Source organism: Aquarana catesbeiana, linkage group LG09 (assembly GCF_042186555.1).
Source record: "Aquarana catesbeiana isolate 2022-GZ linkage group LG09, ASM4218655v1, whole genome shotgun sequence".
Lineage (NCBI taxonomy): Eukaryota > Metazoa > Chordata > Amphibia > Anura > Ranidae > Aquarana > Aquarana catesbeiana.
Genome location: NC_133332.1, coordinates 195,944,031 through 197,088,104, shown reverse-complemented (window position 1 = coordinate 197,088,104; position 1,144,074 = coordinate 195,944,031). Strand labels below are relative to the sequence as shown.

The following is a 1,144,074-nucleotide window of genomic DNA, read 5'->3' as shown; positions in this document are numbered from 1 at the left end:
GGTCCCTCCGGACGCCCTGCTCGTGGCAGTTGATATCGAGGCCCTGTACTCGAGTATCCCCCACGAGCAGGGCGTACGGATGGCTGGTTCCTTCTTGGCGGAACAAGATACTACCACCTGGCCCTTGAATCAGTTTATACTGGCATTACTACATTTTATTTTGACCAAAAACTTTTTCACTTTCAATGACCAACTCTTTTTACAAATACAAGGTGTTGCAATGGGGACGTCATGTGCCCCAGCATATGCTAATTTATACCTAGGTGGCTGGGAGCGATACATCTATGCCCATGAACAGTATACAGAATTTCTGGATTGTATCCTCCTATGGTACCGGTTCATCGATGATCTGTTCATGGTATGGACGGGCCCTAGAGTTAAATTGCTACAATTCTTACATCTGTTAGACAAAAACGATCTAAACCTCAAATTTACCTTTAAAATTGAGACTGAGCGAATCCCTTTCCTAGACCTACTGATCATTAAACAATCTGATGGAACATTGGGCACCGACCTCTACAGGAAACCCACGGCTGGGAATACTTTACTGTTTGCCACTAGTGCTCACCCCAAGTCCCTGGTACGGAGCATACCCTATGCCCAATACCTGCGGTTACGCAGAAATTGTACTCATCATAGTGATTTTTTACGCCAAGCTCAGGCATTACGTGAACGCCTTTTACGACGGGGTTACTCTGCTACCAACCTACGTAAAGCCTTTAATAAGTCCCTATTACGCCCACGGACCTCTTTACTTTTCAAAAACAACAAACCTCCCCCCCTCTTAGAAACTGTTAAATTGATTACAACCTATTCTGTACATCACAGTATACTTCGGAATATCTTAACGAAACACTGGCACCCTTTGACCGACCATCATGTATTAACCAAATACATTAGACACACACCGGAGGTGGTTTTCCGTAGAGCACGGTCATTACGTGACCAACTAACTGCCAGTCATTACAACCCTACTAGACCCACTAGGGGTGGCTCCAAAGGCACCTTTCAATGTGGAGATTGTCCTAGGTGCCCTTGGATCTCCGAAAGTAGAACTGTGGTCTTGCCGAACGGCGAGATTCTGGTCCCACGGACCTTCGCCGATTGCAGTACTAAAGGGGTAGTTTACCTTATGAACTGTGTCTGTAAAGCCTTCTACGTGGGCAAAACAATTAGGGAATTGAGGCAGAGAATTGGGGATCACTTGTATGACTCAGAAAATGGCAAATTAACCACCATTGGCCGACATATCGGCCTTCACCATAGATTCGATAACTCCGTGGTTAGTTTCCTAGTATTGGAGGTGGTTAAACCCAATCCCAGGGGTGGCGATTGGGACCGCTCAATACTACAGAGAGAATCTCTGTGGATTGAGCGGCTCAACGCCACCATTCCCCCTGGCCTCAATGAATCGGTGTCCTATAGGGCCTTCCTATGAGTTCCTTGTGGCCCTAAAACCCCCCCCCTTCCCCCCACTTTCCCCTCTCCCTCTTCTTCCTTCCCATGGCTTCTTTCCCTTCCCCCCCCCCCTTCCCCCTCCTTCCCCCCCCCCTCCTCCTTCCCCCCCCCCCTTTCCCTCCCCCCCCTTCCCTTCCTTCCCCTTCCCCCCTTTTCTTCTTTTCCCCCCCCCTTTTCCCTCCCTTTCTTCCCCCCCTCCTCCCCCAACCCCCCGTCCTCTGCACCTGGGTCTCAATATACCTTATGATGCCTTTTCACCATTGGTGAACACCTACGGTCTGTTGTTACTGACTACTCATTGTCTAGATCTAATATCACTTTTTGTTTAATTACTCATATGTATGTTTATGCTTATTGTACTGTTTTGAGTTGTTTGCTGTACAAGGATGCGCTCCTCTTTCTCTAACCCGTCAGGTTCCTGTGGTTCCGCCCTGCCCCGAGCCTTCTTTCTGCGGCGGACACATGCCCGCCCTGGCAGCCTCACAGCTGCTTGCGTCTCCATGCCTGGGAACTCGATTCCCTTTGACAGGAGCGCGCGCTTGCGCAGTAGCAGCCAACACTGCACCTGCGCAGTGCGGGCGAGCAGACCCGGTGACGTCAGTGGACGCCCTCGGCGCCGTCCCTGACTTCCGGGTTGGGGTGCTCTTATAGCGGCCTTCCATGGCCGCTATCTGAGCCTACAGCCCCTGGACGTTATTCAACTGAGGACCACTGCTTTGGGTGAGTGTTGTGGCCCCCCCCATTCCCTGCCGTTTGTTCCCTTTCTTCCCCCCCCCCCCTTCTCTCCCCCTCCTTTTCTCTCCCTGCCTGCCGACAGACAGCCTCTCTCTCAGCCTTATGCTGTGCTGACTAGTTATCCTTTTATACCATGTCTGTAATATGCTCCCTTATATCTCCCATGTTGTTATCCCAGTATTAACTATATACCCTGTTACTCTGACTTGTTGTCCTGTGACATGAATCCTAGCCAACTGGTTTCACTGACCGGTGAGTCAATTTTTATATGACTCTATTATCATGTTTGTTACAGCTGGCAGCGCAACTCCTCTGAGTGCATACCAAGCACTCCAGCTTTAATTGGGGGGATTCTATTCACTGCCCAATAACAACCAGTGGCCTCATTCCATCCATTATACCATCATCTGCCGTTGGTCCTCTTTCAAGTCCATGCGCATGTTCATGCAATTTAGGGGTGAGTGCCGGTTTATACCTATGTGTGCAACGTTTCTTTAGTTTCTCCCCATATACTTTTCCCGTGGGGCTTCCTATCATCTTTCCCTCCCCCTCCTTTCCCCCCTTTCCCCCCCCCCCCTTCCCCCCCCCCTCTTGCTTCCTTTTCTCTCCTCTCCTTTTCTCCCCCTTGTTCCCCTTTTCCTTCCCCTCCCCCCCCCCCCCTTTTTTTCTTCCCCCCCCCCCCCCCCTTTTTCTTCCCTCCCAACTTCCCCTATTCACACACTTCCCGTGGTTCCTTGCTTACTTGCACACTGTTTTATTTTTTAAATAATATACCACTGGCACCCCCCACTCTATCCCTCCCCTCAATTCATTTCTCCTTATTCACTCTGTCTTATTATACAATTATCTACCCAGGGTCTGTTTAGTCATCCCCTGTGTTCGCCGCGGGGGGAACCACTTGGGGCTATGCGTACCCACAGGCAACCATAGAACGGGTGAGCCCATCCTTACTCTATTTATCTTGTATATTATATAACGTATTGTTCACTGTTCTTGCTGCTTTCCTATATCCCTGTATAATTTGTGTATGATTGTATTTACTACATTTATTGTATGTTGCACCACAGATATTGCTCTCCTGAGGAAGCGGTGAAACCGCGAAACCGGTCGAGAACTCAAGCTTTATTTGTGTCTACACCACTACAAGTTGTAATTTAATTGGTTGTATGCATTGCTCCCGTTTTTTAATTGCAACTGTATGTGTCATTGTTACAATCTTTTAACCATGGTTTCTATTAAAATGGAATTTTTATATTTTTTTACAGTTTTTGTCACTATCACTGTTTATTACTATTAGTAAACATACCTGGTACCGGAATAGTCCCCTCGTTTTCTCCCCCTCCCCTCTTTAGGGGTTTCTGCCTTAGTGCATGCGGTATTGAGATATTGATCGACAGTGGCAGCCACCTGCGACCTCTCTCTACCTCATGCCCTTTGCCCTTGTAAAAGATGCAACAAGTTTTTCACACCTGGATTTGGGGATCCTCTGCCATTCCTCCTTGCAGATCCTCTCCAGTTCTGTCAGGTTGGATGGTAAACGTTGGTGGACAGCCATTTTTAGGTCTCTCCAGAGATGCTCAATTGGGTTTAAGTCAGGGCTATTTTAGCTGTGTGTTTAGGGTCATTGTCTTGTTGGAAGGTAAACCTTCGGCCCAGTCTGAGGTCCTGAGCAGTGGCACTCTGGAGAAGGTTTTCGTCCGGGATATCCCTGTACTTGCCCACATTCATCTTTCCCTCGATTGCAACCAGTCATCCTGTCCCTGCAGCTGAGAAACACCCCCACAGCATGATGCTGCTACCACCATGCTTCACTGTTGGGACTGTATTGGACAGATAACGAGCAGTGCCTGGTTTTCTCCACACATACCGCTTAGAATTAAGACCAAAAAGTTCTATCTTGGTCTCATCAGACCAGAGAATCTTATTTCTCACCATATTGGAGTCCTTCAGGTGTTTTTTTAGCAAACTCCATGCGGGCTTTCATGTGTCGTGGACTGAGGAGAGGCTTCCATCGGGCCACTCTGCCATAAGGCCCCGACTGGTGGAGGGCTGCAGTGATGGTTGACTTTCTACAACTTTCTCCCATCTCCCGACTGCATCTCTGGAGCTCAGCCACAGTGATCTTTGGGTTCTTCTTTACCTCTCTCACCAAGGCTCTTCTCCCCTGATAGCTCAGTTTGGCCAGACGGCCAGCTCTAGGAAGGGTTCTGGTCGTCCCAAACGTCTTCCATTTAAAGATTATGGAGGCCACTGTGCTCTTAGGAACCTTAAGTGCATCAGAAATTTTTTTGTAACTTTGGCCAGATCTGTGCCTTGCCACAATTCTGTTTCTGAGCTCTTCAGGCAGTTCCTTTGACCTCATGATTCTCATTTGCTCTGACATGCACTGTGAGCTGTAAGGTCTTATATAGACATGTGTGTGGCTTTCCTAATCAAGGCCAATCAGTATAATCAAACACAGCTGGACTCAAATGAAGGTGTAGAACCATCTCAAGGATGATCAGAAGAAATGGACAGCACCTGAGTTAAATATATGAGTGTCACAGCAAAGAGTCTGAATACTTAGGACCATGTCATGTTTCAGTTTTTCTTTTTTAATAAATCTGCAAAAATGTCAACAATTCTGTGTTTTTCTGTAAATATGGGGTGCTGTGTGTACATTAATGAGGAAAAAAAATGAACTTAAATGATTTTAGCAAATAGCTGCAATATAACAAAGAGTGAAAAATTGAAGGGGGTCTGAATACGTTCCATCCCCACTGTATACACACACACTGAAGCAGGAAGCAATATACATTGGCCCGGAAGTGAATCTTTACACAGGAAGTAGGTGTGTGTTTTGAGGCCAAATCATTTAGACATACACACATGACCCACACAAACACCACCCCGTGTAAAAATAAATAAAACATTATCTTAATTTTCAAATAAGGATCATCTCTTCCTCAGAGAACAGTGAGCGGGGCATGGTGGTGGGAAGAAATTAGCAGCAGTACAAGCAACTTCCTGGAAGGGCGTGATGTCATTCCTGTGTGCTGGCCACCTCTTCCGGGAACCAGATATTCGCCACAGGTACATACCTCCGTGCACACAGCAGTTGCGCATCTTATATACACAGCGGTCGCTCATCTGGATGCATTTGGCGCATCTAGCTGCAGGAACCCAATTTTTATGGAAATTAATAGTAAAGCAGATGCAGATTTTCAGGACTGGACTAACAAAAGTTCATAGTGAAAGGCAACTGGTGTTTTCTATTAAACAAGGTCTAAATGGGCCATTGACATGCATCACAGTTGAACTTAGAAACGTGTCTTTGCAAAGTTAAGCTAAATGAAATCCTTTCATATTTTTGCTCGGGGATAGGGTTGCCACCTTTTCTTTAATCCATACCCTTTAAGCTGAACACTTTAGCGGCGCACAGCAATTTTTTTTGTAGTACACGCTATAGGATTGCAAGAGACTTTACCCTAGGAGAGTTACCCTAGGAGAGTACTAAGGAGGCTCGCACAGCGCGCTGCAGTGAACAGTGGCCAAATTGTGTTAACAGTGGAGAGGGTGGGGGGGACTTAAAGGGGCATGGTTAAATTAAAAAAAAAGTATGCCCATAAAATATGATTAGATTAATAAAAGAAATGTCACAGTTAAAATGTGAACCTAGCCTACCTTAAAAGTGGACACTGTCAGTCAGTAGGGTAGTGGACGGTGTCAGTAGAGCAGTGGACAGTGTCAGTAGAGCATTGAATGGTGTCAGTACAGCAGTGGATGGTGTCAGTAGGACTGTGGACGGTGTCAGTAGAGCAGTGTACGGTGTCAGTAGAGCAGTGTACGGTGTCAGTAGAGCAGTGAACGGTGTCAGTAGGGCAGTGGACTGTGTCAGTAGGGCAGTGGACGGTGTCAGTAGGGCAGTGGACCTCCATCAAAATACCTGAATCAGCTCTACTGAACCCAACCCCATCCAAACTGCTCACAAAGCAGCACTGTGCGTTCTACAATTCTTTTAATTGCCAAAAAAAAATATCAGTTAAAGGCTACTGAGTGAGCACAGGACACTGAAGTAATTATGCCAGGATGGGACTGTACGGGGTATTAGACTGAAGTCTTCAGCAGCCATGTCCCTGGAAAGACCAGCATAACAAGTTCCACACTGGAGAGCTTGTGAACTGTGAAGGAAAGTAAAGAGTTACGGGGCCCTCAGCTCTGCACTTACCCAGCGGTCGGTGTCCCCTTAGCTCGCATGGCAGGCTCTGTCTCTGTGCAACGGCTCTATGTCTGTGCCGCCCGCACTCCAGACAGGTCACATGCTCGGCTTGCAAAGGGGAAGAGCCCGGGGCTGTGTGTCTGCATGGAGTAGGCACTGGCGCGTCTCTCCCTCCTCACACCCGCCCTGCAATGTGTCACATGGCATGGCACAGCACCACACAACTTACACAGCGCCAGAGAGACTAGGCCAGAGCGCTGGACAGCAGAGGCAGGGAGGGAGACACCTGCATGGGGAACTCAATTACAGAGTAATAATAGGAGACTCCTAAGCCGGGTCTGAACACTTTGTCCGGGGCTCAGACGGACTGATACCCGGACACAGAATTCAAAACCCGTACTGTCTGGGTGAATCCCGGATGGGTGGCAACCCTACTTGGGGATAGAGTGCAGAGGGATTAGAAGTCTCGTCAGTTTTTGGGGATGTCTACACCCCTGATAGGGTGAAGACACCTCAAAATTTAGTGTGACCTCTGCACAGTGTTCAGCTAAAGCTACAAGTTAGGGTAGTGCGTCCTCCTCACAGTGTTCAGCTAAAACTACAAGTTAGTGTAGTGCGACCTCTGCACAGTGTTCAGCTAAAGCTACAAGTTAGTGCAGTGCGTCCTCTGAACAGTGTTCAGCTAAAACTACAAGTTCGTTTTTTGCGAGCTCTGCACGGTGTTCAGCTAAAGCTACCTGTAGAAGGTTGGTGTTTTCCTGATCCTATCACTACCGCAGGCAGCTAAATAAGCTACAAGTTAGTTTTTTGCGAGCTCTGCACAGTGTTCAGCTAAAACTACAAGTTAGTGTAGTGAGAGCTCTGCACAGTGTTCAGCTAAAGCTACCTGTAGAAGGTTGGTGGTGTTTTCCTGATCCTATCACTACCGCAGGCAGCTAAATAAGCTACAAGTTCGTATTTTGCGAGCTCTGCACAGTGTTCACCTAAAGCTACCTGTAGAAGGTTCGTGGTGTTTTCCTGATCCTATCACTACCGCAGGCAGCTAAATAAGCTACAAGTTCATTTTTTGCGAGCTCTGCACAGTGTTCAGCTAAAACTACAAGTTAGTGTAGTGTGAGCTCTGCACAGTGTTCAGCTAAAGCTACCTGTAGAAGGTTGGTGGCGTTTTCCTGATCCTATCACTACCGCAGGCAGCTAAATAAGCTACAAGTTAGTTTTTTGCGAGCTCTGCACAGTGTTCACCTAAAGCTACCTGTAGAAGGTTGGTGGTGTTTTCCTGATCCTATCACTACTGCAGGCAGCTAAATAAGCTACAAGTTAATTTTTTGCGAGCTCTGCACAGTGTTCAGCTAAAACTACCTGTAGAAGGTTGGTGGTGTTTTCCTGATCCTATCACTACCGCAGGCAGCTAAATAAGCTACAAGTTATTTTTTTGCGAGCTCTGCACAGTGTTCACCTAAAGCTACCTGTAGAAGGTTGGTGGTGTTTTCCTGATCCTATCACTACCGCAGGCAGCTAAATAGGCTACAAGTTAGTTTTTTGCGAGCTCTGCACAGTGTTCAGCTAAAACTACAAGTTAGTGTAGTGAGAGCTCTGCACAGTGTTCAGCTAAAGCTACCTGTAGAAGGTTGGTGGTGTTTTCCTGATCCTATCACTACCGCAGGCAGCTAAATAAGCTACAAGTTATTTTTTTGCGAGCTCTGCACAGTGTTCACTTAAAGCTACCTGTAGAAGGTTGGTGGTGTTTTCCTGATCCTATCACTACCGCAGGCAGCTATATAAGCTACAAGTTAGTTTTTTGCGAGCTCTGCACAGTGTTCACCTAAAGCTACCTGTAGAAGGTTGGTGGTGTTTTCCTGATCCTATCACTACTGCAGGCAGCTAAATAAGCTACAAGTTATTTTTTTGCGAGCTCTGCACAGTGTTCAGCTAAAACTATAAGTTAGTGTAGTGCGAGCTCTGCACAGTGTTCAGCTAAAGCTACCTGTAGAAGGTTGGTGGTGTTTTCCTGATCCTATCACTACCACAGGCAGCTAAATAAGCTACAAGTTAGTTTTTTGCCAGCTCCGCACAGTGTTCACCTAAAGCTACCTGTAGAAGGTTGGTGGTGTTTTCCTGATCCTATCACTACTGCAGGCAGCTAAATAAGCTACAAGTTATTTTTTTGTGAGCTCTGCACAGTGTTCACCTAAAGCTACCTGTAGAAGGTTGGTGGTGTTTTCCTGATCCTATCACTACCGCAGGCAGCTAAATAAGCTACAAGTTAGTTTTTTGCGAGCTCTGCACAGTGTTCACCTAATCCTACCTGTAGAAGGTTGGTGGTGTTTTCCTGATCCTATCACTACCGCAGGCAGCTAAATAGGCTACAAGTTAGTTTTTTGCGAGCTCTGCACAGTGTTCAGCTAAAACTACAAGTTAGTGTAGTGCGAGCTCTGCACAGTGTTCAGCTAAAGCTACCTGTAGAAGGATGGTGGTGTTTTCCTGATCCTATCACTACCGCAGGCAGCTAAATAAGCTACAAGTTAGTTTTTTTGCGAGCTCTGCACAGTGTTCACCTAAAGCTACCTGTAGAAGGTTGGTGGTGTTTTCCTTATCCTATCACTACCGCAGGCAGCTAAATAAGCTACAAGTTAGTTTTTTGCGAGCTCTGCACAGTGTTCAGCTAAAACTACAAGTTAGTGTAGTGCAAGCTCTGCACAGTGTTCAGCTAAAGCTACCTGTCGAAGGTTGGAGGTATTTTCCCGATCCTATCACTACCGCAGGCAGCTAAATAGGCTACAAGTTAGTTTTTTGCAAGCTCTGCACAGTGTTCAGCTAAAGCTACCTGTAGAAGGTTGGTGGTGTTCTCATACTACAGGCAGGCAGTTGATTTTGCTAGCTGCAGTATCAGTATGTATATATATATATATATATATATATAATCTCCCAGCTTAGTGCAGCTACATGCCATTAGTATGTCTGGAAGGCCAACAAGGAGAGGCAGACAGTCACAAGCCAATAAAAGAGGGCAAGCAGGCTCTGTGTCTAGAGGCAACAGTGCTGGTTGTGAAGACGGTGCATCCTCATCAGCACGTGGCCGTGGGACACGCTTGGCCTTTTTTTCGGCATCTGGCTGTGTTGAGCCGCAACATGCAGAAGACTTGGTCGAGTGGATGACCAAGCCGTCCTCATCCTCCTCATCCTCTCTTACCCATGCTCAGGGTACTTTGTCTGGCAAAGCAGCTGCCAACGCGTCCTCTTCTCTCTGCTCAATGGCATCAGTGACTCCTTCCCTAGCCCCACCATGTCCACCTGAGGAGTCCCTCGAACTGTTTGACCACAGTGTTGGGTACATGCTCCAGGAGGGTGCCCAGCGTTTAGAAGGCTTTGATGATGATACCAAGCTAGATGAAGGCAGTAACGTGAGCACGGACAGAGGGGGTGCCCAAGAAGGACAGCAATCTGGCAGTCATGCTCCCCCTGCTGCAGCATACTGCCAGGTTTGCTCCAGTGATGAGGAGGGAGGGGATGATGAGGTCACTGACTCAACGTGGGTGCCTGATAGGAGAGAGGAGGTGGAGGAGGAGGAGGCACATCACCAACGAGGCAGGATGCCCTCCAGGGGCCAGCCTAAGGGCAGCACACTGACTGCATCACACCCCAAAGCTCCGCATGTGCAGGGCGCTGCTGTCTCTGCGCATTATTCCAAAAGTTCTTTGGTGTGGGCCTTTTTTGAGACGAGCATCAGATCGCACCGCTGCTATTTGCAACATATGTCTTAAGCGTATCTCGTGTGGCCAAAACATCTCCCGCTTGGGCACCACATGCTTGACCAGACATATGTTGACCTGCCATGCAGTTCATTGGCAAGCGTATCTAAAAGACTCACACCAAAGAACAAAGAGGACCTCTCCTTGCTCCTCATCAGCTGAGATCTCCAACCCCACTATACCTTCAGTCCTCTCTCAGACCTGCACTGAGAGGAATGAAGGTGTAGAATTAGGTGTGTCACAGCCAAGTACTTGTGGGCAAACTGCTTTCGGTACACCGACATCAGATTGTACCAGGCAAATTTCCCTGCCCCAGCTGCTGCACCACCGAAAGAAGTTTGCTCCCGGCCATCCACATGCCCAGCGGTTGAATGCTAGCTTGGCAAAATTGCTAGCACTTCAATTGCTGCCTTTTCAGTTGGTAGACTCTGCCCCCTTCCGTGAGTTTGTGGAATGTGTGGTTCCTCAGTGGCAGGTACCCAAACCCCACTTTTTCTCGCGATTCCGGCTCTCTACCGGCATGTGGAAGGCAATGTCCATGCCGCGCTGGACAGGGCGGTCAGCGGTAAGGTACATATTACCGCTGACTCATGGTCCAGCAGGCATGGACAGGGACATTACTTAAGTTTCACCGCGCATTGGGTGACTCTGCTGGCAGCTGGGAAGGATGCAGGACAAGGTGCAATAGTGTTGGAGGTTGTTCCGCCACCATGCCTCCAAAATGCCACTACTAATGATTATGATACACCTCTCTCCTCCTCCCCCTCCTCTTCTTCTTCCTCCATGGCCTCTTCCGGTGCTTGGTCCTCGGAACCAGCAGTGCTCCGTAGCCGTTCAAGGGGCTATGCAAGTATGCAGGCCAAAAGATGCCATGCGGTGCTTGAGCTGGTGTGCTTGGGGGACAGGAGCCACACTGGGGCAGAGGTTCTGTCAGCTCTGCAGGGGCAGGTTCAGAGGTGGTTGACGCCACGCCAACTTAAGGCAAGAATGGTGGTTTGCGACAACGGCACCAACATCCTCTCTGCCCTCTGACAGGGACAAATGACCCATGTGCCCTGTTTGGCTCACGTCCTTAACTTGGTGGTGCAACGGTTCTTGGGCAGGTACCCGGGCTTACAGGATGTCCTGAGGCAGGCCAGGAAAGTCTGTGTGCATTTCCGCCGGTCATATAATGCCAGTGCTCAGCTGGCAGACCTCCAAAAGGAGTTTAACCTGCCCAAGAACTGCCTAATCTGTGACATGCCCACCAGGTGGAACTCTACGTTGGCCATGCTGCAGCGGCTGCACACGCAGCAGAGGGCCATCAATGAGTACCTGTGCGACTATGGCACCAGGACAGGGTCAGGGGAGCTTGTTTTTTTCCCCATGCCAGTGGGCCATGATCAGGGATGCATGCACTGTCCTGTCACCATTTGAGGAGGTCACGAGAATGGGGAGCAGTGACAGTGCATGCATCGGTGACACTGTCCCTCTTGTCCACCTGTTGGAGCACACGCTGCGTGGAATAACGGACAGGGCACTTGAGGCAGAACAGAGGCAGGAAGAGGATCACTTCCTTAGCTCTCAAGGCCCCCTTTATCCAGATAGTGTTCCTGCGTGCCCGCCGATCACACAGGAAGAGGACGATGAGGAGGAGGAGGATTGTGTCAGTATGGAGGTGGAGCCTGGCACTCAGCATCAGCAGCAGTCTTTAAGGGATCAGTCCCAAGAAACACATGGACTTGTACGTGGCTGGCAGGAGGTGGCTGCGGACCATGTCGTCCTTAGTGACCCAAAGGACTCCGGACCGAATGCCTCAGCAAACCTACGCTGCATGGCCTCCCTGATCCTGCAAAGCCTGCGTAAGGATCCTCGTATTCGTGGTATCAAGGAGAAGGACCAATACTGGCTGGCAACCCTCCTTGATCCACGTTACAAGGGTAAGGTTGCGGACCTTATCTTGCTGTCGCAGAGGGAGCAGAGGATGAAACATCTTCGGGAGGCCTTGCAGAAAGGTCTGTGCAACACGTTCCCAGAGACTGGGAGGTTACAAACTCCTGTTTCTGGACAACGTGTTGCTGAGGCTTCGGTCAGTCAAAGAAGGAGCGGTGGAGAAGTTGGCCGTCTGACCGATGTGTTCAGACAATTTTTTAGTCCGCAGCCCCAAGGTATGATCGGTTCCAGCAACCATCGCCAGCGTTCGTTTTACATGGTGCAGGAATACCTAGGGGCAAGATCTGACTTGGACACCTTTCCCACCGAAAATCCTCTGGGTTACTGGGTCTTGAGGTTGGATCACTGGCCAGAGCTTGCACAGTATGCAATTGAGCAACTGGCCTGTCCTGCATCCAGCGTTCTTTCGGAACGCACATTCAGTGCTGCTGGAGGCTTTGTAACCGATCACAGGGTGCGTCTGTCCACCGACTAGGTCGATCGACTGACCTTCATAAAAATGAATCAGTCTTGGATCACCACCAGCTACCAAGCACCTGATGCTGATGTAACTGAATAATTTTTTTGAAATCTCAGATCCCTTCAAAGACTGCCTATGCTGATACTGAGTGACTATCCTGAGTAATTATACTCTTCCTCCTCAATGATCATGCTGATAGCTTGTAAGAACATTTTTGGTTCTGGGCGCCGCCATCAGTGCCTAAGGCCCAATTTTTCAGCCCCTGTTTAACAGGGGCGTGAAATTACAATTTTTGATGCAATACTTTGCAGCAGGGCTCGTTCCTGCGTTCCAACTAGAGTATCTGTGAGAGGTTGCAGTGTTGTGGCACCAGTGCCTAAGGCCCAATTTTTCAGCCCCTGTTCAACAGGGGCATGTAATTACAATTGTTGATCTAATATTTCACAGCAGGGCCCGTTTCTGCGCCCACCAAGAGCGAGTGAGGACTTACAGTGTTGTGGCACCAGCACCACCACCACCACCAAAGGCCCAATTTTTCTGCCCCTGATCAACAGGGGCATGTAATTACAATTCTTGATCTAATATTTCACAGCAGAGCCCGTTTCTGCACCCACCAAGAGCGAGTGAGGACTTACAGTGTTGTGGCACCAGCACCACCACCACCCCACCACCACCAAAGGCCCAATTTTTCTGCCTCTGTTCAACAGGGGCATGTAATTACAATTCTTGATCTAATATTTCACAGCAGGGCCCTGTGAGGGCTTACAGTGTTATGGCCACAACAACACCTAAGGCCCAAATTTCTGCTGAGTATACAGGGCAGGCCCCTACTTTCAAACATCCAACTTACAAACGACTCCTACTTGCAAATGGAAGGAGACAACAGGAAGTGAGATGAAATCTACCCCTAGGAAGGGAAATTCTCTCCTGTAAGAGTTAATATGGGAAAAACATTTCTCCTTTCCACTGATGCTTTATCACCAATCCTTGTTTCACAAAAAAACCCAAATTTTTAAAAAACATTTGTCATTGGGACAAAAAGTGAGGTGAAATCTTCTGAAGAGGAGCACAGACAGCAAAACAAATGTCACAGGGGTGATAACCCTTCCCTATGTTTTCCAAAAAGCTTAAAATAGATTTTTTGGCTGGAGCTAAACACGTTAAAAATGTACCCGTTCAAAATTACAAACAGATTCTACTTAACAACAAACCTACAGTCCCTGTCTTGTTTGCACAGCCTGTATACTGCAGTTCAGAGTACAGAGCTTGTATACTGCTGTTTCCTTTTTTAATTTGGGTGCGGGGTCCACTTAATATCCACACAAGACCCAAAGGGCCTGGTAATGGACTGGAGGGTACCCATGCCATTTGTGTCACTGATTTTCTTCCATATTGCCAGGACCCGACATTACATTAAAGCCGCAAGCAGTTTGAAATTACTTTTTTTCCTTTAAAAATGACATTTTGTGCAGGGACTGTTCTAAGCACGGGAAACACGCGCCACTTTACAGGCATACTATAGACACCCCCCAGGTACGATATTTAAAGGAATATTTCCCTTTTTTTTTTTTTTTTTTACTTTAAGCATCATTAAAATCACTGCTCCCGAAAAAAACGTCCATTTTTAAAAGTTTTTTTTGTATTGATACATGTCCCCTGGGGCAGGACCCGGGTCCCCAAACCCTTTTTAGGACAATACCATGCAAATTAGCCTTTAAAATGAGCACTTTTGATTTCGAACGTTCGAGTCCCATAGACGTCAATGGGGTTCTAACGTTCGTGCGAATTTTCGGTCCGTTCGCAGGTTCTGGTGCGAACCAAACCGGGGGGTGTTGGGCTCATCCCTACTTACCACTCTGTAATTTCCCTTTCCTGGTGCCTATCCATGGCAGCATATGCACAATCCATGTATATGCTACCATGAAGGCACCAGGAAAGTAGCTTTTAGAAAAATCACACCATTTTTTGTTTTGCCATACCAATCAGCCTAGTTAAGCTGCAGCTGGGAAATTTGTGGCATGGAAAATTGTTTAGGGGGGGAGTGTAAAATGCATTACTTGGATTGAGCATGCATCTGCAAAACAAATTATTAACAAAACACATAAAACAAAAATTTGCTACAAATTTTATTGGTCAACAAAACAGGACTTGGAAAAGAGCAAGGAAAGCAAAAAACACATGTATGGTACTTACATAGTTACATAGTAGGTGAGGTTGAAAAAAGTCCATCAAGTCCAACCTATGTGTGTGATTATGTGTCAGTATTACATTGTATATCCCTGTATGTTGCAGTCATTCAGGTGATTTTCTAATAGTTTCTTGAAGCTATCAATGCTCCCTGCTGAGACCACCGCCTGTGGAAGGGAATTCCACATCCTTGCCGCTCTTACAGTAAAGAACCCTCTACGTAGTTTAAGGTTAAACCTCTTTTCTTCTAATTGTAATGAGTGGCCACGAGTCTTATTAAACTCTCTTCTGCAAAAAAGTTTTATCCCTATTGTGGGGTCACCAGTACAGTATTTGTAAATTGAAATCATATCCCCTCTCAAGCGTCTCTTCTCCAGAGAGAATAAGTTCAGTGCTTGCAACCTTTCCTCATAACTAAGATCCTCCAGACCCTTTATTAGCTTTGTTGCCCTTCTTTGTACTCGCTCCATTTCCAGTACATCCTTCCTGAGAACTGGTGCCCAGAACTGGACAGCATACTCCAGGTGCGGCCGGACCAGAGCCTTGTAGAGTGGGAGAATTATCGTTTTATTTATTGCGTTGATCCCCCTTTTAATGCATGCCAATATTCTGTTTGCTTTATTAGCAGCAGCTTGGCATTGCATGCCATTGCTGAGCCTATCATCTACTAGGACCCCCAGGTCCTTTTCCATCCTAGATTCCCCCAGAGGTTCTCCCCCCAGTGTATAGATTGCATTCATATTTTTGCCACCCAAATGCATTATTTTACATTTTTCTACATTGAACCTCATTTGCCATGTAGTCGCCCACTCCATTAATTTGTTCAGGTCTTTTTGCAAGGTTTCCACATCCTGCGGAGAAGTTATTGCCCTGCTTAGCTTAGTATCGTCTGCAAATACAGAGATTGTACTGTTTATCCCATCCTCCAGGTCATTTATGAACAAATTAAATAGGATTGGTCCCAGCACAGAACCCTGGGGAACCCCACTACCCACCCCTGACCATTCTGAGTACTCCCCATTTATCACCACCCTCTGAACTCGCCCTTGTAGCCAGTTTTCAATCCATGTACTCACTCTATGTTCCATGCCAACGGACCTTATTTTGTACAGTAAACGTTTATGGGGAACTGTGTCAAATGCTTTAGCAAAATCCAGATACACCATGTCTACGGGCCTTCCTTTATCTAGATGGCAACTCACCTCCTCATAGAAGGTTAATAGATTGGTTTGGCAAGAACGATTCTTCATGAATCTATTCTGATTACTGCTAATGATATCGTTCTTATTACTAAAATCTTGTATATAGTCCCTTATCATCCCCTCCAAGAGTTTACATACTATTGATGTTAGGCTAACTGGTCTGTAATTACCAGGGATGTATTTTGGGCCCTTTTTAAATATTGGTGCTACATTGGCTTTTCTCCAATCAGCTGGTACCATTCCAGTCAATAGACTGTCTGTGAAAATTAGGAACAATGGTCTAGCAATCACTTGACTGAGTTCCCTAAGTACCCTCGGATGCAAGCCATCTGGTCCCGGTGATTTATTAATGTTAAGTTTCTCAAGTCTAATTTTAATTCTGTCCTCTGTTAACCATGGAGGTGCTTCCTGTGTTGTGTCATGAGGATAAACACTGCAGTTTTGGTTACTGAAGCCCCCCGATTCACTCGTGAAGACTGAGGAGAAGAATAAATTCAATACCTTCGCCATCTCCCCATCCTTTGTAACCAGATGTCCTTCCTCATTCTTTATGAGGCCAATATGGTCTGTCCTCCCTTTTTTACTGTTTACATACTTAAAGAATTTCTTGGGATTTTTTTTGCTCTCCTCCGCTATGTGTCTTTCATGTTCTATCTTAGCCGTCCTAATTGCACCCTTACATTTCTTGTTGCATTCTTTATAAAGTCTGAATGCTGAGGATGATCCCTCAACCTTGTATTTTTTGAAGGCCTTCTCCTTTGCTTTTATATGCATTTTTACATTGGAGCCATCCAGGATTTTTGTTCACTCTTTTAAATTTATTACCCAATGGGATACATTGGCTAATGCCCTGATTTAATATGCTCTTAAAGCAAACCCATCTCTCCTCCGTATTCTTTGTTCCTAATATTTTATCCCAATTTATGCCTTTTAGCAAGGTTTGTAGTTTAGGAAAGTTGGCTCTTTTGAAATTCAGTGTCTTTGTGTTCCCTTTATGTTTCCTATTTGTGTGATTTATACTGAAACTAATTGACCTGTGATCGCTGTTACCTAAATTGCCCCGTATTTCCACATCTGTGATCAGGTCTGTATTGTTGGTAATCAGTAGATCCAGTAATGTTTTATTTTTAGTTGGTGCGTCTACCATCTGACCCATAAAATTGTCCTGCAAGACATTAAGGAACTGGCGAGCCTTAAATGAATGCGCGGTTCTCTCCGCCCAGTCTATGTCTGGATAATTAAAATCCCCCATTATGATAACACTTCCCATCCTTGCTGCTAATCCAATTTGTGATAGGAGATCCGTCTCCACTTCCTCCCTCAGGTTAGGGGGCCTATAGCATACTCCCAGTATTATTTTTCCCTTAGCTTTATCCCTTTGGAGCTCTACCCATAAGGATTCCACCTCCTCTCTAGCTCCCTCAGTGATGTCATCTCTCACATTCGCTTGTACATTATTCTTGATATATAGGCATACCACTCCCCCTTTTTTACCCTCTCTATCCTTGCGGTATAGGGTATACTCTGAATGTTTGCCAGCCAATCATGAGAGCTGTTGAACCAGGTCTCTGAAATTCCCACAAAATCCAAATCCTCCTCGTACAATAGTATTTCTAGTTCACCCATCTTGTCCGCCATGCTCCTGGCATTGGTGAACATGCCACATAGTTTAGACCGGACGCATATTGTCCTCGTATTGGGTGTTTCGAGATTGCAACTAGGACTTGCTACTATACTCACATTGTGTTTTTGTGCTTTGGTTAACCTACCACTAATGCCCCCAATACTACCCTCTGGAATATCTTCCACGTTGGCTATCTCTGTCTCTGGACCCTCCCCCCCATCGCCTAGTTTAAAAACCCCTCTAACTTTTTGGCCATCTTCATTCCCAGCAGATCTGCACCCTCCTCATTTAGGTGCAGTCCGTCCCTTCTATAGTACCGGTTACCGACTGAGAAGTCAGCCCAGTCCTCCAGGAACCCAAACCCCTCCTTACTACACCAGCTCTTCAGCCACTTGTTTACTTCCCTAATCTCCCTCTGCCTGTCTGGTGTGGCTCGATGTACCGGTAGTATTCCTGAGAATACTACCTTGGAGGTCCTTTTCCTCAATTTAGCTCCTAAGTCCCTAAAATCGTTCTTTAGGACACTCCATCTGCCTCTGACTTTGTCATTGGTGCTAACGTGCACCATGACAGCCGGGTCTTCCCCAGCCCCTCCCAGTAATCTGTCCACAAGATCCGTGATGTGCCGAACCCAAGCGCCCGGTAGACAACATACTGTTCGGTGCTTCAGGTCTTGGTTACAGATTGCCCTCTCTGTCCTTCTAAGAACTGAGTCCCCTACCACCAGAATCTGTCTTTCCTTTCTCTTTGCTGCCCCCCCATTCTCACTGGAGGAGTTCTTCCCCTGGCAGCTAGGAGAGTCCCTCAGCTCCAGCAGTGCTGGTCCCTGACTGGTTTCACTAATGTCACTCAAAGGAGCGTACTTATTGGGATGCTCCAGTCCTGGATCGGCCTCCCTGGCACTTCCCACTCTACCCCTCCTGACTGTCACCCATCTACTCTTTGCTAGTGCCTGCACCTCTTTGTCTCCACCCGCCTCTGTGCTGGCCCCTGCCGGCACCTGCCGTGTACATTCCTGGCTCTCCTTTAGTATGGAGGGACTTCTCAGTGCTGACAGTTGCTCCCCCAGATTCAGAACCTGGGCTTCCAGGGAAACAATGTGCTTACATTTTGCACAGCAGTATTCGCCCTCGATCGGATGATCAGGGAACGCATACATGCAGCAAGATGTACAAAGAGTCCCCTCTCCACACCCGCCGGGCATCGTACCTATTAAATTTAGTGAGGATTTGGGGATTTTACCCTGTCCAAATTACCTAACAGCTAGCTTCCTGGCACTAATACTCAAGACAATACACAGGTACACAACAAGACAATACCCAGGTACTCACAGACCTACGTGCAATCGCAGAACAGGCGCAGACCTCGCAATACTACCATGCAGTACACAATACACAAGTACTAACAATCCACACACACTACTCAGAAAACACTCAGGTACTCACACTACACAGGTACTATGACCCCTGTTATAACCTCCTGTTTTAAACTCTGGTTTTTAACTCACCACTTATACCAGTTCCACTTACACAGAGTTCCACAGCCTCAGACTGAGAAAAGCTATTTAAAATGTGACAGAAAAGGGTGATTGAAAAACTAAAAGGAAAAGCCCCAAAAATGCAACCTAGCAAACAAAAAGCAAGACTTGTTAACTCTAACTCTGGTTTTTAACTCACTACTTATACCAGTTCCACTTACACAGAGTTCCACAGCCTCAGACTGAGCAGGCTCAGAATGAGTCCTACACACAGTTATACAGGCACCTGTGAGCAATTAACCACCCCCCTTAATTGATAGCCTGAAGGAACCAGAAAAAAAAAAAAAAAAGCTATTTAAAAAATGACAGAAAAAGATGACTGAAAAACTAAAAGGAAAAGCCCCAAAAATGCAACCCAGCAAACAAAAAGCAAGACTTGTTCACTCTAACTCTGGTTTTTAACTCACCACTTATACCAGTTCCACTTACACAGAGTTCCACAGCCTCAGACTGAGACACTACCTACAAACAACAAACATTGACAACACGGAAATATTTCAGTGAAAAATATCCCCCCCACAAAAAAAGAAAAGAAACAAAAGTAAAAAATCCTTGCTCTAAGGGCCCTTTCACACTGGGGCGGTTTGCAGGCGCTATTGCGCTAATAATAGCGCCTGCAAACCGACCGGAAACAGCCGCTGCTGTCTCTCCAGTGTGAAAGCCCTGAGGGCTTTCACACTGGATCGGTGCGCTAGCAGGACGGGAAAAAAAGTCCTGCTAGCAGCATCTTTGGAGCGGTGAAGGAGCAGAGTATACACCGCTCCTTCACCGCTCCTGCCCATTGAAATCTATCTGCGATTATGTCCCTCTTCTTACAGTTGTTGGCCAGTCGGCCCTGGTTCTCCAGTAAGTCCTTGAGGGTAGAGAGCATTAGCCGTCCATACTGTGCTTCCATTGTCCTGTGTCCTCTTGTAGCTGTCCTTCTGGGCTGTGGGAATGATCCCGCTGCTAGCCACCAATGTAACGACACCCCGAGTATGAAAGGGGTTAAAGTCGTTTAGGACACTTCATACCCAAACACAAAGGCAGCTACCGAACACTCCAATCAGCCGAACAAGGAACCCATACAAATAATCCACCCCAAAAACAAGACACGGCTCTGTCTTCAGCGTCAAGCAGGAATCAACTCATTTATTATAACACATGGAAACAACAGATAAAATAACTCAGAGACTCTTCCCCCCACCCTTGGAAAAGAGGGCGGGTTAAACTGTCCAATGACAATGGACACACAGGTCAGGTGTGTTTAAGGTCTCATCAGAACACAGTGTTAGCAGGGAGAGCTGTTGGAAGAATCCCCCCTCCCTCCAATGCAATACACATCCTGTGATCAAAGACAGACAAACACAAACCCTCCAATGCAATACACATTCTGTGATCACAGACAAATACAAACCCTCCAATGCAATACACATCCTGTGATCCAAGGCAGACAAACATAATAGAACATTGAAAAAATATAAGAGAACAGATGTGGGACTTTGAATGAGGCACAAGGGGGCAAAAAATGTAAATTGGATAAAAATGCGATTTATTCTTGAATTGATACAAAATTTCATGTTATTACATACATATTTAGGCACGTGGCTCTATACATGCTGGCACATGGCTCTACAATGATAATTAAAATCATCCAAGAAATATAATTCAACATGGGTTACAAAGGCAAACATAACATGCAATAAGTAGGAACGTTCATACGCTTATGATGGATCATTGTGTATACAAAACGGTGGATCTGAGCTCTACGTCGTTTCGGGGCCTTATAGCCCCTCATCAGGAGCAGTAACCGTTGTACCATCTATAGATTTAGGGAGATAGCAGTATTAAATGATGATAAAAAACAATTGAGTAGTAATAGAACAAAACTAAGTACAATTTTCTCACCAGAGACATGGACTCACAACACGCATGCGCGGAGGTAGCACGGCCCCACATGCCCAGCCAGCCTGTATGCCAGGGTCCGAAGCTGAGGGGGTGTAACTCAGCGGCGCCAGCCACACAGGTGGCCCCCCAGACTGGGTGGATGTGGGGAAAGGGGATAGGATGGACGAGGTTTATGGCCTCGTGAGGAGGAAGGGAGGTGAACAATTTTCACTGCGCGTCGACGTCACGCACCTCGCGTCGGCTGTTTGGCGTCCCTTGACGCCATATAACGGCAGCTTGAGATTACATTCTCCAGCGCTCGGCAGGCTTGGAGGCACACCTACGACCGGCCAGTTTGGGGTCGTAGCTGGCGGGGTCGGGGTTCCTCCCGGCCATTTCTCGGGCAGCTGGTGCTGGACGTTGGGGGTTTTTTCCTCGGCGGTGCCCCCCGCAGTGTCCCCTTCCAGCTTGGGCTTCCACCAGACCACCCCACCCACCCCTCACTCCCACCATCATTGCCTTGGCTGATTTGCCCTCATCCTCACTAACAGGTATGTCTCTCCTCACCTTCTTCACTCACTCTCTCACCTTCCGGTTTTCTCCTTGACTCCTTCACCCTTTTTTTCACTGTTACACCTTCCTTTCCCTCATCCTCCACCTTCTCTCTTTTCTCTTTTTTCTTTTTTCCTTTCACTTATTTCTCATTTTCCTTTCCATCCTCCTCTCCCACACTCCTCCACCCTCTGTTTCTTATGTTTCTTTCTCTTTTTCTCTAATTCCTTCTCTCTTCACTATTCCTCTTTGCTCCCCTTTCTTGACCATTCTCCCTTCTCCCCTACTTTCTTCCTCCTTTCTCCTTCCTTTTTCCTTTCTCTCCCCCACCTCACCTCACACTTCACATTCTTTTCTGCATCACACATTATTGGATATTCACACACTATTTCCCACACTTGTTTTTTATAGGTTGAAAATTGTTCACCTCCCTTCCTCCTCACGAGGCCATAAACCTCGTCCATCCTATCCCCTTTCCCCACATCCACCCAGTCTGGGGGGCCACCTGTGTGGGCGGCGCCGCTGAGTTACACCCCCTCAGCTTCGGACCCTGGCATACAGGCTGGCTGGGCATGTGGGGCCGTGCTACCTCCGCGCATGCGTGTTGTGAGTCCATGTCTCTGGTGAGAAAATTGTACTTAGTTTTGTTCTATTACTACTCAATTGTTTTTTATCATCATTTAATACTGCTATCTCCCTAAATCTATAGATGGTACAACGGTTACTGCTCCTGATGAGGGGCTATAAGGCCCCGAAACGACGTAGAGCTCAGATCCACCGTTTTGTATACACAATGATCCATCATAAGCGTATGAACGTTCCTACTTATTGCATGTTATGTTTGCCTTTGTAACCCATGTTGAATTATATTTCTTGGATGATTTTAATTATCATTGTAGAGCCATGTGCCAGCATGTATAGAGCCACGTGCCTAAATATGTATGTAATAACATGAAATTTTGTATCAATTCAAGAATAAATCGCATTTTTATCCAATTTACATTTTTTGCCCCCTTGTGCCTCATTCAAAGTCCCACATCTGTTCTCTTATATTTTTTCATTGAATCGGGATGGAGGAGGGGTATTGGGCAGCCCCATTGTCCTCACGCAAAGTCCCAAGCATTTATCTACATACTATATAATAGAACATTGGTTTGCAGGAGGCTGGCATTCAGTCCCCTCCAAAAGCCTCTTTTCTGGCTAGGTCTGTCACAATTGGCACCTCCATCTTCTGTCATTATTGATTTGGAGATGCCGTGTGCCATGTCCATAGTGGCGCACAGATTGCATTCTCCTGTGCACCGAGATCGCTATAGTAAATGAGGGATTCACACTCTGTTACCGGCGCACTATTTTGTAAATATGGAAATGTATGTTGAGCCGCACCGTGCGCCTTTACTGATGGCACACGGCTTTCGTAAATCACCCCCCATTGTTTGTTAAGTTGCTTCCGGATGACACCTGGCACGCTAGCTCTTATAAGGGGCCCTTCTCTATATGTAAGTGGCACCCTGTACACATTGCATCTCTATATATGTATATGGGGATTATACTGACAAAATGTTATGCTGCGCTCTTCATCTGATTAAAAATGTGATGTTTCCCTCCTCTTTTCTTTTGTACAGCATCTTTGTCTATAGTCAAGGAAATAAGGTCCTGAGGAAGCATAAAAGTGAAACGTCGAACTCTTTGACCTAGTAGCAACAGAGATCTATTATGATATCAACTAAGTGGTCAAATTGATGAGAGCTCCGGAGGGGGGCAGAAAAGCAGGGTACAGGGGGTCAGCAAGGCAACGTAGAAGGGGTCAGGAGGGCACATTAACTGGTGGCAGCAGGGCACATTACGTGGGGGCAGGAGGGCACATTACATGGGGAGCAACAGGGCACATTACATTGGGGGCAGCAGGGTACATTACATGGGGCCAGGATCAGAGTAATGTACACGAGGGAGAGCAGTGAGGATGAGATCTACCTGCGGTTGACTGGTAGATTGTGGCGAAACCCTTGGGGACCTCTCAAGAAAGTTGAGAAACCTTGTGTTAGAAAAATGTTTTGACTCTTTGCAATAATTCTTGCACTGAATGTATCACCATTAAAGTTAAATCATGGTGTGGATTCTCAAAGCTGGGTCCTTTCCCTTTTTCCTGAGTATGGTCTCCGTCTTGTGGAGTGTTGCTGAACCAGAGCCAGTGTATCAAGTGACAATTTCAGTGACTCTTATGCCCTGTACACACGATCGGACATTGATCGGACATTCCGACAACAAAATCCATGGATTTTTTCCGACAAATGTTGGCTCAAACTTATTTTGCATACACACGGTCGCACAAAGTTGTCGGAATTTCCAATCGCCAAGAACGCAGTCACGTACACCACGTACGATGAGACTATAAAAGGCCAGTTCAGAACCAAGCGCGGCACCCTTTGGGCTCCTTTTGCTAATCTCGTGTTAGTAAAAGTTTGGTGAGAGATGATTCAAGCTTTTCAGACATGTGACTTTCAGATCGTTTTCTGCTGTTCAGTTTGTGCTTGTGGGTTTGTATCTGGTCTTCAGTGCGTGCAGCGAGTACAATTGACTTGTCATTGTGTTCGTGTTCGTTCGTTACTAATTTTCAGGACGCTCTTCACAGGCCTTGCTGTTCTTCAGTGCGTTCTGTTACTTCATTCTGAGCAGCCGACCGTTTTCTAGCCATGTTGTGTGTACGTACTCATCGTAGAGTTCGTGCTGTGCAGGGGCTTGGTGTTGGGGTCCTTACCTTGACACAAGCCCAGTCCATGAACAGGGTGGGGAGGAGTTCATGGACTAAGAATTGGTTGCTCCAGCGTGACCAGTTCTGTCACATGCCTTTGCTTCGTGAGATCCGCAAGAATAATCCTGATGATTTCAGAAACTTTCTTAGGATGACGGACCCCGTATTTCACGGTTTGTTGGCTTTGCTGACCCCCTATATCAGCAGGCAGGATACCTGCATGAGGCAAGCCATCACTCTGGAGCAGAGGCTAGTCGCCACCCTGCGGTACTTGGCGATGGGGAGAAGCCGGCAGGACCTCAAGTTCTCGACAGGCATCTCCCCCCAGGCTCTGGGGATCATTATCCCAGAGACCTGTTCTGCCATCATCCAGGTCCTGCAGAAGGAGTATATTAAGGTAAGATTTTTATCTTTTAACATCACATTTTATTGTATATAATGTTTGCTAACATATTGTATTTCTTTCCTCATTCCCTAATTACCATGATTGTAATATGATGTGAATGTCCCCTTTGTCCTCATGCATGCTGGATTTTTATGTAATTTTTCTTGTCCTACATACATATTTGCCTTCACTTACCTCCCCAGCATGCTCTCCTGGCCTATATTCACCTTGTGTAGTCACTTAACAATGTATTTTGTCAGCTCCATAGTAGTGCTTTACCCTAAACACCCCTAAAATGTGTAAAATTGTGATTTGTGCTTTAAATTCAGACAGAGTGCCAGAGGCTTTTTTTTTGGTCTCCCAAAATCTTTTGGAACCCTCCCTCCCCTCAACTGCTAACTCAGCTGATACCAATCCTCTATCTGCTGACTTTGCCAAACCCATATATACTATACCCACCTCTTTAGTGGTCAGATTTATGGATGAATTCCCCAAAGCATGTAGTGCAAGGGCCTGCCTGAATACTTTCAAATGGTACTGTTTAAAGTTTTTGTGTCTTATTATTATCTTGATAGGTAATAGCAGAATGTAAAAATGTGCTAAAATGTGTACAGTGTGTATTTATCTCTTTGTATGATGACACTTCTTACCTGTCCAGTGGGCTGCCAATAGTGTAAAGTAAGGAGGGGCTGACCAAAGTAATCCAAATTATTTAGGCAATCATCTCTCAATGAAGTGGAGAGGATTACCTGTCCAAAACATCTCCCCCCCCCCATAAAATTTCAAAAATGGCCCATGAGGGGGGGGGATCTGATAGGTGGACCTTATACCTTTGCCTTTAAATACTCCCTAAAATAAATGTTATACTGATGTTGGCCAAGAATGTTTGTGTCTAATCTGCTTTCCATGTTTATGTGCAAAATGATTAATTTATTTTTCTTGTTTGACTCCACAGTTTCCTTCCAACCCACAGGAATGGCAGACTGTGGCCTCCCACTTTGACTTTCCTAACTGCGGAGGAGCAATTGATGGGTAACACGTCCACATCATCCCACCACCCAACTTGGGGTCATAATATTACAACTATAAGGGATTCAATAGTATTGTGATGTTGGCGGTGATGTCAGCTACTTATGAGTTCCTGTATGTGGACGTGGGGAAGAATGGCCAGATGTCAGATGGTGGAGTCATCGCCCAGACGGAGTTCTACAGGATGGCAGCTTGGACTTGCCACCTTCAGAAGACAATGTGGAAGGACTCCCATTCATCTTCGTTGCGGATGAAGTGTTTGCGCTGGGGGAACCATCTTATGCGGCCATTCCCTATGAGGACCCTCACCCCGGACCAGAGAGTTTTTAATTACCGGCTGGCCAGAGCCAGAAGAGTGGTGGAGAACACGTTTGGAATCATGGCCAGCCGGTTCCGCCTATTTCTTACACCCATACACATGGTGGAGTATAAACTGAATCACATCATCGTGGCTTGCTGTGTTTTCCACAACTTTTTAAGGCGAAATTCTGCCAACTATGCTGCCTCAGTTGGGCCTGAGGCCGGAATTCATGTAAATGAACCAACCCTGACGGCGCTTCAAGCTGGCCGTCCTGGCTTGCCCCCCCCCCGAGTGCCTGCGAGGTCAGTCTAAGATACCTTGAATACTTTGCAGGTAGGGGGGCCATCAATATGCCAGACAATGTCTGAGACATTTTTTAAATAAAAAAATAATTTTAACTACTAAAATATTTGCTGACATTTACTGCTTGTGTTTCTTTTAGCTGACCCTGACATAAATTTGGGGAGTCCTGAAAATGGCGTGATTGTGTAACATTAGAAAGCACTGTTGGGTGTTATTTACTAAAGGCAAAGACACTTTGCACTACAAGTGCACTTGAGACTGCACTGAAACTGCACTTGTAGGGCAAAGTGGATTTGCCCTTAGGAAATAACCCCCATTCTCACAGAAAACACCAATTTTACCACAACAAAAGTTTTGGAGCATTGAAACAATAATCCGCACATTCTTGATTATCAATCTTTTTAATACCAGCACAATCACATGTGCATTTATAAAAGGTTTTTAAAACAAACCAACATGTTTGTTGTATAACAATTTTTTGGGTCACATTAATAAAAGTAGAAATGTCCATTTAAGGTAAAACAGGCATGTTTCAAACCAACAAGAAATACACAAATCTGGAACTTACAAAGTTCAACTTTGTTCAAAATTGAAGGCAATATGAGACATGAGTATTTATAAACTGTGTTTGATATTGCGTTCAGATGGGGTGAAGTCACCCCTGGAAAAGCCAAATTTTGAAGATGCACACAAATTACCGAATGTCAACATGTGCTAGCTGCCATCACGGGGGATCAAGGGACGTGTTTTCGGGGTGCAACCCCTTCCTCTCAGCTACTTTATTATTGAGGAAGGGGTTGCACCCCCAAAACACCTACATTGATCTCCCGTGATGGCAGATAGCCCATGTTGACACACTGTGTGCATCTTCAAAATTTGGCTTTTCGTCGCTATGTAAAAAAAGTGGTACAAATTTTTTAGTAAAAAAAGCCAACTACATTAGGGATTTCGAGGGGTTTTAAACTCTCCGTAAAACATCAATGATGTTCTTCATTTTGTTTTTAACATCATTGATGTTTTTCTGGATGTTTTCCAAGTCCCTATTACACCCCATGATCTCCCTGATCAGGAAAATGTCCTTCATCCACAACATCACGATCACCTAAAAATATAGAAAAAAAACCCACCATGTATTATAAATATGCCGGCATCCATCTCTTACCTGAGCCTGTGGTCGCAGACACTCACCTGTTGTGACAATTTCCACCACGTCTCCCTCCTCCTCCTCCTGTTGGCTTTGGTGGATATCCACTTCCTCATGAGGTGGGGGGTCTGTGTTCTCCTCAGATGAATGGAATCCTCTGAGTCTTTTCTCCCCTATGTAAATAAAAAATAGGTATGCTTAGCACACAAATATTTTATGACAGAAATAGGAATATGAAACATTGGTTGGAAGTGGGGTACAATTGTCTATTTTGGCAGAGTTCCAAGATGAAGAAATATTTTTTTACTTTGTCAAGCTTGAATACTTACCTGTTTTGTACAAGCTTCACAGATGGAGACAACCCTATAGTATACACTGGAGCACCTGTGTGGGCCCCCTAATAAAAAGGGTGTTCTGGTGTCCCACACTAGTGCTCCAGCGTCCAGATGTGTAAACAGCTGCTGAGTGTCCCCTCCTTACACAGAATCTAGTTTGCATTTCATTCTAGTTACCAACCCATCTAGACACCAAAATTATTTGAAGAGAAGTAGGCTAGCAAAAATGTATTCAAATGCATATGTCCAAAACATGGTGTTTTCTGTGCCGAATGAACAATGTTTCATACGAACGAATAATGTGCCCATGAACATGAAAGTTGCCATTTTAAACTGTACAACAGTAAATAAAAGCACATGGAGCAGCACGAAAGTTAGAAAAATAAAGAATAGGAACATAGGACAACTACTTACTAGCACTCTCCTGATCCTTCTGTACTGCTTGTGCTCCCTTAATTTGAGGTCCGACCACTGCTTCCTGAGTTGATCTTTCGATCGTCGTACCCCAAAATTCTTCTGCAGACTCTTGACAACTTTTGCCATGATCTTGGCATTTCTGACATTGGGGTTGGGGTAAGGTCCATACTTCCCCTCATAGTCGGCCCTCTTCAGGATGTCAACCATCTCCAACATCTCCCCAAAGGACATATTTGAGGCCTTAAATTGTCTCCTCTGGGATCGGGACATTTCTGGCTCCGGGCTTTCCTCCTCCTCCTCCTCGTTGCTGTAATTAGCAAGCACCTGTTGTGTCTCTGCCATGTGCTCTTCCCACACTGCGCCGAACGAGAAGGGGCAGGGAATAGACTAGAAAGAACATCAGGGGTGGGCGGAGTTTCACGCATGCGCAGTGTATATAAAGCGTAACACGCGTGCGTTTTACGTACGATCTGTGAGCGGAGGAAGGACTATCGGAGGCGCCAATCGTGATAATGAAGGTAAGATTTAAACTTGGGCCTATACTGCTTCTAGATTGAGGCCTATATTGGGACAAGATTAGGAAACTTTAGCCTGACATTAGGGTTTGTCTTGTGTCTTGCAGATAAAATGGATGGCTTCAATGATCACAACTTCCTCCCCCTGTTCATAGACAAATACAGGGAGCTGCCCCCCTGTCTGTGGCAGATCAAACACCCCCAATGCAATAATAAACAAAAGAGCCAGGCAACGCTGGAGAAACTGCTGGAGTTGGTGAAGCCGGTGGTCCCCATGGCAACCATCCCCTATTTAAAAGCCAAAATTGGTGGCCTGAGGAGCACATATCTTAGGGAGCGCAAGAAGGTCACAGATTCCCAGAAATCAGGAGCTGCAGCAGATGACATTTATGTCCCCAGGCTGTGGTACTATGAGAGACTGCGATTTCTGTCAGACCACACTGAAGTCAGGGAATTCTTCTCAACCCTTCCTTCCACTCTTCCTTCCACCCTATCTTCCTACCCAGCTGAGGCTTCCGATGTTCAACCTGGGACTTCCAGCCAGGAAGAAGTGGAGGAGCCCAGCTGGAGCCAGGTATAGCATTCTTCTACAGATTTCTGGTCAATAACTAACTGATGTTTACTGGATGTTATTATTGATCATTATTGCTGATTTAATAAAGTGTTTTATATATCAATAGACAGTAGTGGGCACCAAAAATTGGGACAAGAATGAAAAATGCTGGGCTCAGAATGATAGTCTGTTATATTTCTTAACATTCAATTTGCAGTCATGAGGTGAAAATTGTGTGTGATTGATGAATAAAAAACTAAAACTATGTCCCTTTTTATACACAGGAAGACCTCAGCCAGGAGGAGGCTGTGGAATGTGGCACACAGGAGGAGGCTGTGGAATGTGGCAGTCAGAAAGAGACGGGGGTTAGTGGCAGCCAGGAGGAGGCGGGGCTAAGTGGCAGCCAGGAGAAGGCCGGGCCCAGTAGGAGCCTGACCGAATCGCAGGTTCCTCCCCTCCGCCTTCCAAACAAAAGACCCAGGAAGGGGAGTAACGTACAGGATTCAGCACTGTTTCAGGAGGCTTCTGCGTCCCTCAGAGCCTTCCCTACTTGTGAAGAGGCCTTTGCCTCCATGGCTGCCACCAAACTGCAGGACATGCAGGAGGGCCAACGCCTCATGTGTGAGGACCTTCTTTATAAAGCCTTAACTAAGGTGGTGAGGGGCGAAATCACACACAAAACCCACCTGTGTGAGTTGGACCATCCTCCTCCTCCTGCCACACCTCCACCACCACAGACACAGCGTGGAAGGAAGCGTGGAAGGAAGACCAGAGAGTGATGGCCTGGGTTCAGTCTGGTCTGACAAAAGATGCCGGCTCTTGTATGACCACAGCCTGGGGACACAGATGTCATCTGCTGCTGTTCATGATCTCTTGGACTTCTGGACCAGACTGCACTCCCTTAGATATGGACTCCTCGGGCCACCAATTTTGGCTGTAAATAATTGATGTGTGCCCTGGGGGCCAAAGGCTTCGCCAATTTCTGCTGTTTCTCCAGCGTTGCCTCCCTCTTTGTTTGGTTCTGATCCCTTAATAAAGGATTTTTTTGTTTCAATTATACTAGCCTATGTGTGTTTTCCTTCAAAAAGGACAGTTTGTTTGTGAGGAGGCAGGTACATTTCAAAAATAGAATGTCAAATTAACAAGAGACATCAACACCAAGCAATCTCCTTGAGATTAAATAATACAAGATAATAATGGTGTTGTGGTAACTTGACACACAAAACACACACAAAAATATGCTGGAGTTAAAAAAATAAATAAATAAATAAAAAGATCAGGCTTGAAAAAAATACTAACCAAAAAAAAATAAAAAATTTTTTGAGTCAGATGTGACAAATACAAATATCATATTGATGAAATCAACAGAAATAATAAATAAGTTTGTGAGAAGTCTGTGTGAATATGAGCAGCAAAAATACTTAATTCTTCTAGCATTGTAAAGAAGAACAGAGTGCGCTGCATTAAACAATTTAAAACATTGCAGCCTGACGAAAGTACTATATCCATTCCGAACACTAATTTTACCAGACCGAGCAGTTCCATCTCGGAATTTATTCTGAGCATGCGTGGCACTTTGTGCGTCGGAATTGGCCACACACGGTCGGAATTGACGCAATCGGATTTTGTTGTCGGAAAATTTTATAGCCTGCTCTCAAACTTTGTGTGTCGGAAAATCCGATGGAAAAAGTCCGATGGAGCCCACACACGGTCGGAATTTCCGACAACACGCTCTGATCGCACATTTTCCATCAGAAAGTCCAACCATGTGTACGGGGCATTAGAAAATCCAAATCCAGTGCCCTATTTCTTTTCAGAGCTATAATGCAGCATTCTTAGTCACCCAGTCTGCTTTTTTTTCCTTCTCTGGTTCGTTTGCTTTAGTGTGCACTTTTAACTTTCATTATGCAAGAAGCAGGAACTTTGAAGACAGCCAATCAGCTAACTTTTCTTTTTCTTTTTTTTTTATTCCATAAACACTGTATTAGGTTGTACAAAATCAGATACAGGTCAAGTAATTTTATTACAGTGAGAATTCAAATAAAACCAACAAAAGACACTGTTACAGTATTACAACCATGGAGTAACAAAGAATTGCATGTAAAAACTGGACCAGACTTAAGTTGTCATGTTTAAGGGGCGTCAAATGGGAGTTATTCCTTATTCCAATATAATTTGACTTTCATTTTTCCATGTTTTTTCTTTCACTAGTTATGGTTCATACCTGACCATAAACTCATCCCACAAATTAAAATGCAAATACCCTTTAGGTCTAATGTTACATTGTGTGTCACTCTTTATCCATTCTGTTTAAATAGGTAATGGTCCTGTGACCTAACGTTCATTATTTTTTTTCCATAAATTCTATAGCTGTTTAATCTACATGGTCCTTATAGGGGGCGTGACCGGATGTAGGCCGTGGAGGAAGCATTTGCAAGGAGCTCCGATCATCCTACTCTAATCCTTTGCGATCCTTGCTGCTGAACAGCCTGTGAGCCTGTACATCTGCTCTACCTAATCCCTGGCATCCCCTGCTTCAGCCCCAGTCATTATTTCCACGCCCGGCCAGCCGGCCCTGCTGCAGTAATCTGGCCAAGGCTGGCTCCATATACTCGAGGCCCGCCGTCATCTTGAGGCCTACAGTGCTTCTCACATCCTACCTGATCTGCTTTGGCAGCACTCTCTCTACTCCTCCATCCCTGCTGGTGGCATCCCCTGGAGAGGGCTGGTTTACTCTGCAGCATCTGGGGGCTGTCGGCCGGCCCTTGTCATCTAGGCCTTATAGGGGGTGCTGGGCAGGCCATCCATTCATCTGTAGCTTCTCTCACTGCTCAAAAGTATTTCTTCCTCACTCAACAGTTAAAGCCCTTAAAGGGCCAGCTCCAATACCCTACAGCTCAGCCTGCAATATTCCTGGATTCCTATTCATGCCCTTAAGAATCAAATCGGGGGCCACACCAGCGGGGAAAAGGGCACCCACTCAGCCCACCCTGTGTCCAGGCGCCATTTTATACCAACTTATAGTGCTATTGTCAGATATGAAGGTGGTGGCGGCTCCTCAGCCTCTACAGGTGGCCCCACCAGCAAGTGATACTGCTGTCATCCTCGCGGCCATAGAACAGAGTAAAGCATCCTTACTGGTCCGCATTGACAATCTGGCCGAGGAATGTAACCTCATCAGGGCAGACTTGGATAAAATTAGGGGTAGACTCTGAGACCGAATCTCGGATCTCCACCACAGAGGATCTCACTGCCCAGCATGATGATGCCCTTCACACATTACAGCGCACCTTCCAGAGCCTGCTGGTTAAATCTGATGATGCAGAAAACTGCCTTTAAAGAAATAATGTCAAAGTCTCAGGCCTTCCAGAGGGGATAGAGGGGGATCGTCCAGCTGAGTTTGCAGAGGCCTTCTTTAAGACCCTTCTAAATCTGACTGAGGTCCCCCCGACTTATATAGTGGAAAGAGCCCACAGAGTTCCAACTGGTCGTTGGAATGGACATAAAGTTACTCTCCTGGAATATACGTGGCCTGAATGATGAGGTGGAGAGGTCCTTGCTTTTTAAATTCCTGCAGTCTCATAAACCACGTTTTATTCTTACAAGAGACTCATTTAACAGGTAGCAAACAGGGGTCCTGCGCCAGGGGACATGTATCAATGCAAAAAAAAGTTTAAAAAATGGGCGTTTTTTCAGGAGCAGTGATTTTATTAATGCTTAAAGTGAAACAATAAAAATGAAATATTCCTTTAAATATCATGCCTGGGGGGGTGTCCTTAGTATGCCTGTAAAGTAGCACATTTTTCCCATGGTTAGAACAATACCGCAGCAAAACATTATATTTCTAAAAGGAAAAAAAGTCATTTAAAACTGCTTGCGGATGTAATGAATTGTCGGATCCCGGCAATATAAATAAAAATCATTGAAACCCCCCCCCCCCAGTCTATTACCAGGCCCTTTGGGTTTGGTATGAATATTAAGGGGAACCCTGCAACAAAATTTAAAAAAAAAACAAAATCCTTACCAGGCCCTTCAGGTCTGGTATGGATATTAAGGGGAACCCTGCGCCATTTTTTTTTAAATGGCGTAGGGGTCCCCCCAAAATCCATACCAGGCCCTTCAGGTCTGGTATGGATTTTAAGGGGAACGCTGCGCCAAAACAGCTTTCATCCTGAAGTGGCTTCAGTCAGCAGGAGCCTCCCATGGAGGCGGAGTTGCTGCGTTTTTTTTTCTCGGGTCGTCAGATGCTGTGATCGAAGATGAATGAACATAGAGGGACAGTTTTTGGTTTTTTTTAATAAAGGACTTGTCTACTGTCATTTTTACCATTTTGACACTTTTACTCGAATTCAAACATCAGGCTCATCCCTATTCAGCTAATGTGACCCCAGTACTGATGGACAGAGGCAAACTACAGGTGCCCGACGTCCTCCTTATCAACTGATGATGTAATTGGTTGTTAGGATGCCAGCGGCTAGAAGCTTGTAATGGTGTACAATGAAAACCTGTGGCTTTGTGTAAATAAAAGGCAGGCTTCATCCACACACTGGCTTGTATACAATATTTGGGCAATTTCTAGGCATTTTGCCAAGGCACCCCTGAAGAAACTTGATGGCACCCTGGTTCAAAAAAGCTGCAGTAGGGAACAGACATAAAAAGATACAATCAGCATCTTTTACAAATATCTGTTCTGTTTAGTTGGCGCTTTTTATATATTTTTTTTTTATAACCACATACTTATATAGTTATCACATTAACCACTTGCCTACTGGGCACCTAAACCCCCTTCCTGCCCAGACCAATTTTCAGCTTTCAGCACTGTCACTCTTTGAATGACAATTGCGCGGTCATGCAACACTGTACCCAAATTACATTTTTATCATTTTTTTTCATACAAATAGAGCTTTCTTTTGGTGGTATTTAATCACTGCTGGGGTTTTTTCTTTGTTAAAAAAAAAAAAAAACGAAAAAAGATCGAAATTAAAAAAAAAAGTCTGTTTCATAGTTTGTTATAAAATTTTGAAAACAGGTAATTTTTCTCCTTCGTTAATGTGCGCTGATGAGGCTGCACTGATAGGCACTGATAGGCTGCACTGATAGGCACTGATAAGGCGGCACTAATGGGCACTGATAAGCATTGATGAGGAGGCACAGATAGGTGGCACTGATGGGCCCCTGATGGTTGGCACTGATGGGCTGCACTGAAGGGCACTGATAGGTGGCACTGATAAGCGGCACTGATAAGCGGCACTGATAGGTGGCACTGATAAGCAGCACTGATAGGCAGTACCTATAGGTGGCACTGATGATGAGGCACTGATGGGCATTGATTGGCAGCACTGATAGGCATTGATAGTTGGCGGGCAAAGGTAGGTGGCACTGTGGGCACTGGTAGGGGGCACTGGTGGGCACAGATGAGGCAAAAAAGGCGCGGCTCTCTGTGTGAGGGACCCATGTCCCTCTGACAAAAAACGGTTATCGGCTTTTTTTCCCTCAGGCTAGAAAAAAAATACAGATTACCGATCTTCTGTTCACATCACGTGATCAGCTCTCTTTGGCTGACAGCTGATCATGTGGTCTCATAGACTCAGTGATCACAGAGCACGCCGCGCGCATGCTCGGGAGGACGTCTATGGATGCCCTCCCAACAATTGAGGCCTGCGCTGTAGCCATCTTTTGTCTATAGCGCGGGAGGCAAGAAGTTAATATTAAAATTGTAGGCACTACATTGGCAAGCTATTTTATTGTTAGTCGAATATGTGAAAATTCACATATTTGCAGAATTTGCAGAATATGAGTGCAATGTGTGCAATGTGCAAAACACAAGCAGAGCATACAAAATGTAGTACGATTTTATACAGAATTTAACATTTCTTTCAAAGGTTTAAAGTAAAGGAGAGATGGAAATTCCTTTGCACTACTACAGTGATAAAATGATTTTCAAAGGATTCATAAAAATATGGTTTTTCCACACACTGATAAATTAGTTTACAACCTAAAAAAATGAATGTCCATCATGCCATCATGCTCTGTGTCTATATTTGCTTACAAATAGTTCTGGGGCAAGAGAATGTAGGTCAGGGTTGCCAATCTCCCGCAGCATTTTTTACTGACAAAACATGGGAAATTTACTGGCGGAGCACATTTTTTTACTGCCAACCTGAGAAATTACAGAACCCCTATTGAAAACTAACACAGTGAATATTTGAACAGTATAAACATGATATGGAAACACTGACAATACCTATAACAAAGTAATTTGCTTGATTTACACTTAAAAAGTCAACACAGCATGACCTTATCAGCCCCTGATATTTAATGGCAGTTGTAAACAAATCACAGATTTTTACAAACTGTCAGTAAATTTACTGGCAGTTGACAACCCTGATGTAGGTATTATTGAAATACCTCATAAGCTGGTGATGTAACTGCACGTCCATGGACTGCAGGACCGTTTGAAGGAATTTTGGGGCCCCAAGCAAAATGGACTTGGAGGCCCACCCAACCCCCCCCCCCCCCGCACTCACGCAAAGCCTACAGAAATCACAGCATAGCGATACAGTTTAAGTTCACCAACACTTTATATAAATAAAAAAGGTTTACAGTGCAAATACTGCTGTTGCATATAATATGCATCATAAAATCTGAACATTTTCAACAATTGAACAATTGCAAAAAAACACCACTGTACCATTGATTCAAAAAAGAAGCAATAAGATGGAAATGGGATGGTAAAGAAAGAAGAAAATGGAAAGAAAGCTATGGTAATTGTTTTTATTATGGTCAGCAAGTTACCATATTTTTATTACTAAATGGGTCTTGATGACTGCCTCCCCCCCTTACTACCCCCCCCCCGTGTTCTTTTTAACCCCCCTCCCTACCTCGTACCACGCGGCAGGAGATTCAGTTTTCTGTTCCTGGCCGGCCGGACTGAAAGGAAGTGAGCACTCAGTGTGTGCACTTCCTGTCAGTCCGGCCGGGAACAGGAAACTGAATCTCCTGTATCCCGCGGACTGCAGGAGGAAGGAAGAGGAGCTCGGCCACGCTACAGGCTGCAGCTTATAGGAAGTGGCGGCAGGGCGGCTGGAGCCCCAGGCCAGCTCGGGGGGCCCCAAGCAATTGCTTGTTTTGCCTGTTCTGTCGCGACGGGCCTGATGGACTGCATGTTATAGAAGGCATTGGTGTAGTACATTGATCTGGATAGGACTATAGACAGTGTTATGGGTTGTGAAGCTGCATTTTGCATACTGTAGATGGGTGGGTGTGGTGTGGATGGAGGGGTATCTCAAGGGTATGATACAGTAGACATCATTACTTTTAACACACAACACCCAATCTAGCATAACATTGAGTGGAATGCAAATCAGTCTGCCATTGCGTAGGGGCAAATACGAGAACTACCTTATCTACTATGTCTAAGGAGCGAACTTGAGGACCATTAGGCCACAGTTACAGAGAAGAAATAAATAAAAACTGTAGGCTAAGACAGTCTCCTTTCTACGTAAATTTGTCTTTCACTATTAGATGTACATGCTTTCCAGTGCACTCAGAATTCACATTTAAAGTGTAAACGTAAATCCTAACAATGAATTTCTATCATTTGCTCCCTTTTCATCTGTTAAATATAGCACTGAAAGAAATTTGTTATATCTGTCCGATAAATAGAAAAAAACTGTTGATTCTGCCAGAAATCTGAGCTGACAACTTCCTGTGCTCTCTAAAGTCCGTTCGAAAGTCCGTTGGTTTGAACGTGATGACGTACGAAGGGACTAGAATAAGGAAGTACATAGCCAGTAGCCAATAGCTGCCCTTGCGTCCTTTTTTGTCTGTTGGACTAGCATACAGGGGAACAGATTTTTCAACCAGGCTCGAGTCCATCAGAAAGATTTGAAACATGTTCCAAATCTAAAGACCGTTTGATTTTCGACAGAAAAAGTCCGCTGAACATCCGATGAAGCCCACACACTGTCGGATTGTCCGATGGATTCGTTCCTTTGGACCAGTCCAGTCGAAAAGTCCACCCGTGTGTACGTGGCTTTAGCCTTGCTCTCAGCTACATCTGTAGACTACAAAACAACTTCCCCATATTATGGAGATGAGGAAAGGGGGTACTGTAGTCCTGTCCTAGGGTGACTACTGTACCCTTCCATTGATATGGTATAGTGAGTAGGCATGATCACCCTAGAACAGGAAGAGCAGTACAGGCAGGATCAGGTGAAATTAAAGAAATGCAGCCAATTCATCTGTTACTCTGTAATATAATAAATGTTTGTCCTGAGTTTAGATACACTTTAAAGGATATGTTCACCCTTGTAAAAAATAAAAATACAAAAAAAAAGTACATCTTTTTTGCAGGTAAAAAAAATATGCATTTATTCTTTTTTTACTATGAGCCTGCAAAGCAGCAGATCATGGGTGCTATGCAGGGCTCTTGCAGACATTCTGTGTAAGCAATCTGCTCATACCCCATGCAAGCAGGCAGTAACACACTGCCAGGAAGATTCAATAAATTACCTAGAGAGCTCAATAGCACCCTGGTAGTTCATTGAGAACTACAAGCCAACAGCCGAACACAGCAGAACACTGTGAATAAATAATGTGGTGGGAGTAGCCCCACACGGTCGTGTTTTTTTTTTAATTGTGACAGCGAGGGGGAGGGGGGGGAGAAGATCCCCTGCTTGCTGTCACAATGGGGGATCGGGGGGAGACCGGTGCTCGAGTAACACGTTACATGATACACCCTAAATATGGGTGAAACTGTAACTTGGTACAAAAGGTGAACTTATTCTTTAATGTTATAATAAAACCTTGTATATTTAACCCCTTACTTTTCTAAAAGAACAATGTCCACCAGTGTTATGACTGCTTGGTCTACATTAGGACCCGAACACCCCCCCAGTTTGGTTCGCACCAGAATATGCGAACAGACAAAAAAGTTGCGCAAACATGCGACCACTGTTAAAGTCTACGGGACATGAAAGTGAAAAATCAGAAGTGTTCATTTAAAAGGTTTATATGAAAGCTTTTGCCATGAAAGGTGTTTGGGGACCCGGGTACTGCCCCAGGGGACTTGTATCAATGCAAAAAAAAGTTTTTAAACGACTGTTTTTTCAGGAGCAGTGATTTTAATCATGCTTAAAGTGAAGCAATAAAAATGAAATATTCCTTTAAATGTCGTGCCTGGGGTGTCCCTTTAGTCTGCTTGTAAAGTGGTGCATCTTTCTCATGTGTTTTACTGTGCCGCAGCAAAATTACATTTCTAAAGAAAAAAATTTCATTAAAAAATTGCTCACGGCTATAATGCATTGTCAGCTCACGGTAATAAAGATGAAAAACCATTGAAAAAATTACGTGCGGTCCCCCCCAGTCTATACCTTGGTCTGGTATGGATATTGGGGGAACTCCATGCAAAAATGTAAAAAAAAAAAAAAAAGGCATGGGGGTACCCCCCAAAATCCATACCAGACCCTTATCCGAGCAAGCATCCATGGCAGGCCAGGAAGGGGGGGGGGGCGAGCACCCCCCTCCTGAACCATACCAGGCCGCTTGCCCTCAACATTGGGAGGGTGCTTTGGGGTCACCCCAAAGCACCTTGTCCCCATCATGGGGACAAGGGCCTTATCCCCACAAGCCTTGCCCGGTGGTTGTGGGGGTCTGCAGGCAGGGGGCTTATCAGAATCTGGCCCCTAGATCCCACCCCCCCTGTGTGAATGGGTATGGGGTACATTGAACCCCTACCCATTCACCAAAAAAAGTGTCAAAAAAGTAAAAATGACAAGAGACAATTTTTAACAATTCCTTTATTAAAAAAAAAGAAGTGTCCTGCGATGTCCATCCTTCTTCAATCACGGCACCTGATGGACTCAAAGAATATAAAAAAAAAGCTGCGCTTCTATGGGAGGTGTCCCGCCGACTGCTGTCTCTTGGATGTGACAGCTGTTATACAGGCAAGGGCGGGGCCACATGGTGATGTAAACGGGTGACCCCGCCCCTTCTGACATCACCGGGTGGCCCTGCCCTTGCCTATATAACAGCTGTCACAGCCAAGAGACAGCAGTCGGCGGAGCTTTTTTCTATGCTATGTAAGCAGCCTTATATAGCGTGAGGCGTGGACTGGGGCATTCTGCAGCGCTCGAATTTGCCTCAAACATCCCATAATATTCGCTGTTCTGCAAATGGGCGAACACCTAATATTCGAGTTTATCCCTAGTCTACATTATGATCCTCAGTGGTCACCACTGATCCAGGTTTCAAAGTTTCTTATTAACACACAATTAACCAATCATTCTGTCATTAATCAGCTTAACTGTAATCAATGCAAAGGAAACTGACTTAGTATTGACATATTGCTGAAAAACCTGACCTGCTTAAGAATAAGTTGCCTTAGGTTACCAAGCTTTAATTAGCTTACAAAATGCTAACCATAAAATCCTCCCAAAAGAAGTGAACAGGCCAAATTATCAGCAATGTCTATCTGTATCCTTGCCTGGAGGTGATCTACATATGATACTATACACTGAAGTGAAAGCGTGAGTAGCAATAGTAGAACAGGTCTCCTGGGTCAATCTTGTTTGCAGTACTGCAAGCCCTGCTTCCTGTTAGCAGGATATGCATTCTAGATATAAAAATCATAGTATCCCTAGTATCCTGGGGATCCATTGCTATTAAACAGTATTTCAAAATGATGTTCTAATGCTTCTTACCATGATGCCATGATGAATATTTAAACGTGTTCCCTTCTTTTTGAGCTACTGTCATGCCTTCAGCATTATTATTATTGTCTATCTAAAATTTTCAGTAAGTCATCTATTGGGCAGTCAGTACACATGTACATCAAAAAAAAAGAAAAAGAAAAAGAAAAAGGTGTAGCAGATAGTAGAAGAAATAATTGCAATTTACTTCCTACGAATATTATACCAAAGCTAATGATGGTAAATGTCCTTAAAGCCCAACTCCGGGGAAAAGAAATCATCCCTTCCAGTAGGGCTGCTCCCACACTTCAAGAGTTAAATGCTCTTTTAGGTCTAGGGCTTGAGAAAAGTAGTTGTACATACTTGAACCCACAGCAGCTGGTTCTTCCCTACACTCCAGTAGTGGACTGTTCCTCAGTGTCCTCACGTCCGATACAGGACTGTGCTCTACCTTTAGTTGGAGCAATGGGACCCGGCAGGGATGCTCCCTTTCACCTCTGATCTTTGTATTAGTTCTAGAACCTTTACTTTGCCATATCAGGGTCAATGTGGACATAAGGGGCATACAGAGTGGGAGCGTCCATCATAAAGTTGCGGCTAATGCTGACGACCTATTGTTCTTTGTCACTAATCCTGAACTTACCATCCCTAACCTGCTGAAATTCCTTAAGCCATATGCAGCACTCTCTAATTACAAGATAAATGTCAAAAGTTGGAGGCGATGAATGTGAACCTACCCCTCGAAAAGGTTCAGAACATAGGACACAACTACCCATTTACATGGGCCAACAATAAGGCTCTGTTTCCACTAGTGCGACTTTTCATGCGACTTGGGACTGAAAAGTTGCATGACAAATTGTTTCCAATGATTTCCAATGAGTACCGTTCATATCTGTGCGACTTCAAGTCGCAGCGACTTCAAAGTAGTCCCTGCACTACTTTGGTCCCACTTTGATGCGACTTGAGGTCCATAGATACAGGCATTGCTTCAAATCGCGGTAAAAAGTTGCGGTAAAATCGCGGTAAAAAATCGCGGCAAAATCGCGCGACTTTGGGGACGCACTAGTGGAAACATAGCCTAAGAGAGTCTCTCTCTCTCTCTCTCTCTCTCTATTACAACTTCAAAAAACCCACCATGCCTCTAAATGCTTCAGAATGCCTACTTTCTAAAAAGGCGTAATTTGGAGGGTATTTGTAAAGTCCTGGCATTTTAGGTTTGTAAAATCCTGGCATTTTAGGGCCTCAAGAAATGAAATAGTCAGTACATCAGAATTGATCCATTTTTAAATATATATATATATATATATATATATATATATATATATATATATATATATATATATATATATATTATACCATAGAGCTACTAGCCAGGCCTTAAGAGTTACTCACCACCAGTTGCCCCACCCAACTCTTACCCCGCCCCACCCCTAATTCCGCCCCTAAACAATTATCGTATTTAATCCACATCATACAGGAATATGCACAGATCATACATGGTATGTCCAAATTATACAGGGGTATGCCTAGATCATACATGGTATGCCCAGATCATAGAGGGGTATGTCCAGATCATACAGGGGTATAATTACAGAGCCTTGTGAGATCTAGGTTCCATCATTGAGATGATGTGTGTAGCAGCCATACCATCTGGTTCCAGTGCATACTGACAGCTGTCATAGGCTTTTACCTGCCTATATGAAGCAGCCGATCTTGGGCTCCATGCCCTCCTCTTGTACCCAGCACAGGTCCCTGAAGCCCAGCTGGAAGATGTAATCATTCTGTATGGGCAGCAGCCATTTGTGCAAATTCACCTAGGGGTTCTCAGACAGGTTCCAGGGACAGGCTCTGTGGGTAAGGCTTGGCCCAGTAGCCGCAGCACTCTGAAGGAGCCCCCTCCAGGTCTGAGCAGGCAGCCACTTGTCCAGCGGTGGTGTTCAGGGTGCAGAACAGCGGCTTGCAGTTGGAGGATGTCTGTGGTCCTCTACCTAATACATTTTGGCCTAAATTTCTGAATAAATTAGATTTCTGTAACCATGGGGTTAGCACTACTGACAAACAATCTGCCAAATTACCCCACTGCCAGACTTTATACATTCTTTCCAGAGACAATGAACAGTCTTTTGCAAGTTTTGTTTTTGTTGTTTTATTGGGGGGTACAACTTGGATAGGGATTGGGATATGGGATTGCCCATAGATTTAATCATTGCCATCATATTTACAGATTTCAGTATACTTTGATCATAATTAGAGCCTGAAGACTGAATGTGCATACTTGACTAAGTAGAAATCTTCTGCAGCTCCCTGCAGACTGTTACTCCCTCTGCATCTCCATGCAGACTATTGCTTCCTCTGCATCTCCATGCAGACTACTGTTCCTAAGAGTTCTCACTCCGTCACCGTGTGAGGGATAGAAACATCAATGTTGACCGTGTAAAAGTAATGGTCTTAGATCTCTTCACCTCCTGCCCAAAACTTGCTTCCTCTTGCACAACTGGTTTCCTCTTGCACAACTTATAATTACATTTGAGATATATAGCACATCCTCTTCTAATGTGTACGAAGAAGCCCCTCTACTGGCCCTGATGACTCGCTGCTACTAGGCCTGAGGCCTGTAGAACCTCTCCCCAGAGGCCTAGTAGGTTAAAGTCTATCTTCTAGGAAATGGACTACTGCTCCCAGCCAGTCCAACTTGCAAACCATGTGCCAGCCGGCCACACTGATTTGACACAACTCCCCACAGCCTCTTCTCTGATCCAGGACTCTTCACCATCCACCGTGTGCATGATAAAGACTCTGCTAGTGACTGTGTAGAAGCAGAGTTCCCTTCCAGATTCCCTGGCACCTCCAGCCATCCACTGTGGTAACATTTACCGACCTTCCAGCCCTGAGTCCTTGATGAGGAACTTGTCCGGACCATGCCTTCCGACAGCTTCTCCTGCCCCTCTGCTCCAGGAGTTCCCTGCCACCGACTGTGTGGTGACAGAGACATTGGCAATGACCGTGTAGAGGCAATGTTCCCTCACAGTTCTCCCCGGGCCTCCTCCTGTGATCGCTACACCCCCACAGATGGGGGTGAGCTCCTGCGGCTGTCTAGCACTCCATTCCTCACGTCACCCAGTTGACTACTCCTCCCCAGCAGCATGTCACCTCAGCATATATAGGAGGCCCGCCCCCTGCCAACACCAGTTAGGGATTGGTCAGGGCTCCCACATGTGCTGCCTGCCACTCCAGCTCTAGGTCCAGCCTCCCCTTCCAGAACATTCTCCCTGGAAGTAGGGGAGGCGCCTCAGAACTGGAGCACAGGTTGTCGCACCCACTGCTACTCTAACCACTCCCAGCCCCCCAGATCAAAACAGACAGGCCTAGCTTGCAGCATAGGCCTGCCTAAATTTGCCTGTGCTGAACAACCTATTAAAAGAACCCTTACTAGCTAGCACCTGCCTTCTGGTAGAGGGTGCTACATTTCATTGGATATGTTTTATAACAGAAAGTAGAAAATATTGCTTTTTTTTTTCAAAATTGTTGGTCTTTTTCCATTTATATAGCAAAAAAAAACAAAACCCAGTGGTGATCAAATACCACCAAAAGAAAGTTCTATTTGTGTGAAACAAATGATATAAATTTAATTTGCATACAGTATTGCATCACCACGCAATTGTGAGTTAAAGTGGCACAGTGCTGAATAGTAAAAAATGCCCTGGTCATGAAGGGGGGAAAACCTGAGGAAGGTTAAAAAGAACACATAATTAAATAAAAATAATAGGCATTAAGCATGGAGGCTTTTTTAAAGTGTTTGTTAACGCAAAAAGAAATAAAAACAAATCCTGTTCCCTTAAAGCATTTTATACAGCACAGTGCTTGTCCTATGTCATTTGGACCCCTCTATTACCTGTAATACCTGGCTGATCCTGCCTGGCTATACCCTCCCCCCTGTAAACTGACCACGGTGTACCATGGCTGCTGAGCCCTGACACAGTGGTCAGTTTACGTGCCTCTGTCATCCACAGCCCTGCTCTGTCTCCTCTGTGCTCTCTCCCCCCTCCCTCCCTGCCTGTCAGCTCCATGTACATTCCGCTCTGCTCCCCAACCCCCTTCTCTCCTGCTGCTCAAATTATGGTTAAAATTACATAATCCTCTCTATGTATTAATGTAATGTGCCCTGTGTCTATGCCTTATAAAAATAATGCTGCAATATACCTGTTTCGGAGCGCTGATCGGCAGTCATGTGATCCGCAGTCTCTTTCCTGTCTCGCATGTCAGCTGCAGGGGGCGGGGCCGCCTCTCTTCCTCTCCTTCTCCCCTCTTGGCTGCGGGGGATCCTTGGCCCTGCCCACTGAAGCTGTCAGGCCGAGAGAGGAGAGAGGCAGCGGATCACGTGAATGCCGAGCTCTGAATCAGGTATATTGCAGCATTATTTTAACGTAGTAAGTTAACAAAACCTTTAATATGCATTTTGGCATGTTTTTAATGCGCATTTTGGCTCAGTTTTTTTATGCATTTTGGCAAAATGTGCATCTGCTAGCCGTGTTTGGGGTGCCATTAACAATAAATTGCACCACAAGTGTGCCAATACAACAAAACAAAACAAAAACTCTTGTGCATAAATGTATAAGCCCGACAGTTCAAAGTTCTCGATGGATGGTAGCTTTCAGCCTTGCTGCCCTCAAGGATAGGGAAATCCTAACATACAGATAAAAAACAGAAAAGAGAGGGCGCACCGGCCTAGTGCATTATCTTTAAAAAGGTTTATTAAAACAGAAAACGTAAAAGTACTACTCACAAGGGTAGATAAAAATCACGCATAATAGTCAAATGATGGTAGCAGTCTCCAGACCTATGGACAAGACGTGCAGACCGCTGCTGGCTGACGTGTTTCGAAGGTAGCACCTTCTTCTTCAGAGCCTAACAGTATCCATCTCTTACGGTACCTTAAATAATGTGCTCATCAAGGGAGCACAGACCAAACTGACCTAGGAGCCACTCCCATAAAGTGGGCAGTCAAGAGGCGGGCCCTGACACAGCACCATAGTAACCATTTGTATACACATATACATAAAAAAAAAAAAAAGGTTGCAGGTGCCCGGATCTATAGTGTGATGAATATCATAAAGGGGGGGGGTGGAGGGGTGTTTGTAATGTGCGCATAGTGTGGGATACAGTACACCAGACAACCAGGCAATCTCTAATCCTAAATCTTACAAATGCGGCCACCTGCGCAAACAAAGAAACCCAGCTATCAAATTAAATACAAGATCAAATACAATAATCTGCACATGAGACTATGATATATAAATAAATAAATAAATAAATGAATCACCAGGACCCATCCACACTTGTCCTCCAAGGAGATAAATGATTTAATCTCCATAGTGTGTAAAAATATATCACAGATCTTACCTCAAAGACGCTGTGTAGCTGCAGGCGGCGGTAGGAACGCATGCCATATTCATTACATGTAGTGCGGTCCAGTGGGCGGAAGTAGAAGCTCCGTGTCGCTTCCTGTGCGCCCGCTGTCGCTCTAGACTGTGTCAGCAGTAAAGATACCAGCAGCCATATAAGGGAAGACCAACTATAGAGCCTGAAGGCAGACACAAATTGGGTGGCTAAACGAAATACATTATCAGGGGATAGAAAAACATGGACTGTGTCAGCAGTAAAGATAACAGCAGCCATATAAGGGAAGACCAACTATAGAGGCTGAAGGCAGACACATATTGGGTGGCTAAATGAAATACCATGTCAAGGGGATAGAAAAACATGGGACAAAAACAAATGTCTAATTTCCAATACCATCCGTGCACTTGTATAACCCGCAACCCCACACAACTAATGCGTGTCTACATGTATACAAAGGGAGTGTGTTGGTCAGTATTGTAGTTAGATAGAAGAATATGGCCAAATAGTCAACAAGGCATGCACACTCACACGCAAGCACCCATAGACATACACGCGTACGCCCATGTGCGCGTGCGTATAAACGCATGCACACCGCGCGACACATGTGAGTAAGAGATGAAAGCCTGCACTCCAATTACAAAGGTATATAAATGTTACATATATATAATACATATAAATGAGCGCAGGTTGTCATTAAAAATGGTATACAATAGCATTCCAGTAAGTAAATGAAACAGATTAAAAACAAATAAATAAATAGATAAATAAAAAGGTTCCCAGATCGAATGAATATTTGCCAATGAATACATTTTGAACACTCTATTATTATCGTTATAGAGACCTTTTAACAGCAAAAGGGAGAAAACAGAGGGGGGTGGGGAATCACAATAAATGTCTATGGAAAATTAGCCAAACATATGTCCATATACACATACACCCATGCGCATACACTCCCATATATACATACGCACACACTCACGTACACGTGCGAGTGTACACATGCCCACATGCGCAGTGTACCAGACCAAAATAATTATTAGAACAGAAGAACAGAAGTATGAAACCATACATATACCCGCACAGCCTGTGCGTATTATCGTAACTAGAATATACATACACATAATCATATATATGCACACCTATAGGCCTCTTGAAGGCTAAATAAACATAAAGGCCATATGTGTAGAATGAATACTGAAGGTCACATGCATATATGTATATGCATGTGTAGAGAGAAAGAAATGGAATCAGGAGGGGGGAAAAAGGGGGAAAGGGTGAATATCTGGTTCTCTATGATAACCCATCAGATGACACCACTGGTCCCCGATGCCATATTACACCTGATACCCAACAGGTTAGATTCTCCACCCAGTATACGAACAAAGCCTTCGAGATCCAGAACATCCTGAAGAGAAATTGGAATATCCTCAAACATGACCCTGTACTAGGTGACACACTCCCAGACCATCCAAATATTGTGTTCCGGAAACCACGTGACCTTTGGAGCTTGGTTGCACCTAGTAGGGTAAATAACACTACCATTAGACCGACTAGCCTTTGGACCACAATATTCGATCAGAAAGGGAGCTACAAGTGCGGCGTAAAAAACTGTAGAACATGTATGTACATGTGGCACAGAAAGAAAACCGTTGTAGGGAGAGATGGAAGGGTCCACAAACTCAAACAGTTTATGAACTGCGGCACTCAGTATATAGTCTATGGCATTGTTTGTCCCTGTGGCTGTCTCTATGTCGGCCGCACTCAGCGCCCTATGAGGGTCAGAATAGGAGAGCACAAGTGTGGCATCATTAATTTAAGGGATAAATATCCAGTTCCCTGCCATTTTGTAGAAGCCCATCAAGGAAACCCTGCAGGTATGAGGGTATTTGGTATTGAGTCGATTGGGGGTGATTTAGACTCAGGGAGAAAACATCAGAGACTATGTAAGCGCGAGGCTTACTGGATTTTCACCCTCGGAAGTCTCGCTCTCGGTGGCCTCAATGAAGACCCTGAGATACATAAAATAGTGTGACGGTGGTTTTAGGTATCCCCCCAACCCTTCCCATTTTTCCATTTTTTCATTCATTGATTTATTTTCATATCCATCTTCTTCCTTTGCAATTTGTTATCCCTCTTCCCTTCACCCTTTCCCCCCTGCCCCCCCCCTCCTGATTCCATTTCTTTCTCTCTACACATGCGTATACATATATGCATGTGACCTTCAGTATTCATTCTACACATATGGCCTTTATGTTTATTTAGCCTTCAAGAGGCCTATAGGTGTGTATATATATGATTATGTGTATGTATATTCTAGTTACGATAATACGCACAGGCTGTGCGGGTATATGTATGGTTTCATACTTCTGTTCTAATCATTATTTTGGTCCGGTACACTGCGCATGTGGGCATGTGTGCACTCGCACGTGTACGTGAGTGTGTGCGTATGTATATATGGGAGTGTATGCGCATGGGTGTATGTGTATATGGACATATGTTTGGCTAATTTTCCATAGACATTTATTGTGATCCCCCCCCCCTCTGTTTTCTCCCTTTTGCTGTTAAAAGGTCTCTATAACGATAATAATAGAGTGTTCAAAATGTATTCATTGGCAAATATTCATTCGATCTGGGAACCTTTTTATTTATCTATTTATTTATTTGTTTTTAATCTGTTTCATTTACTTACTGGAATGCTATTGTATACCATTTTTAATGACAACCTGTGCTCATTTATATGTATTATATATATGTAACATTTATATACCTTTGTAATTGGAGTGTAGGCTTTCATCTCTTACTCACATGTGTCGCGCGGCGTGCATGCGTTTATACACACGAGCACATGGGCGTACGCGTGTATGTCTATGGGTGCTTGAGTGTGAGTGTGCATGCCCTGTTGACTATTTGGCCATATTCTTCTATCTAACTACAATACTGACCAACACGCTCCCTTTGTATACATGTAGACACGCATTAGTTGTGTGGGGTTGCGGGTTATACAAGTGCACGGATGGTATTGGAAATTAGACATTTGTTTTTGTCCCATGTTTTTCTATCCCCTTGACATGGTATTTCATTTAGCCACCCAATATGTGTCTGCCTTCAGCCTCTATAGTTGGTCTTCCCTTATATGGCTGCTGGTATCTTTACTGCTGACACAGCCCATGTTTTTCTATCCCCTTGATATGGTATTTCGTTTAGCCACCCAATTTGTGTCTGCCTTCAGCCTCTATAGTTGGTCTTCCCTTATATGGCTGCTGGTATCTTTACTGCTGACACAGTCTAGAGCGACAGCGGGCGCACAGGAAGCGACACGGAGCTTCTACTTCCGCCCACTGGACCGCACTACATGTAATGAATATGGCATGCGTTCCTACCGCCGCCTGCAGCTACACAGCGTCTTTGAGGTAAGATCTGTGATATATTTTTACACACTATGGAGATTAAATCATTTATCTCCTTGGAGGACAAGTGTGGATGGGTCCTGGTGATTCATTTATTTATTTATTTATATATATATCATAGTCTCATGTGCAGATTATTGTATTTGATCTTGTATTTATTTTGATAGCTGGGTTTCTTTGTTTGCGCAGGTGGCCGCATTTGTAAGATTTAGAATTGGAGATTGCCTGGTTGTCTGGTGTACTGTATCGCACACTATGCGCACATTACAAACACCCCCCCCCCTCTTTATGATACTCATCACACTATAGATCCGTGCACTTGCAACCTTTTTTTTTTTTTTTATGTATATGTGTATACAAATGGTTACTATGGTGCTGTGTCAGGGCCCGCCTCTTGACTGCCCACTTTATGGGAGTGGCTCCTAGGTCAGTTTGGTCTGTGCTCCCTTGATGAGCACATTATTTAAGGTACCGTAAGAGATGGATACTGTTAGGCTCTGAAGAAGAAGGCGCTACCTTCGAAACGCGTCAGCCAGCAGCGGTCTGCACGTCTTGTCCATAGATCTGGAGACTGCTACCATCATTTGACTATTATACGTGATTTTTATCTACCCTTGTGAGTAGTACTTTTACGTTTTCTGTTTTAATAAACCTATTTAAAGATAATGCACTAGGCCGGTGCGCCCTCTCTTTTCTGTTTTTTGTCGGCACCACAAGTGTGACATGTATTTTGCATGGGTTTCCTGAATACTGGAATGTGCAGGTGTAAATGGGGTGTTAAAAATGAGCCAAAATGCATGTTAAAAAAGCACCAAAATGCACATAAAATAGTGCTAAAATGCATGTTACAAAAAAACTAACTCACCAAATTTGTGTTGAAAAAGTGCCAAAATGCATATTAAAAAAACTGCACCAAAAACACATTATAAAAAGCAACAAAATGCCAAATTAAACCTTGTCAGGTATGGAGTGTTGTGCGTATTTTCAACACACATTATGGTGCTTTTCGTAGAGCATTTGTCACAACAAGACATGAAGCAAAATGCATGTCCGCTAACCACATTTGGGTTGACATTAACAATGAATGGCACCAGAAGCGCATTGCAAATTTTGACGCAATTTTTGCATGATGTGGGATCACAGGCAGAATCACGCATGCTCAGATGTTAACAGGGCCTAAAAGACAATACAGTATAGTAAACTATATATAACATTATATATTCCCTGCTCTTTTTAACAGCTGCATAGTACCTTGTAAATATTAGGATTGCTATATTTCAAGGATTATACGTATTTCTGCTTACAGATTTGTGGGATTGATATGGCGCTGAGCAGGTGCTTTTTTAGGCCTTGTTTATGCACTTCTTCTTTCCATATAACATTATATATACAGTATAAAATATAGATATATAAAACGTATACTTTCAACTATTTATATATCCACTTCCCGCCCAAGGACGTCATATGACGTCCTGGACTTTCAGTGGGAATATCTGAATGGTGCCTGCAGCTACAGGCATCATTCAGATATCCTTGTTTTCAGCCGGCGATTCTGTGCACCATAAGAACGAGCATAGCGGTAGTTCCGCCTCTTGATCATTCTTACAGGCGACGGGAGGGGACATCCCGCCGGCATCCGGTGCTTCTCCGGGCTCTCGCGTGCCATTGGGGCCCCATAGAAAGAATCGGCCGCCGCCGGATGATGAGCATAGAGATGACCGGAGGCCTGGACGCGACGTTATGACATCACGTCTGGGCCGTGGATTTAAACAAAGCCGCGATCGCGGCTGGTAAGCATGAGATTGTGGATTTTTTTCCTGATCTCATGCTTTTCAGCCTGGAGGAGAGATGCGGGGTCTTATTGACCCCGCATCTCTCCATAAAGAGGATCTGTCACGAATGATTCCTACTACAAGGGATGTTTACATTCCTTGTACAATAATAGGAATAAAAGTGTTTAAAAAGTTGTAAAAGAAAGTAAAAATAAAAAAAATAAAGTGAAATAAAAAAAAAAAATAACTAAAAAAAAATAACTTAAAAAAAAATTTCAAACGCCCCTGTCCCCAGTAGCTCGCACTCGAACGCGAACGCACACATTAGTTCCGCCCACATATGTAAACGCCGTTCAAACCACACATGTGAGGTATTGCCACGTACATTAGAGCATGAGCAACAATTCTAGCACTAGACCTCCTCTGTAACTCTAAACATGTAACCTGTAAAAAATGTTAAAATGTCGCCTATGGAGATTTTTAAGTACTGAAGTTTGGCGTCATTCCATGAGTGTTCGCAATTTCAAAGCATGACATGTTGGGTATCTATTTACTCGGCATAAAATCATCTTTCACATACAAAAAAATTTGGCTAACTTTACTCTTTAGTTTTTTTTAATTCATGAAAGTGTCTTTTTTCCTAAAAAATTGTGTTTGAAAGGCCGCTGCGCAAATACAGTGTGACATAAAATATTGCAACGATCGCCATTTTATTCTCTGCTAAAAATATATATATATATATATATATATATATATATATATATATATATATATATAATGTTTGGGGGTTCTAAGGCCCCTTTCACACTGGGGCAGTAGGGGGCGTCGGCGGTAAAACAGCGCTATATTTAGCGCTGTTTTACCGCGGTATTCGGCCGCTAGCGGTGCGGCTTTAACCCCCCGCTGGCGGCTGAAAAAGGGTTAAAACCCCTCGTATAGCGCGGCTATAGCCACGGTATTACCGCGGTATAGCCGCGCTGTCCCATTGATTTTAATGGGCAGGAGCGGTGAGTACACCGCTCCTTCACCGCTCCAAAGAAGCGGCTGACAGGAGATTTTTTCTTCTCCTGCCAGCGCACCGCTTCAGTGTGAAAGCCCTCGGGCTTTCACACTGAACAAACAGCGGAGGCTCTTTAGGGGCGGTTTGCAGGCGCCATCGGTATTCGGCCACTAGCGGGGCGGTTTTACCCCCACTAGCAGCCAAGAAAGGGTTAAAAGCCACCGCAAAGCGCCTCTGCAGAGGTGCTTTGCTGGCGGTATTGCCACGCTGTCCCATCGATTTCAATGGGCAGGAGCGGTGAAGGAGCGGTGTATACTCTGCTCCTTCACCGCTCCGAAGATGCTGCTAGCAGGACTTTTTTTCCCGTCCTGCTAGCGCACCGCTCCAGTGTGAAAGCCCTCAGGGCTTTCACACTGGAGAGACAGCAGCGGCTGTTTCTGGTCGGTTTGCAGGCGCTATTATTAGCACAATAATGCCTGCAAACCGCCCCAGTGTGAAAGGGGTCTAAGTAATTTTGTATCAAAAAATACAGATTTTAACTTGTAAGCAACAAATGTCAGAAATAGGCTTAGGCATGAAAGGGTTATATATACATAAAACATATACAAAGCTATAGATATACACACACATATATAACATGTTCTCTGCTCCTCATCTCAGCTACATAAACCTGTACACATGAGAGATCAGCTGTGATCCTCCCACGGATCGCGGCTTTTCTCTCTTTCATAAACAAATTCTGAATGACGCCAAAATCGTGGCAGAACACACAGCGCATGTTTGGGTGCTATTCATCCTTAATGGCACCCCAAATATTTTGCCGTGATTGTCGCACAACAAAGCACACGAGAATCTCGGCAAACCGTATAGGCAAAAAATGCGCCTGGCTCAGGACCAAAATTTGGTTCTTGAGCTTCTTTGCTATGACAAATGTGCATAGGGCATCCCATTCAAGAGACTAGGATGCCCTTTACATGACACGCAGACTCGCATAAAAATCACCTGCACAAAATTGTGAGCAGGAACGCAAGTTCTCACTACGCAAAGTGTGAATGGGCCTAAGAAGAAAAATAATTTATTTTTCTCATTTTACGAATGTAAAAAAAAAAAAGCAATCAGGCAAACTCAGTAAGTTAAAAGAAACAATTTATCTTTAGATTGTAAGCGGGACCCTCAGATTTCTTCCGTATTGAATTGTATTGTAACTATACTGTCTGCCCTCACATTTGGCACTAATAATCTTTTATAATAATAATAATCAGTATGAGAATGCAGTGTTGTTAGCTCAGGAATGTAAATCATTTGTAGCATTGAACCAGACAGAGATCATTCTGTGAATGAAGCACCACTAATGGTTTCATAGTTTCACATTTCTTAAGAGTGTCTTCATTAATCTCACCTTGGTTCAGTCTGTACAGCTTGTGAACAAAAATTTGATTAAAAACAACAACCCCCCCCCCCCCAAAAAAAAAAATAAAAATAGAAAAACTTAACTTATTTGTTAAATAAAGCATGTTTTTGGTAAATTAATATTCTGATATTCTGAGTTATTTTGAGGCAAAAGTGTAAAGTATCTAAGCAGAACTCCAGGCAAAATAGCGTAAATATAAGTTAAGCCTTACAGCAACTGAACCATACTGCCCACAGTGCATGCTGTTTTGGGACCGTATTGCAGCATTAAGGGGGTTAAAAGAGAAAATCTGACTGTGGATTGCTTTTCAGAGAAGTGGCAGTTCTTGCCACTAGTGTACATGAGCCTGAGTTATTTTCCTCATTTCTGTAATACCTACTCATTCATTCAGACTGGATAATATACTTATATCTATTCACAGGGCCGCGGATAAGGGGGTGCCACTGGTCCTCCTTTACGGGGCCCAGGCCCCATCATTTCAGCACAGTGGCCTGGGCAGCAGGAAGAATCGGATTGTGGAAAGGAGGGATTGACTGGTGCAGTGGGGGGCAATTACAGGAACCAATCCCCTGTATGGGTCTCCCTGCAACAGCTGGCAGCTGGCTTCTTCTCTTCTTCCTCCCACTGGCTTTCAGCTGTTGCAGGGAGAGGTATACAGGGCATTGGTTCCTGTAATTGCCCACCTCCGCACTGATCACCCCTTCCTGTCAATGATCAGACCCTCCCTTCACCCTGCTGCCCGGGCCCCCCTGTATGCCCCCCCCCTTTCCTCGCAGCACTGCCGGCTTCATCTCCTCTCCCTCGCTCCAGCTTTCAGTTGCTGCGGGGGGGGGGGGGAGATACAGGGGATCTGTTCTAGTATATGCCCCCTCTACACCAATTCTGTGGAAAACCTCCTTCCCCCTGCTGCCCTATGTGCCCCTCCAGCAGTGCTGATGGCTTTCATCTTCTTTCTCTCCTGCCAGCTGCTGCAGGGTATGAGGGACAGCTTCAGGATAGAGAGCGGGTTAGGTAGGCTGTATTTGTCCCCATGATTTCTAACATCAGCCCTGGCTAAATATAGGCATGTGCACTTGGTGTTTCAGGTGTGCCTAGGGGGTGCAGATTCCCCCTGCTGCTCAGGCCCTCCCCCCATATTTCCCTGACCCCCTTACCTCTGCCACTGCAGTGCTGCTGACTTCCCTTCTCTCCCGCCGGCTGCTACTGCAGTGGGCCCACAGGGGGATGTTTCAGGATGGAGAGAGAGGAAGTGGCCAGTAAATATGTAATTTACCGATCTCTTCCTTTTCTAAATGAACACAGTGAGTGATCGCTACCAATCACTCACTGTGTTTATTCATAACTGAAGCATGGTAAACTGTATTTATTATGCTTCAGTTTGTGAATTAACAGGGATTAACCACTTCAGCTCCAGAAGGTTTACCCCCCTTCATGACCAAGCCATTTTTTGCGACACGGCACTGCGCTACTTGAAACTGACAATTGCGCGGTTGTGCGACACTTTATCCAAAAAAATTGATGTCCCATTTTTCCCACTTTCTTTTGGTGGTATTTGATCACCTCTGTGGTTTTTATTTTTTGCGCTATTAACAAAAAATACCGACAATTTAGATTTTTTTTTTTTACTTTCTGCTATAAAACACACCCAATAACATTTGTTTCAAAAATCTAATTTCTTCATCAGTTTAGGTCAATTTGTATTCTGCTACATGTCTTTGGTAAAAAAAAATCCCAATAAGCATACACTGATTGGCTTACACAAAAGGTATAGCATCTACAAAATATGGGATATTTTTATGGAATTTTATTTATTTATTAATTTTTATTAGTAATGGCGGTGATCAGTGCCTTATAGCGGGACTGCAACATTGTGGCGGACAAATTAGACACTAAGGGGGCCATTTAGTATAGCGCCGTGAAGTACTGGCCGCTATTACATGTAATAGCGCCCATTTTAGGCAATTAAGATTTCAACAAGCGAACATGCAAATGAAAAAGAGCGCCATTCGCGGCAAACATACGTTAGTAAATTCTGAAATCAGCGCTAATTAGTTATTCCACGGATATGCAAATGCCAGTTTCTACTAAGTTATTATATAGCATTGCACTGCAACCATGCTCCATGTATGTGAAAGAAACATTTTTATGTGAGATGTGCTCTACCTCGTGTGCATCTATTGATGTATATTGCAATTAGTATTCCTAGTTTTTTCCTTCTTTTGCTAACAAATGCAGTTATGAATGATTATTGCAGAGTAATGTCTGCTATTCTGTAAAGTTACACGTATTAAACATTTAGGTTACCTATTTGTTGTATGTTGTTTTTTTCAATTTTTTTATTTAGGTGACTATAAAGAGGTAACTATTTATGTTCATTCTTTAATCATACTACACTATTATTCAGGTCTCAGTGTACTTAGCACAATGGCTTGGTGGTCTGCTCCGATGTCTTCGCAGCACTCAAGGTATGAGTTCAAATCCCAGCCAACCTACCATCCACTAGCTGTGTTTATTTTTTCAGTGCACAAGTGAATTAAATAAACAAACAAAGAAATGTAAATTGCCTGTTAACTAGTGTGTGACACCATGATATTATTGAATACCTACATACCATTGCATGCATTTAAATAGAATCAGCCAAACTAAAGTGCATTGGCTAATTAGCATTCACCTATTTTCATCATAAGCTGCTTTGGCTAATTGGCATTCGCCTTTTTTTTACCAATGCAATCTTTTAATATACCTCTGTGGGATTTGAACCCATGAGTCCTTCAAGGCCTGAGTTTTTCAAGGTAGGAGTGCTGACCACAGCAAAATACATTTACTAGTGTTTGATGTTTCTTCTCCCTAAGCCGTCTCTCCTGCCGCCGCCGACTTCTCCCGCTTCTGTGTTCTTCTGCGCAGCCGGTTACCCGCTAATAAAAAAAAAAGCTGCTCTTCTTCTGTGGCGGTCTTCCGTGGCCATCTGATGACGTCACCTGGAGAGCCTGCCCAATGGCTATGTAAGAGACGCCACACAGAGGGTGACAATACAGCGGGGGAAGACCGCTAAAGAAGAAGATCAGCTTTTTCTTATTACCTGGTAACCGTCGGCACAGAAAAACACAGCAGATGGATAAAGAGAGACAGCTCGGGGAGAAGATGGCGGTGGGAGAGACAATGGTAGGAGAAGATGGCTCAGGGAAGAAGACGGCTCGGAGCTATTTTACAATAAAGGACTTGTCAAAAAACGGCTATTGTTTTTTTTACATTTCACTGCTTTTTTTGGTAAACGGGTACGATGTACCCCATACCTATTAACATAGGGGGGCAGGATCTGGGGGCCCCCTTGTTAAAGGGGGCTTCCAGATTCTGATAAGCCCCCCACCCGCAGACCCTGATAACCACCGGCCAGGGTTGTCGGGAAGAGTCCCTTGTCTCCATCAACATGAGGACAAGGTGCTTTGGGGGGGACCCCAAAGCACCCTCCCCATGTTGAGGGCATGTGGCCTGGTACGGTTCAGGTGGGGAGGGGTGCTCGCTTGTCCCCCCCTATCCTGACCTACAGACTGCATGCTCGGATAAGGGTCTGGTATAGCTTTTGGGGGGGGCCCAAGTAAATTTTTTTTACATTTTGGTATGGGGTTTCCCTTAAAGTCCATACCAGACCCGAAGGGCCTGGTATGTACTGGGGGGGGGGGCTACAACGTATTTTTCTTTGATTTTTGGAATTCCACACCATAATATTATTGAATAATTACATACATGTGAAGAGTAAAAATTATGGAATAAACCAAACTGATGTGCATTGGCTAATTATGCTGCTGAGTACAATGCACATTTTCGGGAGGTGATACCATCGGTAAGATTCAAACACATGGCTTAAACCTTTGCAGGTAGCAGGGCAGGGCTATGCTACAGAGCTGAGCACCAACCTACATAGAAAATACATTTTCTAATGTTTGATTCTATACAATAATGTTTTTCATTTCATAATATTAAAGTAACAACCATGCTCACGCTGATGTGGCATTGGCTAATAGGCGTTCGCCTCATTTCAGCATATGCTGATGAGTACAATGCAAGCTTGTAGTAGGTGATACCATCTGTGTGCTTTTCAGCCATTTGAGCACAATTATATTGAGAACATACCCTTACTAGTGTTTGATGGTGGGACTACTTTATATTCTAGGTAGTACTCAGCACAGTGACTTAGGCCCCTTTCACACTTGTGCGACCTGAAAGTCGCGCAATTTTGCAGCGCTTTTTTGCCTCGATTTTGATGCGACTTTAAGCAATGCCTGTGTAATCTTGAGGTCTATGGACGAAGGAGTTGCAGGGAAAGTCGTGCAATTTTACTGAGATTTTCCTGCGATTTTGCGGCGGCAATTTTGCCACGATTTCAGGGAATGCCTGTGTAAACTTGAGGTCTAAGGTCCTCAACTCGCATCAAGGTCGGACCAAAGTAGTATAGGGACTACTTTGAAGTCGGTGTGACTTGAAGTCGCACAGATAGGAAGGGTACACATTAAAAATCTTGGGGTATGACTTGTCATGCGACTCTGATGTCCATAGTCACAGGAAAAGTCGCACAAGTGTGAAAGGGGCCTCAGCCCGACTTTGTGAGCGATTTCACTTTCCTGCGCAGAAGTCTAGGGCATAGTTCCCAACTGTCCCTGATTTGGAACAAAGTCCCTCTGTCCCTCTTTCCTCCTCATTTGTCCCTCATTTTGTTCTGATCTGTATAGTTGTATATAAAATGCACTTTTTATCTTTCAAAAAGGGTTTCCCAGTGCTAAACTTTTCATCTAATGTCTAAATTGCTTTGTTTGTAAATTTCCAAAGCCAATCATAAAGGAATATTATTGGTAAAAAAAAGCACTTGGGGGTTTAACTAATCATTTAGGTTTGTCCTATGCCTACATACTTTTGCTAATAGGTGTCCCTTATTCCCATCTCAAAAAGTTGTGAGGTAAGAAATCGCCCCCTGAAGACGCCCAAAGTAGTGCAGGAATCGGTGCAGTGTCGCACCAATTCGGACAGTTCCATTGCCGTCAATAGGAGCCGATTTGGCCTGCAATTTGACATGTCAATTCAGAGCTATGTGAACATGGGTGAAGTTGCATAGATAGGAATGGAAGTCACGGGGGGCAACTTTTCATTTGACTCTGAGGTCCAAAGCTGCATGAAAAGTCACCCAAGTATGAAAGTAACCTAATGAGATTAATTTATAACACCTTTGAATTAGGCCCTATTTGTACTTGTGCAACCTTAAAACTGCACAGCTTTGCCGTGACTTGAAGCAATGCCTGTGTAATCTTGTTGTGTTTGAACCTCAAATCGCATCAAAGTCAAACCAAGGTAGTGCAGGGACGAATTTGCCCCACTTTCAGGATGCACAAGTGACAACAGGGCCAAATTCAAAGGTGTTATCCATGAATCTCATTCACACTGCTGTGACCTGAAAGTCAAACTATTTTGCTGCCACTTCATGGGGTACATCTTAACATACCACGTCCAAATTTCCTGGAAAAGTCACCCAAGTGTGAAACAAGTCATATATATATATATATATATATATATATATAGATATATATATATATATAGATATATATATATATCTATATATATATATATATATCTATATATATATATATAGATATATATCTATATATCTATATATATATATATATATATAAGAATATAGATATAGATATAGATAGATATAGATATATAGATATATAGATATCTATATATCTATATATATATATAATTTTTTTTTTTTCATTTATAATTGCATAGTCCTTACTGATTTACATCAGCAGAACAAATGCAGGAAGTGATGTGTGCACATGGGCCAGAAGCAAATGTGTGGTGATGCCAAATAAAAGAATCAATGAACCCCACCCACACCAAAGCTAACTACTACATCCACCCCCACATTGAGTAAGCACAAGAACATATCCTACACTTACCCAGCAAATGAGCAGCACCTCCTCTTTGCTAAAGAGGGACCTCGCCATGTCCACCTAGATGGAGATCCTGACCAGCACAGGAACCTCCGGGTGATTACAATGTCTCATTTTAGGGTCAGAAGGTGAAACCATGCTCTTTTGTTCGCAGCTGCGAATATTTGATCGCAACCATGATTAGAATTTTTTATTTTTGTTTATTTGCAAATCTGCGAATCTGTATTACTACATATAACGATATTTAAAGGAAAACTTGAAGGTGTAAAGGCAGAAGTTTTTTTTTATCTTAATGCATTAAGATAAAAAAAACCTTCTGTGTTTAGCAAGCCTCCCAGCACCCCCCCAATTACCTACCTGAGCTCCTTCTCTCTCCAGTGATGTCCACGATTCTCCTCAGCCATCCAGTACACTCCTCCTGATTGACTCCTGCAGCTGTCAAAGTCAGTCAGCCAATCAGGGGAGAGAGGGGGCGGGGCCAGGTTGGGGGCTCTGTGTCTGAATAGATACACGGAGCTCTGACTCGGCTTGGGTGACCCCTGTAGCAAGCTGCTGGCTGAGGGGCGCTCAAAGGAGGGAGGGACTAGGAGCAGCAAAGAGGGACCCGAGAAGAGGAAGATCAAGGCTGCTCTGTGCAAAACCATCTGCACAGAGGAGGTAAGTATAACATGCCTTTACAATCACTTTAAGGGAGTTTGATAAGAAATGGTGTCCCTGGGATTGCAGCAGGTGAATTACAAAGACAAAGGCCCAGTTTGAGTCCTGGTTCACACTGACAGCGGGAGGAAAGAACTCACACGATATCATTCCCATGTCAGTCCCGACTGCGGGGGGAATTTCAGAGACATCTGTGCAGGTTTCTGCACAGATGTCAATGGAAATCACACCCCGAAGTCGCCAAAAGTAGTACAGAAACTTTTGGAAATTGCGGCGCCGCACCAATTAGGACGGTGCATGCCAAATCGCACCAATGTGAACCAGGACTGCCTAGCCACCTGCTGAATTCATTACCTGCAATTCTCCACAGCTGTTATATACAAAGACTCCACCTAAACACCTTTATCATTTACCTGCAGGTGTGCTGAAGAGATTAGTTTTTTGGTACACAATTATATTTTATAATTTCTATGGGTATAAGAAAGATATTGCACTTCCCCAAAACCATCACCCCCAAAACGAATTAAAAAGGAACTGAGAAAAAAAAACAACAAACAAGCTCAATAATGTACTTATATTTTGCCAGCAGAAACCAAATTATGTATAGTATCTCACAAAAGTGAGTACACCCCTCACATTTATGTAAATATTTTATTATATCTTTTCATGTGACAATACTGAAGAAATGACACTTTGCTACAATGTAGTGAGTGTACACAGTGGCGCCACTAGGGTTGGTGTCACCCGATGCCAAAAAAATTGGTGTCACCCCCCTCCACCAACTACCTCAGTACAGACCCCCCTCCACTAACTACAGACCCCACTCCATCAATATAGCCCCCCTCCCTCAGTACAGACCCCCTTCCATCAATATAGACCCCCCTACTAAGTACAGACTCCCCTCCCTCAGTACAGACCCCCTCCATCAGTACAGACCCCCGCTCAGTGCAGACCCCCTTTCCTCAGTATAGACCCCCCACTAAGTACTGACCCCCTCCCTCAGTACAGACCTCCCATCAGTACAGAAACCCTCCCTCAGTACAGAGTCTGCAGACCCCCCTCCATCAGTATCAACCTCCCACCTCAGTGCAGACCACCCCATCAGTACATACACCCCCCCAGTGCTGACCCCCATCAGTATAGAATCCCCCGTCAGTGCAGACTCCCCCATCAGTATAAAATCCCCCCCTCAGTGCAGAGCCCCCCATTAGTATAGAATCCCCCCTCAGTGCAGACCCCCCATTAGTATAGATTCCCCCCTCAGTGCAGAGCCCCCCATTTGTATAGAATCCCCCTCAGTGCAGAGCCCCCATTAGTATAGACATCCCCCTCAGTGCAGAGCCCCCCATTAGTATAGAATCCCCCTCAGTGCAGAGCCCCCCATTAGTATAGAATCCCCCTCAGTGCAGAGCCCCCCATTAGTATAGAATCCCCATCAGTGCAGCGCCCCCCATTAGTATAGAATCCCCCTCAGCGCAGAGCCCCCCATTAGTATAGAATCCCCCTCAGTGCAGAGCCCCCATTAGTATAGAATCCCCCTCAGTGCAGAGCCCCCCATTTGTATAGAATCCCCCTCAGTGCAGAGCCCCCCATTTGTATAGAATCCCCCTCAGTGCAGAGCCCCCCATTAGTATAGAATCCCCCAGTGCAGCGCCCCCCATTAGTATAGAATCCCCCTCAGTGCAGCGCCCCCCATTAGTATAGACTCCCCCTCAGTGCAGCGCCCCCCATTAGTATAGAATCCCCCCAGTGCAGAGCCCCCATTAGTTTAGAATCCCCCAGTGCAGCGCCCCCCATTAGTATAGAATCCCCCTCAGTGCAGAGCCCCCCATTAGTATAGAATCCCCCTCAGTGCAGAGCCCCCCATTAGTATAGAATCCCCCTCAGTGCAGAGCCCCACATTAGTATAGAATCCCCCTCAGTGCAGAGCCCCCATTAGTATAGAATCCCCCTCAGTGCAGCGCCCCCCATTTGTATAGAATCCCCCTCAGTGCAGCGCCCCCCATTAGTATAGAATCCCCCTCAGTGCAGAGCCCCCCATTAGTATAGAATCCCCCTCAGTGCAGCGCCCCCCATTAGTATAGAATCCCCCTCAGTGCAGAGCCCCCCATTAGTATAGAATCCCCCTCAGTGCAGAGCCCCCCATTAGTATAGAATCCCCCTCAGTGCAGAGCCCCCCCATTAGTATAGAATCCCCCTCAGTGCAGAGCCCCCATTAGTATAGAATCCCCCTCAGTGCAGAGCCCCCCATTTGTATAGAATCCCCCTCAGTGCAGAGCCCCCCATTAGTATAGAATCCCCCCAGTGCAGAGCCCCCATTAGTATAGAATCCCCCAGTGCAGCGCCCCCCATTAGTATAGAATCCCCCTGCACATGATGTCCACCCACATACTGTATGTAATGCATAAAGTTTACAGACCTCAGAACAGCGCGGACAGATGCACACAGCCGTGTGTGTCCCTCGGGCTCCTCCTCCTCCTGTGTGAAGTAAACAGAGAGGAGGGGGAGGCGGCTTCAGTCCGCTGTGCTGAGGGACACAGCACAAGCCGCAGCGGGCAGTGTAGCGGTGTGTGCCGCTACCTACGGGTGTCACCCCTCTGGCGGGTGTCACCCGGTGCGGCCCGCACCCCCCGCACCCACCTAACAACGCCACTGAGTGTACAGCTTGTATAACAGTGTAAATTTGCTGTCCCCTCAAAATAACTCACTACACAACCATTAATGTCTAAACAGCTGGCAACAAAAGTGAGTACACCCCTAAGTGAAAATGTCCAAATTGGGCCCAAAGTGTCAATATTTTGTGTGGCCACCATTATTTTCCAGCGCTGCCTTAACCCTCTTGGGCATGGAGTTCACCAGAGCTTCACAGGTTGCCATTGGAGTCCTCTTCCACTCCTTCATGACAACATCACAGAGCTGGTGGATGTTGGAGACCTTGCGCTCCTCCACCTTCCATTTGAGGTTGCCCCACAGATGCTCAATAAGGTATAGGTCTGGAGACATGCTTGGCCAGTCCATCACCTTTACCCTGAGCTTCTTTAGCAAGGCAGTGGTCGTCTTGGATGTGTGTTTGGGGTCCTTATCATGTTGGAATACTGCCCTGCGGCCCAGTCTCTGAAGGGAGGGGATCATGCTCTGCTTCAGTATGTCACAGTACATGTTGGCATTCATGGTTCCTCAATGAACTGTAGCTCCCCAGTGTCAGCAGCACTCATGCAGCCCCAGACCATGACACTCCCACCACCATGCTTGACTGTAGGCAAGACACACTTGTCTTTGTACTCCTCACCTGGTTGCCGCGACACACGCTTGACACCATCTGAACCAAATTAGTTTATCTTGGTCTCATTAGACCACAGGAAGTGGTTCCAGTAATCCACGTCCTTAGTCTGCTTGTCTTCAGCAAACTGTTTGTGGGCTTTCTTGTGCATCATCTTTAGAAGAGGCTTCCTTCTGAGACAACAGCCATGCAGACCAATTTGATGCAGTGTGTGGCGTATGGTATGAGCACTGATAGGCTGACCCCCCACCCCTTCAACCTCTGCAGCAATGCTGGCAGCACTCATACGTCTATTTCTCAAAGACAACCTCTGGATATGACGCTGAGCATGTGCACACAACTTCTTTGGTCGACCATGGCAAGGCCTGTTCTGAGTGGAGCCTGTTCTGTTAAACCGCTGTATGGTCTTGGCCACCATGCTGCAGCTCAGTTTCAGGGTCTTGGCAATCTTTTTATAGCCTAGTCCATCTTTATGTAGGGCAACAATTCTTTTTTTCAGATCCTCAGAGAGTTCTTTGCCATGAGGTGCCATGTTGGACTTCCAGTGACCAGTATGAGAGGGTGATAACACAAAATTTAACACACCTGCTCTCCATTCACACCTGAGACGTTGTAACACTAACATATCACATGACATCAGGGAGGGAAAATGGCTAATTGGGCCCAATTTGGACATTTTCACTTAGGGGTGTACTCACTTTTGTTGCCACCAGTTTAGACATTAATGGCTGTGTGTTGAGTTATTTTGAGGGGACAGTAAATATTCACTGTTATACAAGCTGTACACTCACTACTTTACATTGTAGCAAAGTGTAATTTCTTCAGTGTTGTCACATTAAAAGATATAATAAAATATTTACAAAAATGTGAGGGGTGTACTCACTTTTGTGAGATACTGTACATTCATTTACTAGCATTAAAAAATTATTACACAGTATATATGGTGCTACATTTAGCAAAACAGTTAGCAATTGGGTTTTAAGGGCCCTGCTCATAGGTTTAGACCAATCTAAAATTGGTCTAAACCTTAGCGTGGACACAGGTTTACTTTCAGTGTATAACGGATAACACATTTCCTAGTACAACTACTCACCCACCAACCCACATCACATTTTTAGCTGCAAGATTATAGAAACATACTTAACAGTCACTATCCCTACAAAGCATTCTAACGTAATATTAAAAAAGGCATATATTCAAACTAACACCCACCACCACCCCACAATCCACACACATACATTGGTGACCATGTTCTCCTGGAAGCTGCATTTCTGTGTATATGATTAAGCAATGAGATCAAAGTGTAGAAGGTCAGCAGATGCTCCCAAACCATGAATGCATGGTCAGACAGGAACAATACACACACAACATTGACAGCATGGCCACTTTTGATGGAAAGAATGCACAAGAATTTCTGCAAACAGCTCTAGTGGGGCGTTTGTCATTATGCACAATATCATTCCTGCTCCCCCACAAATCACAGCAAAAAACCTTGCCTTCTCCAGCCAAACAAACCCCCCCTACTGCAGTCCTTAATATAAAATAGGTTGTAATGTTAGCACACTGACACATGCCCAAAAAAAATACATGCCCACCAGTATCTTTCAGTCTGTCTCTTCATGTATGTCTAAAGTGATTGCACTTGATGAGCAGGAACACATACTATTTGCAACTGTGTTAGCCCTTGGCTATGTGCAGCAAATCTCCAACTACAGGCCAAAGATCGAAGTCCATTTGCATCCACATAAACAAAGCAACAGTTTTCTAAGCGTATGTACCTGTGCGGTGTAAACCCTACAATTTTAAATGTCCAAGTCCCTGGGAATGATTAGTGCTAACAAACATTAACATCAGTCCCTGGCTGCAATGAGCTTCCAATCTAAAGTCCAAAACTAACTTTCTTACATTATAACCTATTTCGACAGGAGACAAATAGGATGCCAGCATGTCTTTGGATTGTGGTGAGAAACCCACACAGGGAGAACATATAAACTTCAACACAAGGATTAGGATGTTTGGGAATTGAACCAGCAACCCAGGTGCTGCTAGACAGAACTGCTACCCAGTTAGCCACCAGCCAGCCTCACACATGTTGTCTGCCTCTCTGTGGCGTGAACCAGCCCTAAGTCCATAGTCATGCTCAGTGTCACAAGCAATATACAATATATTGTCCTAAGTATTGGGACGCCTGCCTTTATATGCACATGAACTGTAATGGCATCCCAGTCTTAGACCCCATACACACTATTAGATTTTCTGCAGATTTTTGTCTTCAGATTTACCAAAACCATATAATATGAGGTCAAACCTTAAGAGTTTTAATTTGTATGCAATCAGGCAGGCCCTTGCACTACTTGGTTTTGGTAAATCTGAAGACAAAAATCTGCAGAAAATCTAATAGTGTGTATGGGGCTTAAGTCCGTAGGGTTCAAAATATATTTGGCCCACCCTTTGCAGATATAACAGCTTCAACTTCTCTGGGAAGGCTGTCCACAAGGTTTAGGAATGTGTCTATGGGAATGTTTAACCATTCTTCCAGAAGTGCATTTGTGAGGTCAGGCACTGATGTTGGACGAGAAGGCCTGGCTTACAGTCCCCGCTCTAATTCATCCCCAAGGTGTTCTGTTGTGTTGAGGTCAGGGCTCTGTGCAGGCCAGTCAAGTTCCTCCACTCCAAACTCACTCATCCATGTCTTTATGGACCTTGCTTTGTGCACTGGTCCAAATCATTTGGTGGAGGGTGGATTGTGATGTGGGGTTGTTTTTCAGGGGTTGGGCTTGGCCTTTTAGTTCCAGTTCAGGGAACTCTTAAGGCGTCAGCATAGCAAGACATTTTGGACAAATTAATGCTCCTAATGTTGTGGAACAGCAGTTTGGGGATGGCCCCTTCCTGTTCCAACATGACTGCACACCAGTGCACAAAGCATGGTTCATAAAGACATGAATGAGGGAGTTTGGGGTGGAGGAACTTGACTGGCCTGCACAGAGTCCTGACCTAAACCCGATAGAACACTTTTGGCTGAATTAGAGCAGAGACTGCGAGCCAGGCCTTCTCATCCAACATCAGTGGCTGGCCTCACAGATGCACTTTTGTGAGTTCCTACGAGCTGGGAACCACGATCTCTCATCTCCTATAGTCAGTCCCATCCCCCACAGTTAGAACACACATAGGGAACACAGTTAACCCCTTGATCGCCCCCTAGTGTTAACCCCTTCCCTGCCAGTGACATTTATACAGTAATCAGTGCATTTTTATAGCACTGATCGCTGTATAATTGTCAATCAACCCAAAAATGTGTCAAAAGTGACTGATGTGTGCACCATAATGTTGCAGTCCTGATAAAAATCGCAGATCACTGCCATTACTAGTAAAAATAATAATAATAAAAATGCTATAAATCTATCCCCTATTTTGTATACGCTATAACTTTTGCGCAAACCAATCAATATACGCTTTTTGCAATTTTTATTACCAAAAATATGTATAAGAATACATATCGGCCTAAACTGAGGAAAAAATTTGCTTTTTTTAGAAAAAATTGGGCTATCTATTAGAGCAAAAGTACAAAATATTGTGTTTTTTACAAAAATGTCGCTCTTTTTTTGTTTATAGCACAAAAAATAAAAACCGCAGAGATAATCAAATACAACCAAAAGAACGCTCTATTTGTGGGGAAAAAAAGGGCGTCAATTTTGTTTGGGTACAGGGGCGCACGATTGTGCAATCGCACAATTGTCAGTTAAAGCGACGCAGTGCCGTGTCGCAAAAAATGGCCTGGTCATTCCGGGCTGAAGTGGTTAAACATCTGATATTTCACCAAATGCCCTACTGACACTATTCATGTTTAATACATGTTAAAATGTTTATTTACATGTATTTATAAGGATGTTTGTGTATATATTTACACACACACACACACTTAGGTCCATATATATTTGGACACAGGCACAATTTTAGTTTTTTCAGGTATTTACCAAAACATATTCAAGCTATAGTTATATAATGGATATGGGCTGAAAGTGCACTCTCTCAGTTTTAATTTGAGGGTATGTACATCCAAATCAGAGGAAGGGTTTAGAAATTACAGCTCTTACGAATAGCCACCCCCCCCCCTTTTTCAAGGGACCAAAAGTAATTGGACTATTGAATCAAAAGCTGTTTTATGGCCAGGTGTGGGCTACTCCTTCGTTATTTCTTCATTAGGGATGAGCCGAACACCCCCCCGGTTCGGTTCGCACCAGAACCTGCGAATGGACCGAATATTCGTACGAACGTTAGAACCCCATTGACGTCTATGGGACTCGAACGTTCGAAATCAAAAGTGCTCATTTTAAAGGCTAATTTTCATGGTATAGTCCTAAAAAGGGTTTTTAGGGACCAGGGTCCTGCCCCAGGGGACATGTATCAATGCAAAAAAAACTTTTAAAAACGGCCGTTTTTTCGGGAGCAGTGATTTTAATGATGCTTAAAGCAAAAAAAAAAAAAAGTTAAATATTCCTTTAAATATCGTACCTGGGGGGTGTCTATAGTATGCCTGTAAAGTGGCACGTGTTTCCCGTGCTTAGAACAGTCCCTGCACAAAATGTAGTTTTTAAAGGAAAAAAAGTCATTTAAAAATGCTTGCGGGTTTAATGTAATGTCGGGTCCTGGCAATATGGATGAAAATCAGTGAGACAAACGGCATGGGTATCCCCCAGTCCATTACCAGGCCCTTTGGGCCTTGTATGGATATTAAGGGGGACCCCGCACCCAAATTAAAAAAAGGAAAGGTGTGGGGCCACCAGGCCCTATATACTCTGAACAGCAGTATACAGGCGGTGCAAACAAGACAGGGACTTTAGGTTTGTTGTTAAGTAGAATCTGTTTGTAATTTTGAACGGGTACATTTTTAACGTGTTTAACTCCAGCCAAAAAATCTTTTTTAAGCTTTTTGGAAAACATAGGGAAGGGTTATCACCCCTGTGACATTTGTTTTGCTGTCTGTGCTCCTCTTCAGAAGATTTCACCTCACTTTTTGTCCCAATGACAAATGTTTTTTTTGAAAATTTGGTGTTTTTTGTGAAACAAGGATTGGTGATAAAGCATCAGTGGAAAGGAGAAATGTTTTTCCCATATTAACTCTTACAGGAGAGAATTTCCCTTCCTAGGGGTAGATTTCATCTCACTTCCTGTTGTCTCCTTCCGTTTGTAAGTAGGAGTTGTTTGTAAGTTGGATGTTTGAAAGTAGGGGCCTGCCCTATATACTCAGCAGAAATTTGGGCCTTAAGTGTTGTTGTAGCCACAACACTGTAAGCCCTTACAGGGCCCTGCTGTGAAATATTAGATCAAGAATTGTAATTACATGCCCCTGTTGAACAGGGGCAGAAAAATTGGGCCTTTGGTGGTGGTGGTGGTGCTGGTGCCACAACACTGTAAGTCCTCACTCGCTCTTAGTGGGCGCAGAAACGAGCCCTGCTGTGAAATATTAGATCAAGAATTGTAATTACATGCCCCTGTTGAACAAGGGCAGAAAAATTGGGCCTTTGGTGGTGGTGGTGGTGCTGGTGCCACAACACTGTAAGTCCTCACTCGCTCTTGGTGGGCGCAGAAACGAGCCCTGCTGCAAAGTATTGCATCAAAAATTGTAATTACACGCCCCTATTAAACAGGGGCTGAAAAATTAGGCCTTAGGCACTGGTGCTGGTGCCACAACACTGCAACCCCTTACAGATACTCTACTTGGAACGCAGGAACGAGCCCTGCTGCAAAGTATTGCATCAAAAATTGTAATTACACACCCCTATTAAACAGGGGCTGAAAAATTGGGCCTTAGGCACTGGTGGCGGCGCCCAGAACCAAAAATGTTCTTACAAGCTATCAACGTGATCATTGAGGAGGAAGAGGATAATTACTCAGGATAGTCATTCAGCATCAGCATAGGCAGTGTTTGAAGGGATCTGAGATTTTAAAAAAAATTATTCGGTTACATCAGCATCAGGTGCTTGGTAGCTGGTGGTGATCCAAGACTGATTCATTTTTATGAAGGTCAGTCGATCGACTGAGTCGGTGGACAGACGCACCCTGTGATCGGTTACAAAGCCTCCAGCAGCACTGAATGTGCGTTCCGAAAGAACGCTGGATGCAGGACAGGCCAGTAGCTCAATTGCATACTGTACAAGCTCTGGCCAGTGATCCATCCTCAAGACCCAGTAACCCAGAGGATTTTCGGTGGGAAAGGTGTCCAAGTCAGATCTTGCCCCTAGGTATTCCTGCACCATGTAAAACAGACGCTGGCGATGGTTGCTGGAACCGATCATACCTTGGGGCTGCAGACTAAAAAATTGTCTGAACGCATCGGTCAGATGGCCACCTTCTCCACTGCTCCTTTGACTGACCGAAGCCTCAGCAACACGTTGTCCAGAAAGAGGAGTTTGTAACCCCCCAGTCTCTGGGAACGCATTGCACAGACCTTTCTGCAAGGCCTCCCGAAGATGTTTCATCCTCTGCTCCCTCTGCGATGGCAAGATAAGGTCCGTAACCTTACCCTTGTAATGTGGATCAAGGAGGGTTGCCAGCCAGTATTGGTCATTCTCCTTGATACCACGAATACGAGGATCCTTACGCAGGCTTTGCAGGATCAGGGAGGTCATGCAGCGTAGGTTTGCTGAGGTATTCTGTCCGGAGTCCCCTGGGTCACTAAGGACGACATGGTCCGCAGCCACCTCCTCCCAGCCACATACAAGTCCATGTGTTTCTTGGGACTGATCCCTTAAAGACTGCTGCTGATGCTGAGTGCCAGGCTCCACCATCATACTGACATAATCCTCCTCCTCTTCCTCCTCGTCCTCTTCCTGTGTGATCAGCGGGCACGCAGGAACACTGTCTGGATAAAGGGGGCCTTGAGAGCTAAGGAAGTCCTCCTCTTCCTGCCTCTGTTCTGCTTCAAGTGCCCTGTCCATTATTCCACACAGCGTGTGCTCCAACTGGTGGACAAGAGGGACAGTGTCACTGATGCATGCACTGTCACTGCTCACTATCCTCGTGGCCTCCTCAAATGGTGACAGGAGGGTGCATGCATCCCTGATCATGGCCCACTGGCGTGGGGAAAAAAAAAAACAAGCTCCTCTGACCCTGTCCTGGTGCCATAGTCGCACAAGTACTCATTGATGGCCCTCTGCTGCGTGTGCAGCCGCTGCAGCATGGCCAGTGTTGAGTTCCACCTGGTGGGCATGACACATATTAGGCGGTTCTTGGGCAGGTTAAACTCCTTTTGGAGGTCCGCCAGCCGAGCACTGCCATTATATGACTGGCGGAAATGCACACAGACGTTCCTGGCCTGCCTCAGGACATCCTGTAAGCCCGGGTACCTGCCCAAGAACCGCTGCACCACCAAGTTAAGGACGTGAGCCAAACAGGGCACATGGGTCATTTGTCCCTGTCGGAGGGCAGAGAGGAGGTTGGTGCCATTGTCGCAAACCACCATTCCTGCCTTAAGTTGGTGTGGCGTCAACCACCTCTGAACCTGCCCCTGCAGAGCTGACAGAACCTCTGCCCCAGTGTGGCTCCTGTCCCCCAAGCACACCAGCTCAAGCACCGCATGGCATAGTTTTGGCCTGCATACATGCGTAGCCCCTTGAACGCCTACGGAGCACCGCTGGTTCCGAGGACAAAGCACAGGAAGAGGCCATGGAGGAAGAAGAAGAGGAGGGGGTGGAGGAGAGAGGTGTGTCACAATCATTAGTAGTGGCATTTTGGAGGCGTGGAACCGCACATTCCACAAACTCACGGAAGGGGGCAGAGTCTACCAACTGAAAAGGCAGCAGTTGAAGTGCTAGCAATTTTGCCAAGCTAGCATTCAACCGCTGGGCATGTGGATGGCTGGGAGCGAACTTCTTTCGGCGGTGCAGCAGCTAATGGCCTGTAGCTGCACTAAGCTGGGATATATATATATATATATATATATATATATATATATATGTATGTACTGATACTGCAGCTAGCAAAATCAACTGCCTGCCTGTAGTATGAGAGCACCCCAACCTTCTACAGGTAGCTTTAGCTGAACACTGTGCAGAGCTTGCCAAAAACTAACTTGTAGCTTATTTAGCTGCCTGCGGTAGTGATAGGATCAGGAAAACACCACCAACCTTCTACAGGTAGCTTTAGGTGAACACTGTGCAGAACTCGCACTACACTAACTTGTAGCTTATTTAGCTGCCTGCGGTAGTAATAGGATCAGGAAAACACCACCAACCTTCTACAGGTAGCTTTAGGTGAACACTGTGCAGAGCTCACCAAAAAATAACTTGTAGCTTATTTAGCTGCCTGCGGTAGTGATAGGATCAGGAAAACAACACCAACCTTCTACAGGTAGTTTTAGGTGAACACTGTGCAGAGCTCACACTACACTAACTTGTAGCTTATTTAGCTGCCTGCTGTAGTGATAGGATCAGGAAAACACCACCAACCTTCTACAGGTAGCTTTAGGTGAACACTGTGCAGATCTCGCCAAAAACTAACTTGTAGCTTATTTAGCTGCCTGCGGTAGTGATAGGATCAGGAAAACACCACCAACCTTCTACAGGTAGCTTTAGCTGAACACTGTGCAGAGCTCGCACTACACTAACTTGTAGCTTATTTAGCTGCCTGCGGTAGTAATAGGATCAGGAAAACACCACCAACCTTCTACAGGTAGCTTTAGGTGAACACTGTGCAGAGCTCACCAAAAAATAACTTGTAGCTTATTTAGCTGCCTGCGGTAGTGATAGGATCAGGAAAACACCACCAACCTTCTACAGGTAGCTTTAGGTGAACACTGTGCAGAGCTCACCAAAAAATAACTTGTAGCTTATTTAGCTGCCTGCGGTAGTGATAGGATCAGGAAAACACCACCAACCTTCTACAGGTAGCTTTAGCTGAACGCTGTGCAGAGCTCGCAAAAAATAACTTGTAGGTCTAGCTGAACACTGTTAGGAGGATGCACTGCACTAACTTGTAGCTTTAGCTGAACACTGTGCAGAGGTCGCACTACACTAACTTGTAGTTTTTGCTGAACACTGTGAGGAGGACACACTACACCAACTTGTAGCTTTAGCTGAACACTGTGAGGAGGACGCATTACCCTAACTTGTAGCTTTAGCTGAACACTGTGCAAAGGTCACACTAAACTAACTTGTAGCTTTAGCTGAACACTGTGAGGAGGATGCACATGGGTTTGACTCGAACACGAAGCTCATCCCTACTCTTCATCAATTAGGCAGGTAAAAGATCTGGAGTTGATTCTAAGTGTGATATTTGCATTTGGAGTCTATTGCTATGAACCTACATCATGCGTTCAAAGGAGCTGTCCATGCAAGTGAAACAGGCCATTGTAAGGCTTCAAAAACAAAACAAATGTATCAGAGAGATAGCAGCAGCATTAGGAGTGGCCAAATCAACAGTTTGGTACATTCTGAGGAAAGAAGAACGCACTGGTGAGTTAAGCAACATAAAAAGGCCTAGACGTCCACAGAAGACAACAGTGGTGGATGATCGCAGGATCCTCTCTATGGTAAAGAAAAACCCATTCACAACATCCAGACAAGTGAAGGACACTCTCCAGGAGGTGGGCGTATAATTGTCAAAGTCTACAATCAAGAGACGACTTTACAAGAGCAAATACAGAGGGTTCACCACTAGGGATGGGCGAACGGTTCGGCCCGAGCATAAGTTCAGGCCAAACTTTGGTTGTTCGGATGTTCTGCAGAACACGGAACAATATGCGGTGTTCGGGGCAAATTCGAAAGCCACCGGAACACCATTAAAGTCTATGGGACATTAACATGAAAAATCAAAAGTGTTTATTTTAAAGGCTTATATGCAAGTTATTGTCATAAAAAGTGTTTGGGGACCCAGGTCCTGCCCCAGGGGACACGTATCAATGAAAAAATATTTTTTTTAAATGTTTTTTTGGGAGCAGTGATTTTCATAATGCTTTAAGTGAAACAATAAAAGTGAAATATTCCTATTCCTATCCTTATTTAGCTGCCTGCGGTAGTGATAGGATCAGGAAAACACCACCAACCTTCTACAGGTAGCTTTAGCTGAACACTGTGCAGAGCTCACAAAAAAATAACTTGTACCCACGTTGAGTCAGTGACCTCATCATCCCCTCCCTCCTCATCACTGTAGCAAACCTGGCAGTATGCTGCAGCAGGGGGAGCATGACTGACAGATTGCTGTCTTTCTTGGGCACCCCCTCTGTCCGTGCTCATGTTACTGCCTTCATCTAGCTCAGTATCATCATCAGAGCCTTCCAAACGCTGGGCATCCTCCTGGAGCATGTACCCAACACTGGTCAAACAGTTCGAGGGACTCCTCAGGAGAACATGGTGGGGCTAGGGAGGGAGTCACTGATGACATTGAGCCAAGAGAAGAGGCCGCTGCTTTTCCAGACAAAGTACCCTGAGCATGGGTGAGAGAGGATGAGGAGGATGAGGACGGCTTGGTCATCCACTCAACCAAGTCTTCCGCATGTTGCGGCTCAATGCGGCCAGCTGCCGAAAAAAAGCCCAAGCGTGTCCCACGGCCACGTGCTGATGAGGATGCACCGTCTCCACGACCAGCACTGTTGCCTCTAGACACAGAGCCTGCTTGCCCTCTTTTATTGGCTTGTGACTGTCTGCCTCTCCTTGTTGGCCTTCCAGACATACTAATGCTGCAGCTAGCAAAATCAACTGCCTGCCTGTAGTATGAGAATACCCCAACCTTCTACAGGTAGCTTTAGCTGAACACTGTGCAGAGCTTGCCAAAAACTAACTTGTAGCTTATTTAGCTGCCTGCGGTAGTGATAGGATCAGGAAAACACCACCAACCTTCTACAGGTAGCTTTAGGTGAACACTGTGCAGAGCTCGCCAAAAACTAACTTGTAGCTTATTTAGCTGCCTGCGGTAGTGATAGGATCAGGAAAACACCACCAACCTTCTACAGGTACCTTTAGCTGAACACTGTGCAGAGCTCGCACTACACTAACTTGTAGCTTATTTAGCTGCCTGCGGTAGTAATAGGATCAGGAAAACACCACCAACCTTCTACAGGTAGCTTTAGGTGAACACTGTGCAGAGCTCACCAAAAAATAACTTGTAGCTTATTTAGCTGCCTGCGGTAGTGATAGGATCAGGAAAACAACACCAACCTTCTACAGGTAGTTTTAGGTGAACACTGTGCAGAGCTCACACTACACTAACTTGTAGCTTATTTAGCTGCCTGCTGTAGTGATAGGATCAGGAAAACACCACCAACCTTCTACAGGTAGCTTTAGCTGAACGCTGTGCAGAGCTTGCAAAAAATAACTTGTAAGTTTAGCTGAACACTGTGAGGAGGACGCACTACACTAACTTGTAGCTTTAGCTGAACACTGTGCAGAGGTCGCACTACACTAACTTGTAGTTTTTGCTGAACACTGTGAGGAGGACACACTACACCAACTTGTAGCTTTAGCTGAACACTGTGAGGAGGACGCATTACCCTAACTTGTAGCTTTAGCTGAACACTGTGCAAAGGTCACACTAAACTAACTTGTAGCTTTAGCTGAACACTGTGAGGAGGATGCACATGGGTTCGACTCGAACACGAAGCTCATCCCTACTCTTCATCAATTAGGCAGGTAAAAGATCTGGAGTTGATTCTAAGTGTGATATTTGCATTTGGAGTCTATTGCTATGAACCTACATCATGCGTTCAAAGGAGCTGTCCATGCAAGTGAAACAGGCCATTGTAAGGCTTCAAAAACAAAACAAATGCATCAGAGAGATAGCAGCAGCATTAGGAGTGGCCAAATCAAACAGTTTGGTACATTCTGAGGAAAGAAGAACGCACCGGTGAGTTAAGCAACATAAAAAGACCTAGACGTCCACAGAAGACAACAGTGGTGGATGATCGCAGGATCCTCTCTATGGTAAAGAAAAACCCATTCACAACATCCAGACAAGTGAAGGACACTCTCCAGGAGGTGGGCGTATAATTGTCAAAGTCTACAATCAAGAGACGACTTTACAAGAGCAAATACAGAGGGTTCACCACTAGGGATGGGCGAACGGTTCGGCCCGAGCATAAGTTCGGGCCAAACTTTGGTTGTTCGGATGTTCTGCAGAACACCGAACAATATGCGGTGTTCGGGGCAAATTCGAAAGCCACCGGAACACCGTTAGTCTATGGGACATTAACATGAAAAATCAAAAGTGTTTATTTTAAAGGCTTATATGCAAGTTATTGTCATAAAAAGTGTTTGGGGACCCAGGTCCTGCCCCAGGGGACACGTATCAATGAAAAAATATTTTTTTGAAATGTTTTTTTGGGAGCAGTGATTTTCATAATGCTTTAAGTGAAACAATAAAAGTGAAATATTCCTTTAAATTTCGTACCTGAGGGGTGTCCATAGTATGCCTGTAAATTGGCGCATTTTTCCTATGTTTAGAATAGTCCCTGCACAAAATGACATTTCTAAAGGAAATAAAGTCATTTAAAACTACTCGCGGCTATAATGAATTGTCTATGGGAGAAATCAAAAGTGCTAATTTTGCAAAAGCAACCCAGGAGCCTTTGAAGGAAAAGAAGTGGAATATTCTGCAAAGGCCGAGCCAATCACATGATCTCAACCCAATTGAGCATGCATTTCACTTGCTGAAGGCAAAACTAAAGGCAGAAAGACCCACAAACAAAGAGCAACTGAAGACAGCTGCAGTTAGAGCCTGGCAAAGCATCAGAAAGGAGGAAACCCAGTTTTTGGTAATGTCCATGGGTTCCAGAGTTCAGGCAGTCATTATCAGTTAAGGATTCTCAACAAAATATTAAAAATAAACATTTTATTTATGACTATATTCATTTGTCCAATTACATTTGTGCCCCTGAAAATGGGGAGACTGTGTATAAAAATGGTTGCAGTTCCTAAAATTTGATATTGATGTTTAACCCCTTGAGATAAAGCTGAAAGTCTGCACTTCAAATTAATTTGGATTGTTTCATTTAAATTTTTATCTGGTGGCATAGAGAGCCAAAAGTATAAAAATTGTGCCTGTGCCCAAAAATATATAGACCTAACTGTACATGTGTGTTTGAGCATTGGGGTACATGTATGTTGCTATTCTTTTAGTGCTGCAACAGGAGAGCTGTGACTCTCATTACTGAAGATGCATTATTGTTGCTCTCATCTCTCCTTGCCCATTTGCAGAATGTTTTGTGTATTAGTATCACTTTAAGGCTACATTATATTGAGAAATGGTACTTTGCTTTTGTCATCACTCTTAAGCTGGCCATATTTGGATTGATATTTGGCCAGTTCAGCAGGAACATGCCAAATTTTAATCAATATATGGCTGTTCCCGTTCAGGTTTGATGGTATAGCCTTGCTCAATAAGTGCATGCAGCCAATCGGCTGTAGCGATGATCATTGTATTCTGACGGCAGGGAAGTCCTGCTCTTAGGACACAATGACATGTGGGGAGGATTTCCCCAACCACCTTGAATGTGTGGATGGAGAAATTGGTTCTGTTTTCTCGTTCAGCCAGCAGGCTAAATGAAAAAAAATTGAGCCATACATGGTCAGCTTTATATATCTTCACAACACTACTATCTCATGGGCCATGTCCTGTTGTTTGAAATGAAGACACGGACTAGTACCGCGCTTTTTGGGTTTGCCCCAAGATCAAAGAATTTTAGAAAGCTGTGATGTGCTATCCTATGTATTCAACGACTTACCCTTCACACTGATTGGGCTCTCTTTGGAATGCTGGACTTCCCTGATACAGTGGGGACGGAAAGTATTCAGATCCCCTTCAATTTTTCACTCTTTGTTATATTGCAGCCATTTGCTAAAGTCATTTAAGTTCATTTTTTTTCCTCATTAATGTACACACAGCACCCCATATTGACAGAAAAACACAGAATTGTTGACATTTTTGCAGATTTATTAAAAAAGAAAAACTGAAATATCACACGGTTTAGTAGAAGCACCCTTTTGATCTAATACAGCCATGAGTCTTTTTGGGAAAGATGCAACAAGTTTTTCACACCTGGATTTGGGGATCCTCTGCCATTCCTCCTTGCAGATCGTCTCCAGATCCTGCTTTCTGTTCCGGTTACCGAACTTTGGCTTTGTTTTGACTACGTTTGTTATATTAACTATTAAACAAGTGTGATTTAACTGTACTTCTGTCTCGGTCTGATTCATGGTTTCTGACAGTAGGTGAAGGCCATTAATTCAGAAGATGCAGTCAATCCACTTGTTGGTAATATTTTTTCCAGATTGGATGAACAGGATCACCGCAGTTTGCCATGGCGTTACAAACGCTCCTGAGTCGCATGGCTCACCTGGAATCTCCCACTGTGGCTGCTTCGGTACAACCTGTGTTGCAGGCCATCATTGCTGCTGCTCCAGTCAATGTGCAGGCACCCGCCTCGAGTATTACCTCTATAAGAAGTATGTCTGGTTCCGCTCCATTTACCAAGTGATTTGGGGGCGATCCAGTCCAATGCAGAGGGTTTCTCAACCAGGTTGAGATATACTTTGAGATGCTGCCCCAGAAGCAAAGTAGGTTTTGTGATATCTTTGCTTTCTGAGAGAGCCTTGGCCTGGGCAAATCCTCTATGGGAGACGCAAAATCCTGTTGTCTTGAGTTACCCTGAGTTTGTGGCTTCTTTTAAAAGGGTATTTGATGTTCCTGCATGCTCCGCTTCTGCTGCCAAGTATGTCATGTCCATCAAACAGAGTACGAGAACTGTTGCCGATTATGCCATTGAATTCCGTACTCTGGCAACAGAGGTTGCTTGGAACAATGAGGACCTTGTGGCTGCTTTTTCTCATGGTCTCTCGGATACCATCAAGGATGAGATAGCAGCTCGAGATATACCCACTGTACTGGAAAAGTTGATCTCGTTTGCCATCCTCATTGACTCCAGACTCAGAGAAAGACTCTCTTTTAAGGAGCGCTTGCGGAAGCCTTCCGTACATTTGTCTCCGAGCTTTGCAGTCCCACCCTTGCCTCCCTCACATTCCATGCCTCCTGGTACCGAGTCGGTCAGTGAAGGTGAACCAATGTACTTGGGCTTCACGTGTCTCACTGCGGATGAGAGAGCCCTCAGGAAGAGGGAGAGATTGTGCCTTTATTGTGGCCAGGCAGGTCACTTTTTAAAGTCTTGTCCTACCCGTCCAGGGAACGGTCAAACCTTGAGGTCCTGTCACGGACAGACCTTAGGTGGCGTTGTTTCTTCCCCAGTTATCCAGAAGGATAAGCCCCTGGTTTCAGTTACCCTTTCTTGGGCTGAGTCATCCATCCAGATACAGGCTCTAATGGACTCTGGGGCTGCAGGCTGGTTCATTGGCTGCCTTTGTTTCTGCTCCTGTGTTGGCACATCCTGATCCTATGTTACCTTTTATCCTTGATGTTGATGCTTCTGAGACTGGAGTTGGCGCCCTTCTGTCTCAACGTCCTACTTCTGAGAGCGCTATGCATCCTTTGGCTATTTTTCCAAGAAATTGGAGTGCAATTACGAGATTGGGAACAGAGAGCTTTTAGTGATCATTTTAGCCCTGAAAGAATGGAGACATCTCCTCGAAGGTACCACTGTGCCGGTTCTCATTCTTACTGACCATAAGAATCTCACATTCTTGTCTGAGGCTAAATGCCTCTCTCCCAGAAGGGCACGATGGGCTCTTTCCTTGTCAAGTTTCAATTACATTGTCTCATTCTTACCCGGTACTAAGAATGTAGGGGCTGATGCTTTGTCACGACAATTTTCCTTCACTTCCAAGATGGAGTCATTTCCGGTTCCTGTGATTCCTCCTGATCGTTTTCTGGCTACGGTTTGCACAAGTCTCACTTCTCCTTTGGGTGACAAAATTCTTGCTGCTCAGGTCCATGCTCCTGAGAAACCTTGTGACCACTGCTTTGTCCCAGAGAGTCTCCGTACTGCTGTGCTCCAGACTTACCATTCTCCCAAGGCTGCTGGCCACCCTGGGAAGAATCAACTCTTTTGGGCCATCTCCCAACAATTCTGGTGGCCTAGTCTATGTGCTGATATAACCGCCTTTGTAGCTGCCCATTTCATATGTGCTCAGAGTAAGACTCCACAACACCTTCCAGTGGACCTCCTACAACCCATACCCAATGGAGAGAGGCCCTGGACCCACCTGTCTATGGTTTTCATTGTGGAATTACCCAACTCCCAGGGCAACACAGTTATCCTTATGGTGGTTGACCGGTTCTCGAAAATGTCTCATTGTATTCCACTGAAGAAGTTACCCACTTCTAACGAACTGGCTTCCATTTTTGCTCGGGAGATCTTTCGCTTACATTGGCTACCCAAGGTGATTGTCTCGGACAGGGGTAGTCAGTTTGTGTCCCGGTTGTGGCAAGCCTTTTGTGCACAGTTGGGAATTCAGCTTTCTTTCTCCTCTGCGTATCACCCGCAGTCTAATGGGTCTGCAGAATGAGCCAATCAGTCCTTGAAGCAATTCCTACGTTGCTATATTTCTGACCATCATAAAAACTGGTCAGACCTCTTACCGTGGGTGGAGTTCGCTCACAATAGTGCCTTGAATTCTGCTTCCCGATTGTCCCTGTTTATGACGAATTATGGTTCCAACCTTCCATGTTGCCTGACTCATTTGTCCAGGAGGCTTTGCGACATGCTAATGATAGGTACAGACTCTGCTGACCGCAGACGCCTGCCTGCGCCTTCCTACCAGGATGGGGACAGGGTCTGGCTGTCATCTCGCAGCCTCCGACTTCATGTTCCCTCTCTGAAGTTCGCACCTCAGTTTATTGGGCCTTTCCGTATTCTTCGCAGGATTAACCCAGTGGCTTACGCATTAGACCTTCCTTCTAATATGCATATCTCAAATGTATTTCATGTTTCTTTAGTAAAACCTTTGGTCTGTAACCGCTTTACCACCTCGGTGCCACGTCCTCACCCTGTACAGGTTGAGAACCATGAGGAGTATGAATTGCAGTCCATTGTTAACTCCCGTAGGTTCCGTGGGCGCATACAGTACCTGGTGCATTGGACAGGGTACGTTCCGGAGGAACCCTCCTGTCCTCCTCCATGATTTCCATAGATGGTCCTCCGAGGGGGAGGAGTCGTTGAGGAGGGGGTACTATCAGGGCTGGGCTCAGCCCTTCCTTCTTCTGAGCTGGCCGCTCAGCTGTTGCCAGTGCCTATCTCTCCACCGTGACTCACCTGTTGATGATATCCTGCTTGTCAGTCCTGCCTACTTAAGCCATCCAGCTCAGAGGATTTCTGCCTTCGCCTTGGTCAACATCCCAGAGACTATCTCCTGCATTCCTGTTAAAGACTTGCTTGGATGATATTCCTTCTGGCTCCAGATCCTGCTTGCTGTTCCACTACGCTGATCCCTGGCTTCCAGACTTTCTGGCTTTTCTGACTATCCGTTCCGGTTACCGAACTTTGGCTATGTTTTGGCTACGTTAGTTCTATTTACTTTTATTATTAAACAAGTGTGATTAAATTGTACACCAAGGTTTCTAACTGGAGACCAAGGTTTCTAACTGGAGAATGGTGGAGGACTTTGCCCTACCCAGCCAGAAAAAAACCTTGGAAAACCAGCAAGGCCAGACTGAAACAGCAGCAATGCCAATAAATGACCCAGAAGTCAGCATCCTTTCCTTCTCATTCCATCCAATTAAACCATCATTGCAAGTCACAGACTGATACACCCCATCAATGAGTTCTGCACCTCACACTGAACTGAGGATGGGTGACTTCCTTCATTGTCATTCTCCACACCACTAGTAGGCAATGTATTTGTATGTAGCATAACTCCATATAGATGGCAGACCCCATCCTCATACTATCCACTTCTACTAAAAGAAAACAAAACACTGCTCCAGGTCAGTCCATTCTTCCGCTACTACTCACACAGTAGCAGGTGCTGGCCCTGTCCGCAACAGTCTTTATGGAACAAAGGAAAATCCCGTTGGCCTCACATCTAATAAAATCAGCTTTGTTTAATGATTCTTCATGTAAAAACACTTCCACAAGACATAATAGGGAATACAGCAACTCTAATTCTACTCTTTATGGGAGGGCTCAGGGCCCATAAATACCCCTCTCAAATGAGTCTCCCTTGATTAGGCTTTTAAACTGCTTTAAGGTAACCAGCTGATTTTTACCACTTTTCTTGCATAAGCACCGGTTTGGAATAGCATCATCACCCTCCATCCAAAGTGACACCAAGCACCAAGGAACACATACCCCTTGGATCTGCCTCCCTCTACAAGAGGCCTTGATTGGACCTCCTGAACTAATTTACCTATCCTCACAAACAGAACCACCTTAGACGGAACCAACTTAAATTTTCAATATCTGTGGTACATGCCTTGGCTAGTTTCTTACTGTGCACCCCCATGCACCAATTAATAAAACACTTTGTGTCCTTGAAGGGGCATAGAGGCTGGGTTAGATGACCTGTGATAGCTTGATGTGTATTCCCAATAGGCCCTGCTCCACTTAATGGAATACATCCCATAAAAGAATCAACCCTTCATGTACTGGGTGCTCTGCTCTTCTGAAGGGAAAACCTCTACCAAGGGCTCTGGATACTTGCACAGGCAAATATCTACTCTCCTTTGCAGTCCTGAAACATTTTCACAAAGCAATCCAAAGTCTACACTTGGTGGATTGCTGGAAGTCAATGCATGCGCTGACTGGTGACTATAGTTATTACACAAAAGTTCAAAAGACCGTCTCCAGAATAGAACTTTTATATGTTGAACAATTTCATCTAGACCGCCTGGAAAGGGCTACAATAGAACTAATTATGATCTCTGATCACACACCCATGAAGATATCATATTTGTGATCTGTAAATATCAGTTGTGTCGACAAAACCTCAATCTTTTGGATGATATTACAGGTAACAACTGCCATTTAAAAATATTTTCAGAGTAATGTCCCTGGGGAGGTGTCTTAGAGCTCAATATGGGAGGGATCTAAAGCTGTCATACAAAATTGCTCATGGTACCCACCTCAAAATAGCAATAAAAACTGAATTGTCACAAATTATTCATAACATTCGCACATTAGAAAATGCACACAAACACCAAATATCGAAGAGTAATGAGAGCAAAGTGAATGTTCTTCATCTAAAGTTAACTTACCATCTGGACAAAAGTTCAAGTGCTTGTCACATAAATGGTATAACCAGAGAAACAAGTGTGGTAGAATCCTCACAAGCAATTAGTTCTAAAGAGAATCTTTCAGTGTGTGTCTGTAGTTGCTCCAGTAAAATTAATTGTTTGTTCAGAATAAACAGGCACAGGGATTACAAAAGTTCCTGTATCTGGAGTCCTGCTTTAACTGTTTGTTTACAGAAGTATACATGTAGTAGTACATTTTTATCCTTCCTTACATTATATTTTTTTTCCAATCACAGTGTTGTAGCCTCAGGGATTCTGCATGTCACCAGTGCTACTGCTGTCAATATATCTTAACAAGATCGGGAATTGATATTTCCTTGGTGGTGATTTAATTCTCTCTCCAGAATAATAGCTAATTGCAGCAAAGATTCCCCCCACCTGGTTCTCCTTGTTTATATCCCAAGATTCGACATTTTATAACATGGGTCCAGTGCTTTTATCAGCAGAGACACATCTGCTATGATCTCAGGGCACAAATGTCATAGTTTATAACTCATGTCAAGCTGCTGGTATCTGTCGCTACTGATGAAAGCTCTTAGCTGTACACATAAAGGCAGGATCACTGTTTGCCTATGACGCACTGCACCATTTTCCTCTCTGCAGCTGCAGACACCTGTTAATTACCTTTAAACCATACTGAGAACCAAATGTAATACTAAGAAATATAAGCATATTATAAGCAAAACCATACATTTGACAATGCCACATTTGTAGGCTTATTGAATTTAAATCATTGCAGTCTTGTTAAGGTCTTAACCAGTTACAAACACTTTGCCAAAGATGGTAAAGTTGCACAAGACAGGTTTTCCAGGGATTTTAACCTACATAATACATCTCTTTATGCCAGGCCTGTCAAACTGATGCATTTAAGAAACCGTGGCCAGCTAGTGTTAGAATTTAAAGTGAATTTGTGCTTTGTCCATGCAGCGTTTGCCAGTCAACTGTGGGGGAGTGACACGAAATATCCAGTACTTCACCAGGTATGGGGAAGGGCAAGAGTACATGGCTCTAAGAAAATTCCAAGTCTTGATTTGAAGCGTACACATGGCTAACATCCTTTACTCCTAATGGCCAAACAGAGCGGTGGGGAAGTGAAGGTAAAAAAAAAAAAAAGCTGCCTGTGGGGCCACTATTAATATAAACCCTGTTGCTTTTTTCAGCATGGACAAGGCACAGGTTCACTTTAAATTGAGTGACCCCCATTACGTCTATATTGCCTTTTATAATTTTGCTTTTGAAATTGATTAATTCAAAAAGGTTTTCTATGCCATTTTTAGAGTTAAAATATTTCAAGATATAAAAAACAAAAATATTTGCATGTAGCTAATGAGAAAAACTCTGGTATGTTTAAATGTCTAATGATTATGCTATCCCACACTTAAAGCTTCCACTTCAAAATATACACTTGCAATTAAAGCTAAACTCCAAGCATACAGATACATACACGAAAGATGTACACATATGAGATCTATTATAGATAATAACCACTTGCAGACCAAGCCTTTTCTGACACTTTTTGTTTACAAGTTTAAATCAGTATTTTTTGCTAGAAAATTACTTAGAACCACCAACCATTATGAAGGAGCCCTAGGGTAGTGGATTAGATCAAGGGGCTTGCAAGTCAAAGGGTACTCCAAGTTAAAGTCATTTAAGGAGCGGAATAGAAGTCGAATGAGTGCCATAGAGAGGATGAGTATGGTCAAGGAGCTGAGATAGTGTGCTAAAATATATGGTGCAGGTGCACAACGGGGATGAGAACATAAAATGATCAGTGAAGAAGTAACCCAAACATACAAATAATTGCGGGAGTTCGCTTTTTTCCACATGGGATCGCTGAATAAGCCAGCTCCCTAGATCTCACCAGATGAACAGGGTTATGTAACTGCTCGTTTGTAAAATGACCTGATTGGAATTGCCCAGGATGTAAAGACATGGGAGTGCTGGGAGGTGGCCAGTGAAGCCCATGATAGAACAGAAAAGCGGTGCCCAAATAGGGTAAATATTTTCTATACCAGTAACTAATAACAAATTGTAAAAACATCACATGAACAACAGATGAGAAAGCTAATGTGAAATCATTTACCCATATGTCCTAATACCATAGAGGCCATGAGGGCCACAGTGGGGGTAGATTCAGCGATAGCCGAAGCGGTTGTTGGAGCCTGAGGATTTAAGACGTTTTGGGGGGTCCTTCCTTGGACTCCGTTGATTCAGGGGGTGTGAGATAGGTTGGGTTTTAGTAGGGAGATTTGCATGAGCCTCCAGGTTCAGGGAGCGGAGAAAGTTTTCAGCATCTGATGGCTCATGGAAGGTGAGTTGGTCCCCATTCCATGACTTTAGCTGGAGTATGGCAGGGAATGGTAGAGTGACTTTGATTTGGTGCTTGAAGAGCTCTGAACATATTTGCTGGAAAGATATACTTTTTTTAGACATGTCCCCGGAGTAGTCAGCAAAGATCAGGATTTTTGCCCCGTCAATTTGCAGAGGACCTGACTGTCTGATTTTTTGCAAAATGGGGACTTTGTCAGCATAGTTGAGGTATTTAACAATAATTGGAAGGAGGGAGGTGCGGTCAGTAGTGGAGGCCCCCAAACAATGTGCTCCTTCCATTATGCAGGGGGTGTAAAAACCCAAGGCTTCCAGGATGTGCGAAGTGCAGAATTCCAAAATGGCAGGTGCCTGTAGAGATTCAGGGACTCCTATAAAGCGCTCTTCTAGCTTCTGAATAATAAAATGATTGGTTTTGTCTAGTGATTCTTCAGTGGCTTGAGCCTTATAGAGTTCATCCTCTATGGTAGAGATCCTGTGCTCAGCTTCAATTAGTCTGAGTTTATGCTCCCCCAGTTCTTTTTTTATCTGTAGCATGCCTGTCTGTACAGCCTTCTCCACTGATGCAGCGATGGTTGGGGCCAGGAGAGCAGCTACTGCTTGAGCAATATGCTCAGTGTGTGTGTCCTCGGGCATAAGAGGAGAAGGGGCGGAGGCTGCACTAACATCCATGACCGGCAGCTCTGCCATGTTGGAGAGCAGGGCTGTGTCCGCTGAGTCCGGCGGGCGCTGGGCAGTGTGAGATTGCATGCCGCTCTTGTCCAGGAAGCGATCCATTGGATGGTTTGTCGATGGTACCGGGTTCCGGCGAGGCTAGCGAGATTGTACCCTGGCACTACACCCCTTTGCTTCAGAGGATGTGGGCAAGAGGATACTATGTTCCATGTCTGGTGGTCCTGTTCCAAGGTCAAGCACTTTCGGTTCCCAATATTCACCCTGGTCTATTCAGTGACAGGACAAAATCGACCTAAAAATCCTAAACTGCGCTGTTCGCAGACCTGCTGGACAACATCCCAAGACATCTCCGAACTCTCATCTTCTTTATTTTTTCAGCAGCTAAAATTACAATAGTGCAAGCATGGAAAACCCCAGTGGTCAGTCTTGCACTAGTAAAGCATAAACCTTCTTGGATCATGGTCAATGAAAAATTGACCAGCATCCTTAGAGACAGACAAGCCAGATTTGATAGGGTGTGGTCCCCCTGGATTAAGTACCTCCAAGCTCCATAATTTCCAGAACTGGATAGTAGGGGGCCTAGGCTGAGGGCAATGACTCCTGCTTTGGGTTTCTGACCTTTATTTTTCTCCTTTTCTCTCCTTCCCTCCCCCCCCCCCCCCTTTTATTTTTTTTCTCTTCTTTTTCCCTCTTCTTTTCTCTTTTATGTACAATGATTTACTTTATGGATGCAAGTGGAGAGTCCTGGAGCCTCTCATTTCTTGATGCCAATGTGGGAGCTACGTAAAATGACTCCAAGTACCTGATCAACTTTGGTGATAAGGGCCCCGATCTTGGGGTATGCTAAAAGCACTACAGCTTGATCAACTGCTACTGAGATGTTATATTTATTCCGTTGCCCAAGCGGGCAATAGCCTAATTCAATTGTATTTACCTTTATAATTGTTTTTATATTACAGTCATATGGATCAAACACTTGGTCACCTTTTGAGAGTGCATGGATCTCTCTGTACCGATATACTATTTGTATCCTAAGAAATTTGTTAAACTTTTAAATAAGAATCTATTGCAAACATATTTGCACACGCTCGTGGAATGCCCAAAAACTACGATACTTAAAAATCTCCATAGGCAATGCTTTAAACATTTTGACAGGTTATCTGTATAGAGTTACAGAGGAGGTTACATAGTAGGCGAGGTTGAAAAAAGACACAAATCCATCAAGTCCAACCTACAGTATGTGTGTGATTTTATGTCAGTATTACATTTTATATCCCTGTATGTTGTGGTCGTTGCTTATCTAATAGTTTTTTTAATTATCGATGCTCCCCACTGAAACCACTGTCTGTGGAAGAGAATTCCACATTCTAACCGCTTGTACAGTAAAGAACCCTCTGCGCAGTTTAACCACTTAAGGACCAAGCCTCTTTTTGAGATGTGTTGTTTTACAAGCTAAAAACATTTTTTTTTGCTAGAAAATTACTTAGAATCTTCAAACATTATACATTTTTTTCTAACACCCTAGAGAATAAAATGGCAGTCGTTGCAATACTTTCTGTCACACAGTATTTGCTCAGCAGTCTTACAAGCGCACTTTTTTTGGAAAAAATACACTTTTTTAACTAAAAAAATAGGAGAACAGTAAAGTTAGCTCAATTTTTTTTTATATTGTGAAAGATAATGTTACGCCGAGGAAATTGATACCCAATATATCATGATTCAAAACTGCGCCCGCTCGTGGAATGGCGACAAAATTTTACCCTTAAAAATCTCCATAGGTGAAGTTTAAAAAATTCTACAGGTTGCATGTTTTGAGTTACAGAGAAGGGCGCTACTCACGTATGCGTTCGCTTCTGCACGCGAGCTCGGTGGGACGGGGCGCGTTTAAAAAATGTTATTTTTTTAAATTTATTTTATCTTTTATTTTTTATTTTTACACTGTTTTTTTTTTTTTTTTAATTGTGTCACTTTTATTCCTGTTACAAGGAATGTAAACATCCCTTGTAATAGAAAAAAAGCATGACAGGACCTCTTAAATATGAGATCTGGGGTCAAAAAGACCCCAGATCTCATATTTACACTAAAATGCAATAAAAAAAAAAATATTGTCATTTAAAAAAAGAAAATTAAAAAAATGGCCCTTTAAGAGCTATGGGCGGAAGTGACGTTTTGATGTCACTTCCGCCCTGCAATGTTATGGAGATGGGTGAGGGCCATCGTCCCCTCACTTGTCTCCATACCCAGCAAGGGGTAACATCCGTTCGCCTCCACCGATGCCGGCGGCTCCGGTAAGTGGCGGAGGGCACCGGAGCACAGTGGGAGGGGGACCCTCTCGCGCCGCTGATAAAAGTGATTTTGCGGCAAGATAAGAGACCACTCTTATCGGAAAGCAGACCGCTGGCCGAAGTAGAGGATACCGGGGTTATGGCAGCTAGCTGCTGCCATAACAATGATATTCCTCTTCAAAATTAGGACGTATATCAGAGTGCGGCGGTCCGTAAGTGGTTAAGGTTGAACCGCTTTTCTTCTAATTTTAGTGAATGCCCGTGTTTCTTATTAAATTTCCTTTCATGGAAAAGTTGTATCCCTATTGTAGGGTCACCAGTATGGTATTTGTACATTGAAATCATATCCCCTCTCAAGCGTCTCCTCTCCAGAGAGAACAAGTTCAGTGCTCGCAACCTTAGTTTTGTTGCCCTTCTCTGGACTCTCTCCAGTTCCAGCACATCCTTCCTGAGGACTGGTGCCCAGAACTGGACAGCATACTCCAGGTGCGACTGGACCAGAGTCATGTAGAGTGGGAGAATTATCATTTTACCTCTGGAGTTAATCCCCTTTTTAATGCATGCCAATATTCTGTTTGCTTTGCTTGCAGTAGCTTGGCATTGCATGCTATTGTTGAGCCTGTCATCTATTAGGACCCCCAGGTCCTTTTCCATTCGAGATTCCCCCCAGAGGTTCTCCCCCTAGTGAGTAGATTGTATTCATATTTTTGCCACCCAAATGCATTATTTTACATTTATCTACATTAACTACTTCAATACCAGGCACTTATGCACCTTCCCGCCCAGACCAATTTTCAGCTTTCAGCGCTCTCACACTTTGAATGACAATTACTCAGTCATGCTACACTGTATCCAAACAAAATGTTTATCATTTTCTTCTCACAAATAGAGCTTTCTTTTGGTGGTATTTAATCACCACTGGGTTTTTCATTTTTTGCGATATAAGCAAAAAAACAGCGAAAATTTTGAAAAAAACGTACTTTTTTTTAGTTTCTATTGTAAAATTTTGCAAACAAGTCATTTTTCTTCATAAATTTGTGCCAATATTTATACTGCTACATATCTTTGGTAAAAATAACCCAAATTAATGTAAATTATTTGGTCTTTGTGAAAGTTATAGAGTCTACAAACTATGGTGCCAATCACTGAAAATTGATCACACCTGATGTACTATCTCACCTGAAGGCCTATCTCATTTCTTGAGACACTAACAAGCCAGGAAAGTACAAATACCCCCCAAATGACCCCTTTTTGGAAAGTAGACAGTCCAATGTATTTACTAAGAGGCATGGTGAGTTTTTTGAAGCTGTAATTTTTTCCCACAATTCTTGAGAAAATTAAGATTTTTTTTTTTAACACAAACTGGTCATATTAACAGGTTATTTCTCTCACACAGCATAGCATAATTGCAACTACACCCCAAAATACATTCTGCTACTCCTCCTGAGTATAGCGATACCACATGTGTGAGACTTTTACACAGCCTGGCCACATACAAAGGGCCAACACTGAAGTAGCACTTTCATGCGTTCTACAAGCATAAATTGCACATATCCTTTCTCAATCACCTATTACACTTTTGAAGGCGCTGGAGCACCAGGACAATTGAATTGTCCAGAAAATGACCCCATTTTGGAAAGCACACACCCCAACGTATAATCTATGAAGCATAATGAGTCTTTTGAACGGTTACTTTTTTTCCAGAAGTTTTTGGAAAATGTGGAAAAAAAATGAAAATGCATTTTTTTTACACAAAGTTGTCCATTTATAAGATATTTATAATGCATAGCATGTACATAGCAAAAATGACACCTCAAAATACATTCTGCTACTCCTCCTGAGTATGGCGATACCACATGTTTGAGACTTTTACACAGCCTGGCCACATACAGAGGCCCAACATTGAAGTAGCACTTTCATGCGTTTTACAAGCATAAATTGCACATATCCTTTCTCAACCACCTATTACAGTTTTGAAGGCCCTGGAGCACCATAACAATGGAATTATCCACAAAATGAACCCATTTTGGAAAGCACACACCCCAACATATAATCTATGAGGCATAATGAGTCTTTTGAAGGGTTCATTTTTTTCCAGAAGGTTTTGAAAAAAGTGGGAAAAAATGAAAATGCATTTCTTTTTTACACAAAGTTGTCCATTTATAAGATATTTCTAACACATAGCATGTACGTAGTAAAAATGACAACCCAAAATGCATTCCTCTACTCCTCCTGAGTATGGTGATACCACATGTGTGAGGCTTTTACACAGCCTGGCCACATACAAAGGCCCAACATTGAAGTAGCACTTTCATGCGTTTTACAAGCATAAATTGCACATATCCTTTCTCAACCACCTATTACAGTTTTGAAGGCCCTGGAGCACCAGAACAATGGAATTATCCACAAAATGAACCCTTTTTGGAAAGCACACACCCCAACGTATAATCTGTGAGGCATAATGAGTCTTTTGAACAGTTCATTTTTTTCCAGAAGGTTTTGAAAAAAGTGGAAAAAAAATGAAAATGCATTTTTTTTACACAAAGTTGTCCATTTATAAGATATTTCTAACACATAGCATGTACATACCAAAAATGGCACCCCAAAATGCATTCCAATACTCCTCCTGATTATGGCGATACCACATGTGTGAGACTTTTACACTGCCTGGCCACATACAAAGGCCCAACATTGAAGTAGCACTTTCAGGCGTTCTACAAGCATAAATTGCACATCTCATTTCTCAACCACCTATTACATTTTTGAAGGCCCTGGAGCACCAGGACAATGGAATTGTCCACAAAATGACCCCATTTTGGAAAGAAAACACCCCAACCTATAATCTATGAGGCATAATGAGTCTTTTGAATGGTTCATTTTTTTCCAGAAGTTTTTGGAAAATATGGAAAAAAATGAAAATGCATTTTTTTTACACAAAGTTGTCCCTTTATAAGATATTTATAACGCATAGCATGTACATAGCAAAAATGACACCCCAAAATACATTCTGCTACTCCTCCTGAGTATGGCGATACTACATGTTTGAGACTTTTACACAGCCTGGCCACATATAGAGCCCAAAATCCAAGTAGCACCTCCAGGCATTCTAGCAGCATTAATTACACATATCATTTTCTGACTACCGATCACATTTTTGAAGGCCCTTCATATTTCTAACACATAGCAGGTACATACCAAATAACAAAAGATTACCTGTGGTTTTAGAAGTGCAGTGGTCCACAGAGGAGAGCATCGGTCCAGGCAGCAGGCAGGAATGAGGTCAGCGACAGCAAAAGCAATCATCCAGGCAGCAGGCAGGAATACTGTCCATAGTTCGTACAGGCAGAGATACTGTCAGCACAGCCAGAGCACAGCCAAAGCACAGCCAGAGCACAGCCAAAGCACAGGTCCAGGTAGCAGGCAGAGGTGTCCCGGCAGAAATACTGTCCAAAGTCAGTAGAGGCAGCAGGCAGATATATGGTCAACACAGCCAAAGTATTGGTCCAAACAGCAGGAAGAAACATGGTCCATAATATGATGGGTCTTTACAGGCAGCAATATGGTCAGCACAGCCAAAGTATTGGTCCAGGCAGCAGGAAGGACCATCAAGCTTAGGGCCAGGGGGACAGGGGTAGAGGCTTCTCCCACCCAAATCGCTTTGAAGCCTCCGGGCAACCAGACCCTGTTCTGGGAGCACAGAAAACGAAAAACTGTTTTTCTCTACTCAGAACGCTATTCTGAAGCCCCTCACATATGTGAGACCCCTGTGTACTAAAGTAGATGGCCTAAAGATCAGTCCAAGTGGCAGGCAAAAACATGGTCGATTAACAGGCCAAGGTCGGTGCACGTGGAAGTCAGAAACGTTGTTTAAATCGGCAGGCAGAGGCATCGTCGGTAAACAGGCTGAGGTTGGTGCACATGGAAGTCAGAAACGTGGTTTAAATCGGCAAGCAAAGACATCGTCAGTAAACAGGCCAGGGTCAGTTAATTAACATGGTAGCAGGCAAATGGGGAAATGGCAGTCTGGTAATAATACAGGGAACTAATATTGGATGGATGTATGATAATTTTTGAAGCAATCTCCGATGCACAGGCCAGGTTGGGAGGGACATTGGGGACAATAATAGCTGGAATCTCTTCTTACTCCTCCTCTGCTGCATACACGGCATTTCAATTGGCGTCTTCTTCCAGATTCTGTGGGGGGAATGCTAAAGGGAAAGTTTTGTGAAGTCGACTCACGCTATCAGAACGAATGCTTACTGGGGCGGGACCTTGTTGGTAAATGAGGGCAGTGACGATATCTTTAATATACTTGAGGTAGGTGACTTGTTGGTTTTGAGTTGCTTTTGGGTAGCAGACAAACGAATTAAAAAGGGCCACGTGAAACAGGTGAAAGGCAACTTTCTTGTACCAGATAACGTATTTATCTGTTTGATAAATAGGGCTGTAGCATCTGAGCGTTTAAATCCACCCCCCCATATACATATTGTAGTCGTGGACACATTCAGGCTTTACAATGGGGCCGCGTCTTCTCTGGATCTCCACCACGGTGTCATTGTGGATGGTAGAGAGGATGTGGACATCTTTCTTGTCCCTCCACTTCATGGCCAACACCTCCTCGTTCCTCATGAATGCCGATTCTCCATTTTGTAATTTTTTTGTCAACAGATTTTGTGGGAATCCCTTACGTTTTTTTTTTAAGGTACCACAGGCCGGGGTTTTTTTACTGTAAGGATGATGAAAAAGGGGCAGGCTGGTATAATAGTTGTCGACATATAAATGGTATCCTTTGTCGAACAGGGGGTATGCCAGCTCCCAGACAATTTTCCCACTGGTTCCAATATATGTGGGGCAGTCACGGGGCTGGAGCTGGGAGTCTTTTCCTTCGTAGATCCGGAATGTGAAGACATATCCAGTGGCTCGATTGCATAATTTATTTAACTTCAGCCCATACCCGGCTCTCTTGCTTGGTATATACTGCTTGAAGTGCAGTCGGCCAGTGAAATGTATGAGGGACTCGTCCACACAAATTTTTTGGTCTGGGATGAAAACTTCTCTAAATCGCTGGGAAAAGGAATTGATTAGGGGGCGTAACTTGTACAATTTGTCATGGTTGGGATGATCTTGGGGAGGGCACTGTGAATTGTCATTGAAGTGGAGAAAACGCATAATCATGTTGTATCTTGTCCTGGACATGACAGCGGAATATATGGGCATGTGTTGGATGGGGTTGGTGGACCAATATGCATGGACTTCGTTCTTTTTTGTAAGCCCCATATTGAAAGTTAGGCCCAAAAACAATTTAAATTCATCCAGTGTGACACATCGCCACTGGAACATGCGGGCGTAGGAAGAATTGGGGTTGGCAGCAATAAATTGGGATGCATACAAATTAGTTTGATCCACCATATTCTGCAGAAAATCTTGTGGGAAAAATAAAGAAAAATAATCGAATTGAGAAAAATTTGTAGTGTCGGGCTGCACACCTGGCTGTGCGGTGAAAGGGGGGATGATAGTGGATCCTGAGTTCGCAGGCAACCTTAAGGGGTTTGCCAGGGCATCAGGAAGGTAGGACTGGGGCTGGGTTCTTTGGGTTGGGCGGGTAATTCCAGTACTTGTACTGGGCTCCTCTTCCTGGGGTCTGGCGCTGCTGGTGGTGGGCAGATCTCGTGATCTTGGTCCTGATCTTGGTCCTGATCTCATTCTTTTGGGAGGGATGGTTTCCTCCGGGGACTCAGACTCTGATCCACTATGCCCCACTAGCTCGTATTCCGAAACAGATGATGTGAGCTCCCGGCTGCTCTCATCATCCGACATGGCAAGAATCTCATATGCCTCCTCAGGTGTGTAAACCCTTTGGGACATTATGGCAAAGGTTGAGGTATTAGTGGCGGGCCTGTGTGGTGGTACAGATGGCGGTATGGGTGGTGGTGGTTCCAATGGTGGTACGGGTGGTGGTGGTGGTACCGATGGCGGTACGTGTGGTGGTGGTGGTGGCGGCACCAGTGGCGGTATGGGTGGTGGTGGTACCGATGGCGGTACAGGTCGTCATTGCGGTACCGGTGGCGGTACAGGTGGTGGTGGTACCGATGGCGGTACAGGTGGCGGTGGCAGTACCGGTGGCGGTACGGGTGGTGGTGGTACTGATGGCGGTACAGGTGGTGGTGGCGGTACAGGTGGTGATTGCGGTACCGGTGGCGGTACAGGTGGTGGTGGTACCGATGGCGGTACAGGTGGTGGTGGCGGTACAGGTGGTGATGGCGGTACAGGTGGTGATTGCAGTACCGGTGGCGGTACAGGTGGTGGTGGTGACGTAGGCGGTACAGGTGGTGGTGGCAGTACAGGTGGTGATTGCGGTACCGGTGGCGGTACGGGTGGTGGTGGTACCGATGGCGATACAGATGGTGGTACCAATGGCGGTACGGGTGGTGGTGGCGGTACAGGTGGTGATGGAGGTACAGGTGGCGGTATGGGTGGTGGTGGTACCGATGGTGGTACTGACGGTGGTACGGGTGGTGGTGGTACCGATGGTGGTACTGGTAGCCTGTGTGGCGGTACCGATGGCGATGGGCCTGTGACAGATGGGCTGATTGACAGAGGGGCTGATTGACAGATGGGCTGGTTGACAGATGGGCTGATTGACAGATGGGCTGATTGACAGATGGGCTGTGGTGATGGCGGTACAGGTGGTGATTGCGGTACCGGTGGCGGTACAGGTGGTGGTGGTGACGTAGGCGGTACAGGTGGTGGTGGCGGTACAGGTGGTGATTGCGGTACCGGTGGTGGTACGGGGGGTGGTGGTACCGATGGCGATACAGATGGTGGTACCAATGGCGGTACGGGTGGTGGTGGCGGTACAGGTGGTGATGGAGGTACAGGTGGCGGTATGGGTGGTGGTGGTACCGATGGTGGTACTGATGGTGGCACGGGTGGTGGTGATACCGATGGTGGTACTGGTAGCCTGTGTGGCGGTACCGATGGCGGTGGGCCTGTGACAGATGGGCTGATTGACAGATGGTCTGATTGACAGATGGGCTGGTTGACAGATGGGCTGATTGACAGATGGGCTGATTGACAGATGGGCTGTGTGACAGATGGGCTGTGTGACAGGTCCTCTTTATTGGGGGGGGGCGTGTTGTGCACAGTACAATACAATAAGTCAGACAGACACTGATTTCACTCACTGATCCCTGCTCTCTCATCTCACGATCGGTGTGTGAGGAGAGAGCAGGGATCAGATGGTAACCGCTACTCAGTGTTTACATTTGTGACCGGCTGTGATTGGACACAGCCGGTCACATGGTAAACAGCCAATTTCATTGGCTGTTTACCCTGATCGGGGAAGTCTTGTGTCCAAGGGACACTCGCCTTCCTCGATCCCTGCTCTGCATGCCTTCGGCGACACGCAAGGAGCGCGCCGCCGAGTTTGTTGTGACAGGTTATCGGCTGTGACTTTGACACAGCCGATCACGGGGTAAACAGCCAATGAAATTGGCTGTTTACCGTGATCGGGGAAGCGCTGTGTCCGAGGGACACACGCCACCCCTTGATCGCCGCGCTGCGTGCCCCCACGGGCGCGCTCCGGCATGTTATCCTGCTGGACGTCATATGACACCCAGTCAGGATAACGCAACCACTTCCCGGACGTCAATATGCTATTGACCGGGCGGGAAGTAGTTAAACCTCATTTGCCATGTGGTTGCCCATCCCATTAATTTTTGCAGATCTTCTTGTAAGTTTTCCACATCCTGCGGAGAAGTTATTGCCCTGCTTAGCTTAGTATCATCTGAAAAAACAGAGATTGAGCTGTTTATCCCATCCTTCAGGTCGTTTATGAATAAATTAAACAGGATTGGTCCCAGGACAGAAACCTGGGGGACCCCACTTTCCACCCTGGACCATTCTGAGTACTCCCCATTTATCACTACCCTCTAAACTCACCCCTGTAGCCAGTTTTCAATCCATGTACTCACCCTATGGTCCATGCCAACAGACCTTACTTGGTACAGTAAACATATATGGGGAACTGTATCAAATGCTTTTGCAAAACCCAGATACGCCAAGTCTACAGGCCTTCCTTTATCTAGATGGCAGCTCACCTCCTCATAAAAGGTTAATAGATTGGTTTGGCAAGAACGATTCTTCATGAATCCATGCTTATTACTGCTAATGATACCGCTTTCACTACTAAAATCTTGTATATATTCCCTTATCATCCCCGCCAAGAGCATGCATACAATTGATGTTAGGCTAACTGGTCTGTAATTCCTAGGGATGCATCTTGGGCCTTTTTTAAATATTGGTGCTACATTGGCTTTTCTCCAATCAGCTGGTACCATTCCAGTCAGTAGACTGTTCGTAAAAAATTAGGAACAATGGTTTGGCAATTACTTGACTGAGTTCCTTAAGGACCCTCGGGTGCAAGCCATCTTGTCCCGGTGATTTATTACATTTACAATTTACATTTTTCAAGTCTAATTCTGTGCTCTGTTAGTCATGAGGGTGCTTCCTGTGACATGTCATGAGGATAAACATTGCAGTTTTGGTTACTAAAGCCCCTTGATTCTCTTGTGAAGACTGAGGAGAAGAATAAATTCAATCCCTTCGCCATCTCTCCATCCTTAGTAACCAGATTCCCTTCATCATTCTTTATGGGACCAATATGATCTGACCTCCCTTTCTTACTATCTATAAAAAATTTCTTGTGATTTTTTTTTTACTTTCCTCCGCTATGTGCCTTTCGTGTTCTATCTTAGCTGCCCTGATTGCACCCTTACATTTCTTGTTGCATTCTTTAAAGCTGGAATGCTGATAATGATCATTCAGCCTTGTATTTTTTGAAGGCATTGTCCTTTGCTTTTATATGCATTTTTACGTTGGAGTTAAGCCACCCAGGACTTTTTATTAGCTCTTTTAAATGTATTTCCCATTGGGATGCAGTGGCTAATGCCCTTATTTAATATGTTAAAACATACCCATTTTCCTCTGTGTTCTTTGTTTTTAAGATTTTATCCCAATTATTATCTTCTAGCAAGAATCATAGTTTAGGGAATTTGGCTCTTTTGAAATTCAGTGTCTTTGTATTCCCCTTATGTTTCCTATTGGTGTGATTTATACTAAAACTAATTGACCTGTGATCGCTGTTTCCTAAATTGTCCAGTATTTACACATCCGTGATCAGGTCTGTATTGTTGATAATCAGTAGGTCTAGTAACGCTTTGTTTCTAGTTGGTTCATTTACCATCTGACCCATGAAATTGTCCTGGCAGACATTTAGGAACTGGCAAACCTTAGATGAATGTGGGGTTCCATCCACCCAGTCTATGTCTGGATAATTAAGGTCCCCCATTATAATGACACTTCCCATTCTTGCCACTAATCCAAATTGTGACAGGGGCTCCACCTCCTCCCTCTGGTTAGGGAGCCTATAGCATACTCTAAGCATTACTTTCCCCTTAGTTTACTCCCTTTGTAGTTCTACCCATAAGGATTCCACCTCCTCCCTTGCTCCCTTAGTGATGTCATCTCTCACATTCATTTGTACATCATTCTAGGTCTAGCGCTAGAATTATTGATCTTGCGCTAACGTACGCAGCAATACCTCACATGTGTGGTGCGAGCATCATTTACATATTTGTGCACAACTTACATATGCATTTTCTTCTGCATGTGAGCATGGAGGAATGGGGGCACTTTGCATTTTTTTTAAATTTATTTTATTTTTATACTGTCCCTTTAGTTAATTTTTTTTGATCACTTTTATTATTAATTACAAGGAATGTAAACATCCCTTGTAATAGAACTAAGGGATGACAGGTCCTCTTTATGGAGAGATCTGGGGTCAATAAGACCCCAAATCTCTCCTCTACCTTTTAAAAGTATAAAATAATAATAATAATAAAAATGTTTACTTCCACCCTAGACCGGAAATTACGTTATGAGGTCACTCCAGTCCTCCAACATCATAGAGGCGATCAGAGACGATCTGGTAACCTCTATGGCCAGCTACATGACCCGTCAGATGGTTTCTCAGGGGCACCTGTAAAAATGGTAAGCCCGAGAAACACCATCGAGCGGCGGGAGGTGACCCCTGCCACTGCTTCAGAAAGCTATCCAGCGGCTAATTAGCCATTCAGACCGCTTTCACAAGAAAGCCAGTTACCCGCTGAGAATCACTTGCAAGCCGCAATGTGTATGTACGTATTGCGGTTGGCAAGTGGATAAAAGATTTATAGTTCTAACAGCCATTTTGTAATCCACGTATCCTTGTTAGACAGCTTAACCAGATCCTGCAGTCCTTGGGATTATTAAGAAGGTTAGTTGGACCTGCCTTACACTATAACTGGACAAAGCAAAAACATAAGAATATCCATAAGATCCTTTCTACACTCCTTTCTTTGTTTAGATAAAGTTTAGTGTTGGATAGACAACACTGCGCAATGCAGTAGAGCCTGATTGGCTTACAGTGTTGCCCTGCCTCTGAATGCAGTATTATTGTGTTCAAGAGAGTTTCAGATATATTTTCCAGCTGTATGTATAAATACATATAGACTACATTTAGATCAATGCTTTTTCTATGTGGTGCAGTTGCAGTGCGGTGCATTTAGACACATTATATTATATTTAGACACATTATATTATATTTTACATTTACCCATATAGAAGGTGCATTTTCCTGGAATTTACATCATAGATTCAGAAAGCAGGATTTAACACACTGCACTAAAATGCAAATATATAAATACAACCATAATGATTTTTTTCCCAATGATTCTAGAACTGGATTATAGGGTAGGTGTTTCTATCTGCCCGGAGTTCAGGCACCTTACTATCATGGCTGAATCTAATGCCATTCTGGCATGCAATACTTTGGTACTTCCTGATGAAGCTGAAGCTACCCTACCTCCCTGATCTCTAGCACATTTCTGCTGGCAATTGAGGCATATTGATGGGCAGCAGCGGCCCATCCATAAGGGGCACAGTGGTGCCACCCCCCCTAATCACTATGCGCCCGACACCCTAATCTCCATGCAGGGTGCCAGACGCATGTGATTAGAGCCAGAGTCTCTAATTGGCTTCAGAAAGGTTGGCTCAGAGCGCAGAGTACTGTGCCCTGAGTCCACCCACTTGTGACAATAGCAAATCAACATTCGCTATTGTCTTCCTGCTTCTCCTCCTGGCTAATCAGGATAGGAAGCGGGTCCTAAGACCAGATTGGGCGCGAGGAGAGGTGGCTGGATTGGCCGGGAGGCAAAGCCGGGGAAGCTGCCAAAGCCACACAGGACCTGGATGAAATAAGTGCGGGGCTGGCGGGCAAGTGGGGCTGGCGAGCAGGCTTGCAAGCTGGGATGCTGAGCCGCTGAGCGGGGATGCCGAGCGGGCAAGTGGTTTGTTTGCCGCCCGCCCCCCCCCAAAAAAAATGGAGCACCAGCTGCCACTGGTGATGGGCCAATAGGAATGTGTAAGAATAGGTTTTGACAGCATGCTCTGGCACTAGATGGAAGTGTTGGAGCTTTGCCTATCAGAAAAACTGAAGTTGGGCTGTGCTAAGATCTGCAATCTTTTCTGAAATAATTTCAAAAATATATATATACTTTAATCCGAAAATTTTTAGGTTGATTTATTAAAGAATTATAGCATGTTCACTTTTCAAAGTGAATTAATTCTAGTTAAGTGAATGAGGTGAAGTAGACATGTACATGACGAACAAATGTATTTAGTTTTGTTTTGTTTTGTTTAGATTCATTAATCTAGTTATTTAGTTTCCTTAAATTCGGTTGATTCATTCAATTCGTAATTTGTATTTGGAATTCGTATTCGGAATTTGTTTCATGTCTTTTTGGAATTTTCTTCGATTTGAAACGTTCGAGTCGATAAATTTTGAATTGGTCAAATCGAAAACTTGATTTTTTTTTCCATTCGAATGTGGCAAAGCGAAAGAAAAGAAAGAAAAATCTTAATCGAATGATTACAATGACTCTTCAAATCTTGAATCGGTCTAATCAAAAACTTTAATTTTTTTTCCATTCTAATGTGGCAAAGCGAACAAACGAAAGAAAAATCTTAATCGAATGATTACAATGACTCTTTAAATCACCTTTGGCTTAACAAAAACAGCATTTTTTTCGAAATGGTACTCTAATGACCAATAAAAGTAAATATGCATTGCATCCCCAGTCTAACATTCAAAAGACCTATTTGAATTAAAACTCTCAGATAAAAGTTTACTTGGATAATTGTTTCTTTATTTCTGTTTCTGTATTATGAATGTTGTAAGATTGCAATTTTATAAATATTTGTAAGGAAAGGCTATTATTTTCTTACTCTCAGTACTTAGAAACACTCCTTGGCACTGGTGAGAATTATAAGATCCTTGTTATTTTACCATTCCTCTGGCGCTAATCTTGATGAAGCCACATGAAAGCTGACATGACTGTCCATGTTGGCATATGTTGGTTCAAATTAGCCCATCTACTGGCTCCAAATCGTTTCTGAAAATATTCCAAGATCCTTCAGGCATGAGTCCATCTGCTTAAGTTTTGGTCTGAAACTGTTAGACAGAGGGAAAAAAGCATTTCTAAATAAGAATTTATATAAAGATGTAACTAACCAAGCACATTTAAAAAAAAAAAACAATTCAAACCGAGAACATCCCCCACAAATGGATAAAGGTCTGTTTACCGAGAAGCAGTAATTCTCCAAGTAATTCTCCTTAACAATCCACAAATAGGTTTGTATTTGCATAGAGACAGTGAAATTTTTAGCAGAAGAAAAATAACGTCTGTTCAAACACCAAAGATATTTCTACTATTACTCAATAGGAAAGAAAAATTATATAGAAATAGTAACTGGTATTAAACACAGATGTAGCTAAAGTTATTGTTCTACATTTTTGTTTGGCAGATATTTGTAGAAGTTGTTACTTGAAATATTCTGCAACTATAGGAGGCCCCAAATGACCATTCCACTAAGGGCTGGCAGGCCTGCCTTTCAAATCTAAATTTATCGACAGGTGTAATGGTTTATTCACACTGGGAAGGAGGCTCCATGTCTGCAATCCTTGCAATGCATCTGTGCATTAGGCAAGATTTCAGAAGTTTTAAAAAATAGGGCTTGCAAAGCACTATGCATCTTAAGCAATTGATTTTTTTTTTTTTTTTAATAAAATGTGTTTTCACCCTTTTTCCATCATTTCTTGCATCTCAGTGCAGTCTCTTTGCAGCCACTCCAGTCTACATGCACTCCAGTGATGGCTGCATCATACATTTACTGGCAGAATTAAGATGGTGACAAAAGTTTAGGAGGATCTCTATGGGAATGTTTGACCATTCTTCCAGAAGCGCATTTGTGAGGTCAGGCACTGATGTTGGACGAGAAGGCTTGGCTTGCAGTCTCCGCTCTAATTCATCCCAAAGGTGTTCTATTGGGTTGAGGTCTGGACTCTGTGCAGGCCAGTCAAGCCCCTCCACCCCAAACTTACTCATCCATGTCTTTATGGACCTTGCTTTGTGCACTGGTGCACAGTCATGTTGGAACAGGAAGGGGCCATCCCCAAACAAAGGCGTTCCTATGGGGGAACGTGATCAGACATATACGGTACAGTTTGTGTTAGCTCCTCACAGTCTAGAAAGCTAAAAACTGCCCAGGGGAGTATTAGGCAAAACAAAGGTAAACAAAAAAACAAAAACCATGTCCCACTGGCAGACATACTAGAAGAAAAATATATATTTTTTTTAACCACTTCACGCAACTCAATGTACCCATACGTCGGTACTTTGGTGCTAAATACCGGGGGTTATGGCATCTAGGTATTTTCTGGAACAGCGTGCATTTCTCTTTAACATAAAAGTGGTCTCCGCGGCGGATTCGTTGCGAGATCACTTTTATCGGCGTGCTCTGGTCGTCTCCGCTGGTAGTGGCGCAAATGATCGCTTCCTCTCCTGTGGATGCCTGGCTGCCGTCTGAGGGGAAGATGGCCCCTGCTCGGCTCCATGGCATGGGAGGGCGGAAGCGACGTCAAACGTCACTTCCCCCCATAGCTCTTAAAAGGGAAATTTTTATTTATCTTTTCAGTTATTTTTTAATTCTTTTAATTTTTTTATTGCATTTTAGTGTAAATATGAGATTTAAGGTCTTTTTGATCCCAGATCTCATATTTAAGAGGTCCTGTCATTCTTTTTTTCTATTGCAAGGGATGTTGTAATAGGGATAAAAGTGACCCAAATTTTTTTTTTAAACTGTGTCAAAATGAAAAATTAGTAAAATAAATAAGGAAAAAATTAATTATTTTTTAAAGTACCTCGTCCCAACGAGCTCAAGCGCAGAAGTGAACGCATACGTGAGTAGCACCCATATATGAAGATGGTGTTCAAACCACACATGTGAGGTATCGCCGTGATCGTTAGAGTGAGAGCAATAATTCTAGTCCTAGACCTCCTCTGTAACTCAAAATGGTAACCTGTAGAAAATTTTAAACATCGCCTACGGAGATTTTTAAGGGTAAAAGTTTATTACCATTCCACGAGCGGGCGCAATTTTGAAGTGTGACATGTTGGGCATCAATTTACTCGGCGTAACATTATCTTTCGCAATATAAAAAAAAAAATGGGCTAACTGTACTGTTGTCCTATTTAGAAAAGTGTGCTTGTAAGACTGCTGCGCAAATACGGTGTAACAGAAAGTTTTGCAATGACCGCCATTTTATTCTCTAGGGTGTTAGAAAAAAATATATAATGTTTGGGGGTTCTAAGTTATTTTCTAGCAAAAAAAAATATTTTAACTTGTAAACAACAAGTGTAAAAAAGAGGCTCGGTCCTTAAGTGGTTAAAGATAATGGCGTCTTACTAGGTTATGATGACAAAAAGAAAGACAAGCGACTCTAGCATCCAAGTAGGTAAGGGCCATCATCTGCAAGGAAAAGGATCAATGTGGGAAGGGCCATGAAGGGTACCTGGGTCGTTGGCCAAGAGTCCCTAAGTGTCTCAATCTTCAGCAGCACATGGACGGGGCAATGTGCCTAATGATGAGCGCTTATGAACCCTGGAGCACCAATTAGGTTGTGCAGAGAGCCAGGGTTGAGCTGCAGATGGATGAGGAATATCTGGGAAATCCACTGGCTTCAATCCCAGCTGGGCAAGGAAGTGGGGGAGGTCATCTTTAGTGCGCAGTGCTGCAGACTTTCCATTTCTCTCGGCTTGAAGACTAAAGGGGAATCCCCCAGCGATAAGTGATGCCTGTTGCCTTCAGAACTTCCAGTAGAGAGTGAAGTGCCCTGTGTTGCATTAGTGTTGGACCAGGTTCTGGTAAAAGAAAAGTTAGACCCCATCAAAATAGAACAAAGGACGTTTACGCATACGTTGTATAATTTACTCCTTAAAGTAATTGTAAAGGATCATTTTTTATTTAAAAAAAATATATATATCATACTTACCTCCACTGTGCAGCTTGTTTTGCACAGAGTGGCCCCGAACATCCTCTCCTGGGATTTGACTGGCCTGCACAGAGTCCTGACCTCAGCCCGATAGAACACCTTTGGGATGAGAGTACAGACTGAGAGCTAGACCTTCTCACCAACATCAGTGCCTGACCTCACAAATGCGCTTCTGGAAGAATGGTCAAATATTCCCATAGACACACTCCTAAACCTTGTGGACAGCCTTCCCAGAAGAGTTGAAGCTGTTATAGCTGCAAAGGGTGGGCCACCCTAATATTGAACCCTATGGACTAAGATGTCATTAAAATTAATGTGCGTTTAAAGGCAGGTGTCCCAATACTTTTGGTAATATAGTGTGTGTGTGTGTGTGTGTGTGTGTGTGTGTGTGTGTGTGTGTGTGTGTGTGTGTGTGTGTGTGTGTGTGTGTGTATATATATATATATAGACAAACTGGGTACAAGTCTGTTATTTATTGTTCAGGAAAACTTGATATGCCTGTGTAACAATTGCTTCTTGTTTGCACCATGACTTACCATAAAATATGTAGTTAGTTAGTAAATGGACACTGCTGCATTGTTGAGCCAACACCAATAGAAGTAAAGTCATGTTCATCGGATGCACAGTCTAAAAATGAGTCAATACATGTTTTTTACTGCTAGTCTTGCTCAGTATTTCCATCGTTCAACTGACAGAGAGCAATTTATATTGCAGTTACAAGTGATACAAATGAATGTAAATATGCAGAGAAATAAGGATTGATGTGCAGAATAACACATACCCATATGTTTCACTGAACATTAATAGAAAAAATATGTCAAAATAAATGCTACTAACACATAGGGTATATTTCCCTTTCTAAGTAGAATGCCTGTTAAAGAGAAGCAGGCAGAGGATAGCTGAGATAAATGACTGGAGATGTAGACATATCCTGTACACTTGCATAGTGTGATGATGATAGTTTGTACAGTGCAAGTAGTGCAAGAAAATAGTGTTTATCCTATGTTACTTTGCTTCGGCTTTCTAAGACTTGTTAAAATAGCTTGGGTAATCAAGAATTATACAAAATTTGCTAAATTACTTAATGCAGACCTGAAGTCCTCGTTCCCCTCCCTACTCCAAGCTAACGAACTGACTCCAGACTACACTGGCCACTGTTAACTTTTTCCTCTGAAAACCAGAAGTTCAGGGAAGGAGCACTAACAGATTGAGAGCCAGCAGCATTAAGTTGAAATCTGCAAGTGTTGGAGTAAGCATTTCAAAAATACTTTAGTGGGGAATGTTTATTGTATTGTGCTCAGTATGTTAAGCTAGAAAATGCTGAGGGTTTAATTCTACATCAAGAGGGACCAGTCCATTTGTTACTTTAGAGGGACATTGCTGTTTATATTACATCCTCAGTCGTTATGTCTTACTGAATTGTACTCGGAGTTAATCTGTGGATAGTGTAGGAAAGGAACAAAGAGCAACAGAGAACATAGACCTGAAGTGTGCCTGGGTCACGTGGTCAGTATGCCTAAAAGGGGGCATACCCAAGTATGAAATAAAAATGAAATGAAAAAGAAAAAAGGGAATGGGTGGGTGGGACACGAGAGCCTACGACCACAAGGAAGGAGGCAAAGGAGGGCAGGCTTTATGCAGCCTGACTCCTCCTACCTGCGGTCAGCCTTACATTAAAATTCAAAGGCAAGAATAACACCTATGTAAATAATTTACATACAAAATGTAGTCCCTGTATATATTCACTTATATTGGAAGGTGTGCCTTTGTCTTTTTACTAATAGATTGTGTTTCTAAATGGGTTTTTAGGATACCTAATTCATCCAATATACTTTTTTTTTTTATTATTATTCCTCAGAGAAGACAAGAGCAAACATATGTGGAACACTGATATAAAGTGACATTTTTCATCCAGGACATATATATTTTAGGGTATGGAATTAACATGGGTGTAATCAGAAAGAAAAAGCAAGTTCATATGACAAATTGGAAATAAAGCATCAGTTTGAACACCTGCATGTCTAATATGGTGAGAAAGATTGCATCCTGTCACAGACATCTATGTTGCATATATGTATATAATGAATGGGTTCAATGCACGGTTGTGTTTGTGTGGGTGCTCTGGGTTCTCCAAGGACTTACATTTCCTTCTATGTAAGGATGGTGAAAAGAGACACAACGATAAGATTAGGTGGAAGAGTACCAGGCAGGAGCTATTGAGAAGGAGGCACTCAATCCCATTGTAGACACAGAGTAGTCAAATATTATTATAGAATTCCTTTAGCCTTATGCATATGAAGTACTTGCACAATTATGAATTACAGTTTGAGTTGGTATGAAAAACAAAAAAAGAAATCTGAAACTTTAGGTCACACCGGATAATATAAATGGCTAAGCAATGCAAATCCAATGCAAGTTTAACTAAGTAGATTGGAAAAAGCTTTCACATATTGAGTGAAAGTGAACAAGACAACAATATATGCAGTTTCAGGATTTCCTTTCTCAATCACTAGGGCAAAATTCTGACCTTAATAGCACTACAAGCACTACAGAGTTAAAAGGAATTTATAGTCATTTCAATGTTTTCAACTGTGATGTAATGATGTCAATCTTTTCAATGAGTGATAATGTTTTAAAAACTTTTCTGCATGCATAGTCTGAAATTAAATGTTTGCATGAGAACAGATATATTTTTAAAACTAATGCAGGCTCTATTTCCAGCTTTAAAGTTTAACAAAGTGCTTAGGCTTTACGGTTTACTAAATTCTATGACCAGCTCATTAAATAAAAACATTATTATGTCTTATCTCAAGAGTTGTTATTGGAAGAGTGAGAGTGTGGCACTGATAATTTCAGTCCACTATATTTTATTTGTAACCTGCAGTGGCGGCCCGTCCATAGGGGGCGCACGGACACCCCCCCCCCCCAAAGCTAGTCCCAAAAAATAAAAAACAAACAAAAAATAAGGTCCTTAACCACTTACCGCCCATATTGACGCATATTGACGTCCAGGAAGTGGTTGCATTATCCTGACTGGGCGTCATATGACGTCCAGCAGGATAACATGCCGGCGCATGCCTGCGGGGGCGAGCAGCGCGGCGATCGGGGACGGCGTGTGTCCCTTGGACACAGCGCTTCCCTGATCACGGTAAACAGCCAATTTTATTAGTTGTTTATCCCGTGATCGGCTGTGTCAAAGTCACAGCCGATCACCTGTCACAACAAACTCGGCGTTGCGCCGCCGAAGGCATGCAGAGCAGGGATCGAGGAAGGCGAGTGTCCCTTGGACACAGCGCTTCCCCGATCAGGGTAAACAGCCAATGAAATTGGCTGTTTACCATGTGACCGGCTGTGTCCAATCACAGCCGGTCACAAATGTAAACATTGAGTAGCCTATACCATCTGATCCCTGCTCTCTCCTCACACACCGATCGTGTGAGGAGAGAGCAGGGATCAGTGAGTGAAATCAGTGTCTGTCTGACATTTTATTGTATTGTACTGTGCACAACACGGCCCCCCCCAATAAAGAGGACCTGTCACACAGCCCAGCCAATCAGCCCATCTGTCAATCAGCCCATCTGTCAACCAGCCCATCTGTCAACCAGCCCATCTGTGAATCAGCCCATCTGTCACAGCCCCACTGCCATCGGTACCGCCACACAGGCTACCAGTACTGCCATCGGTACCACCACCAGTAACACCACTGGTACCTCCATCAGGCCCACCATCTATACTGCCACACAGGCTGCTACCAGTATCGCCACTAGTGCCACCATCAGTACCACCACCACCCATACCGCCATTGGTACCACCACCTGTACCGCCATCGGTACCACCACCACCCGTACCACCACCGGTACAGCAATCACCACCTGTACCGCCACCACCACCTGTACCGCCATCGGTACCACCACCACCCGTACTGCCGCCGGTACCACCACCCGTACCACAATTGGTACCACCACCACCCATACCGCCATCTGTACCACCACACAGGCCCGCCACTAATACCTCAATTGGTACCACTACCACCAGCAGTACCATTACACAGGCCCGCCAATAAGCATTGCCATAATGTCCCAAAGGGTTTACACACCTGAGGAGGCATATGAGATTCTTGCCATGTCGGATGATTAGAGCAGCGGGGAGCTCACATCATCCAAATCTGGTTCGGAATACGAGCCAGTGGAGGATAGTGGATCAGAGTCCGAGTCCGCGGAGGAAACCGTCCCTCCCAAAAGAATGAGATAAGGACCAAGATCAGGACCAAGATCATGAGATCTGCTCACCACCAGCAGCGCCAGACCCCAGGAAGAGGAGCCCAGTACAAGTACTGGAATTACCTGCCCAACCCAAAAAACCCAGCCTCAGTCCTACCTTCCCGATGCCCTGGCAAACCCCTTATGGTTTCCTGCCAACTCAGGATCCGCTATCATTCCCCCTTTCACCGCACAGCCAGGTGTGCAGCCCAACACTACAAATTTTTCTCAATTCGATTATTTTTCTTTATTTTTCCCACAAGATTTTCTGCAGAATATGGTGGATCAAACTAATTTGTATGCATCCCAATTTATTGCTGCCAACCCCAATTCTTCCTACGACCGCATGTTCCAGTGGCGTTGTGTCACACTGGATGAATTTAAACTGTTTTTGGGCCTAACTTTCAATATGGGGCTTACAAAAAAGAACGAAGTCCATGCATATTGGTCCACCAACCCCATCCAACACATTCCCCCTATATTCCGCTGTCATGTCCAGGACAAGATACGACATGATTATGCGTTTTCTCCACTTCAATGACAATTCACAGTGCCCTCCCCGAGATCATCCCAACCATGACAAATTGTACAAGATACATCCCCTAATCAATTCCTTTTCCCAGCGATTTAGAGAAGTTTTCATCCCAGACCAAAAAATTTGTGTGGACGAGTCCCTCATACATTTCACTGGCCGACAGCACTTCAGCAGTATATACCAAGCAAGAGAGCCAGGTATGGGCTGAAGTTAAATAAATTATGCGATCTAGCCATTGGATATGTCTTCACATTCCGGATCTACGAAGGCAAAGACTCCCAGCTCCAGCCCCGTGACTGCCCCACATATATTGGAATCAGCGGGAGAATTGTCTGGGAGCTGGCATACCCCCTGTTTGAAAAAGGATACCATTTATATGTCGACAACTATTATACCAGCCTGCCCCTTTTTCGTCAGTAAAAAAACCCCGGCCTGTGGTACCTTAAAAAAAAACGTAAGGGATTCCCACAAAATCTGTTGACAAAAAAATTACAAAACGGAGAATCGGCATTCATGAGGAACGAGGAGGTGTTGGCCATGAAGTGGAGGGACAAGAAAGATGTCCACATCCTCTCTACCATCCACAATGACACTGTGGTGGAGATCCAAAGAAGACGCGGCCCCATTGTAAAGCCCGAATGTGTCTACGACTACAATATGTATATGGGGGGGGGGGTGGATTTAAACGCTCAGATGCTACAGCCCTATTTATCAACCAGAAAGTCCCGTTACTGGTACAAGAAAGTTGCCTTTCACCTGTTTCACATGGCCCTTTTTAATTCGTTTGTCTGCTACCCAAAAGCAACTCAAAACCAACAAGTCACCTACCTCAAGTATATTGAAGATATTGTCACTGCCCTCATTTACCAACAAGGTCCCGCCCCAGGAAGCATTCGCTCGGATAATGTGAGTCGACTTCACGAGCAACACTTTCCCTTTAGCATTCCCCCCACAGAATCTGGAAGAAGACGCCAATTGAAATGCCGTGTATGCAGCAGAGGAAGAGTAAGAAGAGATTCCAGCTATTATTGTCCCCAATGTCCCTCCCAACCTGGCCTGTGCATCGGAGATTGCTTCAAAAATTATCATACATCCATCCAATATTAGTTCCCTGTATTATTACCAGACTGCCATTTCCCCATTTGCCTGCTACCATGTTAATTAACTGACCCTGGCCTGTTTACCGACGATGTCTTTGCTTGCCGATTTAAACCACGTTTCTGACTTCCATGTGCACCAACCTCAGCCTGTTTACCGACGATGCCTCTGCCTGCCAATTTAAACAACGTTTCTGACTTCCACGTGCACCGACGTTGGCCTGTTAATCGACCATGTTTTTGCCTGCCACTTGGACTGATCTTTTGGCCATCTACTTTAGTACACAGGGGTCTCACATATGTGAGGGGCTTCAGAATAGCGTTCTGAGTAGAGAAAACCAGTTTTTCGTTTTCTGTTCTCCCAGAAGAGGGTCTGGTTGCCCGGAGGCTTCAAAGCGATTTGGGTGGGAAAAGTCTCTACCCCTGTCCCCCTGGCCCTAAGCTTGATGGTCCTTCCTGCTGCCTGGACCAATACTTTGGCTGTGCTGACCATATTGCTGCCTGTAATGACCCATGACATTATGGACCATGTTTCTTCCTAGTGTTTGGACCAATACTTTGGCTGTGTTGACCATATATCTGCCTGCTGCCTCTACTGACTTTGGACAGTATTTCTGCCGGGACACCTCTGCCTGCTACCTGGACCTGTGCTTTGGCTGTGCTCTGGCTGTGCTGACATTATCTCTGCCTGTACGAACTATGGACAGTATTCCTGCCGGCTGCCTGGATGATTGCTTTTGCTGTCGCTGACCTCATTCCTGCCTGCTGCCTGGACTGATGCTCTCCTCTGTGGACCACTGCACTTCTAAACCCACAGGTAATCTTTTGTTATTTGGTAGGTACCTGCTATGTGTTAGAAATATGAAGGGCCTTCAAAAATATGATTGGTAGTCAGAAAATGATATGTGTAATTAATGCTGCTAGAATGCTTGGAGGTGCTACTTAGATTTTGGGCCTCTGTATGTGGCCAGGCTGTATAAAAGTCTCAAACATGTGGTATCGCCATACTCAGGAGGAGTAGCAGAATGTATTTTGGGGTGTCATTTTTGCTATGTACATGCTGTGCGTTATAAATATCTTATAAAGGGACAACTTTGTGTAAAAAAAAAAGCATTTTCATTTTTTTCCACATTTTCCAAAAACTTCTGGAAAAAAATGAACCATTCAAAAGACTCATTATGCCTCATAGATTATACGTTGGGGTGTTTTCTTTCCAAAATGGGGTCATTTTGTGGACAATTCCATTGTCCTGGTGCTCCAGGGCCTTCAAAAATGTAATAAGTGGTTGAGAAATGAGATGTGCAATTTATGCTTGTAGAACGCCTGAAAGTGCTACTTCAATGTTGGGCCTTTGTATGTGGCCAGGCAGTGTAAAAGTCTCACACATGTGGTATCGCCATAATCAGGAGGAGTATTGGAATGCAATTTGGGGTGTCATTTTTGGTATGTACATGCTATGTGTTAGAAATATCTTATAAATGGACAACTTTCTGTAAAAAAAATGCATTTTCATTTTTTTTCCACATTTTCCAAAACCTTCTGGAAAAAAATGAACCGTTCAAAAGACTCATTATGCCTCATAGATTATACGTTGGGGTGTGTGCTTTCCAAAATGGGGTCATTTTGTGAATAATTCCATTGTCCTGGTGCTTCAGGGCCTTCAAATTGTAATTGGTGGTTGAGAAAGGATATGTGCAATTTATGCTTGTAGAACACCTAAAAGTGCTACTTCAGTGTTGGCCCGTTGTATGTGGCCAGGCTGTGTAAAAGTCTCACACATGTGGTATTGCTATACTCAGGAGGAGTAGCAGAATGTATTTTGGGGTGTAGTTGCAATTATGCATACGCTGTGGGAGAGAAATAACCTGTTAATATGACCAGTTTGTGTAAAAAAAAAAATAAAAATCTTAATTTTCCCAAAAATTGTGGGAAAAAATTACAGCTTCAAAAAACTCATCATGCCTCTTAGTAAATACATTGGACTGTCTACTTTCCAAAAAGGGGTCATTTGGGGGGTATTTGTACTTTCCTGGTTTGTTAGTGTCTCAAGAAATGAGATAGGCCTTCAGGTGAGATAGTACATCAGGTGTGATCAATTTTCAGTGATTGGCACCATAGTTTGTAGACTCTATAACTTTCACAAAGACCAAATAATATACACTAATTTGGGTTATTTTTACCAAAGATATGTAGCAGTATAAATGTTGGCACAAATTTATGAAGAAAAATGACTTGTTTGCAAAATTTTACAATAGAAACTAAAAAAAAGTAAGTTTTTTTCAAAATTTTCTCTGTTTTTTGCTTATATCGCAAAAAATGAAAAACCCAGTGGTGATTAAATACCACCAAAAGAAAGCTCTATTTGTGAGAAGAAAATGATAAACATTTTGTTTGGATACAGTGTAGCATGACTGAGTAATTGTCATTCAAAGTGTGAGAGCGCTGAAAGCTGAAAATTGGTCTGGGCGGGAAGGTGCATAAGTGCCTGGTATTGAAGTGGTTAAATAAAAAGAAAAAAAGAAAAAAAGGTCCTTTAAATGCACTGTGTACAGGTTCCGGACACAGTGCACTATGGGCAGCGTGACGTCTATGCAATCACATGATTGCAGGTGAGATGCTTCATTTGCCTGCTTTTGGGAGTCCTTGTGGTGGAAAGCAATGCGCCTGAACGCTCCCATCTTGCAGTCATTCTGCTTGCTGTGGGGCTTTCTATTGGCACCACTGTAGGACATGGGTGGTGCTTTCCTCAGAGCCGCAGCATCACTTCCAGCTTCTCTGTGCCAGTGGAAAACCGGAAGTGACTCTGCGGCTCTGTTGATGGAACACACGGCCCGAGCGGCGCCTTCCTTCACAATCTCTCTGCCGGATTGGTAGGTTCCGAGAAATGTAAAATAAATGAAAGAGAAAAAAATATTGTCTTTAATTATTTATATTGATATATTTGTTTCAAAGGCTTTACCAGGTTAAAGATGGAAAATACAGTATCTACCAGTGGAGTGGATGCAGACCAATCATATGAATACAGTGAGGCTGCATATGATGTGCACAGTGAGGCTGCAATTGATGGGCACAGTGAGGCTGCATTTGATGGGCACAGTGAGCCTGCATTTTATGGGCACAGTGAGGATGCAATTGATGGGCACAGTAAGGTTGCAATTGATGGGCACAGTGAGACTGCATATTACGGGCACAGTGAGGCTGAATGTGATGTGCACCATGAGGCTGCATTTAATGGGCACAGTGAGGCTGCATTTGATGGGCACAGTGAGGCTGCATTTGATTGGCACAGTGAGCCTGCATTTGATGGGCACAGTGAGGATGTATTTGATGTGCACAGTGAGGCTGCATTTGGTGGGCACAGTGAGGCTGCAATTGATGGGCACAGTGAGGCTGCATATGATGGGCACAGCGAGGCTGCAATTTATGGGCACAGTGAGCCAGCATTTAATGGGCACAGTGAGGCTGCAATTGATGGGCACAGTGAGCCTGCATTTGATGGTCACAGTGAGCCTGCATTTGATGGGCACAGTGAGGCTGCATTTGATGTTTACTGATTTTAAAAAATTCACTAATTCATGGTACATTTATAGTGTTCTTTAACAGTTGACTTTAACATTAACATTTTCAATATTTTATCTAGCTATAATGATACGTAAACCTCTCTTCTTTTAGGCTATGCTTGGCCTAATGAATTTTTTAAAATCCCTCAAGATGTGTTGATATGTGCTGAGTGTGTCATCTTCAGGTGTGCAAAGAATCAAAACAATTCTGTGGCTCCTCAGGTTAGCACTACATATTTATTAATTTTGAAGCAAAGATAAAAAGCCAATGTGTTTCAGCTGCTCACAATCCCCCTTCATTAGGGCAGGAACAGTTGTTGAGAAGGGAGACAGATTGATTGCAAACTGCAATTTGATTTGTAGCTTGATTTGCAAACTACAAATATTTAGGGTGCCCCTGTCACCAGTATAAAAAATTGCAAAAAAAAGGACAAAAAAAACAAGTGTTTAAAATGCTTACTTGCAGTGTTTTTCCTTTCCATAAATGAATATGCAATGTGCCTTTGAGCTTGCTAGAAAAATGTAAGTGTCTAATTACATTCTTTGTTGGATTAACTCCTTCACACCTTCCCTCACCTACCTACATAACGTTTTATGTAGCTGTTAGGAGAGTAGTGAGGGGAAATACCATACAGTGTTGCCCTACTAGGATGGCTGGCATCATATCTAAGATGCCCAGAAGCAGTCTCAGGGATTTTGCTGAAAAAATGGTCTGCTGACTGGCTCTCCTTTAACCGCTTGTCATTATACTGCAGCAGGTCGGCACGATCCCGCAAACTGTCATAGCTATACGTCGGCTTGTGGGATTGGGATAGCAGGCACGCGCGCTTGCCCGCTGCACAGCGGGGGTGCCGATGCTCGTGGCTGACGGTCACCGGCCACGAGCGATCGTGAGCAGGAGAGACAGAACACATCGCCGTTATTACTAGTAAAAAAATAAGAAGAATGAAAATGCTATAAATCTATCCCCTATTTTGTAGACGCTATAACTTTTGCGCAAACCAATCAATATGCGTTTGCGATTTTTTTACCTAAAATATGTAGAAGAATACATATTGGCCTAAACTGAGAAAGAATTAACTTTTTTTTTAAAAAAATGGGGATATTTATTATAGCAAAAAGTACAAAATATTGTGTTTTTTTCAAAATTGTCGCTCTTTTTTTGTTGATAGCGCAAAAAATAAAAACCACAGAGGCGATCAAATACCACCAAAAACAAGGTCTATTTGTGGGAAAAAAGGACGTCAATTTTGTTTGGGTGCAACGTCGCACGACCGCGCAATTGTCAGTTAAAGCGACGCAGTGCAAATCGCAAAAATGGCCCGGTCATTCAGTCACCAAATCTTCCGGGGCTGAAGTGGTTAAGCTTCGTATACACTGCTGCCGCGGGGATGGACATTAACATGGGGAACACCCCCCACCCCCACGGGAGATGGACATTAACATGGGAGCACTGGGTACACCCCCCTCCGCCTTGGGAGGCGGACATTAACACGAGGAACACCCACCCCGTTGCCACGGGAGACAGATGGCCTTCTTACCTCTGTCCTGCCCAGACTCTGATCTCCCCTCCTCAAGCCGGGGAGTACTGGATGGCTGAGCCGGATGCTGGATGGTGAGCCATCCCTGGAGTGGTGGATGGTGGGTCCATCGGTCTTCCCCTTGCTTTTCTCCTGGCTGCGCGTCTCCTCCCTCCTCATCCCCCTTGGCCAATATCACCACTTCCTGAGAGGAGAATCAGTGTCAGAATAGCGAATATTTTTTGGCTATTCTCACACAACTGGGTGGGCTCGGAACGCAGTGCTCTGTGCCCCAAGCCTACCCTTTTTTGAAGCCTATTGGAGCCTCTGGCTCCAATGACGAGCATCAAACCCCCCCTCATTGGAATCTATGGTCCAGCGCCCTGTAAGTAGATCAAGAGGCTGGACGCGTTGATGGGGTGGCGGAGCCCATGCGCCTCTAATGGACGGGCCGCCACTTATCATACGATTGCTTTGAAAGCTGTATTTTTCATACAATTTTCTGATCATGTGTACTAGGCATAAGCTATTGCATCTCTAAATACTGTATCCGGATACTTAATTGGCAGGAGAAGAGCAGCTGTAGTCTCACTTTACTGTTGCTGCTCTGTGTGTGCTTTTCACAAAAGACGTCTACACAGATACAGCCAGCAGAAGGCTCTCTTTCTGCAAGTCGACCAGCACTTGTCAGACCATAACCAACCTGACTGTAGTGGGAGCAGTGAGCGGGACATCATTATTTGAAAGCAGGGGAAGCAGAGTGGACGCTATCCTTGAGCCTTTGATTGTGACCTGGACCATGTGGAGCCTGCTGTATAGTAAAGAGTCACATGCTGAGGATACCACCAGAGAGAAAGAGATAAGCCCTTGGTGCCTGGCGCTGGGACAGAAAGCCTCTGCCTTTACAGGACTGGTGATTGGCCTCTGGCCCACTATACACTGCAGTCTAACAGAGGACAGACTTTCTGGGTAGAAACACTTTTGTTTTGTATGCACCAGCTCCTAAAAGGACACTACCCTGCGTGCTTCAATGCAAGGTTTTGAGCACCAACAAGCTGGCCAGCAGATTTAGCACATGTGGACTACTGACTGCTGACTGTTGATGCGGTAACAACCCATAGGTCCTCTCAAGCCACCTTAGCTAGGCCACCCTGTATAAGTTAAGGAAATAAGTGTATTATTAGATTTGCAGCTTGCTAATAATCTCAGTTAACAACTTCCGCCCCAGAAGGATTTACCCTCTTAATGACCAGGCCATTTTTTGCGATACGGCACTGCGTCGCTTTAACTGACAATTGCATGGTCGTACCATGTTGTACCTAAACATAATTGATGTCCTTTTTTGCCCCTACATGAGAGCTTTCTTTTGGTGGTATTTGATCACCTCTGCGGTTTTTATTTTTTGCGCTATGAATCAAAAAAGACGGACAATTTTTGCTAGAATAAATATCCCCCCCCCCCCCAAAAAAAAATAATCATTTCTTCATCAATTTAGGCAAATATGTGTTCTTCTACATATTATTGGTAACAAAAATCACAATAAACGTAGATTGATTGGTTTGCACAAATGTTATAGCGTCTACAAAATAAAGGATAGATTTATGGAATTTTTATTATAAATTTTTTTTTTTACTAGTAATGGCGGTGATCAGTGATTTTTAGCAAGATTGCGACATTGCAGTGGACAGATCGGATACTTTTGGTACTTTTTTGGGACCAGTGACATTATTACAGTGATCATAGCTAAAAATAGCCACTGATCACTGTATAAATGACATTAGCAGAGAAGGTGTTAACACTAGGAGGCGATCAAGGGGTTAAGTGTTCCCTTTTTCTAACTGTGGGGGGAGTGGACTGACTGGGAGTAGAGAGGGATCGCTGTTCTTGATCACTAGGAACAACAGATCCCTCTCTGCTCCCCTGTCAGAACGGGGACCTGTTTGTTTACATTGACAGATCCCCATTCTGGCTCTCTGTGGAGCGATCACGGGTTGCCAGCGGACATCGAGGCCGCCGGCCACACGTATCGGCTCCGGCAACTCCCACGGGCACGCGTGTGCACCTGCTATCATAATTAGAGGGACCGACGTACCCCTACGGCGGTTTGCGCAGCTGAGCCAACCTGCCGCAGTATAACTGCGGCGGCTGGTCAGCAAGAGGTTAATTACCATTTGCTAATGTTTGATCGTTACCTGCTGTCTTATAATCTTTGATAGTGAACCCAGATTAGTATAACTTTTCCTTCCTAATATACCCCGGTATAAGCTCTTCTTACATCAATTACAATACTTAACGTGGAACTATATTACATCTAAGCACCACAAACCAAAAATGCTATTTAATTCATTTTTAATATTCAGAGCAAACTCACTCATCGATTCACATCTCCGTGATTTATTTTGTTGAGAAATAATTTTGAAAAACACCCCCCTAGCATTTTTGGCCATAGCCATCTTGAGTAAGGGCAGATGATTCATGTAGTATTTACTTCCTAAAATGCATCTGCACTTAGCAGTAACCTCTCCTAAAGACTCATGGGATCTGACATAATTTGCCTAGGTCTAGAAACCAGGAAGTAAGGCTGGATTCACACCTATGCATTTTTAGTGCTTTTTGCATTTTGCAGATTTGCACTACAGAACGTGTTCCATAGGAAACCATGTTAAATGGATTGTAGTGCAAATCTGCAAAATGCAAAAAGCACTAAAAATGCATTGGTGTGAATCCAGCCAACTGAAGTAATGTAAAAAACAGTTTAAACCATGTAAATATAACATACCTTCCTAATGATTTACTAATACTAGCAGCATAAGGATTTAGAATAGTCAATATTGATTGAGAGAGTGAAGTTCTGCTTTCGGCTCGATTCACATCTATGCATGTTGCTTTTGAGCGTTTCTGCAGTGTTTTTTGCGGTGCTTGTCGCGTTTTTGAACATGCGTTTTTGCCACGTTTTTGCCGCGTTTTGCGTCTTTTTTTTTTACAGTGTTTTTTTTAATACTGTATACAGTGTTAAAAAAAAATGCAAAAAAAAACGCAAAACGAGGCAAAAATGCGGTAAGAACGTGGCAAAAACGTGGTACTTGCGTTTTTGGATGCGGGTCCATTGAATTCTATTACATGCAAAATGCTGCATTTTGCATGAAAAAAAGTCCCCGACCCTTTCCAAAAACACAGAGGCACAAAAATGCATTGATGTGAACATGTTCTATAGGAACCCATGTTAAAAAATTCCCATGCATTTCTGCAAAATGCAAAATGCATCAAAGAACGCATTAGTGTGAATGGAGCCTTAAACAGGTCTGTGTCATTTTCTGGTGTATATTTGTGTCTGTGTTTGGGGGTCTTTATACATAGTGCTAGTTCACACCAGACGCAGTTCCGTTCAGTTCCGTGTGCTTTTCTTCTGCACTAAAAATGCATGCACAGTGTTTTCCATGTATTCCAATGGCTCTAGTTCACACCATGCAGTCAGTTTTCTGTCAGTTTCTGGTGCAAAAACTGACCGGAAACTGACTGCATGGTGTGAACTAGAGCCATTGGAATACATGGAAAACACTGTGCATGCATTTTGTGCAGAAAAAAAGCGCACAAAACTGCACGGAACTGCATATGGTGTGAACTGGCCCATACAGGTTTCTGCACCTATATCCTCAGTCCAACCAGGTGTGTCAAGAGTACAGAGCTGTTAGCAGAGTCATGGGAACAAGAACAGAGGACCTGACACGTCAAGTGGTTCCTTGCACTGCAATAATAACTCAAAATATGTGTGTGTTCAAATTAAACTTCAAAATACAATGTCATTGAGACATATGTGAGGTGAGATCACAATGCTGTAGATCACACGGAGACATTGCACAAGTCATCTTTTAAATTTAAATCGCTCTGTCTAAATAATCAGCGACAACAAAAAAATCTTCAGCTTTGTCCCTATAAAAATGGAAAATTGTATCAAATACTTAGCATAATTTTCCTTTCCTGAAGCCAAGACATGACAGCATACATATGATGTAGGGGCGGAGCTATATCATATGTATGCTGCCATGTCTGGCGTCAGGAAAACCCAACTTCCTCCTTCCATTGTCTGCCTCCTGTTCACTCAGCACACACATGTACCTAATCCTCCTTGTCTTGTTGCATGTTTTTTTCACATGGGTTTCTGAACTCCCATGCAAGCATGTTCAAGTGTAGGTATTGGCGTGCCCACTTCTGATTTCTCATTGGTCAGCCGTTCTATATGTAAGATGGTTCTTGCCTGAGCCCAGCGCATATTGCAGTGCTTGCCTGGTTGCTCTGTGGATGCTATTCATCTCTTCCTGACTCCTGGGCAGTTCTACTTGACCTTAGTTTTACAATTCTGCATGGCTTGCTCTTACCCCTGACTCAGAAGGCATAGAGAACCCCCCCACACACACTCAGCTTAGAGCAATGGAGGGGGTAACCATGCATTTTTCAGAGTTAAAAGCTGGGCATATAGACTGGGAATAGAGCTTTCCATACCTATATGCACATTCTGCCTGTGTAGTGTATTCAGTGCAGGGGCAGAAAGAGACTTGTAAGCTGTCAGGCTGCTGGCAGTCAGTCCATATCCCAAAAATCAGGTCCAATCTAGTGGGGATGTCCACAGTTTTCTATATATTGAAACTGCTGTTATCCCTTTGTAATTAGGTGGGGAACCCATGTGAGTTTCTACATCACTCTCCAAAAGAAACTGGTGTGGGTGGTGCAGATAGACTTGAAATAGGTCTATCTGCTTTGTTGATGCAGCATATGCCACTTATGCCAGCTTCCTGCACTATGACAATGGGGCAGGAAACCCTATCAATTGCGTCCCTAGGGGGGGCCAGAGGGGGCCCTGACCCCCCCAACATTATGCTGTGCCCCACCATGTGCCCCCCCCCCCCTAAAAAATTTTTTTTTTTTGTACAAAAAATCAATGTTTAATGCCCCGATCGGAGCGTGTGTGGGCTCCATCGGACATTTTCCATCGGATTTTCCGACACACAAAGTTGGAGAGCAGGAGATAAGATTTTCCGACAACAAAGTCCGATCGCGTCAATTCCGACCGTGTGTGGCCTGTTCCGACGCACAAAGTGCCACGCATACTCAGAAGAAATTCCGACACGGAACAGCTCGGTCTGGTAAAATTAGCGTTCTCAATGGATACAGCACTTTCGTCACGCTGCAATGTTAAAAATGGTTTAATACAGCTCACTCTCTTCTTCTTTATAATGTGACAAGAATTAAGTAGTTTTGCTGCTCATATTCACACACACTTCTCACAAACGTATTTCTTTACTATTTATCGGGATTCCCTCAATATATTTTGATTTGTCACATCTGACAACATTATTTTGTGTTTTGTTTTTTTTTTGGTTTTTAAGTCCGATTATTTTTTTTTTGGTTTGTCTTTTTTCATGGCTTATTTTTGGTTTTTGGGATTTTTATTTGTACTCCTGAAAATTTTTGTGTGTGTTTTTTGTGTCAAGTTACCACAACACCATTGATATGTTGTTCTATTTAATCTGTCGAAGATTGTTTGGTGGTGTTGTCCCTTGTTAATTTCACATTTTATGTTAGAAATGTACCTGAATCGTCACCAACAAACTGTCCTTTTTGGATGAAAACACACATAGGAGAGTATAATTTTCCAAAAAATTACTTTTATTAAGGGCTCACAACTAAACCAAGAGGGAGGCAACGGTGGAGAAACTGCAGAAATGGGTGAAGCCTTGGACCCCCAGGGCACACATCAACTATTTTCAAGGAAAATTGGTGGCCTGAGGAGTCCTTATCTAAGGGAGGGCAGTCTGGTCCAGAAGTCCCTGAGATCCGGAAAGCAGCAGATGACATCTGTGTCCCCAGGCTGTGGTCATACAAGAGACTGCAGCTTTTGTCAGACCAGACTGAACCCAGGACCATCACTCTCTGGTCTTCCTTCCACGCTTCCTTTCACGCGGTGGCTCTGGTGGTGGAGTTGTGGCAGGAGGAGGAGGAGGAGGAAGAGGATGGTCCAACTCAATCACGTCGGTCATGGGTGTTAGTTCCCCACTCACCCCTTACTTAGGACTTTATAAAGAAGGTCCTCACACAGCTTGCGTTGACCCTCCTGCATGCCCTGCAGTTTGGTGGCAGCCATGCAGGCAAAGGCCTCTTCAGGAGTGGGTAAGGCTCAGAGGGATGCAGAAGCCTCCTGAATGAGCCTGAGCGCAGAATCCTGCATGGGAGTCGTGTTCCTCGCTCTTTTGTATGGAAGGCGGAGGGGAGGAACCTGCGATTCAGTCAGGCTGCGACTGGTCCCAGGCTTCTCTTGGCTGACACTTAGCCCCGCCTCCTCCTGGCTGACACTAATCCCAGCCTCCTCCTGACTGCCACATTCCACAACCTCCTCCTGGCTGAGGTCTTCCTGTGTATGAAAAAGGGACATAGTTTTAGTTTTTTAGTCATCAATCACACACAATTCTCACCTCCTGACTGTTGCAAATTGAATGTTAACAAATATAACAGACTATCCTTCTGAGCCCAGCAGTTTTCTTTCTTGTCCCAATTTTGGGTGCCCACTACTGTCTATTGATATGTAAAACACTTTTTTCAATCAGCAATTAGTGATCAATAATAACATCTAGTAAAGATCATTTCTTTATTGACCAGAAATCTGTAGAAGAATGCTTTACCTGACTCCAGCTGGGCTCCTCCACTTCTTCCTGGCTGGAAGGCCCAGGTTGGACATCGGAAGCCTCAGCTGGGGTGGAAGGAAGAGTGGAGAGGGATTCCCTGACTTCAGTGTGGTCTGACAGAAATCGCAGTCTCTCATAGTTCCACAGCCTGGCTACATAAACATCATCTGCTGCAGCTCCGGATCTCTTGGAATCTGTGACCTTCTTGCGCTCCCTTAGATAAGTGCTCCTCAGGCCACCAATTTTGGCTTTTAAATAGGGGATGGTTGCTGTGGGGACCACCGGCTTCACCAACTCCAGCAGTGTCTCCAGCGCTGCCTGCCTCTTTTGTTTATTGTTGTAATGGGGGTGTCTCACCTGCCACAGACAGGGCAGCTCCCTGTACTTGTCTATGAACAGGGGGAGGAAGTTGTGGTCACTGAAGCCATCCATTTTCTCTGCAAGACACAACACAAGACAAACCCTAAGGTCAGGCCAAACTCTCCTAATCTTGTTACAATATAGGCTTCTATTTCGAAGCAGTATAGGCCCAAATTTAGATCTTACCTTCGTTATCACGATCGGCGCTTTCGATGCTCCTTCCTCCGCTCACAGATCGTATGTAATACGCATGCGTGTTACGCTTTATACACACTGCGCATGCGTGTAACTCTGCCCGCCCCTGACGTTCTTTCTAGTCTATTCCCCACCCCTTTTCGTTCGGCGCAGTGGGGGAAGAGCACATGGCGGAGACACAGCAGGTGCGTGCTAATTATAGCAAGGAGGAGGAGGAGGAGGAAAGCCCGGAGCCTGAAACGTCCCGATCCAGAAGGAGATTTAAGGCCTCAAATATGTCCTTTGGGGAGATGTTGGACATGGTCGACATCCTGAAGAGGGCCGACTATGAGGGGAAGTATGGACCTTACCCCACCCGCAATGGTCGAAAGGCCAAGATCATGGCGAAAGTGGTCAGGAGTCTGCACCGGCATTTCGGGGTACGACGATCGAAAGATCAGCTCAGGAAACGATGGTCGGACCTGAAATTACGAGAACATGAGAAGTACAGAAGGATCCGGAGAGTGCTGCAAAAAAGTAAGTAGTTGTCCTGTGTTCCTATTCTTTATGTTTATTACGTTCGTGCTGCTCCATGTGCTTTTCTTACAAGTCTACATTTTTACATGGCAAATTTCATGTTCATGGGTACATTATTCGTTCGTATCAAACATTTTTCTTTCGGCCTATAAAACACCATTGTTTAGGCCATATGCATTTGGCCACAATTTTTACGCCCTACTTGTCATAAACTATTTTGGTTGTGTAGATGGCTTTGTTACTAGAATGAAATGCAAAATAGATTCTGTGTAAGGAGAGGACACTGAGCAGCTGTTTTCACATCTGGACACTGGAGCACTAGTGTGGGACACAAGAACACCATTTTTATTAGGGGGCCACACAGGTGCTCCAGTGTATACTATAGGGGGGGCTACATCTGTGAAGCTTGTACCAAACAGGTCAAGTATTGAAGCTTGTCAAAGGACACTGAAAATGCCACATTTTGGAACTCTGCCAAAATAGACAATTGTACCCCACTTCCAAGCAATGTTTCCTATTTATAGTTCTGCCATCAAATCACTGTGTGCTAAGTATAGCATTTTTTTTTGACATAGGGGAGAAAAGACTCGGAGGACTCCCCTCATCCGAGGAGAACACAGACCCCCCACCTCTGGAAGAAGGTGAAATCCCACCATCCCAAGAAGTGCAGGAGGAGGAAGAAGACGTGGTGGAAATTGTCACCACAACAGGTGAGTGTCTGCGACCACAGACTCAGGTAAGAGATGGAGGACGGCATATTTTTGATACCTTTTTTTTTTGGGCTTCTCTCTTTTTAGGTGATCGTGATGTTGTGGCTCCAGATCCTTTTACATCAGAAAGTGCCCAGATCCTGATCGGGGAGATCATGGGGTGTAATTTAGAATTGGAAAACCTCAATAAAAACATCAATGATGTTATTCAAAAAAATAAAAACATCATTGATGTTTTGGGGCGAATTTAAAACCCCTCACAATCCCTTTGTTTTTTTGTGTGCTCCAATGTTCACAATGTTTGAAAGATTTTTCGAAAAGCCTAATTTGGAGGATGCACACAGTGTGCCAACATGTGCTATCTGCCATCACGGGAGATCAATGGACGCGTTTTGGGGGTTCAACCCCTTCCTCAATAATAATGTAGCTGAGAGGAAGGGGTTGCTCCCCCAAAACACGTCCCTTGATCCCCCGTGATGGCAGCTAGCACATGTTGACATTGTGAAATTTGTGTGCATCTTCCAAATTTGGCTTTTCCTGGGGTGACTTCACCCCATCTGAACGCAATATCAAACACAGTTCCTAAATACTCATGTCTGATATTGCCTTCAAGTTCTAACAAATGTGAACTTTGTAAGTTCAAGATTTGTGGCTTTCTTGTTGGTTTTACACATGCCTGTTTTAACTTAAATGGACATTTATCTGTTTGATAATGCTACCCCAAAAATTGTTATACCACAAACATGTTGTTTTGTTAGAAAAAACTTTTCTAAATGCACATGTGATTGTGCATGTACAACCCCTGGCAAAAATTATGGAATCACCAGTCCCTGAGGATGTTCCTTCAGTTGTTTATTGTTGTAGAAAAAAAGCAGATCACAGACATGGCCAAAAACTAAAGGCATTTCAAATGGCAACTTTCTGGCTTTAAGAAACACTAAAAGAAATCAAGAAAAATAATTGTGGTGGCCAGTAACAGTTAGATTTATAGAACAAGCACAGGGAATAAATTATGGAATCACTCAATTCTGAGGAAAAAATTATGGAATCACCCTGTAAATTTTCATTACAAACACTAACACCTGCATCAGATTAAATCTGCTTGTTAGTATGTAGGTAAAGCGGGTAAATCATCACGTAGTGTTGCACAAGATGTTGGTTGTTCACAGTCGGCTATGTCTAAAACATGGACCAAATACAAACAGCATGGGAAGGTGGTTAAAGGCAAGCACACTGGTAGACCAAGGAAGACATCAAAGCGTCAAGACAGAAAACTTAAAGCAATATGCCTCGAAAACAGAAAATGTACAACAAAACAAATGAGGAACAAATGGGAGGAAACTGGAGTCAACATCTGTGACCGAACTGTAAGAAACCGCCTAAAGGAAATGGGATTTACATACAGAAAAGCTAAAAGAAAGCCATCTCTAACACCTAAACACAAAAAAACAAGGTTACAATGGGCTAAGGAAAGGCAATCGTGGACTGTGGATGATTGGATGAAAGTCATATTCAGTGATGAATCTCGAATCTGCATTGGGCAAGGTGATGATGCTGGAACTTTTGTTTGATGCGTTCCAATGAGATTTATGCAGACGACTGTCTGAAGAAAACATGCAAATTTCCACAGTCAATTATGATATGGGGCTGCATGTCAGGTAAAGGCACTGGGGAGATGGCTGTCATTAAATCTTCAATAAATGCACAGGTTTACATTGAAATTTTGGACACTTTTCTTATCCCATCTATTGAAAGGATGTTTGGGGATGATGAAATCATTTATCAAGATGATAATGCATCTTGCCATAGAGCAAAAACTGTGAAAAAATTCCTTGAAGAAAGACACATAAGGTCAATGTCAACAGTCCGGATCTCAATCCAATTGGAAATCTGTGGTGGAAGTTAAAGAAGATCGTCCATGACAAGGCTCCAACCTGCAAAGATGATTTGACAACAGCAATCAGAGAAGGCTGGAGCCAGATTGATGAAGAGTAGTGTTTATCACTCATTAAGTCAATGCCTCAGAGACTACAAGCAGTTATAAAAGCCAGAGGTGGTGCAACAAAGTACTAGTGATGTGTTGGAGTGTTATTTTGTTTGTTTTTCATGATTCCATAATTTTTTTCTTTACTTACATACTAACAAGCAGATTTAATCTGATGCAGGTGTTATGCCGCGTACACACGAGCGGACTTTACGGCGGACTTGGTCCGGCGGACTTTTCATCGGACTTTGTTGGCTCCTTGCGCCGGACTTAAAAACGGACGGACTTGGCCACACACGCTCACTGCAAAAGTCCGCTGGTTTGGAACGCGGTGACGTATAGCACGTACGACGGGACTAGAAAAAGGAAGTTCAAGCCCCACTACGGCACCCTTTGGGCTCCTTCTGCTAATCTCGTGTTTATCTCGTGTTAGTAGAAGTTTGGTTAGAGACGATTCGCGCTTTTCACACTTCAGCTTATTTTGTTCTTTTTCTGCGGTTCAGTTTGTGCTTGTGAGGTTTGTATCTGCTTTTCAATGCGTGTTGGTCAGTTCGTAACCTGCCTTGCAGGCCGTTCTGGTCCGCTCGTTCCTGATTTTCAGGTCGTTCTTCATAGGCCTTGCTGTTCTTCAGTGCGTTTGTTATGTTTGTTTGTTTGAGCAGCCGACCGTTTTGAAGCCATGTCGCGTGGACGTACTCGTACTCGAGTTCGTGCTGTGTGGGGACTTGGTGTTGGGGTTAATACTTTGACCCGAGTCCAGTCCATGAACAGGGCGAGGAGGAGTTCATGGACCAAGAATTGGTTGCGCCAGCGTGACCAGTTCTCTCATATGCCTTTGCTCCGTGAGCTCCGTGAGAATAATCCTGAGGATTTCAGGAATTTTCTCAGGATGACGGACCCCGTCTTTGAGCGTCTGCTGGCTATGCTGACCCCCTATATCAGCAGGCAGGATACCTGCATGAGGCAAGCCATCAGTGCGGAGCAGAGGCTAGTTGCCACGTTACGTTACTTGGCGACAGGGAGAAGTCTTCAGGACTTGAAGTTCTCAACAGGCATCTCCCCCCAGGCTCTGGGGATCATAATCCCAGAGACCTGTTCTGCTATTTTTCAGGTCCTGCAGAAGGAATATATGAAGGTAAGTTTTATCCTTTAACATTACATGATATGTATAAAATGTTTTTTGATGTATTGTAGAACTGTCCTCTTTACCTAATTGCCATGCTTTCAATATGCTGTGAATGTCCCCTTTATCTTCGTGCATGCCTATTTTAATCATTTATTGCCCTACATGCATAATTTCTTTCATTAACCTCCCCACCATGCAATCCTGGGTCCATTTATATCTCTAGCCTATAGTCCCTTGAACAATGTATATTGTCTGCTCCATTGTCTTGTTTGTCCCTCCCCCACCCCACAAATGTTTGAACCAGTCAGGTGTGTTTGTTAACCTAATTAGAACCCCTCCACCCACATTCAAATGTATCAATGGGCCATCAGAGGGGGTGAGTAATCTTATAAGTGTGCCTTATGTTTTTCAACATTTCAATTACAAACACACATATTAATAATATTTGACTGCTGTTGTTTACTAATGTTTTGGTGTAATCTGATATACAATTTATGTTTTAAAGTCCTTATCTTATTTTTTTTGCACTCCACAGTTTCCTTCAAGTACACAGGAATGGCAGACTGTGGCCTCCCAGTTCGCTGACCGTTGGGACTTTCCCAACTGTGTAGGGGCGATTGACGGGAAGCATGTCCGGATTGTGCCACCACCGCATTCGGGGTCTTATTTCTATAACTACAAGGGGTTCCATAGTGTAGTTTTGATGGCGGTGGTCTCGGCACATTTGGACTTTATGTTTGTGGATGTGGGGAAGAACGGCCGGATGTCTGATGGAGGAGTCTTTGCACAGACCGAGCTGTGCCATCGTCTCCAGACCGGTGGCCTGGAATTGCCACCTGATGACGAGAATGTGGATGGACTCCCCTCAGTTTTTATTGCGGATGAAGCATTTGCTCTCGGTGAGAACTTGATGAGGCCGTTCCCCCAAAGGACACTCACCCCTGAGAGGAGGGTATTTAAGTATCGGCTGGCCAGAGCAAGAAGAGTTGTGGAGAATGCCATTGGGATTCTGGCCAGCCGGTTCCGTTTATTCCTTTCTTCAATTAATTTGGCGGACTATAAACTAAACTACGTCATCCTTGCTTGCTGCATCTTGCATAACTTTTTAAGGAGACATTCAGCAACATATCTATCCTCTGTTGGGCCTGAGGCCAGCCTGGAACAGGATAGCACTTTGACAGGCCTAGAAATTGGCCGTATTGGCTTGGCCCCCCGAACCGCACGTCAAGTGCGTGACCGTTATGTCAATTATTTTAATGGTCGGGGGGCCATTGCTATTCAGCAACAGCTGTAAGTTTCTTACAAAAATAAAAAAGAAAATTGTTTTATCTAAATATCTTGTTTTTATTGTTGTTTACATTTAAGTTATGTCTGTCTCCTAGTGCACTTGTAGTAGTGTCAAGTGCATTTAGCTTTAGTTAATCAGGCCCACAAAAACAAACCACAAAATTTGACTTCAAGAATCAGCCACACACATTGTATTGCGTAAAAAATTTTACTTTGTGCACATTGAAAGGTGCATTTTTAACAAATTTTTTTTTCTTTTTTTTATTTTTATTTTTTGTTAAATTATTTTACGTTGTGTAAAAAATTTTTGTTTTACAAAATTATTCAAGGCATATTTTCACAAATATATAGACCTTTATATAAAAAGATTTACATAAACAACAGTGTTTTTAAAAACCAAACAAAAAAAAAAGAACTTACAAAGTTCAACATTTAGAGAACGGTGCATGTAATGTCACCCTTGCAGAAATTGTTAATTTAGAAGATGCTCAAAATTGACCTTTACAAAAGGGTCAAGTCAACATGTGCTATCTCCTATCATGGGTGAGCAATGTACGTGTTTTGTGTGTGCAATCCCATTTTTGGTTCCTCTCACCACCAAAGATTTTTCTGGATGAAGGGGTTGCAAACACAAAAGAAGTACATTGCTAACCCATGATGGAAGATAGCACATGATGACACACCGTGTGCATCACAATGTAAATTTGGGTATACCCCAAAAATTTAAAATACTATTTTTTTAACAAACAAACTTCACAAGGAAATGAAGAACATGATTGATGTTTTTAGGCCAATGGTGATTATATTCGGCCCAAAACATCAATCATGTTCTTCATTTCCTGTTGCATGGAGTCCAGGCGAAGTTGCATGCTGTGAATTTGGTCACGCATTTGATCGATCTGGCCATTCCACAGCATTATCTGGCCAATTAGTCTTTGCGCACTGTCTGTGGTGAAGTGCTCTGCCGCTTGGCCTTCCACAACCAGAAACTCACCTAAAATGAGTGAATAAAAACAAGGTTTACAATATGCACGCCAAAATACAGTAACTCAAGCTGGGGTGTCAGTCACTCACTTGGTGGGCTTGAAACCTCACACACTTCCTCCACCTCTCCTTCCTCAAGGTCGTCGGGTGGGCATGGTCTTGGGCTGGGGCTTGGGGTATCTTCTGCCTCAGGCTGGTGACTTGGGGGGGTCCTGAGATTCTTGGATTGTTGTCTGAGTCTTTTCTCCCCTATGAGAATTGAACAAAAGGTATAGTTAAAACACACTGATATTTTAGCTTTTAATAAATAAAGTAAAACGTTGGTTATGAGTTGTGGCCAATTTTTCATCATAATAAATGTTGAAGACAGGATGAACATTACCTCTGAACAACAATTATAAACAATGCTCATTTTCGGGCAAGTTTCACAGATGCTGACACCTCAATGATCTCCTATGTGTATTACCCCTCTAAAATTTATTTATGGTCACATAGTACACTAGTGCTCGTGAGTCCAGATGTGGAAACAGCTGATGTGTCCTGTCCCTACATTACACTGAATCATTTTTGATGAAGCATTATATTTTCAAACACACCTACACCACATCAACTAATTGTGGGAATTCGACAAATTATCAAGACATAAATGTATGTCCAACCCTGTCCCATCGTATTTGGCGAAAAAATAACGTCACTTTATAAAGTATCATATCTATTCTAAAGAACGGTCTTTACGAACGATGCTGAAAAAACTCCCAAAATAAGGATCAGCATGCAAGTTAAGTATCTCAATAGTAAAACACAAGTACTTACTTTTTTTAAGCAGCTTCTTTATTCGCCAATATTGTTCTGGCTCCCGACTTTTGATGTCAGACCACCGCTTCCTCAATTGTTCTTTCGAACGTTTTGTACCAAATTTCTCTTCAAGAGCGGTGACAACTGAGGACATTATTTTGTCCTTCCTCATATTCGGTCGTGTGTACGGTCCTTTTTTGCCATCGTAGTCCTCCCTTCTCAATATGGACACCATCTCCACCATCTCTTCAAAAGCCATGTTGGTGGCCTTATATCTCCTCCGGGATGTGGATGTTTGGGGCTCCGGGCTTTCCTCCGCGCTACTTCCACTTAATCTCTCCGCCATCTTTTGCTATCTACTCCCACTGCGCAACGAAGAGTGAAGGGGCGGGGCCAAATCGTACTTACGAACGTCAGGGGCGGGCGACGCAGGCGGAGCATGACACATGCGCAGTGTATATAAAGCTATTACGATGGCCTACGTATGTCCGTGCGGAAGTAGCGAGCGTCACAAACGAAGGTAAGATTAAAGTGTGTGTGTGTATGTGTCCCCTAGATTACAACCCAAACTAATCCTGTGATTTGGGACTGACATTTAAGTTTGGATCTTGTGTCTTGTCTTGCAGAAAAAATGAATCCCTTTAAAGAGGAAGAATTTTTGGGCCAATTTATTGAGCTCTATGAGGACAAGAAAAACCTGTGGGAGGTCAAACACCCCCTATATTATAATAGGGATGTTAGGAAGGCAACACTGGGCACACTTTTAGAGTTTGTGAAGACTCGACTCCCCCAGGCAGACCTCAAGTTTGTGGACAAGAAGATTGGTATCTTGCGAAACATGTATAAGCGGGAACACAAAAAAATCCAGGAGTCGCTCAGATCCGGGGCAGCAGCTGACCAAGTATATGTACCCAAGTTGTGGTACTACAACAAACTGCGATTCCTGGATGACCAGACTGAAGCCAGGCAATCACTTTCCACCCTTCCCCCCACCCTTCCCTCCAGCCTTCCCTCCACTCTTCCCTCCAGCCTTCCATCCACCTCCACCCCAGTTGAGGAGTCCCAGGATGACCTGGGCCTTTTCAGCATTGATGAAGTTGATGCGCCCAGCTTCAGCCAGGTATCCTTTTTTTTTAAATTTGGGATTGTGTAAATGTTATTAATGATGTTAAGGTGTTAATTTTGAAAGTGCTTCCTAAAAAATCACTTCTGCACAAAGAGTAATATGTAGACATATCACTAGACAGTAGTGGCCAAATATATACTTCACTTCAGATCTTGTTGATCATCTGAAATAATGGTGTTGTCAAATAGATAGCCTTTACTATTTTGTGTAATTATATTTGAAAGTCATGAGCTGAAAATTGTGTGTGATTGCATAACACAAAATTACAACTTATGTCCCTTTTTTTGACACAGGATGACCTCAGCCAGGAGGAGGCCTTGCCCAGTGGGAGAGAGGAGGAGGCCTTGCCCAGTGGGAGAGAGGAGGAGGCTGTGGCTGGGCCAAGTCGAAGCCGCACAGAGTGTCAGGTGCCTCCCCTCCGCATTCTCCACAAAAGGCCCAGGAGAATGACACCAACTGAGCAGGAATCCCTAGACCTCATACGGGAAGCAAGCCTCATCCTGAGCAAACCACCCAATGCAGAGGAGGCATATGGCACCTATATAGCCAGCAGATTGCTGGAGTTGGAAAAGGGCCAACGCCTCCTCTGTGAGGGTCTGATTTTTGAGGCTTACCAGAAGGGCTTGAGAGGGGAGCTTACTGCTACCACATATCTGGCAGATGAAGCCACTCCTCCTCCTCCTCCTGCCCCAAGTACACCACCAGAGGCACAACCTCCAAGGAAGGCTGCAGAGAAGCGTAGAGGGAAGGCTCCACGGAAGAGTCGAAAGTGATTGCCTGGTTTCTGTCTGGTCTGACTGTGCTCCCTGTGCTCCCTATAGTCGCAAGATACCAATTTTCTTGTCCTCAAACTTGATGTGTGTCCTGGGGGACGAAAGGCTTCCCAGATTCTAAAAGTGTCTCCAGTGTTGCCTTCCTAATATTTTTTAGAATAAACTAAATACATTTTTGGTTACCTTACATTCTTGCCTATGTCTTTTGATTAAAAAACGCCTTTTTCTTTGGGAGTAGGCAGGTACAGGTCCAAAAGACTATGGGGTTGATTTGAGAAAAGCAAATAGTCTGTGCACTTTGCAGAGGGCAGTTGCCCTCTGCAAGTGCAATTGCTCCAGAGCATCAGAAATTATTTAAAAGCTTGACTTTGCAAAGAGTACCCAATCCTGTGCAAGTAAAAAAAAAAAAAAAAAATTAGTCCAAAATCGATTTTAAAATTTATAATTTATGGAGATCTGGCTTTTACAAAATATTATATTAGTCATGGCAGGAGGATAAATCATGAAGAAAGTAGTTTGTGAGAACTCTGTGTGAATATAAAGCAGAAAAAAAACTTCATTCCTCTCGCATTATCAATCCTAAAAAAAGGCTGTATTAAAAGACGACAGAAGAGGAATGTGCTAGCTTCAAGACGAAGGCTAGTTTTACCAGACCGAGCGCTTCCGTCTTGTAATTGCTTCAGAGCATGCGTCAGTTTGAGTTCGTCGGACTAGCACACAGACGATCGGTTTGTCCGCTAGAAAGAAGAGTCCGTCGGATAAATTTTAAACAAGTTTCAAATCTAAGTCCGTCCAACTTTTGAGCAAACAAAGTCCACTGGAGCCCACACACGATCGAATTGTCCGACGAAACCCAGTCCGCCGGACCAAGTCCGCCGTAAAGTCCGCTCGTGTGTACGCGGCATTAGTGTTTGTAATGAAAATTTACAGGGTGATTCCTCAGAGTTGAGTGATTCCATAATTTATTCCCTGTGCTTGTTCTATAAATCTAACTGTTACTGGCCACCACAATTATTTTTCTTGATTTCTTTTAGTGTTTCTTAAAGCCAGAAAGTTGCCATTTGAAATGCCTTTAGTTTTTGGCCATGTCTGTGATCTGCTTTTTTTCTACAACAATAAACAACTGAAGGAACATCCTCAGGGACTGGTGATTCCATAATTTTTGCCAGGGGTTGTATTAAAGAGATTGTTAAGCCAGAATGTGTGGATTATTGTGTCAACGCTAAAACACTTTGTTTGTTGGTGATGTCATTGCTGTTTTCTGGAAAATGGGTGTTATTTCCTAAGGGAAAATCCTCTTTGCACTACAAGTGCAATTTCAGTGCAGTTTCAGTGCACTTGTAGTGCAAATTGTCTTTGTCTTTAGTAAATAACACCCAACAGTGCTTTGTATAAGGTTACACAATCACGCCATTTTCGGGACTCAACACATTTCTGTCAGGGTCAGCTAAAACAAACACAAGCAGTAAATGTCCACAAAGATTTTCTTTTTTTTGCTTTTTTATTTGATAAAGGCTTCACAAATTTGCTGGCATATTGATGGCCCCCCTACCCGCAAAGAACTCCAGGTATCATAACCGTACATCACGGGCACTCAGGGAGGGTAAGCCAGGATGGCCACTTTCAAGCGCCGTCAGTGTTGTTTCAGGTATCACTCCGGCCTCAGGCCCAACTGAGCCAGCATAGTTGGCGGAAGGTTTGCGTAAAAAGTTATGGAGAATACAGCACGCCATGATTATATGATTTAGTTTATACTCCGCCATATGGATGGGTGTCAGAAATAGGCGGAACCGGCTGGCTAGGATTCCAAATGTGTTCTCCACCACTCTTCGGGCTCTGGCCAGCTGGTAATTAAAAACCCTCTGTTCCGGGGTGAGGGTCCTCATAGGGAATGGCCGCATAAGATGGTCCCCCAGCGCAAACGCTTCATCAGCAACGAACACGAATGGGAGTCCTTCCACATTGTCCTCTGGAGGTGGCAAGTCCAAGCTGCCATTCTGGAGACGCCTGTAGAACCCCGTCTGGGCGATGACTCCACCATCGGACATCCGGCTATTCTTCCCCACTTCCACATACAAGAAGTCGTAATTAGCCGACACCACCGCCAACATCACAATACTATTGAACCCCTTATAGTTGAAATAGTATGACCCAGAGTTGGGTGGTGGGACGATGTGGACGTGTTTCCCATCAATTGCCCCTCTGCAGTTAGGAAAGTCCCACCGCTGGGCAAAGTGGGAGGCCACAGTCTGCCATTCCTGTGGCGTGGAAGGAAACTGTTGAGGAAAACAAAAATAAATTAATATTTTTGCACATAAACATGGAAAGCAGATTAGACACAAACATTCTTGGCCAACCTCCAGATAGCATTTATTAAGGGGAATTTAACAACACCAAAGTATAAGGTACACCTATCATATTTCCCCCCCCCCCTCTCATGGGCCATTTCTAACATTATGGGGGGGTGGGGAAATCTTGGACAGGTAACCCTCTCCACTTCATTGAGAGATGAATGCCTAAATACAGGGTATTACTTGGAACAGCCCCTCCTTAGTTACACTATTGGCAGCCCACTGAACAGGTAAGAAGTGTCATAATACAAAGGTATAAATACACACTGTACACATTTGAGCACATTTGGACATTCTGCTATTACCTATCAAGATAATAATAGGATCTAAAAAGTTTAAACAGTACCATTTGAAAGTATACAGGCAGGCCCTTGCACTACATGCTTTGGGGAATTCATCCATAAATCTGACCACAAAAGAGATGGGTATAATGTGTATGGGTTTGTCAAAGTCAGCAGATAGATGATTGAGGATAGATAGAGAATTGGGATCAGCTGACTTAGCAGTTGGGGGAGGGAGGGTTACTAAAAATGATTTGGGGACACCACAAAAAAAAGGCGTCTGGCACTCTGCCTGAATTTAAAGCTAAAATAACATTTCAAAACATTTTAGGGAGTATTTAGGGTAAAGCACTACTATGGAGCTGATAAAATACATTGTTAAGTGACTACATGAGGTGAATATAGGGCCCGTAGACCATGCTGGGGAGGTTAGTGAAGGACAATCTGTATGAAGGACCTAAAAAATTAATTATATAAAAATCCAGCATGCATGAGGACAAAGGGGACATTCACAGCATATTCCAATCATGGTAATTAGGGAATGAGGAAAGAAATACAAGATATTAGCAAACATTAAATACAATAAAATGTGATATTAAAGGATAAAAATCTTACCTTCATATACACCTTCTGCAGGACCTGGATGATGGCAGAACAGGTCTCTGGGATAATGATCCCCAGAGCCTGGGGGGAGAAACCTGTCGAGAACTTCAAGTCCTGCAGACTTGAAAAAAAAAAAAAAACCACGAGTCTGAAAAAGCGCGAATCGTCTCTCACCAAACTTTTACTAACACGAGATTAGCAAAAGGAGCCCAAAGGGTGCCGCGCTTGGTTCTGAACTGGCCTTTTCTAGTCTCGTCGTACGTGGTGTACGTGACCGCGTGGTTGGCGATCGGAAATTCTGACAACTTTGTGCAACCGTGTGTACGCAAAACAAGTTTAAGCCAACATCCATCGGAAAAAATCCTAGGATTTTGTTGTTGGAATGTCCGAACAAAGTTCGACCGTGTGTACGGGGCATAAGAGGGAGAGAGTCCCCAATCAGCTCCTGTGGGTAATTCCTCCCCCCTCCCTCTGCTTGCTGACACTGCATAATGCGAGCGCTCACACAACCACGGCCGCCCGATCTGCTCCTTCCCCTGCATCCTCATTGGCAGGGAGAAGAGCGAGTTGCAGGAAGGACTCCACCAGGACTCTCAGTTACTGAAAAAACAGACTGATTTCTCCCATCCTTAGGACAGGAGAACCAGCCTGTAAATTCCAAGAGATGCCAGACCAGAGCAATCAATAGAAGGGGCAGGACAGCAAGAGGAGGCTGGGGAACCCCACAGTGGCAGAACACCAGGGCCTGGAGGCAAGACAACCTTTGCAACCCTGATAGTTCTCCCACTGCTTTGGATCCTTATATTTTCTTGGTATGTTGGTGACATATATATCTTGTTTTCTGCCACCCTGGGGGACCTCTATACAGTAGGAAGGGAGCTCACTGCAGAACATGTAAAAGGGCCGTTGTGGGGTCGTAGTAAAGGGCCCCAGTATATATTTATATATATATATATATATATATATATATATATATATATATATATATATATCTATATATCTATAGATATATACCCTGTTTTCCCGAAAATAAGACCTAGCGTGATTGTCAGTGATGGCTGCAATATAAGCCCTACCCCCCAAATAAGCCCTACCCTGTTTCCCTGAAAATAAGCCCCACCCTGAAAATAAGACCTACAAGGACTTTAACTAGGGCTTATTTGGGGGGGGTAGGGCTTATATTGCAGCCATCACCGACAATCACGCTAGGTCTTATTTTCGGGGAAACAGGGTATATATATATATATATATGTATATATATATCTATATATATATATATATATATATAGATATATATAGATATCTATATATATATGCAATTTATAGTTGCCCCCCTACTTTTGTCCCTGTCCCCCCCATGTGCCCCCCCTAAATATGAAAGCTGGAGACGCCACTGAACCCTGTTAATTCCCATTATTATGTCCATTACATTTTCTATAAAGAAAAACATCAATGTAAAGTAAAAACATATACATACCTATTTAGGCATTGTGTTATTTAACAATATATTGATTATGTTTAATTAGAATGTATTTCATAAGTACACAGTTATTTGTGCTGTTGTAGTTCAGTTGAGGATCCTAAAGAATTTGAAAAAGGTTTTCAGCCCAATGGAACATCATGAGAATTAGAAAAAAAAACCCATAAAGGTCAGGACTTTAAAAATACAATGTGCTTTTCATAACCTGAAGGCTGAGTATATCTGTCTGCAGCAACAAGTGAAAGGTCACTTCAAGACTCTTGACAGCACACAGACCTTGGTGTCATCTCAACAATCCCCTAGGGAGGGATTTTTATGCAGAAAAATAGATTCAAATTGCATCATTCATTCTTTCACAGGCTTGTAACACCTTGAAAATAAATAGAATGTCTTCAAAATGTATTTCTGATATGCCATGTAAATGAATCTGCTGATCTGAGACAAGCAGGGGCTCTGTAACATTTGCCCCTCACTTGTTTAAATACAACAACTTATAGGAAACCTGTTCTGAAAATATGTGTAGACTGCTATTGCTGAATCTTGACTTTGGACTTTTTTTTCTGAATAACTGACCTAGAACGAGTGTGCAGATGAGGAAAACTAACTTTTAGCTGACTTCATTAGCTGCATTGCTTGTTCCATAAAAGTGTTGAACCCAAGAACAGCAAGTGATCTAGCATTCATAATGGCAACCCCTGTACATGTTTTCTTTATAGCTTGTTATTTCTATATTTTGTTCAATATAATTATTTTTAAAAACTCCAATGACCCCTTAAGTATAGGGTCCAATCACATCCATACCCCCATACTGCATGTACTGTGTCACGCTGTCACACATACCCCTAACGCAGGTGATCAGACACTATAGCTGGCTTCTGTATTCTTCACCTATAGCTGCCCCCTTTTCCATAAGGCAAGCAGACCTACCAGTATTTGGTTGCCCCCAGGACTTATACACAATGCTATAGTGCCTGGGTACCATGCCGGGGCAGGCACAAACTGAGCACAGCAAACAGGTACTTGTGGTTGACATACAGGCAGAGTGGTTCAATTGCAGTCACGATAAAAATTACTGATCGCCGCCATTACTAATAAAAAAAATATATATTTAAATTGTCGCTCTTTTTTTGTTTATAGCGCAAAAAATAAAAACCACAGAGGTAATCAAATACCATCAAAAGAAAGCTTTTTGTGGGGAAAAAAGGACGTCAATTTTGTTTGGGAGCTACGTCGCACAACCGCGCAATTGTCAGTTAAAGCGACGCAGTGCTGAATCGCAAAAACTGCTCTGGTCTTTGGCCAGCCAAATGGTCCGGGCTGAAGCGGTTAACCACTTATGGACCGCCTGCCGTCATTATATGTCGGTACTTTGAAGAGGAGTATCGTTGTTATGGCAGCAGCTAGCTGCCATAACTCCAGTATCCTCTTCTTCAGCAGGCGGTTCACTTTCAGATAAAAGTGGTCTCTGTGGCGGATTATCGGTGGTGGTCCCGCCACGCTCCTTGGCCCTTCGCAGCTTACCAGAGCCGTCAGTAGCGGCGGAGGCAATCAGGTTCTTTTTCCTGTTCAGTATGGAGACGAGTGAGGGGAAGATGGCCCCACCCATCTCCATACCATTGCAGGGACGGAAGCGGCATCATAAACGTCACTTCCGTCCATAGCTATTAAAGAGACTTTTTTTTTTTTTTTTTCAAATAACATTTTTTTCTTTTTTTTTTATTGCATTTTAGTGTAAATATGAGATCTGAGGTCTTTTTGACCCCGGATCTCATATTGAAGAGGTCCTGTCTTACTTTTTTTCTATTACAAGGGATATTTACATTCCTTGTAATAGGAATAAAAGTGACACAATTTTTTTTAAAGAACAGTGTAAAAATGAAAAATAAAAAGGTAAAATAAATAAGAAAAAAAGACATTTTAAACACGCCCCGTCCCGCCGAGCTCGCGTGCAGAAGCAAACGCATATGTGAGTAGTACCTGCATATGAAAACGGTGAGCGAGAGCAATAATTCTAGACCTCCTCTGTAACTCAAAACATGCAATGAGTGTTAATTTTAGTCTTAGGACTAAAATGGCATTTTAGTTTTAGACTCATTTTAGTCTTCTGCAATTGTTTTAGTTTTAGTCGTATTTAGTCGACTAAATCTCCAGTGCATTTTAGTCGACTAAAATGTCCTATGTTTCACTATGTACATTTCAGTAATTGCAATTTAGTTTTAGTCATAGTCTTTTGACTAAAATGGCATTTTAGTTTTAGTCTCATTTTAATCTTTTGACTAAAATGGCTTTTAGTTTTAGTCGTATTTTAGTCATCTCAATTGTTTTAGTTTTAGTCGTATTTTAGTCGACTAAAATAGTATTCATTTAGTCGACTAAAATGTTTTAGTTGACGAAATTAACACTGCATGCAACCTATTGAATTTTTTAAATGTCGCCTATGGAGATTTTTAAGGGTAAAAGTTTGTCGCCATTCCACAAGCGGGCACAATTTTGAAGCGTGACATGTTGGTTAGTAATTTACTGAGCGTAACATTATCTTTCACAATATAAAAAAAAAATTAGGCTAACTTTACTGTTGTCTTATTTTTTTTTTAAATCAAAAAAGTGTATTTTTTTCCAAAATAAGTGTGGTTGTAAGACCGCTGCGCAAATACGGTGTGACAAAGTATTGCAACAACCGCCATTTTATTCTCTAGGGTGTTAGAAAAAAAATATATATAATGTTTGGGGGTTCTAAGTAATTTTCTAGCAAAAAAAACTGTTTTTAACTTGTAAACACCAAATCTGAGAAAGAGGTTCGGTCCTTAAGTGGTTAAAGAAAAAATTAAATTAAAGACAGTTTCAGACAGAACTGATATATATTTTATGCTGGCCATGCAAAAACAATGTCTGCCTTCAAAAGAAAAATGGCATTTTAGGAACGTTTATTCAATTTTCTAATTGTTAGTGGGGTCAAATCGATGTTCTTTTCAACCACAGTGATGGGAACATTTGAAGGAGCAGAATAGAAAACTTCTTGGTCAAAGGAATTTTCAGACAGTGTACCGTATATACTTGAGTATAAGCCAAGTTTTTCAGCTCATTTTTTTTGTGCTGAAAAAGCCCCCTCAGCTTATACTCAAGTCACTGTGCCCATCTGCAGCCTCATGCGCCTGATCTCCCTGCGCTGTGACATGCAGTGTAGTCAGCGGCCGTGAAGTGTAACAAAGCCCCGCCTTCTCCTCGTCCTCGTTCATGATAGCCGGAACACTGACTCACTGCTGGGAAACTGAATCAGTGTTCCGTCACGGACGAGGACAAGAAGGAGGTGGGGCTTTGTTACACTGGACAGCTGCTGAGTAGACTGCATGTCACAGCGCCGGTGTTCAGGAGATCAGGTAAATGTGGCTGCCGATGGACACAGTGAGGCATGCAGATAGCACAGTGGGGCATGCAGATGGCACAGTGAGGCATGCAGATGGCACAGTGAGGCATGAAGATGGCACAGTAAGGCATGGAGATGGCACAGTGGGGCATGAAGATGGCACAGTAAGGCATGGAGATGGCACAGTGGGGCATGAAGATGGCACAGTAAGGCATGCAGATGGCACAGTGGGGCATGAAGATGGCACAGTAAGGCATGTAGATGGCACAGTGGGGCATGCAGATGGCACAGTGGGGCATGCAGATGGCACAGTGAGGCATGAAGATGGCACAGTAAGGCATGGAGATGGCACAGTGGGGCATGCAGATGGCACAGTGGGGCTGCAAATGGGCACAGTGAGGCTGCAGATGGGCATTGTTGACCCTTTTTTCCACTTACAGTAGCTGCTGCATTTCCCACCCTAGGCTTATACTCGAGTCAGTTTTTTGTGGTAAAATTAGGTGCCTCGGCTTATATTCGGGTCGGCTTATACTCGAGTATATACGGTATGTGGTTTTCATTCAGAAATTACATTGATTTTAAAACTGAATGTTAAAAGCAAGTGACATTTTTAAATGACATTCTTTCGTTCAGCGAATGTACAAAGATTTTCGTATGAATATTCTCGTTTGAAAATCGCTACGTGTATGGCCAGCATAAGGCTCAGTTCACACCCATTCAGTTTGCTTTTTATCCATTTCTACAGCGGTTTTTGCATTTTTGCACACGCGATTTGCGTTTTTTTTGCATTTTTTTGATGAATTTTTTTGGCCAATTTGTTGTTTGGCAGATTAAAAAACGCAAATCGCTGCAAAAACGCACTACATGCTTTTCTGCAGCTTCACCATTGAAGTCTGTTGAACCAAAAAAAAGCACTGTTTTGCATTGAAAAAAGTCCTTGACCCTTTCCAAATATGCAGCGGCTGAAAAAAGCATAGATGTGAACGTGTCCCATGGGAAACCATGTTAAATGAACTGTAGTGCATTTCTGCAAAAAGCACCAAAAAACGCATAGGTGTGAACCAGGCCTAAGAGGTTTAGTAGTAGCAACAGCAGCAGCATGCTTTTTTTTTGCATCACCTGTCATCATGGGGTTAAAAAAACTAAAATTAACCCTTTATAGTACAAAAAGAGCAGATAATCACTACTATAAGGGTTAATATATACAGTAATTATATAAGTAATAAGTAATATATTACTTATATCATAGATATACCCACCCAGAAGTAGGATATTTGGGCATTATAAGTGGGAGTCAGACATGAATCTATATGAAGGGTGGAAGGGAGTAATACATCTTCTATATTATATTAGTACTAAAAGCTGAGACTTTTTTTTCATGGATATGATCATTTTAAATATAATGCACAATACTGGTAAAAGTTTACTTTAAATGTAAATGTAATGCCTTCTATTACCTCCAGTCTATCAGCTTCCACCTTCTCTGGGTTCAGATCCTGATCTTCCCTGCACAGAGTATTTAAAGTGATTTTTTTTTTTAAACAACAAACATGTTATACTTACCTGCTCTGTGTAATAGTTTTGCACAGAGCAGCACTGATTCTCCTCTTCTCGGGTCCGCAATAGCAAGCTGCAAAGTGTAATATGGAGTGCCCCAATAGCAAGGTAAAAAAACTTCTGCCTTTAGAACCACTCACTTCCTGCCCAGGACTACATGTCCCATGAGGTACTGCTCCTCACACCATTTACAAGTTCCCAGGCACTTACTGACATGTATGGATGGTGTACTGAGCTGTATGTGTGCTGAACTGTATCTCCTGATATGTAAACAAATAATGCATTCTGTATGCAGGTCACCCAATCGGCTGGCTGATTAATCGATTAGGAAATTAGTTGACAACTATTTTCCTAATCGATTAGTTGTCGATTAATTGATTAGTTGTTTCGGCCCTAAACATTATGATAAGATCAAGTGGAGTTGGTGAGGGGGGGAGTGACATCATATAGGATATGTGATTTTTATGTAGCATAGTAAAATGGTAAAATGCTAATGCTCAAATCATTTGCGTTTTACTTTTGGAGATCCTTATTTCCCTTTCAACACTATATTGCAGTGCATGCAGGGAAACATTCAGTTTGTGTAAATTGGTAGCATAACATAAGATAAGATCAAGTTGGGTTGATGAGGGCACATATTAGCACAAAAGCAACTTTTTCACAAATTTCCAGTCCAAATGACATTGCTTGCCTTTACTTACAAGAGCATTTAATGCTCTTTAACCGGTTCCCGACTGGCTCACGCAGATTTACTGCAGCCGAATGGCTATCCTGAGCGAAATCCCATATGGGTACGTCCTTCCATTTATCGGCCACTAGAGGGCGAGCGCACCCGCTGCAGAGCTGGGGACTCGATGCGCGTGGCTAGCGGGCGCGATTGCGTGCACTAGAAACAGCACAGGGATTTGTGTGTGTAAACACACAAATCCCTGTGCTGTCAGGGGAGAGGAGACATATTGTTTGTTCCTACTAAAGTGTCCGATCTGTCTGTCGCAATGTTGCAGTACCGCTAATAATCGCAGATCACCGCCATTTCTAGTAAAAAAAAAAAATAATAATAAAAATGCCATAAATCTTTCCCATAGTTTGTAGACACTATAACTTTTGCGCAAACCATTCAATATAAGCTTATTGCGATTTTTTCTTACCAAAAATATGTACAAGACTATATATTGGCCTAAACTGATGAAGAAATTTGCTTTTTAAAAAAAATTTGGGGATATTTATTATAGCAAAAAATATTGTTTTTTTTTTTTCAAAATTGTTGCACTTTTTTGTTTATAGTGCAAAAAATAAAAACCACAGAGGTGATCAAATACCACCAAAAGAAAGCTCTATTTGTGGGGGAAAAGGGACGCAAATTTCGTTTGGGTACAGCATTGCATGACCGCGCAATTGTCATTTAAACAACGCAGTGCCATATTGTAAAAAGTGCTCTGATCGGGAAGGGGGTAAAATCTTCCGGGGCTGAAGTGGTTAAATAATTTTTTCTTTCTTTTCATTTTTTTTAAACTTTTTTCCCCCTATTAGGGCTTTAGATCTGGTCTGTGTTAGAAAATATACTCTGGGGAAGACAAGGGTAAGGTGACCAGATTTTTAAAATGAAATCCGGGGACATATTTTTAAATTTTTTATTGGCAAATGATAATGGTATTTTAGAAGCATATTTTCCTCAAATTACGGTATATATGCAGTGTATGTGGTATGTGTTTATGGAATGATTGTATGATATATGCATTATTTCTCACATTTCATCCATGAGATTAAAAAAAAAAAGATACTTAGAATTTTTTGAGATATGACTACCAAACGTTATGAAGATAAGATAGAGATAGAGTGCAGAGTTCAGGAGTGCACTACTTACAGAATGCAGAGTTCAGGAGTGCGGTACATAAAGAATGAAGGGCTAAGGAGCACGCTACATAAAGAATGCAGGGCTAAGGTGCTCGCTGCATAAAAAATGCAGGGCTAAGGAGCGTGCTACATAGAGAATGCAGGGCTAAGGAGCGCGTTACATAAAGAATGCAGGGCTCAGGAGTGCGCTACATAAAGAATGCAGGGCTCAGCAGTGCCCATCTATGCAGCCTGACCAGTGCCCATCAATGCAGCCTCACCAGTACCCAGCAATGCAGCCTCACCAGTGCCCATCTATGCAGCCTCACCAGTGCCTATCTAGCAGCCTCACCAGTACCCATCAATGCAGCCTCACCAGTGCTCAGCAATGCAGCCTCACTAGTACCCAGCAATGCAGCCTCATCAGTGCCCAGCAATGCAGCCTCATCAGTGCCCAGCAATGCAGCCTCACCAGTGCCCATCTATGCAGCCTCACCAGTTCCCTTCAATGCAGCCTCACCACTGCCCAGCTAGGCAGCCTCCCAAGTCCCCAGCTAGGCAGCCTCGCCAGTGCCCTTCTATGCAGCCTCACCAGTGCCCAGCTAGGCAACCTCACCAGCGCCCATCTATGCAGCCTCACCAGTGCCCATCTATGCAACCTCACCAGTGCCCATCTAGGCAGCCTCACCAGTGCCCATCTATGCAGCCTCACCAGTGCCCATCTATGCAACCTCACCAGTGCCCATCTAGGCAGCCTCACCAGTGCCCATCTAGGCACCCTGACCAGTGTCTATCTATGCAGCATCACCAGTGCCCATCTATGCAGCCTCACCAGTGCATATCTATGCAGCCTCACCAGTACCCATCAATGCAGCCTCACCAGTGCCCAGCAATGCAGCCTCACCAGTGCCCAGCAATGCAGCCTCACCAGTGCCCAGCAATGCAGCCTCACCAGTGCCCATCTAAGCAGCCTCACCAGTGCCCAATTAGGCAGCCTCACCAGTGCCCATTTAGGCAGCCTCACCAGTGCCCATCTATGCAGCCTCACCAGTGCCCATCTATGTGGCCTCACCAGTGCCCAGCAATGCAGCTTCACCAGTGCCCAGCAATGCAGCCTCACCAGTGCCTATCTATGCAGCCTCACCAGTGCCCATCTATGCATCCTCACCAGTGCCCATCTATAAAGCCTCACCAGTGCCATCTATGCAGCCTCACCAGTGCCCATCTATGCAGCCTCACCAGTGCCCATCCTTGCAGCTTCACCTGTGCCCTTCCAATGCAGCCTCACCAGTGCAGGGGATCAGAGAGAAGGGAGGAAGAGGAAATCATTACACAGACCGCCATTTCCTGCTGTGACAGCTTTAATTTAAATCGCCGGGAGCCTGCCGTCTCACAAGTCCCGCCTCCTGGATTGGCTTCTACCTATGATAGACAGCATATGTCCCGGCACTGGACAAGTGTGCTGTCTTTTAAAGGAGCCAAACCAGGAGGCAGGACTTTGTGTGACGGCGGGTGCCCGGTGATTCAAATTAAAGCTGTCACAGTGGGCGATGCTGGCCTGACACCCCCCAGTGTGTGGCACCTGGGGCAGAGCGCCCCCGTTGGTATGCCACTGGCTTCGGCACCCCCCCTCTGCCTTAATGCCCGCCCAGAATCGGCCCTGCACCTAGCGCCGCCCCTGCAATCCGGGGACAAAACTCCAGTCCCTGGACCGAGGACACTGTCCCCAGAGCCAGTCTGTCCCCGGAAACCGAGTACGTCTGGTCACCCTAGACAAGGGGGCAGTTGGGCTTATTTATCCTATAAATATAGTTATTATTTAAAGGGATTCTACCGGTAAACTAAAAGTGTCAATAAATATATCTTTGTGAAAAAATAAGTAATTATACACTGGACACATCCAGGGACCAGAAGATCGACACTCCCTGAAGCGTCCATTTTTTAAAAAGATTCAGCTGGCAGTTTATCTTTGGTAATGTGGCTTTCAGTAGCATGGCTAGCAGAAGAGGTAATTATTTACTTTTCAGGGACATCTTTTATTGGCACATTCAATTTAGCGATAGAGTTGCTTTAAGTGGGCAATTAGACATGCCTAGCAGCTGGACACTTTTCACTATAAAAAAAGATTAAAAAAAATTATTGTGAACAAACATCTTCCTGTTTAGCAGGAAGATGTTTGCTCATTGGTCTTGGTTGTTACGGTAGAGTCCCCCACCCAATTTAGGATTTTTATTTAAAATACATCTTGAAATATATTTTAAAAACTGTTTGTTTATGCATGTGTATGTGAGTAACAGCAACTAAACTGCATACCTGCAGGTATGCTAACATAAGACAAATTGCACACACCCACGTACATTCACATACTCAGAAATGCTGCCCCTTTACAGTGGTAAAGAAACCTAAATAATTAGGCATTTTAAATAAAAAGTTAGCAGGTCCTAGAGTATAGGGGGTTCCATTCCCAATGTCAAGCTGTCAAGTCGGGTGACCAAGTGCATCAATAAAGGGTTGCCAGATCTTAAAACTTTTGGGGGACAAGTCCTTTTGTTATATATTATTTTAAATTACAATTTGAAATATTTAACAGTGCACAAGGCATGGTTGAGCACTGCTGAGGAGGAGGGCAGAGCCCAAGCTTGAAAATATAAAAAGCCAGTGCTTTTAGCCCATATTGTCTACTTATTACTTGAATAATATATTTAAGTATTCTAAACCATTCGTACATTAATTATGACTTGCAATGCACCACACACACACAATGTTCTTTTAGGGTCTGTCAAAAGGGTAAAATGCAGTGAAATAATAAGACATTAAATTTCGTATGTGCTAGGCATAAGGGGAGGTAGGTGGTCTTAGGATCAAACTGTTCATTTAGAGTGTATTGTTAAATATTGTACTTTTCTAAACTCTACACCTTACAAAGGAGTCTGCTCAAAGTGTTGTTGATTTTCCTAATCTGCAGTTTGTATGAGCTTTGAATATCTTACTCATTCTTCTGCTGTGACTGGAAAATTGCATTCATGTTAATGTATACCCATAAAGAATTAAAGATAACCAATTTCAAGTATGAGAAAGTAATTTCTATTACCTCCAGGCAAACTGTAAAACACAGTCATATGGTATATGAACAGCTGTTTACCTATGTTTTTCTGCAAGCACTGTGTTGTGGAGAAGTTCTCGGTCATTTTAGGTTACTGCCATTACAAGTAACAAAGCCTGTATGCAGCAATGTGCTGTTTAGGTGCGCCGGGAATGCAGCAACTAGCAGTTACATAAAATGTACATCAAGGCCTTTCGGGGCTCATAATTTCCTTTTCCACAGCCAGAAAGTTTTACATTAAAATACATTTCTGCCCCAAAAAATGTATACTGTGACTATAAATCTGTCTTTTTAAAAACACTATTTGCATGGTTGCCATGCTCATTCAATGGCTCCAGTAATTCCTGTGTCACATACTTGAAAGAAGTGGGACAGGTTCACTTTTTTCTAAAATCAACAATACATGCCACACTTTCTCCAACCACCAAAAAGAGATGAAGTGGGTGCTCGGCCAATGGTGGTGCCATCAAATATCTATTACCAGAAAAAAAAACACAAAAAAAACATGTGCAAATCCAGTGCATATTACTTTAGTCCCATATAAAGCATACCCAATGTTTCAAAGACATGAAGGTCCCAATTATTAATCACATACAGTGTTGTGAAAAAGTATTTGCCCCCTTCCTGATTTTTTTTTTTATTTTTTTTGCATATTTGCCACACTTAAATGATATAGTTAATCAAACAGGTTTTAATATTACACAAAGATAACCTGAGTAAATACAAAATGCAGTTTTTAAATTATGTTTTCATTTATTAAAGGAAAAAAGCTGTCCAAACCTGCCTGGCCCTATGTGAAAAAGTAATCCCCCCCCCCCTTTCTTAATCATGCTTAATCATGAATGAACTGTGATTAACCACATTTTTTGGAAAGCCCAGTTAAATTTCACTTGCCACACAAGTGGCAAGAAATCAAGAAATCACCTTAATAGAAGCTGTCTGACAAAGTGAAGCACACTAAAAGATCTCAAAAAGCAACACATTATGCCGCAATCTAAAAAAATTTGAGAACAGATGAGAAACAAAATAATTGACATGTATCAGTCTGGAAAGGATTACAAAGCCATTTCTAAGGCTTTGGGACTCTGGCAAACCGCGGTGAGAGCCATTATCCACAAATGGAGAAAACTTGGAACAGTTGTGAATCTTTCCAGGAGTGGCTAGCCTACCAAAAATTTGACTGACAGCAGCGGGCCAAAGGCTTCCACTGCTATCAATCTATCCAATGAGGACGGAGACAGCAGCTGGAGCTGCTGGGCTTATTCTCATCGCTGGAACGGACGCACTTTTCACAGCACTGTACGTGTGAACACAAATACATTCATGCCTAACGAGTGATCAGCAACTCCACCCTGACCCTGCTGATTGTGTATCTATCATACCCACTCCAGGATAATGCAATGAATAACATAATAAATTATACATAGCAAAGTGCCCCTTAAATGCAGGTGATAGGATGAACCAAACGTAAACGAGCACACAATGTACTCAATCCGAGCGCTCCAGCATGCACTTCTGAAACCATATGTGCCTTCGCTTACCAGTGAGTGTGTGTTTCATTACCTGGAAGGGATGTTGCATGCATCTGCAAGATGTCATCTTTCTTGGTTCCATGTATTTTGTTAGGTTGGTGGTGGTCATAGCTATCATAGTAAACAGGCTGAGAAAGTAAAGAAAAAGAGCAGAAGAGGCACACACATACACACATGCAAATAAAGGAGGTGGATGTAGATCATAGAACCTAAGCTAAGTGAAAGGAATAAAAATAAATAAACCAAAATAAAGCAAACCTAAATTAAATGTTGTACTATAGTTAAATTCAAAGACAAAAACAAAAACAAAGGTAATGAGATGTAAGATTCAGGTAAGAAACAGGTCAACAATAAATTTGTTCTGAACCAAACTGGGTAAACTATCCATAATGTGTGAAAAGGGTTTTATAGCAATACTCTCTTCCTGTCACCACCACAATTTGATTATGAAACACGATTGATGATAATTCCACAAATTGCTAAATTTGATCATGTACTTCAAGGTGAACTGCTACAGGTTTATGCCTATTATGCAGTTTCTTAAAATAGTAACTCTTGAGGGCAAAAAGGTTCACCTGAATGGCAGCCCCAGCTGCAGCTTTTTTTTTTGCTTTTTCCCAATGCCAAAATACCCGATTCCACCAGAAATCCTGTGAGTTAAAAAATTATTGTGCACAGTTAGGGGTATGGAAATGAAGGAGAGGCATGAAGAAAGGGCTGTGTCCTTTGAAATCCATGAAACATTAAGTGGCAGGGCTGACACCACTTGTTCGGCAGGTTTTTTTTCTGTGTACTAGCAGCTTTTTTAAAAGGATAAATCATGGGGATGCACAATATTGCAGAGATGTATTAAATATATTCTTGACATATGCTTTAAAGGATAAGGAAGAATATAGTCTCCTGATACAGGACAGCTGTCACAGGCAGGGGTCAGGCTCAGAGACCAGTAGCCATAGCGTAGAGAGGCTCCCACTGACCAGCTGTACAGGTGTTCAAGCAGGTCACCCTGGCGGATGATGCAGACTCATCCAAGGTGCGAGTCTAAGCACTAACTGGTATTCATCAGTGTTGCTGCTGCGTGTTAGTACCAAGTTGCTGTCCTCAGGATCACCCCAACCAGAAGTGAGCAAGCCAAAGTCCAGTAGCAGATATAGCAGGTAGGGATCAAGCAGAAGTGTAGTTAGTAAACAAGCTAAAGGTCAGTAACACATGGTTGCAAGTTGGGATCAAGCAGAAGGGTAGTTGGGGAACAAGCCAAAGGTTGCTATTGAGTGGTAGTGGAGATAAAGACAGCAGCAGGTAAGCAAAGGAGCAAGAGATCTGCTGTACAGAGCACAATAATCTGAAATTACAAAAGCATGGCTTAAATAGGATGGTCATGGGTGGAGCATGGAGTTGAACGTTCACAAGAAACAAGGTACAAGGCAAGATTATCCAAAGGTTCAGATAGGATGCTGTCCAGCATCTCAGGTGGTTCATCAAGGAGAGCTATTGCCGGAAGCAGCAGAGGTCATGGAAGAAAAAAATGGAACATCGACAGTTTGAGTTGGAAAATGCATTCCATCAGCATCCCACTACAGATCACTGATAAATGTTTAAACTGCTCACAATATTTTTGAAAGCATAATGTTATTGAGTAGCAGGACTATTCAACAAAAGCTCCATTCATATTGTGTTCAATGAATGGGTGCCAATTGTCTTATGGGGCAGATTTTCACTTCAAATATTAGCCTGTTCTTAAATGAGCACACATTTGCCAGTATATAAATAAATTAATCTGTACATATTTAGTATGTTTTTTTTTTTTCATTTTAACACACCCAAATGTGTGTGCTGAAAAGAGAACAATGAGGTTTTGTTTTTTCACGAATCATACTCACCTGGGTGGATGCAGCATCGGCCCGATGCTGCATCTGTTCCCTGTCGGCTCTAACACTGAGAAATGAGTGATCAAACACCACCGATCGCTCAGTTCTCAGGGCTCCCTGAGCAGAGAGCTAGTGACTGTCAGTCACCGGCTCTCTGCTCTTCCACCCGTGCTCACTGGAGCAATGGGCTGTGGAGGGGGCAGGAGTGGCTGTCTTAACGGAGTGCCGGTCCAGACATGTGGGTGGATCCTGACTTCATTGTCGCGATCTTGCCTGAGCCTGGACCGGCTCTGTGATGTCAACCGACAGTGGGCTTCAGCTCACTGTCTGCTGAAAACGGTTCACAGGAGTGCAGAACGAACTGCACTCCTATGATCCACAGGAGAAGTACAGCCAAACAAGCTTTGGGTGTACTTCTCCTTTAAAAGAAAAAAGAACAGTGGTCTATCTTCCATATTTAGATGAACAAGGGACACCAGATGCTAAAAATTCTGCTTCTTATCAGGCATTTCTTTTGATTTTTGTTGTAAAGGTAAAAACAAAGAGGATGATGACACAACAGGGGAGAAGGGCGATGGGGGTTTCTGTACTTCTTTCATTGTCAACTTAGATTCAGTTGCTGATTGCAAAAGACAAAAAGTTTTTGCCAACAAAATCAACAGTAGCTGTCACTATTTCTCCCTCAAAAATTATATTTTTATATCTTATACGCTTCCTAAAGAGAAATGTATTTTCAAGATCTCAGCTGCTGCTGTGCTCACTATGAGCAACTTCTGGTGCTTCCAACCTCTGCATAAAAATGAAATTCTCTTTTGCTAATTCCAGTCTGAATGCTGTTGCTCCAAAGGAAAGCATTATAAAAGAAGAACAGTTAAAGCTACCAAGGAGGATAAAATTCTGTTACAGATAGAGATGACCGCTAGAAGGAAATACTTTTTTTTGCCACTATTTTTATCTGCAATCTTTACCCTTTCCAAGAGACCTTTTCATTTTCAGAAAGGATACATGATGTTCTGCATTACAAAATGGTCTTTAAAATCTACCCCAGAAAAAAAATGTAAAATCCCATTAAACCTAATTTCAGTCATCTGGGAATGTTCTGTAACAAAACTAATGTCACACGATATTTTAAAAAAAAGCAGGTAGAGACATTTTTGATATTTCACTAAAATCTAACTAACCGACATATCTGTATGGATGTCACACCACTTCCTCAAACTCAACTTGTCCAAAACCGAGCTTATAATATTTCCTCCCTCACGTGCCTCTTCCCCTGACTTGTCTGTCAAGAGCAATGGCAAAACCATCCACCCGTCCCCACATGTCAGGGTGCTAGGTGTTATCTTGGACTCTGAATTCTCCTTTCGGCCCCACATCCAATCACTTTCCAAAGCTTGCCACCTCAACCTCCGCAACATCTCTAAACTACGTCCCTTTCTAACCAACGAAACCACAAAGCTCCTGATTCACTCCCTGGTTATCTCTCTCCTCGACTACTGCAACTCCCTCCTCATTGGCTTACCTTTAAATAGACTATCCCCCCTTCAGTCCATCATGAATGCTGCTGCCAGACTCATCCACCTTACAAATCGCTCAGTGTCTGCTACCCCCCCTCTGCCAATCCCTCCATTGGCTGCCACTCGCCCAACGAATTAAATTCAAAATACTAACAATAAGTTACAAAGCCATCCACAACTCTGCACCCAGCTACATCACTAGCCTAGTCTCAAAATACCAACCTAATCGCCCTCTCCGTTCCTCCCAGGACCTCCTGCTCTCTAGCTCCCTCATCACCTCCTCCCATATCCGCCTCCAGGACTTCTCCTGAGCCTCGCCCATCCTCTGGAATTCCCTACCCCAATCTGTCAGACTGTCTCCAAATTTATCCACATTTAGGCAATCCCTGAAAACTTTCCTCTTCAGAGAAGCCTATCCTGCCTCCATTTAACAACTGCACTATTTTCTCCATTAGCTCATCCCCCACAGCTATTACCCTTTTGTATAACTTGACCCTCCCTCCTAGATTGTAAGCTCTAATGAGCAGGGCCCTCTGATTCCTCCTGTATTGAATTGTATTGTACTTGTACTGTCCTCCCTAATGTTGTAAAGCACTGCGTAAACTGTTGGCGCTATATAAATCCTGTATAATAATAAAAATAATAATAATCTCTATTTACAAGAAAAACTAAAAAGATCTCATATGGGCAACCCACAGGTTGTCAGAGGCAGAGTGACATAGGAGAACCATCAATTTACCTCTATGGAATCATTCCCTTAATGGATTTGAATGCTACCCAATCTCGATTGCTAGCAGCAGGGGCAACATCTTGCTGGCTCAGCTAGTGAGCAAGCACTTTTGTAGGGGCTGGCAGGCATTCTCTTAGCAATCCTGCCACTGGTGACTTTTCTCCAGCATCCAGATCACCCCATGACATTAGCCTAAGTAGAAATGGATACATTTTATATAATCGTGGCAGTATTCTGAGGCACATTTATGTGATTGACTTTAATATTTTCTGTTACCGAAGAAGCACCCAGAAGAGTATTCATTACTTCCGTGAATGTGACTTCATACCTTCAAGTGTATTACAGCCATCTGTTTATGTCTCAAAGGTATCTAAAGATAGAATAGCAGAAATAATCTGAATATGGCTTAAACAGAAGTGTTCTATATGACCTAAAGTTGGCAAAACAGCCGTAGTTAGATATGCTTGGAGAAAATGGCAGCTTTTTTTATATGACAGCTTATAGATCACTAGTGAGTTCATAGTAAAGGTCATGTATACTTTTCCATGCAATAGGATAACAGAAATATTCCCTGGCAGAGCTTTCTATATATATTAATCATAGGAAAAAACCCGACCAGCAAAGTGTCAGTGCATTTCTTCTTCCGATCAGCCACTTAGCAACATGTGCATCAGAATTCTGAGCGGACAAAGAAGGGGTAAATATCTTGCTCTCCTATTGCGTACCATCAGTAGTATAGACACACAAAGTGGTTTAAAGGGGCTAGGGCAGTGGTTCTCAACTCCTGTCCTCGGGACCCACTAACAGGCCAGATTTTATGTATTACCTTGGGGAGATGCAGAACAGAATACTGCAATCCCTAAGCAGCAAACGATATCACCTGTGATCTTTTTCAGTTATCTTGCAAACCTGGCCTGTTAGTGGGTCCTGAGAACAGGAGTTGAGAACCACTGGGCTAGGGCATGGCTTGTAAATATTAATTGCTTATGTTTGTGTATATTTATGGCCTTCCTACCTTAAAGTAGAACTAAAAGCAACATTTTTTTTCATTTGGATAGAGTAAGGGAGGCTTCTAATCCCTGACAGTTTTTTTGCCATCTGTGTCTCATTGGGGAAATTTCCCTTCGCTTCCTGTCCTATAGGCAAAACAGGAAAGAAGAGGAAAGAGGAAAAAGATCATCAGAACTTGTGTACCCATTGGAATATTTCCGCTCACTTCCTATTCTGGTGACAACCCAAAATTTAGGATTTTCTTTCACTTTCAATCTCGGTGGTAACAGTCACCACGACAAATAAAGAGGGGGAATCTCCCCCAGGCACACAGAGAGCAACTAAACCTGGCAAGGGTTCTAATCAATAGAAGAAATCTAAAAAGAACAACTCTTTTACATCAGTGATCACCTCTCTACTCATGAAACAATCATTGTTTATCATGATTCCAGTTTCAATGATTAATGACACTCTTCAAAATCTTATGCAGTCAGATAAAGCTATCCTATAGCCCCAAAAAAGGAACAACCACAGTCCTCTTCAAATTTCCCCCCATTTCGCACTGTCCCTTTTCCCTTTCTGGCGCTTTCTTTTGCTTTCCTACATCCCTTTTCTGAAGCAGGTGGCATCAACTTTTTTTCATTGATGATGTTGGATTTTCATGGGTTCTTCTATCCAATACATCTGAATCGATGTCTAGAAACGCAAGTTGTACCTTGTCTGTTTTTTGGCCTTTTCTCTCTTCATATAAATTACTTTTGAGGTCGCCGTTTTCAGGATCAGATGATTCTGATGCTAATTGTAAGCATACTCACCGGAACGCCAATAGCAATGGCTCCAACTCTCTATTAGATATTTTTCAGAATGATTATACATTTATAAGTATTATACTACTGCCATATTTCTACAGATTATTTTCTGTTTCTTTACCCATCTGGAGCCACTTTTCCTCCTTGTGCAAAATGGACTATTGAGTTGGATATTTCACCAACTATTTTCTTGTTATTCTACTACATTTATTATTATTATTATTATTATTATTATACAGGATTTATATAGCACCAACAGTTTGCACATAGCTTAACAAAATGAAGGCAGACATTACAGTTGCATTACAATTTAGTACAAGAGGAATCAGAGGGCCCTGCTCATTAGAGCTTTCAATCTAAAAATGTATTGTTATCATTTCTAACTCTATGTCTGAAATATTTCTGATAAAAAGATTATGAAACTAAGAAAGGAACAAGCACAATCAGGGCTGCATCATGAAATCAGTGGGCCTGTGTGCAAGATCAAAAGTGGGTCCTAGCCATGGAGAATAAAAATGTGGCGCGCTATGTGCACCGCGGTGAATAGTGGGCGTGGTTTAAATTGTGCTAAATATTGCCCGTGGCTTAAAGGGGGTGTGGTTGAATAAAGATGGCTTACATAGTGCAGAATGTGGTAATGTTAAATAGGGAATGTACAGTGCAGAGCGAGGGTGCAAAGAAGCCAACCCCACGATATATACAGTGCCTTGAAAAAGTATTCATACCCCTTGAAATTTTCCACATTTTGTCATGTTACAACCAAAAACGTAAATGTATTTTATTGGGATTTTTATGTGATAGACCAACACAATGTGGCACATAATTGTGAAGTGGAAGGAAAATGATAAATGGTTTTCAATTTTTTTTACGAATAAATATGTGAAAAGTGTGGGGTGCATTTGTATTCAGCCCCCCTGAGTCTATACTTTGTAGTACCACCTTTTGCTGCAATTACAGCTGCTAGTCTTTTTGGGAATGTCTCTACCAGCTTTGCACATCTAGAGAGTGACATTCTTGCACATTCCTCTTTGCAAAATAGCTCAAGCTCTGTCAGATTGGATGGAGAGTGTCTGTGAACAGCAATTTTCAAGTCTTGCCACAGATTCTCAATTAGATTTAGGTCTGAAGTTTGATTGGGCCATTCTAATGCATGAATATGCTTTGATCCAAACCATTCCATTGTAGCTCTGGCTGTATGTTTAGGGTACTTGTCCTGCTGGAAGGTGAACCTACTCCCCAGTCTCAAGTCTTTTGCAAACTCTAAAAGGTTTTCTTCTAAGATTGCCCTGTATTTGGCTTCATCCATCTTCCCTTAAACTCTGACCAGCTTCCTTGTCCCTGCTGAAGAAAAGCATACCCACAACATGCTGCCACCACCATGTTTCACGGTGGGAATGGTGTGTTGAGGGTAATGTGCAGTGTTAGTTTTCCGCCACACAGTGTTTTGCTTTTAGGCCAAAAAGTTAAATTTTGGTCTCATCTGACCAGAGCACCTTCTTCCACATGTTTGCTGTGTCCCCCACATAGCTTCCCGCAAACTGCAAACGGGACTTCTTATGGATTTTTTTCAACAGTGGCTTTCTTCTTGCCACTCTTGCCACTCTTCCACGGACTAATAGTTGTCCTGTGGACAGATTCTCCCACCTGAGCCGTGGATCTCTGCAGCTTCTCCAGAGTTACCATGGGCTTCTTGGCTGCTTCTCAGATTAGTGCTCTCCTTGTCCGGCCTGTTAGTTTAGGTGGACGGCCATGTCTTGGTAGGTTTGCAGTTGTGCCATACTCTTTCCATTTTCGGATGATGGATTGAACAGTGCTCAGTAAGATGTTCAAAGCTTGGGATATTTTTTTATAACCTAACTCTGCTTTAAACTTCTGTCTGGTTTGTTTCCTGGCCTTCATGATGCTGTTTGTTCACTAAAATTTTCTAACAAACATCTGAGGGCTTCACAGAACAGCTGTATTTATACTGAGATTAAATTACACACGGGTGGACTCTATTTACTAATTAGGTGACTTCTGAAGGCAATTGATTCCACTAGATTTTAGTTGAGGTATCAGAGTAAAAGGGGCTAAATACAAACGCACGTCACACTTTTCAGATATTTATTTGTAAAAAATTTTGAAAACCAATTATCATTTCACTTCCACTGCACAATTATGTGCCACATTGTGTTGGTCTATCACATAAAATCCCAATAAAATACATTTACGTTTGTGGTGGTAATATGACAAAATGTGGAAAATTTCAAGAGGTATAAATACATTTTCAAGGCACTGCATATATATATATATATATATATATATATATATATATATATATATATATATATATATATATATATATATATATATTGGGGACGGAAAGTATTCAGACACAGTTACATTTTCACTCTTTGTTATATTGCAGCCATTTGCTAAAATCATTTAAGTTCATTTTTTTTCCTCATTAATGTACACACAGCACCCCATATTGACAGAAAAACACAGAATTGTTGACATTTTTGCAGATTTATTAAAAAAGAAAAACTGAAATATCACATGGTCCTAAGTATTCAGACCCCTTGCTCAGTATTTAGTAGAAGCACCCTTTTGATCTAATACAGCCATGAGTCTTTTTGGGAAAGATGCAAGTTTTTCACATCTGGATTTGGGGATCGTCTGCCATTCCTCCTTGCAGATCCTCTCCAGTTCTGTCAGGTTGGATGATAAACGTTGGTGGACAGCCATTTTTAGATCTCTCCAGAGATGCTCAATTGGGTTTAAGTCAGGGCTCTGGCTGGGCCATTCAAGAACAGTCACGGAGTTGTTGTGAAGCCACTACTTCGTTATTTTAGCTGTGTGCTTAGGGTCATTGTCTTGTTGGAAGGTAAAACTTTGGCCCAGTCTGAGGTCCTGAGCACTCTGGAGAAGGTTTTCGTCCAGGATATCCCTGTACTTGGCCGCATTCATCTTTCCCTCGATTGCAACCAGTCGTCCTGTCCCTGCAGCTGAAAAACACCCCCACAAAATGATGCTGCCACCACCATGCTTCACTGTTGGGACTGTATTGGACAGGTGATGAGCAGTGCCTGGTTTTCTCCACACATACCGCTTAGAATAAAGGCCAAAAAGTTTGACCCCCAGTGCTATTCTCCCCAGCTCAGTCTCTCACCCGGTACAATCCTTTCTAGGGATGGGCAAACGGTCCAGGCCCGTGCATAAGTTCGGGCCGAACTTTTGTTTTTCGGTCGTTCCGCAAACATCCGAACAAACAGGTTGTTCGACCGTTTGTTCGACCCCCTGAACTGACCACAATGCATGAACAGAGCATTGCAAGCCCTGATTAGCTGAAGCAGTGAAAGCTTCAGCCAATCAGGGCACAGAGCACTGTCAGAGTCATGATTGGACACTGTCATCATGACTTTATCCAATCATGGCTCATTCCCGCCCCACAGTATAAAAGTATTCATTCAATGGCAGCCATTTTCAGTGTGATTTCGGCTTGGAGAGAGATAGAACAGGGCTCTGTTCAGTGCTATTAGTTAGTGTGCTATACTGTGCTATTTTGCTTCAATTGTCAATGTAGAATATTAGTTTAGTGTCAGTCTAGGGATAGTGTGAGTGTAGTGAGGAGGACCATCATTCAGCTTTGCATAGTGTGCAGCTAGAGTAGGGACAGCTCAGATAGTTTCACTGTAGTGTAGTGAGACCGTGTCATTCATACATTAGTGTAGAGTAGGGACAGCTCATATAGTTTCAGTGTAGTGAGACCGTGTCAGTAATCTTTACATTAGTGTATAGCTAGAGTAGGGACAGTTTAGATTTACACCATCTATTTGATTGCGTTACTGCCAGTTTAACGCCATATAGTTTTGTGTGCATTACTGTCAGTTTAATGCCATAAAGTTCTGTACGTCACTGTATGTTTGCCACATTATATTGCAGTATATTATAGTGTATCCATGGAGTGTGTCTGTGTAGTGTGAGTACTCAAATTAAAGTGCAACAAACACCACTTTACATTGATTAAAGTGCATCTACGTACAGATTTTACCTTCTTCTTTACATTTGCTTATAAGCACCACCCCCTCCCAATAATGTCTGGGAGGACAATAAGGAGAGGCAGACGTTACCTTGGCACTATAAGGGGGCCAGCAACAAATGTGTCCACAGGCAAAGGTGGACGTGGTGGTCAGTCCTCAGGCAGGGCATCATTTCCTCTGTTTAGTGAGTTTGTCCATGCTATCCAGCCACAGAATGCAGAGGAGGTGGTGGACTGGCTTACTAAACCTTCCTCATCCTCTGTCACTCAAGCAGAGACAAGTGTGCACTCCCCTGCAGTTGCCAGAGTGGATAAACCAGCCTCCTTGTCCACATCTATTCCTGCCATAGTCCTAACATCATCCATTGAGGAGTCAGCTGAGTTATTTGACCACAGCATCAACCACTTGCTCCTTGATGATGCCCAGTCATTACTGGATTCAGATGTTGGTTCTGAGATTGTGGATGACAGGAATATGAGCCCAGAGAGAGGGAGGAACACTGGTACACAAATTGGCATTCATGTTCCCTAAACTGCAGCATATTGCCAATTTGTCTCCAGTGGTAATGAGGAAGATGGAAAATAGAAGATGGAAGATGATGTCACTGATGCGACTTGGGTGCCAGATAGAGCAAAGGAGGAAACTGAAGGTGAGGCGGCACAACCTCAAGGAGGCCGACATCAAGAAAGAGTACAGAGCAGCCACCCTATTCCATCACATTCTGCAGCTGTTATCTCCTGGCCCACTCCCCAAAGCTCAGATGTCTGGGCCTTTTTCAGCACATCTGCAGCAGATTGCACTGTTGCTATCTGCAAACTGTGTCTCAGGCACATCAAACGTGGCAAAAACACCAACCATTTTTGTACCACATGCTTAACAAGGCATTTAACGTCCAACCAACAGCCCGTTGGAAGGAGCCCCTAAAAGCCACACAAAAGGGGCACAAATCTGTCCCTCCTCCTCCTTACCCACTTCAGTCTGCCCCTGCTATACCGAGTTATTACCTCTCAGCAGCCTCCACTGGAAGGGATGATGGTATAGCACAGGGTGTCCCAGGTCCTAGCAGCATGTCTGCCAGCAGCACATCACCAGCTGTAGACTGTAGCCAGCAAATTTCTCTGCCCCATCTGCTGCAGCTGGAAAAAAAATACAGTTCCTGCCACCCACATGCCCAGCATCTAAATGCAAGCTTGCCAAAGCTGTTGGCTTTCCAACATCTGCCTTTCATCCTGGTGGATTCTGCCCTCTTCCGTGAATTTGCATAATGTGCTGTACTACAATGGCAGGTTCCCAGTCGTTACTACTTTTCATGTAAGGCCGTTTCATCTCTCTACCATCACGTGGAAGGGAATGTTCTGGCATCGTTGGGCAAGGCAGCCAGCCGTAAAATCCACCTTACTGCTGACATGTGTTCCAGCAAGCATGGGCATGGACGATATATTGTTCACAGCACACTGGGTAACGCTGCTTGCAAATTGAAAGGATGCAGGACAGGGTTTGGTGCTGCAGCTTGTTGTGCCCCCACGTCTCCATACAGCTGGTGGTGATGATGACAGACCTGTGAGCTCTACCCCCTCCTCCTCCTCCGCCACCTCCATGCCCTCCTCTGCAGAATTGTCCTATGACCATCAGGTACCCCCTAAGCGTTCAAAGGACTATTCTCAGAGTCAGGCTAAAAGGTGCCATGCAGTGCTTCAGCTGGTTTATTTAGGGGACAGGAATCACACCAGAGCAGAGATTCTTGCAGCTCTGCAGGGACAGGCCCAGAGGTGGTTCACACCACGCCAGCTGGAGCCAGGAATGGTGGTGTGCGATAATGGCTCAAACCTCCTGTCCGCCCTTAGACAGGGAAAGTTGACACATGTGCCATGCTTGTCCTCAATTTGGTGGCGTATTTCCTAAATACGTACCCAGGGTTGCAAGATGTGCTAAAGCTGGGCAGAAGAGTCTGTAGCCATTTCAGGCGGTCATACACAGCCAGTGCTCGATTGGCTGAAATTCAGCGGGAAATCCACCTTAAACCGCCTGATTTGTGACATGCCCACCAGGTGGAACTCGACTGCGTCAATGCTGCAGTGGCTATACATGCAGCAGAGGGCCATGAACGAGTACCTGGCTCAGGCTGCCTCTGCTTTTTTCCTCACACTAATGGCTGATCATTAAGGATGCATGCACTGTATTGTCACCATTTGAGGAGGCCACAAGGATGGTGAGCCGTGACAGTGCATGCATCAGTGACACAATCTCTATTGTGTTCCTTCTGGAGCAGACTCTGCGTGGCATTATGGACATGGCACTGGAGGCAGAGCAGCAGGAGGAAGAGGAGGACTTCCTTTCCTCTCAAGGCCCACTTTATCCAGACACCATCATTCCTATGTCACACAACACACAGGAGGAGAGAGGGGAGGAGGATGAGGAGGGGGATTGTGGCACTTTCATAGGCTTCAAAAAAGAGGAAGACGTGTCAATCTATAAGCGATAAAAAAATAAAAATTAATTAATATAATTAAGAAAAGAGAGAAAAACCTCCTTCATCTGGGGACAGAGATGAAGTCACGAGATGTGACGTAATGTATAGGGAGAGGCCGTAAGCAGACGAATACCGAAGTAACGCGAGAAGGCGCTCTGAACACCATTCCTTCTTTTTATTTGCCTATTTTAACTGTTAATGTAAGAGTCCAATTTACAGCACTTTAATAAATGTATCCTTAGTTTACCCATACTATACCATTGGAGGTTTTTCTCTCTTTTCTTTATTATATTAACTGCATTATACTGGAGTATATTGTGACAGCTGCATGGAGGTTAATAGAAATTGAGGAGAAACCGCTAGAGCCATGGTTAATGGATAAGAATCTGTTTGGGCTCCATTTGAATGCTGTATAAAGACCAACTTACCTGGTATTATCTGTTGATGCTGATTTCTTAATATGTATGAGGTGAGAGTTCTGTGAGACTACTGTCACTAGGAGATCATCTGTGGAGTCGTCCATGAACTTTCTTCATTTTTTTCATCACTACACTTAGCCACCTTATATATACCTACCTTTTGAACTTTGCTCTCCTGTATGGACTATTTATCATCCCCATTTTCAGATTTTGTATTTTCACTCAATTCAGCTTTATCTTTAAATCCATAGAGTGACTTTTGCAGAGTGCATATCCTTCTTGGGATATTTCTTTTGGCACTTTATTTTGGTACACATTCTACTGTATACTTTTAGTGTACATTTCACACTGTGCACTTTATTCCATATGCACTTTATGCATGTTTACACTTTTCAGGAATTGTTTAATATTATGTTGTGTGTGATTGTATATGACCGCGCAAGATCACTTAAATTTTTATTGTTTATTTGTGTATTGTGAACACTTTTAGGTTTTGCTGCTGTTTTTACACATATTAACTATATTTACTCAAGGTAGCACGAAGGTCATCTTCACTCATTCTATAAGCGATGGCTTTCCAACCCCAGGACCCTTGGGAGTAGTACGTGGCTGGGAGGAGGAAGTTCCAGATGCTGTCATCTTGAGTGACCCAGAGGAGTCTGCTTCTCGAGCCTCTGCAAATTTGAAGCACATGGGTAAACCTCATGCTTCAAAACCTGCAAAAGGACCCAAAAATACGTGGCATAAAGGAGAAGGATGATTACTGGTTGGCAACCCTCCTTGACCACCGTTAAAAGTGGAAAGTCCCAGAATTCATCCCGTCCCCACAGAACTTGCAGAAGATAAAATCTCGAGGACACGTTAAAGAGGATTTTATTGGATGTTTTTCCTGACTCCAGTAGGTTACAGTGTCATGGAAAAAGTAGTTTTAAGTCTTCCATTGGTCAAGAGAGGAGCGTTGGAGAAGGCGTCCGCCTAAGTGAGGCATTTTGGAATTTTTTAAGTCATCTTCCACATCCCATTGGCAGCGTCTGCATCACATGGTGGACGATTACCTCAGTGGGCCAAAACAGAGATGGAGAGCTTTCCAGCTGACGATCCACTGACTTACTGGGTCATGAGAATAGACCACTGGCCAGAACTTGCCCAGTATGCTATTGAGTTGTTGGGCTGCCCTGCATCCAGCGTGCTTTCAGAATGGGCATTCAGTGCTGCATGAGGTTTCGTTACTGATCATAGAACGCATCTGTCCACAGACTCCATGGACCATTTGACTTTTATAAAAATGAATCAGTCCTGGATTACCAGCTATGAAGCCCCTGATGCCGGTGTCACTGATTAAGTCTTTTTGGGATGTGGAATCTTTGCAGGACTTCAAGGCTGCCTAGCTTTGAGGGTGTTCAATCATTTCATCTGGAAGAATGTTTTTGGTATAGGTTTCATGGGCACAATTAACACCCAAAGACCAATTTTTCAGCACTTGTTACTTCTATCCAAAGTCAAAGTGCCAACAGAATGTATCCAAAAAAATCTCTAATCTTGTTTCCAGTGCACTACATTGTGGCCTCATCATACACACTGGCTCCTCAGCTTTTGCTGAGCAAAGTAAAGGCAGCTTGCAGGGAAAATGTCTTTTTTTTTTTTTTGGCTTTACAAATGCAATTATTGCTGCAGCAAATTCTAGATATGGTACCAATCTGCCACTTTACAGGTAGACTAAGGGGACCCCCCAGGCACTATATTGGAAGGAATTTTTCATTCTTATGCTTTCACTGTAAAAATAAAAAAAACACTGCTCGTTTAAAAATGAAGTTTTTCACAAACTTTTTTTTAAATTGATACATGTCCCCCAGGGCAGCACCTGGCACCCTATAACCATTGTATGCCCAATTACTTGCATTTAAGTCTGCAAAATGGGCACTTTTGATTTTTGATGTTTTGGTCCAAACTTTCACGGTGTTCGAAAGTTCTGGTGCAAACTGAACAGGAGTCCATTTGGCCCATCCCTAATCCTCACCAGGTCACTATGTCCCCTAGTGCAATGCCCCTACGTCAGTCTGTCCCCAGTACCAGGATTGGGCCCATGGCTCAGCAATAAAAGATATACCCAGGACTTTTTTTCTTCTCAGAGAATAGGTGCAGGTACTCACCCCCCATATTGCACAGAGTACAGGGTTTAGGAGTGTGCAACACACAGGGCTTAGGAGTATGCATTGCACAGGCTGCAGGGCACTGAGCACAGAAGTGTGTATCGCACAGAGCACAGGAGTGCGTATCGCACAGAGCACAGGAGTGTGTGTTTCACAGAGCATAGGGATAAGGAGCGCATACTGCATAGAGCACAAAGCACAGGAGTGCGATACGCAGCGAGGGCACAGGAGTGCAATACGCAGAGAGGGCACAGGAGTGCGATACCCACAGAGGGCACAGGAGTGCGATACCCACAAAGGGCACAGGAGTATGATACCCACAGAGGGCACAGGAGTGCGATACCCACAGACTGCACAGGAGTGCGATGCCCACAGACAGAACAAGAGTGCGATGCGTACAGACGGCGCAGGAGTGCGATACGCACAGACGGCACAGGAGTGCGATACGCAAAGATGGCACAGGAGTGCGATATGCAAAGATGACACAGGAGTGCGATACTCACAGACGGCACAGGAGTGCGATACTCACAGACGGGACAGGAGTGTGATACTCACAGACGGCACAGGAGTGAGATACTTACAGATGGCACAGGAGTGAGATACTTACAGATAGCAGAAGGTTCAGGAATGCGTTTTGTACGGGTGTTGGGCTGAGGTTTGATTGTTTTGCTGGGCTGAGGAGTGCATGGAGTAGAGGGTTCAAGTGTGTGTTTCAGACAGTGCTCAGGAGTGTGCCATGCACATGGCACAGAGGTAACACACTGGCCAGTGTACAACAAATATTGCCCCCTCCCCATTCCCAGTACAGACTATCCCCTTAAATGACCCCAATAGAGACTTTTCTCCACTTCTGGCTCTCCCTCAAGTCTGCAGAGATGGTATAGCATGCTGTGTGTGACTTACTTCTTACACCCCACTGTCTGTAAGGGGGGTGTGTCAGGAGGACAAGCTGAGTGACTTGCTTATGTGTCAGCCTACTGCTCACCCCTTACAGCCTTCTACATTAATGGTAAGGGTGACCAAGTCAGGGGGAAGTCAGTGAGGAGCTCAGGTACGTTCACTCCCCCCTCCCTTCATGCTGTTCTGAGCAGCCTGCAGTGTACACAGACATTCTGTCCTGCTGCTGACTGCTGCTAACTGAAAAAGTAACAGGCTCACTCACCCGCCGCTCCTCCTGCCCATACCTGCAATCGTTGGGCACAGCAGAGGAAGCCTTTCTTTACACTTTACAGACTTCTTTTTAGATGATGGATGCAGATCACACAGAATCCAACCTCACTAAAACCTGTGTGAAGGAAGTCTTCCCCTTCTGTGTCCAGTTAGCACACACAGTGCAGGGGGCATTCGGGCAGCAGTGAGCAGTCACACTACAAACTAGCTATGAACATACGGCACGACTCCAGCAGCCAACATCTCTCTGAGCTGCTGGAACTATAATCTTACTATTGGAACATGGCTGCCTCCGCCTGTCAGCCAGAAATAAAAAAAGTCCATCAATGCTCCCACCTTTCGGGCCCCTCTGATCAAACTCATAGGGCCCAAAGAAATGTTATGGACTGACTTTTACTTATTCCATGTGTACAGTGTGTGTCAGGGCACAGTGGGCCCCCTACCCTGGGGGGGCCCGTGTTCACCCTGCACACATGGATGATATGCCACTGAGCACAATGCTCACTCCCTAGGAACAGGTGACACAATCTCCTTTGCATTACTAGATATACACACATAAAACCCAGGCATTTTTGTTTCTTTTCACTCAAAACCATACAGTGTATACCATCTATAACATATGTATCAGTTCTTCATGTCACAAGTGTACTACGGTCTGTAGTGAAAAAAAAAAAAGTTCTTTGAGACATAAAAACAGTTCTCACACTATTGCTACATCTGTTTCCACACAAATCCTTTCTATGTGTTATTTTTTTTTAAAAGAACAACTATGTGTTGTAGCACAGTTTTCCCAGTCTGAGTTCTTCGTGGCTCCCCATCTACATCCCTGCAATCTCCTACAGACCTGTGGACACCAGTTATTTTCTGGTTTCAAGGTTCAATTTTCATCAGTGATGAGCTCAGGCATATTCAGACATGAGTCCAAACCTGCTTGACCTATCCCGCAACTAATCTGTCAAAGCTGACAATCAACTGCCAATCAACAGAGGCATTCCCCACCCTAGACCCACACATACTGTATAGCTGCCAGTGGTGGCCCGACAATAGGGGGCGCATGGGCGTCACCCCCCGCTTTTCACAAACAAGAAAAAAGAGGTCACTTTAAGAGTGTCCAGGTGCCGGACACACAGCAGTCCATGATCAGCTTTCCCAGCTTGCAATTAGCTGATTGCAACTGGGAAGCTGATTTGCCCGTGTTTAGGAAGTGTTCGGGGTGCAAACGATGCACCCGCAAACACTCCCACTCTTCAATGATTTGTCTCTGGCTTCTGTCCTTTTTTTTATTGGCAGAGACTGGAGAACGACTGGGTGGTGCTTTTTGCGGGAAGTGCGGCATCACTTCCAGTTTCCCGGCTGGCTCACTGTGCTGTGGAGTGGACTCTGAGACTGACTTGTGACCGATGCGTGGTGGAGGCCGGCCTGAGCTGAGCATCGCGGTAATGGTAGGTAAAGCTAATGACACAGCTCTCAGTCACCCTCTCCTCCAAGTCCTACGAGTCGCCCCTCTGCTCTGCAAACACTTCCCTCAGTCAGTTACCTGCTCTTCTCCGCTCGATGAGGTCTCCCCAGTCAGTGAGTGCAGACTGCAGATGTCCTGGTAGTGGTCAATGGATGAGGATAGCGATGACACTGGGTGTATTATACAATGGGATGATGATGAGTGTATTTTACAATGATGAGGATAGTGATGACGGATGTATTATACAATGATGAGGATGATGATGATGATCATCATCTCATATATACCCTGATCTGTAATGCTGAGCTATATACCCTGATCTGTAATTCTGAGCTATATACCCTGATCTGTAATTCTGAGCTATATACCCTGATCTGTGAGGATGAGCTATATACCCTGATCTGTGATGTAGAGCTATATACTCTGATCTGTGATATTGAGCTATATACCCTGATCTGTGATGTTGAACTATATACTCTGACCTGTAATGCTGAGCTATATACCCTGATCTGTAGTGCTTAGCTATATACCCTGATCTGTGAGGATGAGCTATATACCCTGATCTGTGATGTTGAGCTAGATACCCTGATCTGTAATATTGAGCTATATACCCTGATCTGTGAGGATGAGCTATATACCCTGATCTGTGATGTTGAGCTAATTACCCTGATCTGTAAGGCTGAGCTATATACCCTGATCTGTGATGTTGAGCTATATACGCTGATCTGTGAGGCTGAGCTATATAACCTGATCTGTGAGGCTGAGCTATATACCCTGATCTGTGAGGCTGAGCTATATACACTGATCTGTGAGGCTGAGCTATATACCCTCATCTGTGAGGCTGAGCTATATACCCTGATCTGGGAGGCTGAGCTATATACTCTGTCCTGTGATGCTGAGCTTTATACTCTGTCCTGTGATGCTGGGGCTGTATACTCCTGACACTATGGGTGGAAGCAATTGGAATACAGAGGACGGAGTGGGTGGATTCTATAAGGGGTAGGGCTTGTGAGAAGTGGGAGGGGTCAAAAAGGAAGGGTGGGGTCTGGCACCCCCCATCCTAAAACTTCACCAGCTCCCACTGATACCTGCCCCTTGCATACATGCGGCCCTGAGGTAGGGTATTCCTCCACCAACTATGACTGACTGTTGGCTTTGATAGCTTCCTGATGGGTTAGCTCAGGCGGGTTTTGACACAAGTCCAAACCTACCTGAGCTGAGTGAGCTCATCCCTTGTTTTCACTCATTCTGTGTCCTGTGTAGTATTCTCCCACTGAAATTCATACTTCATTTAATTTGTTCCGGGACACAGCTGCTTACATACACAATTTGAAATCTGTCTTCTTCCTCCAGATTCTCTTTTTGCAGTCTGCCAATCTTCCTCAGAAATAATGGGTCTGTGGTCTAGGTGTTCTAATCCCTCTCCACTCTATCCAAAAAAACAAGAAAAAGTAAAAAAAAACTTTTTCCTTTAATTATACCTTAGAGCAAGTTGAGCTTCACTATGGGATTATACAATAAAGTACTGTACTACAATAAGAATGTTTACAGTGCAGTAAGCCATAGCAATGTGCACACACTCATTGCCTGTCAAATATGTAATGCTGCCCATTACTGATTGTTGATTTATTTTGTAGGGCAATTCTTTACATGCAAAGTACAATTATAACACCAGCCAATTGGCATTTATAATCTATTGCTTTAACTACAATAAACTTAAGACTAATTGACTGCCATGGTAACTACTCTTTGTTTTACTATTTAAGACCATTGCCATAATTACATACACACTCATTTTACTGCTTCTGGATCAGTAAGCGCATGCTGATGATCATTGCCATACACCTAACCATGGAATGACATTGTCATTCACAGGCACTTGAGCCAGGTCCATTTGTTGGTCTCTGCATTACTACCCAGTACAAACATTTATTTACTGTGAAAAGATGCCCCCCCCCCCCCCCCCCCATGTCTCCAATCTCAGTGGTATCAAAAGGAAGTAGGTGAAGCACTGTGTAAGGCTACACAGGGCGTTTGACAAACCCCCACTGAATGCCAGAAATGCTGTGAGGAAAACACAGCTGCAAAAATGCTGTTTAAACCGTGTTTTGCTCACACGTTTAAGTGCACTGACTTTTATAAGCATTTTTCCAAAATAACACCTTCTTCACTCCCAAATGCCCGCAGTGCATTGTTAAATAGTTAATTATTATATTTGGGGGCCATTTTGTGAGAGCAGAGAGAGCACTGTGTTTAGCAGGGAGCTATCTGTCTTTCCTTGCTCTGTTCACTATGGATTCAGTCATGAACATGATTGAGGAAATACACCTGCTTATGCTGTTGGAGAAGGTCAGAAGATGGAGAGAATTGCATGAGAGCACCATAGGTCGTAGCGACTTGACTCATCTCCTAACGTCTCAGTGCATATCTTCGGGATACTATGCTAACATGTATATTTAGCTGTGGAATTATACTGACAAGTTCTTCAACTTTACAAGGGTGTCGGTAGGCAATGACCTTCTGGAGAGGTTGTGACCCCCATCTAACTTGCATGGACACCTATATGAGGATAAGCATGTCACCTGAGGAATGTCTTCCAGTGACACTTAGGTATGTAATTATGTAAAGGTAACATGTATCTATTTTTTTACAAAAAGTGTTTGTGCCAATATTTTTTTCAATCATTTTGTATCCTTTTTTACACTTTTTTCTATTTTTTTTAAATAAATGCTCCTGTTTTTCCTATAAGAATTTTTTAAATGCTGTTTGTTTTTAGCTCCTTTATTCATATTTTCCCTTTTTTTCCATGGTCAATTTTTTTATGACAATTTTTTTTCTATTCTAGGTTTCTGACAACAGGCCAAATGTTTGCCTCCCTACACCCTTACTTTATGATTTATGTGAGCATGGTGGCAAAAGTGACCTGGGAAACTTGCTTGGCACTGAGGGAAGAGTTACATAATGTCATTATGCCTCAGCCAATTAAAGAGATGTGGGAAGAGGTTGCTGATGAATTTTGGGAGAAGACTCCGTTTCCCAATTGCATTTGAGCCCTGGACGAAAAACACGTTTGAGTGAAATTGTCACCCAAGTCCAGTTTACCCCATTTCAATTATAAGAAATAATTTTTCCATAGTACTCTTGGGATTAGCGCATGCTCATCTGTGCTTCATATGCATTGATGTGGGAGCCTCCGGGAGTTGGGGGGGATACTGGAATCCTCTGAGAGTCTGCGGTGAGGTGTTAAACCTTTTTTCTTATTACAGTAAATATGAAAAATTGCATTTTTTTAATATTATATTTTAAATATATTATTGAATAGAAGCTTTCGCCAGAACTTTTGACAAACATAAAAAAGGCCAAAACAATTGCCTAATAAGTTGAAAAAAGTGGCATTAACAAACAAAAACCAAAAATGAAATAAACTTTAAACGGTATTAAACCAAAAAAACAAAGAATGTAATATATTGCAGCTTACCAATCATGGCTGCATCAGTTTTCTTTTCTTTGTTTTTTTTCACTCTGTTTTTAACTGGTGATCTGGCAAGTAACACACATCCTGTATTAATGAGTTGGGATGGGCCGAACACCCCCCTGTTCGGTTCGCACCAGAACACCGCGAACAGGCAAAAAAGTTCTAGCGAATATGCAAACCCTATTAAAGTCTATGGGACACGAACATGAAAAGTGCTAATTTTAAAGGCTTATATGCAAGTTTTTGCCATAAAAAATGTATGGGGACCCCGGTACTGCCCTAGGGAACATGTATCATTGCAAAAAAAAGTTTTTAAAACAACAGTTTTTTTCAGGAGCAGTGATTTTAATACTGCTTAAAGTGAAACAATACAAATGAAAGATTCCTTTAACTACTTCAATACAGGACACTTATACACCCTTCCTGCCCAGACCAATTTTCAGCTTTCAGCGCTTTCGCACTTTCAATGCCAATTTCTCAGTCATGCAACACTGTCCCAAACAACATTTTTAGCATTTTTTTTTCAAACAAATAGAGCTTTCATTTGGTGGTATTTAATCACCACTGTTTTTTTTTTTATTTTTTGCGACATAAGTGAAAAAAGAGCGAAAATTTGGGGAAAAAAACGTTTTTTTTTTTATTTCTATGATAAAATTTTGCAAATAAGTCATTTTTGTTCATAAATTTGGGCCAAAATTTATACTGCTACATATCTTTGGTAAAAATAACCCAAATACGTGTATATATTTGGTCTGTGTGAAAGTTATAGTGTCTACAAGCTATGGTGCAAATAATTGAAAATTGATCACACCTGATGCACTGACAGCCCTCAAGAGCTCATCTCTTGAGGCCCTGAAATGTCAGGAAAGTACAAATACCCCCCAAATGACCCCTTTTTTGGAAAGTAGAAAGTCCAAGGTATTTAGTAAGAGACATAGTGAGTTTTTTTAAGTCATAATTTTTTCCCATAATTCTTAAGAAAAAGAAGAAATTATTATTATTATTATTATTATTATTTGTCATAATAACAAGTTATTTCTCACACACAGCATATGCATACTTCAAATTACACCCCAAAATACATTCTGCTACTCCTCCTGAGTATGGCGATACCCCATGTGTGAGACTTTTACACAGTGTGGCCACGTAGAGAGGTCCAACATGCAGAGAGCACTGTCAGGCGTTCTGGAACATAAATTACACATAACATTTGCTAGTGACCTATTACACTTTCGAAGGCCCTGGAGCACCAGGACAATGAAATTACCCATAAAATGACCCCATTTTGGAAAGCAAACACCCCAACGTATATTCTATGAGGCATAATGAGTCTTGAATAGTTCATTTTTTTCCACAAGTCTTCGGAAAACATGGAAAGTTGTCAATTTATATGATTTTTCTAACACACAGCATACATAGCAAAAATGACATCCCAAAATACATTCTGCTACTCCTCCTGAGTATGGCAATACCCTATGTGTGAGACTTTTACACAGCCTGGCCACATAGAGAGGTCCAACATTGAAGTAGTACCTTCAGGCGTTCTGTGAGCATAAATTACACATATAATTTCATTCCTTCCTATCACACTTTTGACGGTCCTGGAGCACCAGGACAGTGGAATTACCCACAAAATGACTCCATTTTGGAAAGCAAACACCCCAAGGTATATTCTATGAGGCATGGGCTGCAGATAGGTACTTGTGTAATCTGATGGGCTGGAGGTAGGTGCTCGGGAATCTGATGGGCTGCAGATAGGTACTTGGGTACTCTGATGGGCTGGTGACAGGTACTTGGTTACTCTGATGGGCTGGTGACAGGTATACGGGTATTCTGATGGGCTGGAGGCAGGTAATTGGGTAATCTGATGGGCTGCAGTTAGGTACTCGGGTACTCTGATGGGCTAGCAACAGGTACTCGGGTACTCTGATGGGCTGCAGATAGGTACACGGGTACTCTGATGGGCTGGTGACAGGTACTTTGATGGGCTGGTGACAGGTACTCGGGTACTCAGATGGGCTGGTGACAGGTACTCGGGTACTCTGATGGGCTGGTGGCAGGTACTTGGGTTTTCAGATGGGCTGGTAACAGGCACTCGAGTACTCTGATGGGCTGGTGACAGGTACTCGGGTACTCAGATGGGCTGGTGACAGGTACACGGGTACTCATATGGGCTGGTGACAGATACCCGGTTACTCAGATCGGCTGGTGACAGGTACTCGGGTACTCAGATGGGCTGGTGACAGGTACGCGGGTACTCAGATGGGCTGGGGACAGGTATTCGGGTACTCTCATGGGCTGGTGACAGGTACTCGGGTACTCAGATGGGCTGGTGACAGGTACTCGGTTACTCAGATGGGCTGGTGACAGGTACTTGGTTACTCAGATGGTGTCACGTACCTGGTAGGTTTTGAGCCTGAAGTGCAGAGAAAGACCTCCCTTACAGCTCCCACTCCCGTTCCTCTGGAATGGAGACAGAGGGCCCAGGAGTGAGGAGTGGTATGGGTGCCTGGCAGGATCAACAGTCACCGGAAGTTCAGGAGTGGTGGCAACCTCTGGAACCTGAAGCTGACGGGGAGACTGGAGACTGGAATGCAGAGAGGACCAGGAACCGCAGCAGGTAAGTAGGCAGGACTGAAGAGCTGGACTGGAACCAGGAACAAGCAGCAGGTAGTAGACTGGAACGCTGGACTGGAACCAGGAACAAGCAGCAGGTAGTAGACTGGAACACTGGACTGGAACCAGGAACAAGCAGCAGGTAGTAGACTGGAACGCTGGACTGAAACCAGGAACAAGCAGCAGGTAGTAGACTGGAACGCTGGACTGGAAACAGGAACAAAGCAGCAGGTAGTAGCCTGGAATGCTGAAATGGAACCAGGAACAAGCAGCAGGTAGTAGCCTGGAACGCTGGACTGGAACCAGGAACAAGCAGCAGGTAGTAGTCTGGAACGCTGGACTGGAGCCAGGAACAAGGCAGCAGGTAAACAGACTGGATACTGGTATCAGACAAAGGGATGGTCAAACAAGCCGGAGGTCGGTATCGGTCGAGCAGCAGAGGTACCAGGGATTACACAGAGGGATGGTCAGGCAAGCCAAGAGGGTCTGGTGCAGGCGGATAGCAGGATGGTCTAACAGGAAGCCGGGTCAGATAGCAGAGTATACAGGTCAGATCAGGTTAAGGCACACGGAACGCTGTAGAGCAGACAGCGGGGATTGAGTGTGACAGGCCGGTTTAAATAGCCCGCCTGGCACTAGCGGGAGTGCACACGCGCGTGCCTGTGCGTGACAGCACCCGTGAAGGCGCGCGCATGCGCAGTGGAACTCGTGTTCCCGTGCGTCTGAATCGACGATTACTGGCAGGATCTTCATGACATTGCCCCCCCCCCAAAGGGCAGCCTCCGGATGCCCCTTTGAAGATATTTCTCTGGATGGGATCTTTTAAAAGATTGCAACAGATCTTCAGCATGAATATTGTCCTCAGGTTCCCAAGAATTTTCTTCTGGGCCAAACCCCCTCCATTTTATCAAAAATTGATTTTGATTACCTCTTTTCCTATGGTCCATGATAGCCTCCACCTCGAATTCCTCCTCCCCATCTACCAAAATTGGATCAGGAGGATCCGTACTTCGGCCTGTAAATGGATTAGAAATAGAGGGTTTGAACAGGGACACATGAAATACTGGATGCACTTTTAGTGAATCCGGGAGTTCAAGTTCGTATGCCACCTCATTAATTCTCCGCTTGACAGGAAATGGTCCAAGAAACTTGGGACCCAATTTCTTTGAAGGGCAAGCCAACCTGAGATTTACTGTAGATAACCATACCTGGTCCCCGGGCGTAAGTAACAGCTCACCTCGCCTCTTCTTATCGAAGATTGCTTTATTGTATTCCTGGGTCCTGGTCATGGTCTCCTGTAAAACTTGGTTGTTGGAAGTAAAGAAGTCCAACCTCTCCTGAACTGTGGGTACTGTGCACTCTGGAAGAGAATTAGGCAAAAATGAAGGGTGGAAACCATAATTTGCAAAAAACGGAGTTTGTTTGATAGCGGAATGAATAGAATTGTTGTAGGCGAATTCAGCCAATGGGAGAACAGAAATCCAATCATCTTGGGCAAAAGAAGAAAAACAGCGTAAATATTGTTCAAGAGTCTGGTTTGTTCTCTCTGTTTGCCCATTAGTCTGGGGATGATAAGCAGATGAAAATGAGAGCTCAATGTTCAGTGTCTTACACGTCGACCTCCAGAATTGGGAGGTAAACTGTACCCCCCGATCAGAAACGATATTAACCGGTACCCCATGGAGCCTGATGACTTCTTTAATGAATGCTTGTGCCGTTTCTGTAGCTGAGGGAGTGCCCTTCATTGGGACAATGTGGGCCATTTTCGACAACCGGTCTACTATGACAAAAATTGAGGTGAAGCCCCCAGCCGGAGGTAATTCCACAATAAAGTCTATAGAAAACATTTTCCAAGGCCTATCTGGGACAGGCAATGGTTTTAGCAATCCCCATGCCTTGGTTCTGTGCCCCTGGTTCCTGATACAGGTGGTACAGGACTCAACAAATTTCCTACAGTCTTCGCGTAACTGAGGCCACCAGAAGGTACGCTGTACCAGATCTTAGCCACTCCAAAATGCCCAGCGAATGCATGATCATGACAGAGTTCTAGTACTGAAACTCGTAGTGTCTCAGGTATAAAGATCCTATCCTCGTGCCACAGTAACCCATCCTTAACTTGGAGTTCTAACCCAATGGAAGATCCCAATTCCACGGAAGCCTGCTTAATCTGGGAAAGCAGGTCTCCCTGAAGCAAAAGAAAATTCCCCGGGGATAGAATGGTGTCTGGAGAGGAAACCTCTTGGGACTTGTGAAACATCCTGGATAGGGCATCAGGTTTGGTATTTTTGGAGCCAGGGCAGTAAGTGACATGAAAGGAGAACCTGGAGAAAAAGAGAGCCCACCTGGCTTGACGTGGCTTCAATCCTTTTGCAGATCTCAAATACTGCAGGTTCTTATGATCTGTAAAAATTAAGACTGGATGAGTGGCACCCTCCAGCAGATAGCGCCACTCCTCCAACGCTGATTTGATTGCCAACAACTCTCTGTCACCTACATCATAATTTCTCTCTGCCGTGGACAATTTACAAGAGAAGAAGGCCACAGGATGTAACAGGGCCTTAGTTCCCTGTCTTTGGGACAACACTGCCCCTACTGCAATTTCAGATGCGTCCACCTCTAGTACGAACGGCAGAGAGGAATCTGGATACTTTAGTACGGAGGCAGAAGTAAAAAGGCCCTTGAGAGTCTCAAAAGCCTTTTGGGCTTCAGCAGACCAGTGGAAGCGTGTACCTTGTTTAGTTAGCTGTGTGATGGGTGTGATGATGGCTGAGAACCCCTTAATAAATTTACGGTAAAAATGAGCAAATCCAACGAATCGCTGGATTCTCTTCTTGTCTGTCGGGACTGGCCAATCTAAAACTGCAGTGACCTTTTGAGGGTCCATCTTAATGCCTCTACTGGAAATGATTAACCCCAAAAATGGAATACTTTCCTGTTCAAAGTCACACTTCTCAGCTTTTGCATATAGACCGTGTTGTCGAAGCCGGCCCAACACACTTCTGACGTGCCTGCGATGGGATTCAAGGGAACAAGAAAAAATGAATATGTCCTCTAAATAGACGATAACAAACAGATCTAGAAAGTCTTGTAAAACATCATTGATAAAGTACTGAAATGTAGCAGGGGCATTGCACAGACCGAAAGGCATCACTAAGTACCCAAAATGTCCATAACGGGTTATGAAAGGCGGTCTTCCATTCGTCTCCGTCCCTAATACGAACTAAATTGTAGGCTCCGCGGAGGTCAAGCTTAGTGAATATGGTAGCTGTCCCAAGTCTTCTGGCACCAGAGGAAGAGGGTAACGTTTTTTTACAGTGATTTTATTTAGCTCGCGGTAATCCACACATGGTCTGAGGGTCTTATCTTTCTTCTGTACAAAGAAGATGCCTGCACCTGCTGGAGACGTGGACGGACGAATGAAGCCTTTCTTTAGGTTCTCATCGATATATTCCTTTAAAGCCCCTTGTTCTACTTCAGTCAAAGGAAAGATTCTTCCAAAAGGAATCTCAGCACTGGGAAGTAATTCGATAGGACAGTCATAGGCCCGGTGAGGGGGTAAGACCTCTGCCCCCTGCTTGCTGAATACGTCTAAGAATTCATGATAGGCAGAAGGAATGGAGAGGTGTAGACTAGGATCTGTATCTAGGCAAAGCAAGGTAGGGTTCTCCTGAACGTTCTGAAATCTGCAAGATTGTTGGCAATATGAAGAAGAAAAGGTAACTTAACCTGTGATCCAATTAATGTCAGGATTGTGAGCCTGTAACCATGGCATGCCAAGGATTATGGGAAACAGAGGTGAGGCGATGATATCCAGGCGTAGAAGTTCTTGATGAGAATTGGAGATGGAAACGGGTATTGGAACAGTCTCTTGGGTAACAGGTCCAGATTTAATGGCGGTTCCATCAGCTAGATGGATGGAAAGTCCATGGGCCTTAGGCAACAAAGGTATCTGGTGTTGGGTAGCAAAGAGAGAGTCCATGAAACATCTGCAAGCTCCAGAGTCAATAATGGCGGTTATTTGTAGAGTCTCTCCTGGAAGCTGTAACAGGATAGAGAGAGCAAGGTGAGTAGTATTCTTAGCCAGAGGTGCAACATAGTCAGTGGACAGGGATAGGCACTTACGGAGTTTAAGGGGACAGTTCCTGACATATTGCCCAGGTTCCCCGCAATACAGGCACAGATTATTCACACGACAATGTTGTCGTTCCTCCTGGGTAAGAGAAGGCCGCAGGACCCCTAATTGCATTGGCTCAGGTGGGTTAAACGTGGAGGTAGGTGGTGTTGGTGACATATGATGAAGAACTTTAGGGGTAACCCAAGTTGGGCGAGAAGATCCCATAGCTCTCTCAGTCCTACGTTCTCTTAGGCGTCGATCCATCTGGATGGCTAGATCGATCAAGGCATTTAAAGTCTGTGGTGTACCCACCCTGGCCAATTCATCCTTCAAAGAGTCAGAGAGTCCCATCCGAAACTGATAGCGGAGAGCCGCATCATTCCAATTTGTGTCCGCACTCCACTTCCTGAATTCAGCCACATAGTCCTCTGCTGTCCTGCGACCCTGTTGAAGGGTGTGCAAAGCCGCCTCAGCAGTCACGGACAGCTGGGGGTCATCGTACAGCTGACCCAATGCGTCAAAGAAGGTGGAGAGATTGGTCAGGGATACGTCCTTTTGCTCCAAGAGGTGATGGGCCCAGGTTTGGGGGTCACCACAAAGCATAGAAATTACGTAGCCCACCTTGGTAGCCTCCAGGGAAAAGGTAAGTGGCTGAAGAGCAAAGAATAATTCACAGGAGTTGCGCAAGGCCCTGAATTTAAGGCGATCCCCGGAGAAACGTTCAGGCGTCGGGACTTTGGGTTCTGGAGGGAGCATTACCACCGTTGAGGAAGGCCCGACTGAAGGAGCAGAAGCGGAAGGAACTCCCTGGACCCCAATGGGATTAGACAAGGTTAGCACTCGTTCCTCCAGCCAGGTGTATCCTTGCTGCAGATTTTTGACTGCTTCAGTCAATCCTGCCAGGTGTGCACAAAGTTCCTCCATGGGAGACGTTCCCTGCTCAGGCTCAGACATGGCTGTCTGCTACTGTCACATACCTGGTAGGTTTTGAGCCTGAAGTGCAGAGAAAGACCTCCCTTACAACTCCCACTCCCGTTCCTCTGGAATGGAGACAGAGGGCCCAGGAGTGAGGAGTGGTATGGGTGCCTGGCAGGATCAACAGTCAGCGGAAGTTCAGTAGTGGTGGCACCCTCTGGAACCTGAAGCTGATGGGGAGACTGGAATGCAGAGAGGACCAGGAACCGCAGCAGGTAAGTAGGCAGGAATGAAGAGCTGGACTGGAACCAGGAACAAGCAGCAGGTAGTAGCCTGGAATGCTGGACTGGAACCAGGAACAAGCAGCAGGTAGTAGTCTGGAACGCTGGACTGGAGCCAGGAACAAGGCAGCAGGTAAACAGACTGGATACTGGTATCAGACAGAGGGATGGTCAAACAAGCCGGAGGTCGGTATCGGTCAAAAAGCAGAGGTACCAGGGATTACACAGAGGGATGGTCAGGCAAGCCAAGAGGGTCTGGTGCAGGCAGATAGCAGGATGGTCTAACAGGAACCCAGGTCAGATAGCAGAGTATACAGGTCAGATCAGGTTAAGGCACACGGAACGCTGTAGAGCAGACAGCGGGGATTGAGTGTGACAGGCCGTTTATATAGCCCGCCTGGCACTAGCGGGAGTGCGCGCGTGCCTGTGCATGACAGCACCCGTGAACGCGCGCGCATGTGCAGTGGAACCCGTGGCCGTGTACCCGTGCGTCTGAATCGCCGATTACTGGCAGGATCTTCATGACAGATGGGCTGGTGACAGGTACTCGGGTACTCAGATGGGCTGGTGACAGGTACTCGGGTACTCAGATGGGCTGGTGACAGGTACTCTGGTACTCTGATGGGCTGGTGACAGGTACTCGGGTACTCAGATGGGCTGGTGACAGGTACTCGGGTTCTCAGATGGGCTAGTGACAGGTACTCTGGTACTCTGATGGGCTGGTGACAGGTACTCAGATGGGCTGGTGACAGGTACTCGGTTACTGAGATGGGCTGGTGACAGGTACTCAGGTACTCAGATGGGCTGGTGACAGGTACTCGGGTACTCTGATGAGCTAGTGACAGGTACTCGGGTACTCTGATTTGCTGGTGACAGGTACTCTGTATTGGGGGGGCAATTGTGATTGGGTGTACACTGTAAGCAGTAATGAGCATTATGGGGCACTCCTCAGTGCTCGAATTTGCTGCGAATGTTCCATATGTTCATTTGTTCTGCGAACAAACAGTGGACGTTCAACTCGAACATCCAGATCATCCCTATAAATGTTTGCTTTTGGGTTTAAAACTGCTTTAAAGCTTGTGGTAGGTAGGTAAGATGGGGATTGGAGGGACCGGGATAGGTATAGTATGAAGGTGTCGACAAACTTGGAGGAGGTTTGGTTTGGTGGAAGGATTAAGGTGCCCTGGAGGCCAACACAAATGCATATATACTTTCTATCAGTGGCCGCCTGTCCATATGGGGCTCAGGGGCGCCAGCCCCTCTAATCCATGCGCCCATCCCCTAATCTACATGCGGGGTGCCAGACGCATGGATTCCAATGGGTTTTTTTTTCGTTTTTTTTAAAAGCACATGATTAGAGCCAGAGGCTCTAATTGGCTTCAAAAAAGGGTGGGCTCAGGGCGCAGAGCACTGCGGGTGATCCAACCGACCGTGGCGGGTGGATTGTTTGCCCCCTTCAAAAAAAAATATACCACCAGGCGCCACTACTTTCTATGCAATGCTTCTCTCGGTCCACACCAAGCTCCTCGAGAAGCATAAAAAGCTTGGGCAAAATGGATTGTTTGCCGCCCTCCCCAAAAATATACCACCACTGCTTTCTGCTGTTTTCTATGCAATGCAATGCTTCTGTCGGTCCACACCAAGCTCCTTGAGAAGCATAAAAAAGCTTTGCAAAATATCACTTAGGAATTGTTCAGGTCGGGAAAAACATAATTTTGCCTTCTCTCCTGCCTGATATCCCCGATTAGCTCCAGTTTTCTTGATTCAGTTTGTGTTGCCATTTCTTGGCCCCTCTCACGCAGACAGCGGTTACGTCCATGACCTCTAGGAGAAGAGGCTTGTACATGAGTAAGCTATTAAGAAAGAAAACAGACAATGTAATTATAGATAATAGAGATACAGTAGAATAGATAGATAGATAGATAGATAGATAGATAGATAGATAGATAGATAGATAGATAGATAGATAGATAGATAGATAGATAGATAGATAGAGTAGATCCAACTTAGTAGGTGCAAGAATGTTCAGACAATGTAAGGATTGACGGTTTACCAGAATTATTGGCTACAAAATTAAGTGCAGCAAACATGCATGAATTACGCCAATCCTGTGGAGTTGGTATATCCTCTCCTCTATCCATATTTGTAAAACTCCAGGTGTGTCAGAAAAGAAGAAAAAAACTTGTATGGTGTAATATTGTTACAATATTGATAATTACATCCAAGTGGATATCACTCCATACAAAATAATAGTGCAAACTCCGATCACCAACCTTCATTAGTTATCACCCCCATGCAATGCGCACTCACCAAAAAATAATCTTTTTAAGGCAACAAGGGTAAAATTAGGAATATCGGCAGGCTTCCATACAAGAAATTCTTCCCAATCTTTCTTACTTTAACAGGGTAGAGCTCCATTCATATGCCCCCAAATACCAAAGGCAATAAACAAAAACATAACTCATAGCGCAGTATTTATTGGAATGGACATACAATTAAAAACAAAACAGGTAAAAAAATACATGTAAAATCAATGTGACAAGCCACTAAACTTACATCTGATATCGCCACCCAGACCTTCGATGTGGCAGCGCGACATTCTGGCTCTTAATACCTACCCTTCATGATTCGCACAAAAGTGCATCCTCAGGGGCCTCATGGAGTTTCACAAATAAGGATAGAGGAGAGGACATACCAACTCCACAGGAGTGGCGTAATTCAGGCGTGTTTGCTGCACTTAATTGTGTAGCCAATAATTCCGGTAAGCCTTTAATCCTTATAATGGCTGAACATTCTTGCACCTACTAAGTTGGATCACTGGATGATTTGTGTTTTTTTTAAATAATACAAAAGGACTATTTTTATTGACATTATTATATTATTATTTTTTTTCACATATCACAGCACTGCACATTTTGTATGTTTATTGATTTGAAGGACTTGGTATATTGCCTTTTGCTAGCAGCTGTATAATTTTGGTTTAGCGCTCACTTCTCATTTTTTTCAGCTTATAGATAACATGAGATATTTATAAAGACATAGAGGGAGATAGAAACTGACGTGGTTGTGGCTGTGGGTGCCTCCTCCAACTCCTCCTCTGACTGATGTTGTGACCAGTTGGCTGCTCTAAAAAGAGTAAACATTAGAAATAAAAAAAAAAATCAATAATTAGATAAAAATAAAGATGTAAAAAAACATTAAAAAGTAGTTAAAAGCAGGACATTGCCACAAACACAGCCTGTTTGTGGATGACATTGTACTATTCATCACTAACCCCGTTGTCCTGCTTCCCAAACTGAAGCATGACAATGGAGTTGGTGATGATTTCAGCAGCATTTCTGGCCTGCACATTTATAACGCTAAGTCCCAGATTTTATATATTTCCTTACCGCCAGCTAAAGTGGCCTTGTTACAAACAACTTCCCTTACCACTAGGAGATCAAACGACTTTCCTATTTGGGGATCTACCTTATGCCCTCCTACCATTCTCTATATGCTGCTAACTATCTCCAATTTCCTAGCAGACTTAAAACCCTGCTGCAGGCTTAGAAGTATTACGTTCGCTCTTGGTTGGGCTGCATTGCGGAGATCAAGATCTCTTGTATTTGTTCCTGGGTCCTGCCTATTAGGGTCACAACCCCTGTTCTGCAAGAACTTCAACACAGACTGTTAAAATTTGTCTGTCACCGCCACAAGCCTAGAGCACCTAAACAAACTCTTTCCTAGAGCCAGCTTAGGGGTGAGTTAGGGGTTCCGCATTTTCAGAAGTACTATCAATCTGCACAATTGGCAGTCCTTACTAAATACCATGCCAAAGCTGAAGCCCCTAAATGGACGTCCCTCGAGGCAGCTGACTGCGGTTCTATAATGCCCACAAATCTGCTGTGGCTTTTCCCATGTGACAAGTCCTCTCTAGAACCCCATTACCCGTCACTCTTTAAAGATATGCAATGACCTTAAATACTAGGCCGGGCTCCAGTCTGCTCACCTACCCCCAATGTCTTTTCTGGGCAATCCTGCTTTTTCTGCCTTGACCCCCTCACCTTCCCCTACCCCTCCCCCCTTGACACTTGACCCCCTCACCTTCCCCTACCCCACCCCCCCTTCTTTTTTCTCTTTCAACTCACATCTTTTTCTCTCTCACCTCTTAATTGCATGCTGGTTGACACTGTGCAAGGACCCTGAGGTCATATATTGGTCATTCTTTCTTGTACTATACTGTCTACACCTGTTAATGCCTGACCATTGGCCTGCATGCCTTGTTCAGGCTCTATGTATCTTGCATTGACTTATTATGTGCTATCTTGTGAAACCAATAAAAATTATTGAACAGAACAAAGTAGTTCATTTTCCAAAAAAAAAACAACTTTTTGAGGAAAATTGTGAAATGAAAAATAAAAAATAAAAAAATAAATAAAAAAGTTCTTATTAAAATTGATAAAAATAGAAAAATGAAGAAAACAAATAAAATTCACTTGCGAGTCCCGTCCCCCCAAGAGAAATAAATGAAATATTAATATACTCTCTAGATGCCATGAAATCTCTCAGGAAAGAAAGCTGCTCCGACATAGGGTTTGGCTTTTGTAGGTGCTTGGGGCTCCACTCTAGATGCTCCATGTGCTTACACCTCCATATTATAGTCTCTCTGTACACATTCCTAGAGGTTATTCCAACAACTCTGGAGGATTGGAACTGAAAAAAAAACACACACAAAAAGAGGATCATAAGCATACATACTTTTGATAAACATAAAATCATGCGGACATATGCACGTACATCACTCCTTCTTCTGCCTCCGTATAAGAGCCTCCCAATCCTCTGTCAGCTTCCTACCAATTTCATCCCATATACTCTGCTTAGATACACAATCTGCATATTTGGGATGGGACTTGTCCCAAATTTCGAGATGCATTTAGAGGGCTTCAATCAGCTGAGACTGGCTCACATTCCTAGCCATGGTGTCTGTCTCTCTCTGCAGCCGTGTGGACTCCAAGGTGGATGGGTCAAGGTCGCAGGGAAATTCCTGCATACACAGGATTTTCTGAATTGTCATGGTGAACAGTCTTCCAGTAAACTTCAAAAGTGCGTCTGAATGCAAAATGTGGCACGTATTTAGACGCATTTTACTTTTTTATGCCCAAAAGTTCTCCTGAATGCGGTTTTGGTGTGTTCAGAATGTTGCCTCTATATGCTCCTGCCTGTCCTGCCTGTAAACTCCTCTGAAAGCTTATGGGGTTGATTTACTAAAACTGGAGAGTACAAACTCTTGTGCAACTCTACATAGAAACAGCTATCAGATTCCACGTTTTTTTGTCAAAGCTAAATTGAACAAGCTGAAGGTCTAATCTGATTGGCTACCTGCAGCGCTGCACCAGATTTTGACCTCTCCAGTTTTAGTAAATTAACCCCAATGTGTACATGAACACAAAGGATAACATAGAGGAGGGTTCAGGGGCATCAGGAAAAAAAATGTCAAATGCCTGAAAAACCACAGTTTACAAGTTGTAGTGTGCATGAACCCTAAAGGCAACTCTGCACTAATTCCTGGCTGGGATTTGACACTAGTACTGCAAGGCAGAAGTACTAACCACTGAGCCACTTACAGAAATGTTCAGTTAACAAATATAAAAATGTTAGAGGTGTAGGAAGGTTATATTTCACAATAGATGGGTACAGTAAAACCTTGGATTGCGAGCATAATTCGCTCCAGAAACATGCTTGTAATCCAAAGCACTTGTATATCAAAGTTAATTTCCCCATAAGAAATAATGGAAACTCAAATAATTTGTTCCACAACCATTTATTCATAGGTCCTTCAGTTTATAGTCTATATAACAAAGATTATAGTAATGTGACCAGGTTGTGTAACCATAAAATATCCATCCACAAATGGAAGCCTCCACAAGGGGATTAGAAGCAAAATCCAGCAGGAGCTACAGAGTATAAAAGAGAGGAGAGGCGCCTCTAAGTGTCGCAATCAGTGTTAATTTTGGCGGCAAATTTCGATTTAGTTTTAGTCTTAGTCTTAGGACTAAAATGGCATTTTAGTTTTAGTCCCATTTTAGTCTTCTGCAATTGTTTTAGTTTTAGTCGTATTTAGTCAACTAAATCTCCAGTACATTTTAGTCGACTGAAACTCATTTTAGTCATCTGAAATCGAATGGGTGTAATTAAATTGTAATGCATTAGTTAACATTTCTCTACAGTTTCCAAGCTCATTATATACTGCTGGAGTGAAAAATCTTATATGTTATTATTTAAGGTATTGAGGTATGAACATGCACTAAAGGCCAGTGTTAATTTTGAAGTCAAATTTCAATTTAGTTTTAGTCCTATGCCCTGTACACACGGTCGGACATTGATCAGACATTCCAACAACAAAATCCATGGATTTTTTCCGACAGATGTTGGCTCAAACTTGTCTTGCATACACACGGTCACACAAAGTTGTCGGAAAATCCGATCATTCTGAACGCGGTGACGTGAAACACGTACGTCGGGACTATAAACGGGGCAGTAGCCAATAGCTTTCATCACTTTATTTATTCTGAGCATGCGTGGCACTTTGTGCGTCGGATTTGTATACATGCGATCGGAATTTCCGACGACGGATTTTGTTGTCGGAAAATTTTATAGCAAGCTCTCAAACTTTGTGTGTCGGAAATTCCTATGGAAAATGTGTGCTGGAGCCTACACACGGTCCTATCACACGTTTTCCGTAGGATAATGCAACCGTGTGTACAGGGCATTAGTCTTTTGACTAAATTGCCATTTTAATTTTAGTCCCATTTTAGTCTTTTGACTAAAATGCCATTTTAGTTTTAGTCGTATTTTAGTCTTCTCAATTGTTTTAGTTTTAGTCGTATTTTAGTCAACTAAAATAGTATTCATTTAGTCAACTAAAATGTTTTAGTCATTTTAGTCGACAAAATTAACACTGGTAGCAATGTGTTGCTAAATGTTGTGCCTTCATTAAATGTAACCATATTGCTACACTTAGATGCGCCTCTCTTCTCTTTTATACTCAGTTGTGACTTGACACTACTTGTATATCAAGACATCGCTTGTATATCAAGTCAAAATGTATTTAAAAAATGTGCTTGTCTTGCAAAACGCTCTCAAAACCAAGTTACTCTCAAACCAAGGTATTACTGTATTTCATTGATAAAAGACACTAAGACTGAGTTCATGTGTGTTGCTATAGGCCAGGGATCTTCAAACTACGGCCCTCCAGCTGTTGCGAAACTACACATCCCATGAGGCATTGTAAAACGCTGTCATTAACAGACATGACTAGGCATGATGGGAATTGTAGTTCCTGAAAAACAACTGGCGGGCCTTAGTTTGAAGACCCCTGCTTTAGGCCATCCATTCACTTGAATAGGCTGCCTATTACATCGAAATCACATAAAAGAAGCTCACAAGCTCACTTTTCTTTCATTTGAACTCACTACAAGGCTTGATAATAAGTTAACAGTAATAACTATGAGTTGTGGTGAGAAGCAAAGCATGTGCGACAGCTTGGGGTGCTGAGGTGCCATTAAAAAAGAATTGCTGTGCACAATACAGCTTACATGATTTCGCACGATGCCGGAACACACACACAATCCTAGGTCGCAGATATCTAAAGAATTGAAACAAAAAAACCCCAAATACTTTATGGGGATACATTCTCCCCTGTACTGAGACTCAGCACATAAATCCACCACATGAATACAGTTCCAATCACACAATAAATAACATTCACTCAGTGGAATGATGGCTAAAGTGTCGTGCGGAGCAAAGTTCCCTCGTGAATCAGTCACCGGGAGGATACACCTGCAGTGAATTGTCTGAGGTAAATTCTGGAGAAGATATGGTGAGGTGTCCAGGAAACATGTGAGGAATTGTGTGTATTAGCACAGAGTAGAGTGTGAGGCGATGTTTGTACATAGAAATGCCACTGCTGGGGCTTATCTTGGAGTGTGGAGCTCCCTCAGCCAGTACAAGGGTTAACCATGTGCTGCTTTATTCCTCCATCCATCCCCATCTCCCGGCCCCGCCCCCCTCTCCTCCGCTCCCTCATTATGGTCCTCTGTGCTCGTGCACCTGCTGCAGCCCCTTCTACTCGGCGCGCTCCCTGCTCCCCGGGTGCGCGCCCTTTATGACAGGTCGCCGCGCGGCCCCGCTTCCTTCCCGGAGCCCTTATAGTAGAGAACAGGAGAGGGAACAATGGCAGCAGCGGCGAGCGCTGTGTGAGGATGGAGAGCGGAGGACACGTCTAGTGCAGGAATAGCGGAGCGCTCCCGGTCGGCCCGGTCCCCCCTCCTCCTCTTCCTCCTCCTCCTCCTCCTTGAGGGAGATGCAGAGAGCAGGGTGATGCACAAAGGGCTGTGCGCGCTGGGGAGGATGCAGCATCCTGCAGGAGGAGCAGAGACAGGGAGGAGCATCCACCTGCTGCAACCGGGGCTCCCGAGCCAGAGCTCTGCTCCTCACTAAGTGCTGCAGAGGGGTGGGGGGGACAGTCACTCATCCAGCAGGGGCCCCCAGAGAGGGAAGGAGGACACTAAGGGCTCCACCAGGACAGGACATCCATCCACCATACAAGAGAGCCAGGAGGGGGACACCCTGCACCCCAGCCATGTCACATTGCCTTCTAGGTAAGTGCCTGCTTTGGATCCCATTTTAGGGTGTGGGGGGGGGGGGGAGAGAGCCATCCACCATCCAAGCCTGCCCAGGCCTCCCCTCCTCCATGCCCCCCCTCAGTTTCAGGCATGGGGAACATGGCCAGGCCCATGTTGGTTCCCTCCGAGCCCTGCTGCACTTAATAATCATTTATAGATGAGATGTGTGGCGCTGGGAGGCTTCCATGGGTGAATGCATTGTACATGTCAATGGGTTGTCTTTGCCTTGCACTTGTTCGGCGTTTGTAGAATCAGGGCATAGTAAGATGTCAATGTATCAGGCACCATGCACCTCCTATCCAGAGAACCAATCACCGGGGCCACCTATTTCCCAAAAAGCTGCCACCGCTGACCGTGCATCATCTACGCCGAGGTGTTAACATATGCTCCAGCTTGACATTCACTTCATCCACATGACATTCCCCTTCCACTTTCCTAGGAGGTGGACGTGGCTATTCGCACCCAATGTCACCAAACAAAGCTACAGTGGTCTCTTCTATGGAGTAGATTCCTACTAAGAGAAGCTCCATGTAGCTGTGCCTGGGTACCGGGGCTGTCATCTCTCTCATTCAGGATCCTCTTAGGATGGGGATTGAAGAGTTAGTTGTGTATCATTTACCTCCGATGGTCCACAGCACAAACTCCTAACTGTCCGTCATCATCTATGTGTATATGGAACGTTTGCATCTATATGGGTCAGAAATAAACAATTATGTAATTATCTTACATTTCCCTTTCACCCCAATGAGCGCACAAAGCAAATGCCATTTTAATGAGCCAATGAACCCGGCGTAGATATAATGATGACACAGAAATTATCTTTATTTAAAAGTCCGTTTTCTGATATAATTACTATTTTGTCTAATTACTGTTGTGTCTGAAATACTTTGGAGTATGTGGATTCCTGGAGGCTTGGGAATAAATTCTCCATAATGTTGCTAATTATGTCAGCGTCTATTAAATTATTCTTACTAATGTAATATTAAGCGATTTTATCATTTATGTATAAAGAGGCAGACATTTGCAGTGGTGCTGTGGTTATTGGAAAGATTATATAATGATAGATTAACAATATATTTTGTGGAAAGTAATAAAATCTGGTAGTGCTTGGTTTCAGGGCCCGTTGGGAGGTTAGAGGGCAGCAGAAATGCCCTGAAGGTCTGCAGCTGGCCCATGAAACTCTACATTACAATGGTTAATGTATGTAAATACTTGTATGAAACAGTTGTGTATTTGGTGAGGTGTATTTATTGTAGGAAGGTACATAGTAGAGGCCTTGTGTGTGCATGGAATCCTGTGTGATGGAATAGTGTGGCTATACAGAAGAGATCCTCAGATTGCCATTGTGTGCATATAGTATGATGCTGTTAGCGCTTGTGACATCTTAGCAGTTATGTGTGGTACAAGTGGATTTTGTCTTTGCCACAGGCCATTGCTGTTCCCTTGACTTCCTTCCACGTTCTGCCTTGCAATGTATCCCCTTGTACACTCTGCGTATAGTTTGTAGCAAATCGTTTCTCTGGACTTGGCACAACCATGCAGTGATTTACCGTGCACACATATAATGCCAACATAGAAACACGGCTAGCTATCATTTACATATTAACAAGGTTGCTGGCAAATAGTCCGCTGTGTGAATGACTTTTGGAATGGATACTGGAGAGGAAATTTGGTTGCTAATACAATTAACCATCTGTGTCGGGAGAAACGGAAATCTCCAGTGGGAACATTCAGTTACAAGCTCGGATTCCTAATATCTATACGTAAATAGGTTGAGTCCCTTATTGCTGTATAATTTAGGCTTGGAAAGTTGTATTGTCCATCATGAAAGATCACCATGACATAGAAATTACATCAGTCTCCATAGTCTGATGAAAGCTAGAGCCCTACTTAAAGACGTAAAGGGTCATCCGTTCCAAAGCAGCGGTTCAGTTAGAGGTGATATTGGCCACCTTGTCTGGCTTCTTAAATCTCTTGGGTCCTCCAGTGGTGACATCTGCCTACCACATCTTCTGCCCATTTTGGAGTATTACTCTTGATGCAATGGTCTTTCCACGTTTCCCTTTGTTTTCATTATATAGAATTCAATAGGAAAGTGGGGGAGGGGGACACCTTGTCATTGCCATAGCAGGTGATCGGATGTTGCATCTCAGTGTCAGGATCTTAAGGCCTCATGCACACTGGACATTTTAGTAGCTGCTCCTAAGGGCGTTTGGCGTTTTTTTTTTTTACTGCTTCTAAACTCCATTGCATGTTAGCCTATGCGTCCATGCACACATAGCGTTTGGTGGCAGGGGCGTTTAGAGGCAGATAAAAAAAAACAAAACACTGCCAGTGCATCCAGAAGTGGCAACATTTTAGTATGAAAAATGCCTGGTGCTTGTAAGCGCGTTTTAACGTGTCTAAATTCATGGTAACGCATCGGATGCGTTTTGAGCCACATCCAATTCGCATAACATGTGAACCAGACCAAATTTCAATAGAGCCAGTTCAAATACACTATATTACAAAAAGTATTGGTACACCTACCTTTACATGCACATGAACTTTAATGGCATTCCAGTCTTAGTCCGTAGGGTTCAATATTGAGTTGGCCCACCCTTTGCAGTTTTAATAGCTTCAACTCTTCTGGGAAGGCTGTCCAAAAGGTTTAGGCGTGTGTCTATGGGAATGTTTGACCATTCTTCCAGAAGCGCATTTGTGAGGTCAGGCACTGATGTGGACGAAAAGGCCTCGCTCGCAGTCTCTGCTCCAATTCATCCAAAAGGTGTTCTATCGGGTTGAGGACAGGACTTTGTGCAGGCCAGCCAAGTTCCTCCACCCCAAACCCATCCATGACTTTATGGACCTTGCTTTGTGCACTGGTGCCCAGTCATGTTGAAGCAGGAAGGGGCCATCCCCAAACTGTTCCCACAAAGTTGGGAGCATGAAATTGTCCAAAATGTCTTGGTATGCTGACGCCTTAAGAGTTACCTTCACTGGAACTAAGAGGCCAAGCCCAACCCCTGAAAAACAACCCCACACCATAATCCCCCACCAAATGATTTGGACCAGTGTACAAAGCAAGGTCCATAAAGCATTACCACATGTTTAATTTATTTCATTGGCTTACTATTTTGGCCAATGAATCAAATTAACGCCCAAGCGCTTGACGGCTGTAAACACTCCTCAACACTACACACTTTTACAAGTAGCAGGCGTTTTTTATCTGCCAAAACGCTGCTGCCAAAAGGAAAGGCTTGCAGGAGAGTTTACAAAACATCCAGTGTGCATGAGGCCCAGAGTGATATAAAAACAAATTTATTCTTTTGTTTGTTTGTTTACTTTTAACTTTGCAACATCTACTTAAAACTGAAATAACAGAGGTATCTTTGGTGCTTTGTTAGGAGCTCTTGATTGAAGTAGACCAGGGGTAGGCAACCTTTTTGAGCACAATGTGCCGAAAAATGTTTTCAAAGAAGTTGAGCGTGCCGATTTTATAACAAAAAACTTTCAACTTCACACTCTCAATCACGAAAAGGATTTTTTATAAAGTAAATGCTGTAACCTACTTTAGTAGTGAGAAATTAACATCCTACACTCTCATGCCTCAGATCAGCCCCAATTCCTGCAATTCCACACCTCAGATCACTGTCCCCCCTGCTAATCTGTTTCACTACTGTAACCCCCCATCACATCTGCCCCACCACTGTAGCCCCCTGCTCATCTGCCCCACCACTGTAGCCCCCTGCTCATCTGCACCACCACTGTACATCTGCCCCACCACCGTACTACCCTGCACATCTGCCCCACCACTGTACTATCCTGAACATCTGCCCAACCACTGTACTATCCTGCTCATCTGTACCCCTCTGCTCATCGGCTCCACCACCGTACCCCTCTGCTTATCGGCTCCACCACTGTAACCCCCCTGCTCATCTGCCCCACCAATGTACCCCCTTTCTCATCTGCCCCACCACTGTACCCTCTGCACATATGCCCCACCACTGTAACCCCCTGCACATATGCCCCACTACTGTAACCCCCTGCCCATCTGCCCCACCTCTGTACCCCCTGCTCATCTGTACCACCACTGTAACCCCCCTGTACATCTGCCCCACCACTGTACCACCCCGCTCTTCTGTCCCACCACTGTAACCCCCTTTCTCATCTGCCCCACCACTGTAACCCCCTTTCTCATCTGCCCCACCACTGTAACCCCTTTTCTCATCTGCCCCACCACTGTAATCCCCTTTCTTATCTGTCCCACCACTGTAACCCCCTTTCTCATCTGCCCCACCACTGTAACCCCTTTTCTCATCTGCCCCACCACTGTACCTCCGTGCACATCTGCTCCACAACTGAACCATCTTCTCATCTGTCCTAACACTGAACTTTTCTGCTCATCTGCCCCACCGCTGTAATCCCCTTTCTCATCTGCCCCATGACTGTACCTCCAGCACATTTGTCCCACCTCTGTTCCCCCTGCTCTTCTGCCCCACCACTGTAACCCCCTGCTCATGTGTTCTACTGATGTACCTCCTTTCTCCTCTGCCCAACACTGAATCCCCCTGCTCATCTTTCCCACCACTGTAACCCTCTGCTCATCTGCCCCATCACTGTACCCCCCTGCTTTTCTGTCCCACCGCTGAACCCCCTTATCTCCCTCCCACCACTGTACCTCCTGCACATCTGCCCTACCACTGTACCCCTTTGCTCTTCTGTCCCACCACTGTAAGCCCCCTGCTCATCTAGCCTGTCAATGTACCCCTTTTCTCATCTGCCCCACCACTTTACTTCCCTGCACATCTGCTCCACCGCCGTATCCCTATGCTCTTCTGTCTCACTACTGAATCACCTTCTCATCTGTCCTAACACTGAACCCATCTGCTCATCTTCCACACCACTGTAAGCCGCATTCTCATCTGCCCCACCAGTGTACCGCTTGCACATCTGTCTCACCTCTGTACCCCCCTGCTCTCCTGCCCCACCTCTGTTCCCCCTGCTTTCTGCTCTCCTGCCCCACCACTGTTCTCCCTGGTCTCCTGCCCCACCACTGTTCCCCCTGCTTTCTGCTCTCCTGCCCCACCACTTTTCCCCCTGCTCTCCTGCCCCACCACTGTAACTCCCTGCTCATCTGGCCCAACACTGATCCCCCTCCTGCTCATCTGTCCCACCACTGTAACCCCCTGCTTTTCTGTCCCACCGCTGAACCTCCTTCTCATCCCTCCCACCACTGTACCTCCTGCATATCTGCCCCACCACTGTACCCCCTTGCTCTTCTGTCCCACCACTGTAAGCCCCCTGCTGATCTGCCCCGTCAATATACCCCTTTTCTTATCTGCACCACCACTGTACCTCCCTGCACATCTGCTCCACTTCTGTCTCACTACTGAATCACCTTCACATCTGTCCTAACACTGAACCCATTTGCTTATCTGCCGCACCACTGTAACCCGCATTCTCATCTGCCCCACCTCTGTTCCCCCTGCTCTCCTGCCCCACCACTGTTCCCCCTGCTCTCCTGCCCCACCACTGTTCCCCCTGCTCTCCTGCCCCACCACTGCAACCCCCTTCTCATCTGCCCCACCAGTACACTTCTTTTCACATCTGGCCCAACACTGAACCCCCCTGCTCATCTGGCCCAACACTGTACCCCCCTGCTCTTCTGTCCCACTTCTGAACCCCTTTCTCATCTCTTCCACCATTGTACCTCCCTGCACATCTGCCCCACCGCTGTACCCTCCTGCTCTTCTGTTCCACCTCTGAACCCCTCTTGCTCATTTTCCCCACCACTGTACCTCCCTGCTCATCTGCTCCACCGCTGTACCGTCTTCTCATTTATGATATGTATAATATGCAGAGTGGTGAAAGGAAGCAGAGATGAGACACATCTACCTGTCCTGGCACACTCATCCTGCTGATCCACCTCTTGCATTCAGCCCACGTGGTTGTATGTGATGTCACATACAAGTATATGGAATGGATGCGCAATGATGAGCTCAGGTCAGGGGCATTTTCTGAAAGCAGTGGGCCTGTGTGCAGGATCATAAGTTGGGCCCCCGCAGCTGACAAAAAGTGGTTGGGTGTGATTTTCATTGTGCTGAATACTGGCTGTGGCTTAAAGGGACACAGAGTGCAGGGTTCAGTAGCAAGTGATGCAAAGGTTCAGGAATAATTTCAACAAAGTTCCCAGAAGCTCAACAGTATTTCCACAAACTGTTACCTGATTGTGGTTTTCTCAATCACAGTGAAATCTCTTCTTTCTGAGATTGGTAGTGGCAACCAAGCGAGTAATCTTCCTCCAGATGGTGGACCAGGCTAGCAGGACTGTGATTGGCTTTAGCAGTGGCCAATGACAGTCCTCCTCCTCCTGGAAACAGGGACCGCCCCCCCCCCCCCCCAGCAGAACTGCACCCAATCTCTTCCCCATCACAAAAGCTGACGGTCGCAGCTACAGCAAAGTTAGAGAACCAATGTTTCCCATTATTTTATTTTACAATGTGTGGGGGCACAGTGCCTCCCCCTCAGTGCAGGTGCGGCGTGGGGAATTCTGAAATTGGAATGCATTAGTGTCTCACTGACACTTCCCTGCACTGCTTTGCTGATGGGAAGGGAGTTGAGCGCTGGCAAAAGAGGCTTCATGTGCTGCTTGCGGCACCAGTGCCAGGGGTTGCCTACCCCTGAAGTAGACAATAAAAAAAAGAAAATACACACACACATGCATGTGAGCGTAGGGCGTAGTTTTTAGCAGAGCTGTGTTATTGTCAAATGATCAATCACATTTATACAGTATATATTTATTGACCATGGAATGCATGTACTTATGTGCATTGCATGTAAAATACTCTCCATTAGGGTTTACAATCCATTGAAAAATGTTGTCTGTCATAATTTTGAGCCATGACCATGGGGTGCAAAGCAATGTCCTTTTTAATGTGCCATTAAAAGAAGTGTATCCGGTGTGCACAATGCCATAAGAATAACATTGTCACCTTAAGGCCTCTTGCACACATAAGTAAAAAACATAATGTTTTTTACTGATCTGAAAATAGATGCATTGTAGTTTATGGAACTATGCACACAGGTGAGTAATAGAGCAATGAGTATAGAGCCGTAAAACAAAAATAGAAAATTTGACGCTGGAGTGGAATAATGTACCCGCATACGTGTGTTTATGCCCCTATATATTGTTTATATGTTTATATGTTTATATATTGCAATCCTGGCAACGAAGGAGAATTGTTCACTTATGTACGCTTATGCGCCTTTACGTTCTTTTACGATAGGTCTTTATGAAACATTTTCATTTAGGAGCTTTTTGTTATTAATAATTTTAACTCAGGAGTGCTCAATATGTGGCCCTCTGAGCCCTCTGATTTGGACCGTGACCTCAAACCAGAGAAGCACATAAAAGTCACCAGATTAGGAGCGCTTAACCAAATGAATGATAAATAACAACCATAAGCCCAAATTGTCAACACAAAATAAGGAGTCACAGTTTATTCTAAGCAATAAGTAAAAGCAGCTCACATGAAAACCAAGTTCTCTAGGTCAGCAAGGTGTACAGGCAGATCATATGAGTATCATGGAGCAACTTCCAATATAGTCCTCTCACTTGGGAATTGTTCAGTGAGCCTTGTTTTTTGTATCGTTTACAGGGAAGTGCATGCTCTTGCTCTGGGATGGTGGCCCATTGATCATGATCATGATCAATGGTCTGCTGACTCACCATCCCAGAGCATCAAAGTACATGGAGCTGGTACTGGCAGCGGAGAGATCAGGTGGCCACGGAGGGAGCAGGAGCCGCATAAGCTTATACTTCCTCTGTAGCTTCAGCTCCTGTCCCAGGCGGAGTGATACCAAATGTACTTTGCCTGGGACCTTTCTTGTAGCCTGGAGAGCGATGCCAGCAGTAGCTGGAGGAGGAAAAGGTCAATGTATTGACTGCACTTCTGCAATGGGCATATTAGCACATAAAAAAAGGATATTAAGCTGCTTTTACACTGGTGCGTAGGTGCAGAGCAGTGCACCTGCAGGTTAGCTGCAATAACCCCTAGACTTCTATTATAGCCTGCGGGTTTGCTGTGCTTTCAGAAAGTTCACCACACTCGCAAGATGTAATAGATGTCTATAGCAAAGCGCAGCTAACCCGCAGGATCACTGCACTGCACCTGCAATGCTGGTAAACCACAGCACATCAGTGTGAAAGCAGCCTTGTAGGGGGATCAGGACAGTATGGGCTTGTTTACATTTGCTGGGGTGGTAAAAACCCATAGTTCCATTTGGCCTGCGACAGGTTACCAAATCACTTCAGTGGCCCTTGCTCTTCAAAAGCACCCATGTTCTGATAAAACACAATAACCATATTAATTTTGTCAAAACTGCAAAGAAATCATTTCATGTGAGTGTGATAATGACCACCATTTCACACGATCTTCATTACACAATTAGGTGAATCTAGGTGGCTGCTGTTGATACTAAAACAAACACTTCGACTGTACTAACAGAAGCCAGTATGATTTAAGCTATTTATGTTATTGCCTGTATACTTGTGTATGCCATACATATTGTATGCATGTTTTTTAATATGTTATAGGCAACAAGAATTCTGTTTAACTGTAGATGCCAACCCATAAGTAACACTATGCTTTTTTTATAGGTTACTCTCACCTTGCACAGTGTTTGCAGACATAGTGAGGTGTTAGAGATTTGCCACACCAGTAAACGTGTGTTGCCATTTGGTTTAGGGGCAGAGTTGATTGGTGTTCCACCTGGGAGAAACAACCTTAGACAAGTATTGCGGATAGGCAGACAGAGAGAGAGCCAAAGGTAATATTTTCCATGCTAGAAAAACAAGTGAAACATAGTATACAGTAAAACACTATAGTGTCATTTCACAAAGCTTTATGTGGAACTAAAGTGAAACAATAAAAATTGTGAACAGGCATGCTTTTTTTTTTTTTTTTTTTTTTGCAGAAGAGACATACTACAGCTCTTCTTCCGTAAAACAAACTTACCTGCTTGTTCTAAATCTTCTATAGAATTACACTGAGCTGCCCATGCACAAAGTACTTTGTCATCATGCCTTGTTACTGGAATAACTGAACTCCTATGTGTTATGTCATTCTCCGCTGGCCAATCAAGACAGATGAAAACCCTGGAGCTGAAAAGGTTGAAGAGAAGATGTCGGTGCCAGTGAGGGAGCTCTCAGACATCACATCACTGGAGTGGAGGTATTTTTGGAGGTCATTTGCAGTTTAGTTCAGCATTAACACCAGACTAAAGCTGGCCATAGATGGATTGAAATTCAGCTGGTTCAGCAGGGAGTGGCTAAATTTAGATCTTTATGTAGCTGTACCTGGTCATCATTAGATTGACTTCTGTCAAATGGGAGTGTTGGAAAACTTTTGTTGATCAGTGGCTGCAGCTGCTGATCAGTGTGTTCTGACAGTGGAGAGTCCCGCAGTCAGCATACAATCTCCTGGCAGGGGGGATACCTCCATCCACCTTGCTTGTGTGGATGGAGGAATCTATTCATTTTTTTTTCTTTAAGCACACTGGCTTAAGGAAAACATGAATCATCTATGGCTAGCCTCAAGCGGATCTACACCCTCAATTTTATGTTGCCTCCTTTCCACCCCTCCGCTGTACAAATAAAGCTTTTTTTTAATTTCATCTTTTTTTTTTTTTTTTTTTTATAAAAAAGCTCTGGCCCCCCTCTCATGCATATCATTTGCCTATGTGAATGACATGCACTTTGCCTGCTGTGCCTCCTGGGATAAATACACATATTCCAGGAAGTATAGTTCTATATTGAGAAAGGAGGAGGGGAGTGGGCCTAGTGGCTCATTATCGGGAGAGCCACCCGCTGAACCTGGAAGAGCTGGTAGCTTCCTGATGGTATCACGCAAGAAGATAGCAACGTGGCGAGAGGGGGGCAAGAGAGAAGAGGATGTCAGCAGGACAACTCTGGATCTACTGCACCATACTGAGAATGCTCCCTGAGCTGTGCATGCACCAAGACCCTCTTGGTCTTTCTTGAGTAGTAAGCAGTGGTAGATTGATGTCCCGCCTGATAGTACTCTGCTGAGCCACTGACATGGGATGAGTAGAACTTCTCTTGTTTCTCACTCAGGTCAGGAAGCTACTGGCACCAGTGATCATGTTAACAGTTTGTAAGGGGGACATTTAGCCTATTAACCATCAATCAAACGAGTATTCTTCTCACTGACCTCCAAAGTATGGGGGAACTACACTGATCACCAGTGAACCATGACATGATTATTACGGACCATCAATATGGTGTGACTATTGTACTGAGAGCTGTAGATTTAACCATTATTAACAGGGGTTCCCAAAGACCTGAAAATTATTTCAAGGGTTCCCACATGGTAAAACAATTAAAAAGGCTGATCTAAGAGCTAAACACATTGTTTAAGTATGCTGTTGAACTAGGAGGTTTTGGTAAATCTAAAGGAAATTGTCAAGTCAGGTTGTAACCTTTCTGTCCATTTTTCGATTATGTAAAGTTGAAATCTGGGCAGATATAAAGTCCTCTGCACAACAGAACTTGGAAAGGACAGAATACCACCGTGATCGCGCCAGACCATATTACCCTGGATAGTGCTTTCAGTCAGACAATTGAAGCCTGGTAAAAGGAGTCAATGCAATGAATAGCAAAGTTATTGCGGTGTCTGGATCACAGGACTGAGTGGACAGAATTATGGATCCTGGGGCAGAACAGACAATTTACATATTAGTGTTTTAACTGTGTGTTTAGCTGTCTGTCTGAAACTTGCTTTAATGCCCTAGTAGGCTGATGTTCACAATAATTCTTGTTGTATATAAAGGAGTAGAAAGCTGTTTCTGTGACTGTATTATTTTCCAAACAATTACCACTGTCTGATGTCTATAGGCACATCAGCTCATTGGGTATATATAGAAAAATAGCATGGAGAAAGTGGTGGTAACCCTTTCAGTGTCTGTTGTTTGGACCTTGAATGTTTTGGTCAACAACATTCTAACGTTAAAAGATTTTGAAGCAGATTTTGCTTTACTTTTGTTTAAGACCATTATAGAAGGCATGACAGCCTCCAAAGCACAGTTTGACATTGTTAATGAAGTCTGGCAGCTAAGTATTCCCCAAAGTCGTGTTTTAGTTAACTGTAGTCAGTGTCCTTGGAACAATAGTAAAGGCATGCAGAGTGGAGCTGAGATACACTGCTACTGTGTGTGCTCTTATTAGTAAGATGTGTATGCAGGGCTGCTGTTAGAAATCATGGGGCCCCATACAGCCTACCTGACAGGCCCCCCTTGAAAATATCAAATGATATTTTTGCTAAAATGCCATGGTCACGATGCTATGCTTTGCAGCCATGGCAGAAATTATATCCTCATTACCGCTGCCTCCTGACACTTGTTTTTTTTTTTTTTTTTTACTTTTTTGCTTACATTGCGAGACTGGGCTGCAACTGTGAGCCAAGTATTTGGCTTGTAGTTGCCGAGCGGCCCCATTGAACTCAATGGGGAGTTTGATAGGCGGTGCTGCCTGTCAAACTCTGCAGCCATGGTGCCGCTGTGAACTAAAGCATTACAGCCAAGGCATGCGTACAGCCCTACCTAACAGTATTTGCAGGATTTGACTCAGCCGCTTATGTGAAAGAGCGCTTATTTGGCGTTTCCTGAATATGTGACAAAGTACATAGGAAATGCATATTGTGCAGTGTATTTCAGAAATGCACTGCAAACGTGCATAATGCTTGTGGTGCCAATAATTGTTAATGGCACCCCAAATGCAGTGAGCAGACCTGCATTTTGTTGTGTGGCAAACTTGCAAAGGTGCACACCTGAAAGGGTTCTGGAGCTTCTATGGTGCAGTTACCGCACGTATACCAGCCTATTCAAGTTTTCAAGTTAATGGGCTGCCCTATGTGCGAGAAACAAGCAGAAAAAAAATGCAAGCAGGAATTTGCATTTCCGTTACGTGAAGTTTGAATGGGGCATTGGGGGTGGTATATAGAAATGGTTGGCAGAGATGTCTGTTAGCTGGAGGGATTGGTGTATTCAGTGGCCCCTGACTCCAGCACTGCATTGGCAGCTAGTGTCTACTTGGAGTTCTAGGCTGGCTCCTGGCACATTCACCCCCTCTCTGAATCCTGAACTTTCTGCAGCTTCACTCCCCCCCACACTCACCCCCTCCAGCAGAAGCACTATTTCATTCAAGCCCTGCAGTCAGCACTGGAGTTTACAGTACACAGAGCAAAGTGTGGAGGGAACAGAGCCTCAGAGGTAAAGCAGACAGAGAACTTCTTCATTCCTTGATCTTTCATCCTGGCAAGAGATAACACTGCTGAGCATGGGAGGATGGAGCGGGAGTTTCAAAACCCGACAGAATCAGGGGAAAAGGCAGAGACTGTGCAGCTGTCCCTGCTGCAAAATCGGGACAGTTTGCAAGTTTGTAGAACTGATCCCCCTGCTGAGCAGCCGTAGAGAGAAAATCAGCAGTGCTGCAGGGGATCCACAAGAGTTACAACGCAGTACAGCCATCCCTCCTGCTCGGCAGGTGCCTGGGCCCCCCTTTTGAACTGATAGGGCCTGGGCTTGGTACAGACGGGTTGGCTGTACTGCCTTATCAGCGGTACATGAGCCCTCACTCTGTCTAGCCCTGTGCCTGTCTATAGTGGCTCTCCCCGCTGTCAGAGGCTTTGTTGTGAGTCAAATCCTGTGACGAGGGAGCTGGGGGGCAGGGCTGAGCCATGCTGTCTGTGTCTATAGACACAGGCAGAGCGGCTCAGGATTGAGCAAGCAGGTGAATCACCATAGAAAGTGGCTTCCTATGGTGGTATACAGAGAAGAGGTGGAGCCTGGAGCACCTACGGGGAACCAGAGAATAGGTGGATCGGGGCCACTCTGTGCACAACCTTTGCACAGAGCAGGTAAGTATGATAAGTTTGTTAAAAAAAACAATCACTTTAAATTCCAGCTCTGGAAAACCTTTTTCTTTAGTTTTGAGTAAAACCCCCTTCAGGCATTTATTGCAGTGTCCCTACATGGGAAACATTCCTTCACTCCTTGTCCCTGAGACAGGGCCCAAGGTGCAGTCTCTCCATAAACAACAATATACATGTCTTTTTAGTAAACGTGCACTTACCATCTACAAAGGTGTACCTGTTGGATAGGGGAAAGGAGGTACTGGTTTGGCTGCAGGATTCAGGACATGGCTGTAGTTTCAGCTCATTATACTGTATGTCAGGGGTGTCAAACTCAATTTCATCGTGGGCCACATCAGCATTATGATTGTCCTCAAAAGGGCCAGTTGTATCTGTAAGATTAGATGTCCAGTGCATCCCCTCCCGTTACATTAGATGTCAAGAGCCACCCCACCATCAGAAGTTGAGTCCCCTACTCTCCCTAACATCACAGTGCACCCCCTTTCCTTATGCTGCTGCTGGGAAGAAGCTGGATGCATTGTTTGAAAGCAGAAAGTAGGGGTCTGGAAGAGGACCAGAGGAGGGCTGGAGCTCTCCTGCAGCTGCAGGACAGGTGCAAAGGCCACATGAAATGGCCTGGAGGGCCGGATTCGGCCCGTGGGCCTTGTGTTTGACACCTGTGCTGTATGTGGTAACTGTTTGGGTAATACAATAGCTGCCAATGCAGATTCCTCCATCCATGCTGTTTAGTGTGGATTGAGAACTCTATTGATTTTCCCACGGGCTGAACAAGAGAAATCTAAATCTAAATGTGCATGGATAGCTTTAGCTTCAAAGTAGTTGAGATCAGGCTTATGCCGCGTACACACGAGCGGATTTTCCATCGGAAAAAACTTGGACGGTTTTTCCGACTGAATTCCGCTCAAGCTTGCCTTGCATACACACGGTCACACAAAAGTTCTCTGAACTTTCGACCGTCAAAAACGCGGTGACGTACAACACTACGACGAGCAGAGAAAATGAAGTTCAATGCTTTCCGAGCATGCGTAGGAATTTTGCGCGTCGGAATTTGTACAGACGAACGCATTTTCGGATAGGAACTTTTCCCGACCGAAAAATAGAGAACATGCTCTCAATCTTTTGCTGGCTGGAATTCCGCCAGCAAAAGACTGATGGGCATACACACTAGGGTTGTCCCGATACCGATACTAGTATCGGTATCGGCACCGATACCGAGCATTTGCCCAAGTACTTGTACTCGGGCAAATGCTCCCGATGCTTCTCCCGATACCTGGACTGTCAGCTGTGATCGGCGCGTGGGGGAGTTACAAGATTCTCCCCCAGCGGCTTTCACCAGCTTTAGTGACAGACAGCGGTGATCGGTCACAACTGACTGTCACTGCATCCTCCTCCGTGCCCCCTCCTTTCCTCTGTCCTTCTCAGCTGTCCCCTCTCTGCTCTTATCTGTCCTTATCTGTCCCTCTCCGCTGTCCCCTCGTTCTGCTCTTATCTGTCCCCTCCGTTCTCCCCTTCAGTTCCTCCGTCCTCCCCCTCCTTCCTTTGTGTATGGATAGAGTCAGCTGACTCTGTCCATTCACATAACTGAAACATTGTAATCTTCTGTGATTACGATGTGTCAGTTTATGAATGGAGAGAAGCTGCAGTCTTCTCTCCATTCATTGTCAGTGCAGCTGACGCTGCAGAGAAAGGGACTGGGGAATCTCTATCCTCTGTTTCTTTCTCTGTCTCAAGGGGGAGATATCAGAGGTCTGTTAAGACCCCTGATATCTCACCAAAGCCCCCCAAAAGGGCTGATTAAAAAAAAAAAAAAAAACAATAAAGAATAAAAGAAATATTATTGTAAAAAATAAAAATTGTAAAAAAAAAAAAAATAACACACACATACAACGTTCACCCCCTCCCCCCCCCCAAAAAAAGCAAGCACTGTTAAAAAAAAAAAAAAAAATGAAAAAAAAAACACTGTCACGTGACATTAAAAAAAAAGTATCGGTAATCGGTATCGGCGAGTACTTGAAAAAAAGTATCGGTACTTGTACTCGGTCCTAAAAAAGTGGTATCGGGACAACCCTAATACACACGGTCGCATTTTCCGACAAAAAGCTCTCATCGGAGTTTTGCTGGCGGAATTTCCGATTGCGTGTATGGGGCATAAGTCAAACCAAAGTCAAGTGAAAACACAAAGGAGGGTTTCTAGTTAAAAAAAAAAGAGGTAATAGCAGACACCTCCTAGCCTTAGATGGTGTTTTTTTTTAAATATAAAATGTCTGGCAGCAAGAGCACTTGCTTGTATTAATTTTTCATATTTTTTTGCGAGTGCAAGCGTCTTATTTTTCAAGCACTCTTGAGCTTCTATTTCACAGGCTGTGGACATTCAAGGAGATTCCATTGTCATTGCTGGACCTTTGTTCCTTTGCTTCTGTAACCAATGCATCAGAGGCAAAAATATCATCCTGTGTCCCTAAGAAATATAAGAAGCAAGTGTGTGATTCCCACCAAGTACAGTTCTCTTTAATAAAACTTATGCCGCGTGCACACGAGAGGACTTTTCAGCATCTAAGGTCCGACGGTCTTTACGACGGACTTTCGAACGACCGGACTTGCCCACACACGAACGGACTAAAGTCAGTTTGAAAGTCCGTTCATTTGAACGTGATGACGTACGAAGGGACTAGAATGAAGAAGTTCATAGCCAATAGCTGCCCTTGCATCCTTTTTTGTCCGTCAGACTAGTATACAGATGAACGGTTTTTACAACCGGACTCGAGTCCATCAGAAAGATCTGAAACATGTTCCAAATCTAAAGTCCGTCTGATTTTCGACAGAAAAAGTCCGCTGAAGGTCCGATGAAGCCCACACACGGTCGTATTGTCCGACGGATTTGTTCCGTCGGACCAGTCTGGTCGAAGAGTCTGGTCGTGTGTACACGGCATTAGAAGGTGTTTAGATGCAGAAAAACATCTCTCACGTGGGATCCATCCCAACTGTCCCCTTTTCAGATTCATATCAATTTAGCACTCAAGATAAAATTTCAGTTTATAGATACGAAGTATCTATAGTCAAAACGTTTTATTTTTTTGTTTTTGAATATGAAGGGTTTGAGCTTTTTTTGTTTTGGCTAGGGAGATTTGCCCTCTCTATTTGTCCTGGTGACTGTTGTCACCAGGATTGAAAATAATAGAAAATCTACATTTTGAGCTGTCACCAGAACAGGAATAGAGGGTTTTGATTTTCCTCACCCGCAAAAGATTTCCTCCTACTTCATGTTGTGTCTATAGGATAGGATGATCTCAGGGGAGATCATCCTATCCTATATCCTAGTCCTGTCCTACGTGTTGTACGTCAACGCGTTCTGGACTGTCGGAATTTGGTGTGACCAGGAATTTGGTGTGACCATGTGTATGCAAGACAGCTTGAGTGGAATTCCGTCAGAACTCTGTCGGAAAAACCTTCAGAGTTTATTCCGACAGGAAAACCGGTCGTGTGTACAGGGCATCAGTGTATTTTTCTGAAAAACAAGAGTTGCTCAAATATTGTGTGACATAAAAAAATTGCAACTGACACATTTTTATTCTACAAGACCTCTTCAGAAAACATTTGGTTGTTTGCGAGGGTTTAAAAAAAACTAACTCTAGCAAAAAAGTGGTTAAAGTCTATGTATAGCCTAAACTTTTTGTTTTATAGCTTTGAATATAGTAGTGAAGGGTTAAAACCCCTGTCAGATTTTCTTCACATCCTATCTAAGGAAGAGCTCAGACGTGTTCGCAAGTCCACGTGGCCGCACCCGCACCCGCCAGGAAGCTGACACTCCGCAGCGCTGATCACGGGCAGTGAGACATTTCCTGATCTGTGCAGCCGCGAATTGGGAAATGTCTCACTGCCTGTGATTGGCGCTGCGGAATGTCAGCTTCCTGGCAGGCGCGGGCATGTGGACTTGCGAACACGTCTGAGCTCTTCCTTAGATAGGATGTGAAGAAAATCTGACAGGGGTTTTAACCCTTCACTACTATATTCAAAGCTATAAAACAAAAAGTTTAGGCTATACATAGACTTTAACCACTTTTTTGCTAGAGTTAGTTTTTTTTAAACCCTCGCAAACAACCAAATATTTTCTGAAGAGGTCTTGTAGAATAAAAATGTGTCATTTACAATTTTTTTATGTCACACAATATTTGAGCAACTCTTGTTTTTCAGAACAATACACTGATGCCCTGTACACACGACCGGTTTTCCTGTCGGAATAAACTCTGAAGGTTTTTCCGACGGAGTTCTGACGGAATTCCACTCAAGCTGTCTTGCATACACATGGTCACACCAAATTCCTGGTCACACCAAATTCCGACAGTCCAGAACGCGTTGACGTACAACACGTAGGACAGGACTAGAAAACGGAAGTTCAATAGCCAGTAGCCAATAGCTTCCGTCTCGTAGTTGCTTCAGAGCATGCGTCGTTTTTGGTACGTCGGAACAGCATACAGACGATCGGTTTTCCCGATAGGAATTGGTTCCGTTGGAAAAATTTAGAACATGTTCTCTTTCTAGGTCCGTCAAAATTTTCGACGTAAAAAGTCCGATGGGGCATACATACGATCGGAATATACGATGAAAAGCTCCCGTCGGCCTTTTTCTGTCGGACATTCCGCTCGTGTGCACACGGCATAGAACTAATTTTAGTGCACCCAAACAAAATTGTTATTTGCGTGCGACGCTGTAACCAAACAAAATTGACGTCCTTTTTTCCCCACAAATAGAGATTTCTTTTTGGTGGTATTTGATCACCTCTGCAGTTTTTATTTTTTGCGCTATTAACAAAAAATGAGCGGCAATTTTGAAAAAAACACAATATTTTTTATTTTTTGCTATAATAAATATCCCCAAATTTAAAAAACAAAAATACATTTCTTCCTCGGTTTAGGCCGATATATATTCTTTTACATATTTTTGGTAAAAAAAAATCGCTATAAGCATATATTGATTGGTTTGCGCAAAAGTTATAGCGTCTACAAAATAGGGGATAGATTTATGGCATTTTTATTATTTTTATTTTTTTTTTTACTAGTAATGGTAAATCAGCGATTTTTATTGGGACTGTGACATTGTGGCGGACAGATCGGACACTTTTGACACTTTTTTGGGACCATTGACATTTATATTGCGATCAGAGCTAAAAATAACCACTGATTACTGTATAAATGTCACTGGCAGGGAAGGGGTTAACACTAGGGGCCGATCAAGGGGTTATATGTGTTCTCTCAGCATGTTCTAACTGTAGGGGGAATGGAACTGCCAGGGGGAGGAGACCGATCAGTGTTCCCATATACTAGGAACACACGATCTGTCTTCTCTCCCCTGCCAGAACGTGGATTTGTGTGTTTACACACACAGATCCTCGTTCTGGCTCTGTCAGGAGCGATCGCGGGTGCCCGGCGGACATTGCGGTGATCTTTTTGCAAAGTTTCCACATCCTGCGGAGAAGTTATTGCCCTGCTTAGCTTAGTATCGTCCGCAAATACGGAGATTGAACTGTTTACCCCATCCTCCAGGTCGTTTATGAACAAATTTAATAGGATTGGTCCCAGCACAGAACCCTAGGGGACCCCACTACCCACCCCTGACCATTCCGAGTACTCCCCATTTATCATCACCCTCTGAACTCGCCCTTGTAGCCAGTTTTCAATTCATGTACTCACTCTATGGTCCATGCCAACGGACCTTGTTTTGTACAGTAAACGTTTATGGGGAACTGTGTCAAATGCTTTTGCAAAATCCAGATACACCACGTCTACAGGCCTTCCTTTATCTAGATGGCAACTCACCTCCTCATAGAAGGTTAATAGATTGGTTTGGCAAGAACGATTCTTCATGAATCCATGCTGATTACTGATAATGATACCGTTCTTATTACTAAAATCTTGTATATAGTCCCTTATCAACCCCTCCAAGAGTTTACATACTATTGATATTAGGCTAACTGGTCTGTAATTCCCAGGGATGTATTTTGGGCCCAATTTAAATGTTGGTGCTTCTCCAATCAGCTGGTACTATTCCAGTCAGTAGACTATCAATAAAAATTAGGAACAATGGTCTGGCAATTACTTGACTGCGTTCCCTAAGTACCCTCGGGTGCAAGCCATCTGGTCCCGGTGATTTATTAATGTTAAGTTTCCCAAGTCCAATTTTAATTCTGTCCTCTGTTAACCATGGAGGTGCTTCCTGTGATATGTCATGAGGATAAACACTACAGTTTTGGTTACTGAAGCCCCCCGATTCCCTTGTGAAGACTGAGGAGAAGAATAAATTCAATACCTTCACCATCTCCCCATCCTTTGTAACCAGATGTCCTTCCTCATTCTTTATGGGGCCAATATGGTCTGTCCTCCCTTTTTTACTGTTTACTTAAAAAATTTCTTGGGATTTTTTTTGCTCTCCTCCACTATGTGTCTTTCATGTTCTATCTTAGCCATCCTTATTACACCCTTACATTTCTTGTTGCATTCTTTATAAAGTGTGAATGCTGATGATGATCCCTCAACCTTGTATTTTTTGAAGGCCTTCTCCTTTGCTTTTATATGCATTTTTACATTGGAGTTAAGCCATCCAGGACTTTTGTTCGCTCTTTTAAATTTACTACCCAATGTGATACATTGGCTAATGCCCTTATTTAATAAGCTCTTAAAGCAAACCCATCTCTCCTCCGTGTTCTTTGTTCCTAAGATTCTATCCCAATTCATTCCTTCTAGCAAGGCTCGTAGTTTAGGGAAGTTGGCTCTTTTGAAATTCATTGTCTTTGTATTCCCCTTATGTTTCCTATTTGTGTGATTTATACTGAAGCCAATTGACCTGTGATTGCTGTTACCTAAATTGCCCCATATTTCCACATCCGTGATCAGGTTAGACATGTGCATTCGTTTTCGTCCGAATGTATTTTCGTCCGAATTTCAGGTTTTTCGTTTTAACAAACGATAACGAAAGTGCAGAGTCCGAAAAACGAAAGATCCGACATAAACAAATGCTTTATTTTCGTTTTCGTTGCTACAGTTCGATATAGATAGGAGATTCGACATGATGATGACAATAACAATCTGTGTCCATCAAACCTGTGGTCGAATGTGCCTAACCTTAGCTCTATTAGTCCAAGATTATTCTACATAGAGAGAAAAGATTCGACGTAGAGAGAAAAGATTCGACACAGAGAGAAAAGATTCGACGTAGGGGAGGAAAGATTCGACGTAGGAGAGAAAAGATTCGACGTAGGGGAGAAAAGATAAATAAAAATAATGATGATGAATGTTATTGGCTGATTGTAACCAAATAGGAGGAGCAGTAAAATAGCTAGAACTAAGTACACACGTAGTTTGGCTTATGGTGTCTGTTGAAAGTTCTAAGAAGATTCGACGGAGCAGGTAAACTATACGGTGTCGTACAGTTTAGCTGCTCCGTCGAATCTTCTTTGAACATTCGACAGACACCATAAGCCTTCAATGACAGATTCGACCCTAATTTGGATTTTCGGACGAATGCAATTTTTAATGAAAAACGAAATAAATAAAAACGAATTTCGGGAGTAACTAAATAAATTTATTGCAATATAGTGCTTTGGTCAACCTACCACTAATGCCCCCAATACTACCCTCTGGAATGTGTTCTGCGCTGACTATCTCTACCACTGGACCCTCCCCCATCGCCTAGTTTAAAAACCCCTCTAACTTTTTGGCCATCTTCATTCCCAGCTAATCTGCACCCTCCTCATTTAGGTGCAGTCCGTCCCTTCTATAGTACCGGTTATCGACTGAGAAGTCAGCCCAGTCCTCCAGGAACCCAAACCCCTCCTTACTACACCAGCTCTTCAGCCACTTGTTTACTTCGCTAATCTCCCTCTGCCTTTCTGGTGTGGCTCGATGTACCGGTAGTATTCCTGAGAATACTACCTTGTGTGTATGGTTTCCCCTTAAAGGCAGGACTTTAAAGGCTTGGACTCGTAAAACAAAAAATATTGTAAAAAAGGTATAAACTTTATTGGATACTACATATAAAAAATTAATACATATACATATATATAGAAAAATCTCTGTACAAGATAGCTCTCAAATGCACAGTGTTCCAAATGGAGTTATACAAAACTCTTAATGTAGGATATAAATATGTAATACATTACAACAATGCATAAATGTTTCCTACGCGTTACGGAGACACACCTCCTTCTTCAGGGATACTCAGATATACATTTAATTAAAGTGTGATGATCTAAAATAAAACAGACACATCTTCAATGACAGGTCACACCCTTGTGGTATTCCTCCATCCACCCACCCAATAGTGACAAGCAGATTAAACAAAACAAAACAGGTATATATCTGTTGTTCTGTACTCACATGCTCAAAGATGGCAGCCGAGACTGTGACTGCGGCTCCTTTTACGTAGGCAAAACCAAGTTGAAATTACGCTCCAGAATATCTAAACATATCTTGAGCATGCGGAAATGTATTCCAGATCTCCCCCTTGGGCTGCATGTTCTATCCTTACACAATGGTATTTTTTCCAAGGTCCGTTTCTTGGTTCTGGATAGAGTGCATCCCAATCCCAGAGGGGGGGGTGGGGGGGGGGGCTGGAATAAGATTTTATTGGAAAAAGAGCTTAAGTGAATTTTTGTGCTTCAAGCTACAATTTTTCCAGGCCTCAATGAGGCTATGAATTATAGGCCCTTCCTTGAGGATTTTGTCTCCAGAGGTGTGGAGAAATGATTTGACTCACATATGAGCTTTGTAATCTTAGTTCATTTCAGCTTTATTTTAACACTATTCTTTTTGATGTGATCATGTAGTTATTCTTGTCATATTGTTTTTGTTTTTCATTTTTAGTTTTATTTTTGTATATACAATGATCGAGATTATGTATGTATACACTTGGGCTATCTGTACTTAAATATACGTTGACTCCCAGTCCACAGGGTGTGCATCTGTTTCCATTGTGTTCCTATGTCTTTGTATATCACCGCAATTTCAACCGTTAACTGTGGATCATTTTCAATCATTCTTCTCCCTTTTGGACAATGTTTTATTATATTTGTGTCCACTCGGCCTGTTCTATGTGGCCTGCCGGGTTTCCTCATTGGGCCTTTATCTCTCCTCTCCCTACATCCTGAGGCGATGGCTGTGTCCCCCTCTGGCCATCTCTGCTCCATCCTATCTGGTCCGTCTGTTACCACTGCGGCAGCTGGCATTGCGCACGAGCTGCAGTGCTGTTAGGGGATGCATTACGAATCCATTGGATTCAGACCCCCGGTTTCTCGGGCGGCCGCGCATGCGTGCCGGTGGGAGCGTGACGCATAACGTCGCTCCTCCCGCACAGCCATCTTAGGTGTGGGCAGGGGGTGGCGCCATGCGCCGCGCTCTTGGGGGACCGCATTTGCAGTCAAGATGACAGGTGTGGGTGATTGATATCGCCCACACATGCTTTGGAGGCAGGATTTGTGGATACTCCGCTGCTATTTAATAGCAGTTTGGAGCTCCCAACCATTAGTGCTGTGGGTCTGGACGTAACTGCATCCTTGGGTTATCACACATCACAGGTAAATTGTAACTTTGACTACCGCTGCTCTATTTACGGACACTGATTATGATGCGAATTATCCAAATGACATCTCCTCTCCTTCTGTCTTTTGAATATGGTCATTCATTCTATCTTATTATTATCCATCTGTTATTTACAGATTGAGCTCTCCATATGATAAGCCTTCATGGGCTACTTGGGATATTTTCCATCAGTCACTGTATTGTACTTTCATCTTGGAGGCATCCATCCCCTGCTACCCCCCATAATCTGGGGTTTACTACTTGAATGCTTTTTATTAGGAGTTTATTGATGCAAATTGGCTTTCGTCCACACATCCACAGCACCCCGTTAAGGTATATACCCCCCTTTTTATACATATATACAGATGTACACATTTGGTCAGTATTTTATTTTTATTTTTTATCCATTTATTTCCCAGCCTGCTGCTGCCGCGCTCCCGGGCTGCATTCAGGGGATCGCTGCGTCTCGCCCCCCCCCCCCCCCCCAGCAATCAGGAAGCTCTCCTTTTCCCCTTTTTTAAAAAAAAACTTTGTGCCTTCCTAACTTTCCACTCTCTTTGGCCATCTGGCCACTCTCCAGTGATCCATTGCTCTCGGCTGCCATCTTTGAGCATGTGAGTACAGAACAACAGATGTATACCTGTTTTGTTTTGTTTAATCTGCATGTCGCTATTGGGTGGGTGGATGGAGGAATACCACAAGGGTGTGACCTGTCATTGAAGATGTGTCTGTTTTATTTTAGATCATCACACTTTAATTAAATGCATATCTGAGTATCCCTTAAGAAGGAGGTTTGTCTCCGTAACATGTAGGAAACATTTATGCATTGTTGTAATGTATTACATATTTATATCCTACATCAAGAGTTTTGTATAACTCCATTTGGAACACTGTGCATTTGAGAGCTATCTTGTACAGAGATTTTTCTATATATATATGTATATGTATTAATTTTTTATATGTAGTATCCAATAAAGTTTATACCTTTTTTACAATATTGTTTGTTTTACGAGTCCATGCCTTTAAAGTCCCGCCCTTAAGGGGAAATCATACACACATTCTAGTCCGGGATGTGGGCTGGCCTTTACAGCAGATATTTATGAGTTCCATTCCCTATGAGAATACTACCTTGGAGGTCCTTTTCTTCAATTTAGCTCCTAAGTCCCTAAAATCGATTTTTAGCACAATAAGTGTAGGTAAATGGCCTACACTTATGGCAAAGTTATTTTTCAACTTCAGTCAGAGCTACACAGTTTGTTTTTATCTACAAACATCCCTTGTTTGCATAGGCAGTTTTTTTTAACTTTATTGCTAGCATTGACAAATGACGGTTCTCTTTATTGAGACATCAGGGAATCCTAATGTTTCCCTGCCCTCTGTTACGGCCGCCTGGATGACTTTTACATAAAAGCCAAAACAGTAACAGCCATGAGCTTGTTTTAACACCCTGATTCCCAGGACATTTATAAACATACCTTAGTGGAAGAGTGGTTTACAAAGGAAATGTGGCCGTGATTTTCTGGGTATAACAGTTGATCAGATTATTAACTGCAATTTAAAGCGTTAGTTCATCTTTACAAAAAACTGCCTATGACTGGAATACTCTCAGGATATTGCTAAGTAAGACCTAGTCCTTACTGCTCACCTCCACCATCACAGGAGTGAGCCATTTCTATTATTTACGCTCTCTCACATGCTCCCTCTCTCTCCTATGATGCAGTAGCTCTGAGCTCAGCATTTGAGAGCTCAATCCTGTAATGGTGGAGGTGAACAGTAATGACTCGACCTCTTTTAGCAACATCTAAACAACATCCTGGGAGCATTTCAGTCAGGCTTCAGGAAGTATGTAAATGGTCTACACCTATAGCAAGGGTATTGTTCAACTTTAATCAGAGCTGCTTTTATCTACAGAAGCCCCTTATCTGCATAGGCAGTTTTTTGGTAAAGGTGAACGAACCCTTTCAAAGAGGAACAGATTTAAAATTATAGAAACATGGGCATTGGGTACCAAGGACATTTCATGTTGTTGTTACTTCCACTTATATAGAAATCCTAGTATCACTTGTTTATGGTTCATTTTGCATATATAAAAGGATCTTTCAGCAATAATCATCTGGAATCACAATACTGGTTTTCACAATCATTTTCTAATAAAATGGTACGTTCAGAGCCATGAGTACTTTTCACTTCTGTTTGCCAGTACAGCTATCATCCTTATGTCTGTCCTGTTGGATAACACATTATCATCACCTGCCTGCAAACCAAACATCAGGCGTAGTTGGGAGAATAATTCCTTGCAGACGTTATTAAGGATTATCTGTCCCCTTTGAAGAAGGATGGCAAAATTGTAGGTGGCTGGAAATGCCTTTTAATATTGCATGACCTCTCTTGTAGAAATTGATGCAGACTATCCGCTGTGCTGACCTCAAGTGCTTCTGATTTGTTATGGATTGTGGTCAGTTGATTTCATTAAGAGCAAGTGTAAACCATTCTTCTGCAAGTGAATCTACTTTGCATGAGGAATGTATAGTGAAAATTAAGTCACCTGGTTCAGTGGAAGGCTGTGCATTGTAATTTAAAGCGGAGGTCCGCTGAAAAAAAATATTAAAAGCCAGCAGCTACAAATACTGCAGCTGCTGACTATTAATATATGGACACTTACCTGTCCAGGGAGCCCGCGATGTCGGCAGCCGAAGCCGATCCGTCCTTCGGCTCTCAGCTGCTGCCGCCGCCATCCTCGGTGAGGGAATAAGAAAGTGAAGCCGTGCGGCTTCACTTCCTGGTTCCCTACTGCGAATGCGCGAGCCACGCTGCACGTCCTCTCAGGTCCCTGCTGTGTTCTGTGTCTCACAGAATACAGCGGGGGAGGACGGGGTAGGCGCTGGAAGTGGGATAGCTCTCCGCAAGTGCCGTGGTGATCTATGCCAGGAAGTGGGAGCAAATACCTGTATTAGACAGGTATCTGCTCCCTTCTCCCCCCTGAAAGGTGCCAAATGTGACACCGGAGGGGGGGAGGAATCCAAAAAGTGGAAGTTCCATTTTTGGGTGGAACTCCAATTTAATACTAATATTCAAAATACATTCAAAACATTCTCTTTGTTCCTCTCAAGACCTCATGCTCTCTAGTTCCCTTGTCACCTCTTCCCTTGCTCACCTCCAGGACTTTTCCCGGGCCTCTCCAATCCTGTGGAACTCTGTACCACAATCTGTTTGATTATCTCCTACTTCAGAGAAGCCCTAACAACTGTATTTATATTTACTCCATTAGCTTATCCCCCATAGTTATTAGTTTTTGTATTACTTCACCCTCCCTCTTAGATTGCAATCTCTAATGAGCAGGGCCCTCTGATTCCTCCTGTATAGAATTTTTTGTAACTGTACTGTCTGCCGTCATGTTTTAAAGTGCTGTGCAAACTGTTGGCGCTATATAAATCCTGTATAATAATAATAATAATAATAATATTTATTTGTTTTGTGTCTGACTCTTTACTCAAAACTTTATTTATAATCCCAGTGAGTGGTGGTGGTCATTTTCAGTCCCAGAGCTATTTGGCACTGATATCTGAATTCTGCTTACTTGTTATAGCGTACTTCACATCACTGCTTTTTGTATTGTTATTAAATGAACTCTGAAGTGTTAATGTGATTGCACAGTTGGAGCTGGTTCTTATGAATTTCTGCCAGACAACTGTGAAGGTTCTACCTGGCTGTAGCAGAATGGTATGGAATGCAGCATTCTGGTCCTTCTGAGGACAGTGTCCTTCAACCTGAACCTGAGAAGAAGATCCTTCTATATTCATCTTTAGAATGCAGTAGACAGAAGAAACAATGAATTTACACCCATACCTGCTATCTCCTGCATATGCTATGTGTGCTGGAGAAGCTCCAGCCTCCACTTAAAGCCTCTATGAGAAGTTTGGATTTTCTGCTATTTCACAAAGGGTGACAATACTCTTTTTCAAAGGCAGAAACACCCCTTTGTCCAGTGTGTGAGACCTCGCACAGATACTTTTTAGTATTTAACCACAGTTTTCAAAATGCATTCATAAATCTTCATCCACCATGTATTCTGGCCTTCCTAGCCATAAATTGTTTTTTTGCTTTTTATAAACATCAACAAGTTTTTCCTCTCATTTGTAAAAAGTTTGGTCTTCACAGTGAGAGTCTTCTCGTCTCACAACGTGCCAGGTTTTGTGCTGATTGCTTGTGTGGTTGCGAAGATACCGCATGCTGAAATTCATTTTTTTGGGCTGTTTTTTGAAAAACTGTAGCAGTTGGGTATTTTAGTGTGAGCTTTTTATCTTATGTTGCATACAATTAATTAGATGCATTTTTCTGGAAATGTTCTTATTTATTGAAACTTAGTTATTGCCTAGCTTGAAACTAAAAATTATTTTACTTTTTCAATTTGGGATTTATCCACACAGATTTAGTAGTGCAATAAAACAAAATGGAGAATGCTTTCATTAGAGAATTTCATTGGAGAATAATTTTTATTAAGGGATTTTTTGTAGGCATAAATATATAAATAGTGTCAGCTTATAGCAAATAATATTTTTACGATACATTTTGTTTTTGATTATAGTTTAGAATTATTTACATACAGATGATGATCATATTTGCTTATTACATGTACTTGTGATGCATTTTGCTTACCAGTTCAGCAAATTGTGTGTTATTGTCGCTCTTATCTAAATGTTCAGTAAGTGGAAAGAGATGTGCCAACAGACTTTCTCTTTAATCATGTAACTTTTGTAGCAAGCTTATATTTTGCAGTAGCTGTTTAGTAAAGATGCTGCTTGCACTGTCTGACATTCTGGTAGCTAGGAGAGGAAGAAGCAACATATTTGTAATTTAAAAATGACAGGAATGGGTTTGATACTATTGATGTTATCTAAAAATAAACTGATATTATTATTAATTGTCACAGTGGTAAAATTAGTAAATGATCGCTACAATGCATAATTGGATGTCGCCAAATATGTCATCGGAAGCTTTGTGTTGAAATTTTAATACTCTTAGATAGTGTATTTACAGTATCTCACAAAAGTGAGTACACCCCTCACATTTTTGTAAATATTACTATTAAATACATTTTTGTAAGTTTCCAGCTTGTATAACAGTGTAAATTTGCTGTCCCCTCAAAATAACTCAACACACAGCGATTAAAGTCTAAACCGCTGGCAACAAAAGTGAGTACATCCCTAAGTGAAAATGTCCAAATTCGTCCCAAAGTGTCAATATTTTGTGTGGCCACCATTATTTTCCAGCACTGCCTTAACCCTCTTGGGCATGGAGTTCACCAGAGCTTCACAGGTTGTCACTGGAGTCCTCTTCCACGCCTCCATGACGACATCACAGAGCTGGTGGATGTTATAGAGACCTTGCGCTCCTCCACCTTCTGTTTGAGGATGCCCCACAGATTCTCAATAGGGTTTAGGTCTGGAGACATGCTTGGCCAGTCCATCACCTTTACACTCAGCTTCTATAGCAAGGCAGTGGTCATCTTGGAGGTGTGTTTGGGGTCGTTATCATGTTGGAATACTGCCCTGCCTCTCAGAAGGGAGGGGATCATGCTCTGCTTCAGTATGTCACAGTACATGTTGGCATTCATGGTTCCCTCAATGAACTGTAGCTCCCCAGTGCCGGTAGCACTCATGCAGCCCCAGACCATGACACTCCCACCACCATGCTTGACTGTAGGCAAGACACACGTCTTTGTACTCCTCACCTGGTTGCCGCCACACACACTTGACACTATCTTAACCAAATACTTTTATCTTAGTCTCATCAGACCACAGGACATGGTTTCAGTAATACATGTCCTTAGTCTGCTTGTCTTCAGCAAACTGCAGGCTGTCTTGTGCATTATCTTTAGAAGAGGCTTCCTTCTGGAACGAAGGTCATGCAAACCAATTTGATGCAGTGTGCGGCGTATGGTCTAAGCACTGACCGGCTGACCCCCACTCCGTCAACCTCTGCAGCAGTGCTGGCAGCACTCACATGTCTATTTCCCAAAGACAACCTTTGGATATGACGCTGAGCATGTGCACTTAGCTTCTTTGGTTGACCATGGCGAGGCCTGTTCTGTAAAACCGCTGGAATGCAACCTGTCCTGTTTAACCGCTGTATGGTCTTGGCCTGCAGCTCAGTTTCAGGGTCTTGGCAATCTTCTTATAGCCTAGGCCATATTTATGTAGAGCAACAATTCTTTTTTTCAGATCCTCAGAGAGTTCTTTGCCATGAGGTGCCATGTTGAACTTCCAGTAACCAGTATGAGAGAGTGAGAGCGATAATACCAAATTGAACGCACCTGCTCCCCATTCACACCTGAGACCTTGTAACACTAACAAGTCACATGACACCGGGGAGGGAAAATGGCTAATTGGGCCCAATTTGGACATTTTCACTTAGGGGTGTACTCACTTTTGTTGCCAGCAGTTTAGACATTAATGACTGTGTGTTAAGTTATTTTGAGGGGACAGCAAATTTACACTGTTATACAAGCTGTACACTCACTACTTTACATTGTAGCAAAGTGTCATTTCTTTAGTGTTGTCACATGAAAAGATATAATAAAATATTTACAAAAATGTGAGGGGTGTACTCACTTTTGTGAGATACTGTATATATAGTCTTGCAATGAAAAAAGTGAAACGGTTATACACAGGTACACAATGTAGTTTACCTTTGGCCAAAATGTTTTTAAAGCTTTGGATATATGTATTTATGTATAATTTATATTATCTTTTGTTTATTTTTTTCTTTACGTTTGTGTCACCTCCTGGGGAGATTTTTTCACTTCTGATGACATGGCAGAAAGTGAGTGGAGTAAATGTCACTGGAACTAAAGTCCCCATTAGAAGATATCTTCTCTCTTCATGTTCTGGTGACATCTGCCACATTTTGGATTTCTCACTTTTTGCTCAGATGACAATAATCATTTGAATAGTAAGTGAGGATGGATCATCTCAATAACAACACAAACAGCAATAAAAAAAGCAAGAGGGTTTCTAACCTCTCCATACTCTATCCAAACGTTAAATACATTTTAATTGATGGTCTACTTTAGATGGATTGGTTACATATTTATGTTTGCAGTATTACTGAATATATGCTAAAAACTTAGTATATATGCTAAAAACAGTACCAGAGGGTGTGTTTATTACAGGAGGCCTCTATTTAGTGTTACTTATGCAATCACCTCAGATAAACTGTGAACTGATGCTAAAGACGTTCTGAGCACTGTGATAATTAATATTTGAGGCCTGCTCAGTCCTTGTCACATTTGTATGCAGAGTGCTGTGGATGGAAGATGATAAGAGACTTAGAACAGTACACATACACGCACAAATTCTGTGAATGTGTACAAATCCACATACACACTGGGAACACATCTGTACATGCTCTGTGAACCTGTACATACAATACATACATGCATGCCTGTACATACAGTACATGAGCAGAAGTGCAACATGAAAGAAGCTTTTCTTGGCCTGCCCGTCTTCTGTATTCCTGAAGTAGAATTGTCCTTCTACTCACCCTGTTCTAATTCGATTGCCCTCTCTCTTTGTGAACCCCGGGGCTAACGCTCACAAGGACACATCCGGGGATATTAATCAGAGCCTGTGCATGGATACAATGCTTACAGGTTTATCAATGCAATGTTTTATTTGGTGCAGTGCAGTATTATTATAATTCTCTGTAATTTAGTATTCCTAAGTATTCTTGAGTGCAGCCTAAATGCAGATTCATTGCTGAGAAAATGGCATGCACTTTTTACATTTACATGTATATCTGGAATGGCAACAATAATTTTAGTTATTTTTTATGGGATTTGTATTATAATTACACATAGGAAAGATGACTTGGTTTGGCAACAAATGTACTGATCAGCTAATACACTTAAAATAGCAATTTAGAAATGTAGCGACAGAGCAATCAGAGTAATCATGGAGTAAAAAGATTTTCCCGTATGAATATTTTTTTTACTTAAAGGACAAGAAAACCCATTAACAAAAATGTAATATTTTGCAGATTACCAGTCTTTAAGGTCGTTGTAAAGGCTAAAGTTTTTTTTTTTACCTTAATGCAGTCTATATATTAAAGTGAAACTTCAAACAAAAGGGGAAGTTTTGCTTGTCTGCCTCCTCCCCTTTGACACTTAATTTTTTTTTTTTTGGGGGGGGACCTAGTTTGGACAGGTACCCACTCCTTATTCCAGTTGGATTGCTGAGGCAATCTGAGCAGAAGTTTCTATGCATTAAGATAAAAAGCCTTATATGTGCACCCCACAGCCCCCCTAATGCTTACCCGAGCCCCATCTAGATCCAGCGATGTTGTAGGATTATCTCGGCTGCCCGGGACTCCCCTTCTCATCGGCTGTGACAGCAGCGTGGCGCCATTGGCTCCTGCTACTGTCAATCAAAGTCAGTCAGTAAATGAGGAGAGAAAGGGGGTGGGCCAGACTGCGGCTCTGTGTCTGAATGTGGCTCAGCTCGGGTGCCCCAATAGCAAGCTGCTTGCTGTGGGGGCAATCAACAGGAGGGAGGGGCCAGGAGCACTGAAGAGGGACCCGAGAAGAGGGGGATCTGGGCTGCTCTGTGCAAATCCACTGCATGGAGCAGATAAATATAACATGTTTTGTTATTTTTAATTTAAAAAAAAAACAAGACCTTACAATTACTTTAAGAGAAAGCACAAAACAGCTTCTGTAAACTGCGAACCTGCAATCCCATCAACCCAAATTTAATGGAGACAAACAAAGGCAAACACGTCCAACCATGGCTCCCCCCTCCCATAGATACAATAGAGGTGGGACAGAAAGTTTGTTATTTGCAGAATTACCAGGTGAAAATAAAGGGAAAAAAGCTAAGTTTCAATATATTACATTTTTGCTTTTGAGTTTAGATATGCTTTGGCCTTACTACCAGTGGCAGCTCGTCCAAAAGGGGCGCAGGGGTGCCAACCCTAATCCATGCACCCAGCCCCTAATCTACATGAAGGAATTTGGACTCATGGATTTCAATCAATGTTCTTTTTTTTTTTTTTTGAAGCACATGATTAGAGCCCTAAAAGGGTGGGCTCGGGGCGCAGAGCACTGCGCCCCCCCCAAGTTGTGTGACTATGGCGAATTAATATTCGCTATTGTCTTCCTGTTTCTCCTCCCAGCCAATCAGGAAGCGGGTCTTAAGACCCGATTGCCCGAGAGGAGAAGTGATCGCATTGGCCGCTGAGGAGGAAGCCGCTGAGGAGGAGGAGATTCAGGGTGAAGCTGCCGAGGAGGACACACAGGAAGGAGCTAAAGCTACCCATCACCTAGATGGGTTAAGTGCGGGGCTGGAGGGCGGACAAACAAGCGTCGGGGGGGGAGTTTGACCTATCGACCGAACGAACGGGGGGTGGATTGTTTGCCGCCCCATCTACAAAAAAATGGAACACCAGCTGCCACTACCTACTACAGCCCTGGTTCCCAACCTGTGGGGGCCCCTGCAGAGAATAGTTTGTGTTTCCATGCCTATGTGCTTACTCAGCTCAGTCAAGGAAAAGAATTATAGTTAAATGGCTTAGTTTTTTTCTAGTTTTTGGCATATCTCACCTATTTCTGTGTTCCCTTTTCTCTTTTTTTTATCTCTGATCTGATCTGGTTTTTGCTGTGGCACAAGTCATTTTTGGTTTCACTGTATTGAGCACAAATGTGGAAGAATTGATTGGTAAAGGGGCTGTACTAACAGTGATCTCTAAAGGCTAGTTCACACCAGCCACTGCATTTTAGCACAGCGGCTGGTGTGCAGTTGGATCCAACTGAGATCAGCTCAGCGATGATGTTTTCTTTTTTTTTTTCTTTAAATGAACTTTATTGAAATGGCATACAGGCATCTCATAAAGTTCAATTTCCGGCTGTACAATGCGAAGCATTGGATTGCCTCTCAGCACACAGCTCATAGAAAAGTACTGTATGCAGTACTTTTTTCAGTGCACTGTGACTGTATACCACCGCAATGCAGTGGTGTAAACTGGGCACATTTTGGGCATTTTGCCTTGTCCATGAAGTGGGACTGTGCTGTTGGAATAGCCATCAAACCCGGTCCTACCACATCTGGTGTGAATCTACCTTCACAGTATCATGTAACATTTCTTCAGTCTATAACATGTCAGTATTCTACAACAGCTCCCATACTTGGTTAGTCTCTATCTCCTATACGAGGGATCCTCAAACCACGGCCCTCCAGCTGTTGCAGAACTACACGTCCCATGACGCATTGTAAAACTCTGACATTCACAGACATGACTGGGCATGATGGGAATTGTAGTTCCTGAACAACTGGTGGGCCGTAGTTTGAAGACCCCTGTCCTATACTATGTCTGCAGTCTTTGGCCATATCCCGTTCCTATCTGCAGTCAAGCTCTGACAGTTTCATGTACTATTGCATTTACTGTACATTGTGTGTGGCTATTTGGAGATACAAAGGGCTGCACTTGAAGCCTCCTATGTCAAGAAAGTTGACTCCCACTGCCGTTCAGTGATTGGTCCTGATGCACATTCAAGATGTACAATAAGATAAGATGCCTACCTTTCCTTATGGTGGGACCATTTCACAACAGTGTGACTCAAGTTGTAAAGTGGAAACCTACAAAATATGACTTCATTCACTGGGTTTGCTCTTCACTCCCAAATGGCATGATCCAACTGCTGAGAGGTCCTAAAGAAAAGTATAGCTCATTTTAATATTGATCACGTGTTTTACATACTCTATAGTATTTTGGTATTGTATTACGGTGTTGTAGAGTGTTAGTTCACATTTTCATTTATTGTGAGAAGGTGAACATACACTTAAACTCTTTTATATGATATATAATATGATATTATATATGTATATGAAAGCTGTATACATACAGTATATTGTGAGAAGAAGCAGTAAAGTAAAACAATTGTGTAGCACTACAGAGCAGGAAGAAGGGGCTAATCCAGGTATGCACAGGGTTTTTTTTTTGTTCAACCCAGCGGGCCAAACTAAAAAACCTAAAAGATCGCTGTACTAACTAAGCAATGTTAGTGTGGCGATCTCCCCCACTGTGCTATTGTGTTCTGACAGGGAGACACCCCCCCCCCCCCCCCCCGCCTGAACACACTGATCACAGCCATTGGCTGCCAGTGCTGATTAGATGCTGGTTTTCCAGCATGCTCCTTCGATAAAGGCCGGCCGTTAGACCACCACAGGCTGCTGTACACGCGGGCCGAATGTCAGCCGGTTTCAGGTAAACTGGCCGATACTGACTGATATTCGGCCCGTGTGTATCAGCTTTTACTATGCAATGAGTACATATAACTGCACCAGTGTGCTTATCTAATTGCAGACTATGCATAGAAACAATGTTTTTAAACTTTAAACAAACACTATTAGGATTTAAATGAAGCTGACCTCGTTTTATGTATATCTAAATGTTGAAAAGACTATATATTTTTCCTTATTTTTTTATTATTTTTAGATTTAATTCCTGCAATCCCTTTGTAACCTGGGAATACAATCATATAGGTGTCTGCAGGCTACACCCAGTTTGTTTTCTTTCTATTGCTTTATTATTCCCCAGGGTTGAATTATAAGCTCAGAATAAGTTTGGGAATCTAAATTCCCTTCTTAGATCGGTACAATAACATGTGAGATTTCTGACATCAGAAAGTGATACTTCGCCATAAAATCAGGACTAGTTTTTTTTTTTACTTGGTGCTTTTAGCTGTCGTTAGTAGTCAGATAATAAAGCTTTTGCTTTGCCAGTAGCAATGTATCTATCCCAGCTGGGATGCTAGTGTTACATTTATAACTCCGGCAAAAACAAACACAAATCAGATGAATGGCCAGCTTCCTACTTCTGTCATTTTTCACTGGAGCCGCCGGAGTGTCTCTCTGTTCACCTGATATAAACTGGTGAAAAATTAGGAGATCAATAGGGTAAAAACCATGCCGGATTTTTCTGCAATTTATCTGTATTCTAGGCTATAAAACATGTTTTCAGTTCAGATTTACAGCTAAGATTTTAGCTCAGAAAATGCTGACAGCTCAGTGTATGTGTATAATGGGAATGGGCACATTTTACTTTTATTTCACAGTTAGTGTTTCTAAACAGTTTTTTTTTTCTTTTCATTCCCATTAAGTATATAAATTTGACACATAGCTCCTGCATTATTTTAGCCTAACTTTAAATTCCTTTACATTGCCATTTCAGGATTTACTTAGTTTACTTAACTAGACTCTCTTTCTTTCTACAAATTCCCTTTAATTCTGTTTCTGGCTTGGACTTTCATCCAAGCAGCTTTAGCATTGGCCAGAGGAGCTTATGTGCAACAGCCTACCTAAAAGCAGCTTATGTGCAACAGTGTACCTAAAGCCATAGCACACCATGTGGGGGTTCCAGCTCTGGGAGGTACAGAATGATTCATCAACACAGCAACAATAATTGACATACAATGCAGAAGCAAATGAATGTTAAACATGTATAGTTAAGGCATCTGTCCTATTACTATGAAAGAATTGGTGTGCTGCAGTGTTTATTGTCCAAAATAGACAGATTTTGTAACATTAACAAAATGTACTGAATTATCAACAACTGTGGAGTGTGAGGTTCTGTTTTTGTAATTTGCATGGATTGTTAAGAAGGCCTTCACACTTGTTAATTCTTGGTAGCCTTTGCTGATATGACAGATCAAAACTCAAACAAAAGCTGACCTTGTGGCCATATTTAGTAATTGCTTTGTAAAAGTGCAGATCTCCACAATGTCTTTAACATGGAGGTTGGACCCCAAAAATCACTCATCCTTAACATGATATTAAAGTTTCATCTTTTAAAACAAAATAACAAACATGTTATATTTCCCTGCTCTGTGCAATGGTTTTGGACTGACAGCCCGATTCTCCTCTTCTGGGGTCCCCTGCCGGTGCTCCTGGCTTCTCCTCTTGAGCTAGTGCCCCATAAAACAAAGCTTTCTATGGGGGCACTTGTTTGGGCTCGCTCCCGAGCCACCCTCTCTTTGTCTATTGACACAGAGAGGGCGGCTTTGCCCTGCACCCCACTCCCTCATTTCAAGATTTGACTGACAGCAGCGAGAGCCAATGGCTATCAATCTGCCTAGTGAGAGGGGAGAGAGCAGAGAGAGCCACTGCTCTCATGCATAGCACTGGATCGAGATCAGGCTCAGGTAAGTATAAGGGGGCGCTGGGGGTGATTCTGTGAAACAAAAAGTTTTTTTACCTTAAAGTAGAACTAGGCAAAACTTTTATTTTCATTTTGGATAGAGAAGTAAGGGATTGTTATAACTCCTGTCAGATTTTTTTTGCCATCTGTGTCCCATTGAGGAGATTTCCCTTCTCTTCCTTTCCCATAGCCAAACAGAACGTGCTAGGAAATGGCTGCAAATTCAGGGAATTCCTTGGGGCCCCCCAGGACACCAGAACTTGTGTCACCATTGGAAGGTTTCCCCTCTATTACTTTTCTGGGGACAACCCAAACTTTGGGATTTTCTTTTACTTTCACTTCCAATGATAATGGTAAGCAGGACACATAGAGAGGGTAAATCTCTTTAACTAAGGCACAGACACCAAAAAAATAAAAAAATAACATGCAGGAGCAATGTTGCACCTCCTACACCAAGAAAGGTATAACCTTTTCATGCCTAAGCCTATTTCTGACATTTGTTGCTTACAAGTTAAAATCCGTATTTTTTGCTAGGAAATTACTGAGAACCCCCAAACATTATATTTATTTGTTATATTAATATTATATTAATAGAGAATAAAATGGTGATTGTTGCAATATTTTATGCCATGCGGTATTTGAGCAGTGGTCTTATAAACGCAATTTTTTGGAAAAAAAAGTCACTTTCATTAATTAAAAAAAACAAAACAGTAAAGTTAGCCCAATTGTTTTGTATAATGTGAAAGATGATGTTACGCCAAATAAATAGATACCTAACATATCATGCTTTGAAATTGCGGAACTTGTGGAATGGCGACAAACTATGGTACCTAAAAATCTCCATAGGCGCGCTTTAAAAAAATTTAACGGTTACCAGGTTAGAGTTACAGAGGAGGTCTTTTACTAGAATTATTGTTCTCACTCTGACGATTGCGGCGATAGCTCACATGTGTGTTTTGAACACCGTTTACATTTGCGGGCGCAACTTACGTATGCGTTTTCTTTGCTGCTTTCTTATTAATTTTTTATTTTTTTACATTGTCCCTTTAAGAAAAAAAAAAATTCTAAACACTTTTATTGCTGTTACAAGGAATGTTAACATTTCTTGTGACAGTAATAGGTGGTGACAGGTACTCTTTATGGAGCGATCGGGGGTCTAAAAGAAGATGGAAAGGGCAAAATGCTAGAATTAAGCTAACTACACTACAACTCAATAAAGATAAGGGGTGTTTAGCTGTTCATATGCTAAAATGTACTTTTTAGCAGCACAACTCCATCAGGTTGTAGGATGGGGAGTGATCCACTGGACAGATCCTATCCAATCGATACTTCTGAGTAGATCTTCACAATTTCATTTGATAGCTCAATTAGAATCAGGGAATTTTGCTTATGAGTCACAGGGCTCTACCCTGGGACTCATACATAAAGTATGGAAGGAAATGAGACGTATTATGCAATATAGTAATATCTCAGTCTATTCTTCCCTATGGGGAAATAAAAACTATGAGGAAATGGGAAGACTATAAAAGGGTTTGGAGTATGGAGAGAAAAGAGGATAAAATATATTGCACAGCTTTATACGGATAATATATTAAAAACATTTCAAGATTTGCAGAAAAAATATTTAATGCCCTCCCACACCTTTTATCAATATCTACAACTGCGCCATGCGCTACAGAGTAAGTTTAAAGATAACAATGTTAAGATACAAAATATGCCACTTATGGATTTTCTTGTAAAGATACAGGCTAAGAGGGGTCTTATTTCCACTCTCTATGGCCATTTGACTGAACAATCACAGAAGGTAAACAGCTGTTTAGCCAGAAGGGGATGGAAAAAGACCTTGGAAAAATGACAGATGAAACATGTCAGTGTATACTAGAACACGTACAGTCCGTATCCATTTCTGCACAGCAATGCTTAACCCAATTATATATAATATATAAAGCTTATAGGACACCAGCTAAATTATACCAATGGGGGAGGCGGGATACATCGGAATGCCCGAGATGTTCAAGAGCATCTGCTGACCTAATGCATGTGCTTTAGAAATGCCCTAAGCAGTTCAGGTATTGGCAAAATGTGGTAGAGACTATTAATCAGGCATATCAAACACAGGTACAGGTAGATCCAAGAATATGCTTATTGGGCCAATTAGATAAAGAATTATACACTCCAGTAATTAGGATACTCATTAATAGGATGCTATTTATAGCACGAAAACTGATAGCAATAAAATGGATATCCTCCAAAACTCTGACATATGAGGAATGGCAGATACAGGTAAATGATGCATTGTTAACCACTTCCCTACCCGCCCATAGTCATATGACTTCCACAGATGGGATCTCCCATCCTGGGTGGACGTCATATGATGTCCTGGGATTCCCGGACGCCTAGGGGGCATGCGCGCGCCGCCGGGAGCGCGCGCGCGCCCGCCGCGTTCCTCGGGACCCGGTGCGTGTGCCCGGCGGCCGCGATGTCCGCCGGGCACCCGCGATTGCCCGTTAACCGGGCCGGCATGTGGATCTGTGTGTGTAAACACACAGATCCACAGCCTGTCAGCTCTGAGGAGAGCGATCTGTGTTCCCAGAACGGAGGAACACTGATCGGTCTCCTCCCCTAGTGCGTCCTCTCCCCCTTCAGTTAGAATCATTCCCTAGGAAACATATTAACCCCTCCCCGCCCCCTAGCGGTTAACCCCTTCACTGCCTGTCACATTTACACAGTAATCAATGCAATTTTATAGCATTGATCGCTGTATAAATGTGATTGGTCCCAAAAATGTGTCAAAAGTGTCCGATGTGTCCGCCATAATGTCGCAGTCACCAAAAAAAATCGCGATCGCCGCTAAAAAAAATAAAAAAATATTTTTTTTTAAAAAATGCCATAAATCTATCCCGTATTTTGTAGACGCTATAACTTTTGCGCAAACCAATCAATATACGCTTATTGCGATTTTTTTTACCAAAAATATGTAGAAGAATACGTATCGGCCAAAACTGAGGAAAAAATGTGTTTTTTAAAAAAAAAAAATTGGGATATTTATTATAGCAAAAAGTAAAAAATATTGTGTTTTTTTCAAAATTGTCGCTCTTCTTTTGTTTATAGCGCAAAAAATAAAAACCACAGAGGCGATCAAATACCACCAAAAAAAAGCTCCATTTGTGGTGAGAAAAAGGACGTCAATTTCTTTTGGGTACAACGTCGCACGACCGCGCAATTGACGTTTAAAGTGCGACAGTGCTGAAAACTAAAAATTGGCCTGGGAAGGAAGGGGGTGAAATTGCCCGGTATTGAATCGGTTAAAGAAATGGCAGGTGTATAAGAACAGGGGTTTAGCAAATAAATTTAATGAAATGGGGGAACCATGGAACCATGGCTGATGCTACCAGGGCTGACACCATTTATTTTGGGAACAGATGGAAATATAAAGGTTAATAGACAATTCACTAGTTATAGATTAGTTAAGGAATGATAGCTCAAGAAGGAAAAATTGGTATGGAGGAAGAGGAAAGTTTACTTGGCTGCCAATGGCGCTGATTTAAATACGCATACACCTGCAAATGTAAACGGTTTTCAAATCACACATGTGAAGTATCACCGCGATCGTCAGAGTGAGAACAATAATTCTAGCAAAAGACCTTATATACAGTGGGGCAAAAAAGTATTTAGTCAGCCACCAATTGTGCAAGTTCTCCCACTTAAATAGATGAGAGAGGCCTGTAATTGTCATCATAGGTATACCTCAACTATGAGAGACAAAATGTGGAAACAAATCCAGACAATCACATTGTCTGATTTTTGAAAGAATTTATTTGCAAATTATGGTGGAAAATAAGTATTTGGTCAATATCAAAAGTTCATCTCAATACTTTGTTATATATCCTTTGTTGGCAATGACAGAGGTCAAACGTTTTCTGTAAGTCTTCACAAGGTTGTCACACACTGTTGCTGGTATGTTGGCCCATTCCTCCATGCAGATCTCCTCTAGAGCAGTGATGTTTTGGGGCTGTCGCTGGGCAACACAGACTTTCAACTCCCTCCAAAGGTTTTCTATGGGGTTGAGATCTGGAGACTGGCTAGGCCACTCCAGGACCTTGAAATGCTTCTTACGAAGCCACTCCTTCGTTGCCCGGGCGGTATGTTTGGGATCATTGTCATGCTGAAAGACCCAGCCATGTTTCATCTTCAATGCCCTTGCTGATGGGAGGAGGTTTGCACGTGAAATCTCACGATAAATGGCCCCATTCATTCTTTCATGTACACAGGTCAGTCGTCCTGTTCCCTTTGCAAAGAAACAGCCCCAAAGCATGATGTTGCCACCCCCATGCTTCACAGTAGGTATGGTGTTCTTTGGTTGCAACTCAGCATTCTCTCTCCTCCAAACATGACGAGTTGTGTTTCTACCAAACAGTTCTACTTTGGTTTCATCTGACCATAGCAAGCACAGAAGAGATCTGATGATACTAGATGAATGAAGGTATTTTTTGCAGCTAGAACACTTCATGGGAGGCTTGGCGCAACCAATTAGAGATGGGGAGAATTTGAATCCAATAGAACAATTATGTAGTCAACTGATAAAAAAGAAACATGGGATTTCACAGACTTGCAAGGTTCTCACGGAGATGGTAGGACTGAGAACGCTTCCATTCATAGAAAAATGGGAAAGGGAACTAGGGTCACGTCTAAAAGAACAACAAATAAGTAAAATACTGGGGGTCGTATATGGCTTTTTCAGTAGACATAAACACAAAGAACTATAAATGTATGGCAAGATGGTACATGACACCGAATAAAGTACAGAAAGACTAACCAGGAAAATCCCAATTGTGCTTGAGAGGGTGTGGTCAGAAAGGCTAAGATAAGGGAATACTGGCATGAGATACAACAGAACATGTGGGAGATTACGGGGTCAGAGATCCCCGATGACCCATGGTTCTGTTTATTCCATAATGTAAACATCACAAAAAATCAATATAAGAATTCAGTTACACCATATCTAATAAATGCAGCAAAGGGAGCAATACCAAGAACATGGCTGGGTTAGGGATTGGTTTAACAGAATAGAATATATATAAAAAATGGAATATTTGAGTAGTAGGGAAGAAGGTCAGTAGAAAGATTTGCAAAGATATGGGGAAAGTGGACAGAATTTAGGAAAACTAAGAAATATACAGATTGTTGGGTAGGGTAGGGATAGAAGGAGAGAGAGATGGGAGATGAGAAACAGGCGTGAATGGCACATACGGGACAATGGGGGGAGGTAAAAGAAGAGGGGTGGGAAATGGCGCTCAGAGGAGAAATGTAGGTTTTTTTTGGGGCAATGTGTTTAAATATGTGAAATGTATATGTTACTTCTTTTTATATGGAAAAATAAATAAACTTTAAATAAAAAAATCAAAAATCAAAATAAACTTAACCTATAACTCTTAACATGTAACCTACCGTACCACCTAGCCCTTCATTTATTTCTAAATCTGAACTCCAGGCAGACAAAGGAAAAACACAGGAGGGAGGAAACTGGAGAGGAAGGCGGACAGAGAGGAGGGCGGGTGGCACATAAAAGATTTTTTACCTAGATGCAAAAATGCTAGAACCTGAAGCCTTTAAAATCACTTTAAGTACCCTAATTGGACTTTTATAATCATAAAAACAAATAATGTGTTGTGCTATCATAAGAAAGTGCATAAGATCATTGTAACAGTAAAGCAAGTAAAAAGAGAAAACATGTGCAAGTAATACAAAAATCCATGAACAGTCCATAAAGTCCAGGAAATAAAGTGCTTCAGTGCAAAAACAAAGTTCATATAAACATTAAAGTGTTAACAAAATCTAGTGCTCTAAAAGTGAATGAGGAAGAAATCTTCACATCCAGGCAGTGCACACCCCTTTCACTAGCCGCTTAGTAGCTATTAAGGCTCGATTCACATCTATGCATGTTGCTTTTGAGCGTTTCTGCAGTGCTTTTTGCGGTGCTTGCCGCGTTTTTGAACATGCGTTTTTGCCGCGTTTTGTGTTTTTTTTTTTTACAGTGTTTTTTTTTATTTTTTTATACTGTATACAGTGTTAAAAAAAAAGAAAGAAAAAAACGCAAAACGCGGCAAAAATGCGGTACTTACGTTTTTGGATGCGGGTCCATTGAATTCTGTTACATGCAAAACGCTGCATTTTGCATGAAAAAAAGTCCCCAACCCTTTCCAAAAACGCAGAGGCACAAAAATGCATTGATGTGAACATGTTCCATAGGAACCCATGTTAAAAAATTCCCATGCATTTCTGCAAAATGCATCCAAAGACGCATTAGTGTGAATAGAGCCTAAGACCCCAGAATGGAGGTCAGGCTGCGCCTTATCCCAATATCCCTATGGGATGGATGGATGCCAGGAGCCAGGATTCCAAAATGGACAAAACCAAGCAGTCAAAATGGTCCAGCAATGCACTTAATGAGAAGGGGAAACAGAGGAGGAACTTGTAGTGTAGTAATAAAGTTCATGTTTTTAATAGGGGTTAAGGCCCCTTTTACACTTATACGACTTCAAAGTTGCGCAATTTTACCGCAATTTCGCGGCCACTATTTTGCCGCTATTTAACCGCGATTTTGCCGTAATTTGGGAGCAGTACTACTTTGTACGACTTTGCCACAACTTTGCCATTAGCCATTCTCAGCTTGTGCTTACAAAGTAGTGCTGAAATCGTGTCTATATTATTCAGGTACGATTTGCATGCTACTTAAGGGTTTACCATTGAGGTCTATGGATATCAACTCGCATTGGAAGTAATGCAGGGACTACTTTGAAGTCAGCACGACTTAAAGTCATGCCAATATGAATGGTAGTCATTGAAGATCATGGAGAATGACTTGTCATACGATTTTGCAGTACAAAATCGTGGGACAAGTCGTATAAGTGTGAAAGGGGCCTTAAAATACTTACAACCAGCAGGAGTTAAACCCATGCAGCACTCTGGTTGGCATGATTTTGTGATGGGGCCAGGTCATACAGAACTGAATCATGCTTCTGCTGTACCTGGAGACTGAAGTGCAAAAAGTAAAAAAATGTGTTTGCGAAGGAATGTGCATGTGTTTGTATATGGGCTCCTGCATGATTGTGTATGTGTAGCAAAAGGACCATTTGGGAATTATTTACATTGATTCTCTTAGCCTTTAAAGAAAACACAAATGCACTTAGCTGATGTATTTCAAATATCCATCACCAGACATCAATGTGGACCTGAACTCAAAAAGCAAAGATTTGCTATTATAGGGAATATCTAGAAAAGCTAATTGTATCCAAGCAGTACTGCGAAAAAAGTCTAATTTTTTTTCTTGAATTTTTCCTGAAAAATTGTTGCGCACTTCCTGTGCCTAGGCAGTAGCTGTATATCTGAGATCAACGAGAGCACTGTACTTCTGACTGCTAGCCTCATGAGATTAGGAGTGTCTGTTCCTGCATTGCTAATCCACTGGTTTAAAGTAAATGGGGGTATTAGCAAGTTCCATGCAGCATGGTGCACAAGAGGTGTGCACCACATTAAAGTGGTTGTAAACCTCTCAAATGAAGAATAAACAGAGCACATATCTCTATAGTGTGTACTTGTCTTAATCTATAGCACCTAGTGCGATTTCTGTCTTCTCTCTTGTTCCTCCATTATCTGCATGAGTCTCTTCTGACAGTCAGGCAATCTCAGGGGATGCTCCCCCCCCCCCAGCACACAGCAGGTGATTGACAGTCTCAGCTGTAAATGTTTCCCTGTGAGATTGTGCAGAGGTGAATGTGTCCTTTCCTTCCACTCATATCTCAGGTTACACTCGGCTCCCTGCTCAATGCTGTGCAATGTGTTAAATCAGATCCCTGCCCCCTGCCTTCTGGAACTGAGAAATGCTGTGTAAATTCTGGACTATGAACCAATGTATTGGAGAGAGGGATGCAGATAAACAGGTACAACTTATGTATAAGTATTTAATTCATCTATGTGTATCACCGGAGGCTAGTCACTTTTGTGGGTATATGTAAGGGTTTACAATCACTTTAACTGAGCAAATAGACCGGGTTTCAGGTCTACCTGCACTACTCATGCTAGGTTTCTATTTCCAAGTAAAATAGAAATTGGTGCGGGTTCTGCACCTAACAAAGGGATTGTCAATATAGAAAACTGCTGCACATCCCAGCCAGCCAAGACCTGACATACAGCATGTGAACTGTCTACCAATACCTTGGTATGCCTCTCTCTACCCATTTAGTGAACACAATGCACAGGCAGATCCTACATGCAGTTGCAGGAGCTTGGAACTTCTGAGTATAGGGGAACATGGAACACTTTCCTTTGCCTTCCATAAATCAACAATTGATGCCTGAGCAGCCAATTGCTGTGCCACAGCACTTGCACATGAGGAAGGGTGAAGAGTATGTGTAAACTAAGACCTGACCTGGAACTTACAGAGCAATTTTGGAGGGACTGTAGCAGGTGAGCAGGGTGATGAAGGCAGTGTATGGATAGAAAGCACAAGCACTGGAAGATGCCTACCATCCAACAAATCTGTTACTTTGTCTGTATTGAATGTAGTACAATCATATTTAAAATATATACTCTGTATATATTTTAAAAACTGTCCGTTTCGGTTTTCGGCCAAGTGCATCTTGAATTTCCATTTCGGTGCACCACTAATTCTTCAGGTTCATCACCATCTGCTGAATGTTGTGCCCATTAAAAATCTTTGATAACTATACAAACAACTCCCAAAAGTAAGAGAACCTTTTAAGAATAAAAATTTGTGTACAGAACACAACTTATAACTGCAAATATCAGCCAATACGGCAGACCTAATTTCCTTTTTTCCTCTTTAAATATAACAAGCAAATTTGCTTAAATTGTTACTAAACCCAGGAGCCTGCATTCACTATATCTGGTCTCCCACAGTACACAGAACATGGAAATGCAATTATTTTAGTAAATATAAACTGCTAAATACCTTTTTCTCATCAGCAGTATATAGCAGTCTTGTGACTTCTATCAGTAACTGGCTAAAGCTTGTAGGAGGAGTTTTCATTCTGCCCTGATTGTCCTATAGAACCCCTGACCCTCTGCCTGGGTAGTGCTGATTGTCCCTGTGGTGATCACATGCAAAAAAAAAAAAACACTAGCAATACACATCAAACTGAGCACGTGCAGCTTGTCCCCTAGCTCCGTACTATCAGGAGATGGATTGGGTACATGGAAGAAGGAGAGGATCAGAGGAGACAGGATGAAACTGAGTTTTTATACAATGCAGAGGATTAACCCCTTAGGTCCCACAGTGAGTGTAACAAGCATGCTTTACTGCATATACAGACTGATTTTACTGTTGTGGGCATAGTAACATTTTAAGCAGTAAGACTACTGCAAGCATATGTTCCACTTGCTATGCTATTGCTGCTTCTATACCTTCCAGTATTAGGCTGGTGGCTTAAAAGGATCTTTTAAAATGGGTTCTTTCAAGAAATCATTCTAGCTTTGAAGGACACAAGTTGCTTCGGCATTTACTGTAGAACATGATCTGCCCCATGTGTCAGTCTGAAAATACACATAAACAGTCAGTGAACAATACTAGTGGGATGATTAGGTAGTGCCCTTTAAATACTGTTACGTTGTAAAGCACTGTAGCATGTTCCATGGAGTAGACATGAAGCTGTAGGTGGAGTGAGCCTGTAAAAGGCAGTCAGTAGGTAGAAATATACATTTATGAAGAATAGGGATGATTCGTTCTGCTGTGATATACATTTTACATGTGATTAAGCTTCTGTTATATCTGCTATAATGATACAGGGCTTACATAAAATCCGCATGCGGCATTCTCAATAAAAAGCTGCTAAAGGGGTTAATGCTTTTATACATCTGCTAAATTTTATTGTGCTTTGTGCTCCATGTGTACATGGTAACATTCATGGATAATTGAACCTTATAGCTGTAAATTGAGATGAACAGAAGAATGAGGTGTTTGCAGTTGTAATCTATTTTAAATAACATTGGGGAGATGGTAGAAGAGAGGACACATCTGTTATGTGCTATTTCTTTTTTTTGTGTTTGTAATGTGTGTCTCATCTGCTCACTCACTGCAGTATGTTGTTCAAAGCAGCATTGCAGGTTTCAGAGGAAAATGGACTCTGCCTATGGATAGATTTGGTGCAGTGCTAATGGCGAACATTTCATCACTAACTCATCACACAAATGTGTAAGAAACAGGCAAACATTTTCTTTTTATTTAAGTGATTATGTTGTTATCGGCTTTTTGAAATTCTAAACAGTTTGAGAATTTTTCATGCCATGGAAACAGCAGAAATGTTCTTCACACCTCAAATCCCAGTGACCTTCTGATCTTCTTTGGACTTGTTTATTTCACAAATGAATATGTCGTTCTTTATCTTAGATATTGCCATAAACAATATATACCTATTTTTATCTCAAAACAATTTTTTATTAGACAAGCATAATACATCTATTACTGGCTTCAGAGCAGTGCAGTTTGTTTTACATTCACAGACCTAATTCCACATAGGATACTGGAAGTTTTAAACGAACATGTGCAGTGTAAACATCTACACATTAGAAGCAATAAAGAGCATCATGTGACATATGCGCAGATATCTAATTTGGATCTGAACAAAGTTGTACAGGTATAGAGGCACAGCCCCCCCCCCCCTTCCCCCGTTGAGCGTGAGCTAGGGGCCCAGCAAATGGTAATGCCATGGCATAGTGTTTATAGCAAACGGTCTAATATAAGTTCTACTGGGGCCAACCCAGGTACATTCAGCCATAGTTCCCATAGCTTGGCAAACGTTGCTGTACTGCCCCTATGTTGGTAGATTTTTTTTCTAGTCTCAAAGTGTTACCCATTTGCTCTATCCACTCCCGCACTGTAGGGGGTTCTGTTGATTTCAAGTGCCGTAAAATAAGTTTCCGGGCCTGAAAAAAGGCCTTGGCTATCGCCTGCCTAGGGGCCTTCTCTACCAAGCCATCTTCTATAATACCTAACAGACATTGTTTGGGATCCTTTTTCATCTGAACCTGGAAAGCCCGGTTAATAACCCCTATAACCTCCATCCAGTAAACATGTAATTTGGGGCAATGCCACAAAAGCTGTATCAGGTCGCCGTGGTCCCGCATGCAGTGAGTACATGATGGATCATCGTGCACTCCCATTCTAACCAACTTGGCAGGAGTGTAATGGACCCGCAAGAGTATATACAACTGGGACAGGCACTGGGCAACATTTAAAGAACACTGTGAAACCGCCAATAGCGCCTCCTCCCATTGTTCCTCCTCAAAGGGCCCAACATCCTGCTCCCACTGGGATATCACTTTTTGGGTAGAATCCAGTAAGGACAGATTAAGTAGCATAGTGTAGCTGTAAGATATGAAGCCCTTATAAGACGATACCTCTGACATGTAATTAAAAGTAGAAGTAGTGTTTTGTACCCATGCATCCACATCATTTTGGGCCTTTATCGTATGCTGGAGTTGGAAGTAGTAGAACTGCATGGACATGGGGAGCTGAAATTCCGCCTGAAGAGCAGCAAAGGCATGCAGCTCTCCATTACGGAATATTTGATATAAATGGTTAACTCCGTATTGCTGCCATTTTTTACTATATTGCAATTTCCCTATCTCAGTGTACCGGTCATTGTGCCATATAGGACTAAACTTAGTAAACCCAGTGACCTGATGTAATGTTCTGGCTTTATTCCAAATTTTTTGCGTTAGGTTACACGTGGGATATAGTTTGTTTGATTTGCCGAACTGCAAGGTTTCCAATCCCTCAGCGACCCCTGTCCCAATCGTAAATTTAAGAAGTTTAGTGGTGGAGCACGCTAAGTTCATCTCTGGGGCAGGGGGAGTTAATCGCTCTGGCTATGTGTTGTAGCCGGGAGGCCAGGTAGTACATCCATGGATTTGGCAGTGCCAACCCACCTACTTCCTTAGGCCGCTGAAGCTGTTCCAGTCTCACTCTCCTCACTGCCATAGAGGAGTGCCATATTAGAGATCGAAACATAGAGTTAATAATTCGGAACTAGTGGTGAATTATGTAACATGTATAAAATTTGGGTCATAAGAATAATTTTTATAAGGTTGATCCTACCTACTGGTGACATTTTCAGTCTGGACCATACCTTAATCCTATCATGACTACGATTAAGTAAAGGGGTGATATTCAACCTAAGATAGTCTAAAGGGTCTGGAGTGACCTGTATACCTAAATATTTAATGTTCCTAGATACTGGAATATCAAGGATAATTGCTAGTTGCTGGTCTGGGCTCTTATCAAGAAATATGAGTGAGGATTTAGTTCAGTTAACTACCAACCCTGAATAATGACCAGAGGTTTGCACCACCCTCATTGCTTCATTTAACCACTTGCCTACAGGGCACTTTCACCCCCTTCCTGCCCAGACCAGTTTTCAGCTTTCAGCGATCTCACACTTTGAATGACAAGTACTCAGTCATGCAACACTGTACCCAAATGAAATTTGCATCCTTTTTTTTCACACAAATAGAGCTTTCTTTTGGTGGTATTTAATCACTAGTGGGTTTTTTATTTTTTGTGCTATAAATAAAAAAAGACTAAAAATTTGGTGAAAAAATGCCTTTTTCTTTGTTTCTGTCATAAAATTTAGCAAATTAGTAATATTTCTTCATAAATTTTGGTCAAAATTTATGCAACTACATATCTTTGGTAAAAATAACCCTAATTAGTGTATATTATTTGGTTTTTGTGAAAGTTATAGAGTCTACAAGCTATGGTGCAAATCATTGAAAATTGATCACACCTGATCACACCTGATGTACTGAAGACCTATCTCATTTCTTGAGACACTAACAAGCCAGGAAAGTACAAATACCCACAAAATGACCCCATTTTGGAAAGCAGACACCCCAACGTATAATCTATGAGGCATGATGAGTCTTTTGAACTGTTCATTTTTTTCCAGAAGTTTTTAGAAAATGTGGAAAAAAAATGAAAATGCATTTTTTTTCTACAAAGTTGTCCATTTTTAAGATATTTCCAACACATAGCATGTACATAGCAAAAATGACACCCCAAAATACATTCTGCTACTCCTCCTGAGTATGGCCATACCACATGTGTCAGACTTTTACACAGCCTGACCACATACAGAGGCCCACCATTGAAGTAGCACCTTCAAGCGTTCTACAAGCATAAATTACACATCTAATTTCCTGACAACCTATTATTTTTGAAGGCCCTTATATTTCTAACACATAGCATTTACATACCAAAAATTACACTCCAAAATAAATTCTATTGAGGAAAGGGTAAAAAAAAAGTATTACCTGTGGTTTTAGAAGTGTCCCCAGAGGAGAGAATTGGTGCAGGCAGCAGGCAGGGATGTGCTTAGCAACAATAGTAATAATCCAGGCAGCAGGCAGGAATATTGTCTTTAGTCAGCACAAGGATATCGTCAGCACAGCCAAAGCATTTGTCCATAGAAATTGTCCAGGCAGAGACAGCCAGCACAGCCATAATATTGGTGCTGGTACACTGTTACCTCCCTGCACTCATTATTGTACTGCTCTCCAGCCCTACGTAAACATACTGCCTCTTGCTACAACAAATTATTTCCATAGTCCAGGTAGCAGGCAGAGGTGTGGTCAGTTTATGCTGCAGGCAGGGGGATGGCGGCAGTAAGTCAGCAGCAGGCTGAGGGCCACAATCAGGTAAGACCTGTGCACAGGGGCACAGGGGTAGAGGCTTCGACCCACCCAAATCTCTATGAAGCCTCTGGTCTCCAGACCCTAATCCAGAAATTACGAAACCCGGAGACAACAAAAAAAAATTATTTTCTCTATCCGGAAAAACATTTCTGGAGCCCCTCACATGTGAGACCCCTGTGTCCTACAGTAGCAGTGCAACAGATCAGTCCAAGCGGTAGGCAAAAGCATATTCCATAAAACAGGCCAGGGTCAGATAAGGTGCAAGCAGTCCAAGTGGTGGGCAGAAGCGTAGTTGGTAAAACAGGCCATGGTCAGTTCACATGTAAGCAGTCCAAACAGTAGGCAGAAGCGTAGTTGGTAAAAGAGGCCAGGGTCAGTTCACATGTAAGCAGTCCAAATGGTTGGCAGAGGCATAGTCAAAAAACAGGCCAAGGTCAGTTCACATAGAAGGTAGTGGCATGGTTATTTGAGGAAGCAAGGGAAATGGTCAGCACAGATGATGAAAATGGGGAAATGGTTAAGAATATGGGCTAATATTTTAGGCATGTGTGATATAGTCTGAAGTAGAGGTCGACCGATATATCGGCCGATATTTGGCTTTTTTTACTTAATCGGCATCGGCCGATTGTGCTGATAAAAAAAGCCGATTCAGCGGGACTTGCAAATGACTTCTGTAATAGAAGTCAATTGCAAGTTTTCTGAAGTTTTCTTCTCTCCTCCTCTGGGCAGCCTGCCAAGTCTGATAAGAAGATACATTGTATCTCTTTCAGGTTCTTTTATCAATAGACTGAACTCCGTGGAGAAGTTTTCAGTTTAACCATTTAAAGACTAAATCTTTTCTGACACTTTTTGCTTACAAGTAAAAATCCTGTATTTTGTGCTATAAAATCACTTAGAACCCCCAAACATTATATATATTTTTTTTAGCAGAGACCCTAGGGAATAAAATAGCAGTTGTTGCAATATTTTATGTCACACGGTATTTGCGCAGCGGTCTTTCAAACGCAATTTTTTTTTTAAAAAATACACTAATGAAATTTAAAAAAAAAAGCAGTAAAGTTAGCCCATTTTTTTTCATCCAAAAGTTTTGATTACCTGTTTTTGTGTATTTAATATTTAAGATATAGTTATTTTTTTTTATCTAAATTATACATACAAGTGAACTGATTGGAGGTTTGTTTTGTTTAATAAATGTTTAAATATAAAAAATTTTCTGTATCACTTATTACTTAAGGCTGTTTTCACACTGGTGCGGGCATGCGTTGACGATAAAATGCTGTTAATTTTAGCGGCGCTTTACCGTCATTTTAGTGGCGCTATTCTGCTGCTAGCGGGGCACTTATAACCCAGCTAGCGGCCGAAGAAGGGGTTAAATGCGCCCCTGAAGCGCTGCTGCCGAAACGCTTTGCAGGCGCTTCGGCAGCGGTGCGCATTCATTTCAATGGGCGGGAGTGGTGGAGGAGCGGTATACACCGCTCCAAAGATGCTGCTTGCAGGACTTTTTTTTAACGTCCTGCCAGCGCATCGCCTCAGTGTGAAAGCACTCGGGCTTTCACGCTGAGACTGCAGGGGAGCCATTTTACAGGCGCTATTTTTAGCCCAAAAGCGCCTGAAAAACGCCCCAGTGTGAAAGATGTTAGATTTTATGAGATGAAGGGAAAAAAAAAAAAAAAAAAAATCGGCCTAATATATCGGCCCAAAAAAAATCGGCATCATATATCGGCCATCGGCCACCGCGATTTCTAAATATCGGCTTTGGCATCGGCCAGAGAAAAACCCATATCGGTCGACCTCTAGTCTGAAGCATTCACCAATGCAAAGGCCGAGTTCAAGGGGACACTGGGGACAATGGTAGCTGGTATCTCTTCGAAATCCTTTACTGCTGCATACTCAACATCTTTTTTGGCATCTTTGGCCTGCTTCAGAAGGTGGAATGTGGTCCGGGAAGTGACGTTCATGAAGTCGGCTAAAAGCATCAGAGCGAAGGTTTTCTGGGGGGTGGTCTTTGATGGTAGATGAGGGACGTGACAACTTCTTCAATTAATTTTAGGAAGTGGGCAGGGCTTTCGGTGGATTTGGTGTAAATTATGTAGGCATTATAAATGGCCAAATGAATTAAATAGAGTGCTACTTTCTTGTACCAGAAACGGGACCTCCTTATTGCTAAATAGGGCTGAAGCATTTGGTCATTGAAATCCACCCCCCATGTACAGATTGTAATCTTGTACACATTTTGGCTTTACAATGGTGACCTTGTCTTCTCTGAACTTCAACTGTAGTGTCGTTATGGATGGTGGACATCATGTACACATTCCTGGTATCCTTCCACCTCAAGGCCAGCACTTCGTTGCATCTCAAAGTTGTTCTTTCTCCCCTGCGCAATTTCTTATTTACTATGGCTTGTGGGAAGCCCTTCCTATTCTTTCCACAGGCCAGGGTTTGTGCAAGGTATAGGTGTTTGAAAAGGGGCAGGCTCGTATAGAAGTTATCCAGGTATATGTGGTGACCTTTCTTCAACAGTGGGTAGGCCAGGTCCCATACAATTTTACCAGTTGTGCCCATGTAGGCCAGGCACTCAGGGGGCTGGAGCTGGGAATCTCTTCCTTCCTATATGCGGAACGCATACAGATATCCCGTGACTCTCTCGCAAAGCTATAAAATTTCACTCCGTATTTGGCCCTTTTGCTAGGAATGTATTGTTTTATTCCTAGCCGGCCTGAAAAGGGTACCAGGGACTCATCTACACATATATGCTTATCGGGGACATAGAGTTCTGCAAATCGTTGGGAAAAGAAATTAATGAGTGGCCGAATTTTATATAATTTATAATAATTTGGATGATTGCGGGGAGGGCACTGGGTGTTGTCACTGAAATGAAGAAAGCGCATTATCATCTCGTATCGGGACCTGGACATTACAGAAGAATAAATGGGCATGTGGTGAATGGGGTGGGTGGACCAATAGGCATGTCCTTCATTTCTTTTTTGGAAGCCCCATGTTTATGGTGAGGCCCATAAACATTTTGAACTCCTCCAGAGTCAAATCCTTCCACTCAAATGGACGGGCGTATGAAGACTGGGGGTTGTTGGCAATATGCTGCTGGGCATATAAATTGGTCTGGTCCACGATGAGTTGCAGCAAAGTGTTGGGCAAAAATAAATTAAAACAATCAATTTCAGAAAAATTTTGGGTATTGGCCTGCACACCTGGCTGTGTGGTGAAAGGGGGAATTCTTGCTGATCCTGAGTCGGAAGGCAGCCATGTTGGATTGGCAAGACCATCTGGGAGATATGTAGCGGCCCTGGCTCTTGGGGGACGTGGCACTCCAGTGCTGGTAGTTGGAGTTCCTATGCTGGCATTTGGGCTTGATGCTGCGGAAGTGCTGGTACTGTGCATTTCTTGTGGCCTTTCCCTGGCGGCAGCTCTGGTACTGGGCCTTTGGTTTTGGGGTCTATCGCTGGCAGCAGTGCTGGTACTGGGCCTGGGAATTTGATCCTGGGGTATATTGCTGGTGGCTGCCTGGTTTCCAGAGCGCCGTGCTCTTTTAGGAGGGATCCATTCTTCCTCTGATTCGTTTGCCAATCCACTACTATCGATCGGTTCAAATGCTGAATTTGATTCACAATCGGATTTGGCATTTGAATCTGATGAGAACTCCCCGCTGCTCTCATCAGTCATGGAGAGCATCTGAAACGCCTCCTCACTTGTATAGAATCTTTTGGACATTTTTTCTGATGGGCTGTGCGACAGGTGACAAATTACGGTTACTGATGGGCGACAGGTGATGGGTGACAGGTGGCGGTCACTGATGGGCGACAGGTGATCGGTGACAGGTGACGGTCACTGATGGGTGACAGGTGACGTGTGACAGTCACTGGTGGGTAGCAGGTGACGTGCGACGGTCACTGGTGGGTGACAGGTGACAGGTAACGGGTGACAGTCACTGATGGCAGTCTCTGATGGTGACTGGTGCACTTTATGGGACTGATAGGTGACAGATGAGGGTCACAGATGGGTCACTGATGGTGGTCACTGATGACGGTCACTGGTGGGCGACAGGTGCACCGCTGACGGCAGTCTCTGACGGTGACAGGTGCACTTTGTGGGCACTGATGGGTGACAGGTGCACTTTGTGGGCACTGATAGGTGACAGGTGCACTTTGTGGGCACTGATAGGTGACAGGTGCACTTTATGTGCACTGATGGGTGACAGGTGCACTTTGTGGGCACTGATAAGTGACAGGTGCACTTTGTGGGCACTGATGGGTGACAGGTGCACTTTTATTGGCACTGATGTGGTGACTGTTGGGTGACAGCTGGCGATGGGGGGGCGATGTGACAGGTTCTGTTTTATTTGTGGTGTTGGTGCAGTACACTACAAACATAGATCGGTCACTCACTACTCCTGGCTCTTCTCTCCTCACACTGGTAATGGTGTGTGAGGAGAGAAGAGCCGGTAACAGCTAGTAACCGGTCTTTGTTTCCATTTAGTGATCGGCTGTGAATGGATCACAGCCGATCACATGGTCAACAGCCGCCAGCCATTGGCTGTTGACCCTTGTCGGTGACGAGCAGTGTTCCTGGGAACATGCCGCCACCGACGTGACCGCGCTGCATGCTCCCGATCGCGCGCATGCGCGGTCTAAAGCAAGGAATACCCCTTTGTGGTCGGCCGTGGCGTAATCGTGGCCGATCACATGATGAACAGCCATGCCCAATGGCTGTTCACCCCTGTCGGTGACGCGCTGTGCCCCGCGATCGCGCGTATGCCCTGTGTGAATCAGCCGCCGTCATATGATGGTGGCCCAGAACAAGAGCCGCACCGCTCCGCCGTCATATGACGGTGGGCATGCGGCAAGAGGTTAATGACATTGTGGTATCCCCCAAAAGCAGCATGGTATTGTCCGCATACAACAATAACTTTTTGTGTAGTTTCCCATACTGAAAGCCTTGGATATCAGGGTTGGAACGGATGAGAGCCGCTAAGGGCTCAATGGCCAGAGCGAACAGGAGTGGGGACAAAGGACATCCTTGCCTTGTGCCTCTGTACAAACTGAAATCTGAGAACAGTCTCCCTAATGGCAGCCTTCTGGGCATGGTAAAACACCTGGACCCAGGAAATAAATTCTTTTCCAAACCCAAATTTTTTTCAATATGGCCCACAAGTATGTCCACTCAATACTGTTGGAAAACCTTGTGGGCGTCTAAAGATAGCAGCGCTCTATCCCCCCTGTTGTTGGCCTTTGACTGTATATTGAGAAAGAGTCTAAGCAGATTTCTGGGGCATAAACCCTGCCTGATCAGAATGTATGACAGAGGATATCTCCCCGTTCAGTCGCACAGCCAGGACCACATACTGAGCTCACTGGGGGATTGTTATCTAGTGCAGGGTCCAAATAACAGTTAAAATCTTCCATATTGTATAGGGGATTATCCTGCTGGCACAACTGATATTCTAGTACTACCTTGAGCATGCAAGAATACATTTCAAGGCAAATATACAACATAGCAATATTACAAATCTCCCCTCTGCATCCAGCACACATTTTATCCCCTGGTAATCTAAAGAGTTATGTATCAGTACACTCACACCCCTCGAGTAAGAAGTGTGAGTGGAATGATAGGACCACCCCACCCATGACAGCTTTAAGCAAGAAATTGAATCAGGAGTCAGGTGGGTCTCTTGCAATGAGCAAATGGCAGGTAAGTATCTGCGTAGAGAGGTAAATATCATGGTGCTCTTCAGGGAGTCATGTATCCCTCTAACATTCCATGATATCCTCGGAACCGTGGCCATTTTAGATCCATGTGTAAACATAGCAAGGTAAGTAATAAGCACAATGTCCCACATCAAATTGTCATGTAGATGCACAGATGCAAATGTTAAAGGAGGTAAAGCTCTAAAGAAATGTAATGAAAAGAACAAAATAGAACAGTGGCATGCCACTACAAACTCAGGTAGTTCAGCCCATGGAATGTGCCCAAAGGGGAGACCAAGAATCAGAGGCTGCCATTCACTGGCCCCCAGCCTGGTCCGGAAGGCCCAGCGATCAGTATCTGTTACAGTTCCAGGCACGTCCTAAACTTTGGTAGGACAACCGGTCCTCTTCTTCATATGCTGAGTAGGATCCAACAGGGACCCAATTCGGACCATAATGAAGAGTAGAAAAAAAAAGGGAAAACATTTCACTAGGTAGAAAACTTTTGTAGAAAAACGATCTCTGTGAACAAAAGGTATGTATGTTCCCGTCTCATCGCACAGGCACACAAGTAGCACAGTGTGATGAGGACCAGCAAGCCTTCATGTGGAACTCCAAGGTGCATAAAATGGGCTCAGTCGTGTCAGTGATCACCAACTCTGTCCATTCATAACTGAGCATCGTAAACCGTGTTTACAATGCTCTAGTTTATGAATGGAGAGGAGCCTGTCTCCTCTCCATTCATGTTCAGTGCAGCTGAGGGTGCTGAGAAAGGGACTGGGGAATCTCTATCCTCAGTCCCTTTCCATGTCTCAAAGGGGAGATGCCAGGGGTCTGTATGACCCCTGACATCTCACCAAAGCACCCCTACCCCCCCCCCTCCCCCAACAGGGTTGAATAAAAAATAATTAAAAAAAGAAACTTTGTAATAAATATTCTAAAGTAAAATAGTAAAAATAATAAAAAATTAAATAAAAAAACACTGACACTGGCTCCCCCCCCAAAAAAAAAAGAAAGCACCGTAAAAGAAATAAAAAATATATAAAGTGTAATAAAAATTTTTAAAAAATTGTAAAAAATAAAATTGCAAAGAAAATAAAAACTACGGACACAGTCCACGCCTCATCAGTGCCCATCAGTGCTGCATATTAGTGCCACATGACATTAAAAAAAAGTATCAGTAATCGGTACTTGAAAAAAGTATCGGTACTTATACTCGGTCTTAATAAAGTGGTATCGGGACAACCCTAACTAAAAGCCAAGGACATCCTCTGAGGTGTAAAAGCTGCCTGTCTGGGAAGAAAGGGGATGGTCTGGTGCACTAAATGATAAGTCACAAAATTTCTTACATGAATATGACAGAGAAAATTGAGTACTGTCCGTGATACTTTTTTTATTTTTATCTAACTCTGCTGCTATCTTTATTACCATTGATTTGTATGTGTTTGGTTTTCTCCTTTTTTTTTTTTTTTTTCTTTTTTTCTTCTTTAACATGCTGCTTAAAAATGTGTGAATCAGTACTGCTTGGACCTTGAAGAAGGGGACATACCCCGAAAGCTTGTCCTGAAAAATTGTATGTTAGTGCAAATAAAAAAAGTATCACGGACAGTACTCAATTTTCTCTGTCACAAATGCACTAATACGGCTACAATCAAATCAATTACATGAATATGAAACAATGAACTGGTTAAAAGTCCAAAAATGTCCAAAACAACTTGGTGGCAGCTGCTATAAAAGAGCTAGAAGGAACTCTCCAATGCAAGAATAGAAAAAGCAGAAGCACTTTTAATGGAAATCAACAGATTGGCAACTTACAGGAGAAGAGTTAAAGGAACGCTCATCAGTGTGTAGCAAATCACTGCTGCTGCTGGCTGGTCAGTGCATGCTCTCCCTGGAGTATGGAGCCGGATAAGCCCTCGGCGGTGCTGAGATCTATCCGGCTAGGATTTACCTGGCTCCATACTCCAAGAGTCTGAGAAAGGGGTGCTGCGTTGCCCTGAAACATTGCTGTGTTACTCCATGATGTGATCGTTTAACAACACTTTTGGACACTTTTTCTGAGATCCTTTGTGTGCTGTGTTGTTTCAGTTCTCCAGCCAGTGGTCACTGCACCACCCAATTATTTTACAGCCATTTCCAGGAACTTCTGCTTTGGGAATGTTTCTTTGTTGGTCAAATGGGTTGTTGACTATAGATTGATTATTCTGATCAGAGGAGATTGATCAGAAAAGAAATCGGTCATTCATCAAACTGTGTATGGCCATCATAAGGTGTTATGAGGAGAGACTCTTAAGTTATAAAATAATATTTGGATAACACTTGCATAAAAGCCTCCTTTGTTTTTGGATCTATTGATCAATTTGACAAGTAATTTTCAGTGCGTTTGCAGCTTTTATTACATGCTTAGTTTGAACTGTTTAGGTTTGTGGCAGGTTTAGTGTACCATATAGTATATGTCATTATAGTATTCTAGGCATCTTATTTTGGATCTATTGGTTCCCATAACAAAATATATTATTATTTAATATTTAAATATATTATATTAAAAATGTAGTATTTGGATAGGTTTCTTAAAAAGGAAATGGAGCAGAACCCTATTCCATGGAGGCAAGGGGTACATTTTCATTCCAAGCCCCTGCTGTAAATATTTCAAACTGGCCATACTTGGATCAAAATTTGGCTGGGTCAGCAGGGAACAGCTGAATTTGAATGCATGTGTGGTCACTGATCTACCGATTGACTTCTGTTTATCTGCCATTTCAGTATGTTTTTGCTCAATCAGCCCTGCTGATCTGTGTATTTTGATGGCGGGAGCGTATCCCCCATCATGACAGAGAGAATACAATGACACAAAGAGGAGGATTTCCCCATCCATATTGAATGTGTAGATGGGGAAATTGGGTCAGCTTGACAGCTTGTATCTGGTTGTCACAGGCAAATTATTTGCTGAAGGTGTATAAATCAACCCTTTTGACACAGAAACATAAATACATTTTCCCAGTCCCATAGAGTATTTTTACCCCTTAGGAACATCGTTTACATGTATAAGGTGTAGCTTGTATCTTTATTTTGCAGTAAATATGTCACATGCTGCATATGATAGAAACAGATATATTTAATTGATTTGTAACTTTTATGTAGAGGGGTTGTAGATGGAGGAACAGTAGGCAATGGTTGAAGGTCTTGCAGTTGTTAGGATTCCAAGAACAAAGCAGGATCAGAAGTCACAGGAACATGCTTGATATTCCTTGAATGCTTGTCTTCATACCTGCAGATTTTGCAGGGATGCATTTGAAATAACACATAATTGTGATGAATCAAGCGGTAGCCTTTTCAGACAATATATAAACTACCTGGTCTTCCTGGATACATAAAATGAATAGCTTTTGATTGAAATACCAGCACTCCAAGACATCAGAATTGCATACCGGATGACATAATATTCATGTGATTTTATAGACGTATGGATGACTTATGATGTGTGATTTATGACCAATATTTCATCCCTGTTAATCATATTAGTATGAGCTTAACGGGTGATTGGACTAGGATTGTTTAACCCATACATACGAATGATTATGGGAAAACAAACAGCATTGTTGTTATGATTATGGGAAAACAAACAGCATTGTTATTTCTCTCTGAACAACCTGCTTTTTGACCATATCTAATTCATATGAATCTTAATTTGTGAGGAACATTACTTAATGTTGGATTAATGCACCTATATGCTTGTAGACCTGAAAAACGTAATGCTGCTTTAGGGATTTGAGTATAGTTTTTCATTTTTATTTTCCATGAGTCAAACAAAGGCACTAGCACAATTATTATGATGATTAACAGCACACCTGTCCCCAACTCAAGATGCTTTCAATTGCAGCCCAGCCCCCCCCCATGCCCTTATTGACCATGCTACATGACATTAGAATCGGAAGAGCCTGGGAACAGGAAAACCTATGTATTAAGAGGCTTTTTTTTTTTTTAATCTGTCCCAATATATAAATACACTATATAAATGATATATTGAGTAAGGACTATTGCTCAAAACAATGCTGTATTAAAATATGTCCATATGGAACATCATACAAAAATGCAGTTGTCTTAAGAATTTTTGATATATGTAGCTTTCCCAGCGATGTGACATTCATGTGCATTTAAATGTGAATGGGAAAAGAGTTTGTCATATAGCTGTATCCTAAAGACAAAATCCATTGTCCTTTTTTTTTCTTTTTTTTTTTTCTTTGGCTGTGGATGCATCACAAACAGATGCATACTGTACCTCGTAAATATGCTTAAATCACAGAAAAATGTATTTTACTATAATTAGAATATCAGTTGCCCTTTGTTGTAATTCTTATAATAAGGGCGAAGTTCCCATTTAAAACATTTGTCAAGGTAATTAAAAAATAAAATAACAAACATGTTATAGTTACCTGCTCTGTGCAGTTGTTTTGCACAGAGTAGGCCTAAACCTCTTCTTCTTGGGTCTGCCACCAATGTCCTTGGCTCCTCCTCTTCTTTGTGCACCGCCATAACAAGCGGCACACCCGCAGGCTCAATCCTGAGCCAGACTGTTGACAAACACAGCCTGGCTCAGCCCTGCCCCACGCTCTCTACTCACAGGATTTGACTGACAGCAGCAGAAGCCAATGGCTCCCGCTGCTGCCTCTGTTAGCAGAGCAAGAGGAGAGAGCCACTTCAGATGGGCACAATGCTGGATCAAGGTAGGACTCAGGTAAGTATATGGGGGGGGGGGTGAGGGGGCAATACAAACACTAGGACATTTTTTACCTTAAAGCAGGACTACACTGCACCTGAGCACCACAAACTAAAACACTATTTTATTCATTATTAAAAAAAGAAGTAAAGGACATTTTTTTTTTTCCTGATTAATACTTACCTAGGTGGATGCAGCATCGGTCCGATGAGAACCGAGTGATCGAACATCGCGATCACTCGGTTTTCACAGCTCCATGAGCAGAGAGCTGCAGACTGTCAGTTACAGCTCTCTGCTCTTCTGCCTTCTCGCTCATTGTTGCGCTGAGCTGTGGAGGGGACGGGGCGGCCGTCTCAGGCTCTCAGCTGGTCACTGAGAGGCTGAGCTGAGGTGACAGTCCAGACACCTGGTGGATCCAGACTCTGTGGTCGGGATGGCGCGGTGCCTGGACTGACAAGTCCGCTCCCTGCTGAAAATGGGTCACAGGCGTGCAAAAGGAATTGCACTCCTGTGATTCATAGGAGAAGTACAGCCAAACGAGCTTTAGCTATACTTTTCCTTTAATGTTCAAAGCAAACTCACCCATCCATCCATGTCCCCATAATTTATTTTGTTGAGAAATCCCTTCAAAAAAACACCCCCTAAAATTTCTGGCTGCGGCCATCTTGAGTAAGGGGCGAGAGATTTATGAAAAGAAAAAAATGCGCCTCTAAGTGCAGAAGTAAAACTTTATATTTCCCAAAAGGGTTAAAAACACTTACAAAAGGGTAGATGGGTAGGAGCACATCCTATTAATAATATGGCAGATGGTCCGGCGTTCTGGTAGTCCCAAGAAGTCTCAGGGATATCCAGAGGTGTAATTCTATGGCAGCATATTCTGAAGTGACCAGCAGATGGAAGCCTCAACTTTCCTGGATACTGGGAAGACAGCTAGGCTGTCTGAGACAGCATGGAAGCTGAATCCAGGAACTGACATCAGTGGGAAGGGACAGCAACCAACGTGGACAGCAAACCGGAAGTTTAAGTAGAAATGATATACTGTTATCTACTTACTGATGCTAGCAAGCATGAGGATGTTATGGTTAGGATTTAAATGAATAACTCTAGCGTTGCAAGGCTGAGATTACCCATTAAGCCACTGTTCTGTGGCTAATGTTTGTAAGGGATGCATGTTGGCATTTAATGTGCATAATACTTCTAATGAAGATACCTTCAAAATGGCTCCCCAGGAACATAGATTAGTGATGTGATACTCCTGTCAAATTGATGTGAGAAGATTGAAGTGTCAAATACACCTCTTCTATAAAATAAAGTTCATATATCCAATGTGTTTATTGTGTCTTCTGTCACTATTTCTGAGCACATTATTTAGCTATAAAGATACATGGGATCAGTCATACGAAAGTTAAAATCTCTAGCTCTAAAACAGGTTCTTGAAAACATGACAGCTGCTCCAGATGCTCCTATTCCAACAATCAGTCAATGTGACTAATAATTACCTACTACTTTATATGCAGTTGTGTCTCCCTTCCCTCTTTGCAGTGCTGTCAAGCTCTACACTTGTAGCATTGTCACATGCCAGTCACAGAGTGCAAACCGAGATTTGACTTTTCCAAGAGTAACGGACCTAGATTTAAAGGGACCACATTATGATCACCATGAGGTTGTTTAGTTATCCCTTTGTAGTTAAGCATAATCATTTATTGGAGTTTGTAAAAATTCTGAAATATTTATAAGAAACCGCCTGTCAAATTTGTTTCCCAAATTACATCACTAAATACATTACACTCTTTTCTATAAACCCAATCACTTTGTATGTATCCTTCAGTAAACAACCCAGCTGCCCCTTTAACAACAGGCACATTATCTTATATATTGTTAAAATTATGATTAGGATGGATTGCCCTTGAGCCTCAGAGAATATGGTAATAATTAATGTTAATTATATTTGTCAGCAAAGTCACTATTGGTAATTAGTAACAAGGTTCTGGCTAATGTGATTATATGTTAGTGCAGCAGAGTATTTTATTCGGTTTAATCAAATAAGCATGCAAACAAGCAATATATAGAAAAACACTTTAGATAAAGATACATTTTAAAAGTCTGTAGTACATTTACAGGAAAGATATCATTGTTCATGTTGAATTGTTTTGCTCTGAAAGTTTAACAGGATTATTAATGATGTACAAAGTACTGAATCCCATACTAACTAATCAGCAATAAGTTCTGTTTGGATTGTTCCAAACTGATGAAACAAGGAAAATAACTCAGTTACAGTACTTTCTTTATCTTTACACAAACCCCTTTTTCTGATTAAACAAGGAATCTAGGTTGCTGGGAGCTATTTCAGTGCAGAACTTCACATTACTAGTCAAACTTTACTTAATACAGTCATAGAGGTCTATATTATCAGAAAAATGGAGGTCAAACACTGCTCATATTTCCTGCTGAATTGGCCAAAGTTCGAGCCATAAATGGCCCAGTCAGCATCACGTGGCTCAAAAAACTTCAATTTAAACATTTAAGAGGCGGGTAAAAAATTCTCAGCTGAAAAGTGACTGCAGCCAATCTGAAGCATTCACTGTTCGGCAGTGCAGGAACAGCAACTGCGGGAACAGCAGCTGTCAGAATACAATTGCCAGTGGGGGAGATCCTCCATCCATGATGTTTAGCATGAATGAGGGAATCAATGCATCTTTCTTTCAGCCTGTGGGACAGAGCAAGAGAAATCCTAATGTGTATGGCTAAGTGTAGAATGTTGTACTGGTGTTATATATGGGCATGCCTGAAGACAAGACCCATACTGTGCAGTTTGCAAGTTGATTGTGCTCATCTACTTAGTAAAGCCGGCCATAGATGGCTCGAATCTCAGTCAGATCAGCAGGGACCGATTGAGATTTAATCCACTAATGGGCAGTCTGATTGTACCCAAGTTGATCCTAGCGGCTAGCAATAACTGCTGTGTTCTTCCAGCAGGAACAGCTCCCCACCGCGAGAACACAATAGGTCCGTGAGAGGAATTCCCCCATCAACACTGACAGTGTTGATGAGGGAATCAATTGATTTTCTTTCCTGCAACCAGTAACTGCAGGAAAGAAAGTCGCATAATCTTTGGCCTGCCTAATGACTCCTACATACTACTAGTTTTCGCTGGGTTGAATAAAGAAAAACTGAGAGCTCAGGTCCTTGCGGCTGTACTAACAATCCGATATTAGTACAGCAGCCTCCCCTGCTGCGCTCTTGTGTTCTGAAAGCTCTAGTCAGCGTCTTAGCTGAAAGTGCTGATTGGGACACGGTCAGCAGACCTTTTTCAGTCATGATCCTTCAAAGGAAGCGGCTGCTGTACACACAGGCCAATTGTCAGCAGGTTTCTTTTGAACTGGCTGATGCTGCCTGACATTTGGCCCATATGTACTATGCTTTAGTCTGCATTTTCCAAGGTCTGGGCTGGTAATTCAAGATAAGCAAGTTAGTGCAAATTCTTCTTTTCCCTTAAAGTGGTTTATTTTTACCAATATCTCCTGTACGGTTTAGGAGATATTCACTTTGCATGCAGCCGCTGACATCAGCGGCACATGCGCTGTGAAGGCCCAGCTGAAGGTCCAGCAGACGCTGCCAGACCTTGCTGGGAAGAGGACTCACTCCCATGCGCGGGAGTGATGGAATCGCAGCTCCGGCCACTCACAGCACCGGAGCTGCGAACCCGGTAAAAACGCAGAGGGAACATGTCAGCTCCCTCGGCGTGGACCAGGATCAGATGCCGAGGTCTCGTTCTAAGGTAAGTATTTCATAATGAGCTAGTATGTGCTGCATACTAGCTCATTATGCCTTTGCCTTACAGGTTTTTTTTTTTTTTTTTTAAATAAAAAATTTCTGTGCGGATATACAACCGCTTTAATGTACTTGGTAAACCATGATCACACGATCCAACAGCTTGTGAGCCACAGTGGCCGCTAAAGCATACAGTCTGCAAGGAAGCTACCTCTAGTCTAGCTAAAGTTGGATGTTTACTTCTGCATCTTCTTGCCCCGGCTTTACAGCCACCTCCTATGCTAACGTCTGGAAGGCTGCATCAGATACTAAACACAGCAGATTGGCCAATAAGTACATTTTTCTATGAACTGACAAATACAAGAGCTGATGTATACATGATCTTTTCCTTGGAATTAATCATTTCTAGTAGTAATTTAAAGTAATACCAAATGTTCCAATAATGATGACGTTGGGCTTTGATTAATGTACAGATTCTCAGCTGTGGCCCACCTCTGCTATAACTGTGGTCCTGCTATATATTTTTTGATATGAGAAAATTCTAAGCCTACTACTGAGTCCTATATATATCGATGTATAAGTATGTTGGCATGTTATTGGTATTCTGGATTGTTCGGTAAGATGCTTGTAATAGAAATTCATGGAGTTTTTTTCACTTATCTCATTGAAGATCCTTTGTTAATAGTCACATTACTAAAGAAGTCTGTAAGGATGGCCAAAGACATACAAGCAAGGTGGGTGGAGGAATTGGCTGCAGGCACAGATCATATTAAAGTTTTCTAAAAGTCCCTTTCGACAGAAGTCGATAGTTCATCAGCTTTTGTTAAGCAGGAACAGCCATAGATGGATCGAAATTTGGCTGATTCCTGCTGAACTGGCCAAATTTCATCTATGGCCAGCTTAAAGTGATTGTAATGTCTGTTTTTTTTAGTTAAAAATAACAAACATGTTATACTTACCTGCCCTGTGCAGTGGATGTTATTTTAACGTCCAGTGTGCATGGTGCCTTAAAGCTGAACTGAAGGCACAAAAACTTTAATTCAAATAAACTCCGCAATTACCGCAAAGGATATAAACCATTTTTTGAACACCAAATGTCTTTACAAACACGGTTATAACTTTGTAAAACTAGCAGTAACATTATCACTATTCTCTTCATCACCTGTGCAGAAAGCAGAGCTGTGGGAGGGACCCAGCAGTCTCAACCCACTACAGGCTGCCTGCAGAAAACTGCAGGAGGGGTGGATACAAGACCAGTCACTCTGCACGAGGTGAGAGAGCAGCAGTGACCAGTCTTTATTACAGGAAGCTCCTGCACAGAGGAAAAGTTTTAAATTGAATTACTGCACAAATCTAGAAAAAAAACAGAACCAAAACACACAGGTTTAAGTAAGAATACACATGCCTCTTGTATTTACATAATATTTTTACGCAAATATAATACGTAATATTTGCTTATCTCATTTTCTGAAGCTAAACTTTAAAGCAAAGAAGAAATAATTCAGAGTGTTGGTGGAGTCAGGACTGTACTTGCACCCTCTGGTGTTGTTCTCCATCAATTATATACTAATTATACATTTTTTTTAATCAATCAATTCATTCAGTCAGATAAAGTGCCAGCGAAAATATTTGATCATAACCCTTATAGCCTTATAATCTATTTCTAACAGGTACATTGTTTTAAAGAGGTGAATAATAATAATAAAAAGAATAATAATTGTTTTAAAATAAAAAACCCCAACAAAGCAATTAAAACTAGTTTTGCGTAGAGTGGAGGGTGCCTCTGCCAGGCTATTATCACTGCCTGCACACGGGTTAAAGAAGATTCCCTAACCTAAACCTGGTTTAATAATGTTAATAAAACAAGATGTATATGTCATAGGTGTTCAACAACAAAAATTATAGTTTCCAGAAGTCAGTGGAGAAAGTCTACAACTTCCACTAGCTATTTTCTTCTATCGGTTCCCCCATTGAAGATTTCTTGTAATTTCTTTGACCAGTGATAACTTTGTCATTGAGACAAGAAATAAGGTAAGCTCTGCCCAACAGAGCCATTGACAACCCTGGATTTTACTTCACTTTCTATTCTTGTAACAATAGGTATTAGCGAAATAGTGGGGGTGGACCCCATCAGCTTTTTTTTTTTTCCGTTATCTGTTGTAAAGACACAACAGGATTTGAAAGAAAATACCTCCAAAGTGAATTAGTTTCCATGAAAACAGTTGTCCCCACTGGAATATTTCACCCTTTTTCCTGCTCTGTTTACAATTTTCCATCACTTTCTGTCTTGCTGTCATTAGTTAGCAGGGTAGGCAGAGGAGAAAATCTTCCCAGTTAAGGCACAGACAACAACTGGTAGAGGTCCTAATCTTCCCCACTCCATCCCAAAGTACAAATTTTTTTTAAAAAAAAAGTTGGAGTTACACTTTTAAAGGCTGAATAAAATTAGAATTAGTTTTAGAATTAGTTTAGATGTAGTGATAGAAACCTTTGCAGATATACTTTATCAAACATAACCAGAAAAAACTATGTAACATATGGATACTCTAATTTGTATATATTATCTCTGTCTCTTGTTTGTTCAGATTATCTAGCATTTTATAACGTTTATGTCACATCCCAGTCATACTCACCAAATTTGACCACTTTGATTCAGTACAATATTTTGTTCTCAGGACCTTTTCATCCATCATCTTATAAGCATGGTCAATTACAGTATATACTGTAGATCATAGCCAAATAATGATGAACACACTAGGTACTATCATACAGTTGCTAGGATCGATATATCTGACCACACAATGCAGGACTTGCTTATAGTCCATCATGCTAGAAACAAGAAAATGGGTTAGAATGGCATTTAAGCATATGCTAATCATACAACATTATTTAATATTTATAGTAAACGGAGACTAATGGCTTATTACAGTGGCCTAATGGTAGATAATATGTAAAGCACATGGAGGCAGCCTAGGCTAAAGCTACAGAATAGCTGCAATGACAAGCATATAGTAGGCCTACATTGATTAAAAGTGGCTTTCTACATGAGAGGTATTTAAAATAGTCAATCATGGCATCATTTATTGGCACTTTCCTTCACATTAATTTGTTCTGATGTTTCTAGTGATTGTAGAGCCATACAAATTGCGATCTTTTAATGTATTTATTGAAATACCCATTGGAGTTTATCTATACAAAGGAATCTGGAAATTTGCACAGTGAATTCTGACACTTACCCAAGTGAGATTCAACACCATTATGCCATTATTCTGTAGTCACATTCACCCTATTTACAATTGGAATGAGTACCTGGTGAATGTAGCAGCTGTTGAACAGCCATTGAATTTCACTTGCGAAGTAGGATGTATACACAGGCATATAGCCTGCAGATGAGTCGCCCACAGTAGCTCTCCGTGGTGCTCTAACATTTTCAGCACCACGGAGAGCTAAATGTAATTTGCAAATAAATATGAAGAAAAACAGCAGGTCTTTCTTCTCCCAGAATTAACAAGCTCAGCATGCCAGTGGTTCCCCCCCCCAAAAATGAAACTGATATCAGTGATTTAATGGTGAACTCATGGCTGAAACTTTCCCAATCCTCAAAGAGAAATTCAACCAGGCAAATTATAGTTAAAAATAGATCATATGACTGTGTAGGGACATTTACCCTTTTTACATAGGATAAATGCTGCAGCAAAGACCTCTTCTTCTTGAAAAACAAATGGTGGAGAATGTCAAGGAATGTATAACGGATATAAGTATATCTAAATCCAAAAGTTTTTTTTCATCTTGGATGGAGTAGGGAAGGCTTAAAGCGGTTGTAAACTTTCTTTTTTTTCCTAAAATAAAATAGATGTTACACTTACTTGCTCTGTGCAATGGTTTTGCACAGGGTGGCCCCAAACCTCCTCTTCTGGGGTCCCCTGCCAGAACTCTACGCTTCTCCTCTTCTCTGAGTTGCTTGCTATGGGGGCATTCATGTAGGGACGCTCCCGAGCTGGACTGTGCACAAATAGCAGTATAGGAGCAAGCAGAAACATATTCAGAGAGCAAGCCAAAGCCAGTAGTTGAAAGTATCAGGTTTGAAGTGAAGGACAATAAAGAGTAGTCGATAATCTGCTGCCAAGGGTCATTTCACAAGAAGTGATTGATAAGGATCCAGTGTAGCAGTAGCAACAAAGAGCAAGATACTGGCAAAAGCACTATACTTTATTGTGGCAAACGGAAAGTGCAGAGACATGGTATAATTAGGAAGTTCAAGGGAGGAGCACAGAGTTCAGATTTCAGAAGAAAAATGGGTATCAATTAATATTAAAGTGGTAGTAAACTGCACTTTTTTTTAAACCCTGCAAGACAATGGCATAATGTGCTAGTATGCATCGCATGCTAGCACATTATGAAATACTTACCCTGGAACAAAGCCTTCCAGCGACACACTGCCACTGCTGACAGGGCTTCCATCTTCACCCGGTCTTTCTTCCAGGTTCGTGTGCTTCGGTGGTCTGATTGGCCAAGCTGCGATGACGTCACTCCCACGCATGCATGCTAGAGTCACAGACTGCGGCACGGAGCTCTGAAGGGACAGCACAGGTATGCCATTCCTTCAGAGTGTGTGAAAATATCTCCTAAACAGTTCAAGTTTAGGAGATGTTCACTATACCTATACTTATTATAGGCTTACCTGTAGGTACAAGTTAACAAAAAGTTTACCACCACTTTAACCAAGAGATTATGCAAGGAGCTGTCCATACTTCAGCTGCCACTGGTAAATCCTGACAGTCCTTATTGAAAGATTTCCCCTCTATTGCCGTTATGGTGGCAACTCAATATTTTGGATTTGCCATCACTTTAATTCCTGGTGACATTGGTGATCAGGAGAGTAAATTTCCCTAATGGGGACACAGACGGCAATAAAAACCTGACTGGGGTTCTAACCAACTGACTGTTTTATCCAAATCTTTAAAAAAATAAATTGCATTTGGATATACTTTAAGTGAATTTCTGCTGATTTGGTTTTATACACAGAGTGATTGTTCATCCAAGAATTTCAGGGGAATGTCAGGCAAAATGACCATCAAATCATTGCTAAACATACCCTATACATTAGACCGATTGAGGTAATAAAATGGCAGTATGTTTCAAGCACAAATAACTGCAACATGTTTTTAGCTGAACACTCCAACAAAAGAAATATTGGCGTGGGTAATCCTTTGTTTTCCAATTTCAGTGGTGAATAGAGAACATAGTTGAAGTTGGGGCCGAGGGTTGGCAAACAGGAACAGAGCTTATTAACTGTTAAGGTCAATATGAGTTGGCCAGTCTAGATCATGGACAGATGACCATGAGAACGATTGGAATCTTTGTATTGGGAAATATAGAGGCAGAGGATAGGCATTGCATCAGCAAGTGTTAGAAATTTCTCACTTAAGTGGAGGACTTAGATCTTTTTTTTTTTCAATACTGTATTTTAAGGCAACTCACAGAAAATACAGAGACCAACGAAACCCATGTCAAAATATATCATCAGTTAAAAAGTCACAACACTGAATTACAAATAAGAGCGTATACAATACATGGGTCAGGAAAATAACATTCTGGAAGGCCCGGCACTAAAGAGTCTCTGTACCCTGCAAGGTTTCTTCTTTTAGTTTTTGTTTGTAATCCAGGAAAAAGAAAGAAAGAAGGAGAAAAGAAAAAGCAAAGGGGAGGGAAAAAAGGGGGGAGGGGAAAAAAGGGGGGGAGGGGGGGATCCAGTCAGACCACCACCCCAGCAGATGCAAGATGATCATCGGTACAATCTCCATTTAGGTTTTTTTTATTCAGCAAGGCCTTGTATGCATCAGAGTAAACAAATTTGTGCCAGTAGAACCACTTCTTAAGAAATGTATCCCGTAGGCCCCTCTCAGTGGCCACCAAGTCCTCCATCTCGTTAATTTCAGCCACTCTCTTCAACCAAACAGCTATGGGTGAGCACTTAGATCTTTACGAGAACCCCCAATGGTGGGGATGGGTGTGAGCTGCATGACAATCTATGACTGTAGCCCCCAGGTTTGCTTCAATGACAAGATTCTCCAAATCTCCAGTAAGGACCAGTAACTAAATAAAATGAAGGTAATAATGAAAAATCATACTATAGCACAGGAAACACAAGCAAACAACATAAATGGCTAGAAAGGAAAAGCAGAGCAATAACAGGCAGGTGTACTCTAGAGGTAAGAGCAAAGAGGTAGTTAACTTACCAAACACACAAACACTTGGCTGAGGGACTGGAAAAAGGAAACAAAGCCATCAAGAAAGCCTATAGAGACAGAAGGCAAAGCTCAACGACAAACATTACTTCAGACAGTGAAGCTATGTCAGAATGTTAAATGAATGGGGTTGAAGGGAAATAGATAGGGACTTTAAATGAACACATGGTCTGGTAAGACACCATTGTTCCATCCCTCGGGACTTTATATGAAACTGTAGCCTGGTAAGGCTGCAAGTTTCCATCCCTGTCATGCATCAAAAGGGGAAAAACGAGAGGGAAGTGGGACTTTATATGAAACACTTGGTTGCAGAGAGGTAATTAGGTGAAAAAGTAAAACGTTTTATTGATTGCCATCTAAAATAAACATCCATAGCATTGGATTACAACAGTAATAATATACATTAATACATGGTATAAATTCATAAGAACAGTATCATGTGGAATGGCAATTAATCATCCTTCCAGAGTTCACCAATATGGTCATGTGTAAAAACAATAATGCACCGTAAAACTTGCAAAACCCATGGTCTTGTTGATCCTGATGAGGATATTGAATGTAAACTTGGTAATGTGGTAATATTAATTGGAAGTAAGATGTATGGCAGCTCTACGCGTTTCGTGGCTAGAGGGCCACTCGTCAGGAGCGAGCACAAGATATTGCCATACATCTTACTTCCAATTAATATTACCACATTACCAAGTTTACATTCAATATCCTCATCAGGTTCAACAAGACCATGGGTTTTGCAAGTTTTACGGTGCATTATTGTTTTTACACATGACCATATTGGTGAACTCTGGAAGGATGATTAATTGCCATTCCACATGATACTGTTCTTATGAATTTATACCATGTATTAATGTATATTATTACTGTTGTAATCCAGTGCTATGGATGTTTATTTTAGATGGCAATCAATAAAACGTTTTACTTTTTCACCTAATTACCTCTCTGCAACCAAGTGTTTCATATAAAGTCCCACTTCCCTCTCGTTTATGTCAGAATGTTGCCAGGGACTAGTACACAGAAGCAGAAATGGGTCAGAAGGTTGCCAGGGACACATACCCAGATGCAGTCAGACAGAAGAACTGGATCAGAGAATTGCAGAATCCATGATCTCAGGATTCAGGACTGGGATCCAGCTGCAGAGAGAAGTCCAAGATAAATTATCCAGCAGAGGCTAATCGAAAATGGCAGACTAAGTATCCAGGAGTGAAGAGCAAATACCACACAGCTGGGAGGCAGAAAAAAAATTCAGAGAAATAACACTCAAGTCATGTTATTGGGCCAGACAGTTCTAAAGTCATAAAATGTATCATATCCCTCACCCTAGCCTAAACCTTGTCCTTATTCCAAAGCATAACCCTTAATCTACCATTAAAATTAATATATACGATTAACCTGCGTCCCTAACCCTAACCTCAACAGTAGGATACAATTCTTTACATAAAAGGGCACATACCAGTTCAAATGTAATTGCTTAGTTATTTAATGAATGAATATTTAAGTAAACCAGCATTTTTATTGTACTTAAAGCTCCACTATAGGCTGCATTAAAACTAACCCATGTGGTGGCCCTTACACGGCATGAATTAGGTGCTTGTTTAGGGGGATAGGAATAAGGTGCAATACAAGGTGCATGACTTGTTCCTCAAAGCCATTTCTCTTTGCTTCTTGACCAAACGCAGCTGTTCAACATCCACATGTACAATGCAAGACCTACAGGCCTGCATTGTATGTGAGAAAGGTGAATGCCTGCCAGAGCAACAGGGAATACTGTACATATTTTACCTGCTCCTTTCCCCTAAGATAAATCAAGTATTTATGGGAGGAGGAGGAGACCCCCCTGCATGGGTAAATTTTATAGCTGCTTATAAGCCTCCTCAATGGCTCTGGTTCCTGACTATTGTGTGCCAGGACAGGATCGGAGTTCAACCACACTCCTTTGCAAAGTCCACAAGTGAAAACTGACAGGCTAGAGGGGAAAACAATCAATACAAAATTTCTTCCAGTGACAGCTAAGAGAACAGAGATTTGAATATGCTGGGGAGAATGCTCCCCAGTGAGGCACATGACAAAAAAGACCTGACATGGGTTTTTTTTCTTTTACAAAAAAAATGTTCTTTATTTGAAAAAATATGCATGGTTACAAGATATCAGCAATTATGATGCAAACGCTGTACATTTATATGGATATACAGATGAAATAGAGAAAAATAAAAGAAAAAAAATAAAGTATTCTTTGACAACAGTGCAGGCACATATAAATGTTAGCGGTAACATATCACCTCTTGATTCTACTAGTGTAGTGTGAGGAGAATATGCCTGTCTTGCCCTCCCCCTGATCAGGTGGAGTTTTCGTCCAGCTCATTACAGGTGGAGGCTTCTCCCAACCAGGCATCCCAAATCTTTCCATACTTGGAAGGACATCCTCTGTGAGCATAAAGCTCCTTTTTGTAGGGTAACACAATGTTAATTGCGGCGATCCATTCCTGAACGGTAGGTGGTAGCGTTCTAAGCCATTTCTGTGTTATGAGTAGTCTGGCTATAAACAGTGTTTCTTGTAGAAATATGTGATGGAACTTATCGAAGTCTGGATCTGGGAACACTCCCAGTAAACATTGTTTAGGGCACAGTGTAAGGGGGGAGCCCATCTTGTCATGAATAAATTTCACTTATATGGGACCAATAATCCTGTATCACTGGGCAAGACCATATAATGTGATAGAAAGTGCCGGGGGATCCTTCACATCTGGAACAAAGTGGGCTGTAGTTATCTCTAAACTTAGCTAATCGTGAGGCAGTCAGGTAAGTCCTGTGTAAAATGTATAACTGTGTGAGACAGTCCGAGATCTTAGGGGATACTTTTTTGCAGGCATCCAGCACCTCCTCCCAATTATCCTCCTCCATCTCCCCCATGTCCCCGGTTCAGAGGTCTTTTAGTTGGTATGCGAGAGCCGTGTCAGTTGGACGCATGAGACAGGTGTAAAATGTAGAGATTTGTTTTTGGGACTCCGGCCCGGATATTACACATTAAAATATCCAGTTGTTCCAGGCTTGGGGGGGTATTTCGAAATTGGGTCTGTAGGGCACGGAGGAGCTGGAGATAGCGAAAGTGCATGGAGTTTAGGAGGCCAAAATCTTCCTTAAGTTGTTGAAATTATTTTAGGACATCTCCACAATACATGTCTTCTAGGTAGACCACCCCTCTGGTGATCCATAAGCTGCAATCAGGTAGTTGTAGCAGTTTGGGTAAGCATGGGTTGTCCCATAGGGGTGTCTGTTTGTGCGTGGGGGGGGGTTTGAGTTTATGCCTCACCACCTCCCACACCTTGCAGTGGTTGTATAGCAAACCCTTTTGACTTCTGAGAGTCCAGGGGTCACCAGGATCCCTGAGAAGAAGCTGGAAGGGGTGTTTGTGTATTCGAGTAAAGGGAGCGCATACTAAAGCCAAATACCGTTCCCTATCGTCCTTGTCTAAGTAGAAGAAGTGAGACAGTTGGGCTGCCAAGTAGTACAAATTAAAGTCTGGCAGTGCCGTGCCCCCTAAATCAGTGGGGTTCTTCAGCACTTGCCAGGATAGTTTGTGCCGTGTCTTGCCCACCTGACAGGGGTTTTAGCCATTCGCTAATCTTACCAAAATGAAAATAAAAAGTTTTGTCTTTAGATATATACTTAAATATACTCCCCACTACACCCATCACAGCAGAATTTTCTTCAGCTCTAAACAAACTTGCAGAGCAATATAGTGATTCATTTACAGCCACAAATGAATTAATAAGGTCTAAGCTTCTCCACCATCTTGAAATGTCACTGTTTTACTTATAATTGTTATTTTGTGCATGATATATATATATATATATATATATATATATATATATATATATATTTACATTTGGTTTACCATGTAAAAAATAGAAACTTGGTAAACAAAGGTCTTGTCAGTAGCAACCAGTCCAGTTCCAGTTAACCTGTTTTACAGTAATTGTGTGTTTACTGATTTTCAGTGGTAAACTAAATGCTGTGTTGTCTCGCAGCAATGCTCTCATTACTTTATCTATGTTTCAAAAACGGACATAAAACATTGTTATAAAATAATATTTAGATTTTTTCTGCACATGAAGCTGCTGCATGCAAGTTTTGCATCATTGTAACTGCCTGTTAAACATAACTAGACAGCTTATTTTTTATATAAACTCATATATTGTCAGATACAGAAAAAAACAAAACATAAAATGTATTTATTACCGAAGGTTTGAAAGCTTGTGATAACATACTGTTAATTACACATATGACAAAGCCTAGTGTGTTAATTATGATGAAAATAAAGTTTCAGACCCTCAGGTATTTTAGTAGCCAAGGCTCTTGGTGAGTTAAAAATATCCACTTTACATTATGTCTATTTGATGGCATTAATTATTTCCACTTCTATTCCCTGAAGATACAGTTTCGTCATTATTTTTCTGTTAACACTCAGGGAGAAAAAAAAGAGCTGGCTTACCTATGTGTTGTCTATCTATCTATCTATCTATCTATCTATCTATCTATCTATCTATCTATCTATCTATCTATCTATCTATCTATTTGGCTATTTATCCTGAATCGATCTATCTTAATTACCGGTATCTGCTAATATCAGATAAGAACCACTTCAATTTTTACAGTCATTTGAACTAATTAGGATTAGAATGTCACTTTATTCTTAACAATCTTGCCTTTGTGCATCTGGATCTAAAACTTTTTTCTTTTTAGCTTTGTATAGAGCAAGGAAAAGTTAAACCCTATTTTTTCTGTTTATACCCTAGTGGGGAGATTTTCACTTAATTTCCTGTCCCAAAATAACAACTGGAAGTGAGAAATAATATGTCCAAAGTGAGGAGAATCCCCTCTTAGTTGCCACCAAAACAGGTATCTCCATTGAAAGATTTCATCTCTTTCTGTACCAGTGACAAATGTTGGATTCCCCTTCACATTCTATACCAGTAACAATGGCTTTAGTGCTAGACTTAGTATATTTACTTGACAAGACACCAACCTGTCTTGGACATTTGAGTATGGTTGGTGATACACGAAGCAAAGAGAGAGAGAGAAAATATATCATTCAGCAAACAGACCCACTCACACCACGTATGAGGAGCTCTCAGAATTCTGGCAACAGTGGATTACAGATAACTCAGATTAAGGTAAACTGAGTGGTCTCTTTGAGTTAGCATAACAGCAGTGTTTCCTGACTAGCATTGGTAGGTCAATATGTTCTGTATGAAGTATAGTATAGTATAATATAGTATAGTGTAATAAAATATAATCTCTCTTTCATCTCACTACTGCAACTGAAAGCTGATTGATTATACTGTAGTTTGGAACTGTATATCACCACTGTTTCTAATAATTTATGTTTTACAAGATCCAGGAGGTGCAGTTGCATTAGCGACCTACACTAGCTCAATTTAAAAATGCATTAAATATTTTTAACGAGTACATATTTGGTGTTTTTTTTTTTTTTTTATAACTGCTAAGAATTTAGCTTTAATAAGGACTGTAAGTTGGGAGGCAGTGTTACTACATGAAGAGAGTTATAAACAGGTAGGAGTATTTCATTTGAAAATAAAGTTACAGCTAATTATACAGAATTTGGTAGTTATGGAGAGAGCACAGTATACATTTCTTCTCCTGTTATTACTCTATATAATCATTATGTGCATTGTTTGTAGTAGTAGGGGAGACTTTGTTCACACAACAAGGCAAGATAGGTGCAGTGAGACAGATTTGAAGACAGGTTTCACATAAGATCCCAGTTAGATTCATAAATTCCCCTTTGCTGCTAAAAAAAACATATCCTTGACCGCTTCTTAAAGTGAATTTGTACTTTGCCATGCAGGCTCATTTTAAATGTTGGCTGTCCTAGTAAGACAGGACAAGAGAAGATACTGAAATGGTAATATGAAGATAGCTCCTTTACTTAGGACTTCACAAGACAACAGTGATTAAACAACATGCACATGCACACCAGATGGAGAACTCTGGCAGACTCTACTGACAACGTAGTAACATTTTCATAGCATATGAAGTACAGCTGTTAAAGTGGCAGCTCAGTATAGTACACAGCTGATTAATAGGCATACATCAAGCTGCATTCTCTATTGTTGAAATTTGTTAAAAATGAAAGAATTTATTAATTCGTTAACATTGGACATATTTAAAGATTTCTAGCAGAAATCATTTTCTGCAGATTAGTAGTTTAGGAACTTTAATTATCTGTTTTTAGGGAGTATTTTAGGCATCGTTAAGAGAGCACACTAACTAGCAAAAACGTATTTAAGGTTTGTCTTGTCAAGAAAATCTATTAAAATTTGTAGATAGTTGTGTTGAGAATAGTAGCTGTAGAATAATTTACACTTTAAAGTAACACTGCACTGTTACTTATGCTAAAGGCCAAGGCCCCTTTCACACCTGTGCAATTTAATGTGCGTTGCACAACACGTTCTGGTGCACAACCGGAAGATTGCCATTCTTTGCCATGGAGCTCATTCACACATGTGCACTGTACTGCCATGGGTTGGAAAAATAGCATATTTGCATTTTTGGTGTACTAATCACATTTTTGGCAGAATTGGCTTCAATAACAGCACATGAAAAACACATCTAACATGCATTTTTGTTTGCAGTTTTAGCACATTACAATAAGCCCCTAAATTACATAAAGACACATGAAAAAGCACTACACTACATCAACACAACATAAAAATAATTTGAGTGAGCCTTGTGAAATTATATATGGCAGTATGTTTCAAAATACATGGGAACATCGTCAGCTTTCCATGCATGTATCCAGTGGCTCTTGCAGCAGACTTAAAAACTGTTAAGGTGTCCCATTTTCATCTTTTACAATTTGCCATCTCTGAGCACCTATAGCCCCATAGTCATCTCTGAGCCCCATAGTCAAACCATTTTGTCTGCTTTTCCCAGAGACCAGAGAATGTTTCTGTCAAATTTTCTGCACACTCTTGAGCTCATTATTATTATTTCAACCTAGGGGGAAATGTAGGCACATCAGTACACCTATACTTGAATGATCAAGGAAGTTTCTGTACCTCCTAACATCTACAACATGAATACTTTGACATCTGCATGTGACATTTCTACTTTAATATGCACTTAGTGTTTGGGCACAATTCTCATTCTTACTGACTTGTGATATTGTGTAAAAAATGTATGGAAATTCTACTTTACGTTCATTGAGTTTCAGTATGATTAGGCCAAGATTTTTTTAAATAAATGCCAGAGATGTATAGTGATAAGGTATTCTTTTAACAGTACTGAACCTTTTGACTGCTACTAATCTAAGTATCTGGATTAGGAAAATGAAAAGAACACCTTGGAAGGTGAAAATCTCTAATTTTGAAATCTGTTTATGTGCTAAAGTCTCTCATTCTAATGTGATGCATACGGTGAGCACAGTCTTCATCCAGGTATAGCTGTATTGTACCAGTTCATCCTACCCACTCCCTTGTTTCTATTGTGGTGATCTAAAACCTGCTGCTTGTGACGCGGAAGAGGAAATCCCAAGCACACCCACTCAGAATTCTTGCGGCCTCTCATGTGAAAAATATTTGGGCCATTATATTAATTTATCAGATCCAGACCTGCCCTGGAAGTCTATATGTGATTAGTGATACAAGAAGCAGAGAGAGAGAGGCTTTATGAAATACACCCTCAGTAATTAGGTGCTTTAGAAACTGGCTCACTGGAAGGTCCTCTGTGGTATTGGGCCCACTGGAATCTGGTTCTCAGGAAGGTGCCCTCTAAAAACTGGCTCTACTGAATCTGGCTCTCAGGAAGATGCCCTTTCAAAACCGGCTCCACTGAATCTGCCTCTCAGAAAGGTGCCCTCTTGAAACCAGCTCTACTGAATCTGCCTCTCAGGAAGGTGCCCTCCCAAAACCGGCTCTACTGAATTTACCTCTCGGAAAGGTGCTTTCTGAAACCTGGCAGCAATAGATTACTGAGAACTCAGATTAAAGAAAAGTGAGTGAACTCGCTATCTTAGCACAGTTGAAGTGTTTGGAGGATAGTTTGATTTCGCTTGTTGGAATTGCTCTATAAACAGATGTTTGTGGTTTGCACTTCAACCTACAATAAACTGAATTATGACAAAGCAGCAGAGATGTACTGTGTTAACCATCAGTAGAGAGAAGGGCATTGTTAAGTGAAACTGTTTGTTATTCATGACTACGCCTACATGACAAAGATACATTATCTGAGCCGTCTCAAAAGCTTGTAGTTGTTACCTGCTCAGCCAATAAAAGGTATCACTTAACGCTGCATGATCAGCTTTGCCAAGTCAGTTCTGATTTGTGCCATCGGGAGTCTTCACATCAAAATATTATTGTCAGAAAGCCATTATCCTTGCATTAGTTGTATGGATAATAAAATGTTTAGCTACCCTAGACTGAGAAAATCAGTGTTGTGTTAATATAAAACATAAATTTATGTAATTATTTTAAAAAGAGCTAGAATCTTTACTTGTGCCAACAATTTTTTTTTTTAATATTTGGAAGAAAAAATAATGTTCAATGAAGTGTTCACCATTATGTACTTCATTGAAATGAAACCCAACCTGTATCTGTGGTTTGTGGACACCAGCTAGCCAGTACTGAAAAAATAGCTTCATTCAACTATAAACTTTCCACCATTCATAAAACTGGCCTTAATTACTGAAATTTGCATTAGAATTAGTAAAAAACAATAATAAAATATAGAGAATCTGATATTATCTATATTTACCAGTGGTGTTTTTCATTTAAATGGCTGAAAGATATATGGAATATATGTGACTAAATCAATTTGCAAAGATATTAGATGACTATCTACCCATGTTAGGCAGCAGCCTGAATTTGATTGAGCCAGACTGCAAATTTTCTTTCCTTTACCTTTTATACAGAAGCCTCTGAGCATCTTGTCTCTTCCAGATGTAAATAAGCTTAGCAGAATGTAGCCTGGGGGATGGGGAGGAAAGGCCAGAAAAGCAGCGTATTGATTTTGGGTTCACTGCCTGGTCCTTTAAGACTTTGGTATCTTCTTGTCTGTTATTCTCTGACAGGCTTGTGCATTTGACTTGACTTATTGACTAGGGTGGAAAATAAACAACATAAGCATCGGCCATCTGCCTTGTAATATAGATGTGATTATTTATAATTATGCAGAGATACTTTACATGTTTATGATGGGCAGGTGCTGTGGGGGGTATATTTACTGACATTGTATACACTTCATCCTATTTTCTTCAGACAGTGAATAGGCCCGTGTCATCATCTATATTGTATATCAGCACAGTGCCATTCAAAGTATAAGGGCCAGTTTCTCCAGAATGCAGTGCGGAAAACCCCAGTTCCATGCACAGTTTTCACAGTGCATTTGCTCGCACTGGATCGCATGGTATAGAAGAAGAGGTACAATGTGACACGCTTGCAGTGAGCTTCCAAAAGTAGTGCATGCACTGCTTTTGGTGCAGTGCGGTGTTAATTCAGCCCCCCTAATCTAAATAACCTGTGAATGGCTCATACTAGTGAAAGAGCACACCGGGAGAGAAGAGGGCAGTGTGCTCTCGCCATATTGTACAGGAGCACATAACACCTTACATTTTATCTCAGTCGTTTCCTCTTCTTAATATAAAGTAAATTAGATAGTGTTTAGAGTGATGTTAGTTAAATTCACAAATATCTTTTTATACTGTTTTAAAACAGAAAAATATATTTATACCATAATACACAAAAAATGACCTGATGTATACTTATATGGTCTTTACGTGGGAAATATTAATAGAGAAACAGCAGCAGGAGTGCGCTATACCCACGCACCAAACCCACTTTGACTTAAAACTTCACTTTTATTCAAACTATCTAAAACTCATATGTTATATGACCTTATAGGGCAATGCGGAATTAGTGCAAAAATACAAAATGATGGAACGGATATAAAACTGCCTTCATTATAGAGAGATAACAGCCAGATAGCAAGTATGTCTATAACTGCCGTTGCTCAATTTTTTTGTCTGAGTGGAGATATGTAGAGGGCAGGGTCAGTATCCTGGCCACATACCACAACCCAAGGGCATGGATTATTACTGAGGGTAACTGTGGTTACTAAAAGGCTCAGCTGCTCATCAAAATTAAATATTTCACAGTACCCTTCCAGTCTGGGAAAAGAATACACTTCTATCAATCCACTATCTCCACCAGTTCATACAAATCTCCTTTTTCCTCCTACAACTAAACCCACATTGCCCTTATAAATCGAACAGCCATAATGAGAAATAAAGAAAAAGGATTAAAAACCACATCAGGGGTGTACAGCGAAAAAAGTGTGTTTCTTAAACACACGTTTTGCACTGTACACTCCTGATGAAGCCTTGTTTTAAGGAAAAACATGTTGAGCTAAAGGATTTGTGTGTTTTTTAAATTATTTTCTTTTTTTTATTATTGGCACTTAGATTTATTGCATTCTCTCATTAAGGTACAAAAAACCTTCTGAGTGTAGCTCTCCCTTTATACTTACCTGGGCAGGATCTCGATCCAGCGATGTGTACAAAAGCAGCATCTTTCTCGACTCTCTCCCTCCTCATAGGCACAGAAATAGTAGTTGGCTCCCACTGCTGTCAAGTACAGCCAGTAAGAAGGAAGTGAGGAGCGTGGCCAAGCTCGGGGGGGGCAGGAGCGCCGGTGGGGGAACCTGAGAAGAGGAGGACCAGGGATGCTCTGTGCAAAACCATTGCATAGAGCAGGTAAGTATAACATGTTTTATAATGCAAACTCTGTGCTTAGGTGTAATGCCGCGTACACACGTGCGGACTTCTCGTCGGACTGAACTCCGAAGGACTTTTCGACAGAGTTTTGATGGAGTCCCAAGGAAACGGACTTGCCTACACACGAGCACACAAAATTTTGATCGCTTGGAACGTGATGACGTACTACCAGACTAGAATAAGGAAGTTCATAGCCAGTAGCCAATAGCTGCCCTTGCGTCATTTTTGGTCTGTCGGACTAGCATACAGACTAACTGATTTTTCGATAGGAATTGAGTCCGTCGGAAAGATTTGAACCTTGTTCTATTTCTAAGGTCCGTCAGATTTTTAGACAGAACAGGTCCGATGAAGCCCACACACGATCGAATTGTCCGACGGATTTGTTCCGTCAGACCTTTGATGCCGAAAAGTCCAGTCATGTGTAAGCGGCACCAGTGTAATATAAAACAGCAGCTAGTTATGCTACCTAAAAACAAATAGTAAAGAAATGTGCAGCGCTACAAATGACCAAATATAATTGGAAATCACTATATGAAAAATAAAATAATATGATGTGCAAACATCAAAAACAATATGGAATATTTATATTAATCCACTATAAACCCAAAATGCATATAATAGTGACATATAAAGCATATAATTAAAAAAGTCCATCAAACACAAAAGTCCCCAAAAAAGTGTATGAGTAGTCCACCACAGAAAGTGCATATATTAATATTGCTCCTGGGCTGAGAGTAATGAAACCCTCCAGATTGTCGTTCCCCAAACCAAAAAAGGCAGGAAACACTTCACCAAAAACACTTTGGTGTGTGCAGATCCACCTTACCAGATAATATGACCACAAATAAAAGGATTGTCAAACATGCTCTTATTGTCATCAGTGCCAGGATATCACTGGATCTCCAGAGAAAGCTCCCCTGCACATCTCGCTCCAAAGATGTCAACAAAGAATGAAGATGAGTAGGAAAAACTTTCATAATAATAAGTCAAATCCTTTGGCCCACAGGTGAGAGAACATGGAGTGCTGCTCCCACGTTTGGATTTTATGTACTACAGTATGAGAGTTTTTCCCACTCATGTTTATTCTTTGTGGACATCTTTGGAGTAAGAAGTGCTTTGGAGATCCAGTGATATCCAGGCTTTGATAACATTAAAGGGGTTGTAAACCCTCGTTTAAAAAAAGCAAAAACAAACAAACATGTCATACGTACCTCCACTGTGCAGTTCGTTTTGCACAGAGTGGCCCCGATCCTCCTGTTCTGGGGTCCCTCAGCGGCACTGGTGGCTCCTCCCTGCATTGAGTGTCCACGTTGGAGAAGTGTTCTCCTTGGTGGACACCCATGCAGGCGCGCTCCCGAGTCCCCCATCTGCATCCATTTACACAGAATGCAGGACTCAGCCCCGCCCCCTGGCATCGCATCATTGAATTTGATTGACAGCAACGGGAGCCAATGGCTGCGCTGCTATCAATCTATCCAATCTGGACACGGGACACCGGCTAGTGATGGTTAGCTTGTTCGTGACCGGATAAAGATCGGAGTCAGGGAAATAAAATGGAGGCTTGGGGGAGCTGCAGCACCACAGAAGGTTTTTCACCTTAATGCATAGAATGCATTAAGGTGAAAAACCATGAGGGTTTACAACCCCTTTAATAGCCTGTTTGACCATCCCTTTATTGTGATTATATTATCTTGTAACGTGTCTGAGCTGTCAGAAAACAGGGGATGATGAGCTGAAATTACACACTGCAGAGCTCAGTGAGGGGAGCTCTGAGATCTGATTGGAAGGAAGGGACCCCCCCCCCCCCCCCCTTCACACAGCTCAAGGAACAGAGCTCAGGCTGTCAGTCACAGGCTGTATGCTGGAGAGCCCTCCCTGTCACCTTTTTTCTTTTGGTGTCAGGAAAAGTTGTCAGAAGGGACGCTGCAGATAGCGGAGGAATGGGGCAGCAGATAGAAATGGCACTTGGTGCTCAGCAATGGCTGTGGAACTGGTATGCAACTGGATTTCCAGTTTAGGCAACTGGAAGCTTGGTTTATGTGACAATGAGTAGATGTGAATTTGGTGCATAGCTGCTTAAATAAATGATAGCTTTGGAGTGGGGGCAATGCTTTAGATATAAATATATTTTTCTGTATATTATTATTTATTCCGTTTGTGCACCTTGTTTTAAATGACTGTTTACTTTTTTTGTTTACTTTTTATTTACTTTTTAATGTTATTTTACTGTTGTGTTTGGACGGTGAATTATTTCTTTACTTCAAAGTATCTTTTTTACTTACAGTTAAAGACAGTTGTCATTATAATTTCTAATAAGTTATACTGAGAATAAATGAATGTTATTAAATGTATTATAGGGCAAACATGGCACCTGTTTTTTTTTTCATCATTTACAATGTGAACCTTATGCATTTTTATCTCAAACAGTATCCAATATCTTTATTGTTTTTCACTTCCTGTGTATAATACTGTATTGGAACAGTATAGATGGGGTTAATAGATTTGTGGCTGCAGGAATTTTTGTTATGTTGGCAATAATATTACTGTAGTTGGCCATACAGTTGTAAGAGCCCCATATGGCTAATAATTCTTTGGTTGGACCATGCAGCAAAACCAATAATGATTTATTAGACTGTCTCAGAGCCCTAAAATAATAGTAGAAGCTACACAAAATGTTCTTTAATGACAGCTACGGCAACAGTGCCAAATAAGGTTATTAAATTCTTTACCTTGCTTCTTCTTTGATTCAAGGTGTTCTGTTAGCATTGTAATACTGTACAGCAATTTTTCAAAATTACTTTTTTTATTAAAAGTAGTTTTAGTATCATCTTAAAATGGTGACATATGAAGGTTCACCTGTAGTTAATACTAAACCCTTAGGCTGGTCATAAACCTTTTTTACAGGTTTTCAACAGATTTCAACTTCTAAACATGAGGTATATTTTAACTAATGAAAAATAATGAGTGTTAATAATGAAGAAAATGTGCAATTTGAGTTAAATAATCTTATTACAATGGCTTACAAATAAAATTTTTGGCTTTTTTTTCAAATAATTGTTTGATTCAAATCCCTATTGACAGCGCCGTCAAAGAACAGACTTTAGACCTCTCTCCTCTGAAAATGGGTCACAGGAGTGCAATTCGGTTTGCACTCCTGTGACCCAGAGGAGAAGCCCAGCCTTAAAAGCTCAGGCTGGACTTCTCCTTTAATAGTATGTGTGTGAAAAAATAAATACACAGTGTGGTGCACCAGGATCGGCGCATCACACTGTGTCTCCCAGTGCACAGCAGTGTAAATGGGCTCTAACTGTAGGTGTCCAGTCCCCAATTCCTGCACCTTTAGACATCAGAGTAGTCTACATCCTGCACCATCAGAAAGGGGTTTTACATTTATACCTGCTGCAGCTGGCAGTTCTATTAGGAGGAGGAAGAGGATAGACAGGCAGGCATCTGTACATAACAATGACTACATCCACAGACGGGTAATGAGAGGAGGGCTGGCTCTTGGATGTCAGTGATGTTGGGAAGGCCTTTCTAAAATGACATGAAAGTTGGTGAGCCGCAGGAGCAGAGGTGCGAGCCAGGCTGAGCCCATGCCAGAGGTGCTGTATTTGTAGCAAGCAGGGGCCCACTGTAGGATCCTCTGGAGGCCCATGCTGAACCTACGCGCATGCCAAATCACAATCTTCCCAGTGAAAATGATATTCAGTGCCTGCCTTGGCACATGTGCCTTGGGTTGTCTTTCCCTGTTTAAAACAGTTACTTATTTTTGAAGCAACCCGCTACTACTTTCAGTTTTCTATGTGTAAAAAAGTGCTGTATATATAAGGCATTTTTAAAACTAATGAGGCCAAGGTGTGTAGCCATAGCTTGTTACATAGTAATTAAAGCAGCTTGTTTGATTACAAGGATTGTGGCTTATACATACAAGAGCTGTTGTATGTTGGCTTGGCTTAAATTCAGCCAGTTCAGCAGGGACCAGCCAAATTTCAATCCATGTGTGGCCACTGCCACTCTATCGATCATGAACTGTTGTATAAAAGTCGCTAAAAAATCAGCTACTGCGGCCAATACCTATAGCACTTATCTTTGTATTCTGTAGGCAGAGGAGTTACAATAGTGTAGCGGGGAGCATTCCTCCATCCATCTTGATTGTGTAGATGGGGGAATCAATTCAGTTTTCTATCAGCCCACTGGCTAAACAAAAAGGGCATTTCTAAACATATTATCACAAAGGTCCTATTTTAGAAATCTGAGCTTTTATGACAACGGTTAGAACCAAAAATTCGAAATGATAAGACATAGCATTGCTAGATCCAAAAGTATTTATACTTTTTTTTGTTAATTAGTTAAGGCTGGGTTCACATCTAAGCCGCATGTGGCTCACAGCAGGGGTCCGGTGCGTCCCCGTTCACCGTTTCAGGTTCGATTTCAGCACAAATTTTTGGCTGAATTCAGACCTGAAATGGACCAAAAGATGCACAGGACCCAGTGCAAATTCGCATCGGAGCCGCAGCAGAGATATGTGAACCCGCATTCAATTCGCACTAGTGTGAACCCAGCCTAAAAGAAGACCCTGGCTTCGGGGCACCAATAAATTGTAAGTAGTAGCAGTGGATGATCATTGTAAAAATTCTTATCATATGACAGTATAAATAAAAAGCATATTCTATGGCTGTTAAAATTTGGAGAATCCACTACTTTGCCAGAACCGACATAAAATTAGCCTAGCTTGTCCAGTAAAAAGCAACAAGCAGTGTACAGTAATGAATCCCATACATTTCAGATGCCACAGTTACCTAATCTAGCCTTTTTTAGTTTAGTTCAGAGCTAACCGGAAGGGGCGTGGCTTCCAGAATAGGCGCGCATTTGCAGTCAGACGGCGTGGCTGTGGCGTTTGTTTCCTACATATATGTTCGTGAACTGCCTTCCCATTTGATGTGGTCTACCATATACTGAGAGCCTGTCTTTTGAAAGTGGATGCTTTCCATCCAGCCTTGGGTGATTCCCATAGTGACAGGGCAGGATATTGTTGAGGTGATCCCTCATAACTGTTGATTGACACCAGTATATGAGTCCACCCCTTCTGGTAAGTGTGCCAATCTTACTGTATGGTGGCGGACCACACAACGAGGGAAAACGTTTTTGTTTCCTTTCACGGGTGACCTTCTCTTAACTCATGGGACTCATTTCCTATAGTGGACTATTATTATACACTGAATGTTGATTAATTTATGAATTTTGAGTGACATAATTTCATTTTTAGGCACAAATTTCTTTCACTTTATGTATTATGTGCATTTATTTTTGTTTATGATACCATTTCATTGGTTCATACATTCAATATTTTGATCATCACACGTTCCATTGGGACCTTTTGCTGCTTCGGGTGGCCATTATATTTGTGGGACCTAGGTCCTTTTTTTTCATCTTTTCACATTTATTTATTTGAGCGCTACACTATTTTTTGTATGTAAGTTGTTTGCACTATATGTCTAGTGAAGTGTCAGCTGCCACATGCAGTCTCTGAGTGCAGTTTTTATATTGATTAATTGATCAAGTATTGTAGGCTGTGTCCTAATCATTCATCCTCCATCACAGATAAGACTTCACAGCTTGTCTTGAGCTGTCTCCTGCTACTATGCCTCTTTTTTGCATAGTCATAAATTTGCTGAGAAGTATGTGGAAAGCAATGCAGCACTTTATAGACTTTACAAATTGAGAAAAGTCTTTATTATAAGTATGTATAGGTGTATTATAGACATATATTTTAATGCTCGACGTAGAAGTTTGAAGATTTCTCTTTAAAAACATCTATACATACAGTAGCTTTGCTTCTTTTGAAATCGGATTACTGGTCTAATTACTGTATTGTTGGTTTAGTAGCCTGTTCAGACTTTGTAACAATCATCACAATCCTCACATTTGTCAAACTACAGCCTGTAACATGAAAATGCTTACTATCCACCTACACGTGTACAACACTGAATTAATTGTACTGACAACCATAGCACAGTTTTTAATAAATACATGACCACAATGTCTGTTTTATTTTGTCTCCCAGCGTATTCCTCTTAGGCGCCTTTCACACGGATGGCTATTCTGCCGCAGTTAAAAGCATGTTTTTTTTTCGGTGAAATTCAAGACTCCAGGCACTGCGATCAGCTGCATTTGTACAGTGCGATTAGCTGCGGTTGCGTTTAGCTGCGTTTTGCCATTTCCATAGCAACCCGACAGGGTACCGACTCGTATTGAACGGGGATCCGACTTGGATCCCCGCCAATGCCCGGCACTGTTTGGTATGAATCTTGAGGGGGAACTCCATGCCAAATTTTAAATAAAAAACCGGCATGGGTTCCCCCTCCAAGAGCATACCAGGCCCTTCGGTCTGGTATGGATTTTAAGGGGAACCCCCTAGACCGAAAAAAGGGTGTGGGGGGTCCCCCCCAAAATCCATACCAGACCCTTATCCGAGCACGCAGCCCGGTCGGTCAGGAAAGGGGGTGGGGATGGGCGAGCACCCCCCCTCCTGAACCGTGCCAGGCCGCATGCCCTCAACATGGGGGGGTTGGTGCTTTGAGGCAAGGGGGGTGCCCTACGGGGCCCCCCACCCCAAAGCACCTCATCCCCATGTTGATGAGGACAAGATCCTCTTCCCGACAACCCTGGCCGTTGGTTGTCCGGGTCATGCCCCGGGACTGTGACGACATAAGGGGCGGGGTCACCGGGTGACATCACCCGGTGGCCACTCCCCATGCCTATATAATTGGTAGCGGACCTCGCTCACGGCTTTACAGCGAGAGGGAGCATTGTGTCAACATCTCAGGAAGAGAAGAGGAAAGAAGACCTCTCGGGAGATCGGGCTCCCAAAAGAGCGGCAAAAGAGCAGAAGATAGCGGAGGAGCCCGGCAGAAGGAAGAAGGCACCGGAGAAGAACCAGAGAGCGCAGAGACGACACCGGAGAGAGGGAGAAGACCACCGAAGTCGTAAGAAGACCCCCGAAGTCGTAAGAAGACCCCTGGAGCTACCTAATAAATCACTTTAAAAACCTGTACTGTGTTTTTTTAATTGACACTTTTTTCCTAGGTGAATGGGTAGGGGTACCATGTACCCCATACTCATTCACATAGGGTGGGGGGCCGGGATCTGGGGGCCCCCTTATTAAAGGGGGCTCCTGGATTCCAATAAGCCCCCCCGCCCGCAGACCCCGACAACCAACGGCCAGGGTTGTCGGGAAGAGGCCCTTGTCCTCATCAACATGGGGACAAGGTGCTTTGGGGTGGGGCGCCCCGCAGGGCGCCCTCCTTGCCTCAAAGTACCAACCCCCCCCCGTTGAGGGCATGCGGCCTGGTACGGTTCAGGAGGGGGGACGCTCGCCCTTCCCCACCCCCTTTCCTGACCGACCGGGCTGCGTGCTCGGATAAGGGTCTGGTATGGATTTTGGGGGGGGACCCCACGCTGTTTTTTTGGCGTAGGGGGTTCCCCTTAAAGTCCATACCAGACTGAAGGGCCTGGTATGCTCTTGGAGGGGGAACTCATGCCGGTTTTTTATTTAAAATTTGGTGTGGAGTTCCCCCTCAAGATTCATACCAAACAGTTCCGGGCACTGGCAGGGATCCAAGTCGGTTTCCCGTCCTTTCCCGATGAGCAGCTCGGCGCTGTTATCCGCAACCGACACAGCGCACTGCGATTACCTGCGGTTATGTGCGGATGGCTGCGCTAAATCGCTCCTGGATGCAGCCAATTCTATTTTTTCTATCCGCACGGAACTGCATGTAACTAAATCGCAGCTAAATGCAGTGTGTGAATGGGGCCATAGGAAAGTATTGTGTGCTTTTAGGTGCGGTAGAAAACGAGAAAATCCGCAGCTAAAAGCACCATTCTATCCGTTCGTGTGAAAGGGGCCTAATGCGTAATTTTCACTCTTTTCCCCAGCATACTGCTCTTGGAGAGCACGTTCACACTAGCTGTTTCCAGAGCAGTCCCAGCCCAAAGATGCAGCAATTTGCCTTATTTACAGTTAGGTCAGTTCACACCACTGCACTGCGGTGGTGTGTGCTAAAAAAATACAACATGCTGTGCTTTTTTTTTTTTTTTTTCATACAACATGTTGTGACATTGTACAACTCATCACATCACTACTGCAGCCAATAGAACTAAATGAAATTCCACTTTGTGATATATATCGGTAAAGCAAGCAGAAACCAACCTGCGTAGTCCCAAAATAATCTAATATGGGTTGTGAGCTGACGCCAAAAAAGTGTTTCCACACCACTTCCAAATAAATGTAAAATATTAATATAATAGTGCAGCACAGTGTGATATTATATTGCTATAGGTGTGATTCTGTTTAGTTGGTAGTAGGGTTGCACTGATACAGTTTTTTTATCGGTGAGTACGAGTAAAGATATTTTGCGGTATGACTTACATCAGTACAAAAAAATTGGCGCAAATCGCACTGCAAAGAATCACATGCGATTTGAACAGAAATGCAATGCAATTTTCCCTCCTGCTCGTGTGTGTGTATAGAAAGGGATTAAAGCTCCACCTAGTGGGCACTTTAAAGAATGTTTAAACTCACAGTACATATGTGGCCACATAGGTGTCCCGGTCCACTGATGGTAGAAAATCAGGGCCGCTGGAGGTGCTCACAGGGCTGGAGGAGAAGTTCCAGGACCATGTGGGCATAGGGCGGAAGTGATGTCAGCTTGGGGACGGACTGCCTCTACATCTCCTCCAGCACCTCCAGCGGCCTTGATTTGCTACCATCGGCGGATCGGGACACCTATGTAGATTATTTTGCATCCACTAGATGCCACTAGATGGAGCTTTAATCCCTGTCTATATACACACACACAGGTGCGGTGGGGGAAATCGCATTGCAATTTGTTCAGGAATCGCACCACGTTTCTGTTCAAATTGCACGAGATTCTTTGCAGTGCAATTTGCATCCATTCGTTTTTTATTGATACAGATCGCACCGCAAAGTATCAGTTTCCATATCAGGAGCATTTGGGCGAGTACCAATGCTCGCTCAAATGGTATCGTTGCATCCCTAGTTGGTATAGATTATATTATATCTATTTTTGGGGTAGCGCTGTACTATTGTTATATTTTTACAATTACATTTCAATAAAGCTTAAAGGAAAACAAAAAAGGACACTGTATGATGTACTGTTTGCAGCACATTGGCACCTCTGCTGACACACACAGCAGCTGCTGGTGTGAAGCCGCCCTAAATAAGGTAGTGCTCAGTTATCTTTATTTATCAAATGCTTTTCACACACCCAGTCTACTGAATCATTCATCATGCCCATATACAGTAGTAGTAAGTGGAAAGTGACACTAGGGGGGGGCATATATTGTCTCAGGTGTGTAATGTACAAAAATACTAAGACTTCCTTCCATGTGTACTGCATGCAAGAAGTCTGCTAGACTTTGAGAAGAGATTGGTTTAACCGGTATTTGAGCGTGCAAATACTAGTCTTATCTAGTGTTAGGCCTCATTCACATGGGCATACTTAAGCATACACCCATGCAAAGCATACCTCCCAACTTTTTGAGATGGGAACGAGGGACACCTATTAGCAAAAAACATGTAGGCATAGGACATCCCCCTGCCACGCCCCCTTAAAGAAGAATTATACAAAAATATTATTAGTTAAACTCCCAAGTGCTTTTTTTACTACTACTATTCCTTTATACTGGCTTTTGAGATTTACAAATGCTTCAATTTAGAAATTGGATGAAAGGTTTAGCACTGGGAAACACTTTTTGAAAGATAAAAAGTGCATTTTATATACAACTATACAGATCAGAACAAAATGAGGGACAAATGAGGAGGAAAGAGGAACAGTTGGGAGCTATGGCAAAGGCCGGTATTTGCCCATATGGGATGCAGTGGTTTTCTGTGCATCTGCATGCAGGAAGTCCCATTTATGTCTATTGGACACAGTGGCTGCACAGACACAGCTGCTGCTCCCAATTTAAACACAGTGCAGGTGCATGTTGGTGTGTATCCCCAAGCTCCCACATGCTTTGGATGTCAGTTTGAGAGCAGTGGCTGTGTCCATGTAACAATGTCCCAATAGACATGAATGGGACTGCCTGCATGCAGATGCATGGAACACCTGTGCAGGCAAACACGGCCCTTCACACGAATGTACGCTTAAGCATGCACATGTAAACAAGGCCTTAAAATTGATGTAACCCCTCTCCTATACCTAGTGAAGTGAATAGCCTCAGATGATACACAGAGATGAAACAAATCTCCCTATATACGCTTTACATGTATATTTGAAGTCTTTCCCTTTCTAAATTCTTTGGAGAGTGCACATTGTGTTACAAATCTTTTTTTCCTGTTTCAGCAGTGGGTGTGGAGTCTGGAAATACACGGTGTGAGAGCTGACTGAAGGAAAGGCACCCCCCTCCATATAGGCAGAGGAATGAAGTAACATGCAGAGCTGCAGTCTGAATAGACAAGCTCTCTGCTTATCTGTCTCTAAGTTCCCTCCACAACACAAATTCCCAGCTGCTGTTATCTCATGTGTTGGTGAACTTGTCAGAAGTTATCAGGCTGATACAAGAAAGGAGCAGCAGAAAGACACGGGACATAGAGATTTGGAGAGAGATAAGTAAACACTACAGATATATGTGCCCTGGTCAGATTTCATGAATGGGTTTTACAACCACTTTAGGTACAATGTTTACATGGATTAAAAGTCTGAACTTGATAGGTTATCACAGCAACTATTATAATGTGAACCCTTTTGTTTTACTGCAAAGTACAATATGTGGATCTCACTTTCATGAGTCCATTAGTAGGCTTGTACACAATAATAATTCTAGAATATTCTCTGTTCATCTGCAGAGAACAGATTCTTCAACCTCCCGCGCAAGACTAATTGTTGATATGAAGAATTTTTTTTTTCATCTGCCACTAAGGATGCTCGGGTTACATGATCTCCGTGGTTACATATCTAATAATACTTGTTTTCTTCACTCTTCCTCGCTATATACACTGTAACCTTGGGGATAACTAGAAAATCTATTAGCAACATTATTAATATATAATTGACTAGCACCTTCAAAAATAGAACCTTTTGTTCATTATTTTATGAAAGATATTTGTTGGCATTTTAGTTTATTACTTTAGAAATTGACACAAATAACAAATGTTATTTATCTAGATTACATTTAACTGCTTCCCTATTAAAGATAAATAGGCTCCTAAAGTATACAGTGAATTTATTTACTTCTAACAAACAAGCTAGATAAATGCATCATCATTTTTATAAAGGGATTTGACATTTCAGGCACCCAGTACTAGACTGACAGGAGTATCACCTGAACTCTATTATCCATCTTGTAATGACTTTTGTGTTTTTTGTTTACCTAAAGGGCATCCCATAGACATAAGATTGCATTCACTGGATTCTAATGTTTAAACAGATTGGTTATCAGCTTATGTCTGCAGAGAACCTCCAATGGCCACTGTCTGTGGGAACATTTATGAAAGGATAGAAAAGCTGCCTTGTTTTCTATTGATGCCCTCTGAGATATGTGGTGCTTGCATTGATGGCCAAGGTATCTCCCCTACTCTCTCCATTGCATTTCCAAGAGCAGAACCCCTCTGCAAAGCAGTACATTCCATAATTTGTTATTATCGGGTGAACCCTCTGCCTGCCTATGGGTACACTTTGCTGTATTGTCTGGGAAATAGTTTGATTGGTAGACCTCATTAGATATTTGAAATAGTGGAAGTAGCATTTATGTCTTTGGTGTTCATTAACTTCTTTGCAATAGCTGTGTGGTGTGTAGTGCAAAATGCTTACAATTTTTTTTCTTTTTTGTTTTCTTTATTTGCCCTGCATGCATTGTGCTAAAGATACCAACAGAGCAATCACAGCCACTCATATGTGGAATTTTCAGTTCTCTTTCTTTACTTAGTAGAACTGAAATCGGTAAACCAGAGAAGTCATAAGCTCAATCCAGGTCCCCTGGGATCCATTACGCTCAGCATACTGCTCTTTACCTAGGACCACATTGCTTAAAAACAACTAGTCAGCAATGCCAGACTTCAATTTCAGAAAGTACTAAAGGTCATATCCTATATATACTGTTTGTTTACCATCTTATTTATTTAACTTTCACTGTTTTACAGCAATTTAGAGAAAATGCTTACAGTGAAAACATGGTGATACTTCAGGCAACTTGTCTGAGGTTAAAGTACAATAATATAAGGGTTTAAATGAAATTTCCATTATCATCACCTCATTTATTTACATTGAGTCGTTTTTTTCGAGAAGGCTTACTACAGTGTGAAGTAAGTTAGTCAGCAGTTTATTACTAATTGTTTTGATGATTATTTTATTAATTATTGGATTATGCAGACTAATTATATCCTTTCTGGTAGGAGCTTAGCTGGCCATGATGTTAGTGTGTGAAAAAGGTAAATTTTTTTCAAAAGCTTTCCACATAAGTAGATGCATTCAGTGTGCCTAAATATGTGTTTTTTGGGGGGGAACACCTTGCCTCCAGCTGTTCTGAATGGAAGAATAGCGAATGGTTGAAATTGTTCAATACATCCACTCTCTACATCCCAATTGGTGGTACTTTGTGCCATCTACTGGTGCACATAGGCATGGGAGGGGGGTTATATTTTAAATCCTGCAGAAATAGCTTATATATGACAGAAGAGTCTAACCTTAGGGTCAAAACCTTCTATGCGTATCAATGGTAACACCTTGTTTTAACAGAGTAATTAGCAATATGCAAAGCACAATACCCCAGAACAACTAAACCAAAAAATTATTTTCCCACTGACAAGCATTCATTTTTAAACACAGTTTCAAAGATATGTTTTGTGAAAGTCTTCATTCAAAAACCTTTAACACAAGCTACAGTATGTTATGTGAATCCTGCATTACCATTTTTTCCTCGCTTAACTAATAGAAGTACAGAGTGTGAAACATTTCTACTTTGTAACTGAAGCATGTTTTTGACTCACTGAAAAATAACTGTTATATGTAAAAGGAACTTAACGATGCTGGAACTCTTAAAGTAGGATGCTACTAGGGAACTGCTCTTCTTGATGTAAGGTATAGGTGTCAAAGAGGTTCTAAAGCTAAACTAAATTTAGGGAGTAAAAATTGCTAGTAGATAGAAACAATATTTATGGTAGAAGAGAGTAAAATCTTATGAATTGCGACTGTTACACTGACAGCCACGCATGCATAGCTCAGTGTACAAATGTTAGGAATAAGTGCTGGGATGAACGGAACCCCTCTGCATATATCTGGGAGTTACATCAGCCCAACCAATCAAGACTTATGAAATATCCTAAACCCGGAAGAAGGGGAGACAGCTGAGGACTCCTAAACCCAGGGAGAAGATGGAAGCATCAGTGAAGAGGGAGATTGCAAACATTGTCACATTTGAGTAGGACACTTTATAAGGTAAGTACGCAATAATGTGAAAATATGCTGTGCATACTTGCATAATATTGCAAAAGCCCCTGCGAGACCCATACACAATGCAAGCAAAAGTAATTTTAAACATATTCTCACAGTAATTATCAAGTTTTGCACCTGGCCTCATCCTTCTCTCCAGATGATCTTTGAGCAATTTTTTTTTTATGCATGTGAGTTTATGTATCCTCTGATTATTTAGATGCTGGACTGAGATATCAAATGGTCAGATAAATAAGTAAATGTAAACTCTCACCGATTGACATTTAGTTTGCTAAAACACTGTATATCATAAACTATGGCCATGTCTTTTCATAAAATACTGTTTTAACTATTTTTTAAATATTCTTTGTGCATCTCAGTGCTGCTAATTCTTTCAGCTTCTTTCAGATATTTCACTGTCTATGTGCACTTGCCCCAGTGGTGGCTGCACATCTTTGCTCATGGCTGACTACCTGAGAGTGACAATGGTGGTCTATGGCCGTGAAATGTGTGATGACACAGCCACGTTTTGTCTCCATTAAGGATGCAGGTCAAAGCAGAAGTGCAATGGGGAGACAGTTGTCACCCCATAATAGGAAGTTCCTCAACAAGGAACTTTATGGCAGGACCAGGTATTCTCTTAACAAAAGCTGCATATGTTAAAACATTGACACAAGTTTTTAGGCAGTAGAAAAACTACTATCAATGCTATAGCGTGGACCCCAGGTTGTTAATGCTATAATGTGCTTGTCAAACAGAGCCCTGCAGTGGCCAGCTGTTATCATTGGTAACTATATTCAGGCGCGCTACTAATGTCACAAACAAACATACTGAGGGAACTCCCTCAGCCTGGATGTGTATGTGAATTATACCTTAGAGCAACAATAGTAAATAACAAAAAAATTGTAACAACACAAATGTTGGGTATTGCACCTTCCAGTGAGGTAATATGTGAATGATTACAATGTAGCAAAAAAGTCCACTGAAGGAATAGATAGTTGAAGGAAGTCAAAGAAAGTCCTGCAACATAAATATATGTGTATGCTTCCTGGGTAAATTAATCCTTTCTCTGTGAACCAGACTCTTGTGATAGAATGAGAAAAGGTGGCCGCTTACCAGATCCGTGGGACCCCTATCACGGGGGTCTTATGGGCTCATAGAGTATCCAGGAACAGCTGATAAGATCCTCTTACTCAGTCATCCATCCACCCGGGATCCTCCACTGGCATCCAGGTAGCGGTGTAAAGAAATCCCATACACTGGAGCAGCCTCCTTTCCCAGTCGATGCCTCTTACGGAGAAACGCAGCGTAGGGGGAGCCAAGAAACCTGACGTTACCACAGAGCAGCTGACTAGCCTGAATGCAGCAGTGTTGATAAAACTTTCCATATTTTTTGACTTTCTGCTAACATTTTGGATGCCGGCCATGTTTTTGTTTTATTAAAGAAGTTTTTACCTATTACGCTATGGAGTTTCTCCTGTTTTTTTAATTCACATACGGCGAGAGTCACTATTGAAGACAGTCCGGCTGCATAGAACTAAACAGCGCCTGTGAAGGAGTGAGTCTGTGTGATCCGATCAGCTGTTCCATCTGATCAGCTGCTCCAGTGTATGGGATTTCTTTACAACGCTACCTTGATGCCAGTGGAGGATCCCCGGTGGATGGATGACTGAGTAAGAGGATCTTATCAGCTGTTCCTGGATACTCTATGAGCCCATAAGACCCCCGTGATAGGGGTTCCACAGATCTGGTAAGCGGCCACCTTTTCTCATTCTATCACAAGAGTCTGGTTCACAGAGAAAGGATTAATTTACCCAGGAAGCATACACATATATTTATGTTGCAGGACTTTCTTTGCCTTCCTTCAACTATCTATTCCTTCAGTGGACTTTTTTGCTACATTGTAATCATTCACATATTACCTCACTGGAAGGTGCAATACCCAACATTTGTGTTGTTACAATTTTTTTGTTATTTACTATTGTTGCTCTAAGGTATAATTCACATACACATCCAGGCTGAGGGAGTTCCCTCAGTCCGTTTGTTTGTGACATTAGTAGCGCACCTGAATATAGTTACCATAATGCTAAAACTGAAAAAAGGTTGCAGCACTTTTTGTCATTTGTCTCATTTCACTCACTGGATAGTTTATTGTTTGTTTATTTATATAGTTTTTTTGTAATCTAAAGAAAATAATTTCACTTTATATGTGCAGAATTGTGTGGAAATATTCTGCTGTTCACTTTTGAACCCTTATCACGTTTTAAATAAGACAGCAATTTTGGGGTTAGCGCAGATTTTTTGGCTCCTATCGATGTGAATATCTCCTAAACAGCACACGTTTAGGAGATGTTCACTGTCGCTACAGGTAAGCCTTATTATAAGCTTACCTGTAGGTACACGTTAAAATAATGAGTTTACTACTACTTTAAATTATATCTTGAAGCATATATGATTAAAGCTTAAAGTGGTTGTAAACCCTCTCCTATACACAGTGAAGTGAACAGTCTCAGATGATACACAGAGATGAAACAAATCTCCCTACATTAGTTTTACATGTATATCTGCAGTCTTTCCCTTTCTACACTCTTTGGAAAGTGCAGATCATGTTACAAATCTTGTTTTCTCATTCAGCAGTGGGTGGGGAGTCTGGGCTTACACTGTGTGAGAGCTGATTGGAGGAAAGGCATCACCCCCACTCCACATAGGCAGAGGAAGAAAGGAACATGCAGAGCTGTACTGTTAATAGACAAGCTTTCTGCTTATCTACCTCTAAACTCCCTCCCCGACACAAATTTTCAGCTGCTGTTATCTCATGTGTCGGAGAACTTGTCAAAAGTTATGCTGATAACAGAGGAACGGAGCAGCAGTAAGACACGGCACTTAGAGTTTTGGAGAAACATTACAGATATATGTACCTAGGTCAAATTTTATAAATGGGGTTTACAACCACTTTAATTATTGGGATTAGATCTATTTTATGATTTGGTCTATTTTCTGTATAACTAAATTTAAAAGGATCAGGCTGACTGAGATTTAACCCAAGCTAGGTCAGGCAGCATAAACTTTAATGCATTCATTCCTTTTATGAACATCGGTTGTTTGCATTTCTGCTTCTTTAGTGATATCATAAGTAAATATCTGGTCTAGGATTTTTTGAGGATATACGTGAAGAATGTTGTGTTCCCATCATTTAATTCATTATAATGTGCAGTAAAGAGCATTTTGAGACACAGCGCTAGCTATTTAAAGTTGATGAAAGTGTAAAATAAAATTTGTGAACCTGCTGCAAGCTATCTGGTCAGCAGAGGTTAAAAGAAAATATCTTGAAGCAATCCTTATTTGCTCAGAATATCATTACCAATCTACAGTGCCACAGGGCATATTACATGTTTCATTAGCCTCAGCAAGGTAAGATTGTCTTAGAAAAACAGTTCCAGATGTGTCTAATTGTCTTTGTAGTGTGTTTAGCAAAATCAGCTTATGTTAAGTGTGGTGCTATCTAGGTTGGTATACAGGCATTGAATTTCTGATAATACCACTGAGACCAGTGAAACAATATAAATAAACTGTATGATATTCTGTATTTAGCATAGTATATCATTTAATACATACAGTATCTCACAAAGTGAGTACACCCCTCACATTTTTGTAAATATTTTATTAAATCTTTTCATGTGACAACACTGAAGAAATGACACTTTGCTACAATGTAAAGTAGTGAGTGTACAGATTTTATAACAGTGTAAATTTGCTGTCCTCTCAAAATAACTCAACACACAGCCATCAATGTCTAAACCGCTGGTAACAAACGTGAGTACACCCTTAAGTGAAAATGTCCAAATTGGGCCCAATCAGTCATTTTTCCTCCTCTGTGCCATGTGACTCATTAGTGTTACAAGGTCTCAGGTGTGAATGGGGAGCAGGTATGTTAAATTTGGTGTTATCGCTCTCACTCTCTCATACTGGTCACTGGAAGTTCAACATGTCACCTCATGGCACAGAGCTCTCTAAGGATCTGAAACAAAAAAATTGTTGCTCTACATAAAGTTGGCCTAGGCTATAAGAAGATTGCCAAGACTCTGAAACTGAGCTACAGCACGATGGCCAAGACCATACCATGGTTTGACAGGACAGGTTTCACAGGCCTTGCCATGGTTGACCAAAAAAGTTGAGTGCATGTGCTCAGTGTCATATCCAGAGGTTGTCTTTTGGAAGACCTCTTCAGTGTTTTCACATGAAAAGATATAATAAAATATTTACAAAAATGTGGGGGGGTGTACTCACTTTTTTGAGATACTGTACATGCATACATATTGCATAATAAACTGATGCCTCACATTTGCAAATTTGGTTATAACCGTTGAAAGTGTACTATATTATCCTTTCCCTATTGTACTATGTAAGGCTACTCACAATACTTTTATAAAGCAATGATGTAATCTAGTATGATTATATTCAACACAAAAAAAACCTGCAGATCGAAGAAAACTATTTTTGTATTTGCCTGTCTGATCATTCCAGAATCGCATTTGTATCATTTCGTCAGCTACAATGTAACAGTCCACATACAAGCTGGTATGTGAATCTTAAAGGATAAGTTCACCATTGGCAACATGTCACATGTTCCACCCGTTTTTAGGGTGGAACATGTAACATGTTCCCAAAGCTGCAGCAGTTGCCCAATGCCCCCCCCCCCCTCTCTGTGACAGCGGTATGAGGAGGAGCTCACCGTACTAGCAGTCACTTTTTTAAATCAGTGCGGCTATGCGGGGCTCCGCCCACACGCCCACATCATTCATTCTCACAGCGCTGTGTGTGAATGAACTACAAGCCCCCGACATCCTTTGCGGTTGTTGGCTTGTAGTTCTCAATGAACTGCTGATTGCTGGTGCAATGCTTTACAGACGACAAGAAAAAAATGAACATTTTTGTTACCTGCAAAAAATGTGCATTTATTTATTTTTTTTTTTAAGTAAACTTATCCTTTAAACCAATGTAGTTTTTCCACACGTGTTGTTTGTTCTGTTTTTCGCTATTCCCTGAGTGATCTGTTTAACGGTTTTATTCATGTTCTCTTTGTACAAAAGCTCCATCTATGTATAGAATACGATGGTTCTTTATATTGTGTTTTGTATTTTGTGACTTTCTCCAGTCAAATGATGTGAGAGCCAGATGAGAAATGGTTCTGTCAATCAAGGCTTACTCTAGCTATCATTGTGAACTTATGACCAGGCGCACCGAAGTGCAGATGATCACCTAAACTCAAAGTACAGTAGATCTCCAGGAATTGTTTCTGCGTGTCTGCAGTTTGCAAAGTAGAAATCATAGGCATTTTTATTATATGAGCATTTCTAACTGCAGGTTTTATTGTGATTTCTGGATTTAGGTATTCCTGGAATGTATGTAAACATGATAAAATGAGCTGTCCAGTGCTGAAACTTTATAGCACACACTAACTTTTGCAGTGGAATTTAACTATTGTAAAAAGTGAATGCACACTATGAGTTAGGTCCAGAGCAGTGAATGACACACTGCTGGGCTTATCTCTATTATTTACATCTGATAAGTTTATGACTCTTCCAGAGAATTCCAGCCTGTAAATTGAGAGAATCACACAGAGCAGCTACACCTGTCCCTTCTGCATTTTGTGAATGTGTTCATATAATACAATGGCTTCTGTGATTGAGCAGGAGGAGGAAAGAGGCAGGAATAGCAGCTGCAGCAACTGTACTGTTGAAGATGCCAAGACCCAGAAGCTCCAATATCTGGCTCCTGGAACTGCAGTGATAACTGTCTTCTGGGAAATCTATAAACCTGTCAGTTGTAAATAATAGTGATAAATCCAGGAGGTGTCATGCACCTCATTGGACTTAAATTATAGTGTGCCTTCACTTTTTACAAAGAAGCTAGATTCCTGGAGTTCAGCTTTAATGGCTAAACTACATAAGAAAATTACTTTTCATGCCATTGACCATTTTAACAGAACTGTAGTAGCTTTTTTTGTCAGTGCTGAGAACAGTACTGATAGAGCAGGGATACATTCTCGTGAGACCCACTTCCTGTTTGCAGGGTTTGCTTATTTCAGCAATCTAACAGCAGGACCAGTGAACCTCCCATTCAGACCTTATCAGCATCTGTCTGTCAGGAGGAGAGCCTTGAGAGTCCTTAGCTTTAGGCACCTGTTAACTGCTATACAAGGAAGAATTTTTTTCACATTTGTTGTCAAATTTCAAAAATCCTTATATATAATATACCCGTATTTATCGGCATATAACACGCACCTTCATTTTAGGAGGGAAGTTTCAGGGAAAAAAATCAATTTTAAATAAAGAACTTTGAAGCAAAATAAGGGTCAGTGCCCATCAATGCAGCCTCGTCATTGCCTATCTGCAGCCTGATCAATGCCACCTGCAGCCTCACAATTGTCCATCAATGCAGCTTGATCAATGCCCAACAATGCAACTTGATCAATGCCCATCTGCAGCTTGATCAATGCCCATTTGCAGCCTCACAAATGCCCATCAATGCAGCCTGATCAATGCCCATATGCAGCCTCACCATTGCCATGAATGCAGCCTGATCAGTGCCCATCTGCAGCCTCACCTCAGATTACTGCTGCCTCGGAGGGGACAGGGAGGGGGGCGGGACGAGCGCCGGCAGATTACATACGGCGAGGATCTCCTGTTTACTCGGCGGCCTCTTTAATACAAAGTCTCGCCTCCTGGACCGGCTTCTATGATCGACAGAACACTGGACCAATGCCAACCCAGGAGATGGGACCTTCTATTACAAAGGCCGCTGAGTAAACAGCAGATTCTCGCTGTATGTAAACTGATGGCGCTTGTCCCGCCCCCTCCACGTTCCCTCCTAGGCAGACAAAATTGCAGTATCGGTGTATTACACGCACACAATATTTGCACCTGATTTTCAGGGTGAAAAAGTGAGTGTTATACGCCAATAAATACAGTATATATATTTGCCTTGTTTTCTTTTTCTGTGAGAGGTCTGGCTTGATTCTCCTCCTTGGTTTACTGGCTTCATAATCCAAAGATCAGAGATCAGTCTACCTTAGGGATGAATATGAAGCCAATAAACCATGGAGGGGATTCCAGCCAGACCTCTCACAGAAAAAGAAATTCAGGCAAACATATTTGCATCCAATGCTCTCACCGTTCAGCAAGACACAGCCTTCACCGCTGCCACCCCATCCAAAAGCCGCCTGCCCTGCAATCCTGAGGATGTACAGTGCTCAGCGTAAATGAGTACACCCCAACAGATTTGTCAGAAAACCTTTACTTTCCTTGCAGAATGAACATTTTCTATGGGACACAATACTACACAATACTCCCACATATGCAGGCCATTGATTGCAACCACGATTTGTTATTTGCACACACAAACAAGTATTTTTCCTATTCATTCCAGACCATGTTGCAAAAATGAATACACCCTAATAAAAGTCTTAGAAGCAAAGCTAAATTTTAGACGACAAAATCATAATTAACAAGAATTCAACTATAGGTGAGTCTAATTATTCATTAAACAGGTGTCCAGCAGACAGTTACTTAACAAAGAAAACCCTTTCCCATTTCATGCTGTCAGCAATGGCATCACATGTAAGAGAAATGTCACAAGGCCTGAGAAAGAAAATAATTTCTTTACACAAGAAAGGTGAAGGCTAAAAAAAAGATCAGAAAAGCTTTACTTATCAGTCTGAATACTGTAGCAAAAGTGATACAAAATGTAACAAATATGGAACTGCAACCATCTCACAGAGACATCTAGGCCGTCCACAAAAGTTAACACCTCGACAGGAGCGTCTTCTTATGAGAACGGTTGAAGAAATTCGCTATGCAAATTCACTGCAGTTAGCTAAAGAAGTAGAAAGCCAAACTGGGGTGATTGTTTCCCATGACACAAAATGGCGTACATTGCAGAGGAATGTCAGGCATGGGTGTCATCCACGAAGGAAGCCTTTCCTAAAGCCCATGCACAAAAAAGCCCACCTAGAATTTGCCAATGCCCATGCTAAAAAAGAAGAAGACTACTGGGACTCTGTACTCTGGAGTGATGAGACCAAGATAAATGTTTTTGGAACTGATGGCTTCCAAACTTTATGGCATCACACAGGTGTGGAGTACAAATAAAAATGCATGGTGCCTACAGTGAAAAATGTTGGCAGCAGTGTCCTTCTGTAGGTCTGCATGAGTGCTGCTGGTGTCGGAGAGCTGTATTTCATTGATGGCATCATGAATTCACAGATTTACTGCTCTATATTGAAAGAGAAGATGCTACCATCACTTCGTGCCCTTGATCATCGTGCACTTCTCCAACATGACAATGATCCAAAACACACATCTAAGGCCACTGTTGCATTTCTGAAGAAGATCAGGGTGAAAGTGATTCAGTGGCCAAGTGTTTCTCTTGATCTGAACCCAATCGGGGGAACACGTATTGGGAAGAGACAAGTTGAGCATTGTTCTCCATCCCGGCTCTAAAAGAGGTCGTTCCTGAAGAATGGAAAAATATAGATTTTGCAATATGTCGCCAACTTGTTCATTCCACGCCTAGAAGACTTGGTGCTGTCCTTACAAATGGAGGTCATACAAAATACTAGATAGAGTTGTTTTTGTTGTGAAGTGTATTCATTAATTTGAGTAAAACTAACGATTTTAGAATCTAAGTTATATTATTAACCTTACTTTCATGTAATGAGCTAAATAAATGTTCTATATAACTCATTTTTGTCAACATTTTGGAAATTGTTCTCTGTTCATTGAGATATTCATTAAAATCTTACTTTTTTTTTAAAGGGGTGTACTCATTTATGCCGAGCACTTTATATATGGGCTGCTTGGATGCATGGGCTGATGACATCATGATGTCACAAAATAATGTCAAAAAACTTTCTAAAAACCCAAACCCATTTTAAAAAGATTGGTTTAATATACACAGAAAGTTGAAAACATTATACAAAACAAAACAAAAAAAAAACTACATGTAACAAAAACATGTCAGTATTGGTGTGTAGACGTAGAAATGAGCATACCATACTCTCCCATCATATTACATTATGACAAGAGACAAGATTATCAAAAAATAAAGGAATATCCAAAATACTTTATGTCCAAGGGTCTCACAGATGAGGACATGAAGTTGTAGAAAGAATTGTAAAGTTATAGAAAATCTCTCTCTCTCTCTCTCTCTCTCTCTCTCTCTCTCTCTCTCTCTCTCCTTTTCCCTTTCTCTTTTTCTCTCTCTCTTTCTAGTTCTCTCTATCTCTCTCTCTCTCTCTCTCTCTCTCTCTCTTCTCTCCTGTTCTTTGGTCTGCATGTCTGTCTAGTTTTCTCACAGAGAGAAAGAAACTCTCTCTGTCTTGCTCTCATTTTCTTTCTCTCTTTTTAATGATGTTGAACAGTTTGACAGTGGCTGAGGCTTTCTTTACTAGTGTTTCATGTCTGCATTATGTGAACTTGCTGAGACAGACGATTTAGTGGACCAGTCCCTGTTCTTCATCCTTTAGCTTTCATCATTGTCAGCTTCCCATTAATTACTCATGTAATGTTAATCTTTACTGTAATGAATGTCTCATTCCTACAGGGTGCTGCCCTTCGGCGGGGTGGCTGATTCTGAACACCTAGGTTCATAAGATCTGTTCTGTACGTGGCACTCAGTTGCTCCATTAGTAATTGCAGTTAAATACTTAAAATAATTTTGTATAAGTAATTAGGTTTTATGGCCGGTAGCCAAGCTGACTTTTCTGCTTCATGGAAGCTCCAGAGGAAAATCCATATTTAAAACTTGGCAAAAATTGTTTTCTTGCCCTTAGCTAATTAAGGAGGTTTCCCTGTGAGCAGAGGAACTGAGATAAATAAGGGGCTTGGGTTTCAGTGTTACCACTTATACTGTGACATGAAGGTCTTTTCAGTAATGCGTTGCAGGAAGCAAAAAAAAAAAATTAGCAGATTGTGGGAATACATAACAACAATCAGACTGCAGTTTTCTAGAATCAGATAAGGTAATTGCTGATTGGTTGCTGTGCATTACTGCTCATTGTTCCTTTCCTTATTAATGACATTTTATTTTTTCTCCAATTACATGTTCAGTGCCAGAGACAGAAAATGTTTAAAAGATCAGACCATCTAAATCTGATATTTTCTTCTTAGTAGACACCTGTTGGTTGTATCATCTATTGCAGGGGTAGGCAGTCATGGCATTCCAGCTGTGGTAAAACTACAAATCTCATCCTGCCTCTACCTCTTGGAGTCATGCCTATGAATGTCAAAGTACTGCAGTGTCTCATGGGATTTGTATTTTCTCCACAGCTGGAGTGCTGAGGTTGTGTACCCCTGATCCCATGGAGAGGGCTCCTCTGGGAGAAACAGTGATGGAAAAAGATTTGGAGGCTCTTGTAGATCGCAGACGTAGCAAAAGCATGCAGTGCCAAGCCACAGTTAACAAAGCTAGGAAAATACTGTCATGTATTAAAAAAGGCATATATTCAAGATATAAATCAGTAATTCTACCCCTTTACAAACACTGGTCTGGCCTCATCTTGAATATGCAGATAAGATTGCTATAAGCTTCCTGGAGAGGACACACTGCCACAATTTGAAGTTATAAGAAAGGAGGTTTTATCCCTAGATTATGGAAAGGGATCTTTACTGTTACAGCAGTTAAAGTCTTGCAGTGCTGCTTTAGTAACATGTTATACCCTGAATATGAGTGTAACATGTAAAATGTTACTAAAGGTGAACTTAGCTTTTAATCTTCTTTGCTGTTACAATTGTAACCAGAACATCAGGTGAGACAAATCTTTCACTGCGGACACCTGTTCTGTTGGCAGCTGTCCGAGTGGATTTTTCCTCTCACTTTGTGGAGATTTACTCTAACATCCTTTGTTGTGTAATGGACAGGAAGTAAAGGAAAATCTTCCCAGTAGCAACCCATCCATCAAAAAACAAATCCGATAAAAGCTTTAAACTCCCCCTGCTCTGTGCTAAGCTAAAAAAGATTTGGTTTTCTATATAATTTAAAGACCATTTTGTTCACAACTTACCAGAGCATGAGCTTTCTCTGTTATTCATGTGCTTCACCTCCAACTTTGATTGGTGAAACACAGGCATATAGGCACTTCGGTCCTTATACAACCTCTCCACCAATCGCAGTACAAAGGCAGGAATCCTCCAGCACATGTTGTGTTATCACATATTACAATTAAACCGGTAAGTCCCCTTTAAAGTGTGTACACAAAGAAGGATACTTTCACAGATAGAAAGTTTAGTTAGAAGTTCGAACATAGTTGGTTACAAAATAAGCCTATTTACAAATAGAGATGTAAGGGAGGGCAAGTACACAACAGATAGAAGAGAAATATTAAGTGGTGTACACATGTGCAAATATTTAGAACACGAATCATTTTGTAGACATTTTCTGATAATTGTTCTTTACATTACGAAGAATCCAACAGGAGATTTTGTAATTATGAGAATAATGAAGTATCATGAAAGAGATCCCACCACTGTAGTTACATTAAAAAGTGAATAGCTGTCTGTCAAGCTTTTTTATAAGAAGGTATTTGCTTTCTGAAACCACATAGATATCCTGTATCTTTAATACAAATGAACCTGGGATTATTCTCTATTATTTGTAAATCTAGGCTTGACGATACACCTCCTTATTCTGCTGCTCTTTGAGAAATACTTAACCTCCCTGGTGGTATGATGTCAGATTTTTTATACTGAAAGCGGTACATTGTTCTGCATGGAAATTTGGCGTTTTATATTGTAGGCCTGTAATTCTTAGGAATAACTCACCTAAATCTGTCCAAACAAGAGTCTAGTAGACATCCCGGGTATGATAAAGTTTGAAACACGAAATCATAAATTATAATATATTAAATAACTATAAATAATTATTAAAAATAATATTCTAATAATAATAAAATGTATTCGATAATGTAATCTACTCAAAAACACTGAAATGTGCTCAGTTGCAGAATTGTCGCTGTCGTCACTTTCTGTGTTTGATCGCGAATTTCCCCACAAATCACTATCACTCAATTCTGCAAGTGATTCTAATTTATTATCGCTGTTTTCTAGCTGGTCTGAAACCACTTTTGACGTAAAGGGACACTTTTTGGTTGCTATGGACATTCTCCAGTTTCCAGGCAGAAAGAACAGTATATATAATATAAAACTGCATGCAGGGCACTGGACAAAGCACTAGGGACAAAAGGAATGTGAAATAATTTGATACAGTAATGTAATCTGTAAGATTACAGTGTACTGTATGTGTTCTGCTTTTTGTACTTTTTGAATTTCCCACCAGGCTCCATCCCCATGCGTCGTGCCGCTAGCAGGGAACGAAGCCCGGCATACAGACCATGGGGCGGAAGACACAGCCGCCGCACACAACAGGGAGACATTGCAGGATCCTGGGGACAAGGTAAGTTACTTTCCCTGGATACTGCGATGCAGCCCCAGTATGGCTCTGGGTTACCGCTCTTGGTATGGAAAATTCACCCCAAGCCACACTCAGGAATTAACACTAAGAAGGTTAATTCACCTAGAAACCTGGCTTTGAAAAGGTTGTCCATAATGTTCCAGAAATTAAAAGAAGCACTTACTGGACTTTAAACACTGATTTTATAGAGAGACTATTTCAGATGGTGACCCTGCAGGAGCCACAATTATACCTTACTGATGTCTGTCCATGACTTTGCAGAGTGGTGAGCAGCTGTGATGGCAAGAAAATCCCTAGAATACTTTTGTACTGTTTACCATGTTGGTTTCCAGAATGTGAAACCCGTTGTGTGCCATCTGAACGTACATATTAGTGTAATTTTGTGTTCCCTCTCAGTATGGCTGCCGTTGTTGAAATAGAAAGAATAATTTTATTGAATACATTTCTTTAGTGCCAGAATATTTCTAAGTGCTTTAAAAAATACCTGTTTTGTCCACCCTTCGCATCAGTTCATGTACCAATAAAGCATACAGTCTAAGTGTGCTAACACACATACATACTGTTGCCAATTCAGGCAGAAGAGCACCTGCCTAAATTTTTCTGCACCCCAGTTTCTATGTTTTAATGCATAGTTGAGTAACTTAGCTTTGTTTCCACATCAGAGGTATGGCTTTTTGGCCACAATTCTTCCATGAAGACCACTTCTGGCCAGACTTCTCAAAACAGTAGATGGATGTCCCACTTGTTTCCACCAGTTCTGTGCTGATGGCTCTGCTAGACATCTTCAGATGTTGAAGGGAAATAAGCATGATGTGTCTTTCATCTGCTGCATTAGGTTTACTTGGTAGACCACTGCGCCAACTGTCATCAACATTGCCTGTTTCTTTGTGTTTCTTCAAAAGAGTTTAAGTAGCACATCTAACCCCAGTCTGCTTTGAAATCTTTGCCTGGGAGAGACCTTGCTTATGCAGTAAAGCGACCTTGTGTCTTGTTGCTGTGCTCAGTCTTGACCTGTGACATGAAACTATCTTCCACAACTTCACCTTCGTAGCAGAGTTTGGCACACTCTTAAACTTCCTACACAGCTGTTTCTGTTTCAGTTAATGACTGTGTTTCAACCTACTTATGAAATTGATAATCATTAGCACCTGCTTAGTACAATTAATTATTCATACACCTGACTCTGATCCTGCAAAATCCCTGACTTTGTGCAAGTGTACAATGTGTGCAGGTGTAAGAACTGATGATGGTTTAAGGCTGGGTTCACATTGGTCCGACAAACGCTCCGACATTGGGAGCTCATGTCGCATGACGTGTGAAATTTAATGTTTCCCTATGGGAGCCGTCCTAACTGGTCCGACACAAGTCGTTCCGACTTTAGAAATGCTCCCTGTACTACTTTAGTCCGACTTTGATCCTACTTCAGCCTATTGACTATCATTGAAGTCGGATCAAAGTCGGATTGCCGTCTCGCATGATCCGACTTCGGCACGCGACTTGTGCTCAGATCATCTTGAGGGGGAACGCCGCGCCAAATTTTAGATAAAAATCCGGCATGGGTTCCCCCTCCAGGAGCATACCAGGCCCTTGGGTCTGGTATGGAACTTGAGGGGGACCCCCACGCCGCTTTTTCGGCGTAGGGGGTTCCCCTCAAGTTCCATACCAGACCCAAGGGCCTGGTCCATACCAGACCCTTATCCGAGCACGCAGCCCGGCCGGACAGGAATGGGGGTGGGGACGAGCGAGCGCCCCCCCCCCTCCTGAACCGTACCAGGCCGCATGCCCTCAACATGGGGGGTTGTTGCCTTGGGGGAGGGGGGCGCGCTGCGGCCCCCCCACCCCAAAGCACCTTGTCCCCATGTCGATGAGGACAAGGGCCTCTTCCCGACAACCCTGGCCGTTGGTTGTCGGGGTCTGCGGGCGGGGGGCTTATCGGAATCCGGGAGCCCCCTTTAATAAGGGAGCCCCCAGATCCCGGCCCCCCACCCTATGTGAATGAGTATGGGGTACAGCGTACCCCTACCCATTCACCTAGGAAAAAAGTGTCAATTTAAAAAAAAACACTACACAGATTTTTAAAGCATTTTATTAGACAGCTCCGGGGGTCTTCTTCCGACTTCGGGGGTCTCTCCGGTTCTTCTCCACGCTCTCCGGATCTTCTGCCGGGCTCCTCCGCTCTCTTCTGCTCTTTTGCCGCTCTTTTGCTAAAGCGGAGGAGCCCGGTCTTCAATCTTCTGCCTTCTGCCTTCTGCCCTCTTCTCCTGATGTTGACACGACGCTCTCTGGGGCTAGAATGCTCTCTGTGCGCTCTGCTCTGACTTATATAGGCGGTGACCCCGCCCCCTTATGCCGTCACAGTCCCTGGGCATGCTGGGACTGTGACGTTTTAGGGGGCGTGGTCATCACCCGATGACCACGCCCCCTTATGCCGTCATAGTCCCAGCATGCCCAGGGACTGTGACGGCATAAGGGGGCGGGGTCACCGCCTATATAAGTCAGAGCAGAGCGCACAGAGAGCATTCTAGCCCCAGAGAGCGTCGTGTCAACATCAGGAGAAGAGGGCAGAAGGCAGAAGATTGAAGACCGGGCTCCTCCGCTTTAGCAAAAGAGCGGCAAAAGAGCAGAAGAGAGCGGAGGAGCCCGGCAGAAGATCCGGAGAGCGTGGAGAAGAACCGGAGAGACCCCCGAAGTCGGAAGAAGACCCCCGGAGCTGTCTAATAAAATGCTTTAAAAATCTGTGTAGTGTTTTTTTTTAAATTGACACTTTTTTCCTAGGTGAATGGGTAGGGGTACGCTGTACCCCATACTCATTCACATAGGGTGGGGGGCCGGGATCTGGGGGCTCCCTTATTAAAGGGGGCTCCCGGATTCCGATAAGCCCCCCGCCCGCAGACCCCGACAACCAACGGCCAGGGTTGTCGGGAAGAGGCCCTTGTCCTCATCGACATGGGGACAAGGTGCTTTGGGGTGGGGGGGCCGCAGCGCGCCCCCCTCCCCCAAGGCAACAACCCCCCATGTTGAGGGCATGCGGCCTGGTACGGTTCAGGAGGGGGGGGGCGCTCGTCCCCACCCCCATTCCTGTCCGGCCGGGCTGCGTGCTCGGATAAGGGTCTGGTATGGATTGGGGGCGACCCCCCACGCCGTCCTTTCGGCGTAGGGGGTTCCCCTCAAGGTCCATAACAGACCCAAGGGCCTGGTATGCCTCTGGAGGGGGAACCCATGCCGGTTTTTTATTTAAAATTTGGCGCGGAGTTCCCCCCTAAAGATTCATACCAAACACAGTGTCGGCATTGGCGGGGATCCAAGTCGGATCCCCGTTCATTGAAAGTCGGACACATGCCGGCTTCATGTCGCAGGGCAAAGTCGGATCCAAAGTAGGACGGCTGTCGTGTCGCACCAGTGTGAACCCAACTTAAAGCCAAGGGTTGCCACACTAAATATTGAATTAAATCATATTTTTCTTCTGTTCGCTAACTTTTCATTTTGTAAATTGATAAAAATGAACAATTAAAAAATATATTTTTTAAAAGTATTCTTACTTTACAGTATTTATTCACACCTGCCTAAAACTTTTGCACAGTAAAATATATATATAACATAGATAAGAAGGCCAGTATGGAGGCCTAAATTTATGGGAGGAGCCCGGGGGTATTTAGGCAGAACACCCGCCCATGCTCTTTGTCGGTTCCAGTGTGCGATTCATTACGTTACCAGGCCGACTCTTCCCAGCTCACTTCGTGTTCGTGAGTCTATTGTTCCCGAATTTAGTGTGTTGCGGTTGCTCTATTCATGTTTTTTTTTCAATCGAGTCTTGCTCACTGTCGCAGGTAGGATTCGTAACCATTATCGTATCATGATCAATCATTTCCATTCATTATGTGCCCCATTTCACTTGTTCGGTCCCCGCAGAGTAACTTTCAAATCATTCGTGAGTTTCCAAGACACAGTTATTATTTTTCCAAAACGTACCAATCCCAGAAGTCGTTGCCCAAATGCATACGGCGCCACACCACGCGCCCAGTTACAGGCCTGCTTTTTGTGTATTTGTCTGTTTCCTATCAGGTACTTTGCATACCTACTACAGTCCGATTCAAACCTAGTCGCGTCAGCGGCACAACAGTTCCTATTGGATTCATTTTTCTTACACTCTCAAGCTCAGCTACAACCGGTTAGGGTCACAGTTCATTCAAATTTTCTGCTATCCTTTTCTTTTTCGCCTATCAGTAGGTTACTTTCTTGCAGTAGTTGCAAGCACGCCTCTAACTGCACAGACTCTTGCAGTCGTTGCAAGCACGTCTCCAGCAGCACAAATATCTTGCAATCATTGCAAGCACATACAGAAATACAACTTCTCACAGTCACTACAAGCACATCTTCAGTGACACAACTCCCTTGCAATCGTTGAAAGCACACATCCAGCACAACTTCTTGCAGTTGTTGCAAGCACGCAAACAAGTATAACTTATTGCAATCGTTGCAGGCACACATCTCAGCATAACTTGCATCTCAGCAAAATTTCTTGCAATTGTTACAAGCACGCATCTCAACATAACGTCTTGCAATCGTTGCAAGCACATTCCCAGTGGCACACAAACAGCCACACATCATTTTTTAATCGTCCACTCGTCTCCAGTGGCATTAACATACGAGCCACTCACCGTTTTCTGTCTGTCATTTCTCCCTTAGGTCAGTCGAGTTCAGGTTCCATCCTGCACCAGGCTAAACGTTATTTTTCAGGTAAAAAAAACACCAAAAACATAGGGATTGCATCTTAACCAGAGCCAATCGCATAACAGGGGTGGGACAGCACATTCCAGGTAAAAAGAATATTTAAAATATATATATCTATATATATATATATCTATCTATATATATAGATAGATATATATATATATAGATAGATAGATAGATAGATAGATAGATAGATAGATAGATAGATAGATAGATAGATTTATGGTTGGAGCCCTATGTCCGATATGGACATGGATAACATTTATAATTAAGATAAGACTTACCATCGAAAATAGACCTGGAAGTGTGGACTTACCATATGAAATGGACCTGAAAGTGTGCCTTGGTCTAATGGCCGGTATGCCAAAATAAGGGGGCATACCCTGGTTTAAGAAATGATTATTCTGTAAAGAGAAATGAATAGTTGAGAAATGCTGTGAAATGGGGATTGGAGGGTGGGTATCGCGCACAGGAAACCGACAAGCACCACAGGTGAGCGGGCTGCTTAAATACCCCCCGGGCTCCTCCCATAAATTCAGGCCACCATACTGGCCTTCCTACTTATGGTTGGAGCCCTATGTCCGATATGGACATGGATAACATTTATAATTAAGATAAGACTTACCATCGAAAATAGACCTGGAAGTGTGGACTTACCATATGAAATGGACCTGAAAGTGTGCCTTGGTCTAATGGCCGGTATGCCAAAATAAGGGGGCAAAAACATTCAGGTAGGGGTATAATATTTTATTGGTTTTCAGTTATTCATTGAGCCAATTTTGAAAATGCCTGTGCCATCTCTACTTGAGGATTGGGGATATACCAGGCGAAGCAGGCTGATTTCCACCTGCCTAGTCTTTTGATGACGTGGTCTGGAACCCCATGGCGGGATGCTGCGGAGGCTGCTCCGATGCGAAAGGAGTGTCCGGAGTACTGACTGGGGTTAAGGTGAAGATTGCGGAGAAGTATCCTTATGTGTTTTACAAACTGACAGGCGCTTAAGGGTTTAACTGGGAATGGTAGAAGAGGACTGGTGTCTGGTTGTTCAGGCAGGAGTGACAGGAGACGGTTGAGTACGGTGACTGGACACCAGCTGTTATTGGTTTTGTACAGGTGAATGTCCACTCCAGAGCCTGTTTGCTAGGTTTTAGAGACCTCGAGGTGAAGGATGAAATGGTCTTGGTAGCGAAGCAAGTGCCGTCTGCATAGTACTTGGTCTGTGGGGTTGTTATAGGTGAATTCGCCAGGTCGCAAGAACCCGTAGTAAGCCAAATATATGGCTGCTTGTAGGACCGTGCTGGGGAGCAGACCGAATGGCGAAGTAGCCAGCATAGTCGACAAATACCTGAAGATGGGCCCCGTAATGGGTAAGCGCTTGGTGCTGGTCGCTGGTTGTTGTTTCTGAATGCCCCTTAGGATGGCTCGTATGGCGTGTGATGAGAATAGTGAAGGTTTTGTGGGGTCTTTAAGCGTCAAGAAATGTTGTATGCCGGCTAGGTATAGCCGAATGGTATTGTAAGATAAGGCCAGCTGAGTGTGGCAGTATGAAGTGAAGGCCAGTACCTGTTTGACATCTGTTGGTCCTTTACGGCAGGATGTGAGAAATTTATTGAACGCCTTCCAAGCTGTCTGGTAGGCTTTGAATGTGTTATGAGAGAGTGAGTGATTGATGAGCTGCGTTGCTCCTTGTAAATGTTGAACTAGTCCAGGGTCAGTTGTGACCAGACAGGGATAGGGGCCGACACTGGTTCGGCTCCGGGAACCTGTTTGAAAAAGGAGGTGTAGTTACAACGTGACAGTGCGTCAGCAGCTAAATTGTATCTGCCTGGAATAAATGCACAGTGTATGTTAAACTGATGTTGTAAAGACAGTTGTACCAATCTGCGCAGGAAGGACATGACTGTTAGGGATTTGCACCTGCCTTTGTTAATGATGTCTGCCGTGGCCTGATTATCGGTGATGAAGACTACGGTTTGCCCTGTCCAATGGTGACCCCAGAGTTGTGCAGCTGCCACTATGGGATAGAGTTCGAAGAGGGAAGATGTTCGAATAAAGCCGGGTATCAACAGTATCTGTTGAGGCCAGGGTCCTGAAAACCATTGGTGGCCAAAAATAGCCGCGAAACCTGTGGAGGCTGCAGCGTCTGTCACCACCTGGGGTGACTGGGCCGAAACCATGGGTATAAATAGGGATATGCCATTCCAGGCGGACAGGAATTCCTCCCACATAGATAGGTCCGCTATTGCTGCGGAGTCTAGATTTAGGATCTGGTCGGGGTCTTGTGTTTCTGACAGGAATCTCAGCAGGCATGACACGAAGGTGCGGCCTTGTGGAATAATTCGCATGGCGAAATTAAGCATTCCCAGGAGAGATTGCAACTGCTTTTTGGTGCACCCCTTGGTGTGGGTGAATTTGTGAAGGACCGCCCTGATGCGGGTTAGTTTGTCGAGGGGGAGACTGGCTTGCATAGCGCAGGTGTCTAAGTTGACCCCGAGAAAGGTGATGTTGTGTGCTGGGCCGTCGACTTTGTGCTCGGCGATGGGAACATTGAGATTTCCGAATATCACTCTGAGTTTGTCGAGGTCTTCTGGGGGCTTGCTGGGAGGTTCTATTAGTAGGAAGTCGTCCAGGTAATGGATGACTTCTTGGCACTGAGCCTTGTGTAACAGTATCCAAGCAAGGGCCTGAGCGAATGTGTCGAAGAGCCAAGGACTACTCTTCGAACCGAACGTCAGTTTTGTGGCAAAATAATATGCCTCCTTCCACTTGATGCCATGCCAGCACCAAAGGGATGGGTGGATAGGCAGGAGCTTGAAGGCATCCGACATGTCGGCTTTGGAGAGCCAGGCACCTGTACCTGCTTTGATGATTGCTTGTATCGCCATGTCCACGGAGGAATATTTTAGGGAGAATTCTTCGGAGGGGATCAGGGAATTGAGACTGGGGATGTGGGAAGAATGAGGCGCAGACAGGTCGTACACCAAACGTAATTTATTTGTGAATTTGCCCTTGACAATCCCAATAGGGCTGACTCTCCAAGTGCTGAAAGGGGGCTGAGTGAAAGGGCTTATAACGTACTCTCGGTCTACTTCTGCTTGTAAGAGCCAGTCTATGGCTTGTTCGTCAATGGCTGCTGAACGAAGATTCCCACATTCGTAAGTACTGTGGGGTAGTGAAATGAGGCCGGTGTGAAAGCCTACTGTGAAGCCCTGGATAAGGTAGGTGGCCAGGGAGGGGGTGGGATGTGAGGTGAGGTAGAGTCCTAGCCATAAGACGTTGATCCAGCTTAGTCATGCCCTCTTCTGTTGTTTGACTTCGCACAAGTTTCTTGGGTGCGCTCTTTGGCATAAGGTGCAGATGTGGAGTAGGCGGCACTGACTGAAGTTGCAGGACCCGTAATTGTAATTATTGCAGATGGCTGCCCCTCCCACGGTTCGGACTGGGCGTCCGAATTTGTCCACCTGAGGCGTTTGTTCAGGGGCCGACTGACCCTGAAGTGCACCGGAGGTAGAGGGAAATTCGAAGGGACGTCTGGTTGTCGCATTGGCGCACCAGGTGGCAGTGTGGGTGGAGGACTGGCAAATCGCACACAGGGGTGAGCGTAAGCCGGCAAAATGGCGGCAGAACAGCTCTGTGTCCATGAGACTCCAATTTGTTGTTGTTTGGAACTGTATGAGTCTGGCAGCAGCCTTTGCGGAAAAGGAACGGTGGTAGTCGTAAAAGGAAAATCCTCCATACTTGTAGCCCAAGTCTACTACCGTATGGAGGTATAAGTCCAGCTCTTCCCTTCTGCTGGGGGCAGCTGAGCATAGGACGTCTCTCAGCATGCCAAAGGCCAGGGTGAATTCTGGGACGGATAACTTGCGGTTCAGTCTGGGGTCTTTGGCTTTAAGGACCACCGATATGTCACCCCAGGAGTAGGCCTTATTTTCTGCCAGATCGTGCACAGAAATAAGGAGAGAGGCCAGGTTGATGTCCCTGCCGTCCAAAATGTCCTTCCTGATGCTGGTTGGAACCAAATGGGAGGGGTAGACAATGGGGCTCCAGCCTGAGGTACCTGCAGAAAGGGGTGTTAAGGTTTGGGTTGCGGTTGGGTCGGGGATAGCCGCGGCCGGTCGTGCCTCCAGGAGTGCCACCCTGGTTTGTACGTCTGTGACCGAGGTAGATAGGGACGACACCATCGTGTGAAGTTGTGAGATGGCTGAAGATATTGACTGGAGGGATGCCTGTTGGGTACTGGGTCCTGCTGCTGGTGGGGGAAAGAGGAGTTTGAACAGCTCGCCTTTCCTCGCTGTGGCGGGGAAGGGCACACCTCTGCGTCTTAGCTCTGCCGTCAGTTTGGGGATAGTCCATCCCCTGAGGGACTGCACGCTGCCGCTCTCTGAGACCGGGGAAGGTGACAGAGGGGCCGTGAAGTCTTCGCTGCCGGCCTGCGACATGGTTGATCTGGTGAGAATATCCTGTCTTTGAGCTCTTATTTTTGGTTGAATGTAACCTATTGGGGGTGACATAAATTTCAAGTTTTTTCTTCGATTCCCTGAGTCATACTTACCCGACTTATTTTCTCCCACTTTTTTTTTTTTTTTTTTTACCTGGGGGGATATCGTCCAACCTGGTGCAGGGTGGACCTACTGAACTTTGACTGACCTGGAGGAAAATGAAAGGTGATAGTTCGTGAAGGGTTTGCTGACTAACTTGAAGCAATGACTTGTATGGTGCTTACAATGAAATGATTTGAAATGTTTGCCTTGATTATGAAATGAGTGAACTCCATGACAGAGGTCCGGCTCGGTCGTGTCGTGACTGATCCGACCGTGAACCGAGCTCTGGAGCATGTACTGAAATGAGGCAACTGAAAAACATTGGTGCACACCGGGACGAATCGGTGCATGTTTGATGCATCTGGATTCGAATCGGAGCGCAGTAAGAAACGAAATGAAAGAAATGTTTACCTTGACCGAGGCTCGATTTGGTTGTGCCGCATTTTGCGCCTGGCAACGCACCGAGCTCTGGTATAGGTATGGATACGGCCGAAACAACTGAGGCATTCTGTGACGAATCGGTGCATCTCAGATGCGACTGGTTTCGAAACGGTGATGCGCTGTGGGAGTGAAATGGTAGCAATTCCATGACAGAGATGCGGATCGGTCGCCCGATATCTGCGACTAGCTATGATCCAGACTCTGGAGCATGTTTCAGAAATGAGGCCGAGCCCTGGGGCACGCCGTAACGAATCGGTGCATGGAGGATGCAACTGGATTCGAAGCGGAGCGCGGTAAGTGCAGGTGTAATATATTGTTTGCCATGACAGAGGCGCGAATCGGTCGTGCTGCTGTAGCAACTGACTACGAATCGGACTCTGGAGCATGTACTGAAATGTGGCTAATACCTGGGGCACGCCGAGACGAATCGGTGCATTTCCATGCGACTGAATTCGTATCGGAGCGTGATACGTGGAAATGAAATGATAACCATGACAGAGGTACGAATCGATGAGTCATAACGACTGATAATGACGTGACTCTGGAGCATGTACTGAAATGAGGCCGTAACTACTGGGGCACACCGGAGCGAATCGGTGCATCTTTTAGGTGCGACTGGATTCGGATCGGAGCGCGGTACGTGACTGAAATGAGAAATGATTTGAAATGTTAGAAATGTATTTAGAAATGTTTCAGAAATGAGAAATGATTGGTATCGAACTGATGTGGTTCGAAAAGATTTATGCATTTACGAATCGCTATGGCTGTCTACTGACACATGTTTAACAATTAAGACCTGTCTGAAATGAAGCGACGCTTGCGTCGCTGTGGTTTCCTCAGATAACGCGAAATGGTAACATGACGACAGTGCGAGTAATACACATGCGGTTACGTTCGTGAAATTTGCGAGTGATTCGTAATTCTGATATCACGGTTTAGTGACATGACATAACGTACATAAAAACAAAAATCCGAGAGGACCCTACCTGCGACAGCCCAGCAAGACGCGTGGTGCGAACGAATCGGTAAACGCGGACTTCAAAAACTCTCGGGCACGGAGATCACGAATGCGGGAACTTGTGAGCCAAGTATTTGCGAACGCTGAAATCGGAATAGTCGGCCTAGTGACGTGTATCGCGCACAGGAAACCAACAAGCACCACAGGTGAGCGGGCTGCTTAAATACCCCCCGGGCTCCTCCCATAAATTCAGGCCACCATACTGGCCTTCCTACATATATATATATAGATATATATATATCTACATATATATCTATATATATGTTTTACCTATGTCACCCTTACTGCAGGTTTTCCGGTCAACCGAGTTTTCCGCCCTAACCAGGACCTCGCTACTAGGGCGTCAGTCAAGTGTGTAGTTCACGGGTTCCTCTGTCACATTATACTGCAGCACCCTTTCACTAAACGTTTACTTCACATACATCATTTGGGATGTATTTTCGAGCATTAGTTATTGTCACATGTATCTCTGCATGACACTGTTTTAGAAGGGTGACCCTTCACCTACACAGACAAGGTCGCTAAATGTTGAGCATGCTGACAGTGCAAATATTAGCAGACCGAGCATGTGTCACAAACTACAGACGATAACATTCCTACATAGGCCGTACCAGACCTCAGCTGCTTGCACCGTATGCCCTGGGGCTCTGGTCAACAGGTTTGTGCTCAACACAAACAGGCACCCGAGCATCGGTAACTTGGCCACCTCGGTTGCCGCGCACCCTTTTGAGTTTTCTAAATTTCAAATGAACAGGGTTCTACACAATAGAACACAGTCGGATCTTATTTGGACATGTTGTTCCTTTTCCTGTACTTCTCCTTTTTCCTTCTTGTCTGTGTTTTCTGTATCCCACTTCACTCACTATCCTACTTCTACGACTCCTCTTAACACATGCACACCCTTGCAGCTGGCTCTTTTTCATAACACTATCAGGCTATATCTAGCCAGCATCCAGAATTTCCTGTCTTTACGGGACCCCGGAAAGCCATCTGTGTTCACGCCCCATACAGTAAGGTGCCTCCTACGTGGCATCCAGAAGCATCAGCCCGTAGCCAAGGGCAAATGCTTGCCCATCACAAGTGCTATCTTTAGGGACATGTCTGAAATACTCGCACATTCCCTGTTCAGGGTTTTGCCCAGTCTAGTCATCTAGGCGGCCATCTACGTGGCCTTCTACGATTTTCTGCGGCCTAGCGAATTAACCTTTAGTGGCACTGGCAGCCAGATACTATACAGACACCACCTGACTCGCTTTCAAAACCATTACGTCCTTCATCTTGTGGTCTCCAAAACTCAATAATCCACACCCGGGGTTGACATCAACCTGTTTCAGACTAATAACACCTGGTGCCCAGTAACAGTGCTCGACCGACTACTGTCTTACCTACCCAGCCAATCAGACTCTAGTCTGTTGCTGCCTTTTCCGACCAGCCCCCTGAGTGGCAGCCAATTTATCAGGCACGTTAGGATCCTACTGGTCAACTTGGGCCTTGACCCCGGTCCGTACTCCGGACAATCCTTCCGGATCGGTGCAGCCTCAGCTGCATCTCAGCATGGAGTGCCAGACCATGTGATCAAGAAATTAGGCAGATGGAAATCCGCCTGCTTCGCTAGATACATTCCAAATCCTCAGGTGGAAATGGCACAAGCCTTTACTAAGCTTACTCGATGACAGAATCAATAAAGAATTACTTCCCTATCTGGGTATTTTTGCCCCCTTTTCTTGGCATACCGACTAGATGACCAAGGTTTATGTTATGTTGTAAGTCTTGTCACGTGTTTATGTGATCTATATTTGTCTCGGTCATAGGGCCACGGCCATAAATTGCAGTTACAGTTCCGGGGCAAAAGGCAGAGCACTAATACTGGAATACTAGTATAGTTGCAATAATAAAATACTGTTGTCAGGCAACAAGATTACATTTTTTGAAACTAAACATGCTGGCTGCTGAAAACAAATGAGGATGGTATGTCTCCCACTTGCATCAGCCAGCCCTGCCCTTTAATAAGTAGTTTTTTTTTGTTTTTTAGTTTGACATTGAGTGGGGCTTGAACCTCTGTCAGGTTCTATTGTTGTCTGTACCCCTTTTGGGTAGATTTCTCCACAGTAGGAATCACCCTTGTGGGGACACAGACAGCAATAAATCACTGACAGAGGTTTGATTGCTATCTAGGAAGTCATAAATAATCTTGCAGGAGTCTTTAAATATAACCACAATAAAAACCTGACAAAGGTTTAACCAGTGGCGGCCGCTCCATAAGGGATGCAGGGGCGACGCCCCCGCCCATCCCGCGTCCGGTGTCCTTGCATGTAGATCAGGATAAATATGGATTCCAATGATGCAGGTGTATTTTTTTGAAGCACGTGATTAGAGCCAGAGGCTCTAATAGGCTTCAAAACAGGGTGAGTTCCGGGCGCAGAGCACTGTCCCACATAGTTGTGTGACACTAGCGAATGAATATTCTCTATTCTTTCTCATTCTCCACCCGGCCAATCAGATAACCCCTATTGGCCAGGGAGTCTTAGGACTTCCTGGCCAATTGTGTCTCAGGATACACTCCTGGTTTCCAGTCGGCCGGAAGGAGAATGTCTGTCTGTGTGCTCGCCGGAGCGGCCTCTGCTCTACCTACTCCCTGCCTCAATGCTTCCACAAGGTAAGGCAGCCTCTGGGGTGACCTCTGCTGTTTGTCTCCCGCGGCCTGTCTCCTGCGGTGGGTAGGGGGTAGGTGGGGGGTGATTGCCACCACCTGTGTCTCCTGGGGAGGGGGGGTAGGTGGGGGGTGAGCGCCGCCACCTGTGTCTCCTGCGGGGGCAATATGGTAGGTGGGGGTGATCGCCGCTGCCTGTCTCCTGCAGTGGGGGGGTGATCACCATCGCCTGTGTCTCTTGGGGGAGGTAGGTGGAGGGTGATTGTCACTGCCTGTGTCTCCCGCGGAGAGGGGGTATTGTTGGTTGTGCCGCCCCCCCCCCCAAAAATAGTGAGCCACTGGATTTAAATGTTTTTCTCTCTAAAAATACAGTTTTGGTTATAGCTGAACTGTATTAGACTGTATATAGTGATTGATTTCATGTGAATAAATGTCTAATGCCAGGCACAGGTTTAATAACATTTATTGCTAAACTGCTGCATCATTAATTTGATGCTTTTTATTTTGTAGGTATAATATGCAGTGAATTGTAATAGAAAAAGCAAAGTGAACCTGTCTGAGAACTATAAAAAGAAATCAAGTATTAGTGCTGTATGTGAATGGAATTGATGGATCCTGTTGTTAAGTATGTGTATTGGGCAAGGGGGAACTATTTGTCAATGCCTTTTTGCCTATAAGGATACCTCAAGAGGCTTGCGTATGATTTTCTATCCCAGTTAATTCTGTAAGATGGAACTATATAACATAATGGTTGGTTATAACAGCTGGAGTTTGAAGCTTTCCTTTAACATAACGCATTATTCTAGGAGAATGAGAGATTTATATGTATGACACTGTGCTGTTTAGTAGTTAAAAAGATCAATGAAAACAATTTCCAACTACCAAGCAAGTACACAATGATTGATACTAGTAGTTTTTAATTACAATTTGCCATTGCCCTCAAGTCCAACCCTTTAAATGTAATCAGTTACCTCTGGCTTTTAAAATGTGTGTATTACGGCACCCTTGTCTCACAGCTTTATTAAAATATGCAGCCATTAAACAACGGCAACAGTCTATGCCTTTACAGGTAAAGCAGGCTGAAACTACACAAAGGACCAGTGTAACAAAACCTAATCAGCTTTAGCTGGAGGGTTACTAAAACCCCCATCACTCAATGCATTTCTATGCACAACTTCTCCACCAAACGGCATTATTTATTCAAGGCAATTCACGTGCAATATTTGTTTCCATTAAGCCTTTTGGTTTTCTTTCAGCTCTTTAAACATGTGATCCCTGCCGTTACAAAGTGTCCTTCGGGCCAAACATATCATGAATCGGAATACAAGCAAATATTTTTTCCCTGTTCTGTGCTATGCAGCTCCAGAAAGCCTGGGTATTTGGGATTCAAAATAGAAAAAGAAGGAAAACATTCAGTCTTGGTGTATAAAGAGCAGACTTCCGCCATTAGAAAGAGTTATGCAGGAAGATATTTAAATAAGGACAACTGGCATTGCACAGTAAGAGAAAGAGAGAGTGACAGAGAGAAAGCACAGAGAGAGAGAGATGGAAAAAAATTATATGATTGCAAGTGAGTTGAAAATAGCCCAGCACACATAATGAAGAGTCTTCATCAGATGTTGGCCTCACTCCCACACAAATATGCGAGGGAATGATTTATTTACATTGCAGGCATTCTGTAGGATAGTACATTAAATATACAGAACAGAAGTAGAGATGTGTTGGCTGTGGATTGGATGGTGTGGAGATGTAGTTACCTGGGGATGAAGTATTTGGTGTGCAATGCTTTTTGTATTCAAACATGGCTGAAAGAGGTTCTTGATTCTTTTTGATGATTTTTCTTTATATGTAGGAATTTGAATTGCTTAAAGTAAATAACGTTATAATGCCTAAAAAATAAAGTAGGAAAATGACCAGGCCATGGCCATTAAGCAGTTATTTGAATGCTCAAAGTACTCTTCTGGTCTTGCAAAAGCATAAAACCTTTTGTTTTCACATGTTGATCTGCATTGTTGCAACATAATAAAAAAAAAAATGCATCTTGCAGATGAGTACCCGCCTATGTGACCAAGAGAGGCAGTCAGCAACTGCCAATGCAGCAGATCAAGGATGTATATATATCAGCTGCAGAGGTCAAAGAAACAACCAGATATGAAAGGAGAACAAAATCGTGAATAATGCCATACACCACATCTTTATATTAGAGAAATTTGAGATATGAAAGAAAAAAACTGAGCAGGGAATTAAAAATTCATAATTTACCTTATTTGTGAAATGATCTAACCATTAGAAGGTTAACACATGATTGGCTGTAACAGAAAACATCCATATTTTTCATTTAATGGAGTTTTTATGGACAATGCTTTGCAAATTGTGCCTTGTATTTCTAAATCCCTTGAAGTGTGTAATGGTTCATTGAATGTGTGTAATTATATACATAACCTATATGGCATTTTGCTAGAAACTGACAAAGTAACGGTTCTACAATCCGTGTATTATAAATGTCACAGGTTCTTCTTTGTGTATGTCAATTCATTTAAAACATATCACATCATAATCACCATTTATTATTTGTCTTTATTGTATATGTGTGTTTTATGGATGCATGTCAGTTTTACTCCTATCTTTATCTTATTTTACACATAGCCTACTAGGCAAACCTCCAGCCTCCATTTTCTCTTGAATACTTCTATATACCATATATACCAAATACATTTCTGTCTGTGTCATCATGGTATTGACTTTGTGTAGATACATTTTTGGTTGTATCAATACAGTTGTGCTGCTGTGGACATGTTTCCAGTTGGGTTGGTAGGGTACAAATTGTAATAGTAATATAGAGTATATTTTTTTTAATACAGGTAACAAATATGAAATCCATAGTGTGTATAATTCTTTCTTCCTGATTATGTGGAACCATGATATATTTTGTGTGTGCTTGTGTTGTGTTAGGGCACACTTGCCAACATTCATCCCATTCGCCGGAATTCTGTCACCCTTGCCTAGGCCTACACTTAACACCCCCACCTTCCAGGTGGTCCCACCTAAATTATGCCCACTTTTGGGATTGCCTCACCCAGATCAAGCCCACTTTCTGGGCAGTCTCACCCCTAATTATGGGGAAACTGCCCACTTGCAGCTGCAATCCCTTAGTAAATACTGCTCGTGTTCGGTGATTTAGATAAGGGGGATACTGTGATCTTGAGACAAAGCATCATCAGGACAGACACCTTTCTGCAGGGCTGGACTGTATAGAAAATCCGGGCAGTTGACCTCTCTGGTAAGGCAGCATGTAAATTGTAGAACCACCACTTTGTCATTAATGCAAGGGCAGCCTCTAAAGCAGTTATTGGAGGTCAGAAGGGAGGTGGCAAATGGTAGGTAAGGGAATGAATTATACATTTGAGCATAGGTGGCAGTATTAGTTCAGCAGAACTATCTTTTACCAGGGAATTTAAAACTATAACTGTTTGCAAAACTATCATAATTACCATAAAATCTGTTAATAATTGTTATTGGCTTGGCACGCGACACTGATATATACTGTTATACCGTAGGTGCTGTGAACAGTGGGATATGTTTGCGAGGTCTCCTTTTCAGCATGCCCCTATTGTAGTCACAACTAACAACAGTAAATGTAATTATTAAGGCATGAATGCATTTTTTTCTGTCTCCCAGCAAACTTAAGGTCAGTCATTATTATATGTAATCCTAGATGTGAATCTACACCCATTATTGACAGTATACAGGACTTTAGTATCCAAGCACAGAAGATTTGAAAGACCTTCATCACGTTTATGTATCTTCTTCTCTGCTAACTAAGCAAACAGTAATGAGGTCTAGAAGAAAAAATCATTCTCCAAAGGGGATAACTGTAAGAAAGGGGCAAGAGGGCATGTCTTTAAGCTTGGTGTGTCACTTTCTTCGTTCATAGACATGTTTGTACAGGCGATGCCTCATTACGCATATATTTCAGAGGAGAAATCTGTTCTGCTCAGCCAAGTTGCACAGTAGTAAGTTTAAAGTAATTGTGCAGCATAGAAAACCTTCCACATTCTCTGTACCATTAAGATGCTCCAGCCTCAGCTCCACAAGTAGTGATGAAAGCTGCATTGAAATCCTGTGTGAGTTTAATCCTCGGCTTCTGCTGTGGTTTCAGAGCGTGACAGTCAAAAGCTAATGTCTCCTTTCTATCACTGGTAACTTGAGCTCATCTTCCTTCTTAACACTTTATCTTCCACAGAACATGAAAACCTCATTTGCATTCATCTCATAAGCTTTAGGATTTAAAAAGCAATGAATCCCTTTGGTTAGGGAAAAAATAACTAGAAAATAAGTGAAGATGTTGCCATTTTCTACAAGTTTTGTTACATTCAATAATTAATCAATAAGGTACAGCTACATGTATATGTGTGGCTCCTGTGATTACATTTCTGTGACTAACCATTTGTTTAGTGATAGATGGTTAAGAAACTTTAATGATTTTTAGAAAATCAATCATCTGAAGATGTGATTATCTAAGACTCATGCCTAAACGAGAGGGCCTCTTCAGGGATTTATTTCCTTCTGGCTGGAGTCCTTGCCAAAAAGACTAAATTAACTTTACATTTTTAATACAGAACTTTAGGTAAAAATGTAACATTTGCAAGAAGGAAGATTTTTTAAAATTATTATTGCAGATAGGGATGAGCCGAACACCCCCCGGTTCGGTTTGCACCAGAACATGCAAAACATTTGTGCGAACATGCGAACACCGTTAAAGTCTGAGGGACACGAATGTGAAAAATCAAAAGTGTTCATGTTAAAGGCTTTAATGCATGTTATTGCCATGAAAAGTGTTTGGGGACCCGGGTACTGCCCCAGGGGACATGTATCAATGCAAAAAAAAGTTTTTAAAACAACCTTTTTTCATTTTAATAATGCTTAAAGTGAAACAATAAAAATTAAATATTCCTTTAAATATCATCCCTGGGGGTCCCCTTAGTCTGCCTGTAAAGTGGTGCATCTTTCTCATGTGTTTTACTGTGCCGCAGCAAAATTACATTTCTAAAGGAAAAAATGTCATTTAAAATTGCTTGCGGCTGTAATGTATTGCCGGATCCTGGCTTTATAAATAAAAAATCTATAATAAAATTGGCGGTGGGTCCCCCCCCCAGTCCATACCAGGCCCTTCAGGTCTGGTATGGATATTAAGGGGAACTCCATGCCAAAATTGTAAAAAAAAAAAAAACAGCGTGGGCCCCCCCCAAAATCCATACCAGGCCCTTCGGGTCTGGCCTGGATTTTAAGGGGAACTCCACGCCAGAATTTTTTTTTAAAAGCCGTGGGTTCCCCCCAAAAATCCATACCAGACCCTTATCCGAGTAAGCAGGCTGGCAGGCTAGGAAAGGGGGGGACGAGAAAATGCCCCCCCCCGAACCATGCCAGGTCACTTGCCCTAAACATGGGGGGAGTGCTTTGGGGGCACCTGAGCAGGCTTGCTCCTGAGTCGCTGTTTTGTGTGTTCCCGTTCTCTCTTCATTGGCTCACTGGCTGTGATTGACAGTAGTGGGAGCCAATGGCTCCCACTGCTGTCTCAGCCAATGAGGAGGAAGAGTATTGGGAGAGCGCTGCTCGTGTGCACATCGCTGGACCAAGATGGGGCTCAGGTAAGTATTAAGGGGGCTGGGGGGGGGGGGCTGCTGAACACAGAAGGTCTTTGCATGATGCATGAAGGTAAGAAACCTTAAGTCTTTACAACCGCTATCAACCACAACCACTAACATATCAGTCGTTTTCTAGCTTGGATTTGTGGATGCTGTTATTCTTTGGTTTCTCAACCCCTAATCTAAAATTGGGGATATAGACTATATTTCTTATCCAGTATGTGAATTGTTTCTTATCCAATGACTTTTAAATCAGTGACAGTTACATTTGTCTTGGCTTCCTAGGTGTTGCTCTCTATTGTGCCTCTGTACCCTGACATGTCTTGCTGTGGAATCTTTATCTTTTCCAGTGACACACTTACTTCTTTATCTGTTGGGTGTCCCATTATTCCTGCAGAAAATATGGCTCAGTTGCTTTATCAGCACCCCCAGTATGTTCCCTGACCTCAGCTGATGGCAGCCAGTGTACACAGGAATGTTGATCCCGCTAGTTAACTACTGCTTTTTTATAAGGACATGTTTCTGTAAACACATGTAGCTGGTTTCCAATCACTCACAGACCAGGCAAACCAGACCTTCTGGCTTGTGGTGAAGCACACAACATTATACGGCTAAGGGTCCATGCACAGCTCAATATTATCCTATGTGCCCATGCACATTAGGACGATTAGAGACATATTTTAGGCTCAACATTTAGAGGCAGGAAAAAAAACTCTTCTGGTTTGCGTTTCTGATTGGAGCTTTCTGGCAGAAAAAACGAAAACTCTCCCAAACTCTCCCAAACTGTGCACAAACATACACTCTATTTGAGCATTTTTTTCTGCCAAGGGAACTGGAGTTTTTTAATCCCAGTGTGCATGGAGCCTAAAGTTTACCAAAGCCAATAATCCTACTAATCGCAGCAGCAATACCCCTGTATTGTGTTGATTTTAAGAACACGTGTGTTATGTTTGCTACATAATAATTGATACACTATTTCTGAAGATCATTAAAAGAAGTATGTTTTTTTTTCCCCTATCATACTTACCTAGGTGAATGCAGCATCGGACCGATGCTGCATCTGTCCCCCGGCGTCTCTACACTGAGAACCGAGCAATCGAACACCGACGATTGCTTGGTTATCTCAGCTTCCCGAGCAGAGAGCTGATGACTGACAGTCAGCAGTTCTCCACTCCCCCCCCCCCCCACTCACTGGAGCGCTGAGCTGTGGAGGGGCAGGGAGTGGCCATTTCAGGCTTGCCGAGACAGACATCAGTCCAGGCACCTGGCGGATCCAGACTTTATTGTCATGATGATGCGGTGCCTGGACTGATTCCAGTGATGTCAGCAGAGAGAGGACTGAAAATGGGTGAAAACGGGTCACAGGAGTGCAAAACGAATTGCACTCCTGTGACCCATAGAAGCCCAGCCAAATGAGCTCAGGCTGGACTTCTCCTTTAAGCATTTACTTTGTTAGTAAACTATATGGGTATATTTCTAATAATCCCGAGGTAGCAATGTACACCCCATGGATATTACTTAGTGAAGTATGGATCCACCATGTCTAAATGCCTTTTATTTTTAGATAGCAGCTTGTGCAGTCTGCTTCTGCCAGATAATAAATACACAGAAAAATCATTCCCACTTTAATTGACTCCAAGGGATTAACTTTTTATTCCATTCCCTTTTCCATAGTTTATCATATGGGTGCTTAAAATGTGCAAATATATTATTTGTATGTAAAAAACTAGACTTCATACAGTTAGGTTAGACCGTGTGAGTCATTTGTTTGGTGCAGTGCAAAGGCTGCATTTCTTCTGGAGGTACATATTACCTTCCATATAACATGTATCAGTTCAGATGCAGTAGACCTGATTTACTAAAGACTTAAAGCTGAAGTTAAAATATACTTATATTTTGACTTCTGTTGATCCTCCCCTCTCCCCACGTGTTAATTACATTTTGAAGTTAAGAAAATAGACCTTTCTGTTTTCATTACATATTCTATTTTACGCAGTGAAGTTATAGAAGGAGATAGATAGATGTCCTTCAGTCAGGAAATGAGACAGGCTCTATCTGACTTCCTGCAGCTTTTAATGCACCCTGTTAGAAGCTCACAAGGTGCAGTGAAATCAGAGTAAGCAAATACAGTACAGGAGAGGAGCATGTACAACTGTGCAAGAATGAAGGTGAGGCTGGAGTTCAGCTTTAACCACTTGACGACCGCCTCACGCCGATGTACGTCGGCAAAGTGGCACGGACAGGCAAAATCACGTACAGGGTACGTGATTTGCCTTCCGCGGGTGGGGGGTCCGATCGGACCCCCCCCGGTGCCCGAGGCGGTCGTCTTTTGTCCAGCGGCGATCGGTGATGAGGGGGAGACCATCCGTTCGTGGCCCCCCCCTCGCGATCGCCGCCGGCCAATGAGAACACTCCTTTGCTGCTGTATGCTAAACAGCAGCAAAGGAAGTGATGTCATCTCCCCTCGGGTCGGTATTTTCCGTTCCGGCCCGAGGAGAGAAGACATCTATGTGAGTGCACCAACACACACACACACAGTAGAACATGCCAGGCACACATTACACCCCGATCCCCCCCCCGATCGCCCCCCGATCCCCCCCCAATCACCCCCCCCCCTGTCACAAACTGACACCAGCAGTTTTTTTTTTTTTTTCTGATTACTGCATAGTGTCAGTTTGTGACAGTTACAGTGTTGGGACAGTGAGTATTACCCCCCTTTAGGTCTAGGGTACCCCCCTAACCCCCCCTAATAAAGTTTTAACCCCTTGATCACCCCCTGTCACCAGTGTCACTAAGCGATCATTTTTCTGATCGCTGTATTAGTGTCGCTGGTGACGCTAGTTAGTGAGGTAAATATTTAGGTTCGCCGTCAGCGTTTTATAGCGTCAGGGACCCCCATATACTACCTAATAAATGTTTTAACCCCTTGATTGCCCCCTAGTTAACCCTTTCACCACTGATCACCGTATAACCGTTACGGATGACGCTGGTTAGTTTGTTTATTTTTTATAGTGTCAGGGCACCCGCCGTTTATTACCGAATAAAGGTTTAGCCCCCTGATCGCCCGGCGGTGATATGCGTCGCCCCAGGCAGCGTCAGATTAGCGCCAGTACCGCTAACACCCACGCATGCAGCATACGCCTCCCTTAGTGGTATAGTATCTGATCGGATCAATATCTGATCCGATCAGATCTATACTAGCGTCCCCAGCAGTTTAGGGTTCCCAAAAACGCAGTGTTAGCGGGATCAGCCCAGATACCTGCTAGCACCTGCGTTTTGTGCCTCCGCCCAGCCCACCCAAGTGCAGTATCGATCGATCACGGTCACTTACAAAACACTAAACGCATAACTGCAGCGTTCGCAGAGTCAGGCCTGATCCCTGCGATCGCTAACAGTTTTTTTGGTAGCATTTTGGTGAACTGGCAAGCACCAGCCCCAGGCGTCAGGTTAGCGCCAGTACCGCTAACACCCACGCACGCAGCATACGCCTCCCTTAGTGGTATAGTATCTGAACGGATCAATATCTGATCCGATCAGATCTATACTAGCGTCCCCAGCAGTTTAGGGTTCCCAAAAACGCAGTGTTAGCGGAATCAGCCCAGATACCTGCTAGCACCTGCGTTTTGCCCCTCCGCCCGGCCCAGCCCAGCCCACCCAAGTGCAGTATCGATCGATCACTGACACTTACAAAACACTAAACGCATAACTGCAGCGTTCGCAGAGTCAGGCCTGATCCCTGCGATCGCTAACAGTTTTTTTTTTAGCGTTTTGGTGAACTGGCAAGCACCAGCCCCAGGCAGCGTCAGATTAGCGCCAGTACCGCTAACACCCACGCACGCACCGTACACCTCCCTTAGTGGTATAGTATCTGATCGCATCAATATCTGATCCGATCAGATCTATACTAGCGTCACCAGCAGTTTAGGGTTCCCAAAAACGCAGTGTTAGCGGGATCAGCCCAGATACCTGCTAGCACCTGCGTTTTGCCCCTCCGCCCGGCCCGGCCCAGCCCACCCAAGTGCAGTATCGATCGATCACTGACACTTACAAAACACTAAACGCATAACTGCAGCGTTCGCAGAGTCAGGCCTGATCCCTGCGATCGCTAACGTTTTTTGGTAGCGTTTTGGTGAACTGGCAAGCGCCAGCGGCCTAGTACACCCCGGTCGTAGTCAAACCAGCACTGCAGTAACACTTGGTGACGTGGCGAGTCCCATAAGTGCAGTTGAAACTGGTGAGGTGGCAAGCACAAGTAGTGTCCCGCTGCCACCAAAAAGACAAACACAGGCCCATCGTGCCCATAGTGCCCTTCCTGCTGCATTCGCCAATCCTAATTGGGAACCCACCGCTTCTGCAGCGCCCGTACTTCCCCCATTCACATCCCCAACCAAATGCAGTCGGCTGCATGAGAGGCATTTTTATGTCCTCCCGAGTACCCCTACCCAACGAACCCCCAAAAAAGATGTTGTGTCTGCAGTAAGAGCGCGGATATAGGCGTGACACCCGCTATTATTGTCCCTCCTGTCCTGACAATCCTGGTCTTGCATTGGTGAATGTTTTGAACGCTACCATTCACTAGTTGAGTATTAGCGTAGGGTACAGCATTGCACAGACTAGGCACACTTTCACAGGGTCTCCCAAGATGCCATCGCATTTTGAGAGACCCGAACCTGGAACCGGTTACCGTTATAAAAGTTAGTTACAAAAAAAGTGTAAAAAAAAAAAAAATATGAAATAAAAAAAAAAAATAGTTGTTGTTTTATTGTTCTCTCTCTCTCTATTCTCTCTCTCTATTGTTCTGCTCTTTTTTACTGTATTCTATTCTGCAATGTTTTATTGTTATTGTTATTGTTATTATGTTTTATCATGTTTGTTTTTCAGGTGTGTAATTATTTACACTTTACTGTGCTTTATTGTTAACCATTGTTAACCATTTTTTTGTCTTCAGGTACGCCATTCACGACTTTGAGTGGTTATACCAGAATGATGCCTGCAGGTTTAGGTATCATCTTGGTATCATTCTTTTCAGCCAGCGGTCGGCTTTCATGTAAAAGCAATCCTAGCGGCTAATTAGCCTCTAGACTGCTTTTACAAGCCGTGGGAGGGAATGCCCCCCCCCCCACCGTCTTCCGTGTTTTTCTCTGGCTCTCCTGTCTCAACAGGGAACCTGAGAATGCAGCCGGTGATTCAGCCAGCTGACCATAGAGCTGATCAGAGACCAGAGTGGCTCCAAACATCTCTATGGCCTAAGAAACCGGAAGCTACGAGTATTTCATGACTTAGATTTCGCCGGATGTAAATAGCGCCATTGGGAAATTGGGGAAGCATTTTATCACACCGATCTTGGTGTGGTCAGATGCTTTGAGGGCAGAGGAGAGATCTAGGGTCTAATAGACCACAATTTTTTCAAAAAAGAGTACCTGTCACTACCTATTGCTATCATAGGGGATATTTACATTCCCCGAGATAACAATAAAAATGATTAAAAAAAAAAATATGAAAGGAACAGTTTAAAAGTAAGATTAAAAAAGCAAAAAAATAATAAAGAAAAAAAAAACACCCCTGTCGCCCCCTGCTCTCGCGCTAAGGCGAACGCAAGCGGCGGTCTGTCGTCAAACATAAACAGCAATTGCACCATGCATGTGAGGTATCACCGCGAAGGCCAGATCGAGTGCAGTAATTTTTCCAGTAGACCTCCTCTGTAAATCTAAAGTGGTAACCTGTAAAGGCTTTTGAAGGCTTTTAAACATGTATTTATTTTGTTGCCACTGCACGTTTGTGCGCAATTTTAAAGCATGTCATGTTTGGTATCCATGTACTCGGCCTAAGATCATCTTTTTTATTTCATCAAACATTTGGGCAATATAGCGTGTTTTAGTGCATTAAAATTAAAAAAAGTGTGTGTTTTTCCCCAAAAAATGCGTTTGAAAAATCGCTGCGCAATTACTGTGTGAAAAAAAAAAATGAAACACCCACCATTTTAATCTGTAGGCCATTTGCTTTAAAAAAATATATAATGTTTGGGGGTTCAAAGTAATTTTTTTGCAAAAAAAAAAAACTTTTTCATGTAAACAATAAGTGTCAGAAAGGGCTTTGTCTTCAAGTGGTTAGAAGAGTGGGTGATGTGTGACATAAGCTTCTAAATGTTGTGCATAAAATGCCAGGACAGTTCAAAACCCCCCCAAATGACCCCATTTTGGAAAGTAGACACCCCAAGCTATTTGCTGAGAGGCATGTCGAGTCCATGGAATATTTTATATTGCGACACAAGTTGCGGGAAAGAGACAAATTTTTTTTTTTTTTTTTTTTTTTTTGCACAAAGTTGTCACTAAATGATATATTGCTCAAACATGCCATGGAAATATGTGAAATTACACCCCAAAATACATTCTGCTGCTTCTCCTGAGTACGGGGATACCACATGTGTGAGACTTTTTGGGAGCCTAGCCGCGTACGGGACCCCGAAAACCAAGCACCGCCTTCAGGCTTTCTAAGGGCGTGAATTTTTGATTTCACTCTTCACTGCCTATCACAGTTTCGGAGGCCATGGAATGCCCAGGTGGCACAAAACCCCCCCAAATGACCCCATTTTGGAAAGTAGACACCCCAAGCTATTTGCTGAGAGGTATAGTGAGTATTTTGCAGACCTCACTTTTTGTCACAAAGTTTTGAAAATTGAAAAAAGAAAAAAAAAATGTTTTTTCTTGTCTTTCTTCATTTTCAAAAACAAATGAGAGCTGCAAAATACTCACCATGCCTTTCAGCAAATAGCTTGGGGTGTCTACTTTCCAAAATGGGGTCATTTGGGGGGGTTTTGTGCCACCTGGGCATTCCATGGCCTCCGAAACTGTGATAGGCAGTAAAGAGTGAAATCAAAAATTTTCACCCTTAGAAATCCTGAAGGCAGTGATTGGTTTTCGGGGTCCAGTACGCGGCTAGGCTCCCAAAAAGTCCCACACATGTGGTATCCCCATACTCAGGAGAAGCAGCTAAATGTATTTTGGGGTGCAATTCCACATATGCCCATGGCCTGTGTGAGCAATATATCATTTAGTGACAACTTTATGAAAAAAAAAAAAAAAAAAAAGTGTCACTTTCCCGCAACTTGTGTCAAAATATAAAATATTCCATGGACTCAATATGCCTCTCAGCAAATAGCTTGGGGTGTCTACTTTCCAAAATGGGGTCATTTTGGGGGGTTTTGTGCCACCTGGGCATTCCATGGCCTCCGAAACTGTGATAGGCAGTGAAGAGTGAAAGCAAAAATTTACACCCTTAGAAATCCTGAAGGCGGTGATTGGTTTTCGGGGCCCCGTACGCGGCTAGGCTCCCAAAAAGTCCCACACATGTGGTATCCCCATACTCAGGAGAAGCAGCTAAATGTATTTTGGGGTGCAATTCCACATAGGCCCATGGCCTGTGTGAGCAATATATCATTTAGTGACGACTTTTTGTAAATATTTTTTTTTTTTTTTTTTTTGTCATTTTTCAATCACTTGGGACAAAAAAAATAAATATTCAATGGGTTCAACATGCCTCTCAGCAATTTCCTTGGGGTGTCTACTTTCCAAAATGGGGTCATTTCGGGGGGTTTTGTTCTGCCCTGCCATTTTAGCACCTCAAGAAATGACATAGGCAGTCATAAACTAAAAGCTGTGTAAATTCCAGAAAATGTACCCTAGTTTGTAGACGCTATAACTTTTGCGCAAACCAATAAATATACGCTTATTGACATTTTTTTTACCAAAGACATGTGGCCGAATACATTTTGGCCTAAATGTATGACTAAAATTTAGTTTATTGGATTTTTTTTATAACAAAAAGTAGAAAATATCATTTTTTTTCAAAATTTTCGGTCTTTTTCCGTTTATAGCGCAAAAAATAAAAACCGCAGAGGTGATCAAATACCATCAAAAGAAAGCTCTATTTGTGGGAAGAAAAGGACGCAAATTTCGTTTGGGTACAGCATTGCATGACTGCGCAATTAGCAGTTAAAGCGACGCAGTGCCAAATTGGAAAAAGACCTCTGGTCCTTAGGCAGCATAATGGTCCGGGGCTCAAGTGGTTAAGCTAGATAAAGTGGACGGCACCTATGTTCACTTTCACAAATACAGGGTAAGAAAAAACACACACTACACAATGTAGTGGGGTATGGAAAAAAGTATAGTGTATTGGAATTCTTTATAAAGGCATAAGAAAGGGTCTAAAGCTGGCCATAGGTGGATCAATAATTGGCTGGTTTAGCAAGGACCATCTTAATTTTGATCCATCTTTGGCCGTTCTATTCATCAGCTTCTCTCCAATGGAAATTTTTTCTTTCACCATTGTATTCTGACAGTGGAGGAGTCCCCTCTGTCAGAATACAATGGCACAGTGGGGAGGATTCCTCTATCCATCTCAGGCAGCTTAATTTCTAGGGTTGTAATGTCAACATCTTCATACAAAAGCAACTTTGTCTTGTTTGATCACTGTCCGAATCAGCAGCAATGTCTGTTGTGTGTAGTCTGCTTATTCTGCTATACTTTCTTCAGTGCTTTAAATAAAACACCTGTTTTTTTTCAGTACTGATATACAACACTCCATTTGGATTACAACGCAGGACTGCAGCTTGGATTTTCCGAGATGCTTAGTTGATAAAGGGAGAGCTTTAAAATATATCCTTGGGAGCTTTCATTCGTGTTGGATTTCATTTACACCTATAAGTGAGAAAAGAAGGAAAGCACCTTTCTGTGCTTTTTATTGTCTCTTTTTTTAAATCAAGAAAAGTTTTATTAAGAAATAAAACATAAAACAATAAGCGGTACATACATGGAAATACCAAGACAGCCATACACAAAACCTTAAACATTGTCAAGGAACAGTGTATAAGCCATTGAGCAAAGCAATAATACAAAAACGAAAGATCAAAAGAAAATAGTGCAATAACCACGTCAATAAAGACATTCAGCAATGCGTTCCCCAACTTTGACACTAATTGTCAAGAATACAAGTATATTTAGTAGTTGGATAACTCCAACCTAGCCTATAAGAAGTCTATACAGCACTAGTTCCACTGGACTTAAGCCTGGGTTATCTAGCCACGAAGGTTTTTTATTGTCTCTACTTGGCTTAATGCTAAAGGAAGTTTTAGTTTGATAATATTGTAAAAGCAATACAAATAATAGTTATTTTTGGCGATCTGATTTACGCTTACTTGGAAAATCTCCTTTTATGTTGTAGTACCTGTCTGCTGGCCATCTCTTCACCTGAAGTCCCTGCATGCTTTGCAGCTTTGTCTCTGAGCTTTTACTAGTTTACTTTCCTCCTCTCAGCACCTCGGTAATTTAGAAGGCAGGCTCTGTGAAATGTGTGACACATATTTACTGCTTAGTGAATATGTGTCACAGAATTCAAGGAAGTACATATGTGGGGTTCTTCAAGAACGTTTTCATACTTCCAGAATATTTTTGATTATTATAAGTTGGCTAAAAATAATTAAAATGTCAAAATGAATATATAGCTTTACATTTGACCAGATACACTTTAACGTGAACTCACAATTCACCTCACATTGAAGTAAACAAGGCCCTGTGTACGAGACACAGTAATGTTGACTCATCCATGATGAGGTCACTAATTAAATAAGAGTGGAGAAAAGAAAGAGTCATTGCTAAGAGCATCCAAGTTCAACCACCTTTCATTTTAAAGTAAATTTAAAATTGGACACACTGGGCAATAACTACCAATTTTAGGCCTATTTTCTTTAGTTAGTTTTTTTACTAATGTACATACATACTTTTTTTTTTACATAAATTTACTGTAGAGGGCTTGGGCACAGTGCGGCATTCTCCTGCTTTTTATGTCATCAAAGTAATGACTCCAGAGAGGTAATTTTGACAAAACAGTGTTCTGTAAAGACCACATTTTTTTTAGCTTAGAACTGTGTGCAGGCTATGATCAGTGGCTAGAAATCAGTGTTAATGGCTTCCAAACAATGTGAGAGCCTGATCAAAGCAATGCAGGTGTGCTGCCACACTACTGGACATATACATAGCCCCTTTTGTAACAACTCAGCATGAAGTACATCTATGTTCAAGTATGGTAAAAAAAAAAACAAAAAAAAAAAAAACACTTGGCTCTTGTGTAATTAATTCTGCATTCAGTTATAAAGTTATAGTCATTCCTTGCTAAATGACAGCGCTGGTCTATTGAAGCATGCAGAGTGCTTGCATTTTAATGCCTCGTAGGAAATGGCAGTTGCTAATGTGTTTAATATTTTCAAGATCTTTTACATCAAGACAATACAAGTAGTCAGTTTTATACTAATAAACCAATGTATTTAAAATGACACACTCTACGTTCATGACCTTATCTTCTAGCCATGGGTGTAACTATTTAAACCTGCTATCAAGGGTTTTGAAGATTATTTAAAGTATTTTAAAATGTTTTTACAGTGTTTAACTTGTTTTATGTCACATTCACATTTTATAGTGCTGCTCTTATGTATTAAATAATAATTTACAGCCACCAGGGGGAGCTCTGTATTTCACTGCATTCACCCAGGCTACATGCTGAATGTAGCACTAATGGCTACACTTTTTTTTACCTTAATGCATTTACACCATTAAAGTGGCTGTAAAGGTAACATGTTTTTACATTGAAGTGATTGTAAAGGCCATTTTTTTTTATTATTATTAAATAACAAACATGCTATACCTACCTGTTCTGTACAGTAGTTTTGCACTGAGCAGTCCCCCTCTTCTCGGGTCCCCTGCTGATGCTCCTGCCCCCCCCCCCTACTGAGTGCCCAAGCCGCTTGCTTTGGGGGCACTTGTGCATGCTCGCTCCTGAGTCCCGCCCTGCCCTGAGGGCAGCAGGGAGCCAGGCTTCAAATTGCAAGGAGGCGGAAGCAGGGGTATGGCTTGTCTGCACTGTGTGTTTCTAGATACACACGCCTTAGCTCAGAGAGCACACACAGATGAGTGTCTCCTTAGCAGGTGGCTAGATAAGTTAAGAAGACATGGGCAAATGGGGAGGCAGGGACAGTGGCCTTAGATCCACAGGAACAGGAGGAAAGGGACATTTTAGAAGAGGACAACGTGTATGTGTGCGCATGTGTGTACGTTTATCACCATTTCTAAAATGTACAAAACAAAAGAGGGTTTTGTATCACTTTGATGTTTTTAAGATAATTGGGCTGATTTACTAAAGGAGGTGGGAATCTTCACTCAGAATGTGCAAATATTCACTTTATCCAATGCAGTGAAAAGCATCTGCACATGACTGGGTGTTAAAAGTTAACAGGAATTTGATTTTCACTTGATTGAACAACTGCATTGAATTTTCACAACTTTTTTTGATTCAACTTTCTCAACTTTCACTTTTTTGGTTTTGTAAATCAGCCTCATTGTATCAGCCACACGCAGAAGAATTTACTAAAGAATTATAGACTATTTCCCCTAACAAAGCAAATTTTAACGTGAAGTGCACTGCTGTTTTTAGATTAATTAAAGCAAAAAGTAATTATTTTTGGCATGTTTCGTTAGATGTTTCCTGTAAGATGGCAAACTCACTTTTTGAGCTCAAGTCTACCTTAATATGCTGCATGTGGTGTTTTAACCACTCCCCACCCATAGGATGTATTATGACGTCCTTAGGTTGAAGTAGTGATATTAGAATGATGCCAGCAGCTGCCGGATGGCATTTACAGGCGGCGAGAGGGCACGTCTGCCGCCCTCCGGTGAGTTTCCGGGCTCTCCTGTGCGAATGGGAAGCCAGATTACCAATCCAGTGGCGGAGCCAAATTACCATAGCGCTGGCCAGGGACTAGATGATCTCCGGCCATCTCTATGATTCTGGGGGGCCGGAAGTGACATCACTTCCGGCACTGGCAGATGTAAACACTGCCAGTTTTTTTCCTGAAAAGCAGAGATTTTTTTTCTATCTCATGCTTTCCAGGGTACAGGAGATACCTGGGGTCTCATAAAATTGCTGTGCAAATACCGTGTGACATAACAAATTACAACGATCGTCCATTTTATTCTCTAGGGTCTCTGCTAAAAAATATATATATAATGTTTGGGGGTTATATGTAATTTTCTAGCACAAAAATTATGATTTTTACATGTATGAGAGAAATTTTAGAATTGGCCTGGGCTGGAAGTGGTTAATTTGTGTGATTATCCACTGGCGCCATCCCCACTTTACAGTAGACTGCAAAAAGTAACCATCTGACATTGCACTAAATTCTAGACAATAGTGATCATTTAGCTTGGTTTAACAATATGGAAGCTAGCCTTCTGCTAAAATGACACTAGTTGCAATTGTCTCCATTTGTTCAGAACTGTTTTTTGAACATGTGTTATAATGTGAAGACACTAGACATAGAGTAATTTGTGACACATTTTCAATGTCACATGACATTCTAGCAACAATCTTTCATATAACCGCAAAGGCCAGTTTCCAAAGAGACCTTATCTACCTCAATCTCTGTGAAGAGCAAGAGGAGCTGCTATGTGAGCGGTTTTTAATTATAATGTATTGTTACTGTCATTATGGAACACTTTTCACTCTATAACTCAATAAAGAACATTTTCTCTTTGTCATTCATTTTTTCTTTAATATATAACTTTTGCTTGTCCAAGACCCATGCAAATCCACCTTTGACCGTTAAGATTTTTCTAAGATGTTTAACAAGCCCTGTACCTCTCCAAAGCTCTCATCATAGAAGCAGCTATAGGACTACTCTAAAGAAAGAGAAGGAAGAGACTGTGACAGTATGATACAGTTTTATTTAAGAAGAAACTAATAAAATGAGGCTTCATGGAGAAAGTTAACAAAAAGAATCTCACAGCCCAGCAATAAAACGCTAAATGCATTTGCCACATTTAGCTTCATGTGGGTCTGTTTCAGGAAGACAGTGCTGTAATTCACAATATTTAACTGGAGGGATTTTGGTACCTTTGGCTCATAACTGATTTTAATGCCCCTTTGTTTTCCAAGTGCTACTTCAATTAAGTGAAAATCACAGCATATCAAAGCATAAAATGTATATTACGCTCTAACCCTCTTGTATTGAATTGTATTGCAACTGTACTGTGTACCCTTTATTTTGTAAAAACAGTGTGCATAAACTTTGATGAAGGCTTCTTAGCCGAAACGCATCAACGTAGCCTGTACCTGTGTACCCATGTAACCCAATAAAGGACTTTTATTCAAGAGCATCCGAGTCGCCAGCCCTTTTCTGATTCAAGTACTGCATTTTGTTGCCTGAATGTCTTGGCTAGAGCACCGGATCACAGTTCATAGATCATCATATTGGCAGTGGAGCTGGGGTATCATTTTGCTTCTCTTAGTGTGCGTAAACGGTTAGCATTTTATAAAATCTGTATATTATTACAAATACATTAGAAAATATATATAATGATGCTTTCTAAATCATCTGTCTATACAACTTCTATACAAAGCTAGGTTTGAAAAAAGGAGGGGCTTGTCAGGCGTCGCTGCTGCCTATGGAGGGATCGGATGAAAACGGACAGCATGTCCGTTTTCATCGGATCTGAACGTAGGGCCATCCGTCTGCTTTTAGCAGGTCGGACGGGGTCGGATGTCAGCAGACATGTCTCCGCTGACATCTGTCACTCCATAGGCTAACATAGAGCACCCGTTCAGGTCCACCGTCAAAACTGACAGGCGGACCTGAATGGTCCGATCGTGTGAAAGGGGCCTTACTTTGTAAAGATCCCTGCACATTTCTTGCTACCTTGAATTCTTTGACCCATGTTCACTATGAAATAAATAAAAATACAATCTCCTGTGCTCAGATGTGGTGCTTTGGGTTTGGAGGAACTCTCACTATTCAGACCCACTTCTTCTTTCCCGTGTTTTCACTACTAGTTATTATTATACAGTATGTGTTCTGGTAGTTTATGCATTAAAAAATGTGACTGTGACCATTTAAAGCTGTATTGAACCCAAAAACCCAACAAATATTGCAGGATACTAATCCTTAAAGTGATAGTAAAGTCTTGGGGTTTGTGTTGTTTAAAAATAACAAACATATCATACTTACCTGCTCTGTGCAGTGGTTTTGCACAGAGCAGCCCCGATCCTCCTCTTCTCTGGCCCCTCCCTCCTCATGAGTGCACCCACAGCAAGCAGCTTGATATGGGGGCACCCGAACCGAGCCACTGTTCTGTGTGTCCATTCAGACACGGAGCTGTGGCCCGGCCCTGCCCCCTCTTTCTCCTCATTGGCTCACTGACTTTGATTGACAGTAGCGGGAGCCTATGGCGCTCGCTGTTGTCTCAGCCAATGAATATGGAGAGACCCAGACAGCCGAGGCTCTCGTGTAACATCGCTGGATCGAGATGAGGCTCAGGTAAGTATTACGGAGGCCGCTGCCCACAGAAAGTTTTTCATCTTAAGGCATAGAATGCCTTAAGGTATAACACCTTATGCCTTTAGAACCACTTTAAATTCGGTTTTAGGCTTTTTTCCCCTTTATTTGACCTGATCCAGCCACTAACACAGTTCCAGTCTGGATGCAAAAGCAATGGAGACACCTTTGGACAGAAACATTGTCAGTCTGGGGAGAGGGTAGCATTAGACACACTAGTAGATTTAAATGAACTTCACTAACAAATTAAACTTGAACTTTGGGTAACGCTTTTTAAAGTGGAGTTCCAGTCTGGGAAAAAAAAAAAGAAAAGTCAGCACCTATAAATACTGTAGCTGAATGAATGAATGAATGAATGCTGCTACCTTTTAATATAAGGACACTAGCCTGTCCAGGGATCCAGCGCTGTGGGCACCACAAGCCTATTCGTCCATCGGCTTCAGGTGCAGGTGACTGCATTGCAAGTAAGGGAAACCAGCTGTCAAGCCTGCAGGCTTGACAGCCAGTTTCCTACTGCACATACGCAAGTTGCGTTGCGCTTTCTGATTGGTTCTGCTGGAGAAGGAGCCGGACATGACTTAGATCGCCGTGTGGTGGTCTTACCAGGAAGTGGAAGTGGATACCTGTCAAAACCAGTTACCTGCTCCCCCCAAAAAGTGCCAAATGTGGCAGTGGGGGGGTGCGAACAAGAGGAGCTTCACACTTTTAGGTGGATCTCCGCTTTGAGCATATTTTTTATTCTTTTTTGAGATAACAGTTTTGCATAAATGAATAAAAGCTGAACATTGTGAGCACCCCTGTCAGAACCTTAAAGTGGTTCTAAATGAAGAAAGTTTTTTACCTCAATGCATTCTATGCATTAAGATAAGAAACCTTCTGTGTGCAGCAGCCCCCCTAATAATTACCTGAGCTCCATCTCGATCCAGTGATGTACACGAGAGCCTCGTCTCTCTGGGGACAGTGAGCAGCTACTCGGGTGCGAGCCTGCTCGGGTGCCCCCATGCTTGCTCTGGGGGACCTCAGCAGGAGGGAGGGACCAGGAGCGCCAGCGGGGTACGAGAAGAGGAGGATAGGGACTGCTCTGTGCAAAATCCTTGCACAGAACAGGTAAGTATAACATGATTTTTTTTTTTTTTAAGCCTTTAAAGTGGTTGTAAAAAAAAATAACCTGCAAGACAAATGCATAATGAGCTAGTATGCATAGCATACTAGCTCATTATGAAATACTCATCTTAGATCGAAGCCCCAGTAGCGGTCCCCGTACACCACTCCAGCCAGTGACATCACTCCCGGAGTTACTTCCGGGTACAGCGGGCTTCGGCACTGTGATTGTCCAGAGCCGTGATTACGTCACTCCCGCGCATGCGTGTAGGAGCTGCCGGTAACGGCACACTAACTGAAGCAATGGCATGGACATGACGTCGGCACATGCAGATACGGGGATATGCACAGTTTAGGAGATATCCGGGCGGGGTAGCTACAGGTAAGCCTTATATGCTTACCTGTAGTCAAAAGTGGATTGTAAGGGTTTACAACAACTTTAATATCACTTTAAACTGCCATTTTTGTAGGACAGCTTGTTTGTAAAGGGAAGTTCAAAGCTAAGACTTACTGTCTGTATCACCAGGCGAAAATAAAGCAAAATGAAAACTAATGCAGCCACCACATGAAAGATTTGGTAAGCTACAATATATTAAAATGTTGTTTCAGGGTTTAATACTGCTTTAAGTTAAGTCTGAAAAATAAAGATGACACCACTCCAGGTTGATCCACTTATCACTACCTCTTACACTGCTTCAAATGGATGCCAGCCCAGTTCGCCAACTGCACAAGATCTGGATGGCTGCACTCCTTTGCCACATTTATTAAACCAAGTAAAAACACAGTGCAGGCATAGTGAGGGAGGAAAGGAAGGGTTAACAAAATGGCATTAACCCTTCCTTTCCTTCTCCCATTGTGCTTATACTGTGTTTTACATGGATTATTAAATGTGGAAATGGAGTGCAGCCATCCAAATCTTCATACTCCTTTACATTGTTTGGCAATTTACATGTTTTGTTATTGTGCAGTAGAACTTTTCAAACATATATTTATGGCAGCATTTTCAAGACCCAGCCTCTATAAGTAGTATCTCATGCTGAATTTTATTCTTTTAAATGCCATGTCCTTAGCACATTACAAGACATGTGGAATGACAGGGCTTCTTCAGTTGTATTTGCTCTTCTGTTTTTATTTGAACCCTTTAAATAGCATATCATCAGTTGGCACGCTCTACGCAGCAACAGTGTCAGTTTGGAATATGCTTTTAACAATGTCAGTTTTTCATTGCTTGGTTTTGTGTAGTAACAAATGCTGGTTTAGCTACACATGTCGTTACTTATGCAAGTCACATTACATTGTTCACTTTGTCACAGGAATCTCGCTGCTTACATACAAAATTCATGATTACATGAGCTGTGACCTTTTAAAAAATGCAGCACTCTTTTCCCCCAATCAGTACATTTGAAATGGATACTATATTCTTACCTTTGCAAAACGTGAGATTTATAAGAGGTAGTATGCTACCAAAATTAACCGAGCAACTGCAAATAGGCATTTGGCTTACAAAATGAAGATGAAAAGAGTGTTGTTACACAGATCCTTTCTTTGTACAAAGGAGAGATAGTGTTTAAGATATAGAGTGAAAGTTTAAAAGTGACATACACAGTTTTTCATCATTTAGAGTTTATGCTTCACAGAACAGTAATGCCGCGTACACACGATCGGAATTTCGGCCCGCAAAAGACCGATGAGAGTTTTTGTCGGAAAATGCGAGGGTGTGTATGCTCCATCGGTCTTTTGCTGGCGGAATTCCAGCCAGCAAAAGTTTGAGAGCATGCTCTCAATTTTTCGGTTAGGAAAAGTTCCTATCCGAAAATGCGATCGTCTGTGGCAATTCCGACGCGCAAAATCCCTACGCATGCTCAGAAACAATTCGACGCATGCTCAGAAGCAACTTAATTTTCTCAGCTCGTTGTAGTCACCGCGTTCTCGACGGTCGTAATTTCAGCAAACTTTTGCATGACCGTGTGTATGCAAGGCAAACTTGAGCGGAATCCCGTCGGAAAAGCCGTCATATCTTTTTCCAACGAGAAATCCGCTCGTGAGTACGTGGCATAAGGCTGGGTACTGGGGGATGGTGTTGTTAGGCAGAGCTCAACAGTCTGCCAACTGCAAAAAATTTATTTTTCATTATCTGATAGTGTGCGTGGGAGATTGAGTGTCTGACTATGGCCATGAAGCTCAATGTGCAACCAGCACCACCAAAGAAATATTGATGGGCTGCTGCACCTGAAATCCAACGCTTGTGGACATGAATGCTCTACTTTTGAGTTAAAACCATGAAAATGACTGACATTTGTTCCTGAACTACAACAAAAAATACAAATATGCATTAGCATCAAGGGGCACATGTATTATTTTGGGGTGATCCTAAAAATCTCCAACAAAAAGGCAGAATAGGACATGCGCTTCCACTGGAAACACAGCGCAGTGATGCTATCTTCCATTAACTGTTGAGCTACTACTTGATCATTGCATGTGAAACCTAAATCTGACATATCAGATTGTAAAATGACCCTCCTAAACACAACCATGGACATATAAACATGTTTTCAGATCCTTTCCACTTACGTTGTTATATTTGCTGAACCCCAGGGATAATATTCAAAACCTGAAAAAGACTCCTGATTATTTGAGCAATCTTTGAATTTATATTGGCATTATAAAATGTAAGTAGTTATCATTATAAAGTGCACAACATTAAGTAAAAACCTAAAGAAGCATATACTGTATGTAGGCTGCTACTCTTCTGAAATGCCAGTTGCCTGGCTTGAATGCTATTTTGGCTTTAATACTTTTAACGAGTGAAGAGATATGGAATTTTGAGTTTTCAAATTTTTATTGGGTGCATGATTGTTCTTAGTCTTTAAATCAATTTGAAAATCGATACTACATAGAAACTAGAATCTTCATAAGGCAGCAATGGTAGGTTCTATATTTCTGTCAAGATGGGGTACTCTAAAAAAAATCTTTGCTTTGCCCATGCAGGTAAAAAGCATATGCTTACTGACCTCACATTGCTCTGCCTAGCCATCGAGAGTTAAAGGAAAGTTCTGTGTAAGCTAAAAGTCACAGGAGTTGTAGCTCACGCAGGACTATGTACTTTTCTGTGACTGCATTGGTTGGCTCAGCACTGTCACGTTGGTGAATCACATTTTTCTCCATACTGAAAAGTACCAGGTATTTTTGTCCATAACCGATGAACGATATCTGACTAGCAGACTATATGGGCACCTTTTGCAGGGGCGGCCCATCCATTAAGGGCGCTGCCCCCCCATCCATGCGTCTGGCCCCCATGCAGGATGCCGGATGAATGGATTCCTATGGGGGGGGGTTTGAAGCACGTGATTAGAGCTGGAGACTCTAATAAGCTTCAAAATAGGGTGTGCTCGGGCGCAGAGCACTGCGAACAAAGCCCACCCAGTTGTGTGACAATAGCGAATGAATATTCGCTATTTTCACACTGAATCTCCTCCCCGCCAATCAGGAAGTGGGTCTGAGACCCGTTTCCCAAGTGGCCGAAAGGGGAAGTGTTCCGATTGGCCACCGAGGAGAAGGAAGGAGATGGAAGCCGACCAAGCAAGGGAAGGGGAAGCCGCCCATGATGTCCACCGCCTATGATGCCCGCCAAGGAGAGCAGGGGAAGCAGCCCGTGATCCCTGACATAGATGGGGTAAGTGCTCTGGACCCGACCAACCCGGACTGGGTGGGGGGGGCCTCAAACAGTACACCCCCCCAAAAAATTACCACCAGCCACCATTGCTTTTGTGGTGTCACTATATGCAATTTTTCTGAAATATTTTGTTTTCCAGTATAGCTAAGGATGACTTTCCTTAACCACTTGGCGTCTGCGCTATAGCCAAATGACAGCCACAGCGCAAACCTGAATTTCCGGGAGGCCGTCATATGATGTCCTCCCCTATGCACGCGCCCTGCGCGCCCCCTACAGGGCGGGTGCTGTGATCACCGGGTCACTGAGACTCGAGTGATCACAGATCCGAGTAAGGGGCCAATCCTGGCCCCTTACCACGTGATCAGCTGTCAGCCAATGAAAAAAAAAGCCCATCACCGGCCTATGTGCAAGGGGCATCGGTCCTGAAGAGGAAGGAGGCACATCTGCCTCATCTGTGCCCACAATTACCGCCTGCCAGTGCTCACAGTGCCAACCAGTGCCACCTATCAATGCCCATGAGTGCCACCTATCAATGCCCACAAGTGCCACCTATCAATGTCCACCAGTAGTGCCAATCAGTGCCTCATCAGTGCCACCTAGCAGTTCTGCCTATCAGTGTAACCTATCAGTGCCCATCACTGCCACCCATCAGTGCCCATCACTGCCAGCTATCAGTGCCACCTATTAGTGCCACTTCTCAATGCCCACCAGTGCCACCTATCAATGCCTTTCAGTGCAACCCATCAGTGCCACCTCTCAGTGTCACCTCTCATTGCACACCAGTGCCACCTATCAGTGCACACCAGTGCCACCTTATCGGTGCCCATCAATGCAGCCCATCAGTGCAGCCCATCGGTGCCCATCAGTGAAGCCCATCGGTGCCCATCAGTGCAGCCTCATCAGCGTACATCAATGAAGGAGAAAAATTACCTGTTTGCAAAATTTTATAATATTATTTTTTTTTTTTAAATTCGGTCTTTTTACATTTTTAAACAAAAAATAAAAACCGCAGAGGTGATCAAATACCACCATAAGAAAGCTCTATTTGTGGGAAAAAAAATTATAAAAATTTCATTTGGGTACAGTGTTGTATGACCGGCAATTGTCTTTTAAAGTGCATCAGCGCTGAAAGCTGAAAATTGGTTTGGACAGGAGGGGGGTTTAAGTGCCCAGTAAGCAAGTGGTTAAACTCCCAATCGTTAACCAATCCAGATATTGCAATACTGCAAAACTTAGCATGCCCTCTGCAAGAACTAAAAGTACCAATGAGTGCCAGGGAACAAAAGTGGGATTGGGGTCCATGGAAACTATTCAAATTCTTCTTTAAAATGTAAGATTGTTTTAGTTGGTGTAGGCAACAGTTTGAAATTTTACTTGACTACTTAAGAAGAAGCACCCTATAGTGTCCATTCTTCCTCTGTCTGCAAAACCCCTCCTGTAACTACTGGAACTGTTATTCATACATATGATAGACCCAACTTTACTATGTGAAAGTGTCATCCCTGGTGTTCTTAGAAGATAATGCTGCATTTCTCCAACATGGAGGTTGTACATTTTTAACATATTGGGGTTGATTTACTAAATTTTGAGAGTCCAAGCATGGTAGCCAATCAGCTTCTAACTTCAGCTTAATTGCTGATTGGTTTCTGTGCTGAGGTTCACCAGATTTTGCACTCTCCAGTTTTAGTAAATTAACCCCATTATGTCTGCCTGCCTGTGGTTAGAAGTGAGCAAGCACAGGAAAGGATGAAAGGAGTATGTAGGGCAATATGTGATGCCCACCAAAGCCATGAACATTCTACGAGCCAACAAAAGTTCCAGTATATTTATACAGAGTAGGATTAACCCCTTCCCGCTGACTGTATGCAGATATGCCTACTCGGATTTCCGGGGTTATACCAGGATGATGCCCGCAACTGCAGGCATCATCCTGGTACCGTTGTTTACAGCGGGCGATCGGCTATCCGAGTATAACAACCGATGCGGCTAAAAGCCGCTCGGCTGTTATACCGGAGGAGCGGGAGGGGACATCCCCCCCTCCCGCCGTGCGATCGGGAGGCCCGGTGTCCAATCGGCTGCCTTCGGCGGCTGGAGGGCGGGCTGGAACGCAGCCTTCTCATTGTAAACGCGGAAGCGACGTCATGACGTCACTTCCCGTTTACTCGGCTGCCAATGGCGCCGGTTTTAAAAAAATATACAGTATTCAGAATCGGCGTTTTTTCGTCTTTTAGCCCCCGATCCCTCCATAAAGAGTACCTGTCACCACCTATTACTGTCACAAGGGATGTTTACATTCCTTGTGACAGCAATAAAAGTAAAAAAAAAATAATTTTTTTTAAACACAATTTATAAAGTATAAAAATAAATTAAAAAAAATAAAAATTTTTAAAGTGCCCCCGTCCCCGCGAGCTCGCCTAGCGAAGAAAACGCATACGGAAGTCGCGCCCGCATATGTAAACGGTGTTCAAATCACACATGTGAGGTATCGCTGCGATCGTCAGAGCGAGAGCAATAATTCTAGCCCTAGACCTCCTCTATAACTCAAACCTGGTAACCGTAAAAAAAATTTAAAGCGTCGCCTATGGAAATTCATAGGTACCATAGTTTGTCGCCATTCCACGAGTGCGTGCAATTATAAAGGGTGACATGTTTGGTATCTATTTACTCGGCGTAACATCACCTTTCACATTATACAAAAAAATTGGGGTAAATTTACTGTTTGGATTTTCTAAAATTCATGAAAGTGTCCCTTTTCCAAAAATGTGCGTTTAAAACACCGCCGCACAAATACCGTGTGATATAAACTATTGCAACAATCTCCATTTTATTCTCTAGAATCTCTGCTAAACAAATATATATAATGTTTGGGAACTCTAAGTAATTTTCTAGCAAAAAATACAGATTTTAACTTGTAAACACCAAATTTAAAAAATAGGCTTAGTCATGAAAGGGTTAAGTTAAATCATGCTTTGTGAAATGTTTTTACTTCATCTATAAATATAGTTTTATAAAAAAGTATTACTTAAAATGGTTGCAAACCCAATTTGAAAAAAAAAAATGAACACCTGCAAGACAAAGGCATAATGAGCTAGTATGCATAGCATACTAGCTCATTATGTAATACTCACCTGAGATCGAAGCCCTCGCTGTTGTGCCTGTACTCAGCACCGGCCTGTGACATCACACCCGGGGGTTACTTCCAGGTATCGCGGCTCCAGCGCTGTGATTGGCCGGAGCTGGGACAATGTCACTCCTGTGCATACACGCGGGGAGCTGCCGGTAACGGCACACATGTATATGCCATTGCTTCAGTTTGCTTCAGTGCGCAAGTGCCGATGACGTTGGCACATGCAAATACAGGGGATATCTCCTAAACTGTGCAGGTTTAGGAGATATCCTGGGTAGCTACAGGTAAGCCTTATTATAGGCTTACCTATAGCAAAAAGTGGTCTGTAAGGGTTTACAACCACTTTAATATTTATGTTGCAGTAAGTGTCCAAGAATTTTGTTTCAAGGTTTTCTCAAGAAGATCTGAAGGTTGTTTTCCTTTAAGAATTACTCATAATGAGATCCTGAAATAGATTGCTGTCAATAAATGGTCTTGTAAGATTTGATTGTAAGCTATTTAAAGTTCCTGTAATGATCAATGTGTCAAAAAAAATCACTTTATCTCCATCTAACAATTAACGCAACTTTACCTCAAGTGTGTTAGGATTTTAGGCCTAGAGATAATTTGCCTGGGATTTTGCAACTTAGTTGATTAAATGGGATTTTTAGCTCATTCCTATGGACATGTTGGTCTTTTCTAGTCTGATGTGTGTAAGGAAGCATGTGGTATTCTCACGAGGATCTCAAGAATCTTGGACTGTATAGAGCCAGAAGATTATGGTCACTTTTATCCTCTGTACTAATGCATTTCGCACTTGCACTCAGCACTGATTCACAACATTAAGAAAATTATATCTAATATCTTAATGTTTTAACTTTTGTAAATGTTCTTTTTGCCCAGCTATCAAAAGCTTCATTGCTTTGAGCCACTGACCTGGGATGAGCATACCAAATACAAAGTCTGCATAATGGTAGCAGGAAAGCGCTCCAATAAAGACATTGAATTAGTGTAAGGCCTCATGCACACTGGACATTAATAAAAACGCCACTAGTGTTAGCTGTCGAATCAGTTTTGCAGCGTTTTTGCAGTAGCCTTTTATAGCTATAGTTATGGCTCACAAAGCTTGTGGCTAAAACACGCTCATGAACTGCGAATAGCCATATTTTTCAGGGTTTTTTTTGCATGTTTAAGCTTTTATCAGAGTTAGAGCGTTTTTACAACTGAAAAACTCCTCTTCAAATCCACTAGTTTTGTTTTTTTTTTCCAGCCAAAAAACGCTGATAAAAGCCTATGTGTGCATTGATACATAGGATAACATGCTGGGGAGTTTCCTGGCTGCAGAAAAAATGCCTGAAGCCAAAAACAGCAGCTGTAAAAACATCCAGTGTGCATGAGGGCTAACAATAAGGCAACTAGCATTTTCAGAAAAGAGGTGAAAAAATGACAGCCTTTATAATCTTTCATAAATAGGTTAGACTTTAAGGAAGACATAAAAATGTGGTAGTCGACTTCTAGTGATGGCAAATCTAAAAGGAATTGGCAACAACAGACTTAGCCAAGCAAAATGCACAATTCCTTGCTAATTATCCATTGTGAATAGCCACTTACCTGAAACAAACTTTTTCTTTTGAATACCATCATTGGAAACAGAATAAGATTGTACTGGTAGCAGTTTTGGAAGCCTGTGTGGGACAGTGTGATGCTCCTGTTTATAAATCTCAGCTGTTTATTACATTCATTGCATTTCATTTCAACGCTTCAAAATGCCTTATTTTGATGCCTAAATGTACCTACTGGTAGTGTGTAATGGGGTAGAAATTAACATGCACATACAGGTACACATATAGGTACACAGAGACACCTCTATGTACTCTCAGTTCTAGAGTATTAGAATACAACTATTCTAGGAGCAAAAAAGGACTTGTCACCTGGGCTGTGCACATATTTGTAGAACAGCTAATGCCATGTCTTTCTGCTGCTGCTCTGCTTGACTAAAAAACATTCCCAACAACACATTTTTTACCCTCAGGACAGGTACCGTTGCAGCTCAGAATAAAAAAATTCATTTCTGAAAAACAGCCGAAGTCTGCTGTTATTATTTACAAAGTATGGAACACAGAGCAGCAAGAGACTTGACACACTTGTCAATGTACTATTGGCTGTTAAAGTTTTAGGGAGCCTGTAAAATATATGTACTGTATGTGTAAAGGTATGCTGATATGCTGTATATAGGGCTTAGTAGAGTTTTTCTTTAGGTAGTAGGGTCCATTGCAGACAGAAATGCTATTAAATTGTAAATTGAGAAGCAGCTGACTGCTTTCTAATCCATTTAAACAGCAACTTGACCCCATGAGGGATGTGAACAGTCCCTTATAAAATATGGGCAAGACATTAATAGGCTTCTGGGTTTTGCATCTGCAGTCTGGGTGGCCTAAATGGTCCTTATCTGCCGTCACATTCAGTGTTGCTGCGTGCAGTATTTGTTGCTATTTTTGTAAATGCCACGGGTTGAAGAACACTTTCGTCTCCTGAGAGCATGGCTGCCGCTGGCATTTTTCTCCAGGAATTTGCTCCCCAATCTCTGCTGGATTGTGTTCTTGTTTCCGATGTCTGACATCTGAATAGATGGTTCTCGGTTTTTAGTCATTACCATAAGACGCTAGCAGATAAATTATCTTCTGTGTATTTGTAATAGGTGACAGATTATATTTTAATGTGATTCTAAGGGGCGGAAACCTGTCTTAGGAAGAGATCTGCAGGGCCCAGTAATTCAATGACAGTTATTCACTGACCCATTTCTAATCATCATTTGGGGCTTATTATTAAAGACTTTATTTATCAAGCAAGCTACCATTATTAATAATTACATGCACATCCACTATTGTGAGGCATTCAGCCAAGCAGGGAGACTAATCTTTCATTTCTGCATTATTAGCAATCCTTTCTGTTAACAACATGCAATTCTGTGCATTACAATATAATGTGCGGGCTATATGTGTACATTTTCTGTCTGCATTGTAAGTATGCAAGTAAATACAGGTTAGTATATTTAGACTATTGTAAAAAGCTACTAAGCTGTAAATAAGTATTGCCTCACAAGTGGATATGTGGATATGTCATTACTGGACTACTCTCCGTATCGGGATTTGTAGAGAAGCTATACAGATTGGCACACAGAGCTGCAAAATGTAATGGGGCACAGATTGCTTCTTCTTCTTCATTGACCTTCTATGAAGCCATCTCCTAAGACCGAAGACACTCGACAGGGCCCCATAGAAGTATAAGGACGTTTAATTCATGTGACCTAGGAAATGTGTGTGTGCCGCTCAGGCTCCGGGGTAAATGAGGGGGGGATTTTTGGGACTTTAAATGAGGCACAGTTGAGTGCCTCCATCCCTGGTACAAGTAGACAAAAAAGGGAATTGTGGGACTTTAAATGAGGTTATTGAATTGTGGAGGTAAAAAGATTGTAAACATAATTTATTTGTGACATAGATATGAAACAAATAGGCAAGTAATTTAATGTATTATTATTATTTTTATTATAATACAGGATTTATATAGCTCCAACAGTTTACGCAGCGCTTTACAACATTAGAGCCGACAGTACAATTACAATACAATTCAGTACAGGGGGGAATCAGAGAGCCCTGCTCATTAGAGCTTACAATCTAGGAAGGAGGGTCAAGTTTTACAAAAGGGTAATAGCTGTGGGGGATGAGCTAATGGAAAAAGTAGTGCAGTTGTTAGATGGAGGCAGGATAGGCTTCTCTGAAGAGTTTTTCAGGGATCACCTAAAAGTGGATAAATTTGGAGACAGTCTGACAGATTGGGGTAGCGAATTCCAGAGGATGGGCGAAGCTCGGGAGAAGTACTGGAGGCGGATATGGGAGGAGGTGATGAGGGAGCTAGAGAGCAGGAGGTCTTGGAAGGAACGAAGAGGGCTATTAGGTTGGTATTTTGAGACTAGGCTAGTGATGTAGCTGGGGGCAGAGATGTGGATGGCTTTATAACTTATTGTTAGTATTTTGAATTTAATTTCCCAATGGAGGGATTGGCAGAGAGGGGTAGCAGACACTGTGCGGTTTGTAAGGTGGATGAGTCTGGCAGCAGCATTCATCATGGACTGAAGGGGGATAGTCTATTTTTTAAGGTAAGCCAATGAGGAGGAAGTTGCAGTAGTCGAGGCAAGAGATTACCAGGGAGTGAATCAGGAGCTTTGTGGTTTCATTGGTTAGAAAGGGACGTAGGTTAGAGATGTTGCAGAGGTTGAGGCGGCAAGCTATGGAAAGTGATTGGATGTGGGGCCGAAAGGAGAGTTCAGAGTCCAGGATAACACCTAGCACGGTGGGTAGATGGTTGTGCCATTGCTCTTGACAGATAAGTCAGGGGAAGAGGCACGTGGAGGAGGAAATATTATACGTTTTGGACAAGTTGAGTTTGAGGAAGTGGTGTGACATCCATACAGATATGTCTGTTAGTAAGTTAGTGATGCGTGAGGAGACTTATGGAGTGAGTTGAGGGGTGGAGAGATAGATTTGTGTGTCGTCAGTGTAGAATTGATATTGAAAGCCGTGAGAGGCTGACCCACTGAAGAGGTGTAGATTGAAAATAAAAGAGGTCCAAGAACAGAACCTTGGGGGACCCCAACGGAGAAGGGAAGAGGAGTGGAGGAAGTAGAATTGTAAGTGATGCTGAAGGTGCGTTGGGAAAGGTAGAATGATCACCATTGAAGAGCACAGTCACGGAGACTAAGGGAGTAAAATTTTTTGAGGAGGAGGGGGTGGTCAACCGTGTCAAAGGCAGCTGATAGCTCTACAAGTAGGAGTACAGAATAGTGCCCGTTGGTTGCCAGAGGTGAGGGAGAGATTGAAGATGTGAGTTAGAGAGTGTAGGATAGAGTCAGAGGGCAACCGTAGTGTTTGAGAGGGAATAGGGTCCAGGGGGTAGTTGGTTAGGTTGGCGTTAGAAAGGAGTTTAGCAACTTTGTCTGTAGTAGCAGATTTGAATAAGGGGAGTGTCAATTGTACCTGTTGATATGGGGTCTTAACTGGGGGAGATACCTGTAGAGTGGAGATTTCATCACGGATTGTATCAATCTTGTTTTTGAAGTGATTGGCAATCTCCTGGGCTGTGAGTGAGTCAGTGGGTGGAGGCGGTGGAGGAAGAAGTAGAGAGTTGAAGGTAGAGAAAAGTTTATGGGGACTAGATGAGAAGGTGTTAATAAGAGTAAAATAGGTCTGCTTGGCAGTGTGGAGGAAAGAATAGTATTTTTGGAGGGCAGATTTGTATTGGTTGAAGTCTTTGAGAGACTTGGTTTTGTGCCACAGACGCTCAAGAGCGCCACTACGTTTTTTTAGAATGTTAGTGTCATCTGTTTGCCAGGGTTGTAGGGGTCGAGGCCTGATTCTGCGTGTAGTGAGGGGAGCGAGCTTGTCCAGGGTGGAGGACAGGGATTTATTGTAGATGGAAGTGGCTTGGTTGGGGCAGGACAGGGGAGAGATTTTGTCATAGAGGTGGTCAGTAGCAGAATAGAGGAGAGAAGAGTTGAAGTTGCGAAAGTTTCTACGGGTGATGGTTAGGCAATTGGAGGGAAAGGTGGTGGAAGACAGGGAGAGAGAGAAACGAATAAGGTGATGGTCGGAGAGAGGAAAAGGATTGTTTGAGAAGTTGCATGGTGTGCAAAGGTAGGAGAATACAAGGTCAAGGGTGTTGCCATCAGAGTGAGTAGAAGCCTGTACCCATTGCTTCAGGTCAAATGAAGAGGTTAGACTAAGGAGTTTAGAAGTAGCGAGTGTTGGTATTAGCAGGGATGTTGAACTCCCTGAGAAGGATTGTGGGAATTTCCGAAGAGAGAAAGTAGGGTAGCCAGGCAGAAAACTCATCAAGGAAATTCGATAATGGTCCAGGGGGCCGGTAGATCACAGCAATTCTTAGGGAAGTAGGAGAGAATAGAAGTATAGAGTGAGCTTCAAATGATGAGAAGGAAAGAGAGGGAGGGGAGTGAATAACCTGGAAGGTGCTTTGGGGGGATAAGAGGAATCCCACTCCACCTCTATTGCTTCCATTAGGCCTAGGGGAGTGAGTCCAGTGAAGGCCACCCTGGGAGAGGGAAGCAGGAGAAGGGGTGTCAGATTCGTGGAGCCAGGTTTCGGTGAGAGCAAGTAGATTAAAGGTATTAGTAACAAAGAGGTCATGAACAGCGGTGAGTTTGTTGCAGACAGAGTGATCGTTCCAGAGGGCGCAGGAGAGGGGGAGGCTGGTGTTGGGAAGAAGAGGAATGGAGACTAAATTGCGTAGATTGCGACCACTGCCAGAGAGTGTAGAGTGATGATGATGGGTGTGTTGGGTACAGTTAAATAAGGGAGGCCCAGAGTTTGGGGAAATATCTCCAGCGGTTAGGAGATGTATATGCATATATACATATATACATGCACATGGCATGAACATGATGAATAAATAGATGCATACATAACAGCTTGACAGCACATGATCATAACGAATAAATACTGGTAAATTATATAAATACATATATGTACACATTTCATTAGAGCGGCATTCGGCAATATGATGAGAGGTATAAAAATCTTTAAACATGATTAATTGTAAAAAGAGTACAGAGCATCTTCTTATTGATAGACATGTAGATACATCCTGAATTCCCAAAACGTTTCATGCAAAAAACACTTCCTCGGTGGCGGATGCTACAAATTGTCTGAAAAGAACAAGGTATTATCAGTCTAGTGTGATACCAAGCATAACAGGAAAAGGCAAATTGCCAATCCTGAGTACTTACATGAGATGGAATAACATAATGTATAATGGATAAGGGGTCAGGGCCAAGGATAGTCTCTCCTGGGAGCTGAGGTAGTCTTGAGCCACGTGATAGCAGGGCACACACACACAACATCCACAGGACACAGATTGCCTATCTTCATAATGTATCAGGGTGATGAACATGAGTGAGGACCACCAAAGGGTCTATATAAATGAATGAATATGATATCAATGAGTTAGTATTATTCAGGTGATGGGTTAAGAATGTGTGCCCAGGTGAAGAGATAAGGAAAGGTGGAAGTTTGTGAACCAGTACAGATACAATTGGGATAGTATACCACAAGCCAAATGGACACAGATAAAGATATAAGAAAAAGAAAAAAATGTAAAAAAAACATGGTAGACAGTTGCAGACCAGCAAGGAATAGTGTGAAAAGGAGTGTCTGACTAAACAGGCAATGTGGTGGGAGAACATGATAATTATCTTAGTGTGTACATAACAGGGAAGCGCTCCTGTAAAATACAGCGTCTCCTAGTGTGAGGCAAAGAAAACTGTGTCCAGGGAGGTGCCATATATATGCCCACAAGCCTATAACTGCACTGGAGATGCTTACTGTCAACTTTTATTCATGTGGCTCTAAGTGGAACTTTAGGCTCCACAATAAAAATGGGCAGACAGGCAGGACTTTATTTGGTGCATTAGGGCTGCTAATGGGCTGCCCTGAAGCAATGCACATTCACAAATAGCAAAACAGGCATTACCGCACAGCAGCATTGTGAATCTAGATTTACAGGATAAGTTCACCTGTCTTAACATGTTACACCTATATTCAGGGTGTAACTTGTAACATGTTACGAACTATGAACAGACCAGCCTCTGCTGTGACAGCTAGCTGGGATCTGCTGCAAAATTCATTCTACAGCTCTGGCGGGGAGACCCCAGAAGAGGAGTTTCGGGCCTGCTCTGTGCAAAACCATTGCACAAAGCAGGTAAGCATAACATGTTTATTATTTTAAGAAAAAAAGTAACTTTACAATCACTTTAAATAAAAGAAAAAACAACGTCACATTGCAGGAATATTTGACACCCAGGGCAGATTATTTTTTAACAATCCCTCCTCCATACAACAAAATTTGTTTCAATAATATTCCTAAAATGAAATGAATATTTACAATGAAAAAAGAAAAACAGGCAGTGAGAACTGTGGTATTCCCCTAAATGTTGGTCATTGTAGAAGTGACTGGTTATATTGGTGATCACTTGGCAATGGTGAACCCCTAGCAACCTCAGGAGGAACCTTGGTTGAGAAAGGCTGCTGTGGCCTGTTACTTTGAACATATATGTTCTGTTCAGAGCATCTCAAAATTTGGAATAAAAGCCCATCTCTGGGGAAAGGAAAAATACTCCCTTGTAGTGGAGCTGCACTCAAACGGTAAAAGTTAAATTCTTGTGTAGGTCTAGGGGACTGCAAAAAGCAACTTTACTTACCCAGTCCTCTGCTCCCCTGGCAACTGGTTCTCTCCTCTTCTCCCCTATGCCCTGGCAGTGGACTGTCCCTCAACGTTCCCATGTTCAGTGCAGAGTTATGGGCTCTGCATTGAACTTGATGACATCAGAGGTTCTATGACCACTGGAGTGTAGGGGAGGCTGCAGGGTCTGGTGATACAGCATGGAGGGAGCCTACAGAAGTGAAGAATTGGGTAAGTAAAACTGCTTTTTGTAGTCTCCCAGACCAGGAATCTCCAACTTTTCTAAACAAAGGGCCAGTTTACTGTCCTTGAGACTTTAGGAGGGCTATGGTCAGTGGGAGTAGAAAATCCCTGGGACTTGGTGGTCAGTGGAAGTAAAAAAATGACATAGCGCCTGTGGTCAGTAGGAGGAGGAATAGTTCCCTATCATTTGTGTCAGTGGGAGGAATCATTCCCCATCGTTGGTGTCAGTGGGAGGAATTGCGCCCCAACCTTGGTGTTAGAGGGAAGAATTGTGGCCAATCGTTGGTGTCAGGGGGAGGAATAGTGCCCCATCATTGGTGTCAGGTGGAGGAATAGTGCCCCATCCTTGGTGTCAGTGGGAGGAATAGTGTCCTATCATAGGTGTGTCAGTGGGAGGAATCGTGCCCCATCGCTGGTGTCAGTGGGAGGAATTGTGCCCCATTCTTGGTGCCAGTGGGAGGAATCGTGCCCCATCCTTGGTGTCAGCGGGAGAAATCGTGGCCCATTGTTGGTGTCAGTGGGAGGAATCGTGCCCCATCCTTGATGTCAGTAGGAGGAATCTTGCCCCATCCTTGATGTCAGTGGGAGGATTTGTGCCCCATCCTTGGGGTCAGTGGGAGGAATTGTGCCCCATCGTTGGTGTCATAGGGAGGAATAGTGCCCCATCCTTGATGTGAGTGGGAAGAATAGTGTCCTATCATTGGTGTCAGTACACAATAGTAAACAATCGTACACAATAGTACACAATCATTGGTGTCAGTGGGAGGAATAGTGTCCCATCATTGGTGTCATTGGAAGGAATAGTCTCCCATCGTTGTCATTGGAAGGAATAATTCACTGTATGTGTCAATAGAAGGAACAGTGCCCAGTGTCAGTGGAAGCAAAAGTGCCCCATTGCCCCCCTGTGTCAGTAGGATGCCTTGTATCAATGAGAGGAATAGTGCCCTAAGAGCTGGATAAAGGTAAGCAAAGGGCCACAGTTTGGAGACCACTGCCTTAGACCTAGCATTTAACCCTTACAATGCAGGGGCAGCCACACTGCAAGGGGACATTTTCCCTTTCTGTGGAGTTCAACCCTAGATATATCCTCAAATATGGTGAAATTTTGTTCTAATGTCATGTATAGTTAAATTGACCAACGGTGCTTCATTGAGGAACCTTAGTCTTGATTATGCCTGTACTAGTTAAGGAAATTCATATACTAATAAATGCAGCTATTTGTTATGGAGAATTCATAGTGAATTCAATTCAAGGATTCACAGTCATAAATGTCTAATATGCTGTAGTGCCTTTTAATAAACATTCCCTGGCTCTGCTATCTTACTCATAAGCATATGCTAATACCCAAGGTCAGAACTGACAATATAAAACACATTGTTTCCTTAATATGCTTTCTTGTTAGTGCATTTCTCTGCACTAATGAGGTCCATAGCTGTACAGTTTGCGATTGCTTTACAAATGACTTACAAATAGAATAAAGCTTGGACAATAGGCTTTTCCCTATGTAAAGATCTGGATATTTCATTAACATGATTCTCTCCTTTCTGTACATGTCTCTGTATTGTTGCCGTAGGCTGTGTATTGTATTATTTACTTACAGAAGCTGCTTCACCTTGAATTGAAGTAGAGAGTTTGTTGCAGAAACGTCATATTTCAGAGCAAGTATATCCTTTCCCAGGTCACTGTAAACTTGTATCTGAATAAAAGCAATTTTCTCTGCTATTCATCTTTTTCTCTAGCTGTTATTGGTATGTATTCTGCGCAACACACCGAGGAGAACGAGGATCTGACAGATACTTTCAATTGCCACTGTCAAATAAATAAATCACAACTAGGAGACATTTTACTGAGCAGAAATACGCAGAACTGGGTGCTGAGGGTTGTAGATGTGTGTAGTCACTTTCATGTCCATGCAGGTACAGAACCCACAAAAGATTCTTCATCTCTCAATCATAACCTCCTTTAAAAGGGTTCTTATTTCCAGATCACTGCTCTGACAGTCATTGGCAAGGGAAAATTTTGCTTATTGTATCAGTAAAAAGAAATGCGAGGGTGTGGAAAGACCTGGATAAATAGCTTCCCCACTTCATCTTAGCATAATCACTTTCACAGTATACACACATATCTGTTCTGTAAAGTCACTTCAGAAAAATGTGCCTTCTTTAAACCTGTAGTGATGTCAAACAATATAAACCAAGGCTGCAGTTTGATGGCAGGTAAACAGAAAAAATATGCACCAGTGGAAGGAGCGGCAAACGATAAGAGTACAGAGGTAGTAAGACAGTCAACAGTAAATGGCTTCAAACATGCTTGGGATAAACATAGATCTATAGTCAGACAACAAGGTAAATAAAAAATAAAAAAACAAACAAAACAAAAAAATTTAATGGGCAGACTCGATGGACTATTCAGTCTTTTTCTGCCGTCACTTTTCTATGTTTCTATTAGTCCAAATAAATGTATTGGTTTACACTAAAAACTGCCCATGCATTTCAGGGGCCAGAAAACTTTCCCCCTTCATCAGGGCTTCAGTTAGAGTAAGTAACTTGAACGGAATTTAAAATTGGTCTTTCCTGTTTAAAACTGCATGGGGAAGTTAAATTGGAGGTCCGTCCACCGATGCAACAATGAAAAGCCAACAGCTGCACATAATGCAGGTGCTGACTTTTAATAATCAGACACTTACCTGTCCTAGAGTCCAGCGATGTCGGCACCGGAACTGATGTATCCATGAGCTGTCGGGTGCATGCCGCCTCCATTGTGAGTAAGGGAACCCGGCAGTGAAGCCTTATGCCTTTACGCCAGGAACCCTACTGCGAATGTGCAAGGCTCTGCTCCTCTCTCCTACTGGCACAGTGGCCGGGGAGGGAGGAGAAGGGAGCCTGGTCGGTGACGTCAATACCCATGCCTGAGGCTCCCGAAAGTGGAAACAGGATACCTGTGAAAGACAGATATCCTGTGTCCCCCCCCCCGAAAGGTGCCAAATGTGGCACTGGAGGGGGGAGGAGTACATTGAGCGGAAGTTCCACTTTTAAAGCAGTATTAAATCCAAAACCCAAAATGTATTATATTGCAACTTACCTATCCTGCGGTGGCTGCTTTCTTTTTTTTGGGGGCTTTTTTCCCCTCTATTTTCTCCTGGTGATCTGGCCAGAAAAACACCTCCTGAAAAAAAACTGTTAACATAGACCCAGGGCTTACTGCATTGGCACTCCTGGGCACTTCACAGGGGCTCCAGGTGCATGGGGGCCCCATGATAGTCTTGCATTACATTGTACTTGCCAACTGTCCCAGATTTGCCATGGCAGTCACACTTACTATGAAGCTGTCCCAGGATGGCCGTGTCCCAGGCAGACACATACCAGCATTACGTTCTTTTATGGTATACTGTATCTACTTAGAGTCCAAAGATTTACTTTATAAGTTTTACAAGAAAAAACATAAAGCAGTAGGTGTTCAGTCAATGTAGGAATTAGGTGTAACAGATCTTTACAGAAATAGGGTTTCGAGAGAAAAAAAAAGTTGACAGGTACTCTGCAAATTGTGGAGTATACAATACATGCCTGAAATTATTAATCCTAATCATGGTGACAGGAATCACATATGAATAAGGAATAATAAATCCTATTATTATTACTACCAGTACAGTGTTTTATTTAAATATACTATACCTCTTTGCATACAGTTGCATATGTCTAATGCTTCAGTGTTCTGGGTGTCCAGCCAGGGAGACCAAAACTTTTGAAATGTTTATGGTCATCTTCATGCTTCATACATTCATTTGTAAAGTGGGAGTTCCTGGTTAATGAGTCTTTTCCAGTTGTCTAAGGTCATTAGTTCAGGGGTTTCTAATTGGTTGCAACAATGCCTGGTACACACTTTTTTCCATTCAGCCAAAAAAACTGAGCTTGGTGTACTAACTATGTGATGTTAGTCCAGCGATCTCCCTGCTGAGCTATTGTGTTCCAGAACACACTGGTCAGCGCTCTTAGCCATTGGGTGCAATCGCTGATCGGATGCCATTTGAGAGAAGCCAAACGTTAGGCTGCTGTACACACTGGCTGAATATTTGGCTCCTGTGTACCAGCCTTAGGTTTCTTCACATAGAAGGAAAAAGGCAAAAAAAAAATGAATAGGTGTGATTAAGCATTTCCATCTTCAAAATATCCCAGCAAGAACCAGACTGGGTAACAGATGTTCGGTAAAGCAAGTAGATCAGTAATAAACTTGGTTATCTCAGACCAAAGGGGTCTTACCTTGGGACAGTCCCAGACCATATGGAGAAATGTACCAGGTTGTAGTTAAAATTTGAGGGGACATATGGGGACCCAGGATATCCTGCCAGGTTTCCTCTGACAGACTAGGAAAATCTGCTTGCCATTATGCTTTGGTTAGAGTGAGTCTCTTAGTTTTCATCTGTAGCAGAGCCAAGTAGTATGTCAATATCAGCTTTTGGTTCCCCGGCTTGAGTAACAAACATTTTAATTTGGAAGTGTTTATATCGCCCAAGCAAATCATGTCTGATTTGTAAAGTGTGCAGAATTGGGTACAGCATAATCATTTTTTAAAGTATGAAAAGTATGTAAAAGAACCCTCATGACATATGTGCTGATGATATTTAAAGGAGTAGTATGGCCAAAGCTATTTTGGCCCTACGTCTCCTATGGATCACTGGAGTGCAGTTCATTCTGTGACCTGTTTTCAGTCACTCAGCTGGTCCAGCCTGGGTAAAGATCATGACTTTATAGTTGGGATCCACTTAGATGACTGGACCGGCAGCTGGCTCAGCCTTTCAGCTGCACCGCTGGATGTCTGAGCCAGCTTCTCCCTCCACTCCCAAGCCCAGGACTCCAGTCTGCACTGACAGTCACAGCTCTCTGCTCAGAGTGGAGGGGAGAACTGAGCGATCAGCGATATTTGATGCCAGGAATGAACCATCCTGGAGTTTAAAAAACAGTCAGCTGCGGATTATGCCATAGGGGTGCATTGGGAGAGTGTGTGGTCCAACCTTGTTCATGTTAAGAGTTTTCATGGACCTACTGTATACAATATTCCAGTACTTATACATATAGAAGAATGTTTCCATCTTTTATTGCCACAGTGAGGAATGATGTTCAATGCCAAATTCATATATTCCTTTGTTAGGGCCCCCAGTGCTTTGGTGGTAGAACTGTATGTTCTTTGTCCTGTTCCCTAATTTTTGCTGCTCTACTCAATGCAAAAAATAAATAAATAAAGTTTTGGTTATAGGTACACTTCATATATAACAATACATCACACAAAACATCATAAACAAAGTTGGCTACAAAACAAGAATTTCCTCTAAAACAGCTACAGTACACCAACATACGATAAGTAGGTTGAATTTTTAGGCATGAAAAGCTAGGTCAGGTCCTGGTTGGTAGCCATTGAAAGCACAAAGCAGTGTAACTCATAATTTGAAATATGTACCCTATGAAGTTTGAGAATATTCTTTTATATAGCAACATGCAATGTAATAGGATGCCAAAAAAGCTTTTTAATGTTATATATCTGTTATATATATGTTATATAATGTTTCATATCAAGATAAAATCCATGTGCACAAATGCAGTGGTGAACTAACCCCCCAGCTGTCAATATGTCACTTATTATTCTCATCTGTCTTTTATGCTATTCTTTAAGAATATCAGTACTACTTAGCAGAATGAATGGTAATCTTTGGTTGTGGAATCTGATCTGGCATCTCAATCTGTAGGCTGAAACTCAAATTTTGTAACCCTGTGCCCTAATTCAGCCGCTTGGAAAGCAAAAAGAGGGAACTTTTAAAAAGGATTCCATCCCACTACTATAAATGGAGTACTCCAGTATATAATTAGAGCTAGGAAATGCAGCTTTGGGATGTAACAACATCTGCATTTTTTCATTTGTATTTTTTGATATGCAGTCTGACCCCTGGTGTGCTTCTATAGCAGCATGTAAACTGATGTCTAACAAAAGAAGGTTACAGATTCTACCCCAATACACCCTCTATAGTAGGGACAGGCGGTAGATGCAAGCTTTCTGCCTAGCCTTGAGACAACAAATGAAGTGATTGAAAATCTATGCCATTGCAAACAAAGTGAAAAGACATTGTAGTTTTACATCCTGACAACATTTTCACTATTCTCCTATAAATAGGTACCAGTGTTACTGCACTGCAGCACAGATTCATCTCCCTTTCTCTCTCCCTTGCAGTTCTAGGATGGAGTATACCTCTGTAATAATTGTACTTAGTGTCATGGAGGTACATTTCAGATTATATGAAGTGAAACCTATGAACAGATAATCTGCTGGCAGCTATAAAATGGAATGACTCAGAGCTCCATGCATGCTGAATTTAAACCATTATAAAGCAGCCAGAGCATGTCAGCCATTCATATTGCTGAACTGACTGACACACCCCCATCCTCGCAGCATTCTCTTGCCTGCAACATTCAGATGCTACCATTGGTGGTAGGCAAAAAAGGGAGATTAACTGTTTACCAGCTCAGCTCATGTTTATACACTGACTTGGTATAAATTGTCATGTTAAATGTTCCTGTTTTTTTAAACAAGGTGTAAGATATATTTTAATATATATCTGGCACAGTTTCGAAACGAGTTCCCTTTGTGCTTGCATGATAATGATATATGATAAGTTCCTTATAACTTAATCATGTTATTCAAGCCATAAAAATATGTATCTTCTCTCTACTGCAAGAACAACTCAGTGCTATTCTGACTATGCATTTATTCTGAATGGTATTATTTTCTTAATATATTTTAGGAATCCTGAAGCAGATTTATAATTATATAGGATGGTATATGACAGCTGGCATGGGAAGGGATGACTTGCTTGTGTATGTTTGAGATATATATATATATATATATATATATATATATATACAGTATATTTAAAATTATAGCAGTTCTGCAGCTTCAATAAATACAGGCCATTAATCTGACATTTTCCCTTGGAAGTAAAGAATGGCACGACAACAGCACAGAGGTTGCTGTGCCTCCATTCTGGGAGTGGGGCTGTAAGGGTTAATTCCTGCCATACAGCTAATTATTTCAGTGCAGTCCTGCTGGCCTGTGACCTACCCACTCTATTGAATTCTAGAGAACAAGCGTACACTGCTTTCACCTTGGCATCCGCTATTGTTTCCACTTCAATTTAGTCACCTTGAAAAGAGGCTTATAGAAAAAAGTGAGAGAGAAGCTGAATGATACAGTCGCTGCTCTATGTTGTTACAGTTTCTGCTCTAGTAACGTTCCCAGAGCTAGTAGTGTAGGATACTGAATATCAATAAATTGCCTTACATAGGTGTAGAAAAGACCAATCTTTTTTTTTTGCCATATGAAAAATATCTATTTGGACACTTATAAGCTTATGAATAGCTTGTAATGGCAACGCTAAATGCAACTACAAACCATTTTTTTTGCTTTAGGATTTAAAAGTGGTTGCAAAGGCTGTAGGTTTTTACCTTTATGCATTCTATACATGAAGGTAAAAAACCTTCAGTTTGCAGCTCCCCCCTCAGACCCCCCCCCCCCCCCCCCAATACTTACCCAAGCCTGATCCCATTCCATCCTCATTAGCTGGGACACAGAGAGGAGCCAGGAGCACCAGTGGGGGACACAAGAAGAGGAGGATCGGAGTTGCTTACAGAGCAGGTAAGTATGACATGTTTGTTATTTAAAAAAAGATAACAAAAAAAAACCTTTAGTATCACTTTAAAGCTGAGAAGAGTTCTCATTTCAAATGGTCATTCCTTTTGTGATGGAACATATAGAGCAACAGCTTTTATGGTGCAAGACATACAGTATAGCATATAGTCAATCTATAGTTGCAAAGTTAGTTTGCGAAATGACAGATGACAGGCAAAAAAAAGAGGAATTGCGTGTATGTAGAGTATGTACAAAGTAATCTAGTTCTTCCCTGAACTGAAGCAAGTTGATCCTAAATTGTTCCAAAAGTTACATTAATTGCTGGTGTGCCTATTACAGAGAAAGTGACTGTAAAATGAGTAAAAGAAGAGTTACACAGCTGTTTGTTTTTTTTATGTATTTATTTTCATTTGACCTTGTCTTTGTTATTGGACATGACCAGGTCCAATTTAGGAAAGGTCAGCATGTAATATCAACCAGCATAGAAAAGGGACACAGTAATCTGAGCAAGCTCTTTCACATTCCACATGCCCTGTATATCATCCACATAGATACACTGGCCCTAGCCCTAGTTAGGACTATAGTTTGTGATAATTGTAGTCTTTGCATATCAAGAGCAATAATAATAGTGTAATACCTTCTGTTGAGGCTGCATGGCCAAATGGTGTTCTTCTCCATAGGAACAGCCTTACAAGGGGCAGGGGAGATTTACAGAGTGTAATGCCATGTACACACGGGCGGACTTTTCGGCATCAAAGGTCCGACGGTCTTTCCGACAGACTTTCGACGGACTTCCGACGGACTTTCGAACAAACAGACTTGCCTACACACGATCACACCAAAGTCCGACGGATTTGTACGTGATGACGTACGACCGGACTAAAATAAGGAAGTTGATAGCCAATAGCTGCCCTAGCGTCGGTTTTCGTCCGTCAGACTAGCATACAGACGAGTGGATTTTTCGACCAGACTCGAGTCTGTCAGATAGATTTGAAACATGTTCAAAATCTAAAGTCCATCTGATTTTCGATCGAAAAAGTCCGCTGCAGGTCCAATGAAGCCCACACACGGTCTGATTGTCTGACGGATTTGTCCCGTCGGACCAGTCCGCCCGTGTGTACACAGCATTAGTGTATGCAGATAGAACTATAGTTTACATGTGGAAAATAAATATCAAATTAGTACATGGTTTAAAGTGAATGTGTCAGAAGACATAGTGCACATAGCTTGTCCTCAAAAACTAGACACCTCCAATTGTCAAACAGTGAAAATGTACAATCTGTTGTAGCTGTGCGCCCCTGTAGCCCCATAATTTGAAAGTATGCAAACTGTAGGTTATGCAAAAGATGGCACATAGACACAGTTCCCAGTTTGTCCCACAATGCACTTAAGGAACCTTAGCAACCTATTATCTCTTACACCAGGAAGTTTCCTACTGCAAGTATCCCTAAATGTGTCTAGTTTTCATGTCTAAATTACCCTTTTAGGGTTATGCTTGATGAAAGGCTTTACATACACTTTGAGATTAATCTAACAATAAAATTCTATTTGCTCCCTTTTGCTCTGTTAAATGTACCATGAAAAGTGTTTTGTTATGTTTGTCCAAAAGGTTCATTAATACATGTTGATCCTTACAGAAATCCAGTGATGTCCTGCTTTCTTTGCATTCTGTTGTGTTATCTCAAGCAGTATTATAAGCCCTGCCCAGGTTACCTTACACACTTCCTGTCCTATGGTGACAACATTGCTGTTCTTTAGCTACAGTACACTTATGCCGTGTACACAAGGTCGGATTTTCCGACGGGAAATGCTCGATGGGAGCTTGTTGTCGGAAATTCCGACCGTGTGTAGGCTCCATCAGACATTTTCTGTCGGAATTATACATTTTCCGACAACAAAATCTGTTGTCGTAAATTCCGATCGTGTGTACACAATTCCGAGCACAAACTTCCACACATGCTCGGAATCAAGCAGAAGAGTTGCACTGGCTATTGAACTTCATTCTTCTCGGCTCGTCGTACGTGTTGGACGTCACCGCGTTCTTGACGTTCGAAATGTCCGACAAGATTTGTGTGACCGTGTGTATGCAAGAGAAGTTTGAGCCAACATCCGTTGGAAAAAAAACATGGATTTTGTTGTCGGAATGTGCGATCGTGTGTACGCGGCATTAGGGATGCCATCCGTCTGGGATTCACCCGGACAGTCCAGTTTTGGAATCGTGTGTCCGGGTTTCGGACCTCCTGAAACCCAGACACATTATTGAGAAAGGACTGCGGTTCCCCTGGTAACTGAGTACCACAACCACCAAGCATATAGGTGTGCGCATGGGCCCCACCCACATACATGGACAGGAGAGGAGAGAGGGCTTAATTTCCTTTTGCTCCTCCTGCCCTTACCCCTCTGTTTGCCCACCCATACTCCAATCACTAGCATTCAATGCTCGGGAAAGGGATGCATGGGCTGGAAATGTGAAGCTCAGCAGCTGGCAAATACATTGTGGATGAAAGCTGTCAATGTTTGAGCCTCCATCCTCGGGTGAGTGAGCTCACCATTCAAAGTCTGAAGTCTCCCCCTTCCTCCCTCTTCTCTCCTGCCTTTGAACGAGTGTGTACACTAAGATAAGGGTGGCTCAGATATAAGGGGTGCCCTGTGGACTCTGATGTTGGGGGGGCTTTGGGAACCCTGATTTAAGGTTTTCAGATATAAGGGGTGCCCTGTGGACTCTGATGTAGGGGGGCTTTGGGAACCCTGATTTAAGGGGAAATGCTGGGAACTCTAAAGTAAGTGGGAGCTTTGGTGAGCTGAAACCTCCTTACATCAGAGTCCCCCTCTACCACAGCGTTACCCCATAAAATAAATTCCTGTGCGCCGCTAAAGTTTTCGAATTTGGATTGAAGAAAAGGTGGCAACCCTAAGTACACTGAGTGAGCATTTTCACCCTAGGGCAGGAATAGTGTTACTAACAGGATCACCAGGTAACAATAAATGAAAGAAAATGAACACAGCCACTACAACTAAGGAGTGGTAAACTGCAATATATGACATGCTGTCCCTGGGTTTAGATTTAGACTTTAAAGCTGAATTTCAGGGAAAACTAAAATATTCCATTGCAGTGGGACTCCCCCTGCATTGGTTCCTTTATGTCTATGGCACCAGTAAAAAGGACCTCTATTTACCCAAATCTTTCCCTCTGCAGACTCCCCCACAGTACAGGACCAGCCCCCACAACCTTTTCCCCCATGGTTCTCCAGCAGTTACACCCCAACGTCATCAAATACAAAGCAGAACCAATAGCATTGTATTATATGCAAGGATGCTAAGGGATCAACCACAACCTAAAACGCCAGGGATTAGAGTTGAGCACCAGCTGCTTGAGGGGCAAGGGATAGAATAAGAAACATTTTTTTTACTGATAATATAGGCATTAGCGAGCATTGAACACTTGTAGTGCAGAAGGAGTCCCACTTGAAGCAATTTTTTGTTTTCCATGATGGAGAGTAAAAGGTTTTTTTTTTTTAGCCCTTATGCACAATGTTATTTATGAATGCCCCTTTTTATGTGTCTTATCAGAACATAAAAAGGATGACGTGGCAATTATTGCATATTTATGATATACAGTAAAACCTTGGATTGCAAGCATAATTCATTCCAGAAACATACTTGTAATCAAAAGCACTCTTATATCAAAGCAAATTTCCCCATAAGAAAGAATGGAAACTCAAATGATTTGTTCCTCAACCATTTATTCATACGTCCTTCAGTTTATAGTCCATTTAAAAAGATTATAGCAATGTGACCAGGTTGTGTAACCATAAAATGTCCATCTACAAATGGAAGCCTCCACAAGGAGATTAGAAGCAAAATCCAGCAGGAGCTACAGAGTATAAAAGAGAAGAGAGGCGCCTCTAAGTGTAGCAATATGGTTACATTTAATGAAGGTACAACATTTAGCAACTCACATAGTTGATGATTAAAAGAGGCACAGTATACAGGCATCCGGAGTAAAGCTGTCCACATAGGCCATCCTCCGCACCGCCGGCTCTCACCACTGTCAATCTGCCATCGTGATCGGGAAGACTACCCTGCAGTAAAGCAATCTTAAAGAGTGGCTTGAAGCGCTCGTGGAGCGCAGCGTGGAAGGGATGACTTTGATGGCAATGAGGAGGGTCTATGTGGACAGCTTTACCCCGGATGCCTGCACTTAGATGTGCCTGTTTTAATCATCAAATGCTAAATGTTGTACCTTCATTAAATGTAACCATATTGCTACACTTAGAGGCGCCTCTCTTCTCTTTTATACTCAGTTGTCACATGACGCTACTTGTATATCAAGACATCGCTTGTATATCAAGTCAAAATGTATTTATAAATTTAGCTTGTCTTGCAAAACGCTCTCAAACCAATTAACTCTCAAACCAAGGTTTTACTGTACTATACAGTACATATTATATACACATTTTAAAGAGAAGATAGAAGTTCCAGTCTATAAATGCAATGCAAACAGACACAGAATTGTGATCTACTCTCTTTGTTTTATTACAAAGAGGCAGTAAATTAAAAAGCCATGCATGTTGGGTGCATTATTCCAATACTTGTAATGTACAGATTGTTCCTCCTACTCATCACATTTGGAAATTTAATTTGCTTATATTTTGCCTTTATTGGTTCCTCGCCCCCCCCCCCTATATTTTGCCTTTATTGGTTCCTAACCCCCCCTTCCCTGTATCAATATGCTAATAGAGGGTGCTGCATCCAGAAAACATCACAGCACCCTGCCTCAGTACTCCTCTCAAGAGCCCTCAATCCTGATTCAAATGGACTGTAAGCTATCTGTAAGAGGCCATCCTTCCCAATGACCACAAATAAGAGGAACATTTTTTTCATTTGACCATCACACCTACGTTTGTACTGTGAGTTGTAGCTACAGTAATTATTAGCAGGGGTTCCCTGAGTCCAGAAAGTTATTATAAAAATTTGCTCCATGTTAAAAAAGGTTGAGAAAGGCTGGGCTAGATTATTCTGATGATGATACATACTCCAGCTTGGAAGGTGGGCTAGATGATTCTGATGATGATACATACTCCAGCTTGAATGTGATACAGGTTCTTGCTGACTTGCAGCAACTTCTAATGCACAAATAGCTCACAGTGTGCAGTAAAATCAGATTAAGCATTTTCAGTACAGGAGAGGAGCCTGTACAACTGTGCAAGACTGAAGGTAAGGAAGGCCAAAGACGGTGTAAATTTCTTTCCTACAGGAAAGAAATTGACACAATGCCCCCATCAACACAGACAGCGCTGACAGTGGAATCCCTCCTGCCAAGCAATTGTCTCCCCGCTGGGAGAAGACAGTGATTATTGCTAGTGGCTATAGCACCCGCTAGCAATAATTACAAGTAAATCCGGCAGGCTGGTGGTACCCAAGCTGATTGTTCATTTAACTTGGTATATTCAGCCTGCCCACACAAATTTGAACCATCTATGGCCAGCCTTAGGCTGGAGTGCAGCTCTATCCAGAAAATTACATTGAGACTTTTTCTGTGTGCTGCCTTCCAAGACTTTGGATCTTCAGAAATTTGTATCCGCCACCCTCCTGGGATTTTGACTTTACTAGAAATATGAGCCTGCTGTCACAGGCAGCGTGTACTACTCCATGTTATTGCTTACTTTGCTTAAATAAAAATAATATGTTCCTGTTAACAAGCTAGGTAGAGGATTTGTTTCAGTATTCATATTCTGAAATCCTTCCCTGCTCCCTTTTTTTAGGAACAATTACCCTCACAACCCTGCGTCTGTTCGTTTCTCCAAAGCTGCCTAATCAAAATTCCCCCCGGACACAGAACAGATACATTCTTGATTTAATCTTGTTGGCACCAGGCCTCTAGGGGCTCAATCAAGCAACTATGTCATTGCTAATGTTTTCTATCTCTTCAGTAACTCCACCAATAGCCTCTGAATCTCACACCCCTAAGTGGTGTTATATTGTAAATGACTGCACGTCACAGCTCCCAGTGCACCAGCAGGAGGGGGGAAAACATACATTTTCCACAGCTTGTATATTTATCTGACTGCTTTTCCTAGCGTATTCAAACCACCAGCATTTTTATTGATTTTATTTTATGCACAACAACTGAGGAAACAGAAGAAGGAAAAGGGGAATAATTTGCAGAGATGCAAGCAATGTTATGTTTGCTGCAGCCACAATAGCAAGCTGTAGCTGATTTTCCTGTCTTTGGTAAACTGATTTTTTGTAAACTGATTTGGGATCGATCGATCATTTTTAAGCAGACGGACTAGTCTGAGCTGTTGTAGTGCACTCTTTATGTTTGTATAACTTATTTTTACACCTTCCTGTGAACCATATTTATTGTCACTAACTGCTAGCTAAATGTACATACCTGTAAATTTAAATTGCAGTGCCTTTTTATGATTTTTCGCTTTTCATGCTATGGTTTCCTGATCAGCAATATTTGCAGTTTACGATCTTCAACAATATTTTGTACCTTGTTTCCTTTAGAAGGCATATGGGAGGTACGGACAGGCAGCTATACTGAGAGCCTGCAGGAGCCTGACATTACATAGTTACATAGTTACATAGTAGGTGAGGTTGAAAAAAGACACAAGTCCATCAAATCCAACCTATGTGTGTGATTATGTGTCAGTATTACATTGTATATCCCTGTATGTTGCGGTCATTCAGGTGCTTATCTAATAGTTTCTTGAAGCTATCAATGCTCCCCGTTGAGACCACCGCCTGTGGAAGGGAATTCCACATCCTTGCCGCTCTTACAGTAAAGAACCCTCTACGTAGTTTAAGGTTAAACCTCTTTTCTTCTAATTTTAATGAGTGGCCACGAGTCTTGTTAAACTCTCTTCTGCAAAAAAGTCTGGAAGACTATTCTGGGTTCACCAGTACGGTATTTGTATATTGAAATCATATCCCCTCTTAAGCATCTCTTCTCCAGAGGGAATAAGTTCAGTGCTCGCAACCTTTCCTCATAACTAAGATCCTCCAGACCCTTTATTAGCTTTGTTGCCCTTCTCTGTACTCGCTCCATTTCCAGTACATCCTTCCTAAGGACTGGTGCCCAGAACTGGACAGCATACTCCAGGTGCGGCCAGGCCAGAGTCTTGTAGAGTGGGATAATTATCGTTTTATCTCTGGAGTTGATCCCCTTTTTAATGCATGCCAATATTCTGTTTGGTTTGTTAGCAGCAGCTTGGCATTGCATGCCATTGCTGAGCCTATCATCTACTAGGACCCCCAGGTCCTTTTCCATCCTAGATTCCCCCAGAGGTTCTCCCCCCAGTGTATAGATGCATTCATATTTTTGCCACCCAAATGCATTATTTTACATTTTTCTACATTGAACCTCATTTGCCATGTAGTCGCCCACCCCATTAATTTGTTCAGATCTTTTTGCAAGGTCACATTGCACCTGTGATCTACTGATCTCGGGTGCAATGCATTCGGGTGCAATGCAGTTCTTAGCAATAACACACTTAGATCTGTCCACCAAGAGTCTAGTAGATATCCCGGGTATGATGAAGTTTGAAACACAAAATCATAAATTATAATATAATAAATAAATATAAATAATTACAAAAAAAATATATATAATAATAACTAAATAAATTTCCCCATGATTCACTATCGCTCAATTCTGTGTTCTAATTTACTATCGCTGTTTTCTAGGTGGTCTAAAGCCACTTTTGATGTAAAAGGACACTTTTTGGTTGCTATGGACAATCTCAAGTTTCCAGGCAGAAAGAACAGTATATGTAATATGAAACTGCATGCAGGGCATTGGACAAAGCACTGGGGACAAAAGGGAAGTGAAATGATTTCATACAGTACAGTAATCTGTAAGATTACAGTACTGTATGTGTTATGATTTTTACATTTTTAAATTTGCCGCATGGCTCCGCCCCCGTGCGTTGCGATGCTCACAGGGAATGGAGCCTGGCACAGAGAGGCTTCGGGCAAAGGACGGAGCCCGCAGACAGTGTGGGGGGACATCGCAGGATCCTAGGGACAAGGTAAGTAACCTGCACGAGGATCCTGAGATGTAATCCTGAGTGTGGCTCGGGGTTACCGCTAACGGTGCTGAAATTTAACCCCGAGCCACACTCGGGAATACCGTCAGGGAGGTTAAGGGGTTAATTATATATAAAAAGGTAGGGTCTGGGTAGGGATATATAAAAAAGATTGTGCTTTTCAGTTTTGTTGTGAATGTGTGTAATGAATGTTGTGAGAAAAAGTAATATAGAATGAAGAGTAAAGAACTGGTGGATGTGAAACCTATAATAATAGAGGAGGGGAAAGGGTAGAGATACGGGGAGGAGAAATGGAAGGAAAGAGAAGAAGAGAGGAAAGTAATAGGTAGGGGAGGGAGGAGGAAAGAGGGAGGGTCAAAGAAATAAAAAAAATAGGGGAAGGCCATAGATTATGCAATTTTCTTTCCTTCCACCATGGGTAGAAGGAAAGAGAATAGCTCAGTTCGCCCATGAACACAGTCCCTCCTGCAGTGCTATTGTGTTCTATTGGCGGGGAGCCTTCCCAGCTAGCAGAACAAAATGATTTGTGCTGGCGGCTATAGCCAGAGGCACTGATTTTTGGGGAAAAACCCAACAGGCTGGCTGTACACACGTTGATCAATAGGTCGACTTGTGTACAACCAGCTAGCCCATACGTGGATCGAAATTTGGCTTTTCCCTGCTGAACATGTCTAATTTTGATTATGTATGGCCAGTTTAAGAGAGGGTCAGGGGGTACTCTCTTGGCCTCTGACCCCTTCTTGGCTGTGGAATAGGGGGGTCACCTCCCTCCTCTCCATTTCTCCCCTCCCTCTTTTCTTTTCCTCTTCCTCTCCTCCCCTTTTTTTCACATCTTACTCTATTTGTTCTCTTGTTGGGTTATAAGTGCTGTTTCCTAAAATGTTAAGTTTTTCTCCACAGGCGAACTGGTCTGTGATACTTACCCCAGAGCTTCTGGCTATGACTCAATATGTACTACTTGATAAAGAATGCTGCTGTTATATTGTGACTAATTAACTTAGTTGCAACTGTGTCTCGTTGTAGCCTGGGGGGGGGGGGGGTTCTGCAAAATTCTATTATTACTGTTTATCATGGCATTTACCAACCAAAAAAAAAAAGGGGGGGTTGGGTAACTGGGCTTCCCAAATGGAAACAGAGAGTAACTATGCTAGTTATAGAAAAATGCTTTTTATAGTAAAAAAAGACATAGGGACAGCCCATCTAGTATTAAGTTTGGTCTAAGGTGGATCAGGGTTAAGGTTTTCGAAGTCCACAGTGCCCCACATCATTATCCAATCCATTCAAGTATTCAAATATGATACCATTCTATTTTTGTGTTTGGCCACTAGGTGCATAATTTCTTTAAGGTATTCTACACATGAAAAGGGAGAAATCAAGGTTGATTACCATTGTCAAGGAATGATTTCTCTCATGGTGGCAAGGAAAAAAAACGTAGGACGAATTTCTTAGAGAACAAGTAAGGTACTGGTAGCATGGAGAGCAAGGCAATTCTCAGAAAGTTATGGATGGAGCCACGATTTATTGTAAATATTGAAAACGATGTCCCATAATTTAATTGATTCACGGGCTCAACACATATGTATATAGAGTCATTTAGCTTGCTGACAATGCCAAAACCTCAAAGACTGAGATGGGAATTTTAAGAATAGATTAGAGGGAATGTAGGTACCATCTACTTTATTATTTTATAATTTTTCCAGTGTGGTGCAAGAGATGGACATTTTATGTGTCATTAAGTACACATTTTCCCACCTTTTGTCCTGAGATAGGAAGACACCTACTTTCTTCTCTCATTGCTGAATGTTGTTGGGGAGGGTCTGTTTGGATGTAGTCTAAGAAGATATGGTAGAGCATATGAAGTTGTTATGTATGTTATATGTACGGGTAGGTAAGAAGTTATACAGAGTCCTTCAAAGGATGTGAACGGTCTATGCATGTTTGTGTGTGGATGCAGAGAGTTGTGGAAACTCTGTGGTGTAGTAGTCTATGAGATGGGCATGTAATTTCTTGCATGGATAAAAGAGGAGTTTGATGTGATACGTCACAATTTTGGCCAAACACTGTTGTTCCAACCCAGTGTACTGGGTGTGTGGAGGCTTTTTGGAAAGAGGGTTGTGAAGCAGAGGGGACAAGGGGCCATGATAAGAGAAAATGTTTTTATACCAAATAAGGATGTAAAGAACTAGCACATGCCAGACAGAGGATCTAAGATAAGATGAAGGAGGTAGCCACAACCCTGCCTTGGGGTGGAGTGGCAAATGCTGAAAGTGCAGGGCTAACCACAGTTCATTGGTTACCTGGTGAAAGCGGTCTAGACACACTCAAAATAACTGCTGCTTTGTAGTATATACCCAGATCTGATAAAATGCCAATGCCTCTTTCTTCAGTTCTGCTAAGGTTGTAATGGGACAGTCTGACGTGACTGTTATACCATATGATGTTGGAGGGCAACTTTTTCTGCAGCAGAAACTTTAGGCCGAACAGAGGAATTTTATTACCAGCTTCTTAAAGGGGGACTAACCTAATTTCCTCCTTGAGCTTCCCTGGAACCCACGACCACCCCAATTTTATTCTGAATGACAAATATCTCCCATTCACTACAGTGTCTGCCACCTTAGCCCCTTTTCTTTTGCAATGGCTTTAAAGGGACAAGGCCATGAGAGATTCATGGAGGCTGTGCCATGAATAAACTCTGCTTTGCGAATTTTAGTTCCCTGGCTGTCATTCTGATGCTTTGACTTCAGTGCTGTGATCTGAAACAATTATAGAGAACAAGAAGTTCTGATACTTTTCTGAGACTCTTTTACAGCAAGATTGTTTTCTGGGGCTGTGAATGAAACACTCTGAAGTCAGACAATGCCAGACACCTAGCAGTGTTAGAGGGAAGCCTACACTGGCAGCCTCCATAATTATCTCATATTAAAGGGGTTGTATGGGTTCGTTTTTTTTTTTTTTTTTAAATAACAAATATGTTATACTTACCTCCACTGTGCAGTTCGTTTTGCACAGAGTGGCCCCAATCCTCATGCTCTGGGGTCCCTCGGCAGCTGTCTCGGCTCCTCCCCGCAATAGCTAACCTCCCTCTAGGAAGCTCTATCCCAAGGGGGTTAGCTTGCAGGCGTGCTCCCTGTCATACACGCTGCGTCCATAGACACAGCGTGTATGACTCACCCCCCCCCGGCGGGCCGCGTCATTGGATGTGATTGACAGCAGCGCGAGCCAATGGCTGCGCTGCTATCAATCTCTCCTATCTGTCCAATCAAGGGCCAGCCTCCATGGAGAAGAGGACACCAGGGGACGCGCACAGCAGGTGAACGGGCTCAGGTAAGTAAACAGGGGGCTGGGGGGGGCGTCATTGTCAGGTGTTTTTTCACCTTAATGCATAGGATGCATTAAGGTGAAAAAACACAAACCTTTACAACCCCTTTAAAGTCACTTTACAATAAACATGTATGTATGTATGTATATATACAAGGCGACCATATCCCCCTTTTCTTAAAGGAGAATAAATTAGGTTCAGATAATAATTTCTGATATACGAGGTCCGACATGCCTCTTATTACTTTAGTTGCTTTTCCCTGCACTCCATGCAGTACTGTGATTTTTTTATTTTGTGAACTGGTGTCCAAACCTAAAGTTCATATTCCAGACAAAGTATTCATGCTTTATATAGGGAAAGATACTGTCTATTGAATCTGTACCTTGTTTATGTAGCCCTTAGTCCTGGTATGTATAGATAAAAGATAATCTCATTAAGCCAAGGTGTATGGAATGTTTCTGATCCCATGATTGGAGAGTTGGAATGTCCTCTGCAGACACCAGACGAAAGAAGATTTGGGGAGGATGTGCTCTGCCTTTTTAGAAAGGTGTATAATGTAACTGAGGGCAGAGATGAGTCCCTTTAAACTCTCTATATATACTATTTAGATATACTATATTCTTGAGTTGTTCAGCTAGTAGTTCATACATAAGTAATCAGAGTGGGACTGTTGCAGTTATACAACGTGTAAACCAGATGTAAAAGGCATAATTGTATTTAGTAAATATACTTATGCCTTTTTAGTATGGTGTACACTGTTTAAAAATGCATCAGTCTCACTTTGATCACTTAGGTTCACACCGTTGTGCTGCAGTTTTGGTGCAGCGCAATTGTATCCGAGTTTTACGTGCGATTATAGGTGCACTCCCATTGACTTCAATTAGACCACGCGTCTTCTGAAAGCCCATTAAAAACGCAGCATGCATTCTCATGAAAACACATGATCTAATAAAAGTCAAAGGAAACGCATATAAAACCGTGTGTAAAGCGCACATTAATTTTCGGTTGCACCCAAACCGCAGTGTACCAATGTGAACCAAGCCTTAGAAATGATCCTCACAGAAAGATGGGTTTGCCATTCAAAACAATAAGATGTATTTATACAAGCTTTAAAAGAGGAACGCATTGCTCATAGCAATCAAATTATAATCTACAATTTTCTTACTGCCAGTGTTTGATTGATTGCCATTGTAACAACATTCTCCATCATTGTGAAGTGTAGTGTTTTGTGGATGGTAGAAAAGTGTGAACTAATATATATTTGAGGTACTAACACTATGCAGAACCATTGTTCTCAACTGCAAATAAAATATGACATTAATAGAAACATATTTATAACATTATATTTTCCTTTCACTTTTATTAAAGCTTAGAAGGTCACTCCAATTGTATTTTCACTATATTAAACTGTGTGAAAAATTTTAATACATTGCGATTCCCTTGTTTTTGGCTTTTATTCATAATTTACTAAACACTGTTTGCCATTGGCCCTTGCAAACTAAGACAACTTTATTTTCCATAAAATCACTTAGCTGTTTGATATAAAAGTACATATGCAGAATAACAATAACCCAGGAACGTGACAAATATTCATAACACGGCTCCCCATTCACATTCAGTGCTCCATCTGTGCCCTTGGCTCAAATAATTATGCAGATTAATAGTTGGTTGCAAAAGAGATGCATTTGCTTCTACTCTTTTTATGTGTTTATATTTATATATTTATTTATTTTTTCACCCAGCAGAGTGCATAACAATTGATGACTGTTAAAGCTTTTATTGGACTGCTGCAAAATTATGCAAACAGATTTATTGTTCACAAGCTATAAAACCACACAGGTTCCTTTTTCTAAACAGAGACAAAATGGATCAACACATATAAATTAATAACTATTACATTATATTTGCATCCTTTTTAAAGCACATTTAGTTTAATGAACTAACTACTTAAAGTGGATGTAAACCCAATGTCATCCTTTCTAAACTACTGCCATAGGGGTTATCTATAAGGAAATACATTCCTCCTGCATGTATCTTTACCTGTCAAATGTCTCCCCTCTGTCTGTTATGAGAGCCGAAAAACTGCATATTCTGTGGGTGGGTCTGTTGTCTGGAGCTTGGTGGGTGGAGTTGTGATGTCAGTAGACTCCCCGCCCACCTCTACACTTCTTGTCAATATGCATTTTCTCCTGTGTATTTCTTACACTGAACTTCTGCTATGATCTCTAACATCCAGTGAAAAGACAGGAAAGTAACCACATGACTTCAGCATGCCAAATCATGCTGAGGTGTGGAACAGCCAATCCTTGCAGAGCTGCTGAAGAAAGGAGTGGGGGAGGGAATTAAAAAATAATGCATGTCTTAGGCTAGTGCACGAGATATGTAAATCATCTGTCACTCACAGCAAGGGGGAGGATTTGACAAAGTTTTTCTTTGTTTGTCAAGTTTTATCTCACTGAACAATAAAAGAGGATTGCTCAGAGCTGGATTAACTCTTCGTGGCAAGACTGGGCTCAAATGATAGGAAATCTTATACTCTACATTATGACATTAAAAAAAAAAAAAAAAAATCGGGTTTACATCCACTTTAAGACAAGCAAGGTTAATATGTGGGCTGCCATTACTTATTTCGTTTTCTAAAAATGCTACTTGCCCGGGTGACATGCTTTTGTCTAGTTCCCCTACTTTCTGGTTCACTGACTCAGAACAAGTGTAGTGATAAAGAATTTTGGGGGTTTATTTACTAAAGGAATAGATGCTATTCACTTAGTAAAGTGAAAGTTCCTTTGGCTCAGTAAATAAGGTGAAGCTGTGTTCACTCATTATCCAATTTTCCACATGCAAGCAAAAATCTTGTTTTTTTTTTAAGTACCTCACACAAGACTATTTAAAATGAACATTGAATTTTTTTCCCCCTGCTGTAGCAAATTGGAGAATGTTTTGCTGGGGTTTTTTCCTTCCTCTGGATCAACTGTGGGTGAAGGAATGTGTATATGGAATTGCATTACAGTATTATTATTATTTTTTAGTTGAACTAGATGGACCTGTGTCTTTTTACTAAGCTAAGTGAATGTTTAACTTGTAAATGAACAGTCTCCATTCCTTAAATAAAATAACCCTTTAAAGTCTCTAACCTGCATTTGCTGCATATTTGTTTTTGGTTAGTGGGGATCATGGGTGCAATGCTCTTCATGGTCTCATGAAAATAAATTAATTCATTAATTAATGAAAAAAAATTCCCTGCAAAAATATGTGCATTCATTTTTTCCTTTATAAAGGTTATGAACGTATACTTTAACTAGTTGTGGGACACTAGGACACTAGGTGTCCAATCACACCGGTCACATGGAGATTCCGGTAATTGGCGCTCACAGAGTGTGTGTGTGATAGAGTGTGAGGCGAGCCGATCAGCGGCATCTCCATGCAGGGGGACATCTACACGTGTAATCAGTGCACTGATCATCAGTGCCCTGATTACAATATAGTGCCAACAGTGTCACCAATAAGTGCCCACCATTGCCCACCAGTGGCAGCAATCAGTGCCCACCACTGCCCACAAGTGCCACCAATCAGTGCCCATTAGCGATGCCAGTCAGTGCTGGCTATCAGTGCCGCCTATCAGTGCTGCCCATCAATGCCCATCACTGCTGTCGATCAAAGCCCATCAGCGTCGCCCATCAGTGCCACCCATCAGTGCCCATCAGTACCGCCTATCCGTGCCGCCTATCAGTGCCCACCAGTGCTGCCTATTAGTGCCCATCAGTGCCACCTAACAGTGCCCATCGGTGCCACATATCAGTGCCACCTATCAGTGCCCATAAGTGCGGCATATTAGTGCCTCCTCATCAGTGCCACCTAATCAGTGCCCATAAGTGCCACCTCATCAATGCCCACCAGTTCAGCTTATCAGTGCCCATGAGTGCCACCTTATCAGCACATATCAGTGAGGGAGAAAAATTACTTAGTTACAAAATTTACTGACAGAATCTAAGTAAAAAAAAAATTTTCCCAAATTTTTGGTCTTTTTTTTTTTTTTTTTTAGTAAAAAATAAAAAAACCAGCAGTGATTAAATACCACCAAAATAAATCTATTTGTGTGAAGAAAATGATAAAACATTTGTTTGGGTACAGTGTAGCATGACCGCGCAATTGGTCATTCAAAGTGCGATAGCGCTGAAAGCTGAAAAATGGCCCGGCAGGAAGGGGGTATAAGTGCCTGGTAGGTAAGTGGTTAAAGTGATTCTTAAAGCAGACCTTCAGCCATTTTTTCAACTTTCCATTTATTAAATCTTCTGCCCTTGTTGTTTTAACGTTTAGATAGTAAAACATTTTTTTTCTGCCAGTAAATACCTTCTACAGCCCACTTCCTGTTTTTTGTCTGGTAAAAATCCTAGGCTTATGACATCATGCACAGCTCTCTCTCTCTCTCTCTCTCTCTCTCTCGAGAGAGAGAGAGAGAGAGAGAGAGAGAGAGTTTTCCAGGAAGGGAGGGTAGATGAGTCATACGAGGGCCAATGAGAGCTGCAGGGCTGTAGAGCTGGAGGTGTGCCTCTGTGTAATCCAGGAAGTGAACAGGCAGCAGCTTCAGCTGCCCACAGTTAAAATGGTTGCAGCCAGACTTAGTGGAGGGAGATTTCTGCAGCATATTTGGCAAGTACAGAATCACAGTATATATAAAATAATATGCAAAGTGGTTGGAGGGAAGCCTCAGAATGGCAAAGATGTTTTTATTACAAATTACGTGAGCAGACTGCAGTTCCTCTTTAACACACAGTTTAATTTACATTATCCCTTCTCTTTCTGTATGTGGATGATGGCACTGTAATTATTTTAACTGCTTGCCCACCATTGTACTGCGGCAAGGTGGCACGATCCCGCAAAGCGCACGCTCCCATTGGCCAGAGGGGGAGCCAGTCAGCGGGTCCAGTGGACTCAATGTCCGCCGGCCACCTGTGATCATCCCCCGCAGTGACAGAACAGGGATCTGCCTATGTAAACAAGGCAGATCTCCGTTCTGACAGGGGAGATCACACAGATCCTGTCTTTCTGCTAAGCAGGAAGATGGATCTGTGTGTTTCCCCAGTCACACAGTCCCCCATACAGTTAGAAAACACCTGCAGGGAACACATTTAATCCCTTGATCGTGTCATTAGTACAATTACAGTGCATATTTTTAGCACTGATTACTGTAATAATGTCACTGGTTCCCAAAAAAGTGTCAAAAATGTCAGTTAGGTGTCCGTTCTGTCCGCTGCAATGTCGCAGTCCCGCTAAAAATCACCAATTGCCGCCATTACTAGTAAAAATAAATGATAAAAAGGCCATAAATCTATCCCCTATTTTGTAGACGCGATAACTTTTGCGCAAACCAATCAATATACGCTTATTGGGATTTTTTTACCAAAAATATGTAGCAGAATACATATTGACCTAAACTGATGAATACATTTGTTTTTTTTTTATTTTGTTTTTTGGAAATGTTTTATAGCAGAAAGTAAAAAAAATTTTTTTTTTCAAAATTATCGCTTTTTTTTGTTTATAGCGCAAAAAATAAAAACAGTAGAGGTGATCAAATTCGACCTAAAGAAAGCTCTATTTGTGGGGGAAAAATTTTGTTTGGGTACAGCGCCGCATGACCGCGCAGTGCCATATCGTGAAAAATGGCCTGGTCAGGAAGGGGTTAAATCCTTTCAGGGCTGAAGTGGTTAAGTGGTTAAAAAAAAAACACTTCCAAGTACCCTTTTCCTGATTGATATACAGCTATCACATGGCCCAGATCTTTCCTAGCCTGTCTGCAGAGAAAAATAAGCAGGAGGAGTTTCTAGTCCTCAGCTGTTGGTCACATGTTCAAAATAATTCAATCAAATCTTTAATATTTTTTGGCATTCACATGGGGTGGGCAGATTTTTGCCAGTCACAGGCTCTAGCCTGTGTCTAACAGGGAGGTGAAGCCACCATCAATCAAAATCTAATATGCTACCCCCATTGTGTTTAGCTAGTTAGTGGGCATGGAAGAGGAGGGAGGGGGATTGGGCTGTCATTTACAACGTTGTATACATGGGCTGCTCATATGTGATAGGGAGGAAATGCTCAGGATAGAAAATACAAGAAATATGAGAACTGAGCATGTGCACTAGCTGCCAACACTGCTCTGCAACATCCCCAACTGCAGTGGGGACATGAACAGAAGGGGGAGCTAGAGAACAGCAGGATCAACAAGGTTTTGTTGCAGAATACAGAAAATGAATCCCATAGTGACTGAGTGACTATGAACAGCATGTAATATATAATTTATTTATATTTTTTAATGATGTGGGTTTAATGACACTTTAAGCAAGAGGCCGGTAAAGCATCTCACATATTTCTCTCATGACAGAGGTACTTTAAATATGTATATGGTACCTGTAAACAAGTGTGGTTTTGATTATTTGTCCTTTATTTTTGACTTGTTCAAGGTTTCTTTTTTTTATAGGTTGTACTACATCTTCAAAATATTTTAAAATCTTATTCTTTCAAATGTAACCCGACCATCTTCTGCAATTTTACAAACTCTAGTGAATGCTACATAAGGCACCAGAATATTACTACTAACCCAAAAGTATTGTACCAGAATGTTCCAGCGTGTTTCATAAAACAAACATTACTGTGGAAAAACATTACTTGTTGTTTACGGTGTCCTTAAAGCAGAGATCCACCCAAAAGGGGAAGCTCCGCTTGTTTGCTTCCTCCCTGTAAAAAACAGGTACCCGCTCCTACTTCTGTGTAAGATCGCTGCATTGTTGAGATACACAGGTCCCAGAAGACAGCAGGATCATTCAGAAAGTGCAGTGCAAATTGCACATGCGCAGTAGGAAACAGGCTGTACTTCCTGTTCCCCTTAGTGAATATGCCAGCGCCTGCACCCGGAGCTGATGGACGGATCAGCTTAGGGTGCCGACATTTTGGGCTCCCTGGACAAGTAAGTGTCCTTATATTAAAAGTCAGCCACTACAGTATTTGTAGCTGCTGACTTTTAATTCTTTCTCCCCAGGCTGGAACGCCTCTTTAAATCCACAATGAAGAATATATGGGAACATTTTGAAAAACTAGCAATTTTTTTTAAAGCTGAGAAGGTCACTCCAATTCTGAGCCTTTAGCACTGTCACTGGGAGATGTATAGGGGGACAAAAAAGTCCTTGGGTTTCTTGGGGGTTACCCTGGCAATCTATGCCACACTATCCAAAAAATAATAATTATAATAATAATATATATATATATATATATATATATATATATATATATATATATTGGATAGATCACTTTCTTCCACTTGCTTTTAACAGCAACACTAAGAGCCCACTTCAACCATGTGCTCCCTAAGTATGCTATCTCTGTCTACCCTTTATCATGCATTCCTAGTTAGAAGTCTAGTTACCATACTATATGTGCCGTCTCTAAACCTCCCTAACCTAGGCTCAATACCCTTTCTCAGTTTCCACTTGTACCTCCCTCCCCTCCTTGTATCCCTTCCTGCCTCCTCTAGCTTTTTCCTTCTCCCCATATCATTTTTTCTTACGTTTTGTTTTGTTGTAAAACGAGGTACAAATACAATGTACAGGCAGATGCCCAAAAGCTGAGTAACCAAGGTATCATCAACAAGCATTGCTCCACACACCTTGAATGTATAATTAGATCTTGTGATTCTTTCTATACATGAAAGGTGGCCAATTTGGACCTATAGTGCTTCACAGAACACTCCTTGTGCTTTTTGCTCTATTGAATAGAATTTGACCATGTGCCATGTATTGGGTTGTAATGGTGCTTTCAGATGGTAATGTTTATTCAATTTTTCTACCTACCAATATAGAATCTATTAAACAATAAATATAACTAAAAAAAATAATTTATATTAGGAATACATAGTGAAGTAGTGGAAGTAGGTACTTTCATACTGTGGGTAAAAAAGACTGATATATTATTGGTTGTATTTAATGTTTTCAACAAATGTGTGGAAAATTCAGATTTTCTTCCATTAAACCAATTTATTTAGTTTGTCTTAAAGTTTCCCAAACAGTGGCTTAGTGGAAAAGTGCTTGTAGAGTTGTGTTTTACCATGTGGATAGTGCAACCATCCTGAGCTTCCTGATCTCAGAATTACTGCACCTCGTGCTGCATGACATAGAGTAGGTCCCAAGAAAGGGAAATTCCACTTCATCGTTCATGAATTTCCTTTGTCTTTAATTGTGAATAACACTTTTGGAAAGGTTTTTTGCACAATGGGTACATTTTTTTATACATCTATACCACATCACTCTTTCATAAACACACAGTGACTTTTCAACTGTACTGGCCCTTAATTAAAGTGTTAATAAGACAATTTTTTTTTAAATTAAATAAAAAAAAAAAAAACATGCTATACTCACCTGCTCTGTGCAATGGTCCCAAACCTCCTATTCTGGGGTCCCCTGCCAGCATTCTTGGCTTCTCCTTACTGTGTTTGCCTTCATACGAAGCATTAACTATGGGGGCAGACATGTGGGCTTGTTCCCGAGCTGGTATGTCCTTAGACACACACAGAGCAGCTTGGTACCCCCCCCCCTTTCACAGGATTTGATTGACAGCAGGAGCCAACGGCTCTCACTACTGCCTCTGAGTCCTGTGAGGAGAGAGAAAGACCAGCGATGCTGCACACCGCTGAATCAAAAGAGGAACCGGATAAGTATTTAGTAGGGAGGGGCTAGGGAAGGTATTGCTGGAATACGTTAATGTAAAAAAAAAACTATAAGCCTTTAGAAGCACTTTAACCACTTCCAGACTGCCCCATGCATATGTACTGCGGCAGGGCGACCCTTCAGCGCGAAATCTTGTACCTGTACGCATGGACGCACGCACGCCCCCAGCGACCCTCTCCTGCTGTGATTGGACACAGCGGGAGCCAATTAGTAGATCCGGCAGACCCGATGTTTGCCGGGACCCGCCAATCGTTTCCGAGGCAGACAGAACGGCGGTTTGCCTATGTAAATAAGGCACGTGGCCTTTCCGTGACAGGAGAAAACAGAGATCTTGCTTTTCTGCTAAACAGGAATATGGATCTCTGTCTTCTTACAGTACAAGCACCCCCCCCCACAGTTAGAAAGCACTCCCTAGGGACACATTTAACCCTTTGATCGCCCCTGATGTTAACTCCTTTCCTGCCAGTGTCATTATTACAGTTACAGTGCATATTATTTAGCACTGATCACTGTATTGGTGTCACCGGTCCCCAAAAAAGTGTCAAAAGTGTCCAATTTGTCCGTCGCATTGTTGCAGTCCCACTATGAGTCACTGATAGCCGCCATTACTAGTTAAAATTTTTTACAAAAGTTCCATAAAAATATTCCATAGTTGTAGACACTATAACTTTTGCGCAAAGCAATCAATATACGCTTATTGGGATCTTTTTTAACAAAAATTTGTAGCAGAATACATATTGGCCTAAATTTTTTTTACATTTTTTTATTGGATATGTTTTATAGCAGAAAGTAAAAAATATTGTTTTTTTTTTAAAAATTGTTAATATTTTTTTGTTTGTAGCGCAAAAAATAAAAACAGAGGTGATCAAGTACCACCAAAACAAAGCCATATTTGTGGCATTGTTTGTTGTTCAGGAGTGGCTTGACAAGAGGAATACGACATTTGAAGCCCATGTCCAGGATCCGTCTGTGTGTGGTGGCTCTTGATGCACTGACTTCAGCCTCAGTCCACTCCTTGTGAAAGTCCCTGCTGCTTGTGCACCTTTTTCTTCCACACTTTTCCCTTCCACATAACTTTTTATTAATGTGCTTTGATAGAGCACTTTGGGAACATCCAACATCTTTTGCAATTACCTTTGGAGGCTTTTCCTCCTTAAGGATGGTGTCAGCGATGGTTTTCTGCACAACTGTCAGGTCAGCAGTCTTTCCCATGATTGTGATTCCTACTGAACCAGACCGAGAGACCATTTAAAGGCTCAGGAACCCTTTACAGGTGTTATGGCTTAATTAGCTATTAGAGTGGAACACTTTGAGCCTAGAATATTGCACCTTTTCACAATATTCTAATTTTCTGAGATTGTGGATTTGGGGTTTTCATGAGCTGTAAGCCATAATCATCACAATTATGACAAATCACGGCTTGAACTATCTTGCTTTGCATGTAATGAGTCTATCTCATATATTAGTTTCACCTTTTAAGTTGCATTAATGAAATAAATGAACTTTTGCACAATATTCTAATTTTTCGAGTATCACCTGTACAAGAGTCCAGGCTAATTTAATGAAAATTGATTCATAGCAGAAAATTTTCAAAGCACAACAAATTTGAAGCAATTTATAGGAGAAGAAGCTGTTGACTAGCTCTGTCAAATGTTTATTTTTATTTTTTTTCGGATTATAGTACAAAGAGGGCTAATATCCAAACATTAATTGTCTTTCTCTGGTCATAGACAGATAGATATGTTCCTAAGATTAACATTAGACAAATATCTACCGGTTTAATTACTATCAAACAAGCACCATGCTGACAGCAGCACATGCATGGTACTTCTCTCCTTCCTGTTCACATCTGTGTGCCAAAGGAACATGAGTGAAATTGCATGTTCATGCTGCTCAAAAAATGCATTTTTATTGTAAATGTAATGCTATTCATTCCTAATGGCACCCCACTTCGCCTTGCTAATGCATGTGTGTGTGTTAGTGCACTACACAACACACTGACTTTGGTGCAATGATTTTTAAAAGAAAAGGTACATGCACTTCTTAAGTGGGATTTCTGTGCATTGGGCAGCCCCTTTCAAATGAATGAGATACCCCATGCAATACAGGTAAAGTGTGCATAAATCACATATACATGCAGATGCTTTGCTGCACTGAATAGATATAAATCTAGAATAAATGAGAGGGGTCTGCTCTGACTGTCCTAATGCTGGTGTAAAGCTTCATTTTGTTTCTTAAAGTGATAAATATGTTATACTGACCTACTCTGCAGAACGTATCCCGACATGTTTCGGAAATTGGTATGTATTATTCCTTCATCAAGGAGTTTATAGTTGGGTGATCAATCTTTATCTGCAATATAGATTTAAGCATGGTGCTTAAATCTATATTGCAGATAAAGATTGATCACCCAACTATAAACCACTTGATAAAGGAATAATACATACCAATTTCCGAAACATGTCGGGATACGTGCTGTAAAATCATCCGTTTGACCTTTACAATATAGGCTATAGGGTGTAAGCACTGGGTTGATATATCTATCTTGTATGTGTATTGCAAACGCACATGTATATTGTTATACTGTACTTATTTGTATTTTTTGTAATTTTTATACCTTTTCTATGAATTTAATAAAAGTAGCACTTTTGTGCATTTTATAAATAATTACTCTTTAGTACTCCATTGTTGCCTGAAAGTCCTAAGGGGCGACCTGCATGTGCATTTCATGCACATTTTGTTCTCTGATATTCACCTGTCTATGAATTCTGACCAATCTCAGAAAAATCTCAAACTGATGATATCACCACAAGCTTAAAACCCATCCACAGAGGCCTTAAATAATTTCAAATAAACCCAAAAGACCAGCATTTACTACAGGCAGCAGTAACATGAACAGTAAGGGAAGGAGATCAGTGACATCAGCACAATCAAGGGATTTGTGAACACACTGTACCCCCACAGCCTTCCATGCCAAACATAAAAAAATCTATTTAATTAGACGTCTTCTTTGTTTTTGCATTTGGGACCGGCTTCATACATGCATGTACTTTTACCTGACAGGGAATGTATTTAGAAAGCCAGAACATACATGTTTCAGTGTGTAATTGTCAGTGGCAATGATGTCAGGCTATGAGCCCCATGTCTTACAGGTATGGAGAGCAGTGATGTGCTCCTGGTCCTCCTCAGGCACTAAACACTTACTGATCTTCAATGATACTTTGGTGCATGCTCCACAGCATGACATTTCAGATGTGCACCTTACAGGTTTCTTCCCAGTTGTAGTCTCAGCCTCTGAATTCTTCCACTCTTCTAATGTTGTTATTTTCTGCATGCTCTTGCTGTCTATCGGCTTGCATTATAAGGGTTAATAGCAGAATCCTCCCTGCCAACAATTTTTCTAACATGTGCAAGAAATCACAAGGGACTGACACAAGAAATATTTAGTCTTGTTCACTGTGCGGTCATCAAAAAAAAGAAAAAAATTTGAAGCTAAATCTCCGGGGGATGAGAGGCTAGATCATTATTCCAACGCACCTGGTATATTTCCACAATTCATCTTATTCCCAGAACAGCTTAACAAGGGGCGGGAAATGTTAAAACTCTGAGCGCACATATAATTAAACGAGAAATGCAGACCCGATATCACTGCTTCCGACACTGGAGCAAAGTTATTATACCAACGTGCTGTGATTATACTAGTGAGGAAAACACATCAGACCATTGTGGAGGAATATAAGAGCAGCACACTTTGCACCAGTGGACGTCACAGATTAACCACTGCAGATCAGATGTTCAGAGCCAGAGATATAATAAACACATAAATACAGTATATCAGCACAAACTCTTGCTTGTATATTAAAGTGTACTTGCTTTTAAATTACTTTTATTACTATTGTATGTACATGCCATAGACATGTGAGTGAATGATAATATGAATGGTAAGGCATTGAGTATAGTTGTTCTGTGATCTGTGATGTGAAATATATTTTTATTAAGACACTTTAGCAATAATCCAAAGCCTTGTTAAAGCAGGTCTGAATTTGTAAAGTATAAGTATGTGTTAGGGCAGCCATATTTTAGTTAGTTGCAGTGCATTTTTGTGTTCATTAGTTCAGTATAACATTAGTTAGTTAGTCCATTAGTTCAGTATAACAGAGCTTTTTCTATAGTCTTTCCTGACAATTGTATTGCATTTAGAGCGGTAAACTAGAAAGGATATTGAATGCACTTTCCTTGGTACATATAGGCTCTAGTCTAGACAGACAAGCTACAAATCATATGTGATTTATGATCATACTGTAAAAATAAGGCTGTGCAGATACAGTAGTTTAAAATCACATCAAATGTATATATGAAAAAAAAAGCTGAGAAATCACTGTAGTTTGCATCAAACTTGCTTACAGTCCTATTCCCCATTAGTGAGATTTGATTTCTGATCATCCATGTCACCTAAAATGAAGGTGTCGATATATCTAAAATGTTGAGTTGCCATCAGAGCAGGACTAGAGGCAAATCTTTCAATGAAGACAAGTGTCCCCATGATATATAAGAGGGGATGTCCCACATATTGGAAAGATATTCTTTCAATTTCTGTTGCATCTGTAGGACAGGAAGCGAATAGAAATCGTCCTAATGAGACATGGATATTAAAAAAAAAAAAACAAGATATTTTAACCCTTCAGAATTAAATATAATTAAAGTGATACTAAAGTCTTGGGTTTTTTGTATGAAAATAACAAATGTTATACTGGCCTGCTCTATACAGTGGTTTTGCGCAGAGCAGCTCAGATCCTCCTTTTTCGGGTCCCTCTTCAGCACCCCTGGCCCCTCCCTTCTAGTGAGTATCATCCCAGAAATAACAGGAAAGAAACATAAATGAAAATATGTGGGACATTGATTATGCCTACAGGAATAACACACAAGTTAGCAAACTTCACAGAAAATATCTTATTTTATTGTTGTAAAAATGGGCATTTCACTCATTAAAAAAGTGAAGGGAAACATTCACAATTCATTAGTTAAAAACATCAAATTAGCATGTTTGAAGCTATTACAACACAGGCATCTTACTGTGAAGTGGTCTATGCGTTTCACTGACGAGGCCACTTCTTCAGGACCTTGGATGCATTATATATAGTTTCACCATCGAAAAGGTTTGCTCTATAGAGATAAAGAAATCATCACATGTAGTCAAATGCCCATAATATATCCCCCCAAAAATTGCAAAATTAAATTTCAAAGAGGAAAGAAAGAAAACTACCACTACACCAAATTAAACACAGTAAAACACAGCAAGATCAACCCAATCATAATCAACATAAAAGTGACCAAAAATACATAGGGGGTGCTCACCTAAAACTTTTATATCCTAGATCATGGAACGTATCATGTAACCAGGAACAAGGATAACATCCCCTATGTCCTATGTACTGTACCCAAAACCAAACACATCACCAAACAAATATATGATATATTAAAATATGAATACGGCCCCATCTAACTAATCACTATTTATTATCACCAACTTTTGTAGAGTGCACCAAAGTGAAAAAACAAGAACATAGAGGTACATAAAATCTATATTTAACTGTGTAAGAGAACCACCACCACAACATATAACCTAATAACACCAAAATAGCTAAGGGCACCCAACTTGTGAAACCCAAACAAAAAAACAGTATCGGTATATCTCCAAAAACTCACCACAAATGAAAAATCACAAACCTCATGCACTAAGAAAATGTAACAATAGTACCAGTTTGAGACCCTTTATAATGGTGCCTAATGCCACTTAGGGGTGGGGGGGGGGGGGTCTGCCGTGAGCAAATTGGAAGCCATCCAAAACTTAAGCATCCAGAAGGGCTTCTCCCCACAAGCACAATGGATGCCAGTATTATCCAGTTGGATACGTAAGCTGGCTGGAATGCAGCCGGAAGTCACGCCAAACTGAAATTTACGTCACAATGCTGCAATAAACTTGACACATAGGGACTGATTTACTCAAACTGGAGAGTACAAAGCCACTCAGCTTCTAACTTCAGCTTGTTAAATTAGGCTTTAGCAAAAAAACCTGGAAGCTGATTGTTCTCTGTGCAGAGCTGGAGCAGATTTTACACTCTGCCAATTTTAGTAAATCAACCCCATAATGCACTCCAGACTGGAGTCCAGTAGAGACAGGGCACTAACTATTCCCACTGAACCAGTAATGGAATGCCCAAAATACCCACACCTGTCCATAAGGAGAAAAAAACAGAATGTACCCCAGGGAGATGACAGGAATGCAGTAACACAGGCTGGTGAGCACACCTGCATTCCCAACACCGGACATGCATCAACAGAGAGACAAAAAAAACCATTCCCTTCACATTTCTGATGATTGAAATAACTGTGTTTACCACAATTAAAAAAAGATATTTTTAGTAAAGTTTAACTTGTGTCTGTATATAATTGCCCGGTAGACATAATCAAAGTCCCATGTAATTTAACCCTTCCCTACTCTGGCCAAAATTAGGAAAAAAATATGTTTTGGCTTTACATATCTGTTAAATGATTAATAAAGTCCATATTTGCTTAGGAGATAGTGATGGGCATATTCTTTTTTTTTAATGAAAGTTGTTTATTATCTATAGAGAATTGCATTGTTCAACCATAAAATATTTAAAAATATGGCCAATAAGCCCACAGTGTAAATGAATGCAGTGTTCTTTCCTGACATTTGTGTAGTAGTAATAGTGATTGCCTATAGCCTGCCAGTCACTTATTTATTTTATTTATTTATTATGTATTTATTTTTTGCATTCTAAGGCTGTGGGAACTGGTATTAATGCATCTAGCATTACATTACTAGGGTGACCTGGAAAGTGTATGTGTGCCACTCAGGCTCAGTAAAGAGGGGATATGTAGACGGTACATCCGCAGCTGCTTTTAGAATGCTGACAGGGGATGGAGTCCATCCTGGCTCCTGCTAGAGTTCAAGGAAAAAAGGGGTAGCCCATCTAAGGTGTCCTAGAGCAATGGAGTGGCAACCTCGGCCTGGACTCTGACCAGGCCACACCCCCAACACGTTTCACCCCCCCCCCCCCCGGAGCTTAGTCATGGGATTACGTTACTAGGGCTCTGATTCAACCGCACCAAAACAGTGTGCCTCAACAGGGTGGCATGGTCCAAACATTCACTTTACTATGGCGTGACACAATGATTGTAGAATGTGGAAGTGTTTAGCTTTGTACATTCTTTCTACTCCTGTGATTGAGGAACATTTGGTGGAAGCTGAAAACACATCAGTTGACCCTTTTAAATATCTTTGTGTCTTTTTGAATTTAGCCAAAGTTGTTCAAGGGCCCTGAAATCTGTTTGCTATGGGCAGCACAACTTAATAATAAAATAAAAACACAAAAGAACGTTGCAAGCTACCCAATATGCATGGAAGCATGATGAACATTGTTTACTAAATGTAGTGCATTAATAAGTAAACAAAGTTCACCAAAAATGAGTGAAAATCACAGTGCACGCATTCATAGAGAAGCCCCAAACTCCATTGGGGCTGATTCATGAAAACTAGGGGAAAGGAAATTAACGCAATATTGGAGCTGTTGCATGCACTTTTCTGAACACGAAGAATTCTTCCACCCAGAATTCACATTCTTCTGTCCTACAAATATGCAAATCTATGTACAGACCCACTTTAAAGCGAATGCTTAATTTTGCAGTTGGGGAATAAAAACACATTATAAATATCCTATATTTTATTAAGTTATGGCAATTTTTATTATTGAAACTATGTTTTTATAAAATTTTCATGTGACCCAGTATAGCAAAACAGCACCCAGCTCTCGTTTAAGGGACTTCCCCTTCAGATTTCAAAAGAGTTGTCTTAAATATTGTGGATAAGTTTGCCAGTGAAATTCTGATTAAAGTAACTAGACTCACTAAGGCATCATTAAAATGTTGTAAGCAATATCCTACTAATGTTAATGAATAGGAAGTTCTACTTCCTGGAACTTTCCCTTGGCTAAGATGATGCTTTTATATGATGAAATTAGAAGCATCTACATTACATCAATGAATGTATCACTTTTTAATGTGGAAGGCAAGGAGCTGTGAACATAATTTATATTGGTGCTGACACTCCTCCTTCAATTACAGCTTTCTAGAAGCCTTAAATTAATGAATTGTGCAGCTCCAAGGGATCCAGACAAAAAGATTAAAGAGTATTTATTTTATTGATTTATTAGACATAGGAATGAAGATAAGCAGAATTTGCAAATTCTATAATTTTCATTTTCTCACCTATATTCTTTAATGCTTCAATGGCTTTGGTGCCATAGCTGGTCATTAATGTGGGCATCTTCTGGAATTAATCTTATTATTGTTATAAACATTTGTGATGGCATTGTTTGTGTCATGACAACCACTTGCCGCCTGCTTTTTGGGAATCAGTTCTAGTTACATATAGTTAATAAGGTTGTGAAAGACCGATGCCCATCAAATTTAACTCGCTAGATGCAGCTTTGGTCCAGAAGAAGGCAAAGCCAAATCCCAGAGCAACATAACAGGACACATTTGCAACACAGCAGGAAAAATAAACCTCCCCCGTATTCAAATATTACTATATTAGCCTCTAGTTATTATAACGTTTGATATTAATCAATGCAAAAAATAATCCAACACACTTTTTAAGTTTCGTTATTGATTTTTGAAATGAGTACTTCAGCCTGTAAAGTATTTTACATGTTAAATGCTTAACTTGTTAAAATACTGCTTGCCTTTTGTCTTTGGATTCAATATATTCTGAGCCATTGGCAAGCCATTTGAACAAGAAATCTCTAGACTTTACCTTTTTCCTGTTTTTTTTTTGCCTCAAAAATGATTAATGCTTTTGGATCAATGTGCGAACCAGACAACTAGGAGAGGTCACCAGCAGCTGTCTCCTGATTTTCTAAGTACTGGTTACATTCTTCACAACCACAAACTACTTTTTATGCCCCATACCCACGATCGGACATTCCGACAACAAAATCCATGTTTTTTTTCCGACGGATGTTGGCTCAAACTTGTCTTGCATACACACGGTCACACAAATCTTGTCGGAAATTCCGAACGTCAAGTACGCAGTGACATACAACACGTACGACGAGCCGAGAAAAATGAAGTTCAATAGCCAGTGCGGCTCTTCTGCTTGATTCCGAGCATGCGTGGAACTTTCTGCGTCGGAATTGTGTACACACAATCGAAATTTATGACAACGGATTTTGTTGTCAGAAAATTTGAGATCCAGATCTCAAATTTTGTGTGACGGAAATTCTGATGGAAAATGTCCGATAGAGCCTACACACAGTTGGAATTTCCGACAACAAGCTCCCATCGAACATTTTCTGTCGGAAAATCCGACCGTATGTATGGGGCATTACAGTGTGGTGCCCAATACTTGACAGATTTTAGCCAAATTCTTACCCAAATCCTAATGTTATCACAACCCATCTTTAGTCTATAAGGACTCTGTCTGCTTCCTAAAATGTAATTGGCCAACAATTCGGTTTAAGGAGGGCCCGCCCTTTGGTATTGCTTATTTCTAGTAAATCTTTCTTTCATTAAGCAAGCTCAGTGAAGAATAGGAACCTTTATTGTCAACTCCGCTGGTTCCTAATTTCCCAATTTTCTGATTCTTTACTGTCTGCCCTAAGCTGTAAGCCATAGCCTCCATTGCTGGTTTGTGGCTTTCTGACACTTTGGCTACATTAATTGTATACATTGTTGATAATTATTTTTTATGGTCATGACTAACCTGTTGAGCTGCCATAATCCGTTTGGTGAAATCTGAGAACTAACCAAACATATCAAACCTGCCTTAAGGTAGCCAGTATAAGCAAAGAGTGCTGTATGTCATTGTATCGTTTCCCAAGTGTTTACAGAATCAGAATGCAGTTAGCTGGAAGTGGAACAGTCTAAGCTAAGATTCAAACCTTGCTTTATTATGGCCCTGACAGTGGTATACCTTAGAATAGCCAGATACATTGAACTGTCCAGTGGTTCAGCGCGTCCAGTTTAAAGGGGAAGTACAGCCAAAGCTCCTTTGGCCGTACTTCTGTGGATCACAGGAAAACACTTTGTTCTGCACTCCTGTGAATGTTTTTCAGCAGACAGTGGGCTAACACCTGCTGTCAGCTGGCGTCACAGAGCCGGTCCAGGCTCGGGAAAGATCACGACCATATGGTTGTGAACCACCCACATGCCACATGGACCGACACCCAGCTCAGCCTCTCAGCAAGCCATTGAGAGCCTGAGCCAACCGCTCCCACCCCCTCCACAGCTGATCCCTCCAGTGAGCGTGGGGGGCAGAGCAGACAGAGGTGATTAACAATCATCAGCTCTCTGCTCTGGGAGCTCTGAGAACTGAGTGATCAACGGTGTTTGATCCCTCCATTCTCAGTCTTAGAGCCCGCAGGGGATGCAGCATTGGAACTTTGCAAGGTAATAAATGTGGTGAAGTTTCACTTTGCAAAGAATACCCAATTGTGTGCAGAGAAAAGCATAAAAAAAGCATTATTGCTTGCACATAATTGGATGATGGAAGTCAGCAGAACTGCACCTCATTTACTAAGCTCTGGAAAAAATTATCTTGCAAAGTGCAACTTCATTTGCAAAGTGAAAGGTCTATTTGCCCCCCTGTGTACATCAGAGGGAGTTTTCCCAAATGATGTAATAATATACATGGCACACTACATGGCAACAGAGTGCCCTTTAGCTCATAGCCTTGAGTAAATCTGCTGCTTTTCAGACGTCTTAAGATGTTAGCGCAGTTGATCACACATATATGCCTAATGCAAAGCAACACTGCACTCAGGCTGCAGATTAGGACCTAAGGCTTCACCTCGTCTGAAGGGTTTAGGAGCAGGGAGGTCATAGCTGGCATGTTTCTTCAAATGTCAATGCATTTGCCATAACAATATTGCAGTCAAGTGCGTTGAGATATAATGTTCCCTTTATATAAACACTAAACTACTTGTGTTCATATGCTATAAGGAAAATATTCTTCTGTTTTTACTGTGGTTGTAACCACAATCAATTTATTTTTAAATGCTATCATGTTTCAGTACACAATAAACATAGAACCTTGTTCTATTTTCTGTTTTCAGACACATTTAATTATGCCAAGCATGTGGTCACTGTGGCTGGTTTATTGCAATTCACAGTGTGGGGAACATGAGGAAAGTACAGCTGCACATTAGCCACACATTGAAAATCATATGAACAATCTGCAAGCGTAACGGTTTTCAACCCCCCTCAAATGTTCATTAAACTATAAATGGCAATACGCAACTTTGCTATTGTTCTAGGCTGTGTTGAATGTAATCACCTGTTATATCTGTATCATGTCACTCTGCCAAATCTACCAGTTCCATACTCACTAGACAGCAAGCACTCTCATGACTCTTTCTTCCCTAAGATCTACAGTTTCATGGGTAGTTGTATTTTTGTGCTGGGTCTATCATCACAGCTGGAAAGTGAATCCTCTCCCTCTCATTCCCACAAGGTACCATTACACTTGAAAGGGTCATTTTCTGAATAAAGAAATATTTCAAGAAAGCATTTCAATAGCATGAATAAAATGAACAAATCATTCCATCTCACTGAGACTCTCTGGTCTGGGACACCTGACCCCCAGACTATTTCTCTGTGTGCTTCCCTGCAGAACACTTTGAATGGAGACCTGCCAGGACAATGACAGGCTCTAAATTAGATTGATTGATAGCAGTTTGGATATTTTTTGCATATTAACTTATGATCACCTGCACACTGCAATACATTATATCTATTATTTTCTTCTGCCAGGAGGCCAGAAACATATTCCAGTATATAGGATAAAAAGGGATAATCGAAGACATGTAGTTATTAAAGTAATTGATTATGTTTTCCTGTTTATGTCACAGTTTAATGCTCATAATCAGGTATCCACCCACATAAAACCTTGGTTAAATTTAGCATTTTTTTGTCTTTACAGATCTATAGTCATAACTGCATGTACAGAATTTGAAGTTAAAGAGTGGATTATGGCTCAGTAGTGGCTTATTAATGAAAGAAACTCTACAGGTGAGTTAAACAGTCTATCTGTTTGTGGACCCATTTTTTGATTGTACTGTTTGCATTTGTTATTGATACTCCAAAGACATGCTGGTAGGTTAATTGGATCCTGTCTAAATTGTCCCTAGTATGTATGAATGTGAGTTAGGGACCTTAGATTGTAAGCTCCTTGAGGGTAGGGACTGATGTGAATGTACAATGTATATGTAAAGCGCTGCGTAAATTGACGGCGCTATATAAGTACCTGAAATAAATAAAAAAAAAATAAAAAAAATACTCCTAAAGGAAATGTATACCAGTAGCAATAAGTAGGTTGATATTATGGACTTGCTTCTGACAGTGGCGTCGCTGTGGGGGATGCGGACCACCCCGGGGTGACACCCGCCAGAGGGGTGACACCATCAAGTAGGGAGTGATATCTGACCATGATGGTGTAACCCCTATCCGTAATAGCACACAAATGCGCGTGCCGGCACCGACCGCATCATTTATAGGGGCTGGTTTGGGGTCATCTCTTTGAGCTCTCCAGTGACTGGCCAGGTTTCCCCCAAAGTTAGCCTGCACTCATACACTCTCTGCTCCACTCTCCCGGCCCAGCTAGTGACGTGAGGCCCCTCCCCTGTGTTGTGTGTCGGAGGAATGCAGTGGCCGGGGGATCATCATCTGCCAACTCCGCCATTGTAATCTGACACAGCACGCCGCCTTCCAGGACCTTGTCCTGACCTGTGAGGACCGATCCCCTCCCTCACCTGGTAACTACCACCCATATTACCCCAAGAGGACTGTACGAGACTCACAGACGGAGCATGATACCAGAATACTTATTCTGGAGTACTTAACAGATAGGACTATACTGGAGTACTTACTGATCAGTGATTAGCGCACCCTATACCCAGAAGTGCCGGATCACGTACTAGGTATGTGATCTGGCACAGCAGGACCACCTTGCCGCCATATATTAGGTTGTTCCCCAAGGAGTGCTCAGTCAACCTCATATTGAGAAGCCTGAAACAGTCTACAGACATGCAGAAGTTCCAGACTAGTTGCACATTTTCATATGGCTTTATTGGGTGTGCATGGGGAAAAAGGGGGTTCACTAGTTTAGTAAAACTATTGTCACTGTGACAGTAAGTGAGGTGAAATCAGAACCTACATAGCAGTAACCCCACTGGGGATATAATTTTTCCTACTTTACATTGTAAGTTAAAGGGCAGGAGTGGCATGGCACAAGCAGGTGCTGCCTGTCCTGCTTTTCTAAGTGAGGATAATAAAATGGAAAAGCAAAAAACAATTAGCCAAACATTACCATTTGTGTAGCACCCCAGTAGGCTACTAGTGTAAATTTAGTTTTAACCAAGGAGAGCAGTTATTGTTTAGTAGTGTATGTTCTAGGTTCTGCTTGTGCAGGTTTAGCTACTTTTCCCTGCATCCCACTGAGCTCTAGGATATAGTGGGCAAAAGAGATTAGGCCTTAGGCCTACATATTCATGCCTCTTCAGCCAATCCCTTGTCAGGAGAGTGAGTGACCAGCAGGGGGCTGTGATGAGCATAAATGGGCTGGGGCCTAGAACAGCTTCCGCTTGTTCCTGGGGGAGTAAGACCCAGCCTGAGGGCTGAGGCATCTCTGGAAGATCGGCTATAACATATAATGCCGCATACACACGACCGGACTTTCCGTCGGAATGAACTCGTTTTTTTCGACGGAGTTCTGACGGAGTTCCGCTGACTTGCCTGCACATGATCAAAGTTCGATCGTTTAGAACGCGATGATGTACAACGGGACTAGAAAAAGGAAGTTCAGTAGCCAGTAGCCAATAGCTGCCCTTGCATCGTTTTTGGTCCGTTGGAATAGCATACAGACGAGTGGTTTTCCCGATAGGAACTGATTCCGTCGGAAAGATTTGAAACCTGTTCTATTTCTAGGTTCACCAAAATTATCAAAAGATAAAGTCCGATGAGGCCCACACACGATCGGAATGTCCGATGGAATGATTCCGTCGAACCTTTTCTGCCGGAAAGTCCGGTTGTGTGTACGCGGCATAAGAATTCTTTTTGGGGGTCCTCTTGCCTAGCCTCCTGAACATTTGCAGAAAGCTCATCTGGGGATCCCGGACACACCCAATTAAGTACAGAAGCTAACTGATACTGCAATAGCAACATTGTATTCAGGGCATAGTGAGTACCAGCTTGGTAGAGCTTTTCACAGTACATCTAGGACTTTACCCGTGCTGAGGAGTCCCTGTTTGGAAACATTTTATTCTTCATTTTTAAAGAGGGTGGTTTTCACCCCAAAGGAGCAGATCAGCTTTGAAGTCCTCAACTACAAATTGTTAGGTTTTCTTGGAGTATATCAAGGCTCATCATCGCCCTATCCCAGTTCTTTTAGCAAAATACACTGTAAAAAGACATGTACAGCCTGTTCTGTGACTCAAGTTACTGTGAACAACCGTATGCCTGACTGTTGTGTGCAGAGGCGTAACTAGAACCTTCAGTTCCCTGCTGCAAGAAACCATGAAGGGCCCCCCTGACCCCTCCTTGCATCAGAGCCCTGGACTTCCAGTTCTGGGAGGGCATCCATGGACATCCTCCCAGAACCCTGCCTCCCACGTGCTGCTTGGGGCATGCATCCAGCATAATCTGTGATACAGCTGTTCACAGATCACGGTAAAGGGCCAGCCACAGCGCCCCTTTACCATGTGATCAGCTGATCACATGTAAACAGACTTGCCGGTTATCGGCAGTCCTTTCTTCCCATGCTGTGTATGTGTGAGGAAAGGAAAGCGGTTAATCAGCAAGACTATTAGTACATTGTTTACACTGGTAATCAGTGCTCTGATCATCAGTGTCCTGATTTAATGCAGCCACATCAGTGCTGATCAGTGCCACCTATCAGTGCTGCCTTTCAGTGCTCATCAGTGCCACCTATCAGTGCTCATCAATGTCACCTATCAGTGCCCATCAGTGCTGCCTATCAGTACCCATCAATGCTGTCTATCAGTGCCCATAGGTGCTGCCTATTAGTGCCACCTATCAGTGCCCACCAATGCTGCTCATCAGTGCCACATATCAGTGCTCATCAATTCCCCCTATCAGTGCCCATCAGTACCACTTATCCATGCTCATCCATGCTACCTATCAGTGCCATATATCAGTGCTCATCAATGCCCCTTATCAGTGCTCATCAATGCCACCTATCACTGCTCATCAATGCGCCTACCAGTGCCGCCTATCAGTGCCCATCAGTGCTGCCTATCAGTGTCACTTATCAGTGCCCATCAATGCTGCCTATCTGTGTCCATCAGTTCTGCATATCAGTGCCACTTATCAGTACTCATCAATGCCACCTATCGGTGCCCATCAGTGCTCCCTTTTAGTGCCCATCAATGCTGCCTATCAGTGCCCATCAGTGCTGCCTATCAGTACTCATCAGTGCCGTCTATTATTGCTCATCAGCAGGACTCTGAGCTGAGAGCCCATCAGTGCCACTTATCAGTGCTCATCAATGCCGCCTATCAGTGCCCATCAATGCCCACTATTAGTGCTCATCAGTGCTGCCTATCAGTGCCCATCAATGCCTCCTATCAGTACTGCCTATCAGTGCTCATCAATGCTGCCCATCTGTGCCCATCAGAGCTGCCTACCAGTGCTCATCAGTGCTGCCTATCAGTGCCCATCAGTGCTTCTTATCACTGCTCATCAATGCCGTCTATTAGTGCTCATCAGCAGGACTCTGAGCTGAGAATGTCTCTCATACAACTCATAGCCTGCACTGAGGATGCTTGAGGAGAGAGCTGCCGCTCTGCTCCTTCTCCTCCTCTGTGTGTATGCCGCGGGAACTGTGAAGCAAAACAGTTCCTGCGGTACACACACAGGAGGGGAAGCTGGATAGGAGGGGTGACAGGGTGGTGACATATAGAGGAATTGATCCCCACCTCCTGGAGGCGCTGAATGCCTGCCGGAGGGAAAGGAGAAGTGGGCATTCAGCCACTGCAGGAGGAGGGGATCGGTTCCGCTATATGCCGCCTACTTCTTTAACCACTTGCAAACTGCAATACGTATATACACGTTGCAGTCTGCAAGTGGTTTACCGGGATTATGGCTGAGGATATCAGCCTTAACCCCAATACCATTTTTTGCACCTGGGGGCTGGCTTTCTCATGAAACCGTTCTGAGCAGCTCATGAGCTACTGGATTGCTTTCCAAAGTGGCGAGAGGGGACTCCCCCCCTCCCGACGCTTGCCGGATTACCATTACCGCTGGTTCCCCGAGTGACGGTGCGGCTGGCTGCTACCATAGGCAATTAAAGGGTAGATACCCTTTGACCGACTCTATGGCCTTGGTGGACTGGAGCAACATCAGGTAAAGGTAAATAAGAGATCTGGGAGGACCTGTTACCCTTATTTATATTACAAGGGATGTTTACACTCCTTGTAATAGGAATAAAAGTGATCAAGAAAAAGAAAAAAGAAAGCACCCCCCATCCCTCTATGCTCGCTCGCAGAAGCGAACGCATACGTAAATCGCACGTGCATATGTAAACTGTGTTCGCACCACAAATGTGAGGTGTAGAGCAAAAGCAATAATTCTAGTGCTATACCTCCTCTGTAACTCTAAACAGGTAATCTGTAAAGGCGTTTATAGCATCACCTATGGAGATTTTTAAGTACCGTAGTTTGTCGCCCATTCCACAAGCTTGCGCAGTTTTTATTTATTTTTTTAATTCTGTTTATTGGTTTTGCAAAGAAAATACAAATAAGAGCCTCTGGGCCTACCGGCTCAGTGCAAGCGTGCACAGTTTTAAAGCGTGACATGTTAGGGGGTAAATATTGTATTTTGATTTTTTTTTTATTCATTCACCACTTTAAGACCAGCTGTGGCAGGTTGGCTCTCTTGAGCGAATCGCCGTCATTGTACATCAGCCGCTTTAAGAGCTCTAGGGGGCGCACACGTCCGCCGCCCGAGGCGCAACGCCGGTGCCACTGCACGTGGCCGGTAGCTGCGATATCCGCGATCGCTCCTGAGAGAGACAGAACGGGAATCTGTCAATGTAAACAGACAGATCTCCATTCTGTCAGGGGAGAAGAGACAGATCTGCTGTTCCTAGTGATTAGGAACAGCGATCTCTCTCCTCCACCAGTCACTACACTCCCCCCCACGATAAACATAATAAAAAAAACACACTGTCTTTTTGGAGAGCAGCCTATATTTCTCCTGCGGTTACCTGTGAGTTTTCCTTTGTATCCTGAGCAATTCTTTCGCCAGTTTGTCTACCTGACCTTGGCTTGGTATCAAAAGAGCCCCTAATTTTTCACTTCTTAATAAGTGATTAAAACGTACTGACTGCCATATTTAAGGCTTTGGATATCTTTTTTTTTATCCTTTTCCATCTTTATAAAGTTTCATTACCTTGTTACGCAGGTCTTTTGACTGTTCTTTTCTACCTCCTCATGGCTCAGTGTCTAGCCTACTTAGTGCATCCATGTGAGAGCACAAACTCATTCACTATTTATACACAGAGACTAATTGTAATTTCAAAAGCCACAAATGTGGGAAATTAATCTTTAATTGCCATTTTAACATGTGTGGTCCACCTTCTGTGTCTGTACCAAGGCCAAACATTCCAGGGTACTTTTGATCAGGGTCATTTGGGTAGTTTCTGTTGTCATTATAATTTAAAAAGAGTAAACACAGTTGATTGGTAACAAATGGTTTCAGCTAAACACTAACCATGAGTGAAAGAAATGTTTTTGTGTTGTCATTCATATTCTCTGAAAAATGGCCAAGAAATCATAAATTCTGCCAGGGTATGTAAACTTATGAGCACAACTGTATATCCCCTATTTTGTAGACGCTATAACTTTTGCGCAAACGATTCATTATATGCTTATTGTGATTTTCTTTTTTTTTTTTACCAAAAATATGTAGAAGAATATATATTTACCTAAACTGATGAAGAAATTTGTTTTTTTATTTTTTGGGGGATATTTATTATAGCAAAAAGTAAAGAATATAGTTTGTTTTTCAAAATTGTCGGCCTTTTTTTGTTTATGGCGCAAAAAAGAAAAAAACGCAGAGGTGATCAAATACCACCAAAAGAAAGCTCTATTTGTGGGAAAAAAAGGACATAAATTTTGTTTGGGTACAGCGTCGCATGACCGCGCCATTGTCAGTTAAAGCGACGCAGTGCCGTATCGTAACAAAAATTGCCTGGTCATTCTGTTCATTAAGGGGGCAAATCCTTCTGGTCCTTAACTGGTTCAATACAGGGCATTTTCACCCCCTTCCTTCCCAGGCCAATTTTTAGCTTTCAGCACTGTCGCACTTTAAAGGACAATTGCGCGGTCGTGCGACGCTGTACCCAAAAAAAATTGACGTCCTTTTTTCCCCACAAATAGAGCTTTCTTTTGGTGGTATTTGATCACCTCTGCGGTTTTTATTTTTTGCGCTATAAACAAAAGAAGAGCGCCAATTTTGAAAAAAAACACAATATTTTTTACTTTTTGCTATAATAAATATCCCAATTTAAAAAAAAAAAAACAAATTTTTTCCTCAGTTTCGGCCGATACTTATTCTTCTACATATTTTTGGTAAAAAAAATCGCAATAAGCGTATATTGATTGGTTTGCGCAAAAGTTATAGCGTCTACAAAATACGGGATAGATTTATGGCATTTTAAAAAAATATATTTTTTTTTTTTTTTAGCGGCGATATCGATTTTTTTTCGTGACTGCGACATTATGGCGGACACATCGGACACTTTTGACACATTTTTGGGACCATTCACATTTATACAGCGATCAATGCTATAAAATTGCATTGATTACTGTGTAAATGTGACAGGCAGTGAAGGGGTTAACCACTAGGGGGACACAAGGGGTTAAATATGTTTCCTAAGGGAGTGTTTCTAACTGTAGGGGGCGGGGACGTACAAGGGGAGGAGACCGATCAGTGTTCCGCTGTACTAGGAACACAGATCGCTCTCCTCACAACTGACAGGACGTGGATCTGTGTGTTTACACACACAGATCCACGATCCGGCCCGGTTAACGGGCAATCGCGGATGTCCGCCGGGCACACGCATCGGGTCCCGAGCAACGTGGCAGGCGCGCGCGGGCGCCCCCTAGACGGCCGGGAATCCCAGGCGTCATATGACGTCCACCCAGGATGGGAGATCCCATCTGTGGACGTCATATGTCTATGGCTGGGTAGGGAAGTGGTTAACTAGTTAAAGTGTATTTTTCCCCCAAAAAAATTGTGCTTGCAAAATCGCAGCACAAATACTGCGTGACATAAAAAATTGCATTTTTATTCCTTAGTGTCTCTGCTAAAAACAAAATGTATATATGGGGGTTCTAAGTAATTTTCTAACAGAAATGACTGATTTCAACAAAAAGTACCCAAAAAAGCCTGGTCGGTAAGTGGTTAAACAAAAAAATCAAGATGTCTGTCAGCCTATGTCTGTCAATGAATAACGTCTATTCACACCAGTCTGTATATGTTTATGTCTTTGAATCTGTAATCGAGCTTTGGTGTATTGTAAGCAATGATTCACTACTTGCAATAAAGTATTAAGAATACTAGGATGTATCCTAAAGTTTAGTGACCTGTACAAATGTATTCAAACTTCATTACATCTACAGTATATGGTTACAAAACCCTCTGGTACATTTTGATATTCTAATCATCATTAAAGTGGATGTAAACCCAATGTCATCCTTTCTAAACTACTGCCATAGTGGTTAACTATAAGGATATACATGCCTCCTGCATGTATCTTTACCTGTCAAATGTCTCCCCTCTGTCTGTTATGAGATCTGAAAAACTGCATATTCTGTGGGTGGGTCTGTTGTCTGGAGCTCGGTGGGTGGAGTCGTGATGTCAGTAGACTCCCCGCCCACCTCTACACTCCCCTTGTCAATATTCATTTTCTCCTGTGTATTTCTTACACTGAACTTCTGCTATGATCTCTAACATCCAGTGAAAAGACAGGAATGTAACCACATGACTTCAGCATGCCAAATAATGCTGAGGTGTGGAACAGCCAATCCTTGCAGAGCTGCTGAAGAAAGGAGTGGGGGTGGGAATTAAAAAATAATGCATGTCTTAGGCTAGTGCACAAGATATGTAAATCACCTGCCACTCACAGCAAGGGGGAGGATTTGACAAAGTTTTTCTCTGTTTGTCAAGTTTTATCTCATTGAACAATAAAAGAGGATTGCTCAGAGATGGATTAACTCTTTGTGGCAAGACTGGGCTCAAATGATAGGAAATCTTATACTCTACATTATGACATAAAAAAAAAAAAATTGGGTTTACATCCACTTTAATGCCCTGTACACACGACAGGATTTTCCGATGGAAAATGTGTGATAGGACCTTGTTGTTGGAAATTCCGACCGTGTGTGGGCTCCATCACACATTTTGCATAGGAATTTCCGACACACAAAGTTTGAGAGCAAGCTATAAAATTTTCCGAAAACAAAATCCGTTGTCGGAAATTTCGATCGTGTGTACACAAATCCGACGCACAAAGTGCCATGCATGCTCAGAATAAATTAAGAGACGAAAGCTATTGGCTACTGCCCCGTTTATAGTCCTGACGTACGTGTTTTACGTCACCGCGTTCAGAATGATCGGATTTTGCAACAACTTTGTGTGCCTGTGTGTATGCAAGACAAGTTTGAGCCATCTGTCAGAAAAAATCCATGGATTTTGTTGTTGGAATGTCCGATCAATGTCCGACCGTGTGTACAGGGCATAACAGTAGATAAAACATTTTCTCATAGATTATTGAAGAATCTCTTTAGGAGTACTTTTCCAGCTTCTAGTTGCAAATGCCTTAAGTTCCATCCTTTTCACAAAAAAAGCAATATTTGAAATCATTTGATAGAAACAGCAGGAGTAGCTCCATTTAATCTAATTGAATAGGGGGCTATCTCCTATGTGCCAGTTCTGTCCCTTAAAGTGCCTCTACAGGTGATGTGGATTGATAAACACCATGGACCGTTTATTGACTCAAGGTATATTGTCAAGCATACTGTGGTGCCATATGATATGAATAGATGTGTATTACCAGAAAATAAATCTTTTTGGGATGAGAGTGAAAGAGCAGGAGAACCATGATAGATTTTATTGATTAAGTGTCATAGAAGCCCAGATGACTCAGAGCTTGCTAGATATTAACCTTTTAGCTGCCACTGATGTTGGATCTAGACAAACAACATTTAATTACTTGTCGGAAGCACATAAAACTTGTACCTATTCAAGTAGAAGGTTCCTGCGTGGAGGATTCTTATCTTAAGAAGTCGGTAGCAGCATTGCTAATACTGGTACTAATACTTTTCCTTCTTTTTGTATTATTTAAAATTTCTATACATGCACACATGTGACAAACTGAAGAAGACATGAACAAATTTTGGTACACATACAGGGTAGCTTTCATTACTTTCTTTCACCTCTGCAGTTGTAAATTTAAAGGAAAGATCCACAGAATAGCATGTTTGTTGCTTTCTCCTTTTACAAACCTCTGAGTAAAGTTCCCTTTTATCTCAAGTTCCCCCACTAGTAACTAGCTATTCATTTAAAGTGGCACTCTGGGCTGATATAAAAGCAAATTAATGCAATTATGTATGCATTTAAATTAATTAAACATTTTTTAAATCCACTTAGTGTAAGTACCGTATTCATACGATGCATCTGCTAAGATGCTTTATTTTAAAGGTATGGGAATCTGGATTCCGACATATCCTCTAAACTTTCTAACATGTTCCACACAAATGTCCTTAAAAAGTTGATTTTTGCCAAAATTTGGCCAAAAATATAATTTGACCAGTATATAGTAAATTACCTACCTATCTCTGAGTGGGTTCCTCAAACACCTCATCCTGGTACATAACAAGAGTCTTCAATACTCACCTCTTCCTTGCTCTGGAAATCTTGTTTCTTGTCCCGAGTACTAGACTGTTACGGCCACTCATTATTTTCTTAGGAACTGGTCCCCTTGCCACCTGTAGTTCTGCTACGATAGGACCCCTGCCACTGGAATTTGTGCCCCACCACTAGGAAGTGTCCCCGTGTGACGTGGACACCTAGAAGAAGAACCTGCTGGATGTAAACAGAAGAGGGAAGAGAGAGCTCAAGACCCAAACGTTGCGTGACTATGGCTTCAGATAAGTAAAAAGGTAATTTAGAATTATTTTTTTTTAGTGATCAGATTGAGTGGGGTGGGAGGGTGTTCTTGCTTTGGCCAGAGTCGGGATTTAACCATATAGACATGGTTAAGCACATTTGCGCAAAACATGTTAGAGACTTTGGCAGCATCCAGTTCAACTCAGCTTTAAAACAATATATCTAAGCAGCAATATGCTGTTATTGTGGCGTTCATTTACTGTTTTGAATATTGCTGATGGTGCAAAGACTATGCCCATGCAAGAGGTACTTGTCTTCATATCAGCCTCCTGTAATTTCCCATGCAAAGAGAACTCAGACTAGAAGAACGATGGCAGCCCTGCTGCGTGCATATGTGTTGACAGTGAACATGCTAACATGTGGAAATGACCAGGGGGGAGGGGTGACCTCATTAGTGTACTGCTGTGCTTTCCTTGTCCATTCACCAGGCTTTGGAACATTTTTTGGCAAGGCTTCTTTACCAAGCTGTGCTCATGCTGCAGTGGAGATAGGGGTCCTGTTTGAAATCGCAAGGGGTCCTGAAGCACAAACCTGGCAGCATAGAATAATAAATTCTTTGGTGGGTAAACAGTTACCATATATAAATCCCAGGTGTATATTATGCTTCTTGCTCAAAGTTTAGCTGTCTAGAATATCTACACATGACAAAAAGTGGCAAAGAATCTGTGATAGTCCAAATCACAATCTAAAGCCATCTTTGCAATCTTTTATGTGTGTGGAGCTGCAGTGCAATAAAAAAACCCTGCTCACTTCCCCTACTATAAGGAATGTTGGACAGGCATGTTTGACATTTTTAAAACATACCTAAAATAAAAAAAAAATAAAAAGAACTTTAAACACCCAAAAAAGGAACCATACCGCAGAAATGTGTATGCAGACTCAGGGTATGTCAACAACAGGCATCAAATGTAAACTATACTGAAGTGCATGCTCTAGAACTTGCTTTGGAAAGTAGCTAGTATGCTAGTTAAAGAGTTGACCTTGGGGATAAGTGCTATAAAGGATGAGCTAGTTCAAGGATGTAATAAAATGAAGGTTGAAGACTTCACTGAGGTTCCTGCATAATGCAGGCTGCATTAGCAATGTTTTGGCGCAAACAAAGGACAAATCCATAAAGACTGTGTCCTGTGAAGGGGAAGAGGGTTGATTGTCTTCTGACAGCAAGAAAGTGTTCAATTAAATTAGGACAACGGTAGAAGAATGATAATGATTCATATTGGTCTCTGATAAGATCTCATAATATCATATTCAGCAGTGTGCTTCATAATTACCTTGTAGCTTGAATGCAGTAGTTGGCAATGCGCTGAATAATACTGACCATAGTGCAGCAGCAATAGCTTCTTTTTTCAGTGATGATGTGATTGTCCTTAATATTTCTATGGCTTCTGTGGCTACATCATTATGCTTCATAAGTTATGAAAAACTAGATTGTCACTAGCAAAAACATGTCCTATGTTTAACAACATATTGCATAATCTGCAGGAATCTACAGGACTCAATAGTTTACGGTAAACTGAACTAAAAAAAGGCAAGATTGACTTTGTTATAGAAAACATTTAGAAATGTTAATTGTGCCTAAGTATTACCCTGGAAAATATACCATTTGCCTGGAATATTTTTTTAAAAATCAGTGCACTTCCTGGTATATGAGGGTTCCTAGACACTCCTGTGCATGCAGCCCAAAATCTGTATATCTGTAGTGTGAGATCTAAGGCACTGCTGCTCCTTTTTGCTAGTCTCAGGAGGTTTGGAGTGGGGTTTAGTGATTTCACTACTGTGCTACTCGCTGTTATCCTTGCTTGGAGGATCTGACATATGGAATCAAAACCCTACTTCTGCCAAGATGGCCAACAAAGGATGGTAAGTTGGTAATAGGGAAAAGATCTGCTGCAGGGAGAACACAGGCTCTACTTGTGGCTAATTTTTCACTCTGTGCCTGCCTTTTTTAAGCACCGCTTTTAGTGTTCAGTCACTGTTTAAGGGTTCCATTTCAAAATGTACAAATAAACTCCTGTAATAAATACCGAAGCACAAGATACGTGCCTATTAGTTCAGTATTCCTTTCAAATATCACTGTACTGCATTAGTCATCCCCAGGCTCTTTTGTTAGTAAACTGGTGATTTAGAAGTGGGCTGCCCCAACCCAACAATGATAATGTGAGACAAAACGTGCTTGGGATCATAATGTAGTTAGGTCAGACAATGCAAAGCTGACTTGGGTTCCTACACTTTGCACATTGCTCCATGCCAGCTAATGTAATAACATAATCACTCTAATTTTGCCCCTGAATATCCGTGAGCTGTGCTGACATTCAGCATGTTGTATGAATCAAAAGGTTGGGCATATGCACATGGATAAGTGAAGAAGAGAAAATTGCTTTGCTTTAAGACATAATCCCCCTAATTGTGAATTTTCATCTGTGTAGAGCAATGAACTGGTGATAATCTAAATCAGTGGTCTCCAAACTGCAGCCGGATGTGGATCTTTTCTTGCCTTTATCAGGCCCTTGGGATACTATTTCTCCCCCTTAAAATGACAATGAGGCATTATTCCTCCCCGACACAGACAGTGGGAAACTATTCCTCCCCCTGATAAAGACAATGGAGTACTATTCCTCCCCCTGACACAGAGGATAGGGCACTATTCCTCCCACTGATATCAACAATGAAGCGCTATTCCTCCCAATGACACCAACGATGGGGCACTATTTCTCCCCCTAATTCCAACAGTGGGGCAATAATCCTCGTACCAATACCAATGATGGGGCATTCTTTACTCCTAATAATGCTGAGGGATTTTCTACTCCCAGTGGCCACAGTCTGGCCCCCTTAAAGTCTGAAAGACAGTAAACTAGCCCTTTGTTCAGAAAGTTTGGAGACCCTTGGTTTAAATCCATAATCACACAAATCCATAGTTGCAAGCTTGGAGGGGTTATTCATTCCTCTTCATTTATATGTGTGGAGGAACAGTGCAATAAAAAAACCCTGCTTGCTGCACCTACCCTAAAGAATGCTGCTAAAGCATACTTACCACTTCCCTCCTATGTCACTATGGTAAAACTGTCACTATGGTAAAACTGCACTGCTCTGGTGCCAAGAAAAATTGAAGAAAATAAAATTTAAAAAATTATAAAAATATATATATTTTTTGTACATACTGTCACCAGAGCAAGTGCAGTGTCACTATAGTGACGTTGTACCATTGTAGTGGTGATCATGTACAATGGCTGGCTGCTCTGATATCACTGTATGTCAATGCCACCAGCCATTATCTCTGACCACCGAGACAGCAATACAATGTCACCAGACCAGTGCTGCCAGTCAGTATCCCTAATCACTGCCACCAACTCACAGTGTCCCTAATTACTGTAGTCCACAGTGTCCCTGATCATCGCTACCCACTCACATTGTCAGTGTCCCTAATCACCTCTGAACCAGTCAGTGTCCTCAATCACCATGGTCCACTCACAGTGTCCTTAATCACTATACATTTCAATCAATATTGGTTAGCCATGGATTTTATGTGGACATATAGAGAAAACAGTAACACTGACATAAAATCAAGAAATTTGATTTGAACATGGGTAAAAGACAAGGACATTTGCTGCAAAGGCATAGAATATGTCTATTTTTAGATTCACATAGATGTAATGATCTAAGAGAAATGCACATGTAAACGTAATGCGTTTCGAATGATCTGCATGTGAATGGAATCGATACGATGGAACCCAAATTGCTTATTTTAAAGGAAATCACCAAAGGACAATATCAATTAGAATCCGCATCAAGTAAAATATCTCCATCCCATAGGGGGAGTATCGACATGAAGAGACAGAAAGCCAACTTTGTTAATTTAGTGCAATCCATAGTTGCAAGCTTGAGGGGGCACACACCCATTCCATTGCACAGAGCAGGTAAGTATACCTTGTTTATTAATTTAGGGGAAAAATTAAGCCTTAACAACCGCTTACATTTTGGGTAGACTAATCATTTGAAGACTCAGACTTATCACTAGTCATTTCTAAAATATCCATGATAATCTTATTATACATTATACATCCTCCTCTTCCTGGGTTACCCACCAGGGCTCTCGGCTCCTCCTCTTCTATGTGTGCCCCCATCCCATGCTGTATGCTATGGCGGCAAACTCCCAAGTCCTAGCTTAGAGATTCCTGGGACTCACGCTTGGCCACAATTAAAGTGAGACTATTGCACCTGAATATTGGACCACACAAATTCTTTAAAAAATATTTATGGTGCGGTGCGCTGTCTCAAAAAGCAATATGCAGATGTAAAAATCACATATCAATTAACATCCTACAATATCAAATAACCACTGCTATATAAAAATGCATGCTTTAAAATGCAATTAATGTGCAAAATTCATATAATAAACATTTTTATATAAATTGCCAAGTGCAAAGATCCACAAAATAAATAAATGTAATGAGTGATCAAATTATTCATACATAAAAAGTAAAAGTTTAAAAGTTCAAAGTAAGTCCATCCAGGTACAAGAAAAGTGCTCTTATGCTGAAAACAATTTTAAATCAAGTGCTTCTGTGTCATCACCATGCTCCTAAGGGGAAACAGGCTGCTTACCAGACCAAAAGATCTCACAAAGAAGATCATAAGCGCTTAAGAATATTCCCCTCTGGAGGGCCGCAACTTGCTCCTGAACAATCCCTAGATATTGTGGTATGTTCCACCATCTGACTCCCGCATATCCATGTGTTTAAAAATAAGGAAAAGAGCTATAGTATACTGCTTAAAAGATTTATTTGATTAAAAAAAGTATTGCACTAACAGAGTAATACTGGCAAAGACTATATCCGATGAGCATGGCCGAATTGGCTGTAGATCGGTCCGTGTGTGCTGACCTCACACCGCTAGCTCCACCGGACGTCATCTGGAATCTGGGATTGCATCCATCTGGGATCCCTCCTCACAGGATTTGATTGACAGAATTTGAATGATCCCATCTGAGATCCCTCCTTAGAGGATTTGATTGACAGCAGCAGAAGCCAATGGCTTCTGCTGCTGCCTCTGTGTCCTGTGAGGAGAATAAAAGAGACCAGCGCTGCTGCAGACAGGCACAGCGCTGGATCCAGATAGAACTCAGGTAAGTATATAGGGAGGTGGGAGGGGGGGGGCGACTCTCTAAGCTCAGTGCTTGTTTTTCTGCTATAGATGTAACATGAATTCTAGCTACAATACTACTTGCATGCTAATCATGTTCATTGAAGACAGTACTTGAATCCAGCACTTGCTTTAATGCATATTTGCAAGCATTAGGCTTGGAGACTCAGAGATAAGGCGCTTGCTGACTCCTGTATTTTATTCTTGTAATATACTCTAAATTTGATCGGCTACCAACTGAGACAGAACCATGGAAACCTCACAGCTTGATTTTATTTATCAGACCACTGTAATTGAAAAAAGAAAGATTCTGTTTTTTTCTTTTTTTCTTTCTTTGTGAATTGTGATAAGTCACTTCTAAATATGATGCACTTACCATGAGTCTTTAGAACCAGTAATATTTTTTTTGTGTATACGCTGTCGTTATCTCCTAAATTGAGCAGCTTTATCAATGCTCCATATTCCATTGGTCAGTTTTCAGTTTCACATAAATGTGCTGTATAATGCCTGCTAGGTTTTATATGTATATATAGATATATATCTATATATAGATATATATATCTATATATAGACCTAATCAGACCTTTACACACATTTATTATTTATGAAAAACAAAGCACATCATCTGTATAAAAAATAGTTTTCTGTTTCACCTCATCATTAACCCCACTGAAACTGAAGGGGCCTAGCAGACCGCCTGTACAATTTCAGGCAAGCTTTTCTTTGGGTCAGCAGTCTCTTCAGGTAGATAGCATCACCCTTCTGTTGCAGCACAGCTTCACACAATTTAAAATTAGCCTTTCATCCAATGATTTATGGAGACAGGTGTGCAGAGCGGAAAACAATAATCTGTATGTTACTGAAGCAAATTGCTATCAAGTGACTACACAACAAAAAATGAGTTTCCGACTGTAGTGATTTGCCACTGCATGCAGCTCACAGGAAAAAAGCTGGAGGAAAATGAAGAATGTCATATAAAACATTGTGGATGAGACTATGATCATTTGATCTAATTAGCACTGTCAGCAGAATCAGGAACTGTAACATTCTTGGCACTTTTTGGAAGGTGTAGTGTTGTCTTTTTATACTAATAAAATGGTTGGTTGAACTAGTTTTTGTACAATATCATCTGCCTATTTTTACTTCAATGAGTGAGATACATTTCAGTAGACTAGAGCGCCTCTTGTCATAACTAAACAAAAGAACTTTGTTTCTAGTCTAGGATTGTATTTCTTCCATCACGTCATTTACCAATGTGAAACTTTTTTTCATTTTGGAGTACGGAAAGTCCACAAAGTTGGTGTTCTCTGTATCCATTATGAAGGTGATATACAACTGAACTTGCAGCATATGCACGTGGAAAAAAAAAGGTTGTAAATGACAATTAGTAACATACTCTCTCGAAGGCCTTGCCCAGAGCACAGTCACAAATATTACTACACCATGGTTTACTTGGCATGTGGGTATTCTTTGTCCGCAAAGACATATTGTATGTGTCAGGAGCATCTTTGCTCTTACCTAACGATCAGTGCATAGGTTTGGGGCTGAGTCAGTGGCATTGTACAAATAGATGCTTTGCCCTCGTATGTTAGATAGGTGAACACTGACACCATTGACATCTTTTTTTTAACTGTGACATTGGCATACTTAACACTGACCACCAATGTTAAAGGGTAACTCCACTTTCCTGGGAAAAAAATAATATAGCATATACAATTGCCACACAAGGCATACTGTAATTGAATGTTATAAAAAAAAAATCACCTTTGCTTTTCATTCACTTCCTGTTTTGGAAATGCGTCAGAAAGTGAGGGGAAATCTCCCCAATGGGACAAGGAAGGCGAAAAAAATCTGACAGGGGTTAATAACCATCACTTTCTCTACTCAAAATGAAAAAAAAGTTTTGCCTATAGTTCTACTTTAACTTCCCATCTTGTTGCTGCTGGACGTTAATTGTCATTGATTGATTGTCATTGTCAGATACAATGTAATGCCCCGTACACAGGATCAATCTTTCCGACAACAAAACTGTGGATTTTTGTTCGAAGGATGTTGGCTCCAACTTGTCTTGCATACACACGGTCACACAAATGTTGGCCAACAATTACGAACGTAGTGACGTACAAGACGTACGTGATAGCTCCATTACGAACGCTAGTTATATCTCCGGCTCGTACTTGATTCTGAGCATGCGTGGACTTTTGTTCGACGGACTTGTGCACACATGATCGGAAAGTCCGACAACAAACATTTGTTGGCGGAAAATTTGAGAACCTGCTAGCCAACATTTGTTGGCGGAATGTCCGCCAAAAAATGTTCGATGGAGCATACACACGGTCGGACTTTCCCCCAACAAGCTCACATCCAACATTTGTTGTCGGAAAATCCGATCGTGTGTACGGGGCATAACACTCTTCCCACAGCCATTGACGGGATAGTCAAAGGGTCAATTTATATTATGCTATAAAAATCTCCTGTATGCAGATAATAAATGATATAGCTGTATATGTCATACAAGCTTTATCTTTGGAAACTATGAAAAATGGTAATAGGTTATTCTTAGCAATCTTAACAGCTCTATCCTTCTTGAAAACAGTAGTCAGATTTTTTTTAGAACAGGAGTTCTTCAATAAACAAATAAATTGTGACTTTTTATTTTTTTTTTAATGTATAGAAAATATCCCTACCTTTCAGGGAACAAATAAATGGACCAAGAACTGAAGTTATACATGCCCTGAGGCATGTTTTTCAATGTTTATTTATTTTTTTAATCAGTATGTTCTTATTTTACTGTCAATTCATTTTCATCTGTACTGGTAACTTGTTCTCATATCTAATGTCTCTTCAAGCTAATCAATTTGCCATCATTAGCCAAGAGATTAGTACAAGTCAGAGAGCTTTTTCTTAAGTGTTTTGGTTACCATGGAGGAATTGGATCTTTGGGTTTTTTTACGATAAGTTTAAACTTTGTGTCAGTCACCTATTTAAATTCCTGGGAAAATGTAATTTAAATCATATATTACATCATACTTCTATGGATTGCATGTTATTTCACTAGTTGACAAGGGAGGTAGCTAATAAATATGGGCCCTCCCTTACTTATTGTCCAGACATATGCAGTGCCCACATTGATATGGTGGATTTGTCGAAACACTGTAGGTTCCTCATCTTATGTACTTAGACTAGCGATGAGCAAATTGATTTTTAAATCAGGTGACTCAACTGGCTACAAATGTTTTGATGCTTCTAAATTTTGAATGCAAATTTGGGGAGTCAGCTGGCAGTCATACAATTTATGAATCATGATTGCCTGACTCTCAAGTTGCATGATTTTTAAACTAATCAGAATTGCAAGCGAGATCTTTAGGGCCAACATTTTGGGACTGATTAATTAAAACTGACATATAGAAAAATGCAGTAGTGGAGTTGTTGACCAAAACAGTCTATTCCAATTCTTGTTATTTTTTTTTTAATTAAAAATGTGATGAAACCTGCAAGATTTATTTACTATTATTTACACTTTTACTGAGTGTGACCAGAGCACAGCTATTGCTATACTCCTGGTGCTCTGACAAGAAATATGCTCTCTGCTATACAGCAGCGGCACTGCCTGTCCCTCCTCTCTGCTATATATTCACAAAATACAAAGTATTTGGAAGGCTTTGTATTATGTTACACCTCTTCACAAAATACCAAGTATTTTGTTAAGTGATTACCATAATACAAAGCCTTCCATGACTGGGCAAGAGAAGATAAGGGAAGGGAACAACTCTGTAGCTGCAGGATCAGAGACCTAAAGGTCCAGTGCCAAAGCCCAAGAAGTTTAGCAGTAGCTGTAATCCCGAAGTTCAGTAAAAGTGTAAATAATAGAGATAAGTCCATGAGGTGGCATATACCTCGTTGGACCTAACCCTTTAGGCACAAGTGGAAAAAAAAAAATGCAGCATTTAGCCAGGTAGCATTTTTTTAAAAGATCTGAACACAAGTGCGTTGTTGTCTGTCGGACAATGGACACAGCAGCATGAAGATCCATGATGCAGTGATGCAATAAGAGCTATAAAAGAACAACATTTTTTTGTTTGAGTGCATGTATGTGGGTATACACGGCGTATCCATGTAAATTGAAACACTGGCAGACACAAGAGGATGAAGAAGATTTTTACGCATGTAGAGGCGCTTGTACAGGTCTTTCTGGAACAAATCTTCAGTTTTTTACTCTGGATCTTTCTGTCAGACTCTGCATGCAAGATGTTGTGTATAAATATCAGTAAATAATTAAGAAGAAGGTACTGAAGACTTTGGATAATTATGACAGGCACACAACTAGCATTTTCTGAAGGATAAGTCAACAAGACAGCCTTCTCATGCTGCTATTACAGGTTTCCTTTAGCCTCCCTGAGCCTTTTCCTGACTAAATCACATCAAATCGCAGAGCATTTTCTGTTGTTTCTTTTGATGTAACAATGTAATAATGTATTGCTCTAGTTACCATAATGTATTAGTATTGAATTTGAAGGCATATATTTTTATGTCCTAGGTTTTAACTAAAAAAAAAATAGTGAAAACTGATAAAATATTGTATTTTTCTCTAATTTCTTCCAGACCAGCTTTTACATTATTTGCGTATCCCTAGAAATGTACCCCAAAATATAACAGACAAAGTCTTTTGATTAAAAGATTGTCACATGCATTTTTTTATGAAAATTTATGAAATGTTGCAAAGTAAACATTTCCACTTTAATTTAGTAGAGTGTTGTTCCCCTTTCAGGAGAGACCTGATTTAGACACCACATGCAGCTTTGCAGCAACATATTACTTCTAGTAATCTTTGGCTGTATTCAGTAAGCAACGGATCATTATTGCATTACTCTGTTGCTTCTGGAGAAGGCAGGGCATGCTTTGTCCAGCTGCTACACTGAGAGAAAAAGCCATGACACCAGATTTGACATCTTGTCATATCCTTTATAGATAGAATGTGGAATGTAAAAATTGTGTGGCATTGCTCTGCTATGGAGTGAGTGCTAATGTAGCAGGATTGCAAGCCCAGAAGCTGCATGATTCAGATCCTCAGCTTAGTTCTAAACCTTTGGCTGTCACTGATAGCTGGAAGTTCCAACAATGCTGTATCCCTCTGAGCTTTATTGGCACCAAAGAGCCCAGTGCCCGTTTAACCCCTTTCTTAAAACCAACTCCTGACAGTGAAGAGCTTTTGGGTTGGTATGAGCATGGGGCCCACGTGCTTTTGGCCATCCAGCCATGAGGATAACAGCCCAAGGGCCTATATGCCTTTCATTCCAAATGTGGTGGCTTGTAGGAGGATCCTCATACTATATTCAAACTGAATTAGTTTCATTAGAAAATAAAAGGAAGAAAGGGCTTGTGAATTGAGTTTGTGAGGGCTGCCAACAAAGGAGGAAAGATTTTTTTTTAAATGCCCAATCAGTTAGACCTCAGAGTTAGATCTTTTTTTGAGTTATGAAATTATGAACTTATGAGGTTATGCATTACTATGGTTGCCAAGACATATGTTCCATCAAAAGGGTCTCACTTAGTATTGGATGAAAAAAAAAGACTAGACCATGTTTAATCCCTCCATTGATAGTGGATACATCCTTCACATACCCCAAACTACAGACTGATTGACCCCCGGAATTAGTTTAGGCCATTACTTTGCAGCTCTAATATTCTGTTGTAGTTCTCAGTTTTAGCTAAGGATCAGACAGAACCTTGTCATCCACAGTTCTATGGGTTGATTAGTTGTTTTTTTTTTTGTTAAAGCAAAACACCCAGGCAGATATAAAGCACATATTATTAAACAGCTGGGTAATCATTAATGCATATTTGTTTATTTTTTTGCAATGCAAATGCAAGCTATAAAGTACCTGAATTTGACCTGGCATCAGCCGCTTGCTGTCCCTGTGCAGCAGACCTGGAGAATAAGAGGAGGCAATAGCGCAAGAAGCCAATCATTTCATTTTCTAAAGAGAGAGACTGTGCTCATCTCTTTCACTGCCATTCACAGGCTGTGGCTAGTACGGGACAACTTGGGCTCAGGAAAAATGGTTTGAATGCTGGTGGCCATCAGACTAGCAGCAGAAAAAAATCCTCGGACTAAAATTGAATATTACAGCAGAAGTGGGTTATTTTATGCTATTCATTTTTATTTTGACATTTTTGGCTGGAGTTCTGCTTTAATGACAAAGTTGCCTTAAATAGAACGGCATACTGTAACATCACTGTTGGTTTCTGTTAAGTCAACAGATCTTTATTTGTACAAGGCAAAAGGATTGTGCAGCTGTTTTTTAACATGATTTGGAAACACAATAGCAAGATGGTAAGTAGCAATTCCATGGTTTTATCTTTGCTAATGCACAAGGAGGGAGGAAAATAATTGCATTGCAGCTGCCGTTCTCCTTTTCAAGCCAGCTCAATGCGGGCCTCGCCCCAGGCTAACAAATTGATAATATTCCTCTGGCTGACAGGGCTGTACCAGTGGGACCTCCGGAGATAGGAGCACCAGAAAAAGAAAGACTAACATTGATTTTTATAAAACCATCCAAATGATAAAAACGCTGACTGAAATGTGACAAGTGAAAAAGCCAAATGGTCCAAAGAAAGCATTGTGATGTCAGAAACAAATGCAAAACCCATCCATCTTGTGTGACATCAAATGAAATCCTTTGCATTGACACAATAAGGGAATATTGCTTTATTACTTGTCAAGCACTAAGGATCGTTATTCTGCTTTGTTGCTTTAATTAATACTGCAGTGGTAACAGTGTATTTAAACACACAGATCCAGATTCGGTGGTGTTGTACATTAAAGAACTGTGCTAAACACTATATTCTTCTAAACTGACTCCTATTAGGGTTCTCAACTCCAGCACCAGTCTTCTAGTAGCATCTGTGGGTCACATAGAGAGGATTATGGACTGCTCTGTGTTTTTCTCATGAAATGATCTAGATAATTTGGTCATGGTGATCACATTGAAATAGTGAACGCTTGTTAACGTACAAACTTCCTGTTTTTTTTTATTTGAATTAAGCACTCTGTAAAAGCCCTCAGATCTGGTAAAGAGAATCATGGTAACCACTTTCAGCCCACGTTCACACTGAGGGCCAATTTGAAATCGTGCAAGTTCAGCTGAACTCGCACGATTAGAAACTGGCATTTCAGTCCGACTTCAGGGGCGATTTGACAGACATCTGTGCGGGTCCATGCATAGCTGTCTATTGAAATCTCCCTCAAAGTCGCCAAAAGTAATGCAGGAACTACTTTTGGGAATCGGTGCAGCACCACAAAGTCAGCATCGCACTGATTCGAACAATACATGCGATTTGACATGTCGAATTGGCTCAATGTGAACGTGGGATAAGAGTTTATTGCATTACAGTAATGATGTTTCCTTCTGTCTGTAACACTGTTGGGGAGATTTACTAAAACTTGTGCACACAGAATCTGGTGCAGCTGTGCATAGTATCCATAGTATCCATAGTATCAGCTTCTAGGTTTTAGGCAGGGTTCACACTGGTACGACACAACAGTTATACAACTGTGGACCCAACTTTGCCCTGCCACTTGAAGTCCGACATCCGTCTGACTTCAATGAACGGGATCTGACAATACCAGGCACTTTGTGTCTGGTATAAATCTTTAGGGGAAACTCCACACCAAATTTAAAAATAAAAACTGCATGGGTTTCTCCTCCAAGACCATACCAGAACCTTCGGTCTGGCATGGATTTTAATGGGCACCCCCACGTCGAAACCCCCCCCAATCCATACCAAACCCTTATCCGAGCACACAGCCTGGAAGGTCAGGAAAGGGGGTGGGGATGAGCGCTGAACCGTACCAGTACCCCCTCCTGAACCGTACCAGGCCACTTGCCCTCAACATGGGGGGCTGGGTGCTTTGGGGCAGGGGGGCCCTGCCCCCCACCCCAAAGCACCTTGTCCCCTTGTTGATGAGGACAAGGGTCTCTTCCCGATAACCCTGGCCGTTGGTTGTCGGGGTCTGCGGGTGGGGGGCTTATCGGAATCTGGAAGCCCCCTTTAACAAGGGGGCCCCCAGATACTGGCCCCACACCCTATGTGAATGAGTATGGGGTACATTGTACCCCTACCCATTCACCTAAACAAAGCGTTAAAAATAAAAAGCAGTACACAGGTTTTTAAAGTAATGTATTCAGGCAGCTCTGTCGTCGCTTCCGATTTCTTCTCCCCTCTCCGGCTCTTCTCTCTCCTCCGCTGATGTCTTCTGCCGGTTCTTCTCCCCGTTCTCCGCTGATGTCTTATAGCCCTCTCCAGTTCTTCTCCCTGTCTGCTGTCTTCTGCCTCTGCCGGGTCTCCTCTCTGCACTATCTTCTCCCTCTGTTCTTCTTCTGATGTTGCCTCGACGCGCTGTCCCGGTGTAATGCCAGATCCGCCGTGTGCTATGACTTATAAAGACATGGGACGGGCCATCTGGTGATGTCATATAGAGGCCACGCCCCCTTATGACATCACCGCCCCATCATACCCCTATGCATTTTAGGTGAATGGGTAGGGGTACAATGTACCCTATACTCATTCTCATAAGGTGGGGGGCCAGGATCTGGGGGCCCCTTGTTAAAGATTTCCAGATTTACGATAAGCCCCCCGCCTGCAGACCCCAACAACCCTTGGCCTCATCAACAGGGTCCCTCCTGCCCCAAAGCACCCACCCCCCATGTTAAGGGCATGCGGCCTGATACGGTTCAGAAGGGGGGGCCCTCGCTTGTCCCCACCCCCTTTCCTGACCTGCCGGGTTGTGTGCTCGGATAAGGGTCATGCCAGACCGATGGGCCTGGTATGGTCTTGGAGGGGAAACCCATGCCGTTTTGTTTTTTTAATTAGGCGTGGGGTTCCCCATTAAGATCATCAGAGCACAAGTCGCATGCCAAAGTCGGATCAGTTAAGACGATGATCCAACTTTGATCCGATTTCAGTGATATTCAAAGTAGGATCAAAGTCGGACCAAAGTAGTGCAGGGAGTCGGACCAACTTGTGTTAGACAGTTAAGACGGCTCTCATAGGGAAAGATTGATTTTCACACGTGACATGAGCTCCCAATGTCAGAGCGTTTGTCTTACCAGTGTGAACCCAGCCTTATTGTCAAAGCTTAATTGAACAAGCTGAAGTTAGAAGCTGATTGGTTACTGTGCACTGCTGCACCAGATTCTGTGTGCACCAATTTTAGTAAATCTCCATTCATGTCTCTCTCTCTCCCCTGAAGAAAGAGAGGGAGATTGGCTTTAAAAGTAGAAAAAATAGATAATAGTTGAAAGTAAGATTGTATTCCCATATCCCTGTTGGGGTGGCCATCCATGCCTTACTTATGAGGACAAGCGGAGAGGCATCCTCCTAGGAGCTTTTTAGAGTGTTGGGGTTGCTTTACGAAAGGCAAATCCACTCTACACTGCAAGTGCACTTGAAAGTGCAGTCGCTGTAAATTTGAGGGGAAGATCTGAAATGAGGGGAAGCTCTGCTGATTTTATCGTCCAATCATGTACAAGCAAAAATGCTGTTTTTATGTTCCCTGCATGTCCCCCTTAGGTCTACAACAACTGCACTTCCAAGTGCACTAGCAGTGCACTTGTAGTGCAAAGTGGATTTGCCTTTAGTAAATAAACCCCCCTGTGCAGCCGCGGGGCAGAGCAGGGGGTCCGGTGCATCCCCGTTTACTGTTTCAGGTCTGAATTAGGCACACATTTTTGCCTGAATTTGGACCTGAAATGGAGCCAAAGATGCACAGGACCCTTCTGCTGTGCGTTTCGCAGCCACCTCAGAGATGTGTGAATCGGTTCCATTGAGAGCCGGTCACAGTCTCCTGTTATGCAAATTAAATGCGGGGAAACCTGCATCCAATTCGCATAAGTGTGAACCCAGCCTTAATCTTCCTTCCAAAACAGCAAGCACATAAGTTTCTCAAATGGCTACAGTTCATTCCATCACAAAAATCTTTACGTGCAAAAGATATTACAGAGCAAATTGAAATGAAAAATAAAACATGCAAATCTTGCTAATAAAGGTAAAATCCTTACAATCTGTTTTAATTGAACCTCCTGTGTTCACTGTGCAGCAGGGCAGCCACTTTTCACAAAGCTAGCGGCAAACACTGTAGTAGCGGTACCTACTACAGTGACTTGTGACTTCCAGCTTCTACAGATATTGGCCAGATATGGTGCATGCATATTTAGTACCCTGGCTGCTACTCTGTTTCAGATTGGCGGCGCTTCATGTAAGTTCAAGCTTGCTATTTCCCACATGATGATTTGCATTTGAGGTCCTGCCTCCATTATCCCTGGTTGGATTGGCGTTTTTTTTATGTAAGTGCTATAGGCACAATTTTTTTAAATGTTAGTTTTTATGCTGGTTCACCTGTAAATACTGCACCATGAGATTTTTTCTTTTTGGTCATTGTTGAGTTATTACTACGGATGGGATATGCTGAGCTGTTTTTACTATGAGAAATAAAACTTCCTGGTCATGATCCATGCACTTGGATATATTCTGAAGAGGGTCCTGTGATTCGGATAGAGGGGATAAGTGCTAGTTAATGATGACTACATACCTCTGATGACCTGGATCGTATAATATGCGATTATTGCTGTTCTATTCATTAGACAGCAACTATATCTGGTGAGTGCGTTTTTCTGACATTGGTGGAGGTCGCACTGGGTGACTGAAGAACTAGAGGAGGGAGATCACCTGAATCCTATCACTTGATACTTAATCATAAGAACTATTCTATGTTTGATTATTTTGAATATTTTCAATGTTGGATTCACTATCGTAACACTTCAGGTGTTTTGGATTTTTTGATATTGTGCTGAGCGCTGCAATTTTTCTTTGTTATTATACACTTACTTGTTGATGCTATAAGAGGCCACATATAAATGTGTTTGTAGGATGTTCTTATACTGTAAGTACAATAAATTGATCTATGTAAACTATATACTAAAAAGATTAAAAGAAAAGAAGGATCGCATCATGCTCATAGGAGCTATATATCCAGATGAACTACACAAAAATGTCAGCAGACATAGAAAAAAGAAAAGAACCATTAAATGGGTGGCCTGGCAGCTCATGACAATATTTTAGCCATTCCTGAGTGGAGGTGAATCACTGCCCATATCATTATTCAATATTCTTCCCTTGATTTTCTTTATTAAAGGTCTGGCTTTGACACCCTATTGCTTTACTTATTCATGAATGCCATGTTTTAATGGTTGGAACTACCAGCAACATCCACCTTAATAAAATAACCTTCCTTGCTTGAAATAATAGTCCTAAACCTAAGGTATACCATAATAAATGTTCCATGCTGAATAAATATTTAATGGACAAACTTTTAGGTCTAACTCCACTAGAATACCCATTATATAATGAAACATCAACTATTATTCCCATGCCCATTTTTTTTTTTTTTTTAATTTTTGGGGCGGTGAGAATTATGTCCTAGCAAGAACAGGTGCCTTGTAACATCTAGCATTGTATCGCTATTTTTTTTTTTAAATCCAAACTCTTTTATTACTATTGAAGGTCAGGACATGGGAAGAAAAAACATCATATATCACATAATATACAGGATATACAGTCTTGCATAGACAAATATGATCAGAGAAGGTTAAGATCAACATATTAGTGACTTTTGAGTCTTTTGCAATAGTCCATAAAGAATCCTCAGAACTGAAAGGTAAGACCAAAAGAAATCATTTGCAAGGACTCAGAGATTACAAGACATATAGCAACAAAACATCCATTAACAAAAAGTTTCCATAAGGTGCGGTCATGCAAAGCAATGGATCACTATTACAAGTTCTTGCGAAGTTCACTTTACTGTAAAGTTCACTTTACATTCCGACACAGTGCCTGTGTGGTGAGATGACTGCACTCCTGCACGTGCATGGGAGCAATGTCATCTCGGGCCGGCCAATCAAGATGGTCAAACACCGGCACCTGGAGGAAGTCAGGGAGAAGATGCCATCACCAGTGAGGTACCTTGTAGGCATCGGACTTTGAACTAAGGTAGGTATTTTTGACTTTAGCTCCAGTTTATTTGTACGGTATTATACATACATCATTGGCTTTGATAGAGCAAACTAAAATGGGAAAAAAATGTTTTTGCATTGCTGTTACAATGTGAAAAAAAAATCTTAGTATTTGAAAGACTTTGTGCTCCCTGCCAGCACCCCAGGTCTCACCGACAGCTAACAATGCTGCCATTTTTTTTTTTTGTGGATAGAATTGGGGATGGTTTGTGTATCGTCAAAACCCCTGCCGGGTTTATATCTTGTCACCTGTGTCCTATTGGGGGTAATTCCTTTCAATTCTTGCCCCATAGACACTATGGGGGATTTACTATAACTGGTGCGCTCAGAATGTGGTGCAGCTGAGCATGGTAGCCAATCCAGTCAGCTTCTAACTTCAGCTTGTCAGTTAAGGTTTCAAAATAAAACCTGGAAGCTTATTGGTTTCTGTGCAGAGCTGCACCAGATTTTGCACTCTACCGTTTTTGTAAATCAACCCCTATGTAGAGGAAAGAATAGGACTAGTTCTCGGTCATACCCTATTTATTATGACATTACATTATGTTTTTATTACACAGTACAGTTATATACAAAGAAAAATTTTTTTGTTGTTTTTGTTGTTTGTTTGACAATGTCTACAAAGTCTTTGTGGATTCCGGGTTGCTAAGATGTTTTTCCACATAGCAAAAGCAATGCAAAAAACTTTTTTTCCCTTTAAGGTTTGCCTTATTAATGCCGATGATATCTGTACAGTATTATCTACATTTCGTTTACAAATAACGGAGAGGTGCAGCAGCAGGGCAGAACTGGTTAAAAGAAATAACAAAATTGAGTTATCTAGGTAAATAATCTTTATTAAATTCATTTTACAGGTTTGCTGTTGCTGGAGTTACCAGTAGATCGTAGAACAGGCTTGTGATCTGCAGTAACAAAGCTAAAAATTTTGAGTTGTTACGTAGGTTTAGCCAAAGACCATTTTAACATGCAGAGAAATAGGTGCTGTTGTGACAGGCCTCCGCACTCCTGGACTTCAGTTGCTTTTGTAGAGAGTGCAAACAAGAGTGCACATACTGGGGCCATTTGGAATCTCATATAAACAGCTTGAAGACTTAAGTGAAGTCAAAACAGGCAAGGAGGTGGTGACATAATGCCTCCTCATCACCTGCCCGTGCCCGCTCAATGGTGATCCAACACGGATCGCATTTCATTAACCAACACAAGTATAAACAAGCTCTAACAGTGATGGCAAGGTTTGAGGTGTAGGGTGCCTCAGCTGATCCCTGACATCTCCAAGGGGCTGTACATGATATAGAGCAGGGGTCGTCAACCCCCGGGCCGCGGCCCACTGCCGGGCCGTGGCCCTTCTGCAGCCAGGCCACGGCCGGCCGGCAAGAGACACCTGGGAGGCCGGCATGAGAGCGCTGGGTGGATGGAAGAAGCAAGCGGGCGGGCAAGCAGAGATGATATGATCTCTCTCCGCCCCCCACATCACAGCTCTTCCGCCCTCACAGCCAGTGTTCTGTCTCAGTGTCGGAGATGCGGCGGGGAGCAGAGAGATGACATCGTCTCTCTCACTGCCCGCCCCGCATCACCGCTCTCCTGCGGCTGTGAGAAAACCGGAATTCCTTGGTCAGCGACGCAGATCCCCCCCCACAGCTAATTAGAAATGGCCGAGGGCAGAACCAGACAGTGACAGCCGAATGAGTCCCGGACCCTCCCTCTGCCAGGTGAGACCGGCTGCAGCATGAGGAGGGAGACACCCTGCTACAGAGGGACGATCCCACAGAGATGTGATGTCAATAGTGACAGGTGAGCTGTGTGTGGGAGTACAGGTGGGGTGTGCTGGAACTTGTAGTTCACCCCCTCAGCTGTCTGCCTCACATACCACAAGGGGCGCTCCACTCACTCTGCATCTGGTGACAGGCAGCGTGGCAAGTGACAATCCACATCTTGTGGCAGGTAACGTGGCAAGTGACAATCCACATTTCGTGGCAGGCAGCGTGACAGGTGGCGTGGCAAGTGACTATACACATCTTGTGGTAGGCAGCATGGCAAGTGACATTCCGCATCTTGTGGCAGGCGACAGTGGCAAGTGACATGCTCAGGGCTCCCACTGATTCTGCATTATGGTGAGTTGAACTATTTCATTTATTTTATTACTACAATGTAATTATAGAAATAATGCGCTTCAATCACCCTGACACCATATCAAGCACGGTGCTGTGATGATTGAAGCGCCAACACCAGGCATTGCCCACGAAAAAATCATTTACCCCACGTGACTGACACCCCCCCCCCCCCCCGGTCTTAGGGATCACTGACATAGAGGACTGCCAGCATAGGTGTGCACAGCCTATTGCATTAGGGTGTACAAACAAAAGCTCAAACACACATGCATGTGTGTGTGTATATACAGTATTTATATAGATATAGGTGTGTATATATATATATATATATATATATATATATATATATATACATATATGTATATATATATATATATATATATATATATATATATATATATATATATACACAATCTTCCTTGTGTCACTTTGCCCTGCCGGAACATTATCTCTGCAGATTCAGAGTGAGAGATAAATGCTTCCATACTTCTTTTATAAGCAGAGCCGCTCAGTAGGAGTTCTTTCCAATATCCCCACTGACACACAGCGATAATTCTAATGCGAACAAGGGGATTACGGTGTGCCCAGGCACACCCAGTGCGCACGCATATGACTGCCAGAGATTGTGGACATTCTTCAAGAGACTATGGATGTGCTAGAGCAGTGGCTGGAGACTGGACACATGCTGCAGGAGACAATTAGAGACTGGGAACGTGTTACTTGAGACTGCTAGAGATCATTGCCATTACAGCTTCTTTACAAGCCAGTTGTGTTACTAACTGCTGAGGTCCGAGCACCGCACAAGCACCAAAAGGCTATATGTGGTGCTCATACCACAGTTTCACAACCAAGGAACTATAAGATCCACTCTGTAATGATTTGTTCAGTTCATAAACAAATCAAATTTTTTTTTTACCTCCAGGTGACATAATAGACTTTTCTGCTAGTTCCATCACTTTTAACCTTTTGTCACAGTATCTCATTTGTTATTTTTACCACATCTTGGGCGGCACAGTGGTGTAGTTGAGTAGCACTCTCGCCTAGCAGTAAGAAGGGTCACTGGTTCGAATCCCAACCACTACACTACCTGCTTGGCGTTTGCATGTTATCCCTGTGCCTGCGTGGGTTTTCTCCGAGTACTCCGGTTTCCTCCCACACTCCAAAGACATGCTGGTAGGTTAATTGAATCCTGTCTAAATTGTCCCTAGTATGTATGAATGTGAGTTAGGGACCTTAGATTGTAAGCTCCTTGAGGGTAGGGACTGATGTGAATGTACAATGTATATGTAAAGCGCTGCGTAAATTGACAGCGCATAAAAGTACCTGAAATAAAAAAATAAAATAAATAAATCTCTTCATTTTTGTACACAACACTTTGCATTTAGTATTTTTCTATTTAAATCTTAAAAGTATGTGGAAATTCACTTAAACAAAGTTATAAAAAGATAAACAATGCAAAATAAAATAAAAATGTACATGTCTTTTTTTACATGGGCAATCTTCTCATATGTTCCTAGAGTAACAGGAATGGGAGGTATCTTCAGGCTTGTGGGGCATTTTGATATACACCTTACTAGTGCTACTGCTTGGTAAATCTTTACATATAAAAATTAAGTTTGTAATGCTTGTATGTGTGCTTGTAAAGATGTTTTTGTAATGATAAGATAAATAATTTATTAAAAAGAAATATAGATAATGTACAAAAGTGTTTTCTGGCATTTCATGGTGACAGATAAAAACTGCAGTGATATTGACTATTACCATAGCTTTTTCTGCATTATTACTTCTCTTGCTTCCCGAAAGGGCACTTATAATGAAATTCCTTTCTATCCAGATGTTGATTTAAAAAGGTGCATGCCACCAATTTACTGTGACCTAGCGTCTAATAGCTTCAGTTCATTAACTCTTTCGGATCTATGGTCCAGAAATTTGCCCAGATTGTCTAAGGTGTATAAACACGGCAGCCTTTATTCACTTACTGTGTTCTACCCTGCTTTCCATTTACTACACAGGTAATACAGATGTAATAGCCTACATTTGCTTTGTTATTAAAGGAATTGAACCATGACGAATAAACAGATATACACAATGTTAAATATTGTTGTCAGCGTAATAAAAGGGAACAAGGAATATACATCTAAACAGAAGCCAAATGGGAGAATGGACAATAACAACATGTGCGGTTCTCATGTCTGATGTATGGATAAGTAATCTAAAAAGTTGGAGCAGGCCACCCTAACAACAATTTGTCTATAACATAGTTATATAGTTAGTCTAGTTGAAAAAAGACACAAGTCCATCCAGTTCAACCAATAGAAGGAAAAAAAATGATACAATCCTATATGTACAATCCTATACCCACCGATCCTTTATGATAACCATATACAGTTTCCCAATAAATGACAAAGAGGAGTGAGTAGACAGGCATTGGACATTTACCCATAACAGTTTGATAACAATTATTTTTTCACACACTGCAGCTGAGGAAATATCAGGGAGATAAGATAAAACACTGTCCTTGTGAGTTTAAAGCATATGTTACCCCAACATTTCATATTCCTGATATGTGCCTATTGTATCATGTACTTGTATGAAAAATTTGTCAGTCCTGTCAGTCCCTCTGCTTTCTTATTAAAAACTGACCACACTAAGCAGGAAAACACACTGTGCTCAGTTCTCTAGCTGTGCTGGGAACGCAGCCTGCTCTCCTTCAATGATCAGACTTGTCTTGACACGCCCACCCTGCACAGCCATTCATTGGAAGCTCAGTGGTGCTTCTCCTCTTCCCAGCTCTTATGCACCTGAGAACAGAGTAATGTGATCACTTTTAAAAAAGGGGAAAAAAGGTATATATATATATATATATATATATATATATATATATATATATATATATTTTTTTTTTTAATCTATACACAAATGTTTCATTTCTGTTTCAAACTGAATGGGTTGTTTTACAAGGTGATTGTTCACAACCACTTTAACTCTTTTGTGTCTCCTTGGCAGCAGAGTTTGTCCGTTCACCTTTCCTGTTGTTCTTTTCCCCCTCCCTAATCTGTGTTCCCTTCACACAGTCTGTGTCATTACAGTTTCCTCCCTCTTCTGCAGCAGTAAATCTTTAGGCTGTCAGCAGATTAGCCTCTAGTGACTCTCTGATTACTGCCACAGGACAAGAATACAGGACAACTGAAGCTGCACAAAAGTTATAGCGTCTACAAAATAGGGGATAGATTCATGGCATTTTTATTATTATTATTTTTTTCTACTAGTAATGGGGCTGGTCAGCGATTGTTAGCGGGACAGCGACATTGCAGTGGACAGATCGGACACTTTTGACACTTTTTTGGGACCAGTGACATTTATACAGCGATCAGTGCTATACAAATGCACTGATTACTTTATAAATGACACTGACAGGGAAGGGGTTAACACTAGGAAGCGATCAAGGGGTTAAGTGTGTCCTAGGGAGGGGTTTCTAACTGTGGGGGAGGAAACTGACAGGGAGTACAGAGAGATCATTGTTCCTGATCACTAGGAACAGACGATCACACTGTACTCCACTGACAAAACAGGGATTTGTTTGTTTACAAAGACAAATCCCGTTCTGCCTCTCTGTGGAGTGATCACGGGTGGCCGGAGGACATGTCTCTTAAATGAACCGCCGTACCAGTATGGCTACTCGCGCAATAGAGCCGGCCTGCTGCTGTATATAGGCTGCGGCTTGTTCGGCAAGTTGTTAAACAGTATAGGCATTTATAGGCATTTATATTTAAGGTTTTTTTGAAGTAATCTATCAGGACTTAATTTTCTGACTAAAGTTCCACTTTAGGACACAAGGTTTGGCAAATGACATACAATTATAGTTTATTGAGCATGTTACGATATCGATACCGGGGGACTCAAGTCAAACAGACCATACCTTGAGGAATTTGTTATATTTAATTGTATGTTTCTATTGTTCCTTTCTGTTGTGTATTTATACCCCTGAAGAAAAGCAGAGGTATACCATTCTCGAAACGCGTTTGGTTGTGACCCACATTTAGTGTGAATATTGTATATCGAACATAAACTATGACTAGCCTTTGTATATATGCTATTCAATGTTTTTGCCTTGAATGTTTTTTGTCAATAATAAAGCTTTTGTTACTTTTGTTATAATACATGCACCATTTTGAGTGCTATATTTTTGCACATAACCCTGTTGCCGTTAAAGTCCCACTCATGAGGGTTCCTTTTCATTGTTTGAAGAATTTGTTAGGGCATTGTTTTCCATTATAGGTTGCTTTATATATATATATATATATATATATATATATATATATATATAGATAGATATAGATATATCTATATATCTATATCTATAGATATATAGATATATCTATATCTATCTATATATATATATATATATATATATATATATATATATATATATATAGATAGATAGATAGATAGATAGATATCTATATATACATATAGATATCTATCTATCTGTATATAGATATATAGATATATATAGATAGATATATATCTATCTATATATATATATAATTACGCATCATTTAATAGAGAAAACCAGTAAGTAAGTGTGGGTGGTGTGGGGGATCTCCATCTTGAAATAATAATTTTACAAGCATACTACAGCCAAGGTCCCAAGAGTGCCCCAGTGAATTGCAATGGTGCCATAAGTTCCACTTATCCAAGGAGGTATGTTTTAATATCTAGTTGGAGTGTTAGCGTATCTACCAGTAACTAATTTTGTTACAGGTCCAAAAAGTAAGAATGAAATCAGCTGGGGACTAAGAACACCTACAACATTCTGTCACTGATAATGTGGAGATTTTCTTCAATCTCGCTGGCTTGTATGTATGTGCTATTTTGTTTTGAATATGGTGATCTCTGATGTAGATTGATTGTTAAAAATTATATTTGATCTCCACTGTACTCTACATCTTTAGAAAGCTGGTATAAAAGGTTGCTGAAAGATCTTGTAAATTTTTAAAATGCACCTAGATAAGGCCAGGCTCTATAGGGGACGCTGAGTTATTAAAGAGGCTGAGGTACCAGCCTGGAGAGCTCTATTTCTACCCCAAAATTGAATTGTTGGGTACAGTCATGTCTTAATCAAAAAGAACAAAATACGTATTAGTTTTGCAGAGAGTATTTGGTTTTCAACATCTCAGAAAATGTCAGTTTGTTATAATATTTTCTAATATATAACCCCCGTAAATGCTCAAATAGCTGGATCCAGGGTTTTTTTCTTAGAATAGGCCTGCTTTTTAGAGTGGAAATACATAGTATATCCCACAAGGTTCCATCAACACCATATTTCCTTAGAGGCCTCAATGGCATATAGCCATATGACCTTTCCTTGCTCCTGAAATGACAGGCAGCTTGCCTAACCTGTCAGTGTTCCCACATGTGCAGAATCATTCTACAGTCCATGGATCTGCTTCAGCCTGCTATATGTGAGAAAACGCTTGCTACTCATGCATTGTACTAACAATAAATACAAAGTATTCAGATAAAAAACACTGCAGAAACTCTTACGTCTTAGGCCTCATGCACACTGGACGTTTTTTCTGGATTTCTTGGAGTATCTTTGAGCAACAGAGTAGGAACACCTACAAGCACTTCATGTCTTTCCACAGGGACATTGAGGGACACCCGATATATAAGGCGACTTGGGATTGGTTTTATGAAGTATCAAATTCTTTTTTTTTTTTGTCATGGCAGAATTTTATTGACAGATAGTACGCACCACCCAAATAACACAATTTTATCAGATCACAGCATGTTAACAAAAAAATCAACATGCATCATCCAATATGTTAGTGACAGGTATTTATTAAACAACTTGCAAAATCCCTGTCATTAAATAAAAAAACTAAGATAAGTAAAATAAAATATACATTCTTTATACAAGGACAAATTTGGGTGGCCTCTAGGAACAATGTCAGTGGTTATATGATTTAAAGCAAAGGTTGTACCATCATCCAAGACTTCAAGACTTAATGAAATAGAGGCTCCCAAACCTCTATTTCATTCTCTATACAAGGAAATATCATAGATGATCAAATTCATTTGTAGTATTTAATAATGTCTATTTGATTATATTACAGTTCAAAATGAAGATCATACATATTTCCATTTACTGAAGAAGCATCAAACTTGCTACATATGCTTATACCCTCTACTCTGTCCCCACTGGATCATGTAGCTTGTAGAAAATATGTAGAAAATATCTTGGAATTTTAGGGACATTGGTGCACATATTAAGCACAATCTGGTATTTCTAACCTTTAATAATACATCTTTATTACTGAATAAAGAAAGACAGCTGACTGTGAATTTTATAGCTCAATAGGTTCAATTCAAATTGCCAGTGTTCCAAGATGAGTGCACTGTCATGCATACAAAGAGGTGTGATATAGGCAGCCAATCCAAGGACCAGCACCCGGAACAAGTGCCAGTGCCAACAAGGGATTTTGCAGGCCTCAGACCATTGTATCATTGTACCATTGTATCTTAGGTGGGTATTTGTCCCTTTGGTTTCGCTTTGACCCTTTCACACTGGAGTGTTTTGCAGGCGCTATAGCGTTAAAAATAGCGCCTGCAAACCACCCTAAAACAGCTGCTCCATTCAGTCCAGTGTGAAAGCCCGAGGGCTTTCACACTGGAGCGGTGCACTGGCAGGGCGTCAGAAAAAGTTCTGCCAGCAGCTTCTTTGGAGCAGAGAAGGTGAGTTCACCGCTCTTCCACTGCTGCTCCCCATTGAAAACAATGGGGCAGCGCTCCGATACCGCCGGCAAAACTGCCTATACCTATATTACTGAATTGCAGAAAAAATCAATGAACTACAAGAGCACTCGCCTTTGCCCTCACAGTTCACTGAGAACTACAAGCCATCAGCCACGGTGGATGACAGTACTTGTAGTTCATTCATTCACAGAACTCTATGAACGCATGACGTGATCCTGTGAGCAGAGCCTCGCATAGCCACGTTGGTTTGAAATTGTGACAGTGAGTGCGGGGAAAAGATTCCCTGCCCATTGTCACAGGAAAGGGGATATTGGGGGGGAAAGGAGGCAGGAACTAGAACATGTTACATGTTCCACCCTGAATACAGTTGGAACATGTAACATGTTCCAAAGGTGAACTTAGCCTTTAAAGACAAACTCCACTTTGGGTAAAAAATGTAAGGTGGTTCTAAAGGCATGAGTGTTTTTTTACCTTAGATCATTCTATGCATTAAGGTAAAAACCTGAGCTCCATCTCGATCCAGCAATGTGCATGAGAGCAGCTGCTCTCCTGGGTCTCCCTCTACTCATTGGCTCACACAGCAGCGGGAGCCATTGGCTCCCGCTGATGTCAAACACAGAAAATGAGCCAATGAGGAGAGACTGGGAGCAGGGCCAAACTGCACTCTGTGTACAAATGGACAATGTCCATTCACTGGTGCGTGGCTTCGGGAGTGAGCCTGCTCAAGTGTCCCCAAAGCAAGAAGCTTGCTATTGGGAGCATTCAGCAGTGAGGAGGAGCCAGGACCACCGACAGGGGACCCAAAAAGTAGAGGATTGGGGCTGCTCTGTGCAAAACAATTGCACAGGTACGTACAGTGAGGGAAAAAAGTATTTGATCCCCTACTGATTTTGCCCACTGACAAAGAAATGATAAGTCTATCATTTTAATAGTAGGTTTATTTTAACAGCGAGAGACTAACAACAAAAATATCCAGAAAAACGCATTTCAAAAAAGTTATACATTGATTTGCATTTTAATGAGTGAAATAAGTATTTGATCCCCTATCAATCAGCAAGATTTCTGGCTTCCAGTTGTCTTCTATACAGGTAACGAGCTGAGATTAGGAACACTCTCTTAAAGGGAGTGCTCCTAATCTCAGCTTGTTACCTGTATAAAAGACACCTGTCCACAGAAGCAATCAATCAAATTGATTCCAATCTCTCCACCATGGACAAGACCAAAGAGCTGTCCAAGGATGTCAGGGACAAGATTGTAGACCTACACAAGGCTGGAATGGGCTACAAGACCATCGCCAAGCAGTTTGGTGAGAGGGTGACAACAGTTGGTGTGAATATTCGCAAATGGAAGAAACATTGAAATAACTGTCAAAATAACTGTCAGTCTCCCTCAGTCTGGGGCTCCATGCAAGATCTCACCTCGTGGAGTTTCAATGATCGAGAGAACAGTGGGGAATCAGCACAGAACTACATGGTAGAATCTTGTCAATGATCTCAAGGTAGCTGGGACCATAGTCACCAAGAAAACAGTAACATACTACGCTGTATAGGACTGAAATCCTGCAGCGCCTGCAAGGTCCCCCTGCTCAAAAAAACAGGCCTGTCTAAAGTTTGCTAATGAACACCTGAATGATTCAGAGCAGAACAGGGTAAAAGTGTTGTGGTCAGATGAGATCAAAACCGAGCTTTTTGGCATCAACTCAATTCGCCGTGTTTGGAGGAGGAGGAATACTGCCTATGACCCTAAGAACACCATCATCACAGTCAAACATGGAGGTGAAAACATGCTTTGGGGATGTTTTTTCTGCTAAGGGGACAGGACAACCTCACTGCATCAAAGGGACAATGGACAGGGCCATTTACCGTCAAATCTTGGGTGAGAACCTCCATCCCTCAGGTAAGGGCATTGAAAATGGGTAATGGATGGGTATTCCAGCATGACAATGACCCAAAACACACAGCCAAGGCACCAAAAGGAGTGGATCAAGAAGAAGCACATTAACCCTTTCATGACTAAGCCTATTTTTGAAATTTGGTGTTTACAAGTTAAAATCCGTATTTGTTGCTAGAAAATTACTTAGAGTTCCCAAACATTATAAATATTTTTTTAGCAGAGAATCTAGAGAATAAAATGGCGATTGTTGCAATATTTTTTATCACACGGTATTTGTGCAGCGGTGTTTTAAACGCACATTTTTGGAAAAGGGACACTTTCAGGAATTTTAAAAAATCCAAACAGTAAAGTTACCCCAATTTTTTTGTATAATGTGAAAGATGATGTTACGCTGAGTAAATAGATACCAAACATGTCGCCCTTTATAATTGCACGCACTTGTGGAATGGCGACAAACTACGGTACCTATGAATTTCCATAGGCGACACTTTAAATTTTTTTATGGTTACCAGGTTTGAGTTACAGAGGAGGTCTAGGGCTAGAATTATTGCTCTCGCTCTGACGATCACGGCGATACCTCACATGTGTGATTTGAACACCGTTTACATATGCGGGCGCAACTTCCGTATGCGTTTTCTTCGCTGCGCGAGCTCGCGGGGACAGGGGCACTTTAAAAAAAAAATTTTTTTTTTATTTATTTTATTTATTTTTTTACTTTGTATATTGTGTTTTAAAAAAAAAAATTATTTTTTACTTTTATTGCTGTCACAAGGAATGCAAACATCCCTTGTGACAGTAATAGGTGGTGACAGGTACTCTTTATGGAGGGATCGGGGGTCTAAAAGACCCCCGATCCCTCCTCTGCACTTCAAAGTATTCAGATCGCCAAAAACGGCGATTCTGAATACTGTGTACTTTTTTAAATTCGGCGCCATTGGCAGCCGAGTAAACGGGAAGTGACGTCATGACGTCGCTTCCGCATTTACAATGAGAAGGCTGGAACGAAGCCGCCCACAGCTTCGTTCCAGCCCGCCCCCAGCCGCCAAAGGCAGACGATTAGACACCGGGCCTCCCGATCTCACGGGAGACCCGGTAACAGCGGCGGGAGGCGGCGGGAGGGGGGATGTCCCCTCCCGCTCCTCCAGTATAACAACCGAGCGGCTTTTAGCCGCATCGGTTGTTATACTCGGGTAGCCGATCGCCCGCTGTAAGCAACGGTACCGCGGTATAACCCCAGAAAGCCGAGTACGCATATCTGCGTACGGTTGGCCGGAAGGGGTTAAGGTCCTGGAGTGGCCTTCCCAGTCTCCAGACCCTAATCCCATAGAAAAGATGTGGAGGGAGCTGAAGGTTTGCGTTACCAACATCAGCCTCGAAACCTTAATTACCTGGAGAGGATCTGCAAAGAGGAGTAGAACAAAATCCCTCCTGAGATGTGATCAAACCTGGTGGCCAACTACAAGAAACGTCTGACCTTTGTGATTGCCAAGAAGGGTTTTGCCACCAAGTACTAAGTCATGTTTTGCGAAGGGGTCAAATACTTGTTTCACGCATTAAAATGCAAGTCAATTGTAACTTTTTTGAAATGCGTTTTTCTGGATATTTTTGTATTTATTCTGTCTCTCACTGTTAAAATAAACCTACCATTAAAATTATAGACTGATCTTTTATTTGTCAGTGAGCAAATGTACAAAATCAGCAGGGGATCAAAATTTTCTAAAACTTTTTAAAAAGTCAACGCAGTATGTTTTCGCAAATGGCGTATTGATTTTTTCAGAAGTCTGCATGAAGATACAAGTAAAATTTTAGGCATCCCCTGCAATAGGAATTTCATTTTTGGTAGATACTTCTTTTAGGCATGTCTAATAAAGTGATGTAGACACTGCAACACTGAGAGAACACTGAGCGTGCACCAGGTGATTATAATAAGTGCAAACCCTCCCATTCAGGAATCAGTCTCGAAAGGACATAGTGAAAAAACATATTTCCTTAATACCAAAAAATTGGTATCTGCAACAAAGTTTGTTAAAATCCTTTGTACATTGATTGTGTTCTCTCAGCAAAAGTGGAGTCACACTTTAAAGATATAAACTGTATGCTTAATCTTTGTGAGCTACTTATACAGGTTCATTGAACCCTAATAGTTAATACATTGCAAAACTAAAAACTCTTAGGGCTCTTTCACACGGACGATCCGTATGTCCTTTTTCATCCTTCCGTTTTCGGATGAAAAACGGACATGCATGTATCCCTATGGAGCGTCGGATGTCAGCGGTGACATGTCCACTGACATCCGACCCGCTCCGATCCGAAAAGTGTAACGGAGGAAAACCCTACTTTTCCATCCGTTTTCGGATCGGATCGGGTGACGACGGACTCTACGGTCCGTCATCATCCGATCCCCCATAGGGGAGAGTGGCGCTCTGACAGGTCCGTCGCTGCACATTGTGCAGTGACGGACCTGTCATCTTCCTGCTCAGCGGGGATCGGCGGAGCGATCCCCGCTGAGCAAGCGGGTGTTCCCGGGGCAGATCATCACTGATCCGCCCCGTGTGAAAGAGCCCTAAAAAATTCATGCCTGAACTGGGATCCAACATGGTTCCTATACAACCACTGGCAAACGGACATGTAAATTGTTACTTTATTACTTTATTTACCTGCTATTGGATAGAACAAAACAGAGCTTGTTTAATAATAACATTTATAATTTGTATCAAGTGCGGTGACTTTTACTGAGGAAGATTTTATGGTTTCCCAAATTTGATCTCAGTCATCCCCCTCAAGGGATTTATTAAGGTCAATTATCCACTTGTGTGTGTAGGAGGGAGGGCACAGAAATAGTTTAGCTATCATTATGGAGTATAGGGAGAATAATAAGCTTGGGGAGTGCAAACCCCTAAACACTTCTGTTTAAGGTATGCGAGGGAGCGAGAAGTGGTCGACCCTTTAAGTATTTGCAACAGGTAATGTTTGACCTGTAGATGAAGGTTTCAGAGGCAGGAAGTTCAAGTTCTATCTATTCAAGTTATATTCTATCATGTTATATTCCCTAATGTGAAAAGATTTAACTCCTCTTTACCAGTGCGTGTACTCTGGTGATCCCAAGTTGTTCCCAAAGCTGCAAATGAAACAGGAGACACATGTCCTGGATAAAACAAAGGTTTGCGAAGGAGGGCAGTGAGGTTTGTGGAGCAATAATAATAATACAGAAAAAAAACACACAATACATAAGACATAAGACATCATTGTTCACACAGGTAAAATATTCAACAAACTCTTGATATGATAAGTATGAAAACATAATAGGAAGATGCAAAACAAGCTTGAAGGTTTATGGCAGTTGTTGTCAACTTCCTTGATATAGGGGGCCCCAACTGCAGCCACTATCATCACCAAAGGGCTGCACATAATTCATGAATGGAATTCTACAGGGAGTGCAGGCATGCTGAAGGAGAAGGCTAGAGACTGTAAACATGCTATAGGAGTTGTGGGAAACCTAAGAACATACGTTAGGAGATAGATTGTAGACACATTACATGAGACTGCTAGATATCACTGTTCTAAATGCTGCTTTAAAAATCAGTGCTTCCATGTTTGCACTCCCTATAGCCAATTTTAAAATTATTTCTGGTGGTCATACCATTTATGATACAGCAGATTCCTCTACTTTTCATTTTATTGTATATTTATATGTTAAATACTATACAATATATAAAACAGTGTAGCGCTGGACTAATAAGGATACGCATATAATAATATATGCGAAAGAGCCGAGACCCATATGTTTGTGAGTAAATGTGAAAAAAACATATACCACCTAATCTGATACAATTAAGTATCTATATGCGTGTATTGTGACACTAAAAATTAAATCAAGTGCACCTATATATATCTAAAACGAAAATTAATATGCAAATATAATGAACTTCTGTTCTGTTCTGTTATTCTCCTATCTCGTAATGTGTTGATGCTGCAAACATTACATCTCCTTACGAGATAGGAGAATAACAGAATTCACCTCCAGTGGTACTGGTGCCACACACTCCATCAAATCGCTTATCACATGTACAACCAAATGCGTAGTATATCTACTGAGGTGTCCATGTGGGTTGGAGTATGTTGGCCGTACCATTAGGAAACTGAATGTGAGGTTGGCGGAACATATCACCAACATCAAACAGGGCTTCGATAAACACAGTGTCTCTAGGCACTATGATGCAGTACACGATAGGAACCCTAAGGGAACTGTGTTCATCGGCATTGAGAAGTATGTTCCCCATTGGCGGGGTAGTAATGGAAAAAGAGCAATCTCTAGATCCGAAACTAACTGGATCTACAGATTGAACTCCCATGCCCCGAATGGGTTGAACATAGAGTGGGATATCAACTGCTACATCAATAATAGTTGAAAGAAATTTCTTTGCTGATGATTCTCCCCTCTTTAGATTAACAGTAATTAAAACTTCATACAGATGATCCCCTCCTTCTTCTTCTTTTTTACTGACATGCATTTTTATTTGTATTTTTATCAATATACATTTACCCACCTTGCGATTTTAGACATATTTGGACTATTAAGTGTCCATTTTTTGATACACACATTATGATGTTTATAGTATATTGGAAATATGTCTATATATTTTTTATTGGACATATGGCTGATGGGGAGCTTAAGTCCACCCACATCTATTTTGGTTTCTTTGCACCCTAATTGTATGCACTTTACTATGTGCTCTTTATTGGTGAATTATCTCCATTCCGCCACCAGATGGCAGTGTGCAATACACACTTGCTGTGGAAGCTGGTTTATGTTTCCACACACTAAAAGTAATCTGGAGTGTGTCTTGCACTTTCCTTTTTTAGCCACTAGATGGCGGTGTACGGTGCATGGCTTTGTTCTATATACATATTTTCCCATGTTTATATCAAGGAAGGGTGTATGGGTGGTTTTCATTGGGTTGGAATGACTAACAATAAAGTATCACTATCCGCCCCCGTTCCCCCTCAGCCAATGAAAGAGTTATGGCGCCACGGCGCTTGTGTATTTAAAGCGCATGCGCGAGCGTGGCCACGTACCCCTGATGACGTCAGTTGTGACGAAACGGCCGTAGGGTCACAATGCGAGCACGCATCGCGCATGCGCGATTGGATTTTAAACGGCGGTGGAGTTTTTTTGTTTCATTTCTCCCTGTCAGAAGTTTTATTTGTTTCTATGCTTTTTTAAATAAATTAGTCAGATTGTCTTACACTATCGGAGTTCTCTCTTTTTCTTTTTGGGGCATTTTTGATTCAATCCCTATTGCATCCGGCGGGCAAATCCTTGCTACACCCTGTCTGGAAGCCCCCCTTGGCTTGCCATAGGAACACCTGGAGAACATCTGAAAAGCATGGGCGAGGACACCATCTGGATTTCTACATCCCTACAGAGCCTGTTTTGACCCCCCTGAATAAGGGTGGTCGCAGGCTGTCCAGTAAGCCTCCAATTCTTCCTTTGGTGGTGGGCAACAGCTGCGGTGGAATATTGAACCGGAATTTGTGTTGGAGTGTTATCACGAATTGGGACTTTTTGCTCATTATTTATTGGGACTTTTATTTTAATTATTCACCTTAATTTTTCACTTCCATTGTGATCACCAAGCACAAAGGACCAACTAATAATATATAAGTGAACAAAGTTCCTTACCACATGTTGATGTAATTCCAATTTTTATTGTCACGTTTGATTTACATGATTTATTTTAAGTTCATTATATTTGCATATTAATTTTCGTTTTAGATATATATAGGTGCACTTGATTTAATTTTTAGTGTCACAATACACGCATATAGATACTTAATTGTATCAGATTAGGTGGTATATGTTTTTTTCACATTTACTCACAAACATATGGGTCTCGGCTCTTTCGCATATATTATTATATGCGTATCCTTATTAGTCCAGCGCTACACTGTTTTATATATTGTTTAGTTCGTGTGCCCTTGTATTGGGGTTATTGTGTTTCAGCTGCAGGACTCACTTCACGTCTTTTACATTTTTTTCACCTTTTAAATAGAACACCGAGCGCAATTTCTTCCCCTTTCCTTTTCCATGTTAAATACTATGGTCAGATGGCACTCTGACACATCATTTTACAGATTTTAGAATCCATACTATTCATGCCTTATGGATAATGTTTTTATTATACCTAATTCCCTTGTTGGAACACTGTTGGTTACATTGATGGATATTTTTTGGAACACTGCTATATGACCTGTATTGTGACTATGGTACATGTACTACTTTACTCCAGTTTTGGATGTTTCATCCTATCGTATTTTGTCATTGTATATGTTTTCATTTTCTCTGGCCTTCTTCTCAGAAAAGATTAATAAAAAGTAATGTATAAAAACCATATTTAATATTTCTTTCAGCAAGATACTACGTAAAAGAGAAAAAACACATAAAAAGAATAAAGGGAATTGACCACACATAAAAAACTGCAAGAACCCATGAGTAAGCACGCCATGTCAAACTGCCATATGTAAGGGACTAGTGTTTAAGGACCTTATAATTGACAAGCAGTCCCTAGGCTAATAGTTGGGCACCAAGGGTTTAGAGTATAACTGCATTGCAACAAGCTAAACATTTAATGGAAGCTGTGATGATACCATTTTAGCCTGTTGATATTCTACTGCATATACCACATTTTATAAATAAATCCAACTTTTACATTCATTAGGGTCATCAAAACGACGAGAGTATTTGACCTGATGTCATAAATTTAATTTACACAATGCTTACATTTAGGATAAATTAGTTTTGTGTATCCTTTGTAATAGATAGCCAGCAAATAAAAAACTAAGATAACATGGGTCCTGTTTGATGTGTCACTGATTGATATGTTGTAATGAAACAAGTGATTGTATTTGCCAAGGCAGAGCTTCAAGGCATTCCCATAAGGTGTAGGATTTTCTTTGACATTTTAATCGTAATATTAATGTGAAGCCCTTACAATCCCTAAAAACATCTGTGTACTTGGAAAAACAGTGTACTTGTGGTTAAAATAGATCAGGACCTTGAGTAAAAAATGCACTTCTGAAGAAATGGCTGTGTGATAAATAATTCATAAGTTAAGCAGGAAACATGGCAGTCACAATAAAAAATATTTATGTTGGTGCTTTTACAATTTATGGTAACGAATGTCTAACTTACTACTAGTAGCTATGAGGTGTTCCGTGGTTTAAACAAAGAGTTTACCATCTGTGAATCTCTATAGTACATACAGTATATCATATGTTCTTAATTATTATAGTTAAACTTCATTATCTAGTGACCACAACTAAATGGGCATCACATTTTATTTTTTTGGCAGGGGGCACAAAGGATTATTGGGTAAAATTCCCATGACTTAATTGCCCTAATTAAGTAGTATTATGCTATCTTATAGTGGTAGGTCCTAATAAAGAGGGTGTAACCTACAACTCTCCTGAGCTTTTGAGGAACTTAATTAGTTTACTTCTCAGCAAACATTTTTTTATCAACATTGTGCAATGTACTAATGTTCTGGCATAGACTGGATTCAAATAAATAATATTATCAGGACATATGTTAGTAATTGTAGATTATTATTCACAAATTACTGTCTGATGATGTCCTCTGTTAGTAGAACTCACTTATTTGCCTCAGCTATTATACAACTACTACAGCCTATAGTAAAATATCTGTTGAGTAAATACCCAAAGATCTGCTCCACCAATTATTTGGCAGGGGGTCAAATAATATCTATGTAGATTTATTTGGTGCTCCACTTATCCACTGTGCTGCCGCATAGGTGGTTAGCACCTCTGCCTTGCAGAACTAGAGTCATCGGTTCAATCCCAACCATATCTGGAGCTTCCTCTGGGTATTGCACTTTTCCCCCACACTCCAAAGACATGCTAATATGTTAATTGTCTCCTTTTTATATTGGCCCCAGTATGTGAGTTAGGGACCTTAGATTGTAAGCTCCTTGAGGACAGGGACTGATGTGAACGTACAATATACACTATATTGTCAAAAGTATTGGGCCGCCTGCCTTTACACGCACGTGAACTTTGATGGCATCCCAGTCTTACTCTGTAGGGGACAAGAAGGCCTGGCTCGCAGTCTCAGCTCTAATTCATCCCAAAGGTGTTCTATCGGGTTGAGGTCATGGCTCTGTGCAGGTCAGTCAAGTTCCTCAACCCCAAACTCGCTCATCTATGTCTTTACGGATCTTGCTTTGTGCACTGGTGCACAGTCATGCTGGAACAGGAAGGGGCCATCCCCAAACTGTTCCCACTAAGTTGGGAGCATGAAATTGTCCAAAATGTCTTGGTATGCTGAGGCCTTAAGAATTCCCTTCACTGGCCAAGCCCAACCCCTGAAAAACAAAACCACACCATAATCCCCCATCCACCAAATAATTTGGACCAGTGCACAAAGCAAGGTCCATAAAGACATGGATGAGTGAGTTTGGGGTGGAGGAACTTTACTGGCCTGCACAGAGTCCTGACCTCAACCCAATAGAACACCTTTGGGATGAATTAGAGGGGAGACTGCGAGCCAGATCTTCTTGTCCAACATGAGTACCTGACCTCACTAATGCGCTTCTGGAAGAATGGTCAAACATTCCCATAGACACACTCTTAAACCTTGTGGACAGCCTTCCCAGAGGAGTTGAAGCTGTTATAGCTGCAAAGGGTGTGCCAACTTAATATTGTGCTCCATGGACTAAGACTGGGATGCCATTAACATTCATGTGCGTGTAAAGGCAAACGGCCCAATACTTTTGACAATATAGTGTATATGTAAAGTGCTGTGTAAATTGCCGGTGCTATATACAGTAATCACCCATAACAAATTAATAAATAAAATACTACTAACGTCTCAGACTCTTAGCACTAGAAAGGGAAGGATATGTCTCAAAATTTTTATCTGGGAGTTAGAGCAGATGTTTAGCCAGCAGGTAATGTGGCTCTCTGAAGCATATACCCACTCCAGAATTGTAAATATATTTGATGATTTAAGTACATTTCATCAGTGATTCTAATATTTAAAAATTGTGTAGAAAACTGCGCCTATTCCCACTCACACAAGCGCTTTATGAATTAAGTGAAAGCAATATCAGTTCCTAAATAGGAATATCCTGTAGCCAATTAGGGCAAAAGCTGCTACCATAAAACCAGAACAGGGTTAAAAGAATAAATATACACACACAAATACTGGCACACAATGTGTATATATATATATATATATATATATATATATATATATATATACACATACATTTTTTTAAGGTATATATTTTTTATGGTGGAATAACATATATATGTATTTTTTAGATCAATTGATTTTAACCTAGGATCGTTATTTAAACAAATGAAACACCACGCTTAAATTGTGGTTTTAAATTGACATTGAAATGACTTATCTTTAAGGATTATTAATTTGTTAGTATTTTGGTATTAATATGACTATTTATTGTGCAATAGAGTTTTTTTTACATAACAATGCAGAATGAATAACAAGTCAGTTACAGATGATTGTGTGTATGTGGTGCCGTGCTTGCCTCCACATACACATATGTCTGTCCGCGTGTGGGGGACGGTGCTGGTTGCCTGATTACAATCTGCCTGCGTCCACAATCCATCTGTCCGGATAAGTTTGGAATGCCGCATGACACCACGGTTAAACTGCCCTGGTCTAGCAGCTGTATAAAGGATGGGACGTCTTGCTGTAAAACCACGCCCTCAGATGATGTCAATGAGGACGAAACATGTCGGTGCTTTACCATCAGTGACGTCAGCACACCGCTCGGGGACACAGCGTTCACCACCTCTGGAAAGGCAGCCTAATGTGGTAGGAGACACCACGCTATCTTCGTTCTGGTTTGCTGATGCGACCTTGTTTGATGCTATGCTGTTTTATTATGTTGTTGATGTAAGTGCAAGTCCTACGAGGGTGTTGTTGTGGCTATTAATAAATAGTTTTTAATGGGATTACACTATGGAGTTTGTTTTCTTTTTTTTATGATTTGAAACGAGCTTATCACTGTGTGACCCAACCCTCTGGTGCAGCTTTCCTTGGGAGATTGGATATAAGGATATCAAAACAGTGTGGTTTTTCTGCCTATAATCCTGTTCGATTTGATAAGAGTTGAATCTAAAGGGGGATGGGAGTACCTCCCTGCTTCTTCACATGTGGAGGTGTTGGTGACAGTCTAGCATCTTGCAAGCAGGAATTGAACTCTGGTCTGGACAGTCTCATGGATTTTATTTAACTGCAACACACTATGGACTTTATCGATTTATATATCTGATTGCACTGCATGACAATTTCTCTAGTATTTTATTATACTATTATGCCTTGTACACACGGTCCGATTTTCCGACGGAAAATGTGTGATAGGACCTTGTTGTCAGAAATTCCGACCATGTGTAGGCTCCATCACACATTTTCCATTGGAATTTCCGACACACAAAGCTTGAGAGCTTGGTATAAAATTTTCCAACAACAAAATCCGTTGTCGGAAATTCTGATCGTGTGTACACAAATCCGACGCACAAAGTGCCACACATGCTCAGAATAAATTAAGAGACGAAAGCTATTGGCTACTGCCCTGTTTATAGTCCTGACATACGTGTTTTACGTCACCGCGTTTAGAACGATTGGATTTTCAACTTTGTGTGACCGTGTGTATGCAAGACAAGTTTGAGCCAACATCCGTCGGAAAAAAATCCATGGATTTTGTTGTCGGAATGTCCGATCAATGTCCGACCATGTGTACAGGGCATTAGAGTGTATTTGTGTGTGTAGTGATTGTAATATGTATTTTTATCTACAAGGTTGAGTTTTTCTTTTAGAACGCAGTACAACCCTCCGCTGTTGTGTTACACTTTCTTGAATTATCGTAGGATAAAAACAAAATCCAGAATACAAGAATAAAAAACAGTTTTGTTTGAAAGAGCCCTAATGAGAGCCATACAAGAGGGAATGTCATTGATTGTTTATTTATGCTGACCTGACCTTTTTCACTTGCAACAAAGGGCATAGCTTTATATTTATTGTCAATTTACAAGAAAAAGGATTCAAATCCAAATGTGGCAACTTTGTCAACTAACATCATTTGCAACAGCAACAAATAAGAACCAGCCATAAACATCTTTTCACAAGTAAGGGAAAACATCAGAGAATTGCCTGTTATCCTTATATTTAAGTTCATGAGTTCTGTTCCTTGTCAACTGAGCGGACAGTGCAACATTTTTCTAGCATGTTGAAGTGCATTTTCGCCTAGCATTTCTGTGGCGCTTGCCTTTTTTCTGTTATCAGAGAGATGATGATTGCCATTGCTGATCTACTTCTTAAAAATGCTACTTGACTAGCTGTCATGCCCTCTGACTTTAGCACTTTCTGAGTCACTATCATGAGATCCAGATTTTAGTCGCATTTCTGCATGCTTGTTTTTGGTCATACATATTTAGGCCAAAGATAACCAGGCACGTAGCATCTCAGGAGAAGTTCAGCAATGGCAAACCTTGTAATACTGTTTTTTTATTCTCTTTATTACATTTTATAAGGAAGCAATGTTACATCTGAGGTTAAAAAGAAAAAACTGCACTCAACATGGGGTGGCAGTTAATAACAAGCTTGGCTTTTGAAATGTATTGAAATATTTACTTATATGACACTGAATTATCACGAACGCCATTTGAACTTGTTGTTTTGTCACTATTTTTTAAGAAAAATATTAATATCAATGGCTAGTTATTTTTTTTTAGCCTAATTATGAAACCATATATTGTGAGATAAAACAATGTTGTACAATATGTGACAAGATTTATTGACCTGTTAAAAAAAAAGAGAAAACAAACATTGCTGCCTATAATTAACAGTCAACTAATTATTGATATGGGGTAATGACAGGAGATCTGATTCATTAATCACATTTCTACTGTTTTTTTTTATTAGCATTCAGGCCTTGCTCCATGTCAGACCATAGTTATTTGTGAATGAAACCTAAAAAAAAATGCTTATTCATTTTGTAATGCAAGATATAAATCAAATATCAGAATGCCAGTGGTTAAGATTGCAATCATTTACAGGGGTAGATTTAAAAAGATGGTGGACAAGACAGTGTATTCTGAGTAGATCTGCATGAATGAAGGTATTGCAAAATGATTGAAGTAAGCTGCTTCTTGTAAGAGATTGATGGTTAGGCTTGTAGCAGTCTATCATCAGTTCTACTTGCTTGACCTTTCTGAGTTCCGGGAGTAGAAGAAATTATATTGGTCTCTGTCAATCCATTGTTCTTAGCACACTTATGCAGCGATATCATAGCTGACAGTGGATCAATAACCTTGCAGGGCCAATGTTTCAATATTGTTTCTTGGGAAACTCATTAATTCAAAGGACAAAGAAATAGGAAAGTTGCAATGGTATTTATTACTAAAAGCCATATGTAAAAGTAAGTTGGTTGTTGGTTAGCAGTTGAGAGTTCATGTTGCAGATTAGGTTTGTTTCATCTTTTCTGACTTTTAATTACATTGGGACATTTTTCAAAAAAGTTAAAATATGGGAGTAATGTCATGGCATACTCCAAGCAGCATGTACAGAATTAATATGCGGTCATGTTTGTTCAGGCTCCTCTCTAGCAAAAAGAAGATAATGAGAAATCTTCCCAGCAGGAATGTATACACCAATAAAAGCTGACAGATGTACAAACCCCACTAAATAAAAGTGGGCTGGAAATCTCATATAGAGTCTATGATGTCTATAGGGTGTATTGAGTCCTGCAAAGTAGATTATTTCAGCAGGGAATGGTAACCCTAGCATCCAGTCAGACCTTAGTTTTCTGAAATCAAATGGAGAATAACATGAAGTATAACTGGTTGCCATGTGCACTTTGCAAACCCTTCGTGATGGTTTGGGGCAAATTCTTAAATTAAAAAAATAAATCACTAGCAAGATAGGTGTCTCCTTTATTTGTCAGAAAAATTAAGAGGTGTGGAAACTAAACAGGTACACCTCTTTATTCAGATTGGCTGTCAGAAAAGCCAACTCAAGTGCTGTGCATTATGTGGATACCATACATGTTTCTTACATGCTTTTAAATCAGGGCTAAGCTAGAAACTGAAATATGTATACAGTGTGTGTATGCTCTGAATGAGCAGAGTTTATTGTAGTGTGATTGTAGGTTTTTTTATCCTTCAAACCATCCTTCAAACCTACTTTCCAGTAGCAGACTTTGTTCTGTGTACATAAAGTATGTAAAGAGGTCACTATTTCCCCAAAAATCAGAACAGAGCTTTGCTGAAATACATGTCGGCACTATAAAGATTCTGATTAGACTGTTTACATTAGTTATATGCTGAAATATGAGTGGTGTATCCGCGCAAGTTATATGCTGCCAATCACTTCTAAATTTATGGAGCTGTTAATGAGTAAAAACAGAATAGTGTCTCGGACTAACCAAAAATCTTGATGTTAGGTTGCGATTTGAAGAACACTAAGCAAGAATTATTATCTAAGCGCATCCATATGTACAGTATATGTGTATGATATACAATAAGTTACAGTTTATTAGCATTTTATTCATTTCAAACACAGCCAAATGCAAATACAAGAGGACAAGGTCTGGGAAAGGCAGCATATGTAAGTTGGGAGCATAATTACAGTACTACTAAAACGACTTTTTAGATCATGACAACATTCTTGAATATTAAGGAATGTGTAAACAATACAGTCATTTTCCCGGCCATTTCTATTTTACCATCCACCTTGGCTTTGCAGTATGTTAAAGCCTGAAAGAAAAGGTGGAACTGTACAGCATGATTTCCTCCTAGAGAATTGCTGGAGCTGATTATACACACTATTATTGTATATATTCCATGTATGAGAGTCTATAGTAACAGAACAGGAAGGAATTTAATAATTGGCTTTTTTGCCTTCTCTTACTGCAGCGGAGATGAAAAGCTGAATATCTGATTTCTAAAGATACAACTTTGGAATTCAATATGAATCTTGACTTTAATTTCCACTAGAAGACCCTGGAATCTAGGTGATCTTAAATTTGTTAAAGCACAATCATTTTTTTTTTTAACAAATACCATAGGTAGCCTGTATAGGAAATATATCAACACAACTAACTCTCCAGATTCATTATCTCAAAAAACAGAATTCTGTGTACAGAACATCTCCAGGTAGCCATATTGCATTGCATTTTCAGAAAATTACAGTGGCTGGTAGTTTTTAAAGGTAATTTTTAATAACATTTAATTACAACATGACTTGTGTCACAATTGTATATACTATATTATTTTTTTTCATTTACTATTTTTTTTTTCCCCAAGAAAGTGGAGTTACCCTTTAAACGATGCTCAGTTGGTACTAAGGGCCCAAAGTATCCCCCACACCATTACACCACACCAGCCTGAACTGTTGACACAACGCAGGATGGATCCATGCTTTCATGTTGTTTACACTAAATTCTGACCCTACCATCTGAATGTTGCAGCTGAAACTGAGACTCACCTGACCAGGCAACGTTTTTCCAATCTTCTATTGTCCAATTATGTGAGCCTGTGTGAATTGTAACCTCAGTTTTTGGACTATTCTCTGTAAAACCTAGAGATGAGTGTGCGTGAAAATCCCAGTAGATCAACAGTTTTAAAAATACTCACAACAGCCCGTCTGGCACCAACAACCATGCCACATTCAAAGTCACTTAAATCCCCTTTCTTTCGCATTCTGATGCTCGGTTTGAACTTCAGCAAGTCTTCTTCATCACCATTAGATGCCTAAATGCATTGAGTTGCTGCCATGTAATTGGCTGATTAGCAATTTGTGTTACCAAGCAATTGAACAGGTGTACCTAAAAAAAAGTAGCCCGTGAGTGTATATATACATAAAAGCTAACAGGAGCCTCTGGAAAGATGTGACTAAAGCTGGATGCATGGATATTAACCACTTCAATACCAGGCACTCCCCCTCCCTTCCTGCCCAAGCCAATTTTCAGCTTTCAGTGCTGTCACTTTTTAAATGACAATTGCACGGCCATGCTACACTGTACCTAAACGACATTTTTTATAATTTTGTTCCCATAAATAGAGCTTTCTTTTGGTGGTATTTGATCACCTCTGTGTTTCTTTTTTTTTTTTTTTTTGCTAAACAAATAAAAAAAAGACCGAAGATTTTGAAAACAAAAAAGTTTTTCTTTGTTTCTGTTATAAAATTTTGTAAATAAGTACGTTTTCTCCTTCACTGACAGGCGCTGATGAGGCGGCACGGCACTGACAGGCACTGATAAGGCGGCTCTTATGGGCACTGATGAGGTGGCACCAATGAGGTGGCACTGATGAGCACTGATAGGCAGCACTGATGGGCACTGACAGGCGGCACTGATAGGCGTCACTAATGGGCACTGAAAGGCTGCACTGATGGGCACTTACGGGTGGCACTGTTAGGCAGCGCTGATGGGCACTTATAGGCGGCACTGATGTGTACTGATAGGTGGTACTGATGGACACTGATGGATGGCACTGATGGACACTGATAGATGGCACTGATGGACACTGATAGATGACACTGATGGACATCACTGATGTCACTGGCAGGCATTGCTGATGGGCACTGATTGCCATCTGTCTGGGCACTGATTGGCATCTGTATGGGCACTGAGCGTCATCCCTGGTGGTCCAGATGATTGGACATGGCTGATCACGTGGCTCTCTCCGTCAGAGACCCTTTACCAAGAACGGTGTTGAGCTTTGTCAGACTGACACGCCGCACTCCCTCGGGCGTGCGCTGGCTGCTATCCTGAAAGACATCATATGACGCCCAGTCAGGATAACAGAACCACCGCCCGGCCGTCATTCTGCTATAGGCCAGGCGGAAAGTGATTAAATATAATCTATTTTTAAAAACTAGATAAAGATGTATAAAACTGCTACTGGAGAAGAAAATTGTTTAATTGAAACAAAGTCAATTGTAATGTAGGTGTTGAGATTACACAACCTTCCATTTTTGTGTGTGCAATAATAATGCAATGTATAATTCTCTACATTCAATTACCATTGAATTGTACATGCTTAGTCATTTCAGTCTCAAGGCCAAATATCAGCCGCTATTGGCTGGTTCAACAGAAACTGTCCGATAATAGGCCTGTGTACAGCAGCCTGTCTGACAGAAGCCAGTCTAACGATCGGTTGTTAATGATCTTCTAGCTCAAAGGTTATTACATAAGTGCAATTGTTAATGTAGAGTGTTGATGCTCAATGCTTTCCTTTTTCGTCTTTTAAGATTACATCACAATACACACAGGTAAAAACACATCTATTGAGCTAAACTGTATATTAGGGAAAGATCAGTTTTTTTTTTTTTTTTTTTTGCACAGTAAATTCACAAAATCCTAAATGAAACTTAAAAAAGCATGCACGTGTTTGTTTGAGTATTTGATGCCTAAATAGTAACCACAAATTTCATCAAAAGCACCCAGCAAATTTGTTGGGACCAGGGGATTATTGACAGATATGCAGCGGGATTTATTTACTAAAACTGGAGAGTGCACAATCCAGTGCAGCTCTGCATAGAAATCGGCTTCCAGGTTTTATTGCCAAAGCATAATTGAACAAGCTGAAGCTGATTAGTTACCATGCACAGCTGCACCAGATTCTGAATGCACCAGTTTTAGTAAATCCACCCCAGTATGTAGTTTTTTTGTTCTGATTGATTTTTTTTTCTTTTACTTTTTTTCCTTCATTGAGACAGCACATAACTTATGTAATTGTTCTGCCCTGTTTAAAAATGGCGGCATTAGCTCACAGGAATTGCTGATGACATCAGAGATTTCTTCCTAAATTACAATGTAAAGTATTGCATTGCACTGTGCTACAGAAAGCTCATATTCTGTGCTGTGTAGTGTGATTGCAAGCCTAGTAGCTTATCGATTTAGAAGTTTGACTTAGTGGTGGACCACATTTGTCACGGCTGCTGACCCTGCTACAGCCACTAAGACTGGGTGGTATTTTGAAGCATCACTGAGACAAATTTAATTTCATTAGTATTTTAATATGTTACCCAAGATTCTAATGCCTATTTCTGCATTGCTGGCATTGCTTAAAACAGCTTACAATCAACACATAGGAAGATTAGATTGGAAGAAGTGATTGAAGAGAAATGTGAGCGACTAAGAGAGGAAAGCTGTGAGCAGCGTATGTGAAGCCTTCCATTCTGTAGTTAGCTCTGGACCACTTCATTTCTGCAGAATGCATTTCCAAATTGGTGGGATAGCCACTGGACCATAAGGGTAGATTTACTAAAACTGGTGCACACAAAATCTGCTGCAGCTCTGCATGGTAGCCAATCAGCTTCTAACTTCTGCTTGTTCAATTAAGCTTTACCAATAAAAACTGGAAACTGATTGGTTACTATGCAGAGCTGCACCAGATTTTTCACTCTCCAGTTTTAGTAAATCAACCCCACTATGTTTTGTCAGAATTCGTACACACACTTTATTGTAAGGGCTACAATAGGTACACACTATTGTTGTCCTTTAGAAGAAGTCTATAGTCTTTTAAAAGTGTTTTGTGTTTTTTTCTTCAGATATACAATATCCCTAAGATAAACCTAAGATCAATTGCACTCATGAATGCATGTTCATGTTTTAAAAGATTGTTTCAACGTAATTTACATATATACACAGGTCAGCTGAATCTGTTTATAAACTATACAGTGCAAGTGCAAGTGCCAGCATTTCCATTTTTACAGGCTAGGTTAAAAAGAAATGAAAGCCTTTTGTGCCTCATCCTATGGCTAATTATATCCCTTGGTCTTTTAGAGATTTTGGTGAAAATTACCAAATTTATTTTGAGCACTCTTTTAAGTCACCTTAAAGTGAATCTGTAGCTAGTCTATGGACATTTAAGTATTTACATACATACATACCTAAATAGGCTTTAACCACTTGCCTACTGGGCACTTTTACTCCCTTCCTGCCCAGGCCAATTTTCAGTTTTAGGTGCTGTCACAGTTTGAATGACAATTGCGCGGTCATGCAACACTGTACCCAAACAAAATTTTTAGAGATTTCTTTTGGTGGTATTTAATCACCACTGGATTTTTTATTTATTTATTTTTTTGCTAATAAACAAATAAAAACCAAAAATTAAAAAAAAAAAACTTTCATAGTTTGTGATAACATTTTGGAAACAGGTCATTTTTCTTCTTCACTGATGTGCACTGCAGAGGCTGCAGTGATGGGCACTGATAGGCTGCACTGACAGGCAGTGATGGGCACTGAGGGCCATTGATGGGCACTGATAGGTTGCACTGATGGACACCGACGAGGCGTCACTGGTGGACACTGATGAGGAGGCACTGATGGGCACTGACAGATGGCACTGATGGGCACTAGTAGGCAGCACTGATGGGCACTGGTAGGCAGCACTGGTGGACACTGATGAGGAGGCACTGATGGGCACTGATAGGTGGCACTTATGGGCACTAGTAGGTGGCACTGATGGGCACTGGTAGGCAGCACTGATAGTTGACACTGATGAGGAGGCAATGATGGGCACTGATTGCCAGTACTGGTGAGCACAGATTGGCAGCACTGGTGGGCACACAATGGCAGCACTGGTGGGCACTGTTTGGACTGCACTGATAATCAGTGCCCTGATTACCAGTGTACATGTCCTTTTTAGAGAAGCTAGTTATCGGTTCTGTTCTTCTCTCCTCATGCTCTCAGCATGAGGAAAGAAGTGCTGATAACCGGCTTCTATTTACATCCATGATCAACTGCAATTGGACATATCTGATCACGTGGTAAAGAGCCGCTGATTGGCTCTTTACCTCAATCTGTGATCAGCAGTGTCCTCCAGACACTGTGATCACAGAGCGCGCCGCCCACACCTTGCAGCGGGCGCGATCACGGGAGGGCATATGACATAATTTGGCTATAGCTTGGTCTGCAAGTGGTTAAACAAGCCTTTACTGACCTTTGCAGCTGAAAGCACTGTACAGCAATTAATTTTTAAATTTCACAACAAAGGGTCTGAAGCCCATTGTGGGCTTTTTCTCATGCAGACCATAAATGACTCAAGTGCAAATAGGAGAACAACATGTGGTTAAAAAGATAAGCGGTGCAGCTTTTCTCATACAACTTGTCTCACCCTGTTCCCTCTCACACCAGTGACTTAGCAACTTCTAGCCTTAAAGTAAAAGAGGCATGTATATTCTTTCTTGAATCTTTGTCTACTTTGTGTATTTCTTCCAGATCTGTTCAGTACACTCAGGTAAAACTTTGCCTGTGTGCAAGAGCTTCCTGTAATCAAAACCAGTCACTGCTTCTCTTCTTGCGCAGGGTGACTGGTCTTGTATCCGCCCCTCCTCTGATCTTCTGCAGGCATCCTGTACTGGATGTGCCTGTTGGGTCCCTCTCACACCTCCTCTCTGTGCACAGAGTCATAATGTTAATGCTAAATCTACAAGGTAATAACTGAGTTTGTAGAAGCATTTGGTGAAAACAAAGTGGATTATTATTTGGTGACTATTGAGGAATATATTTAAGTCAAGATTTTTGTTCCTGGAGTTCTGCTTTAACATGTAAACAAAGAGCAGGTGTTGATATTAGAAACTAAGCTGTTGAGAACCTGAGTAGCACCTGACTTCAAGTCCTTTACAGAAAACTTTGAGGTTTAAAGAATATCTAAAACCCAAATGTAATATAGTGCAGCTTACCAATCATTAGATGTGGTGGTGGCATTTGTTTTCTTTGTGCAGGCTAGGTAACGTTTTTGCAGTTAGAAAAAAATGCCTGTTGATCTTGATGCAGTATCCGTGTAACTTGTAACTGAACTGAAATATCAAAGAATGTTATCAGCTTTCCAAGCTATCTTCAGTGAACTACACAACTCCTCTTCCCTATGAAATGTCCATGTGGAAAGGGGGAGGTATTTGAAGACCAAATCAGGAGATCAGCCTAGAGTGTCAACATCGATCCTCCATAGATACAGTACAGTGAGCGTTGTCACCCTAGGAAAGGAAGTATAGTCTTGGCAGGACTGCCAGGTGAAAATATAGAAAATATGAAAACAGATACAGCTACAACATCTAAGGATTGGTAAGCTGCAATATATTACATTTTTATTTTTTTGGGTTTGAATATGCTTTAGTGCCTGCAGCCACAGGAACCAGTGTGGACTTATTTTAGAGCTCATTTTCTGCATGCTTCCTGTGTAGTTGACTTTTACCTTTTTCCAATTCTTGGAATAATGTGATGAAAATGAAGATAAATAAGCACTATTAATCCCCCATGTGACAGCTTGCATAGACTCATGTTGATGTGGAAAAATGCAAATGCGTATAGGCAGCAAGTTTTCTACACAGTAAACCGCTGGCATGTATTTTACCGGCCACCTGAGGGAAATAATCCTTGTTTCTAAATAGAGTATATTTTTCTTTAATATTTTGTGTCATGTTTACGGGCTTTTAACACTGCAGGTGATGAGTGTGCCAATGGCCTGGTTTAGACATATCTTCATTAATATTCTCTGCAGTGCAAAACAAATATTAACACCTGACTAATGTAGCTGCTCCTTTGCTATCCCCTTTAGTTACATTCATCTTTATTGGTTTGTTAATCGTATGACATTGTCCAACCAAAGTAGCAGTTAGAGGGTTGAAGCAAACCATTTAACACTGACAGGGGTACTTAACAATGGTGCAAAACCTAAAAACAAAAAAGAAAATACCATTGACCACCCAAAGGCTACCACCATCTCCTCAATATTCTATTCCCTCCCAAACCACAACCCCTATAACCCTCCCCCTTAATAGAGTAAAAAAACTATAGCCCCCCCGTCGGAAGCTGAGATTTTTTTGTTAGTGATGCTACCAATTATGCAGCAACGACATTCTCCATAGGATTATCTGTATGTTGGCTATGCACTGCATTCACCCATTGTGGCTTTAAGGTGTAGTGCTACCACATACAGGTTTTCTGGTCATGAGTGGGTCCCATGACACACCCAGATTTTAGGTCCCTTTAGCGTGTAGGTTCTCACATCAGGGGTTCCATCAGTGTAATGCCGCGTACACACGATCGGACATTCCGAAACAAAATCCAAAACAAAATCCGCGTACACACGATCGGACATTCCGAAACAAAATTTTTTTTTCTGACAGATGTTGGCTCAAATTTGTCTTGCATACACACGGTCACACAAATGTTGTCGGAAGTTCCGATCGTCAAGAATGCGGTGACGTACAACACGTACGACGAGCTGAGAAAAATGAAGTTCAAGAACCAGTGTGGCTCTTCTGCTTGATTCCAAGCATGCGTGGAATTTTGTGCTTCGGAATTGTGTACACACGATTGGAATTTCTGACAACGGATTTTGTTGTCAGAAAATTTGAGATCCAGATTTCAAATTTTGTTTGTCGGAAATTCCGACGGAAAATGTCCGATGGAGTCTACACTTAGTCGGAATTTTCGATAACAAGCTCCCATCGAACATTTGTTGTCGGAAATTCCGACCGTGTGTACGCGGCATAAGAGGGGTCCAGGTTATGTAGTCACCTCTATCTCAGCTTCCAATGAGGGGGGGGGGCTATAGTTTTTTGCTGTATTAAGGTGGAAGGTTATTGGGGTTGTGGTTTGGGAGGGTATATGATATTGGGGAGGTGATGGTATCTTTCTAGAAGGGAGGAATCAGATTGTTGGAGGAGCTTTTTGCTTTTTTTATATTGTTTTATCCATACAATAAATTATGAGGAAGTAGCCTTTGGGTGGTCAATCATATTTTGTTTTTTCTTTTTTGGTTTTGCAGTATACTTACTTACGGAGACACCCTCCCCTTAATTGTGGGTGGCACCCCTCACTATTCCAATTGAGATTGGGCTCCCAGGTCCATATTCTTTTTTTGTTTCAGTGCTTAACAATGGTGAGCTTTTTATTTATCTAAAACAAAAAAACTGTTACTGTAACTGCTTAAAAAGTGCTAGCTAAAGTTTGGCTTTAATTTATTAGTCAAGTCCATCTAATTCTGCTAGTGCATCTAACACCCTACCCTCTCTTTAGATTGACAATGCTGCTGTCCAATGGTGTCTCCATTGCTCCTCCATCCAGAATGGAGACACCCTAAGACAGGAAGTGTGTAACCAGCTGGATCAACAGGTGAAAATAAAGGGAGAAAGCATTGAAAAGAAAAATTAAAAAGAAAATGCAGCCACCACATTTAAGGATTGACAAGCTGCAATATATTACTTTTTTGGGGCTTAATATTACTTTAAGCAAAGCTTGTTAGAGTTTGTCTGCCTGATGATAATGGAGGATGTGTCCAGGGATTGTTTGTATTTATTAATTAAACCTCAGAAGCAAAAGCCTTTTTCACCCAGCTGGAAATAGCCAATAATACACTTCAGAATATTGCTAATGTCTATGATTAGATAAAAACAAAACTCCAATGTGTTGCCAGTGGGAATATTTGTAAAAATACCGAGATAGTAATACAACTGGTTCTGCTGTGCAATTATTTTTCCTTTTGAGTCAGTCTCTGGTGGGTTTGAGAATCACAGCTTTTGGCAGGATTTGGCTTTCAAGCATGAATGCAAAGGGCTGCTGAACAGGATGAACAATAGGAGCACAAGTATATCTTTACAGATGTATCCAGAATCCATGTAATGGTTTGTGGAAGAGTAGCTCTGATGTTCTATATAGGAATAATCCATGAGTATATTCATGTTACTCCAGCCATTACTTATTAGATCCTTCAGGAATTATAATAATTTAAAAGTGTACCTGAAATACAATAAAAATGTTTAGTTAGTAAGGTATGGTTAAAGCTCTTGTGACAATATTTTTACAGTTTGTGTCCCATTGGGGAGATTTCCCTTCACTTTTTATGCTGGAGATACAAGAGAAAGTCAGAATAAATCTCTTTGATGTGAGTGAATTCCCCTCTCAGACATCTTCATCAAAACATATATCCTCATTGAAAGATTCCCCCTCTTCCTGTTTTGATGTCTGCTTTTGGTTTCATACACAGAGAGCAATAGAAAAAGGTCTAGGCTAACTTTATACCAATTAGTTGTGCTATGCATTGTGGTACCTTGCTCTTTCAATGTCATGTTAATGCACCTTGCAGTGCACCTTAACACACTTGTGTTTCAATGTACCACAACACAAATGGGTTGTAGTGCACTGCTTTGAAAAGAAAAGATTGTCTTATTGAACCAAATAATATAATAAAATAGTGAAAGTGCATCGGCTCTGAGGAAGACGACTTGCCCCTTGAAATGTGTCAGCGACAGTTTACCAACTGTAAGTCATCAAGACCCCTTTCACACTGAGGCGCTTTACAGGCACTATAGCGCTAAAAATAGCGCCTGTAAAGCGCCTCTCCTGTCACTCCGATGTGAAAGCCCGAGGGCTTTCACACTGGAGTGGTGCACTGGCAGGACATCAAAAAAAGTCCTGCAAGCAGCAGCTTTAGAGCGCTTTAGGAGCAGTGTATGTACCACTTCTAAAGCACCCCGCCCATTGAAATCAATGGGCAGCGCCGGCAAAGCGGCGATGCAGCGGCACTTTTAACCCTTTTTCGGCCGCTAGCGGGGGTTAAAGGGGCCCCGCTAGCGGCCGAAAAGCGCAGCTAAAACAACGGTAAAGCGCCGCTAAAAATAGCGGCTCTTTACTGCCGATGCCCCCAACGCTCCAGTGTGAAAGGTCTCTAAGGGAGCGCTTCCATTGATATATTCAAAGATGCACATGTTGCAAAGTCCTGTCCATAAGATGAGAAGGATGGTTACATGCCTGTAATTTTAACACGTTTGTGAGGATTTTATTGGATTTTTCAAATAAAGTGGTGTCAAAAGTGATGCACAAGAAAGTCTTGAACAACTTTGTGATATCTCTTGGACTATATTAGTAAATGATAAGACCATTTCATTTTGCACCTACCAGTATCCTTCAACACTTGAGCGCTCGTAGTGAGATTATATTAGCACCAACTGAAGCATGGACTGATGGAACACGTGAGGGGTACTCCATATTTCTTTCTTGGGGGGGGCATAAATAAAGACATAGAAAATGACTTGACATAATTTTAATACTGAATGCTATCATTACATCTAATAACTGCATGCAGTTACCAGAATACAATATATTTTTGTGATAGTGGTTTTTTAAACTTATCATATTATTGCAATTTTTTTGTAGTTTTTAGAAGAGTTTAGGTATATTAGTTTATTAACCTCCCTGGCGGTATTCCTGAGTCTGGCTCGGGGTGGAATTTCAGAACCAAAAGCGGTAACCCCGAGCCAGACTCAGGATCGCATCACAGGATCCAAGAAGAGCTTACTTACCTTGTCCCCTGGATCCTGCAATGTCTCCCCGCAGTGTGAGCAGCTCGTCCTCCGCTCGATTCATCACGGAGCCGGGCTCCGTTCCCTGCGAGCGTTGCAACGCACGGGGACGGATAATGGTGCCAAATTCAAAAAGTGAAACACACACTATACATACAGTACATTGTAATCTTACAGATTACATTACTGTATGAAATTGTTTCACATCCCTTTTGTCCCTAGTGGTTTCTCCAGTGGCCTGCATGCAGTTTTATATTATAAAAAATGTTCTTTCTGCCTGGAAACTAGAGATTATCCATAGCAACCAAAACCGTCCATTTACATCAAAAGTGGTTTTAGACCAGCTAGAAAACAGCGATAATAAATTAGAACCACTCGCAGCATTGCGCGATAGTGATTTGTGGGGAGATCGGTCATCAAACACTGAAAAGTAACGACAGCGACAATTCTGCAATTAAGCAAGTTTCAGTGTTTTTGATTTTATTACATTATTGAATAATTTTTATTATTATATTATTATTTGGTATAATTATTTATAGTTATTATATTATAATTTATGATTTTGTGTTTTAAACTTTATCATACCCGAAATGTCTACTAGATTCTGGTTTGGACAGATTTAACGAGTTATTCCTAAGAATTACAGGCCTACAATATAAAAAGCCAAATTTCCATGCAAAATAATGGTACCGCTTTCAGCACCAAAAATCTGAAATAATCATACCGCCAGGAAGGTTAATTAAGAAGTAGGGCATAGTGTTACATTTTAAAAGTTTTCAAATGTTGCTTAAAACCAAACATACAAAACGATTAATATATATTATATATTTATATCCATTATAAATAAAAGCTGATGTTTTTGCGTGAAAGAAGTAATGATGCTTGTGACATTTTGTACACTGAGCCTATAGCTACTGTGTTGGTATCAGATTTGTGGCATCTTCACTCTTCAGTGAGAGGTGACCTTGTAATGAGGTAGCTGGCTTAGAGAGCTAGAAGTTGGACAAAAGTAAAACAAAAATAATGTTGTACAATGGTAGACTAACTTAGGTTTAATTTTTATTTCATGTTGAATGAGTATGGAAGGGCATGAGAAACTGCCCTTCCAAAACAGGATATTGCACTAAACCTGTAGGCTAATAAAAGAACCAGAATTTCAGCTAAGTGGAAGAGTGGTGCCTCCACCCAAGACAGGGTCTCTGTAAACAGAAAAAATTCCTTCCCTGGGAAATTCATTAATAATTGGGAGCAAAAGAACTACTGCAAAAAGCATATAACATTAACCATAAGTATATATATGCACACCAGTATAGAAATAATACATGCTTTATATCAGAAGAAGTTAATAATAGTACATACATTCAATGTACAAACAGGTATTATCAGCAAAGAACCCGATAGGTGTTCTGGTAGAATTGGGCAAATATACCAAGGTATAGATACCTCAAGACGAATGTTGCATTACAGTACATTTGCAGGGGCACCTGATGCTTATGCTGCGTCTGTCTTTGTGTCGGTTACCTGAAGACAAGGTCTTCAGTCATGAGGAGATCCTCCAACTGTTTTCCAACCAGCTTGGAATGCAGCTTCTCACTGGCAGGAACTGTGTTGTGGCACTAGAGCTGTTGCTTTGGAACTCAGAGTCAGCCTATCTAACACAGACCTAGCTATCTGGCACTCTGCATGTGAAACAATAACAAAGACAGGGCAGAGATTGTCACAAAGATTTATATATATACACTCAGCATCTGCAGCTAAGCTATTCGATCATAGGAATGCCTTCCAAGATTTCAAAGCTAACAACCCAAGGACAGGAAGTGAATACATATTATATTTACAGGCATTTACAAATTCAGACAGTAGAGGACAGCAGATCCCTACAAGTATAATTTCCTATTCCCAAGAATGGGAAGAAATTCCCAATTTGTAAAAATGTCTTCATTTTCCAAATAATTGTAAAATTACAACTTCAAAAAACTCACCATGCCTCTTACTAAATACCTTGGACTGTCTTCTTTCCAAAAAGGGGTCATTTGGGGGATACTTGTACTGTCCTGGCATTTTCGGCCCTCGAGAAATGAGTACATCAGGATTGATCAGTTTTCAGGTATGCATACCATAGTTTGTGGACTCCAAAAACTTTCCTACAGACTAAATAATAAACACTGATTTTGGTTATTTTCACCAAAGAAATGCAACAGAATACATTTTGGCCTAAATATATGAAAACCTATTTATTTTTATAACAGACAATGCATTACTCTCCCTGGTGGCTCGGGGTTAAATTTCAGGACCATTAGCGGTAACCCTGAGCCACACTCGGGATTGCATTGCAGGATCCTGGGGCAGGTTATTTACCTTGTCCCCAGGATCCTGCGATGTCTCCCCACTGTGTCCGCAGGCTCTGTCCTCCGCCCGAAGCTTCTGCATGCCGGGCTCCGTTCCCTGCGAGCGGCGCGGCGCACGGGGGCAGAGCCTGGCGGTAAATTCAAAAACTGTAAAAATCATAACACATACAGTACTGTAATCTTACAGATTGCAGTACTGTATGAATTTATTTCACATCCCTTTTGTCCTTAGTGCTTTGTCCAGTGCCCTGCATGCAACCCTTTCATGACTAAGCCTATTTTTGAAATTTGGTGTTTACAAGTTAAAATCCGTATTTTTTGCTAGAAAATTACTTAGAACCCCCAAACATTATATATATTTTTTTAGCAGAGAATCTAGAGAATAAAATGACGATTGTTGCAATATTTTTTATCACACGGTATTTGTGCAGCGGTGTTTTAAACGCAAATTTTTGGAAAAGTGACACTTTCATGAATTTTAAAAAATCCAAACAGTAAAGTTACCCCAATTTTTTTGTATAATGTGAAAGATGATGTTACGCCGAGTAAATAGATACCAAACATGTCACCCTTTATAATTGCACGCACTCGTGGAATGGCGACGAACTACGGTACCTTTGAATTTCCATAGGCGACGCTTTAAAAATTTTTTACGGTTACCAGGTTTGAGCTACAGAGGAGGTCTAGGGCTAGAATTATTGCTCTCGCTCTGACGATCGCGGCGATACCTCACATGTGTGGTTTGAACACCGTTTACATATGCTGGCGCGACTTCCGTATGCGTTTTCTTCGCTGCGCGAGCTCGCGGGGACAGGGGCACTTTAAAAAAATTTTTTTTTTTTTTTTAATTTATTTTATTTATTTTTGTACTTTATAAATTGTGTTTACATTTTTTTTTTTTTTTTTTTTTACTTTTATTGCTGTCACAAGCAATGTAAACATCCCTTGTGACAGTAATATGTGGTGACAGGTACTCTTTATGGAGGGATGGGGGGTCTAAAAGACCCCCCATCCCTCCTTTACACTTCAAAGTATTCAGATCGCCGAAAACGGCGATTCTGAATACTGTGTACTTTTTTAAATTCGGCGCCATTGGCAGCCGAGTAAACGGGAAGTGACGTCATGACGTCGCTTCCGCATTTACAAGAAGAAGGCTGGAACGAAGCTGCTCGCAGCTTCGTTCCAGTCCGCCCCCAGCCGCCGAAGGCAGCGGAACGAACACCAGGCCTCCCGATCGCACGGGAGGCCCGGTAACAGCGGCGGGAGGCGGCGGGAGGGGGGGGGATGTCCCCTCCCGCTCCTCCGGTATAACAACCGATGCGGCTTTTAGCCGCATCGGTTGTTATACTCGGGTAGCCGATCGCCCGCTGAAAACAATGGTACCGGGATGATGCCTGCAGCTGCGGGCATCATCCCGGTATAACCCCGGAAAGCCGAGTACGCATATATGCGTTCGGTCGGCAGGAAGGGGATAAATACTGTTCTTTCTGCCTGGAAACTGGAAATTGTCCATAGCAACCAAAAAGTGTCCCTTTACGTAAAAAGTGGTTTTAGATCAGCTAGAAAACAGCGATAGTAAATTAGAACACTTGCAGAATTGAGCGATAGTGAATCGTGGGGAGATTAATTTTATTATTATTGTATTTTTATTTTTTATAATTATTTATATTTATTTATTATATTATAATTTATGATTTTGTGTTTCAAACTTTATCATACCCGGGATATCTACTAGACTCTTGTTTGGACAGATTTAAGTGTGTTATTGCTAAGAATTACAGGCCTACAATATGAAACGCCAAATTTCTATGCAAAATAATTGTACCACATTGAGATGCAAAAATCTGACATAATCATACCGGAAGGTTAAGGTAGATGGCTTATACAGCGCAGAAATCTGTAAACAGAGTGCAGGAATCATAGGTGTGTAATGCAAAGAGTGAAAGGGCCAGAAGTACATAGCTCACAAAGTGTTGTGGTCAGGACTACATAAGGCACAGAGTGCTGGGTTTAGGAGTACATAATGCACAGAATGTAGCAGTCAAGAGTGCATAACTCACACAGTGCAGGGGTGAGGAGTGCTGTATATAACACACAGAGTACAGGTGTCAGGAATGTGAAATACACAGTGTGGGGTCAGGGGTGGGTCACACAGAGAGTGCAGGGATCAAGAGTATGTAATCCACAGAGTGCAGCAATCAGGAGTGTGTAGAGCACAATGTGCAGGGATTAGGTGTACAAAATGAAGAGAGTGCAGGGTTAGGTAACTCACAGAGTGCAGGGGCCAGGAGTACATAATGCAGAGAGTGCAGGGTTCAGGAGTATGCAACTCACATGGTGCATGGGTCAGGTGTACATAATGCAGAGAGTGCAGGGTTCAGGGGTATGTAACTCACAGAGTGCAGGGGTCAGGCGTACATAATGCAGAGAGTGCAGGGTTTAGGGGCAGGTAAATCACACAGTGCATGGGTCAGGTGTACATAATGCAGAGAGTACAGGGGTCAGGTGTATGTAATGCAGAGAGTGCAGGGTTCAGGGGGAGGGAACTAACAGAGTGCAGTGGTCAGGTGTACATAATGCAGAGAGTGCAGGGTTCAGGGGTATGTAACTCACACAGTGCATGGGTCAGGTGTACATCATGCAAAGAGTGCAGGGTTCAGGGGTATGTAACTCACAGAGTGCAGGGGTTTGGTGTACATAATGCAGAGAGTGCAGGGTTCAGGAGTATGTAACTCACAGAGTGCAGGGGTCAGGTGTACATAATGCAGGGTTCAGGGGTATGAAACTCACAGAGTGCAGTGGTCAGGGAGTTGTATCACATAAAGTGCAAGGGTTGAGAGCATGTAACACAGAATCAGGGGAGTGCAAAATTCCCCCCACAAGCAATATTCTCCCTTAATTTCCCCTCTCAGCAAAAATCCCCTAAAAAAATACAGCAATAATCTGCATACTCACTCCCCAAACACAAATCCCCCCTGCAAGCCAGAACTCTCCTCAAACAAAAATGGAAAAATCCCTTTCACCTTTTACAAATCTTCTTCCTCTACTGAAATCCCCCTCCCAGGACACATCTTTGCACCCACACAAATGTTAATTTTACCCCCAAATCCCACCACCCAGCACAAACTTTTGCCCCCTCCAAATCATTATTGCCCCCAAGCAAATTTCCACCTCCCTGAACTTACCAGAAGTAAAATACAGTGCACCAAGCAAGGGGATTCCTCCAGGTTCCCTCTCCATTTGTGGTATGTGATGTGTCAGGGAACTTCCCTTGGCTCTGAATTTTACTGCCATGACAAGCAGCACAGTGAGGAGAGAGGCTAGCTGCAGCAGTATCGGAGGGTCATGGTGTTGAGACTCATATGCCCAGTGTTATGTTGTAGGTAAAGACAGAAGTCCCTTAACCTCCCTGGTGGTTTTCCCAAGTGTGGCTTGGGGTTAAAATTCAGGACCATTAGCGGTAACCCCGAGCCACACTCGGGATTACATCGCAGGATCCTGGTGAGGCTTTACTTACCTTGTCCCCGGGATCCTGCGATGTCCCCCCGCGGTGTCTGTGGGCTCTGTCCTCCTCCGAAGCCTCTCCGTGCCAGGCTCCGTTCCCTGCGAGCGGCGCGATGCACGGGGGCGGAGCCTGGCGGCAAATTCAAAAAAGTGTAAAATCATAACACATACAGTACTGTAATCTTACAGATTACAGTACTGTATGAAATTATTTCACATCCCTTTTGTCCCCAGTGCTTTGTCCTATGCCCTGCATGCAGTTTTATGTTATATATACTGTTCTTTCTGCCTGGAAACTGGAGATTGTCCATAGCAACCAAAAAGTGTCCCTTTACGTCAAAAGTGGCTTTAGACCAGCTAGAAAACAGCGATAGTAAATTAGAACACTTGCAGAATTGAGCGATAGTGAATCGTGGGGAAATTTATTTTATTATTAATTTTTTTTTTTTTTAATTATTTATTTTTATTTATTATATTATAATTTATGTTAATCATTATCATACCCGGGATATCTACTAGACTCTTGTTTGGACAGATTTAAGTGTGTTATTGTTAAGAATTACAGACCTACAATATAAAACGCCAAATTTCCATGCAAAATAATTGTACCGCTTTCAGCACCTAAAATCCGAAATAATCATACCGCCAGGGAGGTTAAAGGAAGATTGTTTACATGTATACTGATCGTGTAACATAAATCCTATGCGATTTCTAGAATAAATTCATCCATTTCTTTGAAAAAAAAAATGCTGTCTGTTTATATGCTTTTCATGCCTCCTATAGATGTACAAATGCAGGAGACCTGAAAAAAAATTAGGCTCTTTGTGGCCACTCTTCTTCTTCAGCATGTTATAGCTGTCAGTGGTGGGGGAGGGCTCACACAGCATGGCTCCCACTGATTCCCAATGATCATGAAGCAGAACCGGCACAAGCAACACATTATTCTGGATGGTTGGTGCCGAATAGCAGCTAATATGCACATTACTAGCACTCTCGCTTTAGAAACAACAACATTGCTAATCTTTTTAGAGATTTCTTACAATTCTGCAATTGGAAAATGCAGAAAATTCTTTTCATTCAATTTAATTTGGAGACCTTTTTCAGCAGTCTTACCTAATTGCATAATATAAAAGCAATATAAATTGGATATCTTGTCTATTCTACTGGTAAATTAGGCCCCTTTCACGTGATAAGCCCACTCAGATCCGCCTGTCCGTTTTTCAGGCGGATCAGAGTGGGCCACCCATTGACTCCTATGGGCTGGCGGGTGTCAGCAGAGATGTGTCCGCTGACACCCGCCTGCCATCCAATCCGCTCAAGACAGATGTATGGCGATACGTTCACCATCCGTATTAGATGGGATCTGATGAAAACGCTTTTGTCCGATCTCCCCATAGAAATCAGCGGTGCTCTGACAGGTCCCTCCCTGCTCAGTGAGCACCTGTCATCCGCCGGCTCAGCGGTGGATCAACGGAGCAATCTCCCACTGAGCTAGCGGAGCCCGCTGAGCTGATCTGCCCCATGTGAAAGGGGCCTTAGGCCTCATGAACATGGGCAGAAAAAATGCCACTTATAGGGGCATTTTTAATTTTTTTATGCCTATGAATGGAGCTCTATTTGAGCCAATGTGCTCGTGTATATTGGGACATTAGATTTGAATTTTTGGGCAGCAGTCAGGGGCATAAAAAAAGGAAATTGCAGGACTGATTTGTAGGAACCAACATCTAGACTTTGCACCAAATGAGCATATTTTCTATTTACTTTATGTGAGTGTTTTTAATCCATTGCTATTAAACCTTTAAACTGTGATAATACACTTAGCTGGCGCTTCCTTCCACTTTGTTCTCTTTCCCAGGGGCATAAAAAAATGCTCTAAAACCTGCATTTGGAGAGGAGCATGCTGTTAATTTATGCGCATGCGCACATAAACACGTGCGTATGTGTGTAAATTCATTCAGTGGCTAGAATAAATGAATATTATAGCCAATAGAATGAGTTTACAAATGCTTCTAAATGCCATATGCCCATAAATGCACATAAATACAAGTAGTTACATGCCAAAACAAGCATTCATTTTGTTGGCTTTTTCTGCCAGCTCTTGGCAGAGAGATCCAGCATAGCTGGTAGTATTTTTAATACGCCTGTGTGCATGCTGCCTTATAATACTATGGCTTAAACAGCAGAATTCTACGAGAAAGGCTCACAGTGCAAATACAGATTTATCATGCTCATACCCATAAAATGTGTGTATGTTAGCTGTAATAGTGCTTCCTTCCTTTCTCTCATACCCCAGAGCTGAGTAGATAGTTTCCACCATGGACCTGTCAGCCAATGCACCTAATGCAGCCTCTGCCTCTGATTCTTTCACATTTGTCTACTTCAATCTCTCACTGCAGACAAGTGAAAACCAGAAGGGGAAGGGACACAAGCAGAGAGCTGCAATGCTCAGAAACAAGCTGTGGCAGGCACACCATCATGCCGTATAGGTATAGCTGGATCACTTTTAACCCCTATTATCCTGCTCTGACACTGCGTTACAGCTATGCATTGCCTATACAGTCTTGTATTTACACTACACTCTTATGCCGCGTACACACGATCGGATTTTCCAACAACAAATGTTTCATAGGAGCTTGTTGTCGGAAATTCCGACCGTGTGCATGCTCCATCGGACATTTTCCGTCAGAATTTCCGACAAACAAAATTTGAGATCTGGATCTCAAATTTTCCGACAACAAAATCTGTTGTTGTAAATTCCGATCTTGTGTACACAATTCTGATGCACAAAGTTCCACGCATGCTTGGAATCAAGCAGAAGAGCCGCACTGGCTATTGAACTTCATTTTTCTCGGCTCGTCGTATGTGTTGTATGTCACTGCGTTCTTGATGTTCGGGAGTTTCTGACAAAATTTGTGTGACCGTGTGTATGCAAGACAAGTTTGAGCCAACATCCGTCGGAAAAAAAACATGGATTTTTTTGTCAGAATGTCCGATCGTGTGTATGCGGCAATAGACTATTGTTATGTATACAAAAACATCTTTAAGAGAAAAAACTTGAAAGCCTTTTTACAAAAGTCTCTGAAGATAGGTAAAGAACAGGCAATGTGTTAAAATGTATGCTACCTCCGCTCCTGGCTCCTCCTCTTCTTGAGTGCCCCCGTGGAGAGCCGCATTCCATGGGGGCACTTGTGTGGGCATGCTTCCCAGTCCTGCTGCTGCATCTATTGACACAGACAGCAAGACTCTGCACTGCCCCCCAGCTCCCGTATCACTGGATTTGATTGACAGGCTCCCGCTGCTATCAATCTTTCCAATGAGGACCCGAGACAGCGGCTGGAGCTGCTGTGCTCGTCCCCATTGCTGGAATGATTGGGTTCAGGTAAGTAAAAGGGGGGCTCTGGGGGGCAGCTGCTCTGCAGAAGGTTTTTCACCTTAATACATAGAATGCATTAAGGTGAAGAACCTAGAGGGTTTACAACCCCTTTAATGGATATGGTGCTATTTTACTTTGCAAAGAACTTTGTGCAATCATGTGCAAGGAAAATGAAAAAAAAAAAAAAAAACAGCATTTTTCCTTGCCTATGATGATGATGGATATCAGCAGAGCTTCACCTCCTTCCCTAAGTTCTGGAGGAATTCCCTTGCAACGTGAAAAGTCTATTTGCCTTTAGTAAATTAACACCACTATTTCCTAGATTGACACCCCCCTGCTATGCTGAATTGGCCCTCGATAGATGGTTGTGTGGTTATGTGACTGCCAAACAAAACCTTATAAAAAAGCCACAAGATGTTTATTTTTGACTAAGAAAAATGTGAATAAGGTAGACAAGTATTAATCCTTGTTTAACAAGATACTTTAGCCATTGTGAACACTGTTTCTGTCTATCACGCAAGTTGCATGAAAAACAGTGGCAGGTTGCTTCTGCTTAGAAATGCAGGCTTTCATACGGTTTCAGTTTAGTTTAAACCAGAGGTCTCCAAATTTTCTAAACCAAGGGCCAGTTTACTGTCTATCAGACTTTAGGGGGGGGCAGGACTGTGCCCAATGAGAGTAAACAATGTCCCATATTTGGTATTAGAGGGAGTAATAGTGTCACATTGTTGGCGTCAGTGGAAGAAATAGTGTCACACCGTTGGTGTCAGTGGAAGAAATAATGTCACATCATTGGCATCAGTGGAAGAAATAGTGCCACACAGTTGGTGTCAGTGGAAGGAATAGTACCCCATTGTTGGTGTCAGTGGAAAGAATAGTGCCCCTTCGATGGTGTCAGTGGAAGGAATAGTGCCTTATTGTTGGCATCAGTGGAAAGAATAATGCCCCTTCGATGGTGTCAGTGGATAAAATAGTGCCCCTTCGATGGTGTCAGTGGAAGGAATAGTGCCTTATTGTTGGCGTCAGTGGAAAAAAATGATGCCCTATTGTTAGTGTCAATAGAAGGAAAAATACCTCAAGGGCCAGACAAAGGCAAGCAGAGTGCCGCATCCGGCCCCTCGGGCCGCAGTTTGGAGACTACCGGTTTAAACCATATTTTATTAGCAGTCTGTAAGTAAAAACTATAATCCACCTATTGAAAATGCTCAATATTTTTTTCAGACTAAAGGTTAAATCCTGTTTTTTTTTTTAGTTTGGCCTTTTCAATGGCATTTTGTGAACATATAGCACACAGTAAGCTACCACTTAGTACAGATAGTACCATGATCTTTTCTAAAAATGGTCTAATCCAATTACTAGTAAAGTGGTGAACATGCCACTATTCTCATTCCAGTCATCTGTCATGTGTTAAAAAAAGCTAAATATGGTTGTAAATGACTGGAGTTATAACATGGAATTTCAATCTCGCCTCCCTTATATTCACACAGTCTAAACAGTAGAGTGAGAAATTAATAAAACAAAGCAGAACAAGCTAACTATAATACATATTGCAATGCCCATTTCTGATTTAGCCTCCCTGCCGAGCCCATGCGGGGCATAAGTTTAGCTGAGGCAGATGGGTTGTTGAACAAGTTATAAGCTCTCAGCTTCAGTTAAAGCCTGGAAAAATACTGATTTAAAACATTTAAATGAATTGCTGTAGCTTTTCAGTGCAGCACCTAAATGCTTTGGTGTATAATGCTCCAGCAGTTACTTCTAAATGTAAAATGAGACATATCAGCTAATTCTACCAGTGCTGATTTACACCACCCCAAAGTTAACATTGTTAGAAATATGTAAAAGGCTGCTTTTTCAATGTCTTGTTGAGCCATGTAACCTTCAAAAACCCCTTTCTCCATGCTTATGTAAGTCTGCAATTATATTGGCATAAAACACATTCAAAAACACCCAGTAACATCCCATTTTGTGGCATTTATACAACTCAGCTAATTATTTTTATGGTTACAGTATACCTGTTGTAAGAGAAAAAAACTAAAAAAAAAATCCCCCATCCATTGCTTATACCCTAGTGGCCTACCTTTCTAATGCCACCCCCCAAAATATCACTGACAATACTAGTACTTGGCACACTCTATGGCACATCCTCTGGCGCCATGTGACAGCAGTGGGGTCTAGCAATTTGCAACTCTGGCTCCAAGCGCTACATTGTTGGGATACTGGAGATTTTTGCTGAGCGGTGACAGTAATCAGACCATTGGGGGAGCAAAGGCAATTATAGGTACTGGAAGATGCTTGGCATGACAGGAAATTGGGGGGCAGCTTTGGATTTCTTTTTACAGCAGTTTTGGATGGAAGTTGCATACACAAGTCAAACTTAAGTTTTTAAATGGATTCAGAGAACAGAAACATCTGCCCAGGACCTTTTTTTTTCATCCAGGCATAACAGTTATGCAGTTACGTTTTTTTTTTATCCTGTAGTACTCTACTATTACTAATAATAAACAAATGTGGCTGCCATGCTTGACACTGTAGAAACATACCGCATACTGGTGCTTTGTGGAGCATGTCTGCAGCACCCGGAATCTAGGTCTAAAATCTCTGACACTCCTTTCACTCCTTTCTCCATGCTTGTCCAGCCTTGCTAGCCTTTCCTGATACATGCTAGTCTGCCCTGAAAGATATCTTGAATGCTTTGAATGGACTGGGCTATAATATGGAGATCAAAACATGGGTACTTTAAGCCCAACTCCAGCCAAAACTTTTCATTTTGTTTTGAGCAGAGATAACTCCAAAGTTTTAACCAAGCTTTAGGGTCTGCTAAAAACTAGAAACCCTTTTCCACTTTAACTGACCACTGCAGCCACCTTTCAGTGTAGCCCCCACAGTAATATAATCCTTCTTCCGCACTCAGCTCCACAACTGGATTTCTGTAAAAGTATCTGGTAGCTAAGATGGTAGTGAAAAAAAAACCAAAGAAAATCACTTCTCATTGAGCTGCTCTCTTGAATATTTCACATTCGGCACAAACTTTTGGTCACTATATCATAACACAGCCTAATACCCTAATACGTATCCTTACATCCGTACATCAAAGCTAAAATTCTCCCATTTGAATATGTTCCATGTACAACTACCCTTTTTTCTTCTTTTTCCTTGTTTTACATACGTACAAAATTTCTCCCCTAGTCTTTCCAAAGTTGTAACTGTACTAAGCTATTATCAAATAAATTTGTTCAATCCAAATATATCATACTTAGATTGAACTTAACCGTTTCAGCCCCGGAAGATTTGACTGCTCAATGACCAGGCCAATTTTTTGCGATTCGGCACTGCGCCACTCTAACTGATAATTGCGCGGTCGTGCAAAACTGTACCCAAACAAAATTGACGTCTTTTTTTTCCCCACAAATAGAGCTTTCTTTTGGTGGTATATGATCCCCTCTGAGTTTTTTATTTTTTGCGCTATAAACAAAAGAAGAGCGACAATTTTGAAAAAACACAATGGGGGTTATTTCCGAAAGGCAAATCCACTTTGTACTACAAGTGTAAACTATTAAAATGCTGTTTTTTATTTTGCTTGCATGTCCCCCTCAGATCTACAGCAACTGCACTTCCAAGTGCACTTTCAGTGCAATTTCAAGTGCACTTTGCACTTGTAGTTTGCACTTGTAGTGCAAAGTGGATTTGCCTTCGTAAATAACCCCCAATATCTTTTAATTTTTGCTATAATAAATATCCCACATTTTTTATATAAAAAAAACGATTTTTTTCCTCAGTTTAGGCCGATATGTATTCTTCTACATATTTTTGGTAAAAAAAATTGCAATAAGCGTATATTGATTGGTTTGCGCAAAAGTTATAGCGTCTACAAAATAGGGTATAGATTTATAGCATTTTTATTATTATTATTTTTTTTTACTAGTAATAGCGGCGATCTGCGATTTTTATCAGGACTACGACATTATGGCGGACACTTCGGACACTTTTGACACATTTTTGAAACCGCTGACAATTACACAGCAATCAGTGCTATAAAAATGCATTGACTACTGTGTAAATGTCACTGGCAGAGAAGGGGTTAACACTAGGGGGTGATCAAGGGGTTAACTGTGTTCCCTATGTGCATTTCTAACTGTGGGGGATGGGACTATCTAGGAGGAGAGAGAGATCGGTGTTCATACATAGTATGAACACACGATCTGTCTCCTCTCCCCTGAAAGAACTGGGATCTGTGTGTTTAGACACACAGATCACAGTTCTCGCTCTGTCATGAGCGATCGCGGGAGCCTGTCGGTCATCGCGCCTGCTGGCCACTCGCATCGGCTCCAGGCACACGCTGTAGCGCGCAAGCGCCCCTAGTGGACAAAAGACGAAGCGACATAAGGTAATGTTGTTTCGCCCAACCGTACCATACTTCCGTAGTAAAACTGCGGCGGCTGGTCGGCAAGCGGTTAACATGGACCTTGCACTAAAATACAAGGCTCATATATATGGCTGCCTTCACCCTTTGTTGACAAAATACTGTATTATGAAAAGAAAAAAACACCTTGAGAGAAATTGCATTAAAAATAATCACGTTACTCCTGGGTTACGGCCACTTCCCAGTGCTGACATTACTGGACATCTCAAAGGGATTTTCCAAAAGCTTAGAGTCTCCGTTCTTGTGAAAAGATGATACAGCATTGTCTGGAAGCATGTTCTCCTGGGATTTGATTCTCAACTTTCCAAGAATCCTGCAAAAATATGCATTGACATCATGTCATTCAAGCGAGTCCTCTGGAAGCCTAAAGCCTCGTACACACGATCCAATTGTTGGCCAACAGAGCGTCAGAATTTTGTCTGAAGGGCATGTGCCAGGACCTTGTCTTGCATATAAACGGTACACAATTGTCGGACAACAAACAAGAACGTAGTGACGTACTATGAGGAATTTCAGCTCTTGAGCACCACCCTTTGGGCACCTTCTGCTAATGTCGTGTTTGGTGAGCAATGATTCAGAGCATGCGTGTCTGTACTTTCAACTTTTGTGTGACGGACTTGTGTACACACGATCGGAAAATTTTAGAACAGTCCGTTGTCCATCGAAAATTTACTAGTCTGCCATCCAACATTTGTTGGCGGAAAGTTGGACAACAATTGTCTGATGGAGCGTACTAACGGTTGGATTTTAGGCCAACAGCCTGTCATCACACAATTCCCTGCCGAAAATCCGATCGTGTGTACGCGGCTATAGCGTAAGGTAAGGATTTTTTTTACAATTTTCTCCCCAAGTGTTTTTCCTGGTTTTCATTTCCGTAATGCAGCATTGTGACAGCAGGTAGTGGGGTCGGCAGCCGCATAAGCAAACCTTGCATTTTAGTGTAAAGCCCACTTTATATTTGCATAAAAACTCATCACGTTAGATACAATTAATAACTCCTGCTGACTCTCTTTTATTCGTTTTTTCTTTCTCTTTATATGTATTTGTACACAACATATTAGAATACCTTCAAAGTAATGTCCTTTGGGTGGGAAACTAAATGTTATATTTTACAGAACAAAAGGGTTAAAAGCTTGCCATGCAGAAGAGGAAATTACTATGTTGCAAATGATCGAAATGATCGATGAATCTGAGAATTCTGTACTGTCCTCAGTAGTGGAGCACCGCTTATCTTTATATAACAAATAATTCAGTGGAAAATTGCTTGCCTCAATTTGTTCAGACAACTTTAGTGTCTCAAGGTTATCAATTAAGATAGCTTTTAACCTAAATTGATCCGCATCAGATATGATTGGCAACTTCTTGCTTCCTCCTAGGCGAATAGACTTGCCAAATCAATCAGTTTATGAATGAATGAATGAATCAATCAAATGATAATAAGGTGACTAGTTTATGACTAATTATGACTAATTTATACTGTAGATCAGCTTATATTGCATAGCAATACACTTAACCTCTTGATCAAAACAATACAAAGAAAGAACATATATATCTTTTCGTCCATATTAACTAATCTTTTTTTCCTTTTCCTTCTCCTGTATTGCTTTGGAAGGGTGGGAATATCAGACTACTATGGGCCCCTTTTAAATTTTATCAATGAGTGCCAGGCTACAGTAACTACAGAAATTTGCCATAAGACCCTGAGGCACTGTTATTTACATTAACAAATTTAGCATGTTTTTCCTATATATATTTTTGTATAAAACCTTTGTTTTACACCTTTATCTCTATCGTGGATCCATGATATATCCTCAGGAGAGCTGTCTGTCACATTTGACTTTTGCATATGTTCCTACCTGCTATCTATATGTTAAACCACTTCAATACTTAGGACGTCATATGACGTCCTTGACTTTGTGAGGGGATATCTGAATGATGCCTGCAGCTACAGGCATCATTCAGATATCATTCTTTCCAGCCGGCAATGCTGTGCACGATAAGAATGATCATAGCGGCAGTTCCGCCGCTTGATCATTCTTATAGGCGACGGGAGGGGACATCCCCCCTCCCGCCGCCATCTCGTGCTTCTCCGGGGTCTCCTGTGCCATCGGGTGCCCGGAGAAAGCATTGGCTGGCGCTGGATGACGACGATAGAGATTTCCACCAGTCATCTCTATGACCGTCGGAGGCCAGGGCAGGACGTTATGACTTCACGCCCAGGTTCCCGGAAAGTAAACAAAGCCGCAATCGCGGCTGTCAGCATGAGATCGGTGAATTTTTTTTCTCGATCTCATGCTTTCCAGTCTGGAGGAGAGATGTGGGGTCTTATTGACCCCACATCTCTCCATAAAGAGGACCTGTCACAATAGATTTCTATTACAAGGGATGTTTATATTCCTTGTAATAGGAATAAAAGTGATCAAAAAAATGTAAAAAAAAGTGTAAAAATAAAAAAAATTAAGTAAAATAAAAAAAAAAAAAATGTAAAACGCCCCTGTCCCTGGTAGTGAACGCACATGTAAGTCCCACTCACATATGTAAATGCTGTTCAAACCACACGTGAGGTATCGCCGCGTGTGTTAGAGCGTGTGCAACAATTCTAGCACTAGACCTCCTCTGTAACTCTAATCTGGTAACCTGTAAAAATTTTCAAATCGTCGTGGAGATTTTTCAAATGGAGATTTTTAAGTACCTAAGTTTGGCGCCATTCCATGAGTGTGTGCAATTTTAAAGCGTGACATGTTAGGTATCTATTTACTTGGCGTAACACCATCTTTCACGTTATACAAAAAAATTGGGCTAACCTTACTGTTCTGTTATTTTTTAATACACGAAACCATTTTTTTTGCAATAAAAAGGCGTTTGAAAAATTATTGCGCAAATATCATGCAAGATAAAAAAGTTGCAATGACCGCCATTTTATTCCCTAGGGTGTCTGCTAAAAAAAACATATATAATGTTTGGGGGTTCTGAGTCATTTTCTAGCAAAAAAAATTATGATTTTTACATGTAGGAGAGAAGCGCCAGAATAGGCCCGGTATTGAAGTGGTTAAAATGCCAGAAGTAATAATTGTCATGCAGAAGAAATTGACTGCAAAATCCGTGTTCTAGAGCCCACTTGAGGAGGGAGTCAAGTCAGTGACCTTCTCATCAAGCCCTACCTTTTTGTACACAGCTTCAGCTGACTTGCACAAAGCACCAATCTGTATTTCTAACACAATGACAGATGCAGTAGGGGAGGCTGTTTCTCACAGAAGGAGGGAAAGTGTGAGAATGCTTAGGGGAGGTCATCAAAACGTATGCAGCCAATTGTATATTTTTAACCCCTGCGCTGCTCACATTAACCCATGCTGAATGATACCTTTCCAGTTCCTCTAGGTAGAAACCAATGACAGTAGTGATTTTCTAACATAAATACTACAGTCTCTTTTCACAAAACGGCTCGTCAAACCTGAAGGTCAATGGCCTAATTTTTTCCCTTGCAAGAAGACAGAAGGCTGTCAAGTCAGCCTAGACTTTCTAAAATGCCTACTTAATTACGGCGGATAGCACGTATCAGCAGTTATTTATGAGACATAGTGCATAAAAATGGTCATTGATTGTGAATGAATAATAGGAATATACCAGCTACACCTATGTGGTATAATCAGGGTTTAGCTGGCTGCAGGTATAAATAGATGTTGAAATATGGTGTTAATATAATTTCTCATGTGATTATCAGAAAAAATCTGATTTGTTATAGTGAAAAGGATTTCTTAAAGAGGTTTCAAAGGTTAGCTGGTTTTACCTTAACACATTCCCTGCATTAAGGAAAAAAACACCCTGCTATGTTTTACCGACCTTCGCTAAACACTTACCAGAGTCCTCTCAGGATTCAGCACTGTCGGCTGCAGCAGTGCTCTCCTCTCATCCTGGTCTCACAGGAGATTCTGAGAGCAGAGGGAGCTGCTACCATGTCATATCCTGTGATGAGAGCCACGCTGTGTGTGTCTATGGATGCACACAGTCTGGCTTGGAAGTGTGTCTGCAGTGGTGCCCCCTGGGGTTGCTCTGTGCAATATCGTTTTATTTTAGCCAAAAAAAACTTTAATATCATTTTAGGTTATTATTGTACACCTGATGTTTATTCTGATTAGATTGGCATCTCTGCAGCTAGCAATCCTGTAGTTGAGGCAGTGAGATGTCGCTCCAATCGCTAGCAATTGAGGTTCAGCTGCATTCGGGCCAGCAACAGAGCAACAATTGGCTACAGGGGGAGGGATTCCTTAGGAACAGACTGGCATCCTCTTTAGAGATTCTGCCACTGGTGAATTGTCTTGTGGCTGAATCACTGTTGTATGTTTAAAAAATATATATATTTTCTGAAATACAATTTTTGATTTGTATCATGTTTAAAGCAAATAAAATGTTTGATTTCTGGTCAGTTGCTTTAGCTTAAGTTTTCTTTTCCCACGTTCCAATTATTAGGAATCCTAACCACAATCTTGTTCAGTGACCATGTAGTGGTATACCTTTTGTGGGTAACTGAATACTTTTGTGGTGCAAAGTTTTCAGAATACCCAGTTCTGCTGGTCAGGCACTGCTTCATGTTTTCATCATAATAAATCTTTGCCTGACGAGGATAACGTGTATTCTTGAAAGCTTGCACCACAAATTATATTCATTTAGTCAGTGAAAATTATCACCTACATTTTTACTTGCCTGTTACGATGTGCGGATTACATAGCACAACACGTGCAACAAGGGGTAATAGGCAATTTAAAATTAGCTCATGAATCTTTGATGCTCATTCCCTGTCCAAAATGTTAATATGAGCTTTGATAGTCATTGGAGACACATAATGCAAAATATTTCACAGAACAAAAAAAATAGATGTTCAAAATAAAAAAAATAAAAAGTGTACAACTTTATTCTAAAGTGGAACTAAACCCATCAAATTAACTGTTTCCCAAAACAATACCATTCAAGGTATGCTGTGATGATAACTGTCACAGTTTCTTGTGCTTCGGGTCCCAGGCTGGAGTTCCTGGCCCCTCCCTCCTGTTGAGTGCCCGCACAGCAGCCAGCTTGCTATGGGGGCACCCCGAGCCAAGCCACAGCTCCCTGTGTGCATTCAGACATGGAGCTATGGCCCAGATCCCCTCCCCCCTTTCCTGATTGGCTAACTGAGTGTCTCAGTCAATCAGGGGGGAAAGTCCCAAACTGACGAAGCACTCGTGGACATCACTGGATAGAGAGGGGGCTCAGGTAAGTATTAGGGGGTGCTGGGACGGCAGCTGCACACAGAAGGCTTTTTATCTTAATGCATAGAATGTATTATGACAAAAAAAACCCTTCTGATTACAACCACTTTAAGTGCTTTATCACCTAGACCTATATTTATTGGGAAATTGGATAGTTTTCCTGAAAATGTTTGATGAAAGCTATGTTGTCTTATATTGTCTTTCAACCTAAATATGATTATTAACAAAAAGAAAACTGCATTCAAGTACTAAAGGGTAAATCCACTTCAGTGAAAAAAATACAGCAAAAAAATATATAACATGTGGTATATAATTACTACATAAGACGCATTGTAATTTCATTAAAAATGACCTTTCCTTTGCAATATGGCAACCTGCATGCCTTCTGTACATGGTTGGTGTACAGAACTTCCTCAGAAATGTCATTTCCTGGTTGTGTGGTTGGCTTCCTGATTTGAGATGTCTACACTAAGATACAAGTCAGATTTTGGGCAACGCCTGCAATAAGAAATATATTTTTGGTGAGATGTTCCCTAAGCGTGGGTTCACACTGTAGCGATGCGGGAATCAGCGCAATTCCAGCGCCAGTTCCCGCATCGCATCTCCCCCTCAGGCAGTTCACACTGCCCTCTGCAAACTGCTGCGGGTGTCAATACAATGTTGATGACACCGTCAGATCGGTTCACACATCGCAGTGCAAACTGTGGCTTCGGACAGGAATCGGATCGCATGCATGAGAACACCCATGCGATCCGATTCCAGTGCAGAGAAAAAAAGTCCCTGCACCTTTTTTCTGAAATTAAATGCAAATCCAGCCATACAACTGTACAGCTGAACTCACATTGCACAGACATTGCTTGTGATCAGCACAGCAGTGGGGGTGCGAATCACATGCGATGTCTGTGTTCTCTATAGTGTGAACCCAGGCTAAGGGTTAATTTCTTCTAAAGAGATGCAAATACTGCAGTTTTCCTTATTGGAACACTCCAAGTACATCCACTGATTAGAATGTACACAGACACTCCCATTCAGGAATCTGCATTCCAAGGACATATTAAGGACCAGCCTCGTTTTGAATTTTAGGTGTTATTACTTAGAACCCCCAAACATTATATATTGTTTTTTTCTAACACCCTAGAGAATAAAATGGCGGTCATTGCAATACTTTTATTTGCACCGTATTTGCGCAGCGGTCTTATAAACGCACTTTTTTTGGAAAAAATTCACTTTTTTGAATAAAAAAATAAGACAACAGTAAGGTTAGCCCAATTTTTTTAATATTGTGAAATATAATGTTACGCCAAGTAAATTGATACCCAACATGTCACGCTTAAAAATTGCGCCCGTTCGTGGAATGGCGTCAAACTTTTACCCTTAAAAATCTCCATAGGCGACGTTTTTAAAAAATTCTACAGGTTGCATGTTTTGCGTTACAGAGGAGGTCTAGGGCTAGAATTATTGCTCCCGCTCTACCGATTGCGTGTGGTTTGACCACCGTTTTCATATGCGGACGCTACTCATGTGTGCGTTCGCTTCTGCGCGCAAGCTCCTTCGGAACAGGGCGCTTTAAAAAAATGTTTTTGTTTTTCTTATTTATTTTACTTTATTTTATTTCTTTTTTCACTGTTTTTTTTTTTTTTTTTTTAGATTTGGATCACTTTTATTCCTATTACAAGGAATATAAACATCCCTTGTAATAGAAAAAAGCATGACAAGTCCTCTTAAATATGAGATCTGGGGTCAAAAAGTCCTCAGATCTCATATTTAGACTTTAATGCAAAAAAAAAAAGTCGTTTGAAAAAATGACAAAAAAAAAAAATGTGCCTTTAAGACAAATGGACAGAGTTGATGTTATGACGTCGCTTCCGCCCTCCTATGGTATGGAGACGGGTGGGGGCCATCTTAGCCTCACTCGTCTCCATACCTAGGAAGTGAGAGGACCCGATTGCCTCCGCCACTACCGACGGCTCCGGTAACCGGCGGAGGGCGTGGGAGAGCAGCGGTGACGGTAACGGTGATCTCGCGGCGAACCTACCACAGAGACCACCTTTATCGTACACAGAACCGCCGGCCCTAAAAATGGATACCTCGGTTGTGGCAGCAGCTGCTGCCGTTACCGAGATATCCATCTTCAAAGTAATGACGTATATATATACAGTGGCCAGTCGGTAAGTGGGTGTAAACGTTTTTTTTGTTTGTTTGTTTTAAATAACAAACATTCCTATCTTTATCTGCTCTGTGCAATGGTTTTGCACAGAGCAGTCCAGATCTTCTTGCTCTGGGGTCCCCCACCAGCGCTCTCCAGGCCCTTCCTCTTCATCGGGCACCCCCACGGAAAGCTGCTTTTCATGGGGGCACCCGAGTCCCGCTGCTGCATCCATTGACACAGACAGTGGAACTCAGCCCCACCCCCTACTCCTGTGTCACAGCTTTTGATTGACAGCAACAGGAGCCAATGGCTCCTGCTGCTATCAATCTGTCCAGTGAGGAGAGCAACAGCAGCTGGAGCCACTGCGCTTGTGCACATCACTGGATTGGATCGGGCTCAGGTAAGAAAAAGGGGGGGTCTGGGGGAGCTGCAGCACAGAAGTTTTTTCACTTTAATACATAGAATGCATTAACATGAAAAACCTTACGGCTTTACAATTAATAATGCAAATGTTGCTCGCTACTAGCTACCCCCAATAACTAACTCTCAGCTGCTGCAGCCACTAATTGTGTTCCCACATAAAAATGCAAAATACAAAAACTATATGTGGTTGAGCTGCCCAGATTCTTGTGATGCTTGAATAATATAAAATGTAAACCGTCATCAATCCTTAATAAAAAGTGCCAAAAAAGTTTTATAAAACTTAAGGTTAATCTGTAAAGATAATAATAGCATCAATAATGAACCATGCCAAATGTAAGAGAAAAGTCCCAAAAGTCCAAGCAAAAGTGCTCTAATGTTGCTTCTTCAATGAATAGACTTTATAATGGCTGAATCCACTCAGTGCTCCACCAGACATTATGCAGTGCTCCGCCACCTAGTGAAGTGCACGCTCGCCTTATTAATAGACCATTAACAGGTCAATTTTGCATATACAAGGATATCCTCGATACAATCTCGCACACCAGGTAATGATCCTGGTGTGATTGTGATTCAACCATCACAAGCATCTGGGCAGTGCAACCACATATTGCTTAAGGCTTTACAACCACTTTAAGAACATAATCAGGACTCTGACTTTGTAGGACTCTACAAAGTTTGTTAAAATCCTTGCAATATATCTAGATCACCCAGAGAGGATTGTTTTTTTTCTCACCAAAGTGGAATTACTCTTTAATTTTATTACTCTTTGGGTACAACAACCAATTTGTTTTTCAGTTTTTAATAGGGTGAAGCAAGATTAAACTCTGTCGGGCTTTATTGTTGCGTGTATCAAATAATATTGTGACAAGGACAGAAAGCGAGGGTAAACCTTATTAATAAAAACAGGATTTACGTCATTATGTTTTTTTTTTTCTTATTGAAAAAACAACTTAAGTCAAAAGCTAGTAGGAAACACACATGGTACAAATATTCCAAAATATATAAAATACAGATAACAAGTATATCTATCATATGGTATAAAGACTTTTCCGTTTCTATAAACACACATTTGTGCAGGGAAAACAAATAAGTATTGCAGAACAGGATACTAGAACATTGGAACTAATACGGTTGAAATCCATTCGTCAGATTGATGTGGATAAACAGTAATCAAAAAGATTAAGTGACATAAGGGGTACCGATACATTGTTGTGCTATGGTGATAACTCAGCAATTAATGATACAAAGAGCGTAGGTAGTTGGTAATAATCAGTGCAGGTAGCAGTGTGAGAGAGCCATCTATATCTTTAAGTTTTGTGAGGACATCCTCTATGTTCACAAATTAGCTTTTTGTAGGGAAGCGCAATGTTGATCTCTCTCAACCAAGTTTGAAAGGTTGGAGGTGTTGGTTGCATCCAGGTCTTAGCAATTGTTTTTCTAGCCATATATAATGTTTCTCTCACAAATACTGCAATAGATTTATCTATATCTACATCAGGTAGTAGACCTAATAGGCAAAGTTTGGGGTCCAGAATAACTGGAGAGCCCATATCATCATATTCTGTGGGGGTGAGATAGGCTCGATGTATGATATATAACTGTGTTAATCAGTCAGGTATTCTAGGGGAAACTAGTTTGACGGTATCCAGAATCTCATCCCAATCCTCCCATTTTGTTTTAACACCACATGCTAAAGCTGTGACATTAGGGAGGTGTATTGTGGTATAGAGAGAGGAGATCAATTTTATAGGTTCCGCTCCTAGTATAATATCTAAGTGAAAAGTGGTTAGAAATACTACGCCCACCTCAAATATGAGCAGCCAACACAACAATCAGACTAATTGTATTGTGAAATATAAAATAAATGTGCAGCGCTAGTGATGTATATAATACACAAAGGCCCAACCAGAATGGAAATCTGGAGGCAGGTTGTGTTATAGATACAATAATATAAAACTCAATAGCTAGAGTGTATAAAAAATTGCAAAAAGAAAAAAGAAACAATTAGATTGCAAATTCAAAATGCGACTATATAAGCGATGTGAAATCACATATAGTCACCTAAACCTGAATATCACATTGAATCGCATGAAACTCAAATGTGAAAAAACGTGAAATATATATATTCCAACACTGATTCAAATGAATATATGTACCTTTAAATATAAAGAGGAAACTGCTATATGTCATAGAAACAGTCTAAATGTATACCCAGATGTGACATGGAAATGGTGTAAATATATTCCCAAATGTCACATACAATGTTATTGAGTGCATATAATCCAAGGTATGCTGTTACAAAAAAGATAAATTATGATTTTTTTTTTTATATACACTCTAGCTATTGAGTGTTATATTATTGTATCTTTAACACAACCTGCCTCCAGATTTCCATTCTGCTTGGGCCTTTGTGTATTATATACATCACTAGCGCTACACATTTATTATATATATAGTATAATATCTAGAATGGAAGCAGTGGTCAAGGAAAGATACCCCCCAGGAAACTGGGTTTGTAGTGCATGTCTAAGTTGAACGTATTTGAGCAATAGCTGATTGGGAAGTAAAACCTCTTCTTTCAACATTTGAAATGTTTTAGGTCTGGTTGAGGTTATACCTGATGTAAGTATATAATACTATTATTTGTCCATACACTAGGGTCAGGAACAGTCAATAGTTTAGGTAAGAACCAGAATTGACATCATTAGGTTTAAATCATCGTGTGTGGTCCACTGGAGAATTCTTCTCATTCCCCTTCAAAGTGCCATTCATTGAAATAAGATCACCTCAATGGGGGGCCAAAAACAAAAAACATTTTTTTTCCAAAACTAAAATAAAAGTTTGGTTAGCCTTATATTTTAATAAGGTTTTGCCTGGTATATTTGTGTATTAAATGCTAACTCCACTATCTTACTTTAATTGGAATATGAAGATAATGGAAAATATACTCAATTACATATCTGTGAACATCATGCAATACTGACTTAAGCTCTTATCTCTATTCTGCTTGCTCAGTATAACAAATTTTCCATTTTAGAGTGTAACAATATATAGCTGACAGTTGAGTATTTAGGGTTAAATCGTGTTATGCAGATTATGTTTACATGCAACCTTTCAATTTCATAGTAAGGAAAGGCAGGTCCAGTATGCAAATTAAGTTAACAGGAGATTATACTTGGAATTTTGGTAGCATTAAAAAGTAATTAGCAGAGGCTTTAAAATTTCTTGTAGTGGCCTTCCAAATCTCACTGATTGAACCAAAACCTCCTGTCCCTATCGAAATCACAAGAGGGTCCAGTTTTACCACTTTAATTATCATATTGGCTTTCATACAAAATATGTTCACATATATATGTTGTTACCATCATATTCAGTCCTAATTATAGTGAACAAAATTAGTATGAAAGCCATTAATATCATTAAAGTGGTTGAATTATATTCTTATAATGTACACTATGTTTCAGATACTGTTCACATGTTCTGCAGAAGACAAGTGTTCAAAATGCGTTGCGTTTTTTCATGTGGACCCTGTTAACTTCCAATAAGAATTATGTACAATTGATATATGAGCTTTTCCATTGGCAGATTGTGTGGATGCAAGATGTACGAAATGGTCACATATAATTTTTATCTAAATTTAATTAATCATAGAGTATGTAACTCTTTAATTATATTGGTCATTACCACAATTGTACATGTGCCCTTTAATGTCTACACATTTGTTTGTTCAGTTTATGGAATTTAGGATGTGGGCAAAGTAGCATAGAAATTCCTGTGAGTAGTCTATACAAGGAAGGAAGCATGGAAGTGCTGGAGTTCTTCATGATAGTGGTTCCCAGAGGCATTTTGGTGCCTGTATCATAAACTTACTGGCCTGTTTACATTACCTTATTTTTTTTTTGTCCTTCCTTTTCTCTAGCAGTTAGAAAGACAGATGGGTAAGACTTCCTAAACATGAAGCTCTCCTAAAATATGTTATCATAAATAACAGGAATTTTGTAATTCAGGGGGCGCAATGGGTCAAAATATTTAAATCAGCAGGAGCTGCAAGTAAGAAGGCTGAAATAGAAAAAAAATACTACTAATAATTTGACATTGTTTCAGACCAAGAAAGGGATGGGAAGTTAAAAGATAAATACAGTGCAACAGACTCTTCTGATCTGCAATTATCATGTCAGGTCTTCCTGAAGTGATAAGAAAGTACAACAGCTTTGCCATAGATTCCGTCCCCCCCTGCCTTCTGTGCTCTACTTCAATCTTTAGCACAGGTAAAGTCTAAAACATTGTTTATTTTATTTTTTTAGGTTCTCCAACCCATCGTAAGGAAAAAAGAAGTATTAACGAATGGCTCCCCTTGGCAACAGGTAACAATCATGAAAAAATGTAGATATCATTCAAATTGTGGCTGATTAATAGCAGGTAATGGAAAATATATATTTTGCTAATCCTCTTTGGAGGTCCTACCCTGGAGAATTTTTTTTACTAGCCATTATAAAAACAATAATATTTAATAAAATGCCACCAAACTGCCAAACTAACAACCAAACTCCTGTTTTATACAGAATTTAAAAACATTTCATTTCATTGCAATTTCAATTTTGATGTTTTATAAATGTTGTGTAATATAGAGGTTTAGCTGCCTCAATTGTTAAAGAAGAGAGGCAAACATTGTCAAAGTATCCTTTGCCTACTGCTTGCTCTTAAGGTGAAGTGACTATATTTTTTGTACATTTTATTGTAAATGACGTATTAGAAAGGATGCGTATAGAGTACACTTGTGGAAAATGGTAAAACAAAGTGCTGGTGTTGCCTTCAATATCTAGTTATGTTCTATATTTTTTTTAGAACAGTGTGGGAAAGTTTAGGCCTCTTTAAAATAAGAGAAGTTTCTCCAGGCCCACCAGACAGAAGGTCTTGTACAACTGTGATATTTCCTCCAAAAACGGTAAAATTCACAGTGCACAACCTTCCTAAATCTAAAGATGAAATCTTGTTTAAAAAAATGCTAGAGTGCTCTACAATGCTATTTGCCCTGCCTCTGTTTAAATCATAAGATACTATGCGATTAATGTACTTATTTTCCTCATCTTTGTACAAGTTGGATCAATTTTATTGCTTCCAGTGTTTTTTTAACAGTTAGCCTAGGTTCACACATAGGCGGTGCGGGAAAAGCAGCGATCCCTGCACGTTTCCCACACCGTATTGCAATAACACTGTGTTTGGGATCCACTGTGGGTGTCAATACAAAGTTAGTGACAGCCCAAAAGGATTGCAGTGCGGTTTACCCACACCCGATCGCATGGTACAAAACGATCATGTGATGCGGTTGCGGTACGGCTCCAAAAAAGGGTGCCTGCAATTCTTTGGTGCGATGCGGTGTGATTTGAAAATGATTGGGCGCTAACCACACCGCACTGAATTGCATGTGAATTACACATGATTGTGGTGTGGTTCCTGGGTGATTCACATGTGGGTTATAGTGTCAACTGGGGCTTGCATACTGTACATTTCAATTATTATAGGATGTATGTAGTTTGTACCAATATATATTGCAGTGTCGGCTGGTGTTTTTTTTTTGAGGGGGGGCGGCAAACAACCACCCCGAGCGGCCATCGGAACCTTCCCCTCCACTGGTTGCCGGTCAGTCCGGCACACATCATCTAGGCGGGTAGTGGGTGGCGGGCAGGGGGCAGTGTGCAGTGGGTCAATGTCTTTTCCTCCATCGGCGGCTTACAGTGTGCGGCTCCTCCCCTCCTCCTAAGTGTCTAATAGGATCGCCTGTCCTTTCAGCCAATTGGGTGACGGGTGTCAAAACCCGCTTCCTGATTGGTCGGGAGGAGGATCAGCGTTGCAATTGCGAATTCTCTGCACCCCCAGCCCACCCTATTTTGAAGCCTATTAGAGCCTCTGGTTGTAATCACCCACCCCGCATTGGATTCCATGCATCTGGCGTCCCGAAAGGGGCCGGATGCATGGATGGGGGAGGCGGCGATGGATAGGGGGGGCAGCACACGTGCACCCTTAACCTCCCTGGCGGTAATCCCGAGTGTGGCTCGGGGTGAATTTGCAGTACCAATAGCGGTAACCCCGAGCCACACTCGGGATCGCATGGCAGGATCCAGGCAAAGTTACTTAACTTGTTCCCAGGATCCTGCGATGTCTCCCCACTGTATGTGCAAGCCGTCCTCCGCTCGATCTATCACAGTGCCGGGCTCCGTTCCCTGCGAGCATCACGACGCACGGGGACAGAGCACGGTGCCAAATTCAAAAAGTGAAAAACACACAATACATACAGTACACTGTAATCTTACAGATTACATTACTATATCAAATTATTTCACATCCCTTTTGTCGCTAGTGCTTTGTCCAGTGCCCTGCATGCAGTTTTATATTATATATACTGTTCTTTCTGCCTGGAAACTTGAGATTGTCCAGAGCAACCAAAAAGTGTCCCTTTAAGTCAAAAGCAGTTTTAGACCAGCTAAAAAACAGCGATAATAAATTAGAATCACTTGCAGAATTGAGTGATAGTGATTTGTGGGGAGATCCGTCATCAAACACTGTAAGTAATGACAGCGACAATTCTACAACTGAGCAAATTTCAGTGTTTTTGATTTGATTAAATTATTGACTACATTTTATTATTATTATATTATTATTTGTTATAATTATTTATAGTTATTTATTATATTATAATTTATGATTCCGTGTTTCAAACTTTATCATACCCGGGATGTCTACTAGACTCCTGTTTGGACAGATTTAAATGTGTTATTCCTAATAATTACAGGCCTACAATATAAAACGACAAATTTCCATGCAAAACATTGTACAGCTTTGAGCATCAAAAATCTGACATAATCATACCGCCAGAGAATTAATGGACAGGCTGCCCCTGATATATTGCTTAAAATGCAACTTCAGCAAGCCCCAGCTGAGCTCCTTCATTTGCCCTGCAGATCAGCTGCTGCATCTTACTGCTAACATACATCTGCTTCTATTTTTCTGGATATCGAAGCTTCCTTATACACTTTTATAGAACTTGAGAGGGAGGAAAGCACAGGCCAAAGGGGTGCTTTGACCCCAGAAATACCATGTGGTCGACAGTGGCTTGAAGGTGAATTTATATATCACAATGACCACCCTACATTTTATTGGTGCATATTGGAGTTGCTTCTGTAGAAATGACACCGCACCATTTTATCACAATGCATATTTTAACCAGAAATCTAGCACTGAAAAGCCCTTTTAGTGTGGTATAAATTGTTTGTGTGCTTTATTCCTGTTATTTTGCTGAATGCTTTTCATTTTTAATGCCCTTCTGAATTAAAAATCGAAAAGTCAGTGTATTAAACATTTATGTCACTATGCAGCTAATGTGTCTTAGGTCCAGATCTCTGAGCCTACTGATTGGGGTGTCCTAAAGCCACAATGCCCCAAGTCTAAGCCGGTGTAACCAGGCCATAGATCTGTGCCTGATCATTCTTACTTCATAAAAAGCTGGCCATAAATGTTACAGTCTGACATACAAGTTTCTTTAGATCTGTAAACAAATATGGAATTCAATTACCTCCCTAACTAAATAAAAATTGAATGCATTGATCAGGTAGTCTCTCAAATTACATAGCTTTGGTAAATTGCACAATAACATTATAACATGTATGACAGCTACACCGCACAAAGGTTTTTTATGATATAATAACTTGGATAAAACAGTTTCATAGATATCGGAAGTAAATTATATCCTGCTTTATAGCCTATGCGGCAGTTGATAAATCATCTTCAATACTAATCAAAGAAAAAAAAAATGATTTTGGATAAAAGCCTGTTATTATAAAATAACCAGTATTTTAGATTAGCACATATTGCCTGTACTTGGCATCTGTAGTTACAAACACCTGCCATCACCTGATAAAGGGAAAGGTTTTCCCGGATGCTTTTAGTATCAAGACGTTGAATTTGGATTGTTTATGAATTCCCAGCATGCCATCCTTCTCCAAAAGAGACCCCAGCATCTGTCCATACATTTGAAAACATCTTGTGTAAAGTAATGGCTGGTGTGCCATCTGTACATAGTTTTTTTTTTTTTTTTTCTTGCCAAGCAGTTTGAGAATACATACAACTTTAGAAGCCGTTAACTGTACAAAAGCAAATTATTAACAGTGTATTTGTCCTATATGTAATTATAGTAACATACTGGGGGTATTTCTAATTTTAATTTTGTTTATTTTGTTAAAGTGAGTGTAAAAGATCACCTTATAAAACAACCCATATAGTTTAAAATTGAAATGAAAGGCAAAACATTTGTGTATAGATATAAAAAAACCATTATAAATACCATGTTTTCCCCTTTTTTATAAGTGATTACAGTCCCTCTGTTCCCAGCTGCATAAGAGCTGGGGGGAAAGAAGCAACAGTACACTGAGATTTCCAGTGAATGGCTGTGCAGGGGGGGTGGGTGACAGGACAAGTCATCATCATTGGAGGAGAGCAGCCTGAGTTCCCATCATAGCTAGAGAACTGACCACGGTATGTGCTCCTGCTTAGTGTGGTCAGTTTTTAATAGGAAAGCAGAGGGACTGGCAGGAACCCCAGGGAATTCACACAAAGGAAGCAATACAAAGAGAACAGCATACAGCAGGCACATACCAGGAATTTAGAATCCTGGGGTTAAACAAAAGAACTCATGTGGTTATGGGTGTAATTGCCATCATTCCTTTTAGATCATCACAAAACATATCCTCATTCTTGGGATTTTTAAAGCAATTCAAACATATTTTGTATAAAATAAATATTTTATTGAGTGGCTTAAGTACATAATTTTACAAAAATCGCAAAATTCATCATGACATATAACAAAGTGCTTTCAACAATAAAATATATTTGAAAAGCATGGAAGTGGTATTCCCCAACTACTTGCTTATACATTCCACCATTATGGTAAGCTGATGGATAATGTCCAGTAGATGGGGGTTCCAACACGTTTTGATATGTGGATATGGATATAAATAATTTCTTCATCAGGAATTTTTTTTACCACTTCTGCAATATAAGGTAATATCACTTTAAGAATTGATACATTGTAGACTTGTACATAATGTCCATTGTAATACATTCAGAAATACTCACATCATGTTCTATCTTTGGCTAGAGCACTCCCATAGCCCAAAAAATGAAATCCTGGGATAACAAACACTTTAACTTGAGAATTTTTTTATATCTTACCAAATTTTGGTACCCTCTTTAATCCAGCTTTTTACTCACTCTTACTTTTTACTTTTACTCTTTCTGTCTGTTCTCATGAATTATCAGTAGTACTGTACATAAAGGAAGTCTTTCATAAGGTAAAATATGCATCTTTGATATGGCTGTGATAGAAGCAGTCATTCCTGTACTCAAGTGCGTCATACTAGTTCCAGGATGACTCGAGGGAGTTGATTTACTGAAGGAGAAGAGAAACTAAATGTTCAAATTTTAGTGCATAAGGTAAAAATGTGTTCACTTCAATCATCCAATAATGTGCAAGCAATACTGATGATTTAAAAAAAAAATCACTTATATATCACTGGATATTACACGTAAACTCTTTATTCACTAAGTTGGGTAAACATTTACTGGGTTGAAAGAACCTTTTGTACTCCTTTAGGAAATGAACCCCAATGAGCAGATTTAGCTTCACTGTCGGACTAATAAGCAGCACAAGTCGGAGAACTTCTGCTTCCATCAAAGCCTAACTGCAGAGGTGTTTTGTTTTTGACAAATTCCTTTTTATCTAATTAATTTGGCATAAAATATGTATATAACCCCAGCCATTTTTTGATAGGATGGGATAGAGCTAAAGCCATTGTCGGGTTTTTATTGTTGTATCTGTTCCAACTGAGGAGAGGAAGTAATGAAAAATCTCTCCGACAGAGACAAAATCCAAAAACATAGTACAACGAGGCCTTTTGCTGTCATGATACAGTGGCCACTGAAGCCCTCATTCCTTATGTCATACAGACATCATAAGGACAGGAAGTGAGAAAACATCTCCCCAATAGGGTTACAGACAGAAATAAAGACTATCCACCACTGTATCCAAAATCAAAAAAATGTGGCTGGTGTTAGGCCTTCTAGAATATATGACATTTTAATATCAGCACGCTCTTTTACATTTTTTGTGTCATGTTATATAAAAAAATAAAAGCAAATGTAAATTCTTAGACCCATGGTAACTTAGCTTAGTACCCTTTGTCTATTGCCGTGGCTTTCTAAAAACGTGTTGTTTATTTCAAACCTTACATATAAGTTCCTTGTTCAAACTGTACCCTCTTAATGTGGTTTACCATACCTTTCCACTGCATGTTAACTGAGAATATTCTTCTTACCACGCTAAACTATGGGATAATCTAGCTACGTGTGGTATGCTGTAGCAGTGGGGGTTATTTACTAAAACTGGAAAGTGCAATCCAATCAGCTTCTAAGTTTTATTGCCAAAGCTTAATTGAACAAGCTGAAGTTAGAAGCTGATTGGCTACCATGCACAGCTGCACCTGATTCTGAGTGCTCCAGTTTTAGTAAATCTCCCCACTGTGCTTCCAACCTCAGCAAACAGCCGCTTGAGTGCACATTGCAGGGAGAACGGTCCCCCCCAAAATACTTTATAATTATAAAAAATTGCACACTAGTCTCTTCAGCACACATAGGTCTGAATGCAATGCAGGCCAAGTAATTTTTTTAAATAAAAGTATTATATATATATATATACAATATATATATATGTATATATATATATATATATATATATATATATATATATATATATATATATAGAGATAGAACAAATGGTAAATAAGGAGTTAAAGTAGATATTCTCATCACATGCTGCAGCAGATTTTCAGGGCATGACATCATGAGCTCCTGACTTTAAACTTTCCGAGGATGGTTGAATCTGCCACTGAGATCTTAATGTGCAGACGTTTTCCTCTAAATTTTCAGGACCCATCATCCGAGCGGCCAATTAGTGTCAGTTTTATTGGTAGTTTTGTAATGCGGATGCTTGCCCACCAGGGAGGATATAGAAAGCACATTATTTTACTTAGCTTGGCTGGTGCCTGTCACAAAGTAATGACTTTCAGTCTCCACCAAACAGAGGCAAATGCAAAGATAAATCCCAAGGCCAATTTCTGTGCAGCATCCTGACCCCAGTGCACCTGCCTCCTTAATCCCAGAGACCCAGAGAGTCTGGATCCCTGCCTGCAGGCCATGTCGGTATTACCTGCTTACTCACTCCTAGGGCCATCTTCAGTGTACTTCTCTGGAAAACCACTGTAGTTTAATTCATATGACTGTCAATCTTTTGTTAAGGGAAAATTGAGTCTTTAAAAAAATACTGAATGCAAGTTTTGCTGCTTAGGAAATATCTTTCATTATTGAACGATGTGCATGTTAACAGTTATGGATTACAAGTGATATGCTTATGCTTATAGTGATAAAAACATACAATATCACCATGTATAAGTCAGTGTTTTTTTAATTTAGTGTTCAACAGGCCATTATATTTTTTTAAACCATTTATTTTTAATTTTACATTATAAGGCACAATATCTGCACCATGTTTTAGTGGTCATTCATAAACAAATGGCAAAGAGTTTGCAAACATTTTCTTATCGTATTTAAAGTTTTATTAAAGATTTTCCAGTAAAGCATTACAGAGGTAACAAACAATATAGGGACATTGTTCATTGAATTCCATGTATCTAAGGTTTTTAAGGGTAAACAGCCAAGCCACTCAATCAGATGCCTTTTCAGTGTTGGTGGAACAGAGCATCTTGTGGGCTTGGAATGATGAACCCAGTGAGGGTGTGCATTGTATTATCTGTAGCTTCATGGACAAGATGAAGCCAATTTGGGCTTTATGGATCAGGGATGGCAGATATTGGCTCGGTCTACTAGCTAGAATCTATTAAAAGATTTTGGTTCGACATTGAGCAAGGATATGAGCCATATCAAATGCAACTGGTTGGGTCTTTTAGTGATTTGGGGCTATGGTCACAGCTAGAGAGTAAGGGGTCAAGGAGCATCACCCTTGGTTAAAGTAATTTGACGGCCTTTTTTAAATGGGAGCTAGGATGCGGTAGGAGCTTTTATAGTATCTTTTTTTAGCCTCTATATTGTACAAGAAAACTTTTACCGTATATCAAAAATGGATGCTGTAGTGCTTTTGTAGCTCCTGTTCCGGTGATAGCCTAGGCATCCCAGATGCTTGCAGATAACCTTGAATTTAAAAGTAAGAATGTAGATGGGAAGAAGGGTGTGATCTGTATAGATAATATAATTGTTAATAGTAGAATTTGAAACAATGTGTGACGGCCTTGTGCCAATGCTGCTTCATTTTTTGTGAATGTTATATGGGCAATGTAGTGAGAGGATTGCTATTCCCTGAGGGTTCAAGCTTAGAGGCTACTACACTTATACCCAAGTTCTCTTGAATTTAGAGGCTACATGTTTGAGTTTATAAAGCATCTAAAATTGTAGTTCCTTTCTTGCTGTGATGAAAGATTGTAATAGATATGGTGTTTTCAAGGTTTTATGCTGAATTCAAGATGATCTATACGATTTGAGTAGCTAGTTTGTGGTTGTCTCCCATTCTTTTTTCAGTCAAGTTCCTAACTTAATGAGAATGTACCTGTGGACTTCCCATATTGCAGTGGGGTCACAACTTTGTTGGTGCTGTTGAAAAGGTAGGTTAGAAGGGCAACATATTGTGTTACTGGTGGTTGGGTTTTTGAGAAGGGAATCTTTCAGTCGCCAACTAGGGTTTGTTAGTGGGCTGACCAGACTGGAGTTTTATAGTAATATTTTAATGAAGAGATATCTTCCCTACTTATTCCTTTGTTCATCTAGGAATTTAAATTTGAAAAGGCGAGATATTAGTATGGCTACGAGTGAGGGAGGTACTATAGTAACAAGTGGGGCAACATCATTTGTTCATCAATTTACAAATGTTGTTGTTAAGCTAAATTCTAATTCATTTATAAATGCTTAATAAGGTCAAAAGCTTTTCATTCTGATTAGAATAGCATATAGCTTCTTGACATGTTAAAGACTGAAAAAAGTTAGCAAGATATGAAAAAATTAGGATTAGTAGATTTTGCTGATGACAGCTTGGCAGTGTTTTTTGCTGCAAAGCTGTAAGCACAACTGTGAAGATGCGGCCTGCTGGGTAATGGTGTTCCGTCAGATTAGGTAACAGAAGTGACATTCCGTCAGCTGTGCATGCGTACACCGCTACCAGGTTTGCTAATATGACAGAGCACATGCAGTCAGAAGAAGGCGGCAGCGGACATCTTACTACACACAGCTACCACTTGAGTTTAAGAGTAATTTTAGCAATAAAGTGAGTGTATATAAGTAAATATAGTATGTTGACATGTGTGATGCTGTTTTGATGTTACATTTTGAAAGAAGTTGGACACCAGCAGTAGGAAGGTGGCGGAGGCCATGTTGGTGCAGCACGCACTGCTCAGCCCTAAACCTTTAGGCTTTATTTAGACTTTATTGCTAAAATTACTCTTAAATACAAAACGTAGCTGGGTGTAGTTAAATGTCTGCTGCCTTCTTCTGACTGCAGATGTTCTGTCAGATTAGCAAACCTGGTAGCGGTGGACACATGCTCAGCTGACGGAACGTCACTTCCGTTACCTAATCTGACGGGTTGCTGATTCTGACGGAACAACGGCACAGGATGAGGTGAGTATGCAGAAAGGGGTGGTTTACTGTAGGTAGTGTATATATATAGTTTTAGTTTTGGAGTTATAATTAGGGTTAAATAAGTGTTGGGAAAAGTTAAGTGTAAGGGGTTGTGTTATATATTAGTGTTAGAGTAATGGTTAAAGAGATACTGTCATCAAGAATCACCTTTCAGGCTGCTCACATAAATAGCATGTTTAGAATTGGCACTTGCTAATGCTACCCTTGCTATAGCAATTCATTACACCTTTTGTCTGCAACAGTAATGTTGTTTTTTTCAACCTTGGACACTTTCAGATGGCCCTAATTGCTCTGTCCTCCCTCCTGGTCACAAAGGTGTGAGTCTGCTTCCTGTAAAGCCTGCAGCACTTAGTGAGTGACAGCAGGGAACACCCTGAGTCTTCCCTGCCTGTGCAGAGCATCAAACCTCACATCTGTCGCTGATAATGCACAGACATTCTCCCATCGCTTCAGGTATTGGATGTTTCATAGGCAGTAGCCAGACATCTTTGTCAGTGCCAGTGCAGACCTACCGTAGAAAGCCTTTGACAAACCTAAAAGTATCTAAGACCCCTTTCACACTGGGGCGGTTTGCAGGTGGTATTGCGCTAAAAATACCGCCTGCAAACCGCCCCTAAACAGCCACCGCTGTTTGTTCAGTGTGAAAGCCCGAGGGCTTTCACACTGAAGCGGTGCGCAGGCAGGACGGTAAAAAAAGTCCTGCAAACCGCTTTTTTGGAGCGGTGTATTCACCGCTCCTTCACCGCTCCTGCCCATTGAAATCAATGGGACAGCGCGGCTATACCGTGGCAATACCGCGGCTATAGCCGCGCTGTACGAGGGATTTTAACCCTTTTTCGGCCGCCAGCGGGGGTTAAAACCGCACCGCTAGCGGCCGAATACAGCTGCAAGAACGACGGTATAGCAGCGCTAAAAATAGCGCTGTTGTACCGCCGACGCCCCCACCGCCCCAGTGTGAAAGGGGCCTAAGGATGAAGCAAACTATGGGGCAATTACTGACTGAAGGCACAATTAACTGCTGTAGCAAGGAAATAAAAAGTATTCTTTTTAAACAGTTTATGTATTTGAGCAACCTTAAATGTGTTACCTGATGACAGTGTCTCTTTTATTTTTAGGCTCATGTTAAGCTTTCGGGGTCAAAAGTGAAGTATTAGGAAATAGCTTAGGTGGTAAGTGTTACTGGGTGGACATTATGGGTTAAGGAATTTTGTACCAGTAATGAAGTTGATGTTTTTATTAGTAGAAACAGAAATTGTTCTTTCTAGGCAAACATGCCTTGTACCAGTTTCTGCATTTATTTTACACAATGATATCACAACTTGCCTCCACTAGCCTGACGTTTGTACATATACCCTTTTTAGATTGCCTCCTTAAATCAGCATCCATCAAATGCATCCATGTAACCTCCTCATTATACATCTATTTATTATACAAATGATGGGTTTATTCCCTCTATGTTGCAGATCACAGTGGGAATTGGAATTTGGGCTATTACTGTATATGAAGAATTATAAAAGGAATCCTAATAGGGATGACTTAAATGTCAGTCCTCTACAGACAAGCTAACACAATTTTTTGTAAGTCACTGGGGTTGATTTACTAAAGGTAAACAGACTGTGCATTTTGCAAGTGCATTTTATCCAGAGCTTAGTAAATGAGGGGAAGCTCTGCTGACTTCCAACCAATCATGTCCCAGCAAAAGTGCAGCTTTTTACTAAGCTCTGGAGCAACCAACCTTTGCAGAGTGCAACTACAATTGCAAAGTGCACAGTCTATTTGCCTTTAGTAAATTAATCGCACAGAGTCTGTTTTACACCTTAATCTTTGCATAGGGTAGGCATACGTGTGTCATGGTCCGGGGTCAGGCTCGGAGACCAGTAGCTATAGCAGTACAGAGGCTTCCAATGACCAGCAGGATAAGTAAACAAGCAGGTCACCCTGGTGGATCACACATGGTCACCCGAGGTGCGGGGTCTAAGCACTACCTGGTATTCACCAGAGCTTCTGATGGTGAAGATGAGTTTTGCTGCATGTTAGTACCAGGTCACAGTCTTTAGGATCGCCCCACCAGGAAGTGAGAAAGCCGGGGTCCAGTAGCAGAAATAGCAGGCAGGGATCAAGCAGAACTGTAGTCAGTAAACAAGCCAGAGGTCGGTAACAAGTGGTAGCAAAGATATGGACAGCAGCAGGAGAAACAAGAGTGAGATATTGGCTGGAGAAAGCACAATAATCTGGCAAACAGGAAGTGCAAAGGCATGACTTAAATAGTAAGTTCAAGGGAAGAGCAAAGGGTTCAAGTTTCAAGAGAAACAAGACACACAGCAAGGTTATCTAGCTGCCCAGCATCCCAGGTAACTCAGCAAGAAGAGATACTACCAGACACAAGAGGTTGCGGGTTCCAATCTCGGTCCTGACAACATGACTCTCCTGAATGTGCTAAATACAAATCTCCACAATATGACCTGATTCACCTCCTATGGAAATGCCCTAAACTTATAAGATATTGAGGTGAAGTCCTTCACAAAATGAATCGTGTCTTTGGGGTACAGTCCAGTAACACCCTCCTTACTTTCCAATTAAAATACTTTACTCTTCCACTTTGGATTTGTATACTTCCCTTGCAATTTCCAGATCCTTATTCACAGGACATAGGGTGATAATTTTCAGATTGGTCTACAAAATTAATGAGCAAATCTCTTATGAGAAAATAATCTTATAAAGATGTGGTGCTTTTACGAAGCATGCTCTTTTATGGTCCAGGTGGTTGGAAATATCTGAGGAAGAGGAGAATGCAGGTGATTCTACTTAAAAAAAGCACACTAAGGTCTAGGATAGTAATAGCACGATTGGTGTAATATATGGAGATATATTTCCCTGATATGTTTTTATGTGCTTCTTCTTTGAGTATGATATTGAATTTGATCCCTGTGAAAGCTAGATACATTACTTTTATTTATTTATTTATTTTATTTATTTCAGGTACTTATATAGCGCCATCAATTTACGCAGCGCTTTACATATATATATTATACATTCACATCAGTCCCTATACCCTCAAGGAGCTTACAATCTAAGGTCCCTAACTCACATTCATACATACTAGGGCCAATTTAGACAGGATCCAATTAACCTACCAGCATGTCTTTGGAGTGTGGGAGGAAACCGGAGTACCCGGAGGAAACCCACGCAGACACAGGGAGAACATGCAAACTCCAGGCAGGTAGTGTCGTGGTCGGGATACGAACCAGCGACCCTTCTTACTGCTAGGCGAAAGTGCTACCCACTGCGCCACTGTGCCCATTTTCTGTAAGCAAGCTGTTAGTTCTGAATTGTACATTATGGGTGTAAAAGATTTTTAATATAGATGATCTGATTTAAACAAAAAATTATTAGCAGAGTGCCAATGTAAAGTATAATTTGGTAAAGTAAATATCAAATACTTCTACATTTTAACTATATCTGTTATACCTGGAAAAGTTCAGTTAGCACTGGAAAACGAAACAACTTCAGTTCGCTTTAAGTGTTACTAAACCCAGGAGCCTGCATTCACTATATCTGGTCTCCCACAGTATACAGAACATGGAAATGCAATTATTTTAGTAAATATAAACTGCTAAATACCTTTTCTCATCAGCAGTATATAGCAGTCTTGTGACTTCTATCAGTGTCCAGCCAAGCACTGGTTAAAGCTTGTAGGAGGAGTTTTCTGATTGTCCTTTGAGACTTCAGGACCCCTGACCCTCTGTCTGGACAGTGTTGATTGGCCCTGTGCTGATCACATATACCAGTGGTGTCCAAACTATGGCCCTCCAGTTGTTAAGGAACTACAACTCCCATCATGCCTAGTCATGTCTGTGAATGTCAGAGTTTTACAATGCCTCATGGGAAGTGTAGTTCCGCAACAGCTGGAGGGCCGTAGTTTGGACATCCCTGACATATACTCTCCCAAGTAAAAAAAATCCTCTCTAGCAATACATACCAAACTGAGCATGTGCAGCCTGACTCTATAGACTCTGTATTATCAGGAAGATATTAGGGGACAGTGGAAGAAGGGGAGGATCAGAGAAGCCAGGATAAAACAGCTGTTTTACACAAACACAGTGGGTATAACAAGCATGCTTTACTGCATATACAGACCGATTTTAACGTAGTGAGTTTAGTTACACTTTAAAAAAATAAAATCAGAATATATACCAACAAATTATATCTTTTCTAAAAACAAAATGGCTCCTATCAACATGGGTAGGAAGACTAAATCCATAGCATTGAAGAGATTTAAAACAATCATGATCGGTAATTTCTCGTGCTGTAACACTGAAGGTAAGCATATCTGAGGCCATATTATCTACGTTTCAGTCTTCTTGCTTTCTAATTCATGGCAGACTGTTCTGCCTGAAAAGTCTCCCTTTGAAAATTAGCAATTGGAGCGTATCTGGGTACTGCCAATTTCTGCTAACAAGGAGAATAAAATGGAAAAAGTTTAAAGACATTATGATTCGTACTGAAGCAATCACATAGTGTGCTATTCATTATGTCATTTAGTGATCCATCTGTTTTTTGTCTGGGAAGCAGACGGGTTGAAAATGGACAAGTCCAAAGTGCAATGGCTTGCTGCTGATTTATTGCAGGGATTTGTTCAGGAGGCATCTTCAATGATATTATATTGATATTTCCCATATTTCCCAACTATTTATTGCAGGATCACAAAGCATCAAAATCTTTCTCCCTTTAGAAATTGATAGCTAGGTAAAGGCAAAATAAATAATGACATTTACTGATACCTCTCACCAGATAACTCACTTAAGGCCATTTTTTTTAAGCAGTGAGTGTGACATTCACTAAACCTTCATTGCAGAAGAATCAATCACTCTAATTTAAACCACATCTACCAGGAAGATTCTTCTGCAGTGAACGTTTGCTGAATACCACATTCACTGTTTTATATACCGTATATATCCCTAAGTATTGTAATAGGTAGGATTATGAAGAAAAAAATAGTCAGTACTTATTATCTACAGAGTTAATAGATTTTAAGTACAGTATATAAATATACCACATGGAAATTTTTGACTTTTTCAACATATTTGAACGGGGAAACATTTAGGCTGGTTTCACATATACTGCAGTCGCAGTTCACAGCATGAGATCCGGTGCGTCCCTGTTCATCTATTCAGGTGCGAATCAGGTCCGAATTTCTTGCCTGAATTTGCATCTGAATCAGAACCAATTTAACTACTTGCGGCAAGGTGGCTCGGCTGCACGAATCACCGTACATGTACGGCGGCTTGTGCACTAGCTTTTGTGGGTGGCATGCGCGCAATTCCATTAGCGAGCGGGGGAGCTTTGTAAACAAGGCAGAGCCCCGTTCTGATAGGGGAGATCACACAGATCCTGTCTTTCTGCTATGCAGTTAGAACACACAATGAGGGAACACAGTTAAGCCCTTGATCACCCCTGATGTTAACCCCGATCCAGAGGTTGTCTTTGGGAAATAGATGTATGAGTGCTGCCAGCATTGCTGCAGAGGTTGAAGGGGTGGGGGGTCAGCCTGTCAGTGCTCAGACCATACGCTGCACACTGCATCAAATTGGTCTGCATGGCTGTTGTCCCAGAAGGAAGCCTCCTCTAAAGATGATTCACAAGAAAGTCCGTTTGCTGAAGACAAGCAGACTAAAGACATAGATTACTGGCCCACAGTCAAGTATGGTGGTGGAAGTGCATGAGTGCTGCCGACACTGGGGAGCTACAGATCATTGAGGGAACCATGAATGCCAGCATGCCAGCATGTACTGTGACATACTGAAGCAGAGCATGATCCCCTCCCTTCGGAGACAGCAAATTTACACTGTTATACAAGTTGTACACTCACTACTTTACATTGTAGCAAAGTGTCATTTCTACAGTGTTGTCACATGAAAAGATATAATAAAATATATACAAAAATGTGAGGGGTGTACTCACTTTTGTGAGATACTCTATGTGTGTGTGTTTACGTATTTAACTAATGTAGGTATTCAGATGGTTAATAGAGAACATTTCACTTTTATGAACTTTCTACTGCAAGCTCACAAAGCTAACTATTTCTGGCTCAAGGGTACTTGGCGGATGAATAAGAAGAGCAGCTGGTGATGTATAGACCATTAACTTAGCACTTAATGCTGGCGAGTCATAGAACAACAGAAATCATCAGGGAGTAGTTATAGATGAGCTGTGTGTTTAAATCTGAAGTTTAAAGCTGGGTAGTTTACACTGCTGAGGATACTGTACATCTCCTAGCAGACTACACACGTATTTATTGTTGTAGCACAGTTTAAATCCCAGACAGACAACTGTGAACAGCGGTACAGGATGTCGGTGGGTAAAATAACTTATCTTAACAACTTGTTCGCTGGGTGAAACGTGGCTTAATAATAACAAAACCGGGATGTCTAGTGAACATCATCATATCAACAACTCTACAAATTCTAATTTTCTTTAAGGCAGCTTATCAGCTGGAAAAAGTGTGTTAGCAGTTTTGGAATAGGATTTTTTAAAGCATAAACATACATTGATGTGTTCCTTTGTTTTGCATTTTTTTTATAACAAACATTGAATATACATTTAAATCACTATTTAGTAGCTGTGTAAGAATAATTCAGTTGTATGGAATGCATGGCATGGGCTAACACCTCTAATGCATCTCACTTTTATATAGACCTTCTGCCTGAGCCTGGTCAGGCAGTGCCTGTAATAGGTAATATATTAGTAGTACTTCCTGCTGTGAGGCTATATGCAGCTTAAATTTACATGGATCATGGATGTCTGCTGTCTAAATTCTAACATGTCAGTAGGATCCAATGATAATTGTAAAAAATATGGTACATCAAAAATAAGAATGAGAAGACAAGGTGTGAATAATGATGAACTGATCAAGTTAAACATTTTTAACTAATATAGCTTAATTCTCTGTTAAATTAAAGAAAAGAAAAAAAAAGCATAGAACCACAGACCCTTGACAGTCTTCACACGTGTGAGAATACGAATCTGCATTTACAAGGGGATAGAAAAATTTAGTAATAGTATTTTAAAATAATTACCGTGACACTTTCATATATATAATGTATATATTTTAACATGAATTAGTTTTGCTAACCTTAGGATCTCTAAACTATGAACAGTTTTCAATAATTCTTTTAATGATTCACACATTATAAAAATGTTATATTTGTATACATAAAGAAAAATAAGAATTTGTATTGGCCAATAGCCTAGCAATAAAATATGGCAATGAAAGGTCTTACTAACTTCCACTTTCTTTATCACGAGACAATAGTATTTCTTTATGAATTTGTTGCAACAATAACAGCATAGAATAAAAGTGTGACAAATAGGAATTACTTGAAATTTTTGCACGCGACAGTACTAAGAATAAAAATGTTGCAGGGGTTTTCATTAATTTGGTGCAAGGTTTCTGACTACATATACGCTGCCAAAAATTTGTTGCAAATGCTGTATTCAATTTCCCCCCATAATCTCCCCTATGATCTCTGAAAAAAGATCTGACTCATTATAATGAACAAACCCCCTCCAGGAACGCAAGCTTGTGGTTTCTGTGTAATGGGATTGTTATGTTAATGTCAGGGGAATAAACCCGGATTTTCCAGGTTTTTGTTTTAATTTAGTAATATAGTTGGCTATGTTGTGGTAGGGGATCAATAGACATTTTGTTTTTATATTGCTGTTTTTGGAAGGCAATGAATTTTTTTTTTTTTTTAAAGTTATCTTTATTATAATTTTAAGTGAGAACAAAACAATACAGAGCCTATTGGGCATACCCAGGCTCGTTCACTACAACTACAAAACTAGATGTAAGATGAGAAAAAAAAAAAAAAAAAAACACACATAAACTACCTAAACCATTGTACGCTCGACCACCTGTGTAGAAAATTCAAAGCAATTCTTCAATTCCACATATATCCTACAAAGCTCACTTTAGGTTCTTGTGAAATAAAGTGTACATTATAGATACATAATTGCATTCCCCCCCCCTCCCCCTGACTATTGACCGAGCATCTCAGGGGTGTTATGAGATTGGAGATGCCTCTTGGGTCATTCACGGTACTTAGTAGAACGTTACTAATCGTCCATCGAGTCTGCATTAGTGGACAGGGAATCCGTCCAAATATCCCATATTTTGTGGAATTTTTTGGCACATCCACGTGACAGGTAGGTAGCCTTGTATAGTGGTAGAGCCGCATTCACTAACCCCTTCCAAAATTGTAATGAGGGTGCGGATGAGGCCCTCCATCTGAGTACTATCGACTTACGGGCATAATAAAGTAGTAATCCTAGCAGGGTTCTAATAGTCCGGCTTGGGGCCAGGGGTTCCACAAGTCCCAGCAGACATACCTCTACAGACAGTGGTACAGGAACAGTGGTGACAGTCAAAATAAAATTGGTTACCTCAACCCAAAAAATTTCGATCTGAGGACAGCTCCAAAATATATGTATGAAATCCGCTGAGGATGAGTTGCATCTCCAGCAGGAGGGAGGAATAGATGGATATATTTTGTGTAGACGCACGGGTGTGTAATATATCCTATGTACTATTTTAAACTGCACTAACTTGTCTCTAGCTGATACTAGCTGTGAGAAGGGGCACTCCCACAGTTCCTCCCAATCTTCTGTGTCTAGTGTAGGGAAATCAATCACCCACTTTGCCTTAAGGTTTTCTAATCCCGTGTGTACGTTAGGGAGTAACGCTTTATATATGGTGGATAAGGGCTTAGTTAGAGTTTCGTCCCTGAGCAGAGTTTCCAGATTTGAGGTGTAAAAAGCCACTTGGGCATGCTCAAACTGGGTGTTGAAGGCGTGTCTAAGCTGCAGGAATCTAAACAGGTGAGAGTTGGGTAAATCATATTGTTGTTTCAACCCGTCAAAAGTCTGCATTCGGCCATCCAAACAGATCTGATTTATATATTTGATGCCCTTGCATGCCCATATACTAGGGTCAGGTATGGACCCAAATTCTGACAATTGCGGGTTAAACCAAAGAGGGCTGTGCGGGGATATGTGTCCAGAAGGTATGGGGCGCATGGAATTGGCCACCGACCACGCTCGTATAACCGCTTTCATTGCCGTTGTAAGAGGGAAGGGAGCCCTAGGACCCCGGTAAAGTAAGTTCCGTAGCGCCTCGTATGACCCCAGATGTGCTGCTTCTAGAACCACTGCTGCATTGGACTCATCAGAGACTAGCCAGTTGTGGGCATGTGATAATAGAGCCGCCACAAAATAAGAATGGAGGTCAGGGCAAGCCAGGCCTCCCTCCCCCCAAGGTCTCTGTAGCACCGCCAGCCTAAATCTCGGCTGACCGGTTCCCCAGAGAAAAGATAATAGAATGGTATTTATCAGGCAAAAAACTTTTTTTGGAATCCAGATAGGGGCGTGTCTAAGAACATAGAGAAAAGCGGGCAGTAGTTTCATCTTGAATAAATTAATCCTCCCAACTAGAGAGAGGGGGAGATGTGCCTAAGCCTTCAGTCTTGTCCTCATCATTTGTATCAGTGGTTCAAAGTTAAGGGTATAATAATCAGAGGTAGATGTGGAAATGTGGATGCCTAGATATTTAATTTTGTCTGTCCATAATAAGGGAAGGTTGGGATCTGCTATGTCCTTTGCGGCTATATCTATCGGTAAGATTTGGGATTTTTCCCAGTTCACTTTGAGTCCCGAGCAACTATTAAAATTTGAAAGAATGGTCAGCGTCTCATGGAGGGATTGAGCAGGGTCATTCAAAAAAAGAATGAGATCATCTGCGTATAAAGCCACTTTCTCATGTATGGATCCCACCTGTATGCCCCTAACCCCCTCTGCCTGTCCTAAGGCCGAAGCAAGTGGTTCCATCACCAAGGCAAACAAAGCCGGTGACAGCGGACAACCTTGTCTCGTACCTCTTCCCACCGAAAAAGGTGCCGACAGAGCACCATTAAGTTTTATCTGCGCTGTTGGGTCCTTATACAAAATATCAATCCACCTACGGAATTCTTCTCCAAAACCCATAACCTCAAGAACCGAAGACATATAAGGCCATGCCACCGAATCAAATGCCTTTTCAATATCTAGCGCAACCAATACCCTCGTGGAGGACTCAGTGGGAGGCAGCTGAAGATGTGTAAACACTCTACGTAGATTTATATCTGTTGATTTCCCTGGCATGAAACCAGTCTGGTCTATATTAATTAGGGATGGTAGAATCGTCCGCAGTCTGGTCGCTAGTATTTTTGTCAAGATCTTGAGGTCATAGTTTAGCAAGGAGATCGGCCTATAGGAAGGACAGAGGGATATGTCTTTGCCGGGCTTAGGAATGAGGACTATGTGTGCCTGGTACATAGAAGGGGGCAAGGACATCTGCCTTTTACTTTCAGAGAAGACCTTCAACAGTTTTGGTGCAACTAAAGAGGCATACATTCTGTACCATTCACCCGGCAGGCCATCTGGTCCCGGTGTTTTTCCACTGGGGAACGAACAAATCGCTGCCTCTATCTCCTCAGTGGTAAAATCCTTATCTAAAAATTCAAGATCCTCCTGTGAAAGAGTGGGTAGGTGCAGGGAATGTAAAAACTCCCTACGCCGGTCCTCAGGCCAGCCAGGGACTGCTTCATATAATTTTTCATAAAAGGATCTGAATTCATCCAAAATTTGCTCAGGAGTAGAAAGCACCTGACCATCCGAACCACGTATTTCTGACACCACTGTCTGCATTTTAGAGTCCGCAACTAAATTTGCTAGAAGTTTGCTGTTCTTGTCTCCGGACTCAAAGATCTTCCCCGCCAGAGATTTTAAATCCAGATGCGTGGCCGATGCAAGATGTAGAGACAATGCTCTTCTTGCCTCAGCTAGCTGGCTGAAGTGATCCCGAGTCGGGGAACCAGAAAAAGCCTCCGCTGCCTTAGCCTCTCCCTCCTCAAGGGCCTGGACCTGACAGGACATCTCAGAACGAACCGTCTTGATAGCTGAAATATATTCACCCCTGGTGTTGGCCTTAAAGGCGTCCCAGACTACCTGTGCTGAGGTTGAGTTCTCATTGATCTCCCAATATTGTTGTAGTTTAGGAGAGACTTCCTCCTCCACCCTCGTGTCCTGTAACCATTTTGGTGCTAAACGCCAACAGTCTCGACTCCTGGTGTCAGACAACCCCAAGGTGACCTCTAAGGGCGCATGATCAGAGAGGCCCGCAGGTAAGTACGAGACCCCCCTCACCGCCGCCAGGGCACAGGTGTTGCCAAAGACCAGGTCGATCCTGGAGCCTGATTTATGAGTGGTGGAGTGAAAGGAGTAAACCCTAGTGGTTTGGTGCTTCCATCTCCAGATCTCAGTGTAATTAAGTGCTTGTGCCCATTGAAGTAGGTCCGGTGAAAACACCCTATTTGGGTTGGACGAGTCCAGAGATGGGTCCAGAATAGAATTAAAGTCTCCAGCTATGTAAAGTCTGGAGAACTGTAATGTAGCTAAATGTTCATATATTTTGTAGAGGACCTGTTGGTTGAAAGGAGGGGGAATGTATACATTTACTAAAGCATAGACCACTGCTCTGATCTCCAGTAAGAGGATTATGAATCGGCCTTCCTGATCAGTTTGAAGATGTAAGACCTTATATGCAAGGGATTTGTTTAATAAGATGGCCACTCCTCTGGCGTAACTGGAGTACGTTGCATGAAATGCTTGCCGTACCCAGGGTCTACGTAGTGCTAGGATCTTATTCCCCAGGAGATGGGTCTCCTGCAGGAACAAGATATGGGGTTTGTGATTATTCAGGTATTTGAACATTAATGCCCTTTTAACCTTATTATTAAGACCTCGTACATTCCATGTTATCAGTTTTAACTCCATAAAGGCAATAACAATTTATAATGCAGCATAATGATACCTACGTGTGAGGGATCAGCCCCCTTGGGCCCAAGGGAGAATGCAAAGAGGAGAACAAATTTTACACTGGGCATGGTGAGCATTGACAGAACACATGTATATGTATATACATCAGTCAGTGGATATAGAGCGTACAAAAAAAAAAAAATAAACAGAAACAGTAACCTGTAAACTCCCTACTGACCATGAAATACCCCTAACAGAGAAAAAAAAAAAGAAAAACAGAACTATGGCCAGTTTAATACCCTAAAACCTGAACTCAAAACTCCTAGAACTTCGGACTTCTGTGAAAAGTTCCAAAGTGTGGCGATTCAGTGCCGCTGATGCCTCTTCAATTGGCGTAAAGAAAAACTGGGGGGGGGGGTAGATACCGTAGTGAGGTGTGTCCAACAAGGTAGCTCCGGGGGTAGAAGAATGTAGAAGTACTGCATGTCTAGTCCTGAACTAGAGGAATCTCCGGTGATCAATGGCTCTTGCAAGAGAAAAATCATAATCAGGTGTAGATTAAACATGCCAGCTCCTGGGGTTAGGTTGGTCTCCCACTCAGCATAACGGGTAAGTCCTGCATGGGAGTTCAGGAGTCAATTAGCAACAACTTTAGGTGATAAGACCCAAGGGGGCTATACAACAGACTGATAACTGGACAAAATCCCCACGAGCCCGGATCCGGAAGGGAGATTATTATTATGAAACTATCGGGGAGCCACTTGTAGTAAGGGATAATATCTGGTGCTCACCCCAGGTTGTTTAGCCAGTCATCTGCATCAGCCGGAGAGTCGAAGAACCTGACCGAGCCATTATGGGTGACCCGGAGACGACTGGGGTACAACATACTGTATTTAATGTCCTTTTCGCGTAGGCGTCTACGGACGTCATTAAAGGACTTCCTCTTGCGCTGCAGGTCAGCTGAAAAATCCGGAAATAATAGGACTGCAGAATTGCCATACTGGAGTGAAGGATGTTTGCGAGCTGCGGAAAGGATCCTGTCTCGGTCCCTGAAGTTGAGGAAGCGAACCAAGAAGGGTCGGGGACTCGCACCAGGGATAATGCATCCCGTGGGTACACGATGGGCACGCTCGACGACATAGGTCGGGGAGATATCTGCGAGGCATAGCAGACTTTTGAAGAATTCTTCCGCGAACTCCGCCGGTCTGTCACCTTCCTCCCCCTCAGGGAGACCCAGGACTCGAACATTGTTGCGTCTCGCCCTGTTTTCTGCGTCATCGGCTTTGGCGACAAGCGATTGTACTGTGCGTTGCAATTCCGCTATGGTATTGGAGTGGGTAGCTGTAAGATCTTCAGTGGCAGAAATTCTGGTTTCCGATTCAGTCAGCCTGCCCCTAATCTTATCCAGGTCGTTTCTAATGAGATTACATTCTTCAGCTAATCGGTCTATTCTCACCAGCATGGAGGTTTTGCTTTGTTCAATGGCGGCCAGGATCAATGCGGTGCTGTCCTGGGAGGGTGGGGCAGGGAGAGCCGCACTCGGCGAAGCCTCGTGCTCCATGGCTAATTCGGTCAGCAGTTCCTGCAGCCTCCCTATGAGAGAAGAGTCAGGCTGTGTAGCCGGTACAGGGGCCGAGCGGCCTGGTGTGGATGAATTTTTGGGCCGTTGCTTAGGGCCCATGAAGCTGAAGGCAAGAGGTTGATAAAATGGAGCTGGGTAATAATCAGCCTTCAGTGTACAATCAGAATGAGGGGAGGGAGAGGGCACCCCCACAGCCACACAGCAGCCAGTCAGTCACTGTTATAGTGTTCACCACTGGGGTATTTTCAAGGCAGCAGTGCGGTACAGATTTTAGGATCCCAGTCCCAACAGAGGGTAGACTTCAGGGCCCAGTGCAGCGGTTAGAAGGGTACTACAGGTATGCCGCAGGTATTTAGTCCCAGAAGTCCGCAGCACAGAGAGGTGGGCAGTAGTCGCCAGCAGCCCCCCGTGTAACTTGCTAATAGTGACAATCCAGTGGGGAGAGCCGATCGTGGGCACTATGCAGGAGAGGCCCAGGTAGCCAAGATGAAGGCAGAGGGGTGAATCAGGATGCTGGGCCCCAGGACTCCTCACCCAGCCCACGTATGACAGCCACCACCAGCTAACTGAGCCGTTTTTCTGCAGGATGGTGAAGGGATGGTGGGATGTGCGAGCGCAGCAGTGTCCCCGCTCCCAATTACAAAGCAGGCCGGCCGCGGCGCTCCTCCGCCGGCCGGTGGTGTAGGAAAGTGCGGTGGCCTGGAGGCTTCACTAGGCCGCACTAGGCCGCGGCCGCGGCGGACGATTTAAACGGCCCCACGGACCATCCAGCTCTGACAAACACCTGGGGGGGTAGGTCGGATGGTAAGGAGTTCCCCTACCTCTCCACCAGGCCAGGAACAGCTTCCTCCAGCTTGCTGTGACCCTGAAAATGGCGGCGGCCGCAGCCGTGGTTCATCAAGGGATCCCCAGAAGATCACGGGCCCGAGAGTTGCAATATAGGCACAGGGAGCAGCAGATGATGTAGGAGAAGCCTACAGGCAGGTATTCTGGCTTTTTTTGCTAATTGATGGCACGGATGGCAGAGGATGGTGTTCAGGATACCCGGAGCTCCTCTCCAACACGTCCGCCGCTGCTCACATCCGGACACGCCCCCCCAAGGCAATGAATTTAAATGTGAAACTGGTGCAATTATTTTAAAGCTGGACTCCAGGAAAAACAAAAAATACCCACTGCAAGGGTAAATACTTTTAAATATTAAGGGTAGCAGGTAAAATAACTTACCCAATCCTTTGCCCCTGCAGCCTATTCTCCAGGTCATTTTTTCTTGTACCCCAGGCATAAATAATCATTTAACTGTTACAGAGCAGAGGGAGCCCGGCTGCAAAGGTATTTTTCATTTTCCCCAGTTCATGGATGGATGGATGGATGGATGGATCCAAGGCCCACCTGGAAAGCTGGCTGTTACCAGACTCAGATCATAAGGCACTCCTCAATACGTTAACAACATTACACCATTTGGCTGAAGAGATAGAAGACTTGTGTGTTAACGGCTTCAAAGTTGTACAAGCTTTTTGTGGCCATTAAATTGCTACCTTAGCCATCGGGGGGAGCCTTTGCTAACTTTTGTTTAGGAGTGCTTCATGCTGCAAGCCTGGCAGTAGCCAAATTCTGTTGGCCCTGGTATGTTCACATACATGCATTTTAGCAATTGGAAAAGCACTAATGGGGGAAAAAAGAAGGAGTTAGAAAGAGAGTAAATGCTGTTGTAACCCTGGATCTAGTTACTTCTATGTTATGGAATGCACCCTATGTCTGGGTTAGTTTTTAGAGTCTGTCGTTCTGAACTCTATTACTTATTTATGTTGGTATTACCCTATTTTCTACATGGCCTTTATGGCAGAATTGTACTAGTATACCTGCTTATTTGTCAGATGAGGTGTACAAATCATATGTTTTTGTTCTTCCTATCAATGTACACCATGTGATGTCACATTGCAACTTGGCTTATCTCGTGGCCGCTGCCAAATGTTCTGTATATCTTTTGACTGCCTAATAAAGGAATTACAAAAGAAATAAAGTGAAGCAGGCAATAAAAGCTAATGGGGAGAGGGAGGGCTATGTTAAAATTAGAGTTTTAGGATAGTGAAGCTGTTATGGAGTGAAAGCCAGAGATACAATGAAGTAAAAAAAGCATTGTCCAAAAGTATTTTAAACTAATCTAATGTTGGGATGGAAGGAATTATTAGGTTCCTGCAGATTGCACTCCATAACTTCAAATGCCTCTTCTGTGTCCTAGTAGCCCAGAAACAAGATCAAGCCATATAACTAAGTGAACAAACCACATGGTTACATAGTGAAGTGGTTGTAAAGTCAGAAGGTTTTTTATCTTAATGTATTCTATGCATTAAGATAAAAAACCTTTTGTGTGCAGCAGCCCCCCTCAGCCTCCCTAACACTTACCTGAGCACCCTCTCTATCCAGCGATGTCCACGAATGCCTCGGCCATCCGGGACTCTACCTCCTGCTTGGCTGAGACACAGCAGTGGCGCAATTGGCTGCCGCTGCTGTCAATGAAACTCAGTTAGCCAATCGGGAGAGAGAGGGGTGGGGCCAAACCACAGCTCCATGTCTGAATAGACAGAGACCTGCAGCTTGACTCGGGTGCCCCCATAGCAAGCTGCTTGCTGTGGGGGGCACTCAACGGGAGGGAGAGGCCAGGAGCTCCAGCCAGGGAACTGAGAAGAGGAGGATCCGGGCTTCTCTGTGCAAAACCATTACACAAGGCAATTAAGTATGACATGTTTGTTATTTTACAAAACAATAACATAAGAAAGTTCAGTTGGATCGCTGCATCTGTCCTATGTTATAACAGCGCTTATGTTAGTCCACCAGATTTCAGACCGACATAAATATGTTCTTAAACATTTGATGTGATGACAGTTAGCGAGTTCTACTCTGGAAATAGCAGGTGATCCTAAATGGTTGTCAAAGTGTGCACCAAACACCAAGATCCTCACCACGTGAGGCACACTCCCCCAAGGGGTTACACTCACCAGAGCTCAGACTATCCCAGGCCTTAAAGTAAATCCTTATAAAAAAAGTCATCAGCATTGCAGGTGGGTTTAGACAGTGTGAATCGCTCCAGTTAGATATAGTCATAAAAAACAAAAAGATTCCAACATAGCGTAATCATGTTTCACACATTTATCAAATAACTTTTATCAAAATTTATCAAAAAACAACTCAAAAAACTCGTCTCTCATACAAAATACATACAAGCTGTTAAAATCAATGAAGCATGTATAAAAGCGTAATCACCAGTCTGTTGCTCAGGATAGCAACTATGTAAATTCCACAGCCGCACTGTGTCCTTCCTGATAGTATCCAGTGGACTGTAAGATGCAAGCGTCACTTACTATCGCCGTGGAGGTCACGCTTTGACGCGTTTTGTCATATCTGACTTCAGCTGAGGGCGTGATCTCACGGCGTGACAACCAGGCTTATATTGGTCCGTCTCTCGGTCTGTTTACCCTTCAAGTACCGTTCGCTCTTTAACAACGCCTATTTATTAATGTTAGTAAATACGCTGGCTAGTGCCAGGCGTTACATTACCGCATGTTTTCACTGCTAAAATGCCGCAAGACTTTATAAAATAACCAATGCGGTATTTTAGTAGTGTTTGTTTGTGAATGGCAAAAAACTTTTTGAAAAACGCTGAGAGATATTTTGCCGCATTTTTTAAGGGGAACAACACCACTTTGTGAATGAAGTCTTGTATGCCCTATTTAGGTGCATTTGAACTGCGGGCAAAGCCAGTCAATTGCAGCTTTTTCTTGTCATTTGCATGCATTTGTGTTTGAATAGCAGCACAGTGTTTGAAAAGAATGCCTATCACCAAGAGCCCTAAAACTGGTTTAAGAAATAATGAGATATACTCTGCATATATATCAATCCCAAGATTTCTCAGAACAGGATCCTATTTCTACCTTTCTTTCCTTGAAGATTCTCTGTCATGAATGATAACTCAATGGAAATACTGTATCAATGAGCAGTGCATCAAATAAGCAATCATTTGTATTTCTTTGTATTATTAAAGGGCGTGGAGCTAAGTAGGCCACTAATTTATAATTCTGGAGCTTGCATCACACAGTAATATTATGTGCTTCCAGTTAACTGAAAGAATCAGATAATTGAGCACTGGGTAAGTGAGCGCTGACTGTATTAGCATAATGATCACTTCTATCTTCAGATCTTGGAGACGATATTAACCTAACATAAAAAAAAATTAGAAAAAAAACAGATGCATATTGGATGGCAGTGAATACACACCACATGCCATGAGTGTATTATTAGAATGTGTGTTTGTTGAGTGGGACAGCATTGAAAATACAGAAACAATCACATTTGTACTGGATTTGCTGTATTAAACACACACTGTATTATCTGTATTAAAGTGATTGTAAAGGTTTTTTTTTTTTTTATAACTGACATGTTATACTTACCTGCTCTGTGCAATAGTTTTGCACAGAGTGTCCCCGATCCTCCTCATCTGGGGTCCCCTGCTGGCGTTCTCAGCTTTTTCTCCCTTCTGAGTGCCCCCGTAGCAAGCCGATTATTTTGTGGGTACCCATGTAGGCTGGATCCAAGGTCGGGCTGTGTGTGTCTATTGACACACACAGTGCAGCTCCAGCAGCAAGAGCCAATGGCTCCCGCTGCTGCATCAGTCACCGTGAAGAGAGAGAGAGCAGCGCTGATGCTCTCGGGCACAGTGCTGGTTTGAGATTGGGCTCAGGTTAGTATTTAGAGCGGATTTGGGGGAGATGAATGTGAAAGGTTTTTACCTTAATACAGAGAAATGAGGTAAAAAAAAAAACTTTATTCTTTACAACCCCTTTAAGCAATGCTTTTGCATTTTAGCATATGTTATTTACCTCTTTATACGCACATACATGTTATGGTCTATATCACATGTGTCAAACACAAGGCCCTGGGGCCGAATCTTCAGGCCATTTCATGTGGCCATTGCATCTCTGCAATTGCGGCACCCCCTTTGTCTCCACCCCCACCTTGTCTCCGCAGTCAGCAGCAGAGAGGAGGACAGAACTCCTCCGTCAGATCCTGTGCTTCTCCCTGAAGCTACGGAGAGGCTAGTCTTGGCCCCCTGCCCTTCTCGGCAGTCAGCAGCAGTAAGAAGGCAGAACTCATCCTACAGATCTGGCACCGATCTGTGCAGCCAAAGTACCCCCTCGTTTCCACCTCCACTAATCTCTGCATTTAGCAGAATCTGACAGCTGACTCCGGCTCTGCCCTGCTCCTCCTCCAGACCCTGTACTTTCTGCTTTTAAAAGGTTGGGGGGGGTGCACTGTGATGTAAGGGAGGGTGGGGGACTCTTGACTTCTGATGGTGGGGAAGGGAGGTGCTCCGGAATTCCAGTCCTATACATACAACAGGCCCTTTGAGGGCAACCATATTGCTGATATGGCCCGTGTTGAAATTGAGTCTGACACCCCTGGTCTCTATTATGTGTTAATGATGTTCAGCTTCTTGTTTTTGGTATAGGAAGAAAGCATGGATAGTTTTGTTAAATACTTTGGAGGCAACATGCTAAAAGTTATGTTATATTTCATACAACATGACATCTTTAAACTGAGGTGTGTGATCCATTTACTAGCAAATTTAAATTACACAAAACATTTTATTGTCTTTGGGATGTAACTACTTTTGATTGTTACAGCTGTATCTGCCATGTTAACAGAGGTTGCCTTTCCTGAGTATTTATAACCGCTTGCCGACCAGTAAACGACGATGTACGTCAACGTTGTGTGTGTCACAATGACACAGCTGCGCAAATGGGCGTACCCGTAAGCCCCCTTTAAATCGGAGGCTAGTGGGCATGCGTGCACCACCGTCGGGGCGCGCGCGTGCCCGCCTCGCACCGCGTGAGCATGCCCGCGGGTCCCGTGGATTAGATGTCCGCCGGTGGCCTACGATCATGACACGGAGAGGCAGAATGGGGAGATGCCTATGTAAACAAGGCATTTCCCTGTTCTGCCTAGCAACATGACAGGGATCTACTGCTCCCAGTGATCGGGAGCAGTGATCTCTGTCATGTTCTAGTGAGCCCATCCCCCCTACAGTTAGAACACACTGAGGGAACACAGTTAACCCCTTGATCGCCTCCTAGTGTTTAACCCCTTCCCTGCCAGTGTCATTTACACAGTAATCAGTGCATTTTTATAGCACTGATCGCTGTATAAATGTCAATGGTCCCAAAATAGTGTCAAAAGTGTCCGATGTGTCCGCCGCAATGTCGCAGTCACAATAAAAATGACAGATTGCCACCATTACTAATAAAAAAATAATAATAATAAAAATGACATAAATCTATCTCCTATTTTGTAGATGTTATAACTTTTGCGCAAACCAATCAATATACTGTGATTTTTATTACCAAAAATATGTAGAAGAATACATATTGGCCTAAACTGAGGAAGAAATATTTTTTTAATATTTTTTTAGGATATTTATTATAGTAAAAAGTAAAAAATATTGCTTTTTTCAAAATTGTCGCTTTTTTTTTTTTTTATAGCACAAAAAATAAAAACCGCAGAGGTGATCAAATACCACCAAAAGAAAGCTCTATTTGTGGGAAAAAAAAGGACATCAATTTTGTTTGGGTGCAACGTTGCACGACCACGCAATTGTCAGTTAAAGCAACGCAGTGCCGAATCGCAAAAAGGGCTCTGGCAGTGGTCGGGAAGGGGGTAAATCCTTCCAGGGCTGAAGTGGATAACGTATCTTTTTTGGCAGTGACATATGGCTTTATACCTTTCTATGATTAGGAAACCCTGTGACCCTATTTCACAACGTGGTTTAAAGTGTATTTCCACTTTTGCAGCCAAAATGGGATAATTTATTCTTTATATTTGTTACATTCCCATATTTACATAGCATAACTTTAAAATGTAAAAATTGCAGCTTACCATTTTTAGATTTTCTTTTCTGGAACTTCCAGCAAGGAAAAATTCTATTTAGTTATCTTTGTTATGAGGGAGCTGGGGAGCTGTGCTTGCCAGAGCTGACCCTGTCTGTACAGTGCAGGCAGATATTATCTCATCAGTTGTATTACATTTAAACACTGTCTGTACTAACAAGGGGGTTAAAGGATTAGAAATCGGTCCTCTCCATTAAAGAGGAGCTGCAGTCTGCTCACATAATTTGTAATAAAAACATCTTTTCTATTCTGAAGCTTCCCTCCTGCATATTGTTTTATATATACTGTGATTCTGTACTTGTCAAATATGCTGCAGAAATCTCCCCCCCAACAATGAATGTCAACTCCAATTTATGTATCTGTTTCGCTCATGCTTCTGTTCTGAAGTAGAGTATCTGGTAGACATGTGCAATTCGTTTTGTTCCGAATTCGGAAATATCCCGTTTAACAAATTTTTCCAAATATTCGTAAATTTGAAAATGAAAAACTTTGTAAATTCGTACATTTGCACATTCAGAAATTCATACATTCGTAAATTAATACATTCGTAAATACATACATTTGTAAATTCGTAATTCATACATTCGTAAATTCATACATTCGTAAATTCGTAAAATCGTAAATTAAAAAATTAGGAAATCTGAAATAATAATCAACTAATAATAACCTAACTATTACTAAGTATTAAATTATAGGTAATTTCCTTTCAAATTTAGCATTTATTGAATGTAACGAATATAAATTTATCCAAAGTTAGGAATTATCCAAAACAACGAATGCCATATCTACACGAATGGAACATAATGAATTAATAATAATAAATAACAATGATAATAATAAAAACTTTTTTTATTATTATTATTTATTATTAATTTGTTCCGTTCCATTTGTTTAGATACGGCATTCGATATTTCAGATAATTTGTAACTTCGGATAAATTAGTTTTCGTTACGTTCACTAACAGCCAAGTTTGAAAAGAAATTCCAATACCTATAATTTATTAGTTAGTTATTTCAGATTTTTGAATTTTCGCATTTCGAATTTCCAAATTTCGAATGTACGAATGTACGAATGTGCGAATGTACGAATTTACAAATGTATGAATCTATGAATCTGTGAATGTACGAATGTGAATTTACGAATTGTATGAATTTAAGAATTGCGATCATAACAAATGACCCGAAAAACGTGAAAAAAACAAAAAACGAACAAATTTTTTGGCAGTGCACATGTCTAATATCTGGTCAATATGTGCTCTTGATTTTGCATCTAGTGAGACCATTACAGCTGTTGCTCTGTTTAACATGTATTCTTGTTCATTATAAACTCAATAAAAATATTGAAAAGAGATCTCCCTCCACCAAGTCTGGCTGCAACCATTTTAACTGTGGGTAGCTGAAGCTGCTGCCTGTTCACTTCCTGGATTTACACAGACACACGCCTTCAGCTCTGCAGCCCTGCAGCTCCCATTGGCCCTCTTATGACTCATCTCCCCTCCTGGCAAACTCTCATGAGAGGGAGAGCGAGAGAGCTGTGCATGATGTCATAAGCCTAGGCTAATGACCAGACGAGAAACAGGAAGTGGGCTGTATAAGGTATTTACTGGCAGAAAAAAAATGTTTTACTATCCAAAGTTAAAACAACAAGAGTAGAAGATTTAATAGATGGAAAGATTAAAAAATGACTGCAGGTCCGCTGTAATGATAACTGGATTAAGCCAGACCCCAACCTTTCTATGGGGACAGATCAAAATTACCTAGTTCGGAATTTCCTGTGGTCAGCCATGACACCTTCTCCTCAGGAACATCTAAAAGTTAAAAATGGAACTTCCGCTTTAAATGCTTGTGACCCCCTCACATTTGGCATGTCTTTTTTTGGGGGGGGGGGAGCGGGTACCTAGTTTTTACAGGCACCCAGCTCGCACTTCCTCCCCTGGGGCTGCCGCGTCGGAAGAAAGTTCACCTCTCCCCCCTCCCTCCCTGCAATCTTCTGGGACACGTCACAGGTCCCAGAAGATTGGCTCGCACATGCGCAGTGCACACCCAGCTGTGACGCTGGACAGTGGGATAGGAGTCTGATTATTAAAAGTCAGCAGCTACAGTTTTTGTAGCTGCTGACTTTTAAATTGGTGGAACTCCGCTTGAAGAGATATATGTGTATATATCTATATCTATAGATATATATAGATATAGATATAGATTTATATAGATCTAGATAAAATATCTATATATATATAAAGTTAAATAATGAACTTGTTATGTCTACCTGCTCTGTGCAATGATTTTGCACAGAGCAGCCCTTCCTTCAGTTCTGGAGTCCTGGCTTTTTTTTCCCCCCTGCTTCTTGCAATGAGAGCACTCATGCGGGCTCAATATTCAGGCTCAAACTCCCTTGCCAGGACATTGTATTCTGATAGCAGCACCCGCAGCTGTCAGAATACACTGATCAGCAGCTGCAGTATAGTACTATGGCAAAAGAAATTACACTAAACTTCTTCATAATCATATTATAAGTATTTTTTGCATGCTAATACATCGCTTGGAGTTATTAAAAGCACAGTTGGCATGTGTGCTATTTGTATCTGCTTGGAATAACACGTAACTCATATGTAAAAGCAGCCTTTTTCAACCAGGGTGTCCAGGCACCCTGGGGCGCCTTAAGGTTTCTTCAGGGGTGCTTTGGCAAAATGCCTAAAAATTGTTCAGAAATTGTATACAAGCCAGCAGGTGGAGGAAGCCTGCCTTTTAGTTACACAAAGCCAAGGGTTTTCATTATGCACCATTATGACTTTCTAGACACTGGCATCCTAACAACCAATGATGTCATCAGTTAATAAGGATGTCTGTTGCCTCCACAGCATCCTTGTTTGTCCCTCCTGTGCCCCTCTCCCTCAGCACTGGGGTGACATCAGCTGACTTGATGGATAGAAATTGAGGGAGAAGAGAAACATCAGAATACTAGTCAGTACCAGTGTGCAAAAGTGTATTTGCTTTGGAATAATAAATCACGTCTAACACTGAGTGTCCTACATGTGGATGTTGATGCATTATGTAAAACTAATAGAACAGTTTTTTAAAATTTTAGAATGGGGTGCCTCAAGACTGTTCATAATTTTAAAGGGTGCCTTGTTTGAAAAAAGGTTGAAAAACACTGTGTTAAAGAGAATAACAAATATTCTATACTCTTGCGGTTCTATGTAAGTTGTAGCACATAGCTATGTGTAATTTATAGGTATAAAATCTTGTTTACCAGGACATATGCTATCGGGATCAGAAAAGAAAATGCATTGAAGGCATTATCTGAGAAATAACATTCACTGTTGCTTTATTCATAATTATGTAAAAGCTTATTTCATATCCAAAAGGGCTCTTGTTTATTGCCACTATCCCTTTTTACTTTCTCAGCAGCACAGAACCAGGACAGAATATACAGGTGGGGTTGTTGTAATTGAATTTACCTTAATTAGAAAATCCTATAGCAGCCAAACAATAGCAACACCAGAGCATTCAAAGAACACAGAAAAGTGCTCGGCAGCTTAGGCAAACAATTTCAATGACTATGCTGAAATCCCAGCTTTCCATGCTGACTTTAACATTGAATTTTCTTCTTCAAATAGTGGTGGGAGTGCGTGCTGAATGATAAACTGCACAAACATTCTATAAAGAGACATTTGTTTATACTGTAACAGCACCAAAGGTTCCATGTGGCTGACTGGGATTTCAGTATCTAGACTAATTTGTCCCACAGCTAAAATAATTCTGCAGATTCAGAATGGAAGCAAATCACACAACCTGCAAACAGTTATGAATGGTGAAGAGTGCTTTATTCAGGAGTGATCCTAAACAATTTGCATTGCATATTTTGGCACTTAAAAGTAAAAAGTACATGCAAATTTTGGCACTTACAGTAAAAAGTACATGCAATCCCGTCTATTAGAAAAGGTTCTATGCTGCAGTGCTTGTGCATTGTAAAAAAAATGAGCCCATTACTACCTTATTTCACAGCGCCGTTCGGCGATCACGTGACTACTCATTGCTCCCCTCCTCCCCTGGCTGACGTCTTGGCTCTCTCCTCCTCTCCTCCCATCCTCCCAACTGACATCAGTGGGGCATTCTTCGCCCCTCCCACTGTAGCTGTCAGATCGGGAAAGGGAGCAGCGAAGAGTCAGGTAAGCGCTGAGCGGCGCTGTGAAATAAGGTTGTAATGGGCATATTTTTTACAAAGCACAGACACTGCAGCATAGAGGGTATTGCATGTACTTTATACAGTGGCTTAACAACCACTTTAATATATTATAAGGTACAGCACTCTGTCAATTAAGAAGTGAGAAGAAATATATGCTTGGTTCCTAATATAATCAGGATCTCATACAAATTACACTACAATTCTGTAAAACACTAAACAAAAATCAATACTGTGACAATATAAGTGCAAAAAAAATGTACTAATATACCAATGTTCAATATATGCAAAACAACAGAAAATTCAATGAGAGTAACCAGATAAGAGTTCATATGGAGGTATATAACCCCCAGAACAGGTTAAGAAAGAGAAAAAAGTCCCACAGGCAGTGTTGAAAAAATAGGATGGACTTCTCAAACAAATTTTAAAGTATACCTAAAGGCAATTTTGTAAAGGGATTATTCGTTTTTATTGTTGTCTGTGCCTCCGTTATTTGTCCTGTTTGCCATTATCATTGAAAGTGAAAGTAAAAGAAAATCCCATAGCTTGGGTTGTCTCCAGAAAAGTAAAAGAGGGGAAATCTTCCAATGGGGTCCCCAGGAGATTTCCTTAATTTGCAGGGATTTCCTCTCATTTCCTGTTTGGCTATGGGTCGCGAAGTGAAGGAAAATCTCTGCAATGGGACACAGATAGTGAAAAAAAAAATCTGAAAGGGGGTAAAACCCTCCCTTATGCTATCCAAAATGAAAGAATAACTTTTGCCTATAGTCCTACTTTAACTGTTTTTTAGAACAGTGCCTACAAATAAAAGTGATATATGTGAACAAATGACATATGCAATTGACATGGGACATTTCTCATAATATTGTCATGTGAAAAAAGTAAGTTCCTCCCTAGTTTTATCAGCACTATGAAAATCTATGAAATTAGAATCAGGTGTTCCAGATTGGGTTCCAGGGAGGGTTGTGTGCAGACAAATACAGTTGTGTACAAATTCTATTTTACTAATTCACAGGAGATACTGACAATATGAGCATAATGCTGACTTAAAACAACTGACAGAGATATATTTGCTGGTTCTCCAATGACTCAGAATTGCTCTAGGACCTGCCATATTACCTTCTGCTGACAGAGGTTCATAAAATCTGTCCATTTTCTCTATAGACGAGAACAGGACCAATTTGCGGGGACGATGGAGCATCTCTTTGGGCGATAACTTACACCCTTGACTTGTCACAATATTTTGCTCATGCACAGTCCAGTCTTCTTAGTTTGTAAAATTTGGAGCATTGGTTGCTTATATTGATCTGTCTGTGGCCAGCTTTACGTACAATGATCAGGTTGTGTAGGACTGAACAAACCAGTTAAATAGCTCTTAAAGCTTGTTAGAAAATCACTATGATCATTTAACATTGGATCAGTTTGAGATAGAAATGATTCCTTTATTGCACACTGGCTGAAGTAAGATACTGTGCAACTTGAGTTGGCTGCAAGGCCTATAATTGCACAGAATTACATTATTATTTTGCATTGTTTTAATAAAGGGCAGTTTTCCTTTAGCTTACCCCACCCTCCCCCAAAGATTCATACTTGCCTGTAAATGCTTCTACTAAATCCATGTTGTGTGGCCCAAAGGGAGATGCCCAGCCATTGCATGCAAACACTAGCCAGTTGCTCACTTCTGCTGCACATGTGTGAAAAAATGCCCTGTTTATGGAGAGTCCGTCTATTGTTGGGACACATAATAGATGGCCTTGTCTTCGGAACAGATGAAATGTGCAGGAAATGTGAGGGACTGGCCAGCAGAGTTTTCGGTGGGATCTAGCAGGAGTGTGGAAAGGTGAGTATATGACTCTAGAGGGATGTGGGCAGCGAAAGAGGTAAACTAAATGATTGACAACTACGTGAAAATCTGAAAAAAAAATCAGAACTGATGTGATATAGCAAAAGAGGTATTCCATCTTTATTCCATAATTTATTTTTGTTCATTCAAATTTTACCCCATTTTTTTATTTCCATTAAATCAAGCCAGGCAGTTCAAGAGAAAGCCTGATAGCTTTATTTTTAATGTTTGTCCAGCCTTCCCGAGCAGTGCCTGCTGTTGTACACAAAGATAATTAAAGCTGTGATTTTCAGTCCTTTAACGAGATTGCGTCTAATCATAACACTGACCTTTGTTTTACGCACAAACCAACATAATCCCATTTTATATTTGTGTTTGCTATATGCACAGCTCCATGCCAGCTGTGAATTCTAGTTTTGCACTTATCTGATAAATACTTCCCAGGCTCATCTGATGGTTGTGCTAAAGGAGAGGCAAAGCAAATTGAAGTGAATAGGCATTAGGAAATACTGACAGGATTCAAGGTAAGAACGGGATTACAGTGAATATAGCTCAATTGTTAATTAATAGACCAACATGATAACTATGTGTTCGGGCAGCAAGAACTGACATATTGGTATTGGCTCTACTGGCAATCAAAGTGTTTATGCCCGCAACGGTGGCATAATGGCTTTTGAAGTACCTAAGTGAGCTTGTAGTCTTGAAAGAATATAAATAGGTTTTGCCTATTTGCCTACCTGACATGACTTTAGTTCCGATAATATGGCATCACTGATAACATGGCCCCGCTCAGGCCCTGGTAATGTGACACAACTGGTAACTTAGCCTCCCACGCTGGTTTTTGTACCATGGTACCCCTGGTAACTTTGGAAAAAGAGCATAACTGATATTGTGACATTGCTGTTAAAGTGAAAGTAAAGACAGCATGCTCATTTTAATAAACCTTTATATAAATACCTCAAAGTTACACATGATAATAAATATAACAAGTGAGATTATGATTTTCCTACCATTTAGATGCAATCGTGGTCTCTAATCCCCCCAACCATTACTCATCTGCTTGATAATGCTAGTGATAGTGGAGGAGTTCAGCAGAGCTAGAATGTCATTTCCTTTCACTGTGTTAGATTCTGCATCCCTCACAGGGAACTACAGTTCCCATGACTTCTTATGCCTTGTATCATGCCCCCTCTATTTTACATAACACATGCCCACCTGTCAATCAACAGCTGGGTGTGTGTTATGTACAAGTCAGCACGATCTGAGATGACTGTCAGAAGCCAAACAGATGGGAACAGGCTTTATAGAGATAGGCGGGAGTGGGCAGAGCCTAGGCAGAACATAGGCAGTAGTAGTCAGAGAATAGGCAGGAATGGGCAGAGCATTGCGGGTCGATCGTAAGGGGGAGTGGGCGGAGCCTTGGCGTGACTTCTCTGAAGATTGAGATGCAACTTGGATGAAAGAACAACTCCCCCAATGATGTTATCACGGCACGTTGTAGTATGTACAGAGCAGCATAACGCAAAAGGGGACAACGGAGGCATTTAAAGAAAGAGGAAGCAGCGTTGTCTCCTGATTACAGGAAATGAACATGAGAGCTTTCAGCTGCAGGGGGAAAAGGGAAATATGTGAATATCCTTACTGTTATTTGAAAAACAACCAGTGAGATATTTAACAGATTACAGATTTACATCACATATTGATTTTTTAATTTTGACCATAGTTCTACTTTAATATAACTTCAATTAGGCTTGTGTCATGTCATTACTCTAGGTCTAGTAACATGGCATTTGTAACACAGTGACATTCAGACTTTATAATCAGGCAGGGCTGGTAATATGGCCTCCCTCTTTCTCTCCCTCCCTCTCCCCTGCTGTATTTAACAAAAGAACAATTTTATCTTCCTTGGTATGGTCCTGATTGTGTTTTTTGAAATATGAACCTTAGTTTACTTTTGAGAATTACTGCATTTAGTACAGCGCTGCACACTATATGATTGTGTGTGCTGTACAAAATGATGCCCTGAGCAAAATATGACACTATCCTGTTCAGAAATTCTAGATCAGTAGCAAAGCTCAATTCCAGCAGTGAATTATTATGTTACCGCAAGTAATGCCTTATATCCAGAGTGATGCCAAGATATCTAATACAATGCCACAAAAGCAAGAGTGATACCTTGTCTTCCTAGCAACATCTTGTCACAGTCCAGAGTGATGGCAAGTTGTGCGAGTGAAGCTCTGTACATTGAATGTGAATCTAGGGTTCCCATAGTGAAGCTCTGTACATTGAATGTGAATCTAGGGTTCCCATAGTGAAGCTCTGTACATTGAATGTGAATCTAGGGTTCCCATAGTGAAGCTCTGTACAGCCAATATAATGTCAAGTTGCTGGAGTAGAGCTGGAAGATTCTCCCAGCAAAAGTGATGCTGGGTTAAGATGTCAACACAGAGTGAAGATGTGTTATCCTCACAGTGATGCTATATTTGTAAGGAAAGCCATAGGGTAATGTCAGTTTGTTCAGAAAGATACACTGTTCAGAGTTTCAAATGTTACTTAGAGGTAAAGTGAATAATCAGAGGATATTTGTTTTATTCATCGTCAATGTATTTTTAGCATAAAGGACCACTCATACAACAGCACTAAAGTCATTATACAATTAGTGTGGGGGAGAATGGTAGAGTTGAGCAGTAAATTGAGGGACAGAGGCAAAAATAATACTAGAGAAATAATGCTTAGCATCTTCAAGCTATTCTCTTCCGGCAGACCTCATAGCTTCTACGTAGATCTTTAGCCATTATATTAAATGTGCATATCTTATCTTAACAATGGGTAAGCACAGAGTAAAAATTGAATTATAATATATATTTATTGTGATGTTTAATTTGTTTCTTTAAAAACGATGGCAGGCCATACATGGTGCAAGTTTCTTTTCTGCAACCATAGGTTGCAGGAAAGAAATTTGCACGATTCCCCCATCAACACAGACAGTGCGGACAGGGCAGGGGAATCTCTCCCATCAAGCAATTGTCTGCTCCCAGTGGGGGGGGGGGGAGCTGCCCCCGTCGGAAAAAGACAGTGTTTATCGCTAGAGGCTATAGCAGCTGCTAGCAATAATTGTAAGAGAATTCAGCAGGATGGTTGTACCTAAGTTGATCCATCGATCAACTAGGTAATTCAGCCTGCCCAGTAACGGTTTGAATCTCAGCCGGTTCCTGCTAAGGGTGGCTTCACACTGCCCCGCAGTGCTTATGCTACAGCGCAGTGGGTTAGCTGTGCTTTCCCATTCACTTCTTTGAGGTCCTGCAGTTTTTATGCATTTTCAGAAAGCGCACCAAAACACATGCATGCTGTATCTTTGGTACGCTTTCTGAAATCACACCAACATTGTGGGTCATCATAGAAAGCGCAGCTAATCCCCGTGAGTTAGCTGTACTTAGCCTAAGGTGCAGTGGGATCACACTGGAGTAGTGTAAAGCTGCCCTAAACCACTACCTCAGCTTTTAGATTGCTCAGTTAATTCAAGCTTGCTGATAGTGGTTGCTCCAGACTGTAGTCACAATATAAAACCAATTAAAGTGGTTCTAAAGGCAAAAGTTTTTTTCATCTTAATACACTCTATGCATTAAAGTGATTGTAAGGTTTTTTTTTAAATAACAAACATATCATACTTACCTCCATTGTGCAGCTCATTTTGCACAGAGTGGCCCCGAACCTGCTCTTCTGGGGTCCCCCTGGAGGCTCTCGCAGCTCCTCCCCGCATCAGATAACCCCCTCGGGGAAGCACTTAATCGAGGGGGTTACCTTGCAGGCGCGCACCCGAGTCCAGCATTCGGCGTCCATAGCTGCCGAATGTATGACTCGGCCCCGTCCCCCCGGGGCCCGCGTCATTAGATTTGATTGACAGCAGTGGGAGCCAATGGCTACGCTGCTATCAATCTTTCCAAACAAGAGCAGAGAACCCTGGGCAGAGAGACAGCGTGTCCCCGGCCCCCCTTTAAGATAAAAACCTTCTGTTTGCAACAGCCCCCCTAAAACTTACCTGAGCCCCATCTCGATTCAGCAATGTTGCACAAGAGACTCGGCTGTCTGGGACTCTGTCTCCTGATTGACTGAGAGACAGCCATTGACTCCTGCTGCTGTCAATCAAAGTCAGTGAGCCAATAAGGAGAGAGAGGGGGCAGGGCCAAGACACGGCTCCCTGTCAGAATTCTGAATTGACACAAAGAGCAGCAGCTCGGCATGGGTGCCCCCAGAGCAACCTGCTTACTGTGGGGGCACTCGGCAGGAGGGAGGGGCCAGGAGTGCCAGCGAGTGACCCGAGAAGAAAAGGATCTGGGCTGCTCTGTGTAAAACCACTGCACAGAGCAGGTAGGTATGATATGTTTGTTATTTTTAAACAAAAAAAAATGAGACTTTAATATAACTTCAAGAAGTCCATGAGTGTCTTTCCATGTTAGCATATTACCTCAAGCACTATGAATCAGCTATTTCTTCCTGCAAATGTGTTATGCTAGAACAATCTTAAAGGGGTTGTAAAGGTAATTTTTTTTTTTTATTTAAAATAACAAACATATCATACTTACCTTCACTGTGCAGCTCGTTCTGCACAGAGTGGCCCCGAACCTGGTCTTCTGGAGTCCCTCGGCGGCTGTTTCAGCTCCTCCCCGCAAGCATTTACCACCTTAATGCGAGCTCCCTCGCATGGTGGTGAGTGCTTGCGGGCGCGCTCCCGTGATACAGCCGGCGGCTATAGCCGCTCGCTGTATCACTCGGCCCCGCCCCCCGGCGCGCCGCGTCATCGGATGTGATTGACAGCAGCGCGAGCCAATGGCTGCGCTGCTTTCAATCCATCCACTGCAGCCAATCAGCGACCAGGCTGAGCTGTAATGAGGACGAGCAGCGAATATTCGTGGCGTCAGGTAAGTAAAACGGGGGGGCTGGGGGCGGCGGTACTGTCAAAAGTTTTTTCACCTTAATGCATAGAATGCATTAAGGTGAAAAAATTTTTATCTTTACAACCCCTTTAAGAGTAATTCCATACAACCCAAATCCCAACCTGAGTCTGACACCACAGCTTGGTAAGTGCTAATTTGTTCCTTTTAGAAATAGGAGGTGAATAAAATAAAGGATGCACAAACTATATCACAATCATAAATACAGCAGCAACATGAGTCATAACACATTGATTGTCAACTAGAATTATGTTTCAGCTATGGAAGAATTATTACACTGAAGTCAGACAGTTGGTGTCCAAATTAAAGTGTATCAGCAAAATGTAAAGTCATTTAAATGTGTCGAAAGTCTCAAAAATAATGACATCCTAATCATATACAAACACAGACATGTCACATGTTGCAGCTCACAAGCAGGGATTGGCATTTAATAGCATATTTGCTAAATGCCACAAAAGTTAATCTTTCAGAATTGCAACATAATTAAATCAGTAGTTCCTACTGCTTAGGAAGGCACATAGATGTGGGAAATGGCCTTTAGATATGTGGATTTCATTTGGTGTTTGTGCAACCTGAAGATTCAATAAATCATTTAATGGTTCATTGTGAGTGCAGGACTCTTATTACCTTTGTATGCACTGTGTAGCATATTCTATTCCGTCCTGTTTTATATATTAGAAGCTGAGAAAGGTATTTAAACTTTTCATAGGGGATTCTGCCATTGTTTCCTGTGACTACACAATGCAGGATATAGAGCCTCCATCTAAGTTATCAGGACTGACCTGTGCTTATAACACATGAGTCATAGCCCTGATTGGCTGCTCACAGGTCAGGTGCATTTTATTCCTTTCTCCTGTGTGTTTAAGAGAGATGCTATACACAGGGCCGAAACTAGGGGGGACAGGGAGGGCGCCTGCCCCGGATGACGCATCTAGGGGGGTGCCGCCCCCACCTGCACTGGGAATCACTACTCTATAGGCAGGGCCGGATTTCCCACAAGGCCACCGAGGCCAGGCCTCGGGGCGGCAGTGATGCAGGGGCGGCGCCGCTCCTGTGGCAACTTCTTGGCTTTCGTGGCCGCCCCCCCCTTTCAGGCTGCCTGTTAAAGTCCATTACGGCACCAGTGCCCGTAAAAAAGATGGCCGCGAGCCGACCACGCAACTGCAAATGCGCCGTTCCGAAGCCAGCCGGGCTCAGGAAAACTCGTACGCGCTCGGCCGGGCGGCGCATGCGCAGTAACGTGATTGCGCCGCCCAGCGCCATTTTTGAGAAGATCGAGAATCTAGACCACGGTGGACGGTGACTGTGCAGTGCACTTGTCATAGGCGAAGCCACGGAGGAGCCAAGCAGCCGGTGACGGCGAGGAGGACACTGAGGCGGAGGAGGAGAGTGAAGCTGGGGGGATATCCATAGTAAAAAAGGGGACAGAGAGAGAGAGAGGAGGATGTTACTGGGAGCCCCAGGAGGCAGAAGCCATGCCATGCAGGGGACAGAGACTGATGTGCTCTGTCCACCATCCATCATATTACTTCTTCAGTCCACATCATTCATCAGTGTGCTGTGTCCTCCTGTGTCCTCCTGTGTCCCTTTCACCACTCCACAGGTCAGGGCAGCACTGTGCTGCCCTGACCTGTGGAGAGGTGAAAGGGGCACAGGAGTAGGACACAGCACACTGATGATGTGGAGAAGTAATATGATGGTGGACAGAGAAGCTACTGTGAGGGGGTGAGGAGGACACTATCATGTCCGCAGCCTCTGTCCACCTCCTGTGGTATGTACGCAGCCTTTACTTGCCATTGAATCAGAACTTTTAAATACTTTGTCCTACGAAGATATTATCGATGAGTTTGCCAAAGGAAAAGTTAGAACTAAAAAATTGTAGGGAGTTTATTACTGCTATAATCTTTAAAAGGCATTTTCTGCAATACAGAGTATTTTCAGTCTGTACAATTAAAGCCAGTTATTTTCAGTGTTCTCGTGTGTGGAGATGTTTTTAATTGATCTATTGTAGCAGTCATTGATAAAGGAGGAGAATGGTGGTGTGTGTGTGTGTGTGTGTGTGGAGGGGGGGTGGCATTGAAGTACCCGGCCTTGGGGTGGCAAAGGGAGTAAATCCGGGCCTGTCTATAGGGCGTCACTGCTGCCTGATCAAGTGTAATGGACAGGCAGCGCCCACTGCATAGTTTGCCAAATACCAAAGAATCAAATAGGAGGGAGACTGCACAGGTGCACTAGCGCAAAATCACTCTGCTCTTCCCACCCACCAGCGCTATAGAAAGGCATTCCAGAGTGATGCTTCAGCTATTGTTGCTCTGGAATGATTTTCTAGACGGCAGAAGGAGCGGAGTGATTCAGCGCTAGTGCGTCAGTGTGGTCTCACTCCTATTTGATTCTCCAGTATTTGGCAAACTATGCAGCGGGTGCTGCCTGTCCATTACACTTGAACTGGCGGCAGTGATAGCCTATGTCTTTTCTGCGTGAGACATCTGAGAGAAGGGGAGGTTTCAAAGAAGGCCCTGGACTGGGGGGTACAGAGGAGGCCCTGGGCTTGGGGGGGTGCAGAGGAAGCCCTGGACTGGGGGGTGCAGAGGAGGTATTGGAGTGGGGGGGTGCAGAGGAGGCCTTGGACTGAGGGGTGCAGAGGAGGCCCTGGACTAGGAAGGGACTAGGAGGGGATACACCGGAGGCCCTGGACTGGGGGGTGTAGAGGAGGCCCTGGACTGGGGGATGCAGAGGAGGCCCTGGACCAGGAGGGAAGTACACTGGAGGCCCTGGACTGGGAGGTGTAGAGGAGGCCCTGGACTTGTGGGGTTGATAAAGGACCTGGATTCAGAGAGCAGGGTGCAGAGGAGGCTCTGAACTTGGGGTGGGCTGTAAAGGAGGTCTTGGACTGGGAGAGGAGTACAGAGATAGCCCTGGACTGGAGAAGGAGTGCAGAGGAGGCCCTGGACTGGGGGGCTGGGTGCAGAGGAGGCCATTGACTAGGAAATGGTGGTTGGTGTGGAAAAGGCCCCTGGATAGGGGGGGTACGAGGGAGAGACTGGACTAGGTGAGGGGGTGCATGGAGGTCCCAGATTAGGAGAGCATGTGTCTGGAGGCCCTGGACTATGAGAGGGTGCCTGAAGGACCTTCCAGTTTCAGGGAGAAAGAGCCTGGATTTAAAGCCTGGGCTGAGGAAGAACCTGCCTGGGCCCTAGAGGGTGAGTTCACAACATAAATGGGGACATTTATCAGTTGTCGCAAGTAATGCCAAACAGGAGCAGAGAGACGGGTCATGTGATAAATTTAATAAAGGAGAAGTACAGCCAAAGTCTGGTTGTACTTCTCCTGTTAATCACAGCAGTGCAGATTGTTTTACACTTCTGTGACTCATTTTCAGCTGAGAGCGGGCTTAAGCTTGCTCTCAGCTGATGTCACAGAATCGGTCCAGGCTGGGGAAAGATCGCAACCATATGGTTGGGATGAGCTCACATGCCTGGACTGGCACCCAGCTCAGCCTCTCAGCGAGCCACTGAGAGCCTGAGCCGGCCACTCCCGCCCCTTCCACAGCCCAGTATTTCAGTGAGCGGGGGGGGGGGGGGGGGGCAAAACAGAGCCAGAGACTGACAGTCACCAGCTCTATGCTCAGGGAGCACTGAGAACTAAGTGATTGGCTGTTTGATTGCTCGGTTCTCAGTCTTAGAGCTGGCAGGGGACAGATGCAGCATCTACCTAGGTAAGTATGATTCATAAATAAAATTCCCATACTTCTATTTTAATTACCCAACATTTGCTCTTTACTGCTATCTGGCCCACATGACAGTTAGGACTCATTCACATGGAGCATATGCATCCATGCCCAGTGTGATGGCCGTGTACTGCGTGGGGATGCATGGTGTTCTGTGCATGGACATATTCAAATGTCAAAATTAGACATGCAGACAGGAAGGGATGCATGTATCCAAACGCATAGTGTCTGCATTCGGATCTGTGCACCCACTTCTAAATGTGAAGCTCTCTGGTGGATGCAGATGCAACAAAAAGTGATACAGGACCTGTCTCAGCGCCTATCTGAATGATGCCGTAGGGGAATTTACCAAAACTAGAGCAGATAGAGACTGGAGCAGCTGTGCATTTCAACCAATCAAAGAGGGAGGGGCCAGGGATGCCGGCGAGGGACCCATGAAGAGGAGGATCCAGGCTGCTCTGTGCAAAACCATTACACAGAGCAGGTAAGTATAACATGTTTATTATTCAGAAAAAAATAAAAAAACACGACTTTAATATCACTTTAAGGTTAGCTGTGTGGAGTCAAGCACCAGTGATAAAAACAAAGTCCCAATGTGATAAAAAAAAGTTCTTTTATAACACCATCTTCCACCTTCAATTGAGTGATTCTGTGACAGTTACCTCCACCATAGATAAAGTGCTTGCTTACCAGATTGCATGGACCTCCTGTCAGGGAAGGTCAGTCACACTAGTGGCCAGGGCCTTTAACCGTCCCAGGAACCCCTTATGGCAAGTGGACCCACCATCCAGGAAACAACATCACAGATGGTCCCCAAAATACAAAAGGCTTGCTAGCCATACTGTAAAAATCTTTAAAAACTTTATTCAAGGTATAAAATATTGCACTTACAGCAAAAACGTAATCGCATTTGGATCAAAACAAGCCGGCTGGCTAATCACAGCTACCTGTCCTTCCGGGATTTGAAAAGTGCAGTGACGTCAGCACATCGCTCCATCACCTGACGTCACTCAAATCCCGGAAGGACAAGTAGCTGCGATTAGCCAGTTGGCTTGTGTTGATCCTAATGTGATTACATGTGATAGGAGGCCCATGAAATCTGGTAAGCAAGCACTTTATCTATGGTAGAGGTGACTGTCACAGGATCACTTAATTGAAGGTGGTGGATGGTGCGGATGTTACCAAAGAACCTTTTTTTATCACATTGGGTTTTTATCAATGGTGTTTGACCCAATTTGTAATATACAGCATGAAGGGGGGGGGGTTAATGTATTGCCATTGGTCACTGATGCATTAGTGACCAGTGGCAGTAAATTAACCCCTTTGTGCTGCATTACTGGCACCAGTGTCAGTGGTAATTAACACTTATGCTCTGTACACACGATCGGACATTGATTGGACATTCCGACAACAAAATCCATCTGATTTTTTCCGACGGATTTTGGGCCAAACTTGTCTTGCATACACACGGGCGCACAAAGTTGTCGAAAAATCCAATCGTTCTGAACGCTGTAAAACACGTACGTTGGGACTATAAACAGGGCAATAGCCAATAGCTTTCATCTCTTAATCTTATCCTGAGCATGCGTTGCACTTTGTGCATCGGATTTGTGTACACACGATCGGAATTTAAAGGATCGGATTTTGTTGTCGGAAAATTTTATATCCTGCTCTCAAACTTTGTGTGTCGGAAATTCCGATGGAAAAAGTCCGATGGAGCCCAAACACGATCGGAATTTCCGACAACACAATCCGATTGTGTGTACAGGGCATAACACTGGTGCCACTAATGCAGCACATAGGGGATAATTAACTGCCACTGGTCACTAATGCATCAGTGACCAATGGCAATACATTAACCCCCCTCTATGCTGTATATTACAGAAATTAAATGCAATTGGTAATTAACCTCCCCTCAGCCACCTCCAACCCCCCCCCCCCCAAGTCTACAGAGTTAATTAAGCTGCAATCATCTGCTTACTTGTGTGATACACACTGCAATCATGCAGTGCTTAGTTCCTCCTGGTCGGCTCCTCTTGGTCACAGCTCTTGCAGCAGGACTCTCCTCTGAGTCCTCTCATCCCGCCTCCCATCATCTCCAGCCTCTCAGTGAGTGACGTCATGCCAGGCCGGCACTACGAAGCGACTGTCAGAGGGGGGTCCGAGTATCTCCACTGACAGGGAAGGCAAGTAAAGGGCTGTCATGTTGGCTTGTGCCGGGTGCAGGAGCGCACTCGGCACATCGTTGCAACTGCAGCTATTAGCAGGTAGTGTGTACAGTCACACAGTTTTTAGAAGCCCACTTCACCTGCACCCCCCTCCCTGCAGTAAACTGTACCGCCCCGGGCATCCACCCTTTGGCCCCTGCCTTGTACTGCATTTGTGTTCTAGCATCTTTGGCATTCTGCCCATTCTACGCAATGCTATTCTTTCCACGGTATTTTATATAGAACTGTCTTGCTGTCCACTTTTGCCATAATAAAAAACAAATCCCCGGGCAGATATTTTAGGCCCCTGGTCCACATTTTAGGCCCCTTAGCTCTGTCCCAGCTGTCATTATTCAGCCCCATCTGCCTCCACTTTCTTCTTTGTTTGACTTCTGAGTTGCCTTGTATACACCCCCCCATCGTCATGGTCTGCTTGGACTCTTTCTCCCAATTATCAATTTAGTGTGAAAGGACATTTAAACAAATATTATGTGGCTTATTTACCAAAAGAGTTAAAAATGTTCACGCTAAAAAGATTCACTTTATCCAAATCATGTGAAAAGTAGTCACATTTATTTATTTCATCTGCATGTGATTGGATATTTAAAATTAATTTCCAGTCTTTTCTTTTTGTAGGAATGTTGTGATTGTGCAGTAATATATACCATTTAATTTATTTAATCACCCAAAACCATTCAGCCTAAATTGACCCGTTCATTGTATCACACATTTGTTAGTCTTTGTAACTTTAAGTCTGTGCACTGTAGATCAGCTTTAAGGCTGATAATGAGTTTGAAATTATTTTATACTTACCTCTAGGTGTGAGGAGGGCAGAGAGGGTACATAATTTTATCTTCTTTGATGTACTCTCCACAGTTGGAAATAATGTAGCAGAGCTAATGAACACAGAATGAACAGTGCGTTTGTAACCTGTTGACAGTCAGCACACACGCTATTGACCATCAGTGTGATGCCCTGTGATTGTGTTAAAATGTATCAGTGCTGACAGCATGGACAGCAGTTAGAGAAGCGCTAATCAAATCACAAACCGGGTGAATCTGGTGAACTCAGTGAATTTCATCTATGTCAGAAAACTGTAATTTACAAGAATCTCTATATACAGATTTGTTTTGCTCTCTGAAGTCCATAAATCTAGGAAATCAGGTTTCAAATGTTCGACAATTATAAAAAAACAGAAAAATCTGCAAGGCTTGTCAAATTAGCAAATTCACCTGAAGAGTTTGCTTCAAATTTGCTTATTTCTTAACAGGATGTGAGTGCAGTGATAGATAGCCGTGGACACCCGTGTAAACCTTCCAATAAGAGCTATAAGAGGTAAAACATTAATATCCAACAATAATCTTAATCTCCAGCCATATTTTTGAATTTATTATTGTAATTTTTCCTACACAACCTCTTTATCTACTTTTCAACTAAAACAGTTCTCCTACCAAGCGAATTGTTGACTTGGGGCAGCGGCCTGAAAAGAAAACAATTTGTTTCCAGTTTCCAGAAATATGCATCCAGAATCCTCTAATAGTTAAATAGACTGCACTAGAAAGGCAGTACAAGCCGTTTCTATATTGATTGACTGATCTGCAGGTTTTTTTAGCCAGTGATTTTAAAGAAAGAGACAGTAAGCAGTAGCTGTGCAGTCATTTCTCTGTTCATACCTCTCAAACCATTATTGTCAGTGTTAGCAAACTAAAGGCACCATATAAACCACAAATAACCATTCTTGTACATATAAGCATTTATAAAGTACCTTCATACTGTTCAGTAAAGAACAGCTAGGCAAGCACAGAGAGTTTTGGGGAAAACACAAAAAGCAACATTTAGAGGCAGGTTTGTATGACTACACATGTTTTATATTGCCATTGTATATACAGTATTAGTACAGGTTGTGTGCTTGTCTGTCATTTAAAACCTTTGATTAAGGTTAGAATGAGAACTGAAAAGGCCAAAACTAATTACATCACTGTCAAGGAGCTCTTCCTATCTTTCGCATGAGTAATTCGGGAGGCAGAATTCTCCCAAGTAATTGATAAACCATGATTGTGATGGAGAGAGTCTGTTAAAAGCCTTTAGATTAAATGCAACAAAAAGTAAAAGAAGCATATCAAACAACTAGTAATGTCCATCATGGAAATGTAGTGCTTTATAGTTAAAGCTGAACTTCAGGCAGATACAAAACCCAATTTACAGTGTCATTAAACCCACTTTTTTATGATACTAATCACCTTTTAAATAGTTTTTTTCTCTGCTGTTTACCATGGTCATGTGACATCTTTTGCTTGCTCCGCACCATGAGATGGGTGGCAGAGCAAGCTAGAAAATTCTTACACATTGTGCAGATGTCACACTCACCCGACAAGCCTATGCATGGTGTGTCACAACGGCTGGCTAGCAGGGGAGACGAAACCTCCATCAATCACTCTGCAATCTGACACAGTTTATTACATGGGGTGGAGAGAAGGGGAAAGGGAACGTATGTCATTTAAACAGCTGGAGTCGCCCTACATACCAATGAAAAGAGTCACATGGGGTGTCTTCCAGAGGCCAAATGAGTAAATGAATGGCTTTCTAACAGTGAATTCAAGGCATGCTCACTGAGAGTGGCAACACAAGAGCCAGAGAATCGGCTGTTACAACATTGCCACTCACAATAGGAAAGTACAAGGAAATGGCAGAATCAACTAGGTATTTACAATTCATAAAAAGTTGAAAGATGGCATACTTCAGCACACAGGAAAAGATTGTGAAGAAATATACTACTTCCTGTAAATGGACAGGTATCCAGGATGTGAGTTTAATCACATTAAAATGTAGAGCAGGGACAACACTAACTGTATATCAAACCAAAAAGCATTTGGTATCTCAGCACTAAAGTTGGTACAGTAGTTCACTAGCCCAAGAAAACAATGCAGTTGTGTAGGATTTTCTGAATTTTTGGAATCAAAAATAGTATTTTACTATGCTTTGTGCCAATACAGTCTTCTGACAAGTCATAGGCTATCAAAGTAATTTAAACGAATGCTTGGTCGTGGAAGACACAGCCATTCAATTAGCACCAATCCCCAATTGAGCGTAGAGACAAAAAAAGAAGAAGGATGGGGATTTTGGAGGTGCAAAAAATGTCATCACATGTATTCAATAAAAAATAATTTATTTTTGTTTTAAAAGGTAAAACAAAAAATGTACATACAACCAAAGGACACAGGCATGTACAGTGCAAATGACAAAGTGTTTAAGCAAGACAACCAAACTACACCCAACATGTTTCGCCCATAGTTCGGTCTTCTTCGGGGGGGGGGGGGCTGTCTTTACAGAGGTACAAGCCTTCTGAAAAGGACAACACACAGACAACACAAAAAAGAAAGAAAGAAATAAGTGTCAAACCATCAAATGGAAAAATGTATACACGTTGAGGGCTTTTTGTTAGACACAAAGGCAACCATATTCAAATAATTATAAAGACAATACAAAGTGTGTAAATAAATATATGCACCTGTGTCTCCAATCCCAGGGCAGTGCTCTTGTCCCAGTTTAAGCAAAGCAATGGGGGCAGCAATCCCATCACAGTCTCACCCACAGCTGACTATATAGGTCAAGACCGCAGGCGAAAGGGGGTCACAGAAGGGACAAAAGGACCAGCTAAAACCAATATGTAAAGGGTCAAATAAGCAAATATTGTATATCTAATAAATAAAAAAACTTCTTTAACTGTCTATTTATTAGATATACAATATTTGCTTATTTGACCCTTTACATATTGTTTTTAGCTGGTCCTTTTGTCCCCTCTGTGACCCCCTTTCGCCTGTGGTCTTGACCTATACAGTCGGCTGTGGGTGAGACTGTGACAGGATTGCTGCCCCCATTGCATTGGTTAAACTGGGACAATAGCACTGCCCTGGGATTGGAGACACAGGTGCACATATTTATTTACACACTTTGTATTGTCTTTGTAATTATTTGAATATGGTTGCCTTAGTTTCTATCTAACAAAAAGCCCTCAACGTGTACACATTTTTCCATTTGATGGTTTGACACTTATTTCTTTCTTTCTTTTTTGTGTTGTCTGTGTGTTGTCCTTTTCAGAAGGCTTGTACCTCTGTAAAGACAGCCCCCCCCGAAGAAGCCCGAACTATGGGTGAAACATGTCGGGTGTAGTTTGGTTGTCTTGCTTAAACACTTTGTCATTTGCACTGTACATGCCTGTGTCCTTTGGTTTTATGTACATTTTTTGTTTTACCTTTTAAAACAAAAACAAAATATTTTTTATTGAATACATGTGACAACATTTTTTGCACCTCCAAAATCCCCACCCTTCTTCTTTTTTGTCTCTACTATCAAAGTAATTTAATTCACATGAAATTTGCACTTTTGCTCATTGACTGTGAAGCCTTTCTATTTCAAGCACTCTGATACTCTGGCATACGTGTACATTTTAAAGAACCTTTAAAGAGGAGTAAAGTAAGAAGCCTTTTTTCAAATCATGACTAGGTTCCCCTTTAACAGTTTACTTATCAAGTGGGTTGTGGGAAAAAAAAAATAGAATCGGGTGTAGATTTAATATTCACTATCATGTGATTCAAGTTAACATTATCAAACGGTAGTGGTGTGGCTGTCAGAGATTTTACTGTGCCAAATAACTGCACAATGACCCAACTTTTTCATGCACATTTTGCTCTGTGCTAGAGTGCAGCTTAGAGTCATTTGTCCCCTCCTGTCACACTTGTAGTTTCCATAAATACGATACCGTTCAATCTTTGCCTTTGGCTTCCCTCTCATTGTATGCGGGTTTAAAGATTGCATTAACTGATGCAGACTATTTATTCTTTAATATGATTTTTTCTAGGTTTTATATAAAGAACATACAATCAATAAACCCATTACAAAAAAGAACCAAACTCTTCTTGCCTCACATTGTATTTGTACAGGTTTCAAATCCAAGGATTCGTACGATAAATAGATATTTGCCATAGAACAGTACACTTTGTGTATATATATATAAAGGAACTTAGCTACTCTAGGGAAGGTCTGGAATAGTGGAGATAGATGCAAGTCATGGGCCCCAAATATAGTCAATATATACAGAGGTAAAATGTAATCAATGCTTCTTCCAGGCCCCCAGGGTTGGAGAAGAGGGATTTTCCATGTTAACAGGATAGTCTTTTTGCTATGGAAAAAAGAATGACTAGGAGGTATTTAGTATGTTGATCTATCTGGAGATCCTCCAATACCTCTAGCTGGTAAACTGTGGGATTCCAAATTTTCAGAAAGCCCAGAGACATTTTCAGAAAATCAAAATCTCTGCCCAATATCTTCATATTTACTTGATACATTGAGGTTGATTTACTAAAGGCAAATATACCGTGCACTGCAAGTGCAGTTGCTCTAGAACTGAGGGGAAGCTCTGCAATTAGGGGAATTGAGGGGAAGCTCTGCTGATTTACATCATCTAATCACGTGCAATCAAAAATGCTGTTTTTTTTTTTTAATTTAACTTGCATATGATTGAGTTTTCTTTGCAAAGTGAAGCTTTACCTCATTTACTAAGCTCTGGAGCAAGCGCACTTGCAGTGCCCAGTATATTTGCCTTTAGTAGATCAACCCCTTAGTTCCAAAACAAGTGAAGGTCAGCTTGTTCACCACAACTCTTAAAATGCAGTTTAACTTCTGCAGCCAAATCAAAATAATACCTACTTTTATATTTGCAACATATTCCCATTCACATAGCATAATATTTAAAAATGCTGCTTACCACTTCAGATGATCTTTTCTGATAACCCCAACACTGGAACATCATACTTTGGTTTCTCTTTTTTTCTCTAGTTCTCTTTGTTTATCAGGGGAATGGGAAGCTATAATGAACCATGTATTACTTTGCTGGCAGATCTATTTATCAGTTTTAAACTAGATTTTAACTTGGACTAGAACTTTATCTGTCCAAACAAAGGGTTAAAGATTTAGAAGCCTCCCCCTGTTTGGGAAAAGGTGGAAGCTCAGCCAGTCCTTGGACAGACTCAATCTGAGATGTTCAGGAATGCTTGAAGTCAACTACAAGGCCTTCTGAGAAATATGTAAGAGGTAAAAAATATAAAAAAAAAAAACATTTTAGGTATGCTGTGTGAATGGGTGTACATGAAAAACATTTAACAGGGTTTTTTCAAATTTGACTGCAGAAGTTTAAAACAAAGTGGTGCGAGCCTAAAGCACAGACTCTTTATTCTTAAAGTGTTACTAAACCCAGGACCCTGCATTCACTATATCTGGTCTCCCACAGTACACAGAAAATGGAAATGCAATAATTTTATTAAATATAAACTGCGAAACACCTTTTTCTCAGCAGCAGTATATAGCAGACTTGTGACTTCTATCAGTGCCTGGTTAAAGCTTGTAGGAGGAGTTTTTTCACTGCACTGGCTGTCCTATTAGGATCCAGGACCCCTGACTCTCTGTCTGGACAGTTCTGATTTGACCTGTGCTGATCACATGCACTCTCCCAAGGAAAAAATAAACTCTCTAGCAATACACACCAAACTGAGCATGTGCAGCCTGGCTCCATTTACGCTGTCTTATCCGGACCTGTTTTGGAGTCAGTGGAAGGGAGGAGGATCTGTGCATACAGGATCAAACAGCCTTTTTACACAATGCAGAGTGTTAACCCCTTAGGTTCCACAGTGAGTTTAACAAGCATGCTTTACTGCATATACAGACTGATTTTACTGTTGTGGGTTTAGTAGCACTTTATTATGAAAAGCTCAGACAATTCAATACTCATTGCAAACTACAAAGTGTTAGTTTAGGTTCCCTAAGCAGTCTCTACACTAATTGCTGAGATCTATAACTTGATCTCTGATTATTTCCTCCGTTATTGTACCATACTCATAAGCATATTCTAGATATATTTTGACTGACTTTTATTCATTTTTTGATTAGAAAACAGAACAATAGAAGTGTCAAGCATAAAAGCTGTTAATTGTGGATGCTAGATATTTTAACCTGATCACATAACTGCCAGTTGTTTCCTTAACATGTTGTGCAGCTTGTATAAATATGCAACTAGATCTATAACTGTTTGAACAATAAAGCATTTTCATTTATCTTTTGCCAAAAAAATATTGAAATTTAAAGGCATTTACATTCTAATTGGGTGAAAGGTTTTGAAATTACAGCTTTTTTAAAATGTCCCCCTCAATTAGGTGGACTAAAAGTAATTGACCAATTGACTGACAAGCTGTTCCATGGCCAAATGTAGGGAGTTCCCTCATTATTTGATTAATAATTAGGCAGGTAAAAGGTCTACAGTTGATTCCTTGTTGGACTTTGCACTTTGAATCTGATGCTGTGAATTCTGAATATGCAATCCAAACAGCTGTCAATGGAAGTAAAGCAGTCCATTATTAGGCTGATAAAACAAAAGAAATCCAGCAGAAAGAGAGCAAAATCAATATGGCACATTGTATACTTGAAGAAATGCATTGGTAAACCTTCCAAAAGGCCTGAATAGCTACAGAGGACAGTTCTGCTGGAGGTTCACAGTTTCTTTACATGGTGAAGAACAACCCCTTCACAACATCTAGCCAAGTTAAAAACACTTTCCAGAAGCTAGGCGTATCACTGTCAAAGTCTACAACCAAGATATTCTTTATGTTACCACAAGCCTCAAGAATAGGAGGGCAAGATTCAATTTTGCCAAAAAATCTAAAAACACAACCTACATCCTTGGAGGCCTTCCTTCGACAAACTGGCATCAGAGACTCTCTCCTCCATAAGATCATGGCTGTTCACCACAATCCCTCAGCCATCATTCGAGCCAATGGCACTCTTTACGAATCATTTTATATTCGCAAAGGTACTCAACGGGGTTGTCATTGTACTCACCTGGGATGGAACACCTGGCTGTAGCCTTGAGAGTCAACTAATTAAAGATCCCCAACTTGGTAGAGAGCCTCATAAGTTAGCATTATTCACCAGTGAGTTGTTGATGATAGTTACCCAACCACTCATCAGTCTTCACAATGTCTTATGAGGATTTGATCTTTTTGGCAACATTAAAATTAATATAGTCAAGTCGAAACACTTGAATATCACACTTCCCAAATCCATACAACTTCACTTACAAAAAAAGTATACATTTAAATTAAAGGCTAACTTCATTACCTACTTGGACACTCACATATCTTCTGATCCCGACTCTCTCTACAGTTTTAATTATAGTAAAATACTGACTAAAAAAATCTCAAAAACTTTCTAAGTGGAAAGTCAAATAATTCTACTGATTTGGCTGTCTTTAAACTGAACATTCTAGCCCACCTCCTTTATATTTGTATATAATTGTCTTTTTATTAAGAATTTAGACAATACAAAAGCATAGAAAAGAACAACAAGAACAATGCAAGTCTCTTACATTATACAATAGATATCGCAATATATCAAGAGACACAAAGAATATTCCTCCACTATTCCCCCAAGGGGGACATGTCCATGGATATAAAGGACAATTCACAAAAGAATTAACAGGCGGATCAAATGAATCTCTTGGAAGGTGTAGGCAAACACTTCGTATCAGACAGTCAGACAATGTTACTACCAGAATAATTAACTACATTCCTAGAAACCCTTAGAGCGCACATACTGTAGTCCTGCACCTACACCTAGGATAAATATATTAGCAAAGCAATCAAGGTCCCAGTTCCATTAATAAGTGTTAAAAAATAATGGGGGGGGGGGGCGCCTTATCTCAATAATAGGCTTAAAAAAGAGTAATATAGAAAAAGACAAAACCTGAAACTGAAAACACAAACCTCTTTATATTTTGAATGCCATTCCGCAGAATCCTCCTAAGTCACTCTTTACCCATCTTCATTCTAAAGCAATAGAGCTCTTGCGGGGGAAACAAACCCAGAGTGAAATACTCGGGCATCACAAAATCAAAAGGTGGGGGTGAAAGAGACCCAGATTTTAAGTAATACTGTAAGGCCGCAACCATTAATTGGATCCCTGAAAGATTTTATTGATGTTCTGACAAGAGAGTGACCCAGCTAGAGCAAGACCTTAGTCCCAATGAGAGGAGCATAGAAAAGGAAGAAACAGATCATGATATGAAGCATATACCATCATTTGTGAAACATGGTGGAGGTAGTGTTTTGATGTGGACATGTATGGCTGCCCCAGTGGAACAGATCCATTAATGTTTTTTAAATTAATTTTGAATTTTTTTAGAGCTATACGATCTGCTTAGTTTCAGCCAAATCCTGCAAAACTAAGTGGATGACGCTTCATGGTACAGATGAATAATGAACCAAAGCATACTATGTAAGCAACCCAAGAGCTTTTGAAGTCCAATAAATAGAATATTCTTAAAAGTCAGTTAACCACCCTCAATTCAAAATGCATTTTTCTTGCTGAAGACAAAGATGAAGGTAAAAAAGACCAACATTAAGCAGCAACTGAAGACAGCTGCATGGAAAACCCGACAAAGCATCATTATATAAGAAGCTCAGCATTTGGTAATATCACTGGTTTCCAGGCTTCTGGAAAATAGATTACAATATTGAAAGTAATAATTATAATTATGATTATGTTAGTCTGTACAAGTACTTTGAGCCCCTGAAATGCATTATGTATAAAAATGGCTACAATTTCTATACTTAATCACATCTTAATTGCTTAATTTTGAATCCTTTGAGGAGGCATATACAGCCAAAGTTATAAAAATTGGTCCACGGTCCAAATATTTATGAACTCTGGGTTTAGTTCTGCTTTAAGGTCCTTCCATATTCAACAGATGAGCTCTCTTTTTTTGCAAACACTTCAGTTTCTGCAACATAGAAAGTAAAGCCTTTTGTCCTCATGTCCAGAAACATCAAGTGGACATACTGTAGGCAGATCTAGAAACTTTGCCAACCTTGGTGCCAAATTAAAGTGCACAACAAATGTACCTAAGCCATAGACATGAAATGGCTTGCTTTATTCCCCAGCCAGGCAATATTTTAACTTGTGCACCACCAGCAATTAGTCATTTAAATTTAACAATTTGTGCTGCTCACAGCCTAACCTATTGCTAGATATGAAATATGTTCTGGTATTTGGCTAAAGATGTTGTTAGCAAAAAAGCTTTAGAGATCTTTTTAATCAGAAAAACTGGTGTTCTACAGCAGAAGTAAAAAAATACATGTACATTTATTTGAGCATGAAAGCTACACGAGGAAAGCCTGCATCCTCTTATCCCATGGTGTGCACTGCAGATAGTCATCTGACATAAGATTGCAGTCATGTAAAACTTGTGTATCTTGTGACCATTACTCACCAGCAGCTGGCCACATTGACCCAGAAAGATGCTCTAATTATTGTGCTCTAGTAGCCCTGGCTCCTAGAGGACTGTTTAACCACGCACTGCTGGAAGGCAGGGGATGACTTGTGAAAGCAAAGGCAGAATAATAATAAAAAAAAATCAGGATGCACAAAGAATATTTTAACAACAGAGCACACTGGATAAGGTGGAAATTGCATACAGATCAACTTGAGTTTGACAGCAGAGTCAGAGAACCAATTGTCTGTTACTTTACATCTTTCTTCACAGGAAATTTTGAATGCTAATGTTGCACTGGCAGCACTAAGCCATTTTCCACCACAAGCTAACTGTACTTTTGCTGCTTCAATCTATGAATAGAAGTGTTTGATTCTGGGCTTCTCATCCATATTTTTAAAGCTGAAGATGACATCCCCTTTATCTTATGATTTGCAACAGTGTTGTTTCTATGAGGAAATGGCTAGAATGGCCCTATATGTAAGAGCCTGTCAGTGAGTGTGTGTTTATTTTTACAAGCCAAGCATTTTTCAGACATGCTGTGCAGAATTGGTGAAGGTAGTTCTTGTGTGGTGCAGGCCCTTTCATGCATTCATATATATGCATTAGTTTTGTTGCCTGCTCATTACATTGTTATGAGGGAAGACATAAGCACCAATATGCCTTAAAATTTTAATTGAATCCAGGCTAACTAAGCGAGGCTGACTGCAAGCAGTGTTTGCAGTACGTTTTTTTTTCTTACAAATGGCAGAGTAGTCAGATTGCTTATCTGGGTAATTTCTCAGGCTTCTAAGTTTACAGCACTTCCACTATATGTCATATTGCAAGACATGGATATGGAATTCAGTTTGCATATGTGGCCAGGTTTTCAAATGTACCGGCAGCCCCTTTAAAATACTGGTAGGATGTCACACCCTGGCCTCAGATTGTTGCTTGCTCTCTGTTGGTGACGGAAAGTGCAGGGAGGGCAGAAGGAGTGCTTTAGATGACTGCAGCCCTAGCTTGGGACTATGATCACTCCCAGCAATAGGTCTGGAGGTTCCTGAGTTGCCACCTCCACGACCAGGACTGTAGCCGTATCCAGTAGACCCAATGGACCGTAGCAGAGGAGTGAGCCCAAGGGGAAAGTGACAAAGCTGCTGGTGAGCCCAGTTAGCTGGGGGGTGGTGATCCCGGGACTATGCAGAGCCTGGGGGGAGTGCTCTTGTGCTGTGCTAGGCAGAGAGAATAGCTGTCAGCAAAGAGCTGAGTGTGAAATCAAATGCTGCTTTGTGCTTTGCCTGGGCATGGTGTGCCAGGAGCTCAGGCCAGTGGGCTGAGCTGCTTTAGAACCCACTGGACTATAAGTTGCACTGTAAGCTGGTCTATGTGTGCTAGGGGCCGTAAGCTGCAGAGGGGTGCTTCTGTGGTGAGAACCAAGCTGCAAGGGTGAGTTGTTTATAGTCCTCAGAGACAGTGGTGCCTGCTCTTTTTCTGCATCCATCCTGCTTATAGGAGCAGCCGTTGAGGAGCAGACTTTACCCAAGAGGACATTATCAGAGCATCACTGTGGTAAGAGGCCTATTGACCACTACTGGGAGTTTGTTGGCTGTTGTTTGCTGATTCTGTGCTGCTGAGAGCAGAGTTCTGCTCAAAGGGACTGCAACATTGACATTTTTCTCAGTGGATTACAAATATTCTCAGTTGAGAGTGAGCACTGCACTGAGAGTTAAAGGGCTTGAATGCTATTGTTGGTTCCCCACTGATCAGTGGCTTGGTCAGGGATCGGGACCAGTAGGTAGGATGTTCTCCTGCAAAGTCATATATCTATTGTGCAGGTACCTTGAAACTGCTTGTGTGAGCATAGGGTATTGATTTAACACTTTATTGCTTTGTCTAACTCCAACATCCTTGTCAGAGATATTATCCGTTGCAAGAAAGCCCATTTAACTGTTACTAATATTTTGGTAATTGTCAGGTCCAGACACTCAACATGTGCTGTACTTTCAAACACCTTTTGATTTAAAAAACAACAAAATGCCTCAAGCAAACCTTCCATCAAAAGTGTAAATCCTTAATGGTTCCAATAAAAACTGCTGGTAGCCTGTTGTAATCAATTTGATTGCTTTTCCATTCAAAAACTGGTAGAAATTAGAGAATTAGGTTTATGACCGGTATTACCTTCAGAAAAGCAGTGATTAGTAGGCAGAAGAGTGATTGACAGCATTTACTTTTAGCTTTTAAACCTGAAGATGCTTTTAGTCTGTGTGCTTTTGTACTCCATGAAAGACTTACATACACAAATAGGGTGCACTACTACCTAAGGAAACTCAGTAAAAAGGTTATGACATGGAGTTCTGCATGGCAAACACAATGACTATGCTCAGGCAAATGTTCCTGCTGAGGTTTTAGTAGCAAATCTGTATTCGTATATACCTGCACTAACTGCTGAAAACAGGTGGCTGAGCGAAAACTGGCAAAAAGCCATTGAATTGAATTGTTATCCACTGCTTGTCTTAAACTGCTACCTGAGGCTCTCACCATAGCTCATACTACAGCATGTATATACATTATGTTGCTGTTCAGAGTAATCACTTCAGATATTTCTTTTTCCCATTACATCTGCCAGGAGTGTGTTTCCGTACGTACGTGTTACATGTGCACAGTTGCTAAATTACCGCAGTCAGTATTCTGAATGCAGAATGAAGGAGCTGTACAGATGTGAAAGAACACCAGAATCTATTAGAAAAAAAGAGAGAAAAAAAATGATCTTGTTTTGGTAAAGCTGTTTAATAATGACAGTTTACAATGTTCTAGGAACCTGAAATAGGAAAGCGTTTTACTCTTATTGTAAGTGCACCAAATAATGAAAAGAGCATTAGTGGAATGATGTGCACTAATCTGACCCTCGCTGATGCATTCCTGTAACAGAATTATGACTGCCTTTTCCATTTCACTCTCATTACAGAGGAAACAAAATTTATACACAGACAGAACAGCTACAGTTCCCTGCTTTATAATTATGGGCACCCTGTTTGCAGTACTCGGCTTGTTATTCAGCTGTGTGCGTTGTTGCTAATTATTGGCTTTTTTAAGATACTAAGATTTAGTCCATGGTAAATTATGCAAGGAATATCTGTGTAGCTGTGTGAGCTGTATGCACCGGAAATGGATTTTTTTTTTTCATGATTTGATTATTTTACTACTAGCTTTTCTGGACATATCCAAATAAATCTCTTAAAGAGGTTGTAACCCTAAAAAAAGAAAAAAAAGAGATCCTGTTCCCTTATAGCAGGTTAAACAACATAGTGCTTATGCTGTAAAAAACCTTGTTGATCCTGCCTGTTCCTATGTCCCCCTATGTAAACTGACCACGGTAATACCGTGGGAAGTTTACGTGCCTCCGTCATCTTACTGCTCTCCTCTTTTCCCCCTCTCCCCCTCCCTCCCTGCCTGTCAGCTCCTGTGTGTGAACGATCTTATTCCCGCCCCTCCCCCTCCTGCCACTATTAGTAGCTGGCAGTAGAGTCAAAGAAGGATTACTGTCAGCCCCTCTGTTCTACCAAGCTTTACTACACAGTGTAAATGTTTGTACATTGACTAAAATAATTACTTGATCCCCTGCAGATTTTGTAAGTTTGCCCACTTACAAAGAAATTAAGGTTCTATCATTTTTATCATAGGTGTATTTTAAATGATAGAGACACAATATGAACCAAAAATCCCGACCAAAGAGCTGTCAAAGGACATCAGGGACAAGATTGTAGACTTGCACAATGCTGGAACGGGCCACAAGACCATCAGCAAGAAGCTTTGCGAAAAGAAGACAACTGTTGGAGTGATTATTTGCAAATGGAAGAAATACAAAATAACAATCAATCAACATCAGTCTGGAACTCCATGCAAGAAGCTTGTAAATGATCTCAAGGCAATTGGGACTACAATCACAAAACATTGGTAACACATTACGCCGCCATGGATTGAAATCCTGCAGCGCCTGCAAAGTTCCCCTCCTCAAGAAGGCACATGTACAGGCCCATCTGAAGTTTGCCAATAAACATCTAAATGATTCAGAGAAGGATTGGGAGAAAGTGCTGTGGTTAGATGAGACAAAAATTGAGCTCTTTGGCATTAGCTCAACTCGCCATATTTGGAGGAAGAAAAATGCTGACTATGACCCTAAGAACACCATCCTTACAGTCAAGCAAGGAGGTGGAAACATTATGCTTTGGTGCTGTTTCCCTGCTAAAGGTACAGGTAGACTTTGCCACATTGAGGGGTCAATGGATGGGGCCATGTATTGTAAAATTTTGAATGAGAACCTTCTTCCCTCAGCCAGAACACTGAAGATGGGTCGTGGGTGAGTCTTCCATCATGACTGTCAGGAATCAGCGGCTAAAGATACCAGACACATAGCTACACGAGGAAACTGACACCGAACAATGAACAAGTGAACAGAACCAATAAACATACACAGCAACCAGTGAACACATAAACCACTCTAGCAAACAAGAACAAAAATAACTAATGAACCACTATCTATATACATATATACAATATCTACAACATAAGGGACAAAGGTAACAGGGATGCAAGGAAGGCAAACACAACTGGGTACAAGAGCAGGGAACAAGGCAGAGGGGTGCAGGACGGATCAGGATACAGGATACAGGAAGGTTCAGGATAGGTATCAGGCACAATCTGGTAGCAAAGAGGCGATCAGACAGGATAGTGACGCCCTGGGGGTAGGAAGGAGCAGCCTTAAATATCCACCTGGCAGCTGGAGCCAGATGTGGCTGATCAGAACCTGCTGGCTTCTGGAGACACCTGCTGATGGAACTGCAATCATCAGCCCAGTGAACCCCAGTGCCACTAGCAGGTGAACTCAGTCCTGACAGATTCCCCCCCTTAAGGAGTGGCCTCTGGACGCTCCACAAGGCCCTACCACCAGGGTCTGCAAGCCGACTGAGTACCCCACTGCCAACGTCCGAAGGCTTGGTGAGAACCCCGCCGCCGGGGTCCCAAAACTGGCTGGGTTTTCTGGCGGTCAGATCCTCTGAGATTTACAGTATTCGGTAGTCCCTCAAGACAGAAGGTACCCCAATGCTGTGGTTCCACAGGTTATCTGCAGACTTAGCCCTGGGGTCATGTGACAGTACCGGAACCCAGACACCGAAGTGTCTCATCATAACTCTGTAGCTTGCCTGGTTTCCATGACTTGCTCTGCACATCAAAAACCACCTAGGTCTCTCTGAGGCACTGGTTACCCAAACCCTGTCCGCTAGTACATAGCTGTGGCTATTGCATCTGGATCATGACAAGGCACAGTCCGTTCTCTGCCATTCTCCGGGAGCTTACCACGACCAGGGCCATGAAGGCAGATGCAGTTGCCAGTTACCAAGGGTATGTCTGGACCACCAGACTTTGGCACCATAGGAGCAACACACTGCCAGAGGGACTCAATCGAGGCAACCGTCAAATGAATCTCAGGCCCAGCAGATGACGCATTAGCTGGTGGACACTCAGCCTTTGCATAACAATCCAACTGAGCAGCTGGCATAGAGTCAATAGAATCCGGTGGGGTGGTAGGGAGAAGATATCTAAGATCAATGGTAGACTTGTCATCAGACAGCAGACCCTCAGAGGCAGGCAGTTTGTTGGGCACAGGACATCCAGCGGCAGGCTGGAAAGCAGGCATTGGATCAGCAGGCTGGTCAACAGGCAGAGACAAATCAGCCTTGGCAGTGGCACAGGTATCGGCATAGTCCAGCTGGGCAGCAGCCCTGGAATCAGCATAGTCTGGTCAGGCATCAGCCCCGGGTTCAGGACAGTCCAGCCGGGCGGCAGCCCCGGAATCAGCAAAGTCCGGGCGGGCAGGAGCCCCGGAATCAGCACAGTCTGGCCGGGTGGCAGGCTTGGCAGCAGATGGTAGGTCACCCACGACAGGCAGCACCATGATTGAGGAATGGACCCCATCGGCAAGCGGCAGCATGGAGGAGGAATAGACCCCATCAGCAAGCAGCAGCATGGAGGAGGAATGGACCCCATCAGCAAGTGGCAGCATGGAGGAGGAATAGCCCCCATCGGCAAGTGGCAGCAGCAAGGGGGAGGAATGGACCCCACTGGCAAGCAGCAGCAGCATGGAAGAGGCTTGGACCCCATCGCCAAGCGGCATCAGCATGGAAGAGGCATGGACTCCTTTAGCAGGCAGCATCAGCATGGAGGAGGCATGAACCCCGTCAGCAGGCAGCATCAGCATGGAGGAGGCATGGACCCCATCAGCAGGTGGCATCAGCATGGAGAAGGCATGGACCCCATCAGCAGGCGGCATCAGCATAGAGGAGGCATGGACCCCCTCAGCAGGCGGCATCAGCATGGAGAAGGCATGGACCCCATCAGCAGGTGGCATCAGCATGAAGAAGGCATAGATACCATCAGCAGGTGGCAACATGGAGGAGGCATGGACACTATTAGCAGGCGGCAACATGGAGGAGGCATTGACACCATCAGCAGGCAGCAACATGGAGGAGGACTGGATCACATCGGCAGCAGTCATCAGCATGGAGGAGGACTGGATCGCACCGACAGCAGTCATCAGCATGGAGGAGAACTGGATGGCACCAGCAGCAGTCATCAGCATGGAGGAGGACTGGATCGCATCGGCAGCAGTTATCAGCATGGAGTTGGACTGGATTGCATCAGCAGCAGTCATCAGCATGGAGGAGGACTGGGCACCATCAGCAGCAGTCATCAGCATAGAGGAGGATTGGATCACATTGGCAGCAGTCATTAGCATGGAGAGGGACTGGATTGCATCGGCAGCAGTCATCAGCATGAAGGAGGACTGGGCACCATCAGCAGCAGTCATCAGCATGGAGGAGGACTGAGCACCATCAGCAGCAGTCATCAGCATGGAGGAGGACTGGGCACCATCAAAAGCAGTCATCAGCATGGAGGAGGGCTGGATCACATCGGCAGCAGTCATCAGCATGGAGGAGGATTGGGCACCATCTGCAGGTATCGTAAATAGGGGCAGAGTTGTAAGAGCAGAAAAGTTTTGTTTCTTTTTGGGCTTGGATACTGGAGTCCTGCATGTAGTTGCATTGTGCTGACCAGATTGTACTGCTGATGGAAAGGTAGTAACAGTACTGGGGGAAATAGGGGGAAGAGTAGCAGAAGTACATGAAGAGGCCTGAGACCTTGCTATGGGCAACGGTACTGTAGGGGGAGCTTCCAATGGATTACATACAGAGGAAGTGTGGTTACTGGTGGCAGGGTACTGTTCTACAAGAGGTAAGGAACGCTCAGTAGCAGCAGAGGTTGCTAAGGGTAACAGAGAAACAAATTCTTGATCTTTAGCAGCAGATCTGATTTTGTGACTCATCTTAAACTGGGGATATGATCTCTGACCAAGCTTGTAGCAGAGGGAGAACTAAAGTCAGTTTGTCTCTCTCTTGCTCACATTGCTCAATTAAACAGTGCACAGCAGCAATACAATCCAACAGCACCTGTTGTGAATAGGCTGAATACTGTTGGAAAAATGAACCTGCACAACCATCCCAAAAATCCAGCCTGGTACATAGTAAATGGAGGAGTGAAAACATCATGCCCCTGAGAGGTAAACTGAAATAGCATCTCAGAACAGACCTGAATTAAGGGTTGCACATTACTAAGATAGAATCTGCCCTCAACAGCTAAGGCATGTGCTGTCAGAATTCTTCCCAACAGCTCTTCCTCAGTGAAATCCTACCAAAGTGAACAACACAAATCGTTATCCTCTACCTCTAGCTGCACACGGCAAATAAGCTTCACTCTAAGCATTCTGACAAAGGCAAAAAAACTCCAGTAACTGGTTTCAGTTCCTAAGTGTAGCAGATCTGGTCGTTAGTGGGTGTCACTATTATGTCAGGAATCAGCAGCTAAAGAGACCAGACACGTAGCTACATCTAGGAACTGAGACCAAACAATGTATTTATCATTAAAGTGATATTTATTTACAGTGAACATACACCAATAAACATACACAGCAACCAGTGAAAACATAAACCACTCCAGTACACAAGAACAAAAATAACTAATGAACTACTATCTATATACAATATCCACAACATAAGGGACAAAGGTAACAGGGATGCAAGGAAGGGAAACACGACTGAGTACAAGAGTAGGGAGCAAGGCAGAGGGGTGCAGGATGGATCAGCACACGGGAAGGTTCAGGATAGGTATCAGGCACAATCTGGTAGCAAGGAGGTGATTAGACAGAATACTGACGTCCTGGGGGAAGGGAGGAGCAGCCTTAAATATCCACCTGGCAGCTGGAGCCAGGTGTGGCTGATCAGAACCTGCTGGCTTCTGGGAGACACCTGCTGGTGGACACTGGAACTGCAGCCATCGACCCAGTGAAACCCAGTGCCACTAGCAGGTGAACTCACCCGTGACAATGACACAAAACATACCGCCAAGGCAACAAAGGAGTGGCTCAAGAAGAAGCACATCAAGGTCATGGATTGGCCTAGCCAGTCTCCAGACCTTAAGGATTTAGAGAAGATCTTTAAAGAAAAGTGGGCCAAAATCCCTCCTGAGATGTGTGCAAACCGGTAACCAACTAGAAGAAACGTCTTACCTCTGTGCTTGCCAACAAGGGTTTCTCCACCTAGTATGAAGTCATGTTTTGCCTGGGGATCAAATACTTATTTTACACACTGAACTACAACTCAATTTATAACATTTGTATCATGTTGTTTTTTCTGGATTTTTGGTTGGTTTTCTGTCTCTATCATTTAAAATACACCTATGATAAAAATTATGGACCCTTAATTTCTCTGTAAGTGGGCAAACTTACAAAATCTGCAGGGGATCAAATAATTATTTCCCCTACTGTATAAAATTATGCCTCTAAATACCTTATTTTAGATGTTTAGATGTTTTTGTTCAGTCACGTGACCTCCGACTGCTCTCTTCCCCCGATCTAAGGGCTACAGCGTGAGGGGCTGAGTGGAAAGTACATCAGTCACACGACCTCCCGGCTGATGTCAGAGGGGATCTCAGCCCCTGCCCCTGTAACCCTTAGATCGGGGGAGGAGAGTGGCCAGTGGTCATGTGACCGAACAGAAACGATCTGAAAAAAGGTGTTTAAAGGCATAATTTTATACAAACATTTACACTGTGTAGCATAGCTTGGTAAAACAGAGGGGTTGGCAATAATCTTTCTTTGACTTTACAACTACTTTAAATTACTGCAGCCACCTATATTCTGTCTTAAATCGGAAATAAAGTCATAAATACTCACCTCCACTTCAGTGGTGTGATATCTGTTAGCTCCCTTGCAGGACTGACATCTTCTCCCTGCCTTTTTCTGAATGCGGGGTCATTAGGGGTCTTGATTGGCCGGCACATTGTGGCGGATTTCTCACGCGTGTGCAGGGAATTTTATTTATCCCAGCAGCTGCCGGAACTGTACATGGAGTTTTGCATGCGCAGCTCAGTATAAAGGGTAAAGAAGATTGGGAGGAGAAATGTTAAAAGCCTTTATTGCAGAAGAGACCAAGTATGAAGAAGCAGGATGGAAATTTTTTCCTCGAACAGATTTCTGTTTATGATTTCCAGCCGGCAAGTTCCATTCATTACACGATCAAATGTTAAAAGTAAAGTAAACTTTGAAGTACTTTCTAATGACATTTGTCAAGTCTCCATTGACATTATTGAATATACTGATAAGATTTTTGTATGAACATTTGTTTGAAAATCTACCAATGCATGGCTAGCTTTAGTATCATCAACTTGCAGTTCCATGCACAACAGAACTCGGACTGGAAAAGGTCAAAGCAACACATGAGCCAATCAGCTGTGACAATAAAGTAGTATAGTGTGGCTCCTTTTTTTTTTTTTTTTTTTTTAGTCTCTTAACATTTTTTCCAGGCTCCTTTTTTGCACTGTGCATGCTCCCTATCCTCCACTGGTGCACCTAACAGCTACTAGTGTAGAGCAAGCAGTGCTGTCATTTTTGGTCACATGATCCACTCTACTCGTACTACAATTTCTATAGAGCTGAATGTGTCTGCACAAAGATCTGAAGTCCATCCCAGTGGCGACCAGGAAAGGATGGCTACCTTCATATCCACAAAGAGGGCATGGTGAACAAGCGTAGCCACCCTAGAGCAGGAAGTCTGAGAACACCAGAAAAAAGCTTGCATTTCACAGATTAAGCAAAGAAAGAGAGAGATGGAGGGTACATTCTACTTACATTTAAACATATTGCATTCATTTTAATTTAAGAAAATGTGAGTTTTGTGTTACTTTAAGGAGAAAATAAGAGCTTTTGCTGTGTTAGGCCCTGGTGCTGCAATTACATATTGTGGGATTTGCATTGTAACATCACCGTTGTTGTTGCTGATTTTAGCACTTCAGGCATTTTTGTTTTCAACCCCATTTTATATATGATACCCAACATTGTCTGGTGTTGTAATGAAATGTTTGCGTGAAATTGGGCGACTTTAGGTAGATCTAACATAACTGTATGATGTTTTGTTTGCTAAAGCATTGTGTATAATAGTAAATAAATAAATGTAGCGCATGTGTAAAATTATAAATATAAAGTGCAAATCTCTAAAATAAATAAATCCTACATATAAATGAATAGTCCATAAAATGATAAAATGAAGAAATAAAACATGAAAAACTCTTCTTGTGATCAGTGTATCCACACAATTCCACCACAGTGATTGTTTGTCCTCAAAAGGAGTGCACACCACCACCAATAAAAATACGCGCTCACCTCCCAGATGAGTCAAAACTCATATGCGGATCTCCCCACGAGCTCTTTGCTCTCACTTCCTCTTCCCAATCAATGGTGGGTAATCCAGATGGCTCTTTTCTTAATGGTAACCCAGCTCATTAATATCCAAAGAAGCGGATCATCTCCCAGCTTGGCTCAAGATTCCATGAGTTCAGGACATGTAAATAATAAGTATAGAGACCATAGTGTTCTCCGTATAAAAATGTATTCAAAGCCCCCAAACAGACAAGTTGCACTTACAAGATAAAAACTTTTAAAATCATATAAAAACCTCCAGAGTAGCACCACCGTGTCCACATACACAGTGCCTGGCTGGACATGATTATCAGCTCCTCCCTTCTAGACGCGTATCGGCCAATCACAAGCCTTCCTCAGTAGAGCAAAGAGCTCGTGGGGAGATCCGCATATGAGTTTTGACTCATCTGGGAGGTGAGCGTGCATTTTTACTGGTGGTGGTGTGCACTCCTTTTGAGGACGAACAATCACTGTGGTGGAATTGTGTGGATACACCGATCACAAGAAGAGTTTTTCATGTTTTATTTCTTCATTTTTTCATTTTATGGACTATTCATTTATATGTAGGATTTATTTATTTTAGAGATTTGCACTTTATATTTATAATTTTACACATAGCGCTACATTTATTTATTTACCATCCATTTTGAAATTAGTGCGGTGTACCACTTGGAATGTTTAGCAGCTGTGCGCGTTTATTATTAGGTTATCTTATTTAAACATCACAACATTTCATCTTATAATTTGCATTGTGTATAATAAACAGCTGTTTTTTAAGTTTGATTTTTAATGTCAGCTCTGCTGATGTTCCCTTCCTTCTATCCATCCCCTTTCTGTCTCTGTGAATCCACTGCAATGGCAGCTATATGTCATTACTCAGGGTGGACTTCCTGCTGGTGTTAACAGCAGAACCTGGCTGTGCATTAAAGGAGAAGCATGGCAGTCACCGCTCTGTGCTCAGAGCGGATCCGAGAACTAAGCGATCAGCTGTCATGTGATTGCTCAGGTCTCGGGCTTAGAGCCAGCCGGTGACAGCTGCAGCTCAGATCCATGCTGCATCCACATAGGTGAGTTTGTGTGTTTTGTTATTTTTAAATCCTGCACTTCTCTTTGAAAAGACAGCACAGCTGTATGTAAACCCTAACAATGAGCTTGCTCCCTGGTCTGTTAAGAACACTGAAAGATTGATTTTTTTTAGATCTGTTCAATAAATGCAAAAAATACCTCTTGATCTTGCCTGAAATCTTGTCATCTGTGGTCTACAAAACACCTGCCCCCCATGTTATGAAGAAGAGGTGAAGGTGTGCTGTAGTCCTGCTCCAAAGTGGCAGTCATAGCTACAGAACTGTGATTGGGAATTATTACCCAAGAACAGGAAGCATGTTACTGGCAGGATCCCCAGATAAAAAGAAAAAAAAAAAAAGATAACTAAAGAAACCATCACGTCCAAGGACTGGTAAGTTGCAATAATATGACTTTTTTTTCCTGGGTTCATTGGGCGCAAAGTTTGTTATTGGCAGGATCGCCAGGTGAAAATAAAGAAAAAAATGCCTTGGCTGGAGTGTTCCTTCAAATAATCCATCTACTCTTATGCCCTGTACACGCGACCGGTTTTCCCGTCAGAATAAACTCTGAAGGTTTTTCCGACGGAGTTCCGATGGAATTCCACTGAAGCTTGTCTTGCATACACAGGGTCACACCAAATTCCGACCGTCCAGAACGCGGTGACGTACAACACGTACAACGGGTCTAGAAAACGGAAGTTCAGTAGTCAGTAGCCAATAGCTTCCGTCTCATACTTGCTTCAGAGCATGCGTCGGCATCACACTATTTAATTGTTCAAAGGATCCTGCACTGAATTTAGTTTTTTATTGGTTGGCAAGCAATATAAATTCTTATAACCTTTCTGTCCCCAGGAGGTTTACATTCTAATTCCCCACCATAAGCACACACGCTAGGCATGGCTTTCATCAGTTAATGAACTTGTTTATTTTTGGACTATGGGAGTATCAAGAGAAAACCCGCACAAACACAGGGAGAGCATCAATATTCTGCTGATGGTTCTCAGGTAAAAATCTTTCTCCAGTGCTGCAGGTCAGCAGTATTGTATAGGAGAGTAGAAACTAAAGAAGAAAAAGCTACAGAATAAAATCCCATTACATTATACCTCAGATCTTCTATTTACTTTAAAGGAATTTGTGTCACAGAAAGGGGAGCTGGGGTTTTCAGCAGTGGGAAGGTTGGTTGCTAATGACTGAATTGACCTGTGATGTCATTAGATGATATGGGGCTCAGGACTCTGACCTTACTGGCGATAAAACTTATGTAGCACCATCAGGTAACCAAATCAGCTAATGTAGCATACGTGTTAATTTCTGTGCGTTTCTGAATCATTATCTATTTCACTCAACTTAAAAAATGCCCAGAAGTGCCTATAGACAGAATAAAGGGGTTATCATAGTTTTGCACATATCACACATTGTCAGAAATTAAAAACAAGAGAGCAATTGGGACTTTAAATGAGGTTATAGGTTATATATAGGTTCAAATCTCCTCCTCCGTCCCGGTTCAATATATAAAGAAAAAAAGAAAAGAGCAAAGGGCGGGACTTTGAATGAGGCACACGGGAGCAAATACAAAAATTTAGTAAAAAGCAGGTTTTAATTTATTCAAAATGATCATATATTTACATAGTATTATTGCACATAGCTAATATTAATCTTCTATTTTTCATCAAGATATACATTCCAACAAGGACTTGTTTGCAAATACATGAAAAATAAATATCTAAAAAACACAAATAATATGGAAATATGTGACACATTGAAGTGTCAATTGGGAAGGGTTACAAAGTAAAAGCACAGATAAAGATGGAACGTCAATACATGATTATGAATTGGGTACACCTATCGGTAGTTGTAAGCTCTACGCGTTTCGGGACCTTTTAGCCACTCGTCAGGAGCAAAACCGCAATGGTAACCTATATGGAAAACAACCATATTGTAAAAAAAGGGGTTCAGGAAAAAAGGGGTGGGCAAATGTAGAATATGTCCCTCACATATGTACACTTAACCCACAAACTTACATATATATCTGCGCAATGGTGGCGCGGCCACATGAGTCAGGCCAGCCAGAGATACCACATCCCGTAGCTGAGGGGGCATATCCGGGCGACACACATCCAGCCCAAACAACGCCCCAGGTGGGTCACAGAGGGGAGTGACAATGGTGAATGATGAGAGAGGGGGCAGATGGGACGGTTTTCCCCAAGATAAGGGGGACCTGTGAAAAATAAGTGGTAAGTGAGTGAAACTGGTGTTGAAGTATGTAAAAGAAGTGGAAAAGAGTGAGGGAGAAAAATGTGAAAAAAAGAAAAAATAAGGAATAAAAGAAAAGAAAAAATAGAGAAAAAAAGAACAATCAAAAAAATGCCTCATTCAAAGTCCCGCCCTTTGCTCTTTTCTTTTTTTCTTTATACATGGTCAGAGATGCTATCTAGTCAGTCATTTTGTATAACATAAAATAAACATTTTATCCCCTACGTGGGGATGGTGGAAGTGAGAAGTGTGTGTGTGTGTGTGTGGGGGGGGGGGGGGGGCATCACAATCCCAGAGCTTTCCCTGCTCTTTTGTGTCCTATTTTCCTCATGTTTGACCCATCCCCCATCTCCCTCTCTTCTCTCCCTCTCTCAACCCCCTCCCCCAAACTTCCCCCCATTTTTTTTTGGGAGATTCAGCCAGGCTTTTTTAGCTGTGAATACCTTGAGGACAACGCATGGATACCTTGTTTATGGTTACTGTACACTATGTGACTTAGAACGCCCACAACAAGGCATCCGCCTTGACCCTGGGCGGCCACATTCAGATTGTGTATCCCTGATCTCCTTGTTGGTTTCTTTCTTAGGACAATGTGTCATATGCTGGACCCTTGTTCAGTTATTGTAACCATGTTTGGGCCTATACAGGTGCATCTCGAAAAATTTGAATATCATCAAAAAGTTAATTTATTTCAGTAATTAAATTCAAAAAGTGTATATATACATATATACATTATATATAGATCCATTACACATGGAATGATATATTTCAAGCATTTCTTTCTTTTCATTTTTATGATTATGGCTTACAGCTAGTGAAAACCTAAACTTTACTAGCTCCGAAAATTTGAATATTACATAAGACCAATAAAAAAAGGGATTTTTAATACAAAAATGTCGGCTTACTGAAAAGTATGTCCATGTACAGTATAGTATAAACTCAATACTTGGTCGTGGCTCTTTTTGCATGAATTACTGCATCAATGCAGCGTGGCATGGAGGCGATCAGCCTGTGGCACTGCTAAAGTGTTATGGAAGCCCAAGTTGCTTTGATAGCGGCTTTCAGCTCGTCTTCATTGTTGGGTCTGGTGTATCTTATCTTCCTCTTGACAATACCCCACAGATTCTCTATGGGGTTTAGGTTAGGCAAGTTTGCTGGCCATTTAAGCACCATGATACCATGATCATTAAGCCAGGTATTGGCACTTTTGGCAGCATGGGCAGGTATCTGTGCCTCTCTACTTTTCCTCCAGACTCTAGGACTTTGATTCCCAAATGAAATGCAAAATTTACTTTCATCCGAAAGAGAACTTTGGACCACTGAGCAACAGTCCAGTCCTTTTTTTTCTTAGCCCAGGTAAGACGCTTCTGGCTTTGTCTCTGGTTCAGGAGTGGCTTGACACAAGGAATGCGACAGTAATATGTAGTCCATGTCCTGGATATGTCTGTGTGTGATGGCTATTGAAGCACTGACACCAGCCGTAGTCCACTCCTTGCAAATCTCCCCCAAATTCTTGAATGGCCTTTGCTTCACAATTCTCTCAAGGCTGAGGTTATCCCTGTTGCTTGTGCACCTTTTTCTACTACACTTTTTCCTTCCACTCAACTTTGCATTAATATGCTTGGCTACAGCACTCTGTGAACAGCTGGCTTCTTTAGCAATGACCTTTTGTGACTTACCTCCTTGTGGAAGGTGTCAATGACTGTCTTCTGGACAACTTTCAAGCCAGTAGTCTTCCCCATGATTGTGTAACCTACTGAACCAGACTGCGAGTCCATTTAAAGGCTCAGGAAACCTTTACAGGTGTTTTGAGTTATTTGGCTGATTCGAGTGACGCTTATGAGTCAACAATATTGAACTTTTTCACAATATTTTAGTTTTCTGACATACTGAATTTTGGGTTTTCACTAGCTGTAAGCCATAATCATCAAAATTAAAAAGAAATACATGCTTGAAATATATCACTCTGTGTGCAGTGAATCTATATAATATACGAGTTTCACTTTTTGATTTGAATTACTGAAATAAATTAACTTTTTGATGATACTCAAATTTTTGGAGAAGCAACTGTATATATCTGTATTGGGCCTTGTCTACCCACTGAACTTTGTTATCGCTTTGCTGTATTTTCTTCTTTTTTATGTTTTATCGGTACACTGTGAAATAAAAAAAATAACTTATAAAAAAAGCAAAAACAAGCATTTTATTGTTACATATTTTAATGAGACAAAAACCCAAGAGGTTGATGTGTTTTTCTCTTTTCCAGAAAAGATTGTAACCCCACACGCCATGTGTTCTCTACCTTTTAGTCCCTGAAGGAGGTTGTAGATACATTTCCTTTACCAAAGTTATTTACACACTGTAACTGTAATGTTCAATTACTTTTGAACAGGTCGTATAACCTGTGCTATTTGCTCTTACTGTGTTTGTAGTTTTAGTCAGAAGTTCAAAGAAATGGCCTTGGAGGAAAGCTATTTTGCTGCAGATGGTCATACCTTTTATGAAACCCACATAATGGAATTTCATAGGTGAAGTACAGAGGCTTTGAAATTTGCCTGTTTTAAGCACACTTGAGAAAGAACCCTCTGGGGTTTTTTTTTATGGTTTTGTCATCTATGAGGAATCCTGAACATTATAGAGGGCCGATATTGCATGTACATGGACAATGACATCAATGCTGATTGCTGAGTAAAATCATGCATCATCTGTATGCTTCCTGCCTAACGGCTGAGTAATGTCATATTGCTCTTTTAATTTAAAAACATTTCTTACATAGTTCTGATATACTGTAGATTTCAGAGTAAAAAACAGTGATAGTTCAAGTTTTAAAATGCCCCTTATATGGACAATATTGAATTCAGTTGATGGTGTCATAGTGTACTTTGAATGTACATCACTTAATATTAACTTTACAGATTTGTAAAAGCCTCTGGAATCTGGCAGAGCTACATTTTGTCACATATTTTAGTAAAGATACTACTGTTAGTAGTGATAATATATTATGTTGGAAATACACAACGGATGCAGTGAAGCCTATTGTGAGACTAAAATAGTCAGTAGAGATGAACGTTAATGAGAAAAAATAAAAATAATTAAAAAAGGGAGTAATAATTCATAAAATAGCTTGACAATATAATATTCAAGCCTGAGGTCAGACAGAACAGAATACTGGCTTGTAGCCCCTAAAATAATCAACATGCAGTAATTTGAAGCAATACAAAAATGGCAGCTGCAATTTTTTTTTAAACACACAATATGTTAGCAAATGTTTATTAAATCAATTTTTCTTTGTAAAATCCAAGAAGAGACTGTATCAAGTAAATATATACCAAATATACAAGGATTCCAAACTGTGTAAAGTACAAAACATACACATACAGCAATGAACTATGATACCCAAAATTGTACATAGAACACCTAAAAAACCTTTCCAGCTTTCAAGCTTATTGGCTCACTTACACAGCCTATATACTGTAAGTGATAATCAGTTTTACAACCAAAAGAAGAAAGCTGCGCTACCTAGACATGTGCAGTTCATTTCGTTCCGGATCAAAATTCAGAAACATTTTTCGTTATTCAGAAATGTATAGGTCATTTTTGAATTACAACAGTAACAAATTTAAATTAATCTGAAATTCAAATTTCATAACAAATTTGAAATTGAATTCAGAAACAAGAATAGAATAAAATAGTATAGAAAGTAAAGGAATAGAATATAAAAGAATAGACTAAAAACAATAGAATAGAATTTACAAAAGAATAAATGTGAATTTGAATAGAATAAATTATAGAATAGAAATAAATAGAATAGAATAGAATAGAAAAGAAAAAAATAGAAAAAAACTATAGAATAAAGTAAAATAGAAAGAATATAACCATCTTCTGTAATTCGAATTCTGAATAGAATACATTTGAAGAGAATAGATTAGGATAGAAAAGAATAGAATAGAAAAGAATAGAATAGAAAAAAACAATAGAAAAGAATAAAATATAAAGAATATAACCATCTTCCGAAATGTTTAATTCCGAATAGAATAAATTCAAATTTGAATAGAAAAGATTTGAATAGCATAGTAAAGAATAGAATAAAAAATAAGAGAATAGAAGGGAAAAAAACAATGGAATAGAATAAAATAGAAAGAGTATAACTGTCTTTGAATTTCAAATAGAATACATTTGCATAGAATAGATTAGATTAGAATAGAAAAGAATAGAATAGAAAATAGGAGACTAGATAAAAAAAGAAAAAACGGAGATGAATATGGACTTTAAATTGGTAGCCACCAGTAGACCCAAATGGAAGAGAGAGCATTCAGTTGAATTTATTTTAAAAATATTAAAATTATACCATAGTGCAGTGCAAAGAACAACAAATAATTTGTGTTTGTAAAGATACAAATATCTCCAACCAAAATACTATTATCAACCAAACTGTGAATAAATTTGTGATACACCCACTCTAGTGTATTCAATAAACATAATAATGAAGTACTAGTGCAATGTAAACTTTCATAAGTTTAACATAAATGCTTATTCAAAATCAGAATAATTTTGTTTTCTGGTGCGAAGTGTTTGCACTACTTATTCAACACTGTGTCCACCGTGACCATGCCACACCATTGGTGCCCCCCACTGAGAAAAGAACTCTTCGGATACAATTGACCCCTTAGGCCTACACCCAGAGTAGTCAAACTGCACTAATAATAACTGGCCCTCTTTCCAGTCTCCACAGTTCACAGTACTCCAGGCCCATAGTAAAAATAAAGGGAGGACCCAAAGACCATAATATAGTTTAGTACCCTTTAATAAAATAATTTCATTCTACATAAAATAGTTACACTCACAAGTTCTGATGCTTCTGTGGCACCCGGATGGTTTGCCCACTATATTGACTAGGAACGCTGCTACTCCAATCTGACCCAGAGCTAGCTTGCGTTCCAACTGGCAGGAGTTGCGTCACCATAAGTCCCCTCCCCTATGCGTTTTGTCACTTCCCAGACATCATTAGGAGGCCTTCCAGTTACGCAACATCCGTTAGCTGGAATGCACGCTAGCTCTCGGTTGGATTGGATCAACACTCCAAGTTTATTATGCCTCTAACCATCAGCACACTTTTAAAGAAGTTAAAGGATAGTGATTACAACTAAAGTGACATTAAAGTCTCTCTTTTTTTACCTACAATGAAAAAAAAGGTTTATACTTACCTGCTTTGTACAAGGATATTGCACAGAGTGACCTCTTACCTCCTTTTCCGGGGTCCACTGGCACTGTCCGCTCCTCCTCTCCTGAGTGTACTCCCATAGCAAGCAGTGTGCTATGGGGGAACATGCGTGGGTGTACTCCTGAGTGGGACTGTGTGCATCTACAGACACACACAGCACGGCTGGACCACATCTCCTGTTCCCTCTTCACTGGATTTGATTGACAGCAGCAGTCAGTCTGTCCTGTGAGAGCAGGGAGAGAGAGACCAGTGCTGCTGCAGACAGGCACAGCGCTGGAACAAGGGAGAACCCATGTAAGTATTGGGGGGGGGGGGGGGAACAGACAAGTGGATGTTTTTTTTTATCTTGATGCAAATAATGCATTAAGGTAAAAATACCTTTTTAATTTTAGAGCCACTTTAAGAAAATGTATATATTTATTTGTAAATCTACATTAAGCTGCGCTATTATTTCTAAAATTATATAGAATTGCTGATTATATAGAATTGTGAGCCTCCACTAACAAAAATAAACCAATAAATCCTCTTTGAATCAGCTGCAAGCGCTAAACATGTCGTATAAACCATGTAAAAGTACTAATGTGATTTCGCTATTATTTCTAGCAAGGCTTGCTCTCATAGGACATTTTTTAAATGGACAGAAAACAATTCTAAAATAATTACTCCGGACCATGAAATACTCACCTTCACTCTTGTATTGACACACAAGGAGGGGCTTTGTTTCATATGGCAGAAATAGTTTCTAAGCAGCCAAACACCTGCTCTTTCTGAAATTAGTAAGTTGCAGAATATCAGAGTGAAGACAAATTCCCCTCTGCAATGCAGTCTGGTGCAGACCTTCTTGGTTACAAACAAGTTAACTTTTTAATGAAAATACATTTTTATGGCTCAAAGTCTTAAGAACTGTCAGAAAGCTGGCTTTTCAATGAGAGCTCTAACAAGGTAATAGGAATGTGACTGAGTCTTCAGTGTCTTGGTTAAATAGTAATTTATAACTTTGTTTTTCTTACCACCTCTGCTGGACCTACTGTGGGTGAAGCATGAAATCTAGTGCCTATGAAATTAAGAAGAAAGTTTGCCTTGTGTTATTTTCATTTAGCGATGGTTACTATGTCTAACTTTCATTTAAAACAAGAAAAATCAACCTAGTTTGCATATTATATGTATTTGTTGTTCTTACTATTTTTAACTTCTTTTATATTTTTACTTATGGCTTTTCATAGTTTTATAAATGTTATCAATTATGTTTTACATTTGTGATTTAGTATAGCTAATGTATCAGTCAAATTTTTGGAGGTTCCTCGATAATTGCTCACAATTTCTTGTAGGACTAGCCACTATTTCAGTCCATACTTTGGGGTCCAAGATGTCTCTCATTTCTTGATGGACCTCCAGAGCGGCAGTAAGATCGGCCTGTGAGACATCTCGTGCCATGCTGCAGTCAGACAAGGTGACCACACATCCACACACAGAAAAAAATTCATAGGACACTAGGAACTTCCTGTACAGACAGGATTTTTTAAAATTCTCATTAATATTCATATGGTATTGTTGCAGTGTCCAATAAAATCCATTAACGCGCTTAGACAGCGATAGTCGCATTTACGCGTGTTTAGGTGCCTTAAATCGTTTTTGCCACTGAACTGTCATCTCTTGAATGTGCTGGCCCTGGGTTTTTTTTTTACCTCTAAATACCTCCAAACTCCTGTATACACCTATGTGTGCATGGACACATACACTAACATGGAGGGGCTTTTAGGCAGAAAAAAAACCCTGCTAAATGCCCCTAGCAGCATTTAAAACACACAGTGTGTATGAGCCTTTATGTGGCTGTATTAGGGCCTGCTGTGTGTTGCTGATTAGAACTATAGCTCAAACATAGCTTCTTCCTTTTGTGATCATATCTCCTGCATATTTCCCCATAATGTACTTTAGCTCCATGAAACCACATGAAAATTATGGGAAGGGCTTTATTTTTCAGCAGCTGTGTTTGGTTGAATAACAGATTTGGAAAGAACAGACTTTAATTAATCTGTGTATTCTACCAGGATTTTAGCACCATCTGATTTACTTCTCATGGCTGAAAAGTGTAATTGTAGTTTTTTGTTTTTCTCCCCTTTCCCTTTGCTGCTAGTTTGGCCTCTTTAGAAATGTAGTCACTTCCTTTTTCTCTACAGGGAGAATTCTAATGCACAGTATGCAATTTTAGAAGATTATGTATAACAGTTAAATAATAGCTGTTACATTTCAGGAAATTAATTTTAAAAATATAATGCCTCCATTACAAACCTTTTTTATTTTTTTGTAAATTATATGCCTTCTTCAAATACCTGGACATAACAAAAACACGCTCATAGTTTTGTTTTCAGATATGCTCTAAATTCATAAAGACTGGCACAGACAGATTTTTTGAAAGTGTTTAACATGTATTCTCAGAGGAGGCTCTCTAATTAGGCAAATTAGGCCTTAGGCCTCAAACTCCCAGTTGCCTGACGTGTGTGTGGGAGTTGGAGGGAATGTCCCCCGGTCAGTGTCCCCACTGAGTGAGCCGGATAGATGAGCGATCCGGGCAGGTAGAGGGTCTCTAGTATACAGCCGTAGCGCCAACCTGAAGTCTCTTCCCTCTGCCGCCTCTATGTGTTCTAAAAGTGGTACAGCATGCGCCAAATTCATGTACTTGTCTAGAACTTGTACTTGAATTTGGTGCATGCTGTGCCACTTTTAGAACACATGCAAAACACTTTTGCAAAATCTGTCTTTGTATGCTGAAATATAGTTGGTCTTAATTAGCTTCTTTTTTTAAGTTACAAACTGTTGTTATTTTATTTTGAATTTGGCGCAGGTGTTACGCCACAAGTAGAAGTTGAACTGCCTGAATTGGTCACAGGAGTTACTGTCAGAACCAAAACTGTCGCAGATGTTTTTTGAATTAGAACCAAGACATTAACAAGAGCAATTAATACCTGAAAGGTTGCAGAAAAAGTGGAGCAGCACCTTTATTGAATGCCTCCCATTGTGTGTACTTCATTGTTCACTTATTTCTAACAAATACTAACAGCACTGGTTTCCCTGATCTTGCTTATACCATGTAAATTCCAAAAAGATGCCTTTTACAGGTCATTGTGTATTGCAGAATACACATTGGGGGTTACTTACTAAAGTTGGAGAGTGCAAAATCTGGTGTAACTCTGCACAGAAACCAATCAGCTTCCAGGTTTAATTGCTAAAGCTCCATTAAACAAGCTGAGGTTAGAAGCTGATTGGCTACCATGCACAACTGCACCAGATTTTGCGCTCTCCAGTTTTAGTAAGTCAACCCCATTGTGTACCTAGGTTTTCCTAAGAGCCAGAATAAAATGATTTTAAGAATATTTTAGAATATACATTTAGCAAATCTCTCTTCGGTCTGTTACCTATCCCCAATGCCTGCCAAAACATTTGTTATAGTTTTTACAGAGTGGTGTAGAGATAGAAACTTTGTAAGGTTTTTATTTGCATCTTTGTTATCAACGGGGAGATTTCCTCTCACTTTTTGTCAGGGCAGGAAGAGATGGGAAATCTCTCCTGTGAGAACACAGACTACAACAAAACGCTTTTATTGGCTAAAATAGGAAAGGGTTAGAACCTTTGTCAGTTTGTTATTACTATCTATCTTCCTGAGCCAGTGTCAGGAAGCGAGGTGAACTCACCCTAGAGGTCAGAGAAATCTGTACAAACATGACAAAAGTATATATTCTTTTTAAGTCTTTCCAAACTGAAAGTTTGGACTTTAAAAAAGACTACAGTAATGGTAAATAAACACAAAGCAGCATACTGTGGCCTTGACAAGGCTTAATGAACAGAGCTCATCATCCAATAAATACTGATGTCTTTGAATGCTAAAAGAGAGGTACTTTTGTTTAAAAATAAAGTGTCTGTTACTTTTCTATTAATATAACAAACCGCCTAGTTGCCATCTCTGTGACAATGGCACTCTCAGTCTCACACTGCATTGAGAATTTCCAGCTCATGGGACAACATCCTAAGTGCCAGAAAATTGAGAGTGATGGTCACTGAGATCAATTAACACACACAAATGATAGCTGCCACCATGTGTTTTAACAAAAGCATGCACCATTCACATCATCTGCTGTAACAGTTCTGACCTTTAGGAAAGGTCTTTGACACCTACCGCCATGCAGTTCGAAGGGTAAGCGAGTTTAATATATGGTAACATTGTTCGAAGAGGTGGGGATTCTTTAAAGTGGGGTTCCACCCAAAAAAACAAAAATATCTGAAAAATTGTAAAAAAATAAAAAAAAAAAAAAAAAATTTGAATATTTTTTTTTTTTTTTTACTTACCTCTAAATGCCTGTTGCTAGGTGGTCCCTCGTAGTCTGCCTCTTCCTTTGCCTGGGCTGGTGACATCACTTCCAACCAGGTACAGGAAGGGCTCGGCTCTGCTCCCTCCCTCCTGTCAATCATCTGGGACCCATTACAGGTCCCAGGTGATTGAGCGGCCAATCACGGCGCGCGGCGCCGCTTGCGCATGCGCAGTGGGTGCCAGGCTGTGAAGCCACAGCCCGGCGCCCACAGTTGAAATGCCGGCGCCGACGAGCGGAGGGGGGGACGAACGGGGCTTCGATCCCCCGCATCGCTGGACCCAGGGACAGGTAAGTGTCCAATTAAAAGTCAGCAGCTGCAGTATTTGTAGCTGCTGACTTTTAATTTTTTTTTTTTTTTTTTAATGGAGCCCCTGGGTGGAACTCCTCTTTAAGTTCTTATTTAGAACATTTAGAGAATCATCTTAAGGGTATTTAAATATTGTTTTAATGAAAGGAAACTAAAATATTTACAGAAAAAGATGTTTCGAAACAATAAGCAAAGCAAAATAAATGGAATTAAAAATGGAGAATACTGAGCAAGTTCCCCAGTGCAGAATCAAATTCACTCTGGGTAAGTCGAATTTTGACAGAGTCTCTGGCCTGCAGAGATGACTAGTAGCATTCTGGTTTGTTTCAAACACTGAGGACTGACAAACTGCAGGTGCAGCCATCTTTTTTGGTCCCCAAAGAGGGTTCTTACAGAAATGACATAACCAATCAAGGGGTTCTGAGGAGTGTGCTGGGGGGGCGGGGGGGGGGTCAAGGGTTGGGTTGGGGTCTTAAAGTGTTTAATGATAGTTTTAACTGTATCAAAATTTCCAGATCATTATATTTTACAGTCTGAAAATGTACATATTATTGAATGAAATCAATAATTCGATAGACATCAGATTTTTTACTGTCTATGGCTTACTCATAATGTGTATATGTCTCATCAGCATGGAGGCTTTGTGGTTAGCACTTATGCCTTACAGCACTAGGACCCTTGGTTTGAGTACCAACAAGGCCACTACCAGCATGGAGTAAGCATGTTCTCCCTGTGCTTATGGGGGTTTCCTCTGCATACTCCAGTTTCCTTTCACACTCCAAAGAAATTCTGGTATGTACATTTGGTCCTAATATGTGTATGTATGCATGTGACTATAGAGACCTTATATTGTAAGCTCCTTGGAGGCAGGGACTGATGTGAATGTACAGTATGTAAAGTGCTGTGTAAATTGTTGGTGCTATATAAATACCCTTAAAAACTTGGGGCCCGCGCTATAGCCAAAAGACGAGAGGCACGCTCTGTAATCACCGAGTCCTTGGGACTCGGCTGATCACAGATCGGAGTAAAGGGCTGATCCCAGCCCTTTACCACGTTATCAGCTGTCAGCCAATGACAGCTGATCACATGATGTAAACAGAAACCAGTGCCACCTCATCAGTGCCCCCTATCAGTGCCCATCAGTGCCACCTGCCAGTGCCTATTAGTGCAGCCCATCAGTGCAGCCTATCAGTGCCCATCAGTGCAGCCTCATCAGCACACATCAATGAAGGACAAAAATTACCTGTTTGCAAAATTTTATCAACAAACTATGAAAACAGTTTTTTTTTCTTCAAAATTTTCAGTCTTTTTTGTTTTTTCTTTAGCAAAAAATAAAAAATCCAGTGGTAATTAAATACCACCAAAAGAAAGCTCTATTTGTGTGAAAAAAATGCTAAAATTGTCATTCAAAGAGTGACAGCACTGGAAGCTGAAAATTGGCCTGGGCAGGAAGGGGGTATATGTGCCTAGTAAGCAATTGGTTAATAAATAAATATATCAGCTTTCTGCACCTTGGAATATAGGCGTGTTTGGCCTTGAACAGATTGTTATTCTCATATACATTTGTGTAAACACTTATTTGTGTATTATTGTTGTGCCATCATAACATTAATTATGGAAATGATGTGAAACCTTGGACAGCTAATGTGTAAGTCAGTCATTAACCCCTGCTTACAGACGTGTATTCCTTCAGAGTATTTATGATAGGCTGTATTTGGATATCCTTGCTTTCCAGACTCTACTAAATGCTGTTTATGATAACCATTTAGCCATTTACGATGATTAAAAGTCTATTAAGGCTTTGCAGATCCTAGCTTACAGATTTTCTTATAGCTTGTTTTGTGTCTTAAACTTTAGTGGGGGATGTACTGAGATGTATCTCACAACTCTGCCTTTCCCCCACACACAAGATCTAAATCTACTTGCTTTGTTGCAAAACACTGAGCGCTGTAGTGTTTTTACTTTTCAATTCTTTCCACTTCATTTTATCACTTTTATTTCTTTCACATATGGAACAATTATGTGATATATGGATGAACTGAAATGCAGGGCATTTTCACCCCCTTCCTTCCCAGACCAATTTTAAGTTTTCAGCGCTGTCGCACTTTAAACGACAATTGCGCGGGCGTGCGACGTTGTACCTAAACAAAATTGATGTCCTTTTTTCCCCCACAAATAGAGCTTTCTTTTGTTGGTATTTGATTACCTCTGCGGTTTTTATTTTTTGCGCTATAAACAAAAGAAGAGCAACAATTTTGAAAAAAACACAATATTTTTTACTTTTTGCTATAATAAATATCCCAATTTTTTAAAAAAAAAACAAATATTTTCCTCAGTTTCGGACAATACGTATTCTTCTACATATTTTTGGTAAAAAAAATCGCAATAAGCGTATATTGATTGGTTTGCGCAAAAGTTATAGCGTCTATAAAATACGGGATAGATTTATGGCATTTTTTAAAAAAAATTATTTATTTATTTATTTCTACTAGTAATAGCGGCGATCGCAATTTTTTTTCGTGACTGCGACATTATGGCGGACACATCGGACACTTTTGACACATTTTTGGGACCATTCACATTTATACAGCGATCAATGCTATAAAATTGCATTGATTACTGTGAAAGGCAGTGAAGGGGTTAACCACTAGGGGGCGGGGAGGGGTTAAATGTGTTTCCTAGGATCTCTGTTTACACACAGAGATCCACGGTCCGGCCCAGTTAACGGGCAATCGCGGGTGCCCGGCGGACATCGCGGCCGCTGGGCACACGCACCGCACGCGCCCCCTAGGCGGCCGGGAACCCGAGGCCATCATATGACGTCCACCCAGGATGGGAGATCCCATCTGTGGACTTCATTTGTCTATGGCCGGGTAGGGAAGCGGTTAAAGAGACACTTTTTATTGCTACACTTTCTTATTTGGTTGGTTTTTACAGTATCTCAAAAAAGTAAGTACACCCCTCACATTTTTGTAAATATTTTACACTGTTCATGTGACAACACTGAAGAAATTATACTTTACTACTATGTAAAGTAGTGAGTGTACAGCTTGTATAACAGTGCAAATTTGCTGTCCCCTGAAAAAAACTAAACGCACAGCCATTACTGTTTAAACCACTGGCAACAAAAGTGAGTACACCCCAATATGAAAATGTGCAAATTGAGCCCAATTAGCCATTTTCCCTCTCCGGTGTCATGTGACTCGTTAGTGTTACAAGGTCTCAGGTGTGAATGGGGAGCACTTGTGTTAAATTTGGTATTATCGCTCTCACTCTCTCATACTGGTCACTGGGAAATCAACATGGCACCTCATGGCAAAGAACTCTCTGAGGATCTGAAAAAAAGAATTGTTGCTCTACATAAAGATGGCCTAGGCTATGAGGAGATTGCCAAGACCTTAAAACTGAGCTGCAGCATGGTGGCCAAGATCATACAGCGGTTTAACCTCCCTGGCGATATTCCCGAGTCTGGCTCGGGGTGGAATTTCGGAACCAAAAGCAGTAACCCCGAGCCAGACTCAGGATCGCATCACAGGATCCAGGAAGAGCTTACTTACCTTGTCGCCTGGATCCTGCAATGTCTCCCCACAGTGTGAGCAGCTCGTCCTCCGCTCGATTCATCACAGAACCGAGCTTCGTTCCTGCGAGCGTTGCGACGCACAAGGGCGGAGAACGGCGCCAAATTCAAAAAGTGAAACACACACAATACATACAGTATACTGTAATCTTACAGATTACATTACTGTATGAAATTATTTCACATCCCTTTTGTCCCTAGTGGTTTCTCCAGTGGCCTGCATGCAGTTTTATATTATAAAAACTGTTCTTTTTGCCTGGAAACTGGAGATTGTCCATAGCAACCAAAATCATTCCTTTACATCAAAATTGGTTTTAGACCAGCTAGAAAACAGCGATAATAAATTAGAATCACTCGCCGAATTGAGCGATATTGATTTGTGGGGAGATCCGTCATCAAACACTGAAAAGTAATCACAGCGACAATTCTGCAACTAAGCAAATTTCAGTGTTTTTGATTTAATTACATTATTGAATAATTTTTATTATTATATTATTATTTGGTATAATTATTTATAGTTATTTATTATATTATAATTTATGATTTTGTGTTTCAAACTTTATCATACCCGAGATGTCTACTAGACTCTGGTTTAGACAGATTTAAGTGAGTTATTCCAAAGAATTATGGGCCTACAATATAAAATGCCAAATTTCCATGCAAAATAATCATATTTCAGCACTGCTACATTTTGAATAATAAGTGTTCAGTCATGAAACGCTGTACCTAAATTAAATTTTTATCCTTTTTTTTTGCGACAGGTAGAGCTTTCTTTTCGGTGGCTTTTAATCACCACTGTTTTTTTTTTAAATACGTTTTTCTTAATTACTGTTAAATAAATACAATTTCTTCACAAATTTGGAGGTAAATGTATGCTGAATTTCTTTGGTAAATATAACCCAAATCAGTGTATATTATTTAGTTTGTGTGAAAGCTATAGAACCTGCAAACTATGGTATATACAATATAATTTAAAAATGTAAAACTGATCAATCCTAATGTACTGATGTCTATCTCATTTCTTGACAACCTAAAATGCCAGGACAGTACAAATACCCCCCCCCCCCCCCCCCACATGACCTCTTTTTGGAAAGTAGGCAGCCCAAAGTATTTAGTAAGAAGCATGGAGTGTTTTGAAGTTTTTGTTTTTTGTTTTTTTAACAAAGTTTCCAATTTCACAACATATTTCTCAAACACAGCATATGCATACTTAGAATTACACCCCAAAAAACACATGTGTGAAACTGGGGATACCACATGTGTGAAACATTTTCACAGCCTAAATGCTTAGAGGGTCTTGAAATCCTAGGACCCCTTTAGGCTTTCAAGTAGCATAAATTACATAATCTACTGCACATAAATCTAATTTCCTGACTACCCATCACACTTTTGGAGGCACTGGTACAGCAGGACAGTGGAAACACCCACAGAAAATCCCTGATTTTAAAAAACAAACACTCAATAAGATATTTCTAACACACATCATAGGCATAATTAGAATATGGTGATACCACATGTGTGAGACTTTTTCACAGCCTAGCCACACAGAGGGGCCCAAAACCCAAGGAGTACCTATAGGCATTCTAGGGGCATAAATTACACATCTAATTTCCTGTCTACTTATCATATTTTTGAAGGCCCTGGAGCATCAGGACAGTGGAAACACCCACAAAATAGCAGTGATTACGAACACTGCGAATAGGCTGCAGTGATTATGGACAATGATGATCATTGTAATAAACAATCTGTAACACTGTTCAAAGGTTTAATTCATGAAACCTTGTGTACTACTGTGATGCTGTATTTGGTCACAACTATCACATGGTACAGGGCCACTGTGATTCATGAAGCATCGCTTACTACTGTGACTGTGATCGCTGTGATTGGTCACAGCAATCACATGATTCCAGGGCCATTCATAGTGGCCTGGTACCATGATCAGTTATCGGCTGTGTCTGGTGAATGATAGACATGATAAATACAGGGATTGATGAATGCAATAAATGTGGAACCTAAGAATTGGTTCCTATACTGATGTAATAGGTGACTTAAGCCAAATGTGAAACAAGCTTAATAGCTAGTGCTGTATCCAAAATATCAAAAAAATGTCTAATATATCATTAATACGGAAATAATTTATGGAACTGCCTGTTATAAGGTGTAACAACTACCTAGAAAATTGAAAATAATAATAACAGTAACTGCGCTTCCTTTTAGGATGTGACAATCAAATAAATAGTCACAATGCTTAAAAATTAAAAAATTAAAAATGTCACCGGGGTGATGTGATTGATGTTAGTGACATTAATGTGAAAAATAGCCCATGAAAATAAAATAAAGATAGAAAAGTCCAAATATGAATTAAATATTCATCCACCGAAAGTGAAGACAAAAGTGATGTCCTTTCCACCAACATATAGATACACAGCGCACTCACCCAACTGTATTGACCCCTTTTACAGGGAGTCAAGAACGGCAAGGAGGTAATACACAAGTTAGTCACCACACAACCGAATACAGATTGCTGCTGGCATCCAACCAGATATCCTATTTATGAGGCCCTTTAAAATTGCATAACATGGCGCTCCTGCGCCCTAATATAACTCAGCATAGGTTTGCAGATGAGAAGGGAGCGAGAAAAGAGCTCGCGTGGTATAGTATTATAAACTCCTTATTATAAAACCAACAATAGTGCACTTACAATTGCGTAGATAAAATCCAGCATTTAAAACATCAAGAACGCTGGTTTGCGTTCCACCTGTGCTCCAACAACCGGTAATGACATATACCAGAAGGCTCCATCCTACGCATGTCATCGGCCACGTCTGACATCATCGGGGGTTGCCTAATGTTATTAGCAGCTGTGGCAATAGGGAACATTGATAATGTAGTGCTATGGTGCCTTTTAACAATGAGGTGATTTGCAGAGCGAAGCTGTACTGCACTAAAATGTAATGATGTTCTGCAAAGTGTTTTTAGAACAAGTTCATGCTGCAGACAACACCCCCCCCCCCCCCCCAAAAAAAAAATGTAGTCATACACTGCAATTCACTGTAATAATGTAGCACAATACACCATTTTTATAGTTTTGTATATATCACAGGTTAGCACTGTATAACAGCAACTATCTTTCCTGCAAACACACATGTACAACCCGAACTGCAAAGTCTATCCCTGACTGCTAATTTAGCAAGCAGAAAGTGCACCCCTGACGATTTGTTCAATATTTTGTTAGCCTATGGGTGTTTATATAAAAAATATAGCAGTAACATCCTTCCAGACAAATGTCCACAGGTGCAGCAGCTTGAACACAAGAAACAAACCAGCTTATTGGGTATATTTGCTTGGTGGGGAAAGATATCTCAGGGTCTTTGTTCAGAGTGTGCACCAGGACCTGTCCTTACATCTCAAGGTTTTACACTCTGATTTTTCCTAATAACTATCTCAAGGCTGATGAGCTACAATGACATATTTTTGTATGGTGTATTGCAACTAGTATTCAAATAGCCTGGCAAAACTTTTATTTATTATCTTGTTTAAGTTTTCTTAATCATGTAGAAAACATGATTAAAAAATAAGAATTTCAGTTAGATATTGACTACATCCTGTAATGCTGCTGTATTTTTGGTAGCGCTTTCCTGATCATGTCAGTTCTCCACACTGTGACTACAAATTAAAGTGAAGTCCTACAATAACTGTGCAGAGAACAGCTTCTTGTTATCTGTAATTATTTTCTAAAACTTTCAATTGAAAACCAGGCATTGTGTCTGTCTCCAAATGCAGGGTGATATCAATCAATATAACCAAACTGTCACAATTAAAATGAAATATAGAAGCCAATTAAAAGTGTTTAACCCATTCAGCCTATTACGTGAGAAGAGCAATAGCCTCTTCTTTCTGTACCTAAATAAAATAATAATGCATCAGCTGTATGGATATACTGTAATACTGTATTTGAGTGTGTTTTGCCCAAAATGCACCTTTAGAAAACTGTACTACAATGCCTTGAAAAACTATTCATACCCCTTGAAATTTTCACATTTTGTCATGTTACAACCAAAAACATAAATGTATTTTATTGGGATTTTATGTGATAGACCAACACAAAGTGGCACATAATTGTGAAGTGGAAGGAAAATGATAAATGGTTTTCAAATTTTACAAATAAATATCTGAAAAGTGTGGCGTGCATTTGTATTCAGCCCCCTGAATACAAAGTCCCTCTGCTGGGACTTGTAGTGCCCTCTGTGGGGGACTGAGGATTCCTCAGTCCCAACCACAGTCTAGGGCACTACAAGTCCCAGCATACAAGGCTGCCATATCTCAGCCCCCCACAGAGGGTACTACAAGTCCCAGCATACGAGGCTGCCATATCTCAGCCCCCACAGAGGGCACTACAAGTCCCAGCATACGAGGCTGCCATATCTCAGCCCCCACAGAGGGCACTACAAGTCCCAGCATACGAGGCTGCCATATCTCAGCCCCCCACCGAGGCCACTACAAGTCCCAGCATACGAGGCTGCCATATCTCAGCCCCCACAGAGGGCACTACAAGTCCCAGCATACGAAGCTGTGCTATCTCAGCCCCCCACAGAGGGCACTACAAGTCCCAGCAGAGCAGCCTGCTCTTACAGAACAGGAGAAGCAGCTGGGGGGGTTGTACTGGGAGGGGAGAGAAAGAGGCACAGGTTTGAGATAGGGGATGATTTTTTTCTGAGAGCGAGGATTTATTCTAAGAGGGGGAGATGGGGGAGCATTTTTGCTGAGAGGGGGGATTTATGCTGGGAGGGGGATGATTTTTGCTAAGAGGGGTAATTTATGCTGGGAGGGGGAGATGAGGGAGGATTTGTGCTGAGAGGGGGATTTATGCTGGGAGGGGGGGGATTTGTGCTGAAAGAGGAGTTTTTTTCTGCTAGTGAGGAAATGGAGGGGGTGGGGGTCTGCAAGGGGTGTGGTTTACAGATGATAGGGTGGGTCTTAAATATGAAGGAGTGTGGCCCTGGCAGGAAGAATGGGTCGTATTTAAATTAGGGGGTGCATGAATTTAGTCAGACCTAGGGCAACACAAAACCTAAATACACCACTGGTGATGACCTCAAAAGCTATTAGGCAGTTTGGCAGACTAACTGTTGTCACTAATAGAACCTGGCTAATCTACAATTCTGTATATTTAATATATAAAACAAAGTAACAAGAACATTTGTAAAAATTTAAAAAGTCACTCCTGCAATTACTTCAAAGCCCAATTCCAGTTTGGGCAAAATAAAGAAAAGTATTCCCAAGCAGCTCCAAAAATTAAAATGCAACTCTGGCTGCTATACTTACCCTATCCCTGTCAGTGTCCCCCACAGAGTCACCCATTCTTCATCTGGGTCTAATGATGTCAACCCACATCCTGTGAGCGAAGGACAAAACCCCTCCCAGCACTCACAGGACAATTCTGCAGAAAGCAGCAAAACATCATTTAAGGCACCACATTCTTCAAAATTTAGGAAGAAGGGGATGAAAATATACCTATATACTGTAAGTAAAGTAAAATGATTTTTTGAGAGTGGGGAGTTTGCCGCAGTGGGGGAGGCGGGCCAATTGGTGGGGGGGCTGAAGTTGGACTGAATGTTATGTGTAGGCCGTACTTGAGGCCCACCCCTCATATCAGAAGAGTTGACTACCACTGCTTTGAACCATTTAAGAGGATACGTCAACTGAAAATGGCAACATTTGTATATATCCTAGTGCCCAATACTTATCTGCACTGCAAGTAAATTCACTGCTCTAGAACCATTATGGATTAGAACTCACTAAAGGCAGCATCACAAATACAGTCTGAAAGGATTTGAAGGTCCTTATCCTCTTGTTAGATGACAGCATAAATGAAGAGAAAAAAGCTGTGTATGCATGAGGCCACCCATAGCTTGCAGTCGCCAAATCTTCCCATATATTTGCACCTTATTTATGTATAGTTCTGCAGCTCATTCTCTGAGTGCTAAAATTAATTTGTAAAAGTAGAAGAACCAGGGGGCAATAACAGCCCTCCTTTACACATATTCCAATGCTTTTTTTGCCGCTTATGTTTTCACACATTCTGCAGCCAACAGGAGCTTAGAGGAATTGGCAGAGAAATTCAGGGCTGCACCAGGATTGATGATCCTTCTATTTCAAGCTAGTTAATGAAAGTTTGTCTTCATTTTCTCCAAGAGTGTCAGACCTCTTTCATAATTCTGTCTCCCTATATACATTGTATGAGTCCTCAGTAAATTTGCTGCTAGTGAGCACAGTTTGTTATAACATGATTATTTATGAGATTTACTGTACCCTGCTTATTTTCCCCTGTCACTCTAGAAGGTGGCATAACACCTATTTCTGGCACAAAATATTGGCCAAACTGTATGAGCAAAATCTGCACGAAAGAGCTGCTGTAAACGTATTTGTTTTACAGGCTCATGTTACATTTAAATGTAGGTCAAACTGTCTCCAAAATATGGCACAATATCGGAATATCTGTCACAGGCACATTATTTTGTAGCATCTCTTGACTATGTTTCATATTCTGTAAACATACTGGAACTTCCCGGTGGAAACATTTGTCAGTGAATAGAATATATACTGTATATGTATATATATATATATATATATATATATATATATATATATATATATATATATATAAATTCGCTCCCCACTGATAGCAGTACTTTGAATTAAAGCTTTGATGGGGCCTGTTATTATTATTTTGTCTTGGTGTACCAGAGGATAGACAAATAGACAATACACATTATGTCAGTGCATGTAAACCTTCCACAGAGGACTGTTTCCTTCTTGCCTGAACTAAATTAGCTACCAATTTCCTTATTTCCATCTCTGTGTGCTGTAAATATTCAATTCCCTATTCTGATCCAAATTCATGCTGGTGTGTTCCCTTACTAGTCTCCTGGACTTTTCTCCATCTGCAGACATATTCCCTAGGCTTACACTTTGGAGAACGCAAAATGCCTTAACACTCACCCAAGGGGGGAAAGGGATCATGTTAGCATAACACCAGTGGAGAAAGTTTCTTGTACCCAATGGAGTTTATATTCCTGAAGGTGCTAAAAGCCTCTGGTTTCCTTCAGCTGAGCATCAAGAGTAAGATTACTGACAAAACAGAAATCTTGGAAATGGCTCTATAATTTCATGACTATAAAAAAATGGATACTTTTAATCATGTTCTCTGCGTTTAAAAACATTTGTCCTATATATGACTTATGATGGTTAATTACGCTACACTAAATGTTCTGAATATTTGTCAAATATAAATAAATATGACAACTTTGCTTGCTTTGTGTTGTGTGCTTCAGTAGGAGCCTTGAAAAACATCATACACAGCCCCGGTGCTCAAACCTTTGGCCCAAAGGACAAATATGACCCTCTGGTACTGTTTGTGCAAACCTTTGAACCTCAGCAGTCTGCAATGGGAGCACTGATTTGTAATGGGTCAATAGGAGTTATATGGACGCAATAGCATCTTTATGCTATTGTGCCCATATAGATGCTATTACGTCCATATAGAAGCACAACAGCAACTATATGGGCACAATGGCATCTATATGGGCACAGCAGAAGCTATATGGGCACAATAACATTAAGGTGTTATTGTACCCATAAAGCTGCTTTTGGGTCCATATAGATGTACAATAGCAGCTTTATGGGCACAACAGCATCTATAAGGGCACAATAGCAGCTATATAATGCACAACAGCAGCTATATGGGCACAACAGCAGCTATATGGGCACAACAGCATAAAGATACTATTGTGCCCATATAGAATTTAAAATCTCCACTGGCTTAAGCCAATGCTGCACCATGCAGGTGCAGTTTATTTTTGTAATTGATCGATTGCCTAATTATATGTTTATTTATACCTTCACTCGCAGCATATTTTGTATGGTTTTGCATGTGGCTCAGATCGCCACAGCAAAACCAGGTACACTCTTCCCCCCCAAAAAAGTGCCAAATGTGGCAATGGAAGGGGGGAGGGTGCAAACAAGTGGAGCTTCCCCTTTTGGGTGGAGCTCTGCTTTAACATTGCTACAAGCCACCAATAGGTAGGGTAGTTTGATAGTAGAATTCCAGCTTGCGCTAACCTTAAAAACTGCCCCCCGTCCCTTACTCCTAATACCTATGCTGACTAACCTATTTTCAGACTGCTCCAATCTGGTCATGTTATCTCACCTGTGTGATCCAGCAGCGTATGCAGGGAAGAGGAGGGAACACCAATAACAACAGGTAAGATCACATGACCAGACCTTAAAATGACCCCCCCCCCGCCTGAAAAAAGTTCTGCAGAAGCCCATGTCTTTAACCCATAATAAGTACTATATGTAGATAAAAATGTCTGACTTTTCTTTCATGAGTTAAGTTAATGAGTCAGAAAGTAATAACCTTAATGGGTTCTCAGCCAGGCAATTGGCACTCTCATGGTAGTTTTAAAAAACCCCACTCTATTTTGTAGAGAGTAATGAACTCTTTATGTGAAAATACTTACTGTTTAATTCCACATGGTTTTATTCATCACTCAAATATAGTATTGCCAAAAAATCCAGCATTCTTGTGTGACTTTCATCCAATGAACCAACGCTCCTTCACATCTGAATAACATTATTGATCACATCATATGTAACTCCTCTCTCCCTGATATGTTTCACTCTAAACAGAACACAATTTTAAGTGGTTGTAAATCCTTACATAAACCCAGTGAAGTAACTGGCCTCAGGTGATACACACAGATGAAACAAATCCTCCTACATAAGTTGTACCTGTCTGTCCAGAGCTGTCTTTCCCCTATATCCGCTCAAATTGCAACATTTTAAAGCAAAGAGCTGAAGTTACATTTGCAGAGCTCAGTGAGGAGAGCTCTGAGAGCTGATTGGAGGGAAGAGACATGCCCCCTCTACACAGCTCACAGCAACAAAGCTGAGGTTGTCAATCAGCTGGTCTCCCTCCCCTGTCACCGTTTTTCTCTTGGTGTCAGGAAAACCTGTCAGAAGGGACTCATGCTGATAGCAGCGGCAGCAGCAAACAGAAGTACACACTATAGAGGGATATGCTTTGTTCATATTTTATGTTTGAGGTTTACAACAGGGAAGTGCGGTGAGGTCAGTGGTTGGTGAGACACTGGCTAGTATCAGAGCCAGATACACACAGGTTACATACGCCATGATCGTTAGAGCGAGAGCAATAATTCTAGCACTAGACTTCCTCTGTAACTCTAAACATGTAACCTGTAAAAAATTTTAAAGCTTTGCCAATAGAGATTTCTGAAGTTTGGCGCCATTTTTCGACATGCCCAATTTTAAAGTGTGACATGTTAGGTATCTATTTAAATGGCGTAATATCATCTTTCACATTATACAAAAAATCGGGTTATCTTTAGTGGGTTTTTTTTTTCATATTGATGAAACAGTTTTTTTCCAAAAAAAAGCATTTGAAAAATTGCTGCGCAAATACCGTGTAGCAAAAAGTTGCAATGACAACCATTTTATTCCCTATAATGTCTGCTGAAACAATATATATAATGTTTAGGGGTTCTGAGTAATTTTCTAGCGAAACAATGATGATTAATGATGATTATTACTTGTAGGAGAGAAGTGTCAGAAGTGTCAGAGCCCCAAATAATGGGGGGGCGTTGCCGTGATGCAGGGGGTGCAGAGTGAGGCAAAGTTAAGGATCAAATGGTCTTTGATAAAGTCACATGTGCAATGAGGAAACGCATCAATGGCAGAGCTTGTGACATTATTGGGTTGTCCTAGGAAGCATACGATCACCCAGGAGGGCAGCAGGGCCGAGGACTTGCATATGATTCTGTGATCCCAGGGACTGATTTGTATATGCTTAAGTTCATCACCTGTATGCACCAGGGCTAGTGCATTCATAAATGTGAGTGGAACAGTTTTATGTTTTTTTAATAAATTACGTTTACAGTACTACACTATGTTAGTTCCTTCTTTACCCTTATGTTGCTATCACCTATGAGAAACTACGCTTGCAGGAGCCCAAGGATGGGAGTTTAAAAAGTAATCTCAGATGGTGACCCCAAGAGGGGAAGGTGCTACTAGGCCTAATTGTGGTCATTCTGGGAGGTGAGCGCATAGTGGGACTGGTTGAGGGTTCACTTGGTGTTTGTCACTTACTTGTTACCATCTATTCACGGTTGGATACCTTGCGGATTGCACCTGTTCATAAGAAGATTGCACTTATCATATGGACTTTGTTTTGTTTATTAAAACTTATGTGTCATATTTATTACTTCCAGTAGGGGCCACTGTTGTGCACTTTGTTTTGTATATTTAAAGTTACAAGTGTCATATTTATTACTCCCACTAGGGGCCACTGTTGTGCACTTCAGGCATGTTTGGAGGCATGTGTGGTATTAAGGTAGCGCTTCATCTTTTTTATATTTTTTCACTTTTCCTGGTAATAACAGTTGGTGTCTAGCAGCAACCTTAAATATTTAATCACACAGTTATTCAATATTAGTAGCGCAGAAGTACCTTCCATTTAGGTGGTGCAGAGTGCTAGGGAATAAGCAATGCAGGACATGTAGAGTAAGGAGTATTGCAGGGTTACAGAGTATAGCATAGTGGGCAGAACCATTGATAAGGGGTACTAGGGGGGCCCTGTCAGGTGGGCTGTATGGGACCCCATGGTTTCTATTGGCAGCCCTGCCTGGCACACTTCCTGGAATCCTATAGTGCACCATGAGCACCTCTTCATTATGCAACTGTGCTCAGACAATTTTAAATTTGTTTGGTAAAAATCCAGTTCAGAAAGATTTAGCAACCTTCTCACAAGAGTTTTGGACATTGCCAGTTTTTAACACATAATTCTGTGCTGTCAGGGGTATATTTTCTACAGACTTTCAAGCTGCACAGGGGCCAACTGGTATTTAGAGGCAAAATTGATGAAGATGTTGGTCAGGCAGCTGCTTGGACTTCCTCCCACTGCCACTTTGACCTAGGCACTTCTCACTTCTTGGACATGTGAGGTATGCATTGCATGGTTAGGACATAATTGGCCATGATGTCCTTACCATATGCAGGGGGTAAAAGTTTGTAAAATCTAAGTGGTGTAAGCCAGCTAAAACTTCCATCACTTCCTGTCTGACTGGCACTGAGACATGCAGAATGCTTCTCCTATTTGCTCTTGATATCATTTGGACTATAAGCGAAGGAGGTGATTGCTGTGCTGTCTGACCCCAGTTGTATATTAATGACCTTGACAGACAAAAGCTACTCTTCATTTGCGTCTACAGTATCTGTCTATCTCTTCTGAATTGTTTGTACTCATGCAGTAAATGAAAGAAAGGACCCAAATATTGTTCATTTATAGGGAGCATTCCTATTTAGATAACAGATACTTTTGTCGATCCTGTGATTAAAGTGATTGTAAACCTTTGTGTTTTATTTTTTTAAAATAACAAACATATCATACTTACCTGCACTGTGCAGCTAATTTTGCACAGAGTGGCCCTGATCCTCCTCTTCTGGGGTCCCCCGGCGGCACTCGTGGCTCCTCCTTGCATCAGCACTCTCCCGGGGGGTTGCGTCCATAGACATGAATGCCGGACTTGGCCCCCCGCTGGTACCCACGTCATTGGATTTGTTTGACAGCAGCGGGAGCCAATGGCTGCGCTGCTATCAATCTATCCAATCAAGAGCCAGGACCCCGTGCAGAGAGGGAGATCGCGTCTCCGCCGAGGGAATTATGGAGCTCAGGTAAGTAAAACGGGGGCTGGGGGGGGGGGGGGCGGTCACTGCCAGAATTTTTTTCACCTTAATGCATAGGATGCATTATGGTGAAAAAACAGAAGGGTTTACAACTCCCTTAAGTCCAGAGTGTGTTTTCTGTAGATAAATACTTTGCATTCTCGTGCAAGAAATGGTTTTCTGAACCACACAAAAACAAAACTGTTGCCTTTTAAGGCAGATTAGTCATTCATCCTACTGGGTATTTGGGCATACATTAAGCCCTTTATTCATCACTGTCACTTCAAACTAGAGATGTCAAATTTCTGGAAATTTTAAAGCCCTGGGGAAAAAAAAATTCCAGAAAAAATGGAAATTTTGGAAAAATATAAAAAAAAAGATCCAGAAGCAGAAGAAAGAGTGTTTCTGGAATGAGAACTCTGGAGGGCAAAGCTACTTGCACTTTCATCATTTATTTCCATAAAGTATTTTTTAATGTTTTTAGGGTACCTCTGGCATGTCAGAATGTGTTTTGTCATCCATGTAGCATTTGGAAAAGAATATTTCTTCTCACAACATTTGCAAATTGCAGCTTTGTTCTCAGCAGAACTTGCACTGTGGAAATGTTTCCAAACTCTAGATGTTGATCTCACTATTTTACTGAGAGGAGTAAAAGATAAACCAATTTACTGACCAGACTATAGGTAAACATTATGCTGTGATGATGGAGAACATTAATATGAATCATTTAAAGGTTATAAAGATAAACTAATTTGTCAGACAAATTTACCCTCTTACCTGTCAATTAAAGCCTGAGAGGACAGAAACTATCATCTACTGTATCCCAACAATCACCCAGCTGTAGGAGGTACAAGATGGAGCAAACTAAACTGGATCCTTTCTTCTACAGTGTCCCCTAGTGGCAGAAATGCATATTTTTCTTGTTTAAGACCTGCATTGAGAAGTATTTGCTTGTCTTCAGCTGAGAGAGCTGGCAATAATTTAAGACTTTACAAAAAGTCTCAGAAATCTTTCAGTAAGGTGTTCATGTTATATAGTTTGAATACCATGTCACAGATATATTATTTATCATCAGAAAATAACATATTCCACACTTCTTTTTTTTCTTTAAAAAAAGCACTTTTTTTCTGAAAAACATATTTTTTTCCAATTTCTCCATTTTTTTTCTGGGTCTTCCCATCTTTACTTCGAACAAAATGTAACATTTCAAAAACACATACTGTACATTTAAATTCTGAATACCAGCCTACTTACTTAGAGTGTGATGCTGACTGACAGTCATTTAATATATTGCTTCTCCACCATTTAACTGCATGGTCTTACTTTTTTCAGGGATAATTCATAGGATAATATTTTCTTTTTTTACAGCTTGTTCTAGGTTTGATTATTAAGTTTTGATGACTGTCTTTCAACTTTCTATAAAAACAGTGTCCAGGTCTTTACTGTAGGTCACATGTGCTCTTGTGAATGAATGCTTCTCTTTGGTTCAATTACCACTTTCTAGGTGACAAAATGGATCAATGGAAGAGTGATAGATTTCAACCTTGGTGCCTGGGACAGTGGCAAAGGATTAGGTGGGGCATTTATTTGAAGACCACACTGGTCTTCAAATAACATCTGGAGTTGAGGTTGATGTTTTTAAAGACACAGGTTTTTGGCTGAGAAATACTGCACAACCTGCCAGTTGCTCAAAAACTACGTGCACTGTCAAAATCCAAATCAGTGAAATGAAAATCTGTTTGTTGCATGACTACCCAATGCAAACTCTAGGTTGCTGCATTCTCATGTTCCATCAACCATTTGTGCAAACAATATAGTTTAAAAGAACAGAAACAAGTGGGAAAGTAATGTCATGCCAGCTAGTGTGGCTGAGCTCTTGGCAGTATTGTAAAGAAAATAATTGTTGTTGTTATTCCAAAAGTAGGAAGGAGTTGTACGTGTTGCCCATATAAAGCAATACTACTAGGGTACATTTTTATAATACAAACCACTATTTTTCATTTCCTCTGATTTTGTAAGTGGGGGTCATTCAGTCTTGTGTATAGTTAGGTTGGTATCGATGCAGGGAGTGACAGCTTTTGGATTAAAGAATAATCAAGGCAGATATCTAATGGTAGAAATGGGTAGATATTTGATTCCACTTCGTTTTTATATGAGCAGTATCTTTATGTTGTATGCAGAAACAAATATAAAGGTACGTGACTCTTTAGCTTAAGTATAATAATTTGACTTTGGCTTTATTAGAGAAGAAAATTCTTTCAATAATAAATGGGATTATAAAGTGGACTCTTAATAGACTAGAAATATGTACACTCAGATAGTAAGGATTAGCTCAAGCACTGAAACCTCTCTAACCTGTCATTTTACTAGCAACTCCAGGCCTTGGGATATTTAATCATTTATGCTTATTTACAGATTGTATTACTTATATTGCTACGGCTTTAGTTAATAAGAATCTTTTGCATCAGGGAGGTAAGATTTATTTTATTTTGTGTCATAATTACATGAATGGTAGATACAAACAATTTCAATTTTATTTTTAATAGATACATTTACTGAATATTCAGAATGTCTGAAGTAATTGTATTTAGATATTCCATTAGTGACTGGCCATATAAGGTGCCTACTCCTGCAAGTTACTGCATAAGAATGGTCATTCACCCAAGGGCCATAAGAATGGTCATTCATCCAAGGGCCCGCACTTACCCCATCAAGGGGGCAGTGCTTCCCTCCAGGTGGCGGCTTCTTGTGCGTCTTTTCACGGGGGCTGTGTGTCTCCTCCCTCCTCCTCCTAAGCGCCCAATAGGACCCGGGTGACGGGTCTCAGGACCTGCTTCCTGATTGGCCAGGAGGAGACTCAGTGTGACAATAGCGAATATTCATTCTCTGTTGTCACACAACTGGGTGGGCTCAAATCGCAGTGCTCTGCACCCGAGCCCACTCTTTTTTGAAGCCTATTAGAGCCTCTGGCACCCGCATGTAGATTAGGGGGCCGGACGCATGAATAGGGGGGCGCCCATGTGCCCCTAATGGACGGGCCACCACTGAATAAGGCTCTTGGACATTTATCCTGCTTGTTTGGTATGAGTGACTGGTCATCTGCAATGCAGACTTTCAACAGTTGTGAAAGAGAAATGTTGGCTGGTCCAGTCTTACCACATATACACCGATCAGCACTAACTATGACTGATAGGTTAAGTGGATAACAATCATTATCTTGTTACAATGGCATTTGAAATTCAGCGGGATGTGGTAGGCAGAGAGTAAACATGTTGTCTATGAAGTTGATGTGTTGAAAGCAGAGAAAATAGGTATCCCAGATTATTGTGTATGAGGCTTTGTGGCTGCAGCCCGGCCAGGGTGTCCACAGCTAAAAGCACCTACAATAGGCCCATGAGCATCAGAACTGGACCATGGAGCAATGGAAGAAGGTGGTCTGCTCTGATAAATCATGCTTTCTTTTTACATCATAAGTATGCCCGAGTGCTTGTGTGTTACTTGGGAACTTGTTACCTTTTACTGGGGAAGAGATGGTACCAGGATGCACTATGGGAAGAAGGCAAGCCGGCAGAGGCAGTGTAATACTTTGGGCAATGTTCTGCTGGGAAACCTTGGGTCCTGTAATTCATGTGGATGTTACTTGACACGCACTACCTACCTAAACGTTGTTGGTGACCAAATACACCGCTTAATGAAATGATATACCCTGATGGCAGTGGCTTCTTTCAGCAGGATAATGCGCATGCCACACTGCAAAAAATGGTTCAAGAATGGTTGAGGGACACAACAACAAGTTTGAGATGTTGACCTCCAAATTCTCCAGATCACAATTCATCAACCATCTATGGCATATACTGGAAAAACAAGTCTGATCCATGGAGGCCCCTGCAATGTACAGAACTTACTTGTTGCCAGATACAACTGCAGTACATTCTAGTGGTGTCTCTGCTTCAACAGGTCAGGACTGCTTTGGCAGCAAAAGGGGCTGTTTTGGTGGCAAAAGAGGGGCCTACTCAATATGAGGTGGGTGGTCATAAAGTTATGGCTGATCGGTGTAGCTGTTTTTTTCTACACCTTAATTTTCACATGGTCAAATTTCAAGTGTTGTACAAAGTTTAAAGATGACATTTCAAACATGGAGATTGTATAAAGGCCACACAATTACCTTCATCTTTTTTTTTGCCCAATTGTTATTATTATTATATTATTATACAGGATTTATATAGTGTCAACAGTTTGCCCAGCACTTTACAAAATGATGTTAGACGGTACAGTTTCAATACAAGTGTCAGGACCCAGATCTGAACCTGCAACCTCTGCTATATCTGGCAGTATCGCTTCTTGCTGAGCTACCTGAGATGCTGGACAGTGTTCTGCCTGATTTCTTACATAACCTTGCCTTGTGTCTTGTTTCTCTTGAACCACGAACCCTTTGCTCCCCCCCATGAAATTAATATTTAAGCCATGCTTTTGCACTTCCCATTTGCCTGATTATTGTGCTCTCTCCAGCCAATATCTCGGTCTTGTCCCTCCTGCTGCTGTCTGTATTTTCGCTACCACTTTTTATCGACTTTTGGTTTGTTCTTCGGCTGCACTTCCACTTACTACCAACCTGCAACCACCTGTTACTGACCTTTAGCTTGTTCCTCAACTACGCTTCTGCTTGATTCCAACTTCCAACCACTTGTTACCAACCTTTGGCTTGTTTACTAACTATGATTCTGCTTGATCCATACCTGCTATGTTTTCTACTGGACCCCAGATTGCTCACCTCCTAGTGGGGAAATCCTGAGGACCGCGACCTGGTAATAACACTCAGCCATACCTATCTCCATCATCAGGAGGTCTGGTGAATATTGGTTAGTGCTTAGACCCCACACCTCTGGTGAGCCCACGTCATCCGTCAGGATGACCTGTTTGTATAACTACCCTGTTGGTCAGTGGGAGCCTCTCTACTCCCATAGCTACTGGTCTCCTAGCCTGACCTCTAACAACAAGAGGAATTGTTATAGCTTATAATGTATATACTGAAACATCTGAGTAAAAATACATCCAAAGGCAGCCTGAGTTGCTTCTGCATAGTACATAAATGAAGAAATATAAATGGCACAGATTTGGCAAGACTGGCAGCCAAATCTTGTTTCCCTGGCAAAGACAACATGTAAGATGTTAAGATGTCACAGGTTTGTGTGAAGCCTATAAGCCAAATTTAACATTTTGAACTGGCAAAGAATTGTGTGCAGCTAATCACACAGATGGTAGAGAAAATGCGCTCTGATACAGGGAGACAGAACGTCTTGCATGAATTTGTACTTTTATTTATAACAGCAGGAGGAATGGAAGCATCCATAGGGAAGTACATTGTTAACTGTTTGCAATGAAAGGCCAGGCATGCTGTGTCTTTTTAGCCCCCACCAGATGTTGAATTGACCCTAAAATTGTTGTGGGCAGACTGTCATTATTCTGTATGTACCGCTTTCTGTGAGCTGGTGAGGCCTCTGTTCCTGTACAACAGTGTAAATGCTGCTATACACTAGTCAACCCATATTTACGTTGCAGAGTCAATCGAAATGCAGTCTATGTCAGTGATTTCTAAACAATTTGTCTAGCTTCTAGTGAAATCAGAACAAAAAAGTACTATTAAATAATGATCCCAGTGCAGCAACTCAAAATAAACACTGTTTATGCTCTCTCCTTTTAGAATTTACACAGTGCAGTATAGTAATGTTGGAAAACAGACATAGAATGACCTAGTTTGGTATGTATAGTAAGGTTATATTCATATATGTGCTGGATGCAGGAGAGCCCATTGTTTAGGCTGCTACACCACAACACCAAGTACATCAACCACTGACATTTGTACAACGTGAAGTCCATTCTATTAAATCCCTCATACAGTATGGACTGTAGTTTGGCATTGGTCAGATCCACATGTCACGTATCCTGTTTCAACATGAGGATAAACAGGGCCTTTAAGAGAACATCTTTAGGAGGTTAGTTCTCCTAAATGCTAGACATGTAATATGAAATCTTTATTTGGAAGCACAAATGAATCTTACTTCCAATTAGCTCTGCAGTCTGTTGGTTTAATAGTAATTATGACATTAAATGTACTGGATTTTTTAAATTATTGAAGGGCGTGTATTCTGCTTCCTGAAAAATTAACCTTTTTGTGCCTAGCTGGCTCAGTAAGCCTGGCAGAGTCTGCTGCTTTGTTTTTTTAGTGGGTGGTCACATGGAGACTTGCTGCAGTGCAGATCTACAACATCAGGATGCTGATTATCACACTGCTGAGATCAAAACCTGTCTTGTGCTCCCGAGCACATAAATCCTTGGCTAAATTATTAACTTTGTGATGCCTACGGTTTTCTCTGTCCTTTGATAGTAATTTAGCCTGCTTTACTTGCTTGGATATTTTTACAAAATCTGATTGCTGCTGCTGATAATCAGTTAATGTGATATTTTTGGCTCAGGTGACTTAGGTCAGACATAGACATATGATGAGCACAATTATAATTTATTTTAAAAGCAAGAGCTTACATTTTTAAACCTTACATTGCATCTCAATTTTATCCTGATATTATTTTTCACAAGATGCAGCCAAAACGCAGTGACATTCTTATGAAGTATGCAACAAATAGCCTGGTTGAGCACATTTGGTTAGCAGATATAAACTTTCGCTTTCATTAAGAATCTTTTTAAAATGCAAATACAATTTAGGATCAAGCATGAGCCATATAAAAAGCAGAGTACTAACAAATACCAGGATGAGTGATACAAGGGGTACAGGGATTCAACAGCTGCATTATGCCTCCCAGCACTTTATTAGAATCGTTCTATTTAACCAGTTGTGCTCCGCTAGCCATTTACTTTGAGACACAAGAAAACCATTGCCACATCCAGTTAGTTACTGTCAGATTAAGAAGATTATATTATGTCTGTGTGCATTTCCTAGTCAATGCAAAAACAACCTGGTCATTTAGTCACTGAGAAGAAAAATCACCCACACCCAATTTTTCTCAGCAAATCAATGTTTACCTGGGAATAAGGCTGACATAATAGATGAATGTTGAGTGTGTAAACATGCTTACTTGGCCAAAACCTCAGATTTTTTAGACCTCGATTTCTCTTACCATCTGATAGTAACCTTAAGCTGTCTATAGACATTAGATGATAGTCTCTCCCATTCCATGGCTGGATCAAGCAACAATTTAAAGTTTCATAAGGCAAACTCACATGACTATATAAACAGTTCCACATTACTTTTTAAGAGGAGAAAGAGACTACATAAGTTAGTTACTATAGTTTACACCAAATAAGCTGTTTCTACCTATAAAGCTTTTCCTAACAATCTTTTTTTTATTTAATACATGTAATTGAACAATCTTTCACAGTATACAATGAATGTATCAAAGCAGAGTGTTATTCAAAATAGTGATCTCAAGAAAAATGATATTACGACAAGATAAGGCACATAGAACTCTGTTCTTTCGAACTGGCTACTACCGAAGAGGTTATAAAATTTTTCTCAGATGCCCACCTAGCCAATTGTTTACTTAATCTCAATCCCTTACAATTACTACAGTCATCTTCTTATTCTATCCTATACTACCTCACTCACATCTTCAATCTCTCCCCTCCCCTCTAAAGCATGCACAGATCACTCCCATACTTAAAAAGCCCTTACTGGACCCCACCAACCTGAGCAACTTAAGACCCATCTTACTGCTCCCATTCACCTCTAAACTTTTAGAAAGCCTAATCTACAACTGTCTTAGCTCCTACCTCACTGAAAACAACCTTCTTGACCCCTTACAGTTTGGCTTTCACTCGCAGCCCTCCACAGAAACCGCCCTATTGAAACCCACTAACGATTTACTAACTGCTAAAACCAAGGGCCACTACTCCATGCTCTTACTACTAGACTTCTCTGCAGCCTTTGATACTGTTGACCACCAGCTCCTTGTCAATAAACTCCACTCTCTTGGCTTTCAAGATTCTGCTCTATCTTGGTTCTCCTCCTACCTATCACAGCACTCCTTTAGTGTTACCTATAACTCTGTCTCCTCCTCTCCACCTCTTTTTGTAGGGGTCCCCCAAGGCTCTGTTCTTGGACTGCTTCTCTTCCCTATCTACACCTCCTCCCTTGGTCACTTGATAAACTCCCACAGCCTCCAATACTACCTCTACGCTGATGACACCCAAATCTATCGCTCTACTCCTCACCTTAGTCCTTCAGTTTCCTCTCGCATTACTAACTGCATATCAGCATGGATGTCACACCACTTCCTTAAACTAAATCTCTCTAACACCGAGCTGATAATATCCCCGCCTGTGCCCCCCGTCCATGACTTCTCCATCAAAATCAATAATGCAACCATCAATTCCTCCCCAATGCCAAGGTACTAGGTGTAATCCTAGACTCTGACCTGTTCTTTTAGCCCCAAATCCAATCACCGTAAAAAGCTTGTAGACTTCACCTCTGTAACATCTCTAAGATTCGCCACTTTTAAACTAACAAAACCACCAAGCTACTCACTCACTCCCTTGTTATCTCTAGCCTTGACTATTGCAACTCCCTTCTCATAGGCCTACCAATCCTTAGGCTATCCCCTCTTCAGTCTATCATGAATGCTGCTGCCAGACTCATCTACCTTACCAACCGCTCAGTGTTTGCTACCCCTCTCCACCAATCCCTACACTGGCTTCCGTTTGCCCAGTGAATTAAATTCAAAATACTAACTACAACATACAAAGCCATTCACAACTCTGCCCCCAGCTACATCACCAATCTTGTCTCTGAATATCACCCAAATCGTCCTCTCCGCTCCTCTCAAGACCTCCTGCTCTCAAGCTCCTTTGGCTCCTCCTCTCATGCTCGTCTCCAGGACTTCTCCAGAGCCTCTCCCATCCTCTTGAACTCTCTACCTCAATCTGTCTGACTACCTCCTACTATGGCTGCCTTTAGGTGATCCCTGAAAACTCACCTCTTTAAGGAAGCCTATCATGCCTTCAACAAATCTTTTATCACTTCCATGACCTCACCCCCCACAATTATAAGCTTTTGTACCACTTGCCCCACCCTCTTAGATTGTAAGCTCTTATGAGCTTCTTAACCCTCTTGTGTTTTATTTTATTGCATTGTAACTGTACTGTCTCCATTTTATATTGTAAAGCATTTTGTAAACTGTTGACGCTATATAAACCCTGTATAATAATAATATTAATAATAATAGAATTACTTGTGCAGATAATACAGTCCTGACATATTGAGAAGATTGTAACAGTCAATATATACCTGGTAAGGGCCTCAGCCAAGATAATTCTCTAAGACCTTAAACTTATAGAAAGCATGTGAGTTTCCAAAACAAGGTTAACAATCACAATGATGTCTCCGAAATCTGAAGTTAAAAGGCAAGTTTAGCAGAGCTCTTTAAAACTGTGGTGTTTTTTCTACTTAGAAGAAAAGAAAATAGTGCAGGGGAAAAGAAATGAGCAGTGCCATCATCTACATACATAAATAAAAGGTATAATATCATTTATACAGAGTGTGTTTAGAATCACTTTAAGAGCACTAAGTGTCATTTTTGTCTGCTGCTTTGTTCTTCTGTTATTAGCATAAATCTGGCTTATCTGCACTCTTCCTGTTTGACTGTCTACCTGTAGGATGATTGGTGTAGACACAGCCTCTGGGTGGAGACCAAACCTGTTTTAGGCCTGCCAAGCCCTTAGTGTCATATTTGTGATAGTGTTTGCAACACATGCTTCAAGCTCCCTGTTTGCCTGCCCTGTTCCCATACCTTGATCTTTACCTTCGCCTTATCCCCACCCTGCCAGCTAGTTTGTATTGCCTTGTTATCAACCTTGGATTGGACTTTGGATTACTCTCTGAACTCAGCCTGTCTTTTGACTGCGGATTTGACCCTGACTACTTTGCCTGCCCTGAACCCAGACTGACATTGGACCATTCTGCCTGTCTGCCAACCGCAAGTACCTGTCTGCTGTGCTTATCACACGCCTGATCTGGCGTTGTAGCCAGGCACTATAACATTTTGTACCTCGGAGCAACCCAGTACCAGTAGGCCTGCATGCCTTATAGGAAAGGGGGCTGCTATAGGTGATGAACACAGAACCAGCTATAGTGCCTGACGATCAACGCTAAGGGTAGGTGTGACATCAGTGTTCTTCTCACTGAGCTCTGCAGAGTGTAATTTCAGGACTCTTACCCCTGTTTTATGAAAGCTCAGACAAGTTTTATACATTTTGCAATTTGAATGACTGTGGAGAAGAGAAGACTGCAGATTCACAGGTACAACTTATGTAGGAGGATTTGTTTAATCTCTGTGTATCACCTGAGGCCAGTCACTTCACTGGGTATATGTACGAGTTTACAACCACTTTAATTGTTCATTCTTATGTACTCATGGCAAAACATTTGATTATAGAAGAACAAGTTTTAAAAAAGCCTTACAGCAAACCTGTCACAATCATTGGAAACTCAAACTGAGCACACAGGTTCAAAGCAAGAGAAGGTTACCACTCCATCTGTAAATTAAAGAAAGAAAAAAGTTTTGTCTGGAGATCACTTTTATGTTTAATTTTGAAATGATTTAAATATAGCTGGCTATTTTTAGCAAAGAGTGCCTAATTTCTCAGGTCTAATTCTTAAATGCAGAACCAACTGAAATTTAGACCAGCACAGGATGAATTGTGATTGGTTGCTCTTGGTTACTAAACTTCACAATTACAAACTCTGTATTGAACACAGTGAGTTCTTTATTAATGCAGAGTCCTTTATAACACTATCATATTGTCTGGCATTGCTTTAGTTCTGTTATTCCTTGACATCACACTGAAGGAAAGTGAAAGCAATGTGCAGGAAATCAATAATCTCCAGCCTGAGACAAATCAATTTTCTCTCAGATAAGCTTCACTGCAAAATTGATTTCCTTTTTATTGGTCTGAGAAAGAATGTCCCTTTGCAGTGGCAGGATAGTTTTTATATATTCCTGTAGAAAGGTGGAAAAGGAGTTAAAGTGGACCTGTCAAAAAAGAGCACGTGAATAAATAAGGCACAGGTTACATTATCACATTATTGAGCTAAAAGGTACCTTTTACTTGGCGTAAATAAAGAACTGTTACTCCCAAACTTGCTCACGGAAGCTAAAGCTTAAATAGCCTAGATCACATGATTTCTGGCTACCAGGAGCATTGTGGTTGTTTCATGTTATTAGACACCACAGAGAGCACAATGTTTATAGTCACAGAGACCCTGCCTGATGCAGTTAGATTAAAGCAGAAAGTTGTGCCTGGATATTTTACAAGCAATATAGCTGACCCAATGTACATTTATCAATACAAACTCTACACAGATAAAATGTGTTTTACTTCCTTAAAGCGTTTGTTACCCTAAAAAAAAAAAAAAAAAAAAGGATCCTGTTACTTTAAAGCATATTAAACAACACAGAGCTTGTGCTGTGTAATTTGGCCCCCTGTTTCCCCTGAAATACCTGGCTGATCCTGCCTGGTTCTGCCCTCCCCTCTGTAAACTGACCACAGTTTATCATGGCTGCTGAGCACTGACACCGTGGTCGGTTTACGTGCCTGTGTCATCCGCAGCTCTCCTCTCTACTCTCCCCCATCCTCTCCCCCCTCCCCTCCCTGCCTGTCAGCTAGTGAGAGTGCCTGCCCCCTCCTGCTGCTGAAATTACAGTGTAAATTACATGCAATCCCCTCTGTTAGAAAGCATCTTATGCTGCAGTATCTGTGCTTTGTAAAAAATATGCCCATTTCTACCTGAGTTCACAGCGCCAATCGGCCCTCCCACTCTAGCTGTCAGATCGGAAGAGGGAGCAGCGAGGAGTCGCGTGAGTGCAGAGCGGCACTGTGAATTCAAGTGGAAATGGGCATATTTTTTACAAAGTACAGACACTGCAGCATAGGACTCTTTCTAACAGAGAGGATTGCATGTAATTTACTAGGTGGCTTAACAACCACTTTAATTTAAAAGCGGCCTTTCTTACAGGTGAATTTATGTTATGTAACAAAAAACTTACGCTAGGAAAAATTCCAAAAAAAAATGCCAATCCGCCTGTTGCTGCTGTTCAAAGTTTAAAAAACCTTTAACAATTCATGCAATCATCCACAGCGCATAACAGTAATTTTTAAACTTCATAAATTAAACCCTAAATCTCATAATTTCCATGCTATAATATAATCATTAAAATACATTATAAAAAAAGTATATGGTGTGATTAATATAAGTCCATATAGTATATAAGTCCTAAAAGAGCTCATGCACACTGCAGCTCAAAGAAGCGTCTCCTACAGGCTTTTGAGCTCTTTTTAGCTCTTATTTTTTCTGCCTAGAAACTCCCCTCCATGTTAGCCAATGTGTCAACACACTTTTTCAGGCATTTTCCGGCATATGCTCCTACAGGCAGAAACCCCCCCCCCCACCAAACTTGTGTTTCTGAGAGGAGCTAGTGCCCCAAAGAGCTCAAAAGAGCTCCAAAAAATTGTTTAAACGCGCAAACATTTGTTCCAGCTTTTTGTTTTGTTTATACAGTGGTTAAGAAAATACTATCTAGGAGGGTTTGTGAAAAAAACGCTTATGCTCAACGCAAGCTCGAAAGAGCTCAATAAAAACGCAAGAAAGAGCACAAAAAAGAACAAGCTTCTTCAAGCTTTTATAGGCAGAAATAAAAGCTCAAAAGCAGCTTTTTTTTGAGCTGCAGTGTGCATGAGCCCTAAAGGTGCTCAGTACTTAAAACTAATTATAAAATGCAAAGGTGCTCCGGGTAATCAAGTGCTGTGAAGTGTTCCACACACCCCTCATGTGTCCTTACTAGAATATATGGACCCCCAGCTGATGTGCATCAGGGTCTTAAGCGCTTAATCTTGGTGAGGAGAGTGGAGTTAAACAAGAGATCTTCAAACTCTTCCTAGTTGGCTGGTGTATTATGATGTCTAATGGTCAGCAATACCATCGCTCATCTTCCTGAAGATACAAATTTTCATTACTATCCAAATGATCTTGTGCTTATCATTTACAGTGTCCAATTTCTTCTTTCTGATTAGGTTATTTAACCATTTGTCGACCGGCCGCCGTGATTATACTGCGGCAGGTCAGCACAAGCCCGAGAACCGTCGTAACTGTACGTCAGTTCCTTTAAGCGGGATAGCAGGCTCGCGCGCGCCGGCTGCATAAATCTATCCCCTATGTTGTAGACGCTATAACTTTTGCGCAAACCAATCAATATACACTTAATGCGATTTTTATTACCAAAAATATGTAGAAGAATACATATTGGCTTAAACTGAGAAAACATTTTTTTTTTTTTTTAATTGGGGATGTTTATTATAGCAAAAAGTACATAATATTGTGTTTTTTTCAAAATTGTTGCTCTTTTTTTGTTTATAGCGCAAAAAAATAAAAACCGCAGAGATGATCAAATACCACCAAAAGAAAGCTCTATTTGTGGGGAATAAAAGGACGTCAATTTTGTACAGCGTCGCACGACCACGCAATTGTCAGTTAAAGCGACGCAGTGCCATATCGCAAAAAATGGCCTGGTCATTGAGCAGCCAAATCTTCCGGGGCCGAAGTGGTTAAAGTGGTATTGAGGTGAATTTATGCTGCTCATGTATTCCTTGGCTTAAAAATAAAATGACTGCCTTCAATGTCAAGCTGATATGAACACTTGAATTAAAACTCCACCCAAAAACAATTTTTTAACCTCCCTGGCGGTATGATTATTTCGGATTTTAGGTGCTGAAAGCGGTACAATTATTTTGCATGGAAATTTGGCGTTTTATATTGTAGGTCTGTAATTCTTAACAATAACACACTTAAATCTGTCCAAACAAGAGTCTAGTAGATATCCCGGGTATGATAAAGTTTGAAACACAAAAACATAAATTATAATATAATAAATAAAAATAAATAATTAAAAAAAAAAAAAAAATTAATAATAAAATAAATTTCCCCACGATTCACTATTGCTCAATTCTGCAAGTGTTCTAATTTACTATCGCTGTTTTCTAGCTGGTCTAAAGCCACTTTTGATGTAAAGGGACACTTTTTGGTTGCTATGGACAATCTCCAGTTTCCAGGCAGAAAGAACAGTGTATATAACATAAAACTGCATGCAGGGCATGGGCCAAAGCACTGGGGATAAAAGGGATGTGAAATAATTTCATACAGTACTGTAATCTGTAAGATTACAGTACTGTATGTGTTATGGTTTTTACACTTTTTTGAATTTGCCGCCAGGCTCCGCCCAGTGCGTCGCGCCACTCGCAGGGAACGGAGCCTGGCACGGAGAGGCTTCGGAGGAGGACAGAGCCCGCAGACACAGCGGGGGACATCGCAGGATCCCGGGGACAAGGTAAGTAAAGCCTCACCAGGATCCTGCGATGTAATCCAGAGTGTTGCTCGGGGTTACCGCTAATGGTCCTGAATTTTAACCCCAAGCCACACTCGGGAAAACCGCCAGGGAGGCTACGAGTGGAGAAGCATTGCAACTTTTAAATTTTTATAACTATCTGAAAGATTTTCACTTATTTCCTGTCCCACAAACACAACAGCAATGTCAAAATGAGGAGAAATCCTACCTTTGACAGTTTTCACTGAAAACTTGGTTACGGTTGTAGCGCCTACCCCAATTTACATTCTCAGGTTGTGGGCATGGTGCGTGATGAACAAGAAAGTAGGTGCCAGTCACTTTTATGCTTTAAACAATAGAAAAGTTTATTTCTCAAACAGGAAAAAATGTGGGAGAGAGGGGAATGGGGCACAAGACACCGTTAATACGATCAGCAACAGGCAGATTGGCAGACTCCTTAGACAAAAAAAGGTGAAGCAGAGCAGACAGCAGTACAGGAATAAAAGCCTTTAAGCTGAACCAGCACATCTGTACTTTGTAGACAAGCTATCTCCTCTAGTAACTAAACTTAATCACTGCTCCATGCACTGATTCCCTTGGATGAGTTCTCTCTGAAGTTGTCCCATCCACTTCATAGCCTCCTGCTCCTGAAGGGTCCTCTCTCTGGTGCTTCCTTAGAACTCCATCCCTCTAGAATCGTTACCATATCTTTGGCAGGCTTTTCTCTGCATAAACTTGAACACCCGGATAGGCTTCGGTTAGGCCTAGCAGCCGGAAACCAGCAGCCGGCACCCACCCGGATAGGCCCCAGGATTCGGGCCTAGCAGCCAGGAACTCTACATACATCATCCACCCAGGTCGTAGTCCTGGGCAGGAAGAACTGCCTGATCACCTGACTTCATTCCGTTAAATAACCTTTCCCAGCATGCTTAGCCACAAATATGATTGGCTGAGAAAGGTATGTTTATCATAACCTGAATTTCACTGTAACTCATCACTCTAATGTCAAAGGCAAGAGCACCACCTACTGACAGAAGGGAGAAATCACACTTAGAATGGAATTAACAGAAGTCATATAATCACTGAATACTACAAATTGGCCAGGCTAATGACCACCTGGCACACTAAATTTGCCTGTAGCCCTGTTCTATTAGTAACCAAGAGCTGTTCTCTCTGTCCTGTGGGACAAGGGAGTTACACGGTCATAACCTAAATGTTGGATTTAGCAATGGCCAAAGGAACAAATAGTGAAGATGGATCTTCCTAATAGAGAGACAAAAAAATGGACAGAGGTACTAACACTTCCTTACGCTATCCAAAACTTGAAAAAAATATTGATGGCTCTTTCATGATTGATGCACACCACTGTGAACTTCTTTGGGCATATAAACTCACCTAACACACGGAAATAATGGATTTGTTAAAGAGGTAAAGGCTGTATGTTGAGTTTAGTGGTTTCTTGTATAAGAGGCTATTTTTGTGCAAAGAAAAAATAAATTTGACCCTCCCTCACACCTCCCTTTCATTTCCTCACTGTTTATTTTCCAGCCAGCTCAACGGTTAGGATGAATTCAAACGCATTAACATCTTGGAAATTAGCTGTGAGATATTCATTAAAAAAATAAAAAATCCAAGAAAAAGACATAGCTATAAACAATGCTCTTATATTACGGGTATTGCCAGGAGTATGGATAATGTTAACATTAATCAGATAATGGTAAGATTAGGCGCTTACGCTTGACTAATATAATAATAATGGATTCCTGCAGCAGTCAGAAAATGATTTTTGCCTCAGGAGAACTGCGACATGGACAAGTGTTTGTATTACAGCTTGAGGCTTATTTTCAATCACATTTTGTAACCATTTCTGTCATTTTCAATGTTTGTGTGTTTTTTTTTTCTCTCTACATCTTTAAAAACAACTCTCACTCATTAGAAAATGCTCTTACCTCTTCTCCACAGCTCCCAGCTGTTCAAGGACAACTCCTTGTTATTTATGGTGTAAAGCAGGCACTTCTATATTTGCAGTTGGCACAAGGACAGAAGAGAAATATTTGTATTGGTCCATACAGGAACTTTAAATCAGAAATATTTTTAGAATTGGTGACTTGATTGATGGCAGGTACAATAACATTACCAGATTTTGAAAAATGAAATCCTAGCGCATCCTACTGACAACAGCCACTTGGTCCTTGATGATGCCTTGTGGGAGGGCGAAACACATTGACGTAATTTCCAAAAGATGTCACTTCCGGTTTTGGTGGAACGCATGCTGGATGCTGCATTTCCTAGATTATACCCCTGCATTGTTATATGCTTATTTTACATCTCTGTCCTGTAAGTAGCAATCTGTATTTGCACAATAAATACCAGCCTTACTGTGCTTCACTATAAGTTCCTTCTTTTTATTTTTGGTACATTTACCAACTTGTGACTACCACACTGGGGGAGATCTCCATTAGGCCTTCTGTGATTTGCCATTCCTGGCCAGTTTTACAGCTTTTATGAAAAGCTAGGGTCCATTTTATCTGGAGAATGGAGACACAGGAGGGGTGTGTGCCAGCACTACAACACTTTATGAGGATTGGAGCACCTAATCACTTTTATTTGTGACGTTTTGCAATATTTGAAATGATTATTTGATTGAGTTTCATTTCTATTGTTATTTTATTGGAATGATTCATGCACTATTGAGAGCTCTGTCTTTATTTTATTTAACACATCCACCTTTAAGCACACACTGGGATCCATCCCCTTATTTTTAGCCACTTTGTATTAAAGAGGCCGCCGAGAGTTTTTCCTGTATGTAATCTTTTGGCGCTAGTCCCGCCCCCTCCCTGTCCCCTTCAAGGATGCAGATGGATGGGCATCAATCAGGCTGCACTGATGGCAATGGTGAGTCTGTATTAAATTCTCCTGTATGTACAGCACTCGTCCCGCCTCCTCCCTATCCCCTCCAAGGCAGCCAGCATGTATATCTTTTGTGGTTTTGGCGCTGGGAGATTGTTGGGGGCCACAAAAGATATACATGTCCAAATAACCAGGCCGTTCAAAACCGGAATGCGGGCAGTGATTGGCTCACAGGCCGGACTTTGGACATGCCTGACAGGGGGACCACACTCTGACCCAATAGTGCTTTAACTGCTGCTTGCCGTATAGATACCCATTTGTTGCAGCAGTGCCTTGTCTCTAGTAGCTTTTTTGTTTTAGTTTTTAGGTGTGCCTTAAGCCTGGTACACACAGGCCGAATATCAGCTCATATCTGCTGGTTCAACAGAAACTGTCCAACATTGAGCCCGTGTGTACATCAGCCTGTCAGATAGATGCCACCCGAATGTCCAGCTTCTGTAACACAGGCATGCTGGAAAACCAGCAGCCAATTGGCATCCGATCAGTTCTTGCAGCCAATGGCTGCGAGTGGTGACCAGTGTGTTCTGGTGGGTGGGGGCAGTCCCCCTGTCAGAACACAATAGCTTAGTTGGGATATCGCTGTTCTAACATCGCATAGTTAATACAGCAAACTCCTCCTGAGCTCCTCAGTTTTTTTTCGTTCAGCCTACTGGGTTGAACAAAAAAAACTTAAAATGGAGTCCCGATATATGGGTCTCTTTAGTCAGCACAATGCAGGGAGGTGAGAAAAAAAGGTGATAGAGAATTAGGTGGTACACTTACATTTTTTTAGGCCATGTGGCTAGCTTCCAGTAAATGATATTTAGTGCGGCTACCATTTTTATGAAAAATAAAAATGACAATGATACTATTTATGTGAAAGTAAAAAAGTTGTCAATATACAATAGTTTTATATGCATTTCTGTCAGTCTAAAGGGGGAAGCAACATGTTGTATGCCTTTTATTTAAATTCATTGTTTAAAAGATATATGGAAATGTAGAATGCAGGTTTAGAACAGAAATGTGAGCTTTTGAGCTAGTTGTCCTGTGAGACTAGGGTTTTTTATAGCACGTGAGTGTTACCTGCAGCTATTATTACTCTACTGTCTGAAAGGGAACTCCAGGTTTTGTGCTGACTGAAGAACATCTAAGGATCTTGGGCTTAAAGTGAATTTTTGCCTGACTCTGCTGTTTGATAAAGATCCCCTCCCCAGTCATGAAACTGAATTGAATCCCCAGTGTTCCATGTTCATTAAAGCACTGTGCATGCAGGTTAAAAGAAATGCTGAAATTCACAACACATTGGAGTAAATCTTATTTGGGCTCTGAGATTTTACAGGGTGATATAGTATTATTCCATGCTGCACATCTTGTGATATGCAGTAAATATGGTTTATATTCTGTGCATTATTACAGTTAGAATGCTCGTATTGATCGTTGTCATCACCTTTAGGTATTATGAATTTTTCCCTTAACTGCATCAGCACTGGCGTATATACTTAGACTGGCCAAACACTTTCAATTTGTATGCAATCAGTCAGGTCCTAGTTGAAGGTAAATCTGAAGGAAATTAAATAAGAAACTTCTATAATGTATGGCAAGCTTTAGTTACATGTACACCTTTTCAGGACTAGCCAACATCTGCAATTCTGTTGCTAAGTTAGCTATCAAAGTATGATTTTTGAAATAGGTACATAGTTACATAGTTGGTAAGGTTGAATAAAGACAACAGTCCATCCACTTCAGCCTGTGTTGGTGTGTGTGCGTGTAGAAAATAATTTCCCATTACCCTGTACATTGTTTTTGCTAAGATGCACATCCAAGAGTCTTTTAAAACTATCCATACTTCCTGCCAAAACCACCAATTGTGGAAGAGAGTTCCACATTCTTACCGCCCTGCCAGTGAAAAACCCCCTGCACATCCAAGAGTCTTTTAAAACTATCCATACTTCCTGCAGACACCACCGATTGTGGTAGAGAGCTCCACATCCTTACGGCCCTGACAGTGAAAAACCCCCTGCGCCATCCTCATTGTGTGGCCCTGTGTCTTCTTACACTCTCTGGGACTGAAAAGTTTCATACTTATGCTGGGATCTCCATTGAGATATTTGTTTATTGCTATCATATCTCCTCGAAAGCATCTCATCTCCAGGGAGAATACATTTAGTGCTTGTAGTCGTTCCTCGTAATTGAGGTCCTCCAGTCCCCATATTCATTTAGTTGTCCTTCTCTGGACTCTCTCCAGCTCCAGCTGGAGAAAAAAACAGAATGCATGCACTGTTTAATTAGATCCACTAGTTTTATGCCTTAAGCCGACCATAGACGGTGTGATTTTCTTTCCTGCAGCCACAGTCAATGTTGATGGGGGAAATCCTCCCACTGAGTTATTGTGTTCTCCCGGCGGAGGGGGCAAAGGGAGCCGTCCTGGCCAGGAGAACACACATTGGTAATTGCTAGCAGCTATAGCCAGTGGGAATAATCGCATGTAAAAATCCGAAAGTTGAAAGGCTCCCCGTGCCCCCCCACCACCACCACCACCACCAACACCAGCAGTACATAATATCACAGTGGAAGGAAAGAAAATCAAATCATCTATGGGCTGCCTTATGGATCACCTACTCTTCTTGGAGTCCTTACAACTCTCACAAAATGGATAGCAGAGTATGGTGATAGTTTACCTAATCTTATAATCAGTAATTTGACATGTGCTCACAAAGAGTGGGCAACTTGTTTCCTTCAGCCTCTCCTTTTCCAATGTTATTTTGCCTTTTGTGGCTATATTGTCTGATGTTTGATACTAAGATAAGCCAGTTGACCTAAGCTGGTCACAGCACAGTCAGTGTTGATGGGGGAATGCCGCCCACAGAGCTATTGTGTTCTCCTGGGAAGGGGGCACGGAGAGCCATACCTCCTGGGAGAACACAGTGATTATTGCCAGTGGCTATAGCCACTGGCATCCTAAAAATCTGACATGCTAGTTGTACCCAAGTCGATCGATCGATCGACTTAGGTACAATCATCCTGCCCATACATGGTTCAAATCTCAGCTGGTCCCTGCTGAACTGGTCAAGATTTGAACCATCAATAGCTGGTTTTGGGTGTAGGGGAGTGTAAATCCTGCCTAATGTCTTATGCCGCGTCCACACGAGCAGACTTTTCGACCGGACTGGTCTGACGGACCGAGTCCGGCGGACAATCCGATCGTGCGTGGGCTTCATCGGACCTTCAGCAGACTTTTCCAGTTGAAAATCTGAAGTACTTTAGATTTGAAACATGCTTCAAATCTTTCCGACGGACTCGAGTCCGGTCGAAAAATCCACTCGTCTGTATGCTAGACCGACGGACAAAAACCGACGCTAGGGCAGCTATTGGCTACTGGCTATCAACTTCCTTATTTTAGTCCGGTCGTACATCATCACGTACAAATCCGTCGGACTTTGGTGTGATCGTGTGTAGGCAAGTCCGTTCGTTCAAAAGTCCGTCGGAAGTCCATCAAAAGTCCGTCGAAAGTTCCGTCGGAAAGTCCGTCGGACCGGTCCGGTCGAAAAGTCCGCCCGTGTGTACGCGACATTACTTTTTATTGTTTCATGAGGAACCTGTTCCCCACTGCACATATTGTTTTTCTGAAAGGAAAAAACTGTTATATTAATATTTTGAATTTCTGTAATGACAGATTCATTATAAGTCAATTTTGCGATCTTGCTGGCCTTGACATTCCAGAATATATGCTTTTCTTTTAAGAAGTAAAGGTCAATTCAGGCTATTAAAGTCAGTTCACTTGTTATTTAAAACTATTTAATTACAAACTGCTGCAAATAAAAGAAAATATCTTTTTAACAAGGCAACATACCTGTGTTGTTAGGCGGTGATAGAAGCAGCTATTATCTGCATTTATGGGGTTAACTTGGTGAAAAGGTTTAGCTTCACTTACCTGAAGCAGAACATTACTCATTAATCACTATAGCTTCTGTAATATCAAAACCACACAGGTTTTTTTCTTTGTGACAGGTTTTCTTTAAAACCAGTGCACACCAACAGTCCTATTTTTAGCATGATAGGCCTAATTAATTGCTCGGAGCATAGCAGATCAGATTACTAGTTCTTACAAATCAACAGTGTCTAGGTTATGAAGCATGGATTAGATAAGTCATTTATCTTGGACAGCACAGCATTTTCTCAAGTGTGCCCACCTAATACTCTTTATCATTCAAAACTGCAGGTGGCACAGTATCTCACAAAGATCATTATTGTATAAGTAAGGGCATCAATGAAGTGGCAGTGAGCATATGGACAAAAAGAAGTCCTATGTAATAGACAGGGGAGATGCCGCATGTATTTCATAGAGACTAATCATCTCTATGCAAGTCATCTTTTCTTCATTCAGGAACGTCGATCATAGAGAGAGAAAGAGATAGAGTGCAAACAACGTTTTGCATATGCCCTTGATCGTTTGTTATATCAGATACAAGGTTTTCCTTGGCCTTATTTGCAACACAATTTGCTAGGTACAAGTCGAAATCTCCACTGTGGAGTGACCATATTGCATCTAAGTCATCCACTCCCTAATTAAGAGGTTGGATAGGACCTGAGCAGTCAGTTTTGCTGCACACCATTGAGTAGGGATCGTGGAAGCCTTTTCACATGGACAAACACATGTACACATGTGTAAATATAGGATTATCGGTTCTATGATATGGCATTCTCTTATTACCCTGGTCCAGCTGAACAAAGGCATGCTCTTGGTTGTACTGTTGTTATTTATTTTCATGGAAGATTTATGAGTCAAATCAATGGAACACATTTTCATCCACTTTTGTGTAAGATTTGTCATTGTGCTATAGATTTTGCCTGACTTGTTTGAAACGGTCAGCAGGCATGGATCATTTTATCCGAGATTTGCTTCCCAGCTGCTGTACATGGCAGATAGACTGACACAGTCCAAACTTAGGAGTAATTATTCCACCTTAAGCACCTCTATGATTACCTGCTTTCAGAAGTGATTCTGTACTGAACAGTTTGAAGCCAACAAGGGCCAGAGACCCCAGATTTACACTAATCATGATTAACTATTTTGAGCGGGCAAAGTGGCTTCATTACCATGGTAACCAGATATCAGCATAGTACCAGAGACAGAGTTCAGGGAATACCAACTTAACTCTTATAACACCTTTGCTGCAGTTGATAGCATTAAAATACAATTCAATGTTTCTATAAAGTAATTCCAATGTCACATTTTTTGTATTCCCATTTTTATTTATGAAGGTTTTACTTATTTATTATAGATAATAGTTAAAGTTATAGTTAGGAAGTTATAATATTTTCCATATATTTGTCTTTTATTTTTTATACAGTGTGGTGCTTCTCTATCATTGGGAGATTGGTGCTGCCTTACTGGTGTTTAATACAAATTTATATAATTTATCAACTTCCTCCCTTGGATTTACCTGAATCGACTGTGAGATGGGAGCACATATGGACTGACATATTAGCTGCCGCCTGCACCATCCTCAGCAACAAAGGATGCAGTACATCAGGGGTTGCCTGTGTTCTAGCAACAAAAGATGGTCTGTAACAGGGGCTGTCTGCTTCCCTGAAAACAAGGACACTGTATGGCAGGAGTTGCCTGCGTCCAAGTGACCAATAAAATACAATAGGTGTTGGAACTAGGGGAAGTGGGTGAAAGCCTTATAGCTGACACACCCCCTCCCCAGGCACACTCGCTAAACAGAGGCTGTGCCTGAGCTCAATATTTGTAAGGCCCACAAATCTGGATTCTATCAGATGAGGAGCAGAGAAACTGGAAAGCAAGGAAGAAAAAAAAGGGCTTTTCTATACATTTCAATATTGCCTCATTGGAGAAGATAATACAGATAAATAGACATAAATGTATGGACCTTTATTTATTTTTTTATTGCTCATGAAAGTTATTCTTTAATAATGTGGAACATAAACAGGGTATATGATGGAGAGGATATGTATCCAGATATAGAGATTCAAAGGGGGTAACCTGCATTGTGAGGCTAGGTTGAGTCTAAAACAGTATGTGTTGGATATCAGAGATCTGTTTAATTATACCCTGTGAGAGCAAATGTTTTAGTCTAAATGTGAAATTCTTAACAAAGGATTGAAAGGCACTGTCATAAATTTCAGGAGAAAAGTCTAGGTTTCCTACAGTCAGTAGCCCTTCTGACCTCAGAGGGTCAGAAAGGAGTTTGGAGCACAAGAAATGTAATACTGTAGGGTGTTACCCACTAACAGGGATGGACTGGCCATCGGGACTACCGGGAGTTTCCCAGTGGGCCAATGGCTCAGGCGGCCTCCTATTGCCTTGGAGGTCCGGGCGATCTACCCGTCAATCGCCGACAGCAGGCGCCTGACGAGTAGATCGAGATTTAGCCCAGTATGCAGAGTAGTGCAGGAAGCGTCTGTCTGTAAGTTCTCTCTCTCATGTCATGCAGCGCTGCTCGCTCCCCGGTGGCCCCTCCTTTCTTCTCGTCTATCCCAGATGTAATCACAAGCCAATCGGGATAGATGAGAAGAGAGATGGGGCCGCTGGGGAGCGAGCAGCGCTGCATGACATGAGAGAGAGAACTTACAGACAGATGCTTCCTCCATGCTGGTCAGGCTAGTAAACATGTGCCCTGATGATGTGCCCCCTGATGTGCCCCATAATGTGCCCTGATGTGCCCTGATGTGCTATGTGCCCTGATGTGCCCTGTGTTCTGATGTGCCCTGATGTGCTATGTGCCCTGATGTGCCCTGATGTGCCATGTGCCGGGATGTGCTATGTGCCTTAATGTGCTATGTGCCCTGATGTGCCATGTGCCCTGATGTGCTATGTGCCTTGATGTGCTATGTGCCTTGATGTGCCATGGGCCCTGATGTGCTATGTGCCCTGATGTGCTATGTGCCTTGATGTGCCATGTGCCCTGATGTGCTATGTGCCCTGATGTTCCATGTGCCCTGATGTGCTATGTGCCCTGATGTGCCATGTGCCCTGATGTGCCATGTGCCCTGATGTGCTATGTGCCCTAATGTGCCCCATGCCCTGATGCGCTATTTGCCCTAATGTGCTATGTGCCCTGACGTGCCCCGTGCCTTGATGTGCCCCGTGCCCTGATGTGCTATGTGCCCTGATTCCCCCCTGATGTGCTATGTGCCCCGATGTGCCCCGATGTGCCCTGATGTGCCCCAATGTGCCCTGATGTGATATGTGCCCTGATGTGCCCCGTGCCCTGATGTGCCCGTGCCCTGATGTGCTATGTGTCCTGATGTGCCATATGCCCTGATGTGCCCCGATGTGCCCTGAAGTTCCATGTGCCCTGATGTGCCATGTGCCCCGTGTCTTGATGTGCCCTGATGTTCCCCCGATGTGCCCTGAAGTTCCATGTGCCCTGATGTGCCATGTGCCCCGTGTCTTGATGTGCCCTGATGTGCCATGTGCCCTAATGTGCTATGTGCCCTGATGTGCCCTGATGTGCTATGTGCCCCGATGTGCTATGTGCCCTGATGTGCCCCGATGTGCCCTGATGTGCCATGTCCCCTGATGTGCTATGTGCCCTGATGTGCTATGTGCCCTGTGCCCTGATGTGCTATGTGCCCTGATGTGCCCCGATGTGCCCTGATGTGCCATGTGCCCTGATGTTCCATGTGCCCTGATGTGCCCCGTGCCCTGATATGCTATGTGCCCTGATGTGCTATGCACCCTGATGTGCTATGTGCCCTGATGTGCTATGTGCCCTGATGTGCCCCGTGCGCTGATCTGCTATGTGCCCTGATGTGCCCCGTGCCCTGATGTGCTATGTGCCCTGATGTGCCCCGTTCACTGATGTGCTATTTGCCCTGATGTGCTATATGCCCTGATGTGCCCCGTTCCCTGATGTGCTATGTGCCCTGATGTGCTATATGCCCTGATGTGCTATATGCCCTGATGTGCCCCGTTCACTGATGTGCTATGTGCCCTGATGTGCCCCGTGCCCTGATGTTCTATGTGCCCTGATGTGCAATGTGCTCTGATGTGCCATGTGCCCGTGTCCTGATGTGCCCAATGCCCTGATGTGCTATGTGCCCTGATGTGGCCCAATGTGCCCTAATTTGCTATGACCCCCGATGTGCCCTGATGTGCCCCGTGCCCAGATGTGCTATGTGCCCTGATGTGCCATGTGCCCTGATGTGCTATGCGCCCTAATGTGCTATGTGCCCTGTGCCCTGATGAGCTATGTGCCCTGATGTGCCCCGTGCGCTGATCTGCTATGTGCCCCGTGCCCTGATGTGCTATGTGCCCTGATGTGCCCCTTTCACTGATGTGCTATGTGCCCTGATGTGCTATATGCCCTGATGTACTATGTGCCCTGATGTGCCCCGTTCCCTGATGTGCTATGTGCCCTGATGTGCTATATGCCCTGATGTGCTATATGCCCTGATGTGCCCCGTTCACTGATGTGCTATGTGCCCTGATGTGCCATGTGCCCTGATGTGCCATGTGCCCGTGTCCTGATGTGCCCCGTGCCCTGATGTGCTATGTGCCCTGATGTGGCCCAGTGTGCCCTAATGTGCTATGTGCCCCGATGTGCCCTGATGTGCCCCGTGCCCAGATGTGCTATGTGCCCTGATGTGCTATGTGCCCTGATGTGCCCCGATGTGCTATGTGCCCTGATGTGCCCCGTGCCCTGATGTGCTATATACCCTGATGTGCTATGTGCCCCGATGTGCCATGTGCCCTGATGTGCTGTGCCCCAATGTGCTGTGCCCTGACGTCCTATGCCCTGATGTGTCCCGTGCCCTGATGTGCCTTGTGCCCTGATGTCCTGTGCCCTGATGTGCTGTGCCCCAATGTCCTGTGCCCCGGTGTGCTGTGCCTCAATGTCATGTTCCCTGATTTACTGTGACCTGATGTACTGTGACCTGATGTCCTGTGCCCCGGGGTGCTGTGCCTCAATGTCGTGTGCCCTGATGTACTGTGACCTGTGCCCTGATGTCCTGTACCCTGATGTGCTATGTCCTGATGTGCTATACCCTGATGTACTGTGCCCAGTACCCTGATGTGCTGTGCCCTGAACCCTGATGTGCTGTGCCCTGTACCCTGATGTGCTGTGCCCTGAACCCTGATGTGCTGTGCCCTGTACCCTGATGTGCTGTGTCCTGTACCCTGATGTGCTGTGCCCTGTACCCTGATGTGCTGTGCCCTGAACCCTGATGTGCTGTGTCCTGTACCCTGATGTGCTGTGCCCTGTACCCTGATGCGCTGTGCCCTGTGCCCTGATGTGCTGTGCCCTGTACCCTGATGTGCTGTGTCCTGTACCCTGATGTACTGTGCCCTGACATGCCCTGATGTGCTATACCCCGATGTGCTGTGCACTGTACCCTGATGTGTCGTGCCCTGATGTGCCCTGTACGCTGATGTTCTGGGCTCTGTACCCTGATGTGCTATACCCTGATGTGTTGTGCCCTGTACCCTGATGTGCTGTGCCCTGGTGTGCTGGGCTCTGTACCCTGATGTACTGTACCCTGATGTGCTGTGCCCTGATATGCTGTGCCCTGTATCCTGATGTGTTGTGCCCTGATGTGCTGTGCCCTGGTGTGCTGGGCTCTGTACCCTGATGTGCTGTGCCCTGATGTGCTGTGCCCTGATGTGCTGGGCTCTGTACCCTGATGTGCTGTACACTGATGTGCTGTACCCTGATGTGCTGGGCTCTGTACTGTGCCCTGATGTGCACTGTACCCTGATGTGTTGTGCCCTGGGCCGGTCTGGATGAAGTCCAGGGCCACATTTTTGTCCCAGTCCAGCCCTGCCCACTAATGGGTGAGAGTGTACTGTCAGTGGGATACTGGTGAATAGCTACAACAGGGCAGAAAGTGGTATTGTGGTTATCTCCTGTTCTAGAGATATCAAGCTTTAGTAGAGTCGATTTCGACACCAGTCCAGTGCTTTTGCCACGCGTGTGGCTCTGTAGCATAAGACAGGATCTAGAAAACATTCTACATGTGATGCAGGCAAACTAAATAGGTATATTAATACCATAATGTTTCCTGTCCCAGGAAATTGAAGAAATCTGATCAATGCATAGAGGAACTATTTTGAATATGTAGTGTGATAGTCTGGAAGAGGTATAGTAAACTAGGAAACCTAAAAAGTCTCACTTACAGTGGGTCTTCATTCGCACTGCCAGGGGTGACTGCTCAATTTGGTCTAGAGAAATTGGAAAAGAAGATTTATTTACCCAATGAACCTCTCCTGCAGGCTCTTGTGTGCTTCTAGGCCAGTTCTCGCAGCCTCTTCTCCCACATGCGCCACTGGTTTAAGATCCTCTGATGCCATGAAGAAAGATGCAGTCCACTGCTGGAGGGTGGGGCACTGTCTTCCAGGGGATGGAGGATCATAAAAAAAAGTGCTTTTACTATTCCCTAGACTAACCAAGCAGTTAAACTTTGCAGTGTGGGTACAGCCGCACTGCAAGGGAGAATTTTTCATCTTCCTGGAGTTTATTTTTAGCCTGGGAGTGGAGATATTTAGCGCATTGGACTTTTAAAGGTTTCTATTGAAATAGGGCAATTAACTGTACTCCTTGAACTTTCCAACTTTTCAAGTTAGAAAGTTAGTCATTTCAAGCTTGGTGATAAAAAATAGAAAGTTTGCTGTGCATAATAAATGTAATTAGCAGAGGGCACAAATATGAGTGTAGCATAGGTAGCCCATTATTTTTGTTAGGGGTATTGAGAGGGAATTCCCAAGATATTCGCATTGGCTCTGAGGTGTCTTAGTGGTTCAACCAATAGAATAAAGATTAGGGTGGCAGGTGGTACCCCTGTGATTGGATAGGGGGAGGTCTGAGAGTCTCATTGATCTTGTCTGCAGATTTAGGTTAAACTGCTTGGACGGCGGATTTCATATGTGGTCCCAAGCCTATATACTGAAAGAGAATCAAGATGAAATGCCAGCTTAATATTTTTATTGTGTCAGGTGATAGCAGTAGTAGAGGGGCATGTTTGCTGCGAGGAGAGTGGAAGATAATCAGTAATTTGGTAGTATCCTTAGCAACTGTTTGGCATAGAGCCCCCTGGTCAGGATGTATGATTTCGGATGTGCGGGGTGAGATGGTTATAAAGAGTTTAAAGGTTTAACTTGAGGTTTAAGTGTTCGTGTTGAGAAAAGAGATAGGAGGATAGCACAGGAAGGGGGATTCTGGGCATTAGGGTCAAGGTAAACTTGGGAACCAGTTGGGTTTAAAGTCTTGTAGTAATTTACAAGAAATTTTGGCTATAGAAGGTAGTCCTGATATATAAATATAGTCCTGAACATGCATTTTTGAAGAAACATCCAAAGTCTTTTCTTCCAAAAACCTTCTCCTTCCCCTGACAATTTTTAATTCTCTGTGAACACAGTACAGCACATAGACTGTGCAGTGTACACTCCTGGCTCATTCCTGCCATCTATATGAGGCTGAGAATGGAGCGCAAGTGCAGAAATGACATCACCAGCAGCTTCCCATTGGCCAGTTAGGAGCATGGAGAAGATAGTGAAGATGGGAGATAAAGCGGCTACTGAGAGCCCGGAATCAATTAGGCTTCTTATAGGTAAGTGTGCCATAAAGTGAAGTATGCTGTGCAGGCTTGCACATAATGGCAGGAGCCCACCCTCACCTAATGGGCTTAAAGTGTTACTAAACCCACAACAGTAAAATCAGTCTGTATATGCAGTAAAGCATGCTTGTTATACTCACTGTGAAACCTAAGGGGTTAATCCTGCGCATTGTGTAAAAAGGCTGTTTGATCTTGTCTTCAACTCTGCACATGCTCAGTTTGGTGTGTATTGCTAGAGAGTTTTTTTTTTCCCTGTCCAGAGAGTCAAGGGTCATAGGATAGTCAGAGAAGAATAAAAACTCCACCTACAAGCTTTAACCAGTGCTCGGCCGGACACTGATAGAAGTCACAAGACTGCTATACATTGGATACAAAAAGTCTACACACCCCTGTTAAAATTGAATATTTAATTAGATTGTAGTGCCCTTAGGTGGCAACAAGGCAACCATAATAATAATAATAATGTGCCACATCCCAAAGAGTCTGAAAAGAATAGGAATTAGAATGAGGCACGTATAAAAATAATATATTTTACTGATCTACATTAAAAAATTCATTACAATATACAAGAACAATAATGTGATATAAAATAGGTAGGACTCAATGTGATTCCCCTGGAGGATAAGATAAGTAATACTTCCTGTGTGACAATAATTGAAATGTGCCTACACTTGTCCTCCTTGATAAAACAGTTCTGCTCTACATGTTTCACGACCTGGAACGTCGCTTCTTCAGGAGCTTGAATATTTCTATTTAAAGAAACAGACCTTAGTTAGAGTACAAAATACAACCAAATTTGCATATACACATGTATATCTATGTAGACATATTCGTATACATAAAAAGTGCATTCAAAACAAGTGAGTGTTGGTTGTTTTAAAAGATAAAGCTGATTATTTATCTTTGTCTCATTTTTTTACATCACAGAAACTTGACATTTTAACAGGGGTGTGTAGACTTTTTATATCCACTGTATACTGTTGAAGAGAAAAGGTATTTAGTGGTTTATATTTACTAAAATAATTGCATTTCCATGTTCTGTGTACTGTGGAAGGCCAGATATAATGAACACAGGGTCCTGGGTTTAGTAACATTTTAATTCTACTTTCAGGTGATATCTTTCATCAAAAAGAAACATATAAAAAGAGAAAAAGAGCCAAGCAAAACCCGCCAGCCCTACCATCCCTTCCCCACAACCTTTCTGCCCCACCCAAAAAAATACAGTCATCTTCCCTAATTTCTCTTAGGCTCCTTTCACACATGCGGACCGTATGTCCGTATTTCATCCATCCGTTTTCGGATGAAATACGGACATACATGCATCCCTATGGGATAGCGGGTGTCAGCCGATGTACATCCGCTAACACCCGATGTCGTCCGCCTCCGCTCTCGTCCGATTCTGTGGACGGAAGAAAATCCTATTTTTCTATCCGTCTGCAGAGCGGATCGGAGGAACACGGACAGACGGTCCGTGTTCCTCCGATCCCCCATAAGGGAGAGCGGAGATCTGACAGGGCGGTCCCTGCACAGTGTGCGGGTCCCGCCCTGTCATCTGCCTGCTCAGCTGGGGAAAGCGGAGCGATCCCCGCTGAGCAGCGGATAAACACGGGGCGGATCAACACGGATCCGTCCCGTGTGAAAGGAGCCTTATTGCTGCTCCCCTTCCCTCAAATAAAGCCTCTCTTGTAACAAAGTATTTAAAAAAAGAAGCCATTTATCAAATAACTTGGTACATCAAACCCCTATGTTGAAGGACAAAATAGCTGATGGACACATTCTAATCTGATTGCATAGTCTACGGTAACGCAGGTCACATTAAGGAGTAAAGCATTGCATGCATGGAAGTTTTTTTGTACAGTAACGCTTAGTACATATGTGTATTTTTTTTTTGTTCAACCCAGCAGTTCAGGAGGAGCCGGTGTACTAACTATCCAACGTTAGTACAGCGATCTTCTCCTGCTGTTCTATTGTATTCCTACAGGTGGAGAGGGCCCCACCAGAACACTCAATGGCTGAGAGCGTTGATCTGGAACGGAGCAGCAGACCTTTTTCGGTCATGCCCCTTCAACAGAAGCTGCCCAGCTTCTGTCGGACCGACTGCAGTACACATGGGCCAATGTTTCTATTGAACCAGATGAAGCCGTCCCACATTCTGCCTGTGTGTACTAGGCTTATCCACGATGTACATATTTCTATTATTCCAAAATACTGTATCTGCCTTTTTTTTGTAATTCAATTTTTATTTAAATATATTATTTGGATCATTAGCTCCACCTATTACCATAAAGTTTTTAATCAGTGTAATCAATTCCAAACAAAACACATCCTAGTGTTTGGGAACAGTTTTTTTTTTTCTATTAATTGTACAATCCACACAAATTCACATTTCTTTTTTCAAATGCATTTAAACAGCATTTACAAAAAGAGAAAACAGGACATCTGTGAATGTAACATTGCTGTGCTGCGCGCTTGGAACATAGGGGGATACATGGATGATTGGCAGTTCAGTCTCTGCTGTGTATTCTGTGTGCAAGCTGTTGTGTTTTCTCTATAATTGTTCTGCATTTTCCACAACTAATAGGCAGAATTGCAGCTAATTGGTCCGTGAGCTGGGAAGGAGGTCAGCAGGAGTTACACTTCTCCCACTAGCTCTGCCAGAGACTGACCCCTGCTGACTTGTATTGCTTTTTCTCTGGGTCTTCTGGGAGTGATTTCTGTGTTTTTCTTTTTTGTAAGCATCACTTAACTAGAAAAAAAAATTACATGAAGAATCAAAGTTTTGTCTCGCCGCATGAAATCTTGGAATGAGAATAAAAGTACATTGATTATATTAAACCTGCGTAATCCAATGACTTTATGGTTATGAAAAACAGTTCTTTGGAGTGAAGGATAAACATCAGGTAGTACAAAAATGAATACTACAGAGTGATGTAAGTATAATATAGTTTAAATGTTTTTGGGTTAGTGAAAGTCATTATTTAAAAAAAAAAAAAATAGGTTTACAGTCTAAGTATTATACACGCAACATATAAAAATGAAAGTTTAGAATGTTTACATTCAGTCGACTTAGCTCCTTAACACTCACGATGCAAAAAAACTACTAAGTGGATGAGCACAGTGGCGTTAAAGTGTTACTAAATCCAGGACCTCGTATTCACTATATATGGCCTCCCACAGAACAAGGAAATGCGATTATTTTAGTAAATATAAACTGCTAAATACTTTTTCTCATCAGCAGTATATAGCAGTCTTGTGACTTCTATCAGTGTCTGGTTAAAGCTTGTAGGAGGAGTTTTCATTCTCCTCCGATTGTCCTATGAGGCTGCATGACCCCTGACTCTCTGTCTGGACAGTGCTGATTGGACTTGTGCTAATCACATGCATCCCCCCCCAAAAAAAAAAAAAACTCTCTAGCAATACACACCAAACTAAGCATGTGCAGATTGCCTCCTATTGCTACATGTGCATAGTGCTTTTAGTAGATGGATTGGTGGCACTAAAAGAAGGGTAGGATCAGAAAAGACAGGATCAAACAGCCTTTTTACACAATGCGGAGGATTAACCCCACAGTGAGTATAACAAGAATGTTTTACTGCATATACAGACTGATTTTACTGTTGTGGGTTTAGTAACACTTTAAGAACATGGTATGCAGCATTCATCCTACATATGATGATGCATGCTCATTATCTTATAATGGCCCCTGAGCTGGCCCTCTGATGGACAAGTGTTGGGAGGAACACAGCTTGAAAATCAATCATTGGATACACTTCTTTACCCAAACAAGTGTATATGTATAAGCTTTTGGATGCTGCCTAACGGGACATGGAAAACAGGCGTGTGTTCATGCATCAACTACCGATTTTATAACTGAAATGTAATAAATAATGCACCAACAGTTCTGATGGTAGCAAATCTAATGAATTCATTGGAAATAAAGAAAAGATTTTAATTAATGCATTCTGAAACCTAAAAATATGAATTTTACATAATAAAAGTATTTGGATATCACCAAGAAAGGGAACATGATTAGGTTTACACGCAAGGCCTGTGGTATTCAAGGGTCAGTCCTATTTGTGTGAAAGCAGTTTGGATGCAGAATAAAGCTGTCTAAGAAGATAGTCAGATGCTTGATCTGACAATTTACCCCAAAAATCCATAAATTCAGAGACATGCACCTACCTTGCGTGTGCATGTCTATATGTTCAGCAGACAATTCTAGTGCCAGCATTATCTATGGAGAACATTGGCCCGTTTTTTAAATAGAATGACACAGTCCGACCTTAGGAGTAATTATATCACCGTTAAGCTCCTCTTTGATTAACTTGCCTTTAGAAATGATTCTGTACTGAACACTGTAAAGCCAAAGAGGTCTGGGGACCCCAGATTTGCACTAATCATAACTAACTATCCTAAGTGGGAAAAGTGGCTTTGTCACCATGGTAACCAGATATCAGAAAAGTACCAGAGTCGTAGTTCAGGAATACTAACTTAACTCTTCTGACAAGTAGCTAGTAGACTTTAATGTCAGAGTAGTCAGCTAATGCCTGAAAATGCCCAGACATAATCATTGCCCATTCCTGCCACGGTTCGTCATCTAATACCTTGGGATACCCTTTGTAATCTTTTACCTATGGATACCTTTTATTTCATGGTAGAACATTTCTTAATTTAAAAAAAATCACCTTTGTTAAGCTCCCTTATAGAATTGGAAAGGCATTTTAGACATATAGGTACAATACAACCTTGCTCAGGCAAAATTCATGGCCAGTTTTTAGCATAAACATGAACACCCGGCTTGAAAGATGGATTCTTTTTATGCCTATAAGGAAAGAAGGAAGAAGACACAGCAATATGCTCCTGGAGCTGCATGTTTGGGGTGGAGGAAAATATTCTGTCACTGCTTTGCTGTGACATGTTGACATCTAAAATCTGTTTTGAGAGAAGTTTTCACTGCAATTTGTCAAATTTCCTGCCAGAGTCAGCTAAATGTCTTACATCCAAGACTGGGCTGGGCAGATGGGTAATTCACTAAAGGAAAAAGTCATGGCTGGTTTTCAATCACAGCACAGAAATTCAGTACTGTATTAGAACTAATTCCAAGGTAAGAACAGGGAATTGTAATATCTACAAAACAGTTTAAAATCCTCGAAAAATATGCAGAAGACTTATGTGTTTGAGGATGAAGGGTAAAAACAGAACTATTGTCTGACTTTAATGTTCATGGGGTAATACACATTATAATGAATAATGCATGATGTGTGTTTTTTCAGTTTAGTTTTCTCTTTTGTCTGATGATTTTAGGAGGCAATGGGGGTTATTTAGTAAAGGCAAATCCACTTTGCACTACAAGTGCAAACTACAATTGCAACGTTCACTTGAATTTGCACTGAAAGTGCACTTGGAAGTGCAGTCGCTGTAGATCCAGGGGGGACATGCAAGGAAAATAAAAAACAGCATTTTTAGCTTGCACATGATTGGATGATATAATCAGCAGAGCTTCCCCTCATTTCAGATCTACCCCTCAGATTTACAGCGACTGCATTTCCAAGTGCAATTTCAGTGCAATTTCAAGTGTACTTTGCACTTGTAGTGCAAAGTGGATTTGCCTTTAGTAAATAACCCCCAATATAAAGGATAATGAAGAAATCTTACATCTGTTAGAACTATTACATGCATATTTTACAATGAGCTACCCTGATGTGAATCACTTGTTGACATATGCTACACTTTTAGCAGGAAGTGAAAAAAAGCTGTTATATTTGTTATCAATTCTATAAAGCTCTAAGTTATTTACTTATGGGGCGTACACACGGTCGGACTTTTCGACCGGACTGGTCTGACGCACGCTGCCGGACCAAATCCGGCGGACAATCCGATCGTGTGTGGGCTTCACCGGACCTTCAGCAGACTTTTCCAGTCGCAAATCTGACGGACTTTAGATTTGGAACAGGCTTCATATCTTTAAGTCGTAACTCCGCCAGACCCAGAAATCCGCTCGTCTGTATGCTAGTCCGACGGACAAAAACCGATGCCAGGGCAGCTATTGGCTACTGGCTATCAACTTCCTTATTTTAGTCCGGTGTACGTCATCACGTACGAATCCGTCGGACTTTGGTGTGATCATGTGTAGGCAAGTCCGTTCGTTAGAAAGTCCTTCGGAAGTCTGTCAAAAGTCCGCCGAAAGTCCGCTGGAAAGTTTGTCGGACCAGTCCGGTCGAAAAGTCCGCCCGTGTGTACGCGGCATAAGTCCTTTGCTGCTAGCAAGGCTAGCAAAATATTGATTAATATTATTTGTTTCCATTTATAAAATCATAGAGAGTGCTGTTAATTGAAGGAATCCAATGCTGATAAATGTTAATTAGGATTTTTTTTTAGATATATTATTTTATGTAATATTAATGTACAATAGTTCATGGAAATGATTCTCCAATTTACGATCCTTGTACCATAAGTTGTTCCCTGTGTGCATCGGTGAATCATACATTTAAGCTGAATCCTACTATCCCACCATATCTAATTTTTGGTTATCTTACTAATAATTCTTAAAACACAGACTCATTTACATTCTAAGCAGAGCTGCACTAAGAGCTGTAGAAATTGCCATGTGTGACCATGTGTGGCTGTAAGGAGGATGGCAGCATGGCTTGGATTATTGGTAGGCATGGATAAGTGAATGCCAACACAGAAAGCTCAAAGCATTTTTTCTAAATGGTTGTACAGAATGGAGCAGAAAACCTTAGTCACTCATAACATGCCAATTTTTCAACCAGAATTTTCACTGCACAAGGAGATGGCCAACAAAGTAAGTGAAAGATCTGTCACACAACACTTTTATGATAACACCCAGTGGAACAGTTTGACTCTTCAGATGTTGCATGCACTGGGTGACATCTCATAAGTCCCCTAGAGACTTGTAGTTCTCCCTCACACTTTCCCCAAATCCTGAGCTCTTTTTCAGGTTATTTGTACAAAAAAACACATATTATGAATGAGAGGTAAGAGCAAGAACTGACCCTGTTACCCACAAGCGATTAGAAATGCTACAGCCTGTGTAATAATAAAGTTTGTTCTTCATCACTGCACATTTCATACTTATTATAGTTTTCATATGATAACATTGCAGATTAATAAATAGTTGGGTTGCCCATAATGTTGGGTAAAACTGTGACTATTAGAAGCATTAAACATTTCATTTTCCTGATATGGGTCGGTTGTACCATGTATGTGTGTTAAAAAGTATCTTGTTCTCTTTGTCTGAAATACCTGGTGATCCTGCCAGTCCCTTTGCTTTCCTATTTGAAGCTGACCACGCTAGGCATAGTAGCACACCCATTGTAGCATGATCAGTTTTCTGGCTGGGAGCACAGCCTGCCTGTTCTCCAATGGTCAGAACTTGTGCTGACCCCTTTACAAACAACTCTTCACTGGAAAGACCTGTATTGCTGTTTCTCTGCCTTCTGGTAACACAACCTCAGTCAGTGACTCCTCCCCCTCCTCGTTTTATTCAAAGTTTAAATAAGTGACATCCTGTCTGAAAGGAGGCTCCTGCTGTGCTTTTATCTATGAACACAGCATTGAATTTTCAACTATAGGTTCAAAATCCCCATAGTACTCATTCTTTATGTGTTAAATATTTCATAGCGACAGTAATTCTATTAGAAACGAGTTCCTGCAGAGATAAAGGGAGTGTATGGTCGTAAAGTGGACACAAGAATCATTGCGATATTACCTTTTGGGTAGAAAGTTTCAATTGATTACAGACCCTTCTTTGCACAGTGAATTGGTCTGAACAAATGAAACATTGCAGGGGTCACAAGGTGGTTTCTGGATCTGCAAGACTTTAAATACTGTGTATGACACAGACCAGGTACCCTACAAGAAAATGCTGAACTGTCACAAATCCACTGTATGTCGGAAAAACAAACACATCATGAGCTGGCTAATTATTCTCTAACCATAAACCCTTTAATAAGGGGATAATTGACAATGACAGATATGTGGTTATGTGTAATAGGGTTTTGAACAATTGAGATTTGTATCGCCCTGTCCCGAGCACCTTGATTATTACGTTTATCACCAAATTTTATAATATGGGGATGAGGCTTTTCAGAACAAAATAATATCAAAACCTCTTTGGGAATCCAAAAGAAAATGATTTCCAAAGATACCAACTTGCAAAGGTCCACAAGGATATTTATAATTCCTCGGGTAGACCGATTATATCTGCGAAGGGGGCATTAACGAAAAATCTTAGTTGCGTTATTGATGAACATTTGAGGCCCCATTTTTTTTTTTAGCCTTCCTACTTGCGTAAGAGATACCATTCACTTTTTACATATTCCTAATGGCCTACATGTCCCTTTAGAAACACTGTTGGTCACAGTGGACGTGGAGGCTTTCTATAGTTCAATCCCTGACAATAAAGACATATCTGTCAATAGATACATTTTGTCACAGAGGCCAGCAGAAGTGGCAATTGAATGAGTTTGTGGTTTTAGCTCTCGAGTTTACTGTATAATCAAACACAATAGGCTTACTTTTGATGGTTCCCACTTCCTCCAGGTACAGGGAGTAGCAATGGGAACATGTTGTGCCTTGTCCTATGCCAATCTGTACCTAGGAGAGTGGGATCACCTCTTTTTGGCTGATGAGGGATTATCAATATTATAGCTTGGTACAGATGCATTGATGATGTTTTTATAGTATGGGCTGTTCCAAAGAGTCTCTATTACAGAGTGTGGAAGAGATGAACTCCAATTAAATTTAAGTTTCACAATGGTGTGTGACTAGGCTACTGTTACCTTTTTGGATGTAGAAATTCACAAAGAAGTTAATGTTAGTCTTTCCAGCAAGTTATACCATAAACTGGCGGTTAGAGACTGTATTTTACACATTCAGGCTTATCTCCTTATTGAAAGAGGATGTTAAACTTTTGGGAAAGATCTTAAGTACACATATTAACCAATACCTACACACTTTGATCCACAGAGACCAGGCGGGCTTTGTTCCCGGCCGGTAAGCGGGGGACAATGTCTGTAAAGTGATACATTTGATACTTCTGCTTCAACATCGCAAGATCCAAGGGCCTTCTTCTCTCAGTTGATATTTATAAAGCATTTGCCTCTCTTTCCTGGGAGTATTTGCATTATGTTCTGGAACTTTGGGTCTTTGGGGAATCAATCCTCCAGTGGACCTCGGCCCTCTACTCCTCCCCCTCCACTAAGGTCACTTGTGCTGGTCAACTCTCTCCCTCCTTCTCAATCTACCGAGGGACCAGACAGGGTTGCCCCCTATCACGTCCCTATTTATTTTGGCCCTTGATCCCCTGGCCATTGTCCTTAGAGATTATCCCAATATCTCTGGTATTCCGTATGCCGGTATTCACTCTAAAGTCAGCCTCTTTGCTGATGATGCCCTCCTGACCCTGACCACCCTTCTTAATCTTCAATCCCTTCTCTCCCATTTCTCTGCTTTCTCTGGGCTTCAAGTCAACCCCCACAAGACCACTGCCTTGAAAATTTCCTTACCACCCTCTTTGGTGGCTCAGCTACAAGCCTTTTTCCCATATCGTTTGAACGTCTCCTCCCTAGATTACCTTGGCATCAAGCTAACTCCTCATTACTTTTTGCCGCCAATTACTATCCCCTACTACGATCACTGGCGCCCAGCATAAGCCTGCTTAGGCAAACGTCTTAGGGCGCCAGGGTGAGGGGATGGTAAAATCTGAATTCCCCAGCCACTCGCTCAGAATTCAGATTTTTAAAATCTGAATTTATTTTTTAAATACCCATCTATGGGAGGGAAGAGGGGGTTGTGAAATCCAAATCCCTAGCCGCTTGCTGGGAATTCAGATTTTTAAAATGCCTGTCTTCCAATGATCCCTTTTATTTTCCTCCTGCAGCAGCTGCAGGCCAGCTTCTCCTCCTCTTCTTCCCACCAGCATACAGCTGCTGAAGTGGGGGAAAATCCAGGGGATCAGTTCCAGTAAATGGCTCCCCCACTGTCCCTCCTGTCCTTGTTCTTCTTTTTTTCTGCTTATCAAAAAATTTAAAAATAAAAACTACTGATACCATCCATTATCCTACTGACACTGTCCACTGCCCTACTGACTGACAGCGTCTACTGCCTGACTGACACCGTCTACTGCCCTACTGACTGACACCATCCACTGCCCTACTGACTAACACCATCCACTTTTGAGGTAGGCTAAGTTTGTATTTTCACAGTGACATTTGTTATATTATATCTTTCTAATTATTTCTTACTATTTAGTTAGGCCTGGCTAGTTAATTTCTTAAAAAAATGGCGCTGAACTCCAGTGATCTTTGATTTGTTTAATGTTGTTCGGGTAGATTTCCACCTCTCAAAGGTTGCCTACCCTTGGAACGTTTTCTAAACCTGTAGATAATGAGGTAGAGCAGAGCCAGCACAAAATAGAAAAACCTTATGGATCCATTGTTAACTAAGAAACGGTTTAATTTGAATTGATAGGTAAATAATTCAAACTCCTTGCGAAACATTTCTGTATGCATAAGCAGCTTAAGTGGCCTAATTTATTGCAAAATAATTTTCCCCTTATAAGCTATGAGGCACTCGCCACTGGGATTATGTTCAGTTGTGACACTGTAACCTTTGTGACAGTATGAACAATGATGCAGTATGTCAAGATTGTGCTGAAAAATATGTATTTTCTTTTTGTTTTACTGTAATCCCCAAAATGTTTTGATCAGTGACAGGACCAGAGCTGTGATTTCTTATACCGATATGATGACAGAGACTGATGCTGTGGCATCCAAACATAAATCAGATGTTTCAGATTTGGTAGTGAGATCATATAACATTTAACCCTATTTGACGAAGTGTCTTAAATATGGTTTCAGGTCAATCTGTAATGTCAAAAACAAACAGCGCCCATAAGATTCATACTTTGCAAGATTGGATGGGGTAGCACTGCAGTGAGGCAATATAGAATGAAGTAATTCTTTCCATTAGACACTTTTAAGAGGAGAACACAAACTGGTGCATTGCTGAAAACATGTTGAGAGTGGAAGTCTTTCACAGTGCCCAGGTGACTCTTTTATGTGGGCCATAAACCAGTCATTTTTTTCATTCAGCCATGAAAGAAAATTACTCCATCCACACACTTGATGAACTATTGCATTCTGACAGCTGAGACATTTTCCCGCCATCAGAATACACTCAGGACCACTGACTATACCTGGCAGCACTGATTCAGAGAATTATTTCCAACAGGCAGGTTGTACACAAGTTAATCGACAGGGAGGAGAAGCAAGGAGCGCCGGTAGGTGACCAAGAAGCAGAGGATTGGGGCTGCTCTGTGCAAAACCATTGCACAGAGCAGGTAAGTATAGCATGTTTGTTATTTTAAAAAAAAACCTCTAGTATCACTTTAAAAAAGCTTTTTGTAATGTTTCTGGAGGAAGAGCACAGAGACTTTTCACATGATTTTCTCTCCATAACTGTAATGATGGGGCTTGTAACCAGGGAGTACACTGCCCTATGTTTAGATTTAGGGCCATATGAAAATAAGAACTTTGAGGGGTATAGGGAATTAGTGATCATGACAGCTACCCGGACAATATGTATGCCGGGATTAAGATATCTGAGAGACTCAGAAAGCAGTCTTTGTACCCTAAATACATTTTAATCCGGATTGCAAAAAAAACAAAACAATAAATGCAGATATTTATTTGTGAAAACAAATCAATACATGTACTTTAAAGGAAACTAGTAAAAGGACCTGAATTTGACCTGCCTTTATATCTGCTGACAAGGAACATGAGGAAAAAATGTCATCATTAGCCTGCTGATGTTCTTTCTCTCTCTACTTACAGGATGGAGGCAAGGACCTACCTAAAGCCTAGTACACACAGGCTGAATGTCTGGCGGCATTGGCCAGTTTATAGGAAACCAGCCGACATTCAGCCCGTGTGTACTGCAGCTGGTTCGACAGAAGCTGGTGGAAAGGGGCATGACCTATAATGGTCTGCTGACCGGCTCCCAATCAGCACTTTCAGCCAAAGGCTGAGAGTGCTCACTGGAGTGTTCTAGCGGGGGGCCTTCCCCCTGTCAGAACACAATAGCACAGCAGGGGTGATCGCTGTACTAACATTACGTTGAATAGTTAGTACAGCGGCTCCTCCTGAGCTTTATTTTTTTTTTTTTTGTTCAGTCCTGCTGGGTTGAACAAAACAAAAACTAGTAGTGTGTACCATACTTAATTGTGTTGCTTAACTGCAGCAGAGAAAAGTTAGTTAACTAACCTTTCTGTACGTCGCTCATGTCTGGCTGCACATAAATACAGACCCTTTAGCTGGTAAGCCAACTCCAAGGTGTGCATTTTGAGTGTATGTATTGCAATTTGCCTGCAATCCTATTTAAAGGGCTTGTAGTTTAAATGACCCCATTGTCAGTGATCTACTAAGCATCACCTGGAGCATTCATAAGACACATATAGTAGACACTCAATTTACTACATGACCTGAATGCACACTTTAGGTCTTGATTGGGCTGTAATTTTAAGGGAAAATTATTGTTATTGCAGAACATTTCTTTAATGGACAACTGCTAGGCTGTGTACCATAGATTTTGTCAGATACCTGCATCTACTATAAATTGGGTAACAAGCTAAACATGATAATGGCAAGGTTGTCTCAATAGCATTTGTTGTAAACATTTTGGTGTACACAATAATCATTGTACTATTGGTACTAGTATTGTTGTCATAGTATAATTGTTTAATTCAACTATTAGGGTTAGGGTATTAGGTTGAGTGTAACAGTGAGGTTTCAAACCACGCTTTTAAGGGTGTCGTTTTTGCCTAGATTTAAGGTTAAGAGTTAAGTCTAAAGTTTAGTTGCAAGTGTGAACTTTGGGAGAATGACAGATTGTTTTTTGGCAGTTTTTTAAAACGTGATAAAGTAGTATTTTTAGTGTAATCAAATAAATGGTGCTGAATCTGTCTCAATTAAAAGATTTAGGCTGGGTTCACACCTATGCGATATGGATGCGTGTTCACATATCTCCGTATCCGCTGCAGAGCGGCTTGCACAGGAGTGCTGTACATCTTTGGCTCCGTTTCATGGCTGAATTCAGGCAAAAATTCAGCCCTGATTCGTCCCTGAAATGGAGAACAGGGACTCACCGGACCCTATTGTTTTATTTTTTTTTGCACTTAATGGCTATTACATTACCTGTGATGAAGAAATAGTAATATGTACCTTTACATGCAGTTTGTTAAAGTTTTTCCATGGTAATGATGATTCTCAGTATCCAGGATACTTCCAGTGCAGACAGAGAAAAAAAAAACAGATAAACAGTCGCCCAGCAGAGCTTATTGCTGCTCAAACCACATGTTCAGTGCTTGGCTTATCTTCCTCCAGTGCTGGTCACAGTTATTGCCAGGGGACCCTTGTTATGCATACTGATAGAGCCTTCAGATCTCTTTTGAACTGCCTGTCTGCATACTGTGTACAAAATGAATTTTATACACAGTAACTGAATCAGTGCCATCTGTGAAATGGGTATTTACGCTCCAAGCGGAGGATATTTTTTGCATTTTATGGGAAAAATAGAATACAAAATAGAGCATTTCTTCAGATGAGCCAGTATGTCTGAAATATGATTAGGAGATAGACAGCCCAGGAATCAAGCTTCTTTGGATTTCAGTATCGATGGCTTTTCTATGATGAGGGTCAGTGTTGAGATTGACAGGACATGCCACTGTGCTGTACGTACTAAGCTCAGCAGTGCTCTATTCCAGTATATACCACCTATGTGGATGTTTTCTAGATGTCACTTGCCACAGTAGTGTAGAAATAATTACAATGCCTTTGGTTTAACGTGCATGTTTATATGTTTGCATATGTGCCTGCATACTCATGAGTGTTAGAATAATAAAACCAGGGAATATTTATGGCAGATCCAGACCAATAGGTCTATCTGGTGTTTTCCAGTGTAATCACTTAGGGGTTTATTTACTAAAACTGGAGCATGCAAAATCAGGCTAATTTCTGCATAGAGACCAATCAGCTTCTAACCTCAGCTTGTTCAATTAAAGCTGAGTTCCACCCAAAAGTGGAACTTCCGCTTTAAGACCTCCTTCCTGGCTCCTGTTTGTGAAACTGAGCTTTTGGGGAGATGGGGGGAGCAGGTATCTGATTTTGACAGGTACCTGCTCCCACTTCTGTTCCGGTTGCCTTAGGCGTTCAGAAGCGGAAATTCTCCTTCCCAAAGTCTTCTGGTGCACATGACAGGTCCTAGAAGACTTCGGGACCAGTCACAGCACCGTTCACCCATGCGCAGTGGGCACCCAGCTGTGAACCCACAAACTGTCACAGCCGGATGCCCATAGTAGAGATACTGGCGCCGCTGAGGGAAGACACGGGGAGAACACGGCTGCGGTGAGTGCACAACTGGATCTTGGGACAGGTGAGTGTGTGTTTAATAAAAATCAGCAGCTACAGTTTTTGTAGCTGCTGACTTTTAATAAACAAAAATTGACTGGAACTCTGCTTTAAGCTTTGGCAATAAAACCTGGAAGCTGATTGTATGCAGAAGTGAGCCTGATTTTTCACTCTCCAACTTTAGTAAATAAAACCCTAATGGTCTAAGCTACCAAAGGACACCAAATGGCATCAGTGAAAAATATTTTTATGACCATGCACACTTAGATCAACCAAAACAAGTATGTTTGTAGGTAAGGGAAAGAGAGAGGAAGAAAAGAAAGACAATATCACATTTTATCTTGCGGGGGGGAATATTAAATGTGGCTGAAAAAAACGATAACACACCCAATCACTATTTCCCTAACAATAGTCAAAAAAAAAGATTTTTGGTACCAATAGACGCAGTGATCCCAACATGATCTGGCCAATACTATCTAGAACAGGTTAAGCATTTCTCTATGGACCTAATGGGGTTCTTGGACATTAGATAATTAATGTCTGATAACTTATTTTGACAGGATTTTAAAGAATATAGTAACGCAACACTTCATATTCCTGATATGTGCCTGCTGTACTATGTACTCCTACTGTACTATGTACTTGCCTGAAAAAGTATCCTGTTCTTGTTGTATTGCTTCCTTTGTGTGATGTGTGTATTGTTTCCTTTGTGTGGTGTTGCTGCCAGTCCCCCTACTCTCCTATTTCAAACTGACCATGCTAGGCATGAGTGCACAACATGGTGAGTTTTCTTGCTATGCTGGGAACTAAAAAAGGAAAAAAATGTATCTGTACACAGAAAAGTGTTGCCTTTCATTTCTATTTTAAACTGAATGGGTTGTTTTACAAGGTAAAGGTTCACATATACTTTAATGTTTCTTTTTCTGTGGGGCACTGTGGAGTATACTGCTGCATCTCTGGACAAGTGATCAAAAACTGTGTTTTATAATTTTCTCCAACGGCCAAACATCCTCTTCTTAAAACTCATGATATTACTTATGGCTTATAGACATATAAGTAAGTGTATGGAGTGGCAACAATGGAAAGAATCTCTAATTGCATTGGGTTGTCTTAGACACTACAACCAGTCTTATGTTTGTGCAATTCATTTTATGATTACCTCAATTGGATGTTTCTTTCAAGTATGGCTCTTTTAGTAACATGCTTTCTTTTTACATTTAATATTTTCTTATCGAATCTCCTTATATTGCTACTTTTCCACTATAATAAATCTAATATATTTTTACTGACTATGACTACCCCCCTTTTTCCTTTTTATTTCTTAAAGCTGTACATTTTATGATCCTCATATACTAATCTGTAGAGGACACACTGGCAGAGTAATTGCTGCTAGCTTTGTAGTATCTATATGCTAAACAGCTGCACAGGCTAATTAGAGCAATGGGTTATGTTCCAAACGTCTGTTGCTGCAGACATTTGGTCAATAGAACATCAGAATAAGAACATTATGAGTTAACTAAAAGTGATTTATTTTAATTGATTCTCAATCATTTTTATTCTGGTGAAAATTGTGTGAAATAAAAAAAAAGACACCAGATTATTGTCTTGTTGCCTCATTTACATTTGTTCCGCCATGCAGTCAGGGATAATGGTCCGTGTTATGCTATACTACATTTAAATCAAGTACTTTATAACTGCAGTATCCTGTTATTCTTAAGATATATCTCTTTGATATGCTGCAATAGGATAAATACTGTATATAAAGCATTGGTACCGACAGAGTTCATGGTGTACCTGGCAAGAAAGCATGCTTGGGTGTGACACAATTGCAATGGGCTTTAGCCTGTGGTCACACCAGGTAGGATTTAAAGTGGTGCGATTTAAAGCCCAACTTCAAGAACGATTTAGCCCAGGTTCACATTAATATGATTTGGCATACGATTTGACATGTCAACTCGCATGCCAAATCGGCGGATATTGCCAGCAATAGCACCGTCTGAATTGGTGCGAAGCCGCACCAATTCCAAAAGTAGTTTCTGTACTACTTTTGGCAACTTTGGGTGCGATTTCAATTGACATCTGTGCAGGAACCCACACAGAAGTCTCTGAAATCACCCCCCGAAGTCGGACTGAGATGCGGCTGACATTCAGCTCAACTCGCATGATTTCAATCTCGCAGCAGTGTGAACCTAGGCTAAATACTGCTTCAGCGCTACTTCTATGAGATTTGTAATGATTTGATCTTCAGTGCTACTTCAGTGAGAGGGGCTGTCCATGTCAAAGGGAGGAACAGTGATGTTATGAACAAAAGTTTAACTAGCAATGGGTTAATATTTACCTGTATTCAGGCTCAAGTAGTGCTGATATAGACACAGGTATGATTTGCAGCACGATTTACATTATAGTCTATGGCAGTGAAATTGTGCTGAAGTCCTGAAAAAATTTTACATGAACTACTTTTTAAATTGCACTACTTAAAATTGTACCTATTAAGACACTGCCATAGAAACACATTAGGTACTACTTCAGGTACGATTTGTAAATCGCATGTTGTAATTGAAGATGTATCGGTGTGAGCAGAGGCTTAAAGGAGGCCCATGTTATTTTTCTTAAGATAGACCCACATCACTCTACGTGCAAAACCTTTGGTAAAGATGATTATAAACAAAACACGTGGATATAATATTTTTTTTACTTTGATTCTTGTACAGTATTGTTAGTTTTAATCGCAATTTCTAATTGGCCTTGAGAATTGATGTACAGAGCTTGACTTAATAAACGTTATGACCATCTCACCTTAATCTGCTGGCCATTACTTTGTGAATTACCAGCATATGTGTCCTTTGCTACCTTGATTTTGATATATGATGCAAGCTTTACAATTCTAACTTCCTCATTGCTATATGTGCTCCTTAATACGGGAAATTGATTTATAGAGACACAGTTAATTGAAAAAAAGCCTTGATTTATTTTAACTTATCTTGGTTTCCCAAAGGTGTTGAAGGATGCAGGATGCCAATACTCCGTGCTCATCAAGCAACCAGAAGATCACTCCTAAAGACCCAGAGATAAGGAGGGAATGCACTGTTCAAGGTGAAATATGTTATATATATAATTTGTCTAATATCATATGTTCAATAGTTTGCATACAATATCCCACTTTGCTGTGCTTTCATGAGGAACCTCAGTCAAGACAAACATCATTAGTAAACTTATACATTTATTCATAACATAGAATTACTTTTAAAATTACATAAATACTTAGAAAATTACACAATAAATAGATAATGAGGTTAATGACAGTTTGATTTTTATTTGAATGTAGTCAAGGTTATGCATTGGTTCTGAGCAGATAAGTTGATTTGCACTGAATGGCATGCAGGTGTAAATTGGTTTTCTAATGGATAAACCTATGTACATTGAGCAGGGTTTTCTATAAGTTGAAACAATTGTTTTTTCTAGTTTGGGATAAAGCAGTAAAAGATAATTTTTTTTTCCCCAACTGGCAGCATGATCTAGTCTCATCTTTTGCCTCTCAGCTTTAGTATATGCTGAAACTGTTACTCCAGCGCTCCCAAGATACACTGATGGCAAAAAAAGTATACACGATCATTTACTATGTGCTTCTGTTCACCATATGCAGCCAAGAGAGTAGGAGACAACATGGAAGACTTTCGATCCTCAGATAGTGTAATGTGTTGCATGGAAAGTTTAAAATTGCAGATAAATATTGGCTCAGGAGGCATCTGAGACACAAATGGCACTGCTTATCTTAGTATTTTCACCCATTGTTCATGAATAAATGACCTTTTGACAAATACCAGCTCAACTAGAGCACTAAGTTGTTTCAGTTTTCTGTAGCTGACATGCATAAATTGTTTTTAGCAGCAGTCTCCAACCATTGGCTTGGGAACCACAGGTAGATCTTAGGTTCCTTTGATGTCGCTCTTACTCTCTACGTGAAAGCTCAGTACCTATCTGTCTGCTTCATTATGGTTTCCCACAGGCTGTTTTTTTTAACATTTGTAGAAGTTATTTTAACTTATTTCTAAAAACTGTAGAAAATAATTAGGGCAACTGAAAATGGTTGAGCGCACACAGTTTCCAAAAGAATAAACCATTAAACCTGATTGGTCACTATATTGGTCACACTTTTGTTATTTTTTTTTTTCTCTTGCATTTTTTTTTTTTTTTTTTTATAAATAAGTCCCTTTAATGTTGCTCACCACCAATTATGGTACTCAAATGTGGCAGATAAAGCTTGTGGAATTTTGCTATTTTATTTTATGGTTGCAAAAATGCAATATTTGCTTTTGCATGATAAAATTTATGACACACAGGGTTACATTTTTCAATGTGCACTGGCATAAACCATAACCCTCTCCATTCCAGTTATCTAGGAATAAAACTCACCCACACAAAGCCTTCATAATATATCACCTTTGACATTATCCACATATGCCTGGGTAATCTAAAATTGTCTAGATAATGATGACACCATCCACATTTATGAAATTACCTTTAACTAATTTGTTTCAGATAAATAAATACATCTACTTAGAACAGAGAGTGGTCACTGTTTACAGCTGCAGTCAAGCATAGTAAATGATTTTAGCGTGTAAGGGCAGGGTGGTGGGCTGTAAGAAATACATCATTAGACTAGCTAATGCATAAATAGATGGCTTGTCACTGCACACAAATAAGGGGTATTTCTCCTTTAATATACTCCTGCAATTTAGCTGCACATTTAGTCAATTCCACACCATTTCACTGTCATTAGTTTACTAAACTATACATGTGACAGATAATTTAACATTACCCTTAAAACCATTTATTTGTTGGCCTTCATTTGGGGTTTAGTCTAGAACCAAAAATGGCATTTAGCCTGTCAAAGTGAATTAGGGCAAGATAAATAACTGGTTGTGTGACTTTTTGTAGAACCTTTGAGCAGTGGTATATACCTGTATATGTGTGAGTATATATATATTTATATTTCAGTTGTGATAGGGCACCTAAGCACATATACCTGTTTTTTTTTTTTTTGCTCACTAACAAGAGTTATAGGCTTGTAAAGCTATGGAGAAGTAGCGTGTACTAATGTACTACTGCTGCTTGCTACAACTATACACATACAATGTTCAGACTTCATTATTGATTTTTATCACTGGATAACTGGTGAGTGGCTCAGCTTGTCACATGCTAAAAGGTTTCAAGGACAAACCTGGTTTGTTTCCTGGCTGTTGAGATCTCGCTTCCTGACTGTTGAGAACATATTTTCTTTTCCAGGCAACTCCATAAAGGAATGAAGACTGCATGTGCATTATATATGTTGTGTTGTATGAGCAGCCATGCTGTCAATTTTTCCTATCATTGGTGACACAAAGGTTCCAAGGATAAAATCTTAAAGTGATAGTATTAACTGTAGCAGAATAAAAACATAGGATTATAGAAATGCTAGTAAACATCAACCTATTTACAGTTCATATTGTCGTAGACAGTTCATGCTCCAACTCTTCTGTCTATGGTTACATCACATGGTTAAAGCCCATTGGATTAAACAGTCCATTAGGAAAAGTGAAAGTGCTGATGATTATATGCGTTCTGGGATGAAGGGAGACTTGGTTATCCTCTCTGTCTCCTTTTTCACTTCTGCTACTAGATGAGCCCACATGTACATGGTGGTGGCCAAGCAAGGCATTGAATTATAGTAATTCAATTTACAGTTCTGCACCAACCCAGTAGTATAGTATACCTACTTTGCCCCCCCTCCAAATCCTCTAAACCTAGTGAAAGCTAATAAGGTTTTTTTTTTTTTACAAAGACTAAACAAGAGTTCATGTTTTTATCTACCTAATACACCTACAACTTTCAACTTGTTTTAATCCAGTTAAAAAGTATTTCAAGTCTTCTCAATTAAATTGATATTGGCTTGCAATATACCCAGTAGATTCTTTGTACAGACTATAAATTCCCAAGCAATGTAAAGTCAGTTTCAAAGAGTCTCAAACACATGAAAACAGTTGAGAAACAATAAGAAACGGGCATCCACTTTATTCAGGAAAGTAGAAAGTAAAAAAAGAAAAATCATTTGAGTAATAATTGTAATAAAATATTTGCATAGACATCAGAGAAGACTGCACCAATTGTCCGTAAACATTGTACAGAACTGTACCTTCTTTACATCTAGTGTATGCTAGTTTGACAAAATGGATTATAACTAGTGCTATAGTACTGAAAACAACTTTAGAACCTTAACTGGTAAAATAACTTAATTAATTATGACTAACAAACAATTTTGACATTGCAGTTTACATAAACATTATTTTGACCTTCGGTATGTTTGACGACCAGATCTTTGCCACATCTTGCTGTATATGTGTGGCCATGACAGAAAGATATAGCTATTTGTTGACAAAATCAAACATCCGTATAATGCAATTTGTGATAGAATGAATCCACCAATGATCATGTATTTGGGATAATTGAACACTGTATAATCATATCTACCATACTGGAGCTGGTCGTTCCAGGCAGACTGGGAAGGATCACCTAAAATGTTCTAATTATGATTATTATGAGAGATTTGATAATTCCAAGTTCCTAGTGTGCACATCTTCTAAGTATTCCATGCCTGGGAACTTCCCATTTATGTCTATAACACAGTAAAAGAAAGTTATGAGTTATAACTGTTTATCTCTTGTCAGCAGAAATTAATAGAATGATGGATGAAAAATTAAACCTAACTGATTACTGGTGTTCTATGGCCTGCTATAGTTTGTGCTTTATGCACAGCAAGGTTGTCATGCAGCTGAGGTAAAAAAATATTTCCCTTTCATTCATTGACAGACCCAGCTTCTTTTTCTTGACTATCTATAGCACCACTTACAGGAGTAAGACACTAGACAGAAAAGAAACTCAGCACCACCTATGGGCAGTCCCTAGCTGACATAAACCCCTCTCTGCTTATAGGCAAACTAATTATTTCTGCCTAGTGTTTAGGAGTAAGGACCTAGTTCCCTGCTGGGACCTGTGGTTCCATTTTTTTTTCCTGGGATTTTTTCCTGCATAGATCTTCAGTTAACAGATGGGCTGGGCGACACGCTGGGTAATCTAGAGCCATTGGTCACCCCAGTCTGGCCAGTGAGAACATGCAGACCTTTAGCTATGCGCTGGGTCGACTGCAACTGCCCCACTTGGGACCAGGTCAGCCAGTGAGTTAAACATCTTGTGGAGATGCATATGACTGGGCTCCTGATGTCTGTGTCACAGTGCTACCCTAGCTGACAGCCTCCCCATTTAAGTGGGAGTTGGAACTGTCTATGGAGTATCACCCGGTTACTTCATGGGAACGGTAAGTAGTGCCCCCCCTCCCTTCCGGGCATGTTGTGGGGCGCGGGTCCTCCTATGGATGGTCAGCGCCACAGCATTCTCCTCCTCCCATCCTTGCTCTCTGTTGCTGTTAGGTTATCTCCTGGGCTCCCCTCTCTCCTATTCCCCTCCCCCCCTTTTCATTCATCTGTGGCAGGGCACTGTGTGCTGTGCTGGGGCGTTTCTCTGGGAGGACTGCAGATGCTAATGTTTCCATCTCAATCTGTGGCACATGGCAGGAGCTTTGTCTGTTCCTGGGGGGTTGCAATGCCATTTGCATATTTTGCCCCTGTTGTGGTTACAGGTGGTACTCCATGTGCTTGGCGCAGCGGGTGCCATATTCCTCGGGTTGCAGCAGCATTTTTCTGGGGGCCTGGCAGCCTTTTGAACATTCCTTCCAATAGTGGCCATTTTCTTGTAGCCCACCGGCGGTCAGCTTGCAGTAGTCTGTCCCACTTGGATGCTTAAGCTTCAAGGGCAGGTGTGTGGCAGGCATTTTCGTGGCTCTTCTCCAGTGGCTTGAACGGCAGTGAGTCCTGAGAGGTATTGCTCCTCTCTGATGGCCTTGTGCCTGGTGGTAACTTCGCATCTGGTGAGCTTCCCTGGCAGTGCCTTCTTGGTGGGTTTCCTCCCTTCATGGAGTCTCAGGATCACACCTCCCTACCTGATCCCCTACTAGAGACGGCAGGTTCCTCAGGGTTTCTGTTCCCCAAAGCCTGCAACATTCAAAATTAGGGACGGACAGCACGGTAATTGCGTTTCCAGGAACATCTCAATGACACTAGGACCAATAAATCCACTAATGTGGCCAGACACTATAACAATTTACATGGAGGTGATACTGACTTGATGTCTGTCCAGGTTGTGGAAAGGGTCAAATTATCTACCAGAGGTGGGGTCTTGTTTCGTCTTTTATGCAAGAGGGAGGTTTTTTGACCTTCCACTTGCATACTAGAATTCCGAGTGGTTTAAAGTTTGAGTGGAATGTTTCCCACTTTTATGAATGACTTCACATCTCCTTTTATCACCCCTATTTATTCATTGTGTTTTTGCATTTAAGCCAATAATATTTGTCCCCCCCCCCCTTTTTTTTTCATTCTTTGTGGTGGATTGGAGTGAGTACCTATGTTGTCATTTAGGGTTTTTGACACATAATTTACATTATTTAACCTATTTACTATTGTATCATTAATAGGATAGTTAAGTGTAATTATGGAGTGCCCTTTTTTAACATATATACTTACCTAGGATAAAAATAGGGATTTTCTCTGTCACATATGAATTAAGATAAGTATTTATATTCGTTCTTGATCGGATTTTTCATTGTGCAGCTATGGGCATTTCCTATTTTTGGAGCATTTTTGATGTGTCTTTTACATGGTTATTAGTTCTTATCATTTACAACTACCATATATATGCTTGCTCTATGGATCCACTCATAGCTTTTTATGTCTTCGGTCCTAGCTTTTTATGTCCTGTGTGAGGACATTTGGGAGTGAGAGCGGGTATTGCCAGCCCTATCCCCGCATGTCTCCCCACATTTGCTCAGAGCACCTTGTACATATTTAAAAACTTAATTTTGATTTATAATACATGTCAGTTTGAATCTGGCTGACAGTAAGGTGGAATCAGTCACCAGCAAGATGTTTGCTGTTACCAGTTCGGCTCTATGGCTGCTTTTGGCTACAGACACTCACCAAATGGACTACAGCCTGGGTGAGAAGCAAGTACCTCTGGCTTACATGGAATTGACGGCTCAGTATGTCCAAGGTTTCAAATACGTGTGTGACGTATCCTTGGATGTGGCCCCTTTGCTTTCCAAGCTCTCCGTCGCATCGGCAATGCTTCAGCGTGTGCTGTAGCTCAAGTGTTGGTCTGCAGACCAGACATCAAAAAAGGCTCTTTTCCGTGGTGACCAACCTTTATCAGGGGGATTTCCAAGCCTCTAAAGACATTGAGGATGTGTACTTGTACATTGTTATTTGTGCTGGTCACCAACGTATCCTACGCTTTGTAGTAGGAGTTTGTGACGCTGCCCTTAGGTCTCACATCCACTCCTCGGGTCTATACCAAGGTGCTGACTCCAGTTCTGGCCTTAACAATTCATACTATACAAGAGTTCAAGTGGTTCCTGAACATCCAGAAGTCTGCTCTGACCTCGACTAGGAAGCTCAAATTACTGGGTCTAACTCTCGATTCGGTGCAGGCCAACGCATTCCTTCCAATGGACAAGCTCCAGAACCATCAGTCTGCGGTTCGACTACTGCTGTCCAACAGGTTGTCCTCCTTCTACTCTTGCATGCAGGTTCTCAGCCCAAGGGTTGTAGTATATTGTAAGTTTAATTTTATATATATATATCTACATATATATATATAGCCCCCCCTGATTTCCAGGGGCCTGGTGGTGACCCCCAGACACAGGTAGGGCTGACATTCTTCCTCAGGGTACAGGCTACTAGGCATAGTGGGTGATGTACAAGATAGAAAAATGGGCGCCAGTCACTTTTATGCATGAGCAAAGAGAAGTCTATTTCTCAGAAACAGGAACATGTGGGAGAGAGGGGATGGGGCACAGGACACCCTTAGTCAAAAATAGTAACGATTAGCAGACAGGCAGAATCCTTAGACAAAAAGGTGAGATGAGGCTGACAGCAGTACAGGAAAATAGCATTAAAGCTGAACCAGCACATCTGTACTTTGTAGAGTATGCTGTTTCCTATAGTAACTGAACTTTACTCACAGCATCATACAGAATTCTCTTGGATAAGTTCTCTCTTGAAGCTCTCCCATCCACCTCATGGGTCCCACGGTCCATGAAGAGTCACCTCTGGTACTTCTCTAGAACTCCATCCCTCTCAGCAATGTTTCCAGGTGTTGAGCAGACTCTCCTCTGTAAAATCTTGATCACCTGGATAGGCCTCAGGCTTCAGGCCTAGCAGCCAGGAGCTGTTCCGCACACACCCACCCAGACCTCAGTCTGGGTGCAGAAGACCTAGACCACCTGACTCTCTCCAAATAAATACATTCTCCCAGCATTCATAGCGGCCAGTCTGATTGGCTGAGAAAGTTATGTTAATTCATAACCTGACTTCACTGTAGCTCATCATACTAATGCCAGAGGTGACAGTGCCACCTACTGACAAAAAGGGAGAAGCCACAGCTGAAACAGGATTAGGAGGAAGCCCATTTGATCCATAAAAACTACAAATTAGCCAGGCTAGCTACCACCCAGCATAGCTAAACTTACCTTTAGCCATCAGGCTGTCCTCTTTCTACTCTTGCATGCAGGTTCTGAGCCTAAGGGTTGTAGTATATTGTACGTTTAATTTTTTTATATATAATAATAAAATATATATTTTACTACAAGGTGTCTTCATTTGAGGTGATCCCGTAAGCAGCATTCCACACGAGGGCCCTGCAGAAGGAAACATTGAGTATTGATGATTTGGTGGCTTTGGTCTCCTGGCCTTCAAGAGGGGAAGTCGAATCTTCCTTTACATTGGACAGTGCTCACGATGGATGCCAGCCTGTCCGGCTGGGGGGGAGTTCTGAGGTCGAGCTTGGCCCAGGGTCGCTGGATACCAGAGGAAACTTGACTGCTCTGTGTCACAGTCTAGACTGCAGATTTCTGTTTGTGAAATTCTTACCTCCTTGCTACAGTGGTTTTGCTAGATCTATGATTCGATTCACGTGTGCTGCTGGCTTCTCTGTTCACCTATGGATGTCGCCTGCTCTACTGTGGATTTATATCATTTTCCCCTCTATCACTTCCTGGGTCACCTCCCAGTCTACCTCCCTTATATAGACAGACTCAGTGCAGCTGTATATAGTCTTATACCCTTCCTGATTAAAGTCAAGTCACGTTTTTATGACACACAGTGTTTGGGTCTATTTGCATGGCTTCCATGAGGCCTTGTGAGCATCTGAGCGCGGTGGAACGGAAGAATGCGGCACATAAGGTAATGTAACTAGTCAATAATAAAGGTGATAGCTAGTAATAGAGGTGAAGGAAGACAGAGGGCCCTTCACAGGTTGTCTGAGCAACTTCTTGGAGCTCCTGTTTGCCTGTTGTTAGCGCTTCGTATATTCAGTGTCTGACTTCCGTGTACAAACCCCGGCTTAGTCTTTCATTTGCGCTTGTCTTCAGCTTGCTACAAGTCCATCCCCATCATCAGGGGCAATGTTGAAGAGGCAGCCTAGGGCTTAGACTTAGTACCCTGGAGAACCCTAGGTTGGCATTCTACAAGGACTCACTGCCACTGAAACCTGACACTCTGGAAGTTTGGGCGATCAGGCTATGCCTGGAACAGTGGGCAGAGCTTCTTATTCTTCAGGATCCAGTTGTACAATACAACAGCGGTGGCCTATGTCAACCACCAAGGCAGGAGTGTGGCAGTGGAGCTGGAGGCTTCACGCATCCTCCGGTGGGTAGAATGTCATGTGACAGCTTTGTATGCTGTGCACATTCCAGACAAGGAAAAATGTCAGACTACCTCAGCCATCTGATGTTGGATCAAGGAGAGTGGTCTCTGGACCCGAACATGTTTCGTCAGGTTTGTCTGTGGTGGGGCACTCAGAATCTGGACCTTCTAGCTTCAACAGGAAAGGTGCCAAAGGGTTGTGGTAAGGCAGGGGATCCCTTGGCAGATGCAATAAATGCCTATGTAGGATAGAGGTCAAAGGGATTCCAGTCATTCTAGTGGCTCCAGATTTTGCTCCATCAATTCTATACTGCTCTTACCTTCCCTTCACAGCTGTATTTTACAGTTGGAAATGTGAGAGTATCAGAAGGCAGTGTTACTGTAGTGAGTTAGAAAATCAGCTGACTTTTAGAGGGTGAATGAAAAAGAAAAGGTCGCATTTCAGAACTGCTTGTAGGGCCGAGCTCAGACAGATGTTTTTCCTGAAAACAATGAAGGCACGAGCCCTGCTGAGACATTTAGGCACAGACTGTCATCAATAATTTCATCATTATAAAATTAAATTAGTCAGCCGTGTGACAGTGTTTAAACTATTGCAGACATTGTTTATGCCTAAACATTCAGTCATGTAATATGGTCTTAGCAGCGTTATTTAGGACTTTTGGTTTACATCAGTATGCATTTAAGTTTTTAGGATTCTTGATGCACCCCAAATCAGTTATATCTTTATTATGTGTATTTATTGTGCTCTCTTTTTTTATAATGACCTTCTCTCTCTGCTAACTCTTCACACATTGCTGGTCATGTGCTACTTTCTGTTCACGGAAGGCATTAATGTGTCAACTGTTAAATATCTTAGTTCCTAGTGGGACTAGTGGGACTAGTGGGACTAGGAATAAAAATTAGAGTTCAGGGCAAAACACTACCCGAGACTGTTAAATTTTACTAGTATTTATATTTCAGTTTATATATATATATATATATATATATATATATATATATATATATATATATATATATATATATATATATATATATACAACATATGATTTGCGCAGCAGAGACTGTTTTTTAAGCATTGCAGCAATGTCTGCTGTTTTAATGCACCTTTTCTGGTGCATGTGTGTATTTTACAGAACTATTGCACATTCACTATTAATTCTACACAATTCCTTTGTACAGTGAGGGTTGCAGTAGTTTGGTAAGCAGCTGGCATGTGTATACCAGTTTGTTTGAGAACTGAATCTCTTGAGGTAGTCCTGTTAGACTATGAACTAAATATCCATGCCTCAAGCAGATTGGAAAAAGTTTTATCGCAAATGGTCCTTTAGGTCTGTGACCTGGAATCATATTCAATTTGTCCTAGGTGTGCAGTGATTACCTATTGAGAACAGAGTGCACTGAACAATGGAGGAGTGACAAGCTGACTGCTGGGATGGAACTGCTGTGGAATGTGTGTGTACTTTTCTCCCCTTGAATTATTTTAAAGCCACTCTCGGTAAACACAATCAAAATGCTGTTTGGGTGTGTGGATGTCATGTTTGTTCTGACACCGTCTTTATTGCATCCTGGTTGTATGATGGAAATGAAGAGAGTCCTTTTGAAATATAAAGCAATAGCCCTGCCAGTAAATATACAAGATGGCATTTTTTGATTGATTGATGCAGACCCTGCTGATATCAAATACCTATGTGGTTTGAAAGTAAGTACATATATTTGAGAAACCATTTGCTTTTTGCTTCTTTTCTGTGCTTAGAGAAAGGCAAATGCTGTCAGTGCCTTGATGTACTTTCCATAAATTCATTAGGTAGAAAAACAACTATGTAAATGGCATCAAAGCACCAGATACAAGTATTTAAGCTTTATGATTTTTAACAGGTTTTTAGTACTAGAACTAGTTATTCTGTCAATCCAAGACGTTCTAATCTGTTATATTCAGCCTGATGGGGACAGGGACTTCAAAGATCGAGAAATTAGAACCCCAAAGCAAAAAAGAACAATGCATGGATTACCTGGCTAGTCCACATCAAATCAGATAGGAACAGTACAATGGCAGCCTGCGTGCCATTGCCAGTGGCGGAGCTGGAAAGCTGGTAAAACAGCTGGTAAAACCTGCAAATGGGACCTACAGTCTTGATGAAGAGGAAAAGAACATCAAAACTCATTGCCTGCTTCCCTGGACTTCCACCTTTACACAGTCTGCACCTCTTCTTTATAGCGGTACAGTCAGGAGACTATTTGAGACTGCTTCCCTGGAATACTCTGAAGCTGGTCCAATCTGCAGAAGTGACAGCCATTTTGGCATCCTCCCAGCCCCACAGCTGGCCAACTGGCCATGGCGTGCGAACTGCCACTGAATTGTTCTTATCTGGCCTGCTAGTGTGGTGCTAACATTAGATGTTCTAAATAAAAGTTAACATAAATAAACATGCCAAAAACTGAAGTAATCGGCTAATTATGATGGTACCACATCCATCTTAACCATCATCTACCAAAAAAACCCCCTGTACATATACAAACTTACTGGTACCAGAGAGGAACAACCACACAGAACTATAAAAATATATAAATGTTTATTACAAAATCTTAAAATTGTTCATAAAACCATTAGAACAGTCTTATATGCGATGATAGCCATATCAAATAACTTTAACTATAACGTTTCACATATATCCTGAGGAGGCTGGTATATGTGAAATGCGTCGATGTCTGGGATCTGTTGTTGTAATGGTTTTATGAACAATTTTAGGATTTTGTAATAAACATTTATATATTTTAATGGTTATGTGTGGCCGTTCCTCTCTGGTACCAGTAAAGTCCTATATGAATAGTTTTTTTTTTTCATAGATGAACATGAATAAACAGACAAATACATAATATGGATAAAGTATTCTGAACATCATATACTCCACTTTCTTTAAAGGATATCAACTTACCCTTCTCTTTCCAGCATTAACAGAGCAAGTACCTTTAAGCGGTAGTGTATTTAGGTTTTGTGCTGCCCTAGGCCTGACTAAACTCGTGTACCCCCTAATTTAAATATGACCCACCCCTTCTTGTCAAGGCCACACTCCTTTCTGTTTAAGACCTGCCCTGAAAATTTCGAGTGGGGACACTAGTTCTGAGGGCCTGGGAGGGGGGGGGGGCAATGGATTCCCCTAATTTGCATAGATTTCCTCTCACTTCCTGTTTGGCTATGGGGCAGGAAGTGAAGGAAAATCTCTGCAATGGGACAAGGATGGTAAAAAATAAACTGACAGGGGCTATAACCCTCCCTTACTCTATCCAAAATGAATCAAAAAGTGTTGCCTATAGTTCTACTTTAAGCAGAAATTTATAATAATTTTATGGAGAGGACTAAGAAGATACAACCATTCCAATGGCTCAGCAGAAAACATAGCACAGTGAGGAAGGTTTGTGGTCCAGGATGATAGGACAGTCAAAATTAGAAGCGGCACCCCCCCCCCACAGTTGCGGAATGCCGGTACTTGGAGCTCTTTCCTTGCTGCCCCCCTGCAAAGTGCTGCCCTAGGCCTGGGCCTTGTCGGCCTAGGCCAGAATACAGCGTTGACTTTAAGCAGATTTGGGATGCAATTAATATATTAATAGTACAGAGTGTTACCTTTTAAATTAAGGAGGTTTATATGAAAAAATAAATGTCAGAGATCATATATTGCTGCCTTATTAATAAAAAGGAATTACCTTAAAGTATATATTATCCCAACATTTCATATTCCTGATATGTGCCTGCTGCACCATCTACATGTATGAAAAAGTATCCTGTTCTCTTTGTATTGCTTCCTTTGTGTGAAATCCCTGGTGTTCCTGACAGTCACTTTGCTTTCCTATTAAAAATGGACTACACTAGGTATGAGAGCACAGCGTGGTCAGTTTTCTGGCTGTACTGGGAACTTAGCCTGCTCTCCTCCATTGATCAGACTTGTGTTGACATGCCCCCTGCATAGCCATTCACTTGGAAGGCAAGTGTGCTCCTCCACTAGCTCTCTGAGGTCCTTATGCAGCTGTGAACAGGAAGTATGTGATCACTTGTAAAATAAAAGAGAAAAAAAGGTTTTTTATAATGCTAATGTACACACTATTTTTTGCCTTTCATTTCTACTTTAAACTGAATGGGTTGTTCTACAAGGTGATTGTTCATGTATACTTTAAGTACTAAATAGAAATCAGTCTTTTTTTTCGTGTATGTGAAACGTTTTAATTTCTTGGCACAGTTTTCTTGTCTTTTAATGCATGCCAGGGCATTGACATGGCATCACAATATGCCGCTCGATGGCTCTCTCAGGGGTAGCTTAATGTGAACTAAATCTTGAATGTCTCTCAGACAATGAGTGATGCTTTATTTGCATGTGATATTACCCATGACCACCTGCAGCAATTCACTTTTCGCAAGGTCTGTGAAGGTAATTGATAACACTGAGCAAAGGGAAAATAAAACAATTAGAGGCGCTGTGGTAATCTAAATATAATTGAAAACACATGCTGGGATGAGACTGTCAGATACCTTTCTGATTGCAAGATCCTGATCCCTTTCGTGTGAGTGACACAAAGAGGTTATAATATTCAGAGTTTCTGTATAATATATTGTAGTGTTTGTTTTTTCTAGCGATCTTTTCAGATAGTCATGTCATACACAGAATTCTACAAATGCAGTGACAATTTTAAAGAAAAAGAAAAAACACACAAACATACAATAATACATTGAGGTTGATTTACTAAAGGTAAATAGGCTGTTCACTTTGCAAAGGAATTTTCCAGCAGCTTAGTAATTGAGGTAAAGCTCTGTAGACTTCCATCATACAGTCCTATGCAAGCAAACCGTTTTTTTTTAGGTTTTTCTTTTTTTACATGTGATTTGGTATTCTTTGCAAAGTGAATTTTCACTGAATTTACTATGCTAAGGAAAAATTCCTTGCAAAATTCCTTGCAAATCAGTCCCTCTTTCTATACTAGACTCTTTCTCCTGGTTGCTATTTTCCTTTTCTTTCACTGCCTCACTTTATTCTATCAATCAATCTCTATCTCTGGTCCCTTTTTCTCCTTACCTCCTAGTTTTCCTCCTATTTTTCTAGCACATCTCTCTCTCTCTCTCTCTCCCCAACGTCACAATTATTTGCCTTCCTCCCATTAGGTTCACTTTGTCTTTTCTGCACCCTCTCCATCAACTTCCCTCAGTCCATCTTCTTTTCTTTTTCTCTCTATATCCCGCTTTCTTGGGTATTTGATTAGAGAGCACATTCAAAGACAAGAGTTCTTCAGAAGCTGGGAACACTAGTACTTTAATATAAAATTATTAACACTGGGCACAGGGGGATCTGCTATTTACTACAGCCATGACAACAACCCTCCACTGGTTTTAGAGGTCCTCTTTATCATCAGTTGTGGGCATGGGCAGCTCCAAATCACTTAGGCAAGAGTCTAAGGAGTGCATGGTCTTTACCAAAGACTACTACAAGGGGTTTTGAATTGTACTGATATTTGGAGGTTGTGGGCCTTGGGTTTACTAAACTGGTAACAACCAATGAATTAACAAAGATAAACACAGTACCAATTACTTTTCAAAAATGTGAATTTCTGCAGAAAGAAATTGAGCTTCTGAATCAAATTTGCAACACACCCTATCCTGATCTATAATAATTTCAAGAAAGTAGAAGACTGCAAAACAACCATTATGTACCCTCTTTTTACATGTTTCGACTTCCACATGACCTAGCATTTTAGGTTAACATAATTGTAATTCAGATGATTGTACTTAAAGTGTTACTAAACCCACCAGTAAAATCGGTTTGTATATGAAATAAAGCATGCTTGTTATACTCACTGTGTTACCTAAGGGCTTAATCCTTTGCATTGTTTAAAAAGGCTGTTTGATCCGGTCTTCTCTGATCCTCCACTCCTTCCACTGACTCCTAATAATTTCCTGATAACATAGATTCTATGGAGTCAGGCTGCACATGCTCAGTTTGGTGTGTATTGCTAGAGAGGTTTTTGTTTTCTTGGGAGGATGCATGTGATCAGCACAGGACAAAGCAGCACTGTCCAGACAGAGGGTCAGGGGTCTTGTAGTCTCATAGCACAGTCAGAAAACTCCTACTACTGTTTCAACAAATTTTCATAATCATTCAAGCAGGAACATGGTATGTTGGTATGCGTAAGACTGTCAAGCAGGTCTAATGCCTATTGTGTGTGTGCCTATTATACAGTAATTCAGAGTTGTAAGAACTATTTTAACTCCTGTTCTGCCTGTCCCTGGTAAAGGGCAAGAGCCTAGAGTTTACTCTGATCTTTTCTAATTATAGTTCAACCTTGGGGCATGAAATCTTCAGATGTTATTGTGCGCATTCCAGCATCTGGGGGCTACATTATAATTTTCCAGTAGTTGATTGTCTGACAAGGATGTCCAATTCGTGTTGATAAAAGATGCCCCTACTGCCTCTGAAGTTGCAGCAGATACCTCAGACAAATGAACAAACTGACTGAACAAATCCAACCATAAAAACCTGGACTAACACAGGACTACTAGGCAATTTTGACTTTACTAAAGGGGGTTAAGGCATACATTGTAAAAGTTTTTCAGCGGCCACTAAACAGGAAGAGTACCAAGCATACAAGTCAAGTTCAGTGAAAGTGCACTACAAGAAAAAAATGCCCCTGTCTGTTCAGTGGTCCTGCTCCATATTTACATTCAGTTTAGCATGGTTGAGAGGATCCTGTCCACTGTTGCAAGTGCCATGTTCCATTTAAAAGCACCCTTATTTTCCTCTTCTGTGTAGAGGCTACTTAAACCTTTTATCTTGCACCTGTCCAATAGAAAATAGTTGTCCATTGAATCCATTGTCAGTCCTGGTGTTTTAGTTCTGCAGTTTTCCTAAGCTTTCCCATCCTAATCCATGTTCAATGAAGGCTAGAGATAGAGCAAAAATTCTGTTTTGTGACTCCCTTTCAAGCTTCCCTCACTTACCCTGGTAGTTTTCCCTTCTACTTCCTTCCACTTTTCTATACTACTTTTCCTTTGTTTCTCTTTCCCATATCCTTTTCTGCCTAGTACATTAGGCTTTTTCCTTTTCTGTAACACGCTTCTGTCTTTTACACAATTCTCTCTTTTACACTCTCTCTTTCTTTCTTATTATTGCCTTTACCAATCTTACTTTCTTTGCTACCTAACTAACATACTGTGTATGGGTAATGACAATAATTACAATTGTAATCCTGTGTAATGTTATCACCTGAGACCCATCCAATGTTCATTTTATTACTGTCATTTGAGTAAAATGAATCTTAAATTTGTTTGTGACAATGTTCCAGATTGCCTGTGTTGACACACATATAGAGAAAGTGCCTGCTGGTTCTAAGAGTAAATTTACACAGCTACATGAGTACAGAACTGCAGGTAACTCCTCCAGTCTTTTATACTGTATAATCACTGCACACATTGTCTTCTAATGATAAACAGCCATCGTTAACACAAAGAGAATTGATTGTCAAGTTCTTCTTGCCTTATTAGTGCAGCACACTCTATTTTTAAACACATAACTGTATTTTACTTAAATTATGTTCTACGGTATAGTGTTTTGGTATACCTGTATTTACTGCAGAAAAATGTATGTTTGTGTATTGTAGGTATAACCGTGCCTATGCCCGCAAACCTGCTTACCTTGGTAAAACAAGAGCTACATGTATGGCTCAGGAGTGACCTGCAGGATCTCTCTGTTTTTTTGCCCAAGTTTGGCTCACAGGAAGGCAAAAGATGGGAATGCCTACTGCTCTACTTGCAGCAAAATTGGGCAAAGTGTCTTGCAATTACAGCAAGTATGACAATAAATTAAAACATGCAGTGATAAAATTACCAAACCTAATGCCAACACTGCTCTTTTTTTTCAAATTCTTTATTTATATAAAGGCACAGCGCATCCTTTAGAGCAGAACAATACAGAATAGAAACAATATTTCACATAAAATAAAGACAATCCAAAGTAACGTGGCAGCATACTGTGAGAAACAGAAAATGCAAGGTATTCTGACATCAAGAAAACACAAATACAATCTTTTTCCCAATAACAAGGGGATAACTGTATTAAATATGACAGGGCTCACTCGGACGGATACTCCAATTTTCAAAAAAGAAAATAAGGTAACAGAGAAGCTAAAGGATGCCTATAGGCTTCAAAAATAAAGGGCTCAGGGGGGGAGGTGGAGCCAGGGTGATGGGATGCGCCTGTACATTACCAATATGGGCAGGAAGACCTCAGTGTCCAGAGTAGTTTTCCAAGTGTGTCTTACCCTCCTCTGAATATACAAACATGTTCCAATATGACCATGTTTTAGTATATTGCTCTTTCCTGTTTTAGGCTGTAAGCACTAGGTCATATAGAGCGTTAATGCTTCTGACTTATTTAAGCCACATGGCAATAGAAGGAGGTTAGGGTCTCTCCAGCACAAGATAATACAAGCTTTGGCGACTGTAATTATGTGCTGAAGGACTGATTTCTTGTATGTCTTAAGAGGGATTTGTGAGCAGTGGAGGAGGAAGAAGGCAGAATCCTCCGGTATCGGGGAATCTGTAAATTGTTGAGTGATCTTTTGCACCTCCGACCAATAATGTTTAAGCTTTGGACAAGTCCAAAAAATGTGGAGCAAAGTCCCCTGTTCCTCATGGCATCTACAACAACGTTCCAAAGCCTTCAGAAAGTATTTACACAGAACCGACGGGGTGTGATACCAGCGTGTTAATAATTTATAATTGGTTTCCTGAATATGTGTGCAAATGGATGATTTCAGAGCAAGATGTATGACATTCGAACGTTGGGCAAATGTGGGGGTTCTATTAAGATCCCTCTACCATTTGCTAAGGCCAGGTATAATAAAATCCTCCGGGGGAGGGGGATTAGTAGCGCATACATCTTAGAGAGGGGACGGGAAAGGGGATCACTGTCCTTGCAGTATGATTCAAACATTGTCAGCCGACATTGGAAGTTAGCAAGGGGTCATAAGGTTTGGAGGTAATGGTGTAGCTGCAGTGCTTGCCAGAACACTGGTCTTCACATGTAGCTCAATAACACAAACAGTAGCAAAGCATAGATAAGCATGACATCTCCTAAGCATGCGCCTTCTGAGAAAAGTCAGCATCTCCCATATTTCTGTCTTGACTTTTTAAGGGAGCAGGGAGCGCACAGAAGCGGGGATGGGAATATATGTATTGTTTGTTAGCAGTGTCAATGTTCATATTTTTGTATTGACAAGTTCCCGTTAGGGTCCATTCACACTTGTCCATTTTCCTGTAGTAAAACACATGAATTTTACTGCATGAAAATGCATATCAATTAGAAATTGTGTTCATTTCTATGTGGTGGGTACACATTTGTGCATTGCAGTTTAGTTACCATTCCAACACATGTGCATAGTTGTTAATCGGCTCTTAAAGTCAAAAAAGCTAACAGAAGGCCTAAAAAAACCCGAGCATCCATACTAAAAATAAGCATAGTTCTAAAACATTTCTATGTTAGGCACACTGTACCTATACAAACGAATGGCCACTGCCTCCACCTATAACTGTCCTTTGCAGCAAGGAGCACATGGAGGAGCAACACATGCCAAACAAATTTCCTGCTCAACTTACCAACCAGCTTGCAACCAACCAAAATATCCTGTCTAACAGTTTGCACACTAAGCAGGGGTTTAGTTTGCACACATTTGCAAATACATGCATAAGCTACAGAACCACTTGACAGCACCCCAGTATTATCTGCCGTCCTAACTCTATAAACTGCACTGTATCAATATGCATCCTAACCATGCATCCTAACAACCCAAATCAGACATGGAGAATACCTAATATCCAAATTTAACATTGTTGTTTGACTATAATCAATTTTTGTGGTTGGTGCACATGCCCCTACCCAAAAGTGGTCTCCCTGCATCAGAAGTTTGTTTTAGCCCCTTTAAAGTTCCTGCCACTGATAGATGGTTGTGAAACCCTACTAAATCTCTGTCCTTGAACTCATGCCATAGTATAGGCATTACAACAAACCTATCCACAATACCTATCCCATTAAGCTGAAAGAATCCACCCTTATTTCCTGGAAGCTCAGATTGTTTTTTTAAAAAGATTGCTTCCACCAGTCCTAATCTCAAATATCTTTGTTAGGAATGAAACAAATGGTATTGAAAGTGGCTATCATCAAATATCCTGGATATACTTCTTATTTTCTCAAAGAAGATGCGGTCCCTCCTATATTGGGAGGAGAAAATGTACTCACAAGGTTTTATCAGTTCATCCCTAACATTAGGAAAACTGTTCTGGACACATGTCAAGACACAAGTACGCTGATCTGCATATGGTGGATGTACCCAGGCATCCAGTCCTTTTAGGAAAGGGCATTACTACTACACTTTCATCTCTCAATTAATATAAAAAAGCTCCTTCTGTTCACTGTTTATAATGCTGCAAAATCCCTGTTTTTTGCAATTGGAGAAGGATGTAGATTTCTGCATTGTCTGTGTGGCTTAACAAAGTTAATTATCTCTGAAATTGAGGAGATCATTTTAATCTCTCAGAAGGGGTTCAAGACTTACAGAAACTTTTGGTTCTTGTGGCTGGAATGTTAAAGATTTGATTATTATAAATCTGTTTGTAGTTGAAGGTTTTCTATCCTCAACACTTATTTTGGCTTTCCTCAATTTACTGAGATTGGAACATGTCCATATATCGCACATTAATTGATTTGGTAGGGGAAGAGGGAGAGCTTCCTTTTACCCCTACCTTACTTCCCTTTTTTTAATATTCATGCTTTGCTCTTCCCTCTCTTTCCTACTTCTTTCTCCTCTTCTTTACTTTGCTCTTCTCTGAGTATTGTCTGTCTGCCCTTTCTCCTTGTTCTTTGGTTCTAAAATGTATTTACTAGAAAGATAAACATCTAGTCCAGCACCTCAAAAGCATATTAGAAAAAAGCCTTCAAATTCTTAACATAGTGGCATAAACTGATGATCTGGGATTCCATTGTGGATAATCAAAAGAGCAAATGATACGGCAATGGTCATCTGATCTCTGGTGACAGGCAGGATCAGCCAATCAGGGAAACCACTAAAACATCAGAGATAAGGTAAAAGGTGCCTTGGGATTTGGTCACAACTGGCTTCCATAAAATTCTGAATCAGATTTTTTTGTGATTAAGGTATGTACTGTGTATCCTGCCATCTCTTTGCTTCCATGATGTTTAGTGGGTATAATGCCTAGGTCATTTTAGCCAACACTGCAGATTCATCCATTTCTATACCATGGACAGAGGAATCTGTAAAAAAAAACTGTTCAGCCTGCTGATTGAACAACAAAGATGTATTAGTGTATGGCCAAGCTAAGTCATGTTGAGTAGCCCTAGCTTTCTGTGCATATCTAGTCTCATGCTCGTAGGACAGTAAAACATTTATGCAGTAAACAAAATGGGTACCCCTGTTGCAATACACGCTAATACAGAATAGTTTTAATTGACATTGGGGTTGATTTATCAAAAGCTTTTATCTATGCAAGGGACTTTTCATTTTGCAAGGACATTTTTCCTTAGCTTAGTGAATGAGGTAAAACTCCACTGACTTCCATCTTTAAATCATGCGCAAGCAAAACAATGTTTGGGGTTCTGCATTCTTTGTGTAGCATTGACCCCCGAAGGAGCTGCTGATTTAAATTGGGTTGTTGCCGTCACCCCTTACCTGTAGTTTCACCACATCAGGAACTTAGAGTCTATATTGGGCCTTGTGCCCACCAATGTATGCACCAGTCACTTAGTTCTTTTTCCAATGCTTTATTACAAGACAACTTGAAAGAAGTAGCAGTAAAGAAGTTGAAGGGGAGTTGCAGATACCTTTTTGTAGCAGATCACTTACAGACTCTTCAGAATAGAGGACAAAACACAGCTTTCTCTCTGTAAATCTTGTATGGCTGGGTAGATCTCTGCCACAGACCTAGCAACCTGCAAGATGTCTGGACAAGCCTCTCTCACAGGCTTAGCAGCCAGCATACGCCTGGAGAAGTCTCTCTCACAAACTTAGCAGCCAGACAGTTAGTTACCTTGATTTAAATTGTAGAGCAGCTTATTCACAGTACCAGAACCTTTAAGCTGACCCGGCAGTACTGTAAGAGTAGGTTAGAGATAGGTGCGTCCTCCAAGTAAGTCACCAGGCCCTTCTGAGAGACTAGCCTTCATCCTGGCTCTCTCCAGCAAGGGTCCTCCCCTGGATCTCCTCAGCTTGGCTCGGCTTCTTCCTAGCAGGCAAGACAGCCTAAGGACCACCTCTGCGGTAGTAGGCCCCAGACAGGCTTCTGGGCCTACTTGCATAGCTGCAGTGATGTAGCCTCCAGCCCGGAGGGCCACGAGGTAAGAACTCTCCAAAGCACATGGCATCTGTCCCATAAATGCTCTCTCCCAGAAGCACAGCGGCAGGAACCTCCTACTGGGCTGTTTCTGAAAGAATAATATTCATTAAAGTTTCACTAGGTTGTTATTCGCACACTGTCCCATGGTATCAGTGACACCTACTGGCAACAGTGGGAACTGTACAACCAAATCAATTCCAGAACAGATCCATTAAACTATATTCATTCAATCTGAGCTGTTTACAGCTCAGCCATAAACTAAATTTACCTGCGAGCGCCTGGTCAACAGGAGCAGGGCGCTACATTTGCAAAGAGTTTTCACATCATTCACTAAACTAAGGTAAAATTTTTTTGAAAAGTGAACAGCCTATATGCCTTCAGTAAACCAACCGCTTAGACCCCTTTCACTCTGCGGGCGTTTTTCAGGCTTTTTTTCAATAGCGCCTGCATAGCGCCTGAAAAAAGCGGCTCCATTCACTCCAGTGTGAAAGCCCGAGGGCTTTCACACTGGAGTGGTGCTCTGGCAGGGCGTCAGAAAAAGTCCTGCCAGCAGCTTCTTTGGAGCGGTGAAGGAGCGGTGAATTCACCGCTCCTCCACTGCTGCTCCACATTGAAATCAATGGGGCAGTGCTGCGATACCGGAGCTGCATTTTGCGGCAGATTTAACCCCTTTTCGGCCGCTAGCGGGGAGTTAAAACCGCCCGCTAGTGGCCGAATAGCGCCGCTAAAATGACAGAAATGGTGCTAAAAATAGCGCCGCTTTACCTCTGACGCCCTAGGCAGCTCTGTGTGAAAGGGGTCTTAGGGTCCATTTATAATTTCGGAATTTCCTGAAAATATCACAGCACCATGCCTTGGTACTCCTCCCAAGAGCTCTCAGTCTTGATACAGGCAGAGGCTGTGCCGTGAAATCAAAATAAGCAGCTCCAGTATACTGTAGGAAAGGAGCCCGTACAACTGTGCAAGACTGAAGATGTGGCTGGAGTTCAGCTTTAACCACCTCCCGCGCACGCTATAGCTGAAAGATGGCTACAGTGCGGGTCTTAATTGCCGGGAGGGCGTCCATGTACGTCCTCCCAAGAATGCGCCGCCTCCACTGCTTCTGCGGGGAGCATGTGGTGCGCTCTGTGAACAGCGAGTCAATGAGACTCAACTGATCACAGATCGGAAAAAGGGGCTGATCACGTGATATAAACAGAAGATCATAATCGGCTATTTTTTTCCCTCACACTGACAGCGCGAGAAGGAAAAAAAAGCCAATTAGCTGCTTCTGTCAGAGGGACATCGGTCCCGATCATGGAGAACCACTGCTGCTAGGCAGTGCCCACCAGTGCCACCTACCTGTGCATATAAGTGCTGCCTATCCGTGCCCACCAGTGCCACCTATCAATGCCCACCAGTGCCACCTATCAGTGCCCATCAGCAGGGCCGTCTTACTGAGTGGCCACCCCTGGGCCCCAGATGCACATGGGGCCCCATCAGGGCCTTTTTTGTCACAATAAATAACCTTGCAGGTGCAGGATGCGGCAGAGCTGAGGTGAGGTCAGCTGGAAGGACTGCAGTGTGGTCTCTGCATGGACAAGTGACAGCCATCAGTGCCAGTCTCGGAAGTTGGGCGGACGCTTCAGTTCTACTTCTGTGGGGCTGGCTGTCACTTCTTCTCTCCTTCACTCTCCCTTTAATGAGTGATCGCTCAATGTCGGCGGCTCCGCCTCCACGGTAGCAGGTTGGGTGCACAGTGAACTGTGCTGCCTTTGTAGCTGCCTGTGCCAATCCTGCACTCATATTCTCACAGGAGGATTCAGAGTGAACAGCACAGAACCTCAGGGTGCTGAAGACCCCTGTTAACTGACCAATCCCTGATTCCCTGCTGTGCCTGGGCTAGCAACCCCACCCCCTGATGGAGCTAGATATATATGTGTGTGTAGCCGCAGCAGGTGAAAACTGCAATTGAAGGAGACAAGGGGCTGTAAAATCGGTAAGTCCACTGTCCAGACACCCCCCTCAAATTGACAAATGTCCTTCTCTGAGCCGGTTCACACTAGGCAGTGTGGCAAACTGCATGCAAGTTTAAACAGGAATTGCACTACATTCCTGTTCAAATCAAATGCGATTCTTCAGCAGTGAATTTGAGCCATTCATTCTGTATGGCTCCTAATCGCACCAAATTTGTTGCAGGACCCTTTTTTTGGCTGCATCAGAATCAGATCGCATGGGTGTTGACACCCATGCGATCCAATTCTGCAAATCACACTGCATTTTGCAAACCGATTTCAGGTATCGTTAACTTAACATACACACCTGTAGCTGTTCATATGAACGGGGTGTGATTTGGATGTGGTGCGGAATCTGCACAAAATTTGTTGGGAATTCACAGTGCAAAAGTGTGAACCGGCACTTAGGGCCGATTCACAGTGCAGCAATGACGGAAACCTGTGAATCCAGTGCGGGTTCCTGCATAGCATACATCTCGCAGGCAGTTCACACTGCACTATGCAAACTGCTGCGAGTGTCAATAGAAAGATAATGACACCCCCAAATCAGTTTGCACATTACAGTGTGAACTGTCAATTCGGACTTGAATCGGTTCGCATGGATGTGAACACCCATGCAATCTGATTCTGGTGAGTACCAAAAAAATTGGTGATTTGTGCAGTGCGAATCACATCCAATGACGGACAGCACAGCAGTGTGAACCAGCCCTAACTGTAAAAAACTGTCGCACGTGGATTGCTTTTCAGAGGTATTAGACAGGCGGTGAGGAGGTGATATGTCGCCTCCTCACCACCTGTTTTAACCACCTAAATGCTACATCGCCCCCACCACAACTATGTGTTTTTTATTTGATTTGGTGAGTGGTAGTGCCCACCAAATGCAACTGAGGATATAATTCTTGCTGCAGTCACAAGGCAAAGCATCGTGGCTCCAGCATGTGTACTCCTCCAGCTGCTGCCTTGTCAGCAATTCACTCCAGCTGCTGTGTTACAACATGCTGTGCTTTTTTTTTAACCGCTTGCCATATATATATATACTCTATATATACCGTGGTGGAGCAGCTCTCCTGCACAGGATCGCGTACCTAGTATGTGATCCTGCACTTCCACCCCAGACATGGAATTTGACACAGCGGGAACTGGATTGGACACAACAGGTGCGAATCAGCGGGTCCGGCAGACTCCATGTCCGCCTGCACACGCTGATCATTTGGAACACAAGCAGAATGGCAGTCTGCCTATGTAAATCACGTACATCACCGTTCTGTCAGTAGGGAAGGTATTGATTTTGTGTTCCTGCAAACCAGGAACATGGGTCTGTGTCTTCCCTTAGTAAAAACTCCTCCCCCACAGTAACCAAGTACAGGCTAGGCACACAGTTAACACTTTGATCAACCCTGATGTTAATTCCTTTCCTACCAGTGTCATTAGTACAGTGACAGTGCATGTTTTTAGCACTGATCACTGTATTCGTGTCACTGGTCCCCAAAAAGTGTTACTAAGTATCTGATTTATTGCAGTCTCACTATAAGTCGCTGATCATTACTAGTAAAAAAAAAAATGTAGCAGAATGAATATTGGCCTAAATTGATTTTTTACATTTCTTTATTGGATGTGTTTTATAGCAGAAAGTAAAAAATATTGTGTTTTTTTAATAGTCGCTCTTTTTTTGTTTATAGTGCTAAAAATAAAATCTCAATTCAAATCTATCAACTATTTATACTTTCATTCTTGAGAGTAGGTACGTAAATTGGGGAAGGCTTGTAGGGGCCCCAGTGCATTAATTTGCCCAGGGGCCCATAATTCTATTAAGATGGCCCTGCCCATCAGTGCTGCCTATCAGTGTCATCTACCAGTGCCCATCAGTGCCACCTACCAGTGCCCATCAGTGCCAACTATCAGTGTCAACTATCAGTTCCCACCAGTGCCACCTCATCAGTGCCACCTATCAGTCCCATCAGTGACGCCTTATCAGTGCAGCCTCATCAGTGCACATCAATGAAGGTGAAAAATTACCTGTTTTCAAAATTTTATAACAAACTATGAAACTTTTTATTTATTCTTTCAAAATTTTCGTTTTTTTTTTTTTTTTTTTCATTTTTTTTAGCAACAAATAAAAAACCCAGCATTAAATACCACCAAAAGAAAGCTCTATTTATGTGAAAAAAAATGATAAAAATTTAATTTGGGTACAGCGTTGCATGATCGAGCAATTGCCATTCAAATTGTGAGAGCACTGAAAGCTGGAAATTGGCCTGGGCAGGAAGGGGGTTTAAGTGCTTCATGGGCAAGTGGTTAATTAACAAAATCAAGGGGTGCTCATTGAAATATACTTTCCACTTTTACTGTCAGCGAAGCCAGCTATAAGGAAAAGCATCATTCCCCCTTTACTTCATTTATTTCCTTTCCCCAGAGGCAGATTTATATCCCTTCTCGAGCAGACCTATTTTCCCCATGAGCTAAAGGATTTAGGGATCACATATAATGCATCTAACACACATCTTTGTATTTATCTGTGGTGAAGTGAATTAGCTTCTCCAAGATTTATTGCTTGTGATGGCAGCAAACAGGACATGGCTGAACACTGTATCTCCTCTCTCTATGTAATGAGTGGTTCATGGTGATGAAGTGACCGCTGACATTTTCCCAGCGCTGCAGCTAAAAAAAATATCAGAGGACGCTCAGTTTTCATTAACCATTTCAGCAGAACCACTAGTTTAATTTGATTCATATTTGTGCATTCAGAACTCTAGCATTCCATATGACTGTAACATTAGATAAATTGCCTGACTGATTCCCCCCTTGCCTTTTGTGCCACAAAAGTGGCCTTATCTACCTCTAGGAGGAACTAACCTTGTTACCCCTGGCACACAACGGAATTATTCCTCTAATTTTTCCATGCTCGAAAAAGGAAGGCTATGGGTTGCTATAGGCAAAATGAACCATTCTTCTTTCAGACTTAAAAATAAACCAGGGTTCTCATTATATGTAGTTAATATGAAATGTGCTATGAAATGAACCTGCATGGGGTTTTCTGCAATTAGACCAAGCCTTTCTGTATATGCAAATCAATGGGAGGCAGCACATGATATTCCAACTAATCTATTTCTTTATGTTTCTTCATTAATAATGTATTTATTAAAATAATTTGAGCATATCAGATTCCATTAAAGCTACATTAGCATATTTCATATTTTCCAGAGAGTGAAGTGATATACATGACCATGCTTCATATACTGGAGCAGTATAGGGAACAAGTTTTCACAAGGAAAGGAGCATGAATTGGTCAGACTATCTTTGCATTCACAGTCTTATGGCCAATGTCAAACTATTATTCTATGATGTTTATAGTTTTTCCTTGTGTATCCAATGTTCCCCATTTTGCAAAGCACCCCCAATGCCTCCCTATGTGAAATATATTGGACACCAAAATTATTGGACATGACATTATTTTTATTTATTTCATCAACCAATGTACCAATGCTTGAGAATCCAGCTACTTTCATCTTAGCAATACCTGGGGCCGAACTTTTGGACATCGTCATGTAGTTCAGCCCCGGTATTTGCTGTCTACATTTCAGCTGCTGTTCATACTAGTGATATAGAATTATATTAGATACAGCTATATCAGTGTGATAAATTATTCCAATATAGTATATAATATTTATATAGCATGGTCTCCACCACTCTCCACATTTCCCAGATAATTTTTGTATTTCTTTAGACATAATTTTAAATCTGCTTCTCTCTTACCACAAGAACCTTTAACCTCCAGCGATATCTCTTGTTTCCTTCTCTTTGTATTATTGTGGGTTGATCGTAGCACACTCTCCAAACACTGCATATATTTCTGGGGTCAGTGGACAGATTGAGAGTTTGACACTGTCAACCCTTGACAGATGTCTTAGAAGGATGTATTCATGTACCTTAACTCCCTAGGGGGCCACAGGCTGTCTTTTAATACATGCACCGACACAAAGTCTACAGTGTACATCTAGAGTAGCAGCTTATGTCTGTACAGATTCAATTTATATGGATGGCAGACATTTTGAAATGTCTGATATTATCATATTGTATACTACTAACCATACAAGAACTAAAAAAAAAAAACCGTAGATACAAATCAATACTGATGACTTTTTAAATAAAAAAAGTGCATTATTATGTTTATAAATATAATCATATATTTTAAAAATCATGGACCTGAAGGCAAGTGGAAATAAACCCTCCTTTTCAGCTAAGGAGCCTGTTATCTCAGCCTCTGTTTGATCTGCAACTGCTATGGTGCTACACATGTGATCAGTTATAACAAGCAAAGTATGACAGTTAGCATTCCCAGAATGTTACTGATTTTTTTAAAACCATTAATGATGAGGAAATAAGTTCTGCTTTGAAGCTGTACTCAGGGAATGTGTATAACCCCTTAGCGCCGACTGTACGCACATATGCAGCCTCGGCTTTCAGGGGAGGCCCCCCTCCCACCGCTCTTCCGCCGCTCCCACCGGGAGACCCAAGCTACGATCCGGTGCTTCCGCCAGCTAGAGTGAGACTGGAAGGAAGCCGTAAACGGTTTTTGTTCCAGTCTCCTTTGTGTAAACACGGAAGTGATGTCGTGACGGGCGGAGGCGGCGCGGGGGGGGGGGGAGTGGGGGCGGTTTACTCGGCTGCTAATGGCGGTGTTTCGTCAGATTAGGCTTATAAGGTGAAATACAGGATTTAGAAATTTGACGGACTGTTTAGATGTTCAAAGCAGCCGCAAACCTACTGATGTCACAGGTTTGCAAATCTGACAGAACACCGCTGATTTTATAATTCAACATGTAAACAGTCAGACGGATTTCTAAATACTGTATTTCAACTTATAAGCTCTGTCTACTATTAAAAATAAGTGTGAAATGCAAAACTCCGGAGGGTGTAACAAGATGTCTGCTTGCCCCTTCTCAGTGTATCTTTACTGTGGAGGAGTGCAGGGTGTAGCAAGATGGTGGCGACAGAACGTCACTTCCATTACCAACCAAGGTTGCCTAATCTGACGAAACAGGGGCGATTAAAAAAAAAATGACAGTATTCAGAATCACTGTTTTTGGCAATCTGAATACTTTGGAGTGCAAAGGAGGGATTTGGGGTCTTTGAGACCTCCGATCCCTCCATAAAGAGTACCTGTCACCACCTATTACTGTCACAAGGGATGTGCCCGCATATCTAAATGGTATTTAAATCACACATGTGAGGTATCGCCACGATCGTCAGAGCAAGAGCAATAATTCTACCACTAGACCTCCTCTGTAACTCTAACCTGGTAACCGTAATTTTTTTTTTAAAGCGTCGCCAATGGAGATTTTTAGGTACCGTAGTTTGTCACCATTCCACGAGTGTGCGCAATTTCAAAACATGACATGTTAGGTATCTATTTACAAATTGGGCTAACTTTACTGTTTAGTTTTTTATTTTTAATTCATGAAAGTGTCTTTTTTCCCAAAAAATTGCGTTTGAAAGACCACTGCGCAAATACAGTGTGACATAAAATATTGCAACGATCACCATTTTATTCTCTAGATTCTCTGCTAAAAAATATATATAATGTTTGGGGGTTCTAAGGAATTTTCTAGCAAAAAAAACACCGATTTTAACATGTAAGCAACAAATGTCAGAAATAGGCTTATGCCGCGTACACACGAGCGGACTTTACAGCAGACTTTGCCCGGCGGACTTTTCGACGTACTTTACGACGGACTTTCTGAATGAACGGACTTGCCTACACACAATCCACCAAAGTCCGTCGAATTCATACGTGATGACGTACGACCGGACTGAAACAAGGAAGTTCATAGCCAGTAGCCAATAGCTGCCCTAGCGTGGCTTTTTGTCCGTCGAACTAGCACACGAGCGGACTTTTCGACCGGACTCGATTTAGACGGATTGATTTAAAACATGTTTCAAATCTAAGTCTGTCCAACTTTTGAGAAAACGAAGTCCGCTGGAGCCCACACACGATCGAATTGTCCAACCAAATCCCGTCCGCCGGGCAAAGTCTGCCGTAAAGTCCGCTCGTGTGTACGCGGCATTAGGCATGAAAGGGATAAAGGTTATTTTTTGCCTTGAACGAATGTGTTCTTGCTTGCATTCATATGTAAACTGTTACTGAGAAAGCTAAAGAATCTTTGCATATTTCAGGCCTCATTTCCCTACACATTCATTCTTTTGGACTTGTGGCCACTGTGCCACTTATCCCCCATCCACCAGTCTAGTAACTTTCCAGTTGTAGTCCTGTTTCAGCAAGCAGTGACGTAATGACATACCAATTACAGCTACAGTGGGTTACTCCTGGTCTGAACCGCCTACTGTACATTTGATTAATTGCATCATTTGATTGACAAGCCAGGAGACTCATGGTCGGTTATACCTCCTGTGACCCATAGTGTTTCTTTGTGTGCCGCTCAGTGTGAAAGGGCCCATAATGCACTGCAGATTAAACTTCACCGCTGGCCTTGAGAAATTGCCCCTCTATGTCTCCTGCCAGTCTACAATAAGCAGATTTTTATCATCATCTTGTAAGTGCTTTCACTTGTATTTATTAAAGTGACTTTTATACTACTGCTTTAGGACCAGTGCTTATTCCCTTTTGGGACCATCCCAGTCATAATGGAAACAGATTTCTTTACCAATACACTTGTTAATGCTGTTAGTGTAGCAAGTTTTAACTTTTTCTTTGTTGCATACTAAATTACAATATGTTTAAAAGGTATTCACCCCCTTGGAAATGTTCATGGTGAATTACAAAATATATAAGAAAATCCCCAACCCAAGCTTTTTAACAGTTGTCACTTCTAAGGATAATATAATCCCAAGTCCTAAACCAGAGTACAGAACAAACAAGTGATCCCCAGGGAGTTGCTGCCACTAATATCACCACACCATAAAGATTTACTAAGTCAAAAACAATGAAGTGCTCCTTAAAGGTTTGAAAAGGTCCAGTATGGACGCAATTCATCAGGTAGGCGGAGTTTAATGATAGTCATCATGTTTGGCGGAGCCTCAGCTCCATATTGAATTACTAGCTTGATATTTTTTCCATGCAATTGTGTGAGAGTTTTCTTAAAGAAATATCTTGTGGGTTTATAAAAAAAATGTTAGTTTAATAAAAATCTATAGTTTTAGGGTCAGTTCACACCATAGAAACGCAATCCTGATGTGCTCCAGATGCTTTTTTACATGAGCGTTTTTGATGCGTTCCAGTGCGTTTTTGGTGCTTTTTGATGCAGTTCAGTGCATTCCCCCCCCCCCTTTTTTTTTCCCCTTAACCCTTAGGGCCAGTTCACACCACAAGCAATCCAGAGCGTTTTTTTTCTGCATGGAAAGTAGGTTACATGGTTTTCAATGGCATAGTTCACACCAGTGCTTGCAGTTCCAGTGTGTTCCAGTTCCAGAAAAAAAGTAGAACATGCTGCATTTTTTCTGCACTGGACTGTACTGGAACACTGTAAAATGCATCAAAAATGCACTGAAACGCACCTAAATGCACAAAAAAGCACTGCAGCACACTTGTCCCTATTTAACGTTAAGAAAAAAAGGGGGGGGAAGCACTGGACTGCATCAAAAACGCACCTGGAACGCATCAAAAATGCACTAGAACGCATCAAAAACATGCATGCAGAAAAGCACCTGGAACGCATCCGGACTGCGTTTCTATGGTGTGAACTGGCCCTAAATAAAAACATGGGTGTTCCAGTGTGTTTTTGGTGCGTTCCGGTGTGTTCCTGTGAGTTTTTGATGCTTTTTACAGCGTACCAGTACAGTCCAATGCAGGAAAAATGCAGCATGTTCTACTTTTTTTTTCTGGAACTGAAACGCACTGGAACTGCAAGCAGAGATGTGAACTATGCCATTGAAAAACATATAACCTACTTTCTATGCGTTTTTGATGCAGAAAAAAACGCACTGGACTGCATGTGATGTGAACTCACCCTTACACTATGGAGCTCTCCTCTACTTTTGTAGAGTGCCTCATTTAGAGCCAGTTCACACCACCAGTGCGTTCTTTTTCTGCATCAAAAACGCATAGAAAGTAGGTTATATGGTTTTCAATGGCATAGTTCACACCAGTGCTTGCAGTTCCAGTGCAATCCAGTTCCAGAGAAAAAAAGTAGAACATGTTGTATTTTTCCTGCACTGGACTGTACTGGAACGCTGTAAAAAGCATCAAGAACTCACGGGAACACACCGAAGCGTGCCTAAACGCACCAAAAACGCACTGGAACACCCATTTTCTTATTTAAGGTTAAGGAAAAAAAAGGGGGGAAAAATGCACTGGACTGCATCAAAAACGCACCAAAAATGCATCAAAAACGCACTGGACCGCATCAAAAACGCGCATGCAAAAAAGCATCTGGAGCGCATCCGAACTGCGTTTCTATGGTGTGAACTGGCCCTAAGGAAGACCTGTGTACGAGGAAGTGGCTGGTTAAAGTCCCAGGAGTGCTGAAATCTGGACTGTTCACTTTGTCCTGATTTAAAGTCACAGTGAAGGTGTTATAACACATTGATAGATTTTTTTATATGTTGGGATTTTAGTTTCTTGTGATATCTGTCATGTCATTTATGCGTAAATTTAGGGACATTTGTTTTACGTATGTATGTACATGCTTTGTCGTTTATGACATGTGTTATGCACATGCACATTAATTTTGTGCTTTAGATATGATGGTATTTTTGCATGGTTGAGGAGAATCTCATTTGCTTTGAATATTGCATTTTGTGATCTATCTTATTTGGAGTTAGGAGCGCTGCACTATTTTTGCAGAGATCTGTCTTATTTTGACATTGAGGCTGGGTTCACATATGAGCACACAGCAGCTCACAGCAGGGGTCCGGTGCGTCCCCGTTCACTGTTTCAGGTCTGATTTCAGACCGAATTTTTGGCTGAATTCAGATCTGAAAAGCACCAAAAGATGCACATGGCTCCTATGGAAATCGCACCGGAGCCGCTGTAAAGAACCCCAAGCATTTTATAATCCCTTGTGATAGTCTCATTAACCCTTGGGGAGCAATATTGACCACTTAGGGAATACCCTAAGCCAAATTGTAGTATTGGCTTAGTACACAAAAATCCTATGTTTTTATCACACTGTAGATGTAAGGCTTCTGATTTCCACCATTTTGTTAGCCATGCGCTGGTATATCTTTTTTCCCATTCTATGAAGGTCCAATATCTTCTGCATCTACAAACAAGCACCATACAGAGACAAAGATACAATCTTGCCAACTAAAGTGATTTCAGGCTACTGTGTTATTGCTCACCATGTACATAAATAACTAATACTAAGGCTGCATTCACACCTGAGTGTCGCGTATTTGAGCATTTTTTCAGATGTTTTTTCAAGCATTGACGTTTTTTAATTAGCCAAATAGAGAAGCATATCTGCTTCAACATTTGTTGCTTTGTTTTTTCAGCTTTTAATCAATTTTTATTTATTATTTATATAGTATGTATTTATTTTTACTTTTTTTTTTTTTTGTAAAGTTTAAGGGTTTATTTATTTATTTATTTATTATTTATTTATTTTGTTAGGTTAGGAGTTAGAGTTAGGGGTTAATATTAGGGTTAGGTTTTAGGATTAGGGGTAGTGGTTAATATTAGGGTTAAGGGTTGGGGGTTAAGGTTTTTTTATTTATGTTTACTGTTTATTTTATTATTTATGTATATTATTATTATTATTTATTTTCATTTAATTATTACATTTGAGAAAAACAAATGCTCAAAAACATGCAACAAAATGCACTAAAATGCAAAAATTTCTATGAAACAAAAAAAACACTTAAAGGCAACAATCTGACCAATACGAGCTCCAAAAAAGCTCCAGAACTTTTTTAGGCTTCAGGCATTTGGTTTCAGGTGACTTGTAAAGGAGATGTGAACCAACTCCAAAGAGAATAATTGATGTTTTCACCTCCAGCGTTTTGGAGCTCAGAGCTTCCAGCTACAAAACGCTGAGGTGTGAATGGGGCCTAATACATACAGAGTTTACAAACAGGTAGACAGTTCTTTGGTTTATCCAAAAAAAACAGTGATTTTCTCCCCAGTAACAGATTTTTTTTTGCAAGAGGCACTGAAAAACACAACCGAAATTTGGATAATTTAATTTAATTTGGCTAGTATAAAATGGAACCTAGAATGCAATATAATATTCATAAATACATATCTGTATAAAGTTTCACATCAGTTTATCTTGCCATATTCTACTGATCATGGCTTGCTTTCTACAGTAATTGCTGAGGCTTTACTGTATTATTACAGAGTGACAGGGACCACACTGACATATTATGACAGCTATTGACTATAGTACGTGTCTCAACTATATTTTTTTTTCATTTTCTCTGTGCCTGTTCATTTCCCAATTTTAAGCTAACTTTAACCCTGTTGCCAGGGCTAAACTAAAAAGAACATGACAAAGTAGAACAGCTTAGCCCTTGAACCTTCAACTCTTATACTTGTGCAGTTTCCCTAATTGCATCTTGTCTCAGCACAAAAAAAAGTACCAGAAAGAAAAAAATAAAAACTTGAAGCTATTTGTACAGTTTTTAAACACATTTAAAACATTAAAACAGATTGTATTATTCTATAACTATGAGTATATACAGTACACCAACAGATTCAGACGTTATATCCAGCTGTTGGACAACTAGGTCTAGAAAAATCACTTAGAAAACTCTTATCAATTGGGTCATCATACAGCTGCATGTCCTATGATTATCTGCATTTAGCATTGCTAAATGAATACCTTCCACAAGCCATAGTTAAATGGTTGCTATATATCACAACAGGATAAATGCAAGTGATTCAACAGATTTGAGGGTTGCTCATGACAAAAAGGGCTAAGTTGTAGCCAGAAGCGATATTAAATGCAGAGATTTTGCTAGTCAAGAATTTCTTTACTACCCATATGCAGCCTTTGAGTGCCATCAAGGCAGGAAGAGAGGTCATGGTTGGCCCCAGGAGATTGTAGTTCAAGCAATAGTAGGCAGAACTCATTCTGCTGTGTTTGTCTGATCTGTCCATCTGTTGCCCCAGAATTCTGAGCTGAACTCAGATATGGAAGACAAAATAATTCAACTTTGTATTCACGAATACATCTTGAAATTTATTTTTTTGCATTCCTACCCACATCCTATGATCATCGTTTCTTGACCTACAAAGGTCACTTAGGGCATCCAATAATATATAGGGCCAACCCTTCCTCTCCCTTCCCACTTTTAATTCCCTATTTCCCTTAAACCTTAGTTTCTCTCCTACTTCTCCTAACTTCTCCTAGCTCTCTTCTCCCTTCCCCATTTAACGCTACACTTCTCCAAACTTAATTACAAGAGCCATATGAGCAGTCTCATAGGCTTTCCAATACTGAATCTAATATGTTCTAATGTATTTTATCAGCTTCCTGCTTACCCTCAGTACGTTTGACTCATGTGCAATATTGTACCTTTGTTGACAAATATTCTTAATGTCTCAAACATTTGCAACTCTACTGGCATTTGTACATTATTCTCCTTTTATGGTTTGTTATGAAAAGTCTGTATTATTTCCTTTGAGACTTAATATAAATATTGAACAAGAAATTAATTTTTTAAATGCAAGGAAGAAAAGTACCTGCATTTCACCTGTTAGCAGCCTTTTACAAACCCAGTACAGCAGAGCTCTGGGGGCTTCCAGATTCCGATAAGCCCCCTGCCCGCAGACCCCCACAACCACTGCCCAGGGTTGTTGGGAAGAGGCTCTTGTCCCCATCAACATGGGGATGCCACAAAGCACCCCCACAAAGCACCCCCACATGTTGAGGGCATGTGGCCTGGTATGGTTCAGGAGGGGGGTCGCTCACTCACCCCCCCTTTCCTGGCTTGCCAGGAAAGAGTCTCAGATAAGAGTCTGGTATGGATTTTGGGGGGCCCACGCCGTTAAAAAAAAAAATGTTGGTGTGTGGTTCTAGTTAAAAAAAATAGCAGACCTAAAGGGCCTGGTATGGATTGAGGGGGGCCCACGCTGTTTTTTTTTTTTTTTCAGAATTTTCTATTGCTCGTTTACTTTTGTTTACATTTCAGCTCTTAGCGTGGAAGCCCGCTGACAGCTGATAAATCATTGGTTGTTAAGGACACGGCAGCCATCTTCTCAGCCGCCTCCTTAAAGTGGATGTAAACCCAATGTCATCCTTTCTAAACTACTGCCATAGGGGTTATCTATAAGGATATACACGCCTCCTGCATGTATCTTTACCTGTCAAATGTCTCCCCTCTGTCTGTTATTAGACCCTAAAAACTGCAGATTCTGTGGGTGGGTCTGTTGTCTGGAGCTCGGTGGGTGGAGTCGTGATGTCAGTAGACTCCCCGTCCACCTCTACACTCCCCTTGTCAATATGCATTTTCTCCTGTGTATTTCTAACATTGCACTTCTGCTGAACTTCTGCTATGATCTCTAACATCCAGTGAAAAGACAGGAAAGTAACCACATGACTTCAGCATGCCAAATAATGCTGAGGTGTGGAACAGCCAATCCTTGCAGAGCTGCTGAAGAAAGGAGTGGGGGAGGGAATTAAAAAACAATGCCTGTGTCTTAGGCTGTCACTCACAGCAAGGGGGAGGATTTGACAAAGTTTTTCTCAGTTTGTCAAGACTTTTCTCACTGAACAATAAAAGAGGATTGCTCAGAGATGGATTAACTCTATGTGGCAAGACTGGGCTCAAATGATAGGAAATCTTATACTCTACAGTATGATAAAAAAAAAAAAAAAAAAAATCGGGTTTACATCCACTTTAACAACAAGCTATTCTTCACACAGAATTCGCATCGGTCGATAATTTTTGGACCAGTCCTAATTCGAATCGTTCTGAACATTTGGAATCCGTTAAAAAAATTAATAAACAAAACAAATTTAACAAAATGAAACCAAACAAATTCTGAAACGAATCAACAAAACAAAATTAGTAACATAACAAATCTATCCAAAACAAATTTTTCCATTCTGCACATGTCTAGAAAAGATCAGATTGAAAGAGAGATAAGGTCATCAGTCTGCTGCTCTTCCTTTAACTGTCCAGTCAATGGCTGGGGGTGAGGAAGAGACCTGTGGATGTTACTGAACTTCAGTAGAGAAAATCGGGTCCCCTTCCCTGTCAGACATAGCTCTGTGGTGTGGCTGTAATATTGTTGCCATGGGTACGGTCAATTGAAAAATGAATACCAATGGGTAACAAAATAGAGTAAATGCTGCTCGTCCCCATTAAATGCAAATGCAAAAGTAAATATAATGGGACTTTAAACACCCCTCCAGTGGACACACATATGTGACAAACTGAACTAAAAAGTATACAAATCTTTTTTTACATTCAATTAAAATCTAATATTAAGAACATGTAATGTTTACAAGAACTTCAATTCTACCACTTGTCTACCACTGGGGAAGTAACGGATGTATAATATGGTAGTCCTCTGAGATATAATGTGTGGGTCGACTACCATATTATACATCCATTACTTCCCCAGTTGAAAAGAAGTGGTAGAATTGAAGTCCTTGTAAAAATTACATGTTCTTAATATGAGATTTGAATTGAATATAATAAAGATTTGTATACTTTTTAATTCAGTTTGTCACATATGTGTGTCCACTGGAGGGGTATTTAAAGTCACATTACATTTACTTTTGCATTTGCATGATTTGGTTCAGGGATGAGACCCTATAATGGTACCATTATTGATACAGCACCTTCTGCCACACAAAAAATATTTTGATCCTCCCCTTAAACGATTAGTTAATTTCCTATGTTTCCCCTTGGGACTTTAATGCAGTCTAAGTATATACCACTTCATTGATTATATATAACAATGAACAATAACAACTTCATTTGTACAAAACATATTAAAACATAGCACATCATAATATATACATAAACCCTGGTATGGATTGGAATCATGACAATGTTAAACATACTAACAACCCCCCTTCTATATCACCAGCAGGGTAAAATGAATAGTACTGTATTTATTGGCGTATAACACTCACTTTTTCACTATGAATATTGGGTGCAAATAACGTGTGCGTGTTATACGCCAATACTTCAATTTTAGCTGCCTCGGAGGGGACAGGGAAGGAGGCGGGACGAGCTCCATCAGATTACATACAGTGAGAAACTCCTGTTTACTTGGTGCCCTCTGTAATAGGAAGTCCTGTCTCCTGGGCCGCCATTGGACCACTGTTCTGTCTATCTGTCAGGTCCCACACTTACCAGACAGGTGAGTCCACTTGGGCAGAGGGTAGGCTCCCTTACGTATCCGATTCGGGGCCCCTGGTAGAGTAGACAGGAGGCCACGAATGCGGAGTGGTATGAGGGCCTGAAGTAGGGTCCTGAAGCACAATGGTCTGGCAAGCAACCGGTAGATCTTCAGACTGGATAGAGCAGATGCTGGGCAGGAACTAGTCAGGCTGGTCACACACAGGCAGAGGTTGGCAACGGACTGGCAGCAGCGGTACAAGAGGGTGAGGCAGAAACAAGGTCAGACAAGCCGGGGTCGGGTTCAGGCAGCAATCAAGGAAGGTCCAAAGGGTAAGCCGGGTCACAACGGATAAGCACAACGAGGATACAGGAACACAGGATGATCACGGAACAAGGTACAGAGCTGTTTGATCAGGCAGCACTGGGTCAGCATGGAGGCAAGCCTTAAATAGTTCGATTGGCGCCAAAACGCCGCGCACGTGCACGCGCCGATTCGCCAAAGCGCGCCGCGCCCCCGCACGCGCCCGAGCGCGCCCCCGACACCGGCGTGCACGCCCACCGAACCGGGTCGCGTCAAAAGCAACGCCCACAGGCGGACGCGCGCTAACGCGAACGCGCGCTAGCGCGAACGCGCGTACGCACGAACGCCCGGACGCCACCCTGCACGCCACGGCCGGCCAGCCCAGACACACCAGCGCCCCCAGGGACACGCGCCCCAGCACGGACAGGAACGCGAGCGCCAACACGCCCCGGCGTCCAACCAGGTAACCTCTCTGACAGTGCCCCCTCCTCAAGGGCAGACTCCGGATGCCCAGCTGGGCCATCTTTGCGGGATGAGAGGTTTTGAAGGATTGTAGAAGTTCGTTAGCATGTAAATTGCTTTCTGGTTCCCACGAATTGTCTTCGGGACCATAGCCCCTCCATTTCACCAGATATTGTACCTGATTGCGCCTTCTTCTGCAATCAAGAATTGCTTCCACTTCAAACTCCTCTTCGCCATCAACCTTAATCGGTTTGGGTGGACCAATGCAACGACCAGGAAAGAAATTAGGAGTGACCGGTTTTAGGAGAGATACGTGGAATACTGGATGTATCCTCAGGGAATTGGGGAGGTCCAATTCAAATGCCACATTGTTGATCTTCCTTTTGATCAAGAAAGGACCCAGGTATTTGGGACCCAGTTTCCTGGATGGACAAGCTAACTTGAGGTTTGCGGTGGACAGCCAGACAGAATTGCCAGGTTCTAGCACAAGTTCTCCTCGTCTCTTTCTGTCAAAGATCCTCTTGTAGTCTTCCTGAGCCTTGGTCATGGTTTCCTGTAGCAATTTATTGTTGTTGGAGAAAAAATTCAAGGTCTCAGAAACTGCAGGAACAGGGCATTCAGGAAATGCTCCAGGTAAGAAGGATGGGTGGAAACCGTAATTGGCATAGAACGGAGACTGATTAGTCGCTGAGTGTAATGAGTTATTATAAGAAAACTCTGCGATGGGAAGCAGGGAGGCCCAGTCATCTTGGGAAAAAGCTGAAAAACAGCGGATGTATTGCTCCAAGGTTTGGTTCGTCCTCTCGGTTTGTCCATTGGACTGAGGGTGGTAGGCCGAGGAAAAGGACAACTCGATCTCGAGGGCACCACAAAGGGATCTCCAGAATCTGGAGGTGAACTGGACGCCTCTGTCCGAGACTATATTGGTCGGGACTCCATGTAGTCTGACGATTTCTTTGATGAAGATAGAGGCGGTCTCCATGGCTGAGGGGGTGCCCTTCATGGGGAGAAAATGGGCCATTTTAGACAACCTGTCTACTACGACAAAAATGGACGAAAAACCCTCTGATGGTGGGAGCTCCACGATGAAGTCCATAGAAATCATGGCCCAAGGTCTCTCTGGGACTGGTAATGGCTTCAGTAGGCCCCATGCTCTTGACCGGCTAGTCTTATTTCTGGCACACGTATCACAGGACTCCACATATGCCTTACAATCCTTGGTAAGATGAGGCCACCAGAAGGAGCGTTGGACAAGGTCAATTGTTTTCCGTGTGCCGAAGTGACCAGCAAGTTTGTGGTCATGGCACAAGCTTAGTACTCGTGCTTTCAGCTCCTCAGGGACCACAATCCTATTCTTGAACCAGAGTAGTCCATCCTTGGCACAGGCTTCAGCAGGTGGGGGCATTCTCGAGGAGGCTCGCCTGATTTGAGAAATTATGTCTTCCTGTAGAACTAGGAAATTTCCAGAAGGGAGAATGGTGTCTGGGGACAGGGTTCTTTCAGAGTCGAGAAACATTCGGGAAAGGGCGTCGGATTTGACATTCTTGGATCCAGGTCTGTACGTAATGTGAAAAATAAATCGAGAAAAAAAAAGTGCCCATCTGGCCTGCCGGGGTTTTAATCTCTTGGCCGTTCTTAGATATTCTAAGTTTTTATGGTCTGTGTAGACCAAGATGGGATGTGCTGCACCTTCCAGGAGATAACGCCATTCCTCCAGAGCTGCCTTGATGGCCAGAAGTTCCCGATCACCCACGTCATAATTTTTCTCAGAAGGAGAGAGCTTACGTGAGAAGAATCCCACTGGGTACAGGAGTGCTTTGGCACCCTGTCTCTGAGACAGTACAGCTCCGACTGCAACTTCGGAAGCATCCACTTCCAGGACGAAAGGCAAGGCAGGATTGGGATGCTTAAGAATCGTGGCTGAGGTGAACAACGCTTTGAGTCTTTCAAAGGCCTCTTGTGCTTTAGGGGTCCAGTGGAACCGGCACCCTTGTTTAATAAGTTCCGTAATGGGAGCTATGATTGAAGAAAATCCCTTGATGAACTTTCTGTAGAAGTTGGCGAAGCCAATAAAACGTTGTACCCCTTTTTTGTCAGTCGGAGCAGGCCACTCCAGAATAGCGGATACTTTCTGAGGATCCATTTTAATGCCATCAGGAGAGATGATTAAACCCAAGAATTGGATGGATTGGAGCTCGAATTCGCACTTCTCAAGTTTGGCGTAAAGCCCATGCTGTCTTAGCCGGGAGAGTACGGTTCGTACGTGTTTGCGGTGCTCCATCAGGGAGGCGGAGAAGACCAAGATATCATCCAGGTAAACGATGACATATAAATCCAGTAAATCATGAAAGACGTCATTAACAAAATGCTGAAATGTTGCCGGTGCGTTGCACAGACCAAAAGGCATGACAAGGTACTCATAATGACCAAATCGGGTACGGAAAGCTGTCTTCCACTCGTCTCCTTCTCTTATACGGATCAGGTTATAGGCTCCACGGAGGTCTAATTTAGTAAACACGGTAGCAGATCCTAACCTCTGAAATAGCTCAGGAACCAAAGGTAGCGGGTATCTGTTTTTTATGGTAATTTTGTTAAGCTCCCGGTAATCAATGCAGGGATGTAGGGAGTGATCTTTTTTTTCCACGAAGAAGATGCCTGCCCCAGCTGGAGACGTGGAAGGACGAATGAACCCTTTCTTCAGGTTTTCGTCAATGTAAGTCTTCAAGGTGCCCAGCTCCTGCTCAGTTAGGGGAAAGATCCTACCAAAGGGGACTTCGGTACCCGGTAGAAGTTCTATTGGGCAGTCATAGGATCTATGTGCTGGAAGGGTTTCTGCCCCCTTTTTACTGAACACGTCTAGGAAATCCCGGTAAGGTTCAGGAAGGTCTTGGTAGAGTTTGGTTTCAGAGTCCATGCACAGACATTGGGAGGAGGTTGGTGGGATTCCCCGTAAGCAGTTTTGTCTGCAATATTCAGAGGAAAACTGAACTTTGCCCGTAGCCCAGTTGATGCTAGGATTGTGGGCCTGTAGCCAAGGTATTCCTAGGATAATTGGGAAGAGAGGAGAGGAGATGACATCTAGGCATAATAGTTCCTGATGTTCCGGGCCAATGGTGGCCAAAAGAGGAACCGTTTCTTGGGTGACGGGTCCGGCACGGAGGGTGGAACCGTCTGCTAGAAAAACTGCCAGTCCTTGGGCTTTAGTTTGAGTGGGGATGTGGTGAGTTTCAACGAAGGTCCGGTCAATGAATCCACTGCATGCCCCCGAATCAATGATGACCGGTACTGGGATGTTCCTTCCAGGTAACTGTAAGACAATGGAGAGTGTTAAATGGCTACCGGCACTAGGTAGGACAGGTGCACACAATGAGGAGGACGGTAGACACTTACGTCTCTTATTGGGGCATGCTCTTGCAAAATGACCGGGTTCTCCACAGTACAAGCACAGGTTGAGTGTGCGTCTTCGTGTCTTCTCTTCTGGAGTCAGAGAGGGACGGAGCAGTCCCAACTGCATAGGTTCCGAGCCTTCCTGGGCAGAAGCAGATGAGACCAATGGAGCTTGGTGCGGGGCACTAGGGACCCTGGGCAACATCCAGGTAAGACGTGGATGACCAACTGATCTTTCAGAGCGTCTTTCCCTGAGGCGACGGTCAATTTGAATTGACAAATTGATGAGCTCCTCTAATGTCTGGGGAACCCCCACTCGTGCCAGTTCATCCTTTAGGGGATCAGATAATCCCAACCGATATTGGTGACGCAAAGCAGCGTCATTCCACTCCGTGTCGGAGCTCCAACGCCTAAACTCCACGGCGTAATCTTCAGCCGCTCTGCGACCTTGTTGGAGGGAATGCAAAGTGGCTTCGGCCGTTGCCGTTAGCTGAGGGTCCTCATACAGTTGAGACATGGCTAGGAAGAAATCACTCACGGAGTCAAGAGATTGAGCCTTTTGCTTCAGTAGATGGTGGGCCCAGGTTTGAGGTTCACCAGTCAGCAAGGATATGACGAACCCCACTTTAGTAGCTTCCAGGGAGAACGTACGGGGTTGCAGGGCAAAATATAGTTCGCATGCGTTGCGGAACGCCTGGAACTTACTGCGATCTCCGGAAAACTTCTCGGGTGTAGGTACCCTGGGCTCTGGTGGAAGCATCACTACAGAGGGTGCCGAAGCCGGATTGGACGCTGCTCCTGAAGGAGAGGCTGAGAGGGCCTGGACCTGTCCTTCCAATCTGGTGTAGCCTTCTTGCAGACTTTTAACGGCTTGAGTAAGGCCCGCTAGGTGCCTGCACAGTTCATCCATGGGGGAGGCCCCCTGCCCGGACTCAGTCATGGCTGCCTGATACTGTCAGGTCCCACACTTACCAGACAGGTGAGTCCACTTGGGCAGAGGGTAGGCTCCCTTACGTATCCGATTCGGGGCCCCTGGTAGAGTAGACAGGAGGCCACGAATGCGGAGTGGTATGAGGGCCTGAAGTAGGGTCCTGAAGCACAATGGTCTGGCAAGCAACCGGTAGATCTTCAGACTGGATAGAGCAGATGCTGGGCAGGAACTAGTCAGGCTGGTCACACACAGGCAGAGGTTGGCAACGGACTGGCAGCAGCGGTACAAGAGGGTGAGGCAGAAACAAGGTCAGACAAGCCGGGGTCGGGTTCAGGCAGCAATCAAGGAAGGTCCAAAGGGTAAGCCGGGTCACAACGGATAAGCACAACGAGGATACAGGAACACAGGATGATCACGGAACAAGGTACAGAGCTGTTTGATCAGGCAGCACTGGGTCAGCATGGAGGCAAGCCTTAAATAGGCCGATTGGCGCCAAAACGCCGCGCACGTGCACGCGCCGATTCGCCAAAGCGCGCCGCGCCCCCGCACGCGCCCGAGCGCGCCCCCGACACCGGCGTGCACGCCCACCGAACCGGGTCGCGTCAAAAGCAACGCCCACAGGCGGACGCGCGCTAACGCGAACGCGCGCTAGCGCGAACGCGCGTACGCACGAACGCCCGGACGCCACCCTGCACGCCACGGCCGGCCAGCCCAGACACACCAGCGCCCCCAGGGACACGCGCCCCAGCACGGACAGGAACGCGAGCGCCAACACGCCCCGGCGCGCCCCGGCGCCCAACCAGGTAACCTCTCTGACACTATCATAGGAGATTCTCACTGTAATCTGTCGGCGCTTGTCCCGCCCCCCTCCCTGTCCACTCTAGGCTGCAGATGGGCATCGATCAGGCTGCACTGATGGCAATGTTGAGGCTGCTGCATTGATGTGGACTGGTGAGGCTGCATTGATGTGGACTGATGAGGCTGCATTGATGTGGACTGATGAGGCTGCATTGATGGCACTTGTGAGGCTGCAGATGGGCATTGATCAGGCTGCATTGATGGCAATGGTGAGGCTGCAGATGGGCACTGACCCTTATTTTGCTTCAAAGTTCCTTATTTAAAATTTAAGTTTTTTTCCTGAAACTTCCCTCTTAAGATGAATGTGCGTGTTATACGCCTGTGCGTGTTATACGCCGATAAATACGGTAATTAGCATTTAGAATTTCTCCTTTGATTAATCTTTCCCTGATAGGCCTCTACTTGTTTTGATTGCTTCAACTCTTTGACTAGCATTTATTTTATTGTTTTCCATAGCTATACCTGCAAAAGGGGCCAGCGTGAAGTGATATATCAAGACTTACTATTCTCACTAAGTTTCCACTATAAGTCTATCTTCAAGTGAAAACTTTGACATTGAGACAGATGACATATGAATAATCATAGGCCTCTGCCCAACATTATGTTATTTGGACACTTCTTCAACAAACCACTTACTGCAGTGCAAATTGCTAATAACTCACCATAAAATAACAGAGAGTTTGTTACAGTCAGGAATATTCTGAGAATTACTAAAGAGTCTACCAGCCAGCTTGTCTGCTCAGGGTCCTAAAGCAACAGGTAACTACAGACTTGTTGCTCACCTACCATTCTTATTAAAACAAATTAAAAGGCAGTTGTAGTCTGGAGGACTTCTTTACCACTTTCTTCTCACTGGACTAACTTTGGTGAATGTAGCTCACTATCTTTTTATGCAAATTGCACACAATGTGAAGTGCTGCTATGACATCATGAACCTGATGAGTTTGAGGATAAAAAAAAGATACTTATGGTAGTGAAGCTGTTCATGTTTTTTTACCAACAAATTAGTTGCTGCCTTTATCCCTTAGCATTTCCAAGTTGGCATTATCTTCTATGCCAATGCCCTGAACACTGTTACTACCCTATGATTGGGGAATCTCATGAATGTTACCTGCTTTGGTAGCTCTAAAACTCCCGAAACATTTTTCAGGGCTGCAGGAAATTTTAATTATGACCATTTAGGTTTGCTCCCATTTTCTCAGATTCTCTGCCACTAAAACGTGTTACTCAGCTTGTTGTATGTCAATTAAGTGCTAGTTTAAACTTGCTTCAAAACGTGGCTTTGAACACTCTTTGTTAAAGCTCTCTGAACGCCACTCAAAGCTCCTGTCACTAAATAAAATGGTTAGCTTACAGTCCTGTTTACACCTTGCTCTTGCTTGGTGCTTCGGTGGGGCTTCGATGAGGCTTTGGTGGAGGTTCGATGGGGCTTCGATGAGCCTTTGGTGGGGCTTTGGTGGGGCTTCGGTGAGGCTTCGTGAAGCTTCGATCAGGCTTCGTGAAGCTTCGATGAGGCTTCGATGGGGCTTCAAGCTAGCTTTGCCATAGACTTCTATGGAGGCTTTTAAGAGGCTTTGAAGCACCACTAAAGCTACATGGGATATAATTTGTGAAGCAAAGCCGAAGCAAAGCAAAGCAAAGCAAAAGCTAGGTGTAAACAGGACTGTAAGCTAACCATTTTATTTAGTGACAGGGTCTTTGACTAGCATTTAGAGGGCTTTACCAAAGCCTGTCCGAAGCCTTGTTTTGAAGCAAGTGTAAACTAGCCGTTAATGTGTGTTGAAGCCGAAACAAGTGTAAATGAGCCCTAACTGGTATCTTATGGTGAGATAAGGAAGGATAATAAGCTCTGTTTCCAACCACCTGCTGTGTTGTTATCTAGGACCATATTATAAAAAAAAAACATGCAGGAGAAAGTGGAAGTGGGATAGGAGGTGCATCATCATGTTCATTACATGCCTGAGAAGGAGGAGAAAGGGGAATAGATTTGCTATTCCCTTTCATACTGTGAACCATAATTGACAGGCAAGGAGATACATTGAGGTTGCTTTACTAAAGGCAAATAGGCTGTGCACTTTGCAAAGTGCAGTTGCACTCTGTAAGTGCAGTTGCTCCAGAGCTTAGTAAATGAGGTAAAACTTCACTTTGCAAAGAGTACCCAATCACGTGCAAGGAAAATGTAAGAATACAGCACTTTTGCTTGCACATTATTAGAAGTCAGCAGAGCTTCTGCTCATTTACTAAGCTCTGGAGCAACTGTCTATTTGCCTTTAGTAAATCAACCCCATGAAGTCCATCTTGACCACAAAACACATTATTCACAAAAAATAATTCTACTAAAATTATTGACTTGAAGTCAGAATCTCACAAATTATTGGTTAAATACATTTCACAAGATTCACTCATGATTACTATTTACTTATGTATGTATTACATGACTGCTTTGATCCTGCCCTACAGGAAAAAAAGCATTTTCAGTAAGCATCCGCTACTGTGCTTTACAGCCTGATAATTATCTGTGGGTTGTCAGAAGACACTTAAAGTTGTTCTAATACTCAGACATGAAATATGAACAAAGCATATCATTGTGTACTTGTCTCAGTCCAGAGCACTAAGTGTCATTTTGTGTCCGCTGCCTACTTCCTCTGCTATAAGCATGAGTCACTTCTGACAAGTTTTTCTGACACCAAGAGAAAAATGGCGACGAAGAAGGAGCTCCAGTAGATTGACAGCCTCAGCTCTGTTCCTGTGTGCTGTGTAAAGGGGCTGTGTCCTTTCCCTCCAATCATCTCTCAGAGCTCTCCTCATCAATGTATCTTCAGCTCTCCGCCCCCTGCTTTTCAGAGCTGAAAGATCCTGTGTAAATTCCACACTTTGAATGGATGTAGGGGAAAGACGGCTGTAGATAAACAGGAACAACATATATAGGAGGATTTGTTTCATCCCTGTGTATCACCAGTCACTTCATAGGGTATATGTGAGGGTTTACAACAACTTTAATGTGGAGACATTGGCCTTATACTTGATTTCAGGAAGACTTTTGTACTTGATTCTGTATTGTGGCAGTGTCTCACCCAGCGATCATGGCAGCATATTCTTCTAAATGCATCTCAATCAAACAGTAGTACATGCCTTCGTTATTCATGGCATCCTACATAAAAACAAAGGCCAGGTTTAGCCAGAAATAGTGGATTGACCAAAAGGCTCAAAAATAGCCCTTAATATATGATTGATGGGCATTAGGAAACAATCTACCTTCTTCATATTCGGTCATATAGATGACTATTCATGATCCTACAAGCCTGAAATTATACTTGTAGGCATTGGTTAACATTTTCTAGAAGCCTATTGTCCATTATTTTATCATTCTCATTAGACAAAGCACATCTAAAGTGTATGGCTATCTTTGTTTGGACTCCGAGGCTAATCTGGAAATGATCTTGTGTAGCAAATTCATTGCTTAAAGCTGAACTCTATGCGGGTAAAAAAAAAAAAAAAACACAAATTATTGAAGCTCTGTAATAATTATTACATAATTATTTCATTTTTTAAAAGCAAGAATTGTAGGTACCTGTATTTGACCTATTATGAGACTCTTGCAGCCCCTGTATAGTAGAGCTAGAGCATGCAAAGCAAAGGAAAAAGCAGAATGACAGATCTCATGATTGTGTTGCTTCTCCTTTCTCAGTCCAGTCACAGGCTGGGGCAGGTCTCAGGCAACATGGGTTCAGAGGAAGTAGGTTGAATGATGCTGGCTACCAGACTGTTGACAGTCTGCGTGTCAGAAACGTATGGCCATTTAGTGGCTGTTCACTGACTCCAAAGACTCACCTTTACCATGTAATCTCATCACCTGCCACTTCTTATTCACTGATCTATATACTCAGGGCTGGCACCAGCATAAGGCAGCCCAGGAGGATGCCTTAGGACGGCAGGAGAATGAGGGCGGCAAATCCGGGGGTCCCTCAAGAAATGCTTATGCTGGCGCCGGCCCTGCTCACACATTTACCTTGCTCAGCACAGCTGACACAGCCTGCAGGGTGACAGGCAGCAAAGCCCGGGCGCTGTGGTTTTCAGCTGTTGCCTCCCACACACTTCTATCTGCTCTCCCGGGCCCCTCCTCCTTTCTCCTAGACAGATGCAGGGCAGAAGATGGCCCTTCGTTTCTGAACCCCTCCTCTTTTCTCCCTCCAGTCCACCCTATGACCAATCCCCTCCCACAGAGTCCCACCTCCAGTCCAGCACAGACAATCGCTGCTGAACTGATGGCGAGTGAGATGAGGGGTATAAAGTATATAAATGAGACAGTGCTGCATAAATAATAAAACAGAATAATATAAAATGAAAATCTAAAAATTGTGTACAATATAAGTGCTCTAAAAAAGTCCAAAAATAATTATTTATAAGTGATATTTCTTCCACTGGCATGCAGGAAGATGTGATGTTTTTTCTTGCTTCAAACAACCTCCATATCCAACCGCCACCACATGCAATGCTCACCTCCTTGAAAGACCTTGCAAAGGGTCAAAACAGGTCTTGCACACAGTGCAACTCTCCCTTCAGGAATAATCCTCACTGGCCCTTAGCAATCTCTGTTGGACACTCAAAGGACAGGTAGTAATCTATATCAGATGTAGATTCCTTCCACTATGCTGCTTCAAACTTGAATCCACATTGGTCATTACTGAGTCCACACATTAAACCTTCAAAAATTCCAGACATGTGAACTTCTATATACCCTATATATATTCTATAGTCCACATGTCGGGAATTTTTCAAGGTTTAATGTGTTGATTCAGTAATGACCAATGTGAATTCAAGTACATTGCAGTTTTTCCCCACCTCTGTTCTGTGCATGCACAGTTCCGGAGCTGGCAGATTATTAGACAGTTGAGCTTGGCCTAACTCGGGCACCGTGCAGTAACGGGAGGGTGCGCATGATGTCATTGTGCTTGGCACTTGTTTCTAGTAGCTTGAAGAAGATCAGAGGGGGAGAAAGGACCAACAGTCCGCCTGAGCCCAAGCCAGCCTGCAGTGCCCTACAGCCTGTCCACAGTGACCTAAACCGTGCCCACAGTGCCCTACTACTTACATGCATTGAATGGACAATGATCCAAAAGGGAACCCCAAGGTAAGGGAGGAGGACACTGATATAAGGGGGGAACTCTGCAAACTCTAGTGTAAAGAGAAACTCTGATGTAGGAGGGGCTCTGCCACCAGAGCCCCCTTGCATCAGAGTTGTCAGTGTTCCCCCTTAAAGAGGTTGTAAACCTCAAAAAAAACCCAAAAAACCTGCAAGACAAAGGCATAATGAGCTAATATGCATTGCATACTAGTGCATTTTAGTAATACTTACCTTAGAACTAAGCCCTGCAGCGGCGCCTGCACACAGCTGACATTGCTGACATCTTTCTCTGAGTTACTTCCGGGTTTACAGGCTCTGGCGCTGTGATTGGACTGGAGAAGCTATGATGTCACTCCCGCGCATGCACACGGGAACTGCTGGTCAGGGCACGGGCCCTGAAGAAACGGCACCTATGGCTGTTTCTTCAGGAGCGCATGTGCCGATGATGTAATTGGGGCAGTATACACTAAATATCTGCTAAGCGGTGCAAGTTTAAGAGGTGTTTACAGTACCTATAGGTACAAAACACCAGAGGAGTTTACTTCCTCTTTAAATCATGGTGCCTAGTGCCCCTTTCTCTTACAGTGTAAAGGGGAACTCTGCGGGTTCTGATGAAAGAGCTAATTTAGACAGGCGCTGAGTCCCATCGTTCACACAGAGCTGCTGTCTGCTGGAGGGGAGGGGGTGGTGGGAGGGGGGCACCAAAATGCACCTTCGCCTGTGTACACAAAAATCCTTGCACTGGCCCTGTATGGATCCATCATGTATACTGCTGAATAACTTCATGTTTCTCAGTGTTTGCTATCTACATAAGTTAGACACATTAATGAATGGCTAAAAATTACAACCAAGCTTTACAAGCATAAATTATTCAGCATTACATTTATGTAATACTGTGTGCTTTATAATTGCCTCTATAATGAAGCATTCAGTTAAATGCAAAATTTCTTGCCTTGTGCCCACATATTTTCAGAACTGTTAAGCACAGAAAAGCCATGGTAAGCTGCAAAGTAAACTGCAGTAATCCTGAACGTGTTTATCATTTCTTAGAAGTTCAAATTGAAAGTCTGAAGCTTCCAGTCAAGACTTGACCAGTTCAGTCACAAAACAGAGCATGTTGATTAAGACTGAATATGCTAGAATAGGGGTAGCTCCAGCCATTTTTTGCTTGTGCTGTGACAATGTTGTGATTATAATTAGGGAAGATAGGCCTTCAATACTAAATGTCTGCTTATAATAAAAGAAAATTAAAATAATATTGTTATGCAGCGTACACACGGTCGGACTTTTCGACCGGACTGGTCCGACGGACCGAGTCCGGCGGACAATCCGATCGTGTGTGGGCTTCATCGGACCTTCAGCGGACTTTTCCAGTCAAAAATCTGACGGACTGTAGATTTGTAACATGCTTCAAATCTTTACGTCGTAACTCTGCCGGACCCAGAAATCCACTCGTCTGTATGCTAGTCCGACGGACAAAAACCGATGCTAGGGCAGCTATTGGCTACTGACTATCAACTTCCTTATTTTAGTCTGGTGTACGTCATCACGCACGAATCTTTTGGACTTTGGTGTGATCATGTGTAGGCAAGTCCGTTTGTTAAAAAGTCAGTCGGAAGTCCGTCAAAAGTCCGTTGAAAGTCCGTCGGACCAGTCCGGTTGAAAAGTCCGCCCGTTTGTACGCGGCTTTACAGTATATACTGAGCAAGCACAATCTGTTCCAAGCATCAACTAATCTTTCAGTATAATGCTATTTTCTAAGGTTTCTCTTTTAATAGATTTCTATTCAAGAGATTTAACAAAATGCAATGATACAAACATTATCAAGCAAATATACAAAGATGGATGCATCCTCAAATATGGTCAAACCAAAAGATCCAAACATGACATAGCAATCAGAGCAACAGCTTACCAAGGGTGTAAAGTTCATTAAGTGTGATCACCCTATTACAAAAGATAAAGACATAACTGTGAAAGAGCACTACAGTAAACTATAAATCAAATATTAACTCAGTTACATTGAGAGGTGTGTGAGCAATAATGTCAGGTATTATTCCCAGTGCCTCAATGCACGGTGCTTTGCACTCGAATATATGTTAAGGTGGGAGAGGCTGTATGGTCCCCCCATTAGCATCCATATGAAAATCATCAAATCCCGGCTTGCCCAACCGCTGTGGATGAAACTGGAGTCATCTATCCTTTCCACTAAGCTGATTAGCCACTTAATGTGGCAGAACGCCAAAGATAGACCAACTATTCTTTGCCCAACAATTTAAATCTAAGCCTATGGGACAGGCTGGCAAATAAACATGCTTTCAAATTCCCTTACACTCCTTTGGCCCCATTATTGGGCAACCCAGCCTTCACCCCGGGTCTCAACCCCCCTACATTCACCTGGTGGACTAATAAGGGTTTTCTACGCATTGCAGACCTATGCGACCACAGGGGTATACTGTCAAAACTATTTATGATGGAACGGTACCAGATTCCAGGATCGGAAGTGTTTAGATACTCTCAAGTGCCACATTATTTGGCAGCCTTAAATCGCACGGGCGACTTGATCACTTCAACCTCAATGGAGTATTTTATGGAGGCCTTATGATAAACACACTGAGCACATATCTAAAATATATACTATATTGCACTCAGGTTCTTCCAAATTGCCATACATGGAGAAATGGGAACAGGACCTGGGAGAGATGATGGCAGCGGAGGAATGGGGCAAATTGGCTCAGTACAATTCCAGATCATACATAAATACCTCATTGATTGAGGCGAACTATAAGGTCTTCCTAAGGTGGTATATGGTACCAGTGCGATTGGCGTTGTGTGTCCTGGGAGCCTCCTCATTGTGCTTCAGAGGCTGTGGTCAGGAGAGAATAATATTATATACATGGTGGACTTGTTCGAAAGTCAAGCGGTTCTGGATCCATACATACAATTTCATATACCCTTACCCAGGTCAATCTAAGTAAAGCTCCACAACAGGCCGTACTGGGGAGACCGGTGGAGGGGAACTGGGAAACATGAGGCGGTTAATATAGATTATTTTCACAGCAGCCAAAATCTCAATTGCGAGATTCTCAAGATCTTCCACGGTCCAGTTTGATCAGTTTGATCTTTTGAAGGCCAAGCTGACATGGGTCATGGTAAATTAACATTTATCAGCAATTCTACATGACAGATTGGCCTTCTTCGAAAAAATCTGGGATCCCTAGATAAAATATCTTTCGGGCTCCTGTTGAGAGGGGCCAAAACCCATGTTCTGACAGTAGAGGGTGCACTTTTCTTTTTATCACTGAATGCTTAGCTTTTGTTGTTTTTCTCCATCGAATGCACTACCTTGTACATAAGCTGACAAGGGTCGCAGAGTGTGTCGTAGGAGACAATACGTTCTAGAAAGCTAGCATGACCCACACTAAAAGCGTCTATCCTGGCAGTGGAGGTGGATTTGCCCCTCCTTTCTCCTGGATGGGGGAGGTCAGGTATATGCCATGGTTAATATCTATTTATGTAGCCATATATATCTCCATAGTTAAACTTCTAAGAGAGGCTACTTGAGAGGTTTTTCTACAGTTATCTCTTGAAGCTAAACGTATTGCACAACAGATGACCTTAGAATTATTGGATATTGTCTTGACTTTGGTTACTGTACTATTATAAGTATGAATGTATATGAAGACTGTTATCTGACCATTCTAGCCATATGTTTTCTAGTTGGTTTTTGTACTTTGAAATACTTAATGAACAGCAATGGAAACGAAAATCATCAAATCATAAAGAAAATAAGAAAGAGAAAAGTAGAGGATAGAAAGAAAGAAGGGAGGAAGGAAGACGGAGACTGGTCCCCTCGATCCAGGCCTCCAACCACAGGGCATCCCATTGTCTAGGGAGCTTTAAGGTATTTACTGTAATTCAGGGATTCCACACTTTTTTAAACCTAGCTTGTTTGTTTCTAAGGATACTTGTCAATTTTTCATTGATCATGATCCAGGATATTTTGTGTTTAACTAACGTGACATTAAACATGGGTGATTTCCATGCTTGTGCTATGGGTATTTTGGTTGCTAAGAAAATAAAGAAGATGAGGGTTCAGAGATGTCTGGGAATCTCATCAGATAGGTCTGTGAACAATGCTGTTTTGGCGGTTTTGGGTATATTCCGTCCCGTCACCGAATAGATAAGATTGAATTATCTAATCCAGAATCGCCGGACCTTTGGACAGGACCACCCGGCATGGAACATACCGCCAATTTGCCTGCATCCTCCAAGGGGCGAGGTACCAGGGTAGAGTTTCACCAGCCTTGCCAGAACAAGATACCATGGAGATAGCACCTTATAGTCAGAGCCGGTGCTACCACTAGGCAAACTAGGCAGCCGCCTAAGGCACACTGCCATCTAGGGTACAGCCATTGCTGCTGGCTTCCCTACTCTCTGTGGTAGAGGGAGGAGGATTTATCCGGGTCCCCTCCAGAGGATTGGTTCCCCCCTGGCAGGTGGTGGCTGGTGCGGTGTGGAGTGTAGCAGGAGGAGCAGGAGGCGGGTCCCGTGGCTCCATCTGACTGGCTGCTGGTGCAGAGTCGGTGGACAGAGAAAGGATCAGGCAGAGCCCTTCCTCCCCCAGAGCTCACCATTATCCAGGGGCTGCTGCAGATCCTCACTGCACTGCTGCTTTCCAAATCCCACCCCCTTCTCGGTGCTGGGGGGTGGCGATGGTGGGGACCCCTGGATATCACCAAACTCCACCTGCTCTTCCATGGGGGGACCGATGGCACCGCCCGGAGCCCCCCCATTCAGTGCCACCAGGTGCTACCAATCACCGTCGCTTCCAGTGATTCTACCCATTGCCATAGAGATTACCCACTCCCACTGACCAATCCCAACACTGTCCCCCCAACCCCCACCCGTCACTAACATGGCTTTCCCCTGACAATCATAAACTGGCCAATCAATTTCTGAAAATCTTTAGTATTCTGATTGTGGTGCTGGAGGATGCAGGCTGTAGACATGTAGACATCACCCGTTACCATTGCTCCCTTCTACATTTTAAATCTGCCAGGATCGGTCGTTTTGGCATTGTCTGCATTCACAAAATTATCTGATTATTGAGAACGTTCATGGAATGTCATATCGGCAAATAATTGGCACCTCTGTGTCTGGAAGCTGAACTGTCTGTGTTGCGTGAAATGATTGTGTTTGCTGTAGAGGGGTCGATGATTAATATTTCTATGTTATATTATTAGTGATCTGCTATTAATAGCCATATACTCTTAATCCTTATTCATACAGTGGGAGATGAAACATGCCATGCTGCGAGCAACATCACTTCTTCCCAGCTCCCTAGTGAGTCTCCACACGGAGCTAACGTTGGCAAGGAGGTGAGAGAGCATCTCTGCACAAAGGCACACTTGCCAATATGGGTGGGGTGTGCAAGTAGCTGCTCTTCCCTAGGGTGCAAAATAGTCTAGCTCCGGCCTGCCTTATAGTTCAGTTTCACTAGGGAGGTATTCAGTATTCCTCTGTGCACCATGGTCGACCACTGTACCCACACCTTCTTCTCTATAGTCTCATCAGGTCCGATTCCCATGCCGTTTGGTAGGAAGGCTTGTTATGTTGGCTAGTAAACAGAACAGATAACTGTGAGATCCCTCCGTATGTCTCAGGACCACGCAGGCATTTATTTTCAAATAAAGTCCTAGTAGTTTTGTCTACCTGGTCCTTACATAGAGTCTGTAGAAAGTGGGTAATTTGACATAAGCACAAGGTTTCTGTAGGGGGAATCTGTAGCGTTTCTAAAATATCGTAAGGCTGTCTGATCCCTTTATGATCTATAAAGTGCTCTATCCTGTAGAGACCCTTATTGACCCACCATGTAAATTGCTAGAGATTCTGCCCTGTGGGGAAATGAGGTTTGTTAAAAAGGGGAAAAAGAAAAAGAAATTGCGCTAGGTGCTAAACAAAAATGATGATAATAATGAATAATGGACCATGAAGGAAATCCTGCAGCTAAAACACTATAACCCCAATACAAGGGCACATGGAAAATATATAAAAAAAAGCAGTGTAGCGCTGGACTAATAATAAAGTGAACATGTATGTTATAAACACGTGTAAAATATTATATTGTGACCTAGAATTATTAAATCATAAAGTTGAAATACAATAGTGAAAAACAATAAGTGATATTAGCTGGTGTAAAACCATACCCTACAGGGTGTATAAAAGGTAAAACACAAGTGTAAGTAATTAAAATAAAGTTCATAGATGTGGTGAGTGAAAAGACAAGTCCACAAAAAAGCCAATGCAGGGTTCGGAGATACGTGGTCCACTGCTAGTACAGCCCGCCACCAGATGATAAAGTTGGAGGCTTACCAGAAAGCCTGCAACCGCCCTTACTCAGGGGGGTCAAAACAGGCTTAGTAGTGGAGGATGGACTCCTGGGGATGTCTCACAATAGATTCCTTAGCTTATCCTGCCGGTCTCCTCCTTAAACAACTGATCCGCAGTAACAGGGGCACCAATGTAGAGGGAATGCTCCCAAGGGTTCCTTCCAATGCTTCTTCCCAAATAGACCAGGCACAAGTAGACCACAGATCCAAGAAAAGAAAGGGGGACTCCAATAGTGTAGATAGACTAATACTGTTTGATTTATTTAGATGCAGTAGTAAAAACTAATGGATAAAAGCACTTACAACAAAAGTGACAAAATAAAACCTTTGCTGTTTAAAAACTCCTTTGCTGTTTAAAACGAAAAGAAAAAGAATTCCTCCCGACCACGTCATTGTTCTCCCCCACCATGGAGACAACAGGATGGCTGGGAAGCCTATCAAGATCGCAGTGGTGATCAACACTATCATGATCCACGTGAACAGAGATGCGGCGGGACCATCGCAATGGCGATGGTGAACGCGGCTGCTATGGGGTCAATGTTAGGAATAGATTTTCCCCTCTACGTGATGGCATGAATGAAGATGCATCTGGTTTGAGTGGGAATCACAATTCCCTTGATCCCCCCATAATCAGCACACTGGAGATAACAGTCATAATTGGGATTTTCAGTTGGCCAGCAGGGGAAGGAACAAGCGAAACGGAGACGCAAGAGAGGGTGCAGAGGGGGGAGGAAACTTCACCGCAAAAAGGAGGAGGATATAAATGGTATAAATTTAAGCACGTAAGAAATTTCAAAGGAAGAACTCTCCACCCTTAGTAAAGGTTTGAAGTTTGTTCCACCCCGGAATCTTAACAAATTCCAAACATTTATAGATGTGCAGAAATACACGCGCAAACTAAATATAAAAAGGTACATTCTAAGCAATCCTGCTAGACAACTGAACAGAGAAGCACCTGTGGTGACACATTCGGGGCTGTCGAATGCTTCGCTCTTCAATCCTCCTAGCAATGCAGCACCGAATGTTACCATCTTTCGTGACCTAGTGTTGAATGATCTGGCTAATTTAAATATTAGATCAGTGCAACCTCAACATAATATCAAGGTTGGTTTGGAGTCTCTATGTAATAGGAAGGATATCGTCATACACCCCGCCGATAAAGGCGGAGTGATTGTTATCCTAGATCATGATTCCTATACTAATGAAATGCTGAGAATTCTTTCGGATACAAGCACTTATTCCCCTTTACCATCTGATCCGACCTCTTGTTTCAAACAGGAACTAAAGGTCCTGATTGATAAAGGCTATAACCTGGGGATCCCTAATAAAAAGGAGTACTTGGTCCCTCTAGCCCCCCGGCTACCGGTGATGTATATATTACCAAAAATCCATAAAACCTTGACTAACCCACCGGGTAGGCCCATCATCAGTGGCATTGACTCCATAACTTCACGTGTGGGGAAATACATAGATTTTTTTCTACAACCACTGGTGATGGGCACCCCTTCCTACCTCAAGGACACTAAACATGTCCTCAATGTATTGAGTGAAATAGAGTGGAAGGCTACATATATGCTGGTGACAGCTGATGTCGCATCACTCTATACATCAATATCCCATAATCTGGGACATGAAGCGGTGCGTCACTTTCTCTATCGGGACCCCAGTATCTCCACCACGCAATGTAATTGCGTGATGGAGCTACTGGACTTCTCGATGGAACACAATCATTTTTGGTATGGTGGCACACACTATTTACAAACAAAGGGAGTGGCCATGGGAGCTAAATTTGCTCCCAGTATGGCCAACCTCTTCATGGCCAAGTGGGAGGAGGATGTAGTCCTATGTGACAGTCCACCCCAGTTGGTCATGTGGAGGAGATTTATTGACGACGTCCTGTTCATCTGGGACGGCGACATCAACTCTGTAACCACTTTCCTGTCTGTTCTCAACAACAATGATAGGGGTATAGTACTCACCTATGAAGCCAGCTCTACCCAAATCCATTTTTTGGATTTGGTTATTACAAATGTTAATGATGTAATTACCACCTCGACCTATTTCAAATCAACTGACAGGAATAGTTTCATTCCACTCGACTCCTGTCACCATCGCTCCTGGTTGTCTGCTGTCCCCAAGGGCCAGTTTTTGCATCTAAGACGGAATTGCTCTGACCTCAATTAATTCCGTAAGGAGGCCTTAACTTTAAAATCCAGATTTCTGAACAAAGGGTATGATGCTGCCACACTAGATTCTCTCATCATAGAGGTAGAGAATAGGAAACGTAAGGACTTATTAAGCGACAAACCTCCCCAGGTAGTAGACAGGGAGGACTTTGGATTAGCCTTCCTCACGACCTACTCGAGCCAACATTGGGCCATCAAAAGGATTATCAAAAAACATTGGCCTGTTATCAAAAACAATCGGGTTTTGGGACCCTTACTGTCTGATAAACCACGTGTTTTATTTAGGGGAGCCACCAATTTCAGACATTTATTGGGACCCAACATTCCTGTTCCGTCTATACGCCCCACCTTTTTTGGTGACTTAAAAGGATTCTCCCCCTGTAGGAGATGCAATGTCTGTAGGGTTAATTCACTACGAGATAGAAGACTAACAGAGTTCACATCTAGTGGTACAGGTGTCACATACTCCATCAAATCACTCATCACATGCACCACGAAATGTGTCGTATATCTTCTTAGGTGCCCATATGGGTTGGAGTATGTTGGACGTACCACTAGGAAATTGAACGTTAGGCTGGGGGAACACATCACCAATATCAAGCAAGGTTTTGACAAGCATAGTGTCTCTAGACACTATGATCTTGTGCACAACAGGGACCCCAAGGGAACTGTTTTTATTGGTATTGAGAAATATGTCCCCCATTGGCGGGGCAGCAATGGTAAAAGAACCATCTCTAGATCCGAAACAAACTGGATCTATAGACTTGGTTCTCATGCCCCCAATGGTTTGAACATAGAGTGGGACATCAACTGTTTTATTAATAATAGTTGATGTACTCCTCAACAATAGGTTTCAATCTACTGACATACAATTCTCCTATCTTATTTTAACTGTGACAAAACATTTTTTTATAGATATATTTTTTTTTATATATTTTAATTTTTATTTTACAATGTTTTTGATTGTGATGTATCATGGCTGTTGGGGTAATCCAACAGTTTTTGTGCTATACTTACTTCACACATCATTTCTTATGCACCCTTAGGTATGGAGGTTTTTTTAGCCTCAAACTGTATGGTTTTGTGCTAATCTGCATCGTTGAGTATTTCTTATTTTTTGCCACTAGATGGCATTGTCTGTAACACATACTTTTTCCCTTGTATAAACATCTATGCCATTTCTCCTATACCAGATGAGTATTTTACATATTTAATTTATGGGCGTCTCATGCGGAATTTATGTGGGCGGTGTGGAGCAATTGTGTGAGTCAGATTGGCACTAGCCTTGTTCGTCAACCAGCCAATGAATGAGTTGTATGGCGCATCGCTTGTGTTTATAAAGGCGCATGCGCGTGCGTGGTTGCGTACCCCTGATGACGTCAGTTGTGACCAAATGGCCGTAGGGTCACAATGTTAACACGCATTGCGCATGCGCGATTTCGTTTTAAACAGCAAAGGAGTTTTATTTTGTCACTTTTGTTGTAAGTGCTTTTATCCATTAGTTTTTACTACTGCATCTAAATAAATCAAACAGTATTAGTCTATCTACACTATTGGAGTCCCCCTTTCTTTTCTTGGGATCTGTGGTCTACTTGTGCCTGGTTTATTTGGGAAGAAGCATTGGAAGGAACCCCTGGGAGCATTCCCTCTGCACTGGTGCCCCTGTTACTGCGGATCAGTTGTTTAACCTCCCTGGCGGTATGATTATTTCAGATTTTAGGTGCTGAAAGCGGTACAATTATTTTGCATGGAAATTTGGCGTTTTATATTGTAGGTCTGTAAATCTTAACAATAACACACTTAAATCTGTCCAAACCAGAGTCTAGTAGATATCCCGGGTATGATAATGTTTGAAACACAAAAACATAAATTATAATATAATAAATAAAAATAAATAATTAAAAAAAAAAAAAAAATAGTACTAAAATAAATTTCCCCACAATTCACTATCGCTCAATTCTGCAAGTGTTCTAATTTACTATCGCTGTTTTCTAGCTGGTCTAAAGCCACTTTTGACGTAAAGGGACACTTTTTGGTTGCTATGGACAATCTCCAGTTTCCAGGCAGAAAGAACAGTGTATATAATATAAAACTGCATGCAGGGCATGGGACAAAGCACTGGGGACAAAAGGGATGTGAAATCATTTCATACAGTACTGTAATCTGTAAGATTACAGTACTGTATGTATTATGATTTTTACTTTTTTTTTAATTTGCCGCCAGGCTCCGCCTCCGTGCGTCGCGCCGCTCGCAGGGAACGGAGCCTGGCACGGGGAGGCTTCGGAGGAGGACGGAGCCCTCGGACACTGCGGGTGACATCGCAGGATCCCGGGGACAAGGTAAGTAAAGCCGCCCCAGGATCCTGCAATGCGATCCCGAGTGTGGCTCGGGGTTACCGCTAATGGTACTGAATTTTAACCCCGAGCCACACTCGGGAATACCGCCAGGGAGGTTAAGGAGGAGACCGGCAGGATAAGCTAAGGAATCTGTTGTGAGACATCCCTAGGAGTCCATCCTCCACTACTAAGCCTGTTTTGACCCCCCTGAGTAAGGGCGGTCGCAGGCTCTCTGGTAAGCCTCCAACTTTATCATCTGGTGGCGGGCTGTACTAGCGGTGGACCATGTAACTCCGAACCCTGCATTGGCTTTTTTGTGGACTTGTCTTTTCACTCACCACATCTATGAACTTTATTTTAATTACCGTATTTATCGGCGTATAACACGCACCGGCGTATAACACGCACCCCAATTTAGGAGGGAATTTTAAGGAAAAAAAAACTTTTAGGAGGGAAGTTGAAGGGAAAAAAAACTTACATTTAAACGCCCATCATTGCAGCCTTCTCAGTGCAGCCATGTCAGTGCAGCCTTGTCAGTGCAGCCTTGTCAGTGCAGCCATGTCAGTGCAGCCTTCCCCAGTGCAGCCTTCCCCAGTGCAGCCTTGTCAGCGCAGACTTCCCCAGTGCAGCCTTGTCAGTGCAGACTTCCCCAGTGCAGACTTCCCCAGTGCAGACTTCCCCAGTGCAGCCTTGTCAGTGCAGACTTCCCCAGTGCAGACTTCCCCAGTGCAGCTTTCCCCAGTGCAGCTTTCCCCAGTGCAGCTTTCCCCAGTGCAGCCTTCCCCAGTGCAGCCTTCCCCAGTGATCCCAGCCATTCTGGGCTTCAAAATCGCCGATCGCGATTTGAAAATGGCGCCGCCGGCGCCGAAATACACAGAGCCGGTCCTCGGCTCTTTCCGGCGGCTGTCGTTCACTTTCGGCTCCACTCGTAGTCCCGAGCGGAGCTATCCGAACCTAGCCGAGTAGGTTCGGATAGCTCCGCTCGGGACTACGAGTGGAGCTGAAAATGAACGACAGCCGCCGGAAAGAGCCGAGGACCGGCTCTGTGTATTTCGGCGCCGGCGGCGCCATTTTCAAATCGCGGTCGGCGATTTTGAAAATGTGAAAGGTCGGGATCGCAGGGGATCGGCGTATAACACGCACCTGCGATTTTCCCCTGGTTTTAAGGGGAAAAAAGTGCGTGTTATACGCCGATAAATACGGTACTTGCACTTGTGTTTTACCTTTTATACACCCTGTAGGGTATGGTTTTACACCAGCTAATATCACTTATTGTTTTTCACTATTGTATTTCAACTTTATGATTTAATAATTCTAGGTCACAATATAATATTTTACACGTGTTTATAACATACATGTTCACTTTATTATTAGTCCAGCGCTACACTGCTTTTTTTGATATTGTTAAAAAGGGGGCCACTGGGGAATGAGGAGATTTCAAAGGATATAGTTTGCATACCATGTCCCAAAGGTGTAGAGAGTGTGATAAGGAGGGACTCAAGATGGCCCCACGTTCCTTTGAGGGGAGCCATAACAGGAGGTTCATGGAATGTGGGGTACTAGTTTGTGCTTCTAACCAAACCCAATCAGGTATTTTCTAAGGTTAGGTTTGCTTTAGTGCCAGTGGTGACAATCTCACAGAAACATATAAATCTCAAGACAAGGATACTTTTATAAAAAATGAAACTCTTCCATTACATATTCTTTTATGCAAATAGAATATAATCAAAGTGCTATTTTTTTTTTTCTATGACAAAGTTTCACTGACACCAATGTCAAAGCGTAACTTTACTGTGTCAATTAAAATTAACTTTTTGTAATCCTTAAAGGAGTTGTAAAGGCAGAAGGTTTTTTATCTTCATGCATTCTATGTTTGTAGCAGCCTCCCCAGCACCCCCCCCCCCCCCCCAATTACCTACCTGAGCTCCTTCTCTCTCTCCGGCAATGTCAACGATCCCCTTAGCTATCCAGTACAATCCTCCTAATTGGCTGAGACAGAACAGCAGTGCTATTTGCTCCCATGGCTGTCAGTCAAAATCAGTCAGCCAATCAGGGGAGAGAGGGGGCGGGGCCAGGGCTCAGTGTCTGAATGGATACACGGAGCTCTGACTCGGCTTGGGTAACCCCTGTAACAAGCTGCTGGCTGAGGGGCACTCGAAGGAAGGAGGGACTAGGTGCAGCAAAGAGGGACCCAAGAAGAGGAGGATCAAGGCTGCTCTGTGCAAAACCAAATGCACAGAGGAGGTAAGTATAACATGTTTGTTATTTAAAAACAAAAAACAAAAAAGCAAGCCTTTACAATCACTTTAAGTTGCTAGAATTAGTAAATAGATAGGAAGGTATATTATATTTACTTATTTTAAACTTTTTTTACATGTCTTCAGGTGCTTCCTGGTTTCTGGCCTAGGCCAAAATGATGTAATAGATCCCAAGAGTCTTCATGGGCATTTTTTTTTCTTTTATCTGGAGAAGGGGAGGAGGGACTTCCTCAGCTACGTAAACCCTCCTACTTGCATTCCGGAGCTAAAGGCAGAGGGATTCCAGGAATCCCAACCACCACACTACCTGCCTGGAGTTTGCATGTTCTCCCTGTGCCTGGGTGGGTTTCCTCTGTGTACTCCAGTTTCCTCCCTACACTCCAAAGACATGCTGGTAGGTTAATTGGTTCCTGTATAAATTGGCCTTAGTATATGTATGTGTGAATGTGAGTTAGGGACCTTAGATTGTAAGCCCTTTGAGGGCAGGGGCAGATGTGAATGTGCAATATACAATATATGTAAAGCGCTGCGTAATTTGACGGCGCAATATAAGTACCTGTAATTAAAAAAATAAATGCTACATGAATCATATGCCCTTTCTGAAAATGGCCAGGGAGAGAAATGCTAGGGGGCTGTTTTTCAAAAGTAAATAAATAATAAATACAGTCTGCATTGAATATTAAACATGAATTAACCCCCCTGGCGGTATTCCCGAGTGTGGCTCGGGGTGGATTTTCAATATCAAAAGCGGTATCCCCGAGCTCGCATCGCAGGATCGCATCGCAGGAACCATGTAGAGGTTACTTACCTTGTCCCCTGGATCCTGCGATGTCTCCCCGCTGTGATCCGCGAGCCGCTGTGTCTCACTCAATTCACAGTGCCGAGCTCCGTTCCCTGCGAGCGTTGTGACGCACGGGGATGGAGTTCAGCGCCAAATTCAAAAAGTGAAACACACAGTACAGATACAGTATACTGTAATCTTACAGATTACAGTACTGTAACCAGGGCTTTTTTTCTCAGAGAAAAGGTGCAGGAACTCAACTATGCCCGCCACACTCACATACCTGCCAAAAGGCATCAAATAGTAGCTCTTCCTTCTGCATACAACCCCCTCCCTCCACTGCCCTCATCTTCTCCCCCCTCATATATCTTACCTTTGTTGCAATATTAAGCTGAAGCACCTATCTGGCTGTAGTACCTCCCAGCATACTATACTATACTACAGTCACTTGCAAGGGAGATTATGCAGTAGGAGCATCAACAACTGGTCACCAGAGAAAAAATGGAGACCACAGAGGGTGCAGCCTACCACGTACCCTCTCCTGCCCATGACTGCACTGAACCCTGGGCACCTGTTCTGTATCTCCCTTGTCCCTGTCCGGCACTCAGTGGGATCTGCGCAGGGGATCTGACCTGTGGGAGCTACTGGGAGATAAGCTATCACTTGTAAACGCAGAAGGTGGACTTCACTGTTACCAAGTGATAGTGGTGAGCAGGGAGCAGAAGACCTGAGCCAGAGGTGGTGGAACTGAGTTCCCCCTAGTTCCTGCTGAAAAAAGCCCTGACTGTATCAAATAATTACACATCCCCTTTTGTCCCTAGTGGTCTGTCCAGTGTCCTGCATGCAGTTTTATATTATAAAAACTGTTCTTTCTGCCTGGAAACTGGAGATTGTCCATAGCAACCAAAACTGTTCCTTTACATCAAAAGTGGCTTTAGACCAGCTAGAAAACAGCAATAATAAATTAGAATCACTTGCAGAATTGAGCGATAGTGATTTGTGGGGAGATCCGTCATCAAACACTAAAAGCAATGAAAGCGACAATTCTGCAACTGAGCAAATTTCAGTGTTTTTAATTTGATTACATTATTGAATAATTTTTATTATTATTATTTGATATAATTATAGTTATTTATTATATTATAATCTTTGATTTCGTTTTTCAAACTTTATCATACCCGGGATGTCTACTAGACTCTTGTTTGGACACATTTAAGTGAATTATTTCTAACAATTACAGGCCTATAATATAAAACGCCAAATTTCTGTGCAAAATAATTGTACCGCTTTCAGCACCTAAAATCTGAAATAATCATACCGCCAGGGAGGTTAAGTAATGTTTTCAGTGTGGTGCTTAGATGCAATTTAGTTCCGCTATAGCAACGTACTATGCCCATGTACAGTGCCTTGAAAAAGTATTCATACCCCTTGAAATTTTCCACATTTTGTCATGTTACAACCAAAAACGTAAATGTGTTTTATTGGGATTTTATGTGATAGACCGACACAAAGTGGCCCATAATTGTGAAGTGGAAGGAAAATGATCAATGGTTTTCAAAATTTTTTACAAATAAATATGTGAAAAGTGTGATGTGCATTTGTATTCAGCCCCCCTGAGTCAATACTTTGTAGAACCACCTTTCGCTGCAATTACAGCTGCAAGTCTTTTTGGGGATGTCTCTACTAGCTTAGCATATCTAGAGAGTGAAATTTTTGCCCATTCTTCTTTGCAAAATAGCTTAAGCTCTGTCAGATTGGATGGTGAGCATCTGTGAACAGCAATATTCAAGTCTTGCCACAGATTCTCAATTGGATTTAGGTCTGGACTTTGACTGGGCCATTCTAACACATGAATATGCTTTTATCTAAACCATTTCATTGTAGCTCTGGCTGTATGTTTAGAGTCATTGTCCTGCTGGAAGGTGTACCTCCACCCCAGTCTCAAGTCTTTTGCAGACTCTAGCTCTGTCAGATTGGATGGAGAGCATCTGTGAACAGCAATTTTCAAGTCTTACCACAGATTCTCAATTGGATTTAGGGCTGAACTTTGACTGAGCCATTCTAAAATGTGCATATGCTTTGATCTAAACCATTCAATTTTAGCTCTGTCTGTATGTTTAGGGTCTTCGTTCTGCTGTAAGGTGAACCTCCGCCCCAGTCTCAAGTCTTATGCAGGTTTTTTCTAAGATTGCCCTGTATTTGGCTCCATCCATCTTTCTGTCAACTCTGACCAGCTTCCCTGTCCCTGCTGAAGAAAAGCATCCCTACAACATGAGGCTGCCACCACCATGTTTCATGGTGAGGGCGGTGTGTTCAGGGTGATGTGCAGTGTTAGTTTTCCGCCACACATAGCGTTTTGCTTTTAGACTAAAAGGTAACATTTTTGGCATCATCTGACCAGAGCACCTTCTTCCACATGTTTGCTGTGTCCCCCACATGACTTCTCAGAAACAGCAAACTGGACTTCTTATGGCTTTCTTTCAACAATGGTTTTCTTTTTGCCACTCCTCCATAAAAGCCAGATTTGTGGAGTACACAACTAATAGTTGACCTGTGGGCAGATTCTCCAGCCTGAGCTGTGAATCCCTGCAGCTCCTCCAGAGTTAAGGTGGGTCTCTTGGCTGCTTCTCTGATTAGTGGTCTCCTTGTCCGGCCTGTCAGTTTAGGTGGACGGCCATGTCTTGGTAGGTTTGCAGTTGTGCCATACTCTTTCCATTTTCGGATGATGGATTGAACAGTGCTCCATGAGATGTTCAAAGCTTGGGATATTTTTTTATAACCTAGCCCTGCTTTAAACTTTTCCTCAACTTTATCCCTGACCTGTCTAGTGTGTTTCTTGGCCTTCATGATGCTGTTTGTTCACTAAAGTTCTCTAGCAAACCTCTGAGGACTTCACAGTACAGCTGTATTTATACAGAGCTTAAATTACACACAGATGGACTCTATCTACTAATTAGGTAACTTCTGAAGGCAATTGGTTCCACTAGATTTTAGTTAGGGGTATCAGAGTAAAGGGGGCTGAATACAAATGCAAGCCACACTTTTCAGCTATTTATTTGTAAAAAAAAATGTAAAACAATTTATAATTTTCCTTCCACTTCACAAATATGTGTCACTTTGTGTTGGTCTACCACGTAAAATCCCAATAAAATATATTTACGTTTTTGGTTCTAAGATGACAAAATGTGGAAAATTTCAAGGGGTATAAATACTTTTTTAAGACACTCTAAGTAGCATGCATCTTACATTGGTGTGAGTGGGAATCATATGCCTTTGGAAAATAATGGTCCATTATTTGTTCATTGGCTACTTACCTCAAATGAGTGGATGCGGAAGGAATGTTTTACTAGTGCTCAAGCTTCAGCAAGAAACTCCCCCCCTAGCACTACCCCTGTGTTAGAAGCATCTCTGAAATTACAAATAGACAGCATTTTCCGTGAGCTTATTTTTCTTCTGATATATTATTATTACACCTTTTTATCAACAGGCTGAAATTAACTTTATTGCAGAAATCTAAATGGAACTTAACAATGTACATTGCTTGTTCCAGTCTTTCAAGCATGATTAATATTTACCAAACAACATTCATTCCAAATGCAGTACTCAAAGCCTAGCATATTTCTGTGTGTTCAAGGGAGTAAAATGTAAATGTAGAGAAAGAGACATACAGAGTGGATCTCGTGGAAGCTGGTAAATGTAGGACAGGTAAGCTGATTCTTTTGTTGAATAAAATAACACATAAAAGAATTAATAGGTAAGGGTGCAAGAAAAGGAAAGAACTTAATTAAAAACACTATCGTATGTAGTATAAAAAGGGTCAAAATGAAGGTATAATAGAAATGATATTGGGTGAGGTTCAGTTATGGCAATTTATGCTGTCTTCAAAAAAATCAAAGCAACATTTTTAGATGTATTCCATGGTTTCTGTGAATGTCTCTATATCACATAATAACTACATAATCTCTATATCACATAATAAAACATCTGTAAATATTCACTCTTAAATTGGTAAAATAGTGCAGACCTTCCCCTCAAGGATTTGTATGTGTGTTGTTATTCAGTTGTATTCTCTCCCTATCAGAGCAGAGGTGTCTACTTGATGTCACCATGTGAAGCTTCCTCAGAAGCTGTCCAATTTTCTCCTACAGGTGGGCACTTTGACTCTGTCAGAGGGGGGCATTTAATATCAACAATACCTATAGCTCTCTTTTATGTAATCTTGACCAAGCTGATGCTTCTGCTCTGACAGGAAGGTAATACAACTAACAGAACATACGTACATCTATCAGTATTTCAGTAGAAACTGACAATAGGAAAGGGATATTGAAGAAAGCATGGAAAGCCAAACAAAGCTATGGTTTAAAGAAGATCCTAGAGATTATAGTTGAAAGGAAATTTCTGGGACCTATAGTTTTGGATTATCATGAATACTTGGGAAGTTTAGTTGATTAGCTGCGAATTACAAAGAAAACACACAATTACAAGAGACTAAGGGATTGATTTACTAAAGGCAAATAGACTGTGCACTTGCAGTTGATCCAGAGCTTAGTAAATGTGGTAAAGCTTCACTTTGCAAAAGATACCCAACCACATGGAAGGAAAATAAAAAAACAGCATTTTTACTTGCACATAATTGGATGGTGGTAGTCTAGCATGGTCTATTTGCCTTTACTAAATCAACCCCTAAACATCATGACAATTCACACTCATTTTTTAAAAATAGATATGTTTACCTGCAAGAAACGCCACTATGGTGTAATCCTGTATACACTGAATTAAATGCGTTGGAGGGATTTCAGATCTGGGAGGCTGCAGATATCCATTATATATCTCAAGTATACAGCCAAAATATATTGAAATCTTTCTCTGATCTACAAGGGGAATGTGCTTTGTCTAGACAACAGTTTTATAGGTATTTTCAACTGTGATATGCCCTGCAGGGCCAAGCTCGCCACTCCAATTTGGTGCTAATTTTCCACCCTTTACTGCGTAATACTCTACATGAACACAATAAGAAAGGCATGATTTCACAAATTTACTCTACTTTAATATCGGCCACACAGGACGTGGCTAAATTGCCCTGTAGAAATGAAAGGGAACAGGATATGGGTGATTTTGGAGGAGAGACCTGGGGGATGTGTTTGCAGTCCATACCTTCTATCTCAGTCTTGCCTTCACACAAATTGTAACAATTTTTTACTGTTGCATAGACCTATCGCACCCCATTACAGCTCCATCACTGGGGGGAGATGGGAGTCACCTATCTGCCCTAAATGTTACAGAAATGAAGGAGATCTCATTCTGTTTGGCAGGCATGGCTTGACACTCCTGGGCTTGCTCCACCTCAATTGGTTATGCATAGGTTACTGTGAAGGGTCATGCGACCCTTGGAATATTCTATATAAGTGGTTACTAATTACACCTAGGGGTTCTTATAGGTAAATTTGAGCATAGTTGACTCTGACTCGTACTCCCTATTCTCTCACATGAAGGTTGTCCTGTGTTTTCATTCCATGGGATAGCAAAATTGCATACGGTGTACAGCCTCTTGGCCGTAGCCTTTACATTTTTTTTCATTTTTTTTTTGTATTTTGTTTTGTTGATATTTTTCCTTTGCTCTGTATTTACGTGCCATTATACCTTTTGTATGTATATTCAGAAAAATCTACTCAGTTCACTTTAGATGTGGTACTGTAACCAGGTTATATTGTCTGATTATCCTAAATTACAGAATCCTATGTCATGTTTCTTGGGTACTTTACTCTTTATGTATACCAAACTTTTTGTTGGTTATTGGCACAATAAACATATTCCTGATTATAAAAAATAGGTATGTTATATTTAAGAAGTTTAGAGCCCATTTAGACCTCGGCATCCAGGAGCATTGCATAACGTTTTTTGTGCATTGACAAGCATAGCACTAAGACAGCCGATTCCAATTAAAAGGCTGGTAGTACACCCAAACGTCCAAAAAAATGGATATGTGCCATTTTTGAGAATGCAGCACATTACAGTGTGCTGCCTTGCTATGTGTTGAGGTGCTTTGCAATTGGATCTGTATTGAATTAGGGCATTAGAATGCAATTTACAGCCACACGCATTTAAAAGGCACCATAGGGCTCTACGTCATCATTGAATTTCATGCAAGTAAGGCAGCCCATTTGTTAAGATAGCTCATTCAAAATAATAGCTTGACGATGCACCAAAACATCCAAAAAAACAGACAAGCACTCATTTTGGCAATGCAGAGCATTACAATGTGGTACGTTACCACGTGCATGTACATTGGCGCTGTGTTTCCTTAGTGCGGTAGGTACTGCACTGGAAAGGTGGCACTGAGCGCAATTCATGCAGGTATGTACAATGTTTTCAGAATAGCTCTTTCATAGTTTTTGTAAATTTGTTTACATTGAGTTGCTATATCAAATTCTGATTTCCGCTCATAAGCGTTAAAGGTTAAGTATACAAAAAGACCAATATCTCAGCTTTTAATAGATGTCAATACATTGGGGTTGATTATTAAAACTGGAGAGTGCAAAATCTGGTGGAGCTTTGCATAGTAGCTAATCAGGTTCTAAGTTCAGCTTGTTCAAATAAGCTTTGAAAAAAAACCTAGAAGATGATTGGTTTCTGCAGAGCATCGCTAGATTTTGCACTTTCTAATTTTGGTAAATTCTCCCCCTATTGAGTCATGCTTCGAAAAAATCTCTGCATTGGAGTTTGCAAGTCTGCCCTGAAACACACAGTGGACATCCACTCTTAACTGCTTAACTGTTGTATTATTCATTTGTTTTATGCTATGGTGAGTTCAGCAGGCTGGAATGAAGCTCCATTGCAAAGGATCAGAGCCGCCTACCGCAGTGGCAGGGAGGTCTGACTCTTGGATTCTTAAAGTGATTGTAAAGGATATTTTTTTATTTAAAATAAAAAAGATGTTATACTTACATGCTCTGTGCAATAGTATTGCACAGAGCTGTCATTAATCTCTGCTTCTGAAGACCCCACAACGCTCTCTGCTCCTTCTTCCAAGTTGTGTGCTGAGGGTGCCCCCCCCCCCACATAGGTGCATTCCCAAGTCAGGCTATGTATGCCCATAGATTCATGCACAGCTCGGCCACACTCCTCACAGCAGCTCCTGCGGCTGCCTGTGTCTCCTGTGAGACCAGAAAGAGAAGGAACAGTGATGCAGCCAGGGACAGCCCTGGATTGTTGAGAGGTGTCAGGTAAGTGTATAGGAATGGGGGGGAGGGGGGACAGGTAGTGGGACATTTTTAACCTTAATGGTTAGAATGCACTAAGGTAAAAAATGCTTAGACTTTAGAACCACTTTAAAGCGTGTATTTTAATTATTTCTAGCCTACTTTTATTATTCTGGATGATTTTGAAGTTTGTAAACGTATTATGTTAAAATATCTATACTTTTACTTTGGTGAGTTCTGTGACACTTATTCAATATGCTTTGTGAGTAGGAATTGCTATGCAACACATTTCACAGAGCCACTGAGTTGCTGAGAGGAGGAGTTTCAGGAGGAGGAGTCAGTACAGGAATCACTTCTTGCAGGGAGCAAAGTACCATGGGATATGTAGTCTGTAGAACTCAAGAGTCACAGCAGAGGAGTATGATATATTGAATTAATGTGTGATGAATAATGAATAAAATATCTCTGCACCCTACATCAACATCCAGTTAGAGCCGCTAGCTGAAAATCAGCTTCATATATATGGGTCTGTTTGTTAGTAGTTTGTAAACCACATGGTTTAAAGGCGTTGTATGCCCTGTTTTTTTTTTTTTCATAAACATAACAAATATACCTATACTTACCTGTTCTGTGCAATTGTTGTGCACAGAGCAGCCTTGATCCACTTCTTCTGGGGTGCTCCGCTGGCACTCCAGGCCCCTCCCCTTCATCGGGTGCCCCCACAGAAAGCCACTTTCGAGGGGGGGAGGCACCCATGTGGGCTGGCTGCTAGAGTCTATTGACACAGACAGTGGTTCTCGGCCCCACCCCCCGCTCCTGCGTGTCACTGGATTTGATTGACAGCAGCGGGAGCCAATGGCTCCTGCTGCTATCAATCTGTTCAATGAGGAGAGAGACAGCGGCTGGAGCCACTGCGCTTGTGCACATCGCTGGATTAGATCGGGCTCAGGTAGGAGAAGGGGGGGGGGGTCTGGGGGGGAGCTGCAGCACAGAAGGTTTTAGAATGCATTAAGGTGAAAAACCTTGAGGCTTTACAACCACTTTAACCACTTCAGCCCCGACAGATTCTACCCCCTTCCTGACCAGAGCACTTTTTGCGATTCGGCACTGTGTCGCTTTAACTGACAATTGCGCGGTCATGCGACGTTGTACCCAGACAAAATTGACGTCCTTTTTTCCCACAAATAGCGCTTTCTTTTGGTGGTATTTGATCACCTCTGCGGTTTTTATTTTTTGCGCTATAAACAAAAAAATAGCAACAATTTTTTTTGTTCTTTTTTTATTTTTTACTTTTTGCCATAATAAATATCCCCCAAAAATATATATAAAATTTTTTTTTTTTTCCTCAGTTTAGGCCGATATGTATTATTCTACATATTTTCAGTAGAAAAAAATCGCAAGCGTATATTGATTGGTTTGCGCAAAAGCTATAGTGTCTACAAAATAGGAGATAGATTTATAGCATTTTTATTATTATTTTTTTTGCTAGTAATGGCGGCGATCTGCGATTTTTATTGTGAAATAAATAAATCGGACAATTTTGACACATTTTTGGAACCATTGGCATTAATACAGCGATCAGTGCAATTAAAAATGCATTGATTACTGTAAGAATGTCACTGGCAGTGAAGGGGTTAACACTAGGGGCCGGTGAAGGGGTTAACTGTGTTCCCTGGGAGGTGATTCTAACTGCAGGGGGAGGGACTAACTACAAGAAGTGACGGATCGTGGTTCCTAGCTAATAGGAACACACGATCTGTCACTCCTGTCAGAACAGAACAGGGAAGGGTGTGTTTACACACACTCGTCCCTGTTCTGTGTCTCCAGGTCACGATCGCTCTTGGCCGGCGGTCATCGCGACCGTCGGCCACGAGCATCGGCACCCCCGCTGTGCAGCGGGTGCGCGCGCCTGCTATCCAGACCCCGTACCACGTTGTACCGTAGCCCACGTACAGTTATGTGGTTTCGCGCAGGGGAGCCAACCTGCCGCAGTAAATCTGGGGCGGCTGGTCCGGAAGCGGTTAAAGCGTTTAACCAATAATGGAAGTTGTTTTTTCCTGTGCTTTAATCTATTAGGCATATTGGATCAATCATCCTATCTTATTGGTGATGTATTAATCTCAGTAATTTGCAGCAAGTATTCTTCACAGGAGCGAATGTTTTTTACATCTCCAACACGTAAACAGTCTGTACTTCCTAGTATCAGTATCTGAATAGTATATGGAAGGAGCAGAGTACTGATATATATTTGGAAGAACGGATTGTTGGTAAAGAGCACCCTCTACAGGTTCAGAGTGAGCAGATGTTACCAGCTGTGACCAGAAATCTTTGACAAACGCAGTAGCCTTAGGAGGGGATAAAGAATACCTCTGATGGTCTTATATTGCTGTATTATATTACTGAATAAAAAAGCTATTGTAACCTTACAGATTTTTCAGCCCTCTACAGATATGCACAAAGCAAGTAAGCTGTTAATATTTGCTTGTCTTTTGTAAATCAAAAATGAATAATTTCATCAGTCTCTCTCATACTATAAATATCTATTTTTCCCTCTTTGCAAATCTCAATAAATCCTAATTTAACAGCTCGGCTTGCTGCTCTGTGTGACGAAGCTGCCTCGCAGCAGTGCTCTGGAATCCGTACATCTTGAATAGTTGAAGCAATAATCCAACGTGTTTCTGATGGCCTGATCGTATCATTTGTCATGACTGCTCAATCTGCCTGAGTTCATTACTCCTATAATGGCAGCACAGAGGCAGAATACTGCATTCCTATGTGCGTTAAGTTGAAGGTTTGAATGACCTCATTGGACCAGGTTAGTGGACCTTGCAACCCTAAGACTCCTCCCAGCATAGATGACTAATTCTTTTCTAACCTCAGTGAAGCAATAGAATTGTCATATTTCACAGTCCTTAACGAAAGCCTATCATTTTGTATTAATTAAAAAAAAAAAGGTCTTTACCTTAAATAATAAGGAAAAGTTGAATTATATTGTTGCATGTATACTTACATATACAGTATATGTTGTATGTATACTTACAGATACAGTATATTATTAAAATGTTAAAGATGAACTCCAGGTAGACTATTAAACATGGCGCTGAGATGTGAAATGTTTTGCCATGGAAAAAGATGCATAATTCTGATCAATCTCATGAAAGATCGATGTTAAATAACCTTGTGAAAGCCAAAAATGTGAGGGACATCAATTTCAATCTATGCTAAGGGGATAGAAACACTGGGGTTGATTTACTAAAGCCTGGAGAGTGCAAAATCTAGTGCAGCTCTACAGAGAAACCAATCCATTTCCATTTTTTTTTACAAAACTTTAAAGGAGGAGTACAACCAGACCTTGCTTAGCTGCAGTTCTCCCATGGATCAGTCTGTTCTGCACTCCTGTGACCTGAAGCTCGCAGTCGGCTGATGTCACAGAGTCAGTTCAAGCTCAGGAAAGATTGCGGCCCAATAGATGGGATCTGCCCACATGCCTGGATCTGAGATGGGGGGGGGGCGGGCAGAACAGACAGCGACAGTCTGCTCTGACAGTAACCATGAGAACCGAGCGATCAGCAGTGTTTGAGCACTCGGTTCTCTGTCTTAGAGCCGGAGAGGGGACTGATGCTGCATCCACCTGGGTAAGTATGTCCAAAAAATAATAATTCCCATACTTCTCTTTTAATACGTATCAAAGATACAGTAGTGATGTGGAGGTCAGAAAGAGAAACCACTGAGCAGTGCTGGGGATCCAGGTGGCTGACACCCCTGGAACTGTTGGTATTGGAAGAAAATTCAGCAAGGGATTACTCAGCAATGATGTGGTGTTCAGCGGCACAGGCAGCCAACTATTCATTCTCTACTTTGCAGAAATGGCATTTTAAAAGATACTCGGAGTAAGTAACTGAGTGACTTAAAAAAAACAGCATTCTATAAATGCACTGGTCTGTCCAAAATAAAGTGGAATACTTTTATTTTAAACCAGGCTATTCTGTGGCCCTCTGGACGTTTCAAAGAGAACACCCGAGGCCCCCTGTATTTAGTAAGTTGACCAACACTGCTAAAGAGACTTTAGGGATAAGTCCTTATGCAGTTCCTCTTTAGTAATTATTCACATTTTTATGATGAGCAAACCATATACAAAATCTAAATACATTAAATCAAACAGAGGGCTTGGTGGTTGGGGTGCTGGCCAGATCAACCAATAAAATGTAACTCTATGTACCAATAAAATTACCGCACACCTACATTCATAATATCTATTTACTACATTTTTCAGAATTTGGTAATGCTAATTTTCTGTAATTTTTGGGTGACCTGAAACAGAGCAATTTTAGCACTTGTTGCATAAAAAATATTGAAATTAAATAATAGAAAATACTGATCTGCTTCAGGTTGTTACCTATTTAAGTGCAGGGGTGTGAAAAATAGTGGAAACAGATAACATACAGGGTTGATTTTCTAAAGATATACAGTGCTTTGAAAAAGTATTCATACCCCTTTGAGATTTTCCACATTTTGTCATGTTACAACCAAAAACGTCAATTTATTTTATGTGATAGACCAACACAAAGTAGCACATAATTGTGAAGTGGAAGGAAAATGATAAATGGTTTTCAAAACTTTTTACAAATAAATATCTGAAAAGTGTGGCGTTCATTTGTATTCACCCCCCGAGTTACCATGGGCCTCTTGGCTGCTTCTCTGATTAATCCTCTCCTTGCCCGGCCTGTCGGTTTAGGTGGACGGCCATGTCTTGGTAGGTTTGCAGTTGTGCCATACTCTTTCCATTTTCAGATGATGGATTGAACAGTGCTCAGTCAGATGTTCAAAGCTTGGGATATCTTTTTATAACCTAACTCTGCTTTAAACATCTCCACAACTTTATCCCTGACCTGTCTTGTGTGTTCCTTGGTCTTCATGATGCTGTTTGTTCACTAAGGTTCTCTAACAAACCTGTGAGGGCTTCACAGAACAGCTGTATTTAAACTGAGATTAAATTACACACAGGTGGACTCTATTTACTAATTAGGTGACTTCTGAAGGCAATTGGTTCCACTAGATTTTAGTAAGAGGTATCAGAGTAAAGGGGGCTGAATACAAATGCATGCCACTTTTTCACTTTTGTAAAAAAAATGAAAACTATAATTTTCCTTCCGCTTCACAATTATGTGCCACTTTGTGTTGGTCTATCACATAAAATCCCAAAAAATACATTTGCGTTTTTGGTTGCAACATGACAAAATGTGGAAAATTTCAAGGGGTATGAATACTTTTTCAAGGCACTGTATAGACTGTGCATTTGCACTCATTTTCCTCAGCTTAGTTAATGTGGTGAAACTTCACTTTGTAAAGAATCCCCAATCAGGTGCAAGGAAAATAAAAAAAACAGCATTTTTGCTTGCACACAATTGGATGATGGAAATCAGCAGAGCTTTAGCACAATCACAACGTTTGATTGACATTATCATTTTTTTTTGTCTTGTAATCATGGTAACTATGATAAAAACATACATAAATATAGATATGATAGTGTGATCAGCACTGAATGAGTTACTTTAATGTATGCAGGGAAGGGGAATTCTAGCCAGCAGTGATACTGAGAGTCAGTGGCACCGTTTACAAGGAAATCTTAGAAGAAGGATTTCTGAAGCCAGCTGGCACTGCAGAGTTTGTCTCAGCCAGCTCTGACCTGCAGCCCCACCTGCTGACTGCAGCAGCGGGGCTCTTCATAGCCAGGCCAGCTAATCATGATAGATTGCACCTGGCTAAGGGAATGTCAGCTCAGTGCTACCCTGAAATCCACCTATCATATGCACCATACAGAATATAGGACAGAATACTAATGGCAAATTGACCTGCCAAAGAGCAACACTGCCCTACATTTAAGCCTGACATTTACAAATAAAATATTTGTAGTGGAAATGTTCTTGGCTCTGTTAGACCATCATCGAGTCATAGTACATAGTAGAATGGGATATATCTGTTTAATATCAACCAGCACTGTTTAGATCCAAACTGACCATCTAATATAACGAACCTAAAAAAATGTGAACCCACAGTGTGGTTACATATTCTCCTTATGCCCCGTACACAAGATCAGAAATTCCGCCAGGGAAAGTCGGATGTGAGCTTTTGGTCAGAAATTCTGACCGTGTGTATGCTCCATTGGACTTTTGCTGGCAGAATTCCAGCCAGGAAAAGATTGAGAGCAGGTTCTCTATTTTTCGGTCGGAAAAAGTTCCTATCCAAAAATGCGTGCGTCTGTATGTAATTCGGACACGCAAAAAAATCACGCACACTCGGAAACAATTTGACGCATGCTCAGAAGCATTGAACTTCATTTTCTCGGCTCGTCGTAGTGTTGTACGTCACCGTCTTCTTGAGCGGAATTCCATGGGAAAAACCATCCAACCAAGTTTTTTCTGACGGAATTTCTGATCGTGTGTATGGGGCATTTGAGTATCTTTCCAAAATTGGTCTGAACTAAGAAAGAAGAAAGCTTTGCATTTGTGTTGAGACTGGGTAATTCTTTAAGGATTACTATACTATCACGGGGCACATACTGCATTAATCCAAGTTTTCCAATGTCTTCAACAAATCCTAATGTGAGCTTGTGAGGACTGAAGTAAAGAGCTGCTACCTCTGGCTTTTTTGTTCAGTTTTGGTAAAGGGGAACCTGTGCTTAAATAAATATTGACAGGCAACTTTTCTGAAAATGCTTATTGCCTGGCTGCTGATCCAACGGCTACAAAATTTCCCAAATTCATGCCCTAAAACAAGTAAAGAAATATTGAGGTTGTTTTACTATAGGCAAATAGGCTATGTGCTTTGCAAGATAATGTTTACTTAGCTTAGTGAATGTGGTGAACATTTACTGATAAATTCTCTGGAAGTCAGCAGTGCTACACCACATTCTCTAAGCAGAGAATAAAATTCCCTCAGAAAAGTGAACAGCCTATTTGTCTTTAGTAAATTAGCCCCATTGAGTAAATGAATCAGAGAGCGTTGAAGTAAGAAAAACAGAAATGACTGCTGGGCAATTTGCATTTTCCTGAGAAGGCTAGTTAAGGGCAGCCTCCACATTTCTGTCAAGGCAGGTTTTCTTTCAAACAGGTGAAAAATAACAAAGACATTTTTTTTAAAAAACTATTTGCTACAATACTCACATTCAGTCTGAAGCTGCCCCAATACGTGCCTTTAAGAGGATGGACTCCAGGGTAAAATGTGTAACCTCCACCATAGGCACTCTTAGCCGCTCACCTCAACACCAGGACCCCTAAATTTAACAAAGGGTCACATAGACTTTCCCTTAACAGGTAAATATCCTCAAGCTCAATCTCAGAGGTCCTCTTGGTGTTAGTCACACAATACACCTGGAAATTCCAATCATTATCGCTTGCATCCAGATGATCCCGGGATGGGAAAATAAACAAAGGACATATAGTGCTCTCTGCTATCAAGCATTTAATAAAGATAATAAAAAGATACACTTACAAACAGGGCACTTCCACTAAGTGGAGGAGTCATGTGAGGTCACCCGCGGCCATCTCCTTGTGTTTTTATGTATGAGTGCTCGTATGCTGGCACTTAGTGGAAGTGCCCTGTTTGTAAGTGTATGTTTTTATTATCTTTATTAAATGCTTGATAGCAGAGAGCACTGCATGTCCTTTGTTTATTTTCCAAACCTGGGATATTGGTGATCATCTGGATGCAAGCGATTCTGATGGGATTTCCAGGTGTATCGTGTGACTAACACCAGGAGGACTTCTGAGATTGAGCTTGAGGATATTTACCCATATGGTAAAGCCTATGTGACCCTTTGTTAATTCAGGGGTCCTGGTGTTGAGTTGAATGACTAAGAGTATCTATGGTGGAGGTTACACATTTTACCATGGAGTCCATCCTTTTAAAGGCACATCTTCACTTTATTTGGGATCTTGCGTGTTCATGTTATATTAACTTTTTCTAATAGCGCTGCACTATTTTGTACTTTATTAATCTGGGGTGTTGTAAATTGGCCTGGAGACTTAGAGGTGTAACTAGAACCTTCAGGGCCCTGGTGCAGGAAACCATGAAGGGTCCCCGACCTCCAACCTGGGCCCTTCCCTCCGAGCCCAGAGACCTTCCTACTGTTCCCAGGACCCTTTCCGGTCCTGCAGCGGATCCCTTAAACATATTGTGCAGTGGACCCCCTTCCTGCAGTCATGGGCCCTGCAATGGTGGTGGAACCCAGGGTCTAGTCGCAAGTGGGACCTTTGCAACCCTGGTAGTTCCACCAGTGGTGTCAGTGGGGACTGTGAATAGTGTCAGGCCATAAAGCAGCAGTGGATGTGGTCAGTAGGGCAGCTGAGGAGGAGGGCAGTATGGGGAGGGGGCTGTGTGACGGAAGGGGGCAGTATGGGGGGACAGTGTGATGGGCGGCATTGGAGGACAGTATGAGGGGGCAGTGTGAGGGGATGGGGGTAGTGGAGGACAGTATGGGGGGCAGTGTGATGGGAGGGGGTAGTGGAGGACAGTATAGGGGGGGAAGTGTGAGGGGTGGGGGGTAGTGGAGGACAGTAAGGGGGAGCAGTGTGACGGGAGGGGGGTAGCAGAGGACAGTATGGGGGGCAGTGTGACGGGGTAGTGGAGGGCAGTATAGGGGGGCAAGGTGATGGGAGGGGGGTAGGGTGGACAGTATGGGGGGGCAGTGTGACGGGAGGAGGGGAGTAGAGAATAGTATGGGGACAGTGTGACAGGAGGGGGGTAGTGGAGGACAGTATGGAGGGGGAGCAACAGTCAGTAGGACACCTGGACACACTATAACTCGCTGGGCAGTGCACTGTGTGTTCTCACTCAGGAATCTGCTGTGGCAGAGTGTTTGTGCCTTACCAGAAGCAGCTTCGGGACAGGGAGCATTTCTCATACCATGTAGCAGAAACAGCCTTCAGGCAAGAAGGAGTCCGAGCCAGAGTCGGGGTGGGGCTGGGAGGCGGAACTGGCGGTCCAAGGTATGGATGACTGCTTGCCTCTAAGCGGGACCTGGAATCTGGGGGGAGGCAGGACCTGGAATTGGGGCTGGGGGATGGAGCTGGCAGTCCAAGGTATGGGTGACTGCTTGCCTCTAAGTGGGACCTGGAATCTGGGGGGAGGCAGGACCTGGAATTGGGGCTGGGGGGGTGGAGCTGGCAGTCCAAGGTATGGATGACTGCTTGCCTCTTGCAAAATTGTGGATACAACTTGTACCAGGCTGGCGGGGCAACAGTAGATAAACCAATCTCCTCCAATCTTTCCTGGCTCCGGCAGGGCTTCCAGCGGCTGCAAGATCGGTTCTTCCATATGCCACCCCACCAACCCTCCTATCCAGGTGTAGATACATGTGACAGGGGAGCCACACAGGCCCCCTGAAGCATGAAGCCATGTCGCAATTGCGACTTTTGGGCCCCCTATAGCTATGCCCTTGTCTGGAGTGTTCAGCTGCTGTTATCATTTTTTGTTTTATGCATTCTATATATTTTGCGCTGTTTTTTTATCAATTATTGTGATTACTTCCACCTCATTTTCCTAATTTTCCACTTCACACTCTTTTTTGAGTCGAGTGATGGCCAACATCATTAATTTTACCTCCTCTGAGCCCAGACTGTCATGTACCTGTGCCCAGCTTGTGAATGAACCGCAATAAATAATCATGTAAAAAATTTTGATCCTTCTCATGTTCCTATGCCAAATGTTTAGAATGTAATCATCTGATATCATCTTATGCTTGGAGGGGTATTCAGTGCAGAGATTTCTGCACAGGTTTTTTTGGTGCAACTATTCTCATTTATTATAAATGAAAATGACTATTATAATTACCGGTATGTCTCTTCTCAAAAGGTATCTCTTTCTCTTACAACACACTATTTCTGGACTGATAACATTGTATCACTGTGGCTTTAAGATATCTGCTGGTGGCCATCTATTCTTCACAGATTTTGGCATTGTGGTTGTAATTCTGTGGTTGTCTTCCTGAAGCTTCCAACATGTGTTGCGGGCGTTGTAAGTTATCTTAGGTACAGGAATAAGTGGGTAGTCAGGTAGGAAACTTCTCACTCCACACTCTTTTCAGCAGTGGTTGGTCAGTTGTAATGTTTTTCTATGTGTGTTCTGTAGGTGAGAAGTGCAAGCTGTGGATCAACACCTGATATGAAAACTTCTGTGAAAACCTGCACAAGTTTTTCTGGTGCAACATTTTTTATGTATTAAACTTTTGGTTTTACAGTATAAGCTCATATTGCTCCTGATGCAAAAACATTATTGGTGTTAGCACTATGCTATATACTTTTATATGGTTACATTTACAAATTAATTTATGGATTGGGGGTAATAGTGAGAATGGGCATTAGCATCTAGAGGTTCAGCTGAGGATGAAAAATTAAGCGTATAGGACAGGGATAAGAAATAGTATAGGTTTAGAAGTTGTTTTTTTTTTTTTTTTTGGTCATTGCAATATTTTTGTAGCAAAAATGTATAGTCACAAACAAATGAAGGTACCCACAAGACAATATTTTTTGATGGTAATATTAGTTTGTTCTTTTGTGAGCTTTCCAAAATAGTATGAAACGTGACAAAACAAGAATTGCACTAATGTCTTGGAAATGTCCATTATCCACGTGCCCTCTGGAAGATTTACCCCCCTTCATGACTAGGCCATTTTTTGCGATACGGCACTGCATTACTTTAACTGACAATTGTGCGGACATGCGACGCTGTACCCAAACCAAACATTATGTCATTTTTTCCCCACAAATAGAGCTTTCTTTTGGTGGTATTTGATCACCATTGCGGTTTTTAGTTTTCGCCCTTTAAACAAAAAAACGACAATTTTGAAAAAAAACTATATTTTTTACGTGCTGTAAAACATATCCAATAAAAAAAAAATAATTTAATCAGTTTAGGCCATTATGTATTCTGCTACATATTTTTGGTAGAAAAATCCCAATAAGCATATAATAATTGGTTTGCGCAAAAAATAGAGCATCTACAAACTATATGGGATATTCTTATTTATTTATTTTTTACTAGTAATGGCGGTGATATAACAGGACTGCGATATTGCGGCGGACGGTCTGGGCACTAACTGACACTTTCGACACTTTTTGGGAACCAGCGACATTAATACTGTGATCAGTGCTAAAAATATGCACTGTCTCTGTACTAATGACACTGGCTGGGAAGGGGTTAAACATCAGGGGCGATCAAAGTGTTAACTGAGTGCCAGTGTTTTCTAACAGTGTGGGAGGTGCTTTTATTAGGGGAAGGTATTGATCTTTGTTGCTGCTTTGCAGGAACACAGGATCAATGCCTTCCCTACTGACAGAACGGCACTCTGCCTTGTTTACATAGGCAGATCACCGTTCCGCCTCCGTACTGAACAATCGGCGGGTGCCGATGGACATCAAGTTCACGGTACCTGCCGATCAGCTCCCGCTGAGTATAATCACAGTGAGAGCAAGCCGCCAGCGCCGCACATTTGCACCCACTATAAGGAAAACCTGGATCGCGTATATACGTGATCCGAAGCCGGGGTGCTGTCCTGTAGCAGTAAAATTGCTATAGGTGGGACCTTAAGTGATTAAAGTCTGGTTTGACCTTTTCATCAGATTTTATCTTATACTCGGCGATGTACTTGGTGCAGACATTTCTGTGCAGGTTTTTCTGGTGCAACATTTTTTATGTATTTAACATCAGAATGACTATTTTGGTCAGTATGTTACAGTATAGGCTTATATAGCTACTGATGCAAAAGCAATATTTGTGTTAGCACTATGCCTTTTATATGATTATATTTACGGATTAAGTTATGGATCGAGGGTAATGGTGAGAATGGGCTTTAGCCTAGAGGTTCAGTTGAGGGTGAAAAATTAGAGTATAGGTCAGGGATAAGAAAAAGTATAGGTTTAGAAGTTGTTGTTTTTTTATTTTTATTTTGTCATTGCAATATTTTTAGCAAAGATTTTAGACACAAACAAATTAAGGTCCCCACAAAACAATATTTTGCGATGGCAATATTAGTTTGTTGTTTTGTGAGCTTTCCAAAATAGTATGAAAGGTGACAAAACAAAAATGACATTAATAGTGTCTTGGAATGACCTGCTGTGTTAAAAATAGACCAGCACACTGATAGTGTCCGATCAATGCCTCCAATCTTAGAGGATGCCTCCTGCTGGACTTGGCAAGCCTTTCTCCTTAGTGCCACATGACTCCATTTGAGCTAACAGTCTTCAGATGTTCAGGCCTTTATGTAAAATGAAATAAAAGTCCTTTGATTTTAATGCATGATGGGAAATTTAACGCTAGTAGAGAAAGATTTGGAAAGTGAAAGTCTTTCCTGACATAACATTTTTAGTAATGGAGCATTGTAAAATAACATTTATTGTTACCATGTAATTTTCAGAGTTCATCAATGTTGTCATAATATTACTGATAACTATTTGACAGTGACAGATAGGATCAAGTGATTTGGGCTGTGGATGTACTACTGTATATAAATCTTGCTAGTTATGTTTCTTCTCAAAAGGTATCTTCTTCCCCTGAAACACGCTCCTTCTGGACTGACAGCATTGTACTGTGGCTCTGATATAAACTTTATGTCTTCTGCTGGTTGGCATCCATTCTTTATTTGATTTCTTTTTTTTTTTAAGATTTTAGGTGACAATGCATTTAACAATGTTAGAGGCCGCTACATACAGAAGAATTTAAAATGACAATATACAATACTTAAAAAATGGTTTAAAAGTAAACTAGTAGAACAGGGTCTAGAAAGGAGTTACAGTGAGCACCAGGATGGATGGCAGTCGGTTAGAAATTGATAGGTGGAGATGGAGAGGGGGAAGGCCCTAACTACCAGGTTTTAACAGATATTTCTAATCATATTTGATTTCTTTGGACGGAAAACTGAGAGATTTTGGCACCATGGTTGTAATTCTGCATTTTTTTTTGCGGGCATTGTTAGTTATCTTAGGTACAAGATTATGTGGGTAGTCCGGTAGGAAACTTCTCACTCAATACTCTTCAGCAGTGTTGGTCAGTTGTAACATTTTTAGGTGAGAAATGCAAGCTGTGGATCAACACCTGACATAAATTCTGGAAAAGATGTTTAAGTGTCTGATTAATCATTTTCTATTGTCTGCTAGATAGAGGGGATCCTGGGCTAAAGGCCCATACACACGATCGGACTTTTTGACAACAAATATGTAAATTAGCTGTTTTAAGGCAACATCCGACTGTGTGTACGCTCCATCGGACAAATTTTTTCTGTTTTCATCAGACAAATGTTGACTGTGCGAACAGACAAACTTCTGTCTGCAACAAAAGTCCGACATCGGCAAGTCCGATCGTGTGTACACAAAACCATCGGACTTTAGTACAAAGTACAAACACGCATGCTCAGAACCAGTACAAAAGATCAGACAATACAGAAGTTGACCAAAGGGTGGCGCCGGAGAATTGAACTTCCTCTTCTGAAGTGTCGTCAGTACATTGAAATGTCACTACGTTCGTGTTTGTTGCCTAAAAAGTCCTGCCATGTGTATGCATACCAAGTTCACGGCCAATGCCCTTTGTACAGAAATCCACTGAAAAGTTTGTATAAAGTCCGATCATGTGTACGAGGCTTAAGAGTAACTAGGACACTCTTGTGGAGAAACGTTTCATAGGAAACAATTTATTTTCGATTACTGAGTGTTGCAAATGCAAAGCTTAGTAAGCCTTATCTGGCAAGCTTCTAGATATTTTGGGGGGAAAAAAATCACTGTGAGCAAGCATGTATGTCCTTTAAAATTGAAGCAATTCACTGTTAGCTTATGCCATAGTTTGTAATACATTCCAAATGTCAATACACGCTCCATTTTGCTGGGTGCTTTGTTTCCTTGACAGACAATTTGTTCATTGTTTGTGTGTGGCATTGCTTGAGGAAACACTAGGCCAATAGTTTATTCTTATTATTGCTTGTTTAATGCCTCGATGAGTTGCATATACTGTATTTCCTTATGTAACAATAACAATAATACAGATCTGCAGCACATAGTGAATACTTCTCTGTCACCTGACATGGACAGGTTATAAACAATTGAGAGCAATGGTGCAGTGGTAAAAATTCCCCCAAAAAAGTAGATGACTTTTTTTTCTAGTATGATGCCTCTTTTATGCATCACCTTAAAATCATTGGGCTTATTGGTTTTGTAGACTGCCTGGAGTAAACTCCTCTTTTGTTTCATGCACCTCTGTCCTTACTACATGAGTTCCCTGTGTGAGCTGAAGTTCTTCACTTACTTGTTTTCCCAGAATAGGTATAGGATTTGTATGTGCAATAAAGGATGGTAGTACCATGATACATTATGATGCATCATGGTACAGTCTCCTTTTGTTGTTTTACCATCATTTGCTGTCTAGCATGTTCTTCATGAGTTTATTTAAAGCCTAGTAGGAACAAGTTCAGGTTTCCGTTAAGGCCTTTTGAATGTCTCCCAATTTGGGAGATTTTCTTTTACAAGCTGTCCCTCTGACAAAAGAAAGAAAGCAGTAGTTGCCAGGAAAAAAAGGCACAGACAACAAAAATAAATAAATAAAAACTGTCAAAAGGTCCAGCACCTCCTCACTTCCTTTTGTTTGTGCCTGTTGGAAATATTTCCCCATCACTTCCTGTCCTAACTGGTAAGGGGAAATCTTCCCAACAGGGAGGGCAATAAAAATCTAACAGAGGTTCTAACTGTTTCTAGCTCAACCCAAAACAAAATAAAAGGTTTTGGCTAGGGTTGGGCATTAATACCACCTTACGACATTGACCCTTATATTAAAGGTGGCTATTTTCTGAATCTCTGGGTATTTCTAAGCACCAGCTGCAGTCAGATATTGTTCATGTTCCCATCTCTTCCGTTTTTTTTTTTTTGGCAGAAAAATGTCAAATGATTTGGAGGTTTAAAGTATTCCTTGTCTAATCCAGCAACCTTTTCTAGCTGTGTTAATACCTTACTAGTAAACAGTATAATCTGAGTTTATTCACAGTTCAACCGTCCTTGCTTGCAGATGTCTGGCTGCAGATTCAAGATCAATTCTGATAAGCTGTTAGTGTTCTGAACTATTCACCATTTTCTGAGTCCAAGTAGTTTATTTAATGCCACTATACGTTTAAAGTAAAGCAACCACATAATGCTCTGTGTCTGTGATAACAGCCTTTTGTTTTGTGTTACCGGTTTACAGACTGTCATTTTATTTTCAATCTGTTCCTATAACTGTTGTTTATTATACCCATAGTTGTCTCACTTAAAGCAGAACTACACTGCATCTGAGCACCACAAACCAAAAACACTATTTAATTCTTCTATTTAATTCTATTTATTTTTTCATATTCAAAGCAAACACCCCATCTATTCATATCTCTATGCTTTATTTTGCTTAGAAATCACCTTAAAAAACACTGCTTAGCGTTTCTGGCCATGGCCATCTTCAGTAAGGGCAGATGATTCATGTAGCATTTACTTTGTGGAATTTATCTGCCCTTGGCTCAGGCATACAGGCAGGAGGGTGTACTTAGCTGAGAAGCTTCTGAAGTCTCCTGAGATGTACGGCATCATTTGCCTAGGCCTGGACACCAGGAAATAACTGAAAAAATGTAAAAAAAAAAAAAAGTTCAAAACAACCAAATGCTGTTACTAATGCTAACAGCATAAAGATTAAAAATGGTGAAAGTTGATTGAGAGAGTAAAGTTCCACTTCTTGTTAAACCCAAACTTTTTAGTTTTGGGTAGAGTGGGAAGGGTATGTGTCCCTATTGGAGCAATTTCTTTTTTTTATAGGAAATGAGAAGAAGTGTCTTGCATATACAAACAATAAATACAATGATTTCTGATAGCAAGATAAAGAGTTATACCTTCTGTTGCTTTATGTGCAACCTCTGGGGGAAATAATCTAACCTTGTTTCTTGTCCAAGTGGCACCCTTTGTGCCATGGAGGTGTGATAGGGTAAATGGGGGATGACACACAGCAGTAATTAGAACACTTGGGCAGCACAGTAGTGTAGTGGTTAGCACTCTCACCTAGCAGCAAAAAGGGTTGCTGGCTCGAATCCTGACCACGACACCATCTGCCTGGAGTTTGCATGTTCTCCCTGTGCCTGTGTGGGTTTCCTCCAGGCACTCTGGTTTCCTCCCACACTCTAAAAAGACATGCTTATAGGTTAATTGGATCCTGTCAAATTTGTATATGTATGAATGTGAGTTAGGGACCTTAGGTTGTAAGCTCCTTGAGGGTAGGGACTGATGTGAATGTAGAATGTATATGTAAAGCGCTATATAAGTACCTGAAATAGACAAATAAATGTTCTAACCCTTCTTAATTGTCTCAAAATATTAACAAAGAAAATTGTGACTGGAGATGGGTTGAGGTTCAGGCAGCCTTGCCCTATGTATTGTTAAATTCTCACACCATCTTTTATTATTATCTTATAGCAAGTCAGCATATTGCATCCAGCTATGCACTGTACTACAGGTTACTCTAGGCTTACAATTTGCAGGTTTGCAGATATTAATTATGCTGTGTTGGGACATCCAGGAAATGATGAAAAGGATAAAGATGCATGCACATGAACACACCAAGCTAGCAGATTCAGAAACAAATGAACTTTTACAGGCCATGTCACTTAAGGTGGCCATAGGATCAAAATTTGGCAAGTTCAGCAGAGACCGGATGACTTTTAATCAGTGTGTGGCTGTTTCTGTTCGAAATAGTTAAGCATCAGATGTACTTTTGAATGGAACAAGTTGTAAATCGTCAGCCTGCATTCTTTTGTTCAACCTGCAAAGAATATATTAAGGTAAAAAAAAAAAATTTCAAAAACCTTCTGTAAGCAGTTCACCCCCATACCCCCCCTCCAATAATTACCTGAGCCAGATTACAATCCAGCGATGTGCACAACATCAGAGGCTCTCTTGGCTCTCTTTCTCCCCATTGGCTCCTGCTGCTGTCAATCACAGCAAGCAAGGAGGGAGTGGGTGGCAGGGCCAAGCCGAGCTCTCTGTGTCTAATGGATACACAGAGCTGGCTTGAGAGTGAGCACACACAAGTGCCCCTATAGCAATCGGAACATCTGCAGGAGAGGATTGGGGCTGCTCTGTGCAAAACCATTGTACACAGCAGATAAGTATAATTTGTTTGTTATTTTTTTTTAATTCAAACTTTACCTTTAGTGCTCCCTGCATGCTCTCAGCACAAAGACCAAGCTGACAAAAATGGCTCTCAGTCCTGAGTCAACATTGGTACGTTTCTGATCATGTGGCCACTGTGACAGCCAATCACAGTGGTCAGGTGATCACTTATCATTCACGGTCACCCTGGGCCTAGAAGCCATGGCAGGCAGGAAGGAGTTAAGCAATGCACATAATACATTATCCTTAGTACACAATATGCACAGATTAACCACTAGACTAACAGCTAGGGGTCTGCATTCAGAATATGAAGACATAGCTCCAGGAGAGGCGAGAAACAGTCATCTTTCATAAGTATTGAGAGAATGCAGTAGAGGTTGGGAATTTTGATTTAGACTTGCATATTATGCTGCTTTGTCAAGTACTGCCATAGCCTTGCTTTACTAGTCTTGCTGACCACTCCGTAGGAATTGACTGTTCATTTTAGAAAGGGAAACAAACAAAAAAGGGAATCTACAAATCACAAGGTGTCAAAGCGAGACCTCTGATAACCTACCCACTCAGTTAAATAAAGTGGGGCTCTATGGCCAAGAACAAAATGCATATACAAAGTAGGTAGACAGACAGAGCTGCCTAAGGCTCGATTCACACAGGGGCAACACGACTTCAGCGCGACTTTGCACGGCGACTTCAACGCGGCTTCAACACGACTTCAGCGCGACTTCAGCGCGACTTTAGCAAATTACAACGCGACTTCAAGTCACCTCCAGGACAGGCGACTTCGGCTGTGGCCAATCACAGGACAATCAGCTCTCTGGGAGGGAGGGGTTTGCCTGGGCAAACAAAATTTTTTGCCTGCAAAGTCGCTTGACTTTAGAGAGAGATCCGACTTGGAGGCGACTTCCATTGATTTCTATGGTACAGGTCGCCTACCAAGTCGGATCCAAGTAGTACAGGGAGTACGCTCTGAAGTCGGAGCGACTTCAGTAGTGTCTATTAAGACGCTCCCATTCACTGTCATGTGAATGTCTTTCTGGGGCGACTTGGGGTGACTTGAGGGGCGACAAGTCGGATCCCAAGTCGTCCCAGTGTGAACCGAGCCTCAAAGTGATTGTAAATCCTTGTTTTTTTTTGTTTTAAATAACAAACATGTCATACTTACCTCCACTGTGCAGTTGGTTTTGCACGGAGTGGCCCAGATCATTTTCTTCTGGGGTCCCCCGTGGCGCTATCAGCTCCTCCTCGTATCGTATAACCCCCTAGGAGAAGCGCTCTCCCGGGGGGATACCTTGAGGGCATGCTTCCGAGTCCAGCATTTGTGTCCATAGAGGCAGAATGCAGGACTCGGCCCTGCCCCCCAGCGCTGGCGTCATTGGGTTTGATTGACAGCAGCGGGAGCCAATGGCTTTGCTGCTATCAATCTATCCACTCAAGAGCCGAGAACCCCGAGCAGAGAAGGTGAGCACGTCTCCGCCGAGGGAAAGAACAGGCTCAGGTGAGTAAAACAGGGGGGGGGGAGCTGGGGGGCCAGGCACTGACAGAAGTTTTTTGACCTTAATGCATAGAATGCATTAAGTTGAAAATACACAAGGGTTTAGGACCCCTTTAAGGACCATAACCGTGAGCCACTGGGGTATGGTAACAAAAATAAATGGCAAATACAATCTATGAAAAAAAGTATCAAACTTTAATTCTGTACAAAAAATATCAAAATAGTAAATATGAAGATAGGAACCATCCACAATTTTAGAAAGGTCCTGCCTTGCTGTCCATGAATAAAAAGATCTGAGACTTCAAAGAAATGGCATTTGATTTTGGAAAACTGAGTCTGATGGGACTTGGGTTATTACAAAACTAATATGATTGTTTTTATATCCTCCATAATCTTACTTTCCAGTAGCATGAACTGGGCTTCTGAATCTAAGAAATCAATAGGAGGCAGTATTTTTAGATGGAGTTTGGGCAGAATAAAGGTCTAGCTTAATTTGACACTCTGATTACTTCTAAGTAAAAACTTATGCTTTCCCGTTTTTACAGATTGGACGCTAACTGTGAGGTATGGAGTGAGCCTCAGAACGATAAATTGATGGACAGCCAGGAAGATAGAGACTCTGCTCCACAAGCAGCCAACACCCTTCTTATTAATGGGATTACTGGTAAGTTTATTTACAGTATCCACATTTTCCATATTAATTTACTATACAGATAAATTATATGCAGTAATCCTGGGGAACCAAACAAATTCATTGAACACTATGGTTCCAGATAAGTACCTGCAGCTTTTCTCCCGCTCCCTATACCTTTTCTAAAATATGTTTGTTTCTTTCCTCCTCACTTACATGTAAAACTACTCCAAAGTGACAGTTATGTGACCCTTATAGCCCTTTATAGTGGTTGTAAAGGCACAATGTTTTTTACCTTTATACATTCTATGCTTGAAGGTAAAAAACCTTCTATATGCAGCAGCCCCCCCAACACCCACCTGAGCCCCATCTCGATCCAGCGATGTCCACGAAAGCCTTGTTCTCCGGGGACTTGCGCTCCTGTTTGGCTTTTGGTGGGAGCCATTAGCTCCCGCTGCTGTCAATCACAGCCAGTGAGCCAATTAGGAGATGGAGGGGCAGGGCTGAGCCACGGCTCCATGTGTGAATGGACACACACACAGAGCCGCGGCTCGGGAGCCAAGGAAGGAGCCAGGAGCGCCGGAGGGGGACCCCGAGAAGAGGAGGATCTGAGCTGCTCTGTGTAAAACCACTGCACAGAGCAGGTAAGTATAACATGTTTGTTATTACAAAAAAACCCAAGAATTTAAGCACTTGCCGACCACTGCATGCCGATATACGTCGGCACAATGGCAGCAGTGGGTAAATGGGCATACCTGTACGTCCCCTTTAGGAGCCAGGGATAGCAGGCATGGCTGTGGCTGTGCCCGCGATGCCTGCCGGTCTCCCGGCGATCGTGTCACGGAGTATCAGAACGGGGAAGTGCCTATGTAAACAAGGCATTTCCCCCGTTCTGGCTTGTGTCATGACAGAGATCACCGCTCCATGTCATCGGGAGCAGTGATCGCTGTCATGTGACTTGACCATCCCTCCCACAGTTAGAATCACTTCCTAGGACACACTTAACCCCTTCATGGCTGGCCCCCAGTGGTTAACCCCTTCACTGCCAGTGTCATTTACACAGTAATCAGTGCATTTTTAGAGCACTGATCGCTGTATAAATGACAATGGTCCCAAAATAGTGTCAAAAGTGTCCGATGTGTCCGCCATATTATCGCAAGCCTGATAAAAATCACAGATCGCCGCCATTACTAATAAAAAAAAAAAATTTAAAATAAAAATGCCATAAAACTATCCCCTATTTTGTAGACGCTATAACTTTTGTGCAAACCAATCAATATACGCTTATTGCGATTTTTTTTTTACCAAAAATATGTAGTAGAATGCATATTGGCCTAAACTGAGGAAAAAAATATTTTTTTTTATATATTTTTGGGGGATATTTATTATAGCAAAATGTAAAAAATAATGTGTTTTTTTCAAAATTGTTGCTCTTTTTGTTTATAGCACAAAAAATAAAAACCACAGTGGTGATCAAATACCACCAAAAGAAAGCTCTATTTGTGGGAAAAAAAGGACGTCAATTTTGTTTGGGTGCAATGTCGCATGACTGTGCAATTGTCAGTTAAAGCGATGCACTGCCGAATCGCAAAAAGTGCTCTGGTCAGGAAGGGGGTAAAATCTTTTGGGGCAGAAGCGGTTAATATCGCTTTAATTCTTTCCTCTAGGGCGGAAAAGAACAGTGCACACATGGCAAAACTGTGATGTGTGTGTGTCACTATCCAAGCACACAAGCCACTGTGACTGTATCTCTAGTGGTCAAGAGGATTAAAAAAGGTTTGACCATGGCCTTGTGCTAGGAGGAAGGGGGTTGGATTAAGCAAGGAAGTGTTCAACCCAGAAGCACAGCAGTGTGTAGTAGGGAGTCATGTAAGAGTTCATAGCAGGGAGTAGGGGGTGAATTTGAAAGCAAAAAATGACATTCAGTAAATGTCACCAGAGGGTCTTTTGTATGATCAGGGGATGACTTGTTTTAGACTAGAATACAAAATCCCTTTAAGAACTCTGTAGTGCTACCTTTTCACAAAAGAAAAGAAAAGAAATCTCTGTTTTCCTGCCAATACAGGGTAAATAAGGCTTAGATATGACTTAGAGAACACTCCCACACATAAATAATGTCATAATGGGTGTTTGTATACTAATGTCAGATAATTATTGATCAAGCCTATATTGAAATATAATTAGTTTACACACCTAGGGGTCCTTTCACTAAAATGTAGAGGCCATTAACAATCGTTAACAGTCATTCACTTGAATGGCTGTTAACGATCATTAATGGCTTTTGCATTTTAGTGACTGCATCCAACTGTGTATTGATGTTTATATACATTTATACAGTGAGCTGCATGGGGAACAAAAGCACTAAAACATTGCATCTTTCTCCCTGTTGCAGAGCCGCATGATCCTGTAGATGATGTGAAGTCCTATGATGCTGCAGATGCTTCTGTCACATTCCCAGCCTTAACACAGAAAGAACTCCATGCCTGTCACAGAGCATTGCCACCAATCATTTCCAAAGAGCCCTGCTTGCTGGGCCCTCCTTCCCCCCTGAGGCTATCAGATACAGCTGAGCATGTTAACAGTGATCCTTCAGCTCAGGCCATATCTCTGACAACCTGTGCTACCAAGGGCCTAAGTACTTGGTCTTTGCCCAGTGAAAGTGAAAAAACGCCTTTTACCATCATGGAGCCTGGAGCTATGTCAGCTTTGACTGGTGATTGTTTGATGCAACAAAGTCGGACCTGCTTAGGATGTTACATAGAAACAAAAGATGGTGTAGACTCAGAGCCTGGTGTCAGTTTGAAAATGGGAGATATAAGTAGAGACTATGACACTTGCCCTGTTACGGACATGGGAATTCAGTGCATGAGTACCGGAGACAGCATAAAATATGGTGATCAGCTGCTTTCTGATCAGCTTTTAAGCTTTCCTGTTCATAAATCTCAAGAGGCTGATAAAAGGGATCAAGACAAATCTGACAGTGAGACAGAGGACCCTACCCAAAAGAATTATTATGAGGGTCTGCTACTGGACAAATGTAATGGGGATGAGGCTCTGCTGTCCAATCCTAACCAGGAATGGGGCTATTTTGAGTCCTTCATTAGTGAGAGTAAAATTGAACTGTTGGACCTGTGTTCCAAGAATGAGCTGTCTGTTAATTTGTTTTCAGAAGAAGATGTAGACAATTACATGTTTGATGATGATGATTCCACGCTAGGTAGCGACGTGTGCTCTTTAAAGATCAGGTATGAATCATTTCAAGATAATGTAAGAGAAAAGACAAATGCTCTACAAGAAGATGCTCAATTTAATTTCTTCCCAAGTGTCTTCACAAATTGCACCAAGAAGGAAAGCAAAGTGTCCAAGAAAAGGGTAACAGACCCTTCTCAATTCAAACTTGAAGAAGGTGGAATATGGGAAGAAGATGAGGATGAAGATGAGGAAGGAGAGAGTGAGGGCATGAAATCTACCTTGAGCAAAAGTTGTAGCAATGTGGATGTGGTGCAGTATATTAGCACAAAAAGAAGTCACTTTTTGGATTCAGTAAATTCAGCAGAGGACTCTGGAGAGTACAGTGATGACAGCTCATGCAGTGAATCTTCATATGATGTACTGGGAGACATCAAGGACTGTACCAGATATCTATCACGTGAGCATTCTCACTCCCTAATCCAGCCAAATTATGGACTAAGGGCGAAAAGAAAAGTCAGGTATAGTGATGACTACTTGTATGATATGGATTCTCTGGAGAATGAGAAGGTTGTAGAAAAGAAAGAAGGTGCACCAGATGGACCCAAAGACGAAGATGATGATGACTGGTGCCCTAAAAAGCGCAGGAAAGTTTGCAGGAAGGAGCCACCAGTCATCATTAAATACATAATCATTAATAGGTTCAAAGGAGAGAAGCACATGCTTGTCAAGCTTGGTAAGCTTAATGCAGATGAGACCACAGTTACTCTAAGTGATGACCAACTATCAAAATTTCAAAAGCTTGCACCTCTCAAGGACTATTGGGAAGAGAGAAGACGAAACACATCAGCTTTGAATGCACAAAGAAATCTTAATGGCTTAGAAAACACCATTCCACCAAGGAAGAGAAAGGGACAGCTAGCAAACCGGCATAGATTACAAAGGATACAAACTATTGAACAACCACTGGGCAGGGAGATGCTTTCTTCTTATGATCATAGACAGGCATGCAGCAGTAAACATGAAGCCAGCCTTAATGACGTGCATACATTAGCCCTAGAAACTCCAAGCTGTGTAAATGGATTACAATTGGCTGACATTGCAGAGGTTGCCCCTGTGAGGTGCAGATCTTTAGAAAGGGAGCTTAAGTGTGCAGACAGGAAAGTTATAAGGAGAATCAAGTTTAAAAGTGAAGCTAGGTTAAAATGCAAACAGCTCAAACTTGAGCAAGCAAATGCCATTAATAATACAGAACCAGTGGAAAACTTCCCCACCATGGAGAACCAGGACTCCATAACTCTTCTGAAAGAAGAAACTGTTCACAGTACACCAGACTCTTCCCATCCTTCGCAGTGCCATGCTGATAATGAAGCTAAAAATTCTCCTTTTCTGCAAACCACCTGCTCTCCTGACAAGCCATTGCCATCTGCTCACATCAGCACCAATGTACCAGTTCTCCCTGGTGGATATCTACAGACACTCTTAGATGCATCAGACTCATCTTCTGGCACTGCTATAACATACTTTGCCCCTCATCCCTTGGGGCAGCACTCAGTTAACATCATGCAGACAGACAAACAATTCAGCTCACTACAACTTGCAAAAAGCTGTGTTCTTTCTCCCCCTTCAGAATCTGAACTGCAGCAGTCACCCCATCACTTAGAAATGGAGCAGAGCTTCCCAGACATGTGGCATGGCAAACCTCCTAGCAGCCAAGCTGAGTTTATATCAAACCTAAGGGAAGTGTCCATTATATCCGGAGATTTTTCTGGTTCAGCAGCTGTATCAGGTGCAGACATCACAGCTTTGGGATACAGTCAAGTTCATCCAAACAGCACTAAACAGCTGTACCACAAAACATACTTGCAAGAAGGTCAGATTCAGCAGGAGGACTCCTATTCGACATGTCATTATAATAGTGGAGATAGCCACTATGTGCTGCAGAGGGGCACGCTTAACACAGACAATGGAAGGCTTATTAGTTTTGATTCAGTAGGCTCATTGTCAGTTAGTTCTAGTAATTACAGCTCTTTAAGTTTGAAGTCTTGTGAAAAGGATGGGGAAGATGAAATAAGTGATGATTTCTTGGCCCACTGCAGCCCCAAACTTGTAATTCAGCAAAGCATTGACGAAATCACACCACTGAAGGAGTCAACTGATCTCCTTGATATCTCCAACTTCACCCCTGACAAATTTCGTCACTCATCACTTTCAGAGATGTCTCCACCTGATACGCCCAATCTTTCTCCTCAAATCACAGGTACAGAGGTGAAATCAGTAGGAAACCTTAAACCTTTTCAGAATGGTACCCAGGCAGTGCTTAATGGATTAGAAAAGACCAAATGGAACTGTACTGTTCTTCCTTCACAAGAGCAGATTAACAGTGGCTTTACACTAAACAATCATCAGTTTCAGTTTCATATGTTTAATGATGAAGATTCAGCGCCGGATAAAAACACATGTCTGCCAGGATTTGATGAGTCTTCAGTACCCATCCATGCTATAGGCAAAGCCTCAAAATCTAAAAAGAAACTTTCTGCCACCAAAAATGCAGGTGCCAACCAAAGCTCTACTCCAAAAAGTAGCAAGAAGAAATCCCCCAAGGCTAGCAAGGGGGTAGATAAAACACAGACAAAGGCCCCCCGGCAAAATGGTTCCAAGTCATCTAAGAAAGGTAAAAATGATAAAACCCTTACTGCTTGCAGTGGATCAGATCTACTGAAAACTGCTAGTCCTGATAAGCAGACCTCAACTGACTGTATGCAGATTTTTGGGCCTGGTTCATCCAAGGCAGGGAAGCCTCCAGCTGAGTGGACGCATGATAAAGGTAACAATTCATGGCCTGATGTTAAGGGAGGAAATGGCAAGAATATAATTGATGATGATCAAAGAGAGTTTGAGGAACCTTCTAACATTCTTTCTAACATAGCTTCTGGTATGGCTGATGTACAGAGGTTTATGATGGCTTCGATTGAGCCATTTTACAGTCCTATGGGTCACAGTGACATCCCAGATGTATTACTGTCTCCCGAGTCAAACAGTCTAAAATTGAAAACATTGAAAATTTTGGCTAGTACACCACAGGATTTTAAGAAGAAAGTAAATGGCAGCTCAACGGGGGGCTCCAAGAAGTCATCCAACAAGGGCTCAGGTAAGAACAATGCTAAGTTTGGAGTTTTTGACCCAAGCTGCTCACTAAGTTATGGAGGCAACCTTCATGCAGCCTTTTTTGATAAGAACTTTGGAAATCTTGGTATTTTAACCAATACTGTACCAACCCACAAAAAGCTGTACCGTCATAAATCAACATCTAAATCACTGCGTGATGAGAACTGTAAAGGTAAAAGAATAGACCAAGCACATAAGGACCCAATGGTCACAGCTGCATTTGAGAAACTGAGGTAATGTTGCACCAAATGTTGTCTAAAATGCATTTTTTTCTTTTCTTCACTTGCAAAGCCTGCTGGTCTTTTTTTTCTTTAGTTTGCCCTAAACAATTCTTAAAAAAGGCTAAAGCTGCATGTAAGCCACTGCCTTGCAATTAAAAAGAGGCTGCGCATGTCAAATGCTAACAAGCTACCTAAAATCACTGGTTCTTGACTAGGCCGGGTTTTGCAATGACTAACAACTAAAAAAAAAAAAAAACTTCTATTTTCTGCTATCTGGCTTCTTTATTTCAGAAATACTTTTTTGTGCTTCTTTGTTTCTAATGCAAAGATTTTCTTTATCAAACACCTTGTAAAAATTTTTAAAAAAAGTTCCAGAAGGAAATATATGCATTGAAATGCCACAATGTGGAGTCTAAAGGATTCTAAACACATATACTTCGATTCATATGGTCCCACAATGTGTTCTTCAGCTCCCCCTGCTGCACATTTGAAAAATCTGCATAGGAGAATCAAAATGCATATAACTGTTTAAAGCCCCACCTGTTGTATTGAGCTGATACAAAGCATTTTTTCTCTGCAGGAATTTAAGAATACATTCAAAGTGGAAAAAAAAAACATTTTGGATTTTTGAAAAAAAAAAGACATTTTTTTTTTTTTTAACTACATTGATGTTTATGTTTTGTTTCTTTTGAATATATGCCTTGTGGTTTGTTGATCTGTTAAGTGCTGAAATCCAGGGTTTACATTGTGATGATTTGTTGAAGGGCAGCTTAATCTGGTATTCTCTGTGAAAGACTGTTTTAAAGTCATACTGTTGTACAGTAGTTAATGCACTATTACAACCCACAAACTAAATGAAATTGTGCCAAACTCTGATCTGTGACTGTACATATTTTTATTATATATAATATATAGAATCAAATATATATTACTGCATTTCATTGGTGGGTATTCTCAGTCTGGATCTGAGCCTTTTACTCTACTGCAAACATTCCAAAATAAGCATACAATGTCACCAGAATTGTAAAGCACCTAACTCACTGGGTTCTAATGATTCATCAAACTGCATTCTCAACGTAGCAAAACTAGTGCCATATTTTCTTACCTCATCTTAGTCTAATTGCTAGAAACATAATGTTTTAAAATGTCTATTATGATATCATCTATATACCCGAGGAAGACCAAAGGTGACAGAAAATCGCTTTCCCTTCTTCTTATTTTATATTATAAAAACACTTCAGCACTAAAATGCAGAGCAATATGCTGCAAGACCCCAATATTTGATGTAATCAAAAGGGGGCATAGCTAATCACAACTACTGCACAAACATTTCATTCCTGATGCCAGTATTTTAAGTAAAAATGCTTCCTAAAGGCTTCCACACAGAAGGCCTTTTCAACCAACTAACGTCCTGTAGCCTCAATGGAGAGGCCACAGGGGTTTTCAGCATTTGAGCAGGCATGTCTATCCAGACTGGTGCAATAGACAGCATACACGTTTTCAAAGTTATTCAGCGCCCAAGAAAAGAATTGTAAAATATATATATATGACTATATACTTTAGAACAAACATGCTGCAGTAGATAAAATGATAAACATACAACATATAGATTTTAATCACATTTTGATGTTTACATTTTGTTGATCTTTTGACACTTTATGTCATTGTGTATTAAAGGGAAGTACCAGTTTTACGGAAAAAAAAATAATATCCCTCCAGGTCAACATTGTATTGATTTTAGAAAACTATATAGCAGATCATCACTTGCTTTTGTTCTGCAGATATTGACATAGCCCATACAAATGCAGCTGCTGAAAAAGAGTGCTAAGTGTGGGGGTCTGCTTATTATAATCACATGAACAGTCCCAGTGTTGTCATAGAAAAAAATGAACCAGGATTCCTTTAGACGTGCAGCACCTTTGCAAATATCTTACCAAAGATAAAATACTTAGTGCAGGACATTGCTCAGGCTCTGTGAAGACTTTTGGGAAAACCAGTGAGCCAATTACAAGAGCAAGGGGGTGTAAATGATGGTAAATTCCATTTACAAACTAAGCACTGTTTCCATGGTTGCAAAGAAGGGAAATTTGATATTTTAGCAAATCATTGCTGGTTGCAGATTGAAATGTTTAATAACATTAAATTACAAAATGATTTATGTAACAATTATATATGATCCTAGTCATTTTTTTTATATTAATTACTGAAAAAGAATCTATTAAAGGAATTTACCACTGTTATAGAACAATAAATTAATAAGTAAACCCATAGGAATAATTTTACAAATACAAGTATTCCTAGGTAACCCTATTGATGAGATACTCTATAGTAAATTACATGTTAGACAGCATATTAATCGGTTGTCTGCTTTATTAACACAAAAATAAATACAGACCTGCAAATATACAGACTTCTTCAGCTACATCAGCTGTTTTTTACCAGCTAGATTGAATGTGAAGAAAAAGCTTGAGCACCACGGAGAGCTCAAATCCACTGGTGTGGGTAAAGGAAGTGGTAATTGGCAAAGGGAAGATAACATTTTTTGGTTTATTAAATCTATCCCACATGTACAGTGCCTAGAAAGTATTTATATCTCCTAAAATTTTCCACATTTCGTCATGTAACAACCAAAAACGTAAATGTATTTAATTGGGATTTTATGTGATAGACCAACACAAAGTGGCACATAACTGTGAAGTAGAAGAAAAATAATAAATGGTTTTCCAAATTTTTTACAAATAAATATGTGAAAAGTGTGGCGTGCATTTGTCTTCAGCCTCCTTTACTCTAATACCCCTAATTAAAATCTAGTGGAACTAATTGCCTTCAGAAGTCAGCTAATTAGTAAATAGAGTCCACCTGTGTGTAATTTAATCTCAGTATAAATACAGCTGTTTTGTGAAGCCCTCAGAGGTTTTTGAGATAACCTTAGTGAACAAACAGCATCATGAAGGCCAAGGAACACACCAGACAGGTCAGGGATAAAGTTGTGGAGAGGTTTAAAGCTGAGTTTGGTTATAAAAAATTATCCCAAGCTTTAAACATCTCACATAGCACTGTTCAATCCATTATCCGAAAACTAAAAGAGTATGGCACAACTGCAAACCTACCAAAACTCGGCCGTCCACCTAAACTGACAGGCCGGGCAAGGAGAGCATTATTCAGAGAAGCAGTCAAGAGGCCCATGGTAACTCTGGAGGAGCTGCAGTGATCCACAGTTCAGGTGGGAGAATCTGTCCACAGGACAACTATTAGTCGTGCACTCCACAAAACTGGTCTTTATGGAAGAGTGGCAAGAATAAATCCATTGTTGAAAGAAAGCCATAAGAAGTCCCGTTTGCAGTTTGTGAGAAACCATATGGGGACATAGCAAACATGTGGAAGACGGTGCTCTGTTCAGATGAGACCAAAATGTAACCTTTTCAGCTAGAAGCAATACACTATATGTGGTGGAAAACTAACACTGCACATCACCCTGAACACACCATCCCCACTGTAAAACATGGTGGTGGCAGCATCATGTTGTGGGGATGCTTTTCTTCAGCAAGGACAGGAAAGCTGGTCAGCGTTTATGAGAAGATGGATGGACCCAAATACAGGGCAATCTTAGAAGAAAACCTGCATATGACTTGAGACTGGGGTGGAGGTTCACCTTCCAGCAGGACAATGACCCTAAACATACAACCAGAGCTAAAATGGAATGGTTTAGATCAAAGCATATTCACGTGTTACAATGGCTCAGTCAAAGTCCAGATCTAAATCCAATTAAGAATCTGTGGCAAGACTTGAAAATTGCTGTTCACAGACGCTCTCCATCCAATCTGACAGTGCTTGAGCTATCTTGCAAAGAAGAATGGGCAAAACTTTCACTCTGTAGATGTGGAAAGCCAAAAAGACTTGCAGCTGTAATTGCAGCAAAATTTTCCGATATTTATTTGTAAAAAAATTTGAAAACCATTTATCATTTTCCTTCCACTTCACAATTATGTGCCACTTTGTGTTGGTCTATCACATAAAATCCCAATGATATACCTTTACGTTTTTTGGTTGTAACATGACAAAATGTGGAAAATTTTAAGCAGTATGAATACTTTTCCAAGGCACTGTATGTATGTGCTCTTTGATATACAAATTATACACATTACAATCTGCCCATTCAATTTTTCTGCAATCAACTTTAGATTTACCAGAGCTATGTAATATGAGGACCTGGCTATTCTATCCAATCTATCGGTATCCAGTCAAGTAGGCCCTTGCAATACATGGTTGTTGGCAGATCTAAGGGAAATTGTACAATAAAATTGTAATGTGTGTGGTGAGCTTAAAAGTATGGATCTGCCCAACAGTGCTAAGTAAGGGATATATAATGTGAATCTGTATTAAAGGGGAAAACCTAGAAAGTAAGACTAAGGCTGTATAGTAGTGTGTCAATTTATCTTCATCACACTCTCCCACCACCTCATTCTACTGCCGCAGCCTTCCAAAAGCCCAAGCAAATGCTGACATTCTGAAATACCATACTGATATGAACTTGATAGCCCAACATGGCAGTAGCCTAGCCTGGCAATTGGTCATTAAGGCTATTGTGTATTAATATTGAGAGGCTGTAAGCTGTGTTTATGTCTTTCATTCCTGTTTCCTCAAGAAACAGGCATCAGATTAAGGTGAGGGAGAGCATGGCTAACGTTCAGTTGGTGTCGGTTATCTTATGGTACTTGCTGTACAGCCTTAATCTTGTTTTATATGTTTAAATAATTGTTTGCCTTAACATAAGATTATCCATATATTAAAAACTGGCCCATTTATTACTGCATGGAAATGACCTAGTTCCAAAGCCATAAAACCCTCCATATGTCAAATGTAACCAGTAACAAATGTCTTTATTTCATTATCACTTGCTGATTGCCAGGTTTTTGATTGATCTGCGATTTAATATGAAGGATGTATATTGCACATCATATTATGTATATGCAGACTTGATGTTAACACTGAAAAGGTCTATATGTTATACTGCTTTTGTATATACAATCTGACTGTGAACTTGCCTTTCTAATTTGATAAATGTTCCTATATGCAAACTTGAATTCTATTGTTAGAGGGCCATAAAATACAAAATAGTGATAAGAACTGCTAATAACATTTGCAGATTTCATCTGTTATCCTCTGCTAATTATATGTCATGTTACTGAAGCTACCTGCAGAAGCCGACTGTGTCACAGAAAATATGTTCCAAGGTATTGACAGTTTTGTTTCAGACTGTGGACATAATAATTACTATGCCCAGATCCTTCAGATCCTTTTGACTATACTTTTTCTTCTCAAGCCGCAGGAAAATCAGGATGCTTAGCAAGTTTATGTATTGCCTATAGAGAATACAAAAATCTACGCCAAATTCCCTATAGAATATAGGCATGAAAATCTAAACAGGCGATAGTTTTTCCAACTGTCCTTATTGCAAGAATACTCCTTACTGTTCTTACAAATTATTTTCCAGTTTCCATTACTCCTCAGCCTGCAGTCCCTTGATAAGAAGAATCACCTTAGGAGTCTCTTCCAGAATTTGTTACAGCCTTGCTGATATGTTATATAAGTTTCTTTTAACAATGGCTTATCTTCACGCAATCTTGTCCTTAATTTTATTATTTTACAGGTATTTATATAGTGCCAGAAATTTACACAGCGCTTTACATAGTACTTATTCACATCGGTTTCTTCCTTTAATTTCCATGCATACTTATGCCAGGGCCAATTTATACAGGAGTCAATTAAAGAGGAGGTCCAGCCCCCCCACACCAAAAGAATTAAAAGTCAGCAGCTACAAATACTGTAGCTGCTGACTTTTAATATTAGGGCACTTACCCGTCCTGGGAGCCCATGATGTCAGCACCCCAGCTGATTTTCCAATTGGCTCTCGAGTGCTGCCTCCGTCATTCTTGGTAATGGAAACTGGCAGTGAAGCCTTTCGGCTTCACAGCTGGTTCTCTACTGCGCATGGGCAAAGCGCACTGTGCTTTCCAACTGGCGGAGGAAGGAGGAGTGGAGCTGGACTTCCTGCGGCGAGGTCTACGGCGAGGTCTCCTGGAGGTGGGGAAAACAGGTACCCACTCCCCCATCTGCCTAGAAAGATGCCAAATGTGGCATTGGAGGGTCTAGAGGGAGCAAACAAGCGGGGCTTCCCCTTTTGGGTGGAACTGCGCTTTAACCTACCACCATTTTATTGGAGTGTGGGAGGAAACCAAAGTACCAGGAGCATACCCAAAAAAGAACACAAAGGACATGCAAACCCCATGTAAGTAGTGTCCTGGTCAGGTTTTAAAACAAGGACCCCAATGCTGTAAGGTAGATGTAATAATGACTGCAATACATATGACCATTGGGGACTCCAACTAGTGTATGTGAGGCACAACCAAGTACATCTCAAGAAAATGTGTGTGCCTAAATCCATGTGGTTGACAGGTCTTAAAACCTGTTCTATATGGAGACACTAGTTGGGCCCTGCTTAGTTTGATGGCAAATAATGACAGCCTTAGTGAATTTAACCATAAGTCGGTCCTGATTTTTTAATGCAATCTGGAATTTACTTACACACAGTTGTGATTGTAATTGATAGTTTTTTTTTATCTTCTAGGCTTATTTGTATGCTTTGTAACAAGGATGGTGATATATCTCTTAATAATAGGTTTACTTGATATTTTACTGTTGACTTAATCAAAGTTGGAGGAGTCATCCACTGGACTGCATGCCAGCTATATATAGTTCTTTGTATTCCCTTTTTTGATTTATCCGTTTGAGTTCATCAGAAAAGATTTCTATAATGTATATGATTTGCGAATACTGTATGCATTCTTAAAAAGCCTCACCAGAAGAATGCATTTTTAGATAATAGGATTTAAGGAATGGGCAGAACATAGGGCTAAATTGATTATTTCAAACACATTTCATCGAAATTTGTTATTAGCAGCTTAATAACGTAGGCAATATATGGCTTACACATAAAAAATTGATGAAGCTGCAAGTCTGACAATGAACAAGAACAGCAGACTGGTTAAATCTTTGTATAATTAAAGTGGTTCTAAAGTCAAAACATGTTTTACCTTAATGCATTGTATGCAATAAAGTAAAAAATGCTCCACTAACTGTCCTAGCCCCCCCTCCACCCCCTAAACACCAAAACACCCACCTGACTCCTCTCACCGCTCCAACACAGTCCTGGCTGCAGCACCGCTCCTTCACTTCCTGGTCTCGCAGGGAACGCAGGCAGAAGCGCTGTCAATCACACTCCTGTGATAAGGGAGCAGGGGCGTGCCTTAATGGCGCAGGTGCCCCCTTAGCACACAGCTTGCTGAAGGGAAATCTGGGGGGAGAAGGCGCAGGCAGTACTAGCAGGGAACTCCAGAAGAAGAGGTAAGGGACCGTTCAATGCAAGATCATTGCACAGGTAAGTATAACATCTTTTTTATTTGAAAGCAAACAATATATATCCTTTAGTATCACTTTAAGGCATTCTACCATTGAAGTATTATTGTAAAGGTTTGATGTCACATACTGTACACTCTATAAAACTGTCTCATTTAATACTCAAAATTGTATAAACAGCATCTTGGTTTGCCCATAATGTTTCTTTGTGGCTCTGACAATGACAACTGCTAGAGTTATAATATACAGCATTATTATTACTATAATTCCTAGGAGAACTAAATATGGTCCTCTTCTTATAAATTAGGGGACATCACCATACATCGCTTAAACCTGTGACACAGACTTTGTATTTTCAATGCAATATACATATCGGGGCATTTGTGCAATGCGTACGTGTTCTCCTATGTAGACCTTCTGTGTACATCTATTGTTTACATGTGTTATTTGTACTGTAAACTTGAAACATAAAGACATATACATGCATAAAATAAGCCTACAAAGTTAACTTCAAAATAGATTTGTGATCTTGTCTGCAGTGATACTCTCTCACTTAAATGCAATACACAAAGAATGTAGGTCAATAGGTTTGGGCAACAATAGGGTACTGTATAGGAGCAAAACAACCACAATAGCTAACCTCAGGATATCAACAGCTGTAGAGACGCTGAGTCCTCGCTATACTACTTTGTTTCGTTCAGAAATAAATAAAGTATTGCATGTTCACTGGACAATATCATACGTATAATTTTGAGACAAGGGGATCCTTCAAGAATAAGATATAATGTGACTACTGTTAAATTTGTATGGGTACCTCAAATCACTTACAAAATATCATACCTGGTCAGATTTTGCTGCAAGTTAATAAGAAGCTTCAATCAGTTCTGCAGAGCTAGCGCTGTCCTCACCCGAGCCAGTTTTTCACCAGTCTTTAGGTCCCTGGTGCCGGCATGTTAACTGTGGGAAGCCGGCTGTGACACCATGCAGCTTAACAGCCGACTTCCCACTGCACATGCACAAGTCGCACTGGAGTGTCTCAGAAGGTTTCAGGCAGGGAGGGGAGGAAAATTTCCGGTTGATCTGCTGCAGTGATCCAACCCAGAAGTGGGTACCTGGTTCCCCCCCCAAAAAATGTATTTCAAATGTGGCAGAGGAGGGGAGGAGGGAGATCGGAACCTCCCCCTTTTGGGTGACGTTACCCTTTCAGTATGAATTCTCATCATGCTAGAAAATAGAATGGGTCAATAAGCACCTTAGATAATTGCGATTCATATTCAACTTTAAATTTAGCCATGCACTAGTAGAATTTCATTAGAAAACGTCTGTTTTCGAAATGTTTATTTGATTTTCCAATGGTTAGTGTGATTCATGTCATCATTTTTATCTGTACTGACAAGGAAAATTGAAGAAGAGTGGACATTTTAGTTTATTTCTTATCTAATTGAACAAAATTCTAACCATGAATGTGATTCTGCTTCAAAATTACATTCCTTTCTGTCCATCCCAGAATTAAATAGGAAAATTTGCAACATTGTCATGGCAATCAAACAAAACTTTTCAGGACTTTCATATGAAATTTGTATAGTTACTGAATGCATTATTGAATACTCTAACAATGATCTTCGTGCAAATGTTTGCATGAAAATCTAACAGTATTTGGCCAATTTAATGCAGTAGTTGCTGGAATTTAAATTCTTTATTAATTTTGGTTTGCACAGTAACAGTGTCTCTGGTACTTTCTGAACTTAAACTGGTGTCCATCCTATTCAATAGCCCTTTCTCCCCATCCACTTGGAAATTCCCCTATATAGCACAGGAGGTGGTGAGAGCTTGCTTCTGTTCTTACTACAGAAGACAACAGATTACTGTTGACTCCTTTAAAAGACTGCAAAAAGGACAAAGGAGGGTGCAAACGCCTAGTGCAGTGATGGCGAACCTTGGCACCCCAGATGTTTTGGAACCACATTTCTCATGATGCGCATGCACTCTGCAATGTAGTTGAGCAACATGGCATATGTAAGTTCCAAAACATCTGGGGTGCCAAGGTTCGCCATCACTGGCCTAGTGCATTACCACCACCATTTTTTTTCTAATTTAAAAGCCAAAAACAGTCTACTTGTTAAAAAACAAAAACATACTCACAAACATGAGAAGGTACAAGCATATCTGAACACAACTCCAGCTTAGAGAAGTGCATGAGCTCTGAGAAAAGACCTTCCAACCACAGTATTTTGGCATTTCCCTAAGCTGGAGTGGTGCTTAAATATGCTTGTACCTTCTCATGTTTGTGAGTATGTTTTTTGCTTTTACATTTATTCAAATTGGTGGTGGCAATGCACTAGGCGTTTACGCCCTTCTTTGTCCTTTTTGCAGTTTCCTTTGGAGTTTCTCCACTTATGGAGGGCATTATCGCTTTTAAGTACCACATGTACACCATTTGATGTGGAATTGAGTGAGCACTGAAGTTTTATTACATTGGTCTTATGTAATGCTATCCACTAAATGATATTCTTGAGCAATGCAACCAATCTGCAAATAGCTAGCATTACAAGGTAATAAAGGGGATTAAGAAACAAATATAATGAGCAGCCATAAGCAGCACAAATCTGTTTTAATCATTTAGATACTTCAGTTTGATTTTAGGCACCACTTCCTTTTCATCAGATCCCGCTTCTTTGCATTTTTGGAAAACATTACATTGTGAGACATGAATTAGAAATTCGAAAAATGCTTCATGCACATGTGCGCATTCACCAGTATAGCATAAACACGCTGGCATATTTTGGTGCCTGGGATGTCCTGGTGTTGCATGTAGCTGCCTGTAGACATGAATGGGTGAAGGGGGCTGTACGCAGCTATGCACCACTACTTGCGTAAAGTGGCACATGCACGCAGACATCATTTCTCAAATGCAGGTAGTTTGCATTTGGGATATTATGCCTGTGCTCATACACCACTTTAAACAAGTAGCAGTGCACAGCGGAGTACAGTTGCCTTTACTGATTTTACAGGAAGCTGTACGCAGCGCGAGGACATCCTGGGCACCAAAATACACCAGCATATTTACACTGTATGGGCAAATTCGCCCATGTACATGAGCCCTTAAAGTCAATATCTCCCACTGATTTGTAAAGCACTGTGCAAACTATTGGTGATATATAAAACCTGCATAACATTATAATGTTAATTAGTCTGATTTTTTTTTTTTTTTTTGGTAAATTGCTTATGAGAGATTTATATTTATGTAAATGATCGTTTAATTAGTGTGCACAAAATTAGGCAATACATTTGTGTGCACATTGCAGACTCTGTCGTACCTCGATGGATTCATAGGCAATCTTACTGTTGATAAAATTTTACAAATTTGTGCAGCACTAAATAATACTAATGAAACATTCAATAACATTTCAAACATATTATATGTGTTAAAGCTTACATGTTAGATCTTACCGGCTGATGTTATTAAAACAGTTCATGCTGGTATTAGCTAAACAATACCCAACTGAAAGGTTGGACAGTAGTTGTCCAATCATGATAGATCTTTCCCTAGGGTCTGTTGCCACCTTTAGGCCCACCACAGATTGTATGATCCTGTAAGTTCTGCTCATCCTTACTGAAATTGCTAAAAAAAAACGCTGCCCATTGCAACCACTGACGGCACATGTTATTCACATGTTTTCTGCTTTAATGTGTGCTCATAGAAGGGGAGAGAAACACGGGACATGGGAGATTTCCAGCATGGTCTCGGCTGACCTCATGCTCCAGATAAGTCACTTTGTACACTATACACTGGGAGAGTGTTTTCACTGGTACTAATAGTGGTCATTTTAAATGTCATACCATACAGCTATCTTTGGGCCTGCGAACAATGATTTGCATGTTGGAGCAGAGAGTATTCAAAGCTCCTGTCTACCTTTGTACTGGCAACATGAAATCAGCAAAATTACTACTGAAAGATTGGATATGTAATTAGTGGCAAATGTGTACACTAAAGAGGTTTTTTTCATATTTTTAATTGATTGTGTTTCTTTTGGGAAGGTTTTCCTTCATATCCTGTTGTATTTAAGGGATGAGAAGAAAGGTTAAATCTTTCCACGAGACCATAGGCAACAATGAAAACATGTACTGTATGTAAAGCTGGACATACATTGGGCCAGACAGCTGAATGAAATAATTGAACTGATTCCCCCATCCACGCATTTGGTATGAAACTGTAATTGTATTCTGACACAGGGAAGTCTCCCCTGTCGCCCCCATGTCAGAATACACAGATCAGTGCTGCAGCCAATCGAACTGAACATTTTCCAGCAGTCAGTTAATGAGAAGTCGATCGATAGATCAACTTCTCATAAACAGGAACAGCCATCCATGTATGGCCAGCTTTAGAATGGAGAAGGAACTATCAGTATTTTGATATTGTGTCTGTAGTGACTGGGGCTATTCCTTTTTAGCTGTGTCAGTTGGAAAGAAAGTTGTAGGAAATTTTCCCAGTTGGGACACGGACAACAGTAAAAATGTAACAAGGGTTCTAGACATTCCCCGCTTCATCATAAAGTGGTTATAAACCCCATTCATGAAATCTGATCTGGGCACACATATCTGTAGTGTCTTTCTGCTGAACCTTTCTTATCAGCAAAGTCACTTCTGACAAGTTCTCCGACACAGGAGATAACAGCAGATGAAAATTTGTATTGGGAGGGTGCTTAGAGGGAGATTAGCAGAGAGCTTGTCTATTCACAGTACAGCTCTGCATGTTCCTTTGTTCCTTTGTCTATGTGGAGGGGGGGGGGGTGTTGTCCCTTTCCTCCAATCAGCTCTTTCATCTCTGTGTATTATCTGAGGCTGTTCACTGCACTGGGTATATGTGAGGGTTTACATCCACTTTAAAGTGAATTTAAACCCCTGACATGAAATATAAACAAAACATATCCCTCTATACTGTGTACTTGTCTCAATCCAGAGCACTAAGTATAATTTCTGCCAGCTGCATTATTCTTTTGTTATCTGCATGAGTCACTTCTGACAAGTTTACTTGACACCAAGAGGTAAAAAGTTGACAGGGGAGGGATCTCCAGCACACAAGCTATGATTTTCAGCCCCAGCCCTTTTGCTGTGTGCTGTGTGTAGGGAGGGCATGTTCCTTCCCTCCGATCAGCTCTCAGAGCTGTCCTTACTGAGCACTGTAGAGTGTAACTTAAGCTCCCTGCCCTCTGCTTTCCGAAGCACATAAATGCTGTATAAATCTTGCACTTTGAATGGATGTAGAGAAGAGAAGACTGCAGATAAACATGTACAACTTATATAGGATGATTGGTTTCATCTCTGTGTATCACCTGAGGTCAGTTAATTCACACTGGGTATGTGTAAGGGTTTACAATCACTTTAAGCTAAAAAAAAAGTTTGTCTGGCGTTTCAATTTTATACTTTTTTTTGTTTGTTTATGGGGTCATTTCACATATTAATTCTACCATCAACCAATTGTTTGGTTCCTCTGTAGAAACTCTGAATGTTTTGTTTGTTGAAGCCACCTCTGTAAAAGGCACATAATCAATTGTATTTGTGCCCTCTACAAGGAGCAAAGAATCTTTCTAGTTGAACAGAAAATGTATATTTAGTTTAGGTTGAGGAGATGACAAAAGATTCATTTCCCCCCACATACAATTAGTCCTTGTTTTTTTTGTGATAACATAAGCAAAAGGTCTAACAAAAATACCATTGCAGTCTGATGAATCCTTCAGCACACACACACATTCATAAAATACAATAGTTTCAAGGCTTCCATTCTTAGCTGTTGGCAGTTGTGATAGTGCCATCTGCTGGCTGAACTGTAATAATGCAAATAACAAAAAAAAAAAAAAAAAAAAAAACATAAAATGATTCTCTAAGAAAGTAGAGATACCATAGCAACCAATCAGGTTTTATCTTTTTTTCTCGGGGAAAATAAAATGAGGAATCTGAATGGTCACTAAGGGCAAGCTGTCTACTTTTGTGGCAAAATGTTTTCTATCTTTTATATTTATAGGCCAGGATGTTAAAATTCTCACCAGTAGCCAGCCAATACAGAATAAGATAAATATACATTTTTATTTTATCAAAAAATATTACAATTTAGTTAGAAACACATTTGTAAATGTTCTCTACTTAGGCAATAAAAAAAAAAAAAAAGGACAAGGAGTATTTTTGTATGTTGTTTTTCCTACTGATGAAAAATGTTTTAATTGCTTTGTGATTTAATCTGATGCAGTAATGTCTTATAATTTGTGGGTTGTGCTTTATGTTTAAAACTTTTTCTTTTACTCAACAATATCAACATAAAGCATAGCCTTGTCTCACCCCTTCTGCTGCATTAGAGGCATAACCTCACTGCAATGAACTACAAATTCCGGAAAGAGCCAGAGTAGTAATCAGAGATAAAACTCCTTCAACTGGGAAGAAATAAGAAAATACACAAAATATTGTTCCAGTCCTTGAAAAAACTGTTTTATCTCAAAGTTGCTCATTAAAGTGAACCCTCCTTGGATGGTTCTTAGTTAAATAATACCCTGTATTCTCAGTATTATGGTTCATCCTATTTTATGTGCCAAGCTCAGTTTGTCTGTCAACTATTTTTTTTTTTTTATCTCATGCGTAGGTCAATTGACAATAGCCTTATATGTATGAGTACAATAACAGACATCGTTATCATGAAGGTGTGGAAACTTTCATATCATTACCACACAGATCTATACATGACATATGAAATAGTGGAGGTACCAACTTTCTTTCTGCATCTGGAAACTCAAGAAGCAGATGCAAACCTTTTACAACCACAATGCTGCATCTTGACAAGCACCTTACAGAGCCTACTGCCAAGTGGCCAAATAACCAGCTCTGATTTTAGCTTAATAAGAAACCCTAAGTAACAAAAATATTAGTCATTTATATCTGCTTGTACCACAGTGTGTTATTTTTTAAAAATATACTCTATACTAATGCTAGGAGGCAGGCTGCATTAAACCATCCACAACATTGTCAGTGTTAACAATCATGGGATTTCCATTAAGGCTTGGTTCATACTGGATGCCGATGCGGCTCCCAGCAGGGGTCTGGTGCATCCTGGTTCACCGTTTCAGGTCCGATTTCAGCCCGAATTTTGGGCTGAATTCGGACCTGAAATGGACCAAAAGACACATAGGGCTCCCGTACAAATTCTCACTGGAGCCGCATCGGAGCTTTGTGAACCAGCTCCATAGAGAGTCAGTCATATTTCCTGCTATTGCGAATTGGATGCGGCTATCCCGCATTCAATTCACAATAGTGTGAACCCAGCCTTAAACTGATCTATCTGCAAGTATTTTTGTGGCTGTACATGGCAGTGCCGTTGCATCTAAGGGGTAATGATCACAGCTTACTGCGTTTAAAAAAAATGGACAGTAAAGAGAACCTGATCTGACCTAAAAAAAAAAGTGCTTTAGATAACATAGTAGGCACTCAAGGGCTTAATCTCAAAAGTTGAAGCCCCATGTCTAGCCTGGAACTTGAATGTAGGGCTTCTGTGGCACATGGGAATCATGGGGATCATTTCAAAGATGAACATAGGTATTTGAAAGTTACACAAGGTGCTTCACAACTTTCAAACTGTGCTTTGGGCACTTTTTAGATCTGTCAGGTTCACCACACCAAAATGATAGAAATGGCAACATTACTTTTAGCATTGCCAGATACATTAGTAAATGCAGGCAAATATGGTCACCAAAGATGTCATATAACTGTATTGCCACATACTGTACATATATGAGAACCTCACGTATTAAGCTTCAATCTTGAGATGGAAACTGAAATTGGATATTGGGCCAGAACGCCCCCCGTTAAGTTGTAGGCAGCGCATTATTGGCTCAAATCTTTATGTTTTGGTGAGATTAGCTGCCTGTAAAAATTAATTGGGTGTGGCTGATGCTTTTTTGGAAGATCACATTCAAGTATATGCTAAGATTTATAAATGTGCTAAGATTTAGGCAAACATTGCAATGGGGTTGAGATGGAAGCGATGTCATGAACAGCTAAAACTAACCAAGTATGCAATGATTGTACAAATTTTAACTGAATTTTTTTTATAGACAATCTTTTCAAGAATAAGAAGTCTTTTAATAGGTATCTAATGAGGCCCAAATACATTTTTTACTTGCTCTGGTGATCATATATAGCTAGGATAATCATATTTCCAAGAAATTTTTAGCTTGCATGTTTTTTAGATGACCATAAACCTAATCTGTATGTCATCGACACACGTAGCACATTTCACAGGAAAACTGTTTTTTGCTAGCCCTTCAGTCAGTAAGGAAAGACTTTGCTCAGTTTTATACCAGACTTGTAGATTTATGTTTGCATCATTATTTTCCCCTTACATATTACAGGTACTGGAATCACTGATAATTAATTTCTATCCACCCTAGGAACAGTTACATTAATGAATGCAGGGTTGGGTTTATGTTTCTGCTGGCCTAGGCACTGTGGTTTGTGTTGCCCAGCCCATATATCTTATTTGAGGGACAAGAAGTTAAAGAGTTCCTTCCAAACTGCTATACCATTAGTATGTTCTTTATGAGTATGCTATAGCACGCTTCTGAAGGAACATGACGCAGATCTGTTTTGCTGTACTCTTAGCCTGTATCATCTGAATGCATCCATCGTTCATTTTGACAAGTAGTGGTTGATCTGTCCATATATACTTGCAATGGCTTCCATTACGGTTGTCGGTGTTTCAAAATGTGACACATTTGTACCTAAGATTTTTTTATAATCTGGCTCTTTAAAACTTTTTAGAGTTTATCATGAGAAGTTGCTGAGGCTATTTTAAAATACCCCACAGTACTCTCAGGTTTGATGAATCTGCATATTTTTAAATTTTTAATGTAGAAAAGGGCAGTCCAGGGCAAGCGATGTAGTTTTGTTAGTGCCAAATAACTAGTACTGAAATTGCTATAAAAAATTACACACCTTTATATCTTAAGTCATAACCTATTTAAGATGTTTTATTAAACTCAGATTTCAGTATATTGTTCAAAAATGATACATTATACCACACAAGTGCTTTAAAGAGTAAATTAATTTTAAAAAGAAATAATGTAAAAAATCAACAGCAGGAATTACCACTGAAATTATTTTTGGATATGAATGATGATTTTTTAATACATGGTATATGTCATTGGATTTTAAAGTTTGTAAATTTACCAGCTTATGCGTGCTGCTGTGTGCTTACAGTGGCCCTTCTGTCTGACCTGAAATGTGTCACAATTCAAAGGAACTCACCTGACTCCATTCATATGGCTATTCAAGACAACACAGGGTAGAATAAATCAACCAAAAATAAGAAGGGAAAAATCAAGGGTTCATCTGATATTTAATGTTTGCTATCCTTGTTTCAACATTGATGGTCTTTATGGACATCATAAAGGTTAATAATACCTTCTGACAAATTGAGTTGAGTTGTGAGTTCTGTTGAATACTTTCAGAATTACTCTGCAGGTCAGTTGATGTTGCAGCACGAAGCAAACAGCATCATTCCTCTAGCTGAAATTTTACAAGCCAGCCAATTAATCTTGGGGCTCATAGGCCATGTTGAGCAAAAAGTCTGAGACAGTATTCCACCACCCGTTTTTGTTTTTTGCTATAAAAGCATTGATAGCCAAGGTCTGCAAAACCTTTGTGAGCAAAATTGGTCTGCAATTAGATGCAAAAATCTACATTCACAGTACTTGTCAAAATCTTGGTTTTACTAAATATTTCATACTTTTATTTTATTTTTTTTACATACAACATAGTTGCATTACAATAGTTTAAAAATATATCTTGTTCCACAAAAAACAGTTTTGAAATTACAGTTGTGCTTTTGACCATCTCTAGCTCCCTAAATTAATTATCCAAACAGAAAAATGTTCAATTTACAGTATAACGTAGTATCATATATACACTACTGGCTTTCTACTCTACTACTTTTTGCCTACAGAATTTTGAATGTATTACTTCTCGATTTCTATTTCTTTGTTAAGGCATGCATATTTCTGTTGTTGTTATTATTGCTTAACCTGAGCAGTCACATAAAGGTCTGCTTCATATTGTTTCATTCAACCTCCCAGCAAAAAAGGGTTTCAGGGTGCTCGGGATGATTTTGGTTTGCAGTACCCTCTTTCAGTATTACTTAAACTATAGCAGGCCCATTATATGAATGTAACAACAAATGTTTTTGTTTCAAAATGAACTACTGCAATGTTTTTGGTTTGCCTTTCTTTTAGAATAAGCTTTATAAATATCTGTAGAATCAATTGAAGAATAATTCTTTAAGGGATCACTCGAAAACGCCTACATAAAAAACTAAAAAAAACTTGTATATTTTTAAGTGTGCCAATTTGTAATATATTTTGTAAGTGTATATTTTTCTTAGAGAAGTGCTGTGAAGTGTCTGTATGTGTGGGTATTCCTTTTCTGGCACCCAGGGGTGTTACTAAAAGGATGTATATTTAAAGGTTCCTGGTTTTAAAAACCAAAATACAAAGAAAAAAAAGTAAATTTTGTTGGAAATTTTGTAATAAAACAAATATTGTGAAAGAGTGTAGTGCTTTCGTGTAAAGATTCATTGAGAATTTTGTGAGCTCTTTGCTGTTTTATAGATTCCCTTGTAAATTATTCTTGTAAGATTTGAAGTTTTGTTGTTCTTGTTGCAAAGTTTTTCAATATTTGTGATTGATCCTGTATGGTGAAAATGTCACATTGTTAACATACTGAGTTTTGGTATATTGTTTATGGAATAAATAAAAAAAGTTCTTAATTTGATATACTTTTGTTTTAATTATTTGTCATTTTCTGTTCTATGTTTCCTAAAAGATATGAGAACAACTTTATTGTGAATTTCCTTTTGTACCTGCAAACTTAGTATGAAGTGTTTTCTCTTTGTCTCCTTCATATGGTTTTGGCTTAAGAAAGGAAAGTGGGATAGAAAAATGTCCTTTTCTTTACACCTTTGAGGCCTGCAATCTGTATATTAACATTGCCAGGTGTGGTTACCCCTGCCAAGAGAAAGAGATCCACCTTTTTTTTTAAATCAGAAAAAGAAGTTTTATTTTTTGTTTGTTAATTATGTCAAATACATAATATACAGGATAGTACATAACCTAATAGAAAATGCAATTATTGACACATATTATTTAGTCAAGTTTTGCATCAGACATTCCAAATATATGGCAGAACTTGTAGGTAGTGTACAATAATTCAGAAGTAGAAGCACGATAAGTACAATGGAGCAACCCATTTGGATGACTAAAAAAAAAAAAATGGTTTAAGTATAAAGAGAAGTAAAACATTTCAATATTTTGGACGGGGTCCGCATGCCCCCAGGTCCCTGGGGACAAGCTGCTCCCCAATATGCTATCCGACCCACCAGATTTCATGAATGCCATCACAGTTCACATTTAGGTAAGTATTCTTTTCCCACTGTTTAAATCAGTTTTTCTTAGTCATTAACATTGTAAAAGCCTATCTTTAACTAATTGATGTGGTGCTAACCCAGGTACCTCCAGCCAGGCCAAATTTGCACGGTGCATTTCTGTGCTGATATGTCAATTTTTCCCTGATTAACATTCGATTAATCCGGCTCAACCCATTGGCGCCTAGTAGGAACCCTGGGAGTTATCCAGAGTTGCGCAATTAGTTTTCAAGAAACATATAGCAGGCGAATAATCGCTGTATGTGCTGAGGGAGATAACATCTCGTCATCCAGGGCCCCCAGTAGACATATTGTAGGGTTTCTTGATATAGTGTAATCGTATACCTGAGAGATTGTGTCAAGGACTTCTTTCCAATAGCGGAAAAGTTTGGGGCACTTCCAGAGCATGTGCAGAAAGTCTCCATTGTCCCTCTGGCATTTTGGACATAGGGTTAGTCACGTACTCCCCACTTGTGGAGGCATGACAGTGTTCTGTATACCCGATGTAACAAATAAAGGTGGGAACATTTTTGAGAGGCAGACACTGAAACCAGGGGGGCAGAGGCGAGACTGAGATTCCATGTCTCTCCATCTATGATACCCACATCTTCCTCTCATTTTGCGTCTGCAAAGCAGACTGGCTGGGTCCTGAATTGTGTTGAGAAGGATGTGGTAGCATCTAGAAATCATACCTTTCTTTTCACTTTCCATTAGTATCCCTTGTATCAGTGGGTGATCTGTCAAACTAAGCTCTGTTTGTCTTGACTGTATCTGCAGTACGTGGCGCAACTGTAAATACTTGTAGAAATTGGTACGTGGTATATTAAATTCTCTATAAATGATTTAAGGGTAGTCCCATTGTATAATTGTGTAATGTATTTTATGCCCACGCTTTCCCAGTTCCCAAAGAGAGATCCACCTTTAATTTAGAACTAGGAGTGCAAACCTGGGCACACTCGTAGTTCTGAGACAACAGTGTCACTGAAAGTCTCTCATCTACATTAACAATTGGGATCATATCAAAGTGGCTCCTAAACATTTAATAATTATGACAGCCAATCATAGTGATCGCAGTTTCAGTTGTCACTTTACCTTGTATGATGAGGGGCACATTAATAGCAGCAGATGTAACTGTAATGCCCTGTACACACGATAGGATTTTCCGATGGAAAATGTGTGATAGGACCTTGTTGTCGGAAATTCCGACCCTGTGTAGGCTCCATCACACATTTTCCATAGGAATTTCCGTCACACAAAATTTGAGATCCGGTTCTCAAATTTTCCGACAACAAAATCCGTTGTTGGAAATTCCGATCGTGTGTACACAATTCCGATGCACAAAGTGCCACGCATGCTCGGAATCAAGCAAAAGAGCAGCACTGGCTATTGAATTTCATTCTTCTCGGCTCATTGTACGTCACTGCGTTCTTGACGTTCGGAATTTCCAACCAACTTTGTGTGACCGTGTGTATGCAAGACAAGTTTGAGCCAACATCCGGAAAAAATCCCATGGATTTTGTTGTCGAAAAATCCTATCGTGTGTACAGGGCATTACAGTGCAATACAGTGTAGAAACACATGAGTGAATGGAAAAAAAAAAAAAAACTTACATCTCAAGTAACCAAAATGCATTTCATGATATTTATTAAAAAGCATGCCCTGAATAAAAGTTATTTAGGTAGAAAATTAGTCTTAGGGGTCTAGTTATAAATGTTTTCACACATGATTCACACAACTTTCAACCAGAATTCACAGTAACAAAAAGTGTGTGAATACTGGGCCAAAGTTTTGTGAATCTTGTGTAAAAACATGTATACATAGGGTATTCTAGATCTTTTGTCGGCAATGTCAAAGCCCTATTAATGTCTTGTAGGGACTTAACAATATTGCCGATGGCTCTGCTAGCAGAGAGGTATTTATGGATAATGTATAGTGTTCCACTGAGCGGAGTTCTGTTCTCAGAATACTAATTGTATAACTGGGCTTGCTGTCAGAGTTATGTGATATAACCCGACATACAGCCCTCCTACCAATCCTCACATGTGACCGTAATCCTGCTGAGACTCCTGTGCTGGTGATGATGGTTGCTGTGTAACTGACATACACTGGTGTGATGACTGCTGCACCATAGAGGGTCTTCACTGGTGTGATGACCACTGCGCTGCTGAAGGTATTCACTGGTGTGATGACTATGGCGCTGCTGAAGGTATTCACTGGTGTGATGACCATGGCGCTGCTGAAGGTATTCACTGGTGTGATGACCACTGCGCTGCTGAAGGTATTCACTGGTGTGATGACCATGGCGCTGCTGAAGGTATTCACTGGTGTGATGACCATGGCGCTGCTGAAGGTATTCACTGGTGTGATGACCATTGGGCTGCTGAAGGCATTCACTGGTGTGATGATTGCTGCAGCGCTGTGTCATGGGAAAACTGCAGCTGAGAAGAATCTCTGCATCTTATTTAGTGGTAATCCCCCCTCTAGTGATCAAGAAAGGGCACTAGAGTATTACAGCGCCGGCATTACAGAAAAGTGAAAATAAAAGCCATTAGGCACAGCAGTGTCTCCTCTCCTTCATGCCCAAATACACATATAATCTTAAAGGAGGATAGGTTGTTGAAAGAAATGATCTATGCATCACACATTAGCACATTATGAAATACTTACCTTAGAACGAAGCCCTCCCAGCGGCACCCGCTCACTGCTGAGACAGCTGACATTTTCCCCCAGTGTTTCTTCCGGGTTCACAGGCTCTGGGACTGTGAGTGGCCAGAGCCACGATGACATCACTCCCATGCATGCACATGAGAGCTGTTTCTGGCATGGGCTCTGAAGGTCCGGCACTGTAAGCCGGACCTTCAGTGCACATGCACCGATGATGTCATCGGCTGCATGCACTCTGAATATCTTCTAAACTGTGCAAGTGCTTACCTGTAGGTCCAAGTGGTGTAACAGAGTTTAAAACCATTTTAACTAATTACGCCGGCTGGTTGGCTCCCCTGTGCGAATCTCCCTAGCTGTACGCCAGCCGCTTTAAGGGCTATAGAGGGCGGGGGCGCGCGGGCGCGACCCTTGAGCCGATGCGTGTGGCAGGCTGGTGAATGCTCCTCAGAGCGCCAGAACGGGGATCTGTCAATGTAAACAAACAAACAATGCAGAGAAATCCCCGTTCTGACAGGGAAGTAGAGAGAGATCTGCTGTTCCTAGTGATCAGGAACAGTGATCTCTCTCGTCCTCTAGTTAGTACACTGCCCCGACAGTTAGAGACACCTCCCTAGGGAACACTTAACCCCTTCCCTGCCAGTGACATTTATACAGTAATCAGTGGCTATTTATAGCTCTTATATGCTGTATAACTGTCAATGGTCCCAAAAAAGTGTCAACAGTGTTCGATCTGTCCGCCGCAATGTCGCAGTTCCACTAAAAATCTCTGATCACCGCCATTACTAGTAAAAAAAATGAATGATAAAAATGCTATAAATATATCCCCTATTTTGTAGATAATATAACTTTTTCGCAAACCAATCAATATACACTTATTGCGATTTTCTTTACCAAAAATATGCTGAAGAATACATATTGGCCTAAACTGATGAAGAATTTTTTTTGGGATATTTATTATAGCAAAGAGTAAAAAATATTGGGTTTTTCAAAATTGTCACTTTTTTTCTTTATAGCGCAAAAAATAAAAATCACAGAGGTGATCAAATACCACCAAAAGAAAGCTCTATTTGTGGGAAAAAAGGACGTCAGTTTTGTTTGGGTACAGCATCGCACGACGCAATTGTCAGTTAAAGCGACGCAGTGCCATATCGCAAAAAATGGTCTGGTCATTAAGGGGGAAATCTTCCGGTCCTTAAGTGGTTAATTGAGGAACACATGATTCTGAGACATTTGGGTTATACTGCCACCTACAGGAGGATTTGGATCCTGGTAAACAAAAAACACTGATCAGTCCGGTTTACACCCTCACACTTCCAGCATGCCTCCATTTTGTAACAAAGCAATACCAAGAACAAGACCATATATACAGGGCCAAGGGGCCAGTGTCGATCAATAAACTCCAAGAAAAAGATTTTATGGTGAGTACAAAAATCCTGTTTCATTTCTCATACATTGAAGGACACAGGATTCAGAAACATTTGGGGCATCCAAAAGCAATCCATCTGAGGTGTAAAGGACCCTGGGCTGGAAGCTGGCATTAGATGAGGCTTGCACAACTGCCTGGTAAATCTAGGTGAACATGTGAATAGAAGATCAGCTGGCAGCATTTCAAATCTGGGAAACAATTCCCTGATGCTGAAAAATCCAAGAAGCACTCACAGATTTAGTACAGTGTACTTTAACAGAAAAGGGTAAAAATGTGATCCTTAAAATAGAATAGGCAAAACTTTTTTTCATTTAAGATAGAGCAAGGTAGGGTTAGATTTTGTTTTTTCTGTCATCTGTGTCCCATTTCGGAGATCTCCCTTCACTTTCTGTCCCATAGCCAAACAGGAAGTGAAAGAAAATCCCTGAAAATTAAGGGAATCCCCAGGTCACAAGAACTAGTATCCCCATTGCAAGATGTTTCCTCTCTATTACTTTTCATGAATTATACTTTAAAACCTAAAACCATAGGTTTAAAAAATAAGTGGAAAGTGGAGAAGTTCCTTCTGGCCCAATAAGACTTGTCTGCAGGATTGGCTGGTTTAGAGACCCAATGTTTGTAGTTGAACTGGGCTCCTGGTTTGAGTTTGGTCTTAGAGGCTGAAGTTTGGAAATAATAAAAGGGACTCTTCTTGGCACTGGGGGGGGGGCAGGCTTCCGAGCTTAAAGCTTAGGCTTCTTCTGCTGTGGTAGATGAATACTCTTACACACAGTGACCCCTTGATAAGGGTGTCCAATTCAGCCCTGCAGATAAGTTGACCCTTGAAGGACCTGTGCAGCAGCTGCTTTTTACATGCCTACTCTGACCAAACATTTCAGCAGACATTCTCTAATCCATCTCCAAAATTGTGTAGGAAAGCCGGCATGAGCTCTAAGTGTTCTACAAAGGGGATCAGTGTGGCTGGAGTCTGGATTCCTTTATATGATTTACATCCATCCCCCCAATGTTTGACAGGCTAACGTCACAGCCATGAAAGGCTTTAATGTAAGACCTGCCAGCAAAAACAAGGTTTTTGAATGAATCTCCAAACGTTTATGTATGGGATCCATAAACACACGCACATCCTCTACAGGAATAGTCAGTGCTTTATTGGGACGCAACACTGCTGGAGCAACAGTGTGGAGGTTGCAGTATGGATTGGCTACACTTGGTGTACTGCTCTCAGTGGCTCAGTCGCTGCCTCCTGGTGTCCTCACTACCAGTTTAAAGCCCGGATCTCTGCTGGTATGGTCTCCCACTGGCAGGTGAATATTCAGACAGAGGTGCTCTCTCTCTAACTCCCTTAGTGCCAAGAGGAAGAGCTTTCCTGGGCAGTTTAATAAAAATCATTTCTTACTGCACAGTGACTTTTGGGATCTGTAGTGTAAGGAGTTAATTGGCCCCATTATATGGCTGCCATCATAAATTACAACTCCCAGTATTCTCAGCACTATGCATAGAAGACTATGGCCTTGCACTACCCCTGCTAGCCGGAGGAGAATAGTGCAGCATGACATCAGTATCTCAGTTGAGTGAATGAAGAATAAAAGGCAATGTCTACTTCTCCATATTGCTGTAGCCCAGCACCTAAATACACTGGCATTTCCTCAGTTTCTTCTACACCTTTCTTCTGGTGTTAATCTGAAAAGACAGAAAGGAAGAGGTCAAAAAATTCCAACCAGATCAGTTTTACACCTGAAAAAACTACCTGGACAGTTTGATGACATGCCAGTAGTTTATTACATTTCATAAAATAATCTATTTATTAATATGGCTGGAAAAAGTGCATAAAATGTAAGAAAACTGTAGTCGGAATGAATAATATTACTGGTGAGTGTGAAATACAGTAAATACTAGGGATTCTGTATTAAAATTAAGGCAACATTACCTTAATGCTGATTTCCTTGTGTAATAAAGGGCTTTATTCACAAACACCATGGTGATTAATAGGGCACTTATGAGCATATGATCATTACTATGTATTCAATATATCTGAATGGGAGTTTCCATTTAAAGAAGAAGTAAAAAATGTTTGTCAAATTTTGCAGGAGACCCAGTGCTTATCACACTTGTCCTTGTTCCGGTTTGAGCAGGGGTTAGGAAATGAAATGACAATTTAATTACTGTCACTGCTGGCTGTAGCTCCTCCCTAAGCTAAAGCCCAAATTATAGGACTTCCAATGTGGGTGTTACAGTCAACACTGAAGCCCCACCCCTCTACATCAGTCATCCATGTAATATTGCAACCCTCTCTGTATCTCTTCTGATACCTTACTTGTACATAAAACACTAACTTTACTGAGCCCAGGACTGCTTGATAGCCATCTACTATTTCAGAGGAGATGAATTATCATGCTACCAAAAAATGTGAATTTGTATGAAGACAGTGGATACCCAAAATCCTCAACAAGTACAGCGCTAGTAATTGGTGAAAACAGTGTGCACTCATACTGTATATGAACAATGACAAACTAAGTGCAATAAAAAAAACATATTCTGGTGTAATACCAAACATTAAATCATCTAGAAATAAATAAAAAGTAATAAAAATGTGTCCATATAAATAACAGAATATTTAAACAGTCCCCATAAAAGTTCACTGGATATATTAAAAAATAATTTTCCCAGGAGAACTGGGCTGACTTTTCAGTCGATTACTGGCTCTTTAGTAAGCACGGGCTGCATCTTAATGGAGAGACACAGATCTGTTGGGAATAAAGATGGCCAAGAAGTTAAAGGGGCTTTTAAAACTAGATGTTGGGTGGGTGGGGGTTCAGAGAAAGTGATAGCTGGCAGTGAGCATAAGACAGAGGGGAATAGTGGAGGCACTAGTAATAATATATCCATGATACCTAATCCCGGGGTTAATGAGTTACCAAATCAAAAACGAAGCCCGAGATTTCATATGGAGAAAATAATATGCACCAGTACAAAACTCAGGGAATTGTTCACAAATGCCAGGAGCCTAGTCAATAAAATGGAGGAACTGGAACTGATATTACACGAGGAGGATGTGGACTTCATGAGAATAACAGGAACTTGGTTTGACAGTTCACATAACTGGCTGGCAAACATCCAGGGGTATTCCTTTTATCGGATGGACAGGGAGGGTAGAAGAGGGGGAGGGGTGTGAGCATAAGTTCGGGCCGAACTTTCACTGTTTGGACGTTCGACGAACAGCCGAACAAACAAGTCGTCAACCATTTGTTCGGCCCCCCGAACCAATCACAATGCATTGCGGTTCTGAACAGTGCATTGCAAGCCCTGATTGGCTGAAGCAGTGAAAGCTTCAGCCAGTCAGGGCACAGAACACTGTCAGAGTCATGATTGGACATGAAGACATCAAGACTTTATCCAATCATGGCTCATTCCCACCCCACAGTATAAAAGTATTCTTTCAATGGCAGGCATTTTCAGTGTGATTTCGGCATGGAGAGAGAGGGCTAGAACAGGGCTCTGTTCAGTGTTAGTGTGCTATACTGTGCTATTTTGCTTCAATTGTCAGTGTAGAATATTAGTTTAGTGTCAGTCTAGGGATAGTGTGAGTGTAGTGAGGAGGACCATCATTCAGATTTGCATAGTGTACAGCTAGAGTAGGGACAGCTCAGATAGTTTCACTCTAGTGTAGTGAGACCGTGTCATTCATACATACATTAGTGTAGAGTAGGGACAGCTCAGATAGTTTCAGTGTAGTGTAGTGAGACCGTGTCAGTAATCTTTACATTAGTGTATAGCTAGAGTAGGGACAGTTCAGATAGCATCAGTGTAGTGACGGTTGAACACCGTCTATTTGATTGTGTTACTGCCAGTTTAACACCATTTACTTCTGTGTGCGTTATTGCCAGTTTAACGCCATATAGTTTTGTGCAGTGGCGGCTGGTGAAGTTTTAGGATGGGGGGTGCCAGACCCCGCCCTTCCTTTTTGACCACTCCCACTTGGTGAAAATAGGTGTGGTTTCACCAAAATAGTGGGTGTGACTTAAAGGGGTGTGGCTATAAGGGGTGTGGTTAGCATCTGAGATAAACGAGGGATGGAGGGAGAGGGAGGGAGAGAGAAAGAAATGGAGGGACAGAAGGCCCAGATTCTACACAACAATAGAAATATTTATATTCCAGAAAGTTTAACAATCAGCAGATAAAGATATTCCAAACACCTGGTGTTATCGCTTCAATCATCCATGGCTGTTATGGTGTTAGGATGATTGAACAAAAAGTATAATTGATTCGACGCGTCGACCATGACGGTTGAATCCACACCTGTATCGAATATTATCAGTGAGTAACGAACAAAATGTATAGTTGTTTCGGCGTGTCGAATATTACCTTACAAAAAACACATCTACGTCCAAAAGGATACAGGACATATCAGCAATCAAGACTCTCCCACTATTAGAGAGGATCACGTCGGCCAAGATGTCCCCGGAAGTAAGAAAAACAACCGAAAGGACAAAAATTAATCTAAAAAATATATATAAAACAACATTGCAGGAGATAGACTACATGCGTAGTGCTGCATGTAATAAAATGTTTAATTGTATAGGTCCTATTTGAAATATTGGAACTAAACTCTACATTTTTTTTCGTATTATTACTATTACAATGGCAGACACGACATCTATCGCATTTAAAATACCCAACAAGTTTGTGAAAAAAGAAGGTCTGGCCGGGGCATCTAATATGTTCTGTACCACTCTATCTTTGATGGAAGGGACACCTCTATAGACAACTTGAGGCCTTGGTGGGAGTAATGGTGCAAAAACGTTATCGTTAGGAAGACTATGCCAATGTCGTTGGATAATGCATTTAACTGCATAATTTTGGAAAGAATAGAAGGTAATGAATGGCATTTCAAATTTACCATGATCTACAGCCCCCAAACCTTCTTCCAACAAAGAATTCCAGTCTTTTATTATTACTTCCTCTATAACTTTATGTAAACCTTCAGGGTCATACCCCTTCTCTACAAATCTTCCCAATTGAAGTGTAAACTGACAGTTAAAATCTTCAATTTTAGTACAATTTCTCTTTATTCTAAGGACATGGCTTTTTGGGATCCCATCGAACCATGCTTTGTGATGGCAGCTACCCTTAGGCATGTAGGCATTTCTATCTGTGGTCTCGAAAAAAGTGGAGGTGACCAATTTTCCCTCCCTAATGTCAGGGCCGTCTTTACTATTGATTGGGCCCTGGGCAAAAAAAATTCTTGGGCCCCCCATGCAAATTGTCTCTCCGCCCCAACATTCGAAAAAACAAAACAAACACATAAACGTATGTATTGCATTGTATTCTACTTGTACTGTCTGCCCTCATGTTGTAAAGCGCTGCACAAACTGTTGGCGCTATATAAATCCTGTATAATAATAATAATGATGGGGGGAAGAGATAGAGAAGTCCAGGATGATGGGTGGGGGGGAGATATGGGAGTCCAGGATGATTGGGGGGGGGAGAGATGGGGGAGTTCAAGATAATGGGGGAAGGGGGGAGATAGGAGTCCAGGATGACACACGGGGATTGGGGGGTGTACTTTGAGGTGTTTGTATCATACAGGGCACAGAAAAAAATCAGCACAAGGGGCAGTACTTGCATATCCTCCTCCCTCCCGCAAAGTAACTATCTATTGGTCACCTCTGCACATCACTTTGCTTACCTCTGCTTCCTCATCCACAGCTCACTTCTGTATTCCCTGTCTATCTCTGTCCCCCCCCCCCATACACAGCTCACCTCTGTACCCCTCTATCCACAGCTCACCTCTGTACCCCTCTATCCACAGCTCACCTCTGTACCCCTCTATCCACAGCTCACCTCTGTACCCCTCTATCCACAGCTCACCTCTGTACCCCTCTATCCACAGCTCACCTCTGTACCCCCTGTCTACCTCTCCCCCCCCCCCCATCCACAGCTCACTTCTGTATCCCCCATCCACCTCTGTACCCCCCCCCCCATGTCCACCTCTATATCTTTCCATCCACCTTTGTACCCCACATCCACCTCTGTGTTCAGCTCTGTACCCCCATCCACGTTCACTTCTTTATCTTTCCGTCCACCTCTGTACCCCCCCCATGTCCACCTTTGTACCCCCTATCCACCTCTGTAGTACCCCCCATCCATGTTCACCTCTGTACCCCCCCACCGCCTCTGTTCACCTCCATACCCCCATGTCCATCTCTGTACCCCCCATGTCCATCTCTGTACCCCCCATGTCCATCTCTGTACCCCCCCCCATGTCCACCTCTGTACCTACCATGTCTTCTCACTTCTGTACCCCCCATGTCCACCTCTGTACCCCCCATGTCCATCTCTGTACCCCCCATGTCCACCTCTGTACCCCCCATGTCCATCTCTGTACCCCCCATGTCCACCTCTGTACCCCCCATGTCCATCTCTGTACCCCTTCCACCTCTGTACCCCCCATGTCCACCTCTGTACCCCCCATGTCCACCTCTGTACCCCCCATGTCCATCCCTGTACCCCCCCATGTCCACCCCTGTACCCCCCATGTCCATCTCTGTACCCTCCATGTCCATCTCTGTACCCCCCATGTCCACCTCTGTACCCCCCATGTCCATCTCTGTACCCCCCCATGTCCACCTCTGTACCCCCCATGTCCACCTCTGTACCCCCCCATGTCCACCTCTGTACCCCCCATGTCCACCTCTCTACCCCCCATGTCCATGTCCACCTCTGCACCCCCCCATGTCCACCCCTGTACCCCCCCATGTCCATCTCTGTACCCCCCATGTCCATCTCTGTACCCCCATGTCCATCTCTGTACCCCCATGTCCATCTCTGTACCCCCCATGTCCATCTCTGTACCCCCATGTCCATCTCTGTACCCCCCCATGTCCACCTCTGTACCCTCCATGTCCACCTCTGTACCCCCCATGTCCATCTCTGTACCCCCCATGTCCACCTCTGTACCCCCCCCTATGTCCACCTCTGTACCTACCATGTCTTCTCACTTCTGTACCCCCCATGTCCACCTCTGTACCCCCCCCATGTCCACCTCTGTACCCCCCCCCATGTCCACCTCTGTACCCCCCCCATGTCCACCTCTGTACCTACCATGTCTTCTCACTTCTGTACCCCCCATGTCCACCTCTGTATCCCCCATGTCCATCTCTGTACCCCCCATGTCCACCTCTGTACCCCCCCATGTCCACCTCTGTACCCCCCCTCATGTCCACCTCTGTACCCCCCCTATGTCCACCTCTGTACCTACCATGTCTTCTCACTTCTGTACCCCCCATGTCCACCTCTGTACCCCCCATGTCCATCTCTGTACCCCCCCATGTCCACCTCTGTACCCCCCCTCATGTCCACCTCTGTACCCCCCCATGTCCACCTCTGTACCCCCCATGTCCACCTCTGTACCCCCCCATGTCCACCTCTGTACCCCCCCCCCATGTCCACCTCTGTACCCCCCATGTCCACCTCTGTACCCCCCCATGTCCACCTCTGTACCCCCCCTCATGTCCACCTCTGTACCCCCCCCTATGTCCACCTCTGTACCTACCATGTCTTCTCACTTCTGTACCCCCCATGTCCACCTCTGTACCAGCAATTCTCTGCAGTCTGAACAAATGAATCCTCTTCCCCTTCTCTTCACCTTGTTCTTTCTTACCTGATCACACGGCGGAACACAGTCCCAGCCTATCAGACCCAGCACACAGCCAGAAAACTTCACTCGGCTGTGTGCTACACAGGTCTGCCAGGCGGGGGTGGGGGCGGGAGGAACACAGAGCGCCGCTCTCGCTCTGTCATTGACTAGGGTCCGCAGCTCCTGACAGAGGGAGAAGCGGGACGAGCGGGCTCAAACACATGAAGCCCGCAGCTGTCCCGCTCTCCTGTATAATGAATGTAGCCGCTTGGGAGAGCAGGGGGGATCGGCTCCCCCCGCTACTCCGCAAAAACTGCGGGCAGCGCAGGGCTTAAGTGGCAGCTGCTTTGGGCCCCACAGCAATGACAGGGCCCAGGGCAGCTGCCCCTTTTGCCCTGCGTTAAAGACGGCCCTGCCTAATGTCAAGATCCAGGAAGTGTATATTAGTTTGGCTACTTTCATAATTCATAAATCTTTATGCATCTTCAGAAGATAGCACATAATAGTCTAGGGAATGATGGTACCAGAAATAGTTTCTGGTTGATGATATCCTGTTGAAAGCCCCTATTGACAATTTTAGTCAGTTCCTTCTGGAACTCAAGGCCAAGATCCCTTCCCAAAGGGATATATGTATCACGATCATTAAGAATTTTAGTAATTTCACCAACATATGCCTCTTTATCCAAAACTACAACCCCCCTCTTATCTGCCGGTATTATAACAAGATCCCTGTGGTCACAGAGTTGTTGTAGACCCTCTTCCAGTTTTGATTGCATCTTAGTATTTTTAACTTTTATTTTTTTAAGATCTTTAAGAACAATGTCACGAAAAACCCTCGCCGAAAAGGGCATCCCTGCCGGGGGATTAAATAGTGACGCATTCCGAAGATTCAAGGATTGTATATCTGTTTACACAATCCTCCCCTCTTTGATGAGATTTGATGCAATATACCTCTTTATATTGACTTTACAAATGTACTTCTGTACATGAGTTGTTTTGGGGGAGCGAATTTACGTCCCTCGTCCAACGGTGCTTTTTACTGTCAGCCAAGGGTTTGGAACAGAGATAAATAGAAAATTCCTTTCCCCTACATTCTTTTGCTTTATCTTTTTTTAGTCTCCTCCCCCCTCTGGTCCTTCTCTTTGGTTTTCTAATTCTCTTTGCTAATGGCCCTGATGGGGAAAATCCTCATAAGGGGGTCTATTTGAGGGGCCCTGTGCATAGGGACGGTTAGAGGTACCTGATTCATCGTGAGCTGGTCTCGATGCCAGACCACGTTTGTTCACAGCATTCCTTAACCACTTGACCACTGGGCACTTAAACCCCCTTCCTAACCAGATCAATTTGCAGCTTTCGGTGCTCTCACATTTTGAATGACAATTACTCAGTCATACAACACTGTACCCATATGAAATTTTTGTCCTTTTTTTCACACAAATAGAGCTTTCTTTTGATGGTATTTAATCACAGTTGGGTTTTTTATTTTTTGCGCTATAAAAGAAAAAAGACTGAAAATTTTGTAAAAAAAATGATTTTCTTCTTTGTTTCTGTTATAAAATTTAGCAAATGAGTACCGTATTTATCGGCGTATAACACGCGCCGGCGTATAACACGCACCCAAGTTAAGGAGGGAATTTTAAGGAAAAAAACTTTTAGGAGTAAAGTTTAAGGAAGAAAAACTTACATTAAAATGCCCATCAATGCAGCGTTATCGGTGTCCATCTGCAGCCTTGTCAGTGTCAGTGCAGCCTTGCCCCAGTGTCCATTGCAGCCTTGTCAGTGCAGCCTTGTCAGTGCAGCTTTGCCCCAGTGCAGAATTGTCAGTGCAGCCTTGCCCAGTGTCCATTGCAGCCTTGTCAGTGCAGCTTTGCCCCAGTGCAGCCTTGTCAGTGCAGATATGTCAGTGCAGCCATGTCAGTGCAGCTTTGCCCCAGTGCAGCCTTGTCAGTGCAGATATGTCAGTGCAGCCATGTCAGTGCAGCCATGTCAGTGCAGCCATGTCAGTGCAGCTTTTCTCCAGTGCAGCCTTGCCCCAGTGCAGCTTTGCCCCCATGCAGCCTTGCCCCAGTGCAGCCTTGCCCCCCCGTGCAGCCTTGCCCCCCCGTGCAGCCTTGCCCCCGTGCAGCTTTGTGGGATCGCCGCGATCCCTGCCGTCATACACAGCCCTGTGTAAATTTAAATATGGCGCCGAGACTGCAGGGACTCGGCGGAGCGCTGATACACATAGCCGAGAGTCCTCGGGTTTTCTCGGCGCCGCTTACAGTCCCGCCCAGTTCTGCCCTATGGGCGGGACTGTAAGCGGCGCAGAGAAAACCCGAGGACTCTCGGCTATGTGTAGCTCCGCTCCGCCGAGTCCCTGCAGTCTCGGCGCCGTATTTGAATTTCCACACGGCTGTGTATGTCGGCGCCGATCGCGGCAATTGCCGCGATCGCTCCGATCACACACAATTGGGGGGGGGGAATCGGCCTATAACACGCACCCACGATTTTCCCCTGATTTTCAGGGGAAAAAAGTGCGTGTTATATGCCGATAAATACGGTAATTTTTCTTTATAAATTTTGGCCAAAATTTATACTGCTACATATCTTTGGTAAAAATAAGTACAAATTGGTGTATATTATTTGGTCTTTGTGAAAGTTATAGAGTCCACAAGCTATGGTGTCAATATCTGAAAATTGATCACACCTGAAGTACTGATGGCCTATCTTATTTTTTTGAGACCCTAACATGCCAGAAAAGTACAAATACCCCACAAATGACCCCTTTTTGGAAAGAAGACATTCTAAAGTATTTAGAAAGATGCATGGTGAGTTTTTTGAAGTTGTCATTTTTTCCCACAATTCTTTGCAAAATCAAGATTTTTTTTTCTTTTTTTTCACAAAATTGTCATATTATAGCAGGTTATTTCTCACACACAGCATATGCATACCACAAATGACACCCAAAAACACATTCTGCTATTACTCCTGAGTATGGCGATACCACATGTGTGAGACTTTTACACAGCGTGGCCACATACAGAGGCCCAACATGCAGAGAGCACCTTCAGGCGTTCTGGAGCACCCAGGCCAATTCTGACATTTCTCTCCTATATGTAAAAATCATCATTTATGTGCTAGAAATGTATATAGAACCCCAAAACATTATATGTGTTTTTTTAGCAAAGACCCTAGAGAATACAATGGCAGTCGTTGCAACTTTTTATCTCGCACAGTATTTGCGCAGCATTTTTTCAAACGCGTTTTTTTGGGAAAAAAAACAGTTTTGTGCTTAAAAAAAAAACAGTAAAGTTAGCCCAATGTTTTAGCATAATGTGAAAGATGAAGTTATGCCAAGTAAATAGATACCTAACATGTCACCCTTCAAAATTGCACACGCTCGTGGAATGGCGCCAAACTTTGCTACTTAAAAATCCCCATAGCCGACGCTATAACATTTTTTTACTGGTTACATGTTTTGAGTTATAGAGGAAGTCTAGGGCCAAAATTATTGCTCTTGCTCTAACGTTCACAGTGATACCTCACATGTGTGGTTTGAACACCGTTTTCATATGTGGGCAGGACTTATGTATGCATTTTCTTCTGCATACCCCCCTGTCCATGGGGACAGGGGCGCTTTAAAAAAAAAAATTTTATTGTTCATTTTACTTTACTTATTTTATTTTGACACGTTTTTCCAAAAAATACATTTTTGATCACTTTTATTCCTATTACAAGGAATGTAAACATCCCTTGTAATAGGAATATGGCATGGCAGGTCCTCTTTACAGTGAGATAGGGGGTCAATAAGACCCCACATCTTGACTCTAGGCTGGGAAGCCTGAAATAAAAAAAAATAAAAAAGCGATCCTGGCTTTGATCGTAGCGGTGAGTCGGTAGAAGCACCGGAGGGCGGTGGGAGGGGGGGACGTCCTGTCTCGCCTCCTGTAAGAACGATCAAGCAATGGAACAGCCCCTATGATCATTCTTATGGTGTAGGGAATCGCTGGCTGAAAAAGATGATATCTGAATGATGCCTGTAGCTGCAGGAATCATTCAGATATTCCCACACAAATTCAAGGATGTCATATGACGGCGGGCGGGAAGTGGTTAAAACGCTTTTTTTTTTTTTAACACAAAGTTGTCAATTTATACAATATTTCTAACACATAGCATGTACATACCAAAAATGACACCCAAAAATAGATTCTCCTACTCCTCCTGAGTACAGCGATACCACATGTGTGAGACTTCCACAGCCTGGCCACATACAGAGGCCGAGTACAGCCGAGTATGGCTGAGCATGGCAGAGTATGGCCGAGTATGGCAGGGTATTGCAGGGTATCGCCAAGTATGACTGGGTATGGCTGGGTATGGCAGAGTATGGCTGGGTATCACCGAGTATTGCAGAGTATGGCTGGGTATGGCAGAGTATGGCTGGGTATGGCAAAGTATGGCTGGGTATGGCTGGGTATTGCAGAGTATGGCAGGGTATTGCAGAGTATGGCATGGTAATGCAGAGTATGGCAGGGTAATGCAGAGTATGGCAGGGTATGGCAGAGTATTGCAGGGTATTGCAGAGTATGGCAGGGTATTACAGAGTATTGCAGAGTATTGCAGGGTATTGCGGGGTATTGCGGGGTATTGCATGGTATGGCAGGGTATTGCAGGGTATTGCAGAGTATTGCAGGGTATTGCAGGGTATTGCGGGGTATTGCATGGTATTGCAGGGTATTGCAGGGTATGGCAGGGTATGGCAGAGTATTGCAGAGTATTGCAGAGTATGGCAGGGTATTGCAGGGTATTGCAGAGTATTGCAGGGTATGGCCAGGGCCGGATTTCCCACAATGCCACCAAGGCCAGGCCTCGGGGCAGCAGTGGTGCAGGGGCGGCACCGTTCTCGTGGTGACTTCTTGACTTTCGTGGCCGCCCCCCTTTTGGGCTGCCCGTTAAAGTCTGTTACGGGCACCGGTGCCCGTAAAAAAGGTGGCCGCAAGCTGACCACGCAACTGCGCATGCGTTGTTCCGAAGTCGGCCACGCTCGGGAAAGCTCATACGCGCTCGGCCGGGCGGTGCATGCGCAGTAACGTGATTGCGCCGCCCGGCGTCATTTTTGAAAAGATCGAGAGTCTAGACCACGGCGGCTGGTGACTGTGCACTGCACTCGTCATAGGCAAAACCGCGGAGGAGCCGAGCAGCCGGTGACAGTGAGGAGGACACTGAGGAGGAGGAGGAGAGTGAAGCTGGGGGGGGTATCCATAGTAAAAAAGGGGACAGAGAGAGAGAGAGGAGGATGTTACTGGGAGCCCCGGGAGGCAGAAGCCATGCCATGCAGGGGACAGAGACTGATGTGCTCTGTCCACCATCCATCATATTACTTCTCCAGTCCATATCATTCATCAGTGTGCTGTGTCCTCCTGTGCCCCTTTCACCACTCCACAGGTCAGGGCAGCACTGTGCTTGGGGTGATGGTGGACAGAGAATCTACTGTGAGGGGGTGAGGTGGACACTATCATGTCCGCAGCCTCTGTCCACCTCCTGTGGTATGTCTGCAGCCTCTGTCCACCTCCTGTGGTATGTCCGCAGCCTCTGTCCACCTCCTGTGGTATGTCCGCAGCCTCTGTTCACCTCCTGTGGTATGTCCGCAGCCTCTGTCCACCTCCTGTGGTATCTCCGCAGCCTCTGTCCACCTCCTGTGGTATGTCCGCAGCCTTTACTTGCCATTGAGTCAGAACTTTTAAATACTTTGTCCTATGAAGATATGAACGAAGAGTTTGCCAAAAGAAAAGTTAGAACTAAAAAATTGTAGGGAGTTTCTTACTGCTATAATCTTTAAAAGGCATTTTCTGCATTACAGAGTATTTTCAGTCTGTACAATTAAAGCCAGTTATTTTTAGTGTTCTCGTGTGTGGAGATATGTTTTTAATTGATCTTGCGTAGCAGTCATCGATAAAGGACGAGAATGGTGGTGTGTGTGTGTGTGTGTGTGGGGCGGCATTGAAGGACCCGGCCTTGGGGCAGCAAAGGGAGTAAATCCGGGCCTGGGTATGGCAGGGTATTGCAGAGTATTGCAGGGTACGGCAGGGTATTGCAGGGTATGGCATGGTATTGCAGGGTATGGCAGAGTATTGCAGGGTATTGCAGAGTATTGCAGGGTATTGCAGGGTACGGCAGGGTATTGCAGGGTATTGCAGAGTATGGCAGGGTATGGCAGAGTATGGCAGAGTATGGCAGGGTATTGCAGAGTATTGCAGGGTATTGCAGGGTATTGCAGAGTACTGCAGGATATTGCAGAGTATTGCAGAGTATTGCAGGGTATTGCAAAGTATTGCAGAGTATGGCAGGGTATTGCAGAGTATTGCAGAGTATTGCAGGGTATGCAGGGTACTTGCAAAAGCAGGATTATCCCTTGAACCTGTTATATAGATAACTAAGGATGAGCTCAGCATGTTCGCAAGTCCACGTGCCCGTGCCCGCCAGGAAGCTGACACTCCACAGCGCTAATCACAGGCAGTGAGACATTTCCTGATCTGTGCAGCCGCAGATCGGGAAATGTCTCATTGCTTGTGATTAGCGATGCGCAGTGTAACCTCCTGGCGGGCTCGGGCATGTAGAGCTGTGAACACGCCTGAGCCCATCCTTATATATTAGGGCTGTTGAAATTAATCGCCGAATCGATGCATCGGCATCCGACCGTCCACGATGCGGCATCGATGCTATAGCTTTAAGGCATCGATTGAGGATGACGTCATCCTCGTGCTGCGTTATGCCCCGCCTCCGCGACCGAAGGGAGCCGAAAGCCGCCGAAGAGCCGCGGAAGTAAGCCGCGCCGGCTTTCCTTCATGCTGCCTCTGACTTACGTCATCCCCCTGCTGCCCTGCGAGGAGCGACGCTGTATTCATGTTCGCGGGGACATGGAGCACCGGTGGCTGGAGCTGCTGCTGCTAAGAGTGGCGGCAGCCGGCTTGTGGAGCACGGAGCTCCGAGGAGGAGAGTGGAGCCGCAGCATGTCAAGCCAGGTAAGGGGGCCGCATGGAGGACACCTCTGCTCTTCCCCCACCTCTACACAGTGAACATGCAAATAGGGCAATAAATCAAAAAATTGTGTGCAGAGCTTTGTGGTGATAATAAATGCACAAAAAACTCTTACTTATTCAAAGTAATTCCAGTGCTGAGTGTTCTCTGCTGTGCTATTCCTGATTTCTGGTGAATGATTTGAACACAGCAGAGAACACTCAGCACTGGAATTACTTTGAATAAGTAAGACTTTTTTGTGCATTTATTATCACCACAAAGCTCTGCACACAATTTTTTGATTTATTGCCCTATTTGCATGTTCACTGTGTAGAGTTGGGGGAAGAAGGATGGGAATTGGTCTGTGGTGACACTGGGCAGGGGAGCGCTATGGTAATAGTATTATATGGGGACAGGTTAGTGGTGAGAGGGGCGGGGTATTATTCATCTTGGATAGGACAGTCTGGCACCTCCCTTACCATGTCCAGCAGGTCTGCAGTCTCTGACCATCTCCTGTACTATGTCTGCAGTCTCTGACCATCTCCTGTAGTATGTCTGCAGTCTCTGACCATCTCCTGTACTATGTCTGCAGTCTCTGACCATCTCCTGTAGTATATCTGCAGTCTCTAACCATCTCCTGTACTATGTCTGAAGTCTCTGATCATCTCCTGTTCCATGTCTGCAGTCTCTGACCATCTCCTGTACCATGTCTGCAGTCTCTGACCATCTCCTGTACCATGTCTGCAGTCTCTGACCATCTCCTGTACCATGTCTGCAGTCTCTGACCATCTCCTGTACCATGTCTGCAGTCTCTGACCATCTCCTGTACCATGTCTGCAGTCTCTGACCATCTCCTGTACCATGTCTGCAGTCTCTGACCATCTCCTGTAGTATGTCTGCAGTCTCTGACCATCTCCTGTATCATGTCTGCAGTCTCTGACCATCTTCTGTAGTCATTTGGGGGCAGTCTGGAGCTCCTCTTTAAGTTGTCTGCACTGTTTGCACTTTGCTACATGCAAGGAGTGTTAAGAACAGATACAATTTAAAAAATGGAGTTCTTCTGACTACTTAAATTTTTTGGATGAAAACCGCGCGCAGTAATCGTGATGCATCGTGAATCGTGGACCTGATAATCGTAATCGAATCGAATCGTGAGGCCAGTGAAGATGCGCACCCCTATTATATATATAACTCTGGAACATGTACCATATATTGTGATATAGTAGGTTAAAGATGAATATTATTATTAATAATAAAAAATAATAAAAACAGTAATATTATTATTATTATTATTATTCAGACAGACAATCATGAACACCTGGAAAGTAAAAGCTTTGAACATCAAAACTGAAATAAATTGACAAGTTTATTAATTAAGAAGGTAAACCTTTTATCCCTCTCTTGTAGACAGCTTAATGAGTCCCGATGCTCTGGAAAGCACACTAGTTTATCTTGATGTTGAAGTATTCATGAGCTGGGTGGCTTGTTAGGTCTTAAGCTGCCTTCATAATCTATGCTGAGATATAATGAAAAACTAAGCTCTTGTTCTCAATATGTGCTGATTAAATGTCACTCATATTAAAAAAATAAAAAGTGAATTGCACCGCCAAACCTAGAAGAGCAAAAATCAGTGTATTAGATAACTGAAGCTGAGAGACTCTGTGTGCATGTACATCTACGATAAAGAACAGTTACGTTTGGTGTGGATCTATGCAACTTCTGCTACTGGACCTTAAAGGTTAGACATACTGTATTTCTTAACAGCTGGTCTTCAGGCCATTCAGACTTCAGAGAAGCTGGTGGTAAAAGCCGTTAGAGCACTCATGTTCTGGTGGTAGTTCTGTCATGGTAAGAGGTGCCCTTTTGGGGGGGGCAGCACCATCATGTATTCAACATCTTTTCATCCCCCACAGCAATACAAGAAAAAAAAAAAGAGTCAAAATATTGTATATAACCTGATATCTGATGCTTTCTGTTTTTCAGCATCTAACTCTCCTACCACACCTTTTGCTGCAATAAACATTAAAGGGTTAGTTCACCTTTACCAAAAAAAATGCCTATGGGGGGGGGGGGCTGTAGATAAATACAAACCGTGCTGCTGACTCAAGTTCAAGAATGACTTTGCTATAGTACTGTATATAGTGAGGCCTAGTTACTGCCCATGTCCACCATTACAGGAGCAAGCCTTCTCTCTGATTCAGACCTCCTCACATCCCCCCTCCCCCCCGATGCAGTAGCTCTGAGCTTAATGCTTCAGAACTCACTCCTGTGATGGTGGAGGTGAGCAGTAACAACTAGGCCTCTCTTAGCAACATCCTAGCAACTTCCTAGGAGTATTTTATTCAGGCTTCAGGGGGTAGGTGTGATGGACTGTCTGGCACCCAGCCTGAGTGCCTCCGCAAGATACAGCTTCCTCCACTCTGGAACCAGGAACCAGGTATTATAGCTGAGCATTGCACCCAAGAACTAGACAACACTAGCTTAGGTGCAAACTGAATCTGACTATATTGTAAATTCACACAGAATATATATCACACAAAATCAGGTAAGAGCTTGATCACATTACCCTAAACCAGTGTTTCTCAACCTTTTTTCAGTCAGGGCACCCTATAAAAAGTATGGACAATCTCGAGGCACCCTTTAAAAATTATGGACAGTTTCGAGGCATGCTTTAAAATTAAGGACAGTCTCAAGGCACCCCATTCTAAAATGTAAAAAAATTTTATAATAGCTTTACATAACGCAGCAACATCCACACATGTAGGACATCCAACATTAGAGGTGAATTATTCTTCCAAAGCAAATACACTTTTGCAAACTAGTATTGACTAGTATTCCAATGTTTCTCCTTTCCCTCGGTTTTTCTCTATCACTCAGCTAATGTGACCTCAACGCTGATGGAGAGGGGCAGGGAAGGGTCAAACAAGGATGCTATGCAGGCGATTGACATCCTCCATATCAAAGGATGATGCCATTGGTCATGAGGACTCCAGCAGTTAGAAGGCTGTAATGGTGCATAATGAAAACCTGTGGCTTTGTGTAATTAAAAGGCAGGCTTCATCCACACGCTGGCTTGTATACAGTTTTTTGGCAATTTTTAGGAATTTAGCCAAGGCGATCCCTGAAGAAACCTCGAGGCACCCTGGTTGAAAAAGGCTGCCCTAAACAATGCAGTTATCTGAGCAGTACGTCTAACAGTACATCTAATGAACAACCAACATTAACAGTGATTTAATTAAACAAAAAGCTAATATACAATTAGTCACCTAGACAATCCTAGGTGACTCAGACAGTTTGGCACCAGTTCCCTAGAAAGAAGACCCAGGGCTGTCCAAATCGTATTATCCAGCTTTCATTTGTGTAATCTGTCCACTAGACAAGTCATCATAGAACAAAACTCATACAATGTTCCGGCAGTCTGAAAGAGTGGAATTAATTTATCTTTATAGATTTCTTGAGGGAGATTGTTGATAAAGATTTCTGTCCCAATTGGAGGAGCTTCTCCAAGCCTATCTGCAGGAGGGCCACCATATCTCCGCTTACCATTAACCTGTACAAGATTAATATTACACCTTTTCATCCACTCCAGAAGGGAAGATTTAATCCAGGCCACACTCTCAGAGAATTATCTGCTCTCTCCATGGGATCAGAGGCTGAACTGAGCTCTTTTCCATGCTCTGACCAGGAGAAGCAAACAAGATCCCTGGTCTCCTCCATGGGCCATAATCAGTGGGTAGAAGGCTAGCCCCTAGTCCCCTCCAAAAGCCCCCCGTCCCGGTTGGGTTTGTCAAATCTCTCTCCATCAAAATGAGACTAACCATGTTCCAGACCTCCACCGGGTCTGGACATATGTTAGTTGGGCACCCACATGATCTCCACTCTTGGTTGCAGTGAAGGGTTGTCGTGGAACCTTTGTCCGGCTACCAGCACTTCAGCTGGGTGGTCTTTGCCATTCCAGGGCTTGGTGGTGCTGCTGCTGGTAAGAAGGCCCTTCCCCCCCCGAGCCGTGGAGACACTGTAGGTGCTAGGCAGAAGCCAGCAGCCCTTTGCTCTGTTGCCAGAGCTTCAGCTGGGAGTAGGAGCTTCACTACATCAGCCTCTTGCTGGGGAGAGGGGCCACCTGCTTAGGCTCCCTGGAGCTCTGGAGCTGTGGTCATTGCTGGGCAAAGGTTTGTAGTACTCTGCCCTGATTCCAGCACTTCTACTGGGGACCCCACATCATCTACTAACTGATGGGAAGGGAGGACGGCTTCCTCCACTCCCAGACTGTGGATCTGCTGCTGAGGTGGGAGGATGACTACCTTCCTCCCGGACTGTGGATCTGCTGCTGGGGAGTGAGAATGGCTTCCTCCCCTCCCTGGTCCTTGAACTGCTGCTGGGGAGATGAGCCGGCTGCTCCATCTCTCGTACCCTCATCTGGCTGCTGGGACGGCATTTCTCTGGTACGGTCTCCCAGGTGTATGGATTTTTGCTGGGGAGGAAAGACAGTTTCCTCTGCTCTGGCTGACTGTTGGAGAGGCAGGACAACTTCCTCCACTCCCAGACTGTTAATCTGCTGCTGAGAAGGGAGAACCACCAACTCCTCTCCTGGACTGTGGATCTGCTGGTGGGGAGTGAGTATGACCACCTCCTCTCCTTGGTCCTTGTCCTGCCAGAGGGGGACAAGGACCAGGGAGGGGGGACAAGGAGGGGTGATGGCTTCCTCTCTTCCCTGCATTTCGGACTGCCTCTGGAGAGTAAGGACGACCCCCTTCTCTCCATTCTCTCCCAGGATCCTGGTCTCCCACTGGGGAAGAAGAACTGCCACCTTCTCACCCTGGGCACCCGGAACTACTGTGGATGTGGGGCAGAGATATTGGACCCTCTGTCCCATTGCTAGCACTTCCACTGGGAGTTCAAGCTTCTCTGCACCAGCCTGTTGCTGGGGAGAGGGACTGCCCACCCTGACTCCCTGGAGCTATAGAAGTGCTGTGGGCACTGGGCAGAGGTCAGTGGCGCTCTGCCTTGATGCCAGCTCTTCCACTAGGAAACAAAAGGAAAATTTGGTGGCTTCACACAAATCCTCCAGGACCACCAATTGATGTAAGCAGAAGTCAGCAGCACTCTGCCTTGATGCCAGCTGTTCTGCTGGAGGCTCACTGGGTTGTTCCTCCTTGGCGGAAAAGTCTATTAAATCCCCAGCCTCTGGACTTGCTGAAAATCCAGGGCATGGGCTGTCGGCACTAGGGCCCAGTGCCAGTGCTAGGGATGAGCTTCGAGTTCGAGTCGAACCCACGTTCGACTCGAACATCGTGTGTTCGACCGTGCGCCGAATTGCGAACGTTATCGGCCGTTTGTGCCAAATTCGAGTGGCGCGTCGCGGCCCATAATTCACTGCGACATCGCAGTGCATTGCTGGCTGATGATTGGCTAAGCACGCACTATGACCCGCATGCGGCCAATCACAGCGCCGTCTGCACAGAGAGCCGTAATTGGCCAAAGCCAGGGAGGCTTTGGCCAATTATGGCTTAAGGGGTTTGGTACACTCCTCACACTATATAAGGCCGCCATAAGGCCGCCTGCGTGGCGGCCTTGTGTAGTGTGTTGTGGTGGCAGAGAGAATTAGACAGAGAGAGAGACAGTGTCATTTGATTTAAGTTAGATAGAGTAGGCAGGCGAGTCAGTTAGCTGCACTTACAGTGTATTGTGTATATATATGCATGTATACACTGTATTCAGTTTAGTTAGATCCATTCCTGTTATTCTCTTTCTAATAAACTGACAGGCAGGCAGGTGTTTTTACAGTATTTACAGTTAGTGTACTGTGTACCCTGCACAGTTGCACCTATAGCTACCTGAAGACAAGTGCTGGTGTTCTTCTTCTGATTCTATTAATACCACAGGCAGGCAGCTTGAAGTATTTACAGTTAGTGTACTCTGTACCCCTGCACAGTTGCACCTATAGCTACCTGAAGACAAGTGCTGGTGTTCTTCTGATTCTATTAACCACTTCAGCCCCGGAAGGATTTATCCCCTTCCTGACCAGAGCACTTTTTCCAATTTGGCACTGCGTCGCTTTAACTGCTAATTGCGCGGTCATGCAATGCTGTACCCAAACGAAATTTGCGTCCTTTTCTTCCCACAAATAGAGCTTTCTTTTGATGGTATTTGATCACCTCTGCCGTTTTTATTTTTTGCGCTATACACGGAAAAAGACCGAAAATTTTGAAAAACAATGATATTTTCTACTTTTTGTTCTAAAAAAAATCCAATAAACTCAATTTTAGTCATACATTTAGGCCAAAATGTATTTGGCCACATGTCTTTGGTAAAAAAAATGTCAATAAGTGTATATTTATTGGTTTGCGCAAAAGTTATAGCGTCTACAAACTAGGGTACATTTTCTGGAATTTACACAGCCTTTAATTTATGACTGCCTATGTCGTTTCTTGAGGTGCTAAAATGGCAGGGCAGTACAAAACCCCCACAAATGACCCCATTTTGGAAAGTAGACACCCCAAGGAAATTGCTGAGAGGCATGTTGAGCCCATTGAATATTCATTTTTTTTGTCCCAAGTGATTGAATAATGACAAAAAAAAAAAAATTACAAAAAGTTGTCACTAAATGATATATTGCTCACACAGGCCATGGGCATATGTGGAATTGCACCCCAAAATACATTTAGCTGCTTCTCCTGAGTATGGGGATACCACATGTGTGGGACTTTTTGGGAGCCTAGCCGCATACGGGGCCCCGAAAACCAATCACTGCCTTCAGGATTTCTAAGGGCGTACATTTTTGATTTTACTCCTCACTACCTATCACAGTTTTGAAGGCCATAAAATGCCCAGATGGCACAAACCCCCCCCAAATGACCCCATTTTGGAAAGTAGACACCCCAAGCTATTTGCTGAGAGGCATGTTGAGTCCATGGAATATTTTATATTTTGACACAAGTTGCGGGAAAGTGACAATTTTTTTTTTTTTTTTTTGCACAAAGTTGTCACTAAATGATATATTGCTCACACAGGTCATGGGCATATGTGGAATTGCACCCCAAAATACATTCTGCTGCTTCTCTTGAGTACGGGGATACCACATGTGTGGGACTTTTTATGAGCCTAGCCGCGTACGGGGCCCCGAAAACCAATCACCGCCTTCAGGATTTCTAAGGGTGTACATTTTTGATTTCACTCTTCACTGCCTATCACAGTTTCGGAGGTCATGGAATGCCCAGGTGGCACAAACCCCCCCCCAAATGACCCCATTTTGGAAAGTAGACACCCCAAGCTATTTGCTGAGAGGCATGGTGAGTATTTTGCAGCTCTCATTTGTTTTTGAAAATGAAGAAAGACAAAAAAAAAAAAAATTTTTTTTTTCTTTTTTTAATTTTCAAAACTTTGTGACAAAAAGTGAGGTCTGCAAAATACTCACTATACCTCTCAGCAAATAGCTTTGGGTGTCTACTTTCCAAAATGGGGTCATTTGGGGGGGGTTTGTGCCACCTGGGCATTCCATGGCCTCCGAGACTGTGATAGGCAGTGAAGAGTGAAATCAAAAATTTACGCCCTTAGAAAGCCTGAAGGCGGTGCTTGGTTTTCGGGGTCCCATACGCGGCTAGGCTCCCAAAAAGTCTCACACATGTGGTATCCCCGTACTCAGGAGAAGCAACAGAATGTATTTTGGGGTGTAATTTCACATATTCCCATGGCATGTTTGAGCAATATATCATTTAGTGACAACTTTGTGCAAAAAAAAAAAAAAAAATTTGTCTCTTTCCCGCAACTTGTGTCACAATATAAAATATTCCATGGACTCGACATGCCTCTCAGCAAATAGCTTGGGGTGTCTACTTTCCAAAATGGGGTCATTTGGGGGGGGTTTGAACTGTCCTGGCATTTTATGCACAACATTTAGAAGCTTATATCACACATCACCCACTCTTCTAACCACTTGAAGACAAAGCCCTTTCTGACACTTTTTGATTACATGAAAAAAATTTTTTTTTTTGCAAGAAAATTACTTTGAACCCCCAAACATTATATATTTTTTTAAAGCAAATGCCCTACAGATTAAAATGGTGGGTGTTTCATTTTTTTTTTTCACACAGTATTTGCGCAGCGATTTTTCAAACGCATTTTTTGGGGAAAAAACACACTTTTTTACATTTTAATGCACTAAAACACACTATATTGCCCAAATGTTTGATGAAATAAAAAAGATGATCTTAGGCCGAGTACATGGATACCAAACATGACATGCTTTACAAACGTGCAGTGGCAACAAAATAAATACATTTTTAAAAGCCTTTAAAAGCCTTTACAGGTTACCACTTTAGATTTACAGAGGAGGTCTACTGCTAAAATTACTGCCCTCGATCTGACCGTCGCGGTGATACCTTACATGCATAGTGCAATTGCTGTTTACATTTGACGCCAGACTGACGCTTGCGTTCGCCTTAGCGCGAGAGCAGGGGGGACAGGGGTGCTTTTTTTTTTTTTTCTTTATTATTTTTTTGCTTTTTTATCTTATTTTAAAACTGTTCCTTTCATTTTTTTTTTTTTATTCATTTTTATTGTTATCTCAGGGAATGTAAATATCCCCTATGATAGCAATAGGTAGTGACAGGTACTCTTTTTTGAAAAAATTGGGGTCTATTAGACCCTAGATTTCTCCTCTGCCCTCAAAGCATCTGACCACACCAAGATCGGTGTGATAAAATGCTTCCCCAATTTCCCAATGGCGCTATTTACATCCGGCGAAATCTAAGTCATAAAATGCTCGTAGCTTCTGGTTTCTTAGGCCATAGAGATGTTTGGAGCCACTCTGGTCTCTGATCAGCTCTATGGTCAGCTGGCTGAATCACCGGCTGCATTCTCAGGTTCCCTGTTGAGACAGGAGAGCCAGAGAAAAACACGGAAGACGGTGGAGGGGGGCATTCTCTCCCACTGCTTGTAAAAGCAGTCTAGAGGCTAATTAGCCACTAGGATTGCTTTTACATGAAAGCCGACCGCTGGCTGAAAAGAATGATACCAAGATGATACCTAAACCTGCAAGCATCATTCTGGTATAACCACTCAAAGTCGTGAATGGTGTACCTGAAGACAAAAAAATGGTTAACAATAAAGCACAGTAAACGGTAAAGTATAAAAAATTGCATACCTGAAAAGCAAACATGATAAAACATAATAACAATAAAACATTGCAGAATAGAATACAGTAAAAAAGAGCAGAACAATAGAGAGAGAGAATAGAGAGAAAACAATAAAACGACAACTATTATTTTTTATTTCATATTTTTGTTTGTGTTTTTTTTTTTTTTTACACTTTTTTTGTAACTGTAACTTTTATAACTGTAACCGGTTCCAGGTTCGGGTCTCTCAAAATGCGATGGCATCTTGGGAGACCCTGTGAAAGTGTGCCTAGTCTGTGCAATGCTGTACCCTACGCTAATACTCAACTAGTGAATGGTAGCGTTCAAAACATTCACCAATGCAAAGACCAGGATTGACAGGAGGGACAATAATAGCGGGTGTCACGCCTATATCCGCGCTTGCTGCAGACACAACATCTTTTTTGGGGGGGTTCGTTGGGTAGGGGTACTCGGGAGGACATAAAAATGCCTCTCATGCAGCCGACTGCATTTGGTTGGGGATGTGAATGGGGGAAGTACGGGCTCTGCAGAAGTGGTGGGTTCCCAATTAGGATTGGCGAATGCAGCAGGAAGGGCATTATGGGCACGACGGGCCTGTGTTTGTCTTTTTGATGGCAGCGGGACACTATTTGTGCTTGCCACCTCACCAGCTTGAACTGCACTTATGGGACTCGCCACGTCACCAAGTGTTACTGCAGTGCTGGTTTGACTACGACCGGGGTGTACTAGGCCGCTGGCGCTTGCCAGTTCACCAAAACGCTACCAAAAAAACTGTTAACGATCGCAGGGATCAGGCCTGACTCTGCGAACGCTGCAGTTATGCGTTTAGTGTTTTGTAAGTGACAGTGATCGATCGATACTGCACTTGGGTGGGCTGGGCTGGGCTGGGCGGAGGGGCAAAACGCAGGTGCTAGCAGGTATCTGGGCTGATCCCACTAACACTGCGTTTTTGGGAACCCTAAACTGCTGGGGATGCCAGTATAGATCTGATTGGATCAGATCAGATATTGATCAGTTCAGATACTATACCACTAAGGGAGCTGTACGGTGCGTGCGTGGATGTTAGCGCTACTGGCACTAACCTGACGCTGCCTGGGGCTGGTGCTTGCCAGTTCACCAAAACGCTACCAAAAAAACTGTTAGCGATCGCAGGGATCAGGCCTGCCTCTGCGAACGCTGCAGTTATGCGTTTAGTGTTTTGTAAGTGACAGTGATCGATCGATACTGCACTTGGGTGGGCTGGGCTGGGCCGGGCGGAGGGGCAAAACGCAGGTACTAGCAGGTATCTGGGCTGATCCCGCTAACACTGCGTTTTTGGGAACCCTAAACTGCTGGGGACGCTAGTATAGATCTGAACGGATCAGATATTGATCCGTTCAGATACTATACCACTAAGGGAGGCGTATGCTGCGTGCGTGCGTGGGTGTTAGCGGTACTGGCGCTAATCTGACGCTGCCTGGGGCGATGCATATCACCGCCGGGCGATCAGGGGGCTAAACCTTTATTCGATAATAAACGGCGGGTGCCCTGACACTATAAAAAATAAACAAACTAACCAGCGTCACCCGTAACGGTGATACGGTGATCAGTGGTGAAAGGGTTAACTAGGGGGCAATCAAGGGGTTAAAACATTTATTAGATAGTATATGGGGGTCCCCGACGGCCGAACCTAAATATTTATGTCCCTAACTAGCGTCACCAGCGACACTAATACAGCGATCAGAAAAATGATCGCTTAGCGACACTGGGGACGGGGGGTGATCAAGGGGTTAAAACTTTATTAGGGGGGGTTAGGGGGGTATCCTAGACCTAAAGGGGGCCTAACACTAACTGTCCTAACACTGTAACTGTCACAAACTGACACCAATACAGTAATCAGAAAAAAAAAAAAAAAAGCCTGCTTGGTGTCAGTTTGTGACGGGGGGGGTGATTGGGGGGGGATCGGGGGGCAATCGTGGGGGGGGGATCGGGGTGTTTTGTGTGCCTGGCATGTTCTACTGTGTGTGTGTGTGTTGGTGCACTCACATTACAGTCTTCTCTCCTCGGCCCGGAACGGAAAATACCGAGCCGAGGAGAGATGACATCATTTCCTCTGCCTCTGTATACAATACAGAGGCAGGGAAATGATCCCATTGGCTGGGAGCGATCGTGAGGGGGGGCCACGAATGGATGGCCTCCCCCTCACCACCGATCGCCGGGGGATATTTGCCGACCGCCGCAGGCACCGGGGGGGGGGGGTCCGATCGGACCCCCCACCCACGGGCAGGCAAGGACGTACAGGTAAGCCCTTTTGCCTGCCCGTGCCGCTCTGTCGACGTACATCGTCGTGCGGCGGTCGGCAACTGGTTAATACCACAGGCAGGCAGCTTAAAGTATTTACAGTTAGTGTACTGTGTACCCTGCACAGTTGCATCTATAGCTACCTGAAGACAAGTGCTGGTGTTCTTCTTCTGATCCTATTAATACCACAGGCAGGCAGCTTGAAGTATTTACAGTTAGTGTACTGTGTACCCCTGCACATTTGCACCTATAGCTACCTAAAGACAAGTGCTGGTGTTCTTCTTCTGATCCTATTAATACCACAGACAGGCAGCTTGATGTATTTACAGTTAGTGTACTGTGTACCCTGCACAGTTGCACCTATAGCTACCTAAAGACAAGTGCTGGTGTGCTTCTTCTGATCCTGTTAATACCACAGGCAGGCAGCTTGAAGTATTTACAGTTAGTGTACTGTGTATCCCTGCACAGTTGCACCTATAGCTACCTGAAGACAAGTGCTGGTGTTCTTCTTCTGATCCTATTAATACCACAGGCAGGCAGCTTGAAGTATTTACAGTTAGTGTACTGTGAACCCTGCACAGTTGCACCTATAGCTACCTGAAGACAAGTGCTGGTGTTCTTCTTCTGATCCTATTAATACCACAGGCAGGCAACTTGAAGTATTTACAGTTAGTGCACTGTGTACCCTGCACAGTTGCATCTATAGCTACCTGAAGACAAGTGCTGATGTTCTTCTTCTGATCCTATTAATACCACAGGCAGGCAGCTTGAAGTATTTACATTTAGTGTACTGTGTATCCCTGCACAGTTGCACCTATAGCTACCTGAAGACAAGTGCTGCTGTTCTTCTTCTGATCCTAGTAATACCACAGGCAGGCAGGTTGAAGTATTTACAGTTAGTGTACTGTGTACACTGCACAGTTGCACATATAGCTACCTGAAGACAAGTGATGTTGTTCTTCTTTTGATCCTATTAATACCACAGGCAGGCAGCTTGAAGTATTTACAGTTAGTGTACTGTGTAACCCTGCACAGTTGCACCTATAGCTACCTAAAGATAAGTGCTGGTGTTCTTCTTCTGATCCTATTAATACCACAGACAGGCAGCTTGAAGTATTTACAGTTAGTGTACTCTGTACCCCTGCACAGTTGCACCTATTGCTACCTGAAGACAAGTGCTGGTGTTCTTCTTCTGATCCTATTAATACCACAGGCAGGCAACTTGAAGTATTTACAGTTAGTGTACTGTGTACCCTGCACAGTTGCACCTATAGCTACCTAAAGACAAGTGCTGGTGTGCTTCTTCTGATCCTGTTAATACCACAGGCAGGCATTCTGCTAGCTGCTTAATCAGTATATATATATATATATATATATATATACATCCCAGTTTTGTGCAGATGCATCTCACTGCAGGCCATTAGTATGTCTGGAAGGCCAACAAGGAGAGGCAGACAGTCACAAGCCAATAAAAGAGGGCAAGCAGGCTCTGTGTCTAAAGGCAACAGTGCTGGTCGGGGACATGGTGGACACGCTTGTCCTTTTTTTCAGCAGCTGGCCGGGTTGAGCCGCAACATGCGGAAGACTTGGTAGAGTGGATGACCAAGCCGTCCTCATCCTCCTCATCCTCTCTCACCCAGGCTCAGGGTACTTTGTCTGGCAAAGCAGCTGCCAACACGGCCTCTTCCCTTGGCTCAATGGCATCAGTCCCTCCTTCCCTAGCCCCAGCATGTCCTCCTGAGGAGTCCTCTGAACTGTTTGACCACAGTGTTGGGTACATGCTCCAGCAGGATGCCCAGCATTTTGAAGGCTCCAATGATGGTACTCAGCTAGAGGAAGGCAGTAACGTGAGCCCAGACAGAGGGGGTGCCCAAGAAGGACAGCAATCTGGCAGTCATGTTCCCCCAGCTGCAGCATACTGCCAGGTTTGCTCCAGTAATGAGGAGGGAGGGGATGATGAGGTTACTGACGTGGGTGCCTGATAGGAGAGAGGAGGAGGCACATCACCAATGAGGCAGGATGCCCTCCAGGAGCCAGCTTAAGGGCAGCACACCGACTGCATCACACTGCAGAGCTCCGCATGTGCAGGGCGCTGCTGTCTCTGCGCGTTATTCCAAAAATTCTTTGGTGTGGGCCTTTTTTGAGATGAGTGCATCAGATCCCACCGCTGCTATTTGCAACATATGTCTCAAGCATATCTCGCGTGGCCAAAATATCACCGGCTTGGGCACCACATGCTTGACCAGACATATGTTGACCTGCCATGCAGTTCGTTGGCAAGCGTACCTAAAAGACCCACACCAAAGAACAAAGAGGACCTTTCCTTGCTCCTCATCAGCTGAGATCTCCAACCCCACTATACCTTCATTCCTCTCTGAGAACTGCACTGAGAGGAATGAAGGTGTAGAATTAGGTGTGTCACAGCCAAGTACTTGCTGGCAATCTGCTATCGGTACACCGAAGTCAGATTGTACCAAGCAAATTTCCCTGCCCCAGCTGCAGCACCACCAAAAGAAGTTCGCTCCCAGCCATCCACATGCCCAGCGTTTGAATGCTAGCTTGGCTAAATTGCTAGCACTTCAACTGCTGCCTTTTCAGTTGGTAGACTCTGCCCCCTTCCGTGAGTTTGTGGAATAGCAGGTTCCCAAAACGCTACTTTTTCCCAGGTGATTCCGGCTCTCTACCGGCATGTGGATGGCAATGTCTTGGCCTCGCTGGACAGGGCGGTCAGCGGTAAGGTGCATATTACCTCTGACTCATGGTCCAGCAGGCATGGACAGGGATGTTACCTATCTTTCATGGCACATTGGGTGACTCTGCTGGCAGCTGGGAAGGATGCAGGACAAGGTGCAGTAGTGTTGGAGGTTGTTCCACCACCACGCCTCCAAAATGCAACTACTGGTGATTCTGACACACCTCTATCCTACACCCCCTCCTCTTCTTCTTCCTCCATGGCCTCTTCCTGTGCTTTGTCCTCCAAACCAGTGGTGCTCCGTAGGTGTTCAAGGGGCTACGCACGTACGCAGGCCAAAAGATGCCATGTGGTGTTTGAGCTGGTGTGCTTGGGGGACAGGAGCCACACTGGGGCAGAGATTCTGTCAGCTCTGCAGGGGCAGGCTCAGAGGTGGTTGATGCCACGCCAGCTTAAGGCAGGAATGGTGGTTTGCGACAATGGCACCAACCTCCGCTCCGCCCTACGACAGGGACAACTGACCCATGAGCCCTGTTTGGCTCACGTCCTTAACTTGGTGGTGCAGCGGTTCTTGGGCAGGTACCCGGGCTTACAGGATGCCCTGAGGCAGGCCAGGAAAGTCTGTGTGCATTTTTGCCGGTCATATAATGCCAGTGCTCGACTGTCTAACCTCCAAAAGGAATTTAACCTGCCCAAGAACCGCCTAATCTGTGACATGCCCACCAGGTGGAACTCAACGTTGGCCATGCTGCAACCCATCAATGAGTACCTGTGCGGCTATGGCACCAGGACAGGGTCAGGGGAGCTTGTTTTTTTTCCCCATGCCAGTGGGCCATGATCAGGGATGCATGCACTGTCTTGTCACCATTTGAGGAGGCCACGAGGATGGTGAGCAGTGACAGTGCATGCATCAGTGACACTGTCCCCCTTGTCCACCTGTTGTAGCGCACGCTTCATGGAATAATGGACAGGGCACTTGAGGCAGAACAGAGGCAGGAAGAGGAGGACTTCTTTAGCTCTCAAGGCCCCTGTCAGAGAGTTCCCTTGGGCAGATGCGCTGTTGGTGGGCATCGCGGCGCGTCGGCGTGCGTCGGCGGGCGCGCGCGCCCGGTGTTTGGTGCCAACCTGCCTATTTAGGCCATCTGCACAGGGGGCTCGGTGCTGTCCGATCTTCAGCTTCCTGTGTTCCTGCATCCTGCTTCCTGCTTCCTGTTTCCTGTTGTTTCCGATCTCCTGACCACCGGCCTGTCTCTGTTCCTCCTTGTTTGCTGCCTGCCACTGATCCCGGACTGTCCTGACTACGAATCTGCCTGCTCCTCTGTACTGCGTTGCCCGCCTGCTGCCGACCTCTGCCTGTGACCCGACCAACCCGCTCCACTCCTGCTCTGCACCCACTGCCTGTGCTCCAGTTGACTGGTGATCTCCATAACCATCTTAACCGGGATCTTCCTGCAGCTACCCGCCAGGCTCTCATACCACTCTGTGCTCCCGTGCCTCCTGTCCATACTACCAGGGGCCGGTAACCAGATACGTAAGGGAGGCCTCCCCCTGCTACATCGGGCTCACCTGTCTGCTACGTACAAGTCTGACAGTATCGGACAGCCATGTCCGAGCCCGAGCAGGGAACCTCCCCCATGGAGGAACTGTGTAGACACCTGGCGGGTCTCACGCAAGCTGTGAAGAGCCTCCAGGAAGGCTACACAAGGCTGGAAGAACAAGTCCAGGTCCTGTCAGCTCCAACCCGTCCACAAGCTGCTTCATCGGCCGGAGCTCCATCTGCGCCCTCAGTAGTTATGCTACCTCCAGAGCCTAAGGTACCCGTACCCGAAAGATTTGCTGGGGACCGCAGTAAATTTCGTGCCTTCCGCAATGCCTGTGAGCTATACTTTGCCCTGCAACCTCGCACTTTTTCCTTGGAGGCGACCAAGGTGGGCTTTGTGATCTCCCTCTTGTCTGGTGAACCACAGACCTGGGCTCACCGCCTCCTGGAACAGAAGTCTGGAGCACTGGACGACCTTGATGCCTTTTTTACCGTCATGTCCCAGTTGTATGAGGATCCTCAGGTAACAGCGACTGCCGAAGCCACCCTGCACGCCCTTCAACAGGGGCGTAGAGCCGCAGAGGACTATGTGGTGGAATTTAGGTGGTGGAGTTCCGACACTGGTTGGAATGATGCGGCTTTACGTTATCAATTCCGCATGGGGTTGTCTGATCCCCTGAAGGACGAGTTAGCACGGGTCGGTGTACCCCAAACCTTGGATGAACTCATCAATCTGGCTATTCAGATCGACCGACGCCTCAGAGAGCGTCGCTCCGAGAGGTCTACCAGCCAATTCCGCCCTACCTGGATGCTACCCAAGGTTCCAAGCTCTCCCAGCCAGTCCTTCCCGGCACCGGCCACATCAGTTCCAGACACCTCCGAACCAATGCAACTCGGGCTATTCCGCCCTTCTCTCGATCCAGAAGAACGCCAACGCCGAAGAGTTAACAATCTCTGCATGTACTGTGGGGAGCCTGGACACTACGTGAGGTCTTGCCCAAACAAGACACGTAAGTCGCTTAAGTCGCTGCCCATCTCTTCAATTTGTGCACCTGCTTTCTCTAAACCTGTTAATCATCTTGCTCTGTCTATCACCCTACAGCTTCCAGGGAAGATTATTCCAGCTACAGTCATCATTGATTCAGGAGCCTGCAGCTGTTTTATTAATCTGACCTTCGCTGCCAACCATCACATTCCTCTCCAGTCCAAAGTCCGGGGACTCTCGGTACATCTCGCAGATGGCTCCTCTCTTCGCTCCGGCCCTGTCACGCAGGAAACCATTCCTTTGTTGGCCACCATGGGCCCTAACCATCAAGAACTTCTGCGCCTGGATGCCATCTCCTCTCCCCTTTTTCCCATCATATTGGGGATGCCATGGTTACAGGCCCATAACCCCAGCATTGACTGGTCCAGTGGAGAAGTCAAGTTCTTTTCTGATTACTGCCGACAACACTGCTTACATACAAATTCTGCTGAGTCTACCCAATTACTCTGTTTAGACACCGAATCCGAGCTTCAACAGGTGGTCCCTGCACCCTATTGGAACTTTCTGGATGTCTTTAGCAAAAAAGGAGCAGAGGCCTTACCTCCTCACAGGCCTTACGATTGCCCAATCGAGCTATTACCTGGAGCAGAAGTTCCCTTTGGAAGGATTTTCCCACTGACAGAGCAGGAGCTGGATACTCTAAAAATATACATCGACGAGAACCTGAAGAAAGGGTTTATCCGCCCATCTACCTCTCCGGCCGGGGCTGGCATATTCTTTGTGGAGAAAAAGGACCATTCCTTGCGTCCTTGTATCGATTATCGGGAATTGAACAAAGTAACAATCAAGAACCGTTACCCTCTACCCTTAGTGCCCGAACTCTTCCAGAGATTAGGATCCGCAGCAATCTTTACCAAGTTAGATCTCCGTGGTGCCTACAACCTGATCCGCATTCGAGAAGGAGATGAGTGGAAGACAGCTTTTCGCACCAGATTTGGACATTATGAATACCTTGTCATGCCCTTCGGTCTGTGCAATGCACCTGCTACGTTACAACATTTTGTCAACGACATCTTCCGTGACTTCCTGGATCTTTATGTTATTGTCTACCTAGATGATATCCTGATCTTTTCCTCCTCAGATCATCGCAGGCATGTCAGAAATGTGTTAGCTCGTCTCAGGCAGCATGGACTTTATGCTAAACCAGAAAAATGCCAATTCGAACTTCAAAGCATCCAGTTTTTAGGCCTAATCATTTCTGTTGATGGTATAAAAATGGATCCGCAGAAAGTATCTGCCATTCTGGAGTGGCCCGCTCTCTCCGATAAAAAAGGGTTTCAAAGGTTCATCGGCTTTTCGAACTTTTACAGGAAGTTCATTAGGGGCTTCTCTACAATAATTGCCCCCATCACCGAAATAACCAGACAAGGGAATCGATTCCAGTGGTCCCCTGAGGCCCAATCTGCCTTCGAAAAACTCAAGGAGCTGTTCACCTCCGACTCAATCTTAAAACACCCGGATCCTGCTCTACCATTCGTCCTTGAAGTGGACGCTTCGGAGGTCGCAGTCGGAGCTGTTCTGTCCCAACGGCAAGGCCCAAAGGCCCTTCTCTACCCAGTGGCCTTTTTCTCCCGCAAACTCTCTTCAGTGGAGAGAAATTATGATGTTGGCGATCGGGAGCTTCTGGCCATTAAATCCGCTTTGGAGGAGTGGCGTTATCTACTGGAGGGTGCAGCACACCCTATCCTGGTCTATACGGACCACAAAAATCTGGAGTATCTCCGAACTGCCAAAAGACTGAAACCTCGACAAGCAAGATGGGCTCTATTCTTCTCCAGATTTCAGTCTCATATAACGTACAGACCTGGTTCCAAGAATACCAAGCCGGATGCTCTTTCTCGTATGTTCCCTGATTCCGGCAAACCTGAGCATCCGGATACCATTCTTTCATCCGGAAATTTTCTTTTGCTTCAAGTGGATCTGTTATCCCGCATAAAACAAGCTTCTTTAAATTGGACCCCAAGTTCCGGAGAGGTGGTGAGGGCCCAGGATGGTCTTTTTTGGCACAAGGGTAAAATCGTAGTCCCTGAAGATTTGAGGGTGGGAGTGCTGGAGCTCTGCCATGATCATAAGATGGCTGGACATTTCGGTGTGCTGAAGACAACGGAGTTAGTGCAGCGCACATTTTGGTGGCCTTTGTTAGTGAACGACTGCAAGAGCTATGTAGAATCTTGTACCACCTGTGCCCGGAACAAGAATAGCCGGACTAGAGCCTGGGGTCTGTTAAAGCCATTACCCATCCCGGAAAGACCGTGGAAGATGATATCAATGGATTTCATTGTAGAGCTTCCCCAGTCAGAGGGCTTCTCTACCATCTTTGTCGTCGTAGACAGGTTAACCAAGATGGCTCACTTCCTGCCGATGAAGGGCACACCTTCGGCCATGGAGACAGCAAGGGTCTTCATTAAAGAGATTGTCAGGTTGCACGGAGTCCCATCGAACATCATATCTGATCGTGGTGTTCAGTTCACCTCACGGTTCTGGAAGGCTCTCTGTAACTCCCTGGAAATCGAGCTGGCACTCTCCTCCGCTTATCATCCCCAGACTAATGGGCAGACGGAGAGAACTAATCAAACTTTGGAGCAATACCTCCGTTGTTTTTCATCTTTCTCTCAGGACAACTGGGTCTCTCTGCTGCCAATCGCTGAGTTCTCCTATAACAACTCTCTACATTCGGCCATTAAGCAAACACCGTTTTTTGCCAATTACGGATTCCACCCGTCCTTTCTGCCCAGGTCTTTACCTGAATGTGCGATCCCTGCGGTCTCTGAGACCATGGACTTCTTTCTTTGTAACAACAAACTCTTGCAGGACACCATGGCTAAGACCCAAGAGTATAATAAAAAGATGTTTGACAGGAAGAGGCGGGGAGAGCTCATCCTGGAACCTGGCAACCAGGTTTGGTTATCCACGACCAATATAAGAATGGCCTGCCCTTCAAGGAAATTGGGCCCCAAGTTCTTGGGTCCGTTCGCAGTCAAGAAGAGGATTAACAATGTGGCCTACGAACTCAATCTACCTAGTACTCTGAAGATTCATCCGGTCTTTCACATTTCATTGTTGAAACCTGTTGTACCCAACACTTTTGCTGGTCGAAGTACTGACCCACCAGAACCCATAATTGTCGATAGTAAGGAAGAATTCGAGGTGGAGGCTATTTTGGATTGCAGGAAAAGACGCAACCAGTTGCAGTATTTGATCAAATGGAGGGGGTACGGACCAGAGGATAACTCCTGGGAGCCAGAGGGCAACTTACATGCCGAAGAGCTTCTGAGGTATTTTAGGAGTACCCACGCTTCCAAATTGTCACAGTTGGACATCCGGAGGCTGCCCTTGAGGGGGGGGCACTGTCAGAGAGTTATATAAACAAAAAGTGTAACGCTATAATATGTCAGTCGGCAACACTAGAATGTGTTGAATAACAAACAGTGTATATCAGAAGTTAGGTCATAATAGACCTCATATGGAGGACAATGAACCAATGGAAAATCCACTATTCAAAGGAAACCACTATTATCACGTCCTCAGTGGTAAAACAATGGGAATTAAATGTGCATCACACAGCTTAAGCCCAAACCCTCAGAACCAAACACCAGCATGTAGGGGTAAGGGTAAGTGATGAGTCTCTGAGGTGAGGACAGTTCATTTAATCAGACGGAGACATCTTGGAGTATAGACATATAGCTCATAATATCATCTATTCTTATTATTGATGGACTCCTCCAATGATCAGCCAGGTATGAGAATAACGTAAAATGCCCTTACCGGACGCGGTGGACTCACAGGCCGTTCAGCGGTGAGTCATACGAGCTTGAACCGTGAAACACGGTAGGGTTATGGCTGTTCCTGGTCCGCAATCGAAGGATCCTAAGAAGAACTCCAGTCACGAACAGTCTCCCAATTCGTCCTCCAGCACTCACTGCTGGCCACTTTTTCCATAACGGGGACGCTGATTACACCTGCAGGCTGTGTTTCCTTCACCTTCCTTCACAAGATCATTCCTTACATTTCATCTGTAGTGCGAGACTCGATTTTGATTTAATTGTATACACCACTCTCTTTGTTGCCCATTTGTTTTTATCCACCGTGATCACGCTTTTATTTGTGCATGGTCGTTTTTGTCAATAAAAACACCCTTTTTTATCTGCACCATGTGGAGGCACATTCTTTTTGTTTCCACATTTACCGCATGAGATCCAGTCCCTCCAACTGCTCCTTTCGGGGGACCGTTTGTGAAACTTCTGATGCACGCTGGGACGGTTCGGTGTGAGGACGGTTCGTTGTGAGGACCCATCCGGTTGCCGGCCGAGATCCATACAGACCACAATCCAAGAGATTGGCGATTCCTGAGCTCCCATTCCACGTCATTGGTGACAAACTGCGCATGCGATTCCCTGTCGCTGACATGGGAATCCACAGGATCTGGTAAGAGGCTTTTTTGCACTTTCTCTGAATGACCCATTGGGACCCGGTTTCTCGGTTAGGAAGTCGCTGTATGATGCCAGGTGTTTTCTGACAACCATCAGACCATCACCACCCCTTGGAGTACTTATACCTCCTGTGCGGTTGGACATTTACATCCATCTATGGACGTTTGTGTTTCAAGGCACCTGTGGTCAATTAGTTATTTCTTGACTGTTTCACCATTTTAAAGACCTATATTCATTTGTACATGCGCTGCATTTTTCCATATGCCTATTTTGTTGTTTTTGTCAAACTGTATGCAGCAGCTTTCATTCATTTTACTGGTTAGCGCGGTGTTTTCTATTTACCCCATACCATTGCAGTGCCTGATAAGCATCGTCCAGCACCATTTCCATCTGGAACAGCCTATCCAGCTCTGTCAACCATTCCTTCTGAGGATGCTCTCCTAGGAATGATATACACAAGTCCAACTGCAGCCAGTACCAATCCATGGATATAGGGAGGACCTTTCCATAATAATCTTGCTCCACTTGGAGAGCCTCCATCCAGAGCTCCCAGCAGATCACATCTCTCAATTCTATCATGTCCTGGGTAGAATCGAACTTTCCTTACTGGGCGAGCATCTCTTGCATTCACCACTGGAACTCCGCTTCCATGGTGACTGGCTACTGGAACACTTCTTCGATATCACTCAACACTGGGTCCCGGAGGGGAGGAAGCAGATCCCACCGCTGCCAACCAAATGTGACTGACCGCCTGGCATCCAGCCTGGTTGCCTCTGTCAAGATACAGCTTCCCCCACTCTGGAACCAGGTATTATAGCTGAGCATTGCACCTAAGAACTAGACAACACTAACTTAGGTGCAAACTGGAACTGACTTTTTTGAAAATTAATACAGAATATACAGTGCCTTGAAAAGGTATTCATACCTCTTGAAATTTTCCACATTTTGTCATGGTACAACCAAAAACGTAAATGTATTTATTGGGATTTTATGTGATAGACCAAAACAAAGAGTCACATAATTGTGAATTGGAAGAAAAATGATAAATGGTTTTCAAAATTTTTTTATAAATAAATATGTGAAAAGTATGGCGTGCATTTGTATTCTGCCCCCCTTACTCTGTGAAGCCAACTACCTTCAGAAGTCACCTAATTAGTAAATAGAGTTCACCTGTGTGTAATTTTATCTCAGTATAAATACAGCTGTTTTATGAAGCCCTCAGAGGTTTGTTAGAGAACCTTAGTGAACAAACAGCATCATGAAGGCCAAGGAAACACCAGACAGGTCAGGGCTAAAGTTCTCGAGAACTTCAAAGCAAGGTTAGGTTATAAAAAAATATCCCAAGCTTTGAACATCTCACCAAAAATACTTTTAAAGGGATAAATCAAATCAAATCTTCAAATAATAAATGGTTAATGGATAATGATGGTGATACCTACTGGGTACATATGTGTGCACACATATAATCATACATGTACACAATATGATAAGCGCTCATGCATATACATACCCACATAACTGCACATACGTGCCATTTGTTGTACATGCTTACAACTGCACGTATGTGCAGCTATGTGGGTATGTATATGCATGAGCGGTTATCGTATTGGGTACATGTATGATTATATGTGTGCACACATATGTACCCAGTAGGTATCACCATCATTATCCATTAACCATGTATTATTTGAAGATTTGATTTGATTTATCCCTTTGAGAAGTATTTTTGGTTATGATATAATTTATAACAGATATACCCTTAATATTATATCTAGCATAGAGTCCTTTCCTTTCTCCATTTTCACCATTTCATTAATTTTATGAACTCATTATAATTTATAATAATTGATTGATTACCAATTGTTAATAATTTAATAATAATTTTCTTCATTCATTTTTTAGTTATTTAATTTATCCATACAAATGTATTAATTTTATATCCAAGGTATATTTATACATTTATATTTATGTATTTATTAAATTAATTATTTGATCGATTTCTTCAAACATCATAAAATTATCATCATCCACTATTAATCAGCAAGCTTTTAGCTTTTATTTACATTCACTTTGGTCTACAACCATCTACCTCTTTAAATCTGTCTATTTGATTGATGGGCTGGCCAGCCCATCAGATCTCTCTGTTTCTATTTCCTCTGTATTTAAGACTGCCAGGTTTGCCGGCCAATCATAGTCTAATGAAGAAGCTGTAGCTTCGAAATGCATTACTATTCCTTGCCACTGTGAATAATCACATTTCCTGTTCCTGTGAAGTCATTGCCAGCTGCTTTTTGTTTCCTGCTTCCTGGTTTCCAGCCTCCTCTGGATCCCTGTAAGATCACACCAGTGCCCCAGGCTGCAAAGGGAAAACAGGACACCAAATAGAACGTCTATAAGACTCCAGGACTGGCGATTTTCACCACATACTGAACTCCTCTAATTTAACCTGTGAGTTACTAATTGTTTTTATTAAATTTATGATTTATACTGCACTCAGTCTGGCGCCCCTCTGTTCCCATTGCTTGATCACATTACCCTAAACAATGCAAGCTACAAACAGTAATATCATCAGTATGTCTAACAGTACATCAAATGAACAGCAACATAAACACAAACAGTGTTCTAATTAAACAGTAAACTAATTAACAGTTAGTCACCTAGACAAGCCTAGGTGACTCAGGTCAGTACCACCAAGACAATTTGGCACCAGTTCCCTAGAAAGAAGACCCAGGGCTGCCCAAATCTCATTAAGATGAGAGAGAGGAGTGGCGCCACTCTGAGTGCAGTAGCTCAGTTAAAATTCCATGTTTAATAAAAGTAAGATCAACTCACATTTTGGTGCGATATAATATGCGTGGCATAAGTAGCTTGGGCTACTGTAGTCCAGCTGGACAGCGGTGGTGGTCAGCAGTTCCCGGTGGCTCCGGTGGTTCCCGAGGCTCCGAGGCTGAAGACAACAAGCATGTCAGCGGTGATGGACGGGAGGTGTGGTTGAGCTCGCGTTTGGAGCATGCATGCTCCTTCATCAGGCATAATCTCATTAACCAGCTTTCACTTGTGTAAACTGTCCACTAGACAAGTCATCATAAGACAAAACTCATACAATGTTCCAGCAGTCTGAAAAAGTGGAATTAATTTATCTTCATTGATTTCTTGAGGGAGATTGTTGATAAAGATTTCTGTCCCAAGTGGAGGAGCTTCTCCAAGCCTGTCTGCAGGAGAGCCACCATATTTCCCCTGACCATTAACATGTACAAGATTAATATTATAGCTTTCCATCCACTACAGAAGGTAAGCTTTATTGTCTTTATTCAGAGAGTTAATGCAGGTCTCAGGACCTGCTTCCTGAGCTGGGATTGGCCAGGAGGAGAATCAGGAAGACAATAGCAAATAATAATTCACTTTTTTTCACACAACTGGGTGGGCAGTGCTTTGTGCCCCGAGCCCACCCTTTTTTAAAGCCAATTAGAGCCTCTGGCACTAATCACGTGCTTTGAAAAAAAGAAAAAAAACATTGGAATCCATGTGTCCAGCGCCCTGCACGTAAATTAGGGGCCGTGCGCCCTGCGCCCCAAATGGATGGGCCGCTGCTGATATATCATCTGTTGCTATCATTCAGTAATTTATATGACTCCTATGCCTTCCAGTTCCTAGTTTGCTTCTTCAGGGTAGGTTTAGTGTACACATTTATATCTTCCCCCACTCCATGCTCCCTGTTCTTTTCTACATATCTCCCCTTAGTGTATCAAAGTAGAACTAAAGACAAACCTTTTTTATTTTGGATAGAGTAAGGTAAGGACATAACCCCTGTCGGGTTTATTTTTGCCATCTGTGCCCCATTGGGGAGATTTCCCTTTACTTCATGTCACATAGTCAAAACAGGAAGTGAGGGGAAATCTCTTCAAAGTGCAGAAATCCTTGGTTGTCCCCGTGATCACCAAAACTAGTGTTCTCATTGGAAGATTTTTACTTTCACCTTATGTAAACAGGACAGTTAGAAAGGATGAATCTCCTTAATCGAGGCACAAACAGCAATAAAAACTTGAAAATAAAAACTACACCCTCTCCGCTCTTTTCAAAACTTAAAAATAGTAGAAATAAATGGAATAGACATATGTTTTTATCTTGTAATTGGCAACATAAGAGCTAAGTCTGGCAGGGTGTAGATAGACCAGCATTTTTTAATTTTTTTCATTCACAACATCAAGGTATGTGAAATTTCAAGACACCCCAGTCTAAAATTTAAAAAATTATCTTAACCACTTGCTTACAGGGCACTTAAACCCCCCTCCTATCCAGACCAATTTTCAGCTTTCAGCGCTGACGCACTTTGAATGACAATTGCGCGGTCATACAACACTGTACCCAAATGAAATTTTTTATCATTTTTTTCACCACAAATAGAGCTTTATTTTGGTGGTATTTGAGCACCTCTGCAGTTTTTACTTTTTGTTAAAAAAATGTAAAAAACTGAATTTAAAAAAAAAAAAAATTTTTACATTTTTTTATATTTTGTTATAAAAAATTTAAAACGGGTCATTTTTCTCCTTCATTGATGTACGCTGATGAGGCGGCAGTGATGGGCACTGATGGGTGGCAGTGATGGGCAGCACTGCCAGGTGGCACTTATTTGACACTACAGGTGGGCATTGATAGGTGGCACTTGTGGGCATTGATAGGTGGCACTTGTTGGCACTGTTAGGTGGCACTGTGGGCACTGTTAGGTGGCACTGTGGGCAGTGTTAGGTAACACTATTATGGTGGCACTGATGAGGCAGATGTGCCTCTTTCACTTGGGGACCGATGTCCCTTACATCCGAGCCGGTGATCGGCTTTTTTTTTCTACTCACGCTGTCAGTGTGAGTAAAAAAAAAAAACGATTACCGATCTTTTGTTTACATCATGTGATCAGCTGTAATGGGGCCTGGATTAAAGTTCCCATCAAGCCTGGTTGGGAAAAAAAGAAGGAGAGGGCAGAATCTTCCCGGGGTGGTTCGGGGAGAGCTAGTGAAAGGGCCTTTTTGTGTGTGTGGGGGGGGGACCTTTCTGTAGAGCAGAGGTCAGCAACCTTAAAGAGGTGGAGATCTACCTGAACAACATGGAAAAAGTCAAAGATCACCGGGCACAGTGTTGCCTCCTCACACCTGATTTAAACCTCTAATTGCCATACTACAATGTCACAATCGCATGCATTGCATGGCAATCATGGGTTTAAATCAGGTGGTGAAGAGGCAATATATCACTTCCTCACCACCTGTCAAACACACTTAGATCGTTTTTCAGGGGAACAGCAGTGCCTGCTGAACGTGTGACTGAGGCCTTAGTTGCATTTGGCAGCGTCAAACCCTGCGGTTGAGTCACGGGTTTATCACCACCAATCCCTACCCCCTTTAGCTGCCGAGGCAACAGCCAAAGGTGTATAAATGGCGTAACATGAATTAAATCCCCTGTTGCTTTTGGTGGGTGCAACCACTTGCCAATTGCCTCCAACCATGACAGGGCTTATAACTCCTGCTGCAGCTGCGACATGTGCACACTGGCCACTGCAGCTAAAGGGAGTGCGGTTGGGGCAAGGGTGATAAAAAGACGTTTTAACTATGGGGTTTTATCCCTAGCCAAATGTTACTGTTCTGAGTCCCCTATAAGGCTGCTTTCACACTGATGTGCTGTGGTTTACCTGCACCGCGGATGCAGCGCAGTGCATCTGTGACTTTACTGGGTTAGCTGCACTTTACCATAGACTTCTATTATATCCTGCAGGTGTGATGCACTTTCTGAAAGCACATCAAAACTTCCGCATTCAGAAAGTGCATCAAACCCGCAGGATATAATTTGAAGTCTATGGCTAAAGACAGCAAACCCGCAGGAAAGCTGCAGGTACATTGCACTGCCCCCACGGTGTGGGTAAACCGCAGCGCATCAGTGTGAAAGCAACCTTATGCAGTGTATTGCTTCAGACTGACTTGAAGATCTCTTCTTTCCTGCTGCTGGCACCACTCTGGAGACTGCTAGCCAGGATAAGAGATGGAGTGCAGTTGGTATCACCCCACATGGGACAGGAGCCAGCACTACAGAGGAGGCATCAGCTTATGCAGCTCTTGCTCCCTACTACATTTCCAACTTTACAAGTAGTTCCTCTGCATTGCACTCCATTTGATGCTCTGGGATGGTGGGTCAGCAAGCCCAGACCGTGATCTACCAGTCACCTGTCCGAGATCTACTGGAAGAGATCACAATCTACTGGTTGTATACCCCGCTGTATAGGTAGAATAGTTCAACTCTAGTGGGGTATAGGAGAAATTGCCCACATCCCTAATATGAACCATAAAGAGAGAGCCCTCTAGTGGGATTTTAAAGGGGAATGACTCCAATTAGGCATAGACCAACTGAATATGTAAAATATTTCAAAATATAAAAAAAGGGCACAGAATTAATTATGTCAAGCAAAATAAAAATGGACAAAATACATGAATGATGTGTAGCATAATACCCATGAAATCACAACCACTATTTAGAATCACTCTTGTACTAATGAACAGAGTGATACCCAACGCGTTTCAAGGTCATGCATTTTTCCTCTTCATCAGGAGAGAGTGGTAGAAGTATCTATGATAGTTACAATTTATAGATCGAAATGAAAACAATAAGTAAAAGATGTATATATACATATAATTGTACAGAAATATATACATAGGCAAACAATCATTTCATGAAAAAAAGCCAGTATCTACTAACCATGTAAGAGCAGGTATCTTACTGTGTCACATCAAGATTTTTAAAGCAAGGAGAGATGGCTCTGCTGACCCTGAACCGTCCAGGAAGATTGGAAGCAAGAGCGGCCACCCCACTGACGACCAAAAGGGGGGCAGGGCAGGAGGGCCTGACCCACATAGGTACCCTCACTAAAGTCAAGAGAATGAGGATCTAGCAATAAACATGAAGCAATGGGTATATTAGTAAATATATGTATATATAACCCTATCAATGAATAAACTGAAGTATAGTCATTAGAATAGATAAGTTCCAAACCCACCTCGATAAATAGGCACACATACATGGATAGAGTAATTCCAAAACATGGGGTCAAAAAGCCAAAATAGGGACCTGTATATTGGTACGACTTATGTAGAAATAAAAGGAATCAAGCACTGGTACATAGCATAATGGACTGCTAAGGTTGGGGATGAAAGGGGCTGTTACGTACCTGGGATGTGAGCATGACATGCAGAGGAAGGCCTCTCGTACAACTCCGGCTCACGGACTACTGGTAGTGATACAGCAGCCACAGGAGCACGGTGGGGTATGAGTGCCTGTAAACAGTTCAATAGTCCATGTAGCAGCGGTGATCAGCAGGCAGATAGTAGATGAGCTGACACGATGCTTGACTGGTGGCAGGCTGGGATGAACCACAGAGCAGTACCAGATGCAGGCTTGCAGGGCTGGGAGCTATAGCAGGATCAGGCCGGGTCGGTAATAATCAGGCAGATCAGGCATAGATGGTAGGCAGAAGAGAGGTCAGGTCACAAGCGGAGTAGTACCGGAAGATCAGCAGACAGAATCAGCAGGCAGGACCAGAGTCTTAGGGAAGCCGGGATCAGAACAGGCAGCAGGCAATCACAGGTAACAAGCTGGATCAGAATGAGAGGTCACACAGGAAAACAGGATACAACACAGAAGCTGCAGATCAAACAGCAATGAACCTCTGTAGGAGCCCTGTTTAAATAGCCCGCCTGACTTCAGTATTAGTGACAGGTGTGTGTCTTAAAGTGCTAGTACGCATGCGTGCATGTCGAGCACTTACATGGAAATCCTGTCTTCCCTGACAGGGGCAAGTGGGATAGTATGTATCTGCTTACTTAAAAAGAGTATGTATAGTTACACCCGAGCCGATGTCCAATTAGATGGAAAATGGATGTTCACATTTGCATGCACAAGCATTATGGTGTACCTAGTGGGGACAATAAATGATTGTCATGAGTAAACATTTACTGTGCAAATGGTCCATGTGTACATGCATATATACACATATACATACATGCAAATGCCTGCGAGACAACTATAAAAAAAATGAGGGAGTCATATAAACATGTGCAGAGTGATACTAAATACAACTAAAATGGATAGAAACCCTAAAAACTCTAAAACCCCCCAGCATGAGGCAATACAAATAGATAGAATCATATAGATTACCTTCAATATGGATGTGTGTTCCAACAGCCAGCAGTAGTGTTTGAATAAACCTCCTGCCATTTAAGTAGTTTGAATAAAGAGGGGGAGGGGGGCCCATCTGAGGGTGGGGCATCTAATTGGTGCGGGTATACAGAGGGGGGAAGGGCATCCAAGGGGTTTCCCCCCAAGAATACCCCCGCTGTAGAGCGCGAGAGAGACTGAACTATTGAGAGCCCTTCACCATGTGGACAAAGCTTCACCAGAAAGTACAGAGCTGTAACCTGCACCCACAGAGGCAGGCACCCCCTCGTGAGATCTCCATATTAGAATGTTTTGGCCTTGAGCCAACCATGATGGGACTGTTCCAGGATATTGTTCCTTCCAGCATGCAGCCGACGCATAACAGGTTCCCATGAATAGTTCTCCTCTAGCTGGCTCATTTATTACCCGATCTGACATCATTCTTTCAACATATACACCATCCTTATTTTGTCGATCTGGCACAAATGAACATATAACATTTGATCTGAGGGGCCATGAGTGCTACATGAACATAAGGTCATTCTTACAGAATCCATACATGTATACATTATTTTCAACTCTCAAAACCCCTGATGAAGGTACCAGAGCTACCGGAAACGCGGCGGGTATCGGGGTACATCACCCCCATGAGAGTACATTAACGATTGTCATCCTGTAGTTTTTTTCTCTGTTCTTGACTATGCCTTCATGCTGTATGGAATGATTTATTTGTTTGATCTTCTTTTCTGATTTTTTAATATACTGTACAATATAGACGCTTTCACATCTTTTTTAAGTAGATCAATAAAACAATATTTTTTACTTGAATGGGTCTGGTGGTCTATTAAAGTCCCAATCCTAGTGGGATTTTTTGTTCAACTATTTATTACGTAAGGGATGGGACCACCACACTTCACATTTGTCATGATGGAAGCCCCCCTTCTTGAGCTGTAACCTGAGTGCGGAGGGACGGAGCCACTGTCAGGATATAGACTTTGCTGTTGTCACTTACCTGACTGTGGATTCCGAAATAATGAGGGTGGCCTCTTGCGCAATTCCTGTCCAAGTACCCCTGGTAGGGGAGAGATGGACTGCTAGGGCAGTGGAAGGGCGCAGGTGCCAGGAAGCTGTTGTAGTGAACTGAATCTTGGAAACACAGGAGTCCTTCCAGTGGCAGTATGGAGTCTGTTTATAGGCTATGTTCTGCAGCAGCCAGACAAACAGGTGCAGAGTCAGGATCAAGTTCAAAGTCAGGAACAAGCAAAAGTCATTATTGTGCTGGCATCGAGGTACCAAGTCAGGAGGCAGAATCATGGTCAGAAGCCCAAGCAGAGATCAGTAATACAAGCGAGCAGCAGGTATAACAGGCAGTGGCGATCCAAGAGAGATGTAATGCGTAGCCAGGTCAGGAAAAAGGTAAACAGACTTTCAGGAAGTAAGAATACAGAAACCAGAGCTGAAGACAATCCAGTAGGGATGGGCGAACGACCCCCTGTTCAGTTTGCACTAGAAATTTCGAACATCGAATAACAAACCCCATTTTGAAGGCTTATATGCAAGTATGCTTATATGCAAGTAATTGGGCATACAATGGTTATGGGGGTCTAGGTACTGTCCTGAGGGATATGTGTCAATGAAAAAAGTTTGTAAAAAACGTCATTTTTAAATGAGCAGTGATTTATTGATGCTTAAAACGGGGGTCCACCTATCTATCGTTTTTTTTTTTTGGAGTTCATTCACAAACTTTTCTTCTCATGATTATCTACTCACATGTTCTGTGTAATAAGTCCGCCTGTGTCCGATTTCGTTGTAAAGAATAACTTATAAAATTCACTGAAGGCGGTTTCCATCTTCATTGTGGGCATTTGAAGCCCACAAGCATGTATTTCCTGGATGCGGTGAATGCTGTGCTCCCAGCATTCACCGAGATGTTGTGATGACGCTGTTGCACAATGCATGCTGGGAAGCCTGAGACTAGCTCCCAGGGGACTGTGGGAGGTCTGGGAGAGGCTATAAACACACCTACTCCCATGGGAGGAAAACCAGGAAGTGCTAAGAAGATTAGAAAAAAAAAGGTAATTACGGCGATTTAAATTTTTTTACACAGCATGTCAGCATCTAGGCAAGAAAGAGAATGCATAGAGATAATGTTCAAAATTTGGGTGGAACCCCGCTTTAAAGTGAAAATATAAAAATGAAAAATTTCTTTCAATATAGTGCCTTAGTCCACCTGTAAAGTGGCTCATCTGTACTGTGTATAGAAGCTGCTGCAGCAATAATTGCATTGATAAAGCCCAAAAATGAAATTTTCCCTGCAAGCTTTCTTTATTTTGTAAGCAATGGCTTGGGGAGCCAGCCTATATGATGAGGCCACAATGTAGTGTACGGGGAACAAGATTAGAGATTTTTTGGATAAATTCTGGTGTCTCTACCACAGACTTTGGATTTCTACTTCTGTAACGGGTGCGGAAAAATTGTTCTTTGGGTGTTGGTGGGGCCTTCACATCGTAACCCTATAGAGATACTCTTGAAGAAAGCAAGAATTGGCCTTACTGTCAAAAACTGTAATGGTATGCATCTGTCAAACTGGGGCATAAAAAATTGGTCTTTGGGTGTTAATTGTGCCCATGAAACCTACACCTAAAACATTCTTCCAGATGAGATCAACACCCACAACACTAGGCAGCCTAGAAGTCCTGCAGAGATTGCACATCCCAAGAACACTTAATCTGCGACATTGGCATCAGGGGCTTCATAGCTGCTGGAAATCCAGGACCGATCAATATTGATAAAAGTCAGACGGTCCACGGAGTCTGTGGACAGAGGCATTCTATGATCAGTAACAAAACCTCCAGCAGCACTGAATGCACGTTTGGAAAGCACGCTGGATGCAGGTCAGCCCAGCAGCTCAATAGCATACTGGGCAAGTTCTGGCCAGTGGTCTATTCTCATGACCCAGTAAGCCAGTGGATGGTCAACTGGAAAGCTCTCCATCTCTGTTTTCACCCCTAGATAATTGTTCACCATGTAAAGCAGACACTGCCAATGGGATGTGGAAGCTGACAGCCCTGGGCTCCGAGGACTAGAAAAATTCAGAAATGCATCACTTAGCAGGCCGCCTTCTCCACTGCTCCTCTCTTGACCAGCAGAAGCCCAAAAACTACGTTTTCCACCATACTGTAACCTACCAGAGGTGGGAAAAGTGGTTGATAAACTTCTCTTTAGGGTGTCCTCAAGAGATTTCATCTTCTGCACGCTCTGTGGGGACGGGATGAGTTCTGAGACTTTCCCCTTATAATGGTGGTCAAGGAGGGTTGCCAACCAATAGTGATCCTTTTACTTTACGCCACGTATTCTTGGGTCCTTTCCCAGGCTTTGAAGCATGAGGGAGCCCATGAACCGCAAATTTCCGGAGGCATGAGAAGCAGACTCCTTGGGGTTACTGAGGATTATAGTATCTGGAACTGCCTCCTCCCAGCCACGTACTACTCCCAAGGATTCTGCAGATGGAAAACCACATCTTACTGTTTGACGTATGTCTTCCTCTGCTTCAATGCCTCTGAAACTGCCAGAATCCTCCTCCTCCTCTCTCCACCTGGTGAGCATGTCACAAATCAGGCGGTTTACGGGCAGGTGGAATTCCCACTGAATTTCAGCAAACCGAGCACTGGCTGTGTATGACCGCCAAAAATGGCTATACACTCTTCTGGCCTGCTTCCAACCCTGGGCTACAACACGATCCGCCTCCATGGGAGGAGCCCACTGAATGATGCTAGACCTGCCGTGACAGTGCTTAAAAAGCTGAGGGCGGGGCCACCTGTGACGTGCGTGGGTGACCACGCCACCTCTGACGCAACGGGGAAACACAGCAGGGTTACCCAGTGACATGTACAGGTGATCCCACCCCCCCTCTGATGCTACGGGGGTTTCCGTGGCGTCAGAGGGGGCAGGGTCACCCGTACATGTCACTGGTAGCCCCGCAGCGTTTCCCCGTTGTGTCATAAGGGGGGTGGGGTTACCCACACACGGCCTGGGTACCCCCGCCCTCAGTTTTTTAAGAACTGTCAGGGCAGGTCTAGCGTCACTCAGCGGGCTCCTCCCATGGAGGTGGATTGTGTCGTGGCGGCGTCTTTCTCCGTATTCCGGGACGACGAAGGATTACATCGCTGGAATTTTTTTTTCTTTTTTAATAAAGGACTTGTCCAATGATGTGTCTGTGTGTTTTGTACCCGTTACCATTTCACACAGGGGGGGACCGGGATCTGGGGTTCCCCTTGTTAAAGGGGGCTTCTAGATTCCGATAAGCCCTTGCCCGCAGACCCCCACAACCACCGGGCAAGGGTTGTGGGGATGAGGCCCTTGTCCCCATCAACATGGGGACATCCTCCCCATGTTGAGGGCATGTGGCCTGGTACGGTTCAGGAGGGGGGGCGCTCTCTTGTCCCCCCTCTTTTCCTGCGGCCTGCCAGGTTAGGTGCTCGGATAAGGGTCTGGTATGGATTTTGAGGGGGACCCCCACGCCATTTTTTTTTATTTTGGCGCGGGGTTCCCCCTAAAATCCATACCAGACCTGAAGGGTCTGGTATGGATTTTGAGGGGCACCCCACCCCAATTTTTTTTTTAATTTGGCATGGGGTTCCCTTTAATACCCAAAGGGCCTGGTAATGGACTTGGGGGAATCCCAGGCCATTTTTATCAATTAACTTTTATGTGTATTGTCGGGACTGACAATTCATTAATAGCCGGTGTTTTCCCGAGAAAGTTCCCCCAGCGGATAAGTACCCCCCTGTACTGCGCTTGCACAGTACGAACGACTACGGAGCCGCTGAATATCTCTGAAGTTGAATAGCAGATCGTCAGCTCTACACGGAACACCGGCAATAGTGACTTAAATGACTTTAAATGACTTTTTTCTTCCTTTCGAAATGTTATTTTGCTGTCAGACTGTTCTAAACACAGGAAACATGCGCCACTTTACAGGCATACTATAGACAACCCCCCAGGTACAAAATTTAAAGGAATATTACACTTTTATTGTTTCACTTTAAGCATTATTAAAATCACTGCTCCCGAAAAAACTTCCGTTTTTAAAACTTTGCATTGATACATGTCCCCTGGGGCAGGACCCAGGTCCCCAAACACTTTTTATGACAATAACTTGCATATTAACCTTTAAAATTAGCACTTTTAATTATTCATGTTCGTATCCCATAGACTTTAACGGTGTTCGCGTGTTCAAACAAATTTTTTGTCTGTTCGCATGTTCTGCTGCGAACCGAACAGGGAGGTGTTCGGCCCATCCCTAGTTATCATTGGGTACAACTTGTCAAGCAACTCGGAGGTCCAAAGTCGCCCAACTGTCATATATATTTTAATAGAAAGGAGCTCTCATTTATACTTGCATTTACATCAGCAGAACAAATGCAGCAAGTGATGTGTGCACATGGGTCAGAAGCAAATGTGTAGGGATGCCAAACAAATCAATGAACCCCACCCACACCAAATCTAACTACCACATCCACCCCACATTGATTAAGCATAAGTACATATCATACCCTTATCCGGAAAATGAGCAGCACCTCCTCTTTGCTAAAGAGATACCTCACCATGTCCACCTAGATAGAGATCCTGACCAGCACAGGAACTTCCGGGTGATTACAATGACTTATTTCTGGGTCAGAAGGTGAAACCACACTCTTTTGATCGCTGCTGCGAATATTTGATCGCAACCACGATTTTTTGTTTATTTGCAGATATGCAAATTTGTATTTCTACTTATGATATTTAAAGGCGTTCGATAAGAAATGGTGTCCCTGGGTTAGCAGCAGGTGAATGACAAAAACAAAAGGCCCAGTTTGAGCCCTGGTTCACACTGACAGAGGGAGGAAATCTGGGAAACAGATATTCCGCGCTTAGGATCAGTGATAACAAGGAACTGCAGCCCCCCAAGCAAAATGGAGACACCGAAGTGAAATCCACATAAACAAAATATTCTAAAGGGGAATGGCGCTGTTCGCAAATATAAAAGACCAACAAATGTGATGCGCAACCCAAAAAAATGTTTTTGTTTGTAATAGAAAAAAGAAAAAAACAATATATATTAGAAACAGTAAATGTGCAGAGTGCCCTAAAAGGTCACAGCAACGTGTGTAAGAAAACACTAACTAAAATAATATACATTAAACCAATACGTGATAGCATAGGGTGTGAATGGGTGGGTCACAACCATAAGTAAAGAATTGTTGCAAAATCGTGCATGGTAAAAAATATCAAAACATATATATCATAAAAAATGTCATAAAAAGTAGTGTCAAATATCATATGTAATACATACAAAATGTGTATAAGTGACCCAAATGGAGCTTAATGTTCTTCCTGATGTGAATAGTGAATGCATAAATGTGTTATGAAAGTGAAAAAAGTGAAAAATAAATAAAACATAAAAAAGTTAAATAAAATATAAATAAATTGGCATATATATTGCAATCAAAATCGTCCAATATAAATAGTCCAATGGAGCTATGTCTGACAGGTGTATTATCCTTAACGAACAATGATGTTTGGTGTATCCGTGATTGGCAGGCCCCCTCTTGTGCCCCCACTCACCATAAAGCCCAACCCCTGCAGGGGTGAAGGGCAGAAGTGGATCCTGTGTCCGGAGTCCTGGAGCCCCGAAATCCCCCTCTCAGGTTCAACGAGCCCCCTCCTTCTGGATCCGCGTTGTCCTTCACAAAAGTATCCACCGGAACAAAATATGTGTGGAGAAACAAGGAATCCTCATAGTATAAATCCGTTTGGAAATAAAAGTTTATTATCAAAAGAATAAAAGTTTAAAAACGGGAGCTGACAGTGCTCTCCTGGTAAAACAAAAGCGGATGGTGTATAGGTAGCGAGGTGACGGCGTGCGTTCCACCAGCTCAGTTACCAGAACCTGCACTTCCGGTTTTGGTAACTGAGCTGGTGGAACGCACGCCGTCACCTCGCTACCTAGGGAGGAAATCGTTCAGCTGAAATCACACAATTTCATTCCCCCATGTCAGTCCCGACTGCAGGGGGAATTTCAGAGCCATCTGTGCAGAATGATATCAATAAAAATTGCACCCCAAAGTCGCACCAATTAAAACGGTGCAATTGCCACCGCTTTGACATGTCAAATCGCACCAATGTGAACTAAAGCTGACACATACAACAATGCCTATCCCCCAGCTGAATTCATTACCACAGCTGTTATATATAAAGATTCCACCTTTATCATTTACTTGCAGGTGCGCAGAAGCCTAGGTTTACATTGGAGCGATTTGTCATGCGATTTGAGAGATCAAATCGCATGACTATTGGCAGCAATAGCACTGTTCCAATCGATACGACACCGATTTTGTGACACCGCACCAATTTGCTAAAGTAGTTCCTGCACTACTTTTGCCGATTTCAGGTGCGACTTCAATAAACATCTGTGTATGAGGCCACACGGATGTCTATCAAGTAGCACCTGAAATCACGCTGGCCTTGCTACTTTGAAATCGTGCTACTTCAAGTGAAGTAGCGCGATTTCAAAGTAGCATCAATGTGAACCAGGGCGAAGAGATTAGTTTTTTGGTGCACAAATACATATTGAAATAAGATATAAGAGATATTGCACATTCCCAAAAGCACCACCCACAAAAACTAAAGAGAAAGAAAAGTAGAAGAAAAAAAACCCCACCACAACAAAGCTCAATAATGTACTTTTATTTTACCAACAGAAAAAAAAATGTACATTCATTTACTAGCTTCAAAAAAATTTGGACAGGATATATGGTGCTACATTTAGCAATGGGATTTCAAGGGCCCTGCTCATAGGAGCTTACAATCCAAAATTTTACAAAACCTTAGAGTGGACACAGCTTTAATTTAAGTGTATAACGGGTAACACATCACATTTTTATCTGCAAGATTATAGAAACATACTTAACAGTCATTCTTACAAAGCATTCCAACATAATATTAAAAAAGACGTATTCAAAACACCCACCACCAGCCCACAATCCACATATACATACATTGGTGACCATGTTCTGCTGGAAGCTGCATTTCGGTGTACACGATTAAACAACAAGATCAAAAAGGGTAGAAGGTCAGCAGATGCTTCCAAATGATGTTTGCATGATCAGACAGGAACAATACACACACAACATTGACAGCATGGCCACATAAACCCACTTTGCAAATATCCCTAGTTGGGCATTTGTCAATAGGCACAATATCATTCCTTCTCCCCCACAAATCATAGCAAAACCTGACCTTCTCAGGCCAAACGAACCCCCCCTACTGCAGGCCTTTATATAAGAGAGGTTGTATTGTTAGCACACTAACACGCCCAATAGAAGTACACCCCCACCAGTATCTTTCAATCTATCTCTTCATGTATGTCTGCACCTGATGAGCAGGAACACATAATACTATTCACAACTGTGTTAGCCCTTGGCTATGTGCATCAAATCTCCAACTACAGGCCAAAGTTCGAAGTCCATTTGCATCCACATAAACAAAGCAACAGTTTTCTAAGCATATGTACCTGTGCAGTGTAAACCCTAAAATTTTAAATGTCCAAGTCCCTGGGCTTCATTAGTGCTAACAAACATTAACATCAGTCCCTGGCTGCAATGAGCTTCCAATCTAAAGTCCAAAAGTAACTTTCTTACATTAGAACCTATTTCGACAGGAGACAAATGAAATGCCTGCATGTCTTTGGATTGTGGTGGGAAACCCACACAGGGAGAACATATAAACTTCAACACAAGCATGTTGGGGAATTGAACCAACATCCCAGATGCTGCTAGACAGAACTGCTACCCACTTAGCCACCAGCCAGCCTCACGCATGTTCTCTGCATCTCTGTGGTGTGAACCAGCCCTAAGTCCATAGCCATGCTCAGTGTCACAAGCAATATACAATATATTGGCCTAAGTATTGGGACGCCTGCCTTTAAACGCACATGAACTGTAATGGCATCCCAGTATTAGTATTGGGTTAAAAACTCATTTGGCCCACCCTTTGCAGCTATAACAGCTTCAACTCTTCTGGGAAGGCTGTCCACAAGGTTTATGAGTGTGTCTATGGGAATGTTTGACCATTCTTCCTAGTGCATTTGTGAGGTCAGGCACTGATGTTGGATGAGAAGGCCTGACCTACAGTCTCCTCTCTAATTCATCCCCAAGATGTTCTGTTGTGTTGAAGTCAGGACTCTGTCCAGGTCGGTCAAGCTCCTCCACCCCAAAATCACTCATCCATGTCTTTATGGACCTTGCTTTGTGCACTGGTCCAAATGATTTGGTGGAGGGGGGATTATGATGTGGGGTTGTTTTTCAGGGGTTGGGCTTGGTCTCTTAGTTCCAGTTAAGGGAACTCTTAAGGCGTCAGCATACCAAGAAATTTTGGACAATTTCATCCTCCTGACTTTGTGGGAACAGTTTGGGGAAAACTGAACTGAAAACTGGCTACAAGGGCGAGTTCAGAGGGTGGTGATAAATGGGGAGTACTCGGAATGGTCAGGGGTGGGTAGTGGGGTTCCCCAGGGTTCTGTGCTGGCACCAATCCTATTTAATTTGTTCATAAACGATCTGGAGGATGGGATAAACAGTTCAATCTCTGTATTTGCAGACGATACTAAGCTAAGCAGGGCAATAACTTCTCTGCAGGACGTGGAAACCTTGCAAAAAGACCTGAACAAATTAATGGGGTGGGCGACTACATGGCAAATGAAGTTCAATGTAGAAAAATGTAAAATAATGCATTTGGGTGGCAAAAATATGAATGCAATCTATACACTGGGGGGGAGAACCCTGGGGGAATCTAGGATGGAAAAGGACCTGGGGGTCCTAGTAGATGATAGGCTCAGCAATGGCAGGCAATGCCAAGCTGCTGCTAACAAAGCAAACAGAATATTGACGTGCATTAAAAGGGGGATCAACTCCAGAGATAAAACGATAATTCTCCCGCTCTACAAGACTCTGGTCCGGCCGCACCTAGAGTATGCAGTCCAGTTCTGGGCACCAGTCCTCAGGAAGGATGTACTGGAAATGGAGCGAGTACAAAGAAGGGCAACAAAGCTAATAAAGGGCCTGGAGGATCTTAGTTATGAGGAAAGGTTGCGAGCACTGAACTTATTCTCTCTGGAGTAGAGACGCTTGAGAGGGGATATGATTTCAATTTACAAATACCGGACTGGTGACCCCACAATAGGGATAAAACTTTTTCGCAGAAGAGAGTTTAACAAGACTCGTGACCACTCATTAAAATTAGAAGAAAAGAGGTTTAACCTTAAACTACGTAGAGGGTTCTTTACTGTAAGAGCGGCAAGGATGTGGAATTCCCTTCCACAGGCGGTGGTCTCAGCGGGGAGCATTGATAGCTTCAAGAAACTATTAGATAAGCACCTGAATGACCACAACATACAGGGATATACAATGCAATACTGACACATAATCACACACATAGGTTGGACTTGATGGACTTGTGTCTTTTTTCAACCTCACCTACTATGTACTATGGGAAAGCTCCTTCCTGTTCCAACATGACTGCACACCAGTGCACAAAGCAAGGTCCATAAAGACATGGATGAGCAGGTTTGGGGTGGAGAAACTTGACTGGCCTGCACAGAGTCCTGGCCTCAACCCGATAGAACACCCTTTGGCTGAATTAGAGCAGAGACTGTGAGCCATGCCTTCTCATCCAACATCAGTGCCTGGCCTCACAAATGCACTTCAGGAAGAATGATCAAACATTCCCACAGACACACTAAACCTTGTGGATAGCCTTCCCAGAAGCTGTTCTAGCTGCAAAGGGTGGGCCAAATTTTAAACCTATGGACTAAGATTGGGCTGCCATTAAAGTTCATGTGTGTGTAAAGGCAGGCGTCCCAATACTTTTGGCTAAATATTGTATCTGGAAAAGTTTTACAATGGTGGTGAAACCCTCCTACACATAAATACTACATTTAGACATAGTTATAGGACCTGGGAGACGGGACAACTTCTCTACATGAAGCAGCATATTTGGGATTTGAACCCAGACGCTCAGGGATACTAAGTAGAAGTTCTAACCTCTAAGCCACGGAGCTGCCACATGTGAGAACCTCATACACCTAACTACACAGAAATACACATAAAAACACATAAATACTGCATTTCTTTGGACATAAGGTGATGGAATTACATTACTCAAGAGTTATTCTTCTTGATTTATTCTGTGATATTTAGTGTTTCTTTGTGGGTGAGAGTAGAATATTACCCTCAAATTTTTGGGAATAACATTTTGATTTCTGATGTTGGTACACATATCACATTTTTTGTGCTCAAATTATGAATATTTGGAAATAATAAAAAGCACAAAAAATTGTGATTCATTTTAAATTTGCATCAGCAATGGTATTGTTTGTGGATTGTAAAGACACCTGTGTGAGTTTAGGTAAAGATTGTTGTGAGATGGAGAGTAACAAGTGAAAGTGACAGAGAATTTAGGCAATTATATCATGCTCTAAACATTTTTTTCCATGTGCACTACTCCAGGTTTTAGCAAAGTAAGGGTTTGGGTGCTATTTGGTTTCAGGGAACTATAGTAAATTTGATTTTGGAAGTATTTTCTCACCAGCACTATAGTGAATACCGTTTTAGCTAAATTGCTGTGAATTAGCGCTAATTAGCGGAAATTAGCGCTAATTAGCGCTGCAGCTCTATAGTAAATGACCCCCTATGTCTTTCCATCTCCTCTATTTACTATGTATGTAAAAAAATGGATGAGGTATATTGATGATATTTTTCTAATTTGGTCAGGTAGTGAGGATGACTTCACTGTGTTCGTAAACTTCCTGAATAGTATTTTCCCAGGAATAGTGTTCAATTCTGAGTTTTCGCAAAATCAGATTTCATTTCTTGATGTGCTTATCACCAATGCCCATGGGACCATCACCACATCTCTGTACACTAAACCCACTGACAGAAATACACTGCTTCATTTCCACAGTGCACATCCTGCACATCTGCGTAAGAACCTGCCCATTTCACAATTTGTAAGGGTTTTACGTGTCTGTTCAGATGAAAATGACAGAAGGAAGCAACTTTAGATAATGTATCACATGTTTTTGGAACGTGGGTACCTTACTTTGGTACTCAATCGTGCCCTTGCCAAAGCCCTGTCTGGTTGCTCCTGGACCGCTAACCCTGTTGCTCGTCCATTGCTCATTCACACATACAATCAGGAATCAGGTGCGATCAAACGGGCAGCAGAACGCAACTTAAACATTATACAATCCGACAGGGCCTTAGGACCCGCTATCAGAACCAAACCCATGATAGCGTATAAACGTGGTAGGACACTGCGTGACCATTTGGTACAGGCAGATCCCAGACAGAAATACGCCAAAGTTCTACCCAAGATATCTCAGAAAACAGCTTGTTATAAATGTTACATCTGCAATGTGTGCAATTCTCTTATTTGCGGCAGGCACTTTTCACATCCACATAGGGGGAATCAGATACGAGACTTTTTTAACTGCAACACAGATTTTTATGTGTACATTTTGAAATGCCCGTGCGCACTGACACAGGTGAGAGAAACTGTTGGCCCTTTTAAGAAATGTTTTCATAAGCACAGAAGCGACATTTTTTTTCTTCAATCAAATAATTTTTTTTATTGTAATATGTTAGCGAAATTGGATACTTTTTTTATAATCATTTATGAATGCTTGCAAAAGATTGCTTAGAAGTAGAATAGTTTCAAGTTACACAGAGTTGTTTCGAGTCCTTGAAATGCATATAAATCACAGAGATCAAATAGTTCATTTTTAGTTCACTAAAGAGAAAATAAACGTTTGACAGCAGTTGAACTACAGCCTGATAAGATAAGAACGTCTTATACAGGTGGTTTAGAAACAATTATGTGGAATATGGGAAAGTTATGTACAGTACATTAATTCAGTTTGACAGGGTCAAACAAAGGTCTGCCTGTGCCCTCATTAAAACTGTTAAAATACATTGAATAAGAAAACACTGATGTGCATGGCAATAACTTCTCAGCAGGATGTGGAAACCTTGCAAAAAGATCTGAACAAATTAATAGGGTGGGCAACTACATGGCAAATGAGGTTCAATGTAGAAAAATGTAAAATAATGCATTTGGGTGGCAAAAATGTGAATGCAATCTATACACTGGGGGGAGAACCTCTGGGGGAATCTAGGATGGAAAAGGACCTGGGGGTCCTAGTAGATGATAGGCTCAGCAATGGCATGCAATGCCAAGCTCCTGCTAACAACGCAAACAGAATATTGGCATGCATTAAAAAGGGGATCAACTCCAGAGATAAAACAATAATTCTCCCGCTCTACAAGACTCTGGTGTGGCCGCACCTAGAGTATGCTGTCCAGTTCTGGGCACCAGTCCTCAGGAAGGATGTACTGGAAATGAAGCAAGTACAAAGAAGGGCAATAAAGCTAATAAAGGGTCTGGAGGATATTAGTTATAAGGAAAGGTTGCAAGCACTGAACTTATTCTCTCTGGAGAAGAGACGCTTGAGAGGGGATATGATTTCAATATACAAATACCATACTGGTGACCCCACAATAGGGATAAGGAAGTTTAACAAGACTTGTGGCCACTCATTAAAATTAGAAGAAAAGAGGTTTAACCTTAAACTACGTAGAGGGTTCTTTACTGTAAGAGCGGCAAGGATGTGGAATTCCCTTCCACAGGCGGTGGTCTCAGCGGGGGGGGGCATTGATAGTTTCAAGAAACTATTAGATACGCACCCGAACAACCACGACATACAGGGATATACAATGTAATACTGACATATAATCACACACATGGGTTGGACTTGATGGACTTGTGTCTTTTTTCAACCTCACCTACTATGTAACTATGTATGTATATATATATCAGTAATCAGACAATATTGAATAAAGTAGTTGGCTTTGTGTGTGTGTGTGTGTGTGTGTATATATATATATATATATATATATATATATATATATATATATATATATATATATATATATATATATTGTAAGTGATACAGTACCTTTTTGTAGAACCAATATATAAATACATACATATAGGATTATATAGTGAGACATATAACACATAAGGTGGGGTTATTGAAAGTTCATTCTCCCAAAGTCGTAAATCTGTTATCCTTAAAGTTGATTAAGTCTTATCAGGACAAGGAGGGTTTGATTTAACATGACTGGGTGCCATATTGTCTCTATACATGTATTTTAATGGGTAAAACCATAGACAAAAACAGTTATAAATAATTTTAATAAACATGTAATAGGAATTCTGGGAATTAATAAGTTTGTCTGGTTGAATGACAAGTGTCAGATTTATGGTTAGTTACATTGATGTAGATCTTAGCAACCAATCATATCTAGGAGAGATGGCTAAGATAAGGTTTGTAAAGGTATATGAATGCAAGTTTTACAACTGTTAGACAAGTCAGATAAGAGCCCATAAGGCTGAACTCTATGTATGCTGCCCTATTGCACGGGTCATAGAGATCAGAACCAATGGGCAAATATCTGTCCTTTTGTTGTAACTTGTCTCCTCGTACGAGTCACATAAAGAAAACGTCTTAACTTAATCCAGAGTGTGGTCTAAGGTGAATTTTCCTCACGAACTTGGTCCTTCGAGCCGGAACTCAAAATCCTGTGAAGGGACCAGACCACCGGTGACCGTTACCATACGGGGGAATCTCAGAACACACGAGATTCCTTATTCCAAAGTCCTCCATCTGAATTGACGTTAACAGAGGCCGGCCAACCGACTGGTCCCTATCAGGTGACGGTTCCCAAGAATTGGCAGAAAAGACCGATTCTCATTTGTTTCAATTTGGTTAGAAGATAAGAATACCAATGTTTTTTAATAGAACACAGGATTAGGAAAGAAATTCTGTGTCGGTCTGCAAGTTTACAAACATATTGTGTATAAAGGTATAAGAATACCAATGTTTTTTAGTAGAACACAGGATTAGGAAAGAAATTCCTTGTCAGTCTGCGAGTTTACAAAAATATTGTGTATAAAGGTATAAGAATACCCATGGTTTTTAGTAGAGCACAGGATTGGGAAAGAAATTCTGTGTCGGTCTGCGAGTTTACAAAAATATTGTGTATAAAGGTATAATACCAATGTTTTCTAGTAGAGCACAGGACTAGGAGGGTTTCAAAAGTACAGTAACCTCTTAAGGAATTTGTGCCGGTCTGCGAGTGGAAAACAGTGTATAAGTGTTTGAGTGAGAAAACCTTAAATTACTCCGTACGTACGTTAAAATGGCCAGAAGTGTGTGAAATTAAATAAATGATGATACTAAACATAGGTACAAATTAGACAAAGATAATGTAAAATATCTCAAGAAATGGGTAAAACGTTATGACTTTGATGCATCATTAAGCAAGAATTCTTGTGTTAAAATTATGTAGAAGAATTAAAATTGAATTCGGCACTAAAAGCAGGAAAGTAAGCAGCCAGATAGTTCTGGATATCTAAGAAATGTGTGATTATATAGCAATGTGAAATCCTAGTTAGATTCATTTAAGGAAGGCGTGGAGGTAGTGTAATGTGTATGTTGCTGAAAGAGGTACAGAAAGGTTAAGAAACTCTCAACGTAGACCTCGCAATAAGGATTATGAGGGTGGGAAAGAAAGGAGTGAATGTTTTTTGTGTGGCAAGAAAGGCCACTTGGCCAGGGATTGCAAGTTGAAAAAGGATGAGGAGGCATGACTAGAGGGAGAAGAAATGTATGAAACAGAATGTATGTACAATGAAACTAATTCAAAAGGGTCTGAAGTACTGGACATATGTAATGTGGAAATTATTTACAGAGTGAGATTAAACCTGAAATAACACTTGTAAAAGGGAAAGAAGTCACCTTTCTGTGTGACACAGGTGCGTGCAGAACCCTGATTCATCCCCAGGATATGCCTGGAGGAGTTAAGAAAAAAGGTACAATTTTTGTAAAACCAGCAAACGGGTTAATGTGTGAGGAGGGTGTTTCAGAAAATCTTCCTATAGAGGACCCACTAACGGGCAAAAAAGCTGAATGTAAAAATGTGATATCTAAACGATGTCCAGTTATTCTGCTGGGCAGGGATTTGTTGCATGCACTTGATATCTCGGTTATACCAGCTAAGGGGGGCTTGAGAGCCCACCGTACTTGCAAAACACATGTAGTGAAGGCTAACAATGAGACTTATCATTTGTTTAGCCTGGTTTTATGTACTGCAGGTCCTGGGTGCATGCAACAATCCCTCCTGAACAAGGTGGAAGAAAAAGTTAAAGTGAGGTAGCATCATTCACACTGTACAATGTATTTTAAACATTCTTCAGGACCTAATATAAATTATGAAAAGAAACTAATGCCGTGTACACACGACTGGACTTTTCGACCAGACTGGTCCGACGGAACGAATCCGTCGGACAATCTGACCGTGTGTGGGCTTCATCGGACCTTCAGTGGACTTTTTCTGTCGAAAATCAGACGAACTTTAGATTTGGAACATGTTTCAAATGTTTCCGACGGACTCGAGTCCGGTTGAAAAATACGTTCGTCTGTATGCTAGTCCAACGGACAAAAAAAGGATGCAAGGGCAGCTATTGGCTAATGGCTATGAACTTCCTTATTCTAGTCCCTTCGTACGTCATCACGTTCAAACCAACGGACTTTTGGATGGACTTTTGGATGGACTTTAGTCCGTTTGTGTGTGGACAAGTCCGGTCATCCGAAAGTCCATTGTAACTCCGTCGAAAGTCCGTCGGAAAGACCGTCGGACCTTTCATGCTGAAAAGTCTGCTCGTGTGTACGCAGCATAAGTTGTAATGGGTTAGAATCACCTTGAAAACTCTGTATTGGGATCGGGAGGGAGACAGCATGGCAACCTGCCTCCTCCCCAATGAGGTATTCAATCTACACAGAGAAAGTCACCTCAGCTAGATAGCTCCATGAATAGGCTGAGAAGTTAGAAGTTATTTTACAGAAAAAAGAAAGTTGTTTGTTTTAGGAAATTTACGACATTGTTTGTATCTAGCATACTGCTACTGGAAGGAAAATATCTGTAGGCAATTATAGGGTCTTAAACTGAAAAGAGGGCTTGTTTATTTTATAGTTATTAGCCCCCTTTTCTTGCTGAAATACTGCAATAGGCAGATGGTTTAGTATGACATAAATAATACTGAAGTTTATAATCATAATTTTATAATAATATTAGACGTTTTGATGATGCAGATGACTGTAATAATCTCGCCCCTGACTGGATGCTTAGATACAATTTGTGTGTATATCTCATTGTTGTAGCTGCTCTCTGAGTACTATCTGTTGTGGAACCACAAGTCCCAACAGAGCTTGAATCTGTAGATAAATTCAATGCTGCTTATGTAATTAATGTCATGCTTAAAAAGATTTTTACAGTTGTAGGTTTTACATGTTAGACAAGATAATGTATTTCTTTCAGTATGAGTGTAGGACAGTAGAAGGTATAGCCACCATTTTAGAAATAGCTGTGTGCACGTATGTGCAACAACATTAAATCACTTTTGTGACGGTTCATCTCGGTACTCTGTATCTCTCTAAGGGGAATGTTTAGGGAGTTATGTCTGGTGCCTTTAGACAGAAACTTGATGAGCTGAGCAGAAAATCTCAGAACTACAATCATTATCACGAATATACAGTGGGGCAAAAAAGTATTTAGCCAGCCACCAATTGTGCAAGTTCTCCCACTTAAAAAGATGAGAGAGGCCTGTAATTGTCATCATAGGTATACCTCAACTATGAGAGACAAAATGTGGAAACAAATCCAGACAATCACATTGTTTGATTTTTGAAATAATTTATTTGCAAATTATGGTGGAAAATATGTATTTGGTCACCTACAAACAAGCAAGATTTCTGGCTCTCATAGATCTGTATCTTCTTCTTTAAGAGGCTCTTCTGTCCTCCACTCATTACCTGTATTAATGGCACCTGTTTGAACTTGTTATCAGTATAAAATACACCTGTCCACAACCTCAAACAGTCACACTCCAAACACCACTATGGTGAAGACCAAAGAGCTGTCGAAGGACACCAGAAACAAAATTATAGACCTGCACCAGGCTGGGAAGACTGAATCTGCAATAGGCAAGCAGCTTGGTGTGAAGAAATCAACTGTGGGAGCAATAATTAGAAAATGGAAGACATACAAGACCACTGATAATCTCCCTCGATCTGGGGCTCCACGCAAGATCTCACCCCGTGGGGTCAAAATGATCACAAGAACGGTGAGCAAAAATCCTGGAACCACACGGGGAGACCTAGTGAATGACCTGCAGAGAGCTGGGACCAACGTAACAAAGGCTACCACCAGTAACACACTACGCTGCCAGGGACTCAGATCCTGCAGTGCCAGACTTGTCCCCCTGCTTAAGCCAGTACATGTCCGGGCCCGTCTGAGGTTTGCTAGAGAGCATTTGGATGATCCAGAAGAGGATTGGGAGAATGTCATATGGTCAGATGAAACCAAAGTAGAACTGTTTGGTAGAAACACAACTCGTCGTGTTTGGAGGAGAGAGAATGCTGAGTTGCAACCAAAGAACACCATACCTACTGTGAAGCATGGGGGTGGCAACATCATGCTTTGGGGCTGTTTCTCTGCAAAGTGAACAGGACGACTGATCCGTGTACATGTAAGAATGAATGGGGCCATGTATCGTGAGATTTTGAGGGCAAACCTCCTCCCATCAGCAAGGGCATTGAAGATGAAACGTGGCTGGGTCTTTCAGCATGACAATGATCCCAAACACACCGCCCGGGCAACAAAGGAGTGGCTTCGTAAGAAGAATATCAAGGTCCTGGAGTGGCCTAGCCAGTCTCCAGATCTCAACCCCATAGAAAACCTTTAGAGGGAGTTGAAAGTCCGTGTTGCCCAGCGACAGCCCCAAAACATCACTGCTCTAGAGGAGATCTGCATGGAGGAATGGGCCAACATACCAGCAACAGTGTGTGACAACCTTGTGAAGACTTACAGAAAACGTTTGACCTCTGTCATTTCCAACAAAGGATATATAACAAAGTATTGAGATAAACTTTTGATATTGACCAAATAATTATTTTCCACCATAATTTGCAAATAAATTATTTCAAAAATCAGACAATGTGATTGTCTGGATTTGTTTCCACATTTTGTCTCTCATAGTTGAGGTATACCTATGATGACAATACAGGCCTCTCTCATCTTTTTAAATGGGAGAACTTGCACAATTGGTGGCTGACTAAATACTTTTTTGCCCCACTGTATATACATCCATAAATATTGAATTTCAACTAATACGAAAGAAATTATAGCGGATATAACGAACAAATTCGACATGATTCGAGATTTAGTATAACGAATATCGACACTCTACAGAAATAACGGATTATCCAAAAACGAATTAACGTAATATAACGAATATAACAGAATGAAATTATGTATTTTACGAATGACAACAAACCGAAACTAAATGAAATTTTCCGTTGTGCACAAGTCTACTTATTACCTCCATACCTGCCTCAGTAGTGTGTTTTTCAGATATTGATTTAAGTAATGTTTTTTCTCCCTCCGTGTTGACAAAGAGACACAACTACTAATAGCTTTCTCCTATAGAGGGCACCAAATCAATAGCTCTCCAGGCCACCGTACAGTCTTGGGCACCTAGCCAGGGTTCCGTCCTTTTTCAGTATGTCAATGACCTACTGTTGTGTAGTCCCAGGAAGCCTGTCAGAAAGATTCTGTTTTACTGTTAGAACACTTAGCACAGACAGGTCACAAAGTGTCTAAGAAAAAAAAAGCAATGGTGTCAGGAAACTGTTGAATATCTTGGTTTTACTCTGTCCAATGGTGAAAGGAGAATCAGTCACAAGAGAGCTGCGGCTCTCATGGGTCTGCCCGTCCACATACCAAAAGGGGGAAATGTTAATCTTCTTAGGTATGATTGGTTACTGCCGCCAATGGAAACCTGATTGCACCTACTATGATAACTTGCTGAGACAAGCTGCTCTACCTGACAGTCCTGACCTTGTGAAATGGAATGATGAAATGGTTAATGCCATTGTGTATCTTATAACTGCTATGGCAATGGCTCCTGGTCTGGGATTACCTGATTTTCGTAAAGTGTTTCATTTGTTTGCAAGGGACAACTCTAAAACCATGGCTGGGGTCCTTGCACAAGAGCATGGAGGAAAGCTGAGACCTGTAGCTTTTTTTTTCTAGAGTAGTCCCAGTTCTGGTACAAGGCATGCTGGCGTGTCTGAAGGATTTGGCCTCTTGTGTCATGGCTGTAGAAATGGCTACATCATTTACATTGGGCCACTCTACTGAACTACACACTACACACCAGATAGTATATCTGCCAAAAAAATCTTAATACCCAACACATGTCTGCACAACGGCTGAGTGGGTATGAAGTCATCCTCATGAGGAACCCCTCCCTGCAGATGAGCTACAGTGCCCCACAGCAGGCCCTGCCCCTATCTTGAATGCCCTGCTTAGGATAAAAGGTGAAACAGATGAATTAGTCCACTCCCATGATTGTATAGACATTGTACATCAGGACACATCACCTCGAGCTGACCTGCTTTCAAGCCCCATTGAGGGAGCACACACTGTGTTTGTGGATGGGTCTTGCTCTCGCCCCTATGATTACACTTATGATGCAGGCTATGCAGTGGTAAAGCTACCTGACATAGCAATAGAGGCACAACCCATCCCTAATCAATCAGCTCAAGCAGCAGAGCTTATTGCTCTCACTAAAGCGTGTCAGCTTTTTAAAGGACAAGAAGTAAACATTTACACAGATTCCAAATAAGCTTTTCGGAGTCACACATGACTTCGGAGTAATTTGGCAGAGGTGTAGTTACATTACTGCCGATGGAAAATAAGTCTCCCATTCTTCCCTAGTAACCAACCTCCTTGATGCTATTACACTACCTAGTAAGATAGTAATCATTCACTGTAAAGTGCACACACACACAGTACTGATGACATTTCAAAGGGAAGTGCACTGGCCGACGCCGCTGCTAAACAAGCTTCTTTGACGGTCCCAGCTTTTATCCAAATGCCCCCCTTACACCCCCAACTTTACCCTGGGAACAAGTTTTGCAGGACCTACAGGCTATGGCTTCACCAGCTTCATCAGGCCTATTGGCATACACAGGGTCTGACATGCCAAAATTGGGCAAAAGACAGAAATATTTGTTAGTGATAGTGGATATGTTCTCCAGGTAGGTAGAAATGTTTGTATGTACCCGGGAAAATGCAAGGACAGTTGTAAAAATCCTGACACAAGAAATAATACCCAGGTGGGGATGTCCATTGCAAATAAATTCAGATAGCGGCCCAGCCTTTGTCTCCAAGGTATGTCAGGAACTAGTAAACACTTTGCAAATAGAGTGGAAATCAGAGGTGAGGGACTCCAGTCACATGACTTGACTCGAGTCAGACTCGAATCACCTGTTTGAGGACTTGCGACTTGCTTGACAAAATTAAATAAATGACTCGACTTGACTTTGACTTGTCACTAATGACTTGCAACTTGACTTTGACTTGGGCTATTTGACTTGCAATGACTTGAGCGGTGCTTGCAGTGTTCGCGGCCGCCGCAGACTTTTTTTTTAATTTGATGATGACTGCAGTCTCTCCTCCTAGGCTGTACAGGCCTCTGTATTCCACGCCGCCCCCCTCCTGACTCCTGCTGCGGAGTGATCTCTGAGGGAGGTGCTGGGCTTCTGTGCAGAGCCAGCAGCGTGAGTCGCGGGCCTCACGGTGGGGGAGGAAGGAACTGGAAGGCAGCTCAATTTGCCCAAGGAGCCGACTGACTGAATCTGAGTGGAGTCCAGCAGCCAGAGAGTAAGTCAAGGCAGTCTGGACTCTTGTATTATTATTCTTCTGACTGAGGGGGCACTGGAGCAGGGACAATCATACAACTCAGGGAGGAACTGGTCTGGGAATGGGGGTCAGTGCAGTGGTTGTCGCAGCGCAGAAGAAAAAGCACATGGCCGAGGAGGAGGAAACAGATTTGCAGAAGCTGCAGGTTTGTTTGATGCAGTGCCAAGCAAATGCTTCCCTGAAAACTTCCCTGCAAACTTTGCAGGGAAGCATTAGCTTTGCTTGGCACTGCATCAAACAGACCTGCAGCTTCTGCAAATCTGCACTAGTGATGTAGCAGCTAGCAGGGCCCTGGCCTATACTGATGATTGCAGGATGCAGATATGATTGCAGATGCAATCATCAATATCATTGCACATGCTAAAACACCTAGGTAGGTACCCAAACCAGAAGCACCTTCTTTTCTTGTTTTCTCCTCCTCCTCGGCTCTGTGCTTTTTCTCCTGCGCTGCGACGGCAACTGCACTGACCCCCAGTCCCAGACCAGTTCCTCCCTGAGTCCTTCACTAATTTTTGAAAATGCCTGGTCCATGCCTATACCTGAGTATGTGCCCGGGGGTTGGGAGTGACTGACGCCCCCATAAAACGGCAGGTGACTGGCCAGACCAGGTGCATGTAATTAAACTGGTGGAGCCTAATGCTCCGCCTACCCTCCTCCGCGTGGCATCCTTACATTACATCTTCTGCCCAGTGCTGGTCTCTCTGTGATGATAAGAGAGAGGGAGGAGGATGACGGGAACCCCCAGGCGGCAGCAAGGGCAGCAGGTACAACAACTACTATTACTTTTGTGCGTGTGCCAAGTACAAAATGCTCAACGTGAATATTACATAAAAATCATATTGCAATTAAGTGCTCCATGCGTGCTACAAACTCATTAAACAGTCCACATCCAGTGAAAGTTCATGTACTGCAAAGTGCTCCATGCATGCTGAAATCAATGCAAACTTTGCAGTACATGAACTTTCACTGGATGTGGACTGTTTAATGAGTTTGCATTGATTTCAGCATGTGCAAAGTGCTCCATGCTATAATCAAAACATAACTCGTATACACTAATAAGCTGTTATATTATGAAACTGATGAGGCTGCACTGGTGGCCCCTGGTGAGGCTGCACTGTTGGGCACAGATGAGACGGCACTCATAAGCTGCACTGATAGGGCGGGTCTTAATCAGGAAGGGGTGGGTCCTATTTAAATTAGGGGGTGCATGAGTTTAGTCAGGCCTAGGGCAGCACAAACCCTAAATACACCACTGGGCACCACCCCCCTGAAAATATTACCCACACACTCCGCCCACCACTGCCTCTGAGCCAATCAGCATTTGCCAAATGCCATTGGAGCTGTACTGTAACCCGCTCTCCTCCTGCAGCCCGCCACATGTATCGAGACTTGAGAGGATACAGAAGACGAAGATAAACCGATAAAGTAAGTGTGGCTGCCAGTGTCATTTATACAGTAACAGTGCATTTTCTTTAGCACTGGTCACTGTATTGGTGTCACTGGTGCCCAAAAAGTGTCACTATGAGTCACTAATGTAATGTAATATTCTAATCTGGAATGATAAACGTGTCACTGTTTTAAACAAGGTTAGGTTAGGACCGTATATAATACGTTAAAAATAGTTCTGTAAGTAAGTAACACCTTATTTTCTGGCAGTGCCCCTCCCGACAGCAAACTCTGGATCCGCCCCTGACAGACCAACGCACAAGGCAGCTATAATGGAGGGAGCGATTCCAAAAATAATTAAATTTGGATTTAAGAATTATGTTTTAGATGTTGGTGAAAAGAAGAAAACGGCGGTATGCAAGGTCTGCAACTCAAAAATAATAGACACGTCCACCACAACATCCAACTTCATCCATCACTACAAAACCCACAAAGAAAGGTAGGTACATAACGTGTATGTGTAGCTAATTTTAACTAAATAATTGTCTCCTCAAACGTTAGCTAATGTTTTAATTTAAGCTAGGTTAAATTTTAAATCTATCATGTATTTTGTTGCAAAGACCTTGTGAATGTAAGACAGGACTGTAAACTTGAATTAGAGTTTTGACTAGGCGAAATAACATTGCAAATACTGTATATGCAAATTAGGCTTACATCCCACTTTAGGTGGGAGCAGAGTGTATTGTTATTCAAATCAATAAATCACATAGCTAACTTTTTTTTTAATCTCTCTTCTGTTTACTCTATAGATATGAAGAGTACATCCATACCAAAGGGACTTTTGATGCAAGCCAGCCTCAAATCTTACAATTCATCGCACAGGGGACTGTGCAGCTATACCACTGCAACCACCAGCAGCAGAAGGCAATTACAAACTCAATCCTGTCAGACCTCATTATAAACTGCAACATGCCACTGTCCATATTGAACATCAAAGCTTTTGTCGCTTTTTGTCAATAGTAGACAACAAGTACTCTCCAGTAAGTAGAAGAACAATTACTGGCAAGCTTCACAATCTGGTGGCAGATAGGAAAATGAAGCTGAAAAATGAACTCGCAGTGGTAGATCATCTGTCAGTGACTGTAGATATATGGTCAGACCACAGGAATGAGAGGCTTTCTTGGAGTCACAGTGCACTGGATCAACATTGAGGATGACCGTCTTCAGTTGAAATCACAGTTGCTTGAGTGCAACCGCTTCAAAGGTCCCCATACAGGGGAAAGAATTTGTGAGGAATTTGAGCATATATGTGAAGAGTACAAGATTAAAAGAAAGGTAGACCATATAATCTGTGACAACGCCGCAAACATGAAAAAAGCATTCACTACATGTTTTCCAGGACAGCTAGATGAAGACGATGACCTTGATGATTCAGACATTTGGAATGACCTGTCAGTGGAAGAACAGGAGATGTTTGACAATTATTTGAGTGCAAAAACCCAGACTAGACTTCAATGTTTTGCACACATGCTTTAATTGGTAATAGGTGATGGACTTAAAGAGACTAAATTAGTCAATGCAGCTCTCGCCAAAGCTTCCAGGTTGAGCTCCTTGTTACACACAAGCACCTCTTTGAAGGAAAAATTTGAGGAGGAGTTTGGACAGCGTGGAATCCCTGCCTCTGTTACCACATGCTGGAATTCCACACTGAGGCAATTGAAATCAGTGGTCAGCTGTGACCAGCTGAAACTGACTAGAATGCTTGAAGATGGGGGACACAAAGAGACTGTATTCACAGCTAGAGAGTGGAATCAGATTAAGGAACTCGTGGATGTCCTTCAACCTTTTGGAGAAGCCACAGACCTCTCACAGGGAGAAAAATTTGTGACAATAAGTGCTGTTGTACCCTGTATCCTTTCTCTGAATCACCACTTGGAAAATCATAAAGAGAGCGTGCGCTACCTTGGTGGCTTGATCCGTAGCCTGCAAGAATCACTCCAAAGACGATTCGAAGGGATCTTTGTCAATGTGAGGATGGCAGATGAACAGAATGATATAGCAACCTTACCCTTCTCTGACCCTCTATACCTAAAAGCTGCTCTGCTGGATCCTTCATTTGGCACCATGTGGTTGGCCCATGATGTTTTGGCTCCCAAAAATGTCAAGGAGGCTGGGTAATGCACCTGAGTGCATTGAGTCACTGTTTTATGCTTGTGTTTTTCAGACTTGATTCTCAAAGAGCACTGCAAGCCCACCCCAACAACCACCGATGAAGACGAGCAAATGCCAGTGGCAGAGCCAGAGAGTCAGTCTGGGCTGTTCTCAGCATACCGCAAAAAACAGAAGAGAGATTCATGTTCCAGTCCCCAAATTCAGCTGAACCAGTATTTAGACATTTGTGATGGACAGAGCTGCCTTCAGTTTTGAGCCATGAACAGGCACATGCTCCCCTCTTTGTTCAGGGCAGAGGTAAGAGTTATGTCAGTCCCTGCATCAAGCGCACCTGTTGAACGTGTGTTCAGCCATGGAGGGGTGATAATGCGACCCCATCGCTCATAACTGAGCGAGAAAGTACTTTCCAATTTAATTTTTTGTAAATGCAATGCATTTTAAGTGGCTATTCTCATCACCATTCAAGTGTCCAGATGTTGGCATTGTGTCAAGTTCAAACTTTGAGCTTAGTTATTTTCCCCCTCAGCAAGGACTACATTTTTTCAGGCTTGTTGGCCATTTAATTGCTGAGTGTTCTGCTCCTTGTCTGCTGTTTGGGCATTCAAAGTGTTTATTTAATATGCCAAGAAAAGCACTAAGCAGTTTTGTTAATGTTGAAAATAAAACAAAACCTTTCCTGAAAACTGACTTTTAACTCATTTAAAGGTGGAAATGGGGTAGATCAGTATTTTGACTTAATTTGTGACTTGACCAAAATAAATGAATTGACTTGACTTGCTTGACTTCTAGCAGGGACTCGACTTGACTTGCTTGCTTTTCGCCACAGTAACTTGGGACTTGCTTGTGACTTGAAGGTTAAGACTTGAGACTTGCTTGTGATTTGCACATGTGTGACTTACTCCCATCACTGGTGGAAATTCCACATTCCATATCACCCACAGAGTTCAGGTATAGTGGAAAGAATGAACCGAACGATTAAAGACAAAATATGGAAGGCTACGGGTGGTACATTTGCCAAAAGGAAAACTGCTGCCTGCGGTTTTAGCAGAAATAAGCATGACCCCTTCCAAGACGAATCACTTGTCCCCTTTTGAGATCCCGATGGGTCGACCTTTTCCCACGCCCTGGATTAAGAAACCATTGGTAATAGAGCAGGGAGATCTGAGTTTAATACAGGAAGAATATTGTAGAAACTTGATTATGAAGCTGAATGGCATCTATGGTAAAGTATTCTCTTCTTTTCCATTACCCTCACAGGAACCAACACACGAGTTCCAACCCGGAGATGTGGTCATAATTCACCAGCTGAACCGGACCAAGAAGCAAGTTTACCCTTTTGGCCCGCCCCCTAGTGTAGTCGCAGTGACCAGAACCGCTGTCCTCACAGAACAATCTGGAACCGGGATCCACGCCGAGATGATAAAGAAAGTACCACAAAGGACCCTGAAGCATGACACAGATAAAGGAGGTGAAACAGGTGATGCAAATCCCCGAAGAGCGAGTGAAACAGGTGATAAAGACTCTGAAAAAGATGACCTCACTTCTCTCACCACAGACTTCTGGGAAAGCCTTGTGCCTATATTGTATGCTGGCACTGATGGTGTTTCTGCCCACATGGATCATCACTAACTATATCTATCATCCTAAAGACTTCGGCTCCCTAAAGGCCATATGCAGCCCCCTTCTAATGGAACACTAGACAAAGGAGGGAATCCAATGTGGAGGGCCCAATGGACTCATACTGCCCTACTGATAAAATGTTGTTACTTCAGTATAAATATTCTTGTGCTCAGAAGTCAGGTCATGACAAATGCTGGGTGTGCAGTAAATTGTACCCAAGCACACTTCAAATTCCTCTGTTAGCCATCCCTGTGAATGGTACTCCTCCTGTAACTATAACCAATATATCGGTCATATATGCAAATAACACAATTTCCTTCACGATAATTGGCAGAAACCACTCTTCAGATTGGTGTTTTAACTTAGGAAATTCCTTAAATAAAGGTCAAAAGATATGCCGAAGCTCACAGTTTAATATCTCTTTAAACAGAGATTTGTCCTCCATGTTTCACACCAATAACCCAGAACATAATACAAATTTAAATACTGTCTTGAATAGGGGAGCTGGTATTAACAAACCTGTGAGTTTAATTTTGAACCAGTTGACCATGGCCGCTGTTTCTGAAAGTTTTCAGGATACTATAAGCCAACAATCATTTTCCCTAGGGGATAGTGTATATGTATGTTGTGGCAAGTAATGCTATCCATGGATACCGGTCGGTACCCGTGGGTGGTGTTATTTGGCTTCATTGATTCCAGTGATGAGAATCAAAGGGGATGAAAAAGGAAAGCACCAACATCTTTTGAAAGCTAGCGCATACCCCAGGTACCCCCTTAAACACATAGAGAAAAGAGAGTTGTTTTCTAATAAAGACAAAGCCTGGGCATGGTTTCCCTCGTGGACTGGATGGGGAATAGAAATACTGAAAAGATTAAATAACTACTCCAAAATTATAGATGAAATTATGGAAAAGAATTCTGTAGACATCAAACTGTTAAGTATTGAACAAAGGGCTATTCATAAAGAACTAGATATGCATGAAGTAGCTATCGAATCCATAAGTGCTGCTCTGACTGGACTCTGTGAAGTAACGGAGGACTATGCTGCACATGGATTCATAATATGAATCCATGTGCAGTATCGTGCAGTATCGAGGTCTGTGCAGTATCGAGGTCTGGATTACTATGATATAATTGATAAACACCGAAAGGAGGTGTCAAACCTCCAAGCTGAAGCCAGAGATATTGCCAAAGATGGGTGGAACCCCTTTATATATATACTGTATATATATTGTTCAAGCTTATTCAATGTATCTGTAATTATACAACGCAACAAAATGATCCCACACAGAGAATATTAATTGATCATGGTGAAATCACTTTGTGATTTAAGAGGGGATTGAAGGGTAAGAAAGAGTTAACAAGACTGAGACATTAAATATCTGACAGACGAATATCTTTATTTTAGGGTCTTGTTTGTCGCAATGACCATAGAATAGATAAGGTCTGGTAAGAACTGGTTATGAACCTATGTCTTCAGACAAAGTCAATTGTCAGCATTACTAGTATAACCCTTTCATGACTAAGCCTATGTCAGAAACCATGAAATCAGACCGAGACAGAAGTACAGTTAAATCACACTTGTTAAATAATAAAAGTAAAAAAGAACAAACATAGTCAAAACATAGCCAAAGTTCAGTAACCGAAAAGGATAGTCAGCCAAGCCAGAAGTCAGGGATCAAAGTAGTGGAACAGCAAGCAGGATCCGGAGCCAGAAGGGATGTCAGCAAAGCCAGTCTTTAAACAGGGATGCAGGAGATGTTTCTTGTGATGTTGACCAAGGCGAAGGCAGAGCTCCTCTGGACTGGACGGCTTAAGTAGGCAGGACTGACGAGCAGGAGAGCAACAACAGCTGAGTAACTGTGGAGAGAGATAGGAGCTGGAAATTAGCCAACAACTGAGTGGCCAGCTCAGAGGAGGAAGGGCTGAGCCCAGTCCTGACAGTACCCCCTCCTCAACGACCCATCCCCCTCGGAGGACCACCAGGCTTTAGGGGAAAACATCTATGGAACTCATGGAGGAGGACAGAGGCATGTACGTCCAAGAGTTTTACCTCCGGACCATAACCTTTCCAATGCACCAAGTACTGTATGCGCCCACAGAACCTACAGGAGTCAACAATGGACTGTACTTCATACTCCTCATGGTTCTCAACTTGTACAGGGTGAGGACGTGGCACTGAGGTGGTAAAGCGGTTGCAGACCAAAGGTTTTAATAAGGAGACATGAAATACATTCAAAATACGCATGTTAGAAGGAAGGTCTAATGCGTAAGCCACTGGGTTAATCCTGCAAAGAATACGGAAAGGCCCAATAAACCAAGGTGCGAACTTCAGAGAGGGAACACAAAGTCGGAGGTTGCGAGATGACAGCCAGACCCTGTCCCCAACCTGGTAGGAAGGCGCAAGCAGGCGTCTGCAGTCAGCAGGGAGTCTGTACCTGGCAAAGCCTTCTGGACTTGTGCCCAAATGGAACGAAGACCACGGAGATGCTCCTCTAATGCAGGAATACTCTGTGGAACAAACAAGTCAGGCAACATGGAAGGTTGGAAACCCTAATTCGCCATAAACAGGGACAATCGGGAAGCAGAATTCAAGGCACTGTTGTAAGCAAACTCTGCCCACGGTAATAGGTGTGACCAGTTGTTATGATGGTCAGAACTATAGCAATGTAGGAATTGCTCCAAGGACTGATTGGCTCGTTCTGCAGTCCCATTAGACTGTGGGTGATACGCAGAGGACAAAGCAAGCTGAATTCCCAACTGTGCACAAAAGGCTCGCCAGAACTGGGACACAAACTGACTACCCTTGTCCGAGACAATCACCTTAGGTAGCCCATGTAAGCGAAAGATCTCCCGAGCAAAAATGGAAGCCAGTTCCTTAGAAGTGGGCAACTTCTTAAGTGGAATACAATGACACAACTTTGAGAATCGGTCAACCACCATAAGGATAACTGTGTTGCCATGGGAGTTGGTTAACTCCACAATGAAATCCATAGACAGGTGGATCCAGGGCCTCTCTCCATTGGGTATGGGTTGTAGGAGTCCCACTGGAAGGTGTCGTGGAGTCTTACTCTGAGCACACATGGAACAGGCAGCTATGAAGGCAGTTACATCAGCACGTAGACTAGGCCACCAGAATTGTTGGGAAATGGCCCAAGTGAGTTGATTATTCCCAGGGTGGCCAGCAGCCTTGGGAGAATGGTAAGTCTGGAGCACGGCAGTACGGAGACTCTCTGGGACAAAGCAGTGGTCACAAGGTTTCTCAGGAGGAGCATGCACCCGAGCAGCAAGAATTTTGTCACCCAAAGGAGAAGTGAGACTGGTGCGAACCGTAGCCAGAATACAGTCAGGAGGAATCACAGGAACCGACTCCATCTTGGAAGTATAGCAAAATTGTCGTGACAAGGTGTCAGCCCTTACATTCTTAGTACCGGGTAAGAATGAGACAATGTAATTGAAACTTGACAAGAAAAGAGCCCATCCTGCTCTTCTGCGAGAGAGGCGTTTAACCTCAGACAAGAATTTGAGATTCTTATGGTCAGTAAGAATAAGAACTGGCACAGTGATACTTTCGAGGAGATGTCTCCATTCTTTCAGGGCTAAAATGATCGCCAACAGCTCTCTGTCACCAGTCTCGTAATTGCACTCCGCAGGTGACAATTTCTTCGAAAAGTAGCCACAAGGATGCATAGCGCTCTCAGAGGTAGGACATTGAGACAGAAGGGCACCAACACCAGTCTCAGAAGCATCAACCTCAAGGATAAACGGTAACGTAGGATCAGGATGTGCCAAAACAGGAGCAGAAACAAAGGTAGCCTTGAGACTCTCAAAGGCCTTAATAGACTCCGGAGACCAACTCTGTGGGTTACCGTCCTTTCTGGTCATATCAGTCAGGGGCTTGACCAGAGACGAGAAGTTACAAATAAACTTCTGATAATAGTTGGCAAAGCCCAGGAAACGCCGCAGAGGACGTAATAGGACCGCTGAAAGTTTCTCTGGGTCCATCGAAAAACCAGCAGTTGAAATGACATGGATTTTAACCTGTTCACGCTCGAACTTGCACTTCTCCAGTTTACAATAGAGATTGTTCTCTCTTAGTTTCTGAAGCACACGACAGACATCTGTGTGGTGGCTCTCCAGGGACTTGGAAAATATGAGGATATCATTGAGATAAACCACCACACATACCTGCAACAAATCTCGGAGGACATCGTTAATAAATTCCTGGAAAACTACTGGGGCGTTACAAAGGCCAAAAGGCATTATGAGGTACTCATAATGGCCTGTTCCGGTATTAAACGCAGTTTTCCACTCGTCGCCCTCTTTAATCCTCACAAGATTGTATGCAGCTCTCTAATTAAGCTTCGTAAAAACCATTGCTCCCTTGAGGCAGTCAAATAGCTCTGTAGTTAACGGAATCGGATAGGCATACTTAATCGTGAAATGATTGAGACCCCTATAATCAATACAAGGTCTCAGTTCGCAACTCTTCTTCTTCACAAAGAAGAAACCAGCACCAGCAGGAGACGAGGATTTGCGGATGAAACCTCAAGAAAGTGCGTCTGCAACATACTCCTCCATGGCCTTATCCTCCAAGACCAACAAAGGGTAAACCCGGTCACGAGGGGGTATGGCACCAGGTTGAAGGTCAATTGCGCAATCATGCAGCCGGTGTGGAGGAAAACTACCGGCTTGACGTTTGTCAAGGACATTGCTAAAATCGCGGTACTCCTCCTGCAGGGAGAAGAGTGAAGAGGTGCAAAGGACCTTGGCTACCTTCTGGAAGCATGTTTCCCTGCATTGTGGTGACCAGGAGAGAACCTCAGCAGGGAGCCAATCAAAAGAGGGGTTGTGCCTCTGTAACCAAGGATAACCAATAACCAGCGGAAACTTAGGTGAGGAAATAACTTGGAATTAGATTATCTCATGGTGAAGAGCCCCTACAGCCATGGACAACCGAACCGTCTCATGAGTCACATAGGCAGGCTGTAGAGGTCTCCCGTAAAGAGACTCAATGGCAAGTGGAGTGTCACGCAGCTGCAGCAGAATAGCGTGCATCAATTAACAGGCCTGCAGCCTCAGTCGATTAGAGCCTATATCTCGTCGGACGACTCAGCCCAAGAAAGGGTGACCGAAACCAGGGGCTTATCCTACTGGTTAACTGGTTGACAGGACCTCAAGGTTCGGGCGTTCCCTGGACAGGTAGGACAAGACTTCAAAAAGTGACCTGCCTGGCCACAATAAAGGCACAATCTCGCCCTCCTCCTAAAGGTTCTCTCATCCACAGAGAGACGCGTGAAACCCAAGTGCATGGGTTCACCTTCACCGACCGACTCGGTACCAGGAGGCATGGGAGGTGAGGGAGTTACGGGTGGGACTTCAAAGCTCAGAGACAAACATACAGGAGGCTTCCGCAAGCGCTCCTTAAAAGAGATTATAGAGTAGGGGAAGGGGGGTAAAAAACCCTGGGACTTTACCAGTGTTATAAATAGAAAGAGTATGAAAACACAATTGCACAAACAATAAAATTAATTATTTTATTACAAAGATAAAAAACATGAGGAAAATAAACCATCCATATCACCAAATGCATGTTCCATTTAAAAAAAAGCACATATACAAACACTACCACTCAACATGTTTCGCTTTTTTATGCTTCTTCAGGAAATTCAGGTGGAATGCATAATATGCTACGGATAACAAAAGAGACAGGAATGAGACCTCATGTTGGTTGTTTTGATCAAAAGAAGAAAACAAGCAAATCAATACTGTAATATTGGCATAACATAAGTATGCAGGTAATCAAGAAGTACAATAGTGGTTAAATTAAACAAATATACAAGACATATAAATTAATGTGGGACAAGATGAATGTTACCCGGGCTGCATAGAACTACATAAAAAACTTGATTTGAAGATGGAAAATTATACGTCCCATATATGGTCAGAGTGCCCCACCCAGAAGTTTGTTTTCATGTGGTCGCAGGAGGAAATTAATTTAAATACACATGTTCCTCAGGTACATACTGAAAAAGTTGAATCAATGTTAATGTCCTGCTGGTCAATAGTCAAGTCCAGCATGGAATATACATCTAAGGAATGTCCAGCTGGTGTATGGAGAAAACACATGCAGCTGGTCCCACTTCGTATAGATAGCACTATCCAAGTAGTACTTGTAACTAGGGATGAGCTTCGTGTTCGACTCGAACGCATGTTCGACTCGAACATCGTGTGTTCGGTCATTCACCGAATTACGAACGATATGGGCTATTAGCGCAAAATTCGAGTGGCGCGCCCATAATTCACTGCGGCATCGCAGTGCATTGCTGGCTGATGATTGGCCAAGCATGCACTATGACCCGCATGCTTGGCCAATCACAGTGCTGTGTGTACAGAGAGGCGTAATTGGCCAAAACCAAGGAGGCTTTGGCCAATTATGGCTCAGGGGGTTTAGTACACGCCCCACACTATATAAGGCCGCCTCCGTGGCAGCCTTGTGTAGTGTGTTGCGGTGGAGACTGGAAAGAGATAGATAGACAGAGAGACAGTGTCATTTGATTGAAGTTAGATAGAGTAGGCAGGTCGAGTCAGTTAGCTGCACTTACAGTGTATTGTGTATATATATATGCATCCCAGGTGTTGTGTATATATATATATATATATATATATATATATATATATATATATATACTGTATTCAGTTTAGCTAGATCCTGTTCTTCTCTTCCTAATATACTGACAGGAAGGCAGGTGTTTTTACAGTATTTCCAGTTACTGTACTGTGTACCCTGCACAGTTGCACATACAGTATAGCTACCTGAAGCCAGGTGCTTGTGTAGGCTCTTGACGTATTTCCAGTTACTGTACTGTGTACCCTGCATAGTTGCACCTAGAGTATAGCTACCTGAAGCCAGGTGCTTGTGTAGGCTCTTGACGTATTTCCAGTTACTGTACTGTGTACCCTGCACAGTTGCACCTACAGTATAGCTACCTGAAGCCAGGTGCTTGTGTAGGCTCTTGACATATTTACAGTTACTATACTGTGTACCCTGCACAGTTGCACCTACAGTATAGCTACCTGAAGCCAGGTGCTTGTGTAGGCTCTTGACGTATTTCCAGTTACTGTACTGTGTACCCTGCACAGTTGCACCTACAGTATAGCTACCTGAAGCCAGGTGCTTGTGTAGGCTCTTGAAGTATTTCCAGTTACTGTACTGTGTACCCTGCACAGTTGCACCTACAGTATAGCTACCTGAGGCCTGGTGCTTGGGTAGGCTCTTGACGTATTTCCAGTTACTGTACTGTGTACCTTGCACAGTTGCTCCTACAGTATAGCTACCTGAGCACAAGTGCAGGTGTTCTCATCAATAATACTACAGGCAGGCAGTTGATTCTGCTAGCTGCAGTATAATCGGTATATATATATATATATATATACATCCCAGTTTTGTGCAGCTACATCTCACTGCAGGCCAATAGTATGTCTGGAAGGCCAACAAGGAGAGGCAGACAGTCACACGCCAATAATAGAGGGCAAGCAGGCTCTGTGTCTAGAGGCAACAGTGCTGGTCGTGGACATGGTGCATCCTCATCAGCACATGGTCGTGGGACACGCTTGGCCTTTTTTTGGCAGCTGGCCGTGTTGAGCCGCAACATGCGGAAGACTTGGTAGAGTGGATGACCAAGCCGTCCTCATCCTCCTCATCCTCTCTCACCCAGGCTCAGGTTACTTTGACTGGCAAAGCAGCTGCCAACGCGGCCTCTTCCCTTGGCTCAATGGCATCAGTGACTCCTTCCCTAGCCCCACCATATCCTCCTGAGGAGTCCCCCGAACTGTTTGACCACAGTGTTGGGTACATGGTCCAGGAGGATGCCCAGCGTTTTGAAGGCTCAGATGATGGTACTCAGCTAGAGGAAGGCAGTAACGTGAGCCCAGACAGAGGGGGTGCCCAAAAAGGATAGCAATCTGGCAGTCATGTTCCCCCTGCTACAGCATACTGCCAGGTTTGCTCCAGTGATGAGGAGGGAGGGGATGATGAGGTCACTGACTCCACGTGGGTGCCTGATAGGAGAGAGGAGGAGGAGGAGGCACATCACTAACAAGGCAGGATGCCCTCCAGGGGCCAGCCTAAGGGCAGCACACTGACTGCATCACACCAGAGAGCTCCGCATGTGCAGGGTGCTGCTGTCTCTGCGCATTATTCCAAAAGTTCTATGGTGTGGGCCTTTTTTGAGACTAGTGCATCAGATCACACCGCTGCTATTTGCAACATATGTCTCAAGCGTATCTCGCGTGGCCAAAACATCTCCCGCTTGGCCACCATATGCTTGACCAGACATATGGTGACCTGCCATGCAGTTCGTTGGCAAGCGTACCTAAAAGACCCACACCAAAGAATAAAGAAAAGAGGACCTCTCCTTGCTCCTCATCAGCTGGGATCTCTAACCCCACTATACCTTCAGTCCTCTCTAAGACCTGCACCGAGAGGAATGAAGGTGTAGAATTAGGTGTTGTGACGGGAGAGCCAATGGAACTCAGAATTCCTTGGAAAGTAGGGGATGTCCTTATTTCAGCTCCCCATATACCTCTTATGTCTAAGCCACCCTGTGCTATCCTGGCACAGGGTGAGTGAGAAAATATATCTTGGACTACTTAAAATGGGACAGTAATATTTGTCCACAATATCTCCCAGGATGTACGTAGAGACTATTATTGGTTTGTTTGATTCTGAACTCAACCTGTTAATTGAGTGAGCTGATCACATTAGCCTCCAGGACTGGCTAGGAGATGAACTGTTGATGACTAGGCTGAGGAGGGGGGGAGATTGTTGTTTATATTGTTAATTGTAATTAGCTCCTGCTATGGTGTTTATACTACTGTGTGAAGCTCGGTGCGCACAAGTCTGTGTCCTACAGGTCATGTCTCTGAGTCATCTGGTCTGGGTAAATTTTTTAGTAAATTAGCTTGTTAATTAATGTTAATTAATGTTAATTAGGTTAGCTTTGAGTCATCCTGGTGTATAAATGTGTGTGAGATCTCAAATAAAGAGTTAGTCCTGATTTACTCCAAGACTGGTGTTGTCTAGTTCTTGGGGGTTCCTATAGTCAGATCCATTGGACTCGTGTTCCAGAACTTAGGAAGCGGTATACTGACAGAAACACTCAAGCGGAGTGTGGGACGTTCCGTGACATTGGTGGCAAGCAGCGGGAAGCTTCCGGCAGTCTAGGAAATCTAAACCTCCACCTGGATCCAAGATCAGGATAGCAGACTTCAGTCACCCCAGCGGAGATATGGACCTGGCATCAGAGTTCCCGGGGCTGCTGCGGATCATCCTTTCAACATACACCAGGACTGTATCTGAGGATGAATACCTGGAGCTTAGGCAGCAAATTCGGGTGGAGCTCTGGATTGGAGCCCTCCAGCTCGCTGGTAAAAAACAGGGCAAGTGCTTTCCAACCCAAGAGCAATGGGCCAGTGACCAACGGGCATTGCGGATGGCATTCCTGGGAGAGCAGCCCCAGGAGCAATGGGTGACTGAGTTGGACAGGCTGGTCCAGCAGGAGATAGAGCTGGACAATCATTATCGGGCTCTGCAATGGCACACAGAGGAGGGATATTTAGGGGAGACAACAGAATGCTATCCGGAGGGATACGACTTTGGAGGCCCTGGATTGCTGTGGGAGAGCCTTACAGATCATTTTATGTTTGGCGATGAAGGGGAGCCTGACCTTGAGGACCTGCGTGAATATAGAGAGGCTATGCTCGGTCTTGCAGGGGTCTCAGAGCTCAAACCTGATCTGGACCATTTGCTAAGGAAGGAACAGCATCTGGAAAGGGCATACAGGAAACTGCTAGAACAAGTTCAGCAGCATGCCAGAGAATTGGCAGTGGAAAATCTGAAGATTGCCGTCCCCAAACCTGAAGTGCTGACCACAGGGCAGAGTTCAGAGCACTGATAACATCTTCTGGCTTCCATGGACAGGAGATGGTGAACCTCTATCCCCAGACACCAGTTATAGAGATAGGGGATTTAATAGACTTTTCTGCTGAGGAAGAACAACCTGATGAGCCTCCAGCAGAAGTGCTGGTATTAGGGCCAAACTTCACTGTGCTCTGCCCAGCACCAACAGCAGTATCTGTTATCTATGAGTTACAACAAACTTCTCCAGCTGAAGATCTGGCAACCGGACAGAGGGTCCAAGACCTCTGCCCCACACCTGTGGCTGTTTCGGAGGCCCAGGGTGAGAAGGTGGCAATCACTTCCCAGCAGCAGATACAGGAGGAGAAGGGAGAGGAGGTGTGTGTTGTCCCTCCCCAACAGTTGGCCGGGGTGGAGGAAGCGGCCTTCCCTCCCCAGCAAAGATCAGTGCACCTGGGAGACAGTACCATAGACATGTCGTCCAAGCAACCAGATGAAGGAATGGAAAAGGAAGCAGCCGGCTCACCTCCCCAATGGCAGCTACACAGTTTGGGAGTGGAGGAAGCCAGCCTCCTGCCCCAACGGTTAGCCGAAGCGTAGGATGTGGAGTCCCCAGCAGAAGTGCTGGCAACAGGGCAGAGTGTTAGCAACCTCTGCCCAGCACCGGCAACAACTACAGAGTTCCAGAGAGGCGGGGCAGTCGGCCTCCCTCCCCAACAGTTAGCCGGAGCAGATGGTGTGGTGTTTCCAACAGAAGGGCTGGCAACAGGGCCGAGAACTGCTGGACTCTGTCCTCAACTAACAGAGGATGGATTTCCTGTGAAGGTGGATGGGACTTCAGTCTCCACCTGTATACCCCAGGGATGCTGGGAAGTTGGCCCAGATCCCTAACAGCATGACAGAGTGAGCCCAGTCACCCTGTCTTCTCTCCAGCGGCAGAAAGGACTTCAGGGAAAAGGGCCAGTCCAGGCCTCTCCCCAGCGGCAGATATGTTCTCTGAGAGAGGCAGAGGTTGGCTTGGTGAGTAATGCTTTGTTTGGAACAATTTATTTGGGGTACTGTGTGGGTACAGGCATTAGAGGACTGGAACTACTTACTAACTTCGGAGTCAACCCGTCTGGGGTCTCCTCCTGTGTTAGTCTTCTGCCGAAAGGGGAGAGATGTGAGGGGAGGGCCTGTGGAAATCAGAATCCCTTGGAAAGTAGGGGATTTTCTTGTTTCAGCTCCCCATATACCTCTTATGTCTAAGTCACCCTGTGTTATTCTGGCACAGGGTGAGTGAGAAAATATATCTTGGACTACTTAAAATGGGACAGTAATATTTGTCCACAATATCTCCCAGGATGTATGTAGAGACTATTATTGGTTTGTTTGATTCTGAACTCAAAAAAGGAGAGATTTCCCCGGGGTGGGGTTTTCAGGCAGCACAGTAATGAATTGAATCAATAATGTGTGAAAAATTAAACAAATTTATTTGTACAAAAATGACATGACATGAAAGTTTAAAACAATGAGCTCCAGTGGGAAGTACCTTAAAACTGTAATTTGGCTAAACATACATTTGCAGACATATATTCATAACAAGACTTAGTATCATGAACATTAAACTGACGTGTTTCAACCCATACACTAAGGGTCTTCTTCAGAGGGTCAGTCTGCTGGAAGATATATACAAATCAGGTTGATATATACATATATATATATGAATCCTATTATATATGGCAACAATTAAATTTACTGTGCAATACACAAATATAGTATAATTACCCAACAATGTATGTCCAGCAGGAAAAGAGAAAAGCCTCCCTTCTCACACATGGTATAGACTGAATGTGTTTGTAATGCTTCTTATACATTTTTTATGAATTATTTTCATCAATTGGTCTTATCAATTCGATATACAACTATTGTTTTGAATTCTTTTGTTTATTTACATATATGACATAATTGGAGACTCCAGTCCCCTAGTGGCCTCTTTGTCCACATATTAACTTTATTAACTTGTTTTATATACAATGGGCGTTTATTTAGTTTGTCTTTCAACTTCATCGCGGGTTTGTCTTTCGGCCGTTTTTTTGGCCTGGCGGGCGGTACGTGAGAGTGTGATCTCTCGTAAGTTACGTCACTGGTTTTGTTACCCCGGTCTGGGCTGCGGCGGCGATAGAGGTGCCTGGGACTCTTTTCTGGGGAAGAGGAAAGGATAACTTTTTAAGGGATCTCCATGTGGGAGGCTTTTCTCTTTTCCTGCTGGACATACATTGTTGGGTAATTATACTATATTTGTGTATTGCACGGTAAATTTAATTGTTGCCATATATAACAGGATTCATATATATATATATATATATATATATATATATATATATATATATATATATATCAACCTGATTTGTATATATCTTCCAGCAGACTGACTCTCTGAAGAAGACCCTTAGTGTATGGGTTGAAACGTGTCAGGTTTAATGTTCATGATACTAAGTCTTGTTATGAATATATGTCTGCAAATGTATGTTTAGCCAAATTACAGTTTTAAGGTATTTCCCACTGGAGCTCATTGTTTTAAACTTTCATGTCTTGTCATTTTTGTACAAATACATTTGTTTAATTTTTCACACATTATTGATTCAATTCATTACTGTGCTGCCTGAAAACCCCACCCCGGGGAAATCCCTCCTTTTTTCTTTCTATTTTTTAGGGGTGAGCAGCAATCTTCTTTTCGTCTCTCTAGTGTCCCCTCTTTGCAAAAGTTTGATTCTGAACTCAACCTGTTAATTGAGTGAGCTGATCACATTAGCCTCCAGGACTGGCTAGGAGACGAACTGTTGATGACTAGGCTGAGGAGGGGGGGAGATTGTTGTTTGTATTGTTAATTGTAATTAGCTCCTGCTATTGTGTTTATACTACTGTGTGAAGCTCGGTGCCCACAAGTCTGTGTCCTACAGGTCATGTCTCTGAGTCATCTGGTCTGGGTAAATTTTTTAGTAAATTAGCTTGTTAATTAATTAATGTTAATTAATGTTAATTAGGTTAGCTTTGAGTCATCCTCCTGTATAAATTTGAGTGAGATCTCAAATAAAGAGTTAGTCCTGATGTACTCCAAGACTGGTGTTGTCTAGTTCTTGGGGGTTCCTATAGCCAGATCCATTGGACTCGTGTTCCAGAACTTAGGAAGCAGTATACTGACGGAAGCACTCAAGCGGAGTGTGGGACATTCCGTGACAGGTGTGTCTCAGCCAAATACTTGCGGGCAATCTGCTATCGGTACACCGACGTCAGATTGTACCAGGCAAATTTCCCTGCCCCAGCTGCTGCACCGCAGAAAGAAGTTCGCTCCCAGCCATCCACATGCCCAGTGGTTGAATGCTAGCTTGGCTAAATTGCTAGCACTTCAACTGCTACCTTTTCAGTTGGTAGACTCTGCCTCTTTCCGTGAGTTTGTGGAATGTGCGGTTCCTCAGTGGCAGGTTCCCAAACACCACTTTTTCTCACGGAAGGCGATTCCAGCTCTCTACCGGCATGTGGAAGGCAATGTCTTGGCCTCGCTCGACAGGGCGATCAGCGGTAAGGTGCATATTACCGCTGACTCATGGTCCAGCAGGCATGGACAGGGACGTTACCTAAGTTTCATGTAGGTTCATTAGTGTTGGAGGTTGTTCCACCACCACGCCTCCAAAATGCCACTACTGGTGATTCTGACACATCTCTCTCCTCCACCCCCTCCTCTTCTTCTTTCTCCATGGCATCTTCCTGTGCTATGTCCTCGGAACCAGCGGTGCTCCGTAGGCGTTCAAGGGGCTACGCAAGTACGCAGGCCAAAAGATGCCATGCGGTGCTTGAGCTGGTGTGCTTGGGGGACAGGAGCCACACTGGGGCAGAGATTCTGTCAGCTCTGCAGGGGCAGGTTCAGAGGTGGTTGACTCCACGCCAACTTAAGCCAGGAATGGTGGTTTGCAACAATGGCACCAACCTCCTCTCCGCCCTCTGACAGGGACAACTGACCCATGTGCTCTGTTTGGCTCACGTCCTTAACTTGGTGGTGCAGCAGTTCTTGGGCAGGTGCCTGGGCTTACAGGATGTCCTGAGACAGTTCAGGAAAGTCTGTGTGCATTTCCGCCAGTCATATAATGCCAATGCTCGGCTGGCAGACCTCCAAAAGGAATTTAACCCGCCCAAGAACTGCCTAATCTGTGACATGCCCACCAAGTGGAACTCAACGTTTGCCATGCTGCAGCGGCTGCACACACAGCAGAGGGCCATCAATGAGTACATGTGCGGCTATGGCACCAGGACAGGGTCAGGGGAGCTTGTTTTTTTTCCCCATCCCAGTGGGCCATGATCAGGTATGCATGCACTGTCCTGTCACCATTTGAGGAGGCCACGAGGATGGTGAGCAGTGACAGTGCATGCATCAGTGACACTGTCCCCCTTGTCCACCTGTTGGAGCACACACTGCACGGAATAATGGACAGGGCACTTGAGGCAGAACAGAGGCAGGAAGAGGAGGACTTCCTTAGCGCTCAAGGCCCCCTTTATCCAGACAGTGTTCCTGCGTGCCCGCTGATCACACAGGAAGAGGACGAGGAGGAGGAGGATTGTGTCAGCATGGAGGTGGAGCCTGGCACTCAGCATCAGCAGCAGTCTTTAAGGGATCATTTACAGTCCCAAGAAACCAATGGACTTGTACATGGCTGGGAGGAGGCGGCTGCGGATCATGTCATCCTTAGTGCACTCCTCAGCAAACCTACGCTGCATGGCCTCCCTGATCCTGCAAAGCCTGCGGAAGGATCCTCGTATTCGTGGTATCAAGGAGAGGGATCGTTACTGGCTGACAACCCTCCTTGATCCACATTACAAGAGTAAGTTGCAGACCTTATCTTGCTGTCGCAGAGGGAGCAGAGGATGAAACATCTTCGGGAGGCCTTGCAGAAAGGTCTGTGCAACGTGTTCCCAGAGACTGGGAGGTTACAAACTCCTGTTCCTGGACAACATGGTGCCGAGGCTTTGGTCAGTCAAAGAAGGAGCAGTGGAGAAGGTGGTCATCTGATCGATGCATTCAGACAATTTTTTAGTCCGCAGCCCCAAGGTATGATTGGTTCCAGCAACTATCGCCAGCGTCTGTTTTACATGGTGCAGGAATACCTAGGGGCAAGATCTGACTTCTTTCCCACAGAAAATCCTCTGGGTTACTGGGTCTTGAGGGTGGATCACTGGCCAGAGCTTGCACAGTATGCAATTGAGCTAATGGCCTGTCCTGCATCCATCGTTCTTTCGGAACGCACATTCAGTGCTGCTGGAGGCTTTGTAACCGATCACAGGGTGCACCTGTCCACAGACTCGGTCGATCGACTGGCCTTCAAAAAAATGAATCAGTCTTGGATCACCACCAGATACCAAGCACCTGATGCTGATGTAACCAAATACATTTTTTTGAAATGTCAGATTCCTTCAAGACTGCCTATGCTGATGCTGAATGACTATCCTGTTATGCTGAGTGGCTATCCTCTTCCTCCTCAATGATCATGCTGATAGCTTGTAAGAATATTTTTGTTTCTGGGCGCCGCCACCAGTGGCTAAGGCCCAATTTTTCAGCACCTGTTTAACAGGGGCATGTAATTACAATTTTTGATGCAATTCTTTACAGCAGGGCTCGTTCCTGCACTCCAACTAGAGTATCTGTGAGGGGTTGCAGTGTTGTGGCACCAGCACCAGTGCCTAAGGCCCAATTTTTCAGCCCCTGTTTTACAGGGGCATGTAATTACAATTTTTGATACAATTCTTTGCAGCAGGGCTCGCGCTTGCGTTCCAACTACAGTATCTGTGAGGGGTTGCAGTGTTGTGGTACCAGCACCAGTGACTAAGGCCCAATTTTTCTGTCCCTGTTCAACAGGGACATGTAATTACAATTCTTGATCTAATATTTCACAGCAAGGCCCGTTCCGGTGCCCACCAAGAGTAACTGTGAGGACTTACAGTGTTGTGGCACCAGCACCATCACCACCAAAGGCCCAATTTTTCTTTCCCTGTTCAACAGGTGCATGTAATTACAATTTTTGATCTACTATTTCACAGCAGGGCCCGTTCCAGCGCCCAGCAAGAGTAACTGTGAGGACTTACAGTGTTGTGGCACCAGCACCACCACCATCACCAAAGGCCCAATTTTTCTGCCCCTGTTCAACAGGGGCATGTAATTACAATTCTTGATCTAATATTTCACAGCAGGGCCCTGTGAGGGCTTACGGTGTTGTTGCAACACCTAAGGCCACAATTTCTGCAGAGTACATAGGGCAGGCCCCTACTTTCACACATCCAACTTACAAATGACTCCTACTTGCAAATGGAAGGAGACAACGGGAAGTGAGATGAAATCGACCCCTAGGAAGGGAAATTCTCTCCTGTAAGAGTTAATATGGGAAAAACGTTTCTCCTTTCCACTGATGCTTTACCACCAATCCTTGTTTCACTAAAAACCCCATATTTTCTAAAAACATTTGTCATTGTGACAGAAAGTGAGGTGAAATCTTCTGAAGAGGAGCACAGACAGCAAAACAAATGTCACAGGGGTGATAACCCTTCCCTATGTTTCCCAAAAAGCTTAAAAATAGATTTTTTGGCTGGAGCTACACTTTAAAAATGTACCGGTTCAAAATTACAAACAGATTCTACTTATTTGCACCGCCTGTATACTGCTGTTCAGAGTATATATGGCCTGGGGGCCCCACGGTGCGGGGTTCCCCTTAATACCCATACAAGACCCAAAGGGCCTGGTAATGGACTGGGGAGGGGTACCCATGCCGTTTGTCTCACTGATTTACATCCATATTGTCGGGACCCAACATTACATTAATGCAGCAAGCAGTTTTAAATGACTTTTATTCCTTTAAAAATGTCATTTTGTGCAGGGACTGTTCTAAGCAAGGGAAACATGCGCCACTTTACAGGCATACCATAGACACCCTCCAGGTACGATATTTAAAGGAATATTCCACTTTTTTTTTCACTTTAAGCATCATTAAAATCACTGCTCCCGAAAAAAACGGATGTTTTTAAAACTTTTTTTTGCATTGATACATGTCCCCTGGGGCAGGACCCAGGTCCCCAAACCCTTTTTAGGACAATACCATGCAAATTAGCCTTTAAAATTAGCACTTTTGATTTTGAACGTTCGAGTCCCATAGACTTCCATGGGGTTCTAACGTTCGTGCAAATTTTCGGTCCGTTCGCAGGTTCTGGTGCGAACCGAACCGGGGGGTGTTCGGCTCATCCCTACTTGTAACTAGAAAATCTAGACAAGCCAGAACCATTGATTCAAACTCAAACATTGGCTAACCCCCTCTGGAAAGAAATGACTATCAGTGACATGAAAGCTTTAGAGGATCTCATGGAGCTGTGGGATGAGGGCCACATAGACGAGACTGAGTACTCAGAGGCTGAGCATTTCTGGTCTGATCTTGATGGCTCCCTTCCGCTTCATGCTTCACCCTCCATACTATCAATACCTCGTGATTACAAACCTAAATCCAGAGTCTTTCCAACCCTCCAGGGTAATCCCAATGTATGGGCATTCACCAACCAAGTAACCAAGGAAATCTGTCAAAATAAATGGAGAGGTTTATCACAATCAAATTTGACCCCAACTCAAAAAGATGCATTGATCTCACTTCAAAAAAATACAAATCTGATTATAAAACCTTCAGATAAGGGAGAAAAATTTGGTTGTGATGGACAATCATCAATATGAATCGATGGTCCTGGTTCTCCTGCAGAATCGAGAATGGTATCAAAGAATACCAGAAAGCCATGTAAAGCTAACTGCAATTCGTTATCGGAAACTTATTGGTTCAGCCTACCATTAAGGCTTGATCAATCAGAAAACCTGGGAATTCCTTATTGTGTCATCACCGCGAACACCGACCTTATATGCACTTCCAAAGATCCATAAGAACTCCATAAATCCTCCTGGACGCCCCATAGTATCCGGCAATGGCTGCCTCACCGAGACAGCCAGCCAACTCATTGATGGTTTCCTCAGACCCCATGTGGAGGGCCTTGTGTCCTATCCTCAGGACACCAGTGATCTCCTCAGAACTCTAGATGGTATCACTATGCCAAAGGGATCTTGGTTGGTTGTTCTGGATGTAGAGGCCCTCTACAACTCCATCCCCCATCGTTTGGGGGTGGCGGTTATGGAGGGCTTCATTTCCGAAAACAATGATGCACCCAAACTGTATAACCAATTAATTTTGGATCTGCTCTGATTTATTTTGACCAACAATATTTTCCTTTTTGGAGGCTTCCACTACCTCCAGATACAGGGGGTGGCTATGGGGACCAAGTGTGCCCCCCTCTTATGCCAACCTGTATCTGGGGGGGTGGGAGCATGATCTATTTTTCAGAGATGACATGCGGTCATTTTTTGAGCAAATAACAGTTTGGAGGTGCTTCTTCAATGGCATCTTTTGTCTGGACAAGAACCAGAGACAATCTTCTTGCATTTTTGGACAATCTCAAAAGTAACCACTACAATTTAAAATTCACTTTTGAATTAAATCAGCAGAAATTGACCTTTCTGGACATTCAAATATTGGTCCACGATGATGGCAGCATTGGATCAACCCTTTTCCGCAAACCTTCTGCGGGAAATTCTTTGCTCCATGCTGCCAGTTCCCATCCTGCTTCTCTTATATCCAGTGTGCCCTATGGGCAATACTTGAGACTCAAACAAAACTGCAGTGAAGACAGTCATTTTGAAAAGGAAGCAAAAGCGTTGCAGTTACACCTAAAACAACAAGGATACAGTAATAAATGCCTTAAAAAGGCTTATATCAGGGCCAAAAACAAAAACAGAATTTCTTTAATACATGACCCTAAACCTGTTAAATCCAATCCAGGGGTCAGGCTGATAATTCGTTTCTCGGGTCAGCACCATCAGGTGCATGACATCATGCAAAAAACATTGCTTTCTCGTTATGGGAGATGACCATGTATCCAAATATCTGATGAAATACCCAGAGATCACCTTCAAAAGATCCCGTTACCTTAGGGATAGCTTTGTACATAGTCACTACACCTCCCAGACAGGAATTTCCAAGGGAGCTAAAGGTAAAAGACCTTGTCATAAATGCAATTTTGCGACATTCATGCTGCATGACAGATTACTCTCCCCAATGGGCATTTATACAAACCCAAATTCACGGCAACCTGCCAATCAATTGGAGTTGTGTATGTAATGCAGTGTGAATGTGAGGCTTTTTACATGGGAAAAACCAAGCGACCATTCTTCCACCTTATTAGGGACCATGTCTGCCTTGCATCGAAAAAGAAAATGGAGACACTGATAAGCCGACACATGGGCCTGTTTCACGATTTTGATTGCTCCAAAATGCATTTTTTTGCTTTGGAGCATATCCCCCCAGGCGAAAGAGGTGGCGACTATGACAAAACACTATTACAGCGGGAGGCACGCTGGATACATGATCTATCTGCCCTTAAGTATCCTGGTCTAAATGATGCTTTTAGTGTTAAACCCTTTCTTTAATGATGCATCTTATTACTTTTCTTTCTTCCCCTTTTTCTTTTTTTTTGTTTTCTTGTCTTTTTGCTTTTCTTTATTTGGTATATTATTTTTCATATATAATGTATTCAATGTCTAGCAATGTCAAACAACTGTTATAAGGTTCTGGATATTTCTTGTGCCATGTACTTGTATATTTCCTTTTCAATATGTGGGCATCCTTGAACCCTCTCCGGGCTGCAAATTAAATCCATTAATTATTGTCCATTATAATTGTACATTATATATTATTTATATTCACAGTGTTTACACACGTGAATAAGTCCCTCATGTATTGTTTCTTTGCTTGCAACCTCCCTTTTGGCTTTGCTTTTCTAGTGGCCGTATGGACGCCCTGAGCACCAATTGAGCTGTATGTATCATCCAGCTGACTGGAGCCCTAGAAGTTTCACTGACAAATCCCATGATCACTGGATGAGAATACTTATTATCCTGACAGACTTGATGAGCGACCATGATTGAATGGTGTATGTGTATGTGAGAATGAGAGGTTTGTGAGGTTTATTTAGAAATTGGTGGCCACCTATATTTCCTTCAGACATTAGGTCTTTTTTAAATTTGTTCTGGGAATAAGGGTTGTTGTTTGACATTTAATTTAGATGTATTTGTTTAAACTTTGGATAGTAAATTGAATAAAGATTTATACCTTTAGTACCGGTTTGTCCTTATAGAAGAGTTTCTTTGTGCTTGCCACGTAATGTCTTTAAAAGATGAATCTTACCCGGGCTGCATAGAACTACATAAAAAACTTGATTTGAAGATGGAAAATTATACGTCCCATATATGGTCAGAGTGCCCCGCCCAGAAGTTTGTTTTCATGTGGTTGCAGGAGGAAATGAATTTAGATACACATGTTCCTCAGGTACATACTGAAAAAGTTGGATCAATGTTAATGTCCTGCTGGTCAATAGTCAAGTCCAGCATGGAATATACATCTAAGGAGTGTCCAGCTGGAGCATGGAGAAAACACATGTCCAGTTGGACCCACTTCGTATAGATAGCACTATTCAAGTAGTACTTGTAACTAGAAAATCAAAAAGGTCATAGAAACAAAAAAAAGAGAGAAAACGACAGCGCTAAGTATCAAGATAAGTGAATAACTGAATCTGGTGTTTGCGGAGCAAATACACAGCAGTAAACTTACCTACCTTTTTGAGTCGAAAAACTAAAATGTGTACAGAGAGGTGGGAGAGATGTTCACTCTCCCACTCGCAGGGCGTCTCTGGCAGATCTTTGTGGCGGATAGCCACATTCATATATTCCTCCCGTCCCGGCTGCATCTGACGTCACCGCCGGGATATGGATGATAGGTGAAGATGCCCATGCGCCAGGTCTCAAAAATGGCGCGCAAGGTGTGACGCTATCAGCGTCACGAAGTAAAGATGCCCAGGTGCATGCGCCAGGTCTCAAAGACAGCACGCAGGATGTGACACTATTAAGGTCACAAGCAGACACACCATTTTGATTAAGGGAATGCCCTGAAGGGATGGTTTAGCCAATAGGGGTAAAACCATGCAGGTAATAGGAATAGCAGCAAAAAGGCTGCAATCCTGAATTACCATGCTGGAAAAAAATAGGACCGGATATGCAAGCCAGGGGCTCAAACTTCTAGGGCTCCAGTCAGCTGGATGATACATACAGCTCAATTGGTGCTCAGGGCATCCATACGGCCACTAGAAAAGCAAAGCCAAAAGGGAGGTTGCAAGCAAAGAAACAATACATGAGGGACTTATTCACGTGTGTAAACACTGTGAATATAAATAATATATAATGTACAATTATAATGGACAATAATTAATGGATTTAATTTGCAGCCCGGAGAGGGTTCAAGGATGCCCACGTATTGAAAAGGAAATATACAAGTACATGGCACAAGAAATATCCAGAACCTTACAACAGTTGTTTGACATTGCTAGACATTGAATACATTATATATGAAAAATAATATACCAAATAAAGAAAAGCAAAAAGACAAGAAAACAAAAAAAAAGAAAAAGGGGAAGAAAGAAAAGTAATAAGATGCATCATTAAAGAAAGGGTTTAAAACTAAAAGCATCATTTAGACCAGGATACTTAAGGGCAGATAGATCATGTATCCAGCGTGCCTCCCGCTGTAATAGTGTTTTGTCATAGTCGCCACCTCTTTCACCTGGGGGGATATGCTCCAAAGCAAAAAAATGCATTTTGGAGCAATCAAAATCGTGAAACAGGCCCATGTGTCGGCTTATCAGTGTCTCCATTTTCTTTTTCGATGCAAGGCAGACATGGTCCCTAATAAGGTGGAAGAATGGTCGCTTGGTTTTTCCCATGTAAAAAGCCTCACATTCACACTGCATTACATACACAACTCCAATTGATTGGCAGGTTGCCGTGAATTTGGGTTTGTATAAATGCCCATTGGGGAGAGTAATCTGTCGTGCAGCGTGAATGTCGCAAAATTGCATTTATGACAAGGTCTTTTACCTTTAGCTCCCTTGGAAATTCCTGTCTGGGAGGTGTAGTGACTATGTACAAAGCTATCCCTAAGGTAACGGGATCTTTTGAAGGTGATCTCTGGGTATTTCATCAGATATTTGGATACATGGTCATCTCCCATAACGAGAAAGCAATGTTTTTTGCATGATGTTATGCACCTGACGGTGCTGACCCGAGAAACGAATTATCAGCCTGACCCCTGGATTGGATTTAACAGGTTTAGGGTCATGTATTAAAGAAATTCTGTTTTTGTTTTTGGCCCTGATATAAGCCTTTTTAAGGCATTTATTACTGTATCCTTGTTGTTTTAGGTGTAACTGCAACGCTTTTGCTTCCTTTTCAAAATGACTGTCTTCACTGCAGTTTTGTTTGAGTCTCAAGTATTGCCCATAGGGCACACTGGATATAAGAGAAGCAGGATGGGAACTGGCAGCATGGAGCAAAGAATTTCCCGCAGAAGGTTTGCGGAAAAGGGTTGATCCAATGCTGCCATCATCGTGGACCAATATTTGAATGTCCAGAAAGGTCAATTTCTGCTGATTTAATTCAAAAGTGAATTTTAAATTGTAGTGGTTACTTTTGAGATTGTCCAAAAATACAAGAAGATTGTCTCTGGTTCCTGTCCAGACAAAAAAGATGCCATTGAAGAAGCGCTTCCAAACTGGTATTTGCTCAAAAAATGACCGCATGTCATCTCTAAAAAATAGATCATGCTCCCACCCCCCCAGATACAGGTTGGCATAAGAGGGGGCACACTTGGTCCCCATAGCCACCCCCTGTATCTGGAGGTAGTGGGAGCCTCCAAAAAGGAAAATATTGTTGGTCAAAATAAATCAGAGCAGATCCAAAATTAATTGGTTATACAGTTTGGGTGCATCATTGTTTTCGGAAATGAAGCCCTCCATAACCGCCACCCCCAAACGATGGGGGATGGAGTTGTAGAGGGCCTCTACATCCAGAACAACCAACCAAGATCCCTTTGGCATAGTGATACCATCTAGAGTTCTGAGGAGATCACTGGTGTCCTGAGGATAGGACACAAGGCCCTCCACATGGGGTCGGAGGAAACCATCAATGAGTTGGCTGGCTGTCTCGGTGAGGCAGCCATTGCCGGATACTATGGGGCGTCCAGGAGGATTTATGGAGTTCTTATGGATCTTTGGAAGTGCATATAAGGTCGGTGTTCGCGGTGATGACACAATAAGGAATTCCCAGGTTTTCTGATTGATCAAGCCTTAATGGTAGGCTGAACCAATAAGTTGCCGATAACGAATTGCAGTTAGCTTTACATGGCTTTCTGGTATTCTTTGATACCATTCTCGATTCTGCAGGAGAACCAGGACCATCGATTCATATTGATGATTGTCCATCACAACCAAATTTTTCTCCCTTATCTGAAGGTTTTATAATCAGATTTTTATTTTTTTTGAAGTGAGATCAATGCATCTTTTTGAGTTGGGGTCAAATTTGATTGTGATAAACCTCTCCATTTAGTATGACAGATTTCCTTGGTTACTGGGTTGGTAAATGCCCATACATTGGGATTACCCTGGAGGTTTGGAAAAACTCTGGATTTAGGTTTGTAATCACGAGGTATTGATAGTATGGAGGGTGAAGCATGAAGCGGAAGGGAGCCATCAAGATCAGACCAGAAATGCTCAGCCTCTGAGTACTCAGTCTCGTCTATGTGGCCCTCATCCCACAGCTCCATGAGATCCTCTAAAGCTTTGATGTCACTGATAGTCATTTCTTTCCAGAGGGGGTTAGCCAATGTTTGAGTTTGAATCAATGGTTCTGGCTTGTCTAGATTTTCTAGTTACAAGTAGGGATGAGCCGAACACCCCCCGGTTCGGTTCGCACCAGAACCTGCGAACGGACCGAAAATTTGCACGAACGTTAGAACCCCATGGAAGTCTATGGGACTCGAACGTTCAAAATCAAAAGTGCTAATTTTAAAGGCTAATTTGCATGGTATTGTCCTAAAAAGGGTTTGGGGACCTGGGTCCTGCCCCAGGGGACATGTATCAATGCAAAAAAAAGTTTTAAAAACATCCGTTTTTTTCGGGAGCAGTGATTTTAATGATGCTTAAAGTGAAAAAAAAAGTGGAATATTCCTTTAAATATTGTACCTGGAGGGTGTCTATGGTATGCCTGTAAAGTGGCGCATGTTTCCCTTGCTTAGAACAGTCCCTGCACAAAATGACATTTTTAAAGGAATAAAAGTCATTTAAAACTGTTTGCTGCATTAATGTAATGTCGGGTCCCGACAATATGGATGTAAATCAGTGAGACAAATGGCATGGGTACCCCTCCCCAGTCCATTACCAGGCCCTTTGGGTCTTGTATGGGTATTAAGGGGAACCCCGCACCGTGGGGCCCCCAGGCCATATATACTCTGAACAGCAGTATACAGGCGGTGCAAATAAGACAGGGACTGTAGGTTTGTTGTTAAGTAGAATCTGTTTGAAATTTTGAACTGGTACATTTTTAAAGTGTAGCTCCAGCCAAAAAAAATCTATTTTTAAGCTTTTTGGAAAATATAGGGAATGGTTATCACCCCTGTGACATTTGTTTTGCTGTCTGTGCTCCTCTTCAGAAGATTTTACCTCACTTTCAGTCCCAATGACAAATGTTTTTTGACAATTTGGGGTTTTTAGTGAAACAAGGATTTGAGATAAAGCATCAGTGGAGAGGAGACACATTTTTCCCATATTAACTCTTACAGGAGAGAATTTCCCTTCCTAAGGGTAGATTTCATCTCACTTCCTGTTGTCCTGGGCCCTGCTGTGAAATATTAGATCAAGAATTGTAATTACATGCACCTGTTGCACAGGGACAGAAAAATTAGGCCTTTGGTGGTGGTGGTGGTGCTGGTGCCACAACACTGTAAGTCCTCACAGTTATTCTTGGTGGGCGCAGAAACGGGTCCTGCTGTGAAATATTAGATCAAGAATTGTAATTACATGCACCTGTTGTACAGGGGCAGAAAAATTGGGCCTTTGGTGGTGGTGGTGCTGGTGCCACAACACTGTAAGTCCTCACAGTTACTCTTTGTGGGCGCAGGAATGAGCCCTCCTGCAAAATATTGCATCAAAAATTGTAATTACACGCCCCTGTCAAACAGGGGCTGAAAAATTGGGAGGATAGTTACTCAGCATAACAGGATAGTCACTTAGCATCAGCATAGGCAGTCTTGAAGGTATCTGACATTTCAAAAAAAATGATTCGGTTACATCAGCATCAGGTGCTTGGTAGCTGGTGGTGATCCAAGACTGATTCATTTTTATGAAGGTCAGTCGATCGACCGAGTCGGTGGACAGGCGCACCCTGTGATCGGTTACAAAACCTCCAGCAGCACTGAATGTGCATTCTAAAAGAACGCTGGATGCAGGACAGGCCAGTAGCTCAATTGCATACTGTGCAAGCTCTGGCCAGTGACCCATCCTCAAGACCCAGTATCCCAGAGGATTTTCGGTGGGAAATGTGTCCAAGTCAGATCTTGCCCCTAGGTATTCCTGCACCATGTAAAACAGACGCTGGCGATGGTTGCTGGAACAGATCATACCTTGGTGCTGTGGACTAAAAAATTGTCTGAACGCATCGTTCAGATGGCCACCTTCTCCACCACTCCTTCTTTGACTGACCGAAGCCTCAGCAACACGTTGTCCAGGAACAGGAGTTTGTAACCTCCCAGTCTCTGGAAACGCATTGCACAGACCTTTCTGCAAGGCCTCCAGAAGATGTTTCATCCTCTGCTCCCTCTGTGACGGCAAGATAAGGTCCGCAACCTTACCCTTGTAAGATCAAAGAGGGTTGCCAGCCAGTATTGATCCCTCTCCTTGATACCACGAATACAAGGATCCTTCCGCAGGCTTTGCAGGATCAGGGAGGCCAGCGTAGGTTTGCTGAGGCATTCGGTCCGGAGTCCTCTGGGTCACTAAGGACGACATGATCCGCAGCCACCTCCTCCCAGCCTCATACAAGTCCATGGGTTTCTTGGGACTGTAAATGATCCCTTAGAGACTGCTGCTGATGCTGAGTGCCAGGCTCCAGATCCATGTTGACACAATCCTCCTCTTCCTCCTCCTCCTCCTCGTCCTCTTCCTGTGTGATCGGCGGGCACGCAGGAACACTGTCTGGATAAAAGGGGCCTTGAGAGCTAAGGAAGTCCTCCTCTTTCTGCCTCTGTTCTGCCTCAAGTGCCCTGTCCATTATTCCACGCAGCATGTGCTCCAACAGGTGGACAAGGGGGACAGTGTCACTGATGCATGCACTGTCACTGCTCACCATCTTCGTGGCCTCCTCAAATGGTGACAGGACAGTGCATGCATACCTGATCATGGCCCACTGGGATGGGGAAAAAAAACAAGCTCCCCTGACCCTGTCCTGGTGCTATAGCCGCACAGGTACTCATTGATGGCCCTCTGCTGTGTGTGCAGCCGCTGCAGCATGGCAAACGTTGAGTTCCACTTGGTGGGCATGTCACAGATTAGGCAGTTCTTGGGCGGGTTAAATTCCTTTTGGAGGTCAGCCAGCCAAGCACTGGCATTATATGACTGGCGGAAATGCACACAGACTTTCCTGGCCCGCCTCAGCACATCCTGTAAGCCCGGGCACCTGCCCAAGAACCGCTGCACCACCAAGTTAAGGACGTGAGCCAAACAGAGCACATGGGTATGTATAGTGCAGCGCTAGTTTGGATCACAAAAAAATGTTAAAATGACAAAAAAACAGATGTATTCAACCGTTTGTTCAGATCACATTACATTCAGAATAGTACCGAGAAAGACCTCAATAAGTATCTGTTTGCATAGAAAATCTGAGGATCAATAGAGAGTCCCAAACAGGTGGTGGTGTCCAAACACCGCGTAGATGAATTGAGAGAGGCAACACACAATAATAGGATCAGAAAACTTAAATGTATCCCACCATTTTGTTCATAACATATATTCAAAATGGTACTGAGAAGGATTTCAATAAGTATCTGTTGCATAGAAAATCTGGAGACCAGATAGAGAGTCCCAAACAGATGGTGGTGTCTATACACCGCGTAGATAAATCGAGAAGAGGTAATACACAATGATAGAATCCCCCATATGGAAGCAATGCAGGCTTACCGGAACCGTTGGACTCACAGAGACATATATCCCCTGAGTTAGAAATGCTTGTGTTGCCACCGGGCAATGAAGTAGGATCTCCCGATGGAGCAATATGGAATCCAGATGCCGTTTCTAGGGCTCCCGACAGAATTCTTTCATGTATAACCCGATTTCGTGGTGGCTCCTGAAAGCCGTCCGCCAGTCCTCTGTGCGATGAAACAACAATAGTCCCAGGTGCTGGTTCAGGCTCCTGATGCTCCCAGCGATGTTGTAAGGCACTGGATCTCTTGCTGATGGCCGATCGAGATGACTGGTAGCGAAACTCGCAAGGTGAACAGGCAGGATGGGTATCTTGATCCCTGAAAGGCGTGGGTCGTCTCTGCTGAGCTGAGTGGTGCTGGGCTGTTGAATAGGGTCCCTGGACTAAATAGTAGTGGACCACGAGGCTGTCTTTGCTCCTGGCTCCCCTCAGGAGTCCTCACTCCTCCATCTCCAGGCAACACTCTCCTGGCAGTCTCTGGAAAAGCTTTGCTTTCTCCCCCTCTGATGCTGCCAGAGTCTCTCTCTCAGTCTCCTCAGTCTCAGCGGTTTTCCTCACACCTGTCACCTCACCACACTCTCTCTCTCTCTCCTCAGACCGCTCTCCTTATTCTCCTCACAGACTCTTTTTTCCGGGCTTCAGGATAGCCCTCCTCCTGTTGGGGCACACAGTCCCACACACTCCTCCTCTCCTCACTGTTAAGTGTCACTGTGTCCCAACAAAGGACTTTTTGAGCCTTGGTATCTCCCCCTCTATAAGGGGGAGATACCAAGGCTCAAAAAGTCCTTTGTTGGGACACAGTGACACTTAACAGTGAGGAGAGGAGGAGTGTGTGAGGAGAAGGAACTGAGGTGCCAGAGTGAGGAGAGAGACACACACAGCACCTGGGACTATTGTTGTGTCATCGCACAGAGGACTGGCGGCCGGCTTTCAGGAGCCACCACGAAATCGGGTTATACATGAAAGAATTCTGTCGGGAGCCCTAGAAACGGCATCTGGATTCCATATTGCTCCATCGGGAGATCCTACTTCATTGCCCGGTGGCAACACAAGCATTTCTGACTCAGGGGATATATGTCTCTGTGAGTCCAACGGTTCCGGTAAGCCTGCATTGCTTCCATATGGGGGATTCTATCATTGTGTATTACCTCTTCTCGATTTATCTACGCGGTGTATAGACACCACCATCTGTTTGGGACTCTCTATCTGGTCTCCAGATTTTCTATGCAACAGATACTTATTGAAATCCTTCTCAGTACCATTTTGAATATATGTTATGAACAAAATGGTGGGATACATTTAATTTTTCTGATCCTATTATTGTGTGTTGCCTCTCTCAATTCATCTATGCGGTGTTTGGACACCACCACCTGTTTGGGACTCTCTATTGATCCTCAGATTTTCTATGCAAACAGATACTTATTGAGGTCTTTCTCGGTACTATTCTGAATGTAATGTGATCTGAACAAACGGTTGAATACATCTGTTTTTTGTCATTTTAACATTTTTTTGTGATCCAAACTAGCGCTGCACTATATATACCCATACTGTTTATAAATTTCCTTATTTTGTGTGCGAGCTGCTATTATAGAGTAAGCGCGGTGTTTTTGAGTATTTTTTCACAAACAGAGCACATGGGTCAGTTGTCCCTGTCTGAGGGCGGAGAGGAGGTTGGTGCCATTGACACAAACCACCATACCTGCCTTAAGCTGGTGTGGCGTCAACCACCTCTGAACCTGACCCTGCAGAGCTGACAGAATATCTGCCCCAGTGTGGCTCCTGTCCCCAAGCACACCAGCTCAAGCACCGCATGGCTTCTTTTGGCCTGCGTGCTTGCGTAGCCCCTTGATCGCCTATGGAGTACTGCTGGTTCTGAAGACAAATCAGCACAGGAAGAGGCCATGGAAGAAGAAGAGGAGGGGGTGGAGGAGGGAGGTGTGGCAGAATCACCACTAGTAGTATTTTGGAGGCGTGGTGGCGGAACAACCTCCAACACTACTGCACCCTGTCCTGCATCCTTCCCAGCTGCCAGAAGAGTCACCCAGTGCGCGGTGAAAGTTAGGTAACGTCCCTGTCCATGCGTGCTGGACCATGAGTCAGTGGTAATGTGAACCTTACCTCTGACCGCCCTGTCCAGCGAGGCCAAGACATTCCACATGCCAAGAGAGAGCCGGAATCACCTTCCGTGAGAAAAAGTGGCGTTTGGGAACCTGCCACTGAGGAACCCCACATTCCACAAACTCACGGAAGGGGGCAGAGTCTACCAACTGAAAAGGCAGCAGTTGAAGTGCTAGCAATTTAGCCAAGCTAGCATTCAAACGCTGGGCATGTGGATGGCTGGGAGCGAACTTCTTTCGGCGGTACAGCAGCTTGGGCAGGGAAATTTGCTTGGTACAATCTGAGGTCAGTGTACAGCAGATTGCCCCCACATACTTGGCTGTGACTCACCTAATTCTACACCTTCATTCCTCTCAGTGTAGGTCTCAGAGAAGACTGAAGGTATAGTGGGGTTGGAGATCCCAGCTGATGAGGAGCAAGGAGAGGTCCTCTTTGTTCTTTGGTGTGGGTCTTTTAGGTGCGCTTGCCAACGAACTGTATGGCAGGTCAACATATGTTTGGTCAAGCATGTGGTGCCCAAGCGGGAGATGTTTTGGCCAAGCGAGATACGCTTGAGACATATGTTGCAAATAGCAGCGGTGGGATCTGATGCACTCGTCTCAAAAAAGGCCCACACCAAAGAACTTTTGGAATAACGTGCAGAGACAGCAGTGCCCTGCTCATACGCAGCTCTGCGGTGTGATGCAATCAGTGTGCTGCCCTTAAGCTGGCCCCTGGAGGGCATCCTGCCTCGTTGGTGAAGTGCCTCCTCCTCATCATCATCATCTGAGCCTTCAAAACGCTGGGGATCCTCCTGGAGCATGTACCCAACACTGTAGTCAAACAGTTCGGGGGACTCCTCAGGAGGACATGGTGGGGCTAGGGAAGGAGTCACTGATGCCATTGAGCCGAGGGAAGAGGCTCAAGGATGAGGATGAGGACGGCTTGGTCATCCACTCTACCAAGTCTTCCGCATGTTGCGGCACAACACGGCCAGCTGCCGAAAAAAAGGACAAGCGTGTCCCACGGCCACGTACTGATGAGGATACACCGTCTCCACGACCAGCACTGTTGCCTCTAGACACAGAGCCTGCTTGCCCTCTTTTATTGGCTTGTGACTGTCTGCCTTTCCTTGTTGGCCTTCCAGACATACTAATGGCCTGCAGTGAGATGTAGCTGCACAAAGCCGGTAAATATATATAAACTGATACTGCAGCTAGCAGAATCAACTGCCTGCCTGTAGTAATATTAGTATGAGAACACCAGCAATTGTCTTCAGGTAGCTTTAGGTGCACACTGTGCAGAGGACGCAGTACACTAACTATAAATACTGTAACTGCCTGCCTGTGGTATTAATAGGAGCAGAACAACAGAAATTGTCTCCAGGTAGCTTTAGGTGCACACTGTGCAGAGGACACAGTACACTAGCTGTAAATATTTTAGCTGCCTGCCTGTGGTATTAATATAGGATCAGAAGAACACCACCAATTTTATTCAGGTAGCTTTAGGTGCTACACTGTGCAAAGGACACAGTACACTAACTGTAAATACTGTAGCTGCCTGCTTGTGGTATTAATATAGGATCAGAAGAACACCACCATTTTTATTCAGGTAGCCTTAGGTGCACACTGTGCAGAGGACACAGTAAACTAACTGTAAATACTGTAGCTGCCTACCTGTGGTATTAATAGGAGCAGAACAACAGCAATTGTCTCCAGGTAGCTTTAGATTCACATTGTGCAGAGGAAGCACTACACTAACTGTAAATACTGTAGCTGGCTGCCTGTGGTATTAATATAGGATCAGAAGAACACCACCAATTTTCTTCAGTTAGATTTAGGTGCACACTGTGCAGAGGACACAGTATACTAACTGTAAATACTGTAGCTGTCTGCCTATAGTATTAATAGGAGCAGAACAACAGCAATTGTCTCCAGGTAGCTTTAGGTGCACACTGGGCAGAGGATGCACTACACTTACTGTAAATACTGTAGCTGGCTGCCTGTGGTATTAATATAGGATCAGAAGAACACCACCAATTTTCTTCAGTTAGATTTAGGTGCACACTGTGCAGAGGACACAGTATACTAACTGTAAATACTGTAGCTGCCTGCCTATAGTATTAATAGGAGCAGAACAACAGCAATTGTCTCCAGGTAGCTTTAGGTGCACACTGGGCAGAGGATGCACTACACTTACTGTAAATACTGTAGCTGGCTGCCTGTGGTATTAATATAGGATCAGAAGAACACCACCAATTTTCTTCAGTTAGATTTAGGTGCACACTGTGCAGAAGACACAGTATACTAACTGTAAATACTGTAGCTGCCTGCCTGTAGTATTAATAGGAGCAGAACAACAGCAATTGTCTCCAGGTAGCTTTTAGGTGCACACAGTGCAGAGGACTCACTACAATAACTGTAAATACTGTAGCTGCCTGCCTGTGGTATTAATAGGATCAGAAGAACACCACTAATTTTCTTCAGGTAACTTTAGGTGCACACTGTGCAGAGGACACAGTATACTAACTGTAAATATTGTAGCTGCCTGCCTGTGGTATTAATAAGAGCAGAACAACCGCAAATGTCTCCAGGTAGCTTTAGATGCACACTGTGCAGAGGACGCACTACACTAACTGTAAATACTCTAGCTGCCTGCCGGTGGTATTAATAGGATCAGAAGAACACCACTAATTTTCTTCAGGTAACTTTAGGTGCACACTGTGCAGAGGACACAGTGCACTAACTGCAAATACTGTAGCTGCCTGCCTGTGGTATTAGTAGGAGCAAAACAACAGCAATTGTCTCCAGGTAGCTTTAGGTGCACACTGTGCAGAGGATGCACTACACTAACTGTAAATACTGTAGCTGCCTGCCTGTGGTAATAATAGGATCAGAAGAACACCACCCATTTTATTCAGGTAGCTTTAGGTGCACACTGTGCAGAGGACACACTACACTAACTGTAAATACTGTAGCTGCCTGCCTGTGGTTTTAATAGGATCAGAAGAACACCACTAATTTTCTTCAGGTAGCTTTAGGTGCACACTGTGCAGAGGACACACTACACTAACTTGTAAATACTGCAGCTGCCTGCGGTACTGTACTAATAGGATCAGAAGAACACCACTAATTTTCTTCAAATAGCTTTAGGTGCACACTGTGCAGAGGATGCACTACACTAACTTGTAAATACTGCAACTGCCTGCGGTACTGTACTAATAAGATCAGAAGAACACCACTAATTTTCTTCAGGTAGTTTTAGGTGCACACTGTGCAGAGGATGCACTACACTAACTTGTAAATACTACAGCTGCCTGCGGTACTGTACTAATAGGATCAGAAGAACACCACTAATTTTCTTCAGGTAGCATTAGGTGCACACTGTGCATAGAATACACTACACTAACTTGTAAATACTGCAGCTGCCTGCGGTACTGTACAAATAGGATCAGAAGAACACCACTAATTTTATTTAGGTAGCTTTAGGTGCACACTGTGCAGAGGATGCACTACACTAACTTGTAAATACTGCAGCTGCCTGCGGTACTGTACTAATAGGATCAGAAGAACACCACCAATTTTCTTCAGGTAGCTTTAGGTGCACACTGTGCAGGGGACGCACTACACTAACTTGTAAATACTGCAGCTGCCTGTGGTACTGTACTAATAGAATCAGAAGAACACCACTAATTTTCTTCAGGTGGCTTTAGGTGCACACTGTGCAGAGGACACCGTACACTAACTATAAATACTGTAGCTGCTTGCCTGTGGTATTAATAGGAGTAGAACAACAGCAATTGTCTCCAGGTGGCTTTAGGTGCACACTGTGCAGAGGATGCACTACACTAACTGTAAATACTGTAGCTGCCTGCCTGTGGTATTAATATAGGATCAGAAGAACACCACCAATTTTATTCAGGTAGCTTTAGGTGCACACTGTGCAGAGGACACAGTACACTAACTGGAAATACTGTAGCTGCCTGCCTGTGGTATTAATAGGATCAAAAGAACACCACAAATTTTCTTCAGGTAGCTTTAGGCGCACACTGTGCAGAGGACACAGTACACTAACTGTAAATACTGTAGCTGCCTGCCAGTGGTATTAATAGGAGCAGAACAACAACAATTGTCTCCAGGTAGCTTTAGGTGCACACTGTGCAGAGGATGCACTACACTAACTGTAAATACTGTAGCTGCCTGCCTGTGGTTTTAATAGGATCAGAAGAACACCACCCATTTTATTCAGGTAGCTTTGGATGCACACTGTGCAGAGGACACACTACACTAACTGTAAATACTGCAGCTGCCTGCCTGTGGTTTTAATATGATCAGAAGGACACCACTAATTTTCTTCAGGTAGCTTTAGGTGCACACTATGCAGAGGACACACTACACTAACTTGTAAATACTGCAGCTGCCTGCGGTACTGTACTAATAGGATCAGAAGAACACCACTAATTTTCTTCAGGTAGCTTTAGGTGCACACTGTGCAGAGGAAGCACTACACTAGCTTGTAAATACTGCAGCTGCCTGTGGTACTGTACTAATAGGATCAGAAGAACACCACTAATTTTCGTCAGGTAGCTTTAGGAGCACACTGTGCAGAGGACGCACTACACTAACTTGTAAATACTGCAGCTGCCTGCGGTACTGTAGTAATAGGATCAGAAGAACACCACTAATTTTCTTCAAGTAGCTTTAGGTGCATACTGTGCAGAGGATGCACTACACTAACTTGTAAATACTGCAGCTGACTGTGGTACTGTACTAATAGGATCAGAAGAACACCACTAATTTTCTTCAGGTAACTTTAGGTGCACACTGTGCAGAGGACACAGTGCACTAAATGTAAATACTGTAGCTGCCTGTCTGTGGTATTAATAGAAGCAGAACAACAGCAATTGTCTCCAGGTAGCTTTAGGTGCACACTGTGCAGAGGACGCACTACACTAACTGTAAATACTTTAGCTGCCTGCCTGAGTATTAATAGGATCAGAAGAACACCACCCATTTTATTCAGATAGCTTTAGGTGCACACTATGCAGAGGACACACTACACTAACTTGTAAATACTGCAGCTGCCTGCGGTACTGTACTAATAGGATCAGAAGAACACCACTAATTTTCTTCATGTAGCTTTAGGTGCACACTGTGCAGAGGATGCACTACACTAACTTGTAAATACTGCAGCTGCCTGCGGTACTGTACTAATAGGATCAGAAGAACATCACCAATTTTGTTTAGGTAGCTTTAGGTGCACAATGTGCAGAGGATGCACTACACTAACTTGTAAATACTGCAGCTGCCTGCGGTACTGTACTAATAGGATCAGAAGAACACCACTAATTTTCTTCAGGTAGCTTAGCTTTAGGTGCACACTGTGCAGAGGATGCACTACACTAACTTGTAAATACTGCAGCTGCCTGCGGTACTGTAGAAATAGGATCAGAAGAACACCACTAATTTTCTTCAGGTAGCTTTAGGTGCACACTGTGCAGAGGACGCATTACACTAACTTGTAAATACTGCAGCTGCCTGCGGTACTGTACTAATAGAATCAGAAGAACACCACTAATTTTCTTCAGGTGGCTTTAGCTGCAGACTGTGCAGAGGACACAGTACACTAACTGTAAATACTGTAGCTGCCTGCCTGTGGTATTAATAGGAGCAGAACAACAGCAATTGTCTCCAGGTAGCTTTAGGTGCACACTGTGCAGAGGATGCACTACACTAACTGTAAATACTGTAGCTGCCTGCCTGTGGTATTAATATAGGATCAGAAGAACACCACCAATTTTATTCAGGTAGCTTTAGGTGCACACTGTGCAGGTGACACAGTACCCTAACTGTAAATATTGTAGCTGCCTGCCTGTGGTATTAATAGGAGCAGAACAACAGCAATTGTCTCCAGGTAGCTTTAGGTGCACACTGTGCAGAGGACGCACTACACTAACTGTAAATACTGTAGCTGCCTGCCTGTGGTATTAATAGGATCAGAAGAACACCACCCATTTTATTCAGGTAGCTTTAGGTGCACACTGTGCAGAGGACACACTACACTAACTTGTAAATACTTCAGCTGCCTGCGGTACTGTACTAATAGGATCAGAAGAACACCACTAATTTTCTTCAGGTAGCTTTAGGTGCACACTGTGCAGAGGACGCACTACACTAGCTTGTAAAAACTGCAGCTGCCTGCGGTACTGTACTAATAGGATTAGAAGAACACCACTAATTTTCTTCAGGTAGCTTTAGGTGCACACTGTGCAGAGGATGCACTACACTAACTTGTAAATACTGCAGCTGCCTGTGGTACTGTACTAATAGAATCAGAAGAACATCACTAATTTTCTTCAGGTAGGTTTAGGTGCACACTGTGCAGAGAACACAGTACACTAACTGTAAATACTGTAGGTGCCTGCCTGTAGTATTAACAGGAGCAGAACAACAGCAAATGTCTCCAGGTAGCTTTAGGTGCACACTATGCAGAGGATGCACTACACTAACTGTAAATACTGTAGCTGCCTGCCTGTGGTATTAATAGGATCAGAAGAACACCACTAATTTTCTTCAGGTAACTTTAGGTGCACACTGTGCAGAGGACACAGTATACTAACTGTAAATACTGTAGCTGCCTGCCTGTGGTATTAATAAGAGCAGAACAACAGCAATTGTCTCCAGGTAGCTTTAGATACACACTGTGCAGAGGACGCACTACACTAACTGTAAATACTGTAGCTGTCTTCCTGTGGTATTAATAGGATCAGAAGAACACCACTAATTTTCTTCAGGTAACTTTAGGTGCACACTGTGCAGAGGACACAGTGCACTAAATGTAAATACTGTAGCTGCCTGCCTGTGGTATTAATAGAAGCAGAACAACAGCAATTGTCTCCAGGTAGCTTTAGGTGCACACTGTGCAGAGGACGCACTACACCAACTGTAAATACTGTAGCTGCCTGCCTGTGGATTTAATAGGATCAGAAGAACACCACTAATTTTCTTCAGGTAGCTTTAGGTGCACACTGTGCAGAGGATGCACTACACTAACTTGTAAATACTGCAGCTGCCTGTGGTACTGTACTAATAGAATCAGAAGAACATCACTAATTTTCTTCAGGTAGGTTTAGGTGCACACTGTGCAGAGAACACAGTACACTAACTGTAAATACTGTAGCTGCCTGCCTGTAGTATTAACAGGAGCAGAACAACAGCAAATGTCTCCAGGTAGCTTTAGGTGCACACTATGCAGAGGATGCACTACACTAACTGTAAATACTGTAGCTGCCTGCCTGTGGTATTAATAGGATCAGAAGAACACCACTAATTTTCTTCAGGTAACTTTAGGTGCACACTGTGCAGAGGATACAGTGCACTAACTGTAAATCCTGTAGCTGCCTGCCTTTGGTATTAATAGGAGCAGAACAACAGCAATTGTCTCCAGGTAACTTTAGGTGCACAGTATGCAGAGGATGCACTACACTAACTGTAAATACTGTAGCTGCCTGCCTGTGGTATTAATAGAAGCAGAACAACAGCAATTGTCTCCAGGTAACTTTAGGTGCACACTGTGCAGAGGACGCACTACACTAACTGTAAATACTGTAGCTGCCTGCCTGTGGTATTAATAGGATCAGAAGAACACCACCCATTTTATTCTGGTAGGTTTAGGTGCACACTGTGCAGAGGACGTGCTACACTAACTGTAAATACTGTAGCTGCCTGCCTGTGGTTTTAATAGGATCAGAAGAACACCACTAATTTTCTTCAGGTAGCTTTAGGTGCACACTAAGCAGAGGACACGCTACACTAACTTGTAAATACTGCAGCTGCCTGCGGTACTGTACTAATAGGATCAGAAGAACACCACTAATTTTCTTCATGTAGCTTTAGGTGCACACTGTGCAGAGGATGCACTACACTAACTTGTAAATACTGCAGCTGCCTGCGGTACTGTACTAATAGGATCAGAAGAACACCACTAATTTTCTTCATGTAGCTTTATGTGCACACTGTGCAGAGGATGCACTACACTAAATTGTAAATACTGCAGCTGCCTGCGGTACTGTACTAATAGGATCAGAAGAACACCACTAATTTTCCTCAGGTAGCTTTAGGTGCACACTGTGCAGAGGACGCACTACACAAACTTGTAAATACTGCAGCTGCCTGCGGTACTGTAGTAATAGGATCAGAAGAACACCACTAATTTTCTTCAGGTAGCTTTAGGTGCACACTGTGCAGAGGATGCACTACACTAACTTATAAATACTGCAGCTGACTGCGGTACTGTACTAATAGGATCAGAAGAACACCACTAATTATCTTCAGGTAGCTTTAGGTGCACACTGTGCAGAGGACATAGTATACTAACTGTAAATACTGTAGCTGCCTGCCTGTAGTATTAATAGGAGCAGAACAACAGCAATTGTCTCCAGGTAGCTTTTAGGTGCACACGGTGCAGAGGACTCACTACAATAACTGTAAATACTGTAGCTGCCTGCCTGTGGTATTAATAGGATCAGAAGAACACCACTAATTTTCTTCAGGTAACTTTAGGTGCACACTGTGTAGAGGACTTAGTGTACTAACTGTAAATACTGTAGCTGCCTGCCTGTGGTATTAATAAGAGCAAAACAACAGCAATTGTCTCCAGGTAGCTTTAGGTGCACAATGTGCAGAGGACGCACTACACTAACTGTAAATACTGTAGCTGCCTGCCTGTGGTATTAATAGGATCAGAAGAACACCACCCATTTTATTCAGATAGTTTTAGGTGCACACTGTGCAGAGGATGCACTACACTAACTGTAAATATTGTAGCTGCCTGCCTGTGGTTTTAATATGATCAGAAGAACACCACTAATTTTCTTCAGGTAGCTTTAGGTGCACACTAAGCAGAGGATACACTACACTAACTTGTAAATACTGCAGCTGCCTGCGGTACTTTACTAATAGGATCAGAAGAACACCACTAATTTTCTTCATGTAGTTTTAGGTGCACACTGTGCAGAGGATGCACTACACTAACTTGTAAATACTGCAGCTGCCTGCGGTACTGTACTAATAGGATCAGAAGAACACCACTAATTTTTTTCATGTAATTTTATGTGCACACTGTGCAGAGGATGCACTACACTAAATTGTAAATACTGCAGCTGCCTGCGGTACTGTACTAATAGGATCAGAAAAACACCACTAATTTTCCTCAGGTAGCTTTAGGTGCACACTGTGCAGAGGACGCACTACACAAACTTGTAAATACGGCAGCTGCCTGCGGTACTGTAGTAATAGGATCAGAAGAACACCACTAATTTTCTTCAGGTAGCTTTAGGTGCACACTGTGCAGAGGATGCACTACACTAACTTATAAATACTGCAGCTGACTGCAGTACTGTACTAATAGGATCAGAAGAACACCACTAATTATCTTCAGGTAGCTTTAGGTTCACACTGTGCAGAGGACATAGTATACTAACTGTAAATACTGTAGCTGCCTGCCTGTAGTATTAATAGGAGCAGAACAACAGCAATTGTCTCCAGGTAGCTTTTAGGTGCACACAGTGCAGAGGACTCACTACAATAACTGTAAATACTGTAGCTGCCTGCCTGTGGTATTAATAGGATCAGAAGAACACCACTAATTTTCTTCAGGTAACTTTAGGTGCACACTGTGCAGAGGACACAGTGCACTAACTGTAAATACTGTAGCTGCCTGCCTGTGGTATTAATATTAGCAGAACAACAGCAATTGTCTCCAGGTAGCTTTAGGTGCACACTGTGCAGAGGACACAGTGCACTAACTGTAAATACTGTAGCTGCCTGCCTGTGGTATTAATAGAAGCAGAACAACAGCAGTTGTCTCCAGGTAACTTTAGGTGCACACTGTGCAGAGGACGCACTACACTAACTGTAAATACTGTAGCTGCCTGCCTGTGGTATTAATAGGATCAGAAGAACACCACCCATTTTATTCAGGTAGCTTTAGGTGCACACTGTGCAGAGGACACACTACACTAACTGTAAATATTGTAGCTGCCTGCCTGTGGTTTTAATAGGATCAGAAGAACACCACTAATTTTCTTCAGGTAGCTTTAGGTGCACACTATGCAGAGGACACACTACACTAACTTGTAAATACTGCAGCTGCCTACGGTACTGTACTAATAAGATCAGAAGAACACCACTAATTTTCTTCATGTAGCTTTAGGTGCACACTGTGCAGAGGATGCACTACACTAACTTGTAAATACTGCAGCTGCCTGCGGTACTGTACTAATAGGATCAGAAGAACCCCTCTAATTTTCTTCATGTAGCTTTATGTGCACACTGTGCAGAGGATGCACTACACTAACTTGTAAATACTGCAGCTGCCTGCGGTACTGTACGAATAGGATCAGAAGAACACCACTAATTTTCTTCAGGTAGTTTTAGGTGCACACTGTGCAGAAGATGCACTGCACTAACTTGTAAATACTACAGCTGCCTGCGGTACTGTACTAATAGGATCAGAAGAACACCACTAATTTTCTTCAGGTAGCATTAGGTGCACACTGTGCAGAGAATGCACTACACTAACTTGTAAATACTGCAGCTGCCTGCGGTACTGTACGAATAGGATCAGAAGAACACCACCAATTTTGTTTATTTAGCTTTAGGTGCACACTGTGCAGAGGATGCACTACACTAACTTGTAAATACTGCAGCTGCCTGCAGTACTGTACTAATAGGATCAGAAGAACACCACTAATTTTATTCAGGTAGCTTTAGGTGCACACTGTGCAGAGGACGCACTACACTAACTTGTAAATAATGCAGCTGCCTGCGGTACTGTAGTAATAGGATCAGAAGAACACCACTAATTTTCTTCAGGTAGCTTTAGGTGCACACTGTGCAGAGGACGCATCACACTAACTTGTAAATACTGCAGCTGCCTGCGGTACTGTACTAATAGAATCAGAAGAACACCACTAATTTTCTTCAGGTGGCTTTAGCTGCACACTGTGCAGAGGACACAGTACACTAATTGTAAATACTGTAGCTGCCTGCCTGTGGTATTAATAGGAGAAGAACAACAGCAATTGTCTCCAGGTAGCTTTAGGTGCACACTGTGCAGAGGATGCACTACACTAACTGTAAATACTGTAGCTGCCTGCCTGTGGTATTAATATAGGATCAGAAGAACACCACCAATTTTATTCAGGTAGCTTTAGGTGCACACTGTGCAGAGGACACTGTACACTAACTGTAAATACTGTAGCTGCCTGCCTGTGGTATTAATAGGAGCAGAACAACAGCAATTGTCTCTTGGTCGCTTTAGGTGCACACTGTGCAGAGGACGCACTACACTAACTGTAAATACTGTAGCTGCCTGCCTGTGGTATTAATAGGATCAGAAGAACACCACCCATTTTATTCAGGTAGCTTTAGGTGCACACTGTGCAGAGGACACACTACAACTTGTAAATACTGCAGCTGCCTGCGGTACTGTACTAATAGGATCAGAAGAAAACCACTAGTTTTCTTCAGGTAGCTTTAGGTGCACACTGTGCAGAGGACGCACTACACTAGCTTGTAAATACTGCAGCTGCCTGCGGTACTGTACTAATAGGATCAGAAGAACACCACTAATTTTCTTCAGGTAGCTTTAGGAGCACACTGTGCAGAGGACGCACTACACTAACTTGTAAATACTGCAGCTGCCTGCGGTACTGTAGTAATAGGATTAGAAGAACACCACTAATTTTCTTCAGGTAGCTTTAGGTGCACACTGTGCAGAGGATGCACTACACTAACTTGTAAATACTGCAGCTGCCTGTGGTACTGTACTAATAGAATCAGAAGAACATCACTAATTTTCTTCAGGTAGGTTTAGGTGCACACTATGCAGAGGACACAGTACACTAACTTTAAATACTGTAGCTGCCTGCCTGTAGTATTAACAGGAGCAGAACAACAGCAAATGTCTCCAGGTAGCTTTAGGTGCACACTATGCAGAGGATGCACTACACTAACTGTAAATACTGTAGCTGCCTACCTGTGGTATTAATAGGATCAGAAGAACACCACTAATTTTCTTCAGGTAACTTTAGGTGCACACTGTGCAGAGGACACAGTATACTAACTGTAAATACTGTAGCTGCCTGCCTGTGGTATTAATAAGAGCAGAACAACAGCAATTGTCTCCAGGTAGCTTTAGATGCACACTGTGCAAAGGACGCACTACACTAACTGTAAATACTGTAGCTGCCTTCCTGTGGTATTAATAGGATCAGAAGAACACCACTAATTTTCTTCAGGTAACTTTAGGTGCACACTGTGCAGAAGCCGTTTCCGGCTTCGTTCCAGTTATACTCTAGCCGACGGAAGTTGCAGATCGTGTCCCGGGTCTCCCGGTGGGACAGGAGGCCTGGGAAGAGCGGCAGAAGGTGGCGGTCAGGGGGGGACTCCCCTCTCTCTCCTCTGGTATGACAGCCAAGCGGCTTTTAGCTGCATGAGTTGTTATCTCTGAATAGCTGTCCGCCCGCTCTAAAAAACGGTACCGGGTATAACCACTGAAAGCTGAGGCCACATATGTGCATACGGCCAGCTGGAAGGAGTTAAATTATGTCTGAAATGTTATGTCTCATGTGATGAATCTTGTCCTTCCTCCCTCCCTACTTTGTAAGTTCAGCAACTTCCTTTATCTTTATTTTGTATAAAAAGTACAGAGCATACTGCCATTAAAGCAAGCATTCTGTGAAACCATTCTGTGTTGTGTGTGCATTGAATGCTTCCAGAGCTCTGAAACAGAATTCCCACTGATTGTCCAGTAACTGAGCAGAATTGACCCTTACAGAGATTGGTCAGTGTATGGAATGGGACAGGAGATTGGTAAGTGTATGGAATAGGACAGGAGATTGGTCATTGTATGGAATGGGACAGGAGACTGGTCAGTGTATGGAATGGGACAGGAGATTGGTCAGTGTATGTAATGGCATACTTACCAACTGTCCCGAATTTCCTGGGACATTCCCGGGATTGAGACCCTTTTCCCGGATTTTGCGATTCCCGGGAAATGTTCTGGGAAATTCTTGTATTCTTGAATTTTCGCCGCCGCTATAGGTCCACGACCGGTGGAGACAATGTCTCCACCGGCAATTTTCCTGAAGACTAGAAGGCTAGAACAAGAGGCCGGGTGGCTGCCAGTAGAAATTGAGCTGCGGCACTGCCCACCTCCTGCCCCGCTGCCGTTCTGTCTATAACCACCTGATGTGGGAAGGGGCGAGGGTGGGTGGTGCCGCAGCTCAATTTCTATGAGAGGGGGGCTTCACTGGGGGACACTTGATGAGAGGGGGGCTCCACTGGGGGACACCTGATGAGAGGGGGGCTCCACTGGGGGACACCTGATGTATGGAGGGACTCCGCTGGGAATGCCTGGTGTAAGGAGGGACTCTACTGGGATTGCCTGGTGTAAGGAGGGACTGTGCTGGGATTGGTATTCAGTGATAACTGCAGCGTGGATCGAAGGGGAGAATGGGACAACCGACTTCACAGACTGACATATACAGCTCTGACATGAAGAGTGAGTGGATTGTTTTAAAGCATTTATTTTATTAAAAACTTCCGCACCAGCAGCTGCCTGTCGCCTCTCTCTTCCTTATGTTTTGATTGCTCTGTAATTACTCTCCTCTACCCACCGCTCCGATCCCCCTGCTGTCCGGGTCCCCCTGTGTGCTGGGGCTCATAAAATTGGGCCCCTGGGTACCACCTGTCAGCTGGAAATGGTGTCCGGGTGTGAGGCAGAGGAAAACCCGGGCACAGCCTCCTAAACCCGTACTGTCCGGGTCAAAACCGGACAGGTGGCAACCCTAACCTCATGTAAGGATAGACTCTGCTAGGGGCACCTGATGCAAGGACGGACTCTGCAGGGGGCACCTGATCTAAGGACAGACTCTGCTGGGGGCACCTGATGGCATCTGGTGACAGGTGACGTGGCAGGTGACACGCTCAGTGGTCCCACTGATTAGGGATTATGGTGAGTTGAATGATTTCATTCTATATTACAATGTAATAATAGTAATAATGCGCTTCAATCATCCTGACACCACAACAACCATGGTGCTGGGATGATTGAAGCGCTAACACCAGGTGTTTGGAGTATCTTTATCTGCTGATTTGTTAAACTCTGGAATACACATTTCTATTGTGGTGTAGGATCTGGGCCTGTTGTCCTTCCATCCCTCTTTCCTTCCTTCTCTCTCCTTCACTCCTTTCTCTCTCCCTCCCTGCCTCTTTTCCCCTTTCTTTCTGCATCTTTCATTCATCTCAGACTCTAGCCACACCCCCATCTGAACCACACCCATATAAGCCATGCCCACTATTTCACGCAAACCATGCCAAATTTTTCTTTTTTTGCTATGTCATGCCTACAAACGCATGCCCCGCCCCCTTATTATAAAAAGACTCTGCCTACAGCCAAAAAAGTGTCCCTATAAATTTTTTTACAATGTTGGCAACTATGGTAGTGGGACAGGAGATTGGTCAGTGTATGGAATAGGACAGGAGATTGGTCAGTGTATGGAATAGGACAGGAGATTGGTCAGTGTATGGAATAGAACAGGAGATTGGTCAGGTATATGGAATAGGACAGGAGATTGGTCAGGTGTATGGAATAGGGCAGGAGATTGGTCAGATGTATGGAATAGGGCAGGAGATTGGTCAGGTGTATGGAATAGAACAGGAGATTGGTCAGGTATATGGAATAGGACAGGAGATTGGTCAGGTGTATGGAATAGGGCAGGAGATTGGTCAGATGTATGGAATAGGGCAGGAGATTGGTCAGGTGTATGGAATAGGACGGGAGATTGGTCAGGTGTATGGAATAGGAAAGGAGATTGGTCAGGTGTATGGAATAGGACAGGAGATTGGTCAGGTGTATGGAATAGGACAGGATATTGGTCGGTGTATGGAATAGGACAGGAGATTGGTCGGTGTATGGAATAGGACAAGAGATTGGTCAGTGTATGGAATAGGACAGGAGATTGGTCAGTGTATGGAATGGGACAGGAGATTGGTCGGTGTATGGAATAGGACAGGAGATTGGTCAGTGTATGTAATGGCATACTTACCAACTGTCCCGAATTTCCCGGAACATTCCCAGGATTTAGACTCTTTTCGCGATTCCCGGGAAATGTCCCGGGAAATTCTTGTATTCCTGAATTTTCACCACCGCCGCTAAAGGTCCGCGGCCCGCTGAGACAATATCTCCTCCAGCCGCCATTTTCCTTAAGACTAGAACAAGAGGGCGGGTGGCTGCCAATAGAAATTGAGCTGCGGCACCGCCCACCTCCCGCCCCGCTGCCGGTCTGTCTGTGACCACCTGATGTGGGAAGGGGCAGGGTGGGCGGTGCCGCAGCTAAATTTCTATTGGCAGCCACCCTGCTTATTTTGTTCCACTCACTGCCTGTGTGATCGTTTTTTCTGGAATGGCGGCGGAGAGAGCCTCGGCTGCTGGAGGACACCTAATGAGAGGGGGGCTTCACTGGGGGACACCTGATGAGGGGGGCTCCACTGAGGGACACCTGATGAGAGGGGGGCTTCACTGGGGGACACCTGATGAGAGGGGGGCTTCACTGAGGGGCACCTGATGAGAGGGGGGCTCCACTGGGGGACACCTGATGAGAGGGGGGTTCCACTGGGAGACACCTGATGTATGGAGGGGCTCCGCTTTGAATGCCTGGTGTAAGGAGGGACTCCGCTGGGAATGCCTGGTGTAAGGAGGGACTCTGCTGGGATTGCCTGGTGTAAGGAGGATCTCCGCTGGGAATGCCTGGTGTAAGGAGGGACCGCGCTGGGATTGGGATTCAGTGATAACTGCAGCGTGGATTGGAGGGGAGAATGGGACAGCCGACTTCACAGACTGACATATACAGTTCTGACATGAAGAGTGAGTGGATTGTTTTTTAAGCATTTATTTTATTAAAAACGTCCGCACGAGCAGCTGCCTGTCGCCTCTCTTCCTTATGTTTTGATTGCTCTGTAATTACTCTCCCCGCCCGCCGCTCCAATCCCCCTGCTGTCCGAGTCCCCCTGTGTGCTGGGGCTCGTAAAAGGAGGCCACATGGTACCACCTGTCAGCTGGAAATGGTGTCCGGGTGTGAGGCAGAGGGAAACCCAGGCACAGCCTCCAAAACCCGGACAGGTGGCAACCCTAACCTCATGTAAGGATAGACTCTGCTAGGGGCACCTGATGCAAGGACGGACTATGCTGGGGGCACCTGATGTAAGGACAGACTCTGCTGGGGGCACCTGATGGCATCTGGTGACAGGCGACGTGGTAGGTGACACGCTCAGGGGTCCCACTGATTCTGGATTATGGTGAGTTGAATGATTTCCTTCTATAATACAATGTAATAATAGTAATAATGTGCTTCAATCATCCTGACACCACAACAACCAAGGTGCTGGGATGATTGAAGCACTAACACCAGGTGTTTGGAGTATCTTTATCTGCTGATTTGTTAAACTCTGGAATACACATTTCTATTGTGGTGTAGGACCTTGGCCTGCTGTCACTCCATCCCTCTTTCCTTCCTTCTCTCTCCTTCCCTCCTTCTTTCCTTCACTCCTTCTTTCTCTCTCCCTCCCTGCCTCTTTTCCCCTTTCTTTCTCCATCTCTCATTCATCTCAGACTCTAACCACACCCCCATTTGAACCACACCCATATAAGCCACGCCCACTATTTCACACAAACCACGCCAAATTTTACTTTTTTTGCTATGTCATGCCTACAAATGCATGCTCCGCCCCCTAATTATAATAAGACTCCGCCTACAGCCAAAAAAGTGTCCCTATCAATTTTTTTACAATGTTGGCAACTATGGTAATGGGACAGGAGATTGGTCAGTGTATGGAATGGGACAGGAGATTGGTCGGTGTATGGAATGGGACAGGAGATTGGTCGGTGTATGGAATGGGACAGGAGATTGGTCGGTGTATGGAATGGGACAGGAGATTGGTCAGTGTATGGAATGGCCCCCCCTTTATCGTAGACTATCCGGATACATTACCTTGTGGACATCAGCAAGACAACCCTTGACACAATCATCAGCCCTCAGATGCTCCATGGACTTCCCATGATTTTTCCCACCTCCCATAGCTCCCTGCCCTTCCTCCTCCAAGTGCCCCTCCACCTCTGGGATTGATGTCAGCTCTGTAGCCCTACTGAGCAACAGCTCCCCCCACTATCCACTGGACTAGCAGGACTGACATCAACTTACTGTGCGTCCGGACGCTGTTTTTGTTTTTGTTACATGTTTTTGTTTTATGTCATTTTTGTTCCCCCTGTTTGTGGATGCGACAGACTCACCCTCACAGGTGGTCGGCGTCATTTTTTATAGTTACAGTACTGCACTGGGTCATTACCCTGCTACCTGTTATTCATGTTCATGCCAATAAAGTGATACTTTTTGCTACTTAAATTTGGTCGTTGCCCTTCCATTTAACCCCGCTTTTCTTTTCCCCACCTGTTTGGGATACTTTTTCACAATATGGAATGGGACAGGAGATTGGTCAGTGTATGTAATGGCATACTTACCAACTGTCCCGAATTTCCCGGAACATTCCCAGGATTTAGACTCTTTTCGCGATTCCCGGGAAATGTCCCGGGAAATTCTTGTATTCCTGAATTTTCACCACCGCCGCTAAAGGTCCGCGGCCCGCTGAGACAATATCTCCTCCAGCCGCCATTTTCCTTAAGACTAGAACAAGAGGGCGGGTGGCTGCCAATAGAAATTGAGCTGCGGCACCGCCCACCTCCCGCCCCGCTGCCGGTCTGTCTGTGACCACCTGATGTGGGAAGGGGCAGGGTGGGCGGTGCCGCAGCTAAATTTCTATTGGCAGCCACCCTGCTTATTTTGTTCCACTCACTGCCTGTGTGATCGTTTTTTCTGGAATGGCGGCGGAGAGAGCCTCGGCTGCTGGAGGACACCTAATGAGAGGGGGGCTTCACTGGGGGACACCTGATGAGGGGGGCTCCACTGAGGGACACCTGATGAGAGGGGGGCTTCACTGGGGGACACCTGATGAGAGGGGGGCTTCACTGAGGGGCACCTGATGAGAGGGGGGCTCCACTGGGGGACACCTGATGAGAGGGGGGTTCCACTGGGAGACACCTGATGTATGGAGGGGCTCCGCTTTGAATGCCTGGTGTAAGGAGGGACTCCGCTGGGAATGCCTGGTGTAAGGAGGGACTCTGCTGGGATTGCCTGGTGTAAGGAGGATCTCCGCTGGGAATGCCTGGTGTAAGGAGGGACCGCGCTGGGATTGGGATTCAGTGATAACTGCAGCGTGGATTGGAGGGGAGAATGGGACAGCCGACTTCACAGACTGACATATACAGTTCTGACATGAAGAGTGAGTGGATTGTTTTTTAAGCATTTATTTTATTAAAAACGTCCGCACGAGCAGCTGCCTGTCGCCTCTCTTCCTTATGTTTTGATTGCTCTGTAATTACTCTCCCCGCCCGCCGCTCCAATCCCCCTGCTGTCCGAGTCCCCCTGTGTGCTGGGGCTCGTAAAAGGAGGCCACATGGTACCACCTGTCAGCTGGAAATGGTGTCCGGGTGTGAGGCAGAGGGAAACCCAGGCACAGCCTCCAAAACCCGGACAGGTGGCAACCCTAACCTCATGTAAGGATAGACTCTGCTAGGGGCACCTGATGCAAGGACGGACTATGCTGGGGGCACCTGATGTAAGGACAGACTCTGCTGGGGGCACCTGATGGCATCTGGTGACAGGCGACGTGGCAGGTGACACGCTCAGGGGTCCCACTGATTCTGGATTATGGTGAGTTGAATGATTTCCTTCTATAATACAATGTAATAATAGTAATAATGTGCTTCAATCATCCTGACACCACAACAACCAAGGTGCTGGGATGATTGAAGCACTAACACCAGGTGTTTGGAGTATCTTTATCTGCTGATTTGTTAAACTCTGGAATACACATTTCTATTGTGGTGTAGGATCTTGGCCTGCTGTCACTCCATCCCTCTTTCCTTCCTTCTCTCTCCTTCCCTCCTTCTTTCCTTCACTCCTTCTTTCTCTCTCCCTCCCTGCCTCTTTTCCCCTTTCTTTCTCCATCTCTCATTCATCTCAGACTCTAACCACACCCCCATTTGAACCACACCCATATAAGCCACGCCCACTATTTCACACAAACCACGCCAAATTTTACTTTTTTTGCTATGTCATGCCTACAAATGCATGCTCCGCCCCCTAATTATAATAAGACTCCGCCTACAGCCAAAAAAGTGTCCCTATCAATTTTTTTACAATGTTGGCAACTATGGTAATGGGACAGGAGATTGGTCAGTGTATGGAATGGGACAGGAGATTGGTCGGTGTATGGAATGGGACAGGAGATTGGTCGGTGTATGGAATGGGACAGGAGATTGGTCGGTGTATGGAATGGGACAGGAGATTGGTCAGTGTATGGAATGGCCCCCCCTTTATCGTAGACTATCCGGATACATTACCTTGTGGACATCAGCAAGACAACCCTTGACACAATCATCAGCCCTCAGATGCTCCATGGACTTCCCATGATTTTTCCCACCTCCCATAGCTCCCTGCCCTTCCTCCTCCAAGTGCCCCTCCACCTCTGGGATTGATGTCAGCTCTGTAGCCCTACTGAGCAACAGCTCCCCCCACTATCCACTGGACTAGCAGGACTGACATCAACTTACTGTGCGTCCGGACGCTGTTTTTGTTTTTGTTACATGTTTTTGTTTTATGTCATTTTTGTTCCCCCTGTTTGTGGATGCGACAGACTCACCCTCACAGGTGGTCGGCGTCATTTTTTATAGTTACAGTACTGCACTGGGTCATTACCCTGCTACCTGTTATTCATGTTCATGCCAATAAAGTGATACTTTTTGCTACTTAAATTTGGTCGTTGCCCTTCCATTTAACCCCGCTTTTCTTTTCCCCACCTGTTTGGGATACTTTTTCACAATATGGAATGGGACAGGAGATTGGTCAGTGTATGTAATGGCATACTTACCAACTGTCCCGAATTTCCCGGGACAGGAACCCTTTTCCCGGATTTCGCGATTCCCAGGAAATGTCCCAGGGAAATTCTTGTACTCCCGAATTTTCGCCGCCACCGCTATAGGCCCGCCAATTTCTATTGGCAGCCACCCCGCCTATTTTGTTCCACTCACTGCCTGTGCAATCTGTTTTTCTGGATTGCCGCGGAGAGAGTCTCCGTTGCTGGGGGACACCTAATGAGAGGGGGGCTTCACTGGGGGACACCTGATGAGAGGGGCTCCACTGGGGGACACCTGATGAGAGGGGGGTTCCACTGGGGGACACCTGATGAGAGGGGGGCTCCACTGGGGGACACCTGATGAGAGGGGGGTTCAACTGGGGGACACCTGATGTATGGAGGGACTCCGCTGGGAATGCCTGGTGTAAGTAGGGACTCAGCTGGGATTGCCTGGTGTAAGTAGGGACTCAGCTGGGATTGCCTGGTGTAAGGAGGGACTCTGCTGGGAATGCCTGGTGTAAGGAGGGACTGCTCTGGGATTGCCTGGTGTAAGGAGAGACTGCTCTGGGATTGCCTGGTGTAAGGAGGGACTGCGCTGGGATTGCCTGGTGTAAGGAGGGACTGCGCTGGGATTGCCTGGTGTAGGGAGGGACTCTGCTGGGAATGCCTGGTGTAAGGAGGGACTCTGCTTTTATTGCCTGGTGTAAGGAGGGACTGCGCTGGGATTGCCTGGTGTAAGGAGGGACTGCGCTGGGATTGCCTGGTGTAAGGAGGGACTGCGCTGGGATTGCCTGGTATAAGGAGGGACTGCGCTTGGATTGCCTGATGTAAGGACGGACTCTGCTGGGGGCACCTGATGTAGGGTTGCCACCTCTTCTTCAAGCCAAACCCGAACACTTTAGCGGCGCACAGCATGGCACCCTAACTGCGGTGCGATTTTGCCGCGATTGTCACCCGACAAATCACGACAAAATCACATAAACAGAATTCTGGGATGCCTGTCACCCAAAAGAAGTTTTGCTTTGCGATTGGGGTGCTATTATCCCCATTCCCTCCTATTACAAATCTTCTTCCCCTACCAGCACAAATCCTCCTCCAATACCCCCATGACAGCCGACAGGGGGTATCATGGGGCCCCAGCACACAGGGGGGCCCGGACAGCAGGGGGTTTGGAGCGGTGGGCATGGGGGGCAATTACAGAGGAGGGGGGACAATTACAGAGATTGGGGGACAATTACAGAGGAGGAGGGTGCAAATACAAAGGAGGGGGTGCAAATACAGAGGAGGGGGTGCAAATACAGAGGAGGGGAGTGCAAATACAGAGATAGGGGGCAAATAGAGGGGGGGCAATTACAGAGGAGGGGGTGCAAATACAGAGGAGGGGGGGTGCAAATACAGAGGAGGGGGGGTGCAAATACAGAGGAGGGGGCAATTACAGAGATAGGGGGACAATTACAGAGGAGGGGGTGCAAATACAGAGGAAGGGGGGTGCAAATACAGAGGAAGGAGGGTGCAAATACAGAGGAGGGGGTGCAAATACAGAGGAGGGGCAATTACAGAGAAGGGGGGACAATTACAGAGGAGGGGGGCAATTACAGAGAAAGGGGGTGCAAATACAGAGGAGGGGGGCAATTACAGAGAAGGGGGGGACAATTACAGAGGAGGGGGGTGCAAATACAGAGGAGTCAAAACATAAGGGAGAGAGAGAGGGGAGAGAGAGGCGACAGGCAGCTGCTGGTGCGGAAGTTTTTAATAAAATAAATGCTTAAAAACAATCCACTCACTCTTCATGTCAGAGCCGTATATGTCAGTCTGTGAAGTCAGCTGTCCCATTCTCCCCTCCGATCCACGCTGCTGTTATCACTGAATCGCTGGAGGACACAGAGAGCCGGGGGAAACTCATGTGAACTGTCAGCCTCTGATGATGGAGGCGTGGTTAAGCCTCCGGAATGCTCTGATTGGTCACAGCATCCCGGGTTGACAGCTCACTGCAGTTTCTCCGCGGCTCTGTATCATTGGCTTCCTCCAGCGATTCAGTGATAACAGCAGCGTGGATCGGAGGGGAGAATGGGACAGCCAACTTCACAGACTGACATATACAGTTCTGACATGAAGAGTGAGTGGATAGTTTTTAAGAATTTATTTTATTGAAAACTTCCGCACCAGCAGCTGCCTGTCGCCTCTCTCTCTCCCTTATGTTTTGATTGCTCTGTAATTACTCCCCCCGCTCCGATCCCCCTGCTGTCCGGGTCCCCCTTTGTGCTGTGGCTCATAAAAGGAGGCCCTATGGTACCCCCTGTCAGCTGGAAATGATATCCGGGTGTGAGGCAGAGGGGAACCCAGGCACAGCCTCCTAAACCTGTACTGTCTGGGTCAATACCGGACAGGTGGCAACCCTAACCTCATGTAAGAACAGACTCTGCTGGGGGCACCTGATGGCATCTGGTGACAGGCGACGTGGCAGGTGACACGCTCAGGGGTCCCACTGATTCTGGATTCTGGTGAGTTGAATGATTTCCTTCTATAATACAATGTAATAATAGTAATAATGCGTTTCAATCATCCTGACACCACAACAACCAAGGTGCTGGGATGATTGAAGCGCTAACACCAGGTGTTTGGAGTATCTTTATCTGCTGATTTGTTAAACTCTGGAATACACATTTCTATTGTGGTGTGGGATCTGGGCCTGTTGTCCTTCCATCCCTCTTTCCTTCCTTTTCTCTCCTTCACTCCTTTCTCTCTCCCTCCCTGCCTCTTTTCCCCTTTCTTTCTCCATCTCTCATTCATCTCAGACTCTAACCACACCCCCATTTGAACCACACCCATATAAGCCACGCCCACTATTTCACGTAAACCAAGCCAAATTTTTCTTTTTTTGCTATGTCAAGCCTACAAAAATGCACGCCCCGCCCTCTAATAATAATAAGACTCCGCCTACAGCCTATACATTTTTTTACAATGTTGGCAACTATGGTAATGGGACAGGAGATTGGTCGGTGTATGGAATAGGACAGGAGATTGGTCTGTGTATGGAATAGAACAGGAGATTGGTCTGTGTATGGAATAGGACAGGAGATTGGTCTGTGTATGGAATAGGACAGGAGATTGGTCAGTTTATGGAATAGGACAGGAGATTGGTCGGTTTATGGAATAGGACAGGAGATTGGTCAGTGTATGGAATAGGACAGGAGATTGGTCAGTGTATGGAATAGGACAGGAGATTGGTCAGTTTATGGAATAGGACAGGAGATTGGTCAGTTTATGGAATAGGACAGGAGATTGGTCGGTTTATGGAATAGGACAGGAGATTGGTCAGTGTATGGAATAGGACAGGAGATTGGTCAGTTTATGGAATAGGACAGGAGATTGGTCTGTGTATGGAATAGGACAGGAGATTGGTCGGTTTATGGAATAGGACAGGAGATTGGTCGGTGTATGGAATAGGACAGGAGATTGGTCGGTGTATGGAATAGGACAGGAGATTGGTCGGTGTATGGAATAGGACAGGAGATTGGTCAGGTGTATGGAATAGGACAGGAGATTGGTCGGTGTATGGAATAGGACAGGAGATTGGTCGGTGTATGGAATAGGACAGGAGATTGGTCGGTGTATGGAATAGGACAGGAGATTGGTCAGGTGTATGGAATAGTACAGGATATTGGTCGGTGTATGGAATAGGACAGGAGATTGGTCGGTGTATGGAATAGGACAGGAGATTGGTCGGTTTATGGAATAGGACAGGAGATTGGTCAGGTGTATGGAATAGGACAGGAGATTGGTCGGTGTATGGAATAGGACAGGAGATTGGTCGGTGTATGGAATAGGACAGGAGATTGGTCAGGTGTATGGAATCGGACAGGAGATTGGTCAGGTGTATGGAATAGTACAGGAGATTGGTCGGTGTATGGAATAGGACAGGAGATTGGTCGGTGTATGGAATAGGACAGGAGATTGGTCAGGTGTATGGAATAGTACAGGATATTGGTCGGTGTATGGAATAGGACAGGAGATTGGTCGGTGTATGGAATAGGACAGGAGATTGGTCGGTTTATGGAATAGGACAGGAGATTGGTCAGGTGTATGGAATAGGACAGGAGATTGGTCGGTGTATGGAATAGGACAGGAGATTGGTCGGTGTATGGAATAGGACAGGAGATTGGTCAGGTGTATGGAATAGGACAGGAGATTGGTCAGGTGTATGGAATAGTACAGGATATTGGTCGGTGTATGGAATAGGACAGGAGATTGGTCGGTGTATGGAATAGGACAGGAGATTGGTCAGGTGTATGGAATAGGACAGGAGATTGGTCGGTGTATGGAATAGGGCAGGAGATTGGTCGGTGTATGGAATAGGACAGGAGATTGGTCGGTGTATGGAATAGGACAGGAGATTGGTTGGTTTATGGAATAGGACAGGAGATTGGTCAGTTTATGGAATAGGACAGGAGATTGGTCAGTTTATGGAATAGGACAGGAGATTGGTCGGTGTATGGAATAGGACAGGAGATTGGTCGGTTTATGGAATAGGACAGGAGATTGGTCAGGTGTATGGAATAGGACAGGAGATTGGTCGGTGTATGGAATAGGACAGGAGATTGGTCGGTGTATGGAATAGGACAGGAGATTGGTCGGTGTATGGAATAGGACAGGAGATTGGTCAGGTGTATGGAATAGGACAGGAGATTGGTCAGGTGTATGGAATAGTACAGGAGATTGGTCGGTGTATGGAATAGGACAGGAGATTGGTCGGTGTATGGAATAGGACAGGAGATTGGTCAGGTGTATGGAATAGTACAGGATATTGGTCGGTGTATGGAATAGGACAGGAGATTGGTCGGTGTATGGAATAGGACAGGAGATTGGTCGGTGTATGGAATAGGACAGGAGATTGGTCGGTTTATGGAATAGGACAGGAGATTGGTCAGGTGTATGGAATAGGACAGGAGATTGGTCGGTGTATGGAATAGGACAGGAGATTGGTCGGTGTATGGAATAGGACAGGAGATTGGTCAGGTGTATGGAATAGGACAGGAGATTGGTCGGTGTATGGAATAGGACAGGAGATTGGTCAGGTGTATGGAATAGGACAGGAGATTGGTCAGGTGTATGGAATAGTACAGGATATTGGTCGGTGTATGGAATAGGACAGGAGATTGGTCGGTGTATGGAATAGGACAGGAGATTGGTCAGGTGTATGGAATAGGACAGGAGATTGGTCAGGTGTATGGAATAGGACAGGAGATTGGTCGGTGTATGGAATAGGACAGGAGATTGGTCAGGTGTATGGAATAGGACAGGAGATTGGTCAGGTGTATGGAATAGTACAGGATATTGGTCGGTGTATGGAATAGGACAGGAGATTGGTCGGTGTATGGAATAGGACAGGAGATTGGTCAGGTGTATGGAATAGGACAGGAGATTGGTCGGTGTATGGAATAGGGCAGGAGATTGGTCAGGTGTATGGAATAGGACAGGAGATTGGTCGGTGTATGGAATAGGACAGGAGATTGGTTGGTTTATGGAATAGGACAGGAGATTGGTCAGTTTATGGAATAGGACAGGAGATTGGTCAGTTTATGGAATAGGACAGGAGATTGGTCGGTGTATGGAATAGGACAGGAGATTGGTCGGTTTATGGAATAGGACAGGAGATTGGTCAGGTGTATGGAATAGGACAGGAGATTGGTCGGTGTATGGAATAGTACAGGAGATTGGTCGGTGTATGGAATAGGACAGGAGATTGGTCGGTGTATGGAATAGGACAGCTGACTGTGTTCTATATAAAGTAGTGTATAGAATGTGTATTCAGTGTACAGGGACGCCCCGTTATGAGGTGCTCCTATCACAAACAAGGAATTGTGCCCGGTGTACGCTCAACCATGCCGAGTCTGGTGTGAACTGGCTGTGTCTGAAATTACAAGGCACGTTTGTCCCTTGTATGTACACTAGGTGGCGTTAGACAAGGCTCTCTCTGATAGGCCACCATAGGCAACATGGCGCCCATACGACGTCACGGTAGCGCGGCAACATGCGTATTCTCGCGCTACACCACCATTCTGTAAAGTCGAAGCCACGCCCCTCCCGCTCACTTCCGGGCTGCCTTCGTAACAATGGAGAAGATGGCGGAGTGAGGATTTCTTTGGGCGTAGGAGCCGGAAAAAGATTGGACACCGGAGCTAGCGGACTCTCCTCGCGGTATGTACACCGGGAGACATTCGGGGGGAGGCCGGCGCTCCGGACACAAGGTTTCTTATCGAAGGTGAAGGGGTGGCGGTAGAGGCAGAAGTAGGCCGCGACGGGTGTGAAGTTGCGCGGTGAGCGGTACGAGATGCTGAGGCTTTGCTGTGCTCGGGTAGGCCCGAATTGTTGGGAGCTGAGTTGGCCGGAGCGGGCTACTACCCGACATTAGCTGGGTCACGTCTGTGTGTGAGCGCCGCTCCTATCATGGACGTGTATGGAGGAGAGAGATGGCGGAACTGTGTGATCCGGGCTGACGGTGCACATCCCGGCCTCTCATGTGCTCTGTATGCCGGCGGTGATGTCAGAGAGCCATGATGATGACCGGTGTGTTTCCTGTACAAGGCCGGGTATGGAGAATGACGTTCTGCCCGGTGAGCTGGTGAGATCACCGCTCCGTGTTGTCGGCAGAAGGATGTTTATCCCCCCATTGCTCTATTTCTCCGGATTGTTCCGTTAAAACAGAGTGCCCATAGCAACCAGATCCCTTCTATCCAGAATGAAGGGTTGTCCGTGGCAACCAGATCCCCGTCCGGAATGAAGGGCTGCCCGTGGCAACCTGATCCCCCGTCCGGAATGAAGGGTTGCCCGTGGCAACCTGATCCCCCTCCGGAATGAAGGGCTGCCCGTGGCAACCTGATCCCCCGTCCGGAATGAAGGGCTGCCCGTGGCAACCTGATCCCCCGTCCGGAATGAAGGGTTGCCCGTGGCAACCTGATCCCCTGTCCGGAATGAAGGGCTGCCCGTGGCAACCTGATCCCCCGTCCGGAATGAAGGGTTGCCCGTGGCAACCTGATCCCCCGTCCGGAATGAAGGGCTGCCCGTGGCAACCTGATCCCCCGTCCGGAATGAAGGGTTGCCCGTGGCAACCTGATCCCCCGTCCTGAATGAAGGGTTGCCCGTGGCAACCTGATCCCCCGTCCGGAATGAAGGGCTGCCCGTGGCAACCTGATCCCCCGTCCGGAATGAAGGGCTGCCCGTGGCAACCTGATCCCCCGTCCGGAATGAAGGGCTGCCCGTGGCAACCTGATCCCCCGTCCGGAATGAAGGGCTGCCCGTGGCAACCTGATCCCCCGTCCGGAATGAAGGGCTGCCCGTGGCAACCTGATCCCCCGTCCGGAATGAAGGGCTGCCCGTGGCAACCTGATCCCCCGTCCGGAATGAAGGGTTGCCCGTGGCAACCTACTTTCAGCTGTAATGTCCCTGGATCGCCTTAGGAAAGGCTTATTTCATCGCTAACCAGTTCAGTACCAGGCATTTTCACCCCCTTCCTTCCCAGACCAATTTTTAGTTTTCAGCGCTGTCGCACTGTAAACGACAATTGCGCGGTCGTGCGACGTACCCAAACAAAATTGACGTCCTTTTTTCCCCACAAATAGACCTTTCTTTTGGTGGTATTTGATCACCTCTGCGGTTTTTATTTTTTGCGCTATAAACAAAAGAAGAGTGACAATTTTGAAAAAAAACACAATATTTTTTACTTTTTGCTATAATTAATATCCCCATTTAAAAAAAAAACAAACAAATTTTTTTCCTCAGTTTCGGCCGATACGTATTCTTCTACATATTTTTGGTAAAAAAAATTGCAATAAGTGTATATTGATTGGTTTGCGCAAAAGTTATAGCGTCTATAAATTACGGGATAGATTTATGGCATTTTAAAAAAAAAAATTATTTATTTTTTTTTTTTTACTAGTAATAGCGGCGATCGCGATTTTTTTTCGTGACTGCGACATTATGTCGGACACTTTTGACACATTTTTGGGACCATTCACATTTATACAGCGATCAGTGCTATAAAATTGCATTGATTACTGTGTAAATGTGGGCTTGAATGGAGGAGAAGATTTGGATGCCGCACACTGGATGTAGTCAAAAAACTTCACTTTATTGAAAAAATGGGATCATCAAAACAACAAGACTGTCATGCAGAAAGTACAGGTAAGCTGACGCGTTTCGCACTCAGGACTGATTGCTTACTCATAGACTATGTAAGTAAGCACTCAGTCCTGAGTGCGAAACGCGTCAGCTTACCTGTACTTTCTGCATGACAGTCTTGTTGTTTTGATGATCCCATTTTTTCAATAAAGTGAAGTTTTTTGACTACATCCAGTGTGCGGCATCCAAATCTTCTCCTCCATTCAAGCCTGCTTTGCCTAGCATTCAGCCAGCACCTGGAGCTCTTCTGCTCTGAAACTTCTACTTACACCTGGGTCAGTGTCAGCCTGAGCGGTGGAAACACTTTCTTTGCTTGTCTGCATCTAAGGATATATACTGTGTAAATGTGACAGGCAGTGAAGGGGTTAACCACTAGGGGGCGGGAAGGGGTTAATATGTTTCCTAGGGAATGCTTCTAACTGTAGGGGGAGGAGGGGCACAAGGGGAGGAGACCGATCAGTGTTCCGCTGTTCTGGGAACACAGATCGGTCTCCTCTGAGCTGACAGGACGTGGATCTGTGTGTTTACACGCACAGTTAACGAGCAATCGCGGGTGCCCGGCGGACATTGCGGCCACCGGGCACACGCACCGGGTCCCGAGCAACGCGGCGGGCGCACGCCCCCTAGGCGGCCGGGAACCCGAAGGCCGTCATACGACGTCCACCCAGGATGGGAGATCCCATCTGTGGACGTCATATGTCTATACGCGGGTAGGGAAGTGGTTAATGACCTTTACCAAATTCCGTCCTGACCTATTTCATTGTCCTCTCTGGATGCCCCAAGGGTCAGATCTGTTGCCCCAGAAACTGACAAGTGACCCCCTCGGCTTTATTCCTTACCCACACATGTGCTGTCTGCTCTCTGGCAGCTCAACATTCTGTAAGAGTGAAAGAGAGCACCCTGTGCATGTGTGGGTAAGGAATGAAAGTGGTTGCAAAGTCAGAAGGTTTTTTTTATCTTATGCATTAAAGCGGAGAACTCATTCCCTGCTCCTCTCAAATAATTGGCACTTTTGAGGAGGGGGGGGTGGAGAGAGAGACAGGTAGCCGCTTCCCACTTCAGTCCTGAGTGCTGTGCCCTCGGAAACAGAAGTTCTCCTCCCTCCCAACCTGCAGTCTTTTGAGACACTGACAGGTCCCAGAAAACTGCATCCACCATTCACAATGTGCGACTCGTGCATGCGCAGTGGGCACCCAGTTGTGAAGCAGCAAGCTGTCACAGCCGGGTGCCCATAGGGAAGATGCACGGACCAAAGACAGCGGGTAAGACCGACTGGGGTGAGCACACAGCTGGATCGTGGGACAGGTGAGTGGCTGTTTTTTAAAAGTCAGCAGCCAAAGTTTTTGTAGCTGCTGACTTTTGTTTTCCACAGGAGACAAGCTCCTCTTTCAGATAAAAAAACTTCTTTGTGCCTCAGCCCCCTAATGCTTACCTGAGCCCCATCTCTCTCCAGTGATGTCCACGAGTTTGTCAGCCATCCCGGACTCTCCTCTTGATTGGCTTAGACACAGCAGTGGCACCATTGGCAACTGCTGCTGTCAGTCGGTTAGCCAATCAGGAGAGAGGGGTGGGGCCAAATCAGTGCTCTGTATCTGAATAGACACAGGGAGCTGTGACTTGGCTCGTGTGCCCCCACACTGCTTGGAGGGGCCAGGAGAGCCGAAGAGGGACCCGAGAAGAGGAGGATCTGGGCTGCTCTATGCAAAACCATTACACGGCGCAGGTAAGTATAACATGTTTTATTATTTTTAGAGGAAAAAAATCGAGACTTTACAATCACTTGAAGCCGTGGAGTCACTTGTCGGTTTCTGGGGCCCCACATCTGATCCTCGGTAGGGCCTGACATCTGCAGGGCAGAGAGGACAATGAAATAAGCATTCTATTACAGAATAGAGCCCAGCATGTTAATGTACTGGGGATGCTGTTATGTAGGCCACTTCATTAAAGGTGAAGTAACCCCTTGGGGTCCATTCACACGGGCATTCAGTCTGAATCCATCTGTCAGTTTCAGACTGAACCACAGTGTATGTCTTTGGGTAGGCAGATGTAAAAAGGCTCATCGGTTTACATTTGAGTCCATTTATGTCCACAGAAAGAGGTCTGCGCCCTTTTCAATTTTTGTGGATGTTTTCTGTTTAGGCAAGAAACAGATGTGAACTGGTGTAATCAGAGTCAGTAACTCATTTATTTCTTGCCACAAAGCATGACTCGACTATTGACATCCATGTGAAAGCACCTTTGCACCCAAATTTGAGAAACCCCACTATGTGTTTCCATCCACACAGCATACCTAAAACAGGGTTCCACAAACCCCAGGTCGCCATGGAGACAAGTTTCATCCCGTCACCTGGGCTACTTCCCTAATGCTCTGCTTTCCCACCTGCGGGACCAGCATAGTGGGTGCCTCCAGGTGGAGGGAGGAGGGCAGACACACATCCGCTCTCCTCCCCTTCTAGTTGTTGACTAGGAAGTGACGTCACTTCCAGGTCCCTGTTGGCAGTTTCCCCCAGCCATCAAGGCCAGGAAAGAATGTAATGTAATGCATTGCACTGCCTAAAGAGAATTTAGATAATATATTTCTTAGCGTTCTAGTTGTTTCTTTGGAGCAGGATTATACATAGGACACCATAGGCAGTATAACTCGCTGAATAGGTTGTTCCACCTAGGCCTTGAGTTCTTTGCACCCTTTGTTAGGGTAAACGTGCACATCTAGTTTAAAACTGATGCGATCTGTAAGCGCAATACAGACAGGGTTTATTATGGTAAACTCTCCAGCCCTCTTAGCATTACATTAAAGGGGGAAGCTAAGTTGGCTTTTTATAGGATTTTAAGCAGTAAAACTGTTATTGGCAATGTTTTAAACATTTTTATTCTATGCAATGCTTCATGGGACTTGTAGTTCTGCAACAGCTGGAAGGCTACAGGTTGACCACCCATGATGTAAGCATTATCCCAAATTTGGTCACAAAGGTGGAAATACGCTTTAACCCCTTCCCTACCGCGCTAGTGGCAAAAGATGGCTACAGCACTGTTCTCCAGTTCTGGGAGGGTGTCCATGAATGTCCTCCCAGAACCGCGTGCCTGATGGGACACACATCGGGCATGCTCTGACTGCTGTGTCCTTTAGACACAGCACAAGACAATCAGCGGGTACCCGCCAATGGATGTCTGCTGGGACCCACCGATTGGCATGGAGAGACACAGAACAGAGCTCTGCCTATGTAAACAAGGCAGAGCTCTTTTCTGTCAGCAGGAATGTGGTGTATTTTGTTGCGCTGCAAGCTCCAGCACACCCCTTTGTAAAAACAGCACATAGCACAAAAACACTGGTTAAGCACACATTTAACCCTTTGATTGCTCTAGATGTTTAACCCCTTCCCATCCAGTGTCATTAGTACAGTGACAGTATATACTTTTAGTAGGGGTCGACCGATAGTTTTTTCAGGACTGATACTGATTTTTCTACCGCGTTTCAGGCTGATATCAGGTGCCGATATTCTGCACATCACTGTCACTTGCCATTGTCACCTGCCACCCAGTTGCAGCTTGTTACTACTTACACTACTTCTGGCAGCCTCTCCCCAGCGACGTCTGAGCGGGTAAACTTCCATATGCGAGCGGGCAGTGAAAGGTGAGGTAACTACCTCTCTGCTCGCCCACGGCTGCAGCTCTGTCGAGAGCAACCCTCACGGCCCTGTTGTGGGGGCAGAACTGCAGTGATGTGAGATGGGCAGTGAGAGCTAATGTCATCTCTCTGCTGCTCGCCGCATCACTAACAGATTGGCAGAGACTGCAGTGAGCAACGCGTGGGGACAGGGGGAGGAGGTCTGACCAATATCGGTAAGTTTCTGACCTATACTGATCAATTTTAAGAATTTTAATCTCAGCCCCTCCGATAATCGGTCAACCCCCTAATTTTTTAGCACTGATCATTGTATTAGTGTCACTGGTTCCCACAGTGTCAGTGTCCGATTATTTGCCTCACTATCGCAGTCCCACTATAAGTCGCTGATCGCAGCCATTACTAGTAGAGCTGCAGGATTAATCGTTAAGAATCGCTATCGTGATCCCCCCCACCCCCCCTTGCGATCTTGACAAAGTATTTCCCGATTCTTTCTATGCAGCAAATTCTCTCTACTCTGTTGAAGGCATCAAAAGTAAGGGAAAAAAAAAAACTGGGCAGTCTGCCAAGAATCACAACATTCTTTAGCAGTGGACTAAACTATAAACATTGTAGCAATCTGTCCTTTAGATCAAAGTAATACACTTTGTGTAAATGAGGGAAGTTTAGACACTAAACCTTTTTCTGACATTTGTTATATATATATATATATATATAATATATATATATATATATATATCTCTATCTATCTACACACGTGTGTGTGTGTGTGTGTGTATATATATATATATATATATATATATTTATTTTAGTAGAGGATAAAACGGTGGTTGTTGCAATATTTTGTGTGACACTGTATTTGCGCAGTAGTCGTTTAAATGCATCTTTTGGGAAAAAATGTCACTTTAATGAATAATAAAAAAAAATCTAACCAGTAAAGTTAGCCCAATTTTTTTATGTATAACATGAAAGATTTTACGCCGCGAGAATCGTGATCTTTATTATAAGCAAAAAAAATCGTAATTCTCATTTTGGCCAGAATCGTGCAGCTCTAATTGCTAATATAAAATAAATCGAGTATATATACCATAGTTTGTAGATGCTATAACTTTTGCACAATCCAATCAATATTTGCATCCCCCTGTCAGAACCCAATAGAACAGTACAGCGCTGCTGGGTTGAACCGGAAAAGAAAAACTACTGGTGTGTACTAGGCATTGCACTAACCGGTGTGCTATATAAACTATGTAGCCTCAGCTACATATAGTATACAGCACTGTGTTCTGGGTGTGAGATGAGACCTTCCCGTTTCACACCCAAAACAAATTAGTCAGGCTGAGCAGCAATCAGCCATTCATATACAGCTTTGTATTTGGCGAATGAATACAAAGCTTCCTCTGGCTGAGGTAAACAGATGTCATAATCTTCTACTCAGCCAATCAATGGAAGATTTGTATTCATTCAAAGAATACAACGCTGCCTACGAATGGCTAAGCGTCGCTCAACTTAACTCTCTTTTGTTACAGGTGTTAGATAGGAAGGTCTCGTCTCACACCTGGAACACAAGGCTGAGCACTGTATGTAGCTGAGTCTTTACATACACAGTTTACAGCGTGCACCTGTTAGCATATTCAATAGTTCTTTTAGGCCATCTTCCTAAAAGTGACATTTTTAAAGTGGAAGCTCTGCTTGCCTGCCTTCTCCCCCTTCCGCTGCCACATTTGGAACCTGGGGGGGGGGGGGGGGGGGGGGATACCTGTTTTTCACAGGTATTCACTCCCACTTCTGGCTCAGTTTGCTGCGGTGAACTGACCCAGAAGTTTGCACCAATTCCCCTCCTTCTCCTGCAGCCTTCTGGAGCACTTCACAGGTCCCAAAGACTCCGGCCTATTCATAAAGTGCAGTAGGAAGCTAGCCCCCACCCCCACCTACCGCCGCCCCCACCCCCGCCCCAGTGTGAAAGGGGCCTAATAGTTGTCCTGTGGACAGATTCTCCCACCTGAGCTGTGGATCTCTGGGCTTCTTGGCTGCTTCTCTGATTAATGCTCTCCTTGCCCGGCCTGTCAGTTTAGGTGGACGACCATGTCTTGGTAGGTTTGCAGTTGTTCCATACTCTTTCCATTTACAGATGATGGATTGAACAGTGCTCCGTGAGTTGTTCAAAGCTTGGGATATTATTTTATAACCTAACCCTGCTTAATACAAATGCACGCCACTTCACAATTATGTGCTACTTTGTGTTGGTCTATAAAATGCATTTACCTTTTTGGTTGTAACATGACAAATTTAGAAAATTTCAAGGGGTATGATTACTTTTTCAAGGCACTGTAGTGCATGCACTTGGAGGCAGTCAGTTCCAATAAGATTTAGAAGCAACTGTAGGAGGCAAGAAAAAAGAACGGCACATTCTAAGTGCAGTAGAACTTTACACACTTTATCTTCTAAAAGTTGGCAACTCACAAAATGTGATGGAGCATGCATGCTTCAAACGCATGCTGCCTCCTCCACTCTCACACCCAGAAACAACGTCATCTCCTCGCTCACAGCATCCCCATGTACACCATGAAGTGCTGGAATCCACCAGCGCAGCTGTTAGTTTGCTACCCCGGGACACAGCGGGACCTGTCGAGAGTTGCCGAACGGGAATTACTATGTTATACAAGCGCATCGTCCTTCACTTTAGTGAGTTGCCAACATTTTAGAAAATACAGTAAGTAGAGCTCTACTGCACTTGCAAGGTGCCATTCTCTTCTTTTTATGGCAAGTTTTTTGAAGTTGTCTTCATATAGTCACCAGTGTGGTACAGAATCATCTTATAACTGGTGTGGCAGTGAATAGGGGCACTGACTGGTGACAGTGTGTTCAAAAAAAAATTATATATTTATAACTTTTTTTTTTTTTTCATACTGTGGCCAGAGCAATACATGACTGTTACCATAGCAACACTATATTACTCTAGGGAGGTGATCAGAATTTATTTAAAAAAAAAAACACTGATTGCTTATAACAGTGAATTTCACTTTTATAAGCAACCATTTTTTTTCTGACTGAAATCTATTCATTCAGTGTTTACTATTGTGATTGGCCACAGCTAAGCACATGGTACAGTTGGGCAGCGACTGTCCGTGTCTGTACCATGTGATCCCTGTGACAAATTACAGAGCTCAACACAATAGTACTCAATGAATGGAAGCCATCCATTGTGTACAATTGTCATGTGATATGCTGTGAATGGTCACAGCGTTCATATGGTACCCACAGCGGACCAGTGCACTGGTTTGTCATGTGCTGTGTATGGTGGACCTAGTGGGTGACAGATCGGGCTGCAATGCGGCCTGATCCTGGATAGACATCCTATAAGGTTCACAGAGAATGCCGACTGTCCCGTCCAGCTGTCAATTTACTATAGGCTGGGCAGAAAGTGGTTAAAAAAGCTGAGCGTTTAGTACCACTTATTTAATCTGCTTTATATCTGCAAAGTACCTTGTTAAAAGGGCTGTGGTACTTTGCATACTTATTGTGCTTTCTTTGCATTAGCAATATGCCAGAAATCTTTCCCACAATTCTGAGGTGATGATTGATGTTGGACTTTTTCCTATTAGTCATGTAATAAAATTGCTAGGAGATGTTGTGTTTTTTTTTTTTTTTTTTGGCCAGAAGGGGCAAACTTTTGGTGCTTTTGGTACCCCTTTCACACTGAAGCCCTATAGTGCTAAAAATGGCGCCTGTAAAGCACCTCTCCTTTCACTTTAATGTGGAAGCCCGGGGGCTTTCACACTGGAGCGGTGCGTTGGCAGGACGTTCAGTCCTGCAAACAGCATCTTTGAGGCACTGCAGGAGCAGTGTATACACAGCCCATAAAGCTCCTCTTCCCATCGAAATCAATGGGCAGTGCCGCCGGTGCAGCGGCGGTTTGCAGGCGCTTTTAACCCTTTATTGTCGGTTAACGGGGGTTAAAAGTGCCCTGCTAGCAGCTAAAAAGCGCAAAAACGACGGTAAAGCGACGTTACATAATAAAATGTATTTACAATGTCATGAAATCCAATGGTGTTGTCTTTGCTGCAGATGTTCCCCTGCTGCCCCTCACGATACAGCCCCAGATTTTGCACATACAGTTTAACCACTTGCTGACCGCCACACGCCAATATACCTCGGCACAATGCCAGCGGTGGGCAAATGGGCGTACCTGTACGTCCCCTTTAATTTGCGGGCTAGTGGGCGCGCTTGCAGCGTGAGCATGCTCGTGGGTTCCTCGGACTCTATGTCCGCCGGTGTCCCGCGATCGTGTCGCAGAGCGGCAGAACGGGGAGATGCCTATGTAAACAATGCATTTCCCTGTTCTGCCTAGCAACATGACAGAGATCTACTGCTCCCTGTCATCGGGAGCAGTGAACTGTCATGTTGTAGTGAGCCCATCCCCCCACAGTAGGAATCACTCCCTAAGACATACTTAACCCCTTGATTGCCCCCTAGTGTTTAACCCCTTTCCTGCCAGTGTCATTTACACCGTAATCAGTGCATTTTTATAGCACTGACCGCTGTATAAATGACAATGGTCCCAAAATGTGTCAAAAGTGTCCGCAATGTCACAGTCACGATACAAATTGCATATCGCTGCCATTACTAATAAAAAAAAAAAAACAATAAAAATGCCATAAATCTGTCCCCTATTTTGTAGACGCTATAACTTTTGCACAAATCAATATACGCTTATTGCTATTTTGGTTAAAAAAAAAAATATGTAGAAGAATACATATCGGCCTAAACCTGAGGAGAAAATTTTTTTTTTTTTTTTTTTATATATAATTTTTGGGGATATTTGTTATAGCAAAATGTAAAAAATATTGCTTTTTTTTCAAAATAGTTTTTTTGTTTTTGTTTTTTGTTTATAGCACAAAAAATAAAAACCAGAGGTGATCTCCCCAAAAGAAAGCTCTATTTGTCGGGAAAAAAAGGACGTTAATTTTGTTTTGTTGTAACGTCGCATGACCGCGCAATTGTCAGTTAAAGCAGCGCAGTGCCGAATCGCAAAAAGTGCTCTGGTCAGGAAGGGGGTAAATCCTTCAGGGGCTGAAGTGGTTAAGACACTGCCTCCTGGAATGTGTAATATGAATATCCTACAAGGGTATAGGAAGTTGAAATGTCACCCTCGGCTAGGCAAAAAAAAAAAAAAAATCAAAGTTGTATTTTAAGGCAGACCATACATTATGCAATTGCTCGATTTTCCCAGTTGTGTTCTGCCACGGGGGGGGGGGGAAGCTTTCCTCACCGGCAGAATACAATGATCTCTGCTGGTGACATTAGCCGTGGGCAGTCATTGGACAAAAACAACCTGTCAGGCTGGTTGTACTGAAGACAATTGATGGATTGGCTTAAGTACAGCCAGCCTGCCTACAGACAGATCATAGATTCCTCCATTCATGCTGAGAAGCTTGGATGAAGGAAAGTCCTCTGTCAACTATTGTATTCTTACAGCTGGCACTGGCATCAGATATTTAGGGCTACAACTTACGATTATTTTTATAATTGATTAGTTGGCTGATTAATTGGTTAACCTTAAAAAAAGTGTGGTGTATAAATATGTAAACGCTTGATTTTAAATCCACTCGATTTAAAGAGAAAGTACTTCCTCTTTATTCCACTGCAAAGTAAAAGCATAACAGGCTAGTATGCATTGCATACTAGCCTATTATGTGCCACTTGCCTGCAATGAAGCATCAATCTTCAAACCGTGCAGGTTTAGGAGATATTTCCAATACCTACAGGTAAGCCTTATTATAGGCTTACCTGTAGGTAAAAGTGGTTTGTAAAGGGTTTACGACCACTTTAAATCATAGTTTTTAAAAGCGCAACGGTCATCTATATCCCACAGCAGCTCCTACTCTGACCTGTTGTGGACTCACCGACAGTCCCATTCACTTTAATGGGATGGCTGATGATGGGGCAATGACACAACAAGTGAGGGACGTGGTGGCACCAGGTGAGTGGATGCCCACTGACAGGTGCTGCCATGATGGATCTGAAATGACAGGTGCTCTTTAAATGTAAGGACTCTTCTTGCTGGTAGTTCAAATATTTAATATTTGCAAACAAAGTGAAGGTTTCCTATTTAGAAGAAGCTGTCAGGTTAGTAAAACAGCGATATTAGAACCGATTCAATCATACAGTTTGTAGTGTACGTAGATTTGCAAAACAATGGGATAAAAGAATATTCCTGAACTTTGTTTTATCTCATGATTACTGTGAAATTGTGTGAATGCATCAATGCAGTGCATGTTATCTCAGCTTGCAGAGCTTGGATTCATTGAATGAGTTTACAAAAAATGTCAATATTGCAGACTATACAGCCTCATGCTACATAATTAAGAACCATTTCATGCTGAATAAACAAAATTATTGCTGTATCTTAAATAAAAAACTATCTTTAGATAGATTTTTACTCCAAAAGCATTTTATCAAAATAAATTTGATAAAAGACAAACCACATCCGTTTTTTTTTTGTTTTTTTTTTTTTTACTATTAAAAAAAAAAAACTTGATTTTTATCCACCCTGCGAAATACACAGCGGCTGAAAAAAAGCATAGATGTGAACGTGCCCCGTAGAAAGTCATGTTACATGAACTGTAATGCGTTTCTGCAAAAAGCACCAAAACAACGCATAGGTGTGAACCAGGCCTAAGTCATTTAGTAGAAGCAGCATGCTTTTTTTTTTTTTTTTCCTGTCACCTGTCATAATGTGTTTTTTTTTTTTTTTTTCATGGATATGATCATTTTAAATATAATGTACGATACAGGTTAAAGTTTGCTTTAAATGTAATTGTAATGCCTTATATTACCTCCAGTCTATCAGTCTCCACCTTCTCTTGGTTCAGTTGCCGATCTTCCCTGCACAGTCTTTGAGTCTTTAAAGCGGAGGTCTGCCCACCGCTGCAATAATTAAAAACCAGCAGCTGCACATACTGCAGCTGCTGACTTTATAATAATAGGACACTTACCTGTCCTGGAGTCCAGCGATATTGGCACCGCGGCTGATGTTTCGCGAGTAAGGGAACCCTGCAGTGAAGCCTTACTGCTTTATGCTGGGAACCCTGCTGCGCATGCGCTCCTCTCCTCTCCTACTGGCCCGGTGGTCGGGGAAGGAGGAGGGAGCCCAGGCGGTGACGTCAATACACACGGCTGAGGCTCCCGGAAGTGGGAATAGGGTACCTGTATTGGACAGGTATCCTGCCCACCCCTCCCCCCGAAAGGTGCCAAATGTGGCGGGGGGGGGGGGTAGTACAATGAGCAGGAGTTCCACTTTTGGGTATCACTTTTAAAGTGATACTTTTTTTTTTTTTTTTTTTTAAACCACAAACATGTTATACTTACCTGCTCTGTGTAATGGTTTTGCACAGGGCAGCCCTGATTTTCCTCTTCTGGGGTCCCCCACTGACGCCTCTACCTTCAGAGTGCCCCTATATTGAGCTGCATGATTCTGGCTAAAATGAGAATCTTTTTTTTTTTTTTTTTTTTTGCTTAGAATAAAGATCACGATTCTCATGGCGTAACATCATCTTTCACGTTATACAAAAAATTGGGCTGACTCTACTGTTTTTTTATTAATTCATTAAAGTGTGTGTTTTCCAAAAAAATTGAGTTTGAAAGACCGCTGCGCAAATACAGTGTGGCATAAAATATTGCATCAACCACCATTTTATTCTCTAGAGTCTCTGCTAAAAAAATATATGGGGGTTCTAAGTAATTTTCTAGCAAAAAATACTGATTTTAACTTGTATTCAACAAGTGTCAGAAAAAGGTTTAGTCTTTTAAGTGGTTAAACTTCACTCATTTACTGACTGAAGTTCATTCCTTTGCTCTAAAAGGACTAAGTATTACAATTTATCTCTAAGGATGTCATAAAATTGGAAGGCTGCCTGGATTTTTTTTTTTTTTTTTTTAAAGACAGCTGTGAGCAGAGAACTTTACATAGAACTGGGAAAATGGTTTGTTAAAGCGGGGTTCCACTCAAATTTTTAACTTAATCTTACTCTCTTCAGTTAATTGCATAGATGTTCAAATGCCGCACGAAATTTTTTTTATCGCTGTAATTACCTTTATATTATACTTTATTGTGGCACTTCCTGTCTCTCCTCCCATGGGAGTAGGTGTGTTTATTGCCTTTCCCCGGCACCGCACTGTCTCCTGGGAGCTTAGTGTCAGGCTTCCCAAGATTCAGTGCGAAACAATGATCATGCGCGTGAACAAGCTGTGAATGAACAGCATTCACTGCATCCAGGAAATCAATGCTTGTGGGCTTCACATGCCCACAAGCAAGATGGAAACAGCCAGCATCACATTTTTAAAGTTATTCTTCAGTACGAAAACAGACAGAGGCGGAAATATTACACCCAAACTGTGAGTATTATTTTGGGATTAGCAAAGTGTCTCAATGACCTTGAAAAAAAAAAAGATTGGTCGCCGGACTCCCACTTTAAGATCGTGAGGGGGGAAGAAACGTGATCTGATTCTTTAATTGTGCAGCTCTACCCCTATAGAAAGGTAAAAAAAAAAACTTCTGCCTCTAGAACCACTCACTTCCTGCCCAGGACTGCATTGCTCCTCACACATTCACAACTTCTCAGGCACTTACTGACATGTATGGTGTATTGAGCTGTATGTGTGCTTCACTGTATTTCCTAATATGTAAACAAATAATGCATTCTGTATGACGGCCAACTAATCAATTATGAAAAGTTGACAAATATTTTCATAATCTATTAGTAGTTTTGGCCCTTCAGATATTAAAGGAAAAAAAATAATGAATTCACTCCTTGAGGGCAGGGACTAATGTGAACATACATTGTATATGTAAAGTGCTGCGTAAATTGATAGTGTTATTTAAGTACCAATAAATAAATTATAGTTCATAAGTTGGTGTGATTTGTACTGTATCATATCCCCAATGGCATTACACCATATAGCCTGGTGTAATGCCATTGATTCAAACTAGAAGTCCATCTTTCCTACCATGTTTTATATTATACCCACATTTGGGGTTTAACATAAAATGTGGTCACAACCTCCAAAATAATATTGATCGTTTGCAATGGAGAACTGGTTGAAATTTTCCTGAAAGGCTTTTATTTTTAATGGCAATATTCGGACATGATGGAACAAAGCTGTCTATACTTTATTTATTTTCTCTTCAGCCTGAGGGCTGAACAAAAACAATCCATTCCTCAGTCCACACAATTGAGGTGGGTGGAGGAATCCTCCCCATTGGGCCATTGTATTCTGACAGAGGCACCCCTCAGTCAGAATACAGTGATCAGCAGCTGCTGATTGAGAAAAAAATGAAAAATATGTCCCTTCATTGGAAGTCAATCGAACAATCAACTTCTGTTGAGCAGGGACTGCCACACACTGATGAAAATTGATCCGGTTCAGCAAGGGCTAGCCTAATTTTGACCATTGAATGGAAACGCCTGCTTAGCAGAAGTCGGTTATTGGGGGAAAAAAAAATATTGATTAGTGCCTGCAGCCAGTCCGTGTATTCTGAAAGCAGCAGGGGATGCTCGCTGGGTTTTGATCAGTGTATGACCATTTTAAAGGGCATTCATTTTCTTTAGGTAGCCAAGTGTTAAGAATTACATAGATTTTATATCTTGTACTTATTTTATTTCAGGTTACTTATATAGCACCGTCAATTTACGCAGCGCTTTACATATACATTGTACATTCACATCAGTCCCTACCCTCAAGGAGCTTACAATCTAAGATGTAGATTGGTTTACCCACGTAGTCGTTTTTCTGTAAAATCTTGTCAGTCTCTGGTGGGGCCAGTACAAAGTGTATGTAAAGCCTAGTACACGCAATCCAAATGTCAGGCGACATTGGCCGGTTCAATAAACACCGTATGAACAGTCAACTTCTGTTGGACAAGTATGCTGGAAAACCAGCGGCCCACTCGCTCCCGATTAGCGCGCTCAGCCATTGGCTGAGAGCACTGACCAGAGTGTTCTGGCGGAGGCAGGGCTGTTCTGTCAGAACACAGAGCTCAGTGGGTGAGGACACTCGGATTGTACTAACATTGAATTGTTAGTACAGTGGCTCCAACCGGAGCTGTCAGATTTTTTTTTTTTTTTTTTTCCATTCAACCTACCGGTTGAGCAGAAAAAAAAAACCTCATGGTGTGTACTAGGCTTTAATTCGAACAGTGAATTTCTCTTATTTGCTCTTTTTTTGGTCAAGTAAATAGGCCACTTCAAGCCTTTTGTTATATCTGTGCAAAAAGAACTTGATGATTCTGTCAGAATTCTACTGAGCTTGTAAACTGTTCTGTGCCTGTGCTGCACAGAACTCTCGCAGTGTTATCAGCTCTGTCCAGTCTTCTCTGTGAACTACAGAACACCTCATCCCCATGTTATGGACATTAGGAGGATGTGTTCAGTAATCCAAATCAACAAGTATAATGAAAAATTTTACTGATATTCTGTACTTACCAACATGTATAGAACACACGTTCTTGTTGGATTCTGTGTTATGGATCTGAATGTAGTGCATGTTTACGCAGCGGTGAGAATGTTTTCAATAGAGCCAATCAGCTGTGTTCATATCCATTAAAAAAAAAAACACTTGTAGATGTGTTTTTTACAGGCGTATGAATGAAGTCTGAAAGTGCAATAGAAAACACTGGACTGTAAACAGCATGTATTAACAAGTTTTGCTAACTTTCTAATATATAAAGGATGTGAAGCCTGTGCATATTGAAAATGTTTGTGCTTGTTGGGTTTATGGTAAACACCAGAAGGGTGAAAGGAAAGGTGGCCAGCCCTGCAACAATTTCATTGTTCAGTGTAGCTTGCGGGAGCAAACCAGGCATGTCTAAAAAGTGCCTAAGGTGAAATAGGTACTCTCACATAGGGACGTGCCGAACACCCCTGGTACAGTTTGCACCAGAATATACTGAACAGGCAAAAAAATAGGAAGAACACACGAACACCCTTAAAGTCTATGGGACATGAACATAAAAAATCAAAAGTGCGAATTTTAAAGGCTTATATGCATGGTATTGTCATAAAAAGTGTTTGGGGACCTGGGTCCTGCCCCAGGGGACATGTATTAATGCAAAAATGTTTTTTTAAAAACGGCAGTTTTTTCTGAAGCAGTGATTTCAATAATGCTTAAAGTGACACAATAAAAATGTAATATTCCTTTAAATATCATTCCTTGGGGGTGTCTATAGTATGCCTGTAAAGTGGCACATTTTTCCTGTGTTTAGAATAGTACCACAGCAAAATAACATTTCTAAAGGAAAAATTGTCATTTAGAACTGATCGCGGCTGTAATGAATTGTCAGGTCTCAGCAGGTCCCCCCCCCCGTCCATTACCAGGCCTTTTGGGTCTGGCATGAATATTAAGGGGAACCCCGAACCAAAATTAAAAAAAAGAAGAAAAGAAAGCGTGGGGGTCACCCTAAAATCCATACCATGCCCTTCAGGTCTGATATGGAAATTAAGGGTAACCCTGTGCCAAATTTAAAAAAAAAATGGCTTAGGGGTCCCCCCAAAATCCATACCAGACCTAAGGGTCAGCTATGGATTTTAAGGGGAACCCTGCGCCAAAATGTAAAAAAAAATGGCGTAGCCCGGGGGGACCCTTATCTGACCACACAACCTGGCAGACCGCAGGAAAAGAGGGGGGACGAGAGAGCGCCCTCCCCTCGAGGGGAGAGAGAGAGACAAGGTAGCCCCCCAAAGCACCTTGTCCGCATGTTGATGGGTACAAGGGCCTCATCCCCACAACCCTTGCCCGGTGGTTGTGGGGGTATGCGGGGGGCTTATCGGAATTTGGAAGCCCCCTTTAACAAGGGTACCCCCAGGATCCCCTGTGTGAATTGGTAACGGGTACATCGTACCCTTACCATTTCACAAAAAAAGTGTCAAACATGGTAAAAAGACGAGACAGCTTGGGACATGACCTTTATTAAAAAATTTTTTAAAAATGCCCCGCGATGTAAATCCACGCTGCCCGACGGACCGGAAAAAAAAAAAAAAAAAAGCCGCAACCGTTCCGCCTCCATGGGTGGCTCCCACCGACTGACACTTCTTCTGGGTGACAGTTCTTATAAGGCTGAGGGCGGGGTCATCCGGTGATGTAAACAGGTGACCCCGCCCCCCTCTGACGCCACGGGGAAGCCGAGAACTTGTGCTCGGGCCGAACCATTCACCCATCCCTACTCTCACACAGGCATCTTTAGGTCCCTTTTGGTCTCTCACCTTTTTATCGTTGACCAAGGTGTTACATAGGTCATTGATTTGTTGGTGTAGTGAGTCTCAGTTCAGCATAATTTTGAAAACTGTACTAAGTTTCAGCAGCCGCAGGTAGATGTGAACACCACCACAGCTAGGGTCCAAAGCCAGTGGAGGAAATTAAAGAGCACTGTCCTGCTTCCCCATTATATTCCCATTTTTCTTAAAATGTCTTTCAGGACAGCACCTGGAGAGAGCGTAGCTCCACCCAACTTCCCAGGAAACACTGCGAATAATTCCTTTTGAGGGCAGCACCCTGCCACCATGGCCTCAGTTATAGTATTTCCTCTACCATGGTGGAAGCGCTGCGAGGGTCTCCGTTTTTTTGTTCTGGGTCTGGATGGCGGGTGGCATTTTCGGAAGGGGCGGAACTTCCGGCCGGGTGCACAGTTTCCGGCCTGTGGAATGCAGGAAGGAGAGGGGCGGGCCCTGGCTGGCATAGACTTCCGATCCAGCGGCGGGGAGACCGGGAGTTTAAAAAAAAAAACAAAACCCTGAAAAACTGACAGCAGAGCGGCTACGCTTGCTGCAGTATGGAGTCGGTGGGGCTAGCAGCAAAGGTGGGAACAGGAGCCACAAACGCCAGCCCAGGTAAGCTGGGGCAGAGGACCCAGATCCTTTTACCTTGAGGCTTTTCTTTTTCCCTCCACCTTCCCCTGGTGACTGTAGTTTGGTGAAGGGGGAGCCTGTTCCATGTCCCTTGAGGGGACATGGTTTGGATGGTCTATTCCCCCCCCCCTCCTTTTCGGGGGGGGGGGGGGGTTAATGCTTTGGTCCTTATGGGGTGCTTTTCTGTTCTTAATTACAGAAGGCACAGGAAAAAACTAAGCATACCCCTACCTCTTCTAAGAAAAGGTGACCTTACTGCAAAGCGTCCCTTAAAGAGAGCTGGACCAAGACCCTCTGCAAGGACTGTATAGCGGACCTAGTGAAACACAAGCGGTGAAAAGTAAAGCGGCCACCAAGCTCAGAGCTTTTAGTCTCCTTACAGAAGGAACTTATGGATATTTTCCAGTCATTCCGCTCCTTTTTAGTCAAACCAAACCATCCAGTCCTCTGCCATCCACTTCCAGGGAGGACGGTGATTCATAGGCGGAAGCCACAAGCAAGGCTAATTCACCCAAAGCCTCAGAGGATGAGGATAAGGAGGTGTTGGAAAGAAGAGCGTCTAGATATGGATGAACTGATTAAGACAATTCATACCACTCTTAATATCTTGGAAGATGAAGGTGATCTTTCCCTGCATAAGATGTTTGAGGGCTTGGGAGAAACTAAACAGAGTTTTTCCAGCACACAAAGTCCTTTTAGAGGCTGTCAGGTGAGAATGGAAGGAACCAGAAAGGACTCAGTTTTTCTCAAAATCTCTTAAGTGTAGGTTTCCTTTTTAGGAAGACTAAGTGCGCGTATGGAACAAAAGGCCAAAGTTATATGTGGCATTTTCCCAGGTTTCTCGCATTACTGACTTAGCATTAGCATTTGAGGACATGGGCATCCTGAAAGATGCCATGGATAAACGTGCCGATTCACTTAAAAAAAAAAAAAGCTTGGGACTCATCTATGGCAAATCTTAAACCTGCCATGGCTTCAACCGTGGTTGCCAGAAACTTGGAGCACTAGCTAGAACAGTTGAAGCAGCACATTGAGGGAGGTACCTCCCAAGAGGATCTGTTGGATACCATCCCAGTACTGTCGAAGGCAGTGGGATATTTAGCGGATGCCTCAGCTTAATCTATTAGAATGTCTGCTAGGACTTCAGCCCTAATAAATTCAGTACAAAGGCCGCTCTGGGTTTCCGTATGGATACGATCTACACCGTAAGGAAACTACTTACCGGGGGGGGGGTTATGGCTTCCAACGACCCCAGGGGTGCTTACCTGCACATTCCGATAGTGGTAGCATCCCAGAAATTCTTGTGTCTGGCAATCGACTCAGAGGGCAGGTTATCCCATCTGCAGATCAGTGCCCTGCCTTTTGGTCTACCCTCGGTTCCGAGGATCTTCACCAAGGTCATGGCGGAAGCCTTGGTGCCTCTGAGGATCCAGGGAATCGTGACAGTTTCATACCTGGACGATTTGCTTCTATTCGCCAGCTCAGAAGATCAGCTGCTGATGAATCTGAACAGAGTAAAATACCACTTGCAAAGACCTAGGTTGGATCCTGAACGAGGAGAAGTCAAACTTAGTCCCTTCCCAAGTGATGACATTTTTGGGGCACAGCATTGACTCTGTCCTATAAAGGATCTTCTTGCCGGAAGAGAAAAAGGAAATAAAACAGATCTAGACAAGCAGTGTCGAGTTTGGGTCTTCTAACATCCTCCATTCTGGCTGTTCAATGGGCCAGTCTTCACTCAAGGGATCTGCAGCAAGTTATTCTTAAAAATTGGAGGCAGGAAGAACCCTTGGAAAAGAGGTTTGTGATTCCGGCGCAAGTGAGGAGAAAGTTATGGTGGAGAAACCAGTTAAACCTAAGCGAGGACCTACTTTGGGTATTTCCTACCTCCAAAAAGGTTAACGACAGATGCAAGCTCCTGGGGGTGGGGGGCTCATCTGGAGGATCGTTTTGCCCAGGGAATATGGACAAGTTCAGATGCAAAAAGATCATCCAAGTGGAGGGAGCTGAAAGCAATTTGGATGGGGCTTCTCTGCTTTCAGGAAGAGATCGGGTCAACACGTTCAGGTCTTGTGGGACAATGCCACGGCAGTCGTCTTTGTAGCAAAGCAGGGAGGTACCAGGAGCAGGGTTCTCCTGTCCTTGGCTCGGGAGATCTTAATCTAGGCAGAGCAGAATCTGGGGTCCCTGTCAGCCATACACCTGAAAGGAAGCTTAAATCTGATGGCCGACTTTCTGAGCAGGAGAACAGTTTCGGAATCAGAGTGGAGTCTAAACTCGGAAGTTTTCCAGATGGTGATAAGCAGGTGGGGCAGTTCTCAGAACGACCTGTTTGCGACCCACTCAAACGCAAAACTCCCAACTTTTCCCTGAGCAGACGGGATCAGGCAAGAGGTTTGGATGCTGTGGCTCAGCTGTGGGACTTCCATTTGTGCTATGCTTTTCCCCTTTGCCTTCCCGTTAATACTGTTAGTCCTCAAAAACTTTTAGGAGGAGTCCATGAATCTAATACTGGTGGCTCCCTTTTGGCCCAAGAGGATTTGGTTCTCAAGACTCCTGAACCTAGCAACGGAACCTCATTGGATGTTACCTAGGGGTGTAACGGATCAAAAAACTCACGGTTCGGATCGTTCCTCGGATCAGTAGTCACGGTTCGGATCATTTTCGAATCAACAAAAAAAAAAAATCTCCCCCACTGTAATATCCACGTCATCTCCCCCACTGTAATATCCACGTCATCTCCCCCACTGTAATAATATATTAGCAGGGTATTGCCACTGCTGCCATCTGATCTCTCCCCTCCACTGTACAGATCAGTACACAGAGGGGAGAGAGAGTAAAATACGAAGCAATCACGTGGTAAACGGCCGCCGGGTGTTCCAAGAGGGCCGCCGCTCCAGAGCTAGGCCGAAGCCACGGCCTTTCCTAAGGCCGAGGCGACAGAGCGCGTGTCTGCCGATCTGAACAGGCTGAACTGTACGGTTCATGGATCTGTGACGATCCGTTGCACCCCTAATGTTACCCCTACGGGACGATCTTCTGAGCCAGGGACCCATCTGGCATCCGGACGTAAGCCAGCAGCCTGGTTTCTGAGGAGCAGATCCTAAAGAAAATGGGGTCTGTCGGACAAATTAGTTTCTATGCTGTTAAAAAGCAGGAAAAAAGTCACGAGATATTTATTTCAAGGTTTGGAAATGTTACAACTCCTGGTGCAGGACAAAGAAGTATTTGCCGCAGGAGACAATTTCCATTCTGGAATTTCTTCATGATGGAATGGAGAAGGGGTTAGCGGTTAGCGCTTTGAAGACACAGGTGACCACGTTATCAGTTTTTTTTGGTAGTACAGTTATCAAGAGATCTATTAGTTATTAGGTTCTTTAAAGCAATGGTTAGATCAAGACCAGCGCCTATAAAATTTTATCCAAGTTGGGACTTGTCAGTGGTCCTGCAGAGGCTAACGGGGGAATCCTTTTAAACCTCTAGAGGAGGCGACAGTAAAAATATTGGACTCTGAAAACGGCCTTATTAGTAGCAGTAACCTCCGCCAGGAGAGTCAGTGAGTTACAAGCTTTTTCCATAACAGAACCTTTCCTAACAGTCTTTCCAGATTGGATAATCCTGAAGGTGGACCCAGGCTTTCTTCCTAAAATCTCCGCCTTTCATCGTTCTCAGGAGGCGATTCTACCAACATTCTGCACATCCCCAGCCAACTCTAAAGAGGAATAGTTCTGTATGTTGGATGTGAAGAGATGATGAATGCATTATCTGGAACTGACCAAACAATTTAGGAAGTCAAATTCCCTTTTTGTGCTGTTCTCAGGGGCAAGTAAAGGACAGCATGCTTCCAAGAGCTCAATAGGAAGATGGCTCAGAACAGCCATTGAGGAGATACTACCAGAGGGTATCCGAGCCCACTAAACGAGGGCAGTGGCAACATCTTGGGCTGAGAGGGCTGGCGCCTCTCCCGACCAAATCTGTAAAGCCGCAACTTGGACAAGTTTCACTACGTTCGTCCGGTATTATAGAGTAGATCTAATGTCAGCGTCCTACAGGCGATTGACCCACCCTAGAGTAAGTTTCTCGCGTATCGTCTCCAGGTGCTTTCCTGAAAGACTCTTTGAGAAAACCTTAGTTAGACTTACCGGTGACGGTATTTCTAAAAGTCTTTCAGAACAGCAGCTATTACCCTCCCTAGTGGTTTCCAATATGACTTGCACTTTTTTTTTATTATATGTGTATATTTTGTTTTGTTTTGTTTTAAAATTCTGTTTTTCAGCATGGCTGGAGGTTTCTCGTTCACGACTGAAGCCATGGGGGAAGCTGCCTTTAAAAGGAATTATTCACAGTGTTTCTTGGGAAATTGGGTGGAGCTATGCTCTCTCCAGGTACTGTCCGGAAAGACTTCTAGAAATACCGTCGCCGGTAAGTCTCCAAGGTTTTTTTTTTTTTTTTTTTTTTATGTGATCCCTTGGTGCATAGTGAGGTGTGCCAACCATCTTCAAGAAGGGAAGCAAAACAACCATAAAATGTTAATGTTTGACTTTTTGATGTTTTTGCCAATATTTTCTGGAAGTTTTAAAATAACTTTATGTAAAGCCAGAATTTCTCTTAGTTTTGGATATAGCTTCCATTCTCAGCTCTCAAGGATCCTCAAGAGTGTTTCCATTAGCTGCAACTGATTGCAAAGCCTCGCACACTCCAGTTGCTTTTGGCTCGACTGCAGTACACCTGGGTTCAATGACAGCTGGTTTCTATTGAACCAGTCAATGCCGCCCAACATTCGGCCCGTGTATACAAGGCTTTAGGGTGGTATCCTGACCACCAGTGTAAGGGGGGAGTTCTTCCCACTCATCACCAATGTAAGAGACTCTTTCCCACTTCCTCAAATGAATCACTTGTACCAGAGGTTCCCCAAGACCTAAATTATTTGCAATGGTTCCTCTAGTATAAAAATGTTGAGGAAGGCTGGGATAAAGTGTAGAAGGATTATAACCCATTAGATTTTTATTGCTGTTTGTAGGAGCATCACTGTTTGTCCTGGTGACCACCCTCTCTGGGACTGAAGGTCAGGGGAAATCTTCCAGTGGGGACATCTGTTCCAGTGACCACTATCGGAAGCGGAATCAGCCGGTACAGTAGGAACCAGCCAACATTTTGGCCCGTGTGTACAGCTGCTTGTCTGACTGAAGCAGGCATCTTGGGACTGGCTTCTGTTGAATGAGCATGCTGGAGTAATGGTTGCGAGCACTGACCAGTGTGTTGTGGGTGGGTTGCCTTGTAACTACACAATAGTACTGTAGGGCTGCTTTGTGCAACACCAGTGCACAGAACGGGTAAGTACGACTTTATGTGTGTGTGTGTATGTGTGTGTATATATATATATATGTGTATATATATATGTATATATGTGTATATATATATATATATATATATATATATATATATATATATATATATATATGTGTGTGTGTGTATATGTATATGTATATATATATATATATATATATATATATATATATATATATATATATATATGTATATATATATATATATATATATATATATATATATATATATATATATATATATATATATATTATACACTGACCATAGAAGTAAAGGAAAAAGAGAGCGAAAAGAGACAGATTTATAGAAGAGAAAGTATTGATAGAGGGAAGAACAAGGAATCAATGTTTGCAATCACCATCTGGATCCTAAGCCCCAGGCGGGTATAAACCCAGGTGGAGGGAACACTAGAACAAATCATAAAGGAGACAAGGAAACTTGGTTTTTATTTTAAGAATGTTTGTTTTGCTAGATGGAAAATTTTTCTGGTAACTGATGCATAGTGTCCACTGCACACATATAACTGATGCATAGCACCCATGTATGCATACACTACTGGATATATAGTGTCATCTGTACGCGCGCACACACATGCAACTGATGCGTAGTGTCTCCTGCACACATGTATCTGATGCTTAGTGCCCCATGCACATGTGTAACTGGGTGCGTAGTGTCCCTGCATACGCATGTAAATATGTAACTGATACACTGTGTTCCGTGCTTATGTAACTGATGCTTTATGCCCCTTGCACTCACACACATTTAACTTGCACTCACACACATGTAACTTGTACATAGTGTCCTGTGCACACTTGTGTAACTGAGTAACGCATAGTTACAAGAGGATTTGTGTAAACACTGCTATCTCCTTAACACATGCATGAGATTTCACTGCTGCTTCCCAGTATGAAAGTTGGGAGTCGCTGACATCAAGAAAAATGGTGGCACACAGCAATGTTGTAAATTTTTTGGGTAATAAGCTAAATTAACCACTTCAAGACCAGACTGGTTTACCCCCTTCCTACCCACGCCATATTTTAGCTCTGTCACTTTGACAATTACTCAGTCATGGAACATCGTGCCCAAATTTTCTATCTTATTATTTTTTGAGATGGAGCTTTCTTGTATTTTAATCACAATTACTGGGTTTATTTTGTTTTTGCTATAAAATTTTGCTAGTAATAAAGTTAGGCCGAAATTGTATTTTGCTACATTTCTTTGATAAAAAAAAATAACCAAAATCCGTTGTATTAGTCTGTGAAGAGTCTACAACGATGGTGTATATATATTTGAAAATTGAATAATTCCGATGTATTTCTGGCCTATTTCAATTCTTGAGTGGCTCTGTCCTGCCCCCTACTCCATTCTCACTGGATTTGACTGACAGCAGCATGAGCCAATGGATACTGCTGCTGGTGAGTCTCCTGTGAGAAGAGTATGCGGAAAAGAGCTGCTGCAGACAGGCATAGCATTGGATCGAGGTTGGGTTCAGGTAATCATGTAAGGTGGGGAGGCACAGAAACTTTAAGGTTTTACCTTTTTAATGCAGAGAATGCATTAAAGCGGTAGTCAACTTTTTTTTTTTTTTTAAACTTGTACCTACAGGTAACCCTATTACCTGTATATACAATGAATAACTCCTATATGTGCAGTGTTTAGGAGATATTCACATCACAGGTGCGTGTGCTCTGAAGGAACGGCATGCTTGTGCCATAAACCGTGACTCCTGTGCGCATGTGTGGGAGAGAGGGCCGGAGCCAGCAAAGATGGAAGCCCTGTCTTCGGTGCCCATGCACCGCAGGAGGGCTTCATTCTAAAGTAAGTATTTCATAATGTGCTAGTATGTGATGCATACTAGCACGTTATGCCATTGCCTTGCAGGTTTTGTTTTTTGTTTTTTTTTTTGTTTTTTTTTTACTATAGTACTTGGTTTACTACAGCTTTTAAGAGAAAAATCCTTTTGCCTTTTATAACCACTTTAATTTTTTTTTTTTCTTAACATAATAGACATGTTATACCTGTCTCCTCTTCTTGGGTTCCCTGCCAGCACTCTCCCCTTTCCCCATAGCATACTGTATGCTATATTATGTTTCTGAGCTGGCCTGTGTGTGTCCATACACACACAATGTGGATCAGCTCTGCCTCCTGCTCACAGGATTTGATTGAACAGCAGCAGGAGCCAATGGCTCCCACTGCTTCCTGGCACAGCATTGGATCAAGTGAGAGCTTGGATAAACATTTAGGGAGGAGAGGGGGAGAAATTTACTAATTTTCACCTTCATGCAGGGAATGCATTAAGGTAAAATAAAATGTTTTTTGCCTTTTTAGACCTACTTTAGGCAATAAATTTGAGCATATTGTACGGTTTTAAATTTAAAGGGTAAGTTCACATTTACAGAAAAATCTGTAAGGTGAACTTGCACAGGACCCCCTCCTTACCCCCCACCCTGTCCCGCTGACCTGCAGCGTGGTGATCTCCCATTATTAGCCCTGCTATAGCCGCCTCATGGCACCGGGGCTTAAAAATCCCCTCTGCTTTATCTCCAAAACGTCCCCCGTAATCGTTCTTATTGGTCGACTCTGACCAATCAGATCCCACATAGCCCGTCCTGTCAGCGGGGAAGAAGTATAGCGAATGCCGAGGGGATTTCTAAATCCTGATCCGGTGAGGCGGCTATAGCAGGGCTCAGAACAGGATGTCGCCATGCTCCCGGTCAGCAGGTGTAAAGGTGAACTTTAAACTTTTACAAATGTTTGAATTAGATTGCCTGACAGTCCATTGTGACTTGTTCTGCATGCTGATCATGTGGTGTTTGCCAAACTTTCTGTACCTTGCGTATTAACAGCGTTTCTTTGTTAGACAGGTTCACCTATACATCAATTAGTCAACATGGAGAGTACCGATTCTACCGGGAAAGGAAATGCTGAACAGTCAGATTCTCAACGCCAGAGTCAGATGGACCGTTTAGACAGAGAGGAAGCATTCTATCAGTTTGTAAATAATTTGAATGAAGAGGATTACCGGCTCATGAGAGATAATAATTTACTAGGAACTCCAGGTACATTAATTGGAATGCAACTTTTAATGTAGTTTGTTAGTGAATGAATTAACTATGGAAAAACCTCTGGATCTGCTAAAAGAAAAAAAAATAAGAAAAATAAACGGAAGGGGGCTCGTCTTTAGTTTAGGTGGAGTGGACAGTAGTCGGGTCTAAGCAGAGTTCATTTCAGAGTTCATTTGGGCTCTGTTCATCCAAAAAAGTGCATAAAGTGAGTGGACCTTGGATGTGTCATCCGCCTGCTCTTCTCTGATCAGCAGGAGATCTGTGAGCCGATTCCCTGCTGATCAGAGCGAAATCTGCCCCAAGTGAAATAGGGCCTAGAAGAGGTCAGCCCCCTTAGCCAATAGTAAAAAGCATGCATTTTCAGAATACAGTAACTTTAAACATGAAATGTTAATATTGCTAATCACGATAGTGGGTAAATTTGCTCAGTTACCGTTCCATCTTTTTTGCTGTGTGCTTCAGTGGCCTTTTAAGGCAACGCCTAGTGGTTTTTGTTTTATGATCAAGACAAAAAAGTAACATTGTTGAAAAATGTTTTTACATTTTTTTTTTTTTTTGAAAAGGTGTATTTGAGGTGTGGTGTGTGGGGTTTTTTTTTTTTTTTTTTTTTTTTCTTTCAACATTTTGTATTAGCCACTGGGTGGAGCTCTGTGCCTTTCACATCGTTCTATTCAGCCTGCTGGGGAAAAAAAGTTTATTACATGATTCGCAGCTTAAGCTAATGACTACTCTCTCATCAAATGGCTTAGTCTATAAATACTAAAGACTCCAAAGAAATGTTTTGCTATATACTTTAAAAAGACAAACACTAGTGGATTCTACTTCTGAAAATGCTAGTTGCTAGACTGCTGGTAAATCCAGTGGCATAAACCTGTCAAGGATCAAATTTTATGGATTTTTAAAATGGCAAGCATGTTATAGCTGTCTTCTCTGTACAATGGTTTTACACAGAGCAGCTCCAATCCTCTTCTTTTAGGGTTCCCCACTGGCGCCCCCTGCCAAATGCCCCCCCCCCCCCCCCATAGCAACCTGCTGGCTTCGAGCCTATGGGGAGGGAGAGAGCGACACAGTATTGGATTGAGATCAGGCTCAGGTAAGTATAAGGGGGAGCTGCAAGCTGCACACAGGAGGTTTTCTACCTTTATTGCAGAGAATTAAGTAAAAAAACCTTCAGCCTTCAGAACCACTTTAAATTATATTTGTTTATCTGGTTCAGTGACTCGAAGTATTGAAGCCAAAGGCAGCCAAGCAGGTCGTTTTTTAGAATATCGGCCATGACAGTCTCTTTCACAGTACAGGTAACAAAGTGAAAATAACTCACTGGCCCACAAATGAGTGTTAGCTAGTATAGGTACTGACAGGCACCATGTCATACCTGATCTTGCACTGAACTTTTAAAAGTTTATATTAAATGACTGGTTAATTTTAAAGCCTAGCCTGCTGTATCACATTCTGTAACCAGTGAAAGTGTAAGGAGAACGGGAGTGGACATCAGGAGGTCACTGCACTATCTCAGACCTTTATACAGCGAGTATAAAGTGAGCTCTCCTTGTTCAATCCCCTATGACTTCATGGGATCTGGTTCTCTCTGCACTCTAAACTGTTTAAACCAATTTGAGACTTCTCTCTCCTCTTCTTCTGTGAGGCAAATGTCTAAAGGCCCAGCTTTATCCTGCAAGAACCCTTTCTGGTTTTGCATAGGCACAAGGTAATGTTGAGGCCAGGATTTCCTTTTTGCCTAAGATGGCTTTGGCTTTCACATTCACAAGGACATTGTGCTCCCATCCCTCTATCTGGCTGCAGTTCACTGAAAGAAAATGCTCCTCCATTGCCTGGATGTATTTTCCTGGCTGTCAACTCCTTCTTTCAGTGAGAAACCCCAGGGATAAATCCCATAAAGGTATACTAGTTTCTTGCTTCGTTTTTTTTTTTAAATTACGACCAGGCAGGCGCTCGGGTATCATCTGATTCCAGCTTAAATAGCTGGGTCCTTCAGGTGGTTCTTTGACTGACAGGCAGTCCCCAATTTTCTGATTTTTTTTTTTTTTTTTTTCTTTTCTTTTTCTTCTTCTTCTTTTCCTACTTTGGTCTGTTAGCCTTTGTTGCTATGTTGCCCGACTCTCTGATTGGACTGCTTTTTTAACGATCAGTCTAAAATTTCCTGTGTCCCTTAAATGAGTGGGAAAGAAAATTGAGTATTTTACAAGTACAAAAATCCTAATCTTGGAGTCCCCTGAGGGACAAAGGTGTTTATTTCCTTGCTCTTGGTACTACTTTGCTATAAACTAAGGCATGCTGGTTGAGGATGGGGTTATTTTATTCTGTGCTTTATCTTTTTTTTTTTTTTTTTTTTTTTTTGATGAGTTGAGGAGATGATTGCCTTTTTTACTGCCCGTTTTAACCCTGTAAATCCACATCACTGCATTCCCTTGAATGGGTCGTGTTCAACAGTGTTGCTGCCCACCACATGCAACAGTGATGATCATTTTTACTGTAGCGCATCGTGACCGTGGCATGTGTACACACCCCTGCCTTAGCAATTTAAGGGGGGTGGTAAAAATGCAGTCCAACCGCCTGTTTTTTACCACTTCCTATCTGCAAGTGTAAACGAGGCCTGAGAATTCCTTTGTCCCTTGTTGACTCCAAGAAAAGGATTTTACAGTAAGTACTAATTTGATAGGGTAGGTTTTAGGTGCTGTTTGCTACACCTCTATTTTTCACCTCCTATTTGCAAACTTTGATAGCTTGTTGCCTATGAAGGAACAAATAACTTTGTAGAGAATTTTGTTTAACTGAAATAAAGGCATAAGTGGATTGCTTTAATGTTGTGTTCAAGTTCACTGCTATAAACCTTGTTGTTTTTGTATTGATTCTCACTTTAGGGGAGATTACTAAAGAGGAACTGCTGAGAAGATTGCAGCAAATTAGAGAAGGACCTCCTCCGCCGCCAAATGCAGACGAAAACAGAGGTACTGGATATATGAATAAAAAAACAAATAAATACAGTAAGGGGAAAAAAAATATTTGATCCCCTGCTGATTTTGTACGTTTGCCCACTAACAAAAAAATGATCAGTCTATAATTTTAATGGTAGGTTTATTTTAACAGTGAGGGACAGAATAACAATAAAAATATCCAGAGAACAGCATTTCAAATTTCAAAGTTATAAATTGATTTGCATTTCAATGAGAGAAATAAGTATTTGACCCCTTCGCAAAACATGACTTAGTACTTGGTGACAAAACCCTTGTTGGCAATCGTTTCTTGTCCACCAGGTTTGCACACATCTCTGGAGCGATTTTGTCCCACTTCTCTTTGCAGATCCTCTCCAAGTCCATTAATGTTTTGAGGCTGAAGTTTGGTAACTCGAACCTTCAGCGCCCTCCACATATTTTCTATGGGATTAGGGTCTGGAGACTGGCTAGGCCACTCCAGGATCTTAACTACTTCAATACAGGGCACTTCCCATAACCCCCCCCACCCCCCCCCCCCCCCTGGGTCTTGCCCAAGCCAATTTTCAGCGCTGTCGCTTTTTAAACGACAATTGTGTGGTCATGCAATACTATACCCAAACAACATTTTAATCTTTTTCTTCCCACAAATCTTTCTTTTGGTGGTATTTGATCAGCACTGGGGTTTTAAATTGCTAAACAAAGACCGAAAGTTTTGAAAAAAAAAAGTTTTCCTGTCATAAAATTTTGTAAATAAGTTTTCTCCACTGATGAGGCAAGGCACTGGCAGGCATTTATGATGGGCAATGGGTGGGCATCCCTGGTGGTCATGGGTGGGCATCCCTGGTGGTCCTTCGTCCGAGGCTCTTTACCTAGATCGGAGTTGCGGTGTGTCAGACACACCACCGATTGCCACGCTGCGCGCCCCTGTGGGCGTACGCTGGCTTGTTATCCTGTTGTACGTCATATGATGCTCAGTCAGGATAACAACCACTTCCTGGCCATCATTCTGCTATAGGCCAGACGGGAAGTGGTTATTGTGCTTCTTCTTAAGCCACTCTACTGTTGCTTTTGCCTTGTGTTTTGGGTCATTGTCATGCTGGAATACCCATCCACAACCCATTTTCAATGCCCTGGCTGAGGGAAGGAGATTCTCACCCAAGATTTGATGGTACATGGTCCAGCGTTTTTTTGACGCGGTGAAGTTGTCCTGCCACCCTCAAAGCATAATGTTTCCACTGCCATGTTTGACGGTGGGGATGGTGTTCTTGGTCATAGGCAGAATTCCTCATTCTCCAAACGCCGTGAGTTGAGTTGTTGCCAAAAAGCTCAATTTTGGTCTCATCTGACCACTACGCTCACCCAGTTCTCCTCTGAATCATTCAGATGTTCTTTAGCAAACTTCAGACGGGCCCGTACTTGTGTTTTCTTGAGCAGGGGGACCTTGCGGGTTCTGCAGGATTTCAGTCCTTCAGTGTGTAGTGTCTTGCCAATTGTTTTCTTGGTGACTATGATCCCAGCTTCCTTATAGCTTATAATAAAACAAATGTGTTTGTGTTTTTTTTTTTTTTTTTTACAATATTATTCACCCCCCCCCCCCCCTTTCCATAGAAGTGTCCTCTGCCCCTTTTTGGTGCTGACAGCCTGCCCTTGGGGAGCAGCAGTTAGTAGGTATGCAGTAGGAAGAGCTCAGGGTGTCTGTAGAGGGACAGGTATACGGAAAGAGCCACCCTGTCGGCTCTGTGTTGCGGAACGTGCGCGCCCCTCTGCTTACCGGGAGATATCGCTGGAGAAGCATCCTGTGGCACTCAGTCAGAGGGGGTTTGTAGGAGTTTGTGGAAGGGTAACCGGAGAGCGGAATATGCAGAGAAGGTTCAGATCCCCAGCGTTTAAGCAGAGCTCGGCAACTGCAGGACTGGCTCTGGGTCCATCTAGGGCACGCCCCCCCATATTAACAAAACCTTAACTTGGCCAGCCCCACCCTCCGTCCTGGGCTGTGCTGCCTTCCACTCTGCCATGAGGATGACAGTGAGTGAGAGGCAGGGGGGAAAGGAGCAGCACTCAAGCGGGGGTCGGCAAAGTAGGGACAGTTTTGCGATCAACGGGTTGCCACCCCACCCCACCCCTGTTTTATAGAATTAAAAGTGATTTAAACGTTTTTAAATTCCTATTTCACAGTTTGAGGATTTTGCTCCAGTAGTGAAATAACTGAAATAAACACTCCACTAGTGAGAGATCACCTCCACCACGCACAACTGACTTACACTCCCCAGTTATGTCTAACTTCAGGACACACCCCTCACTTATCAGTATCTGAAACCAGTGAGCTCTGCTGCCACCACACACAACTCGCTTCCCCGTAGCTGTCAGCAGTGTGTGACAAATTACTTTATCTTAATGGCCATGTCTTTCTGATATGGCCACACATTTCTAGAAGAGTGATGGGCACATTCTGTTCCCTGCCATACAGACTGACAAACATCTTGTACCTCCAAAATGACGGTCATATCAGTCGTACTTTTAACCCCACAAACCAGCATGATGCATTAATTAATACACACATTTATCTGTCCATTTTTGGAATATTGAAAGAATTAGGATTATTTACATTAGTCAAATTTGTAGTTTGTGAAACAACTTGTAGGCCTTAGCAATACCTGACAGTGGTTCTAACTCCTCCCCTTTCTACATTAGAAAAAAAATCCATCTTTTGTTTATGCCTCAAGTAGGAGAAATTTTCCCACATCTGTCACTGGGGTGGGTTATGATGGAACTCCCTTAACCCTTTCGCTGCCAGGTCCATACAGGGTTACATCACTGCTTTCAGCTGGCCAGGTCCGTACGCCATGCGGCCAGGACCTGCTTCTGCTAAAAAAAAAAAAAAAAAAAGCTGATGGTCAGATTCTGCTGAACAAACCTATAGCTCTGATCAGTGGATTACAATCTGCAAGTCAGAGCTATTCACCTCAAATGTGACCCCCTCCCCCCAAATGCCACTGCTTCCCTGTCTCCAGCCTCTTCACGGCTCCTCTTTCTCCAAAAAGACCCCCCACTCTTTTCCTCTTTCCCGCATCTCCTTCCGTCCCCACTCTAAAAACCCTATCCTCTGCAGTTACCCTTGAGCAGCCGGCTTCCCTCTTTTGCTTCTCCCGGCAGCTGCAGGATCTTAGAGGGGTTCAAAATATATCTCTCACTCCGAACCATTAGCTGTCTCGAAAAAGAGACATCGGTTGTGTTCTGACCTTCAATATCTCACCAAAAGACCAAACCAAAAAAAAAGTACAAAATATAAATGTAAAAAGTAAAAAAAAAAAATTTAAAAACCATAGTAAGGCCCCTTTCACAAGGAGCGGACTCTTTCAAACAGATCAGCCTGCTTAGCGGGGGATCTGTCCGCTGATCTCCACTGAGCAGGAAAAAGACGGATCCATGCCCGCTCCCCTGATGCAGAGTGAACACAGTCTGCTGTTCTCTATGGGGCGGTCAGATGGAACAAACCGCTTGTCCGTTTTCTATCAGATTGTCATTCGATCCGATCTGCTGTGCATTTACATCTGCCTCCCCATAGAGAACAATGGGTGGTCTGATCGGGTCTGCCTCAAAAACAGACAGGTGGACCCGGTCGGTCTGCTTGTGTGAAGGGCCCTAAGCGTACACCCCTGCAAGGCCGTGTTTACCTGTACAGTGATTCATAGGTGTTCCTTGCATCCCTGTGCAGGCAGTTCCATTGATGTCTTTTGGGATGTGGCAACTGCATGTACAGAGTTGTTGCTCCCAATTTGACAACCATGTGGGTCTGGGTGCATGTCTCTGAGCTTGCATTGTCTGTCTGTTTTTGGAGTCATACATGGGTGTCAGATTGAGAGCAGCGGCTATGCCTGTGTAACTGTTGCATTCCAATTGATATGAATGGGACTGCTTTCATGGTGGTGCATGGAACACTTGCGCTTCCCCGTGCATGTAAAAGTGGCCCTCCAAGGCACCCCATGTGAACGATGCATTAGTAGCAATTTATTAAGTTATGTGTTTGCATGCACAAATAATTATTTTAGTGTATAGTGAAAATAACGATTTAATGAACATTTGCACAATTATTGCGGGGCCCAAAAAATCCGTAGCACATTTTTTTTTTTTTTTTTTTTTTTTATGCTGCCGATCGTGTGCTTTCAGAAAATGTATATTTTTGGGGGGTCTTTTCAAATTCTGAAAGTTGTAAGTGCAAATGGTAACCTCCAGATTTTTTGAGTAAGTTGTTTTTATTTAGATTTCACAAAACTGAAATTTTATGATTTTACAGATTATTTAGCTTTTTATATTTAATAGGAATTTAGCAGACATTTTGTAAATGATTTTAGTGTATTTTTAGCAAAAAATATTGCTTTAATAAACATTTGCGCAAATATTGTGGGGCTGTAAAAATCAATAGCACCTCTTTATTCTACTGGTCATGTGCTTTCAGAAAATATATGGTGGGGGGGGGGGGGTCTTTTTGCAAACTCTGAAAGCTGGAAGGAAAACCTTCAGATTTTCTGAAAAATGTGTAGATTTACATTTTTTTGTGTGTTTGATTTTCACCATTTTGCAAAAAAATCGCAATTTAAAATGTTAAAAATTGTTATTTATTAACTCAATACAGGTTTAGCTTTCATATTTTGAAAGGATTTAGCAGGAATTTTGTCAAATTTGCTGTTTGTATCTGCTAATATTGTTTTTAGTGTATTTTTTTGTGAAAATATTGTTTTGATAAACATTTGTGCATATATCGCAGTGCCTTAAAAATCAGAAGCACCTTCATTTTATTCTATAGGTCATGTGCCTAGGTCATATATGGTTGGGGGGGGGGGGGGGGTCATTTACAAACTCTGAAAGCTGTAAGGGAAAAATAAAAAAAGCAATGGAAAGATTGCAAAAATTGTCAGGTCAGCTGAGTTTAAAAGTGGAGCACAGGGCCTGGCAGTAGAAGTGTTAATGGGGGCACAGGCCGCAATAAAAATCTGACTCTTGCCCAGTTTTTCTACAAAGTTTTTGGAACATTTTAAGCAATGCATTATACCTGTTAAAAACCAAGCACACTAAGGCACTAAACTACGAATCACATTGAAATAAACACTGTTTTTCCTGGCTCTCAACTCAATGTCATGGCAATCATAACAGAAATAGTTTTAGTGCAAATAATAGAAACGTAAAAAAAAGTAGCATTGTGCTGGGTTTAGTCTGGATGGACTTGGATAGTTGAGTGTGACAAAATGGTAGTGGTGTTTTATATGTAGGTATGTAATTCTAGCTTTGTTGCAGGTATGCCATGTTATTAGATGACTAGTGGGTTGTATTTTGTCCTGATTACATGTTAAAATGTATCTTCCTCTATTCATTTTATACAGGTGAGAATGCAGAAGACTCTTCCAATGGAGATTCTATAATAGACTGGCTAAATTCAGTCCGACAAACTGGAAACACAACAAGGAGTGGACAACGTGGCAACCAGTCATGGAGGGCAGTCAGCAGAACAAATCCAAATAGTGGAGATTTTCGGTTTAGTTTGGAGATCAATGTGAATCGCAGTACCGGTAACCAAAATCTGCCTCCTGGTGAACAGTCAGAAGGCTCCGGGGTTGAGAATATGGAACTTACCAATCAGGGTGAGGCTGAACCCGAACCCGAGCCTGAGCCTGAGCCTGAGCCTGAACCTGAGCCTGAACCTGAACCTGAACCAGAGCCCGAACCAGAACCAGAGCCTGAGGTGGAAGCTGAACCTGAAATTGTGGCAACTGGGGGAACTGTGGAAACTGCCGTAGAGGAGCCTATTCCTCAAAGAGGTCAACGGAGAGCCAGAAGCAGAAGCCCAGAGCAGCGAAGGATCAGGTCCAGGTATGACAGAAGCCGATCACCCTTGAATCCAGTTGTTGAAGCACCAATTCGAAGGGCTCAGCATAATTCATCACAGACTGTTGAACCTTCGCCTGTTGAACCAGAGGGTAGCTCTAGAACCAGACAGCTTGTGACTGCATATCTGAGCAATTCTGCAACTGAGACAGAGGGCAGCTCTAGAACTAGGCAGCATGTAACATCTAGGCAACAGGCATTAGTTGTTGATCCTCCGAGTGCAAGCACTGTGGTTTCAAACTCTGAGACAAGAAGCTCCCCACAGCCTCCTCCAGCAGAGACTCAAGAAAATGCAGAGGCTACAGGAACCGGTCAGAGGCCACCGACTATAGTTTTAGATCTTCAGGTCAGGCGGGTACGCCCAGGGGAATATCGTCAAAGAGACAGCATTGCAAATAGGACACGCTCTCGTTCTCAAACTCCTAATAACACCGTTACGTATGAGAGTGAGAGAGGGGGATTTCGTCGCACTTTCTCAAGGTCTGAACGTGCCGGTGTCCGGACATATGTCAGTACTATCAGAATTCCAATCCGTAGGATACTGAACACTGGCCTAAGCGAGACCACGTCTGTTGCTATACAAACAATGCTGAGACAGATAATGACTGGTTTTGGGGAGCTAAGTTACTTCATGTATAGTGACAATGATGCTGAACCTGGAACCCCTGCTGCTGGTTCTCCTCCAGTAGCAACTGGAGTGGAAATGCAAAACAATGCAGCGGCAGCAGCAGCAGCGGTGGCGGCGGCAGCAGCAGCAACTCCTCCCAGAGCACCTGCACCAGAGCCAGCAGAGCCGCCTCCCGTCCCTCCCATCCCTCCCATTCCTCCTGTCCCTCCCATGGAAGCTGAAAATGGAAGTAATGATGTTTCAACCTCTGGAACCAGGAGGGAGATCCGTAATAACAGAGGATCTGTAACCTTTGAAGAAAGTGGTTCTTTGCCGTTTCTTAGATTGGCCCAGTTTTTCCTCCTTAACGAGGATGATGATGATCAGCCAAGGGGACTCACCAAAGAACAAATTGACAACCTGTCTACACGAAATTATGGTGAAAATGATGCCCTAAAAACTTGTAGTGTGTGCATAACAGAATACACAGAAGGGAACAAGCTACGCAAGCTTCCCTGCTCTCATGAGTACCATGTCCACTGTATTGATCGCTGGCTTTCTGAGAACTCTACGTGCCCTATCTGTCGCCGTGCTGTTCTGGTATCAGGCAACAGAGAAAGTGTTGTTTAAACCAATTGCTAAAAACTGTCGTCTAAGCGGCTAGCATTTCTAGGCTGGGCAGTGGGGGAAAAGATGCTTTTTATGGCCACTTTTTGAGTGGTGCTTAAACTAGGGTTTTGGCTTGGAGTGAGATGTCCTTTTTTGAATTTAAGCAGATCTCATTTTCTTCCCTCACTAAATGTTAGAATACATGTAAAAGAAGAAGGTTCATATAGAAAAGTAAATCAGGATACTGCTTTTATTTACAATCTGAATTACAAAGACAAACTCCAATTACAACCTGTGGTGGAGCCAAGGCTTCACTTTCAGTGCTGGAAAGATTCATCAGAAGACCCCTTCAGCATTGAAGGGTGGCTGGACTTTGCAAACTGTATAATTAAAAAAGAAAAACATTTTTTTATTTTAAATTAAATGTTTAATTTCAAAAGCAGCCTTAAATGTTGCAATCTGTGTATTGTCCCTGCCTCCAAGCTATTCGCCCCAATATGCTTTGAACTTTTGACTTTTACAATCATAATTCTATATGACAGCATTACCAGATAAGCAGATAATGGTTCTTATGCGCCAGTTACACTAGTTGTGGTTGCCAAATCTTTGTCATGACTTTAACCTAATTAAAACTATTAACCCAGTGGAAGTGCACCTCGAATATCACACACAGATATTTTGGTTATTTAAATGCTACAAGGATCATTTACTTATTTTCTATTATTTTAGGTTATGCGTTAACTTTTGGAGTATATAAGGTGAAAATAACATGACATCTGCAGATCTCTGTGAGTCTGCTTACTGCACAGCTGGAGGCACTGGTATTTAAAAAAAAATGTAATAACCAAATGCAATATGATTTGTTTTATAATTTGCTAGCATGACATTCTGAAGCATAAACTCATTTATTAAAAAAACAAAACCAAACCTGAAAAAAGGTACCATAATAGCACCTGTCAGTCTTTTGTGCAAAGCACTTATAAATTATTGAGGCCTACTCAATATGTTCTGTAGTAGTTCGCTCTGACAGCGTTTGTAAGTTAGTGTATTATAGAGGTTTACTAGCTTCAATATTTTTTTAACTATTATTATTATTATTTTTTTTTTTTTTAAGAATTGATAAGTAATGGGCAGATAACTTTGGTCACAGTACCCACTAACTGTTTATCTTTAAAAATATTCAAAGGACATCAATGACTTTTAGTGGTTGGACTGCATCTTTCAATAGAACAATCTGGTTCCTATGTCCAGTTTAGGGTCTTCCTGCTTCAGCACGTTGTGCCTTGCGTTCTGGATGTACTTTCTGTGGCAGTGAAAATTTTTACTAAGGCGAAGTCCAGTGGATGTCTGCTTCATATAACAAGCCAAATTTTTATTTTGTTAAAAAAAGTTGATCTGTTGATTCACACAAATATTTTTGTGTTTGAATTTTCTTCCATGGGATGGAGTGGGGTGTTCCTACCTATAAGACTCGAGTGAGGGGGCGCAAAGCATTTCCTTCCAGCACTGAAGGGATAGGATAGCCAAAAAGGTGTTCAAATGACTCTTTACCTTGGTAAATGATCAAGGATAACCTAGTTCTGTAAACTCACTTTAGGATTTGTGTAAATAGACACTTGTCAGGTTTTTCTCATTCTGTATGTCTGAAGGCCCATTTTAATGGCATACTGTAGAAATTGCTGATTTAGTTTAAATTTGGATTATTTATCTCGTTGTGAAATATAACAAATGTCTATGCTTGTTAAAATAAAAAAATCACTTTGTTTAAAATGTATAGCTTTTTGTAGCTGCAGCTCCCTACTTAATCTTCACACTGTCCCTGCACAGTCAATGTGTCGCAGACAATCTGTCTGACATGAAGCTTGCTCTTGATTCACATATACACATAGCTGCCAGCTTAAGAACTGCATTTGCAACTGTCTGACCATAAATATATAAGGGGTCTGGTTCATGTTTTAATATGTGAAATATAACATTGAGGCTGCTAACCTGAACTGGGAATAAAAGTTTTAAAAATTTAAGCATTAAACAGAATAATGCGGTTTTATTTCTGAAGAGCCAATTCCAACATCTGATACACATTTACACATATTCCATTTAAAACCATTGTGCATTATTCAGTTCAGTGTATGCTCGTTCCTTTGGAATTTGTGCATTATTCAGTTCAGTGTATGCCTGTTCCATTGGAATTTGTTCTGATTATTATGTATAGTTAGGTGGTTTATTAAACGTTCCTTACAGCTAAATACATCAAGCATGTGCATTATTGCTGGGAGTTTGCAATGTTTAAATTGACTGCATGCAGCATTCATCAAATACTGCAAGTATTAAAATAAATGGTGTTCATTTAACAAATCAACATTATGTTTGTGCTGAATCTCAATAACCTTGTAGAAAGAATCTGAAAAGACAAGCTGAAATTTATCTGCAAAATTTGTGGTTTCTGTAGTGCTGAGTTTTTTTTTGAAAACTTAGAGCTTTGCAACTCATTACGCAGCAGAGAATATTTATCTGTTCACTTGGCAGCATGTGGACTGTTTGGCTTGCTGTACTTAAAACATACTGTAGCGTATTGATCTTTAGATGTGGTGGCTGCATTTGTTTGTTTGTTTTTTCTTTTCCTTTTTATTTTCAGCTGGTGATCTTGTCAGTAACACATTTCTTGTCCTAGGATATCATTAACTTACTACTGTTTGTATGGAGGAGCAGCATTGTCAGTTTAGGATGGAACACCTCCCCCACTTCTCTTCCCCATAACGATATAGAGGAGGTTTAGGAGATATTTGCAAAAAGACAGGCACTGCTGTCTGCGGCGCATACGCCGTAGGCAGCGGCGCGCAGGCGCACTGAGCATGCCGCTGCTAACGGCGATACGCCGTTAGTGGCGGCTCCCTTGCGCATGCGTGGGAGTGACATCACAGCGCCAGAGCCACGATACCCGGAAAGAAGATGGACGCTCCATAGCAGCGGGGACAGCGGTGACATCGCAGGCTCCTGTGTCAGGTAAGTGACACATAATGGGCTACTATGCAATGCATAGTAGCCCATTATGCTTTACCTTTACAGGGAAACAAAGAGGAAGTAAACCCATCACGGTTTACTTCCTCTTTAAAAGCATGGCTGTTGGAGTACTCGTATCTGGCAACAAGGATCAAGTTTGGGTTTTCTGTAACTGCTTTGTTCCTAGATGTGGTACTGCATCGAAGAGAATGTGTTTGTTTTTTTTTTTGGTTTCTTTTTTATGCTTCCCAGAGTGTAACAAGCCATTTTAATTAAAAAGTTGGCTACTAATGCTTAGTTGGCTTGCCTTAAGTTGAGTTCTCTGTGATTTACTGCATTTTACAGAGCTCATCGCTGGCTGGTGTGAAGTGTACTTGACAAAGTCTGTGTTTAGTTACTGTGGCCTATATAATACCAGTTGCATTTCAAATACCAAAGCAGCTGCCTTTCTTTTTTTTTTTTTTTTTTTTTTTTTTTTTTCCTGTATGTGAAAAATGACCAGGAGTGTACATTAAAAATTAATCTCATTCTTCACAAGCTGGTTTTTCCTGATCACCATTAAGGCTGGGTTCACACTTTGAGCGTTTGTTGTACAACATTGGGAGCTCATGACGTCCACAAATCAGTGGTTCTTGGAGAGCCATCTTAACTGGTCTGACACAAGTCGATCCGACCTTAAGCCCGGGTTCACACCTATGCGAATTAGATGCGGCTTACACCGCATCTAATTCGCAGGACATTTTAAAATACATTCATATGAATGCATCTGGTTCACATATGTGCGTTGCATTCGCACTGCGCATTGCACAAAAAACGTGTGCGTTTTTTGGGCATTGCAGTGCGAACTACAAGCCTATTATCTCCTATGGGAACGCATCTGATTCGCAGATGCATTGTGTTCTGAACAAGGATTTTCTCTTTCTCCTCACTACACCTCCCCCTCTCCCCCCCCCCCTCCCTCCCCCTCTCCCTGCTCTCTAATCCTGAGCAAAAACGCAATGAATCCTTTAAACAGGAGATTTTTATCTCCCCAGTGAAACCTGAGCTTCAATTCGCACCGCACATGTGTGAAACCAGGCTAAAGGTTCCTGCACCACTCTGATCCTACTTCAGCCCATTGAATATCGTTGAAGTCGGATCATTGTCCCAACTGATCTGACTTTGGCATGCGACTTGTGCTCTGAGGGTCTTGAAGGGGAACTCCACGCTAAATAAAATTAAACGGCATGGGGTTCCCCCTCCAAGACCATAGCAGGCCCTTCAGTCTGGCATGGGTTTTAAGGGGAACCCCCAATCCAAAAAGGCGTGGTCCCCCCTAAAAATCCATACCCTTACCACCCCCCTGAACCATACCAGGCCACATGCCCTCAACATGGGGGGGGGTTAGTGCTTTGGGCAGGGGGGCCCTGCGCCCCCCACCCCAAAGCACCTTGTCCCCACATTGATAAGGACAAGGCCCTTCTTACGACAACCCTGGCCGGTGGTTGTTGGGGTCTGCAAGGGTCTAATCGGAATCTGGGGGGGGGCGGGATCTATGTGAATAAGTATGGGGTAAAAAAAAAATGTCAAAATAAACAGTACACAGGTTTTTGACAAAGTAATTTATTAAATCGGCTCCGGTGTCTCTTCCAATTTCTTCTCCCCTCCCTGGCTCTTCTCGCTCCTCCAAATATCTCTTCTCCGTCTGCCGGTTCTTCTCTTTGCGCTGTCTTCTCCCTCCAATCTTCTTTCGATGCTCTCCGTCCCGCTCTAATGCTAGGTCCGTGGTGTGCCATTACTTATATAGACATGGGGCGGGGCCACCTGTCCCGCTGGCCCCGACCCATGCCTATATAGCATCACCTGGTGGCCCTGCCCCATGCCTATATAAGTAATGGCACACCACGGACCTATCATTAGAGTGGAAGAGAGCGTTGAGAGAAGATCGGAAAAAGAACAGAGGGAGATGAGCTCGAGAGGGGGGAAGAAACTCTGGAACCAATTTTAATAAATTGACTTTTGTCAAAAGCCTGTGTACATGTTGTGTTTGTGCTTTTTTTTTTTTTTTTTTTTTTTAGGTGTAGGGGTAGAATGTACCCCATACTTATTCACATAGGGTGGGGGGTTCTGGAGGCCCCTTTGTTCAAAGAGGCTTCCAGATTCCCATAAGCCCCCCACCTGCAGACCCTGATAACCATCAGCCAGGGTTGTCGGGAAGAGGCCCTTTTCCTCATCATCATGGGGACAAGGTGCTTTGGTGTGGGGGACGCCCAAAGCACTCACATGTTGAGGGCGTGTGCCCTGGTATGGTTCGTGGGGGGCTCGTCCCCACCCTCTTTCCTGACCTGCTGGGCTGCGTGCTCGGATAAGGGTCTGGTATGGATATTGGGGTGGGGTTCCCCTTAAAATGCATACCAAACCCAGGGGCCTGGTATGGCCTTGGAGTGAGAACCCCATGCTGTTTTTTTCCTTTTTTTTTTTTATTTTTTTATTTTTTTTTTTGGCATGGAGTTCCCCCTAAAGATTCATACCAGACACAAAGTGCCTGGTATTGTTGGGATCAAAGTCGGATCCCTGTTCATGGATCTCAGACTTCAAGTCACAGGGCAAAGTCGGATTCACAGTCGTACGACTGTCGTGTTGTACCAGTGTGAACCCGGCCTAAAGGGTTGAAGCTGGCAGCTTGCACCTCACGGTTGAATTTTATTGTGTTGATTAGGAGTGTTCCTTCAAGATTTAATTAAAAAGTTCCTGTGGACCTCTGGCACCTGTGAGAGCAGTTTATTGGATCAGGCCAACTATGCCTACTCTGCTTAGCTTGGGTTTGCCCTAAGTGGGAACACTTGAAGATGGGACTATAATGCTTTTTTAATTTATTTTTATTTTTTAATTAGATGTAGGCTTTAAAGGCCCGTACACACGATCCGAATATCGTACGACAGATCGTACAACCTTTTTCGCTTAATATTCTCAAGTAGTAATTGAATGGGTAAATAAAGTCACAAATTCTTGTACGACAGAAAAAAGTATCAGAAGTGATGTCATGTATTTGTATTTTTGGACTACAACTATACTTACTAAACGTAAATCGTACAAGGAACATTTTCGTGCTTGTCCAATCGAATAATATTGGAGGAACTGTTGTGATCAGCTCTCGAAAGTAGTGTACACACGATATGAAAATCGTACGATTCTTCCTCGGATGACAGTTTTTGTACGATATTCGGATCGTGTGCATGGGCCATAAGGCTGTCACTTTGATCCAGGCTTTACTGCAGGGGTAGGCAACCTTGGCCCTCCAGCTGTTTTGAAACTACAAGTCTCCTGAAACATTGCAAGACCCTGACAATCACAGGCATGACTCGCATAGGAAAGAGATGGGTATTCCCGAGCTACCTAAGGTTTTTTTTAAAGGAACAATGATGCGATTTGGTTGCAGCAAAAACACCTGCGGGGGTCAAACCCCACCCAACAAAGTTATAAGGGGGAAAAAAAAAAAATCAATATTTGGTTTTGTGCTCCAAATAAAGTGCTAAATGTGCAAAAAAATCCATATAAAGGTAAATATCCAAAATTCCAAATATACTGTGATCACAAAAAAATTACTTTATAGTCATACAGAGAGAGTCCATAAAGTTCCTGTGATAAACCATATAAACAAATGTGAAGAAAAGGAAATATCCAAATTTATATAGAAATTAGATTAATGAGATAAATATTAAAAAGTCTTCAGGAAAGGACATAGGTGATTAGGGTGCTGTGTTGCTTCAGACAATAGTGACGGTGATTTTATCTTCCGCGTGCTCACACCTACAGGTGCAGTGGCTCCTTACCTCAACATTGTAAGGTATAAACCACACACACACCTTACAGCAGTTGGGTAAGGAGCCACTGCACCTGTAGGTGTGAGCACGCTGAAGATAAAATCACCCAGTCACTGTCACTATTGTCTGAAGCAACACAGCACCCTAATCACCTACATCCTTTCCTGACGACTTTTTAATATTTATCTCATTGATTTAATTTCTATATTAATTTGGACATTTCCTTTTCTTCACATTTATTTATATGGTTTATTACAAGAACTTTATGGACACTCTCTGTATGACTATATAGTAGTTTTGTGTAATCACAGTATATTTGGAACTTTGGATATTTACTTTTTAATGAATTTTTTTGCACATTTAGCACTTTATTGATTACATTAACACTTTATTTATTTGGAGCGCAACACCAAATATTGATTGATTGATTTATTTATTTTTTTCTTATGACTTGCATAGGCTTGATGGGATTTGTAGTTTCACTTTACTACCTAGTAAGATATTGATTTGTATCAAGCAGTAAACCCAATAAAGTCTGAATTCTTGTCATTGTTTTTGGAGTGGAGTCGCTAGCTGGAATTAGGATGGTGGTCTGTAGTGTTTAAAAGAAAGAGAGAAAAAAAAAATACACACCCTGTATATGGATTTTAGTGTGTGTGTGGGGTTTTTTTTTTTGGAGCTTTTAAATTTGGAATTTTAAACGTGTTAATTTATGCAGTATACATACTTTTTTTTTTTTCTTTAGCTAGATTCTAGGCAAACTGCTGAATACACAGATAAAATATACAAATATGGAGCAGTTGTACATGCTAAATATATTTTTATTCCTCTCGATCTAGCCCTGAGATTTTTGCAGCTTTACAGAGACCTGACCTTTCCCTGCAGCATTTTTATTTGTTTACAAGTCTCCACGCCCATCTTATGTTTAGGCCATGGAGAAGCAGCACACAGAGTTTATCTCAGCCACTCTGTTCTCTTCTACCAGCATGCTCTTTGCACTGCAACATCCTTGCTTTGTTTTCTTGTGTCAGGATATACTGTCATGGTAGCGTTTGTTCCTGGTGCTGAGCTCAAGTCTTTTCTCACTTTTAGAAGGTGCTCATGACAAATACCAGCCCATAGAAATGAGGAGTTATCTGTGATGCAGTTGGCACAGGAGACTTTGTCGTCCATATCATTTCAGACCTCTAATCGACATCTTGGGAGTCCTCTGTAATCCATCTGTACCTCCTGCACTGGACTGACCGTTTGATGGGTCAGCACAATGCCGGGGCAGTGATGTATGGTGGCAACTGTGTTGAGTGCCTTATGACCTAGGCAGAACACTTTCCAGCACTCTCCAGTGTGTACATTCTTTGGTGTGAAACTGGTAAGCAGGTTTTCTAAACCAATAAATTCTGCAACAGAGATAATGGTCCTTGCCTCCTTTCCAGATGTGAATCTTCTAGCTTCAGCATGCTGGACTGGTTGCACTTCAAGTCATGTGATCCAATAGTGCAGGCAGTGAATTCACTGGTGGCCCTGTGTAATTATGATCTTCATTTTGTCCCCTTTCTTTACAGGATTGAGATTGGGGGGGGGGCGCATTCTTGTAGTTTTCATAATCACAGATCGGTTAAAGTGTAGTGTGCTGACTTTTTGCTTGGGTTAAAGTGTAGTGTTTGCTGACAGACCTACTCTGGATGGTTCATACCGGAGTGATATTCTGTCAAGAGAGAATCTACTGTGCAGCTTACCTGCTGGGTTCACTGGTATAGCTGTTGAAGCCCACATCCTTAGTGACTGTGACTAATTTATTTATTTATTTATTATTTTTTAAACCTTCAACACCTCACTCTCTTCTAATGCCTACACAGAAGCAGTGTATCTGAAACTATTCAACCTTGGGTGCTGTACCTGGACCCCACACTGGGTAGGGCCTGTAATGTTTGCAATGTATGGGTGCTCACTTTGGCACGAGTGGTGTTAGCCACAGGGTACTATACAGTCCAGGGCTTTTGTCCATTGCTGTAGAACAAAGTCCCTGAAGACCCCTTTGGGGGGGTATGCCTCTCATAATGAGCGAAGGCTGGACTTTATATTCAGTCCAGTGTTATGTATGACAGGTAAGACTAGGCACGCTGTATATGACAGTATATTATGCAAAATGTCCGGATGACTGCTATATTGATTATCATATTTTGGATCTTGTCATGGGTGCAACCATCCAGACCTTTTGTATGATTTACTTCAGTTACAACTGGGCTTGCAACCTCAGACCTTACAGACCACATCGCTTAGTGCTGGCTCAGCTGGAGAGCATTAGCATGCATCTGTGTCTTTGACAGTTGTATAAAAGGGGCCGATGTTTGTATGGAATCTATTCCCTACACAGTGCAAATTTTTCAAATTTTGTGCTAAATTTTAAACCACTAAGGGCTTAGTCTCAGATGGATAACCAGATGTTGTATCACACCACTGGTCACACATTTTAATGCTACTTCCACCTAGAACCCCTATAGCGGAGGTCAGCAACCTGTAGATCGTGGCCAGGTGACTGGTAGATCACGGTCTGGGCTTGCTAACCTGCCATCCCAGAGCATAATGCACAGGGACTACTTTTAAAGTTGGAGTTGTAGTGGGGAACAAGAGCCACATAAGCTGATGCCTCGTCTGTAGTGCTGGCTCCTGTCATGTGCAGAGTGATACTAACTGCACTCCACCTCTTATCCTGGCTAGCGGTCTCCAGCGATGTGGCAGCAGCAGGAAAGAAGAGATCTTCAGGTCATTGTAAAGCAATGTACTGGGCATAATGGTATAGGGCTGCTTTCACACTGATGTGCTGTAGTTTACCTGCACTGTGGGTGCAGTGCAGTGTACCTGCAGCTTTCCTGCACTTAGCCATACCCTTCACTTATATCCTGTGCGTTTGATGCACTTTCTATATGCAGCAGTTTTGGTGCACTTTTAGAAAGTGTACCACACCTGCAAGATATGATAGAAGTCTATGGCAGAGCACAGCTAACCCAGGAAAGTCACAGATGCACTGTACTGCAGGTAAACTGCAGCACATCAGTGTAAAATCAGCCTTCAAGGGGGCTCAAAACAGTAAGGGTTCATTTACATTTGAAGTTTGGGGGTTGGTAAAAGCCCATAGTTAAGATGTGCTTTTCCCACCCTGTCCCAATCGCACCCCCTTTAGCTGCACTGGCCATGGGTGTACACATGCTGCAGCAAGAGTTGTATGCCCTATCACGGTTGGTAGATGTAGCACCTGCCAAAGATGACCCATTCAAGTGAATGAGGTCACTTTACAAATGCTCTGCAATGTTGTGCAGTACAGAAAACAAGGAGTTAAAGCAGGGATCTTCAAACTACGGCCCTCCAGCTGTTGTGGAACTACACATCCTACGAGGCATTGTAAAACTGACATTCACAGACATGACAAGGCATGATGGGAATTGTAGTTCCTGAACAACTGGAGGGTCGTAGTTTGAAGAACTCTGAGTTAAAGCAAGCATCTTTGTGTTGCTGTTACCCCTTGAACACTGAAAAAGCATGCGGTTGCGAGGCACCAAGCGCAACAGGGGGGTTAATGCCTGCTGCAGCATGTACACCTTTTGGCTGCTGCCTTAAAACCACAACTCAGTCACAGTGGGAAAGAGATAATATGTTACCTCCTCACCACCTGTTTTAAACACATGGGGTGAAGAGGGTGATATGTTACCTCCTCACCACCTGTTTTGAACCCATGGTTGTCGTGCAATGCACAAGATTGTGACATGATAGTACAGCAATTAAAGGTGTGAGGAGGTGACCCTGTGCATGGTGATCTTTTGACTTCTCCCACGTTCAGGTAGATCTCCACCTCTTTAAGGTTGTCTATATCTGCCTTCTATAATTCACAAGGATTCATTACCAGAAGGGCTAAATCTGGTTTGTCATGTACTCCTTTGGACACACCCTAATTGCCACACTACTGTGTGAGTACTTACCAGGGGAATATCTTCACATGCAGCTATAGCAGAGACTGGGGGAAAGTGTAACCAATTCAAAACTTGCAGGTGAATATTTGCTCTGCTGAAAGCCTGCACAAACCTCTCAACCTCAGTGATGATGCATCCCTTGTACTGGAGCTGGACTTTAGCACAGATCTAAATACAGATGCAGACATCTATGTCAGGCATGTAACGTGTGGCCTTGGACAGATCACAGCCTTATTCCAGTCATCTTTGCATAGGGCTGTAACACCCTGTCATTTCTCAACTGGAATCAGACCCTGATATGCTAGTACTACAGGATATCGAAGCAGTATTATAGGAAGCTGCGAATATGTTTTTGTTTTTTTTTGCTTCCCAGGACTGCTGCTATTTTGAAGACTTCACGCAATGTGCTATCTATTGTTGAAAAGCTTGTTACTTTGTCCACAAAAGCCTTGGCATTGTGCAGCCTGACCCTCCTCCATCTCACCATGCACTTTTTGGTAAAGTACTTGACTGATTTTACACCGAGATCAGCGGAGGAAGGGTTTTACTTCCCCAAAGGAAGATAACAAAAACCTCTTCTTCAGGAATCTCCTCCAAAATGCGGAACACCTGTCCGGACTTCAACTTCATAGCCTAGGTTTAGCCCTTCCTTTTGGCAGAGGGGTTGGCCCACAGAAGCCACAAAGTTCCCAAAGCCCTCTTCATAATGAAGGGGCCCCCTCATGCCTAAGAGTGGGGGGAATATCTGTTAGTTTGCCTTTCTCTAGGTCACATAGCTTATATACAATGTTGATCTATTTGTATTATTGTTAAGATTTAATAAAGTGATGTGTATAATTTTTTTAATGTGAAGCAGAATCCCATTTGTACCTGGAAAGTCTGATTAAATCATTTCCTTTTAATATAAAATGATACCACGCTGCGCTATGGTGTGTTCTTTGCAGCAGCCTGCACAGGTTAATCCAATGTAGTAACACCAGATTTTGAGGTGCTATTTGAACTTCTACATCAAAATATTCACAACCTCAGTTGAACAACTTTGTGGTAAATCAGTTAACTTAATAAAGTGCTACGTGCATTATCTATGCATTTAATGATATACATGTATTTCAAAAAGTACTCCGCTCTGCTATAAATATCTTATACAAAAATTACCAAATAGTGCAACGCCATTTATATTCAGCAATAAATTCAATATACAGCACTAAAACAAATCAATTCATGGACTGTACATGTAATAAAGTACCATGTGCAAATACATATATATTCAATAGAGTTTATGCGCTTTAAAAAAGTGCTCTGTGCTCCAAATTTCATGAGGGCCATGCTCCAAAGTGCAACACTCTGTGCTCCCCTCCTTTTGTGTCCTTACCAGAGGTAAGTTTGTAGCGCTTTGTTTATGCAAGATTAAAACAGTTCCTTCTTGGGCTTTCCCCATAGATCCTTTATACTGGATCTGACACCTCCTTTAACGACAATACTCCATCAGTACCCATAATATGCTCACATGTAGAGGGAGACGGAAGCCAAAATGAGATCCCATAGCGTAATAACATTTATTAAAAACATACAATGTACTACTCCACTTAAAAAAAAAAAAAAGCTTGCATACCCGAGCTACGAGCTCATATAATCCACCAAATCGTATGCGTTCCACAGATTGAAACCGGATGAAGTGATGCCAACAAGCCCCTTCCAATGCCTTTTGTCACTCTGATGAAGGCTGCTCCAGATAACGTCAGATGAAACGCGCTTGGCGGGTCTTGTTGGCGTCACTTCCGCCCTTCTTGTTCTGAGCTGTGGAACGCTTAACGCTTGATGGATTACATGCGCATGTAGCTCGTGCATGCGAGTCCCATGGCATGTCAAAGTAGTGTTGAAGGGCTCCAAATTCAACCAAGTCACAAGTATACAGCCATAGTAATTTAGACCTAATAGGCAAACTTCTGCATCTTTAGTATTGTATACACAAATTATATCATGTATTCACAACCTGAAAGTGTTCTATTTTTTTCTTGCCATTTACAAATACATTTTTAGTCAGCTCATATTCAAACACAAAATTACTGCTGAGATAGAAAGCTGTGATGGTAAGGTGTGAGCTTTTTATTTTTCATGAGACTGTCCTTTTTTTTATATATTTATTCATTTTTCAACGATTTCATATATCAAAATGCAACACCATATAAAACAGATTAAATCATTAACAATTGGTTTGTTGCATCAATAGAGTTTATGCGCTTTAAAAAAAGTGCTCTGTGCTCCAAATTTCATGAGTGCCGTGCTCCAAAGTGCAACACTCTGTGCTCCCCTCCTTTTGTGTACTTACCAGATGTAAGTTTGTAGCACTTTGTTTATGCAAGATTAAAACAGTTCCTTCTTGGGCTGTCCCCCCATATATATTAAAAAGATATCAAAACACAACACCATATAAAACAGATTAAATCATTAACAATTGGTTTGTTGCATCCCCTTCCTTCCCCCCGCCCCCCCACCTCCTCAACATGCCCTTTTGCTTCATTCTTACTTGTTCACTCTAGTCCGGCTCCTCCCCCAATCAACCTCTCTGTATACTTCCTCTTCTTTTTAAACTCTATCCATCTTTTCCATAGTACGCCACTTGAAACACTCATCACAGTCGCTTATTCGCAGCACTTCCATTTTGTGTCCAACTTTGACTTTCTTCAGCCATTCTTCTATTGTTGGACTTTCAAGATCCTGCCATGAGACTGTCCTTAACCACTTCAAGATTGGACTTTTTCACCCCCTTCCAGTTCAGGCCATTTTTCAGATTTCAGTGCTGTAACATTTAAATGACAAGTAAAGCGTTTGTTACTCCAGCACTTTATATAATCCTGATATGTGCCTGCTGTACCATATACTTGTATGAAAAAGTATCATGTTCTCTTTGTACTGCTTCCTCTATGTAAAATCTATGTCCCTCTGCTTTCCTATTAAAAACTGACCACACTAAGCAGGAGAGCACACTCTCCAATGATCAGACTTGTCCTGACATACCCCTGCTGCATAGCCATTCACTGGGATGCTCAGTGGTCTGCTGCTGCTTCTCCTCCTCCAGCTCTTATGCAGCTGAGAACAGAGGGAATATGATCACTTATAAAAAAAGGGGGAAAGGGGTATTTATGTTTTCTTTACGTATACAAAAATGTTTTGCCTTTCATTTCATTTTTAAAATGAATGGGTTGTTTTACAAGGTGATCGTTTACAATCATTTAATCATGCAACACTATACTAACATTTTGCAAATAATCTCTCTTCATAAAATTAGGCCATACTGTTTTCTACTCCATTTCTTTGGTAACAAAAAAAAAAAAAAAAAACTGTGTATATTATTTAGTCTGTATGAAAGTTAGAACGTCTGCAAACTATGGTATGTATATTTGAAAATTGATCAGTCCTGATGTCCTGACTGCCTATTTCAATTCTTGAGACCTTAAAGTGGCAAGACGGTAAAGATACCCACAAAATGACTTCTTTTTGGAAAGTAGACAGTCTAAGGTATTTAGTAAGAGGCATAGCGAGATTTTTAAAGTTGTAATTTCTTATCACAATTCTTTGGAAAATGCCGAAAGTAAATAAAATGTGTTTTATTATTTCACAAAATTGTCAGTTTTTAATAAGGTTTTTTTCACACACAGCATAGGCATACTTACAATTACACCTCAAAACACATTCTGCTACTCTTCTTAAGGCCCCTTTCCTACTTGTGCGACTTGTCCTGCGACTTGGGACTGCAAAGTCACATGACAAGTCGTACCCCATGATTTCTAATGAGTACCATTCATATCTGTGCGACTTCAAAGTAGTCCCTGTACTACCTTGGTCTTACTTTGATGCGAGTTGTCAGACCTGAAATCACAGCAAAATTGCACGATTTTCAAGTCACAGCAGTGTGAGAGGGGCATAAAGCAGAACTTCAGTCATTTATTTCAACTTTCCATCTATAAATCTTCTGCCCTTGTTGTTTTAACTTTGGATAGTAAAACTTTTTTTCTGCCAGTAAATACCTTCTACAGCCCACTTCCTGTTTCTTGTCTGGTAAAAAACCTAGGCTTATGACATCATGCACAGCTTTCTCTCACACTTGTTATAGTTTGCCAGGAAGGGAGGGGGGATGGGTCATAATAGGGCCAATGAGAGCTTCGGAGCTGGAGGTGTGCCTCTGTGTAAATCCAGGAAGTAAACAGGCAGCAGCTTCAGCTGCCCACAGTTAAAATGGTTGCAGCCAGACTCAGTGGAGGGAGATTTCTGTAGCATATAGAATCACAGTATATATAAAATAATATGCAAAGTGGTTGTAGGGAAGCTTCAGAATGGCAAAGATGTTTTTACAAATGATGTGAGCACACTGCAGTTCCTCTTTAAGTATAGGGATAGCACATGTGAGGGACTTTTTCACAGCCTAGATCCATAGAGGGGCCCAATATCCAAGGAGCACCTTCAGGCTTTTTAGGGGACCACGTTTTGGAAAGAAAATGCTCCAAGGTATTTTTTAACCGGTTCCCGACCGGCTCGTGTACGTATACTGCGGCATAATGGCACGCGCAAAACCCATACATATACGGGGCTCCTTTAAGAGCCGCCGGAGGGGCGCGCGCTCGCTGCACGGCGGGGGACCTAATGCGCGTGGCCGGCAGTCATGATTGCTGCCGGCCGCGTGCACGAGCGCCAGCACAGGGATTTGTGACTATAAACACAAATCCCTGTGCAGTCCGAGGAGAGGAGACATGTCGTTTGTTCCTAGTAAGTAGGAACAGTGAAATGTCTCCTCAGTCCTATCCCCAGTTAGAACACACTGAGGGAACACACGTTTACCCCCTTGATCGCCCCCTAGTGTTAACTCCTTCCCTACCAGAGTCATTTACACAGTAATCAGTGTATTTTTATAGCACCGATCGCTTTATAAATGTCAATTGTCCCACAAATGTGTCAAAAATGTCCGATCTGTCCGTTGCAATACTGCTAAAAATCGCAGATTGCCACCATTACTAGTAAAAAAAAAATTATAATAAAAATGCCATAAATCTTTCCCATAGTTTGTAGACGCTATAACTTTTGCGCAAACCAATCAATATACGCTTATTGAGATTTTTTTTTTTACCAAAAATATGTAGAATATATATTGGCCTAAACTGATGAAGAAATTTGTTTTCTAAAAACATTTTTGGGGATATTTATTATAGTAAAAAGTAAAAAATATTGGTATTTTTTTCCAAAATTGTTTCTTTTTTTGTGTATAGCACAAAAAATAAAAACTGCAAAGGTGATCAAATAACACCAAAAGAAATCTCTATTTGTGGGGAAAAAAAGGACGCAAATTTTGCTTGGGTACAGCATTGCATGACCGCGCAATTACCAGTTAAAGCGCCGCAGTGCCAAATTTTATAAATTGCTTTGGTCAGGAAGGGGGTAAAACCTTCCGGGGCTGAAGTGGTTAAGAGGCATGGTGAGTCATTTGAAAATATCTATTTTTTCACAAGTTTTTCGAAAGTGTGGAAAGAAAAACATACATATATTTTTCGTTTTTTCACAAAGTTGTCAATTAAGATATTTCTAACACACAGCAAAGGCAAACTTAGAATTATACCCCAAAACATATTCTGTTGCTCCTCTTGAGTATGGCGATACCACATGTGTGAGACTTTTTCACAGCCTAGCCACATAAAGAAGCCAGAAATCAAAGGAGTGCATAAAAAAAGCCAGAAATGCAAGGAGTGCCTTCAGGTGTTCTAGAGGCATAAATTACGCATCTAATTTCCAGACTATCAAATTTCTGAGGGCCCTGGAGCACCAGGACCGTGGAAACACCACAAAATGACCACGTTTTGGAAAGAAAACAACCCAGTGTATTTTCTAAGAAGCATAATGAGTCTTTTAAAAATTAAATTTTTTTGCCACACATTTCTGAAAAATATTAAAGAAAACAAAAATATATTTTTTACACAAATTTATCAATAAGATATTTATAATATACAGCATGAGCATACTTAAAATTACACCCCAAAACATATTCTGCTACTCCTCCTGAGTATGGAACTAACGTGTAGGATTTTTTCAAAGCCTAACCACATAGAGGGGCCCAAAATTTAAGAAGTGCCTTAAGGCTTTCTAGGGGCATCTAAGCCATCTATGCATCTAATTTCCTGGCTACCTGGTCACCATCTATGCATCTAATTTCCTGGTTTTCCTGGCCACCTGGACGGTATAAACACCTACAAAATGACCACACTCTGGAGAGTAAATACTTCACGGAGTCTTTTGAAAACTTCATTCTTGTTGCCACAAGTTTTAAAATATGTGCAAAGAAATGTAAAATTATTTTTTTTACACAAAGTTGTCAGTTTAAGCAATTTTTTACACACAACATGAAAATGCTTCAAATTACACCCCAAAATATATTCTGCTCAAGTATGGGGATACCACATGCTAGACTTTTTTGGTGTTCGGACTGATTATGTACCAGACATTGTGTATCGTAAAAATCAACCAATTTTATCAAAACAGTGTACTGTAATGGTCGCCTCTGTAAAAGTGATTAAAGAATATAGCTTTGTGTAGCATAACCTATAGCAGTTCACATTCCTATAAACCAAACAAGCCTAGCCTATTGGTACGCAATTGCCCCCAGGAAGGCCGTGGGGGTTATTCACTAAGACAGGAAAGTGCAAAATGTGGTGCAACTCTGCATAGAAACCAATCGGCTTCCAGGTTTTATTTCCAAAGCTTAAATAAACAAGTTGAAGTTAGAAGCTGATTGGTTACTATGCACAGCTGCACCAGATTCTGAGTGCTCCAGTATTAGTAAATCCCACCCAATGTTTTCTGGCCAGGACTTACAGGAGGCTGAACAAAGAGTAAACAAAAGAGTTCCTGTAGTTTCAGTAGTGCAGTTGTCCACAGGGGATGGCTGGGACTGGTGTAGGGAACATAGCCAGCGGAAATGCAGATGGCTCAGTTTAGGCAGAAGGCAGAGATATGTTCAATTAACAGGCAAAGGATTGGCCCAGACAAAGGGCAGAAATACAGTTTGGTCCATATATATTTGGACACAGGCACAATTTTCTTTTGGCTCTATATGCCACCAGAATAAAATTGAAACAAAACAATCCAAATGAATTTGAAGTGCAGACTTTCAGCTTTAATTCAAGGGGTTGAACATAAATATCAAGTACAAATTTTGGGAACTGCAACCATTTATATACACTGTCCCCCCATTTTCAGGAGCTCAAATGTAATTGGACAAATGAATATAATCATAAATAAAATGTTCATTTTTTAATATGTTGTTGAGAATCCTTTACTGGCAGTGACTGCCTGAAGTCTGGAACCTATGGACTTTATCAAAGACTGGGTTTCCTCCTTTCTGGTGTTTTGCCAGACTCTAACTGCAGCTGTCTTTAGTTGTTCTTTGTGGGTCTTTCTGGCTTTAGTTTTGCCTTCACCAAGTGAAATGCATGCTCAATTGGGTTGAGATCAGGTGATTGACTCGGCAATTGCAGAATGTTTCACTTCTTTTCCTTCAAAAGCTCCTGGGTTGCTTTTGCAGTGCGTTTTGGATCATTGTCCATCTGTACTGTGAAGCACCGTCCAATTAAGTTTGCTGAATCTGGACTGACAGTATATCCCTAAACACTGCCAGAATTCAACCGACTGCTTCTGTCACATCATCATCAATAAACACCAGTGACCCAGTGCCACTGGAAGCTATGCATGCTCATGCCATCACACTGCCTCCACCATGTTTTACAGATGATGTTGTGTGCTTTGGTTAATGACCTGTTCCAGGGCTTCTCCACACTTTTTTCTTCCTGTCAATCTTAGTTTCATCCATCCAAAGAATGCTTTTCCAGAACTGGTCTGGCTTTTTTAGATGTTTTTTTTGGCAAAGTCTAATCTGACTTTTCTATTCTTCAGGCTTATGAATGGTTTGCACCTTGTGGTGAACCCTCTGTATTTGCTCTTGTGAAGTCTTCTCTTGATTGTAGACTTTGACAATGATACGCCCACCTCCTGGAGAGTGTCCTTCACTTGTCTGGATGTTGTGAATGGGTTTTTCTTTAGCATAGAGAGGATCCTGCGATCATCCACCACTGTTGTCTCCCCTTGACGTCCAGGCCTTTTTATATTGCTGAGCTCACCAGTGCGTTTTTCTTTCCTCAGAATGTACCAAACTGTTGATTGGGCCACTCCTAATGTTGCTGCTATCTCTCTGATGGAATTGTTTCGTTTTTGAAGCCTTACAATGGCCTGTTTCACTTGCATGGACAGCTCCTTTGAACGCATGATGTAGGTTCACAGCAATAGATTCCAAATGCAAATACCACACGTAGAATCAATTCCAGACCTTTTACCTGCCTAATTGATGAAGAAATAATGAAGTAGTAGCCCACACCTGGCCATGAAATAGCTCTTGATTCAATTGTCCAATTACTTTTGGTCCCTTGAAAAAGGGGGGATGGCTATTCCTAAGAGTTGTAATTCTTAAGCCCTTCCTCCGAATTGGATGTACATACCCTCAAATTAAACCTGAGAGTGCACACTTTCAGTCTATATCATTATATAACTATAGCTTGAATATGTTTTGGTAAATATCTGAAAAAAACTAAAATTATACCTGTGTCCAAATATAGTGCTGTGAAAAAATATTTGCCCCTTCCTGATATTTTTTTTATTCAGATCATCAAACACATTTTAATATTACACAAAGATAACCCAAGTAAATCCAAGATGCAGTTTTTAAATTATTATTTCATTTATTAAGGGAAAAAAGCTGTTCAAACCTGCCTGGCCCTATGTGAAAAAGTTTTTTCCCCCTCCCATGCTAAATCATGAATGAACTGTGAGCTGTTGAATAAAAAATCAATTAAATAGAATATGTCTGACAAAGTGAAGCATGCTAAAAGATCTCAAAAAGCAACACATCATGCCGTGATCTAAAGAAATTCAAGAACAGATGAGAAACAAAGTCATTAACATTTATCAGTCTGAAAAGATTTTAAAAGGAATGTCTAAGGCTTTGGGATGCCAGCGAATCATGGTGAGAGCCATTATCCACAAATAGAGAAAACTTGGAACAGTGGTGAACCTTACCAGCCAACCAAAATGACTCCAAGAGCACAACGACAATGACTCATCCAGGAGGTCATAAAAGAACCCAGAACAACATCTAGAGAACTGCAGGCCTCACTTGCCTCAGGTAAGATCAGTGTTCATGATTAAACAATAAGAAAAGAGATTGGGCAAAAATGGCATCCATGGGAGAGTTCCAAGGCCAAAGCCACTGCTGACCAAAAAGAACACACAGGCTCATCTCACATTTACCAAAAAACATCTTGATTATTCCCCAAGACTTTTAGGCAAATATTCTGTGGACTGATGAGACAAAAATTTTACTTTTTGGAAGGTTCGCGTTATTCATAACAAGAACATTATACCAAGAGTCAGACATGGTGGTAGCGTGATGGTCCGGGGCTGCTTTGCAGCTTCAGGACCTAGACAACTTACCATAATTAGAAAAGGAGAAAGGGGGTTTGGGACTTTGTATGAGGACATTAAAATTGTGCCTCCCGACATTTGGATAAATGAGAGCAAAGTTTGGGACTTTATATGAAACATTACCATAATTGATGGAACCATGAATTCTGAGCTCTACCAGAAAATCCTAAAGGAGAATGTCTGGCCATCAGTTCCTGACCTCAAGCTCAAGTGCACTTGGGTTATGCAGCAGGACAATGATCCGAAACACAACAGCAAGTTCACTTCCAAATGGTTCAAACAAAGCAAAATTTAGGTTTTGGAGTAGCCTACTCAAAGCCCGGACTTAAATCCAATTGAGATGCTGTATCATGACCTTACACGGGCCGTTCACGCTGGAAAACCTTCCAATGTGGCTGAATTAAAACAATTCTGCAAAGAAGAGTGGGCCAAAATTGCTCCACAGCAATGTGTTATCGCCATTTATCGCAAACGTTTGCGATAAATGGCGATAAATGGCGATAACAGTCTTTCACATTGCTGTGGAGCAATTTTGGCCCACTCTTCTTTGCAGAATTGTTTTAATTCAGCCACATTGGAAGGTTTTCCAGCATGAACGGCCTGTGTAAGGTCATGATAAAGCATCTCAATTGGATGCCTGAAGAGCGATCCGAATGACGATCACTCTTCAGAGAGCACCACAAGTGTAAATGAGCCCTAAAAAAAGTGTTAAAAACATTATCACTGGGGGGGGCTTGACCGGATGTAAACCACGGCGGATGTCTCAGCGAAGAGCTCTGGTTATCCTGACCTGAATCCTGCCTCATCCATGTGCCTTCAAGCCCGGGAAACACTCTTCAAAGCTCAGCTTCCTCCATGCTCTTCCCCGCCCCTCCTCTGGTGGTTATTTCTCGCCCTGCCTGCCACTCACACTGTGTTCGGCAACCTCCGGCCTCATCCCTGCGGCCCGCTGCCATCTTGCCATAGCCATCTGCAAGCCTCGGGCCTGGCGCATCCATCCTCCCTCATTGCAGAGCTCGGGGAGATCCTCAAACTTACAGGCCTGTCACTCTAGCTGCGCTCAGCAGCCTCCGGCCTCCTCCCCGTGACCCGCCGCCATCTTGGCAAAGCCCGGAGCTGGCCACAAGCCTCAGGCCTGGTGCATTCATCCTCCTGCTCTGCAGTGCTTTTCACACCCTGCCTCCTCATAGACGTCAGCCGCTCCCCGCTTTGGTTCTGATGCCCAGGTAGGCCTCTGTGTATGGTGGGCCTTGAGGAGCAGGCTGCAATTATCTACATTCCTGTGGCCTGCCATCCTGCAAGTTCACAGTGCCCTCCATTGGCTGTGATATGGGTGATGCATTCTCCCACCCTGTAGTGCTCCTGGATCCCTGTCTCTGATCTGCTGTCCTGCGGTGCCCCTCTCTGCTGTTGGTTTGGCAGAATAGGCAGCCACCAATCTCATCCACGTAGCCTGAAGCCATATTGGCCGGTGAGTAGCTATCCATGCACCTCTAGGAACAGAGTTTGTAATTCTTTCGTCCAGCAACCTGCTGCTCTCCTTGCCCTTGGCCCTGATGCCATCTATGTGCTGCACTGCTATACTGTCAACTTTGGGCCGCCCGCCGCCTACTCCATTCTCAAGGCCTGACACTGTTTTGGTAGGGAAGCTACAAGCCCTGCTGGCAGAGCTCGATATGGATTCTGGGCCATTCCCTGAGGCAGCGGCCCCTGCTCAATTAGCCCAGGAAGGTACGACCACGATCCTAGCCACCATCGAACATAGTAAGACCTCCTTGCTGGTGTGTATAGATGGCCTCGCTGAAGAATGTCATTTTATCACAAATCCAGAATATCTGCTACTGAAGACCTCACAGCTACTCATGCTACCACCATAGAGGATTTGCAATGCACGGTAAGCACAGATGACCAGATGACACCGAAAATAGATTGAGGCACAATAACATTCATGTCCTTGGGCTCCCAGAGGGCAATGAAGGTGATCATCCAGCAGAATTTGCGGAAGGGTTCTTCAAGACTGTGCTAGGCCTTTCCCCGACATATGTCATTGAGTGAGCCCATCGAGTGCCTATGGGATGAGCTATTCCTGGTACCAATCCTCTGCCATTTTTGGTTCGCTTCCTCAACTACCACGATGGTCCTGGAAGGTTGCTTCAGGGCACACATGGATCCTCCTTGTTGCTGTTATCTTTATCATGTTACCATATGTGTTGTGCCCCACTTCATAGCACCACTGAGCACCTAAAGGCCCTATGGACCCTTATGCAGTTGTAATCCCCCTTAATCCTTATCTCACCGGAGTTACCTTTTGACTGTTGATTGTTCTCTACCTCTATCCCCTCATTTTCTGTAACTGCTTTCCTGAAGTGGCAAAAAAAGATCTGCTATTGCCACTCTCTAGAAGAATTTCAAGGAAGACAGATGTTCTCACTTGTTACGGGTATTAAGCTGACTGGCATTGTTGCTGGGGCCGCCCCAGTCGGTAGGGAGTTTATGTTTCATATGCTTGTGTTTTATGGCAACTGACTGTCTTATTTGAGTTTTTTTTTCTCTGCTGGTGCTATCTGGCTAATATTCTTTCCCACGGTGCAGTTAATGTCTGGAGGAATGCTGACTCCCCCCTGCAGGTATGATATCTCTCCCTGTGGATAGCTTTTCTGTAACACCCATGCTTCATTAAACATTGTCCCCAGTTTGACATTTATTCCACTTTAGATTCACTATGGAACTGAAATTAGTTTCTTGGAATATCAGGGGTTTGAACAATAAATGCAAACGGTCCCTCATGTTTAAGTTCCTCAATACTCACAAACCGCATATCCTATTTTTGCAGAAAACACATCTTTTAGAGAACAAAATCCTATCTCTTCGTAGAGCGTGGATGCAGCAGGCTATCCATGCCACTTACTAAAGCTACGCCCAGGGGTCGCCATACTTCTAAACAAATCCCTTGCATATAAGGTAATACACGTGTGTTCAGATCCAAGGGGCAGATTTCTTATTTTGGTTCTAGAATTAGGCACTGTGAAATATGCATTTGTAAATGTGTACATTTCTCCGCCCTTTTCTCCTGGCATACTTTATACTATCCAGGAAAAACTGGCAACACTGCAGTTAGCTAAAGTTGTTTGGGCTGGGGATTTTAACGCTGTGTTACAGACTGATTTAGACTCATCTAACCCCCAGTGAATGTCTGGTGCAGACCTTGGGTTCTGGGCTGAGACCTTTGACTTAACGGAAATATGGAGATTTATATTTCCACAAGGCCGTTTTTATTCACATTATTCCACCTCCCATAATTCTGGTTCCCATATAGATCTAGCCCTTAGCTCTGGACTGATGTTGTCGGCAATACGGGTTGCTTCCTAGTTGCCTGCAGGCATTTTGGACCACTATTCCTTGGAACTAACGCTGGATGTGGGGGGCAGTAAATCACCAGGCTGCTGACCCTTAGACTCTAAATGGCTTCACAATGAGAAGGTGCGGGAGCTGCTGGCGGACTCTGTTACTCTATATTGGGAGATAAATGAATCTTCTGCATCTCCCCAGTTGGTGTGGGATGCTTTTAAAGCATATACCCGTGGGCAATATATCTCAGCCCCAGCAATTTGGGTGTGATTCAGTTCAATGTGGAGGGTTTCTCAACCAGGTTGGGCTATACTTTGAAATGCTGCCCACGTCGTTCCCCCACAGACAGAAGCAAAGTAGGCTTCATTATTTCTTTGCTTTTTGATAGAGCCTTGGCCTGGGCAAACCCTCTATGGGAGATGCAAAAACCCATTGTCCTGAGTTACCCTGAGTTTGTGGCTTCCTTTAAAAGGGTACTCTCACGCTCACTCCACTTCTGCTGCCAAGAGCCTCATGTCCATCAGAGTACAAGAACTGTTGCCGATTACGCCATTGAATTCGGTACTCTGGCAGTAGAGGTAGCTTGCAACAATGAGGCCCTCGTGGCTGCTTTTTCTCATGATCTCTCGAACATACCTATGGATCTGGAGAAGTTAATCCCGTTTGCCATTCTCATTGACTCCAGACTCCGAGAGAGACCTTCCTTTAAGGAGCGCTTGTGGAAGCCTCCTGTAGGTTTGGCTCTGAGCTTTGCATTTCCACCCTTGCCTCCTTCACCTCCCATGCCTCCCGGTACCAAGTCCACCAGTGAAGTGGAACCTATGCAGTTGAGCTTCACACATTGCTCTGTGGAGGAGAGGGCCTTTAGGAGGAGGGAGAGATTGTGCCTTTATTGTGGCCAGGCAGGTCACTTTTTGAAGTCTTATCCTACCCATCCCGGAAATGCCTGCGCCTGAGGTCCTGTAGGGGACAGACCTTAGGTGGCATTGTTGCATTCCCAATTATCCTGAAGTATAAGCCTCTAGTTCCGGTTACACTTTCTTGGTCTGAGTCGTCCATCAATACACAAGATCTAATCAACTCTGGGGCTGCAGGCCTGTTCATAGATAGTGCCTTGTGTGTCTAAGCACTCGATTCCACTGCAGCTCATGCCACTCCACTTGCCATTGAGGCTATTGATGGGAGACCTGTACAGCCTGCCCATGTACCTCATGAGACTGTTTAATTGACCATGGCCATAGGGGCTCTTCCCCATGAGATAATCCAATTTCAAGTCATTCCTCACCTCATTACCCGGAGGTCATTGGTTATCCTTGATTACAGAGGCACAATCACTCTTTTGATTGGCATCTTGCTGGGGTTCTTTCCTGGTCACCATAATGCAGTTAAACGTGTTTTCAGAAAGTGGTTAGGGTCTTTTGCACCTCTTCACTCTCCTCCTTGCCAGAGGAGTACCGCACGTTTAGTGAGGTCTTTGACAAAGGTCAAGCTGGTAGTTTGGCTCCACACCAGTCGGATGATTGCACAATTAACTTTCAAATTTGTACCATGCCCCCTAGTGGCTGTGTCTACCCTTTGTCTGTCTTTAAAGATAAAGCCTTCCTTATGTTTAAAAAAAAAAAAAGATAAAGCCATGGAGGACTATGTTGCCAATTCGCTTTCTCGAGGGTTCAGCCGCAAATCCTCGTCTCCTGCCAGTGCTGGCTTCTTCTTTGTGAAACTGAGACTTTGTATCGATTATAGGGGTCTCAATAGCATCACGATTAAGAACGCTTATCCGATTCCATTGATTACAGAATTATTTGAACGCCTCAAGGGAGCAACGGTTTTCACGAAGCTCGATTTGAGAGGGGCATACAACCTTGTGAGGATCAAGGAGGGCGACGAATGGAAAACTTCATTTAATACCAGGACCGGACATTTGGAATACCTCGTAATGCTGTTTGGTCTCTGCAACGCTCTTGCAGTTTTTCAGGACTTCTCCAATGATGCTCTCTGAGATATGTAGCAGCAATGTGTAGTGGTTTATCTTGATGATCTCCTCATATATTCAAAATCACTAGAGAGCCACCACACAGATGTCTCCCGTGTGCTACAGAGGTTGAGAGATGATAACCTGTATTGTAAGTTGGAAAAGTGCGAGTTCCATCGGGAGCAGGTTAAATTTCTGGGTTATTTCATTTCTACGGTGGGTTTTTTGATGGACCCAGAGAAACTATCTGCAGTTCTACAGTGGCCTCAACCCGTAGGTCTACGTCCGCTACAACGTTTTCTCGGCCAATTGTCATCGGAAATGTATTAGTAATTTCTCATCTCTGGTCAAACCCCTGACTGACATGACCAGGATGGACAGCAACCCACAGAATTGGTCTCCGGATTCCATTAAAGCCTTTAAGTATCTCAAGGCTGCCTTTGTTTCAGCTCCTGTGCTGGCACATCCTAATCCTTTGTTACCCTTCATTCTTAAGGTTGATGCATCTGAAACTGGTGTAGGCGCCCTTCTGTCTCAACGTCCTACCTCTGAGAGCGCTATGCATCCTTGTCCTTTCTAAGGAATTGTCTCCTTCAGAATGCAATTATGAGATTGGGGACAGAGAATTGCTAGCTATCATTTTAGCTCTTAAAGAATGAAGGCATCTCCTCGAGGGTACCACTGTGCCGGTCCTCATTTTGACTAACCATAAGAATCTCACATCCTTGTCTGAGGCTAAACGCTTATCTCCCAGAAGGACACGATGGGCTCTTTTTCTGTCAAGTTTCAAATACATAGTCTCATTCTTACTCAGTACAGTGGAACCTCGGATTACGAGCATAATCTGTTCCAGAAGTATGCTCGTAATCCAAAGTACTCGTATATCAAAACAAATTTTTCCATTGAAGTCAATGGAAACGAAAATAATTTGTTCCGCATTGACTCCAATGGGATGCAATACCGCATGCGGCCAGAGGTGGGGGGCGCCGGAGAGCCTCGGAAACGGGCGAAAAGGCCCGAGCACACTTTGGCTGACCTCTGCAAACCTCGGAAAGACTCAGTTCATGACCCTTTCCGAGGTTTGCCGAGGTCAGCCGAACTGTCCTCTGGCCTTTCCATGCATTTCCGAACACTGACGATTGGCGCCGTTCGGCTCCAGTGCCCCCCCACCTCAGGCCAAAAGCGGTACTGCACACCGCTTTTAGCCTGAATCCCGCTCGTTTTGCGAGACAACACTCGCCAACTGAGTTAGGATCTTTAGAAATACAGTGCTCGTTTTGCGAAACGCTCGTTAACCGCGTTACTCGCAAACCTAGGTTCCACTGTACTAAGAATGTAAGTGCTCATTTATTGTCAGGACAGTTTTCCTCCTCCTCCAAGATGGAGTTGCTTCCTACTCCTGTGATACCTCCAGATCGCATTCTAGCCTCTATTCGCACTAGTCCCACTTCACCTTTGGGTGACAGAATTCTTGCTGCTCAGATCCATTCTCCTCCTGAAAAACCTTGTGACCGCTGCTTTGTCCCTGAGAATCTCCACACTGCTTTGCTCCAGACATGCCATTCTCCCAAGGCAGCTGGTTACCCAGGGAAGAATCAACTTATCTGGTCTATTTCTCAACAGTTCTGGTGGCCTAGTCTCCGCGCTGATGTATCCACATCCATAGCCGCTTGTTCCGTGTAAAACACCACGACACCTTCCAGTGGGCCTCCTACAACCCATACCCAATGGAGAGAGGCCTTGGATCCACTTGTCAATGGATTTGTCTAGGGCAACACAGTTATTCTTATGGTGGTGGACCGCTTCTCAAAGATGTCTCATTGTATGCCACTTAAGAAGTTGCCTACATCCAAAGAACTGGCATCCATCTTCACTTGGGAGATCTTTTGGCTACATGGGCTACCCAAGGTTATCATCTCGGACAGTGGTAGCCAGTTTGTGTTTAGGTTTTGGTGAGCCTTTTGTGCACAATTGGGAATTCAGCTTTCCTTCTCCTTGGCGTATCACCCACAGTCCCATGGAGCTGCAGAACGAGCCAATCAAGCCTTGGAGCAGTTCCTACATTGCTATATGTCTGGCCACCATAACAACTGGTCAGACCTCTTACCTTGGGCGGAGTTTGCTCACAATAGTACCGTCAATGCCGCTTCCCGGTTGTCTCAGTTTATGGTGAATTATGGTTTCCAACCATCCATGTTGCCTGACACATTTGTTCTCCAAAGAATTCCTGCGTTATAGGAGCATCTCCATGATCTCCGTTCCACTTGGGTGCAGATCCAACAGTCCTTGTGACGTGCCAGTGATAGGTACAGACTCCACGCTGACTGCCGACGCCTACCAGCTCCCTCCTACCAGGTTGGGGAGAGGGTCTGGCTGTCATCTCGTAACCTCCGACTTCGTGTTCCCTCTCTGAAACTGGCACCACGGTATATTGGGCCTTTCCGTATTCTCCGTAGGATCAACTCAGTGGCTTATGGCCTTCTTTCTAACAGGTGTATTTCGAATGTATTCCATGTTTCCTTATTAAAACCCTTTGGTGCGCAACCGCTTCACCACCTCGGTACCACATCCCTGCCCGGTTCAGGTTGAGAACCATGAAGAGTATGAGATACAATTAATCATTGACTTCTGTAGGTTCCGTGGGCGCATACAGTACCTTGTTCATTGGAAAGGGTACAGTCCGGAGGAACGCTCTTGGGTCTCATCCTTGGACATACATGCTCCTGTCCTCCTCCGTGCTTCTCATAGATGTTTTCCCCTCAAATCTGGTGCCCTTCCGAGGGGGAGGGGTCATTGAGGAGGGGTACTGTCAGGGCTGGGCTCTTAGCAGCTATCTTCTCTGTGCTCAGGTTGCTCAGCTGTCGGATAATTGTCAGCACTCATTGATTTCTCAGTGGCTCACCTGGTTATCATTATCTGCTTGTCAGTTCCGCCTACAGCCAGCCCCTTCTGGCTATTTAAACTGCCTTGTTCATTCCTTTCAAGCCTTTGCCTTGGTCAACATATCTGGAGTTTCTCTGCTGTGTTCCTGTGAAAAAGACTTTGCCCGGCTGATGTCCCTTCTGGTTCCTGATCCTGTTCTTCTGCCTCCAACTATGCTGATCTCTGGTTTCCTGATTACTGGCTTGTCTGATTACCTGCTTTGGCTTCCGATCCCTGACTCATGTTTTGACTACGTTTACTGATCTGTACCATTATTTACTATTACATTAAAAGGTGGGATTTTTACTGCATTCCTGTCTCAGTCTGATCCATGGTTCCTGACACACAGAGACCTGGAACTCCATCTTACGTCCCTCATGATTACAGATGCTGCTATTAAAGTTGGGAGGCTGTTTGAGTCTGAGGATAAGAATGGCAGACTGTTAGCCAACCTGGTTGCGGACTCCAAACAGCTGACAGTTGTCTCTGAACTACTCTCAGATGCTGGGAACTCTGTTACAGATCACTCCTGCATTTTATTTGAATTTTACTTTTTTTGAGTTTTTTTCCTATCCTCATACCACTAAGGTTCCTCCCCAGATCTCTAGTCCTTGCTGGACACACTGAGCAGTCTCTCTTTGTCGTCCTTGACGGATGCGGAGATTGAGTCTCTGGATACAGCCATAACCATCTCTGAAGTAGAGGGAGCCATTAACTAATTTCCCCCCTGCAATATTCCCAGACCGGTTGGGTTACCTGGGGAATGGTAGAAACTGCATGGTAAAGACCTAGCCCCAAAGCTCTGCAAAGTGTTTACAGAGAGCTGTGGGGCTCAGTCTTTACCCCCTCTATGTACCAAGTGCACATTGTACTTTTATAAGCCAGGAAAAAACCCCAAGCTCTGCACTTCTTACAGACCGATTTCCTTTTTGAATTATGATTTGAAATGTCCTCACTAAGGTCTTAGCCATGTGACTGATGAAACTTTTACCCGCCTTGGTTAGTATTGATCAAACAGGTTTTATCCCAGGAAAATAAACAGACATTAACCTGCGTAGAGTTTTGATACATTTACAGCTTCCTGCAAATGATTCAGCTTCTCGAGTCCTGGTTTTGCTAGATATAGCAAAGGCATTTGACTCAGTAGACTGAGTCTACATGTCAGCTGTACTAGAAGTGATGGGTTTTGGACCACGTTTTTGTAACTGGGTCAAAATCATTTATAAGGCCCCCTTAGCTCATATTAAATTGGGAGGTGAGTTGTCTGAAATGTTGTCCATTGGCAGGAGGACACAGCAAGGGTGCCCGCTGTCCCTGGCCTTATTTGCATTATTGATGGAACCAATTGCCCAAGCCCTACGTAATTCTCCCCTTATTAAAAGGTATACTGGTTGGTCCTATTACTGAAAAAGTGGCGTTGTACGCCGACGATATGATTTTTTTTTTTTTTATGACCCTGGTCCTTCCCTTAAAGTGTAAGTTCACCTTTACAGAAAAATCTGTAAGGTGAACTTCCACAGGACCCCCTCCTCAACCCCGCTGTCCCGCTGATCTGGAGCACGCCCATCTTCCGGTCTGAGCCCTGCCATAGCCTTGTCATCGGATCGGGGCTTAGAAAGCCCCTTGACTTTCTCTCCTCTTCTTCCCCGCTGACAGGACGGGCTACGTGGGTTCTGATTGGTTGGCGCTGCCCATGTGATGGCGTCGACCAATTAGAATGCTCCTAAACATACCTCCTGATGGGGTACGTTTTGGCGATTAAGCCGAGGGGATTTTTAAGCCCCAGTCCAATGACACGGCTATAGCAGGGTTCAGAACGGGAGATCGCCGCGCTCCAGGTAAGTGGGACGGTGGGTGGGTGGGGGGGTCCTGTATAAGTTCACCAGACAGATTTTTCTGTAAAAATGAACTTATCCTTTAAGGAAGCGCTAGCTCTGATTTCCTCATATTCTCCTCTAACAGGTTTCACAAACTCTAGACAGCCCACCGCACATATACTGCGGCAGGGTGGCCCAGGTGCGTGAAACAACGTACCTGTACCTGGTGACCCACTTCCGCTGTGATTGGACACAGTGGATGCCAATCAGCAGGTCTGGTGGCCGCGATGGCCGCCGGACAGCCGCAATCGTTCGGAGGAATGACAGAACGGCAGTCTGCCTATGTAAACAAGGCAGACCGTCGTTCTGTCACAGAGGAAGAGAGAGAGCTATGATTCCTACTAATCAGGAACACAGATCTCTCTCTTCGTCTAGTGTCAGCATCCCCCACACAGTAAGAAAGCACACATAGGGAACACATTTAACCCTTTGATTGCCTCTGATGTTAACCCCTTCCCTTCCAGTGTCTATTCTACAGTGTCAGTGCATTTTTTTTTAGCACTGATCACTGTATTGGTGTCACTGGTCCCCAAAAAGTGTCACTTAGTGTCTAATTTGTCCGCCGAAATGTCGCAGTCCCACTAAAAATCGCTGATTGCCCCATTACTAGTAAGAAATAAAAAAAGAAGTCCCTAAATCTATCTCATAGTTTGTAGACGCGATAACTTTTGCGCAAACCAATCAATATACGCTATTTGAGATTTTTTTTTATCAAAAATATGTAGCAGAATACAAATTGGCCTAAATTAATGAAGAAGTTTGATTTTTTACACATTTTTATTGGATATGTTTTATAGCAGAAAGTATAAAATTTTTTTTTTTTTTTTTTTTCAAAATTTTCAAAATTGTTGCTCTTTTTTTGTTTATAGCGCAAAAATTAAAAACCACAGAGGTGATCAAATGCCACCAAAAGAAAGCTCTATTTATGGGGAAAAAAGATCATCAAGTTTGTTTGGGTACAATGTCGCAACACGCAAGTGCCGTATCGCAAAAAAAATGGCCTGGTCATTAAGGGGTTAAATCCTTCCTGGGGCCGAAGTGGTTAAAGGTTAACTGGGATAAGTCCCTCATCTTGCCCATTGATCAGAAGGCGGGCGATCTGGCCGATCCAGACCTGCTGTTGAGGTGGACTCCTACTTCCAAATATCTGGGGGTGGTGATCTTCTCCAATGCATCAGAATATGTCACTTTAAATTTATTACCGTTATTGACTCTGGCAAAGCAATGTATGTTGGCCTGGTGCCACCTCCCTCTCTCCCTCATAGGCAGAATCAATCTCATTAAAATGAAATTGCTCCCCTCTATACTATACATTCTTCGTCATGTCCCAGTATGGATCCCCAGAAAATATTTTAGACAATTTGAATCTGCTCTGACCTTGTTGCTCTGGGGTTCAAAACAGCCTAGATTTAGGTTGACAATACTACAGAAACCATGGACGCAGAGTGGACTGGCATGTCCAGACTTATTTGCTTATTACATCGCTGCCTTGCTTACTCAGGCGCATAACTGACTGATGGCAGACTAATGCAGCAGTGGTACTGGAGGCAGCACATCTTGGCTCATACAAAGCCTTGCGCAACCTGCTATATAGAGCTCCTTCAGCCCTTTTTTCAATTACGTATTCCATGAGATCCATCATTAAAGCCTGGCAACTGCAACACCCAGGGTCCCCTTATAAGATCTCGCCCAATACACCACCCAATATACTGCTTTGGTTCAATCCCTCTCTCAGACCCTGATGTATGGTCTTCTAAAAGAATTAAATCTCTTAGCCAAATGTGTACAGGGGTGTCAGGAATCATGAATCAGACTGAGACAGAAATGCAGTAAAAATCACACCTTTTAATGTAATGGTAAAAAATGGTACAGATCAGTAAATGTAGTCAAAACATAATCCATGGATCGGAAAGCTGAAGTGGGTAATCAGACAAGCCAGTGATCAGGAAACCAGAGATCAGCGTAGTTGGAGGCAGAAGAACAGGATCAGGAACCAGAAGGGACGTCAGCTGGGCAAAGTCTTTTTCAAAGGGACACAGCAGAGAAACTCCAGATATGTTGACCAAGGCGAAGGTAGGGAAGGAATGAACAAGGCAGTTTAAATAGTCAGAAGGGGCTGGCTGTAGGTGGGACTGACAAGTAGATAATGATAACCAGGTGAGCCACTGAGAAATCAATGAGTGCTGACAATTATCCGACAGCTGAGCAACCTGAGCACAGAGAAGATAGCTGCTAAGAGCCCAGCCCTGACAGTACCCCTCCTCAATGACCCCTCCCCCTCGAAAGGGCACCAGATTTGAGGGGAAAACATCTATGAGAAGCACGGAGGAGGACAGGAGCATGTAGGTCTGAGGATGAGACCCAAGAGCGTTCCTCCGGACCCTACCCTTTCCAATGAACAAGGTACTATATGTGCCCACAGAACCTACAGAGTCAATGATCGATTAAATCTCATACTCTTCATGGTTCTCAACCTGAAGCGGGTGAGGACGTGGTACCAAGGTTTTAATAAGGAAACATGGAATACATTCAAAATACGCATTTTAGAAAGAAGGTCTAATGCATAAACTGAGTCGATCCTATGGAGAATACGGAAAGGCCCAGGTTTGAGGGGAAAATGTCTATGGAAAGCATGGAGGAGGACAGAGCATGTACATTCGAGGATGAGACCCAAGAGCTGTCCTCTGGACCGTACCCTTTCCAATGAACAAGGTACTGTATGCACCCACGAAACCTACGGAAGTCAATGATCGATTGTATCTCATCTGTACCTATCACTGGCACTTCGCGAGGACTCTTGGACCTGCACCCAAGAACAAATGTGTCGGGCAACATGGATGGTTCGAAACCATAATACGGCCATGGTCAACGGAGCAGTCCCATGAGTCACATGGGCAGGTTGTAAAGGTCTACCATCAATAGCCTCAATGGCAAGTTGAGGGGCACGAAGCTGCAGCGGGATCGAGTGCTTAGACACAAAGGCACTATCTATGAACAGGCCTGCAGCCCCAGAATCGATTAGAGCCTGTGTATCAATAGACGACTCAGACCAAGAAAGGGTAACCAGAACTAGAGGCTTATCGTTCAGGATAACTGGGGACACAACCACGCCACCTAAGATGTAGGCGTTTTCCGGATGGGTAGGACAAGATTTTAAAAAGAGACATCACTGGTTGGCGTCGTTGTGGGGATGTGTCTCTCACCATCATTGCCGATCTAGCTGAACATGGTGGTGTCAGTTTCTGGGCGGACCCTCACCGCCCAGGCTGCAGCCCCGCCCCACGCATTGTCAGATTAGCGTAACGTTGGCAGCGATCGCCGGCACAGGCGGGACGCATATCAGGCGTACCCCCGAGCACAGTCCTCATTCCCGCACACGTGCAGACGCTGTAGCTTTGGCAAGCTCCTGTCCCAGCACACCAAAGTAACATCTTGTGTTTTTCCCCACTCAGTTTTTATCCCTTCTACCTTATTGTCAGCAATACTGGTATATCTCAATGGACTTTCCATCCATTTTAGATACCTATCCACCACCCTGACCAATTACTGGCTACATTGTGGAAGCGATGGTTTGTGTTGTGTGGACTATGCCGGTGTGTGCCTGTCTTGAGCTGGATCCTTCGCTGCCTCAGCTCCGCGGAAGGACAATATTTCTGGCTCAGTCTTTACCCTTCACCACTGCTGGGGACGCACTGTGAGTATCCAGAAATTGACACACCGTCCTTTCTGGTTGCATCTAGTCATTTTTTGATGTCCTCATTCAAAGTCCCAATGTCCCCCCCTTTTCTCTTGTACCCGGGATGGAGGCACCACCCCGTGCCTCACTCATAGTCCCAAAACTTCCCATTACCACATATATTATGGATGGAGGCAGTTGACAGTAGCCGGCAGTCATCCCCTGCTGGCTTTATTTGGAGTTATTCTGTGTGTTAGTGCACCAATCTGGTCCACACACACAACTTTGTTGGCAACATCATGTTGTTCTAATCCTGGGGTCACTGGACACAAGCCAGCATGTTGGCTATAGTGGTTAGTCCTGGGCCATGTTTTGTTCGAGACCCGGAGCTGCGATGCGCTCTGCGCGTCCTCCCTTTCCCCTTCACCTCCGCCCCATGTGAGCGGTTAGGTTTGGGGGATCGGGCGGGGGCTCACGGCGCATCGGTGTCACGCACCGCTCCCCCACATGACGTCACTGGTTGGCGTCGTTGTGGGGGTGTGTCTCTCAGCATCATTGCTGATCTAGCTGGACGTGGTGGCGTCAGTTTCTGGGCGAACCCTCACCACCCAGACTGTGGCCCCGCCCCACGCATTGTCGGATTAGCGTGACGTTGGCGGCGATCGCTGGCGCAGGCAGGACGCATATCAGGCGTACCCCCAGGCGCAGTCCTCAGTCCCGCAAACACGTGTAGACGCTGTAGCTTTGGCAAGCTCCTGTCCCAGCACACCAAGGTAACATCTCGTGTTTTTCCCCACTCAGTTTTTATCCCTTCTACCTTATTGTCAGCAATAATGGTATATCGCAATGGACTTTCCATCCATTTTAGATACCTATCCACCACCCTGACCAATTACTGGCTACATTGTGGAAGCGATGGTTTGTGCTGTGTGGACTATGCCGATGTGTGCCTGTCTTGTGCTGGATCCTTCGCCGCCTCAGCTCCGGGGAAGGACAATATTTCTGGCTCAGTCTTTACACTTCACCACTGCTGGGGACGCACTGTGAGTATCCAGAAATTGACACACTGTCCTTTCTGGTTGCATCTAGTCATTTTTTGACGTCCTTATACCTTGTTATTTCAGATTTCCTATAGCGTCCGCTCCTGAAGAAGTGTATTCACAGAAACGCGTCGGTCACCAAGGATGCAGCCACTTTGCTTTTATAGGATTTTACTCAGAATTACTCTTTTATGTATTCATACTCGCTTCTTACATCATGTCGCCACGTGCCCCCTAAATGTATATATGTAATTTCCTTATGCATTTTGAAATCGCTATCTATTGCTCAGATGTCATGTTGATTGTTTGTTACAATTATGCATTTATGTAGGTTATGTCCTGTGTTCATGCACATGCAACCTCTCACATGCGATATGTATTTGGACTATTTGATGTAATAAACTTGACATTTTTTTATTATAACTCCAATCTGTCAACTGCCTCATTCAAAGTCCCAATGTCCCCCCTTTTTTCTTGTACCCGGGATGGAGGCACCACCCCATGCCTCATTCAAAGTCCCAAAACTTCCCATTACCAAGATTTCAAAAAGTGACCTGCCTGGCCACAATAAAGGCATAATCTCTCCTTCCTCCTAAAGGTCCTCTCCTCCGCAGAGAGACGTGTGAAGTCCAACTGCATGGGTTCTACTTCACTGGTGGACTCGGTACCAGGAGGCATGGGAGGTGAGGGAGGCAAGGGTAGGAATGAAAAACTCAAAGCCAAACGTACAGGAAGCTTTCGCAATTTTTTTTTTAAAAGTCAGCAGCTACAAACACTGTAGCTGCTAACTTTTAATAAGGACACTTACCTGTCCAGGTAGCCTACGATGTCGCCCCCCCCCAGGCTGATTCGTCTATTGGATCGGGGTGCAGGTGCCGCCATTCTAACTAAGTGAAACCGGCAGCCTTGCGACTTCACTGCTCATTTCCTACTGCACATGTGCGAGTCATGCAGCACTTTGTGAATGGCCAGCTGTTTTCTGGGACACACACAGGTCCCAGAAGACAGCGGGGGGTGCGCCGCACAAAAGGAAATAATGTTGTGCGCCACAGACTGGATGGATCGGAAGTACAGGCTGTACTTCATAAAATGAGAAGAAGAATTTTTTTTCTTTTTTAATATCCAAAAACAAGGGGTGGAAAGGTGGTCTTTCGTTTAAGACCACCTCTCAAAAGTGGGTGGAACTCTGCTTTAAAGGAAGGTCTCTCTCGGTGTCTGGAGTCAATGAGGATGGAAAACGTGATTTCTTCAGATCCATAGGTATGTCTCGAGCTGCTATCTCATCTTTAATGTTATCCAAGAGACCAAGAGAAAAAGCAACCACGAGGGCCTCATTGTCCCAAGCAACCTCTGCTGCCAGAGTACAGAATTCAATGGCATAATCGGTAACAGTCCTCATACTCTAATGGACACGAGGCTCTTGGCAGCACAAGTGGAATGGGCGGGAAAGTCAAATACCCTTTTAAAAGGAAGCCACAAACTCAGGGTAATTCAGGACAATGGGTTTTTGCATCTCCCATATAGGGTTTGCCCAGACCAAGGCTCTATCAGAAAGCAAAGAAAAAATGAAGCTTACTTTGCTTCTGTCTGTGAGGAACGCCTGAGGCCGCATCTCAAAGTATATCCAAACCTGGTTGAGAAACCCTCTGCATTGAACTGGATCACCCCCAAATTGCTGGGGAAGCAGAGCGGAACCAGACATACCTCTTACAAAGGTAATGTTCGAGGCGGGTGCCTACACAGAGACCGGAGCAATAGCAGGGATGGCCTGCAACAATGGTTGTACCAGAACAGCCAGTGGGAGGATCCAGGTGAGCAGTGCGAATCAGGAGCGTCTGTAACACTATGGCAAACTGATCCATACGGTGGTTCTGCTCATTCAATCTGGAAAAAATATTACCACTTAGTGGATTGCCTACATCTTCTGAATTCATGTCCTTCCCCTACTCCCTCCTAACTTGTACCTGTTCCGGTACCTCCAGTTGCACCATGCGTTTCAGTTGCATTTTCGCAATCAGTATCCCTTACATTATCAGGGATTGAGTCCCTATTGCGAGAGGAAACTCTAGAGAAAGCTCTCTCTTCCATTTTTTAAGGCCCTCCAACCCACTATGCATGAAGGTCTTGACAAGCTTTTGTCCTGTTGGAGCACAGAGGTTCCAGAGCTGGATTCAGAGGGTTGGGAGGATATGTGAGATCACTCTATGCGACACCTGGTTTGTGTCAGGGATAGATTAATACAGTTTAAAATTCTTCATAGAGTCTACTTCACTCCCCAACGGTTACATAAACTTTTTCTCCTACACCCATCTAAATTCTGGCACTGTTCAGAAGACCCTGCCACATTTTTATATATGTTTTGGGATTGTCCTGGTGTTAGGCTTTTTTGGACTGAAATGTCTCAGTTCATTTGTTCAGTTACTACCATTTCAGTACCCGTATCCATAAATGTTTGTATATTGGGTCTAGTTCATTTACTGGCTACCTTAAAGGCCATGAGAATTTTGATAGGATTGTTATTATTTTATACAGAATAGATGTTAATACTAAAACTCAAAAAGAGAAACAATTAAAAACAACAAAGCGGCGCTCCTATCAGTAAACCGAGGTGAAACTGACAGGCTGGTACAGAGTCTCTGCTGTGTACATAAAAGTTTTGCCTCAAACAAAACGAAATAAATAAAATAAACTAAACCAAGAGTCTCTTAGTGGACATAAAGAGTGTATGCAGCAAAATTGATGAGTGCACCGTTCACCAAATGTTTTTTTCCACCTCGCGCTCCACACACCCCCGCAAGGGGTTCAAACTCACCAGACCCACCAGGTTATCAGGCCTCGATCAGCATCCTATGGTCTGGTCACTCAGGATATCCTCGTAAGTTAGTTTTAAAAAACCATCTCCGAAATCCACATACATGTAAAGAGACTCCACATAGTCTAATTCCGTTTTAAGAGATTTATTCGCAAACTCAAGTAGGTAAACTTCAAATAACAAATGGCGCAGTGCCGGTCCAACAGTGGTAATGTAGCTCAAGGTCGGTTGATCAAGTTAGCTTACATTATCCGCTTTCCTTGGGGCTACGAAAGCAGGTATGCGCCGGTGTAGATTGTAGTGATCACAACATCCAGCACTTCCTCCTTCTGGTTTGGTAACCTTGGGCTTGGAATGCACATTGTCGTGACATGTTTCCAGTCGCCGTGAGTTCCCCTCCTGACGCGTTTCGTCATCACGACTTTTTCAGAGGGCGTGGTCTCACGGCGCAGCGTCCCCGTATTTATCTATGGGGCAAGCGGTTGGGATTAGCCAATACTCCACCCACAGCTCTATTTGTTAAAGGTGCACAGCTAGGTCCATTTGGCAAGTGCATCACTATCAGTGTCAAGCTGACAGTCTCAGTAAAACCGACATTAAGCTACAGACCATAATAAAACTTAACAAATATCCCATAATTAATGTATAATAGGTAAAAAACATATTAAAAATAGCATTTATTCTCAAAATAATTCTATTAAAAATATGAACTATTGCTGGTTCATATAGCGCTTTTGGCATCTAATCACTTGCATAATACATCTTCAGATGCTCTTTAATCATATATGTATAAACATTCACATTTCGCTTATATATATAAAAATCAAAACAGCAAATTTCCTATACTCAAAGGAAATTCATATTAGAATAAACTTCTAAAAGAAAAACGTATATAAATAGAAAAACACAGATCCAGGTCCTATCTTCACCATTATAGTTAATGGTTATATTGCCAGTGGTTGAAACTAAAACCTCTTCATCAACTATAAGATAGCTTAATAGTAATAGGTAGGAGGAACTATACATTAAAATACATAAAAGGACCGTGGAAGAAAAGAACAACAACAGCACTAATAAATTAAAATTTAGCCAATGCAAATCGCAATTGAGATAAAATTAAAATAAAATTAAGATAAAAAGAACCACTCCTGTTGCAATAGGGAAAAACGCAGGTTTTACTACAACAACATAAGATATGTATAGAGGTAGATATACAAAAGATTGAATCCTATATATAGGGTGAACCTCTGGACTTTAAAGAGATTATCTTATAAGCTAATTGCTCATGGTCACATATAGACCTAATTGTCACTTATGAAGCAGCTTATATCCAGTTCTATATTTAACCCTTTCGGGCTAAGAGTGTCTGTCAAAAATATCCACTGGGTTTTTTTCTTATAGGGCGTACACACGGTCGGACTTTGTTCGGACATTCCGACAACAAAATCCTAGGATTTTTTCGATGGATGTTGGCTCAAACTTGTTTTGTCTACACACGGTCGCACAAAGTTGTCGGAAAATCCGATCGTTCTAAACGCGGTGACGTAAAACACGTACGTCGGGACTATAAACGGGGCAGTGGCCAATAGCTTTCATCTCTTTATTTATTCTGAGCATGCGTGGCACTTTGTCCGTCGGATTTGTGTACACACGATCGGAATTTCCGACAACGGATTTTGTTGTTGGAAAATTTTATCTCCTGCTCTCCAACTTTGTGTGTCGGAAAATCCGATGGAAAATGTCCGATGGAGCCCACACACAGTCGGAATTTCCGACAACACGCTCCGATCGGACATTTTCCATCGGAAAATCCGACCGTGTGTACGGGGCATTACTGTTTTCTGTGCTCTTAAGCCTGGATATGCCCAATAGGCTATGTTTTGTATACCTTAACATTTAAATTCAATAAAAAGAATTTACAAAAAAAAAAACATTATTACTGTCACCAGAGCATTGCGGTGTCACTATGGTGGCATTGTACTGCTCTGGTTAAGGATCAGAGACACTGTATTCTTCAGTGGCATACTTTGGCTCTGATCACTAACCATAGCAGAACAATGTCACCATAGTGAGTCTGCATTGCTCTAGTGACAGTATTATTTTTTTGTTTGCTTCTTGAGTGTGTAGTACAGTGCCCAGACCTCTACTACACACTCACTCTCTTACAGCTGATCACTGTGAGGAGAGGATAATAAAGAAGAGACTTCAAAGGCTGCAGCATTGTGGCCTTTGTTTACATGTGTGATCGCTGTGATTGGTCCCAGCGATCAAATGACACAGGGCCAATGAAATTGGTCCTGTACCCTGATCTGGGATCCAAGGGACTTAGCAATCACAGATCATGCAGCTGAGCAACCGCAGGGCAGCACACAAGCGGCAAGAATGGGAGGACCTATTGGTACATACCAGTGGTTAAACAACATGTATCTTGCTGTGAACTTTCCAGATCATTCCTCACAATGCTGGATTTTTTAGTTTGTTAATACCATCTGGTGATAGTGACACATAGACTGCTTTTGCCTTTCTGTGGAGTTGAAGAAACAAAAAAGGGGCACTGTGGACTTTGAAGGTGCTAAAGCAGTGGTTCTCAACTCCAGTCCTCGGGACCCACCAACAGGTCAGATTTTAAGTATTACCTTGGGGAGTTGCAGACTAGAATACTGCAATCACTGAGCAGCAAGTGATATCACCTGTGATGTATTTCGGCTATCTTGCAAACCTGGCCTGTTGGTGGGTCCTGAGGACTGGAGTTGAGAACCACTGTGCTAAAGGATGAACAGGTTAAAAACTTCTATATTATTTTACAAACATTCTTTGCATTCGTTTAAAAACACATGTATTTACAAATACAATAAAGATTAGAAAAGAAAGGAGAGGGGGCGCACCATCTAAATGTAACCTGTATAGAAATTGGAATAAAGCATGGTAAATGCACTCACTTTAATAGATCAAGCTCAGCGTGTGAATATAATCCTTTAACCACTTATATCAAGGCCAATTCTGACACTTCACTTCTACATGTAAAAATCTACTTTGTTTTGCTAGAAAATGATTTAGAACCCCAAACATTTATATATATATATACACAGTATCTCACAAAAGTGAGTACACCCCTCACATTTTTGTAAATATTTTATTATATCTTTTTATGTGACAACACTGAGGAAATGACACTTTACAATATAAAGTAGTGAGTGTACAGCTTGTATAACAGTGTAAATTTGCTGTCCTCTCAAAATAACCCAACACACAGCCATTCATGTCTAAAATGCTGGCAACAAAAGTGAGTACACCCCTAAGTGAAAATGTCCAAATTGGGCCCAGAGTGTCAATATTTTGTGTGGCCACCATTATTTTCCAGCACTGCTTTAACCGTCTTGGGCATGGAGTTCACCAGAGCTTCACAGGTTGCCTCTGGAGTCCTCTTCCACTCCACCATGACGGCATCACGGAGCTGGTGGATGTTAGAGACCTTGTGCTCCTCCACCTTCCGTTTGAGGATGCCCCACAGATGCTCAGTAGGGTTTAGGTCTGTAGACATGCTTGGCCAGTCCATCCCCTTTACCCTCAGCTTCTTTAGCAAGGCAGTGGTCGCCTTGGAGGTGTGTTTGGGGTCATTATCATGTTGCAATACTGCCCTGTGGCCTCCGAAGGCAGGGGATCATGCTCTGCTTCAGTATGTCACAGTATGTTGGCATTCATGCTTCCCACAATGAACTGTAGCTCCCCAGTGCCGGCAGCATTCATTTAGCCCCAGACCATGACACTCCTACCACCACGCTTGACTGTAGGCAAGACACACTTGTCTTTGTACTCCTCACCTGGTTGCCACCGCACACGCTTGACACCATCTGAACCAAATACGTTTATCTTGGTCTCATCAAACCACAGGACATGGTTCCAGTAATCCATGTCCTTAGTGTGCTTGTCTTCAGCAAAGTGTTTGTGGGCTTTCTTGTGTATCATCTTTAGAAGAGGCTTCCTTCCGGGGATGACAGCCATGCAGACCAATTTGATGCAGTGTGCGGCGTATGGTCTGAGCACTGTCTGGTTGAGCCCCCACCCCTTCAACCTCTGCAGCAATGCTGGGAGCACTCATACGTCTATTTCCCAAAGACACCCTCTGGATATGACGCTGAGCATGTGCACTCAACTTCTTTGGTCGACCATGGTGAGGCCTGTTGTGAGTGGAACCTGTCCTGTTAAACTGCTGTATGGTCTTGGCCACCATGCTACAGCTCAGTTTCAGGGTCTGGACAATCTTCTTATAGCCTAGGCCATCTTTATGTAGAGCAAAAATTCTTTTTTTCAGATCCTCAGAGAGTTCTTTGCCATGAGGTGTCATGTTGAACTTCCAGTGACCAGTATGAGAGAGTGAGAGTGATAACACCAAATTTAACACACCTGCTCCCCATTCACACCTGAGACCTTGTAACACTAACGAGTCACATGACACTGGGAGGGAAAATGGCTAATTGGAGCCCAATTTGGACATTTTCACTTAGGGGTGTACTCACTTTTGTTGCCAGCGGTTTAGACATTAATGGCTGTGTGTTGAGTTATATTGAGGGGACAGCAAATTTACACTGTTATACAAGCTGTACACTCACTACTTTACATTGTAGCAAAGTGTCATTTCTTTAGTGTTGTCACATGAAAAGATATAATATAATATTTTCAAAAATGTGAGGGGCGTACTCACTTTTGTGAGATTCTGTATATATATATATATATATATATATATATATATATATATATATATAAAAACACTTTAATGAATGAAAAAAAACAAAACACAATATTTACCCCAATTTTTTGTATAATGTGAAAAATGATATTACGCCAAGTATAAGGATACTTAACGTGTCATGCTTTAAAATTGCGTCTGCCCGTGGAAAGGCGTAAAACTACAGTGCTTAAAATACTCCGTAGGCGTCACTTTAAACGCCTTTACAGGTTACCAGTTTAGAGTTACACAGGAGATCTGGTGATAGAATTATTGTTTTTGCTCTCACATTCATGACAATACCTCACATGTGTGGTGCAATTACCGTTTACATACAGTATGCGTATGGGAGTAACATAGAGTTCGCATTTGTACGTAAGCAAGGGGGGTGGGGTGCTTTAAAAAATGTATTATTATTATTATTTTATACAAATTTTTTTTTTACACTTTTTTCATTTTTTTTAAATTAACTTTATTACTATCACAAGGGATGAACAACATCCCTTGTGACAGCATGGACTGTGACAGGTCCTCTTTATGGAGAGATCAGGTGTCTCTTTTATACCCCAAATCTCTCCTCTGGCCTCCAATACAGCTGATCAGACACAGATCAGTCTGATCGGCTGCTTTCCTGGCCAACTAACGCCCAGGTAAACAAAGAGGCGGAATCGTCGCTCCCGGTTTCCGAAGTTACAGAGAGATAGGAACGTTACTTTGCTGTGCATCCATCGCCGCTGACCACATTACTCTCAGGCTCCGCGGATGGCAGACCCTGGGAAAGGCTGCAGCGGGGGGGGGGGGGGGGGGAGCTGGCTGGTAGAACCCTCTTCTGCCCACAGAATTTATTGAATGGCTGTTTAGCCACTCTAATCACTTCTGCTACAAACGGGATCGCCAGCTGAAACCATACCAGGATGATGCTTGTAGGTGCAGGAATCATCCAGGTATACCCGCTGCTACAGGCCGGAAGTAGTTAGTTTCACTGAAATAAAGAAACCCTTTGAGTTGTATCAGACCTTGCTAGAGGTTACCCATATCACATATGCTATAGCTTTTTACAATGTACAGTATATAGGGAGTCCTCATACACTTTTCACAGGGTAGACCTGCTTCTTCAGGAGAAATATAAGGAATATATAATCTAAAAAATTGTAAAAAGTAGAAAAAATTGTATTATATACAAAATAGTGCATGACCATTATAAATATACATCAAAATACATATTACAACATAATAATATTCCCTACCTTATTCACTAAGGCCAAATTCCAATCTGACACAAACCCAGATCAGGGGAGATAGCCCTTCACCACCAAAACCCCCCTAGGACAAGGGGCACCCCATAGGCGCAGCTAAGGAAAAAGTGGCATGGAGTGAGTCACCATTACTGCAAAATTGTAATCATTATGTATCCTGTTTGGGGTCGTAGTCCTGTCGTAGTCCTGCTGCAGAATAAATTTGGGGCCAATCACACTCCCTGATGGTATGGTATGATGGATAGGTATCTGCCTGTATTTCTCAGCATTGAGGACACCATTGATCCTGCTCAAATCTCTAACTCCATTTGCAGAAATGCAGCTCCAAACTTGCAAGGAACCTCCATCATGCTTCATTATTGCCTGCACCTCATTATTGTACCACTCTCCAGCTCTTCAGCGAACAAACTGCCTCCTGCTACAGTCAAATATTTCAACTTTTGATTCATCAGTCCAGAGCACCTGCTGCGATTTTTTCTGCACCCCAGTTCCTATATTTTGGTGTATAGTTAAATCGCTTAGCATTGTTTTCACGTCAGAGGTATGGCTTTTTGGATGCAGTTTTTCCATGAGGATCACTTCTGGCCAGACTTCTCTGGACAGTAGATGGGCATACCTGGGAGTAGATGTGCGACAGAAGAGGAATAGGGGTGCAAGTACTGCAGTGTAATTAATTTTCAATATTCAAACAAACTTACTCATTCAGGTCTCCATGCTTTATTTGGCTTAAAAATCACTTTGAAAAACACCCCCTTAGCATTTCTAGCTGCAGTCATCTTGAGAAAGGGCAGATGATTCATGTAGCATTTACTTCCTGGAATCTATCTGTCCTTAGCTCAGGCATGCAGGAAGGAGGATGTGCTTAGCTGAGAAAGCCACTCCAGGAAAAAAAAATGCCAATGAAAACTCCTGGGATGTGTGACAACATTTTGGCCTAGACCATAAACTAGGAAGCAACTGAAGAAATGTAAAAGAAAAATTTAAAGCAAGTATATATAATATATCTTCCTATCTATTTACTAATGCTAGCAGTTTAAGGATTAAAAATATTTAATGTTGTTTGAGAGAATTTACTTCCGCTATAAGGCATGATTGTGATGGTTTTACCTTGGCACTAAAATGAAAATAAAATTAGAATGCAAATTCAGAAACACTGGCTGGGACTTAGATTTTTGTAGATCTTCATAAAGGATTTAAGGGGAAAAAAACAAGCAAGGGCAAGCCTTGTAATCCCAAATGTAATTTAAATAAGGTATATAGAGAAATAAAACTGCTGGTATTGAGACTTGCAAATATCAATCTGAACACTAGATGACTCACTTACACCAGCAATTTCTGGACAACCAGCTTGCAAATCAGGATATGTTCAAGCTTCCCTATGAAGTATCTTTTTTCAGGATGTCTGTGGGTAATCTGCGAGCATAAAAATAGCAACTGCCATTTCTGACTTAAGTTATAAAGGGGCTGAATCCATGGACTCTTATGCAGATCTTGACTTCACTGCCAACTTGGACAAATCTATTCAGCCAATGATGTCTAAATTGTTTTCCTGTACAGCAAGGATTAACTACCGTAGGTAGCACATTGTAAATATAAATAGATGTAATCCTTTTTTTTCAGCAAAAGATTTGCAGTTGTCAAGCCTGTCTTGTGATCCAGGCAACCCTTCCTAACAGCAAAGCAAGGTCACTGACCAGGGCACAGAGTCACGCTTAATTTTAGCATGACATCCTAATCATGAGAATAACAAAAAAATATTGAAAAAATGCATAATCCCCATTACAGGAAAAAATCTATAGAAATTATGTAATAAAAAACAAAACAAAAACAAAAAATATATAAAAATACGTAGAAATGTCTCCAGTATTACACATACTACTCTTATGAGGTAGACAAAGAAACACGAGTATAGAGCTTGAGGTAGTGAAGAAAGAGTCATACTCCTGAGTTCCCAATCACAGTTCATTCAGTATATAATCCACACCGCTTGTGACCATCTCCAGGGAGAAAGAGTGCCTGCTTACCAGATAGATTCGACCTATGGAGAGGTCAAAATGGTGGCTGATTACCCTGCCAGGGCCTCTGAGTTCCGATTCCGCTCGGCACACCCGGATCCACCGGTCACTCTCTCCGTTATCCTCACTCACAGGTGTTTGCAGATGTCCCACTCAAAAAAAGATGGTTTACATGGCATAAGATCCAACGTTTTTTTTATTCAGAACATTACACATGTGTTATAAAAAGGAAATATCTCTCCATTAAAATTGTAAATACTAGCCGACATTCAAAATACTAACACGCCTGCTCTTCCGGAACCTCGTGTGTTGTGATGACGTCAGCACGTCGTCCGCCCGACTAGTTTCGTCACTAAATAACGTCGTCTTTTTTTTTCAGCAAAAGATTTGCAATGGTCAAGCCTGTCTTGTGATCCAGGCAACCCTTCCTAACAGCAAAGCAAGGTCACTGACCTCCAGCATATCTGGGTCTAGGTGCAAAGCAGTGGAGCTTTGACTGGCTCAGGTTAAGCCTTTCTCTCCTAGTCCACGTGCTTAACCACTTGCCGACAGCCTCCTGTAGATATACGTCAGCAAAATGGCACGGCTGTGCAAAGTAACGTACCCGTATGTTACTTTGAACTTGCCGCCGTGCGTGCCTGCCGCGAGCTCCGTGAGTTGGGTTGCGGGTCCCGCAGACTCGATCGCCGAGGGGATACCCACGATTGCCTCACGGATGAACGGGGAGATGCTGATGTAGACAGCATCTCCCCGTTCTGCCTAGTGACAGTGTCACTGATCTCTTCTCCCAATGACAGGGACGCATCACACACAGCCCATCCCCCCTACAGTTAGAACACATCCCTAGTACTGACTTAACCCCTCCCCGCCCCCTAGTGGTTAACCCCTTCACTGCCAGTGTCATTTACACAGGAATCAGTGCATTTTTATAGCACTGATTGCTGTATAAATGACAGTGGTCCCAAAAATGTGTCAAAAATGTCCGACATGTCCGCCATAATGTCACAGTCACAATAAAAATCGCTGATCCCCGCCATTACTAGTAAAAAAAAATTATTAATAAAAATGTCATAAAACTATCCCCTATTTTGTAAACGCTATAACTTTTGCGCAAACCAATCAATAAACACTTATTGCGATTTTTTTTTTAACCAAAAAATATGTAGAAGAATACATATCGGCCTAAACTGAAGAAAAAAAAAATTTTTTATATATTTTTGGGGGATATTTATTATAGCAAAATGTAAAAAATAATGCGTTTTTTTCAAAATTGTTGCTCTTATTTTGTTTATAGCGCAAAAAATAAAAATCGCAGAGGTGATCAAATACCATCAAAAGAAAGCTCTATTTGTGGGGGAAAAAAGAACGTCAACTTTGTTTGGGAGCCACGTCGCACGTCAGCGCACTTGTCAGTTAAAGCGACACAGTGCCAAATCGCAAAAAACACACTGGTCAGGAAGGGGATAAATCCTTCCGGGGCTGAAGTGGTTAAAGGTATAATGATGACAAATTTCAGGTATTTACTCTATATGTGCTATTAAAACATTTCATTATTTTTTAGGAGTCCTTTTAGACCTCTCCAGGTCAGAAGTATTATGTATAAATATCTACCTGTTTTAGCAACAAACAAAGATTTGACAGCTGTGATTTGATCAGGCTTTAGGTTTTCTAGCTGGCGTGCTGGCACTCTTGGTGATGTTCTTTCACCAAGTACCTTTGTATCAGAGCAGCAGGGGAGAACATGGTTGCACACCATGGGCTCTTATGCCGGTGGTGCTAGCAATGGCTGTAGAAAGCATTCTAAAAAACCCAATACAATGACTCCTTGCTCCACATGTAGGAATTTTAAAATCAATGATTACAGTAACTGTGGAACAAATAATGTAGTATATGCTGTTGAATGTGCCTTGTGTCATCTACAATATGTGGTCTGCACGGTTGGGTCCCTTAGGACAAGGGTATGTGAGCACTATCATGGTGCCTCATACTCCACAGATAAGGGCTTATCAAATGTGTCCAAACATTTTAGGTATCACCATACAGGTAACATGTAATCTTTTATTTTTTTATGGCCTAGAAATGGTCAAGAAGAGTTTACCTTGGGGAGGTGATGTACACGCCTCTCACACCAATGCTGCCACCTTCACGACCAACTGTATCCTGTCATCCAACCAACTGTACCCTAACAGTTGCATCACACACCACAATACTGCCCTGCCACCCAGTGAGAGCTATTGATGTGCTGTAACCTCTACCAAACAATCAGTGAGCAGCAATAATGTGCAGTAACCTCTAGCAACCAGTGAGCTGTAATAAGTTGCAGTAACCTCTGGCAACCAATTAGTCAGTGGCAATGATGTGCAGTAACTTCTAGCAACCAATGAGTGAGCGGTAATGATGTGCAGTAGCCTCTAGCAACCAATCATTGAGTGGTAATATTGTGCAGTGACCTCTAGCAATCAATGGGTGAGCGGGAATGACGTGCAGTAACCTCTAGCAACCAATCAGTGAGTGGGAATGATGTGTAGTAACCTCTAGCAACCAATCAGTGAGCTTGGAGCAATCACTGAGTGAACCAGATCTTTATGTTTACAGTATTAAAGTTTTTTTTAGATAAGATGATGTGCGTGTTTGTTTTTTGGGCTGTTGGGGTGGAGAGTGAAATTTCTAGGGGTGGAAGGGCCCAGAAAAATGTTTGTCCAATCAATATTACAGATAAGGCTGGGTGTCCGCCCTAGCCTTCTCCCAAAGCCGACACCACATTGCAAGGCAGGAGTTGTAGTTCTCCACACCACACACTAGCTGCTGCCTGCACTCTGCAGAGACTACACCTCCCAGAATGCACTGCAGGGTGCTCAAAGCAAATGTGTTTGCTTCTCCTGCTTGTAGTAGGGGACAGAAGTGTGTATAGAGGGATCATCTGTGGCTGTGGCAACAATGTGGTTTTACCATGTTAGCCAGGTGAGAGTTTGCTTGCCATTACCATAATAAGTATCATGTCCGCACAGTCTCTGACGATCTCTTGTATCATGTCCACACAGTCTCTGACCATCTCTTGTATCATGTCCACACAGTCTCTGACCATCTCTTGTATTATGTCTGCACAGTCTCTGACCATCTCTTGTATCATGTCTGCACAGTCTCTGGCCATCTCTTGTATTATGCCTGCACAGTCTCCGACCATCTCTTGTATCATGTCAGTAGTCTCTGACCATCTCTTGTATCATGTCTGCCCAGTCTCTGATCATCTCTTGTATTATGGCCGCACAGTCTCTGACCATCTCTTGTATTATGTTTGCCCAGTCTCTGATCATCTCTTGTATCATGTCTGCACAGTCTCTGACCATCTCTTGTATCATGTCTGCAGTCTATGACCATCTCTTGTATCATGTCTACAGTCTATGACCATCTCTTGTATCATGTCTGCTCAGTCTCTGACCATCTCTTGTATTATGGCTGCACAGTCTCTGACCATCTCTTGTATCATGTCTGTAGTCTCTGATCATCTCTTGTATCATGTCTGCAGTCTCTGATCATTTCTTGTATTATGTCTTCACAGTCTCTGACCATCTCTTGTATTATAACGTGCTGGTGACAGGTACTCGGGTACTCTGATGGCCTGGTGACAGGTACTCGGGTACTCTGATGGGCTGTTGACAGGTACTCGGTTACTCTGATGGGCTGGGGACAGGTATTTGGGTACTCTGATGGGCTGGTGACAGGTACTCGGTTACTCTGATGGGCTGGGGACAGGTATTTGGGTACTCTGATGGGCTGGTGACAGGTACTCGGGTACTCTGAGGGGCTGGTGACAGGTACTCGGGTACTCTGATGGCCTGGTGACTGGTATTTGGGTACTCTGAAGGGCGATGACAGGTACTCAGGTACTCGGTACACATATGAACTGTGACAGGTACTCAGATGGATTGTGACAGGTACTCGGGTACTTAGATGAACTGCGACAGGTACTCAGGTACTTGGGTACTCAGATGGACCGTGACAGGTACTCAGGTACTTGGATGAACTGTGACAGGTACTCGGGTACTCAAATGAACTGTGACAGGTACTTGGGTACTCAGAAGAACTATGACAGGTACTCAGATGAACTATGACAGGTACTCAGATGGACTGTGACAGGTACTCAGGTACTCAGATGAACTGTGACAGGTACTCGGGTGATTGGCTAGATAGGTGTTTCCTCCTATTATATAAATTTGGTAAATCTAAAGGGGATTGTACAATCAGATTGTCTAGTGTATAGCCAGCTTTACACACCTAAAATTACTAGTTGCGCTTTCAGTGCCATTAATTGTTAATGGCACACCAAACACATATTTTGCCATGTGGAAAAACGAGGGGTAAATGCTGCAAAATGCACAGTAAAAAACACACAACCCACAAAATGCCAAAATGTCCCATTAACCACATGTAACCAACAGGCTGCCCAATGCGTGTCACAGGAAAAACGAGCCACAAAACATGCCCTCCAACTATGCTACATGTGAATGGGGCCTGAAAGTGAAACTGGTGCGATAACACAAGAACAATGAGCCTCCATTCACATCTGTGCGTTTCCTTGCATTTCAGAAATGCACTGCACCAAAAATGACAGTGAAAAACACACCAAGCTCAACTCTAAAAAAAAGTTCTGAACCCTCTTTGAGGTGATTGCTGTGTAGGGTAACCCATTCAGGTGGGTGGGCTGCCCTATGTGTGATGAGTGAAAATGCTCAAATGCCTCCCCCCATTGCTTAAAAAAACGCATGTGGAAATGTGAGTTCCCGCTATGCAGAGATGTGAACGGGGCTTGATAGCTGAGTGTTTCTGTCCACTCCCTCCTATGTACTTGTATAAAGATGGCCATACACTATGCAATCTGATTGTTTATTTAGTGAGAAGGGTGATCACTGATAGCTGCACATTTTTTTTAAATGAAATGCAGAGAGCGTGAGGGTGGATGAGGCAGGGTGTGTGCTAATGAGATCAGCTGGTCAACTCTTTCCTGTGTCATGACCTAAAGTCTGTAAGGAAGAAGACATAAGACTAGAAAGTGTCTGCAGATTTAATGGAAAGCGTTGATATTTGCAAAAAATATACATGAATGCTATATTGGTGCATAGGGGAGCTGGAATTTAGAAGAAAAAAAAAGTGTACAAAGGTGGACTTATGCTTTAAACACATTGCTAGTAGTAGCTGCACCAGTTTTATCTATAACTAGGAAAAGCTCTCTCTAATCCCCTGTCAGAATGGAGATCTGTCTGTTTACTTTGACAGATCCCTGTTCTGGTTCTGTGTGGAGTGATCGTGGGTGGCTGGCGGACATCGCGGCTGCCGGTTATATGCATCCGCTCCGGCGGCGAGCGCGTGCCTCTCACAGCTCTTAAAGCAGCCGACGTGCACCTACCGCGGTTGGCACAGACGTGCCAACCTGCCACCGTGTAATGATGGCGGCTGGTTGGCAACAGGTTAATGAGTATAAATAAACTGCACTTATTTAACAGATATAAAAAAAAAAATCTTTCAATAGTATATTGACCACATGACTTCTGGAGCACGAACCTCTCCACAGTGCCCTTTCTAGGCAGGAGGATAATATAACATCTATTCACTCTTTAAGTGCATGCTCTATATCGCCACATGTCTTTTTTTTTTTTTTTAATTGGCAAATAGCATATAATCCAATTAGCAGTGTTGGGCTGGTACTGGTGATGGCTGGCTATCAGGGCACTGGCACTGGCTGATGCTGGTACTAGAACCATAGCTCCCAACTGTCCCTGATTTTGAGGGACTGTCCCTGATTTGGAGCAATGTCCCTCTGTCCCTCATTCCTACTCATTTGTCCCTCATTTTGGTCTGATCTATATAGATGTATATAAAATGAACATTTATCTATTAAAAAGTGTTTTCCAGCGCTAAACCTTTCATCTGATTTCTAAATTGCTGCATTTGTAAATTCCAAAAGCCAATATAAAGGAATATTAGTTGTAAAAAAAAGCACTTGTGGGTTTAACCAATTTTGTTTTTTTTTTGTACAATTCTCCTTTAAGGGAGCGTGGCAAAGGGTGTGTCCTACGCCTGCATGCTTTTGCCGATAGCTATCCCTCATTCCCATCTCAAAAAGTTGGGAGGTATGCTAGAACACTGGTACTGGTATTGGCTGGTGATCAAGATGCTGGTGCTGGCTGACACTGGTACTAGAACACTTGGTGCTGGCTGACACTGGTACTAGAACACTTGGTGCTGGCTGACACTGGTAGTAGAACACTTGGTGCTGGCTGACACTGGTACTAGAACACTTGGTGCTGGCTGACACTGGTAGTAGAACACTGGTACTAGTGCTGATTGGTAATCAGGACACTGGTGCTGGCTGACACTCATTTTAGATCATTGGTACTGGTGATCTCTGGCAATCATGGCATTGTTGCTGACTGAAACTGGCACAAAATATCAGTATTGATCCTGACTGATGATCAGGACACTGACACTGGTAATAGAATAGGACACTGGTACTGGTGCTGGCTGGTATTCAGGACACTGATGCTGGCCGATACTGCTACCACAACACTAATGTTCATGCTGATTGGCAAACAGGATACTGGGGCGGGCTGACACTAGTATTAAAAACACTGGCACTGTTGCAAATCACAGCCATTTCTTAAATTTGTTATGCACTATTGTAGGCAGGCCCAATGTACCCAGTCAGGGAGAGACCACACACACTACAGGCTTTGTTGTAATTGCCTTGTATATTCATTTAAATGTATAGACTAGCAATAATGAATAATAATGACAGTTCTTGTAAGCACTGATATAAGACGCTGCAACAAAATTGAATTTTCCTATTTCCTATTTTCCTATAGTTTCTAATGCACTGGTCACCTTAGGATGCAGTTCTGTGCGCTTTTTTTCTGCACTAAAAATGCATGCAGTGTTTTCCATGTATTCCAATGGCTCTAGTTTACACCAGTGCAGTCAGTTTCTGGTGCAGAAAAAAAGTAGAGCGTGCTGCATTTTTGTTCCGCACAGAACTGTACCGGAACCTAGCAAATTGTATCAAAAACGCACCTGAACTGCGTGTGGTGTGAACTGTAAGCAAAAGCTGACCTGGAACGTATGAGTGCATTTTTGTGGTGTGAACCGGCCCAAAAATGCATGCACAATGTTTTCCATGTATTCCAAAGGCTCTAGTTCACACCAGTGCAGTCAGTTCCAGTCACTTTCCGGTGCAGAAACTGACCGGAAACTTGAACTGACTGCATTGGTGTGAACTAGAGCCTTTGGAATACATGGAAAACATCGTGCATGCATTTTTAGTGCAGAAAAAAAGAGCAGAATGCTGCATCTGGTGTGAACTGGCCCTCATTTCTTACTTCTAAGACCCCATACACACTATTGGATTTTCTGCAGAATTTTGTCTTCAGATTTATCAAAACCATGTAGTTCAAGGGCCTGCCTGATTGCATACAAATTGAAACTCTTATGCCCTGTACACAGGATCAGAATTTCCGACAACAAATGTTCGATGGGAACTTGTTGTTGTAAATTCCGACCGTGTGTAGGCTCCATCGGACATTTTTTGTCGGAATTTCCGCCTACAAAAACTTGAGAGCTGGTTCTCAAATTTTCCAACAACAAAATCCGTTGTCGGAAATTCCGATCGTGTGTACACAGTTCTGACGCACAAAATTCCATGCATGCTCGGAATCAAGCAGAAGAGCCTGCACTGGCTAATTGAACTTCATTTTTCTCAGCTCGTCGTACGTGTTGTACGTCACCACGTTCTTGACATACGGAATTTCCGACAACATTTGTGTGACCGTGTGTATGCAAGACAAGTTTGAGCCAACATCTGTCGGAAAAAAATCCAGGATTTTGTTGTCGGAATGTCCGATTGTGTGTATGCGGCTTTAGGCTACTTTCACACTGAGGCGCTTTACAGGCGCTACAGCGCTAAAAATAGCGTCTGTAAAGAGCCTCTCCTGTGTCTCCAATGTGAAAGCCTGAGGGCTTTCACACTGGAGCGGTGCTCTTACAGGACAGTCAAAAAAGTCCTGCAAGCAGCATCTTTGCAGTGCTGTAGGAGCGATGTATACACTGCTCCTATCATTGAAAACAATGGGGCAGCTAAAAATAGCACCGCTTTACCGCCAGCGCCCGCCCCAGTGTGAAAGTAGCCTTAAGGTTTGACCTCATATTATATAGTTTTGGTAAATCTGAAGACCATAATCTGCAGAAAATCTAATAGTGTGTATGGGGCTTTAAGGTTTGACCTCATATTATATGGTTTTGGTAAACTGAAGACAAAAATCTGCAGAAAATAGTGTGTATGGGCTCTTTTTTTTCATCTTTTCATCTTTTTTTCATCCATTTTTTTCATAATCAGCTCCCACCTGTGTGTGTCTCTTCCACAGACATCAGGCTTTCTTAATTGCACTGGTTAAAACCTTCAGATATTTTATTTTTTATTTTTGGTGCAAGCTGGATTACCCTGTTTTGCCTCAAAGCCTGCATTTCTCACTACAATTTGAGGTAACAGTGATTTTTTTTTTTTTTAGTTTATTTATTGACCATATAAGCTGGATTGCTATGATCTTATTCTCAGTATTGGCTAAGTAAGGCCACGTATTAATACTTTTAGGTACTTGACACCAGCTATAAGAGACGGCATGCTGAGATCCTAACCTTCTAACTACACTCCAACAAAAGAATATACAGAAATCGTTTTGCAAGTTGCCCCTGTGTGAACCGGCAGTCAAGGTATGTGTGCAGCTGTCTTAAGGATAGTTTTAGGTTTCATTATAAATGTTTTTTGTTTTACCTCAAATCTTGTTTATGTGAAGTAATTTTTTTTCCTATTAATGCAGTGGCATTACCAGGGGTTGCTTGGATGTGCTATAGCACCACCATTTTCTTAAGCACCCCCCACCATTTTATCTATGGCCGCTGTTAAGCGGCGCTATTCGGCCACTAGCAAAGCACTTTTAACCCCCGCTAGCGGCCGAAAAAGGGTTAAAACCGCCCGCAGCCAGTGGTTAGGCTGTGCTGCCCCATTGGTTTAAATGAGCAGGGCACTTTAGGAGTGACGTATACAGCGCTGCAAAGATGCTGCTTGAAGGACTTTTTTTTTTTACCATCCTGCAAGCACACTGCTCCAGTGTGAAAGCACTCGGTCTTTCACACTGGAATGAGAGGAGAGGCTCTTTACAGGATGCTTTAAGGTGAAAAAACACGAGGGTTTACAACCCCTTTAATATGTTGTGCCGAATATTAAAAAAAAAATTGGGTTCTGAAAGTGACTCGTGCGCCAAATTCAGGTAGCTTTTATTTGCTCAATTTCTACATTGTGGTGCAACACATGCACCAAGTTCAAAATAAAATATCGATAGTTCGTATTGTATGAAAGTGGAGCCAATTAAGATCAACTTTCTTCTTGGCATACAGAGAGAAATTTTGCAAAAGTGTTTCGCATGCGTTCTAAAAGTGGCACAGCATGCACCAAATTCAAAAAGTACAAGTTCTAGATCGGAACATAAATTTGGTGGATGCTGCACCACTTTAATGCCCCGTACACATGGTCAGACATTGATTGGACATTCCGACAACAAAATCCATGGATTTTTTCCGACGGATGTTGGCTCAAACTTGTCTTGCATACACACGGTCACACAAAGTTGTCGGAAAATCCAATCGTTCTGAACGCGGTGACGTAAAACACGTACGTCGGGACTATAAACGGGGCAGTGGCCAATAGCTTTCATCTCTTTATTTATTCTGAGCATGCGTGGCACTTTGGCCGTCGGATTTGTGTACACACGATCGGAATTTCCGACAACCGATTTTGTTGTCGGAAAATTTTATATCCTGCTCTCAAACTTTGTGTGTCGGAAAATCCGATGGAAAATGTGTGATGGAGCCTACACACGGTCGGAATTTCCGACAACAAGGTCCTATCACACATTTTCCGTCGGAAAATCCGACCGTGTGTACGGGGCATTAGAATGTATGTGAGATAATCAGTCTGTGCCCGTCTGTATGCATTCCATTGTCTGTGTGGTGTTTACATTGAAATATGGGGTAATCCCTTTTGTGTATTAGTCATTGGGCTATTTCTGCACAGATGTTGCAATATCAGACAACAAAGCAGCAAACACTCTGTAAATCTTGTATGACTAAAATTTATGTGGTTATTGCAATTCACTCAAATGCCATTTTCATACATGGCTTTAATGTGGTGTTATGCTGCACCAATTGCCTCATGTATACCATTATTGTAAGGTGATATAGCTTTTTGGACAAAAAGGTACTCTAACTTGTCATAACGAACTTCTCTGGTCACATTACATCTTGAGTAGCTTGCTATTGTATACTCAATTATATGACTACAATACTGCTTAGGTTGTTATTACATAATTCAGTTACTACATGTTCCACAATGGTCTAAATACTCACAGTATGGAGGCTAGGTATTAGTATATAGGCTGTCCAGTATATGTTTTTAATGAAGACAATGTGATATGGGCATATCGGGGAACTTTCCAGAATTGACCCTGCAATGCCGGAATTTTGTTCCAGTTGTTAGGTCATCATTACCAGAATCATTATGTCTACAGAATTCCCATTTCAGTAGATGTAAACATGCACTGTGAGTCAGTGCCAAAGGTGGAAAGGAAGGTGGATGGCATTATGATTTCCACCTCGGTCAATCAGAGGAAACCTTGTATTCATTGATATTGATAGATAAAAAATACAAGGCTTCTGTTGAATGGCATAGAAGCATTCAGCCTAATGCTGTTTAGTTCTGACAGCAGACAGGAATTTGCTCATATTGCTGCGGAAAACAGCACCGCATACTCTATGTAGCTTGTTCTGTCTCACCAAACTAAACACTGCAAGTGTGATCTGTATAACTGATCCAGTCGTGGAAGTGACTTGTTTGTGAAAGTATTAGAAGCAGAAATTAGAATGGCCTGTGGTAACGCAGGCAGCTTTTACTGCAGGGGTGCCCAACTGGTGGCCTGGAATGGCGGAACGGTAAGTTCCCGACCTACCATCCCAGAGCGAAGAATGGAGCTGACGGTATAGGAAGCATGCGGCTGCAGTAGAGGGCAGAGCCAATGCTTCTGGTATAGCGCCGGCTCCTGTCACAGGCGGAGTGGTACCAAATGCACTCGCCTTCTGGGGCAGCAGGCGACCGCTAATTCCGCCCTGGGGGACAGCCAGCAATACCTGCTGGCCATACCCGCCTTGGAGGACAGCCAGCAATACTTGCTGGCCATACCCGCCTTGGGGGACAGCCAGCAATACCTACTGGCCATACCCGCCCTGGGGGACAGCCAGCAATACCTGCTGGCCATACCTGCCCTGGGGGACAGCCAGCAATACCTGCTGGCCATACCTGCCCTGGGGGACAGCCAGCAATACCTGCTGGCCATACCCGCCCTGGGGGACAGCCAGCAATACCTGCTGGCTATGAGAAAAACACAGCAACAGGCGCCTCTTAGTAAAACTGTTTTGTATTTAATAACAAATTGCATTAAATCTCTCACATGTAAAAAACTGTTGTCAAGCACAGGGGAGTCCAGTTCAGACCATATATGATTTCTGCAGCTTAGATGGAATTTCAGCTCTGTTTCTCTCTGCTGTCGGCGTATTGATCCACAGTGCACTTCCGGGATTCGGGCGGGATCCACAGCGAGGCTTGGAGCGCGGCCAGACAGTCACAAGGGGGCTGGAGTGCAGAGTTCAGGGTATTGGCTGTACTGCTGAAAAACGACGCGTTTCTGAGCATGCGTGGAAAACGCGCTCCTTTGTCAAGCTATAGTCAATGGGCTTTTTGTGGTCTATTTATATGCCTGCACGGCACTGCCACCTAGTGGTGAAGTTTTGATATTGTCGGCTGTATGAATACAGGAGCAATATATTCATAGTGACAAATCACTATGAAGATCGGAAAAAGAATATAGTGTGTATACATAGGAATACTATTGTCTTTTTGCAGATAATAACATAATGATAATACTGGATATGATGATACAAAAGCAGGAGAAATGGTAAATTTATACGGAAAAAAGACATTAAAACATTTTAAAACATCAATCTTAAACATATATTATACAGTGTTAGGTATGAATGTCGATTAGCCAATTATTTAGAATACTAAAAAAACATAGCTATCCATGCAGAAGCCATGTTATACACTAGATGAAAAATATATATAAGTATACAGTATATACAAGTGTGTGTGTGTATGTATGTATGTATGTATGTATACATGTACTTAGCCAGCCCGCTCGCCTGTGGTCTTTGTCGGTTTCCTGTGCACGATACTACGTCACTAGGCCGACTATTTGAAACTCAGCGTCCGTGAGTTCTTGTGTTCGTAAGAATTCCCGTGTTTCAGATTTTCGAGGCCCTCGTTACCAATTCGCAGTTTCGTACAACTTGTCTGGCTCAGCTGTCGCAGGTAGGGTTTCGGCTGACGTTTTTTCATTTCACGCATCGTTAGATATCATGTCACTAAACCGTGATATCAAACTTACGAAACAGATACGTGTTAAATTTTACGAATGTAGCGTACCACTCGTACCGTCGTTACATTAGTCATTTCGTTATTTTTTACCCCAGTCCGATGCAGGCGCCGCTTTGTTCAGGCATGTCTAAAACTGTTTACCATGTTTCACAAGTCAAATCGTTGTTACTCGCAAAAAATTCTGTACACCGACCCATGTCATTTCAAAGCTAAATCATTTCACAAACATTTCTAAAAACATTTCGAAGCATTTCAAATCATTTCGAATCATTTCATTCATTTCAGTCACGTACCACGCTCCGATTCTAATCCAGTCGCATCCAAGATGCACCGATTTGCTCCGGTGTGCACCAATGTTTTCTGTTGCCTCATTTCAATACATGCTCCAGAGTCCGGTTCGCTGTCAGTCGCAGTTGCGGCATGGCCGAGTCAGGCCTCTGTCATGGCAAGATGTTTTATTCATTTCATAATCAAGGCAAACATTTCATTCATTTCATTATCGACACACCGCACTCTGATTTCGAATCTTGGGCATTCGTGGGGTATTGATTCATCCCAGTAGGCCACAACAGTCTTGGCCTTGTTTCATGCCATGCCCCACAGTTCGATTCGTAGCCTGTCGCAGTCGCGGCATACTGATTCGTGCCACCATCAAGGCATACACATTTCACTCATTTACTTTGCCCCATGCACCTGTCATTTAAGTCACCATACAATTTACTTCTTCAAGTTAGTTAAACAAACCCTTCACGAGTTGTCACCTTTTCATTTTCCTCCAGGTCAGTCAAGTTCAGTAGGTCCACCCTGCACCAGGTTGGACGATATCCCCCCCAGGTAAAAAAACCAAAAAAAACAAAAGAGCACGAGCTGGGTACGTATGCCTTTCTAGGGAAAAGAAGCAAACTTGAAATTCATGTCACCCTCAATAGGTTCCGGTCGACCAAAACACCTCCCCAAGGACAGGACATTGTATCTAGATAAACCATGTCCCAGGCCGGCAGCGAAGACTTCACAGCCCCTCTGTCACCTTCTCCGGTCTCAGGGAGTGGCAATTCCTCAGGGGATGGACCATCGGCAGAACTAAGAACTAAGACGCAGGGGCGTGCCCTTTCCCGCTACAGCTAGGAAGGGTGAGCTCTTCAAGCTCCTCTTCCCTCCACCAGCTGCAGCGGGGCCCAGCAGGCGTCCCTCCAGTCAATATCTTCTGCTATCTCACAATTCCACACCATGGTATCATCCTTGTCTACCTCAATCACGGATGTACAAACCAGAGTGGCACTCCTGGAGGCTCGCCCGGCCACTGCTATTCCTGACCCGACCGCAATCCAGGTTTTGACACTCCTGCCTGCAGGTACCACAGGGTGGAGCCCCGTTGTCCACCCCTCCCATTTGGTTCAAGCCAGCATCAGGAAGGACATCCTGGATGGAAGGGACGTCAACCTTGCCTCTCTCCTCATATCCGTCCACGATCTGGCAGGAAAACAAAGCCTACACCTGGGGTGACGTGTCAGTGGTCCTTAAGGCCAAAGACCCCAGGCTCAACCAGAAATTATCCGTCCCAGAATTCACATTGGCCTTCGGCATGCTGAGGGATGTCCTATGTTCAGCCTCTCCTAGCAGGAGGGAAGAGCTGGACTTATACCTCCATACTGTAGTAGACCTGGGCTACAAGTATGGAGGATTTTCTTTTTACGATTATCATCGTTCTTTTTCCGCCAAGGCAGCAGCCAGGCTCACACAATTTCAGACAACCACAAATTGGAGCCTTATGGACACAGCTGTTCTGTCGCCACTTTGCCAGCTTGCGCTCACCACTGTGCGCGATTTACCAGTCTTCCACCCACACCGCCACCTGGTGCGACAATCAGACGCCCCTTGGAATTTCCCTCTACCTCTGGTGCAGTTCAGGGAGAGCAGCTATCTGCAACAATTACAATTACGGATCCTGCAACTTCAGTCAGTGCATCCAAGGAACTTGTGTGAGGTCAAGCAACAGAAAAGGGCATGACTAAGCCGAGTCAATGTCCTGTGGCTAGGGCTCTACCTCACCTCACTCCCCACTCCTTCCCTGGCCACCTACCTTATCCAGGGATTCACAGCAGGATTTCACACTGGCCTCATTTCCCTGCCCCATAATACCTACGAATGCAGGAATCTCCGCTCAGCGGCCACTGACGAGCAGGCCATAGACCAGCTCTTACAAGCAGAACTAGACCATGCAGGCCAGCCTCCCCCTCGACAAACTAACCCGCATTAGGGTGGTCCTCCGAGACTTCACCCACACTGGGGGGTGTACCAAGAAGCAGCTGCAATCTCTCTTAGTGTGCTTAGAATGCTTAATTTCGCCATGCGAATCATTCCACAGGGTCGCACCTTCGTGTCACGTCTGCTGATATTCCTTTCACAAATACATGACCCTGATCAGATCCTCAACCTGGATACCGCAGCAGTAGCGGATCTATCCATGTGGGAGGAATTCCTTTCCACCTGGAATGGCATATCCCTATTCATACCTACGGTCTCGTCCCTTTCACCCCAGGTAGTGACAGATGCTGCAGATTCCACAGGCTTCGCGGCAATTTTTGGCCACCAATGGTTTTCAGGACCCTGGCCTTCACAGATACTGTTAATACCTGGCTTCACTTGAACATCCTCCCTCTTCGAGCTCTATCCAATAGTGGCAGCCGCACAGCTCTGGGGTCATCGTTGGACAGGGCAAACTGTGGTCTTCACCACCGACAATCAGGCCACGGCAGATATTATTAACCTCGCAGCAGACGCACTGTCACGATTTAACTATACTTTCTTTTTCAAACAGGTGCACAGAGCTGATCCAGCTTCAGCCCTTATCCTCGTTTGGTCTCAGCTAACCCTGGAATAGTACAACACCTACAAGAAGCGACCCAGCTCATCAACTACTCACTGTCCCACAACACACTGAAAGCCTACCAGACAGCTTGGAGTGCGTGCAATAAATTCCTGGCACCCTGCTCCGAGGAAACAGACATCAAGCACGTACTGGCCTTCATCTCATATTGCCATACTCAGCTGACCTTATCCCATAACACTATTCGGCTATACCTAGCCGGCATACAACATTTCCTGACTCTACAAGACCCCACAAAGTCTTCCTTATTTACATCCTACGCGGCACCCAGAAACACCAACCGGTGGTCAGTGCCAAACATTTACCCATAACGGGATCCATCTTTATATTTCAATATTTTTTTTTATTGAAAAAAAAGGAAATACATTTCAAAGTAAACAGACACATCAATAGAACAAAGTCGAATTCTTAGATAGTCAATTTAGCAATACAGATGTACAGAAAATACGGTCAACATACATATCTGTCCTTTACCATTATCATAGAACACAAAATGTACGATATGTATCTAAATACCAATGGAACTGAATAATGTTTTCCTCCCATGATCCGGCACCCCGCCACACACTGTGAATGGCAGAGACCCGGAATCACAGGTAATTCTGGTTGTGAACCCCGAGACTATATGGGGGGCCATCTTTAGGGGTATGTCGACCATCCTGACTACTTCTCCATTTGGTCTTCTCCCCAGCGTGGTCCTACGAGCAGCCATATACTTGGCCTACTACGGGTTCTTGCGACCTGGCGAGTTCACCTGTAGCAACCCTGCAGGCTAAGTGCTACGCAGACGTCACTTGGTCCGCTACCAAGACTACTTCGTCCTCCACCTTGTGGTTTCTAAAACCCAGCAGGCAGGCTCTGGAGTGGACATCCACCTTTACAAAACCAATAATAGCTGGTGTCCAGTGACCATACTCAACCATCTCCTCTCACTCCTACCGGAACAGCCGGACTCCAGTCCCCTTCTACCGTTTCCAGTCAAACCCTTAAGTTCTTGTCAGTTCGTGAAACACATAAGGATTCTTCTCTGCAACCTTCGCCTCAACCCCAGCCAGTTCTCCGGCCACTCCTTCCGCACTGGAGCGGCCTCTGTGGCATCCCGCCATGGGGTCCCAGACCACGTCATTAAAAGACTAAGCAGGTGGAAGTCAGCCTGCTTCGCCCATTACATCCCCAATCCTCAAGTGGAGATGGCACAGGCATTTACAAAATTAGCTCAATGAACAACTGAAAACTAATAAAATACTATACCCCTACCTGAATGTTTTTGACCCCTTATTTTGGTATACCGTTCATCAGACCAAGGCACACTTTCAGGTCCATTTCATGTGGTAAGTCTTATGTTAACTATAAATGTTACCCATGTCCGTATCGGCCATAGGTCTTTGGCGGTTTCCTGTGCGCGATACCCACCCTCCCATCGCCTTTTCAGGGCATTTCTCAAATATTAATTTCTCTTCACAGAATATTCATTTCTAAATCTAGGGTATGCCCCCTTATTTTAGTATACCGTCCATCAGACCAAGGCACACTTTCAGGTCCATTTCATGCGGTAAGTCCACACTTCCAGGTCTATTTCATATGGTAAGTCTTATGTTAACTATAAATGTTACCCATGTCCGTATCGGCCATAGGGCTTCAAATATATATATATACAGATATATTACTGCCCTAAATCTTGTGTGAAAAAGGGGGGGGGGGATATTATTTAATGTTGTTAATTAAGGAGAATATATTTAATAACTTGAGATTGGTATGTTACAAGATAGTTGAGATTTCCAACTCCTCATCGATACCACCAGGATTTAGAGTATCTAAGGAATAAATCCAGAAAGTCTCTCGCGTTCACACAGTTTGTGGAATCTTTCTGCCACAGAGGGATTTTTGGGCATTGCTCCAAAATCCAAACTTCGATACCTTCTGTGGATTTGTTGTGGTGTTCTGCAAAATGGCGGGGAACACTATGCTTGTCCTTACCTACTTCTATTTTTCTGCGGTGCTCACCAAACCTTTGTCTTAATGGACGTATGGTACGCCCTACGTACATTAATTTACAGCGACAAATTAGACCATAGACTACGAAGTGAAAGCTGCAATTATAGAAGTCTCCCAGGACATAGGTTTCTCCTTTAGTTGAAAAATGCTTCTTACCGGGGGCAGGAGGCGGAGCCTAGCGGAGCAGACATGCATTGTTAGAGCTCCACACCGCTGAGGAGAGAAGAGAAGGATAAAGCGGAGCCTGCAGGCTCAAAAGGTATCCATTTGAACCTTTTTGCCCCTGGGAACAAACTGTGAAAGTTTGGGCAGGAAATATGGTACTGGGAGGAAACCGTGGCAGAAATAAAAATCACCTCACAAAGAGCTCACAGGCACTCACTGCAGCTGAAGCAGCTCCAGTCACCTCACAAGATACAGCATCAGGGCGCTCTCACAGACAGAAAATGTCACAGCAAGACTCTCCATTTGAGTCAGATACAGAACAAATCCTCTCACAAACTTCTCCACAAGCCTCCTCAGCATCCCCAGTAATATTATTACAATTTGAAAAGATGCTTCATAAGGCTTTAAAACAAACCTCAGACCAAATAACAAAAAGCCTAACCAAAGAAATAAGAGAGCTGGGAAACCGCACCGCCGCCCTAGAAATAAAAATGGATAAAATTGAAATTACATCCCAAGAAAATATAACAGAATTGGAACAATTAAAAAAAGAGAATTTAATACTTCAAACTAAGCTCGAAGATTACGAAAATAGAGCCAGACGTTCAAACTTGCGCATAAGGGGAATACCTGAAACTGTGACAGACCTGCAATCTACTATTACTGCTCTGTTACAAGAACTAAAGCCAGATATCCCTATTGAACGTTTTTGATGTCTTTTGACATAGCACTGACATAGCACTTCTCTCCTGTAAGCGGAAGATCCGTGTACCCCCATTAGCCCTCCTCATTCTCCCAACCATATTATGTGGGAGTGTGACGAAGGCACTTATTCCCCTGAGAGAGATATTTATTCTCTTTCACGGGTAAATTGTGATTACTTGCAAAAAATAATTTATACAATGTATCATCTAATCTCATATGTTTTTTGTTTACTCTTTACTCCAGAATTCACTGCTTTCTTTTCTATCTATTCATCTCTTCAGTCCACACAGGTTGATCTGCGCAGTCAGCTCTGCATAACAAAAGTAAGTCAAAACTATTTGATCTATTGCCATGGCACCACTGAATATACTTTCCCTGAATGTTCAGGGAATAAATGTCCCTCAAAAAAGGACCAAAGCCTTCTGTACTTTTTATAACAAGAAGGCTCACATAGTATGCCTCCAAGAAACACACTTCACCAAAGATTCTACTCCAAAATATATTTCTCCTTTTTATCAACAAATTTACACGGCTTCTGCCTGTACCAAGCAAAGGGGAACTCTAATTGCATTTCACCGATCCACACCATTCACCTTATCATCAGAAATTAAAGACCCAGAAGGTAGATACCTGATACTCATGGGTTATATAATGGATACAGCAATCACGGTGATTTCCTACTACGCTCCTAACAAACAACCTACACCATTCCTCTCACATATATTACAAGTGATTAATACACACAAAATAGGAACAGTGATAATGTGTGGGGATTCGAACCAGGTCCTCCTCCCATTTCTATATAAATCACCTTTTACACCATCCAAAATAACCTCTAGATTACCTTTTTCTCAACTTCTTTCCAAATACAATCTGGTAGATTCGTGGAGAGAAAGTAACCCAATGAAAAAGAAATTCACTTATTTCTCGCACCCTCATCAAACCTTCACCAGAATAGATCATATTTTTCTAACAATAGGAATGATACCAGAAATTATTGCATCAGATATAATTCCGATTCCGTGGTCTGACCATAATGCAGTATACACTACTATAGCCTCAGCCATACCAAAAGCGCATGACCCAACGTGGTACTTACCGGACATAATGCTCAAACACCCACTACATCAGATGGCCATTGAACAAGCTTTAAAGGAATACATATCAATTAATAATACAACAGACATCTCCCCAATAACACTGTGGGAAGCTCATAAGCCTGTCTTGCGTGGTACAAAACAAAGACAAATGGCACTATTTAAACGGGAACGCAAAAATCTAGCAAAAAAATCTCAGAGTACAAAATCTCATCTGGAAAAATCTAGATTGGAATACGATCTATTTCTCACTGAGTCAGTTGATAAATCCCTCAAACGCTCCAAACACAATTTCTACATGAATACAAACAAACCAGGTACATATTTGGCTCGGGCATTAAATTCAAATAACAAATCTTTCAAACCAATACGTTTGAAATTATCAAAAAATGTTTACACTTGTAATCCAGTTAAAATAGTCCATAAATTTCACTCACATCTCGCAACTTTATATAAGACAAACAATGAATTTAAGCCTACAGAGGCTGAATCCTTCTTCTCAAAAATAACCTTACCTGAGTTATCTCAGAATCAAAAAAGCAGTTTGGATGAGCCTATAACTATAGATGAAGTTGCTAACGCCATAAAAGACCTAAAACTTAACAAAAGACCAGGCCCAGACGGCTACTCGGCTTTATACTATAAAACATTCTCAGAAATACTCTCTCCCATTCTCACTGAAACGTTTAACAAACTTCTAGATGGACATTCTTTTCGGCAAGAAACACTAATGGCAATTGTTTGTATGATCCCAAAACCCCTTTCTGATGATACTTCCTGTGTGAATTATCGGCCTATCTCTCTGTTAAACCTCGATATTAAATTATTAGCAAAAATAATAGCAAAACGCCTTAATAGCATTATAGGAAAATTAATACATAGAGATCAAGTAGGCTTCATGCCAAATAGACAGGCAGGCGATAATATACGCAGGGCAGTGTTATTGGCACATATTGCTAAAAAACGGAAAATCCCTTTATGTTTTCTATCTCTCGATATTAAGAGGGCATTTGACACAGTATCCTGGCAATATATGCAATATTCATTACAAAAATGGGGTTTTGGACCCCACTTTTTAACATGGATCAAAGCATTATATAATAAACCCAAAGCCTACATAAAATATGCTGGATACAAATCTGAAGCCTTTAATATCGAAAGAGGTACCCGACAGGGTTGCCCATTATCTCCCTTATTATTTGCCCTTATACTCGAACCCATGGCCCAATACATCAGAACAAACCAAACTATAACTGGCATTGAAGTAGGAGGTATTACACACAAATTATGTATATTTGCAGACGATATATTACTTTTTCTATCATCACCACAGGTCTCTGGTCCTAACTTAATACCAGCTCTTGATGGATTTGCAGCCCTATCCGGCCTTATGATTAATCCTAAGAAATGCCTAATGCTTAATATTTCACTCACAAACATGGAATTGATCCCGGCTAGGGCTGCACTCCCATTCACATGGGCAGAAAAATCAATCCCATATCTTGGAATTCATTTAACAGCATCTCATTCTGACTTATTCTCAACCAATTATCCTCCTGTATTAAGACAGATCACAAATCTAATAAAACAATGGTCGCAACTTCCTTTATCCTGGATAGGGAAGATTAATGCAATCAAAATGACTATTCTACCCAAATTGCTTTATCTATTCAGAGTCCTCCCTATTCCAATTCCTTCCTATTTTTTGAGAATAGTACAAAAAAGAGCAACTTCGTTTATATGGGGCTCTTCTAAACCACGTATACCTATACACACACTACATCTTCCCAAAAATAAAGGAGGCCTGGGATACCCTAATTTTACTAACTACTACAGAGCAGCACATTTGGCCAGTCTGTCCAAATACCATGCAAAACAGGAAATCCCATTATGGGTATTTATAGAGGCTTCAGAAAATGACCCACTATTAATATCAAATTTATTATGGCTTGATCCTAAAGACCGCTTTAAAATTCATAATCCCATAACTAAACACTTCTTATCTCTCTGGGATAAACTAAAAACCAAATATCAGTTACAATCTCCACACAATCCTCTCCTTTCTTTTATCAGAAATCCGGCCTTTTATCCGGCATGGATCTACCCAAATTCTTTTAAAGCTTGGACAACATCAGGCATTCAGACACTAAATGACTTCATAGCATCTAAATCATTCCTTTCATTCCCATCGCTTAGAGAAAAATATGATCTACCAAACTCTGAGATATTTAGATATCTCCAAATCAAAAATTTCTATACACCATTCCTAAAGGGGGATACACCATTATCCCAATTATCCATTTTTGAATCAATCTGTACAAAAGATCCATTTGCTAAAGGTACAATTTCATCACTTTATAATCAATTATATGGAGTAGCAAATCTTAATAGACCCTCTTACGTTCAGAAGTGGGAGGAGGACCTGGGACAAACTTTAGAAGACACAGACTGGTCTAACATATGGCTCACATCTAAGTCATCTTCACCCAACATCTTAGCACTGGAGACAAATTATAAAGTCCTAACTCGCTGGTACCTTGTACCCGCTAGAGTGGCAAAATATTCACCTAATACCTCAGCTCTTTGTTTTCGAGGATGCCCAGAAATAGGCACATATTTACACATATGGTGGACGTGCCCAGTAATCCAAACCTTCTGGAAGGAAGTCTTCGTGATTGCATCTAAAATATTAAAAAAAATAATACAACCAGATCCATATTTAACTTTACTTAATCTAAAACCGGAATGGTTAACACTCTCTCAATTCAAACTTATGATCCAACTAATAACGGCTGCAAAACAAACAGTGGCCAAGGCATGGAAATCTCCTACATTGGTACTAGCAGAAACAATTCACAGAATGAATAATACAATGTCCCATGCTAAGATGGTAGCCATCGATCAAAATCAAATTCCAAAATTTGAAAAACTTTGGCATCCTTGGATAAAACAACAGTTCCTGTCAAACTTCAATGATTCTGTCCTGTTGCCATGGTAACAGATTAAATGACTTACAGAGACACCCACTCTAAGGCTTCAAAGAAAACTAAAAAGAATAATAAACTGACGAGCGGGACAACCTTGTGGACCATACCTCTACCTTTCAACCCTTTTTCTTCTTTTTCTTTCCTTTTCTCCACCTTATGATTAAAGCTCATTATCAGAATTTATTTGACCTATATACACTCTACTTGTAAACAATATGTATAGTAGGTATAAATCATTTAAATACCTACAAAAGTAACTAAGGAAATGATATATATCTTTAATTTAGGTTTACGTAAACCCAATGTTTAATATTTGAAATTTCATTATATTTACCTATAGAAACCCTACTGTAAAACAATGAGCTTACTTTATAGATCCTTGTAAACGTACTTTATGTATCTTTATAACATTGTATACTCAATAAACTTCTTTTGACAAGGAAAAATGCTTCTTACCATGTTTGACAAAACTACAAGTTTTGCACAATGGTTTCCTACACTGGAACATGCCTCTCAATGGACAGTTTTGCCGATTGTAAAGAAACTTTACGAAAACTTCAGGTTATATAAAACAAAGTTGCCTACTAAGAAACAAACTTAAGGACAAAGGCTATCCCAAATCGTTGGTAGACCAGGCCCACAAACATTATTTACAACATACTCCTCCAGTCAATCAGAAAAAAGTTTTGACCAATCAGGCCGTTTCATTACCAGATTCCATACCAATTTTTCTAAAATGGAGACAATCTTCAAGAAGCATTGGCCAATCCTGCTTGAGGACCCACACCTCAGACCCACCCAGCAAATTAAAGCCACTAAAGGGAACCACACCGGCAGCTGCCTGCTTGATTCCTTTGAGAGGCATGTTCCAGTGTAGGAAACCATTGTGCAAAACTTGTAGTTTTATCAAACATAGTAAGAAGCATTTTTCAACTAAAGTAAAAACCTATGTCCTGGGAGACTTCTATAATTGCAGCTCTGACTTCGTAGTCTATGGTCTAATTGTCGATGTAAATGTACGTAGGGCGTACCATACGTCCATTAAGACAAAGGTTTGGTGAGCCCCGCAGAAAAATAGACGTAGGGAAGGACAAGCATAGTGTTCCCCGCCATTTTGCAGAACACCACAACAAATCCACAGAAGGTCTCGAAGTTTGGATTTTGGAGCAAATGCCCAAAAATCTCTCTGTGGCAGAAAGATTCCACAAACTGTGTGAACGCGAGACTTTCTGGATTTATTCCTTAGATACTCTAAATCCTGGTGGTATCAATGAGGAGTTGGAAATCTCAACTATCTTGTAACATACCAATCTCATGTTGTTAAATATATTCTCCAATTCTCCTCTCTTGCTCCAGGTGAAGTTACATGTTGACTCCCTTTAAAAGAATATAGTCTTGAATAAAGATCTTTGGGTTGGTGGGCCCTTCCGGCAGCTTGTAAGTAATCAAATTCTGTCTCCCTCCTATTTTTTTTTGTGCCCCCCCCCCCCCCCCCCTTCTCCTCCTCTTCTTTTTCCCTTTTTGGTCATTTTCTAAACACTGCCTTGATCATAAATATCAATCTACCATGTGAACCTATTATCCTAATCTTCTAGATTTTAACACATTTTTAACGTATTATTCATATTGGATTGATCATACCTATTTAGTAATCTTAGTGTAAATTATAGTGTGCATACATATATATGTGAAAAATAATACCATCCCATAAACAAATAAATAACATTTAATTAACATTAAATAATATCCCCCCCCTTTTTTCACACAAGATTTAGGCCAGTAATATATCTGCATATGTGTGTGTGTATGTGTGTATATATATATATATATATATATATATATATATATATATATATATATATATATATATATATATATATATATATATATACACTATGAATATATTGCTCCTGTATTCATACAGCCGACAATGTCAAACTTCACCACTAGGTGGCAGTGCCATGCAGGCATATAAATAGACCACAAAAAGCCCACTGACTATAGCTTGAAAAAGGAGCGCGCATTCCGCGCATGCTCAGAAACGCGTTGCTTTACGGCAGTACAGCCAATACCCTGAACTCTGCACTCCAGTCCCCTTGTGACTTTCTGGCTGCGCTCCAAGCCTCACTGTGGATCCCGCCCAAATCCCGGAAGTGCACTGTGGATCAATACGCCCACAGCAGAGACGAACAGAGCTGAAATTCCATCTAAGCTGCAGAGATCGTATATGGCCTGAAATGGACTCCCCTGTGCTTGACAACAGTTTTTTACATGTGAGCGGTTTAATGCAATTTGTTATTAAATGCAAAACAGTTTTACTAAGAGGCACCTGTTGCTGTGTTTTTCTCTTTTACATATTTGGAGTGGCTTCAACTCCCCCCACAAGGCTGCCCTACCATACAGACTGTACATCTTCACACAGAGCAGTAATTGCTCAAAGGACTCTCTTATGAACTTGCAATGCTTAACCCCATACTTTGACCTGCGCCGCTATCCATTGTTGTTTTTCTTTGTAATAACTGCTGGCTATACCTGTCCTGGAGGACAGCCAGCAATACCCGCTAGCCATATCCATCCTGGGTGGCAGCCAGCAATACCCGCCAGCCATATCCAGCCTGGGGGACAGCCAGCAATACCTGCCAGCCATGCCCACCCTGGGGAACAGTCAGCAGCAGCCTCCAGCCATACCCGCCCTGGGGGACAGAAGCCTCCAGCCATACCCGCCCTGGGGTACAGAAGCCTCTAGCCATACCCACCTGGGGGACAGCAGCAGCTAGCGATACACATAAGAATCCTGAGGAAGAAGTGAAGATTGAGGTCAGTTTTTGATTAAAATCAAACCGCGAATGAGCATATATGTTCTCTACACTAGGACGCTAACTACACTGGGCTGCTTTCAAACTGATCTATAGGTGCAGTGCAGTCATACACTTCTGTTTATAAAAAATGGAAGAACACATGTGTGAGCATACCCGGAGCTGCACAACCCAAATACAAAGATGCAAAAAATCGTAGGTTTCCCCAAGGGGAAAACATTAAATGTAAATATATGAATGAGGTAAGTCAAAATTTCAGAATAAATTCAGATATACAGTAGGTTTATTAAAAATACAGACTCTGGTTTACGTTTGACAAACAACGACATAAAACATCACTTATGGCCAAGAGGCCCCCAGGAGAACATATATGCAGTTGCATGTACAGAAGTTAATATCCACATGAATACCCCAATGCATTTCAACCTATTCTGGTCTTCAGGGGGATTTAGATTCTAGGGAAATATATCAAAAATAAAATTTGACTTTGGTCAATGTACAAAACATATTGGTACATTATAAATTGTGCAGAGAAATGTCTCATCGTATTTATGGCGGTATATTTACCATTAAGTAGATGATGAAATAAGGATTAACATGAACCAGAGTCTGTATTTTTATTAAACCTACTGTGTATCTGAATTTTATTCTGAAATTTTGACTTACCTCATTCATATATTTACATTTAATGTTTTGCTGCTTAAAAAACCCCTTGGGGAAACCTACGATTTTTTACACTTGTTTATTACCTGCGGGTTTGGTACGCTTTTAGAAAGTGCACCATACCTGCAAGATATAATAGAATTTAATGGCAAAGTGCAGCTAACCCGCAGGAAATCCACAGGTGCATTGCGCTGCACCCGCGTTGCGAGCAAACCACAGGGCATCAGTGTGAAAGCAGCAGTAGGCCCTCGGGTCTGCCTGTCTGTTTTTCAGGTAGGCCCAATAGGACCCTCCATTCACCTCTATGGAGCGGTAGATGTAAACTGATTTGTGTCTAATTACACCGACCTACCCCCAGTCCACTACAAAAAACAGAAGGGGATCTGTCCCCTTCCGTCTGGGTGGAATGGAGGGCCCAAAGAGTAGAGTGGGCTGTGTACTTGTTCACTCTGCATGTGCAGAGTGGACACAGACCTGTCATCCGCCTTCTCTGCTCATTGTGGCCCTCGACCAGTTACCAAGTCGCCTAAGTGACCCTTGCTCTTCGAAAGGTTGGGCACCCCTGTTCTACTGTATACATGTACGATGTTCAAACTGATTTAAATAACGCAATCCTATTAGAAAAACATTATATTGTTGCTCATGTAGGCTGCTGTGATTAGCTTGCAGGCATGTACAGGCTTGTATGACCATGGCTGCACTGTCCTAACCTGCAGTATACCCAGAATCCATATCTCATTGCGCCATATATTACAGAGCTATAAAAGATTTTGACTGGAGCTAAATGATTTTTTTTTTTGACTGTTCTGCCTCTCCAAACCAAGCACTACAAGTGTAATCTCTCTAAATCATCTAGTTGTGCAAAGATAGCTGTAACTTATGGTCCCAGAATTAGCAGACAGTGACTTGATCCAAATGACATATGGCAGATTGTAGAAAGCTTTTTTAACTCAAAAACTTGTGCAGATTTTGACAGATGAACATCAGATAGGTCAAAAGATAGCGTGTCTAGCTCCAGCAGAATACAGTACATTTAATGAATGAAAGGCTAATGCATGAAGAAGAGGGATGGGACTAACTATATACAGCATCTACTAGCTATTGAGTGAAGTAGGCACAAATGATTCAATTCAAATGAAAATTTAAAATGTGTAACATGAACCTCCCCGCCGAAATCTATGATTTCAACTATTGAACAATTGAGAATCTATTGCAGCAACACCTAAAGCAAAAAAATGGGAGAACAAAGCAACATTAATGTACTGTTGTAGCCGTGTGCCTACCTGCTGTGTGAAGCTCCCACTCCCCCCCCCCCCCCCTCAATGCCACTGTGTAGAGGAGCAGCGCAGCAGCAGGCTGTCTGTGCTGGCTATCTCCCTTCGCCATTGCTGCTCATCATGTAAAATCCCCCTCGCTCCTGCTCTCCCTCCCTTCTGGAAACAGGGGCTCTGAGCCAATCCAGGGAAAGAGTACTTGCTATGCAACCGCTATGGACACTGGGATATGTAGTCCTTAAAGGAGCACTACACAATATAAGTGAATGGAGGCTAATGGGATGTGGACTTTACTACCCAAAAATCCCTACATACAGAGGAGAGACAGAACTTTTCCCAGGCAATTCTGGAGAGATCAGAGCAGTCTAGTGTGGGGAGCCAAAGAGTGCTGGGGTCTGTACACTACACCAGAGCTCTTGTGTTCAATGTGAAAGGAGAACGTGTAGAACTAAGCTGAGGACTAAGTCGCTGTTTATTGGGACCAGAGCTGGGGAGACCCGTTGCAATTTGTGCCTACATCAGAGGACAGAGCCAATGAGGACAGGAGTTGAGAATGAACCTGTTCAAGAGGGCTGAGCCTTCTGAGACAGCTGACCACAAAGCATATTGGACCAGATCCTTTACATACCAGAAGTGTGGAACAGAACTACCAAGCTTAATTCCCTTACTGCCCACAGTTAATGTTTTACAGAGACTGCTCCTTCTTAGCAGCCCATCAGCTGTACAGTCTTAAAGGGACAGCTTCATGTGCACACCTTACAGAAGGGCCCCAACGATAGCCAACTAATACTGACAATTAGGCGTCAGGTAGTTTGTAGCCACCTCCAGGGGTGCCCCTTGTTAGGAACTTGCCCTCTGAAGGATTGTACGTGCAGAGCACATTTGAGGACACATTTTTTTGGATATTTACTGTCATTTTCACCTATTACACCAGTTAAATTCTGGTTAGCTTTGACGCAGTATAGTTAATTGTCATACTATAGGTTGGTATTCACCCTACTTAATTCAGTACCTTTTTAAATTTGTTCAGTTGTCTATGTATTGGTTTATGCATTGTGTTGACACGCCTTGCTACAATACACTTAATTTATCAACCATCCAGTTGCTTCTGGCCCACTTTCTGCACATTGTTATAGTGTGACAGCATACAAATGCTTAAGTTACACAGGTGTAAGCGGAATTCAACCTCTAACCAGGTATGTCATTCAGGAGCAGCTCAAAGAGTCGTGGCAGAATAAGGGAACCCGTCATCTAAAGCAGCTCCTGCAGGGGTAAGCGATACACTGTATAACTTGCAAAGTCATTACTCATGACTGCAAGATGGCACAGAAGACAGTTTGGGTATCTTCAGATGGGAAGGCAGCAACGTGCACTAGTCCTTCTTCCCTCCTTTTAATTCAAGTTCTTCAGAAGGGAAGGCAGCAACATGCACCACACTTTCTTACCTCCCTTTGAATCAAGTTGCTGATTTAGAAGACAAATCCTGCTCAATAGTGGGAGGTCCTTGAGAGGTCCTTTGTAGATGTGCCATTACAATACCCATCATGGTCCTCAGTACTGGTTGCGAAATGATCAACAACATGGATAAGTCATGCGATAGCTTGTACAATGGAAGGGCACTCAAAACGGTGAGGACTCATCAATCCTCATCTTTGACTTCACAAAGGTGTGTAATGGTATTACCTCTGATCTCCTTGTCAGGCTCACCATCAACCAGTTCAAATCGGTGTGAATAATAATGGGGTCATCAAGAAGTCGGTGGGACTGACCATGAAATGTACAGAAATGCAGCAGCTGATACTGCACGGGTTCTGCGATCAGCTGGGTTGAGGTCCAAAGGCACATAGTGGGATTCATTGGGTTTGGAGAACCTTCTGATGTGTTCTACTACTGTTACTGATATACACCTAGAACTATTTTGTTTGTGTATGTATCCCAACACTATCTTGCTGTCTGCGTAAGGCCTCATACACATGGACGTTTTAAAAAACGCGATGTAAAGCTAGTACCAACGCCAGGAAAAAAATGGCGCTAAAAACGCAATTTTTCCACGTTTTTCATTGGCGCCAATGTGCTATTAGCCACGCTAGCTTTCAGCCGCGTTTCTCTGCCTCTATTCAAAATAAATGGTTCCCTATGGAAGCTCATTGATTTGAATAGAAGTCACACCAGAAGTCGGATCCAGATGATTTGACTTGTGGTGCGACTTGTGTGCTGAGAATCTTGGAGGGGAACCCCAGCAAAATGTAAAAAATTTTGCGTGAGGTTCCCCCCAAGACGATACCAGACCCTTTGGTCTGGTATGGATCTGAAGGGGAACACCCTACGCCAAAAAAAATGGCGTCCACCCCAAGATCCATACCAGACCCTTATCCGAGCACGCAGCCTGGCAGATCTGGAAAAGGGGGGGGACAAGCAACCCCCCCCTCCTGGACCATACTAGGCCCCATGCCCTCAACATGGGGGGGTGGGTGCTTTGGGGCAGAGGGGGGATCTGCACCCCCCCACCCCAAAGCACCTTGTCCCCATGTTGATGAGGACAAGGGTCTCTTCCGACAACCCTTGCCATTGGTTGTCGGGGTCTGCGGGCGAAGGGCTTATCGGAATCTGGAAGCCCCCTTGAACCAGGGGGCCCCCAGATCCCGGCCCCCCACCCTAGCTGAATGAGCATGGGGTACCCATTCACCTTAAAAAAAAAAAGTGTCAAAAATAAACACACTACACAGGTTTTTAACGTATTTTATTAAGGCAGCTCTGTCTCTTCTGGCAACGTCTTCTCCCTCTCCGGTTCTTCTCCTCTCTGCGCTGTCTTTTCTCTCCGCTATCTTCTTGCTCTTTTGCTGGGTCTTCTCCCACTGCTCTTCTTCCGATGTTGACTCAACGCGATCTCCCGGTGTAATGCTGGGTCCGCCGTGTGCAATGACTTATATTGGCATGGGGTGGGGCCACCCGATTACACAATTTGGAGGCCATGCCCCTTGTGACGTCACCGCCCAGGGCATGTTTTTTTTCAAGCTTAAAGACGTCTATGCCGCTTACAGTTCCTAAACGCCTTGGTGGGCATGAGGCCATAGGCCTTAGTGCTTTCAGGGACTCTTTCCACATTTCCCATCTTTGACTTTTATCTCTAATAGGGTATCCCAATCTGTGTTTTCAAAACTAAGCCACCTTAGTAGTATCTTACGCTGAATAGTAAAGGGTAAAACCCAGAAGATCATAGATTATGTTCACAGCAGACAAAACTCCTCATTTTGTGAAGGGTTTGTCAGAAGTTGAAACTTGAAAATGTTAACGTGTCTTGTTTGACTCCCCAAAGCAATCAGAGGTTATGTTGCATAAGGGGAATATTTGTTCCTAGGTCGAATCCCTTTACGCTAACAGCATTGACATTAGTGGGAAGTTAAAGAAAGTCTTTCCCTCTATTAGGAGCAATTTTGTGAGGCCTGAGGTTGGCAGTCGCAAGGATATCCTGAGTTCTCTTGAGAAGATTAATTGCTTCTTCTGTAGGCAGAGATTTGAACCTTTCATCTATGTAGAAATTCCTTTCCACAAATTCACATGCATCAGATCCGAATTCTTTTTCAACTTCTTGAGCTGTTCTTCTCAGCCCATAAATTGGTATAGCAGGAGAAGGGCTGTTACCAAACATATGTAATTTCATTCAGTAGTCTGACTTTATCATGGACATCATTGTTGCGATACCATCTGAACCAGAGAAAGTTTGTTGTCTTCTTAAATGATAAAACGGTGGAACATTTTCTGAATGTCGGCCATAACAGTAACTGGTTCTTGTTGGAAGTAGAGCAAAACTCCTATAAGGTATTTGTTCAGATTAGGCCCAGTGAGAAAGACAATGTTGAAGGAAATGCCTTAATATCAAGCACTTGAGTCAAAGACCAACCTGCTCCCGATTTGGTTTGGGAAGATGATACACACCAAAGTGTGGGACATACTCTTCTTCCTTGGGAGGTGGTGCAGGCTTGGCATGATCTCTCACAAACTCCTTCTGCAAAAAGTCAACAGTGTTTTTTCATCTCTGGTTTTCTTTTCAGGGTGGATTGTAAAGAAATAAATTGTACTTCTGTAAGCTGACTAGTATTTGATAGTTTATTGAGGCATTAAATGGTAGTGGTGTTGGAATTGTCCTGATAGAACTCCTCACTCAGATTTTGGGAACTCTTTGTCTTTCATGATGGCTGCCAACTTATTGTCTATACTTGTTACATCAAACCCTGCAGTGCTAATATTATCATCATCCCAGAAATGAAGAACCTTGTTATTACCTAGTCTGTTGCAGGCCTTTACTGCAGTCTCTTCTTTTTAATTAATTTTTTTTTTTTACACGGTAATGGTGTGGGCACGGTAACAAATAATGCGACCATTTGGCAGGATGTGTGTATAATTAGAAACTGTAGAAAACCTCCTGACATTACCCAGACAGATATTGCCTATGATGACCCAGCCGAAGTCGAGGCTCATATGGTGCATCACATGGCCTGTTAATTTGTTGGCAAGCCTTGTGTACCCTTGGGATATCTCTGCCGAGGAGCAGAAGAATATCAGAATTTCTGTCAAGAGCTGGTATGTGGTCAGCTATGCCTGGCTCAAGTAAATGTACCCCAAGTGACAGCAGGGCTGGACTGGGACAAAAATTTGGCCCTGGACTTCATCCAAACCAGCCCACTTTAATTTTGATTTGATTTGATCTGAGGGAAGTGATGTGGCCTCTGTATGGGGCATCAGAATAGGCCGGGGGAAATCTGCCACCCTGCCACCCGGTAGGGTGACCCCATTTCCAAACTGCCATTCAGGGACAATTTTGCCAAGGGGGATTTGTCGGGTGAACGGTTGGTGCATCCCGACACGGTGTCAGGTTGATCAAATCACATTATTTCTATTAGTACATTACACTAATAATATATAATTAAATAGTTCAACTCATCATAATGCAAAATCAGTGGGAACCCTGAGCTTGTCACTTGCCACCAGATGCTGCATGTCACTTGCCGTGGTCACATAGTTACATAGTTACATAGTAGTTACATAGTAGGTGAGGTTGAAATAAGACACAAGTCCATCAAGTCCAACCTATGTGTGTGATTATGTGTCAGTATTACATTACATATCCCTGTATATTGCGGTCATTCAGGTGATTATCTAATAGTTTCTTGAAGCTATCAATGCTCCCCGCTGAGACCACTGCCTGTGGAAGGGAATTCCACATCCTTGCCGCTCTTACAGTAAAGAACCCTCTACGTAGTTTAAGGTTAAACCTCTTTTCTTCTAATTGTAAGGAGTGGCCACGAGTCTTATTAAACTCTCTTCTGCGAAAAAGTTTTATCCCTATTGTGGGGTCACCAGTACAGTATTTGTAAATTGAAATCATATCCCCTCTCAAGCGTCTCTTCTCCAGAGAGAATAAGTTCAGTGCTCGCAACCTTTCCTCATAACTAAGATCCTCCAGACCCTTTATTAGCTTTGTTGCCCTTCTTTGTACTCGCTCCATTTCCAGTACGTCCCTCCTGAGGACTGGTGCCCAGAACTGGACAGCATACTCCAGGTGCGGGCGGACCAGAGTCTTGTAGAGCGGGAGAATTATCATTTTATCTCTGCAGTTGATCCCCCTTTTAATGCATGCCAATATTCTGTTTGCTTTATTAGCAGCAGCTTGGCATTGCATGCCATTGCTGAGCCTATCATCCACTAGGACCCCCAGGTCCTTTTCCATCCTAGATTCCCCCAGAGGTTCTCCTCCCAGTGTATAGATTGCATTCATATTTTTGCCACCCAAATGCATTATTTTACATTTTTCTACATTGAACCTCATTTGCCATGTAGTCGCCCACCCCATTAATTTGTTCAGGTCTTTTTGCAAGATTTCCACATCCTGAGGAGAAGTTATTGCCCTGCTTAGCTTAGTATCGTCTGCAAATACAGAGATTGAACTGTTTATCCCATCCTCCAGATCGTTTATAAACAAATTAAATAGGATTGGTCCCAGCACAGAACCCTGGGGAACCCCACTACCCACCCCTGACCATTCTGAGTACTCCCCATTTATCACCACCCTCTGAACACGCCCTTGTAGCCAGTTTTCAATCCATGTACTCACCCTATGGTCCATGCCAACGCACCTTATTTTGTACAGTAAACGTTTATGGGGAACTGTGTCAAATGCTTTTGCAAAATCCAGATACACCACGTCTACGGGCCTTCCTTTATCTAGATGGCAACTCACCTCCTCATAGAAGGTTAATAGATTGGTTTGGCAAGAACGATTCTTCATGAATCCATGTTGATTACTGCTAATGATATCATTCTTATTACTAAAATCTTGTATATAGTCCCTTATCATCCCCTCCAAGAGTTTACATACTATTGATGTTAGGCTAACTGGTCTGTAATTCCCAGGGATGTTTTTTGGGCCCTTTTTAAATATTGGTGCTACATTGGCTTTTCTCCAATCAGCTGGTACCATTCCAGTCAATAGACTGTCTGTAAAAATTAGGAACAACGGTCTGGCAATCACCTGACTGAGTTCCCTAAGTACCCTCGGATGCAAGCCATCTGGTCCCGGTGATTTATTAATGTTAAGCTTCTCAAGTCTAATTTTAATTCCGTCCTCTGTTAACCATGTAGGTGCTTCCTGTGTTGTGTCATGAGGATAAACACTGCAGTTTTGGTTACTGAAGCCCCCCGATTCACTCGTGAAGACTGAGGAGAAGAATAAATTCAATACCTTTGCCATCTCCCCATCCTTTGTAACCAGATGTCCTTCCTCATTCTTTATGGGGCCAATATGGTCTGTCCTCCCTTTTTTACTGTTTACATACTTAAAGAATTTCTTGGGATTTTTTTTGCTCTCCTCCGCTATGTGTCTTTCATGTTCTATCTTAGCCATCCTAATTGCACCCTTACATTTCTTATTGCATTCTTTATAAATTCTGAATGCTGTGGATGATCCCTCAACCTTGTATTTTTTGAAGGCCTTCTCCTTTGCTTTTATATGCATTTTTACATTGGAGTTAAGCCATCCAGGATGTTTGTTCGCTCTTTTAAATTTATTACCCAATGGGATACATTGGCTAATGCCCTTATTTAATATGCTCTTAAAGCAAACCCATCTCTCCTCCGTATTCTTTGTTCCTAATATTTTATCCCAATTTATGCCTTTTAGCAAGGTTTGTAGTTTAGGGAAGTTGGCTCTTTTGAAATTCAGTGTCTTTGTGTTCCCTTCATGTCTCCTATTTGTGTGATTTATACTGAAACTAATTGACCTGTGATCGCTGTTACCTAAATTGCCCCGTATTTCCACATCTGTTATCAGGTCTGTATTGTTGGTAATCAGTAGATCTAGTAAGGTTTTATTTCTAGTTGGTGCGTCTACCATCTGACCCATAAAATTGTCCTGCAAGACACTAAGGAACTGGCGAGCCTTAAATGAATGCGCGGTTCCCTCCGCCCAGTCTATGTCTGGATAATTAAAATCCCCCCTTATGATAACACTTCCCATCCTTGCTGCTAATCCAATTTGTGATAGGAGATCCGTCTCCACTTCCTCCCTCAGGTTAGGGGGCCTATAGCATACTCCCAGTATTATTTTCCCCTTAGCTTCATCCCTTTGGAGCTCTACCCATAAAGATTCCACCTCCTCCCTAGCCCCCTCAGTGATGTCATCTCTCACATTCACTTGTACATTATTCTTGATATATAGGCATACCCCTCCCCCTTTTTTACCCTCTCTGTCCTTGCGGTATAGGGTATACCCTTGAATGTTTGCCAGCCAATCATGAGAGCTGTTGAACCAGGTCTCTGAAATTCCCACAAAATCCAAATCCTCCTTGTACAACAGTATCTCTAGTTCACCCATCTTGTCCGCCAGGCTCCTGGCATTGGTGAACATGCCACATAGTTTAGACCGGTCGCATATTGTCCTCGTATTGGGTGTTTCAAGATTGCAACTTGGACTTGTCACCTGCTGCCAGAGAAAGGACAGAGAGAGGGGGAGAGAGAGAGGGAGGTCAGTGACCGTGCTCAGCTCACTCGGATGGTCCGGGCGCGGGGGGGCTCACAGTCAGCGGCTTTAATGTTTCTGTTGGCTGCTTGTTTAATGTTCCTGCCCCCTCTTTCTCTTCATAGATGCAGCACGCAGGGAAAGAAAAGGGCGGGAGAAGCAGTGTGTGTTACAAGCTCGCTCAGGCATGCTGAATTAAGCAGTGTGTGGATCCCCTCTTCTAGGGCAGCTGTACCGAGCTGGCTGTCACGTGCTGCCCACACACTGACACCAGGGATGGAACGGCAGCGGCCGTCGGAGGACTTCTGTCCCCGCCCACCAGCATGACCTATCAGACACTTATCACAGCCAACGCCAAAGAAAGTGCTCCAAAAGCCTGTCAGCTCTGTGCTACAGGTGGTGGGCGGGCTGGCAACAATAAGAAGCCTGCAGCTACGGTAGCAGCAGAGAAGCCGCCTGGAACACTGAAGCTCCCACCATCCCGGCCCAGTCCACCCCTGAATTGCCACCCCTCTCAAATTGCTACCTGGGTCAGCCCTAGGCAGTACAGCGGTGGTTAAATTAATGGCTGCGCAAGCCACACAGCCATTACTTTGACAGGCTGTCTGTCACTGAAACCGGCCCACTGAGCCATGGACCCACCAGGAAACTCCCAGTGGTCCTCGATGGCCAGTACATGCCTTAATGAGGGTGATGAGAAGCAGCTGCAGGGATCTCCTATATGTTGGTTGGAATCTGGTTACACTCAATGTGAATGGGCAATGGAATTTCTACATTTTCATTGATGAAAGCTAATACAAGACCAGTAGCTGTCTTGCCTGAAACATCTATGTCTGATTAAACAAACGGACATGTTACATCCCATGTGAATTACCTTTTTCACACAAGGATAGAGGTCACAATTTCCCCCTTTTTTTTTAAACAGGTGGTAAAGTGAACCTGTCAGAGTTGCTGCATATTTTTGGGATATACACCTCCTGATGCTGCTTTCTGTATTTTTGGTGTGTCCACATCCTAACTGTAAAGGTACATTGGCATGTAGCTAGACAAATGTGCCTGACATGGACAGTTTGTAGGCAGGTTGAGGTTTTGGCTGTCTGTTTACATTGCCCATTAGAAAGATAAGGGTTAAGTGTGTTGCCAGGTTTAGCTGGGTCAGGCCCACTGGTTCCGTATGATGGTCTGCACCCAGGGGAGAAAGCCCAATCCTTAAAAAGGGGAAGAGAATAAGGGATAGCCGAAGTTAGATAGGGCCCAGAGATGCGGGGAACTGGAAAGGTTGCCATGCTATCATCAGTCGGGAGGACCATAAATTGCTGAAATCTGAGTTTAGCCCACTATGGACTCGTCCAGTTATGGACTTAATCTAAGCAGGTATGCTGGGGCAGCCACTAGCCTGCAGTAAGGGACTAGGGATGCTGAGGGAATGTCTGCACTTTATTCCGAACTGTTACCTGTGATTGTCGTCATATTCATTATTCATGCAGCCTGTTGTTTAAGCATGTACATGGGTCAGATGGCCTCTTGCAGCGAGGGACATGTTGTCGGCACTCCTTCAGCCATAATCTGTCTCCCAAAGCAACGGAAGCAGACCTACACTGCTGAGGCACTCATCTAGTAGACAGATATGGAAGAGAGAGAGTTAAGAGAAGTAAAGTGCATGCAAGGAGTCCATGCCAGGTACATGGTGGGACCCATACAGTTACTGGGAGTGAGGTTGCAGTGATATGCTGGACAAGTGGAGAGGGCATTGGCTATGCACGTCCCTCCTAAATGCACAAGTAATCGTGGTGATGCTAAATACATCAAGAGAGTTTACCAGAGTTTGTTCATGTTAATCATCTAATGGGTTGTGAATGAGGCTCAAGTAAAGGTACCCCATGTGTATGGCAGTAAACCTGTACAAAGTGCAGCCCAGAAGAACACACCCTGGGATAGGGCTCTCATGTGACCTTTGCTTGGCACCCAACAAGGAGGGAAACGTGGAGGACATGACGACCACCCTGTTACCTACCCACCCCACAAGTTGAATGTGCTGCTCCCAGGAGCTCTAAATGCAGAAGTACATTTATGTTAAGGGTACAGTAATCCCCAGTGAATCTCTCCCTATGTTTAGTCACCCAGGGTTAGTGACACAACTAGTATAAGAGGCAAGCTGTCCTGTGACATTTCCTCGCCGCAGCTAGGAGAGTGATGATCGGACAAGGGCCTTCCCTGGGGGATTGGACTATTGAAGTGGACCGGATCAGAGACCTGGAACATCTGTTGGCCCAAGATGCTGGGAAGGAGGAGCAGTTCTCTATCACTTGGACTTCATGGTCCGTGTTTCATTACTCCAAGGACTTTATCACGTGGGCTGTAGGCGACTCAGCCTCACCTACTACATAGCCATGCTGGAGTGATTCCTTACCCTCTTTAACATTTTGGTATCCTTGTTTTTTTTTTTTTCTCCTATTACCCTCATTCCCTCTGATTCTAATATCTGAGTTTCTAAGTTCGTTTCCCTGTGAAGTTTGGTTCCATGAAATTGACCTGTTTCTTAAGATAAGGAGAGATCCCTACAGCATTGTATTCTTCTTGGAAAAATACTTATTAGAATTCTTCCCGATATTCTCTTCTCATGGTTGGAGCTTAAGTTTATGAGGGAACTTGCTAATACGTTGTTCTGCTTTCATACGGGTGGTATGTTACTATAACATTTTTCGCTGCCACTTCATCAGAAGAAATAAACATGGACTTTGTTTGCATAGAAATTGTTTGTTAACCTCTCTGCATTATGTGTCACTTTCATCACTGTAATATAATGTATTGTTGTTAATATGTATGTTCTTCCCTTACCTTTTCAATAAAATAAAATAAGATTGAAAAGTGGGCAAGGTGGTAAGGCAGGTGTTGAATGGCGGTGTGTCAGCTTGGGTTAAGTCACTTTTCATAGGGGAGAGAGAGTGGTTCTTGCAGGTTCTTTCCATGGGAGATAGGAGGAAGACCACATATGTAATGATGTAGTTTTGACTATTGGCGGGCAGTGCCTGAGCTTATGGGACCCAATCATGGAGAAAGAGACAGAAGGTATAACGACTTATGGCGCCAGTCTGTGGGAAGTGGCAAACTACATGTAAGTGCACCTCTGCCACAGCCAAAGTCACAGTTCATGTAATTAGCGGACCTCCAGCTGTTGCAAAACTAAAAGTCCCATCATGCCTATGCCTCTGGGTGTCATGCTTGTGGCTGTCAAAGTCTTGCTATGCCTCATGGGACTTGTAGTTCTGCAACAGCTGGAGGTCCGCTAATTGCATACCCCTGCTTTATAGTTTATTGAAAGGAGAGCTATGTTAACAAATGTCCCACTGAAGTGTGTTGCACTTAGAAACATCGTCAAATTCTGTCATTTAAAATTACCACCCTAAACTTTAGTAAATGAATAACATTATTCTTATCTAGTCACTTTATGTAAAAAAATTTAAGCGTATATTCCTGCAGTGAATTCAAAAGGAAAATTAAGTATACTGCTAGGGTGCAATGGAAGTGAATGTGAAAGTGGAAATTCTGGAAGGAAAGGAGGAACAGTTTTTTGGGAAGCACGAGTGGTGGTAGCCAAGGATGGAGGTTGCTGTTGGAGAGAAAGATTCAATTCTGGTTCTTTTGCCCCTCATGATGGTTGAGTGCCTATTCTAGGGCTCACTGTGGAATGGAGCTTCCTAAGGACTGGGCTTGGACCCCAGGTGTCTCAAAGTGTGTCTGTATGGTGACTGGGACAAGAGTCTCTGGAGTTGGTGAAAAAACCACACTGTTAGGTGGCTTCAGGGGCAATAATTCACATAGCAGCTAAATGATACATAAGTCTAAGTTTATTGACATGAAGTTCCCCCATGTTACCAACGAGCTGACCACAGGTTTTCTGGTCGTATGGATTTTAATTCCTAAAATTAATGTCAGTGGTATAAAAACATCCTACAGACCTCCAAAAGGTGTTGAATATATTCATGTCTGGCATGCAGTGTATTCATTCTTCACTCTTTCAGAGCTATGGGCACGGCTTATCTAAGTGATGCACCTGGAAATAAAGGATAACAATTGAACCTGTAACACTGTACTCAACAGTGGTGTAACCACCACAATTTAGACACTTGAGCTATGCAGGCAATAAACAAAATAGGCAATCTTTTTGTAAACGATTTATTGCTGATGAGCTGAGCAGCTGGGGAAGATAGCAGTAGGGTTATGATAGTGATAATATAGAAAGGTTTCCGCGCTCACGGACTAAGGTTTGCAGCCTCCCCTAACCACTCAGCCACAAATATATAAATTTGTGAAGGTGAATGTGCACCCAATGGGATTGATATCCCGTGCTACCGTGTGCAAACCGATAAATTCCTTTTATATATCTAAAGTGTAGCTACCCATCCAAACCGGTGTAAATATAATACAATATATGAAATAAATCAATAAGCATCCCACCTAGTGCATAGAGAGGAATATAATAAATGCAGATCCCCCCTGCAAATGGTGTAATATCTGATCACTAATATCATTGATCAACACGTGCAAATAGTGATATATCATATACATCCAATATTCGTGCTATACCACATTCTCTCCCCAATTAAGATTGAACAGGTGGGGGCATGGTCTGGACATGGCCGTGTGAAGACTTGCTTCTGAGCGGCTCCTGGTACGTCCCGGCCTTTCCTGCCCTTAAACCAGCCACATCAGCATTTAAACAGCGGCATGTACTCTGCTGGAAGACGCAGAGGAAAGAGCAGCCGACAACATAAACGAACACCGCTGAAAGCACAGCGGAACGGAGCCATCAGGCAATACCTATCTTATCCCAGTGACCCATCCCCCGCTCCAAAGATGGCGGCCGCCATGAGGACGAACGAGCCTGTGAGTACCCCACAGCACTGCTCACAAACACCGCCCATGGCCCCCTGTGCATCTGACAGAGACATTACTACCCCTCTGCTGCTCCGGACGAACGAGCATGTGAGTACCCCACAGCACTGCTCACTAACACCGTCCATGGCCCCCTGCACATCAGATAGAGACATCACTACCCCTCTGCTGCTCAGGGATGTCATCCAAGACACACAGGACCCACATAATACACCCCTGACTCTGCATGCAGATGAGGAACTGAGAGCACTGCTAAGAGCCATACCAACCAGAGCAGACTTTGAATCACTAGCCAGCAGGCTGGAAGCCTCACACCGCAGAGACATAGCAGTGGTGCGCACAGACATCACAGCACTATCAGAACGCATGGGTGCAGGAGAAGCCACAGTAACAGAGCTTACACAGCGCCTAAAGCAAGTAGAAGATACCCAAGCAAATCAAACAAAATTAATATTGACCCAGCAACTTCACCTAGAAGACATTGAAGATCGCAGCAGGAGGAACAACCTGCGTATAAGGGGCCTACCTGAAGCCACGGGTACAGAGGATCTTACAGCCACTGCTATAGCCATTTTCAGGGACACGGCGAGATCTGACTTTCCTGCGACATTGTCCTTTGACCGGATTCACAGGGCGCTGGGGCCGAAATCGACTGATCCAAACCGCCCAAGAGACGTGATCTGCAGAGTACACCAATACACCCATAAAGAGGTCATCTTGCGGAAAGCGTGGGAGATGAGAGATGTGGAATTTGACAGAGCATCTATCCAGATCATGCCTGATCTTTCCAGAGCCACCCTACAGCGCAGAGCGATGCTGAAGCCAGTGCTTGAGTTGGCCCAACACGCGGGCATCACGTATCGCTGGGGATACCCCATATCGGTGACTTTCAAGAAGAGATCACAATTTTTCACCTTACGATCCCATGCGGAACTTCCTGCACTGTTTGATTTTCTAGAAACCGACCCAGTAACGGTTCCAGACTGGCTTCAACTGATCCCAAGATTTGCTAACCGCCTGGGGGGTTCAAATCTAAGAAGACCAGGCTCGCCAAGACCACAACGCGCTCAACGCAGATCAAGGATCACATCTCCAGCAGAAGACAGAGAAATCTAGAGTCATTCGCTGTGGTGAGAATATATATGATGCCCCATATGTTTTGACTTTTGCCTTTTCATTCACGTTCTTTTTGTTTTTATTTTTCACGTTTTACAGTGCACCAATTAAGGTTCAGCTCCCCTGACACTATACCAAAAGGATCGACTGTCCTCCCTTCAGAGTTGCAGATATAAGCCGTCCCCCACTCCCCCCCCCACTAATATGGCTGCTTGGGATATGGAATAGCTACTGTGACCAGGGAAGTTTGAGATGGAATCCTGGTGGTGAGACAGACTAACACCGCACCCCCTATTGGTAGTCACCGGCATAGGGAACTCTCTATTGATGAAGGGGTTTATATGATGACACTGCCTATGCCATAAGAACAGGCAGGCGTTAACATCTCTCAATCCTCTTGCTACGCTACGCACGGGACAATCAGTATTAGGAATATTGTGCAGCATTATGTCACCGTTCCCTATGTCGGAAATGTTATGTCCTGGCCCCACGCCAGTGTGTTTTTTTCTGTTGGAGCTATATTGCACTAAACTACGCACACTTAAAATATGTATATGTATTGCCTCGGGGAACTATCTCTCAGGATTTCGACAATTCAGGGTACACTGTAAGCTACGATTGAATATCAGCACTACAGGAGGGGGGTCAGCTGGGGGGGGGGGGGGACGGAACATTTATGTTTTGAGTAAAAGTGGCTGGGCTGGAGGGAGGAGGGAAGCAATAATTAGATTGTTGTAAGAAGGGCCAGTTTGAATTTGCTCAGGTATATGACAATAGAAGTGAAGGATAGGATTTGGGGCAGACAATACAAGGGACACAGATAGATATGAAGTTACCGATAATAAGAATATGTTTGGTGTTTTGCCTTATCTGTTCATTTGATAATGTTCGTTATGTTTACAATGCTTACATGCCTATATTATATGTAAGGGCGGGGGGGAGGGCAGGCCGGGATTAGATCCCTTGGTCGTAGTGTAACCTCATCCCCATTAGGCCGAAACACCTTCCTGGTGATAACTGGAGTGTGTTTCATTGCAAGGAATTGCACATAGTTGTCTAACGACAACTATTACGTGTAGGACAATCTTTAGGTTTGATTGTCCACCTTTTTTGTTTCTAGAGCTCTCTCTGCTCTTCGCTCTTTTTCCTTTTTCTTTTTCTCCCCCCGTTCCTTCTAGTCTTCATTTCTATATTTCATCTCTAGTCGTCCCCCCCCCCCCTTGTCTGTTGTGTAAACTTCTTTTACTGACGTGAGCGCGTTGGATCAAATTACTATCTATACCTTAAATGCCAAAGGGCTGAATGTGCCGGAGAAACGACGCATGCTCTTGAATGATTTTAAAAGATCTAAAGCAGACGTGGCGTTTATTCAGGAAACTCACTTTAAGAGGGGTGCACCGATGTGCTTGAAAAAACGATTTTTCCCAACTACATACCATGCTACCAACCCCTCAGCCAAATCAAAGGGAGTGTCTATACTAATCTCGGGGAATGTACCCTGGACCTGTAGAGACACCAGAATTGACACGGAAGGGAGATATGTGTTTCTCAAAGGACTGATCGGTGATGTACTAGTGACACTAGCGACAGTATACGCTCCAAATGACAGACAGGATATTTTCATATCCAAAACACTGAACGAACTGCTATCTTTTGCGGAAGGACAGCTGATGCTAGGCGGCGATTTTAATGTTCCTCTGTGCCCATCGGTGGACACATCAAATGGAACGTCCTCTCTTCGGAGGGGTATACACAAACGAATCACTAAGACACTACATGAGGCCAGATTGATAGACGTATGGAGACTTTCACATGCCGGGGAGAGGGATTATACATTCTTCTCATCACCACACAAATCATACTCCCGCATCGATTTTTTTCTTTTACCTCATAATCAACTGGAGGCAATAGACAGAGTTGACATAGGCACAATCACCTGGTCTGACCACGCACCTATTACCCTGAAATACTCCCTCTCACAAACAGCGACGACTAAAACAAGATTTTGGCGACTGAATGAAAGTTTACTTCAGGACCCCACAGTGTTAGCGGACGTCACAAAAGAACTCAAACATTATTTTCGGACGAATGATATTGAAAATTGTGACCCCGGGATACTCTGGGAAGCCCATAAGTCTGTGATCAGAGGAATTCTGATTAAACATGGTGCACATATCAAAAGGGAACGGGAAAAACAGTTATTACTTCTATTACAGAAAACTCATGATTTAGAAAAAATACATAAACAAAACCCGACCACATCCATAGAAACAGAACTCCTTACACTACGTAGACAGACGGTCGATATACTACATTACCAGGCAAAAGCAGCTTTACAAGCATGTAGAAAACTCACCTATGAATCGGGGAATAAATGTGGGAAAATTCTTGCAAGAGCAGTGAGACAACAGAGACTACGCGCATATATATCGCAAATAATTTCCCTATCAGGGCAGAAAAGGGCGATACCCACGCAAATTGCAGATGAATTTAAAAACTTTTACTCCTACTTATATAACCTCCCAAAGTCAGGAGTCACTGACACTGCAATAGAGGACTATCTTACTCTAGCTAATATCCCCAAAATATCAGCAAAAGATGCAGCTGCCCTAGAAGAACCCATCACAATGATAGAACTACAAGGCGCAATTAAAAACATGAAACCAGGTAAAGCTCCGGGTCCGGTCGGATTGACTCTGCAATACTACCAGACGCTGCTGCCGATTTTAGGCCCACATATGTTGAAACTCTTTAACAATCTTACGGAAGGGGGCCATTTGCAGAGAGACACCTTAAGCGCTCATATCTCCCTTATACCTAAGGAAGGGAAAGATCCCGCTGCCTGTGGTAGTTACAGGCCTATATCTCTTTTAAATATAGATCTCAAGCTCCTCACCAAAGTCTTAGCAAATAGATTGTCCCAACATATGACTGACCTGATACATTTAGACCAGGTGGGTTTTGTCCCTACACGCGAAGCCAGGGACAACACCACAAAAGTCCTTAATTTGATCCACAGAGCTAATATGTCTAAAGCGCCTTGTACCTTTCTCAGCACAGATGCTGAGAAAGCTTTTGATCGGGTGAACTGGGAATTTATGACAGCAGTCCTCAAGCATATCGGACTAGGTAGCCACATGCTACAGTGGATCTCTAATGTTTACTCTTTACCAACAGCTAGGGTCAAAGCTAATGGAATCCTTTCTGTTCCTTTTAACATTTCTAATGGTACCAGACAAGGATGCCCACTATCACCCCTTCTCTTTGCCCTGGTACTCAAACCCTTTCTGAACACGATACGCAGGAACCCAGATATCTCTGGGATTACTATAGGTCACAGGCAATACAAGATCTCCGCATACACGGATGATCTTCTATTTTCCTTAACCAACCCGATTATCTCCCTCCCAAATTTAATTAAAGAATTTCAGACATACGGGAACATGTCTATCCTAAAGATTAATTTTGACAAATCAGCAGCAATGGGAATCAATATGCCGATGGAACAACTTGCCCTTCTGAAGTCCAAATTCTATTTCAAATGGTCAGATAGTCACTTCAAATATCTGGGCACTAACATACCTAGGGATCTGAAACGCACATTTGAACTGAACTTCCCTCCAATCCTAAGCAAAGTTAAAGAGCTACTTGCAGAGTGGGGCAAAGGTCTTCACTCATGGTTTGGGAGATGCAATTTAATCAAGATGTGCATTCTCCCAAAATTTCTATACCTATTTCAAGCCTTACCAATAAGAATTCCCGCTAACTACTTTAAACATATACATTCCCTATTTATAAAATTTGTGTGGTCACACTCTAAACCTAGACTAAAAAGACGCTACATGACTTTGCCGAAACACTGTGGGGGTCTCGCCCTCCCTGATGCAAAACACTATTATCAAGCTGTGCACCTAGGGAGGATCATTGACTGGAACAGACATGACAAAACTAAACTATGGGTCCAAGTAGAGAACCATCAGGTTAATGTACTCTTGAAAGGGGCTATCTGGTGCTACAATAAACTACCTAGGGACATGATTTCACACCCGATCATTGGTGCCACCCTGTCAGTGGGCTTAAATATACTCAAAAACACTTCATTAACCTCCAAACAATCCCCTTTATTTCCCATTTTGGGGAATCCAGCTTTCGAACCAGGACTAGACTATTCAAGCTATGAGACGCTCTGGGAGTCAGGTAAAGACTGTGCAACACATTATGTAGAAGATGACCACTGGACCTCAATTCAGTCCCTGACGAATGATAATGGGGGTTTTCAATTGTCATTTTGGAAAGCAATTAGGCTACACCATTTCCTATACTCAATACCAGAACCGATGACGACACTAGAAGAGTACTGTAGAGGGGAGGGCACTCTGCCTCTGGTGCTCTCCAAGACTCCCTACTCAACACGCCAACTGAACAACCAGACTTGCTGTTTTTACGAAAATGGGAACGGGATCTACAATGTAATTTTACAGCAGCACAAACACAAAACATACTTCGACTTACACTGAAATCATCTATCTGTACAAAAATTCAGGAGACAAATTACAAAATTCTGACTAGATGGTATTACACACCTCAATTATTACACAAATTTTTCCCTAACACTTCTGATAGATGTTGGAGGTGCGGTTCTGATAAAGGGACACTCCTACACATTTTTTGGACTTGCTCACTATTACAGCAGTTTTGGGTAGCAGTAGAGACAATTGTTAAAATATTTACGAATCACATAACGCAGAGGGATCCCACCGTTTTTCTGCTACATGCCACCTTAGCCCCAATTAAATCATATAAAAAGTCGGTGGTCAGACATCTGCTCAATGCAGCGAAGTCCTGTATTCCAGTCTTGTGGAAACAGAGTGCACCCCCCACGGTGGGGATGTGGCTACGCAGAGTTGAGGAAATTAAAAAGATGGAAGACTTAATACTGACTGCCCAACACAAGCAAGACAAACACTCAAGAAACTGGTTATCTTGGAACATATACATTTTCTCAGATGAAGGATAAACCTTATTAAATTCTTGAGAATCCCTTGATTAGGTAGCGGCTGCGGGATAGAACCATGGCCTGGTCCATCGCTTGCGTCAACCTGTAACCCCCCCCCTCTCTCTCTCTCACCCCTTCCACTCTGTCTATATGTTTTATATATATATTTCTTTTTTCTTGGCAATCAGTGGTCTAATATTTCAGTAACAGACAACTTTCCATTCACACCAGTTATGTTAGAATTATGCAGAAGTAAGCAACTAGGTGGAAGATGTTATTCCTGATGTATAGTAATATTGCATGGTTGTTGATATACCTATGGACTACAAAGACGGACTCGCGAATTTAAAGAGGATAAGTAATGTCATAGGCCAGCTTCTCTGCAGAAAGAATGGAGTATTTTAATGGAAAGGATATATGATGATTATATTTGTCAGAACGTTATTAGAAAGACCACGGATGTATTATATCGATTATGATATGTTTTTCCTTTTTCCTTATTTGTTTTTGTTTCTCCTTCTTTTTGTCAAAAAAATTTCAATAAAAAATTATATTTGAAAAAAAGATTGAACAGGTGGAGAGTATATTCTTAAATCAGTTCATTATGTGTTGCAAAAAATATATATAATGGTGATAAAAAAATTAAGAATTAAAAAATGAGAAAAAAGTGAAAATCTGAAGAATTATATATAAATAAAAGTCCCAGCTTAAAAAAATATTGCATAAAGTTCCACCATAAGCAAAGTTCCTGTGAATAGTGACTTTCGTGACAACAGCAGTTGATATCCAGTGACTTGCGGTGCTCCCCCTCAAGGATCCCCACTCACCAGCTTCCTACACACCTGCAGGGGTAATAGGCATGTAGTGCCAGGCAGTGAATGGCGTCTTTGGTTCCAGTAGAGTTGTCCCCGGGGGCTTCCGCTCCAAGTATGATGTACCCGTCAGTGGTCCGGGTTATCCTCATAAGAAAGAAACAGGGCTCCCATAGTGCGATACGTAAATGACTTTATTAAAAAGCTAGATACACCAGCAAACTAGATAAAATAATAAAATAAAAGGTTCAAACTCCTGCTAAAGGAGCCAAACAATCACACTGCGTCTGGGAAATCAAGCCCGGGGGGAGCTCATGGATGCAAGCCCTCAGCTGAGCGGCGTGCGCCTCAGCTGCGTTCCACACTCTCTCCGACTTCCGCGTGTGACGTAAGTACGTAGCTCCGCGCTCCTCACAAATTTACTTGCTAGGAGTAGTTATCCTGGTTGATGGAGATCTATTGATTTCTCTCTAAGTTTGGCTTTGTTGCACTTTTCTACCACTAGGTGGCCGGGTAATTGGTGTTACTAGATGAGAAGGGCAACCCAAGGTCAGGTTATGGGTATGTGGGGTATCTCAGCCAATGGGCAGGGGTTTTCTTGAATCCCTTGGCCTACTGGGAGTCCCTATATATTCGGGTGGAGTCATGTGATCTATGTTCTGTGGCACCTGGATGGTTGTCTGGGTGGACATGTGTCATATTGCTTGGGCTGCTAGGCCAGAGATTGGGTCTATCCCGGGCACAACTGGCTGCTAGGCTGTCTGAGGGCATATCCAGAAGCAGGAGCGCAGCACAGGGTTGGGACTGCGGCTTTTGGCTCCAACCAAAAGTGACCGGTTCTGTCGGCTGGAGAACCTGTCGTGGTCAGAGGTAGAGGGGAAGCTGTCGCCAGTAAGGGACTATCCGTCTTATTACCAGGGACCACAGTGAGTAACTGAAGAAAGTACCGGAGCAGCATTCTCACCAACCGGGGATGGAGAAGAATCGGGAAACTTCAGTGGGAATCAAGCCAGGGACCCAGCCAGTGGAGGTGATGCTTGCAGAGCAGCCTTGTGTGTCAAGTTGGGGACCAAGCGGGCCAGTGTAGGTGAAGCTTGAGAGGTATCTAGAGTGCCCAGCTAGAGACCCAGCAGAGAAGCGGGGGTGACGTTTGAGGAAGACACCACCGTGAAGATTGGAGGAACTCAAGGGATTCAGCGGTAGTGAATCAGAGGGTCTAGTGAGAAACCAGGAGCTTAGGAAATGGAAGAACTACAAGGAGAAGTTGTAGAGAAGCTGAAATAACTGTTACGCTTTGTGTTAGTAACTGTTAAAGACTGTTGCCATAGGAGGCAGCAATCCTGCACGTGCAGCGTTGGCTTCTTGCTGGAGGCTTTTTCCTGCAAGGCTGTCCTCCTATGGAAGACTTGGAGTCTGCTAATTGAGTTTGCAACTATCCAAGGGTGTCCCGGCCCTAACCCTCTTTCCCCCAAAAAAATACAAAACCTTTTTTATTGTATGCTCAGTTTAAATGGTCTAAATATGTAACACTCTTAGTTTTGATGTCAAATTTCAATTTTAGTTTTAATCATAGTCTTTTGACTAAAAAGCCATTTTAGTTTTAGTCATATCTTTGGTCATCTGCATAGTTTTAGTTGTAATATCGTAAAAAATACTGCGCTATCCCATAAGTGGAAATGATCCCCTCATGTGTTAGATAAAAAACGAATATCGCAAACAAAAATTGAAATGTAAAATGCTGCTGCAACCTTAGATGTGAAACAACCTCCACCTAATTAACTATACAATTTATAGGCTGCGCTGCTAGTACCAAAGCATGATCATATTAGTTGAAAACACCATGATTATGGATGAACACAAGTGAATTATTTCATAACAAAAAATATGCACATAAATCACATGCAAAAAGTAATAAGTGAAAAATTCAGTGAACAAAACGATAAAAATAAGTCCATATAGTCATAGATTGAAATAAACTGGAAATCTTGTGGGTGTAGAAAATGATTGGATAGAGGGAGAAAGACACCCTTCCTTCAAGTGATATAAAGGTTATCTCCGTAGGGAGCGTGATGTTAAAAAGAAGTTCCTCCACCTCAAGTAAGGTAAGCCCCTTACCAGATCCAAAGATCTCCTGTCAGAGAGATCATGCACACATGTGGCTGTGTCCCCCAGCCACTGGGTCTCTGTCAGTGCGTAGATCAAAAGCCACCTCTCCAGGGAATCAGCTTAAAAGGTGATTTATCCGCTCACAGACCATAGATAAATGGAAAAGAAATACTCCATAGCGTAATACAGTTAAAATCCACTTTAATAGGTAAAAGAAAAGCACTTACAATTTGTGCAGTATAAGAACGCTTCTAAAAACAATGTAGCGCCGGCCGGCTTCAGCTGCTGCCTGTTCCTTCCGGGTTCAGCGTGGTATGGTGGTGACGTCAGCACGCCGCTCCTCCCTACGCCGTTTCGACAAATCTGTCGTCTTCCTGGGGTACGGGCGGCATGCTGACATACCACCTATATGGGAACTCAAAGCAGAGGAACGCCCCCTTCTGTGATCAGGGCGTCCGAGGCCGCTGCCGCCATCTTTGTATAGGGCAAGCGGAACCTGTATGTTATTAATTCACTAAGATATACACCGTCACAACAGGGACAAAAAAGGGTTATAACAGGGCAAAAGGGACTATACGTTCTATTGATGCCAACAGCGTATAGGCCACACAAAACTGAATGTCAGAAAAATGCTGAAATTCAGATCGGAAAATACCGCATCTGATATTAATGAACGAAAATTAGTGAAAACAAAATTACAAAATATATTTATATAAAAAAAAAGAGATGGTGTGAAAAACCATCAGAGTGTTAGCATGTAAAAATGCCCTGGTGGCCTGATATTACCATTGATTGGGGCTGAAAGTAGGTAGATTCGCCACTAGGGACCCTAGTGAGCCAATGACATTAATGCGGCATCAAATCAGGGAAAATAGAAATGTAACCCTTAGGCTCCAAGATTATCTTGTATAGAGTAACCCTTTGTGTACTAATAAAAATTATAAAAATAAATAATAAAATTAAAAAGTCACACCATCAGTGTGTACCTGTACATAATGATCCATCTATATAACAGTGGAGCATAGAATCCAAAGAGAAAATTGATTATAGAGTGCCCTATGGAAACCTAAATACAAAATGAACATAGAGAATGATGTTCTATAAAAAACACAACTCTCTATGCTCAAAAATTCGTTAATGAAAGTAAATAGACAGAAAGAATTAATAAACAGAAAAAAAGGGGAAAAGTGTTCTATGGAGAGTTTTTCTTTTCCCATACCTCATTAGCCCACCTCCGGAGACCATGATCTCAGATGAAGGTCACAACCATAAACAATCAACCATTATCAATGAAGGCGTTCACAACGGTGTCTATATTTAAACCATAAGGGGTGTAACACCGGACACGATGGATCCAAGTCATTTCCATTCTGGACAGTTCTCTGACTAAGGATCCACCTCTCCAGTGAGCATTGTATCTATCTATCCCCAAGAATAAAGTGTTAGCAGGATTCCTATTGTGATGTAAAGCATAGTGTTTTGATACCGAATGGTATTGATATCCATTCTTGATATTAGTAATATGTTCTCCTAAGCGGACCTGCATGGGGCGTTTAGTACGGCCTATATATTGCAGCCCACAAGGGCATTGCAATAGATACACCACCCCTTTAGTGCTACATGTGACAAAAGGTTCAATCTTGTGAACCCTAGAGGTACTGGAGGATACAAAGGATTCAAAGGATTCTGTTTTTCTCTGTTTGCTTTTGTTGAATGAGCATATCTGACACCTTCGCCATTGGTGGTAACCGGATAAATTCTGGAAGAAGGATACCTTTTGAGTGGGTGGGTCCACAACATTAGGGGCAATTCTGTCCCGCAACGAAGGGACCCCCCTAAATACAATCTGTGGTTTAGTAGGCAAGATTGTCTTAATGATCCTGTCATTTTCTAGAAGGTGCCAGTACTTATTCTGAAAGGGATAATGATTATGGTTATGATTTTAGAATTGATACCCAGAACCGGTTTTTTCCCTTGAGTGACAGGGAAGTACCCACTGAATTGAGATCTGGTAATTCTGCCAATTATGGCCGCGATTATGAACACGTGAGACCAGGTCCCTCTGGTGAATATTCTAATAACCGGAAAGGGGCAAACCATTCACAACAGGATTGGGGTTTTCCCAGGCCAAATCAAGGGGTCAAAAGACCGGTGGAAAACAAAGAGGAACCAGAGGGGGGAGGAGAGCACAGTCAAAAAAAATCAAGGAAGTGAATAGTGATGGGATCTTTAATCTCAGTTCCCAAGCCCTCACTGCCGCAGAGACCTCTTTGCTAAGCAAAGGTTTGAAATTTGCACCCCCTAAGAAGTTAAATAAATTTCAAACCTATATGGATATACATAGATTTGTTCGCAAGGTAAACATTAAACGACATTTTGCGATCAATCAAACTACCCATACCACTATTGAACAACAACAAATCCAACATTCAGGGTTATCTAATGCTTCAACGTTCAACCCCCCTGGAACTTTGGCTCCTTCACTGAGGGTATTTAGGGATGTCCTTATACGGGATTTGGAACTTATAAAAAATCCGAACCCACGTATGGACAAGACCCTTGAGGAAGGGCTGGATTCACTCTGTAATAAAAAAAACATAGTGATCCGCCCGGCAGATAAGGGTGGGGGCATCGTTATTTTAGATAGAGATGCTTACCTCCTGGAAATACAGAACATTCTAAGTGATCATGACACGTATGTCCGATTACCAGGTGACCCAACCCGTGACTATAAAAAGGCGTTAACTCCTTTAGTCGATAAAGGTTTCAGATTGGGCATTTTAAATGAAAAAGTAAAACTTTTCCTCATTCCTAAAGCCCCGAGAATTCCCATTCTGTATTGCCTACCTAAGATTCACAAAAGTCTGACTTGCCCCCCGGGACGTCCCATTGTTAGTGGGATTGATTCCATCACGTCCCGGGTGGGCAAGTATATAGATCATTTCCTCCAACCATTGGTGCACACCATGCCCTCGTATGTGAAGGACACTCGACATATAATCAATTTATTATCAGAACAGAGGCCTAATGATCGGACATTGTTAGTGACTGCGGATGTCACATCCTTATACACCATCATCCCTCATCACTTAGGAGTGGCAGCCGTGGAATACTACCTTAAGAGGTCCTCTACCCTACAGGAACAACAACAGACATATATTTTGGAATTGCTTGAATACGCAGCTGGCCATAATTATTTTTGGTTTAGTCATCAGTTTTATCGCCAACAACGTGGCGTGGCCATGGGGGCAAAGTATGCCCCCAGTTTGGCCAACCTATTTATGGCCAAGTGGGAGGAGGACGTCATCTATAAAGACCGAAATCCCTATCTTAAGTTTTGGGCCAGGTATATAGATGACGTCCTCCTCCTATGGGAAGGGTCCACCTCTCAGCTTGAGGACTTCTTCTCCACAATTAATGACAATAATAGGGGGATAAGGTTTGTCCATGAGAGCAGCTACGAGAGGATTAATTTCCTCGATCTCACCATCTCTAAGGAGGGTGATATGTTTACAACCATTTCCTTTTTTAAGAAAACGGATCGGAACTCCTTTATCCCTATTGGGAGCTGCCATCATGATCCGTGGCTTAAATCCATTCCGAAGAGCCAATTTACTAGAATGAGGCGTAATTGCACTGACATTAGAGACTACAGGATACAGGCTGATATCATATCCAAAAGATTAGAGGAAAAAGGATATGATAAAGAATTTCTAGTTAAAACCAAGCAACAAGTTGAAGCCCTTGACAGAGCCTCACTATTGAATGAGGCCCCTAAGGTCAATTTGGGGGGCCCGTCATTACCGTTCATTACGGGCTTTTCCACTCAACATTACCAGATCACGAGGATCTTGCGAAAACACTGGCACCTTCTAGAAAATGACAGGATCATTAAGACAATCTTGCCTACTAAACCACAGATTGTATTTAGGGGGGTCCCTTCGTTGCGGGACAGAATTGCCCCTAATGTTGTGGACCCACCCACTCAAAAGGTATCCTTCTTCCAGAATTTATCCGGTTACCACCAATGTCGAAGGTGTCAGATATGCTCATTCAACAAAAGCAAACAGAGAAAAACAGAATCCTTTGTATCCTCCAGTACCTCTAGGGTTCACAAGATTGAACCTTTTGTCACATGTAGCACTAAAGGGGTGGTGTATCTATTGCAATGCCCTTGTGGGCTGCAATATATAGGCCGTACTAAACGCCCCATGCAGGTCCGCTTAGGAGAACATATTACTAATATCAAGAATGGATATCAATACCATTCGGTATCAAAACACTATGCTTTACATCACAATAGGAATCCTGCTAACACTTTATTCTTGGGGATAGATAGATACAATGCTCACTGGAGAGGTGGATCCTTAGTCAGAGAACTGTCCAGAATGGAAATGACTTGGATCCATCGTGTCCGGTGTTACACCCCTTATGGTTTAAATATAGACACCGATGTGAACGCCTTCATTGATAATGGTTGATTGTTTATGGTTGTGACCTTCATCTGAGATCATGGTGTCCGGAGGTGGGCTAATGAGGTATGGGAAGAGAAAAACTCTCCATAGAACACTTTTCCCCTTTTTTTCTGTTTATTAATTCTTTCTGTCTATTTACTTTCATTAACGAATTTTTGAGCATAGAGAGTTGTGTTTTTTATAGAACATCATTCTCTATGTTCATTTTGTATTTAGGTTTCCATAGGGCACTCTATAATCAATTTTCTCTTTGGATTCTATGCTCCACTGTTATATAGATGGATCATTATGTACAGGTACACACTGATGGTGTGACCTTTTAATTTTATTATTTATTTTTATAATTTTTATTAGTACACAAAGGGTTACTCTATACAAGATAATCTTGGAGCCTAAGGGTTAAATTTCTATTTTCCCTGATTTGATGCCGCATTAATGTCATTGGCTCACTAGGGTCCCTAGTGGCGAATCTACCTACTTTCAGCCCCAATCAATGGTAATATCAGGCCACCAGGGCATTTTTACATGCTAACACTCTGATGGTTTTTCACACCATCTCTTTTTTTTTATATAAATATATTTTGTAATTTTGTTTTCACTAATTTTCGTTCATTAATATCAGATGCGGTATTTTCCGATCTGAATTTCAGCATTTTTCTGACATTCAGTTTTGTGTGGCCTATACGCTGTTGGCATCAATAGAACGTATAGTCCCTTTTGCCCTGTTATAACCCTTTTTTGTCCCTGTTGTGACGGTGTATATCTTAGTGAATTAATAACATACAGGTTCCGCTTGCCCTATACAAAGATGGCGGCAGCGGCCTCGGACGCCCTGATCACAGAAGGGGGCGTTCCTCTTCTTTGAGTTCCCATATAGGTGGTATGTCAGCATGCCGCCCGTACCCCAGGAAGACGACAGATTTGTCGAAACGGCGTAGGGAGGAGCGGCGTGCTGACGTCACCACCATACCACGCTGAACCCGGAAGGAACAGGCAGCAGCTGAAGCCGGCCGGCGCTACATTGTTTTTAGAAGCGTTCTTATACTGCACAAATTGTAAGTGCTTTTCTTTTACCTATTAAAGTGGATTTTAACTGTATTACGCTATGGAGTATTTCTTTTCCATTTATCTATGGTCTGTGAGCGGATAAATCACCTTTTAAGCTGATTCCCTGGAGAGGTGGCTTTTGATCTACGCACTGACAGAGACCCAGTGGCTGGGGGACACAGCCACATGTGTGCATGATCTCTCTGACAGGAGATCTTTGGATCTGGTAAGGGGCTTACCTTACTTGAGGTGGAGGAACTTCTTTTTAACATCACGCTCCCTACGGAGATAACCTTTATATCACTTGAAGGAAGGGTGTCTTTCTCCCTCTATCCAATCATTTTCTACACCCACAAGATTTCCAGTTTATTTCAATCTATGACTATATGGACTTATTTTTATCGTTTTGTTCACTGAATTTTTCACTTATTACTTTTTGCATGTGATTTATGTGCATATTTTTTGTTATGAAATAATTCACTTGTGTTCATCCATAATCATGGTGTTTTCAACTAATATGATCATGCTTTGGTACTAGCAGCGCAGCCTATAAATTGTATAGTTTTAGTTGTATTTTAGTCGACCAAAACCTCCAGTATCCACCTGTCTAACTGCTTGAGAACCAGGTTGGCTCCCCTGGGCGAGCTGTCCGCTGTACGTCGGCCGCTTAAAGAGCACTAGGTGGTGCGCGTACGCCGCTGGAACTGATACGAATGCTCGGCTGTCATGCTGTCCGCCGGGCAACCACGATCGCTCCACAGAGAGACAGACCGGAGATCTGTCAGTGTAAACAGACAGATCTCTGTACTGTCAGGGGTGAGGAGACTGATCTGTTGTTCCTACTGCTTAGGAACAATGATCGGTCTCCTCCCCCAGGCAGTCCCCCCCAGTTAGAAACACTCCCTAGGACACACATTTAACCACTTAATCGCCCCCTAGTGTTAACTCCTTCCCAGCCAATGACATTTATATAGTAATCAGTGGCTATTTTTAGCACTGATTGCTGTATAAATGTCAATGGTCCCAAAAATGTGTCAAAAGTGTCCGATCTGTCTGCCGCAATGTCGCAGTCCCAATTTAAAAAGTAGTAGTAGTAATAAAAAAAAAAAAAAAAAATTATAATAAAAATGCCAATAAATCTATCCCCTGTTTTATAGACGCTATAACTTTTGCGCAAACTAATCCATATATACACTTATTGCGAATAATTTTTTTTTTAACAAAAATATGTAGAAGAATATATATCGATCTAAACTGAGGAAGAAATTATTTTTTTTTTTTTAAATGTTAGGGATATTTATTATAGCAAAAAGTAAAAAAATATTGTGTTTTTTTTCTAAATTTCGGTCTTTTTTTTGTTTATAGCACAAAAAATAAAAACCATAGAGGTTATCAAATACCACCAAAAGAAAGCTCTATTTGTGAGGGAAAAGGGACGTCAATTTTGTTTGGGTACAACGTTGCACGACCGCACAATTGTCAGTTAAATCGATGCTCCCTCACTCCCATTTACTTCCCCACCCCCACTTGCAGCTTGGCATTACAGTCAATAGTTTACAGTTTGTTTATTTTTTTATAATATTTTTTTAAAGCTGAACTCCAACATTCTTTTCACTAGAACTGAATGGAATGATCAATCCCAACATAGATCATACCTCTGTTCCATGTTTCTCTGTTGTCTGCAGATCCCCTGATAGTGTGGGTTTAGTTGTGGCTTTGTATCATGTGACTCTTTGTATATTTTGCAGATATCTGTCCCTTCCACAACCACTTCCTGCAGCAGCTAGAGTCTATAACACAGCCCTCTGTAGTATTTCAGACTCTGCAAATGATGTAAATTCCTTCTCAGCTCTGATGGTGGATGGGACTGAATACATCCTAATTAGCATTCAATCCCACCCAGTCACACCTACAGGAAGAGTCCAAACCTCCCAAGTCCCTCCTCACAGATCCCAGCATTATTCAAGAAGGAAACCCCTTCAAACGTAGCCTGTTCTGAAAGCTAGCTGTGCTGCTGCTGGGCAGGATTGAATAAATCTCAATTAGAATTCAGTCCTGCCCAGTTTAATATGCTGACCAGTGTGCACAGGGAGAGTCCCACCCCTCAGGTCCCGTCCTCCCGGAGCCCTGCTTTCTGTGACGTGATTAATTTACATATGAAGGAAACACCCTTATAATAACCTCCCATAGCCCTTCCTCTGTAGTCTTGCAGTAAGCCATTCTTCTTTGGCATGCTGCAAGACAGGAATGACACAGGAGGATGTATGACACATTTACACCTTTCACCACCCACATGAAGGCCCAGAAACACCCACCGTAACCCTAGGACCCACCCACATCAACTCCCAGAGTTGCTACAAGTGACTCCCATAACCTGCCCTGCAGCTACAGAGGCTTAAGGGTTAATGGGACATGTAGTACCAGGACTGGCAAGGGAAGGAAACAGGAAATCAGATAATTTAGAAATTCAGCCAGGAGGAGGAGTGACATCAGAGACACAGAAACCTGCTGTATGCAGCTAAATGGGGTACGTTACACATAAACTGACAGTGGGGTTATGCTTCATTTACATGTACAAGGCACCCTTTAATACCATAAATAATAACGTTAGATTTTTACTCCAGGAGTATATAATGAGTTTGGAAAAGCTTAAATAATGCATTACAATGTAACTAAACCCATTCCATTTTAGTAAACTAAAATGAACTGGAGATTTTGGTCTTCTAAATGAAAATTGGAATTGATTTTCGGCATTGTTTTCGTCAATTGACTTAATTGTAATTTTATTTTTGTTTTTTAGTTTTCGTCACTGAAAGCATGCAGCTGGCAAAAATTATGACAAATATTTTCGTTGACAAAATTAACACTGATATTTGAAAGTTTTACGTTAAGTTAAAGTGACACTAAACATTATCTTTGGTTCTCACTCTTTTTCTGCCTCCTTGTAATTTCCTCCATGAGCTCCCAAACCTCTCCTTTCCTCTCTCGCTTCTATTTGTATGGAATAAGCAGTGAACATTAAGGTTCCATGCACACTGGAGCTCATAAACGGCCGTTCTGAACGTCAGATTGCTGGCAGGAAAACGCTGCTTTAAAAACGCAATTTTATCAGCGTTTTGCATTGCCGTCAATACATGTTTAGCAGCGCTAGCTTTTAACCTCGTTTCTCTGCCTCTATTCAAAATCAATGGTTCCCTATGGGAGCCCATTGATTTGAATTGAAGTCGCACTGCAAGTTGATCATCATGATCCGACTTGCGGTGTGACTTGTGTGCTGAGGATGAAGGGGAACCCTCGCCAAAGTGAAAAAAAAATTGGCATGGGGTTCCCCCCTTAGACAATACCAGGCCCTTTGGTCATCAACATGGGGACATGGTGCTTTGGGGTGGGGGTGGGGCAACGCCTCCCCCCGCCCCGAAGCACCTCCCCCCCATGTTAAGGGCATGCAGCCTGGTACGGTTCAGGAGGGTGGGGCACTCGCTCGTCCCCACCCCCTTTCCTGACCGGCCAGGCTGCGTGCTCGGATAAGGGTTTGGTATGGATTTTGGGGGGCCCCCATGCCATTTTTTCAGCGAAGGGGGTTCCCCTTAAAATCCATACCAGACCGAAGGACCTGGTATTGTCTGAGGGGGGAACCCCACACCAATTTTTTTTTCATTTTGGTGAGGGTTCCCCTTCATCCTCAGCACACAAGTCGCACCGCAAGTCGGATCATGAAGATCCGACTTGCAGTGCGGCTTCTATTCAAATCAATGGGCTCCCATAGGAAACCATTGATTTTTGAATAAAGGCAGAGAAGCGCCGAACGAGGCTTAACGCTCTTTTCACAGCGTTAACCTTCGTTTAACACTTTTTACCGGTGTCTGGCATTTCCAGTACTGCTCTTGAACGCGAATTTCTGGCATTCAGAAAAAAGCCTATAAACTCCACTGCTCATTAAAGCTAAAAAACGTCCATGTGTGCATGGACACATAGGCTAACATAGAGTGGAGTTTATGGGCTTTAAAAAAAAAAGCCCAAACTGCAGTTTATCAGCTCCAGTGTGCATGGAGCCTAATTGCAGTCATGTGCATTGCTCTATGCACGCTACAAATCCCATAGTCTCTAGTTCATCTTGGAAGCAAGCAACAGAAGGTGGCTAGGTAGCTACATAACAATGGGAACATGGAGAAGGAACATCCTCTAATAGAAAGTCAGATCACAGCACAAAAAAAAGCATTTGGAAAAGGCTGAGAGCAATAAAAGGTACTTTGAGTTACAAATACATATTTTAATTGTGTGTGTGTGTGTGTGTGTGTGTTTTTTTTTCTTTTTTTCAAATCCAGAGTTTAGTGTCACTTTACCTGCTTCCAGGCCACCCCACAAACATTTACTACAGCAGGGTGGTCCTTTGGCTCCAGCTGTGTCAAATCACAACAGGAACGGGTCACTCTACTCAGCGGGTTCGGCGGACATGTCCGCTGGGACCTGATGATCGTTCCCGAGGCAGACAGAATGGCGGTCTGCCTATGTAAACAAGGCAGATTACCGTTCTGTCACAGGGGAAGATGGAAATCTTGTGTTTCTGCTAAGCAGGGACACTGATCCCTGTCTTCCCCCAGTCAAATCACCCCGCACACAGTTGGCAAGCACTCCCAGGGAACACAAAGCAACATTTGATCGCCCCTGATGTTAACCCCTTCCCTGCCAGTGTCATTAGTACAGTAACAGTGTGGTTGTGTTTTTGTTTTTTAAGCAGTGATCCATGTATTGATATCACTGGTCCCCAAAAAGTGTCACTTAGTGTCAGATTTGTCCGCCTGCAATGTCGCAGTCCTGCTAAAAATCACTGATCGCTGCCATTATAAGTAAAAAAAAAAAAAAATACATATTGGCCTAAATTGTTGAAGAAATTTTATTTTTATAATTTTTTTTGCTTTATTTTTTTTTTTTATTGGATGCGTTTTATAGCAGAGAAAAAAAAATAATATAAATAAATATATATTACACAAACATAATTTTTTCAAATGCTCAGCTCTTAAATTCCCCTTCATATGGTGTCCCCATTCTTTTAGGTACCTTGGGGTTCAGATCACCGCTTCATATAGCACTTTTTTACAAACCTAACTACAACCTCTTTTCTCACAGATCAATTCACTATTGAAATTATGGTTTTCCTATCACATCTCATTCCTAGGTAGAATATGTGCTTTTAAAATGACAATACTTCTCTACTTCTTTAGAGCACTCCCGGTCAACATCTCCAAAACAAGGTTAGATGCCCTTCAAAGGGAAATTAATAAATTCTTATGGTCAGATAAAAAACCCAGATTCAGTTATGCCCTGATGCATAGACCACAAATTAAAGGAGGCTTGGGATTACCAAACATCTGGCAATACTTTTTAGCAGCCAGATTCTCACAGCTAGCACAATGGTCTGCCCAAATAGATTTTATACCGTGGTTATCCATTGAATATATCTCAATGTTTCCATTATTCCTTCCAGGTCTCCTATGGTCAGATACAAACTCTCACCGTAAAGTACTCAAACAAAATATAATAGTCGCACACTCTCTCCAACTATAGCTTAAACACAAAAATACTTTTAAACTTTCCTCAGAAGCCCCCCCCTTAGCCTCATTCCTAGGCGATCCTAGATTCACACAGGCATATAATGATTGCAGCTCCTTTATAATGTGGATTAACAACAAACTAATCTCTCTTAGATCCCTTGTCAAAGACCTGAAGTTCCCCCACGTTTGAATACTTCCAACTTCAATGTGGACTCCCAAATTCGGAACTCCCTAGATATACTCAAATTAGAAAATTCTTTGAAGATCACTATACACTCTCATTACAGCCCCCATATACAATTTTTGAGCACATTTGTATTAACTCCCCACGTGCTAGAGGTATAATTTCCCTATTATACAGTCATATAAACAGACTCTCCCTCCCAGAGAAATCTGGACCTATGCTTCATTGGGAATCTGACCTAAACTGCACCTTCACAACCCCATCTTGGGAAATTATGATAGATCACCTTCGCAAGAGCAACCATGCTATCTCAGTTAGAGAAACACCAATAAAACTACAAACCAGATGGAAAATCCCCGATTTCTACCCTACAACCTCTCCCAATTGTTTTAGAGGTTACTCAGAACAAGGGACTCTGATACACATAGTTCCTAAAACTGATCTGGCAAGCTGCAAATGATAAGATTAAGGAAGTTTCAGGCCAAACAATTGAACTTGCACCCACAGTAAAGCCCCATACACACTATCAGATTTTCTGCTGAGTTTTTCCTTCAGATTTACCAAAACTATGTAGTGCAAGGGCCTGTCTGATTGCATACACATTGAAACTCCTAAGGTTTGACCTCATATTATATGGTTTTGGTAAATCTGAAGGAAAAACTCAGCAGAAAATCTGATCGTGTGTATGGGGCTTTAGTCTCCTATTTGCTTCTATCCAGAATATCCCAACTCCTTCTAATAGACTAATACACTCACTGTTTAGCGCCATACATTGGATGATTGCTTTGAATTGGAAGTCAACTAACCTCATCTGGTCACAAGTATTATCCAGAATGGAAATGATGAAACTCACTGAATGAATCTATCATACTCTCCATGACAATATACACATTTTCAACAAAAAATGGTCATACTGGGATCCTCCTAAATTTATCCCAACTTGTGTATACTATTGTATCCATCACTACTGTAATCCCCTGAGTCATATCTCCTAGATAATGTCACTCAAATAACTCCTCTGTTTGTGATATATTGTACAATTTCATTTTATTGCACGTGAGCATCTGCTTTGTACCAACTCTGTTTTACTAAGATTCCAATAAAACTTTTGTAAACAAAAAAAGAATTTAGCTAATGAATATTCCATTACCAACTTGTTTCAGGGTTGTCCTCATTATCCTCATGTCACTTCTTGGTGAGGAACTGACCTGAAACAAGCATGTGCATATCATCCTCCCCCCCCCCCCCCCCCAGAGCTTGCAGCTTCAGAAATGAATCAGCAATGGTAGCTACCATGTTTCAGTCAAGACAGATTCTCTATCAGTAGTATATGTAGGTGCACACCTGGGGTCAGCTATGATTAATGCTGTTTTTTTTCAGGCTTGTGGGTTTGCATTGTACCTGTAATAGGTTTCATAGTATCAAGTATCTTGTTTAACCCATTTCTTTGTTATTGAAGAAAAAAAAGCTGTTTATTCTCTATGAAAACTGTCTCTGTAAATCACAGGAGCAAAGGAGGTGAAATACAATTTGGCAGTACATTCTGTCTGCCTCTGTCATGAACATCTGAAAACACATGGATATGTATGAGCAGTTAACTGTTGAATTGCTGCTGGAGGCAGGAGCATGGTACTCATCCGTCCTGATTCAGGGGGAATGGAAGCTTCCCATGTATGATACTTGGAACATCACATCCCCATTTATCATGTTCCGAATAAATGGGAGGATGGATATTAAGCATTAGCTTAAATTATCAAGGGGGTTAAGCATTACTGTATGTAGAGATGAATGTTCCTCAGCAACTTGTTACAGAACACAAGATTCTTCTTGTTTGCTACTTTTTATTATATTCTGGAGTCCCTCCAAGGCCTGTTACCTTAAGGCAGCGTGTTCCCTTGCACAGTAATCCCCCAAACTCCCCCATTTGTTTTAGTACAATAAATAGAATTTATTATAAAGTTCCACAGCTGTTTAAGATTAAAGAGCAAGTTTGTGCTTAGAACGTATCTTTACAGTTCCTTAAGTGCTCTCTATAGCTTTGAAATCAGGTTTAACCTATTTGAAAGTGGCAGATGTTGATTTATTTATGGATGTAGAGGATACCTATGAATTATTATCCAATTATGATTCATGTCTTTTTAATTATTCAGTATTTTGCTACTGTGTGTGTTATAGAGATTGTCTGAATGTACTCTGTGAAATGACTTATTTCTATGCATTAGGAGTGAGTTGGATCTATGGGGTTGCAGGGCTTTGAATAAGTTATTTAAAGCAGTGTCTCCCTTGTGCCTTACCTGGAACGATGTGTATATTTATAAAGCTAGGAAAGACCTCACGACATATGGCGAAGTGCGAGTATGTGTTTGTGTGTGGATATTGTGACAGGTGTACTACACATTATGTTATGGGTCATGCTGTAATGTAGAACAGTACAACCATTATGGATTTATCTATGTAATCATTTTAAAAGCAGTCTGTATTCATGAAAGCACTTTTTTCAGCAGTGCTTGTTATGTAATGCAATATGTTCACTCCTGGAAGTCCAGATTTTCATTTACTATAAACAAAATTCATATCCCTGCTACTTAAAGAGAAACTACAGTCTGCTCACATAATTTGTAATAAAAACATCTTTGCGATTCTGAAGATTCCCTCCAACAACTCATCTCTCTATACATCATTACATTATATATTATCATTACATCAGGGTCCCCAGAGAGCTTGTCACTTGCCACCTTTTCTTCAAGTCAAACCCGAACACTTTAGCGGCACAATTGTTTTGGGGGGGCATACGCTATAAGATTGTAAAAGACCTGGGACACTTTTGGTGTCCTGAAAGAGAGTAGTAATGTGGCGCATAGCTCGCCACAGCAAACAATGCGCGTGGCTGAATTGTGAGTGTTCTGCACGTAATGCAGGGGTCAGATGTGTCCTGGGGAGAGGGCTAGTGCTAGCAGGGGGGGTGGGGAAGAGTTAGATATGTGCTTGGGGGCAGTGGTAGCTGGTGCTCCCAAATTTTTTTGGGGGGGAGCAAAGAAACTGAAAAATTCTGAAACAAAAACATCAATTGCAGCCTCACTGTGCCCCATCATACAGCCACTGTGCTTATCATACAGCCTCTGAGCCCATCATACAGCCTGTGCCCATATGTGCTTGGGGCACGGGGGGGGGGTGATTTGTGGGAGAAGAGAGTCAGTGCAAGGGGGAGGGGTAGGGGGTATAAGATATGTGCTAGAGGGGTCCTTTGGGAAGGGAGAGAGAGAGAGAGCGAGAGAGAGTGCAAGGAGAGGTTGCCAGATTTCAAATCAAATCCACACTTCTAGCATAACTTCCCCTTGCCAAAGCCCCCCCGACACATATCCTCCTAAGCCCTCGATCACTCCACATATATTCTACCTGGTCCTCCTTTCCAGCCGCTCTCTCCCTCTCCCTCCTCCATCTACAGAGCATAATAAAAACTTTATACAGACCTGATATCAGCGTGTACCTGCTCCCCCCCCCCCCTCCTCCTCGTGTGTGTGTGTACAGAATGGAGAAGGAGGAGGAGGGGAGAAGCTTTGATACACTGACACTCTGCTCTGCTGAACCAAGCTGCTGTCAGGGAGAGGGGAGACTCGTCACTCTCGGTGCAGTCCATGTGAAGGATGTGTCCAGGTTTGGAGCAAAGGTAAACCCGAACACATCAAAAACCGGACAGTCCGGGAGAAAACCGTATAGGTGGCAAGTGGCAACCCTACTTGCCATGTCACCTGCCACCAGATGCAGATTGTTACATACATAGAGGCTAGGGTATTTGGAAGACAGGCTAGGGTATACAGAGAGGCTAGTGTTTACAGAGAGGCTGGGTATACAGAACAAGGGTAGCACAGAGTTTCCCCCCTCCTCCATGGTATGCACTTATCTGCCACCTCTCCAGCTCAGGAGATGGTGTGAGAAAAAGTTCCTTCCAACTCTGATATGGGCAGAGCAGGGGAGTAGACTCACTCTCACACTCCTCTCCCTTCTCTGGATGTCACTGAAGCACGAGTGCAGACTCAGTGAGAGTGCCACGGCTGTGCAGGACAGCACTGTGTCATGCAGCCTGCGACTCTCTTACGGTAGGGCCGGCCCTGGACTCGGGGCTATGGGCTCCAGATTCGGGGCTTTAACCTCATTAGCCACCCCCTGGTGACGCCACTGACTGAGACTCTGTACTTGCCAAATATGCTGCAGAAAACTCCCTCCACTAAGTCTGGCTGCAATTATTTTAACTGTGGGCAGCTGAAGCTGCTGCCTGTTTACTTCCTGGATTTACACAGACACACGCCTCCAGCTCTGCAGCTCTCATTGGCCCTCTTATGACTCATCGAGAGAGAGAGAGCACGTGCTGTGCATGATGTCATAGGCCTAGGCTTTTTTCCAGACAAGAACCAGAAAGTTGTCTGTATAAGGTATTTACTGGCAGAAAAAAAGTTTTACTATCCAAAGTTAAAACAACAAGGGCAGAGGATTTAATAGATGGAAAGATGAAAAAATTATTAAGTTCTGCTTTAACTTGTTTGAGATTACAGCTCGTGTTAAAGCAAAGGCCAGATTACAGAGTGTCATGGTTTTGCAGTAATGTGTTTCTGTCAGCTCACCTTTCCTTCTGTGTTCACCTTCAGAGGCCGGCCACCCTCACTTGACTGTTTAAATAATCTTCCCTCAGCATAGCTCTACCCGGTCTCTAATTAGGAACACTATATTAACCTGGGCATTACAAGCCAACCTTGCTGATCAACCATTGTGTATTCGTTGTGGGTTGTGCTTCCTGTTTCCTGCTTGCCCTGTGCTCTTCGTTTGTCTCTGTTACCGACCTTGGCGTGTTCATGACTATTCCTGTCTGCTCGTGACCCTGACCTTTTGGCGTGTCCCCGACTATCCCTGTTTGCCTGTGACCCTGAAACTTTGGCGTGTACTCTTTTGTTCCTGTCTAAAGAGCCTGAGGTTAAGGGTGAAATTGCCAGACAATCAGCAGCAATGTCAGCCTTGTCGACTTTGACGGATTGCTGCGGAGACCCTGGAGCATTCACCAGTTGCACCAGGACAGGACTGAATGGGCCCCTTCTACTGCAGAAGTCTACCGCCGTCTCTGGGAGTTTGTGAGAGGGCCGCTGGCCTGCTTTGTAATGTTTAGCAGTAGTCATATCACTGAGAGCAGGACAATTTATAGCAGCCAACCCACATCACTCCATAGCAATTCCGTAACTCATTACCTTCCTGTCCATACATGCCCCCTTGGCCAAATTATCAGCCGCAACAAAATTTCGTTCCACTGCTATGCTGATGACACACAGCTACATGTAAATGCAACAGCTGAAACTCCATCTTCAGTCACCCCTATCAGTACTCACTATCTGTCTGGAGGAGATAAAGGTATGGATGGTGCACAACTTTCTTCAACAAAACAGTTCTAAAACTGAAGTCATCCTAATTGGCACTCTTCACCAGACCAAATCATCATCCATTACCAGCATCACGTTTTCTAACATTCCTTTTTCATCAATAGTCACAAATCTTGGTGTAAAAATGGACTCCGAACTCACTTTTGAAGCCCATATAAATCACCTATGCAAGACTTCTTTCTATAACCTCCATAATATCTCTACACTCCGTTCCATTCTCTCCCTCTCAGATGCCGAAAAGCTGGTTCATGCTTTTTTCTCCTCCAGACTGGACTATTGTAACGCACTTCTCATTGGGATTCCTAGAAAGAGTCCCTAGAGGCTTCAGTACATATAAAACTCTGCAGCAGGGATCCTGATGAGAGTGCGGAAACATGAGCACATTACCCCCATTCTCCACTCACTCCACTGGCTTCCTGTCCCCGCCAGGATTGAGTACAAAGTTTCTCTCCTCACACACCAATATATCCATGGATATGCCCCTCCCTACCTTTAAAGAACTTCTCAAACCATTAAACACAACACGTCCCCTCCACTCCACCCACTCACACCTTCTTCATATACCCAGAACTTGACTCAGGACAATGGGAGACAGGGCCTTTTGTGCAGCTGCCCCACGCCTGTGGAATGCACTACCTGATACCTTGAGGGCTCCTCAATCTACTGACTGTTTTAAAAAAGGTCTTAAGACATTTCTTTTTAGCAAAGTCTTTTGTTTAGATGTTTGTCTCATTGTATAAATTGTTAAATTTTCTTTTTTGTTTTAACCAGTAGCACTTTGAGATCTTTTGATGAAAAGCACACTATAAATAAAATGTATTATTATTATTATTATTCATACTGACCACTACCAACACTGAGCTGTTGTTTTGCACCATCTCAATATCTAGCCCACTCTCTCATTTTCACCTTGTACTGTACTGTATTACACCTGTTGTTGGCTTACTGTAAGTATTAACTCTGAAGAGTAGCTGGGGAGATGTGGCTGGTGTGGATTCTTATGAGATGTGCCTTTTCATGACTTCTCATGACTTTCACTTTTTTACACACACTCTGGACTTGTATTTCGTCGTCTTTGGGACATTTTCTTATATTTTACAATTTTTGAAATGAGCTGATTTATTGATTACTGCAACACATGAGATTTACATGATTTATGGCCTATAAAAAATGTCTCATAGTGTTTGTTGCTTTCTTTTGTTGCACCAGTGCAGTTTTCTGCTCACGCTCACATAACTTTAAGGACTGCCCCTATGGTCCATCTTGCAGGTTTTCTCCCATTTCTCCTTCACTGTGTTTGTTGTTCATTCTTGACCATGCCTACCTAGACAGTTTAGGTCTAGCACAGCTGCCATCAGTGCACACTGGCAGTATAGCTCCTCTATTGTTGGATCAAGTCTCAGTATTGCCCAGTGCTGCACTTGAGGTGACACTGCTACTGTTTTTATACTGATCTTGGCTGTTTTGCCATTTATGTCTAACCCCCACAGGGTTAATATGTAGTGCTATCCTGCGGGATAGGATGGGTCCTCTTCCTTCCCTTTTTTTTTTTCCCTTGCCTCAACCTTCTCAAGAACCTCAGCCCCTCTGGCACACCAGGTTGAGTGTAGAAGGAATCAATATCACAGCAAATCCCTGAAAGTAATTCTTAGTACCCAATAGTAATGCTATGGCAAAGAAAACAGGCACCAAACAAGGTAGTAAACAAAACATAATATATTGTCACCCAATATGGTTGGTAATTAGGCAAGCATAAAATGGTTTAACAATGGTAACCACACAGTTTGGCATACAGCATGATTAACAGAAAGGACTAGGCATAAGATGACATTCAGCACCCAGATCAGCATTAAGGTAGCAAGGCCACCTCAAGTGCAGCAGTGAGCAGTAGTAAAGTTTTAATCTACTGAGTACTGGAACTATACTATCAGAACACATTTAATGCTAGTCATAGGCTGACTGGGTATGCTCTGTCCAAAAGAAAAGGAGGATGTTAGTGGAAGGGGCAGGAGAACAAAGGGGGACTGCAGAATAATGAATTTAATTACAGGAGGGGCAGTCCCTTTTGAGATGTTCTGCCGGCTATTGTTGGGGCCCTTTTTAAGAGCATCTTTGCACTTAACGATAGTCCCAGTTAACTTGGATGCAGTATAGGTACAAGGTCTTGACACAGTTGCATGGTAGATGTGGTTCAGATGCATTGACAGTTCACTATGCCTGCAATATAGGGTTTTAACGGGTGCAGTATAGGTTTAGTAGAAGTGCAGTATAGGGCTAGCATGGGTTGGATGCATTTGGTCTTCACTAGCAGTGTCCAATAATGGGCAGATAGCCCTCTCCCCAGCTCCCAGGATAGTGCTGTGGACACTTGCTGTAGAAAGGGGCCCCCACAGTCTCTCCATGTCTCCTGTGATCTGCAGTGGGAAGCAGAAGGTGAGTGGATGTTTCAGCTCCTCTGCGGCAGTTGAGAAGATTGAGACAAAGAACAGAGGTCCCATCTTAACCTGAAGTTGCTTCAGGGATTACGTTGCATTTAAATCTCAAACAGTATAGCAAAAATCTGAATGAAATTCTAATAGCTGATTACTAAAGGTGCAGATTATGTTTACTCAATAAATTGTGTGAATATTCACTTCAGTTATTAAATTATGTTCTGATTAAATAAGTAAACAGCAATTTTACTTTTCACATGCTGAGATAAATAAAGTGGATATTCACATGATTTGAGTGAACATTTTCAACTTCTTTAGTTATTCAGCCCCATAGTCTTAAAGTGATAGCAATCCTAAAAACAATAATGAATTATATTGCAGCCTATCATTTATTGTGGTGTGGTGGCTGCATTTGTTTTTTTCTGGCTTCTCCCTTTTATTTTCACCTGGTGGTCCGGCCAGTAAGTCTGTTATTTTTTTCAACTTCTTTAACCACTTGCCTACCGGGCACTTGCACCCCCTTCCTGCCCAAACCATTTTTCAGCTTTCAGCACTTTCGCACTTTGAATGACAATTGCGCGGTCGTGCTACACTGTACCCAAACACATTTTTTATAATTTTCTTCACACAAATCGAGATTTCTTTTGGTTGTGTTTTAATCACTGCTGGGTTTTTTATTTTTTACAAAAAAAAGACCAAAAATTTTGAAAAAAAAAAAATTTGTTTTTTACTTTTTTCTGTCAGTAAATTTTGTAACTAAGTAAATTTTTGCCTTCACTGATGTGCGCTGATGAGGCGGCACTGATGAGGAGACACTGATAGGTGGCACTGGTTTGCACTGATAAGCGGCACTGGTTTGCACTGATAGGTGGCACTGATAGGTGGTACTGATGGACACTGATGGGCGGCACTGATAGCCAGCACTGACTGGCATCACTAATGGGCACTGATTGGTGGCACTTGTGGGCACTGATAGCTGGCAATCGTGGGCACTGATTTGTGATCTTTTGCAATATTGTAATCAGGGCACTGATGATCAGTGCCCTGATTACATTCCTAGATGTCCCCCTGCGTGGAGATGCCACTGATCGGCTCTCCTTGCCTCAGTGTGAGGCGCCCCGATTGCCGGCGGTTCCTCGTTTACATGTGACCGGCTGTGATTGGACACAGCCAATCACATGGTTAAAGAGCCGCTGACGCGGCTCTTTCCAGAGATCGGGGTCGCATCTTGTCCTAGCAACATGGTGCAATCTCCAGAATTACATTAAAATATAGTGGTTGTTAACCCACTTTCTTATTTTTCCACAATCCATGATGTCTCCTCATACAGTGCGCCCCTGCCTCTGTTTTATTAAAAAAAGAAAAAATCCTCCTTTACCGTATTTTACAGCAGCTCCCGGCGCTCATGTAACCAGCTGTGCCTCCTCTCTGCCCGCCTTGCAGAAGCAGTCGGCGGGGCCGAGGTTTCCCCGCTGACGTCAGCACGAGGAGAGGAGATACAGCCAGTCACGTGACCGCCGGGAGCAGCCATGAGATACAGTGAAGGAGGTTTTTTTTTAATAATACACAGAGACAGTGGGGCACAGTATAAGGAGACAGAATGGATAGTAAATAAATTGTATATATTATTATTCCTGCAGCAGGAAGGGGATAGCACAGTCACTAGGTGACACACAGAAAGGGGAGGGGGGGGGGCAGAGGAGATAGACACAGGAGAGCAGGCTGCTGCTGATGGAGGCACGCAAATAAACCACGATGTCAGGGCTCAGCACCCATGATTATTGTGGTCTGTTTGCAGAGGGGAGGGTATAGAACAGGATCAGCCAGGAGTTAGTGTGCCAAATTACAAAGCGCCCGCACTGTGCTGTATAAAATGCTTTAAAGGATCAGGATCCGTATTATAATTTTTTTGGGGGGGGGGTTAACAAACGCTTTAATCCAGAATGTGAGAGGAGGTGTGTTACTGGCCAGGTCACCAGATGAAATAAAGAGAAAAAAGCCTAAATAAAGAAAACAAATGCAGCCACCACATCCAAGGATTGGTAAGCTTCAATATATTAGAGTGCCTAGAAGGCACCAATGTCCCCAAATTCAAACAGTGTCTACAACAAAGACCAGGAGAACAATGGTCAGTGGATGGGGCCATGACAAAGTGCTCAGATATACATAAATCTCAGTAGAGCACTGGCCTCTTAGTAGACAATGTATAATTATCTCTCTAACCAAGGAGAACTTACATCAGTGGCAGCCCGTCCATAGGGAGCGCATGGGAGCCAACCCCCCAAGACTAGTCAAAGGAATAAAAAAAGCCCTTTAAAAATAAAAAATAAATATTATTAAATTAATTTGCGGGGTTTTGTGCTGCATTGTGGTGCAATGCTATGCGCCGCAACACTCCCATTCGTTCACCTCCATGTCATTCTTCACTGTCTGTTTTGATTGGCAATGCCGTAGGACATGGACGATGCTTTCCCACATAGTCACTTCCGGTTGCTCTGCCAGTGAGGAGCCAGAAGTGACGTCGCCGCTTAGTGGATGGATCGCACGGCCCGAGCGGGGCCTATTTACAGACGAATATTCCATTGTGATGGTAAGCCACTGGATCTCCTTCAGCCGCGAGCCACCTGCCGCATTACAGATAATCACCACAGATGACCTCCTGTCAGCTAGCAGCGGCGAGCCACCCGCGGGGGGGGTGGAAGGTTTGCTGTGAGTGTGCCGCGAGTGGGGGGGTGCTGGCAGCCGCGAGGGGGGGTTCTATATACTATCTGGTGCTGATCTATATACCCTATCTGTGATGCTGAGCTGTATGAGTCCTGACACTATGGGTGGAAGCAAGTGGAATACAGGGGACGGAGCGGGTGGATACTATAAGGGATGGGGCTTATAAGAAGTGGGAGGGGTCAAAAAGGCAGGGCGGGGCCTGGCGCCACCCCATCCTAAAACTTCACCATCTACCACTGACTTCCATAGAAATGCATTGCATTTTCTAAATTAATGCAAATCGCTCTTTGATTGGACAAGGTGTAGAGGGGTCATCGCCCCGCTTCTCCACCTTGTCCAATCGGAGAATGCTTTGCAAAGTATTTTCTTAATGTCTTAATGGTGCCCCTGCGGAGTGGCCGACCTCCTGTGTTCGTAATGTAGGAGAACAGCTGCTTGGCACAAAGCCCAGAAGCAAGTGAAGATCATTGAAGTCGAGGTGAAATGGAAAGAAAAGATGGGACTATAAATGAGGCTTATTGCTGCAAAAATGAGTGTATGGAGTAAATATATGATAAGACCTTTATTGTATCAAAGGCAATTCCGTGGTCCAGAAATGCATGATAATTTAAACATAAATGTAACCATATACACTTTTTTCTTTATATTATATACAGGGTGGAAGACGCCCACTTTTCCCGTTTGACCTGTCATGTCAGTATTTCCATAAGAGATTATACATCCAGATTCCAAGCTGTCTGTCTATATCCTCTTTTTATATACATTGCAATAGTCTACATATACACAGACAAGTTGCCTTCATCACCAGGTTTAATCCAGTCTCAAGCCTGACCTGAATGTGTGTGCTTTGGGGGGGTGTTCCTTTTTGTTTGTCTGGTCCGGAGCTGTGATGTGCAGCAGTGCCTCCCCTCCCTGCCCCTTTGGGTGGTGGCGGGGGGTGTCCTCCTGTGCATCGGCACCATGCACACCACCCTGCCAGCCGCGTCCTAGTGGCACTGGAAGGCATGGACGTTTTGTATCTATCTTGCACTTTAGGGTGGGTGGGTGCGGATCAGTGTCCGGCAATCCTGCTGAACGTGTGAGCCGTATCTCTGCCCAATCCAGCCCGCAGAGTGTAGTATGAGTATGGGGACCCGGCCTGGATCTTGGGTATATCAGCTGGGGTTTGGCCAGGAAATCACTCTTCAATCCATCACCGTGAGAGAGACACCACATCACTGGTTTCCCATTGTTCTTTATACATGCAAGGTAGGCAAGAGTCCTTTGTGACTCCACTCATACTTTTTTTTTTATTTCATGTTTAGGGTAATTTTTTTTTTTTTTTCACACTTGCAGAACACAACACACACTACTTTTTCACTTTTTATCAATTTCACAAACCACTCACCATACAATCATCTTCCAGATTGGTGCGGATTGTTAGATCATCTATCCTCTCTGGGACTGCATTGTGATAACCTGGCTTGCCTACCAGCTGACCCCCTGACTTGGTTTGGGTTTCCTGTCTCGGCTCCGGGCCGGGCATTATTTGATAGGCACCCCCTCTCCCTTCATCCTCACATGAGCTGGTTCAGTTCTTGGGCTGATATGTAAGTATTAGTATATCTAAATACTCCCTAAGGGAACTTTTTTGTATTGTTCAGAAAGTTTTCCCTCCCTCATTTTTATGAAGGGTTTATTATATTTATATATTTGATTTTTCTGTACTTGCAGTGAATACATTTTTGCATCCATACTTCTGATGAGTAAAGGTGATTCACGAAACGCGTAGAGGTTTTCTATTCATGTGATGCCAAGACAGTTCGGCTTTTATACAGCATGTACTTGTCTTTGTATATGTATAATTATGTATCATCCTTGTATACAGTGTATGTGTTCATGGTATATTTTTACCAATATGTCAACCTTTGTATATGGTTATGTTTTTAGGTTTTGAAAACCTTATCATGCATTTCTAGACCACGGAATTGCCTTTGATACAATAAAGGTTTTATCGTATATTTACTCCATACACTCATTTTTGCAGCAATAAGCCTCATTTAAAGTCCCATTCTTTTCTTTTGTTTCTATTTCATATAGCCAGGGATGGAGGCCTTTTACTGTGGACAGGTCAGGTCACACTTTTCTCTTTCCATTGAAGTCAAGGTGTCTTACTTGGTGATTTCCAGAAAGCAAAGTAACTATGCATGACATGCAGATATCTAGAATTATTCTTTAATTTGATAACGCTTGGAATGTTTTACACTGGCAGAGAACTATATGGGAAGATGGGAGTATAAAACTAAAATCTGTGTGATAGATCTGTTCTACCACCCCAATTACTGGAGTAAAAATTGGTCATAGAAAAGTAAATGCATAAAACCACATTAAGTTACAGATTTGACCATGAACAGGTGCTAAATGTAGAACAGTAATTTATATGCTAGACTACTGTACTTGGAAGCTGGCAGTAACAAGAGCATGTACCCATATGATGCAGCAATCATGCATGGTGTTGGTAGCTTCTGGCAGTAACCGTTGCTATTTTTCGAATATTTCAAACTACTGCATAGTGTTTACAATTGCCCCCGAAACCCTTATTTTAAACACTGTGGGCCTGTCATAAGAGAGGATTAGGCTTGTCCTTTTTATATTAGCATATCACGGGACACCATGCAGCACAATGAGCTCATAGACCTGCGAACACACGTTCCATGCATAGTGATTATGACCGTATACACCAGATGGGGCTGGAGGCCCACATTCATCAACATCAGAGCAGTTTGTTGTGGTGTTGAGAGAAGATTGACTTTTGTGTTAAGTCAAAATTTTCACACAGCTTTTGTATTTCTTGGATCACCTTTTCCTGTGTTTAGATGTTCCTGCTTTAACTGATTATTTACATTGCATTCCCTGCATTCAGTGTGCAGTTCTGCATGTGTGTTTACATGCATTTGCAATGCGTTTGTCATTCTTTCATTTTTTACTGAGTTGCATTTGCAGTGAGTTTGTGTTTTCCCATGCAATGCATTCTGTACTGTGAGTTTAGTCCCATTTACATGCATTTAGTCATGTTGTTCTGCATTTAGAGATTCTATTCAGATCCTGGATGCACAGAATTCTATTTTTTCTAAATGCAGGTAAAATGATCACAACTAAACAGTGTGTTAATGGCACGATTGAAAAAGCATTTATGCTGACAAACCTGCATTTATAAAGTATGTGTTTTATATGCATTCATATGACATTTCTAAACGCCAGTTTCTTCAGCATCAGGGTGAATGAGGTTAACTAAACTAAAAAGACTGCACAGGTTGTCTCATTTTATAATATATCTTGCCTTTTTGTTCTGTAACGTGTTTTTGATTGTTTCTATTTTATCTGAATTGTATTAAATTGTGACCTATTTGCTTACAGATTATACCCTATTATTATTGCCCTATGCATGGTATACAGTATAGAACTGCTTCCCAAACTCCCATCAAAATCTGCCATGTCACTTGTACTGCTCACTGAAATGTAAACGGATCCATACAAACATTTTGTCATGGCCCCTGTGGTATGTGGCACCAGATAATGCTACAGTTAGCCTTGGTTCACACTTCTGCATGTGGCTGTGGGTCCAGAAATACCCACAACCCCTCGCTGTGAAAATGCACTGCGCTGCAAAAATTATGGGGGGGGGGGCTGCCATTCATTCTGAATGGCACCCCCACACATGTAAATTCACAGTGCGGGTGCGGGAACTGCATGGAAATTGCATGGTCAAAAAGACCATGTGATTTCCCTGCAGCCTGCGTTTTTGAAAAGGTACATTCACTTTTTTGAGGGGGGCTTTTTTTTCATGGCTTTTCTTGCCTAATTTTATTAAGACAGTTAAGAAAAACATCTTAACATGAATTTCCCACCCAGGGGTGCTCAACGTTTCCAAACAAACATTCAGCCCTGCAGCCCTTGCAGCACTGCCGCTCTGGCCTTACACTCCAGACCCATGTCTGTTTTCTACAGACTGCTCGCCCACCAACGTTTGGACCACACACTTAGCAGCCCCTTGCTGCTCTGACTTTCACCTCTCTCCTAGGTGGAGCCCTCCTGACTCCTGGGCGAAGACATTCTCTGTCTGCCGGGGTGGAGCCCAGAACCCCAGTCAGGTCATTACACAACCCCTGCATGACCACACTAGAGCCGAATGACAGCTACAGCGCGACCACCCTTTACTGGGAGGCCACCATATGATGTCTTCCCGTGCTCGGGCTGCCTGCGCACCCCTGTGGTGTGCATCTGCAGTGATCTGTGATCGGGGTAAAGAGCTAGTCACGGCGGCACTTTACCATGTGATCAGCTGTGTCCAATCACAGATGATCACAGTGTAAACAGTATTTGACGGTTATCGTCAATCCTCCCCTCATGCTGACAGCACGTGAGGAGAGGAGAGAAGAAAACTAGCAAATCCACACAGGGGACATCTGCACTGACAATCAGGGCACTGATCAATGCAGCCCTAACAGTGCCCACCAGTGCCAACAATCTGTGCCCATCAGCACAGCCTCAGCAGCGCACATCAGTGAAGGAGAAAAATGTACAAAATATTATACCAGAAACTAACGAAAAAAGACGTGTTTTTTTTTTTTTTTTTTTAGTTTAGAAAAAATAAAACCCCAGTGGTGATTAAATACCACCAAAAGAAAGCTCTATCTGTCTCAAATAAATTGATAAAAATTTTGTTTGGGTACAGTGTTGCATGAGCAATTGTCATTCAAAGTGCGACCGTGCTGGAAGCTGAAAATTGGCCTGGGCAGGAAGGGGGTGAAAGTGCCCAGTGGGCAAGGGGTTAAAGTCCAGCACACACCTGTACAATTAGTGTGCTGGCTGTTTGCAAACTCTGGACCCAGGACTAAAGATTTCATCCCACCCAGATCTCTTAGAAAGCTCCAGGTCCCAAAACAGATTTTCCCAAACAATGTGAGGAAACTGAAAAGCCAGAAAATATATACAGTATCTGACAAGTGAGTAGACCCCTCACTTTTTTGTAAATATTTTATTATATCTTTTCATGTGACAACACTGAAGAAATGACACTTTCCTACAATGTAAAGTAGTGAGTGTACAGCTTGTATAACAGTGTAAATTTGCTGTCCTCTCAAAACAACTCAACACACAGCCATTATTGTCTAAACCGCTGGCAACTAAAGTGAGTAACTGGGAAAGGAAAACCCTGAAAACTCCTGAACCCACATTGTTCCTGCTGGCCAAGAATTTTGGCTCTGCCACTGAGTCAGTTAATGTGACCGAACCAGGATGATCCCACAGTTCCCATAACTTAGGGAAGTCCCCACAAATGATGGCGTGGTGCCCCAAGTGGGGCACAAGTCTAACTGGATGGGTCACTGTACCTAAGTCCATTTTAAAGTTAACAGTAGCTCCAGTTCCAGGGGCAGGATGAGGACGTGATGCTCTCCTGCTGAGGGAGGGGCCTGAACGCGCTGACGACTAGGGTGTGAGGGGAGACCCGGGGAATGCTGTGGCTGACCCGCAGCGTGAGAGGCTGTGGCGCCGCCACAAATGACAGACGAAGACCCTCTGCCGCTCGGGATCTGCCCGCTTAGTCAGCCAGCTGCTTTTGGTATGTATGGAAGTGACAGACAGCGGAACGGCAGAACGCTGGAGGACTGAGCCTCATGGCTTCCCCCCTCTCCCCCCCGCTGTCCCACATGGACTCACTGGTGGACGGAAGGCTGAATGGATGAAAGGATCTGTAAAGAAGCAGAGTGGAGGTCATTCTAGAGGCGCACTGCGAAAGAAAGCCTACAGTGACAGCTTAGCATCTCAACATCACAGCAGACACAGAGACTGGGAAGATTCAGGCGGATGTGCACGTGGTAGATGAAACCTGATATGGAGGTACTGTTGTACGGCTGTAATAGAACTGTATGCGTAAATGCTAGATTAAACTCCAGGGCATCTGTACCCGTGCCTATTAGTATCCCTCTCAGCTGATTATCAGAACTGTCTCTATATCTGCAGACTTGCCAGCACTCAGAACTGTGAGGAGATTTCTCTGTCCTGACTACACAGCAGCGCGCCCAGATCACTAGAGCTTAAAGTACATGCATCTGTCTAACCCAGACCCTCTGGCCTAAATATCTACAGTTTTTTTTTCCACTGTTCAACTTCAATACAAGCCAGTCTGTAAACCGTTTAAGGGTACATTGGTGGGCTCAGATACTTGCTGGCATGCATACAGGACTCTACACATTGGGGCTAGCTGTCATAGTTGCTAGACTGTAAACGTCCCCTCTCCCTAGCAGGCTTACAGGCTTAACTGCCTGCAAAAAGGGTCCACTTGTAAAGTTTTTACAGACTACATTTTTACTTGTGTATGCACTGTTTGTCCTATACTCCTGCAGACTTCCCAGTCTTAACCGCATTGTAAGTTTTGTGAAAGTGGGGTGAACTGTCTACAGAAATTGCTTTCTCTCCATAAAGAACTGTGTTAAAGGGCAAACAGGGCACACAACCCGCCCATGAATGGCTTGTGGAAAACCATAGGATAGAAAGGAGGGACCATCAGTAACTTTAACAGTATACCTTCTGGTTGAGTACCAGACTTGCCTGTATATTTGCCAGTCCGGCGAGATGTGGGGATACCCTCTCATTTGTCTGTACAGCAACCCGCCTATATACAGGGATGCTCTGACACTTGGATTGCCTGCACACTCGCTTGTTTACCCTTGCAACCATCGGACCATCAGTCCATAATATAAAAAAAATTATATATATTTACCACATGACATTATAACAGGCCAGGGCTGAGGGGGTGGAAAGACCCTTCAAGCGATTGTATACCCCCGGAAACTTTTTTTCTTTTTTACCCCTGTAAGGCAAAAGGCATAATGAGCTAGTATGCACCTCATACTAGCTCATTATGAAATACTTACCTTAGAACGAGGCGTCGGTGTCTTACCTGGTCCACGCCGAGGTAGCTGACATGTTGCCTTGGCGTGTCTTCCGGGTATCGCGGCTCCAGCGCTGTGAGTGGCTGGAGCCGCGATGTCATAACTCCAGCACATGCGCGTGGAATTTTTCTTTCCCGGCAAGGTCCGACATTTGCCGAGCCTTCAGCCAAGAATCCCCTGTGTGCATGCGTCGCTGCAGTCAGCGGCTCATAGCAAGGGGAATATCTCCTAAACCATACAGGTTTAGGAGATATTTTTTTACCTACAGGTAAGCCTTATTATAGGCTTACCTGTAGGTAAAAGTTAAAAATAGACTATACAACCGCTTTAACAGTAGGGCTTTGTGTTCAAAGACTGGTACAAGACCCTCAAGATGTGCAAAAGAAATAAGCTGCTGAAGACTGATCCGGTACTATCCTAGATCAAAGGGTAAATTAATTTGTGATACAGCCTACATACAGTGTCTCTATTAGCCGCACAAGGGAATGGTGGTATAGCTTATCCCGGATCTGTGCGAGCTAATTGTTATAGGTATTTATCATAAACTAAAGGGAATTAAAACTGGGGAAACTGAATTCAAAACCCCAAAAGGGAAAGCAAATACCTGCACGATTAAACAATACATGACCAAAGAGGCTAGCCCAAAGAGCCTGGTATTAAGGAAACAGCAAAAAGCGCCACAGGAGAAGGCAAAGGACTCTGGGACAAAGCAGGGAGAGACCTTGGATCAATCTAGAGATGAAACAAACACAGAAAGTGAAATGGAAACAAGTAAAATGAATGAACGCAATACTGACGCTCAAATCCCGACTAAAATAGAGATGTTTTCAAGACTGAAAAATGCTATAAAGCTAGAAATTTCCTCATTGCGAGTTGATCTGGGACAATTGCCGAAATGTGTGGAGGAGACAGAGGAGAGAACGGACACACAAGCTCAGGAATTGAGAAAATTAAATGAACAGGTCAAAACAATGCAAATGGACCAGAGGAAAATCCTATATAAATTAGAAGATCAAGAGAATCAAACAGAAGACAAAACTTGAGAATCCGTTCGCTCCCAGAGGAAAGAGGAGAAGATTTGAGGAAAATCATGAACATAATATTTAACCCTCTGTTGAATAAAGGGGCAGAAGACAGTCTCAAGATTGAGAGAGTTCACCGGCTTAGAAAACCTAAAAACATAGCAGATGATCAGCCGAGAGACGACATTGTCAGATTCCAACTGTATTATTATTATTATTATTATACAGGCTTTATATAGCGCCAACAGTTTACGCAGCGCTTTGCAATATAAAAGGGAGACAATACAGTTATAATACAATAAAATACAAGAGGATTAAGAGGGCCCTGCTCAGAAGAGCTTACAATCTAATAGGGTGGGGCAGGTGGTACAAAAGGTTGTAACTGTGGGGAAAGAGCTGTTGGAAGTGGTAGGAGATCAATTGGAGACGTGATAGGCTTTCCTGAAGCTATGAGTTTTCAGGGATCGCCTGAAGGTAGCAAGAGTAGGGGATAGCTGGATAGGTTGAGGTAGCGAGTTCCAGAGGATGGGAGAGGCTCTGGAGAAATCCTGGAGATGAGCATGGGAGGAGGAGATGAGAGAGCTTGAGAGCAGGAGGTCTTGAGAAGAGCGGAGAGGACGATTTGGGTGATATTTGGAGACAAGATTGGTGCTGTAGCTCGGGGCAGAGTTGTGAATGGCTTTGTATGTTGTGGTTAGTATTTTGAATTTAATTCGCTGGGTGATTGGCAGCCAGTGTAGGGATTAGAGGAGAGGGTTGGCAGACACTGAGTGATTGGTAAGGTGGATAAGTCTGGCAGCAGCATTCATGATAGACTGAAGAAGGGATAGCCCATGGAGAGGTAGGCCAATGAGAAGGGAGTTGCAATAGTCAAGGCGAAAGATAACAAGGGAGTGAATGAGGAGCTTGGTGGTATCATTTGTTAAAAATGGGCACATTTTAGAGATGTTACAGAGGTGAATTCTACAAACATTTGACAACGATTGGATTTGAAGCTGAAATGACAAGTCGCAGTCTAGGATTACACCTAGTACTCTGGCGTGAGGGGAGGGACTGATGGTTGCATTGTTGATTTTGATGGAAAAGTCATGGAGGGGGGCACGGGCAGGGGGGAATATTAATAGCTCAGTTATAGTGAGATTTAGTTTAAGGAAGTAGCGTGACATCCATGCTCATATGTCAGTTAGTAAGTTAGTAATGCGAGAGGAGACTGAAGGAGTGAGCTGAGGAGTAGACAGATTTGGGTGTCATCAGCGTATAGGTGGTATTGTAAGCCGTGGGCGGTGACCAAGGGAGGAGGTGTAGATAGAGAAGAGAAGGGGTCCAAGAACCACCCATAAAATACGAAGGGGCTGAGCTTCAGATCTTTACTGACCTGGCCCCAGAAACACTCGCAAGGAGACGACTCCTAAAACCCCAATTGGAACTAATGCGTCTACAGAACATCAAATACAACTACGGATTTCCAGCGTGCCTAATAGGTCAAAAAGATGGCAGATCAAGGAGATTAAGGTTCCCGGAAGAATTACGAGAATTTTGTAACCAGCTTGATCTTCAGTTCCCAGTTATCCCAGGATGGACAGAGGGAGTAACGATATGACAAGAAGTGCACAATAGTAGACAAGTGGCAAATTAGCCAGGAGGAAAAAAGCATGAATTTAGAAGAAGAATGAAAGTGAACCGACCAGAAGTGACTGGGGGAGGCAGGGACGGGGGGAGGGAAGGGGGGAGACGGGTGGTGGCGGAGCAGAACGGGGTCTGAAATGGGCATTGGAGGGTGCCCCCGTGCGCTCTTGGCCCCTCCTCCGCTTAGGGGTGGGGGGTGGAAATGGGGAGCATGGTCGGAGCCACACCTCAAGGTTGGAGAACCATGGGTGGGAACGGGCCATAGTCCTAACAAAGGCTCAGGGGCCAGTAAGTGGCCAGGAGGGGGGAGGTGGGACGGTGTGGGGGGGAGGGGGGCGGGGGAAGTACTTTGCAAGGATGAATGGTACATTCTGTCTACTGAGGGTAGATACATCAAAGGGCTCAATATCCTCAGACACATAATAGTCCTGGGACACCCTATGAAAGTGAGAGAAGTGACTGGCAGGGGAAACCCAAAATAACCGGTAGAAGACAGAAACCCTATTCTGGGGTTTATCACCCACAGACCAGTAAGGGGAAAGGGATTATGCAGGAGAGCCTTCAGTTTCAGCGGGCTATATCTTAGTATGGCAGTACAGAGGCCCCCTAAAGCAGTTTAAACTCAGACGGGCAGAGAGTAACCTTAAAGTGGGGTTCCACCCAAAAAACCAAAAATACCTGAAAAATTCTAAAAAAAAAACCAAAAAAAATTTGGATATTTTTTTTTTTTTACTTACCTCTAAATGCCTGTTGCTAGGTGGTCCCTCGTAGTCTGCCCCTTCCTTTGCCTGGGCTGGTGACATCACTTCCCCCTCGGCACAGGAATGGTTCGGCTCTGCTCCCTCCCTCCTGTCAATCATCTGGGACCCATTACAGGTCCCAGGTGATTGAGCGGCCAATCGCGGCGCCGCTCGCGCATGCGCAGTGGGTGCCAGGCTGTGAAGCCACAGCCCGGCGCCCACAGTTGAAATGCCGGCGCCAACGAGCGGAGGGGGGGACGAGTGGGGCTTCGATCCCTCGCATCGCTGGACCCAGTGTCCAATTAAAAGTCAGCAGCTGCAGTATTTGTAGCTGCTGACTTTTAATTTTTTTTTTTTTTTAATGGAGCCCCTGGGTGGAACTCCTCTTTAAGGGGCAGGGGAAAAAAATAGATGACAGAAATAAACTTCCTGACATATAACGTTCGAGGCCTAAACTCACCAGCCAAGAGACATAAAATTTTAAAAGAACTTAAGCAGTATAGAGCAGAAGTGGTGTATCTACAGGAGACCCACCTGTCTCAGGAAACAAATGTCAAACTATATTCCAAAGATTTCCCAACCTGATATTATGGGGACTCAATTACTAAGAGGGCCAAGGGGGTGGCAATTGGGTTCGCGAAAGCGACTAGATTTATATTGGAAGATAGGATGACAGACCCTGAAGGACGATACCTCTTCTTGAAGGGTAGATTGGGGGAAATTACATGTACATTGGCAAATATATATTGCCCTAATAGGAACCCCATAAAGTACTTGAAACAGGTCATGGGTAAGTCAATGGATTTTAAGACAGGGATGTGATATTGACTGGAGACTTGAATTTCTGTATGGACCCAATTTTAGATAGCACGTCCCCTGTACAGGGGACAAAAAAATGTCCTGTTAAAAATGATAAAGCAGAAAATGCATCAATGTCAAATGATGGATGTGTGGCGGGTTCAGCACCCAAAGACAAAGGATTACACATTTTACTCCCCTGTACATGGGACGTATTCAAGGCTCGATTATATAATGGTGGACCATAACCTATTGGAGCAGGTAACCACAACAAATATAGAAATATCTACGCTAGCTGACCATTCTCCTGTGTCAATGAGGATGAGGATACCAGGAATTCAAAGACCACCGCACTCATGGCGACTGAATGAAGCCCTTTTACAAGACGAAAAAGAAAAAGTAGTAGAAGTGGTTAATAAAGAAATAGAACAATACTTCTTAATGACACAGGAGAAATTTCAGAAGCTACCCTGTGGAGGGCCCATAAGGCCTACATCAGGGGTATCCTTATCTCTATAGGTGCGGGGGGGGAGCGAATTAAAAAAAATGAACACCCTAATAGATAGAAGAGATTTACAGACTAGAACAAGGACATACAAAATTTAAAGGACAATATCAGGAGATATTCCATCAACTAGTTATTAAGAGAGATGAACTTAAGGATATTATGGAACAGGAGTCCAAGAGGACATTTAACAGAATAGTAAAAGAAAGATACCAATGGGGAAATAAAGCGAGTAAACATCTAGTGAGAATGTTAAAAAAGAAAAGAGCAATACATTTTATATAGAAAAAATTCAAAACAAACATGGGGAAATGGTATACACAAATAGTGACATAGCGAAAGTGTTCAGGAGCTATTATGGGGCTCTCTATTTCGTAAACCACAAGGGACAACAGGAAAAAGAGAAAACGAAGATCAAAGAATTTCTAAAGAATGCTAGATTGCCTCAGCTATCAGAAAGTGACAGGTCCATATTAGATAAGCCCATAACAGAGGAGGAAATCCATAAGGCATTAAAAGAATCTACCCCTGGTAAAAGCCCAGGACCAGATGGGTTCACGACCTACTACCTTTAAAAAGTATAAAGAGATCTTAGTCCCAAAGCTATGCAAATATATAAATGGGCTGGGTGCAAACTGAGATGGGTGGGAAGGCTTTGTCTGCGTCAATAACGGTTATCTTGAAGGAGGGGAAGGATGATATGCTTTGTTCAAATTATAGGCCAATAGTTTTATTGAACGCAGATACTAAACTATACGCTAAAGTATTAGCGACTAGGTTGAAGGAGTGGATGACTGACCTGGTTCACCCTGACCAGGTAGGGTTTATCCCAGGGAGAGAAGGGAGGGACAATGGTGTGAGAACATTGCTCCTCCTTCAGACTATAAAAAACAGTAGGTCCCCAGGTCTATTCCTGTCGATTGATGCTGAAAAAGCATTTGACAGGGTAGACTAAGGACTTATGATAAAAATGCTGGAAGTCTTGGGCCTGGGCCCAAGGATGATTAGATGGATCAAAGTACTGTATAACCATCCGTCTGCCTCCATAAAAGTGAATGGCGTGTCGTCCTCTCCCTTCATAATGGAAAACGGAACTAGACAGGGGTGTCCTTTGTCACCACTCCTGTTTGTGCTGACTCTGGAACCCCTTCTAGCTTCTATCCGCAATAACCCAGATATTAAAGGGATCAAGATTGGGGAGGAAGAGCATAAGCTGGCAACGTTCGCTTAAGACGTGTTTTATATTTCAAACCCTAGAATCACAATACCAAATCTACTGAAGATATTAAAGAAGTACGGAGAAATATCAAACTTTAAAATAACCTTAGTAAATCTGAGATCCTAAATATAAATATAAGTAAACAGGAGGAAGCAAATTTTCAAAAAGAATTCCAATTTCCATGGAGGAAGGATTTAAAATACTTACAGTAGGAATCAGATTAACTACCTCCCTAAGGAAAATATATTTAATAAACTGCATTCCTTTGTTAGATGAAATTAAGAATGAAATAAAAAAAAAAATCAACAAGACCCCTATCGAAAATCATATACAAGTTCCAAATGCTGCCATTAACACTTCCACAATCATACTTTTAAAGCTTTAAAACCTATAATAATGAAGTTCATATGGCAAAATAAAAAAACGAGAATAGCATCCTCTGTATTAGGAAAGGGGAAAAACAAGGAGGTCTAGCTGTCCCAGATTTTAAAAAGTATTACAATGCAGTGGCGCTTACACGAGTGGTGGAATGGGCGAAGGGGGAAAACGAAAAAAGGTAAAGCTTAGAAAATTAAATGAGTAGCACACAATTAAGAAGCATAATTTGGAATCCTCCACAATATAGGGCACTGGGAGTGAATATGCACAAAATGACACGGAATACACTAAAAATTTTGGATATGATTCATTAACAAAATAAATGGGTATACAATTCACCTTTGATTTATTTAAAGGAAAACAATTATTTTGCACCTGGGAAAAGGTCAATAGGGGGGAATTGGATAAAAAAAGATAATGCACAGTTGAAAGATATAATAAAGATGGGGAAAAATAAGCACTTTTCAAGAGTTAAGATTGGACACGGATTTAATGGTAATTGATAGATGGCGGTACCTCCAGTTAAGGCACTTTGTGGAGAAATTGCCCCAACCAATCAGATCTGGGGAAGATTTTAGGTCGATGGAGCGGCTTTGCATGATGGAAAAATCAAGAAATAATATATCCTGGATAGACAAAATAATATCAGCAAGGGAGGACCTGGAGGTCCCGCCATATATTAGAAACTGGTAAAAGGAACTGGGGACACGAAGCAATAAGCACACCATTGAAAAGATTTTGAAATTAACACATAGTTCTGCTGGAGATACAAAGACAGCTGAGATGAACTACAAGTGCCTGGCAGGTGGTATGCAACCCCAGATTAAACAATGTGAAATATGAAAAAATGTCATGTAGAAGTATAGCTGTTTAGGTAAGAAGCGTTTTGTATTATTGTAATATTGTAATATGGCACTTTTTTCCCTATAAAATGAAATAAAGAATAAAAAAAAAAAGTGTAGCAATAACTCTCGGTGGAGCTGCTGGTTTAAGCAGGCTTGTTACCTTCACTCTCGACACCTGTTTCACCGGCACCAGGTCTAGGGTTCCGTTGAGTTTACCTCTGGATGATATAAGCACCAAACACTTGAGTAGGTTTTCCAATGCTTTACTAAAACGAACAAGGGAAGTAGCAGGAAAGAGGTAGTAGGAAAGCTGCAGGGAAGCTCAAATACCTTTCTGTTGTATTTCTTCAGAACATTCTTTGTAATTGAACACTTGCAATTGAATAGTCCCCCTTTTGTAGGATTCAATCTTTGCCCGCCTGGATAGACATCTCTCACTGGTCTAGCAGCCAGCACGTTGCACGAACAAAAGTCTCTGCCACAGACTTATCTGGAATAAAACCCGTACGATCCTCTGCCACAGGATATATTGGTTTGTGATGAATGTCAGATACAGTACTTGAACCTTTAAGCCAACCCGGCAGTACTATACTGTAATATTACTTCGGAATGCGTCCTCCAACCGAGTCACCAGGCCCCTCTCCAGACCAGCACTCTGCATGATCCTTCCACGACGGGTCCCTCCCTGGGATCTTCTCGGTTGTCCAGCTTCTTGACTCAGGATAGACAGCTCAGGACCATTCCTCCGCTGCTGTGGTAGGCCCCAGACAGGCTTCTGGGCCCACCCACACGCCGCAGCAATGCGGGCCTCCGGAACGGAGGACCACAAGGTGGTATTCCTAATGCATACCTGTCGGCCAGGAGGGCCAGCAGGTGGCTGAAAAGAAACCCTAAAACATGGCATCTGTCCCATAAATACCCTCTCCCAGAATGCAACTCGGAGGACCACCTCCACCGAGTTATCTCCGGGACAGAGGAGCACTCATTCGCTTCAACACATTGCTTTTCCAACACCTGCCGATGGTGACAACGACACCCACCGGCACAATGGAACTATATGTCACGTCAGCCAAGCTGGAACAGAGGCAAATCTAACTTCCTATAATAAGCGACCCACTAAATTTACCTATCAGCGGTAGATAAAAATCTACCAGCGCTACAAAAGAAATAAAGTTAACAGTGGCTATAGGATACTCCCGGGTATCCCCATGTACACAGATCACAGCAACTTTTGTTTGCATGAAAATTCACAGTTTCAACCAAGCCAACGATGCACAACAGCAAGCCAACGTTATTGCACAGGAGCAAACCAAGGCGCTGTGCCAACAGATTGGTGCTGCACAGGAGCAATTGCAGAGGCTGTTTGAACAGCTAGCCACTGATGCAAAAGCAGATAGGAAAACCCTGACTGAGGTTGTGGAGACTCTAGCACAGTGATCACCTGCTAAGTCACTAGACTTCCAGAGTCCAGCAAGGCCATAATAGACTTATTATTAACAGTCATTTGGCACATGTGTTTTCCTACATTTGGCGCATGAAACAGCAGCAAACATAGACTACCTTCTAATAGATATGTCACACTGTGTGGGTTCATCTGTCAATGGACAGTTTGCTGCAACATGTCCCAGTTCCTGGCAACAAAAACACCTGATGTTGCCCCAGTTTGGTTTGCTGACAGGCAGTGGTCTCCCTTGTTTGGCACCAAAAATCCTCCCCCCATCTCCTTGCCATGCTTACCACCCACTTCCCCCGGAACAGTCTTACCCGTTGCCTGGGGAGACCGTGGCTTTGGGTGGAAAGCCTGTGCAGCTGTAGGGCTGGTGAACAGGCTCTCTGCAGCAAAGTAAAACCTTTTCAGCGAGTTTCACCAGGTTGTCTGCCGACTTGGGGTCTCCTTGACTCACCCACTTCTGCAGGGGAATTGGTAGTGACCTCAGGAATTGGTCCATAACCACACGCTCCACTATTTGTTGCCTCTCGGACCCGCTGTGCTCGAACTGCCAAGGTGACACCGAGTCCTGCCAGGATTTCCCGCTTGACCTTTTCATATTCTCCCACTTCTGCCAACTCCAGATCATAGTAGGCCTTCTCCGATTCTCCAGAAAGCAAGGGGCCAACCAGTCCTGCCCACTGGATTTTAGGTCAACCTTCCCTCTCAGTGGTCCGTTCAAATGTTAGCAGAAAGGTCTCTGGATTATCATCTGCAGTCATCTTGGAAAGAAAGCGACTCACATGGATGGCTGAGGGCTTGTCTCCAACATCATCAATTTTAGCAGGTGATCACTGTGCTAGAGTCTCCACAACCTCAGTCAGGGTTTTCCTATCAGTGGCTAGCTGTTCAAACAGCCTCTGCAACTGCTCCTGTGCAGCACCAATCTGTTGGCACAGCGCCTTGGTTTGCTCCTGTGCAATAACATTGGCTTGCTGTTGTGCAGCAATGGATAACTCCAGTTGTTTGAGGATTTCCTCCCTGTTTAGTCACTCTAGGTACTGGCCCTTTAAGTAGTAACTTACTACAGCTTCCTGCATCCGCCACCATTTGTAACCTGGGGGACAGGTAGCAGGTACAAAGCTCCCTGGGATGAGCAGTCTTTCAGGCACAGATACCAAATGCAGTGAGGTAGTGACAAAGTGCAGTGTTTATTTGTGTTATGTACAAGTCTATATACAGATGCTGTACAGTGTCTTAGAAAACAAACAGGAACAAAAATGGTAAAACAAAAACCTAGCTGTGTCTCGGCTCTAATTATACAATATATACAGGTCCTAACTACCAGTCTGAGCAAGCCTATAGCTTGTCAGCTTCCACAGATGCAGCTTAACAGCTTTTTACCAATCTTTTTGCTCTCAAAGACCAGTGTTGTCTGTGTTTCCTAGGCCGAGACAAAGGCTGTCTGTCTCAGGTGAGCTTAACCACTTGCCGACCAGGCGATAGCCGAAAGACGGCTGCAGCGCAGTCGGCTAGTTCTGGGTGGACGTCCATGGGACGTCCTCCCAGAATACTGCTCTCGCGCGCCCCCTGGGGCGCGCACCCGAGAACTTCCGTGACCGCCGGGTCCAGAGGACCCGGTGCATCACGGATCACGGTAAACGGCCGCTGATCGCGGCCGTTTACCATGTGATTGCTCTGATCGGTACAGTGCGAGGGGAGAGGGGGAGGGATCAGATGGCAGCACCGCTGTGGGCTGCATGTGTAGTGCCCACAGCGGTGCTCAGTGACAATTGCAGTCACATCCATCCATCCCTCCATGCTCAGCCATCCCTGCAATACTCTGCATTATACCCCGCAATACTCTGTTTATACCCCGCAATACTCTGCATAATACCCCGCATTACTCTGCATAATACCCCGCAATACTCTGCATAATACCCTGCAATACTCTACATAATACCCCGCAATACTCTGCATTATACCCCGCAATACTCTGCATTATACCCCGAAATACTCTGCATAATACCCTGCAATACTCTGCATAATACCCCGCAATACTCTGCATAATACCCCGCAATACTCTGCATTATACCCCGCAATACTCTGCATTATACCCTGCAATACTCTGCATAATACCCTGCAATACTCTGCATTATACCCTGCAATACTCTGCATTATACCCTGCAATACTCTGCATAATACCCCGCAATACTCTGCATTATACCCCGCAATACTCTGCATTATACCCTGCAATACTCTGCATAATACCCTGCAATACTCTGCATTATACCCTGCAATACTCTGCATTATACCCTGCAATACTCTGCATAATACCCTGCAATACTCTGCATTATACCCTGCAATACTCTGCATAATACCCCGCAATACTCTGCATTATACCCCGCAATACTCTGCATTATACCCCGCAATACTCTGCATTATACCCCGCACTACTCTGCAATATACACGGCACTACTCTGCAATATACAAGGCACTACTCTGCAATATACCCCGCAATACTCTGCAATATACCCAGCAATATACCCTGCACTACTCCGCAATACTCTGCAATACCCCGCAATACTCCGCAATTTTTAACCAGTTCCCGCCCACAGTCATATGACGTCCTTGACTTTGAGCGGGGATATCTGAACGATGCCTGCAGCTACAGGCATCATTCAGATATCAGCTTTTTCAGCCAGCGATTTCCTACACCATAAGAATGATCATAGCGGCTGTTCCACTGCTTGATCATTCTTATGGGAGGCGAGAGGGGACGCCCCCCCCTTCCCGCCACCCTCCGGTGCTTCTACCGACTCACCGCTACGATCAAAGCCAAGATTGTTTTTTTTTTTTTTTTATTTCAGGCTTCCCAGCCTAGAGGTGAGATGTGGGGTCTTATTGACCCCATATATCACTGTAAAGAGGACCTGTCATGCCATATTCCTATTCCTATTACAAGGATGTTTACATTCCTTGTAATAGAAATAAAAGTGATAAAAAATTTTTTTGGGGGGCAAAAAGTGTCAAACTAAAATAAATAAAGTAAAATAAACAATAAAAAAAAAAAAATGTTTAAAGCGCCCATGTCCGTGTGCTCGCATGCAGAAGCGAACACATACGTAAGTCCCGCCCACATATGAAAACAGTGTTCAAACCACACATGTGAGGTATCACTGCGAACGTTGGAGCGAGAGCAATAATTTTGGCCCTAGACCTCCTCTGTAACTCAAAACATGTAACCAGTAAAAAATTTTAAAGCGTCACCTACGGAGATTTTTAAGTAGCGACGTTTGGCACCATTCCACGAGAGTGTGCAATTTTGAAGGGTGACATGTTAGGTATCTATTCACTCCGCGTAACTTCATCTTTCACATTATGCAAAAACATTGGGCTAACTTTACTGTTTTATTTTTTTTTTAAAGCACAAAACTGTTTTTTTTCCCAAAAAAACGCGTTCGAAAAATTGCTGCGCAAATACCGTGCGAGATAAAAAGTTGCAACAACTGCCATTGTATTCTCTAGGGTCTTTGCTAAAAAATATATATATATATATATATATATATATATATATATAATGTTTTGGGGTTCTATGTAATTTTCTAGCAAATAAATTATTATTTTTACATGTAGGAGAGAAATATAAGAATTGGCCTGGGTGCTCCAGAACGCCTGGAGGTGCTCCGTGCATGTTGGGCCTCTGTATGTGGCCACGCTTTGTAAAAGTTTCACACATGTGGTATCGCCATACTCGGGAGTAATAGCAGAATGTGTTTTGGGGTGTAATTTGTGGTATGCATATGCTGTGTGTGAGAAATAACCTTCTAATATGACAATTTTGTGAAAAAAAAAAAGAAAAAAAAAATCTTGATTTTGCAAAGAATTGTGGGAAAAGATGACAATTTCAAAAAAACTCACCATGCATCTTTCTAAATACCTTGGAATGTCTTCTTTCCAAATAGGGGTCATTTGGGGGGTATTTGTACTTTTCTGGCATGTTAGGGTCTCAAGAAATTAGATAGGCTGTCAGTACTTCAGGTGTGATCAATTTTCAGATATTGGCACCATAGCATTTGGACTCTCTAACATTCACAAAGACCAAATAATATACACCAAGTTGTACTTATTTTTACCAAAGATATGTAGCAGTATAAATTTTGGCCAAAATTTACGAAGAAAAATTACTAATTTGCTAAATTTTATAACAGAAACAAAGAAAAATTCATTTTTTTACCAAATTTTCAGTCTTTTTTCTTTTATAGCGCAAAAAATAAAAAACCCAACGGTGATTAAATACCACTAAAAGAAAGCTCTATTTGTGTGAAAAAAAAGGGCAAAAATTTCATATGGGTACAGTATTGTATGACTGAGTAATTGTCATTCAAAGTGTGAGAGCACCGAAAGCTGAAAATTGGTCTGGTTAGGAAGGGGGTTTAAGTGCCCAGTGGTCAAGTGGTTAAATTAGCCTGGGTAAAGAGGACCAAGACCCGGACTGGACCATGGATCAGAGATCCCTGAATGTGTATGAGAGGAGCCTGGGAGACTTAACTAAACCCCGAACAGGACTTTTCCCAGCTCTCTCTGGGATGCTCTGCAGCACTTGTCACAGCATGATGCGCATATGTTACATTGTGTAATTGTTTTGGTTTTTCCAAATCCTTTTTTTAATAGAGATCAACAAGAGTTATAAAGCAGTATCTGAGTGCAGAGCATTGACCATGTACACACAACAGTGTAATTGGGTAGGGGTTGCGATGTTGAGATCCCAGAGGCACCAAAGAAGAGCTGAGGTAGACTTTGTGGTTGCATTAAGGCACTTGCTTATCAGAGTGTTTGTTTCTTTTTTTTTTTTTTTTGCCACTTCAGCAGACAGATTTGAGGGACTTGAATCAACTTTGCAATTCATCTTTTTCATCCTCACTCATTGTCACATCATAGTAGCAAATTTAAAAATAGCAAAATTATATTCAATTTATTCAACCTTATCAAACTGCCAAATACACCCACATCAACCTTGCCCATTTAACCCTCCCCTCCCACCCCCCTCAACCTCTGCTTGTCCCCCCGATCGCTTGATTAAGGCCTGAACCCAATCACCTCCTCGCCATAGATCTACAATCTCAGTTCCTGAACGTAACGCCATGTATTTTTGAAAGCTTTCCAACCCTCCCATTTTTCCATGGTTCTGTTAACCCCGTCTATACTACTTCCTCAGCATTCCATAGTATATGTTTCTTCGACCAAATCTATCCACTCCCATATTGATGGGGTTTCCTCCTTTTGCCAATTCATGGGTATGTCTCTTTGCGGCATTTATTAGATGAGGAACCAACGACCTTTTATACTGTTTTATGTCACCCACCCCACCATGGAACAACACCACCCACGGGTCTTCCACTACTTTTTTTCATAATTTCCTTGATAAATTGAAGAATCTTTTTCCAGAATTCCCTAATTTTAGGGCAATCCCACCACAGATGGGTCATGGATCCTACCTCCTTACAACCTCGCCAGCAGTGTGATGGTGTGTTGCTCAAAAATTTACTTGTTTTATCTGGAGTTGCATACCATCTTACCAGGCACTTAATAATTAATTTCTGCCGTTCTACTGTCTACTGCCGAGGCATGAGCAAGTTTCAGGATTTTTCCAATGAGTTCCTTATCTCGCGTTGTCCCCAATTCCCTCTCCCATTTTCTGATGAAAGGCGGTATCTCCACTTCATCTGCCCTCAACAGTACCCTATACATTTTTGATATGGTATTTCTTGAGTCCTCTTCTAAGAATAGTCGTTCGAAGATGGTAAGATCGTCTTCGGATCTAATAGGTTGAGGTAAGTTTTTAACAAAGTGATTCAACTGGAGAAGCCGCCACTCAACCATCCCCCGTGCAAGATTATTGTGCATTAAGTCCTGTGTTGGGATAATTTTGCCTTTTTTAATTATATCCCTTAATTGTGTAACCCCCTTTTTTAACCACACACCTCCTATCCTATTTATTCCTGGTGGAAAATATTCATTATCTATCAGTGCAATTAAAGGTGAATTGTATTTACCATTAAGTCGTTTGTATATCCCATCCCAAATTTTGAAAACATTACGTGTCAGTGCGTCAGTGTTTTCATGTAGACTTCTGTGCTGTAGGGGATTCCATATAATACTTCCCAATTGTGCTTTACTAAGTGTTTTCTCTATATTAACCCATTTTTTTCCTTGGCCCATTCTACCGCTCTGGACAGCACTACAGCTTTGTAATAATTTGAAATATTGGGGACCGCTAAACCCCCATTCGTTTTCCCCTGTTTCAACGTTTGAAAAGAGACTCTCGTTTTTTTATTTTTCTAAATTAAATTAATTAGCAACATTTTTAATCTTCTCAGGTATTGTTGAGGGAGTACTACTGGGAACATCTGAAACCTGTACATAATCTTGGGAAGAATTGCCATCTTTATAATATTGATCCGTCCTATCCATGATAGCGACGTCCCAAGGAATCTTTTACAGTCAGACCTAACTTCATCTAGTAGGGGAATATAGTTTATTTTTTAGATCTTCTCCCTTGTATTTGCTAGTTTAATTCCCAGATACTTTAATCCTTTCGTCCAAACAAATTTGAACTCATTTTTCAATGCTCTTTCTTCCGTCTGACTTAAATTAATATTTAATATCTTGTACTTTGCTAGATTTATTTTGAAATTGGAGATTTCCCCGTATTGTTTCAGGGTATTTGATAGGTTACGCATTGTACTCCGGGGATTTGTGACATAAAACAGTATATCGTCCCCAAATGCTGAGAGTTTGTGTTTTTCCTTTCCCAGCTTAAATCCACTTATGTTAGGGTCATTACATATCATGGCCAGAAGTGGTTCCAAGGATAGAACAAATAACAATGGGGACAGGGGACACCCCTGTCTCGTCCCATTTTTCATCTTAAAAGGGAGAGACATTAGACCATTTACTTTTATTGATGCTGTGGGATGGTGATATAATGTTTTAATCCAACTGATCATTCTTGGGCCAATGCCCATAATCTCCAGAGTCTGAATCATGAATCCCCATTCTACCCTGTCGAAAGCCTTTTCAGCATCGATCGACAGTAATAGTCCTGGGGGGCCTCTCTCTTTTATCATTTGGAGTAAGAGTACAGTTTTCACCCCATTATCTCTCCCCTCCCTTTTAGGGGTAAATCCAACCTGGTCCGGGTTTACCAGTATGTTCATTAACCCCTTCAGCCTACCAGCCAACACTTTAGCGTAAAGTTTTATATCAGCGTTAAGTAATGAAATTGGCCTGTAACTAGAGCACAACGTTTCCTCCTTGCCTTCTTTCAAAATAACAGTGACAGCAGCTGATAATGCATCCCTACTAATTTTATGCTCTACCCCAAGGCCGTTCATGTATTGGCAAAGCTTTGGAATTAGGATTGCTTTGAATTTTTTATAGTAAGACAGTGTAAATCCGTCAGGCCCTGGGCTTTTCCCTAATGCCAATTCTGACAGGGCCTTCCCTATTTCCTCCTCAGAAATTGGGGCTTCTAGTGCCTCCCTGGCCTCTTCGGCAATTTTCGGAAGTCCCGCCTTCCTAAGGAAGTTAGTTGCTTTTCTATTCTTTTCTCCGGGTCGGGCTTCTCGCTGTTCTACTGAGTATAATTCTTGGTAGTATTTTTTAAATAAATCCACAATTCCTTTGGGCGAGTATACCATATTACCTTCCTTAGTTTGTGTTTTCTCTATATAATTGATGGCTTTTTTCTTTTGTAATATTCTTGCCAGATGTTTACTAGGTTTATTTCCCCACTGATTTCTTTCTCTTGCAATCCTATTAAAAGTTATCCTAGTTTCATGATCCTTTTGGTATAACTCTTGATGATGAACTCGTATGTTTTTTATGTTCTTGTTCAGCTTCACATAATTCATCGGTTAATGTACGTATTTTCTCAGTTCTCGCCTTTTTTTTTCGTGTTCCTAATTCAATCAGGATCCCCCTGATGTAAGCCTTATGGGCCTCCCACAAGACCCCGATACTTCTCCTGTGTCATTTAGTGAGAAATAGTTTTCAAGTTCCCTTGCTACAATTGGGGAGCCTTCCTAATCTCGGATCAACTCTTCATTCAAGCGCCATCCTACATATTGGCCTAGTTTCCCTGACACTATCATTTTCATCCTCACCGATGAAATGATCTGAAAGTGTAGAAATTTCTATCTTGGATTCCATCACCCTGTCTATGTCCCTATGTTCTACAAAAATGTAATCTATCCTAGAGTAAGACCCGTGCATGGGGGAGTAAAATGTAAAATCTTGTGTTTTAGGGTGTTGAATCCTCCAAATGTCAACCAATTGGCTGGCATACAGTTTTTGTTTGACCTCTTTTAATTGTACGTGAGTTGTCTCCCGTGCACGGGTCCTACAATCAAGACCTGGTATCATACAGAAGTTCATATCTCCCATCATGATCATATGTCCTTTCCTAAAGTCCCTCAACAAGATATTTTTTAAATATTTCATCGGATTTTTATTGGGGGCATAAATATTTGCCAATGTAAATTCCTCTTCGCCTAATTTACCCTTTAAAAAAAGAAATCTGCTTTCTAGGTCAGTCAGCCTTTCTTCCAATACAAAACGGGTTCCATTCGCGAACTCAATTGCCACCCCCCTCACTCTTTTAGTGATTGTGTCCCCATAGAACCATACCGGAAAGTCCCTGGAGGACAATTTCACGTTTGACTCATGGGATATGTGTCTCTTGAAGGAAAACCACTTCCGCTCCATACCGTTTAAGCTCTTTCATTATCATATATTTCTTACTGAGAGTATTAAGTCTCCTGACGTTGTAGGTCATAAAATGAATTGTTGTCATCTCTTTTTATTACTAAAATCCTATCTGAGCCTCGTTTATTTGGTCTATAGCGAAGTTTAACCATTTTTACGGGCATTATAGCAGAGGTATCCTCCCTCCCCATCATCCTTAGCCCCCCACATTTCCCCCCTCCCAACTTCCCCTCCCTCACACCAACACCCCTCGCCATCTCCCTCCCCCCATCACCCACCGGCCCCATCTGGACCCTTAGACCCTCGAAGAACACGTTGTGTCGTGTCCCTCTCAAGATCTCCAACTCCAGAGGTGGAACTCTGTGTACCCCCCCCTCCACATCCGTTACAGAGTGGATTCTTGGGGCGGTTGGCCGACCACTTGACGGGCGCCCCTCTCAAGACTGCTTAACCCCTCTTCCCTGTGCTCTCCCTCCCCCCCCAACCCCGTCCATCATTTCGCCAACATGCTGGGTTTCTAGCCGTGTCCCATTTCCTCCCCCCACCCTCTGCTCATTAGACCACTCTGGCAACAATGGCTCTTGTATTTCCAATTTTTTGCAAAAGTCCCCAAGTTCATCAGGAAATCTTAGCCTGGCAGATTTTCCGTCTTTCGACCCGATGAGGCAAGCTGGAAACCCCCAGCTGTACTTTATGTTCTGTGTCCTCATCTGTTCTAAGAGGGGTTTTAACAAACGTCTTCTGGCTAGTGTTTCCGGAGCCAAGTCCGCAAAAACGTGGATCTCAGCGCCCTCATATTGCAGAGGGGTTTTTCCTCTTAAGTTTACCCAAATTCTGGCTTTGTCTTCATAGAATCTAAATCTCGCTATTATGTCCCGCGTTCTATCAGGCCTGTTGGCGTCTAATCTGCCTACCCGGTGTACCCGTTCGATGTTTGGAAAGTCATCTACGCCCACGTCGAGTATTGGGGAGAAAATTTCCCGTATGACTTTCCTCAGATCTTCCCCCCCTTCTTTCTAGTACTGAGCGGATTCTCAAGTTCTGCCTTCTGTTTCTGTTTTCTTGGTCTTCTAACCTGTAAAGGAGTTTTAACTGGTTTTGTTGCATGCTTTTAACTTGTTCTTTAAGAACACAAATCTCCAGAGCTTGTTTATCCATTGTTTCCTCTGCCGACTCAGTTCTAGCCAACAGGTTTCCCAGGTCGGTTCTCAGCATATTTATCTCAGTTTTAATAGTTTTCCAATCTCATAAACATTGCCAGGATTTCTCCTTTTGTGGGGAGTTGAGCCTCGGTCCTTTGGTCTTCTGAACTAGTTAATTCTAGTTCACTTTCAATTGCTAAATCATCTCTAGATTGATTTGGGGTAAGTTCTCTCCTCTCCTCAGATCCCTTCTTCTAGTCCGCTTTACCTTGCTTTGGGGGCACTGGGTTGGTGTTTTTTGGGCTAAGCCCCTGGGCCAAATACTGTTTGATTGTGCTCCCCGAGGTGTTATCTTTTGGGGTTTTTGGAGCCCCCCTAGCGGCTTTAGACGAGGATTTACTCATGGTGGGTTCCTGGTTCTTTTACAGGTTTAGTAGGCTCTCTAATTCCATACACCGGTGCTAGCAGTCCTTTGCGCCAGGTTCCTATTCAGGGCCTGTCCTTGCCTCCTCTCTCCCCCTCTGTCCCCTCCAACCTCTCCTTCGTTTAATACTTGGAGGGTCGCCGGATAAGTTACTATCTACAAAAGGTTTCAACATTTCAACAGTTCAAGCTGTAACTACGCAGCCGACCATCCTCCATTAAATGAAGTACTCCTGATTACTTTTAGTGAGACACTTACACCAGGCTGAAAACGTTACTTACAGCATGTATAATTCATGAGCATACCTTCGTGTTCTGATCTTCCACGCTATGGGATTGGTCCACTCTTACCTACTTCTCCAGGGGTGTCGGACAGCCGCGCTGGACTTACAGCAAACCTTTTGGTGGAGGCTAGGGGGTTTCCAATTCTGTGACACAGCAGCTGTTGTGTTGCGTTTGTTACAATATGATTTTTTTTTATTTAATCAGACTTACGATACATGGGACATAACATTACACAATAGTGGTTGGTCATAGAGATATTGTCAATTTTTGGCTTGAGTAGATTTCTCAAACAAATGCTGTTTTATACAATGGGGGTAGATATCATTGTTAGTTTTCAACAGGCTATAGTCTCTATAGCTACAGTACACAAGAAAGAGATTTAGTTTGAGTTTTTTTTCAGCTTTCAAACTGAAAGAATGACTGTTAGATTACTGTCAGGTGTTGGCTTGATTAGACAATGGGTACGTAGATGCAGTTTTCAACAGTCCATTGTTTCTACAGCTACAGTAAACAGGCATGTTTTCTGTTGTTTGGTAACTATGGCAAACAGCCTGACACATAAAAGGGGGTGAGTAGGGACACACACACACCATCATGCTTTGAAGATCAGAAGCCGCCACTCATGATACAAGAACACTGCCTGGTGTCCAAGAAGCATCATTGCCAATGGAGATCACGAACATACAGTAACAGAAGATAAGTAACTTTTAAGTGTATAGACTATAGGCTATTCATTTGATAGGCATTTTGCTTGTTATAGATATCTTTCAGTCTTGTATTGTATTCCTAAGATTGTAATAGTTTTGTATGTACAGCATCTTTGTATAGTAAAAGCACAATTTTACACACTGCAGAAATCTCAGCTTCCTTGCTTATACCACAGAGTAACCTTGCTAGATAGACACAAGCAAAACATTTTGGGGGCTCGTGCCGCGATCTGTACTATAATTCAACTGAAGCAGACCTGTTTTTCTGTAGTGTGTTGTGTAGCTTGTGCTAGGTAAAATGCTGTGTAAGCTGTTTAGGAAAAGCAAGGGTGCAGAGGGTTCTGGTGGCCAGAAGGAGGTGTTCAGCTTACCTATCTGGGCAATGAGTGGGAGCCTCTTGGTAAAGAATTTGTGAAGTATGCTTCTCCCTTGAAGCTGACTTGGGGTGATAAAGTCTCAGATCATTTTGTAGATTTTAGCCTTAAGGGGTTGGATTTAAGTAAAAAAGAGAAGAGGACGGTGTACACAGTGGGCTGGTATTTCCTTAATGCTATTTACACTGAATCACAGAGAAGGGAGAAGGCAGAGGCAGAAGTTAAAGTATTAAAAGACCAGCTAGCAGTTGCTTCAGAGTGTGTGCTTTCAACTGCTAGTCGGGCTGATGATTTGCAAGAGGGGTGTGCAGCCCTCATGACCAAATCAATTAATGCCTTAAGGAAAAGGAAGGGCCGTAAACCTGTTAGTAAAGCCAGGGTATGTGCCATTGTCACATCCCAAAATTGGGATTGTGAGGATGTGCTCTCCTCAAATGATAGTGAGGATGAGGAGATAGAGTTTGATATTTCGCATGATGATCTGCTAGTGCGAAAGAAAAAGTATGCCAGACCTCTCATTACTAAGCATAGGAAACGGCAACATGATAGAGAGGATATGGCAGATGGGGAGGTGCATTATCGCAACCCCAGAGAAGTTGAATTTGAAGAAGTACGGGAGTTTACACAAACGGAACTCCATGAGCTGGCAAAACAATACAAACAAAGGTCTGGGGAGCCCCTATTGACCTGGCTCCTACGCTTATGGGATGAAGGGGCGGACAGAGTTGTTTTGTCAGGTAAGGAAGCAGTGACTATGGGAGTGTTAACCCATGATCCACAATTGCGTCAGACAATGCGAAAAGCCCGAGAGTTTAGCGTGAATTTTTCACTGTTAGACCTCGTGAGAGATGGTATAGTCCGAGTATACGCCAGTCCTACTGACCTGGAAAATACCTACTCATGGAGAGCAATAGGAGAGGGTATTTCCAGGTTACGTGAGATGGGTTGTATAACCGGTTTAAATACGTTTCCAGAATGGATGGGTCCAGATATGGAACCCTTTACGTCTGCTCTGCGCTCTAAGCTGATGAATTCTGCGCCATTTATCTCAGGGCTCCATTATTGTCCTTGTTGGGAGGCCTGGGATAAAACAGCAAGATTCATGAAGCCACTACCCTTTTAAGCCAGTTGGGGGAGCTAGTCAGGGCAGTAGATAAGGTCAAGGCCAGACAGGAAGAACACAAGCAGAAAAGAACAGAGAAGAAAGGGAATGGGGTAGAGAAGACAGGAGGTGAAGAGAAAACCAGGTTAGTTATTTCTAGGAAACAAATGTGGGTGGACCTATTAAAGGCAGGAGTACCTTAAGATGAGATAGATGGCATTTCTACTGCAGAAATGCTGAAGAGGTGGAAACATTTAGTAGGGAAAACTGTCAGGGTTAAAAACACTACTCCTAGTGAAGACAACATCAGCCTGGACTTAGAGAAAACAGAACAGACCCCTCCTGTTAGCCCCAAACCAATTCCCAAAACTGAACATGAACCCAAACTCAAATCCCTTTATCCTGGGGAGGAGTTAGAGAGAATCAGAAAAGGGGAGTGGGAGGTTCCTTATCCTTTATGAAGGGAAGGTAAGTCTCCTGTAATAGCCATGAGGGCAGTGACAGCAGGAGACCGACGCACATATGCACCTGTCATTGTATGGTGGGGAAAGTCATCTTCTCCTACACATGTAATGGCTTTGGTTGATAGCGGAGCTGAAGTTACACTTTTTCAAGGTAATCCTTCCCATCACAAGGGAGAACTGATTTATGTAGAAGGTTTGGGAGGGCAAACCACACCAGCAGTTAGGATACGGGTGAAATTGGCTATTGGCAAGGCATCAGGATTTATGACAATTGTTTTGGTATCAGAGTTACCCGAAAATATTCTTGGGATGGATGTACTTCAAGGTCAGTCAATTCCGACTGAAAGAGGTACATTAACATTCGGGTATCCTGATAAAGCGTATCTGGTTAGGGCGGTGAAGGCTGTGGTCAGAGGTCATGCGAAATGAACCCCTGTCTACATTCCTCCACCAGAGAAGCCAGTCTGTCTCAAGCAGTACAGACTTTCTGGAGGCCACAAAGAAATTGGGGAGACTATTCAAGAACTGTTGAGAGTAGGGATTCTTAGACCTGCTGTAAGTCCTTTCTCGTCTCCAGTGTTCTCAGTAAAGCAACCTGATGGGACATATAGAATGACTGTGGATTACAGAGGTCGAAACAAAGTGGCACGTCCATTGAAGTCAGCTGTAACAGATATGATCTCAATTGTTGAGAAAATTGCTAAAGATGCAGGAGAATATCATCCTGTGATAGACCTGACTAATGCTTTCTTTTCGATTTTAATAGACCCAGAGTGTCAAGACCAGTTTGCTATGGTGTGAGACGGCCGCCAGTACACTTTAACCATGCTTCCTGAAGACTATGTTCATTCTCCAAGGATTTGTCATAGACTGATTGCCCGAGATTTAAGTACCCTGAGTTTGAAAGTCGCTGTGTTAGACTACATTGATCACATCATGATCTCAGGAAAAAAAGAAGATGTAACTGAAGCACTGCACCTGCTGATAGAGCCCTTGGAGAACAGAGGGTGGGCTATCAACAGAGACAAAGTCCAAGGACCTGCCACAGAAGTGAAATTCCTGGGAATGATGTGGACTGGGCCGCAGAGGAAAATTCCAGTAACAGTTGTGCAAACTATCCAGGCTCTGTCGCCCCCTACTACCAAAGAGGAGGCACAGAAGTTCATTGGAGTTGTGGGGTTCTGGAGATCGTTCATCCCACATCTTGGACTGATTCTGAGGCCTATATATAATGTCACCAGAAAAAAGACTGAGTTCTTATGGGGTTCAGAGCAGCGGACTGCATTCCTGGCTGCTAAAGAAGCTATTTTGCAGCATCAGGGATTAGAACCCATGAGACAAGGAGTACCATTTCAGCTGGCTGTAGTGGAGCAGAATGGTACCATATCTTGGAGTCTATGGCAGCCAAATGAAAAGAAAGGACTGAGACCAATACCCATTGGATTTTGGTCCAAACAACTGACAGGGGCACAGAAGAGATACACGCCCCTAGAGAAGTACCTGTTTGGGGCCTACACAGCATTTCAACATGTAGAGACCATTACAGGAAAGGACACTGTCACCATCCATACTGCTTTGCCAATAGCAGGATGGGTGAGAGATAATGGACTGACCACTAGGGCAGCTGTAGCCCAGAACCAGACTCTGATGAAATGGAAGTGGTACCTTCAAGAAAGAGGGGGTATTGCAGCTGGGGATGTTAGAGACATTTCAAAACAGTTGGCAGGGCTTGTCACTTTTATCAGCACCCGGCCAGAAGAAGAAATTCCTGTGCTGAAGTCATCCCCCATTCAAGAGGCTCCACCTTTTGAGTCTCGGTCAGAAGACATGAAGGAGTCAGCGTGGTTCACTGATGGTTCAGCCATAGTCACCTCATCTGGACGTAAATGGACAGCAGCAGCCTACAACCCAAGTACAGACATAGTCCTGCAGGAGACCGGAATTGGAGGGTCCAGTCAGTATGCAGAGTTGAAAGCTGTGGTGATGACGCTTCAGGAGGATCCTTCTTCCCATGTCACTATCTACACTGACAGCTGGGCAGTTTTTAAAGGACTGACAACTTGGATGCCCACGTGGAAGTCCAATGATTGGATGATTCATGGAAAGGTGGTGTGGGGAGGCAAGGCACTCTGGGACTACATCTGGAAGGAAGCTCACTCCCGCACCATAAAAGTGGGGCATGTTGATGCACATGTGCCCCTAGTCTCAGATTTGAGAACTATAACAGAGTTGCAGATGAGTGAAGGCCAAAGTGAAGGCAGTTGTGCAAATTGATCCTGTCTTGATGAACTTGGCGAACTGGGCCCGCAAGCAATCGGGACATTTGGGGCAGAAAGCAACATATGAACGGGGCACAGCAGAGAGGATTGCCTATATCCATGGACATGATAAAGACTGTAATAGGGAACTGTACAGTGTGTGGAGAAGTGCGACAATGGCCATTGCAAAAGTACTCCACCGGGTCGATTAAGAGGGGTGAGAGGCCTGCAGAGATCTGGCAGATTGACTTCATCGGTCCCCTGCCCCGGGGAAACAATGGACTGAGATATTGTTGCACTGCAGTGGACACCTATTCAGGACTTATGCTTGTTCATCCTTGCAAATGTGCAGATCAAGCCGCAACGCTTCAACTGCTCCAGAAACTTGTTGTTGCTTATGGTTGTCCCAACCAAGTGCAAAGTGATAACGGCTCACACTTCACCGGATCAACAGTACAGCAGTGGGCCAAAGATTCTGGAGTGTACTGGTTGTGCCATATCCCATACCATCCACAGGCAGCTGGTTTGATTGAAAGATACAACGGGCTATTGAAGGACCAGATACGCAAACTTACACCCACACATACACTAAGGGGGTACGATCGGGTCCTCACACAGGCAGTCACATTGTTAAATTCTAGGCCAATAGCCAAAAGCACACCATTTGAGAGGATGGTAGGGGCAGGGGCACAGATTCCACAGCTAGAGTGCAGAGTTCAGTATTTATGTAAAGTTCCTGAAAGAACAGGGCTTAACAGATACCATGTTACTGCTTTCCATGACATAGAAACCAAGAGTGATGTATCTGAAGCTGAAGCCTATCTAGGAATGAGAGGGAATCTGGCAGGAAGGTTTGAAGTTACATTTGTATTAACAGATGAGCTTCAAGACAGTGGCTGGGACTCTGACTGGTTAGTGGATACTTCTCAGCAAGAGTGGAAAGTGAGGCTACATAACAGCAAACTTTCCAAAATAAAGAGCAGTGATCTTCTGAGAAATATCAGTATATTTCCTCTCCTCCCTATTGATGTTCTTTGGGAGGGTCAGAAGTGGGTACAGGCAGGGGGAAAAGTGTTAGTCAGATATCCAGGCAAGAAGCCACTAATGCCGCGTACACACGACCGGACTTTACGGCATACTTTGCCCGGCAGACTTTTCGACGGACTTTACGACGGACTTTCCGAATGAATGGACTTGCCTACACACAATCAACCAAAGTCCAACGGATTCATACGTGATGACGTACAACCGGACTAAAAAAAGGAAGTTCATAGCCAGTAGCCAATAGCTGCCCTAGCGTCGATTTTTGTCCGTCGGACTAGCATACAGACGAGCGGACTTTTCGACCAGACTCGAGTCCGTCGGATAGATATAAAACATGTTTCAAATCTAAGATCGTCAAACTTTTGAGAAAACAAAGTCCGCTGGAGCCCACACACGATCAAATTGTCCGGACTCCGGTACGCCGGACCAAGTATGCCGGAAAGTCCGCTCGTGTGTACGCGGCATTAGAGGAGAGATTTTAGCTGAAGGGCCTGGATCTACTGTTTATGTATTATTAGAAGGAACAGATAATCCGCTTTGTTTTCCACTCCACAGGCTGTCTCCGATTTGATCCATAGGAAGACCAGAAAAAAGAATGACGGAAGATCGCAAGAGCTGTCGAGAGCAAGGCCTTTGTATTACAAGCCTGGACTTGTTTCTAAAGAACTTTAGAATGGACTTTCTAATTAACTTTTTTAGTTAAAGACTGAAACACCTTCTCAGTGACAGAAATGGGAGGTGTTGCATTCAAGGAAAATTAATTAGTAATGAAGAAATTTTGTGTGTAGTCTAAGAAAAAAAACATCTAGGGCGGAATGTGATGCGTTTGTTACAATATGATTTTTTTAATTTAATCAGACTTACGATACATGGGACATAACATTACACAATAGTGGTTGGTCGTAGAGATATTGTCAGTTTTTGGCTTGAGTAGATTTCTCAAACAAATGCTGTTTTATACAATGGGGGTAGATATCATTGTTACAGTTTTCAACAGGCTATTGTCTCTATAGCTATAGCTACAGTACACAAGAAAGAGATTTAGTTGTTTGAGGTTTTTTTCAGCTCTCAAACTGAAAGAATGACTGTTAGATTACTGTCAGGTGTTGGCTTGATGCAGATGCAGACGTAGATGCAGTTTTCAACAGTCCATTGTTTCTACAGCTACAGTAAACAGGCATGTTTTCTGTTGTTTGGTAACTATGGCAAACAGCCTCACACATAAAAGGGGGTGAGTAGGGACACACACACACACACCATCATGCCTTGAAGATCAGAAGCCGCCACTCATGATACAAGAACGCTGCCTGGTGTCCAAGAAGCATCGTTGCCAATGGAGATCACGAACATACAGTAACAGAAGATAAGTAACTTTTAAGTGTATAGACTATAGGCTGTTCATTTGATAGGCATTTTGCTTGTTATAGATATGTCAGTCTTGTATTATTCCTAAGATTGTAATAGTTTTGTATGTACAGCATCTTTGTATAGTAAAAGCACAATTTACACACTGCAGAAATCTCAGCTTCCTTGCTTATACCACAGAGTAACCTTGCTAGATAGACGCAAGCAAAACACTGTCTACTCAGCCCTTTCTTCCATACCCCACTTCAGTTCGAAATGAATCCGAGACGGAGCCGCTATGGACGGGATCGGGGGGGGGGGGGGGCGAACGCTGGCCCCGCTCTGTGTGCCTCGCCACCCGCACAGCACGGTACTAGACCCGCGCTCCGCTATGTGGATCGGCTCCTTTCCTCCCCTTCTCATACATGTCGTAGCTTTCCGCAGCGATGCTCATCGGCCCGCCGGCCAGCACACTCAGGTTCCTCCCTCCCCATCTGACGCCGTCTCACGTCATCCCGCCCCGTTACCTTGCTGCTGCTCCTGACCTAATGGACTTCTGGACCTCATCAGAGTGTTTCTGATACGGGCTGAAGTAAGCTAAGGTTATCCCCTCCTGCTATTTTTTTCTTCTCATTAGGCCTCCCAGAGGGAGTCAACCTAGGAGACAATGTAAAGTATATACCAGAGTCTACTAGGTGAAGATGGGGTACTGTCCAGTAATGAAGGTTGCAGGTTAATGGTGGGTAATTTTTGAATATCTTGGACATGGAAAAGAATCGGATAAAGGGGAAGGAGAACATAGCTATCAGTGTGGGTCAATTGTTGGGTGTTTAAGAGAAAACGGTTCTGATGAATAAGAAAGGAGGAATGGACTATAGGATCTGCAGGAATTAAAGGGTGGTAGGGTATCCAGTTTTTTTATTTGGCTATTCATTCCAGAAGTAAACCTGATATACATCAGTGTGCATAGAGGACAATCCCTCTTCAGCATGTGTCTGCTATTCAATCCTGGTATGACTGATCTTTCATTGTTTAGAGATGATGCCATCCTTCACTGACATTCCATCTTATACATGCAGTCCCTGGGTTACAAACTAAGGTTCTATAGGTTTGTTCTTAAGTTGAATGTGTATGCAAGTTGGAACAGGTACATTTTTTTTTTTAAGTGTAGCTCCAGCCAAAAAAATCATTTTTTTAAAGTTTTTTTCGGATAGCACAGGGCAGGGTTCACACCTCTGTAATGTTAGTTTTGCTGTCCGTGCCCCTGTTCAGAAGATTTCCCCTCCCTCTCTGTCCCTGTGACAATTGAATTTTGAAATTTTTGGGTTGTCGTGGAAACAAGGATTGGTGATAAAGCTTCAGTGGAGACACCTTTCTGCCATAATAATTCTTACAGGAGTGAATTTCTCTTCCTAGGGGCAGATTTCTCTCACTTCTTGTCTTCCTCCGTTTGTAAGTATGAGTCATTTGTATGACATATGTTTGTTACTCAGGGACTGCCTATATGGAGAAGGGATGGGATTTTTACTAGTGGTGTTTGTATTAGGCAAGCCGTGTAAGACCTCTTGCACACAGTAAAAAACAAAAAAAAAACAATGTGTTAGTAACCATGTAGCTTTTACATTTGAGTGCAATATTATGTGCAGTTGTTTTGGTGCATCTTACTTTCCGACCTGCTTTAGAATATACATTGAGCTGCACATGCTTGTGGTTTACATCATTCTGATGTCAAGATGGTTGAATACCCCTAGCCCAGGGAAAAGATGCCATCGGTGAGGGAGCTCTCAAACATTACATAACTGGAGGGCAGTACTGACTATGTTGGGAATAAATCCCATAAGAAAAGGACTTTTAAGGATGCAGGGCTGACACTGAGGTGAGCACACAGTATTTTGATATACAATAGTTTAATTGATACAAAATAGTTAAACTTACATACAGAGATAATCACATCTCATACTGTAAACAATAGCATGATGTGTAGCATTGATACTTGACCCAAGTGCTTGATAACAATTCATATAATTAGAATCATCCAACGCGTGTTGTGAAGTAATATCTCTGCTTCTTCAGGGAAATTCAGAGCATATCTAATTGTCATTGAGTTAAAAGAAACATCATTATTATCACATCATGCATAAGTTTATCAGATACAAATATATTTACATAACATATGAAATGTCACATTATAAAGATGCTCACCAAATCGTTGGTATGCAGCTCATTGCATTTCCACAGGCTAAGCATAAAACAAGACTGCCGTCCAACCAAAAGTCCTTGGTAAGGATAACCAGGACCCTGTCCGGCGGACACTGGATCAAGTAAAAATGGATAGGGCAGAAGATGTCCAACCCCAAGTACTGTGAAGGAAGGAGAGTATGTATAGTCTGTAGCAATTCCAATATTCAAGCTGACAGTACTATCCATATACCCTTTATTACCCATATTCAATATATGATGTGCCTAGCAAAGAGCACATGTACGTCACATGATAACACTACCTAGATAGGCCATCCAAATATGCATGACAGTAGTCATATTGGGAGCGAAAGGAAGGGTCGTTAAATTAATCATGTGGCGGCAGAGCTATAATTAACTATCCCCAGCTAGAATGACAAAAGGTCAATACAAATCCAATTTAACATTAACAAACACACTCTGGCAATATCCAAAAGCCAATACCGAGATCTCCACAACCTTAAGCTGATCCAGACCCAGGTTACAGCATCGCCTCCCACAGGATATAGCCATAGCCCTCTACTCTCATCACGGTGTATATAAGAGTAGCACCTGTTAAAGCTTCCCATTATAACATCCACTAATCGCTCACATACCTCACATACTATAAAAGAGTCAGCATCATTACCTTGTACAATATGGTAGTTCGTCAGCCTTTAGCGCATTACAGCGTCATTATGTAAACCGCCTGGAAGACATCCGGCTACTGGATCCGCCGCCACGCTTATATATGAAGCGCACTACCCCCGTAGGAGCTGCTACGTTCTTTCCTGAAGTGTGTTCCGGTCACCCTCTCTCCCTCACAGATTGACACGACAGACAGTCCATGAACTTTTAAACTTTATTTAGCATCTGGTGTTTCATTGCTGTATTGCATTGAAGAGCCACTCTGAATAACTCCCAAAGATTTAGGCAATGAAAATACATCACTCAATCCAGAATATGTAAAGCCTTTTTAGATGTAAGCTCCATCTTGCACTGGTTCCAAATGTGTAATGCATCTTTCCTTCCTCCTGTTAGTCACTATGTCCTGACTGCACAGCACTTCTAATTAAACTCCAAGGATGATACTCTGAGTAAAGTCCAAAGAGATGACTTTTTGGATTCCTCCAGGGTGTTAATTCTTTAAGGCCCACTTCTATTCCTTTTCCTGGACCCGCACTCTAACCCCATTAAAGTCTCTTAGATGCACTGTCCCCCTGGGTTACACTCACGTGTGTTACCGAGCGACCATCCATGATGTCACAGAGGATCCTCTCCCAGTCCTTGTATCTGTCAGTAGTAGCCACCTTCTTATCACTTCTCCTGAAGTCTCCTCTCCACATGCATATTCCCCCTCCCCCGAAGGGGGAGAGCACCAAAGCTGCGCCAGGCTCTACATCCTTCCTCTCTGGATCCTCACAACTTCCAGGGGTGTCGGGAGGGGGTGGCTGAAGCCCCTAATGTGACCCCGAAAAGCCACGAGTCTCGGCCATTTATCATAACCTTATTAGCCCCGAGTACCCCATGAAAGTGCGGCGCCGCAGTGCGCATGAGCGAGGATGAGCAAGCGCCCGGCCCGGCACCCGGTCACGTGTATGGAGTGTGCATTCGTCGTCACGTCACACATGGTTCGGCCCACCGCCAGTGATCCTAGGATTGATGGTCCATCATAGGCGTTGCACTGATGGACAGATCAACTTACTGACTGACTGCCTGCCTGCCCGCTGTGACACCGCACACCACGGCTGAGCTGAGGTAGGTCAGACAGCATATGTAAATGTCAGTGTAGGTAGGTCACTACTGTCAGTGTAGGTAGATCAGTTTATGTAGGTCAGTGTAGGTAGGTCACTACGGTCAGTGTAGGTAGGTCAGTGTAGGTAGGTCACTACTGTCAGTGTAGGTAGATCAGTGTATGTAGGTCAGTGTAGGTAGGTCACTACGGTCAGTGTAGATAGGTCAAGTAGGTCACTACTGTCAGTGTAGGTAGGTCAGTGTATGTAGGTCACTAATGTCATTGTAGGTAGATCAGTGTATGTAGGTCAGGTAGGTCAGTGTAGGTAGGTCACTACTGTCAGTGTAGGTAGGTCAGTGTATGTAGGTCAGGTAGGTCAGTGTATGTAGGTCAGGTAGGTCAGTGTATGAAGGTTAGGTAGGTCAGTGTAGGTAGGTCACTACTGTCAGTGTAGGTGGGTCAGGTAGGTTACGGCCCAGCCAAAGAAAAGCCCACGTCACATACACCACGCCTGACCCCCCCCCCCCACGGGCTTGGCTTGGACTTCGGGCTGAAGCCCCTGGTCTTTTTGCCACCTGGCAACGCCCCTGACATCTTCCCAACCACCCGGAATCATGTGACCTTGCCTTTTTATGGAAGTCCCGCCTCTGCCCAAGCAAATCAATGATTGGCCCAGAGGGGTCTCCAGAAAACTACCTGTCACTCTATTCCTTTATTCCTCCCACTTTCCAAATCAGGTCATGGAAAATGAAGGAAACTATACAGGCAGCGTGTAGGTGGCCACACCTTCCTCTACTCTAACCAACCTCCCATACAAACTAAACCCACCAGCTTACACCACAGGGTAAAACACTGGTAATTTGGCCCATTTCTAAACCTAACTGTCTAACTTAGCACACACCTAAACAGGTGGGCGCTACATACACCCCCTCCAAAAATTACAACTGTCCCCAGTTGTAGAAAAAAAAGGATTCCACAAAACAGGAAACAGTCCTCCCTACCTAACGTTTCCCTACTTATGATATGTGCAAAAACATAAACAGATTAAACATAAGTGTATACACAACAATAGTCATAATTACAATACCATACAATTCCTAACTATGAGTCCCTATCACTACAGTTAATACAAGAAGAATTAATACACCGCTCCCTAAGGAAAAATGTCTTAATAACTTCAGGTCTTCATCTGTACATACAGACAGCCATCTTTCCCGAAGATACCTGCAAAAGAGAAACATAGACATGCATCCTAATCTATACTCTATCTTCACATCCATAATTCTTAATGGCATGTATGACCCTACCAGGACTGCTGTTCCCTCAAAAGGAGTCTGAAGACTCCTGCAGAACAGAGCCTGAATAGACACGCCATGTATACACTTTTAAGTCCATGAGCACAAACTCTTTCTGAATTACTCCAACCGGGAGTTCATAACATTTTACTTGAACAAAACTAACAAAAGGACAGACAGGGACAGCAGCAGAGTAGTGTCCTTACTGATCAGGTAGGCACTGAGGCTGTTGCCCTGTATAGGTAGTCACTGGGAAAACCCACCCTAACCCAGCTACACACATGTAGTCATTGGGTAGAACTTTAAACATATTTTTGTGGCGGCTCTTACACCAGAGTCCTGCTCACAGATAGTAGCGAGAATTGGGTAGTCTTTTGCGAGAATCCCCTGTTCCTTTCACCGATATGGGAATAACTGCGGGTGTGCTGTCCAGCCTTAAGGACCAAAACTCTGTCCTTGTAAATAGCCCTCCCCAGTTTCCATTCTTTGAAGATATCCTGGAATCTGACACACACTTCACTATCTGGGGTGCGCTGAGGCTTAGGCACATGCAAATAGTCCCACACCAAATCTCCTTCCCATTGTTCTCGAGAAGCTTCTACAAGGTCCATTCTTGATTCAGGAATATAAGGGTAATCAAATCCCCACTCTTGTGCTACCCTCTTTTGGACATCCCTCTGGAATCTGGACAAGCGAGGTAATTCTTTTGGCCTTCCCCGCCTGGGCAGAACATATGAATCCAGGGCCTTGATAGCCTTTTGCTGGTATGAGGATGATCCATAAGAGGGAGTCTTTCAGAATTTTGATGAGTCTGATGGGGGGTACAGAAGGTTTTATGAAGACAGTCTTGTCCCTTGTAGCTCCTGCAGAAGCCTCCATCGATGTAGAGCTTTCCAGGAACAATTCATCCTCCTCACTAGAATTACTTTCCTCTGGGGATGACCATTCAAACAGGCGCTCAACAGACCCATACCTGTCCAGCATTTCTGGTGATCCCCAGTCCACAGCCCGGCCCTTATTTATCCCGTCCGGCTCACCCGAGGGGTCCCCCTCTATTGACTGTGGCTCCTTCCGAACAGGTTTAACAAGGGGCTTATTTATACTGATCGGCTCTTCAGGGGATGCTTTCGGGGATTTCCCAAACACTCTCAGTCCCCGGGTCCCTGGCCAAGTCACAGGCTTAAATAATGAAAAAATGTAGCGCATAATATATGTGTAAATAAACTGAAAATAAAAGAGTGTTGCTCAATTGCATTTCAGTCCAAAAATATTGGTGAAACATAGACCCAATATCATATAATCAACACAAAGTCAATAAACCAATAAGTGATAAGTGAGGGGTATAATGTCCCACTGTATGGAAATGTGGATATAATCCCAAAAGGGAGATGGTATTCCAACAGTTGGCAAATGGTATAAGGATCCGTGGAGAGAAGGCACATCAACCCAACAAGGACATCATGGTAAAGGTGGTATGTAGAGACTCTTACCAGATCCTATGGACTCCCTTGTCAGCGACAGGGAGTCTGGAAAGCAGTGTGTCACCCAGGGCATAGGAAGGATATCCCAACAATCGAATCATCTCAGCTGAACTCTGCGTAGATCTCCGGGGGTCACCAGGCAAGTCTCCGCAGTAGATGGCTAACACTGCGCATGTGTCCTGGGAATCGGCGCTTCTCTCACGTGATTAAAATAATGACGAACCTATCTATTACTTGAAATAGAGTTCCTGATGGGTCTTTATTGTGGCACTCCAAATAGTGACGTGGTACTGTATGTTTACTTTTACCTTTCTTGATCCCGTCATGCTCGTTGACCCGGATGGAAAAGGTCCTGATCATGCGACCCACAACGAGCATGTGACCGGGATCAAGAAAGGTAAACGTAAATATACAGTACCACGTCACTATTTGGAGTGAACCAATAAAGACCCCTCAGGAACTCTATTTCAAGTAATAGATAGGTTCGTCCCTCACTGGAGGGGTGAGTCGCGTCTTCGGGGCTTTTCGCGCCTCGAGACGTACTGGATATATGAGTTGAGGTCCTACTTCCCGTTCGGGTTGAACGTGGAGTGGGACCTCAACTCTTTTATCAACCAATCTTAGACACACACTCCCCATCTCACTTTCCCTTTTCTTTAATCAACCCCCCCTTTTTAGATTGGTGCATTATAGTTTAGGGGACGTATATACATTCTCATATAACATTATACAATTTTGTTGTATGTGTCCATATTTTTGCTTTCATTGTCCATCCATTAGAGAATTGACATGTTCTGTTCCGTTCCCCAGTATACATAATAGGTGCCAATTTCAGTGGTATATTCACTTCATTATCACAAACAGGATGATTTTATTTTCTTTTGGCCCCCTATGACATCTCTTCTCCTCCGTGATACATTATTTTGATCACGTGAGAGAAGCGCCGATTCCCAGGACACATGCGCAGTGTAACCATGGAGAATTTATTTCCTGCATCGCAGGATCTCATTTTCCCATGGTCCTGATGGGCTTCCGTCGCTAGTCATGTGACCGGGGATGGACGTTCAGCGTGCTCATGGGCGCAACGTCATTTGCTCCGGCTTGACACGTGGACCGACGGCCGCTGTGGCGGGATTTTTGGCCGGCCGCCTAATTGGCCTTCAGGTCCGCCTGTCATACAGCACGTATTTCTATTGGCGTCTGGCGTCTCCTCCAGCCGGATGCCATTGCCTGTAGTTAGAAATAGAGATCCTTGATCGGGATGACGGACCCTCCAGTCGACCTTCTGTTTGGCGGTTAGGTCCATCTGTCAGTGTCACGTATTATGTGATTGGCTTTCCCCTGTTTTTGTCATTTAATGTGGGATCAGCTGACTACATAGGTCCAATGGGATTATGTAATTACTTCCATGTTGTGCTTTTTAGAGTGAGGTCAGCTGACTACATTGATCCAATGAAAGCATTTGATTTATTTTCCTTGTTATTGGTCCTTATGATTTATTTTATTTATAAATATCAGCAACCTGGAGTGGATGGTTTATGCCCCAGTAGAAGACCCCTATGTTGAAACGCGTCGGGCCATTTATCCTTCTCCATGTTACCTATTCTTTTTACTTGGTTGTGATCACGTTTTATTATAAAGTTTTTTTAGCAATAAAAAACATCCCCTTTTATCTGCACTATGTGGAGGCATATATTTTTTTCTTTCCACATATCATCTGAACAGGAGTGAGTGTTTACTCCAGTTCCATGAGGGATATTCTATCTTCCGGATTCATAATTTAGCCATCTACTGCGGAGACTTGCCTGGTGACCCCCGGAGATCTACGCAGAGTCCACACTGCTTTCCAGACTCTCTGTCGCTGACAAGGGAGTCCATAGGATCTAGTAAGAGTCTCTACATACCACCTTTACCATGATGTCCTTGTTGGGTTGATGTGCCTTCTCTCCTCGACTCCTTATACCATTTGCCAACTGTTGGAATACCATCTCCCTTTTGGGATTATATCCACATTTCCATATAGTGGGACATTATACCCCTCACTTATCACTTATTGGTTTATTGACTTTGTGTTGATTATATGATATTGGGTCTATGTTTGACCAATATTTTTGGACTGAAATGCAATTGCGCAACACTCTTTTATTTTCAGTTTATTTACACATATATTATGCGCTACATTTTTTCATTATTTATCTATTGTATTTGTCATACTGTATGTAGCTGCTCCCCTTCCCTTTTTTTCACACTAGTTAGCGCAGTGTTTTCCTGTACACCAAGTCACAGGCTTCCCCAACAGGTCCTACCTGAACCTCCGGCACCTCCGATTCCCTTGGAACAGACTGGAACTTCTTTGTTGCAGGTGCAGGTGACCCTTGGCCCTCTCCGGCCCCTCCGGTCATCTGTACTTGAGGCTGACAAAGTCCGGTTTTAGGACTGGCAAAGTAGTACCGGACCTCTTGCTGTACAGGTCCCAGGCGTGTTAACTGTGATCCGCAATGTCCACAGCGGGCCCAAGCACAGACTTCCACTGTAGGTTTCTGACATGCAGGGCACAGCATACAGAGCCTCTCTACGCCCTCTAATACTCCAAGTGCCAGTCCTCCGGTGAGTTCCAGGCAAATGCCGGTGTCCACGAGGACTTGGTCCTGCTGATCAGTTAAGCGCTGCATAGTGGGTGTGCTCTGAACACGCGCCGTCATCTTCCTCCGCCTTATGTATGGCACGTGGCACGCTGAACGCTGACACTCTCTCCTCCTGGGCGTGGCTCCGCCCCTCAGCTTGTTGGCACAGCGCTCAAGGAACTGTAACACAACATTTGTTTGCCGCACCATAGCGACACCTGGTGGCATGCTCTGTAGAACTGTAGGTTACAGCAGCAAACTGATTTTTCACAGTGGAAATGTTCCTTGTGATGCCCCAACTGTAAGAGAAACAGTCCCTGCATTGTCTCCGGTACCACACCACCCCCTGTGTCCATGTTTCCAAGGGTAACAGCGGCACCCACAACTCTCATCACATCCCCGACTGTGTAGCAGGACAAATTTGTAGCAAACAGTGGCGATGTCGGCGCTGTACCCACGCCATGCATCTCTGTATATGGCAAGGTACCGCCTGCAATGGTCCCCTAGGATTATCCGGGATACAGTCACTGTATTGCTGGGACTGTCTGTGAGGTTGCTAGGGGTAACGGACTTTCAGGAAAGTAAAATCTCGGTGGGACCTCCATGAAGCGCACTACCCCCGTAGGAGTTGCTGGGTAGTTCGTTCTTTCCTGAAGTGTGTTGCCGTCACCCTCTCTCCCTCACAGATTGACACGACAGACAGTCCACGAACATTTAAACTTTTAAACTTTATTTAGCTTCTGGTGTTTCATTGCTGTATTGCATTGAAGAGCCACTCTGAATAACTCCCAAAGATTTAGGCAATGAAAATACATCACTCAATCCAGAATATGTAAAGCCTTTTTAGATGTAAGCTCCATCTTGCACTGGTTCCAAATGTGTAATGCATCTTTCCTTCCTCCTGTTAGTCACTATTTCCTGACTGCACAGCACTTCTAATTTAACTCCAAGGACGATACTCTGAATAAAGTCCAAAGAGATGACTTTTTGGATTCCTCCAGGGTGTTAGTTCTTTAAGGCCCACTTCTATTCCTTTTCCTGGACCCGCACTCTAACCCCATTAAAGTCTCTTAGATGCACTGTTCCCCTGGGTTACACTCACGTGTGTTACCGAGCGACCATCCATGATGTCACAGAGGATCCTCTCCCAGTTCTTGTATCTGTCAATAGTAGCCACCTTCTTATCACTTCTCCTGAAGTCTCCTCTCCACATGCATATTTCCCCTCCCCCAAAGGGGACAGCACCAAAGCTGCGCTAGGTTCTACATCTTTCCTCTCTGGATCTTCACAACTTTCCAACCACCCGGAATCATGTGACCTTGCCTTTTTATGGAAGTCCCGCCTCTGCCCAAGCAAATCAATGATTGGCCCAGAGGGGTCTCCAGAAAACTACCTGCACTCTATTACTTTATTCCTCCCATTTTCCAAATCAGGTCATGGAAAATGAAGGAAACTACACAGGCAGAGTGTAGGTGGCCACACCTTCCTCTACTCTAACCAACCTCCCATACAAACTAAACCCACCAGCTTACACCACAGGGTAAAACACTGGTAATTTGGCCTATTTCTAAACCTAACTGTCTAACTTAGCACACACCTAAACAGGTGCGCGCTACATATACATGATCGCACCAGACATGGCCCATAAGCGTCACGTCCGGGTATAGGTGCCCGAACAAGGCACTTACGCGCAGATTCAACAGACTTGGACAGATGTAAACATCCGGGTCTGTATCCAGCACACGCAGCGACCTCTCCCCTCTGGGGGAGAACCTCCATGGGAAAAAAGAAGGCACTAGGGCTGTGTGAACAGCACTGCACTTCTCCCGGGTGCCCAAGTGTATGTCATATGATGAATATTAAGACAGACAGTCCAACTACAGCAGAGCCAAGGAAGAACAGAGCCACATACCAGAAAATTATTTAAAATATACATTTCATAATTGAATTCAACACATAAGCCTATATCTAATGCTGATTTGACTATATCTACCTTAATAATTAATAGAGAACGTGCATCCACCGGGGAGATACCCATTTAAAGAGGAGGGGAGAGGGAATGGTAAAGACTTCTAATTAAAGGAAGAGTTTAAAGGTCAATTCTGTGTTCAGCCCTGGGGGTGAGGTCGCTTTTTGATTGTATATCCATTTTTGTTTCCTGTTTTAAGATTTTGTTTATCAAAGTCACCTCCCCATGAGTTCTGGATTTGGATTTTAAGATACCACCTTTTAGAAGTGAAAGCGTTTGACCCTCCCTTACCTAGGGGCATTGGTCACATCCCCACAGCGGTAGGTACGCACACCTCCCACAGCTCCTCCTTCAGAATCAGAAGGAGAATAGTGGCTATGGACCAAACTGTCTTTTACTGAGCGAGCTGTCAGGTCACCTGGGACTATGTGACAGATGCACTCTATTGCATAACCATGACACGAGCTCATTGGAAAACCACATCAGGTCTATCATTTACATACTTAGAAATGACACTATCCTCAGATTAAAAGTGCAAATTATGGGCCAAAATTGCCCAAAACTGTTCCTGATGGGTACTGAATTTTGTGGTCACTTTAACAGTGTTTTGGATGGGATGGTTTTTCTTTCCAAAAATTTCTCTCTCTGGTACGACTTGGCTTTTTGATATGCTCATTTTAGGACCTTTTTTGCTATATCCTCTCATTAGTAATCGATGGAAAAGGGCCTTGGCCTCGATCTCAAAATCCTCCTCCTTGGCACAGTTCCTCCGCAGCCTATGGTATTGGCTGAAGGGGATACGCCGTACTAGGGAGCGAGGATGAGCACTATTATAGTGCAAGATGGTGTTGCCTGCCGTACTCTTACAATACAAATTTGTTTGTAGATGACCCATCCAGGTTGATGAATACCCTCAAATCTAAAAAAGGAATGCTCTGTGCACCAAACTACATTATGAACATCAAATTATAGTTGTTTTTTGAGATAAAGAGCATAAATTCTTGTAGTTCCACTGGGGAACCAGTTCATATCACGAGCACATTGCCGATATACCAACGCCTCAAGAGGATGTGATGAAGGTATACCGATGCAGCCTCACTGGAAAACTGAGACCTTTCCCATCCCCCCAGGTACAGATTGGCATATGATGGGGCACAAGAAGTCCCCATTGCAACCCCCTGTACCTGGAGGTAGGTAACTCCGTTAAATACTACGTATTAGATGTCAAAATATGTTGTAATACCTCAAGAAGGAAATCAGAAAATGGCCAGCTATTTCTATCCAGCTTTCGAAGGAAGATGGAGACCACCTCCACACCCTTACAATGAAGGATACTCGAATAGTCGATGTCAATCGCCACTAGGTAAGAACCCGGTGGGACACTGAGGCCTTCAACTTTTAATAGTTCAAGGGTATCTTTGATATACAAAGGCAGTTTTATTACATGTGGTCTCAACTGGCTGTCAATGTACCTATTGGCTATTTCAGTGTGGCAACCGATCCCGGAAACAATGGGGCGTCCAGGAGGTTTAATCAAACATTTGTGCATTTTCAGGAGGGCATAAAACTTGGGGGTCACAGGCCACTTGACATCCAAATACTCAAATAGGTCCTGATCGATTGTGTCCATGTAATGGGCACCCCCGATAAGAGCCTTGAAGTCTGCCCTCAGATCATCCAACACCTTAGCTGGTATCACTTTATGCCATTCTATATTGTGTAGGATTGATTCACACATATCAACATAACCCTCCTTATCCATAATGACCACGTTACCACCCTTGTCAGAGAGTTTGATAACAATGTGGTCTTTATGGATAAGGTCATGCAATGCACTATGCTGAGAACGTGTGAGGTTAGTGTTAGAGGATGTCCAAAGTGACATGTTATCCACTTCTTTTACACTTTGCTTGAGGAATGCCCAGACCTCTGGACAGGCCTGTAATATAGGGAAATTTGGTGATTTTGCTTTTAAATTTTAATAGGTATGGGTTGGTCATCTAATTCTTCCTCATCAGAAGAATAAGATTCACCATCTTGGATAGTATATGATTGATCACATCTTGAACCTTGAAATCCCTATACAATTCCTCAATTCTAGTTCCCATAGTTACCTTTTCTTTGTCAAAGCTGTATTTAAATGTAAGACTTCTTGCAGATAAGTGTAAATCCTTCACTAGTTCAAATTTGTTTATTCCCTGTGAAGGGCAGAAACTTGGCCCGATCTTAAGAACCTCTATTTTGTCTTGTGATAGGTGATAGGATGAAAGATTGATTATATCCAAGGATGGGGATTCCATGGATGCCTGGTCATTAGGGGGTGGTGGATAGTCCTCATAGGATTGTTTATCCACAATAATTAGATCATTGGGACTGGTGGTCCCGTTGCCTGATCTAAAGGGAGCCTATCCAGGTTGAGGATGGGGGTCTGCTGGCCCAAATTTTTAGAAATAGCACCTAGATCCTTAGTATTGGTGTCACACTTGAACATGGACAGTTGTATTGGGTCCACCACCTGTTCATCACAAGTATTGTTAGGGGTTGCAGAAAGCATTTTCATAATAGATCCCAATGAGGATCTAGGAGGTGAAATCGTACGTGTCTTACTACCAACACCCTGTGAGTCATACCCACCACCATTACCACACTTGCATGCTCACCCTCTTCCCACTTTCTCTTTTTAAATGTTGTAGTATTTGATCTCTGTGAAGAAATAGAAGATCTAGATGAGTCAGATTCAGATCCATAAGCCTTTGTCTCTCCATTCCAATTCTGCCTATATGGTCTACCTCTTCTAGATGCCATTCCTCTTTGCCATCTGTAGGCATAATCTTCTTCCTTCTTCCTTCTCTCTTCTCTCTTCTCTCTTCTCTCTTCTCTCTTCTCTCTTCTCTCTTCTCTCTTCTCTCTTCTCTCTTCTCTCTTCTCTCTTCTCTCTTCTCTCTTCTCTCTTCTTTCTTCTTCCTTCTTCCTTCTTCCTTCTTCCTTCTTCCTTCTTTCTTCTTCCTTCTTCTTCAAAATATCACCCATCTCCTTCCCCTGCAACTGTTATGGCTCCTGCTGACCACATACTGGACATTGCACTGAAGTTGAAGGAAATGTTTGTTGTATGTGCACTTTAACAGATATTGTAGGGACATTGCCATCATTTTAACCTTCAGTCATCTTTAGACTTTCTTTTCTCAGTTGAGAGGCTCTGCATATCTGAATACATTTCTCTATGCCAAATTAGTAGTCTCTCTGAGGTGAGACTCTTGGAATCCACACACAATCCTGTCTCTGATTTAGAGAGTCTGATATCAACAAACTCAGCTGGTTTGTTAGCATTTTCAGTACTGTCACATAGCTATAGTTTCTTGACCTCTGGGAGAAAAAAAAATCTTTCCACAGTTTTATTCTTTTTAGGCTCACTGTGTTTATCAAACACCTCAATAATGTTATTCAGAGTCAGGTTCTCTGTGTCTTTTGTCTGAATCAATTCTGTGAAATTTCTCTTTGAACATCTGTGAAATGCCTAATTAAGCATTGGAACAGATTTATTTTATGTAGCTCATCACAGGGTGCTACTATGATATCCGGATGCTGAGTAAACTCTTCCTTCCAGTAGTTCCATGTTTTAGAAAAATTTGGAAGAACTCCCATCTAGTCTGCATGGTGTCACTTTACTTCCAGCCACTGTGACACTATCTTCAACTGCAGGCTTTGCTGTCATTCAGGGCTCATTCAAACAAGGTGGGGAGGGTATTAAAACCCCACGGTAAAGCTGCAATTTTACCACCTCCATCGCTATCCCCTTTAGTTCCAGAGGCAGCAGCCAGGGGTGTACACATGCCATGGCCACAACAGGAATTATACCCCGTGGTGCAAGAAATGTTAACAGGTTTTGTGTGTGTGTGTATATGTGCAGATACATATATGTTGTAAAGAGTTTAATGTGGTGGGTACCTGTTTGGATTCCAGAGATTAAAGGGTTGGTCCAGGAGAACATTTGCTAGAGTAGAGCAATAAAGGGCATTCTGGGTTAGTGCTATTGCGAATGTGGAAGCTGGTGGACAGGGAGTCATTGACACAGACCCTGGCAGAGTAGATCGCTAACATTTTTGTATGAGGTTGGGGTCTAGGCCCTATTGAAGAAATGTAGTGTTTAGGAAGGTCCAGCTTACATGGTTGAAGGCCTTCTGTGTCTCAACAGATAGAAGGCACATAGGAGTGTTGAAGGCCTGGGCATATATTATTAAAAGGAAATGATAGTGTTGTTGCAGATCTGTCATATGAACCTGATCTGGTCTGGGTATATTGTTTGCAGAAGGAGGGCTTGTAGGCGAGAGGCTATTCATTTGGCATAAATTTTAAGGTTGATGACTATCAGGAAGATTGGGCTGTAGTTGGTGCACATGGAGTGATCTTTTCTGGGTTTTGGGACCAGGTTGACTGGGGACCTTTAATGCTTGAGTCAAGGATTGGTCTTTGGTGGACATGGAGTTGAAAACTTCTAGCAAACATGGCATAAAGAGGTCTTTATAGGTTTTATATATTTTGGGGGTTTACTTGCAGGGTGGGGGTTCTTACCTATGAGGGTACAGATTCTCGAATATAAGCTCTTCTTCCATAAAAGGGAATCCAGGTTGATTTCAGTGGTAGGATTATTAGGGGGAATAGCTGTCTCTGCTACATAGTCAAATGGAATGGTCATGGTGAGACCACTCCTCAGCTGTGCATGGACATGGACCAGGGAGGTTAGAGAGAGAGAGAAGTAGTTGCTGAAGAATGTGAAAGGGAATACCATGCCCTCTGAGGTTTCCACCCTGGAGTATAATGCCCAAGGAGAATTCCCTTAATGAGTGGAGGTAGCTTTTGGCTGCTTTCACCCAATTGGGGTTTGTGAGATATACAGTAGATTGACTATTGTGTATGGTTTGTTTCATGTGCTCAATTTGAGGAAAATGTACCTCTCTTCTGGGTCAATTAGTCGGTCCTCTAAGTGGATAGGAAGACTGTGATGTATTGCTATGGAGTTTCTTCTTGCTTTTTGAGCAGGATGGTGGCCATGATACAACTTACTCTAATGCTTGTGATAAGTGGGAGTGTGATTGGCTTAAAAATGGGTTTCTTGGGAATGTATTCACCATATGATGTTTGATACAATGCACCTCTTTGATGCCAATCGAATGCCTGGAAGTCACCCCCTCCTTCTTTTCTGACATAACTGCTTTTTTAAAAGATATAACCATATATTGTGCTATTCTTCTGTACTGTTTCATTCCTGTTTTATACTGTATGCAAAGCTTTATTTGTATTCTTACCTTATTCTGTGAAGAAGATATAGCCATATGGCTGTTTAATGTAAACTGAATCGATTGTTTCTTTTGGAAGCTTCTAACTTTTGTGTTTGCATTTTTTATAAGATGCTGACTCTTTGGGTCATTTGTATTGTTTTCTCAAATGTCAAATAAAAAAAAATTGTAAACAAAATAAATGGATTTCTTGGAATAGCATTATACCCACCTTGGTTTTGTAAATGGAGTATAAGATTTAGGAGCTGTTTCACCTGATTGCTTACTATGGCAGAGAGTGTAGTAGAACTGGTCAAGGTCATTAGTTTTCAAGTGTTTTGTCTGGAGCTTGGATCACATGGATTGAATCTGATTTGTAGCTGGATTCAAGTCACTGCAAAAATGTTTCCATTTCTTAGTGTGTTCCCATGGTCTTGATGAATTCCCTCCAGTCCTGTCCCCAGGGGTCTGCTGGTAATTGGAACCATGGAGAGCTGGAAGAAGCCTCCAATTCTAGACCTGTGCTTGGTGCCTATATTCCCTAAGTATGGGAGAGCAAGAGCCTGGGTTCCCAGAGGAGGGGGAGCTGGCTGGCTGCAGGAGTTCTGCTATCTTTGAAATGTTAGGTGCTCATTCAGTAAAAAACAAACCTGGGAATATTGAGGTTGGGGTGCAGGGGGTGATGGACATGCTCCTACCTCATGGGGAAATGGTGGTTTGCTGGGGCACCAAGGTTATAGGTTTCCCCTTGGGTAATGGCAGCATGAAAGAACTTGTATTGAAATAATGCAAAGATAGTTCACAATTAACCTGGTGGGAAGGCAGCCCAGCCAGGAACACTCACAGGTCCAACAGCATGTGGAGAGCAGGATTCAGCTGAACTGACAGCGCCTGTTGAGAGGGACAGAATGCAGCCTGGCAAGTAGGTAGATAGATGTCCAGAGAAGTTGTGAGCCCTACGCTTTCCCTCCTCATCGGAAACCTTTCCCTGCTACTAGTTCTGTCCCTACCAGGCAGGATACCTGTACCAACTTGCAAAATGCACGCCAAACCTGGGAGCCACAGAGGAATAATAATAATTTTCTATTATTTTCTATTTTATTCTAATCTTTTCTATTTGAATGCGAATTCATTCTATACAAAATTAAAATTTCGGAAAATGGTTATATACACAAATAGAATGAAATTGAATTCTAATAGAAAAGACTACAATAGAAAAAACAATAGAATAGAAATATATATGTATATATATATATATATATTATACAGTGGGGGCCGAAAATATTCAGACCCCCTTAAATTTTTCACTCTTTGTTATATTGCAGCCATTTGCTAAAATCGTTTAAGTTCATTTTTTTCCTCATTAATGTACACACAGCACCCCATATTGACAGAAAAACACAGAATTGTTGACATTTTTGCAAATTTATTAAAAAGGAAAAACTGAATTATCACATGGTCCTAAGTATTCAGACTCTTTGCTGTGACACTCATATATTTAACTCAGGTGCTGTCCATTTCTTCTGATCATCCTTGAGATGGTTCTACACCTTCATTTGAGTCCAGTTGTGTTTGATTATACTGATTGGACTTGATTAGGAAAGCCACACACCTGTCTATATAAGACCTTACAGCTCACAGTGTATGTCAGAGCAAATTTGAATCATGAGGTCAAAGGAACTGCCTGAAGAGCTCAGAATTGTGGCAAGGCACAGATCTGGCCAAGACATTTCGGACGACCAGAACCCTTCCTAGAGCTGGCCATCTGGCCAATCGGGGGAGAAGAGCCTTGGTGAGAGAGGTAAAGAATAACCCAAAGATCACTGTGGCTGAGCTCCAGAGATGCAGTCGGGAGATGGGAGATAGTTGTAGAAAGTCAACCATCAGTGCAGCCCTCCACCAGTCGGGGCTTTATGGCAGAGTGGCCCGACGGAAGCCTCTCCTCAGTGCAAGACACATGAAAGCCATATGGAGTTTGCTAAAAAAACACCTGAAGGACTCCAAGATGGTGAGAAATAAGATTCTTTGGTCTGATGAGACCAAGATAGAACTTTTTGGCCTTAATTCTAAGCGGTATGTGTGGAGAAAACTAGGCACTGCTCATCACCTGTCCAATACAGTACCAACAGTGAAGCATGGTGGTGGCAGCATCATGCTGTGGGGGTGTTTTTCAGCTGCAGGGACAGGATGACTGGTTGCAATTGAGGGGAAGATGAATGCGGCCAAGTACAGGGATATCCTGGACGAAAACCTTCCCCAGAGTGCTCAGGACCTCAGACTGGGTCGAAGGTTTACCTTCCAACAAGACAATGACCCTAAGCACACAGCTAAAATAACGAAGGAGTGGCTTCACAACAACTCCGTGACTGTTCTTGAATGGCCCAGCCAGAGCCCTGACTTAAACCCAATTGAGCATCTCTGGAGAGACCTAAAAATGGCTGTCCACCAACGTTTACCATCCAACCTGACAGAACTGGAGAGGATCTGCAAGGAGGAATGGCAGAGGATCCCCAAATCCAGATGTGAAAAACTTGTTGCATCTTTCCCAAAAAGACTCATGGCTGTATTAGATCAAAAGGGTGCCTCTAGTAAATACTGAGCAAAGGGTCTGAATACTTAGCACCATGTAATATTTCAGTTTTTCTTTTTTAATTAATCTGCAAAAATGTCAACAATTCTGTGTTTTTCTGTCAATATGGGGTGCTGTGTGTACATTAATGAGGAAAAAAATGAACATAAATGATTTTAGCAAATGGCTGCAATATAACAAAGAGTGAAACATTTAAGGGGGTCTGAATACTTTCCGTCCCCACTGTACATAATATAACCATCTTCCGAAATTGAAATTTAGTACAGAATGAATTTGAATTCGAATAGAAAAAATTAGAATAGGATAGAAAATAATAGATAAGAATAGCATATAAAAACAATAGAACAAAATAGAAAAAAATATAATATGTTCTATTCTAATCTTTTCTATTCAAATTCAAATTCATTTTATATGAAATTCAAATTCATGTTATATGAAATTCGAATTTTGGAATATGATTATAGAACTCTAATAGAAAAGACTAGAATAGAAAAAACAATAGAACAGAATAGAAAAAAAATATTTTTTTTTAGTCTTTTCTATTAGAGTTTTATTTCATTCTATTCCATACATAACCATATTCCGAAATTCGAATTTTGTATAAAATGAATTTGAATTTGAATAGAAAAGATTAGAATAGAAAATAATAGAAAAGAATAGACTATAAAAACAATAGAATAGAATAAAATATAGTATATATATTATATTTTATTCTATTCTGTTCTATTGTTTTTCTATGCTATCCTGTTCTATTATTTTCTATTCTGTTCTAATATTTTCTATTCAAATTTGATTTCAGTCTACATGAAATTCGAATTTATTAATTATAATTTTTTCTATTCTGTTTTTCTGTTTTCCATTGTTTTTCTATTATTTTCTATTCTAATCTTTTCTATTTGAATTCAAATTCATACTATACGAAATTCGAATTTTGGAAGATGTATATATAATATTTTTTCTATGCTGGTCTATTGTTTTTCTTTGGAGGCTCTTTACTGAGATCGGTGTAGCGGTGTGTCAGACTGACACACCGCACCACCGATCCCAGCGATGCACACCCCCACGGGCGCACGGCGGCTGTTATCCTACAGGACGTCATATGACACCCAGTCAGGATAACGCAACCACCGCCCGGCCGTCATTCTGCTATAGGCCGGGCGGGAAGTGGTTAACCACTTGAGCTTTGGGAAGGTTTTACCCCCTTCATGGCTAGGCCATTTTTTGCTATTTAGCATTGCGCTACTTTAACTGGTAATTGTGCGGCCATGCAATGCTGTACCTAAACAAAATTGATATAATTTTTTTTTTTGCTCAAATAGAGCTTTCTTTTGGTGGTATTTGATCACCACTGGGTTTTTTAATTTTTGTAAAATAAACAAAAAAAGACACAACATTTTGAAAAAATATTTTCTACTTTCTGTTATAAGAAATATCTATAAAAAAAGTGTAAAAATCTAATTTCTTCATAAATTTAGGCCAACATGTATTCTGCTACATGTCTTTGGTAAAATAAAAGTCTCAATAAGTGTATATTGATTGGTTTGCATGAAAGTTCTAGCATCTACAAACTATGGTATAGATAATGGAATTTTTTAATGTATTTTTTTATACTGGTAATGGCGGTGATCAACTACTTAACGTTGGACTGCAATAGTGCGGTGGGCAATCTGACACTGACGCAGGGGGAACTGACTAACTGCCACTAAAATCACCAGTGACACAAATACAGCAATCAATGCTAATATACACTGTCACTGTACTGACATTGGCTGGCAAGGGATTAACATCTAGGGCGATCAAGGGGTTAAGTGTGTGCCTAACAATGTTTTAGTGTGTGTACTTTGTGCTGTTTTTACTAAATCATGTGCCACTTTTTACTGCCTGCTTTTCAAGGAGAAAAAAAAGGCACATTACTGACAACAGTAAAGGCCTCTCTTCTGTCATTCGTTCGGCTGATCAGCGGGTGCCAGACATAAATCATTGGTTGGGACCCACTGATCAGCTTGCGCTGCAGTGAATGGCTGCACCAAGTTTTGGGTCTTTGCACACATGCACGAGTGGACCCAAAAGAAAGCCGTCATGTACAGGTACATGAGTGTGCCTGTACTGGCCGACCTGCAATGTACTGCAGTGGGTCCACAAGCGGTTAATATAGGAGTCCCATTATGCAAACTTAAAATGTCATTGTTGATCCCTTTCCTAAATGCATTTATTTGGGGAAATGGGAAGAGGTGCTAAGCAAGGAAACGTATTTTCCAAACTTGATAACTCTGGTCACAAACTCAAACGCACCATATGTACACATGAGGTAAAACAATATTAAATTCTTTACTACCAATGTCATACACCCTTTATTTTTTACACTTGTCGAACTCCAATATTGCCAATAGAGGCTGGTGATACAACAAACCATGAACGTTCTCCTAGTAAACTGTCAAATATTTAACTACTGACACTTGGGATTTCTCTTGATTTTATTATCTACATTTTGGGCCCACCACCAAAACAGCTCTAAAAACCTTAAAAACAAAGCTTGTATTCTGATAGCTACTAGATGTTTACCCACTTCAGCCCCGGAAGGATTTACCCCCTTCCTGACCAGTGCACTTTTTGCGATACGGCACTGCGTCACTTTAACTGACAATTGCGCGGTCGTGCGACGTTGCACCGAAACGTAATCGACGTCCTTTTTTTCCCACAAATAGAGCTTTCTTTTGATGGTATTCGATCATCTCTGCGTTTTTTATTTTTTGTGCTATCAACAAAAAAGAGCGACAATTTTGAAAGAAAAGCAATATTTTTTTTATTTTGTGCTATAATAAATATCCCCCCTAGAAAATATAAAAAAACTAATTTTTTTCTCAGTTTAGACCAATATGTATTCTTCTACATATTTTTGGTAAAAAAAAATCTCGATAAGCGTATATTGATTGGTTTGCGCAGAAGTTATAGCGTCTACAAAATAGGGGATAGATTTATAGCATTTTTATTATTCATTTTTTTTATTAGTAATGGCGGTGATCTGCAATTTTTATCATGACTGCGACATTATGGCGGACACATCGGACACTTTTGACACCATTTTTGGACCATTGTCATTTATACAGCAATCAGTGCTATAAAAATGCACTGATTACTGTGTAAATGACAATGGCAGGAAAGGGGGTTAAACACTAGGGGGCGATCAAGGGGTTAAGTGTGTCCGAGGGAGATGTTCTAACTATGGGGGGATGGGCTTCCACTGACATAACAGAGATCACTGCTCCTGATGACAGAGAGCAGTAGATCCCTGTCATGTCACTAGGTAGAATGGGGAAGTGTCTTGTTTACATAGGCATCTCCCCATTCCGCTCTGACACGGTCACGGAGCACATGGCGGAGCGCGCGCGCCCACAATGCCGTGATTTAAAGGGGATGTACCTGTACGCCCATTTGCCCAGCCGTGCCATTGTGATGACGTACATCATCTTGCGCTGGGCGGCCAGTCGTTAATAACTTTTAAAATGAGAGAAACTTGATTACCCATCTAACGCTTAACCACTTTTTGCTCCCAAACCTATTATAGTCTATTCTTCTAAACCCATCCAATATCTCTGGCTGTGACATGGCTGCTTGTTTCTTTCTTATCACATTTCTGTTATATTTCAGCTTTTTCCTTCTCCCTACCTCAGGGTTGCCTTCTCATCCCTTTAAACCCAAACACATATGAATTACACAGGTTCTGAGGCTAATTTTAATGCAGATAAGGCACCGAGTGAGTTCAACTACCATCTTAATCAGCCATAGAACCTGTGTAATTTAATATGTGTTCGGTTTTAAAGGGAGGAGGTGGCAACCCTACCCTACTTCCCTATTTAGTCACTACTACAGGCCTTTCAGTTTAGCTTTTTTTCAATATTCATCCAAGATTCCAACAGAACAGACAACTGCTTTCTGCAAGTTGCTCTTCTGTCTTGCAAATTGGAGAGAGAAGTGTGACTCTAAACACTGAGCAAAATTATAAATGCAACACTTTTTTGTGTTTGCCCCTATTTATCATGAGCTGAATGCAAAGATCTACGACTTTTTCTATGTACACAAAAGGCATATTTCTCTCAAATATTGTTTACAAATCTGTGTAAATCTGTGTTAGTGAGCACTTCTCCTTTGGCAAGATAATCCATCCACCTCACAGGTGTAGGATCATCAAGATGCTGATTAGAAAGCATGATTATTGCACAGGTGTGCCTTAGGCAGGCAACCAATAAAAGGCCACTCTAAAATGTGCAGTTTTATCATGCAGCACAATGCCACAGATGTCGCAAGTTTTGAGGGAGCGTGCAACTGGCATGCTGACTGCAGGAATGTCCACCAGAGCTATTGCCCTTGAATTGAATGTTCATTTGTCTACCATAAGCCATCTCCAAAGGCGTTTTAGAGAATTTGGCAGGAACTTAAAGCCTTAGATACTGTACCTTGATTGATCTCCTAGAGGAAAACGACACCCCCGACTTAATTAATCAGATCGATCTGGAGCACCTTCTTGGACGTTTTGATGAAACAGGACACCATCATGTATTTATAAAAAGAAGTCAAATAAGTTTCCCACATTGAATACAAATTCAAATGTCTTCGTCTTTGCGAAACTTACTAGTAGTGAGATCTGCAAAATGAAGACCTTACAACACAATCATGAAAACTTATCTAGGGCCAAAAAAGAAGCACTGAGATCACTAACAGACAATCCTTTGCTAATTATAAAAATCCTCTAACAAAGGGGGGAACATTGTTGTTATGGACAATGACATGTATGTCTTTCTCCCACAGGCATTCATTTCCTCTATTCCCTACAGTACCTGAGGATTAGGAGAAATTGCTCAGATAATGAAGCATTTAGGAGAGAGGCCCATCTACTCAAAGGAAGGCTCCTAGCATGTGGTTACTCAAACACATGCCTAAAGAAGGCTTTCAATAGGGCATGTACCAGGACACATAGTGATCTGCTCTACAATCGATCCTCTAAAACAAATAAAAGAAACCCAATCTCCAGTATAACAAAATTCTCATACCAGCACAAAACAATCAGGCGTATTGTAGATAAATACTGACATGTCTTAACCCTGGACCCCATCATAGGTCCCTTTGTGCCTGACACCCCCTCCTTCACCTTTAGGCACGCTAGATCTCTTAGAGACCATTTGGTCTCCAGTGAATTTAGGGGAGATGGACTGAGAGGTCCGTGCACACGTGCAGGAGCTTTCGCCTGCGGTGGATGCAATTACTGTCGGTTTTTGAATACATCAAAAAATATCCTTTTACCCAATGGCGAAAGCTATAGACCATAACACTATGCCAACTGTCAAACGCCCGGTGTATCTTCTCATCTGTGTCTGCATGTTGGGAAGATGATACAGGAATTCTGGCGAAGAACTTATCGCCACATTACTTCAACATGTAACCCAGGTCTTCCATTGGGCAGACATGTTACCGACATACACGATGGAGTTTTCCCTAGAATCTCTCTTTCCTAATCCTCGACCGTATACATTCTGGTATACGGCGAGGGGATTGGAATAAGATTCTGTTGTAACGCGAACAAAGGTGGATTTTCCGTCTCAAGGCCACCAAACTCCCTAGCCTAAATGGGTCCATTTCCTTCAGACCCTTTCTGGAAGGTTTTACCTCGTGGGATGGGGGGGCGGGGGGGTCTGAATGGGAACCAAATGATCGCAATTGAAGTCTTTGAATGATCTCATAGAATTTAATAAAATGGTTTCTTTTGGTGACTGACTCATAACCTTTCATTACGTATATGTGGTTTCCATAAGTGGTTTGCTGTTTTTCCACCATAGGAGTGTTGTATTTTTCAAATGTTCAGTGTATATAACCAGCTGGTTTATTTTGCATAGAGGATTGTATATTAATAGGATTTAGTGTTCCTTAAATATATGTATATTTTTTTCCTTTTTTTTATTTTTGTCTTTTTTTTTTTTTGCTCCTTTGTTTATAATTGTCGTTGTTTTTGTATTCCTGACAAATTGTGTCTTTGCCCTTCCGGTTCTGGTCCAGACGACCTGTTGCACCATAGCACCCGCCCACCGTGTCTCTGACTCGCCACGCCATCCATGATGTGCTCGGCATCTTCCCTACTGAAGCTTCGCCTGGTTGCCATGACTTCGGGCGTACGTCGCGAGACGCCGACGTGGGACAGTGTCGCCAACACATCACGTCAGGCGGGTCACCGCCGGACGTCGTGATGTCACCACACCCTATTCACTGGGCAAGCGCGGTGGAGACGCATTTGCGTGCCGATGTCTCGGGGGGCACTCATTTGATGGTCACCCCTCCCACACTCCTGCTAGGATTGGCTAACAGGTCCCTGCTATCCTTACAAAAGAGGTGGTTACTTCTTTCACCACCCTATGCTGCGTACCTAGAGGTGATAGGACTATACCAGCATCAAGCTCCATCTAAGGTAACCGCTCTTTTGGTAACAACTAGCAATTTAGCATTCTCTCCCTTTTGCTGAGGGGGCACTATGGTGCTATATATAGTTAGCTGCAGTTCAGCATCACTGCTTGGGTGCATACATATGCATGCCACTGAGTGACATGATTTTTTTGCCCCCCCCCCACCTTTATCTCTTTAGGCCTTGCAAATTGCCTTCTGGCCCAGTTGAAGTACAGTCTTTTCTGAAGCTGGTGTTTTCACACTATCAGCAGGTCCTTCCCCATTCTCCTAACACCTAGTAGCAAGCCAGGTATGTATGATTCGATACAAATAGTCATTTTAGGGTAAATAATAAACAGAAAAGAAGCGCACTTGCATAGCCACATCCGTAAATTGAGGGAATGATCAAGAAAAAAAAAAGGTGTACTATGACAGTTAACCTAGGTTGGACTTTGAAGGCATAGGAAACAACGAAGAAGTATGAAAAAAAAACACTATTTATTGGGAAATACTTAGTGTGCAGTGAGCCCTTGTGCTCACTGCACATTATGTATCAGTCCGACCTAGGTTTACTGTCATAGTACACCTTCTTTTTTTTTTTTTTCTTGATCATTTTAGGGTAAACTCCCGTCTTTCTGGCTTCAATATCAGATCATTCTTTTTCTCTTTTGTCTCCAGCGATATTAGTTAATTTGGGCCATATGTGGGATTCTACACGAGCCTGTTCTGGTGCGCCCTTTGTGAGCGACTACTCTTGGGCCTTTTGTGTGCATTCACCTCTCCCTGGACCTAAACTGGTGGGCTTGGGACTGCAGCATTTTTCTAAGCTTTTTAATCTGGATGCAATATCTTTGAGTGTCCATGCAAGTTGTACAGTCAGTTGTTTCACATATAATTGAGCAACTCAATATTTCGATGTCATGTCTGTTTTTAGAAATGCATATATTCTTATACTTTTTCTTTATCAGTTGTAGACATACTCACATCCTGTTGTAAACCACCTACCCCTGAAGAAGTGACCCAATATTGCAGACTCGAAACGCGTTTGGTTATCTCTGTTGTCCTATTTTTCAAGAGTAGTGGTTGTTTTCAACTGTCTTGTTATTGGATATCTCTATCCAATTTTTAACTCTGCTCTAATAAAATAATATTTTTTATGATAACGGTTTGACCAGTAGATGAGTACTACCCCTTAAAAGTCTCATTTAGAGGAAAACTTTTCAAACAGAGAATTTGGCAGTACATTCAACCAGCCTCACAACCACAGACTATGTGTAACCACACCAGCCCAGGACCTCCACATCCAGCATCTTAACCTCCTAGATCATCTGAGACCAGCCCCCTGGACAGCTGCTGCAACAATCGGTTTGCATAACCAAAGAATTTCTGCACAAACTGTCAGAAGCCGTCTCCGGTAGCTCATCTGCATGCTCGTCGTCCTCATCGGGGTCTCGACCTGACTGTCATCGTAACTGGCTTGAGTGGGCAAATGCACTTTGGAGAGGCGTTCTTTTCATGGATGAATCCCGTTTTTTTACTGTACAGGGCAGATGGCAGACAGCATGTATGGTGTTGTGTGGGTGAGTGTTTTGCTGATGTCAATGTTGTGGATCGAGTGGCCCATGGTGGTGGTGGGGTTATAGTATGGGCAGGGTATGCTATGAACAACGAACACAGGTGCATTTTATTGATGGCATTTTGAATGCACAGAGATACCGTGATGAGATCCTGAGGCCCATTGTTGTGCCATCCATCCACGACCATCACCTCCTGTTGCAACATAATGCACGGCCCCATGTTGCAAGGATCTGTACACAATTCCTGGAAGTTGAAAACATCCCAGTTCTTGCATGGCCAGCATACTCACCGGACGTGTCACTCATTGAGCTTGTTTAGGATGCTCTGGATCTGCGTATACGACAGCGTGTTCCAGTTCCTGCCAATATCCAGCACCTTCGCACAGTCATTGAAGAGGAACGGACCAACATTCCACAGGCCACAATCAACAACCTGATCAAATCTATGCGAATGAGATGTGCTGCACTGCATGAGGCAAATGGTGGTCACATCAGATACTGACTGGTTTTTGGAAAGCCCCCACCCCCCAATACTGTAAAACTGCACATTTTAGAGTGGCCTTTTATGGTGGCCAGCCTAAGGCCCACCTGTGCAATAATCAAGATGTCTAATCAGCATCTTGATCTGCTACACCTGTGAGGTGGATGGATTATCTCGGCAAAGGAGAAGTGCTCACTAACACAGATTTAGACAGATTTGTGAATATTTGAGAGAAATAGGCCTTTTGTGTACATAGAAAAAGTCGTAGATCTTTAAGTTCAGCTCATGATAAAGTGTTGCGTTTTATAATTTTGTGTAAATTGACATTTAAAAATATTTACCAGTTTTGTTATTTTATGAAGAACACACAGGCCTCCATTAGATCCTGTCTATTATCTGTGAACATTTTTGGTCATTTGTGCATGTTCCTGGTTTAATAGGAGCATTATTATTTGGTACTCTTTTGCAGTTTTCAAAGACTGTCAAGGACCCTGTGTGGGAAACGCAAATGTATGGTGGCCTACAAAAGGAATATTTCCAGTAGTGATCAGACACACATATGAAAGAAGCTTATGATTGCGGTAAGAACCTTGTTTATTTTCCGGTTTAAAAAATTAATAATTTCCCTTATGAATTGTGTTTTTTTTTTCTATTGAAAGCTATAATGTATTTCACAAGGGTTTGTTCATCAAATGGCTATTAAATGAACTATTTCCCTCCATAATATAGCTGTACTCATGATATTAGGGCAGCCTTGTCCAACAGAGCAGCCTCTTCCTGTGTTTTGATGTTGGCTGTTGTTATGCTCCCTTGGTTCATTGCTTGATTTCCTTCACTTCCTTAATAAACAATGTATACACAATGGATTATTTTATTAGGCCCTTAAAGGAATATTGTCATTGAGTCTTGTCATTTTTTTTCAATTATTACATAAGTGTTTTTTAAGAATTTGTTCACTATGCTACTAATATATAGTAGATCAGTAGGCTTGCAATATGTATAAAGGTAAGCAGATTGTGATGTAATTTCAACCACCTTAGCTCTGGAAGGTTTTACTCCCATCATGACCAGGGCATTTTTGCTATTCAGAGCCGCGCTACTTTAACTGGCAAAATTACCCAAATTACATTTTTATCATTTTTTTCACACAAATAGAGCTTTTTTTTGGTGGTATTTGTGCACCACTAGTTTTTTTTTAATTTTTTGCAATATAAATGAAAAAGAAAATTTTGAAGAAAAAAAAATATAAAAAATATTTTTGACTTTACTATAAAACATATCCAATTTCTTCATACATTTAGGCTAAAATGTATTCTGCTACAAGTCTTTTAGTAAATAAAATCCCAATAAGTGTGTAATAATTGGTTTGTGTGAATGGTGTGTGTGTATATATATATATATATATATATGTGTATATATATATATATATATATATATATATATATATATATATATATATATATATATATATATATAATATATATATATATATATATATATATATATATATATATATATATATTATATATATATATATATATTTGAAAATTGATCAATTTTGATGTACTGATGGCTTGTCAAATTTCTTGAGGCCCCCTAAAATGCCAGGACAGTACAAACACCGCCCAAATGACCCATTTTTGGAAAGTAGACAGTCTGAGCCATTTAGTAAGAGGCACGTTTTTTTGAAGTTGTAATTTTTTTGTCATAATTTTTTGGAAAATAAAGAAGTTGAATAAAATTTTTTTCACTATTTATAATTTTTTTTTCTACACACTGTCACCAGTGCAGTACAGCGTCTTCATATGACTGGTGTGCGTTGATCAGGGACACTGATGACCGTATATTAAATTAAAAATTAAATTAAAAAAATTATATATATATATATATATATATATATATATATATATATATATATACATTTTTTTTCTTCATACTTTTCTCAGTAGTTCAGTGTCACCATAGTAGTGCTGTACAATTCCAAGGGGGTAATCGGGGATTATTTTTTTAAATTTATTTTTATTTTTTTACACAATGATCATTGTCATGAATGGGTTACAGTCATGATTGCTGTCATTACAAGCAATCTGTGATTGGCTACAGCTTATCACATGGTACAGGGTGCTGGGATTGGCCCAGGAACCATGTGATAGCTGTTGGCCAATCATAGCATAGGAAACACAGCTGTTATGATTGAATTCATTCATAAAAGCTTTGTTGACATTGTGATCATGGTACCCATGACCCGGTGATCACTAGCATTCTGTAGTGTTGGTTTTCTTTGATGACAAAATGGGCCAGGTATCTGCATTTGGGTAAAAAATGCCCCACTACCCCCTCTGTCCTTAAATACTTCTGGGTGAGGTATACTTTGCGCGGAGCGCACTTATGCCAAACGGGACTGCGGTCATGTGAAAAAAGTCAAACAATAAAGAAGTTCCCGACTTAGAGATGAGCCTTGCTGTGTGTAGTGTAGAAGTGCAGAGTTCCTCTTGCAGATGATTTGTCCCATGGTGCTACACATTGTGCCCAGCATCCTCTGTTACCTCATTCCCAGAATGGGATCCTGCTGAGCACATAGCAGGGACCTCATGCATGCTCATTAACTCCTTCTTTACTGTACTTTGTGATCAGGACTTATAGCTCTGTAACGCTAGTCTGCTCTTGGTTACCATGGGAAATGGACTGCTAGGGAGGTAGTCAGAGCACCAGCCCCCTTTCTAACAGAGGGCCTGTCACCTAAGCAGGTAACAACTGGTTGTTTGTAGCTTGTTCATCCCTTCAGTTACCCATGGCAACTACCTCCTGTTCCTTGACTTGCTGAGTCAACCTCTCATAGTTATGTTACTTATATCCCATAGTACTTGTACAGGCCAAGACATATTTTGGGATACACTACAACCCAAAATGCACACTTGTAGAGTAACTTCAGACCAGGCTCAAAAGCGGTTGAAACAACTTTACTGATGGAACTTTAACAGAACAGCATGACGGACATAAGTCTTCATCTTCACTAACCCTAACTGTGGCTGCCCCACCATATCTGCACAGGTAGAGTCCTTATGGGCAAAATCCATAGATGAAAAGTCCAGAAAAGCAGTGTCCACAGTGTCCAGACAAGTCAGCGTTCCCTGGAGTGGACAATAAGTCCCAACGTGTGCCTCTAGTCCCTCCGGAGATCTGAATCCCTCTCCCTATTAAAAAAACACAGAGGAAGGTAGGCCGACCCCCAGAAAGCAACTTGCCTTCACACTCACCTGGCTCCATTGCACCCCGCCAGAGTGGTCTCTGGCTTCAGCACCGCTCCACTTATTTTCTGCTTTGACAGGAGAAACCGAAGGCGGTGAAGTCATACTTCTGTTGCTGTCAGATTCCTGTGAGTGGGGTGACCGCCATTTACATATACACACACAATATGGGGTTTATTTACTAAAGTTGGAGAGTGCAAAATCAGGTTCACATCTGCATAGAAACCAATCAGCTTCCAGGTTTTATTGCCAAGGCTTAATTGAACAAGCCGATCTTAGAAGCTAATTGGTTTCTATGCAGAAGTGAGCTTGATTTTGCACTCTCCAGCTTTAGTAAATAACCACTTGCCGACCGCCTAACGTAGATATACGTCGGCAGAATGGCACGGGCAGGCAGAATCACGTATATATACGTGATCTGCCTCCCGCGGGCGGGGGGTCCGATCGGACCCCCCCCCGGTGCCATCGGCGGTCGGCATCTGACTGGGAGCGTCGGGAGGCGAGGGGGAGACCATCCGATCGTGGCCCCCCCCTCGCGATCGCTCCCAGCCAATAGGAATCCTCCCCTGCCTGTGTGTAGTTTCACACAGGCAGAGGATGTGATGTCATCTCTCCTCGGCTCGGCAGTTTCCGTCCAGCGCCGAGGAGAGAAGACATGTAAGTGCACACAACACACACACACACACAGTAGAACATGCCAGGCATACCTTACACCCCCGATCGCCCCCCGATCCCCCCCCAATCACCCCCCCCCCCTGTCACAAACTGACATTAGCAGTATTTTTTTTTTTTTTTTTTTTTTTTTTTTCTGATTACTGCATAGTGTCAGTTTGTGACAGTTACAGTGTTAGGGCAGGTAGTATTACCCCCCTTTAGGTCTAGGATACCCCCCTAACCCCCCCTAATAAAGTTTTAACCCCTTGATCACCCCCTGTCACCAGTGTCACTAAGCGATCATTTTTCTGATCGCTGTATTAGTGTCGCTGGTGACGCTAGTTAGGAACGTAAATATTTAGGTTCGCCGTCAGCGTTTTATAGCGACAGGGACCCCCATATACTACCTAATAAATGTTTTAACCCCTTGATTGCCCCCTAGTTAACCCTTTCACCACTGATCACCGTATAACTGTTACGGTGACGCTGGTTAGTTTGTTTATTTTTTATAGTGTCAGGGCACCCGCCGTTTATTACCGAATAAAGGTTTAGCCCCCCGGTCGCCCGGCGGTGATATGCGTCGCCCCAGGCAGCGTCAGATTAGCGCCAGTACCGCTAACACCCACGCACGCAGCATACGCCTCCCTTAGTGGTATAGTATCTGTACGGATCAATATCTGATCCAATCAGATCTATACTAGCGTCCCCAGCAGTTTAGGGTTCCCGAAAACGCAGTGTTAGCGGGATCAGCCCAGATACCCGCTAGCACCTGCGTTTTGCCCCTCTGCCCGGCCCACCCAAGTGCAGTATCGATCGATCACTGTCACTTACAAAACACTAAACGCATAACTGCAGCGTTCGCATAGTCAGGCCTGATCCCTGCGATCGCTAACAGTTTTTTTGGTAGCGTTTTGGTGAACTGGCAAGCACCAGCCCCAGGCAGCGTCAGATTAGCGCCAGTACCGCTAACACCCACGCACGCAGCATACGCCTCCCTTAGTGGTATAGTATCTGATCGGATCAATATCTGATCTGATCAGATCTATACTAGCGTCCCCAGCAGTTTAGGGTTCCCACAAACGCAGTGTTAGCGGGATCAGCCCAGATACCTGCTAGCACCTGCGTTTTGCCCCTCCACCCGGCCCAGCCCAGCCCACCCAAGTGCAGTATCGATCGATCACTGACACTTACAAAACACTAAACGCATAACTGCAGCGTTCGCAGAGTCAGGCCTGATCCCTGCGATCGCTAACAGTTTTTTTGGTAGCGTTTTGGTGAACTGGCAAGCCCCAGCGGCCTAGTACACCCCGGTTGTAGTCAAACCAGCACTGCAGTAACACTTGGTGACGTGGCGAGTCCCATAAGTGCAGTTCAAGCTGGTGAGGTGGCAAGCACAAGTAGTGTCCCGCTGCCACCAAGAAGACAAACACAGGCCCGTCGTGTCCATAGTGCCCTTCCTGCTGCATTCGCCAATCCTAATTGGGAACCCACCACTTCTGCAGCGCCCGTACTTCCCCCATTCACATCCCCAACCAAATGCAGTCGGCTGCATGAGAGGCATTTTCTTTATGTCCTCCCGAGTACCCCTACCCAACGAACCCCCCCAAAAAAGATGTCGTGTCTGCAGCAAGCGCAGATATAGGCGTGACACCCGCTATTATTGTCCCTCCTGTCCTGACAATCCTGGTCTTTGCATTGGTGAATGTTTTGAACACTACCATTCACTAGTTGAGTATTAGCGTAGGGTACAGCATTGCACAGACTAGGCACACTTTCACAGGGTCTCCCAAGATGCCATCGCATTTTGAGAGACCCGAACCTGGAACCGGTTACAGTTATAAAAGTTAGTTACAAAAAAAAGTGTAAAAAAAAAAAAAAAAAAAAAACACATACAAAAATATAAAATAAAAAAAAAAATAGTTGTCGTTTTATTGTTCTTTCTCTCTCTCTATTGTTCTGTTCTTTTTTACTGTATTCTATTCTGCAATGTTTTATTGTTGTTATGTTTTATCATGTTTGCTTTTCAGGTATGCAATTTTTTATACCTTACCGTTTACTGTGCTTTATTGTTAACCATTTTTTTGTCTTCAGGTACGCCATTCACGACTTTGAGTGGTTATACCAGAATGATGCCTGCAGGTTTAGGTATCATCTTGGTATCATTCTTTTCAGCCAGCGGTCGGCTTTCATGTAAAAGCAATCCTAGCGGCTAATTAGCCTCTAGACTGCTTTTACAAGCAGTGGGAGGGAATGCCCCTCCCCCCCCCAACGTCTTCCGTGTTTTTCTCTGGCTCTCCTGTCTCAACAGGGAACCTGAAAATGCAGCCGGTGATTCAGCCAGCTGACCATAGAGCTGATCAGAGACCAGAGTGGCTCCAAACATCTCTATGGCCTAAGAAACCGGAAGCTACGAGCATTTTATGACTTAGATTTCGCCGGATGTAAACAGCGCCATCGGGAAATTGGGAAAGCATTTTATCACACCGATCTTGGTGTGGTCAGATGCTTTGAGGGCAGAGGAGAAATCTAGGGTCTAATAGACCCCAATTTTTGCAAAAAAGAGTACCTGTCACTACCTATTGCTATGATAGGGGATATTTACATTCCCTGAGATAACAATAAAAATGATTAAAAAAAAAAAAATGAAAGGAACAGTTTAAAAATAAGATAAAAAAATAATAATAATAAAGGAAAAAAAAAAAAAAAAAAAAAAAGCACCCCTGTCCCCCCTGCTCTCGCGCTAAGGCGAACGCAAGCGTCGGTCTGGCGTCAAATGTAAACAGCAATTGCACCATGCATGTGAGGTATCGCCGCGAAGGTCAGATCGAGGGCAGTATTTTTAGCAGTAGACCTCCTCTGTAAATCTAAAGTGGTAACCTGTAAAGGCTTTTAAAGGCTTTTAAAAATGTATTTAGTTTGTCGCCACTGCACGTTTGTGCGCAATTTTAAAGCATGTCATGTTTGGTATCCATGTACTCGGCCTAAGATCATCTTTTTTATTCCATCAAACATTTGGGCAATATAGTGTGTTTTAGTGCATTAAAATGTAAAAAAGTGTGTTTTTTCCCCAAAAAATGCGTTTGAAAAATCGCTGCGCAAATACTGTGTGAAAAAAAAAAATGAAACACCCACCATTTTAATCTGTAGGGCATTTGCTTTAAAAAAAATATATAATGTTTGGGGGTTCAAAGTAATTTTCTTGCAAAAAAAAATTATTTTTTTATGTAAACAATAAGTGTCAGAAAGGGCTTTGTCTTCAAGTGGTTAGAAGTGTGGGTGATGTGTGACATAAGCTTCTAGATGTTGTGCATAAAATGCCAGGACAGTTCAAAACCCCCCCAAATGACCCCATTTTGGAAAGTAGACACCCCAAGCTATTTGCTGAGAGTCATGTTGAGTCCATGGAATAATTTATATTGTGACACAAGTTGCGGGAAAGAGACAATTTTTTATTTTTTTAATTTTTTTTTGCGCAAAGTTGTCACTAAATGATATATTGCTCAAACATGCCATGGGAATATGTGAAATTACACCCCAAAATACATTCTGCTGCTTCTCCTGAGTACGGGGATACCACATGTGTGAGACTTTTTGGGAGCCTAGCCGCGTACGGGACCCCGAAAACCAATCACTGCCTTCAGGCTTTCTAAGGCCGTAAATTTTTGATTTCACTCTTCACTGCCTATCACAGTTTCGGAGGCCATGGAATGCCCAGGTGGCAAAAAAAACCCCCAAATGACCCCATTTTGGAAAGTAGACACCCCAAGCTATTTGATGAGAGGTATAGTGAGTATTTTGCAGACCTCACTTTTTGTCACAAAGTTTTGAAAATTGAAAAAAGAAAAAAAAAAAATGTTTTTTCTCGTCTTTCTTTATTTTCAAAAACAAATGAGAGCTGCAAAATACTCACCATGCCTCTCAGCAAATAGCTTGGGGTGTCTACTTTCCAAAATGGGGTCATTTGGGGGGGGTTTGTGCCACCTGGGCATTCCATGGCCTCCGAAACTGTGATAGGCAGTGAGGAGTAAAATTAAAAATGTACGCCCTTAGAAATCCTGAAGGCAGTGATTGGTTTTCGGGGCCCCGTACGCGGCTAGGCTCCCAAAAAGTCCCACACATGTGGTATCCCCGTACTCAGGAGAAGCAGCTAAATGTATTTTGGGGTGCAATTCCACATATGCCCATGGCCTGTGTGAGCAATATATCATTTAGTGACAACTTTGTGCAAAAAAAAAAAAAAAAAAAAAAAAATTGTCACTTTCCCGCAACTTGTGTCAAAATATAAAATATTCCATGGACTCAACATGCCTCAAAGCAAATAGCTTGGGGTGTCTACTTTCCAAAATGGGGTCATTTGGGGGGGTTTTATGTCATCTGGGCATTTTATGGCCTTCAAAACTGTGATAGGTAGTGAGGAGTAAAATCAAAAATGTACGCCCTTAGAAATCCTGAAGGCAGTGATTGGTTTTCGGGGCCCCGTACGCGGCTAGGCTCCCAAAAAGTCCCACACATGTGGTATCCCCATACTCAGGAGAAGCAGCTAAATGTATTTTGGGGTGCAATTCCACATATGCCCATGGCCTGTGTGAGCAATATATCATTTAGTGACAACTTTTTGTAATTTTTTTTTTTTTTTTTTTTTTTTGTCATTGTTCAATCACTTGGGACAAAAAAAATGAATATTCAATGGGCTCAACATGCCTCTCAGCAAATTCCTTGGGGTGTCTACTTTCCAAAATGGGGTCATTTGTGGGGGTTTTGTACTGCCCTGCCATTTTAGCACCTCAAGAAACGACATAGGCAGTCATAAATTAAAGGCTGTGTAAATTCCAGAAAATGTACCCTAGTTTGTAGACGCTATAACTTTTGCGCAAACCAATAAATATACACTTATTGACATTTTTTTTACCAAAGACATGTGGCCGAATACATTTTGGCCTAAATGTATGACTAAAATTGAGTTTATTGGATTTTTTTTAGAACAAAAAGTAGAAAATATCATTTTTTTTCAAAATTTTCGGTCTTTTTCCGTGTATAGCGCAAAAAATAAAAACGGCAGAGGTGATCAAATACTATCAAAAGAAAGCTCTATTTGTGGGAAGAAAAGGACGCAAATTTCGTTTGGGTACAGCATTGCATGACCGCGCAATTAGCAGTTAAAGCGACGCAGTGCCGAATTGTAAAAAGTGCTCTGGTCAGGAAGGGGGTAAATCCTTCCGGGGCTGAAGTGGTTAAACTCCTATCTAACATTATTGTCTTAAGAAATTACCAAGTTTTTGCTAAAATCAATAGGCCTATAAAAAGGTATACAGGTGCGAGAGCTGAGCTGGTAAAAATTCCCAAGTTATTCCAAATTCTGAGGGGAAAAATAATTTCAAAGAATGAAATACACAGCTGCCAAACCTGTTGGGGAGCTGTTTTACCTAGTTCTCTAATGCCCCGTACAAACGGTCGGATTTTTCGACGGAAAATGTGTGATAGGACCTTGTTGTCGGAAATTCCGACCATGTGTAGGCTCCATCACACATTTTCCATCGGATTTTCCGACACACAAAGTTTGAGAGCAGGATATAAAATTTTCCGACAACAAAATCTGTTGTCGGAAATTCCGATGGTGTGTACACAAATCCGACGGACAAAGTGCCACGCATGCTCAGAATAAATAAAGAGATGAAAGCTATTGGCCACCGCCCCGTTTATAGTCCCGACGTACGTATTTTACGTCACCGCGTTCAGAACGATCGGATTTTCCGACAACTTTGTGTGACCGTGTGTATGCAAGACAAGTTTGAGCCAACATCCGTCGGAAAAAATCCATGGATTTTGTTGTCGGAATGTCCGAACAAAGTCCGACCGTGTGTACGGGGCATAAGAATTTGTGTTTCTCTTCATCCAGTTCCAAGATTTACACAGCTCATTCAGCCTGTGAACTGGTCATTTTTATGTTACAGTTAAAGTGGAACCATAGGTAAAATAAAAATCACATATGACACAGTCTGTCAGCAGTTTCTTTTTTATAAGTCCCCCTAACAGTTTATCTTACCTTTTGATCCTGCCAGTTTACCTTTCAGTTTCCATTAACAGACCAACCTATCCAGTAAAAGTGAAACTTTTAGCCAAACAGTTAAAACCTTTTACATACCTCCCAACTGTCCCTGATTTGGAGGGACTGTCCCTGATTTGGAGCAATGTCTCTCTGTCCCTCATTCCTCCTCATTTGTCCCTCATTTTGGTCTGATCTATATAGATGTATATAAAATGCACTTTTTATCTATCAAAAAGTGTTTCCCAGTGCTAAACCTTTCATCTGATTTCTAAATTGCTGCATTTGTAAATTCCAAAAGCCAATATGAAGGAATAGTAGTGATTAAAAAAAGCACTTGTGGGTTTAACCAATCTTGTTTTTTTTTGTTTTTTTTTAATTCTCCTTTAAGGGGACGTGGCAAGGGGTGTGTCCTATGCCTGCATACTTTGGCTGATAGGTGTCCCTCATTCCCATCACAAAAAGTTGGGAGGTATGGTTTTACCTGCTTTTAACTGTTAGCCGAAGTTAGGCTTTCATTTGTTAGTCACATACAGTGGGGACGGAAAGTATTCAGACCCCCTTACATTTTTCACTCATTGTTATATTGCAGCCATTTGCTAAAATAATTTAAGTTAATTTTTTTTCCTCATTAGTGTACACACATCACCCCATATTGACAGAAATATACAGAATTGTTGACATTTTTGCAGATTTATTTAAAAAGAAAAACTGAAGTATCACATGGTCCTAAGTATTCAGACCCTTTGCTCAGTATTTAGTAGAAGCACCCTTTTGATCTAATACAGCCATGAGTCTTTTTGGGAAAGATGCAACAAGTTTTTCACACCTGGATTTGGGGATCCTCTGCCATTCCTCCTTGCAGATCCTCTCCAGTTCTGTCAGGTTGGACGGTAAACGTTGGACAGCCATTTTTAGGTCTCTCCAGAGATGCTCAATTGGGTTTAAGTCAGGGCTCTGGCTGGGCCATTCAAGAACAGTCACGGAGTTGTTGTGAAGCCACTCCTTCGTTATTTTAGCTGTGTGCTTAGGGTCATTGTCTTGTTGGAAGGTAAACCTTCAGCCCAGTCTGAGGTCCTGAGCGCTCTGGGGAAGGTGTTCGTCCAGGATATCCCTGTACTTGGCCGCATTCATCTTCCCCTCGATTGCAACCAGTCATCCTGTCCCTGCAGCTGAAAAACACCCCCACAGCATGATGCTGCCACCACCATGCTTCACTGTTGGTACTGTATTGGACAGGTGATGAGCAGTGCCTGATTTTCTCCACACATACCGCTTAGAATTAAGGCCAAAAAGTTCTATCTTGGTCTCATCAGACCAAAGAATCTTATTTCTCACCATCTTGGAGTCATTCAGGTGTTTTCTTAGCAAACTCCATACGGGCTTTCATGTGTCTTGCACTGAAGAGAGGCTTCCGTCGGGCCACTCTGCCATAAAGCCTTGACTGGTGGAGGGCTGCAGTGATGGTTGACTTTCTACAACTTTCTCCCATCTCCCAACTGCATCTCTGGAGCTCAGCCACAGTGATCTTTGGGTTCTTCTTTGCCTCTCTCACCAAGGCTCTTCTCCCCCGATAGCTCAGTTTGGCCGGACGACCAGCTCTAGGATGGGTTCTGGTCGTTCCAAACGTCTTCCATTTAAGGATTATGGAGGTCACTGTGCTTTTAGGAACCTTAAGTGCAGCAGAATTGTTTTGTAACCTTGGCCAGATCTGTGCCTTGTCACAATTCTGTCTTTGAGTTTTTCAGGCAGTTCCTTTGACCTCATGATTCTCATTTTGCTCTGACATGCATTGTGAGCTGTAAGGTCTTATATAGACAGGTGTGTGGCTTTCCTAATCAAGTCCAATCAGTATAATCAAACACAGCTGGACTCAAATGAAGGTGTAGAACCATCTCAAGGATGATCAAAAGAAATGGACAGCACCTGAGTTAAATATGAGTGTCACAGCAAAGGGTCTGAATACTGAGGACCGTGTGATATTTCAGTTTTTCTTTTTTAATAAATCTGCAAAAATGTCAACAATTCTGTGTTTTTCTGTCAATATGGGGTGCTGTGTACATTAATGAGGAAAAAAAATGAACTTAAATGATTTTAGCAAATGGCTGCAATATAACAGAGTAAAAAACTTAAGGGGGTCTGAAAACTTTCCGTCCCCACTGTATATATATATATATATATTCTCCCAAAAGTGAGTACACCCCTCCACATTTTTGTAAATATTTTTTTATATATTTTCACGTGTCAACACTGAAGGAATGATACTTTGCTACAATGTAAAGTAGTGAGTGTACAACTTGTATAACATTGTAAATTTGCTGTTCCCTCAAAATAACTCAACACAAAGCCATTAATGTCTAAACCACTGGCAACAAAAGTGAGCATACCCCTAAGTGAAAATTTCCAAATTGGGCCCAATTAGCCATTTTCCCTCCCTGGTGTCATGTGACTCATTAGTGTTACAAGGTCTCAGGTGTGAATGGGGAGCAGGTGTGTTTAAATTTGGTGTTATCTCTCTCATACTGGTCACTGGAAGCTCAACATGGCACCTCATGGTAAAGAACTCTGAGGATCTGAAAAAAAGAATTGTTGCTCTACATAAAGATGGCCTAGGCTATAAGAAGATTGCCCAGACCATGAAACTGAGCATGGTGGCCAAGACCATACAGCAGTTTAACAGGACAGGTTCCACTTGGAACAGGCCTCGCCATGGTCGACCAAAAAAGTTAAGTGCATGTGCTCAGCATCATATCCAGAGGTTGTCTTTGGGAAATAGACGTATGAGTGCTGCCAGAATTGCTGCAGAGGTTGAAGGGGTGGGGAGTCAGCCTGTCAGTGCTCATACCATATGCCGCACACTGCATCACTGTTGTCCCAGAAGGAAGCTTCTTCTAAAGGTGATGCACTAGAAGGTCCGCAAACAGTTTGCTGAAGACAAGCAGACTAAGGACATGGATTACTGGAACCATGTCCTGTGGTCTGATAAACAAAGATAAACTTATTTGGTTCAGATGGTGTCAAGCGTTTGTGGTGGCAACCAGGTGAGGAGTACAAAGACAAGTGTGTCTTTCCTACTGTCAAACATGGTGGTGGGAGTGTTATGGTCTGGGGCTGCATGAGTACTGCCGGAACTGGGGAGCTACAGTTCATTGAGGGAAACATGAATGCCAACATGTACTGTGACATACTGAAGCAGAGCATGATCCCCTCCCTTCGGAGACTGGGCCGCAGGGCAGTATTCCAACATAACGATCCCAAATACACCTCCAAGATGACCACTGCCTTGCTAAAGAAGCTGAGGGTAAAGGTGGTGGACTGGCCAAGCATGTCTCCAGACCTAAACCCTATTAAACACCTGTGGGGCATCTTCAAACAGAAGGTGGATGAGTGCAATGTCTCTAACATCCACCAGCTGCGTGATACCATGGAGGAGTGGAAGAAGACTCCAGTGGCAACCTGTGAAGCTCTGGGGAACTCCATGCCCAAGAGGGTTAAGGCAGTGCTGGAAAATAATGGTGGCCACAGTGTCAAATATTGACACTTTGGGCCCAATTTGGACATTTTCACTTAAAGGTGTACTCCCTTTTGTTGCCAGCAGTTTAGGCATTAATTACTGTATGTTGAGTTATTTTGAGGGGACAGCAAATTTACACTGTTATACAAGTTGTACACTCACTACTTTACATTGTAGCAAAATGTAATTTCTTCAGTGTTATCACATGAAAAGATATTATAAAATATTTACAAAAATGTGAGGGGTATACTCACTTTTGTGAGATACTGTATATATACACAGATACATCTTATAAAATTAGAATATCATCAAAAAGTTTAATTTATTTCAGTAATTTAATTTAAAAAGTGAAACTCCTATATTTTATATAGATGCATTACACACAGAGTGATACATTTCAAGCATTTCTTTCTTTTAATTTTGATGATTATGGTTTATCGCTAGTGAAGACCCAAAATCCAATTTCTCAGAAAATTTGAATATTACATTTAAAAAAAAGGATTTTTAATACAGAAATGTTGGCTTACTGCAAAGTATGTCCATGTACAGTATAGTATACGCTCAATACTCGGTCGGGGCTCTTTTTGAATTAATTACTGCATCGATGCGGTGTGGCATGGAGGCGATCAGCCTGTGGTACTGCTGAGGTGTTATGGAAGCCCAGGTTGCTTTGATAGCGGCCTTTACTCATCTTTCTCTTGACAATACCCCACAGATTCTGCTGGAAAATTAAATCTGCATCTCTATAAAGTTGGTCAGCAGAGGGAAGCATAGTGCTCTAGAATTTCCTGGTAGGGGGCTGTGCTGACTTTGGATTTGATAAAACAGTGGACCAGTGGTGGAAAACAAATACCCCTCCCCCCGGTCGGTTGGCCATCCAGCCCAGCACTTACCCCATGTAGGTTGTTGGCGGCCAGCGCTCCTACAGGCTACAAGTGGTGGGCAGCGGCTCCTGTGTCCACTCTCTCCTCCCTCCTCCTCCTAGGCATCCAATAGGATCACCTATCCTTTCAGCCAATCAGGTGATGGGTCTCAAGACCGTTTCCTGATTGGCCGGGAGGAGGATCAGTGTGGCAATAGTGAATATTTATTCGCTATTGTAACACAACTGGGTGGGCTCGGAGAGCACTGCTCTGCACCCCAAGCCCACCCTTTTTTTTTTAAGCCTAACGTGCTTCAAACCCCCCCCCCCAAAAAACCAACACCAGCAAATGACTTTACTCCCTAAATCATCACAGACTGTGGAAAATTTTGCATTTCATTTAAAAATCAAGGTCCCAGAGTCGGGAGGAAGAGTGGAGAGGCACAGGATCCAAGTTGCATGAGTTCCAGTGTGAAGTTTCCACAGTCAGTGATGATTTGGGGAGCCATGTCATCTGTTGGTGTTGGTCCACTGTGTTTTATCAAGTTCAAAGTCAGCTCACCCTCTATACTGTACTATACAGTACATGGGCATACTTTTCAGTAAGCCTACATTTCTGTATTATTAAAGATTTTTTTTTTTTTTTTTTTCATTGGTCTTATGTAATATTCAAATTTTCTGACACGCTGAATTTTGGATTTGAACTAACTGTAAGCCATAATAATTGAAATTAAAAGAAAAATGCTTGAAATATATCACTATGTGTGTAATGCATCTATATAATTACTGAAATTAATGAACTTTTTGATGATATTATAATTTTATGAGGTGTGTGTATATATTTACAAACACACTCACAATCCCTTCTGGGGACAAACAGGCTTTCTTTTGGTAATATTGTGCTGCTGCAAAAAAAATTTTTTTATATGCAATCTATAGACAAAAACAGGTAAAAAAAAGGGATAACTTGTCCTTTCCTCTTTGAACAGTGTTACTTGAGAGAATGCAATTTGTCCAATTTGTGACACTAAACTTACATTTCTAGTACATTGGAAAGACATTTACTAATTGATTACTTTTTTTCCCCACCCCTTTGATCTACACAGAAATTTAAATACAAAGTAACAACATTGTTACAGTATATTTCTCAAATCTTCTAAACACTTTTCGGAAGCTTAATTTTACACAGAAGCAGCTGCCGATCTGATACAGAGCAATAGTGGTAGGGGGAAGTATATACGGTATGCACCAAAAAAGTTTTTTTTTTTTTTTAGTGTATGCCATTTGCCTAAAGGGCAATTGGTTAAATTGTACAGAACATGCCTTTGGGGTGTGCAGCCTGCCCCAAAAGAAGGGCTGCCTTCAGCCTCCTAGATAATTTTGGTATAAAATGGTAATGCACTTGTCTTTTGCGTCCCCAGATACAAAGGGGAAGAAAGCTCTTTAAGGCTCTTCCTCTGCCTTGATGTGTCCCATGAGACAGCCTGGGAAGATGTATCCTTAGTCTGCACTCCTCTGCATCTGGAATCTGGTAAGCTTTATTTGCATGCATGGGGGGAATGGGGAGATCTTTGCAGGATGAGGGGGGATTTTTGCTTAGGGAAGGGAATTATTTTATGGTGGGGGATGTGGAAGAGATTTGTTTGTAGGTTTTGCTCGAGTGGTTACCTAAGATTACGCACTTGTTTACTGCATGTTCTCACATTTTGCCTCATTTGCTGCCAGCAAGTTGTATTGATTGCCCGCTTGCCGCCATGTGTATTAACAACTGTTGGTCACGTATTGTAACAATTGACTTTTGCCCGCATATTTTATGCAATTGCATGTTTGTAACCATATTACTACACCTACAGGCCTATGAACTATGTCATTATGCTTTTTAGTTTTTTTTTACAGGCATTTTATATTCACAGCATTCAGATAAAGAATTGTTACTGATTTTTTTATTACTAAAAATAATTTTGAAGTATAGAGGAGTGTAGGTGTTAAATGTGAATTCTGCTAATGGAGCATTGTGAATATGTGTCACAGAATTCAAGGAAGTAAATATGTGGGAATTTTCACAAAGTTTACAAACTTCCAGATTGTTCAGTTTAACTGCTTGCTGACCGCCGGCTGTCAATTGAGGATCCCCAAATCCAGGTGTGCAAAACTTGTTGCATCTTTCCCAAAAAGACTACATTAGATCAAAAGGGTGCTTCTACTAAATACTGAGCAAAGGGTCCGAATACTTAGGACCATGTGATATTTCAGTTTTTCTTTTTTAATAAATCTTCAAAAATGTCAACAATTCTGTGTTTTTCTGTCAATATGGGGTGCTGTGTGTACATTAATGAGGAAAAAAATTAACTTAAATGATTTTAGCAAATAGCTGCAATATAACAAAGAGTGAAAAATTTAAGGGGGTCTGAATACTTTCCGTCCCCACTGTACATGGTGTTGACCTAATGAATACATTACATACACATATCAAAGGGACAGCATATAAAATTGACAAGAGATTTAATATGGATAAAATGAATTATTGCAAATTCATATGTGTACGCGTCATCTAAATGGCACTATGCAGTGTAATCAATGGTAAGAAACACAGTATAATCATTTGGTTGCAGATATTGAGTCTAAGTAGGTTCCTATCAGTAGGCATGAGAATGTATCCTATAAGCCCGACGTGTTTCGTGGATAATACCACTCTTCAGGAACAGAGGCATGCAACTCTATAAAAGACAACAAAACGTTTTCTTACACCTATTACAACTGTAGGAGAGACAGACACTAGAGGCTATTGAGCCAAAATGGTATCATTTCAATTATTTATACAGGAAGTTTCACTGACAGCCTAAGAATTCTACCCTTTCACTGCTGTCTAGGGACAGTACAACTCTTGCTCCTCTTCTAAAAGGAGTGAATGACAGAAGGGCCTTGAACACTACTCTCAGTTCAAGAATATTCAATACTATGCCTCATAAGCTGAACATCCCATGACCTTAAGCAGCCTGCTCTGTGAAATGTGTCCCCCCAACCTTTCTGGCTGGGGTCTGATGTGAAAATGTTCCATTAGAAAACAACAATTGATCAGTTATGAAGAACCAAGGATACTCAGGCACTGTTCTGTTGGAAGAGATTTCGCTCTCAAAGCACCTTTTGACTTTCCATATCAGAGGATGGGTCTTCCTTTGTGAATGTTCTACTGAATTTTTCCTGTCGTTATTGCAGACAGTAAAACCTTTTGTGAATGCTCTGGGGGAGGTGTACAGACTGAAGGGGAGGCAATAAACTGGTAGAGGAATTGAGGATGGATTGGGAAAAGTAAGTAGGTATCTGATAAACCTACAGAGCATCCAATCCCCCAGATTAGAATTGATTGGAGGTTCTCTATCTTGCATGACTCCAACTTTCTCTGCTTGTTGAGTTTTTTTTCAAGTTTGGCACTGAGCAGAGATTACCAGATTTCGATATATATATATATATATATATATATATTTTTCCCGCTAGGAACAGAAGTGAACCAAATCCTCATCTCCTCTGGGCACTTGGAACCTTCACAATTGCTCTTTTTTTTAAATTTATTCCGGCTTACAAACTGGACCAGAATGTTTTACTTTTCCATCAAATCTGGTAGCTGGCTGGAGGAGATCGGAAGGTGGACATCCCTTAAACTTCCACCAATGTCACAACCAATATAGATGATATGGCCAACTGATCCTAAATATTTTCCATCCAGGTGTGTGTGCAAAGCTTCACACAGGCACCCCCTGAATGAGTGCACCCTTAAAAGTACTTCCACTATTCTCCCAAGACAGGTGTCTTAAATTTTTAAGGCTTCAACAATTAAGAGTGGGTACTTCTCCAGTTCCTAGTCCATAGGATTTTGCCTCCTTGTATCTACTTGGGAGTTGCCGCCTGTATGCTGGACCTTTCTGATCTTTCTGTTTTTTGTCAGATGATATTCGCCCTGACCTGCTATATCCTGTCTACTCCCAAATAGATTGTATCCGTTGTCTGGTATCTTGCACCAGTTTAAGGTGGGATCTGCGCAACCATGGCTCAGCCATAATGCTCTCCTTGCCGTGACCACGGGGAACACCGCTCTTGAGAAACATCAATTGACGTCTACTGACACATCCGTCAGAGTTTCCTGCCAATTTCAGCTCTTACAAAGCTGTTAACTCCACAAAGGGTAACTCCACTTCCCTTTTCAATCTGCAGGGCTGTAAATTTTCTAGAAAACGCAATGCAATATGGCTATCTGGAGGTGTTCTGTACCCAGAATGGGTACAGAACGCCCCCCTGAAACATTTCCTGCTTGTTTGATTGGCTCACTGATTTTCCCAGAAGTCTGCACTAAGACACCAGTCGGATTTTTGACATCCACTGCAACAAAAATGTAATTTTTGGTAAGATACTGCCAATAGGAAATCGCCTCTAAAGGCAGACCCTGCCACATTCCTCAGAGTCCTGCAAGTGCAGCAGCTGGTTGATAATTAATTAGACTCACTCAGCACATGGGCTGCTTATTGCTGGTCTACAGGCACCTGCAGATGCTACAGTACGTAAGAGCACTTCCGATCTGGTTCCAATTTTCGGACTAGAGTCTCCTCGAACGTAACCACAAGGTGACGTGTCTTGCCAGCTGCATTAATGATGTGGAGTGGAGGAGACCGCAGCAGGTTGACCTTTTAGCTTTTTCAGGGTATACAGTTTTGACAACCTGTTTCTACAGGTCTTTTTCTCTGACCCCTTCCATTCTTCCCGGGTTAACTCTTCCAGTTCAGTGAAGGGAAATTAGTACATTCTATCCTTGTGGAGAGTTTCCTCCACTTCGCTCCAGGCAGTTGCGTCCTTAACTAACCTTGCAAAAGGCTCTATTGGGCAATCATCAAAACCTGTGGCCCATTTAATGCCTTCTTCATCCAACAAGCTTTCCAATTTGGACAACACCTACTGGCTCTGGTTGGAAGTGCTAGGCAATTCAGCCATCGACTGGGGAGTACAGGCTTCATGTATCAACTGATTCTTTAATCAAGGCGGCTACTTTCCAGACATCCCCTTCTTTGTCAGTTGTCGCTTTCTCCAAGCGGAGTGCTTGTTACCATTAGGGCTGGTAACCTGTGGTGTTTGTAAACGGAGAGCAAAAATGAGAGACAAGATGATGACCTTGCTTAATGTTGCCTGCACCTAAAATGGTGACTGTTCTGGCTTTTAGAAGGCTCCCTCCATCTGGAGGTCCTTGCAGGGCTGTATCTTGCTTGTTCCAGGCAGACTTGACATATTAGCTTGGCAGGCAAGGACTTTCCACCACAAATGCAGTAACTATTAGGGCTGGTAACTTGTGATGTTTGTAAAAGGAGAGCAATGATAATGAGAGATGAGATGATGACCTTGAGCAACATTGCCTAGATGTCTGCTCTTAGATGGCGACTTGTCTTGACCTTTTAGAGGGCTCCCTCCATCTTGAGGTCCTTACAGGGCTGTAGATATTGCCTCTTTTTCTCAAGCCTCACTTCTTACCTAATCCCTATACCTTTAAAAGCAATGGGTGGGCTGACTGGGCAGCGTTCCCCATAAAAACAAAGCAAAGCAGCAGACTGAAATGAAAAACAGCATAACACAGTGATCCCAGAGTAAGCATTGGGAAGGGGATAGGAAGAGCCAAGGTGAATGCCATAAAGAGCACAGTATTCCCAGTTAACACCAAGAAGGAGCTAAGAAATGCCCAGGTAAATGCCATAAAAAGGGAAAACATACCTGCAAAAAATGACCACATAAGCATCCAGCATGCATGAGTAGAGAACACCACCAGGTGTTGCCCAAAAATGCCATAAAACCATTTAAAACGGTCACATTTCACCATTTGTGCTATCAGTGCCTGAGCATGCTCAAATCGCCATCTTAGAAAAGGGCCAGCCAGGAACTGGCAAAGGAGGCCGCATCACTTCCTGCCTTTCATGCTCAGAGTGTACTTGCACTGCTGCAGCCACCTTGGAAATGGTTAACGCTCACAAAAAGAAAACTTAAAAGCATATGGAAAGCAAAGGGAAAACACTGTCACTTAAGTCAAAGCTTGTTTAAAACTTTCTTTGACAGGCCTGCACCACCAGAATGGGGCTCCAACCATATAGCTCATTTAGAGACTGTACAGGAAGGACTTCCACCCAGGAGAGGCTGAACCTGGCTGGGGCAACAAACCGTAAGAGGTATCTCGCGACTTCAGTCCTGATTCAGTGAAGATAAAAATGAATGTTGCGAGCCGGGTCTTTCTTTTGATTTATAGTTAACCAGTCCCATCAGGTTGTGGGGGCGGAGCCACAACCCATTGTATGCTGCCATCAGCAACACTGAAGAAATGGCTGCACTCCAAGATCCATCAAAATTCGTATTTAATGAGCGAACATCCCAAATGTTACAGACAGTTCAAATGGTAGACGCGTTTCACACACTAACAGGTGCGCTTATTCATTACAAAGATAAGCCGGCATTGTTTTCCTTATATACACCTATCTAGTATAGCAACAGGTGATACAGATCATTAAATTGTAGACTTCTTTTTAGCCACTGCCATCAGCAGTTTGCTTACTGGTAAAGGCAATGATGTTGATTTAGCGAGCAACCAGGTGGCAGGTGTTATAGCAGCATTTTTGAATCAGGAATTGGTTACCTGCCTGGTTATGCATTGTGGCAAATGTGCCTTGGTCATAAAATTTGCCAAATACAAATAGTTTTAAGGAAAATTGCTAATATACAGTATATTTCAACAACCTTTTGTAGCAGTTTTCTTGGAGTTACAATATAAAATAAACCTGTGCTTGTGTTATATAGCATTCTGCAACTGTTCAGCCTTCAGGAGCAAAAAAATGCAAGTCCTGCTCCTGGCTGCCTAACTAAGCTGTGGCCTGTGGGGGTAAAAAAGGATTTTTGCACTACTGGTATGTGTCAGGATCACTTAAGTGCTCATGCTCCTTATTCCAGCATCCGGGTTTTGGCTATTGCATACTCCCTGTCTGTGTCCACCTGAAAGGTGATTGATATGGTCATTCACCTGTTATAAGCAAGTCAAACGCTCTGTCCCTTGCTTGTGATAGACAGTGATACCTGCATTGTTCCTGATCGAGCCCCCCGTTTGTCTGCCCTGTTTTGCTAGTTTGAATTTCCCTGTGTATGACCTGGATCGGATATTGGACTTTTCCCTAAACTCAGCCTGCCTTTTACCTGGACTGCCGTAGAACCACGCTATCTGTCTGCTAACTGAAAGTAGTCTGTTTGGTTAGCTTGCATCAGCCCTGGTGGCCAGGCACTATAGCATTGTGTATAAGTCCTGGGGGCAACCAAGTACTGGTAGGCCTGATTGCCTTAAGGGAAAGGGGGCTGCTATAGGTGAAGCACACAGTAGCCAGCTATAGTGTCTGACCACCTGCGTTGGGGTAGATGTGACTTTGGGGATACACAATCCCGGGCAGGTACCTTTTGGTCTGGTCTGCCTGCAGGAGCTGTCTTTATCTAAAAAGGGTTCTCATCTTAGGAGGAGACTTTACTGCCTAACTCCTTATAGCTCCAGATAGCGTTTTTTTTTTAATTCATCTAAAAAAAAAAAAAAAAAAACACCTATACAAAATGAAAACTAAAAAGGTACATTAAAGGCACAAAGGTCAGCTTAGTACAATAGATATAGAAGGTGGCTCAAATTAAGCATCTTTACAGTATATTGTAGGCTTTATCCTGAGATTTAAGTATAACAATATCAGGAATGGTCACCTAACCAGATTAATGAGGATAATCAGCACAGCTAACTATGGAGGGTGGGGTTAGAGGTCAGGAATTATCAGGAATCAGGCTTTAGCCCAGGCACCCCAGATCTTATCGAACTTCTTAGGTCATTTTCGGTTCAAATAAGTGAGTTTATATAAAGGTAAGACTGAATTCACCATAGCTCTCCATTGCGAGACCGTAGGAGGTTCCCTAAAACATAAATGCATAAAACATTGCATAGAATATAAACAACTGTCTGAGTGTTGGAGGTGACCGTGTCAGAGATACCTAAAAGAAGGATCCTAGGATCCACATCTACAAACAATCCTCCTATATAGTTTATCTCATCCACCACCGCTTCCCAAAACTTTTAAATGAGGCGGGCACCGACCACACAACATGCATAAAGGTCCCAAGCTGATTGTCAGACTAATAGATGTCCTAAATGTCTTTGAGGGGTACAGTATGCTCTATGGAGGAGTTTGAGTTGGATATATCTATCCCTAGCCGATATTATGAATGGGATATATTGCTGAATCCCTTCATTACAATCTTTCAGTATTGAGGGTGGGAATGTTCTCCCTCCCTGTGTGAAACAGTCTAGTCCCTTTTACCAGTGTCTCTGCCAGAGATTCTAGGGTATAGGGAGGAAAGAATCCTGTCTGCATTGCTGGAAATGAGGAAACGCTCCACCATATGAGACGGTCACCTCATCGGGAAACTGCAATTGCAGTGCGTGGCGTAGCTGCAGGTATCGGAAGAACATTCATGGGTGGAGTTGGAACGTGGCTTTTAGTCTATTAAACAGTAGCAGTCTTCCCTCTGGCATAATCTGCTGTATCTTTTAAATGTAATACCTGGCCCAAAGACCTGGGTCAGGGATGGACTGGAGAAGTAGCAACTGGGGGTTACCCCAGAGTGGAGTGTGAGGGGAGATCACATTGGCCTCACCAAGCACTGCAGTCATCTGCCCCCACACCCCAACAGTTTTGTGCATGGGGGTTGTCATCTCAGGGCTCGCCCTTGGGCCCCTAAACACTAAATTGCTTAATGCAGAGTATGAGCCTAGGATAGCTGCCTCCTAGGTTTACTGTGGAATTTGTTTGCGATTGGGCAAACCACCGCCGCCCAATAGTTTTGATGGAAGCATGGTAAAACCAGGCCTCCAGACGAGAGAGGCAGTTTTAAAGTAGTTTTGGCAGTTCTCGGGGTGGACCCTGCCCAAATAAAGTTAGTTTTTTCAAGTTTATGCTTTTCGTAATATTCCAGTTCCTATCCCGAATTCCTTTTTTGGTAAAGGAATTTAGGGAGGGATGTCATTTTGAGGAGGTTGATCCTGCTTACCAAAGAGTGGCAAGGACTTCCAGGCCTGGCACCTAAGAGTTAGTTGCTGTAGAATAGGAGAAACCTCATCAACAAGGTAGAGAGTGATCTTTCTGAATCTAAATCCCCAAATATCTAAATTTGGAGACCCAGGTAAGGGGTGGTCTGGGTAGGAGGAGAGGCGGACAACTGGGGCAATGGAAATAAATGGTCAATAAATCACCCATATTGCTCCGGGGGCACAGCACTACAGTGTCAATCCTGCATGTTCGCCATACTTAGAGTTAAGGAACAGACATCAAAAGATCCAAAAAGGCCTTGGGAATATGAGCATCCAAGCAGACAGGCCATTTTAGCAAGTCCCCAGAGGCTCAAGTGATTGAAATCAACAGGGCTAGTATATAAAAGAGTTCATCATACAGGAAACAATCAAAGGAGGATAGAAAAATAAAACTGGGGTAGCCTCAGCCCATAGCATAGTGCAGGAAGAGAAATTCCAAATCTTGCAGCAATGGTGTTGAATGTTTGCAGATTGGAGATATCACACTATAGGCAGGGTCTCCACCCACTGCGAGCCATCCTCAGGAGACGTGAAGAACCAAACTGTCTCCCCGTCCTGCCCCCTCAGTATAGTGGGAAAAAATATGCATTCTCTTTACGGTCAACACAGAGGACACGGGGACACTGTTTACGTCTAGAGGAAAAGAGATTTCATCTCCAAATACGGAAAGGTTTCTTCACAGTAAGAGCTGTGAAAATGTGGAATAGACTCTCGCCAGAGGTGGTTCTGGCCAGCTCAGTAGATTGCTTTAAGAAAGGCCTGGATACTTTCCTAAATGTACATAATATAACTGGGTACTAACATTTATAGGTAAAGTTGATCCAGGGAAAATCCAAATTGCCTCTTGGGGGGTCTGGAAGGAATTTTTTTCCCTGCTGTAGCAAATTGGAGCATGCTCTGCTGGGGTTTTTTGCCTTCCTCTGGATCAACTTTGGGTAGAGAATTGGGTATATTGGATTGTACAATATTTTTTATTTAAATTTTTTTTTTTATGGTTGATCTTGTCTTTTTTCAACCTGACTAACTATGTAACTATGCTGTATTAGATCTTCTTGTTACGGAGGTTACGTTTGACATGGTCAAAAGAGCGCCTGAGTGTCCATCAAATAGTCCGGAAATAACATTTGTTGTTTCGTACCACAAAGCAACCAGCTTTCTTTCCTCTCTCAGGACTAGGTCTCGGTCACGGAAATTAAGGAGGCGCAGTATGAACGTGCGCGGTGGAGCCCCCGAGGGCCTTCGGGTAGCAGGCATCCTATGCGCTCTCTCCACTGAGGCTGAAAACTGAGCTTGTGGGAGAAGTGTACGGAGCAAGTGTTCTGTGAAGGCCGCAGAATCAGAGCTCCCAAACCCCTCGAGAAGGCTACTATGCAGATATTGTTCCTCCTGTTACAATTCTCCACATCCTCTGCCCAGCATTCAAGAGCCTTTCGTTGTTAATGTATGAAGGGTGGCTGTATGGTTGTTAAGAACGCTCGGCCTCAGCCAGACGAGCACGGAATTTGTCAATGTCTTTCCGTATCAGCTCTATATCCAGCTGCACTGAGTCAATCTTACCCATGAGGTTGGTCTGGCAAGTTGTTATTGCCTGCATTATGCCTGCTCAAGCAGCGTGGGCTCTGTGTACTCCGTTTGAGAAGCCATGTTGGCAGTTCCGGTGGGAAGTGCTCCCACACCGCTGGTGGATAAGTGCTTATTAGTGGAGGTGCAAGGGACAGAGGAGTGCCTACCTCTGGTCATAACGGTCCCGAGGGTTAAACCCGCTTTTGTCGGTACAGCTCAGCGTGCAATCTGCAGGGGAACAGATCCAAAAACCTCAGAAGGGACCGGAGCTCTTTCAATATGCGACTGCTTCAGTGGCCATCTTGGACATGCCACTAAAGGATAGCTGCTCAAGGAAAATATGAATGCATGAATCCTTTAGATACAATACATTTAAACAAAAGGATTACTCTGACGGCACTACAGCTTATTCAACTTACATGATTATATCTGTCTCCGATACTTAAGCTGGTTACACACTATACAATTTTCTTTAGATTTTTTCCATTAGTTTTATCAAAACCATATAATATGAGGTCAAACCCAAACACTTTCCATTTGTATGCAATCGGGCAGGCCCTGGCACTACATAGTTGAAGGTAAATCTAAAGTAAACAACAAACATTGTATAGTGTATATCAAGCTTTAATGTTCCACTGTGGGATCAAGAATCTGGTCAGATCAGATTCTAGAGAGGACATTAATGCAGCATACACACAAGCAGACTTTTCGACCGGACTGGTCCGATGGACCGAGCCAGGCGGACAATCCGATCGTGTGTGGGCTTCATCAGACCTTCAGCGGACTTTACCAGTCGAAAATCTGACGGACTTTAGATTTGGAACATGCTTCAAATCTTTACGTTGTAACTCCGCGGGACCCAGAAATCCGCTCGTCTGTATGCTCGTCTGACAGACAAAAAAACAACGCATGCTCAGAAGCAAATACGAAACGGAAGCGCTCGGTCTGGTAAAACTAGTGTTCATATTGTAGGTAGCACATTCCTCACGCTGCAAATTCTGTGATCATTGAATGCAGCGCATTAATTGTCTTCTTTATAATGCTAGAAGAACTAAGTTGTTTTGCTGTTCCTATTCACACAGAGTTCTCCCAAACTGATTTCTGGATTATTTCTCTTGATCTCATGAATGATATTGTATTTGTTAAAAGCCATATCTCCATACTAATGTTTACACAATTGTTTTTTGGAGTCATCTTTTATTATTTTTTATTTCATCAAGATCTTTTTTAGGATTGTTTCAAAATTGTTTTCTCTTTATCTCCGTATATCTTTTTTTTTGTTTGTAAAGTTACCACAAAGAACCATTTCTTTTTATTTGTTTCTATTTTTTTGTTGTAAATTTACCACAAAGAACCATTTCTTTTTCTTTCTTTTTTTTTTTTTGTTGTTGTTGTAAATTTACCACAAAGAACCATTTATTTTTATTTCTTATTTTTTTTGTAAAGTTACCACAAAGAACCATTTCTTTTGTACATTTTTAATTTAGGTTTTGGTATAAAGTTACCATAAAGAACCTTTTTTTTTTGTAATTTTTTTTTTGTTTTTTTATTTTTTTTGTTGTAAAGTTAACACAAGAACATTATATATTTTTTTTGTTTTTGGAACCTCAAGGAGGTTGTTGTCCCTTGTTAATTTGACATGGTCTATAAAAAAATGATGTTAATAAAAACAAAATAGTTTTTCATTAAATAAAATATCCATTTATTTATGGTAGGGATGTCCCGATACCACTTTAAGACCGATTACCGATACTTTTATTTTTAATGTCACGTGGCAGTGTTTTTTTTTCTTTACAATTTTTTTTTTGTTGTTTTTTTACAATGCTTTCTTTTGGGGTTTTTTTTGTTTTTTTTAGGTGGGGGAGGGAGTGGACGCTGTCTGTGTGTTTTTTGTAATTTAAATTTTTATTATTTTTTACAATAATTTTTTTTTTTTATTATTTATTGCAATACTTTGTGTTTTTTTTTTTAATCAGCCCAGTTGGGAGGCTTTGGTGAGATATCAGGGGTCTTAACAGACCCCTGATATCTCCCCCTTGAGACAGGGAAAGAGACTGAGGATAGAGATTTCCCAGTCCCTTTCTCTGCAGCCTCAGCTGCACTGAAAATGAATGGAGAGAAGACAACGGAAGGAGGAGGACATGGAAAGAGACAGCACAACAGAGGGGGACAGCAGAACGGAGAGGGACAGCGGAACGGAGGGGGACAGCGGAACGGAGGAACGGAGAGGGACAGCGGAGATGGAGAAGGACAGCGGAATGGAGGGGGACAGTGGAACGGAGGGGGCATGGAGGATGCGGTGACAGTCAGCGGTGATCGCGTGTGTGGGAGTTACAAGCACCAATCACCGCTGTATAGATTTCACTAAAGCAGCTGAAAGCTGCGGGGGGGGGGGGGAGAAGCTTGTAACTCCCCCACGCGCCAATCACTGCTGACTCTCAAGGGATCGGGGGAAGCATCGGGAGCATTTGCCCGAGTACAAGTACTTGGGCAAATGCTCGGTATCGGTGCCGATATCGATACTAGTATTGGTATCGGGACAACCCTAATTTATGGTAAACAAAATAAAGATGAAGTCAATGTTGGAGAAACTTTTTGAATTTGTGAAGACTTTTGGCCCCAGGGCACACATCAAATCTGTGGAAAAGAAAATTGTGATCTTGAGGAGTCCATATAATAGGGAGCACAATCTGGTCCAGGAATCTAAGAGATCAAGAGCAGCAGCAGATGACATATATGTCCCCAGGCTGTGGTACTACACCAGCCTGCGTCTTCTGTCAGACCAGGCTGAAGCCAGGTCATCACTTTCTTCTCTTCATTCCAGCCTTCCCTCCACGCTGGCCTGCACCCTTCCCTGCAGCCTTCCTTGTAGGCTGCTCTGGTGGTTGACTTGTGGCAGGAGGAGGAGGAGGGGCTTGCTCGTTTATTTGTGTGTTGACAGTTAACTCTCCCTTCAGCCCCTTGTGAAGGAGATCAGAAAAAAGTTTTTCACACAGGAGGCTTTTGTCCCTTCTCCATTTCCAGCAACCTGCTGGCTATATAGTAGCCATAGGCCTCTTCAGCTTCCTGGGGGCTCTTGAGGAAATTAGTTGCTTCTCTTATGAGGCGCAGTGATGCCTCCTCTGTCACCGTCACCGTTCTGGGCCTTTTTGTATGAAGGTGAAGGGTAGGAACCTGTGATTGTGTGAGGCTCCTACTGGGCCCGGCCACCTCCTGGCTGACACTAACCCCTGCCTCATCCTCGATGACACTTTCCACACCTTCCTCCTGGCTGATCTCATCCTGTGTATACAAAAGGGACATAGTTTGAGTTTTTGTTTCATCAATGACACACAATTTTCAGCTCATGACTTGCAAATTCAATGTTACATATAAAAGAGTATCAATCTGACACCAGCATTTTTTAAAGCTGATGATAAACATTTTTGGCCACTACTGTCAATTGATATGTATACATCATTTTTTGGATAAAATCCTTAATAGTTAATCAATTATAACATCTAGGTAACATCATGAATATTAGGACACTAAATACGTCTAAAAATAATTTACCTGACTCCAGATGGTCACATCTGCTTCTTCCAGGATGGAAGACCCAGCTTGGTCCTCATCAGCCTGGGGTGGAGGGAAGGGTGGAGGGAAGGGTTGAAAGCAGTGGCGGCCCGTCCATAGGGGGTGCCAGGGTGCCGCCCCCCCCCCCCCTCCAGGCAGCAAAAAAAAAAAAAAAGTAAAAAAAAAATTAAAAACATTTTTTACCGGCCCTTTAAAAAAAAAAAGGAAAAAAAAGGTCCTTAAGTGCACTGTGTTCGGACGCCGGACACAGTGCGACACCGGACACAGTGCACTTATAGGAAGCGCCACGTCTATGCAATCACGAGATTGCAGACGTGGCACTGCATTTGCGGGCGTTTAGCCCGCCTTGTGGCGTTTTCTGAAGCGCCGAGTAGCTTCCGCCCGGCCATAGTAATAGGTACTACAGGCTCCGGGCGGAAGCTACACAGCACTTCAGATTTGACTGACATCTGCCCTGAGTCAGATGTCACTTCCTGATTCTCTCTCTCATTGCGCCCGAGAGAGAAATCAACAGGAAGAATGCTGCTGCATGTGTGAGGAGGAGGACACCGCAGGAGACCCAAGGTAAGTACCGCTGGGACTCTGATGGGGACACCTGCTGTGGGGGGACTCTGATGGGGACACCTGCTGTGGGGGGACTCTGATGGGGACACCTGCTGTGGGGGGACTCTGATGGGGGACACCTGTTTTGGGGGGACTCTGATGGGGACACCTGCTGTGGGGGGCTCTGATGGGTGACTCCTGTTTTGGGGGGACTCTGATGGGGACACCTGCTGTGGGGGGACTCTGATTGAGACACCTGCTTTGGGGGACACCTGCTGTGGGGGGCTCTGATGGGGGACACCTGCTGTGGGGGGACTCTGATGGGGGACACCTGCTGTGGGGGCTTTGATAGGGGACATCTGCTGTGGGGGGCTCTGATGGGCGACTCCTGTTTTGGGGGGACTCTGATGGGGACACCTGCTGTGGGGGGACTCTGATTGAGACACCTGCTTTGGGGGACACCTGCTGTGGGGGGCTCTGATGGGGGACACCTGCTGTGGGGGGACTCTGATGGGGGACACCTGCTGTGGGGGGCTTTGATAGGGGACACCTGCTGTGGGGGGCTCTGGTGGGGACACCTGCTGTGGGGGAGCTCTGATAGGGGACTTTGATGGGGACACCTGCTGTGGGGGAGCTCTGATGGGGACACCTGCTGTGGGGGGCTCTGATGGGGGACACATGCTGTGGGGGGTTCTGATGGGGGACACCTGCTGTGGGGGGACTCTGATGGGGACACCTGCTGTGGGGGGACTCCGATGGGGACACCTGCTGTGGGGGAGCTCTGATGGGGACACCTGCTGTGGGGGGTTCTGATGGGGGACACCTGCTGTGGGGGGACTCTGATGGGGACACCTGCTGTGGGGGGACTCTGATGGGGACACCTGCTGTGGGGGGACTCTGATGGGGACACCTGCTGTGGGGGGACTCTGATGGGGACACCTGCTGTGGGGGGCTCTGATGGGGACACCTGCTGTGGGGGGCTCTGATGGGGACACCTGCTGTGGGGGGGCTCTGATGGGGACACCTGCTGTGGGGGGCTCTGATGGGCAACTCCTGTTTTGGGGGGACTCTGATGGGGACACCTGCTGTGGGGGGACTCTGATGGGGACACCTGCTGTGGGGGAGCTCTGATGGGGACACCTGCTGTGGGGGGTTCTGATGGGGGACACCTGCTGTGGGGGGACTCTGATGGGGACACCTGCTGTGGGGGGACTCTGATGGGGACACCTGCTGTGGGGGGACTCTGATGGGGACACCTGCTGTGGGGGGACTCTGATGGGGACACCTGCTGTGGGGGGACTCTAATGGGGACACCTGCTGTGGGGGGCTCTGATGGGGACACCCGCTGTGGGGGGGCTCTGATGGGGGACACCTGCTGTGGGGGGACTCTGATGGGGACACCTGCTGTGGGGGGACTCTGATGGAGACAACTGCTGTAGGGGACACCTGCTGTGAGGGGGCTCTGATGGGGGACACCTGCTGTGGGGGGGCTCTGATGGGGGACACCTGCTGTGGGGGGGCTCTGGTGGGGGACACATGCTGTGGGGGGACTCTGATGGGCACACCTGCTGTGGGGGGACTCTGATGGAGACAACTGCTGTAGGGGACACCTGCTGTGAGGGGGCTCTGATGGGGACACCTGCTGTGGGGGGCTCTGATGGGGACACCTGCTGCGGGGGGCTCTGATGGGGACACCTGCTGTGGGGGGGCTCTGATGGGGACACCTGCTGTGGGGGGCTCTGATGGGCGACTCCTGTTTTGGGTGGACTCTGATGGGGACACCTGCTGTGGGGGGACTCTGATGGGGACACCTGCTGTGGGGGGACTCTGATTGAGACACCTGCTGTGGGGGACACCTGCTGTGGCGGGCTCTGATGGGGAACACCTGCTGTAGGGGGCTCTGATGGGGGACACCTGCTGTGGGGGGACTCTGATGGGGGACACCTGCTGTGGGGGGACTCTGATGGGGGATGCTGTGGGGGGACTCTGATGGGGGACACCTGCTGTGGGGGGACTCTGATGGGGGACACCTGCTGTGGGGGGCTCTGATGGGGGACACCTGCTGTGGGGGGCTTTGATAGGGGACACCTGCTGTGGGGGGACTCTGATGGAGACACCCTGCTGTGGGGGGACACTGATGGGGACACCTGCTGTGGGGGGACTCTGATTGAGACACCTGCTGTGGGGGACACCTGCTGTGGCGGGCTCTGATGGGGAACACCTGCTGTAGGGGGCTCTGATGGGGGACACCTGCTGTGGGGGGACTCTGATGGGGGACACCTGCTGTGGGGGGCTCTGATGGGGGACACCTGCTGTGGGGGGCTCTGATGGGGGACACCTGCTGTGGGGGGCTCTGATGGAGGACACCTGCTGTGGGGGGCTTTGATAGGGGACACCTGCTGTGGGGGGCTATGGTGGGGGACTTTGATGGGGACACCTGCTGTGGGGGGACTCTGATGGAGACACCCTGCTGTGGGGGGACACTGATGGCAACTCTGATGTAAGGGGACAGAGGCTGTATTGGGGGGGACAGAGGCTGTATTGGGGGGCAGAGGCTGCATTTTGGGTGGGACAGAGGCTGCATTTTGGGGGGGGCAGAGGCTGCATTTGGGGGGGGCAGAGGCTGCATTTTTGGGGGGCGGAAGCTACATTGGGGGGGCAGAGGCTGCATTTGGGGGGGACAGAGGCTGCATTTGGGGGAACAGAGGCTGCATTTAATGGGACACAGGCATGCTGCATTTGGGGGGGAAAGAGGCTGCATTGGGGGGGCAGAGGCTGCATTTGGGGGGGGCAGAGGCTGCATTTGGGGGGGGCACAGGCATGCTGCATTTGGGGGCGGACAGAGGCTGCATTTGGGGGGACAGAGGCTGCATTTAATGGGACACAGGCATGCTGCATTTGGGGGGGACAGAGGCTGCATTTTGGAGAACAGAGGCTGCATTTAATGGGAACAGAGGCTGCATTTAATGGGACACAGGCATGCTGCATTTGGGGGGGGCAGAGGCTGCATTTGGGGGGGCAGAGGCTGCATTTGGGGGGGGACAGAGGCTGCATCTGGGGAGACAGAGGCTGCATTTGGGGGGACAGAGGCTGCATTTGATGTGACACAGGCTGCATGTAAGGACGGACTGCTGGGGACACCTGATGGCATCTGGTGGCAGGCGACGTGGCAGGTGACACACTCGGGGCTCCCACTGATTCTGCATTATGGTGAGTTGAATGATTTCATTTTATATTACAATGTAATAATAGTAATAATGCGCTCCAATCATCCTGAAACCATAACAACCATGGTGTCGGGATGATTGAAGCACTAACACCAGGTGTTTGGAGTATCTTTATCTGCTGATTGTTAAACTTTGTAGAATACACATTTCTATTGTTGTGTAGGATCTAGGCCTGCTGTCCCTCTCTCCCTCTATCCCTCGTTCATCTCAGATGCTAATCACACCACCTTAGAGCCACGCCCACTATTTCGCTGAAACCACGCCCATTTTCACCAAGTGGGAGGGGTCAAAAAGGAAGGGTGGGGTCTGGCGCCCCTCCATCCTAAAACTTCACCAGTCGCCACTGGTTGAAAGTGATGCCCTGGCTTCAGTCTGGTCATCAAGAAAACGTGTTTATCGAAGTACCACAGCCTGGGTACATATACATCATCTGCTAATGCTCCTGATCTCAGGGAATTCTGGATCTTGTTATGCTCCCTCCTATACATATTTCGCAAGATCCCAATTTTATTTTCAACAAACTTAAAGGTTGCTTCTGGGATGAAAGTCTGCAAAATGCGAGAAGTTTCTCCAGTGTTGCCTTCCTTGTTGCTTTAATATAATATGCAGGGTGTTTGACCTCCCATAAATTCCTCATCTCCCTGTATTTCTCAATAAATGGTATCAGAAATTCTGGGTCCTTAAATTTGGCATTCATGTTTTCTGTAAAACATAATACACAAGACACAAACACTAATGTTTACCCCAACATAGGCCTCATCAATCTTTAAGCAGTATGGGCTGCTACAAAGTTACAAAAAAAATTACCTTCATTTTTGGATGCTCGCAACTTCAGTTCCTCTATCCTCCACGCACAGAACGTACGTGCGACACATGCGTAGTAGCTTTATATACACTGCGCATGCGTGAAACTCCGTCTGCGTCGCCCACCCCTGACGTTCTTTTTTAACGAATATTCTCCGCCCCCCTTGTCTCTATGCACAGAACGTACGTACAGCACATGCGTAGTAGCTTTATATACATTGCGCATGCGTGAAACTCTGCCTGCGTCGTCCGCCCCTGACGTTCTTTTTTAACGAATATTCTCCGCCCCTTCTCTCTACGGTGCGCAGTAGGAGCAACAATGGCGGAGACACAGGAGGTGTGTACTACCTCAGATAGCGAGGAAAGCCCGGAGCCCGGAACGTCCCGATCCAGGAAGCGGAGATTTAAGGCCTCCAATATGGCCTTTGAAGAGATGGTGGAGATGGTGGCAATTTTTAGAAAAAAAGATTATGATGGGCAGCATGGACCGTACGCCCTGCCTAATTTCCGAAAGGCAAAAATAATGGCGAAAGTGGTGAAGGACCTTGCATCTTCGTTTTGGGGTACGGCGCTCTAAAGATCAGCTGAGGAAATGATGGTCCGACCTCAAACTCCGGGACCCGGATCAGTACAGACGAATCCAGAAAGTGCTTAAAAAAAGTAAGTACTTGTCGTGTGTTCATATTCTGTTTATTACCTTGCATACTGCTCCATGTGCTTTTCTTTTAACGTACGAGTTTAGAACGTTAAACGATCGTAGTAAACATTATATGTATATGTATGTATGTGTGTGTGTGCATATATATATATATATATATATATATATATATATATATATATATATATATATATATATATATATATATATATATACTTGTTGGGGTGTCTCTATCTGTGAAACGTGGTCAAAAAAGGTAGAGTATTCCAGCTTGTTTCAAAGGGAATTTTAATTATGTCTTCAACTAGGAACTCTGCCCAAACAGACAATTTCTACACCACTTCACTACAATGTTTCATATTACTATTCATGGACTCGAATATCTGTGTGCTAAGTATAGCTTTTGTTTCATTCACATAGGGGAGAAAAGACTCAGACAAGCTGAACCCAGTGACCCCCGACCGCAACACCCGGATTGGGAAATCAGCCCAAGCCCCACAGAGGATGTTGAGGATAGAGAGGTGGGCGACATGGGCACCCCACCAGGTGAGTGTCTGACACACCAGCTTACGGTAATCTATGTATGGCTGCATATTTCGAGATACATTTTTTATCATCTATTTTAGGTGATCTGGTTGTGGAAGGGGAAGAAGCAAGCACCAGCGCCACCTCCAAGGATGTGTATGAAGGAGAGGTGGAGGAAGTAGGCGACATGGGCACCCCACCAGGTGAGTGTCTGACACCCCAGCTTATGGTAAGGTAATCTATGTATGCCTGCATATTTCTAAATACATCTTTTTTTCCTTTAATTTTAGGTGATGTGGAAGGGGAACCTTTTAGCACAGACAGTGCACAGCGCTTAATTGGACAGATCATGGCCTGGAATGGGGATATTGATGCCATGCGCACTACCTTAAACCTAATGCGTAATTGGCTGGACAATATGCAGCAGGAAATGAAGAACATGATCGATGTTTTGGGGAGAATCTAAATCCCTTTTTCACCCAAAAAAACTTAGATCATGTTCTTCATTTCCTTGTTTGCTGACCCCATTCTGGGCCTTTGATTTTTTGATGAAAATTTTATGCCTGTTTCAAAAAAATATTTAAAAAAAAAAAAAAGCGGCCTGTTTGTTAAAAAAAAAAAAAATATATATATATATAAATAAAGAGAGAGAGAGAGAGAGAGAGAGAGAGAGAGAGAGAGAGGCCTGTTTGTTTTTTTTAATATACATATATATATATATATTATGTGGCGCTACCTCAGTCTCAGTGCAACAACTCAAACCATATAATAAAATTAAAAAAATGAAATAGTATGTGAATATGTGCAAAGATAATATATAAATATTCCAAGAAAGTGCAATGTGCACACAATGAGGACATAATATGCAACAAACAAAATGAATAAAAACAAAAAATGTGAACAATGCCACGTAATATATAATGTGTGTTCAAACAAGTGTAACCAATGTGAACTGATGACATATAATAACATCAAACGGAGTAGTAATAATAAAGGTGAAAAATATAAAGTGCAGTCCAAAAAAAAACATGCAATGCGACTTCCAATGCGACTCCTAATGTCAGCAAGAAGAAATCTTCTATGGGTGGAGAAAGTGCAAGTGCAGTGGCAGCAAGTGTCTAAAAAGATTCATCCAGTCTTGGTCCGGTGTGCGGCAACCATTTCCCCCAGCCTCTCACCTGTAGTAGCGGCCCCAATGGGCCAAATCAAGGGTAAACCCACAGGTAGACCACACTGTGTGCAAAGGATCGGCTTCCAATAGTAGTCCCAGCTCCCGGGGGCATACATTGGTAAGGTAAGAATGGTGCTCTCCCACACTCAGCTGATATTCTCAGATAGATGGTGAAAGGAGAAAAAGTGGCTCCATAGTGTAGTAATTTTAAAATAATTTATTGCAAAACACTGTAGTAACTTACATAAAAATCAGAGTGATCAGCGATAAAAGCAAAGGCTTTCGGGTTCGGCCGTACCCAGAAGCAGTGGCACCTGGCTCCTCCCTCCCTGACGCATTGCGTCACACCACACTTGACTTTTTTCAAAGGGATAAGGAGTCGGGTGCCAGACAGCCAGTATAAATAGTGACCGCTGTCATGACAACAGTGGATCACTGAATCAGCTAAAATCTCGGTACATACTAGGCAATGAAAGGCATCATAAAAACCATATATAGAGTATGGATAGAAGATTAGTACACTTATTCACTCTTCTAAAAAGAACAATAATGCTGTAAAAAATAAAAATAAACAAAAATATCAAAATAAACCAAATGCACATACGCCATCTGGTGGTAGATAGAAATAAAAACCATCTACTAAGAAAAAGCTATAACCAAGGAACCAGAAAGACAAATCGATCCCAAGCGCCATCAAGTGGCAGATAAGGGATAGGTATACTCCAAACCCACCAGCTCACTAGTGACATCTAGTGAGCACAAAGCATATCAATATACATATCCAGGTAGAAAATATATATTCCAACGCCCCCAACCACACTGGTGACCCCTTAGGTAAAGACATCCAATAAAGGGAAATCCATATATCTAAAATACATAATAATAGAAGGAAGACTAGTCCAGCTAATATCAGACCCCAGCAATACAACCTGAGGTTCCTAATGGGGGTAGACCTGATCACAATGGCACATTTAACCTCAACAATTAAAGTGACCATAATTAAAAATAGCATCATAAATACATTTAAAAATTGGAAATAAAACAATTAAGATCGAATTCTACGTTGTGCCCTAATGGCGATAAAGTACGTAATTCGTAGATCCATCTCGACTCAGCTTGACTAATTTTAATAATTTTATTATCTCCCCTCCAATGGGGTTTATATTTTTCTATTCCACATTCTTACCTTACCAATGTATGCCCCCCGGGAGCTGGGACTACTATTGGAAGCCGATCCTTTGCACACAGTGTGGTCTACCTGTGGGTTTACGCTTGATTCGGCCCATTGGGGGCCGCTACTACAGGTGAGAGGCTGGGGGAAATGGTTGCCGCACTTCGGACCAAGACTGGATGAATCTTTTTAGACACTTGCTGCCACTGCACTTGCACTTTCTCCACCAATAGAAGATTTCTTCTTGCTGACATTGGGAGTCGCATTGGAAGTCGCATTGCATGTTTTTTTTTGGACTGCACTTTATATTTTTCACCCTTATTATTACTCCTCCGTTTGATGTTATTATATGTCATCCGTTCACACTGGTTACACTTGTTTGGACACACATTATATATTATGTTGCATTGTTCACATTTTTTGTTTTTATTCATTTTGTTTGTTGCATATTATTTCCTCATTGTGTGCACATTGCACTTTCTTGGAATATTTATATATTATCTTTGCACATATTCACATATTCATTGATCATTTATTTAGGTCATAGATCATCTACTCTTTCATTTTTTAAATTTTATTATATGGTTTGAGTTGTTGCACTGAGACCGAGGTAGCGCCACATAGTTTTAATATATGTTATTTGAGTTATGTGAGTACACTGTTTGATGTTGGCGGCTCCTTGTCTAGCTTATTAATTAGTGTTTTTTTTGCGCATTAGTTATTACTCTTATTTATTTGACTTTGATCTCACTTGTACTAGTGCTGCATACCATGGAAGTTTTTCAGTTCTTAGATAATAGAACCTTCGATATAGATGAAATTTTTACAAAACAGGAAACCAATCATGTGGGAGATATTGAGAATGGCTTTAGAAAGATAGGCCACCTAATCGAGAAAAAAATCAATGCATGGTGGGATATGGCAACACATGAAAAGTATATTAAAGATAAATTAGTACCTAGAAGACATCGATGGGATGTACCCATAAATGACGGCCTAGTAGACAAAGAATCCACAGATGAATGGTTTCATTTTTTTAACGATAAAGGCCTAGAGCTACTTGACTTCCTTATAAAAGAGAAAACAGAAGAAGATCAGATTACTGGATAAAACTATTGAAGATATAAAGGTTACCCTGGAACCCTTTAACCACTTGCTGCCTGCCCACTGTCATATGACGGCGGGACGGTGCAGCTGTTGTTCCGGGGTGCCGTCATATGACGGCGCAGCCTTCCAGGCAGCCCAGGCGGCGCGTGCCCGCCGCATCGCTCAGGTCCCGGTGCGCGTGCCTGGCGGTAACCGAGCAGGACCGTGGATCTGTGTGTGTGTAAACACACAGATCCACGTCCTGTCACATGGGAGGAGACCGATGGTGTGTTCCTTGTACATAGGAACACCAATCGGTCTCCTCCCCTTGTGAATCCCCTCCCCCCACAGTTAGAATCACTCCCTAGCAACACATTAACCCCTACAGCGCCCCCTCCTGGTTAACCCCTTCATTGCCAGTCACATTTATACAGTAATCAATGCATTTTTATAGCACGGATCGCTGTATAAATGTGAATGGTCCCAAAAATGCGTCAAAAGTGTCCGATGTGTCCGCCGCAATATTGCAGTTATGATAAAAATCGCAGATCACCGCCATTACTAGTAAAAAAACAATAATAATAAAAATGCTATAAATCTATCCCCTTATTTTGTAGACGCTATAACTTTTGCGCAAACCAATAAATATATGCTTATTGCGATATTTTTTACCAAAAATATGTAGAAGAATGCATATCGGCCTAAACTGAGGAAAAATTTTGTTTAAAAAAAAAAATTTGGATACTTATTATAGCAAAAAGTAAAAAATATTGTGTTTTTTTCAAACTTGTCACTTTTGTTTTGTTTATAGCACAAGAAATAAAAAACGCAGGGGTGATCAAATACCACCAAAAGAAAGCTCTATTAGTGGGGAAAAAATGGTAAAAATTTCATTTGGGTACAGTGTAGTATGACCGCGCAATTGTTATTCAAAATGCGACAGCGCTGAAAGCTGAAAATTGGCTTGGGCAGGAAGGGGGTGAAAATGCCCGGTATGGAAGTAGTTAAAGAATTACCAGAATTCGTCGCGCTGTCCAAACAACTAAATCAGGATATGGAACAAAAGTATAAAGAAACAGCTGCAAGAAAAAGGAAAAAGTATCAGAGAGATATTAAAGACTTTGATGATGATCTCGTCTTTAAATGGCAGAATAGAATTGAAGAGACGGTCATCAATTCCAATGATGGTTCCTCTGTAAAAGAAGTGAAGATGAATGAGAATCCAAATGAAAGAAAAATCGGGGGGACACTGCCAACGAATATGATACAAGGGAACCATAATGTTTATAACGCCCCCTATCAAAAACAGAGGTGGAAAGGGAATAATTGGAAAAAAACATTTTGGAGGAACAATGGACAAAACAAGAATTATCAAGGGAGACCTTATCAACAGTCCCCTCGGGATAGAAAATCTCCTTATCCTGCCTGGAGGGATTATGAGAAAAATGGAGAGAGAAATAATTACTATCCAGATAGAATAAGAAGAGATGAAAGAGCATTTAAAGATGATAGATATTTCCAATATGAAGAAGAATCTTAACAAGTTTAGTGCCTATGTAGATATCAATAAATTTAATAAATAAAGTAGCTTGCGCATTAAAGCGTCAATGAAAATTTAGTAGAGATAAGATAAGTAGGAAAAATGATATTAAAAACAAGCATCTTGACTCTCATAGAAAATGTAAGGCAGTATTTTACAGTTGCACGGGTCACATAAGAGCGTGATTAATTGCAGTGTAGGTAATACTGAAACCAGTAAAAGGATGCATTAAAGCATCACATTGGGAAAAAAAGAAAAAGTTGGTTGGAAAAGAACGGCCGTGATGGATTCATGAATGGGTGGTAGTAACGGTAGTTAGCTCTACGCGTTTCAGGACCTTTAAGTCACTCGTCAGGAGCAAGACCGTAATAGTTCATATGCATGTGGTAACCCTTTGGCTCCTTTGTCCAACCGAACCCACACCAGGTAACACTTATTTCACCTCCATGTTCTATCACTGTCCCCCCTATCTCTCACCCTTCCCCCCCCCTTCCCCCCCCTTTCTTCTTTTTTCCATCTGCTTTTCTTCCCTTTTCTACCTTTTCCTTTCTTGCCTTCCTTCAGCACTTTACCCTTTTCACTCCACTCTGCATCTCACCCCCTCATTTTGTGTCATCATATCATTTCATCACTTACCATACCCCCTCTTATTGTCCATGCACCACTTTCACTAGCACCTTTCCATCCAGCCAGTCCCCCTATGGGACCTTCTCTTCTCTCTTCCCCCTCATCCACATTTTTCCCTCATTTCTCCACTTTCACCGATTAGGGATGCTGCCGTTGTGGGGTTTGTGCCGCCTGGACAGGTCCCCTCAGCTCCGGGACAGGCATTTCTGGCCGGGTCGATTCGCACGGTTGTGCTTTCCCCTCTGCGTTACCACATGCATATGAACTATTACAGTCTTGCTCCTGACGAGTGACTTAAAGGTCCCGAAACGCGTAGAGCTAACAACTACCGTTACTACCACCCATTCATGAATCCATCACGGCCGTTCTTTTCCACCAAGTACTTTTTATTTTTTTCCCAATGTGATGCTTTAATGCATCCTTTTACTGGTTTCAGTATTACCTACACTGCAATTAATCACGCTCTTATGTGACCCGTGCAACTGTAAAATACTGCCTTACATTTTCTATGAGAGTCAAGATGCTTGTTTTTAATATCATTTTTCCTACTTATCTTATCTCTACTAAATTTTCATTGACGCTTTAATGCGCAAGCTACTTTTATGAGTATTCCTACAATACAATTAATCATGTTATTACATGACCTGTGTATCTGTATAATACTGTTTTATAATCTGGTTGGACAATGTATCCATATGTGATGATTTATTACAAATGTATCATTATATACAATGAACTCCCAATCTATGTTCTAAAAAAATGACTCATTAAATAAACCATTCTTTAATTCATTTCTTTACTGCATCCGTGTGCTTCACTCAAAGTCCCGCCCACAAAATACTTCTCTGTGATAACTAACGGGATGGAGGATGGGATCTATACGGCCCCCCATTCTCATATAAAGTCCCAACCTTCCCACTCCTTTTTGCAGGAGAATATATTGATTGGTTTTTACAACCAGTGGTTAAAAAGACGAGATCGTACTTGAGAGATACAAAACATCTCATCCAATTCCTCAATGATGTCACCTTGAGTGATGGACCCATTTATTTGGCAACTGCCCACGTTGCATCCCTTTATACAATTATTAATCACGATGAAGCCATACAAGCGACTAAATGGGCCCTTAGAGGTCTGAGCAGTTTGAAGTATAAACAAAGGAGATTTATATTGGACTGCTTAAGATATAGTTTAGATTCTAATTACTTCTGGCAGAATAATAACTACTACAAACAAATCTGTGGAATTGCGATGGGCGCTAAGTATGCGCCCAGTGTTGCCAATTTATATATGTCAGAATGGGAGTAGGAAGCACTTTATAACAATGTACCAATGTATATATTATCTTTGCACATATTCACAAATTCATTGATCATTTATTTAGGTCATAGATCATCTACTATTTCATTTTTTAAAGAGAGAGAGAGAGAGAGAAGCCTGTTTTATTTTTCATAAAAAAAATTATATAGAGGCCTGTTGTTTTTCTAAAAAATAAAAAAAAATGGCGTTTGTCAAAATCAAAAAAAAAAAAAAAAATTCTAAAATAATTAAAAAAAATATATATATATATTGTTTAAAAATAAAATATTTATATTTTAAAATCTAAAATTTGTACCAAACGCACATGTAAATGTGCACAGATTAATACAAATTATGTTATTAATCAACAAGATGTGTGGCTTCTTCTTTCATTGCTCAATACCAGTTTTGGAAGTTATTTGTTGTTTACAGTGACAATGGTGCTTATTTACTAAAGGAAAATACACTTGGCACTACAAGTGCTCTAGGATAACGTAGGAGAAATCCAAAAAGAAAGGCAAGCAATAAATATAATTAGAGATTTTATCTGATCAGGATTTTTTAATAAAAAAAATTATAGATTGTGTGGCATTGCAACGGTCCCCCTACCCGTAAAAAATTTGACATATTGATCCCGAACTTGACGGGCACTTTGGGGGGCCAAGCCAGTATCCAGGCCCGTCAGAGGATTTTCTATAAGTCTGGCCTCGGGCCCAAGTGATACCATATAATTGGTCGAATGTTTGTGTAAATAATTGTGCAGGATGCAGCACGCTACGACAATGTGATTTAGTTTGTATTCCGCCATGTGGATAGCTGTCTGAAACAGGCGGAACCGGCTGGCCATAATCCCAAAAGCATTCTCCACAACTCTTCTCACTCTGGCCAGCCGGAAGTTAAAAACCCTCCTCTCCGGGGTGAGGGTCCTTTGGGGGAATGACCTCATGAGGTGCTCGCACAGACCGAAGGCTTCATCTGCTATGAAGACAAAGGGGAGTCCTTCCACGTTATTGGCATCAGGTGGCAATCCCAGGCCACCACTCTGGAGATGTTGGTAGAACTCTGTCTGGGCGAAGACTCCTCCATCCGACATAACTCGAGTAAAGAAATATATTACATTAGCAAACATTAAATACAATAAAATGTGATGTTAAAGGATAAATCTTACCTTAATATAGTCCTTCTGCAGGACCTGAATTATGGCAGAACAGGTCTCTGGGATAATGATCCGCAGAGCCTGGGGGGAGATGCCTGTCGAGAATTTAAGGTCCTGCAGGCTTTTCCCTGTCGCCAAGTAACGCAACGTGGCAACTAGCCTCTGCTCCGCAGTGATGGCTTGCCTCATGCAGGTATCCTGCCTGCTGAGGGGTCAGCAAAGCCAACAAATGGTCAAAAATGGGGTCCGTCATCCAGAGAAAGTTCCTGAAATCCTCAGGATTATTCTCACGGATCTCACTGAGCAATGGCACATGAGAGAATTGGTCACGCTGGAGCAACCAATTCTTCGTCCATGAACTCCTCCTCGCCCTGTTTGTGGACTGGGCTTGGGCTGAAGAATGAACTAAAGCACCAAGCACATAAAAAGCACGAACTCTATGATGAGTATGTACACGCAACATGGCTTCAAAACGGTCAGCTGGTCAGAACGCACTTAACAGAACGCACTGAAGAACAGCAAGGCCTGTGAAGAGCAAGCTGAAAATCAGCAACGAGCGGACAATAAGACACTGAATAAATCAATGCCATCTGACCACACGCACTGAAAAGCAGATACAAACCTCACAAGCACAAACTGAACAACAGTTAAACGATCTAAAAAATACGAGTCTCACAAGCGCGAATTGTCTCTCACCAAACTTCTACTAACATGAGATAAACACGAGATTAGCAGAAGGAGCCCAAAGGGTGTCGTACGAGCTATTGAACTTCCGTTTGATAGACTCGTCGGACTTGGTGTACGTCACCGTGTACTAGGCTGTGTGATCGTATGTAGGCAAGTCCGTTCCTTAGAAAGTCAGTCGGAAGTCTGCCAAAAGTCTGTTGAAAGTCTGTCAGACAGGCTGTCGGACTTTTGTTGCTGAAAAGTCCACCCGTGTGTACACGGCATAAAGGGTCCAATCTCTGAAGCTAAATGACAGCTCTATGAAGGATCCATTATGTTCTGAACAGATTAAACAGGCTGTTCTAAATCACAACAGACATTACTATTTTCATCACACTGCTGGTGTGTTCTTCTTTTAAATTTTACACCATTTCACTTTAATGTGCCTTCTCTTATAGACCTCTCAAAGGCAGCGGCGGCTGGTGGTATTTTGTTCGGGGGGGCGGCAGACAACCACCCCCCCCGCAGCACCTCAACTGTTTGCCACTGTTTGCCGGTGCACCGGCACTTACCTGATCGGCGTGCACATCGGGGATCATTGGGCAGGGGGACAGGCTGCCTCAGGCATCTTGCAGCGTCTTCTGTGTCCTCTTCATTTCTGAGATCACGGCAGCTTGTGCCGTGCGTCTCCTCCCCTCCTCCTAGGCGTTCAATAGGATCGCCTAACCTTTCAGCTAATCTGGAAATGGGTAACAGACCCACGCTTCCTGAATGGCGGAGAGGCGATTCAGTGTTAGAAAAGCAAATTTTCATTTGCTTTTCTAACACATCTGGATGGACTCCGAATGCAATGCTCTGCACTCCGCGTCCACCCTATTTTGAAGCCTATTGGAGCCTATGGCTCTAATCAAGTGCTTAAAAAATACACCCCCGCTGCTGTAATTCAGGATCCCGGTGCACAAAAAGGGCCCGGAAGCCTGAATAGGGGGGTGGCAGCAGCGGTCATGAATAGATTCATGTAAATATGTATAAGTGGGGTAATGGCGCTCCCTAACGAGTAAAAGGGCAGGTGAGTAATATAAGGTTCCAATAATAACTGGAATCAATGTACAAACTATTCGGCGAGTACCCCCGCCTAAATGAGTTGTATGAATTAAATAAATAAATCCCAACAAAATATCAAAACTCCCTCACCATATGTGAAATAAAAATTAAACAATTAATTAGTGATAGTGTTGGTAGGACTGCCTACCTTTAAACATGATCTATGTAAATACAAACTCCGTGAATGGTGCTTAATCAAGTAATTCCCTCATAAGCGTGTGCACAATCCAAACATATATAGTAGTATATAGTAATAAATCTGTGCCAAAAACAGGTGTTGATACCTCAAACCATAGGTACCAATAAACCGTAGAATATCTATAAATGAATGTTACTTGAACAACCAGGCATACATTAGGCTTCCGCCAAAACTCCAACATATGCATAAAACAAAGTGCATATAACATATAAACACATATAAACCTTATTTAATCTTTTAACCACTTAAAAAGTGTAAATGAGTAATCCTGCGAATTTTAGCAGTCCAATAAATCTTAACCAGTCCGTAATTAAAAAAAATCTTGCAATGAATAGGTGACCCAGGAAAAGAGCTGATGAAAATAGCTTTCAATAGTGACTTGAGTGTGTTCAATATGTCCTTGGTGACTTAGTGCTCCCCCTCAAGGATCCCCACTCACCAGATCAATTCACCCCAAAGGGGTATTTCGCATAGAACGGTATTCCTTGCGGTCTCCCTGCCGACGTGGTGGATGGATCTCCCCGGAAGGTTCTCAGCATACATAGGATAATGGCTCTCAGTCACTCATATAAAAAACAGAGGAATAGTGGACTCCCATAGTGTAGTAGTAAAAAACATATGTTTATTCCAACGTAAAACACTACCAATTAAAAAACTATAGTCCAGGTCAGCTGGCTATAGTAGTATGCAGCATAAAACTAGATTAAAAAAAAAATTAATAAACATAGGCCTGAGCAGAGCCTAAACAGTGCTTAGCATAGCCGCTCTTATAGTTAAAATATTTCCCGGCCGGGGAGCCCGTACCACTAGGTGGAAGTGAACCGGGCGTTTGCGCTCCACCTGCGTTCCACCGGCCTTCTGAGCGGAAATGACGTAGCGTGCGTGGCGCCGTCGTACGCGTTTCGTCATAGACATCTATGACGAAGTCCACCCGTGTGTACACGGCATAAAGGGTCCAATCTCTGAAGCTAAATGACAGCTCTATGAAGGATCCATTATGTTCTGAACAGATTAAACAGGCTGTTCTAAATCACAACAGACATTACTATTTTCATCACACTGCTGGTGTGTTCTTCTTTTAAATTTTACACCATTTCACTTTAATGTGCCTTCTCTTATAGACCTCTCAAAGGCAGCGGCGGCTGGTGGTATTTTGTTCGGGGGGGCGGCAAACAACCACCCCCCCCCGCAGCACCTCAACTGTTTGCCACTGTTTGCCGGTGCACCGGCACTTACCTGATCGGCGTGCACATCGGGGATCATTGGGCAGGGGGACAGGCTGCCGCAGGCATCTTGCAGCGTCTTCTGTGTCCTCTTCATTTCTGAGATCACGGCAGCTTGTGCCGTGCGTCTCCTCCCCTCCTCCTAGGCGTTCAATAGGATCGCCTAACCTTTCAGCTAATCTGGAAATGGGTAACAAACCCACACTTCCTGAATGGCGGAGAGGTGATTCAGTGTTAAAAAAGCAAATTTTCATTTGCTTTTCTAACACATCTGGATGGACTCCGAATGCAATGCTCTGCACTCCGCGTCCACCCTATTTTGAAGCCTATTGGAGCCTATGGCTCTAATCAAGTGCTTAAAAAATACACCCTCGCTGCTGTAATTCAGGATCCCGGTGCACAAAAAGGGCCCGGAAGCCTGAATAGGGGGGTGGCAGCAGCGGTCATGGATAGATTCATGCTATGCATGAATCTATTCATAGAGGGGGTGGCGAGGGTAGAGGGGACGGCACCAATGCACCCTTAATGCACGGGCAGCCCCTGCTCAAAGGCATTTGCTGAAATACACTATCAAATAGCTCAATATGTCAACCTTTCCCTTTTTATAAACCACTGCACCTAAACTTGGTTTACCTTTTTGTCCTGTCAGAACTTGATACATTTGGGGATACACTTATAATCACATTGCTCTGCATTATACCAGATCCGGTCCTTGTGGTTAAGCCTTCTGCTAGAACAGTAATTTCCAGACAGTACTTTTTATTCACTACTAAAGTGGTTGGAAGTGGTACATTCACAGAAGGAATGGATAACTTTGGTTCAGGAAACTTAAATAATTTATGAAAGCTTGAACACCTTACAGGCGGTCGCCTAGTTACAAAACATCCGACTTACAAACTACTCCTAATTACAAACGGAGGGAGACAACAGGAAGTGAGAGGAAATCTACCCCTAGGAAGGGAAATTCACTCCTGTAAGAGTTATTATGGGGAAAAAGGTACCTCCACTGAAGCTTTGTCACCAAGGCTTGTTTTCACAACAACCCAAAATTTTCAAAATCCAATTGTCATAGGGACTGAAAGTGAGGTGAAATCTTCTGAACAGGGGCATAGACAGCAAAACAAACCTTAAATGGGGTGTTAACCCTTTCCTATGCTATCCAAAAAGCTTAAAAATATTTTTTTTGGCTGGAGCTACACTTAAAAAATGTACTTGTTCCAACTTACAAACAGATGCAACTTAAGAACAAACCTACAGAACCTTGTAGAACAAATCTTGTTTGTAACCGGGGGACCGCCTGTACTGACTTTCCAAGAGTCCCCTAAGTTTCATACTTTTTCCTTCAATCTTTTCAATCTTATTTTATTTCAAGAAAAAAGGTATACCATAATAAGAAAGTGTTTTACATTGGAACATTACATACAGTATGCAAAGGATAATGAATTTAAACTTTACCATAGATGAACCTATGTAAACAATTTGGCACATAGTCTCAGGTGGAACAACGAAATCTCGTATTGTACATAAAAGCCTTTAGACATATGAGAAGAATAACAGACATGTGGGATCCAACATATGTTTACCCTTATGTTTTGCGTGTTGACATTATCAGAAGGATCTTCCAAATCAGGCTGATATGCTGTCAAGATCTTTTATCTACTTATAATAGGTATTGACATCGTTGAACTATTTTAGGTATATGACCTTTATTTAACTGTTTGCTTATTTGGTTCAGTATATGCAGAAGAGTTGGCAAAGAAAAAGAAGAGAGTGCTAGTGTGAAAAGAAATAGGAGATAATAAAGAAGGTGGGAGAGGGACACCCCGGCATGGCTAGCCAGTGGATAGGGATGGGTTATCCCTGACCCATACAGAAAAGTCATCGGAGTATCGAAACATTGACCACGAGGTCCAGGTGATGGAGAACTGTTCCTCCCTCCCCGCTTCCTGCGCCAACAGGCGTTCCAGATCTCTTATCTGATCCACCTCGACAACCCAATCGCCCAAGGAAGGCACATCCGCTGTTCTCCAATGTCGGGGAATCACTGTCCTAACTGCGGCCAGAAAGTGGCACAATATATCTTTTTTAATCGGCTTGAGGGGGCCTGGGAGCATAGATAGTATGGCTATCTCTGGTGTGGGCTTAATTGAGGTCCCCATCAGCCTGTCATATAGCTCAAAGACCGTTTGCCAAAGTTTCCTAATTGGAGGGCAAGTCCACCAAATGTGGAGCATCGTCCCTCTAGAGGACAGGCATCGCCAACAAGTATCTGACAAAGAGGGGTTAAACCGTTGCATAGTCGCTGGGCATCTGTACCACCTCGTTAATAGCTTAAACCCTTTTTCTTGATTCTTAGTTGCTAAGGAAATCCTATGCGTCAGGATAAAGCTTTTTTGCCAATCAGCAGGGGAGATGGAGTGTTGTAAATCTGATTCCCATTTCTGTGTATACGTTGGAAGGTCAGGGGCAGAAACATTTAGTAATAGAGAATATAACAATGATACTACGTGAGTTGGCGGGTCTGATTGTAAAAGTAACTTGTCAAAGTCTGATGGGTCATCTAGGATCTCAGGTGTTTGATGTGCGTATGTAAGACCTTAATTGACCCCTCTGTAACCACATTACTCGGGGCCCTAGGTCCGACTGGGAGGGTATGTCTGTTCTCAAAGATGGGTCTTTTTCCTTCGTTCTAAACCACTTGACCTACAGAAGATTTACTCCCCTTCATGACCAGGCCATTTTTTTGCAATAGGGCACTGCATTATTTTAACTGACAATTGCGCGGTCATGCAACTCTATAACCAAATAAAATTTATATAATTTTTCCCCACAAATAGAGCTTTCTTTTGGTGGTATTTAATCACATCTGCTTTTTTTTTACCATATTTTTCTTTTTTGTGCTATAAATAAAAAGAAATCGCCCATTTTGAAAACAAAATTACTTTTCTGCTATAAACATCCCCAATAAAAAATTGAAAAAAATAAAATCTGATAGATTTAGGCCAATATGTATTCTGCTACATATTTTTGGTAAAAAAAATCTCAAACATATATTGATTGGTTCGCGCAAAAGTTATAGCGTCTACAAACTATGGGATATTTTTATTTATTTTTTTACTAGTAATGGCGGTGATCAGCGACTTTTAGCGGGGCTGCGATATTGCAGTGTACATTCTGACAAGAACTGACAGTTTGGGAACCAGTGACACTAATACAGTGATCAGCGCTAAAAATATGCACTGCCACAGTACTAATTACACTGACAGGTAAGGGGCTACCATCAGGGGTGATCAAAGGGTTAACTGTGTGCCTAACCAGTGTTTAAGTGAACTGTAGGAGGTGCTTTTACTAGGGGAAGAGATGGAATTTTAAATGCCCCCCATCGGAAAGGCAATCTACCTTGTTTACATAGGCAGCTCGCTGTCTTCTGTGTCTCTGCCTGATGATCGGTGGGTGCCGGCGGACATTGAGTACCCGGCGACCAGCCCATCGGCTACTGCTGTATGTAATCACAACAGAAGTGAGCCTCTGGAGGCGTGCATGTGCGCCTCCTACCCGAAAGTGCAGTATCACATACAGTATCTCACAAAAGTCAAAAGTGAGTACACCCCTCACATTTTTGTAAATATTTTTTATCTTTTCATGTGACAACACTGAAAAAATTACACTTTGCTGCAATGTAAAGTAGTGAGTGTACAGCTTGTATAGCAGTGTAAATTTGCTGTCCCCTAAAAATAACTCAACACACAGCCATTAATGTCTAAACTGCTGGCAACAAAAGGGAGTACACCCCTAAGTGAAAATGTCCAAAATGGGCCCAAAGTGTTAATATTTTGTGTTGCCACCGTTATTTTCCAGCACTGCCCTAACCCTCTTGGGCATGGAGTTCACCAGAGCTTCACAGGTTGCCACTGGAGTCCTCTTCCACTCCTTCATGATGACCTCACGGAGCTGGTGGATGTTAGAGACCTTGCGCTCCTCCACCTTTCGTTTAAGGCTGCCCCACTGATGCTCAATAGGGTTTAGGTCTGGAGACATGCTTGGCCAGTCCATCACCTTTACCCTCAGCTTTTTTCAGCAAGGCAGTGGTCCCCGTGGAGGTGTGTTTGGGGTTGTTATCATGTTGGAATACTGCCCTGCGGCCCAGTCTCCGAAGGGAAGGGATCATGCTCTGCTTCAGTATGTCACAGTACATGTTGGCATTCATGGTTCCCTCAATGAATTGTAGCTCCCTAGTGCCCGCAGCACTCATGCAGCCCCAGACCATGACACTCCCACCACCATGCTTGATTGTAGGCAAGACACACTTGTCTTTGTACTGCTCACCTGGTTGCCACCACACACGCTTGGCACCATCTGAATCAAATAAGTTTATCTTGGTCTCATTAGACCACAGGACATGGTTCCAGTAATCCATGTCCTTAGTCCGCTTCTCTTCAGGAAATTGTTTGCAGGCTTTCTTGTGCATCATCTTTTAGAAGAGGCTTCCTTCTGGGACGACAGCCATGCAGACCAATTTGATGCAGTGTACGGCGTATGGTCTGAGCACTGACAGGCTGACCCCTCACCCCTTCAACCTATGCAGCAATGCTGGCAGCACTCCTACATCTATTTCCCAAAGACAACCTCTGGATATGACGCTGAGCACGTGCACTCAACTTCTTAGGTCGACCATGGCGGGATCTGTTCTGAGTGGAACCTTTCCTATTAAACTGCTGTATGGTCTTGGCCACCATGCTGCAGCTCAGTTTCAGGGTCTTGGAATCTTCTTATAGCCTAGGCCATCTTTATGTAGAGCAACAATTCTTTTTTTCAGAACCTCAGAGTTCTTTGCCATGAGGTGCCATGTTGAACTTTCAGTGACCAGTATGAGAGAATGAGAGCGATGGCACCAAATTTAACACACCTGCTCCCCATTCACACCTGAGACCTTGTAACACTAACAAGTCACATGACACCGGGGAGGGAAAATGGCTAATTGGGCCCAATTTGGACATTTTCACTTAGGGGTGTACTCACTTTTGTTGCCAGAGGTTTAGACATTAATGGCTGCGTGTTTGAGTTATTTTGAGGAGACAGCAAATTTACACTGTTATACAAGCTGTACACTCACTACATATATAATATAATAAAATATTTACAAAAATGTGAGGGGTAGTTACTTTTGTGAGATACTTTATATACGTGATCCGGCGCACAGCTGCTGCCCTGTATCTGTAAAACTGCTATAGTGTGGACGGCAAATGGTTAAAGATTAAATCTAAGCAGATATACAATACACAAATTAATGCTGTTCTGTAATCCTTACATCATTAAATGCATTTTTAACTGCAAGCATAACCTGAATGTGAGACAGAAGCAGCAGTACAAGGAGCCAATCACTTCATGTGCTGACAAGAAGCATGCTGAAGGCAAGAGAGAGCAGTGTGACAGAGGAGCTCATCTCTGTGCTGTTTCTCCTTTTACTGTCCTGTAACAGTCTGGGACATGTCCAGGATGATCTGGGCTCTCAGGAAGTGGGGTAAATTATGCTCACCCAATATTGGACTAAGGACATCTAGCAATATAAATCTCAAGAAAGGCAATAATACAGCGGGTAAAATAAGTATTGAACACATCACCTTTTTTCTAGGATAAATATATTTCTAAAGGTGCTATTGACATGAACTTTTCACCATATGTCGGTAACAACCCATGCAATCCATACATACAAAGAAACCAAAACAAATAAGTTCAGAAAGTAAGTTTGTGTGTAATAAAATGGAATGACACATGGAAAAAGCATTGAACATGCTAACTGAAATGTATTTAATACTTGGTACAAAATCCTTTGTTGGTAATGGAGAAACTAGTTACAAGCATTGTTCAGGTCTGATTTCGGCCCATTCTTCCACACAGTCTTCAAATCTTGATGGCTCCATGGGCCTCTTCTATTAACTCTAATCTCTAGTTCTTTCCATAGAGTTTCTGGGATGTGGCCTGGTTCCGTTCCAAGATAGACGCTGAATCACGGAGCTCCTGTCCCACGAGGTCCTGCTATCTGACTAAAGCCAACACGGGAATCCACCATGGGGAGCACACCTCGGATTGCCTCGGCAACACGGTAGCGTTCTCCCCAAGACCAAGACACGCAGCTATCAAATACCCAAAATATTCTGGACGTGGCCTAGGGACACCGGGCTTGCGTCGCAAGCCTCCTCCCATGAGTACCGCTCCTCGAGCAGAGAGACACCACACACCTGGACCCGCAGCCCTCCCTCACCAGATACCCGCTCGGCCTCTGTACTGAGCCTAGTCTACCTCCGCACTGTGGCGGTGGACATTTCAGACCTGCGCTCCAGGCCATTGTGCTGAGAGTGGAGGAAGTCGGGGAGACGCAAGCCTGCCATGATGCCTCATTATGCCAGGTGCAGCAGGTCACAGAATCCCATGGCATCCAGCTGAGAGAGCTTAACTGCCACATGGAGGATCTGGATAACCACGAGAGACGCCATAATCTGAGGGAAAGAGGCCTCCCTGAGTCCATAGATCTCAACCAGCTCTCTCGCTCTGTCATTGCCCTATTTAATGATCTCCTGGAGAGGCCCCCTGAAACACTAATTGCCCTGGAACGCATTCACAGAGCATTGCGCCCGAGGGGAAGAGACACAGATCCCCCCCAGAGATGTGATCTACTGTCTCATGGACTTCCTCCTAAAAAGAAATTCTTCTTAAAGCCAGAAGTCAGATCCACTTCTCATTCCAGGGTACTGAAGTGAAGATCTTTCAAGACCTCTCCAACATTACAAAGGAGAAGGGAAATGAGACCACTGCTTGATGTACTGAGAGCAACATCCATCATTTATCGCTGGAAATTCCCCTTTTGCTTGTCAGCATCTGCCTACGGACACACAGCTACAGTGGGGCAAAAAAGTATTTAGTCAGCCACCAATTGTGCAAGTTCTCCCACTTAAAAAGATGAGAGAGGCCTGTAATTGTCATCAAAGGTATACCTCAACTATGAGAGACAAAATGTGGAAACAAATCCAGACAATCACATTGTCTGATTTGGAAAGAATTTATTTGCAAATTATGGTGGAAAATAAGTATTTGGTCAATATCAAAAGTTCATCTCAATACTTTGTTATATATCCTTTGTTGGCAATGACAGAGGTCAAACGTTTTCTGTAAGTCTTCACAAGGTTGTCACACACTGTTGCTGGTATGTTGGCCCATTCCTCCATGCAGATCTCCTCTAGAGCAGTGATGTTTTGGGGCTGTCGCGGGGCAACACGGACTTTCAACTCCCTCCAAAGGTTTTCTATGGGGTTGAGATCTGGAGACTGGCTAGGCCACTCCAGGACCTTGAAATGCTTCTTACAAAGCCACTCCTTCGTTGCCTGGGCAGTGTGTTTGGGATCATTTGTCATGCTGAAAGACCAAGCCACGTTTCATCTTCAATGCCCTTGCTGATGGGAGGAGGTTTGCACTCAAAATCTCACGATACATGGCCCCATTCATTCTTTCATGTACACGGATCAGTCGTCCTGTTACCTTTGCAGTGAAACAGCCCCAAAGCATGATGTTGCCACCCCCATGCTTCACAGTAGGTATGGTGTTCTTTGCTTGCAACTCAGCATTCTCTCTCCTCCAAACACGACAAGTTGTGTTTCTACCAAACAGTTCTACTTTGGTTTCATCTGACCATATGACATTCTCCCAATCCTCTTTTGGATCATCCAAATGCTCTCTAGCAAATCTCAGATGGGCCTGGACATGTACTGGCTTAAGCAGGGGGACACGTCTGGCACTGTGTGTTACTGATGGTAGCCTTTGTTACGTTGGTCCCAGCTTTCTTCAGATCATTCACTAGGTCCCCCCGTGTGGTTCTGGGATTTTTGCTCACCAGTCTTGTGATCATTTTGACCCCACGGGGTGAGATCTTGCGTGGAGCCCCAGATCGAGGGAGATTATCAGTGGTCTTGTATGTCTTCCGTTTTCTAATTATTGCTCCCACACTTGATTTCTTCACACCAAGCTGCTTGCCTATTGCAGATTCAGTCTTCCCAGCCGGGTGCAGGTCTACAATTTTGTTTCTGGTGTCCTTCGACGCAGGGGCGGATCCAGAGCCTAGTCTCGGGAGGGGCACTGCCAGAAAATGTGTTTTTTTTTGTGGACAATTTATCGGGGAAATGGCTGTTGTTGGTGCTTTAATCATCTTGGCACCATGGTTTTTATGGTGTCAGGATGATTGAAGCGCATTATTTCTATTAATACATTGTAATATAAAATGAAATCATTCAACTCACCATAATGCAGAATCAGTGGGAACCTCGAGCGTGTCACTTGCCACCGTCGCCTGCCATATTTTGTGGATTGTCACTTGCCTGCCACCAGATGCAGATTGACACCTGCCACATGTTGCGGATTGTCACTTGCTACACCTTGTGGATTGTGACTTGCCACGTCACCTGCCACTGGATGCAGATTGTCACTTGCCACGTCATATGCCACACACTGCAAATTGTCACTTGCCACGTCAATTGCCACTAGATGCGGATTGTCACTTGCCACGCCATATGCCACACATTGCGGATTGTCACTTGCCACGTCATCTACCACTAGATGCGGATTGTCACTTGCCACCAGATGTGGATTGTCACGTGCCAGGTAAGGTGGTGTTTTGCTTGTCTCTTGTTTCCTTGTCCCAGAGACAGGCAGCAGAGAGATAATGTAATCTCCCTGCTGCCCACGCTACCTGCACAGTGAGGGCGGAAGTTATTGCAGAGATGTGGGGGCGGTGAGAGATGATGTCATCTCTCTGCTTCCCTGCCCGTCGGCTCGCTGATTGGCCAGCCACCCCCACACACACACCTAGCCCGCCTCAGTCTCACCTGCCTGTCCACACACGGAGCCACCCCGCAGCCCGGCCAATCCACTCTCTCTCGCCTGCCTGCCCGCCCTCAAACGGAGCTGCCTGGCACTCCCGCGGAGCCGCCCGCTCTCTTATCCTCCCGTGGTGGAGCCGCCCACTCTCGGAGCCGCCTGCGGAGCTCACCCGCCCAGCCTGCAACAGATTTCTCGGGGGTGGCAATTGCCCCGTTGCCCCCCCTGGATCCGCCCCTGCTTTGACGGCTCTTTGGTCTTCACCATAGTGGAGTTTGGAGTGTGACTGTTTGAGGTTGTGGACAGGTGTCTTTTATACTGATAACAAGTTCAAACAGGTGCCATTAATACAGGTAATTAGTGGAGGACAGAGGAGCCTCTTAAAGAAGAAGATACAGGTCTGTGAGAGCCAGAACTCTTGCTTGTTTGTAGGTGACCAAATACTTATTTTCCACCATAATTTGCAAAAAATTTTTTTCAAAAATCAGACAATGTGATTGTCTGGATTTGTTTCCACATTTTGTCTCTCATAGTTGAGGTATACCTATGATGACAATTACAGGCCTCTCTCATCTTTTTAAGTGGGAGAACTTGCACAATTGGTGGCTGACTAAATACTTTTTTGCCCCACTGTAACCTTGGAGTGCCAGAAGATTTGGAGCATTGTTGCACTACCCCAAACATCCTGCTGATTGATCTACCTGACTGGTACAGTGACTTCCGCTTACCACCATTGCGCAGAGCCACCTCCATGGACGGTATCACTGAGGCAGGCAACTTCAGAATTCGGCGCCGCTGCACCCATTCTCCACCTTCACCCTCAAAAGCCTCAGGAATTCCGAGAAATGGCAGCCCCACGGCATCACCGGAGCACTGTAAAGCACGCCACTCGTAATAAGGTAATGGATCTTCTACTTGCACCGCTTTCCACATGATACAAAAACTTGTGCCTTTTTTAATTTTTTTTATGCAAGCTTATTCAAGAGCCTCAAGCTAAACATCACTATACCCTATGCCGGACACTACCGGGAACTCAGTTTCTTGGATACTAAAGTCAGGATGGGAGCCTCGCTGCTCCAGCTTACCCACACCATCAGTATCTTATCCCAGAGGCAATCATGTATACCCTGCTTCGACCCCCTTGTAATCCTCTTTCATCGTTACAAGACCCATGGGACTAATCTACAGAACCGTTGTCACAGACTCACAGTCAATATCCCCTGCTACCTAGAAAAAAACTGAGGAGAGAGGGGAGAGACCTCTCTCGTGCCACCACTTACACCGTAAAAGCACCTACCTCATCCAAGGCTGTCTACTGCGCCCCGACTCATGGAAAGACATTTTCAATATTTGGCACTGGATACCCCCAAGTTTTACCATACCGGACTGCACCCATGAGACCCCCAATACCACAAGATGAAAAAAGCCACATCTTATGCCGCGTACACACGAGCGGAATTTCCATCAGAAAAATCTTGGATGGTTTTTCCGACGGAATTCCGCTCAAGCTTGGCTTGCATACACACAGTCACATAAAAGTTTGCTGAACTTTCGAACGTCAAGAACGCAGTGACGTACAACACTACGACAAGCCGAGAAAATTAAGTTCAATGCTTCCGAGAATGCGTCGAATTGTTTCCGAGCATGCATAGGAATTTTGCGCGTCGGAATTGGTACAGACGATCGGAATTTCAGATCGGAACTTTTTCCGACTGAAAAATTGAGAACATGCTCTCAAACTTTTGCTGGCTGGAATTCCGCCAGCAAAAGTCCGATGGAGCATACACACGGTTGCATTTTCGTACCAAAAGCTCCGCTTTTCGCTTGTGTATACGGGGCATAACTAACTATTCTTCCTTTCCTTGTAGCATATAATCTTGCCCCCGCCCCCGTTTCTTTTTTAGCTACGTTCAGTGAAAAGACTGTAGCTCCAGGTGATAGAAGTAGAGCACAGGTAACCTGCTGGGCCACGGCCCTACATCCTTGCATAAAGATTAAGTGTTACTGCTTTATTTTAATATGCCCTCATCTTCGATATACCAGAAATGGGTTGTGTTGCCACCTATTGCTACAAGCCAGTATCTAACCCAAACCAGTCAGTAGGTGGCTACACCATAACTTGCCTCAATATTCTTCTTGTTTATGCTAGATGGTCTGATATCTGAGGGTGACACATACAGCATTCAGTCCCAACACTAGACTAAATTTACCCACGAAAAAGTTCCACTCTAACCCTACTATGAACTGCATCGCCTATACCCCAAAACATTTATTATTTGCCATCTTGCATCTTTGACGGGATGACAAGATTACTCCCCACTGGCATTTACTTAGATACACTCGCATGTGTCACCCTCGGACCCATCTGACCTACTTATACACTCTGTGCTTGCTGTTTTTGTTTTTAATAATACTCAAATTTGTGTCATGTACAGTTATACAGTTGTAAATTTGGCCATTTGATGCTGTCTTCTTTTGTTACTAGGCTAGTCAGGTGAGCCACTTCCTATGTTGATATCTAATGGGTTTCTGAGTTTGTGGCCTAATTCTTGTTTTTACATGCTCATGGTACACCATATTTACTGAGTTATATAACCCAACACCCAAAATGTCTATCCCTTACACTAAACAAACTACCTATCCTCACAACACACTGCTACGCACCCGAACATTCAGGAGGGAGATCAGATGGGGACACTCCCCGCCTTTACCTCCCCGCCTGTATCTGCCCTCAACACCTCTCTAAACCAACTAGACCTCTTAGGAACATGAGATTGACTCCGTCTAGGAACTGTAACCAACCACCCTCACCCACAGCGGACTCAGGAAGTTCCAGCTGACTCTTTCTGGACTCCTTTTTCTTTGGTTGGGACTGCAGGTTCATTCCCACATCCGAATACCGTAACCACATACCTCACAACTTCCCAAATCCACCCTTTCCCTTTGGCTTAAAGGAGATCTTCCTTTCATTTCTATACTTATTCTCTCTCTCTCTCTCTCCTCCCACCCCCCCTAAACACCCCCCCCCCCCCCTTTTTTTTTGGCCTCCCCTGACTGTCCAAGTTACCCTCTTTCTTCCTTCCCCAAACAAGTAACAATTAGTAAGCGGATAATATGGTTGTTTTTTTGCGAGACTCCAAGAATTCCCTGTCGGCAGCTTTAGACATCCTAAATTCCTTTGCTCACTTTTCAGGTCTGAAAGTTAACTGGGGAAAATCCCAGATTCTCCCAGGACGCCATCCCCCAGATGTGAGATTTCCACAGCGTGTCCCTTGCAGAGGGTAGAGGTGATCAAATATCTGGGCTTACATATCTCCAACTCCATATCAGACTTTATTGCTCTGAATGTCAATCCACGTTTGGCTAAACTAAAATCCAGACTACAGGCATGGCAGAATCTACCTTTGACACTCATAGGTAGGGTGAACTTAGTAAAAATGAATTTTTTTTTTTTCAAATATAATTTTTATTGAAATTTTTGACAAAGAAAAGAGAAAACAAAAACAAATAAGGAAGAAGGAAAAGCATATCATAATCGATAGAATACATCCGTGGTCTTTCTAATAGCATTCTGACAAATACAGTCATCATATATCCTTTCCATTAAAATGCTCCATTCTATCTGCATAAAAACTGGCCTATGACATCATTTATCCTCTTTAAATTCGTGAATCCGTCTTTGTAGTCCATAGGTATATCAACCACCATGCAGTATTACTATATAACAGGAATTACATCTTCCAAATATTTGCTTATTCTTACATAATTCCAACATAATTGGTGTGAATGGAAAGTTGTCTGTTACTGAAATAATAGACCACTTATTGCACAGAAAAAAGAAAAATATATATATAAGAAGTAAAGACAGAGTGGAAGGGTTGAGAGAGGGAGGGGGGGGGGGTTATAAATAGACGCGAGCGCGATGGACCCGGCCAAGGTTCTATCCCGCAGCCGTTACCTAATCAAGGGATTCTCAAGAATTTAATAAGGTTTGTCCTTCATCTGAGAAAATATATATGTTCCAGGATAACCAGTTTCTTGAATGTTTGTCTTGCTTGTGTTGGGCAGTCAGTATTAGGTCTTCCATCTTTTTGATTTCTTCAACTCTGCGTAGCCACATTCCCACCGTAGGGGGTGTACTCTGTTTCCACAAGGCTGGAATACAGGACTTCGCTGCATTGAGCAGATGTCTGACCACTGACTTTGTATATGATTTAATTGGGGCTGAGGTGGCATGTAACAGAAAAACGGCTGGATCTCTCTGCGTTATGTGATTCGTGAATTTTTTAACAATTGCCTCTACTGCTACCCAAAACTGCTGTACTAGTGAACAGGTCCAAAAAATGTGTAGGAGCGTCCCTTTCTCAGAACCGCACCTCCAGCATCTATCAGAAGTGTCGGGGAAAAATTTGTGTAATAATTGAGGTGTGTAATACCATCTAGTCAGAATTTTGTAATTTGTCTCCTGAATTTTTGTACAGATGGATGATTTCAGTGTAAGTTGAAGTATGTTTTGTGTTTGTGCTGCTGTAAAATTACATTGTAGATCCTGTTCCCACTTTCGTAAAAACAGCAAGTCTGGTTGTTCAGTTGGTGTGTTGAGTAGTGAGTATGTCTTGGAGAGCACCTGAGGCAGAGTGCCCTCCCCTCTACAGTATTCTTCTAGTGTCGTCATATCGCGCTTATATCGCATCGGTTCTGGTATTGAGTACAGAAAATGGTGTAGCCGAATCGCTTTCCAAAATGACAATTGAAAACCCCCATTATCATTCGTCAGGGACTGAATTGAGGTCCAGTGGTCGTCTTCCACATAATGTGATGCACAGTCTTTACCTGACTCCCAGAGCGTCTCATAGTTTGAATAGTCTAGCCCTGGTTCGAACGCTGGATTCCCCAGAATGGGGAATAAGGGGGATTGTTTGGAGGTCAATGAAGTGTTTTTAAGTATATTTAAGCCCACTGACAGCGTGGCACCAATGGTCGGGTGTGAAGTCATGTCCCTAGGTAGTTTATCGTAACACCAGATAGCCCCTTTCAAGGGTATATTAACCTGATGGTTCTCTACTTGGATCCATAGTTTAGTTTTGTCGTGTCTGTTCCAGTCAATGATCCTCCCTAGATGCACAGCTTGATAATAGTGTTTTGCGTCAGGGAGGGCGAGACCTCCATAGTGTTTCGGTAGAGTCAAATAGCATCTTTTTAGTCTAGGCTTAGAGTGTGACCACACAAATTTTATGAATAGGGAATGTATTTGTTTAAAGTAGTTAGCGGGGATTCTTATAGGTAAGGCTTGAAATAGGTATAGAAATTTTGGGAGAATGCACATCTTAATTAGATTGCATCTCCCAAACCATGAGTGAAGACCTTTGCCCCACTCTGCGAGTAACTCTTTAACTTTGCTCAGGATTGGAGGGAAGTTCAGTTCAAATGTGCGTTTCAAATCCCTGGGTATGTTAGTGCCCAGGTATTTGAAGTGACTATCCGACCATTTGAAATTGAATTTGGACTTCAGAAAGGAAAGTTGTTCCATTGGCATATTGATTCCCATTGCTGCTGATTTGTCAAAATTAATCTTTAGGTTAGACATGTTCCCGTATATCTGAAATTCTTTAATTAAATTTGGGAGGGAGATAATCGGGTTGGTTAAGGAAAATAGAAGATCATCCGCGTATGCGGAAATCTTGTATTGTCTGTGACCTATGGTAATCCCAGAGATATCTGGGTTCCTGCGTATCGTGTTTAGAAAGGGTTCGAATACCAGGGCAAAGAGAAGGGGTGATAGCGGGCATCCTTGTCTGGTACCATTAGAGATATTAAAAGGAGCCGAAAGGATTCCATTAGCCTTGACCCTAGCAGTAGGTAAAGAGTAGACATTAGAGATCATTAGATGTAACGTGTGGTTACCTAATCCGATATGCTTGAGGACTGCTGTCATAAATTCCCAGCTCACCCGATCAAATGCTTTCTCAGCATCTGTGCTGAGAAAGGTACAAGGCGCTTTAGATATATTAGCTCTCTGGATCAAATTAAGGACTTTTGTGGTGTTGTCCCTAGCTTCACGCGTAGGGACAAAACCCACCTGGTCTAAATGTATCAGGTCAGTCATATGTTGGGACAATCTATTTGCTAAGATTTTGGTGAGGAGTTTGAGATCTATATTTAGAAGAGATATGGGCCTGTAGCTACCACAGGCTGCGGGATCTTTCCCTTCCTTAGGTATAAGGGATATGTGCGCGCTTAATGTGTCTCTCTGCAAGTGGCCCCCTTCCGTAAGTTTGTTAAATAGTTTCAACATACGTGGGCCTAAAATCGGCAGCAGAGTCTGGTAGTATTGCAAAGTCAAACCGTCCGGGCCCGGAGATTTACCTGGTTTCATGTTTTTAATTGCGCCTTGTAGTTCTACCATTGTGATGGGTTCTTCTAGGGCAGCTGCATCTTCTGCTGATAGTTTGGGGGTATTAGCTAGAGTAATATATTCCCTTATTGCAGTGTCAGTGACTCCTGACTTCGGGAGGTTATATAAGGAGGAGTAAAAATTTTTAAATTCATCTGCAATTTGCATGGGAGTCGCCCTTTTTTGCCCTGATGGGGATATGACTTGTGGTATATATGCGCGTAACCTCTGTTGTCTAACTGCCCTTGCAAGAATTTTCCCACATTTATTCCCCGATTCATAGGTGAGTTTTCTACATGCTTGTAAAGCTGCTTTCGCTTGGTAATGTAGTATATCTACTGTCTGTCTACGTAATGTAAGGAGTTCTGTTTCTATGGATGTGGTCGGGTTTTGTTTATGTGTTTTTTCTAAATCGTGAGTTTTCTGTAGTAGAAGTAATAACTGTTTCTCCCGTTCCCTTTCGATATGTGCACCATGCTTGATCAGAATTCCTCTGATCACAGACTTATGGGCTTCCCAGAGTATCCCAGGGTCACAATTGTCAATATCATTCGTCTGAAAATAAAATTTGAGTTCTTTTGTGACGTCAGCTAACACTGTGGGGTCCTGAAGTAAACTTTCGTTTAGTCGCCAAAATCTTGATTTTGTCGTCGCTGTTCGTGAGAGGGAATATTTCAGGGTAATAGGTGCATGGTCAGACCAGGTGATTGTGCCTATGTCAACTTTGTCTATTGCCTCCAGTTGGTTATGAGGCAAAAGAAAAAGATCGATGCGGGAATATGATTTGTGTGGTGGTGAGAAGAATGTATAATCCCTCTCCCCGGCGTGTAAAAGTCTCCATACGTCAATCAGTCTGGTCTCATGTAGTGTCTTGGTGATTCGTTTGTGTACACCCCTCCGAAGAGAGGACGTTCCATTTGATGTGTCCACCGATGGGCACAGAGGAACATTAAAATCGCTGCCTAGCATTAGTTGTCCTTCCGCAAAAGATAGTAGTTCGTTCAATGTTTTGGATATGAAAATATCCTGTCTGTCATTTGGAGCGTATACAGTCGCAAGTGTCACCAGTACATCACCAATCAGTCCTTTGAGAAACACATATCTCCCCTCTGTGTCAATTCTGGTGTCTCTACAGGTCCAGGGCACAAATGTATAGACACTCCCTTTGATTTGGCTGAGGGATTGGTAGCATGGTATGTAGTTGGGAAATATCGGTTTTTCAAACACATCGGTGCACCCGTCTTAAAGTGAGTCTCCTGGATAAATGCCACATCTGCTTTAGATCTTTTAAGATCATTCAGGAGCATGCGACGCTTCTCCGGCACATTCAGCCCTTTGGTGTTTAGGGTATAAATAGTAATTTGATCCATCGCGCTCACGCCAGTAAAAAAATTTTTACACAAAAAACAAGGGGGGGGGGGGGGGCTAGTAATAAAATAGGGAAATGAAGACTAGAAGGAGCAGGGGGAGAAAAAAGAAAAGGTAAAAAGAATTAAGAGCAAAGAGAGCTCTAGAAACAAAACAAAAAAAAAAAAAAGAAAAAAAAGGGGTGGACAATCAAACCCAAAGATCGTCCTACACGTACTAGTTGCCGTTAAGCAACTAGGTGCAATTCCTTGCAATGAAACACACTCCAGTTATCACCGGGAAGGTGTTTCAGCCTAATGGGGATAAGGTTAGACTACGACCGGGGGAGCATTGTAAACATCACGAACATTATCAAATAAAAAGATAAGGTATAACACCAACCATATTCTTATTATTGGTAACTTCTTATCTATCTGTATCCTTTGTATTGTCTGCCCCCAATCTTATCCTTCATTTCTATTGCCATATAACTGAGCAAATTCCAACTGGCCCTTCTTACAACAATCTAATTAGTGTTTCCCTCCTCCCTCCATCCCAACCACTTTTACTCAAAACATAAATGTTCTGTTTTCCCTCTCCCCCCTCCCCAGTTGACCTTCCTCCTGCAATGCTGATATGCAATCGTGGCTTACAGTAAACCCTAAGTTGTCAAACTCCTGAGAAATAGTTCCCTGCGGCAATACACAGACATATTTAAAGTGTGCAAGATAGTTCCAACAGAGAAAACACACTGGCGTGGAGCCAGGACATAACATTTCCGGCACAGGGAGCAGTGACTTAATGATGCACAATATTCCCAGTACTGATTGTCCGTTGTATAGCGTGGAGACAGAGTCGGGAGAAGTTAACGCCTGCCTGTCCTTATGGCACAGGCAGTGTCACCATCAAAACCCCTTCATCAATAGAGAGTTCCTTATTCCGGTGACTACTATTAGGGGGTGCGGTGTTAGCCTGTCTCATTACCAGGACTCCATCTCCAACTTCTCTGGTCACAACAGTAACCATATCCTGTCCCAAGCAGCCAGATTAGTGGGGGTGGGGGGTGGGGGATGGCTCATATCTGCAACTCTGAAGGGAGGACAGTCGGTTCTTTTGGTATGATGTCAGGGGAGTTCAGACTGCATAACATTAAGAATGGGGCCTTAAGTGGTGTACAGTAAAACGTGGAAAATAAAAAACCCAAACGAACGTGAATAAAAAGGCAAAAGTCAAAGCATCTGGGGCATCATACATATTCTCACCACAGCAAACGACTCTAGATTTCTCTGTCTTCTGCTGGAGATGTGATCCTTGATCTGCGCTGAGTGCGTTGTGGTCTTGGTGAGCCTGGCCTTCTCAGATTTGGACCCCCCAGGCGGTTAGCAAATCTTGGGATCAGTTGAAGCCAGTCTGGAACCGTTACTGGGTCGGTTTTTAGAAAATCAAACAGTGCAGGAAGTTCCACATGGAATCGTAAGGTGAAAAATTGTGATCTTTTCCTGAAAGTCACCGATATGGGGTATCCCCAGCGATACGTGACGCCCGCGCGTTGGGCCAACTCAAGCACTGGCTTCGACATCGCTCTGCGCTGTAGGGTGGCTCTGGAAAGATCAGGCATGATCTGGATAGATGCACCATCAAATTCCACATCTCTTATCTCCCACGCTTTCCGCAAGATGATCTCTTTATGGGTGTACTGGTGTACTCTGCAGATCACATCTCTTGGGCAGTTCGGATCAGTTGATTTCGGCCCCAGAACCCTGTGAATCCGGTCAAAGGACATCGTCGCAGGAAAGTCCGCTCTCGTTGTGTCTCTGAAAATGGCTATAGCAGTGGCTGTGAGATCCTCTGTACCCGTGGCTTCGGGTAGGCCCCTTATACGCAGGTTGTTCCTCCCGCTGCGATCCTCAATCTCTTCTAAGTGAAGTTGCTGGGTCAATAGTTTTGTTTGATTTGCTTGGGTATCTTCCACTTGCTTTAGGCGCTATGTAAGCTCCGTTACTGTGGCTTCTCCTGCACCCATGCGTTCTGACAGTGCTGTGATGTCAGTGCGCACTGCTGCTATGTCTCTGCGGTGTGAGGCTTCTGCTGGCTAGAGATTCAAAGTCTGCTCTGGTAGGTATTGCTCTCAACAGTGCTCTCAGTTCCTCATCTGCGTGCAGAGTCAGGGGTGTATTATTTGAGTCCTGTGTATTTTGGATGACATCCCTGAGCAGCAGGGGGTAGAGATGTCTCTATCTGAAGTACAGGGTGCCATGGACGGTGTTAGTGAGCCATGCTGTGAGGTACTCACAAGCTCGGTTGTCCGGAGCAGCAGAGGGGTAGTAATGTCTCTGTCAGATGCACAGGGGGCCATGGGCTGCGTCAGTGAGCAGTGCTGTGGGGTACTCACATGCTCGTGCGTCCTCATGGCGGCCGCCATCTTTGGAGCGGGGGATGGGTCACTGGGGTCCGAGAGATATTGCCTGATGGCTCCGTTCCGCTGTGTTTTTGGCGGTGTTCTTTTGTGCTGTCGGCTGCTCTTTCCTCTGCGTCTTCCAGCAGAGTACATGCCGCTGATTGAATGCTGGTATGGCTGGTTTAAGGGCAGGAAAGGCCGGGACGGCCGCTCAGCAGCACGTCTTCACACGGCCATGTCCAGACCACGCCCCCCAAAAATGAAATTTTGACCTCTGTTTTTATCTAAATTTCGGAATTCCCCTGTTTGGATACCGAGATATATATTCAAAAGAATAGATCAACTCATAACGACTTTCCTGTGGCAGGGGCGACACCCCCGAATTAAACTCCGGGTGTTACAACTGCCATGGAAACAAGGGGGATTGGCGGTCCCGGACTTTCACAGATATTTCTTAGCGGGTCAGCTAGTATTGATGCATAGGTGGTTTACTATACCTGAGGATGACACAGCCAATACACTAGAGGCGGCTGTTGTTGGTTCTTATGAGGCACTGACACATCTCCCGTATCGGCGTGTCAGAGCTCCGTATAGGCTCACAATATCCATGAGTGCAACCAGTAGGGCATGGGTAGCAGTGACCAAGATAGGTAGTGCTTCTGAGATTTCTCCTCACACACCACTTTGGAAGAATCCTAAATTAACACACTTCTACGAGCACCCTGATCCAATTATCTGGACTAAATTTGGTATTAAGATGCTGAGGGACATAGTGGGTGGTGGCAAACTTCTACAGTTTGACGCCCTTTAAACTAAGTTTAATCTTCCTAACATTCACTTGTTCCGTTACCTTCAGCTCAGACATGCTTATAATGCCCAATTTGGAGATATTGGTATTACCCTGAAAATTAGTGATGTTGAGTCTTTGCTGAGGGAGAACACTTTGGACAAGGCCTTGTCTACAATCTATAAACAATTGTTTGGTGAGGGAGGAGATCTACTTGCAAAGTGTAGGGCGGTGTGGGGTGAGGTGTTCCCCAAGATGGACGGGAATGACTGGGATGATGTGTTGGACATTAATTTGACTAGATTGGTCTCTGCTAGAGACCAACTCATTCAATTTAAATTCCTGCATCATATATATCTTACTCCAGCTAGATTGGCTAAGATGTTCCCTACCCAGTCGCCTGGTTGCTGGTGATGCAGTTTCCTCACTACTGACTTCATGCATATCTTTTAGAATTGCTCGAACATTCAAGTGTTTTGGAAGGGGGTCACAGAGTGTATAGCAGAAGTAACAACCATTCCTATACAGCCCACAATAGAGGTGTGCCTTTTGGGACTGGTAGACAATCTAGCCCCAAAGAAAGTAACTCGTACTTTGCTGACGATCCTAATCTATTACGCTAGGAAAATGATAGTGTTATCATGGAAAAAACTTAATCATCCATCTGTATCAGAGTGGAAGGGTGTGGTTAATAGGGCTGCAGCTTTATACAAGGGGCAGTTGGATGAAAGTGTGGGGCAGTTGGATGAATAGTGAAACTACGGTGGCGGACTGAGTGGCACCTAATAGAATGCACCTGCAGTGGGTTTTAACATGTATGTAACTATTTGACATATCTAAATGTACCATTGACTGTTATTGAGAAAAGGTGGCGTTTTTATTGTTATTTTGATTTTTTCACCGAGTGAGGGTCTGGAGGGAGGAGGAGAGAGTCAATGCTGAAGAAATGTAAATAGTTTATTTTCGTGTGTGGCCCATTGGGTCTTGCATATTCTTGTTATGTTAAAAAGTAATAAATAAAACTTTAAAAAAAAACAAAAAAAAAACAACTAGAGATATACCGATTCTAAACCATCATGGCCTCACCTAAAATCACAACTAAAAACCATGCCCTTAAGCTGATCTCTTTGAATGCCAAATGCTTAAACCTACCAGAGAAACACTCGCAAGTCCTGGCCAGTATGAGGAGCATGAGCGCAGATATTGTCTTCTTGCAAGAGACCTACTTTTGCTCAAAAGCAGTACCCAAATTAACAAACAATTTCTTCCCCTACAGCTACCATGCTACTTCTCCAATATCCAAATATAAGAGTTTCTATCCTCCTATCTAAGAACGTACCCGTCCATGTGGCAGATTCCCTCATCGACAACCAAGGAAGATACATTTTTCTAAAAGGAACTTTAACAGGACAAACCAATCACATTGGCTAACATTTATAGCCCCAACACATCCCAGGTCCCATTCTTTCGTACTATAATACAACACCTGTCCACTTTCCAAAAGGGAATATTAATCTTAGGTGGAGATTTCAATGTCCTTCTAGATCAGGGATATGCAATTAGAGGACCTCCAGCTGTAGCAACACTACAGGTTCCATCATGCCTCTGCCTCTGGGTGTCATGCTTGTGGCTGTCAATCTTGCTATGCCTCATGGGACTTGTAGTTCTGAAACAGCTGGAGGTCCGCTAATTGCATATCCCTGCTCTAAATCCTCTCCTCCATACTTCTTCAGGCACATCATACCTACCTTACAGGGCATTACGCCAAATCAGACTATACCTCCAAAACCCTCTACTCCTTGATACATGGCGCACAATCCACCCTAAAGAAAAATATTTCACTTTCTTCTCTATGCCACATAACAGATACTCCCGCTTAGACTACTTTTTCTTAACACAACAAGACCTCTCCTACCTGCAAAAGGCAACGATAGAACCTATGACCTTGTCCGACCACCACCCTATCTGTCACACTCTTTCCCAGACAAGACCCCACATGTGCAGATTCGGAGACTAGGCCCCACCATTTTAACAGATGAAACCCGCACAACAGAGATACGTAAATGTCTTGATGACTACTTCAGGGAGAATAATACACTGGACAAATCAAGCTTAACTCAATGGGAGGTACACAAATGTGTAGTGAGATGGAAACTCTTCTCATTGGCAGCTAGGGTTAAAAAGGAAAAACAAGCTCCACTTAAAGAACTGTTCAGCTAAATCAAGTTACTTGAAACTCTACGCAAGCGCTGGCCCAACAATCCTATCTGGAAATTTTAGAAGACCGCACACTACTACAAGACGAGCTAGGTTGCAACATCAGGAAAAAATTCACACTATCGCAAAAACTTTTTTACGAATTTGGTAATAAATGTGGACACCTTTTAAGCCCAAGCATTGCGCTTGAAAAAAGCAAAAGTGACAGTACATAGACTGTACTCCCCGGCCGGTAAAACATTTACGAAAAACAACATTTCCAAAGAGTTTGAAAGATTTTAGTCTTTATTTTATTAATATAATATTGACGTACCGAGCCCCTCCACCATGAATGGATCTAACCAGATCAAAACACTCCTAGACAAATTCTGCCCCAAGGTAATCTCTCCAGATTCCTCTAACAACCTAGAATACCTGATCTCTCAAAAAGAATGGGACGTTGTAATAAACAAATAAAATCAGGCAAAAGCCCTGGCCCAGACGGCCTCTCAGCCATCTACTACAAAACTTTTGCACAAATTCTAAGCTCCCCCTCCCTTCGACTCCTTATCACACTCCAACCCCCTCACAAATAGAATGCTTGAAGCTCACATAACGGTCATCCCAAAGAAGGAAAAGACCTCTCACAAGCTGCAAACTATAGACCAATATCACTACTCAACGTTGACATTAACATTTTTTTCCAAAATTCTGTCCAACAGACTATTGCCACTCCTTCTCTCAATCACTTCTCGTGACCAAGTAGGCTTTATCCCTGGTCGTGAAGCTAGGGACAACGCCATGAAAGCTATTAACCTACATCACCAGATAACATCATCAAACCAAAAAGGCTTCTTTCTCTCCCTGGATGCGGAGAAGGCATTCGACAGGGTGGCATGGGACTACATGAAAGCTGTTCTACAGACCATGGGCATAGATCCATACATGCTCAATCTCATTCTATCTTTGTATACTAATCCCTCAGCCAGGATACAAGTTAATAACACCCTGTTGAGTGTCTTCCCTATCCACAACGAGATGAGACAGGGCTGCCCCCTATCTCCCATTCCCTTTATACTTACTCTTGAACCATTTCTCTGCAACTTACGACATAACCCTTATATCTAAAGGGATCCAGGCTAGTAAGAAAGAATTCAAACTTGCAGCCTTCGTAGATGATATTTTATTATTCCTCACAAAACCGCTTACCACACTACCAGTCCTACTAGAAGAATTCCAACACTTTAAAATACTCTCCAATCTCAAAATAAACTTTTCTAAGTCATTTGCTCTAAATAAATCTCTACCACAACACCTAGTGGATCAATGCAAAGATAACTTCCCGTTTCACTGGAAATCAGACTTCGATCACATACCTAGGAATACAACTCCCTGCCAAACTAGCTGATCTGTATGCGAAAAACTACATTCCAATCCTAAACAAACTGACAATGGACCTTTAAAACCTGGACCAAACTGATTATTTTCCTGGTTTGGCAGGGTGGCGATATTAAAAATGAACACCTTATCAAGACTGCTGTACATAATGCAGATGGTACCTATACACAAACCACCGGCCTTTTTTAGGCCTCTGCTCTATATTTCTCTGGGGAGGACACAAACCTAGGATAAGCTATGCACAACTCTTTACCCAAACACCTAGGAGGGATAGGTCTCCCGGATCTTCTAAACTACTACAAAGCAGTGCACCTGGCCAGAGTAATTGACTAGCATATACATGCACACAACAAAGACTGGGTCGGTCTAGAAATATCTTTTACAGGCTACCCCTTAAGTCTTTACCATGGACACTAGAATATCATAGCCCTCCTGAGATAGACTCCCACCCACTAACCAGGCCTACTATCCAATGCTTCCGCAAAGTGTGTAAACACACCTCCTTATCGTCCGTACCAGGCCCGCTGACTCCGATAAAAATAAACCCAGATTCCAACCAGGCATGAATAATCGTTTCTTAACAGAGTACTGGTTGAATGACTAAATCTTAGCCCACCATTTTTACGATCGATCAAAACTCCAACCCGCCTCTCACCTAGCCACCAAATGGATAAACCCCCCATTCCCCATGGACGTACCTATTGTTCTCACATTGCCTAGGATCCTTGGACAAAAATTCTTCCTGTTCAAGACAGTTTACACATATCGAAAGGCTTTGTGTGTAAAAATGCCCCCAAAATCACCTCATATCCATCATGCACACCCTTCTCTTCAGGCCACCACTCCAATGACACCTTAGCCCCCAAGGCATTGGAAAGGGACCTATCCTTATCCCTTACACTGGAAGAATGGGAACAAATTTACCTTCATATCCATAAGGGCTCTGTTAATGTTTCCACACAAGAAAATGGATACAAAATCCAATCACGTTGGTATCGCACACCAGCTCTATTGCACAAATTTACACTAACAATTCCAGAACTTTGCTGGAGATGTCACAAAGAACGTTATTACACATATGGTGGACCTGCCCATGTGTCCAAACCTTCTGGAAAGAAGTACAATGTACAGTGCCTTGCAAAAGTATTCACCCCCTTGGCATTTTTGTGTTTTGTTGCCTCACAACCTGGAATTAACATAGATTGTTTGATAATTTGCATCATTTAATTTACAGAACATGCCCACAACTTTGAAGATGTTTTTTTTGTTGTTGTGAAGCAAACAACAAATAGGACAAAATAACAGAAAAAGTCAATGTGCATAACTATTCACCCCCCTAAAGTCAATACTTTGCAGAGCCACCTTTTGCGGCTATCACAGCTCCAAGTCACTTTGGATAAGTCTCTATGAGCTTGCCACATCTTACCACTGGGATTTTTGCCCATTCCTCCTTGCAAAACTGCTCCAGCTCCTTCAAGTTGGATGGTTTGTGCTTGTGAACAGCAATCTTTAAGTCTGACCACAGATTTTCTATTGGATTGAGCTCTGGGCTTTGACTAGGCCATTCCAACAAATTTACATGTTTCCCCTTTAACCACTTTAGCAGTGTGTTTGGGGTCATTGTCCTGCTGGAAGGTGAACCTCCATCCTAGCCTCTAATCACACACAGAGTGGTACAGGTTTTGCTCAAGAATATCCCTGTATTTAGTACCATCCATCTTCCCCTAAACTCTGACCAGTTTCCCAATCCCGACTGCTGAAAAACATCCCCACAGCATGATGCTGCCACCACCATGTTTCACTGTGGAGATGGTGTTCTTTGGGTGATGTGATATGATGGGTTTGCGCCAGACATAGTGTTTTCTGTGATGGCCAAAAAGTTCAATTTTAGTCTCATCAGACCAGAGCACCTTCCTCCATACATTTTGGGAGTCTCCAACATGCCTTTTCGCAAACTCAAACGTGCCATTTTTTTTTTGCTGAAAGTAATGGCTTTCTTCTGGCCACTTTGCCATAAAGCCATGGAGCGTACGGCTTATTATCGTCCTATGTACAGATACTTCAGTCTCTGCTGTGGAACTCTGCAGCTCCTCCAGGGTTACCTTAGGTCTCTGTGCTGCCTCTCTGATTAATGCCCTCCTTGCACGGTCTGTGAGTTTTGGTGCGCGGCCGTCTCTTGGCCGGTTTGCTGTTGCGCCACGTTCTTTCCATTTGGTTATGATAGATTTGATGGTGCTCCTAGGGATCATCAAAGATTTGGATTTTTTTTATAACCTAACCCTGACATGTACTTCTCAGCAACATTGTCCCTTACTTGTTTGGAGAGTTCCTTGGTCTTCAAGGCAGTGTTTGGTTTGTGGTGCCTCTTGCTTAGGTGTTGCAGCCTCTGGGGCCTTTCAAAAAGGTGTGTGTATATGTAATGACAGATCGTGTGACACTTAGATTGCACACAGGTGGACTTCATTTCACAAATTATGTGACTTCTGAAGGTAATTGGTTGCACCAGAGCTTTTTATGGGCTTCATAATAAAGGGGGTGAATACATACGCACATGCCAACTATCAGTTTTTTATTTCTGAAAAATAGTTTTATGCATATATTTTTTTCTAATTTTACTTCACCAACTTAGACTATTGTGTTCTGATCCATCACATATAATTCAGATTTAAAAAATTGAACTAAAGGCTGTAATGTAACAAAATAGGTAAAAAGCCAAGGGGGGGGGGGTGAATACTTTTGCAAGGCACTGTATCACCTCTCAGGTGACATCTTATGATTTTGATCTACCTCCAGCTCAGTTTCTTCTACACCACTCTCCTCTACCACACAAATCCTACCACAGATCACTAGCAATGCACCTGATTAATGTAGCAAAGCAATGCATTCCAATACATTGGAGATCTTCCAACACTCCCTCAATCAAAGAATGGTTTAGTAGAATTAAAAAGATAGCTGAAATGGAAGAACTGATTCATATTGCACGAGTACCCCTAATAAATTTGGAACCAAATGGGCGTGCTGGATACATTTCCAGACAAAAGCAGAATTCTCCCGATTTAAATACTTAACCTACTTAAATATTGGAGCTACCCTACTCTATACCCAGCTAACCAGAAAATATGTATACACTGCTTATAATTTGAAAATTAAACCTGTAATCCCACTCCCTTAAGGGCCACACCCCTCCGTGAAATAAACAAGTTCCTGAGGGAACTATACGCAAAGGATCAATTCCAGAGGAAGAAAGACGGCCAACCTCAACCCCCCCTCTTCTTTTTTTTTTCTCCCTCCTCTTCTTCCCCCCCTTTTATTTTTCTCCTTTCTTTGCTCTACCCCCACTTTCCCTTCCCTTACCTGTCCTATAACTTTAGACCCCACCAAGCTATCTTGGAAAAAACACCTTGCATATTCCACATAAGACCCTCTTCCCATACTCCACATACACCCTGACCTTCACAAGAACATGCCCTTGCAATTGACTATAGTCTACCCATCAATCTCTGAACCTCCCAATATACTTACTCCAAATGTTGACCATTTAATCTAGGGCAGGACTTGAGACTAGATTTATTAAGATGAGGTTTATGCATTTTCAATTGGATTATAACTTTACGTTTACCTTATTCTACCTATTATCGTTGTACAATCTCTGTTCAAACTACATGCACATTACTTCTTATTTTATTTCGTAAATAAAAACATTTGTAGGGGAAAAAAAAAGATTTACTATTGGATTCAAGTCAGGTGATTGGCCGGGCCATTTTAACCGCTTTGTTTTCTTTCTTTGAAACCAGTTAAGAGTTTCCTTGGCTTTGTGTTTGAGATCATTTGTCTTCCTGAAATGTCCACTCTTGTTTCATCTTCATCATCCTGGTAGATGGCACCAGATTTATACCAAGGAAGACATCAAAGCGTCAAGACAGAAAACTTAAAGCAATATGCTTTGAAAACAGAAAATGTACAACAAAACAAATGAGGAACAAATGGTAGGAAACTGGAGTCAACATCTGTGACCGAACTGTAAGAAATCGCCTAAATGAAATGGGATTTACATACAGAAAAGCTAAAAAAAAGCCATCTCTAACACCTAAACACAAAAAAACAAGGTTACAATGAGCTAAGTAAAGGCAATCGTGGACTGTGGATGATTGGATGAAAGTCATATTCAGTGATGAATCTCGAATCTGCATTGGGCAAGGTGATGATGCTGGAACTTTTGTTTGGTGCCGTTCC

General features: G+C 42.7%; 2 protein-coding genes across 2 annotated transcripts; both read left to right on the top strand.

Moving 5' to 3' along the window:
• The first annotated feature begins 183,417 nt into the window (after positions 1-183,417).
• NEXMIF (neurite extension and migration factor) lies at positions 183,418-709,218 on the top strand. The gene is made up of 6 exons (XM_073599497.1): positions 183,418-183,943; positions 380,066-380,154; positions 468,423-468,482; positions 611,064-611,161; positions 699,902-700,020; positions 702,380-709,218. Exons 4-6 carry the CDS (start codon positions 611,148-611,150, stop codon positions 706,579-706,581), a joined length of 4,335 nt encoding a protein of 1,444 aa, XP_073455598.1. The 5' UTR covers positions 183,418-183,943; positions 380,066-380,154; positions 468,423-468,482; positions 611,064-611,147; the 3' UTR covers positions 706,582-709,218.
• A 146,631-nt stretch (positions 709,219-855,849) lies between these two features.
• Positions 855,850-895,322, top strand: RLIM (ring finger protein, LIM domain interacting). Its single transcript, XM_073599495.1, is given in 6 exon segments — positions 855,850-856,005; positions 882,713-882,911; positions 885,800-885,886; positions 891,250-892,428; positions 892,431-892,587; positions 892,589-895,322. Coding segments are annotated over 5 exon segments (1,992 nt in total). The 5' UTR covers positions 855,850-856,005; positions 882,713-882,742; the 3' UTR covers positions 892,989-895,322.
• Positions 895,323-1,144,074: the final 248,752 nt, after the last annotated feature.

What these genes read in the sequence shown, in the direction of transcription:
- NEXMIF (XM_073599497.1), top strand. An exon ending in TCTTATTAATGGGATTACTG is followed by an intron (nt 700,021 to 702,379) that starts GTAAGTTTATTT and finishes TCCCTGTTGCAG; the next exon opens with AGCCGCATGATCCTGTAGAT.